Genomic DNA, 1,153,433 nt, shown 5'->3' with positions numbered 1-1,153,433 from the left:
TGGGCCCTGGAATTAAAGCTCCCAACTCCCAGTTCAGAGATGGTCACTGTGTCCACAGTTCAGCAAAAGAGAAGCAGTATACCTAAATAAATATGTAAATATAGATATCTTAACATTGCTTCTGCTTTCTTCTGCATAACCCACCTCTGTTAACTAGCTCTGGAAAGGCCCATGGCTGTCCCCTGCGCTTCTGCCTTTCTTTTGAGGCAAATCAAATGAACCTCTTGCAGTAATTCGTGCTTATAGAGTTTTAGTGTCCTCCCAGCTAAGCGGCTCTTCCTTAGTACCTGAATTCAGCAGGAAACTTCCAGTCACTCCAAAGAAAGATGTTGTGATTCAACCAAACACCTACTGGACACCTTGTATATGCCAGGCATTGAGCTTTGTACCTGTCAATACATTATTTCAATTGACTGCAACTCAACCCTATAATGCATGTACGAAGCCCATTCTACAGGTTAAAAATCTGAGGCATTGAGTGGTTTATATAAATTGCTCAAGGCTCATGCTTACTGACTGACCTCGTGTCAGACCCAGATGTCTCATCTACCTTCACATCTCCGTTCCATCACACCTTGGCATCAGTCCTGTGTTCCTCAGTGAAGGGGCAGTTATAGGAAGGGCCTTTCAAAGCGCTTCTGGTGGGTGAGTTCTCAGGAGATATGCGTCGAAGACTCACTGAGACACAACTTCTAAAACCTCTGGCCACATTTCCAGGTGAAAATGGAAAACTTGTGTGTATACACATGTGACTCACTTGCCACAGAACAAAAACACGTCCAAGGTGAACTGAAAGCTCCCAAGATAGTCACTATAGAGGAAAATCGATGACAAAAGTTCATGGCCGTTTATAAGAACATGATCTCTCTGTCTCTCTCTGTCTCTCTCTCTCTCTCTCACACACACACACACACACACACACACGGTATAAACACACCGACATGGTTACCTGTGAAAGCATGCAGGGGAATCAGAGTGGGGAATAAAGGCATAAATCAAACAAGAGAAGTGTGATTAACTGAATGATCTATTCCTGAGGTTAAATTTTTAAAATATTTATGGCAGTTTAAGAATAAAGTCTATGAAAAAGATTCCCAATAAAAATGATAAAATTCCCAAACTTCATGAGATGTGACTGAAGGTACGAGAATTGGTGAGAGGAGGGAGAGAAGAAGAATTCTCCACTTGCGAAAGGGGGAGTCCTCCCTAGAAATTTCATAATTATGTGCTCTTGCTGTTCTTTAATTACAAGGAAACCAGCCTGGCTCCAGCCCCCTTGCCTGCTGGGAGGGCAGGACAGAATTACAGACTCACGTGAAGGATGGGCACTGGCAGACGGCACCCATCAGAGCGCCGGATAAGGGGTCTGAGGCTCCAGGTCACAGATGGCCACCCCCGATTCAGGCTGCATGCAATTAAAAGGCCTGCACGGAGTCAAAACTGACCCTTGCCATCGTAGGCATGTCAGAGGCCGCTCATTTGAAGCAAAATTCTTAATTGTTTTTCCTTTGCTCTTTTAGTCTTAAAACCATCTGTAGAAATCATGTAGCTTGGCAAAATATAAAATAAATATCCTATCAGCTGGCTCCTGTTTAAAGTGCAAAGGTTTTCCACAACTGGGTAGGAAGCATACACACACACACACACAAGCATAGCAAATACTCTGATGAATAAAAATGTGAATTTGAGGGCAAATGAGGCATGAAACATATTGGCCAATAAACAACACAAAAGAAGGTCATACTAAATTTTTTTATCTAACCAGACTGGGAAGCATTTGAGCCAGGAGACCCAGCATGAGAAGACTTTTGAAGAAGTTGTATTTCCTAACAAGTACAGAGGACTGGTGTTCATTTATTTCTCATAACTCAGGCATAAAGAAGCCTAGGATCTTACTGGACTGTGTCTTTGAAGGTGAGACTCTGAAGGTTTTGTCATCTCTAAAAGCACATCGCTGAGCTATCATGAGAAAATAAAAGCTGCTTAAAGTACTCCTGTAATCACAGCTCTTTCTTGAAAATGTCTCCTCCAGAAGCCCCTATGTTCCTAAAGTACTTTTCAGTCCACAAAGCTCCTTCGAAACCAGTTCATAAAGTGGAAAGGGCAGGTGTTATTTGCTCCATTCCCAGACGACGAAATCTGCTCAGAAAGTTGAGGTGATTTTCTCAAGTTCCTGTGGTCAGGAATAGTACAGTCCAACGAGGATCTGACACATCTGACTTCTGATCCAGTACACCCCTGCCAATCTGCCAGTCCTGAGGTTTCAAAGGGCCACTGTGAAATGTGCACTGTTTGGCCCCTGTTGCTTCTGTCTTTTAAGGCAAAGTTGATTTCAGAAGGCTGATTGGTACCAACACGCCGTATGGATCATCGCTTTCCCAAGGGAGGCAGGATGGTGTGAGGGCTTAGTGCAAATCCTGACTCTGAGAAACCTGCTGTGAAGCCTTGGAGTGTTTCCAGCCTCTGAACCTCTGCTTCCTCTTCTGTATTATTGTGATGACAATTCCTGCCTCCCAAAGCCCTGGGCATAACAAAGGCCTTGGCCCCCAGTAAGCATTATTACGATTTCTCCTCCACGTGATGCAAAGGTAAAGGTGGAAAAGCATATACTTTAAGGGCAAGATCAGAAGAGGTCATGCACAGGTCAGCCTGGGCGTCCCAGTAGAGTCTTAAACAGAAGGGCCTAGGAATGCGGACTTTTCGGTGCATGGAATATGTCAGAACCAAAAGAACAATGAGGACGAACGGCTCAGAGAATCTTCCACCCCTCCCCCGCCCCGCCCCCCTCACGCACACCCAGAAGCATCGTGGGTCGAAAGAAAACGGATTCTTTCAAGATTCCCAGACCAGTCTGAGCAAAGTGAAAAGGTTTCCAGCCCCTGTCGGTTCTGAGAAATACCTGAGCCTTGCTTGGCTGAGGTCACCTGGAGCTCCTCGGGGGGTGCTCCGGCTGCACTAATTAGAGAGAGCAATATTGTTTGAAAGCATTCCCTTCATCTGTCTTCCAGCCTTGCTATGCTCAGGATTTGGGTGTTCGCAGCCCGGGCCCAGTTCACACAGCCTGCCAGCCCTTCAAAGGTGGAGAATCAACACAAGCTCACCAAACAGGTGGCGATGAGAGACGTGCCCAGACTATCCTGGCCATTCCGCGTTGCACCTTCACTTTCATTATCTCCATGATTTGTCAAGCAAAGGCAGGCTGGTGAGCCGGGACTTCCACACCTTCAAAAGGAAATATTGCCGAGACAGCGAGGCTGCTGCGGCCACGACCTCCTCTTTACCTGCTGGATACCCACGGGGGCTTGCATCATCAAAAGAGAAGTCATTGTTAGACTTTTCTCACTGTCATCCAGTGGCCCAAGGGAGAGCAAGAGAGATAAAGGGCCAGTCACAGGAAGGGTTATGAACCATGCTGAGAAACTAGCAAAGGCAAAAATAACTTCCCAATGTAAGAACATACAGACAGGACGAGGTCACTTGGAACCTGAGAAAAATACGCTCTCTGTGATGATGCAGTCCAAAATTCCCCCAGAATTTGGCCAGTGACTCCAATGATTAATAACCTAACCTCTTTGGGGAGCTCAGGTTTTCCCCCTATAGACTGACAAAATTCCTCTTCTTAGAATTTAGGAGAAGGATCCCTACGTTGAGACGGAACAAAATGAATTTCTCACTGTATTGGCAAGGCAGTGGGTACAAAAGCGAGACCAAAGACACACTGTTTGCCTGAGAAAAGGGATGCAGCTCTGCCTGAGGCTCAACTAATGGGTGTGGCGAAATAGAAAGAAGTTCTTAGCGGAGCAGGAGAGAAGGAGGAAAGCAGGGTGGGGTGGGGAGCAGAAGTTTTGTTCTGGTCTTTTCCTTCTTCTTGGCGGAGAGGGCTGACCAGAAATTGGAAGGTAGGTTTTCTGGCGCCACGGGCAACAGAAATTCTGCAGCCCTGGGCGTTCCTGAAGAATGTCCATGGACTTGAGCTCGAGTCTTGACGTGGACCCACAGGGCAAAAGACCAAGATCTGAGTTAAAGCTTGGGCCTCTTATCTTCCTGGTCTGCTCCACCTCTCTTCCAGAAGCTTCCTGGAGAATCTCTCCCAGCCACCCTGTTAACCATAGTAGTTCTAACCCCAAGTCACCTCAACATATGTCCTTCCTTAAGAGACAGAACTCCATCTGGTTCCAAACCTGTTTCTGTGCCCACGTAAGACCTGACAAAAGGCAGCAGAGTGCGACCTTCCTCCAAGGATGGATCTTGCAGCATGGTGATTCTCGCCGGTCAGTTGCATGAAGGGTTTTTTTTTCTTTTCCCCAAGAGTAAAAATGTCATTTATCTTTAAAGGTGACCTTGACAGGCCTACTCAAATAAATTAGTGTTTCCCTCTTAATAAACGCACTTCCCAACAACCTGTTTATGTAGAAATACAATACAGCTGACCTGCATGACCATCTCCTCTGAAAAATATATAGGGCAAGATGAGTCTGATGCTGACCAGCACTGAAAAACTCTTGGGGGTTTTCTGGAGCGCTGTGGAAGGCATCTTCTTTTTGCTCAGGGACTGGCCTCCAGCCTGAAGGAGGGGCACAGGACAGCACAGAAGGGTAAAGGCATGCTGTGCCTGGAAAGACTGGGCTTTTCTATTGAGCTGGAGCCAGAGAAGGGCTTAGGGGAGCAGCAGAAGATGAGGTCAGAAAGGTCAGCTGAGTTCACATCAGGAGGGTCTCCCTATATGTCCTCCCATTAAATGGCAATGGGAACCATTTAAGGTATTTAAGCAGGTTACACGTGGGATTGGGATTTCAGTGCCGGTGACAGCGTGTGGAGGTCTTGGAAAAAAAGAGAAACTAGAGCTAGAGGGACAAGACAATCCTTTGTTCATGAATGCAATGTGCCTGGCGCTCTGCCATGCACTGAGGGCATGGCAATGAAGAAAGTCGACACAATGTCTATCCTGGCACTTGCAGTCCAGTGGGACGCGTGGGGACGGCTGGATTTACGATATTCGCAGGGAATGTTTTCAACACGGCGTATGTGAGATGTCTGTGAAACAGCCACGTGGAAAGGTACAAGGGGGCCTAGAGTCAATATGCATTTCCACAAGTTCAAACACAGAAGTAGAATTTCTAAAACTCATTTGATCTGAAGAAAGCCTGCTTGCCTAAGCACTATCTGTATGCTTCTACTCAGAAGAGAACATTTCCCTTTCCTTATCGAAATGAGAGGTGAGTCACTTGCCCAAGTATCAGTACAATTAAGTGGCAGAGCCCCAGGGTTAAACTGGGACTGTGAGGCCAGGGTCTGGCCCCGAAACGGCTGGGTACAGAGTGAAGGGTGTGGGGCACAAGCCCCTAGCCTGAATTCCAGTTCTGAGACTCACTCGCTGTAAGCCCCTCTCTCCTCGCCATTTCTACACAGAAGTTGATTATTATTGCCCAAGAATGCACCAAAGTCAGGGGAAATCTGACTTGGAACAGACCTGGAAGGAACCCTCACTGGGTCTCCCTCTTCTATTAAGGAAACCTTGACCATCAAACCACTAGCCAGCTCTGTTAGTCCCGTCCAGAGGCCAAAATCCAGCTCCGATTCATCACCATTACTTTCAGTGACATTTTCATATTTTATCCCACCCTCTCTAATTCATCCCATTCTGCTCTCAAAGAGTCTGCTAGTCCTTAGCAAAAATAATAGATTTACTGCTTCGGTTCCCATAATGCCCACGTGTTTATTAGGTTCTGCCTTAAAGCAAATTCTAACATTTTCTATGATCATTTCTTGCAAGTGTCAAAGATCTGGCAATCCAACTTCAGGGTGACTCTTGACTCTTAACGTACGGTCTGCCACCGGGAGGCAGGTACTCATAAACTGTAATATTTCGGTGCCTTCCAGGTACTCTATGTGACCTGCTAATTATCTGTCAAAACGTAGGGATCAGACACAAATCAAATAGGTGAAAAGAACTTGATCTAATCTCTGCCTTTTCCAGTTTCTAGGTTTCTGAATACCACATACATCAAGCCTCTGCCTTGCTCTGCGACAGCACATACCTTAATGCATTCCCCAAATCACACAATTCTCTGCAAAGAACTGCTTCCTTTGCTGCTAAGATGAACAAGTCAATTCTCTTTCCTCACCCGAGAACGTCTGAACAGTGCAGAGCTATCCCAGCCCCTTCCTTTCCGGGGGGCATTTACAGTGAGCGCCATAATATGAATGTCTCTTGAAGTTGAGTGTAGCACTCTCTGCCCACAAGAAGAAAACTCGGGCTTGGAGAGGACTCCTGACAAGTCTATCTGATTAGATTTGTCCTCTTCAACATGGACAAATGTCCGAGCAAAGAGCTACCATGGCATTTAGCTTTTATTTCCCTTCCTGAATTCCAGGAAGGAGTCCTAACTATTGATAAGCAAACCAACTTCAATTATGTTTGACACACCGGCTCATAAATTATTCATTCAACCAATATTTATTGAGTGTTTACTGTGTACCCAAACTGTGCTGATGCAGTATCAACAAAAAACATAGTATTGCATGTAACTAACATTAATTCCTGAGGATTTCATGTAACATCAGTGGCCTTTATTTGATGGGAGTTGGGTGTCTACAACCAATATCCTCAGTTTCAGAGGGCAGTTCACCAATTTTTTAAAAGTGTGCCCTCTTACACTCCCATGGAGCTCTATAAGGGCAGAGATTTTTGTCTATCCTATTCAGGCTGGATCTCTAGCCTCTTGAATAGCAACTGTTACATAGTAGATGCTCAATAAATGTTCGTTGAACAAATGAACGATGCCCTTAATCCACAGAGAGGAAGGCAATTACTGTCCACATCCCTTAACCAAGTAAGTACTTGAGAAATACTAGCATTTTCTTCTAACCAACAAATTTAGGAGCATGTCCACTTTGTAGTCGTTGGAAAAGATGTTGCCAATGAATTTTTAACGATGTGAGCAAGTATCTGTGATATCTAGCTGCATCAAATAGCAGGTTACAAAGCAATTATGTCCAGCGTAAGCCCATTTTTAAGCCAAAATGTAAATAGGGGCTCTTTCTGCTTGGTGGGCTGTGGGATGGTTCTTATTTTCCTCTCGTGTACTGTGTTATCTAAAGTCACTACAGTGAGCACATATTACTTTCCTAATCACATTAAAAAAAAACTACTACTCTAAAAGAAAGATTACAATCCAGATTTTGACCTGATTTTATTTTCAGTTTGCAGTTTGCTTCTATTCAAGGCCTGTCACCCAGCTAGAAATAGCAAAAACTCTACTGTAGGAGAGAAGAGAGGATGAGAAGGTTCCTAACAGAGGCTGATATTTCATACCCAGGTCTGGAGAGAAGGCAGTCGGCCATGAGTATCATCAGATAATGAGCTATCAGTGACTAGTGTCAAAGAGCTAACCACTTATGACCCTGGGAAGGTCACCCAGACAGATAGGAAAGGGGTGAGCACAGGAAAGAATGAGCCAACAATGAAAGGGAATCTTCTTGTGATCCAGGAGAATAATGCCACAAAGTCCATTTAATGGTAATTAGCTCTAGTTCATTGGGTTGCCAAAACAAGACTTTTCCCAAACAAGGTCAGGAATGAGAAGCCAGCTTTTTAAGATTGCTATTCTCTCATTTTCCCCTCTCTTTCTCACCTAGGAGAAAGGTTAACTAGGATTTCAAAGCCTAGCCTAGCTGCAGCTTCTCTGGAGTTTGGCAGCTGTTGGGTTTTGGTGCCTGTGTGCCAGTTACTTGCTCTGCCAGCAATGTGTGAGGATAATCGCCCACTGAAGGACTTCAACACATTATGTTTCCCCAGAAGCCTTTGTCTAACAAGGTAATTTATGACCTGTTCAGGAATCTGGTCTTTACAAAACAATAAATTCACACTTGCGCTGGACTTCAAAGCTGCCATTATGAGGCTCAGTAGCAGAAGGCAGTCCTGCAGCTGAGAGCCAGATCAACAGATAAGTGAGTTTTTAATGATCTCTTTCAGGCAGGCCATGAAGAGGACAAAGCTGACAGCCACTGCGGCAGCATTTGGCTACTCTTGCAAAATCTGACCCCAAAAGTGGGTCCCCTTGACAATGTTAAAAACTATTTCACCCGGGGCTTCCCTGGTGGCGCAGTGGTGGTGGCGCAGTGGTTGAGAGTCCGCCTGCTGATGCAGGGGACACGGGTTCGTGCCCCGGTCCGGGAGGATCCCACATGCCGCGGAGCGGCTAGGCCCGTGAGCCATGGCCGCTGAGCCTGCGCGTCCGGAGCCTGTGCTCCGCAACGGGAGAGGCCGCAACAGTGAGAGGACCTTGTACCGCAAAAACAAAACAAAACAAAAAACACACACAGAAATTCCTTCTCTCACACTTCTGGAGGCCAGAAGTCTGAAATCAGTATCACTGGGTGGAAGTCAAAGCGATGGCAGGGTCACACTCTCTTGAGAGGCTCAGGAGGAGAATCCACTCCTTGCCCCTTCCAGCTTCCGGCTGCCGGCATTCAGGGCTTCCTTGTGATCACATTGCCTTCTCTTTTTCTGTGGGCAAATCTCCCTCTGCACCTCCTTCTTATAAAAATACATGGGATCGCATTTAGGGCCCATTTGGCTAATTCAAAATGATCTCCTGATTGCAAGAGCCTTAATTTAATCAGACCTGCAACAGCCTTTTTTTAACCACATAAGGCTTTATTTACAGTTTGCAGGGATTAGGACCTGATATCTTCAAGGGACTCTTATTCAATCACAGTCAATTCTCAAAGATTCACATTCATCCCTCGCGCAAATTAAATTCACCCCTTTCTTAATATCCTCTAAAGTCTCAACCCCTTAGAGCATCGACTCATACCCAAAATCACACCTGGGTGTGAGTCTCAGCTCTGTCATTTACTAGCTGGTGAGCTTGAGCATCATATTTAACTGAGGCTCAGTTTGCTCCTATGTAGAATGAAAATAATATAGCACCGATTTCATTGGGTTTTATAAAGTTTAAATTAGATAACATATGTTAAATGTTTATTTAGAACTGGACCCATAGTAAGCAGACCAAAAATACTGACAACTGTCTTGGGCTGTTTGGGCTTCTGTAACAAAGTACCAAAGACTTGGTGGCTTTTAAAGAACAGGAATTTATTACTCACAGTTCTGGAGGCTGGAAATCCAGAATCAGGGTGCCAGCACAGTGAGAGCCTGCTGACCCCTTACTGTATCCTCACACGGCAAAGACAGTGAAAGACCTCTCTGGAGTTCCTTTTATAGGGGCACTAATCCCATTCACAAAGCTTCCACCCTTGTGACCTAATCATCTTTCAAAGGCCCCATCTCCTCATACCATCACCGTTGGGGGTGGGGTAGGATTCCAACATATGAATTTTGGGGAGCCACAAACATTCAGTCCATTGCAACAAAAATAATCAATAATGGCAAACCTAACGAATGTTATCCTAAGAACTGAGGCCCCTATCAGGTTATTTGGCGGGCTGCTAGGTTTGAAACTAATAATACTGCTATCAGCTAAGGAGTATGTAGCTCTTACTTTATGTCAGGCACTATTCTAAGTGCTTTACAGATATTCACTTTGTTCTTCAAAAATTACCCTCTGGGGAATTCCCTGGTGGTCCAGTGGTTAAGACTGTGCCTCCACTGCAGGGGGCACGGGTTTGATCCTTGGTTGAGGAACTAAGTTCCCACATGCCACGTGGCACGGCCAAAAACCAAACAAACAAAAATAACCCTCTGAGGTAGGTACTATTATTGTCCCCATTTTACAGGTGGAAAAACTGAGGCACAGAGAGAAGTTAAGTACAAGGTCACACAGCTAATAAGTGGGGGAGCCAGGAATTGAATCCAGGCAGACTAGCTCCACTGTCCTTGCTTGCAGGCACCACACCACCTCAGTTTCCGCTGTAAAAGGGGTAATTTGTGACACAGCAATAGACCGCTATTGCAACCTGTCGGTCTTAAAGGTAGTTGCTGTGATTCTGGCTAGCTGATTTCTGAAATCCATCCCCGCTTGAGCACTTTAAGTAGAAGGCAAGGAGAAAATTCTGAATTCCCAATTTATCCCTGGATGGGAGAAATGCAGACTTCAGTGTTTGGGCAAAGGAACACACTTGCAAGTCCACACAGTTAACACTGGCACTCACCGCCGGGTTGTCACATTAGTGAGAGCTTGTCAACAGAAATCAGGGAGTCTGGGTTCCCACCCAGCCCGTCTCTTTGAACAGGCTGCAGCTGCCTCTGAGGTTGTTCTTTGGCCAGGACGTGGTTGCAAAGTTCACACTTAAAAGTCCATTTAAGAGGATTTAAAAGAAACAACAACAGAAGCAGGTGGAGTAGAAGTGACCTAGTCACCTTTTGCCCGGAGCGCTGCTTCAACAGCTGGGAAGAACAGGGCCAGCCAGCAATGCTGGACCATAAGCCTCTGTGACTCCCAGCCCAAGGCAGCTTTGAACAGACTGCCTACCAGGGACTTGCGCACTCTGTTGCAAAGTGACTGGGAATCAGGGGGAGAACTGCAGCTGGGACTCAGAGCAAACACAGACAGCGACGTGAGTCTTAATCTGAGGAACTGGAAGTCACCAGCAAAGGTGACGTGACGACTTTGTTGCTAAAGGAGGAGGTCTCTTTAGTGCCCAGTTTAAGCTTGATGCTTTCAAGGGTCTCGGGTTTGATAAGGTGTCGCGAGTTTTGCAGAGAATTCAGGACTAACTGCCTAAGATGCTGGTTTTCTCATTCCAGGAACAAAGCAGTTCAAGAATCTGTCCATCTCAGTTGCTTTGTTAAGTTACACCCTGGGCTATGCTTCATGAGAAAACAAGATCATAAAAACAATGGGGATGGGAGGGAGAGTTGTAGGGGCATCACTATAGGGATCCCCCCACCCCCATTCAAATTCAGAAATATTTAGATTAGAAAAGAAAATATGTCATCTATTTTGGTATCACCTGCCAAATTCAAATGACAAACACTTTAGTAACTCTGCCCCCTCAACACCAACAAATATTGCACATCATCCTATCCTTGGCAGAAAAGAAATTCTGGATGATATTCTAAAATGCTGCTTAAGAGGTGTTGACTACTTTATATCTACGGTTATAAATAGAGTAACTAATCATCCTTACTTGCCTGGGACTGAGGGAAACTTTCAGTGCTAAACCCAGGAAATGCCCAGGCCAACCAGGCAGTAGGTCACCCTAGTTATAAAGAAAGTAAATGATAATGATATATAAGAAGTGAGGTGATGTTAGGGCAACAACATATGTTGACTTTCTGTTTTGCTACCAAAGTTACTCAGCTCCTTACCATCACAAATAAAGTCAAATTATATCAGCCATTTCTGATACCTCTCCTAAAATTGCTGTAATAAAACTACCAGCTGTCATCTTAGACATCTCTTCTCCTCAGTCAGGACCTTGTCAGTTCATGAAACGGCAACTGCAATATTATGTTACTACAAGAGTGAGAAAATTAGGCCGTTTATCCCATTTCAAACCAAGAATGTCCTTTCATAGGAATCACAGTCTTAGGTTTTTTTTAACTTAATCTTTTGAAAAACACTATTCATTTTCCTCAAAGTTACTGCATTTAATCTCTTCATAAAAAGGACTGTTTTGATACCTTGGCCTGATATGCCGTCTCACACACACCCACATGCGTGCACACACACACACAGGTGCAGACTTGTGAAACCTTTTTTAAAGAGAACATACTTAAACTGATTTAACATGTGATATATTAGAAAGAGCACAGACTCTGGAATCAGACTAATTTGACAGAGGGAATGCCTAATTCTGCCTGAAATTCCTCCTCTAAAGGAAGAGGACATTAATTCTCACCACAGCCTGAATTATTGGCGATAAGCTCCAAAATGTTGGCTTCTATGAGATTCCAGTGAAAATGCTAGAGTTCTTGGTATCCAATAGCCTTTATCTTCGTTTCTTTAAAAAATAAATAATGGCTTCACTGAACAGCATCTATTGTTTAAGTCGACTTTTATGAGAGGTATTTAAGCGTTGAAAAAGTTTGTAGATAAACAGCCAACCCCTTTGTTACTGTGGATTAAAACAGGAACTGGTGACTGAAGAGTGATAACTGGTAACAGTTCATAACTTTATGAATTAAAAGATCTGAGGGCTTCCCTGGTGGCACAGTGGTTGAGAGTCCGCCTGCCAATGCAGGGGACATGGGTTCGTGCCCCGGTCTGGGAAGATCTCACATGCCGTGGAGTGGCTGGGCCCGTGAGCCATGGCCGCTGAGCCTGCGCGTCCGGAGCCTGTGCTCCGCAACGAGAGAGTCCACAGCAGTGAGAGGCCTGCGTACCGCAAAACAAAACAAAACAAAACAAAAAAAAGATCTGAGGCTTAAAAAAGACATTCTTGCAAACTAGTATGTATAGGATGGATAAACAACAAGGTCCTACTGTATAGCACAGGGAACTATATTTAATATCCTGTGATAAACCATAAGGGAAATGAATATGAAAAAAGAATGTATATATGTATAACTGAATCACTTTGCTGTACAGCAGAAACTACCACAATATTGTAAATCAACTATACTTCAATTAAAAGAAATAAAAAGACATCCTTCTCTTCCTGTGGGAAAAGTGTGCCTTCTGCAAAGTGATGCACCCTTGTGATGACGATGACTTTAGGGATGATGTCACCACACAAAACTAGCAGCAAAGCAAACTAATACAGAGAGCCCTGTCATCTCAACTGTGCAAAGTGCTTGGGGGTCGTTGAGGCACTGTGACAAGCTGTTTTCTGGGTAATCGACAGATAACTGAATTACACCTTGCATTTTAACTCTTCATATTGAACTTGAATTCTAACCTAAATTTTTATTTTAGTATTCTAATTTTCCGCCAGTGTTAGTGAGTTGGCCTTGAATTCCATCTCTTACATTGTCATTGTTAACCCAACAGTATAAACAATCTTTGGTGAGTAGTGTAGTTGTAGGAAGTAGAAATTTGGCTGAAAGAATGTGTGCACTGACTGCAGGTCAGCCAGTGGGAGTTTAAGTTGTTCTTAACATTTAAAATAATGTATGGTGTGACTTAGAACTGTAAAGGGAGGAAAGAAACCAACATTTATCGAGTGACTGTATGATCCGAGCATGCTGCTGGGTATCCTATCTCGAGGTATTTCATGCTTGCACATCCTGAGTGATAACAAGCCTCAGTTCCATCCATTCTTCAGTGAGGGATCGGAGTCAAGAGTTAGACGTTCGCCCTCTATCAGGTCTGATCCCAAAGTCTCTGCTCGTTCTAATATTCCACAGGGCAGACCTGTGTCAACTAGTTCTGTTCAAAACAGGTTCCAAAAGTCTATCAAGGGAGAAAAAAAAAATGCATGACTTCTCTAAGAAGACTCTTTTAAACCAAGAGCTAGAGAAGCATATAACGTTGTAGGACCTAGTTTCAGTTTTAAGACCTCTTATTGTGTATTCAAAACTAACTATCACAAAGATGTCTAAAAACTTAAAGTTTGTGAAACTGTATTCTCTGTCTTCCCCTCACTGAATCTACTTCTATTCTTTTAGCCAGAGCCTGGTTATAGGGGGGCGGGAATAAATGGACTAACTTAAGTGTTGTCTCAGTTGGGTGCCAGCCATTTCATAGCACACCAACCCCAAAAGGTAGATATTAAAGTTTTTGTTTTACAGATGGGGAAACTAAGGCTACTGTCGCCTGATGTCACATCCTAGCTGTCTGAAAGCTCATCTTTTGATTACAATCAACCTCCCCTCTCGCACCATTCACGATACAACATAGAAACCTGGAAGTCAGCACAGGCTCTTCTTCCTTCCTTTTCACACCTACTTGTTCACTTCTTGTCATCAACTCTGTCTCTCAGACATCTTGCTCCAACCCCACTGCTATTATCCTGGTTTAGGTCTTCATTACTCCTTACCTGGTCTTTAGCAAGACTTTCCTAAATGAACTCTTGGATTCCTGTTTCCCCCTGACCCACGTACCCATACACCCCATAACACAATACACTAGTAACTTTCTAAACTCTGATCTAATCATATCGCTTGCTTAAAATTTTCAATGGCTTTCATACTCTGCTACCTAAGGCCCAAATTCCTTATAGCAAAAGAATCAAAGGCTCTTCATTATCTTCTCTACAATCTTTCCCCCTTATCTCCAATCATTCCTTCATACAACCCCACAAAACCCCTTACAGTTCTCAATTCCGTTTTTAAAAAATGTTTCTTGAGCTCCTACTATGTGCCAGGCACTGCCTTAGTTGCAGAGATATAGCAACAAACAAGACAGACAGCTCTTGCCTCACGGAGCTAAATGGGTGAAACAGACCTTAAACCAGTAATTACCCGCTAGATGACAAGTACAAAACAGTAAGCACAGGAGCACAAGGCAGCAAATTGCATTAGGAAAAGTATGACATTTAACCTGAGACGTGGAGAGTGGCATGAGTTAGTCTAGCAAAGACGAGAGGGAAACCCCAAGCAGATAAGCAGTACTACTGTACTTCTGTGCATGCATAATGCCTCAGACATATGTCCATGCAAGTTCCCATGCTGCACTGGACTGGTTATCTCTGCTGCGTGTACTACACTGAGGGCTTCTTGAGCACAGGATCAGTGAGCTAGTCGCAGTTTGTAATGTGGTCAGCTCCTATGTCTGGCACGCCTGAGTGTTCAAATGTCTGTTGGTGATAGTGGTGATGACATTAGGCACCTCGTATGTGATATTACTTCGACATGTTGATAAATTACTGATAAACTTTACAATACTCCACAATCAGTAATACACATATTTTTACAGATACAGTTTATGGAAACTGAGGACCAGAGAGAAGCAAAACGAGTCTCCCAAATTAAATAACTAGCCAAGGAGATGAAGCCAGATTTAAGCCCAGGTCTATTTAATTTCACTTGCCTTCCATTCCGCGACAGCACATCACAGCTAACACTTGCAAGGCACATTGTGGCAAATAACCCAGCTTTGCTGGATGTTGAATACCAGGAAAGAAAGATGTTCTCCTTACCACGATGTTAATGATTTGGTCCTCCATACCACTTGAGAGTGAGTGTCAACCTATCTGCATCTCTGGGTACGCAGAAAAAGTCCAGTTTCTTGTATAACACTGAGGACCAGATCAGCATAAGTAAACCAAGTCTTTGCCAACTAGCAAGCAGCCTTTCCCTACTAAATCCCTGCTTCAGTTGTCAAGAGTTCCTTCTGTCGAACTTCACCTGGTGTTAAATGCTACAGATAAGAGTTGAGGGCAAGTCTTAAGAAAAGGACATTGCATTGGGTCCCTGACGAAGTGGAAAGGAAGTCAGGAGAGCAGGGAGGATATGAGCCAGACTGCAAGGGGCTACGGAGAGAGAAGATGGTGGGTGGGCAAATTGAAGCAGCAGGTAACGTGTGTGGCAGCAATGGCGACATTAGCAGGAACTAACAGAGAAGGTATCTGCTAGAACTGCAGACACCTAAACGTGTTGTAGGCCTGAGGAAAATAGATAGCAGAGAAGTAGAGATTCTAGATGCAGTTATGCTAAGAGAGAGTCTCAGAAGATGTAAGAGGTCTGCTCCCAGCAGAGTGGGTGAGGGTGGGCTCAAGGGCAAAGTGGAGGGCTTAGCTTTGGCAGGGTGAAGGACACCTGTCACTAATGAATGAGACAAAAGGGGGACAGGAGAGAATGACCATGGAAAGGCTTTGGGATCAGAGGGAACTGGAATCTCCGGTATTAACGTAAGATCCAGTTTTCCTCAACTTCTTTATTGAAGACTGCATGAGAGACTTTAGTAAGTGCAACATTTCAAACCCCTAAAAGTGGGTTTTGGGGAACGTTTGGGAGTAACTTTGGACAAAAAGATAAAGTAGTAAATTCTAAGCCGCTGCCGGTGGCCATGGCTAGAAGGCTAGAGCATATACCATGCAATATGGAAAAAAGAACAGGATCAGGTAGCCCATGGATTGTGGGCATTTGAAAGGAAAAAGAAGGAGTAAATTAGAGGGAAGATGAGTAAAAAACACAGTTTTGCTCTCATATTTATTGGGCTTAGGCTGCATAAATACAGAGTTTTTTTCTTCCTTCATTCCTGTGAGAAGACCACAATAAAAGCAGGTTGGAAACTATAAAGAACCTTGGGTTGTTGTATGGCTGGGTAGGTAGATGGGTACATGATGGATGGATAAAAAGGCTAGAGAGATGGATGGAAAAGCAAATTGGGTACCTAGAAAGAGAAGAAAGATAGAAAGATATTACACAAATATTTGAAATATTTCAAACACGTCTCCTGACTGCAATGCTATCAGTGCTGCATCATTAGGCAGATGAGGGGAAAGGAGAGTATTCTGACCTTTCCTCTGACTTTCTAATTTGGCCACAGTATCAGGAAAGAGAGTTAGAGAGTGGCAAGGAGATGCTTCATCTGAATGTGTTTTTTCAGTGAGAGGTAAGAGTAAGAATTCTGTGTGAGAAACATTTTTTACAGTGTAAATAGTGGGGAGAAGAACCAAAGACTTTTTTGGCTCCACAGCTGAATCAGGTAGCCTCAGCCACTAGGTGCCATCGAAAGGAAAACCGGTGCAAAAACCACGAGCAACACAGATGAAAGAAGATGAAGGCTCTTCTTGAAGCAAAATGGAAAACCAACATTTAGGTGAGCAGGAACTGACATTAAGTTGAAATTAGAGAGATGCCACCAAAGGAGCCCAAGGATTTAGAGTTCTAAATTCTTGCTCCATATGTGATGGACTTAAGTTTGTAATGGATTTACAGACTATTAGGATTTACAGACTATTAGGATTTACATATTTGTCTTGCTATGTTTTACTTTTTAAACTTATATTTCTTTTTTGATGGAGAATGCATATATGTTTTACAGGGAATTCATACTTCCGTGTGAACATTTGAACTCTTTCTTAACTATTAGCCACACTAGGAGACTTTCACTTCCAGGAGAACAAAATTGCTCTTGTTTGGAATAATTAGAAAAAGAGAGAAGGTAGGAATCTGGAGGAAAAAGTTGTGAGATGGAGTCAGGGACGGAGAAAGAAGATATTTTTATAACAAAGCTGTAGAAAATATCTACACGCTTAGAATTCCCGAATTTGACGTCCTACCTTGCATCTCAATTTGGATTCAAATATCCAGTTTCCTCACTTGGTTGCCTTACACACTTATTTAGCATATCCAAGACTGAGGTTCTGATCCACTCTTCCAAACCTACTCTTTCTGCAGCTGCTCCCGTCTCTATTACTAACAACTTTATTCTTCTAACTGCTCAAGCCCCCAAATTGTGGCGTACTCTCTGACCCCGTATTTTGTTTCACACTCCTCATCTGATCCATCAACAAGTCCTGTCCCGTCTGTCTTCAGAACATATATCTAGAATCTGACGATCCCAACAGCCCCCTCGCTGGTCTCCCTGCTTCCATCCTGGCCCTCCTATGGCCTGCTCTTAGCACAATAGCCAGAGTAATACTTTGAGAACGTGTCATATCATCTCACTTGTCTGCTTATATAACCTTCCCGTAGCTTCACATTTTCCTCAGACTAAAAGCCTTATCATGGTCTACCAGGACCATCACCTGGCATTTGCACTTTTGCCCTCCATCTGGAACGTTCTCTGCTCGCACTCTCCACATCCACATGCTCTTCCCTCATCCTCCATAAGTCTTTGCTTGTACATCACCTTCCCGGTGATGTCTTCCCAGCTACACCATCTAACCTGCCAACTTCCCTCAGCCCTATTTTCCACTCCCTGGTACCCCCATCCCCGCCCCCTTTACCTGATTTGTGTTTCTCCATGACACTCACCAGTATCTGGTGTTTACACGGCATTTATTTATCTGGGTGTTGTCTGCCTACTCCCACTACATTTGCAAGCTATAAAAGAGCTGGAATTTTTCTCTGTTTTGTACATCGTTAGAGCCTCAGTCCCTTGAACAGTGCCTAGACAGTACACAGTAGGCATTCAATAGGTCTGTGGGAGGTAGGAAGGAACGAATGAAAGCACTAACTAAGGGCTTGTAAATGCGCTCCAGTAACTGTGGCATGGTAAATTTAAGAACAATTGTTGGAGGTGAACTCAGTTCACCTGAACAATAAATTCATAAAGGCATCAGATATTAAGAGAAGTATAAGACCCAAGCAAAAAGTCTGCTTAAGCACTATTTACAACAGCCAGGGTATGGAAACAACCTCAGTGTCAATCGACAGATGAACGGGTAAAGAAGATGTGGCACATATATACAATGGAATATTACTCAGCCATAAAAATCAACGAAATTGAGTTATTTGTAGTGAGGTGGATGGACCTAGAGTCTGTCATGCAGAGTGAAGCAAGTCAGAAAGAGAAAAACAAATACTGTATGCTAATGCATACATATGGAATCTAAAAAAAGAAAAAGAGTTCTGAAGAACCTAGGGGCAGGACAGGAATAAAGACGCAGACACAGAGAATGGGCTTGAGGACATGGGGAGGGGGAAGTGTAAGCTGGGACAAAGTGAGAGAGTGGCATGGACATATATACACTACCAAATGTAAAATAGCTAGCTAGTGGGAAGCAGCTGCATAGCACAGGGTGATCAGCCGGGTGCTTTGTGACCACCTAGGGGGGTGGGATAGGGAGGATGGGAGGGAGGGAGACGCAAGAGGGAGGAGATATGGGGATATATGTATATGTATATGTATAGCTGATTCACTTTGTTATAAAGCAGAAACTAACACACCATTGTAAAGCAATTATACTCCAATAAAGGTGTTAAAAAAAAAGTTAATGCAATTCCCCATCAAAAAAAAAGTCTGCTTAGTATACATATCTATAAATACACGCACACAGACATGCACGCATATACAAAACGAATTTACATGTCTTCTGCTGAAACTGCCCAAAAGAAGTTTTTATAGAACAAGAGACAGTCACTGAAAACCAATGATGCAATTTCATTATTACTAGTTGAAGTATATAAAACGTCATTGAGATTACCTTTATTGAAGGAGCTGTCTCTGCTGTCTTAGCTTTGTAAATACATCACCATTTGGTGGGCTTTTATAGATTTGCTTCCTCACTTGGCTCTCCAATAATATTTTTCCCCTTAAGTCCCACATTACTTAATTTCAAATTTTCTTCCAATAGCAATTGTCAGGATTCAAACCCCTAAGCTGTAGAGAGACTTCTGTATTCCATTCTAAGCCTCATAATAAATGACATCTGAATATATTCTCATTTATTCTTAAAATAAATGATATCTGAATGAGCATCTCCAATGCTGGAGCTCATGATTCTTCCATTTGTACAACTTGTAATGAGAGTTCATGCTAGGCAAGACTCCATCTCTCCTCAACCCCATGAGATAGTAGATGATGTCACTATTATTTCCTTTTACCAAGTAAGATTAAATTAAATAACATCCATAAAAACAAATGTAAGGGAATAGCAATAAAAAAAAATCAAAGAAAGCAACAGGAAGGAGTGAATAAAGATAAGGGGCAATTTATGAAATAGAAAAGAAATATACAATAGAGAAGATCAACAACGAGAGTTGGTCATTTGAAAAGGCTAATAAAATTGACAAGTCACAAATGAGATCGATCAAGAAAAGGTACAAATTAGTAATATGAGGGATGAAAAAGGGGACATCACTATATATTCTTCAGATAATTAACAGAGAATGAGGATAGTATGAGCTATTTTCTGCTTATATATTTGATGACATATTAAATGGACACATGCCCAGCTTATATGAAACTAATATAACTTTGATTCTAATATTTCACAAGGACCAGAGATAAGAAAGGTAAATCGTGGCCAATCTCACTCATAAAAACACTGATTCTTAAGAAATTATTTATTTTAAAAAAAATTATTAAGAAATTATTTATTTAAAAAAAAATCCAACAGTGTTTGAAGAGGATAATGATGCATTATGATCAAGTCGGCCTTATACCAGTCTGCAAACTCAATATTTGATAATCAAAGTAATGCTTAGCAAACCAGAATTAGGAGGGAAAGTCCTTAATCTGATAAGTGATGTCTATAAAAATCCTAAAGCAAATGTCATATTTAATGGTGAAATATTAAAAGCTTTCCCTTTGAGATTGAGAAATAGTTGAGGGTGCTTGCTATGACCACTTCTATTAAACCTTGTACTGGAGGCCCTAGATAATACAGCAAGAAAAAAAAGTTAAAAGGACTGGAAAGGAAGAAATGAAGCTCATTGTTTGCGAATGATACAATTGTTTAAATAGAAAAAAAAATTTTAATCTACAGAAATAAATTATTCTAATAAATTATTAGAATTAACATAAATATGGGAAGTTTCTAGGTACAAAATCACTATACAAAAATAAATTTAGAGACATTAATGAAAATCTAAATATGTAAAGGGATATGCCATATTCATGGGTTGGTCCTCTATAATATTGTCAATTCTCTCTAAATTTACTTACAGGCTTAATGATAAATCCCAGTTCAAATCTCAACAGGTTATTTTGGAATAAGTTAAGAAAATCGTAAAATTCATATGAGGGCTTCAAAAATCCAAGACACTTTTGAAAAAGAATTCTTGGGATGTCTTGCTATATCAGGCACTAAGACGCTATAAAGCTATAATAATCAAGATACTGTGGAATTGGTGCAGGCATAAACAAATAGACCACTGGAACAAATTAGAAAGCACCAAAATGGACCCATACATGCATAGACATGAGATATTATGATAGAGGTAGCAAAGCAGAGCAGTAGAAAAAGGACACGTTTTTCAATTAATGATACTGGAACAACTGGATATCCACACAGGAAAAATTTTAACTGGACTCCTATCTCATCCAATATGCAGATAATAATTATGAATGGATTAAAAAACTAAATGTAAAAGACAAAGCTATAAAGATTTTATGAGATAATACAGGAGAATGTATTTAGGACCTCAAGGTAGAGAAGGATTTCTTAATCAAGACACTTAAAAAATACTAACCATAAAGGAAAATGTCATAAATTCTACTACATTAAAATGATATTTACTAAAGACAGCATTAAAAAGCCCTGAAAAGACAGGTTTTGCCATAGAATGGGTGAAGATAATTGGCAACTTATAAAATCAATGAAGACCCAGAAAATATAAAGAAATCCTACACGTCACAGGAAAAAGACACTCTCAGAGAAAATTTGGCAAAATATTGGACAGAAACCTCATATAAGAGGAAATCCAAGTGGCCAAGAAACACATGAAAATATGGGCCATCTCAGTTATTAAGGAAATGCAAATTTTATACCATGGTAAGAAACTACTATACTCCGTTCAGTTTGGCAGAAGGTAAAAATTCTGATCATACCAAGGATGTGGAGCACAGGAACTCTGATACACTGCTGTTGAGAATGTACATTTTGGAAGTAGTTTGGCATTACCTCATAAAGTTGGAGATATGCATAGTCTTTGACCCAGTGGCTCTACTCCCAAGTGTATACCCTGTTGAAATGCAGACTACGTACAGCAAGATATGCATTCAAGACTGCTCACAGGGCTTCCCTGGTGGCGCAGTGGTTGGGAGTCCGCCTGCCGACGCAGGGGACACGGGTTCGTGCCCTGGTCTGGGAAGATCCCGCATGCCGCGGAGCGGTTGGGCCCGTGAGCCATGGCCGCTGAGCCTGCGCGTCCGGAGCCTGTGCTCCGCAACGGGAGAGGCCACAACAGTGAGAGGCCCGCGTACCGCAAAAAAAAAAGACTGCTCACAGCAGCATTGTGCATAATTGCCAAAGACAGAAATAATTCTATATTAGTTAAGGTGGTTGCTGTTCATAATAGCCAGTGAAATCTCAGGGGCTTGGTACACTGAAAGTTTCTCTCCTCCTCACATAATAGCCCAACGTGGGTGATCCTAGTCAGGGGCTTTCTCGGGCAGCTTTCATCCTAATGGTGATCTAGGAACCCAGGGTTTCTCCACCTTGTGACTCTACCATCTTCCGCACATGGCTTCCAAGGTCACCCACAGGTCATCTCTGGTCTAGACAGATAGGAAGGATCATGCAGGATCATACGTGGGCGCTTCCTATGAGCCAGGCCAGAACCCATGTCCATACCCGACTGGAAGGGAGGCTGGGAACTGTAGTCCGGATATTCTCAGGGAAGAAGAGGTACCCAAGAGAAAACAAGGGTGGTGATTCACTAGTAACCTCTGCCACAAACCATTCATACAATGGGACGTGATCTGGCAATGGAAATGCACTAACTACACCTACACACAGCAACGTGAATGAATCCAACAAAAACAATGTTGAACAAAAGAATCCAGACCTAAAAGATACTTAGAATGTGGTTTCATTTCTATCTATATAAATATATACAGTTCAAAATAGACAAAACTGAACTGCATAGTTTAGGGACTATACATAGGTAATAAAAGTATAAAGAAAGGCAGGAGAATTGTTCCAATGAAAGTTGGGACAATACCTCTGGGGGAAGGAGGAATTTGCAGTTGGGAAGGATACAACTGTAGTGGTTATACAGGGGTTTAATGCACTTTTCATCACATGCATTACGTTTTACATCCACACACAAAAGTTCCAAAAGCCCCATGCGTTTTCTACCTTAACATAAGAGAAACATGCTACATGGTACAGAGAAAAGCAGTTTCCCTGAGGCTGGAACACCACTGCCCTCTAGCAAACCAAGCTTCACTGTCTCCCCTTCTAGAAACTGAACACCCTCCAGACCTAATTTTCTCTGATTTACCATTCTGAAGGGGAAGAAAAATCTGTGCTACCATTTGACATAATTGCCAAACACCCAATATTGTCCCTGTAGGTCACTCCGTAAATGTTATTATCTGCTGTTGTCTTCCATAATTACTACCCCTTTCCTGAGTTGATGAACAGTTTGTGCCATCATCTAGTTTTGCAGTTAACAAATGCCATTTTGCTACCAGCGTTTCTCCTCCTCTCATGATCTCTTTATCTTTGTTTCCTATAGTAACGTGTAAATTCCAGTGACTCATATCTCTCTTGTTCCAGACACTTAACTTTCAAATCTGTATTTTCCACCCTCCAGTGCACAATTGGTTTTATATTCTGTTGTGTCTCCCTTTCGTCATCCTTGAATTCTACAGCTGGGAAAAGCCTTCGTCCTGTTACCCAGCCTTGAACACCTTTGTTTTTCCATTTCACAGACCCAGGAATCCATTCTCGGGTACCAATTCAAACACTTGGCTTTTGAAGGTAGATAATTTGAAGTATTCCCATGTCTCTCTCCTTGCATAAAAGGCATTTGTACTGGTGTCCTTCAGCAGAAACTTCTCTCTGCCTCCTACTGAGATATCCAAAGGGTTTGGTTGGCTTCCAGCCCTGGGTTCCAGAGATGGTGGCATTTTAATGGCAAAATTCCCACTACTTCTTGATCGTGAAATGGATTGGAATGAAATGTTCAATGTAAATGGGAGTAAGACAAGGATAGTGGAGTTGCCTCCCCTTGGCTTCAACTGACTCTTTCAGCTTGTCAGATCCAAGGTTCAACCAAGATCTAGAAAAGTGGGGCTTGGAAGGTCTTTTTTCTCTCTTTCTTATTTATAGTAGCAACTGCTTTTTCTCTTTTACTCACCCTCAGGAGGAATATCTATTTGAGCCAGTAGCCTAAGAGGGAAACATTTTGGGGGGTATTTCTTTTCTGTTTTCCCTCCCTGAGTCAAATTAAGGAGGCCTGAAAGCTGGTTTTCAGGTTGTGCAGAGTTTAACTCCAGCTGTGTTGGTACAATTATAGGCACACTCTCTGACTGAACTACCTCTTTAGGGAAAAAGAGCCAGTTATAGAACTAATGCTCCTAAAACTAATGAGTAAATAAATGAGCAGGCCCAAAAGTTGTTCTGAAACAATATAGAAACCATCAAATCAGATATAATTTATTACTTGTTATTTTCTAATAGTTTATCATATGACCTGGCTACTGTTGATTTAGGGGGTTTCATCTTCAGATTCAAGTTTCCTGTCAGGCAGATGTTGTTCAGGGCGTTTTGGGAGGAGGATCACACTGCAACAAAGTGTGATTTTATGCAGGGCTTCCCCACAGCTGCCGGGTCCCCCACCTCTTTCTATTGTAAATTACCTGAGACAAGCCTGTGGTAAAGAATCTGGAGTTATTATTACTTTAAAAGTCCTTTTTTTTTTTAATGGCACTATTTTCAAAAACAAATTGGCAAAAATCCATTCGATCAAAAATGCTTCAGGCGATTACTTTGGGCATTTAAAAAGATAATTTAAAATGTCAGAACTGTTAAAAAAAAAAAAAAAGCCAGAGATTCAAAACTGTGCCAACTAAAAAGAGAAAGCAATACTTCGTCGTACCTACAGATCTCAAGCATTAAAATGCCATGAGTTGTAATCCTTACCGTGTCAGCATCCTTAGTTATGCATGACCTAATTGAAAAAGATTTTATGTTTACATCTGATAAAATAGAAATATTTTCCATAGAAAAACATAAAAATTTCCAACTAACAGAATGCAGCGTTCATATAAAGGCTCACCAAGCCTAGCAGATACCTGGCATTTTAACAGTGCCCTGAATCCTCAGAGATTGTCTGGAGACAAAGTAACTTTAAAAGAACTGCGTGAGTAATATTCAAAATATCCATGTAGAGGCTTTTTTTTTTTTTTATAACTTTCCCCTACCTGAACTACATAACTCCTTAAAGAAGTTTTTTTCTTTATAGAGGAGGATACGCAGGATTATTTAAATGATGTTTTATAGTCAGCTGCAGTCCGGAAATGATAAATTAAGGCCACTACCCACCAGACTCTCAAATTAGGCACGCACACACACGCATCTAACCGATATATTGGCAATCTTCACCTCTAAGTGTCTGGATTTTCTTGGTTAATCTTACACTTTGAATAATAATATAAAGTGTTTCGGGGTACAATCGCTTACTTTATATTAATGGTTGATTCCTTGCACAAATAATGCTTTTTAGGAAATCTTACTATTTAGGGAAAAAAGGTTGAAGGAGGAACATTCACATTTTCCCTATGTCTGCTCTACCCTCCTCCTCTCCTAAAAGTGTGCTCTCTGATTTAAAAAAAAAAAAAGTTTAAGATGCCCTAAAGTACAATAAATCATAAACTAAAATTTAAATATCAGTATGGTATTTAACGGTTAGGGAAGGGACTGTGTGCATAGGAGTGGCGTGGGGGAGGGGGAAGGGTTTAGCAGCTGGTCTTCCTTCAAAGCCATAAGGCAGGTTGGTGTATTTTTCATGCTTCCCCAGAGCCGCGGCTTCTGCTCACCAGCAACCCCAAAACACACAGACTCTCCCCTCTGACCCTCACACTGTCCAGTGCGCTCGTTCCTCGCATCCTGTGTGTCCGTGCAACCAGCTCAGGGTTGTGCCCTAAATACTGGAAAGTCACAAATCACTGGTTCAAATAGACTCGATTCTTCAAAGGACAGAGTGGGGAGTGGTGAGGGAAGAGGGAGGAGAGATGCTTAAAGTGATTTACGACCCCCCTAGGAGAGGGGTTTTGGCACCTGGGCCATTATGCTGGGACAAGGATCTGGCTAATAACAAGAGACACTGAAATGTACGAGGGGCCCATTAGGATGGTCCCATCTTCCCTGGATTAGTCAGGCATTTGATATAAATAAGTAAACATCAAAATCACCTCCACCACAGTCCAAAACATCTCTTTCCCCTTTCACTCTCTCTCTTTTTTTTTTTTTTTCCTCAAACAGTGAAAGGGACTAGAGATTAGGAAAAAAAGAGGTCTTGTGTATTCAAAGTGCTAATTCAGAACTTCTTTCTCTAATGCACTCATGAAACATTTTAATTGTCTGACTTTGCATTCAAAAGCCTTGTTTGCAACTCCTAATTGCAGGCTGCTTTGAACAAATAATTGAAATGCATGACTTGTGGGGCCTGCTTAAACAATTATAATGTGCTTTGCCGCTAGGTGCCGTTCCCCCTCCCACCCCCGGCCCTTTTTGCATAATGACGAGCAGCCAGCTTGATATTTGCAGGCAAGTTAAAACCATGCTAATTTGCAGCGCTGCGATCTGGGGCCATGGCAGTGGCTGTACCTGCGTTAGTGCTTTTGCCACAGCAAAGATAGCTCTAAGAGTTCAACTGAATGTTAAGAAGACCTTTCTGTTTTCTGCTGAGGGAATCCCACTGGGGTTTTGTTTTCAAAATACAAACCTTTCACGTGCCTGTTAGTTTTGTATCTACACACAATTTATGGAGCTATTTCGCTGAAAATGTCCCCCGACCTGATTTTAGCACAGTCTTCAACAAAAGAGGTTCCTTCTTTTCAGGGAGCTCAGGTTTAAAAATGAAACAAAAGTGTCCAGATCCCAGGAACAGCCCAAGACTGGCCACAGCCGGCGGCTGAGGACCACACACGGGGACACTGCTTCTGAAAAGGGGCTGCAACTCTCTCGCTTTTAGGATCTAGAACACGGGGCCAGATGTGCCTCCCTGTAGCCTCCTTGTCAGGATTCGGAGGCTTAAGGAAACGAAGATTGTGCTCCCTCGTGTTCTGAACATGAATCTTCTGTTTTTATTTATTGACATTGTAGTAGAATACATATAACAGAAAATGTACGCTTTTAACTGTTCTTAAGTGTCCAGTTAGGGGCCTTAAGTACACTCACATCGATGTGTGACCATCACCAATATCCATCCACAGAACTCTTTTCATCTTGCAAAACTGAAACTCTGTACCCATTAAACTCTAACTCCCCATCCAGCCCCAGCAACCCCTGACAGCCACCTTTCTATTTTCTGGCTCTCTGAATGTGACTACTCTAGATGGAGCATTTAAAAAAACAAACAAACAAACCCCAATTTACACGTTTTAAGATTAAAAAGATAAACATTTTACCCTTTAAGAATGAACTATGTCTTTACTGGAATCATCTGGTTCAGTAATTGGCAATTCTCACATTATCTTATTTCAGTTTAAGATGTTGGGCGGGGGTAAACGCTTAGCAGATTGCAAAAAAGCAGATCAAAAAATTAACTATTACATTTTAAGATGTCCATTCTGCCTGCCAAAAATAGCATGAAAAATGACTTCTTTGTTCCCAGGTGCTTCTCAGATGCCCCAGTGGTCTTGGCAGATGGTGACAGTCGAAGGAGGGAGCCTCTGTGATCCAGGCACTATGTTTCATATCTGATTAGTTCTACGGGCTCACAGTGACCAGTGAGATGAGTATTGTCTCTCTTTCACAGATGGGAAGATGAAGCTCAGAAAAGCTGGGTAAGTTGCCCAAAGTCACACAGCGACTCTGTAGGGAGACTGGGATTCCAGCCCGGTCACTGGGACTCAATAGTTCTTTTCAAGTCACTGAGCAGCACAGCAGGAAGGATCTACAGGAAGTGGTGCTTCAAAGACACTGGCTGTTTGGCAGGAGGAGCGGGGATTAACACCAGCTTGTGCCGGGACACAGGTGTAACACGTGTGCGGGGCTGAGGGAGGGGAATTCCTCATCATTGTTATGAATACCCCGCATCCTGCCTGCACTAGGTTGCACCCAGCAGGTGGTATTAGAACCCTCCTTGAGAATCTCTGGCCTAATGTTTCTTGGTCTTAATCTCCAGAGAAGAGCCCAAAGATTCTCTTCATAACCCACTTTTGAGCTAAGAAAGCCATTCATCCCAGTAACAATAGCTGGCCTTTATTGAGTGATTACCATGCACCAAGCTTTGTGTGTGTCGTTTGCAAAAGCAGGCAGCCTTGTTCTCAAGTTCACACACTTAACACTACCCTAGACAAGCTCTCCTAATACAAGTAAAGCCGCAGAGCCCCATTCAACCCCGAACCTTCTGTGCAGAGCCTGTGCATGTGAACACTGGGATATATTGCCCCAAATGAGATGCTCTTATCTATAATGGGTAGACCGAGCCGTTTGAAGTACATATTTGGGTCTTTCAAATAACTGTATAGCAAATGACAGAAAGCATCCACTTTGCTTTTCTAGGCAGGAAGTCAAGTCCCTCTAGGTACCCACTGGAGAAGGGAGCTATAGGACAAAATAAAGATATGAACAGCCTCTATCTTGGATGGAAATTTTGTTTTAGGCATCTTGTTGGCTGAAGTACAAACTCCGACATCCTTTGCTCCCTAAAAGCCTAAATAAAAAATTCAAATGTGTGCTATGGAAATCAAATGATGTAGACATTTCTTACAGATTTCTCCAGAAAGGATTCATTCACAGCACAGTAGTTAGAAGTACTGATGTTGAAGCCTGAAAACTCAGGTTCAAATCCTGTGTCTGTCATTTATTAGCTGTGTGATCTTGGGCAAGTTACTTAACTTTTCTGTGTCTCAGTTTCCTCACCTGTAAAATTGGAATAACAACAGCATCTATATCAAAGAGGTTAGATGAAAGGGTTACATGAGTTAAGTGCTGAATAAATGATACCTACTATTATCATGTTGAGAGGTAATTAGGCCTCCAAAATATTCTTGTCAAAAACATTTCACCAGAATTTAACCAAGCTTTTGCTTCTACCTGCAGGCTTTAGAACATACAAGGGGTAGAAGGACAAGATAAACGATACTACAAGGGGAAAACATCAGACAGTTCCAGAATTGTGATATATTCTACAGGACAAGTGGCCAGTATGTTCCTCTTGATTGTTATCCAGCAATGAGTCTTCCAATTAGTCTAATGCTTCTACATCTGCTATGTAGCCACTGGTCATCACCATAAGCCCGGGCAGAGTAGGTCTCAGGCCCATGTTGTGGACAGGGAACTGGTGTCCTGCCCGGCGAAGAAAGCTAGCTGCCTACCCTCAACCGCACAGCCAGGAAGGACGGAGGGAAGAGCACAGCATCCTTTCCCCAACACCTGTTTTTCTCAACTCCCCTTCACCTCCACCCCACCCCACCCTACCCCAACTCCTATGCCTCAGACCCTGAGATCATTTTGATTTGGCTTTGGTAACTGCAGTTAGGAGAACAGCTGAAACAAAACAAACACAGAAAAACTGAAACCCACCGCACATCTCGGGTCTGATTTACCTTTTTGTAGATTTGAGTCATTGGCTACCATCTGCTGAACTTGCTACCTGACTGCATCCTCGGGTGAGAGGGGCCAGGGCTGACTCACTTTGCTCCAGGTGCCTGGTGAAGGAGGGCACATTCAAAGGCAAACCTGCTCACTCCACAGTTTGCTCTTGATTATTCACTAAGACTTTCAGGACTTATCTAGTAAGTGTTACTGGAAGAATCCGAGTCTGTGAATGTCTTTGCCCAGCATCTAGTCCAATATGAGACACAGCCAAGTTTTTAGTTGTGTTTTCTGCTGAGGATGTCTTTCCATCATTTTTCATCTTCAAATATTGACCCAACTTGAAGGGACACCCACAGAGCTGGGAAATTTAAGCATCAAAATGAATAGCGGACTGTAATGGATTGAAACACAGTGAATATCTAAAAATCCAAGAGTCTATAATAACACTCAAAAAAGAGAAAGCAAGAAAACAAATCCTCATTTGTTATCATTGGAGTAGGCTATTACACCAGCTCCTTACTAAGAAAATTGTAAATAACTCTATTTAGGGTAACCATTAAACCCCTGTTGATGAGGTAAGGTCGTCTTTATGGGTGAATACTGGTTAGTAAATGTAGAAGAAATGATAAAATTAGAAAAATCAACATTTTGCAATCCCTGAAGAAATAACAGATTCCACCAAGGATCATCTATGGACAATAGGGGAAAGGTTGATAGGGAATTAGATTCACGTAGTGTCAAAGTACTACCCCCCCCCCCCACACACACACACCAGATTCCTCACCAGTCACAAGGGGAAAACGAATGGGGCACCCGGGTGTTCGACATAAACCCATGATAGTTAGCACTACAAAAGTACGACAGCCAGACATTATGGACCTCTTGGAATATAAAGTACACAGCACCACCTATAAAATATCCTCATCAGAAATATTTCACCCGAATCTGGTCACTGCCTTTATTTATTTGTAATTAATTAATTAATTTGGTTGCACGGGTCTTAGTTGCAGCAGGTGGGCTCCTTAGTTGCAGCATGCATGTGGCATCTATTTCCCTGATCAGGGATCGAACCCGGGCCCGCTGCATTGGGAGCGCAGAATCCTACCCACTGTGCCACCAGGGAAGTCCCTGGTCACTGCCTTTAAATATAGGAAATACAGGAAGTAGAATAACAAGATAAATGTCACCACAAGAGGAAAAAAATTCAGACAATTCAAGAATTAGGATACATTCCTCAGGACAACTGGTCTTGTATCCTCAATAAATCAATGTCATGAAAATGGAGAGGAGACAAAGAGATGAATCCTAGCACGGATAATCCACAAGAATCAGAATTATGGAATTCTATCATTTTCCGGAAGCCAACTTACTTTCTAGAACAGTGCCCATTGCAAGAAACAGGCCATATTGGGCACTCAATACATATCTGTTAAATGAAAGAATGAATAAGTAAGTCAATGGATTCTATAGATGAGATCAAAGAGGCTCCAAGGGCTAAGTGCTGTGCTCAAGGACAGGCAGCTGGTGAGTGGCAGAGCTTGTTCTAAACCTTGATCTATCCATTCCTAACCTTCTTCTATAATCCTCTATTTTTGCTTTTTCATGTATAATTTAGCCCTACATTTTGAAAACCTTAAGGGACACAGCAACCAAATGTAATGTGTGGTTCCCAGTTGGATCCTAGTTTGAATAAACTAACTACAAAACACATTTTGAAGACAACTGAGAAATTGAACAGGGACTGGCTAATAGATGACATAGAGGCATCTCTGACAATTGCATCAGGTGAGGTAACACTATCGTGGTTACACAGGAAGTGGTCTGTCCCTATCTTCTACAGATGCACAGCAAAATTTTTAGGGGTAAAAGTCATGACACTGGTAATTTTCTTTAAAATACTCTGGCACAAAGAACTTGGTGGAGCATTAGTGCTGACATGTTAATAACTATAACTATTAAATCTAGGAAACGGGCACATGGTTTTTGTTTTTTCGTTTTGTTTTGGTTTTTTTTGGCCGTGTCACTTGTGGGATCTTAGTTCCCTGACCAGGGATCAAACCCAGGCCCTCAGCAGTGAGAGTGCAGAGTCCTAACCACTGGACCGCCTGTACATGGGTATTTATTAGTCTATTCTTTCATTTATTTGAAAATGTTCATAATAAGACAGATAGAAAGATGATTGGTTGATAGATAGACAGACAGATGGATTAGACAGAGAGATAGGTAGAGAGCCAACCACCAAAAGTCTGGAATTCTTTCATTTCTCAGTGTTCCTCAATTTTACCTAATTAGGATATGAATGATATAAAAGAAAAAGTTCTCAAACAGCTACTTTTTAAGAACCTTAAAGTTAATACTGACTTAATTCCTGGTAGTAGAAATAACCGTATTCTTGAACACCATCAAATCACATGCATTTGCACAGCATGATGTCTTGAATAAATAGTTGAGAAGCCACTGAAGTGTCCAAAAATATTTAAGATGCGTTTCTCAAACACTGTGCTGGAAATATTTTTCCTCGTGATGTTCCATCAACAAAAACCAAAGGGGGAGGATGCCAAGGACAACTGAGTTTAGTAAACCCCAGGCTATAGCAGACTTCAGCTTTCTGCTGATGCTAATGTCAGGAGAAGCATGCGGCCCTCAGTTACAGTACTCTGCATCACATGTGAAGAGTAATTCTAAGAGGGTGCCGCAGAGAGGGCCAGCAACTGGCTTCTGCTTACCATTTTGCTGACCTCCAAGAATTCAGCTGTTCAGCAATTTGGGAAGAGGGGATGGAGAAGAGAGCTCTGCTTTCCTTCCTACTTATTTTAATCTGAGCACATACGTCTCCAGGTTTACCCACAGAAGGGGAAGCATCTCTCTGTGTGGCTGTAGCGATCACACCCCACCTGCTGAGAGCCAGGACATCCTAATTTGTGAGAAAAGGCTACAAATGTGAACATGAGAAAATATCTAGGAAACCTCGGACTCATCACTGCATTAGTTTAAGGAGCTAAACTGAACATGAGAGAAAACAGAAAGAAGATTATGGAAGGGGCACGGTGTTTGGAATGGGCAGACCTGGGTTTTAGTCCTGGTTTTGCCTTCACCTGGCTACCTGTCGTCAACACAGGACTCAGCCTTTTCTCATGTATTAAATATCTATCAATCTATCGATTCCCTCAGGCCACAAGTGTTTTTTGAGTGCCCAGCATTTGCCAGGCACTACACTAGAAAAACATGTCTGCTTCCAGAAAATGACAGACTTCAAAAGCCGTGGAGAATACTCCTGAATTATCTTTGCCAGGCTCCACTTCCCCCTTCCCCTCCTTTTGCACAAGTAAGTGAGAATAACTGTAGCTCCACCATAAGGAAACTTTTGGGTGAACAGAAAGGATCAGCATGAAAACAATACAATAATTCTCTCAAGATTTAAAAACGGATGTTCTGTCAACACTAGGATGTGCAACCCCCAGAGCAGAGAAAGCAAACGTGGCCAGTCCAGCTCACTGGTCGTGCTCTGTGTAGGTGGCACAGGGCACCCTGCCCAGGTGTTTTTCTAATCGGGAAATATTTCTCCACGCCACTGTCTTTATCAAAAGCGGGAAAATCAGAGAGAGGATGAAGGGCAGGAGATGTTTTCAGGAAAATGGTACTGAGCCTACCTCGGGCCCTACATTCTGTTTCGATTTTGGGGCTTTTTAAGCATATACCCTATCCGACATCTACAGCTATTGAGTTTGTGATGCTTCTCTCTAAAGAACAAGTTGGTCTGTGCCCTGACTTTCCAAAGGGCTGTTGTTCCCTAATACGCAGAGTTGGAGGAGAAGGGGGAAAAGGAAGGCAAGTAGAGGCTGCTCTCTTTCTATAACTTCCCTGCCGCAGCAGAGACAGACCCATCTCACACTCGGAGCTGAGACACACTGGGGATTATCTGGCTCAACCGTGTTACTTAAGATAGGAAGAAATGAAGCCTCAGGGATGTTCAGAGCTTGAAACAAGCCAGACCGCCGGGCCGGAACAGGCCGAGCCCGAGTGTTTTTTCCTCTCCTTTAAGATGCCTCACCCTCAAGTGAAAGCGAAACTGCAGCTTTTACTAAATCATGTTTTGTATCATCTCTGAGCACCATGACTTTAGATGTGTTGTTTCCACTCCAAGCTGCTGGTCTAAGTGAAATCTCTCCTTCTGTCCTGGCATTAGGAGCCCAGAAGAAATAAGGCGCCCAGAGTAGGTCCATTAGCAGTATGCTCTGCAAAGCTTCTCTAGTTGGCTAAGGAGCAACTCAGAGCACCAAGTTCATCTCTCTCATGTTGCAAGAGAGCACACGCTCTTGCAGGAATGTCACAAGTGCAAAACAAAGGAACTTGGGGTGAGCGGTAGAGTCCTGGGTTAAGAACACGCACTTCGGAGTCAAACCAGACCCGGGGGAACCTTTTCCTTGACTCATTTTCCTCTTCTGAAATACCGAGCAAACGACAGTACCTATTTCACACCTATTTCATTTCAAATGAAATGAGATGATAAACAAGATAATGCCCAGACATAGTTAAGTACCAAAAAGACATTAGTTAGCATAATTATAGCTAAGCAAACAAATGCATTATGTGCTCGAACTGCTTTTAGTTGGTTTTGTCTTGGAGAGACCAGATAATCGTAATTCCCTTTCACAAGTCGTTTAGGTATCCAAATTCCAACAGAAATTTTGGACAAAGGTTATAATGAAAGCAGGAAGTTTCCTAGCATAAATTTTTTTTTTTTTTTTTTTAATCTTAATGGGACCTCAAACCAAGTTCAGCTCTAGTTAGGCACCTTGGCAGGGCTGTTAGTCTGTTCTCCCCGTAGTGTGTCACACTGGATGTACTTGCCAACGCGGCATTCCTTTTCTGCTTTAATCACAGTAGGCACTTCCAGAATAAGGAAGCAATCATTTCCTTCCCCAATAGGTATACTAATTACATCATTTCCATAACAAACTCGGCCTTCACTAGCATGAGTCCTTCCAATCTGCCCACAGTCCCTTCTACAGCCAGCTCTCCCCCCCTGATGTGTCCATGCCTGGAAGTTCGAGGGCATACTGGTTCCAGAAATTTGAGGGATGCAGGGACTAGGGGGGATGTTGATGAGTTTGGAAGCATTTGGTGGTGGAAGAGGAAAGCAGAGTCATCTAATTTGAGCACACTGACAGTGTGGTAGCATTGTGACCCACCTTGGAAACTTGCAACAGGAGAAACAAGCCAACTGCAGCTCACAGAGGTGAGCCCCATGCTTTAACCCTGGCATACTAAGAGTTTGAATTCATCTTTATTAAACTACAAATTCATACCGAATGAATTTTTTCTTGCCATCCTCCAAAATACTGAGCTCCTAACAACTACAGGGGAAGTCGCTTTTCTGCTTGAGGGTATGCTACTTGTGTGATTTTGAAATGTAAAAAAAGAGACAAAGGAGAAAAGCCCAAGTGACACCTTCCTGTGCAAATGTCCAAAACTGCTTCCCAGCTCCAGCAGTCCCCAAGCTACCACATAAGTAGCTATTTGTGTGGCGTTGTGATGAGGGCCCTACTGTTAATCCCAAAGGTTAACAAATTCTCCTGAGAGCGAGTGCGAATTGTGGATTATTAGGATGAGTAATCTTCTCAGATGATTGTTTTAGGAGACGTGGTTTCATAGAAGGCGTAAGGTTTATTCTAAAAGCAACTCATTGAAAGTTTAAAAAAGGGAAACAGTTGTGAAAGACATAACTAACAGGGTGATATCAGTATGACCTCAAATTGAATACGTGTGTGTATATATATATATATATATATATATATATAATTGGTATATATACATATAACATAGCACAAAATGTTTACAGCTGTTAATATTTCCTGGATAGTGGGATAGCGGCTAATTTTTATTTCACTTTTACCAATCTGTATTTGCTATTTCTGTCTACAATAAATGGATTCCTTGTTAAAAAAAAAAAAGAGAGAGAAAGAGAAAAAAAATCAACTCAAGAAAAATAAACAAATCGAAGCATTCTGGGGATTGTAAGCAGCAGGGAGGCTGCCTACAATAGCAGAACAACTCTTGTTTTCATTGACCCATTTTCAATGGGCCCATCTCTTAGCTGGCCTGTCAAGGAACACCTCCTTAGGACTCAGGGGCTTGATGTGTTCTTGGTAATGATATTTATATGTTACGATAAACATGTCTGCCATAGTACAGATTTCACACTCTGACCTTTCCCATTTCCAAACTCTGAATCTACCATATTTGCTCTTTTGTGCCTACCAAATTTGTTCTTTTCTTTGGCAACGGGAATTGCCACAAGAAGTAGAAACAGTGAATTTTTAACAGTTAATTCCTTAAAATTGGGAATGGAGACACAGTCTCATTCGTACTTTGCAGTGTGAAATTCTCTGGGTTCTATGGTCTTTTCTCAAGTGACACTTCCAGATTCTTTGGTAAGACAGTGGCACCCAATGTGCTCCACCAACTGTCAAGGGAATGAGAAGATACACCCACCAGAATGTCGGCTCTCGTTGGTTGGTGACAAGCAGATTAAGCAATAAGGAGGGGGAACCTCGTCTCATGGAAATTTGTAAAGTGGATTTTCAGCACTCCTATATATATTTGCTTCACTTCTACTGATGTTTTAGGCTTACATGTCACTTCTACAAGAATGCCCTCTCTTATTCCTCAGATTATTTGCTCCCTTGCTATATACTATTATTGTACTTTGTATTTCTCACTGTGGCATCTATCACTGCTATAATCAAACAATTACATATGTAACTGTTGGTATAACTGTCTCTCCCACTAAACTAGGAGAGGAAGGACTGTCTTTTTTTATTTTTTAAGATTTATTTTAATTAATTTATTTATTTTGCCTGCGCTGGGTCTTAGTTGCAGCACTCGGGATCTTCGTTGAGGCACGTGTGATCTTTTAGTCGCAGCACATGGACTCTTAGTTGCGGCATGCATGCGGGATCTAGTTCCCCAAACAGGGATCAAACCCAGGCCCCCTGCATGGGGAGTGGGGAGTCTTACCCACTGGACCACCAGGGAAGTCCCAAAGGAAGGACTATGTCTTTTTGCTGTAATATTCTCAGCCCCTAGTTCTGGGGCTAGAACACAGTTAAGTATTTATTGAACAACTGAATGAAATGAGTGAATGAATGAATGAAATTCATTCCAGCCAGTTTCCTTACCTTATTTTGTTTGGTGACATTCAACTTCAGATTAATGGCTACCAACCTCATGATAATACAAATTTTAAAATATTTATTGTGTATCTGCTATACAGTGATTACTGGATATAAATGGTTCTTCACACTTTTTCAGAGCTTTCCAAGCCCTAAGGTGGTATGGCTGTGGTCGTTGCTTTCACAGTAGATTTGAAGGACAAGAGGCTCAGCAAACGATTGACCCAAAGTCACAAGGAGCTAGAAGCACCAGTGCAGATGCCTCCCACACACCCACTGACCCTCTGGGATGCTCAGGTTACCCGCTCCCTTGAGCACCAGCCCCCACCCGTTTTTCCTCTGAAAAACATCTCTGTTCCTGGGCCCCCTATACTTTAGAGGTTCAGAGCTAGTGGATGTGATCAATAATGTCGTAAACTGATTCCAGATTTGTATTTTATAGAGGCCCTTCAGATGATTTTAAGTGATATAAGCATTTTTATTTTAATAGTTACAAATGTAATGTGAGTTACAAAAAGATTGTAAATAGACACCAAATCCATAATTTCATGGATATTATTGCTTTGGATGATGCTAAGTATAAAGAAAAGTCAATTCAAAGGAAAATGTCAAATAAATAGAAGAAAAATAGTTCATAGATCTGGCAAATACTGGGAAGGCAGTACATAAATAGCTGAGTTTGGAAAACATAATTTTAAGTCTAAGGATTGAAGAACTAGGAACACTGTAGGTACTCAGTAAACGTCCATTCATCCTTTTATCCAGCAAAAATTAGTTGAGCTCCTACTCTATGTCCTAAGTGTTAGAGAAACAATAGTGAGCAAGATAGCTAGGACCCCTACCCTCACCAAGCTACAGCCATTCTCATGAAGGAACAGAGGAGGGAGGGAGGGAGGGAAGGAGGGATATTCAAATACAGGAATTTTGATGAATATATTAGGGCTAGAAGAGAAAGATTTTGAGCTGGGTCCTCAAATTAAACCACCTGACTACAGTTCCCATAGAGAGAAGCATATAGACTATTGGGTTTTACTGACTTACCTTTGGAGGTTCAACAGAGATAGAACTTTCTCTATCAGTATGGATTTTCTCCTGGCAATATCTAGGTCCATTTGGTAGACAGTTTGACTGCTACATCATCTGGATGTGTGAGCCACACAAATGTCCCAAAAGCCAAAGATGTCATGAATGACTACAAATGTGCCTGACAGACTAGATTCTAAGCTCTAGAAAGTTTGAGCGATGTGGTGAGAGGGAGACCAAGGAAGTATAGATGTTTTCCTGTCACACTGAAGGGAGGAAAACCACATAAGCAAAAATATACTCGAGAAACCTTAGCAAAATTTCTAACATAGACACTTGACTGGCTATTTTAAAAAAAGGGCAAGGGCTTCCCTGGTGGTAAAGTGGTTGAGAATCTGCCTGCTAATGCAGGGGACATGGGTTCGAGCCCTGCTGGGAAGATCCCACATGCCGCGGAGCAACTAAGCCCGTGAGCCACAGCTACTGAGCCTGCGCGTCTGGAGCCTGTGCTCCGCAACAAGAGAGGCCGCGACAGTGAGAGGCCCGCGCACCGCGATGAAGAGTGGCCCCCGCTGGCCACAACTAGAGAAAGCCCTCACACAGAAACGAAGACCCAACGCAGCCAAAAAATAAATTAATTAATTACAAAACAGAAAAAAAAGAAAGTAAGTGCATGTTTAAAAAAAAGAAAAAAGGGCAAGTACCAAGACATGCATATTTGAGAAGAAAGCACAACAAAGCCCACACATCTGATCTGGGAAGTCAGTTCAAGTTTCTGAGTCTCTACCGCTCCTGGGAAAATCCATCCTTCGTTTGCAGGAAGCATTTGCCCCAGTTTGCCACTCCTTTTTGAGGAAAATGGAAGGATCTGCACCTGGCATTCTAATTAGGTTAGGGAATAATGACTAGGGAGATCTTGGGGAAGAGAGGATAATTTTCACTCACATTACTTCTGCTCTATCTAAGTATTCAGAAGTAAACTAATGCTCCTAGAATTCACGTATCACACTCAGAAGGCAAAACACAAGCAGGAAACAAGAAGGGCCTCCACACTTTGGCCCTGTTACAATGGGGTCACGGTAAGAGCCCTTAATTACTTCCAACCACCTCCATCACCTTTCTGCCTGGAGAATAATGCTATCTGCAGGAAAGGGATGGTTGTAGTAGCTACCATCTATCACAAGTTGACATGCACGAGGCATACTTAATTCTCCAAATAAACCTGATGAGGGAGATGGAATTATTCCTGTTATACAGAAGGAGCAAACAGAAAATCCAGAAAAGAACTGGCCCAAAGTCACATAGTTGATACACGATGAAACGAGTGTTTGAGCTCACGTCTGATGCTAAACCCCTGCCCTTCATTGCTCTGCTGCCCTCCCAAATGACCACTTCCTAATTAGGTCACGTGATACCCAACAGCTACAGCTGGAGCATCACAGGGCCCAAGAGCAATATGCTAGAGTTCCTTGACATGCAAGAACAGTGACAAGCAGCACTAATAACTCGCCTGTCACTTGATTCATTTCACAGCCAAAGCCTCAATTAACTAACAGAGAGGCTGCCGTGCTGTAAAGGCCTGGGAGGGGGTGGACATAAGAGGTTAGCACCTCCTCCTTTGCCCACGTTTGTTCATCTCCTCAGCACAGGCCCTCAAGTCCTCAGGTTGCGCTGCCCCTGGCGGTGAAGCAGATGCCCTCTGCCATTCTGAGAGTTAACCTGGCCAGGAGAATTGTTTCCTTCCATTTCAGCAACCTGTAGGCTGTTTGGTGTTGGGGGCAGAGGAAGAAGGGGCTTTGGTGGGACAGAAAGAGAACCTGTGGACATAGGGGCTGGACCATTCCTTAGAAGGGAAACTTCAGGCAGGTCACTTAGTTTCGTCATCTGTAAGAGAGGCGGATGGATGCAGATTTCACCTCCCTCGTGGGTAAGACTCAATGTGAATACGTGTGAGATGCATAATCCAGGACTAACTGGCACAGAGAACAATAAAAAGCAAATTAACATTTACGTGTCCCCTTTGACATGCTAACCTTTCCTACACCATGTGTATACAAATAGGCACGACACGCTGCAGACCCGGCTTCATTTCTTTCTCACAATAGCTTGCCAAGTAGGTACTGTCACCCCCTTTTCAGATGAGGAAACAGGATATGGCAAGGTTAACTGACCTAACCAAGGTCCACAGCTAGTTTGTAACAGATCTGGATTTAAATCGAGGTGAGTTTGACTTGATTTCCACAGTCCCACACTGCCTCGCAAGACAAAAGTTGGAGACACTTGTTTTATCAAGTCATGAGCTTTCTCTCACTAGAAATAATCAAATAAAGATAGTGGATGTAAAGTTGGGACAGATCACCTAGCAGGCACCCTCAAACTCTAGCATTTGTAATTCTATACGTCTAACTTTCATTCGTTCATCGAGTCATTCATCCATTTATTTACCATATATTTACTGAGTACCTGCAACGTGTCAAAGCTTCTCTGGGTGACAAAATGATAGAGAAAACAGCTAATAAAAAAGAAAATAAAGATCATTTCAGAAAGCAAAACTGTGAAGTTAAGTGAACAGGGCCACAGGATGATGTTTTGTTTTGTTTTAAATTTTCCTTATTTTTTTTTACAGCAGGTTCTTATTAGTCATCAATTTCATTTTATACACATCAGTGTATACATGTCAATCCCAATCGCCCAATAAGATGATGAGTTTTTGTGGGGCTGTGGAGGTCATGGGTAGAGGCTCCTTTAGACGGGGCGGGGGGTGGTGGTCAGGGAAGGCTCTGTGTGGAGGGGGTGCCTGAACAAAGGCCTGAAGATGAGGAAGAATCAGCCGTGTGGAGACAGAGGGAAGAGTTCCCCAAGCAGAGAGAATAAATGCAAAGGCTGTGAGGCAGGAACAAACTTGAAAGTCAGAGGGACGGAAAGGAGGATGCAGAGCGCGGAGGGGAGAAGGGACCACATGAGGGCTGGGAGAGGCAGGCAGTAGCTGGGCCACCTGGGGCCTGAAAGGCCATAGTCCGAAGTCTGAATTTTATTCTAGTCGTCCTGGGAATCTCTTAAAAGAATCTGAAATAGAAGCTCTTGCCTCATCCCCACCTCGGATGAGTCATACAAAACCCCCGCATGGCAGTATTTGCATTTTTCCATAGAAATGAGTAACAGCAGTACTATGAATTACCCAGGTCTTCAGGAATCACCACTGTGTCTGACAAAGATCGATCCATTTGCATCTGGGCAAGAATGTGAATTCTGTCTGGCAGGTACTAACCAGCATTACTGAGAAACCTCCAGGCAGTGGATGAGAAGTTTCCCTGCTTATCACAGGCTCAGAAAGTACTTGTCTATAGTAAGGCCACCAATCCTGGGCGCTGTCCCCTCTCCCCAGCAGAGGTTAGCACCCACAAGCACCCAACCCCATGATGACACCCTGGGGAGCATTTATTTGCAAACAAGCATATCAGCACCTCCCCCAAACCTTTCTCCCTCAGCAACTGGGTAGAATAAGCTTCAGAATCTCACAGTTGTGGTATAAACTGGATTTGGACTCAGACAGACGGATGATTTAGGATTCTATACTTTGCACGAGCAGAATTAACTGCTTCGAGCTTCACTGCCTTGTCTATAGAATGATGGTAGAAAAACAAACCCCACAGGATTGTCGTAGAAAAAAACATGATGACATATGTGAAAGCACCCTGCACAGTGCCTACCATGTATTCTGTGCTCAAAAACATGTATTTTTAAAAACTGGAACAGCTAAACCTTGTCACATGAACCTAGGATCAGATAAGAAACACTACCTGGGAATCTCTGTAAGCCACCTGCATCCTCTGTCTGTGGGGCAAGAGAAGAAGAGGACAAGAACAAACCCAATTCAAAACATTACTTCAACATACAAATATCTTCAGTATCCAAAAAAAAGTAAAATTTAGAATCAGTTAAACTTGGGAGAGAGGAAAATGAATAATAAATTGCAGGTAAAAATTCAGAGTTCTGTTTTATGCATACAAGGGGAATAATTAACTAATCTCAAAACATGTAAATGAGGGCTTAGAAGCATTTTCAAAACACCACATCCCATTCCAGTTACATATGTGGAATTCGCTACATTATAATAATTAGGGTTTTTTTCACAAAAGATTTATTTATTTTGAATAGAAGTATTAAATATTATACTAATTACTGGTTATTTTACTTTGTACCCAGGGAAAAGAAATGAATATTCATTAGCTCCTTAAGCTACTGATCCTCCACCAACTAGACAGATTTCAACGTCACCACGAAGCCGTGGGTGGGTGCAAAATGCCCCCTGTAAAATCATGCTGGAGCTGCAAATCACAGCCCAATCTATTCTGCTAATGTGCACATGCGAGAATCCCCAGGTGAATTCCACTAACACTGTACCCACCCCCCCGCCGAGTCCCCAGCTAAGTAGCCAATAAGCGAGGACAACTGTTAAACTGATCTAAGACAACAGAATTTTTCTCTCTACACAATCCAGTGATCTTGAACAAGACAGTTCTTAAAATACTAAACATGATTTCACACAATAAAACTAGTATCTTTATCTGTCCAAAACATGCCTAGTTTACTCCAAAAGAATATTCCAACATACATATTTCCATCATTTTCTCACTTGGCTTTTGATCCAACCCTAAGGAAAACGACCCCAAAAGGCTTGACTGTGCCTGTGATGCTGGCCTGCAGCCCCAGTGGGGCATCTCTACAGGGCAGAGACTGCTCATTATGTTACACTGGGCTGGGAAAGGGTGACTCGATCAGGTGTGCACAGCAATGCTGGCTATACGGGAAAATAGCCCTGGGTCCTGTCTCCACGTGGGTAGAATATTGGGATGTGGGTTTAAGTATGTAAAACATAATAGCCTGATAGAATTCGCTTTCTAGAAAGTAAAAATGCCCCACAGTCTTACACAGAGAAGAAAGAGGAAGGGTGTGTCCTCTGTAGGAGGACTCACACTGCCAGGGGTTAAGACAGAAGACGACTCATTCAACAAATACTTATGAAGTGCCAAGCCTGTGCTCTACACTCTTGCTACTTTAAGTGTGTTTCCTGGACCAGCCACATTGACATAACCTGGGAGCTTCTGAGAAATACAAGCTCAAGGGTTTAACTAGACCTACTGAATCAACATTCTGAGGTGATTCCCACATTAAAGTTTGAGAAGCACTGCTGGACACTGTGTTAGGTGTTTACCATTGGTCTCCATTTACCGTGTTATAAAAATAGAAGTCTAGGTCACACGTGCTTTCGTCACAACTAACTCACTGCAAGGGACATGGCACAGGCACTTACGATGATATGAGGTACTCAGGGGCCTTTCATAAAGACCTCACATACCAAGCCAAGGAAGGGCTCACCTCAAAGCAAACAAGTATGCCTCGACCCACCTGATACACATAAACCAACAGGGCTTCCATTTCTAAATTCAGGTTGGAAGAGTTTCCCAATCAGAAACTCCAGACATTAGGAAGACCTAGGAAATAAAGGCTGGTCTCATCTGGTTTCCAGCTGGCAATGAGAGAGGGCTAGAAGGAGAATTATCCAATTCATTTAGCCAGCCCATTTATTTGGGTGTTTCACTAGTCCATGGCCCTTGCATAGAAGAAATCACAAGAGGTAAACATCGGGGAGAGGATGTCTCCACTGACTTCATTGGTCAGTTGTGTGACATTTTATCTTCATTTTCTGCTCTAATAGATGCCGGTAATACTTCTTGACAGGGTGTGTAGGGCCAAAGATTTTCCAAAGCCAAATGGAAGTGACTTTAGAGATATTGTGGAAATTAATGACCCGTGAGGGTTTTCTATGGACTTACATGCACTCTCCCTAGGGCTTCCTCCATGTCAATCTTTATCAACTTGTCTACTTCCCAACATCTTATTTTCACATTTTTCTTTAAATTTCTAATTACAAAAGCATTATATAAATTCATGTTTTAGAAAATATTTGAATACAAAAATATATACAGTAAAAACCCGAAAAATCTCCTTTCTTCCTCTACTCAAAGCTAATTACTGTTACCATTAGGCTGCGTTTTTCTAGACTTTATTCTATGCATTTATATTGTATGTGCATATAGCCACATGTAGTAGTTTTACACATCTGAACCATATTATATTATTACGTTGAAACTTTTTTTGGTTAATTGCTTTTTTCATTTTATCTTGGAGATGGTTCTTTTCCTCACTATATATTATATATATAATTTCAAAAGAGCTGCATAATATTCCATAGACTAGATCTATCCTGATTACTTTAATCATTCTTCTGTTGATGAAGATTTAGACTATCTCCAATCAATTTTTAAATAATTATAAATTTTCTCAGACAGCCAAATATGAGAGCAACATATAAAAATCAAGAGCTTTCCACATACCACCAATAACTATTCACAAAATGTAACCTTTTAAAAGCCCATTCACAGTAATAGAAGAAATGTGTAAGAACAATATTAAAAAATCTGTAAAATATATTGACAGATATACAGGAAGACTAGAATGGTAGAGACATATACCTTGTTCCCAGATATAATATTGTAAACATATCAATTATCTCAGTTATCTTTATAAAAATCAATGCAATCCCAAACAAATAGCAGTGGGATACTTTATACAACTTGACAAATTGTGTGTAAAGTTATTTTAGAACATTAAGTGTGAGGAATAGCCAAGTAAATTTGGGGAGGAAAAAGAAGACACAGCTAAGATACCCTTAATTTTGGTGAGTAAATGTGCCTTATCTCTAATATCACCATGACCTCAGAGCCCAGAGCCAGCAGAATAAGCGCGTTTATGGACTGGAGGCCTCAGCAAGCAAGCTATCAAGCGAGAGAGAGAGAGAGAGAGAGAGAGAGAGAGAGAGAGAAACAATCAAAATCCAATTTAAGATAAATTTGTTAATCTAAATTCCAGAGAATGACCACTAAAAAATCAGCCAATAAAGTTTACATATTCTTTGTGACCAACTGTCAATTACAGAAAAAGTTTACAAGTTATCTGAATGGAACATAGGTTCTCTATTTGTTGGCTAAAAAATAACACGTACGTATTCATACTCAGTAGTTAATGTCACCCAAACAAGTACAGATTTTTTGGGTCAACTTGGTATGTTGTTTCCTGAGGGATGTGAACACTTGGGTCTTTCTTCAGCTTACGAAAATTTTATTTTATTGTAGCTATGATTAATTCCTTTTTTTTTCTCACTCTCTCTGTCTTCATCATCTCTCTTGTTAACGGCCCCCCTCCTCTCCCTCCTCCCCTGCCTCTTCCCCTCCATTTCTCCCTCCTCCTTCGTTTACCTCTCTCTCTCTCTCATTTTTTGGGTGAATTATTTTGAAGCAAATCTCAGACACCATGTTATTTCAGTTCTATATACTTGCATATATGCATCTCTAGAAAATATAGCGTTCTCTTACATAACCATATTACCTTTTTTTCTTTTTTTGCGGTACATGGGCCTCTCACTGTTGTGGCCTCTCCCGTTGCGAAGCACAGGCTCCGGATGCGCAGGCTCAGCGGCCATGGCGCAAGGGCCCAGCCGCTCCGCGGCATGTGGGATCTTCCCAGACCAGGGCACGAACCCGCATCCCCTGCAGCGGCAGGTGGACTCTCAACCACTGCGCCACCAGGGAAGCCCCACCATATTACCATTTTTACACACATAGATAAATGTAAAAATTCCCTTGAGATCATCCAAGACTTATGCATATTCAGATTTCTCTGTTAAAAATGTTTTTACATTTGGTTTTATGGGATCCAAACAAGATCCACACATTATATTTAATTATCTAAAGTCTCTCAATCTAAAATTGTCTCTCCTACCTCCCCTTTATTTTTTCCTTTTTTTCAGGTAATTGACTTGTGAAGGAACGAATGTATTGTTCTATAGAAGATCTAACATTTGGGGTTTGTCTGTTTACTTCCTTGTAGTGTCAATTGATTGTTCATTCATCCCTTGTATTTCCTCCAAATGGAAGTTGGCGTTAAAGGTTGGATCAGATTCAGGTCCAACTCTTTGGCAAGAATATTTTACAGGTCACAGGGCTTCCCCAGTGGCGCACTGGTTAAGAATCTGCCAGCCAATGCAGGGGACATGGGTCCAGGAAGATCCCACATGCCATGGAGCAACAGCAACTAAGCCCGTGTGCCACAACTACTGAGCCTCCGCTCTAGAGCCCGTGAGCCACAAGAGCTGAGCCCATGTGCCACAACTACTGAAGCCCACTCACCTAGAGCCCGTGCTCCACAGGAGAAGCCACCTTAATGACAGGCCTGCGCACCGCAATGAAGAATAGTCCCCTCTCACGGCAACTAAAAAGAAAGCCCGCGCGCAGCAACGAAGACCCAATGCAGCCGAAAATAAATAAATAAATATATAAATAAATGTATGTAAAAAAATAATATTTTATAGGTCACAATCTGTAAATCATAACTGCATCATATCAGGAGGCATGCACTGTCTGATGCAAAGATGGATCAGTGGGTTTGGGAGACGATAGTCTGTTCCCTCCATTGTAGAATTTCCAACAAAATTTCATCTAATGGTTTTATTGATGATTATTGCCCCAATCCATTGTTCATTAGAGGTTAAAAATGCTGACTTTCTATTACTTCTACTTTTTTTAATGTGAAATTTTTCTGTAAAGAAAAGCTTTCACTCATCACCTAGCGCTATTTGATTACCCCAATGTAATGTTCGTACACGAAAGACAAGATAAATACTTAATCTTTCTTTATAATTGACACCTTTTAGAGTAGGAAACTATTGTCCTAATTACTTTCAACAATGTGTACCTACTGAGGTGTTTTTGTTTGTTGGAGTTCTCCTTTTCTTCTTTTGCTGTTGAAGACCATTATGGAATCTATATAGCCAATGTTTTTCATTCAATACAACGCACTGGTGTTTCTGGTGCTAAAATTTTCCCATCCTTACACAGAGAAGCTCCTTCATGTTGACTCCCATATCCCTCTGACATGAACCATTAGTCTTTGATAGCACCCTTGCTTTCAGGCACAAGATGTTCCAGAGACATCTTGTAAATTTCTTATCCCAGACGTGCATTCAATCATGCCCCCAAAGAGCTCTGATTCCTTTTGGTATTAAGAAACCACGTTGACAGTGAGATGTTTGTTGTCATTGGGCTTCTTAGCTTTTTCATACATTTTCTGTAAAAAAAAAAGCTAGGAAAATGTGTACCTAAAAAAAATAATCATCTTATACTGGTATTGCCTATTCAAATGTAATATTACAAGATTTTTATGTATGGGTATCATCAAAAAGGCAAGAGATAACAAGTCTTAGCAAGGATGTGGAGAAAAGGGAACCCTTGGGCATTGCTGGTGGAAATGTAAATTGGTGCTGCCACTATGGAAAACAGTATGAAGGTTCCTCAAAAAATTAAAAAGAGAACTGCCATATGATCCAGCAATTCCACTTCTGGGTATTATATATAAAGGAAATGAAATCACTATCTTGAAGAGATACCTGTACCCTCATGTTCATTGCAGCATTATTCACAGTCCAAGACATGAAAATAACCTAACTGCCCATTGACAGATGAATGGATAAAGAAAATATGGTATGTAAACAATGGAATATTAATCAGCCATAAATAAGAAAGATATCCTGCCATTTTCCAACACGGATGGACCTTGAGGACCTTATGCCAAATGAAGTAAGTCAGGCAAAGACAAATACTATTTTGATGTGAAATCTAAAAAAACCAAACTCATAGAAATGAACAGATTGGTGGTTGCCAGAGGTAGAGGGTAAGGGATGGAGAAAATAGGTCAATAGGTACAAACTTCCAGTTATAAGATAAATAAGTTTGGGGGATGTAATGAACAGCATATGACTATAGTAAATAATACTGTATTGTAAATCTGAAAGTTGCTAACAGAGAGCTTTTTTTTTTTTTTTTTAACAGAGAGCTTTTGAAAGTTCTCATCACAAGAAAAAACTTTGTAACTACACGATGTGACAGATGCTAACTAAACTTACTGTGGTACACATTTCACTATATAAACAAATAAATATATACATATAAAATGATATTGTACACCTTAAACTAATACAATGTTATATATCAATCATAGCTCAGTAAAACTGGAAAAAGAATTTTATGTAAGTTTTTTGATGTTTTATAATTCTTTCTTTCCTCTTGTACTAAAAATCTGGATTCCCAACAACATTAACATACTTAAGTACATCACCCTATTGTTTCCTTGACAACATATGATGTGGAGCATCTTTTCATATGTTTATTTGCCATCTGTGTATCTTCTTTGGTGAGGTGTCTATTAAGGTCCTTGGCTCATTTTTTAATCCGGTTGTATGTTTTCTTATTGTAATTTTGAATAACAGTCCTTTATAAGATGTATCTTTTGAAAATATTTTCTCCCAGTCTGAGGCCTGTCTTTTAATTCTCTTGACATTGTCTTTCACAGAGTAGAAAATTTTAATTTTAATGACATCTAGCTCATCAATTTTTCTTTAATGGATGGTGTTTTTGGTGTTGTATCTAAAAGTCATTGTCATACTCAAGATCAACTAGGCTTTCTCTTACGTTATCTTCTGAGACTTTTAAAGTTTCATGTCTCACATTTAGGCCTACAATCCCCTTTGAGTTAATTTTTGCAAAGGGTGTAAGGTCTGTGTCTAGATTCTTTTTTTTTTTTTTTTTTTCATGTGATATCTAGTTGTTTCAGCACCATTTGTTGAAGAAACTAACTTTGCTCCATGTAGGGCCTTTGTTCCTCTGTCAAATATCAGTTGACTATATTTATGGGGTCTATTTCTGGGCTCTCTGTTCTGTTCCATTGATTTACTTGTGTGTCCTTTCATCAGAACCACACTGTCTTGATTACTGTAGCTTTATAGTAAGTCTTGAAGTTGGGTGTGTCAGTCCTCTAACTTTGCTGTTCTCCTCCAACACTGTGTTTACTGTTCTGGGTCTTTTGCTGCTCTATATAAACTTTAGAATCAGTCTGTCAATATCCACAAAATAAGTTGCTAATATTTTGACTGGGATTTCAATGAATCTACTGATCAAGTTGGGAAAAACTGACAGCTTGACCATATTCAACCTTCCTATCCATGAACATGGAATATCTCTCCATTTATTGAGTTTGCCTTTGATTTCATTCATCAGAGTTTTGTAGTTTTCCTTATAAAGACGTTGTACATATTTTGTTAGATTTGCACCTAAGTATTTCTTTTGGGTAGGGGATGGTGATGTAAGTGGTACTGGGTTTCTAATTTCAAATTCCACACGTTCATTGCTGGTATACAGCAAAGTGATTGACGTTTGTATGTTAATCTTGTATCTTGCAAACTTCCTATAATCATTTATTAATTCTGGGCCTGGTGCCTTCTGTTTTGGAAGGTTATCAATTATTGATTCAATTTCTTTCATAGATATGGGCTTTTTTAGATTGTCTATTTCTTCTTGTGTGAGTTTTGGCAAATTGTATCTTTCAAGGAATTGGTTTATTTCATCTAGGTTATCAAATCTGTGGGCATAGAGTTTTCATAGTATTCCTTGACTATCCATTTACTGTCCATAGGATCTGTAGTGATGCCCAATCTTTCACTTCTGATATTAGTCATTTGTGCCATTTTTCTTTTTTTCTTAGTTAGCCTGGCCAGAGGTTTATTGATTTTATCCATCTTTTCAAAGAACCATCTTTTGAGTTCATTAATTCTATCGACTTCCTGTTTTCAGTTTCATTGGTTTATGCTGTAATTCTTATTATTTCTTTTCTTCTGATTACTTTGGATTTAATTTGCTCTTCTTTTTCTAATTGTTGAAGGTGAAAGCTTAGATGATCGATTTCAGATCTTTCTTATTTTCTAATATATGCATTCAATGCTATAACTTTTCCTCTAATTTATTGCTTTTGCTGCATCCCACAAATTTTGTTTTTTTATTTTCATTTAGCTCAAAAAATTTAAAATTTCTCTTGACATTTCTTGATTCATATGTTTATTCATTCAACAAACATTTTACTGAGCTTCTTATCCTGTGCTAGATACTAAGGATACAAAGTAGAATAAAACACTTTTTCTGTCTTCAACAAGTTTTATCTAGTAAAATAGAAGGATATGAGAACCACTAACTCTAATGAAATATGATAATACACAATGGAGATAAGTATATATTATTCTTGGGAGAGAGATGAAGGAAGATTAAATCTGCCCTAGGGAGACAGGAAATGCTTTCTTAAGCTACTTTTATTCACATATAACCTCTATTTCTTCCTTTCCTCAATAGTTTCAAGTAGGATTAATTTACAGTGTTTCAATGTTTCCATAACACTCTTTATATTCATCAACCATATCAGTTATCACGTTTTACTACAGTTTGTTTATAACTCTATCACTAACATGAAATTGTAAGTTTCTTGAAAGGGCGGTACAGATCTTACTCATCTTTGTATTTCTAGTACCCAAGAGTGTCAACAATAAGAGTTCAGTAAATTTTTTTGTATGTAAGTCTATACACATATAAATGGATGAATGAGGTAATATACGGCTTATCACAACTATTGTATTAACAAAGCTATATTAATTAACACAACAATTTGTGCAGATATTGTAGCTATGACATAGCTTGAAAATAGAGAGACTTAAATGAATACATAGATGACTATCAATAAGATATTAAAATTCGTATTATTTTAAACAACAAATTGTAGATACCCATTCCTCTGTATGCCCTGTAGAAAAATTTCCCGTATTCTATCAAATATTTCTCTGCTATTTGGAAGTGCTCTTTTATGCTAAAATTAATATATAACTACTCTTGTTTCCTGCCTAGAGTTGGAGAATCACTTGGTTACCTTTGACGCTAACACAACCATTCAAGGTGGCCATTATAATTCCAAAAAGATGAATCTAGATACATTTAGAATGACTGCCTTCAGGAAAAATCCCAGAGTCATGCTTAACCATAAGCTGGAGGGAAAATTAGCAAAGACTCAAAGGGTAAAACACCAAACTCTGACATTTTAATACTCTACGGTACAAAATCCATCTCTAAGAGTCATAACACACACCATTTCTATGCTTCTCTTTAGAAATGGAATTCACATTCTTACAGTAACTGGAAATGGTAACTTCTCAAATTGTTAATAGTTTCCCCAGGCTTCTGCTCCTTTCCTGTGCAGTCATTTTGGCTCCAAATTATGAAAATATTGCAATGTGTGCTCCTCAGCCTGCAAGCTTAAGGCTCTTTCTCCTACTGAAAACAACCTGGGCACTGGGGAATAAATGACAGGGGTCCACTTCCGGGCAGGAAGTATTTTAACAAGACAATCCATTGCACATTTTGTATCTGATTTCTTGGATATGGACAGGTAACACATCTGGATTTCAGGATTAGCCAATTTAGTCTGCTAAACACCATGTCATGCTTAGCATATAGTAAACCTTGCTAATTGTCTTGAGTTCAATGCTTGAGGTGGGTAGGGTGGCAAAAGATGCCTGCTTGTAACTAGTATGTAACTGGAGGAGTCGTTGAATGGGAGAGGGAGAGGTGGGGCTCAAAATAATTTTTAAAAAGGATCTTGTTACAAGAATGTAAATGTAACAAGCTTTAAGAAATTAATGAAGAAATGTAGGCAGAGAGAAAATAAGGTAAGGAACTATTCAGATGAAGTTAAGTAGGCAAAAGGAAAGTGGATGAGAAATTAGAATTCAGATTCCCAATCATCACCGCACAGAAGGGAACACCATTTTTATGTTCTGTGGTGTCCATGAGAAAAACCGATGCTCAGCCTAATACGTGATAAAAGTTTCTCACATATGTCTTCGTGAAGAGTCTACTGCATGCAAACAGAGATGCGCTGTGTCATTTACGAAAACTTTTGAAAACCTTTAAAACAATATTACAGGGCTTCCCTGGTGGCGCAGTGGTTGAGAGTCCGCCTGCGGATGCAGGGGACACGGGTTTGTGCCCCGGTCCGGGAAGATCCCACATGCTGCGGAGTGGCTAGGCCCGTGATCCATGGGCGCTGAGCCTGCGAGTCTGGAGCCTATGCTCCGCAAAGGGAGAGGCCACAACGGTGAGAGGGCCGCGTACCACAAAAAAAAAATCAACAAAAAAAACAATATTACATGTTGTTTGCAGACACTTGGATACGCACTAACAAGCACACAAAATGTGGACAGGAAAGATACATACCAACTCTGGGACAATGGTTACCTCTAAGGAGTGAGAAAGGGGAATGGATGGGGTGGAGGGGGGAATGTTAAACCGTATTTATAACATTCTATTTCTTCTTCAAAAATGAGACAGATAAAGGAAAAAGTAAACTTTTCACGGCACTTTGAGGTCTATTACTTTCCGTATGTTTGAGATATTGCATAAATATAAAGAAAAGGATTTGAACTTTACATGGGGAATGTAACGAGCAATGTATTTCAACAACCTTAAAGTAAACACAGTAAGTGCAAGGTCTTTCAGCCCTTTCTTTTCAACACTGTTTGATGAAAGTCAATGTAAATGACAGAAAGACATGCAATTCAGTGTAAATAACTCCATGAGGTGGAGGGGTTGTCAAAATGATGCCAACTGGATACCTCTGGTAGTCCAAAGGTGGTCTGGCCTTTGGTGGTCTGGCCACCCCAGTGATGGAGAGTACCATGTTGGATGAGCAACAGACAGCCCTGGGTTCAAAGTTTTATTCACTGCCAAGTACTTGTTTCTTCTGTTAAGTTCAGCCAAGCTGGCATAGAACATTTGTTCTCCTCAGAGGGTTGTGGAACCTGACAAAGACAAACGCCTGAATAAAAGCAGTGCTGAGGGTCCTTGTGGGCAGAGACTGCCTGGACTCCAGGTAGGTAGGGGGCAAGGCACCAAATTTCCATGCAGATCACTACCATTTTAGACTTAATTTCTCTTTCAAGTGGACAATTTAACCAATGATAACTGTTATTGTCTTTTTGTATGAGGTTTACTAAATGCATAAAACAAGGGAGAAGTTTGGGCAACTACATTAAATACTAAACAGCAGAGCCTAAGAGCACAATGTCTTTACTGTATTTTTTATTGCTATATTATTTTCATTAAAACACATCAGCAAATGAATAAACATATTCACTACCCTTTGGGCATTTTTAAGCAGATGTAACCAAACTGCCACCTTGGTCATTAAAATAATAATATTGCTAAAAAATTCCAGAAAAGCAGCCATAGTTCTAGGGATCTGAATGCATACATCCTCCTATAACTCTCCCTGACAAAGGGATGATGTTCCTATTTTCCCTTCCATCTGCTCCATTCTTGTCCATTTCCAGACTTCCTGTGATAATCACTTTAATTGACTGCACATATAATAGTAACCGGAAGGGGATCCATGTGATTTTCCTTTCTTCCCACCCCGACCCGCTATCCCTGAGAATGGCCATAACTATACAAACTAACTTTTTTAGGGGAATCCTTTATGAGCATCCAAACAAGTCGCTTCACCTTGGCACGCTGTGGATGCTAGAGAAACCAGGAGGTGTGAGCCTATGGGGGAGCCCCAGGTGCAGTCCCCTCCCCCAGTGAACAACACTCTTTCATAGGCCAAAGAATGCTGAGGTGTATAGGACGTCCAGACCTTCAGGGTTTTGTGTCTCTGGACCAAGGGTTCTAAGTGTGGTCTCCAGGCCACCAGCATCAGCAGCATCTGGGAACTTGCTAAAAATGAAAATTCTCGAGCTTCACTCCAGACCTAATGATCCAGCCGTGAGGATCAGGATTCTGTGTTTTAACCAATCCTCCAGGAGATTCTGATGCTTGCTAAAGTTTGAGAACCATAGATTATTCTCAGTTTTGGTTCACTGGAGGTGGAATAGCGTGAAGAGTGTGGATTTTGGAGCCAGACTTTCCAACTTCAAATTCCAGTTCTCCCGCTCACCATATGCTATGGCACAAACTGCTTCCCCTTTCTGTGCCTCAGTTTCCTTATCTGTAAAATGGGGTTAATAGTAGTATACCTTTCCAAAGGTTGGTTGTAGGGATTAAATGAACTGTCTGAATAACTGTTAGCTACTATTATAGAGTTAAACTACTTATTGAGGAATATTCTCCTAAGGAAGGAAGATCTGGCTCAAGTTCTGTCTTGGGCAAACCCCTTTACTTCCCTGAGACACAGTGATTTCATCTGTAAATGGGACTATTACATCTGAACCACTTGCATCACTGGGCTGGTGTAAGTTCTTTGTAAACCGGAAGAGATATATAAGGCAGAGGAGTAAACATGTGCCACATTCACCAACGTGATGGTGATTTCCCCGCCATCACTGCAGTATAAATCCAATGAACGGTCAATTCACACTGAGCACTGAATTCACAATGAGAGCAGCTGCCACAGTCTACAAGCTATTTTTCCAGTGTCTTCTGCAGTACTTCTTTAGATACTAGACATTCTCTCTCCTCTTCGGTGACATCATTCTCACTAAATAAATATTTGTTACTCCCCCAGTGGTTTCCGCGTGAGTTGAAAATATGCCACAGTTGGCAGCATGACTCACTTGTTGATATCCTGTCGAACTTGTATAGAGTAATTATACTGAAGACACATAATAACCATTTATTGAGCAACTATTAGGAACAAGGTACTGTGTGCTAAGGCTCCACATACCTCATTTCATTCATTCCTCAAAACATCCACGTGGAGCAAGTACTACAACTATCCCTGTTTTATAAATGAGGGTAATTCACTTGGGTTATATAAGGGTTTATATAAGGGTAATTAACTTGACCAAAGCTTTCCAGCTAGGCAGATCTCTTTGATTCCTAGAGTTCTTTCAATGGCCCACCCTGTATAATAAAACCATCTTCTCCTGGAACTCTTTGGGCACTTTGAAAACTAAACATGCTAAGACAAGGACAAAGACAAATGAATCAGCTCATATCACATGCCTCTCAATAAGAAAACCTGTGTTTGGGTAGACTTCTAGTGACATTTTAGGAATTCAAGAAGCATTTTATCCTTCTCTACTTTTTCACCTCAACCAAAGATCAAGGTTGAGTTTCAGGTGGGCACCTGACTTTACCTAAATAAACCAAAATTAAATTACCACTCTTATCATGTTACACAATTACTGGGGTTTTTTTTTGATTTTTTTTTTGGTTTCTTTTTTTTGCGGTACGCAGGCCTCTCACTGCTGTGGCCTCTCCCGTTGCGGAGCACAGGCTCCAGACGCGCAGGCTCAGCGGCCATGGCTCAGGGGCCCAGCCGTTCCGCGGCATGTGGGATCTTCCCGGACCGGGGCACGAACCCGTGTCCCCTGCATCGGCAGGCGGACTCTCAACCACTGCGCCACCAGGGAAGCCCCTACTGGGGGGTTTTGTTTGTTTGTTTAAACTTAATCACATTGATTTATCTGTTCCCCACCCCCATCCCTAGGGCATATGCTTTTGACCAACAATTGAAATAACACCACTTGTCCATTCAAAAACATCTTTTACTGACTCTTTTTTTTTTTTTTTTTTTTTTTTACTGACTCTTTTATTTATTTTTCACATGGCTTTCATCATTGAAAGAGGCCAGTGTACAGAGAGTCACTTGGAAAAAACCTAAGTATCAACAAAATCTTAAAGTGTATTTAGAAATGTGAGCTACCTGAGAAAATTCTATTTACTCATAACATCATCTTAGGATGCGAGCAAAAAATGCCCAACGATCACCAAATGAGTGTTTATAAAAACCTACAATTGCAAATATTTAAATAAAGCCAAAAGGTGTCTCAACCAGCCTCTTTACTTGACAGATGCCGTCTCTGAGGGTTTCCAGAGATTAACCCATGATCCCTCAACTGGTGGAAGCAAATACTTAAAACTCAGTTTTATTTAAATGGTTTTTTTTGCTTTGCTTTGTTACAGTGCCTTGAAAAACAAATCTATGTAGTTTCCCAAGTATACAGACCTGAGAATTGCCCTCCAGAAATATCTGAATAAATTAATTTGCTAACTCAAATGCAAATGAAGTGCAATTCAGCGGATCTTTTCATCCTAAGCCTGAATTCTGTCGAGGTTCAGAGTGCATTTGCTTCAACTTTTGAAGTAGATTTTGTAAAGATCCTTAGCTGTTACCCATGGATGGTATGAATTCTTGGAGTGCTAGTCTGGATAAAAACAGCATTATAACATAAAACGCATCATTAATACTTTAAAACCCAGTATGATTTATATTTATACAAATAACATAAAAGGAGCCAATTAAACCAAAGTCACTGGAGTGTAAATAACATAAAAACTTATTGTTCTGTAAGCTACTGAAAATAAACTAATAATGAAAGTATTTATCATACATCTAAAACCAAGCAGGAATGAGGGGGTTAAGCAGACTGCAGGGGGAAACATTGTTTCTCTGACATCTTTTAATGCAGGCCCAACATTTTCATCTAGTTCAGATCCATTTAAAATGTGACATTATATCTGAAAGTTGCCTTTTGTCCATTTGAGTAATTAATAATTTAAGTATATAACAAGGCCATCTTGATTCAAACACTTTGTAATCTGACTAGGAGGATACTTAAAATTCATTACAGTACATTAAACTTACACTGAACAGTTAGCTTCATCGCAAAATAAATAAATAGCCAATTTGCTTTGATCAGCAGAAATTCTGATAAAATCAGCAAAACACCAATTAAAATGTGAAAAATGTCCCCTACCGTAGTTATTCTAATGGAACATGGACTTAGAGGAAGGAACTGATTCGATGTTTATTTTCACACCAGCTGTGGCTTCCAAATGTAAATCATTTCATTTTTGCTAGTGTGGCGAGCTCCTGCAAGGTCCCTGCGTTGATCCTGTGGTGGAACAATTTGTATTACATCATGTGGCCGCTCTATGGGGGCTGCAGTTGAATTCCCTTCGTTTCCTGGCAAATCACTGTTCTCTTTAAATGTTTTACGAGTTTTCCCATCTCAGGCAGTACTACTGTCAACTGATCGAGGGCACAAGCTGTGACCAAATGACCCCCAGTCCTTCCTGGCACGAGTGAACGCTGGTCCTAGGTGGGGGCAGCTTCTCTTGGAAGAATCACAACCCTCTGATCTTGCTTCCCGTCATATCAGTCATTTTAGTCCATCAGCACAATGCTGCGACCTGTCCACAATAATTCAGACTTCTGTCACGGTGCGGCAAGTTCAAGTTCAGTATGTGTTTGTTCATTCCTGGTACTTAACCTAGTGCTGAGCGCCAAGGGCCTTGTGGGTGCTCAATAAATCAGTGCTGGAGGGACCAAGAAGTCCCACCTGAATGTCAGTCCCTTTCTAACTCAATGGCAGGTGCCTGAACCTCCTGATCTCAGAATCCAGAAAGCAAGTCTTAGGACCTCAGTGCCTCCAAAATAAAGAGAATAATTACGGTGAAAGAGGAAAAAAATAAAAACACTTAAAATTTCATTGCATGCCCTGTTTATGGAATTTTAAAAAAGAACGAAAAATAGAATTGCTTCAGATTACAAGATGAGTGTTCTTCCCTCATCTGCCTTTTCTTCCATGTAGGCAGTTTCTTCTTGACAGAAACCATGAGTTCATTTCTAACGAGCACCGTGGAATCTCTGTCAGTTCTGGACACTTCAGAAATTAGTAACAGGAAAGGAATGTGCAAAAATGAAAATAATTGTGCTGTGTTGTGGGCGCTGTTTTCTTCTTTTGAATTTTTTCACCATGCTGTTTCATCATCTTTTCAATAATCACGCACAGTAGATATTTAAGAAGAAATGGCAGGATGAGACCCTCAGCGTGGAACTGGGCCCATTTGCAAATGAACTTGCTCATTATCCAATTAGAAGATGGAGCCTATGTTTAAGCAAACCCACAATTCAAAAACCCCCAAATTAAATGTAAACACCTCCCGGCCACTCATAATGAGATTAAAATTAAATGAAAGAACTGCCACTTTACTGAGTTCAAAACAACTAATTGTTTGGGAGCCGCTTTCACTCCTTTGTCCAATTACGGCCATTCCATTTCACACTCTGAATCTATATTTTTGCCATAGTTAAGAAATTCCTTTTAATAATAAGGGAATGGGCCAGTCCATTTGCCCATCAGATGAGTTCTGCATGTATGCCTTAACATATACACTGCAAAACTCAACCTTGAGTCTGTCCATATGAATTTAAGACTGTATTTGCATCCTTAAAGAAAAGTTATTGAGACACAAGATCTCATCTGCAGCCGGTCATTTGTTTTCATTTAATTAGAATGCATAGTGTAGCGAAAACAGAAAGGTCTTTGTAAAGAATCTCAGCCACCACCCACCACCACCGCCTGTTTGCTGAGATCTTAGGCGAGTACCTTAACCTCTCCAAGCCTCATTTTCCTGTATTTATAAAATGGAATAACACTACACCTAAATGGCAGGATTACTGTGAAGCCTGGATGATCATAAATGTAAAGCATGTAGGAGAACGCTGAGCACATAGTAATCATTCAATACATTCTAGCCACTGGGACTTCCCTGGCGGTCCAGTGGTTAAGATGCCATGCTTCCAATGCAGGGGGCATGGGTTCAAACCCTGGTCAGGGAACTAAGATCCCACATGCTGTGAGGCCAATAAATAAATAAATTAAATAAACATAAAATAAAATAAAACAGGGCTTCTCTGGTGGCACAGTGGTTGAGAGTCCGCCTGCCGATGCAGGGGACACGAGTTCATGCCCTGGTCCGGGAAGGTCCCACATGCCGCGGAGCGGCTGGGCCCGTGAGCCATGGTCGCTGAGCCTGCATGTTCGGAGTCTGCGCTCCACAACGGGAGAGGCCACAACAGTGAGAGGCCGGCGTACCGCAAAAAATAAATAAATAAAATAAAACAGCAAAATATTAAAAAATAATAATAATAAAAAAAATTCCAGCCACTATAATTAGTCACAACCATGCCATGCTTAAAAAACATTCCATGTTAATAAGATACAGCGTCTTGGTCCTCAAAAGGGTTGCCAGATGTAGCAAATTAAAATACAGGACACAATAGTTGGGGCACACTTGTACTAAAAATTTATTCAGTGTTTACCTGAAATTCAAATTCAATGGGGGCATTCTGTATTGTATCTGGCTTAAGTTCTGGTATTTAAAGACCTTACAATTGCATATTATCCTTTAAATAAATACTTGGGAATCAAGCAAAGTGCAGGTTAGAAGTGAAATGCTTAGATTATTACCTTAATACTTTACTTTAGGCATAGAGGCAGAAAGTTTCCACTGTCACTCTGGATGTCCTTGGGACACCATGACATGCAATCAACATCACCTGTGCTGGCTGATAATTCAGAGGATATGATGCCCTTGTTTATAGCACCTTCAATCCCACAGACATTTTTACTTGACTAATTCACTGTTTCATACCAGGCAGAGGGTGGGGAGGAAATCATTCAAACCACATTCTACTCTGAAGTTCAGTTACTTGGCTGGAAAACAGCAGATAAATTGATAATTGCAAATGGTCTGAAATTTGAATGATTCTTTTTCCACTTCAGCTAAATCTACTGAGCACACCCAAATAATTAAAAAGTGCTGAAAATAAGCAGTATTGGGGATTAATGAAAGCACTATATTCACTCTGTTGAATTTATTATTTTTAAATTATAGTACTCCCACTTCAAGGAATGCAGTGAGGTTGAAATGAAGCAATTTTGTTGTTAAATATTGTCATTGAGAATAAAGTGCATGTGACTCTGGAACTGAGATAGCACAAGTTGTTGCTGTTTTCTGTTTATCCTTAGTTATTTCCCAGTGAACCAAAAAACAAAACAAAAAAAGAATAATAACAAGGAAGTCCCATGTCTCAATGATCCCACAGGGAACTGGCCAGACTTGGCACAATAGTTGCTCAGGGTGTGAGGACCAAGAAGGCAGAGATGGGCATTCAGATCCCAGGCAGCTCCTTCTGGGGTCCAGCTAGGAATGGCTCCTCTCTGCTCGTGCATTGGCTCTAAGCTAGTACGTCCGAGAACAGAGGGGGGTCATAGAGAGGAAACAGTGGGCAAAGAGAGAGACCTGGTAACATGTGCTTTGGGACAAAGACCCTACCCTCACTGAGCTTACTTTCTAGCGGAGGAGACAAACAGAATATTTTATGTTAGATGATGATAAGTGTTACAGAAGGAAAACTGGCATTTTGGCTGTGTGCCTTTAGGCAAATTACTTATCCTCTCTGAGCTTCAATTTCCTTATCTGAAGAATGGAAGACACTACCTACCATGCAGGGTTCTCGTGAGGACTAGAAATGATATACGCAAAGGGCAGCACATAGCTCCTGGGGAACAGAAGTGGTAACTGTAATGGTTTGCATTACTATTATTTTCATTATTATTATTTTTTGTTCTGTCTCATTAGAAATGGAAACCAGCAAATTTAAAAAAATTACCATATGATATCACTTATATGTGGAATCTAAAATATGACACAAATGATCGTACCTACAAAACAGTAACAGACTCACAGACATAGAGAACAGACTTGTGGCTGCCAAGGTGGGGGGGGCAGGGAAGGAGTGGGAGTTAGGGATTAGCGGCCGCAAACTAGTATACATAGAATGGATAAACAACAAGGTTCTACTGTAGAGCACAGGGAACAATCAATATATTCAATATCCTGTGATGAACCATAATGAAAAAGAATATGAGAAGGAATATATATATATAACTGACTCATTCTACTGTACAGCAGACATGAACACAACATTGTAAAGCAACCATGCTTCAATAAAAGAAAAAAAAGAAAAAAAAAGAAATGGAAACCAGAAAAGGTAAAGTCGCCAGATAAAGTATAGGATGCCCGGTTAAATTTGAATTTCAGATAAATAACGTATAATTTTTTTAGCATAAGCATGCCCCACACAATATGTGGAACATGCTCAATACTGAAAAAAAAAAATCATTCATTGCCTATCTGAAATTCAAATTTAACTAGGCATCTCCATTTTTCCCAAAATGGCAACCCTAAGCAAAAGGTCCCTTCCAAGAAGCCTGCTGAAAGTGAAATCCTTCTGAGTCAAGTTCTCCTTTCCTATTAACTTTTTTTTGTAATGTGGATGCTTTCTTAATTTCATTTTATTTTTAACTTTGCGTGTGACAGCAAATTTCTTATCAGGAAGAAGGTGTAGAGTGCTAGTATCCTCAGGTCAGCTTTGTACTCCTTACAGCAGGGCCTGTGCATGTTGGATCACTAGGAGGGCGTTCTTGTCTGTAAAATGGGGTATAAAATAGCGGTCACCTAGCTTATGGGGCACTGCAGTGTGTGGGGAACTCAGTGTGGACACTGGCACAGGGAGAGTGCACAGAAAAGGGATGCTATTATTGTTTTTATTTACTCACTCATTCAACAAACATTCACTGAGTTCCTGCGCTATGGCAGGCACTGGTGAGGCACTGGGAATAGAGCAGTGAGTAATTCTCAACTTGCTGGGAGCTTCCATATGGCACAGACCCCATCCTCACAGAGCTTAATTTCTAACAGGGGAGACAAACAAACAAACAAACAAAAATGTTATGCCCAGTGATGATAAATGCTATGGAAGGAAAAAAAAACAGTGGGGTTAGGGACTTCCCTGGTGGTCCAATGGTTAAGACTCTGCGCTTCCAGCGCAGGGGGCGCGGGTTTGATCCCTGGTCGGGGAACTAAGATCTCACATGCTGTGCAGCCAAAAAAAGAGTGGGGTTAGAGAGTGATAGCAAGCTGTTCTCAATAGGGTGGCTGGGGGAGGAAGGCAGTGCTGACGAGTGGTATTTGAGCAGAATCCTTCATGAAGTTAGGGAGCAAACCACACAGATCTCTGGGAGAAGAACATTCTAGGAAGAGAGAACAGCAAGGGCAAATACCCTGATGCAGGCGAGCGTTGACAGGTCGAAGGGAACCCGTTATTGATGAGACTGATCAGGAAAACCTATTTTGGTTTCCACAAGCAGGTTTACCTGGAAATGCTGGTCTCACATAGACCTCAGGTTCTCAATTTCAGCCCAGTTGGAACCACTGCCTACAAAGCTTACTTTAATGACCCCAAAGCTTACTTTGACGACGACCCTGTGTATGTGTCTCAAGGTCTGAGAAGCTGCCACTTTGGGGGCTTGTTCGTAAGGCGAGCAAACATTCCCCCAGCTGCTGCCATGGCCTTTATCCAGCCCCATCGACACTAAAAGGTGATGCTCCCATAGCCACCCAAATGTTGTGCTAAACATAGGATCTTACAACAGGAAGACAACTTCCAGCTGCCCTTGTCCAGCTCCACCTGTGCTTTCTATTTCAGCCATTTTCTTTCTCAACTTCTCATTTCTATCCTTTAGCGATCATTACAAAATTTTGTCCCTGCAAGTGTCTTGTATTCAACCCTGACCTCCGGCATTTGTCCATGATCTCCATTTCTTTGTCATCATGCAGTGTGGGTGACTTAGTAAGATGACCTTCAGGAGAAGCCTAGGTTATTTAAAATCTTTTAAAAATGCAGCTTGACTAGTTTTTTAGTACCTTCACATTTTTCTTCCCCTGGAGCTCTTGAAAGTGCTTTCAAGAAAAGAGCAGAATTATTTAAAATAATCAAATTCATTTTTAATATGTCAGCACTATATTAAAGTGGTTCTTGGATTCAGTAGCTGTATCTCACTCTTAAGCAGTGTAAACATTTCTTTCATTTACATTATTTTCTTCTATTTTTCTTCTATATAAAGTATAAAGATCAAATCCAGTAAATTAACCTGTTAGGATCTAAACATTCAATGCTGTGAAGGGCTTCTTATTTTTAAAGTTCCTTTTATCCCTTTCAGTAAACATTTTATCACTGTGGTGGTGAGTAGAATAGATACTAGGACATTTTTCCTGCTGTTGCTCCTATCAGAATTAACCCTGGTACCTCCCCCACTCTGGGGTATAAAAGTGTCCCTCTGATAGAACTTCTGAAAGTTTAGTAGAAGCAGATAAAGATCTGAGAACAATGGTTCCTTGAACTTCCTGCATAAGGACTTATTTATGCATTAGTGGCTGCTTTTATCAAGACCTCTGAGCAATTTGCAGTGTTAGTGACAACACAGGAGCCCATAAGAGGAAAGAGTCGTTTAGACCAGAAGTTCCTACACTGAATCCTTTAACCTATTGAGTATTCCAAGGTGAAAAGTGTCTTGTTAAGTTACGGGAGCTAGCTAAGACATCCTTCAGGGAGGTGAAACCTCCTCTACCTTTTGCTAGGATCCTTTCTCCGACCCCAGTGCTTACCAAGGGTTTCCATTTCTATGAGAAATGGCCACCATCTCACATTTCCTTGGATTGAGATCCTTGGCTACAGCTTCTATCGTCCTCAGATCTGGTTTTAATTCTCAAAATGGAAGTCACAGAAAACAAACAAACAAAACCAAAAATCAAACAAACAAATACACAGACTCTCAGCCTAATCTACCAGGCTCATTATATCTAGGAGACCTGACTTACAAAGAGTGTGCCATACTGCATTTGTACCCTATAGAAGCACCAACCTATAGAAGCACAACTTCCATGGTAATGATCTACCGTAAAAAAATGCTACCTGAGGGACTTCCCTGGCAGTCCAGTGGTTAAGACTCTGTGCTTCCACTGCAGGGGCCACAGGTTCGATCCCTGGTCAGGGAACTAAGATCCCGCATGCCGTGAGGCCAAAAATAAATTAATTAATTAAAATATCCATCTAAGAAAAATGCTACCTGAAATTACAAGTGTTCCTGAACAGTCTTTTTATTTTTATTTTTTTGCGGTACGCGGGCCCCTCACTGTTGTGGCCTCTCCCGTTGCGGAACACAGGCTCCAGACGCACAGGCTCAGCGGCCATGGCTCACGGGCCCAGCCGCTCCGCGGCATGTGGGATCTTCCCGGACTGGGGCACGAACCCATGTCCCCTGCATCGGCAGGCGGACTCTCAACCACTGCGCCTCCAGGGAAGCCCCTGAACAGTTTATTTTTGAAGATGAATCCCAGCCTCCCAGAAGTTCTTTGCATCTCACAACAAAAATAAGATGCAGAGCATCGAAACAACAACAGCATCCCCTCCCACCTCCAGAATAACCTGGAGAGTGGAATGGTAGCTCGCTATAAGCAAACACCATGAAAACATAAGGTACTGATTAGTAAAGAAAAATAAAGTTTCCTCTCCATGCTGTTCAGTTATCCTGCTCATTTCTTAATAGTCCTACATTCGTAAAAGGCCAAAGGACTCTGACCTTGACAAGCTAACTGAGCAGGAAAAGGCAATCATGTGTACAAGGCTGTCACCCACCCCACAAATTATGATAAAATATACCTCGGCATCGGAGAAAAGAGTTGCATATCTCCAGTGACATCCACAGTAGTACGTTTAAGGATTTGAACAGAACAGCAATTCATTTTGCACTAACGTGTTTTATGGTTATCATCAAGCATTATGCCTTCAGAGACTGAAAAGTGACGTTTTTATAGACTCTGGCTCCTTGTTGCATTATCTTCACAGCTCAGAAATTATCTCTCTCTCTTTTTTAATTCTCCTCTTCTCACTCCCTACCTTCGCCCCTCATTTAAACAAAGCAGCCGTTTTTGTAAAGGAAAAGAAAAAGAAAAAAATGAAATGAATCCACATTACACAAAGGGCACAAAATGAACAGATTTCCAACCCTGAATAGTTTCAAAATGAATGATTATCTGGCTAATTAGTGGAATAAATAATAATAATTGCCTGTCCCTCCTCATTAGAGCCCTTAATAGTAAATGAAACTCCAGTGCAGAGTTCCAGAGAGCTGGTTTCACAGCACAAGACTTAGTTCTGAGAGGGGGAAAAAAGCGAGACGACCCTATCTTGCAGATGCCCACATGCCAGCCCCTAAAACCAGAAGAGCAAGAAAAACGGGGGCTTCGGGATCTGCAGGGGAGATGTTTGGGGGCTGAGAGGGAGTATTTCTTGTTTCCTCTCATGCTTGAGGACTATGCTAGTTTCCAGGCATCCAAGACATGAGCACCAAGAGCTATGGATCCAGACCACTGGAGCCAGAACATAGAAGGAAGGATTCTCCCTTGTTCAAAGATAACCTAGTCAGCAGTGTCCATGTTCTTAAAGTCTGATCTAATTCATCTGCAACGTCATTTACCCGAGCTGCTTGTTAAACCTGTGAGTTTTAGGCTCCCTCCTAGACTCGCTGACTCACAAGCTCTGGGGGTGTCCCAGGGTCTGCGTGTTCGACAAGATTCTTGGGTGCTCAGTCTGCACCTGAAGCGGAGCACCCCTGCAAGAGTCAGTGGATGGTGAGACTGGGCAATGCTGAGAAATAAAGCATGTGCCTGCCTTGTGAGGAATATGCTGTAGCAGGCAACCTCATCGAATTGGACCATCTCCCCGTAGAGATTTTTATCCTGTGGCTCAGCCACCACATCCGTGTGCCAGGGCTCCACTCTGTACCAGCCTCGCCACCACATCTGAGATTAGCAGAGAACCTCGGTGCTGTTCTGTTTCTGGAGTCAGCTCAGCCAAACCTATTACTCAACACTGAAAGCATCTGACTGGCTTCTAATGAGGCAGCAGATCAGCTTTTAGGGGTCTCTTCTCCAAGTGATGTATGAATGGAGCTCCCATTAATGTTAATCAACGGGGAGTTTCCTCTGCTCAGACAACTGTATTAGCTCTGGCTACTTGATGATCAAATCCTTTCTGTCTTCGGTGTTCTTCTATGTTCTTTCTATCTTCTTTCTTTCAGTGTTCAGGCACTAGCCCAAAATGAGAATAAAAAGATTGTCCTTAACCTTCTACTGTTTTCTTTCTTTTCTTTCTTTCCTTGGCTGTACAGGGTCTTAGCTGTGGCAAGTGGGACCTTCGTTGCAGCACATGGGATCTTTAGTTGCGGCTTGTGGAATCTTTTAGTTGCAACGTTCAGGCTCTTAGTTGCGACACATGGGATCTAGTTCCCTGACCAGGGATCGAAGCCGGGCCCCCTGCCTTGGGAGCACAGAGTCTTAACCACTGGACCACCAGGGAAGTTCCCCAGTTTCTAAATAAACCTCCTTTGAAGACTCTCTGAGGCCCAAATCCATGCTGTTCCCTCCACAATGACACATTTTATCCAACCACATTAAGTAATGAACTGGTGTGACTACAGCGTGCTTAGTCCTGGGGAGACAGAGGTGTTCCTTGAGCTTGAAGAACTTATAGTCTAGCCTGGGCGACAGATGGGTAAACGCGCAATTATAAAACTGCAGTACACATAGGATGGACCGAGAAGGAAGCTTGGGTGGAATCTCAAATGATGAAGAGGAGCTGCTCAAGAGGAGAAGAAATGATGCTCAAGAGAAGATGCTCGAAAGAAGAGCATTCCAGCAAGGGAAGGAAGAGCTTGCACCGGGGGCAGCTCAGCCTATAGCTCCAGCTTGTCTGAACCTTCCACAGTAAGTACAGTGCCCAGGACCCAACCTGCTTTTAGGGGACTGCAGAAATGGTTTTGTTCTCATTTACTTTAACACATTATTGGCTGGGGGATTTTTTGCAGAAATTAACGCCTGTGGCCTTAATATGACTCCGGTCAAAAATATGTTAAAAGCAAAAGCAAAAAATGAATACAATGATAATGAATATATAATAATGAATCTAGCCTGGATTCTACTCAGCTTTTTATCAACAAGGTCATAAAATATAATGCTTAATTATTTTTAATGGAACAAGAAGCCCATAAAGGCAAAAATACCTAGGGCCTTCAAAAGTCACAATGCGTAAGTCATCAGCCCTGGCTTACACAACGACACAGGTGAGCAATAAGGTCTGGAAGGGCAAGTGACAATACCTAGAACACTCTGACCCCTTACCCTGCACAAGGCACTTTTCTAAGAGCCTTGAAACTACTAACCTCTTTATTCCTCGCAATCCAATGATGTAGGTACAATCACTACCACCTCCATTATACAGATAAAGAAATCAAGGCAGAAGAGGACAAGCTACCCAAAGTCATGCAGATACTACGCTCACACAGTCATCCAGACAACCAGGTCACCTATCCAGGACCTATAACTCCAGAGTCCACACATTTACGCGTTCTGTGGACACACCCCAAATTATTGAATTATCTGGGATGAAGAGTCCATTTTTTCCCCCTTCCAATCAGTCATGGGTCAATACTTTTGTAAAAAAGCAATACAAATGGTTAGAAAAATGAAATACAAAACAAAACACAGAAAAGGCAAGCCCAATTTTTAACAAATTAAATTCAAGAGCTCTGATAGCTCTGGTGTCAAAGAGGAAACTGAGGAGACCCCCAAGGCCCCCAGAAGCAGCAAACAAACAGGCGTAGTAGGCACCTGTGAGCTGCCTGAGCTCGCTCCTTTCTCGCTGTCTCTGGAGGTGTGGGTAAGTCCCTTTTAGAACCTAGTTCCGAAGCTTTCGCATTATGTGCTTTCAGATTTTATTTAAGCATCTCTTTTTCCAGACTGGGTCCAGAAATCTGCTGGGCTCAGACTGAGTCTGACTTAAACAAGACAGGATCTGGGGTCAGACCGGGCTGACTTAGAAGCCAGATGGGGTCCAGGGTCAGACTGGGTCTGACCATAAGCTGGACTAGGTCCAGTGTGAGGCCTCGGGTGAATAAAATTTTGTTTTAAGGCTGAACAGGTAGGTTAACCTTACCAAAGATAATCTTGAATTACAGTGGCCACAGTAGAGAACTTTTAACCTAGATAAGCTTATCCATTTAGGAGGTGCCCTAGAGGGTCTCAGCTAAGCACTCACCATAAAGAGTACAAGAAAAATTATCTTTCCTCACCTACAGTATCTGGTGACCAGGATGAAACCCGCTGGGACACCCACTCTCTCCAGACCTGTCGATGGGATCCTGGGAAAACCGGCAGAAGCCGGCAAAGGGTGAGAATTCGAACCAAAGTCAGTCAGTTCTCCCAGATCTCTAACTGTAGTGCCTGATGGAGAGAGGATGGTAAAGTTTTACGTTGTCCCTTTCTTTCCAAATTCAGATTGGCAGGCAAAAAATGTAAGAATTAGATCTTTGAATTATGACTCATGACTGTGCTTTTGGATACCCACTGGTTGTTGACCTGTTCTCTCCTAGGGACAGCTTTTGCCCTTGTTTGTCTCATTTTGTGTCCTGAGAACTTAGGTTGGCAACCATCACCCTGGGGGCCCTAAAAATATGGCCAGACACAAAGGTGAGTTGCATTCTATTTTTTTTGTTTGTTTGGGTTTTTGTTTGGTTTTTTTTGCGGTACACGGGCCTCTCACTGTTGTGGCCTCCCCCGTTGCAGAGCACAGGCTCCGGATGTGCAGGCTCAGCGGCCATGGCTCACGGACCCAGCCGCTCCGCGGCACGTGGGATCTTCCCAGACCAGGGCACGAACCCGTGTTGCATCAGCAGGCGGACTCTCAACCACTGCGCCACCAGGGAAGCCCTGCATTCTATTTTCAGCTAGGGTCCTACCAACTGTTGCCAGCTCTCAGAAGAATTATCTAAATCTCCCTTCCTCCCTTCCTCCCTCCCTCCCTTCCTCCCTTCCTTCCTTCCTTCCTTCTGTTATCTTTGGGAATGGCTCTCGATCTTGAGAAGGTAGTATTTTTTGCACCCTATGTGAGGATACCTCTCATGTTCATGAAGCTGTTCAGTACTGCCAGGGGTACTTACTATTTGTCCTGGCTCAAACCTAACAAAGATATTCAAAAGGATTTTTTTAAGTAGCTCTATGGTCAGAAGTTGGCCAAATTGGAAGCTGATATTCAGAGCCTGAAGGGAACTTCTTTTTAGACTTTCTCCCCTAATCTAAAATGAAACTATGTACCCAGAGGGAAATAAAAACATTCTGAAGGTTTTTGTGGGAGGATTTACTAAAAACATTCCAAAGAAACACAGCTCTAAATCTAGAACACAGGAACCTTTTGATTTCCCTCTTGAAGATGTTCTCTCTGATAAAAAGAAGTAAACTAAAGGTGATATAGTTGGATGAGTGGGTCAGCACCTTGATATCATTCAGGTTGCAAACCAATTTTTTTGAGGAATTAAACACAACTATACTGTCTTACAAATCAAGTCTTTACAAGAACAGAAATGCAGCTCTAGAAACAATTCAAAGCCCACCTATCCTTTTTACCAATCCCAGATCCTCCCCTATCATCTCAAAAGGCTTGCGGGTATTGTAAAAGACCTGGGCTTAGGGAACAAAAGTCCTTCTTGGTGGAACTTGCGTTCTTCCTCTGTGCATTTTAAGATATAAGTGTTCTCCCTGGTCTTCTCCATGAACCAAGGTAATTCTTATCAGAAGGAGAAAAAAAAAGGCTATCCTGAAAACCTGGCCTATGAAAAACCTTAAAATCTCTTCTACAAATAATTAGTAAAAAGTTTAAGCCATCCAAGCAGATGACCTTAACTTATATCATCTGCCAGAAACACAATTTGAATGCAACTGTTCTTTTATAACCTAGTGAGTTTGCATTATCATACCTGTTTTGTGGCTAAAATTTTAAAACAAAAGCTGTAAGATCTCTGTTTACACCTGCTCGTATGTTTATGTATTTCTATGTATGTATGTTATAAACGTGTGATTTTTTTCACCTCCAATGGCATTACCAAAATTAATTTGTAAAGAGCTCTGTTTAATTGGCTTAAAGATAAGTGTTTATATAAATCAAATACACTTTCAGAAATATAGACACTAACCCAAATGTTTTTCAAGTTCACATGATCTAGGACAATCATTAGTAAATAAAAGCTAGTTTACGTTTGTTGGTTTAATTAAAATAGGCATGGCATACAGTTACCAGCATTAAATCCAATACTTTTTTTTGGCGGTACGCGGGCCTCTCACTGTTGTGGCCTCTCCCCTTGCGGAGCACAGGCTCCAGACGCGCAGGCTCAGCGGCCATGGCTCACGGGCCCAGCCGCTCCGCGGCATGTGGGATCTTCCCGGACCAGGGCACGAACCCGTGTCCCCTGCATCGGCAGGCGGACTCCCAACCACTGCGCCACCAGGGAAGCCCTAAATCCAATATTTTTAATCTACCTAGGCTTACTAAAGGTCAAAACAGCTGATGTTATCTCTGTTACAGAATCTGTCAATAAGAAAAATAACTTAAGATGATGGTTAGCTGTTTAAAATCTTGTGAAATTTTCATGACTAATCTAAATTTAATTATTAACAACAAGTGAATTAAATAGATGTAAGACAAAAATTTATAAATGGACTTCTCAACAATAATTATGTTGCACAGTATGTCTTTTTAAAAATAGTTTCCAAAACCTTTTTGAGAACTTGAAACTTTAAAGTTATACTGAGATAAGTTAAAATGATGGATATTCACTCAATACCTAGATCATTTTCAAATAAGATAAAATACTGAAACATCAATTACTGAACACAGGTTTAACCACTTTTCGTTTCCTTTTACAGAGGAACCAATGATATTTGGGTCTATCAGTAAACATGCTTTGGTCCACAATGGAAAATTTACTACTAGGAAGAATATGCTCCTAGAAATTATGAAATGTATTTATAAATTTGCCAATCCACAGAATGCTAGCTTAACAGACAGTCCACAATTGCTTCCTCCTTTTCACTAGGAATAAAGAATTCTAAGGGTTAAGAATTCTAATCAATATATGTAATTAAAACTTATTAGAAGGGCTTCCCTGGTGGTGCAGTGGTTGAGAGTCCGCCTGCTGATGCAGGGGACACGGGATTGTGCCCCGGTCCGGGAAGATCCCACATGACGCAGAGCGGCTGGGCCCGCGAGCCATGGCCGCTAAGCATGTGTGTCCGGAGCCTGTGCTCCGCAACGGGAGAGGCCACAACAGTGAGAGGCCCGCATACCGCAAAAAAAAAAAAAAAAAAAAACTTATTAGAAATAATAGGTGCAAGGAAACAACTGTATATGAAAAGTAGGTAAGGAAAGTAATAGGATTGCTTGTTCCACAATGAGAAAGAAGAAAAAAATAAGGTGAAATCTGAATGGATACAAAAGAGTTGTGAAAGGTTTGTGGAAAAGGAATTTTGGGAAAGGAATTTTATGTGTGGTCAAGCTAAGATTGGAATGGATGTATTTGTTTTTAAATAATGAATTTTAATATCAAATGTACACTGGTTTTTTTTGGGGGGGGGCTGTGTTGGGTCTCCGTTGCACTGTGCAGGCTTTCTCTAGTTGCAGCGAGCATGCTTCTCATTGAGGTTGCTTCTCTTGTTGCAGAGCACAGGCTCTAGAGTACAGGCTCAGTAGTTGTGGCACCCGGGCTTGGTTGCTCTGTGGCATGTGGGATCTTCCCAGACCAGGGATCGAACCCGTGTCCCCTGCACTGGCAGGCAGATTCTTAACCACTGAGCCACCAGGGAAGTCCCTGGTACAAAATTATAATTTTGTTTTCTCTCTGTTAACACAACAAAGTTTTATTGGACTATTGGTCTGCTCTTGATAAGAGATTATAGAAGTTGGTTTTTGTTGGTTCGTTTGTTTGTTTACCTTTTGGACAATCTACCTAGAAAGCAAAGATTTTGTGTCTTACCAAAATAATTTATTATGCTTCACATTCTCTTTATCTGGTCTTTAATTACTCAAGAAAACCCAGTCATCTTAGCTTTAAAAGAGCTAAGTTTTGTTCAGAACTGTGTAACTTTCAGTATCTGCCTTTAAAATTTTCTATTGTCACTTTGGTTAAATAGATAATTAGGTATTATTTCATAATAATCCATGATCCTATCTAGTCAAATGTTCAAACCTTTTGACAAATTCCCAAAACCAAATTCTAAAAGGAGTCTTTTTGACCTCAAAGTAACTTTGAGATTTCCTAAAGAATGCCTGGAAATCTCAAAGGATTTGTCTCTCACCTTGCAAAAGAGGGCTGTTAAACCAATTAGGTGTATTTAGTATATTCAATTACATGGGAAGCACTGTCAAATAAGTGATGATAAGCCTTCTTAAGTTATATTTGTACGGATGCATGTTATTAATAAGTGTTCTAGAAATTGTAGGAAATTCCTCAAAATCTAGTACGTCCTGGTATGTTATCAGTCATAATTCCAGTTATTATTTTTAAATGCTGTATGTCACAGAAATAACCAAATTTCCTTATCAGTTCCACTATAATGAACTCTCATCAGATCTTTAACCATGGGCATTTTTAAGTCTTTTGTAGTTTACAGACAGTTACTGTTTTACTCTGATGCTTTTGCAAAAGTGAGATTCACAGAAAGGACCCTATCAAGTACTCTTAACCACTGACATCATTGCCGAATTTCAAGCTGTTGAAACTTGGGTGTGTATTTCAAAACTGAAGAAGGCTCCACATGACATCTGGTCCTATGTGAACACTGGAGAACTCAAAATTGAAGAAGAGAAGCAGCCAACATCAAGGTAAACTGCTTCCTCCCAGGACAGTAGTAGATTAAGAACATTGTTTTCCATTCCTCCCTCCTTTTCTGGCCGTACTCTTCCTAATTCTTACGGCATGAAGGTCTTTATGATTCTTCTTTTGTCTTGCTCTGGCTTGGAAAGATGATGGCATTGTTTACATATCTCAGGCCATTGCAAGGGGGAGTAATCCAACCTCCAAATGACTGCTGAATTTGCCACAATGCTAGTGATACTGTACTTCAGCCCATCACAAATTTCTCCCTGATTTCCAATGCCTCAGTTTCTCTGGAACAAACTCAGCTGCTTCTCTATTGTGTCAGACTCCTTAACCAGGGGAGTCCATTTCCCTGCCTCTGATTAACAACAGGAAACCCAAGGAAACTTGCATCCAGGCTCTGTACAAAAAAGGTGCACAGGCAAGGGTGACTAGAATAAAACCACCTGTGCATTGTACAGAACCTTCAATTTTACTGACCTCCATGGCTGTCACCTTTCCAGTCCTGGGCCACAGACTCAAATGGAAATTACCAGGAGGTATTCATGATTCAAAATTAGTTTCCTGTGGCCGATCCCTACTGCCCTGGCTAAGAGTAAGTGCAAATGAAGCTATGATCAGGAATCTCTCCTTAACTCTGGAAGATATTGTAGAACCTGCTGCTAAAGCTATACCCACCCAAAAATGATCCATATATTCTCTGGCCAAAGTTGTTCCTGATAATAGAATAGCCTCAGATTATCTTTAAGCTGAGCAAGGAGGTGTTTGTGCTGTGGCCCACACCACTCGTTGTACTTGGATTGAGACTTCTAGGGAAGTTGAGACTCAGCTACATAAGATCACTGAACAAGCCAGTTGGTTTAAAGTGACTCCTTTAATGGAGGTCTTTCTTTGACTTATTTGATTCTGATTTGATTTGGGTCATGGGGACCATGGCTCCAAAGTACACTCCAGACATTGGGAATTATCCTGCTTATAATAATCATAGTAGTCTCCCTGGTGTGCTGTATTCTCTCAAAAGCTTTAAATGCTTATTCTCAACTTCTAACCACCAAGCAAGTGACTAGACTCCCTAAGATTAGCATGTAAGAAAAGGAATGAAGAGAATGATTTAAAGAACGAGAAACCAACATGGTGACCTGTGAATACCACACAGAGGATCAGAAGAAATGGTGAAAACCTCAGAGCAGTGTCTGGGAGTAGTGCTAATGCCTTAAATTTCGTTCACATCTCTCAGATACACTGAGAATCTGATCAAAAGGGGGGAATTATTCAAAACCAGATAACAGGCCTAAAATGGAGTCATTTACGCCAAGCCCTACGTCACCATGGAATCTTAAACCAGTCAATCAGGAATCACCTGATCAGCACTAGTTACGTTATCTGACTGATAGATCCCTGCCATTCCCTAAAGGAAAGTGACTTTTCAATAACCAATGCACTTTTCTGTCTAGTATAACTTCCTTGTTCCGATTCCCTCTGGCTCTAAGAGTCTTTGATTTCGTACAGCTCCTTGGAGCTCCTTTCTATCTGCTAGATTGAATACTGCCTGATTCAAATTGATTTTTGTGCAAATAAACTCAATCCCAACATGCCCCAGTTTTTTGTTTCTGTTTTTTTTAACAGTGGTTTTCTCTTTGGAAATGGAGCCTTTCACACCAAGGTTTATATAAAACAAGATGCACCTTTATTTCTTGGTGTCGAATTATGGTAACTGTCTTAGATCACTTGCTGCCTCCCATGTCACCTTCAGTCAGGATGTTGTGTGGCGGTCAACATCTTTATATTGAAAGGAATTATTTCAAGTGCCTAAAGAAAGGATTTTTACATGTGTTACTTTATTCAGTCCCCTGCCTGAATCATCTTAACAGCTGATCTTAATTCCACCATGTTTTCATGCATCTACTTCCCTTGCATCAGAAATTTCACCCAGATAGGGTGGTTTCACTTGGTGAGGTGCGGAAGCAAATCTTGCTCTTTTCCCACAGATGGAGACATGGCTGCCTGGGATTTGGGGATTTAGAATTTCTTACTAATGGCAAAATCTGGAATGTTGCTGTAACTCAGGCAGCAGATGGTCACTGTCCTGAAGGAAAAAGGGCAGTCTGGGGTAGAGGCACTGCTCATAGGGATCAATGCCACACAAACATCTACCCAGAAATGGCCCAACACAACCATTCCAAAAGTGCCAATATGGTACACCTGAGGGGGAGATGGAACTGCCCCTGGGGAGCAGGACAGCAGCACCTCCTAAGAAGTGATGAGTCACATGTGTTCTCATCCCATCATCATGGAAGGTATAGAGCTGCCCAGGAGGTTTGGGGACCTGTTATACCAACTTCAGAGCACTCATCTAAGTGCATTACAGTGCTTTGCCTTACCTAATTCTCATGACAACCTTGTGAAGTAAGTACTGTTGCTTTACAGATAGAGAAATGGCGACAAAGAAATGGCGAGTAACTTTCTGGGGATGGCACAGCTAGTCATTAGCAATGCTGGGATTTGAATATGGATGCACACATGTTTAACGTAATTTATTATATTGATATGACCCCTATTCTTCCATGCAAATGCTTTACACAGCTCATGGGAGGGCCCTCTTTTTTTCAAGACTATCACCAGAACTTCAGATACAAGAGACAGGCAAGCTAGTACTAGCAGCACTAGAAACAATAGTTGTAAAGAGCATGCACACAGTTAAAACTTGTTTTTTTTGTTGTTTTTTTTTTTGCGGTACGTGGGCCTCTCACTGTTGTGGTCTCTCCCGTTGCAGAGCACAGGCTCCAGACGCGCAGGCTCAGCGGCCATGGCTCACGGGCCCAGCCGCTCCGCGGCATGTGGGATCTTCCCGGACCGGGGCACGAACCCGTGTCCCCTGCATCGGCAGGCGGACTCTCAACCACTGCGCCACCAGGGAAGCCCAAAACTTGTTATTATTGTATTTATTTCTGTAAATTGCCTGAAACTAGTATTTTATCAGACCCATTTTACAGATGAGCAAACGGTGGCTTTAAGAGGTTAGGTAGTTGCCGCAGTCACACAACATATTTGGCCTAGATGAGAGATTCGAATCTGCTCTTTCTAATTCTTTTCTATTTTCCAACCACCACTCTGGGTTGTCAGGACAAGCCATTCCTACCTGGGGCCCACACCCTCTCCTCCAACCCATCCTGAACAAATGCAGTTTCCCCAGATTCCCTTTACCTACTTCCCTTTGTCTCTGTCACCCCTGAGGCCCAAGATGAAAACTATTCGGACAGTTGAAAACTTAGTTGCAAATTTTCAGGTAGGGAAATACTGTCCTACCCCAGGCAGCCTCCTTCACTGTGAATCAGGTAGTCAGAGGAGCCTCTCAAAAGGCACAGACGCTTTTTACAAGCTGAGCTGAAACCAAGCAACGCAACTCCTAGCACTAATAATTACTGAAATTTGTTGAGAATCACGATAGCTCAGTAAAGCCCAGTGTTTCCCTAAAGGGCAACTATAATAGGCCTATAACTTCAAACGTGTAAGAATAATTTGTTATTCATGTTAATCCCCTCGCCATTGCCAGCAACATCAATCTTTTTCAAAGGGGGACACTGGAAAAAACCACTGAAGTCTGAAGGGAAGAGACAGGCACGAAGGTGAGAAGCAGCGACCAGCACAGCAACTCTGCGTTTCTGCTTGTCGCTGCCTGAGACTTGGAATGTTTCATTCGGGTTCACCCTCCACCCCAGGCCCATTTGGCTACAATTCCCCAGTAAGGCAAGGAGGTGGGCCAAACCACCAGCAAGCCATTCCCGGCTACTTTTTTTACAAGGATAATGTAAGTTTAAGAACTTTTACCACGGAGGGCCAGGCAAGATTACTCGCCCTAGTTAAAGTTAATGAATTCTTTGCAGATTCTGTTTCAACTCAGAAACAGCACCCACTTTAAAAACCGTACACACACCCAGAGAGCCACACTGGTTTCCAGGACTTAGTTTTCAAAGTTGCAGAAGTGTCTCAAGTAAAAATGATGCTTAGGAACAGGCCAGAAGCCGACAACAGAAGAATGAAAACGTAACACGGATGAAGGTGACTCTGGAAAACCAAGAATTCAAATAAATTGAAGGGACAGCCTGTGGGCTAACATCTCAGAAAAGAAAGAAGCGGTGTTGGTCATTTTCACGGCCTCCCCTCCCCGCTTTTACTCAAATTACGAATGAAGGCTTATAGGAGATGCTTTCCACTCACAGTCACAGATGGGCCACCCCATACCTTCTTTTTCTTGTTCCATGTACATTAGAGAGAAAGCAAGGAAAGATTTTTCTTTTCTGCTTTACTTTGCCTTGACGCGGTACCCGAAAACAGGAGCAACGGTGATGCCTAGCTTTCCCAGATCCTGGCATTCGGGGGAAAACAAAGCTCATTTCTAAGTGGATACGGATCGAAGGACCTAGGGCGTGGGAAGCTAATTGAATGTCCACTTTCATAAAACAGGGCGTCGGATCCTTCCCTCTGCCACCAGTGTGCAACAAGCCATACACCCTTCCAGGCTCAGAGAAGGGGAACCCCGGCCAGCGGCCCCTCCTGGGGAGCTCTTGAGCCAGTAACCTCGACGGCCTGTAACTAGGCTATCTCCTTCAAACTGCCCAGGAAATCACTCGAGAAGGGGTCTTGGTTCCGCTGTCTGGATGGGAGACCGTCTGGGGCCCCATATTGGCAGGGGCAGGCCCGAGAGACAGAGGGTTGTGTGCTGGGCACAGTGAAGGAGAGCAGGTGCCAGCCGTTGTCTAAATAAATTATTCAAGATTCACCAGGCCTGCAGCTGAGAAGCTGCAAATGGTTTTCACCTCTGGCATTCATTTTTTCTCTTTAGTAATATTTATAGCTCCTTAAATTAAAAAAAAAAATTACATGCTCATTATCTAATATTTTAGCAACAGGAAGAGTAGGACGTAAAAGTAAGAACGTTTAAGTCTCCTTCTCCTAGCACCCCATTCCCCAACACTATGAACACTTAGGGGTGTATCCTTCCAAAACTTTTTTCTTAGCACACATACCAGCATATCTTTCTGTAGGTCTGTGCTCCCAGATTCTGAAACCTGCGCTGCTCTGAACTTGCCCATTCTCTTTTATGTCCTGGGCTCCAACATGGGATACGGCCCTCACGTCAGGTCTGCCATGGGACCTTTGGGTTACGTTTTCCCACAATACCCCTAACTTGGCCCTGACAGCTTGCCTCAGTTCTCAGTTCAGCCATTGATCATATTTAAGCTGTGTTTCCTGCAACTTGAATGCCTTTTATTTGTTTTTAGAGAGTTGCCTGGCCTTCCTCTCATCAGCAGTAGAAGAGAGTTGGTCATGGTGATTTCACAAGCCAAAATGCAAACAAGTTGTGAATAAGACCTTCCAGCCTAGAGAGAGTGAAGAGTATTTCCTAAATTCTAAGCAAATGTTGCTTATAAGATTTAGTCACAGATATCTGGGGAGAAAAGAACAAAATACTATATTAAGCGTATTTATGAACTATAAGATGATTTTATGAACTATAAGACAAAATCTTTTCTTCATGTGCATTTTTGAATGCAGAAAATATGATGCTTTCACTCCCTCACCTTTCACAACCTGAACTGCGATCTCATACCCCAACCCCCTTTTTTTGGCAGGGTCTACCCCAATACGTTACCTTAGATATCTGGGACCCTAAAAGATGAAGAGCCTCAAATACTGGATGTTTAACGTGAACGTGAGTTGGGACCTGAATTAATCTCAATCATCTTGATGTTTCACACTGGCAAACCCATTTCTGCTATGAAAAGGCTGTCTGTCTGGAATGACTTCTCCATTAGGAATCCTGCCCGCGGCCCTTTAAAACTAAATCGTATCTGTGGGTAATCCTTCTCTTCATGGTTGTGGTGGCAGAAACCACGGGTCTTAGTGGCAAGTCTAGAAGTTGAGAACATAGATAGAATCTAGAAATGCAAAGGTTACGGAAGAATATGAAGCCGAGAGGGATCTTTCCTGTTTCAGGACGACGTTCTCAAACGAGATTATGAGATGAGGTAGTAACTGGTCATCTGGCAACAGGTACCACACAGCCCTGCTCCATCTCCCCTCACCAGTCAACCAACAATTCCTCTCACAAACAGTCCAGTGCCCATGTACACGGGATGATGAAGGAATAAAGCTGGCCTGATGAATGGGTGTGATTTCAGACATACTAAATATCGTGACCCCACACAACCTATTACGACATCTAAAAGTCTACCACTAGAAATTCATTTATTTGCATCTATGAGTCCCTGAGAAGAACAATATCTTAAGCTATTTAACTAACTGACGATTAGAAAGCTACCAGGACCTAATGATGAGAAGCAAGATATTGATACAAAGGAAATGCCGGGAAGGTGAAGATGGATATTTAAAAGGAAGTTAAGGTGTCAAAAACAAACTGCACTCTCTTTTTCATCTTACTTATGGCTTGCCCTTTTTCGGAAAAATTTCTTTTTAGCAGTGCAAAACCCCTAGGAAAAAAAATGGTTCACTCTAAGGAAGCTGGAGGAGGATTAATTCTAAGCAGATACTCATATGCTTGGGAACCAAAAGGGGAAGCCTTTATGGATTCTAACCATCCTGACCCTCTTTTCAGCATAGCCTTGAATATCGATGATAACGGTAATGCACATAAAGAGATACCAGGTAGGGGAACAAGAGCCTGGATTGAATCCAACCAAAAGACAACCCCACTTGCTTTCAGCGCCCTCCCTGCTATGGGGCTAATTCCTAACAGAAAACAACAAATCCATTAAAAAATTTAATAAAGTAACCAATTAAATATGTCAGAGTACCTCATTACAACATTTCACTATTTGCACCGATTATCACGTGGCTGCTTATACAGATGCCCATGAATCTGACTGCATTAGGTTCTCAGGCTTTTATTTGAGATCATTTCTTCTCCCTATGTGGACTTGCCCAGGAAATGAGATTTAATGAGTCACCATCCTCTGTGATAATCACAGGAGAGCTCATTAGCTTTTTGTCAGATTTGTACCTACTACCTGCCCCCAATATGCCTATGACTTCTTTTGAGTTAAATATATTACCAAAAGGGAGAGCTCAAAAAGAGCATGTCTGTGCTGAATGCTGCAGATTTGAAACACTATATAAATATTTTTACATATGTTAAAAGGCATCTGAGAGCAGAAGAGAAAAAAATAACAGAAACACATCCCCTATTGATGGCATTGCTACTTAGATGACACACATCATTAAAAAGAAAAAAAGTTAGACATTTACACCTTTAGAAGCCCTGTCAAGTGTTTAAATGCCTGGGCTGAATCAAAGCAAGAAAGGGTTCAAAGGATAGGGGAAAGGAGTGTCATGGTTCTTACAATTTAGCAAGTTTGGCACATCCCCCATTATGAATCTTAGGATACTTCACCAAGGTCTCCCAATCTCATGACCTTTGGTTTTCACTGGAAATGACCAGACGGCTCTCATAGCACTTCACGAGAAGGGATGAAGTCCTACATTACTCTCAAGGAAAGATTAAGTGAATCCTCAGTCCTTCCACAGACCATGTTAGTAATAAGTTTGACTCACCTTGCACTGCAATTGCCCATAACAGAAGCCATGACATTGATCGCCTTCAGCAGAAATCATCTGAGTGATCTTCTGGGTTCCCGTCTGGGTCCTTCCTAGGTACAGAGTTACCCGGGTGAGAATGTGTCTCTGGCAAGGCTGAATGACTGCCATAGACCAGTGCCCTGCTCCCAACCTATGTTTACTGAGCTAAACAAGAGCCATAAAGCCTTTGGGGAATGCAAAGACTATTTTACCTCTAAGGTCCTTAGATTCAAACAGAAGTACTTCTGAACCCTCTTTGGGTTTCATATGTTTTTAAGAATCTGATGAAAAAATATGAACTGGCTCCAAAGAAAAATGTCCCACCCCCTTACAAACGCATGCACAAACACAAAGACACACACACAGAATATTTGGGGGTACAATTCTGGAGACTTCCCCAGCACTTTGATCTTATTTCTAGAACTGCTTGGGGTCCCTGGACCTAAGACTAGGTCTTGTATAGATTATGATATCAAGGGATGAAATAAAAAAGTAACACTCATTGAGAAGTTACTCTATTAAGCACAGGTACTATAACATCTCATTTAACCCCTACAACAACCCTAAGAGGTACATCTGTTATTATCCCCATTTTAGAGACGAGGAAACTGAGGCACAGATAATTTAAGCAACATTCCCAAACAGCCAGTTGGTGGCAGAGTTAGGGCTTCAAACTCAGTGTGGCTCTGGAGTCCATGCGCTGAACCACTAGGTCACTGTGTCTCTCTTATGCAACCCATTTTCATTTTAAGGCATGTTCCCTTCTGTTTTCTCATTTAATTTTTGCAACCCCTTCTAGTAGTTAGATTAGATAGCTATCCCCACTTGAGTGAGTGTTGAAAGCATTTCCAGAGCGGAGCAGGAGATTTGCTTTTCACTCTCTTTTTCACACAACGAAGTCACAGTTGATGAAATTAAAAATTAAAAGCAAAAATTCTGACTTGAGTCTCCTTCCTCCATTAACTACAGGTTGAAACGCCCTGGAAACACATCTAATTCCTTTCTTCCCAACCGTCCTCTGCCTTGAGGACTAAATCAGCGTGGTGAGGTTTTGAAGCCATGTGGGGTTTCCTGAAGAAACCTGGCTTCCTGCTGTTCACAGAGCAGTTTTTTGTTTCTACAAAGGAAAAGGCAAAGGGAAGAGCAGGAAGAAGAGGAACGGTGTCAATCTGTAGAAAATAACAACACTGTGCGAGTATGATCATGCTGGACGTTAGATGGACATCTCTGTCGTCTCATGTAGCTCTGAATCTGACGTGTAAAATAATTTTTTAAAGTATTTAAACCCTCCCTTATCTAAACTCTACCTAGCATTTTTCAGTGCTCGGCTGTTCCCACTCTTGAGTCAATCTCTCCTTCCTTAAAACCCCTATCAGCATGTACTACTAGTTCTTCCTTGTCATTCAGTGTCAGACATAGGTCCCACCTTCCTGTTCCAGTGAAACAGCAGAGCGCACTAGCACAGTCCCCGGTCTCCCTCCTCTAAACATGCATAGAAATGCTGGGGGAAATGTAGCATTTTTCTGAAAGAGAACCAAACATGAAAGAAAGAATGAGAAAGAGAGAGAAGAAATCCCCAGGTAATAGATAGGAAGAACGCATAGCCAGAGTCGCCATCTTGGCATTTGTAAACTGATGCTCCGGGGGCCCAGCCGGATATTGGGTCTACATATTGGCCCAAAAAATGGCAAGAGGCTGGGGTTCAGTTGCCCACTTAGTAACAGGAAAGGTAGAATAAAGCTTGTGCAAGATGGGGAACTAGGAATGACAAGCCCATATGAAGTCAGGATCCTATAAGGCATATTTGGGCATGCAGGGTACAGAGTCTGAACTCATGTTATCCACCCAGCAGGAAACTTCAGTGTAGCAATTAAAATAACAACGGGCTGCAGACCAATAAAACCACTGAGATGCCTATCATAAGAAAATGCAAAACTACTCTGCAGAAGTATTTTCACAACCCAAGGAGCACAGGGCCTCCCCCAAATGGGGAAAACCCTTTGCTAAAAGTAAGCGTGCCAACTCAAAGAAAAAATTACAAATCACAAGAGGAAATAATCCTTCAAAAGAGAGAGTAAGCAGACAGGCAGAGCAAAAGGGGAGATTAATACTCTAAGAATTTAAGATAATAGAACAATCTGAAGCAGGCAGTAAAAATAAACATATTCAAAACAGACATAAAAGAGAAATTGGAAGCCATGATGGAAGAACAAGACGCCATACAACAAAAAGAAATAGCTTTGACTAAGTCATGTTATACTTCTGGAAAAAATGAAAAACAGAATTATTGAAATTTAAAACTATATAAATGGTATATCAGTTTTCTAGGGCTTCCATAACAAAGTACCACAAACTGGGTGGCCTGGAACAATAGAAACGTATAGTCTCACAGTTCTAGGGGCTACAAGTCTGAAATCAAGCTGTTGGCAGGCCACGTTCCCGCTGAAACCTGTAAAGGAAAGATGGATCCTCCCTTGCCTCTTCCAGCTTTTGGTACTCGCAAATGTCCCTTAGCTTGTGACAGCATAACTCCAATCTCACACAGTGCTTTCCTCATGTCTCTTCACACAGTCCTCCCTCTGGGCATGTCTCTGTGTCCAAATCCACCCCTCTTTTTATGGACACCAGTCAGACTGGATGAGGGTCAACTCTAATGACTTCATTTGAACTTGATTACCTCCATAAAGACCCTATTTCCAAATAAGGTCATATTCTAAAGTATTGGTGGTTAGGACTTCAATGTATCTTTTTTGGAGGACACAATTCAACTCATAACAAATGGGTTTAACATTAGTCAGATACAATAGAAGAGAATCAATGAAAAAAATTTCATCAGTGAATGAAAGAATAAATCAGAAAATTAACCAGAATGCAATACCAAAAAATTAAGAGACAGAAAATATAAAAGAGAAGTTCAAAATTATATAGGACAAAATAAGATTCAACCTATATCTCTTAGGAGTTTCAGAAAGATGAAGAAAAAAAGCATGAAAGAGAAGCAATATTCACTGAGATAATAGATGGGATTTTTTCCAGAATTTATGAAAAATAAGTGTTTAGATTTAGGAAACATGCCAAGAGAAAAGTAGGTCAAAGAGAAATAAATACACAGCCATACACACACACACACACACACACACACATGTGTATATACATCTTATAACGAAACTATAGATCAAAAATAAAATCTTAAAAGAAATGAGGAAAAAAGATTAACTATAAATAAATAAAGATTAGATTGACGGCAGACTTCTCATCAGCAAAAATAGAAACCAAACCAAAACTAATCTATGCTGGTAGAAGTCTGGATAAGGTTTAACTGTTCGTGGGTGACGGTGGGTAGTGGCTGGCAGGGAGCATGAGGGGTGGGCTCCTGGGGTGTCGGCCAGGTTCTGTTTCTTGATTTTGATTTCTAGGTTTTGATTACATGGGCTAATTGGGCTGTATAATAATGCTATATGTGCTTTCCTATATGTATATTGTATTTCAACAAAATATTTTAAAAAGAGAGACCAGAAGACAAAGGAATAGTATCTTCAAAGCACTGAGGAGAAAAAGTCAGCAAAATGATCATTCAAGTAGCATGACAAAATAAAGACATTTTTCAATCCAATGAAGACTGTGAGACTTTACTATTCACCACCCATGTTGAAAGAACCACTAAAGGATGTATTGCAGTAGGAAGAAAACTGAACCCATAATGAAGGAATAACATTGCAAGGAGCAATAGTGAGGGGAGAAATTGATAAACATGTAAGGCAAATCTAAGTAACACGCACTGAAAAACCAAGGGTAAAGAAGACTAGTTTTTAACCAAGGAAGAAATAAAATCCTGAGGGGAAAAAAATATCATGGATGATGAGAGGGATCTTTGGGTACAAAGGTCCCTGTATAATTTGGGATAAATTTTGGCTTGAAGAATACAAGTTAAAAATCTAAAGATGTTAAAAAAAATAAAATTAAATTAAAAAAGACCAAAAAAAAAAAAAGGAGTTATACAGCAGAAACTAACACAACATTGTAAAGCAATTATACTCCAATAAAGATATAAAAAAAATTTTAATGATAACTAAAAGATAAGAAATAGAATATATAAATTTCAAACCAGTGGAAAGGGGAAAAGGGATAAAGAAAATTCAGACTAACCAAGAGACGCCAGTAAAGGAAAAAAACTAAGCCAAGAAAAGGCAGGTATACTGAAATAATAAACAAGATTATGGGGAAAAGCCCAAAGAAATCATGATTTAAATAATGAAATTTAAACGGATTAAGTTGGCCAATTAAAGAGAGATATTCTTAAAATTTTAATAATTCAGTTATATGCTGTTTGAAAGAGACATGCATGAAACACAATGATACAAAGTTGAAAGTTAGTATACAAATACTAACCCAAAGAAAGTTTAAAAATACTAAGATCAGAGAGCATTCAAGAGGGGAAAAAACTTACTCGGAGCTAAAATTGTCATTAGTTTATGAGAAATAAAAGGACCAATTAATTCTTCAAGAAAATATAACAATCATGAGATTGACTAAACCAAACATGGTCTCAAACTACATAAAGAAAGAAATTAACCAAGTCACAAGAAATTGATCAATTCTCCATCATGCTGGGAGATTTCTTAAACACTCCTGTTTTAAGTCTGATAAGTCTAGTTGATGTGCGTACATTTCACGTTACAACTAAACCCTAAAATCTTTGAAGTAGGGTGCGTATCTTCTGCCATGTTCCACAGCATATGAAAGGCACTTCCCTGCCCCTCAAAGTAACCGTACATAACCCTTCTCATATAATGGATGGAAGGCTAAGTGCTATAAGCAAGTGCAAAGCACAAAAAGTGCATACTAATAAGTTATTAATGATAGTAGACACTTTTTTAACCAGCAAAACGAATTAATAATAGAATAATTAGTGAAGATTTAAAACAATGGATTGAAAAGAGAAAAAAAATGGATTATCTCACTGTACTTCTTTTTCAGTATTTATGAGACACCAGGTTCAGATCAAATTATAAAATTACTGTATTAACCAGAGGATCACTTATATTCCTTCTAAATGGGGAAAAAATTAAACCTGGAAAGATTAAAGAACTGTAAACAGAATTCGCATTTAAAGGGCACAAGACAATAGCAATTATGCTACCCCCTAGTGGCAGAGCGTGGCAACCCAAAGCGTTTTCTATCTTACGGGTCATTTTCCTAACAAAAAAACTAAGCTACAGACCATAGAGTCGACAGTGATAAGTGTTCGATTAACGTCTGTTGTTATTGTCAACATTATCATCATCATTTTCATCACGCTCAGCCTATAGCTAAGTGCCTTTGTGACAGCCAGCAGTTTCCAGGCCATCAGCTGTACCCGGGGCTGCAGGGTCACACCACGGAGAGAGGGCAATTCATATTCAGGGAAGAGTTTCTGGCCACTTTTCTCAGAAGGTGGCAGTATAACTATCAGACTCTTGGAGACTGCCTGGCCTTTGTAGTATATCGTGCAAAAGCAGCTCTTCGAAGATCAGTAATGTGAAGTTCTATCCTAAAGAACACTAAGGGTGTTCATCATGGAAGAGAATGCCATTTTCATACAGCCCTAAACTAAAATGGAGGCTGACATTTCGGTTAGAACTCAATAGGCCCCATCCCATATGTATGCATGCCCCACATGAAGTGTGTAAATTCATGTTAAAAAGGAGTTAGGGCTTCCCTGGGGGCGCAGTGGTTGGGAGTCCGCCTGCCGATGCAGGGGACACGGGTTCGTGCCCCGGTCCGGGAAGATCCCACATGCCGCGGAGCGGCTGGTCCCGTGAGCCATGGCCGCTGAGCCTGCGCGTCCGGAGCCTGTGCTCTGCAACGGCAGAGGCCACAACAGTGCGAGGCCCGCGTACCGCAAAAAAAAAAAAAAAAAAAAAAGGAGTTAAAGGCCCTGTTTACCAAGAGGTTCTCTTACAGTAAATGCCATAACCTCTAGGTAGCGGGCAGCAATTTTATCATTTCTTACTTTAGTAAGGATCCACACTCGAATTTGTTGAGAACGTCTAGCATGTGGTCTCCAATAAGCTTCCATCTAAGCCCAATGCCTCAGTGCAGGCTTTGCAAAAATCGATCGTGCTTTAACAGAAAAGCAGCGTTAGAATCCCTGCATATCTTGCCCTACACATGAAACAGTACTCTTCGTGACTTGAGTAATTTCCCCTAGGCTCTAGGTCATTTTAGTTGTGTGTTTTAGACTAGTCAGGTGGAATGCTTAACTAAAAATATTAAATATTTTCATGAATTAATACTAATCAGTGGGCAGAGCAGCTAGAGCTGGAAACAAACATGGAAGGAGCGTGATCAAAGGCAATTTGAAGATGACCTGGCAGTCTAAAAGGCAATGGTCAAGTATCCTGCTTTAAACGTTTAATGTGTGCACTTCACACAAAAACGAATGTGGCAAATTGTGATTCCAAGCTGAACACAAATCCACCCAGTTATCAACCCGCCTATTTGGTCATTTTTAAGTTTAAAAACACTGTTGATTGTGAAAACCACAATTGGCTGCCACTTCAAACCCACCAGAACGGCTAAAATGAAATGTACAACGCTGAATGTTGCCAAGGGCATGGAGCATCTGGAACTCCATTCCACACTGTTTGGGGGGACTATAAAACGGAACAATGGGGAGAACCATTTGGTATCTTCTTACACAATAAAACCTACATCTACCCTGTGACTTAGTATGCTCACTCCTAGGTATTTACTTAAGATAAGTGAAAATGTAGGTCCTCAAAAAGATCTGTACACAAAGAGCAGAAGTTTTAAATTTTGACAAAGTCCAATTTATTGGTTGTTTATTTTATAATTCATGCTTTTGTTATCTTATCTAGGAAATTTTTGCCTATCCCTAGGGTTGTGAAGATTTTATTTATGTTTTTCTAGAAGCTTTATAGTTTTAGCTTTCACATCTAAGTCATGATCCATTTTCAGTTAACAAACAAGATGTGTACATAAATGTTCATAGCAGTTTTATTTATAATGGCCCAAAACTGGGAACTACCAAGTGTCTCTCAACAAGAGAATGGAAAAACACAATGTGGTATATATATCCATACAGCAATAAAGAGGAATGAGCAACTGATATACATAACAACCTAAGTTAATCTCAAAAACATATGTTGAGTAAAAAAAGGGGATACACAAAAAAGTATACTTTATGTTTCTATTTATATGAAGTTCAACAACAAGCAAATCTAATCCAAGGGACAGAAGCCAGAACAATGGTTGCCTGGGTTTAAGAATCAGAGGATGCTGAGTGAAACAGAGCACAGGAGAACTTTCTAGGGGACATGAAAATGTCCCATAACTTGTTCTGAGTGGTAATTACACAGAAATTCGATTGTCAAAAGTCTTCAAATTGTACACACTTCAGAATTGTGCATTTTATTGTATACACATTATGGCTCATTAAAAAAAAAAACAACCACCATTGCTGATTTCAATGCTGATGTTTGATCTGATGAATTTAATCCACCAGAGAACACCTTCCAAGGCACAAGGCTACTTTCCTGGAAGTGAAGTTAAAGTTATTTTTTGCATTTTGGGGCCTTGCACAGTGTTGTCAGAGAGAGAAGCTCTAAGGCAGAAAAGTAAAACCAGGGCAGCGCGGAGCTACATTTCAACTTGCTCAGCTTCTAATATTCAAAAAATTCACTAATGACAGGTTCTTGAATCTCTGCCACTTTCTTCCCTAGGAACAGCTGAGTTCAGTTCAACAAACAGGATCCATTTTTTTTATACTAACTTAATACTAAATAGTTTTATTTTCAAAACAGGAACATGCAGCAGAATCCCAGATTTCATTTGAATTCAGTGTACCCGTTTCATCCATTATTCATCCACACTGCACTTTCCTGGTTTATGATTTTACAAAATTTCTTCATTTGAATTATGGCCTTGTGGTCAACAGCGGGCGATATATTATTCTTATATAATTTTTAAATACAAAGGCAAATGGCACGGAACAATTAGAATGGATGGCCTGGGAGTCTGGCTCTCGGATGTCATAGGCAAATACCATGCTCTTGACTTTAACCTATGGGTTCTACTTCACGTGGGTTGTATTTTTCATACATCAGGGGTTTCTTATAAATTTACTATTCAATCCAGCAGCCTTACTTTGTTCGCAAAATATAAGCAAAACAAATATGTCAGGGTAATGATGCCAGGACTCTCCCTTATTGAAAAAAGCAGTTTATTAATACCTTATTGCTACAAGCTAGATCTTATTATCATCTTGGGTCATTTAGAATCTTATTAGGTATTCTGCTGGTGGATGAATAATCCTGTGATAAATTCTTTGCCATGTCCTTCACAGTTGTCATAGCAGGATCATAAACAGCATTTATAACAATCTAGCCTAGAGGAAGCAGCTGACAATGGTCTGCTTAGCATGCAGGAAGTATTCAGATCGGCTGTGTCTGGTTAGACACAAGCCCACAAGAGAGAGCCCAAAGTTAAATGCAGCATGGGTTTCTCTGAAGATTCCCCTTCGAAAAATGCATGAGGTCAGGGACGTGAGGACCAAAAACACTTTGGAAGCCACAGATACTTTCTTCCCATCAGATCTGCCGGGCAGCAGGGGAAGGCCCAGACACAAGCCATGTTATTCCTGACAGACTGTTCAGATCTTCATTTGAAAACTCAAGATCAAGTTACAAATGATTTCATATTGAACAGTTTTTGTCCTCATTTTGTCTTCACGTACAAAACTAAGATTCACCTGTGTTACTACTGCTCTGTGTCCAATTAGTACAATTTGGTGAGTCTGAAGGAAAACAAGATTATGGGTGTCATGCCCAGCATAAGCCAAGTACTTCTGCTCTATTTCAAAAATGTAGATTTCAGCACTTATAAACTTATATGTTAAATATATATGTGTGTGTGTATGTATATATACGTACAATTTGGTGTGTGTATATATATGTATATAAATGTGTATATTTATGTATTTTTTCCTGTCCACATAGGGAGAACTATAGGTCGACTAGCGAAAATCTGCTACCGCTATTCTTAGAAAAATCCACGCCAAGAGGCAAATGAGCCCGTCCAATATTTTTCCAGCCTCATCTTCTGCTACTCCCTGCCACTTACCTCACAATTAATCCATAATTAATTTCTCATTATTCTCTAGATATGTCAGGCCCTTTTCCAAGTCTGGGCTTTCATAAAAGCTGCTGTCTTTGTCCACAATACCCTTGCTCTTTTTTTTTTCTCTGCCAAATATTCTAAGTTGGATTCTCCCAGGATCAGAACCTAAAACAAGCATTTGAGTGAAACAACTTTATTTGGGAGGTGACCCCAGGCAGCAAGTAGAGGAGTGAGGATGTGAGACAGAGAAGAGAAGGAATTCAACAGCGCGTGCAAATGGTGAGTAACCAAGGCTCAACCTTCCTGGGGATCTCTGACAGTGTAGAATGCATCAGGGTTGCCCACCTACCCAAAGGGCAAGGAAGCAAGTAGTCACTGACTGTGGGCTGCTCCTGGCAGGACTTAACTCCCCAGCACTTCCAGCCTGCTGCCTGCATTGGCTGAGCCTGCTCTCCAAGTCAGGAGTAGTGGGGTCATGGAACACCCTGCTGGTGAATGTTAAGGGGGTGTGGGTAGAACACTGACATCCTCTATTCCCCAGGTCAAGTCCTCCTTATTCTTTAAGGCTTAGTCTAAGTATTATTTTCTCTGGGAAAGCTTCTTTGATTCCCCCAGTCTGAGTTAGATGGTCCTTCATTTGATTCTTATAGCATGATGCTTAATCGTGGCACTAATCAGATCATGTGATAAATGTGACTATCTTCCCTTCTAAGTTGTAAGCTCCTTTAGAAAAGGGTTTGTGTCTGACTCATGTTTGGATCACCAGTATAGTCCCTGACAACAGTAAAGAAACTCAGTAGATCTATATATTCCTCAAATATTTACTGAGGACCCACCATAAGCCAGACCCTATTCTGGGAGCTGGGGGATAGAGCAGTGAACAATATATTCTACTTAGGGATCTTCTAACGGAAGTAGAAGTAAAAGAAGTAGGTAAAAGCCATTAGCCAATGTGATACGATAATTTCAGGTGTTAGTAAATGCTATAAAGAAAACAAAAGAGAGTAAGGAGGGGAAAAAGACTAGGGTGAAGAGAGGTTGCTATTTTGGCGAGGCTGCTGAGGAAAGGCTTCCCTGAAAAAGTAATCTATGAACAGAGATTTAAAATAATAATGAGCAGGGACTTCCCTGGTGGTCCAGTGGCTAAGACTTCACCTTCCAATGCAGGGAGTGCAGGTTCAATCCCTGGCCGGGGAGCTAAGATCCCACATGCCTCGTGGCCAAAAAACCAACATAGAAAACAGAAGCAATATTGTAACAAGTTCAATGAAGACTTTAAAAATGGTCCACATCAAAAAATCCCACAAAATCTTAAAAAATAAATAAATAAAAAATAAAATAATAATGAGCAGGAGTTACTGGAAAGGGAAGGATGAACAGGCGGAGAGATTTTTAGGTAAGTAAACTACTTTGTATATTATAATGCTGGGTACATGTCATCATACATTTGTCGAAACCCACAGAATGTACACCACCTAGAGGAACCCTAATGTAAGCTATGAACTTTGGGCGATAATGATGTATCAGTGTAAGTTCATCAGTTGTAGCAAACGTACCGCTCTGGTGGGGATGTTGCTAATGGAGCTGCTGTGCTTGTAGAGCAGGAGGTATATGGAAATCTCTGTACCTTCCGCTCAGTTTTGCTGTGAACCTTAAAAACGCTCCCAAAAATAAAATATATTTAAAATAATAACGATGATGAGAAGGACTCAGACTTGTGAAGACATGGAAGAAAGACAGCTCGAGGTAGAGGAAATAGCAAGTTCAAAGGCTTGGAGATGGGAACAATTGTGGCATATTGGAGGGTCAGAAAAGCCAGGAAAGCTGCACTGTGGTAAACAAGGAGGAAAGTATCAGGGAAAGAGCTCGGAGGGGTGGGCAGGGCCCAGGTCATGTAGGGACTTTCTGGTGTTATAAACCAAATCGATCTAACATCCCAAAATGAACTAGAAGAAAATTCAAGACTATGTTAAAAAAAAAACTTTCCTCCATGGTCTGGATATTTAGGCTAATGTGAACTTGTGGATTTATTTATGAACATGATACCTGCCTCAGTCTGTGTGGTGCAACCACAGGGCTGCAGTGTTTTCCCAACTACCTATTACTCACACATTCAAAAAAAATAAAAATTAAAAACACCCCACCCAAAGTATCATCTTCAAAATAGCCAAAGCAATGAAAAATAAGTCCCTTATGGTAACTGGCTTCTTGCGTCTGTTACAAACGACCTTTGGAAGTCCTGTACCATCACATCCTCAGTTTCCTCTTCAGCAAAGTAAAAGGGCAGGGACTAAATGGCCCTTGGGGTATCTGGCAGCCCTACAAGTCTATGCATCAAAACAAAGTGAGAATAGAAGTTATACGGCCGATTCTTTTATGTAACTTTGTAACAGGAAATTTTTAAAACATGCATAGAAGTGGAGAGAATGCACAGTGAAGTTGCATGAAGCCATCATCAATCTTCAAAATTTACGAGCATTGTGTCACAGCTGGCTTTTTCACGTCCATCCACATGAATTTATATAACCAAATATCCACCGTTCCTTCAAGGTGGATGCCCTGTGAGTCCATCCGCATATCACGTGATGCAGCAAACTCTTACATATATTCTCTACAGGGGAGGGCTGACTTGGGGACATGGCTTAGAACCAAGGCCAAAGAATAAGGCAGGATAAGGTAGATGACCACATTAAATAGTATATATTGAGTTTCCATATTGAAAACAAATAATTTTTAAAAAGGAAACAGCTTAGTTTCTGTGACTCGGTAAAACTGGCTTTGAAAATATTGAATAAATACATATTTTGAGCAGTGGTTTATCCACTATTAGAGTGTTTTCATGTGTTCGTTCAATAATTATTCAGTGAGTTCTGCACATAAGGCCCAGAAAAAGGTACCATGACTGTGCATGAGTCACAGTCCTTTCCTCAAGGAACTCACAACCCAAAAGATGAGAAATGGAGGGGTCTGGTCTGCTTGACCACACGGCAGTCCAGTCTGCTTGATCACACGGCAGTCCCACACGGTATCTAGGAACTCCAATTTACCTTTGCTTCCCTCTCCAAGGCAGCTTTTGCTACAGTTGACAGTCACCTCTGTCTCCATCTTGCTGAGCAAACATTTAATTGTAACACATTTCCCTCTCTAGCACGGGAGCAAGGACAATCTGCTTTTCCTCAAACTCTGCACACGGAGAAGGGTGAGATGCACGCAGCACATGACCAGGCGCTGACAGACGCTCGCCACCAGGGATCTATGCAACGTGTACTTCCGCTCTGAGTAAGCAGTGGCTCCTGAAGTGTCTGGCAACAACTAGATCAATTGCTCCCACAATTCCCAGTGAGTCAATGTGCAGAGCTCTCACTGACTGATTGACTTAATACCAGCCAATGAGAGCTTAAACTGTCTAATTAAGCCGGAGAGGGAGCCATCAACTCGCTGAATTCTGAGGCCTGTTAACTTCACCTAAACAACAGAATGATTTCAGGTGTGTATCGGCAACAAGAATAACTAGCAAAACCAGAAGAAAGCATTTTGCAAATGTAAAACACTCCAGAAAGATGACCAAGGATAAGCAAAAGATATGTGTGGACTAAAAAAGTCAAAACCTGTATGCACCAAATTCATACACAACTCTTTCTAACAGGCTCTTTCAACATATGCACTTCTTTTTTTTTTTAAACATCGTTATTGGAGTATAATTGCTTTACAGTGGTGTGTTAGTTTCTGCTGTATAACAAAGTGAATCAGCTATACATATACATATATCCCCGTATCTCTTCCCTCTTGCGTCTCCCTCCCTCCCACCCTCCCTATCCCACCCCTCTAGGTGGTCACAAAGCACCGAGCTGATCTCCCTGTGCTATGCGGCTGCTTCCCACTAGCTATCTATTTTACATTTGGTAGCGTATATAAGTCCATGCCACTCTCTCACTTCGTCCCAGCTTACCTGGGGAGGGGGAAGAGTAAACATATGTACTTCTGAATTCATTTTTTGTTTAAATACCAGAAAGCTAAATAAACATCATTACATAGGGCTCTACCATAAATGGTTTCCATATTTATTTCTGTTTTGCAATTCTCATTGACCAGTGTTGTTAACCATATGACAACCATCAATAGTGCTCCACTACACTCATTTAGCCACAATTCACCATTAGTATGTGCCTCTTTCTCAACTCCTACATCAACATCATAACAACTCCCCATTTTCCCTCCTCTGTGAACAATAAAACTGCTCACTTCAGAAGCATAATGACTGCCATCCTCTTCAAGAGTAAATGATAGAAAATATGGATTTGCTTTAAAATCAGTTGACCTATGAAAAATTTTAAACTGTCTATTCAAAACACTCTTTTTGCACTGTAAAACTAGCACCTGCAAAGAAAAGAAATATACCTGGAGAGATGTTGGAACCTGATTTCTTTAGCCAAGCATGAACGTCTTATAAATACCACCGCATACAGAGACACCACCATCCTAGTTTGTCCCTAAAGCTATAGCTGCATCGGCCCCTGAGATAATATTTAGCAAACAGGCTTTTTAAGAAAGTCAGCAAGAGAGAGGGAAAAAAAATCTTCTCAGGTATGTGTATGTTATTAATCATAATTAAGGCATATTTGACAGCTTCTTGGCAACAGAGACGATGAGTTCCTTTCTCTGACATCAAAATCCTAAAGGAATACTTGCTGTTTCATTATCAACTTCACTGGTCTTTACACCTATAATATCCACTTTGAGAATATGAGGTCTTAGAGAAACCTGAGCTCTGGTAATTACTGTTTGCCCACCGCTGACACGGTGTAAGGCATAACATAAGCCGGGATCTTACTAAGGTAAAGTACAGGAACCTTGCTGGGGTTAAAATGTGAGTTCCAGGAAAACACATGGCCTGCCCCATAATGCATTTCCACTGAAAGGTCATCCTTCAGAGTTGCTGGGTTTTGTCTGTGCAGGTAGCTCTGCACTTCTGATTTCCCATTAAATTGGAAAGGGAGCACTTGGTTCCCACTACAATGGCATCCTCTGATAAGAGGGTGAGAAGTGGGAAATGGATCCATTTCAAGAGATAGACTCATTTTAATAAAACCAAACAAGAGACTCACTTCCTTTTAATCATGCCCAAGTCCATTTAATGTGCTTTCTAAAAGGATGCCGCTTTGGAAAGGTTCTTATGATGGCTGCGTCCTAAAGGAAGCAGCTCCAGGATTTCTGTCTGGTGCCTTTACAGGTGATTTCAAGGAATTTATTCTGTTCATTTATTGATCACAAATTTCAGCCAGGTTTCGCTCCAGCCCAGCAGGGAGATTTGGCCTGTTGCAGGCAAATGCCCCAGCTCACCTTCCGCTGTTATCTTTCACAGCAAACATGGGCTTAAAAGACCTTTGCCTGTTCCGGCACTTATGTGATAGCATAGGTTGAGATTTGGACGGTTCTCAAACATACAATGTTTCTACTTGGAAAATGGTCATTGCCATTCTCAAATTTCTCTCTCTTGCTCATCGCCCCTCTTAAGCTGTCTCTTACTTTCTCACAACTTCTCTCTCTCTCTCTCTCTCTGCCTTCTGTTTGACATTCTCTCTCTCTCTTTCTCTCTGTCTTCTTCTCTCATAATGTCTTTTTTCATCAGGCCAGGCTGAGAAGCCTGGGGGTCGAGAGAAGACAAATGGTTTTGCCTCCATCATGTAGGTGAATTGAAAGGAAGTAAATTTTTCAATCTTAATTACTCAGTCTTCAGCTTAATTTTCCCAAGGACATCTAGAAGTGGAATCTGGGATGTCCAGGGGTTGGAAGGGACCTCAAGAGGGGGAAAAAAACCCACACAAGTTCACTTTCTCCATCAGGCAGGCTACATGCCCCCTGCCAGATCAGTTATTCAGTAATGAATGGTTTCTGCCTCTACCAGCTCAGCATCATGACTGTAACGCACCTTTAAATGTGATCTTCAATATGTTAAAATCACCACCTCCGCCGACTTGGCATTTTATTGTCTATTCTTGCCTGTATTTCATCTTAGTGAGATCCCGTGGGATTTGGCAATTAGCATGAATACAGCAGTCTGATACTCAAAAGTAATTAACGGCATCAAAATACAGTCTTGCCTGCTTCTGAGGACTTGTTACACACATCTAGATCTTTCTTTTTAAATGAGTACTTTATTCCTGTTAGAAAATTATCTACCACAAAATTGTATTTAGATAGAAAACCAGTTAGCTTAGTATATTGACACGTTTGAAGCAACACAGGGAAAGGGACTCAATATGTCAAGGGTTAGCAACAAGTTCTTAACCCACGAATAATTAATAATTCTAACAACAAAAGAAACACCAAAGTTACTTTTCGCAACTATATACAATATACAATACAGGCTTTATGGTTTCTTTAAAAAAACAAAAGTAAAATTGTCAAATAGGGATTCTGTCAAACTGTCAAATGAAAATTTAAGAAAAACTATGGTTATTTATTTTTTCTCAGAACTCTCATTTAAATATTGCTGAGGAAAGGAAAATGGGAGGGAGATACTTTATTATAAGTGTTCAATTTACCAAGAATCAAAGTTTTTAAAATTCTAGGGACTTCCCTGGCGGTCCTGTGGTTAGGACCCGGCGCTTTCACTGCCGGGGACCCGGGTTCGACCCCTGGTCAGGGAACTAAGGTCCCGCAAGCCATGTGGTACAGCCAAAAAAAAAATTCTATAGTTTCTCATAGTAAAAGAGAAGTGTAGGGAAGGAAAAAGTTTTCCTTAATCCTTAGGGTGCCTGGCTGGGTCTGAAAATTAAACTGACAGAGACAGATTAACAGAAGAAAAGCATATGCATTTATTTAAGTTTTATGTGACGCTGGAGACTTCATAAGAAAATGAAGATCCAAAGAAACAGTTAGACCTAGTATTTTTTGCTGGGTTTGATGAAAAGTGGGCAGTCATGGAGAGATACAATGGGACACAGAGTATGAGGGAACTTCAGTAAACTGGGGGAAACTCAGCAAGGCCTGTTTGTTCAGATTCTTCTCAGCGTCTCTTTGTCTCCAGAGATAAGGATGCTCCTTTCCTCTGAGTACAGAGAGGGCACCTGTCACATGAGGGTTTACGACCTGTTTCAGAGGAAAAGGGCAAAGAAAAGGTCAGAATGAGCATTCCACTTCTGCTGTTTTCTCAAACTCCTTCAGCTTAAAATATTCAATATGTAAAGCTGCCATATTTTGGAGTACCATGTCCTGAATCCCAACAGAAGTAAATGTGGGTTTCAGTTTAAACAAATAAACGCAACTCTTATCTGAGAACCTTGGATTCCCTTTAACAAGTCACTGCTCATCATGTCACTGGTGAGGTTGACCTGTCTTCATAGCAGTGGGGTATCCGCGGTGAAGGTCAGGAAAGGGGAGCATGCTTCCAGATAGTCAAGCCTTCCTGCCCCCAAGGGAACTTTCTTTTTGAACTGATTTTCATTTAAAATATCCCTAGTTTCAGAAAGACTGGAGCTTAGTACATGAGCCCTTACAGTTCTCATCTGTGACTCATTTCCATTTTTTAAAAAATTGATGTTTGCTTTAATGCCAAAATCTCCCCTGACCACAAGAGCTGTGAGCTTCAGGCAGTTCCATGTCATTATTTATAAAGCTCAGACTTGGACTTTTACAGTAGGACCAAAAATGAGAGACTGAGTTAACTGGCTGCTGTCGGAGAAGCTCTTTCGAAGCTCTTCTGGAAGCTTCTGTGTTCGGCACTTCTATTTCTTGTGCCACTAATATTAAGATAAACATCAAGTTTGGGCAATTTGAGTAAACCTCGCATGTCATCTGCTAATCTTCAAGACCACATGGCGTAAACGTAAAGTTGTCCTATCAAGTATTTAAAGTCTCTTTGGTATGAGGATTATGAAAATATGCTAATCTGAAACAATACTTAGTTGTTTTTTTTTTTTGCGGTATGCGGGCCTCTCACCGTTGTGGCCTCTCCCATTGCGGAGCACACGCTCCGGACGCGCAGGCTCAGCGGCCATGGCCCACGGGTCCAGCCGCTCCGCGGCACGTGGGATCCTCCTGGACCGGGGCACGAACCCATGTCCCCTGCATCGGCAGGCGGATTCTCAACCACTGCACCACCAGGGAAGCCCCAATACTTAGTTTTTTAAGGGTACTTTAATCATACTTGTTTAAGAGGTAGATGATAATAATTACTGAAGCTAAAAGCAACTAAAGGAGATTAACAGTGAAAGACAAAGGGACTCAGACTCCCTTTCTCCAATCTAGGGAAAGGGAAACATGGAAGTAAGTTGCTGATTTTTTTACAGGCAACTGGGTCAACTGCACCTTCTAGCTCACCTATATTACCACCTCCCAACAATAATATATTATACTTCACCCAGGTTGAAGGTAACACACATAAGAAATAAAAAGAGACTCAAAAAATTAATATTAAAACCAAAATTTTAAAAGTGGGGGCCTTCCATGGCCCCTGTACCTCCTTATAGCTGCCTTCGTATAAAATGAGCATTCCTTATTACGTTTCCTTCTAAGAATTATCAAAGGTTATTTTTAGTATGAAATATTTAATGGAAATGAGGATAGAAAATCATTGAAGAATCACAAATGTAACTTACCATTTACTTTGGCACATTATCATTTTGCCATGTTTGCTTCAGATCTTTTTTTCTTAAGGAAATACAACATGACAGATACAGTTGAGGTCCCTCAAGTATTTCAATCTAATTCATTGCACTGCCCCCCTCCCCCCACAAAAGCCACTGATCATCCACTGTGGACAGGGCAGCTGTGTTGAGTAACTCACACTGGCCCCTGGAGTTGTTCCTGGCAGCATTCTCGATGCTGGGATTGTACTTTATTTAAAGTTTTCTTCATTTTCTTTCTATCACTAGATCATCTCCGTTAGAGGAGGGAGATACACAGTATTTTAAACACCTAGACTTCCCTAAGATGAACTTACATTCTAACACAGAAGGCCAATGCTTGATAAAACCAGAATTCAGCTTTTAAAAGCAGGGAGACACTAGGTAAAACTGCCCATGAAGTGGTCCTCTCCTTTTCTTTTTCCCTCTCCTTCCCTGGCTCTATTCCCTTTCTCCTAAAAAAAGGATTTTATTTTTTTAATTAGAAAATATTTTCATACTTACTTCCATACCTCCAACTTACATAAAATAATATAATGGTTCCCCATATACCACAATGCACGTTTAACAAATGTTATTATTTTGCCATATTTGCTTCAGATTCTTTTTTTTTTTTTTAAGAACTCATTACTGATTGAGCTAATAGAGCTAAAGCCGCAAGAGAGCTTTTTCAAGTGGTTGTACCCATATGCTCTGCCATCAGCATCTTGAAAGAAGACCTATTTCTTCCTACTACAGCACATGATAACAGTTTGTCACCCCCATCCCATAACACATTAGGGGGTCTTTAATATCTCAAACCAAGGGAAGTAAGTTTTAGACATCAGTGACAGGCAGATATGGAAGGTTTAGGCAAGGGGCCTTTCAGTAGGTACACAGTTATTATTTTTAAAATGTTCCCATCATCTCTCATCCTCCTTTACCCATTCCTCACACTTTAGCCAGAGCGATCTTTAAAACCAAATCCGATCGTGCCACTCCTAACTTTAAACTCTTGGGTACCTTCTCATCATATTAAGAAGAAACTCCAAGCCCCTTACCTGACACGGCCAACAAGGACCTCTCACCTCTCCCCGTGTCCGCTGCACTAGCCACACTGACCTTCCTTCAATTTCCTAAAGGCACCACACTCACCGCACGTTTCTCTCACCTGACATGTTCCTTCTCCCCTGTAGTTATCCAGCTCTGAGTCATCTTTTAGGTCTCTGCTTAAGAGTTCCTTAATAGAAAAACTTTCCCTGGCCTCTCCTCACATCTAAATCAGGTCTCCTTATACAATCTTATTGAACCTCTTGGGTTTTTAAAGCATAATTTGCAAGTGTATATTTATTTGCATTAGTATTTGTTGAATGCCTGTTTCTCTTATTAGGCTGCAAGCTTCATGAAGACAGGGACCTTGGTCGGTTTCTTTTCCACTTTTAAATTTACCAGCATAGTGCCTATCTCTTATATAACCAATAATTATTTACTGAACAAATGGGTGGAGCTTCCTGTTTCAGACCTCAGGATTTAAAGTTTCCTTTCCCAGAATTGTGGAACTGCCCTAATCCAGCCCTCTTTTTCTCTAGTAACTTACATCTATCTCCTCCGCACTCTCCCCCTCCATTTCCTTCACCCACACATTTGCTTCTTTCCCCCCATTTAGAGAAATGAACCAAGGGTTGGTAATAAAAAAAAGTACTATATCTTATGTTGATGACATATATTCTAGCCTATCTCTACTAAGTATTGCAAAGTAGATTGTCATTATCACATAGTATATATGCAATGAAAGGTTCACTTCACATTTTAGAAGGGTCTCTTTTAGAGATACCGTAAGAATATCGCCATGGGTTCAAGATGATTTTAATAAGCAAAAAATGGTCAAACGAATAAGCCAAACAGCTCTTTTGCAAAAATGGAATGAGCCAAGAATTCTCAACTATAAGCCTGAAGACAATATCAGTCCATGAAGCAACCATTAGGCAAAAAAAAAAAAAAAAAAGATTCTGAACAGAATTGAAAGGGTCATTAACTACAACAGAACAGTCACATTCCCATAGGAAGTTCATACAAGCACAATACACCATCTTATCCAATATTCAGAGAAACATATGGAGGTTTGAAATTGGATTTTGACCCTGGATATAAAAGTTCTCTAGTCATAGTTTAAAATAGAAAGCAGCAGCAGTGGCAAAAGGTGGAGCATCACCAAATTAAAATCCCGTGCTTAAAATGAAGTCAGTTGGTACCCTGAAGAACTTAGTTTTTTTCAAAAACAGATGTTTTCATATACATTTTCAGCCTTCACTGTTCACCCTCACACAATTCCACCCACCTACTGCACGTTTCCTTTTCCTGCAAGAACCCTGAATATGACTTCAATGCGATTCTGGAGCTCATGCCCCTCTCCTTCAAAACTGAGACGTTCTCAAGATTGAGAAATGGAACTGCACTGAGGAGGAGATAGAGCAGACACACGTTGTTCCTATCTCCAAAGCCAGAGCTACAAAGAGAAAACAGAATGATGAACCCACAATCCAAAATTTTGACTGGAGGATGTTGCTAGCTGTGTGCTTCTAGGACTTTTCTTCTGTTGCCCAGAAACCCACAATCCCTACTGATCAGAGAGACGCTCCAGACCAAGGAAGGACCAGACTTCCAATTTCCTTCTTGATCTTGCTACCAAACTAGTGATTAAAGGTAGACGGCTGGGAGAGGTGAAGGAAGGATCCTCCAGTGAAACCTTTAAGGCACTCATTCGTTCATTTACTCATTCAACAAGTGCTCATTGATCTGTAAATGCTTGAGCGCTGTGGTCACAAGCACACGTTGGTGAACAAGATTCCCCACCTTCATGAAACCTTTCTCGGGATGGAAGACCAACATAAGTGAAACAATTACACAAATGAATATAACTATCCAAACTATGGTTAGTGCTTGGAAGGAAAAGTATAAGTGCCTATAGGAAATTACAAAAGAAGGAGCAGGCTTTGTCTGGATTTTAAAGCTGAATTATAAATAAAAGGAAGATGAATAGGTAGGAGATTGGGATTGACATATATACACTAATATGTATAAAATAGATAACTAATAAGAACCTGCTGTATAAAAAAATAAAATAAAATTCAAAAAAAAAAGAAGATGAACAGGTGTAAAGGGATGGGTGGGGCTTCTCGCTGCCACAGGGAATGGCAAGTGTGAAGGGTCTGAAGCAGGAAGGTATGCAAGGTGGCACATCTGCTGCTGTGTCAAGGAGGTTCAAGGGGGCAGAGGTAGAAAGGAAGCTGAAAGGTGGGCCAGGGCCTGATCACCAAGGGCCTCATTGGATGTGTAACTATTCTGGTCTTTGTCTGAAGAGGAATTTGAAGCCATCGAAAGGTTATTAATAGGGACATTCATGGTCTAATGAAGTTTTCAGATCACTCTGGCTGTCGTGTTGAAATGTATCAAAGGGGGTCAAAGAAGAGAAGTAGGAAGACCAGTGACAACATGATTTGATATGTAATTTTCAAGATCACTGGCTACCAAGTGGAGAATGAGTTGGAGGGTAGCCAGAGTACACTTGGGAGATGAGTACATTGGCAGGGGCAGCCACCCAGGTGAGAGATGCTGATGGTCTGGGCCAAGACGGAGGCAGCATGCCTGGAGAAGGACCATGGTGACACATGAGTTGGCTCACTCCCAGTCTTCCCTTGCACGGCACTGTGTGGGTCCTGAGAGGGCTGACCTCCAAGATGTCTACACGCACGGAGATAAACTCCTCTTCAGGAAGACCCCTCTAAGAGACAGCAGTCTTCAGCTTCAGGGCCAAAAACCCTCTTGCCCCTCCTGAGCTACTGACTTATTTTAGCCCCAGGCACATGAGACAACTACCAGTTATGGTGCCTTTGTTGTGCTGGTGCAGAAAAACTCAACAAACATCAGGCCTACATTCACCAAGCACACCACTCTTCGCTGCCTGCCTCTTTGTGGCTAAACTCAGTCTTTCTTTCAGTTTGCTTTTCCTATTCTTATTTTCTTCTTCAAAATTTTTTTTGTTTTATCTAGCAGTTATATGTAATTTTTAACACACTGCTATTTACCATTTAGCAAGATTCCATAGGAAATCATTTTTTAACTGGCTATTAGTTAACACTTACTTTGTTATTTAAAATATATAAAGGGGAAAACTGTTTCTCTACTTACAGCACTTCTGTCACCAAATGAGTGGGTTTTCCACACCAAGGAATTCTCCAATTCCCTGCAGACACCAACTGAGTGTTCTACAACTTAATTCACTGCTGACACTAACTACTCCGAGTTAGTGCAGACCCCACGGGTTAAGGGCTCAGGCCCAGAAGACTGCCCCACTTCAGACTCCAGTCACAAGTATTAGGTACCCAGGATATCCACACTTCTGTCTTTCATGGCTACAAATGAGAGTTTCCCACAATCCCCTCCCAGGGTACAACAATTTGCTATAATGGCTCACAGAACTTGGTGAAACACTTTACTTACATTTACTGGTTTCTTATAAAAGATACTATAAAGGATACAAATGAACAGCCAAATGAAGAGGTACAGAGGATGAACTCCAGTAGGGTCCCAAGCACAGGAGCTTCTGTCCCAGTGGAGTTGGGTCATGCCACGCTCCCAGCACATGGATGTGTTCACCAACCCAGAAGCTCTCGGAACTCTGTAGTTTAGAGATTTTTATGGCTGCCTCATCATGCAGGCATGATTATCAACTCAATCTCCAGTCCCTCTCCCCACCCCAGAGGATGAAGGGTGAGTCTAGAGGATGGTAGGGAGGGGGTCTCAAAGTTCCAAGCTTCTCATGCTTGGTCTTTCTGGTCACCAGTCTCCATCCTGAAACTACCCATGAGTCCCAACCATCAGTCATCTCACTAGCACACATGAAATACACTCTTAATACTCGAGGGATTCCAAGCGTCTTAGATACTTTTGCGTCAGGAACCGTGGACTAAAACCAAATATTATAACAAAAGATGGCCCTATCACCTCTACCAGACAGGAAATTATAAGGGTTTTAGGAGCTCTGTGCCAGGAGAGAATGTAGAAAAGCTCAAGAAGAAAATAAAAATAATCTATTATCCCACCAGGTAGAAATAGTATTAGTTAACATTTTGGGGTATAGTCTTCCAATCTTATTTCTATGCCTATCTATATACCTATCATCTTCCAATCTTTCCCACAGAAAAGAGTGTGTGTGTGTGCACACACATGTGCACACGTTTGGGGTTGTATGTGTTTGTATAAGGCTCTTAACAATTAGAGAAATGGAACAATTAGAGAAATACATAAAAAGAAAGAAAGGAAGGGAGGGAGGGAGGGAGGGAGGGAGGGAGGGAGGGAGGGAGGGAGGGAGGGAGGAAGGAAGGAAGGAGGAAGGAAGGAAGGAAGGAAGGAAGGAAGGAAGGAAGGAAGGAAGGAAGAAACAGACATTTCCCCCTGAATTTTGAGTAATAGATGATTTAAATCCTAGGCTGCTTCTTTGACAAAGTCAAAATTGTTTCATTCCAACTACTTCTATCAATAACAATACTCCTGCTTGTTCAATCAGAAGCAATTGTTTGGGCAAGTGATGAATGATGACTTAGAGGTTATGTGATTCCTGTCTTTCCATCTTGAGTCCTAAGAGTATTCAGGTTGATGGAGGATTGACCACAGGTAAAAAGTAAACACTCCCAGTGGTCATGTCACATGCTCCCAGACGATACGGCACATTATATTTTAACTTGTTTATACAGCAGAACTAGATTGCCAGTGTAATGACAAATCTCTTAGCTTTCTCGTTCCTGGCAGCAATCTAGGGAAAAGCAGAAAATTGCTCTCAAGTTATACCGAGACTTGTTTTGTTTTGTTTTTAACTGCAAACCAACCTGAATTTCATTCCCAGAGGAAAGCATAACCAAGAACTACAAGTATCTGTACTACCTACCTGCCTTAGGCAGGCTGTGGCAACACCACCACCTAGAACAGGTGTCACCTGGAACTCATGCAGCAAAAGCCCATGACCAAAAGGCTCTTGAACAGATACTTAATCCTGCCCGACTCCTCCTCTGATACCACTTGAATCTGTTTAAAAATACAAATATCTAATAGCATACTTAGTCCATATGGTTGCAATATGGACACATCAATGTGGCCATTCTGAATAGAAATCCATAGAAATTTGTGGCCACTATGCCATTCCCCAACCCAAAACCAGAAGAGCATACTGAAGAGTTTCCAACATGTCTTAACTATATTAACTAGAAGGACAAAGGGCTCACTTCCAGGGCTTTCCCATCTCAATTCTTCCTCCTCTCTTCTTCCCTTTCTCCCTTCCTATATTTATTTATAAAAGTTCAACACTTTGAGGGTTTACTGTTGAGATGAATACAGTTTTTTAAATTATTCAGTAAAAAAATTGGTAACATGGAGAAATTTTTACATCCTATAATTACCACCAAATCATCTTCTAATTCCCTACCCCTAATTAGTCATGATATGTTTAGGAGAGGTGATTTTATTGGAATATAACTTGGCCAACTTGAAAACTTTTACTGACCATGTAACTTATTCCAGACACTATTCTAGGTACTAGGGACTCCAAAATAAGGAGGCATAACCCATCCTCATGAATCTCCCAGTTTAGTAGATACCCCCAAAACCCTAATTGAGTGCAATATCCTAATTTTTTAAAAATATACTTTGATTATTAAAAAATTTTAATGTGTCCTTGAATTTTAATATATAAATACATGGGTCTATTTTTCAATTTTATCTTCTTTCTGATTAGCCTAATATCTGTTCTTCCTGACAATGAATGATAAAAGTTGATGGTATCTATGTAATACATACTTTCAAGAGTGTCTGCCTGGCTCACCCTCTCCTTGTGTGTGTGTGTGTGTGTGTGTGTGTGTGAGAGAGAGAGAGAGAGAGAGAGACAGAGAGAGAGACAGAGAGAGAGAGAGAGAGACAGAGAGAGAGAAAACATAACACAGCCCCAAAAGTTAAGCTTAGGCTACAAAACCTGACCCATCTGATCACAAATAAATGAACCAGGAATAAGCACTGGACCCAAGTTGGTTCCAACCAGATTTGGTTCTTCCTCTTATGGATATAGTAGATAAGCTTGGTTCAGAACAACCCTCCCATTGAAAACATCTAGAAAAGATGAATAATAAAGAAAAAAATCTGTTTGAGGGCAGAAGAACACTAAAAGGCATCAAGACTTGGGGAAATAGGATCCCAGAGAGAAAGAAGGCTCACAGAGTTGAACCACACACTTATGCCTTTTAGGCATCTGCTGATCCTAAAGCAATGGCTGAGGAGCTTAGAAAACAAGCAGAATGTTCAGGAGCTTCACAGGATTGTAGGAAGCAGAACTGGAATTTAGGACCCACCAGAGAACAGTAGCTAGGCTAAGTATCTCAGGGTTTCAGTTGGGAATCTTCAAGAGTGTATACCCTACTTTAAGAGTGAACTGGGATCAGCTCCTAGGAACGGCCGCTGCCAGTGTCTATGTCTCCAGGGTGAGCTGCAGCAGTGCCCCCCTCCCCAGGAGACTCTCCAAGACCAGCAGCCGTGTGGCTGACAGGGTCTTGGTACTCCGGCCTGGTGTCGGGCCTGTGCCTCTGAGGTGGGAGAGCCAAGTTCAGGACATTGGTCCACCAGAGACCTCCCGGCCCCACATAATATCTATCGGCGAGAGCTCTCCCAGAGATCTCCGTCTCAACGCTAAGACCCAGCTCCACCAAATGGCTACCAAGCTACAGTGCTGGACACCCTATGCCAAACAACTAGCAAGACAAGAATACAACCCCACCCATTTGCAGAGAGGCTGCCTAAAATCATACTAAGTTCACAGACACCCCAAAACAGACAACCAGATACAGCCCCTGCCCACCAGAAAGACAAGATCCAGCCCCACCCACCAGAACACAAGCACCGCTCCCCTTCACCAAGAAGCCTACACAAGCCACTGAACCAGCCTCACCCACTAGGGGCAGACACCAAAAACAACGTGAACTACGAACCTGCAGCCTGTGAAAAGGAGACCCCAAACACAGTAACTTAAGCAAAATGAGAAGACAGAGAAACACACAGGAGATGAAAGAGCAAGGTAAAAACCCACCAGACCAAACAAATGAAGAGGAAATAGGCAGTCTACCTGAAAAAGAATTCAGAGTAATGATTGTAAAGACGATCCAAAATCTTGGAAATAGAATGGAGAAAATACAAGAAACATGTAACAAGGACCTAGAAGAACTAAACAGCAAACAAACAATGATGAACAACACAATAAATGAAATTAAAAATTCTCTAGAAGGAATCAATAGCAGAATAACTGAGGCAGAAGAAAGGATAAGTGACCTGGAAGACAAAATAGTGGAAATAACTACTGCAGAGAAGAATAAAGAATAAAGAATGAAAAAACTGAGAGTCTCAGAGACCTCTGGGACAACAGTAAACACATGAACATTTGAAATATAGGGGTCCCAGAAGAAGGAGAGAAAAAGAAAGGGTCTGAGAAAATATTTGAAGAGACTACAGTTGAAAACTTCCCTAATATGGGAAAGGAAATAGTCAATCAAGTCCAGGAAGCAGAGAGTCCCATACAGGATAAGTCCAAAGAGAAACATGCCAAGACATATATTAATCAAACTATTAAAAATTAAACACAAAGAAAAAATATTAAAAGCAGCAAGGGAAAAGCAACAAATAACATACAAGGGAATCCCCATAAGTTTAACAGCCGATCTTTCAGCAGAAACTCTGCAAGCCAGAAGGGCGTGGCAGGACATACTTAAAGTGATGAAACGGAAAAGCCTACAACCAAGATTACTCTACCAGCAAGGATCTCATCCAGATATGATGGAGAAATTAAAACCTTTACAGACAAGAAAAAGCTAAGAGAATTCAGCACCACCAAACCAGCTTTACAACAAATGCTAAAGGAACTTCTCTAGGTAGGAAACACAAGAGAAGGAAAAGACCTACAACAACAAACCCAAAACAATTAAGAAAATAGTAATAGGAACATACATATCGATAATTACCTTAAATGTAAATGGACTAAATGCTCCAACCAAAAGACACAGGCTCGCTGAATGGATACAAAAACAAGACCCAGGGCTTCCCTGGTGGCGCACTGGTTGAGAGTCCGCCTGCCGATGCAGGGGACACGGGTTCGTGCCCCGGGCCGGGAAGATCCCACATGCCGCAGAGCTGGGCCCGTGAGCCATGGCCGCTGAGCCTGCAAGTCCGGAGCCTGTGCTCCGCAATGGGAGAGGCAACAACAGTGAGAGGCCCGCGTACCACAAAACAAAAACAAAAACAAAACAAGACCCGTATATATGCTGCCTACAAGAGACCCACTTCAGACCTAGGGACACACATAGAGTGAAAGTGAGGGGATGGAAAAAGATATTCCATGCAAATGGAAATCAAAAGAAAGCTGGAGTAGCAATTCTCATATCAGACAAAACAGACCTTAAAATAAAGACTATTACAAGAGACAAAGAAGGACACTACATAAGGATCAAGGGATCAATCCAAGAAGAAGATATAACACTTGTAAATATTTATGCACCCAACATAGGAGCACTTCAATACATAAGGCAAATGCTACCACCCATAAAATGGGAAATCGACAGTAACACATTCATAGTAGGGGACTTTAACACCCCACTTTCACCAATGGACAGATCATCCAAAATGAAAATAAATAAGGAAACACAAGCTTTAAATGATACATTAAACAAGATGGACTTAATTGATATTAATAGGACATTCCATCCAAAAACAACAGAATACACATTTTTCTCAAGTGCTCATGGAACATTTTCCAAGATAGATCATATCTTGGGTCACAAATCAAGCCTTGGTAAACTTAAGAAAATTGAAATTGTATCAAGTACCTTTTCTGACCACAACGCTATGAGACTAGATATCAATGACAGGAAAAAAAACTATAAAAAGCACAAACATACGGATGCCAAACAATATGCTACTAAATAACCAAGAGATCACTGAAGAAATCAAAGAGGAACTCAAAAAATACCTAGAAACAAATGACAATGAAAACACGATGACCCAAAACCTATGGGATGTAGCAAAAGCAGTTCTGAGAGGTAAGTTTAGAGCTATATGATCCTACCTCAAGAAACAAGAAACATCTCAAATATACAACCTAACCTTATACCTAAAGCAATTAGAAAAGAAGAACAAAAAAACCTAAAGTTAGCAGAAGGAAACAAATCATAAAGATCAGATCAGAAATAAATGAAAAAGAAATGAAGGAAACGATAGCAAAGATCAATAAAACTAAAAGCTGGTTCTTTGAGAAGATAAACAAAATTTATAAACCACTAGCCAGACTCATCAAGAAAAAAAGGGAGAAGACTTACATCAACAGAATTAGAAACGAAAAAGGAGAAGTAACAACTGACACTGCAGAAATACAAAGGATCATGAGTGATTACTACAAGCAACTATATGCCAATAAAATGGACAACCTGGAAGAAATGGACAAATTCTTAGAAAAGCACAACCTTCTGAGACTAAACCAGGAAGAAATAGAAAATATAAACAGAGCAATCACAAGCATTGAAATTGAAACTGTGATTAAAAATCTTCCAACAAATAAAAGCCCAGGACCAGATGGCTTCACAGGAGATTTCTATCAAACATTTAGAGAAGAGCTAACACCTAACCTTCTCAAATTCTTCCAAAATATACCAGAGGGAGGAACACTCCCAAACTCATTCTACGAGGCCACCATCACCCTGATACCAAAACCACACAAAGATGTCCCCAGAAAAGAAAACTACATACCAATATCACAGATAAACATAGATGCAAAAATCCTCAACAAAATACTAGCAAACAGAATCCAACAGCACATTAAAAGGATCATACGGGCTTCCCTGGTGGCGCAGTGGTTGAGAGTCTGCCTGCCAATGCAGGGGACACGGGTTCGTGCCCCGGTCCGGGAAGATCCCACATGCTGTGGAGCGGCTGGGCCCGTGAGCCACAACTACTGAGCCTGCGCGTCTGGAGCTTGTGCTCCGCAACAAGAGAGGCCGCGACAATGAGAGGCCCGTGCACCGCGATGAAGAGTGGCCCCCGCTCGCCACAACTAGAGAAAGCCCACGCACAGAAAAGAAGACCCAGCACAGCCAAAAATAAATAAATAAATGAAATTTAAAAAAAAAAAAAGGATCATACACCATGATCAAGTGGGGTTTATCCCAGGAATGCAGGGATTCTTCAATATATGCAGACCAATCAATGTGACACACCATACTAACAAACTGAAGGATAAAAACCATATAATAATCTCAATAGATGCAGAAAAAGCTTTTGACAAAATTCAACACCAATTTATGATAAAAACCCTCCAGAAAGTAGGCATAGAGGGAACTTACCTCAACATAATAAAGGCCATATATGAAAAAACCACACCCAACATCATTCTCAATGGTGAAAACCTGAAAGCATTTCCTCTAAAATCAGGAACCAAGACAAGGATGCCCCCTCTCACCACTTTTATTCAACATAGTTTGCAAAGTTTTAGCCACAGAAATCAGAGAAGAAAACGAAATAAAAGGGATCCAAATAGGAAAAGAAGAAGTAAAGCTGTCACTGTTTGCAGATGACATGATACTGTACACAGAGAATCCTAAAGATGCTACCAGAAAACTACTAGAGCTAATCAACTAACACGGTAAAGCAGCAGAATACAACATTAATGCACAGAAATCTCTCGCATTCCTATACACTAATGATGAAAAATCTGAAAGAGAAATTAAGGAAACACTCACATTTACCACTGCAACAAAAAGAATAAAATACCTAGGAATACACCCACCTAAGGAGACAAAAGACCTGTGTGCAGAAAACTATAAGACACTGATGAAGGAAATTAAAGACAATACAAACAGATAGAGAGATATACCATGTTCTTGGATTGGAAGAATCAACACTGTAAAAATGACTATAGTACCCAAAGCAATCTATAGATTCAATGCAATCCCTGTCAAACTACCAGTGGCATTTTTCAGAGAACTAGAACAAAAAATTTCACAATTTGTATGGAAATACAAAAGACCCTGAATAGCCAAAGCAATATTGAGAAAAAAAAAACGGAGCTGGAGGAATCAGGCTCCCTGACTTCAGACTATACTACAAAGCTACAGTAATCAAGACAGTATGGTACTGGCACAAAAACAGAAATATAGATCAATGGGACAGGATAGAAAGCCCAGAGATAAACCCACACACATATGGTCACCTTACCTTTGATAAAGGAGGCAAGAATAAACAATGGAGAAAAGACAGCCTCTCAATAAGTGGTGCTGGGAAAACTGGAAGGCTACATGTAAAAGAATGAAATTAGAACACTCCCTAACACCATACACAAAAATAAACTCAAAATGGATTAAAGACCTAAATGTAAGGCCAGGCACTATCAAACTCTTAGAGGAAAACATAGGCAGAACACTCTATGACATAAATCACAGCAAGATCCTTTTTGACCCACCTCCTGGAGAAATGGAAATAAAAGCAAAAATAAACAAATGGGGCCTAATGAAACTTCAAAGCTTTTGCACAGCAAAGGAAACCATAAACAAGATGAAAAGACAACCCTCAGAATGGGAGAAAGTATTTGCAAATGAATCAATGGACAAAGGATTAATCTCCAAACTTTACAAGCAGCTCATGCAGCTCAATATCAAAACAACAAACAACCCATTCCAAAAATGGGCAGAAGATCTAAATAGACATTTCTCCAAAGAAGATGTACAGATTGCCAACAAACACATGAAAGAATGCTCAACATCATTCATCAATAGAGAAATGCAAATCAAAACTACAATGAGATATCATCTCACACCAGTCAGAATGGCCATCATCAAAAAATCTACAAACAATAAATGCTGGAGAGGGTGTGGAAAAAAGGGAACCCTCTTGCACTGTTGGTGGGAATGTAAATTGATACAACCACTATGGAGAACAGTATGGAGGTTCCTTAGAAAACTAAAAATAGAACTACCATACGACCCAGCCATCCCATTACTGGGCATATAGTCTGAGAAAACCATAATTCAAAAAGAGTCATGGGGGCTTCCCTGGTGGCGCAGTGGCTGAGAGTCCGCCTGCCGATGCAGGGGACATGGGTTCGTGCCCTGGTCCGGGAAGATTCCCACATGCCGCGGAGCGGCTGGGCCCGTGAGCCATGGCCGCTGAGCCTGCACGTCCGGAGCCTGTGCTCCGCAACGGGAGAGGCCACAGCAGTGGGAGGCCCGTGTACCTCAAAAAAAAAAAGAGTCATGTACCACAATGTTCACTGAAGCTCTATTTACAATAGCCAGGACATGGAAGCAACCTAAGTGTCCATCGACAGATGAATGGATAAAGAACATGTGGCACATATATACAATGGAATATTACTCAGCCATAAAAAGAAACGAAATTGAGTTATTTGTAGTTAGGTGGATGAACCTAGAGTCTGTCATACAGAGTGAAGTAAGTCAAAAAGAGAAAAACAAATACCATATGCTAACAACACATATATATGTAATCTAAAAAAAAAAAAAAATGGTTCTGAAGGACCTAGGAGCAGGCCAGGAATAAAGACGCAGACGTAAAGAATGGACTTGAGGGCTTCCCTGGTGGCGCAGTGGCTGAGAGTCCGCCTGCCGATGCAGGGGACACGGGTTCCTGCCCCGGTCCGGTAGGATCCCACATGCCGCGGAGTGGCTGGGTCTGTGTGCCATGGCCGCTGAGCCTGCTCGTCCGGAGCCTGTGCTCCGCAACGGGAGGGGCCACAACAGTGAGAGGCCCGCGTACCACAAAAAAAAAAAATAATAATAATGGACTTGAGGACACGGGGAGAGGGAAGGGTAAGCTGGGACGAAGTGAGAGAGTGGCATGGACTTATATATACTACCAAATGTAAAACAGATAGCTAGTGGGAAGCAGCCGCATAGCACAGGGAGATCAGCTCCATGTTTTGTGACCACCTAAAGGGGTGGGATAGGGAGGGCGGGAGGGAGACGCAAGAGGAGGGGATATGGGGATATACGTATACATAAAGCTGATCTACTTTGTTATACAGCAGAAACTAACACAACATTGTAAAGCAATTATACTTAAATGAAGATCTTTAAAAAAAAAAATAAAAAGAGTGAACTGGAGCTAGATAAGCCCTCACAATGACTGAAGTTCACTTCTCAATCAACGTAACCCCTGACTGGGTCAAGGTGATCTGTCCCTGTGGTAGACAGTCTCTGAGACGGCCCCCAGGGATACCTACCTCCTGGACTTGATTACCTGGCTGGACTTGGTGAGTGCACTCTAACAAACAGAACTGGCAAAATGTGATGGGTTATCACTTCTGAGATTAGGTTACAGAGAGACTCTCCTTTTGTCTTCCCCTGCCTCTCTGCTTCTCTCACTTGCTCAGGATAGCCAGATATCATGTTGTGAGCTGACCTACAGAGGAGGTCTGCATGGCAAGGAATTAATATCTCCAGCATATAGTCAGTGAAACCTGAGGTCAGCCAACAGTCATAGGAGTTAGCTTATTAGAAGCAGGTCCTCCCCAAGGGGACCCTTCAGATGAGACCATAGCCCCTGCTACTACCTGAATTTCAAATGTGTGAGAGACTTATAGACAGAGGCACCCAACTAAGCCACACCTCGATTCCTGATACACAGAAACACTAAAAGAATAAATGTTTCTGTCTAAAGCCACTGAGTGCCGGGGTAATTTGTTACTTTGCAATAGACAATTAACATAGCCTATATCTTAATGCCTTACAGAGTAAAAAGCAATCATCTCTCAAAGACTATAAAGTTATCCAGTTTCAAATGAGCTCTAAATTTTTTATAAGTATTTTCTGACATTTAATAAATAAAAACATAAGCAAATATGCATAAAGATAAAAATAACCTCACGAATTAACAGGAAAAAAATTAGTTTCAGACTCACTAGACATTCAGATACTGGTATTATCAGAGAAGGGCTTTAAAAAGACTGACATGTTTAAAAATGTAGATGGTATGACAGAGAATTTCAGCAGAGAACTGAAAAGTATTGTTTAAAAGAATCAAATAGAAATGACAAAACCAAAAATAACTAAAATTAAAAATACAATGAATTGGTTTAACAGCAGATTAGACATAGTGAAAGGGGAGAACTGGGAACTGGAAAATTGTTCCCCAAAAGGAAAAAAAAGAGAGAGAGAACGAAAAAAGCCAGACTAAAGAACACAGTAAAAATTAAAGGTGGATGACAGACAAATGGATAAAGAAGATGTGGTATATATATACAATAGAATACTACTCAGCCATAAAAAAAAGGATGAAATGCCATTTGTAGCAACATGGACCTAAAGGATGGACCTAAAGATTATCATACTAAGTGAAGTAAGTCAGAAAGAGAAAGAGACATATGATATCACTTATATGTGGAATCTAAAATATGATACAAATGAAAACAGACTCACAGACGGGTAAGAGAGGGATAAATTAGGAGTTTAAGATTAGCGGATACAAACTACCATATATAAAGTAGATAAACAAGATCCTACTACTGTATAGCACAGGGAACTATATTCACTATTCTATAACAAACCGTAATGGAAAAGAATATGAAAAATATATACATATATATATATATAACTGAATCCTCTGCTGTACACCAGATACTAACACAACACTGTAAGTCAACTCTGCTTCAATAAAAAAATAATAAAATTTAAATGTTTTTAAAAATTAAAGATGGAAAATACAAAAAAATCACGTGCAAGAATTTTATAGGTAAAATTATAATCCTATTAAAAGACGAAAAAGAAGATACATAAAAAAGAAGCTCTAGTGGTAAAAAACTGGAAACACCTAAATGCCATCAAGACAAAAGTGAAAAAAAGTGGCATCTTCAGTAAATGGAATACGGCATAGAAGTTAAACTAAATAAACTAGACATATGTATAAATAAGGATACATCTGAAAACCTTAATGTTGAGTGATGAAAAAGTTACCAAAAGATAGTACAGTATCATAACATTGATCTAGAACTTGTCATTATACCTAACTATCCGATCAGAAGCAGAATTACTCCAATGCTAATGAAACTTAAGTTTTAGGGTCTTTTACTTTTCTGGGCCTCTTTTAAAGCTCTGGGAGGGGCTCTGGCAATGTGTTCACATGGTCATATGTTTTGTAAAAACTGTAAATATTTTAACCATGCTTGGTTAAGACAACTGTCTGTTCCTACGCCAACTTTACCATGTCTCCCTTCCCTTCATATCAGGTAGCACTGAAGTAATCGTGGGCATTTGGGGGATCTGATTTAGGAGAAATTAGGTTGGGGGACACATTTAGGTTAGGTTTTGTGAGGCGTGTTCATCAGCTTCACTACATCCAATGTAGGAAGTGCTCCCAGAGATGCTCCTGTTGCTCATGTGGACCCTCACGTGTGGCATCCTGACCCAAAGGTACATGGCCCAAGGTCAGATCAAGATGTAAACACGCTCTACAGCACCAGGTCCTGGAAGTATGCTGAGAGTTGGGGGGGAAGAGAAAAAAACAAGTTTAGACTGTATGGAAGCAGAAACTGGTCACTGGAAAATTCTTCCAGTCAGATATGTAAAATTCTAAATGGGACATTTGCTTTTCATTGATGCCTAATCAAAACAAAGTTCTCTGCTGTCAGGAATAAACTTACAATGCAGGCTATACAATTATAAACACACTGTTTTGTTTTCTTCGGGAGAAAAATCTTACAAAAGAGAATTTATACTGATTCTAATGTTTCTAAGGAAAAACCACATAGCTGTAGCACCAAAAATGACTATTTTTGTCTGTAAGTTTCAGGCTGTATAAATTTCAACTATCAATAATTTAAAAAAAAATTGATTAACCATGCTAAAGGAAAAATTGTCTTTGTATTTCGATTACCATTTAGGTAACAGAATTTCTCTAAAAGTTCAGGAAAAAATATCTACTTAGAAAAAGCTAATTTACAAAATTAGATAATATATTAAATCATTTCATATGAAATTAAAAGTATGCAGCCAACAAAATTACAGAAAAAATATAACAGAGGTGTGTCAAATAGTTAATCAACAAAAATATTATTTTTCTAGATTTTGTGATATTCATGAGTTTTTGAAACTTGTAATTTGTTATCATTTCTTTTCTCATTACAATTTTTTTTTTGGCTGCACCGCGAGGCTTGCAGGATCTTAGTTCCCCGACCAGGGACTGAACGAGGGCCCCTGGCAGTGACAGCGCCAAGTTCTAACCACTGGACCAGGGAATTCCTAAATATTTATTTTTTAAAGCTACTAAAATTTTATAAATTTCTGGTGTGGAAAATTGAGGTCTGCCCTGACCACTGTATATTATTGATTTGCGATTTATATATAATAAAAGCTGAAAACACATGTGGGAAGAATATGAAGCAACTTCAGGATCTTGTTTACCATAAGAATAGGAAGAGGGGGCTGGGTGATGGGCATGGCGCTTCCTCTGTGCTCACAGCATTTTAAATACTCACTAACTGGAAGTGCTAAACTCTAATGTAAGCAGCAAGCTAAATGTGAAAAATGGTTCCACTGATGAAATTATCTTTTAAGAAATCAGGTGGGATAAGATTTGCCTCATTCTGTAATATGGGATGTCTTATCTCTATTCTTATTAAATAGGTGCCGTGAAATTAAGTGAGATCATAGGTAAGAGGGCTCTGCACATTATAAAATACTGTCAAATGTTATACAGGTTGCATAGTGACAATCTATACACAAGTATTAATAACGTCAATAATATTATCCCACATTTATTGAGTACTCACCTTATCTCAGGTACTCTTCTATGTGTCTGACATGCATTCATCTCATTTAATACTCCCAATAAGTCTATGAGGGAAGTACTATTATTATTCCCATTGTACTTATCAGATCAAATATATAACTTTTTGATGGAACTATGAAATATTAACTATATTTATTTAATACCTATAAAATATTTAAATAAATGAGTTAGTTGTCTCACTCATTTCACTCAAAGCCCATCAGTCCAAGTATATGACGTTATGTTAAGGGTGGAAGGCAAGAATGCTGCAAACAATTACTGAGTGAATTTTCATTTTCTCAGTAATTATTGTATCATCTGTACTCAATACATGTCACGATACATCTCGGTTTAAATCCTAGGTAATAATATGAAGTAATGTATATAGGTCTTTTGGCTTCTCACTTAAAATTTTAATCCAAATTCCACACTATTTCTTCTAAAATCAAAACTCAGCAAATTCAGAATGTTCTATCAAATTCAGAAGCTCCATTTTGGTGTTTATCTGTGGACTCTCTTGCTTACCTAAAGCATTATGAAATGCCACAACTTATATCAGAATATTGCAGCATTATGGACCCCACAGTTCCATTAAGTATCATGCATCCAACAACTATATTTGTATGAAGTAGGAATTATGTGCCACAAACTGGGGTGGCACATAAAAGAGAAAAATATTCCCTGTCCTCACAGAGCTCACACAACCAGCCAATAAAATAATAAGTAGTCAAGAGAAACCTAGAGAACTCTAAAATAAAATGGGGTGGAGGGACACAGATATTTAAGTGGGGGCCTGAGAAGACAAAAACTGGAAAGAAAAAGAAAATCACCAGGCCAGATTCTTGGTAGACCTCACCCTGCCTCACTCCTAAACTGATCCAACCATCCAACAGCTTTCTTTTGACATCTCCTATCATGGTCAACAATGGAAGGGTGAAGGGGATCTTTGGTGAAGCCAGTGGGGAGAAAAGAGCTGGACGGAGAATTTCCTGCTGGAACGTGTTGGGAGCGTGTGGTGTTTCAGCCACAGGCTCCTGATGATGGAACTTTCGTTGCTAAACATGAAGATCATTTCAGCACCCTACAATTATGTGCCTAATTAAAATTAAGAAATTAGAACACAGTTAAAAGGAATAATATTTTGCTCACAGCTAATTTCATTAAAGTATTAATGAATAGGACTCTTTTTATGGCCAGAGGGCAACCACTTTCTAGAGTACTTCCATGCTAGCTAATTTATTCATGCATGAAAAACAATCCAATGAGAAATGAGGGAGCTCAGAACTGCTGGTCCTAATTAAAATATTTAAAACACCATGTCTCTCTTCTTACATCTAGCCAAATACCTAAGCTTGAGCCAGCATGGTGCCAATTAACATGGAAAAAGCAAACACAAACACCCATGGTTTCTGATTAAAGAGCACATTATGGTACCATGCAATATACTGTTCAGCACATATATGTAAATGTTTAATTAACCCATGTCTGAATCTCAGCGACATTCAAAAATCGACACTTTAATCCCTAAACAAGTGGCAATCTGCGTAGAGGAGGCACTGACTTATTTATCACAGTGTTTTATTCAAACCTAATTTGAGGCCCTCATGTGCTCAACATGCTCAAGTGTTTCTTAAGGGAAAGAGCAGGGAGGAGATTCTCTGCTTGGCAGACTACTCTTCCGATGGCAGCAAGATAGTTAGTCGCCAAAGACTTGTGAAAGGAACTAGGTTAGCCTCAGGTGACAGGAAATTTTTCATTAATAATGTAGGGGGAAGTCTGGACCTAAACCCATTTGTCAGCCTGGACAGCAATGACAATAACCACACACACACACACACACACACACACACACACACACACACACACACGCCCCTCTTCTCTTTGTTAACTAAAGACCAGTCTGTCAGAACAAACTCCAGAGACATCCCTGCCATGGGAGCATGCTGGAGAGAAATGTCTGAAACTGTGAAATTCAGGATTTGAAAACCTTACCAATAGTAATTGGAACTTTATCAATATGTTAAAACCAATTATAAAAGGAAAATTAACATTTTCACAGCGGCAATGGTCTGTAAGCATTTTCACTCTAGTTATCTCCATCTTAACAGTCCCTTGAGGCTGGCTGAGATAAGGAAACCAAAGGTGAGAGCACTAAAGTGACTTGGGGAAGGTCATGTCCACACATGCTGGAGCCAGAACTTGAACCCATGTCCTTTAACTCTAAAATCACCCTACTACAGGCCACACTGATTTTACGGAGCTATTAAGTTTCTGTTTACATAAGAGATCATCTTAAGAAACCTAATTAACCACCCATTTAGCTATTAAAAATCATTTGTAGTTTGCTTTCAAGCACTTCTTCAAAGGTACTGAATGGGTGTGAGGATATATTACACAACCATTCCTCCTTCTAGGATTTCTCATTGTTTTTCCAACAACTAGAATCACAGAGTTGTAGACTAAGATCTGAGAGGTCATTCTGTCCACAGGGTTTTAAACGGTAAAGCAAGCAGAATCCTTTTTTCCAACGTAATCTTTCAGGAGACACCACTATATTGACAGAAGTAAAAGCAGAGCCCTCTAACAGAGAAGGTGAGTCTCTCCCCAAGATGGCAGCTGAGGCATCACCCCAGAACCCGCCTTCTGAAAACCACTGTGCTCCTCAAAACCCTTGTGAAGCAGCTGGAGGAACTAGGGTCCAGAGAGGTGAGGACGCAAGGTAAGTACGTATGCAACCTAACAGACCTAGAATACGCCTATAGTAACCTTGACTCCTTGCCAGTGCTCTTTTCCAGGACCACGGTCCCTAACGGAATCAACAGAGACTACAGTGCACGGAAAGTCACGAGAGACAGAAAGAGGCAAGAGGGTTCATGCAAAATTACCAACAACAATACAGGAATGTGTGCCCATGAGGCAGGTTGGCCTGGTGCAAAATGCAAGAGGTGAAATCGGAGGCAAGAGGCTTAAAAGAGAAACGTGTCTCTAACCCATGACTGCAGGCTTTTCATTTCACTTCCCTGGGCCCCGGATTCCTCATCTGTAAATGGGGTTAATGTCTCACAGCACTGTTTTAAGAACCAAACAAGAATTGATGAACATGCCATTACAAAAGTACTTCATCACACTGCATTGCAATTGCTCTCATATTTCTGCCACTAGACTGCGTTTATTCCAAGATAATGTCTGTGTTTTACTATCTCTTTATCCTCAGTGCCTATCCAGGAAAGGTGTTCAATTACCATTGATGTTGTTGAATCCTTAATGGTAGTAATCATGGCTAACATATTTAAACATTTACTATAGCTAAGCATCGACACCAAGTATCTGATGTTATTTATTTATTTATTCCACATAACAATCCCATAAGACTAATATTATTATTGTCCTCATAGCATAACTGAAATCCTGAGACACAGGCAAGTGACTTGCTTGCCCAGGGTTCCAGAACCACTAAGCTATGGAGAAAAGATGTACATTGCGACGGTCAAACCTCAGAGTCCAAACTTTTATTCGCTGTCTTCTTCAAGTGCAGCCAAAATGGGGTAAAAGAGTTATCAGCTAGAGAATAAGGCCAATGCCATAGATGGGAAAGCATGTGAAACACACCACATATCCACTGAGAAACAGGAGATGCAAACTCAAAAGGAGTTTTGTTTCCTATGCCTGTTCTAACAAGCAGAGGTTAGGGATGTTTAGAGGACATCTCTAATCTCTAAGGATGATGTTGTAGAGTCCAAGTTTCCATCAACGAACTCTCAGAAGGACCACTGATCTAACACATCGAAAAGAGAAAGACTCAAACATGCAATGGCCAAGGGAAGAGAGGAATGAGGAGTGGGGAGGAAGGAGGGAACGCAAGAGCAGGGTTCACGATGCACCAAGAAGTACCGCTGGGATCATCAGCGTCACCATCCTCATGCCTACGTACACGGAAAGCCGGGCTGAACAGTGAAGTTGATGTGTCTGGTTAGAATGCAAACTAATGACAGTCCAGAGAAACATGGCACTGACCCTCTCTCATATTGAATCACTCTTTTAAAATATAAGCAGACTCAGCAAGGCTTTACAGAAACTCTTTAGTGACGCAGCCATACTTGATCATGAAGGAAAGTTGTGCACACCTGGGTTACATCCCAGATACTTTAAGGGGCTTCTTATTGGGCAATCATGATTCATATTATGGTTAGAAACTGAATAAGGGGCTGGATGGACCACTGGTCTAACCCTATGTAATATTCTTCATTAGATTTGGTATTTAATTGGTAATTAGCAACTACACTGATGTATACAAAGTCTCTCTTTGAAGGTCAAATGGATTATATGTTCCTGGGTTCCTAATTCGCAGCTGGCATTGACTAAGCCCTGGGTGATTACACTGTTCCAATTATTAAGATGATTTCAAGGAAAGGGCTAATATCTCATCACTTTATTCCCTACAACTTAGCTACATCCCAGGAAATTTCTCAGTTACTTGGAATCTGAAGTATTTTAATTAAATGCTTTTTCTTAGTCTACCAACATGTAAGTATTTCAAACATTTGACACGTCCTCCAAAACAGCCAGTATGAGACAACTGGATTTTTTCAGAAGGTCTGTTTGTTTTGAATTTTCTCTCCATAAGCAAGTTTGGTTTTTCAAATTTTCATGTTCAAAGAAAAAAAAAAAAAAAGCAACAAAGCAGATCTCCAAGATAGAGCTTGCATTTTTATGCATCTTTAGCCAGGTAAACATTAGTCCTCCCCAGAACTGGAACAGCTATTCTGAAGAATGTAAACTTGCTGTTTTCTCAATATGCAGATAGGCTGTTGTCACAGATCCCCATAGTAATGAACAACTTCTGAATATTTAATAAGCCTGGCATTTCTGTCCCCAGGCAGAGAGCGGAGACGGTTGGTAGCCAGCTACTAACTGACCATTAAAATACAGAATCTCTCTTTAAAATGTGCTTCACAAATAGGTTCCAACACCTGCAGTGGGCAGTGAGTACCGTCCTCTGCGAGGTGGTGGCCTGTTCTCTCGCCTGAAGAACGCTGGCAAGGAGCAAGCAAAGCTAGCCTGCTTGATACTCAAACAGTGGCTACAACACAGCCCTGCTTTGCAACAGAGTTTTTAAAAGGAAGGGGAAGCCCATCAACAGCCCTTCTCTTTGCAGTGTTGTTACTACCGAGAACCGCCAAGCAAGTAGAAATTAGGATATCAGCCTTGGGGTTTATTTTAATGTAAAAAAATGAAACTGTTCTGGAACTCTGTTGTTTTCATTTTTTTCATGTTTGCTTGTCCACGGGAGTGTTTTCATGCCGTCTCTGGTGTGCTGTATGAGTATGAATGTATCGCAACAATAATGCTCACTAATTGGACAGAGGAGCCGTTCAGAACAATATTTGAGCATTTTAGCAGTGGCTTTTCCCCCCTTTAATCCAAGGAGTAAAAACTAATGGGAATATGATTATATGGAAATTCAAAAAAATCATTAATACAATTAGATCATTTTCTGAATAATGGAAAAGCTAACATAATGAGTTCTCCTTGCTCTTACTGAGCATTAGCAGAAGTTGTTGGCCTGTAACTGTAATTCCACGTAAACACAAATATTCCCGGGATCACACAAAGCACACAGAGTCTGGAAACTCTGGAGTGGCCCTACCACAAAAACTCTTGTGACCGTCACTTCGCAAGACGTGATTGTCTCTTCTTCTCTTTCATCAACAGAAGTAGGAATTATTGTGTTTTTCAGGACCACTCTTTATGAGGAAACAAGGTAATTTTTTTCTTAATCGTTTCAGGAGAATTGTTGCACATATAACGAAGAGGGGAAGTGATGAAGACGTTGATGATGGGTGGCTGACTTCCCAGCAGAGATCGGCTCTCATCACCATTCTCCAATAGTGTGAGACCCCATCTCGTGTCTCTAAAATGACAACTCTATGACCCTGTGGGCCACTTTCCAGGAGTATTAATTCTGAAACTATTTAGGGTCATGTGCTGCCAACCTGCTCTGTGTTGTGTCAGGAGACAAACCAAGGACAAGGGGGTAAAAATATAACGAAGCAGGTTCAGGGCCCTCATGAGAACTTCCAAGCAGAACTGTGCAGGCATGCAATGAATAGGGTAGCTTACAAAGTAGGGACCCTCAAAGAGAGGCTGAATGACGGTCTACCGTGGAGGCTACTAACAGTGTTTTCAGAAAAACGTTAGTGTATTTTTTTCAAAATCTCATGTGAAATCCCAAAATATAATACAAGTGAAATAGCACTGCTGTGGTTGAAGTAGACGACGTAGAACTCCATTCAGTTTTAACCCTCAAGGCTCTTCAGGCAACCCCACAGAGCTCCAAGGGTCACAGTTTAAAAACCACTGCTGTAAAAAAGAATTCCTAAATTATGTGAGAGATCATACTGAGCCAGCAATTTTCAAATGTCCTATACTGGGAAATACTGGGGAATGATAATTAACATATAAAACTTGAACTCGTGTGCATACCCAGATTCAAATATTCCCCCCATAATGTTGTTGGCAAGTAAAGCACCACAAAATTCCCAGGCAAGTGTTGAAGTGTTTAAGCAGGTCTCAGGGAGCTAATGTTAACTTGGCCCACCTCACCCATTCAAGAAACCGCACAGAAGAGTGTTAGAAATATTACTGAATCTACTCTAATTTGTCGAAATAATACATTTAAAAAATATTCACACCTTTGAGTACCTTATCAATAATGATCAATTCTTTGGGTCACACCTCACCAATGACCACAACACATCCAGGTGTGGTGACCCTGGGCTGAAGAGACACCCACAGCCAGACCAAAGACCCAGAGCTGATTCTACATGCTGGCTAACACTGAAAAAAGGTGAACATTTTTATGAAATGATGCGACCATTTTGAAGTCTCCAAATGCTCAGGATTATACGTATAAAAGCAAACAGTGCTCAATTTCTCTATTCAGCCAGAGGTTTGGGCATCATATAAAAATCAGCCTGATGAAATTTTACTGCTCTTTCAAAATTTTTGCAAAGTACTCAAAGCTTAGATCTATCTATGCGGTATAATTTAAAACAATGGTGTATCTTTTAAATAAAGAACTTTTTGAGTATGCATGAGGTACCAGGCACAGTTCTGAGTTTTCCACATGCATTAATTCATGTAGGTTTCACAAGAACCCCACGAGATAACTAGTGTTATTACCCCCCCCTTTTTTTTTTTTGCGGTACGCGGGCCTCTCACTGTTGTGGCCTCTCCCGTTGCGGAGCACAGGCTCCGGACGCGCAGGCTCAGCAGCCATGGCTCACGGGCCCAGCCGCTCCGCGGCATGTGGGATCTTCCCGGACCGGGGCACAAACCCGTGTCCCCTGCATCAGCAGGCGGACTCTCAACCACTGTGCCACCAGAGAAGCCCTATTACCCCCTTTTTATAGATGGGGAAACTGAGGCTCAGAGGAAGGAGCTAAAGTAGCTTAGCGAGCCCTACACAATAGTTAAGTTGCTGAGCTGGGATTTGAACCCAAGCAAATCTGACCCCAGAGCTCACAAGCTTAACTTTCACACTGTACTGTACAAGAAGCCTGAAAAATCCTTCTGTCCACAAGGAGACTGAAGCAGTAGTGCATGCACCAAAGAGGTAGTTCTCAAATTGTTACATGAGCTTCTCATCTCTGTCCGTGAGCAGCAAAAAAGAAGAAGAAATAAAGAATGGAGGTGAGGAACTGGAGAAGGGTGTGACTAAGCTACTTTTCCTGGAAAAGGCAAAAAATGCCAAGAATTCAGACTAATTCACCCAAAGTTCAACAGAGGGTTTGTTTTTTTTTTCTTGTGAAATGATAAAGATGAAATGTGCTGACTCTCCCGGAGGCTAAAGGACAATTAGAAACAGCCCTTGGCAGCTACCTGAGGAACCCGGGGGCATTGGCTCCCTGCTGGACTCAGTCCAGGCCTGGGGAGTCTCTTGGAGGACCAACCCTGAGCAGGACACAGGAGACCTGTGGCTCACCGCAGGGGCTGCTGTCAGCCTTGTGACAACCACAGCAGTAACACAGCTGACAAATATCTAGAGAATTCACTAGAATTACAAAGCCTCCTAGCCATCACAGAGCTGGAGCCTCACAACCAACCTGTGAATACAGATTATCACCTGGTTTACAGATGAAGAAATTGAGAAGCTAAGTGCTGTACTCGAGCCTTGCAGAGGTGAGACTCACATCTTCTGATGCCTCCCTCTTATCACATCCCTTGGTGCAGGCGTTACTCATTCACTAGACGGGCAGCAGAATCTCGGTGTAGGTGGGCAGCCTCTGACCTGGCCTCACACCCTAGCTCCACCATTTCCTGGTTGCTACATAACCCTTGGCAAGTTACTCAACCTCTCCAAGCCTGTTTTCTAAACTGTAAAATGGGAATCATAAGAGTGCAAGCCTCATAGGGTTTTTGTGGTAATTAACCGAAATGAATGAGGAACTGTATATCAAGAGTCAAGCAAAATGGCTAGTAAAAGTAAGCATTCATCAAATGTTAGTTTTCATTATTAATTATTCACTCATTTAACAAACTTTGATCAGACAGTTATTCTGCTCCAGGCCTGTGTGCTTGGGCCTGATGATACGTAATAAACCAGGCGTGATGTGTGATAAACTCTGCCCGAAGGTTACTCACAGGCCTTGGGAGACCAACACAAGGAGAGGATTATAAAGCAAGGGGGGAGTAAAATGATACCAGCAAGTTATGATATCATATAGGCATATGACATGGGATTTTGTCAACAGCAGCCAACCAAGATGCTCTAAGAGAGCTTGTGAAGCAAAATCTTTAACTTCCCAGAACGATGCTACAAACTGAAACATAGCTTCAAGTTAAATACTGACATCACAATATTTTATAAAAACAAACAATAAGGTCCTAGGATTTAGAGGTGAAGACCCTTAGTTCAAATCCCAACTCCATAGCCTACCAACCTTGTGATTGGAAACAAATAACTTAACTTCTCTGGACCACAATTTACTCACCTCTAAAACTGAGATAAAATGCTGATACACCTCACATGCTTGTTAGGCAGATGGAACGATGTACGTGAAAGTGCTCTGTAAATTTTCAAATGTCATTATAATTATTACTAATTACAGGGGAAATGGGAGGATAAAGAAGTAGGGGAAAAGGAGGAGAGAAGGAGAGGGAGAAACACTCGAGCGTTTGCTGAGGTACCTGGGCAGCCACAACGAGCAGGATCCTGTGCATGTGTCAGGCGTGCACAAGGATGATGCTTCTCATTGAAAAGGCCAGACAGGGATTTACCCAAAATTTTAAGTATACACAACTAGCTCCCTCCCATGGAGTCAGCTTTCTTCTTATCCTCAGGCCCTATGGACTCTTCTGAGATTCGGGCATCTTTACTTGGGGAAATCACACTGCCCGCCTGTGAGTGTCTGCGACTGAAGGCCACCACCTGCCTCCACTCTGGAGGCTTTTTGTCCCCTGAAGCTCGCTCCCTAGTGGCAGAGAATACCACTACCAGACACAGGGACATGGGTGGGCAGCCCATCCCAAGCCATCTGCAGAAATGTTTCTGTTCACCACACCCTTCTGGAGGCCCCACCAAGCAAGACTGATTTGGGTCCCAAGAGGGGGACTCTGAGGTTGCTAAGTGGATAAAGCCTGGGGAAAGACTCAGTATCACAAAAGAGCCTGGGGACTGAGAGAGTGGTGGGCAGAGCAAGGGAGTACAGAGCAGATGGAGGGGTGGAGAGTGAAAGCCACACGTGCCAGGCTAGGGAGTTTAGACTTCATCATGCAGAGGGTATAAAGGTATTTCCATCAACTCAGCAAAAATCAGTGGTAAAAGTTGTTCCGAAAATTTTGAGGCTATGAGTTGACAATTTTTTTTGCTCAAAGAAGCAAAACATTCTCTTAAGCAATATACAGAAGTAGGAAACTGAGGCTAACAGCGGTAAAGAGTGCAGGCTTTATAATCGAACAAAATTCCAGCTCTTTCATTTACACACCATGTGGACTTGGGAAAGTTTTTCACTGCTCACAGCCTCAGTGTGCTCACCTGCAAAATGGCTACTATTTACTCCAGAGGGTTTGATCAATCTAAAATGAACGTATGTACGTAAAGCACTTAGCAAAGTTCCTGGCACATAGTGAGTGCTATGAGTTGGAGTTACTATGTGGACGATTTAAAGCAACATGAAAACATGATGAAGTTTACCAACACATTGACTAGCATCAACTGACATGAACTTGCCTCCCCAATGCAGCTTCCTGATTATGATATTTTCTGTCTTCCCAGAATAGAATAAACTAAAGACTTCTAGAATTAAATTCCATCTGGTCTATCCATATATTTGATAATATATATAATAAACATCCAAGTGAGGAGCAGAAATTCAGACCGAGTTGGTTCAAACATCTTGGTGTTGTGTAAACACCACTAAATATTTTTAAATCATTTTATGCGGGACTCATCATTTTCTGTATAACACAGCAAATTAAAGTTCTCATTTCACACTGGAAAATGCACTCAGTCACAGGAGTTAAGACACTAATGAAATCATTATCTTTCAAGCCCGTAATACATACTTAGCCTGGTTCTAGACATAACATGGATAGACAAAAAGTATAAAATAGGGCTCCAATGTATAATTTATGATCTCACATTGGAGATGTGACTAGGCAAAGGGATTCCACTCGAGAGCCATAATCAACAGAGTATAATCAAGGGCCAGTAGCGAGGGTTCACCCCACAACCAGAGTGGTGAGTCGGCGTGGAGCTAATATTTGGAAAGAACTGGATTTGCCAGTCATTATCAGAAATACCCACTTAGGGAGGGAATCCTTCTGAGAAGAGAAGAATCCATTTTCTGACACCCTCGGGCAGGGGGCCATGGCTGAAGAGAACGTTACCCACGTCCTCCGGGCTATTTATCTTTATTGGCACCATTTTGACAGGCAAATGAAAGGAAATATTTGTTCCCATATAGAATCCCACTACTAAAACTTTCAGAAATCCCCTCCCTGCCACTATCACAATCACTAGACACACGCACACACGCAGCTGCGGGATTCTCCTACATTAATGGGACCCTTTACTGCTCTCCTGCACACTATGTGAAGCTCTTGGTACAACTTGGACCAACTTCTGGAGAACCTACTCCTACACGCCTAAGCTGGAAGCATTTCCCCCTACCCCCTCCATTCAGCTATCGGAAAATCCATGAGATAACCTTCTCCCTCAGAACAAAAGGGCTTCCAGGATGTTTCACGGACTCTTCTCTGTGGGTTTGAAATTATACACAGCAGTGCCAAAGGTAAGGCATTTCTAGAGGTTTTTTTCCTTTTCTTTTTCTATTACCGTTCTGGCTGTTATTATTATTATTATTATTTTTTTGTTCCCATTCCCTCTCCCTCTGTGGTATCTATTTGTGGCCTACAGCAATCACTTTAGACTTTTTAGACACGTCCGGATAGAGATAGATGACACGAGTGATCTACTTATCTTCCTTTCCCATCACCAATAAAAGTGACAGCCCACCTAATTAGGCCTAATAAAGCAGCCGCAGAAAGAGTGGCGCCATTGCGATCTGAAGAGATATGGCACTGACCCGGAGATACAGGTGCTGCCTTAAGGCACTGCCGCTATTACTTTATCTCCAGTACATTACAGCTCGGCTCATGCCATATTCAAATGCAAGTAGCATGTTTTTCTCCTCGATTCTTAGATCAAGAACAAAAAAAAAAAGAACCCCATCTAATCAAAAAAGGCGCTGACAATTTTTCAGCCCCACATTAAAAGCAAAGAGTCATTCAGAACAGTGCACTCCATATTCTATTTTATAATATCACTTTAAGCTATTGCTTTGAATCTCAGACATTTCTTTGTTAAGAAGGAAAATCAAAAATTCATCAGAAGAAGTTCTTTCTTCCCCCTTCTCTCTTTTTTTTTTTCTTCTAGGGCTAGCATGGGGGTTTGGAGCTGCAACCAACATTTGTAGAAGTTAGGAGTCCTTAAGCAATTATTGGCGGTGAGAGTCTGACACACGGGAGAGCTGTCAACAACTGACTTTAAACAAAGTGGAAGGAAGGAGAAATAAACGGTGCTCTCAGCAAAATTAATATACAGGCCTGCAAATTAATGATGTCGTGTATTTTTTTAAACAAGGGGAAAAAATCTGAACTTTGCATGAAACAGCATTTTAAGTACATCTTTGCAAAAATTATCAGATCGTCAAAGGGCATCAAAGCGAAGTGAGTCTGCAACTATTCATAATATTTCCACATATGCTAAATGCAAAATTTATCTTACTTTATTCGCCTGTTCTGTAGCAATTATTTAGAGCTATTAGAAAGAGGAAAATGTCCTTGATCTGAAGTGCCAGTGCTTGTTCTACAGCGTTTATTATAAGAAACATAACCCCCTCTTACCCACATAAGCAAGCAGGCACGTGTGTGCATATGCACACGCATGCCCACACACCCACACACAAATACACATTCTCCACTACTTACTACTGGCCAGATGCTGCTTGCCCTGAGCATCCTATCTTACTTTAACTTATTCCTGCAAATAACCCATCCATGGTTTTGATTGCTACACGTATGCAAATAAATTCCCCCAATCTCTACTGCCAACTGTTAGTTCTAACCTTCTTCTTCTGTATCCAGAATGACACCCATGATCTTCCCATCCCTGCCCAATGTGAACCCTCTTCAAACATTCCTCCTCTCCAACGCTCCTCCGACACCAGTGGTGGTTACAGCTCCCCTGCTGATAAGCTGTGATCCATCTCAACTCTTTTCTCTCTGCTGTGCTCGTGAAGTGAGGGTGCTGTGTGCGATAGTCACGGCCATCATCTATGGAGGGTCTGTCAGGTGTTATGCATGATGACGTATGTTACATGCGGTAATTAATTTCCCTGACAATTCTGTGGGACAGGCATATTTTGTCCACATGTCCTAACCAGTGAGAGAACTCTCAGAAGTAATGTAATTTGTGCAAGGCTGCGCAGCCAATACGTTTCAGAAGTGGAATTGGTGCCTGCTGACTATTATGACAGATCAGTTAAAATGGGAGGAAGCAGAGCGGCTTTGGAATTAGTGGCCAAGTTGTCTCATTTCATCGTGTGCATCCTCACAATTATGCACCCCAATCACATCTCCTGAACCGTGGGATGGGTCTTTAGCTGAGTTTCTTACGTCCATCCAAATATGTCCTAAGAGAAATCCCCATTTCTTCACACACAAAATTCCTGGCTCTGCCCCCTATCAGCTGGGTAATGCTAGGAGACTTACTCACCTTCCCTGAGTCCGTTTCCTGTTCTGCAAAAAGGGGATGTATGACGTCCGCCTTGTAGGATCAGAGAGGCTGCGTGGGAAGGGCCTGGCACAACTGCCATCATCCAGCAAGCTCAATTGAGAGCAATTGCTATTGTTACTGTCATTCCTTTCTGTCATTCATGCCTCACAACTCCTTACAAGATGTGTAAGCCAGCTTACGAGGCTTTCTAGGACATAAAGGAGGATAAGATTGCGCTTAGAATTTCACAGACCTAACTGGATTGCTGAGTATGCCATTTATTACCTTCTGATGTTAGACAAATCACTTACCTCTCTAACCCTCAGCTTTAACAACAGTGAAAAATGGGGGGACTTCCCTGGTGGCACAGTGGTTAAGAATCCGCCTGCCAGTGCAGGGGACACAGGTTCGATCCCTGGTCCGGGAAGATCCCACATGCCGCGGAGCAACTAAGCCTGTGAGCCACAACTACTGAGCCCGTGAGCCACAACTACTGAAGCCCGCATGCCTAGAGCCCATGCTCCACAACAAGAGAAGTCACTGCAATGAGAAGCCCACACACCACAACAAAGAGTAGCCCGTGCTCACCGCAACTAGAGAAAGCCCGCGCACAGCAACGAAGACCTAACGCAGCCAAATATAAATTTTAAAAAAAAACAGTGAAAAATGGGTATGATAACAGTGATTGAGCATGCAAGAGTTGGCGAAAGTTCTAAATGTGATAACAAAGAGTTCCTAGTGCTATGAGGTCACTCCCAGAATCTCTGTTTTTTTAGATGAGAAAATTGAGGCTTAGGGAGATCCTGTAACTTCCCCAAATTACAGAGCCAGATAGTAGCCAGGCTGGGATTTTAACCTAAGCAGCCTCCCTGTGGAAACAGCACTCCAAGTGGTCTTGAATGATTATAGATCCCTTTCCCTCCCTCTATGAAAATGTCATTGACTAGCAGCCTCACTCCCACTCCGCTCCCCTGCCCCACAGACTCAGGACACACACACACACACACACACACACACACACACACACACACACACACACACACACATTGCTCAACTCAGTCACATCAGGAATCCCTTCAAGTACATACCTACTATTGGCATTATACACGTGCCCATGTTTCTGTTACCTGCATTTCTGTGCATCCCTCTCTTTTGTCATCCACCCTCCCCATATTTCCTCAAGGGCCATGATCGTGTCTTTTATTTCCCTTCCCTCTCTCTGGAGCTCAAATCCAATCAGAAAGCATTTAGTAAAGGCTGTCAATGGAGCAAATGCGGGCACAGGATTAGTGCCAAGAGGGACGATTTCTGTATGCCAAGGGCTCTTCCTCATTTTAAAGACAGAACAGCCGGCTGCTACGTCCCATCATTTCCACATGAACTCCAGATCACCTTCGTGGGGCTGACAACGGCCCTTACTGGGGGTACAACCTTACAGGAAAAACAACCATCAGGAAAACTCTGTTGGTTTTGGCATGCTTGCGTAAAAAGGGAGAAAAAAGCTTTCAGATCCTTTTTAACATGCGATTTTGGTTGTATGCTGAATCTGGGGCCTATGCAAGGGCTTCCTCAGAACTGTGTGCAGTTGTGCTCTCTATGTTTCAAGTGGCAGCGCCTCAGCTTTGGAGTCAGAGACAGATGGATTCAGATCTTGGTTGGGGTACCTACTGGTTGCAGCCTTGGGCAAGTTCCTCAATATCCTGAGACAGTTTCCCATCCGTAAAATGGGCACTACAATACATACCTCACAAAGACTGTTTTAAGAATGGACGTTAAAGGGAAGATTTTTAAAACATCTTGTTTAATGAAAGAAGCCGGCCACAAAAGAGAGTATTCTCTAAAGAGAGTATTCTCTCTGGTTCCACCACACGTAGTTCAGTAATAGGCAAAACCAGACCATACCTCAAGGAATCAGAACTGTGGCTGCTTCTGGGCTGAATTCAGGCATTAACTGGGAAGTACATAAGAGAACTTTTGGGGGGTGATAGAAGTTTTTCTATATCTTAATTAGAGTATTGGTTACACAGGTGTCAAAATTCATCCATTTGTGCACTTAAGATGTGTGCATTTTAATGTACATAAATGACACTTCAACTAAGAAAGAGATAAAATGAGACACACACATATATATATAAAACTAGCAAGTGCCAAGCAAACAATGGATGCTGTGTCTTAGATCAGTAACTATTTAATAAGCGCCTACTAAATGCCGGACGCTGTGCTTGGTGATGGAAATAACATGGTGGTAAATCTTTATTATCATTTACGTGGTACCCGTACCTCTTCTTGTGTAACAGCATGGCTGGGTACAGAGGGTACACTACAGAAAGTGGACATTCAAAGAGCTGAGGCCAGAAGCTGGCTATGCCCAAGCTAGGCAGGTACTAGGGAGTACAAAACATGCCATGGGAATGGGTGCCATCAAAAAGGCAGAAACTAGAAGGGAAGGATAGTCATAGGAAATGGAGGGGAGTCCAGGTAAGCATTAGCAACAGAAAGGAGAAAAAGAGGGTGCCCAGACGGGCAGGCAGAGCACAACCATGTGTGCCAGTGACGCTTACGAAAAGTCCCTGAGCAGGTACCAGGGCCCCATCATAGAGCAGGTACCCATTTACCAAACCATTGGACAAGGTGAGGTCTGACAGTGAGATTGGTCCAGGCACCAGGTCGGGACAGACTAACCCAGTGCCAGCTGATGCAAGTCCACGCTCACCTCCTCTCTGAGGCTGGACCCGGAGAAGACAAAGGACTCCACCCACATACGGGGTGAGAAAAGATATGGCGTCAGGGCACCAAGCAGATCCTGACTCTTCCCAGGCTTTGAGGGTAAATATCTAATCTGAGAGAAGAGCCATTGGTCCATAATGTGTATACTCAGACTGACCATGAAATTCCGTGGGACTATCAGTACATCTAGGGATTTGCATTAGGGCTCCTGGCATATGTGTGCTGTGTTCAAACCAAAAACGGTCACTTTGGACTCAGATGGACCTGGGTTTAAAATCAGCTGTCTGACTTGACCTTGTGTCAAGGTTCTCCTCAGTAACATGGAGATGATAATGGTATCTGCCTCTTAAGGCTATTAAGAAGATTCAGTGAGATAATGTATGTAAAATTCCTAATATAGTGCCTGACACACAGGAAGTGTCCAACCATGTAAAGCACTGTTATTAAAAGCCTGAGTGATAATTCAAGGCAGAGGGGCCAGCACACAATGACGTGTGCTTTGGCTTCATGTAAAACACAAATGGCAACAATGTTGCGGGTGTCTTATTTATTTATTTATTTATTTTGCTGCGCTGCACGGCTTGTGGGATCTTACTTCCCCAACCAGGGATCGAAGCCGGGCCCTCGGCAGTGAAAGCGCAGAGTCCAAACAACTGGACCGCCAGAAAATTCCTGGGGTTGTCCCTCTCAGTGTTTTTTTCATGCCATCTATGCACATGGCCAATAGGAGAATTTTCATTCATAACAGTAAAAGCTAGTTTATCTCACATTCTAACAGTAGGAATCTCTAGCCGACACCATTTCCAGATTTACTAGAATCAAAGTCAACAATGATAGCCTTATGACCTAGAAAATTCGAATGTACCTGATCATGAACAGAATTTGCTAGTGTCTCTTGTTGCAATCTCATTGTTTGCTAGTTGGCAACACATTTTGGTGTCAAAATAAGAAGAACCTCATTCCCTGATCATTCGATATAACTGAGTTCACCATCATCTGAGAAGACACGATCACAGTTCAGATTTTCAGCGTCAGTTGACGACTCTTTTAACATGACTCACTTGTTCATCAGCTCTGATTCTGGTCAGCTAGAAACCTTTGAGGAAGGTGGGAAACCAAACTCAGACACACAGAATATATTAGTTTTGTTTAGTTTGAGGTGAGGATGCTATTTTGGGTGGTCCATTCCCAAAATACATCCCCGAGCCTCAGATTCGAAGTTGTCAGCCTATCCACTCCATCTTAAGAGCAGTCCACAGAAGTGGGTTTTACCGAAAGATTTCACAGGTTTCATGCTTCCACGTAAACCTTTTGATGTATTTTTCTAACATTGCACAACTGGATTAAAATGTAACAAGGGTTCTATTGCCCCTCCCAAGTCTGCCCCAATTATGAAACAATATGAAAAAAAGAGAAACATTGGGCCAGACGATAAAGGGGTCACATTACACGCTGCACACATGCCGTGCACACACTCTTCTCTCACATTCACAGTAGCTAGTGTTCTGCACACAAGAAGCTCTCCAGAGAAGCAGTCAAATGATGAAACTTGTGGACTGTATAGCAAAAGCAGCCAACGAAAATTATAATTCCATATTGAGTAAAACAGAGGCTGAGCTTCCTTTGTGGCTGCTGGAAGTCCTGTATGGATGAACGCCAGGTCAGAATATTACCATGAAATGTTTCTTACCATCTTTTTTTTGAACTCCCTGCTGTTCGTTCAGCATCTTTTCAATACCTCAGGGACTCAAAGGTCAAATGATTCCTTCCTGGATATATTTCCAGCCTCCACCCTCAAGTTTTTTGTTTTGTTTTGTTTTGTTTTTTGGTCTCACCATGTGGCATGTGGGACCTTAGTTCCCTGACCAGGGATCGAACCCGCACCCACTGCATTGGAAGCACAGAGTCTTCACCACTGGACCGCCAGGGAAGTCCCCCCATCAAGTTTTTAAACACACATGTTGTACAAGGAGTCTAATAAATTCCTTGCTTTGTGTAGTCTGATGATCTTAGCCAGAAGCAATTAGGGAGCTGTATTAGTATTTGGTTTATTTCAAAATGTGTGGGCATGCTTTGAGTTTTGAAAATCCGTATGTGGCAACTCTTGAGAAGAATCCTTGGGGCCCCTTTGGAGTGTGCTCCTGTACCCAGGTTGCCAGAGCAATGCCTACTGACAAGCATGTCACACGCATGGCCAGTCTGTGGAAGGACTAAGTATGGGTAATAGTACTGCTGCTCTTTTCTCCATCGCTGGTTAGAATCTACCCTAAGTGGCAACTGGCTTTTGCACTCCCCACCCTTGGCTCTCTGCTCCCTCTTTTGAATACATCTCTTTCAGTAACTCACCAACTCATCAGCACACCAAATGCAAAAAAAATACTCTTCTTTAAAACACAAGTGGACACTGAGGGCCCAGCATTGCTCTCTCGGGATTAACTAGTAACAAACAGATCTTAGCTCCCCAACCAGAGATTAAACCTGGGTTGAACCTGGGTCCCGGCAGTGAAAGCGCCAAGTCCTAACCACTGGACCACCAGGGAGTTCCCAAGCCTTCAACCTTAATGAAATGAAGCCACGTGCTCTCCAGTATATGCCCTTCCAAGGAAGGTGCACAGAGCCTCGCACGTAGAAGTAACATTTATCATCATCCTTTTAAAGAGATAATGGAAGCTATGACAAGAAAACAAAAAACAATTTCACCTGTAAAGAGTTCTGTAAATAACCCTTGGCAAGGCTGGGTCTTTCCCCTTTTGAAGGTCATGTACTCAGACATGCCAAGTTCCAGAACAGCTTGGTGACCTCCAGAGCAAAATGGGAAATGACAGAGTCCTGGCGTTTAATTCTTTTAGTGACTGTACATCGAGGACATCTTCCATATCACAAAGAGAAGGTTTCACCTGGCCTATGAGGCCTTCCGCCTTCCAACGCTGACAGCACTTCTTGCCAGAGGGGAAAAAAATTGCTTTTTAAATACTGACTCTCTCAGTCACTGCCAAGGCCAACCAGTCAGCTGTGAACCCCATTTGTTGCTGCCACATCTGAAACAGATCTCGAACTCTGCTGCTTGCCAAGCAGCATCTCTATGGCAAAAGCAAAGCTGCACTAACGATCCTGAGCTGAGATTCTAGGTATCCAAGCCAGAAGTACAAGGAATCACTGCCTTGCGTCACTTGAGGCGTCACCACTGAACCTCCTAGTGCCATGTCTCAATGGCACCTCACACCTGTGTATCCTGAGTTCGCTGCAAGGCTCCTGAGCCCACCTTGCCCTGCGGAGCTCCTCCTCTCCCCCACCCCCATCGTCATCATCATCACTAGCAATTGTATTAAGAGTTACTTCTAGAATAATCTAGAAGGCTCCTTTCTAGATTATTTTACATCTGTTACTGTCATCACTACTACTAAGAGTAATCGCTAATACCTGCACAGCACATACTGTCAGGCACCATTTCATGAATTCCACACATGCAATCCTCACACCACCCCTAGGAGGCAGGTACCCTTATCATCCCGGCTTCCTACGTGAGGAAACCGTACAGAGTGGGTAACACGCTAGTACGTGGAAGGGCTGAACTTCAAACACAGGCTGCCTGGCTCCCGAGCCTGCTGTCTACGTGTGCCCTCTGATCCCAGGGGAGAGGCAGACCTAGAACAAGCAATCGTATCTCCAGGTTCCTTTAGAGAGGGACTCAGAAGGGGTTTCTGAGACCCAGTCCACCGTCTGGGAGAAGGTGACTACACGGTTGAGTCTTGAAGGACTAGGAGGATAAGTCAGGGAGAAAAGAAAAGGCAAAGTGTTCCCGACGGGTGGAATGGTGCACACACAGACCTGGGGGGAAGGCTTCCTCAGGGGGCTCCAGGCAGTTTCTGTCAAGTTAGAGCAAAGGATGAAGAGGAGAAGGATGACGAGATACAAGTAAAGGGTACTGAACGCAGGCCCTGATGGCTCACCTAAAGTTAGACTGTACCCTGAGAGCAACAGCACGCCCCAAAGGATATGAAGCTGAGGGGCTATCACACGTGGGTTTCCTTTTCAGAACAATCCCTTGGTAGCCCTGTGGCAATCACACTAGACAAGAAAGGGAAACTAGTTAAGAAGCTGTGAGCACAATTCAGGTAAGAAATGATAAGAGTCTGAATTAATACCATGTCAATTATTATAAACATAAGAAAATTCTCAGTCTGGAACATTTTGATATTGCTTTAATTAAAAATACCTGTATAGACGGAACTTCCCTGGTGGCGCAGTGGCTAAGACTCCACACTCCCAATGCAGGGGGCCCAGGTTAGATCCCTGGTCGGGGAACTAGATCCCACACTCATGCCACAGCTAAGAGTTCGCATGCCACAACTAAGGAGCCCGACTGCTGCAACTAAGGAGCGCCCCGTGAGCTGCAACTAAGACCCAGCGCGACCAAAAAAACAAAAAACCTGTACAGACATGGGATCCCCGAAATTCTTGTCCTTTAGAGGACTTGACTGTAGCCGGCTCTTCCTCCATGGAACTCATAGGTGTAGCATCATATCATGAAATCAAAATGAGCTCACCATTTCAAGTTTTATTATACTAGAACTCAATGGCTTAGCTATCGTCATTGCATAACAAAGATTTAATTAATCAAAATATTAATTAAATATTAATATTTAATTAATAAAATTATTAATATTATTTAATTAATCAAAATATAAGAGCTCATGTCTGTCTAATCATCCTCTTTTACATGAAGCAACTTTTACCACAGACATTTAACGTACATCCCTATCTCTCTATATCATGTCTCACTTTGGGCCCTGGCTCTTAATGTCCATAACTACCAGGAAGTCACAGGCTGGCTGACTTCTTACAACATCTGTGCAGATAAGTGACACCACACCTGGCTCACACTAGATGCTCAAAAGGTTTATTAAAAGAAAATAATGAAGTCAATGCGTGAAACCTATCACTGGGCATCAACAATTTTCATTTAATATTTCACAAATCTACATATTATCCCATCACGTTCTCACAAAAGTCTATGCCATTTCACCTCTTTCCTTTGGAAAGGTCTCTTATGGGATGCCTTACTGTAGAAGCAGTGGTTTAAGTGACTCTGTAAACGGTGATCCACCAACCGAAAGAGTTTGAGAATCACTGCTAAGGGGCTTAAGAGACTTCACAGAAATGATTCCTGATTAGCTTCATAACGACAAAGAGCAAGACTGGGGGGTCACTTGAAATAGTACGTAGCTCAGAAATATTCCATAGATCACTGGGATTTTAGAGCTGGAAGACACTGGCCCAGAAAGGTGAAGGGGTTTACCTAAGGTCACGCAGCCGATCAGTAGCAGACTGATTCTTAATTCCTAGACCTGTATTCTTTTCATGATTCCATGCTGCCTGCTCATTTTGTGTGAAAATATTAAGAAAAGATAACTAGAAACGTGATGGTATACAAGCCAAGGATGTTCAAATGATGGTAAAGAAGCCTCAGAAATCCTAACGTTTAGTCCTATTTTGCTGCTTAGCTGGGTGGCCACTTAATTTTTTTTTTGAATCTCAACTCTCCTGTTTGCTCATGGCAGTAAATTCGCTAGCCCTGCTTTTCACTGTCCACGAGGCTGGACCCTTCCACCTCCACAGTTGCTTCCCCTCTGCTCAGAAATCTGTGCCTCCGTGTCTCCAAGTCCTGTCTCTACCTCAACTTACAGCCGGGTTTTCCCTCTTTCCTTTCATAACAAAATTCCTTGAAAGAATCTACACTCACAGCCACCACATGCTCTGGGTCATAAGCGGCCCCGCCAATTCTTAGCTGTGCGACCTGGGACAAGTCACTTAACCTCTCCATGCCTTGCTTTCCTTCAGCGTAAAATGGAGGTATTAATAGTTCCCATCTCCAGGTTACTGCCAAGTTGAAATGAGATAATCGAGGTAAAGCACATAAGCATTCACTCAACAAGTATTTATCCAGCGCCCGTGCCAGGAGGCATTCCCGGCACTGGGGATACAGCAGTGAACCAAAATAAATGAGTTCTCATTTCCACAAGGCTTCAGAATTCCACTTTTGAGAGTTTTCCTGCACCTCCTCAACACTCCCATTTGGATGCTATAATAAGGACCTTTACTTTTCAGGTAAACAGAGTGTGCCTCTTTGCCTTAAAACTTGATGAAACTACAACTGAGTCTTGAACGTGAGTTTGAACTGTGTGGGTCCACTTATATGTGGACATTTTTCAATAGTGAATACTACAGCACTACACGATCCATGGTTGGTTGACTCCATGGATGCTGAACGGGCAGGTACGGAGGAACCTCGTATACGGAGGACCAGAGCACGGACTGTAACTTACATATGGATTTTTGACTACCCAGAGGATCAGTACCCCTAACCCCCGCCTTGTTCAAGGGTCAACTGTACTGTGAAAACTGTAAAATTCAACACAAATACAAGGGATTTCATGAGTACTCCTCAAGCTTAAGCAAAGACCTGGCAAACCAATCCCAATATTGTCTCTCTTTCCTTGGGATGCTGGAATCTATAATAAATTGGAATCTTCCTCAGGTAGCTGGATAACAAACCAAGTAAATTATCATTCGAACTTTCTATTCGAATCTCCAGGGCACAAATTTGCAAATCTGTTCAGAGTGAAGCCTCCCTCAGCAGAATTTCCTTAACACTGTTCCGAATCTGTCTCCTCATGCTGTCTTCTCCCCTGCTCTGCTGTATCGCTCCCATAAGGCCGGAAGCTCCTGGAAGGCAACACGGCTGTCTGGTTCACAATCTCCCTCTCCCAGACACTCGCCTTGACACAGAGTAGGCCCACAAAAATATTTATTGGTGAACAGGCACCAGGAGCAATGGAGGGGTTGGGCCCTGCAGAGGGCAGTGTGTGTTGGTGGCCAGCTCACTGCCACACTCACTACGTTTTCCTTTTAAGCCCATCCGTGTGCTTTATAAGTAAATAGAAAATGCTAACCTTAGCATATTCAAAAGAACGTTTTAGCCTGCAGCAATTAGGTTCTCTCTCGGTTATTTATTTCTTCGGCTTGTTATTAGCTCTGCGCAGAATATTATTCTAATTATGTCAGCCCAATCAGCAGTATTGCATGTCCAGGCTCATTTCCATTAGTTTGAGCTTTGTCTTTCACACTGTGATACTAATTCAATGAGACATCAAACATTTAAATCGACCCGGGATGCCGAGGTCAGGCAGTTTTGCCCTTCCACTCTATTAGCACTCGGGTGTAATTGTGTTTGTCACTCCCCACATGACGGATAGTATCAGGGTGACCACTGGAGCACAAATGAGCAATGTGCTAATATATTATTTTGTTCTATAATATCAATATGTGTTTATTCAGTGCTTGTGCTAGCCAACTTGAAACGGTCACTTTAATACAGCCGCATCAAGTGCTTCTACCCCCAGTGAAGTATTTATTTGGAACGTTTGCTAGATTTTCCATGGAATTAGACCAAAGGAAGGAAAATAAAAATGGTTGCCAGGGAAAGGAACCATGAAGGTCTCAAACGCCTCTAGTGGCACCAGTGAGGACTTGGCAACCACAAAAATGGAAGGTACAATGCAATTTTCTTTCCACCTCAATGCACTTTGCAAAACTCTTCTATTCTCTGGTAAATAGTTTAAAACTCAAGGTGCAACCTATGGTATTTGAACAAATATAAACTTGACCTGGAGTTAGTGGGCACTGTTGATTTTCATGACTGTTTTTTGACAGTGAGGAAAATAGAGAAAATTGGCAAGCAGTGAAAAGAAAAGTTTGGGGAAATCTGTCAGCTTGTTTTGCTTCCATGACAGGTAGATATTCGACAATGAATTTTTATCCCTGAGACCCCAACGAACCCAATCTGTGCTCTCGCCATGTTATTTACCCTTATCATTATGAGACTTAAATTTGAATATTAGTATAACATAGTGTTACCCAGAGTCTTAGTTTGTTATTTCACATTTCAACATCTAAAAAATAACTAGGGAAGCTGGTTTGCCAAGAAGTCCAAGTCAATATGGTGCACTGCCTGATCAAGAGGCACTGTGGATTCCAACAGAAATTCTATTACTGGGTCTCAATGCCTTTTCACAATCACCACAGGACAGACTTTGTTACTCTCATGGTGTAAATGAAAAACTTAAGCCTGGAGAAGCTCGTATCTAAGCTGAAGATCCCACAGTTTGTCAGTGACAAAGCCAGAACCGGCTCTGGGTTTTTAGATCCCTCATGGTCATGACCTGCTCTAAAACCCCCAGCTGTCTACCCACATCTCTTAACTGCTGGCCAGGAGTTCGGGTCACCCCTGCTCTGCTGCCATCCCTTATCCAGGCTCTGGCTCCCCGCACATTCCATGTAGCCCGTGCTTGGCACTCGGCCCAGGCGGACTTATCTATCTTCTCCAAATCATAAACTTCTTACACTAATGCTTGCATGTGCAAAGATATGCATTGAAAGAAAGGAAGAGGATAAATCATCCCTAACCTCTACCGACAGGTTCAATGAATTACACCAATGTATGTTAATTGAAAAATCGCTCTTTATAAATATAGATAAACCTAAAAAGACACGACTAAGTACTTTTTAATAGCTTTTTTAAAACTCACCATTGCTTTCCATGACCTTTCGATGTCTTTTTGTTCTATTGATTTTACCGTTTTAAATACAGATGTATCTTTTAACTTACTCTGAGGAATTAGCTGAGAATCTCCCATTTTCTGTTTGGGTCTCAGTTTTGCATGCCAGAACCGCCTCTAATGTAGATACCACCCAACTTAGTGCTTCCATAGTTTAAGATACGAAGTTCTAATAACTGGTTCTACTGTGGGAGAAAATGGAACTTTTACTTTTGATACTGTAATTGGACCAGGAAACTGAAAACAGACCCATAAATAAGAATGTGATGCTCTTACTAGTCAATGATTTTTGCGTTCAAAGAATGGGAGGAGCTTCATATCTTTAACAATTTTTTCCACAACATTTCTGCATACTGATACCTGCATACTGAAAGCAGCACATTAGACTTTTTCTCAAAGATCACAAGTTGAGCAGAAATGCAAGCAGAAATAAGAGACCAACTCCAAGATGAAGGCCAGCCCCCTGAGATGCGCACAAAAACCTCTGAGTTCACAGCACTTTAGAAAGGTGACAGGAGCAGTAAATAAACCATTGGATTAGATTAGAGGTCAGCAACCTTTTAAAAGGGGTTTGCTGAAGAGTTGACCCCTTTCCTTCAGGCATGCTCCTCCTGTGCTGACCATATCTTTGCAAAGTAGAAAAGGTTGAACTGTCACCTGCCAATGGTCGGGTGGATAGGGCTGCTGACCCTTGTGGCTACTGGTGGCCCAGCCATCCATGGGAATGTTGAAGAGCTTGGCTTAAGTGCCACCTCGGGCAGTGGCCGGCCAGGCTCACTCGCACCAACACGGAGACACGTGATGGAGAGAGTAGAATCCATCACATCAGCTTCCAACATATTTCTTTCTTTTGTTTTTTAATTTAATTTTTTTTTTGGGGGGGGGCTACGTTGGGTCTTCATTGCTGCGCGCGGGCTTTCTCTAGTTGCAGCGAGTGCGGGCTACTCTTCATTGTGGTGCATGGGCTTCTCACTGCGGTGGCTTCTCTTGTCGCGGAGCATGGGCTCTAGGCGCCTGGGCTTCGGTAGTTGTGGCACACGGGCTCAGTACTTGCGGCACACGGGCTCTAGGGCACACAGGCTTCAGTAGTTGTGGCTTGCGGGCTCTAGAGTGCAGGCTCAGTAGCTGTGGTGCACAGGCGTAGTTGCTCTGCGGCATGCGGGATCTTCCCAGATCAGGGATCAAACCCGTGTCCCTCCACTGGGAGGCGAATTCTTAACCACTGCACCACCAGGGAAGTCTCCCAACATATTTCTGATGACAAGGAAAGTACTAGTAGCATAAAATAATAGACCAAAAGAAAGGGAGAAAAGACTAATAGACCAGACACCAGAAAAGTTAGTGATCATATCCTACCCTTCCTATCAAAAAGAAATCAGACAGTGGAAATATGGGGCAAGTTCCCTCATGGGGGGAGGGCGGCACATGGAAATCATAGACTAGGAAATAAAAAGAGAAACCATAGTCAACATAATATGCAGAATTAGCCGTTTATTTATGCACTCCTTCCATTTATAAAAGATGTGTTTCAGCCTCTGGCTGCATGTACACAATAATTAGTGCTAATGAACACAAATGATACTCACAACTCAACCTGTTTACAGAGTCCCCTCTCCCCCGTGTTATTCAGGGAAGAACTGAGTTTGGAAATGAGACATATGCTGTGTTCTTGGGCTTGACAATGACCCAGAGGTTACAGAAACTGGGGACGAGGAAATCAGTTAGCAATTAACATGGCAAGAAAAAGCCAAACCCAAGGAACCTGGCACTTCGAGTCACAGGCACTGTCTCAAAGGAGGACACTCTTCCTTTCTCTGCAGACATTTGTCCACAGAGTAACACGATTATTCCTGCATAACCCAGCACCTGAGAGATGCCGAGGGCAGAAATTCAAGGAGCAACCGTAACATCATGAGAGGTCTGAGAAAAAGAACACAGAACATAAAAAAGATGAAAAGAATGACACTCACATTCTACTCCTATTTATTCTTCCACCCAAGCAAGGGAGGTGGTCTGGTTTCCTAGCTCAGTGGATATTTGAAGCCAGAAACTCATATGTATGAGAAGCTAATAGTAATATCACAAGGACAATGGCGAGAGGTAATATATAATACGATAGAGACTAAAAATACCCCAGAAAATCAGATATAAGATCTCTTGAAAATAACAACCATTTAGTGCAAAGGAAAGAATCTTTATACAACTCCATAAATACATCTGAAAATTTTACAGTACAAAAAATGGTCTGGACTAGAAATGAAAAGATCAGTGATGTTTGATATGCTCTGTTTAATAAGAAATAAAAAGCACCACACGTCTCAGGAAACACTTCTGTTCTCAGTTAGGTATACAAAACAAAGTTTGAGGGTTTAAAAAGGCCAGCCTCGGGTATTTGGAAAACTCATTTACAGGACACCTCATTTTCCACTGGGCCCAGGAGCCAATGCTTGGCGTTCTGACATTCCTGAGAAAACTCTATTTCCTCACCACTGGATGCAGCTGCTGCATCTGAGGATCTCACAGTCTAGGATATTTCACAAGGGGAAGGGCCTTGGGAGAGCAGTGCTCTCAACTGCAGAGGAAACAAGTGCGCTTAGGGCAGGGTGGGCGCCTCCCAAGGCCCCACAATAACATGGGGGCAGAGGTGGAACCAAGAATCCAAGCCTCTAGCAGTTTCTATGAAGTACAATGCATAAAGATAGCAACAGGGGATTCCCTGGTGGTCCAGTGGTTAGGACTCAGTGATCTCACTGCCGAGAGGACCCGGGTTCAATCCCTGGTTGGGGAGCTAAGATCCCACAAGCTGCACAGCACAGGCAAAAAAAAAAGAAAGAAAGAAAGAAAGAAAAGAAACAAAAAAAGAAGATAAAAGAAAAGACAGCAACGAATTTTCCCCCTTCAAGCTCACTGCCTTCCTAGCCTAACCTTCTGAAGGAGTGAGAGAAGCCAAGTCAGGAGGCAGGAAGCACCTGGGGCATCTGAGCATGTGAATAACAAGAGGAAGCTGAACTCATGTCACTGGCCCAAACCTCCTCACTTGCCCCTATCTTTCTCTTTCTCTAAAACGGTGCTTCACACTTGCTTCATCCAGGAAGCCTACCAGGCTCGCCTCTCCTATTCCCAACTGTTCCTAGCATCCCAACCCTTACACTGACTAGCCATGTGATATCTGCCAGAAGACTCAAGCCTCCGTTTCCTCCTCGAAAAGATGGGGATACTAAGACCTGCTTCCTAGGATGTTCATGAGATTCGGGGGAGATAATTTGTATAAAGGACCTAGCACAACATCTGACAAATAACAACAAAAGAAAAATAAGTGCTCAGCTAAAGGAAGGTGTTAGTACATTATTACAGCAGCAAATAAATCTCCACAGCCAAGTCGCTGGGTGACTCTCTGTGGGTGACTGCAGCACATCATACTTAGTTTTGTCACTGTGGCGCTTCTTTGGTCTCACCCACCATGTGCATGTGGGTTGAACTGAAGTCCTCCCCCTCCTGCCTCTCTTCTCTCACTTGATTGGAATCTTCTCCACAACAGGGATTCTGTATGGCTTCTCATGAATATGGATGGCACAGGCTGGCTCCCTGGCACTGACGATGCCAAGCTGATAAACAGTAACTAACTTTAAGGGTTGTGAGAATCATGTACAAGGCAATTTCACGTACAGAAATTCACTTGATCCGTGCAGTTACCCTAGAAGTCAAGCAGGACTTTTATTATTATCCCCATCTTAGATAAAAGAGGAGAAAACAGAGGCTCAGGTAGGTTGAATGACTTGCCTCTCACCTTGAGTGGGGCTGATACACTTTTGGAATCAGGGGCAACCTTGCCTGGCTTGGCAGTTTTCAAAAGGGGGTATTAATCCTTCCCCTAGATGACCTTTAACACATGTGACTGCTGCTGTGCAGTGTCCACTCAATGAGGAGTCCCCAAACACACTTCCCTACGATTTCAGCATCTCCCCACAGCAACTTGTTTTGACCTTACCAACCATCTATCGAACAAAGGTCAGCAAACTACAGCCAAATCTGATCCACAGCTAGTTTTCGGATGGTCTACAAGCTAAGGATTTTAAAGGGCTGTGAAAAACTAAACAAAACAAACAAACAAACAAGAAAATGCAACAGAGATGTACGTGGCCCACAAAGCCTAAAATACCTACTATCTGACCCATTAAAGAAAAAGTTTGCTGGCCCAATCAAACTGTGGTTCTCTCCTGCTTTGGAAGCCTGGACACTTAGAGCCCAATCTGCAGCCCTTCTCTAGCAACAGAATAAGAATTCATGCAATGTCTTTTGGGAATCTCACTCTGATTCCCGTTTTGCTCTCAAAGGAAGTATTTGATGTGACTCTTTCGATGCTGAAGAAATTAGTACCACCACTGGTAACCCTAAAACACAAGCCATTAAACTCATCATACTCCTTTATCACCAAGTAATATGTGCAACAGACACCCTTGCCTTGTCCCTTAACCAATGCATCCTTGGGCCTTAATCACGTCCCATGATTCATTCTTAAGGGAGCTTCAAAATGTCCTGCCTAACGTTCCCCTCACTAATTTTTTTTTTTTAACATCTTTATTGGACTAAAATTTCTTTACAATGTTATGTTAGTTTCTGCTTTATAACAAAGTGAATCAGCTATACGTATGCATATATCCCCATATCCCCTCCCTCTTGCTTCTCCCTCCCACCCTCCCTATCCCACCCCTCTAGGTCGTCACAAGGCACCGAGCTGATCTCCCTGTGCTATGTAGCTGCTTCCCACTAGCTATCTATTTTACATTTGGTCCTTTCACTAATTTTTAAACTTATTTTTTAGTGTTTTACCTTGCAGCATAATAATCACTTTTGAAAATTATTGAATCCTTTCAGAAACCAGGATTTAAGGACTATACATTGAATAACCTCCTTAGAATAGCCCACATAGTACAGAGCAGGCTTGAACCCAGTTCACTTCATTCCACATCCAGGGCTTTTCCTCAGTATCCCTAAAAGTCAAGAAGGTTCTAAATGGAAATAATTAGGGACCGAACCCTGTTAGTTAGCGACCCACCCCAGCTGTAGCCCACTATCCTGGAGGGCCCATCCTGAAATAGCCTTCCGGGCTTTCTCTGAGAGAGTCAGCCCTCGTAACCACAGTTCCTCATTTTCTGATTGAACCAACTGTGGATTGGATCTGCAGATGCAAAGCCCATGGTTCAAGAGGTCCACCGTACTATGCCATTTTACACAAGGGACTTAAGTACCTGCAGATTCTGGTATCCAGGCAGGGTTCCTGGACCAATCCACCATGGAACCTGAAGAATGACTACACTGCCACAGAGGCACACACACCACGCCAGCATTCCCCTCACTGCCAGGGCTCCAGCTACTCACCATTCCAAAGGAAGAGAAGTAGGACAAAAACCTGCTCCCAACCCTCAGGAATTGTTGGTGGGAATGTGAATTGATACAGCCACTATGGAGAACAGTATGGAGGTTCCTTACAAAACTAAAAGTAGAATTACCATACAACCCAGCAATCCCACTACTGGGCATATACCCGGAGAAAACCATAATTCAAAAAGAGTCATGTACCACAATGTTCATTGCAGCTCTATTTACAATAGCCAGGACATGGAAGCAACCTAAGTGCCCACCGACAGATGAATGGATAAAGAAGATGTGGCACATATATACAATGGAATATTACTCAGCCATAAAAAGGAACAAAACTGAGTCATTTGTAGTGAGGTGGACGGACCTAGAGTCTGTCATACAGAGTGAAGTAAGTCAGAAAGAGAAAGACAAATACCATATGCTAACACATATATATGGAATCTAAAAAGAAAAAATAGTTCTGAAGAACCTGGGGGCAGGACAGGAATAAAGACGCAGACGTAGAGAATGGACTTGAGGACATGGGGAGGGGGAAGGGTAAGCTGGGACGAAGTGAGAGAGTGGCATGGACATACATACATTACCAAATGTAAAACAGATAGCTAGCGGGAAGCAGCTGCATTGCACAGGGAGATCAGCTCCGTGCTTTGTGACCACCTAGAGGGGTGGGAGGGATATGCAAGAGGGAGTTGATATGGGGATATATGTATACATACAGCTGATTTACTTTGTTATACAGCAGAAACTAACACACCATTGTAAAGCAATTATACTCCGATAAAGATGTTAAAAAACAAAACAACAACAACAACAAACCTGCTCCCAGTTACGTGGAGGGAATCACTGGATGTGGGACCAAGAGGTTGGGTTTCAGTTCTGCTCTCACCACCCACCAGCTATATGACCTTGGATCAGCCACTTACCCTCTCTGACTCTGTATCCTTGTCTAGGGGAACAGAGGGGTCCTCCTAGCGCTGTCATGAACTGCATGGGTGTGAGTGGATGACAAAGCATTTAGTAACATTTGGAAGCCCTGTACAACTGTAAGAGCTTGTTATTACAGCAACAGCCATTCTGCAATCAGCCTGAGATGCTTGGAGCTGGAGTAATCAGCCCTCTCGCCACCCCTTCCATCAGTCTAGCAGGTCTAAGATTTGGACAAGTGGGTTTTTCACAGGAAAGAGATAGAGTTATGCTCTCTACTTCACCTCTAAAGTACTTGGGTCTCCAGGGGCTAAATGGACCTTCTATTTAAGGAGAAGACAGAATACAATGCACACACCCCAAAAGGCTCTAAATGACACCCCACGCCTCCATGGAGAATCTCTGATTTTAAAAGAAGCATGTCAAAAGAACCCTTATCCATGCTGCCAATTAGATAAGAAAAAGTGGTATCAACCCCACGCTGGCTCCAGGGACTGGCCAGGATAACCTTACACATTATCCACTTCAAATTTCTGTGATTATGTCCTACATATATTATATACTCTCACACAGAATGAACATATTATTTGTGTGATTTATACCTCCCCCCAACCCAGCTCAGTAATTACACCCCTGTGTATTGCATCTATTCACTTGAGAACATGCCTTTCATTTGACAGATCAAAGGACTAAGCATATATTTTTCCTCTTCTCTCAAACCAGCCATTGCCTCTATGGAGGAGCACCGACTTCCTTCCTTGAAAATGCTGTTCTTTTGAGTAGTTTTCACCTTGGGACTAAACATCTTTTGCCCTCAGACTTGGTCATAACATAGGCTGGTCCGCAGAGATGGGGGAGACCGGGGGGCCACCGCTGTTTGCAAGGAGAGGAGGCTGTGTGGCACAGGACTGCTAGGAAAGCTAAAGGGAAACTGCTAGCTACCAACAAGGGCTGCTTGAAGGCCTCTAAGGACCCCATGCACTCTTGCTTTTTTTGCAAGCCATACCTCTCTCACATTATACCAAATACCCTGCACCCCACATTTAAGGAAATGTGCGTAAAACTATATGAGTTTTAAGGAGTTGTAGTTGATGGGTAAACGTGTTTCATTTTGTAAAAACTTAAACATTAATTAATGTCAGTTTCACAGTTTCGTATTTTTCATTCAGTAATTCCCTTCCAGAATTCCAACATTTTATTAAGCTCTTGCAAATTCCAAAGCCCCCAGCTCTGTGTTTATGGATCCAATGGTTAAATGGTCCTATTGTCAACTCTCATTGCTTGGGCTCTAAGAGAAGGTTTTGAAAGAGGTGTGGAGGGTAGGAGGGTATAAGAGAAGGCCAGAGTTCCTGGAGCAGAAGGGCAAAGGACTAAAAGGCTCAGTTTTAACAGTGAATGCTGCTCACTTCCTGTTCTCCCAGGACCAAATCTGCCACCAAATACTGGGGAAAAGATTGTGTTTAAAGTTGCTCCATTTTTCAGTACTGATCTAGAGTAACCCATAAATCTTCCCAAATTTAGCAACATGACACACTAATGCTGGAAAGAGCACTGTGCTAAGAGCTACGGCTCCCAGCTGAAGTTCCAGGCCTAGATGCACCTGCTAGCTACGTGACCTCTGGCATTACAGATATCCTGTGCCACATTCATCCATGAAACAGGGGCAATGCCACCCAATCAGCCTTAGCGTTGTTGTAAGCATGAAATGTTATGAGTTGAGCGAAAGTTCTTTGTAAACTGTAACATGCTATAAAATGCAAAAGAATATTGCTAAGAAGCTAAGACTTGCTAAGAATTCATAGGATACACAATTTAAAAGGAGGTATGTGTATAGCCAAGATGCCTCATGGTTCTTTGTGGAGACAATTTCCTACTTCTTTCTGAAACTAATGGGGAATTCCCTGGCTGTCCAGTAGTGAGGACTCCACGCTTTCACCGCCAAGAGCCTGGGTCCGATCCCTGGTCAGGGAATAGCCATGTCGCACGGCCAAAAAAAAAAAAAAAAGAGAGAAAAAAATGAAACTAATGGCATAAGAAATCTTTGAAAATGAGATGTATAAAACTGACCTAGACTAAAAGTTGGAAGTATCCTAATATCCAATCAAGCACCTACATTCTACATGCACAAACACATATTCTATTTAGTTTCTTTTGGTTCAACGAACTCAGACAACCTATTCATGCTTACCTCTGGAAAAGAAGGGTTAACAGTTGGAACTCTTGACTGTGAAACTGTCAGGAAATAAATGACTTGAATTTTATCTAATCTGTATATAAAGACTTGTGCTGAGCTGCAACCATGTATCATAGTGCACTTCTGCTTTGGTATGTTTTGTTTTGTTTTGTTTTACCAAATAGCTCTTGTCAAAGAGCCATTAGCTCCTGAAAAATGACAGAACATTCTCACAGAAGTTTGAAATTGGTACCAGATTATGTGACTTTATTGAGAGGGCTTTAAACTAAATTTAAGTGTGAAAAGGGAGTGCCAAAAAAATACCCAAAGAAAATCAACTTAAAGAGCTCCCAAAAAAAAAAAAAAAGAGCTCCCAGTGGTCAAAGCGGGAACAATCTGAGGAACAAAACAAATAAATTAGCAGTGGGTTATCACACCGAAGTATAAAGTAAAATATCCTTGAGTCCATACTGATATAAATAAATGACTGAATAAATAAGTATATTTGGGAAAACAAACAAATCTCCTGTGCAGCAGAATTCCAGATAATTTATGTAGATAGATACCACGGCCTCAGGAAGTGGAGTATAACTCTCCATTCTTTAAGTGTGAGCTATGCACGGTAACTTCCTTCCCAAGGGGATAGCATGGAAAGGGGCTGAGTGTCAACTTTACAGTGGAGAAACATGACAAACGCTACCTCAGCTAAGTGAACAAGGCCAATCCTAACAGTGGTAAGTCATGTTGCTAGCAGTAGCCTTCATCTGATGTAATGAGAATGGCACTTTACCTCTGTGGTCTTCCTCCCAAAAACCCACAACCCCAGCCTAATCAAGAAAAATCATCAAACAAACATCAATAGTGAGACATTTACAAAATTTCTGACCAGTACTCTTCAAAACTGTCAAAGTAATAAAAAACAAGGAGAGCCATAAAAACTGTCATAGCCAGAAAGAGCTTAAGTATACTAAATGTAGTATGATATCCTGGATGGGATCTTGACACAGAAAAAGACATTAGGAGAAAACTAAGGAAATCTGAATAAAGTACGGACATGGTTAACAAATATCCATAGTGTTCACTCATACTATCAATAGTGGTTCATTAATCGGAACAAATGTGCCATCCTAACGTAAGATGTTAGTAACAGAGGAAACTAGGTATAGGTATATGGAAATTCTCTGTACTATCTCAGTAATTTTTCTGTAAGTTTCAAACGATGCGAAAAAAAAAGGTGAATTTTTTAAAAAGACTGAAAAACTATCCCTCCATTCAATCAACAAATATTTAAGTGTTTACTATAGGCCAGGAACTGTCAGATAAAGTCACTGCCCTCATGGAGCTTACGTTCTAGTGAGGGGAGGTGTCTCAAGTAATAAAATTAATTTATAATATCAGAATCTGAAGATGACTTTTAAGCCATGAGACAAAATGAGATCATCTCGAAGAGGTATATAGTACATTATAATTTGGAAAATGCTTAAAGTACAGGTTTAAAAATCAGTGTTAATATAAAGACAGGTTTATCATAACACAGCAAAATGCTTTCTCCTTGGCCCTATCTAGACTATTAAACAGATGACTTGTAAACACTTATTTTAAAAGTTATGTGATTATTAAGAATGAGCAAGGGTTCTCACAGAACAAAGAATGTCAAAATCACATATTTCTATCAACAATTTGAAGAAACAGAAAGTATACATTTCATATTTCACATAATAAAATCCAAAGGGATCTTGATAGGGTAGAACTATGTACTAAAATCAAAGGTGAAATTTAATAAAAAATTTTGCTGCAAAACTTCCACTCATGTCCAAAAATTTCAATGGCACAACTAAAAGAAAAGATGAAGAATCAAGATGAGTGGTATTTTCTATGAACAAAAACTCAGACCTCTGGCTGACCATGGGCTTCATTGGTGCCAATAGTATGGTGTGGCTAATGCCACTTCAGGCCAAAGTGATAGGAATTAGTGTACAGGTCAAAGAAGCTAGTAACCCTATTCATCTCTGCTGTTGTCAGGCCACACCTAGAGGTTCTTCATCATTTATAACCACCACATTTTCAAAGGAATACTGGCAAATTAGTGTATACAGAGAAACATGAAAGAACAGTGAAGAATCTGGTAACAAAGAGTTTACATGAGGAATAATTTTAAGAGTAAGAAATATTTACCATAAGAAAAAAACTAAACAAAGATATATTTGGAGGTAGATATTATCTCGTTATAAAGTAGTGAAGAAGTTCACAAACCCTTTCCTCAGAAAACAATGATAAAACTGGACAAAACTTTCAAAAGAGTAACCATGCCAGGGCTCTACAAATTGACCAAATCGAAGCAACAAATTGAAAAGAGTTTATTCATGAAAAGGTGCTGAAACAATGGGAGTGTGTGGTGTTCTTACCTGGGGTGATCCTTAACCCCTCCACCCCACAGTTCAATCAGTACTGTAGTCTTACCAGGACATAACTGCTCAAGAAAACCAGCAGATTGCTGTTGGCAGGTGAGGTTCAAGGGGTGAATGGATTTGAAAAGGAAAATGGAAAATCCACTCAAAGGAGTGAATGGGGAATGCCTGCATTTCTCCTAGTCTGAGGTTATGGTCCTAGGAGGGGAATGCAGAATCACAGGCAGAGCCAGAAATTTAGTGGGAAGATACTTGATTAGTTTCCCACACAACCCTGGCTGACTGGTTGGCTATGTTCATGCACAGGAAAGACCAAACAAGGCCTGAGAAAATGTAAAAACGGAGGCCAATTTGAAAACAGCATTAACAGTGAATGTGCTCCCCAAATGACACAGAAATCAACTGGCAGAGAGTGGAAGCCTAGTGTTTGTGCCACGTTCCTGACCAATTATGGGTTAACCAATAACATACAAAGACCCATGGGCAACCTCTAGGAGGCCAGGTTGAAAAATAAAAAGAACTGAAAAATGAGCACAGATCTGAGAGCACAGATATCATCAGTGGCAGAACATCACAGCAGACAGAGATCCCACAGATTTTAAGTCCAGGAAAGTTACTTAAAAAAAAAAAAAAGGATTTTTAGTTTCCACTTCAACATGTAAAGAGCTCAGAAGTCATCACTCGCATCCTGAACACACAGAAAATCAATGGCTATTCTTAGACCCATCAGATAATTGAACAAACAGAGCAAACCACCATCCTAAAGACTGGAGAGACAGATCAATACAGCAAACCATACTTAAGCAGGAGCAAAAACAATGGAGATGGTAACCTATCAGTTAGTACCAGAACATTTAATGGTAATTAAATATTAACTTAATTAATGGTGATTAATAGCTGGAAACTGAGCATGGACTAGCTTGAGGGTTAAAAGTTTCGGGGACTCAGTCATTAAGGGTCTCCCCCATTTTCATGAGTTTTACCTCCAGTAGCCTTACCATGTTCTCACAATGAAGATGGGAGAAAAATCTCCTCTTGTTTCCAGCAGGGAGAGGCAGGAAGTAACCACCATGAAATATGAAATATGATCACTGCATTCTGTTCTCCATAACAAAGCACTGCCCTCAAGACCCTTATCTGCCCAGACCCCTTACCAGACCCTTATCTGACCTATAAGAATGACAATTAGACAACTTGAGCCCCTGGAGCCTTTCTGTCTCATATCAGGGAAGGAAAAGAAAAAGCTAAAAGACAATTCTGAAGGGACTCAGGCCCACCAAAAAAAAAAAAAAAAAAACACCCTAAAATTTAATCATAAAATTATAGATTGCTTACACTTTCCAATACTTAACACCACATCAACAAGGCTACAGTATAATGACAGTGGATGACAACTGAGAGAAATGCAGGATACCAACTCTACTTAAGGAGGAGTTTCTAGGGAAACCCAAAGAAACAGGGGAAACAGCAACAAGGACACAAGGGGAAACTGAATCCTCTAACACATACATCTAGAGTAACATTAAACACAGCTTGACTCCTAACTAGATAAACATAAAACCTCACCCTTAAAGTTGTTTTACCTCAGTTCCTATATACCAATGCATCATGTCCAGCTTTCAACAAAAAATTACAAGTCATGTTAAAAGGCTAGAAAGAACACAGTCTGAAGAGACAAAGCAAAATCAGAACCATTCTAAGCTTTGACACTGATACTGGAAATAAGCTAAGGGATTGAATGGAAAAAATGGACAACATGCAAGAACAGATGAGAGACATAAGCAAAGAGGTGGGAACTCCAAGAAAGAATCAAAAGGAAGTGCTAGAGATCAAAAACACTGTAACAGACATTAAGAATGCTTCTGATAGCTTCATCAATAGACTGAGCATGGCTAAGGAAAACGTGATCTTGAAGGTACATCTATAGAAACATCCCAAACTGAAAAGAAAAAAGAACAGAATATCCAGTAACTGTGGGACAACTGCAAAAGGTGTAACATATGTATAATAAAAATGCAGGGGGGAAAGAGAGAAAAGGGCAGAAAAAATATTTGAAATAATAATGGCTGAGAATATTCCAAAATTAATGACAAACACCAATCCACATATCCAGAAAGCTCAGAGAACACCAAGCAGATTAAATACCAAAAAACTACATCTGGGAATATCATATGCAAATTGCAGAAAACCATAATCAAACATGAAATCTTGAAAGAGGCCAAAGAGAGAAATCACTACAGAGGTGTACCTGTAGAGGAACAAGGATAAGAATTACACTGGACTTCTCTTCAGAAGCCAGGCAAGTGAGAAAAGATTAGAGTGAAATATATAAACTGTTGAAGGAAAAAAATCTACCAATCTAGAGTTCTGTACCGAGCTAAATTATCCTTCATGGTAAAGGAGATACAATGATTTTCTCAGGAAAAAAAGAGGGGGGGAGGATTTGTTGCCTGTAGACCTGCAAGAAATGTTTGCAAGAAATGTTAAAAGAGGTTCTTCAGAGAGAAGGAAGTAATATAGATCTGAAACTCGATACTACATAAAGGAAAAACAGTGTTAGTAAAGGAATAAATGAAGGTAAAATAAAATCTTTTGTTTTTCTTAACTGATCTGACAGATAACTGTTTGCTCAAATAATTATCTGCAACAACGTGTTGGATACATATAGCTTATGGATAAGTAAGATGAATGATGGCAACAGAATAAGGGATGGGAGAGAAGAATTAGAAACATTCTGGTATAAGTTACCTGCACTACTCATGAAGCGGTACAGTGTTATTTAAAGTAAACTTAGATTATTGTAAATGCATATTGCAAACTCTGGGACCACAACTTAAAAAAAAAAAGGTTAAGAAGAAGGATAACTGATAAGCTAACAGAGTAGAGAAAATGGAAACATATAAAGTGCTCAATTAAAACTAGAGAAGGCAGAAAGAGAGATGAAAATAAAAGAGACAAAGAATGAGTGTGACAAATATAAAACAATTTTTTAAATGGCAGACATTAATTCAAGTATATCAATAATGACTGTAAATGTGAATGGTCTAACTAAACCAATTAAAAGACAGAGACTATCAGTATGGATTAAAAGAAAGACCCAACTATATGTTAACTATAAGAAATCCACTTGAAATATAAATGACAGATAAACTAAAAGTAAAGGAATGGAGAAAGTTACACCATACTAACACTAATCAAAAGAAAGCTGTAGTATCTATGCTAATTTCAGACAAAGCAGACTTCAGAGCAAAAAAATAGCAGGAATGAAGAGGGGTATTACCTAATGATAAAAGACTCAACTGTCCAAGAAGAATAACAACCCTTACCATGTATACATCTAACAACAAAGTGCCAAAACAGGTGAGGTAAAAACTGATAAAACTGTAGGAGAAATAGGCAAATCCATTATTTTAACTGGAGACTTCATCACCCCTGTCTCATTAATTGACAGATGATCCTGCAGGTAGAAAAGTAGTAAGGATATAGCCGAACTGAACAGCACCCATCAATATAAATTGACATTCATAGAATACTTCGCCCCAAACTGGCAGAATATGTATTCTCAATCTAACCTGGAACACACACACAAAATAGATCCCATTTTGGTTAATAAAATACAATGAATGAATTTAAAAGAACAGAAATCATAAAATATGCTCTTAGACCACAATGGAATTAAACTGAAAAATCAGTAACAGAGAGATAACTGGAAAAGGCAAAGTATTTGGATATTATACAACCCACTTCTAAATAACACATGGGTCAAAGAAGAAGTCTCAAAATTTTTTTTTAGTATTTTGAACTAAATGAAAAGGAAGATACAACTTACTGAAATTTGTGAGATACAGAGTAAGCAGAGTTTAGAGGGAAACTGATAGTGACAAATGCATATACTAGAAAAGAAGAAAGCTCTACAATCAACAATCCAGGCTTCCATCTTAGGGAACTAGAAAGAGAAAAGCACCATCAGCCTAAAGCAAGCCAAAGAAAAGGAACAGTTAAAACTAGAGTAGAAAACAATGAAACTGAAAATAGGAAATCAATACAGAAAATTAACAAAACCAAAAGCAGTTTCTTTGAAAAGATCAACAAAATCAATAAACCTCCAGCAAGGCTAACCATGAAAATGAGAGAGAAGACAAAATTATACTTACCACAAATGAAAGATGGGCCATCACTACTGATCCCATGAACATCAAAAGCACAGTAAAGGAACATTATTAACAATTCTATGCCTACAAATTCGATAACCTAGATGAAATGGGCCCATTCCTTGAAAGACATAATCTGCCAAAACTCACATAAGAAGAAATAGATAACCTGAATAAGTCTATTTCAAAATTTGAATCAATAATTAATAATCTTCCAAAGCAGAAAGCATCAGGCCCAGGTAGGTTCACTCATGAATACTACAAAACATTTAAGGGAGAAATTACACCAATTCTCTACAGTCTCTTCCAGAGGACAGAAGCAGAGGGAATACTTTCTATCTCATTCTATGAGGCCAGTATTACCCTAATACCAAAACCAAAGACATTACAAGAAAAAAAAAAAAAATGACCGGTATCTGTCATGAACATAGATGCAAAAATCCTCAACAAAATATTAGCAAATCAAGCCCAATAATACATAAAAAGAATTGTACACCATGATCAAGTGGGATTTATTCCAGGTATGCAAGACTGGTTCAACATTCAAAAATCAATTAATGTAATCCATCACATCAATAGACTAAAAAAGAAAAATCACGATTATATCAATAGATGCAGAAAAAGCACTGACAAAATCTAACATCCATTCAGAATAAAAACTCTCAGTAAACTAGGAATAGAGGGTAACTTTCTCAACTTGATAAAGAATATCTACAAAAAACCTGCAGCTAATATTGTACTTCATAGTGAGAAACTCAAAGCTTTGCCACTAAGATCAGGTACAAGCCAAGAATGTCCCCTCTAAAAAGAGAACTACCATAGGATTTCGCAATTCCATTTCTGGGTATTTACCCAAAGAAAATAAAAATATTAACATGAAAAGATATATGCACCCCATTTGACTGCATCATTACTCCCAACAGCCAAGAAACTGAAACAACCCAAGTGTTCACAAATGTGATATATAATGGAATATCATTCAGCCATAAAAAAGAAGGAAATCTTGGCATTTGCAACAACATGAATGGACCTTGAGGGCATCATGCTAAGTGAAATAAGTCAGACAGAGAAAGACAAATGCTGTATAATCTCACTTATATGTAGAATCTAAACAACAAATAAGTTAAAAAACAAAACAAAACAAAACAAAACAAAACCATGGGTTCATGGATACAGAGAACAAATGAGCAGTTACCAGGGGCAGGGGTGAGGAGTTGGTGAAATGGAAGGAGAAGGTTAAGAAGTACAAACTCCCAGCTATAAAATAAATAAGCCCTGGGAATGTAATGTATAGCACGGTGACTATAGTTAATAATACTATAGTATTATTGAAAGTTGCTAATAAAGTAAATCTTGAAAGTTTCCATCACAAGAAAAAAATGTGTAAACTGGATGGATGGATATAAATTACATTTATTTTGATAAAAATTTCAGGTAGAATTTGAAATTAAAAACACAATACCTGGGGCCTCCCTTGTGGCACAGTGATTAGGAATCCACCTGCCAATGCAGGGGACACGGGTTCGATCCCTGGCCCGGGAGAATCCCACATGCCACAGAGCAACTAAACCCATAAGCCACAACTACCGAAGCTTGCGTGCCTGGAGCCCATGCTCTGCAACAAGAGAAGCCACCGCAATGAGAAGCCCGTGCACTGCAACAAAGAGTAGCCTCCACGCACCGCAACTAGAGAAAGCGCGCATGCAGCAACAAAGACCCAACACAGCCAAAAATAAAACAAATAAATAAATTTATAAAAAAACAAACAATGCCATTTACATTAGCATGTAAATAATGAATTACTTACAAATCTAACAAAACAAGATCTGAGGAAAAGTATAAATCTCTGATGAATGAAATCAAAGAACTTAATAAATGGAGAGAGATTTTATGTTCATGAATAGGAAAACTCTACATTGTCGAGATGTCAGTTTTTCCCAAATTGATCCACAGATTCAAAGCAAACAAAATCAAAATCCCAGCAAGTTATTCCATGGATTTCAACAAACTCATTCTACAGTTTACATGGAGAGTCAAAAGACCCAAAACAGCCAACACGATACTGAAGGAGAAGAACAAAGTTGGAGGAGTGACACGACAACTTCAAGACTTACTATAAAGCTACAGTAGTCAAGACACTGTGGTGGTGGCAAAAGAACAGACATATAGGTCAACAGAACAGAATAGACAGCCCAGAAATAAATCCCTATCATATAGTCAGTCAATTGATCTTTGACAAAGGAGCAAAAGCAAAACAATGGAACAAAGATGGTCTCTTCAACAAATGGTGCTGGAACAACTGAATATCCGTGTGCAAAAAAAATGAATATGGGTAGAGACACAGAATATGTACCTTTCACAAAAATTAACTCAAAGTGGATCACAGACCTAAATGTGAAATGCAAAACTATTAAAATTCCTAGAAGATCATATGAGAAAACCTAGATGACCCTGGGTATGGTGATGACTTTTTACATACAACACCAAAAGCACCATCCATGAAAGGAATAATTGATAAGCTGGACTTCATTAAAATAAAATTTAAAAACCTTCAGTTCTATGAAAGACAATGCCAAGAGAAAACAAGCCACAAATGGGGAGAAATATTTCCAAAAGACGTATCTGATAAAGGACTGCTATCCAAAGCATACAAAGAACTCTTAAAACTCACTCGTAAGGAAACAAAACAACCCAGTTTTTAAAATAGGCCAAAAATCTTCACACCTCACCAAAGAAGATAATACAGATGGCAAATAAGCATATGAAAAGATACTCCACATCATATGTCATCAGGGAAATGCAAATTAGAACAATGAGATACCACTACATACCTATTAGAATGGCCAAAATCCAGAACAATAACACCATCAAATGCAGGTGAAGACATGAGGCAACAAGAATTCTCATTCATTGCTGGTGGGGATGCAAAATGGTGCAGCCACTTCAGAAGACAGTCTGGTGGTTTCTTACAAAACTAAACATAGGGCTTCCCTGGTGGCACAGTGTTTGAGAGTCCGCCTGCCAATGCGGGTTCATGCCCCGGTCCGGGAGGATCCCACATACCGCGGAGCGGCTGGGCCCGTGAGCCATGGCCGCTGAGCCTGCGTGTCCGGAGCCTGTGCTCCGCAACGGGAGAGGCCACAGCAGTGAGACGCCCACGTACCACAAAAAAAAAAAAACAAAACCAAAAACTAAACATACTCTAACCATATGATCCAGCAATTGCACTCGTCAGTATTTACCCCCAAAAATTGAAAACTTTTGTCCACACAAAAAAATCTACACATTGATGTTCATAGCAGCTTTATTCATAATTGCCAAAACTTGGAAGCAATTAATATGCCTTTCAGAAGGTGAATGGATAACCTGTGCTATATCCATAAAATGAACATTATTCAGAGATAAAAAGAAATAAGCTATTAAGCCATGTAAAGACATAGAGGAAACTTAAATGTAAATTACTAAATGAAAGAAGCCAATCTAAATACTGTATGATTCCAATTATATGACATTCTGGGAAAGGCAAAACTACAGAGGCAGTAAAAAGATAAGTGGTCGCAAGGGGTTGGGGAGAAGAGTGGATGAATAGGAGCACAGAGGACTTTTAGGGCAGTGAAAATGCACTATATGATACTATAATAATGGATACATGTCAGTACATATTTGTCCAAACCCTTAGAATGTACAACACTAAGAGTGAACCTTAATATAAACTATGGACTTTGGGTGACTATATGTGTCAATGTAGGTTCATCAATAGTAACAAATGTACCACACTGGTGGGGGATGCTCATAATGGGGGAGACTATGCATGTGAGGGGATAGTGGGGATGTGGGGAATCTCTGTAACTTCCTCTTAATTTTGCTGTGAACCTAAAACTGTTCTAAAAGATTAAAATCTTAGTAAGATGAGATAAGATGAAATGAAATAAAAATCAGTGGTTGCCAGGGGTTTGGCAGAAGGGGAGGAAGGATGAATAAGTAAAGCCCAGGGCATTTTTAGGGCAGTGAAACTTCATGGGAAACTGTAGTGGTGGATACATCTATGTGTCAAAACTCATACAATGTACTACATGAAGAGTGAACCTTAAGGTAAAGCATGGACTATAGTTAATAACAATGTATAAATATTGTTTCATTAATTGTCACAAATATACCCCACTAATGCAAGATGTTAATAGTACAGAAAACTGGGCAGGTTGGAGGGGTATATATGGAATGCTATGTACTATCTATTTTGTAAACCTAAAATTGTAATTTAAAAGTCTATTTTTTAAAAACATTGAAATATCCTTACACATACACACACACATACACACAGGAAGGGCTACTATCCAAAAAAAAAACCAAAACAGACATTACCAGGTGTTGGTGAGGATGTAGAGAAATTAGAACCTTAATACTACTGGGAACAGTAACATTAATGGTATAGCCACTTGGAAAACATTTTGGAAGTTTAAAGGTAAACCTAGGCTTACCATACAACCCAACAATTCCACTCCTAGAAATCTACCTAAAAGAAATTAAAGCATAAGTCTACACAATGACTTATCCATGAATATTCATAGCAGCATTATTCATAAGAGCCAAAAAAATGTGGTATATCCATACAATGGAATGGATCAATGGATCCATAAAAAGGAATGAACCAGTGATATATGCTATGGTATGCACGAACATCAAAAACATTATCCTAAGTGGAACGTGTCAGACACAAAGGACTACATAATATATGATTCCATTTATTTTTAAATTCCAGAAAAAGAAGAATCAGAGCAGGAAAGCAGATACGCGGTTGCCTAGGGCTGGAGGTGGGAGAGGTGGAAGTGGGGACTGACTGCAAAGGGGCACAAGGAACTCTATGGGGGTAAATGAAATACTCTAAACTGGAATTGTAGTAATGATCATACAACTCTTTAAATCAAAGCCATTAAATTGTACACTTATAAGAGGTGAGTTTTATAGATATAAATTATACCTCAATACAGCTATTAAGAAATATTTACAGAGTTTTATAGTGGAAAGGAAAATAAAATCATTCCATATTCTTCAAATAGTCAAAACGAAATTTCATAGACAGTAATTCTAGGGAGTTAGAATTTTAGCCAATACGTAGAAACATTCCGTACATATGCTAAGAATCAGAGTTCTTTAACAGGAATAACTGTGATTCTAAAGCAAACGCACTGATACTGTGGGGTGACCAACCCATGAAAACCCCTTTTTTGTCAACAGAACCTAAACGTTGACTAGCTAGATATTCTATTACTTGCACCTGAGTGAATCTTAAGGGATAAACCTACTTCTCAGTAGAAGAAGTCTGAAAGAGTTGAATAACTTTCTGCCAGGGAAGGTGTGAAATATTCCTACTGGAGTGAGAGGATGATAGTAATGGCTGGGTTAAAAAAAAAAAAAGCATACTTTCTGAAAAACACCTGCATTATATAGGTGTTCTTTGAAGGAAAAAAAACAATTGTCACAGTGGAAATGTATTTATAGATATAGATACATAAATATAGATAGGTAGATATAGATATTTATAGTCTCTTTTGTTCCCTGGGGAACCTTGAAGATCAAACTAGGAGACTACTTTTACTAGGAGATGCGAGGCACACAAAAGTTTAAGATTTGTCTTCTGCCCCTAAGATGCTGGAAAAACAATCTTTGTAGAAGCAGGTGAACACACCTGAAGCAATTAGCACATATCAGACACTGTAAAATGAAGCTGAAGATTGTAGGGTATAATTAAATTCTATAGAAGCCAAATCACAGACAGCTTTAAGATCCAGCAGGATTAAAATATGCTACATGATGGTGAAACCGTGCAACTGATTGAACTGTCCACACCTAAAACAGTTATTTTGAACCAGATGTTAAGTAGTCCTCTGAAGGCTTCTGACACCAACATGCTGTTAGGTAATATACCTCAAGTGGTTTCACAGGAACAAGAGAAATTAGTGCTTTCAAAAGAAGTCATTTAAAACAGGCTCCCCAGGGCTTCCCTGGTGGCGCAGTGGTTGAGAGTCCGCCTGCTGATGCAGGGGACACGGTTTCGTGCCCCGGTCCAGGAAGATCCCACATGCCGCGGAGTGGCTGGGCCCGTGAGCCATGGCCGCTGAGCCTGCGCGTCCGGAGCCTGTGCTGCGAAACGGAAGAGGCCACAACAGTGAGAGGCCCGCGTACCGCAAAAAAACAAACAAACAAAAAAACAGGCTCCCCAAAATCATTTCTGGATGTGCAAATTCCACGGTGGATTATTGCTTGAATTTCACTTACCTCTAATATTTACACATGAGATCTAACAGTGAAAGTTTTGATAGATCAATGTAATTTTTAAAAATAAATTTATTTATTTATATTTTTGGCTGTGTTGGGTCTTCGTTGCTCTGCATGGGCTTTCTCTAGTTGCGGTGAGCAGGGGCTACTCTTCCTTGCGGTTCACGGGCTTCTCATTGTCATGGCTTCTCTTGTTGCAGAGCACGGGCTCTAGGTGCATGAGCTTCAGAAGTTGCTGCACGTAGTCTCAACAGTTGTGGCTCACGGGCTCTAGAGCACAGGCTCAGTAGTTGTGGCTCAGAGGCTCAGAAGTTGTGGCGCACAGGCTTAGTTGTTCCGCGTCGTGTGGGATCTTCCCGGACCAGGGCTCGAACCTATGTCCCCTGCATTGGCAGGCAGATTCTTAACCACTGCGCTACCAGGGAAGCCCTGCAGTGGTGTGTGTGTGTGTGTGTGTGTGTGTGTGTGTGTGTGTGTGTGTGTGTGTGTGTATTTTTTTTTTTGCGGTACACGGGCCTCTCACTGTTGTGGCCTCTCCCGTTGCGGAGCACAGGCTCTGGACATGCAGGCTCAGCGGCCATGGCTCACGGGCCCAGCTGCTCCACGGCATGTGGGACTCTCCCGGACCGGGGCACGAACCCGTGTCCCCTGCATCGGCAGGCGGACTCTCAACCACTGCGCCACCAGGGAAGCCCTGCAGTGGTATATTTTAAATCTGATATTTTTCCTGATTTCCTTCTGATAGTTGTTCCATTTTTTAAATTTTCTCAACTTAATTTTCAACTAAATAAAATAAGCACCTGATAGAATTTGTTCTGCCTTCATTTTATATGGTATTTCTTATGTCTAAACTGGTTTTATAATTATGCCACATATCCCTACCACAATGACCTTCCTTGTCTTTAAAATGTATATATCAGAATTCAAACTCTAGTCACCATGGCTTTTGTGGATTTACTTGCCTCTACTAGCATTGAATATCAGCTCAAATAATACTTTCAATTTATTTCTCTTACAGAGAAATAGCCTAACAGAGTTAGCAAATAGAACTAATATCCAAGGACCAAAATGACCCAAGAATGAAAGGAGTCCATTTTTTTGCTTTATATTAGAACCACAAATTTAACTTATAATGATTTATAAGTGGAGGGAAATGTAACTTCTTTATTTTATCTATAGTTGATGTTTTCCTTCACAAGTTCTTATCTACTATTTAGTGAGAAAGAAAGAGCTAAATATTTGAATTCAAAGCTAAGTCTGATCTGATTATTTCTTCAGCCCTTTTAGAAAATGTTCAGCCTGTCAGATAGCATCATTTCCTTCTTAGTATTTCTCTCTCAAGAGAACATTCTGGATTTCTGGAGAGGATGACGTCTACACGTGCTGGTGAACTAGAGAGAAAGGGACCCTTGGGCATGTGCTGGCTGGTACTTGTGGGTCTCCAGGACAATGTTCAGCTGTTGGGTATCCAACCAGCCTCAAAGCTGGAATGTGCAGCTAGTGTAGCTGTGGTCCATTCTCTTGGCTTGGCCAGTGCTCTCTGTCATGGTCCCAAGACTGGCTGTCTGCTCTGCAGACCCAGAGACAAAGGTACCTTGCGCTTTTAGGGTAAGCCTCTCAGGCCAAGTTGCTAGCCACTTCTTGTCATGCCATATGCCCGAGTTTATTTCATGGGGTTGCACCCCAGGTTAGTGAAGGAAGGCCTGTGAGGTGACCTCATCCCAGAGTCTTCAAGATGGGAGAGAGGAAGTTGGAAGAATCCCTTCGGCTTCAATGTTAGATTCAGTCACATAACATATGTGCAAATGCTCTGGCTTCAGCAATCACTCTTCTGGTTTCATATTCTGACTATAGTTATTTCCACTTTTGATGTTCAAGCTTGCCCTTACTTGGCCTCAGCACACATTCTAAGGTACAATTTCTAGTATTTGCCCTTGAACCCCTCCTTCCTCACTAAAAAATCTTAGGTATGAGGATTCGGAAATGCGCAAGGACAGACTAATATAAAATAGAATCTCACTGATTTGTGGTTAACTTCACTAAAGAGTATTGAAAAAGAAATCCCACTTTTATCATTTTTCTCACAATATATATAATAACTTACAGGAAGTAATTATATCATCCAATAAGCCTTAGAAGACAATGTAAGAAATAGAAAAGAATTATTTATCTAATGTGCTTGGGAATACTTAAAAACTGTTTCACTCACTCATATAGTATATATTGAGCTTAACATTCACTTGCAATCTTTTTTTTTTTTTTTTTTTTTTGCGGTACGCGGGCCTCTCACTGTTGTGGCCTCTTCCGTTGCGGAGCACAGGCTCCGGGCGCGCAGGCTCAGCGGCCATGGCTCACAGGCCCAGCCGCTCCGCGGCATGTGGGATCTTCCCGGACCAGGGCACAAACCCGTGTCCCCTGCATCGGCAGGCGGACTCTCAACCACTGCGCCACCAGGGAAGTCCCTCACTTGCAATCTTTATATTTATTATCATAGAAGTAAAGTTTATTCACTTCAAAGGAAACTACAGATAGGCCGTAACTTGTCTAGTTTCAATCACATGACAAATGACTAAAGCAAAATTAATGAAATCCTTCACATTGCAAATCGAATGTAAACTGATGTCCAAGTGGAAATGTATACAACATATTGTTTAATAAAGAATGCTGAAAAATAATGAAAGGAGTGATTTTCTAAAACCATGTAATTTTGTAGAACTTCAGACAAAGCTCCTGACTCAGAATGCTTGGGCCAGGCTGGAAATTCTAACCCTGCCAAACTCCCGCCTAGCTTTCCAAAAGTGATGGCCTTATCCCACACTTAAAAAGAAAAGATACATTCCCTAGAAAACCACAACCTCAGTTTTTAAAATGTGCTGCTATAGTATCTTAAAACATCTTATGAACAGTCTAATCTAAACAAGATCAGCCAGCAAAACCATTGTTTCCAGAGGCTCTGAGAGACACGGTCCATTCAAGATGACCAGTCTCATCCCTCCAGTGGAAAATTAGGCAAGCACATTTAAAGTCTGGCCTTTGGGACTACAAGACAAGACCAAGCATCACATCCTTCTCAGGCAACCAGTGTGAAAAATTCTACAAAGCATTTTTAAAATAAGCAAACTAAATTCACCGTAAGCAAAATTTCAATTAAACAAAGTGCTTTGTAAATAAGTTGTCCTTAGATGTCTAGGACTACAGGATTAGTTAAATCAATTAGAGTATATCCACACAATAAGACAAAGGAGTCACTAAAAATTATGTTCCAGAATTTTAACTGACATTGGAAGTGTATGCAAAATCTTCATATATGAAAAGGTCATAAAGTAGGATCAATTTCTTTGTGTGTTTTCTTAAAAACATATAGAGACTAGAAAAAGTCATCAAAAGGCTAGCAAAGTTTATTTTATATGATAGGGTTTTTTTCTCCTTTTTCTTTATCTCAATTTTCTAAATTTTATGCAATAAATGTTCATTATTTTAATGTTAGAAAATATGATAGGAAAGTGATTAATCTGTTTAATTATATTTTCTAGTTAACTAAAAAGTAAGCAAAAGAACTTTGGGATGGTTTAAGTATTTTAGTCCATATCCTGCCTACTAGTCAACAAAAACCCTATGATCTAATTATATTCAGTGAAATCCATCAGCCAATGAACTTTGATATATGTGATGTCCAAAGCAGTTAAGACTTAAGTTTTCACTTTCATTCAGTTATCACAATGTGAAGCTGATAAAGAACTTGATATAAATTTGAGACAAGTGAACACAAAGACATCTTTCCTTCTTATTTAAGCATCTCATAGGAACTAGAGCTTATGAAGAAAAACATCACTAATCATAACCAGAGAACCATGAATGTTGGTGTAAGGGTTTAATATCCACTGGTTCAGCCATCACAGTTTGGAATGACGTTTAGTGACTAAATTCCTGGTTTACATTTCTTGTTTACATGGTGATTGTCTCAAAAGTTAAATGCAACACAAATTCCAAAGAGCGTAGCTCTTTGGGATTCCTGTTGCAATTCTGTTTTAGTGTAATGACTTTTTTTTTTTTTTTTGCCATTTCAAATGTTGAAGTTCTATTTAAGTACTTATACCTCTAGATATAAGTACTTATTCTATTTAAGTACTTATACCTCTACTTCTAGATATTTTAAAATATATATTCATTTACTGATTTGAATAGGTAAAATCTTCAGGTGGCTTAAACATCAAAAAGTACAGAATAACATACTCTGAAGCTTCCCTCCCATCCATGTATCTATCTACACAGTTCCCACCCTCCTCCAACAGACAACCATCATTATTAGTTCCTGGTTTATCCTTCCAGAGACTTTTTAAACGCATATGCAAGCACAGTATACAACTGTATGCATCTAATTTTATCCAAAATATTATGCTGCTATTCACCTTCTTTTTATTACTTAACAATGCACCTTAGAGATCTTTCCAAATCAGGATATAAAGAACATCCACATTCTTTTTCACACTTGCAAAGTATTTTTTGTATGAATGTGCCATAATTTATTAAACAGTCCCCTATTGACAGACCTCTAGGTTGCTTCCAATTTTTTGATAATGCTGCAATAAATTGTCTTATGTGCCTGAATTATTACTGTAAACTCCTGGATGTTCAATTGCCAGGTCAAAGGGTAAATACATTTTTAACTGTCACACCATTGCCAAATTGCCCTCCAAAGGACTTGTACCAATTTACACTCCCACCAGCAATGTATGAAAGTACTTGTTTCCCCACATCCTTGCCAACATAATACATTATCTAACTTTTAGCTTTTGCCAAACTGGTTAAAAATATCTCACTGTATTTTTGATAGGCCTTTCTCTCTTATCATGTGTGAGGTTGAGCATCTTTTCATGTATTTAGGGATTGTTTATTTCCCTTTTGGTGAACTCTCCAATAATTGTTTTCTTACTGAAATTGTAGGAACTCTTCAAACATTAAGGAAATTAGACATTTGCAATATAAGCTTAAAATAATTTTCCTGATTTGTCATCTTTATTTATTTATTTATTGGCTGCATTGGGTCTTCGTTGCTGCGCACGGGCTTTCTCCAGTTGCGGCGCGTGGGCTTCTCATTGCGGTGGCTTCTCTTGTTGTGGAGCACAGGCTCTAGGTGCACAGGCTTCAGTAGTTGCAGCACGCGGGCTCAGCAGTTGCGGCACATGGGACCTAGAGTGTGTGGGCTTCAGTAGTTGCAGCGCATGGGCTCAGTAGCTGTGGATCACAGGCTTAGTTGCTCCACAGCATGTGGGATCTTCCCAGACCAGGGATCGAACCCGTGTCCCCTGCATTGGCAGGAGGATTCTTAACCACTGTGTCACCAGGGAGGTCCCTGTCATCTTTCTTTTGATTTTGCTTATCATGAGTTTTGCCATGTATAAAAAACATACAGACATGCATATTAATACACATACAAATGTACTGATCTTTTCTTTTAAGGCTTCTAGATTTTGTTACAGTTTATAAAACCTTCCTTATTCTGAGATATGATGTTTTTGTGCTTTCTTCTTTAATGGGTTCATTTATTGATATTAAAATTTCTATGTATTTGGATTTTTCTTGGTATATATTGTGAACTGTGGATCCAACTTTATTTTTTCTAAAGGTTACACACTGTCTCATCAACAGTTTTTGAATAGTTCATTTTTCCCACTGATTTGCATCACCACCTTTCACATATTAAAACTGTATATATTTTAAATTGGTAAAGTTCAAATATCCACTTTTATTCACCTTTCTTATTTCATGTTTGACTGAAAAAATGCTTTTAGCGATTTTTGTTGAATTTTAAAAAATTTCTTCCCCCAAATTTTCTGCAACTTTCAGATCACTTCTTTATTGAATAAACAAACATTAGTGCTACTATTGCAGTTCTGTGCTACACACCAATAAATATTGTTTAAAATTCTTTTAAAAAACTGTATATATTTTGAGACCTATCCCTGGATTTTCTATTCTATTCCATTGGCCTACTACATGCACTAACAACACACTAATTTAAAACTAAGGCTTTGTAACATACATTGATATCTGGAATATCTAGTTCCACTAATTTTTGCTACTTTACAAAGGTTTTCTAGCTGTTTTTAGGGGGAAAAAAATCTTACATGTAGCAATAACTTTGCCTGATTCTGAAGAAAAAGAAAATCTCTTTTGTATCTTTGAGGCACTGTGTTAATTGTATAAATTAACTGACATGTCTATAACATTGAGTCTGTCTAGCCAAGAAGAGGATACGTGGGGACTTCCCTGGTAGTCCAGTGGTTAAGAATCCTCCTTCCAATGCAGGGGATGTGGATATGATCCCTGGTCGGGGAACTAAGATCCCACATGCCACGGGGCAGCAGCTCACGTACTCCAACTACTGAGCCCGTGCACCACAATGAAGATCCCATGTACTGCAACTAAGACCCAACGCAGCCAATAAATAAATAAAAGAACAGGATACGCCTTTTCCCACTTTTTTCAATTATTTTAAGTCTTTCAGGAATGATTTAAAGTTTTTTTCACATAAGACTTTTACCTTTATTGCTAAATTTATTCCTAAGTATGTTCTTTGGGGTTTCCTAAGTATGTTCTTTGGGGTTGGTATTGCAGATGGGTGTTTTCTTTCTTTTATCTTCTGATTGTTCTTCGTGTATATGAAAACTCTAAATTTCTGTTTGTTCGTTTTACACCCTATTTTACTAAATGCTCTACTTGCTTTTAGATTTTTAGTTTTTTCTCATAGGATTTTTAAGTATACAACATCATCTGCCAATAGAAATAAAGCTCCTCTGTAATTTTAATTTATTTCTTATTTTAAGACGTTGAGGAGTATCTCCAGCCTCCCACACAATGGTAACTGAACTACATCTTTGTGTTATTCCTAACTTTAATAGGTAATAAATCAGGAATAAGTCTACGGTTTCCCCATTAAAGATAATGCTTAAGAACCTTGGGGCAGGACAGGAATAAAGACACAGACATAGAAAATGGACTTGAGGATGTGGGGAGGGGGAAGGGTAAGCCAGGACGAAGTGAGAGAGTGGCATGGACATATATACACCACCAAATGTAAAATAGCTAGTGGGAAGCAGCCACATAGCACAGGAAGATCAGCTCAGTGCTCTGTGACCACCTAGAGGGGTGGGTTAGGGAGGGTGGGAGGAAGACACAAGAGGGAGGAGATATGGGGATATATGTATATGTATAGTTGATTCACTTTGTTATAAAGCAGAAACTAGCACACCATTGTAAAGCAATTATATTCCAATAAAGATGTTAAAAAAAATAAAATAAAAATAATGCTTCTTTTGGGGCTGAGACAAAAATATTTTACGTCAAAGAAATGCTCTATTTTACTATGGGTTTTCTATCAAGGATAAATGTTGAATTTTTTCAAAAGCATTTTTAGCATTTGTGGATATAATTCATATGATATCTTCCTTGGATTTACCAACATTATGAATTATGATCAAAGATTTTCTAATATTTGAATGTGTATTTCTGAAATAAAACCCCACATGATTTGTACTTTCAATATGTTTCTGGATTATGTTTGTGAATATTTTATTTAGAATTGTAAGGTCTATATTCATAAGTGACATTAGCCTGTAATTTTCTTTTTTGTCTTATTTCTTTTAGGTTTTGGTATCAGCTTTACACTCACTTCTTAAAGAGATGTTGGAGACTTTCTTCCTTTATCGACGGGCTGGAAAAACTGAATTATCATTAAAATGACCTGACCTTTAACAGCATCCTGGAATTTCTCTGTGAAACCATCTGGTCTTAGTATTTGGGGGCTGGTTCTTAGACAATTTCCTCTGTTTCTATGACATAGCTGTTTAGATTCCCAATATACTTTGGAGTCTAGTTGATAAACTATTAATTTGCATTAAATTTAGCAGAGTAGTTTCTTATAATTATTCTAGGGTTTACCTTTTCTATAATTTCCCATTACTGTTGCCTATTTTTGTATCTGTACCCTATCTCCTTGTTTACTGAATAAATAAGCAAATCGTTTATCTCGCCAAAGCTTCTGGATTTATTAGTTCTACTAAACTCATTATTTTCTGTTTATATTCCTTCCTTCATTCTTTCAATTTATTTTTCCTTGCTAACTTTTAGACTGGATGCTTATATCATGTATTTCTATTTTTATAGTGTGTGTATACACGTACACCTACAAACACACACACACATACATGTATGTTTTCCAAGAATTGCTTTAGTTATATCCCATAGTTTCTGATAGGTACTATTTAGAAATCATTTTCTAGCTATCTCGGAATTTGAGTTTATATTTTCTCTTTCACTCAATTATTGCTTATTAGAGAATTATAAGAGGATACATAATAATCTTTTTCTGTCATTCTAATCCCCACATTAGTCTTAATTATACTGGTAAATATATTCAGCACTTACCTCCAATCCTTTCACTACTATTAACCTAGCCATAGCTTGGTTAGCTAAAATTTGTGTTCTAGCAATTTCCTCAGGAAGGGCTCCTGATAGTGCCAAGCCATACTGGAGCCTGGGCCAAAAGAAAAAATCAGTAATAATGATCCTGTTTTCCCATTAAAATTTCAATACTTTATTTATCATGGATTTTTTTCCATTCATTTTTATTTAGTTTAATATTGCATTAAATATTATTCTTGATTACTGAACTTTCTGACATCCTCTTAAACTTGGTGCCCAAAGCACTAAATATTCCTTGGGCTCTGTAGGTTCATGCTTTTTATTTGAAGAACAGCTTGACTGGCTCACTTTTTCTTTCCTTGAGGAATTTCCAGGTAGTTAGTGTTCTATAATCTTCTGGAGTTAAAAGATGCTGAGGAAAAGTCTGATCCCAGCCGATTTTTTTTTTCATCTAAGTGGTCTTTATTTTTTTTTTAGTTTTCGCAATGATTCTTTATCTTTAAAGTCTAACAACTTTTCTAGGACCTGTCTTAGTGATCATTCTGGGTCACTTTTCCCTGGCACACAGTAAGACTTTTAAATACGGAGATTCAAGTGTTTTTCTTTCTTGAACTGTATTTTAAAGTATTTGTTATGAACCATTTTTTTGTTTTCTTCTTTGGATATTCTATTTAAGTGCTTACTGGCTCTCCCTTGTACATCTTCTATCCTCATATTTTTTTTAATTCTTTGATTTCTACTTTACTGTGTTCCCTCTTCTTACTTTTATTTTTTACGTCCCTAGCAGTATTTTCCATATTGTTTGTTACCTCTTGCAAGTTTGCCTTTATTTTTGTGTTGGTTTATTTCTTCCCTCTACTTCTTTCCTGAGTCCCACAAGTTTATATTTCTTCTCCTCCTACCTCTTCTTTCAAATATTGCACTTCTACCTGCTGGGACTTGTTAGTAGAAGCGATTGCTTCATTGAGTTGTTGTCACTGTTTTTCTTTTGGTGTCAAAGTGTTCGTTCACAATTTTTATCTGCTTCATGACGATATCTCTCTGATGAGTGTTGATCATCTGCTAATACATTTTGTTGCACCTTTTCTTCTTTTATTTCTTATAGTTCTTCTTTACAGACATTGTTTCAGTTCCTTTCTCATTACTTATTATTGGTAATAATAGAGGATTGAAATTTTTTTCTCTGATGAGGTTAAAGCAAAGGGTATTTGGACTTAAATCTACTAGGTTCAATTGCTGGTGGATACATCATTTATGAAACAGGGGGAACACATGGAACAGACAATCCTCCCAGCCTTACCTGGCTTAGCTTAGAGGACCCTGGCAGCCAGGCAATCAGCCCGAAGCAGAGCCTGGAAAATTCTATGCAGTTTTGTCAGCCCAAGAGCAAAGACATGTACATACGGACATCAGGGGTTCCTCACTAAAAGCTCAATCTAATCATCCGAAAACAAAGTTCATGGTCTCCAAATCCACCCATGTTTGTCCACCCACGGTTTGGACAACATTCCAAACCAATCTTTAGTCCCTGTCTTAGTCTGCTCAGGCTGCCATAACAAAATACCATAGACTGAGCAGCTTAAACAACCGACTTTTTAAAGCCTATTGTCTCACACTTCTGGAAGATAGCACTCCATGATCAAGGTGCTAGAAAATTTGGTTTCTGGTGCAGGCTCTTCCTGGCTTTTAGACAGCCACCACCTTGCTCTGTGCTCATATGGCCTTTCCTTAGCACAATGTGCATGCAGTCAGAGCAAGAGTGAGCTCTCTGGTATCACAGTTTTCAGGACACTAAACCTGCTGGGTCAGGGCCCCACCCTTATGACCTCATTTAATCTTCATTAATTTTTTTTTTTTTTGGCCCCATCTCCAAATACAGTGACCTTGAGAGTTAGGGATTCAACATATGAATGGGGGTGGGAGGGGAGACACATAAACATTTAGTTCAGAATAGTTCCCCAAACACTGTCAAACCAAACTAACTTTACCGATGGGGTTTCAGTATATTACCAACCATCGCCTCTTCCCTTATTATTTGACTGTTTTTCCTCTGGGTGTGCTCAGTAAGTCTCCACTACTTTCTGTTTTAGAAACAGTATATTCAGTTCCATTGGGTCTAGAGTAGACATATCTGATGTTACCTTCTGTGGACACTACGATGCCTCTTTGCTGAGTTTTAAGTCTGTTGAAGTCTTGTAAAACTGGTAGAGATGGAGAGCTGAAGAACGCTGATTAACTTTCTCTTTTCAGTGAATATAAGTGTGCTAATTATAAGGCATTGTTCAAAAATATCTATTAATTGGTATATGGAAATATGCATCTATCTATACCCTGTGTACAACCTGCGTCTGTTCTGTTGATGTACAAACTCTTCACCCCCTAATAATCCTTCAGCCCAGGTAGATCCTCCATCATCAACAGGCTGATGCCAGCCTCACATGAGAATGGGTGAGCATTGCAAAACAGCCCAGGTTGGGACATCCATATGCCTCTCCATCAACAAAGTCATCCCTTCAAGGTACCCTCACCTCTACTTTTGTGGGTTCTTTGCCTCCCTCCCATCTACCTGTAGGGCCTGGAAGGAAACTCTGATCCTACAGCAAACCCAGCTCTGAACAGTGAGTTTATGTGAGATATGTTGTCCCTTTGTTTGCTGCTGACAAGCATAAAGAACCACTTTCACTGCTGATAATAATGGTTAATTTATCACATCCAGCCGAGGCTGACCTCTGGGTGTCCCAGCCCCTCCATCACCTTCACACCTGCTCAAGCTAATTGTTAGAGCCAAGTGTAAATGAAAATCAACTGGGCTAATAATGAATGGAACCCATTACTCGCAACAGCACACTGCTTTACGAAGGTTTATCAAGACACATTATAACCAGTCCCCCGGTCACAGTTGCCTGTTTCATAGATGAGAAAAAGCAAGCAAACAAGAAGGGACCAGCACATAAAACCAGGCACAGCGACTGGAAACAGAATGTCTGGCTTTAGTTTCCAGAGCTCTGGAATAAACATCCCGGCGTTTTACCAAAATTCACTCATAAACAAACAGAAAAGGGATTAAGATATTTCTCCAAATATTGTTGTCATCTGTTTGTATAAGCAAATGAGATCATTACTGGATATGAAGACCCTAATTAATATGCTAATCTCATTCCTCCACCACAACCATTTTTAAGGCAGTTATCCCCTTGGCTTCTCCAGTCACTGCCACCTGCCCTAGAAGGGCCTTGCCATTCCTTTCTCAAAGCACAGACCCAGCTCCCAAATGCTGGAAATGAAGGAATCAGAACTCTCATTAAAGGAAACTGTGTCAAAAGAAATTCAGCGAGCCTTACTTGATTAGACTATTTCACTGAACAAGAAACAAACTGTTAGTTCTTGGCACTCAGTACTAAGAGCTCAGATGATAAAGTATGAATAAGTACACTGTTTTCTATTATAATTTGTTATCAGACACTTACATTCCTTTTCATTACATAAGCTTACTTGTTTGTAGCTGATTAGCTAGAAAGCTGCAAGGTCCCACTGGCATGAAGAATGCTTAATTTTTGTTAAGGCCAGGGACAGCATTTCAGGGAAATCAGGGCAGTTTTATATTTTGGTTACGCGACTATGAGTGTTTGGACTAGGGGTATATTCAAACTGTGGCCTCCATTTTAATTTCTTTTTGACAACTGAGTATCTTCAAGAGGCAGATACTATATTAGACTGTCAGGAATTGTCAACCATAGTTTGAAGAAATAGCCTGATGAAGTGCAAGAAATCACTTCCCATCCCCAATGTGGGGTTTGATGTATCTGAGGAATGTTTTAGAAGTTTTTTCATGTTGTACTGTATTTGTTCATTTTTAATGCTTCTTATAAGCAGTAAAGATCCCTCCTTCAAGCCATAAGTTAGAAAGAACATTCATCCCACAGCAAATTCAGTCACAGCAGATAACACCTTTAACTCCATACGTCTGAACAGCACATTATATGGACTTCTACCAAGTGATCCTCTGGACTTACAAATATGTCAGACCTCCAAATCAGCAGTTTGAGATCAATGTGGGCCAAATATCAAGTCATTCTGTATCAAGTCATTTTTAATGCTTCTTATAAGCAGTAAAGATCCCTCCTTCAAGCCATAAGTTAGAAAGAACATTCATCCCACAGCAAATTCAGTCACAGCAGATAACACCTTTAACTCCATACGTCTGAACAGCACATTATATGGACTTCTACCAAGTGATCCTCTGGACTTACAAATATGTCAGACCTCCAAATCAGCAGTTTGAGATCAATGTGGGCCAAATATCAAGTCATTCTGTATTAGATTGCAATCGATCATTCATAGGATGCAAATAACCACCTTACAACTCGAGCAAGTAAGACTGATTCCCCCTTGGTATTTGACAAGAGTTTATTCCCTACCCCCATACCAAGCTTATGAGAAATGATTATTAAAGTAAGTTACCTATTTTCTCTCTAAGGATTTAGTACATAAAAGCCATGGGAATGTATAAAATTACTTCCAGAAAGAGTATAGGGAAAGAAAGAGCCAAATGGCCCGAGGTTGTCCCTCTCCGCGTGGCATTTCCTGTTTATCATAACTTGGAGCATTTGTATTGGATCTGCCTGTGTTTATGTCATTTTTGGCTTTCAAATGTTTGTAGAACACAAAATATTCTTTCTTTTTTTATTTTTATTGAAGTATAGTCGATTTACAATACTGTGTTAGTTTCAGGTACACAGCAAAGTGATTTGGTTACGCATAAATATGTATATATTATATTCTGCTTTTCAGATTCTGTTCCATTAAAGGTTATTACAAGATACTGAATATCTTGCTATGATGTACAGCAAATCCTTGTTGTTTATTTTGTATATGGTAGGAACGTAATGTATTCCTAACCTAGGATATTATAATGGTATCATAGTATTATAAATTGTTATCATATGGACTTTTCTATCAATCAGCATTTTAATAAATGCCAAATTTCTATCAACAGAAAGTGGTAATCTCATTCTAGTTACTCTTCAGAGTCAAAGAGATATATAGGTATTGAGGTTTTGCCACAGCAAAGCAATTTTTGGTTAAATATTAGGGTTTTCTAAACTATAAGAAATATTTGAAAAGGAGCAGTGGGGAGGGTCCTGGGTGCTGATGCCTACCGAGCAAATTGCTTATTAGCAGGGTAGGTAACATAATGTTAGAAGTGAAAGAGTGTGAAGGATAGATTTCCTTCCTAACACTATTTCAGTCTTCTGCCTCTATACTGCCAACAGCAAGTAGAGGACCTAGAGCACGGGAGTCATTCACCAAATGTTTTGGGATGGCTGACTTTTAGGAAAAGGAAAACTACCCTAAGCTTCAATTATTTCTTCTACTGAGACCATGTCTGTGTGACTGAATGAAAAGTGAAAATTCCCGTCATCATCCGGTTGTTAAATATTTAGGGAAATTTCCATGGTCAAATGAGATTGCACAATACTGGGTTAAATTACATTTAGTAGGAGTCCTTTTAGCAAGACAATTTCTTAGCTCTAATAAACGTTATCAGTCTTTTAATTTCCATGAATATAGAATCCTTGTTTCACAAAACACCAGTAAACATCGTAAATAATACTGGTATTCAACAGGACATGAGTTTGGAAACACTGCTCTAAAAGGTCCTGCCCTATAAAGACCCAATATACTACTGTAGTAGGGAAGAACAATTAACAAATTTATCTACTTACACTTAAAAGCGAGGGGCAAAAACTGTGCTAGTTTCATTTACAATCTAATATGAATGAGTTTTTGGATTCTGGATTATTCGGATATTGTTGCAATAAGCCTGCAGAGCAAACCATCTCCAAATCTCAGACACATATAACAACCATCATTCACTTCTCGTTGATGCGTCTCTGGATGGTCTGGGACCATTTGACTTCAAGCAGTAGGTCAAATGCAGGTGTGTCCCAGGTGTTTCTAATTCAGGAACCCAGGCTAAAAAGCGGTGGCTACCGTGGGTGTGCTTTTCTCGTGGGATAGAACAGGAGCACAAAATTGCTATCAGACATTTGCCAAACCTCCTAAGCCTTAGTTCAGAACTGGTACACTATCGCTTTTACTGTGTCCCATTAGCCAAAGCAAGTCTAATGGCTGAGCTCAACATCAACAGGTCAGGGAAATATACTCCACCCACAGCGAAGCCAGACAAGGACAGACAGGGAGGAACCATGGTGGGCAAACAGTATTTACCACACTGACCGTAAATTCAAATCCTAAGTCTAACCGTGTGTGGGAATTCAACCATACTTCTATTTTCTTAAAACACAAATGTCCTATTTAATAATAATTCAAATAGACAAATGATTAGACTTGACAATAGGAATATAGACTCCATTTCTATTCTTTATTCTTCTTGCTGCCCAGCACAAGTCAGTATTCAGTATTTCTGTGTGCTAATCCACAGGAGTTAGCATGTTAGGACATTTTCTAGTTGTTTCTTCAGTATGTATCTTGAACACCAACACCACAGTCAACATTTTACATAAGAACAATGAGTAGTGTATACATTTTGTATGTAGCATAACAAACTACCACCAACAGCTTAAAACTCATGTTTATCATCTCATAGACAATGTTCAGACACAGATTAGCAGGGCCTCTGCGAGGCTATGATCAAGGCCTGGGTTCTCCTCTGGAAGCTTGGCTGGGAAAGGATCTGCTTCCAGGCTCACTCAGGTTGTTGGCAGAATTCATGTGCCTGTGGTCACAGGACTCATGGCATCTTGCTTCTTCAAAGCCATCGAGGAAAGCAAGACCCAACAGCAACTGTGCTAGCAAGACAGAGCCTTATATAACATAATGTAATCCCAGGCGTGCTAGCCCATCACCTTTGCCATATTCTATTGCCTATACACAAGGAGTGGGGATTATATAAAGGCATAAACACCAGGACATAGAGATTATGGGGACCACCTTCAAGTCTGTCCCTTGCAATGAGGAATCTAAAAAATATATTATTCGTGTCCTACTTTATCCCAACTTTGCCCACCTTCTCTCAGTGGTGAGTCCTTCTCCATCATGTTCTAGAATTGCACTTATTGAGATGAACCCACATTCACTGGACACTTCTATTTTACTTTGTATTTTAAGATCTTTTCGGGGTAGGAAACTGGCCTATGCTATTCAATGATTGAGGGCAGTCAGTGTCATTAAAACCAGAATGGCCAAGAAATCATTCCAGCCAGAAAAGACCCAAGCACCAATTATTAGACTGTCATGCTTTATGTTTGTGCCTGATGTGACCAACATAAGTCAACTGGTTATACATGGAAACGCAGCCACTGACTGACAAGAGCTGCAGCATATGACTCATGCTGTGCCTAGCTAGAGCCAAAGCAGTCAGTCAATTCCAAAAGTATAAACATCAATCAAATAAATGGTTCCGCAGCCTAAATATTTAACAACCCAGTGATGACTGGAATTTTCACTTTTCATTCAGTCACACAGACATGGTCTCAGTAAAAGAAATAACTGAAGTTTAGTTTTCCTTTTCCTTAAATTCAGCCATCCCAAAACATTTGGTGAATGCCTCCCACGCTCTAGGTACTCTGCTTACTGTTGGCAATATAGAGAGACAGAAGACTGAAATAGTGTTAGGAAGGAAATCTATTCTTCACACTCTTTCTCTTCTAACATTATGTTACTACCCTGCTAATAAGCAATTTGCTCGGTAGCCATCAGCACCCAGGGACCCTCCCCGCTGCGCCTTTTCAAATATTTCTTACAGTTTAGAAAACCCTAATATTTAACCAAAAATTGCTTTGCTGTGGCAAAACCTCAATACCTATATATCTCTTTGACTCTGAAGAGTAACTAGAATAAGATTACTGCTTTCTATTGATAGAAATTTGATATTTATTGAAACATTGATAGAAAAATCCATATGATAAAAATTTATTACTATGACACCCATTATAATATCCCAGGTTAAGAATACTTTGTGTTCTGCAAACACTTGAAAGCCAAAGATCACTTAAAACAAACACAAGCAGGTCCAATACAAATGCTCCAAGTTACGATGAACAGGAAATACCACACAGAGAGAGACAACTTCAGACCACTTGGCCCTTGCTTTCCCTACGTTCTTTCCGGAAGTAATTTTATACATTACCATGGCTTTTACGTACTAAATCCTTAGAGACCAAATAGATGACTAACTTACTTTAATAATAATTTATGATAAGCTTGGTTTGGGGATGGGGAATAAACTCTTGACACATCCCAAGGACGCATCTATTCTTAAAGCCCCTTTATTCTCAAGGACTCCTTTATTCTAATGTGATGGCTCCTGAACAAACCTCCCTTTTCAAGGATACTTTTTGCAAACACAATCAATAATCTACAATCAACTTTGTAATCTCTTTGGAAACCAGGACCTTTCCAGCTTTGGAGTTTTGAAGATAAAATGCACGGCTGGATTCCTACAGGACAAAGATTTAAATTTTTCAATTTGTTGGTTATTAATCAGGTTACTAATAGTACTCTGGTGTTTGATAGATAATAAGAAGCCAAAATATAGCTTTTAAAATTATTAGTTTTAGTAACAGAATGTTACTCAGTAATACAAAGGAGTGAACTATGGACACATGCAATGACATGGATGGATCTCAAGATAATTATGCTGGTGAAAGAAACAAGATTAAAAAAAATACATATTGTATTACTCTACATAAAATTTAAAAAAATAAAATGCATTGTTATAGACAAAAAAATAAAAGTATTGGTTTTAGAATTCCAGAGTTGAAATGAGTTTTAAAGCACATATGGTCCCGCGCCACCCAGAGCTTGGATCTCTTTAGCAACATCTGTAACAAGGCGTTGTCCAAACCCTGCCCCAAAAGCCCCAGCAATGGGGAGCTCCCTACCTTGGGGCAGAGAGCATTCTGTCTTCTTATATCACCTTAAAAATGTTTTCCTTATTCTGAGTCAACTCTTCTGTCCTGTAGCTTTAATCCTCGATCCTAGTTATAGCCCTTTAAGTCTCATTGGACAAACCTACTCCCTTCGTTTGACAGTCCTCCAAATATGTGAAATCCCCTACCATGTCTTCAACACTCTCTTCCAAAGATCCTTGCTTCCTTGAATCATTCTTCATAGAACATGATTTTGGTTCTATCACCACCCTGGTTTCTAATCTCTGTATCACTGGATTAACCAGGATTTTGTAACACAATCATTCTTGTGATCACTAAGAAAAGAAAGGGTAAATTGCTGGTACTTCCATGGTGGTCCAGTGGTTAAGACTTCACACTCCCAATGCAGGGGGCCCAGGTTCGATCCCTCATCAGGGAACTAGATCCCACATGCCACAACTAAGAGTCTGCATGCCGCAACTAAAAGATCCTGCACGCCACACACACAGCTAAAGATCCCACATGCCACAACTAAGACCCGGTGCAGCTATATAGATAGACAGATACCAGATGTTAAATTATAGAAGAGAAAAGGAAAGAAAAGGGGAGAGGAAGGGAGGGGAGGGCAGGGGGGAGAGGGGAGGGGGGAGAGGGGGAGGGGGGAGGGGAGGAGGGGGGAGGGGGGGAGGGGGAGGGAGGGGGGAGGGGGGAGGGGAGGGAGGGGGAGGGGGGAGGGGAGGGAGGGGGGAGGGGGGAGGGGGGAGGGGGGAGGGGGGAGGGGGGGAGGGGGAGGGGGGAGGGGGGAGGGGGGAGGGGGAGGGGGAGGGGGAGGGGGAGGGGGAGGGGGGAGGGGGGAGGGGGAGGGGGAGGGGGAGGGGGGAGGGGGGAGGGGGAGGGGGAGGGGGAGGGGAGGGGGAGGGGGAGGGGAGGGGGAGGGGGGAGGGGGGAGGGGGGAGGGGGGGACGGGGGAGGGGGGGGAGAAAAGAAAAGGTAAATTGCTATAGCAACTACACTCAGGATTAAGGATAACTTACTTTATAAGTTATTTTGTGCCACAGACTTGGAAGAAACTAAAAATACCCAGGTGAGTATTTTCCTCCCATGAATCTGATAAACCACATGATCCATGGTGGATTAAAGGATCAGAACCATAGCTTTAAATACACTCCAGTTTATCTACAGTCTTTGAAAAGTGTAGCAGCCAGAACTGAATGAAAAACCAAGAGGTGGGTTAGCTAGGACAATACAGACTTGTTCATTAAATGAAAATTTTCTCCTCTTCCTACTGCTACTTGCCCTTCAGGACTCGGCTAAAGTCTTACCTCTTATATGAAACCCTTCAACTGGCAGAGATAAATTTTGAATTCCCTATTACTCAGCCATAAAAAGAAACGAAACTGAGTTATTTGTAGTAAGGTGGGTGGACCTAGAGTCTGTCATACAGAGTGAAGTAAGTCAGAAAGAGAAAAATAAATACCGTATGCTGATACATATATATATATATGGAATCTAAAAAGAAAAATGGTTATGAAGAACCTAGGGGCAGGATAGGAATACAGACGCAGACGTAAAGAATGGACTTGAGGACACAGGGAGGAGGAAGGGTAAGCTGGGACGAAGTGAGAGAGTGGCATGGACATATATACATTACCAAATGTAAAATAGATAGCTAGTGGGAAACAGCCGCATAGCACAGGGAGATCAGCTTGATGCTTTGTGACCACCTAGAGGGGTGGGATAGGGAGGGTGGGAGGGAGATTCAAGAGGGAGGAGATATGGGCATATATGTATATGTATAGCTGATTCACTTTGTTATAAAGCAGAACCTAACACACCATTGTAAAGCAACTGTACTCCAATAAAGATGTTTAAAAAATAAAATAAATTTAAAGTAAAAAAAAAATTTTTTTTTTTAATTCCCAAAGTGCTTCCTTTGGGTGCAGGACTAACCTAGACTCCAAGGTCCTCTACTTCCAGCCATCATGTGTCCTTGGACAGAGTTCTTGACCCCCTCCTGAGCTCAACTTCCTAAGGCTTAACATGGGGGTTCTTCTACCTCACCAGGCAGCTCTCAATTTCTTAACACATAGTAGATAATGTTAATTCACTGTCTTTCCTCTAGTCCGCTCTAAACCTTGCTGAGAACATGGAACTGCCAAGCTCCAAATACAGGGTACATCCAGAATTATGGGCCCAGAAAAGACGAGATTGCTCTAAGAAATTGAAATTTTCAGTTTCTTGAAATAAGAGCCAACATAACATTATTGCAATGGCCATCTGTGGGAATCATCCTTGCATATTACCCACAGTTAAAGATGACTTGTGACAAAAGATGAAGGTGCCATCCCAAAACGTTCTCTGCAATACATCAGTCCAAATAGTAAGTATCATCAGATGACCCAAACTTACCACAAGCACTGTCTTGAAGAAATATAATAACAAAAGCCTCTGGTTTACAGTAACATTATTGTCCATGAGACTGCTACTCTAATTGTAGATCATGTTGACTTCTATGACAGACGTCCTTGGATTGGAGATGGGCAATTCATCAAGTTATCACTCAAGAATATTCAGTTGCTCTCCTCAAACCTGGGACTCAATGAGTAACCTTCTCACCTGTAATGTAACAGCCCAAGCATATACACAGAAAGGCGAGTGTGCCTGGTGTGCGGAGCTGATGCCAGCCACACTCTCCCACTGTCAATTAATACATCATCACTCCAGTTTGCACATCGGTCTCCTGGGGGCTTTGTGCATGTGAATTGATTCCTCAGCCTAATCCCCTCTGGGAAAATGAACTGAGTTCTGTTCTTGAAAAGCTGAGCGATACAATCTGTGCTATCAAGACTCCCACGCTGGCAGTGACTCTAAATGCCCTGGATCCTATAACGACAATACCTACATGTTGGTGCCTCATCGATCATGCAGGAGGTGCGTACCCTGCAACCCGTTTTCCCCCCACCAGACCCTCCTCTGCCTTATTTACCAGCCCTGCTCCCTCCAAGGGAGGAGGAGTTACTGCTTTGGTCAGATTCAGACATTTGTCAGGCCACTGACAGGACAAGACAGGGTGGCTGTCCCCTTAGCAGCCCAACTGACATTGTTTTTTTCTTAACATCTTTATTGGAGTATAATTGCTTTACAATGGTGTGTTAGTTTCTGCTGTATAACAAAGTGAATCAGCTATACATATACATATATCCCCATACCTCCTCCCTCTTGCGTCTCCCTCCCACCCTCCCTAAACCACCCCTCTAGGTGGTCACAAAACACGGAGCTCATCGCCCCATGCTATGCGGCTGCTTCCCACTAGCTATCTGTTTTACATTTGGTAGTGTATATATGTCCATGCCACTCTCTCACTTTGTCCCAGCTTACCCTTCCCCCCTCCCCGTGTCCTCAAGGACAGGAATAAAGACATTCTCTTTACTCCCTTCCCCCACTGACCTGGCTCTCAGGTATGGCCCTCGTCTCTTTACCTCCTCTGAGAAAGGAGTATAGCTAGGACTACAGACCCAATCACCTTCCACTCTACTCCCACAGGTTCAATGGAACATACTGGTTTCAATGCTCAATTTAGTGATAAGGTAGATAGGGGGTTTTGAATGGAATAGGATGTATCATTTGACCTTAAGCGCAAGCCACATTTTTCTTTCTTTTATCAGAGAACCCTAGTGAAATCCCATCCACTTAAACCCTAAAAACTTACCAATTGTTTTATGTTAGTCTAATTTTGTCAAAGAGAATATCATCTCCCTGAAAGTGCAGTTGACTTCTAGATTCTCCCTGTATCTTTTGTTTTCTTTCATAGTACCTAGCACTAAATATTTGTTCACTGAGGTTATTTACCCTTCACTTAGTATAGATATATTATTTTTATCTTAAGCCTCTGATCTTTTCTCACTAGCCCTATATCAATCATCATAGTTGGGTTCTTGGGGCCAATACAATTATAATACAAATGTGACATGGGAATGGGAATTGTGGGGCAAGGACTAATTATAAGGTGATCATCCCAGCGACACAAAGTATAGTTCTACTAAGAGTTTCTAACAAAGATAAACAAAACAGTTTAAATTCTTATAGAAAAGGCACAGCTCCCCTAAAAATCATGTGAAAACTTAATAGTTTGAAAAACACTTGACAATTACACAGGATAAATCAGAGGCCATGAATTGACGCAAATATTGGATAAAGAGGTGTCAGATATTCACACCCTCAAAATACACACAAGTACTTGACCTCCAAGGACCAAAGGGAATTAATATTCATGAAGTAGAAAGAGACAGCCAGCTTAGGGAGAGGACAAACCAGGGCAACAAAGGAGGCCCGAGACAGACCTCTTGCCATCGTTTCCTGGAGCTTCCTGATTCTTGCCTAAGAATCAGCCTGATGCAGCTGGGCGTGTGGTCGGGGAACATGCTCTGCAGTGACGCTGCCTGGGTTCCAATCCCAGCTCTGCACCACCAGCTGTGGCCTTGGGAACCTTACTGGACTTCTTAAGCCTCCCTTTCCCCATCTGTAATATTGGGATTACACCAGGTTATTTACATATGTGAATGGCACAGTGCCTGACACACAGCACGCAGCAAATTATCCTGGGGTCTTGACTCCTACTAGCCATTCTAATCCTGAGCCGTTCTTCAGACCTCCCTGTCAACAGGGAAGAAGATTCCTCCTCTTGCTTAGGCTAACCCTTCCATCCCGCCCGTCTTGGCCTGGGACTTCACCACCCCTCCCCCGCCTTGGAGAGGTGCTCAGCTGGTTGCCCCCTCTCTGTCTGTTAGACACATCCAATGAGCATCCCAATGCCCCCTTCCACCTTAAAATCTCCTCCATCAACACTGTGTCCCTCTACAAATACTTCCCTACATCTCTCTTGTTCTTCAGAGAAACTGATAGAAAAATCAAAGGCCACCTCATAAAAGGTAATCTCTACTCCAATCCTCTGTTCACTTCTCTGCTCCTGCAGCCTAGAGACTGACCCACACCCCACTGAAGTTGCTCTCAACAAGGCTGACAGTGCTTCCCGGATGCCAAATCCAATGGCCATGTGTCGTTGACAATTATGTGCTTGACAGCAACATTAGACTGTATTGTGCTCTCTCTCCTAATGTTCTGTTCCCTAGGGTTTCACAACACTCCCCTTATTTTCCTCCCACCTCCTTAATCTCCTTTGAGGGCATCTTCTCTCTACTTGTCCTCTCAACATTGATACTTTTCAGGACTCAATATCCGGCTTTCTTCTCATCTGTCTGCTTGCATGCCGATTTCACTGCCTTCCTGGATCAGTTTATGATTCCAAATTTACATCTCCAGCCCTGGTTTCTCTCTTAAATTCCAGATCGCCACTCCTCAGCCAAATGCCTGGGTATCTTCACTTGAAGGTCCTACAAACAACTCAAATTCAACATACCCAAAACCAAATACCCATATTTCCTTCCAAACTTCCTTCCAAAGCCTGCAACTACTCCTGTCTTCCCTATGCCCATATCTGGCAAATCAAAAATGCATTTTTACATTTGGGAATGTGACTTTTTGAAACGCAAGCACACACGTGTATATACACACATCAAAATTTTGGCAGGATTACTCCAAAGTATTTGAAGCGTTTTTAAAAGGGCCTAGAAAAGGAAGGAATCTCTTTCCCCTTCCTCTGCCTGAAAGCAGACTCTCAGCTCCTTTTCAATGAGACTTACCTTTTTATCTTTTTTTTTTTTTTTTTTTTGGCGGTACGCGGGCCTCTCACTGTTGTGGCCTCTCCCTTTGCAGAGCACAGGCTCCGGACGTGTAGGCTCAGCGGCCATGGCTCACGGGCCCAGCCGCTCCGCGGCATGTGGGATCTTCCCGGACTGGGACACGAACCCGTGTCCCCTGCATCGGCAGGCGGACTCTCAACCACTGTGCCACCAGGGAAGCCCTACCTTTTTATCTTAACACTCATCCCCACACAACACTTCCTCCAAGAAGGCTTCCCTGAGCCCCTGAGAGCACAGTACACAGCTCTCCTCTTGACCCCCAAAGTTCCCCATTTCAACCACTGCACTGTCGAGTATCTTACTATGTTAGTGACTCAGTACCATCACCACCAGTTAACAGGGCTTCCTTCCTCACCAGGATCTGAGCTACTGTTTTAGTTATGTTTGTAATCCCAGTGCTTGACATAAACAAATGCTCAATGATGTTGGCAGAATGAATGCATGGCCAATATTGCTAATAAACCTGGACAAGGCTGGAGAGTCGACAACTTAAATTATAGGCCCAGCATCTTATCTCAGATTCTGTGACTCACTGTGTGACCTCGGCAAGTCCTCTCACTCCCTAAGCCTGGGTTTCTGTATCTTTCAAGGAAACTGGAACAGCAATATCACCTTCCTCACAGGGCTATTGACACAATTAAATGAGATGAAGTCCATAACATTTCTTAGCAGGTAATAGCAGGTTCTATAATACTTTGGGGCATCTACTGGGAGGTGGCGGGGGGATAGAAGGCAATGGAGCAGGGGAAGGGGGTAGACAGGAAATTTGCAGTTTTACTCACATGATGTAAATTCAAGTTTGCTATCTCCTCCATTTTGAAAATGGAAACAGTGTCAAGATAACAAGAATAATCTAAAGGATCGTTTGCTAATAATGTGACCAGGGATTAGTGGGGTACACGTGGGAGGAGGCATTTGGTAGAGATATGAATGGCATACTGGTGTCTTTTCAGACATTTGTGGTGCCTGAGCTTTCTCAGGAGGTGGGGAGAAGGGCCAAAGACCTTGAGCACCGTAACCTGTTTTCTCCCTGAAAAAGATCATCATGCTATACCTAATCCAAATGGAACTTAAAATGATTAAAGTCACAAAGCAGCTCAGCGTTCATTAGGGATTCAGGCAAAGGCAACGCTCAAGCACTAATATTAACTGTGGTTCTTAGCCTTTGGAGTTGGCAAGATGAACCCAGCTTCCTGCAGACCAAACACTTATGCTAATTGACAAGAAACTTTCTGGGAAAAGAAAAAAAGGCAGCCAAATCTAAGAGACCTGTCATCGCCAGGGTCATCAGTGAAGTGATAACCAGAAAAGAGCTGAAATCAAAGGCTGTGTCTGCCTTCCCCGTGCACACTTGTTCAGTGGGAGCCCATGGTGGTCACAGCTCCTTTAACAATATTTATAATGAAGGAACGACGCTGCAGATGTCAACCTCGATTATTCATAAAGCGTCCTCGTGCTCAGATCCACCCGGAGGCTAACAGTAAAAGCACCTGATTCCCAATTCTCAAACACAAAAGCATACAGAGCTTGAAAGAGGAGCTGACTAATAAAGTTTGCATATCCCTAAGAAAAAGAGCACACAAGGAAGAAGAAAAGGAATGGCAAGATTAAACAAAAACAGTAAGCTTGGATGGGAAATGATAAAAATTTTAAAAGGCAGGAGCTTAAATCTATTTTCCTCTTTTTCTGCCTTTTTTTTTTTTTTTTTTTTAATAACGTCCTTGTTCATTTACATTTCAGTATAAGCCATTTGGAGGAAACAGCTGTTTTATCTCCTGACTAGAATGCTGAGGTGCTTTGAACACTTACTGTGAGAGCATAAGGTTGCTAAACTCTGTTCCGGAGAACACTAGTGGCTTTAAACTCTAAGGACAGGCAGAGACAGGCCTTCACCTCTGGTTCTCTTAGACAAGGAGGCCTGAGACCAGAGGCTTGGAGGACCCACGCAGGTGGTCTGTGTAGGGGGAAGAGTCCCAGGCTGGCTCTGGAGTCTACACCCAGGCTCTCCAGCCCCCTAGCTCTATGACCTAATTATTCATCCTTCCTCAGTTTCCTCATTTGTAAGATGGGAATAATAATACCACTTCCCCCTAAAGCTACTGAGAATATTTAATTAAATAAGGAAAATAAAGCCCAGAGCTGGGATTATAGTGGGCCCTTAAGAAATGCCACTTATTTGCTGTTATTATCAATCCTGACAAGATTGTCAAGTAGAAATTAAACTGTTTGCTTTTGGATTTAGTGATTTTAATAGAAGTATGGTTTAAGTTTAGGGTAATGTCATGTTGACTGTCAAATATCCTAACTGGTCTCTCCTTCTGGGCACACCCTAGACTAAGATTCTACTTCCTGGTCCCTTGTGGTTGGGTGGCGTCATGTAACTAGTTCTGACCAACAGCTGTGAGAGGAAGTACCATGTATCACTTTTAGACCCAGAGCTTTAATTGTCAGTGCAAAACCTTCCAGAGCTCTCTTCCAATTGTCATGATACCTGCAAACGTTCAAAATGATGCACTAGTCCATCAACTCTGGGGTTCATAAGCCTCTTGAATTTTAGCTGATTTAATACCTTTTCTCATTTTTGGAAACCCTTAGTAGCTCTTCAAATATTGGTTCTGCCCCATTATTTCTGCTGCATGTGACCACAAAAGACATACACTGGGTGTTCTTGCAGCAAATGTTGACAATAGTTAAAAATTAGACAAAACCTCAAAATTCGTCAATAAGAGGATCACTTAAGTGAATTATATTCATTTAGTGAAATATTACATAGTAAAGATATGAACCAACCATATATAAATCAACATACACAAATCACAAAAACCTAATCAGAAAAAAGTATGCTTTTTTTAACATATAAAAATGCTACATATGTTTAAAGGTACATAAAATGTAGTTGAAAGTATAGTAGTATGCATGAGAATTATAAATATACAATGAGAATAGAGGTGGCTTCTGAAGGAAAAAAGAGCATTGGGATCAGAGGTGAGTATTAACTCTAAATATAACTTCTTATTACTTTAAAAAACAGAAAAGAAAAATATGAAGCACATATCACTAAAAGATTATTACAATTGTGTACATTTGAAATTTTTCAAAATTTTTAAACCAATGTGACTAAATGAACATATAAAGGTACATGTCAAGGCATGTTCTGCTAAATAACTGAGAGTCATTCATGAACACAATTTGTTTAAAAGGTACTTAATATTTTGGCCCAGTCTCTACAGGATCTCTACAGAGATCCAAAACTACAATGGATTAGACAAGACAGAAGTTTCTCTTCTGCAATCACAGTCTAGGAGCTAGTCATCCAGGACTAGTGGCACAGTTCAGCCATCTTCAACCCAGGGTTTCCATAACAAGATAGATGGATGCTCTGACAGCCTCCACCACATCCACAGAAGAGCCAATGGGAGAGCGAGAAAACGTCAAGGAGACTATACTTCATTCTTTTTAACGGCATAACGTGAACTTACCACACATTTCTCCTTCTCTTATCTTACTGGTGAGAACTTTACTGCATGACCACATCTTGTAAGGGAATGTGACAAATGTGCTCTGTGTCTGGGAAACCACACACCTAGCTAAACTCTACAGTTCTATTATTAAAGGAAGAAGAAAAGATGGATACAGCTGCACCAACAGCAGCCTCTGCCACAGGATGGATTAGGCGGAGCCAGGACTGAGGTGTCGCAGGAACATTTACAAAGGGGAAAACTGTCCTTCTGTCTTTATCTCGGGATCCAACCCCACAAAGAGTCCCTGCTCAGCTTTCATTTCCAGAGGTGCATAGCTCTAGTCTTAGCTGTGCTTCGTTCCATAATCACCTTCCAAGAGTTACACATTCTATGAGGTGCTGGAGGTTCAAAGACAGAGTGACATGGACCCTGCCTTCAAGAGAAAAACACAATTACAACACCCATGATCAGCATGAAAATGGTAGTATCGATGGTTTTATCTGAGCACTGGGGTGGGCCCATGAACCAGCCAGACAGTCTCGGAAGACTTCTCTATAAAGTCTCTCCAGGCTTCACAGAGAATGTGATCCTGGAATTGAGGCTTGCAGTTTGCAAGAAGGAGGCTCTCAGGGAGATGGGGCTCTGACCAGAGGGAATAACATATGCAAAGGTAAGAGAATGGGAAACATAACATGTACAGGAAAACAAAGACATTCTGTGTGATGTCAATTAATAAAGCAGTGAGCCAAAGACGAAGCTGGTAGCTTGGGTGAGGTCAGATCATGGACAGTCATTCACAGGAAGGCATTCAGATTTTATCCTGCATATACAGAGAAAGCCAGGAACAAATTTTGAACCAAGGAAGGGACAATGTTAGGTTTTTTAGAAAGATCACTCTGAACGCAATGTGGAAGATGGATCAGGTGGGAGAGAAAACTATCAATAGGAAACAAAGGCAGAGGTTGACAGTTCTGGGGGATGGGGAAGGATGAGTTCAATTTGTGACCTGTTTGCTTTGAGGTCCCTATAGGACACCTGTTAGAGATGGCCGGTAAATACGGTATTGGACACGTGTGAAGCTCGGGAAAGTTCTGGCTTCCACAGTCTGTTACTCCTTCAGTTTGCAGTTTCTGGGGTGGAGAAAATGCTTTTCAGCTCCAACACGCATTTCTGCTCCTCATTTCAGGGGGCTGGTCTGCCACTCCACGACAGTTGAGAACCCTGGTATCCCCAGCCGGTGCTCCCAGACTCCTGCCAGTGAACTGTCCCCCACATCATACAGCGCTGCTGGCGGCACAGTGCTGGGAATTCAAATCTGGTTGAACACCTTACTAACGGAGCGATGTGAGCCCGAAGGGAGACCTCTGGCGCGAGCACCCAGCTTCGCATCTAGCCCTGTCACGTTTAGCAGTTTTATCAGACAAGATGAAGGAAGACAAGGCGTCTTCAACCCATTTCCAGATGACATCAAGACAGAAGAGGCAAGTTTGTGGATGTCAGGATGAGAATTCAGAGAAAACTAAATACGCTAAAATCAACAAGATAAAATATAATGGGGAAATATGGAAAGCCTGTCAAATAAACTTGTTCAAATAAATGGATTGCAAAAGTAAACTCATGGGGAAATTCTGCTAAAGATGTTTGCTATCCAGAATACTTATCAAGCACCCTGGAAAATGTTATCCAGAGCACAAGGACCACCATTTCCCAGGGATCAATCAGCAAAACAAACCTGAATCCATTTTCCAGGGAGATGGCTCCCACTTTAAATAAAATAGGTGGCCAATTATTTTCTCTCTTAGTTACCTGTTCTATTCTGCAAGTACTCCCGTTCACTCACTCTGGATTCTCTGGACACACGGTTACATTTTTCTACAAAGATCTTCCTAGAAATGCTATTTCATAATTACCTGTTCATCGATGTATTTTTATAAGTACTAACCAAGACTTAAGGCAGCTTCCAGACTGTAATCTGACCATCCTTATCCGCAAGTCACCCCTTGACTAATGTTCACACAGCCCACTGTACCTCTCCCTCAAACTTCCATCACCATTGTAGTTCGTTATGTCATTTTCAATGTTTGTAAGCTCCACATCTGACTGATTCATTAGTCCATCTCCAGTGCCTCATGCAGAGATGGCCCATAGTAGGTACAGAGTAAATATATACAGAAGGAGTGAATAAATGAATGAAAATAATAAATGACAGACACCCAGCAAGATTCATAACCTGATCCTCCTACACTGTTGGTGGGAATGTAAATTGGCGCAGCCACTATGGAGAACAGTATGGAGGTTCCTCAAAAAACTAAAAATAGAGCTGCCAAATGATCCAGCAATCCCACTCCTGGGCATATATCCGGAGAAAACTTATTTGAAAAGATACATGCACCCCAATGTTCATAGTAGCACTATTTATAATAGCCAAGACATGGAAGCAACCTAACTGTCCATCGACAGATGAATGGATAAAGAAGATGTGGCACATATATACAATGGAATATTACTCAGCCATAAAAAAGAATGAAATAATGCCATTTGCAGCAACATGGATGCAACTAGAGATTATCATATTAAGCGAAGTCAGAGAAAGACAATCATATCACTTAGATGCAGAATCTAAAAAAAAAACATACAAATGAACTTGTTTACAAAACAGAAACAAACTCACAGACACAGACAACAAACTTATGGTTACCAAAGGGAAAAGGTGGGCAGAGGGATAAGTTGGGAGTTTGGGATTGACATATACTATATTTAAAATAGATAACCAACAAGGACCTACTTCTTAGCACAGGGAACTCTACTCAGTATTATGTACTAACCTAAATGGGAAAAGAATTTGAAAAAGAATCTATCTATCTATCTATATAACTGAATCACTTTGCTGTACACCTGAAACTAATATAACATTGTAAATCAACTATAGTCCAATATAAAATAAAAATTTTTTTAAAACTTATAATTACCAAACGGGAAACGGGGTAGGGAAGGGATAAATTAGGAGTTTGGGATTAACATATACACACTACTATATACAAAATAGATAACTAACAAGGACCTACTGTATAGCACAGGGAACTCTACTCAATATCTTGTAATAACCTATAATGGAAAAGAATCTGAAAAAGAATAGATATGTATATATATATAGATATATATATAGATATATGAATCACTTTGCTGTATACCAGGAACTAATACAAGATTGATAACCTGTTTTAATAACACAAGATAATGTCAAAGTTCTTTTTTGTGCAACTGTTTCACGATGGGGAGATAAATTCTTTTAACCACTTTTTTACTAATTGTTCATCATTATCACTCGTGTCCGTACTGTCAGCTATTTCTAGTCAAATTATCTAGAAACCGCTAGTCACCGGCAGCAGAGGACTTGCCTGGGAGAGAAAAGCAGCAAAGAATATATAATACTGTCCCCTGCTCTCCTACACTCTAAGTTCTCCTTGTATAAAGTAGATATTCCAGGGAAGAAAGACATTCAGTCCCTGATCTCCTCCTCTTTTTCTCATATCCATATTCACTTTTTAGCTAGAAAAAAAAAAATTGTTAAAAATTCCAAGCAAAAAAAAAAAACAAAACCAAGCAAAAGCCCTCCTGCATAAGGCATGAGTAAAGGACTATTTGTATACAAGGGCTGATTTGGCTATGAAAAGGAGAAAGGTGGAAAGAGAGAGGGTCAGGAGGTAATTGAGAGAATGCCGACAGAATGTAGGTGAAGCTAATCGCATCAATTCTCTTTGAACAGCTCTTGCCCTTTGCATTACAGATTCCACATGCAGCCGGTGATGTGGCTCTGCCCTACACTCAACTAGAGCCATCAAAAATTCTCTCTGCGGAACTTGCATGGAGGATTCCGCCTGGTGTAAGTGCTGCCATTTCATTTTTATAGTGGCCTAATTAAGGTGTTCCAGTCCCTATTTGTTCTGTAAAACATACCATAACAAGCTACCATTTAAAAATTTGGCAAGCAAGCCATCGATTCCACTGCCCTAAGAGGAGCAAAATGCCATTTACAAATGACTGTCATGGAGGATTATTGAACAAGCTGTCAGCAACCCATCTCACAAATCATCTGGTAGGGACCAACCTAGGTGCTTGCCTGGCTAGATACTGGAAGGGACAACTTCACCACCAGTTAGCTCAAATTTTTAATTTTAAAAGGCCTCAATTCTAGCTATTCCCACCCCTATTCAGAAGACACAAGAAGTATTTCAGAAAATAGCCAGTTTCTCCCATACCAAGAGCCACAGACAGTGAGGGAGGAATTGTTCGCCCTCGGAAGGATTAGGCCACTAATTGAGCATCCAAAGCTCCAGGTAACGTCCAGCCTCAAGTGAGTAATCCCAGCTGCTGCCACTCCTGGTGACATAAAGCGAGGGCTATTCTACTGCCACTGTACAGTGAAATGTTTTACAGTTAAACATTTTGTTCCTTTATGCATCTGGAAGTTACGATCACCGTGTAGCACAGTTTTTAAAAAAAAAATCACTTCACATTTGCGTTATGTTCATTCTTAATTTGTAGAAAAACAAAACTTTCAATATAGCTGTAATAAAAAATAGATTTGGGGTTTCAAAAACTCTCCCTCCTTTTTCTTCTGTTAAACTTCTTTGTCCCATAAAAGGGTTTTCTGTTTTTAACTTTTCTGGGAATTCCCTGGCAGTCCAGCGGTTAGGACTCCGTGCTTCCACTGCAGGGGGCAAGGGTTTGATCCCTGGTCAGGGAACTAAGATCCCGCATGCCGCGCGGTGCGGCCCAAAGAAAAACTTTTCTTATGTTGTCAAGTAGAAACAGTGTTCCCAAGCAGACAGGCAGCAGGTAAGGCAGGTCAATCTTCCTCCCCTGTGTGAGTGCTACAGCACAGAGATATGTGCTTCACCATCAGAGCAGATTTGAACATCCATACCCATTCAGGACAGAAAAAGAATTTGGATTTAATTTTTACATAACAAGAGGTCAAGGAGTAATCCAAAGTTAGGCAATTGTGGCCATTCTAATGACCACTCAAAAATAAAGCACCACCCACAACCCAGAATGGGAGACTTTTTCTTTCCTAAAGAAACCCATTATGTGAATATTTTAAATACCCTAACAAATATTCCAGTTAGGCTTGCCAGAACTTTGACTTGCCCAGTAAAAGGTTTGGACTGTCATATATAAGTTTCATGCCCATTCTATGGAAACAACCATTCAGAAGGGAAAAAAAAAAAAAACTGAAGGTTACACTGGCCAAATTCTTTGGTTGCCAGCTTTAAAGTTGGTTTTTCCTTCTTGTGAAAGGCATGCATACATGTAAGGGATTCTGTCCACCATATCCTACCTCTTCCCATTCCCTCAACAGAAACAACACAAGAAATAAAATGTGTAAGGCACCACATATTAGCATCCTCCAAAATCATTTCTTCAAGCATCCATTGATCACGCAGTGCTTGTTACTACTGAAGATTTCATATACTTCTTAACTATGGCTTCCAATCCATAACTGTATCTAAATCAAAGATAAGGTATATTGGAATTGAAAGGAAAGTAAAAATTTAGATTCCTTTTTACATCTGTGATGGCCAAGACACTTGAAGGGTGTCCTTTTACATTTTTAATCCCAGTTCCCTAGAAGCAAAATGTGTGAGTATTCATAGCAGAAAACAAAGGGAATCAAAAGAATAATTTCATGCCACAACTATTATCATAAGCAATAAAATGGTTAGTTAGAAGGCTAGTCACACTTTAACCACTTTTGGAAACAGATGGTTCTAAATGTGACTAATTTTCCTGAACATTTAACAGCAACATCAGAAATTAAACATGCTACAGAAACCATTAAGGTTCGGTCCCACCCCTGTTCCTATCAGTGTTGTCTATTAGGGAAATCATATCACATTAACGTATTTACATTAATTGAAGGAGGAAGCTTGAAGAAAGAAAAGAATTAGCTATCACTACATAGTCCAAAGCAAAGCCTGGCTCTTCCTTTCCCATTTTAAACCAAATACCCGCTTGCTGGTCTCCCTTTTGGCCAAGAAAGTTGGCAGATCAAGTTCAGGTTTTAAAATAAGTTTCCTTAGCTAGAATCTTGATCCATTCCCGGAAGCTACAGTACATTTCCACCTCAGATGAATAAGAATATCCTACTTGTAAATGTCGTGGTCTAGCAAATAATAAAGAAGGCTTGAAGCAGGAATCCCAACTCCAATCCTGGTTTTGTCTGAACCTACAGCAAACAGTCGAGGAAGAATGCAGATTTACACATGCCGAGATCTCCTCCAGCCACCGTTCAAACCACAAGCCTCGACAAGCACTGGCTATATCGACCTTTCTCAACTAAACAGCCTCGGCGAAAATCATTTCCCCAAGCCCTCTCTGCTGCTATATGACTTAGACACTACAAAACTGTGAAGTGTTTATAAAGGCTTCTTCTGAAATCCTTCGCTCCAAAGATGTGATGATCATTAATATCTCCTGTCCTTCCTTTTCAAGGGACACATTTCAGATGCTTCATGAATAAACAAAGATATGGATGTTGTGTTTGCACCTCAAAACTTCGACCTCAAAATGAGCAGGGGGATACAGTGTCACCTACCACTCCCAGCAAAAGCGGAGAGAAAGGGAGCGTCCTGAGACGGGTGAGTGGGGCGAGGAAGAAGACAGGGAGCCTGGTGAGCTCAAGGCCTTAAGGCCCTTCAGTCTGAGAAGACGGAGAATGAAAGCGAGAATGACCAAAGGCTTTATGGTCATTAGGAACCGAGAAACCGTAAACAAGAGCTTGTTCACAAAATGCTAGAATAGAACTGGGGAAGGGGTGGGGACCTGAAAAGAGGGGCAATTTTGACATTGCAAACAGAGGCATTTAGGATAAAACACTGCTTTCCACAGTAAATCGATGCAATTAATTAATTTCCTCAAATCTCCCCCCCTTTCTGTAATATTAAATGGACTAATATCTGTGAAGCTCTAGAAGAGTATATATATTAAGTGATCACTTATTATCAACATCATTAATTCCTTCTACCAAATAATAAGATCCTTAGCAACGGGGATGTAATCTCACTCACATTTTCACATTTTCATTCCCCCACAGTGCCTAGCACAATGTCCTGCACATGGAATATGTGTCTGCTGGCCATCTCTCCAGGGACGGAGAAAACTGATATGGAGCGATGGCCAGTTTCCATGATGTAAATACCCCCATCAGGGCGAACTTCAAGCAACCAAGATGATGTCACTGAAAGCTGTGTTGGGAAGAGATGCAGCACGTCATCAGTTCTTGGGGGCTGTAAAAGCTGCCCCAGCCCAGGACTGGATGCACTCAGTAAATAACTACAGAACTGAAAATGGCTCAAACCTTAAATGATTTTATACCATGGCCAGCAAAGAGCCAGATGCATGGCTGTTACAAGTAGGACCATGCATTCGTCATCACCTGCTCTCTCAGTAGAATAATCAGGTTTTTCTCCCAGCCAAGAGTTTGACCTCTTCATTGCTCAGATGTCACTATTACCAAGGAATTCTACATGTAACTTTAGCAGGAAACCTTGTCACTACAGGACACATGTGAACTGTATGCACCACTAAAAAAAAAAATGTGTCATGGTATTTACTGTTACCAATAAAATGTATACTATGGGTTAATAAACCAGTTACACTAGGTAACTAATAAATGAAATGAATACGAGGCACTCAAGAGAAGAAACCACAAAGCTTTAGAACACTTAGTGAATGCTCAGTCAACGTAACCAGTTCTTGGGAAGAAGGCTTCCTTCTATACAGGCTCATGGCTCCGTTGGCCTTGACTGCTCCACATCAACTCTCTCTCAAGCTTTGTCTAGCCCACTCTAGGTCCCTGCCAGGGCAAGCTGCCTCAGCCACCTGGGCCACCAATAGGGGCAGGTCGCCCTGGTGGTTCTGTCCCCCTGGCCTCTTCCTAACCATTTCTGATGATATTCAGAAGCAGAACTACACTTTCTTTTTCTTTTTGGCCATGCCGTGTGGCCTGCGGCAACTTAGTTCCCCGGCCAGGAATTGAGCCCCTGTCCCCTGCATTGGAAGCGTGGAGTCTTAACTACTGGACTGCCAGGGAAGTCCCCAGGAACTACACTTTTTTTTTTTTTTTTTTTTTTTTTTTTTGCGGTACGCTGGCCTCTCACTGCTGTGGCCTCTCCCATTGCGGAGCACAGGCTCCGGACGCGCAGGCTCAGCGGCCATGGCTCACGGGCCCAGCCGCTCCGCGGCATGTAGGATCTTCCCGGACCGGGGCACGAACCCGCGTCCCCTGCATCGGCAGGCGGACTCTCAACCACTGCGCCACCAGGGAAGCCTGGGAACTACACTTTTAACTGCTTTTCAGCTTAGCAAAATTAGCCTCTGAAATCTTTGACTGAAATCTTTGTTTTCTTTTCCTTTGCTTTCAAAATGAGCCTCAGCTTTGGTTGCTTTCATCTGAGAGGAAGCACTCTTTGTTCTTATCTCCATTCAAACTGTTCAGCCTTTCTTGGTGCCTATCTCCCTCAGCCTCCACTCACTCGACCTCTCTCAGCCTGTGAGGTGTGAGTGTGTGTGTGTGTCTCCTTAATCAGAATGCCCCTTTTAGCATGAGCTGTAACTTACAATGAAAAGCTTCTCTCCGTCAATGCCCCATTAACTGAACTCTTTCCTCCCTTTAAGAAAAAGTCTGCATACTTTGGGAAGAAACTGTCATACTCTGCCTGTAGGTCATGTACCTCATAGTTCTACCCATGACCTCTGGACACCTCTTTCTGAACGTTTTTCCCTCCTGGTCTCAGTTAGAAGGGCCCATACCTCTCTTTTCCTTAAAGAAGACACATAGTTTTTCTAGGTCCAATAAAACAGACAACCAAGACTGCAAAAAATAAACTCACCAACCTAACCAAATACTATAAAATGTTCATGGAACTGGGGTTCAGATCAGAGGCATCCAGAAAGACTATGTATCTTATTGCAGTGAGTTTATTGTTCTAACACCAGGTGACATTCATCAGTGGATCAGTCTACAAATTATTGAATCTCATCAAGGAAGCTTCTACACTCTTGCTTTCCTCGGCAGAAATAAATCCACTGTTTAATATATGTGTGGAGACAAATTAATCCTTCTCCCTCTAGATAATTCCTGTTAGAGAGAGCTCTATCATAACATATATCATGCAGATGCTTTAAAAACAGTGTCTTATTTTTAGCAGTCATTAAAAGCATTTTTTAAATTGATGAATTCTGAAGTCTGCGCCCAAGTAAGAGGAATAATGGAACCGACTTATGAAGAGGGCTTGACAAAGGAGAATCAAGGCTTTACGGAAGCATGTAATTTGGGAGGTCCTGTTTAAGATAACACGACAATAATGAATACAAAATTAGGTACAAAAGAAAATATTTAAAATGGCTAGGGCTTCCCTGGTGGCGCAGTGGTTGAGAGTCTGCCTGCCGATGCACGGGACATAGGTTCGTGCCCCGGTCCGGGAAGATCCCACATGCCGCAGAGCGGCTGGGCCCGTGAGCCATGGCCGCTGAGCCTGCGCGTCCGGAGCCTGTGCTCCGCAATGGGAGAGGCCACAGCAGTGAGAGGCCCGCGTACCGCAGGAAAAACAAAACAAAAAAATGGCTATGTGCAAGTGAGGAGTCCTGAAAATTAAATTTCATAAGCTTCATGGTAAACCACCTCTCAACTAGGTATTCCTAAGAGCGAGCCCCTACCAGTGCTTTCTACAGGTTAAACCGATTATAGAGAGAAGTCCTCTTAATTGTCATCCCAGCCTTCTGAGAAACACATTATTTCTAGCTTCGCTGCAAAATTGAGGAGACCAAGGCCAAGAAAGGTTGAGCAACTTGCCCAAGGTCACACTGCCATAGAGGGCAGAGTTAGGACTTAACTCCAGTGCGCTATGGTTGGCCAGAACACAATGTGGCCTCCTAAAACCAAAAGAATATTTAGAAGTCTTACTTCTACAGTTCTCAATGTTAGTTTATTTCTCTTCCACCCTAACTTTCCCAAGAAAAAAGGCACGACAGTAAGAGTGTTTAAAGTGAACATAGATCTGGACCTTGAAGTTGCACAGAAGATACTCCATCATTAGGTCTTATGTTTTCATTCCCAATTGCTCCAATTCAATCCTCCCAAACACGATGAGCCCCTTCATCAGTCATGGCCAAATGGGTTTCAAGTGGATGAAAGTTATAGCTGCTGATTGTGGGGTTCTCCAAATCACTAAATTCAGATCATTTCGAATGTCAAACTGGCACTTAACGGGCAACAGCTGAGAATCTGACTTGATTGTATTTTGGAGTAAAATCCTTTCCAAGCTAAGGTATTATACTATAATTCCTCACATTACCCAGAAGTGTCATCAAATAGAAAATAAAGATATTTTTCACCTCCGTAAGTAATTCAAAAACATTTGATGATGATCCTTCTAATGTGCAAAGCTCAGGAATAAAGTTGCTCACTTTCAACGGGAGCATTAACTTCCTCAGGACCCAGAGGCTATCAGGTGTAGTGAGATGGGTCATTTAACAAATGGACCCTAAGAGGCAGAAGGAGCGAAGTACCTTATGTATCCACCACCGAATGTCATTTAAAACTGTAATTAAAGCCACAAAGACCTAGGCAAGCATGAGTTAAGCTAATCAAGAGCATTTAACAAACATACTGTACTTCACACACAACACACACACGCACACAGAGCCTGGCTACAGCAATAGTACTGCCGTGTTCCAACCAACAACAGAGAGCTCTAGCTTGGTTTGTCGATGTCATCCCTATTTTCAAAGCAATTCAAGAGCAGTTTACTTGTTTAACAATTAAGAACCATTTGCTGTCAGTAACTGAGGGGAAAGAAAAGGGAGAAAGTGAGGGAGAAAAGCACTGTCTTCCTAAGTTCTGGCTGACACTTACACCTAGAAAACTCATCCAGATGAACTGAATGCCCTACTGCCTCAGCCAGCTCTTTTCTGTAACACACTCTGCCAGCTCTGCTCTAAAGATGTGCTCCAGGTAACAGTGTGGGGCACCAAGGACAAGTCTGAAGGAACTAAAGAGGAAGTAACCCGAAGTCGGGCTCATGTAATAAGCTTGTGAGAACTGAAGGGGCCCCCAATGCAACTTAATCTCAGAGTCACATCACTCGCCGGGGAGCCGAATTTGATGGAGCAGATGTATTTTGAGCCTCATATGAAGTTATTATTTTTTCAAGAATCTGAAAGACCTCCTTGGAGATCACTTCAAAACTCTGAGCATCATTTTTTTTTTTCCCTACCATGTGCCAGGCACTGGGGTAGGAGCACTATGTAGATGGTCACTCATCTATGACTATCTTGTTTATACTTTTGACCCCAGGACCTAGCACGGTACCTGGCACACAGTAGGTAGCTCAAAAATAGTACCATCAACATCATCATCACTCTTGTTAATGGTAGAGAAGTTCACAGGTGACACAGAGGTCAACATTTTTCAGAGGTGTGCTCCTATCAGGCTCATGGAATCCCTAGGTCCAGATTCTAAGAGCTATCAAGCACCTAGGGTATGGTTTAGGTGGGAGTAGGACAGAGTGAATGACTTCATCAGGGCTTTTGTCACAATTCTCCACACAAGTGACAAAAGCATGCTACCATGAGGCTAAAATGAGTTGTTACTGGTTAGAAAAATTGTGTTCCTCATTCAGGAATCTACAGTGTGACTTTTTAAGGGAGGCCTGCATATTTCACACTGATGGCTTCCAAGTCAAATTACAAAAGGAGATTTAAATAAGAACATGACGGTTTTACCATGACATCTGAGTGACCCTCCATGCCACCCTCTGCTTTACGCAATTTATATTCATCCACTCACTTACATCTCATCACTTCCTCCTGTGGTAGTACTGGCTTCATGCCCCACTTTACAGGTGGAGAAACTAAACAGATTACAGGGAGGCCAGGGAAAATGAGCAAGGGGATTTGGGAGACAAGCCCAAGAAGAAGGCCTTCTACAAGTGAGGCTGAGAGCTAGGAAAGTCCTGAGAGGGGCACCTGGGGTGAGGAGACAGAGAATTTGGTAAGCTAAAAATCTAAGGGCTCTGGGACTTCCCTGGTGGCGCAGTGGTTAAGAATCTGCTTGCCCATGCAGGGAACATGGGTTCGAGCCCTGGTCCAGGAAGATCCCACATGCTGCGGAGCATCTAAGCCTGTGCACCACAACTACTGAGCCTGAGCTCTAGAGCCTGCAAGCCACAACTACTGAAGCCCAAACACCTAGAGCCCGTGCTCCGCAACAAGAAGCCACCGCAATGAGATGCCTGCGTGCTGCAAGGAAGAGTAGCCCCAGCTCGCCGCAACTAGAGAAAGCCCACGTGCAGCAATGAAGACCCAACATAACCAAAAATAAATAAATAAATTTACTTTAAAAAAAAAATCTAAGGGCCCTTTAGCCTGGGAAGATGGAGAATGAAAGGGGGAATGATCAAAGGCTATAAAATCATGAAGAGTAAGGAGACCATAAACATGGGTTTGTTCACAAAATGAAAGGCTGGAGATAGAAAATGTAAGAAGTAAAGAGAGATAATGGATTGGATGCAATCACCTAAGAGAAAAATCATTAAACAGAAAAAGATGAAAGGCAAAGTCAAGATTTAGAAGTACCCAGGGAGGATGAATGTCTACTAGACACATTTTTATTGATTCTCTACTAGGTTTCTAGCCTCATGCTAACCTCTTTCATAATGATCTCATTTGATCCTAATAACAGCCCCTCCAGGGAGAGTGTCGAGCTTTTTCATAGCTGCTCAAACGCTTGGTCAATTGAATTCAGTGCTAGTGACTGCATTCCATCAGAACAGCTAGGTTATTTTCAATTTTTCATAATGTCTCCAAATCCGTGCCTCTGGTCACTCATTCTATTGTGTTTACCTATTTCTCTGTTCCTGTTCACTCTAACTGAATTCAGAGTAACTCTGCTATTTTGAACTACTGTGCTCACCCACACTCTTTGTTCTCCTTTCCAATGAACCCCCCATCTGTCTCCTCATCTATTATGGACTGAATGTATGAGTCCTCCCAAAATTCCTAAGTTGTAACTCCACCTTCCCATGTGATGGTATTAGGAGATGGGGCCTCTGGGAGGTAATTAGAATTAGATGAGGTCATGAGGGTGAAGCCCTCAAGAATGGGATTAGTGCCCTTTTAAGCGTTAGAAGAGCTTGCTTCCCTTCTCTGCTCTCTGCCATGTAAGGACCCAATGACAAATCAGCAGCCTGCAACCCGGAAGAGGGCCTCACCCGAAACCAATCATGCTGGCACCCTGTTCCTCCAGCCTCCAGAACTGTGAGGAATACATTTCTGTAGTTTATAAGCCACCTCATCTATGGTATTTTTTTGTTAGAGCAGCAGCCCAAACTAAGACATCATTTTGCAGAAACCCAGAATTTCCTCAAAAAAACAAACAAATCAATAAACAGAGAAACCAAGAAAACAAAGAAAGCTATTTATGTGGGTCCAACAGCAAAATGTAATGTAGATGGAGCCAAAAGAGGTCTTTGAGAGCTAGAATAATAAGCTGCAGGTACTTAACAAGACAGTAGTCATCTATGATAAATGTAAGAGTCTTTGGTTGAAAAAAACTGTAGGCGAATAGGTTTATCCTATTAAAAAAGAAAAACTTAAAGAGACTTGGTCAACAATAAATCCAGTATGAATCACCAACTTCATATAACTTCCAGAGAAGATAATGTGACTTGGGCCTCGTTAACAGCTACTATGCCTAAATCAGAACCCACCCCGCACCCACCCCTGACATGAATATTACTTTCACTTCTAGAAGCTACGCCTAGAACAAGCTATAATTTGTTCAAGGCAAGCGACCACAATAGTGAAGAAATCCAAGCCCTGTCATGTGAGGAACGGTCCAAGTTAATGGGAATATTTAGCTTAAAATATTGAAAGGAAGACTAGGGATTAAGGAGAGACATTAGTTGTTTTCAATAATGCAAAGGGCTCCCACGTGTAGAACTAGTTTGTGTTGGTTCACGTTATACAACTCCAAGGAGCAGAACAAGAACCAGTAATAGCAAAGATAAAAGCAGTTCTCTTTTGGCGACTTCCCTGGTGGCACAGTGGTTAAGAATCCACCTGCCAATGCAGGGGACATGGGTTCGAGCAGATCCCACACGCCGCGAAGTAACTAAGCCCGTGTGCCGCAACTATTGAGCCTGCGCTCTAGAGACTGTGAGCCACAACTACTGAACCCGCGTGCCTGAAGCCCATGCTCCACAACAAGAGAAGCCACTGCAATGAGAAGCCCACGCACTGCAACGAAGAGTAACCCATGCTCGCCGCAACTAGAGAAAGTCTGTGCACAGCAATGAAGACCCAACGCAGCCAAAAAAAAAATAATAATAATAAAAGCAGTTACCTTTTATTGTGTTCTTTCTCTGTGTCAGATACTACACTAGGTACATTATATTCATTAGCTCATTTAATTGTCGCAACAATCTTGATATTAATGAGTGGCAGTTACCAAGAAACAGATTTAAAACCAACACACAGAATAATATCCTAATAATTAGAGTCGGCAGAGGTGAAACAGGCTGCACTGAAAGACATCAGGTGTCCATCCTGTCACTGCATATGATCCATTATGTGCTGGAAAAACTCTAGGTGAGTGGGTGCTGTTGAGAGAATTCAAGTAGCAGATGGGAAGCTGAGTTAGGTCCTACAAGTCCCTTTTAGGACTTGCTAAAATAAAGATATAAACAAGGAAGGCCTAATAGATGCTTTTGAATGAATGAAACAGAGGAACAGGAAACAGACCAGAAGGAGAAATCAAAATTTATTTCAAGGAAAATGAGGTGGCATTAATGTAAATCAAGACGTCTTCAGTAACAGAACAAAGTCTCATCTCTACGGGATGATCTGTTTCTGGTCTCCTGCAGTGGCAAAAGCGATGGGGTGAATGAGTCCTTGGGGCCACGTGCACCCTCCCAGTTTTGTGGAGAAACTTCAGGTGACATGCTGCGTCTCTGGATCCTTTCAGGGCTTGGCAGCTGCCAGATTCTAGAATCCAGCAGAAAAGAAGCCTCCAAACACCCCTGTGGTTTCTAACCACTTCAAGCTGCTATTCTTCTCATGGTTTTATTGACTAAAATTGTGTGCCTGCCAAAATGACTTCTGTTAATTTGCTAGGAAACAGCCTTGTGTACTCTGGAAGGACTTGGACGGTCCAAAAACCTGCCAGCAGCAAAGAAAACTATGGGAAAGTGAATAAATTGGAACTCTTCAAAATAGCAGCAGGAGTATTTTAGACATTTAGGACATGTGATGGCATTCAATTTTAGAAAACCACCTCCAGTGCCCATCTTCGTGCTTTTTCCTGCTTGCATGTGCTCTTTGCCTAAATTAGGAGCAATTGGATCTATTCTCTATGTGCTTCCTACAAGGAAGGGAGAGAGAAGGGAAGGAAGGGAAAATGAGAAAGCGGAGAGCAGTATGGAGGGAAAGGAGGAAGAAAAGACAAGAGGAAAGAAAGATATATTCACAGACAGATGCAAAGAGTGGGGCTGCGCCCCCTTAAAAATAGTAAGGGGCTCACGGAATGACTACACCCGAACGAGAGGAATGGGGGAGCCAGCTCTACACGAAGCAGCTCAGGAGACAAGTGGAGGACACAGATGTCCACGGCCATCAAACACTGCTTCCTACCTCTCACCTCAGAAACAGAGAGAGGAAGAGGAGTTGATAACAAAAGTTAACATGAGGGCTTCCCTGGTGGCTCAGTGGTTGAGAGTCCTCCTGCCGGTGCACGGGGTGCGGGTTCATGCCCCAGTCCTGGAGGATCCCACATGCCGCAGAGCGGCTGGGCCCGTGAGCCATGGCCGCTGAGCCTGCGCGTCCGGAGCCTGTGCTCCGCAGCGGGAGAGGCCCGTGTACCGCAAAAACATAAAATAAAAAAAAAAAAGTTAACATGAAAAAGCTGCTGAGACCCAATTTTTCCCCAAATACTGCTTCAGTATACTAGCTACCACCTCTTCACTGGGAAAGGCACTGTCCTGGCCTGTAGTTTTGTCCTAGGACGGCAATACTCCCATTTGCTAAATGATGTTTCTAGAAGAAACCCTTGCTCTCGAGCAGCAACAAGAGGTACGTGGAAATTCAACACAAGCAAGGCCTCTCTCAAAGCAGTTTTTCCTAACTCCCCTGCACAAAGCAGCCTTTTCCCTCCACTTAAACAACAATTTGTTTTACTTTGATAGGTCCTCCTAAATAATGGTTTCATCATTAAACATCTGGATTCCTCCTAGCAGATTAGGCCTCCAATGAGGAAAGTGTGTTTATAATTCTCATTTGAAACACAGCACATTCATTTGCTGATTCTCATAATGTTTGCCTTAACCTGTTTGGAGAAATTATGACTACAAATATCTTGTACACAACACCTCTAACTACCAGCTTGTACAAACAACATAAGAGCCGGAGCGCCTCATCCAGACGATTGGAACCACTTCAGAGGCGATCATGATTAGGGCTTTGGCTGGAAGCCATGTTTTACACATAAACTCAGCATCTGTCTCTGAGATGCCGTCCTAAGCTAACAGACCCACCTCCACTGTTACTAATAAGCACATTCAAGAGAGCCAGATGGTCTGACAGGAAGAGCCTGCCTTTTCCTGAGCTAGGCACACTGGAGGGAGGTCACCCAAGCAGGCTTCAAGTCCTATTTCCTCGGGCTCCAGGTCCCTGCAATGCTGTGTGCAAACAGGCGCCACTAAAAAAGAATGTAAATGAGGGTGCTATTCATTATTTACGGCTGGCACCTTGCCATCCCCTCCTCCTCTGGGCGATGGCTGCCTGTAGGAACAGGGAAAGCATCTGACGAGAGCAGGGCAACCCTGGAGGCATCGAGCCATTGCAAAGCAGTTTCTTTTCTTCTGCTGAGGATCCTGCAGGCTCAGCATTTCTGGCCCACAGAACAGCTGAGCTTTTCAGTTCCTTCCTAACAAAGCACTGGGGTTCTTCGGCCTCCAAGATTGTACCGGGGGTGTTTATTTACAACCCAACCCAGAAAAGCAGCCTTGCTGCTCTATTCTCTTTCGTTAGCCAAGGTCCTTTGCCCCAGGCCTGGGTTCAAGGAAAGAGAGAGAAAAAACATCCATCTACAAAGGGGAGACACTTACAAGCAAGTTCTAGGCTCAACTGGCCATAAGGTGCATCAACAGAATGGCTCCTCAGCAATCAGAAAAAAGAAATAAAAGGAATCTAAATTGGAAAAGAAGAAAGTAAATCTGTCATTGTTTGCAGATGACATGATACTATACATAGAGAATCCTAAAGATGCTACCAGAAAACTACTAGAGCTAATCAATGAATTTGGTAGAGTAGCAGGATACAAAATTAATGCACAGAAATCTCTTGCATTCCTATACACTAATGATGAAAATATGAAAGAGAAATTAAGGAAACACTCCCATTTACCACTGCAACAAAAAGAATAAAATACCTAGGAATAAACCTACCTAAGGAGACAAAAGCCTTGTATGCAGAAAACTATACGACACTGTTGAAAGAAATTAAAGATGATACAAACAGATGGAGAGATATACCATGTTCTTGGATTGGAAGAATCAACACTGTGAAAATGACTATACTACCCAAAGCAATCTACAGATTCAATGCAATTCCTATCAAACTACCACTGACATTTTTCACAGAACTAGAACAAAAAATTTCACAATTTCTATGGAAACACAAAAGATGCTGAATAGCCAAAGCAATATTGAGAAAGAAAAACAGAGCTGGAGGAATGAGGCTCCTGGACTTCAGACTACACTACAAAGCTACAGTAATCAAGACAGTATGGTACTGGCACAAAAACAGAAATATAGATCAATGGGACAGGATAGAAAGCCCAGAGACAAACCCATGCACATATGGTCACCTTATCTTTGATAAAGGAGGCAAGAACATACAAGGGAGAAAAGACAGTCTCTTCAATAAGTGGTGCTGGGAAAACTGGAACGCTACATGTAAAGAATGAAATTAGAGCACTCCCTAACACCATACACAAAAATAAACTCAAAATGGATTAAAGACCTAAATGTAACGCCAGACACTATCAAACTCCTAGAGGAAAACATAGGCAGAACACTCTATGACATAAATCACAGCAAGTTCCTTTTTGACCCACCTCCTATAGAAATGGAAATAAAAACAAAAATAAATAAATGGGACCTAATGAAACTTCAAAGCTTTTGCACAGCAAAGGAAACCAATAAACAAGACGAAAAGGCAACCCTCAGAATGGGAGAAAATATTTGCAAATGAAGCAACTGACAAAGGATTAATCTCCAAAATTTACAAGCAGCTCATGCAGCTCAATATTAAAAAAAAACAAACAACCCAATCCAAAAATGGGCAGAAGATCTAAATAGACATTTCTCCAAAGAAGATAAACAGATAGCCAACAAACACATGAAAGAATGCTCAACATCATTAATCATTACAGAAATGCAAATCAAAACTACAGTGAGGTATCACCTCACACCAGTCAGAATGGCCATCATCAAAAAATCTACAAACAATAAATGCTGGAGAGGATGTGGAGAAAAGGGAACCCTCTTGCACTGTTGGTGGGAATGTAAATTGATACAGCCACTATGGAGAACAGTATGGAGGTTCCTTAAAAAACTACAAATAGAACTACCATACGACCCAGCAATCCCACTACTGGGCATATACCCTGAGAAAACCATAATTCAAAAAAAGTCATGTACCAAAATGTTCACTGCAGCTCTATTTACAATAGCCAGGACATGGAAACAACCTAAGTGTCGATCGACAGATGAATGAATAAAGAAGATGTGGCACATATATACAATGGAATATTACTCAGCCATAAAAAGAAACAAAATTGAGTTATTTGTAGTGAGGTGGATGGACCTAGAGTCTCTCATACAGAGTGAAGTAAGTCAGAAAGAGAAAAACAAATGCCGTATGCTAACACGTATATATGGAATCTAAAAAAAATATATATATGGAATCTAAAAAATATATGGGATCTAAAAAAAATCTAAATCTAAAAAATCTAAATCTAAAAAAAATCTAAATCTAATCTAAAAAATCTAAAAAATATATGGAATCTAAAAAAAAAAAACAAAACAAAAAGGTTCTGAAGAACCTAGGGGCAGGACAGGAATAAAGACACAGACTTAGAGAATGGACCTGAGGACACAGGGAGGGGGAAAGGTAAGCTGGGATGAAGTGAGAGAGTAGCATGGACTTACATATACTACCAAATGTAAAACAGATAGCTAGTGGGAAGCAGCCGCATAGAACAGGGAGATCAGCTCGATGCTTTGTGACCACCTAGAAGGGTGGGATAGGGAGGGTGGGAGGGAGACGCAAGAGGGAGGAGGTATGGGGATATATGTATATGTATAGCTGATTCACTTTGTTATACAGCAGAAACTAACACACCATTATAAAGCAATTATACTCCAATTAAGATGTTAAAAAAATAATAAAAAATAAAAATATAGAAAGATGCAAGCTTCCATTTAAACATGGTAATAGTCTTGGGCTATTTGAATAGGGAGATACAAGTCTGCCAAACTTGGTAATCCCCGAGAACATCTCTGTTTAAGAGCTTAGCATAGCAGTCAGACTGTTTTTGATGATGATTCTGCATTATCAAATAAATGTTTAATTATGTTCAGTTAAAACAAAAAAAAAAGAGAATGGTTCCTTCCTTTGGGTGAGTGCCTATAGACCTTATGCTATAACATTGTAGTAAATATTTCACACGTCTACATCATCTTTTGCAAACTGATTTTAAGTGACGTGAGGGCATGGACCATGCTTTATAGTTATTCTGATTTATCCAAAGTACCAAACCTAACAGTGTCCAGAAGATCACTGTTAGACCCCTAAACACAGTTTTTAACTCCTTAGTAAGTGTCTTGACTGAATATAAAATGTTTCACTAGGGGCTTCCCTGGTGGCGCAGTGGTTAAGAATCTGCCTGCCAATGCAGGGGACACAGGCTCGAGCCCTGGTCTGGGAAGATCCCACACGCCAGGGAGCAACTAAGCCCGTGTGCCACAACTACTGAGCCTGCACTCTAGAGCTCGTGAGCCACAACTACTGAGCCCGCGAGGCACAACTACTGAAGCCCGCGCACCTAGAGCCTGTGCTCCGCAACAAGAAGCCACCGCAATGAGACGCCCGCACACCGCAACGAAGAGTAGTCCCCGCTCACCGCAACTAGAGAAAGCCCGCGCGCAGCAACGAAGACCCAACGCAGCCAAAAATAAATTAATTAAATAAAGAAATTTTCTAAAAAAATGCTTAACTTTTCATTTGGAATTGAATCGAATCTATCTCTGTAGAAATTGCAAAAGTGAAAGACTCTTGTTGCTGCGGTTGGCACAGGCCAGCCCTGTGTGTTGATTCCTTTTCCATCCCATCTGAGAGGCTTTTCCCTTCAGTGATATAATCCCAATTAAAAAAATAAAAATAAACAGTAATGGACATGTCTGTATACTCTCTTCTTTAATGTGGAAAACTTATTGCCTAAGGATATAAAACACACTAGCTGCTAGTCTAGTCCAGATCCTCTGGATACAAGTGACAAAATTCCAACTCTATTCTTAACAAGGGGGTGCAGATTTGTTGGCTTTTGAGTTCAAACTATAAAAAGGGCACGGATGGAGCTAGACTCAGGGTCAGCTGGATACAGGGACACAGAGTCTCCCTTCCCTCCTTTCCTCTTCCCTCTGCCCCCCATCTCTGTGTCTGCCTGCACACTTGCTTCAATTTCTCTGCACAACTGACCCTACACATTGGAGACAGTATGGCCACAGGCAACCCAGGCTTATATCCCTCTAGCCACATGGACAAGACTGAAGAAAAAAGTGTTGTTCTTCCCCATCAGTTCCAGTTAGAAAAGGGAAGGATCCTGGCTGGCCTAAAGTGAGTCACAATGCCATGCCTAGGCCAGTCACGTGACCAGAGGGAGAGTAAATGAGCTCAGCTCTAACTCTCTCACATGCCCACCCCTGTGGCCCAGGAGAGAGGACCAGCAGGCACCCACCAGTACTGGCTGCAGTGGAAATACAGCCACTTCCCAAAGATAAGGAGTGCTGTTACCAGGAGAAGGTAGGAAAAGGGCTGGGCCAACTCAACATATCTATGTTACTCTAGGGAGAAAAAAAAAGTTATGCAACACCATGTTGCTATTATTTTATGTCAGATGTTTGTTGCTGCAAATAAGTTTACTTCTACAACCCTGGAAAGTAAAGACAAGAATCTGACTCCTGATAGCATTTTTAATCTTTCCCCCAACAACTTTTGAGGAGTTGACAGTTTGCCATCCCACCTAATGACACCTCATTTCTAATGTTTGGTTGTTGTTGTTTGTTTTTATCTTAATTGAAATTTTATGTGCAAAGAGTTTTAAAAGGCACATAGTTCTACAAGGGGTAGTTATCACGGAAAATAATTGTTCTCCTTCAACCTTCCCTCCACCCCAGCACAGCACCTTTACTGTTTATTTGGGCATTTACCTCCATATTTCTGATAGCAAGTGTAAGCTCTTTCCTTTAGCGTTTTTAGTTTTAAGCATTACCTATCGATTTCCCCTATTGAAAATAGGTATTTCAAGGAATTCCCTGGCAGTCCAGTGGTTAGGACTCTGTGCTTTCCCTGCCGAGGGCGTGGGTTCAACCCCTAGTAAGGGAACTAAGATCCCACAAGCTGCGTGGCATGGCCAGAAAAAAAAGGTATTTCACTTTCTCTCTGCCCCAACTCCCCAACACACACACACAAACACCCACCCCGACATGGGTGTACTTCCCAATTCTCTATGCCCTCAACCTATTTTTATCATATTTTTAGTCTGCTCATTATTCACTTTTACATTATGATGATTATGTGAATGCTATTCTACGACTGAACCATGAAGTCTATTAGAATTTTCCTTCTTCCTTGTACAACTTTTTATTTGCCCTAGAATTAATACTTATCTTAGGTTGTTTGTTTTGCTTAGCTTTCTGGTTTGCTTAGTTTATATATATATATATATATATATGTGTGTGTGTATATATATATATATATATACATACATACATATATATATTTTTTTTAATTTTATTTTTGGCTGCATTGGGTCTACATTGCTGCGTGCGGGCCTTCTCTAGTTACAGCAAGCAGGGGCTACTCTTCGTTGCGGTGCACAGGCTTCTCATTGCGGTGGCTTCTCTTGTTGCAGAGCACAAGCTCTAGGCATGTGGGCTTCAGCAGTTGTGGTGTGTGGGCTCAGTAGTTGTGGCTCACAGGCTCTAGAGCACAGGCTCAGTAGTTGTGACACGGGCTTAGTTGCTCCGTGGCATGTGGGATCTTCCTGGACCAGGGCTCAAACCCATGTCTCCTGTGTTGGCAGGTGGATTCTTTTTTTTTTTTTTTTTTACTTTACATCTTTATTGGAGTATAATTGCTTTACAATGGTGTGTTAGTTTCTGCTTTATAACAAAGTGAATCAGTTATACATATGTTCCCATATCTCTTTCCTCTTGCATCTCCCTCCCTCCCACCCTCCCTATCCCACCCCTCTAGATGGTCACAAAGCAGCGAGCTGATCTCCCTGTGCTATGCGGCTGCTTCCCACTAGCTATCTACCTTACGTTTGGTAGTGTATATATGTCCATGCCACTCTCCCGCTTTGTCACAGCTCACCCTTCCCCCTCCCCATATCCTCAAGTCCATTCTCTAGTAGGTCTGTGTCTTTATTCCTGTCTTACCCCTAGGTTCTTCATGACATTTTTTTTTCTTAAATTCCATATATATGTGTTAGCATACGGTATTTGTCTTTCTCTTTCTGACTTACGTCACTCTGTATGACAGACTCTAGGTCTATCCACCTCATTACAAACAGCTCAATTTCGTTTCTTTTTATGGCTGAGTAACATTCCATTGTATATATGTGGCAGGCGGATCCTTAACCACTACATCCAGGGAAGCCCTGGTTTGCTTAGTTTTTTAGGAATTCTCACTACTTTATCTTCAGACTCTCCTCTGATTACCCAACTTTCCTTTCAATACATTCAAACACTACCAATTCTATTTTTGGCATTCTCTCTTCCTGGACCTTCTGACCTGCTCCAATCTTCTGGTTGCTCTCTTACTGTGTTGCACAGGTTCATCCAGGAATCTCCCTCCACCACCATCCTGAAAATTTTCGTCACTTCTCACTTGGGTTAAATTCCTTCTTCTCACAATCTATATCTTCATCATTTGTTTACTTCTTTGTTTTGACAAACCACTTCTTCCAGTTGCTTTATGAGAAAAAGCTGCAGGGAAGGTAAAATATTTGTGGCTTCGCATGTCTAAAAAATATATTTATTCAACTGGTACACTTCATTGATATTTTAGCTGGGTACAGAATTCTAGGCTGAAGAGCACATGCAAAGTCTAAAGTGATTTGGATTTCCGATTCTTTGTCTATGATCTTCCCCCTGCTCTTTGGAAGCTTTTAGGACCATTTTGACCCCAGTGTTCAGAAATATTGTCAGGATGTACCTTAGTAGGAATCTATTTTCATCCATTTTGCTGGACACTTGATGGTTCTTTTCATGCTGCAATCTCCAGTTCTGGAATTATTTATCTGATAATTTCCTCATTTTCATTCACTCAAATTCAGGAATTTCTGTTATTCAGATGTTAAAGTTCCTCATCTGATCTAATTTTCTTACCTCTTTTTCTACTATTTTACATTTCCTTGCCTTCTTATTCTGGTTCCTAGAAGATTTCCACAATCTTATTTTCCAAATCTTATACTCAGCTTCTGATTTGTATCATATTTTTTTCCAAGACCTTTTTAGCTTTTATTCTTCTGATTTTTCATTTATTATAGCATTCTATTCTTGCCTTATTAATGCAAAATCATCTCTTAACTGATTCTTCCTTCTACTTCTTCCTGAAATCTCCTCAAATTTGTTTTTTGGCTTAAGTGCCTTTCATTTTAGAGAGAAGTCATCCTTAGAGAGATGCCTGGTGATCCCTTACTGTCTGCTCACATTTAAGATTACAGCACTAAAACATGATTTTTAGATCTTTTCTTGTAGACTACTCAGATTGTTCAGATACTAAATTCCTAATCTCATGCCTGGAAGCAGAAGCTGGCTGCCAGCTTATCAGGAGTCAAATAGGAGAAGAAAACCAAGTCCTCAAACTCAGGTCACCCTCCTCTTTTCAATATGGTATCCCCACCCTCTTAAATGCTTTATGTCCCTTAGTTCAAAGAATAAACTTCAAAACTTTCTGTGCATTGGAAGAGGGGCAATCATCCAGCTGCTCCAGGTTGGGGAGGGAACAGATGATTTAACTCTAGGCTGTCCAATACAGCAGCTACTAGCCACAGAAGCTATGTAAATTTAAACTAATGTAAATCAAATAAAATTTAAAGTTCAGTTCCTCACTTGCATTAGCCACATTTCAAGTGCTCAATAACTACATGTGACTAGGGGCTGTTGTACTGGACAGTGATGGAGAATATGTCCATCACTGCAGAGAGTTCTACTGGGCAGCATTGCTCTTATTGCTTCTCAAATAGACTTTTGATCAATTCTCATGTTTCAGCCCTACGTTAACTGCCACTCCCAGAGATATCTGGTATCCCCAACTCCTGAGCCCACTGGAAGTTCTGAGGTACAAATCTGGTTGACTTTTTGGCTTTTCCTGTCAGGATGGTAACTCCACAGGAACAGTGACCTTGGTCCAAAGGACCAAGAAGAGGACCTAGCCTACAGTGGATGCTCCATAAATGTTTGTGGAATGTTGAGTAAATGTTTTCCCTAGTGTTGACTTAGGCTTCAGAGTTGTCAGATCTGCTAAGTCAATTAACTACTCATCCTCCTGCTTTCTAGTTTCCAAAATGTTATTGTTAACCTCTCCACTCCCACTCTTTCTGTTATTCTGAGTCTATGTCTTATTGCCATTTCAGAGGGGTGTCAGGAGGGAGCAAGGGTAAATGTTTATATTCAACCACCATTTTTAACCCAAAGTGCATCTCTAAATGAAAAGGAAGGAAAAATAAATTTAGGATACCAACTTTTTAAAGGAAAAGATATAGTTTTTGTAAAAAGAAAAAACTGAAACAAATACCAGAGAAGCCACAAAGATATTCACACTATACTCAAAAGAAGAAAAGACTGACAGTAGTCCTATGAATAAAGTCAACTCATGGTTTAGGAAAATAAGTTTTTAATGGTTTTCTTACATTACTATGATGTAATACATGTTTATCATAGAGCATTTAAAGCAGTGTTTCTTTTTAAAAAAATGACTTATTGGAGAATCAGATGAAATTTACAGATGAGGGTCTGTAGTGAATATGTGTCATTAATTTTGCCTGCCAGTATCTGAACCTCCTTACTCTGCTTGGGGAGTTTCATACCTGGTTAGTCAAAGCTCACTCCACCACAGAAGGAGACAGTCACTTTCCCAGCTTCCCACACAGCTATGGTGCACGAATAGTAAAAGCTTTGCTAATAAGATACTCACAACCAAGACCCAGGATCGGAAGCTAATGACCCAAAGAACAAGGGATGGCCCAGGATCCATCTGGCTGGAGTTTCACCAGCACTGTGCTTTCAATGGATCCGTTCTGCAGCCTCAGTAGAAGGACAGTGTCTGGCTGTATAGCCAGCTCCAAATCTATTCTCAGTTCCTATCCAATATCCTTTTAATAGATCCTTTTGGTTTAAAAGAAGCAGAGTGAGTTTCTGTCACTAGCAAATAAGAACCCAGACTGTAAAGAATTCAGACCCCCCATGTTAGGAACCTCTAGTTTAGACAGAGAATAGTATAAGAAATAGATAACCCAACATATTTTAAAAAGAAGAATAATTTTCTAAAACTCACATAAAATGATTTTCCAGGAAATGTAGGCAAGAATCCTAAGAGATTATTTTAGTGGAACTTTTCCTCGGCCTTAATGCTTAATTGGTATAGTCTCACAAACTAATAATATAGAGCTCCTCTTTGTGCCAGAAAACCCTTGGAAAAGTTGGCACTGTAGGTCAGGGGTATTCTTAGTCATTTTCTTCACTGAGAAAAAATACATAGGCTTGATAAAACATCGCCAATGGCACCACAAGGCCTGGAGAATCTTATCCCAAGTGATAATTTATACAAGTTGCAACAAGAGACAAATACAGAAAAATGGAACGTTCACCTCTTGTGCTCTGTCTAGACAAATTATGCATGCTTACTACTTAATAGTATTTCCATTAACAAAGCCCAACTCTTAATGTCCCAAAATAGAAAAATAAAGTTGTGAATGGATGTCACCAATGCCAATTAAATAAGAGAAGGAAACAGTCATGAGGGGTTATCCACAGAGCTTGGTTATGGATGAGCCTTACTTTGGCTCATCCTCCTATGACATGGGTTGCAACTGCTCAACCTTTAGGCCAAGAGAACCCTTTACAGCCGAGGCCTGAAAAAAAACAGTTGGTTAATAATGAACAGTATGACTTATTATCTTGAGTAAAAAATTACAGAACTTTTATTGTCAAAATTTCCTTTTGACTGATCTCTGTTCTTGGGGTTCTGATGTTCCATTTCTGCCCAATATAAAAGAACCAGTTTGAAAATAAAGGGTATTTGCATAGCCTCAAGGTATCTTTTGAAATAGTCATTACTGTCTGGTGTTAATACACATTCACACACTCTCTGATATTCCTCACCCTTCTCCTCAGTGTGGGCCGGACTTGGTGACTCGTGTCTAATGACTAGAGTACAGAAAGGGAAAAACTGTAACTCCGCAGTGGAGGAGCCTGGTGGACACAACCTGATACACTGATCAAGGTTAACATGGCCGGTGACAGGTCCTGTTGACAGGACTGTCCACCCTCACATGATGCGATAAGCACACTTCCACTTTTGTGACATTCTTCCCAAAAATCCATAATCCAGTCTCATCATGAGAAAACATCAAACCCAAATTGAGGGAAATTCTACAAAATGCCTACACAGTACTCTTCAAAAGGGCCAAGGTCATAAAAAACAAGGAAGGACTGACAAAATGTCAGATTGGAGAAGATGTGACAACTGTACAGACGCAGTGTCCCAGATGGGATCCTGGACAGAAAGAGGACATTGGTGGAAAAAGTGGTGACATCAGAATAAAGTCTAGATGCAGCCACTATGGAGAACAGTATGGAGGTTCCTTAAAAAAACTAAAAATAGAGCTACCATGTGACCCAGCAATCCCACTACTGGACATATACCCAGAGAAAACTATAATTCAAAAAGACACATGCACCCCAATGTTCACCGCAGTGCTATTTACAATAGCCAGGACATGGAAGCAACCTAAATGTCCATCAACAGAGGAGTGGATAAAGAAGATGTGGTACATATATACAATGGTATATGACTCAGCCATAAAAGGGAACAAAACTGGGTCATTTGTAGAGATGTCGATGGACCTAGAGACTGTCGTACAAAGTGAAGTAACTCAGAAAGAGAAAAACAAATATTGTATATTAACGCATATCTGTGGAATCTAGAAAAATGGTATAGATGATTTTATTTGCAAAGAAGAAAAGAGAGACATAGAGAACAAACGTATGGATACCAAGTGGGGGGGAAAGCAGGGAGGGGGGAATTGGGAGATTGGGATTGACATATATATATATACTATTGACACTATGTATAAAATAGGTAACTAATGAGAACCTACTGTATAGCACAGGGAACTCTACTCAATTCTCTGTGGTGACCTAAATGAGAAGGAAATCCGAAAAAGAGGGGATTAATGTATATGTACAGCTGATTCATTTTGCCGTACAGTAGAAACTAACACAACATTGTAAAGCAACTATACTCCAATAAAAATTAATTTTAAAAAAAGAATAAAGTCTGTAATTTAGCCAGTAGTACCGTGTTGCACCAATGTTAATTTCTTAGTTTTGGTAAGCGTACCATGGTTATATAAGATGATAACATCAGCAGAAGCTGAGTAAAGGTGTACAGGTATGCCCTGCACTGTCTTTGTGACTCTTCTGTAAGTACAAAATTATTTTTAAATTAAAAGTTTTTCTAAAAAAAATAACCAATTTTTAAAGAAGGCTTGAATAAGAGAAAGGGTCCCTAAAATATTGTTTTATAGAGAGGTATTTATTTCAAGGAACACAATTAAATTCATGCTTTATCCAAATTTATGACCTGCATTTTCACAGGGCTAAGCAGTGTTTTGTTACACAGAAAGCCCATCTGTGTCTTTCTCTGTGTAGCACTGTAAATTTGTGGTCTTTCACACCCATTCTAGAAGCATTAGTCTCTCCTCTGTCAAGGATCTTTATACTCTAAGCTGCAGAAGAAGCACTGAAGAAAAACCCACATTTTAAGGCAGGTTAGCTCCCAAGATCCAGCCCCTCAGCAATATGGAATAAAATTATTTTAAAAGGGTAGTTGAGACCAATTTTGCTCCGAAGGTTCAGCACAGCCATAATTTCAAATGGGCCTTTAAAGAATCCTCTTTAAAGTTGTGTAAGACATTACAATTATATCACTCCTATCTCTATTATTATTAAAATACACCATTCTATACCAAGCCAACAGGCCCACACTGTAGGCTGAGGGCGGGGTGGAAAAGGTGCTTGCTTTGACTTTATTTCTCAGAGCTATTCATAGACAAGGGCTGTGACAGAACAACTACTCTGCTGCTCTACTTTCAATCAATGGTATATTGAGCAACTGTATTTGGCCATTCACTGTCTTAGGTACCAGGGATACCAAGATTAAAAAGATACAGTCTCTAGTACACTTACTTTGGCAAATGTTTGGAAATACCTATAAAGGTTCAACTGCATGTATATTCCACCCAGATGTCCTGCTGCCAGCTGCATATATCCTATTGCCAAAGCTGCATGTGTGCCAGAAGATAGGGGCAAGAAAGTTCATAGGAGCCTTCCTTCTGGGTTTTGAAATTATGAACAAGTCATCAGTAATAGATTCAGTAAATAAAATATAATGTATTCATAAAATGGAACTTATGCAACCGTGACAAAATGAATGAACCATGACAACACTTATCAAAAGAATAGATCTCATAAGCATAATAATCAAAGAAGCAAGTCACAAATGGATACAAACTGAACAATTCCATTTATATAAAGTTCCAAAAGAGAGCCAATTAAACAATATATTGCCTAGGAATACATGCTTAGGTGGCGTTTTTTGTTTTTTTAACTACAAAGAAAAGCAAGTTATTAATTAACATCAAATTCAGGATACGAGGGGCTTCCCTGGTGGCGCAGTGGTTAAGAATGCACCTGCCAGTGCAGGGGACACGGGTTCAATCCCTGGCCCAGGAAGATCCCACATGCCGCAGAGTGGCTGAGCCCGTGTGCCACAACTACTGAGCCTGTGCTCTAGAGCCCGTGCTCTGCAACAAGAGAGGCCACGACAGTGAGAAGCCTGTGCACCGCATGAAGAGTAGCCACTGCTTGCCTCAACTAGAGAAAGCCCATGCACAGCAATGAAGACCCAACACAGCCAAAAAAAAAAAAAAGAATTAAAAAAAAAAATTCAGGGTACTAGTTACTTACTGGGGGTGGCAGAGGCAGATTGAGACCAGAGAGGGATGCACAGGGGGTTTCTGGAGACCGTCCAAGTCCTATGTGTAAGGCCTGGGTGATAGCCACGTGGGTGTCTGATTATGTGGTAGATGTTCTTTACACTGCAGATATACATTTACAATACTCCTTGAATGCTACAGTTCATGAAAACATGTTTAAAATATGCTATGATGAAAGTTTAAAAATACTGTAATAATCCTAACGGCATGATGAGCTCCTTGTCTCATAGCACCTGTTAAAAATTAGGTATAATGTAGTGCCACCAGTGCTTTGATGTTTCTATGTGAAGTCAAAAGGAGGGAGGAGTCAAGTCTGCCTGAGCAGTCAGGGAGGACTTCCGTCAGGGAGGAAGAGGTGACCCTTGAGCTGAGAATAGTTATCCAGACAGAGTATATTAAAACAGCCTAGGGGGTTTCCCTGGTGGCGCAGGGGTTGAGAGTCCGCCTGCCGATGCAGGGGACGCGGGTTCGTGCCCCGGTCCGGGAAGATCCCACATGCCGCGGAGCGGCTGGGCCCGTGAGCCATGGCCGCTGAGCCCGTGTGTCCGCAGCCTGTGCTCCGCAATGGGAGAGGCCACAGCAGTGAGAGGCCCGCGTACCGCAAAAATAAAAATAATAAAATAAAATTCAAACTACCCTTTGGAATATTATTGAAAGAGATAACAGGTTTTATATGAAGGGAGCCTCGGGGGGATTCAACTGGTGGGATTTCAGGACTAATATCTGGTCCTGGTTCTCTTGCCTAACTCCTTTTCTAGGTCCTAGAGCAGCCTTCCCACTTCTACTGATCTTCGGGCCATGTATTTTTAACCTCCTTGTTAAGTCTGTCTCTTCCAGAATACAGCAAATAAACCTCCAAATGGTAATGCAACAAGAGTAGCGGGCAGTCAACACCTGCATAACACTTAAACAAGCCGTCATCACGGTCCATGGAGCACCCCGCCCCACCAGGTATACCCTGACAGAGAGCAGGCAACGGGAACCCAGGGCCCTACGATGCCCCCGCCCAGCAGCGAGCAGCCAGAGAAAGATCGTCGCCCCTTCTCCTTACGGAAAGGGCTCCCGAACGCCTGAGAGGGAGCTAGGCAGACAGACAGACATGAGCAGGGTATCCAATAAGGCCAAAGGATTATCATTGGGATAGGAACAGGCTCAGCCGGACTTTTAAACTCTGTTTTCACTGCCCAACAGCTCTCTCTTGAACTCACACAACAGATTGTCAACCTAGCAGCTCCAATTAACACTCTACAAGAACAAATTCTTTAGCAGGAGTGGTTTTACGGACTAGGAGAGCTTTAGACTTACTAACAGCTAACCAAGGTGGGACCTGTGCAGTGTTAAAGGAGGACTGCTGTGTTCTTTGCTTATTTAAAGAGAGGGAGAAATGTGGTGCTCCAAGGAAAAAGAACAACATAAACACAAAGGGCCAACATCGCCAGAACAGAGCGTCCCCGGGCTCATCAGTCTGTCACGCAGACACCATTACATCTTTGAACCCTCCCAAGCAGCCTGCCCTGCTCCCTTCCCGTCCCATCCAAGGAAGGGTATTCATCCTGTTCTTCCCCAACTCTGCACACTGGAAGTATGCACACCCTACCCAACCAGCAGATGACTCGCAAGTTCCTTCGTTCCCTGGCTGTAAAAACAGACCAGTAACCCATGCTCGGGGTCAACTCTCCCTCTCAGAAAGTCAGCCACCCTTCCCTTTAACAAATTCTATCTTCCTTACAAAACAAACAAACAAACCACAGCATTATCCACTCCACACCGCCCGCCCACAAAAAAGCCTGCTTTAAAATATCCACTGCTGGAAGCAACCTAAATGTCCATCAACAGAATGGATAAAGAAGATGTGGTACATCTATACAAGGGAGCATTAGCCATAAAAAGGAACGAAATTGTGCAATCTGCAGAGACATGGATAGACCTAGAGACTGTCATACAGAGTGAAGTAAGTCAGAAAGAGAAAAACAAATATCGTATATTGACGCATATATGTGGAATCCAGATAAACGGTACAGACGAACCGCTCTGCAGGGCAGAAACAGAGACACAGATGTAGAGAACAAACGTATGGACACCAAGGGGGGAAAGCGGCAGGGGGTGGGTGGTGGCGTGATGAATTGGGAGATTGGGATTGACGTATATACACTGATGTGTATAAAGTGGATGACTAATAAGAACCTGCTGTTTAAAAAAATAAAACAAACAAAAAAAAACATTGGGTAGCATCGCTGGAGAACACTGACATGGGAGTGGGGGATTAACTCAGAGGAGGTCTTCCAAGCCAGCAGCAGTAAAACTTAAGGGGCAGGACTCTCCTGAAAGCCATCTATTCTCAAAACTAAACAGCACACAGGGACAGAAACAGACCAGGAGTCGAGATTTCTCAGCCCACTACGAAAGTTTCAGAGCTCAAAAGTATTGATCAATAGAATCAAGGGACTTCCCAAAACTTGCTTTCTTCAGTCGTGGGGAGTAAAAGGAACGTCCAACTAGGATTTAAAAGATTGGGTTCAAATTATTGTTCAACCCTCACTAGCTGTGTGTCTTCAAGCAAATAGCTAAACGTCTCTGAGAGGCAAATATGGTAATGGAAAATAAAATTTTTTTAAAAAGCACTAGACTTCAGAAAACTGGTCCAAATCACTATGGCCAAGTCACAGCTGAGCCTTATGCAAATGAGCTTATAATGCCTATGTCACAGAGCTGCTGGCAGGGGTGGGTAACGGGGCAAAGGCTACTCCTCCACCACCCCTCCCCCCCCAGAAAAAAGAGGAGTCAAACCAGGAGGTCCTTCAAAGTCCCTTCTTGATCAACGTTTAGTCCATGATCCTTTGGAGAAAAAGAGCTAATAAACCACCTGCTCGTGTCCAGTGCCTACCAGGTGATAAACAGCCCCAGTTTCATGGGGGAAGGGTGGGGGTGGAGGGACCCAAGCAGCCACACAGGGCCCTGCACTTAGAAGGGTTCACATGGGGGCTAAGGTTCTGATGTCACCGTCTTCAATGTCTTCATTTTAAAAAAAAATATTTATTTTTTATTTGGCTGTGCCGGGTCTTCATTGCGGCATGCAGGATCTTTTAGCTGTGGCATGTGGGATCTAGTTCCCTGACCTGGCATCAAACCCGGGCCCCCTGCATTGGGAACACAGAGTGTTAATCACTGGACCACCAGGGAAGTCCCAATTTCTTCATTTTTGAACAAGGAGCCCTGCATTTTCATTTTGCACTAAGTCCCGCAAATCATGTGGCAGGCCTGGTACCCGACACTGTGCTTAGCGTCCAGGACACGGCAATAAAACAGACCAGCACCCTCGGGGGGCTCCAAGCAAGTATATTACTTGGGAGGCAAATCCTACATAAAAAACAGGACACTCAGGAAAGATATTCATGCCTGTTTTATTCCTTAGCCCAACGACAGATTGAAAGCTCTAAAGATTAAAGTGGTTACTTATCCTCAGGACAGGTCCCGGCTTGTACGTGAAACACACACACCCCTGTAGACTCACCCAGCCAAACCCTTCTGAGGCGAGTTGTCTTCCTGGACACTTACAGCTCCCTGAGGCACGTCCATCTGGCCACGCCATGGACAGCTAAGTGCTTGAAGCAGTGGTTCTTAAAGCGTGGTTCCCAGCCCAGCAGTATCAGCATCACCTGGGAGCTTATTAGAGATGCAAATTCTCAGGCCTCACCCCAGACCTACTGAATCAAGCTCTGGGTGTGGGCCCAGCAATCTGGGTTTTAACAAGTCCTGCAGGTGATTCTGATGTATGGGCTAGTTTCAGAACCACTGGCCTAGATGATCAAATTTAATCACTTTATCACTTGGAAATATGTTTGTTATCTTTCCAATCTTTTTTTTTTTTGGCTGGGGAAGGTGTGTTGGGGGAATTGGTGGGGGGTCAGGCCTTCCCAGCATCTTCCTCCCACACACCACAAACACTCACCAGCAATTCCTGAAGATCCAGATCTCTCTGTGTGTTTCCCACAAATTTCAATTTAACTCACACACTTTGTTTTTGTCTGTTCATTCAAGACACAATGCAGCCCGGAGTCCCTAGTGAACAAACATCCCATCTGCACATGTCAAGTACCTGATTCATTTAGACTTATCCCAAGTGCTTAATGTCTGCAACAGAAGCCTCCGTGATACTCTTGATCTAAACAGCTGAGTTAATGCCCTGGGACAAAGGGGCCTGGTGTTTGGGTGAGCTCCTATGGGCCTGACAGCCACAAAGAGAAGCTTGCTGAATGCACACATGAAAAGAGAAGAGATAGGAGGCAGAGACTCTGATCTTCATGACCCTCTGATTATTCTATCAGTTAGTTAAAGCATAAATCCATCCTCCAACCTAACAAAATACTATTTTACTTCCTTTTACTCCATATTTTATCTTTTACAGCCAACAAAACATAAAAACCTTACAAAGGTTATGTTCTCATCAATTTTTGCCCTAAAGACAATAAATTAAGTGGAGGCTACTGCAGCAGCAACAAAGACATCAGCCCGAAACTTTCTGGAAAGACAATCTTCTCCTCCCACCATCGGAGTTCAGAGCTGCCAGTCAAAGACATAGCCATTAAAATTAAATGTCAATGGTACTGCCATCCTATTTCTTTAATTAGTGTCTAGCCTTTACTCTTGTTTCTTAAAAATCTGCTCTGGAGGCCAACAAATAAAAAAGAATGTGAAAACATAAAAACTTAAATATTTGTCAGATATAAGAAAGAAAATCTACACTTTTCTGAATCAATTTTTCTTTTTTTTGGCTGTGTTGGGTCTTCACTGCTGCATGCAGGCTTTCTCAAGTTGCGGCGAGCGGGGGCTATTCTTCGTTGCGGTGCACGGGCTTCTCATCGCGGTGGCTTCTCTTGTTGCGGAGCACGGGCTCTAGGCGCACAGACTTCAGTAGTTGTGGCTCGCAGGCTCTAGAGCGCAGGGTCAGTAGTTGTGGTGCACGGGCTTAGTTGTTCCGTGCGGCATGAGGGATCTTCCTGCACCAGGGCTCAAACCCGTGTCCTCTGCATTGGCAGGAGGGTTCTCCACCACTGCGCCACCAGGGAAGTCCCTCTGAATCACTCTGAGTCCAATACCTTCCAGTTCTCACTGTAATAAAGTCTCCAAAACCTCCCCAACACTAAACTCACAATTTACTTTTCATTTATATAAAAATCACTTAACCACTGTTTGTCCGAAGTTCCATTACATGAGGTAGTACCAAGCACTTAGAACAAGACCTGGCACATAGCAAGGGCTCAACAAGTATTAGTTCTCCTTCTTATTCATTGTTGCTGCTGCTGTAACTGTTACATGATGTGCTACTATGTGCTAAGTATATACAATGAAAAGCAAAACAGATGTGGCTCTCATGAAGCTCACAGGCTAGCAGCAGAGACAGACACCAAAAAAATAATCACACAAGTAAATGTAAGTCAAAAACTGTACAATTAAGATATAACCCATGGGGGATGGGAACTAAGAAAAGCCCAGAGTAGTTTTATCATTTTATGATTTTGAAACCTCTTGGATATATAATTTAGACCAAATCACAACCCTTCCCCAGATGTTTTCAAATCCTTTTGTATTACTATGCAAATTCCAAATGTAAACCAGCCAAAAAGATTTGTAAACAAATATTCATATTTCATGACTATACCATTCAACGTCAGTAACATTGCCCCAATTGTGTAGGTCAGAACTTTTTTTTTTTTTTTTAATACTGTTAACATTTCCAAATACAGAAACTGGGATATCCCAAGAAACAAGCCTATGTTCAGATACAGTCAGTGAATCTTCCATGAATTTTCTCAGAACTTTATCAATTAAAATTAATTCATAGTTAAAGTTAAGGTTCACCTTTAAGTATGCAAACCACTTTCTTGAACCTTATGACTATTTCTAAATAATATAAATTACTTGATTTAAAATAATTTTTATTCCAATAACTTCTTTTCTTTAACTATAAAATGCATTTTCTGGTGACTTCACTTAGAGGCAAGAGCAATAAAAAAATACGTGACCACAGAACATAGAGGCCCATTCTTAAATAGGATCTGTTTCACAAGGAGAACTGGGGAAATTCAGGAAGGCCCAGGGACTTCTCCACTGGACCAGACCCAGGGAAACGTGATAGAGCTCGGGGGGGAACCCTGAGAGCATCCCCCTAACTTTTTTATAGCTTGGCAGGAGGGCCTGGGCTCTGGGTCCAGGCCCTTCTGTCTGGATTCCAGCTCCACCTCTTCATGTTTTAATTTGGAGCAAGTAACTTAACCTTTCTCAGTTTCAGTCTCCTGCTCTATAAAATGGGTACCCACATCATAAGGAAGCAGTGGGATCAGGCGGGGGAATATGCAAACCCTTCTTAGCATAATGCTGAAACCAACTGAGTTCTCGTTAGCTACCGTTCAAGCCTCTCCAAACTCTGTCTCTTAATGAGACAAGATCCAAAGTCACAACTAAAATAAAATACAAACTGGGACCCGCAGGTGCACTTTCTACTGCCCATGAACTCACACTTGAACCTACCAGTCCTCACCTAGGATCCCCCTAGGGCCACCAGGGGAGCTGTCACCCCATGGGAGATGGCGGGTAGGTCCCAGGAAGCACACTTCCTCTGAGTCTTTAGAGACCTCTACGGCCTGACCTCCTGACACGTTCAGCCCTGGTCCACATCTCACAGGGCAGTTTACTACCAAAGCAGAGATCGCAGCTAAACCAATAGGTCAAACAGAACTTAGCCCTCCACAGTTACCTCATCTCGCACATTATCTATATACACAGCAATCAATTCCTGCGTGCTAAGTACTTTAGACTTTAGTAAGGCACCCAAGAAGGAAAAGTCTTTAGACTGTCATTCAAGACCCTTTCATCCATCCATTTAAAACACTTAATACCACATGCCATGCACCACACTCCGTGCTAGGCCCTAGACATACAAATGCCAAAGACTTAGTCCTTGTCACCAAGGCCTTCACAGTCTTGGAGGAGGAAGATGTTTGATAGATAATTTTAATATAATGTCAGTATAGTGGAAAAAGTCACACAAAGATGTCAAAATGTTTTTCCTGTTAGGAATTTGGCCTGGGAAGCAAAATATTTAAGATGTGAATTTTTAAAAATGCTCTTCCAAAATGGCTACATTACCACCTTTGGTTAGCTAATTAATACACATCAACTGTAAAAGAACCATGAAATAGGGCTTCCCTGGTGGCGCAGCGGTTGAGAGTCCGCCTGCCGATGCAGGGGACACGGGTTCGTGCCCCGGACCGGGAAGATCCTACATGCCGCGGAGCGGCTGGGCCCGTGAGCCATGGCCGCTGAGCCTGCGCGTCCGGAGCCTGTGCTCCGCAACGGGAGAGGCCACAGCAGGGAGAGGCCCGCGTACCGCAAAAAAAAAGAACCATGAAATAAAGATAAGCAAAAAGAAGAATATAAACTATAATCTTACTGTCTGGAATAACTACTGTTAACATTTAGATGGATGGCCTTCTGGGTTTTAAAATATGTATCTGAACAAGATATGAAATCATTTTATACAGAGTATGGTAACCTGGGTTTTTCACTTTTCAACAAACATCTATTAACGTATTTCTGGAGTAGAAATGCTCCTCTAACTTATCGTTTTAAGTGATTATATAGAATTCCATGATAGGTTCCATAATTTTTTTTACTATGCTCTACTGCCTGATAGTAGAGGATAGACCACTTCCAATTTTTTTTTTTTTTGGCTATAATAAACATTACAACATTCTTGTTCACACATCCTTTCAAACTAGCCCAATTATTTCTCCAGAATAACTTCCTAGGGATTTGAGTTGTTGAATCAAAGGGGAAGCATATTTTTAAATATGACACAAATGAACCTATCTACGAAGCAAAAACAGACTCGCAGACATAGAGAACAGACTTGTGGTTGCCAAGGGTGAAGGGGACTGGGGGAGGGATGGAGTGGGAGTTTGGGCTTAGCAGATGCAAACTATTATATATAGAATGGATGGACAATAAGGTCCTACTGTATAGCACAGGGAACTATATTCAATATTGTGATAAAACCATAATGGAAAAGAATACGAAAAAGAATGTATATATGTATAACTGAGCACTTTGCTGTACAGCAGAAATTAACACAACATTGTAAATCAACTCTACTTCAATAAAAAATAAAAATTGTAAAAAGCTAAGCAGGGCTTCCCTGGTGGCGCAGTGGTTGAGAGTCTGCCTGCCGATGCAGGGGACACGGGTTCATGCCCCGGTCCGGGAAGATCTCACATGCCGCGGAGCAGCTAGGCCCGTGAGCCATGGCCGCTGAGCCTGCGCGTCCAGAGCCTGTGCTCTGCAATGGGAGAGGCCACAGCAGTGAGAGGCCCACGTACCGCAAAAAAAAAAAAAAAAAGCTAAGCATATTTTTAAGACGTTGACACCTATTACCAAATTGCCCTCCAGAAAAGCTGTACCATTAAAAGCCACCATTTCCCCATGTCTTCACCCTCATTTGATAGCATCACTCTTCCTACTGTCTGCATTTCATAGTTTTAAGTTTTAATGTACCCACCTTAGCTAAAAATGTTGCTTACAAGAGCATCTTTTTCAGAGGTATCAATAGTTATGACATTTGCTGAAATTAGGCGGCCACAAGCTGCCGGCCATCCAAGTTTGGGTTTGGGGCCTCAGTGCTTCTGGAACTCCACTATGCACAGAAGTCACCTGGGGATCTTGTTGCAGGGCAGATTCCAAGTCAGTAGGTCTGGGGTAGAGACTGAGGTCTAACAAGCTCCAGGTGATGCCATGCTGCTGGTCCATGAACTACCCTTTGAGGAGCGAAGAGCACACTCTCTTATCTCAAGGCCCCTCCAGGTCCCTAAAAGACAACCCCATCTCCCAGCAGCTTCCTCCTCAAAAGTGCCCTGAAATTATTCTACCACTGAAATTATTCTACCACTCACTCCTTGCATTGTCTTAAATGCAAGGCCTGAAATTATTCTACCACTCAGGTAGGTAGGCCTGAAATTATTCTACCACTCACTCCTTGCATTGTCTTAAATGCAAGGCCTGAAATTATTCTACCACTCAGGTAGGTAGGCCTGAAATTATTCTACCACTCACTCCTTGCATTGCCTTAAACAATTCACTAAGCTTCAAAGGGCTTCAGTTTACCCATCTGTGAAATGAAAAGCGTGGAGTATCTGGCCGCTAAGTTCCTTCCCATCTCCAACAGTGAAGGGAGGTCTCCCTGCGCAAATATCACTAGGTGCGTCCTAGGACTATTTTGAATGTCTTCTGCCCTTCACCCCGCAGGACCGCACTCGGAATGAGGGCAATAGAGGGGGTGGCATTGCAGCAGCTGGTGACAGCCGCAGCCCAAGGAAAAAGCATCCCTGAAAGGGGACACTCTCCTCCAACGACCTCTCTCCTGGGAGTTCCCAGTCATAAGGATATACATCATTTTCTCTTCCCAAAAGGAACAGATTTAACAAGAACCTATGGCTAATTCGCCCATTTAAGGAACAAAGAGCGGAATGAGGGAGGAGCCTGAGAGAGAGATTGCATCTGTAAATATCTTGCCAAAGAGCCTCAGAAGTCAGCTCTGGGCAAAGGGAGTCCAGCGTCTCCATAATATTTCACTTGTAATGGCTACTCCCTTCTGTTCTGTTTTCCCTCTCGCTTTTCTGCAACACTAAAAGGTGGGCAGAGGTAGAATGTGATCCTCAGCGCCCGTGCTGGCGGGAGCAGTTGTCTAAAATGATGTCGGTTCTATAGACATATTTTCTTCTTTGCCAATAATATGAAAATGCTGTCGTTCTTGTTCTGTAGGGACATGAAACATGTATTCTCCACCCTCGGAGGAGAGAGACAGTCATGCTCCCCAGTTCAATCAAGTTATCGAATATGACCATGAACCGTTGTCTCCTTCAATTCTCTGTTTTTGGAAAGAGTGAAGCAGAAAGATTTCTTTTTAGTCCTAGTACACTTTCCCCCTGCCTCTTCGCATTTACTGGCAGGGAGTTTAACATGTTCACGAAATTCTTTTTCTCACTTTCATTTCCTTTAAACAACTCCTAAGTATTTGACTCCTAAGTGAACCTTTCTATCTTTTTTTTTTTTTTTTTTTTTTGGTACGCGGGCCTCACTGTTGTGGCCTCTCCCGTTGCGGAGCACAGGCTCCGGACGCACAGGCTCAGCGGCCATGGCTCACGGGCCCAGCCGCTCCGCGGCATGTGGGATCTTCCCGGACCGGGGCACGAACCCGTGTCCCCTGCATCAGCAGGCGGACTCTCAACCACTGCGCCACCAAGGAAGCCCAGGAACTTTTCTTAAAAAGTACCCACGTCCTTTGCTTTTCTCTTATGGGGATGGTATCCTGTCCTTCCCAGTGTCTCCCACAAAGTCGGGAGACTTTTGTTGCTTAAGTTAGGCCTGAATTAGGTATGATGGTCAACTCTAAAGGGCATCAGCCAACCTACCAGAACCGAATAGACAATAAACACAAATACATCAGCTAGCATCTTCCACTTTTAACGTTTATGCTGCCGGCATAACCCACTTCCCCTCTGCAAGCCCTAAGCCCCTCCTTCGGAGCTGTCTGCCATCTTTTGCTTGCCCATGTTCAGGTGGAGCTCCAGCCAGGACACATTTCTCTGAAGAGCTGCAGCCCTAATTCCTCCCCAACATTTCGCAGCTTGTCAGCGGGACCCAAGCAATAAAAAGATAAATAAGAAAACAAATCCCACCTGATTAGGTCCTGTTTGATCTTAAACCCACAGCATCCAAGATTTCAGCTACATAATGCTGGCTCCAGACAAGAGGAGCAGAGTTTTCTTATGAAAATAAACTAGACAAGTACACAGAAGAAAGAAAACGGATGTGCAATTAACTGCTAAAATGTTTGAGAGCCTTCACTATGGTCGTGAGCTAAAAGCAAAGGGCAATGGTTTCTTTTCCCATCTTCTTTAGTCTTTTATTCTCTACTCTCCATTCTCCCTGCAACAAGACAAATGTTTTGCTCTCAACAAATATTTTTCAAGAATCCAGAAAAGAATAAATGTATGTATACGTCTAACTAAATCACTTTGCTGTACACCTGAAACTAACATAACACTGTAAATCAAATATACTCCAATATCAAAAAGAAATCTTAGTAAAGTACTTGGGATGGAGTAAATGCTCAGTGTGTGTGTGTATATATATATATATATATATATATATATATGTATTTCAGGTACTATTTTTCGATTAGGGATGTTTTTCTTTCTCTTGTACGCTGGGGTTTTGTTTTCCACACTAAAATTATAACATACCCTAAAGACAGCAAACGCAAGTCCTAGGAGTCGCCTTGCTACAAGCCATCGGCTGCAATCATATCAAGATGAATATATTGTCAGGAACCTGTAAGTAGCAGTTCATTTATCCCACTCCCTCCCCTAAGAGAGGCTCCACCAGGGATTAGATTATTATGCAAGCTTCCTGGACCCACTCCAAATGCAGATTGCAACTACAATTCAAAGAGAAACTTAATAAAAGGTGATAGGAAATAAACCTTCTACAGAACACTTTTTAAAAAAAAAATTAACCTTTTCAAAGTTTAATTCCATCCTATATACCCATAAATAGACGAGCTTTCAGGAACTAAAAGCTAATCCTATAGTAATAACACAAAGCTTGATATCTCATTCCGTGCGATCCTTAATACTGCTTTAAACATCATGAGAAATCTCTTCGACTTCTTAAGCTTTGTAATTCATTTCTATACACCAATTCACGAAACCTCATTAATTTAGGTGGCCTTTTTGCGGCACATCTGAGGCACGCAAATATTTGGGATTTTTACCTTAGGTCAGAGATTAAGAAAAAATTAACTTCTCATTTTCGGAAAGGATTTATGAATGTGAAAAAAATGCTTTTGACAGTAACATGTTTATCTTACCTAGTTCGCAAGTAAAATAGGCCGCACAGAATACAGGAAGTAAAAACTGAAAAAGGCAAAAGGTTTTATATAAATGGTAGGGGTATTTTTTAAGAAAGAAAAAAGATCTTGTTACTTCTTCACCATTTTTTCCTATAACCCAGTTTCAAGATTCCAGTCAAGTGTAAGATGGAAGAGCTTTGATTTGGGAGAGGAAAAAAATCCTTTGAACACTGATCGACACTCGATTTGTGCAGTTATTTTACCTAGATTTAACTCTGTATGCTTGACTCTCCAATCATCTGATTGACTGAGATGCTATTTCCACCGAGCTGGGTTTACAATTATCCTTAAACCAGTGAAACTTCAAAGGCCGTTCAATAGATATTTTCCGTTCTTCATTAGAGCTCGTAAATACATAACCTGCACATAAACAAGTCATTCTGCCTAATTAAATGGAATCTCTTCGTCTCTATTAAACATTTAGAAGTGCTGCCTGAGTATAAACATGTCATCTGAGAAGCGGGGGAGGGAGATTCTTGTAATATCCATGCATAACCAACTGAATCTCCTTTAAGCAAAGCCACATTAATAATAGCAAAGATGCACATAAATTTTTCTAATTATTTTACTATCAGTAAAGATTGTTTAAAGGATATTCATTTTTGGCAATTACCCCCTCAAGTATTATCTGAATAATAATCCTTCTAGGGAAACACAGTCCGGGTGCTTTAATTTACTTCAGAGATTATCACATAGCCTTTCCCCCACTTTCTTTTTCAAGTATCTGTATCCTGGAAGAGATAACACAGCATTTTTCTCTAACAGTTGTATTTAGCTTAGAGAACGAGTTGTTTGTTTTGTTTTGTTTTTTAATCATATATCTAGAGTTAGAATTCTTAGGAAGATAATCCATAAAAGCTCTACTTTGAAAATGCAAATGTTCCTAAAGTGTTTTGATTTGTATTGTTTGGTCTGTTAAAGAAAGCAAAGGTTTTTAAACTCCGCCTTTTTTCGGAAATTGATGGAGGAATTATAAAGCACCTCCAACTAAACAAGCAGTTGAACTTCTGCTTAGGATTCACTTCCCAGGTTCCCAACAGTCTTTAAAAAAAAATCTTTTTATGAAGTTTGAAACAATATTTGTGACACTGAGCTTTATGTCATAAGACGAGGCAGAAATTGTAGCAGGTAAACGTTGGAGGAAGCAGATGTCGATTTTTGAGCTGCGGTGTTTTGTTAGACCGCCCTCTTGTGGTCAAACGTCATAAACACAGTTTCTGTTCCGCATTTTTTTAAAGAACAAGTTCAACAATCCACAGTAGCATAATTCTGACAAAAATAAGCTGCAAGTTGGGAGTGAACTTTCTAATATTCTGTTGGGTTTTGGATCTTCTCCTCTTCCCCAAAAACAACTTACAATGCATTCACTCGAGTGAACAGGAAAGTATGAGAATTCTTAAATGTACAAGATCTCTTAACATACACATGCACCAATTAAACACAATGTTCCTAGTGATTTGGGAACAGACAAACTCTTCTACATGAAATGGCACCCATCCCCAAATGTCCTTCAGCTGACCATAGACCCTAGCATCAGCACCCCTGGCAGATACTGACAGCATGAGGTGGACAAAGCAGCTGCAGGCTGGGTGGATAATGTCACCCAACACGGCCTGAGACGTCTTAAAATGCTGTGATGTTGACTGCACCCATCTACAAGGAAAATATATATCCCCAGTGGACCAGGGGCCCAGCTGCCTCATTCTTTGAGTGGAAGTAAGTGTAGCTTTTTTGTGATACCCACTCCAGTAGAGCTGCAGGAATTCAAAATGAGGGAAAAAATAGCGAAGGGAGTAATTACATTCAAGTATTTCCATAATTCGTTAACTATGTAAAATATAAACCATTTCTATGGCTTCAGAATGTTCTACCTAGAAGTTTCACTGAAAATAAGGATCTTTATAATAAATCCTGCCTTTGACCAGGAAACCTGTGTTAAGAAGGATTGAGAAAGGAGACCCTCTCTTTCATACATCACATTTTAGGTCTTGAGGGGAGCCTGGAGATCATAAATTGCAAATTTGTCACTTTACAGATTAAAAAAAACAAAGCCCAATGAGGTGTAGGGACTTGCCCGAAGTCTCCTGGTAAAAAGCAGCAAACCCAGGATTAGAAGGGAGTCTCCCAGCTATACTAACTAGCATGACCCATCCTCCTTGGCCCCGTCTTGCCGAAGAGCATCCTGGCATCCAATTCCCTGTGGAGGCCTGTGATTCACAATCTTCTAGCTCAGTGATCCCTGAACTGCTACTAAAACTTCTTTCCTGCTACTGAGTGGTCTGTCCTCATTCTCTCCTCCCAATGAGAAATAAATGACAACGAAATTCTTTAAAACAAGACTAGCAGCCATTGAAAACCACGACCAAATTCAATACAACACAGAATAAAAACATCCTCCCCAGAAGTTTCCTGAATTCCCATTCCATGTGGGCTCATGTACTGTGGGGCTTATCCGTCAAACTTCTTATACAAAATGGAATTAGAGTATGTAAGGGAACTGATAATGTGCCATTTTTTGTCATAAATGCCAACGTTAGTACTCCTCCATGATTCACTTTATAGGTTATTAGTCACTTATGAAAATAAAAGCCCATAGAATGATTCATTGTAAGTAAAAGAACTGAAGAGAGGTCCTTGATCAGTTGCCCCCGGCTGATGATACATTACATATAGATGTGTACATAGCAGAACGGTTCTCTCTGGGGTTGATGGACTTCCACCAAGATCTGATGCGGTTGGTTGTGGTAGTAACAGAGATGCCCACAAGATGGCACTCTTCTTTATTTTTAATTCATGGTAAGCAAAAAAAAAAAAAAAAAAAAAATTGATTCTCCACACAGTCTAAGAATAAATGGGATATGTAGCTAACCCCATACAATGTCACGTTTAATGTTGTAACAGGCATCACAGTTGTGAAAATCTGCCCCCCACCCCTTCCCTGAGGAATGCGATGATGGAGGACAGAAAGGCCTGAAAACAGGTGTTGATGCTCTGAGGGAATGCCAGGCCTTGGGACAGAGAGAGAGAGAGAGAGAGACAGAGAGACAAAGAGAGAGACAGAGAGACAGAGAGAGAGAGAGAGAGAGAGACAGAGACAGAGACAGAGACAGAGACAGAGAGAGAGAGAGAGAGAGTGTGTGCGTGTGTGTGTGTGTGTTTACGTACCACATATTTTTTCTTAAAGGTGAGTTCTGTTTCAAAAGTATGTTAAAGACTCTCTCCCATCTTAACACTTTTCTATCTTCAAGGCCAAAATAAAGGCTCTCCAACTACAGTGCCTTGCTCCACAAATTCCCTTCTGAAGGGACTTTACTATCTTTGACACATACACACGCAGCACTCCGTCTCCTGTGCTGCTGAAATAACAAAGTCTTTGTAGTTCTCTTTAGTAGGCGGCAGATAACATCTGATTTGGCAGGAATGATGGGCAAAAGGAAAATGATACATGGAGGTTATAAGACCTCAGTGCCTGGGCCGGAACTCTCAAAGCTCACTTCCACAGCACTCTAGTTCCACGAACCAGACAGAAACGTTCTGCCAATAAAAAGCTTTGCAAGCTTTAATGTGCATACAAATCATCTTGGGGATCCTGCTCAACTGCAGATTCTGATTCAATAGGTTTGGGGCAGGACCTGATTCTGCATTCCTAACAAGCTCCCAGATGATTCTGGTGCTCCTGTCTGAAGACCACACTTTGCGTGGCCAGGACTTAGTGAACCATTAACATCTCTATGACGAAACCATTTTAGAATATTTTAAAGGCAACATTATTATTTGTGATTATCAAGGAACAATTTTCTTCTTCCCTTTTACTCCCAGAGCTACATTTGGAATTCTGACTAAGTATGCACCCATTGTTTAGCCATCACTTTTACGTTATAAGTAATTGATCCAGTGGTGATCAAAGCCAATGTGCTTTTACTTAACTAACACACAGCTGAGATTTGCACACAGTGAAACATTTCACTATACAATTTACCCTTCTAATAGGACTCAATGGCCTTGGTATGTGAAAGACCACGCTGTACTGACCCTTAATCAAAGAACTTTAAAAAGATACCAAGCAAACCAATGCATAATTGCAATTAAGAATGTTAAATCAACATTTAATAGATACCAAACAAAGTAAACCCATTTAGAATGATCTTTTCTGTCTGAAAAGGAAGTACTTATTATGAGATTAAAGTTTATCTGCTGAATTAAAAGATGTCAGTAATACAAAAGTTACTTCACTCAGCTTTTGCACAGCAAAGGAAACCATCAACGAAATGAAAAGACAACCTACTGAATGGGAGAAGATATTAGGAAATCATATGACCCATAGTGGGTGAATATCCAAAATACTGAGTTGGCCAAAAAGTTCGTTTGGGTTTTTCAGTAAGATCTTATGGAAAATCCCGAACCAACTTTTTGGCCAACCCAATACGGAAAAACCCGAATGAACCTTTTGACCAACCCAGTATAAACAGCACATACAACTCATTAACCAAAAAACTCCGATTTTAAAATGGGCAGAAGACCTGAATAGACTTTTTTCAAAGAAGACATACAGATGGCTAACAGGCACATGAGAAGATGCTCAACATCACTAATTATTAGAGAAATGCAAACGAAAACCACAATGAGGTATCACCTCACACCTGTCAGAATGGCTAACATCAAAATGTCTACAAATAATAAATGTTGGAGAGGATGTGGAGAAAAGGGAACTCTTGAACACTGCTGGTGGGAATGTAACTTGGTGCAGCCACTACAGAAAACAGTATAGAGGTTACTAAAAAAACTAAAAATAGAACTACCATATTCTCCAGCAAATCCACTCCTGGGTATACATTTGAAAAAAGTGAAAACACTAACTCAAAAAGATACATGTACCCCATGCTCATAGCAGCATTCAATAACCAAGATATGGAAGCAACCCAAGTGTCCACCAACAGATGAATGGATAAAGAAGATGTGGCATATATATACAATGGAATATTATTCGGCCATAAAAACAATGAAATTCTGCCACTTGCAACAGTGTGGATAGACCTAGAGGGTCTTATGCTTAGTGAAATAAGTCAGACAGAGAAAGACATACTCTATGTTATCACTTATATGTGGAATCTAAAAAATAAAACGAATATATATAACAAAACAGAAAAAGACAGATTTAGAGAACTAGTAGTTACCAGTGGGGAGGGAGAAGGGGAAGGGGCAGGATAGGGGTAGGGGATAAAGAGATACAAACTGTTACATATTTATAAACTTTTTTTTTTTTTTTTTTTTGCAGTACACGGGCCTCTCACTGCTGTGGCCTCTCCCGCTGTGGAGCACAGGCTCCGGACGCACAGGCTCAGCGGCCATGGCTCACGGGCCCAGCCGCTCCGCAACATGTGGGATCCTCCCAGACCGGGGCACGAACCCGTGTCCCCTGCATCGGCAATAAACTATTTTTAAAATAAATAAGAAACAAGGATATATCGTACAGCACAAGGATATATCGTACAATGAAATATATCCATTATTTTGTAATAACTTTAAACAGAGCATAATCTGTAAAAATATTGAATCACTATGCTGTGTATCTGAAACTAATATTGTAAATCAACTACAGTTCAATAAAGATATACAAACAAAAAAAAATTAATGCTGGCTTTTTAACAAATGGTGCTGAATGTCTAAATTTAAAAAGATGAACCCAGACACAGACCTTACACCTCACACAAAAATGAACTCAGAATGGATTGTAGGCCTCAATATAAAATGAAAAGCTATAAAAACTTTTTAAAGAAAACATGGGAGGGGATTTCCCTGGTGGTGCAGGGGGCCTGGGTTCAATCCCTGCTCAGGGAATTAGATCCTGCATGAATGCAGCAATTAAGGATCCCGTGTGGGACTTCCCTGGCGGTCCAGTGGTTAAGACTTTGCCTTCTAATGCAGGGGGTGTGGGTTTGATCCCTGGTTGGGGAGTAAGATCCCACATCCCTCCTGGCCAAAAATACAAAATATAAAGCAGAAGCAACACTGTAACAAATTCAATAAAGACTTGAAATAAATAAATAAAGATGCCCTGTGCTGCAAGTAAGACCCAGCGCAGCCAAATAAATAAATATTTTAAAAAGAAAACACAGGAGAAAATCTACGTGACCTTGGGTTTGGCGATGAGTTTTTATATACAATACTAACAGCTCAATCTATGAAAGAAAAAAATAGGTTGGACTTCATTAACATTAAAACTTCTGCTCTGTGAAAGATACTGTTAAGAAAATGAAAAGCTAAGCCACGGATTGGAAGAAAATATTTGCAGAACACATACCTGGTAAAGGGCTTATATCCAAAATATGAAAGAACTCCTAAAGTCAACAATTTTTTAAAAAGAACTAAAAGAGGTCAAAAGATCTGAGCAGACACCTCACAGAAGAAGATACAGATGGCAAAGAAGCAGATGAAAAGGTGCTCAACACCACGTGTCATTAGGGATTTGCAAGTGAAAAGATACCACTACAAGACTATCAGAATGGAAGCAGCCGCATTGCACAGGGAGATCAGCTGGGTGCTTTGTGACCACCTAGAGGGGTGGGATAGGGAGGGTGGGAGGGAGGGAGACGCGAGGGAAGAGATACGGGGATATATGTATATGTAGAGCTGATTCGCTTTGTTATCAAGCAGAAACTAACACACCATTGTAAAGCAGTTATACTCCAATAAAGATGTTTAAAAAAATAAAAATTGAAAAAAAGACTATCAGAATGACAACATCCAAAAAAACCGACAATACCAAACGTTGACTGCAGAGCACAGGAAGACTCACTCGGTACTGATGGGAACACAAAATGGTACAGCCGCTCTGAAAGACAGTGTGGCAGTTTCTTACAAAACGAAACATAGTCTTACCACCTGACTCAGTAATTGTATTCCTAAGTATTTATCCAAATGAGCTGAAACTTATGTCCCCACAGAAGTCTGCACAGCTATATTCCTAACTGCCAAAACCTGGAAGCAACCAACATATCCTGTAATAGGTGGATGGATAAACAAACTGTGCTACCTCCAGACAATGAAGCATTGCCCATTTGATAAAAAGAAACAAGCTATCAAGTCACTAAAAACTATGGATGAATCTTAAATGCATATTGCTAAACGAAAGAAGTCAGTCTGGGAAAGCTGCCTACTGTATGGTTCCAATTATATGACATTCTGGAAAGGCAAAATTATAAAGGTGGTAAACAGATCACTGGTTGCCAGTACTTGCAGGGGGTGAAGTTGAGTAGGTGAAGTGCAGAGGATTTTTGGGGGGTGGTGATTCTGTGTGATACTGTAAAGTACACGCAAACTAGAAAAAAACGATTTCGGAGATCCCAGAATGGAATAAAAAATATGACAAACAACCCAACTGTATTACAAATGTGTGAAACAACCTTATTAAAGGGGATGGGGGGGAGAATAGTGCTAGCCTAAGTAACTCTGGAAATGAGGAGAATCTGAAACACCAAAGAAGAAAGTAACTGCACACAGCGCTGTACTCTAGCTGATAAAGTTGTTTTCCTTGGGGATGTGGGTTAACAGTTCTGATATGGCTGTACATATATACCGGAACTGAACAATTAAGTAAATGGATGGCAGATGGCAGGAAGCAGGTTCCTCACTGTTGGAGTGGGAATTTACGGATAAAGAAGGGGAGAAGGCTAGAACGAGCCATGCAGTCGTAGATTGGAGTTGGAGATATCAGTATGAACGCATGTTTAGCTTAACATAGATATAGATGGTTACATATAGAAAAATTTATAGATATGTGTATACACACAGATTAGTATATACACAAATGTTTCCTTGCTCTTTCAGCTGACAGGACCTAGAAGCAAGGCCATCCCCATAGGAATGAGCACACCTAACGCCCAGATCTTGGTTTCTAACACCATTCTCCAATGAAAGGAACCAGGACTGCTTAGAGAAATGGCAGATTCGAGGACTGGAGCAGGAAATATGCAAGATGAGTTTGGAGCATCTTGTAGCTCCAGAAAATAAGGGAGTGCTCAAAAAATAAATAAATAAATAAAAGTTGATGTGTCATAGGGACACAGGAGCCAACTGAAAGAGCTCCCAGTGGCCAAAGCTGGAACAATTAGAGCACGAAAATTAAGTAGCATTGGATTACAACCCAAAGCATGAAATAAATATCCATGAGGCTATACTGATATAAAGTAATGATTAAATAAAGAAATAGGGAAAAGAGACCAATCCACTGTGCAGAATTCCAAATAACATACAGATACTCCAGCCTCAAGGAGCTGGTAACTTCCCACTTCTTAAGTCACTTCCTCCCACAGAGGAAAGCATGGAAATGGGGGAAGGAGTAACTTGACAGGGCAAGAACCTGACAAACACTACCTGAGCCAGGTGATCAACATTAGCATTTAAGTAATGTCACGTTGATAGGATGACCTTTGATATAAGATGATGAAAATGGCATTTTACTTCTGTCGTCTTCCTCCAAAGATATACTACCCCAATCTAACGATGAGAACATTAGACAAATTCCAACTGAGGAACTCAAAACTGTCAAAGTCACCAAAAGCAAGCAAAGTCTGAGGAGCTACCACAGCTGAGAGCCTGAGGAGACATGACTACTACATATAACATGATATCCTAGACAGGATCATGGAACAGAAAAACGACATAAGGGGAAAACTGAGGAAATCTGAATAAACCCTGGACTTTAGTTAATAATAATATATCAAAGTTGGTTTATTCATCGTAACAAACATATACTATCATAAGATGTTTTCAAAAGGGAACGCTGGGTGTGGGGATACAGGTACACTTACTTTCTTCACAGTAACTCTGCAAATCTCAAAATGTTCTAAAATTAAAAGTTTACTTTAAAAATGTTGATAGTCTTTTCCCAATTCACACACACGCACACACACAAAAAATCAAAGAATATATTTTTCTTCCATTTTTATTAAAATTCTCCTGCAGAAGCAGTGGATGAGCTAGTTTACTAACCACGCTGGAGAAAGAGAGTAAGAGATTTGGGTTCCGCTTCTTACTGGCCACGTGATTTTGGGAAAGGCAACATCGCCGAGCCTCAGCTCTCTCATCAGTCAAATGGCCTCATAATACCCACTTCCAGGCACGCTGGAGGAATTAAACATCATAATCTATGTCAAACACATAACACAGGGCTTGACACAGAGTAAGCTCAAGAGACTGCTGCTTTAATGAGCTAGCCAGTGTAGACTGACTGCCAAATGTCCTGGTAGTAAATAGATTTCAACAGAAAAACTCAGAATGTATAAAATCTCTACACTGAGTCGTTTATTGTGGAGGAGAGAATGACAAAGTCTTACTCTTAACCCATCAAGCATCAATATCAGTTCACAAAACACATTCAAACAGGTATCTACTCCAGGTTCAAGTGATACAGTCTAACTCACAGAAAGCCTTTCTGGTGGGAGAGATTTGGAAATTTCTTCTCTAATCTGCTCAGTCTGACTCCAGGGCTCAGCCCATACAAATGGGTCTTTAGTCCCTGGCCCTGTGGCTGCAGCCTGAAAAATGTGCTCCCTCTCCCTTCTCTCCACCCTACCCCTGTGCCTTCTTTTGCTCTGCCTTTCCTTTTGCTCCTTCATGCTAAAACCCCTCCATGCCTGTCCTTTGAGATTCAGCTCTGCTCCATGGTCAAGTCGTGAGAATGGAGAAGACAGTTAAAAGACAATCAAACTCTAGGGACTTGCCTGGTGGCGCAGTGGTTAAGAATCCGCCTGCTAATGCAGGGGACATGGGTTCGAGTCCTGGTCCGGGAAGATCCCACGTGCCGCGGAGCAACTAAGCCCGTGCGCAACAAACACTGAGCCTGCGCTCCAGAGCCCACGAGCCACAACTACTGAAGCCCGCGCACCTAGAGCCCGAGTTCCGCAACAAAAGCCACTGCAATGAGAAGCCCGCGCACCACAACGAAGAGTAGCCCCCGCTCGCCGCAACTAGAGAAAGCCCTCACACAGCACCCAAGACCCAACGCAGCCAAAAAAAAAAAAAAGATACGCCCAGCAAAGGGTTCACACCCACTAGCAAACCTCCTTATATGTTATGAAGCTCAGAGGGGAGTTTCATTGTAAAAGGCCTCCTTCTCTTCCCTGGCCTCAGCAAGGGCAGCCTGCAGGACAGGAGGAGAGAATAGGGCAAGAAGGGCCACCGCTGTACATGTCATTTCCTAGAAATATTTTACATACATCTTTGTGAGGCATGAAAATGCTACATATGTGATTATAAAATTTTCCTTCCATAAAGCTACTCCTGGTTTATATATGGAAAATGGGTCATTATTTTGTGATGTCCGCAGAAGTGACTCACAGGGACTTGGCCACAGGAGCAAATGTGAGAAGCACTGCCTAGACCTAAGACACACCACACTGGTTTAACACATCCATAGAAAATAGCCACCCCAGACTGCGGGCTTCCTGGCCTTTTCCATGTTTTCTGATCTTGTGGGAGCAAAACTCCCCTGAATCTAGGCAGCCTGATATTCCGTATAGTTTTTACTATTATCACTTAATTGCAGTCATCTGACTTACAGCAGCAGACCCGGATCTAGACACTCCAAACCTGTATTCTTTATTGAGGGTGGGGATAGAAAATGACTGATTGATGATTTAACTCACCTCTGAGAGGGAGCCCTCAACAACTTCTGATATCTAAGCCAGAGTTCCATCCTAAAATACAGTTGACCCTTGAGTAACATGGGTTTGAACTGCAGTCTGAACTGTGCAGGTCCACTTACACGGAGTTTTTTTCCAAAAAATACAGCACCTGTATTTTCATTATACAGACCTTTACGTTAAGTAAGAGTGGGGAAAAGCCTGCGTTCAATTAGAGATCACATTATGCGGAATCAAAAGAACTAGAGCTTGAATCCTCATTCTAACCAAACTGTTTGAGCTTCCAGCCCTTGGGTGAGTCGTTTACCAATTCCTGTTTTTGAGGCAGAGACTGAGCATGAGAGGATTTTCGACTCCACGGGAGGTCAGTGCCCCTAACCCCCGCGTGGTTCAAAGGTCAAATGACCCATCTTACCTGGCTCTTCCAGTTAAACGTCTTATATTTAGTTTCCTGTAACGCTGCACATTGAGTTATCCTCAGACCCCGTTCAAAACTCCTCGGCCCGACTCCAGGGGGCGGCGAGTGGCCAGCGGAACGCCGAGCGTCCGAGACGGGAAACGCGAGCGGAGCTGCCGGCCCGCGCAGCCACGCCCGTCTAGCCCGGAGCCTCGCCTGCGTGCACGGGGCCTGGGCACCTGCGTGCGCCGTGGGCGGGGTCGGGACCACGCGCACGCCCACCCCCACCCCACGCCTTGGCCCCCTCGAGCGTGCGCGGCTCGCTTCACGCCGACCTCCCCTCGGCGGCGCGCTCGTGCTGCCCGACAGAGGGCGCGCGCGCGGCGGGGGTGCCGAGGAGACGGCGGTGCGCGTCCCGCCAGCCTCGCTGCTCCCCTCCCTGCCTGCTCGCCGGCAGGTGTGTTTCTTACAGGCGAGGGTAGGAGGCTTTCCACTCGGAATATTCCCGAGTGCTGCGTGGCTGTAAAACCCATTTCACCAGAGGAGGCTGAAACGAGAGCGCGCTCATCAGCCAGTGTGGGAAACCAGTGCTCAACATCAGCTACCGGCCGCCTTAGGACCACGGCGGCCCAGGTGCAATCCCTCTGTTCCTCCACCTTGAAAGTACCCACCAAGCATCCAAGTGCCGGTTCCTCACCACGCTGCACGTGATCACGGCCCTGCAGAGTGTCTGGCGGCGGACCTCGCAGGCCTGCACGGCCCACCTGCACTACAAATAGATCCCTGTGCTAGACAGCCACGCGGCTGACATTCGCTCCTGCTTCCAAGGAGCAATAGGCTTCACTGACTGGGTCCGGGAAAAGGAAGGCAAGGTCCTGGTCCACTGTGAAGCTGGGATCTCCCGTTCGCCTGCCATCGGCATAGCTCATGTCAGTTCCGCCTGAAGGAGGCCACTGATCACATCCAGAGGAGGAGGAGAGTGACCTTGCCCAGCTTTGGCTTCCTGAGATCCTGCCTCGCACTCCCTGCCCCGGGATCCCTTCTGCCCGGAGGGTGCATCCCGCTCGTCATGTAAAGCCCATTTGCAGACACTGAGCCCTGACGTGCAGGGTTCCTACTGCACGTTCCCTACCACCCGCTGGACGGCCTCAGAGCTCACCAAGAGTTTCATGGCCACATACACATCCTGCTAAAACTGGGATGGGGGAACCAGCCCAGCCCCAAGAACAACTGTGGTTTTGTTTTTTAAACTCGTGGACATTTTATGGCTGTGCAGTACTGAATTGCTCCCTCTGTCAGGCTGCCCCAGTGGGGTAGTGGCCACCAGGCTTGCAAACTTCAGACTGACCTTGAAGATAGGTTCTCAGAGGGAAGGAAAGCCAAGCCGCTTCAAGAGCACAGCCTGTGCTAACTACTGTTCTTCCAGATCCCCTGCCCTCTCAGGACTAACCAGTCCTTGGATGTCAAAATTTGCCTTTTCATTTCAAGCATAAGGCAATAAATACCAGCATCCACGTGGGAGAAGGCAGTTGCTAGACCAGGAGAAAAGGCAATTACAAAGCCAACTGATTTTGAAGGAAGCACGATTTCCACCTTATCTTTTTAACTTTGGCTGTCTCAGTATCTGTCTTTGTTGCTTTAGGGCATAAGCTGATCACCATCTAGTCAGGAGAGTAACCTGCAGGGTTTGCAGAGACATGAATATATAAGCTGGTTGGAACCCCTTGAGCCCAGTGGAGGCAGATTCTCTCCAAGGGGAGGGCTCTGGGGTGAAAGGAAGAAGCAAGTAGCCTGTTCCTGGGACAGCTGGGCTTCCCGGGACTGAGCAGGGTCATGCCAAGCAGGAGACAAAGCTGGTTAAATACTCCATGCTCTGGCCAGCAAAGGCCTGAAACCAGGCACAGGACAGGCCCGAATTTCTATGTGGAGATTTGGAGGCTTCAACCAAGGGGAGAAACAAAGGATACAGAGGCTAGGAATAAGGCTGACATGCATTCCCTTACTCTGGATCTGTTCGTATTAGAAGCTACATGTGAACGATGCTGAAACCTCATATTAAAAACAGAACTGGCAGTTATCCCACTGAAGAGCTGAAAAGTTTTGATTCCACCTCTTCCTTTGTTTCATCTATGCTCTGAAATCATTTTCTATGGTTTCTTTGTTTTCCTAGCAACTTGGAATATGCTATCTGGAGTGCATCCTTCATCTTCCTTCTCTTGCTTTAAGACTCTAATAGGAACCTGTTTTCCCTACTAACTTAGGGTCTTCAAAGCACAAAGTTAGGTCTAAATTATGGAGCTCTGAACTGTCTGGAATACTTAGGATTTATCTGGAATAGATACTGTAAATCATAAAATGTGACAAGGAGAAAAGTCAGAAGGTAAACGTACAGAGGTTCCCTTCTAGCAGTTGGTCGTGGGATGTGTGCTGTCCCGGTGACTGGGGAGGAAATGGTATAGAGTCAGAGCAAGACTGGAAATAGATTTTAACACTGGGCAGAGCCTCATTCCCCATTCACCATACCATCACTAAGACCTTCCCTGCGGGAGCCAGCACTGCGGCAGACAAGGTTTTAATTCCCTGCAAACACCCAGGCTTCCCAGAGGTCAGGACACTCCAGGCACTGCATGGAGGCTGGGTACTGTCCCCATCCCCTGGGCACTGCCATGCTAAGTCTCTGAACCCAGCTGAGCCAGGGTTAGGCTACTCGCTTCTTCCTTTCCTCCAGAACCCTTCCCTTTAGACAATCCAGGCCTACATATTCTTGAACTGGACTTGGAAAACTCAAAATCCACTTAACTCTTCCATGAGGCAAAGGAAGCCTGACTTCTACTGCCTGGAACTCAGCCCTCCCTCTTCAGGATGGGAAGGAAAACCTGCCTCTCATTCCTTCCTCTTGAGCTTACTGCCAAGGAAACAAGAGCTCAGTCTCAAGTCGTCCTGCCAAAATGTTAACAGTGATTTGTTCTAGTTGGAGTTCCAGGTGATTCAGATTTTCTCCTTTATACCTTTCTGTATTTTTTAACTTTCTACAGTGATTCTGTATTCCTCCTGTACGTCAGGAAAAAAATACCAAAAAAAAAAAATTCCTGCTTTAAGGATTGCCTCTCCCCAAACCTTTCCAGATGCTTTATCCTAGGTGAGAATCGTTTACTCTGGACCGCCCCCACCAAGAGTCTCACCTGTGCCTCCATCACAGCCCTTATTATTCTGCATGGTCAGTGTTGCCGTGTTCTTCTTCCAATCCTCGGTGATTAGTTCAGTCACCAGCATATACTAGGCTTGTCTACTGAATACATTAATAAGTCAATAAATGAATAAGTGAATGACTGAGAGATCCTGTATTACCTGACCAACTCTGGACTTTAAAATTTTTCCTAGTCATAGATGAGTTCATATCTATTAGGACAAAGGTGATCCTTTAAGACCAAGATGGTTTTCCAAAGCTCAAGAATCCAAGAAATCTGGCAACCTCACTGATATAGAAACCTAAAACTTGTTTGAAATATTTCTGTATTCCTGATCCAAACTCCTTGCTAATCCTTGTATTAATCTTTAGAAATGTACTTGAAGTATGATAGCCTTGGGCTCTAATGGATTACAGCTGGGAAAGTTGTAATTTTTCCTCACCTACTGTTTAACAAGCCACCTCCACACCAGGTTCCACTGACATATTATGTCCTTTCTGGTTTGTTTCTTATTAATATAAAGCTGATGGTTCAACTACAGAACAGCAAGGGTTGCAGGGAAGGGCTAGTGATCATCCTAAATACTTAGCTCACTTCTTTACTGTGATTTCAGGGGTCCAAGAAAGCCCTCTTGAATCCCAACCATTCTCCCATTTCTTCACTAACTCCTTTCATTCCCGTAATATGGGAACAAAGCCTTCATTCCAAGATAAAGCTGACCCTGTACACTTACTTCCAGGAAAGAGACATGGGCTAACAGCCCTACCAAGATTTAAACAGCATCCCACAGACCCTGAAAGGAGAGGCCCTGCAGAGACCAGGAAGGCAAGTTCGGAGAGCTTAAGTCCATCCTTGACCCGTCCCAGTTTTGCCCAGAGCTTGCCTAGCTTTCAGACTAGATGCAGGCTATTTAATGTTGGAATCGTTGGGTTGGGAGTTCTCTAAGGCCTAAACAACGTGGCTCCTGGTTCGCTCTCCCCTTACCCTCTACTGTGGAGAAGGAGACTGAGAAGGCTGATAAGGGACGCATAGCTGGGAACAGCACAAATGCAAAAGAGGACTTGCAAAGGGGAAAGTGTGTTTTCTGTTTTAAGAAACCTGCTGACATAGGGAATGCTCCTGTTTTTCTGTAGAAATGCTTCCTTCAGTGGACAAAATTCAGCCACAATCAAGCTAATTGAATGCACAAATGTAATATTTTTCCAGGGCACCTCCAATTTAATGCTTGATGAAATCGTGTCTTTCGCATATATTTACAAAAGCTCTTCTTCATCCAGAAATGTCTGTTAAAATTGCTTATAGATGCTGAGATAGCAAATCACTCTTCTAATGTAATGAGATAAGTCATCTCTATAAACTTTGCTTGCTCAAATGTACTCGCATAAAAGAAATCAGGCTACAGGCTTTTTTCAATAAATAGAATGAACAACTAGAACTTGATGGCTATAGCATGTTCTGCCTCATTGCTAAGGGATGTTTAAAATTGCTCCCTCTCTCTTGCAGCGGAGTTTTCATTTTGGTAGTTGATGGAAAAAGGAGGTCAGATAAACTAATGTGGATGAGAAGGCAAAGCCGTTTGTCAAAATGTGGGGAAAGGCCTGGAGACTGGAGTCATTTAAAGACTAAAAATTGATTTAAAAGATTTCTGTCCTCAAATCATTTTTCTTGCTAAATGCAGCCACTTTGTGAGCCTGGTTTCCCCTGCTCTAGCTATCTTTACTAATAATTTACGCCACAGGAACTTCACATACTGGGAAGATTCATATGCGTGGTCATTGATGCATAGCCCAGTAAGATGGGTCCAAAGATCAGGAGTCTGTGGAAAAGACAAGGTTTAGCCACCTGTTTCTAAGTAAGATTTGTCTTCCAGCTCTAATCTGGAAGCCAACAATGTGACAAAAAGGCTTAGTAGGTCATCTCACACACACCTAGGGTCACCATATAGGGCTGTCATGTATGGCCGCTCAGGTTGTGCACTGCGTAAGTCCAGGGGACATACCATTCATATAGGCTACAATGTGAAGGGTGCCGTCTGGAGCTGTGCAATGTGACAGTCCTGTCCTGCTCCACCACACAGGTCAGGGAGAAAAAAAATCGTATCTTCTTGTTCACAATCATAGTTTAATAAGTTTCCATGACTAAACTGCATGCATTTACCTTTAACTCCTCAAAGAATACAAAGTTCTTATTATCAGCTGCCATTGTTAAAGCCTGCCGCATTCCCTTTTCCTTCTCTTTACAAAGTAAAATTGGGAGAATAGTCAAATCTCCAGATGGTTCTTTACTTCCAGAAACGGTTTGGGGACTTCCCTGGTAATGCAGTGGTTAGGACTCCACTGCGTCTCCAATGCAGGGGGCCCGGGTTCGATCCCTGGTCAGGGAACTAGATCCCACAAGCGTGCTGCAACTAAGGAGCCCGCCTGCTGCAACTAAGACCCGGTGCAACCAAATAAATAATTAAAAAAAAAAAAGAAATGGTTTGGACAGCTTAACTGTGGAGGACAAGCTGGAATCCAGAAGATGAGGCCAAATTCTAAGTGCCCTTTCTGTCAGTTTTGGAAAACACTAGACAGCCATTGTTCCATTCAGGGGAGACAGCAGGCAGCATTTGGAACGGTTCTCCGGGGGCCTTCCTTTCGCCAAGCTGCCTTTTGGGTGTTCCCTCACGCCTGCTGGAGGGTCTGGAGCTGCCAGACCAGTGGCCAGGCCACCCTGGGCAGGGCGAGAGCAGGAGCCTGCCCACACCCTGGCTGCCCAGCCCTGCCTTCTCTTTCCACCACCTTTCCCTCTGCTTCGTGAAGCACATTGTGTGGTGGGAAGAAACAGCCTGAATGCTTCGTGATCTGAAACACGGCTCCCGACAGCCTCTGCTCAGCCCAATCAGTTTTGTTTTGTTTAAATGGCCGCGCCACGTGGTGTGCAGGATCTTAGCTCCCCAACCAGGGGTCGAACCTGTGCCCCCTGCATTGGGAGCACGGAGTCTCAACCACTGGACTGCCAGGAAAGTCGCAGAGCCCGACCACTTCTGAGGGCAACACCAGAATGTGCGGGGAGACAGAAATTCCCCGCTTCTTATGTAGTTCCTTGAACTCTGCCCCAAGCACGCGGAAAAGTATATTCTGGGATCGGAGGCATCACATCTAATATGCATAGGAAGAGACATTTGAGAAGACACACTATTTTTTACCTAACTTGCATTTTAAAGAGTATATCTCAGTGGCCTTACGGGCACTTTATGGGCCTAGTGACTGAAGAGCTCTGTTCCATCTGAGTTTCTACAGCAAGTTTGCCAAAGGTCAAAGTAGCAAATCAATCAGTCCACAGATGTATATCTTTTGGTTATCGTGGTGCTGTTTTCATTGGATCTGAAGGCTGAAAGTGGGGCAGGTGTTCTCCATTCTCCAGGCTCCCCACTTCTGTCCAACCAGCCCATTTCACACCTGCATTTCCACTACCTGCCTAGTCCCTGCAGACCACTAAGCGCGTCCAACATCAGCCAGGTGTCAAGAATTAGTGACTGACACAGCACCCTTTACGAGGAGGAAATGTAGTGTAAGAATTTGGGGATAGTCATCAACACTGCCCCAGCCCTACCCCCAGCTTAGGGGAGGTACCTGTATGAGCAAGCCATCTGCAGGGTCCTGGGCCAGAAGCCAATGAACAGCACCTTCACCTTGTGAGCAGAGACAGGTACGTCAACACACACACCTGCGTAGTACACAGTCTATCCATGGAAGGAAGGACCAGAAACCACGTGACTCTGGGAAGGCCCCGTGGCTGGCTGGGAAGAGAGTGGGAGGGAGATGTAATTTTCACAGCACAGACTCTGTGTGGCGTTTGAAATGTGAACCAGGTGTATGAATTACCTTTAATCAGAACCATAAGAATGCTCGTGGAGAGCTTCCTCCCAGCTGGAACACTTCCCCTTAGATACCAGGGCATGGCTCAGACGTTTTCTTCTCTGGGTCATCTTTCTCAGTCCTCCCAGGCAAAGCCAATCGCTTTCTTCTCTGTGTGCCCGTCTACTTTTGTTACACCGCTTGTACGAGGATGCTGTAGCCTGACTCTGACAGGTGAGCCCTCGAGGCTGGGGCAGGATGTTACTGATTTCTGTAATTCTTATGGGAATACTTGCAATATTTGCTACATGGAGTCTACCACACCATCCTACCCTTTTCCCAGTTTGAAGCCCCTGCAGCTTGTTTTCACCTAACTTACCTGTGTAAAGATGAGCAGCTGAAGGGGTCATTCTGGGATCTTTCCCCCCATAGGTACTATCATCCCCTATGCAATAGAACCTTCTATTATAATGAAAATGTACGATGCCTGTGCTGTCCAATACACTAGGGGCTATAACCACACGTAGATACTGACTACCGGAAATGTGGACAGACCGACTAAGGAATTGACCTGTTAATTATTTCGTTTAAATAAATTTAAATGTAAACAGCCGCGTCTGGATAGCAGCTACTACATCGGACAGCTCCTTTCTAGAGCTTTCTTCCTCAAGGGGACAGCCTTACCGGCCCAACAATACAACCCTTAAGCACGTTTGATTTTGAAACAATTAAATTGAGAGCAAGGTCAACAAAGTACTTGTTCCTAAAGTAAAAATTCAGTTTATTCATCTGTTTACGACACAGTACTCAAAAGGCAAAGTGTTTCACATCATAGATTTCACTTCCAATTCCTTGGAATGTTCATTTCCTTTACTGTAAAGAGAGACTAGACCGGAAAGGCAGGCAATGCTTAGGCAACTAAACTAAGGATGGAGCAGGTGAGGCGGGCAGCACTAACGTCATCCTCCCAGGGATGGGCACAAGGGGGTTGTTAGCCACAAGCTGATTGTGTAGAACTGTTAGCTGGGAGCGCAGAGCGGCCGTCCTGGACCCTCGGGCCATTGAGGGCTTCAGTCATCCCCACCGCACAGGTACAGCAGCGCTTTCTGGTAGTCACCCTTGGTGTCTTGCTATATGTGGCCAAGGAGAAAAAAGAAATTCAGGGTCAGGAGAAAGACCCACACTCTGCAGAAACACACAAGCAGGCCCACGGCACATGGAGCCTCTGTGGGACCTGCCCAGACACACCCAAACCATCAGAGGACCCTCAGGGATCGCGGCCCAGGGGAGATTATTGCCACAAGGGTAGAGAGAACACAGGGTCCTGGGGATTAACATGGTAAGTGACCAGAGGACAGAACCCAGTCTGCTCCTCTTGCACTGAGGTCCTGCAAACAGCACCTGTTTTCTCCCTGGCCCGCATCCTTCCAGAGAAGACACGCAAGGCACCTTCCTGCCTGACTCTGTTGTTTCGTGGGCTTTTAAGGTCACGTGGGAATAAGCTGATGAGTTAAGGAAATAATTACTGAGTCTAAATCCTCCCTGAATTTTAAACATATGCCCTAGTAAACCTAGTTATAGCAAACTCAGCTCTAAATTCATCCCTGGTAACCACTGGCACGACGCTGAAATTTTCAGGATCTTTCAGAAAGAGGGGTTTGCAACATCTGTCTGAATTAAACACAGTGGGAGGGACCACGGTGAAGTCAACTGCTTCTTATATACGAACACTCTATCCCTCCAAAACAGGGACAGGCTAAATGGGGAGGGGAGAGATGGGAGTTCTGAGTGAGGAAATGTTGCCAGGCTTATCACAGAGGACTTTAAAGAAATGGAAATATAATAAAACGTAGATTAAATTGATCTAAGTCTTTTCAGGATGTCAGCAAGTCTTGCAGGATCACTGTCACGAGCACCAACTGTCACTGCAGAATAGGTGCGGGAAATATGAAATATTTGCCTGATTCTGTAAGATTCCAGGACAAATCCTAATAGCACTTTCAAAATAAATCTCTGATATTTGATGACTAGCATCTCTTCCCCGGGGAGTTAGAAAACAGAAAACCGCCATTCTGCCATTGTTCTTTTTTTTTTTTTTTTTTTTTTGCGGTACGCGGGCCTCTCACTGCTGTGGCCTCTCCCGTTGCGGAGCACAGGCTCCGGACGCGCAGGCCCAGTGGCCATAGCTCACGGGCCCAGCCGCTCCGTGGCATGTGGGATCTTCCCGGACCGGGGCACGAACCCGTGTCCCCTGCATCAGCAGGCGGACTCTCAACCACTGCACCACCAGGGAAGCCCTCTGCCATTGTTCTGACAGGCACCTGACCAGGACTCCCAGCCCTCTGATGGTCAGGTGGGGCCTTACCTGAATGTAGTAGTACAGGGACTTGCCGTACTTTTTCTTGAATTCACATCTGATTTTCAACATGTCCACTTCACTGCGGGAGATCATGATTCTAATCAGGACCTTATCACGAGTGCCCTTGCCCTGAAAGTCAAATTTACGCTCCAAGTTATAATTCGCTGACAATGTTAACCATTAAAAAAGAGTCTAGTGAGTTCTCCTGCGCATGGAACTCATTTGGGTTCCTGATGCCGCCCTCTAAGAGACTGCAAAGATAACCGCAAAACTGCTCCCTTAAGAACAATGAGCGCCTTGGAATTCCAAACACACCAGCATAAATTGGCACAAAGCCCCCATGCTGTACATTCAGTAAACGTGAACTGAGCACTAACCACTGCAAGGCTCAGGTAAGGAAGTGCACGAGTTTACGTACGTAACACAAAGCTCCTGGCTCTCGGGGGCTTAGAGAGCACGTGCTACCACGCTCCCCGTGGCTCTATGCCATTTTGAATGGTACAAGCAATAAGGACCACTAAAGTTTACATCCAGAACCTCAGAGCAGAGAACGGGCCATACTTGACATGGAACCTGAGGGGAGACGGGAGAGAGGCAGTGTGGACAAGGGGGTGACCCAGAAAGAGGCGGCAAGGGCCTGGAAGCCATGAGGCACAAGGCACATCTAAGGCGTGGAAAAGGGGATGCGACTGTGGGAAGAGACAGTCCATTTAAGGGAAAAGTGCAGGGCTGGCTTTGGAGTCAGATAGACCCAAGTTCAAGTTTGCCTATGTAACCTCAAGCAAGCTGAAGCTTTCCAAGCTCCATTCTCCTCATCTAGAAAGAAAATAGTCACACAAGCCTCACAGGTTTTTTGGTAATGATCTAAGATAAAGTAAGTTGCACAATGCCTACTGCCTAGTGGTTGCTTAATAACCTCTTTTCCTTGTCTGTCCTTACTCTGGGGTACCGGGAGGGAATCACTGAGAAATCTGAACAGGAATCTGACATGATCACCATCTAGCATTTTCTCTCTCCCGTGGCACTTTGCTTTCTACCTGTACACAAACACGTGTTCAAGTAGTTGGGAGAAACAGAAGACAGAGTTGTGGTTTTCTCACCTGTCACATAAAAGCAGAGCTGACTAGTGTGTTCCTGCACCTAGACAGCAGGGTCCCTTCCTCCATCCACTAGTCAGGAGCTTTAGTCTGGGGCACAAAGGAAGAAAAAGCCTAGTGTGGAAACATGGACCTCTCGGCCAGTTGCCCTTACCTTCATGGAGTCGTACAGTCTGTCAGCAAAATACAGGGGCTTGTTCTGAATGCACTGCACTGTGGAGAGAAGAAAAGGGTCAGTAACTCCTCTCTCTTCCACCAGTAGGGGGTGAAGCCCTGACCTGGGACACCACCAGATGACCAGACGTAACAGGAATGGGCTCTGCAAAATGGGAAATGCTCAGGGAAAACCAGGAATCCTCTGAATCAGCCAGCTGTGCTTTTTTTTTTTTTTTAATAAATTTATATATTATTTATCTTTGGCTGCGCTGGGTCTTTATTGCTGCAGGCGGGCTTCCTCTCGTTGCGGCAAGCGGGGGCCACTCTTCATTGTGGTGCGCGGGCTTCTCATTGCGGTGGCTTCTCTTGTTGGGGAGCACGGGATTTAGGCCCACGGGCTTCAGTAGTGGTGGCGCACGGGCTTAGTTGCTCCGCGGCATGTGGGATCTTCCCGTACCAGGGCTCGAACCCATGTCCCCTGCATTGGCAGACGGATTCTTAACCACTGTGCCATCAGGGAAGTCCCCCAACTGTGCTCTTAAACCAGGGGACTCTGAGCAATGCAGAAACCCAAATGGATGTGTGAGTTCCCCCAATGGAGAGAGCCCTTTCTCTGGTTATCTTTTTGTTTTTTTTTTTTTTGTGGTACACGGGCCTCTCACAGTTGTGGCCTCTCCCGTTGTGGAGCACAGGCTCCGGACGCGCAGGCTCAGCGGCCATGGCTCACGGGCCCAGCCGCTCCGCGGCATGTGGGATCTTCCCGGACTGGGGCACGAACCCGTGTCCCCTGCATCGGCAGGCGGACTCTCAACCACTGCGCCACCAGGGAAGCCCTCTTTGGTTATCTTATTCCTCCTGGGCAATGCTCCATTCTACCAACGTAAGCCCTTCTTCAGTTCCGTATCTTAAATTCATACGGTGAAGATTATGAAACTACCCAAATCATGTAAAGAAGCCATGTCTCATGTCTCCCAAAGCCACTTGAATTAACAGGATGGCCATTTGTTACTTCTGCTTCAGCACAGCTAGCTGACTGAAAGCTGATGTCCACTAGGGATGAGGGGGCCACACCTGCTTACCTAGGTTCAGGAAAGCATTTTCCAGGTCTCCTTTAACCTCCTTCTTGATGCTCTCCAGCATGTCATAAGGGCTGTAGCTCTTGTACCTTTCAAATACTAAAGAAAAGCAACAGATAATTATTATAACAGAGCCACTAGTCAAAGCTATCAATGGTTACCCACACGGTTATGCATCACACACACACACACACACACACACACACACACACACACACACACAAAGATGATGATAATCATAGCGTCCTAGAGGGTTAGGGACTGCCATGCAGACCAGAGCTGACACTGTACCAGTTGCCCTGGGACAGCCGTACCGTGCACCTGTGCTAAATGGCACTGCCCCAGCCACATGTTTTGACCATCTTCATCTCTCCGGCATGGAACCCACTTTCTCTGGGCCACAAGAAACAGTACATACATAGCACCCAACTAAGTCCATTACTTCAACAGATATAGCAAGATAAAAGGATCCAGACGAGAAGAGGCAGCACAACAAAGCACCAAACATGAAAAGGATTTAGGGGAAAAAAACGATCCAAAATGGGAAAGAAGGGTGAATGGACTTGGTGAGGAAAAATGGGTGAGATTAGAGGGTACAAAGCAGGGAGTGTACTCTGTTCTGGCAGACCCGAGCCCCAACACAGACACCCAGCTGGCCCACTTGAGAGGGCCCTCCGGTTTGGCCCTGGGGCTCTAAGACCTCCCCAGCACAGCACTCACCTTTCTGGAGGTGGCACACACTCCGCTCGGTCATGATGCTGATCCACTTGGGAACATCAGTTCCTCTCCTCTTCACGCCAGCATCGTAGAGATCCTACGAGCACAACCGACCACGAAAGTTAATTCCACAGTCCAGAGCAAGGTCATCAAAAACCCGTCACGCACAAAACCCCAAAACCTGTACATTCAGAACGCCAAAATGAGAAAGGACGATTGCACTGCAGACACAGGAAAAATGTGCTGTTTAGGTCAAAAGTCTTAAGAGCAGTCTTCCTGAAGCACAGACATACAGCATGACAGGAGGTTGTTCGTGAGGGTGATGCTGTAGAAATCTCCTTCCCTGAACACCGAAGGGATGACCAAGAACCTCTACTCATATACAGAAGGACAAGCCAATGCTCATTAGCACATCCAGCTCTCCTCCATTCGGCACGTTCAACAGCACATAAACTAATGGTCGTCTACTAAAGACAGCTACAAGTCACGTACCCACCCCCAGAATTCTTAGAGACTCCGGAAATGATGGAACTGAAAAAAAAAAAAAAAGCTGGTCCAATCACATTTTCAGTTTCTGGAAAATTTAGGGGCTATAAGTGACGCTAAGAATGGCAGGGAAGGAAGGAGAAAGGCTTATGCAAGAGCCGATACTTATTCAGTGACCATCCACTATCTGGGAGCTGCAAAACCCTTTTCTAGGGACTTCCCTGATGGCGCAGCGGTTAAGAATCCACCTGCCAATGCAGGGGACACGGGTTCGAGCCCTGGTCCGGGAAGATCCCACATGCTGTGGAGCAACTAAGCCCGTGCGCCACAACTACTGAGCCTGTGCTCTAGAGCCCGGGAGCCACAAGTACTGAAGCCCGCGCGCCTAGAGACCATGTTCCGCAACAACAGAAGGCCCTGCTCACCGCAACTACAGAAAGCCTGCGCAGTAAAGAAGACCCAACGCAGCCAAAAATAAATAAACAAATAAATTTAATAAAAAATAAATTTAAAAAACCCTTTTCTACCTCCTGCTAAGTGGGCTATGTGAAATATACTGAATTTAAAAACTAAAACGGATTAAAATTAATTCTGTTCTTCAGCTCTTATGAAATACTTCGAGACAGCTGTCGACCCTCTGGGAAAGGCATGTAGTTCACAGTGATCTGAATCAGCTTCACAGATAGTTCTGGGTGATTATGGAATGAGAACCAGCAGTTCTATTCAGCCAGAAAAGAAGGAAGGGCCTCTGCCTCTCTCACCTCTTCCCCCACCACCAAGGGCAGTACGCCTTCCTGCCCCTGCCTGTGCCTCTGCCATCTCCTCCCACTGTTCTGTGTTGTGAATTCTACTAGTGTGTGTTTGTAGCAAATGCCCACCAGTGTGAACACCAGCATCACACCCTGCAGAAACAAGCAAAGCCTAAATGAGGAAATGTGAGTCAGAAATTGATCCTGTCACTGACACCAGCATTATAAGGGTATATCCCGTTATAACCACAGCTTCCAGAAAGTGAAAACGAAGCCCACAAATTCTTTGACCTTCCTCCCTTCCAAACGTGGAGCCTACTTCCCCTCCCACTGACTGGAAGCTAGACCTAGTGACTCGCCTCTAATGAACAGAGTGTGACAGAAGTGACAGTGTGTGTGACTCTTGAGATTACACCATAAAAGGCACCTGGCTTCCTCCTGGCTGTGTCTCTTGGATCACTCACTCTGGGGAGAGCCAGCTGCCATCTATCTGTGAGGACACTCAAGCAACCCCTTCGAGAGGCCCACGTGGAAAAAGAGTAAGGGCTCCTGCCAACAGTCACATGGGTGGGGGACTACATGGGTGGGTGATCTGGGAAGTAGATCCTCCTGAAGCTGCCAGGCCCTGGTGACGCAGCCCTGGTCCACACTTTGTCTCCAACCTCAGGAGAAGTCCTGAGCCACTTCCCAGTCCCTGACCCACAGAAACTGAGAGATAATACATGCTTGTTGTTCTAAGCCACTGAGTTTGCGGTAATTTGTTATGCAGGATGGATAACTATACCCACTATCCAGAGACTAGGAAACAAAACCCCGAACACCAAGAAGCTTGGCACTGACCCGGGCATCTTGGTCAATCAGTTCATAATCAATGACGGAGCCATCCTCTGCTCTTCGACCCTACAGGGAAAAAAAAAAAAAAATTAAGAACATCAAATGTATCTCTGTACATTTTAAAACTGAAACTGTTATTTTCTCCCCAACTCATGTAAGCCACTATTTACTGAATAAACACCCTCCTGAAATTTTTCTTCACTTAAAAGTCTAGGTTAAAAACAAAAAGTCTAGGTAAGACCAAGGATTGTTACAATAATTGAGGCAGTGAAGTGGGGGCTATATATACACCCTCTTGTTACCCAGTTCTGGGCTAAGCACCTTACAGAATCTCCCTAAAAAAGGTAATGATATTTAGCTCCTTCCTTCAGAGAGCTCACAGCCCAGATGGAGAAATACGCATGGAATAAATGGTAAAACAACACAGTATCTGCGGCTCTAAGTAGACGTGAAATGCAAAAGAAGGCAGAAATCTGTCAGGCAGAATCGTCAGCAAAGTCTGTGGACAATGGGGTGCAGCTGAGGCAAAGCGCAAAGGCTTCGGCAGATGAGGCTGGCAGTGGGAAGCAGGAGAAGCCATTCCGCACAGGGGAGTGATGTGCGCCCAGCCGAGGAGAAGGTGAGCGGGAGGGAAGCCCAGCGAGGAGGACTAAGTTAGGGAGGGCCAGTGGACAGAAGACACTTAAAGGCAGTTGAGAGTTTGGATTTGATGCAGCAGAAATGTCTGTTGATCAGGAGTTTGGTGCAAGTGGATTTCAAAAAGATGGGTGGGGGCTTCCCTGGTGGCGCAGTGGCTGAGAGTCCGCCTGCCGATGCAGGGGACACAGGTTCGTGCCCCGGTCCGGGAGGATCCCACGTGCCGCGGAGCGGCTGGGCCCGTGAGCCATGGCCGCTGAGCCTGCGCGTCCGGAGCCTGTTGCTCCGCAACGGGAGAGGCCACAACAGTGAGAGGCCCGCGTACCGCAAAAAAAAAAAAAAGATGGGTGGGTGGCGGTATGCAGGGCACGTGGTAGAGAAGAGAGCTGGGGAGGGGAGTACGGAGCTGTTATAGTGATGGAGAGGTGCGTGGGCAGGATACAGCATGCCCATCGACCACTTGTCATCAGGGTTCCCAGGGGAAAATTCCTCTTCCCTCGCCCAGCTAATACACATTAAACTGCACTCGGGTCAGAACTCAGACTAAGGAAGGAAATGCCTTTCATCCACATTAATGTGTTAACATTAGCAAACAAGCAAAGACCTCTCCAGGGAAACCACTACCTGGGCAAACCGTCTCTTAAGAAATGAAAGCAAGTGAAACAAGAGGGTCACTTGCCACTGGGTCCTATGTGACCACAGATAGGGGCAAAATGACCTTCCCCGAGTCACAGTGAGGGCTGGCACGTAAATCCAGGCCAGGAGCTGAGAGCCGCTTCTTCCTCCTCTGGCCCCAAAGTCCACCTGACCATACGGTTTTGCAGGATAAGAAATCCTATTATACAAAAATGACAACTCTGCAGTGACAGTGCAAACCCACTGTCGAAAATGCAGCTGGAATTTCTGATGCAGGCACAGAGGATTGAGTTAATTCGTTCCCAAGTATAAAATGAGGCGCACAACTTGCCTTGGGAGGAAGCAAGGACAAAGAAATAAACTGGAAACCAACCTTCGAGAGGGCGACCATCAGCTTGCGGAAGTCACCAGATGTGTCAGAAACGATATCCTTCTCCAGATCGGTCTTGTACACTTGGAAAACAAAACAACACATCTGGTTTGATGCTTCCTGCCTGTGCAGCCAGCCAGCCACCCGTCCCACTTACCCCCTGCCCATTAAGCCTCTAAAAAGCAGAAACAGCTGTGGCAGCATGGATGTACCCACCCAAAGGAGGTGGACTCTCTAGAATGATTTTTACCCTCATAAAATCAGAACCAGTGCTATTATCAGTGACAAGGGACACGCAGAGCAGGATCAGGCCAGGGATCTTCAAGCTCACCTTTGATCAGTGACTTCCTGGGTAGCTAAAATACTGGTTCCCAAACTTCTTGACTATACTTATTTGGATCATTAAAAAATTTGGAGGACTACACACACACACATACACAACTGCGGTTTATTATCTACTGATCAAGAAAATGCACAATGGCAAAAACCAGTAAGAATTAAAGAGTACTTTTCAATGAATTTGTACTTTATTATTCAAAATAGCATCTCTGTTTAAATGTAGTGGTACCACATACACATGTAAGCTGCATCATTTACTCCACCCGGGTCTCCTACACTGCTTGGTGCACAAAGGTCCATACGCCTCTTGCAACAGTGATCCACAGTCAAGAGCTGGGAACCTCCTCAGCAGAAACCGGGCAGCACCCATTCCAAGAAATCCATGTAAAATACTTTCTACTTCTCCCCACCAGATCTCTTTCTTCTTTTTTGTTTGTTTTCTCTGCTTTCGCTCCTGTAGATCCTTTTGTATTAGTTCTAGGGGAATATAATCATCAAAACCCAGGCCATCAGGAGATGGAGGAGAGGGACCTGGAACAGAGCAGACCCCTGGACGGTCCAGGTGGCAAGCATTTCTCCACAAGTAATCCAGGCACCCTATCCTGAACACCAGCCCCGCAGGCCAGGATGGGGGTCACAGAAACAGGGCTGAGAGGGTGCACCACAGAACTGGGGCTACTCACTTTCCTTGTAGACTCTGTTGATTTCCTGCAGCTCCTGGTTGGTCCTCGAGCAGATGATCTCAATGAGGGAGTCCTCATCGGTCCCCAGCCCCTGCGAACCAGGCATTGCAGACATCAGCAGGGAAAGCCCTCCAGGCCATTAGCCCACTTCCCTGATCTCAATCAGGTAAACTACACACACAGACCGGGTGTGTAGCACGCCCCTTCCTGCATTCCTCCTGAGGGGTCTGTACTGCATTCCTCAGCACAAGGTAAAGTTATATTCTATTCCTTTAAAATACTGCTTCATCAGTGGGCTTCCCTGGTGGCGCAGTGGTTGAGAGTCCGCCTGCCGATGCAGGGGACACGGGTTCGTGCCCCGGTCCGGGAGGATCCCGCATGCCGTGGAGTGGCTGGGCCCGTGAGCCATGGCCGCTGAGCCTGTGCGTCCGGAGCCTGTGCTCCGCAACGGGAGAGGCCACAACAGTGAGAGGCCCGCGTACCGCAAAAAAAAAAAAAAAAAAGCTTCATCAAAATGAAAGATGGTTTAACTGACATGTTGTTTTTAGCTCAATTATATTTAAAAAATTTTTTTCCACTATATATAAATATATAGTGAAATGGGAAGAGACAGCAATGGAATACACCAAAATGTTAAAAGTGGTTGCCTTTTGGCGATGGGTTTGTAAACTGAATAACTTTATCGTCTCCCTATGTTTCTTTATTTTTCAACTTCTCTAATAATCGGCCATTACTTTAATAGATGAGAAATAATTTTCTTTATTGTACAATTCTGCTCAGAAATTTAAAACAAAGGAACACAGAGATTTTATGCTGTCATGTGCAGCCAGCATCATTAGATTGGAGTAAGTCTTTTACAAGGGAAAGGTATAGATAAGATAAAATTTTTAGCTTTACCTCCTTGAAATGTAAAATTGGGTTAATGTTAAAAATTTCATTCTTGTACTTCCATTTTTGCTTGATTGCGATGCACTCTTCGGGCATTTTAGAGAAGCAAAAGGAAATAAGGAAGTGCCAGATAAACCTAGACACCAACACTTGATGAAGGAGTAAGAATTTGATGGGTGATCTATTCAAATTTAATATATACACTTTTGAGCTGCCATGCCAGAGAGCTTGAAAGGACCCAATGAAACTTGTATTTCAAAGCTGGCTTCATGATCAAAGTCAAGATTTAATAATCAGGATTCTCTAATACTTGTCTTTCCGAGTATGGAAATATCACTTTGAACTAAGTAGAATTACAACTGTTTAAAATGTAAATCAATTATAAGGTGTTAATACAATAAGAAACTTACTTATCCACATGAAAAGTGTGTCAGCTATTAATTAAACTTATTAGAGTTTATATGCCCCTAAAACAGTGGTTTATAGAAGCTAAGCCTCAGGTTAATAGTTAATTTTGAATTTGATTCCTCATCTAATATGAGCCAAGGCCTCTTCTCCCAGAGTTTTTAATCATGATTTGTAGAGGTGCTGGCAAAGCCAAAATTTCTTCCCTTCTTAGCAAAAGGTCTACACAACATTCTATACAGATATTATAAAGAGATTACCAAGCATCTTCAAATATTTTAGGGGGCAGTTTTTCAATCTCAAGGATATATAATATAGTCTAAAAATAACTCATGCATTGGAAGAAATGCTATATCCTGACACTGTTGAAACGTAGAACAGGTATAGCAATAGAAGATTTGTTTTTTTTCATCACTGATATACCCATGTTAATATCAGAGAATTCTAATAGCATTTTTTCCTCTATATTTAAAAGTGACCTTGGCAATTTCAAACTTGGCCCAAGCTCTCCACAGACTGTCCACAGTTCCCATCACAAGGGCAACGTCTACTGTAACATATGGTAGATATTGCCACTGGTATTGCCAGAAGTCAAAACAGATTTTTTTTAAAGCATAGTTCAGTTCATGTCACTCCAAGCTTTATGGATTTCAGAAGGGTACTCAGCTGTGATAGCTAATGGAAAAGCTGGCACAAGGTCAAAGATCTAGCAGTCAAAGCACCTTTCATTGGGCCCAATTACATAGATTACAATGGTGATTGACAGCTCAAGCAGGTCTATTTCAAGTCACTAATACCTAGTAATAGATACTTATAAAATTGCACAAATCACAACTAAATAAATTCTTGGCAAAAATAAGATAAACTGATCTGAAGTGATGATGGTCAGAAGAAACCTAGGAGAGGCCAGCTCATCCATGGTTCCAAAGGTCCCAAGACTGAGTGTTTTCAGTGTTCTTTTTTTTAAACAGGATCATTAAGTGTTGTTGACATTTTATCATTCTGTTCAATATAGTCTACTTAGAAAACTCAGAGCAAGTCTGCTCAAATAAACTGAGCACAGCTTGGGCCAAGCTGGAAAACTGATTTCAGAGCAAATCTTTCAGCAGCCCTGAGCTATCAACTTCTGGGCCTTGGAAATACCCGGTGGGAAGCTGCCTCCCTCTCGAGGTGCTCTGTGGGGGAAGGGATGACAACTGAACTGTGACATTAGCTCATTAGCTGGTGGCTGACTTACAGCTCCGTCTCTCCATAATTCAGAAATGGTGGCATCACAGAAAATGCACTCGGACTTAGAATAAAAAATCAGAACTACAGCTTTCCCTCCACTCTGAGGCTTTACCCAGTTTTACCAGCAGAGGGCAGTGTCAGATTATTCAAAGTATTGCAGGCACACTTACGAAAAGGGTTCTGCGCTTTGCCATTAAACATGCATTTATGTTTATATATCTATTCCATTTATATAATACTCGATGTTTTAGGTACACACAAAATTCAGGGGAACTTACAACCTGGAATTTTTACTATCTAATTTAACCTAAAAAATCCATGTTCAAAATAACTTTGCAAAATACAAACAAAAGACAGTAGCATGTGCCTTGATACTTTGAACAAAACACAGGAACCATTCACGAGCTGAAATCACCCTTTATGTGCACTGTGATGCTCTGATTTTGCCCAAAATTTGAATCAAACAATGGGACCAGCAAGGAGGTCAGAAGAAACAACCAAAACAGCATACGCAGATTTTTGTTAAGCTTCACTTAACAAAAGCTATGAGTTTTATTACTTTTGCCTTAATATCATAACAAATCTTTTTTAAAGAGGAAGTGTAATCAAGGAAGTAGTTTTTCCAAATGCTATTCCAATTGCCCAGGTGCCAAGCAGTAGCAGCTGGTAACTGACTTCTCTGCATCATGAAATTTCTTTACAGTCTTAAAAAAAGTAATTGAAATATTTTTGGTACAAATCCTGAGCCTTATAGCTTCAGTTCATTCCCAAAAAATGATTCCAAATGAGAATTCAACATAACTGAAAATCACGTAATTACACTCAGGAAGCTGTAATTCACAAATATTAATGGCAGATTTGACAGAGATTGCATCTCACACGTGTTTACCTTCATGGAGGCTTTCAGCTCGGAAGCGTCATACTGAGCAGGTGTTTTCAACAAGCCCAAAATCACTGTCTCCAGGTGGCCGGACAAGGCTGACTTCAGTGCTGATGCAAGTTCCTTCAGAACAACAGGCAACAACATGGAAAACTTGGTTGGTAACCAATATTCCCTTTAAAACTAGTAAGACAAAAATAGAGGCATGTGGGGGCTTCCCTGGTGGCGCAGTGGTTGAGAGTCCGTCTGCCGGTGCAGGGCACAAGGGTTCGTGCCCCGGTCCGGGAAGATCCCACATGCCGCGGAGCGGCTGGGCCCGTGAGACTTGGCCGCTGAGCCTGCGCGTCCGGAGCCTGTGCTCCACAACGGGAGAGGCCACAACAGTGAGAGGCCCGCGTACCAAAAAAAACAAAAAATAGAGGCGTGTGTGTATAAAGCAGGTTGTGATTCTTTGACAACTCTGGGGTGTTCGGTCAAAGTATCCTTCAACCGCATTCCCTTTGGCAGACCCAAAGGTCAGAAATGGAAAGATCAGACTTTCCGCCGGTAAAATCCCCTAAAATCCAAGCTGATTTTGCCCTCTCGTCCAGTCAGTAAAAGGAAACCAGAGCAGCATGCAATGCCTCAGAAAGCTATGCAGTTTACAGTACGCTTACACTCGCACGTGGTAACAGCCTATTTAAGACAGGGCACTTTCTAGGGTCAAGGCCCCTGCTAAGAAGGAGGTGATCAAAGTGGGGAGCCTCCAAGGAAGCAGAACCCTTGTGGCCTGCTGGTATCCTCCTGTGAAAGGTTTTGTGCAGCTGTGCAGAGGTGGCTCCAGAAAGTCTCCAGGTGGAACCAGAGGCCCCCACTTGGCCAGAAGTGATCTCATGAAGCTTTCCTATGCAAGACACTTCACCTAAGACTGAGAGAACCTCTATTTTCCATACCAAACTGGAACGGTATTATCAAGATGGCGGGGACTAACGCCCTCCCCATTCACCACTGGTCTTCCCTGCTATATATTGTTTCTTAAAGGTTCCCACTGTTACCATTAAAATCCACTGACAGATTTCAAGTCAGAGGCCTGAGTCACACCCAGATAGGCAGACAGATATCCCAATTCGATGTGGCTTTGACAGATGCTTCCTCGGGGATTAGATTTCCTACAAATCATGGGCACTGAGTGATGGCTGAACTCTCCTGTTATAATTATTTTTTTTCTTTCTTTTCACTTTTTCCCCCCTCTTCTCTCTTCCTCTCCTGCTTTCCAGCAGCACCCATGGCATCTACGATGTTTAGCCCCTAGAGGCATGTGCAGGCTCTAACAGGTGATGTGCAGCCTGCTTCACAGAGAATCTTCTCAAATCATTCACAGATGTCGAGGACTGAGATGGGTCTTAGAAATAATCTGGCCCAACCCTTTCATCACCTACTTTCTCCTGCTTCCTGAAGTCCTAGTAACACATAGCACTTAGGAGAGAACTTTAGAAAGCTACACCTTCCAATTATAGCACCAATTTTCCGGCGTGGAACTCTGAGGTTAGGTAATTCCAAACTTAGCCTACCCTGACACTCCCCTCTACCCATTCTCTGTTCAGACTTCAAATAGCATTTGGGCACCTACTGACTTCTTCCACTTCTATAATAAACTCCTTATGGGCAGCCAACTTCCTGCTTCTCATAATGTCAAGCAAAGGGCTTTCTTTGCACTTAGCAAAGAATATTTGTCCAGATATGTTTGACAAATAAAATATGACCATTCCTTCTACGGAGAAACCTGGCATCTGCTTGAACATGAAAGAAATATAACATTGATGCTCTGTCCCAGTTCCTGTCCACTTCTACTAGCTGTACCCATGCTGTTCAAGCCCCTCACCTAGGCAGCTTCGGTCCCTATTGTTAAAGTACAATACAGGGCCTTCTCCTTTATTATGCAAACAATAAGGTTCTGCTTTCAGGATTTCCTTCAGAAAGTATCTCCATTATTTTATGTATCTTTCTTAAAATGTGATAATTCTCCTTAGCTCAGGGTTAAGAGGTATCAAGAATCATACGATAGTGAGTTGTCCCCAGCCCACCATGAAGCCTGTGAGGTCACCAAACCCATCATGATTCTGTAACATCATCCCTCCAACAGGGTATGTGAGAGCTTTGTCCTCCATATATCTCATCTGAAATCGAAATCCGGGCTTCTATATTTCTATGTACACTTATGTGTCCACACCCAAGTGTGCTCCAAGACCACACTCTGTAAGTGACAGCTGAAGGAGCAATTACAGGCATATTGTCCAAAGAGGTGGGCCTTCTGCTCCAACTGGAACTCAGCTCTACCAGCTCACAGATCCTTTTGGGAAAGTGGAGAAATAAACACTCTCTTCCATGCCTCACTGTAGTAGATTAATGTCAGTCTAGCTGAAGAAAAATTTTAATGCATATGAGAGGAAACAAGCTGCATGCTTTCCTATTTATGTCCTTTCCAACTGTTTTGAGAGGTGGGAGAGGGAGATATAGCAGGGTGTGACCTGCAACTTCCTGGACCCTGGTGGTCATGTCAACTCCAAGTGCAGAAATGTCTTTTCTAGAATCCTTCCAGCTCACCTCCACTGTGACTACGAGTGAAAGCCATAAGTCAAGCAGGAGCTGCAGGAAGCCATGCTTACTGCACCGTCCAAGAATAAATCGAAAGCTTTTAATAGCAAGAAGTTAAAAATAAAGCAGCCTGTCTGTAAAAATAAATTTCCTAACACTGCGACAAAATAAAGGATGAACAAGTGCTGGGCTGTTCCTTAACCACTCGTGGACGAGCAAGGGAAAAAGGCACACAAGACCCTTTAAATAGTGAGAGCATGGCAAGGTGAAGACAGCCTAGAGACCAAATGAGCTACTAAACTAAACCTGGCGGTTGCAAAGATCTTAGGAATTCAACTGTATTTTTTTAAGAATGAGAGGAGTGTGTCAGGATCAATACTCAAATGGAGGCTAGTGTCCCAAGATTAAATTTAAAACATTTTATCAAGAACCAGCAGAAGTCATAAAGATGAAATGAGTGGCCACATGTAGAGAACGGCATACCTGGCACAAAGGTTAGCACTCAATAAATGATACCTGTTGTTGTTTTCCCCGATCCTTTCTATTTCCAGAACTGCTCCCTTTACACCCTCTGGGTTGGAAGAGGGTGTGGTCTTTATGCATAAGCTCCAAGCACCCCAGGGGACACGTATATGTGAGTTGTGACTCTTACAGGATGTAAGGGGAAAACCTTGGATCTCCTAGGGTTCCAGGAGGCGCTTGCTGGGAAGAGCCAGAATTCACAAAAAGAAAAAGCAATGGCTGAGGAACTGAAATTCAACATGGAATGCCCTCCATCCCTGAACCTGCTGTACCTTTTTGGTCCTTCTCTGGTAGGCGAAGGCAATATCCTGTCTCTGTGCATTGCTGCGGTTGGTCAAAATGTTGACGATGGTGACCTCATCCACACCTATGAAGACACAAGTAGGGAGTAGTTACTCAACCATATGCTCTAGTTCTCTGGGCTTACATAGAAGGTTTTAAGCATTTTTTCAACCTGAAATGTATATGTTAGTCCCTAAAGTGAAATGCCAAGACATTAAGATGTTTTCTTTCTTTTTGTCAGCACCCTCCACCCAACATGTATACCCTCTTTTCTGTTTTTCCTAACAGCCTCAAACCTCAAGTCTAAATGTACCTTTTTAAGTATCTGTATTTAAAAAAAAACAAACAACTATTTCATTCATAAATTGGGTTTCTGGACTCAACAGTAGGAGGTGCATTTGTGGGGCTTTGGCAGTCACATGGAACAACAAAGATTTAGAAAGATTTTAAATGAAGGTCCCTGAATTACCATTTAACTGAGGTTTTAACAGACAGTAACCGCGACCTGAATTAATAGAGACAATTATTTGTATTTATTGCAGGATTATGGCTATATAAGCAGCTAGGTACAATTTCTATAATTATATAAAATGTCATGACAAATGAGTCAGATTTAATATGGCAGTTGTATTTTAATAGCATAATTGATTAATACAATCCTACTTACTGAAGACAATTGTTTTGTAAGGAAAATAAATGTTCCACTGCTTTTAATATTCAATAGGCAATTTTAAGAATCAATTTTGTAACTTTATTAAGAAGAATAATGTTTTAATCTAAATCTAAACTGGGAGTTTTGAAGTGCCACCAAAATATTTTAGTACTTATTTTAATTGGAACATGTGTATTTACAAAGATAAGCAATGCCTTCTGGTATCTGAAAGTTTGCAATTTTATATCAGAAATACTCTTAACATGCCATTTAACTTAAGGAAGCACTATTTTAAGAATTCAGAAAGTGAAAGGTCTCTCTCCTGACTGATTATGAACTTTGTTTAATAAAAAGAAGTCTTTGCCATAACTGGATAGGTAATTCCTGAGTGAGAAAGAGCAGAGTGGTTAAGCCTTCAGGGTCACACGTGAACTGCGAACAGCCCAGCCTATAGGAAATCAGGAGTTCCAAAGCAACAGAAAGGTCAGAACGATAATGCTCTGAGACAGAGGCAATGAGCAGACTTACAAAGAAGGTATTCTAAACTCTCAAGTGTGTTAGAAAGATCAAAAAGCAGAAAGTTAGAATTTCTGGGTATAAAAATAAGTAACGTTTTTGTATTTACATACTCATTTTTAAGTGAATTCATACCAATACGTTAGTTACCTTAACTGCAGCATTTATACCTTCAGCTCTGATTTTCAGAGTAGCCGGTGTCAACGTAGAAACCCAACTGCTGAATGTGAGATAGTTTCAAAGATGCTTATTTTGGCAAAAAATAAAGGGGGGAAATGTCTAATAGTAGATTGATTAAATAAATGTTTTTGTCCTTATAATGGGATAATATACAGACATTTAAAATGATGGTATAGGGCTTCCCTGGTGGCGCAGTGGTTGAGAGTCCGCCTGCCGATGCAGGGGACACGGGTTCGTGCCCCAGTCTGGGAAGATCCCACATGCCGCAGAGCAGCTGGGCCCGTGAGCCATGGCCGCTGGGCCTGCGCGTCTGGAGCCTGTGCTCCGCAGTGGGAGAGGCCACAGCAGTGAGAGGCCCACGTATGGCCAAAAAAAAAAAATATGTATAAAATAGATAAGCAACAAGGATATACCGTACAGCACAGGGAATTATAGCCATTATCTTGTAATAACCTATAATGGAGTATAATTTGCAAAAATACCCAATCACTATGCTATATACCTGAAACTAATATAATATTGTAAATCAACTGTACTTCAATTTAAAAAATTAAAGAAAATTAAAAAAAAACACAGCTCCCTGGGCCTCCCTGCCCTCTGAGATATGATTAAAGACTCTTGTGGACTTTGGACCTGGGAAGCAGCATTTCAACCAGCTCCCTGGTGATTCTTTATTTGAGAATCGCCAACAGAGATGGAAAAGCATGGGTGGGAAGTGGAAAGGTCGTTGGAAATCTGCCTGTGTATAAGACTATTCAATCGCTTCTACCTACTGCTTCTGTGAGGTGCAGGGTCAACTACAATTTTAGGGAAAGAAATGCTTACCTTTGTTCAAACAACCCTGGTAAGAAATAACACCTGAAAAGAGCTCACTCCACAAACTTCAGTGCAGTCCCATGCTCTTAGTCATTGAAACAAACCTCTCTTAGCAACCAAACAATGAACCTTTCTGTTCATAGCAGCTTAGCATTCAGCCAACAGAGTCAGAATACAATCCAGTTACTGGAAATCCCCCGTAAAGAGCCTGGGCGGTTAACCTGAATCTCACCTAGGACTCAGCAACAACTAGAGCCTGAAGGCTTCTAAGTGTATTTTACCTAAATTACTTACCAAACAAACAGACCGCTGCGATGCAGCATCGAGCATGCTGGGACCCCTTACCAATGAAAGATCTGATACATTGCACAAATGCTAATGCCAGCAACTACAAAGAAAGTAAATGGAGGCTATTTCTACCAGTGGAAGCGCCCTCCTCCTTCCGAGGGCCTCACCTGCATCAGCTGTTCCTCCCATACCACTGTGCGCAAGTTTCAAATTGAACTAGAAAGAGGAAAATAAATCATAGCACCCAGGATCAATGGCCTACTCAAAGCCACGTAAGGCACGTCCTGTGCTGGAACCCCAGAATGCACACATTTGCCGGTGGGATTTCACCATCTTATCTTCAGAACAGCGCTGCTTCCTCTCGACCTGGCATCATAACTGGTGAGACGGTTTATTCCTGTGGAAAATAGTCCTGCCCAGGATGCAGCTGAAGGATGACGGCTGAGCGTTCAGCTACCTATGTCAGCACAATCACCGTCAACAAATGCACAGCAAGTGCCAGTACACCAGGAAAGCTTTACATTTAAACAAGGTTAACGCAGGTGCAGACGACGGCAGATGAGGCTCTGCCTCTCTGGATTTGCACTTTCCGATCTCTCCCGTGCCAGTGCGAAGGGAAGTGTCTGCTGAGGGAAGGAGCCCAGGGTCGAAAAGAAACTGCGTGGATGAAGCAAACGCATAAAGAAAACAATAAATGTGAATAATGCCTATTTTCCCATCCCATTCCTCTTGTGCTTGATACGGAAGGTCACAAAGTAATCCAAGCAAAGCCTCACATTGGGAAACAATGACATGGGTGCAGGATCCCACAGAATGTGGGTGAGAACACAGTAAATTCTGTGACTCAGGCAGATTTTTTTTTAATGCCTTTTTTAAATTTAATTTTTATTTTACACTGGAGTATAGTTAATTTACAATGTTGTGTTTCAGGTGTACAGCTAAGTGATTCAGTTATACATATTTATATACATATATCCATTCTTTTTCAGATTCTTTTCCCATATAGGTTATTATAGAATACGTAATAGAGTTCTCTGTGCCATACAGTAGGTCCTTGCTGATTATCTATTTTATATATAGTAGTGTGTATATGTTAATCCCAACCTCCTTATTTATCCTTCCCCCCAACTTTTCCCCTTTGGTAACTGTAAGTTTACTTTCGAAGGCTTGTGAGTCTGTTTCTGTTTTGTAAATAAGTTCACTTGTATCATCATTTTAGATTCCACATATAAGTGTTACCATATGGTATTTGTCTTTCTCTGTCTGACTTACTTCACTTAGTATGATAATCTCTAGGTCCAACCATGTTGCTGCAAATGGCATTATCTCATTCTTTTTTATGGCTGAGTAATATTCCATTGTATGTATGTACCATATCTTCTTTATCCAATCCTCTGTTGATGGACATTAAATGTCTTTTCAACACTAACAGAAGTTAAGATTTTCAAGACTGGTGAGGAACTAAGACACAAATTTATCTGGCTCCTGATGGAAAGCAGCACGAAAGTTTTTAAGCATTTTTTCCTTGAATGAAAATGGCCAACTAATCTTATCAGCTAACTACAAAAATGCTTCCCACACTCCGGGGCATCTGAAAAAAATCAGTCCCTGTTCTAAGTGCTAGTCACCTGAAGCCACAGCTCCAGCAAGTGATGCCATGGGAAGGCACCGCTGACAGCAGGGCTCACATAGAAAACTCTGGGGTCGTGGGTTCCTTAAAACATCAGCCATAGTTTTAAAACAAAGAACACTTGCAGTCTAAAATAACGGCTGAATCCAAACCCACAAAATGGGCCTCCTGGAGTCTCCTCCTCTCTGCGGGTGGAAACCCCAAGTCAGCTCCACATCTGGCACTGCATGGAAAATGTGCATCTTTACTGTTCATGGCCAGGAACCAAGAGGCCATTCTGAACAGGATGCTGACTCACATCTGCCAAGGCACACTGACTGCACAGAGAAGACAGATTTCATTTTGTTTGATAAAGGACTCAGGAGGCCCTCCAGGCAGGGCTGACTGACTAGTTAGAAGATAAAGGAAAACTGCCCAGATCCGCTCCTTATCTAGATTATAGGTAAAACCGGGACTTGGCTTAGGTTACTGGGCATATCAGTATCAAACCTCAGAAATCATCTTTACAACAAGGTCACAGGCAGGCCACAGAGAGAGCAGAAGGCACAGACCCATGGGTTTTATTTTATTATAATACTGATAGTATCAACCATTCACTGAGTACCTACATGCCAGGCATTTTACAAGGTGCTTTGTACAAAGCTCTCTTGCAATTGTCATCGTGTCCATGTGCGATGGGTGTTAGTGTCATCCCCGTTGTACCAATGAGGAAAAGACGAGGACTCACCCAAGGTCACACAAGCAAGTCACTTGCAGAGTTGGGATTCAAACCAGGATTAAATATCTACGTTGGGCTATTCTGCCTCCTATTACAGAAAATAATCCAAAACTTGAAAATAAGGCAAAAGGAAGGGAACATGTCTTCCCAGTGTGGCTAAAAGGCCCATCCAAGACTGTTTCTCCAGGGCACGCTCTCACTTACCTTGCTACTCACTACTGATTATGGGATAGGCTCTATGGGGTTATGTGTTAACTTGTAGATTTTGGTCCAGTAGAAAGGATAGCCCCCAAGATTATGGCTTCAGTGCCCTGAAGGACATTAACGGTCTTGTATCCAGCCTAGCAATCTTCTTCCAACATTCTTTCCTCAGTGTCTATAAACACCTAGTCTCTCAAATTTCCCTTTTAACCAGCCCTATCTCAATGAATTAAATAAATGTTTGCCACGTGTTTATCCTATATCTCTATGAGTCATGTTTGTACCTTTTTGAATTATAATTTGGTACTTCTTTATACCACACTCCTCCATCTTGTTGCTAAAAAGGACTGGAGACGGTAACGTGTCTATTTGTCTACAGAACTGGACTTACTGTTTAGACCATACAAATGTACACCCATTGAATAATCTGTAGATAATGATTTGCCACCCAGTAACAATGCGTGGCCACTGAGCTAACCCAAATGAGGTTTTTTTCAAGAGAAAGAGCTAGAAGACTCTCTTCTGGAAATAGCCATTCATAACTCAGTGGGAGCCTAAAATGCCAGTAAGAGTGATTTTAGAGACAGAGAAACACATGCACGCACACAGACACTCACACACTCACTGTTGCCCAAAGTACCCTTCCCACCATCTGCCATGGTGCTGCCTGGCCCGACTCAAGGAAAGCGTGGTTTAGCTTAGTGCCTAAGAAGAGGATTGGGCCCAGAAATCAAATTTCTTCTATTTCCATTCTGCTCTGGCCTCACCTCAGCTGAGTCCCTTAGAAAGGATTTAAGTACAGTCTCCTTGGTAATCCCACTGGGGTATTTTAATAATCTGGAACCCTGTCTGCCTTCTGTGCATAATTACATTTCTGAGATACTCTACAGGACCAGCAGGAAAACACAAAGGCCACTACTCAAGATCGAAATCAAATAAAATTGCAAATGAAGGGTTATGCATAAAATGAAAGCACCAATTTGTGCCCTGTTGCTCTACCAGCTTCCTGAGTCAGAAAGTAAAAATATCTGAACAGATGTAAAAGAAACTGATACCCGCCCTGAACTCAGCTGACAGAGAAGTTACTAGTTATTGTCTCAGCACTGCCAACACCTGAACGTGGTGACTTCCATCGTCCCTGGGTGTCACCAGTATTTGGATTTCCTCATGGAAAAGAGGTAACCATTTTTTACAGAAAAAAAAAAGCTGACAGGCAGGCAACACAGCCGATGCCTACAATGAGAAAGGCACCAGGGACTCCTTCACCCATGTTTCACAGGCTCCTTGGCATGAGTCTGGCATCTACCTACCCGAGTAGACAATGATCATCTTGAAAAAAATCAGAAAATCTGTGCCCAGAGTAAAGGTGGCTGTGACTCAGCACTGGTCCCTCTTTGTTCCCAGCAGTGCTGTAAGATGAGAATTCAGTCTAAAGTGAGCTTGAACACAAAAGGAAAGTCCTCATCAACGGGAAGGTTTTGTTCCCTCCTGTTCACTTCCAGGATGGGTAGAGTGAGAAGGCCCTGGGCTACGTGGGGCAGAAAGGCCTTTCCCACAAACGTGCTCACACTCAGGCGTGGGGGTTCTTAGTTTGGGCCCACACCTCCGATGCCGCTCCCGTGGGACAGAAGCTACTTTTCAGAGCCAATCTGCCTCCTGGCATCTTCAAGAGAATACATTCCTGGTCTTCCCTGGTGGCTCAGTGGTTGAGAGTCCGCCTGCCGATGCAGGGGACACGGGTTGGTGCCCCGGTCCGGGAAGATCCCACCTGCCGCGGAGCGGTTGGGCCCGTGAGCCATGGCCGCTGGGCCTGCGTGTCCAGAGCCTGTGCTCCGCAACGGGAGAGGCCGCAACGGTGAGAGGCCCGCGTGCCGCAAAAAAAAAAAAAAAAAAAAAAGAGAATATACCTCCAGGTGTGCAGGTGAAACCAAAAATACACATCCTGGCTTGCCTCCCACTGCCATGGGATGTTAAGTCTTTCGGCCATGCTGGAAATCTTAAGCAGCTCCATTTCCAAAGTATAAGAAAAAAATAAGCGCAGAAACTTGCTGCCGTTATGCTTCTATACTTGTGCTTATGAGGGAGGGAAAAATCACCCGCTTCTGCACCCCTTCCGGAGAACACAAATACTGCTAAAATCAAAACTGGCAATAATAACAGGGCAATTCATTACCCTCCCCTTCCAGAGAGGGACCGAAGCTGTACCAGTTTATTGGCACTTACACTAACTCCGGGGTTGTGCTGCTTCTAATTACAATCTATTTTATGTAGTCTAGATTCATCCTTTTCTAATTTAGCTGACTTTCCTTTCTAGTTATTTGGACCCATATGGTAAACCATTCACAGCTGTGTTGTACACTCTGCAGTATATATTTAACCCAAGGCCAATCTAGACCAAGAGACTCCTACAGATTTAAGTCTCAGAAACCTCTTGTTAATTAAGCAATATTACTACTTTTGCATGGCTTTATTCAGTTTCTAACTAGACATTAATTAAGGTAAGTAATTGCAGAGTCTACCTCAAGCCAGAGCATACACAAAGCAATCATCCATTTGGTTTAGGTGACATGCTCAGGGAACACTGAGATCCCTTCAAACCAAAAACAAAGCAAACTTACAAGTGTGAGCTAAATTCATTTTGGAAAAAAGGATCAAAGCTTACTAGGGGACTGTTAATCCTTCGGGGATATGGTCAGGATTCTGGAACTGCCTTCTGCTGCCTTCTCTTGCCAGCCACAGAACCTGACTCTGCACTCACCTGTATGCTGGTATCTGTGTACATTTTCACTACTATTCAAGTTAAATATGTACTTTTTCACATGATCCCAGGGGCCTGGGCATTAGAAAAGTTTAATGAAATAAAGTCGTTGCCCTCAAGGAGCTCACTTTCTGGTGGGAGAGACAAACCCATAGATAAATAACTAAAACACAATGTGGCAAGAGCTATAAATGAGATGAAAGTATCATGAGACACAAATCAAGGAATAAGTGATTCTGCCTCCCACTTAGAGAAAGCTCGGAGAAGAGGTGGTGCATCAGCTCGGGCCAAGATGAGTGGGAACGCCTGTATGTCAGAAGTGCGCCAACACTCCCACTAGAAGCGGGCTGCACACTCCCGAGAGAGCAAAGGCTCTGTCTGTGGCACCGAATAGCCTGGAGATGAAGCCAGACAGAGAATCTGCAACGGATGAGGCAAGGAGGCCCGTAAAAATAAGGACAGGGACTTCCCTGGTGGCGCAGTGGGTAAGACTCCGCACTCCCAATGCAGGGGGCCCGGGTCAGGGAACTAGATCTCACATGCATGCCACAACTAAGAGTTCACGTGCCACAACTAAGGAGCCCACCTGCAGCAACTAAGACCCGGCACAACCAAATAAATAAATATTTTATAAATAAATAAGGACAAATGCCCTAGCAGCCCAGGTGAGAGATAAGGGCAGAGGAGAAGGGAGGGATAAGAGCTGTTTTGGGGCCTTCTGACCAGTCTAGGCAGCACCAGCCTATAGATCTCACCCAGGTCTGCCCCTCCTAACTCTCCCCACTGCAGGCCTGCCTCGGTTTACAATCCTTGGGTTTAAGAGCAGTGAGTAACCCTAGGCCACAGCTGACTTGCTCACAGCCCTTCTGCCTGCGAGTACTCGGACAGGGAAGCAGACATTCATCAGGCAGTACAGGTAATGCCCAGCATGCTCTACACTCGGCACATGCACACACACCTGTGCACACACACCTGGGCTACCCTGAGAGGGGAGGCCCAGAGGGTCATCTTTTCACGGTCCCTTGGCTTTGTATCAGCATTTGAGGTTTACCCTGTTTCCTTGGATGTCAGGGAAACACCAATTAATTTGCATTGTATTCTCCTGGAAAAGAGTTTGAGAAGGAGCCAGTTAAGGTGGGGCATGAGCTTCCTAATTACACTTAAAGTGAAAGGCATTCTAAAAGGGAAGGTAAGATCTTAATTAGCTCATTTTTTTTAAACTAGTGTTAGTATCTAAAAAGATCACGGGGAAGGAGAAAAAACCAAAAGGGATGTGAGTTTCCCAACTACAGCTGACCCTCGAACAACTGGAGGGTTTGGGGTGCCGACACCCCCAACAGCTGAAAACCACATATAATTTATAGTCGGCCCTCCTTATCCTCAGTTCCATATCTGTGGATTCAACCAACCTCTGACCGCGTAGCACCGTAGTACTTAGCGTTGAAAAACCTCCACGTGTAAGTGGACCCACACAGTTCAAACCCATGTTGTTCAACTACGATGACTTCATTTTTGTTTTTAATTTAGTTTACTGCTTTCCGTTATGAAGGTAATACATGTCACCACAGAAAAATTGGAAAAAACAGAATATACCGAAAACACAGGAAAAGAATCAATTACCCATAATTCTATATATCAGTTAATAATGCCTTTTATCTTTTTCTTTCTGACATAAAAAGAAAATTGTGGTGATATCATCATACTGTATATACTATTTTATGTCCATTTCCTACGCAACTGACACATTTAAGGTGAAATATGAGTGTTCCAAAACTGACTGTAGTGATGGTTGCACAATTCAGTGAATATACTAAAAAAGACTGAATTGTACATTTTATATAGGTGAATTGTATCTCAGTAACAATGTAAAAAAATTGTTTACAAACTTTACTTTTCATGTCTTGGTGACATTCTACAGACATTCTATGCAATATAAAGGCAGTTACCATAATGTACTAAGTCACTCTCCAACTAGAAGATGGATCTAGGTTTGTCACCATCATAACCAATGCTGATACAGCACAGGGAGATCAGCTCAGTGCTTTGTGACCACCTAGAGGGGTGGGATAGGGAGGGTGGGAGACGCAAGAGGGAAGAGATATGGGGACATATGTATATGTATAACTGATTCACTTTGTTATACAGCAGAAACTGACACACCATTGTAAAGCAATTATACCCCAATAAAGATGTTAAAAAAAAGTAATAACCAATGCTGATAATAAAATCTTTGTTACAACTCTAAGCTTTGTATAGCTATCATATTCTTTCCTCTCGAGTTTCCTAGAAGGATTTAAGGTTCTAAATATACCAACAATCTAGAAACTATTTTAAAGGACCAACAGACTTAACTCAAAAAAAATCAGTTACTCTTTAAAATCACTAGGCACCAAAAACAAATAATAAAAAGCAGTCTTAAGTGGGACCCACTGGGCATTAAGTTTGGGAGAGAAGAAGACAGGAGACCAAAAGCTGGACCCACAAATATAACATGTATCTGATACCCATAGAATCACAGCTAGAAAATGTTCTCATGCCTGAAAACAACTCATGGCAAAGTAAAAAGTCCAACCCTGGCAGGTGGGTAGCATAACACTGGGGTGCTTGAGAGCACAGCCCTGGGGCTGGAAAGAGGCGTGTTAAAACCCCTATCTGAACCACAGCCAAGAGACCTGGAGCCTGTTAATCCTAGATTATGTCCACCATAAACTGGGGATGACAGCACCCTACACGAGAGGATTAATCTGAAGTTCACCCAGGAAGAATGTTCCTGCAGTGCCTGGTGCCCCGCCAGCCCAGGAGCAGCTGCAACCCTAATAATGGTGATGCCACCTGCACTTGACCAAACTGGAAGGCAGGAATCCAGACCTTAGCCCTCCAGATGCTTCTGCTTAGAAACTACAGTAGTTTTCTAACTCAGAAAGCGCCTGAAGGTATTTTGATTACCCTGGGAGTTTCAGCTGTTACCAGAGTTCATTTGCGCAATCTTTACATTCCAGCGTGCTAAAAGCTTTCTCATGCAGGGATAAAAGCAGCCTTTGTCTCAAGCTTGTAAAAGGCACCATCTTTGTCAGATGAGTTAACTGTTAAACTTCGGTTATATCTCTACAATGGCTAGTTGGGAAACCCCAGGAATGCAGGCACATTCAATAGTGAGAAGGTGAGTTTTTAGGAGAGCAGATTGCGTGCGTGCGTGTGTGTGTGTGTGTGTGTGTGTGTGTGTGTGTGTGTTAAGGTGACATATTTTGAGTATTATCTATATGCCAGGCACCATGCTAAGCGCTTCCTACTTCACAACAACCCTGTGAGGTGGGAACTTTCATTAGCCCTCCTTCTACAGTAAGGAAGCTGAGGCTTAAGAAAGTTAAATGTTTTCCCAGAGTCAGACAGCTAGTAAATTAGTGGTAGAGCTAAGATTTGAACCCACGAACACATATGCTCTCGTCCACTAGGCTCCACCAAGTAGAACTGACTGCAGGGAGGTAAGCCCTGCAGATTTTAGTTTCATTTTCTGATTAGTGACTTCCTGACTTCCCAGCCTGGCCTTTGACAAGTATCGTCATTTAAAAGCACCAAAAAAGATGGCTTTTTGAAGGTAGTTAGTTGTCCAGGCCGCCCGTAGTGGGAGGTGCCCACAATGTCCCCATGGAAACGAAGGCTGCTTTGAGGCCAGTGATGCAAGCCTATGTCCTATTAGAACCACAGGACGTAAAGGATCTTTCTGCACTCCTTCCTATCCCTGGAAACACAGTCACCAGTTTTTCCAAGGGTTCTAGGAAAAGTGACTATGCAATTTATCCTGCAAAATAAGACAATTCGGAGGGCGAAAGGGGGCACAATCAGTAAATATGCCGGCATAACGGGGACACATGTCCACGCCAATTTTAGAGCCCCAGGTCACCCTGACTGAGGTCCCCAGTCTCTCAGTGACCCGTATGTGAATTGTATGCATGTGTCAATAAGTAAAAACACTCCATCGTCCTAATGTCCCACAACTCGTCAGCAGGGGATGAACAAGCACCCACTCTGGCTGCTGGATCACATACGTGTCTCAATCTAGCCTCATATGAAAAGAAGCACTTTGTCCAAAAGGGGAAAAGAGTGTGGTGAATCACAAGCATCACCACAATAATCACAGTGTTTCCAAGGATCCGGGGATGGGGCAACCCCAAAGGTACATGCTTCGTTAACGTAAGCCAAAGAAGTCTGAACACTGGCTTTTGTGGATACAGAAAACAGCACGATGACCTGAACAGGCCCTTGCTCAACAGGCCCTTGCTCAACTCTTACCCAATTAAATGCTTTATCTGCTTTATTTCAGAACAGAGGCTTTTATGCCTCCTTGTCCTCTCTTACTCATCCTGGAACTCTAGGAAATACAATCATCCCGACAGCTCTTCAAACCCAAGCTCCAGGCCTAAGGAGGGGCGTAATAACTTGTGGAGCTAATAAAAAAAAAAAAAAAAAAAAGAAGTCTGAATTTTTCGCTCATTAGATCAATCTGAGATCAAAGCAGTAAGATGTTCCCAGCATTTTCCCAAGAAATGTAATAAAATTCAAGGGGATTTAGGACCAAAAAGAGACCCTTAGGGATCACCATGACCAAATTCTTCCTTATAGAAGGGGCAGTGAGGCCTCAAAGTGAAGAGCTCAGCCCAAAGCACACACCCAGGGGATCAGACCTCCTGGCCCTCAGCTAAAGCCTATTTCCATGTCACTATGCTATTCAGTTATTTAGTTTCTCATGTTTTAAATCTTCTTCTCTCCAAAGAGAGGAGGGAGGGAGGGAGAAAGAGGGGGAACGAAGGAGAGAAGGATGGGGTGGGGTAGGTTTCGATCGCTCCATTAAAGCTTGATGACGATTTCAAATGACCAATATATGAAGATTCAAGAAAAGAGACTAAAAACCCTTTGGTCAGTGTTTGACAAGGAGGACAAATGTATGGCCTACCTTTAGTCTTGATGGCTGTTTCAATGTTCAGAGCATCCCGCTCAGCATCAAAGTTGGCGTACGCTTTGACTGACCCATACGCACTTGGAGGTGTGGAGTGCTGAGGTTAAAAGACAAACACACTTCAATCACACATATTTAAAATCCTCTTGTTGCAATGTCAATTCCTAAAATTTTTTTTCCTATAGTTTCTTTTAATAATTCGCATCACTCTTAGGCTAGGTAACTCAGTAAGTATATTAACATGCCATCACACATAGGATACGAAACTTCCTTATTTCTAATGAGAATTCTTCTTCAAAGGCTCAACTAGTTTAGAATATGATAAAGCTATTTCTACATTTCATCTTACTTTTCATGCAAGCTCAAAGGCGGAAAACGCAGAGCTGGGCACCTGAAACCACCCGTTTCTTTGCGGAAGGCTTTGAAGTGCATGAAACTGGGCTGGCCAAAATTTGAAACAAGCTGGAAATGTGGAAATGCCTGAATGACAAGTGTGTTTAGCCAAGTTTTTGCTACAGGCACATGAATTTCCACTGAGCCTGTATCGTTGAGCTCACAATTCTTTAAAAAGCAAATGTAGAATGCCTGCCTGCCTGTCTCGGACTATGAGGTAAGTGAGGGAAGCATCTTCTTCCTGCATCCCCCCCCCCCGGCCACCGCCGTGGAACCAAGGTGGTCAGGCCACATGGCCCACATCCTCTTCATATCGGCCAGGTTCCGCCTGCTTTCTCTACTCTCTCTACCCTCCACTCTGCTGTCTTTAACACGATCCCCTCTGCCTACTACTCTTCCTAGTATTTTTTTTTCTCACTGCCCTTTAAACCACGGGTTCTTCCTTGCTGGTGCTTTTCAAAGCCCATCACCCTTCCAGATCTGATGGACCCTCCCCAGCTCTCCCCACCCCAGACTGAGGTAAGGACAACAGCATGATTCTACATCAGTTCTCCTCTCCAGAGTGTTAACTTCTCTCCTTTGAAATGCACTTACAGCTCTCCTCCTCCCTGCTATCCAGTCCCAAAGCAAAGGACAGACAAAACAGGACTGACAATGTTCTTTAGGTTGGCTGATGGCCAGTGGACCCATCCACCACTGCACCGCCTTCAACGTCAAGGCTCCCCATCACCGCCTCCCCACACTGCACACCTCCCATCACATCATGACTCCGTCTAGGCTCAGTTTCTGGGAATAGTCGGAGACAGAGTTGCCCTGACTTACCTTTCCACCCACACACATCACGTTACAAGGCACCCCAGCATTTATTAGCAGTGAGGCTGTGCAGGTAAACAACTAAGATGCCATCCTCCCAAATGTCTCCTAGCACAAAGCCACAAATCTAAGTTCAGGGCTGGACAAAATGTTTCGAAATGTACTTGTGACCATCTTGGCCAAATAGTAAATCCAGTTAATACATGTAACTGAAACACAGTGGATTATCAAGGTGTTTCCATATAATTTCACTACTTAAACTTTCCAGTAAGATTAACTCAATGGGAATAGAGTACACATTCAGGAAAAGGTAATGACAAAGTGTTATTCTGAAATACTTACTATATATGCTACAGTGGCTACAAAATGAGGACAGAAATCTAAGGGAACACATTTTCCTATTTATTAACAATGCCATCAGTTATTTACAAAGGCAGGCAGTCTGGCCATCGAGCCATATCAAATATGGCTTCATATATCAGGTGCTATGTCAACTCATCCCAAAAACAACAGTGAGTAGGGAAAAGTTTTACATAATTTTATAGTATCTCTGGAAATAAAATTAAATGGATAATTGAACTTATTACCTGTAAAATTCATTTATCTGAAAATCAAGTTATGGAGGCCAAAGTGATGTTTCTCTTCCCTCAAAGTATTGGGGAATACATGACATTTTCTATTGCAGTCCCATCTCTCCACAGAGAAGCACATCATACTAGAGTAACGTCAAAGGCCACATGAAAAGCCCTCTGATGAAACCCGATACTAAAAATGATCTAATGATCTGATCCATTAAGAAAAAATTTATTTAGCTCTTGGACTTGTCTGGACCTCAACATGCTGCTTGTATAGTTGCCAACAACAGTGTGCACAAGGTCCAAGAAGAAAGATGAAAACGAGGTAGGCTTTACATTCCATACAACCTGTGCTCGCACCAACATCATCCATCTGAATGTTTTATTGGCAAGCACCAGAGACAGAGGGTTCTGTACCACAAGACCCAAGCTGCTGTCAACCCACTTGAGTGCTTCTTTGTATTTTAATTTCAGTGAGAGCGTATTTTGAAATATCTGGAAGATATGCCTACAAACCAGTGTCACTGCTGAGTTTCTGTAAAAGCCAGTTCTGCCAAGATAACCTGAAAGATGTATGGTATTATTAGATAGTTTACATATTCATAATTTATACTCTACTTTATTCTAAAAGCATTTGCAATGACTTATAATTTTGCATACAGCTTTTAAAAATTTTGACTGTAAAACAAAAAAGCAAATGTATCAGAATTTCCAAGTTCCTGTGAAAGACAATTAAGTATAAGTCTGAGCTACCTGATAGCCAAAGCAAAAAAGGCAACAAGATGAATTATAATACCTCTATTATTTAGTTAAAAAAAAAATTCTATATATTTTGAAGAAAAGCTTTCCCAGGTACTAAATTTTAAAAAGTCCTTGTCTAGAATAACTCTCTGGACACTATAAGAAGTCCAAAACATGCAGGATCATTTTCAATATGGCTGTAGCTTATGCCAACCATTAATAAAATCTGAGGGCATGACATTAAAAATTCTGTATCAATGAGTACCTACTGTAGAGCACAGGGAACTCTACTCAGTGCTCTGTTGTGACCTAAATGGAAAGGAAATCCAAAAAAGAGGGGATATATGTATCCATATGGCTGATTCACTTTGCTGTATCTCAGAAACTGACTGACACAGCAGTGTAAAGCAACTATACTCCAATAAAAGAAAAAAAAAAAAAAGTCCTCGGGCTTCCCTGGTGGCGCAGTGGTTGAGAGTCCGCCTGCCGATGCAGGGAACGTGGTGTTCGTGCCCCGGTCCGGGAAGATCCCACATGCCGCGGAGCGGCTGGGCCCGTGAGCCATGGCCGCTGAGCCTGCGCGTCCGGAGCCTGTGCTCCGCAACGGGAGAGGCCACAACAGTGAGAGGCCCGCTAACGCAAAAAAAAAAAAAAAAAAGTCCTGTATCATCACAATGATTACTACCACTGGCATGTTAAGTATATAGCAGGATAAAATTCCAAGCATCTCAGTGTCACTAGTGTCTGTCCAATTTTAATGTGATGCCAAAACAGTTTCTGGAGCCATACCATTTCTTTCAAATTGAACTACTAGGAACAGCTAAAGTACTGGGGAAGACAGGGAAGCAAGGGGATTCCGGGAATGACTGTCCGAATTTTGTCCTCATTTTCCTTAGAGGTACAAGGAAAGGAAGAGGCACAGCTACCCAGAGAGATGACCAATTTGCAAAAATTACACAAAGTGAAAATGATATACTTACATCACCCTCCAAGCTGAGCTTGCAGAGAATTTCATGAACGGTAGACATTTTGAAAGAAGCTGGAAAAAAAAAAAAAGTACAATTCTTTATTATGAAGAGGCTTTCCTTTCCCCCGAAGCGCAGTGATTCATTATACTCATCTCTACTTCTTGGGCCATTTCATCTGACGATATTAGAGTAATTTTTGCAAATAGATGCAATTCCTATCTTGTGATTGGGAAAATTAAAGCTGAGAGATGGTTTGCCTTAGGTTTGGGATGGACGACAGAACTAGCTAGTCTTGTTCTTGCCCAGTTTGAAGAGAACCTGGGGAGACTGACTTGTAAATACAAAACCAAAACGTTTCTTCCCAAGACCAGTGCAACTTGTGCAAACAGGATAAGACTGAATCTTCCAGTTCTCCTAAAAAGTGATAATCTTGTCAAACCAGCAAGTACTGCTGTATTTTTCACCAATAATTTAATATATCATATATAATATATATCCATAGTCTGAAAACTATGGATATGAACTGAAATCAGTAGCATTTTCATGATGGCTGATTCCTAAACGGAGCCCTTTATTACTATCCATAATTATTCTCTTAGCTCACCAATGCTTAGAAGATATTAAACTGCATGGACATATATACACTACCAAATGTAAGGTAGATAGCTAGTGGGAAGCAGCCGCATAGCACAGGGAGATCAGCTCGGTGCTTTGTGACCACCTAGAGGGGTGGGATAGAGAGGGTGGGAAGGAGATGCAAGAGGGAAGAGATACGGGAACATATGTATACGTATGACTAATTCACTTTGTTATAAAGCGGAAACTAGCACACCATTGTAAAGCAATTATACCCCAATAAAGGTGTTAAAAAAAAAGATATTAAACTGTTGATGAGAAACACAATGGACAGATTTTGACATTAACTCATCCCATAGAAGACTGATCCTTGTATTTAAGATTCAAAATGGCTGAAGTGAAGTCATCTTTCAGTTAATACACTTAATTGGACAGTGATACGACAACGTAATGAACTGGCTTTCCAGCTTTGCAATCACACAGTTCTCGGAATTGATATATCAACCCCTGCCAATAAAAAGTGCTCAACTGGCAGGAAATTTACCTCCACTGAGACAAGACAGCTCATTCAGCCAACAGCCTCCCGAAAATAAAGAAAACAGAGCAGAGCTGCATCCTCAAACAGTGGGAACTACGTCTGAATTGCAGCAACTCCTGTTTTGGTCTCTTTTTGCTTAATATTCTTTGATCAAGGAAATGGTGCCCATGCAATTCAGCTTTCTTTTCTCTTCCAACAGTTTGCTTAGTCTACGTGTTTTCAGACAGCTGGCTTTGAAGGAATATTTGGACATAGACATTTGTTAATTTATCAGAAGGCGTTGGACTAGGCAGATTCCAGGCTCTGTGTGGGGTGAGTTAGAGGAATTAAGAGAAAAAGATTCACCTTTATTTGTGGTTATGGAAGTATTTCTACAAGATTTTCACCATGAGCTCTCTCCTAACACGAGGTCCTTTCTCTTCTTGATGCTTACAGAAGCTTTTTTTTTGCAGTACGTGGGCCTCTCACTGTTGTGGCCTCTCCCGTTGTGGAGCACAGGCTCCGGATGCACAGGCTCAGTGGCCATGGCTCACGGGCCCAGCCGCTCCGCGGCACGTGGGATCTTCCCGGACCGGGGCACGAACCCGTGTCCCCTGCATCGGCAGGCAGACTCTCAACCACTGCGCCACCAGGGAAGCCCAGATGCTTATAGAAGCTTTTTAAGCACACGGCAAAAAAGAAAATCACAGCTATTCCAACTCCCCCATTCCCACAACACTCAGACACTATCACACACACACACAACCCCTGCAATGCATCACAGCACTGGGATACGATCCTAGTTTGCAAAGTCATCCTCTATAAATAAACTGTGGTACATCCAGACAATGTAATATTATTCAGCACTAAAAAGAAATGAGCTATCAAGCCATGAACAGACACGAAGCAAACTTAAATGTATGTTACTAAGTGAAAAAAGCAGTTTGAAAAGGCTGCATACTGTATGATTCCAATTATATGCCATTCTGGAAAAGGCACAACCATGGAGACAGTAAAAGGATCAGTGGCTGCTACGGCTTAGAGGGGAAGGAGGGAGGGACGAACTGGCAGAGCGCAGAAGATTTTTAGGGCTGTGATACAGTAATGGTGGATACATGTTATGACACGTTTGCCCAAATCCACAGAATTTACACCACCAAGAATGAACCCTAATGTAAACTATGTGTTTTGAGTGATAAAGATGTGTCAATGTAGGTCCAGCAATTATAACAAATGTACTTCTCTGGTGGGGGATTTTGATAGTTGGAGAGGTTGTGTGTGTATATAGGGGGGGTGCTGGGAATATATGGGAACTCCGACTTCGTAGTCAATTATTCTGTGAACCGAAAACTGCCCTGAAAAATAAAGTCTATTTTCTTTAAGAGTCTTGCTCTGTAGCTGGACTGTCCAATACACTAGCCACCAGCCACATGGGGCTATCAAGCACTGAAAAGTGTCCAGACCATACTGAGATGTGCTGTAAGTGTCAAGTACACACCAGATGTGGAAGAATTAGTATAAGAATGTAAAATCGAAGAATAATCTCCAACCTCAACTTGGGCCAAGAAACATTCTATAGCGTCTCATCAGGATGCTGCTGAGAATCACCAAAGAGGACATGAGCTCCCCAGGACATGAACCACCTAAGCCCTGGCCTGGACTCCCACCCCTGGGGCTCAGTCAGAACTGGGCTAGGTTTGCAGCGAGGGGTAAACGGTTGTCATCTGCCTTGCAGAATTCTAGTCCCCACTGTAAACAGCTAAGAAAGAAAAATGTCCAAACAAAAAGAAAACCAACAAGTCAGAGTTGTTTCCGGGTGGATTAAATTCCACTTATTTATTAGATCAGTTACTTCACATGGGTTCTGAGGTTTAGGAAATCGCAACTTGCAGAGGTGGGTAAGTTTCTGCCACGGAGTCCTTTCAAGTTGCCTTTCCAGCTCCGAGCACCGGCTTGGGAGACAGCTGCCTAACCATGTCCCACACGGACCCCCCCTCAGTATGGTACAAACCAAAGACCATCGGATTCATGTAATCCTTCTCCCACAGGCACAATACAGAGACAGAAAATGGGGACTTTAAAAAGCCTCACAAGTCTTCCTTGCTGTTTAACGGTCGACAGTTGTACTGCTCCTCTTTCACCTCACATCAGTCCTACGTGCCACTACTAACTAAATTCCTCTATTTTATCTTGTCACAATAAATAGTTCAAAATCCATCCTTCCGTGATGTTCTCTTACTCCAGCTCCATCCAGCCCTCTATGTACTCCCCAGCAAAAGTGGACCTCAACCAAACTGTTCCTTGCTTCTCCCCAAACACACCGTAACTGCTTTAATCCACAGCACCTTGATTCGTGTCTCCTGCCTCATCTCCTTACCCTTGTCTCTTCTTCTGATTACAGATGCTGCCCATTCCTCAAGTCACCACACCTCTGGCACCTGCTCCAACGCGGTGGCTGCGGCCCACATTCCCCGGCACTGCCTCTCCCACCTTTCAATGCCAGAAACACTTTCTGATGCCACTAGACTTACTCACCACTGAGCAAAAGTGTCCTGAGTTCCTGCCACGCGTGCGCCACATATTCAGATGGCAAATACATAGTACAATTCAACCAAATGGGGGTCTCATATGCCCCATAGAGTCCCAGTTCCCCCACAGATTTAAGAGGGCCTCTGCACACTCTAGGTGCTAAATAAACGGTCAGAAATGAGTTGCTATTTTGCATAATGAACATTTATATTTATATTGTTGATAGTCATTCTGTAGGAAAAGAATGTCACAATAACCAAAAAAAACAATATCCATGAAGCTTGGGATTACTCCATGCAAGTGTCTTCTGTATCCATATAAATATTTCCTACTCCATGCAAGCTTAAGGGCAAACACATTTTCACCTTAGAAATAAAACACGGCCCCCTCAGGACTTCCCTGGTGGTCCAGTGGTTAAGACTCTGCGCTCTCAATGCAGGGGGCCCAGGTTCGATCCCTGGTCAGGGAACTAGATCCTGCATACGTGCCATAGCTAAAAGATCCTGCGTGCTGCAACTAAGACCCGGCGCAGCCAAAATAAATAAATATTTTAAAAATAAATAAATATTAAATATAAATATAAAAAATAAATATTAAAAATATTATTTAATAAATAATATAGTTTTTAAAAAAACCATGGCCCTCATTTCTTCACTACATCCAATCCACTGGTTTCTTCACTACATCCTGGGCTCTTCACTACATCCAGTCCCCTGGGAATGCAAAGTCATCTTGCAGACGACTAATTAATCTCCAGAAGAAAGAGTCGGCTGTACCACTTATGTTTGTTAAAACATTAGCTTAATATAGCACATATGATTAATGAGAAGATGTCAGAGTGCTGCTATCCTTGGAAGCAGAAAGAGAAAGTCTTGGCAGGGGCTACTGTAGCTTACAATCACTGGTGACACCCAGGTAATCAATCAACAAGCCCCTAACACACACACACACCGGGCCTGCCCCGCATTAAGGGCTGGGAGAGACACACACAAATCTATGAAACACAGACTCCACTCCTGCAGGACCTTGCAGCTCTCTTCCCTTCTCGCCCCAGGAAGACTAGCCCAGGTCACCCAGCTAATGAGTAAGGGAGTCAGGGCCAGGCTCCAGGTCCCCTGACTCTTTGGGCCCTTGCCCTTTCAACTTCACCACAGTGGCTTTTCATTCCAAGAGATTAAGACATGGAGAGAGAGAAAGATAAAAGCAGCATGAGTGAGATTGGCTAAGGGTCTGAGAGGTGAGGTACTGACTAGTTTGAGAAGGACACTCACTCACCCTGGAAGGTTCCAGCCAGAGAAACAAGGGAAAGCCTGAGGAGATGGGATGTGGGAGAGTGTGGCGGGGAGGCGGGGTGGGGGGTGGGGGGGTGGGGGGGGTGAGAGGACAAGAGGCCAGGTTTAAAACCAGCCATGTCTAATGTGGTGGCACGTGGGGGGCCTGAGATGTAAGTTTCTGAACTGTGCAGATTTAAGCTTGGCTATGGAAAGGGATTTGATGCCAATACTAAGTATCCATTCACCGTATTTGCTCTGGGGGCTGAATTTTCTTACTGAAACAATAGCTCTGCCTTTTTAGTGTACCTGTTGTTTTCAAGTCTCCATACCATAGGAGACAATTCCACCCCCAGTGACCACTTAGCACACTGAAAAATTCATAAGCGCATTAAAATCAGAACAACCGCTCCGTGTCTGGCAGACCTCTCCACAGACACGAAAATGGCATCACTCTTTCCAACACTACAGCCTCACAAAGATCGCCAACTGGTTTCAACTTGCAAAAAAGAAAAAGAAAAAAATCAGCAAATTCAATCTTTTGATGAGTACCTCCACATACCAGTACCTCTTATTCGCAGGAAAGGGTTGGGTGACTTAGACAAGATTGTTCAAATCGCCTTCTTCAGGGAAAGTGTTTTGTTTAAGAAAATAACTAGAGAAGTACAAGGAGACTCACTGAGAGCCATACCCACTTCAGACTGGCTTGAAATAACGCACCACTGGGAAGGGAACACAGACACTCCACCTTAACAAAGGGAACAGAACAGTTTCCTCTGGCCTTGAAAATATTAATAAATGAGACTGTTAACTGCCTGACTGGAAAAGCTCTTATAGCGCAAAGCTAGACATTAAAGAAATCCGTGCAGCTGCTGGAAATGAAGCAACTTAACATCTAACATAAGCACTATCTTAAAGATAAGAGTTTGTCCTTTTTTTTTTTTTAAACCCAATAGATTACACTGCATTTCACTGTTTCACTTCCAACACACAGTTGCAACAAAAATAGTACAAGTAAAACAGCTTTAACGTCTCCCCGCCCCCCCAAAAAAGTAAAAGAAAGTTGGCAAAAAGGTTGAAACAAACAAAAAAAGTAAACCTAAAAGTTAGTGCTTCAAATAATAAAAACAAGTTCTACTGAAATGAATGAAGAACCAGCTCCAGAAAGCCCAAATATTAATTCTCACAAACAAACAAAAACACATTGCGGCAGGGCTCCTCTGCCCAGCAGAATCTGAGTATAACCCAGCAGTTTCGTGGTCACACCCGCTTTTAAAATGTGGAGTGTTGATGTGTTACTGCAAAACACATCCCTAGCAACCATGATGAATCAATCAGGGACTGGATGATACAAAGGAGGATTTTTTTAAAACCAAAAAAATGGGGGCGGGTGTGGGGATGGAGGGTTGGGATTCCCCGCCAAGCCCTTACTGTGCAGTCCTGGGCCTACAGGACCAGACTGAAATTTTAAACCAAGAGGGGGTAAAAAAAAATGCATGAGTGGGGGGTAGGGGTAGAGTTCCCACTTTATTCACTCTCCACCCCTCCCTCCCAGAGCATTTTTATTTAACAGAACCTTCCTGAGAGCACACAGTTTTCTCCTTGGTTTTTATGGTCTTGATTAATGCCTGAGTCACAGGCGCAAGTCATTCCCCAGAAATCCTGGAATTCTGCCCAGGGGCCTTGATCAAACTGAGCAGGATGGACACGGTGCTGCACTTGCTCTGGCCTGTCCCTTTTGCTGCCTGATCTGAATCAATATTTGTTTACTAACTCCAGACACACTGTGGCCTCAAGCTCTCAGAGCCTCTCGTTCAATCTCCCGAAGTGGGGTTGGAGTGGGCAGAAAGAGACGTGCAGAAGAATGATGTCACTTGGCACAAAGTACTCTCACGGTTGAGAGATCAAGGTCTGCACATCTACAACTCAATTTCAGTGTTTTATGGCTCAAATATTATATTTCCAATGGGGCCCTGCTGCTTACAGAAAAAAAGTCTACACAGCATTCAAGATCTTCCACACTCTAGACTCTACCTACTTTTCCATAAATAAAGCACATGCACACACACACACACACACACACACACACACACACACACACACACACACACACACACCCAGCACTGAAGTCAGACTGGATTGGTAATTCTCCAAACACATTCAGCACTGTCCAACTACCTCTAGGCCTGGGTTTTCCAAGTTCCCTCTACTGGGAATGCTCTATCTGGATCAGGTGACATCCTCGGGAGACTTCAGGACACAAAAAATACTGTTACCTTTCTCCTGTACCTCTCCCTGCTCTGTGCTCCTGTCTCTCTTGGTGTATCTGTGAAATATCAGAGCTGAGGGTACAAAGGCGGTCTTCCATTCTATCTGCCCCCAGGGTTTCTGTCTTATGCATCCCCATTTCCCCATAGGTCTGAGCACAGTGCCTAACACACTGGAGGCGTTCACTCACATTTTTGGATGGTTTACACACACTGGGTCTTTCCACATTATATCTTATTTTCCTTCTTTTCCACTACATTCTCCTTCCTCAATTTCCTTTCTCTTCCTCGGACTGCGTATCTCAAATGCAGCTCCAGTTCCATACATTCAGAGCTGGAGGCTTCAATTCCCAGCCTCTGTTCACACCCTTGCAAAGCCTGGTAGAGCAATTCAGGAGACTGCCTCTTTCTCATACGATATGCAGCTCTTCACCTTCTCCCACAGCTCAACCTCCACCTTTAATACCATCAGGGCCCCCTGGCTCCTAGCTCTGTCCACGGGACAACGTGGAAACGTAACCTACATCTCCTTGTGGCAAGAAAGGCAGGGAAGGAGGCAACAAGGAGGAAAGATTTGCAAGTGGCCTTGGGACTCTGACTTCCTCTGAGCTGGGAGTGTGGGGACTGGGTGTGGCAGAGAGACAAAGGGCAAGGATTCCATGTGACAGCCACTCCCTTGAGTCAGAACTTCCCACACCAAGCCTGGGAGTGTAACTCAGACCACTTACTTAGATGCTACTGACTTCTCTCTGACAAAGACTGAGCTCAGACGGTTTCACAGCTTCAGGTGTACCCTAGGGGAGACTTGGAGGTAATCTCACTGGAGCCACTGTGAAGAACAAGGCTGGGCATCTCCTGACCCCTACAGCTGACCTGCTCCCCAACAAAAGAGACGGGGACCGCCTCTGGCAACTGGAGGAGGAAAAACAGACCTGACAGTGAAAGAGCAGAAAATTTTTTTTTAAAAGACTGGAATTTCCTCCTGATGTAGCCTACAACTAGAATAGGGTGTGGCACCAGGGAAAAAGAGGGAGGTGGGTTCCCATATGCAGGCAAAAAAAGAACATTCCATTTCTATTCTTTTTTTTTTAAATTTACTTTTGGCTGCGTTGGGTCTTCGTTGCTACCCGTGCGCGGGCTTTCTCTAGTTGCGGCGAGCGGGGGCTACTCTTCATCGCGGTACGCAAGCTTCTCATTGCGGTGGCTTCTCTCGTTGCGGAGCACGGGCTCTAGGCGCACAGGCTTCAGTAGTTGTGGCCTGCGGGCTCTACAGCACAGGCTTAGTATCTGTGGCGCACAGGCTTAGCTGCTCCGTGGCATGTGGGATCTTCCCGGACCAGGGCTAGAACCTGTGTCCCCTGCATTGGCAGGCAAATCCTTAACCACTGCACCACCAGGGAAGCCCTCCGTTTCTATTCTCACAGTCAAATCCAGAAGGCAGGTTAAGTCAATGATAACTTTAAACAACACTTTCCCTAAAGCAAGTAAACTATGACGCTCAGGTCTGTGGAACAGCTGGATTAAAGGGGAAATGAGCCCCAACCAAGTTTGGAAACAAATATTAATTTGGGAGAACATAAAGCTCAAAATCCAATTACTGTCTATACAAATTCACTCGATTTTGTCTATTTTATTTTTTTCCCCACTAGATTTAAAGCCTAAAGAGCAGAGTTTTGTTTTTGTTTTGGTCTGTTTTGTTCAGTGCTATATCCTCAGTGCATATACTGTAAGTAGAACATAGTAGGTGCTTAATAAATATTGTGGAATGAACAGATGTTAAGGCAGCCCAAGAGAGCCTGGGAACGGGTTCGTGCCCTGGTCCGGGAGGATCCCACATGCTGCGGAGCAGCTGGGCCCGTGAGCCATGGCTGCTGAGCCTGCACATCCGGAGCCTGTGCTCCGAAACGGGAGAGGCCACAGCAGTGAGAGGCCCGCGTACCACAAAAGAAAAAAGAGAGCGCCTGGGACTTCTAGTTGTGACACACCCACGCTCAGTTTGTAAGAAATGTCTCAGCAGGCGCACAGCCCCACACAAGGGAAGACCAAGAACAAAGGCCAAATTCTAGGACCGATGGTGCAAGAAGAGCCTACAACCCTCAGAATCAATAACAATTATAGAAGGATATCTACCTTGCCAGGAGAACTACTTAAATTAGAAATTAGTCAGGAAACCAATGGTCACGACTGCCGGCATGTCAATCGATACAGCATTTTTAATAGCTCAGAGACAGAGGATGTTATTGTGACCCCAGTCCAAGACCAAGCTCTTGCTCAAAGCCAGTGAGTCAGCAATATTTCCTGGGCATTTGCAACAGGCAAGCCATTTAGCACTGCAAGAAATCACAAAATCTAGGCGGTCCCCTAATCATAAACCTCCAACTAAAAAATTTACATTGATGGTCACACCCTTGCACTGCAGATGCAATCCATACCTCTGGAGAAAGCCTTGACTGAAGATTTGAGACAATAGGTGGAGTCAGAAGTGTTGTATGGGATGGTCTTAACACCACTGACCACTAAGCACACTGAACCTGGCCTCATATGAGATCCTCCTTCACAATGCTTGAATAATATATTATGTGGCTCCTTCCATAGCCTCAAATTCTATAAATTACATGTTTAGGCTTAAAAATGCTCTTATCTTTTAAATAACACATCTCCCCTGGGTTGCTGAGGATTTCAGGACCACCAACCATTCCTAACGTTGAATATTAATGAATATTGACTCAATCTGCTTGTCTCTAGCTGGGTATGAGGACACTGAAGTGGGAGGGAGGGGGGAGTGCAGCAGAACTGGAGAAGAATGGACAGGCTTTTGTAATATGTGGGGGCGGGGGGTCTCCAAGGAGGCAGGAGGAAGAGAGAAAAGTAGAGAGGGTGATAAGGACATAATTTTCCAATTAAAATAATTTAATCAGGGCCAACCTTAAAACTTAGAAAACTTCCAGTAAAATACTTCAATGATTTACTCTTACATATTATACCTCACCCTCCTCCCACCCTCCCTCCCCACCCACCATCACTCCCATCCCGCAAATTAGGCATGTACTATCAGTACTTTGATATAGTGCAGGTTAAGGTAGGGGTTTTCTGGGCTAGCCTGAGAACCTAAGCACCTTCTGTAACATTGTTTCAGTGCTGCAGCGCATTCTGCATTGGAAATGACCAAGTTCCGGACAGGCACAGTAGGGCACACTTTTGGACAGAACCCATCAGTACCGTCAGTATGAGCTCAGGGGTCCCGACCCCTGGACTCCAGGACCTTAGGGTTCCTGGTAAAGACCCAGCGTGCCCCATGAAGTTACTGTTCTTTTACCTTTAATAGCTTTAAAATGGCAAATCTTAACACAAAAAGAATGACACTCGGTTTTGGTATGGCACTTAATGTTTCCAGTGTGCTTTACAAATTTATTTTTGAATGAATATGGTTTTTGGAATCTTCGATAATAACCCTATATGGGGAAAGTAAGAATGTGCATTCTTAAACCACTTTCATAGATAAGGAAATTGATGTCCACACCTTTTTTTAAACTGAGAGTTGATGGAATCCAGGCCTACAACACCAGGCGCTGGGACCCATCTCACAGAGCTACAAGAAGCAGCCCGGGGGGCTACGCCCTTTTCTGTACCCTCTGTCCCTGACTCAATGTCGCATCAGCGCCAGTAAGTCAGTGACGATTCTCCCCACAGAACCACGGGAGAACACTTCCTTTCCTGACGCAAAAGTAGTCAACCAAATAAGAAACTCTCCAGATACACGGAAATCAAAAGTTGCTCTCCTACAAGCTAAGCTAAACAAAGGAGAATGACGGGAGGTTCTTCCGTTGTTTTGTTTTACTGGGGCAGGAGGTTGCTGCTAAAAACTCCCACCCCTCATCCTCCCCCGACTGCTTCCCTCCTGCTCGTCGGCACAAGTTCCACAAATGCTCGTTTGTTTCAAGTAAAGTTAACTTGCAACAGATGGGGATTACTTTCTAGATAGCCGTAGCGCTAGTGTTAAACGTGGAGAGTGCCGCACGTCTGCTCTCCACCCGACCAGGGGCTCGCAGGGAGGCCACACCCAGCCCCCCAGCGGCGCCCGGCGCGTCTGGAATGCGAAGCCTCCCTCCGCCCCCCTCCCCGGCGCCACCTCGTCGGGCTTCCTGCGAGCACTTCGCGGGGGATGCCCAACTCCCTCCTTCTGCCCTGCATGCCCCAGGCCGGGGCACACGCGGCCCCCCTCACTCCTGTCCAGACCCCCGTCGCCACTGGGCGCCCTCCTCGCAAAGCTCCTAGTGCGGACCGTCCCTTCAGCCCCCTCTCCGGACGGCCTCCCGAGTCCCCGTCTCCAGAGCTGCTCTTTGCAAGGCCGTCTCCTTCCCCCGCTCTCCACACCCCGCCAGCGCGGCGGCCCCGGGGCCATAGCGGGCGGGCGGGCGGGACGCCCCGCTTACCTGGGCCAAGCGCAGTGCGCTGCTAGCGTCGCCAGATGTAAAGCGGAGCCAGCTGGCCTGGGTGGGGCTTTTATAGCCGCCACATCCTCGCGGTGCACGGGAGGCCCGCCCCGCCGCCCCCCGCCCCGCCTTCTCCTGCTCCGGCCGCTAGCACCCGAGTCGGGGTGACTCACACTCCACGGTCCGCCCGCTCGCCCGCGGGAGACGCCTCGCCCTGGAACGTTCCCCGGGCCGCGCCAGTGGGAGCGGCCCCACGCCCACGGCTCTGCCGTCCGATGAAGCGCCGCCGAGGCTTCCTCGAGGCCTAGTACCGGCCTAGTTTTCTCCTCTCTTCCTCTTTTACTTCTCGAGCGCCACGTCGAGTGCGCAGCCCTGCCTCAGGTTAATAGGTTTTCAAGACTTTCGTAGACTCTGACCTTAAGTCGCTTTTTTGTTTGTTTAAGGCGTCAAAGCAATGGAAGGAAGAATTGTTCCAAGAAACATAAATCGTGATTCCCCTGAGCTGGGCCGTTGGCATCCAGCTCCCCGTTACCGTCTGCAAACATATCAGCTTAACCTCTGACCGGCTATTGCCGGGAGGATCGCGGGGAGGGAGATCCGCCGGGTCCTGGCGGGCAAAGGACTGGCCCCGCCCCGGCCTCGGAGCGCGCTGGGAGACGCGGAGCCATGGTGGGAGTTGGGTCGGGAGGTGGGGGGGTAGGAGGCCGAAGCCAGGAGCCAAGATCCCACCCCGCCCGCCCGGGGAGGCGCCCTTTTCCCGACCGCTCTCTGCTTGGCTTCCCTCCACGCCTCCCGCGACCCTCCGGGACTCCCGCGCGTCCTCGTGGCAGGCCGTCCCGGGCTGGGTGGGGCCGGTGGCTTTGACACTCGAGTTCCAACAAAGAAGTTTCCTCCCTTCCTTCTGTACTAACTGCCGTTGTTTTCTGAGTTTTTTTGTTTTTTCTCAGATTCTTAGCTCCATGGCTTGGTTTTGCTGTTTCTCGCTTTTCTTCCACTCTGCTTCCACGAACCGCAGTGGCAACATGCAGGCAAACATGGTTTTGTGGTTGATTGCGCAAATACTGTACTCACCTCAAACTAGCAGGAGAGTTTTGCTAAGAATCCCAAAGATCTCTCTGCACCTTTGAATTCCTCCCTTTCACAGACCTCACTTAGCTTTCTCCTGATGCTTCTGTTTTAATCCCCCGTCTATCTTAACGTCCGTTTTTACTTTCCAGTTAAGCGTCACTTCACTCCTGGGAATCAGGAAACAGCAAGGCCAAGACATCGTTGCCAAGCTCACAGTCAAGTCCATACCACAAATGGGGTCCCTGGACACTCAGCCCAGAGCACTGTTACCCATTTCTTTCACTCAGAATGAGACATGATAGGCACCGTCAGAAGGACAAATAGAAAATAAAGCAATTCTGTTGATACAATTTCTGATTTACATTTATAGCCCTTCAATTTAGGCTGAAAGTTTACAGCCTAAACATTTTGGAACAGAAGGAGAACATAGGCTGACCGTAATGGTGAACGGGATTCTGCTTCCCTTCTCTTCTCTGGGCCTCTTGACGCCCAGCTGTGCTGTGATAGGCCCTCTACAGAAGATAAGATTTAATTCAAATCATGTGGAATACCTAAAAGCCAAGTAGCCGGAAGAATGCTTTTGCTTGTCTAGGGCATCCAGCAAAGCCAAACATACAGATCTGTCCAATAACCAGGGTCTGCTTCTTGCTACAGAACTTCACACTGATATTTTCATAAAAAGGAAGCTATCAGAAGTCATGGTTTGCTCTTTCTGAGGAATGAGGGGGGCAATTCTGCCAGTTTAAATGAGCTTTTGAATCTCTGAGTGCAAAGATCCTTTTTTCTTTCTTTCTTTCTCCTCCATGGCTGGAAGAATGTTTACAACAACAGATCTCAGATTGTGTCTGCTGCTGTGCATTCTGTTCTCTAAAGCCTTGACTTTATTTTGTTCACACTTTCTCTGCTGCGCCTCAACACTGCTAATTGTGCCTAGCTAGCAGTGATAGGCACTCACTAAAACGTACAGAATAGAATTATTCACCCAATAACGGAATGTTAGAGCAGAGAGGGTCCTTAAGAGACTAACATTTCCAATTCTTGATTTTTATAGATGAAGGAAACTGGAGCCCAAATAAAGTCTCCTGCCCAGTCCAGAGATTTAAAAATGCACTCAAGTTACTTATTGCAGTTTAACAAATTACCGCCCATACTTAGTGGTTCAAACATAAATAAAACCATTTATTTGCTCATGATTTTGCAATATGGACAGGACTCAGGGGCAACAGCTTGTCTCTTCTCCATGGTGTTGGATGGGGCAGCTCAACTAGGGTTGTAGGATGGAAAGGAACTTCACTCTTTTGGTGCCTCAGCTAGGGTTGCTCGAATGGCTGAGAGCAGGCTGGGTCTCTCCGTCCCTTGGATTCTCATCTGCCAGGTCCTCCTCTCCACACCAGGATAATAACGGAAGCTGGCTCTCAAGAAGCAAAAGCTGAAGCTGCCAGGCCTCTTAGCTTGTGGGCTATCCAAAAATAGGCTGGGTTGACTTTATGGGCTGTAGTTTGCCAATCTTTGCTTTAATCCATCATCTGATCGGTTTTTGGCTTTGCCTTCTGGCCTCTTGATTCCACTCTCTGAGATGTCTTTCCTTTCCCTTAAGAATGGTCCATATTTGTAGATGAGTAGCTCTCTCAACCTGCTTCATGCTAGTAGAAACTTGAAGGCCCAGAAACTTTTCAACTGTTTCTGTGTCCAACCTAGCAGTCCTTTCATTAATACAATTATCTTTAAAATTCTGTGGATTTTCTATAAATCTTACTGAGGTTCATTCCATGCTCCAAAATTCATATCCAATGCAATTTTCTCAAAAACATTGTGGAATTTCTGTAAATCTTAATGAGGCTTAACTCCATGCTCCAAAATTCACATTATTCTTTCTAATAATAGATCTCTCTCTTTACTTTGAGCTTGTCAGGCAGGAGCAATGCACTTAAGATTCTTAGAAGCCCTGAGATGGTCTTCAAAGTACCACATTAAATCTTTCTGGAATTTTAAAAATAAAAAAAAGTTTTGCAGCCACATGTGATTTGATCTTTATTCTGAGGCCGTTTCTTACTTTGCAAACCTTTCATTGGCTAGAATTCTGCTTGAAAACCAAACAGATCTTTATTTAGTGCATTTTTTTTCTTGTTGTACTTTATCATAAGTGGCTAAAAAAGACCACTGGCATCTTCCGCATTCTGCCTGGAAATCTCCTTGACTAGATCCACAAGTTCATTAGGCACATTTTCTTATCACTCATGTTACCACAGGCAACAGTAATGTTAAACATTCTGCCAATACATAACCTGGGTTGCCTTTATTCCAGCCTTCTGTAGCAATTTCCTTACCGCTTTTCCAACCTCCACTAACAGGCTTCTCTCCGGTTACTGTCTGGAAGTAAAGTCAATGTCATATATTTTAGGTTTTTGTTATAGCAACACTCCACATCCACATACTAACTTCTGTTTCAGTGACCTATTACTAGGAAATAAACCACCTCCAAATCTTAGAAACTTAAAACAACCACTGACGTATTTGTTCATGATTCCACATAGGGCAGAGTTCATGGAGTCAGCTCATCTCTGGTCTATCTATTTAGCGTTGTCTAGGGAGACTCAAATGAGGCTGGAAGATCCACAAGGGCCTCCCTCCAGCAGGGTAGTTACTGATCTTCAAGAGTGAAAGTGGAAGCTGACGGGCCCAGAAGTGGAACAGTGCCACTTCTGCTGCATCCCATTGATTAAGGGAAGTCATATAACCCAGATTCAAGGGAAGGGGAAATAGATTCCACCTCCTCATAAAGGGAGAGACATATGTTTACATGAGTGGAAGGAGTTGTTGGCAACCACCTCTGTAGACAATCTATCACAATCCTTAAACTAGTAAGTGGCAGAACTGAGGGTAGAATACATTTGTCTGCCTTTCAATCCACTGCTTTTTCCATTACACCATATCTCTCACATACCACCATTGCTTCAGGGAGACACAGGCCTGTCTCCAAGTCCCCTACATTATATGGCTTAGAGTCTCATCAACCATAAAGCTGTTATTACCTTGAGCCTTGTTATATGCAATCAGTATATAATAATGTATTATATTTGAAGACGTGGCCAAAAGAGGAAAAAGATTTATCTGGAAAACCCAACATCCAAATAATAGGAGTTCTAGAAAGAAAAATAGGCAAAATGGAGGGGAGAAAATCACGAAGAAATAACTGAAGACCATTTTCTAGAACTGAAGGCTGAGTCTTTAGATTGAAAAAGCTACAAGAAATGGAAAAACAAACCCAAGGCACATTATCATGAAATTTCAGAACACTGGGTGGGGCCAGGGAAAAATTCCTGAAAGATTCCAGAGAGATTAAAAAAATAAGTCATATATGAAAGGTAAGAAAGGAGAATGTCATGATAAGACTCAGATCTTAGTTTCCAAATACTATTCCCCAGTAAATGGTCCAGTTATTAGAGAAATGGCTGGTTCCAGAGGTGGGACAGAGAGAAAATACATGATGGGCTTTGAGCTAAATGACTTATGGGAACATATCAAAAAGACACAAAAGCCAAATTGAAGGGGTTCTCACTGGTTAAAATTAGGGGCAATTTGAGCATCATATTGAATAATGATAGGAACTGATGATACACACTGAATAGTCTAACTGATAGTCAAACAGAAAATACACAAAGAGGGGACAGAGAAAGCTCTTAATTAGAGAAGAATGCTAACTTATAAATGTATCAGGAAAGATAAATATAAAAAATCATTATTTTGCAACTAGAATTCCATACCCAGCCAAACAATAAATCAAGAATGCATGCATAATTAAGTTTTCAAAAATGTTGTTTATGCCTATGTGCCCTGTGTTAGTTTCCCAAGGCTGCCATAACAAGTTACCACAAACCTGGTGGCTTAAAAAACACAAATGTTTTCTCTTGCAGTTCTGGAAGCCAGGAGGTATTGAGGTATCAGCAGGGCTATACTCCCTCTGGAGGCTCTAAAGCAGAATCCTTCCTTGTCTCTTCCAGCTTCTGGCAGCCCCAGTCATTCTCTGCGACTGTATCACTCCAATCTCTTCCTCCATCTTCACAAGGCCCTCTTCTCTGTTTCTGCATCTCCTCCTCTTCTGTCTTTCAGAACACTTCTCATTGGATTTAGGAACAACCTAGATAATCGAGGATAATCTCATCTTGAGATCTGTAACTTAATTACATCTGCAAAGACCCTTTTTCCAAATTAGGAAATAGTCACAGATTCTGAGGCTTAGGATGGAGACATAAGCTTTGGGGGGCCACCATTCATCCCACTATACACCCCATCTCAGGAGACTTCTGAATGATGTACTTCACCAAAACAAGAGAACAGAGCAAAAACTGGAGCACTGGATCCAGAAAACCAGGGATCCAATGCACAAATAAGTGAACAGAATTCCCAGAATGATGGGGAAGAGAGAACTTGGAACAATAGCTGTGCAGCAGGCATACAGAGCAACCAGTCTAAGGAATTCCCTGGCGGTCCAGTGGTTAGGACTCCGTGCTTTCACTGCCGAGGGCCCGGGTTTGATCTCTAGTTGGGGAACTAAGATCCCACAAGCCGTGCAGCACGGCCAAAAAAAGAAAAAAAAAAAAAAAAAAAAAGAGCAACCAGTCTAGCTTGGAGAAGAGGACCAAAGGCTCTAGCACAAATGCCTCAGAAAGAGTAGGAGGAAGAAATTACCCCAGGTGTTTGAACATACTGAGAAGACATTAACAGCTTCACTGGGTGGCTTAGGAACGAATTTGTGAGCGTGATAAGAAAAACTATTGATATCAAATGAAAAGCTCCAGGAAAACAAAAAATTATTGCAGCATGCTATAAACTGAATGTTTATATCCTCCCCACATTCGTATCTTAAAACCTAACCCTCCATGTGAGGGTATTTAGAGATGGGGCTTTGGGTAAGTGATTAGGCCATGAGAGCAGAACACTCACATGGGATTAGTACTTTTATAAAAGAGGCCAGGAGTAGAGAATGGACTTCAGGACACGGGGAGGGGGAAGGGTAAGCTGGGACAAAGTGAGAGAGTGGCATGGACATATATGCACTACCAAATGTAAAACAGACAGCTAGTGGGAAGCAGCTGTATAGCACAGGGAGATCAGCTTGGTGCTTTGCGACCACCTAGAGGGGTGGGATAGGGAGGGTGGGAGGGAGATGCAAGAGGGAGGGGATATGGGGATATATGTATACATATAGCTGATTCATTTTGTTATACAGCAGAAACTAACACAACACTGTAAAGCAATTATACTTCAATAAAGATGTTAAAAAAAAGAGGCCCAGGGAATTCCCTGGGAGTCAAGGGCCCAGGTTCAACCCCTGGTTGGGGAACTAAGATCCCACAAGCCTCGTGGGTCCTCACCAGATCTTGATCTTGGACTTACCTACCTCCAGAACCGTGTGAAATAAATTTCTGTTGCACATAAGCCACGCAATCTATGGCAGTTTGTTACAGCAGCCCAAATGGACTGAGACGCAACATTATATTCTCCAAAGATGACCACAGTAGTATTTCCCATCCCAGATGCTCTTCTAGAATTTTGCAACTTGCCCATCAAGAGGAGGAGGATATGCCCAGTCCCCTTGAATCTCATGACCTGCTGTGACTTATTTGACCAACAGAATACAGCATAAGTCATGCTGTGTGACTTCTGAGGCTAGATCCTGATTGCATTTCTACCTTGTTTACTTGAGACATTTGCCTTGGAATCCAGCCACCATGCCATGAGGAAGCCCAAGCAGCCTATGGAGAGGTTCCAAAGTCTATACCTGACAGCCATTGCCAACCTGACATCTGTGTGAGCTCTCTTGAAGGTGGACCATGCCAGCTAAATATGAGTGGAGACAAGCCTTTCCCACCAAGCTCTGTCCAAACTGCAAACTAGTGAGCAAAACAAATTATTGTTTTCAGAAACTAAATTTGGAGCTGGTTACTTATGCAGCAATATATAGCTGAAACAGTTGCCATGAGAAGGAAAGGTCTGTTTTAGTTTGTTGGTTTGGTTTGGGTTGGGTTGGGTTTTTTTGCTCTGAACACCCTTTTTTCTCCTACTTCCTTTGCCTAATACTTGATGTGATGTCTGGAGCTCCCTCGGTTACTGTGGACCTTGAGGAAAACTGGAAGATGGAAACTAGGCACAAAGGATGGAGATCAAAAAACTTGAGGATGAAGACAAAAGCACAGGGCAAAAAGTCAGGAGGAGGCTGTTTTCCTGATGAATGTGAAACCATCAATTCAATCCTGGACTGCTTTCCTCCAGATTTCTTGTACATGAAAGAAAAAATAAATTTCTTCCTTATTTAAAGTACTTACATCCAGTCTCTATTACTAACAAATAAGCTTAACTCTGATTTATATAGAATTGATATACAATTCTTGTGTAAATATGTGACTTTTAGAACTATTCACCTATATAACTTAGCTGAAGATAAATATTAAAAGAGGAGGGAAGATGGAAGGGAGGGAGGTAGAGAGGAAGAAAGGAAGGAAGGGAAGGAGGGAGGGAAGGAAGGAAGAGAGGGAGGGAAGAGGGTAGAGGAGAATCAGAGAGACTGAGTCCGTGAACGAGAGTGGGGCTTGGAGTGAACCCGTTCTGGCATCTTGTTCTGTTTCTGTTTTTTTGTTTTTTTTTAAATAAATTTATTTATTTATTTTTGGCTGCGTTGGGTCTTCGTTGATGCGTGCGGGCTTTCTCTAGTTGCGGTGAGTGGGGGCTACTCTTCGTTGCGGTGTGCGGGCTTCTCATTGTGGTGGCTTCTCTTGTTGCGGAACACAGGCTCTAGGCGTGCGGGCTTCAGTAGTTGTGACATGAGGGCTTCAGTAGTTGTGGTGCATGGGCTCTAGAGTGCAGGCTCAGTAGTTGTGGCTCACGGGCTTAGCTGCTCTGCGGCATGTGGGATCTTCCCGGACCAGGGCTCGAACTTGTGTCCCCTGCACTGGCAGGTGGATTCTTAACCACTGCGCCACCAGGGAAGTCCCTCTGCTTCTTTAACAACCGCAGTTTTCTCATTTGTGATACTGCAGGACAAATGTAAAGATTAGACAAAGTAAAAAAGTGCCTGGTGTATTGTAGGTGTTGAAAAAACAGTGGCTATTTCATTGGCTTTTTGAGTTCTTTCAGCATCTAGCCCTGCTGAACTCATGGTACGGTTTCAATACACACTTGTTGAATAAAGGTATCATGACCCAAACCACACAGAGTACTCTGTGTGGTCAAACCACAATTTCTGTTTTGTTTTCAGATATTTTCAGGGAAATGTCTGCAGTGACTTCAACCTCTCTTTCCCAGCTGTAAAATATACTTTTGGTCTCAATTCATTCTCTACAAGGCATCCAGAATATCTTTCTATGAAATAGTTCTGATTACATGACCCCTCTCTGGAAACCCTTCTTGGTAGGTAGGGTCTGACTGACCTGACAGCCAATTGCCCACATCTTTCCCTTCACTCCCACCTTGCACCACTGCCAATCATACTCACGCCTCCATATGCCTTTCTCCACGCTGCTTCCCTGCCTGGAATGCCCTTTCCCACTTTCCTTAATAGTGAGTTTCTCCTCATCCTTCAATCATCAGAGCAAATATTATTTTCTCATGAAGGAAAACCTTCCCCAAGCCCTGCAGGCAGATTTGGTGCTAATCTGTTTCTCTTGACGTTTTTAATGTCCTTCTCCTCTCTCAGTTATCACCTTGCATCGTTATTCTTTTATTTGTTGGTCTCTGCAACTAGGCAGGAGCCCCGGGAGGACAGGCATTTGGTTGTTACTGGTTGTGCCGACACTCTTACCCAGTACCTCTTACTACTGGATTTCTCTCCATAAAACATTACCTTGTCCTTATTCATACTTAAATTACCTGGCAAAAGCTAAAAGGCTGATAGTATCCAGTGTGGTTGGAAATGGCTGAAACGGAAATGCTTATATGTTATCAGTGAGAAGGCAATTTAGCGGTATCTATCAATATTTAAAATGTTCATACCGTTTGATTCAGTGATTTTGCTTCAAGAAAGCTATCCTGAAAAGGGTGTCATACATGACCACAACATATGTGTATAGGATTTTTATTGTAGCATTATAAGGTTGATATGCCCTAAGTGCCCATCAGTGAGGCTAAAGTAAAATTAATTATGAAATATCTGTATTATCGACTGAAGCTAGATCAATATGGACAGTTTTCAAAAATATAGAGTAAAACAGAAGAGAAAGCAGAATGTGAGTGTAAACCTGTGTCTGTTGGCATGCTAAGTTATTACAATACTGATATAGAAAACATTATGAAAACAGATCTGGCTACACATATCCACCCCATCATGATCACTCTTATATTAAATTGCTGAGATATTGGGATGCTTCCTGAGCCATCAGAGTAGCATCTTAGGTCTTACCTCAGTACATTTTGTTGCATTTTTATGGTTTGGCAAGTCAGAGGATAAATATTTCAAACTCTCTCAGCCTCTATCATTCCTTCAAGCAGCATCTTCCACAACATATATACAAATATTACTTAGGTGCTAAGTGTCTGGAAAAATCCTAATTCTGTAATAAAAAATATATCTCTTAGCCATAAGAGTTTGCTTAAAATAGGACAGTATTTTTCATAAAATAAAATGTTTAGTGAGTATGAAAACACACATAAAGATAACTACACTTCAAATGTTTTCATCTTTATTAAATGTCTACTAGATACATTTTGAGTGTTTGAATATTTTTATACTTTAAAGACCTTACAACTCCTGAGTTAAAAAAAGTCAATTAGACTAATAATACTAATTTGACTCTAGTTTTAAGTTAATCGCTATGTATGTACATTTACATATTTACATATGTGTGTAGGTGTATAAATGTGTATATACACACACATGCAAATATATGGAAGGATATACACCAAGCTGATATTGATTAGCTCTTGGGAAAGAAGAAGATTGGTGTGTATGTGTAAAGGAGAATGCTCACCTTTTATACACTTCTTTATATTATTTGATTTTTGTTAACAATGAATACATATTACTTCTATAATTTTAAACACAGATGAAAAAAGAAATAGTGAAAAGAGGGCTTCCATCTTACACACTAAGATTATAACAGCCTGTGGCAGGCTTTGGGGAAAACTTCAATCTTCTTGATGGTATTTTTTCAAATATGTTCAAGAAAATACAATTAAAAAACTATAGAGTAAAAGTTGGATATCACAGCACCCTCTGCAGAAAACACTCAATACAGTAAAATTTCATTTGATTTTTTTTAAACCAACATCTCTTTTTTTCTTTTCTGGCCACGCCGCATGGCACATCAGATCTTAGTTCCCTGACCAGGATCAAACCTGTGCCCCCCACAGTGGAAGTGCAGAGTCTTAACCACTGGACCTCCAGGGAAGTCCCTCATTTGATTTTGATTCCTCTAATCATAATTTATGATAATATAACTTAGGTAGGGCCAAAGCTTACACAGTTCATATACTATGTAGAAAAAATAAAAAGGTTTGCTAAGCAAGATGATATAATAAATAAGATACCTCGTGGCATGAGGTTTATGGGAAGGGTAGAATAGACTTCTTTATTCACGTAACCTTCGTCTTATTTGCAGTACTTCTTTATCCCATGGCACTATGGCTGTTTACGTACCAGGCTGTACCATTAGACAGGGAGCTCCCTGTTCGTCTTTGCAACTCCAGCACCTCGCCCAGTGTGGGTCCATGACAGGCTCTGCATCTTTAAAGACCTGACTTTGCTGGACTGTACTCTATCGCTGAGTCCTGTGCTAGTCATCATCAACCCCAGGAAGCAGAGGTTTTGGTCCTAGCTACTATCCTAATTGAGTTTACTTGGACAAATTACCCAGGATCTATGATTCTGTTTCTTATCTGGAAAATGAGGGGCTTTGACTAGAAAATCTTCAAATTCTCTTTTAGCTCTAAAACTCAATCCTTAATATTCAAATGTAACTGATTTAGGCACATTAATGTCTATAGGCACATGGATGTTACTAAACGTAAACAGGTCTTATCTACTCATTAAAACAGACCCAACAGGGCTTCCCTGGTGGCGCAGTGGTTAGAAGTCCGCCTGCCGATGCAGGGGACACGGGTTCGTGCCCCTGTCCGGGAAGATCCCACATGCCGCGGAGCAGCTGGGCCTGTGAGCCATGGCCACTGAACCCTCGAGTACTGCAAAAAACAAACAAACAAACAAACAGACCCAACAGGACTTCTAAATGGAAATACGTTGAATAACAAAATTATATCTCTTTGCAAGGAGATCAATAGATTATTTTTATCAAATACAACTGGCCAACTTCTTTCTCTGCATTCCATTTTTGTAGTTGGGAAGAATACCCCTTGCATAACTGAATATATCCATATAAAGTTGTTGTTTTCATTCATAGTCTTTGGGTCATGAGACCCTAACATGTTCTTAGTCCCTAAGTTATTTAAATGTATAGCTGTGACTGAAAAAATCACTTTCAAGTAAAATAAGTCTGTTAGAATATTATCAAAATAAAATAACAGGCAACTGTTGAATATCTCTAATGTTGCAAAGGAATTTAGATTTCTAATAGTGTGAACCTGTGATAACATACTCAGATAACTAGATATGGGGATTTACATTGGGGATATACAGATGCTATCAGCATTGATAAGGTTCAAAGAGTCCTCCCCATTTTGTAAGGGGACATTGGCAAAGAGCAAGCAGTATGAAGCCGGTTCTGCAACCCAGGAGGCCAAAGTTGGAGCAGGGATGCTATGGGTCATCAAAAGTTGGGGGAGAGCTAAGCTAGGTATCAAGGGGGAAGGTGAGGACACTATGATTTGTTAAAAATTTCAAAGGACAAGGGCAAAGTCTGAACAGGAGATAAGGCCAAGGTTCTGCAGCTGGAACGACACAGAAGAAGTAGGAGGAGAGCAAGAAGCATGGTAGACAGGCTGCAGGTGAGGCTGAAGTGGCATCCACTTGCCGCTGTGGCCCAAGCTCATGTGATACCTGGGGGTCAGCCTTGGTTAACATGAAGAGCAGACACGGATGCTGAACCGTCTCTGCCATTGCTTCAGCCAACAATGCAAAAAAGGAGAACAAGAAGGAGGAGAAGAGGAGGACGATGACAGTGGAGGAGAGCATTGTGAGGGAGGATACTGTGCGACTGTGACACAGAGAGAAAGGGATTGACAGTCTGTACTCCTGACCTAGGCATACCTATCATCTCTTATCATCTCCACCTTAGTCTCTGCATCTGGGAACTAGGCATTTTAGCCCAGATCTTCTGTGAGGCTTTTGCTAGCTCTTAAATTTATAAGACCTTGCTAAAAACAGAGTTTCAAATTCTGTAAGACTCCATTAAAACAATCACTGAAAGATTCATAATCCGACTTTATTATTCAGGCAGTAGAATTTTGGTTCAACTCCTCAACACTTTGGCATCTGGTTTTCCTGGGGCCCTTGATAAGAATTCCTGATTGCTTTCTAACAGGGTGGATCTCAGGACTGTGTTAGAAGCAAAAGGCAAACAGATGGGTGAGCTGCTCTAATCAGCTCTAGTTGCAGTTTTTTCCTTTTGTCTTTTCAAATGAGAGGTTAGTCTTCTCCAAATCCCAACGCTCCACTCCCTAATTTGGAGATAAACCAGATGATTTCACTGGTCTTTCCCTTCTCTGGTTTCTATGACTCATCAACTACAGCAACCAGGGTGGGGTTAAAAAAAACAACCCTAATATTCAGGTTATGCCACAGCTCAAAAGGAAGGAATCTAAGAAAAGCTGTTAAGATTGTAAAACAATGAAAAAAAAATATGAGTCACAATACTCCTAACTTGTTAATCTTTCCCAGGAGGTTTCCCTATATCCGGTGCCCCCATCTTTTCTCTTTAATTATCAATTACATGAATGTTTTGTTTATTGTTTTACACATATTTTTCTATGAAATTAGTAAAATGCTTAATCTAGTATAGATAGAAGCCTACTTGATTTTGATCACTCATGTTCCTGAGAAAGCTACCAGTATCTATCTGACTATAGAAATCAGGGTAAATTCATTTAATTTAACCAACATTGAGTATTCACTATACACCAGGTACTAGGGTAAGACTGCATAGCAGATGTGTAATAGGAGAAAACACATTAACTCTAACTTCAAGATCTGGTGGAGGTAAATGAGTAATTGTAATTTAACAAATGTATCAGAAATGAAATCAAAATGCTAGGGGAGCCCAGCAGCAGTTAACCCTTAGAGAAAGGAAGTAAGATAGTCCCTCTTGGTCAACGCATTCACAGTTACTCATAGCTATTTGAAGTCATTGTGCAATCGTAAAACAGGAAATGTACCATATACCAAAGTATTCCATATCCATGGGAGGCGTCAATGTAGAGAGATGTGGCTGTTAATTTTTAAAAATTTCATTCCAGGGACTTCCCTGGTGGCGCAGTGGTTAAGAATCCGCCTGCCAATGCAGGCGACACGGGTTCGAACCCTGGTCCAGGAAGATCCCACATGCTGTGGAGCAACTAAGCCCGAGCGCCACAACTACTGAGCCTGCGCTCTAGAGCCCGCAAGCCACAACTACTGAGCCCACGTGCCACAACTACTGAAGCCTGCGAACCTAGAGCCCATGCTCTGCAACAAGAGAAGCCACCGCAATGAGAAGCCCGCACACTGCAACGAAGAGTAGCCCCCGGGGCTTCCCTGGTGGCGCAGTGGTTGGGAGTCCGCCTGCTGATGCAGGGGACACGGGTTCGTGCCCCGGTCCGGGAAGATCCCACATGCCACGGAGCGGCTGGGCCCGTGGGCCATGGCCGCTGAGCCTGCGCGACCCGAGCCTGTGCTCCGCAACGGGAGAGGCCACAAGAGTGAGAGGCCCGCGTACTGAAAAAAAAAAAAAAAAAAAGACAACACACACACACAAAAAAGAGTAGCCCCCGCTCACCGCAACTAGACAAAGCCCGTGCACAGCAACGAAGACCCAATGCAGCCAAAAATAAATAAATAAAATTAATTAATTTAAAAAAAAAGAAAAAAAATTTCATTCAATTATAAAAACTGGTAAAGAGGATTAGTCACTGGAGAAGGTGTATATTTATTTAATGGCACCATTGTCTAAACTGTGGAAATATTTTTGGAAATTCTCCACTTAAGTATTTTCCTCAGAGCCTAAGGCAAATCCTGGTCACTTGGGAGGAGTTTTGAGGAACAGCTAAATGTCACTCTGAGACAAGGTCCATGACTAAGAGAGCAAAAAATAGCAGGAGGAGAGAATACCTCCAACTAGGATTAAAAACACATGAAGGCGTGATCGGGCCCTCGTTTGATTACATTGTTCAATGGACTGAGTAGTACTTTTTTTCTACTTTTAAGGAAATTTGATTGTTCTGATATGAGGTCTGAAGTGGATATCTATCAGCCCAATAAAGTTTTCAGAGTTCCTGAGATGCTAAATATTCAAAATTATGTAATACTATTTAAAAGTAATGTTTTTGGTGAAAAATGTCCAAAAATATACTGGATTGAGGTGGAATCTTCAATAATGACATATCTATGGATGAGGTACTTATATAACAAAAAAAATTCTCAAAAACCCAATACTCCCATGGGCAAGGGAATAGCCAAGTTTGCTGCAGTTTCCAGTGAATGACATCAGCCTCCAGTAAGTCTCCAGCAAAATGAATTCAGTTAATACCGTCAGTCCCTTTCCCCTTCCAGAGCCAGTGGTATGCATGTGGGCATTCTGGAGAGCTGGAACAAACCTAGACAGAACCCCAGAGGAAAAGGAAAAGGCACAGAGTTGGTGGATACAGAGCTGCCCCAGAGACCTCTACCAGCCAGTTCTCACAAAGGTTGACTACTCTCCTGGAGCTGCAGTTATTCTTCCTTCATAAACAGAAATCATTTCTCACAATTGTTAATATTGCTTTTGTTAGTCTTTTAACAAGTTGGTCTATTTATAAGTTAGGAACATTAAAAAAAAGAATCATCCACCTTGTATTGTTAAAAAAAAAAATACATGAGGCATGAACACACTTGATACAAACTGAAAAGGAATGGGGGGCGGGGGCATGTCCTGAGACCCACATGGGTTAGCAATGTTGGTCTCCATATTATTATTAAGTTTTAACGGGTTAAGGTCAATTTTCTCTCTCAAGGCTGTAGTATCCATTTTAAACGTTTAAACATTAACATAAATATCACGTAAACATTGAAACGTTCTGGGGAGGAGGTCATGCTTGATTTACACAGATTCTCAAGTCCCTGAGGGAGGGCAACTTGGGCTTCAATTTGGGCACTGCTGCTTGCCTCACTTTCTTTTTCTTTCCTAGACTCCAGACTCCAAGCTTTAAAAGGTTAGGAGAGTCCAACTAGGTAAAAGTAACATTTAAAGAGTTAACCATCCTTTATTAAGCAACCTTCTTGGGAGGATACTACCTTTTTTTTTTTTTGCAGATTTAGAATCCACTTCCAAGTGATACAACTGGAATTTGATTCCCCAAAGAACAACTTTTGTAAAGGAACCCTTATCCCATTTAGCTTTGAGCCCTAGAGGAAGGAGAGGCATCTGACTTACCTTGTGTGAGGATCTGTAGTACTTATTATCCATTTCTGACGTGTCCAACTCCAGTAGATTTAAGATCTGCACCTTCTATCTCATTGGCTCGGCCACATTCTCACAAATCTGGCAGGCATATTTGGTACTGCAGAAACAAAAGTGAACAGATTGCCGATTAACGTTATCACCACAACCTCAGATTTAGACTGAAAAATAGCCTCCCTTGATTCCCCCACCCTCAGGCTTCCCTACTGTCCATTCTGCCTCCCAATCTATCTGACATATTACTGCCATACTTTCCATTATAGAAGTTTAATCATGTTGCCCACCTCGACTGCCACCCTCATTAAAAAGCTTTCAATTACTCCCCAAGACAATACCCTCTGTTTCTGAGAAGGCACTCAGGGCTTTTTATTAAGTTCTCCCAAGTACACTTTCTTAGGTTCCTTTTGGTCTCTTCACCATAGTTACCCTGGGCGGGCCTTAGGCACCCTGGATATCCTGCCATTACAACATGCTGTGCATGTTTCTATCTCTGCAGCATAGATCATACTTTGTCCCTGAGCTTGAAATTTCCCTTCCAGTCTGACAAACTCCTTTCAAGTTTTAACTCAAGTGACATCTCCAATTGATGTGATCTGACAATTCTTCACATTTATACAGTGACTTGCAGTTTAAAAAGAACTTTTATATCCATTATTTATTGGAAGGCCACTAGAGCCTGTAGAATATGCTGGGAAGGCATCAAATTCTGGATTTTACAGTTGAAAAGACCCAGGCTCAAAGAGGGGAGAGATACAGCCTTAGCAAATGGTGGAGTTGAGACTAACTCAGTGCTCTCTGCTACCCCCTCATCGCTTCCCTCTTCCAACAAACTCTGGACTGGCTACTTCTAAGACTCAGCCTCTCTTACCTCTCCAAGTTGCAGCTGACAGTCTTTAACATTCTGAAGACTTCCCCAACTGCTGGACGTGAATTAACTCTAGCAGGGGCTCCTGGGAGGCAGAAGGCTTGGCTGACAGCAAACTCAGCACTCCCTCATATGCAAAATGACACTTTGGCCTTAGGCACTTAGTAAGTTACACAGTCCTTGCTCCTTAAGAGTAAAAGTTTTCAGGCACTAGAGTGTAGCATTAAAAAAAGCCAAACTGAATTAGGGACTGACCTACCACTTTATTAGCTTCCCAACATACACACATATACAAAGACATTCAAGCCTGATGCACTGTGATTTCAGTCTCCCTCACCCTCTTCCCGAACTCAAAAGAACTCATTGTATAATTGGACAGAGACTATTTCCAGCTGCCCACTGCGGCACTTGGGAAACTATAACTTGCCTCACTTTTAGTGGGGCAGAGGGCAGATAATATACTTGTAAAATGTATTCAATTATTTATTTTTCACATTAGTAAAACTGCTGTTTGCATATTGTTGGGACCCAAGACTAGCTGAACATAAAACACAAACTCCATAAAATACATTCTATTTCTTAGTTTTATAGAAATGTTAACTTTCTCATTCAATTAAACAAAGAGATTGTAATCACTTTATTACCTATTTCGGACTCATTTCTCACTTTCAGTTGAAAACTTTCAGGAGTAAATTTAAATATTGTCTCATGGAGGATGATGCAGTCAGTAAGACTGTCTTCCTGGACACAACATCCTATTTATTTGCAGTCCTATCTAACAGGCTAAAATCAAAATACCTTCCTTACAGTTTAGTTTCTGCAGTCTAAGTTGGGCAGAATTTTCTTGAAAGAGCAGTTTGCAAACTGGGGAGGAGCTGAGTTTACTTGGCATTCACACAACCCCAGAGCTGTGGAGCAGGCTTCTTTTCAGCATGCCGGTGACTGCACATGGGTCTCACTCTTTGACAAGGGAAGTTTGTTGTTTTTTGTTTTTCTGCCGCAGAAAGAATCACAGATTACATATTCATGTCCAAACAAGTTTTGGGTGCTAGACAGAATGTTTTTAAGAGGTTTTAAATACAGTGTCTTCCAAATTGTTAAAGCTAACCTGAATTTATACTTACCTTGTTGCTCTTAAATGACATATAGTAACATTGTGAGTTAGACAGTATTGTAAAAATGTATCCAAAACATGGAACTTCAGTCTTTCTGGATAGGAGACTGGCATGGCCTTTAATAAGCACAAGTTTTTATTTTTATTATTTATTTATTGCTTGCTTGCTTGCTTGTGGGATCTTAGTTCCCCGACCAGGGATCGAACCTGGGCCCTCAGCAGTGAAAGTGTGGAGTCCTAACCACTGGACTACCAAGGGTTTCCCTAAATACAAGTTTTTAAATTTCTTTTCTTGTGCAGGGCTCATAGCTGCCCATAGACTTGCCCTTATGAGTAAGGGATCTAAGACTGAGTTAGAGACAACTTAGCCGCATGCTGGTATATGGCGAGGTATCAGCACAATTTAGGTGTTGATGCAGCATCTGGAGGCTGCCTCGCCCTGTGCTTGGTCTTGGGTTAGACACACAGTTGTATAAAAACGTAATTGTTGCCTGTGAGGAGCTTATGGTCTGTTTAGGGACTTTTGCAAAATACTTGAAAGAGAATAATATAGGTAACAGCTGAGATTCAAAATTTGTGGTATTATAATAAGTACAGTAGGAATTTAAAGCAGAAAAGTTTTGTTTTTAGGGTTTTGAACTGTAAGGAAAATTTCATGCCCGGGACCCTAAAAACAGGAGTCCCTGATTCCCCCACCCCCTGCCACTTCATTTAGATTCTTCTGTCTTTCTGCCTGATTGATTATTCAATCTAACAGACTTTTCTCTTCAGTCTTCATCCTCCTTGACCTTCCTATAATACCTGACACTGAACAATACATTTTTCACAAACTTTTCTGTTTTTAATTAATTAATTTTCTATTTATTTCTGGCTGTGTTGGGTCTTTGTTGCAGTGCACAGGCTTCTCATTGCGGTGGCTTCTCTTGTTGCAGAGCACGGGCTGCAGGTGCATGGACTTCAGTAGTTATGGCACACGGGCTCAGTAGTTGTGGCGTGCAGGCTTCAGTAGTTGTGGCCCACGAGCTCTAGAGCACAGGCTCAGTAGTTGTGGTGCCCAGGCTTAGTTGCTCCGCGGCATGTGGGATCTTCCCGGACCAGGGCTTGAACCCGTGTCCCCTGCATTGGCAGGCGGATTCTTAACCACTGCGCTACCAGGGTAGTCCCTTCACAAACTTTCTATTCTGAAATAATCTCAAATTAATAAAGAAGTTGTAGAAATAGTACATATAGCTCCTATATACCTTTCACCAAGCCATCCTGTTAACGTTTCTCTGCCCAAGTCCTCCAATTTGAGACTAAGTTGTAGACGTGATGTTCCATTACCAATTTTTACTTCAGTGTTTATTTCCTAAGTACAAGGCATGCTCTAACATAACCACAGCAAAGGAAATTAACATAGATACATTACTACCATGTAATCTACAAACTCCAAGTTTTGCTGGCTGTTCCCATAATGTCCTTTACTGGACTATACATACAAACCAGGATTATGAGTCCCATTAACTTAGTCTTTAAGTAAAACAGTCCTCCAGTGTTTCTCTGTCTTTCATGATCCTGTCAGTTTTGAAGATTGCTGACCAATTACTGTACAGACTATGCCTTTGCGTTTCTCTGGTATTTCCTTATAACTTACGCATATTTGGCAGGAACATACCACAAAAGGGATGCTGTGTTCTTCTTCATGCATACCTAGAAACACACATTGTTAAGTTGTCTCATTACTGGTGATATCAACTTTAGTTACTTGGTTAAAATAGTTTCTGCCAGGTTTCTTCAGCATTAAGTAAACTAATAAGCATGTTATACTTATTAATAATAATAACTATCTGGCAGTGAGGTTCTTTAAGACTATGAAGTATTCCTATTTGCCATCAAATTTTCACCCATTGCATTTATCCTTTGATGATTTTTAGCTTTATTATTATTATAATGGTTGCAAATTGTGACTTCTCTAATTCCATCATTCTCTCTAGATTAATTGATTGGCATTCTACCATATAATATTCTCTTTTGCCCCATTTTTAAATTCACTCATATCTGTATGAGCTTGTGGACTACTATTTTACTCAAAGGATTTCAATCTGTTACTCTCATTATTTCATGCTCAAACTACAACCGACCTGGGAACTCCTTTAAGCTAGCTCCTGTGTTCTTTTGACATGCACTCATCATTCTTTGAGCATTTTCACACTTCCAGGTTCATCTTACAGCTTCCCTTCCCCATTCTTGGAATTAGTAATTTCTCCAAGGAGCCCCAGTTTCTTTAAGTGAAGAATGGGACTTGGAAACCAAGATCTGGGTGCTGGTGCTAGGTGTGCTCATTACTACTAGAGTGCCATTGCTTCTAGACCCTTTCAGCAGAGTTAGGAAATATGTATGCATATGTACACACACACATCTATGTCTCCATCTCTCTATATATTAAGTACCATGATTTCATTTCCAATTTCAAACCAATACTACAGGGTTTATTCTTGCCTTCCTCTTTCCCATTATTCTCAATGTATTTATTTGTTCAGTTAATCTGGTATGTAACCAAACTCCTAGCCCCTTGACCCAAATAAAGGGGAAGTGGAAGAAAAAGAGTTAAAAAAAAAAAAAAAAGCCATCTTTGTTGCAGAAATGCCCCAATTTTTTGGTATGTCAGCCCAAAGGTGGGTCCCCACCTTCTTGTTTCTTTCTAAGTTGCAGACCCACATTTTCAGTCTATAGGTTCTGTAGGATATCACCTTAATTGTACTGCCAACATTTGGTTGAAAATATAACTAGTTGTCTGTTCACCCCATCCATGTTCTCCGATATTTTCATACTGTAAAATAGTATGAAGACTTTTTCCTTTCTAAATAAACCTTTATATTGTAATTCCTAAAACTGATCATGTCATCTTGCTCAAAAAGCCTTCAATAAATCTTCATTGCTTTTATTGATTGATTGATTGATTTAATAAATTTATTTACTTTTGGTTGGTTGGGTCTTTTTTGCCACGCGCGGGACTTCTCTAGTTGCGGTGAGCCGGGTCTACTCTTCGTTGTGGTGCATGGGCTTCTCGTTGCCGTGGCTTCTCTTGTAGAGCACGGGCTCTAGGCGCGAGGGCTTCAGTAGTTGTGGCACACAGGCTCAGTAGTTGTGGCTCGCAGGCTCTAGAGTGCAAGCTCAGTAGTTGTGGCACACAGGCTTAGTTGCTCCACAGCATGTAGGATCTTCCCGGACCAGGGCTCGAACTCGTGTCCCCTGCATTGGCAGGCGGATTCTTAACCACTGCACCACCAGGGGACCCCTCTTCATTGTTTTTAGAATCAAATCAAACTATCTGGAAATAACAGTCAATACCTTCCGATATCAAGCTTTAACTTACCTCTTCAACTTCATCTTCCATTTATCATCCTTTACCTCCATGCTTATTAAATAAGCACATTCGTTATTTCCTAAAACTAGCTCTTTTCATAAGAATTTCCCTCATGCCCTAATGCTTTGCTTCCTTTTAATCCACATTGATATTTTACTTGTCTTTCAAACACAGCTTAAAAGTCATTTCTACCATGAGTTTCTGTTTACTTCCAAGTATCCCTTTTTCTTACTCCCTTCACTATTACGTCACTTGAATATTCTGCTCTGTATTATAGCTAATTGTGCATACCTATCTCCCCAACTAGATTAGGTAATACCCTTAAGGCAGAAAGCAATCTTATTTATCTTTAAATCTCAAGAGACTGGTATAATGTATTACAATAGATGCTCAAATACACATTATCAATTCAACAGAGGACAGGCAAAGTTTTGAGAGGCATGAATAAATGCAAGCAGATGTAGCTTTACGTGTAAAAGCATGCAGGTAGGGACAAGAATGGCTACTTTTTGTGTTGGTAAAGCCTGACTGGAGCAGATGTTGCATTAATGCAGGGCTTGGGAGAGACCTGAGACCCATGGCAATTGTGTGGCACTGCCTTACTGGAGTGTGCCTTTTAAGAGTAACATGCAAAAGGGAAGGAGTAATTCAAGACACTAACCACAGGTTCTTTAGGTTTCTTCACTTTCAAAACAGCAATTGATTTACATTCAGGCTTCCCCCCAACCCCAGTTCCTTAGAGAATTAACCGGGTTATACCATGCATGTACAACAATTAAAAACTAACCCTTGGTAGGTACTTGCTTGATCACTTTCTAACAGTAGCTCATATACTGAAAGCAAACATATACGCCAAAGTAACTGAATCTTCCTATTTGTTGAAGCAACCTGGAGACCAATCCTAGAAATATATGTCTGGGCCTCGACTCTTTCAGTAAGCTTTGCTCAGCAGATCGGACCCAATCCCCAGATAGATGCTTGTGTGTCTGCCCTTATGTACTTTGATAAGAAGTCTGGACACTAGCCGCGGGAAGACAGCAAGAGTGGAAGGATCAATGAAATGCATACCCTTTATTTCCACATCTCAGTGAGAAACTCGATAAATCCTGACATCAAATACTCTTAAGGTTTGATTAAAAAGTACCTACCATACTCAGCCATAAAAAGAAACGAAATTGAGTTATTTGCAGTGAGGTGGATGGACCTAGAGTCTGTCATACAGAGTAAAGTTAAGTCAGAAAGAGAGAAACAAATACCAAATACCGTATGCTAACACATATATATGGAATCTTAAAAAAAAACAAACAAACAATGGTTCTGAAGAACCTAGGGGCAGGACAGGAATAAAGATGCAGATGTAGATAATGGACTTGAGGACACAGGGAGGGGGAAGGGTAAGCTGGGACAAAGTGAGAGAGTGGCATGGACTTTATTTTATACTACCAAATGTAAAACAGATAGCTAGTGGGAAGCAGCCGCATAGCACAGGGAGATCAGCTCAGTGCTTTGTGACCACCTAGAGGGGTGGGATAGGGAGGGTGGGAGGGAGACCACGAGGGAGGAGATATGGGGATGTATGTATATGTATAGCTGATTCACTTCGTTATAAAGCAGAAACTAACACACCATTGTAAAGCAATTATACTCCAATAAAGATGTTAAAAAAAAAAGTACCTACCATATGCCTATAAAACATGAAAAACATCTTAATATCTCTACCAGCATGTCCATCAAGAACTTCATATTTAGCATGTTGGTAATAAAATATTAAAAAGTGTTCTCTCCCCTCTCTACCTTAAACCTGTGCCTCCTTCTATTATCTCTAAAATGTTCATGGTGTCCAAACACAAAATCCAAGTAGAAATGGAAAGGAATAGGTTAACTTCCTTTGCAGTTGCAAAAGAAGATCCAAACAGAGCTATTTCCAAGTTTTGCAATAAAGATTTTCATTGTTTCCACCTCACTTTCTCATTCCTTAACATTCATAAATCTGACTTCCATTGTAGCCACTTTAACGAAACTTCTCCTTTCACTGAAGTTCTATGGTTCTTCCTGGGGCTCTATTCATGGTCCTTTCTTCATTTCACTCATTACTGCGATGTCATCCTTTTCTCTGATTTCAATCACCACAGATACACCAACAATTCCCAAATCTGTACTAAAGAGATCAGGCTTCTCTCTCTTGAGTTCAAAACTCAAATGAGCAACTATCTTTGACACCAACTATCTCTATGTCAGATTTAACATGCTGGTAATAAGGAATTTTTTAAAAGTGTCCTCTCTTTTTCTCTCCACCTTAAACCTATTTCTTCTGTATGCCTAAAATGTTCACGGCATTTGTGAAGGTTTAAAAACATGTTCACTAAGTCTTTTTATACTCCTCCCTTCACGAGGTGAAGCCTGAGTGTGGACTTAGTGACTTATTTCTAACAAGGAGACTATGGCATGAATGACAGTATTTGACTTCCAGGCCTCGGCCTTAAAAGACACTGTGTCTTCCTCCTTGCCCTGTCTTGGATTGCTCTCTCTGGGGTAAGCAGCTGCTAGGTCAAGAGGACACTCAAGCAGACCTATAGAGAGGTACATGTGGTGAGCATGAGGCTTCCTGCTAACAGCCAACAAGAGACTGAGAACTTCCACTGCTACCACGAGACAGCTTCCTTGGAAGCAGATGCTCCAGGCCCACGCAAGCCTTCGGACGACTGCAGCCCTAGCCAACAGCTTGACTGCAACTTTATGAGGCCTTGAGCCAGAGGCACGCAGCTAAGCTGCACCTGGACTCCTGACCCACAGAAACTCTGAGATAATAATTATCTGTAGTTTTAACTAGTAAGTTTTGGGGTAACTTGTTATGAGGCAATAATGGCACACCCAGGCCCAGAATCCAAGGAATACGAGTGGTGAATGGAAACGACCATTTTAAGTGAGCTCCCTCTCCACTCTAATCACACTCCTCCTCGTACTTTCTCAGTAAGTAACAGTTATTTACCCAGTATCCCATATGAGGAACCTGGAAGTCATATTTGACTCTCCCTACCAACTATATCACCAAGTTATCATTTTTTTTCTTCCATCACTTGAGCCCATCCCTACTTTTTTTTTTGTTTTTGCCACACCACACGGCATGTGGGATCTTAGTTCCCTGACCAGGGACTGAACCTGTGCCCCCTGCAGTGGAAGCACCGAGTCTTAACCACTGGACTGCCAGGGAAGTTCCCCATCCCTACTCTTATTGCTTTAGTTCAGGGCCTTTACCATTTTTCAATTTTGATAACATACCTTTGCAACTTTTCTCCTTCCCTATAGTCTTTCCCAGCTCCATTCCATTCTCTAGATTAATGCCAATAAGAACTTTTTGAAGAATATATCTGATCATGTTATTTATTTTTATTAAAAAATCACTACTGGTTCCCACATTGCACAGGACAAAATTCAAATGTCACAGCATGGCATGTCTGTCGTGTCCTATAGCTTTTTCTCTCATCTCCACGTTCACAGCCTACAATGTGGCCATCTTTCACCTTTGCATATGCTGCTTTCTTTCATTGTGGAAGATCTTTCATTCTTTCCTTATAACTCTTACTCTTTTTTAAAAGACTCAGCTCAAGGTTTATCTCAGAACCTTCCTTAATTATCAGGTCCAGATTAGATGACTTTCTTATAGTACTTTATCAGGGCACTTATCACATAGATCAGCATGTGTCTTCCACTAGAATGTTAGCTCCTGAGGAAAAGAAAAATCTATCCTCGATACCTAGACATTCATTTATTCCTACATTCAACTTATATCTACTGAGCAACTACAACAGACACTGTATTAGGTGTTTGTTACATACTAGTGAACAAAACAAATATGCCCTACCCTGGCATAGCTTGTATTCTATTCAAGAAGAAAGACAGTAAGTTAAATAAACAAATATTGTGATATATGAAAAAAGAATTTTATCAGAGGGTAAACATAAGGACCTACTTTAGGTTGTGTGGCATACAGTACAGATGCACTCATACATTTACTGAACGAAATGTTTATACCTTCACCTCAGAGATATAAGTGGGTCAGGCTCATCACATTCTTGCCAACATTGAGTCTGTTTTTTTTTTTAAATCTTTGCTCATACTGTCAATGTCACTTTCTTGTTTATACATTCTCAGTACTAAAAATCAAGAAAAAGAACACAAGATCAAATATACATTAGAAAAAAGAGGCTTGATAAAGCACAAGTGGAAAACAAAGTCTAGGGTTACTCAGATAGATGGCTAAGATAATTTCAAAATAACCACCTGTAAGATCACACATTTTACTAAGTAAAAAGTATACTAAAAAAATGAAAGCCAACTCTTTCTGGTATTCAGAAGTCTGAAGCAATCATTGTTTAGTTTTTTTAAAAGAGCAAATTCCAAGGGAATCCCTGCCTCTCCCTTGGTTCACTGCCAAATAACTCACAGCTGGAATATTTCTGGGAAATATGGGTATGTGACAAAGTTAAAAAAAGATCAAGACCACTGAAAACCAAGCTCAATATTTTAAAATGGGAATGGCAGGATGAGGAAACTATATATTAAAATGCATAAAACAATTTTACTAGTAATTGCTCATTAATTTGAAAAAAATTTTATAACCAACCAAAAAAATCAAAACTTGGTAGTAAATAAAATACTTAACTGCTATTTATAACAGTTGAGAAGGTTTCTAGGACTAGTTTCTTATATTAATATAAAATGCATAAAAAATTCCAAAAACACAGCAAATATTGCCCTATCTTACAAAGCTTGTATTTTACAAAAGATGCACATATTTAGTGCACATTAAAGAGGAGGAATACAAAAGTTAAATAAGTCCATCCCTTCTTAAGTCCATCCCTTCTTATTATTGACTATAATAACATCAATTGATCATGCCTTTTTCCAAATTCATCTCCACGGTCCTGAAAAATTTAAATGAATCAGTGTAGATGAAGAAAAATACCTTCCGTTTTACCACACATTAGCCTTGTTGGTTGAAATATGAGATTTTTCTGGAAACTATACTCATCTCTTTGCTTTTAGTAGCCTATTTCAAAACTTAGCCAGGATTTGTGCCAAGAGATAGAGGCATTCGTCACCGAACCTGTTACACCACAAGAGTTTTTTCTTTTTAAACTGATGACTGCCCAATAAAAAACTGTTAACTTACTTGTGAATTTTCAGAGGCAGAGGGTTTTTTATTTTCCTTTTTGGCTTCTGCAATGGAATTTCACCAAGTTTTTCAAGATATTAACTTCTTTAACCTGCATCAATCATCATTTTAAAGTAGTATATAAAAACTGTCAAATGGGTCAGAAATAAGGTTTATGTAGTTCAAAATTATCTCTGACAGTGGCAAGATTTAACCTTTTGAGCCAACCTCAACAGACCGGCAATACAACTCAAATTATTAACATAATACATAATGATAAATATTGCTCTCGAAAAAAAGCAAATTATTTTCCTACTTAAAATTTTTTGCAAAAGGTCTACTATAAAAATATTTTCTTCTCTCTTTATTTCCCTGCCACGATAATGTTAAACCATATCTGGAGTCTCCTCAAACATCAGGTGTTAAGAGCACAACATTCCATTTTAGTTGGATCACTGCTTCACATAGTCAATGTGTATTTGCAAGGCACTATAAAAACTCTCAAGAACAGTGAAAGAAAAACATTCCTCTTGCCTACAGATCTTTCAGGTATATTTCCCCTCAAACTTTTCTAAATTGATTGTTGTGATAACTGGTTTTTCTTCATTTTCCATGGTACAGTCCTTAAGTTATTTTTCTTTTACTTGGAGCCACTCCTTCATTTTCAACTTGCTGAGCAGGCAGACTTTTGGTTTCCATGGAAACTGAATTCCTGCGGCTGCGGGTAGGCATTCTTGTTCCACCAACCTAAGAGATGAAGCAAAGAACAGGATGGCTTAACAATGTTTACAACATTCTTAAACACAGTCAACTCTATTATTTACACATGGACTAATTTCCTTGCAAATGGTCCTTTATATATTTTTAATCCCTAGCCACTTAACTGCTTCTAAGCAAGCTTTAATCTGATAGAGTTTTAAAGTACGAAACTTTCAAATAACAATCAGGGAAGGAGATACATCAGGGTAAACGGAGAGAAGTGAAGAGGAAAACCACACTTTGTGCTAAATTTAGGAAAGTTTGAAACGCTAAACGAGAAAATGAAGGAATGACAGGCCTTTAGAGAAATGTGCTTACAATAATGAAACTGAAGGGCAGGAGAAATGAAAAATAGGAAGGGAGGGAAAGGAAATACAAGAAGGTCAGAGGTGGTAAAGAGAGAGAAGAAATTATGAAATGGAGAAAGAGAGACAGAGTAAGAAAAACAGAAGAGTCCAAAAAAGGAGGATAAAAAGAATAAAAGGGAAACGAAGGGAAAAGAAAAAAGACCCCAATTTGAGTTGAGAGGCTGGAAGAGCAAGAAAGAAAGAAAGAAAAGAGGAAAGGAAAAATTGGAAGGCAATTACAGAGGATGGGAAAAGAGGAAGAAGGGAAGCAGGGGGAAGAAGCTTTGTTGGGGTGCTGATTCTACCTTAATATTTACTCTTCCTCAGCACAAGTTGCTACTCAATCCCACTTTCTAGCTCACACAGTCTAGGGAAGAGAGAGTGTATTCTTAGGATGCAATCCCTTGCTAATTGCAGTCCCACTGAAGATGAGGTCTGGAAATACTGTCATCCCCCCCTTGGCCACTGGAAGAGTATAAAATTTTAAAATGGGGTAATGGAGAAAGCCAGGCATTACAGAGAAGGACAAAAGCTGTACAGTCTGAAACCATTTTCCCAGAACTTGTCCATATCTACCTCTATTTTCTTTAGTGACCTTGCACCCCCTTCTATTTCTTCACATCTTCTCCAGTGTGTTTCAGACCTGGAAATGATTGTAATTCCAATCACACTCTCTCATATTCCTTATACAACAGAAATATTACTACCATTGCCCCAAGAGGCTACTGGCTCACTAAGAATGAATCAAACTCCAGCTACCCTCACCTAATATCTTGTCTCTTTAGGGGCATTTTTTGGTTTACAATTAGATGGTTAGAAAAGACAAATTTGAGTTAGGGTTTGAGTCTGCCAGTCTGTCTGTCTGAATCTGAAGAACTTTTTTAACATACAGATTAAAAAATTGCTGTGATTTTTAGATTATGTATACCACTCCCCACTCAACTGGTATTTACTATAAAAGTATACTGACCACACTAATTATATCTACCACACTGCAAGCATTTTGACCCTATATGTGTATGTGTGTATGAGCATGAGCGTGTGTGTGTGTGTGTGTGAGATCCATATTTATAGCAGAAGTTGTGGAAGGAGAAAAGGGATAGGCACAGAGCCATTATAAAAAGACTAGAATCAGAAGTCTGGAGTAGCACAGGAAGCAAATGGGATCCTCCTATTAAGCTCTGCTTGATGCAAAAAGAGGCAGACACAGGCTCTACTGGGGTATCTCTCAGGATCAGTGCTTAAGGTACTACTACACAAAGGTGACATCTGAGTTCAAGTGGACTAGGGACTAAGGAATCGTATTAGAGGCAGAGATATCTGTCATATGAGTTTTTACGTCATGAAATAACTAGATCATTTCTGTTCCATATAAGATCTTACGTCCCAGGGTTTCCTGAAGCTCTTGTCTTTTCCTTTGCTGCTAAAGCTGGAATCCCTGTCTGTGCTTATTAGCTTGGTAGGATTAGAAAGTCTCATTCCCATGGCCTCGCTAGGAGGAAGTAAGGGAGAAAGATGGTGGCAATTCCTACATATGTAGGGCCAGATTGTAGGGAGATGTGTAACAGATCACCAAAAACTTTCCATGGGCTTACAAAAACATCAAACCAAGCACTAGTTAGCTAATTGTCTACTGTACCTAATGTTTGGCTGTACAACAACCTGGTCCTAGACAATCTCACTAAGGATTTGTCCTTGGACTGAATGCATGAAATATCTTCAAAAAAACACAAATCAACAAATGCTCAGCATATACATAATTAAGCTGTTTATATTTATGTGGTCAAATCCTGAAAACATGGAATTGTGTCAAGACATTAAACTGTTCACTTTCACTAAAGAGGAATAAGCCACTCACACAGTTAAATGTTACAGGTGAAACTATCATCAGATTTTTCTAAGTTAAAACAAAATCATTCTCTTAGAAATAACATAAACTCTTCAAAAAAAGTTTTCAATTATTATTTTTAAGTCAAGAAAATGTTGCCTCAGGAGGTTATAAAAATCACTACTTATATTAAATTTAAACTGGAAATAGCCAACAAAAACTGTAGCTAAAATGGCTTAAAATACTAATAACTCACTTTCTCCATTCTTTCACTTGTCCCAACTAGTTAACCACATTTATATATTTTCTTGGCCAAAGTCAACTAAGAATGTATAAGAAGTTGTCATTTCTAAAAGGATCCTCTCAGTAATAACATTAGAATGGAGAAGTGAAAAACATACACGTGATAGATGTTCTGTGGTAAACATATTGAGAAGAGTAGAGAACTCAGACAATAATTTTGGTTCAAAGATTTTTGGCAGCAGGGAAGGAAAATGTACTGTGTTACTGCTGACTGAACAGTCAGATTCACTTGTAGAGAATAAAACTTTTCCTTCAACTAAACTCAAACTGGAACTTCTTACATGATATAAAGAATGAGTGACATGGTAAAGAGTATCTCTAAACCATGGTTTTACAAAAGTTTCAGATAGAGAAATATCATTCAACTGGTATTTCTGGGGAAGGATTCTATAAAGAGCATAACATTAATTATAACTAAAATATTGAGTGATAAAATACTTAGCATTAAAACACAATTTACATCTTAACATTTTATTGTACTTTAAAAATTATTTATTTATTTATTTATTTAATTTTGGCCACATTGGGTCTTTGTTGCGGCGACCGGGGATGATTCTTCGTTGCGGTGTGCGGGCTTCTCACTGTGGTGGCTTCTCTTGTTGTGGAGCACGGGCTCTAGGTGCACGGGCTTCAGTAGTTGTGGCGTGCAGGCTCTAGAGTGCAGGCTCAGTAGTTGTGGCGCACGGGCTTAGCTGCTCTGCAGCATGTGGGATCTTCCCGGACCAGGGCTCGAACCCCTGTCCCCTGCATTGGCAGGTGGATTCTTAACAACTGTGCTACCAGGGAAGTCCCTATTGTACTTTTAATAAGGCACTGCAGTCACTAATTACTAACACTTGCTTTTATATTTTCCCATATCCTACTTATTAATTTTTAATTGTATCATCATAATTTTATTGCATGTATTCTGCAAATTGCCTCAAATATTTAATGAAATGAAACAGTATACATAAATAAAACTTGCAAAAAAATTATAACTTTGCTTTTCATAGGCACATAGGGATTTAACTATGTGGTTGCCTTACCCATGCCCTCACTGGGGAGTCTAATAGAATTTTCTTTAGTTGACTCATAAACCTTACAGAAATAAAAAGTTCCATTGACATGATGACTGGGTTCAGTAGAGCGTACAACTTTATCTATGCTTCCTATAGATATTATTTTTAGAATGGTGTTGTGATTAACATGGCAAATGTGGACATCAGGTTGAAATATTTTATAGCCAGTGAAACAGATTAATAATAAACAACCTAATCAAACATTTAATTTCAAAAAGATCTTACCTTTTGTTGTTGTGTTGTGGGACCTTGTGATTTAGGTGGAAAAGTACAAGGTATTCTTCCATGATGGATATGATATGGTAATAAGAGACTGGGGTCTAACGGGACCCAGGGAACTGAGAGACTGGAAGGCACACCAGGAAGGCTGTAATGTGTTTTATGCAAATTGTACGCTGTCCTAGTAACTTTTCCATCAGAGGTCTTGTAGATCAGGAGTGAAGAATCTTCTGCTGCGTGAGACAACAAGTAGGAGCCCTCCTGCAAGCTAAATCCACACAAGGAAACTCAACTCATTGGTTCACTGTGTCAAATTCAATAGCACTTTCTTACTCATAATATATTAATAAAACTGAAAACAATTAGGGGAATGGGATACCAACTCTAAAAACACTTTTATGACCAAATAAGATTTAAGAATCTTTTAAACTATTTTCATGCCTTTTCAGCAACTCATTTTAGTTCTTATTCCAAGTTCAGGATATATAATTATTTTCTTTTCACTGTTACATCAGTTAAATTGTAAAATTTCAAAAATTTAATGGGAAACAGACAGTCTGCCTAATTCTCTAATTCATGGACAACACATATGGAAAAGTACATATACATATGAGTACATAAGTACATATACGTACCATTCCTATACACAACAATTTAAATTAATTAAACAAACACTGTACCTACTTTCTGTCTACTAATAGGTGAACAGAGATAGAAAAGTGAATGTGACAAATTCACTACACTGAGAAGTTTAAAATAAAGTGGCAGAAACAGTCAGTGCAACAATCACAATACGAGGGGCCATGAGAATAATAGCAACCAAAGCAGTTAATAGGTACTGAATGTTTATCATGAGCTAACGACGACTATACTGTTTATATCCATTTCATCATTAAATTCTCCAAAACAAAACTTTAAGGAATAATATTAATTATTAACCTCATATTTGAGATAAACAAAAATCAGACATGCTAAGTAATTTGCCCAAAGTTCTGAGTGCAGGACCTGGATATAAACCCAGGCAGTCGAACACCAAAAGCCATACCCTTAATTATGATCCTCTATTGTCACAATAATAAGTTCTGTCAAATCTACATTTTCCCTTTCTCTTTAGAAAGCTTTAAGGAATTCAGTGTAACAACATAAAGAGCTAAAGTGATACGATTAATATACTGTGTTTTTTTTGGGATTTTACATTCTAGCTCAAAGGTACAATGGAAGATATCAGTTCTTTCCCACAATCTATCATTAAAAATAAGGACTAGTCATACTTACAAGGATCTTCCTACAAACCTGATAAGTTTTTCATTAATTCATTACTGTTTTTAAACAGAAAAGTAATAGGTATCGACAAAAGTGGTTCAGAGAACTATTATTCTCAGAGCATTTTTTCCCCAATCATTTTCTATTCCCATATAAAGAAATGGATAATAATTGATTTGACAGTGGGAATAAGTAACATTTCAAACACCGCGCTTTTATCAGTGAAACTTTATATCTTAACCTCCTTCACTAAAAAAGAAGAATGCTTTGGTTTACAGAGAGAATTCATGGAGAATGAGACAGTTCAAGAAAGAATATCTTAAAAGTGCTGCATGGGGGCAGCAATGTACATGGATGGCTACAAATATCAGTAGGCACAGTAACGGCCTCCCCCCAAAACATACATCCCAAACCCTAGAGCCTGTGAATATGCTACATTACATGGTAAAGGGGAATTAAGATGGAATTAAAGTGAAATCAAGGTTCCTAATCAGCTGATTTTAAAATGTAAGGTTTTCCTAGATTATTTTACTGGGCTCACTAACGATGAGTCCTTAAATGTAGAAGAGGGAGGCAGAAGAGACTCAGAGGGAGATAACGGCTTTGAAAGAGGTGAGAGTGAAGTGATGTGAGGAAGACTCAACTCGCCTTTCAAAGTCTGAAAAGGGAGGAAAGGAAGAGCGCCACAAGCCAAAGAATGCAGGTAGCCTCTAGAATATACAAAAGTCAAAGAAACAGACCATACCCAGAGCCTACAGAAAAGAAGGCAGAAAAATGACACCTTGATTTCAGCCTGAGAAGACCTGTTAGCCTCCTGACTCACAGAACTGCAAGATAATACATTCCTGTTGTCAACACTAATTTTGTGGCAATTTGTCACAGCTGCAGTTGAAAACTAATACATAAGCTAAGATATTGATATTCAAGTTTAAAAAAACACTTGGCAAATTTCGTGTTTAAGCATTGTACTTAACATGAAGAATGGAATATATAAAGCAAAAATCTTGCCACAGAATCTCAGAACTGAGGAGTACTTTGAAAATCACCGAACTCAACACCATCATTTTATAAATAAGGAAACTGACATCTATCTAGTTGCATAAAAAGTAGGAGAGTTAGAACGTCGAGGTTTTTGACCTTTTGTTCAAATTCTTGAATTGTTTTTTAGTTTATCTTTTGGTAAGGGCGTAAGACAAGGAGTGCAAAGGTTTGTATAATGAAATGGTTTGATAAATGATCACGTAGAGAATCTATATTCTAAGATTTGCTATGGACCGAGTTACTAGCCTCTATGTTGCTTCCTCACCTTGAAAATGTACACAATATAGCTATGGAAGGCTGACTAATATTCCCCCAGAATGTTTACATCCTCTCTCCAGAACTTGTGAATGTTACCCATCAATGGCTTTGCAAATGAAATTAAGGATGCAACGTGACAATAAAAGCAAAAATTTGAGTGATGTACTTTGAAGATGGAGTAAGGGGCTACAAGTTAAGATATATAGGTATTTCTCCAAAGAAGACATACAGATGCCCAACATCACTAAATCATCAGGGAAATTCAAATCAAAACCACAATGAGATACCACCTCACGCCTGTCAGAATGGCTATCGTCAAAAAGACAAGTGTTGGCAAGGATGTGGAGAAAAAGGAACCGTTGTACACTGTTGGAGGAATTATAAATTGGTGCAGCCACTTGGGAAACAGTATGGAGGTTCCCCAAAAAATTAAACATAGAACTACCATATGATCCAGCAATTCCACTCTTGGGTATCTACCACAAGAATACAAAAAAATTAATTCAAAAAGATATATGCACACCAATGTTCACTGCAGTATTATTTACAATAGCCAAGATATGGAAGCAAATTAAGTGTTCATCGATAAACGGATAAGGAAGATGTGATATATATACAATGGAATATTACTCAGTCATAAAAAATGAAATCTTGCATTTGCAACAACATGGATGGATCTAGAGGGTATTATGCCACATGAAATAAGTCAGAGAAAGACAAATACCACATGACTTACTTATATGTGGAATCTGAAAAACAAAAGAAACAAACAAAACAAAATGAAGACAGACTTACAGATACAGAAACAAAAGGGTGGTAGCCGGTTGCGGGTGGTGTGTGTAGGGAGAGATAGGCGAACAGGATTTAAGAGGTACAAACCTCCAGTTATAAAACTAATAAGCCACAGGGATTTAACACATAGCATAAAGAATATGATCAATATTATTGTAATAACTTTGTATGGGGACAGATGGTTATTAGACTTATTGTGATCATTTTACAATGTTTGCAAATATCATATCACTTGCAAGTTTATGTAGTAAACTTGAAACTAACATAATGCTGTACACCAACTATATTTCAATTAAAAAAGAAAAGAAATACAGGTAGCCGCTAGAAGCTGAAAATCAAGGCGAGGAAACAACTGTCTCCTCAGAGCCACCACAAGGAGCCAGCCCTGTTGATACAAGTTTAGTCCACTGAAAATGATTTCAGATTTTTGACCTCCAGAACTATAATAGAATAAATTTGTGTTATTTAAAGCCACTAAGTTTGTTATAGTGGCAATAGGAAACCATTACAATAGCCTTACAGAAAAATGTAATTGCAAGCTCATTGAAGCCAGAGACTATTATATTACCTACTTATTTATATTTTCACAATTTCAACTTTGACACAGTAGAATAAATTCTGTATTTCTAGGTTATTTTCTATCTATTCCTAACAACATATATTCAAAGTTTCTATGAATTTTCACCCAAGAAAATTAGACATATCAATGCAAAATGCCTCCAAAGTACTTACCTACTTAATTTTCTTAGAATGTGTTGAAGGATGTTAAATAAACTTGATATCCTATTAAACAGAAGAAATCTATATAAAATTAAGCGACAAGAAAACTTACTCTTAACAGTTTTAGCTCCTCAGGAAGAGAAATATCCTCAATAGCAGAAAAAAACAACAGATGAAATAATGTAAAACACCAAAATTTATTTCTAATTTGATTCACTTATAATATTTTTTGCCATTTTCTGATTTCTCTTCAAAATCATAAAGTATTTGGCTTGTGTGAGTCAGAGCAGCTGTAAAGAGATCAATATTTTACACTGAAACTATAAACTTTTTAAGAAGTTTATAAGTTTAAAATTTTTTTAAAGATTAAAAGTTTAAAAAGCCTTTAGTAGAACTAATCTGCAGAAGAGTTTGCCTTTTAGAGATGGTGGTGGTAACCAGAGAAATTGAGAGGTACTTTAAATGAATAAAGGGAAATGAAATATATTGATTTAGTATCTCTTCTAGACCTAAATTCTTTCCCTTTATTATTTATTTAAAAATGGTTTTCATTGGAAGAGGTAGAGCAGGCAGTGAGTAATGTACAGAAAAGCTTTTCTATTCACATATGTAAATAAAAAGTTACTCCTCAAAAGAAGCAATCCTTATAATAGAAGTAGATGTTTTTAAGTATAAGCAGAGAATTCAAGTTTGAATCTGGAGGCTTCAAAAACTATGACAAGCCCCAAAACTGGAACTATGGAAGTAATAAAAGTCAGGACAATTTCCCATCCTTCAAGGTGAATCAAACATATTAACTACCAAGGTTGTCACCCTAGTTCAGCTGTATGCTCTGGGGAAAGTCATTCCAAGTTCCAGTTTCCTCATATATAAAATGGAGATAAAACTACCACCAGTCCTTCCCGGAAAGTTGTGAGATGCAAATTAAATTCCTTTCAATCTGATGTACAGTAATAGTTGGTAAAAGAACAAACTTCTAGAAGTTAGGGTGTCCAAATGAGTGTATACATCCCTGAGAGCTAAGAGTCTTATGCTTCCATACACTACCAAGACGGAAGACTCCTCTGTTGTTCTAGCCTCCTTTGTCTTAAGTAGAAATACTAGTGTCACTAGTACATTTAATTTGGAAATGGAAATGATTAATGTGAAATGGATCACAAACTGGGTCAGGGGGGAACCTCAATGTAAAAAAGGACTAAAAGTCTTGAAAATAAATAATTTAAACTTAACCAATATTTACAGATAAAGGAAAATTAGTGATCATATTAAGTTTTTAAATTCCCAACACAAAGTAAAGCTTCTTACTTGAGTGCTGAAAGTCTTTCTTTTAATTCTTCTGAGGTGATTTCTTCTAGCAGGAAAAGCTTTGAAGTAAATGTATCAATATGTCCTAAAATAAAAGATCAAACTTAAAGAGAACAATTGCAGTATTTAAAAAACAAAAAAGCCAAGTTATCCAGTCTCTTTAAAGATGTTTTTACAAAATTGTAATAATTGTAAAGTAACTTTATATTCTAAAAAGAGGAGAAATAGACATTTTATTAAGTTTATTAACTAAAGATGTATTTTAAAATGACATTACGGACGTTCCTGGTGGCACAGCAGTTAAGAATCCGCCTGCCAACGCAGGGGGACGTGGGTTCGATCCCTGGTCCAGGAAGATCTCACATGCGGCAGAGCAACTAAGCCCGTGTGCCACAACTACTGAGCCTGTGCTCTAGAGCCTGAGCTACAACTACTGAGCCCGCGAACCACAACTACTGAAGCCCGCGTGCCTAGAGGCTGTGCTCCACAACAAAGAGAGGCCACCACAATGAGAAGCCCGTGCACCACAACGGAAGAGTACCCCCCACTCACTGCAACTAGAGAAAGCCTGCGCACAGCAACAAAGACCCAAAGCAGCCAAAAATAAAAAATAAATTTATAGAAAAAATAAAATAAAATGAATTATAAGTCAGATTGTAAAAGAAATATGTATTAATTCTAAAATATTTGCTTAACATAGAAAAGTTTACATGTGTCCATAGCAAAAAAAATCATAAGAATAACAACTGTTAAAATAGTGGTGTTTCTAATTTTTATTAAAGTTGCATTTTTATGGAAATTAAATTTTTAGAGAAATATGTACCTATTATGAAAGCAAGCAGATAAAGTTAAATGTATAGTTTGGGCATGCTCTACAAATTTCTAAGACAGTCTGGGTTAAGGTAAAATTTAGATTACAAAAATGTGGCTTACTCATTCACAACAGCCAAGACATGTATAACCTAAGTGTCCATCAATGGATGAATGGATAAAGATGTGATACACACACACACACACACGATGAAATATTATTCATCCATAAGAAGAAAGGAAATTCTGCTATTTGCAACAACATAATGGACCTTGAGGACACTATGCTAAGTAAAATAAGTCAGAAAGAGAGAGAGAAATACTGCATGTATCACTTACACGAGGAATCTGGAAAAAAAAAAAAGTCAAACTCACAGGAACAAGTAGGAAAGTGGTTCACAGGGGTTGGGGGCTAAAAGGGTACAAACTTTCAGCTATAAGATGAATAAAGTCTTGAGGATCTAATGTATAACACGGTGACCACAGTTGATAGTACCGTACTATATAACTGAAATTTAGTAAGAGAGTAGAACTTAAATGTTTTCATCAAAAAACAAAAAAGAAAAAATATAAATATGTGAGGTGATGGATGTGTTAATTTAACTAGATGGGAGGAATCCTTTTACAATGTATACATATATCAAATCATCATGATGTATACTTTAAATATCTTAAAAATCTGGCTTATTTTTAAATTAAAGCACACCATAACATTTCCAATGGTTTTAAAAAAAAAAATCAAAAGTCTGCTCAAAGACTTACTTTCTTACAAACGTGACCTAATTCTAGAATTCCAAAAAACAAAATAGAAAACTCTCAAGATTACACTTCCATTTTAAAAAGTAATGCGTATGTTCTACAACAAAACAGGTTGAGAGACAACACCGAAGTCCTGAAATGTTCCAAGGAAGTGATATAAAAGACAGCTCTTAGTTAAATGTTATATAACCATGTCAATACAAAAATCATGTTATTACAGCAGTTAAATACATCAATAGCGTAAGAGTATAATACTCAACAATGCTGAAAATAATAACATTCTGGTTTTAATTTTTTTCAGCTTCCAATATTTGGTTATCAAAATACATGACCTGGAATCAATCACTGTGCAACAAAAAAATGCACATAATTTAATATCGCATTTTCTTATCTAGTCCCCTTTCATTTGCTTTGTGCTCATAAAAAGAATTAGAAACATTTTTACCAGATACCTTTCTTCTACAACAAATCTGTTTTTCCCACGTCTACTTATCATTTCCTGTGCCAAGTTTCAGTTTCACCTCTGCATTCCTAACACTCATTATACAGTGACGTTTCTAATAAAAAGGACACATTTCAATGGTTTAATAACTGTAGAAAGGGAATATCATGTACAATAAAACATTTTTAGACATTTACTAAATGTGCCTTTGAGGAAAATCACTAACAGTTCTTACCTTTTTAAAGCAATCTCAATGAAAAGTATGTATTATATAGTATATGTCAAATACAGTTAGGTCAAAAAATATACAGAGAATACCATACTAAGTGCTATGAGGGCCCACCTCCTCAAGGAGTCTACAATTCTCTCAACATTGGAGCGTTTTAACCTGTGGGCCTTAAATGAGTATACATGTGTCTTTGAGATATTTATCTCCTCAGTCCTTGGGGCAGCTGAGCAAGGTGTGGGATGGCAAGAGCTTCCTGGACATTACCCCTCAGCCACAGCAATCTCTTTTGTATATCACAGTGTGCTATCCAAATATTTTTTATGTGTGTCAAGTTTGGGAAGTTATATAATACAAATCAAGGCTTTATATACATGCACGCATTCATACATATTTACGTGCACACACACATATACATAGGCAGTTCCTACTCTGCATGCAGTATGGGATGAGAAAAATAACCACACATAAGCCAGAACTATGGAAGCAATTTTAAAAATCAATGGGAAAAATTAAAACTGTTCCATTACCTTTAAGATTTTTTTGGTCAAAACATTATTAATTCCCCATCAGTTATAAACGTATAGAGAAATGAAAAAACAGTAAAAAGTAATCTTTATTTAGTATACTGTAAATTAAAAACATTGAGATTTAAAGTGTTATTTCATTATAAAAAACTCATTAAGAGCAGTCTGAATAGTGCTTGTCGCCTTCTCCTAGTACAACTTACGATAGGGAGCAAGCACCTTTTCTATGCTGTGGTGAATGGTCACACTCCTTGGATCAGCTTCCAACATGACAGCCTTTGCGCTTTTAATATCATGATATATCTCAAAGAGTTCTTTTAATGTAAAATATTATGCCAGTGTCACTTCTTCATCCTTTATGCCACAAGCACTTTCCTCATTTATGAGTTCACCTTCGTTAAGTTCCTCTTTTGGCATATCTGGTCTCCTGAACTGCACCAGTGTCAACATTTCTACTGTCAGCTATTTCTTCTGTAACTCCATTTATGCTCAATTCAAATTCCACTTCCAGCAGTATCACCTTTTGTTTCTTTGCTGTGCTTTAATCTTTGTTGGCCAATTCCCTCTTCTGATTATCCACTTTTGTAAAACATCACATGAGTTTATCACTGGGAGACAAGGAGGGAACACAACTACACATTTTGCTTCCTGTGCATCAACTCAGTAACAGGTGCGTAGTGAATAATCACTGACAGACTTTGAAAGAAGTGACATGATTGGTCACTGGTCATGATGTGCATTTGTTACTTATGTAGTGATTTGTGGACTGAAGAGTCAGCAGTAACGTCTGTACTTTACGCAATTACTCACAGTTAAATACCTTCGTAACTGAAATTTGTGTGTATCAGAATTGTGCAAAGGAAGGCCTGTATGTCAACTATACAAAATTGATATATATTAGAGAACTGGAAAGTAGATACAGAACTTGTGATAAGATGACTTTGGGAATTTTCCTTAAAGAATACATCTTAATGTTTTTTTGTTTTTTTTTTCATCTTAATGTTTTTATGGGGCAAGAGGATAAAAAGAATACTGCAATCTAAAGGAACAGGAGAACACGTTCATAGCAAAGCAGACAAACAAAAAACAAGTATGTTTATTCTACCTGAAAAAGAGACTATAGGACTCTAGTTCAAAATTGCTGAACTAGAGTCCTATAAACCAATATGCTCTTCAGTTAAATAAATGAGATTCTATGTCACTTGTGTCTCGTAAGATATGCTGTATCTCAATCTCTGAACCATGCACGTAAACTCTACCCTTACTGTCCTCTCCAAAAGATCTAATGCACTGGTCTCCAACTTTGATTTCTGAGAAGAGATTGTCTTAAGTTTCTTTGAAATTCTGAGATAATAGGGCTGGGCAGGGAAAACTGACAATGAAATGCTTAAGTTAAATGGAGGAGTGGCTAGCAACGGTTGAGTGAGGGAAACACAGGCCACAACTGAGAAAGGACTATGGTGCATGACTGCATGGGAAAGAGAATATGAGAACGTGGAGATCTTCTGGTTAGGATTTTAAGGTCCCAGTTTCTGAGACACAATGAATCATCTGCCTTAAGTCACACTGATTAACATTGTTACACACACAGTGCTTCATTTTTGTTATATCTGACCTCCCCGCCCCCCCCACCAATTTTTCCCTAGCCCTTTTTAGGTTTACAGCAAAGTTATAAACACTTAAAAGACTGTGACTAAATTCTGATCCTGCCGCTGATGGAGTCTGTATCTATATGTAAGTTAATCATTCTGAGCTTTATTTTTCTCTTTTATTTAGAGCAGCAGTCAACACACATTAAAAACTATTAATAGAAATTGAAACAGATGAAAATTTTTGAAAAGAATAAAATAATATGCAATATAATATATAATTAACTATGCTTTGTTGTTTTGAAAAATCTTGGCTTAATTCTGTGCGATAACAACTATTTGAAGGATGGCTGTAAAGTTCAATTCATTTTGCTATATAGGTTTTAACAGCTGCCATTGCTAAAAAAAGATACCCACAATGATACATAGATCCAAATGGAACAAGTGCCTCACTGCTTGGCTTACTAAAGCATGACACTGATTGTTTTTAAGGAGAGGACCACCTGTCAATCCACATACTTAATATGAGTAATGTTAAATTTTTAATTTTTCAAACAAAAAATAAGAGTTATATTCTTCCTGCATCCCAATGGTTTGTCTTACATACATCTAGGGACAGTAAAAAGAATAAAGTATATAAATTCTATGGCTTGTTTTCTACCATTTCCCTTCTCCTTGACTTTTACTGTTCCTTCAATCAATTATCCAAGCCAACTTCACTTATTCTAAAAATACTTATTGAGCACCTCTGTGTGCCAGATACTGTTCTAGGTGCTTGGGATATATCAATAAACAAAAGAGACAAAGAGGAGGTTCCTTAAAAAACTACAAATAGAACTACCATACGACCCAGCAATCCCACTACTGGGCATATACCCTGAGAAAACCATAATTCAAAAAGAGTCATGTGCCAAGATGTTCATTGCAGCTCTATTTACAATAGCCAGGACATGGAAGCAACCTAAGTGTCCATCACTGGATGAATGGATAAAGAAGATGTGGCACATATATACAGTGGAATATTACTCAGCCATAAAAAGAAACGAAATTGAGCTACTTGTAATGAGGTGGATAGACCTAGAGTCTGTCATACAGAGTGAAGTAAGTCAGAAAGAGAAAGACAAATACCATATGCTAACACATATACCTGGAATTTAAGAAAAAAAAATGTCATGAAGAACCTAGGGGTAAGACACAAACCTACTAGAGAACGGACTTGAAGATATGGGGAGGGGGAAGGGTGAGCTGTGACAAAGCGAGAGAGAGGCATGGACATATATACACTACCAAACGTAAGGTAGATACCTAGTGGGAAGCAGCTGCATAGCACAGGGAGATCAGCTCGGTGCTTTGTGACCGCCTGGAGGGGTGGGATAGAGAGGGTGGGAGGGAGGGAGATGCAAGAGGGAAGAGATATGGGAACATATGTATATGTATAACTGATTCGCTTTGTCATAAAGCAGAAACTAACACACCATTGTAAAGCAATTATACCCCAATAAAGATGTTAAAAAAAAAAAAGAGACAAAGACAGGCAATAAATATCATGGCTAATTAAATTACATAATTTGTTAGTGGCTACCAGAAAAAGGGATTGAGGATATATTTGGAGCCAACAAACCAGAGGAAGAAAGAAACCCAGAGATGTGAGCCTGGCACTTAGGGGTGCTTCTCTCTTAGGAGTACCTGTTAATGTGGAAAAAGCAACTGAGAAGCTAAGAAATGAACCAGAGCTTTCAATAGTCTCTCAGGATTAGAGGAACAAAAACTGGAGTTCAGGGTCTGTGAATTAGATAAACACAAGCTCTGAGTTGGGATCCTGGCTTGGTGATTCTCTAAAAGGACTCATAGCCTCAGCATACAGTTGCAGTCATGTATAAGATTTGTTATAGCAAAAGGATACAAGCAAAAGGAGAAACACCAAAAGGAAAAGAAGTGTGGGTGAAGTTCAGAGGAAATGAGATGCAATTTTCAAAAGTCCTCTCTTGAGTTTCTATTTGGGATGATGATAAAGCTCTGGAAATGGACAGTGATGATGGCTGAACAACATTGTGAATGTATTTAATACCACTAAATCATACGCTAAAAAATGTAAATTGTACCATAAAATGGTTGAAATGGTACACTTTATATTACATATATTTTACCACATTTTAAAAAAAAAGAGGCCTTTCCCATTGGAGTCACACAAGATTCACTTAATTCCTCCAGCAACATTTTCTTTTTATACCAGAGAAGTTTATTAGAGACTCGGCGCTCAAGGTTTTTATTGGGAGCTCATCATGTAGGCACCCTCTGACTAACACATACCAAAATTCCAGACTCTCAGAAGGAAAGCAGATGTTCAGAATAAGCCATATTGTTTATACAAACAGTGTAGGCACAATGAACTCTCCTTATCAGCTAAAGGAAGTTTTACATCAGTGTAGAAAACTGTTTACTACCTAAGTTCCCAGATACCAGCCAGGGGCCAGACTTGCAAGTAAGCTTTTCCAAAGACTGGCAATGTCAGACCATGAATGGCAACATCTTAGCAATAAGGGGGAAACAGATTGGCCTATCTAGGGTCCAAAGTCAAGCTTCAAATCACCTAAATCCCTGTAACTGGATTACAGTGAATCTGGATTGCTAGTGTGGTCAAAAGTAATCCTATCTAGAGGAAGATAACATTTTAGCTCTTATATTTGCTCTAGAATTTTTCATATACAATATCTGGCCCTTGATAAAGAATATTCTGGCATACAGTGAAAAAACATGGAATAAAAAAGAAGACAGGAAAACAACATGCCATGGAATGAACTGTCCCGGTAAAAAGATATGTTGAAGCTCTAACCCCCACTACCTCAGAACGTGACTTCCTTTGTAAGTAGAATGGTTGTAGATGTAATTAGTTATGATGGGTGGACCCTTAATTCAATATGAATGGTGTACTTATAGGAAGAGGATAGAGACACACAGGAAGAAGATCTCATATGATGACAGAGGCAGAGATGAAAGTGATGCATCTACAAGCCAAGGATGCCAAGGATTGCTGGCAAACACCAGAAGGAAAAAGAGGCAACAAAGGATTCTCTCTCACAGGTTTCAGGAGCATGGCCTTGTGACACCTTCATTTTAAACTTCCAGCCTCCAGAACTGTGAAACAAGAAGTTTCTATTATTTTAAGCCACCCAGTTTGTGGTACTTTGTTATGGCAGCGCTAGGAAACTAACACCAAAAAAATAATAGAAAAGACTCACAAAGAATCTAGATAACAGAGGTATTAGAGAAAGACTTTAAAGTAATTTTGCCTAATATGCTTAAGACATGATTGAGAATTTCTATAGAAAACTATAATGTATAAAAAAGAATCAAATGAAAAATCTAGAACCAAAAAATACAATAAATGAAACTGAGAACTCAGGTGATGGGTGAAATAGTATATTAGGGATAGCTGAAGAGAAAATTAGTAAAGTAGAATAAAATATTGAGAATCATGCAATAAAGAGTCAAAAGGAAGGTAAATACAGAAGAGCATGTAAGGGACGTTAAGGATACAGTAAGATGTAACATAATACAACTGAAATCCCAGAAGAGAGAGAGGGCGAATGGGGAAGAAGTGATGTTTGGTGAGGTAATGACAAGAATTTTCCCAAACTGATAAAGGTCATCAAATCACATATTAAGGAGCAATGTTATAAAATGAACATGTAAAAAGGAATATTTACAAAGAAAACCTAACACAGGCACAATGTACGAAAATTGTTGAAAGGGAGAGAGATAAAATTTAAAGTCTACCAAAGAAAAGAGACATATTACTTGCAAAAGAGCATAAATCAGATGAACAGCTCACTTTTCAACAGAAACAAAAGAAGCCAGGAAACATGGGGTGGGGGAGAGATGGATTAGGAGTTTGGGGTTCATAGATGCAAACTATTATACACAGAATGGACAGACAACAAGGTCCTACTGTATAACACAGGGAACTATATTTAATACCCTATGATTAAACCATAATGGAAAAGAATATAAAAAAGAATGTATATATGTATAACTGAATCATTTTGCTGTACAGCAGAAATTAACACACACTGTAAATCAACTATACTTCTATTAAAAAAAAAGAGCAAACATTGAATTGATAATTAGAAACTTTCAAAAAGAAAACTCTAGGCTTCACAGGTCAATTTTACCAAACATTTAAGTAAGAAATAATACCAATTTTATAGAAATTCTACCAGATAACAGAAAAAGAGGAAATAAATCTCAACTCATTTTATGGCATAAACTTAATCTTAATACTAATACCTCACAAGGAAAATTACAGGCCAATCTCACTCATAAACACAAACGGCAAAGTAAATATTAACAAGCTAAATCTACCAATAAATAAAAAGAGTAATATATCATGAGCAAGATGGAATTACGGCAGGAATACAAGACTGGATTAACATTTTAAAATTAATTAACATGATTCATCGCCTTAGTAGGATAAAAGACAAAAGTTATACCATCATATAATCTCAATAAATGCAGAGAAAATATCTGATAATTTTTTTTTACCCATTCATGATTAAAATTCTTAAACTAGGCATAGAAAGGAACCGCTTTCTTCTAATAAATGCTATCTACAAAAACCCATACAAAATACTAAACAAAATGTCTAATCTTCCCCTTTAAGATTAGACACAGGCAAGGATGCCCATTATTCACCTTCTATTTGAATTCTAGGCAAAGAAAGCAAGGAAAAAGAAAAGTATAATGATTGTAAAGAAGAAATAAAATGGTCATTATTTGCAGAGAACATAATTATTTAATTAGAAAATATAAATTACTAGAAAGAATGAGCTTAGCAAAGTTACTAAGATACAATATCAATATACAAAATCAATATGCAAATAAATCCTATATTATTAGTAACCCGTAAGAAAATAAAATTTCAGAAATACCATTAATAACATAAAAGAATCAATTATCAACAAATACATTTAATAAAAGATGTGCAAGATCTCTACAAAGAAAATCATAAAGATATTAATAGAAATTAAAGATATAAATAAATAGAAGAATATCTAAAGTTCACAGGTTGAAGGATTTGTTATTGTAAAGCTGTCAATTTGTTCCACATTGAGTCAATGCACTTCCTAACAAAAATCCCAATCTTCCTGTTGCTGTTGGGAGAACTTAACAAGTTGACTCCAAAATTTGTAAATGCAAAAGGGCCAAGAATAGCCAAAAAATTCTTTTAGAAAAACAAGTTGACATGGAACTCTACTCAATACTCTGCATGGAAAAATAATCTAAAAAAGAGCAGATATATGTATATGTATAACTGATTCGCTTTGCTGTACAGCAGAAACTAACAACATTGTAAATCAACTATACTCCAGTAAAAATTAATTTAAAAAAAAGTTGACAAGATTTACTTTACCAAACAGTAAAAGATTTTATAAAGCTAGAGTAATTAAGACAGGTCTAGCTAGAGTAATTACTCTAACTAGAGTAATTAAGACATGTACTGCCTCAAGGATAGAGAAATAGGGAGTCCGGATTAGATTCACATATATGATTTACAACACAAGTAACACTGGAGAGCAGCAGAGAAAGGGTGGTTTTTTCAATAAACAGTGCTGAAAACTGAAAAAAAGAAATCTTGATATTCCACGCAAAAATAAACACCACATAAACTGTGTATCTAGAAATTTAAAAATACTTTTAAAAAGCCTTCTAGAAGATATTATATTCATGATGCTGCTGTAAGGAAGATTTGTTAAACTGGGCAAAGAAAGCACTAACCATAAAGGAAATGGCTAAATATTGGTCTATATTAAGTTCAAAAGACACTTTTAAGAGACTGAAAAGGCAAGTCACAGAGTACGAGAAAAATATTTGTAACATTTAAAACCAACAAAGAACTACCGAACAAACAAAAACTTGACAACAGAAAAAGAGGTTTGAATAGGCAATTCACAAAACTGATCATCCAAATGATTATTAACATGAAAGTGTCCAACTTCATAAATAACCAAGGAAAGGCAAATTAAAACAATAATGAGATATTAATAATACCTACCCACCAGCATGGCTAAAATTAAACTTATAAGGCCAAGTGTGGGCAAGGATGAGGAGAAAATGTAACCCTCACAGCGCTAATATAAGTGTAAATTGGTACAATCACTTTGGAAAACTTTTTGGAATTATCTACTGAAGATAAATGTAAGCTTAAACTATGACCCAATAATTCTATGACCAAACAGTTCCATTCCTAGGTATGGGCCCAACAGCAATATGTACCCATTGCACTAACAGACACTTACAATATGTTCATAGTTGCATTAACATAGAAACAACCTAAACAGGCTCCCAAAGTTAAATGGATAAATAAATGGTGGTATATTCTTACAAAGGAATATGTCAAAAACAATAAAACTACTGTTATACGCACATAAATTTCAAAAACTGTGTTAAGTAAAAGAAGGTATAAACAAAAGAACTTTATAATTCCATTTGTGTAGAGCTGGCAAAAACCAAATGATTACATTAGAAGGCAGGACAGTGGTTACCCCTGGAGAAGAGAAGACAGCTATGTTGGGAAGTGGCACAAGGTGGGGTCTTCCCGGGCACTGGCAGTTTTCAAGTTCTTGGTCTGGGTGCAAATTATAGAGATGCTGGCTTTGTTATAATTCCTTGAGCTGTACATTTACTTTTTTCACTTTTCTGAATGTATATTATACTTAAAAAGTTGCATATGGAAAAGAAAACATTATCAAATCAAAGATGTATTTTACAACTGACAATATTTTATGACAGGAGTACTATGTAGACATTTTTAAAATTATGTGTAAATATAGAGAAGTTACCAGTTGTTTTGTTTTAGTCCACTTTTAATCTTTGGTTAAGAAATCCTTTTTTACTCTTGTATCATAAAGATGATTGTCCATATTTTCATCTAAATTTTAGATTAATAGCTAGTTCTTTCTCAGTACAGAAATACACGAAGTATCACTTCATTATCTTGTGGTATCTATTTTCATCAAGGAGAAGTGTACTTTTAGGGCATTATATTATGTAATCATTGGAAGAAAAAGGATTTGTGCATATAGTCCCTGAGGTAGATCGAACAAAACGTTATTATCATTTTTTTTTTTTGGCTGTGCCGCGTGGCTTGTGGGATCTTAGTTCCCTGACCAGGGATTGAACCCAGGGCCACAGCAGTGAAAGTGCTCAGTCCTAACCACTGGACCACCACGGAATTCCCTGAACAAGTTATTATTATGTCCATTACATACAGGCAAAAAAGCTGAGGCCCCGCAAGCCACAGCTACTGAGCACAGGTGCTACAACTACTGAAGCCCGCATGCCTAGAGCCTGTGCTCCGCAACAAGAGAAGCCACCGCAATGAGAAGCCCGCGCGCCGCAATGAAGGGCAGCCCCCGCTCGCCGCAACCAGAGAAAGCCCATGCGCAGCAACGAAGACCCAACACAGCCAAAAATGCATAAATAAATTTATAAAATAAATAAAAACCCTCAAAACTCATAGATGCTTTTAAAATAGCACTTCAAAACATTCACCCCCACATAAAAAACAAAAAACCCAAACAAAGCAAACACAACCATATAACAATGCAACATGTTTCTCACCAAACAGTGAGACACAGACATCACTGTTTCTGTTGTCAAAGATACCAGATACACCACCCCATTACATTAAAATGAATGCTTCTCAGTGGATAGGATTTACCGACGATAAATAGCACATAAGGCAATGACTACTTATGACTTTAAAGAATACAGCAGTCCCCCCTTATCCACAGGTGATACGTTCCAAGACCCCCCCCAAGTAGAAACTTGACATATACTGCCTGAAACTATAGTACCGAACTTGACATATACTGTTTTTTCCTGCACATACATACCTACAATAAAGTTTAATGTATAAATTAGGCACAGTAAGAAATAAACAACAATAACTAATAATAAAATAGAACAATTTTAACCATACTACAACAAAAGTTTTCTGAATGTGGTGTCTCTCTCCCTCACTCTCTCTCAAAATATCTTAACACAGTTAACACCTTTTCCATTTTAACAAAGTACTTATCTGCACCGTGGCCATAACTTTTGCAGTTTGAGGTTTGTTTTGCAGTTTGACAGCAAAACAAGCACGAATTTCTTTTTCCTTCACAATTTCATGGATAGAAGATTCGTTCTGACCACAGATCTTAGCAACCTCAGCATACAACTTTTTTTCTTTCCTTATTAAGTTGAGAACTTTTACCTTTTCACTTAAAGGAAGCAGTTTGCAGTTTCTCTTCAGCATATCTAAATTGCAGCACTTTGGGACTGTTATTAAGTAAAAAGGGTTACTTGAACATAAGCACTGATAACTGAGATGCCACTAAGTGACTAATGGGTGGGATAAGCTGGACAAAGGGATGATTCACGTCCCAGGTACTACACAGAATGGTGTGAGATTTAAAACATATAAATTGCTTATTTCTGGAATCTTCCATTTAATATTTCAGACCATGGTTGACTGGCTGAAGGTAACTGAAACCAGAGAGTGAAACTGCAATTAAGGTGAGACTACTATAGTTTCGATGAAGTAAGCCATGTAGATATAGATGATGGTAGTTTTATCTGTTAAACTGTACATTTAAAAAAAAACCTTAAATGTTTTAGTCAGGAATGTCTTTTCTGTCAGTACTTTAAAGAGGATTTCAATGATAAGTTTTTGTTTGGGGCTTTCCTAAAATGGATGTGGTTGGCGATTGCTTTCAAGTAGTTTACACGAGGACTGTTGGTATGTGTCATGGCAACAGGTCTTTTGGAGGAACATTGAAATTGTGGTTATTGGCTGAAAACTACTACAATAAACTTCTGGCAGTGTGTATGAAGGGGGACGAAGAGGCTAGGGCCACCAAGTAGTACATTAGCCACTTCCTTTTTGGGTTATGTAAAGAGAGTGAATCAATGATCTTATTAACACTCTCACAAAATAAGAAGACAAAATACTGATTAACCAAAATATGGAAAAGGTTTTCAAGTGAGTAAACTTTTTTTGATTAAGCAAGAAAAGCACACTTATAACACTTATGGCACACCAGGAATTATGCTAAGCACTATAAGAACGTAAACTTTCATCAGACTCTGACCTTACACTACTTATTGTCTACGGGGAAGATAGGATAGGCTTAAAAAACAACAATTAGGGCTTCCCTGGTGGCGCGGTGGTTGAGAGTCTGCCTGCCGATGCAGGGGACGGGGGTTCGTGCCCCGGTCTGGGGGGATCCCGCGTGCCGCAGATCGGCTGGGCCCGTGAGCTGTGACCGCTGGGCCTGCACGTCCAGAGCCTGTGCTCCGCGGTGGGGGAGGCTGCAGCGGTGGGAGGCCCGTGTACCGCAAAAAAAGAAAAAAAAAACCCAACAATTAAGTAGAAAGCAACAAATCATAAAAGTGGTAAAAAAAAAAAAAAAAAAGAGCGCATTGAGAGCTCAAAGGAAGGAAATTACGTCATGGAGGGGCAGCTTGAGATAGCTGGCATGAGAGGTACGGGATGAATAGAGAAGCATAGGATTAGGCATTCAAATGAAACAGAACAGTATCAACAATGATTAGCAAGTAATCCTTCATGTGAAGTATGTTAACTGTACATGAACACAGCCAACACAAATTAAGAACCTGCCTAACTACCCCCCCAAAAAAAAACAAAAACAGAAACAAAGTAAAAAACTATTTCATCAAGGTAATATTTGAGGTTTAAAAAACAATGTCATTATAATTTTAAGAAAATTTCAAAATATATATTTTAGGGCTTCCCTGGCAGCGCAGTGGTTGGGAGTCTGCCTGCCGATGCAGGGGACGCGGGTTCATGCCCCAGCCGGGGAAGATCCCACATGCCGCGGAGCAGCTGGGCCCGTGAGCCATGGCCGCTGGGCCTGCGCGTCCGGAGCCTGTGCTCCGCAACGGGAGAGGCCACAACAGTGAGAGGCCCGCGTACCGCAAAAAAAAAAAAAAAAAAAAAAAAAAAATATATATATATATATTTATTTATTTTAAAGCCAATTAAATAGTACTTTTAAAAAACGCTTGTTACAAAACATGTCTACATTTTTAGTTACACTCCTAAATAAGTATTTTAAAAATACAATGATTACATTGGCATTCATGTACAATAAGGGAATAAGAGAGAAATTAAAACATTTGATAATCACTACTCCCACCCTGCCATTTAACTCTTGAGTAGGAATGGTGTTTTAATAGAAATATTAATATATCAGAAAACTGAAAATTAAAAGTACAGAATGGAAGTATCTATGAATGAATTGAACTGTATATATTTACAAGGGAATTAAAAAGGAGAGCAAAGCCTCTTGCATAACTTACCAACATAAAATGAGCAGTTGGAATGCAATAAACTTTCAGTCCATAAGCGACAAAGTTCACTTTCAGTCAGAGCTTCAACTCCATAACAAGCTTGATACTCCACTTTTGGTAGTACGTAAACTGGAAATTGCTGCAATCCAAGGTTATACTCTTATAAAGCTCCATTAATTTACTATTAACAGTAAATACATTTGCCTATATAATTTTGCCACTTTCAAAACACTTTCAGGTAATCTTATTTCATCCTTTCAAATACAGTAGGATTCAGACAGAAAGATGGATAGAACCCTTAGTAGATGTGGGCAAATGGTGGATAAATAAGAGATCGTGAACCAGAGGCTGCCCCCACCCCACAACCAAAATCAACATACCTCTCCACACATGCACATATTTTATTTCTGTCACAGAACGTGACTGACAGAATCCTTGGAACAAAGCCTCGGATACATAATGGCCCAAGGTTCAAAGCTAGAAGCTGGAAAGCCATGACTGTAATACATACTAATAATTCTCAAGAGGGTAAAAAAAAAGTAGGAATTTTTTGCCCCTTTAAAGCATTAGTCACATTGTCTCAGGCTTAAATACTGTGCTTTCATTCTATGAATGTATGAGCACTAACACCTACATTAATATCTGTGAATGTTGCTATCTTCATTAATACAAAAGGCTTTATTCCAGACACTAAGTACCTGGCAAATTAGCCATTTAGCGTTTATTGGTCAGGACACTAAATAGATTAAGCAAAATGACTATACCCTCTACTAGCCTTAAGGAGGATATGTAAGGAAATACATGCTTGTAAAACAACATAGTGCTAGTCATGTTCACTGTGCTCATATTATCTCATTTCAGTCAAAGAAAATTCTAATCTTAATAGCAGTCTCTTCACTTCCAGCTGCAGAAGGAGAAACACATGATTTAAGAAACTTTAAGTGATATAACTGGTTAGTACTTTTGAAATTATACTAAGCTGTGTTTCACTTTTATACCTGAAAATATTTCATAAATGTTTCAGAATTACTGATTTTCATAAAGTAGCAAATTTAGTGGGCTTATTAGCACAATGGTGGTAAGAACAATTAAAATCCAGTAAAATTTCTGTTAACAATTAACTTTGGTTCATTATTACCTTTGAATGTAGTAAAACTCTACAGCAGTGCTTCTTAAATTTCAGTGTGTGTGAATAACCATTTTAAAATAAATGCAGAATCTGAGGTGAAAAACAAGGCTTTACATGTTTAATAAGTTGTTGTTCCAGGGGCCAAACTTTGAGTAGTAAGGTCCCTACAGTGTCTTCTTAATTTAAAAAAAAAAAAAATTATGAATAGGGTAATTTCATTGCTAAAAGCACTTAATTGTATAATAATTTTTCAGCAACTGGTAATCTGCATTTATGGCTGCTTATAGTTGCCAGAAGAAGCCAGAGATAAAGAAATAAAGGCCCAGAGGGCTAAGATATTTGCTCAAGGAGAGATAACCAGTTTACAGCAGAGTCAGAAAAAGAATAATTGATAAAGAAGATCCCCTTTTGGATCATGAACAGGTAATAGAATTAATTCAAGATTTCTTTTCAAATTAAAAAATATTACTCTTTCTGAAGAAAGTACTCTGGGGGATTTTCTTTGATAATACTGTCATATCTGTAAAACTAAATCCTGAACCTGGTATTAATTTCCATATGTATTCTACTGCCATCTCCAGGAAACCAAGGGAAAGAAAAGTCTGAATATTTGATCTCAGTATTCCAAATTTAAAGTGAAACTTTAAGTACAAAGTTTTCAAATTATAAAAATTAAATTTACTATTTCCTTTATCCCTTATTGGTCACTCCTATTCTAAATGAAAGCTTCTTTTGGTTCTCTGTCTTCCAATTTCCTACATAAACCTTCCAAACGTTTACATACATTCCTAAATAAATATTTCAAAGCTAGTATCCTGTCAGTAATCCCAATAGGTACATTCTGTTCTTTCCTAATATTCAAGCACCTTCAGGATCCTTTTTTTCTGGCCCAAGAATGCCAATATAAACTTTAATATAACTGGATCTAAATTTTTGAGTCACTTTAGAATATAACTCTTAGGAAATTTGGTTAACAGAGACAGGCGATAACATAATATTAAATCATTCAAAGGTATGTGGTCTGGATGTCATAATTATATGTAGAACTCAGTAAGTTCTAGCTTCATCTTGTGTTCCAAATTAGCCCTCTTTATTTCATGCCATCATTTGAGACTGGCTGCTGCTTTAAGTTCTCCTCTGTCATGTAGCTCTTATTAAGCAGAATTTTGATGAGAAGGGATAAATGATATTGGAAAGTAAAATCTCAGCTACAACAACACAGAATTGAAGAACCAAAGGAAAAAAAGAAGAGATGAGGTTCTTGCAGAGCAGAGGTTGAAGAGACTTCCGAGTATTTTAAAGCTTTACCTAAACAAGTTGGTTTTTAAGAAGGAAATGTTAATGAAGGTGCATTCTTACCTAACTAGAGTTTAAACATTACCTTCAAAATTTCTCAGCTAGTGCCTCAACTTCCCTTCCTTAACAACACCCTCCTCTCTCCTCACGCCTCAGTTTTTCTCATTTATTCAATACCTATTTATTGAGTATCTACGGAATAAAACATTTGAAAGAAACAGAGATGAAGAGGAGATGATTCCAAAGGGAATAAATTCTACAAAGGAATTTAAACCACGTGTACTAAACGATTACATATAATGATAGGTATAATATGATAAGCATTCACTGAAAATTTTAAAATTTTACTCCAGGTTTGACATGTCAGAAATAGAAGGCTCCTATTTAGCTAATCTTTGGGGCTTGACTTTTTTGATATATTTTGATGAAGAGTGAATTCTCTCCTGTAAGGTTTTATCTTAATATTTACAAATTTCACTTTAGTCAAGTGAATGACAATGTCCTTAACAGGTTGTCTCTTTCAACAATTAAACCAGTGTCCAAAAATATCCCTAGGCTATTCTTACTTAAGGCATCCTGGCCATCAATAATTTCTAAGTGCTGTAAGCTGGCAGATCAATACAGAGTGGTATGGGCTCACAGAGTAGAAAATGAAAGAAATGAGGTTAGTCCCCAAATAAAGCAGATAGCAAATATGAATTAATGAAATAAAACCTTGAAAATACAGTCCATAGCACTGACACTATATGTAGTCAAGATACGCATGCTATGGCCATTAAATACAGATGAGACAGGAAAAAATCAGCAAATAAAGTAAAATCTTTTAATACAGGGACTATTTGTATTTATCTAGGAGGAGACTAAAATCAGACCTATAACATTTCATAATTCCTGACATTCTCTTATAAAAAACACTCCCCCATATATTTAATTCAAAACCAGTTGGTTTCTATAATTTCAAGTCTGAACCAGTGATGAAATACCAAATTACGAGAATTAGAAATTTAAAATTTTATTCACAGTCTTCCTTCTAAGAACAAAAGTATCATCAAGCAAAAGATCCACTAGGTCCATTGGATTTTGGTGGACAGCGTATACATCCTTGATCCTGATGGGTTAGCCTTAGAGGTTTTTCATGATAGACCCTCACACTATTGCTATTAGCAGCTCAGAAAGGTTGGCACTTCTTCTTCTTCTTTTAAAAATTTTTTTCCATTTATACCTTAATATGGTAAAGTAGTAGTCAGGGACTTGATCCATAAGGGTCAATGCTGGAACATCACTGTTCCTCAGTCACCTGTTCCCTAATCCAAAATACTGACATTCTAAAGTGGTCACTGAGGATTCTTGTTGGGTGGTAGGTTAAATAGCAAGAAACAGAGACATCAAAAAAGGAAGGAACGGGGCTTCCCTGGTGGCGCAGTGGTTGAGAGTCCGCCTGCCGATGCAGGAGACACGGGTTCGTGCCCCGGTCCGGGAAGATCCCACATGCCGCGGAGCAGCTGGGCCCGTGAGCCATGGCCGCTGAGCCTGCGCGTCCGGAGCCTGTGCTCTGCAACGGGAGAGGCCACAACAGTGACAGGCCCGCGTACCGGGAAAAAAAATTTAAAAAAAGGAAGGAACGTACTTCCCTGGTGGTCCAGTGGTTAAGACTCCACACTTCCAATACAGGGGTCGTGGGTTCGATCCCTGGTCAGGGAGCTAAGAACCCACATGCCACACGGTGTGGCCAATAAATAAATAAATTCAATTATTTTAAATTAAAAAAAAAAAGGAAGAAAAGGAGGGAGGGAGGAAGAAAGGAGGGAAGGAAGAAAGGAAAGAGGGAGGAAGGAAGGAAAAGTGAACTATGATGTAATGGATACAACTGAAAAAATCTCTTAAGAAAAAATTAGAGACTTCACTATTTCTTACGTAATCAATTATACCATAAAAGCTCCTCTTTACCTGAATTCAGTGGTTACACACACAAAAATCAAATTAATCTGAAAGAGACCTTAAAATATCAAATATAGCAATCTGCCGAAAGAACAAATTACTCAAATTGTAGCAAAAACTTTTTTAACTGAGGGAAATATTTATATCAAATCCCAAAAGAAACAATAGGGGAAAAAGAAAGGAAGACATTTGGTTTTCTAACAGTCCTGGGAAGACATTTCAAATGTGTATGAAAGCCTACTTCTCAAAATGTGAACTTCTAAAATGACTCAAAAAGATTCCCAAAGTAAGAAATAAAGAGGCTAATATGTCATAAAGGAAATCCAAATTCACAGAGAAAGCTGGAACGTACGTGCCAGTCTAGGTCATATCTATAATGGTGCCGATCTCTACAATGGTGCCGTTTTTCACAAAGTTTATATATTCCATGCAAGAATGTTATTGGCACTCATGACTATTACATTGAACTAAACACTTTATTAAAAGTGTTTTCAGTATTTTACTAAAAAAACTCAACCTGAAAAAACTACTCTAAGAGTGATCAACAATTTAAAATTAAACTTCATAAGAATGGCATGTTAAATATTTGCTTATCGTCTACTTATGCTACCACACCCTAACTCCCCAGGTAACAACTTACTCTTCTGATTTTCTTCCGTTTTTTAGAACGTGGTCTGGTCTCTATCCTCTGGACACTGCATCGCACAAGTAACAACAGGTCTTGTAGGCTAAATAGCTTGTAAACAAAATTTCCTTCCTGAGGAGCTACATATTCTGATGTATCTTCAACATAGTCCTGAAGTTCATATGGCAATCCTTTAAAAATAATTATATTTGTCATTTTTATTTTAAAATACATTAGCTCTTTATCCATCATAATCCAAGATAAAACAATTCAACTATCAATCTTCTGTTTCCTCTGAGTTGACCATTACACTATTACCATTTCTGTCTACTTTTACTGGAACTCCAGCAAGAGCTGAAATCAAAGCTTTAGGGTTCTCTTCCTTTTACCTACTACCTTCACTAACCCTAGGCAAAGTATAAATCTGTAAGACAACATATGAAGAAAAAAAAAAAGTTTAAAAAAGTAGTGTTATTCATAATCGAGGCAGAGTTGAGGTGCAGCCTTACATCTATTTCACAAAATGAAAAAGTACAAAACTACAGTCTAAACACTAAGAATAAGTAAATTTAGACTAATAAGTATTTATCATTATTTTTGCTGGATTTTCCCTTCATCAGTTCAGCAAACCACATTATCTATAGCTTAGCAGCCATCGTAAATGTTGGATAAACACAGGTTACAAAAATCCATACAACTGTGGGTACATCGCTAGAGTGAAGGTTTTGAAAGCTGAAATACTGATCAGTAGACTGGAAAATGAACTCTCAATGACTATATAAAGATCATACACATATTATAACAAAGAGAAAGTAGGGGGAAGGGGGGGAAAACCTAAGGATAAGGAACAAGCAAAACAGTTAATATAAAATTCTTTGTAAATATTTACGTACGTCCTTTTGGCTTCTGAAACACAGAAGGCCATATAGATTTTGGCCAACTAGAGGCATCTGAAGTAGCAGAGGGTTGCTCAGAACTAGGAGGTTGTTTAGAATTTTCTGAATTCATCAGCGGCATTTCAGGTATTTTTCTGGAAATTGGTTTTAAGAGTTCATCCTGCATTTTTAAAATTTCTCCAACTGGATCAAATTTTTTATACACTCGTTTGATAGGTTTTTTTAAAACACATGACTCTTCAGGACTACAAGTAGTATTAGTCTGGTTTCCTACAGAAGCCTTTCCTGAGGAAGAATTTAGGCTAGCTGGTTTAGAACTTAAATTAGAACCCATATCAGCAGTCTTTACATTACTATTATTTTGACACTCTGTATCAATGATTAAACAGTCTTCATCTGTATCACTATGGCAAAGAATTACATCTTCAGTTTTAGCTGCTTCTGATGTAACAGGCTTTTCCTTTGAATTATTGTCTGTGTTCTCTGGAACATTCACTCTTTCATCAACACACTCCATATCAGAAGCCATATCATTTTTATTAGAGGTTTCAATTTCTGAAGAACTTTCTAAGTGTAAGGCATCAGATGTTTTCAAGTCACTATCTTGTACCAAAGACTTCTCAGAATTTGATACATTTTCACCACAGGGGATCAATCCCTGATCATCTTTGTTTTTGCACTCTTCAGGGCCATTGTCCATACCAGTCACCAGCTGTTTCTCCTTCTGCAGCTGTTCCATCAGAATCTGAGATATACTTCTAGAATGAGCAGTAATGTCTGGTGCAATTGGTGCCTCAGATGTGATTGCTATGCTGGGGGCTGGGGGCATATCTGTCACGTTGGGTACTATGGAAGTACTTGCTGGACTCGGTGACTTTGATGGTTTGGTGGTGGTTACTCCAAAAGTTTCAAGTTCTGTGACGTCATCATCAAAATCCAGATCCAAGTTTTCATGGGTCTCAATTTTTCGGCACTCATTAACTTCATAAGACATCTTAAGAAAATATATTGGCAAACTATTAGCAAAAATTCCAGGCCGCCCCTCACCCATCAATGTCCCATCACAAACATAGTTCATACTCTTTAAAAGTAGAAAGAAAAGTCTAATGGCTTTGAAAGGTTCTTGCTTTGACAAACTACTAGCACCTAATTTATTTAACCTTACCTTCCCATTGAAATGTTGATGAAACACAGAAAAATTTGCCAAGTTGCAATACCACAGGAAATGGGGAATACTTGTGAACTACCACATCTCAAGAGGTATTTCCACTAATCAAAAACAGACAGGGGCTTCCCTGGTGGCGCAGTGGGTGAGAGTCCGCCTGTCGATGCAGGGGACACGGGTTCGTGCCCCAGTCCGGGAAGATTCCACATGCCGCGGAGCGGCTGGGCCCATGAGCCATGGCCGCTAGGCCTGCGCGTCCGGAGCCTGTGCTCCGCAACGGGAGAGGCCACAATAGTGAGAGGCCCGCGTACCGCAAAAAAAAAAACCAGACAGGACCACAAAGAAGAAATGCTAGGCCAAACAGGAAGGCAAAAGATCTTCATTCATACCCACTTTATACACTCTTGCAGAGACTTAGCTGACCAGGAGGAAAGCGTCTTCGCCATGGTAAGGAAGCTGCTCTCTAATGCAACTGGGGAAGTGTCAACAGCCTCTCACATCAATCAGTGACTTTCTTTATACATCTACTCAGGGAAAACAACTCTCAGTAATAAGAGGAGAAATGGATAGGAAGTGGTTTTATTGTATTCTGGGACATGAAGCCACTGAGGTTATAGTTTTTCATGTACTGTTTGGGTAACAGAAGAACTACAGACAGTTCTAATTTATTCAGGAATAAATTATCTTCTCCCTAGGTAGCAACATCTCTCCTCAGTCTGGCAGAGCACTTTAGATAAATACCATGGAATTGGATTACAGTTTAGGATTTGAGAGAAAAATATTCTGACAGCCTCAGGTAGTGAGTAAGAAAGGTCTACCTGGGTAAATTACTTTACCTCTCTGAAACTCAATTTCCTCATCTCTGAAACAGGGATAATAGGGTTATCCTCTTGGGTTTATTCTAAGGATTAAATGAGAAATTATATATAGAAAGTTTCTTCGCATAGTCCTTGTACATAGTAAGCAGTTTCTCAGCAAATGGTAGCACTTGCTAAAATAAAAAGACTACCATATTTAGTCAAAAAATAAAATTAAACTATACTCTGTTTACATGAGGCATTCTTACACAAAAAGGTTCAAAACAAAACAATGGGACATGACACCAAGAAATAAAGAAAGAAGGACTAGCAATATTAAGTGTTAGAGAGAAGTCAATGCAAAAAGCATTAGATAGAAAAAGGAATCCTATGTTGAAAAAGATGCAATCCATGATGAATAGATAATGAACTGTGACATGTCAAATAACAACATCAAAATTGTCAAAACTGAAAAATAAAAGGAAAATTTGACAGAAACACAACTGTACTTGGTCACTGATACACTGTCTCTTAGTAATAAGGATGTAGAAAGTATGAATAATATTTAATGACTGAAACAAAGATACATGAATGACTGAAAACATACATATAGACTGCAAAGATATACCTTTTCCCTCCCAAGGATCGAAGGGGCATTTCCAAAGGTGGACTATAAATTAATACACAAAGAAAACATCAATATAGTATAAAGCAGAATCTGTTAAGGTCTGACTCTCTGTTTAGAAGAAAATAAAATTAGAAATCATTAAGAAAAAAGTAAACAGACAATAATAAACCCAAGAACTTGGAAATTTTAAAACTCTCCAAATTATTGGATAAAAGAAGAAATTAAAATGATAATTACAGAACACTTAAAAAGCAATAAAAATGAGAACACTGGACATTAAAAATCTGAAGCATCATTCATAGCCTTTTCAAAAAACAGGAAAAGAATAATATAATCACAATAATAAAATGAAGGAATTTCATAAATATAAAACCAAAATTAATGAATTGAAAAACAATGTTCTCAACCCCTGACAAATTTGGATAAAAACAGCAGTTTATCTGTAAATATTTTAGTATGTGGTTATAAAAAGATTCTTCGGTAAAACACATTAATTGTATCAATAAACTAACACTTCCTTAATGGCTGGAAATATCTAATCACTGTTAAAATTTCCTAGTCTGATCAATTTCTTTTTACAATTGTTTATTGGAATCAGGATCCAACCAAGATCCCTACACTGCATTTGGGTGATGTCTCTCAAATTTATTTCTCAAATGCCTCTCCCCCATACTCTGCCAACTCCCATATACACCAGGTATTTGTAGAAGAAACTAGATGAGTTATCCTATAAAATTTTCCATATTCTGGATTTTGCATCCCCATGATATCATTTAACACACTCTTCCCCTACATTTCCTATTAAAATGATCTAGTAGCTTGATCAGATTCAGGCACATTTAAAAAAATCTGAACATGTTATATGTGGTACTGTGTACTTCCCACTTCAATCAGGAGGCTAGTGTCGTCTGCTTATCTTTCTTCTTGTGATATTACAACAGTTCTGTTGATTCATCAAGGGTCAACAAACTAATCCATCCATTAAAATTCCTTGTTAATCTTCTAATGCTTTTAGCAGTCATTGATGATGATCACTGCCTAGATTCACTATTTCATTAGGAACTGCAAAATGGTAACAGTCGTATTTCATCATTACCTGAAATACAGTTTGTACTGGAAAAGTAAGACAAATACTTGAATTTTCAAAAATCAGTTTTCAGAATAATGACTTGATACACTAGCACCCTCCAAAGGTGACTAATACTTTTTTTAAAAGATATTATTATGAATTCATGGATTTTTAACTATTTCATATGTTTCCATCCATTGCAGTTATTCTTTGTCATGGTCAAACTGACACACTCTGGCCAATGGGAAACCCTTCAAATTGGCACTGGCATCTTTTTTATATAATTCCAATATTATTATAAGGTTTTTACTTAAGTCCTTTGATTGGCATTTGTATTTCTTATGCTAAAATTCTTGGTTTCTAATATAAATATAAGTACTTATTTGCTTTGTCATACTATCTAATGTGTCCAAAATAACAACAGCAATATCATTACTAATAATATGATTACTAAATGTAGTTTAAGATATTTGGCAATTCTTTTTGAACTTAGGATATAAATCTTTAAGGATGTATAGACACTTAATTCTCTGAGTGACCATTTTCACTTAAACAGTATATCTTGGATATCACACTACAGTTGCATACCTAGAGCTTTCTTATTCTTTTTATAGGCATACCTTGGAGACATTGTGTGTTTGGTTCCAAACCACGACAATAAAGCAAATAGTACAAAAAAGTGAGTCACACAAATTTTTTTGGTTTCCCAGTACATATAAAGATATGTTTACACTATAGTCTATTAAGTGTGCAATAGCATTATGTCTTTAAAAATGTACATGTCTTAAGAAAAATACTTTACTGCTAAAAAGCACTAACCATCATCTGAGCCTTCAGCAAGTTGTAATAGTAACATCAAAAAATCAATGATTGGGCTTCCCTGGTGGCGCAGTGGTTGAGAGTCCGCCTGCCAATGCAGGGGACATGGGTTCGTGCCCTGGTCTGGGAGGATCCCGCATGCCGCAGAGCGGCTGGGCCCGTGAGCCACGGCCACTGAGCCTGCGCGTCCGGAGCCTGTGCTCCGCAAAGGGAGAGGTCACAACAGTGAGAGGCCCGCGTACCGCAAAAAAAAAAAATCAATGATCACAGATCACCATTAACAAATATGACTAAGTCTGAAATACTGCAAGAATTACCAAAATGTGACACAGTGACATGAAGTGAGCAAATGCTGTTGGAAAAAGGACGATGATGGACTTGCTTGATGCAGGGTTACCATAAGCCTTCCATTTGTAAAAAACGCAGCATCTTTGAAGTGCAATAAAGCAATGTACGATAAAACAACGTATGCCTGTAATAGTTGCATAGTATGCTATTGAAGATGTACAGTTTATTTAATAAACACCCTATTAAGGGACATGACGACTGTTTCTAATGAATACCTATAGTTGCGGTGAATACCCTGCACAAATATTTTATTCTTTTCCTAGTGTACTTCTGAGCTACATTTCTAGAAGTGAGATTTCTAGGGCGAAGGATGAACACATTAGTTTTCATCTGTTCTGTGGGCACATCTCTCTTCATTTGACTGTAAAAATGTTATAGCAATTATCTTTTCTTCCTCTAATAACTTTGTAAGAATTTCCATCAACAAGCCTCTTCTGTTTCTCGTGTTTAATTGAGATGGGCACACCTGCTTCTGCAGGAGGACAATCCTGTGTGAGAGTGTGCCAGGGTAGCTTTCTTAGCTTCATGGTTCTAAGCTCATGCTTCACTGTTACCATGATGTATGTAGGTTTGCATGTGTTTGTGTGTTCATATAAAATCTTTAGTACATTCTGATATCTGCTTTCTCTATTTCCCTCTCCCACAATTATCTGAAAACTTATTTTTCCTTTACCTTTAATGTCCTTGTTCTGCTCAGTATGAACTTTACCACTGGTGAATTTTCCTGAGCCAAGGCTTTTGTCTTGGAAGGAACTTTGGCTGGTTAGTTTCTAGAGTTCTTAGGACCCAGGTCATCTCAGAACTATTTAAGTTCCCAAGTGCCCCTGCACTCACCTACAAATTAGAGCCCATCCACATTATTTTCACTTTTGTTATTCTTTATTCATTCTTGCATCTTGCACCATCCTTTTGCCATCTGGGATTATTCTCCTTGTGCCTGAAGAACATCCATTAGAGGATGTCTGCTAGTAGCAAACTCAGCTTTTATCTGAAAATATCTTTTCTTAATTTTTTATTACTTAAGGATATTTCACTGGTTAGAGAATTTTAGTAAGAGGGTTATTTTCCCTCAGGAGAATATATTGTCCCAATGTCTTCTGGCTTCCATCGTTGTTGTTGAGAAGTCACCTGCCAGTCTAACTCTCAGTCCTTTATAGCTAATGTGCCTTTTGTTTCTCTGGTGGCTTTTAAGAGTTTTTTCTTTGTCTCCAAGTATGGTTTGGTCCCATTACCTCTTGTACACCTCTCTTTTGGGTGCAAGTACACAAATGTTAGACATTCTCACTACATTCTCTATACCTCTTGCCCTACTCTCCATATTTTCTTTTTGTTGCCTGTTTCATTATAGTCATTTCAGACCCATCTTCCAGTTTATTAATTCTCTTATCAGTTTTATCTAATGTGCTAATAACCCCCTTTACAGAATTCTTAACTGTACTTTTTTTTAAAAAATAAATAAATATTTATTTATTTATTTGGCTGCATTGGGTCTTCGTTGTAGCACACGGGCTTCTCTCTAGTTGCGGCGTGTGGGCTTCTCTCTAGTTGTAGCATGCGGGTTTTCTCCCTCTAGCTGTAGCGTGCAGGATCCAGGGCGTGTGGGCTCTGTAGTTGTGATGCACGGGCTCCAAGCATGTGAGCTCTAGTTTGCAGCATGCGGGCTCTCTGGTTGAGGCACACGAGCTCAGTAGTTGTGGCTCACGGCCTTAATTGTCCCACGGCATGTGGGATCTTAGTTCCCCTACCACGGATCTAACCCGCGTCCCCTGCATTGCAAGGCATATTCCTTCCAATTAAAACATGGCTTTAATTTTCTTGCATGCTGTATAATTAAGCAGAGTTGGCTCACAGTTTGTGACTGATAATTCTAGGATCCATTTCTGTGAGTCTATTTCTTTGGTCATTGTTTGTGATGGTTGTTGCTCAGAGTATCCAGTACATGAAAAGAAACTTAATTTTTATTTACTCCTCCAGTGTCTAGTTATCTTTAAATGTTTTCCAGATGCTATATTTAAAAACTTGTTTGTAGAAATAATTTGAGGCTCAAAATGACATTCTGTTCCTCTAAGAAGTATTGTCACTTGCTTTTGCTAGGTATCTAGAGACACTAGCAATCCAAAAGCATCTGAATCCAAGTTCAAGGCCTGAAAACCCAGAATACAATCTACAAGAAAGCTGATTTATTTCTTGTTCACTCTTACTCCTGGGGTATAGCCCTGCAGGGTCCAAGCTCATGGTGGAAAACTGAACTCTGACTTTTGTCCTCCTAGTCCTGTGATGCTGCCAAAAGCACATTCTCTGTTGCCTCTTCAGAACTGGCAAATACCATTCAGGGCAAAAACTACCCTAAGTGACAGGCTTACCAACCTGGATTCTGCTCTTCTTTAGTATCTCAGTCCTCAGATAGTACCCCCTATCTTGTTAGGTCTTTGATGATTCTAAGAAATAAACTTATATAATATGTACAGCTTTTTTTAGTTGTCATCAGTAATGGAAGGCCCAAATTACTTGGTCTGCCATTACTGAAAGAAGTTACTCCGTCACTTTTCATCCCTCTTAACCTACTTCATGTTTCTTCATAGCACTTGTTACTTACTGACATTCACCTCACACCAATATAAATTTTAGATAGATTTAAAAATGTAAAACAAAACAAAAAACAAAAATACCTCCAAAAAACTTAAGTTGGAAGTGCTTTATGACATACACATCATAAAAATACTGAAAGGCAAATGGCAAACCAAAAAAAAATAAACAAATATGAAAGACAAAAGGCCAATATTCTTAAAATAGTATGAGCTCTTATATGTAAATAAGAAAAAATTTTTCTATTTTATTTTCTAATTTTGTTTGCTCTCTCACTTTATTCAAGTCCCTGTTCAAATTTCCTGTCCTTGGAAAAGCCTTCCTGATCATGAATCCCATTCCCATCTCTTTCCCCTTAACCTATTCCATTTTTCTGCATAGCATTTATCAATGTGTGCTTTTTTGATACTGTTTTAATTATCTGTGCCCTCTGAAACTAATGTAAGTTCTGAAAGAAAAGAGACTTCATTTTTATTTACTGCTGTATCCTCAGTGCATGGAACAGTATCTGCTCAATAAATATTTGTGGAATGGATGAATAAAGTTTTGTATAAACAGAATGCCTTGCTCTAATAATCATGGGAAAATATTTCAAAATACACAAAATAATAAAAGCTAGTATTTATGGAGTACCAAGCATTGTTCTAAATGCTTTAGGTGTATTAACTCATTTAATCCCCAAGAATTCTATGAGTTAGGTTATCATGATACCCATCTTACAGACAGAGCAAACTAGACACAAAGAGATTATGTAGTTTGCCTACGGTCACGCAGATAATAAGCATACACTAAAAAGGATTAACAATCCGGCAAATTCTTGTTGCCCCAGTCAAACTCATCTGTTCCTTTTCATACTTAAAAACTCTTGAATACAAATGAGACTAATTAAATAAAACCATCACCACTATGATCACCATTACTGACTGAATTTTTAGTACATACGCACTAAAGACTGTGCTCAGCATCTTACGTATAAATATCAAACTTAATCCTGACAGCAATTTTATGAAGTAGGTATTATCATCTTTCTTTTATAAAAGAAGAAAACTGAGGCTGAAGGAGGTTAAGTTAGTTGTCTAAAGTCAAGATCCACGTGGGGTTCAATTTTAAGTTTCAATCTAAAGTCTGTATTTTTAACTACCAGATTTAGAGACTTGCAATAAAATGTTATTCTTCAAAAGGATAAACAAGTACATTCTCTTAAGGAAAAGAAAAGAAAGCATTACATACTTCCATTTCAGATATATAATCTTCTGGTTTGTCCATAAATACTGCAGAGACTGGAACAGTTGTGTTTTTGGACATCATGCATTTTAAGGGAACTTCATGGAAGATTTGATTTCTCTCTCTCATTGTCATTTTCTTTTGGGGAAGTGGTGAATTAATATAAATTACTTTAACTGGTTTTGAACCTTAACACAGAAAAAGAATGGGAGTGATTAGTTACTAGTAGTCATATTAAAAAAAAAAACAAACCAGGATGTATAACAGAAGAATTACTAAACAAAGAGACACAGGATAGAAACTGGAAGCACATGTCCCATACGTGTGCCTTGAATGAAAAGATTTTTAAAGTCCCTTAGAGGTCTAAGGGCAAGAGACTCTTTTTTTTTTTTTTTTTTTTTTGCGGTACGCGGGCCTCTCACTGTTGTGGCCTCTCCCGTTGCGGAGCACAGGCTCCGGACGTGCAGGCTCAGCGGCCATGGCTCACGGGCCTAGCCGCTCTGCGGCATGTGGGATCTTCCCGGACCGGAGCACGAACCTGTGTCCCCTGCATCGGCAGGCGGACTCTCAACCACTGCGCCACCAGGGAAGCCCCGAGACTCTTACTGGCAAGAAAAATATGTTCTTTTTCTAACAATTTAAAAAAAGATTTTCTGTTTTTTATTGTTATACTTTTACTGTCATTATTACTCGGTTCCTCTTGGGTTATACTTTCAAAAAGTGATAAAATGTTTACCACGGAGAATGTATTACATTTAACTCTAATTTGTAGTTTTGTTTTTAGACATAGTCCTTCATTTACTCCAATTATGTTATTACATACAAGAATATTAATTCTAAAAGATATGAGAAAATTATTAAATATGAACAAAAATAGAAGGGGAATAATATTTGGTACAGAATTTATGTGTAAACATTTTACTGTTAAGAGAGAGACTATCTTATAAGTATAGACTTATTTAAATCTGAATTCCAATAATAGGTAAGTAAATAAACCCTGGAAACTAACCCATTTGAGGCTGTCTAATAAAGTATCGCATTCCTTTTATTTCAGTGAAAGACAGAAGAACCTCACCATTTCATGTATCTTTGGCCACCCTAAACTATAATTTTTTCTCTACTTCTCACACACCCAGCATGCATACAGGTCCTGTAAATCTAATAACTCATTTATGAGTGTCAATTGTATACTTAGCACTATATATTAAAAAGTTCTTCTACTGCATGTAATTGTCAAATTTACATCCTCCTTAAATCAAAACTTAGCTTTCTGTATTTGACAAATGACCACTATAATCAGACAGCTGAAATAGAACTGTTTCAACTCCTCTTTTGAGAGTGTTACTTGACATGGCAAATCACAAACCTGTGGCAGGTATTACTTGAATACACACTGGAATTTCCCACTGTTCCTTGTAGCTTGGTCCATGATTATTTAATAAGGTAAATAATGCTTGACTAGTTAGAGCTATCTGAGGGTGATATCTTGCAACAAGCTTCTCTGCATTTGGGTCTTTACTAATGTCCTGAAAAACAACATGAAACTTGTTACTTGATTACACTTATTAGAAACGTCTTTGATTAAATAATGAAAAGAAGGGAGAAATTCAGGAAGGATACTTTAGACCAACCAGGTTACATGTACTTTATGAGGTACAGAAGATTGCTTAGGAAGATCCAAAACCGCTTTACTACTTACATAATGCATAGCTGCAGCTGTTTGTTCTGGTGTTTCAGTGGCAGGTATATCTTTTGACAGCTGCAACTTTGCAGGCATTGAGGGAAATACTGTTTTCACATATTTTACACTGCCCTAAATAAGAAAAAAAATGAATGTTTTATTGCAGAAATCTTGATGTATTTTTTCCCTGAAGTATCTTTTCATCATATGAAACTTATAACTTAAAATTCTTCATTGTACTAAATGCAAATATCAAGTTTAGAGTCGTCTTAAGACAAGACCTTAATGTTTTTACTTGACAACCACCATATAGTTGTTTTTTAAAGATTTTATTTATTTATTTATTTTTGGTTGCATTGGGTCTTAGCTAGGTCACGTGGGATCTTTCGTTGTGGTGCACAGGCTCTCTAGTTGTGGCGCGCGGGCTAAAGAGCGCGTGGGCTCTATAGTTGGGGTGCATGGGCCCTGTAGTTGCAGCACGTGGGCTTAGATGCCCTGCGGCATGTGGGATCTTAGTTCCCCGACCAGGGATCAAATCTGAGTCCCCTGCATTGGAAGGCGGATTCTTAACCATTGTACCACCAGGGAAGTCCCCCATATAGGTGTTTTCTAAAAAAAGGGTCCAAGATAAGGGTGCCATGAAATCTTCCCTGTCATTTTAAAATCCAACGTCTCATTTTATGAAGTACAAGTCAGAGCAGGGTATAAGAGAAACTCTAAAATATCTTCTTTACACACACCTACTTCCAACATGATATTGAGTAAAATCCCCTTAAAAGAAAAGGAGCTTTCTGCTTGTATTCAGAAACATAAAAGAGATGGAAACTAAGAAAAGAAAATCAAGAAATAAAGTTGGTAGTGATATTTTTTTTTTAACTTTTTATTTTTTCTTTAAATATTTATTTATTTATTTCGCTGCACCGGGTCTTAGCTGGTGGCACGTGGGATCTTCGTTGCGGCATGTGGGGTTTGGTTCCCTGACCAGGGATTGAACCCAGGTCCCCTGCACTGGGAGTGCAGAGTCTTAACCACTGGACCACCAGGGAAGTTCCAGTAGTGATATTTTTAATAACATCAAGTAATGGTAGTCATACATTAAAAGGGGACACATTTGTATTGCGTATTTTAAAAAGTATATCTCGTTACTGCTCAAAATTTAAACATAAATACTGAAATATGTCTAAATTATGCTTCTGTGTGAAATACAGATGATGTTTCAGACAAAAATAAGTTTACTTTTATTTTCTTATGGTAAACCTTACCAATGCAAGAAGAGTTTTTTCTAACTTTAATCCCATCTCTATTCTGAATGGGAAGAATCCCATTAAGCTGGTGACTTCATGGAGAGTATAGAATTCTGGATACTTTTTCACTTGTTCAATACAAGCTTTTAAAATTTGCTAAAAAATAAAAATTAAGAGAAATTCATTTTTTTGTACTTCTCTAATAATGCAACAAAAATAACTTAGTCACATGTGACTACATAATTATTCATTTCAAATATGAGCCTCATTTCATTAACCGAACTTCTAACAATCCAGGCACACTGTATATTCCTTACTTGATTTAAACTCTTATTTTTCGTAACAATTCTTTTTAACCTAATTTCTTAAAACATTGATGTTTAATAATACTAAAATTAGCAATTGTATTAAAATTTAAAGTTAGAGAAGACACATCATATTTTCTCTGCTATTTAAGAAACTGTCAAAGAAATAAAGCCACGTGAAAATTTTAACACACTTTATGGGAATAAAAGCGGTTACACGAATGATTAGAAATAAGTAAGTTTAGTACCCTAAAAAGATCCCCAAGCACAATGAATTAATGAAGTAGTTATCTTACAGGTCATTCTAACCTTCAATCTAAAAAATAAATGAGAAATTTTATAACTACTTCAAATGATGGAGTATTTAGTATTTTCTTCTCTCCAAAATGTTCTCAAAATATTAATGACTTATCAGGAAATGTAATGAGGAAGAAAAATTCACAGTTTCACCCAAGCATGTGATAACATGTAAATAACTCAAAGAAGCACAGCAGTTTTGGAGGGGGTAGGGGAGTTATAAAACCATACATACTACATTATCTTCTAAGATACAGTTGTCCCTCGCATCTCTGGAATCCCCCATGGATACCAAAATCCAAGGGTGCTCAAATCCCTTATTTGAAATGGTATAGTACCGTCAGCCCACCATATCCACTGATGTAGAACCCACGGATATGGAGGGCCCAATGTATGTGTTTTCTCTTCTTCTCTCAATGAACCTTAATCTGAACCTTTTAGAATATAGTTTATATCACAAAAGCTTTTAGCAATAAGCATATATATATACACACACACATATATATATATATATATATATATATATTTATTTTTTTTTTTTTTTTTGTACGTGGGCCTCTCGCTGTTGTGGCCTCTCCCGTTGCGGAGCACAGGCTCTGGACGCGCAGGCTCAGTGGCCATGGCTCACGGGCCCAGCCGCTCCGCGGCATGTGGGATCTTCCTGGACCAGGGCACAAACCCATGACCCCTGCATTGGCAGGCGGACTCTCAACCACTGCGCCACCAGGGAAGCCCCAATAAGTATATTTTTATATCTTACACCCTCTTTCCCTTCAGATATTTATAAAGTGTGTCAAGCTACAAATCAATAACATTACTCCAGTACATCTTTTTATCTATAGTTTCATATCCTCTTCTTTCTTTAATCTTCACTCTCTATTATCTTTCACATTTCCCCCCTCAATTCTACGCTTTTCAATAATGACCTTGATATTTAATCAGGATATTACTTGCAATTAAGGCAGATATAGGTTAATATGAAGAAGTTCTGTTTGCTCTTAAAAACCCTAGTAAACCGCAAACTCGGATCTGCATAATATCTTTGCTCCTCATTTATAATATTAGTCAACTTTCACCCCTAATATTCCTATCCTATAGAAGTCATTACAAAAATCTAAACATGCAAAGGAAAGCAATATATAAGAACTATGTGACATATAGACTACTCTGATTAGGTATTTATCAGCACATCTTTCTTGGTAAAACTATGCTAGATGTTACAGTGCTTTTTAAGTGAGTTTCACTTAACTCAGTAATTATGGCAAGAGAAAAATTCAAGGGAAAATCTAAGACAGCTTTATACCTATACTCAGATACACTACATAGTATTAAAGGTATTTCACAACTGGTAGATATTAAGTAACTAAAGGATCATTATTTAATATATTTAATTAAAAATTTTAATTAGTAATTTACTTATGTTTGAAAAACTGCTAAGAGTGAACAAAGGAGGTTAAAAGATTCAGGCTGTTCCCCATCATCACCCACTCCTGAATGTTATTTAACATTCAAAGTATCTTGAAAGTTAAAAACACCAAAAACACATTTATCATTTACAAAGAAAGATGAAAATAACTATGCTCCAGAAAGAGAAAATATAATATGTTTTCATACATGTTTGAAGCTTAAAATTTAACAAATACTGCTTCTGGCAATATGGTAAAGTAGGTACTTTGAAGAACACTCCTATCCAAACCACACTAGATGCTGGATAAATTACAACTAACAATTTTCATGCATTGCTGGGCTTGGTAAAAGCGAGGAGAATCTCCAAGGACCATAAATAAATAAATAAACGCCAAACATCTAGAATGAGGAGAAACAGGAGCTGTGAGCAGTAAGAAAACCCATGAAAGGTGAAGTGGTTTGAGGGCAAATGCCTCAACCAGTTCTAAGATCAGGTAGGGAGCTGAACAGGAAAGCCCTACATTTAAGGCTTGAAAAGCAGAGATTTGAACAGATATCTGTACAACCATGTTCACAGTAGCATTATTCACAACAGCCAAAAGGTGGAAGCAAACCAAATGTCCATCAATGGAAGAATGGATAAACAAAATGTCCATATACATACAATGGAATATTCAGCCTTAAAAAGTAAGGAAATTATGCCACATGCTAGAACATGTATGAATCTTGAAGACATTATGCTAAGTAAAATAAGCGAGTCACAAAAAGACAAATACTATATGATTCCACTTATATGGGGGTACCTACAATAGACAAATTCAGACACAGAAAGTAGCATGGTGAGTGGCACAACAACAAATAAATATTTCCTGTTTGTCCCTGGTTCCTGACACACAGCTCCTAAAATTCTTGGAATCCCCTAAGTGATAAGAATGTCTTTTTTATGCTAATTAGATGACAAAAGGCCCATAGATAGCTAATCACCAGCAGCCAATGATTTAATCAAGCATGCCCACTAAATGAAATCTCCATAAAACTCCCCTTAAGGGCTTCCCTGGTGGCGCAGTGGTTGAGAGTCCGCCTGCCGATGCAGGGGACACAGGGGACACGGGTTCGCGCCCCAGTCCGGGAAGATCTCACATGCCGCAGAGCGGCTGGGCCCGTGAGCCATGGCCGCTGAGCCTGCGCGTCCGGAGCCTGTGTTCCGCAACGGGAGAGGCCACAGCAGTGAGAGGTCCGCGTACCGAAAAAAAAAAAAAAAAAAAAAAAAAAAAAAGGTTAAGGGGCTTCCCTTGTGGTGCAGTGGTTAAGAATCCACCTGCCAATGCAGGGGACACAGGTTTGATCCCTGGTCCAGTAAGTTCCTCATGCCACGGAACAACTAAGCCTGTACACCACAACTACTGAGCCTGTGTTCTAAAGCCTGTGAGCCACAACTACTGAAGCCCACGTGCCTAGAGCCCGTGGTCTGCAAAAAGAGAAGCCATCACAATGAGAAGCCCGCACACCACAACAAAGAGTAGCCCCCGCTAGCCGCAACTAGAGAAAGCCCATGCGCAGCAATAAAGACCCAATGCAGCCATAAATAAATAAATAATAAATAAGTAAATAAAATCTATTAAGAAAATAATAAAGATGGTTAAGACAGTAAATTTTATGTTATGTGTATATTACCATAATTAAAAATTGTTTTTAAAAAAGGGAAGAATATTGACACATGCTATAACATGGGTGAATCTTGAAGACATTATGCTAAGTAAAATAAGCCAATCACAAAAGGACAAATATTGAAATGACTCCACTTATATAAAGTACCTAGTGAAGTTAAATTCATAGAAATAAAAAATAGAATGGTGGTTGTCAGGGACTGGGGGGAAGAGGGAATGATGAGTTATTATTTAATGAATACAGAGTTTCAGTTTGGGACAATGGAAAAGTTTGGGAATGGATGATGAAAATCCACTTACAACAGTGCGCAAGTATTTAATGCCATTGAACTATACTTAAAAATGGTTAAAATGGTAAATTTTATGTTATATATATTTTACCACACCAAAAAAAGAGAGGGGCCTCCCTGGTGGCGCAGTGGTTGAGAGTCTGCCTGCCGATGCAGGGGACACAGGTTCGTGCCCCCATCTGGGAAGATCCCATATGCTGCAGAGTGACTAGGCCCGTGAGCCATGGCCACTGAGCCTGCGCGTCTGGAGCCTGTGCTCCGCAACAGGAGAGGCCGCAACAGTGAGAGGCCCGCATGCCGCAAAAAAACAAAAAAAAAAAAAAAAAGAGAAATGGAAGACAGACTGAAACCTAGGACGTTTGGGAATTCCAGAGAGAGAGTTGTGAAAACAAAAAAGAAGCAATAATTGAAAATGGCTGAGAATTTTCAAGAACTGATGATGGATTTGAATCTACAGATACAAGACACACAATGAAACAAGTAGAATTTTATTCTAATAAAGTACATTGTAATGAAACTGTAATACACCAAAAATTAAGAGCGGTCAGAAAGAAAAGGCAGATTCCCTAAAAGAAATGACAATTAAACAAACAATACACTTTTCAATAATAATACGTGAGCCAGAAAAAGTAGAATTATATTATCAAACGCTGAGAAATAAAACAAACTGTCGACTTAGAACTATGTATGGAGCAAAACTATCTTATTAGAATGAGAACAAAATAAAAATATTTCCAGGTAACAAAGAAGAAGATTGTTCATTACCAAGAGACCTTCACCAAAGGAACATCTAGAACATATAACATTTCAGGAAAAATGAAGAGGATTTCAGAATGTAGATTTGAAAAGAGGAGATGGAAAGGCAAAAAAGATCCAAATTTGTAGATAAATGAAGACAAACATTGTTCATATAAAATAATAATGTACCTAGGTTTTTTTACCTTTAAAAACCTAGGTTTTTAAACCTACCTAGGTTTAAAAAAGAGACAGCATCAAAACAATAATATCAGTGAGGAGGGATGTGATGAAAGTCAAAATGCTCCATGGTCTCTGTAGATGTATAGGTTAATAGAACTAAATAGAGTTGAGAAATTTACCCATAGGTCAATGGTGACAAGGTAATTCAATAAGGAAAAAATTCATTGTGAAAATTCAAGAGTAACCACTGAGAACAACAACAACATCAAAAATGTATAAATTCCAATCAGTAGAGAGGGAAAAAAGAAGGGGGAAAAAGTCAATCTCCTCAAAAGAAGTCAAAGAAAGAAGTTTAGAAAAAGACAAATAGAAATCATAAACAGGTTTATATACATAAATTATCACAATGAATGTAAATGACTCAACTTTTTAATTAATAGGCAAGAGATGGTCAGATCTTATTTAAAAAGGCACTCTAGCTAAACATCATTTTAAGAGGTATTTGTTTCCATAATTAAAAATTATTTCTATAGTTCTATAGAATCTACAGAACTTTAATATAAGTTCTATAGATTCAAAGCAATCCCAATTAAAGTCCCACTTAGTTTTCTTTTAGAAATTTTGATTCCAAAGTAGTTTTTTTCTAGAAATTGACAAGCTGATTCCAAAGTTTTCATGGAAATGCAAAGAACCAATAAAAGCCAAAACAATTTTAAAAAAGCACAAAGTTGTAGGATTTCTACCAGATGGTTTCTTGTAGTCTTCCACTACAAGACATGGTGGTATTGGCATAAAGACAGAGATATAGATTAATGAAACAGATTAGAGTCATGAAATTGACCCACACATCATTGGTGAAAAGGCAATTTAATGAGGGGAAAAAATAGCTTTTTCAACCAATAGCGCAAAACGATTTCTCAACATTGGCACTACTGACGTTTTAGACCAGATAATTCTTTGTGTTGGGGGGGCAACCTTTACATTGCAGGATATTTAACAACATTCTTGGCTCTACCCACTAGATGCCAGAAGCACTCCTTCCTTGGTTATGAGAACCCAAAATATTTCTAGACATTACCATATGTCTGGTAGGAGGCAAAATCACTCTCAGTAGAGAATCACTATGCTTGAACAACGAGATATCCAGATGAAAGGAAAATTAACTTTGACTCAAACCTCACATCTTACACAAAAATATAACTTGAAATTAACATACACATATTCACATAAAAGTTAAAACTATAAAACCTCTAGATCAGGGTTTCTCAACACAAGCACTACTGACATTTGAAGCTCCATAATTCTTTGCTGTGGGGGATGTTATATACATTGTAGGATGTTTAACAGCAACCCTGGCCTTTAGTCACTAGATACGAGTAATTCTCTGCCAGTTGTGACAACCAAAAGTATCTCCAGACACTGCTGAAGTCCCCTGCGTGGGGAGTGGGCACAAGGGTAAAGGAGTAAAAGTGACCTCGGATAAGAACCACTTGGGGTTGGCAAATATTTCTATGCTAGAACGCATACAAGCACCAACCATAAAACACTTGCAAAAATTAGACTTCATTAAAATTAAAATTCTGTTTTTGAGAGACTATTAAAAAAATTAAAAAGCATGTCACAAACTGGGAGAAAACTATATACACACACACACACACACACATATATATAAAACAGGCTTGTATTCAGAATATATAAAGAACTTTCAAAAATCAATAAAAATAAAAACCAATAAAATTAGCAAAAGATGTTAACAGACATTTCACAAAAGCCAATAAAAACACAAAAAAGATGTTCAAACATCACTGCTTTTTGGGGATATGCAAACTAAAGCCATAATGAGACACTACTACACACCATAGGTTGGCTAAAATTTAAAAAGATCAACAATGTTAAGTTTTAGCTAAAGTGTAGAACAACTGGAACTCTTATACATTCACTGTTGGCGGGAGTATAAAATAGTACATCCACCATGGAAAACAGCTTGGCAGTTTCTAATAAAATTTAACTTTGTACACTTGCCAGATGATCTATAAATACTATACCTAGTTATATACCCAAGAAAATGCAAATATATGCCCCCCCCAAAATCTTGTACAAGAATGTTCTTAATAGCTTTATTCAAAATTGCCCCAAACTGGAAATAACACAACTGCCCATCAACAGTTGAACTGGTAAACCAATTTTGGTATAACCATACAATAAAACAAAAAGGAATAAAAAGGAATACATTATGGATACTTGCATCAATGTGGGTGAATCTCAAAAATGCTGACTGAAAGAAGTCAGACACAAAAGAATACACTGTGTGTGATTCAATTTTTATAAAACTCCAGAAAAGGCAAATCTAATCTATGGTGACAGAAAGCAAATTGGTGGTTTCCTAGGGCCATGGATGGAAACAGGCACAGAGATCTTTTTAGTGTGATAGAAATACTCCATATCAGGACTTCCCTGGTGGCACAGTGGTTAAGAATCCACCTGCCAATGCAGGGGTGTATGGGTTTGATCCCCGGTCTGGGAAGACCCCATGTGATGTGGAGGAACTAAGCCCATGCGCCACAACTACTGAGCCTGTGCTTTAGAGCCCGCGAGCCACAACTACTGAGTCCGTGCACCACAACTACTGAAGCCCAAGCACCCTACAGCCCACGTGCCATAACTACTGAAGCCCACGTGCTCTAGGGCCCGCGTGCTGCAACTACTGAAGCCCACGTGCCAAGAGCCCGTGCTCCGCAACGAGAGAAGCCCCCGCTTGCTGCAACAAAGACCCAACACAGCCAAAAATAAATAAAATTTAAAAAAATAGTAATAAAATACATTAAAAAAATAAAAAATTATAAAAAAAGATAAGAGAAAGAAATACTCCATATCATGGCTGGCGTCATGGTTACACAGGAAGGCTCACTGACATACACTTAAAATCGATTCTTATTGTATGTAAATTTTACCTCAGTAAAATTGATTTAAAGTTAAATATAGATTAAAAAGGGAGAGTTTATTCCTAGAAGAGAACATAGGCAAAACATTCTCTGACATAAATTGTACCAATGTTTTCTTAGGTCAGTCTCCCAAGGCAACAGCAATAAAAACAATATAAACAAATGGGACCTAATCAAACCTACAAACTTTTGCACAGCAAAGGAAACCATGAACATAATGAAAAGACAACATACGGAATGGGAGAAAATATTTGCAAACAATGTGACCAACAAGGGCCTAATTTCCAAAATATACAAACAGCTCATACAACTCAACAACAAAAAAACAAACAAGCCAATCCAAAAATGGGCAGAAGACCTAAATAAACATTTCTCCAAAGAAGAAATATAGATGGCCAATAGGCACATGAAAAGATGGACAACACTGCTAATTATAAGAGAAATGCAAATCAAAACTACAATGAGGTACCACCCACATTGGTCAGAAAGGCCATCTTTAAAAAATCTGCAAACAACAAATGCTGGAGAGGGTGTGGAAAAAAGGGAACCCTCCTACACTGCTGGTGGGAATGTAAGTTGGTGCAGCCACTGTGGAAAACAGTAGGGAGGGACTTCCCTGGTGATCCAATGGGTAAGACTCTGAGCCCCCAATGTGTGGGGGGGCCCAGGTTCGATCCCTGGTCAGGGAACTAGATCCTGCATGCATGCTGCAGCTAAGAGTTCGCATGCTGCAACTAAGAGTCCACATGCTGCAACTAAAAGATTCTACATGCCACAATGAAGATCCCACGTACCACAACTAAGACTCAGAGCAGCCAAAATAAATAAATAAAGAAATAAATATTTAAAAAAAGAAAGAAAGAAAACAGTAGAGAGGTTTCTCAGAAAACTAAAAATAGAATTACCATATCAGCCAGCAATCCCACTTCTGGGCACATATCCAGACAAAACTATAATTCAAAAAGATACATGCATCCCTATATTCATAGCAGCACTATTCACAGTAGCCAAGACACGGAAACAACCTAAATGTCCACCAACAGATGAATGGATAAAGAAGATGTGGTACAGATATACAATGGAATACTACTCAGCCATAAAAAAGAACAAAATAATGCCATTTGCAGCAACATGGATGCAACTAGAGATTATCATACTAAGTGAAGTAAGTCAGAAAGAGAAAGACAAATACCATATGATACCACTTATATATGGAATCTAAAATATGACACAAATGAAGCAATCTATGAAACAGAAACAGAATCACAGACATAGAGAACAGAGTGGTGGTTGCCAAGGGGGAGGAGGTTGGGGGAGGGATGGAGTGGGAGGTTGAGGTTAGCAGCTGTAAGCTTTTATATACAGAATGGATAAACAACAAGGTCCTACTGTATAGCATAGAGAACTATATTCAATATCCTATGATAAACCATAATGGAAAAGAATATATTAAAAAAAGAATGTAAAAAATGTATAACTGAATCACTTTGCTGTACAGCAGTTAATTAACAGAACATTGTAAATCAACTATACTTAAAAAAAAAGACAGAGTTTATTTAGTACGTAATGGCTACATGTTCTAACAATATAAATGCAGTACTAAAAAGAGTACGGGAGAATGGTGAGAACATATGAAAAAATTTTTTCGTGGTGAGAACATATGAAAAAAATTTTTCAAACTATTTTCAGAAATTCTATTGATTGGTGGCAATTGTATTATTCTGAGGCTGTTGTGAGTATAATGTGGGATAAAGCAAATGAGACACGTGGTAATTTTTTCTTTAAATGTACTTTTTCTAGCTCCATCTACTGAAAAAGTCTCATAAACACTGATCAGCTCAGGTGCAGTGAGCATCCCCAGTGCCCAGACTGTAGTCTTGAAATGCCATTTCGCACTAAAAGAAACAAAGACTCTAGAAAATGTTTCCAGGGCTGGGATAGGAAATGTACAAAATAAGCCTCAAAGACTCCTAGAGTGACTCAAAAGGACTCAAAAGCCAGTATGAAGACCCCATCACTGGTCAAAGTTGGTATTATCTGAGTTTCAAAAAGGATAATTGTAGTGGACTAAAACCCATCAAATGTGTTTAACTTCATGATTCAATAATAATATTTTTTTAAAAAGTGATCACCATTGTAAAATAAGAAGGAACCAATTAATTTTTTCAAAACTGGTATATAAAGAATCTAGCACTTTTTCTGCTACATGAAATGGGAAGCCAAAGAGTAGATGAGGAAAAACATATCTTAATAAAATTATTCCAACTAATGAATAAAAATAAATGACGCAATTAGAATCTTACAATTTTTCAAACCCCAGTGAATGAACAAATCTGGCATTAAGCATCAATAGCTACTAACATCACAAAAAACAATCAGACATTATGTGCCACCTGATTAAAGAAAACACCACCATCTATATGTTCAAACCCTTTGGCAAGACTATAATTCTGCTCAAGCTTCTGGATCCAGTTCACAATTTGTAAGAAATATAGAGGAAAAAAGAACATGTCGAACATCATCATGAATATATAGTTATCAAAATCTAGACTGTGGGAAACTCGAAAGGTCAAATGACCCAGGTTTTTGAAAAGATAAAGTTTAAGGAAAAAAAATATGGAGGGGGATCTTGTAGATTAAAAAAACTGTTTTATCAAATAAAAGAAAAAACTCCCAATGTATACAGTAGTCTCCCTTATCCATGGGGGATATATTCCAAGACCCTCAGTGGATGTCTGAAATCGTGGATAAGACTGAATATCATTTCCTATTCATACATTCATTTCCTATTCTCCCTTATCCATGGGGGATATATTCCAAGACCCTCAGTGGATGTCTGAAATCGTGGATAAGACTGAATATCATTTCCTATTCATACATACCTATGATAAAGTTTAATTTAAAAATTAGGCACAGAAAGAGATTAGCAACAATAACTAATAATAAAATAAAAACAGAACAATTATAGCAATACTGTAATAAGTTATATGAATGTGGTAACTTTCTCTCTCTCAAAATATCTTACAAATTTAATGTCTTTTCAATCTTAACTAAGCACCTATCATGCGCTGCAGCTGTAACTTTTGCAGTTTGAGGTGTGACAGCAGAACACGAATTTCTTTTTCCTTTGTTATAATTTCATGGATAGAAGATTCGTTCTTACTGCAGATCTTAGTAACTGCAGCATATGATTTTTGTTCTTTCCTTACTAAGTTGAGAACTTTCGCCTTTTCACTGAAAGGAAACACTTTGCGGCTTCTTTTTGGCATACCCAAACTGCCAGCATCGCTACTCTTGCACTTTGGAGCCATTATCAAGTAAAATAAGGGTGACTTGAACACAAGCACTGTGATACCTTGAAAGTCCATCTGATAACCAAGGTGGCTACTAAGAGATTAATGGGTGGGACATACTAAACAGAAGGATAATTCACATTGTGGGTGGGGTGGAGCAGGACTGTGAGAGACTTCATCACACTACTCAGAATGGTGTGTGATGAAGTATTTCTGGAATTTCCATTTGTGGGTAACTGACACGGAGTAAAGCAAAACCAAGATTAAGGGGGGACTACTGTACAACCCATAAAACTTTTGTATTTAGGATATACAAAACCTCCCACATATCAGTAACAAAAAGATGGAAAATCAAGTAGAATAAAGGGCAAAACCTGAACACTCAATTCACAGGAAATGACCTAGAAACATAGGAAAAGGTATAGTCTTATAAATATAGCACCCTATCCTCTAGATTGGTTAAAACTAAAATGACTGTAAGTATCAATTGTTGAGGATATGGAGTAAAAACCTCTCAAACACTGCTGGGTACAATGTAAACTGGCATGACCACTTTGGAAAACAGTCTAACATTATCTATTGAAGTTGAAGATATGCATACTCTATAACCCAACAATTTCATTCCTACTCATATACCCAGTAGATATGTGTGTACATGTGCAGCAAGAGACATGTATGAGAATTTTCATAGGGGCACTGCTTAGAATAGCTCAAAACTGGAAACAGCCCAGATTTTGATCAACAGAATAAACCAGTTTACTTATAGATGTACAGAAATAAAAATGAATGAAATACAACTACACACATACATACATATGAATCTCACAAACATACTATTGAGTAAAGGAAGAATTCTGTTCACATAAAAGAGCAAAAGAATTCACATAAAATTCAAACACAGGCAAAAGAAAACTTGAATTATCAAAAAAAAAATTTTTCTTAAAGGCATGGAAATGATCAAACCAAACTTGGCACAGTGATTATTTCTTCAACAAGGGAAAATGTTATTATCTAGGAGGGGTACACAGGGGCCTTCTAGGTCACCGGTAATGTTTTATTTCTTGACTTGGAAGAGAGTTACATAGGTGTTCACTATATAATTATTTGTTAAGCTGTACATATTTGTTCTAAATACTTTTGCATAGGTACATTACATTTCATAATATAAAATTAAAATTTTAAAACAATAAAAAGGTTAGAAAAAGATCAGTGAGTCTTTGGGGTAAGATGTAAAGTGTAATAAGACAATGTGCTGCCAAGTCAACCTGGCTAAAAAGCAAGACCTAATGCTGACTGCTAGCTATCAAATAATGTACTCTGTTCATAAACAGTTTTATATTCACTTAACAAGTAATTATACTGGGCACTTACTGTGTGCCAGGCATTATTCCAGTGACTGGGAACACCCCAGTGCGCAAACAGTACTTACATACAAGTGTTAGGGAGAAAGACAATAAACAAAACATGGTAAAGGAAATGCTGAGGGTGATGCTACTTTTTATGCAGTAATTAGGAGTATCCTCAGTGATAGCTGGCAACTGAACAGAGAGAGACTTAAAGGAATCAAGGAACTAATCCATGCAGGTATCTGGGGAACAGCTTGCCAGAAAGATGGGAACAGCCAAAGGCCTTAAGGCAGGACCGTGCTTGATGTATTCAAGAGACACAAAGAGGCCAGGAGGCTGGAACGGAATAACTGAGAGGAACACGCAGGAGATGAAGCAGGCTTGGGGGGGTGGTGGTGAGGAGGCAGGGTCATGTAGGGCACTGCAGAACTTTCTAAAGACTGTCTCTTCCTGAGTGAGATGAGAAGCCATTTGAAACCAGCAAAATGAGGGGATGTGATTTATGTTTTAAAACCATCATTGTGGGCTTCCCTGGTGGCACAGTGGTTCAGAGTCCGCCTGCCGATGCAGGGGACATGGGTTCGTGCCCCAGTCTGGGAAGATCCGACATGCCGCAGAGCGGCTGGGCCCGTGAGCCATGGCCGCTGAGCCTGCGCGTCCGGAGCCTGTGCTCTGCAACGGGAGAGGCCACAACAGTGAGAGGCCCGCGTACCGGAAAAAAAAAAAAAACAGTGCTTGTTTTAAAGTAGAACTTATACCCTCTGCTGTCCTCCAATTTATAATGAGCACTTTTTTAAAAAGCTGTGCTAAAATACCCTTAAAACCTACTATCTTAACCTTTTTTGTTTTTTTTTTTTGTGGCACGCGGGCCTCTCACTGTTGCCGCCTCTCCCGTTGCACAGGCTCCGGACGTGTGGGCTCAGTGGCCATGGCTCACGGGCCCAGCCACTCCACGGCATGTGGGATCTTCCCGGACCGGGGCACGAACCCGTGGTCCCCTGCATCGGCAGGCGGACTCTCAACCACTGTGCCACCAGGGAAGCCCTATCTTAACCATTTTTAAGTGTAGCATTCAATACTATTAAGTATATCACATTGTCTTGTACAGTGAGTAGTTTTATTTATTTATTTCAAATTTATCAATTTTATCATGTATGGTTTATTTTTTTAATTCTTAAAATTTATTTATTTATTTTTGGCTGTGTTGGGTCTTCGTTGCTGTGCACGGGCTTTCTCTAGTTGCTGTGAGCGGGGGCTACTCTTTGTTGCGGTGTGCAGGCTTCTCATTGTGCTGTTTTCTCTTGTTGTGGAGCATGGGCTCTAGGCACGCAGGCTTCAGTAGTCATGGCTCGCAGGCTCTATAGCGCAGGCTCAGTAGTTGTGGTGCATGGGCTTAGCTGCTCCACGGCATGTGGGATCTTCCCGGGCCAGGGCTCAAACCTGTGTCCCTTGCATTGGAAGGCAGATTCTCAACCACTGTGCCACCAGGGAAGCCCTGACTAGTTTTAAAGGCTTAAAAAAAAATTCAGACTGGTGTTGGTGTTTCTAGATGAATTCTACTACAACTCTACTATTAAGTAGTGTACTCTAAATTTTTCCTACGCCCACTACATGATGGGAGGATTTACATGCTTTGCTAATAAATGTGCATGAAACAGATAGCTAGTGGGAAGCAGCAGCATAGCACAGGGAGATCAGCTCCGTGCTTTCAGACAGCCTAGAGGGGTGGGATAGGGAGGGTGGGAGGGAGGCTCAAGAGGGAGGGGATATGGGGATGTACGTATGCATATGGCTGATTCACTGTGTTGTACAACAGAAACACACACAGTATTGTGAAGCAATTATACTCCAATAAAGGTGCATTAAAAAAATAAATGATAATTGCCCTCAAAAAATATTTAAAAATAAACCTGCATGAATAATTTGAGTATCAAAAAATTATTTGATGAAATTTATCATCCGGTGGCTGGTTACCATGAAAATAGTGAATATAAATTTATATGACTAGGTTCTAAAGGACCATACAGATTTTTAAGGACCAATATAACTCCTTAAACCCCATTCTCTCGCAAGGGAAATCAGTGCATCAGATCAAACCATCCATATGAGTAAAATATAACTCAAATACAGTAGATCATTAAAAGAAAAAAACATGAATATACTATAGTACCTGATTTTGAGGTGTCAGTATTTCTATTATTTAAATACATGATGAATAAAAGACCTACAGAAATTTGGTCTTTAATTTGACAATATTAACATGTGCTTTTGGAAAATCATCACACATTTTAAAATGCTGCTATTGCATATTACTTGGCAGTTTAAGTAAATGTGATTTTTTTTTTTTTTTTTTTTTTTTTTTTTACCTCTGTGAAGAGACGAGCGTCATCAGAAAGCATATTATAATCCTGTGCACATTTCTTTGCAGAATTCTGCAAAAATTTTAGGAATTCTGTAACTTCTTCATTCACATGTTTTTTCATATCCTGATTTTGAAAAAAAGTAGACATATCTTAGAATAAGAAGCTTGGTTAAAAACAATCACTTCTCAGTTGCTGCACTAATAATATGGACTTAAAGTATCATGTCCAAAGCAGAAATCACAAAAAAGTTCATTCCACAAAAAGAGAAAAGCTAATGACTAATGCTACAATATATGATTAGGAATTAATAAGCTCATTTTATAAAATGCTTTTAACATAAAAAGGACAAACACCCAAATGGAAAAATAAGCAAACATATAAATATGCAAGTTACAAAAGAAGAATTAGAAATGTCTTATAAACACATGGAAAATGCTTATTTTCATTAGTAACCACTGTAAGTTAATATAAAACAAGAGATTGCCATTTTTTCCATATCAAATTAGTGGCAAAAAAAATTATGTTCATTATTAGTGAAGATATTTTGAAAAAAACCTTCTTACAGTACTGGTACATACAAATTGGTTTAAACTTTTTTTCAGAACAATTTACTCGTGTGTAACTGCAGATCAAAGCCTTAAAAACATGTATAGCTTTTGATCTGGTAATTATATTTTTAAGAATTTATCTTAAGGAAACAATCATAGATATGAACAAAGAGTTTGCAACAATGACATTCAGCACAGCATCACTTACCTAATCGAGAATTTGGAAACTACTTAATTAAAGTAATAATTAACAAAAATTTTAAAGCAGTTACAGGTGCAAGGTAAAGTTCTACTGCTAGTACTTAATATGAACTAGGGTGAAATATACTCAGAACTAGAGCAAAATGCCTCAACTATAATAGAAACAGTAGAATTAAAGCACCAATGTTCTGTCAATTAAACTCCTTATAGTTTCCATTTTTATTAATATGATTGCACCTAAAAACATAAAAGCAAATTTCAAATATTTCCTAACTTTTAAATATTTTTTAACTGACGCTGAAGAAAACAATACATACCAAGTACTGCAAGTATTCATTTTTATTTATTCCAACAGCTTTGGAACTCACAGGGATTTTTGCATATTTAACCAACAAATCCACATAATTCCTCTGCTCTCTCTGTGAGAAACGAGAGAAACGAGGATAAGGAACTCTTGGTTTTGGAAGAAGAACCATTCCAACTGTGGTTTTCACTTTTTCCTTTGCTTGAGTTGCTGAACTAACTGCCGGCTCAGTCTCTACAGAACTTGCTGAGGCATTCAAATTTTCTCCTATACGTCTGGGGAAAAAAAATACAATTTACAAATATGTGCTTTTCACATGAAGATTACTATCATGAAACTTCATGATTCTCAATCACCAGGGAGAATACAGAGTGATTAACAGAGTAAATTCTGGATTATTATCTAACTCTGCCACCTGCATTTGGATGTTTAGCCATTTAGTATAAATTAAGTATTCTGCAGGATAGGATCACATTACAAGTTTACCTTCAATTACCTGATGGAGAGGAAGAGGCAAAATCCTTAGACAAGTTATTCAATTTGGAAGCTTCCTCCCTTTATTGAAGAGGGGTAAATCACTCTTGCTAGTTATATACGCAGGTATTTTGTGTTTACATTTTATTATAATTCAAGTTGTTTTTTAGTACATAAAGTCTTCAATAAGATATATCAGTTAATGCAGTGAACAAAAGCCACTAAGAGCAGGGTATGTTGGGGTCACAAACTTGAAGTTCACAAATTCACTGAGATTCTAAATTTTCTGGTTTCCTCTGCTTTAATTATCTCAAGAATTAAAAAGAAAATCCCAACACTCTGTGATATATTTTATGGAAATAACAGTGGTTTTAGAAAAGTTGTATAATCCTCTATCACTCATGCACATGGCTGAGTTTATGGAAATGTCTTTATGTTTTGTATAGATACAAAAGAGAAATCTTGGCACATCTATAATGAAATACACTACAGGAAAAACTGGTGAGTAGCTAGAGAACCTGTTACCCTGTCCGTTTATGAAAGGCTACCCCAAATTTTAAAAAAAATCACCTTACTACCCCAATTAAGGTATATGAATACAAATTTCTTATCTTGTAAATAATCTGTCTCTATTGCTGCTATTCAGTGTTATAATCTACATTTTTCATAAGAAAGTCTTAAAGTACACAAACACACACACACACACACACACACACGAAACTACATTTCCTTAGCCTCTACAACTTCAATTTCCACCACAGTAATGATTTGGTTCCAAACTAAAAAGGGTGAGTTAAGCCCCATCCAAAGCTACCATTAATTTGTTTTAGATCAACGTTAAAATATTAGAATAAATACGATAAAAATTCCAAAATTCTTTAAAAAAAGACTTAGAGCCCTCAAATAAGGCAAAATATTCAAGATTACTCTTTTAGAGCTAAACTCTGTATGTAAGACTAACCAAGAGAGCAGGTTAGTAAATGGAAAAAGAATTTTGGAAATTAAAATAAGGATGCTTAGATTGGCTCTGAAAATAATACAGGTGAAAGAAGACATACTTAACTACTAAAGTTTCTCCAATAACTGCATAAAAATAAGCATATTTTAGGTTAACAAAATGAATATTAACTGCTGATCTTGGGAGAAATGTATTACAGCAAATTGATTTCTCACTAGAAAATGTCTTGAGAGCTATTCAAACCTAACAGTATTGTGTCCGCAATTCTTAACAATACTGCTTCACAGCTGTCTCTCTGAATATGAGAACACGTCTGTCCTTGTGACACAAACTGGCAAATTTAATTAAGCTGCTGCAGCAACAAGATGCTGACTCAGATACGCCAGAGTAGGAATGTCAAGAAATTCTAGCAGTTTAAATTGGCTACATTCAGCAAAGAATGAAACGGCAGCACATCAAGATCATTTCTGTGTGCAGCGCTGTCAAAATCTTCATCAGGGTGCAAGCCAAAAGCATCTGACGGGGTTTTTCTATCCACATTTACAGCATTATATTTTATTTAAGTTGATGGTTTGAAGTTTTCTCCCTTCATTTTGTCAACTCTCCTTTTTTACTTTAAGTCTCTATGAAAAAAAGGCAGAATTCAAAAGTTTTCATTTCCTATGCTTTAAGTCTCCTGGTTTGGGTAGCTTCTTTAAGTAGCATTTGGAAATGGTACTTCTAGCCTCCATCTAAAGTCTACCTGTACCTCCTGAATTTGATTTACTTATATACATTAAACATGTTAAAATTTCTTCTTTTTCTTCTTTTTTGTGTATTTGAAGCTTCTTTCCCCTTTGTTGGCTTAAAACTCAGTTATAAATATGAATAACCAGAAACTGATTTTTTTTTTTAAATTTTGGCTGCATTGGGTCTTCGTTGCTGCGCACAGGCTTTCTCTAGTTGCAGCGAGCAAGGGCTGTGCAGGCTTCTCATTGCGGTGTCTTCTCTTCGTTGCAGACCATGGGCTCTAGGCACATGGGCTTCAGTAGTTGTGGCACGCGGGCTCAGCAGTTGTGGCTCGTGGGCTCTAGAGCACAAGCTCAGTAGTTGTGACGCACAGGCTTAGTTGCTCTGCGGCATGTGGGATCTTCCCGGACCAGGGTTCGAACCCGTTCCTTGCAATGGCAGGCGGATTCCCAACCACCGCGCCACCAGCGAAGTCCCCAGAAACTAAGTTTTAAAAGGCAAATATTTACCTTTTAGTGGAGGGAAAAGGGTTGAATAAAAACCTCATACTGTTGAAAGTAGCATAATTAGAGGTATCAATATTTTCCCAAATATGTTTTTATAGAACACAAAATACAAAATTAGGGCTAATAAATTTACATTCTTCCGAGTCCTTTTTTGTTTTTTTCTTCCTGGTTTTTTCATCAAGAAAACTGTGGTAATTTAATATAGTCTGAAAATCCATTCTTACTATAATAAAACTAAAGGTTAGCAAAAAAGACTAGAAACATACGAAATCAATGACTTGTGTCTTTATTTCTTCTATGCTAAAAGGTGTATTATACTAACAAATTATTTTGTGCTATATAGAAATCTAAAGAAAAACAAGTGATATTCTAAGAAAAAAAGATTTTAGGTGTTAAGTGTACTCAACTTCCAGTAGGACGTCCTCTCCCTTACAAATTTCAGACTATAACCCACGCTTGGGATATGCTGAATAGAACCGGATTTGAAAAGGACCGTAAAATAATTAAGAAGCAGTAGCAAGGGACTTCCCTGGTGGGGCAGTAGTTGAGAATCTGCCTGCCAATGTAGGGGACATGGGTTCGATCCCTGGTCCGGGAAGATTCCACATGCCGCGGAGCAACTAAGCCTGTGCGCCACAACTACTGAGCCTGCGCTCTAGAGCCACAACTACTGAAGCCCGCGTACCTAGAGCCCGTGCTCCACAACAAGAGAAGCCACCGCAATGAGAAGCCCACGCACCACAACAAAGAGTAGCCCCCATCCGCCACAACTAGAGAAAGCTCATGCGCAGCAACGAAGACCCAATGCAGCCAAAAAAAAAAAGATGCTCATTGTTTGTAACAGTAAAGGAATGGAAACAACCTAAATGAGTATCAGTGGTAGCAATTAATTGATTCCACTAAGAAATACCACTGTCACCAGAAAACTAGGAGGAAAATTAGAGTGCGATATCTCTATGGTCAAGAGCTCAATGATTTTAAGAGGAGCAGTTTTAGTAGCCTAGTGAGGGCAAAAGGCAGATTACAGTGGAATGTTCAGTGAAAGCAAGTGCAATGGGATATGCAATAAAGGGAAGGGTTTTTTTTTTTCATCCTGTTTTTTTTTTTTTTTGGCGGTACACGGGCCTCTCACTGTTGTGGCCTCTCCCGTTGCGGAGCACAGGCTCCAGATGCACAGGCTCAGCGGCCATGGCTCACAGGCCTAGCCGCTCCGTGGCACGTGGGATCTTCCCAGACCGGGGCACGAACCGTGTCCCCTGCATCGGCAGGCGGACTCTCAACCACTGCGCCACCGGGGAAGCCCTCCATCCTGTTTTTTAAATTGATTCTCCAAATCTGTCTTTTGGCTGGAGAGTTTAATCCATTTAAAGTAATTATTGGGAGGGAGGGACTCAGCGATGTTATTTTGTTAATTGTTTTTGGTATGTCTTATAGATTTTTTGTCCCTCATTTCCTCCCAGCAAGCATATACAAGTATTTAAAGAAGTCTAAGTACAAATGGGAGAAGAGCTAAGAAAGCAACTAGGAGGGAATGTGGAACCCAGGAACTGAGATGGGACAAACTTGAGCATGTTTAAATATTGGTCAAGAGAGAACAAAGAGGGACTTCCCTGGCAGTCCAGTGGTTAGGACTCTGCGCTTCCACTGCAGGGGGCATGGGTTCGATCCCTGGTATGGGAACTAAGATCCCACAAGCTGAGCGGCATGGCTTAAAAAAAAAGAGAGACAGGAGTTAAGAGGGGATGCTAATTGACAGAAAAGGTACTGAAAAGCACGGAGTCCTAACAACAGGTCTGCTAGGGAAGTCCCCCCATTTTTGTTTTAATATGTATCTGTTCATGAGTGGAGAGAAAGGTCTGAAAAGATATATATGCACACCAAAGAGTGGTCGCTTTCTGGTACTGAGTTCTTCTATTTTTTAATTTCTACATTTCTATAATTTGAATTTATCATGGTGGATATAGATATATACAAAACTTCAACTATCAGGAAAATAACAATCAAATATGGAAATAAATAACCAAATAAATAAACATATTACCTGCTAGATAAAATACATAGTTCTTTTAAACTTGGAGCCATGGAATGATCTTTATAATTTTCTCGAGAGAAAAATGTCTTAAGGCCATTTTTGGGGGAAACATCCCTGTAAAACAAAGTGATTTACTTGAATTTTACAATTCAAAATTTCATGCTAGATTAACAAGCATAATGGTACAATTGTAATTTAAAACTACACGTCCCCTACATCCCCTTTCCCAGAAAATCACCTCTTAATAATTTTAATTTCATGTGTGAGTTTAGATGTTTTACTTCTTGGATAGTTTTTAACCTAGGCCCATTCTGAAATTCTCCAATTCCAACAATCAGCCTTGCTTTTTCCTTTAGTACCCAACTAAATGCCAGAGATACTTGAGAGTTAAAGATAGAGCAGACTGAAGTATCATAAAGGGTCTGTCAGAGGCAAGGCTCACCTCAGGCTCTGTGGCATAACATTAAGATGTTTGACTGCTGAAAGAAAGTGCTTCTTAACCTATTTTTGTCTCATTCACTATTGTGCTCAGCCAAAAAACACTACAAAGACTGATTATCCAACGTTTTTTGTTAACTTGGCAAATGTGATAAATGGTGTGCCTCTACTAAAACTACTTGCAAGGTCATATGTGATTTTCTATACTGTAATTAATTTACAGACTAACATACTATAGTCAATGCTTTCTGTATAGTAAGCATCCAATAAACGCTGGTTGAACGAAAGAATTTAAAAATTAAACACACTGAGAACAATTAATCTAGGGAGAACAAAAATTAGAAGGATTCTGTAGAAAAGGACCATTCCAAGGACTGTGCAAAGGCTCTAAACCACGTCTGGTTTCACAATGTCAATGATATAGAAGAGCATCTGTCCTGCGTTTGAACACATTTTTTATGGCAAGGAGCATAAATGTGCGTACCTCTTAAAACTTACAACAGAAAAATCTAGTCAAATGGCACCTTGTGGCTGGCCCATTACTAAAATGGGAAATTCTCGCATATTTGCTCCATACTCATTTCTTACTGTTTTAAAGGTGTTTATCTAAAAACAATAATTAAGGTATTAACGATAAATCTAAAAAGTCTTATTTGTTATGCACCGGGGTAGTTTCTTAGTACTTGCTATTGTGCTGTATCTGTGACATCTCATTAAATTCTAAAGTTTTTGCATAACATACAAAAACAAAGTCATGGGCCTCAGGAATTGTGAGCTCCTTGGAGGAAACACTGTTTTCAATAAACAAATACTTATTGAACACATACTGATTGTATTTATTTGATAAACTTGACATGTTACACTTTGTAAATTTAAGGTGTACAGCATGTCACTTTGATAACATTTCTATATTGTAATATGATTGCCACTGAATCAACATTTATCACATTACATAATTATAGACAATATCATTGTCTATATGCATTATACTAGAGGATGTAGTGATTGAATCTTCTGAGTCAGGTACTATTTCAGTCATCTTTGTAATCTCTTGTAACTTTTGTATTCTCCTCCCCTAGCAAACTCCTTTGCTAGTAGAGTAGATGCTCACTAAATGTGTGTTAAATTGATCTAAAGCAGCACACACATTAGATTTCTACATAGCCACCATATTACTTAATAAAGTTCTCTATTTGTAAAGTTCTCATACACTTCTAAAATAGTCTATGCATTTACATTATCACTTGATATAAATTCCAATATAACAAAAAGAAGCTTGCCTATTCTTAAAAAAAGGTTGTTGAACGCAGGAAAGTTCCAGCATCTTTCCTTTACTAAGATCAACAATAAATACATGATGGAGTTATACCTAGAAGCAATCTAAGTGCTGAATTGTTATCACTTTAGGAGAGGAAGTGCAGTCAAAGATAACTCAAAAGTGCCAAGCAGGTGTAGATAAGAACGGGGTAGGGCTTCCCAGGTGGCGCAGTGGTTGGGAGTCCGCCTGCCGATGCAGGGGACACGGGTTCGTGCCCCGGTTTGGGAGGATCCCGCGTGCCACGGAGCGGCTGGGCCCGTGAGCCATGGCCGCTGGGCGTCCGGAGCCTGTGCTCCGCAGCGGGAGAGGCCACAGCGGTGAAGGGCCCGCGTACCGAAAAAATAATAGTAATTTAAAAAAAAAAAAAAAAGAACGGGGTAGATGAGAATGGGGTAAACTCTAAGCCACTGTACTTATCTTCTTTCTGTTTCCTCCAAATCTCTCCAGGCCAGACACCCTCCTTTCCTAATGCAGACACCAGACCCACTTCAATCCTCTTTAGGAGATTGCAAACAGATGTAACTCACCAGTTCAGCCTTGGTTCACCCATGGCCATCATGGAGCTCATATTCCTAGATTTCTGCTTCACTCTAGTTCACAATTCTGCTGCCTGGCAGTGTAGGCTCCTAAGGAGGCAGGATGTCTCTAGAATTTTCACTCAACTGAGGAAAAAACCAAAGGTCAAGAACAAAAGCAGGTGATTGGCTGGACCAGATACTGTTAACTCAGATGAGTCAAGAACCTGTTCCTAAACAACCACCCTCAATCGACACAGACACGTAAAATAGAAAAGGGCAGACAGACGAATATTCCCAAGGCCTTTGAGGCAGAACAGCGAAGCTAACATAGGATCAGTCCTTCTCCATTTAACTTATTCCAGGAACGTCACGAAAGAAGACCGAAACAGAATGGTGTTCTCATTGCTCACATACAAGATCCCAGAATGGGCTGTATGTCTTGACTCAGTCCCCTGCCCCGACTCCCTTATTGTCAAAATAAATCTTGCTTCCATTTTCCCAACCATACATTATTATGGGGCAGGTTCTGGCAAGCAACGAAGGACGAAAGCTATCTGGATGTCAAGAATCTTTCAAAGAGAACCTCACTTTTGGAGGAGACTGAGGGCCAGATAACTTAAGTGACATTTCACGGGATCACTTAGAGGACTCACCAGCAATAGAAATCTGGCTTGCATCTGGCCTGAACGTCAACACTGCATGTTCAGTGCTTCTCCTGCCACCCCGTGCGGATAAAGAGTTTGTGAGCAACGGACAGTCAAACGTAGGAGTCGATCTCTCAGTAGCGGGCGGGCCTCACCTGCTCCCACTTAATCCACCTCCCACGCTTCTGCCCGGTGAGGGGCTGGGGCGGGAGAGCCGATGAAGGCACAAGGAAGGCTGAGGGAAAGGGAACCAAAGGAAAAACAAGGTTCTAGAAATGCTGTAAATCGGTGAGCAAAGACAGGGGAGGGGACCGCGCCAGCACCAGCTGGGAAGGGTCCTGGCCTGGCCTAGGGGCCGCCATGTTCCCTCCTCCCGCCCCTCACAAGCGCGCCCTCCCCGCCGAGTCTCTGCAACAAAGCAGCCTTGCCGCCCACCTCGTGGTCAGCGGCGCCTCCGCCCCGAACCGCGACCTGGACCCTAGCGAAACAATCACACGCCAGTACAACCCACGCCTCTCTGTCGCGCGCCTCGGGAAGGCCTTATTTAAAGGACATGGCCGCGCCGCCTCGGCCTTGCGTGGTGACGTCATCAGCGACGCAGCGGGCGGGGCCCGTGCGACTCGAGAGGGCCGTCCCCCGCCTCCCCCTCCTCCCCCCCCCCCCTTCCCGCCTCCCCCCCGCCCCCTTCCCGCCTCCTCCCCGCCCCCGGACTCCTGGTAGATTCCGCTGGAAACTGTGAGACAGGGGTTGCTGGAGCTCACCTTGAGGGCTGGGGGGCTATGTATTGTCCTAGAGAGTCCTCGACCTTGAGGAGATCATAAACTGGCAGAAGGACAGTACAGTACAGTACTGGAAAGACCCAGACTTGGAACAAGTACAGTACTGGAAAGACCCAGACTTGGTTGTGACCTTAAGTGTCTTAACTGACTCATCAATAAAATGGAGATATAAGCACCTACTTAGCAGGGTTTTTTGAAAGGATTAAATGAAATAAGGGATGAAGCTGTGCTCAGCACAGTTACCTGGCACGCAGTAGCATCTCCACTCCATTCTCCTCCCATTTTAGATGTCATTTTCTACCAGCGGTCACTCTGGCTCTTACACTCACTAAGTGTAAGATTTTCACTCACTCAGGAAAGATTTATTGAGCACTTATAACTTGTGCTTGGTGCTGCGTACACATAGGACTCGGAGCCAATACTGGTTTTTCCAAGAGCTTTTGATCATTGGGAAGCTAAGATATACACATTAAATAATTACAAAATAAAATACAAAGTGATGAGCTACATAAGAAAGGTATTATAGAAAAGATTGTGTGAGTTCAGGGAGGGAGAGAAATCACTAGTGAGAGAAACAGAAAGCAGCTTTGACTAGCTAAAGACATCTACTGAGCACTTATATGTCAGTTACCACTTTGGGCACTTGACATGTCAGCCCATTTGAAGAATTTGAGGTATGTGGATGATGGAAAAGGATGGTTCTAGATAGAGACCAGCACAGGGAGCTGCATACACCTACTGCATGAACAGAGTCCAGTTTGTGTGCTAGCAGGAAAGCATGTTCTGAAGTTTAGAATGATTTGTGATATTGTTTAAAATTATGTCTACATAGAAATCACACGTATGTGAAAAATCTCCCTTGAATACAGGGACCCTTAGGTAATTTACTTTGCCTGCATTACAAGGTCTCTGAAGAGCAGTATAGGAAAGGGTTTGGAAAATTAGGTTGGGAATAGAACACAGAAGACCTTATAAGCCAGAGTAAGGATTTTGATTTTATTGTATAAGAAATGGGATGCTGAGGGGAGAGGGGAGCTTATAAGGAGAGGAATGACACAATCAGAGCTTCTGTGTTTTAGGAATGTTTATCTGGCAATGTATTGAATGATTTGTAGGGAAGAGGCCAGTTAGGAGACAGTGCTTGTGGATGCTTGCAAATCAACTGGTGCAGTGCCCAGCACTGTGGGGCAGCATTTCTTATTAGGTGAGCGATGCTGACTCACGCGCTAGGACAGAGACGGACATCGAGGCAGTGTAGAAGTTTAAGAATTGGGTACTATCTCGCAAAGCATGCAGTCGGAGTTGGGAGTCATGTCCTAGTCTTCAGCAACTGCTCAAGTGAAAGAGCAATACCATATGGTATCTCTTACATGTGGAATCTAAAATATGACTCAAATGAACCTATCTACAAAACAGAAGACTCACAGACATAGAGAACAGACTTGTGGTTGCCAAGGGGCAGGGGGCAGGGGGCATGGAGGAAGGATGGAGTGGGAGGTTGGGATTACCAGATGTAAACTATTATATAGAGAATGGATAAACAACAAGGTCCTATGGTATAGCACAGGGAACTATATTCAATGTCCTGTGATAAACCATGATGGAAAAGAATATTAAAAAAATGTGTATATATATATATCTGAATCACTTTGCTGTACAGAAGAAATTTACACAACATTGTAAATCAGCTATGCATCAATAAAATAAAAATTAAATATTTCCTTTAAAAAAAAAAAACTGCTCAAGAATTGTTGAAGCACTCATGCTGCTGGGGTGCACCAGCCCATAGTAGTGTGGCATGGTAACGTCACCAGACGTGGCCTGTGTTGAGATTAGAGATTATCATCAGTTTGCTCTGGTCCAGTGTATCTGAGTGCCAGTGGTTACAAGAAGGAACTTTGGAGATTATGTAGTCCAACTCTCTTGTCTTCCTGATAAGGAGACTGAGGCCCACATTGTCAAGTGACTTTTGCAACATTTACGTGATCAGTGGTAAAGCTGATACTACAAATCAGGTCTCATAACTTTTGCCATTAAAATGTTAAGTCTATGCATCCTTCCCTCTTTACACGCTACTCTGTAAACCAGAAGCAGTTTAATGAAAAGAACATGGATTTTTGGAGTCCAGCAGATATAGGTTTGTATCTCAGTTTTCCTGCTTACTGGCAGTGTGATCCCAGACATGTTGTGTTGCCTCTTTGGGCCTCAGTTTCCTCATCTGGGTAATGGGTGAGGTAATTATCTCACCTACAGGATTGTTGTGAGGATTAGAAGTAACATGTAAAAATTTCACTACAAAGAGTAAATGCTCAACAAGTAGTAGCTATTAGTATACACTTTCATGCCAAAGACAAACAAGCAAATACATTGGACCACTCACGGTGGTGGTGGCATTGTTTAACAAATGATTATAATACAGTATAAACAGGAAATGATATACGCTGCCAACTAAAGAATGTCACTCTCCATCTGGCTCTACAAGGATTAGGTAATTAGCCACTGTAGCCGTTGACCTTTAACACACCCTGAAAGGAGTTCAGGGCAGAGATCAGGAATGAGACACTCTGTGCTCTGGGAAAACTGGCAGAACAAGCCTTTAGAGAGTTAGATATTTTCAGGAGAATTTTTTTATGAACCTGGATTCTTGCATCTTCCCATACTTAGAAAATCCCTAAAACCATTACCTAAGCTGTCTGTTCCTTGTGACTGGCAGCAACCTTCTACCGAGACATGTGCCTGATTGCACATACCCCACTTCAACAGAATCACATATATACTGACCTCTCCCCTTACCTCTTTGGAGCAGTTTCTCAGAGCTATCTGAGAGGCTGTGTCCTGGGCTATACTCCTCAGTAAGTCCCTAAATAAAATTGAAACTCACAGCTCTCATGTTGTTTCTATTTCAGTCGACCACACACACACACACACACACACACACACACAAATTATAGATTCTATGGGAACACAATGAGGAAGGAACTCATTCTGACAATTTATAGACTACTTCAGAGAAAAAATTTAATTTACATTGGGTCTTGAAGGATGAGTAGGAGTTCACTGGGTTGAGAAGGGGCTGTGGTTTTGGGGGTGTGAAGAGCCCAGAAGTGTGAAACAGTGCTGCGTGTTGCAGGGAGGGGAACAGCTACTTACTGTATTGCCTTGTGGGGGAAGTGGAGGCCATTGGACCGGACAGGGGAGGAGGGGCCTGAGAGGGTCTTCATGCCATGCTAGAGAATTTGGAACTTTGGACTTCATTCTCTGGGTGATAGGGAAACCACTGTGTGTGTGTGTGCGTGAGTGTGTATGTGTGTGTCTGTAAAACAGCTTTACTGAGGTGTAATCTATGTGCCATAAAATTCACTCACTCAGTTATCATTCACTAATTTTTAGTACATGTACAGTTGTGCAACCATCAACACTACCAAGTTTTAGAACATTTCCATTGCCTTGAAAAATCCTGTGTGCTCCTTCGTAGTTAATCTCTCTTCCCATCCCCAGCCCCAGGACAAACACTAAACTGCTTGTGATTCTACAGACTTGCCTTTTCTGGACATTTCATGTGAATGAAATCATACAATATATAGTCTTTTGCATCCAGATTCTTTCTCCTAGTAGATTATCCATTTTTGAGGATCATCCACGTAGTAGCAAGCATTAGCAGTTGTTTTGTTGCTGAATAGTAGAATGACATTTATGTATATGCCCCAATTATTTTATCCCTTCAACACTTGATGGATGTTAGATGGTTTCCACTTTATATATATATAGCTATTATGAGTAATATTGGTATGAACATTTGTATACAAGTCTTTGTGTGAACTTTGTGTTTTCATTTCCCTTGCTCAGATACCTAGGAATAGAATTGTTGGGTTGTATGGTAAATTTGTGTTCAACACTTTAAGACACTGCCAAACTGTTTTCCAAAGTGATTGTTCCATTTTATTCTGTGGATGTTCAAGCAGAAAAAAGATTTGGTTTCCATTTCTTCTAAACTGAGAAATAAACAAACTCGGGAGTTGAATGAGAAGCCAATCTCTTTTTGAAAGAATTGATAACAGTAGTTACTTATTTTGAGTTTATGTTTCAGTGGACCACAATTTCAAAAATAACTCTTAAAACTGCAAGCACCTGGCTAAGTGAAGTTATCAGAGTTGTTCTAGATGTGTATTTCTTTAGACCAAATCAAGACAGAGAAATGTGCAAGATCATCTATTTTTTATCAGTACCAAGTTATTTTCCTACCTCTCAGCTGACGAGCTTCCTTTGCTTGATCTGGGGTGAACTTGGCCTTGGAGAGTTTATGGCTGGTAACTACTTCACTCAGGGAATTACTTCACGAATTTACAATCATCCATAAGGCCCTTTCAAAGTGAGAATCCAGAAATAGCCCTCTAGCAAAGAGGTTTCAATCTAGTAATTGATTCAGAAACTAGTGGGGGAAATACTGTTGCCAATAGTAGTTTGTTCAAATCAGGCTTTTCAGCAATAAATGGTATTTCAAGTGGGAAGGAATTATTATTACTCCTGAAAACCAGAAAAATACTGGCTATGCTGTGTTTGGGATATACTGTGTCAGAAGAGAATGGCTAAAGTATTCAAATTTTTCTACTCAGAAGATGATAATTTCTATAGTATATTTTGTTGTATTCTGTGTAAGATTGTCCCTGGGCTAAAAAAAGACCCAGAAACAACTGTTCATCTGAATGCTGGTCTTCTTTTAAAAATTTTTTAAATAGAAGTAAAGTTGATTTATAATGCTGTGTTAGTTTCTGGTGTAAAGCAAAGTGATTCAGTTATAAATAAATAAATATATATATTCTTTTTCATATTCTTTTCCATTGTGGTTTATTATAGATATTGAATATAGTTTCCTGTGCTATTCAGTAGAATCTTATTGTTTATGTATTTTATATACGGTAGTTTGTAATTGCTAATCCCAAACTCCTAATTTATCCCTCCCCCACCCTCTTTCATCTTTGGTAACCATAAATTTGTTTTCTATGTCTGTGAGTCTGTTTCTGTTTTGTAAGTAAGTTCATTTGTAATCATATTTTAGATTCCACATATAAGTGACATCATATGGTATTTGTCTTTCTCTGACTTATTTCACTTAATATGATAATCTCTAGGTTCATCCATGTTGCTGCAAACGGCATTATTTAATTCTTTTTTATGGCTGAATAGTATTCCATTAGATATATACCATATCTTCTTTATCCATTCATCTGTCAGTGGACATTTAGGTTGCTTCCATGTCTTCGCTATTGTAAATAGTGCTGCTATGAATGTTGGGATGCATGTATCTTTTTGAATTAGAGTTTCCTCCAGATATATGCCCAGGAGTGGGACTGCTGAATCACATGGCAACTCTATTTTTAGTTTTTTAAGAAACCTCCATACTGTTTTCCACAGTGGCTGCACCAATTTACATGCTCACCAGTGTAGGAGGGTTTCCTTTTCTCCACACCCTCTTTATGAATGCTGGTCTTTTACAGGTAGCACCTAACTATCCCACAGAGAGAAGGTAATGATAGCAGAAATAATTCCAAGTAGGATAACTAAATAATTATTTATATTTGTCTTTACAATAAAGTGTGCATTTTATGGGAGGGGTAAACAGAGAATGGTAGAGGATGGATGTGAGACTTGTTAGGAGGTGACTATCATAATTAATTGTGAGGCTAAAATTAATTTTTGTTCTCTAAGCACAGAACAGTTCATAGTTGAAGCAACTTCCCCCCACAAAGAAATCATTCTGGAATTAAAAATACTGTTTGAGAATTCTATCAAGCAGATAAACAACAAATGGATTACTGAGACATGACTATACCTTACTAGAGTCAATATTTCCCCTTCAAAGGAGAGAAAAAAATCCAGAATCAAAGTAAACACACAAACACTAGTTTGTTAGCTCCTTACATCATAGATAAATGACATTAGCAAAAAACGGGATTTTTCTCCAGCTCACAACTGGTGGTACAGGGCAAGGATAGAGTGCCTGTTAATCTAGCAAGAGGCTTCTGCCACTCTTGGGAATCTAGGCTTGCCTTCAGAAAAGCTGGGGACCCATCAATGTGATTCATGATATTTGTTATACGCAATGACTTTTGGGATCATTTCAAATATTTATTTTATAAAGTGCAAGAGACGCTTAGGTATTATAGAATGTGGGTGGAGGAAAAGCCCAACTCAGTTGCCTTTGTTCTGACTTCTGAATATTTTATAATTTGAATGTCCTTGAGATTACTTTGGAAATAATTTATGATGAGGTTTTGCATCATTAAAATAGTGTGATATTTAGCTGATGTTAACCCTGTTGGTTTACTCTTATCTGATCTACTCAAGAGAAGGGGGTGGGGCTGGGATGGTACAATGACAGCCCAGTAAAGCCAGATTTTTAAAAAGTCTTTGGCATCATTAAAGTCTTTGGCATTATTCTGACATTCTATTTTAACGATTTCTAAAGCAAAAATGACAAAGTGTGGTGTGCATTCAGGATGTCTCCCCTCCTGCACTCAGGACAGGTATCACTGATCAGTCATGGCCCTCCTTTAAGAATCCTCAATTCTGCATTTCTGGCAGCTACTATCAATCAACAGACGTTAACTCACAAGTTGAAGCTTCTTTCTTTCCCTTTTCTGATCAAAGGGTAGTTTGATCCTTGTATATGTGTTTTGTCCCCTGCAAAATAGAAATGAATTATATTTTTTAAAGTACTACACTATAGAGCAGTGCTTCCCAAACCTTAATAAGTAAACCAATCACCTGGGGATCTTGTGAAAATGCACATCCTGATTTAGCAGGTCTGGGGTGGTGCCTAGGATTTTGCATTTCTAACAAGGTCAAGGTCGCGGGTGATGCCAGTGCTACTGGTCTGTGGACCGCACTTTGAGTAGCGAGGTTCTACTACTCCATTCTCTGGAGACAAGATGTAAGCTAGAAAACTGTACAATGCAACTCAAGAACCAAGAAAAAAGAAGAAAAACAAGGCAAGTGTTCCATTAGAAGCTGAAATTTTATTATAGGATAACAGTACATAAAGCACATCTAAAATTGATGTGTTCAATGCACTTTTAATAAAGGTAATGTAATATTAAAGGTACAGTTTCTAAGTACAATATAACAACATTCATATTAGAATGAAAATCGGAGTATTTAAAAGACAACATTAAATCTCTCTTTTTTTACAGCTTGTATGTACAAAATGAATCAAAATATTTTTTTTTAAATTCAGGACTCAATAAAATAACAAACAGCTGGAAATAAGCAGACTACTGTAAGAGTGAATTGAAAAGAAAACCCGATGTAAGTGAAAAGTTGGATGATCCTCTAATAAAGATCATTAGCAAAGTTTTAGTACAATACTATTTTTAGGATTCCCATAAATGGCTTGCATTTTTAGTGTGGCAGAAAAAGAGTTTTTACATACTGTACACAAAACAGACAGCATATATTTATAGGTACAGTATTACTGTTTCCAAACTTGCATGTATATTTACAGAAGGCTGAGTTTGTTACTCACAGAGTTTTGTGAAATTTGTGTGCTTAATCCTCAAGACCTACACACAATTAGAATCAGCATTTCATGTGGTCTTTTAAAATGTGGCTTTAATACTTAGTTGTAGAAGAAAGCTTTAACCATAAGGCTTGGCATATTTTATAAATTTTCCAAAACAACCCAGGAAAAAAGTCTGAATTGGGGCATACTTTTTGTCATTTAACAATGATCAAATGCTGACATGTTCTGGCCATTGTGCAGACATAAAGAGATACAATCTCTATCCTCAGGAAGCTTAGGATACTAAATGGTGCTTAAAAAAAAAAAAAAAGGTTTCAATTCCTTTCTAAGCGAAGCAATAAGGAATGACGTGATTTGTATTAAAAGAGATTTCTCCCTAAACTGTAGCCAATTCACTTTAAAAGGTTAACTATTAGCATTAGCTCTCATTAACCACACGATTGCATTTATAATTAAGGTAACAGCAACTCTTCCATAAAAATGGAAAATGTCTAGAATTGTGGGTAAATATTCAGTGCATGGAAGCCAATAACCATGGCTTGAGGATTTATCACCTTCAATTACAAAAAGTGCAATAAACAGAAACATTTGCTCTATATTTATAAATTGCTCAAAAATCTTTGCTAAAGATCTTACAAATTCAGTAATATTACAGAACAATTCTAATCAATATTTAATAAGGTTAACTACATCCTTAGTTAGATATTTGATATACTTTGATTTTTTAACAATGCCGATAGGTCTTGGAAGAACAGGTGAAAGAGTTTAACTAAGCTCATTATTAAATGACTTTTAAAATGAAGGTCCTTCACTCAGTTCATGGAACTGGTTGAGGTCATGTTAACACAGAACACCCCTTGTCAAAGTTGCTTTATGGCCAATGTTCTGCCATGATAGTGGACGTCTATATACTTCTCATGGCTCAGGTAGGAGGGGAAAGGTTTATTCTGCCATCAAGCCACCAAGAATACTTTATATAAGTGCCTATTATCTATAATAGGAGCTAATACATAACTCTGCCAGGTGCCAATAATAAGGTGCCTTAGTAAGAAAAAAAAAAAACATTACTCCATTAAACTAGAGTGTTTCTTTAGGACCTTGAAGGCCTGGCAAATTATTTTTCAGCTTAGGAGATATGGTATAAAGCCAAGTAGCAAACATAAAGTAAATGCTAATACGTTTTTATATATCCATATTTACGAACAAATTCACCCTATAGATGTCAAATATCCATACTAAGGAAGTAATTTTATCCTAATTAAATACACTCTAGAATAATTTATATAATGATATTATGTATTTAAAGAGAAAAGCATGTCCCAAATCCAGCACTCTGATACAGCTGCCAGTTGGGCACAGGTATATATATATATATATATATATATATATATATATATATATATATATATGTATATATATATACAAATATATAGTTATACTCAGTGAAATTAACAAGACCCAAAGGTGGTATTGTCTAGGAATAAAAGGGGTTTTTTTTTTGTTTGTTCACAAAAGTAACTTATCTAGCACCACACATCAGAAAAACACAAAAATAGCACACTCTAGTTCTAAACAGCTATGTCTAAAATAGATTATATAGTAAAACCAGTATCATACAGCATATTGTGGATTTGATAAACAGATAAATATTTGCACTGAGTAGGCTGTTTATAATATAACATTTTCTTATCTATACAGAATGAAAGCCAAAAAGTTAACTGTATAGAGATGTGCAGAACAACATTAAATATTATGACTCAAAAGCAGGGACGAAGGTAAATTTGAAAGAAGAGTAAGAGAGAAAATGTTTACAGGCCATTACAAGTTCTTAAGTTAATAGTAAATAAGGAATCAATTGCTCAAGTTGAAGAAAGCAGTAAACAAGAGATTGCATTTACATGCAGATGTCTAAAATTTGTATTTTTTTTAAGTCTATGCACAGAAGTCATTTGTTTTATTGCTTGACATTCAGTTATGGCTAGATTATTTAACCTATTTTTTTTTTTTGTACTTTGGAAACAAGAATATTGTTAAAGGTGCCATAAAAATGGACAACATTGAAAACGGTTTGCAAATAAACCACCTAACACTGCAGTTCTTTATACATATTAAAAGCCTTGTCTGGGGTTTGTCGTATGTTAAATATATTTAAACTGGGAAAATATGTTGTAGCTTGAAGCCTCCCATTGGCCCAAACATCCAATACAAAAACACATCTCCACAAAAGGAGCAGGCAGACAATACAGGTACATTTAAAGAAGCAGCCAGCTAATGTCCTAATGTTTAAAAATTTACCACTGTTTTATATGAGATTTCAAACCATTGTGGATAAGGAGAGAGTTTTGGATTCAGGAAGATGTGTACAGTACATACGGATTTTGTGTGTGTGTGTGAAATCAGATTCACTATATTGCTCAAGAATTATCTGCATTTACATATGCAATCTGTTCAATGATAACCAAGTTCCTAGAGATAGTATTCATCCACATTAAAGTAATAACGAGGGAGAACGGAATCACACACGAATACTGCAAAGAATTTAGTTGCTCTTAGAGAACAACATAATGGCACGTGCAGCATGTCAAAGCTAACAGCAAGAGATCTTTCATCAGTTCTTAGAAGGGAAAAAGAAGTGTGATATTACTAATGTGGCAAACACACTAAATGTCAACAGCAAACGTGGATTTTCTAGGCATCTACTTAATATTCTCATATTCACCTTCTTAACGTAAGACTCCATGTTATGTTGCATTGCTGAAAAAACATTGTTTCTATTTGGACTGAATATTCTGTCATTCATTTATAAATAAATAAATGACTGAATGTATTTATTGCTCTAAGTTCTGAAGGTCTGGTTAAACATGGAGATTCCCCCCCCCCCATCTACGATGTCTCCTTGGTATGAAGCCAGGCTTCTGGATTATTTTAAAAGCTGTACTGAGAGCCTGACAAAAATGATCACAATTACACAAACAAGCAAACAGACCCAAAAGTGAAACCAACTGCTTTGTAAAGAAATTGCTTGCCAGCCTGCTCTTTTCTTAAGAATAAACAATAATAGGAAGGTCTCTTTTGTCCAATCTGGTGGAACCTCTTTAACAATACTACTGTTTTGGGAATACAATTAAGACCCATATCACAGACTTTTAGTAACAGATGAAGATTTACTGTTGCAATTGCATTTATAGGCATATAATTTGATCCACAGTATAAAGTTGTTTTTATGGGGTTCTGCTGTGTCATATCTTTGTAAGTAAGAAGTGGCAACCAAATGTTATAATATGTACGTCAATAACGTCTGTGTGTGTATATACAGATAGATAGATAGAGAAAGAGAAAGAGAAAGAGAGAGAGAGAGAGAGAGACAGAGAGAGAGAGAGAGAGATCTGCCATTTCCCATAGTCTTTATCATCAAAACAAAGTGATGGTTTCTTTTTAATCTAAACACATGGAAAGTTATCACAAATTTTGCTTTTCCGTGGTGGTAAGAAAACATGTAAAGCTTCTTCTGAAAGTATATTCTAGGTTTGCAAGAACCAAAGCCAACAATTACAGTGATGTTCATTGACCTTATGGAAAGTAATATATCAAAATATTACTTTCAAAATGTTTCAAAAATGTAAAATGTAACACTAAAAGCTGGCTCACATTGCTGTTACACTGGTGGGTTTTGTTTGTCTTTAAACATTAGCTCTCTCGTACAGATTACAAATGCGGTAAGTAGAAGAATCGTGTTACATAAAGAGATTTTCCTGGTTTATTTCTAGAGGAGAACATGATGAAAATGGGAGTTATTTGCTGGTATTTGGGGAAAAAACCCCACAATGTTTCATCTTTTACCTCTCTCACTGCACTGATAGGTAGGGCTCTCATTACTGCTTTACAAAATTTTTATCCATGCTATACAGGATTTGGAATAATAGTTTTTAACATATAATGCTATAAATATATTTATCAAGAATATTTTAATTATTAGAGAAATGGTAAGTGGAGTAGGCAGGACTGTACTCTGAATGATGCTCTTTGTTGATATATGACCTATTAATTTATCTTTTGAACATACTGGCATCACTTTGTACTGCTCTGGAAGTTATTCAATGTTTTTAAGCATACAAGACTGAAGAACGCATACATTCTGAACAAAACAAAATGAACAACAGTGAAGTTTATACACACGCGCAGTTCTACACAGTTCACTTGTGCCTTGGAGGGATAGTATTATCATTATTATTAACAATACAAAACACAATTTTGTCCCAGTAGTACTGGCCACCCTGTTTTAAGAGTTTTAGAAGATCCCTGAGCACATTGTTTCTGACTCTTAACCCCAACTCCAAAGTGATAGGGCTTCTATTGTTGATATCAAGATGGATTGTCATTCACAGTAAGTCAATTGTAAGGTGCTTATTTACCCTTTTCTTTCACCAATCAGCACAAAGAACTGTCAGAAAATAACTTTTTATTATTATTATCTTCAAATAATAGCACTGGAAGGACACATGATTTAAACAATCAATGTTTGAAACAGTGGCTTTAGGATTATTATCTGGCTGCCCCTCAACAATAACAAGTGATTCAGTCGACATTCCTTAGCCAAAACCAAAAGGCAAAAAACCACAAAAAACAAAACAAGAAACAAAACCAAAAAAAAACTGTACAAATATGTATTTTTCCCTGAGGGATCAAGGTACACCCGCAAGTGCTCTATGTACATATTGCACTAGAGAGGAATGAAGAACATGTGCAAAAAAGCAACAATGAGAGAAGCTTACATCCTACTTAAACCTTTTCATTAAAGATTCTACTAGGTTGTTTTGCATTTTGGAATGTCGGAACACAAACAGCTATTCCTTAAGTCTAAAACTAAAAACACGTATTTCTACTATGGCACATTCAATGAAATAAAAAGTTTTCCAAAGACAGATAGACAAATTCCATCAAGAAAATAATACAAAGTTTGTTTGTTTGTATTTTTTTTTTTAGAAAATTACATTACTTTCTTTCTTTGTTTCACATTACAAAATCTTTTTTTTTTTCTTTACACAAATCACATTTTATTGCAGGAATATTTCAAGTGCCATCAAATATTTATAGAAGGGTTAAAAAAATAGAAGTCTCTCTAAAGTGGTCCAGACAAGGCTTTGTATAGAATAAATCTTTTTTTTCCATCTTCTAGTTTTGATTTAAGTATTTTGAATACATTTTCTTTTCCATTGACACTTAGTAGCCTAGAAGCGGTTCGACACACACACACATCATACACACGAAAACCATACACACAGACATAAACACACATACACACACACACACACACACACACACACACACACACACACACACGCTCCCTCCTCATCTGACCCTCAGCCCACCCCCATACACTCACAGAGATCTGAATATCCACACTATAAAGAACAACCAAACTTAGAAGCAGTGTCTTAAGTCATGTTTTCTTTAAGTTAGAAAGGGTGAATTAGGATGCTGAAGACTTAAAAAAAAACCCACACCTTTAAAGCAAATTGGGATGCTGAACACTTAAAAAAAAAAAAAAAATCCGTAGCTTTAACTGCAATTTGCAAACTGCCCCCAAAAGCACTTTCACCTGCACTTTTGATTTCATTGTGACCACGGCCAGTTTCTTCACAATATAATGCAATCATTTGGACACCACTGTAACCGAAGGTATTCAGGCTCTGTGCAAAAGCCTTATTTACCCTATGTTAAAATATTGTATAAAAGGCATTACAGCAGCCGGGATAACAATGATGTGATTCCAATCTTCAAAAGACTATTGGACATTTAAGATTAGGAAATTTTAATTATAAGAACGATTAATAATAATTGTTCTATATCACCAAGTATTTTGTGTCATCACACAGGTGTTTCTATAATAAAGAAGAAAATAAAAATACAAAGTTTTTCACATCCTTCTCTGTACCTCATATTTTTTTCAAGAGATTATTGTTTAACTTCAGATCCCAACTTCGATCCGAATAATAGTTGTTCCCTCATTTCACCTAGCACGCCTCTATTACTCTCTACTCTGTTCCTACACTGTCGATGTACTTAGTCTTAAAGTCTCACACCCTGTATTTCTTTCACAAAGACCTAGTAGCAGCATCATGTCAATGTATCTTGGTTTACTCTAAAAGCAATGTCACCATGGTGTGACTATTACTGAGATTAGAGCATCTTTTTTTTTTTTTTTTTTTTTTTTTTTTTTGCATTAGGTACATGCAAAATCCTTTCTGGGAAAAGGAATTTAAGTTCAACATTGTGTTCTCTCTCACCCTCAGAGAAGTTCAATTAGCTCTCATCATTTCACAAATGGACACTGGAATTAGGTTTAGTTGCTCTTTAATGCGCTAGCACCTGAGGCTGGTCATATTCAGAAAGCTTTGGTTAAAAAGAAGTTAATAGACTTTAATAAAACCATCCCCAAATTTAGTGAATCAGAATGACAAAAAAAAAGCAAAAACAAACCAAAACCAAAATAAAAACACACCATTTCCCCCCAAAGGAGAAACAACAGGAAAAAAAAAATGGATAAATAAATAACCGAACTAAGCTTGGTACTCTTTTCAGAGTATAAATACTATTGATCTTTCAAGGAACTATGCTTATTTAAATAAAAAATTTGATTTAACCCTTCTTGCCCAAATATAAATACTATATGCTGATAGTTACCTCTCTATATAAAGTCCCATAAAGTTTTATATGCTTGTAAGAAATTTAAGTAAATATTACTCTCGTCTTCTGTTTATGGTGAAACCCTTACTATATTTTTGAAAAAACAATTTTTTAGATGTCATTTAGGCTTCATACACACTTCGGTGTGAATAATTCCTTCCCCGTTTCCAAGTCCCTCAGGAAACAATTCAGAAAGCAGAGTGGAGTTAAAAACAGAGTGGAGGACTCTGGGAAACTCCTGCTTGATGACCCAGCACGACAGCAGGAGCCAAATTCCTGCAGAAGATTTGGGAGGGACCCTGGTGGTAGGGGAGATGCTTTCTTCGCTGTAACCCGGCTGCTTGGAAACTCCCACCTTTACACTACGGGAAATGTTCTCTTTTCTATACAAACATGGTCTTCGATGGCAGACCAGAAGTCTGAATCCCATTCCGAGTGTGACTAAAATCATCATCTAAATGCCTACATCCCCAAAGGTCACCTATTTTAAAATATGCACACTTGTCTAACAGACTGTTCCTTCTCCCTTCCCCCACTGGGAATTATTAATAAAAAATTATTAAAAAAAAAAACAACTCAATATTTCTCACCTGAACACAAAAGCCAAACAATCTTCTAAAGATTTAATAAAATAAATTACAGTCCACAGTTTTCTAGTGAAGATAAATACAAAAGTAAATGTTTGCAGCTTGCATCGACTTCACTTTAAAGGCTTAAAATATTTAATACTTAAATAAGAGAAACTGGTTCAACATTGCACGCCTCCTTTGCCCTCCTATCCATTGACTATGAAATATGGAGAACAGTGTTCTAGAATGACACCATCTAGAGGCAGTTAGTCTAGAAACCATTCACTCTGAGATAAACTCTCAGGGTTCCTAGATTATACCAAGAACATAAACATTCACAAAGTAAATGCTTCATGTTTTCACATGGGGAGTGTGCATTTGCTCCAGATATAATCTTTGGGTCTTTCTTCTAATAAAAGCTAGATTCTGATAAATATTCTGGTTACTGATCTGTTCTTAAAGCCTAAGAACTCCAAGTTGAGGCCGAGTCTATATAACTACGCAGCTGTGCAAAATGAGCCTCCCTTCCCCTGCCTCAATGAGGTGGCATTTTCAAAAGCTTTTAAAAAATACTGTGTGCGAGGGTGTAAGTCCACAGCACCAATCAATCAATCACTCAACTTTGTATGAAGCATAAACACATCTATCCTTAAACTGACCCAAAAGCAAAGTACAATTTAGGGAGAGTTCTGTTTCTAATTCCAAATTCATGTGTAAAAAAAAAAAATTAATCCAACAGCGTGATTTCTAGATATGACCAGCCAGTCTTTTAAAAGTAATTGTGTAAACAGCAGCATAAATACCTCCCGACGTACCTTCCAAGCCTTCTCAGTTAAACTTGTGTTTCTGGTGCACATGCGACACGACAGTGAACACGCTAGCATTTAATTTAAAGAAAAAAGGTGCAAAATGAAAGTGCCTTATCAATTCAACAGGAAAAGCTACACCAGTAACTACATTTTATATTAATTAAAACAATATATAAACAATATCTCTTTTAGCTATATATAGTCTTCATGCCCATTTACCCTGTAATATATTATAATGCTATTGTTGCTAGTGCTATGGACCCTTTTCGTGCCATCCTGCTGACTGGCAATAATCGGTGAAAAAATAAAAACTTCCTTCATGAGACAAAGAGCAAGTTGTGCAAAGTAATGCCGCAACCTCCGCTATGCACACCAGTCACCGATTAGTGCTGGACTCTCTGTTGTTACCGACAGATGTAGAAAGTCTGTGGGCAGTGAGCTACAAAAAAAGGACATCCTCTGACTTTAGTACCCGCCTTCTGTTGTAAACAGAGGTCAATGATCAAGAAGTCGAGACAGAAAAAGGGTCCATATCTGTAGGCATAATGGAAATCATATGCATGAGAAAAACAAGTTCAACTTTTATTTGTTTTCATTGTTTCCCCTCCTTTGCCTGACCCCGATCACCAAAGGATGTGCAGTGTGTTGGCGCTCCAGGTCTGTGCAGGGCCATATAAAGTGTCTTGGTTAATTTGTTTGTTTGTTTGTTTTTCATTGTTTGAACTTCAGACATTCTAGAAGTGCTTGGGTGATACATTTACCCATCAATCTGCATTGCTGGCTCAAATTCTGAAGTGAACAATTCCTTGTATAATGGAGGAAAATGAAGTCGCACAATGTCTGGGTATATTGCTTTAAACGCCATTAGCTTTTCTGTATGTCGTCCACATAAGGCTCTTAATGTAGACACCTTGCATATTAACTGTAAGTGGAAGAAAGGACATAGGGTCAGGAGAGAAGAGACGTGAGAATCAAAAATCAGGGCATCTGGATCATCTTCAACATTGTTTACAACGGTGAAACACACCTGAAGCAACTTAAACGTCTAGTAATAGAGGAAGGGTAAAAATAAATGGTGATATAGTCATATCACAGAATACCAGGTATACACTAAATATGATTTTGAAGACAAATAATTTATAACCCCAAAACATGTTCATAAGCAGAAGAACCCAAGTGTCTCACCTCCTCCTCCTATTCAAACATGCTTTTTGCTCTACCATCCTGAACCCCGCCCTCTACCACTGGGGAAAAGGAAGACATGTGGTAATAGAGAAGTGGGCAAGGGGGCAGCCACCGGTAGGTGAGGTCACTGCAACTAGAGATGATGGCATCACCTACATATTTTATGCAAAATGAGTACTAGTCGACTCCAGTGACAACAAGTTTCTTCTGGAGAAAGAGCTCTGCCTAGAACAAAGCAATTCTGGGTCTGAGCGAAAGGCCCTGACTGGAACACAAAAAAAAAAATAGTCAGCAGGCCTGGTGGAAGTCTCAGCATTGACTATTTACCTGTTGAGTATAATAACATGACTTGCAAAAATGCTTTTTAAACTCTAAAGCACTGTACAGCACAAAATATTTATTATCTCCACCCAGAATAATCCTAAGAAACATTTTCACCAGAGCATCGATCTTGGCCATGTGTTAGGTGCTCTCTATAATCAAAGACCCTAATGGTACCCTTGCACTGGGGCAAGAAGATGGAGAAAAGTTCTTTTTCCTTCTCTTTCCCAATCCTGCCTCAGTGTCTCATTTAACAGGGGCAAAATCAAAAACAAAACCGCATTTAACTCCCCAACTTCCCCTTTCTGACCTAACCTAGCTATCAGGAGAAAAGAAAGAAAACAGACAGGAAGAAAAATCCAAACCTTTCAAATCATCTTCTGGAACAATAGAACACATAAAATAATCCAAGAAAGAATAGGGCTGATTTTTCTAAGACCAAATACATACTACTAGCACTATCACTGAAGGATATTATCATATTTTAAATTGACATCCTAATTATATTTTTATTAAGACAGTAATTAGCAAAAATGAAACCCTATGCTTTGAATACAGGGTAGTAATGAGAAATTGATGAAGAAAATACAAAAGTCATTTACTGTTGATTACTAATGACTTTAATGGAACTAGAACTAATATTAGAATAGATTAATTCTATTGTTTTAGTCCTTCATAACCTCGTCTTTCTAAAGTCAAAGATTTAAATTCTAAATTCTCTAGTTTATCTCACGGCAGGACATTAACTCTGCCTTCTGCCCATCTTTGATGGGATAGGTGGAGGATTTTTCAGAATGAATTAATGCTTCAAAAAAAACTCAATCATTGCTCTATTATTCCAGGACACTTTATAACCAATGATAATAAATAGAATTTAACCTGAATTTTGGCCCAAGATAATTTTTTGAAATGAGGATACTTCTCTCTTCTCAGTAGGCCATTGCTTATTGATACTTTTGGGGGCTGGCGGCATGACTTATAAACGTGGCTGGCGTGATCTGGGCAAGGGATAATTCAGCCTTGTCAGTTGGAAACCTTTGGTTCTCACCTTTGTTAGTATTCCATCTTCTCGGTGATTCTTCTGTAGGACGTGTTGAAGAGCTAGCTGAATTTTCTGTTGCAGCTTTTCAATTTTGACCTTTTCCTGCAGCCATGAGCGATCTAAACATGAAAAGCCATACTCCTGAGTATTCTTCCAACATGGTGTCAGAACACCCCAACTCCTCCTGACTCCTAGATACAGATTATTACACCACACTGCAGAGTCAGGGACTAACGGGCCACTTTCACCCCTCTTTCAAAATTTGCTCCTAAAGGAGTGAAAAACTGATCTAGGACAGTTACAAAACAGAGTGTTAAGCCTTTCCATCTTTACTGACACTTGAAAGGAGGAAGGATCCTCCCTTTCCAAAAAGACAGCCATTTAAATCTAAGGCCATGCTCGGACGAGCGCAAATGAAACCACCATGGCCCTTAAGCCTTTCTAATAGCTATGTTTCTGAATGACATACTCATATCAATCCTGCTAAGTCTTTCTGGCAAATATGAAAATTGCCTTAGAGTCTAAGGCAACTGAAATTGTCAAGAGAGTGCCAAATGAATTAGGGTTGTTAATTTAGGATAAAGTCTTTATGTTTAAGAATTCCAAAACGAAGTTAGCAAATTTGCAAAAGTGATTATCACCAAGAGGCAGTACTGGTTGAAAACATACATTAAATTCAGATAGGCTTGTGGATGACATCCAAATGGATTTTCTTTAAAAAGTAGAATGTTTTAAAAACCATGTTATCTTGGAGATTGGTGTGGAAAAGGGCACACCTACTCTACCACAGCATTTCTCTTGGTAGCAGGAGGTTAACTGTAGATGGGATTTTATTCAATTCTCATTTCTTAAGATTTTATCAGAATGGCATGAGGTCTTCTTAGAAGCGTACATGTATATGTATGTGTGTAGCAGGGGACTGTTGTCTGAAAAACTTAAAATTAGACTTAATAAGGGTGGCAGTCCCTCTGAATAGTCTATAGCCATTGTAAGTTATGTACTTGTAGAAATTCTTTACCTGGACAATTTAAAAACCATTGTATTTGGTTATCTTACCTGCTGACATCAGGACAAATGCAGAAAACAATGCAATTTCATCTTCAGTCAGGTGCATAGAACATAAACTCTTTCCAAATTCAAATACAAAGCTAATAAAGTCTTCACAACCTGCCAAAATTAAAGACAGGTTAGGAGTTTGGTCATTATCCTAGGAGAAAAATATGGAAGAAGGTGAAGAGGGATCTAGCAGTTGAAGATCAGAGGGAATAGTAATAACATTTCTATAGTTTAATACTTTCAAATGTTAAAAGAAAAATCAGTTTAGCCACCATCACCATTACCACCAACATCGCCACCACCATCATCGTCTGCAATAATGAGAGTGAACTTCTGTTGTGTGATTACTGTGATAGGTGCTGCTCTGAGAGGATTCTTTGGGGATTCTACTATTTCACAACAGCCCTATGGGGGAGGTATTATTGTTACTATCCCCATTTTAAAGGCAAGGAAATGGACTTGGAAAGAAAAGGAATGTGCTGAAGATTCCACAAGTAGGAAGTGACAGCCTGAGATTCAAAGCCAGCTACCTGACTTCAGAGCCCACACTCTTAACCAACAGAGTCTAACAGCTATAATCTAACTGAAATGTTAACGTCACTCATTTTTTTGTTTTCTACTCTATTCTATGTACAACACGCTTAAAAGTGAAAACAAGTGACACATTATGGTGGTAAAACCATTATAATTTTTTTTGTTTTTGGCCGTGTCACATGGCACGTGGGATCTTACTTCCCTGACCAGGGATTGAACCCATGCCCCGTGCACTGGAAGCACAGAGTCTTCACAAATGGACCGCCAGGGAAGTCCCTATTGTAACTATTACAGAACTGAAAACACAGAATGTGAAAGTCCCATAAAATAAAAACCCACCCCCACAAAGCTGGTTAAGTTGGGGTCTGTTCTTTCAGATTTCCATATTATGTACATATAGTTAAATGTCAACAGGCTAGGGGCTTCCCTGGTGGCGCAGTGGTTAAGTGGTCCCCCCCCAATGCAGGGGACATGGGTTTGAGCCCTCGTCTGGGAAGATCCCACATGCCACGGAGCAACTAAGCCCATGCATCACAACTACTGAGCCTGCGCCCTCGAGCCTGTGTGCCGCGACTACTAAGCCCGCGTGCCGCAACTATTGAGCTGCGTGCCACAACTACTGAAGCCTGTGCGCCTAGAGCCTGTGTTCTGCCACAAGAGAATCCACTGGAATGAGAAGCCCGCGCATCGTAAGGAAGAGTAGCCCCTGCTCCTTGCAACTAGAGAAAGCCTGAGCGCAGCAACGAAGACCCAACGCAGCCAAAAATAAATAAATAAAAAAAAGTGTCAACGGGCTCTCCTCAAGTATACATACCTTCCGTCATTTAATTGTTTTTAAAATCACTTAACATATCTTGGATACCGTCCCATTCTTCTTAATGACTTTGTCTTACTTTAAATTACAGAAATCTAAAATAATTTATTTTTAAAGTATATGTCACAGTTTCACTTAGCTATACTTTCTTTCTTTGATATCTCATTAACGGTTGCTATTTAACGGGTATGGAAGGGCAGACTTTTAGCTCCTTGCTTGATTTTATGTAGCAAATCACATCCTCTAGTTTATTGAATAATATATCCCCTGCAAACCTGGTTCTTAAAATCTGGAAGGGAACTGGAAGGATATAGAACATAAATTTCTTCGATTACCAATTAGATAAAATGAAACTCTAGACCCTTACGTGTAACATAGACAAAAAGCATTTGAGCTGTGTATATTTTCTATGGTGATTAACTATAAAGTAACATAGGTATAAAATCCTTTAACTCTTGTGTCCAAAAAACCAATCTCCATTTTGTTCAAGAAGAGCTTTCACCCAACTCCCATCTTTTCCCCTAGTCCTGATTTGAAGACAAAGCACCCAGAGATTTCCTTACCTAAGGATTTGAAGACGTCGGGGCCAGCATATTTCCCATCAAAGTACACGGTATTGTTCTGAGAGTCAAAGGCACGGCACATTCTGATAAATACCACCTCCAGAGAACCTGAGCAAAGGCAGAAACGGGGTGGGTTATTGCCTTGGTGAGTTGATTTTGACCACAGAGACCCCTTTCTGAGTCAATGGGGCTGGGCTTAACTAGCAGGCTCTCAGTCACCTTAGCTCTCTATTTAAAAGAGCAGAGTTCATTAGAGTAATTAAAGACTTGTGCCAAAGCTAAGGCCTGTATTACTGAAGAGAGACTGATTTATGAATTACTTCTTGGGCACTTCTCTGTCCTGCAATAATACAGAATCTCAGAGTTGCGAGAAAAACATGGACTCCTGTTATTAAAACAAACAAAAACCCAGGGATGTCTCTCTGAGTTCCACAAACAGCCTTCTTCCTAACAAACAGCTTACCAAAACCTCCTGAGGACCTGGGGCACAGAAACAAAACACAGGTGATGGTTAAAACTGTGGAATGCAGGTGTCTTTCAAATTGATCTTTTCACCCAGAGGAGAAGCAAAATGGAGGGAATGTTTCCTACAAATAGCTCAAAAACCTTAAAAAAAAAAAAAAAACCTCTCAGTTTCTGCTAAGAGAAACTGAGCTATTACCATTTGGAGAAAAACTGTTCTCGACACCTTCCTTACCAAGCATTTCTTTAATAAGCCGGTGAAAGCAGGTTAGTCAGAGATCTCAAAATTCACTTGCAAAGCACATACCTGCTTTGAGAAGCACAATTTGATCGTTTTGACACAGTTCCATAAATCCATCAATGCGTTTGGCAAACTCCACCACATACTGTATAGCTTCTGTAATTTTGATGGCACACAACTGCCACATTACCTCCCGCTGCTGTTGAAGAGGGAAACACATTAACATCCCCATTACCCATACCCTCGACACAGTTGTTTTAACTGTTCCTGTTGTGTAAAATCCTTCTTTGGAAATGGATCCAAAAAAGCTAGAGGATTTAAAAATAATCAGTTGGCCAGTTACTTCCGTTATAATGACTGCTTCCAAGTTCTTCCTGGTCTCCTCCAATTCCTCTCTTACCATTTTGGTGGCAAAGGGACAGGGGGAAGATGTTACGAGCACACATGCAGCAGAAGATGAAAACGGGAGTCAAGAAAGCAACTCACGCCACTGATTTAACCCTGGGCCATGGAGAGTAGCAAAGTAGAATCTCCTTATAAACAATTATTTTGCCTTGGGGAATTTCACACCACTTTACTGGGGGAAGGGAAGAAAAGGGGAGTCAGTTATATTTATTGTGCACCTGCTATGAGCTGGGTGCTTTATGACATCCTTGTCTCATTTCATTTTCACAAGAATGTTTTTCCATTTCCCATAAATGGACACAAATGCTCACAGAGGTTTCACGGCTAAGAGGTACTGGAGGTGGGATTCAAATCCCAGCATTTCTGACTCTGAATCCCATTTCACACACCTTGCTGCTGTTTATTGCTTTCTTGCTTCCCTTTGTAATTTTGGCGGCTAGTGCTACCTGCTATCTCAAAGGTAAACAAGGTGATGCGCTGCTATTCCCCCAACCTGTCCTGTTTAACTCCTTTTATATACCCACTCTCCAATTTCGTTACAGGCTAGCCTGGATCCATCTTGTTGCTCACTTATTTCCCCAATCTTAGCTTAAGGCTGTTTCTACCAATACAACAGGATGGAAGAAACACTGAATTAGGAACCAGGACTCTTGGTCTAGTCCTGATGTTTTCACTCTCAGCCATGGGCCAGGGGATGCTCGTTTCCTCACATGTAAAATGAAGGGGGGATTAACCTTGATAATCTCTGCGGTACTTCCTAAGCCTGAATTTCTACGATGACTGGGAAAAATCACAGCATTTTCTTTTACTAAAGGCAGAATGGAAAATTAAAAGCCCTCCTTCTCCAGCCCTGCCCTCCCATTTAGGTAATTTGTTGATCAGGCTGTTTTATAGAAAAAGGTAACTGGCAGTACTACTTGTCAGCCTCATGTTGCTAGATTCAGACTGGAATTAGAATCATAGCTTCCAAACTTTTTTTTACACATATTCTCTAAACTCCTCCTTTTAAACTTCGGAACCATGAGGCTGAGATTATTTTACATCAACTTCTGGACCGTGAAATCTTCCATTGCGATATCGGGACAAATCCCAATTCTTTGAGCCTTTTGGAAGCTCCTTAATCTAGCTCCCTGTTGACAAATGATAGGACATATGTGTTTAGTTATAGGAACAATAGAATCTGTGTGCTATTTCTGAAATTTCGCACACTGACATCTCAATAAGGTGATAAAGCCCCAAGAACGTGATCAGCTCTGGAAAAAAGATTTTTAAATAGAAATCTGCTATCTGATGAAAAACATTCATTCTTTGGTCTGTTTGTATTCAAACCTCCTGCACAAACACCCTTCCCAACATTGCCTCGATCTTAGGTAAAATTCTTCAGTCTACCTTGTTTTGGTAATTCTCAATCTCCTCCTGCAGAAAGGTCTGCCACGTTATCTGCTGGAGCTCTTCTCTCAAGTATTGGCAAGTTTCCAGATGTGATTTAGATATATTCTGTGCAAGGTGTTCTAAGGAGAAAACAGGAGATCACAACATGAAAAGCCAAGTTCTTCAGGGTTTTCCCTACTTAATATCTGATTTAAAAAGTAACAAGTATAAAGCAACATGGCTGAACCAGTTTTAAAGAGCTCGACATATTTAAGTAAGCAATTTGGAACTATTCTATATTTGGGGACATGAGGATAAAGGACAGGCAAAGCCAACATTTAGCAATAAGGCTTGGCATCTTCAAAGACCCTCCTGACCTGACCTTCTCTGTGCCTTTACACCAGCATCTGGGAGTGAATGTTGGAGTTGAAAATATTGACCTAGAGAAGTGTGAAAAATGACTGACACGACCTGTACTTGGTATTTTTATGAAGACAGATCTGCCATATACATTGACTGGTGGAGGATTACTCTTGAAAAATTAGAAAATGGTATTTGTTGGGGGACAACAACTAGGTATTTCTTTTGTTTTTCCTACAAAAATGGCAGAACAAGCATTACTGAAGCCTACTATGTCACTATATATACGTACATATATATATATATATATATATATATATATATATATATATATATATATATATATATATATATATATATATATATATATAGTGTGGTGGTTAAGAGATGAGATGGACTCTGGACCCAGACTGCTTGGGTTTGAATCTCAGCTCTGCTACTTAGTAGCTGTGTGATCTTGGGTAAGTTACTTAACCTCTCTGCGCTTAGGTCTCTTTATTTGTAAAATGAGGAAAATAGTACCTAATTTCCTATTTATCATAGGGCATCTGTGAAAATTAAGTGAGTTGAGCACTTAGAATAGAGAGGATAACATAGCATCTGCTACATAAACATTTGTTCTTATTATCCTGAAGTGTACCGAATTTGAAGACATTAAAAGAAACAGATGCCAAATAAGTTTCTCTAGGGACTTATAATTTGGTGAACATGTACATACATGCTGAAAGGACAATTCAAGACACTAGACAATAAAGCATGAAGTTGAATTCTACTAGAAGAGAAAGAAAAATAAAAACATAATAGGTGCTATCAGAGAGATGAGGGGAGTTAGGGGATGCTTCTTGACAGAAGAGGAACATTTGGATTGGCCCCTGAAGGAAGGGGAGGATTTGGTAGGCAGAGGCCAGTGTGTGAGGCAGTGGACCAGTTCCACGTTCAAGGGATGGTAGATGAAAGAATGGATATGGCATCTACAGGAGACAGGAAGATGTGATAAAGTGATGGTGTCAAAACAGAAATATGGGTAGAGAAGAGTCCACATCCTGAAGGATCTTGAATGTTGAGACTGAGAGTATGGACTTGATTAACAAAAGGAGTCAGGAGGAGTCTCAAGAGGGAGCTGACATGCTGAACACTGTATTTGGGGAAACAGAACAAGCAGTTTTGTCATTGGTGGACTGGAGGCAGGAGGATCAATTAGAAGGCTGCTGAAATCTAGATGTAAGGGACTAAGAGCTTGAAACAGGTTGCTAATAATTGTTATGGAAGGGAAGGACAACTCAAGAAGTATTTTAAAAGAAGAACTGACAAGACTCCAAGAATACAAAACCATACCCCAAAGTGATGCCCCTCCCAGGGTCTTGAATATATAATAGGAAAGTTATTTAAAACAGTGGTGCTGAGGGCAAACTTAGCAACACTAGTAAGAGTGTCTGTTTGGAAATTTGTTACTGCTTACGTCAAACAGAATCAGATTTGTTTGTGTGAAAACAGAGCAGGTTCACCTAAACAAAGCTCGAGACTAGAACCTCCTCAGAGATTCTGAAACACTGAAGCACAATAAACCTTAACAGCTCTACTTGGCAACACACAGACATGAAAACAACCTAAGTAAATATCATAAAACATAAACGAAAGAAAAAAAATTAAAGGAGACAGAAACTGAGAGAGAGAAAGAAATTATGTCTATGTCTTAGAGTCAGTGACGTGTGTGAAGAGAAGAGGGGAATAAAGACAAAATAATGGGGGATCAGAAACAAGAAAATAAGTGTGTACATAGTAAATTCAATTTTTGTAAATATGAAAGAAATGATGAAGGCAAAGTGTTCACAGGGAAGCTGGGAGAATCCTAGGAAGGGAAGAATGGGAAGAAGCTCACAGTATTCTCTTCCAGATCATGCTCTGTTTCCAGTTAATATGGTCAGCATCTTCTTGTTTCACTTCATCCTAAAAATTGTCCCCACCCATCCCTGCCTATTTGAGTCCAGCTTTTAGAAGCGACAACAAATGATGCAATGTCCAATGACCAGTAGAGGGCAGTGGCTGCATTCTCACCAGCTGCCTTTGATCAAAATTCATACTTGATTTGGCAAGTGTAAGATTTTAGACACTGTGCTGTTTTTAAGTCTCCATTTCAGCAAAGGAGAATATGGTCAGACTGAGTAAAAGCTAAGAAGTTAGTGTGGTCTCTCAGACAAACAGTCTGGAATAGTGAAATACCTTGGAACTAGGAGTTAGGAGACCTGGTTTCTGGTCTGAGCTCAGTTGGGTAACTCACTTTGTGACAGGCAAATCAGTTCACCTCCTCAACTATGATGGCTTCATCAGGACAGCCAAGGTCTAGATACTTCAGATGGAAAATCCTGTCTTCTGAGAAAGTCACAGATTTTCACAGTGGTATGGAACTTTAGGTATCATCTAGTCCAAACTCTCATCACTTTGTAGATAATAACATTAACAACGAAGATAAAAGTTAACACTTAGGTAGAGTTTACCATGTAAACTCTATATAACGTAGACTCATATAACAGACTAATATACCTACTACATCTATATATATATATATACATTATATATATATATATATATATATACACTGTGTATATATACAAATATCTTTTCTTAATCTTCACGACAACTCTAGGGGGAAGATACTAGTATTATCTCCATTTTACAGATGAAAAAACCAAGCCACAGTGAGGTAAAGTGACTTTTCAAGGTGTCATAGCTGGCAAGTGGGCGGTGATCCAAACATACACAATTTGGCTCCAGAGTCTATGCTCTGAATCTTTATAGTCCATGGGTAGGGAGACTGCAGCTTGCAGAGGTAACATGACTTATACTAGGTTGTACAACCTACAGCAAAGCTAGGACCACAACCCACAGAAGCTGACTTCTTGTCTCATGCTTTGCCCAACATATCTGTTATCTCTTATGTACAAGGCTTTAGTTATTAATTATAGTCATAAGTGCAGTCAGCTTTTTTATTTTTTATTTCTTTTGGCTGTGCAGCTCGGCTTGCGGGATCTTAGTTCCCCGACCAGGGATGGAAACTGGGCCCATGGCAGTGAAAGCACTGAGTCCTAACGCTGGACCGCCAGGGAATTCCCCAGTTAGCTTTTTTTAAAAAAGGAACCTAGGTAGTTTATCTGGAATGTATAATTCAGGTACTAAGTGTACATCAAGGGCAAAATTTCATAGCCAGGAATGCAGATGTATTTCCACTAACGGTAATGGATTAGTAGGTACTATTGTTGAAAGATAGAACTGAGCTTAGGATATGTTAATTTACAATTTATTTTCCAATTGCACAAATGGTTTCATTTGTTTCAAATCTGATGATAAAATTTAGCCTAAAATGAAGTCAAGTTAGTTAAAGAAAGAGTCGGACTTAAGCCCCCAAGGAAATGTCAGGGAACTTCAGAGAGCTTTGAAGAAGTAGCAGCAAGGTCTCTGGCTGCTTTTACGCTACTCTTAGCTCCTCAAACTATTTTGCACCTCTAAATGGGACAGAAAATCAGAGCTCCATTATATCCCTTTCAACGAAATTCTTGTTTAGTTTTGGGTTTGGGGCAAATCCTAGCGATAAGTTAGTTTTATTCATCGTGGAAAAAAAATGCCACAATTACGTGTGAAAAATCCGTAGCTTAGGAGAACATGGAGAATGGATGAGGGCACAGGGCTCTCAGACTCACTGGGAGGTGACAGCTGTAGAAGAGGAAAGGGATTTGTGGGTGAAGGAGGGGCTGGGGAAATCGGCTGCGCCACTTCTGGCTCCACTCAGGTATTAGTGCACATTTAGCCCAAGTGCCATGTTCAAGGGACACACTTAGGCCAAGCGGTGTGAGTTTATTTCTGGGTTGAACATTCGACAAGCAAATGGCATAGATTCACTAGTATTTATGATAAAGTAGAAGCAAACCTAAAGCGAGCCAGGTCATTTTTCACTGTATCATGTCAGTTTTCAATCAAATCCTTATTCATTTCTGAAAATTTTACTTTCATTACAGCTCTGCTTAAGGCTCAGTCAACCAAGATCTCACGACAAAAACGGAAGGTTTTTGTTCTAGTTCAAGAAAAAAAAAAAAAAAATCAAGCCTAGCTCTGGCTCAGCTTGGCTTCTAGTTCAGAGGTTTCTCTGTTAATCAAAAGAGCTGTGATACACCTTTAATGCTGTTCAGTGGTTAAAGACCAGGCTTAAAATGTCCCTGCTCCTGAGGATTTAAATTTAGACCCATAAAGAGGTGCTTGTGTAAAAACCGTAAAGAACATTCAATTTGTTCTATTTGGAGAAAGATTTTACTGGAAATATAAATTTCACTTTAAAAATGTTTTATGGGGTACAGAGGTGGAGAAACCGTCTAAAGAACACAACCGTTATTTCTGTGAACTAAGGACGTCTGTGCTCAAGTCAGAACCTGCTGGTTCTTTTCCATGTGAAGTCTTCCTTCTCTCTTCGTCTTAACTTAGTCATCTTCATAGCAACTAATTGAAATATCCCAAAGGATTATAACCTTGTGTGAGGAACCATGGGGAGGAGTAGATCAAATTCTCAAACAGTAAAGGTCCTTATCAAAGTTTCTCTAATAATAGTGCTGTACTTAAAAATCGATTAAATATAACAGAGGATGTTATAACACAACTTCCTTGAAATGAAAAGTTTTCCATTGTCTGTGTTAACATTTCTAGGTCACATCTCCCAAGAAGCACCAATGTCACAGGAATAAGGAAATGACAGGTTTTTGTGGGTTTTTTTTTTGGCATGGTGAGTCTTCTATGACATACATCAGTTTTGCATTAATATCCATCACCAAAACATTTTGGCAAATAAAGAAGCCAATTTCCCTTTAACGATTATAGAATGTGTCAGAGTTGCAAAACTTAGATGCATACGGGGACTGGGCAGGGATATAAATGCCGAGAGTGGGATGGGCCCATTTCAAGGCGTTAGGCCCTAAGTGGTACCAGTTGGTTGTTGCCATTCCCAAATGCTGGTCCAGTGTAACCAGATCATGTTTTTTTTTCCTTCCACAAGAAACTGAAAATCTGAACTTTCAGGTGGAATTGTCCAGGTTTAAAATTTTAGCAACCAATTCAAAAATTGTAAAGCTCTGCACTGGTCAAAAACCCATGTCTATGTGCCAGGTTAAGTCTGTGGGTTGCTATTTTTATAACTTTTGGTATAAAGCAATACTTAGAACATAACTAAATCAGTGGAGTTAATGGGGCCATTCCCTGAACTTACAGTTTTCTGTGGAATTTAAAGATTGCTTTAAGTTCATATTGTCTCAGCTCTGATGCTGAGAGGTCACTGAGTTTCTTGGATATATGATGGGAAACAGTGGACAGTCAAAACCAAGGGGGCAGGTTGGAATTATGAAGTGGTCCAAATGGTAAAGGTGACTCTCCCTTCTAGATGCATCATTTTAATAACATAACTCATTAAAGGAAAGTCAGACAAATCCCATTTCCTTCAAATGGCACAAGTAGTCCATCCCAATGGAAACACGGAAGCCATTACCTAGTTCTGCCATGGACACAGTTGGGGACGTCTCTCCATTGGTGAAAGAGCAGTAGGGAAAGAAGCCTGATGCTGGTGTGTAGTCACATATTGGTTCTGGTTTGATTCCGTTGATATCAAGACCTGACTGGTCCGGGGAAGGCTGTATGTCCAGGTAGAAGCTGCTGACGGCAGAGTCTGCCTTGCTGCCCTCGGGGGTGTGCCCGTCAATGTAGCTGCTGAGGTCGTCGTGAAGCTCCGTAAGCCCGTTGGCCGAGATGCTGTAGGTGGGAGTCAGCGGCTCGGCCTCTCCAGGCTGCTGTTGGTGGTCTCGCTGCTGCTGCTGCATCCGGTGTTTCTGTACTTCTGCGTACAAGCTGTCTCGTTGCTTTTTCGACATGCGGCCAAATTTTACAGCTGGAAGAAAAAAGCCAAGACACACCATATACAACACGCTTTTCTCCATGATCCTCTCCAACATGCTTTAGGAGTTCGTTTGACGTTGCAGACAATTCCATCAAAAACCACACAACCACAAAATAAGGACGTGATCCTGAGGTGAAAATAAATGGTCCCACCTCACACAGGCTTGTTCCACATCCCGAACAGCAAAGACACATCACAGAGGAGCTGCGTTTCAGAAACAGACCCAGGGCTGGTATAAGAGACCCAGAGCAATGACCACCTATGTTTTTGTGCTGTCACACAACCCCAGGCTCAGTAGGAGCTACTGAAATGCGACTTAATGGGCTTGTTCCCTCTCTACCCAGGTAGATGGTCTAGATGTTTCTTTTCCCAGTGTTCAGACCAAAGCACAGGGACGCACAGACTCACGGAGGTGTTACTGGGGCACAAGCAGTCAAACCTCAACTTGCACTCATTTCACTAATCCGTATGCTCACATGAGTTTCTTCCTGATCAAATGGCCAAATCTGGGGCTTCCTTGAGAAAGCTCAACAGACTGGACGAAGCATTTGCAATTCCATGAATTACATATCTTGAGTCTATGCCCTCTCTTGCTCCTGGGTCTTGAGGTCCCTGTGAGACCCTTGGACCTGCCTTTTTAAAATTATTATTATTCTTTTAACATCTTTATTGGAGTATAATTGCTTTACAATGGTGTGTTAGTTTCTGCTGTATCACAAAGTAAATCAGCTATATATGTATACATATATCCCCATGTCTCCTCCCTCTTGCATCTCCCTCCCACCATCCCTATCCCACCCCTCTAGGTGGTCACAAAGCATGGAGCTGATCTCCCTGTGCTATGCAGCTGCTTCCCACTAGCTAGCTATTTTACATTTGGTGGTGTATATATTTGTCCATGCCACTCTCTCACTTCGTCCCAGTTTACCCTTCTCCCTTCCCGTGTCCTCAAGTCCATTCTCTATGTCTGTGTCTTTATTCCTGTCCTGCCCCTAGGTTCTTCAGAACCTTTTTTTTTTTTTTTTGATTCCATATATATGTGTTAGCATACGGTATTTGTTTTTCTCTTTCTGACTTACTTCACTCTGTATGAGAGACTCTAGGTCCATCCACCTCACTACAAATAACAATTTTGTTTCTTTTAATGGCTGAGTAATATTCCATTGCATATATGTGCCACATCTTCTACATCCATTCATCTGTCGATGGACACTTAGGTTGCTTCCATGCCTTGGATCCATCTTTAAAGGACACTTTCTGCTGTACTCATTTAGCCTCAAGTAAAAAGAATATCAGAATTTTGGAAAGGGCAGACTCTGTGGAAGATCCCCATCGGGAGAATTTGTGTGTGCAGCCCTTCTCCGTGAGATGTGTCCCCATATTTAAAGTGGAACAGTGACTGGAGTAATTTTCCAGTTCATTTAGTATCCCAAATGATTTCTCCTAAAACACCCAGATAATTGAGAAAAAAAATCCTATGATTTCCTGGTCTGAACCCCCCACTAACCCATTTATTTCTCAGCCTGACTCTGTATGTGTAGATAAAGCCGCTGCTGGAGGGATTAAAACCTCCTAATTGATTATGGTTAAATTGATACCTGACCAGGTGGATGAATTCACCCATCTGACCATCAACATAATTCTATGACTCTTGGGGCAGGAGGCAGGATAGATGGAAGTGAAGTTGGGAATCAGGGCCCACTGTCCAGGCCAGCTGGTGGATCTTTTTCCTGCCAAGGAGGATGTGCTTTCATTCTGCACAGAGGAAACAAGTGAGCTGGATTCTGGTCAATTTCCAGTTTCCACAACTCAGGTGACAAACTTGGGTGGGGCTGGTTAGATAGCAGTCAGGCTGATGTAGGCTCTGAATTTCAGGCCTATAATTGTATAAGTCCCCAGATTCACTCCAAGTCCACAACAAAGTGTGCTGTCACTTATACGAGAAATCTCCACAAGGCATACTGAAGGTACTTAATTTTTTTTGAAAAGAATACTCTGGAACCCCCAAGGGGATTAATACCCATAGGGGAAACTTGTTCTGCTATGACTCTGAATTGTGTTTTAACTGTTTTCTTAATATTAACAACAGTAATCATGCTATCCCATAAGTGAAATGAATGGATCAGGCTTTTTTTGTTTTTGGCTGTGCTGTGCGTCTTGTGGGATCTTTGTTCCCTGACCAGGGATCGAACCCACGCCCCCTGCAGTGGAAGCCCAGAGCCCTAACCACAGGACTGCCAGGGAAGTCCCTGGATTGGGTCTTGAGAAAATACACACACAACTTGTGATTTTTAACTTACAGATTCGTAAGAGATATACCTAATTTTGTGAGTTTAGTGCCACTGGAAGATGAAATCTGCAGAGCTGCATATCACAGGATTTCTGAGAATACAGTGTGAGTTCTGTGACTTGCATCTTCCAATCCCCAAAACTTCACTTTGGTCCTACAAATTCTAAGAGGTCACCCTGTGTACAACTTGTGCCTGGGTGGGTCCACAGGCCCCAGGAACATCTGATTATGGGGAAAGGAGACCTTCAGAATGCCTGCCCAGCAGTCTGAAGTTATTTTTCCACAGGCTGAAACTCCATTGGAAGAGATGTTTCCTTCAAAGAGATCTCTCAAGAGAACCAGCCAGCCAGTATATTTGGAAAAGTCCTTAAAATGTATCCACTACACTAACTGCCCAATTTCCTTATATAAGAATAGTCTTGAAATCTGGTGTTGATTATTCCATGCACTTAAGACAGTTTTCCAGGAAGATCCTGAACTGTTTTGCAAATAAATGGTAGATGGTCTCTAGTTCTTAAAATAGCTTCTCTTAATGAAAAGAACATTTGTCACTTGGGCATGCTTTGCATTATTTTCACACATACTGTATGTACAAACGTTTGACTTTGGATCCAGTTAGCATAAAAGCTAATTCATCCCAACTGGCAATAACCTTGCTAGTGTAAGACATGTAACAATTAGCTCTGGCTTGTGTCTTCTGTGGGGAAAAATGCTTCTAGAAGGTATCCTTTTTAAGACCCTCAGGTTAACACTTACCTTCCATCAATTCATCCACATGTAATGTTTTAAACCAGTAGTCCCTAACCTTTCTGGCACCAGGCACTGGTTTCATAGAAGAACATTTTTCCACGGACGGGGGAGGGGGGAGATCAGGCGGGAATGCGAGCGATGAGGGAGCGGCAGATGAAGCTTCACTAGCTTGCTGGCCTGCCGCTCACCTCCTGCTGTGCGGCCCAGTTCCTAACTGGTAATGGTCCATGGCCTGGGGGCTGGGGACCCCTGTTTTTTTTTTTGCGGTACACGGGCCTCTCACTGTTGCGGCCTCTCCCGTTGCGGAGCACAGGCTCCTGACGCGCAGGCTCAGCGGCCATGGCTCACGGGCCCAGCCGCTCGGCGGCATGTGGGATCCTTCCGGACCGGGGCACGAACCCGTGTCCCCTGCATCGGCAGGCGGACTCTCAACCACTGCGCCACCAGGGAAGCCCAAGGGACCCCTGTTTTAAACGTCAAAAATCTGAAGGTGTTCTGACCACACAGACAATTCTCCTCCATGCCACCCCCGCCCCCAGCCCCCCATCAGCCAGTGAGCTGACTGGAATGGTTTATGGAGGAGAAGTAACTGCTGTGACACCCACAAAGCCGCCAGAGGAGGGAGGGGTGGAGGGGGTCGAGGGACAGAGGGGACATATTCTGGCAGATCCGGGTGCTCACCATCTCGAGACATCCCCACGGCAAGGCATTTCTGTAATCGACAGTGTTGGCAGCGGTTCCTACTGGTTCGATCAATCAAACAGTTCTTCTGACGAGGACAAGAGTAGGTGGCATTGCTTTGCTGACTTCTCCTGAAAAAGCCCTGTGATTCAGTTATGAAATAGAAAACAGGTTAGTGTCAGCTGGAGCTGAATGATACTAAAGGCAAGAAACGGAGCGCCACGCAGCATGCACATTTAATGGAGAATTAAACTGGTAGCACAATCATCCTGGAGACCATTAATGAAATTAAAGTCACTTCTTTTTCCTCGAGTAAAACTGATCCCCAGAGCCCAATCCTGTGTCCCTTACACATGCAAAGCTTTCTTTAACTGCAGCAGACAGCTGCCTATGTAGAAGGCACAGGATTGGGCCCTCTTCTTGGTCTCTGATGATCAAAGGCTGTGTGCTTAATGAAACGGTACCAAGGCACTTATCTTTAACCTTTATCTCCAAAACATTTTTAGTAGAATACACACAAAACACTCTTCTGGGGTGTCCAGAGATAAGAAGGTGCAGCCTCACCATAACACAGGTGGCTGCAATCCTGGTACACTGCTCATCTCAACCAGACCACGTAAATCCACCATCTTTTAGGCGTCTTCCATTCCTCAAGTCAGAATCTACTGCCCCAAGAAGTTAAGTGACACTTGGAAGGATTATCTTGGCAGATCAGTCAGACTGGGAATACTCTACCCTTGACAGTTTGGAAATATCCTGTGTTTAGAATCATGGCCTTGAAGATTGAACAAATCCAATCTGATGTTCATCAAGTTCCACTTAGTAAGCACTGTTTTGGAAATAAGGAGCTGTACTAAGATGCGTAAGGAGCACTGACCTCAAGGATTTCACTAATTCATTCACTCATTGATCCATTCATTTTTGCTGATTTCTTGAGCTGGATTCTTAGTAGCTCATTAATTTTCACTGCTGTTTCTTTTCTTAAAGCTGCAAGGGTTCCTTTTAGTTACGTTTTGGTAGCAACCCACAAGTTCTGCTATGTAGTATTTTCATGATTATTCAACCTGAAATCTGCTCTAGTTTTCAACAGCTTTCTTCTTTAATCCATACGTTCTTGAGAAGCACATTTTTAAAAGTTGAAGTATAGTTGATTTACAATGTTGTACTAGTTTCTGGTGTACAGCAAAGTGATTCAGTTACATATATATGTATGTGTGTGTGTGTGTATATATATACATATATATATATATAGTTCCCTCTTCTATACAGTAGGATATTGTTGTTTATCTATACAAGCACAGTTCTTAATTTCCAAACATATGGGGGGTTTGTTTCTGGTTATCTTTTGATTGTTTACTTATCTCTCAGTGGTTTTCCAAACTAGGGATGTACTCTGAAAAAAAAAAAAGAAGGTAACCAGAGTCATTTCTATGAAGCAGAGCCATGGAAGGTACACAAGAGTAGAGTCACCTTCAAATCTTTAATGGCAAAGACAGATGATCCCAACCAAGGGGACACTAGTGGAGAAGGTAAGGTAAAATCCTGAAGAACTAACAGAGTGACAGAGTGCTGGGCAAACTGATAAGAGCACTCTCTCACCAGAAGATTTTTCTAGAGGCCAACTTGGCAGTTCTATCAAACTCCTTAAAAACATGCCTATCCATTGAACCAGTACTTACCCTTTAAGGAATATGTTTTAAAGGAATGTTAAGAATGGTACAGAGATTTACCTACATGGATGTTCATCACAGCACTATCGGTAAGGGAAAAAAAAAAATTAGAAAGACGCTAAATGTCCAACAGTAGTGAATTGTAAGAGTCATACTGGATATCTATACATTCAGCAACCTTTAAAAACGGTGTTTTAGAAATACAATTATTGACATAAAAAGGTTATTAAAAATATACTTCTGAATAAAAAAAACAGCTAAAGAACTAAACACAACATAATCCAATTTTGTAGGGAAAATCCATATATTTAACATGGAAGAAACTTTGGAAAATTATGCCCTCGAGTGAAAAGAACAGCTGGCACTGGTTGGTGGGGGCATGAGTGATCTTAATTTTCTTTCTGTTCATCTGTGCTTTCTGATTTTTCTACAGTATGTGGGTAGAAAGGTATGTGAGCTACTCAGGAAGAACTATTCAGTACATCTGCTTTCTTCTGTGATGGCTGGGGACTTGGTGGATTAAGTCACGGTTATGATGGATATGACCTCAGTTCCCAGTTCTTTCCTTTTCGAAACCAACTTAGGATGGGAGGGACAGGCACTGACCTCTTACCACCTCTCTGCCAGGCTGCTCACTGACCAACATGGGCAAGGCTGGGGGCCCAGGGTCTCAGAATGTCTATTGTACTTCAAACCTCCCTGATATCAAGTCTGGCCTCTTCTGTGAGGCAATCTCTCTCTTCTCAAAATATCTAAAAAGCTGTGGGTTTTTTTTTTTTTTCCTCTGTTGACAAGAAAGTGAGAAGTAAAGCTTTCTTTGGGGCTTAGTGGAGAGAATTCAAGAAAATATAAATGGTAACAGAGGCAGATAATCCTTAGAAAGAGATACCAAGAGGTCCCCTGTCTAGGTATTCAGTTGAGTCGGAGACACATAATCTCTGTCAAGGCTGAAAGGTGTTTATTACCTTCTTGAGACTCCACCACCTTCAGACCCTCCATGTTTGCTGTCACTGCAGGTGCCTAGGATCAGGAATTATTTGCTTTTCCTTTAGCTGACGCTGAATTTTTCTTCTCCTTTAACTGAGGCTGAATGAGCCTGCTCCATTTCGTTCTATAATCGTTGAATATGAAGAATGTCTACACAATCTCTCTTTTTTCTTTAAATGGAACCAGTACTTGCAGGCTGCCAAGTTATCTCCCAGTACCTTGTCTGTAGACCGAATCACAGCATCTGTCACCTTTCTTTCTAGGTTCTTTTGTACCTTTAGTATTTCTTCTTAGGATCCTTTCCAGTTTCTCCACTTTCTTAAAAAATCTGAAATCCAGGACTAGACACAGCTCTTTTTTTTTTTTTTTTTTTTTTGCGATACGCGGGCCTCTCACTGTTGTGGCCTCTCCCGTTGCAGAGCACAGGCTCCGGACGCGCAGGCTCAGCGGCCATGGCTCACGGGCCCAGCTGCTCCGCGGCATGTGGGATCTTCCCGGACCGGGGCACGAACCCGTGTCCCCTGCATCGGCAGGCGGACTCTCAACCACTGCGCCACCAGGGAAGCCCCTAGACACAGCTCTTGAATAATGCTTGGATCATTATCAAAGGAAAAAAAAAGGCTACTCTTTAGTTTTCACATACTAAACTCAAGTTAACATCAAACCACCACTAATGAAATTCCAGGATGTTAGCACAGACGCTATATACAACCACTAGTTTGCTCTGCTACAAGAGAAGTCTGGGAGGGCATAACGATAATGATAATGATGATGATGATAAGAGAGATCTTAATGAGTGTCTATATTAATCATATCTTTTTATTCTGTATTTTTAATGCTTTGACATCTTGAGGTCTTGATAACCCAGGAGCAAATGACCCAGGAGAGATTATGCTCCCCAGGACTACCTAATTCCTAGAAATAGCAAACAACTTGCCTGGGAGCACACCTTTTACATGCAGACCAACCGATCCAGAGCCCTAACATCCAGCCACCTCCTCCGATGTTTCCCCCTCATTCCACCTGCCTCCTGACTGACCCTGGTGCTTTCCACTGTGGTCCTCTGTGTGGCATGCTGTGCCTCCTGTTTCAAGGGACCTATGTTATAACCAACTTCTCTTTTTAAAAATTTTTATTTTATAGTGGAGTATAGTTGATTAACAATGTTGTATTAGTTTCAGGTGTACAGCAAAGTGATTCAGTTATACATATGCATGTATCTATTCTTTTTCCAATTCTTTTCCCATTTAAGTTGTTACATAATATTGAGCAGAGTTTCCTGTGCTATACAGTAGTAGGTCCTTGTTGGTTATCCATTTTAAATATAGCAGTGTGTACATGTCAATCCCAAACTCCCAATCTATCCCCCCCACAACCCTTCCCCCTTGGTAACCACAAATTCACTCTCTAGGTCTGTGAATCTGACAAACTTCCCTCTTCACAGCAGTCATTTTTTGCCTATATGTCTCACCTACTTGATTAAAACCAATCCCAGGAATCGTTAAAACAGAGCTTATTATTTGCTAGGCACCTTGTGCTTTACATGGATTTCATCACGTAATCTTGACAAGAGCAACACGAGGCAGTTGCTATCGTTTTCCTGGTTTTTAGGTCAAAGAACCTGAGGCTTAGAGAGAGAGGCACTAGCTCAGAACCCCACCCACACCCCCGCCCCCCCTACCCCCCTGCATGGGGGTAAAGCCAGGATCTGAATTTAGGTGGTTTAATTCCAGAACTCACACGTTTATCCCTTTTGTTATTTTTCTGCTTCCTCTGGGTGTCAGAAGGATTCCCACTTGGGGGTTCTCATAGAAGGCAATCCTGAAAGGAGGCAGTGTCAAGACACAAGGTATGCATGACAAAAGAGCGAGACTGATCTGCTCTGAAATTAGCGTTTTCCTTCAGGTTAGCCCCTTTGGCTGGCCACGGCGCCAATGCCCAGGCATTTTACAGATTCCTCTTCTACTGCCACCTCCTGATGTGGGTTATTCACATGAGGAAACCAGTCTCACGATTTCGTGATTTTTCCCTCATTTCCGACTGGGAGGATTATGTCCCCATTTATTCAAGTTACTTTTACTCTGGCTTGTTTAGAAAACAAACATAACAACAACAAACTGACTTCAAGGACACACAATCACTATCATTAAAGATGTCTGAGAAATGCCATCAGTTGCAAGGCAAATCCACGAGGTTTTCCACATGCTCTTGGAGCGACAGCACTGAGGCTGGAACCAATGTTTGGAAAAGGACTACACTTCTTCGGATGCCTCAGCTTTGTTTTTTGTTTGTTTTTTATTGATGTACAGTTGATTCACGATGTTGTGTTAATTTCTGCTGTACAGCAAAGTGATTCAGTTTTACATATATATATATATTCTTTATTTAAATATTCTTTTCCATTATGGTTTATCACAGGATATTGAATATAGTTTCTTGTTCATGGATGCTTCACCTTACTCTTTACAACACCATTTATTTCTCACTGAGTCATTTGAGCAAATGACTGTGGAAAGTTCAGAGAATGGCAGTGCTAAGAACCAGAGAAGAGACCTTTCTTTTGGATTAAGTCGACAGAGTCATGCCCACAAGGCTAGCTATCAAATACCAAGTGGGAGGGGTCAGGTGGGGTTATAAGGTGAGAGCTGTGAAGGGAGAAAGAGGGTAAGCCTGGGTGACTCTGATACACTAAACTTTGCATTTCAGACAGAATGAGGTTGGTCTTCCTTTCCTGCTCCCTTTTTTCCCTTAAAAACAAACAAACAAAAAAACTTTTCATTTCAGTATTCCTTGGGGTTTCTCAGAGGATTTGGGCAGTTAAACTGATAAAGTATTTAAAGCTGATGAACACCTAAGAGGAGAAGGATTAGAAGAGCAAGAAAGAAGAGGAAGAAAGGGAGAAAGTGTGGTAGGTTCCTTCCTTTCTCAAGGGAGAAGTATGCTCATAAATGTAGAAGCAGGATCTTGACTGACTGGGGAGCAATCCTGGAGAGGGTCACACTGAGAAATGAGTAAGCTGAGACACCAGTTCTAGGGGCTGGGAAGCTTGAGGCCACACAGAGAGCAGTGACAGCACAAGGCAGCACTCGGAGTTTTGGGGTGGAACTGAGGAGGTATACATAAAGAAGAAAGTGCTGAAGCTGTGAGTCAGCTGGGAAAGATATTAAGTACACAATTTTGGAGTTTTATTTCTAAAAGCTGAGCTAATGAATGACTTCTTTGGCTTTCTTAAAAGTTCACTTTTTATGGATGTCAAGATACACGGAGATGTGCCATTATAAACATGGTGGGCTTGAGCAGAGAGGGCCACCATGATGAATTGCAGGGTAAGATACAGCACTTGGTGTGACTGCGGCACACTACCACCACCTAGTGGCAGCATACTCACATGCAGTTGTTGCAATACATTAGAACAATACAAACAGGCCTTTAGAGATGAAATGAAGTAGAGAGATTATCAGATTCAGTAGTTCTCAAACTGACGGTGTATGAGAATCACCCATGGAGCTTTTAGAAAATACACATGAGATCTATTGAACTACAACCTTTGGGAGTATAGTCGCAGGCATACAAACTAGTTTGAACAATGTGAAAGCACCATTTTTATAGGTCAAAAAAGAAGAAATGTCATTTTGTATGGCAAACATTTTAACAAAGCTTTCCGAAGACTCGGCTGCCTTCCCTTGTTAAGGTCTAGTTTTCTGATTTTGCAGATAACAAAAATGAAGCTCAGAATGGTAACTGACTTGTCCAAGGCTCTCCCATGGCTACATGTTAGTGCTGGGACTCAAACTCCAGTGCCCTAATTTTAAGTGCAGTGTCCTCCCACGTAAGCATCTCTCCTGCAGTGCTGGGCTAACAAAACCGATGTCACACAGTCTTGATTTCCTCACACATGTCAGCCTTCTGCCCCCATTCCTGCTGCCTCAAAGAGAACTCTCAAGTTTATCTCCCCTTATTTCACCAAGTCTTTCAAAGTGCCTTTCCTTGAGTTTTATTCCTGATTTCTGCCTCTATTCTCTGGAAAAAAAATTTTTTTAAATAAATAAATAAATTTATTTATTTTTGGCTGCATTGGGCCTTTGTTGCTGCGCGTGGGCTTTCTCTAGTTGCAGCGAGTGGGGGCTACTCTTCCTTGCGGTGCGCGGGCTTCTCATTACGGTGGCTTCTCTCGTTGCAGAGCATAGGCTCTAGGCGCGCAGGCTTCGGTGGTTGTGGCACGCAGGCTTCAGCAGTTGTGGCTTGCGGGCTTTAGAGTGTAGGCTCAGTAGTTGTGGTGCATGGGCTTAGCTGCTCCGCAGCATATGGGATCTTCCCGGACCAGGGCTCGAACCTGAGTCCCCTGCATTGGCAGGCGGGTTCCTTAACCACTGTGCCACCAGGGAAGCCCTGGAAAATTTTATTTCCTAATTAAAAAAAAACACAACAATTTGGATGTATGCTATGAAATTTTTCATCGATTCCACTAGATTGGAGCTCCCCAGCACAGGGACTGAGGCCATGGGTGTGGGAGAAGGCTGATACCAGGTTGCAAGAGCTGAATGTTAACATTTCAGGAATTTTGTAAACCAACTGTTAAACATCACCATTATTAAACGTTAACTTATTATTTTATTACTATTTTGCTACTGTCCCTGTTTTTGAGGTTATTTACATCAATTACATCTGAATGGTAGCTCCCTGCATAACGGTGTGCTACTGTGCACCTTTTCCTTATCCTGCGTGCAGTGAGGTGTCATGTGGGGGGGTCTGAAATTGACCACGTGCTGAGAGTATTCACGCCACAGAAATTGACAAGTGCTGCGGATCAGGGCTTGATTTATGGCTCTGCTTACCGTCTAGATTTAAAAAGTGATGAAGGTAAATTAGGAGTTTGGGATTCACATATACACACTACTATATAAAAATAGATAACCAACAAGGACCTGCTGTATAGCACAGGGAACTCTACTCGATACACTGTAATAACCTATATGAGAAAAGAATCTGAAAAAGAATAGATATATGTACATATATATATATAACTGAATCACTTTGTTGTACACCTGAAACTAACACAACATTGTAAATCAACTATAATTCGATAAAAATTTTTAAAAAGTGATGAAGAAAATGATAATGATGTGGGTTCAATTTAAAAATATGTCATGTCTGTAGCCATCACATTGTGAAGAGCACAAGAAAGAATGTAAAGAAATATTCTTCCAGTTTTTAAACACGATTATCTGATTCAGCAAAGAAGTTGTTCAAGTCATCACTGACGAATGAGTGAAGCTCCAAAACATGTTTTTCCTTGTTTCACTTTCCTCTTATTCATTAATGTAAACGAAAAATCACGTTGGTGCTACAGTCTTTCGTCAGTTGCAACCACAGGTATGGATGTGAGAGTTCAGCAAAAATCAATGTGCACATTCCGTGAGAATTGGCCGTCTATATATATACTATATAGTGTGTATGTATATATATATATATATATACACACACTATATACTATATTCTCTGTTTATAATATTGTCGATTTTACTATTTATAAAATGTATGAAATTACATCAGTGACATATACACTAAAGTTATGGACATACATATAGACACTGCTGGCTGCTAAAAACTGACCAGCACGTGACTGGACTGAGTCCAGTCCTTGCTGGACCCCTCGCTTCTCACCAGGCTGTCTGAGTGGCTCCCCTGTATTCTGGACAGGCACAAACCCAAAGTTGTGGCCTGGCCTTCTATAGCCTTGTCACCCCCATCACCAACACACACATACACACACACTCTCCAGAAACTTCAGCTGAATGGCTTTATTATTCTTTTTAATTGAAGTAGAGTTGATTTACAATGTTGTGTTAATTTCTGCTGTACAGCAAAGTGATTCAGCTATATATATATATATATATATATATATATATGCCTTCTTTTTAAATATTCTTTTCCATTATGGTTCAGCATAGAATACTGTAGAGTTCTTCTCTGTGCTATACAGTAAGACCTTGTTGTTTACCCATTCAATACATACTGAATGGCTTGATCTTCATTCCGAACAGAACATTTCCCGACCCACTGACCATTTTCCCAGCCTCTTCTCCTCCAGTGTTTTCTTGTTCAGTCAAGGGTACCACCATCACCCAGATACTCAAGGCACAAAGGTGGGCTTTCCGGCCTCCTCGCCACCCACATCCATACACTCACTAAGTTAGGCTGTTTCTGGTCATCTTCATGTTTCCCCAATCCATCTACCTTTCTCCATCTTTACTGCAATTTTCTCAGGTTCCCACATCTACCATCTCCTGAATGGGTTATTACACAGCCTCCCCACTGCTCCCTGCTTCCATCCTCCCTCCCTCCTTCCATCCTCCCTCCCTCCAATCCATCCTCACACAATCACCGAAGATGTTCTGTTTCTAAAAGCAGAACCCTGATCAAGTCCCTTCCCTGCTTAGGAGCCCTCAATGGCTCCTCACTGATGACCTGGCTATGACCACCTGTCCAGGCAGCTCTCTCCTCTTCTCGAAGTCACACTCTGGCCAAGCCTAAACCACTGTGTCCACAGTTCCTCAAAGGATTCCACACACACCCCCACCCCGGCCCCGCAACCTTCCTGGAAGTTCTCTTCTCTTGAGGATTCACCTTCTCTGACCTTGCCCTTCCCAAGGCTGGTTGAGGTGTCCCTCCCATGTACACCCCTAGAGCCCTGCAGCTATCCCCCTCATAGCCCTTAACTTGCTGTATTACTAATTTGTCTCCCTCACTGACAGCTTTGTTTCTTTGTTTCCAGTAGCTAACTTAGTACTTGGAGCAGTCAACAAACACCTGTGAAATGAATGACCAGAGGAAAAATGATGCCAGTGATAAAAACAGTGGTGACAATCACATGCTTAGCTCCTATTCTATACCGGGCACCGTGGAGGACACTTCGCAAACACGATTTATTTGCAGTTCACAACAACACTGCAAAGTAGGTATTTTTATATCTGTTTACAAATAAGAAAACGACACTTCAGAGAGGTTAAACCATGTACCCAAAGTCACACAGCAGGTAAGGAGAGGAGCCAGGATTTGAATCCCTGAACCCTGGGTGCATCTTAACCCAAAGGCCAGAGACTTCTTAATACACTAGCCAAAAGTCATCCAGACAAACATGTGGGGCAGACCAAACAGAAACAGATAAACAACAAAACAGACAAGTAAAAATGCCCCACTTTTCAGCTGTACAAAGTTCCATGTAATGGTTCAAACACAAGGTGAGGGAGATGGCATTTTATAGGGTATCGAATACCAGGCTTACACAAGTAGGAAAACGCTCTCCTTTGCTAGGTCTCCTTGATAAAAAGCTTTGAAACAGACATGGTATTCCCTATTGGGGTTATCAATCGTTTTGCCCCCAAGAGGGCGTTGGCTGCACAGAGACCTGTGGGTTTGGCTGGAAAGGTGCTGGGGTGGAGTGGGGTGTAGCTCTGAGGGGCTCCCCTCCAGCTCGGGGCTCCTTCCCAGTGAGGCACAGGCTGAAATGCTGATCTGATGTTTGGTCTTTTGACAATTTTCACTTAATGAATTGATTCCTACAGTTCATTAACATACCCACTTCCACTTCTGTATACACATATGTCTTAATTAGCTGCTCATTGGCTGTTTAATTACAAGAAAACAGCTGACAGCTGCCTTGCTGAATTCTAATGGCAGACGCGTTGGAACGGCTACACATTTGCTTTTGACAACCAAGATTTATTCATAACTCTATGATTTATGGTGAATGCTCATATGCCTGAGCGGATTATTGTATTTTCCAATCCAACGGAAATGTTGGTATTTGGGGGACTATGGACGTGGGAATCCCTCTCATTCCATTTCTGTGGCTGAGATGAGCTGAGAATCCTAGTTGGAGAGGCATGAACTCTGTTTCAATTTTTTTTATTTTGGGAAGTTTCTGTTGGAATGTTCGGAAGTATGGGGGTGAGGAACAAGAAATATCTTTGGATAAACGTGGGCAGAAAGTTAAGGATTTAAAGTTAAGAGAGAAGATAACTGGCAACTTAATTTTATTGAGGGGGAAAGAGAGGGCATGCACGGATTAAAATCAGAGAGAGGAAGAGGCAGAAGAAATGATAAAATTGAAATGGGGGGAGGAGACAGGAATAACAGTCCCCAAGGAAGCAAATAAGAAGGAAATTTGTTCTTTAGGAAAAAAAAAAACAAAACAGGAAACCTCATTCTCCAAAGTGAGCTGGTGTGGTCCCACACTCAGGCATCGGGCAGCAGTAAGTCATGGAAGCGTGGACCTCCTCAACTACTTTCCTGTTCAGTAGTGACTGGCCTCCCCGTAGAGCTGTATATGCAAATGATCTCTGATTAAAGCTGAACTCGTGTGTTCTATCTGGTAAGTGGAGATGTCTGCTTTGCCATACGGTGATGTGCCATCCTCAGATCCAATCCAGTGGGCACATTCAGCAACAGTGATTCCCAAGCAAGCATGAGAGGCCCTACTCTGAGCCAGACACCGTGTTAGACCCTATCTATGACAAGGTCAGAAGCCCAGCATCTTCTGTGAGCTGAGGCATGATTAAGACCAAACCAAAGAAACCAGGAAAATACAAAAAAAAAAAAAAACCCTCAAATCATCTTGATGCAAATTGGGGTTTAACACATCCTACCACTTGTGCATTTATTTCATCACAGGCCTGGAAGATTTTGCTAAATAAAAAATTTGTTCTTATCACCTGTATATAACAGAAGTGAAACTCTGATGTCACAGGATGTAATAAAAGCCAAGTCTAATTTTCATTTTAAATGGCTAGCTCTAATACTGGGGCCAAGTGTTATAAAATATTAAAGTAAAAATGTGGAGCATGAATGTACCAATGCTGAAAAGTGGACAAGCTGATCCAGGGCTAGTGATATTTTACAACTGAAATAAAAATATTAGAATCCTTCAAAAAACAATTTGGGCCTAAAAGGAACATTATGGATATGGTTTTTAACCTAATACATAAAAAGCTCCAGAAAATGCTTTAACTCTTTCAGGAAAAAAAAAGTACCAATTATACATTCTGGATATCTTTGAAAAGACTTTTTATTGTTAATTTCAGAGAGCATATTTGTTAATGTGACGAAACTATTCCAAGTTCTCCCTTTCCTGAGTGGAAGAGGAAGCTTTGCGTAAGACATCATCTTAAGTGTATTAATTGATGAATAAATATTTGACACATGAATGGACTCTATTCTTAGACTGATCACGAGGCAAAGGGTCTTAGATGTAATCAGAAATCAATTCACTAACTTCGATACTCAACTGTACATTATTATTTAAGAAGCTATAGTTGAATGATAATCATAGCTAACACTGCTTTATGATATAAAGGAAAGCTACTACAAGAGTAGATCTTAATTTGACTCCCGCCAAACTTAACTACTAATAGTCTACAGTTGACCGGAAATCTTACTGATAACATAAACAGTTGATTAACAAAAATTTTGTATGTTGTATGTGCTATATACCAAAATACTACAATAAAGTAAGCTAGAGAAAAGAAAATGTTATTAAAAAAATCATAAGGAAGAGAAAATACACTGACAGTACTGTACTGTATTTATCAATACCGTAAGTTTATGTCCTTTGTTTTCAAGGTGAATTGTCTGTCAGTATCTACATCCATATTGTCATATACGATAAAGGAGATGTTATATGTATTACCAACATTAGACATCAAAAATGAAAAGATAATGTTAAAAAGAAATTCATATTTATTTATGATTTTTTCCAATAAAAAAATCCATGTGAGTATAAGTAAGTGGACCTATGCAGTTCAAACCCATGTTGTTCAAGGGTCAACTGTGCATGAGAAGATGGATGCTAGCTGAAACTATTGTGGTAATCATTTCACAAGATATGTAAATCAAACCGTCATGCTGAATGCCTTAAACATATACAGTAACGTATGTCAATTATTTCTCAACAAAATTGGGGAAAAAAGTTATGGTAGAGGCCCAAAGTCTAAATAGGTATGGATTAAAAATTCTGTGTGTGCGTGTTTTCTTAATCTTGAGATAGATTTTTCATCCTCCTCCTCTAAGCAGCCACTGTATCTAATACTGAAGCTAGGAAATGAAGTTGAATGATAAACAGAACCATTTCTCGAAAGAAAGCCTCCACCAGTCGTCGTTTTTCTATAGGCACTTCAGCATTTGTATTCACTTTGAAGATCGAACCTTAACCCTAACATCTGCCGCCTTTCATTTTATTTCTGGCCTTTTCTGCTGTCCCCGTGCTCCATGACCGGGCCCCTCCTCCCTGGCAGGCCTACCCAGCTTACCTTACACCCCCTGCTAATGCTCACCCAGGGCTGGGACTAAATTCTGTTCCAAGAGCTCAGGAACGTCTTTACTGGCAGCACTAAGCCCTTGCAGGCCTGGATTCAACGGTCTTCTGAAATGCAATATTCAGGGCTGGCCCAGTGCTCCTACACTGTTCCTTCATGATCTCCAAAGAACAAGGAAAATAATTTTACAATGAAAACCTTGGCATAACAGAGCTCTTAAGAATTTGGGAGTGGCACACCTGTCTACCCTTAGCTTCCACTAACTGCAGAAAGTGACTCTCTGCTCCAGTCAAACCGGGTTGTACAACCAAGACTTCCCCACTTTTAGGCTCTGGCTGCCTAGTGGATGTGTGCTTCTTGGGTCACATCACGGACCGCGGCCTTACTCTAGTATTTAGTTCTTCGTTTGCTATGAAGGCCTCATCTCTACAACTACACTGTAAGCTGCTCGAGGGAAGGATTCGGTCTTCTGTGTCTTTGGACTCCTAATAGTGCTTAGAGAGCACCCAAGGGGGTGCTCATATTTTCGTTGCTTTTATTGGCAGAGTCTACATTACAAATCACGAATGGTCACAAAATCAAGACTGGACCCACAGATATCCTGGAAATAGTGTCTGACTCTACACAGCACATTTACTCAGACATGAGGAGTTTGCCCAGGAATGATAATAACAAGAGCCAACACTCAATGTGTGCTTGTTACATGCCTGGCACTCGTGTGAGTGCTTTACCTATATGCACGTGATAACCATATGAAGTAACTACAATTACTATCCTCATTTTACAGATGAGGAAACAGAGGCACAGAGAGGTTGGGTATTTGCTCAAATTGGTAAATAGCAGAACTGGAGTTTGAACCCAGGCAGTCTGGCTCCACAGTCAGGGCATAAGCCTGACACTATACCGTCTCTCTACACGTGGCCAAAGGGACTTGGAGGGGGTGAGCTGGGAATACTCAGGAACCAGAAAAAGAGCTACTAAAATGTCCACCACTTTTGCTGTTCATGTGCAATGCTTATTTGAGCAAGTATGTGGTGAAAGAGAAGCATTTCAGCAATTAAATAGGTTCTCCGGTTTCTTGTGGTTTCAGGTTGTTGATTTTAAAATGCAATTTAAAATAGATTCACAAAGCGATTAGCTCAGAAAATGACCGAGTCACTTTTTCTCTCTCATTAGATTTCTATTTATATATCTAATCAGAAATTTTCCTTAAGTCTAATGATACTATTACACAGACAAATTATTTATAATTTGTCATGATACAACCACCTTCACCTGGTTAGAACATGATAAATCATTAACATCAGTGGCAAAAGTCTTGACTTCACTGCAACTAGAGATAAAAATGTTAGTTGTAATGAACACACTACTATATATAAAATAGATAGCCAACAAGGACCTACTGTATAGCACAGGGAACTCTACCCATTATTTTGTAATAACCTGTAAGGGAAAAGAATCTGAAAAAGATTCTGAATCACTGTGCTGTACACCTGAAACTACCATGACGTTGTAAATCAACTATACTTCAATAAAAAAAAAGTTAGTTGTAGCAGAAACTATGACGCAGGGCAAATACTATATGCATCGAATATAAACACATGCTACCGTATAGGTCCCAGGCTGGGTACAGGCCCAATCTGTTAATAAAATGAAGTTTTAATTGATTGTTTTTGTGAGTTCCATTGTATAAAGTCAATAGGAAAGAGAAGCAGAACTGCAGATGACCGAAAAACACACTGGCACCGAGGCTGTACAAGATCTGGAAGGGAATCTAGAAAACTGACAACAGTGAAATAATAGCTGCCCTTTGTTTTCTTATTGCTTTTATTTCTGTCATAAATAAACATTGTGTTAAAAAGAAAACACACATTGTTTATGCCTCAGTAAACACAGTGGTACTCAGAGAATTCAGATTTTATTGAATAGCGTGTTGTTAATTAATCTTCTGAATTGTTGAGGTGTTTCCTATGAAGTAGCCCCCATCTTCTCCCTGGTCCTGCCCTGCGCGCCATTCCTAGGTATCGTATTCAATTTGCCACATAATACTACATGTGGCATTACTGAGAGACACAGAGAGAGCGATCAGTTTCATGAACAGCATGATGGTACACACGTGGTTAATCCCTGGGACCCAGACCACTTAAGAAAATACCTAGGTGATAGGCAATGCACAAAAATCAAGTCTGCTTGGAACTCCTGGTAGGGGAGCACTGCTGTCTATACACCCTTCAGCAAGAAGGACCATGCCATCCTCTACCAGTGATAAGAAGGTGCGTACACAGAGTGGGTGAGGGTGAAGTGTGACAGGGGCCCAGCCACATCAGCCGAATTAACCCCCCCAAATCAATGGAGGGACAGTTGTCACAGGCAGGTACCTCTCTTGCTTACATCTTGGGATAACATAGGCCAGGCCGTTGATTTTATTTTGTTTAATTTTAATTCATTAATTAATTTGGAGGGAGGGCAAATTGAGGAAATAATTTCTTTCCTTGGTAATACAGAACCTTGAGGTCTTGAGGGTACCATAGAGATGAATAATTCAAAATCCCCTTTGAGTAGAAAGCTCTCTATTGCTAAAGGTGGGTGAACTTTTCTTTAATTTTGTTAAACTGCTTAATTTGAAATAATTTTAAATTTAGTAATAAGTTGCAAAGATTGCACAGACATTTCCATTTTACCCTTCATCCAGCATCCCTTGATGTTAACACCTTATGTAATTATGCTACATTTATTAAAACTAAGAAATTAACATCAGTGCAGTGCTACTAACTAAACCACCGACTTTATTTGGATTTCATCAGTTTTTCTGATAATGTCCTTTTTCTGTTCCGAGATGGATTTCTGAATAATGAAGTATGGTAGGTGGTGTGCAAAAATCTCAAGCTTCCCCAACATAGGATCAATATGAAGCATTTGTATATGTACAAAGTGGCAAGTGTTATGATGATTAACAGTAGAACAAAGACATAAGGAAATTACAAGGCAAATTTCCCTGAAGTCTCCCAGTAGTTATTTGTGTCTGAAGGTGGTTTTGTATTTTTTGACATCGTATTTTTCTAATTTCACTAAAGGAAAGCTAACCAAATTTGTGGATTTTATTTTTTGCTTCAGCCTCCAAATGCTTTAGGGCTAATTCAGGCCTGGTTCAGTGGCAAACAACTGTCTCAGAGGCCTCACGCATGTCTAAATAGCTTCTCTCCTGTTTATTTTGCACTGTTTTATCCTATAAGCTGTCTCAAGGCCCTTCCAAGATAAGCAGGAGGATTTAAATCTTAATAAATTGAAATTTGAATAACGGAGGCAATCTAGGTTCGGGAGTCTTGAATGATTAGGATAAACATTCTATTTTCCACTCCCACATTATGCATGTGCTGTCCATGTTGCCCTGAGATCAGCATCAGTAATAATTAAAATAGTAACAACAGCAATAAGACTATTAGATGTAAATAGCACTTTTCAGTTTATAAGGACGTTTATTCACAGTTATTATTTCTATTCTTGGAATAGTTCTAAAAGGTAGGAAGAATGCCACTTTACAGATGAAGAAACAGAGTCACTAAAAGATGAAGACATGCTCAAAACAATAGGGACAAAGGGCGGCCCCAGGACCAGAACTCTGTGCTTTCTAAAAACCTTGCCATGATTTGGCCAGATGTGTCAACATCTGTGAGCCAGCAAGAAGACTTTCAATCACATTCCCATTAAACTTCTTGGAAACGCCTTCTTATAAAGCTTATAACAGGGACCTTACAGAAGTCTAGAGTCATCTCTCTTTTGAAAAAAGATAACCCAAGAGATTTTTTCATCAGTTCAATCAATTCTGGGACTGGAAGTGACAAACAAGCCATGCTCGAATACTATTCTCCAGCCTCTCATTATTGTGATGGGAGGCATAAAAATATATATAACTTCCTTGATTGTAATGAACACCCAAATATTTATTCTGTCCTGTCGTTTCTCGTCACTCAAAATGCCAAGGAGTTGAATTTTTAGGCATAGTAGAAGTAAAGAATAGAAGTCACAAAGATACATCCTAACGTTAATAGAAACAACAACAACAATTAAAAAGGCTTACCTTGCAGCCTTCACATGTAATGACACCATAATGGATTCCTGATGATTTGTCTCCACAGATCTTGCATGGAATAATTTCAATTTGAGCTGCAACAGAAGCACGCAACCAGTTAATTACATTTTATTTTAAACACCTTATAAAAGCGTTCCCTGATCAGCATTTGTATAGTGAAAACTAATAACCTGCTAAACATTATACTCCATTAACTATTCATTGCTGAACTGTGAGGGTCCCCCTAGAGCCCTGGACTAAATTATGGCTGCTCGTTATATAATAGCTTTCGGGTTATTAAAATGGGTCATTTGAGGAGGTGTTTAAGAACCCACAAGAAGACTGGAATCAGCATTTCAAAGCCTTCAAGAACTGGAGAGTTCACAGTTTAGGCCTCAGAGCAAAGCAGATACTAAAATGTTTCCTCCGATCTCATTTTCCATCATTATTTTTAAAAGGTCATAAACCTGTCTTGGCTGAGCATTGTAGCTTGGCTGGTGGAGAAAAATAGACTCCAAAAAGCCAAAACTACTTAGGAAAATGATTCAACTCTAAATATTAATAAGTTACATATGATGGTAAGAATTCCTTACTCATCTTTTTTTAATTAATGTACCTGCCATGTGTTAAAAATTAGTCGACTTGTGAACAATCAAAACCTTTCAACCATAAAGTTCATACCCTATTTGAATTTAAAAATGATGAATCCGGACAAATAGAATATGTAGCTTCAGAGTTCTTTACATTGGAAATTGATTTTCTGGTACAGCGTGCGTGTGTTTCTATCTAACTGATTATTTACAGTTGCCTCATACTGGAAGAATAACCAAATAATTCATACATATTACATCAAAGTTCTCAAATATGTTAAAGCACGTTTCTAAGAAAACACATTATATCTTGAGCAGAGTTGGAAAGAGTATAATTAAGGATTAAAAAACCCCCTAAGGAATAGAATAATTAGGCAAAACAAAGTACTTGGACCACCTATTAAATACAATTTATATGCGAAATAAAGAACCAACACTGAGCTGCATATACAGGATGACAAGTTTCACCCGTTTACCTGGAATGCTCCATTACACTAAATTTATTTTCCATGGTTATCACTACTGGATATCATGTCAGATTACCTACTAAGTCACACACACAAAGGCAGTTGCAAGTGCCCAAGTATACTTCATTTTCATAAAGCCCCTACCTAGTGCCATGCCTCACACAAAGCAATGACTAGTCTAACAAACGTATCGCACGATGTAAGTAACACACATACACAGAGCCCACCCTTTCTTCCAATGTGATCTCATATCCTGGGGTAATTTCCACAGCCACCTACTCTGGATTTGATACAATATTGTATTCAATACTTCAAAAGAGGACACATTAAATTACTGGACTTAACCTCATTATAAACCATGTGTCCCTGCTAACTTCCTTTCAAGGGGACCACAAGTACTGCAGTGCCTTTAGTGAGTCCTTTGCCTACCAGTCACTTTTAGTGTTGACATCCTGAGTTTCACTATCCAGAGTTAGAGACTGTTCAAAATCTCACCTCCAATAAATGTGCCATAATCCTCAAGCCTTCTAATACCCCAATAGTGGCATCTTTGTACACTATCTAAATGTCTATTCTGAGTTATGCAACTTAATATGTTACAAGATCACGCTTAACAAAAACCGTCATCTTCAAGTCGGCCTCCTCATCTTAGAGACTAGCTTGATTTCTTCAAGGAAAATTCTTTATGAAATCTAAACTCTAATAATGTTTCCACACTTAGGCTCCTCCAATATATATACATTTTTTGCGGTATGCGGGCCTCTCACTGTTGTGGCCTCTCCCATTGCGGAGCACAGGCTCCGGACGCGCAGGCTCAGCGGCCGTGGCTCACGGGCCCAGGCGCTCCGCGGCATGTGGGATCGTCCCCGACCAGGGCACGAACCCATGTTCCCTGCCTCCGCAGGCAAACTCTCAACCACTGCGCCACCAGGGAAGCCCTCCTCCAATATTTTAAATACATAGTTAAGGCAAAGTTTTGTGCCACAGATTGTCTGCAGCTCTCCAGAGAGATGGTTGTTCCCCACATTTTTCAGAGACTCATAAAAGCCAAGTGGTAGTAAAGAAATTCTGAAAGGTGATATCAGCTGAAACCTCTAACCCTAACCCTAACCCCAACCCCAACCCCTAAGGAAGAGAAGAATTAGACAACACAAAGTACTTGGACCACCTATTAAATAAAACTCATACAAGAAATAAAGAAGACAGACACTGAGCTTCTTCTGCTTATGTCTCACCTCAAGTTGTAGTCACAGAAATTAGACAAACCTCATTAGGCCCTATAGTTTAAGTCAGCATCAAAACTAAAAGCAACACTAACACTAAACTCGGGCCTCTCAAGAGTTATTTTCATTCCATCTTAGCAGTGGAGAGATTAAGCAAATCTATTTAGTCCTTTATAAGATAGGAAAGCTCTGGGCAGGCCAGACAGGGAACACTGAGTAAAACTGTATGTATCTGGATCAAATGGAAAATGGTGTATTGCTGTTCACTCTGCCTGGACTCCTAGTGGATGACGCGTGAGAAGTGACATCATGATCTTTAAGGCAGTGACCAAAACGCCTACTAAAGGCTCCTGTAACACTGCAAGTGATCTGGAGGTCTGGCAGGGAGGGGTCTGATCATGATGGGGGTGCCCCTGGGATTGACATCCTGGCCCAGCACTTCCACCCTTGGAATGGCTCTCAGCTGGCTGGGGAGAGGGTGGGAGTGAGGGTTGGGAAAGTCACTGTAGTATAAATCCAGAGTTTGGTGCCACTACTTCATAGGACCACTGGCCTGAGTCAGGCTCCTAAACTCTTGGTCTTCAGCCTTCCTTCAGCTCTCAGGGTCTTTCAGATCTGCAGGGCACTCAAGCTGAGGCATATTTTACGAGACTTCGTGGAGGCCAAGATGCTTAGTATGAATGGACTCACTGTAGACTGACCTGCATTTTCAAGCGAGGGGCCATTTGCCTAGAACTTTGCCCCCTGCCGCACTGTGTGTGTGCTTGGCTCCAGTGGGCAATGCTGGCCAAAGACTCCAAATTAGTTAGAACAAGCTTCCCTAGGGATCTCATGGTGAGGTGATGGGAGGGTTCTCCAAAGCCAGGTTCCGATATTCTGATTGGCTGGATTAAACTATTCTACTAGCCTACCCCCTTGGGTGGCTCTCTTATCTCAGAAAACAATTTCAGGTGCAAGTGCTCTTTAGGAAATGACTAAAATCCACTTGCTCTAAAAAGCAAATTCTCTGAAAGTGATCTATCACATGTGTTGATCTTTCCAGAAAGTAAACATTTGCTGATCGGAGCAGGGCACTTACTCAATCTTCCATTTCATCCAACAACGCACAAAATCCACCTCCCTTCACCTTTTAGTCAATTTACAGAATTCAAATGTATCAAGGAGAAGAAAAATAGTCAATGCCTTACAAATTTTTAAAAAGGAAAGCAGTTTAGTTTCACAAATTTGAGTTTTCAGACCAGTAAGAGGGAACAGGACAAAAATCCGCTTGCCCTTTGCTTTCTATCCCTCAGGCTTTTCCATTTTCTGACAGGCAGTATTGTGTCTTTTCAAAATAATCTTCTTGTAACAAAAATTATGAGTCTTGGCCCATATATATACTGCACACATTGACTCAGCCAGTATTTCAAAGGATGAAATCTGTCAGACACCACAACTGTCACAAGTATATTGATTAAATTAGTCCACATCCATATTCATTGCAGCAAAGAGGTTTATTTTGTAGCGGAATATCTGAAGCAAGATGCACGCACACATATAATCATGAATTGGCTTAACAATGAACAATCTCGCTATGAAAAATTCTAATTTGCCTATATTTTCAGCTCTATTGCCTAAATAATTTGCTCTTTCATGCACCCTAAGTAATTCAAACAGGCTCTCCACACCTGCACAGGCAAATTTCTGCAGTTTCAAGGAGCTGACAACAAGTGGCGGCGGGGCATCAGGAAATCCTGGAAAGCAGGTGTGCTAATTAGCCAAGTGGTCCTTAGGCTGCGTGGGCATTTACCGTTGTACCTCTGTAAAAAAGTTTGCTTTTTACTTTTCATTATAAAAGGTAACGAGACACTGGCGTTCTTAACACCTCACTTGCTCCTCAGGACCTATTTCTGGATTTATCGTGGTCCAGAGAAAAATGCCCATTCTGCCCAAGTATTAAAAAATATAATTGCACAAGAGTTGAACCCATCACTTCATTCTGTGGGTGAACAGTGATGTCTCGATGATAGTCTAAATAGACTGATAATAACACTGAACACGTATTTGGGCTCATAAAGTCTCAGGCATTATCTAATTTGCTGCTCCAACAGCTCTGTGAGGTATAGGTGGTATTATTATCATTATCATCATTATCTGCATTTGTTTCAGATGAGAAAACTGAAGCTCAGAAAGGCTAACTACTTGCCCAAAGTCAGAGAGCTTGGAAGAAGGAAGGCTGGAACTTGGACACATTTTGGTCTTTTTCTCTTAACTCAAAAGCTTATCCCCTCTCCACCCTACCCCCCTTCTCATCATACTGAATAGCCGAGCTAAATCACTCCAATACAAATATTGGGAAGATACTGGTCTTGGTAGGAAACCATTACCGAAGGATCAAAAGACATCTCACAAGTAATCTGGTTAAACTTAATAGTACTCAGAACTGATGTCAAGATGTCTTTCTGGGAGTTACTTGACTAGTTTATAACTGGAAATAATCATCAACCTTCTAAGACCATTCTTCTCAATTTTATAAAATTCCGAGTTTTTGACCTTAGGCTGACCAATACCAATGTTTAACAATTCTTAAGGCTGGGAAAATTACTTCACCTACCTCTCTGAGTCTCAGTTTTCTATTTGAAGATTCAATGATATGATGTATAAATGACACAGCACATATGATTATTTTATACATGTATTCTATATATATGCACATCACACACAATCCTTAGAAAGAGTTGGCACTCAAAACACAGTTATTATTATTGTTATTGTTGATAAGAAATCCTGCCTTATAGCGAAATGAAATTCTTTTCTGCAGACTTTAAGCTCTTTCCAAAGCGGGGATAGAGAAAAGCGGCTTAGCCTCTAGCTAATATGACAGGCAGTTCATACTAGCTACCACAGCGATCCTTTACAACGTTGGCACTTAACTGCTACAACATAGCAGCATGTTGTAATCAGTGTGGGATGTGTCACAAGGCATTTGCTGCTAATAATAGTAAAAAAAAAAAATAAAGTTTTTTACTGGTTCATATAAAAAAATAAACTAACATGGACCTAAGATCATCCCCATAAGATCTTTCACTCTAGCTCACTTGCACAACCATATGCTTTCTCAAATTGGACGGAACAGGGTGGGGTTACTGCTGGCTTGCCAGGAAATGGCCAAACCTTGGGTACACCCATGACGCTATGTCACACATATGAATGCCAAGCAATTTTGTGTGTCTTGCAAAAACTGTCAAGAACTGCTGCTATAAACAAACAAACAAAAAACAAAAAAAGCCCTATCTTTATACCAATCTGCTGACCGTGTTTTTCCTGGAAGGCTGAGAATATGGAGGACTTTTCACCTGCTATGTTAACATTTTTCTAACGTTTGAATTTTTTACAACCAGCATGTATTACTTTTGTAAGCGGAAAAACCAATAAAGATTAAAAAGAAAAACCCTAAGGCTTGATTTTATTTTCGGCAAAATGGCTTGAGTCCTTTATGGATTAGTCACTTTATTTTATCCCCTGTTTAAAACTGCTGGGGTATTAAAGGCTTCTGCAGCTGACTGGATGGCAGTCTGGCCTGTATGTCAAGGCCAGCTGGGGCCGGGGGTGGGGGTCGGGGTGGGGGGGGTGGGGGGTGGTGGGGGTCGGGGTGGGGGGTGGGGAGTAGGGAGTCTTCACCTGGTTTCCTGGAGGGACTTCGGCAACTCCTGACTTCTAGAGTTTTGTAGCCCCTCTGGGTCTGGCCACCTCTAGTTCCAGGGTCTCCAAGGACTCTGCCCCATGGGGCTCAGCCAAGGGGGCAAAAATAGGGGCTGAAATTCGCCTGCCTGTGAGCCCTGCTGCTGAGTGGCTGGAACAGCTTGGAGGGAGGGAGCCTTTTTCTCTCTCTACTCTCTCAGCGCTGCTGCTGGAGGCCCCAGGCCACCAGCAGGGTTTGCAGAGAGCTCGCAATACATCTTCATGGTGGAAGAACAGACTGTGGGCTTCAAACAGTTTGGCACACTCTGTCCCTGGACCTAAGGCCTGGAGTATAACATGGATTTTGTTTCACAGTGCAGGCATGTTCAATAGGCATCCTGGGTGGGGAGGGCTGAGTTCCAGCTACACACTGCAAACTAAAAATCAACTTGTTCGGCCATTTTTTTCTACTAAATATATACTAAATATAATACTGGTATGTGTCCCCGGTACAGTCTTTCCTTCTACTGATTTTTGGATTTTTTTCATGATAGTACTTGATCCTAGTTGAACATCACCAAAGCAGTTAGCCCCCTAATTAGAAAAGTCCTACCCCTTTGGTAGAGCAGTCTTGTGGTCATTTCTGGCAACAACAATAATGCTTGATATTTGCAGAGCTCTGTAACGGTTTTCAAAGTTTTTGTCCTCACTACCTTGTTTTGATTTTGGTGCTCATAACAACTCTGAAGTAGGCAGATGGGTCTTATTAGCCCCATTCTATAGACGTGGAAAGTGAATCTCAGGAGGGTTAAATGGCTTCTTCTCTAGGTCTAGGTTTCCCAGGGTTTAACTGTAGAGGCAGCCACCAAAGAAAAAAAAAAAAAAGACAGACCTGGTGTCTCTTTTTGCTCAGGATTATTTGATGACTTTAGATTTATGTTATCATCAATCTGGGGCTCTCAAGGGGAAATGCCATGAGGGAGAAAGAGCTGGAGGTTGATCCAGCTAAAAAGTGGAGTTGGCACTCCTGCGTTTCCCTCTGACCCTCAACTCCTTGAGTGGCCTCAAGCAAGTCACTTACACCTCCACTCCCTCCGTCTATAAAATGGGAATAACTCCTATCTCCCAGGCAGGTGGTGGTAAACGAATGCTCAGAAAGCTCTTTGAAGATGAAAAGACCTATATAGATGGGAAGCTTTAGGAAGCTTGGCATATCATTCTTGGCAAGGACCAGGACGCTGTGCCCTTACTACCCCACTACAGGCTCTGCCACCAAGAGAATAAAGAAAAATCTGCAGAACTGTAATCTTCATCTGCTAACTAGACTCAAGCTTTTTTTTTTAATTGTTGGTTTCCAAAATGCCTTCCTGAGGGACTCATGGGTCCAGAGGTTACTATCTTTGTCTCAGCTTCAGAGAAAAAGCACATAGATGGAGAAGTCACCTCTCTGTAACAGCTGTCACAAGCAAAGTCACCGAACTTAAGCTCTTCACCAGGGCTTCAGTTGTCTTGCAGAGGTATCCTGGAAATGGTATGATTCCCACTTGTTATACACAATAAACACACAGGTTGCCCTCCGACATTCTGACCCTCGGTATTAAGTTCATGCCTGACTCAAAGGACCCTGTCAAATTATAGCCATCCAAAAACAGGTCCTGTACCTTACTCTGCCTCCCCCCGAGCAAAGTCCTACACCTTACATACTGTTTAAAGCTACTTCTTAAAAGCTTTAACTGGATTGTGGTTTCTGCTGAAAATGTAACAGCTTTTTAAAAATCATTTTTTAAAATAAAAAGTGTTACATATACTTGCCGAATACATACACATAAACACACCTCAAACTCTTCAAGAGATCAAGCATTTGCACACTAAAGCTAAAATATGACAAAACTAGATTTTTGAAACTTTATTTCCTTCAGGCTTTACACATGTAAGACTTAGGAGCCTAGGAGTTAAAGCCCATATGAATTCAGAGAAAGCTAAGCTGTGTACGCAGGAAATATCTGAAGAATGAGGAAGACAAGTATGTGTTGTCATGTGGCTTTCTGTGAATATGCAGGTAGTTCTGACAATGGGAACTGAATATTAATCCTTTGTAATATGTTTCAATCTCTACTGGATTAAGCTTTCCAGAGAAACTGACTCGCATTCCCTGATGCACATGTATCTCTGCTAAAAGCAAAATCCCAATGAGTACTTTTGTCCCTAGATGGGGAAATTCGGTCAAATCAGAGAAGAAACAGATTTTTCATATAGAGGAACAGTGGATGGCTTTGATTTTTAGATCCAGTTCTCTCTAGAATTCTCCTACGACATAGTCATGCACAGAAGACCTCAATTTAAGGCAACATACTCTTTATCTCTTTTGATAATTACCTGGCGACCAATTAGACCTTGAAAAAAATTATTGAACAGCAAGAGAAGCTGCTTCCTCATACTCCACTTTACTTATCCAGTAGGTCAAATACTGAAGAAATTCTCACCCAACAAAAGATGATGCCATTAAGAACAGCAATACAAATACTTTTCTCTCTCTCTTTTTTTTTTTTGGTCTTTCCTAATCTAATCTCTATCACTTTTGTGAACAACGGAGCATCCCTGTTGTTGAGGATTTCTGGGGTTATGTGAAATCAGGGACTAAGACAAAGGTAACTGGCCATTCAGCCAATTATTCTCAAGGTCCTTCTAAGATTCTAGAATTAACCACATTTTTTCAATATGAAGTTCTTGCAGATATTCTTGGACCTTGAAATCACAAATGTCTGATCAAAATCCTTCTCTTGAATCTCTCAGGGTGGGTTAAGCCATTTCATATCAGCAGGAAAAAGAATCCATCTGATCTTACTAAGTTGTTAGATTATGATCAAGAGAGTTTCTTAAAAACTTCTTTTCCAACAATAGGTATGTGTCCCTTATATAATTCTGGATAATACTAGACCCAAAAAAATGTCATCTGACTCACAGAACTGCAGCTAATCTTTTCTAGCGATCAACCTCACTCTAGATACCAATTCCTTTTTTTCCCTTAACAAGAGCAATTGTGCCACATTTAGGTTACGTCTTCCTTTGCTCACAGTTGAGAGCAATGGGGTCAGCTCTTTGCTTTCATCATTCAAAGTCTGTTTTTCACAACAACAGAGAAGAACATCTTTAAAACCAAACCAAATCTGGAGATCTTATCTAGTTTCTGCTTTACCAAAAACATCAAAATTACTCTTACTGCGTTTTATGAAATAACCTTACTTTACACCATTACCCCCAAATTCTCACACCTAAGCCCAAGAGATAAGCACTCCATTTTACAGCCCTCTTAGCTTTGCACCTGCCTATGCACACCTCAACTTACAGGTATTGTATGATCTTGGTACTTCAATTTACAAGATTGTATTTTTTCAATGGATATACAGAATGTTACAAAAAGAAACAAACCTGGTGATTCAATTACAAAGTCCAAAGACAGAAAAATCCATTGACACAGAAATGGGTCTTAAAACAAGTAGGATATCTGTTTAAATCTATTTGTTCTATGGCTTCCTATGAGTCTGGTCCATTGTATGCTTAGCACATAGCATCATACTTCACTGAATAAATCAATCCAAATATTCTGTTTGTCTCAGAATTCTCTTTAAAGGGCCAAAGTCTCCTGCCTAAAAAGTCAGCTACTGATTGCTAATTCTAACTGCACAATTTCTATACTCCTTAACGGTGCCATCACCTGCTGAAGATGTGCAGAAGTGGGTCAAAATAACAAGAATCCAGGTTAAGTCATCATAGCTCACCAGGCAAAGGAACCTATTCTTTCCTTCCATTAGCTTAGGTAGTTTTTGTGAAGATCAATTACTGTTCATTGAATATTAGACCATGTCATTTAAGAAATATTCCCTAACCAAACTGTTTGGATTCATGGCAAAAAAAACTGGAAATAACTTGTAACTTTAAACCTTGAAAATACATTTGCTTTCCTCTATGTTAAGCCATTGAGAACTAAGATGACAACACATCCATAGCCACAGGAACACAGACTGGTGATACCAAAAATTTCTTGGTCCACAGGTCATTTGAGTGGGTGAGGACTATCTCACAGCCCAGATCCCCATTCTACCTTTGTGCTGTTTCCCACTTCACAAAGTCTCCCTAGAATTAATAGGGAGAATGGAACTCTGGGCAAGAGACCAGGGAAAGGTCTGGTTTTTATTAAAAATCACAAGCAAATTATTTAGACTTGCCAGAAGCAGAAGTGTAGATGTTGTCACACTAATTGTTTTAAGATTCTAAGATCTTGAGGGATGAGTGACCAATTCCTAGAAGACAGATTCTACTAGATTCTCCACCTCCAATTTCCAGGACATAGCCAATGATGTCTAAACAACAGATATGGCAAGTTCTCAGCCTTTGAAAACATCAATCACGTATTTCTAGACTGCAGGTCAATGGTAATTTTAAAAAAAAAATTCTCTTTTACAATGCTTTTCTAAGACAACCAGTTTAGCTGGACACAGGAATGACCAGACAAGTGCCCGAAGGAGTTTTTTCTGACTACCTAAACACGTGTTCTTTAAACTTGCTTATTAAAGAAATGTTTCCATTCTTAGTTATAATACATAACATCAACTAGACAATGGATAACAATATGGGCTGATAGCTGAAGTAGAGTTGTTTTCTATGTCTATTCCCAAAGGGGGAAAGCAGGAGCTTCTAGTTATTTCTTCACTGGAAAGGCAAATACAGAAAAAGGCAGCAGAGCCTTGAGGATATTAAGTAGTTGTGAGACAGGAGGAGAGGGGATGCTCTGGACCAAGCTTAGAGACTGTCAGATTTATTTTAAGAAGGTCTGACATCTAAGCATCAATTCCCAGACCGTAACACCTAATGAATGTCATTCTTCCCTACAACAGAAAATGTGTATCTTGGGGGTTTACCTTGAAACTATCTATCTTTATGTAAGTCATGCACTAGGGGTGGGGTAAGAATGCCACAGCCATGGAAAGATAGCAAAATAAGGTTCACAACCCTGTCCTTCCTCTTCCATTTTCAGTTTCTGCTCCTCCAATCCGAGGAGCTCCTTTTGCCTGCAGACAAACATTTCAGATGACATTTTATGACTGTCCTGCACATGCGCCTATCAGCTAGCCAGCACTTGGCAATGTGCGTCTTTGTCACTTAAAGAGAGCTTGAGTGAGTGTGACACTATCACTGGCATAAGTGACTCTTTCTAATTTGCAGTAAAAGTGCACCATTCACACGCTTTGGTACTTCAGGACGGCGAGGTTTTGAAATCCACTTCACAAGTGATGGCAGCACATTTCACATCAGATGGAGACACTCTGATTGCTAACAGCTGCTACAGGCGCATCTTACTGTCACAGCCAGAGCTCAGAATAGCAGGCCCTTTTTAATGCCAATGGCTGCTACCATCTTAAATCACCACACGCACACACACACACGTTCCATACCCTTACACACAGGTCTCTCCAGCTGTAAGTCCTACCACCACTTGCTGGTAACCTGCACGACTAGGCACCACGGATGACAAGAGGGTACACAGAACCCACTGGCCCACGTCATCTTGTTACATTAGCTTCACTGTATATGTGAATTAAGGATGATAGTGGACCCTTTTTTTTTAAAGAAGAAAGAAGAGTACAACCTTGAAGTAAAGTGGAGAGGCTTACTTTGCAAGAGCTAGAGGCTGGGGTTGAATCCCTGCCCTGTCACTTACTAGCTATGTGAACTTGGACAGCTTTCTTAATCTCTGTGCCTTATTTTCCTAGCCTTTAAAGTAACCCCTACGTCCTTATTATAGGGTAACCAAGTGCTTATAGAACCAGTGCATAGCACGTAGTAAGGGGTCAATAAATATTAGCTATCATCATCATCACCAACACCACCCATCTTTCAAGGACAGTAGTATTTGGCAAGAGCTGCTACTGGAGTTGTGGGAATGAGCAAGAGGATTGAAGAGGGATAGGTCATTATATTCCTTTCAGATAAAGACATGGAGTTCAGTGGCTTTCTTTGTTAAAATTTTTAAAAGTAATTTATTTTATTTTTGGCTGTGTTGGGGCTTCATTGCTGTGTGCGGGTTTTCTCTAGTAGCGGGGGCTACTTTTAGTTGCGGTGCGCAGGCTTCTCACTGCGGTGGCTTCTCTTGTTGTGGAGCACGGGCTCAAGGCACACAGGCTCAGTAGTCGTGGCTCGCGGGCTCTAGAGCGCAGGCTCAGTAGTTTTGGCGCACGGGCTTAGTTGCTCCGCGGCATGGGGGATCTTCCCGGACCAGGGCTTGAACCTGTGTCCCCTGCATTGGCAGGTGGATTCTTAACCAGTGCACCACTCAGGGAAGTCCCAGCGGCTTTGTTTCTAATGCAGAGGCCTAATATGAGAAGTAACACTAAGCAGGTACAAAGCATGACGGAAAGAAACCACTGGGTATTAAGCAGCTCCCCCACTTTCTAAGTAAAGCCCACAGCAAGGCTGGCATCTTGAAGAGGTGGTAAGCAGAGGAAGTGGGAGCCAGGCTTCTAAAAGCTGTGTGGTGAAGTAGCGAAGGGACTCAGCTGCAGGGTTCCGAAGCTTCTAAAACTACCTGCTAGCAAGTGAAATTTGCCAGACATGTGTGAAACGTTGTGACCTTCTTTCTCCAGGGCTCAGCTTTCCTCTTAGGGAATACTGTAGCTACTCCCTGCCCCTAGGTGTAGTGTTGCACCAGATAAACTGCCAGATCCGGTCCTGCTATGTTACACGGTGATATGATGATTGCGAGCGAGTTGAACAGTCATTTCCCCAACAGTTGGGATCTCTTCAATGGTGAAACCCACCAGGGGTCACTAGTCAGGAAAAGTAGTCATAGACTGTGATAGAGAAGCCCATCTGGCAACCACTCTGTCCATTTTAATTGCATTTTGGTTTAGACAAGGGAACACACTGAAATGTTCTCGTCAAGGTCCAGAATAAAAGCTCCGGCATAATACCCATTGGAGCTAGAACACTCTGTTTCTACACACCTGTCCCCTCCTTTTTTTGGCCGTACTAAAAAAAAAAAAAAAAAAAATAGTGTTTATTACTGTCAAAGAGAATTCCTTTCAATACCACACCCTGCCATATATTGACAGAAGAGACAGGGCAGCACAATGCTAACATGGTGTGAATGGAAAATAAAGTATTTGGTTTTCCTCTCAAGGTAAACAATTTCAATTGACGGTTCTGGGACCGAATTAGGTGCGTTTTTTTTTACATATTTATTTATTTATTTGGTTGTGCAGGGGCTTGGTGCTTTTTATTTGTCGAAGCCCACAATAGGTACGTTTTGCTTTAAATCCACAGAGGCAAAGCCCTTGGCAGGTAGCATCAGTAATGCAAATCTATTTCCCATTGATATGTGTTTTTCAAAACAAAACCATCGCCACCAATGAAGCATTTTGGGCCCTCAAGCTACATGGTTCCCAGCTATAACTGTCTAAGGCATTAAATGTCAAGGACCAAGTCCAAGGCCATGTCAGGGACCATTAGGACATAGAGAAGTAAATTCTGAAGCAAGGTCTGGTGGTAACACCAAAATGTACTCATCAGGCAAGAGCCTCGCCTGTGAGATGTTGAGGAACCAATGCCCAGAGGGCTGACTGGAGTCATTCCAGTGCTCCAGGAAAATCAACCTAACTACTCACCATGACCTGCCCTGATCTTGCCTTTCCTGTTATTTAAAGGGAAACCAAACCAGTCACTGAAAGCAATTCCAAAAAATGGAGCTCAAAAAAAAATTAAGGCTTAGAAAAAAATAAGTTGAATAAGTGTACAGACTTTCAAATTGAAATTCTGAATGGAACAGGATTTTTTTAGGTGCATAACCTTGGTAGGTTTGTTTAAAAAATCAGTCACACCTCAAACACACCCACCAATAATCAGAAGGATGACTTATGAGGAATTATTATTCATTTAAAACATCCTTTAAAATAAGGCAGGAGAGTAAGCTTGACCGGGTCCTTACCCATCCCCACCCTCTAAAAGAAACAAATAGTATTTCTGTTGAAGCCAATCTCCTGTTCTTGGAATCAGCTTTTTGAGTTGTCAGTTAGACAAGATGAACTGATTACTTTACCATAAAATTTACCAAAGCAGGTAACTCTACCAGACAAATATCAGTCCATTTCAAACTCTTTCTTGAGAGTGAATTACTTCATCTATGAAAGAGCAATCCCTTCCCCTCTTCTGGTCTGTCGAGCTAAATGGTGCTCAAGAGATACACTTCATTGCCCAATTAGACAGTACAGTTCATTTTAAAGTGAATTTATTATTTCCCTTTCTTTACTTCCTTCCTTTCTTTCTTGACTTTTGGACATTACTAATTCATTTCAAAGAATGTTTTCTTCGGGCATAATTTTACAAATATTCTTTGAGAACCTATACCAAAGTTCAGCGCACTTTGCAAAAACATAATTGCATCAGTAAGGTAGGGAGTTCTCAGGCATAGAGAGTGCAATGATTTTAAAAGGTCTGTGTCTATACTACAAAGCTACAGTAATCAAGACAGTACGGTACTGGCACAAAAACAGAACTATAGATCAATGGAACAGGACAGAAAGCCCAGAGATAAACCCATGCACATATGGTCACCTTATGTTTGATAAAGGAGGCAAGAATATACAGTGGAGAAAAGACAGGCTCCTCAATAAGTGGTGCTGGGAAAACTGGACAGCTACATGTAAAAGAATGAAATTAGAACACTCCCTAATGCCATACACAAAAATAAACTCAAAATGGATTAAAGACCTAAATGTAAGGCCAGACACTATCAAACTCGTAGAGGAAAACATAGGCAAAACACTCTATGACATAAACCACAGCAAGATCCTTTTAGACCTACCTAGAGAAATGGAAATAAAAACAAAAACAAACGGGACCTAATGAAATTTAAAAGCTTTTGCACAGCAAAGGAAACCATAACAAGATGAAAAGACAACCCTCAGAATGGGAGAAAATATTTGCAAATGAAGCAACTGACAAAGGATTAATCTCCAAAATTTACAAGCAGCTCATGCAGCTCAATATCAAAAAAAAAAAACAACCCAGTCCAAAAATAGGCAGAAGACCTAAATAGACATTTCTCCAAAGAAGATATACAGATTGCCAACAAACACATGAAAGAATGCTCAACATCGTTAATCTTTAGAGAAATGCAAATCAAAACTACAATGAGATATCCTCTCACACTTGCCAGAAGGGCCATCATCAAAAAATCTACAAACAGTAAATGCTGGAGAGGGTGTGGTGAAAAGGGAACCCTCTCCCACTGTTGGTGGGAAAGTAAATTGATACAGCCACTATGGAGAACAGTATGGAGGTTCCTTAAAAAACTAAAAATAGAACTACCATACAACCCAGCAATCCCACTACTGGGCATATACCCTGAGAAAACCATAATTCAAAAAGAGTCATGTACCAAAATGTTCATTGCAGCTCTATTTACAATAGCCAGGACATGGAAGCAACCTAAGTGTCCATCAACAGATGAATGGACAAAGAAGATGTGGCACATATATACAGTGGAATATTACTCAGCCATTAAAAAGAAACAAAATTGAGTTATTTGTAGTGAGGTGGATGGACCTAGAGTCTGTCATACAGAGTGAAATAAGTCAGAAAGAGAAAAACAAATACCATATGCTAACACATATATATGGAACCTGAAAAAAAAAAAAAAGGTCATGAAGAACCTAAGGGCAAGATGGGAATAAAGACACAGACTTACTAGAGAATGGACTTGAGGATACGGGGAGGGGGAAGGGTAAGCTGGGACAAAGTGAGAGTGTGGCATGGACTCTATATATACATACTCTTTGGTATATACACTACCAAACGTAAAATAGATAGCTAGTGGGAAGCAGCCACATAGCACAGGGAGATCAGCTCGGTGCTTTGTGACCACCTAGAGGGGTGGGATACGGAGGGTGGGAGATGCAAGAGGGAAGAGATATGGGAACATATGTATATGTATAACTGATTCACTTTGTTATAAAGCAGAAACTAACACATCATTGTAAAGCAATTATACTCCAATAAAGATGTTTAAAAAAAAAAAAGGTCTGTGTGACTTTTATATTGCGTCATTCCAGGGGCTTTCCTTAAAGGGGCTTTCAGGAAGAGATTAAAATGGAGAAAACCAAAATTTGAAAGTGGTGATCAGGCTGCCTTTAGTCTAACGTACATCAAGGGGTCAAAGGGCTGGGGAGTCTTCACCCCACTGGATACCACGTTTCTTCACTCCTCGTCTAACCTGATAAACAGCTGTGTGGTTTCTCCATCCCTGCTGACTTTATCAGGCCCACGTTCTATTCAACTACAATCGCGAGACGGGGAGGAAGAAAGGATGATATAGGAGAAAGCTAAAAACCCCGATGGTTTTAGTTCCTAAACGAATGATGTATTTTAGTAATCTAGGAATTTAAATTCGTATTAATTGTTATTTGAATTAATGTTTGGTCAGCCTATGGAGAGAGTAATTGCTAAACTGGGGGAGATTAGTCACAAAGACTTCAGCAGTGGGCTTAGTGAGCCAAGGGGTTTGAGATCATGAGGGGCAGATGTAAGAATGCTTCCTCCAGGACTCTGCTGCCGCTCCCTTCACTCTCATGTGGTTGTTTTTCTCCATCTGCAACAAGTCAAAACAACCCCTGCGAGAAAGGCATAGGGACAAGAAGATAGGTAGCAGTTCTGCATATCATCCAGTAGCATTTCACAGACATTAAAAGAAAGGAAACTTTAAGAAAGCCCATTTTTATACACCCAAACACATCAAACTGCAAAACAGGATAAAACATGGGTAGTTCCAAAGGACTTCTCATGGAGAAAACTTCAATGCCACAACTCACGTTTCCATCGAATTCCCCAGGGTGCCCTTGTCTTGAACCCTGCCGAGTAGGTGAGGTTCACCCAGCCCGGAACCACGGAACTCTGTGCTGACTGCAGTAAAAGCACCGAGCTGCCCCACAACCAAACCCTGCTTCATCTTAGTGATTTCTCAACTGTTGGCTGCAGTCAGAATTCTCCTGTGACCACCATCAGACTATGACAATGAAAGTCACCATTCCATGGTCCTCCTGGGCAGGAGTTTCCCTTTTGTTTTTCCTCCATTTGACTCCCCACCCTTGACACTTGCTGTACAATTTTGTTAGTCAGGGGAATAGTAATTCTGACACAACCGAAAACATGTACGATCAGGGTAAGGTCATCTGGATCCTGGACACATACTGGATGTGTGGAGGTGCTCCTGTGCTGTGGCAGAGGATGGCCTTTGACCATCCTTTGTTTCTGTTGTGGCCATTATCTACCATATTAATATTCTGGAGGAAGAAAATTAGTGGCCAGTATTTTCTTCCAGCAAAATCACTGGCACCAGCCTCTACACCCCAGAATAAGCACTGATCTTCAAAGTAGTGATGTTGTCATTGCTACAGGACTACTTTGAGTCCCTTCTTTGGCAACTGCTCTCAGTGCCAATGAGATGAGAGGAGAAAGACACCTTTGTCACTTTAGAGTCACTTTTTTTTTTAAAGGAAAACAGCCTGGCTTGGTTTCTTCTCTTTATTCATCGCAGTAACTGTTGGTTGTTTTCAAAAATCAAATTCACTTTTTCAGAGGAACAGTGGTCACTATGGAGAACATTAAAACTTTGCTAAAGGAGTTGAAAGAGGTTCCAGAAGAGAAATCACATATTAGTTTTTGGGCCGTGACAGTGTTTTAGGTACAGAGGTTTAGCCTCTCCGGTTGACTGCTTTGACAGGGCAATGTTCCCGTGGAAGCATACCTTCTAGTACATTTGTTAAACTAAAATCAGCCTCCTTACCTAATAATGTAAATGACTTTGGGAGGAACCTCTGAGTCTCCCGTTTCCTCCTCCTTATGTTACTGTTCAATTCGAGCAGATTCTGTGGAAATTCTGACTTCATGACCCATCACTGCTGCATTAAAATGTGCTTTCTGATGTCATGCTCTGAAATAAACTAAGTTGTCTGCTACAACTACCTACACACAAATTAGAAAATTATACGACACGCAGTTCAATACAGCCTGCAGCTGGGACCCAGGTTATTACTGGAAGTCGCTGTCGGCATGGTTTCTGGTTTCGCAGTAAAAGAAGATGACTTGAAAGGACTCGGTGGTTTTGATGCTCTTCTGAAATGAAAACATTCGGTGAGCGCACAGCCCTCGGTTGTCATTAATGTCAGCCACGCGCAAACACTGTTTTCATGAGTGCAGCAGTCACTCCCCGTCCAGACCACGACTTTCCCACTCTCTGGTATTTCGGGCACTGTGCTGGCACTTTTCCAAAAGAGAACCTCTGGGCAATCCATTCTAGGTACTCCAATAAATACAACACTCTTCAATGAACAGGTGGCCTGAATTTGCTAATGTTAGCCAATAATTTCCACAAGAGAACGTGTTCCTTTCTGAGGAATACCGCAAGTGAATGATGAAATCCTCAAACTTTGGAAGGCAAGAAGTATGAATATTACATTTAAAGGTACAGAGAGTTGGTTCAAAAATAATGTAGTGGGGCTTCCCTGGTGGCGCAGTGGTTGAGAGTCCGCCTGCCGATGCAGGGGACACGGGTTTGTGCCCCAGTCCAGGGGGATCCCACATGCCGCGGAGCGGCTGGGCCCATGGGCCGTGGCCGCTGAGCCTGCGTGTCCGGAGCCTGTGCTCTGCAACGGGAGAGGCCATAGCAGTGAGAGGCCCGCGTGCCGCAAAAAAAAAAAAAAAATGTAGTGGATAAAAATATTACAACAGCAGAGTAGCTTTACACTGCTCCCCTTGAACTTCTTGATATGTACAGTGGAACAGTCTTATTGATGAAAGCAAAACTCTCCGGCATTCCTGATATGTTTGATGATATGTAGCACCTTTTATGTACGGTGTCTGTTGCCTGACTATACTGTAAACAAGCAACAAAACACTATACTTCATCCCAAAGGTATGAAGAGTGAGGAATTAAGCATATTGGGTTGGGAGGGAATTAACAGTACATTAGAAAACAGTTGCCATCTATTTTTTTGCTCTATGCAATCAAGCTGGGCACCAGAGAGAAGAAAATAAAGCTATTGTCTTAGGTTGGTAGTGTTAGGAAGTGGTACTTGCTATCATATCATCAGTGTATTTTGCTTTCTTTATTTTCCTCCCGCCATGCATTGCCCATGAATTAATTTAGGAAACAAGCAAAGCATCAGGGAATAGGTGAAATGTAAAACAGTATTTGCTATATTCCTTGGTTGCAAAACTCTAAGAGCAAGGTACCAAACTTTGGATAAGAAGATGTTTTGCAATTTCCCGGGATATCACATATGTGTTGTACTGGCTAAAGTGGTAGTATACTATTTTTAATATCACTTTTTAATTGCAATGAGTTTTAAACAGCCAAGGTGAATTCTCACAGATCGCCTGGGTGTTGGAGGCAGGGTGGGTGGCAAAATGGTGATACTTTTATGGTAATCTTTTTATATCACTTATTTTCTATGCTTTCTTTCAAATTATAAATTCAAACTACAGTGTCACTCTCCATCCTCTCCCATGTCCTTTCTAATCTACAAAACAAACAAAAATTTATATTTTATCACTTGTATTATGAAACAGCCACAAATAGGACTCCAGGGTTTTGCAAGTTTTGCTTTATACAAAGTGTCTGATTTTCTTCCAGCCATGAATGAACTCACAAGGACAACGTACATCACTTTATAAAACAAAATATAGCTGATATTTGAAACCTAAATGACCCAAGGACATAACTGTTTATATTTGAGCTGCTTTTGACCTAGTAAAAAGTATAGGCAGGGAATATCTAAGGCTTGAAATCTGGATGGGCATTCTAAAGTTTCAAAATTCACAACACATTCATTTCAAAAAATAATGTTTAAAGGCTAAGAACTTATAATTATGTATCAATGGTTTCTTCCTTTAGTGCTCACCAAAAAGGCAGTAAATTTTTTTTTTTTTTTTGCTATAGAATCATTTCTGGAAGACATCAATGGAAGCGTTATCAGTTATCAATCCTCTTCATCTGGACATTAAGGAGATTAAAGTTACTGTCAGTGTGTAACAAGCTTTCATTGGAAAAAAATTAATCTTTTTCTTGACATTGTTTTTCTCAAGGACAGTCAGAAAAAGATGTAAATGGGGGTATATATGATCAGGTAAATGGTGACTCTCAAAAGAGATGAAGAAGGAATCTAAATAATGCTGCTTTAATTCTAAAACAATAACAGTTCAAGCAATGAATGACTGAATTAACACCTCAATATTACACCAAACACAGGCTTACAGAAATAAGTTTTCAGTTGTGTGAAATCATTACCACACTTACAGAAAACAAGAGGAGCACAAGAGGAGCACTCTGCAGAACCACACTGGTTTTGCTGCTCTTCCTGCTAATTTAGTTTGAGCAGAAGATGCGCTGTGTGGACCACCTGTTCTTTAACACACTAAACCAACACTTTTAGAAGAAGACAAGACAGCTATGAATTACATTGCATCTTTTCATCTTTCAGATTTCTCCAAGGAGATGTCTCAGGATTCCATAAGTGCTATCAATTGAGTGATAATTATAGCTATACAAGGCATACGCAACACATTGATATACCCATGTAGACTAGATCCACGATGCATTTATCTTCAGCATTTGGAAATTACTGGTGAGAGTGATTCAGTGCCCTTGCCTGTTGTCTTGATAATCTCATATCTTTTAAGCAAAAGGAAACGTATACTGCATAAGGGCTTTACCACTCTGATCTCAATGTGGAGTACAATGACAGACACCAAGGAAGGAGAAGCTGGTCCCTTACACAAGTAAGTGATTTTGATGCTTTGGCTCATTCTGGCCTCTGCTCAGTTCCCACATCTTGGTCAGCAGATGTGGCAGACTTAATTAAAACCTGCTATTTCCAAGGTTTAATACATTAAACATAGTTTGGGTATATGAAGAGTCATCTCGGTTCTCATTTCATTAACAATCTCAGTAAGATTCCATCACACTGACTGTTCTCAGGAAGGGAAGTTAGAAAACCTCAAATAATTTCTCCTACTGCCCTTGCAATGATACCTTGCTGGCCCCCTTCCTTGTCTGAAACTCCTTCTCTGGGTTAGACAATAAAGGTATGATTTGCCTCTTGTGAATCATAGCTTTTGTTTTGTTTAGTGTGTTCTAAAGAGCTAAACCTAACGTTTCAAATTACAGAATTCCAGGCGGTAAAGACCTCTGAGATCACCCAATCACACGCCTGACTCTTTAGCCAAGACAACTGGGGCTCGGAGAGGTAAAATGACCATCCCGAGATTACCAAGTTGGTGGGAAACCCAGGAGAGATTTCCACCCACATGTGCTCACTCTCCTGCCATCTTTCCAACTAGGTTTACCCCAACCTCCCCATCTCACAGATGAAAGAACAGAACCAGTGTCAACAGAAATCACTCACTTGGGAGGAGTGAGCAGAGGTTAATTTATCAGGGTGCCCAGTCAAGGGCTTGGCAGCCGCAGGGGGCCTGACCTTGATGACACAAAACACAGGACAGTTCATGGTTCACCGTGGTGGTGGTAGGGAGACACAAAGAGCTTTGGCATCACAGACACAAGGCCAGGCAGCTGAGGGTGGAGAGAGCTATCAGGGAGATAAGGTCCCGGCAGATTGAAAAAATGATGGTGGTACCAAAGAGGAAGATTATATCGAAATAAAACTGTGTCCACTGGACATTTTCCCCCAGTCTCAGTCCTGGCCACTGTGCACTGCAGACACATCTAGAGATACAGAAGCTTAACTTGCCTTTTAAAGTCTCCCTTAATATTTGTGCTAGGGTCCACAGGAAATAAAAAAACAGAGGCATTCCTAGCCTTCTACCCCCAAGTCATCTACCATTATAATACTTGGATTCATTCTTCATAGCATTTATCACTCCCTGGAATGCTACATAATTATTGGCTGTCTCCACACGTTGAGAATGGAAGGGGTACAGAGCAGGGATGAGTCTTTTTTCCTTATCCAATATCCCCAGTGCCTAGTTCAGTGCCTGACACACAGCAGGGGCTCCAAAAAAATGAATAAATTAGAGATTCTATCACCTGCTTCTAGCATGTACTCTCTGGTACCCTAGAGGGGATGAAAGGGTTGTTAAAGCTATCCTAGACAGTCCTAGGCATTTCCTTCTAGCAATGGAAACCATGGCGAGAACCAAAATAAATGAAAGGATTCCTAATTTATCATAAAAGATGAAACAAACATAAATCACTTGGGGCAAGCATTCTTTTCGGAACTACATTTACTAGAACCTCACAGGATTGAAAGAAAAAAGGCTGGGGCTGGGGGTGGAGGCAAGGGGGAGTCTCAGGACGAGAAATGTAGGAATATTCTTCTGACATCGAGGGCTGGTCCACAAGTGGTCAGCACATGGATACCCTGTGTGGGCTGTCAGATGGCAAGGAGTAGCTTTAGAGATAGAGAGACCTGGGTCCGAAAGCTGAGCTGGCCACTTCTTAGCTCAGTGATCACGGGCAAGTTATTTAACTTCATGGTAATTTGTACCATGGAGGTAATAGTAACGATTTCACAGGGTTGTTAGGAGGCTCAATGCAAGAAGACATCTAAACAACCAGCTCAGTGCCTGGCACACAATGGTAGCCCTATTAACTATTATTGTATGAGCTATTGGTATTTTTATCTGATCTCAGATAATACTCAATAATCAAAGTTAATCTCCATCTGCTTTTCTGAACCAGGCATTACTGCTTTATCCTGGGATTACTATAAGGTCAAGGTGGCAAGTGGGTTTCAGCTCATTTTCCAAGTCAGACGGATTTCTAGTGGATCCCTGAGATGTTGGTTGTGATGCACTGTGCTGTGGCTGACTGTGCTGTTTGCCAAGGGTATGGGGCCACGCTCACTGGTGCTAATATTAGAATTGGTAAGCCTCTCCTAGTGTCACAGAGACCAACAGCTATGTTAATATTATATAACAAAGCACAAAGAAACGGCAAGAAGGGGCTAAGGGTCAGGTGGTCTGGGTCCTAACTCTAGCTCTGTAACTAACTGGCTAAAGTGATTTTGTTCCAGCCACTTCTTCTCCATAAAATCACTTTCTATTCAAATCCTGTGATTTACCAATCTTGATTTTAAAAACATAAGTGAAAAATACATAAGGCAGGGCCTGGCCTACAGGAAGTCCTTGATGGTTATCTGCTGAGATCATCTGAAAGAAAAATAAAAGCCCGAGGCTGTCATGCAGAAGTGTAACAGCTCAATATTTTCTGTCCTCCTTCAAAAAGTTTGACTCTTCCTACCCATGAAGAATATGTTTGAAAGGAGAAAAAAAAAATTACCATATTTTTGGCACTAAAAAAAGGGAAAGATCAGCTAATGCTTAGGGATGCTTCAAGAAAGACAAGGCTGTTGAGAATATGGCAGCTCTTTTAATAACCAAGGCACCATTTAAAAATAGCTGGAATTAATTACAGGGCTAATGACCCATTGAAAGCCTTATTTAAATACCAAAGCCAGCACTGAACAATCATGGAAAATATGGTTTAAAAGGGTTTTAGAGAGCAGAAACCAGGAACAGCAATTGAAACAAAAACCACATTATCTGAGGACACTAGCTAGCTTGGTGAGAAACATTCAGGATGTGAACATCTCAGGGGAGTTCTCAGCCTGGGTAAGAGAAGCCACTAGGATCAAGAGAAAGACAAGAAGATGCCACGTACAGTCACCTACTTGGAAAAAGAAAGGCCTCTATTCAGCATTCACCCCAAGAGCAGAGCCCTTTAAAAACAGAGTAAAGTAAGTCAGAAAGAGAAAGACAAATACCGTATGCTAACACATATATATGGAATTTAAGAAAAAAAAATGTCATGAAGAACCTAGGGGTAAGACAGGAATAAAGACACAGACCTACTGGAGAATGGACTTGAGGATATGGAGAGGGGGAAGGGTAAGCTGTGACAAAGCGAGAAAGTGGCATGGACATATATACACTACCAAACGTAAGGTAGATAGCTAGTGGGAAGCAGCCGCATAGCACAGGGAGATCAGCTCGGTGCTTTGTGACCACCTAGAGGGGTGGGATAGGGAGGGTGGGAGGGAGGGAGACGCAAGAGGGAAGAGATATGGGGACACATGTATATGTATAACTGACTCACTTTGTTATAAAGCAGAAAATAACACACCATTGTAGAGCAATTATACTCCAATAAAGATGTAAAAAAAAAAAAAAAAAAGCCCAGCTCCCTCCATCACCCTGGCTTTCTCCCACCCCCATCCCAGCCCCACCCCCTACTTTCCTGACATCCCTACCCATCTTTCCTGTGGCATAGGATAAAATGAGAATTTCCACAGAGAGGAAAACAGATATTTTAATAAGTCTCTGTGGCTATTTTAGAGCTGCATTATCTCCATGAGTTTCCGCAGTGGACATGCCTCAGTCCTCTGTGCCTTGCAGTCACACCATCATCAGCCAAAGAGGAGGCGATAATCTTCTTCGGTGTGCCCTACTTGCCTGGCAAAAGTGATACCACTGCACTTCTTAGCTTCTCTCTGTACCAAAATGGTCTTTCTGCATGCCAGTACCCTGGGAGCATGCCGGGTGGCCAGAGCTGGAAGAGTTTCATTACTTCATTCATGCCCATTTATTAAATGCATCACTCTTACCCTTGTTCACTACAGCCCAGATGTGCCCTGTAGTTGCCTTGCTGAGTTAAAAGTGCAATGGAATCAAAAGCTTCCAAAGCCCTTGAGATCTCAAGGTGGAGACGTGGGGGTGGGAGCAAGGCACTCTTGACGTATACTGGTTTCAAGGAGCAAATATAAATTTTAGTAAAAATTGCTGCTCACAATACCGCTTTTAAACCCGCAATTATTTATACTGTACTACTCAAGGAACCCTATAATTATTCCAAAAGCGCTTGCCAACGTCTGCCCTGTTTCATAATTGCCAACACAGCCTTGTTCAAAAGGATTAGTGGCTGTGTTTAAATTGTTTGGTATTAGGTTACTGTTTCAAACAAGATGTGATTGCACGACTTTGCGATATCCAAGCAGAACGGGGCCAATAAAGGACAAAGGAATTGTTTTGTGTTCACAGGTGGGAAGAGAGGGAAGGTTGGGAGAACACTCACATTGCTTGACATTTTCTTCTGCTTCTTTTCTGAGAAATACTGTCGTCTGATGAGCAAAATGACTTGAAGGAAACTTTAAAAAAATGTTTCAAGTAGTAGTTACTTGAAAGAAGAATGATAACCTACTTCTCCATATTCCCCTCTCCCACCTGCCCAGAGAATATTTTTCCACTTCTGGCCTTTACTTTAAGTGAATCTGGGTAGTGACTCTGGAACCACAGCTTACACATCTCAAAGCACCCATCTGTGTGGGTCACTTGACTCTGTTGACCTATTTTCTGCTATTTCTTTCTGTTACACAAATCTCCCCCACTTGAAAGAGGGGTCCATCTATGTGCCCAAGAAGCACAGACAACAGAGGGGTTTCGCATTATCTGTAATGAACGCTTTTAGAGCATCTGGCATCTCAGGTGAGTGTTTGGGGAAAAAAAATGGGATACCTCTTGGGTGTCTCTCATCTTTATTTCACGCTCGCTCTCCTTTAGATGCATCCAATTGTGCGTGGGAGGCTCTCTGTTCCCTCGCCATCTCCAAATGAAATCTATCCTCAAAACTGAAGGTGCTATGGATAGTTTCATGAATAGGAGGAACAGGGAGGAAAAAAATCTGGCCTAAGTAACAACTTCTGAATTTATACCATTGATCCTCACCTCTTCCCGTGCCCCTCTTATTTCACGAGCACATCATGTAAAAATAGAGAACTAGGGGCTTCCCTGGTGGCGCAGTGGTTAAGAAGCCACCCGCCAATGCAGGAGACACAGGTTTGAGCCCTGGTCTGGGAAGGTCCCACATGCCGCGGAGCAAGTAAGCCCGTGCGCCACAACTACTGAGCCTGCGCTCTAGAGCCCGCGAGCCACAACTACTGAGCCCGTGTCCCACAACTACTGAAGCCTGCGTGCCTAGAGCCCATGCTCCGCAGTAAGAGAAGCCACCGCAATGAGAAGCCCGCGCACCGCAACGAAGAGTAGCCCCCAGTCGCCACAACTAGAGAAAGCCTGTGCACAGCAACAAAGATCCAACGCAGCCAAAAATAAATTAAAAAAAAAAAATAGAGAACTAAGGCAGTTATCTGAAAACAAGTTCTGTATTACTCCTCTAAATATTTTAGGGAAATGTTTTTTCCTACTCTGAGGATCCAGGCTATCTTCTTGGTTCCATTTACTCTGTAGGTGAAGACAGTGCCATTGACTACTCCCCACACTCTGAGTAGGTGGGGTAGGAGAAAGTGCTGTGGGCCAAGTCCACAAATCCACTGGCCACTAATGAGGTCCTCTACGCCTAGAAGTTCATGGGTTCCCCTCTCTACCCATCATTTCGGGTTCTACCATAGGCTATGTTTGATTCAAACCTTACTTCCTCCTGAAAGTCTTGTAAAATGAAGAAACCTTGCAAATTACAACAGATGTTTCCCACCACCATTCATGAAGCCAGTGTGAACTTCCTTATCCTACTTTTGTGAACATGTTGCCTTCCCACCTTCCCCCCAGGAACATTTGTATGTCCACCCTAATTCAACGATAAATGACAAGGAACAGATTTATTGGAGCATATATTTCTGTATCATCTCCAAATGAACATCCCCAAATGCTTGAACAGCAATAAGTACCCCATAAATACCCTTTAAATAGCCAATTCCGACGACTCTCTGATTTACTCCCACTGTCACTGGATGTCTTTTTCTCCTTTTTTCTAAAGAAATTCCTCCTCCTCCTTCTCCTTGCTGGCAGGAATAATTTTTTTGCTACCAAAAAAAGTATTCTTTCTGGCCAGTACTCTTTGATTCTGGGAAGGCTGAAGTTCAAGTTGCCATGGAAGAATTTGCATTGTTCCTCTACAGTCATATCTAAAATTAACCCACTTTCTTAATTAAGTAAGATCTAAACTGCACACAACCGTTATGGTTACCTGGGAACTAGAGAGTGGGGCTTTTTGGCCCTAGAAGAGAATGTGTAAGATGTGGTTTGGCCTTCACTTGGAAGCAGCGAAAATCACAGAGGTCGTGGTTACATGACAGGAAGGGCCAGGGTAGTGAACCCTGTGTTTTGGCTAAGTAACTAACTTTGTACTATTATGTAATGAAGTACAAGCTCAGCCTTGCTTGAGTTTAAATAACCAGAGTCAACTGTTAAAACTCTGGGATGGGAGGATAAACACACGAAATTTTGTCCTCCATCCTCCAGTCTGTCAAGCCCACCATTCATCGGGAGCATATGTCCTTGGGCTACAAGAGAAATATCTTGCAAATTGGAAATAAGTAGTCATTTTCTACATAGTTCTCTCAAAGAATTCAACGAAGTAAATTCTCCTACCTGCAGAAAACTTTTGTGAACATTATGTGTTTTAGAGCATCACCAGAGCAAACGGCAATGCATCTCAGCTGATTAGAGCTTTACTAAGTAAAGCTAAATTTTCTCATAGCTGGAGTTTTATCCAAGCAAGCACATCAAAACAAAGGGGGTAGTTATTGTAAATCTTTTTTATGGAATATTTCTAAAATCATGATATATTTTTCTTCTTCTTAGAGTATTTGGAACATAATTTACTCTTTCTTGATGATGAAGTAGTATTTCAAAACTTATTTTTAAAACTTATTAGAAACTTATCAAAACAGTACAAAATAGAAACTTATCAAAACAGCACAAAATTATTTTATATGCTGTAATACTCTGAGGGCCTTCTAAGGTTTATATGACATTTTGCCCCAAAGCTAAATGCCCTAGTCTCTTGTCCCTTTTACAGTTTTTTCCCCTTTATCAGTTGTTTTCCTTCCATCTGTAGCCATATGCTACATGTCATGAGGCCCTCTTACTTATAACTAATATTTCATCTTAGAATCCGCTATGTGCTTGGAACCCAGCCAGACACCCAAACTTTATATAGAGGACCTGTATAAAGACCAATTATAAATAGGATGTATCGTGTCTACAGGGATTTCCTCTGAGTCAAGTACATGAGCTGTTGTGCCTGAAATTTGGGACTCTGTTTTGGCAACCCAAAGGCCTGTTTGCTTACCGCTTAAGTCCTCAGATGGTTCCTGATAAAAGAGGTCGCAAGAGGACAGATTTATCATAGGTGAAGTATTGCTACCGTAGGAAGGCAAACAGAGTGACTGTAAGACCATGTTCTTCAAGATACCCAGAGAAAGTGTGTGCAGAGAGTATGACACTCACCTTTCTGTTATTGGCATCAGGGCTTGATAATTATCGAAAGCACATTAAGTTTGAGAAAGTTTCTCAGATCCTTCTCAATGCCTTCAAGTAGATATGTTTTAAGGAACAGCAAATTGATTCGCTATTACTTTAGCAAGACAAATTTTATGATTCCCCCCCAAATATTCCAAGCCAAATATATAGACTTGATAAATTCTGGCTACTGCCTTTTTTATTTTGTTACAGATAGCCAAAAGTTACTATAGTTGATTTTTCTTAAGGGGTTAAGTTATAACAAGATGTCTGTGAATGACCTGAATGTGTGGTCTGAGTTCATTTCGGACCCCACCAACCAATCATGTGTCATTCATATCTGGCAAAGCAATAAGTTTATCAGAGCAAGTCTTTATTATGTTTCCTATGAGACTGTATTAATTTTAAATCTCTCTAGAGAATTTGACTCACTTCTTAAGGAGATTTAGGTGGAAAATGATTATACAGCCACGAAATGCACTCTGGCTATATGTTACGATGTATGTCACTTAAAAAACACCAAGTAACAAGAGTGCTTAATTTTTTTTTTTTCTTTTCTCTTCTTTTGCTTTTCTTTTTGTTTCCAAGAGTGCTTTCTGAAACAATAAAAAAATCATGTGACCCAACCAGGGTCAACTTGCCCCAGCCACACCCTTAATATTTTGTTAACACAGGAACTGAGCTGCCATTCCATTTTTTTAATATTTGTGCTTAATAACTAGATTCAAGTAGTTATCCTCCCTCTGCTGTGGCTGCCTGGACAATGTGCTGATTTGCCCTTAGCAGCAGCTGCTAATATTTAACTGTAATTTTAGGCTAAATATTCTTTCTGTTTAAAAGTTACACAGGCTTATTGGACAGAATTTAGAAAATAAACAAAAGTATAAAAAATATGTTTTCACAGTCTTCACTCCTAGAGATAATCAAAGTTTTAAATATGTACATGCCTTTATACATACATCTTCACACATGTTTTAAAACATTTAATGTTTTAAAATACAAGTGCTTCCATACACAGGATTTTAATTTGTACTTTTTTAATATTAGAAAATGCAATATTTATAAATAATTGAGACATAATTGCAATTGTGATAAAAAAAGTAATACAGAAAAATTTAAACTCTTTAACTTTGAAATGAACACAAGAATTTCACCCAGTGCTGTAGATGCAGGAAAACTTAAGGAAGGTGCTTTAACCACAAGACGGCTCCCAAGGTTTTGGACCCCCTTCCATAGATTCCAAATCGTAAAATACCAATGCATTTTTAAAAAGGGTCAAGAAAAACAGAAGGAAAGTAAATGTCAATCCAAAACTATGTCCATAGAAGTTGAAATTCTCCCAAAGTGAGCACAGAGTCAGCCTACCGAAGCAAATCCGAAATGAGGTGAGTATTCAAATATTCAGACAAAAATCCCTGTTCCTGAAACAAACCACAAATACTTGCTGAATACCTACTACGTGCAAGATCCTCATTATGCAAATACCAGGTGTGCCAGACAATTGCCCAGCCTTTTGTGCTCCTCTGCCTAACTGGATATGCCTGCGGTTTTCCATGTGGGATTCCACTTCTTGTATTGTGGCTGAAGTGTACATTTATTCTAATGGATAGAAGATATTAAACAGGCTTTCATTTAGAAGGTGTCTCACTTCACTTCAAAATGAAGTCTACCTTGTGAGTTTGATTAGGGAAGCTTCATGAGATTTTAGCTCCTGTGTATATTTTCATCTACTGTAGTGCTAAAGAACACTTAGGATTTCTCTTCTGCCACTTACATAAATAGATCTTAGGAAAATTTCCTTCAGCTTCGGTTTCTTCACTTGTAGTATGGGGATCTTTTTTTTTTTTTTAAACACCTTAATTCATGTTTTTCAAAGAATGATGCAGATGCAAATTATACCAATATTCAAGATTTTTCTTTACAAAAATTCTTTGTAAATATAAATAGCACATCATAAGAAGAGTTTTTTAAGTTGATATTTTCATATACACTTTTCTTCTTTACCATATCCCATAGCCTAGGAAAAATCATACAAACAGTGGAAAAGCAAAAAGAAAATTTAACAAATTAAGAGGCTTCATTTTTTTCTAATTTTTAAAAATTTTATTTACGGGGGATCTTACCACTCACCTCATCTCATGGTGTCCTAAAAACGAAATGAGATAGTACAGTGCTTGGGGGATACAGGACTCTCAGTAAATGTAGGAAACTGGCTTCCCAGAGGTTCAAATCGTGGCTTTTCCTGTGTGGCGACATCACAGACATTGTTTATCAGAGGACATAGGTTTTAATTCACTGTGGTTCACTCTTGAGTTGTCATCGGGAAATTCTTCCAATACGGCGAGTACACACATTGATAACAATGGCCTATATATTTATCGAACTGTGATCACGGCCCTCAGGATTGGGTAAAATGCTCTCACAGTACTCCGTGGGCTTGAAGTATATCCAGCCTTCACTTTGTCCTCTCAGGTACAGCCTTCCGCAGGCCTTCTAACTTAAGCCTGCTTGTCACCACACACTTCATTCCTTTAGCCTGTGAACTATATGTCCAGACAATGACTCTGACATCTGAGAAATGTGCACGCTTACAATCGGTACACAGCATGGCTGTGGAGACACGGTTGAGAGGCCCTGGGGTTAGACACCTAAACGCAAATCCCAGCTGACAGCACCATGTGGCTTCGTGCAAGTCACTTTGACCTCCCTCATCCTCAGCTTCCCTCATCTGCAAAAGGAGAGTAACCATGGTTCCTACTTAGGGAGCTGTTACAAGTGAAGTGTGACCATGCATGTTGACTGCTGAGCCCAGGGCCTGGCAGATAGAAAAGATTCAATAAATGACAGATTGTGTTGTTACTGTTGCTGACTTTATCCTAACATGGTAACACATCTGGCCCTCCAACTAGGAGCTGGTTTTTAACATGCAGGGATGATAACTTGCAGAGAATTACCCACACTCTCTCATCTGGTTACTTTTACTTCCACTTAGGAGGGAGCTGGCTAGGGTTAAGAGTACAATGGAGGGCTGCAAAAAATTGTTTTCCTGTGTTTGAAGTCTCCTAGGCTGTGGTAAATCTGATCTTTCGGTCTCATTAGGACAATCCTCTTAACCATGAAAGATGGGGGCCCACGAGAGCAAGTCATCTTCGACTTGTTGAACTTTCAACAGATGTATTGTTCAAACATATTTGGGGGAATGGGAATCAGAGAGAATTCTAGAGTAAACACTATTTTCTCAAAGTAAAATAATGCTGGGACTTCCCTGGTGGCGCAGTGGTTAAGAATCAGCCTGCCAATGCATGGGACACAGGTTTGAACCCTGGTCCAGGAAGATCCCGCATGCCCCGGAGTAACTAAGCCCATGAGCTACAACTACTGAGCCTGCACTCTAGAGCCCGCGAGCCACAACCACTGAAGCCCACGCGCCTAGAGCCCGTGCTCTGCAGCAAGAGAAGCCACCGCAATAAGAAGCCTGTGCACTGCAACGAAGAGTAGCCCCTGCTTGCTGCAACTAGAGAAAGCCCATGCGCAGCAATGAAGACCCAACACAGCCAGATAAATAAGTAAGTAAATAAACTAATTAAAAAACTAAAATAATGCTTATTCTCAGAAAATTATAGGAGAGCAAATAGTGATATTTAAATCACTCAGTACCCGAATAACACCTGAGTTAGAACCCTGTAACCAGGGCAATAATAGCATCATTACACATTTTTGCTTCACTCTTTGGGGCTTTTAAATTCAATGCCACAACCAACTGCTTACAAACTGCTATGGGCAAGCAGTGTCCTCGCCGTGAGCTCAGTGAATATTATCTATTGTGTTCTAACAATATCTCAGCAAAGAGACTGAGTGTTCCAGAAACCTCAGTCTCTGCATTCGTCCACCAGAGCTTTGAAGAACACTGTCTTCTTTTCATGTGGGCCGATTTCAAGGGACAACAGAGGTTTAACAGAGGACAACACAATCGGACTTAGATAAAACTGATGGATTCCCAAGAATTCTTCCATAAAGGTAAATTCCACAGATAAGACACTGAGTTTTCTTTTTTCTCTTTAAAGGAGCTGCTTCTTGTAATCTTGAGAAGCTCAAGAACTGTTGCTATTCAAACAGGATTGGTTTCAGACAGTGATAGAGGTGGCAAAAATAATTCTGCAAATGAGACTCACAGTGTGCATGTTATACGCAATCTGTTTTTATGCATTCATTAGGCATTTGGAATACCTCGCTGCTGAATAATGAGATAAATCGCATTTGTCCAATATCTTCCCATTTGTACCACATTTATGTTTAGCCTTGAGCCTGAACCTATGTTACTGAACAAACAACTCTGTCTCCTTCATAATGCATTTTCTCCAAATGGATCTGTTTCATGTTAAAATTAATAAGTACGGTAGTTTTTTAAATGGCACAGGCAGCAGGTGACAGCAACTTCTGAAAGCATAACTGAATGGGGTAACTTAATTATTAGCTATATCCTCTACACAGAACCAGGATCATAATAAAACTCAATTTGGCTCAGACACATTTATCTATCATACCTGTTTTTTCCAACAAAAATTAGCTAATTATGATGTGACCTGAATTGCAAAAGTCAATACATCCCCTTGAACACCCACTCAAACACTTAAAGAAAATAAATTGTCCTTGAACTCAGGCCAAGTACTTGATGGATTTATAGATGTCACTTGCCTCCTGGCTTGAAACAGAAGTTAAGTCAGATACAAGCTTCTTGTCCACCTACCCCTCGATGTTGGTAAATTATTAAGTAAGCACTTGGGTAATATAATGCAAAGTTAAAAACAGAGGCCTATAATTAACACACACTCCTATGCGTACTCTGAAAAGTGGGTACCCAAGGAAAGTCTCCTTATTAGGCAATTTGATCAAGAATTAATTGGTTAATGTCTATATAGCTCAACAAATAAACTGTATGATTATTATAATTGTGGCAAGTACAGTTCAAAATCCACTTCAAGTTCAAAAAATAGTAATTTATATATCTAAGTACAGGCGCAAATATTTAACTAGGTACAAGTAGTTATTTTAATGCTATTCCAAGTGTCTAATAAGTATTACTCATCTCTGAAGTTTTACTTTTTTTCTCTTGATAAAAGGTCCTAGATGATGCAAAAAAATTCACAATTCCCTTACTGCCGTTAATAGCTTTATTTCAATGTTACTGTAATTTGGGGGGAGAATTTGGCCATAGAAATGGAAGAGGGAGAGTTTCGTGTTACATACAGAAACTGCCATATTAATAACAGTGCATACTGGTGGATGGTTAAGGAGAAGGTGATTGAAATATACTGAAACCTTAGTTTACATGTGGGAGAGAACAGTAAATAAAGTGGGTTCCCAGCCTCCAAGTCTTATATTTTCCTTGAGATGGGGAGATGACTAGATGAATGCAGGGTAAGTTGTAAAGATCATGATAACATAAAACATCAAACCAGATTTTTTTGAGGGAATTCAGGAAGATCCTTTGTCATTTGATCTGGGCCATGAAGAATGAATATCACAGTTCAACAGGCAGAGAAAGCTGCGATGGCAGTGAGGGAAAAAGCCAGGCTGAGGTCTCCGCATATGCATGCGTGGTGTGTTCAAAGGAGGGTGGAGAGGAGCTAACGGATGGGAAGTAGGTAGCCAGCTTGGTGAGACCGAATCTTAAAGGGTCTCGAATACTTTGCAAAGGAATTTGGACTTATTTTCTAAGTCACTGAGAGATTTCGAACGGAGGGGGTGGGCAGCCTATTCAGATCCATGTATTAGAAGAGACTCTGGCCCACGTTCAACGACACAAAGCTTATGAGTTTTAAAATTTGTTTCTAACAGTTAATAACCAGGGAATTTCAATAAAAGCTCAGATCTCCAGATTTTCTTGAGAAAAATCAATAGGCCTGGCAATGGTGGACCCGTTATTCTAAATGGGGACAGTTGGTCAGAGCCAAGGGAGGTGGCTTGCCCCAGATGGTACATGTGCTGTCCAGTGGCCCAGGTGCCTCTTCTTTCTGCCACACTCATACCACCTGCCCAGGGGCACTAAATATTTGGGTTTGTGCCTTCTCTTTTAAAGAGATGTCCTCTTTCAACAGCACGTGTCTTTCTACCACTGCAAGCAGCATAAATTAACTTCAATGAGTTAATTCATACTGATGATCTCTGGCTTCTTTGGCCAGTACATCCCTTTACCTCTTTTTTGGACCCCTCCTGCCAATGAGGTTTTCCACTGATACCTTTATTTAAAAGTGAAGATAAGTACTTTTAAATAGAATGTATGTGGGTTGAAAAGGCAGATGTCATGTGTGAGGGGCCCACAGTGAACATGGGGTAAAGAACATGCTCCACAGCAGGATTTCTCAACCTCAGCACTATTGACATTTAAGGCTGGATAATTCTTTATCTTGGGAAGCTTCCCTGGACATTGTAGAATGTTTAGCAGCATCCCTGGCCTCCACCCACTGGATGCTTGTAGCTCTCTCCAGTTGTGATAATCAATCGGGTCTCCAGACACTGACAAATGTCCCCTAGGAGTTAGAATCACTCCCTGTTGAGAACTGCTGCTCTATGGGGAGGAGGGTTTCCAGGACAATAAGGTCATTACAGAGTACTGAGCAGAGTTCCCTGTGCTGTACAGTAGGTCCTTATTAGTTGTCTATTTTATATATAGTAGTGTGTATATGTCAATCCCAATCTCCCAATTTATCCCTCCCCCCCTTTTCCCCCTGGTAACCATAAGATTGTTTTCTACATCTGTGACTCTATTTCTGTAAATAAGTTCATTTGTACCAAGAGCCCCTCTTTCTATGCTCTTAATTACTGATGTAGTTGAGGGAAAGAAGACAGGAACTTACACGATTTACTCAAGACCCAAACCTCCCCATTCACATACCCTGGCCAAGTGCGGTGTCAGAATGTCTCTGAGGACAGATAAAGCCTCTGCACCCCAACAAGGCAGTGGCGGGGTCCGCTCTGGGTGTCACTGGGGAGAGCAGGGCTTGCTGCGCTAACATTCGGGAGAGGCCAGGTACGGACCTCAGAACACATCAGACCACGTCCAGGGCCTCCCGGTCCTCCAACTCTAAGGCCTCCAACACAGAGCCCACGCGTCTGAGAGCTTCCTTCGTTTTTCCGGGAATACAAGTTTCTCTCGAATCTACGCATTATTGCTCTATCAGCAACCTGTCAGTGTGATTTTGTATGCTTTCCTAGTATGAGTAAAAAAAGATGAGCTTCTTCTGCAGGTGAAGAGTGGGCAACTGTTAAGTGACAAAGGCAAGAAGTAGGTGAAAGCTGATGGAAGAGTTTTGATATTTTTCATATGGATTTCAGGTTGGACTGCTTTTGAACTAAGAAGGAAATATCAAGGTGACAGCACTTCCTGGAGTGTAAAATAGAGAGGCTGATGATACGACTTACAAAATCCTATTTTTTGTGCTTAGTGCTTTTCACAATTCCTTCTTTCGGCATATAGAATCTAATCATTTCCCTCTGGGGAGAGGTATTATTTAGAGAAAATTGGTTGAATTAAATTAATCAGTGAAAGCGGCTTGTTCGTTATGCACCCCTTCTCAAAAGAAACCAAAGGCTCCATTTTTTTTAAACCAAATTCAAGTCTTCAGATGTTTAGCAAATAGGGAGGAGATGCTCAATATGGCTTAGCTCATGACAATAAGGACTGTGGTCCTCACGATAATCTGGGGGAGGGGTGATGGGTAAAAGTAAAAACAGGACAACAGCAAAGAAAAATGACAACTGGTCTTCTCGTTCAGTAAATAATGAGTAAATGAAATAGCAGGCACCTCCGCAAACAAGAGATAGTGTTGATAGTAACGACAGTCCAAAAGGATGAGCCGGCTTGAACAGGGGGAGGATGAACAATACAGGGGTAACAGAGGGACAAGGACAAGGAGGGTTTTGAGTAAGTTAACCCTACTGGTAACAAAGAAGGGACAGAGAGCAAGGCTGGGCAGCTGAAGCATCCTTTTGTTCACAAATCAATGGAAGCTATTCAATCCAATATGGTTTGATTTAGCAGATATTAACTGCAGCTAAAGTGATGCAAATACGTCAGCGAATGGAGAGTAAGAGAAACAGGAGAAACCCACACTGGCTAGAAAAGGACACGAGAACAGAGACTGACATTTAAAGACTAGATTAAAAGGATAGGAAAAAGTAGAGAACGATGTGAGCGTGACATCCTTAGACAGAAGGGAGGTGAAGCGGACAGATCCAGTGATCCCCCTGCGTATCAGCCTCCAAGAAAAGAGAGAGGATAACTGAGCATGGACCACGGGTCACACAAATACAGCACAGGCACTCAGTAAATATTTGCTGCATAACTAAATATACATGAGGAGTCCCTTCTTTTCTGTATCTGATGACAGCTTACGATTTTATACAATATTGAATTAACAAGTTTTTGCCCTTTGGGGATGGCTTTAAAACATCTATCTATTTAGAGAGGTTTCTATGAGCCTCATCTTGTACCCCTGATGCCGCTCCTGTCATAGATTCAGTTAGGGGGTCATGCTACAGCAGATGGAACACTGGACTTGACAGGCAGGAGACCACGGTTCCAAAACTGGCTTTGCTGTGAAGCGTGTGACACTGGGCCAGCCACTTAACCTTTTTGAGTTTCTGTTTCCTCTGGAGTAACAGGAGTGGCCCAGACCAGATAACTCTCACGGCCCTCTGTGATCCTACACAGGCAATGATGTATATTACCATGTTAATCACGTCTTTTGCTCTGTCTCTTTCCTGCCTCATAAGCCCAGCGCTGAATGGCAGATAAAAGTCCTCTTTTCCACTGCCTTCTCATTTTGCCTGCTCGTGGCTTGTCAACAGTACTTTATATAATCAATGCTGGAAATGTTTACCCATCTGTATTATCTGAGGGTTGTTATTTACTGTTCCTGCTATTTTTTTTTTCCTTGGAGAGGAATTTCGACGTGTCCCTCGCAGGGAGACCACAGCAAACAACGAGGATAGATTTTCACAACACTCAGCAGGAAGGGACACCGTTCTGCTGGCTTCTCTGACACAGTCTGAACCCATTGTGACGGTATATTTGAAGTGGTTTCCTGTGTTTTTCCATGTTTTAAAGACTACACTAAAGCCCAGGTCTTCTCTGCACTGTTACGCTTAGCTGGAATTAATTTTTGTCCATTTTCTATGAAAATACAAATAATGATGCAATCAGACGTTTTGATAAAAATGAATGGCTTTGTTACTAAAGAGTTAAACAGACCTAACACATCACTTACAGCCCTCTCTGATATAAGAATATTCCACTGTAAACTCTTTGCAGCTCTCAGATGAAACATGATCAGTGAAAACAATTCCAGAAGAGGAGTAAGGAGACTCTGATTCTAGTCCTTACCCTGCCACTAGCGTAGCCCGGGTAGGGCATTTCATCTCCCAGGTACTTGCTGTGTAAAGCACACACATTGGATTAGATGACTTCTGAAGTTGCTATAGGTCAAATATCCTATAAAATGCCTGACTAGCTAAGGGACTGTTGTTTTTAGCTATGTCATCTTCCACAGTCAAAATCCTGCTCCCTGGGCTTCCCTGGTGGCGCAGTGGTTGAGAGTCCGCCTGCCGATGCAGGGGACACGGGTTTGTGCCCCGGTCCGGGAAGATCCCACATGCCGCGGAGCGGCTGGGCCCGTGAGCCATGGCCGCTGAGCCTGCGCGTCCGGAGCCTGTGCTCCGCAACGGGAGAGGCCACAACAGTGAGAGGCCCACGTACCGCAAAAAAAAAAAAAAAAAAAAATCCAGCTGGGGAGTTATCAAAATTCACTCATGAGAACACTGTGCCAACTCCTAAACTGACCTCACTACTTTTCTCATTAAAATGTAATAATCGGGACTTCCCTGGCGGCACAGTGGTTGGGAGTCCGCCTGCCAGTGCAGGGGACACGGGTTTGAGCCCTGGTCCGGGAAGATCCCACATGCCGCGGAGCAACTAAGCCCGTGCGCCACAACTACTGAACCTGAGCTCTAGAGCCCGCGAGCCACAACTACTGAGCCTGCGTGCCACAACTACTGAAGCCCGAGTGCCTGGAGCCCGGGCTCCACAGTGGGAGGGGCCACTGAGGTGGGAGGCCCGCTCACTGCAAGGAGGAGTGGGCCCCGCTCGCTGCAACCAGGGAAAGCCGGCGCACGGCAATGAAGACCCAACACAGACAAAAAATAAATTAAATAAATTAATTTAAAAAAATGTAATAATCCACACAAAAGTGCAGAGTGTGAGTTATATAAATAGAATAATGCCCTAACTTACAGATACCAGAGCATGCTGCAGAGGTCATAAATCCCAGCACTCTCAGATGGGGAGACGGAGGCCTGACCTCTAAGTTCCATGCATGAGATTCCATAGATTCTGCAGAAAAGATACTAGGCACACCCTCCTCTGTTCCTCAGTATCTGTAATCTGAATTCTGGGATCTTAAAATGACATAGCAAGGTTGAATACCTTAAATGTAGAAAGCAGCTCAGTATAAAGTGGGTATAAAGGGGATTCACTGGTTGGAGAACATGCTACCCTGCATTTCACATGGTCCATACAGGGCAAGGAGGGAGAATGACTTCGAAATATCTATGGCAAGGGGAAGAACCCATGAGAAACCAATCACAAAATGAGCATAATACCTCATGCTCTCAAAATGAGCATGATACCATGGCTTTCCCAAACACTTGGATAATTTGAGCAGATTATCTAACCACCAGAAATGCAGGGACTCTAACTCAACGGGCCTAATAAGGCCATGGCTATTACAAATAGCTGCATTGTTCTGCCTTTATCTTTGGTAGCCAGACAAAAAGAGGGGCATTTAAGTCATACTCCTGCCCACTGTTTAAAAAAAAATCTATAAATAATACAATAAAACTACATTATGGATACACAACAAGGTCCTACTGTACAGCACAGGGAACTATATTCAATATCCTGAGATTAAACCATAATGGAAAAGAATATAAAAAAAAAGAATGTGTGTGTGTGTGTGTATGTGTGTGTACACATGACTGAATCAATTTGCTGTACAACAGAAATTAACACAACATTGTAAATCAACTATATGTCAGTACATAGAGTCACAACCTTAAAAAACAAAGAAACTACACCATGAAGCACTCAGTGATGGGTGCCAAGCACCTTAAATGTATTATCTCATTTAGTCCTCAAAACAATCCACTGAGGTGATGCCATGATTATCCCCATTGGTGGATGAGAGCTGAGAGAGGTAAGTAACCCATCCTAAGGTAAGGGAGTCAGTCAAACCACCTCTCTTCTGGATGAATCTGCCCAGTGCCAAGTGTTGATCTTGAATACATGAAGGAGAAACAACCTGAGAAGCAGTTGGCAATGATACTTACTTCTTCGCAGTTTGGGCCTACGTCCTGACTAACACGTATTCAATTACCAAGTGTAGCTTTAAATAAACATGTGCTCCAGCCTCTCAAATTTAAACAGTAGTCTTCCATGTCATAATTACGCTGGCTGTGACACGAGCCTAGCCGAGAGTGGATTTTTATTTTAACAAGCTTGAGTAGGTGCATGAGTGTGGGCTGAGCTTTTTGCTTGCTAGTCAGTACTTGAAAGCGGGCTCCAACCTTTAATTTAAGCATTCACTTGTAGCACCAACAGGGCTACAGGGCTTCCAGTATCAAAGACACACTCCTCCATCCTTTCATGGCCCTACTTCTGTAAGCAGCGTGATTGAACTGCGGCACCACAGAACCTTGTTTTCCCTCCTCCTGGCAGCGCAAGCCAAAACACTACTGCCCCATTCATCTTCGCGACATCAAAATGAAGTCCCGGAATCAATTTCTAACAAGCAAAGTGCAAAAATCCATTGAAGGAGTCTCGTGGCTGATGCCTTTCATATATCTCTCAACAGCATACGAGAGGCAAAGTGTCTGCACAGAAACCCAAATCATACCATAGAAAGGTCTTTTGCAACATCCAAAAAGCGTTTTTTGTTTTTTGTTTTCCTTCCCTGAAATGATTAAGGGAAAGGACGATACTGAGAACATCTGATTGTTCCTAATGAATTCCATGTGCCTTGAAAATGTTTGGCGACCTCCCCCAGGGGCTTACCGTCACCTTTCTAAAGAACAACTCCCTTAGAGCGACAGCTGGGGCCTTTCATGCTCTGAACTCCACTGGCCTCCTCTAGCTGCCTCATCTCCTGCAGTCCGTACAGGCCACACTCAAGTACTTGCCAGCCCCAAACTCGCCTCCTTCCCTGTCTAGCCTTTGAGAATTTTCCCAAGCTCTACTCCTTGTTGGGAAGACCTTCCTTCGCTTCAAAGCTCAGCTAAGCTTTTGCCTCCCTCAGAAAGCTGTTCCTAAGCCCTCAGTCTGATTCGGGCTCCTCCGTGCTCCCAACAAACTCCCCATTTCTCCAATCTGGCACTGACACCGTGTCATGGTTTTATTTCTGCCTCGAGTCCTCACTGGCCTGTGAGCTCCTTGAAGGCAGGGACTACATCTTCCCTTCTCTCTGCTCCTAGCACTTTGTACAGTTCCTGCCACACAGCAGGTGCTCAATAAATATCTGTGCATATTTTGCCTACCTCTCACTCCACGAAAGTGCTCCGAAGGAGCCTGCCATCCCAGTTTGCACCCAAGCTCGGAGTCTGGAACAATGTATCTTTGTGAGACTCCCACTGTGGTGCTGCGCTGTTGGGTCAGAGCAGCAAGGAGGTTCGAAACATGGGCTTGGGGGTCAGACAGGCTTGGCCTCCAAGGGCAGCTCCGTGCTAGCTCTGTGGCCATTGGGCAGGTCCCTGCCTCCGAGGGGTGGCGGTAAAAGGCTCACAGGAGTATGAAATGTGGGAATCCACTTCACAGTGCTTGGCACACAGGGGAAGCACTTTAGAAATGACAGGCTTAGGACTTGTATTACTGTTCACAGTGGTAGGGCTTGGATCGTGCAGATTCAAGAATTAGAAGCTTCTTAGGTTGTATGATGAGAAATATCATCCAGGTGCCCGTTCCACCAGCCCCTTTGCGACCAAATCACATAACTCACGTCTTTGGGCACCGACAAAGGCCCCGGTTAAAATGCCAGTGTGCATCAGCTGAGGTGAGATTGGATGAAGTCATTACCCCAACTTCAAATCTGTGTACATGGCGTGTGTCCCATTCCCCACGTGAACATGATGAGGACCGTATTCATCATAATGCTTGTTCACTGCCTACTATGGGCTAAGCACCTCTTACTGGTGAGACACTGTAGAAAGCACCTTGGATGTGTTACTTCCTACTTTCCAAAACCCATATGAGGTCCATGTTATTATTATCTTTTAATTTTACAGCTGATAAAACTGAGGTGTAGAGAGGTTACACGATTTGCCTAAGATCCTTCAGCTGGCATATGCAGTATTTATGGGATTTAAACCTACTGGGAAAAATTTTCAGATCCATTCATGCTCTTATACTTGTGCCGAATTTCTTACATTCCTTCCTTATTCATTTCCCTCATGTCACCTGGAAGAGCTGGGAGAGAATGGGACACAAGATGGAAACACTGAGTTTGGGGAGAGGGAAGAGGGGGCGGTCTGGAAAAGAGGCACCACTGATCTCTATGTAGCCGGGCGGGGGACGGGGGGTGGTGCAACTCAGCCCTGGGCTGCTAAGCCAGGAGACCACTGGGAGAGCTGAGATAGGAGATGATGGACTTTGAAAACACAGCCAGTGTGCTGAGCCATCCTTACCTAGAACTAGAACCCTTAGCAAAGAGCTCAAAGGTACACAGAAAGCATTAAGTCTTAGAAGAACTTCCTGTACCCATAACAATATCACCGTGTCTCCTGATTCACTTTCTCCTCCTACCTTCCTCCTGGATCATTCAAAAGCCAACATTAAAAAAAAAAAAAAGAAAAGAAAAATGTAAAGGTGGCTATTGTGATATAGTTTATGGCTTTGTACACATATTTGAAGTATACAAATGCCTTCAGTTTCCCTTTTGTCGGGTCACAGATTCAGTCTTCTGTTTGTGAACCGGTGGTACGAAGAAATTGAGGATAAACGCAATGTGTGTTAAATGGCAGTGAAAAATTCCAAAGCCTGGAGTCCAGAGAATATTTTCAGTACTGTGAGTGTCTTATTTACACAAAGGGAACTAGAATGCCCCCACCCTTTAGTAAGCTTTTTTTTTTTTTTGCGGTACGCGGGCCTCTCCCGCTGCGGAGCACAGGCTCCGGACGCGCAGGCCCAGCGGCCATGGCTCACGGGCCCAGCCGCTCCGCGGCACGTGGGATCTTCCCGGACCGGGGCACGGACCCGCGTCCCCTGCATCGGCAGGCGGACTCTCAACCACTGCGCCACCAGGGAAGCCCTTTAGTAAGCTTTTTGTCGAAGTGCAACATACACAGAAATAGGCCCAACTCACAAATGTAAGCTTCACGAATTTTCACAGTAAACACTTTGAGATCAAGAAAAAAAATGCCTTTTGGTTTTTAGTCTTTCTATGCCTGGGTCAAAACCACTGACTAATGCAAAACTGAAGGTATAAAACTTATTATTTTAAGTTCAGTTAGCAGGAAAATATTAGAAATTTAATAAAATACAATGCCTAAAAAGAGCCATCTTCCTTCAAAGATAATTAATTATCTCGGAAATTTGGAGGAAGTTTTGTTTTCTTTGTAACCGTAAGTAGGCATGCAGTTCGCTCTCTAACCCTTTTGACAAAGGTGAGGGCTTCGCCTTCCCCACAGCCTTTCTAAGGAGAGAGGACGCTATCTTTGTTCCCTTCCTCTCCGCTCCCGTCCTTCCCTCACGTCATCATTGTGTGTTGTTCTGACGTGAGACCATCTCACTCTCTCACTCTCCTTTAGCCCTCCCGCTTTTGGGCAGATCCAAGAGGAAATGAGGCACTCTTTCTCCTGGCCAGCCTCACTCTGGGCCATTGCACAACCACTGTTTACACAGTGAGTGTGTTTCAGCCTAACCTTTAATTGGCTAATAAAAACCATGTCGGGAGCGAGATAACCCAGTACTCTGACGCTGATCTGGCTCTAGGGGCACCAACTCTTCTCTTGGCAAGAGGAGTCAGGAGCAAGACCCTAGCAATGCACAATGTGCCAAAATACATTTGCTCCTAGTCAACTGATGGTCTGCTGGTAGGTAACTACATGGAACCAAGACCTGCGTGCCTCTTAGTTGGTAAAGATAAATCATAAAGCCTCCATAAACCACAATTTTATGCCAAACCTCTGTTTTATTAAAAAAGGAAACAACAAAAAGGTAACCACCAGCAATGTTCTTACACGGCCAATAAAGAGGAAATAACGTTATAAAGAAAACAGGGATTAGAAAATTTGTTCTCAAATTCATGTTTGAAAGTGCTTTGTTTAATATATAATTGGGGGTTTATCTGCTAAATCTGTATAAATTTAAAGCCCCTTCTATTGTTACCTTGTGCTTTATCACAAAATCTTCTATGTCGGGCTTCCCTAGTGGCGCAGCGGTTGAGAGTCCACCTGCCGATGCAGGGGACACGGGTTCGTGCCCCGGTCCGGGAGGATCCCACGTGCCGCGGAGCGGCTGGGCCCGTGAGCCACGGCCGCTGGGCCTGAGCGTCCGGAGCCTGTGCTCCGCGATGGCAGAGGCGGCAGCGGTGAGAGGCCCGCGTACCGCAAAAAAAAAAAAAAAAAAATCTTCTGTGTCTCCTAGAGTAAATTGTAGAGAGCAGTTCTCAAACTTTTGGTGTCTGGATCATTTCATGCTCTTAAGAGAGCTTCTGTTTATGTGGGCTAGATATCAGTAATTACTGCACAAGGAATTAAAACAGAACATTTAACAATATTTATCTATAATTAATTTGAAAATAACAGGAATAAATTCATTACATACTGACATAAAGTATTTAAATATATATTTACAAAACAAAAAAGTTAGTAAAAAAATGCCATTATTTTTGCGTCTTTAACCTCTGGCTTAAGAGAAGACAGGTAGATTCTCATATCTGCTTCTGCATTCAATCTGTTGTGTTCTTATGGTTGAAGTATGTGAAGAAATTCTGGCCTCACACAGATATGCAGCTAGAAAAGGGAGGAGCATTTTACTGGGTTTTTCAAATAATTCTGGATTTTCTTCTTTGACACTACACCAAAACTCAACAAGTAGTAGTTTCTTAAAGGTTAGTTGGAATATGGAACCTGAAACCATACCAGTAATTTTCTGTATTCTGTTATATTCAAATACACTGGTATATTTTGCACTTTGAATGAATCTTTTACACCCATCCATATTTTTATAATGGCATGCATTTGGTCACTTGGAAGCTATTAGTTCAATGAGTTATGTAGCTCTTCCAGATGTTGACATGTTGAATTACCAAATGGGATTCTATCAAGTAATCACATTTATTGATATCACCACCTACATCATCAGAAAATTTTTTATGTATTAGGATGCTGTCAGGTTCACGGTGTTGGGTACAAGTGTTACAAAATTCTAATATTTGCCTGAAAGCTTGAATCTATTAGTAATAAATATTGTCAACTATTTTTCTTGAAATGATGAGCTTACTTGGTTCATTTTTGAGAAAATGTAGGACATACATGTAAGTCTGAACAACTGCCGTCAGTGGTTCTAGTAAGAAAATGGCATTCCATTCAAAAAGCAGTGAGTTCAGCTCTTAACTCGAACAATGGCACAAGTACTTTTCCCTGGAGATCAACATCCTTCTTCGGTACGGAGCAGAAGCGCTCTGTACTTTATGTGTACTTCCCATTTTGTCAAAAACACTTGTACTCAAGGGTCAAAATTTAATAAGCTTAATAATTTTTACTGCTTCATCAGGACAGTCTCAAATGAACTTGGTAATGTTTTGTTACCAGCAAGTCCACAGTAATAGCAAAAATGACTATTGCCTTGATTCCTGCAAAGGCATTAGGAGTTTTACCCGCCAGTGCTTTGGCACTATCAATGCAAATGACCAGTACAGTCAAAAGGGCAAATAATGTCTTAGTGTTATTATGCAAAGAGTTTTAATCTCTTGGAACCCCTGAAAGGGCCTTGGAGACCCCCAGGGGTGCCTGGATCACACGTTGAGGACCACTGCTGTGGTAGATAGTACCAGTATAAATCCACTCTCTAATCTGCTCAATGCTTATGTCCTTGTGGGGTTCACAGAAAGAAGATTTAAAAGGTTTATTTCTGTCTCCACATTCCTGCCCTCCCTGCTCAAAAAAAATTCCATTGTGGCGATCCAACATAAATAGTGTGTATAGAACAAAGAAATTGCAGTACTCTTGAGTTCATCAGCATTTTTCTCCCTAACAAAGAAAGCTACTCTAACAAGCTATTGGGAAAACTACTGTGAGTTATAGGAAATATGACATGCTCAGTCCCCCTTCTATCCCGTCTAACTCCCAACCCTCCCAAACCTTTCACTTCGGGGGTATTCTGGATGAGCTCCTCATTGTGTCCTCAGAAATAATTGGGTGTCCTAATTCAGCCACATGCAAATTAATGCTCCCCTAAAGAGGCCTTATTATAATTTCCAACCCTTGATGTCTACATAATCCCCTATAGTTCTTTAACTTCTTGCTTTCTAACTTCTGTTTACCGATGCACTACTTTTGTCAGCTCAGTATAGCATCAATTAGTAACAGTTGTTTATTAGGTCTCCCTAGAGCCTTGAGAAAGCTGCTTTGTATTTATTAATGACTACGCAGAGCACTACTATTTTTCGATAGCATTTAAAAATGAGTAAATTACTGAAGATGAACTATAAAAGAACTTCAAATGTCAAAGGCAAGCAAAAAAAAAAAAAGCACATTATTTCAAACCACCCAAAATGCTTGCATGGTTAATTTTATTTTCAATTTAATAACAAGAAGTGGTGGTGGGGGGGAGTCAAATCCAGACTCTTCTTCCCGTTCTACCGTTAGCATTCTGGAGTGCACACCACTTGCTTGACAGAACTGAGGCACCGATCTGGCGACTAATTAACAGCCGGTGTAACAGGTCTAAATTTCATTATCACACACACCTGTTAGGTAACGCACACCTGATTCAGCAAAAAATCCACCCACAAGGCAAATGTTAAAAAATTTAAAAGCAAGGGTGTGTGTGGGGGTGCTGGTGGGGACAACTCCAGAAACTTAGGTCCAGTTTTATGTCAAGCATAATTCAAAACAACCAACTTGAAATGTATCCAATTTGTACTCTTATTTTGTGAATATTTCCTTGGACCCTATTAGGTGAAGTTAGAGCTGCCCATGCCGGTACACAATTTGCTTCTTAAGGAAACCAGAGACCAATCTCTCCTGCGATGAGTCTCTCCTAACCAAACTTAGAGCGACGGGGAGCAATTATAGAGCTCATTTGCCCTCCTTTTATATTCCTGGTCATTTATGAAATGAAGACGCTGATCTGCAAAAAAATCACTTTGCATTCAAGAAAGGAGCTCTGGGAGCTACCCCAGAGCATCTGGCTACGAGGCAGAAAAACACACCTCGGTGCACTTCCTTTGTATTGCGCTCTCTCTTTGATGTGTAAGTCACTGGTGGAGTAAGCTGTGATCGCTTTGATGTTGAACTTCTAGACTTTATTGTTACTAGCATGCCTACAAGGAGGGCTGTCAGTCATGTCGTACGTCTGAACAACCGTTTTTCTTTACGGCACATCTCTTACAAGCATCAATCCTTAAGTACATGTTTTCGCATTTCTGCTGACTACCACACACTTCATTGGAGGAGGGCTGTGCTCAAATATAACTATAGCACCCACATCTTCTGTAAACACCCTGAGGTGTCATCAGACGGCTGGTAACCAACCTTCTGCAACAAGAGAAGCCTGAGCGCAAAACATATTTCTAGCAAATGAAAACATTCTGAAAACACTCAAGCCATCTTAACAGTCAAAATGAGGAGTTTAGCCAATATTTCCCCTAAGCAGCCATTGAAATCATACAGAAACTTCCAAGCCACTTTAAAAGGGATTCTGAATGCAACAGCAACAGGGGGCTTAGAAAGTCTGCCAAAACTTTGAGAAGTCTTGACTCACATTAAATGACTTTGTTTCTCTGCAGTGGGGGAAACAAAACACTTCTGTTCTACATGATTATGCTTGTGATAGAAACATTGCTTTTGAAATAGATTTCTGCCAATTATTTTGTCAAACGGTATCATTTTCAGAAGGTGCTTGCTATTATGGATGTAGCTTAAGTTACAGGAAGATGGCTTTCTATAATTTTCTGTCTAAGGAGAACATATGGATGTATATCAACATGTGTCAATTTCTTAAATATATACATGCCAAACAGGCAATGTGCTCATCCTATAAAAAATCTCTGTTGAAAAATACACGGCTCTGATTTCATTTACCGGCTCCCATCAGATTTACTTTTCAAACTCCTTTCTCATTTGTGCAACTGCCAAATATTATCAAACCCCGCTGGGAGATTCCACACAAAAAGGAAATAAAGTTAAGGTGCTTACATCACACCATGCTGGTTTATAATGAACTGGTATCTTTCTGAATAAATGTTTCAACGAAACCCAAGTTCTTAGAGATACAGGGTCACAGATGAGGAAGTAGAATGATATTTTTCATGATAGAACTTAGTTTTGTAGTTTTCTTTTATTAAGCTGGCAACACAGGAGAGATACACTGTTTCTGCTTGTTAAAAAACTGCAAACAGTATATTGGGAGAGACTCAATGTCTTTGGGTTTCTGGCCTGGAATATTTGGTAAGGAATACAATTACTGTGGTGTGTGATGGTTAAGACTATTCCAGGGCTTCCATTTTTAAGCAACCTCCCTACCCGACCTCCTTGGTTTTAACTCAACCATCAAAAAACGCTTTGGGCTAGAATTTGATACATAAGGTATGACTAATTTACGAGAGCTAAATCAGGGCATAAATATAATGAAAGCTTGCTTATTCTTAAATTTATTTAAATAATTGGCAGAAAGTAATTACCTCTTTCTACCTTAAATTTTCACTCCCCAAAGGAACCGATCAGCTGATGAAGGGACCTCTAGCAATTAGGGGTTGAGACAAGGAATAAGGAAACCAGAGTGTATTTGTTTTCTTCCTCCCAGTCTTGGACGAGAAACCAGACCTTTCCTTCTGTTTTAAGACAAACATTTTCACAGAATGAGAGAGCTGGAAAAGCTCTTGATGGCTATCAATTTCCCCTAATTTTACAAATGGGGAAAGTGAGCAATTGAGGTAGCCTGACCTGGCAGGAGAACCCATGTCTTCTCCCACCCTACATGGGGGTGGGGGGTGGGGTTCCACCATCCAGCACTACTGCCCTGCACTGGGGACGGACGACTCACATGTCAAATAAGGGTGTTGGACCTCAGAGGTTTCTCGACCAGAATCATCTGGACAGCTTTAACAAATTATCAATACTTGAGACCCACCTCAGACCAATAAAATCAGAGCTTCCAGGAGTGGAGCCTGGGCTGGTGTTTTTCAAAAAGCTCTCTAGACAGTCTAGTGGGCAGACAAGGCTGAGAACTAAGAGACCAGATGACCTCTAAACTCCCTCTTGGGTCTACGGCAGGACATTCATCACTGGTTAGAAAAAATTCTTGGATTTCATTCCCTGCTGTTCATCCATGAGGCCATAAGCAATTCTAAGCCATTACAATTTCGATGTTGGCCGAGCTGTTGTCACTATCTGTATGTATCTAGTTCATTTATATGTTTACTTAGGTATTATCTACCTCTTCCCACGAGGACATACACTCGAAGAGACCAGAGGTGAAGCCTGCTGTGTTTGCTGTTGCCCCCATGGCAACATCACATCTGCCACATGATGGGCTACGGCACCGCCATTTTCCAAAGAAGGAGGGGCTGGAGTTGGTGCAGAAGGGGGTCGGCCTTCCTCCACAACAGCCAGAGTAGTTCCACTTTTCTGTTTCACCAGACTAGAATCTAAGTTGCACAAAGGCAGTGTGGTGTCTGTGTCATTCAAACTTCGCCATTCCAGTGCCTGGAGGGGGGCAGATACACACCAGGTGCTCAGGGCCTGAGAAACACCACCTTATAAATAGGAAGCATTCACAACTTGCAAGGCTCTAAAACCTGGACTTTGTTGCTGAAAAAAAAGCAACATAGAAGAGGCATCACTGTTGCCACTGGAGTTGGCCTTGACTTTTGAGGCACAATCCCCAGCCTGCCCCACTGAGTGGTCACAATGGTGGCAAGACCCAGCCCCGGGGCTCACTGAGGGCTAGAAGGCCAGAGCTCCTGGGCAAGGTTTATGCAGAAAAGGAATACAGGGTTGGGAAAGCATCACAGGGGCCTCTTCTGTTTGGATCATTTGGGGTAACAGACTGGGAGCCTGCCCACGTTTTTCCTACACACTGGTTGATAGAAAGGCCAGACATAATCAGAAGGCTATCTCAGATGTGTTAATAACATCCACACAATGGCAGAAACTGCTCATGGTGTGCACCTCACCCCCTCCGAAAGGAGATTTCAGTGGCCTCAAAGGAAAGTTTAGGCTTACCTTAATATCACTGACGTGAGCATCCTTTCCTCACTAGTAAGAGGAGAGGGTTAGACCCGAGCAGTAGTTCCCAAACCTGTCAGATCCTCAGTCACCAAGGAGAGCTTTTACAAATTCAGATTCCTTGGCCTCTCCCCAGACCATCGGAATCATGATCCATATAGGTGGTGATAGAGACCGGGCACTTATTTTTTTTAAATGCTTCTCAGCTAACCGTGAAGATCAATGATATTTGGGAACCACTGAAGGGTTGGAGGATTCTGCTGCCCATCTGAGCTCTGACAGGCAAGGGCGAGGTTTCACAGAGGGAGTGAGGAGGACCATCTGAACTGGCAACACCTGAGACACCTTTTAAATACCTTCCTGGGCTGGGAAGACCAGGCTGACAGAATCAGGGTCTCCGTGGGTGGCACCCGGAAATCTGCCTTTGTAACTCTTCGGGTTATGGGTTGCTCTCCAAAGTTTCAGAGCCACTGCTTAGGCAGAATTTTAGAGCTACCCTATGGCTTATTTGGAAGGGAATCATGTTCACACATAAATAGAAGGATTAACTTTATCTAATTACATTAATGTTTCATTGCGTGTTGCAAACTCTTTGTTTTAAATGGCACGGACTTCATAGAAACTACAAACCTATAAGCTCAAAAGTCTTAAAGCAGCTTTCTCTAGTTAAGCGTGGCAGGCAATTTCTCAGTGCATGTCTTTAAACGCTGATTCATGGCTTAAGATACACGATAGGGAGGAAGGTGTCCTTGTTCCATTATAAAAGCACACAGGTGGCACCTAAACAACGTAGCACACAATAGGCACTTAATAAGTATTTGCTGAAACAACTTTATTTCGTTATTTATACCCAGGGTTCTACCGAAGATTTGACATGAGATAAAGAAAAGAAGAAAAAAAAAACCCAACGACTGCAAAATGAAAATAACATTCTGTGAAAAAGAGAATATTTCTCATGTGGTGAAAGAATCACACTTCTGGGTGGCGCAGTTTGAAAAACGGTTTGCTTCAGTAACTGATCTGAAACTTAACCACAAGTCTTCACCTCTGAACCACTACCTTATTTCTATGATGAAAAGGTTTAAACAGCAGGTTTTCCTGACTTTTTAAAAATTCCCTTCCTTCTTTTTCATGTAAAGATGCAATTTAATCTTTCCGGTAGGAACAAGTAAGCACTGTCGTCCTTTAAAATCCTGGTGATTATCTGTCATTAAGATCACCCTGGTTATTCTAGCTCAGCTCAGAAGCCTGGACTACTTGAGCAATGCAAAATTCACGTAAACTTGAATTCTCATCTCTCCCCGTAGCATCAGTAACAAAAGATATTTAAGGAAATAGGAAGGTCAATAATTATTTCTTTGATTCCAATACAGAAACCAGATTGTTTCATAATAGTTTCACACTCAATATACCACTGAAATCTAAGCACACATTTCACCTGTATTATCTATTATCCTAAAAATTACACAAACAAATGCTTATCTCTACTTTGCGCACTGTTTTAAAGCATAAATGATATAATGTTCTAAAAACCTGTGTAACATATACTCAATTTCTTTGGCAAATTGTATATACTTAAGTGAATAAAATGCTCTAACCCTAAGACTTCAGAAACCAGCGGGTTAATAGTTTTGCATCCATTGAAAAATTGCTTTATTGCCAAAAAGATCAACAATACTCTACTTCTTTCTAAATGTTTCCCTTTTTTGAAAGAAAAAAAAGCTTTAGATTTAAAAAGGGAAGATGCCAGATTTCTCTGATCAAAATGACTGACAATCTCTTTTTAAAAAATATTCGAGGGTAGGGGAATAGAATTGAGGCTGAAATTCTAAAAACAAACAACCAAACAACAAAAAAACCCAAGGATTACCACAAAAGTCATAATTGTTTACTCACAAACCAAATCTCACTTAAATATTTAACTTTAATATGGAGCCAAACAGAATTTTATAAATCAACTTTATCTCAAGTTTAAAAAAAATTCCCTTCCAAGCAAACTTTTAACATTCATTATCTCTCCCACAGACGCATTTCTAACAACCATGCAAAACAATAAATTACACTTTTGAATCTGATGTAGAAAGTCCCACAGCAATCGAGAAAATAACTTCAACCTTTGACCTTCTCCACTAGCCTGATGGGAAATGCATTGGCACTGTTACCGCTTTTAGCATTCCATGAGAAAGTAACCACTAGAGGGCAGCCTTATTTCAGCTCTGACACACTACTTTGGCGAAAAACACCTCAGAAATGCTTCTCATGTTCCTTTAATTATTTTTTCAATATCTTTGATTTTCTTGGATATTTAATATCAACTTCAGTTCATCCAAAAGTATTTCTAAGTAGGTCAAAGGTCCACTTTCACAAATCACAACGGTAGCACAAAGGCTAGTCATGACGTTCAAAGGATACAGCCTAGCTTATGAATCTTAAAAAATTTAAAACAAAATTTAAATTCTTTTCTCTTTACTACATGGTGGGTTAAGTGCTGAGTCAATCATATCACAACTAGGACTCGGGTTGTGGTACAAAAATTCAAGAGGTTCTAGTCAAACTGAAATGTGTTTGAGGAAAAAAATGACCAAGGCTGCTAGAAGGCTGACTGTGAACAGAATGGAGTGGAGACACACAGCAAAGATTGAGGGAGGGTGTGTGTGTGTTTCATACTTAGTCTTCAAATAACTGACAATCTTTCAGTCTTTCATATGAAAGGTGAATTAAATTGTATTGTACACAGCCCCAAAAGAAAGGATCAGAATCGAGGGATTAAAAGTACAAAAGAGAGACTTATGCTTGAAATAAAAAGAATTTTCTTATTCAAGATGGAATAAGCTTCCTCTAACGATAGTGAGCTCCCCATCATAGGAGGTGTTCAAGCATAACCAGACAATTTGCCAGGAATGCCGTGGAGAGGAACCAAATACCAAGAGGGTGTGTATCTGAATGACATTTTAGGTTTCTGCTCTCCTTGAGACTCTATGAAGTGATGCTTTTTTGCTTTCAGGCAAAGACCACTCAATCCAGTTGCCAGAGAAATAAACCCCCATCAAGTGAGAAATGAGCTTTTGCAGATCTATCTACTTGGAAACTTTGACTCTGATTTTCTAAAAGACAACAGATTTCTCAAGAATACGCCCATGATCATGCCCGTTAGCTGTCATGGAAACAACCAGGACAGCACTCACAAGCCCAAAGATTCATTAGTTTTCTACTCCATAAAGGGATATGAAATTTAGAAGATGCGTTTGTGAATGCTCCCTTTGCCTAAAGCTAAGTGGACCATATAGATAAATCTCCAGCTCGATTTTCTCATAATGGAGTTAGGTTACACAGGTTAGCTGCATTTCATAGTATTCCATATTCTTTAGGAAAAGTAATGCTTACATTTCACTCATATCCTCTTACAAGAAGCAGACTTAATGAAAATCGTGGATGAAGAGAGCTAATGGTAAGCAAATAAGAATAACCCTATTTGTACCAAATTGATTTTATTAAATAGTAATTTAAAGATATTAGGCTCAGCAAAGCATTACATAATTGAATCTATTTTTTTCCCTTATAAATGCCAGAGTTATAATTTCCACTAACTAGAGACAAAGTTATATCCAGGACATTTTCACAGCTTCCTCCAGGGGAGGCAGCGTGAAGACAGTAGAAATTAGGGCTCTAGCCCTCGCTTCACTTGTCAAGCTTGGCTAACCAACACATAACCTCTGTGAGTCTCAGTTTCTTCGACTAAAAACCACGACAGTGTCAGTGACTTCCCAGGGAGGATTAAATGAGACAAGAATGGCTGCAAACCATAAAGCAGAAAACAAATATAGATTAACATCAAACTGCTATTTGTTTATGAAATGCTTAGTAAATTTCAGAGGCAATGAAATCAAAGGCAAAAAATGAAATCGCTGGCAAACCTAGGGAACAGGTTTGACATTAATTTTTATACAAAGATTTTAAAGTCATCATATTTCTTCCTTATATTATGATGAGGGCTAACAAATGCAACTTAGAAAATCCAGAAACAAAAGATTTCAACTGCTTTCTTGCGTTTTGCCTGTTGGCTAATATATGCTAGTATCTGTCTATTTAGACCTCTTATTTCCGGTATAGCACTCTGACAATGAACAGAAAAACCATGATCAATCATGTCACAGACAATACTGACAGATACAAAAATCTCTGACTGCAAATCTCTAAGGCCATGACTCAAGGGCTGGTGTGGAAGGGAGGCATCGTCGGTGAAGGAGCTAGAGGAGGGAGAGAGAACAAGTAAATCATTCCTCAAAGGGTCAATATGTGGTCTTTGAGATAATACCAAATGTGAATTCACACCTGTGTTGCCACTGGTGGACCCCTCCAAACTATTATTATTTTTAAAGCACAGAAACATAAAGGCTAACTCTGAGCATCTAATTATGGTTTTTTAAATTAATAAATATGAAATATATAGGTTAAGGCGGGCTTGATTTCTTATTAATAAACACTGTGAATACTTAGAATCCATGCAGAAAATTTCTATGACAAAGTATTCATAGATTTGTTCAACACAAGGGGTTTATTGATTACTAAAATAAGCTGAGAAGATTTTAAGAAAACTCAACTCTACCTCTGCAGATCTAGCTATCTATCTATGTATCTAACCATCCAGTAACTTTTTCTCCCAGTAAATGGTCATTTGTGAATATTATTTTCTTAGGTGCCCCAGAGCAAATTACAAAGTAGCTAGGTGCTACTGCTGATGCTTTGCAATTATCTACTTGCTGACCTCATCCATTTTATTGTGATTCACTTGGCTGGGAGGGAAAGGTTGGGAAAAAAAGGAGTCTAGTAAGAACTATTAATATATTTACTAATATATCTACTAGATAGTAAAAGAAAAAAAAGCCCTAATATTTAAATCATATATATATTTAAAGGACTAAGTCTGTTTAGAAATTGTATTATTTTTTAACTGGGCAGCATTAAAGAAATTATATGGTACTCAATTCAAATCGAGGGCAAAGTGGTTTACTTATGATAAATTGAAAGTGATGTGACTGAAATATGTAAAATCAAGAGACTGCTCATGAAAATGGTGCTTCTAAAATATTCTCTACTTCATAGAAGGTCCGAGCTCCCTCCTCACCCAGTGGACAAATGGACTCAGAGATCCTCTTTGTCTTTAAAAGAACTGACCTCTCCTTGTCTGCTAAGCACTCTGGGGTCTGAAATAGCCATTTGAGTTTTCTCTTTCCAAGATCCAGCCATCACCCTCTTCCAATCCTACCCATCAAAGGTCATGAAAATGGAAAAAAAATCCCAGCTAAGGGATACCACTGACACAGTACTTAAAATAAGACGAGGGATAAAATTCAAATTTCATTTGGGAAAGAGAAAGGCCAAATTCTTTAAAACTATAAAATCACATTTACTAGAGTTGGAAATACCCCTTATCACCCACATATACAGTAGTTTCAAAGCGGTAACATGCCTTGTGTTTGTACATGGATTGTGCTGAGGGAAGAATCTATGATGGGACAGACATTCCCCTTAAGCCTCCCTTCGCTCCCTTAACTCCATTTACATGAACACAGGCTGAGTGCTCCGCTGCTAGGAAGCAAAGGGGGTATAATCTACTAAAACTGATGAAGCGCTCGCATTTCCCTTCCACTGGCTGCTGCCTGACATTTGGCCAAAGCACTTTTATGATGCGTAGAACAAGTGCTCCCCTGATTATAAATGTTATCTCTGGCTCTCTCCATTTGCTCAAGAAGCAATCCAAATGGTACTGGAATTCTGTTGTTAATTAAACAAAAACAAAACTGAAGGATGAGACTAGAGTTGCTCAAATGAAGATTTATTACTTCTAAGCACAAGCCCACTTTAAGCCTAAATTTATTTGACAACTAACGCAGAGAAAAGATTTTCTTCTTTGGTGAGTTCAAAAGGCCTGCTTTAATGATGTTTTAAAAACATCAGTAAATCAGCCAACAAAGAGAATGTTTCTCTTTTATGGTGGCTTGTTCTCTCCTCCCCCAGCCACATGCATACACATACCAAAAAACTATATTGTAAAGAGTGTTTCTGTTTTGTATAAAAAACCTAATTACACAAACTCTCTTACATATGGGACCAATTTAACTATTAAAACTGAGAGGCAGTAGGGAAGTATTTAATATGACTCTGGGCCACTTTTTTTTCCCCTTAAATCTGATACGGAAACATTTACAGCATTCCTTATTTTCCACAAACTATTTTTCTTCAGTTTAAATAAGCTCCAAAGCAAGATAATCCCATTAAGACACAGGATATTATGATATTGGGAATGAAATATTCTAATTGTCTAAATGCATTTTATTTCTACACCTCCCCTCTCCGCCCCCCCCCCTCCGCAGCTGAGCTTATAGAAAAACTGAATTGCCAGTACATCTGAGCTACTTTTCGCAAAGCACGATGCTATGCATCTATTATCTTGTGGCAGCCAGAGGTCACTCCAAGACAAATGTGTGGGCTAGAGCTTTTGGGGGATATAGTGGCGGTGTGATTCCCATGGTTATATCACTAAGGGATAGTATGGAACTTCATTTTGTGCTAGCACTACAAAACCAAAAGCCTATGTACTCAGAAACATCAAGTTAAAACATTCAGACGCACTTTCCTTATTGTTTGGTGGTTAGTGTTCATTAGGGGAAATAGTATCAGCTGCTCACCCTTCCTCAGTCGACGAATCATACTAAATAAAATAGATAAGGGCTAACATTGACACCTCCCCAAATCTATTTCACGCCTTAAAGAAAAAACGGAAGAAAATGTCTTAACTACAAAGGCTATCTGAATCGTTTTACTCTTACAGGATTAATGAACCGCTGGAAATAGCATAAAAGTTTTTTACAGGGGGAGGGGAGAAGCATACGTTTCGTCTACATAAGAAGTCGGTAAGAAAATCTTAAAATCATTTTGGGAAGAAAAAAAAAGTTAAGTGCTTAAGAACGTGGAGGTCTCCTACCCTTTCCTTTATCTGTTGCATATTCTAAAAATGATTAAATTTCATTTCCCGCAAGCCACCGGGGAAAAGACAAAAATTTGCTCTGGGCACGTCGTATAGAAAGATTTCATCTCAAGCAGCTCATCTTAGCGTCCAGTACGTTTCGGCCTGTTAATAATTAATAAAAGAGATGCCACCCAATCTCTAGTGAAGAAAGGCAAAGCTCGGTGATCCGAAAGTAAACCCAGTGCAGATACCGAACTGGTGTCCTTCATCTAGGATTGCAACAAAACCTCAACCTTAGCAAACGTTTAACGAGCGCTCCGCGCCCGCACGGATGGGCAGAACCCGCAGGACAGTCTGGGTCTGCAAAACTGCTGCGTATGAGGGGAGCCCTGTCCGCCGCAAACAGATGGGGCTCTAAATCCCCACTCCCAGCGGCCGGGTCTGCGGGCAGATTATCGGCCCCGAAGAACCTGCTGGCGCACGAGCCGGCGGAGGGCTGCGGGCTGAGTTTTCTCGCGGGCTGTTTGCGTGTCTCGGCTTGTCCGGACGGCGCAGGCGAGTTCCTGCGCACCTCCAAACTTTGGCTTTCCCATTAGAAATTTCCCTGACTTGCCATGGTTTCTTTCCTCCTCACCTGAGAAGACCTGAAGCCAGTCCTCTCTGCAACCAGTCCCCGCTGCCATCCCGCCACCAGCCCGGCAAAGGACTTCGGATCAGGGCGGAAGGCCGGACGAGGAGGTCTGGCCGCGACTAACCAGCGCCCGCCGGCCTTCGCCGCCGTCTAACCTCCACCACTGCCTGCGAATCCTGTGCGGGGGGAGAAGTTGCCTCCCCACATCCATCCACAACCCAAAGTATCAAGTGAGGGTGCGCTGCGGCTGCCACCCAGGGAGTCTTGGCACGCTCCAGAAGCCCGTCTCGCTCGGGCCTGCGCGCTTTCGGAAGCGGCCGCGGCGGGCACGCAGCACGGACCGGCCGCACTACCCCTGCAGGCGGCCGCCCTGGCGCTCGGGGCCGCCGGGCGGCGGAGGGGGGCGGGGGGGGAGCAGGGTGCGAGGCCCGGGACGCTGACCAGTCCCCAGGAATGACACCGCGCCCGGGCGCACGCTCGGCCCGGCCCGGGCGCGGCGCCTTCCCTACGTAGGCCGGAGCTGTCCGGGGTGCGGGCCCTGGGGACCCGTCGCGGGCGCCCCTTGGCTTCCTCCGAGCTCCTCAGACCCTCCCCTCCCTGCCAGAAGCGCGGCGACTGCCAGCAAACTTTCTTCCGGGCGCCCCGCCGGGTGCCAGGCGGACCTGGGCGACTGACAGAAGCCGAAGAGGACAGAAGAGAGGGGTCCAGCCCCTGCGCCTTTGCCCCCGACAGGAGACAGGCAGATCCCGCGGCCGGGCTCAGGGGGCGCCCTGCAGGGGCCCCAAAAGCCCTGGCGGGGCTCCAGCGCCCAGCCCCGGGCAGTACGTGCGCTCGGGCAGGCGCGCCCACCCCTCCCCCTGCGCGCCCGCCTCCCCGCCCCCCGGAGCAGCCAGCCCACCCGGCCCCGGCGGGGCGCCCGGGCTCACCTTTCATCGCTGCGATCACAAAATACATCATTTAAGCCGCGGTGCGGAGAGCGCAGGGAGAGCGGATGGTCCGACCCCGGAGCCCCCTCTGCCGCCGCCGCCGCGCCGCCGCCGCCTGAGCCACAGCAGCAGCTGCCGCAGCTGCCCGTCCGCCGAGAGCCATCCCGAGCCATAAGAGGCTCCATGTGACCGGCTGACATCACGGCCGCCGCTCTGTTTACACCGCGCCCCTCCGCTTCCTCCCCGGGCGGGAGGCGGGCGGCGGGAGGCGGGGGCGCCCTAGCGCCGCGCCCCGCCCCCCCGGGCAGGTGAGCGGCGGCGGCTCCCGGGCGCACCCGCGCTGGCGCTGCCCTCCCGCGCCCCCGGCCCGCACCCGGGCCCCCGGCCTTCTCCTCGCCTCCCTGGGCACCTGTGGCCGCCCGGGCGCTTTCTGCGTGCAGCGCCCGGAAGATCGCGCGTCTACTTTCTCCCGCACCCCTTGGGCTAGAGGGGCGCAACCCGACGCTACTTTCTTGCTCTCTTTCCGGATCTCCCAGGGGTGATAACTGTGCCAACTCGTTGGCGGAAAAGAGGGGTTTGTTCGGTCTGGCGCGGGAGCGGGGGTGTTGTAGTCACCCTCACTTCCAATTTCCCAGATCACCCCAGCTTTATTCGGAAGGTAGAGCCCCCTCCGGGGGCCGTGGAGAACGCAGTCATCCGGACTGCTCGGGGAGTGGAGTAAGCGCCTCCTCAGTAAGATCCTGGGAGGCTCGGCCTGTGAAGGGGGAACTCCGCCCACCCAGACGATGATATTTCTCATCACACCTACACCTAAGGTCCTGGTTTACACCTCTCCCTTCCCCCAGGACCACTGATACCTGGAAGGAGAGCAGAAAACTCTGTGTGAATCACCTAAATGAACTCGTCGCCAGCCGATTTGAGCCACTAATTTCCCAGGCTCTTCCATATATCCACCATTCTCTCCAAAGAACCGATCTACAAGTGGAAAAGGTTCTAGTTTTCATACCCTAAAAATGAGATGTTGTGGTACATTGGACAGGAAAAACAAAAAAGAAAAAACCAACAGCAACAAAAAAGCAAACAACCTCTAAAGGTCAACTTTGTGAATTTTAACTTGCAGCTAAGACCTAATTCCTTCCAAACAATCCTTTTTACTGGTCTTGTGGAAACTTAAATCATGATATTATTATCAGATGAATCTCTTTACTATGAATTTCAGATGCTACATACCCATAGTCTGTGTTATTTAAAATTTCTGCAGGCTTGTCAACAGCATTGAGTGTAGCAGAAAAAATTATCAAAAGCCAAGTTTGTTACCTACTCCAGTTCCTTCACACAATTTCAACTCTGCTTTCTTTTCTGATGGCCTGTGTCTCCATTTACAACGCAAATATTAGATGGTTATTAGTTGTTGCATTCATGGCAGTTAAACAAGGAGAGTCCTAACATTTTTTCCCATATAACCGAGTTGTCCTTGACTCTGAGTTGGCCCATAATTTAAAACACATGCAGACAATCAGCACTGGAAAAACTAGGATTCATACACTCCCACCCCCACATCCCCCTTCAAGGCAAAATTTACAGAGCGCTCTGATTTAGAAGGTCAAAAAAAAAAATTCATCGTACATTAAATCAAGCTGCAGCTTTATAAAAGTTTGATTTCAACTAAAGTCATCCCAACAGTTTTTTTTCTTTAGAGTTTTCCCCAAATAAAACCACAAAAATAAGAAATCCTAAAAGCATGGAGTCAAGATCTACCCATGTTAACTCAGCTGCGCAGCCATAGCAAAGTGGACAAGGGTTTCAAATGAATCAACCATACCCACTGTGATGTTTATAATGATGAAATTAAGTCACACCACGTTCCCATGATGCAACTGCATCTCCCAGTGAGGCAACACCCCTCAGTTACACTGACACTATCCCTCATATTTGGTTCTTGATTTCCCTCATCCTAACGACTTTAACAAGGATGGGTAATGCCAAGCTGTCCTGTTGGTAGGTCCTGGATACGATTTTCTTTCCTTTGTATTGTTAAAGGATGGAAAAACATCAGAGAGTGCGTGCTCATAGGGGTGTTTGTCCATACTCGCTGCAAACGAATCCAGATATACCACTCTGAAAATTCAATGTTACTTTAAAACAGCATGCTGCTTTAGAAAATAATGCTTTGAAAATGACCAAATCCATTTGGTCTGCCTGTCAGACATCTGACTCCAAGGTAAATAGTCTTACATTACTAGTAATTGGTATTTATTTCCAGGCCATTTCAAATGAAATCGGTAATCGGGAATGATATGTAACATGACATGTGCTCCCTCAATTACAAGAAGAATCATTCATCCTATAGATATATCCCCACTAGAAATATATTCTCACAATACTTATTTGAAATATTTACACATTTATTTAACAAAGACATTTCCAGGATAATGTAATATTGACCTTGCCCTTTAGAAATGTATTTCATTCTCACCCTGCAACTAATGAGCAACAGAATTTCAGATATTGTCGTAACCTTCCTGTGTGGCTAGATGCTATTTTTAATACATGCCTCTAATAAATGTATTCTTTTATTTTCAACACAGCTTTCAACCCAGGGTATATTAGTGTTCTGTATATTAACACAAAGCTCTCGTGAAACTTCAAAAGTAAAAACAAGAGGTTTTTTTAAAGCCTCTTGGAATACAACTTTTCTACAGAGTTATACGTCCTCAACCAAGTAAATCAGTCAGGAATGAAAGGATCTGTATTTCCCTTCAATACTACTAAACTGGAGCCAAAAACGATGCACATTTCAGTGCAAAATTTTACCAGCTAAATATTGAAATGCAGGAATAATTATTTGGATTCCATTAAATACACACTCCTGGAGTGCCTGCTATGGGGGAAAAACAGTGTTAAGCAGTATACTCTTTCCATTTGAAAAATTTTTACCAAGTGTTCTGGAAAAAAAAAAACCATAAATAGAATATTGCTTACATGAAGATAATTAAACAGGATGGGAACTCTTTACCGTGAATGGGATTATATCATACATGCATTCTCAAGTCAAATATTTCTGTTGGCTAAACTCTGAAAAAGAAGGCACACACTGCATACTTAAAACACATGTAATTCAACTCAGAGTTCTCTAGAGAAAGCCCCACATGGTGTCCCTACGTACTGGGTTTCACATTGGATCTGTTACTTAGCAAGGAATTGGAGGGACATGACCGATGTCAGGTTGTTCCAAAATGCCTATGAGAAAAGCCTGCTGGATTTCTGCAGGGGTCTAGACTGGAGTATAATCAGTAAATTGGTGTCTATCTTCCCACTTTCAGAGGTTAAATAAAGAAATGATCCTTGACTTTAGGAAAGTACATTTGGTTTTCTACCAAACGGAATCTGATCTCACGGTATACCACACCGACTCACACACTGAGTGCTATTGGGGAGAACGGCAAAACAATGGGTTGACAAACTTTTCCAGAATCGGCAAGTGGCTCGCAGTACAAAGATGTTTTCAAAGTTGGCTGATGCACCTGAGAGGGAGCATTTTGGCTCTGAGGTTCTGTCTCGCCTGGGCCCTGATTCTCTTTTTCCAGTGTGTGGCAGCTTGCTAATTCAACTAACTTCTTCCTAGCTGAACAAGAAAGGGATCAGTGAAAGATTAATGTGGTCCGGGGCAGCTTGATTCAGCTGAATCATTAGCCTCCATGGCATTGTGATCTGTAGGAGTTGGGCCATTCAGGCCAACATAAAGCCAGGGGACCGGGTCTCCTGCAGACCAAACAGGGTCAGACTTAGTTCTGATCAAGACTACTTGGGAAGCTCCAGAGTAGACACAAACTTGCCTACAGCAGATCACAGCCTTGCTTAGTTTTGAGTCTGGAAGGAGCCAATGTCTCATAAAGGAACATTTATAAATGGAATAATACTCATAAGACCAAGGTGACAGAGGGGTCCCCCTATTTATGTGTGTTGGGGGAGGGGATGAACAGATTAATATAACTTGTTTTATTCATGATTTTAAAGCAAATATAGATGCCAGATTTAAATGTACATGTATGTATGCACATACATAGTCCATGAAATATAGTGAATGATATTTTGATAGCAAGAGACATCTTCAATTTTACACACACACTCACACACACATACATATTTCACATTACCAAGCACATATACTGAATACTTATTATGCTCCTGGCCCTATACTGGAGAATCAAACAAGAACAAGACAATAGCTCTGATCTTGAGAAGCTCCCTAATCAGCTGACCTTGGCTCTGAAAACTATACAGAAGTCAGTTCCCTGAGTCTGAACTTTCCTAAAGAAAGGCAGTGTCTGGTCAGTCACCCACTGAAAAGATGTTTGTACAGCACTTCACCCCTCACAGTTGATAGATGGCTGCAAATTATTAGTGTGGCTGTTAGTGTAATGGGATGTCAGAGGTGAAAGATTTGGCTGCATTGAGACAATGGTGAAGGGATTCTGAGTTTCTGGAACCACACATCTCATACATCTATTAGGAAATTCAAGAACTGGCAGATGTTTTGTAACCATCACAAGGAGGGAAAGGGTAAGGTTCACAGGCATTCAGACCCAAGCAACCCCCATAGAATAGGTATGTGGGAGGTCCCTCACTACACACACACCTGCTAAGGCGGCAAGGAAGGAGACTCACCTCTGAGGCCAGAGGAGCTGCCATCCCTGGTGTTCCCATGAGATGTCCTCACCCCACTCCTACAGCTGGCAGTGGAACAGGCATTCAGGAAATTATTTTTATTTATTTTATTGAAGTATAGTTGATTTACAATGTGTTAATTTCTGCCGTACAGCAAAGTGATTATCTCATATATATGTATATATAGATACACAATATATATTCTTTTTCATATTCTTTTCCACTGTGGTTTATTACAGGATATTGAATATAGTTCCCTGTGCTATAAAGTAGGGCCTTGTTGTTTATCTATTCTATGTATAATAATTTGCATCTGCTAATTCCAAACTCCCAATCCATCCCTCCTCCACCCCTTTGCCCCTGGCAACTGAAAACCTGTTCTCTATCTGTGTCTGCTTCTATTTTGTAGATAAGTTCGTTTGTTTCATATTTTAGATTCCACATGTAAGTGATATCGTATATTTGTCTTTCTCTGTCTGACTTACTTCACTTAGTATGATAATTTCTAGGTCCATCCATGTTGCTCCAAATGACATTATTTCACTCTTTTTTATGGCTGAGTAATAGTCCATCGTATATATGTACACCACATCTTTTTTATCCATTCATCTGTTGATGGACATTTAGGTTGTTTCTGTGTCTTGGTGGTTGTAAAGAGCGTAGGAAATGATGTTTCTTTTCTTTTCTTTTTTAAGTTAAAGGAATATGGGTAGCAGAAGTGAACTCAGAACCTGGAGCCCCGGGTTCAAATTTCACACTTGTCACTAGCGTTCTACGTCACTTTGGGCAAGTTATTTCCCCTCTCAGTCCGTCAGGCCCCTGACCTGTAGAATGAAGAAATGGGAACAGACCTCAAAGGGGTCCTGCAACTCAAATATCCCGTGACTACTTTCAAGACCATGTCCCAGCCCCTTCTCAGAAACACCTTCATCCCTTCCTCTTTGGGGTGCCATGTCCACTTCCTTCTCCAAGGAGCCTTCCTTGTTTCACTGAACCCCAGGGTAGGCTACCATGAGCTCTGCCATTAGACAAAACTGGGCTCCAAACCAACCTTCATCCTACTCACTAGCTGAATGATCTTGAGCAAATCTTTGTTTCCTCATATGTGAAAGAAGGATAGTAGAACCTCGTAGGCACACTGGGAGGATTAAATGAAACAAAGAAAGGACACAGCGATTATCTCTTAGTAGACTTACAAGTGGAAATACCATCACCATTCCCACATTGTTATACACACAGATCCTGTGCCTGGCAAAAATTATTGACCTTAATAAAGATGTGTTGACATGATTATCAGCACACACTTTTGATAAGCTTTCTACAATTTTGAAACGTGTGTGTGTGCATGTGTCTGTGCGTGTGTGTGTATGCGTGCGCGCATGTGTGTGTAGCAAGCATTTATTAAGTACCTGCTAGGTACTGGGACTACAAAGATGGATAAATATTAAATTACCCCTTGGCATAAGGGGCCTCTTTTTAAAATGTATTATTTTCTGTAAGAGTGCAGGCTTTTTATGTCTTGTTTCCTGTAAGAATGCAAGTTCCCATCCAATGAACAATGATAAACATCTGTGCATTACACTGTGCTGGGACATGGAGAGGAAAGGAAAAAGAGTAAGATGTCAGACCTTCCCTCAAGGAGCTTGCAATCTAGTAGGAAAATGAATTCAATGCTTATAATGTAAGGCAGAATGTGTGACACATACTCTAAGTTAAGGTGCTATGTGAGCCAAGGGTAAGAGAGGTTACTCTGTGCAGGGTTAATCTTATACTTTATGAGCAGAAGGACTTCACGGAGGAGGTACCACTTGAACTAGACCTTGAAAGACAAATCAAATTTTAGTGGATAGAAAAAGGAATAAAGGGCAAAAGGACATCTTAGAAGGAGGGCAGAACACAGGTAAAAGGACAGAGATAGAAAATGCATTTTTAACTTAAGAAACAACTAGTAGTGATGGTTTAGAGTATCATGAAGTACATATAGATAAGGAGGGGAGAAAGCTCAGAATATAGGTTGTAGCTATTTCTTTCACTTTCCTTCGAAGTGCCTAGTACAGAGCTTTGCAAAGTATACACAGTCAGAGAATGATTTTTGAAAAAAGAACTGAGGGCAGAAGAAGGGAACTGTGCTTTAGAAAATAAATCTCTTTGCAGCTTGCCTATTTCATAGTCTTATTCTAAGGATTAGTAGTTGGTCTGATAGTCATAAAGTTAAATTACACTTAATAAAACACATAGAGCAAAAGAGTTCCACATCACAGCACACCCAGGAAGAATAAAACTGGAAATGGGTGTTATTTCATCAGAGTGAAAAGCTAAGCAGAGCATTTTAACAGGAACTAGGTAAATTGAGTGTTATTTGATTTCGTATCTCATCCATTTCAGTTCTGAAAATGATCTGAGACAGTTCTATTAATACAGATGTTTCATATAGAGGTGATATGTTATTTTTTAAGAACTCTTACAATATATATTTTCAAATAATGGGGAGAAGATAAGCAGTTACAGATGGTTTTCCCTATTTTTGTCACGCATGATCAAGGACCACAGCGTAACGTGGGTTTCACTGGGAAATCTGAGTCTCGCAGCTAGGAGCATCCCAGGAGAAAATGTTGGCATTATTTTGCTTTCGCAGAGAAAATATGCTTCTGTTCAGTCAAGCAAAGTAATCAATTATTATGCATTATGAAATACTCATTTTATAACTAGTGACATTTCAGACAGTTGTACCACATGTCAATAATGGTTTTGAGGCTCACATTTAAGCTCCAGCTCATAGGATGGAATTCACTGGGCCGACAATGTTGGGTCAGAAGTCCATTCTCTGCCCTTAGAAGTACACTTATTATTTATGTCCAGTCCTGCACTGAGGAAGTATGCTGTGAGGACTGAAACAAGAACAGACTTGGGTGTGTCTTTCTGTTTTCATAAAAAATGTTAATTTCTTCTAAATATATTAGATTCACATTTAAAAATCAATACTTTTCTCTTGAATTAAAAAAACGATTCCTGTATTTTGTAAGATGGAGGTTCATTAAATTAGGCATTCCATTCAGAGGCTCCAAAATTCACATGAGATTTTGAGTACTCCAGTTAAACCTTGTGTTCCACAAAGATGATTTTCTGAAATCAAAATGGCTTTCCAATACTTATATCACACTGCTGCTGTTCCTGCTTTTACCTCACCTATTGCTTCACAATTCCTTGGAACTTACTCTGTGGCAGGTACTTTTTAACACTGAATTCACTCAAAACTCTCTTTTGTAGGCGAGGAAACTGACGCACAGATAAATTAACTTGTCCAAGAACACAAGGAACCATAAGGAAAACCCAGGTGAACTGAATCTAGGGTATGCACCCTTAACAACTACGTTATGACTCTCAAACACTTTCTGAAATTTCCTTGAATTGTGCACTACTCAGTATTTTGAAAAAGGCAAGCTGACTTCTTCAGGAATCAAAGTTGACTACTCTAATAAAATTTAGGCATGCGTGCAAGAAATTCTTTTATCACTAGCTCTCATAATTCAGCGGGGTTAGCATGTGTCATTATGAATTATTGCACAATTTAGTAAATTATTTAATTACTTACTAATGAAGAAACATACTGTACACCGTTGTAATTATCCTGTTTGAAAACAATGTTGTCATTTGTCCATTTAATAAACATTTGCTACACATTAACTCTTGAGGGGAATTCTTTGCACTTTTGGAATACACAACTCTAAATACTGGCAACAGAATGTGACATAGGAATAGAAGGAAACTAACAACTTACAAAAGCCAAAGCTGGTGCTTCTAAAAGACTCCAAACAAAGTAACAAGTCTGTTAGAAACACAAAAAATAATAATTTTATACTTCATCCTCTTCTACAGGAAAAGCACAAGATAGAGATAGTTACTGTTTTTACTTTTTCAAATTGTATCACGGCTGCTCTTTTCATAAATAGTTTTTGCAACATGTCACATAATATAGCATTTCTTTCACCTATTTTAATCACCCAATAAATGGCTTCCAAAGTATAATAAGCAGAGCTACTTAATTTTCAATACACTTTGAATAAATCATTGTCTACATTTTTTAAGTGACTATAGTCATGCATGGCCTCGTTATTTATACAAAGACATAGTACATACACAGCCTCAAGATGTTTTGACAACACATCTTAAGTAAAATATAAAGTAATTTTTTTTACTTTACCACATACTTGCTCCTTGAAATATAACAGAAATAATGTGGCAGAGCCATGGTAAACAAGGAAAAATTTTTAAAAGGACATATCAGAATTGCAAGACACTCAGAGAGGTCATGTGGTAGGTCTTCCTGCTTCCAAGGATGTGACCGTCCATGTCTGACAGTTGCCTATCATCAAGTAATCATATATAAGCAAGGTAAGTGATATATTTTTTCTCTTTTCATATTTCCTCTATTATCCCAGGGACGATATGCCATTTCACTGGGTAATTCAAGTCAAAGGAAAGTTTTGTTCTCTTATGAGTAATGCATATACTGAATATTAGAGTTATAGTATAGTTTGCAGATTTCACCACTTGTCAAAAACCAGTAAGAGAATACTTCCTGTAAACCAGTAAGAACCACAATAAATTTAAGCGCTACAAAACAGCAGAAAAGAAAACATATTTTTTATGTTCATTGTATCCACTGCTCAATTATGGTGTAACATAAATTACTACATAGTGTTTATTTTACATTAACAGTGTTTTATCGAGAACTGCAGTAAAATACGTTTTAATAGTATTTTCTGATGTTACTGTGGCAAACTAGAGGAATTGTATTTTGATTCATCCTTCAGACCTCAGTTGTTTTTCATTTCTTATCAAACTATAACTTACATACAGCAAAACTCACTCTTCTTAGTGAACAGGTCTGCAAATTTTGACAAAGGTTTTTAATTTCATAATGACCAACACAATCAAGATATGAGAGTTCCATCTCCCTCTCCTCCCAAATTCTTTTGTGTCCTTCTGTAGCCAACTTATTCGCCTTCTCCAAACCCTGGTAACCACAGATTTGTCTCTTCTATCCCTATAGTTTAGCCTTTAAATGGAAAAATATATTAATGTAGCCCTTTGACTCTGGTTTCTTTACTTAGCACAATGCATTTCAGATACACTCCAAGAGCAAACCAATAATTTGTTACTTTCTGTAGTTCAGTAGTATTCCAGTCTGCAGTTTACTCATTCCCTGATTGAAGGACACTTAGGTTGTTTCCATTCCTCAGCAATCACAAATCAAGCAGCTATGAACATTCATGTACAGGTTTTTTGTGTGAACATCAGTTTTGTTTTTTTGTTTTGTTTTGTTTTGTTTTTGCGGTACGCGGGCCTCTCACTGTTGTGGCCTCTCCCGTTGCGGAGCACAGGCTCCGGACGCGCAGGCTCAGCGGCCATGGCTCACGGGCCCAGCCGCTCCGCGGCATGTGGGATCTTCCCGGACCGGGGCATGAACCCGTGTACCCTACATTGGCAGGCGGACTCTCAACCACTGCGCCACCAGGGAAGCCCAGAACATAAGTTTTTATTTTACTTGGGTAAATATCTAGTAATGGGAACGAAGACCCAACGCAGCCAAAACAAACAAACAAACAGACCAAACACTGAACCGACAGCCAACAGCAATGAACAAAGCTTATCTAACACGTATTTTCTCTGTAAGGCACATCATACTTAGGAACACTAGCCAGCACTTTAGCACTATGTTCGGGGGCTACTTTAAACAGCAATATTACCAACAAAAAGCACACAAATTAGAAAAATGTGGCACTAAATAGACTGTGAAAAGGACACTTGTTTACAGTATGAAAGCTGAAACAAGAAGGCAGAACGCTGCCTCAACCAACCTCAGCTGGGAACATGTGTGTCAGGATGCTTTGCGCTTGTCTAAGTATGAGAAAGGCAGCCAGTAATTTTTTTTATAGCTGAAGTACAATCGATTTACATTATAGTTGATTTACAATATTGTGTTAGTTTCAGGTATATAGCAAAGTGATTCAGTTATATATTATTTCGGATTATTTTTCCATTATAGATTATTACAAGGTCTTGAATATAGTTCCCTGTGCTATACAGTAAATACTTGTTGCTTACTTATTTTATGTATAGTAGTTTCTGTTAATCCCATACTCCCATTCCCCTCCCATTCCCCTTTGGGAAAGTTTGTTTACTATGTCTGTGAGTCTGTTTATGTTTTGTATATAGTTTCATTTGTTTTACTTAGATTCCACATATAAGTGATATCATAGAGTATTTGTCTTTGTCTGACTTACTTCACTAAGTATAATATTCTCTAGGTCCATTCATGTTGCTGCAAATGGCATTATTTCATTCTTTTCATGGCTGAGTAATGTTAATGGCAGCAAGTATTGATTTGGGGGTTATAAATAAATTTTGCTGAGTAGGCAAATATGCAAATACACAATGCCAATAATGTGAATCAACTCTACCATCTATCTATCTATCTATCTATCTATCTATCTATCTATCTATCTATCTTGCCATCCTACAGTTTCAGTTTAAATGTCACAGGCTTGAGGATGTCCTGTCCAAACTGCTAGCCTCCATCAGATGAGCTTTGGGCTCCCACTGGCATCCTGTTCTTCCCTTTCTGTAAGCCTGATTCTTCACACTGTTTTGGTTTTGTTTTTTGTAATCATTTGTTCTCTTTTCCGTCTTCTTCACTGGACTTTACGCTCCAAGAGGCAGGGATTCGCTTTTGTGCCTCTTGTAACATGAAGGCTGAGCACGTTGCCTGGTATACGCTACACGCTGGATAAATATTTGTTGAATAAACAAATGCTTCTTTGAAAGCAGCATGTATGCTGGAAAGAGCACTAGAATTGGAGTTGTAAAATTTGTCTTACCATCCCAGTTCTAATACCTAGTGGTTGTGTAACTGGTGACAAGTTACTTATATTCCTTGAGCCTCAGTTTTCTCACCTGTAAAATTGGAAAAAGAATGCCCATATTTCAAAAAAAAAAAAATTAAGCCTTCAAAGTCAGACAATAAACCTGAAAACATTAGTATCTGTTGATATCCAAGTCACTGGATTGGAATGGTTTCTGAACCACGACTAGACTTTTATAACTATGTGAGCAGTATAAAATATACTGATGAACACTATGAACAGCAAGTTTATTTAGCCACCCACATACTACCAACTCTTCATGTATTTGGTTTTATGAACTCAGGGGACTCCAATAGTTAAGACAATTTTTCACTTTAGAAGTTTTTGCACTCCATCAAGCCACACTCTTTAAGATCAAAGGTTATGTACACTATACACTATGAACATATCTTCATAGCAATTGATGATTTACGTACTCCATTTCAAAAATATTTTCTGAACGTTTGAAAGTCACTCTGCAATAACATAGAGTTTGTATTCTTTGGAAACAAGATTTTTTTCTCTTTCAAACACTACCGAAAAAACAAAGAATTAAATTTAATTAATAACCATACCATGATTCTGCCTGAAATGTTTTCTTGCAAAGATCTGTTACCTCCCTTAAGATTTCAAGGCAATAAAAATCAGTAATTTCTATAAAATCATCACAATCCTTTTGCGTGTAACTAAGGCTAACAAAGTAAATGCTCAGGTCCTGTGGAAAAGAAATTGCATAAACAATACAATGGTTACATCACTCAAAATTTATACAGAGGATTGCCTTATAAAATTATGATGATCAGATATGACTAAGTGACACTATTTAAGACTGTTGGTCTTTAGTAGATGCAAAGCATGATGATTCACTGGCAAAGCAAGCTAATGGTAGGGAGGGAGAGATGTTAACTTTGTGTATTTGATTACAAAGCAGAACAGATAGTAAAACCTCAGGATCAATAATCATTATTTTATATGAAACTTTCATTGTTTCCTAAATTAGATTCATATTAACTTTTCTTGAGATGACATTTTTTCAACACATAAATTCTTATAAGGAACCTAACCACAGGCCTAAATTAAACCTAGAGTTTAAAACATTATTTGCTGACAGGCATCCTCCAAGTGTTTTCCACAGAGGGACATCACTTCTGATTATTTCCATGCTATTTTAAATGATCTTGGACAGGGCTACTGAATGACTTGTCAGGGAACATGAAAACATTATGACACCACTTCTCCAGATTTCTTCCCAGAACACGAAATACTTGGGATCGTTCTAATGTAATCAAGGCTAGTTTCATGTTAAGCGTCAGTTTTAACTGGGGGGAGACGCTTCTAACATATGGCCGCTGGGCTCTGACTCACAGCAACCTTCAAATTCTGGCCGAAAAGTCTGTTTCCTGAGATTGTGTCTGATAGGTCTGCACGTCCCTGGTGGGCCCGGAAGGCATTCGATAAATGCTGTTGTTGGAACAAATGAATGAATTAATGAGTTTCTAATTATGAGCTACAAATTCTTCCATCAACAAAATAATCCCATAGGAAAGTGGCAATGTACTTGGAACTCATATCTATGAAGAGCTCTAGTTTCAGCCCCTTTACAATTTTTTTTAATCATTTCTCAATGATATGCTCAACTTGGTCTTTCTTGATTTTTTTTTTTTTTTTTAACTAAGGTGTCAAAAGCACTGGAGCGTTTTCCAGGACATGACATGAAAGACAAGTACAGTTCTTTGAAAGTTTCATTTGTATGTAGCTTGTGCATGATAATTATTTTTAAATCTCAGATAATCACCAGATATTTTCTGAGAACAGACTGTGGGCGAGGTACTGTGTGAGATATTTTAAAAATAAAGTTAAAAACATCCTACCCATGCTGACGCACCAAGAATTGTCATTAAGAATAGTAGAAGGTGTGCAGGTTCCAGAATATTCACAGGTGAGGCAAATGTTTATCTAAGTGACACTAAGTTAGAACTGTTATCAAAATAGTATAAATAATTGCTATCACACTTTTTGTAATTAGAGCACTGCGAGTCAAAAACCTTACGAAATGGAACATGGAAGAAAACAGAAAGAAAGATCCACAAAGATACCACTAAAATTCCAATAACTAAAGTTCGTGTCTGAGCTTAAACAAATCCCTCAGGCTTTCGCTCAGAGACTATTTACTCTTATGTAAGACAGTTCTGACAACCTTGATATCTGATTTTCCAGTATACAGAGTATATTACAAAAAAAAAAAAAAAAAAAAGCCCAGCAGAAAGGAATAGAGAGTTCTGCTCACAGGAGCAAGGAAAAACAATAAATACTGAAGGAAGAGATAAAAAAATGATAATAAGTTAGACATAAGAACTCAAAAAGTATAGCAGCTTGGGACTACTTAGCATAAGGGCAAACAACAAGCCACAACTGCTAAGTCTCCGAGGATATCCTGTATTACAGCATACTGTACACACCATCATAATTAGTGTTTATAATGACTTTGAAACATTAAGAATGGATTAGCCCATGAACTCTAAGAAGCCAGGGACTTACGTAATATATTTTGAAAGGCTTCCCCCACCGCCAAACAGAGTGAAGTAGTTTAGGCACTTAGATACATTCCAGAAAATTAATTTACACGGAATATCTCATTTTCTAATAATGTTTGTGAATCTGGCATTCATATACATGCTTCAAATAATAACCCTAATTACTTCAGACCTTACAGTGTCTAGGTTATTCCAGTTTTGGTAAGCAATACTCTGAAGCCGGCTGGAAAAATAAAGGGCTTCCATAGTAGGAATAACTGTTTTGTACCCCAGTATTTCATTCCATTTCATTATTAGCCAGATATCAATAAAATAAAAACTGTTCAAATACCCCCTCTATTTTTAAAGCGACAATGTTTTTGTAAATGTTTACTTGAATTATGAGTGTTCAGGGCTGAGGTTTAAATATATATCATTATATTAAGATACTTGCTATTTATATAATAGTAAAGGCTATTTATATAATAATGTTTAACCTGCCGGAATTCTGGAGAAGGAAAAGTTAGTACAATAAGTTCAATGGGAAAAAAAAAAAAAAAGGAAAACATCGGCACAACTTGGCATTGTTTTCATTCAGGGCAGGTGAAGTGATAGGTTTTTAAAAGTATGCTTTTTACACGCACACTCATGACACCAACACCCTTCTTCATGGCTGCTATAATCCTTTTTCAAAACTGCTAGCCTGTTTCCAGGGCAGCTGCAAAACATCCGTGAACACTAGTTAATTTATTGGAGTCATGGAAACTGCTGCCTCTATACCTGCCAGTGAAATCCACATTGTACAAGATTCTACAATGCAGGAGCCGAAGGTCCCGAGATGAATTCTCTCCGCTCCAAGCTAGATGGAGGAAAGGGAAGCCACCTCTCGGAACTGCCTGGACCGTACTTTTGGATTTTTGCCTCTTTCACTCCACCTATTGTCCAGGCTCCAGAATAATGCTTTTTTTGCATTAAAATCACCATGGCTACCTCTAAATTGCTATTAAATGTATTATTATCTTCATCACTATTGTTGTTGTTCTCGTTAGTGAGAACACAGTTTAAAGGCTACCGTTCGGCACTCATCAATGCCCAGGAAGACAGCAGGCAGAGTCAATATCCCCACTTGCAGATGGGGTAAATGAAGCTTGGAGAGGTTTTCCAGCTTAGCCTGGGACATCGAGAAAGGGAGAGCTGGGACTTGAGTGCGGGCTTCTGACTTTCAGTCCAGTGCTCAATAAATGTTGCCACGTGCTAGATACTGAAAACTGATTTCCTATTCTTTAAGAACTTATATTCTGAGAAATTCAGATTGGCAAGTATAAGGAAAATTTTCCACTGTAGGATTTCTGAAAATGAAACCCGAGTCTGTCATATTTTTTCAGAAGACTTTTGTCACTAATTATATCTTCCTTTCAGTTCATACATGTTTGTGTAATCTATTCATTCCTGCCACAAGAGATAATTTACATGGCTTTTCAACGATATGCCACCAATAAATCACCAATTAAATGTTAATTACTGGATCTCACAACAATCCAAAGAAAACTAGCTCATATGATGTAGGTTGTAAACCAAGCCTAGTCGTATGATGGTTGTTTCACAGTTTCTGTCCTTTCAGAGTGAAAGAGATACACGGAGTGCTTGCAAGAGACCCCGGTGATCATCACTACAATGGCCTCAGAAGTTAAGAATAGTATGCTTTCAAGTTAGGTCTCTCTCTTTTTTTTTTTTTTTTAAATCGTCTCTTCTTTTTTATGGATCTCTTTTTCATTAATTAATTTAAACTTTTCTGGTACCATTTAATATTTTATCTATTCAGGTTGGGGAGGGGGGTCCAGGCAAGCTGTATCACACGTGTCTTCCAATAGCAAAGGGGAGTGATTCCTATGATTAATTCCCAAACTTCTTCCACATTTAAGCGGTGCTCAGTTGGCATCCTGCCCCCCATAACTTTGTTCTTACCAGCCTTTGCTTGGTATAAAATACTGAATTAATTTATTAAAGAACCATAATAGGTTATATTACCTTTGAAAGTTATATTACTTGATAGTAGGGCCTTTGAAGTAAAATGTGAAAATTTTAATTGGGCAAAATAATATGCAATATTTATGGCAAGGATTTTAGACAGAACAAAAATGTGGTAGCTCTAGGGGTAAAAGTCTCAGGTAGAGATACTGACAGACCCAGGAATAAAATCCTCAAGGTCTCATTCCTATTCAGTGTTCTGATCATTCAGTCACACTCTAGGAAGAGACAATAAATATACATCTGTGGACAGTCCAGCGATGGAAATGAGGTGGCCTAACTTTCATCATTTGCAATGATCGGAGCTGAAGCCATTTATAAAATACATGCCATAACAGAAACCGCTGCATCTCGACTAAAACTGGGAAGACACAGAAGAGGTTGATAAAAATGAAATCATGATACATTCATCCTTATCCTATCACCAAAGTGGTTGCCCAAAGAGGGGGCCTCCACAGTTGTGTGATGAAAGGCACAAATCATGGACTACCCACTGGGGCAGCCAGGCCAGAGAGGGGAGAAAATAGCCTTTTCTTCAGAGGGCTGAATGGCTGGACTTGCTCGGATGAATAGATAACACCATCACGAACAGACAGTAGAGATGAAAGTGGAAACCAATGAAAACAAGAACGGAGGAAAACCATCAAAGGTGTGGAAAATAACAAAAGTTCAGGGGCTGGAGTGATCAGCACCCACATGCTAAAACTGCAGCACATAGAGCTGTTTGAAGCTGCTAAAGGGATTTAATACAATCTGGAATGAACAGAATTTGCCATCAAATAGAACAGAAGGGCCACCAAGAGACCTCAAGGAAGGATAACCTAATGTAACATGAGACCTGCAAAGAGCTCACACGGCAATGTCCTTTTGAACATCTCAATCATTCTAAAGTGCTGTTTAAAACACACACATGCACACACACACACACGCATGCACGGTCCAGAGTCTGTGGGGAATTTTGATGGGAGTTGCTCATCAAAACTCTTAAATAATGCAAGGCGATGGCAATCCATCCGATCTTCCACTCTGAGGACCTGGAGCAGAGAACAGACGTGGGTTTTATCAAAGCAGCCTCTAATCTTTCCAGCACATCTGCAATGTCCATCTCACCAGGGGTGACCTTCTGAGTGAACTTGGGGAGAGATGTGCTCTTTGGTTTTGTGTGGGTTGCAGTTTAATTCAGCAGGAAGCGGGCCATGGCTGGGAACCACAGCACAAAGAAAATCACGGTAAGGAGGTGAAAAATGTGGGACTGATCAACCATAAGTGAGATAAAATAAGTGACTGGTAGGTTTTTTATGAGACCAGCAGAATAAAAAAAGTACAATGGGTTATCACTTTTATGGCTCATTTCCCATTGCTGTTACTAAGTAGGCAATGATAGAAACAGCACAACTGAGCAAGCACACCCAGATCAGAGAGAAAGGGAGAGAGTGAAAGAGAAAATTAAATGATCAGAGAGACTCTTTAAGGCTGTGTCCAATCCAGGGCAATCATCCGAATAAAAACTAACAATTTCACTCAAATACAATGCAGATAAATTGCACTGTGAAGATATGATATATAGACTTAAAAATTATTCTGTTTTTCATGCAGATAATTGTCTATAACACCTCTGGGTTGAGAGTGCATTGGTTCATGTAAGGTACAAAATCTTCAGATGATCAAAAGTGACGTATGTATTTGTAGTAAAGCTAAGAAGTCGCATCATCAAAAGTTTATGGGCCAGTGGTTTTTCCTGTGCTAACTATTAACCTAATTGTGGACAACAGGGAGGGAAGAGGTATTCCTCCGTAGGGATAAGTCAAAGGGAGTGTGCATACAAAGGGAAATAAACCATCTCTTCCCACTTGGTTATCTTCACTCTGTCGGGCTGAGTATTAGTACACAGGCAGCAGGGAACCGAGAATTCTTTACTCTTGAATGGGTTCAATCTCTCAGATCTCAAAAATCCCCAAGCGAGTCTCTAGAACAGGAGTGGCTGGAGCCTGGTTCTGATTTCCTCTGTCTATTACCTTTGGCTCTTCATCCCATACCCCACCAGGCGTCCAGCACTGAATCAGCATGAGAATAGGACACAGATGGAGGGAAAAACGGGTTCAGTTTACCATAGCTTTAACCCTCTTCAAAGATTTTGGTGTTTGTACACTACCAGATTCCTATCAATACAAGAACATGCTTTTTTCCGTTATTCCATTCTACATTTTACTATCTTTGTCCCAGTAGGAAACAAAATCACGACTTGTCTCCATCTCAAACAATCTTAAACTTGGCAACAACAAAGAAGGATGAAGTCATCTTTGCACGATGGGTCTAGACTAGTCTGAGCACCTAGTAGGTGCTCAATAAATACCAGCCTATAGGCAGGGCTCATTTCCTCCGACAGCTGCCCAGAGACACAAACTGCTTTGGGAAACCTGATGAAGAGGCCCGCCTTTCTGGCAGAGCCATCCTCACTCTTTCATCACTGTACTCAAAGATATTACTGATGTTGGTCCTCTGGTTTTGCTGCTTTTTTCCTCTGACTGGACTAACTGAGTCTACTCTGCTCACTAGCTGTCACTTCAGAATCCTGTCACGCAGCGGAAGGCCAAAGGACATTTTCCCCTAAGTCCTTTTAACTTCCTGGCATTCCGTTTTTCAACCCCACATTAAAGGTGCTGATGTTTCATCCTAGTCCTACCAGCCAATGGGTGGCCTCAAGTTAGACTAGGCAGGGCTTCTCTCTGCTCTTTCCCTGTTGGGCACAGGGAGAAGGAACCCAGAAAAATGTTTCCTCAAGCTCATTTTGTAATTTTCCCTTGGATGCTATCACTGAAGTTCTGAGATCATTTACTAAGGAACAGACGCATTCGAAACTAACATACAACAGATGTAAACCTAGGGCCACTGTTGGCCAGCAAGACCTCTTTCTTGCAAGTTCTCAAAAAAAATTTTTTTTTTGGCTTGTCTTTATCCCCCCTCTGCTCTCGGCCAATGCTCAATCATCTTATAATCCATTAAAGCTAGTATACCAATTCGGTTTCTTTTCCAAGACAAGACCTGCCAACTTGAAAAACAAAAATGAACCTCCCCTAGTGTTGGCATGTTTCTCCAAGCCTCAGCTAACCCAGGGCAGAGACTGGTGGACGTGAGCCCAGTTGAAGCCTGAGGTGAGAGCCATCATTTTTTACTTGCTTTCGTGAACAATCTCCTGGTATGTTCTTGAATTCTCATCCTTGGTATAGTGCCAGCCCAGGCATTAGGAAACCCGGCAGAGTGGCATTCTCTGCAGTGTGGCAGAGCAAGTCATCTGTCCTAAGAAGCCAAGATCTGAGACACCTCTGCTCCTGTAAGAATCTCTCTGTGTCTCTCTGATTTACCCTGTTCCCGGTGGTAAAGTATTTTCTGCAAACATGAAATTAGCTTATAATTTAAGGACTTTGGAATGACTAATTTTGACTAAGTTAAACAGGGCAGAGTAGTGACTCCAAGTGACTTGATCTGTGATTCTTGGGAAGAGTTTAATGGACGTATTTTATTTTCTTTCAGGGTGACCTCACTGATCTTTGTGCAAAATGCCATTTCTTTATTTTTTCACTTTAAAACAAAGTCACTGCCATTTTCTAGGCATTTCTTAGCGAAGAAAACTCTAATTGCATTTTACTTCTTTAAGGCCACTGTTCAGGAATTATTATTTTTTTTAAAGACCTCTATTTTAAAATGAAAAGTGTAGGTGAAGGTGATTATATCTTTCCAAAGTCAGTAAAACAAATGTGTTGCATAAGACATTTCAATTCAATTAAGAGAAACAGGTCAGATGCTAAAATATTAGTAAAATCAATTATGAGTAATAGGTCTCCTGTTAACATGTATCACTACAGCTGCCTCTCTCATAATTTTTGAATAAATTTACATTTGTTTCATATTCTTTGTGTGCCTGTAATGTATGTGTGTGTCACTGACTGTAAAACCTTGTCCATTTCCTTTTCTTTGTTACGTTTGCTCTGGTATGTCTTGGAAATGTCACATGGACTAACATTTATTTAGTGAAGGTTTTTCTAAGAGGAAAGTCAGGTGGCAAGTTGAAAAGGGCTTTGAATCTTGTCCTGTCATTTGTCACCGGGGCAGGGAGCTTCATCCTTCTGAACCTTGGTTTCCTTATCTGTAAAGGAGAGTAATAGTACCTTCCCCCCAGGACCGTTGTACGACTGAAATGTGACAACTCACTGTAACGTGCCCACCAGGGTGCCAGGCACGTGGTGTTCAATGAATGTCTCTTTCTGATCTTTGAAAATCCTAAAAATCATTAGTATGTAAGAGAGGATTATTACTTATAACATTTCAAATCTGATGTCTGGATTTTGTGGTAGGATCAGGGTCACCAAACTCACCTAAAAAGGGGGTGTCAAAGAGAAGGGCTTTCTCCCTTTATCTTTACTGTTTAGTAAAGGGGCGCCCTCAAATTCCCACGTTAATAGCTCAAAATCTGCTGCCGCCACCTCAGTCAGCCTTTCCTTCAAACAGGTGATGCCTGATATGGAGAAATTATATAGGAAAAAAATAATAGCACTTTGAATCTATACTATAATCACAAAAACATAAAATTGCGCATGTGTATGATAAAACATGAAAAACGAAAACTGGCAACTTTTTTCGTAGGTTATTGAGAAAATGGGTACATTTTTTCTCCTCTATAATAGGCTTTATCATTTGTATAATGAGGTTGGACATTTAGGTGAAAAATAGAGTATCCTATGATTGGCGATTCACCCGTTTAGGTTGGTGGGCTATCTGGTCAAAAGGTAAATATCTCAGAAATGGAACTTAAATCAAGTTTGGCTTCATGGAATACTTTCCTCCTAAGAGCATGGAGTGAATGCGAGTGTTGATGGAGTTGAGGGAGAGGAAGGAAGGACAATTTTGGAGAATGGCCACCTGCTGAGGGGAGCAGACTTAGAGAAAGTGGGCTCTAAATAGGAGCCCGAGTGGATGGAAAGTAGAAATGAGAAAGTTATAGAGATAAGGCAAGTAATACGGGGAGGAACATTAAGGGGTTGATTATTTTGGGGTGTGTGTGTGTGTATATTTTTGAAGAAAAGAGGCATCCATAAAGTGCACTGATGAGCTCAATACCTCTGGAGAAAGCTCCAAGTATTTAAGAGTTTAGAATATAGCTCACACTGGGACTTCCCTGGCAGTCCAGTGGTTAAGACTCTGTGCTTCCAATGCAGGGGGCGTGGGTTCGATCCCTGGTCAGGAAACTAAGATCCCACATATTGTGCAGTGTGGGCAAAAAAAAAAAAAAAAAAAAAGAATATATTTCACTGACACTCTGGCTTTAGTCCTACAACCCTTGGGAAGTGTAGGGCAGCATGGCACAGTAGGAAGGATAAGGGCTTCGGTGCTTGACAGAAGTAGCTATCACTTCTGCCACTCACTAGCTATGTGGATTTGGGCTGGGCAAGTTGCTTAACATCTGAAACTCGCTTCCTCAATTAATATTCATAGTTATACTTAACAGTCATAGTTATCATAAGGTTTACATGAGATTACACACACACACACACACACACACACTTACATACATATAAAATGCCTGGAACATAGTAAGCTCCCAAATTACTTACCTGTTCTTGCTACAGGGATGAGGAAAAAAATAAGAACTCCCATCCTGAGACAATAAGAAAATTAATAAGGTTAAGGTTGTGCCTCTATCCAGGCTTCTATGCACAAGGTGGGACCAGGACAGCTTTCTCAGGAAGCCATGGTTTAAGAGCTGCCAGTGAAAAGAGGCAGCACCACTCCGCAGGCACCCACTCTGCTTCCGAGAACATGGTGGTGGATTAGCTGCCATTATCCACAGTCAAAAGTCCTAATGCTCTTTTGTGCTTCTTCGTCTTAGGGCTGGAGCACTTGGCTGAGCTGATTGCTCTGATTCCTGTATTTTGAATCCTGTAATCCCCCACGCTTGGGGTCAGGGGATACAGATAAAGGGGCAGAGGGTGACTTCTGTTCTCTACTGAGCCCCGACACAGACTGTTTCTAAGTTCTGAAGGTTTGCCTATCTGGGAGGCCGGCAATAGAAAAGAATAACACCCCAGCCGGTATCTCTAACCTGCACCTTGCAACACGTAGAAAATGAGAAAGGGAGGGAAGATTCTCCCTAAAGTCTCATGGGATGAGGGCTCTGAGGACTTACTGGGAGCTGGCAGGTGACTCTGTACCTGAGCTTCCGTCAGCAGCTGGGGAAGAGAAGGCTAATGATGGCACATGAGTTTACCCAGTAAAACCCATGACAGGCAGTGTCTGGTGGGCATAGGAAGAATGTGAGTGCACGAGAACCAGGGTCTGGGGAAGTTGCTCCCTCCCAGTCCAGCTCATATGGAAACCGTTTATGTTTTCTGTTTGCCAAAAACCTTTGGTGCGTTGCTGAACCTGTTTGTCCTGAACTCCTAATAATAAACACATGGCAACCAGTTCTCCAGATGACAAGTCCTTTTGTTAATGAGTAAAGAAGGACTGATGAGCTTCTCCACAGCCCCGTCTTCATACCTGGTGATGGGAAGATCGGCCCCATGGAGGGCACAAAGCCTGGCTTCCTCAGGTCCTTGACAACAGTTGCTAAGCCTAACTTGGGACGGAGCTGTTTCAGAGGTAGGGCCCTATTGTGTAAGGGACTGTGGTGGCCCTGTGTGCATGGGGGAAAGAGGGAGGCAGTTGGGAATGAGAGATCCCTGGAAAGGGTGTTGTGCTCTTAAGAGTGATGATGGTATGTCAAACTCTGCTTCTTAAAACTACTAAGTCATAGAGAAGTGACTGGGGTTTGTATCTGAGGGCAGTTTTTAATGATCCGATCGAGACATGACAGTTACAGGCCACAGATAAGTTGTTAAACATCCTTCTAATTATTATCACATGTTTTTCTTTTCTTGGCCATTAACACTTAGCTTGGCTGGATTTTCCCTCTTGTGTTCCTGGAGGTGAGGCAGAGGTAAATGAGAACTCCAAGAATGTGATGGCAACGCCATGCTCAGGAATAGCGATGGAGCAATGCCTGGGTAGCAGGACTCAAGCCTCTCCCAACTCTGACCAAGGCCAAGAGATGACCTCTGCTACCTTCCTCCCTTTGCTGCCCCCCACCTACCCACACAGCCCCCCACAAACACTCAGAGTACAGGCTGACACAGAGCCCTTAGACACGCACACATACAAATACACATCCCAAAGCATGTCGTGTTTTGTGCACTTCAGGCACCTGGCACACAGCAGTGCCCAATTTAAGTACAGGTGTTCCTCAGCATCTGTGGGGGATTGGTTCAAGGACCGCCAAGATACCAAAATCCAAGGATGCTCAAGTCCCTTATACGATATGGCATAGTATTTGCATATAATGTATGCACATCGTCCCATATACCTTAAATCATCTCTAAGTTACTTATAATACTTAATACGATATAAATGCTATGCAAATAGTTGCTGGGTGCAAGGCAAATTCAAGTTTTCTTTTTTGGAACTTTCTGGAATTTTTTTTTCCCCCAAATATTTTCTTTTTTTTTTTTTTTTTTCTGGTAAGCGGGCCTCTCACTGTTGTGGCCTCTCCCGTTGAGGAGCACAGGCTCCGGATGCACAGGCTCAGAGGCCATGGCTCACGGGCCCAGCCGCTCCGCGGCATGTGGGATCCTCCCGGACTGGGGCACGAACCCGTGTCCCCTGCATCGGCAGGCGGACTCTCAACCACTGCGCCACCAGAGAAGCCCTCCCCAAATATTTTCAATCCATGGTTGGTTGAATCCGCACAGGTGGAAACTGCAGATACGGAGGGCCAACTATATGTCAAATGTTGAATGACTGGATTAAAATATTAGGAGGCAGGGTACCCACTCATGCTATATTTGACCCTACCAAGCTTTAATTCACTATAAAATTATGTGGACAAAACTTTTTTCACGTATTTATTGTCCATAAAGGAGCTTTATGAAAGTCAGGATACATAGGTAATATGTTCTTTGTACTCTGGTGACAAAAATAAAAATAATTTACTTTCTCATTTCAAGAGAACAGAAAGTCATCTTTCTTGTGAATTTTATTTTTTAAACACAATCCCTTCCTCACTGCCCCTGTAATAACTCTCTAAATATCACTTCCCAAAATTTACATGTATGAGATTGGAATGGACAATATCTTTGGATTATTCTTCTGTCTTGCCATTTCCCCAAGTCTTGCTAATCTGCTGGGTTTGAAGTTCATGCAATTTTTTTTTTTTCTTTCCCAACACCTCCTGCTGACACACCCAAAGGCGCTCAGCTTAAGAAGGGAGTGGTCTTTGAAAACATAAACTAGGTGTTCCCTGTTCAAATAAAAACTTGACAGATATTCTCACAGGGAAAACTTTCCCTCAACAGCTGTATGAAGGCTAAAACTTGTTCCTGGCAAAGGAGTTTACACGGATGTATCCTACATGGATCGTCCCTTCTTGTGGTTCACTAAACTCTAATTGCAATCATGTCAGACATATGCTGCTTACCATAACGTTTCATGATGAAAAGTGCACTCTCCAGAATTTAATACACAGTAATGGCTTCTTTGATTTAAAGCATGATTATGGTAATAAAACCACTACAAAAATGGACACATCTTCTTCAGTAGATTATCTTTCTTTGGAGACAAAGGTAAGTTCTGAGTCCTCTGATTATAGAGGATCGAATTTAGTATTTTGCATTGTCAGCCGTCATTTCAGCTTCTTTTGACCAATTCTGGCGTAAGATATCTTGGGGCTACCAATATGGCCACCCCATATCACAAATGATGTATCATTATGATTCCTTCTGGGTGCATTTGTAGTTAGCGGGTTTGAAAAATATTTGTTTTTGCTTTAATTGCTAAAAAATTTAAATTTTACTGTATAAGAATACCATAACGTATAAAGAAACTGAGAAAGTCACAATCCTGGAAACTTAAACACATTAACTGCTTTCCTACTTCATGGGTCTCATAGCATTGAAATCTGTCTACATTCAAGCTGGAGGTCTGCTCTCACCCACACTTCTCTGTATCATCACCTCATCATATGAATCGCGATGGATTGTAGCACAAGGATCAGCTATCTTCAACACTTCACTAGGGCTCAGGAGCTGGCAGAACCAGCAAACTACCCAAGATTTTAGGGCTTTATGATTTTCAGGTGTAGAACCACAGACATTACTTGAGACACTTCCTGCAGACGGTACATAGCATCTTTGCCTGTATTTTCAGGTCTCAAAGCCCAGGAAGCCATTGTCCACACAAGGCTGATCCTCTCGGTTCCATTTATCCAAAGCTGATCTGATTTCAAAGAGTTCCATCCACCTTCTCAAAGGCTCTTCCCAACCATTCCTGCCTATAGATGAGGACTCTCCCCTTCCTTTCATCTCCTTGAAGCTCCCATGGTCAGCATCTCTCACCCTCTCCTTTTGTTGCTAAACTGTAGATGTTTCACCTCCCTAACCAAACTCTATTGCATTTAAAGTGAGGAATATCCTTCAGACTTCTCTGGAGTGCATGAGAAGTATTAACGCATATTTATAGATTGATTCAAACAACAAGGTTGATGAGATCATTGTCAAATGGAAAAGGAGGTAAGTGAAAACAGTGTAGAAAATGTGAAAGAGAAAAAGACATCACAGTATTAGTTTAAACAAGGGCAGAAACCCAGTCCTATCCTCTTATGTTACTTAGCCTCTCTGTGTGCCCCCAAATTGAAACAATAATAGTACCAACTTCATAGACCATCATGAGGATTAAATGAGTTCATATTTGTAAAACAAGTGCCAGGCATGCAGCAAACGCCACAGAGGCATTTGTTAACATGAAAATGAAATACCATCACAATGCCAAAACCTACCACAGTGCCTGCTCAGTAAAGGCTGAACTCAACCAAGGTCTTTGTTTTGAGACACTTGAACCAGCATGGGCCTGGGATGGAGTGGCTGCCAGGACCAATGGGCACCTTCCAGAAGGAGCAGCTCTTGCGAACACAGCAAGCTCCACGCTCCAGTTCAAGGGCCCTGGAAGTTCCCAGGTTTTGCCACAGACTCAGCTGGAGCGCTCCCTGGATGGGGACATGTGGTTTTTCGGGATAGCCCGAGGAGGAGGGGTTGCTGGGCACCCTGGCGCCCGCTGACGGTGGCTCCCGCGGCGAGGGGGACAGCCCGGAGCCCCGCCCCCTGCCTCCCCGGCCCAGAGCCGGCACGGAAAGTTACTGCGTGCTAACGTGGCAGGAACGATGGAAAGCCCAGGGCTGCCAAGTGCTGAAATCCTGGGCTGCGTTTCTTATGCTCACAGGCACGGCTCTTCGGAGAGTCTAGTCTATACACGTCCCCGGCACATAACTGTATTCTTTTTAGCAGATACTATATTTTGGAGCAGAGGGAGGAGAAAAAAGTTTGAGGGAGTGGCAGTAAGGCATGAGCCAAGATCCCACGTATGCTTTTTTTTCTGCTTGCCCTAAGATGTTCCTAAGATCAATGAATAATCTCACCCCCTGTATCGTGTACAGCTGAATCTTCAGCTCATAGGTTTAAAGAAATAATCTAACTCTTTTATCAAGTTCAACTCACTGGACGCTTCCCTTTTGTCTATTTGCTCATTCATTTTTTATTTTATTTTTAATATTTATTTATTTATTTTTATTGGCGTATAATTGCTTTACAATGTTGTGTTAGTTTCTGCTGTACAACAAAGTGAATCAGCTGTATGTATACATATATCCCCTAAACAAACATTTCCTAAGCATCGATTATCTGTCAGTTACACAAGGGGGCCCTGGGAACCCTGAGAAGCTCATAGTCTGGTGTGGAGACAGTATAAATGGTAGCTATATGTTATGAAGGGCTATCACTGTGGCTGCACAGAGGGCTCCCCAGCAGAGAAGTTTTTTCTGCCAGGTGGGAGAGAAGCCACAAAGGCTTGCTGGGGAGTCTTGTTACAGCTGGGCTTTGAAGAATGACTCCAGCGAGGAGGTCACCAGCTGAGCAAGTGGCCTAATTAGGCTGTGATGTACATTTACCATCTTTGTCCCATACCTGCTTTTTCAACTGAGGTTTTTTTTTGCAGTACACGGGCCTCTCACTGTTGTGGCCTGTCCCGTTGCCGAGCAACAGGCTCCGGATGCGCAGGCTCAGCGGCCACGGCCCACGGGCACAGCCGCTCCGCGGCACGTGGGATCCTCCGGGACCGGGGCACGAACCCGCGTCCCCTGCATTGGCAGGCGGACTCCCAACCACTGCGCCACCAGGGAAGCCCTCAAGTGAGGTTTTAAAAATACAAAAACAGACTGTGGGTTGGAGAACAGTATTGTATGAACATTACACTCCCTGATTATGATCACTGTACTGTGGTCACGGAAGAGAATGACCATGTTCCTAGGAAATCCACTCTGAGAAAGCATAAAGAGGAATACTCCCTCTCTCTCTTTCTCTCTCTCTCTCTAGATATACACACACACACACATATATGCATATATGTATATTTGTATATATATATATACACACACACACTTGTATATGGGGGGGCAGAGAGAGAGAGAGAGAATGAGAATGATAAAGCAAAGAAGACAAAATGTTAACAACTGGTGAATCCTGATAAAGGGCATATGGTGAATCTGTATAAAGGGCACTTGTGCTATTCTTGCAAGTTTCTGTAACCTTGAAATTACACCAACACAAAATGTTTTTAAAAAATTTAAAGTACAGGGCTTCCCTGGTGGTGCAGTGGTTGAGAATCTGCCTGCTAATGCAGGGGACACAGGTTCGAGCCCTGGTCTGGGAGGATCCCACATGCCGCGGAGCAACTAGGCCCGTGAGCCACAACTACTGAGCCTGCGCGTCTGGAGCCTGTGCTCCGCAACAAGAGAGGCCGCGACAGTGAGAGGCCCGCACACCGCGATGAAGAGTGGCCCCCGCTTGCCACAACCAGAGAAAGCCCTCGCACAGAAACAAAGACCCAACACAGCAAAAATAAATTAATAAACTCCTGCCCCCAATTAAAAAAAAAAAATTTAAAGTACAAAAAATACTAAGTTAGTTTTAAAACTACCAGAATGACAAAGCCTTTTATTACCATCATTCCGAAAAGCAATATTCAGAACCCAGTTTGGTCAGATTGATGCAGCGACCCACCTAGGCCTTGGGAACCCTGAGGAGTGCAATGTCTTTTTTTTCTTTTAATTTAATTAATTAATTTTTTATACAGCAGGTTCTTATCAGTTATCTATTTTATACATATTAGTGTATATATGTCAATCCCAATCTCCCAATTCCTCCCTCCCCCCCATTTTCCTCCCTTGGTGTCCCTATGTTTGTTCTCTACATCTGTGTCTCTATTTCTGCCTTGCAAACTGGTTCATCTGTACCACTTTTCTAGATTCCATATGTATGTGTCAGTATACGATATTTGTTTTTCTCTTTCTGACTTACTTCACTCTGTATGACAGTCTCTAGGTCCATCCACATCTCTACAAATGACCCAATTTTGTTCCTTTTTATGGATGAGTAACATTCCATTGTATATATGTACCACATCTTCTTTATCCATTCGTCTGTCGGTGGGCATTTAGGCTGCTTCCATGACCTGGCTATTGTAAATAGTGCTTCAATGAACATTGGGGTGCATGTGTCTTTTTGAATTATGGTTTTCTCTGGGTATATGACCAGTAGTGGGATTGCTGGGTCATATGGTAATTCTATTTTTAGTTTTTAAAGGAAAATCTACAAACAACAAATGCTGGAGAGGGTGTGGAGAAAAGGGAACCATCTTGCACTGTTGGTGGGAATGTAAATTGATACAGCCACTATGGAGAACAGTATGGAGGAGTGCAGTGTCTTCTGTGGTTCCTTCTTCACTAAATTGATGTATAGTTGATATACAATATCCGTACCCTATTCTTTTTTCTTAAAAACGAGCCTTGTAGGGTGAGAGGGTCAGGATAGCAGTGAAGCTCAGAGCAGGTGTGGTCTGCAGAGGGTCTGAAAGGAAAGGGGCTAAAAGGTGCTGCCTGTCCCTCTGCAGTGGAAGGGCCCACCCCCAGGAACCTAGAGGAAGCAGTACCACCAGGAGTGGGCAGTCAGCTTAGTAAGGGTTTGTGATCTATCAAACAATTTTGTTTAACTTGTTTTTAATACATTTTAAAAAGCAAAAAGCAAAATTTAATAATAACAGAAGCAGCAGCGGCAGGTAAGATTTACCAGGTGCAGACGATATTCTAGGCACTTTGCTATCTACTCAACATAAGCATCTCATAGATTCCCCATAACAGGTCCATGAGATGGGTACTATTAAAATTCCCATTTTAGGGCTTCCCTGGTGGCGCAGTGGTTGAGAGTCCGCCTGCCGATACAGGGGACACGGGTTCGTGCCCCGGTCCAGGAAGATCCCGCATGCCGTGGAGCGGCTGGGGCTGTGAGCCATGGCCGCTCAGCCTGCGCGTCCGGAGCCTGTGCTCCGCAACGGGAGAGGCCACAACAGTGAGGGGCCCGCGTACCGCAAAACAAAACAAAACAAATTCCCATTTTACAGACAGGGGAACTAAGGCCCAGTGACTCAACAGTGGAGTTGGATATAAGCACAAGTAGCGTGGCTCCAGTGCCTGGGCTCTTGCCCACAATTTTATACTCTTTAGGTTCCGGTTACTACTTTATGTGCATGTGGACTAAGAATTTCAAAGGACATGGAGGGGGGATGAAAGCAGTATGATTGGTTGGAGGTGGTGAGATTGCAGTGATGTTTACTTTGATTTCAATGTTCAGTGTTATTTGTGTACTAACTTCTAAAAAGTCAACCCTATCGATGGATAATTCCTGACTCAGTAGATGCAGTTTGGGACTTGTGTGCCTAACAGAATCTTTGTCACTAAATAAATTACAGCTTCTCTGTGCCTTGGTTTCTATATCTGAAATATGAAATGATATTTGCTTACATTTTCCCACTAAAATACTTGCTCTATGACTGATATTCTGTGTGTGATGTGTGTAGGATATGGAGATTGTGGAGACTAGGGGGTGGGAAAAGGTGGGGAGGGGTACGGTGGGGTGACGGCAAATCTCTATCTGAGGACGATTACTCACTGGTGGGATCCGATGTAATGCATGAGGCCGGGCTGGGCTTTCTGGTCATAAGGGACAGTCCAACCTTCAATGAAAACATCGTATCTGAATTAGGCCCTCACCTCACCTTCCCTGACTCCTCTTTTCCCCCCTCCGTCTCTCTCTTCTTTCTTTCTTTTTCTGGGCCAGTGGAAGTTGTGTTCTGTCATATTTACACATTTTCTCAGATAGAAAAGACAAGCAGAGGCTCGGTCCAGAGGGAATGCAAGTGGCTTGAAGGCCTGAGCACACCTCGCTTTGCATCCAGGGACTCACCCCGCAGATATCATTTAACCCCTTTACCACATGCATGGAAGAGAGACTTTTTTATTTGCTGCTTATACACAGGCGATTCACTGGAAAAGCATCCACAAAAGGTCAGAAAATTAGAGTAACCAAAATCACATGCTGCTATGGTAGAAACTATACTGGTTCGTTTGTATTCTCTTCCTGGTCACCTTTCAGACAATCTGACTAGAAAGCAGAGTTTTCATTTCTGTGCATCATCCATTTAGGTTCAAAGATGCTTTTGAGGGAGCCAAGGGAATGATGATTTAATGCTGTCAAGTGCTTTGAGATCTCAGACAAAGAAGCTCTGTAAATACTGAGAATTACTGGGCATTATCGGCCCCAGTATCTGTCTCCTCAGTATTATCAGGGCTTTGGAAAAATTAATGAAGAAATGGTTCCTGGCATAGTAACAGCAGCAGTCGCTTCTGGAAAAATGAAGAGACCCCTCTGCATTGGGGAATGCAGGACTCAGTGAAAACACTCACCCAAGAATTACTTTTCTCTTTTTCTTTTTGCAAATGGAAACCACCAAAGATGAAAACCCACTGCAATATGAAAAAGAAAGAAGTAAAGCTTTTAAAATCAAACTGTAGCAGGGTGAGGGCAAGGTATTGTGTGAGTGCACATACCTGCACAGGAGATGAGAACAGAGAGACAGACATTCAGAGAGATAGACTGGGCTTCAGAAAAAAAGTGGGCAAAAGGCTTTTGCCCATATGTTTGTATTTGATGCAAAACCAAATCTTTTTTTTTTTTCTAAATAAAAAACTTATGCATTCTGGGTTGGTGAGGATGCAGGGCAACAAGCACTCACATACATTCTTGGTGGGCACGTACACTGGTAAAATCTCTGTGGAGGACCACTTTGCAGTATCCATTAACATTACAAATGCATCTTTCCCATTATCTTAACAATTCCATATCCAGGAATTTATCCTGTACATCTATTTGCATATGTACAAAATGGTATATGCTCGAGGCTACTCACTGCAACACTGTTTGTATCAGTCAAGTCTGAAAACAACTTAAAAGCTGATTCGTGGGGGATTACATAACTGCTAGTGTATCCATAAAATGGAGTATCACAGAGTTGTTGAAAAAGAATAAGGCAGCTCTGTATGCACTGTACAAAACTAGCTCTAAAGATATAGTGTTAACTGAAAAGGACCAATACACAGAACAGTGTGTGTGTGTATATATGTATAAATGTATTTGAATATGTGCGTTTGGATTCATCATGCTCATATATTCATAGAATGGATGATTTCTTTTTTTAAAAAAATTAAATAATTAATTATTTTTATTTTTGGCTGTGTTGGGTCTTCATTGCTGTGTGCAGGCTTTCTCTAGTTGCGGCAAGCAGGGGCTACTCTTCCTTGCGGTGTGTGGGCTTCTCATTGCGGTGGCTTCTCTTGTTGCAGAGCACGGGCTCTAGGCTTCCTGGCTTCAGTAGTTGTGGCTCACGGGCTTAGTTGCTCCGCGGCATGTGGGATCTTCCCAGCCCAGGGCTCAAACCCGTGTCCCCTGTATTGGCAGGCGGATTCTTAACCACTGCACCACCAGGGAAGTCCCATAGAATGGATGATTTCTAGAAGGCTGCATAAGAAACTGGTAACTGGCCAAAGGATAGGGTTTACCTCTACTTTATATCCTTTTGAATGCTGTATCATGTACCCATGGGACCCTTCCAAAAAAACCTAAACAAATAATGTTAATGTGTGTGAAACCACTGATCAAATGCCAAAGTAAAATAATGAACCTTTTACCATTTTTGTGTGGTGGGGCTGGATGAGGTGTGTCTTCAGAGCTCTCCCATGTTCCTCTCAACACCTGGCTTCCCAGTCTCTGACCTTCCTGGTTGCCCACAGCTCAATTCAGGGTGGGTCAGCCTGGCACCTGTTTCAGCTAACAGTCCCCAAACCAGGAAGTACCTGTCTGCACCAGATCCATCAAACATAGACCTGAGGATGCAGGGACCCTCCCTGTAGGACTGACAGGGGAAATGATCCCTAGGGATTAGGACTCCCACTGGGCTATGCCAAACATTTGCTGCAAGTCTGACCAGTGATAATTTTGGAATTAGGTTTTGTGTCTTTTTGGGGTTGCAAGGAACAATGACTCACCAAGCTAGGGGATGCTCATCACAAGGCTATATGTGGAGTGATAAGAATATTTCTCATGAGAATCTAATAAGAATAATAAAACAACAATCTCTAAAATAACAACATGGAGCACTTAGGTGCTAAGCATTGTGCTAAGTGCTCTGTTCGGATAATGTCACTTCAATCCCACCACCAACCCATGATGCTGTCACTGTTATTATCCCCATTTTACAGAACATTGCAGAGGTCCCGGGTGCCACAGAGCGACGGGGCCCTTGGAAATGGAAAACATGCCTCTCCCTCAGTCTCACTCCCCTGGGCAACACGGTATCCCTCAGGGCTGCAGCTTCTCCCTGTGTGCTTGCTTCTCTGATACCAGTTGGCTTATTCACCGCCCACTGTGCCCACTCATTGATTCTGCTTGCTCAAGTCCTTCAAGGATGGTCCTTGGAGACCCTCCTCCATCTCAAGTTCTCCTCTGGGCTTCAGCGGCCTCCTCCTCTTCAGACCTCCCGTCTATTCCCATGAGAGAGAATGTGAGAGGTCATCCGTACTGGTGGCCAGCCACTTCCAGACCCGAGGGTGGCCTGTCCCAGGTCAGGTTCCCGTTCTGTTTCATTTCCCTGTGGCTGAGGGCTACCAGGCCTCTTGGGGTTAAGTCTTCTCCTTCACTCGTAGAACCTTGTTTTTGAGAACTGACCTCAAACCAGGCTCTGGGACACTGGGGGTGCAGCACCAACAGAGCGCAAAGCCCTTGCTCTCCATGGATTCACCTTCTACCCCCTTGACCTGCAGTGATGGGGGTGGCAGACATTCTGGCCTGTCCACTTTGGAGACAATGACCATGACTGACCACTGAGCTCTTGTCTCAGTCCCTACATCACCGCACCTGTGGCTCCCTGCACTCATGCCTTTTCCTGGTTTTCTAGCCCCCTCCAGAAACTTGGCCCAGTGTACTACAGAGTCCAAGGTGACCAAGCAGGTGGCCTTCACAGTAGGGCAGAGACTGATGGGAGAGAATTCTGGTGGACAGTGCTCAAGCCCCAGCCACAAATAATGAGGTTACCAACCATTTTACCAAGACTGGTCAGCAAATACCCAAGTGGTGCTCTTCTCTTTTCTTCCTTATTTCTCTTCTGTCAATGCCAAACTGCTTGAAAGGATTCCATGCCTCGTCAAGTAGTTGACCTGAACAAACCTTTCCAGGCTTGTCTTCCACATTCTTCAAACCCCTAATAATCCTTCAAAACCCAGCTCCAGGCATTTCCCTCCTCAGTGAAACCTTCCTTAAATTCTTAGTGACAATCATGGCCTCATTTGGGCTACTTCTGTACTTGGTACATAATTTTACTATTGCTCTTATCATGCTGTATTGCAAATGTTTATTTAGATGTGTGCTTTCTTGACGGGAGTGTAAACTCACAGAAGGCAGGTTCTATGTCTTAATTATCTATTTATTTTGAATTTAAATAAGATATTTTAGAATAGTTTTAGATTTGTAAGAAAGATACAAAGATAATACAGAGAGTTGTTCTATACCCCTTGCCTGGTTGTAACATCTGGCTTTACAATGGTATATTTTGTTACAACTAAGGAATCAACACTAGGTTGTTACTCTTAACTAACTTTCACAGTTTATTCAGAGTTCACTAGTTTTTCCCTAATGTCCTTCCCTATTGTAGATGTCATCCAAGTACCACATTATGTTTAGTCATTATGTCTCCTTAGCCTCCTCTGGTCTGTGACAGTTCCTTTAACTTTCCTTGTTTTTGATGACCTTGACAGTTTTGAGGCATACTGGTAAGGTATGTGGTAGAATGTTGTTCAATATGGGGTTTCTACATGTTAGACTGGGGTTTCTTCATTTTTAAACACCAGCACTGAGCAAAATACCTAGCATGTACCACCTAGCATAGACCAGGCTTTTGATTTAATGGTTAATGAACTGACTAGAATTCAAGTGTTTCTTTAGCACCTTCGATATAAGTAGAACCCTGATCGATGCTCTTGGAGAAATGAAGTATGGAACCCAAGCCTTGTAAAGATCTTCCACACTGTTAAATAACAAAAGACAGCATGTGTCAAATAAGGGGAGCCAGGAGAACGACCTGTGGCAGCTTAGGAGATGGATTAATTAGCGTGAGTGGGTGAAGTCAGCAACGTCTATGTGAAAGAAAGGACTGGAAAAGCAGGGAGGATTTAGAGAGGCCCTTTTCAGTTCTCAAACTCACCCAGCTGCTTCCTGCCTTACGGTCTGCTTACCTGCTGAGCCCAAGGTCTGGAAGGCATTTACCAGCCCCTCTCTTCTCACGGCTGGCTTCTCCCTGCAGACCACATTATCAAAAATAGGCTCCACCTGTCACTCTCAGCAACCTTGTTTTCTTCATAGCCTTTGTCAATGTTTAGGCTGATTATTTCTTTATTGTCTGCCTTTCTCACTAGAGTTTCAGCTCCTTGAGGACAAGGACTGTAGTTTTTAATTCACCCTGGCAGAGCACATGACCCACACATAATGGTACTCAAGTTATCTTGCTGAATAAATAAAAGGGTTGATGTTGGATGAGTCTGACAAGACATGAGACAGCGAGAAAATCCATGAGCCCTGGAAGAGGCACTGGGATGGAGCAATGGCCTGGGTAGGCAGTGGAATGCTGCCAGGTCATGAGACTGATCACAATGGTGTCAGCTGATCCCAAACAGGGTGGCATAATTTGGGCAAACGCCAGCAATGTACTAGGTGTGGGCTACACAGAGGTAGAGGCGATCCAGTAGTTTTCCATCTTGGGAAGGCCAACGCAGGTTCATAGTCAAAAAGTGGGGGATAAGGAGTAACTGGGGTCAAGGGAGGGCTGGGGGCCATAGGAATGTCTTTTTAAGTTGAGAATGTACCCCATGAATGAGAATAACACAAAAGCTCCTGGAAGTAAAGGGGGTTCCCGGTTTAACTTCTCTGGTGTTGGCATAAACCCAAGGAGAAAAAAGGGCACTCAAGTCAATGCTCCTCAGTGAGGAATATAAAATGGACGATGAAGACATGTGATTTTTGCTCTAGGATTTAGTACTAGGAAAGGACAGCGATCTTTGGAAGCAGGAAGAAAAATGAGCTTCTGGGCTCAGAATGGAAAGGACCCCACTGAAATCTTGGATAATTTCCACCATGTTTTCTACATGGTTACAAAGGACAGAATTGTAGTATATGCTGATTACCTCCAAAAGTATATATATATTCCCATCTGAGTCCAGTTTAAAAATGCTGACCAAAGGGCAGTGTTTCATAGATTCCGACTGGAACAAGCCCAGTGGGAAGAGGCCTAGAAAGCATATGGCAAAGAAACTCTGAGTCCAGAGTATGATTTAGAAACTGAAGTGGTATGTGTCATCTGTATATATCTATATAAATAACTACAATGGTTGAACTCTGCCTATTTCTCCTCCAACCCAAGAAACAGCCCTGAAAAAGAAAGATAACAATGACCTGTGTGTCTGGGAGTCCAGAGGGACTGTCGGTGACAGAGCTCACAGGGTTCCCCAGGAGGACCAAGAACACGGTCCAACCAATCATCCTCTGACAAGGTAAGGGTGGGCAGAGGAAGGCATGAAGAGTGGCTGCACTTCTACATGTGAAGGTCAGAACATGAGATCAAGCCATGTGTCTTTGCTATTTTAAATCTACAGCCTTTGAACCCCCAGAAGGTAAGCAGGTGAGTCCTGTTCACCGACTTGTAACGCAGGAATTCCTTCTCTCTTCTGTACCTCCTTAGATCAGGCCTAAAAGGGATAGCAGGTATTAACCTCTGTGATCCCTTCATTTGAGAAGGGAGGAAACTAATGTCCAGAGGACAACGTGATAAGCCCAGGGTAGATTGGCTTTGGAGCCAGGATGGGACCTTCTAACCAACCCAGCTTTCCTTTCCCAATCCTCAGCAACTCACCTGGATACTGACCACAAAATTGGCTCTGACTCTACATTCATTTGAATATATTCAAATACACCAAGCACTGTTCACCATATATTTTCTTTCCCTCACATTACTTCCACAATAACCTTGAGGTGGCCGGGGAAAAAACAAAAGAAAATACTACCCACATTCACACTCGTTTAAATGAAATGTATATACCAGGTATCTGACCTGGACTCTTACTTCAGTGCCAAGCTCCAGCTCATATCAATTCATTTCCCTAACAGAAAATAGGAGTCAACTTTGCAGATGGAAAGCAATTTCCCTGCAAATATTAGCAGACAGGTTACTAGCACTACTGGACAGTTTTATTATTACTTTTGTTTCAGGCTAAGGTGTGGAACTCTACATTTGCCAGGTAGTCTGGTGAAAAAAGGTAGAGTTTAATTTTTTTAATTTTATTTTTTTATTGAAGTAGAGTGGATTTACAACGTTGTGTTAGGTTCAGGCATACAGCAAAGAAATATATATATTTCTTTTTCAGATTCTTTTCCCTTATGGGTTATTACAGAATATAGAGTAGAGTTCCCTGTGCTATACAGTAGGTCTTTGCTGGTTATCTATTTTATATATTGTATTGTGTATATGTTAATCCCAAATTCCTAATTTATCCCTCCCCTCCCATTCCCCTTTGCTAACCATAAGTTTGTTTTCTATATCTGTGGGTCTATTTCTGTTTTGTATATAAGTTCATTTGTATCCGTTTTTGTTTTTTAGATTCCACATATAGGTGATATCATATGGTATTCGTCTTTCTTTGTCTGATTTACTGCACTTAGTATGATAATCTCTAGGTCTGTCCATGTTGCTGCAAATGGCATTATTTCAAAAGGCAGAGTTTTTTAACTCTGTATTAGTTTTAACATCAGAGGGCAAAACAAAGAACAAGTGTGTTGGCTGCAGGCTGAGTACTTGGAAGAGCACCTCACAGGATCCTGGCTTTCCATCTCACTTCCCACACACAAACTTTCAGATACTGAAACATCGCATGGGTTGAAGGGAATTACTCAGCAGCACCTGCCTGTAAACACTGGTTATCAGCTCATTTGCAAGTTAAGCCACTTGATGGCAAGTTAACGTGTTTTACTCTTCTCTGGATTTAACAGAAGGTTGTTATGTTTTTTTGTTTTTTTTAATTTTTGGCTGTGGTTGGGTCTTTGTTGCTGCGCGCAGGCTTTCTCTAGTTGCGGCAAGCGGGGGCTACTCTTCACTGCGGTGCACAGGCTTCTCACTGTGGTGGCTTCTCTTGTTGCAGAGCACGGGCTCTAGGCACGCGGGCTTCAGTAGTTGTGGCACATGGGCTCAGTAGTTGTGGCTCGCGGGCTCTGGAGCACAGGCTCAGTAGTTGTGGCGCACAGGCTTAGTTGCTCCGCTGCATGTGGGATCTTCCCGGATCAGGGCTTGAACCCGTGTCCCCTGCATTGGCAGGCGGATTCTTAACCACTGTGCCACCAGGGAAGCCTTGAAGGTTGTTATGTTTTATGAGAACCCAATCATCTAAATATTTCACATATAGATGAGAAAACTAGACAACATAAAGATAACCAAAAGAGTATGTCATTAATAGCCACGCAGGTGTATTTCCTTAATAGCCATTTATATGTACGGGCTACTCGAAGTCATGTTTTACTATCTATGTATTTTCTAAAGGGTTAGAAAGTGTTGGGTGTAGGGCTGCCAGATAATATACAGAATATTCAGTTAGATCTGAATTAAAAATAAACAGTGAATAAACTTTTAGTGTAAGTATGTTCCAAACATTGCATAGGACATATTTTTATTCATTTTAAATCAATACTGGGTCCGTTACTCAGCCGGTTTATTTATTATTCAGATAATTTTTGCCTCTGCTTCCTTCTTTTTTGACCTTTTGGTGGCTTAATTTTAGGAACCCTATTACAGGGTGCAGGGAGAAATACAATTCAAGCACATTGCGTGTCCTACTTACCATCAGCTGAGGCTCATGTTTTAGTAGGGGAAGAATTTGATACTTTGGATTGAAAATGGTGATTATCTGCATTCTCCCTATTACCATATAGACAGAATTAGCCACAGACTGATGTTTTCCAGAGTTTGGATTTTGCAGAGCAGTAAAATGTAAAAAGAAAAGGAAATTGTGAAATTGTGAGAAGATCAATATATGGTTGCCAAGTTTAAATTCGATCAAATAAGAATGTTAAAAATACCACAACTGCCATCTTCAATGATCATTAATTCATAAAAGAAAATAACATTTGAATATCCCCAAAGTAGGAAGGACACAGTCTTAGAAAAAAGAATAATACTTCTTAAATAAAGTTGGCAGCCTTCCAATGTACCACTCTCAGTTTTGTGGAAACTGTCGAAGTGTGGTGCTGGCCCTGGGATCTGAGCACACCCAGCCAGGGTATGCCATAGCAGCATAAGCCCTGCAGCAACGCTGCACATCATACAGGTTTGTGCTGGTAAGAGATAATCACAGAGCAACTTCTAGTAAAGGGAAGAGAAGGTGAACACCACCAGTTTGAATTTCAATGACCTTAAATTAATAGCTAATTTAAGGATTTAATTTCCGAGAAGCATCTTATTTGTGTGGGAGTCTATTGTGACATTTCTCAAACCAGGAAGCATTTCTTCAACTTAAAACTTATAGAAAACCTTTTCCTAAATTTCCTTTGGAGCACAGCACAATCTCTGTACTCTTCCTCTCTCTCTCTCTCTCTAAAATGAATGCTTCAGGAACTGGATAATATGACATTGAATTTCCACAGCCCCCTTCCCAAGAGAGTTCAGAGGTCTTTGAAACCACGGGTAATGAAGCCTCCTGGCTCCTGTGAGCTGGCAGAACGTGTGACCCCAGCTGAGAAGAACTGGCCAAAAGGCAGGTGTAGCTTGTAGCAGTGCTGGGAGACCGAGTCCCCAAGTTCAGAGTTTCTATCACCCTTCCCATTACACAAGGGAAAATGATGGTGTGAAAGTGGAGAATTGCCTGAAATTGCTGAGTAATTAATAGAAACCACGATTAAAATCAATTGCCTAACCCAAGTCTTGTGGGTAGTTTCTTCTGTCCTTCTCCTGCCTGAGAAACACACGCAAAAACTTTTTACCACAGGAACTTTTCTTTAAATAGGACTAAAATTCAATTTCATAAGCCGCAGAGAGATTCAAAGTATTATTTACCAATGATCTTCAGATATTCTTTCCTTCTCCCCATAGCTAGGAAGCTGGAAACTTTTAGGGGCTCTTAGAGGAAAAGAAGTAGCCACTGAACACACAACACACAACACACACACACACACACACACTGAAATATATGTTAGCATATGCTTAAAAACATGAAAAATACCCCTAACTTTAAAAAATTTTTGATATAATTTTATTTTTTTCTAGTCATAGGGTTATTTGGTGTCTTTTGATTCTATTCTATTCTATTCTATTTATACATTTATAAAATATATAAAAGTATATATTTTATTTTTTAAATAACTGTAATTGTTTATTACTTTCATAATAAGTAAAAAACAAAGATACAAAACACAAACTCTCCCATTAAAACTCACTTCAACCTGAATTTTAAGGAGACCATTTAGCATCACCTCATAATCACACCCTATTGACCACAGTCCTCGCGCCCTGACCCACGTGAGAAACTCAATACCCCTTCTGTATTTGAGACATTTGTCTTTCTGAAAGAAGGAGTGCAACCAATTTTTTTTTTTAACCTCTCAGAATCTCAGCTCTTCTGTAATTACTGTAGCTCAGGTATTTTCCCCGCAGTCCTTTTCAATATCAGCTGTCTTCATTCCCTTCTCTTTGTTTTGCCTTACTAATTCTGACACGATGTTTTCTTTCAGGCTCAGAAGAGAGAGATTTTGGCTTGGATTCCACAATGATGTTTCACAGAAAGTCAGCTCTGGTTCCAGGTACTTGATAAACATCTCACTAACTAATTTCTCGCTGTTTCTAAGCGATGAACATTTTGGTTAGCAAGTCCAGGGCCCTTCAGACATCATTTGCATCCTACACAACAAGTGAGCTAATGAAACCCATGGAGCACGGCCTGGCCCTCTGCTTCTCTGTAATGGTGTAATGGTTTCTGTCATCCCAGCCAAGCTGCCGTGTCCAGGACTCTGCACGTGGGATGCTGCCTCAGGGCAGGTGGAGGGATGCAAATGAGTGTGGCCCTCAAATTGCAATTTAAGGGTAGCTGTTAGGTTATACTCTTCCCATATTTTTCTCTTCCTAACCACCAAGCGTGAGGATAATGTGCTATTTTTACTTATTTTCAGGGGAGAGAACATTAAACCTTAGGGTGATGGTGGCATATTGCTGAATTATGTCTTTTAGTCCAACTTGAATAAATCAGATTTTTGTTGCTGTTGTTGGAGGGAGGGGAGAAAAGAGAGGTTTGAATCCAAAGAAATTAGATGAAAAAGCTAGGTTTCCCTAACTCCTGGGTTCCAGACATAAAGAAAACATGATGAATAATATAATCAAACTGTAGGAAGTTGTGATCATTGACAAGGTGTTTCTGGCCAGACACCCCAAACCTGTGTACTCAGATTTTAATTACATTTGCCCCTACTGATTTAAAATATGCTTTCTGCAATCAGAACGCAACGACAAGATTTAGAGGGAAAAGAACAGGTTCAGAGGCTTTCCAAAAGCGTTCAAGGCTTCTTGGACAGCGATGCTTTCATTCAAGGATGTGGCGTGGCATCACAGAAATGAATCAGAGACTCGGCCCTCCATTTCCTTAGAAACAGAAACAATCTGCATTTTCCTTTTAATTTCATCTAAAGAAAACACCCTGGGCTTCCCTGGTGGCGCAGTTGTTAAGGATCCGCCTGCCAATGCAGGGGACACGGGTTCGAGCCCTGGTCCAGGAACAACCAAACCCGTGAGCCACAACTACTGAGCCTGTGCTGTAGAGCCTGCAAGCCACAACTGCTGAGCCTGCGTGCCACAACTACTGAAGCCTGCGCGCCTAGAGCCCGTGCTCCGCAACAAGAGAAGCCACCGCAATGAGAAGCCCGCGCACTGCAACAAAGAGTAGACCCTGCTCGCCACAACTCTCTCTCTAGAGAGCCTGCGCAGCAACGAAGACCCAATGCAGCCAAAGATAAATAATCAATCGATAAATTTATTTTAAAAAATAAACCCAATTCACTTTGGACTTGTCTGGAGAAAAATCCTGAGCCTCTTCATCTCCCTTCCTCTACCCAAGTCAACTCTGGTAAGACTGACTGCATTTTCAGTTTCTTTATTTTCAGATCTGGCTCTCACTGTGGTTGTAATGCTGTTAAGAGTGGTAGTGATCATCGGGTTTATCACTTTAAGAGTCACCATTTTAAAACACCCAAATATATATTTTTTAGGTTAAACATTCCCTGTGCCTGTTTCTCAAATAAACTCCCCGAGGAAGCATGTTGCTGCATATTTAGAAGTGGTCTACAAGAAGGAGGGCAGAGAAGCTTGCGCAGGTCCTAACGGAGACCACTCCTTTTCATTTTTCTCTTCTCAGGCTGGGAAGGACAGATGGAAACAACCCTATCTCGCCACTCTTGGAAAGGGGGAGGGGTGTGGTGCTCATATTCCCTGGCTTTTACTTAGATCAAGTGTGGGTAAGAGAGAAGGGGAAACTAAACCTGGACGAAGCAGAAGGGAAAGTAGCCGCCCCCCCCCGCCTCCGCAACAAATCATCTAGCAATCTGCCTTTCGCAGTAAACTGACTCACAGTAGGTAGGAGTACCTTTATGGGCTTGAAAGTATCCAGTTATCTCTACTCTCAAGCAGAACGCAATCTAAGATTGCTGAAGAAGGATGCCGACCATCGGTTCTTTTTATTATTGTGGTAATTTGTAGGGGAAGAAAAAATTTCTTTTTCCTCTACCCATCTTGGGTTCGTTACTGGGGTCCTGCAAATTAGACTGATAAAAGGCAGATTAATGAGCGAAAAACAAGTTTATGAACTCAACACATACAACACTCAGTGATGAGTAACTCAAAGGAATGCTTACAACTTGGGCTTCTATGGCATCTTAGCAAAGAACAATAAATTTATGGAGAAGTGACAATGCAAAGGAGAAGGGTTTTAGGCTTCCAAGGGTGGTAAATATATGGGGAAAACCAATGGAAAATAAGGATTGTTTGAGCAAAGTTTATTATGTAGAGTCCTCTGGTGCAGTTTCTGGGCTGGTTAAGAGTCTAGAGCTGTCTCCGGTGGTTAAGAATTGGCCTGCCCTTCCTGGTAGTGAGGAGGAGGCCATAGAGTTTGCCTTGTGTCTGCTTTTTCTCAATTGTGTTTTCAGCTCAAAATAAGCCTTATGCCAGAGTGGCATATTTTGGGGTGGCATACTCTGAATCCCATTCAAGTTTAATTTTTCCTTCCTAAAAATAAGACATATACTTGGTAGAAAATTTGGAATTTATATAGAAGTTACAAGAAGCACGCAAAAACATGACCAAATCTTATCTTATTAGTCACATGCAACCACATCTAGGAATGGTTCCAGTATTTTTTCCTATGCTCTTTTTTTCTTCACATAATTAAGATCATTCTTTACACAAAATTTCACATACCATGTTTTTGTTCAATCAACCAAAAATATTTTCTCATGCTATTATTAATTCTTTAAATATTATTTTAATGGTAGTATCATTTTCCATATGACTATACCATAATTTATTAATAATTTTCCTAATATTAGACATCTAGGGTATACTTAAATACTTTGTGTATGTGAATAAATCTTAGCATTTCAAATTATCTCCTTAGGATAATCTACTAGAAGCAGAAAAATATGGGATCAAAGGATATCATCATTTTTCAGGTCTTTAGTACATATTACCAGGAAGGTTGTATCAATTTACATTAACACAGTACATGAATGTCTTCCTGAAGCTCTGACTACATTGATGGATGTCATTTAAAAATCTTTGCTATTCTGTCAGGTCCCTGTTAGTTAACTTTGTATTCACTGGTGAGGCTGAAAAATTGTTTCGTATATAAGAAGCTATTTGTATTTTCTCATCTATGAATGATCAGTTCATGACCTTTGTCCATTTCCTCATTGATTTATAGTAGCACTTTATAAACTACAGTCATTAGCTTTCTTTGTGCCCCAGTTTTTGAAAAAAACACATCTTCTTGCCCGTTTGCTTTTGTCCTCTGATTTTGTTACGATTATTTTTGAGGTATAAAAATTTTATATTTCTCTATATTTCAAGTTATTGGCATTTTACCCTGATATTTCTTCCATTGCTTTAATGTATAGAAAAGCTTTACCCATCTAGACTAGATAAATATGCAGAAATATATTCTTCTAGTTATTTAATCGATTTTTCAAAAATAATATTTCTTGAATCTACCCAGAACTTAATTTGTTACATGGTATGAGAAAAAATAGTTTTTTTCCTAATAAACTATCAATTATCCTGGCACCACTTGTCAACTGTTTTCTGCACAGTATTTATACCTATTCTGTATATACATATTCAAGACTATTCTTAAAAATGCAAGATTATGTTTCCGGGTTTTCTACTGATTTCTTTGCCTATTCTATAACCAGTAGTTTCTCCACCCCTAATTTTTGTTTTTAGACGTTCTTTTATCTCTTATATTGCATTCTTTCCACTTAAAACGTTGCCAAGATTATGTACAAAGAAGATCGTTTAAAATTATTGGAGAAAGAGAATCTCTGCCTTTATAGTTTTGGGTCTTAGGTGAACAAGATACAGTTCACCTAAGGCTTCAGCTAAGGTGAGTTTTTCTTGTGTCTATGAAGGGTGGGGTTCCCGCTATGACACAGAAAATCAGAAAAGGACTTTCTTAGTTTCTTGATAGTCATAGTAACAGTAATATAAAGAAGAAAAGTTACGTATCTTTTTATTCACCTCAAGAAAAGAAAATTTCCAGTGAGGAGATTAAGATGTTTAATGTTGAAAGATCATCTCACCTTCTAGGGCACCAGTAAAGATTTCAACCCATGTATCTGTAGAAAATTTGCAGAAACTGTCACAAAATGAAAAATGAGAGGAAGCCTCATGGTCCTACTAGGGTTCTATAAGGTAAGTGCCGAATAATCTTCTGTTTTTAAGGCTTGTTAACAGTGAGTATCTTAGGATGACGGGGTTATAGTTGACTTTTTTCTTTTTTTAATTTCATTACATTTGCATTTTCCCCCAAAATTGCATAAAAGTTGTTTTCTTCATAATGTTCTGTTAGTTAACTTCTGAAAATACAGTACTGGAAGCCTTAGTCCCAAGAAGTGCAACGGTACCAAAAGTGGATTTTCTATTTCTTCACCTCTTTTCTTAATAGACACAGCAACACTAAATTTCATCTCATTAGAAGAGATTTTGAGAAAATGAGAAAGGACATTTCTAAACCAAGTGCTTTTCCTCTGAATAAGATTTAACCCAAAATGAGGTTGGGGACTGGAAGAAGGTATGAAAAACTACCTCTTAAAATTTCTGCTTCTAAAGCTAATAGGAATTCTTTTGCAATAGCTTTTTTTTTTCCTTGACAACCAAGTATTGATACATCTTGCATGTTAAAAAGTAGAGGACTGTGAGTAAGTATTCACTGGCTACAATTTTTTTTCCTTGTAAATTCCCTTTTTGTGATACAATTGGTGCTCTTTTACTGTCTTAAATTTTTCCATTTTTCTTTAATGGTCTCTCCTCTTTTCTTAGTTCTTAATTGTTCTGATTTTCATCAGTAGATAATGCTCTCTGGTTGACGAACAGTGATGGGGGTCAGAGTCACGGACAATATACGATATCTGGTTCTGTCTGGCTGGAGAAAAGTTAAACGGTGCTTCAGCCTCAAATTAGTCACTTTAAGTACAAGCAACAGTCAGCCTCCATGGCTGCAATCATTTCGTTGTTGTAAGCACTTGAGAATACCTGGTATAATTTTTTCACATCCCCCTGCCCCAAAGCAAGTTTACCTTTGTTCTTAAACCCTAAGCCACACTCTGTATTTCCTTTCCGTGCCACATTGAAAAGAAATAAAAACCAAGTGCCGTACATATCACTTCAACACATAAACAATTAGGTAAGAGTCCATTTCTCCCTTAAACCTTTCATGGAAAGGAAAAGGAAAACCTTGTTTTCCTATCTTAGAATAAGACTTAAAAGCCATCAAAGCACCCACAGAACAAGTAGCTCTTCATTTCAGGGGCAGGGGTAGTGTCAGGCATGTGTAGTCTTTGCTCTACCATGGATGTCCACGTAATTTCTTGGAATAAGGCTTGCAGTGGATAACCCAGTGAGATGCAGGAAGATTCTTTCCACTCAGATCCTGTCAGGGCCAATGTGCCTTTCAGGAGACTGTCTGTGAGATTCTGAAGATTGGAAGTGTAAAAAAAATTGAGTTGGACAGATCCTTGCCACCACTTTTTCTGCTAAATATAGATAAGTTGTCATCAGGTTGCACAAGCAATTTCCAGCTACAGCTCCTCAGGAAGAGAAGCAGGCACTGGGGCTCATGTCTCTGGTAGGTAAAATGCGTAGAGAGGATCTGACCCAGACCTGGGGGTTGTGGGGAGCTAGGGAAGAGGGTAGAGTGAAACGGGAGAAAGGAGTCTACGTTTTGGTTAAATATATAATGACACACTGGGGGGTATATAGCAAATGATGGTATCGGCTTAAAATCTCATTAAGCATGGATAACTTGTTAGAAAAGAGATATAGAAGGGGCACTCTCCCCCCCTCAGGAGTCTGTGTTCAAGTTCCTTCCCTACTACTGCTTTGGAAGCAATGTAGTAACAGTGGGAAGAGACTATGAGACATGGTGTCAGATGGTCCTGAGTTTGAATCCTGGCTTCATCTGACCCTACGTTTGATGTGGAGTTAATTACTTAAGTTCTCTGAGGCTCAGAGTCCTAATATATAAAATATAGGTAGAATAATATCTCTCACAGTGTTATTAGGATTAACGTACATGGCACTACTAAGCGCTCAACTTCTGTTGGGGCCCATCTACTTCTCCCCTTTGAGGCAAACCGTTTAAGCTTCCCTGGACTCTACTTGTTTTTCTCTTATCAAGTCCTTTGGGTTCTACCTCCAAAGTATATCCAGAATTTGTCCCCTTCTCTCCAACTCCATTGCTACCACGCCAGTACAAGCCACTGTATGTCTTGCCTAGGCCACTGCAACAGCTTTCTCACTACTTTCTCTCTTTCTGTTTCTAAACCCTGTACAATCCATCTCTACACAGCAGGCAGAGAGAACTTTAAAAAAAATGCATATTAAATCATGCCATTCTTCCACCTGAAACCCTCCAGTGGCTTCTTACTGAGACTAATATCCAAACCTCATCACAACCTTCGAGGCTCCTTGCGATCCGGCCCCTGCCTACCTCTTTACTCCTTGACTTCATCTGTATCACTTCCTTCTTCTATTAATATTTTCCAGCTGTACTGGCCTAATTTAACTCCCCAGAACACGTCAAGTTTATTTCTACCTCGGGGGCTTTGCATGTGCCTGGAAGAAGTTCCTTCTATATTTTGTTGTGGTTGAAACCTTCTCAACAGTTAGGTCCAATGTTCTCTCGTACAATTTGTCTTCCCTGACTTAGTCTCTATACAGCCCTATACCATTTTTTTTCCATAGCACTTATTACTGCATGAAATTATTTTAAATTTTGCTTCTCTGATTCCCCCGCTGGGGATGTAAACTTCATCAAAGAAGGGGACTATACTTTTTACCCCTGAATAAACCCAGAACACTCGGGCAGCATGTGGTGAACGAATTCTGATTAAGTATGTAAAATGGGGTAATGATAACTTCCTGAAAGTTTGTGACTGGATTTGGCAGTCTTTTTATGTCTTTCCATTTCTAAAGATTCTATGACACCTTGAACAGCAAGACTGAATCCCAGAATAATTTAAAAGAAATATAGTTAGGAAACTTTCAAATACTCATCATATACTAATTCATATTAGGTTTACCCAGTTGAAACACTGTCTATCTGTTTTAATGAAAAAAAATAAGAAGGACTTATAATTTGTATGTCAAGGGATCCTTTTAAACTACTATTTAAAAATTGTGTTACTTTCAGTAGCATTAAGGTTTTCCCAACAATCTTATTTACAGTTGGCTTAGCACATCCTTAGTTCACAGATCTTGAAAAGGAATGTGATTCCACAGCATAACACATCTGCTAAAAGAAATGGCTCAGGTGAGCACAGACTGTGTGAATGGCATGTTATTCAGCTCAGGGAGTCATTCATTCCACTTCTGGGGCTCCGCTGTGAGAGGGACACCGTACAAAATGGATCAATCTTAGGGAGGGAACTGGAAACCCTGTTAGGAGAAAAAAAACGGGAAGGCCTAATTGAAGGCAGGCCTAGCTGAACTGAAGCCTGATAACTGTCAAATATCTGGAGGTTTTCATGAAAAGATGCTGTCCCGCACATGCCCTGGGACAAATCTAGAGTTGATGAGCAGAAGCTACCGGGAGGCAGATTTTGGTGCCATAAATGAAGGGAATTTCTAGCAGTCAGTCTGCCCTCATATATAAGCAAAGGTCTGCTTGGAAATACACTAAGCACGTGCCGTCACTGGATGTTTCAACTCCAGACAGGCAGACCACTCATCAGCAATGTCCTACAAGAATTCTTCCCATTACAGGTGGGCAAGTTCTCATGGAGCTCTTTTCACAAATTCCAGGCTGACTAGTGGGGTCTAATGTTGTGTGGTTTGCATCACACAGCGTTATTTCTAGTATGTAATGTGCAGAATATGATGGGTCTCTTATTGCTAATGATTCAGGCCCAGGAGATTTTGAATTTCAAAAGTTAAGCTAGAATCTCATAGATCCACGGTTTTACTTTCTGACCTGGAAGGAAGTTGCTGGCTATTTCCTACCCAAGAGATTTCTTATCTGGAAGGCTGAAGCAGGCTACTTCTTCTCTTGGTGAATAATAGTTTGTGTTCCAAAAATAACCCTGGGTTTAGGGATAGAAGATAAGGCTGGAGAGTTTAAGAGGTGAATTAGCTCGCCTTTTAATGTGCGGTCTAAGAACTCTCTGTTACCCTTTACCTCTCCCTTCTGGCAGGGTGGCCGGTAACTCCGGGCAGAAGCTGAACCCCTGCTCAGCGCCATCCCCCAGCCTGAGCCCTCTTTTCACCTTCTTTCTTTCCTTCCTTCGCCTTTCATTAGAATCCCTGTGAGCCTTTGCAAGCTTAGCATGAAAATGAGCCCATTTTATTTTTGGAACCCACAGAGGCAGCCCTGAGGGGAGTTATTGTGTTGCTTTTAGCAACTAAACAAAAAGGTGTGAAATCATTTGCTGGCTGTTCTAGAATGGGAAAAAAATAAATAAATAAACTGAGCAGGAAGGTTCAGGACAGTGTGTGGTCACTTGGACAGAACCTCATGACGCGGCTTCTCTGAGACTTATTAGTAATAAAAGTGGCTGTGGGAATGTCTGTACATTTCTCTCACCTTCCCGGGAAGTTACCAGAATAACATGGGAAGCCACTGGGATTTTTTTTTCTTAAATGATTCACTTCGAAAAACTAGTTCCACGTTGCTTTGAAAATGACTTGGGGACGGGACTAGTTTGAGAAAATTCCTTAGAGCCCTTTGCAATGTTCCCTCTACAGGGAGGGTGAGGGAGGGAAGAGAGGACCATTTCACCAAGGATTTTTTAAGAGCTGGGAACACCCACCAAACGCCTCTGTGGACGAGTACGGGAGTCTTTACCACGGGCCTGTAATGATTTAATCACATTACAGTGGTAAGAGACAAAGACCGCCAGCAACAAAGACTTCTCGTGAAACTTGAGGTTTTTGCTTCATGCTGATAACATTCACTAAGAGCCATCTCCTGTTTTGGGGGGCTTTGGGCCTCTCTTTTCGGAAGAGCATCATATTTTGAAATGTCTCTTCATTAGCAAAGGCAACTTCATTTTCAACTGGCGTCTTGCATATGGGATTTTTTTCCCTTTTACAATGATGTAATCTTTTCTAAACTACAAAATATCTAAAACATGCAAAAATGCGGAGACTTGGTAAATGCATGTCCTATTCCCAAGATGTCACAATTGCTACCTGAGCTATTCTTATAAGAAATAAAATGCTATGGTTGTGCTTTCCTATTCCCATGCTTCTTTCTTCCTCTTTCCCAAGAGGCAAACCCTGTTCAACTGGTGTGTGTCCTTCCACCCTTGGCCCTTCTGCAGGCCTGACCAAATAGCCATTTGGTTTAAAGAACTTGGCCTTTGGAGTATTCAGGCAGCCAGGCTTCCGTGATGGATGGGCATCACCATGCAGTGGGCAGTCACTGGGCCTGTCTTGCTAAATGGCAAGTCTTCTTTTCATCCAGCATTCAGGGCAGAATTACAGTAGAGTCAAACACTAGGATAAGACAAACCTTTAAAAAAGTACTATTTAATTGATTAATCAATTCATAGAACAAATTATATTGACTGCCCACTTATTGCCAGAGACCATGCTATGTAAGTCACAGACAAATGGAAATTATAAGCACTGTAATATCAAAGCTTCTCTTAGGAAAGGAACTGTCTTTGATTAGGAAAATTCCATGATAAGCCATGACCATGATGAGGTGGGCAATAAGAACCAAGAGACAACTTCACTGAGCTGAGTGGGACTGTGGAGTGAAGGAGGAGAAAGAAGGAGAGGGAGGAAAGAAATAACTAGGAATCTCAGGGCGAGAGAGAAGGGGAGAGATGAGAGATGTGAGGGGGAAAAAGGACAAAGGGGGAAGACAAAAGGACCTGTGGCAAAGTGGCTAAAGTGAAAATAAAAATTATGGTGTTTCAGGTGCTGGAGGGCTTCAACAACAAGGTCTCTTAAGATCAATTTGAGGTTGTGTGTGTTTCTGTGAAAGAAATCCATTGTTTGGTACCCATCCTCTTCTCTACACCCCAGTAAAATGTTAAGTGAAATAGATTTTTTTAATCAATTAAGGGATGAATTTTATATACATGTACACATATGTATACGTATATATATGTGCACGTGATATGTATATGTGTGTGTATAGGTACACGTACATGTACCTAAAAGACCCTGGATAAACTGAAATGGATCAGTGAAAAGCAGAAATTCAGCACCAGAGGTGACCATGAAAACCGAGCCCTGGTGCCTCCCCCTTACGCTCTCAAACCTTAGAATTCTCAGAAATCCGGCAAAGTCTTGGCTTTCCATGCAGCCTGGGGAAAGTGCATTGAGAGATGTCTCAAAGAGCAGAGAGAGCTTATTTGACATCAGAGTTGGGAGCAGAGCTTACTGTTTCAGTTTTACACTGTAGGTAACAGGGGACATGATTTGAAGACGGGGGTGCCTTCTGAAGTCATGATTTATCGAACCTCTACCACGGTTGCCCAAATGCTCTTTTCCCTTGTTTCCAACTAGCAAACACCTACTCATCTTTCTGGATTGTATTTAAATGTCACTCTATCTGTGGAGTTTTCCCTGACTCCCAGGGAGGGTAATTTTCTTCTTCTGAACTTCTGTATCTCTCCATATATATCTTTCTCTAAGACACCACGTATGACATGATACCACATGCGACTGAACCTGCACACAACAAAGTAGACCTCGGGGTACCACTTTCGAGTCCCCACTGCCCAGCAAGACACACGGGTCCTTTACAGAATAAAACCTGGGGATGTGAGTAATAAAGGGAAACTTACAAGTGGACACACAGCTTCAGAAAGAGCAGAACTCCAAGCCCCTAAATTATTGGGTACCACTCTCCCCCAATAATTCTGCTACTGGATGCCATTTGTCTTGCCCCTTGTTCCTATTTAGAAATAAGAACCCCTTGCTCCCCAGAAGTAAAAGCAATGTAATAGTCATTTGTTTGTTTATTCCCTGAGCCAAGACCCAGGGTGATGAGGCTGGATTGCACACGGGGCGTGGGCATCAGAAACTGGGAAGTCTCACCTTGCCCGGCCTGTCTGGCTCGTATGCTTGGGCAAGTCACATAGCTCCCGTGGGACTCCTCACCCAGTGGTAATGACCGGCTTCACAGGGTGGCTGCAAAGCTTAATTAAGGATTGAGAAGGAGGCAGAAAATACAAAGTGCCTCATACACGCAAAGGATTTTCTTCCCATATTTATCTTTGGGCTCAGTAGCCTGTGGTAGGAAATGTTTATAAGCTGGAAGAAGAGTCTAGCAAAACTATAATTACTATTCTCATCCTAAAATGGCTCACTTGTATGGATTGGGGCAAGGACCACATATTTATTTCTTTTATTCCAGTATATTCTGTGGCCCTTGCTGCTAACTTCATGGGGACAGCTTGCTACCTCTTGGCCTCAGTTTCCCTGACTCCAAGGACTTTCTCTATGATTCCTTTATGCTCAGATGTATTGTGATGCCTGAAACGTTTATCTCAGTCCCCAGACCCTCAGATCACGCTCAGAAACAAGGTTCAGGGACTTCCCTGGTGGTCCAGTGGTTAGGAATCCGCCTTCTAATGCAGGGGACTCAGGTTTGACCCCTGGTCGGGGAACTAAGATCCCACACTGCCCGAGATAATTAAGCCCGCGCACCACAACTAGAGAGAAACGTGAGCGCCGCAACGAAGATCCCACATGCCTCAACTAAGACCCAACTCAGTCAAAAATAAATTTAAAAAAAAAAGAAAAGAAACAAGGTTCACAGATGGTACACAAAAGTTTGTGAGTGAACCCATAGGGGTTGGTCCCCAAGCCAGAAGGCACAGGGACTTGTGAAGCCTTGTACAAGTGACCCCCCCGGCTCTGCCTGGCTTCGTAGACACGCATCTCTCTTCTGAGCACTTGGGAGACCTCAGCAGATTCACTGTTTCCATCACTGCCAGAGCCTGCAGCCTCATTGCCAATTTTTTTGCTGAACGATTGAGCAAAAGAACAACTGATCCCGAGGTAACAGTGAGAAGGCAGGAGAGAGACAGAAAAACAAACCAAAACAGTGGGTTGAGCTGCTACCTTGAAAAACCTTCTTATTCCTTACTGCATTTTGTTTGCTTGTTTGTTTTGTAATCACAGAGGCCATTGCTGTACTAGGGATATTCAAAGACCAAAACTGTTCAGAAGGAGAAAAGGATTCTAAAGCTTTATACCCCAAACGAACTTCGCATGCAGTGTTTGTTGTCAAGAGAGAAATACAGGCCAGAAGATGGCCATTATTTCCATAGCGCCTCCTCTGTACCCTCATCCTGCCTCGCTGTCTTCAGAATCCCTGGCATCATACCCCAGGAGGCAGTTGGGTCAGCCACAGGGGTCAGATGAGGAGGTGGAAGAGTGGAACAGCTATTGCAGGTGCCCAGCCAGGTGTGGCGGTAGCTGTGGAAATGCGTGGGACCACCAAGGCTTATGTAAGAAGGAGGCCAAAGGGGAAGACGTAAGGTTGATTCTGATTGGCTAACTCAACATGAGGCCGACTGAGGGAGGAGGGGGAGAGCGGGAGAGAAGACACTTTTGAAAGCATGACAGTGTCTCATTTGTATGCAAGTAAATATGAAGGTGTCTTCCAAATACAGTCCTGAAGAAGGTGGGGATAAATGGGAATTTTGATATGCAGTAAACCACATGCTACCTTAAATATATACACACAAATTAAAGAAGGTTGCTATCAGTCCAATATGCTATATATCCTAATTACATTAACATTGGATGCATTGTTAATACAATTTCTCAAATGTATTTAAAAATGACTTGAAGAAAATGAAAAAATAAAGAATGAAATAATGCCATTTGCAGCAACATGGATGGACCTAGAGATTATCATACTAAGTGAAGTAAGTCAGAGAAAGACAAGTATCATATGCTATCGCTTATATGTAGAATCTAAAAAAAATGGTACAAATGAAATATTCACAGAACAGAAATAGAGTCAAAGATGTATAAAACAAACTTAGGGTCACCAGGGGGGAAAGGCGGGAGGGAGGGATAAACTGGGAGATTGGGATTGACATATATACTATACTAATATAAAACAGATAACTAATAAGGACCTACTGCATAGCACAGGGAACTCTACTCAATACTCTGTAATGGCCTATATGGCAAAAGGAGCTAAAAAAGAGTACATATATGTATCACTATTCATTTTGCTGTACACCTGAAACCAACATAACATTGTAAATCGACTACATTGAAATAAAAATTTAAAAAAAGGAAATGCAAAAAAAATTTTTGGAACTTTAACCTTGAGTGCCCATAGATCATTTTCTTAGGAAAATGTGACTACTGGAAATGTTAGATCTTTTTCAAGCCAAAGCATTATAACTGGTCTCCCATACGCCTAGAGTAAAATTTTCTACTGAAGCACTGTTATAGAAAAATACCACATGCTATAGATTAAACACAGAAACCAGCTAATCACAACACATGAAAGGAAATGTAGCGTGTTCTGAGAAGTGCACATATGTTGAAACATGTCTACCGTGAAATACTGTCTTAACAATCCTCTGAAAAATAGCCCTTCTGCAAGAAGCACTTATTCTTATACTTCACTGAGGGATCTCAGTTTCAAATAAGGTTCATTTTAGATACTTGGGTGATGGAAACAAAAGATACTCTGGAAACATCCTTTTAGTTCTGAGCACCTCCTCTCTTTTTTCTTTTTTTGCGGTACGCGGGCCTCTCACTGTTGTGGCCTCTCCCGTTGCGGAGCACAGCCTTCGGACGCGCAGGCTCAGCGGCCATGGCTCACGGGCCCAGCCGCTCCGCGGCATGTGGGATCTTCCCGGACCAGGGCACGAACCTGTGTCCCCCGCATCGGCAGGCGGACTCTCAACCACTGCACCACCAGGGAAGCCCACCTCCTCTCTTTTTTGGGAGGAGGGGAGCTTTCAGTGATTCCATGTATATCTTACATTCAATAAATTGAGGATGGAAAGCAGTGCCAGGTAATTCCAACACTTAAACTGCTACCTAAGCATCTAGCTGTTAAAGGAGTTCAAATGAATTGTTAGCTACAAAAGGGAGGTTTCTCAACCTACATCCCACTCCAAGGTCAACTCTCGTCACAGGTGCACTTGGCCAGGAGGCACTCGTAATCTCAGAAGCAGATATGGCTGCCAAGTTCAAGCTGTCATGACTCTGAACATAGTATAACATTCCGCTCCAAGCCAGAGTCCATAACTCTTGCGGCTGTTCAGATGAGGGCCCTTCTTGGTACTGCTTAGGCTCACACCCACTGGCTACAGTAATGCAGCAGGTGAAGGACTTAAGTGTCACTCAGTTGGTTTCCAGTTGCTTCCAGGAAAAAAAAAAACATGGCGTATAAGATTCTTGCATCTGATACCTGGCAAATTTCCCCTGTGTTCACAGGCCACAGACAGGATATCTGACCATTGCTGTCACGGCCTGAAGTGCTGTCTCCCACACTTTGAGGGGCCCTGCGACATCCAGAAAGCTGGGGATGTTAGCATTTTGGAGACAAGGTATAGAAAAAGACTCTACATGTATCTGAAAACTCTGCCAAGCACCTTATCCCTGACATGCCACCTGTGAGCTCTTCCAGCTTCAGAACATTCTGTCTCAGGAGTTGTCAGCTCGACCTCATATTCTGGTTTTATGGTGTTGATTCACATCTACCAGAAAGGAGGCCAAAAGGAAGGACTCACCTCCATCGCTATCTTCTGCAAATGAGCCCCCTGCTTTGCCCCTGGGCTGTTTCTCCATGTACTGTTCTTGGGCTGTCTGTCTAATTTGGGCTGGGCATCTGTGGCCCTGAGGTTCCACGAATATTCAAATAATAAACAACAGTGCTATAATTACCAGTGGGTTCCTCAAAAAGCAAGAGACTAGCAAACTCACCTCAACTTGGCCTTTGTTTCTCTGGCAAATGAAAGGTCAAAATGCTTTTTTGTCATTTTTGCATAGTCATTTACGTTGATATTTTCCCCTTGTGGGATCCAATCTTCAATGTGAAAATAAATCTAGAAACTTTCTGTTCACACGTTTTTAGGTGTGTGCCCCGAATGACACACTCGGGAGGTAAGCACGAGTCATGGTAACTGGCCACATCCTTTATCTGTTGGGACTTGAGAGTTAGCAGAACTTTATCTTTATGATGAAGTGGCCTTTAGAAGTGGGTATCGCCGAGTTCAGAATGCAAGCATCGTTACTGAGAAAAAGCACTTTCCTTTTAAACAGAGAAACCAACAGCCATGCACTACAAGGCCTGAAAAAAAAAGTTGAGCTACCACAAAACAAACAAATATTCAGCTCGGTTTCAGGAAGTTTAGAGAGGATCAAACAAGACTTTCTCTATTGAAGTTGTTTGAGAACATTCGTGCTCACTTCAGCCTCAGTTCCTATTTATGCTGCTGGCTTTTATACATCGACCTCAGGAGGGCATTCCAACTTCAGGTTACTCACAAAGTATCTTCAGAAAAGAAGGTCTGAGCATCCCAACCCCAGTGTGAGGGAGGGGAAGCACATAGATTTGAATTTGTTTCCAAACTACTGCTCTGTCCTTGAGGCGAAGACATCTCAAAAACTGGAGAAAGAAATTCCACAGAGAGAGAGAGGGTGAGAAAGCTTTCCCATGGTGTGAACATGCCTGTGAGGAGGATGACTCTTCTTGTGAGACGAAACCAAGAGATGAGAGAGGCTATATGTGGAACCCTTGTGAAGGTTTCCACGCGGAAGGAGCCTGCAATTTTCTGATGGTCCCTGGGGAGGAGGATTTGGTAGACAGTTGAATTTTCAAGCAAATTGTCTTCCAGAATAAAAGAGGAATGATGCCAACCCCTTGCAAACAATATTCTTGTTTGATCAACCTATTACTTTTTAGCTCTTAGGGTCATTAATGCTCAGAACAATGTTTTGGGTGGTGTTTTTAATCCCCATTTGATGAATTAGAAAATTGAGGCTCAGAGATTAAGTCCAAAGTTACACAACAAATACGTAGAAAAGCTAAGATTCACACCTGGGTCTTTCTGCCTCTAATGCCTGAGGTCTTTCTAACATGCCACATCAGCACCTTACTATATCCTTCCTAACAAAGCATGTTATTACCAGTGGGAAGAGAGAGAAACTTCTGGAGAAGAATAGGAAAGAGTTTTGACTGGGGAGTGGGCATGACGTGGAGGGAAATGTCGGCACTTCGGTCATTGTTACTGTGTCTGCATCTTTTCGTGGAAATATACAGAGATTTCTTCTTAAAATCTGCATGTTGGAACTTGGTGGTAAAACTTAAGTCCCATCCTGCATATGGTGCAAATTCACATCAGAGAAGCAAGAGATGAGAAACCTGCTGTCCCCAGAAGGGTCAAGTCTGAAGGACACACACACCTAAAATCACATAAATACCCACATTGCTTGCCTCTGGAGAAGGTCTCAGTAAGGTTTACCCATACGTCAGCAAGCATGACTCCTCCATAGACATACAGATGGCCAACAGGCACGTGAAAAGATGCTGAAGATCGCTAATTATTAGAGAAATGCAAATCAAAATTACAATGAAGTATTACCTCACACCGGTCAGACCATTATTAAAAAATCTACAAATAACAAATGCTGGAGAGGGTGTGGAGAAGAGGGAACCCTCCTACCTTGTTGGTGGGAATGTAAATTGGTGCAGCCACTATGGAAAACAGTATGGATGTTCTTCAAAAAACTAAAAATAGAGTTGTCCTATGATCTAGCAATCCCACTCCTGGGCATATATGCAGACAAAACTATAATTTGAGGAGATACATGCACCCCTATGTTTACAGAAGTGCTATTCACAATAGCCAGGACATGGAAACAACCTAAATGCTCATGGACAGATGAATACATAAAGAAGATACAGTACATATACACAATGGAATACTACTCAGCCATAAAAAAGAATGAAATAATGCCATTTGCAGCAACATGGATGGACCTAGAGATTATTATACTAAGTGAAGTCAGACAAAGACAAATACCATATGATGTCACTTACATGTGGAATCTAAAATATGACATAAATGAGCTTATTTATGAAACAGAAACAGACTCACAGACATAGAGAACAGACTTGTGGTTGCCAAGGGGGAGGTGGGGTGGGGTAGGGTGTATTGGGAGTTTGGGATTAGCAGATGCAAACTATTATATAGACAATGGATAAAGAAAAAGGTCCTACTGTATAGCACAGGGAACTATATTCAATATCCCGTGATAAACCATAATGGGAAAGAATATGAAAAAGAACGTATATATGTACAACTGAATCACTTTGCTGTAGAGCAGAAATTAACATAACATTGTAAATCAACTATACTTCAATAAAATAAAGTAAAAAATAAAGAATGAGCCTTCCACAAGCAGAGTGTTTTTCTTTAGGTATCTCCCACCATATATACACACCTTGCTATACAATTAGTTGGCTTACTCTGGAGCTTAGAAAAAGCTTCCTACCTATGCTGAACAACTTCCCTTTTTTTCATTATGAAAGAATATATTTTGGTAATACAAACTATGCATCTCTTCTACAGTACAAAATCGATGTGTATTCCCTACGTGGCCTCCGTTCTCCCAAGACATCAATACCCTCAAGTACACAAGAAGGCTTCCACTCCAGGAGGTACCCTCCTCCCACCCTAATCTTTTTTAAAGTTGGTACAACATGTCTATAAAGTCCAGAATTTCCAACAGCCATTTTAGTCACCTAAATCTGAGAGATAAATTTACAATCCACTTTAGGTTTATGTGGGGAACCATAAGTACCAGGCTTGAGCCCTGAGGGCTAGAATTTCATGGGCCATTAAGTGTGTCACCAGGTGGAGAGCTGTCAATAGCTGGAAGTGAGTTACATGGAGATAAGCACAGTCAGCCGGCTTAAGAAAGTGTAGCCCCAATCAGAGACGGGTACCCTTTCCCCGCTGGCTCCATGGTTCCACTCACTGGTTCATCCCTCCCTCCTCGGAACTCAGTTCTCGTTCGGTGTTTAGGATTTGTCCCTGTGCCAGACAGCAGGCTGCCTTTCTCTTACCTAGATTGAAAAGTCTAGGTGACATATGGAAAGAACAGGAGATTGGCGGTTAGGCAGAGCTGGATTTAAGTCCTTGTTCTGTCATTGGCAGCCATGAAATAATGCACAAGTTACTTAACCTGTCTTAGCTCTAGTTTTTCCAACCGTAAAATCATTAAAGATAATTAATAGTATAAGAAAGGTATAGCTAGGACCAACAGGGAGAGGTTGTAGGGAGACAGATTTCCTGCTCAGCAAACAAAAGAACCTTCTAGAAATGAGGTTGGCTCAAAAATAGAATGGGCTGCTGTGAAAAGACATGAAGAAGTAAATACCAGCTACTGCAGGCTTTGTGTCTAACCTGGATGCTGGGTGGAGGATTCTGGGCACAGGTGGGAGTTGAGAGTGGCTACTGCAATTCTCCCTGCTGCTCTTGAAATTCGACGATTCTATGATTTACATATGTGTCCTTCCAGAAAAGCCAAGATAAATCCTCTCAAAATCCACAGTGGAGAATAAAAGTAAAATGACATTATTTTTTTCTCCTTTTCATTTTCCTTCTAGAAAACTAATCCCTCCCATGTTTTTTTCCTCTCCACTCAGTTGGTAGAGAAACGCATTTCTACGGAGTGCACAGAACACATTTAACCATTTTGAAACACAACATTTAACACAAAGCACGTGGCCATATGTTTTAATTACTTCCCACTACACAAATAGTTCCATTTTTAGAAAAGTCAAAATTCTGTACGCTGCCTCTTGCTTTCCTTCTCTCCACCGTGTCTCTGCTGGACTAGCCCAGCAGTGTTCTCCCATTCTGCCCTCGTGCCGTCGGAGCCCATGGCACCTGCCAATAAAAGTGATGACAGAGTTGGACGCTCATGCAGGTTTCCAACAACAGAGTTCACTCCGTAATCACCTGGGTTCAGCCAGTGAACCCGATCTGAGTGACACTGGATTTTTTATGAGATGTTACATCATGGGCTTTCATTTCTACAGGTGATGAACCACTTTGAAAGTGAATTTTTTAGCTTGCTAGCAGAAATGACCTGTGAGTCTGCAGACAAATCCCACCCGATTGTGCAAAGCCCAACCCTTGGTCTAGTGCTTGAGTTTGCTTGGAAAATTGGCTGTCATGTATGAGTCATAGATACAGGGTCATCCTCTGGGAGAGTGTGAACCTGTGCTTGTGTGTATATTTGAACATGCCCAGGACAGGAAGTGAATCATAAGTGTACCTTACAAATAGTGGCCAAAGGGAATGTCAAGAGCAGTCTTAAACTGAAAGAGGGCCACAGAAGATGAAGGATATCGTGCAAGAGGGAATGAGAGGAGGGCTAATAAGACTAGGGCTGCCAGCCTAACCCTCATCACAAAATGATGGTTACACACTGATTACACATTGATCAGCCAGGCACTGGGGAAGCAGGTGCTTGTACCCACATGACCTTATTTATTCAGCTAATTACCGTCATCCCCATTTTACAGATGAAGCTCAGAAAGGTTACGCAGTCTGCCCACAGTCACGTTACTCCAGGTGGTGGTAGAGATGGAAGTTTGCCCTACGATGGTGCCTTTGGGGCCTCATGACACTGTCCGGCTTTTAGTGCAGAGTCTGAATGTATCTGCTTCTTGGGCCCTGCCTTAGCCACCTTGTCTCATGTTTGTCTCTGATATTATATTTCCTGCTATTTGTGGTCAGATTCCTCCCTCTCCAAGCCGTTTCTCTTATTTGCCTAATGTTATAATTTATGCTTCAGATACCCAACGGCATCTTTTCACGTTCAAACTTTCAAAGCTACAAAGCACTTTAGGGACAATTAAAATCCCATCAAGAGTATCGATTCTGCCAGGAGACCCCGACCTGTGCAGCTGACACTGAAGATGCAGAAGAGGCTTCTCAGACTTCCCTGGTGTCACAGTGGTTAAGAATCCATCTGCCAATGCAGGGGACATGGGTTCGAGCCCTGGTCTGGGAAGATCCCGCATGCCGCGGAGCAACTAAGCCCACGTGCCACAAATACCGAGCCAGCGCTCTAGAGCCCGCGAGCCACAAAAACTGAGCCCGTGTGCCACAATTACTGAAGCCCACACGCCTAGAGCCCGTACTCTGCAATGAGAGAAGCCACCGCAATGAGAAGTCCGCGCACCACAAGGAAGAGTAGCCCCCGCTCGCCACAACCAGAGAAAGCCCACGCAGCAACGAAGACCCAACACAGCCAAAAATAAATAAATTTTAAAAAGAAAAAAAAAGAAAAAGAAGTGGCTTCTCTTCCTTTGCCATGAACGCTGCCTCTCTGGATAGCTGGAATTTAGAATATCTATCATCTTAATCAAAGAAGCTATGGAATAAAGACTCATTGACCGAAGTTTCTCATAGGCTAAGGATGGAGGAATCTTATTTCTTCCGTTTGTAAATCAACATTCAAATCTTTTCATTCGGAAATATGGATAATGTGACAGTTAAGATTTATACTCTAAAGTTCTTGATGGTACCATTAACGTTTGGTTTTCAAGGTAGAGTTTTGTAAGAGGAAGATTTATTTTTAAACTTGACACAATTTAACAGACATATTTTCTCCACATTTTATTTTCCACATTTACTCCACTGAAACTATATGGCTGGAATAAAGCATCAAAAACAAACAAGCAGACAAGTAAGCAAACAAACAAAAAACCTACTCCATTTCCCCCTTGCTAGGCAACCAGAACCTAAGCTTTTTTTTTTGCGGTACGCGGGCCTCTCACTGTTGTGGCCTCTCCCGTTGCGGAGCACAGGCTCCGGACGCGCAGGCTCAGTGGCCATGGCTCACGGGCCCAGCCACTCCGCGGCACGTGAGATCTTCCCAGACCGGGGCACGAACCCGTGTCCCCTGCATCAGCAGGCGGACTCTCAACCACTGCGCCACCAGGGAAGCCCCGAACCTAACTCTTTGAGGTTAGAAGTGTTGTATACTTTGTTGCACTAGGCTGAAAATGGCCCTCCCTCCCCAAAAGATGTCCATATCCTAATCCCCGGAACCTGTGACTGTGTTATTTCAGATGACAAATGGGACTTTGCAGATGTGATTAAGTTAAGGATCTTGAGACGGGGAGATTACTCTGGATTATCCTGGTGGGCTCAGTGTAATCACAAGGGTCCTTCTAACAGGTAGGCAAGAGGGTCAGAGACACAGAAGGTGAAGTGACCATGGAAGCAGAGCGACAGAGAGAAAGACACCAGAAGATGCTATGTTGCTGGTCTTGAAGATGGAGAAAGGGGGCATTTGGCCAGGAATAAAGGTGGCTCTAAAGCTGGAAAAGTCAGGAAGGAGACTTCCCCTAGAGTCTCAAGAAGGAACTAGCCCTATCGACACCCTGACTTTCAGCCCAGTGAAATGGATTTCAGACTTCTGAACTCCAGAACTTTAAGAGAATGAATGTATGTTGTTTTGCGCCCCATGCTTGTGGTAATTTGCTATAGAAGCAATAGGAAACTAATAAACTCGTTTATCATTTATTGCCTCCTATACCTAGCATAGTGCTTGGCACATATATGGACTCATAAATTAATATTTACTGAATAAACTGAAAATGTATATGAAGGAAATCATGAGAATGGAATGTACCCAACTCAGGCAACATTTTTTGGTTTAAAAAATTCCCTATTTCTAAGGATGAGAAGAACAGTTCTTTAAAGCTCAGTTGGGTGGACGGTTACTCAGTTATCCATGACAAGACCCCAGAGTTTATGCAGCTTTGCATTAGCTCTTCAGGGCTAGCAAGCTCTTTCCTGGGAGCAGGTGCAGGAGGCCATGGAGCATGATAAACAGCTTAAGAATAACTATTTTGTGGGCTTCCCTGGTGGCGCAGTGGTTGAGAGTCCGCCTGCCGATGCAGGGGACACGGGTTCGTGCCCTGGTCCGGGAAGATCCCACATGCCATGGAGCGGCCGGGCCCGTGAGCCATGGCCGCTGAACCTGCGTGTCCGGAGCCTGTGCTCCACCAACGGGAGAGGCCACAACAGTGAGAGGCCCGCATACCGCAAAAAAAAAAAACAAACAAAAAACTGTTTTGTGTTTCCAAGGACTCAAAGCCCCAGGAAGACAGGGAGGAAGAAGGGGCAGTGTCCATACTGTACAATGCCAAATACCAGCACCTTGAAGAAAGTCTAGTATATAGTAGGTACTCAAGAAGAAAATGGTAGAGGGTACTTCCCTGGCGATCCAGTGGTTGAGACTTTGCCTTCCAATGCAGGGGGTGTGGGTTCGATCCCTGGTCTGGGAGTTAAGATCCCACATGTCTTGTGGCCAAAAAACCAAAACATAAAACAGAAGCAATATTGTAACAAATTCAATAAAGACTTTAAAAATGGTCCACATCAAAAAAAAAAGAAATCTTAAAAAAAGAGAAGAAAATGGTAGAATGAATGACATTAGAGGCAGTGTATAATCGTGACCTTGCACCCCTGCCCCAATCCCCTTCCCAAAGCCTTCTACAGGAGATGTCAATCTCCCCCCACCTCTGCCTGCTCTGCCTCCCTAGATGTCACTTCCATCAGATTTTACTCATATAAACTAAAGAAGAGCAAAGGAGAGCACCCTCTAACCTCAGACACACACACACACACACACACACACACACCCCCAACAAGCCACAGGTATTTTGGCCACAGGGGCTGCAGACCACAGTAATATACCCCACCTTTTCTGAGACCCTCTCGCTTGTTCAATTTCTGCCAAGTCTTGTAATTTAAAGAAAAATAAACTAAGCCGTTCTGGCTGATTGAAGAATAGCCCTCCTAAGGAACTTAACACCTAACGATCATATTAGTGATTTACAGTAACTTCTCATTCAGGATTCTTTTAGATTTATCACAGAGGTAAAATCAATACCTTCTACCAAACTGGAGAGATTTAGATGATTCATTTTTGAAATATAGGAATGGAAAAAAATTAATGATAATGACTAAAAATAACTCTAGTTCTCCCAATTTAAGATGTGGCTGTCTCTTAAGGTCATAATTTAGAAAGGAAGAGGCCTTGGGGATCAACTAGTCCTGCTTCTTTACTTCACAGACAAGGAAAACTGAGGCTCCGGGGGCATTTCCCAGATCACACTGGCTGGGAAATAACAACATTTCTCTGGCAATGGGGCCCAGGCCTTCTGAGTCTTGAATCCAATATTCATATCCACCTGCCTTGCGTCATCAGATGATGGTACAAGTTTGAAGCACATAAAAACAGACACCCATCTTGCTTTCAAGGCGTTTATAGTCTAGCAGGGGCGATAACACGTATACATATAAATATAAATTATTACATATACATATAAATTATGACACAAAGTGAAGACAGATAGGCTCTACTAAAGTGGTATAGATTAAAAAGGAATCTTTAAGTCACTGACCCCTGAACATTTTTTTCAGTTTTTTTTATTATGGTAATCAAACTTGTGAAATAGTCAAATTCTTCCTTTTTCCAAGATTCCTTGAAACCAAGTATTTAGACTATAACTTAGTTAAGGATTTTACAACACACCGTATTTGGGTATCTGGTTTGAAAAAACAAACAACCAAGCCAGACCACACAATGCACATTGGATGAGATCTTCTGGGCAGGTATCTCCTGTCTATCCAGGAAAGCCAAACCAAAGAAGGCACTGGGTCAAAAAGGAAGGACGAGTAAAGGATAAATCCACTGACCACCACCTGAGGAGGCCAAGACACTCTCTCCTCCCTATTAGTCGTGGCTGGCTCTAAAATAAAAATAACACACTCAAGCTGTGATAGAGGAAAGCTCTTGGTTTGGAACCCAACTACAAAGTATTAGCAAAGAGAGATTATTACCCACTAGAGACTCTCTTTTGGGTATAATTAGAAGAAAAGAAAGACCATTGAATAGTGGGATTTGTGAGAAATATGGGTCATGTGTCTGCAGCACTAGTTGCTTGCAGAACTGGCTATGTGGGTTGGCACACAGCACCATGAATATTAGAAACCACAAATCTCCAGAGTTTCCTGAACAAAGTTAAAAGGCCTTGTCTACAGATTGCCTGGTCGGAGGTCAGCTCATGAAAAAAGTCCCTGGATGAGCTCAAATGCTACCTGTGTGTTTCCTACTTCTCCTTCTCTCCCCCCTCACTCCCCCTCCTCTTCATCTTCCCCTCCTTCTCCTTTCATTTTGGATATGGGCATCTCGGTGGGTCTAACTGTAGCTAATGATGCTTCTGCCAACCCCACAGAAGAAACAGGCCCTCTCCATGACAAAAACCAGCTAGGAATCCACAAGCAGCTTTGGACAATGGTACAAACCATATTTCCATGAATAAAACCAAGGGAAGCTGATTCTTTTGCCCTTCAAGGACTAGAGGAGTTATTCCCCTGTCCGATTATGCGGCATTCAAAGGCCTGAAAAAGGAAGAAACCTCCCTGTATTGACAACAAAACCAATTCTTGAAAAGCTGAGCGAGAGCGGGGACCCTTCAAAAACTTCTTGGGAGCCTGTTATTGAAACCAAGCACTTCCCTGTTTTCATTTGTCCAGAGATAGACTCCTCTACAGGATCGTTATCTTGAGTTCTAGAAAGTTAAGTAGATGTCTTTTAGTAGGTATAATTTGAAAACAAAAAGGAAAAGTTGAAATGAATTTTTCAATTCCTCGGGATTAGGTATACCTTGGACAAGACAAAGAGCCACGTTTGTGCACCGTACTCCCATCTACCCCTGCCTGGAATGTTCTCTCAGCTCTTCCTTCACCTTCCTTCACGCTCTGAAATATTACTTAGCTACATCTTCACCCCAGGTGACTTCCAGGAGCCCCCAGTTTGCAGGGGGGTGTCCTAGGTCATCTGTTTCCTTATTACTTGCCTCCAAAGCACTTAGATTCTGCATTTGTGTACTTTTCTGTCTCTGTACCCCTGCCTCCTCCAAAAAAAGGGGGTGGTGGTAGTGATAGAGATTCTCTGTCCCCAGTGCTTTCTACACATTAGGAAGTCAGTAAGCACAGGGCAATTCCTGAATGAACACACAAACCCAGTGGCTGGTTTCCTCACAGACCACACCAACAGGGCAGTCCTTCTGTCTCTATTTCTATTTTCCTATCTACTTGTATAACCATGTTTTTAGGAATCAGAGGTTGCTCTTTGTAAAACTCTTGAAAAGACTGGGTAAAAATTATTTTATAAATGCCAGTCTGATCCTCTACTTTATCCCAATGAGCTGCTATCACGTACTAGGCAAAGAAGAGAAAATTTAGCAGGGAAGTTTGCGCTTAAAAGATTTTGGCCAGAAATGTTAAACAGGATCAATGTTTCCATTTAGAGAAAAACATCCCTATTTCAATTGTGATGTTTGGAATTTCAGCTTACATTACAAAAGGCCTCGGGAAAGGCTTTAATAGCAGAGGCTGACGGTTCTTGTGGAATCACTAGGCCAAGTGTATCTTCCTGTCAGCCTGGACTGTCATTTGAGTATATTGACCCGTCCCTGACGGAAAGTCTATGAAAAGCCAGAGGGCGAAGCACAGGCTGCAAACCTGCTGCAGAGCATTAACAAGAACAGAATTAAACATTAGCACTTCTGGGACTTATCACACAACTTGGAAATGGTATTCAATAAAAGAAAAGATAATTTGGGGCCACACTACCCGGCATGAACATCTGACTCACAGTCACTGGTCTGGATTTAGAAAACTGCTTTGATCCCCAGAGAGTAGATTGTTAATGAGTATTTTAAAGGACAAGATTTAGGTAGCATGAGAAGAGTAGAAAAGGGTACTGGTTTCCAAGGGTTCCAGTCTTGCTTCCACTTCTGTAAAAGCAACTGGAACTGACTTTGAACAAGACAACTGACTTTGAACATGACACTTTCTACCTCCCTGAGAAACTGCCCTCATCTCAAATATTGGAGGTGGGGACCACCAAATGAACTCTGATCCATTCAACTCTCAAATCTGGGCCTCTATGACCATAACATTGCAAAGATTTAAAAACAGAGCAAATAACACTCATACCTTTTTCCTACCTGACGTGAAGGTGAGGGAACCTTCATATAAAAGGTAATTTTTCTTACATGCCTGTTAACAGTTCATGCATAATTTTTATAGCAAAGCATGGATTTTAAGAGATTATTATCAGCTTCCTGAATTTGACAAGCTCATCAGTGTCACCTCGTTCTCCTGAAAGACTAATTATCCAAGGTGGTCAAACCTCCAATGTAAAAGTAATCATCTTATAAATCACAGACAAGAAGGTGAAAAAAAGTTAATCTATTAAAAAAATTTCAAGCTTATTAAAAAAATTGAATAGTATAATACATCTCTATGTACTCCTCCACTCCTCCCTGGTAAAACATTTGCTCACTCTCGTTTCACCTATCCCCAATTTACTTTTTTTCTGGAGCATTTTGAAGTAAATCTCAGACATCTTGTCATTTTACCCCCTAATGATTTCAGTACTCATCTCTAACTGATAGAGATTAAAACAAAAACAAACAAACAAACAAAAACAACTGCCAGGCCATTATTACGCCTGACACTATTGTAAAAAATCCCTTAACATCATCTAAAATACCAGTTCATATTCAAACTTCATCAACCACCTAAAAAAATTCTTTTTCAGTTTTAGCTCGAATCAGCCACAAAACAAGGGCAGAGGTGAAACTGATTTCACCCAGGTCACAATTCTTTGTCTTTTAAATATTTCTTTTAGACGCTACCATTACTTAGACACAGTGTATCTGGGCACAGATAACGTGAAGGCCACTTTCATTGCTACTAAATATTTCATTATTTGAAATGTCCTATTCTATGAAGCAGATACAAATGTAGTTAAAGACTCACAACTGGAAAGATATCAAGTAATTCTCATAGTTTTCTCAAACGTGTAAACAATTTGGGCAACTTTAACTGCATGCTTTAAAGATATTTTGTTAAACTTTATAACATTCCCAGGAAGAATCCCATCTGACAAACCCTAGCGACCTTTATTTTACCCATATAAAAGCTGAATGTCCTAAACTGTAAAGCAGCCAAATAGCAAATGTAGCATTTTCATCTGTAGCTTCATCTCTACTTCGAAAAAGACACATCTGAAGGAACACAGCAACAAAGACAGCCAGCTTTGTAAATAGGGCTAGGAGCCCTAAACTGTCATAGACTCTGACTTTTGGGAAGGAGGAAGGTGAACAATTTCTCTATTCAGGCCTCTCTGGTAATACACAGGAGCTGCTGTGATTCATAAGTAGAAACACTGTTTTATAACACAAGTCTGTGTTTTATAACACACAGTGAAACAAACAAACAAACAAGACTATTTAGAAACCAAAAAAACCAAGCCCTGCAGCGGGGCATTGATATCAATATCTCAAGATGTCAGAGTGGCTATTTAATCCAGGTGAAGTAGGCAAGGCCTTATCCCTTTCCTTGGCAAGAAAGTGGAAGCTTCCTGCCTGCTGCACATGCCCACACGAGGAGCAACCATGAATTTAATTTACTTAAAACAGAAGCATTTTCAGACTTGTGTTTTCCTGGACAGCTGCCTGGTGGCTGTACTATGTAATAAGGGCGTGTAATTGACAGTAATGTGAATCACTCACAAATTCTGGCAAAAAAAAAAATCACGGAGCTATTTTTTTTTTCCAGGAAAAAGTTAAGGAGCAGATTCATCCTGTCCATTGAAAACAGCAATTACTTTATGTGTCAGCTCATTAGCTACCTTTATATTAAAACAATCACGGTGATTTGCACTAACCATCAGCATGTACTGTAAAGAAGCAGTGTGGATTCACAGCTCATGCAATGGAATGGTTTGGGTCAGACATAATCTGTGAAATGGCAAATTTAGATGGGTTACTTTATATATATATGGGATTCCTCTCCCAAGAGCCAGTTGTAGGAGACTATCCTCCCAATGATTTTGCCACTTGAAAAGCTGCCATCTGTGAGGACCTTGTAATTATTATGGTAATACCCGGGGCAGACTGATCAGGCTGCCATTGGCATTCACGGGCAGCTTCAGAATTCCTTTCACAAGGCCTCAGACACAGGGATCTCCAAAATAATGGCTGGGGATTTTCCCAGGTAGGAGCTTTTGGAACCATGGAAGCTTTTAGACAAGGTAAAGTGTTGCTCCAATCTATTAATTCTCTTTGAATAAGGGAAAGAATAATCTGAATTAACTTCACTATCAACCTGAAAGGGGCCCTCTTTTCCAAGGCAGAGGCACAGAAACTAAACCGTGGAAATCCATGAAGATTGAATTCCACTGAGATAAACCCTGACTCCATCTGAACTCGACAGGTTCAGAAATTTATACCTTCAGCATCTGTGAAACTGGAAAGCTCCTGTTCAGATCTGCAAGGTGTCTTGAGCTTCTGGTTCTGGAGGGAATAGGGGTATTCTGAACTGTGGAAACCTCAGAAACACATGAAGAAAAAGCTGGGGCTTTAGAATGTTGGGGTTCGTGTTGGGGGGATTATTTTGAAGCAAGGTGAAAAGAGTGGAAACACTTAGGTCTTTCCTTCCATTTATAATACTCCGTGAAGACAGTCTGGATTTTCTCAGAATGGGATCTCTCATTCTTAGAAGTAAAATTGAAGTCAAAATTTGCTAAATCAGAGGTTATGTTGAGATTTTAAGGAATGAAACTAAAATTCATTCTGTACTCCATCACTCATTACTATTGAGAAGCTTTTCTTCCATGACAGCAGTTGGGGGCTGGGATTATTGGCTCAGGATGGTCATCCCTGACAGCCACCACTAATCTCCAACTTAATTCTGAGTTTATTTGGCAAGTAGCTGCTAACAGGCAAAATGAGGGTGGAGTCCCATAAAACACTAAAAAGAGAGACATTATGTACATAAATCAGCCCTGCAAAATATTTCAGATACTGTATCTCAATTATAAAACAGCAGCAGACTGTTAAAATCTGAAAAGTAACACATAATATGTATAACTAGTTCTTTTCAGGCATGTTCTTTGTTCCTATATGAATACATTTCACATGAGCCCAAAGAGATGGAAACGTCTTATTTATTTTTATAATTGAGAAAAATGTGTTAACTCTCTGGAATGTCCATGTGTGGAAAAATAATACATTATATGGAACTGCACACACATGATTTATAATGCACATATCCAGGACCAGAAATTCTAACGAAGAACCTTATTCAACAGAAAAAAAACCTTTTTTTTTCTTCAGCATTTGCAATTCTGGTATACCATAATGCTGAGGCCAAGCATATATTTTATTAGTTTAAATTCTAGCTAAGCAATAAAATGTGTGTCGTTTTAAATAAAGAAAACATGTTTTTCACAAAAGTTAAATTTAATGTCCATTTTGGTTCCCCTGCAGTGATGCTATGGTGTGCCACCCAGATCCCTCCCTTCAGGATTGAAGCCCTTATTTCCCCTCTGGCCCAAAGTGTTGACTGCCAGTGGCTCACAGTTGAGTCATTTTCTGAGCCGCATCTTTAGCTAAAGGGAGCTGCCTTGCCCAAGATGATGCCCTTCCCTGGGGTCAGCTGGCATCCAGTGGCTGGTTTGATGCAGGGTAAAATACCCAGTCCCTTTGCCTCAATCTGGGACATCTCTCAAAGGCTGTATCCCTGCTTCTGCTCTCTCTGTGGCATCTGCCAAACTGTGGTCACAACTGTATGACAGTTCAATTTCTCCTGTCCAATCCAGCTTCCTTCACTCCTTATAGGTGTTGTTCCTAAGTGCACTCCCCAATCAGCTTTCTATACATAAATCTCAGCATCTCCGAGTCTATTTTCTGGGGAACCCAATCTAAGATATCCACTCATTTAAGAATACTTTAATGGAGTGACAAGTTTGGAATAATGATGAATTTTTAGATGAGAATATGGTAGAACTTCACTTTCTGCAGTGTGAGGTAGTCCCAGCCTAGCCTTGATGCCAAGAGGGTTGGTTCCATAAGTTTCCTAAGTTTGGCATTGCGAGGTGAGCTCACTTAATGGTGATCATACCATATAGGAAATTTCATGATGAGGTTTTACTATTGTATTAATACAGGCAAATCATGGACAGTATGTGGATGTTTTGGCCACATGCAGAATGTTAGAAGTTGGCTCTTCTCTCGGGTTAGAAGTTAACCCAACCCATTAGAATTCTTCCCTATAAGTGAGACTCTGGGATAGATTGACCATTAAAGAGTAGCTTAAGCACTAGGAGAATCTGTGAGAATGGGACCCATATTGGTCATTTTATTCATCAGAAACCTAACTTAAGAGAAACACATCAATAGAATCTCAGGTAAAGCAATTTAGGGCAATAAAAACATAGTCTTGAAATGATACTGTCCCCCAGTGGCTCCCATAATGAAAATGAGAACATTTTCCCATCTCTCAAATCACCCCAATTATACACAGGATTAGGTAACTTCCACAAATCAGGCCATGGAAAGTTCTTTGATTTAGAGATATCAGTCAGAACTCTTTTTTTTTGGGGGGGGGGGAAGGGGAGGGATGGTGGTGTATATGTATGTGTGATGGCATAACAGCTTTTCCTTTTCCAACCTGGAAAACCATAGGTTCAGCTGCCTTTTAGGACCGTTTCTACCTTGATTGCACTTTGCTGTGTGAAACTGCATCACGAAATGAAGATAGCTCCTCTCCCTGCGTTATTAAAAACTCCCATCTGAGAAAGGAAAGGGATGAAAGAGACTACCAGAGATGGTGTTTCTATGAAAAAGCAACTTCCGAGTCCCTAAAGATCTCATAAGTTCATCCTGTTGTCATTGAGCTTGTTAATAGATGCATAATGACAGAAGAATTATTGTGAAGCTGAGATAACCAGGATTTAGATTTCATATGAAGAGATGGACTTTACATTAGAGGCAAAGGACTTTTATTCTCTGATTATAATCATTCGAAAGTGCTTTTTGACCTTGGAAGAAAAAAAATCAGTGTTAAGTTGGAATTGGTTAGGTTATCGCCTAAGGAGGCATGAAAGGCCATCAGGAAATAAATTAAAATTAAAATAGATTCTTTTATTGGGTCACATCTCATCCTCTCATTTGTAAGCAAGCTTTCCACTCAAGGAATTGATTCTGCAGGGGATAATTTCGCTCCTCATGTTTTGACTCAAGTAAAAGTTACAAACAAGAGTGGGGAGGAAGCTGCACATAAAGCTTAAAAGACAGAGAGTTCTAAGGAACGGCAGACAGAAACCATGGTTGTGTGCAGCTACTTATGAAGTGGACAACGGTTTTGAAATCAATGGTCCCTGCTAAGTTAAGGAAACATACTTACATTCCAGACCAGACAAACACAGCAATGTCACATGTTCTGACCTTGAATAAATAAATGTCATTTCTTTTCAGAATTTACTTTAAGATTCAGTAAGTAATCTAGGATTATCTGAACATCTACTTCCCAGATTCTTTAACATATCAGGATCACCTTTTCCTCTAGAGAACAGACAAATACAAGATATTTCCCTTGACAGAATATACCCTCCATTCTTGGAGAGATGAGCCAATTCTCTTCTCTAGTAGGTGGTTTTCTCCTTTGCATTTACATATACACCAATGGTAACTGAAAATGTCTCCTTCCGTTTTACTTTATAGATTTGATGATCTGGTTTATAAAATCTTGTATTGATAATGCAAACAAATGGTATCTAAGAGGTCACACATTCTTCATCTTTAGATGACATAAAAATATTTTTAAATTTTCTGGATGAGATTCTGATTTAAATCTTATAAACTGCTAACAGAAACTTTAAAGCAAGCAGTTCTGTAAATCGACTCTACTTCAATTAAAACAATTTAAAAACATGAAACAGAGCAATTTGATCAACTTACAAAAAAAAAAAAGCAAGCAGTCCTAAAACTGAGACTCAAAATACGTACGGTAAATTGTCAGACATCAAGAAGCCCTTTGAGTTGTAGCATTGGTTTCCAAAGTAATAGAGTACAAATCTCACAATATAGTCTCACATAATAAATATCTGTTCTTCCTTACAGCTCTTAACAAGGAAAAGATGATTATTTTCCTCCATATTCAAATGTGCAAGAAGAGTGGTCATAAAATTGTGTATGTAAACACACACATGCACACACACACACACACATCAAGTCTACAGAAATTAATTGAGCACATAGTAGATACCAATCACTCTGCTAAGTCCAAGATATACCAAGATAATTAAAGCATATCTAGTGGGACAAAGCTACAGAACAACAACTATTCTATAATATATTTTCTGTACTGTCACCTTAACAATGTCCTGTGGGAGCAAAGGAACTGCAGCAATTAATTTAACAAGGTAGGGTTGAAGAAGGCTTTGCATGGAAGTTGCTATTTGTGTTGGCCTTTGGTGGAGCAGTAAGACTTCCACGGGTGCAGAAGTTGGCAAAAGACATTCCTGGACAAACAAGGTAAATACAGTAGAACCAAAGGCGCTGAGACATACCCACACACAGAGTCTTCTAGGAACTAGTCATTCAGGGTGGCAAAAACTGCTGGCATAGAAGTCAGGGAAAGAGCAATGGAAAGATTAAGACCAGGTTGTGAAGGGCCCTGTTTGCCATATTAAGTAGTTTAGACTCCTCAGGCAATGGAGAGCCCTAGAAGGTCATTAAGAAGGTAGAATAAGAAGATCCTGCTGACAGTGGAATCCCAAAGCAGGCCATAGTTTTTCTTTTTCTTTGCTTTTTATCTGGGGGAGGAGGGAGTAGGAACTGCTGAATGTAAAGGTAGTAGTTTCGAATATACCTGGTCTCAGAGAACAGAATTTAGCCAAGGCATGTTCTTAGCACACAACCCTAGCACCATGAGACAAGACTGGTCTCTCCACTAAGAGATTCACAACAGTCCTTCTTATTATTGGTGTTCTACTATATTCACACAGCAAAGCAAGCGGAGTGCCGAGCTGCATCTTGAGTACTCTGCTGCAGATTTACTGCCTGACAAGCCTTAAAGTTAGAAAAATATTCCAAGCTGAATCTGTCACTAACAGCTTTATGCAGTTTGCTGTTTCCTGAGTCATGTGGCCACTGGGAGACCAAGTCTGAAGAACACGTTTCCAATGGTGAGCCTTACTGACAACTGCTTTATCATTCTTCGTGTTAAATAGACCAGCACATCGAAGCTCTTTCAAGCCAGGAAGCCAAGCTGATGATGTGAACAACCAAAAAGTGATTCTTCTCCTAACTGCCCACACTTATCAGAAGTCTGAATTTATACAGTACGTGGGTAGCAAAGAGTGAAACACTAATTTTTTATTACTATTTGATTCCCCTTCACGACAGTCCCTTGTGGCAGGAAAGTGGTTAGTTTGCAGATAGGAGACACCTAGGACCAAAGAAATAAAATAAATGGAAATCATTGTTTTGATGGAGTTGGGGCAGAGTTAGCAATCGCGTTCCTGGGCTGCTGCTTTCCCGGGGAAGCCCGACAGCCTTGCTCCCACCGCAGACTTAGATGTCCTGAATCCATGTAGATCAATTCAATTCCTGAGCCCGAATGACAAGCTAAACTAGCAATAATGCCTTGCACAGGATTTTAAGCGACATAATCAACCGGAGAGGGACTTGTGTCAGTTAGACTTTGTCTCCTTAAAAATCAAGAGTAACAGTGGTAAGAGAGAAGTTTTTAACAAGGAGGAAAACCCTAGACAGTTGTCTCTAAGATTTTTCACCACAGCTTCAAGGACAACCAGGAAAAGAGCTGCTATTTGAGGCAACTTCATTATAAAATCATTTTTAATAAGCAATCTTAACAAAGAAAGGGAATACTCTGGTGGAGAAAGCCTCCAGGGACCCAGAGGCTGCCCAGTTAAGTTATTAGGAAGTTTCACACAAGGGACCAAACAGCTATTTCATTGGCCTCGGGGGACAGAGTTTAGTTTTCACCTGTTCTCTAGAGGCACTGGTGTTATCCTGTCTAAGAACAGCAGAGACTGGTAACAATCAATTATCCTGACACCCCAACTTGGTGAGGGAAAGTGAATATTCAGTTTTGTCAACACAAAAAGACATGGTGGAGAGAGACAGATAAATTAACGTGATTCGGTTCATTATACACGGAAGACTTTTCTGAATATGCAGCCAACAGAAAGCCTCATCTGAACCTTGGTGTTCTTTAAGTGAAACAATAGAAACTCGTTCTTGGAAAATGAAGAAAGACCAACAAAGAGCAAAGGGAGTATCATTATCTTCTAACTGTACTGTCCAGCTATGTAAGGGAAATAGCTCTTTGTGCTTATGAAAAAATAATAATGCAGTTTACTTTACTTTACGTGAGCAAGATGGGGCATGCGGGGTTCAAATGTTTGGAAAGCTAGGTGTGGCTGAGTCCCAGTATATTACAGTCGTTTCCAGCCAATTAGCAGCACGAAGGAAAGAAAGCAGAAAGAACCATTAGCCACGCAATTCAAAGTGCATGTGTAGTTTTCAAGTTTCACTGCTTGCTTCATTCCTCTGATTTTAATGAAATGGCAAGCACTGGTCTTACAATTAGACCTTCAAACTGGGAAGATGGAGGAAAAAAATGAAACACTTTTGCTTTAATAATTGGAACAGGCTTCTCTTTCTGGACTAGATCTTTCCTGCTCAAGAAGCACTTTCTACACAGGTGATCAGAGGGAAGACCAGAAAAGAACCTCGATCTGAGGATAAGAATTTTGTCTGAGTTCAGAGAAGGGAATGAAGTATGGAACATGTGATTCCTATGATGCTCACTAAACGACAGCAATAAAAACACTGTTTACAGGTCACTGTATTTTTCACACCCATTCTGTGGCTCCCCGCTGGTTATGAGATAAAGCCAAAACCTCATCTCTGTTGTCCACGTCCTCTTTTTCTCTTATTAATACTCTACTGTAGTCAGAGAGGTGTATACAACGCCCCTCCCCCCACCCAAGTCCTCCATCAATCTACCTGATCACACCTAAGCCTCGCTACCCTTCCAGATCCAGCTCAGCTCCCCACCCGTGTTCTCCACTCAGACAGACAATCCAACTGAATCACAGGCCTGCAGTCTCCTGCAGTTCTTTCATTACTAAAAGTTCCTCAAGTGGGTCTATCCTTTCTCCTCAGATGTAAACTACTGGAGTGTGAGGACTGAGTTAAACTTTCTATTTTACACTGTGCCTAACACACGGCCGGACACAGAGAAGGGGTTAGAAATATTAAGCTAATAAAATGTTTCTGACTCCCAGCGCCTACCCTTTGTACAGGGATTGGCTGTGGTCTGCTTTCCAGCCTTCCTTCCTTAGGTTCCAGTATAGCAGGTATCTGGACCATCCACCATATAGTCTGCTCCTTCTCTCCTCTAAAACAAAAAAATTCTAATAAAAGATGTATGGATTAAGTCTCTTTCACTGAATCCAAACCTGAATCTTGCACATTCTTGCATTTTTTGCTCTTCTCTTCAATATGCCCTCTGATCATTATGCTCGGCTGTTAACTATTTAAGACATTAGGAGCTAAAGTCCATGCCTACGAGTTCAACAAAGTCGAACAAGGTAAAGAGCTATCACTCCTACATAAGAAAAATGTTTACCCAGAGGTGGAGGTGAAGTGGGTGGAGAACATTTCACTGTGAGGAATCTCGGGCAGTCACAGGAGAAAGGGTAATCGAATGCGTGGAGATGAAAAAGTCACCGTTTGTGCAGATATGGACATCAATTATAATCAAAAGGACCATGTGACTTCAAATACACTAACTTCCTGGAAGTGTAGTTGATAGACCTAGTGTAAAATTTTTTGTATAATTCATAAAGCAAGTTAATGTAGACCAATAACTTTCTTCATATTTCAAACACGTTGACATCTCTGCTTCTCCTCAGTTTTCAGTCCTTTGGACACAGATCTCAATAAAGAGAGAAATTGGTGTAACTGTAAATCCAATCCTAAATTCAGGTACTCTCAAGCATACTTGAAACCTAGATGCTTAATTCTCTTATGCATCCTTTTGATATACATTTCAGTTCCCTAAGGAACTTTTAGCTTTCATGGTTGTGTTTGTTTGTTTTTGGTTAGGTTTCAGGGAAACCACAGTATCCTGAATCATACTACCTCTTAGTGGCAGTGAAAGTTATACATGGATTATCAAGTTGATCTGACAAAAGAATGCTAGTGTACAACTTTCTTATAAATGTCATTAACGTCTGTTAAAGGCTTTGTTGCAGTGGAAAACAAGTTCATGCTGTAAGAAATACATGTTACTACTAGTGTGGGGGGCACAACTATCTTAGAAGCAAAAATAACCATTTTGAACTCTTGTTTTATTATGGAATCAGTTGAGGTGAATGAATAGTGATGGTAAATGGATGTCAGTTCTTTGATGAATGAGGTTAGGTTGTCAAAAAGATAAGTAATGGTCATTTTCCGCCAACTGATTTAAATGAACTTTTTCATATAGTGGGAATAGCATACCTCCTTCTCATAATCAGCTGGTTCACCAAGCTTAGAAGCCTTTATAGGTAAAATAGTTCTAAGGTAAAAGATAACCTGAGTGGATTGTAGGAATGACTGCTCGCTTGGCTTTCTTCTTATATTTGCAAGTGGAAGGACCACTCTAAAGAATGAAGTTCTTTATCGTAGGCTCTGTGGGTTGGCTTTAAACCCTGGCTCAACCACATACCAGCTAGCTGTACAACCCTGGGCCTCAGTTTTCACCTGTAGAATGGGGATGGTAGCAACACCTCCCTCACAAGATTGTAGTAAACATGAAATAAATTAACACGTACAAAGTGCTTAGAGAAGCATCTAGCACTTAGTAAGTGCTCCACAACGATTACCTAATGCTGATATTGGAGATAACAGTGTGGCACTCGTGTGCATGCAAGGAGTCAATCTACTCTGAGTCCTGGCTCTGCCCATTTCCAGCTGGATGAGTTTGCAAGTTTTCTCACTTCTCTAAGTTACTGACCCCCTCAGACAAGTTTTCTCATCTAAACTGGGAGTACAAGTAGGACAAAGCTCATGGGGCTGATGAGAAGATTAAATGAGATAATGCATGTAAAGCGCTCAACATAATGCCTGGAATATTAGAACTGCGCATTAGGTGGTAGCCCCTGCTTTTGCTGCTACTACAGCAACTACTGGTACCTGGACCTTTCCTATCGCCACTTTGATTATTATTACACTATTATTTATTATTATTATTATTGAACTCGAAGTAACACAAAATCCTGAAAAGACATCGGCCCTTCTTTAAAGATCAACTCAATCATGTACAAGAGTTTCATTAAATATACAGTAAATCCATCAAGTAGACACCAGCACTTGGTAGGCTAGGCATTTTTATCTTCTAGCGGTGATGGTGGATTTTAAAGAGCCATTCCCCATCTCAACACACCCTTTTGAACCTATGTTCTGAAATGAGAACAGAAATACTTTTTGTCCAAATTCAATTCACAAATCTGAGGTCTATGAACAGCAAACTTGAACCAACTGGATGCTCTCTGATGGAAACACTTAGCTAAATATTCAGTTTTTAATCAATTAATTTTTTATAATTTTTATTGGAGTATAGTTGATTTACAATGTTGTGTTAATTTCAGGCATACAGCAAAGTGAATCAGTTATACATATACATATATCCACTCTTTTTTGGGTTATTTTCCCATATAGACTATTACAGAGTATTGGGTAGAGGTCACTGTGCTATACAGTAGGTTCTTATTAGTGATCTATTTTATATATAGTAGTGTGTACATGTCAATCCCAATCTTCCAATTTATCCCTCCCCCACCCCCAACTTTTCTACTACTATTGACAAGGAAGGGCCTTTCAAACAATTAGGAAAATTACAGGTGGCTCTCTGTGGACGTGAATATGAATCCGCTCAACAATCTGCTGGGATCCAGATGACTATTCTGACCCTACTGTAGCCTCAGTCGCCTCTAAAACACCAATATATATGTATATATGTATATACTTATAAAGTATATACCTATGCTGTTACATCAGTAGAGTATGCACATCATAAATCCTTTTCAAAAACCTCATGAATCAGAGCAAACTCACTCCAAGCCTGTAAATATTCAGATTTGTAAATGGAATTCACAGATCCCCACCATAAACTGTGGATTTTAAGACTATGCAAATCTTCTACCTTGGAAGAACTGACTGGCAGGGCCAAGTGCTATCCATTTATATCCTAATATGATGAGACAGAGAAATCCTGTTAAGTTCAGAAGCTTGGCTCTAGACATACAGGCCAAGTCTAAACAAGGCAAATGTCTCCAGACAGCACGGGGCATTTTTACTTCCTTGGACTGACTGATCTTGAAGGAATGACATAGGTGTTCCTCTGGGTGAGAATAGGCGAAGAGGAGGAGCAAAGGTAGTTTTCAGCACCTAGAGTTAAATATCTACCTTCCCCTTCATTGCTCTTGTATACTTGGATCACAGTGTCAGAACCCTGGAGGTCCCTCTAATTCTTCTCTCTCCCACATTTCCGGCTTAGTCTGCTTTCCAGTTTATGAGCCAAATCTTCTGAAAAGGGTACACTTAGCATTTGTATTTTCAGATTATTTTCTGTGACTATGTGTCCCCACTTTCCCGCAGTCCCAACCTTGAACCTAGTCTGTAAGCTCCTTGAGGGCAAAGAACCTGTCAGTACATAGTAGGTCCTCAATAAACAACTGTCCACTGATTAGCTCTAGAAGAGGCCAGCACTTGTATTTTGGTCATGTCCCATCGGCAGCAAGCTCAGTGTCTGCAAGCTAAGAGATGAATCTGCTGGCAACTTTGTGAGCACTAGTTTGTGACTGTTTGTCAATGGGTGGACAGGTGCTGGATGAAAGCCTCCTGAAAGAACTTGAGTGTGGCAATTTCTCAGGTCTGCCCTAGTGAAACATCCAGCTAGCAACTGAAATTATAATTGCCGTGAGTCACACCATGAGTCACATGGGTTGCCACAGCAACCTATTAACTATATAACCAAAGCACCTTCCATTAGCTTTGCCAAGAATGGTTCTTGAGTTTTCCTGGACTGTGAAAATAATGTGGGTGAGCCCCAAGTTTGGGGCTGCTAAGAGTCTGCAACCAAAAGGAATAGCCTCAAGGAAAGGAAAAGAAAACGAGAAAATGAGGCGACTGTACTTCTTGGGCTTCCTGAGTAAACGGCAACAACTGTGACAAATTGTTGGGTTGGTTTTGTGATATCAGCAAATACCCAGGGAGAGGTTGGTCGAGGCCTCAAAACTCATTTTCACTAAGTCAAACTTAAAGCCAAGCCTCTAGGGGTAAGAAGTGAATACATTAACCTAGTCCACTTTAAATGGCTGCAATAAATACTTTTTTTTTCTTTAAAAATACAAAGGATTATTTCTCAAAGAAATATTCTGATTTGTACTAAAATATTTTTACTCTAGAGAACTAAAATCTCTTTATAAATAATACAGTGCTTTAATTTTACATCTCAGGTATGAGCCTGCTGCAACCAAACATTTGCAAATGTACTAAATTCACTTTTAATGGTTATTTGGGTTAAAATTAAAAGTTCCAGAAGCTTCCGAAGCATATTTGATTTTGTCATTTACTAGGGAAAACTGATGTGCAGTTGGATTAAACTGACATATTTTCCTGATTGCTTACGGAGTAACTTGTAATTTTTACGTGTTTGGAAGTTCCCGAGTGTGGAAGAAAGCAAGCAGAAGAGCCTTAAACAAGAAGAATAAGGAATATAATTTAGGATTACAAATTAGGTGGTTGGGATTAACATATACACACTACGCTATATAAAATAGATAACCAACAAGAACCTACTTTAGAGCACAGGAACCTATACTCGATATTTTATAATAACCTATAAGGGGTAAGAATCTGAAAAAGATATATACAGATAGATATAGATATCTATATCTATCTATCTATATCTATATCTGAATCACTGTGCTGTACACCTGAAACTAACATGACATTGTAAATCAATCATATTCAATAAAAAACAAACTCTAAAAAGAAGAATAAGAAATACAAACAAGAATGAGAACAGGAGGAAGTGACAATGGTCTGTTGACTCTGGAAGCAATCCAGGGGCCGACCAGGTATCCTTCGGGTCTGCGCTCTGGTGGCCGGCTGATAGATTCCCTAAGGTGATGAGCTATGATGCCACACTTCCCAGTAGCTTGAAATAGCTGATTATTATCTGTTGTATTTTTCACTTTTTCATCTCCATATATGTCATCTTCTAACATTTTAGTGAATGCAGAACTACCCATGCAGAATTAGATGAAGAAGTCAGGAACAAATGAACAGATCTGGCAAATAATAAAATGTGGCAACTAATAAAAACCAAGACAGCAGTTGATTCCAAGAGAAAGATACTTATCCACACAGTACTATTACAGCAGGAATGAGACCAGAACAAACTTGTGAATCACAAAGCAAAAGCAGTCTTGAAAGTGTCCAATCAAATACAGGTCCTATATAATCAATGAGAAAAATTAAAATTCTACACCACAGTGTAAAATTTCGTGAGTATATCCCTATCCCACAAGTAAAAACTCTCTTTTATGTTCACACAGCAAAACCCAGCAGCAATATGTCCTGTCAACAACTGAAGAACATTGCAAATGTAAGAACTCCTTGACCAACTGGTCATGATGACTTCGTACAAGATGCCCCAAGCTTTGCCTTCCCCCACCTGCCAAGTGAAGTTAATGACAAACACTGACGGTCCTATCCCAGGAACTCAGGAGAATCTGTGTTCTCCAAAGACCACGCTTGTGGATTTCTCTGAAGCTAACAATCAGATTTCCTTTCCTGGGAATTTCTTGCTTAACTCACCCAAAGCATTTTTTTAAAGAAGCAATACCTGTACTTTCCAGATAACAAGGTGGCCTAAAATATTATCAAGTGTCACAACTATTCAGGTTCATCTTGTAGTTCTTGCGCCTCTGACTGGTGTACCTGTGAGCTGACACTCGGGTCTGATAATATATTCTGCAACTGTACATGTTCATTTGTAAGTGGAACAATCTCTCTGGGCAGGCAGTTAGGAAACCCAGATTGAAACTGCTAATGTGAGCTGACTTCAGCTGTTGATGAATATGTAGTCAAGCCTTGACCAAGGTTTCCTGAACCCTGGCTAAAATCAGAAGTCTTGAGACGGCCCAAAAATGAATTCGCACACTTCCCTGATAGTGAAACTTTTTAAAGAGCAGATGTCAAGATGATTTAAGAGGAGCTGAAATTTAACGTCTCAAGAAAACTTATCAGCAAATTAGGACAGTTCAGTTTTCAAGAAAAATCCGACAGATGCTAAAGAAGAAGTCATTTGGGTGATAGTTATTAGAGAAAGAACTGATTGGTTTTCTTCCTTCTCACCAGTTGTGGGGCCTATAGAGATGCTAAGACCAGAAATATGATGGGCTGTCTGCTGAGGTGGGTGACAAAAACAATCTCCATGTTTACGTGGCATAGAAGACTTTCACTAACATGCAACTTGGACAATTCAATTTCTCCTTGGCGTGGGCAAAGTTCTGTGTCAACTGTCTTTTCAGGAGCTTTCTCCCCAACTTGTCATTGGGCCGTTTTATTTTGGGCCCTCTCCCCCAAATCATGAAAGTAAACGTGGGCCAAAAAAACCAAGATGACTTCTGATCTAAATCTTTCTATCAATTTAATATTTGAACTACATAAAGGAAGCTTTAAATCTTTCTACATTTACCTTATGCTTAATCCCTAAGAATTTTCCTGCTGATTTTCACAGTTAGAAAGGCACTCAAAACCTACCCACTCTGGCTATATCTTGATTTTGTTTTAAAGCAGGTACAGCTGATAGAGTTCATTAAGCCTCTGCTGAAAGACCAACCTGTTCTATTGCCTGTTACTGGAGTGCCACTTTTTTTCACTAGCTACCACTCTCATGCTGTCACTCACAACCTTCCATGAATTTAAATCCAACCACGGGTTATTATTTCTGCCATAGGCCAATGAAATTATCCTTAGGGATGACAATTCCTTAAAGGTCCTTAGGGATGGATGGTCTATATATTAAGTAACATCTATGGTCTCTGTCCTATTCGTTGAGGGGTATTCTTTGTATCCAGTGGAGTTGAACTAGTGGTTTTTGTCCACTTATCCAGGAGCCAAGTCATAATGCAAACAGTCAGCAGCTTTCTGTATGTTGCCAGGTGGCCAGGAGTCCATACCCCAAACCGCCATAAACAGTAGGCACAACCATCCGCCCCTGTTCAGGAGAGGCCCAGGACTGAGCTAGCAGAAAGACTGAATTACTTACCACCTCTAGAGTGGGTCCCACCAGGCCAGGGACGAGCTCATGGGCAAGGCTGTGCAAGGAAGCGCTCTGTACCATGCCTGCCCTGCGGATATACAGAGGACTTCAGTCTCCTGCACTGTCAATCTCTCAGTCATCATGAGCTCAATTATGCACCGACAACAGCAAGAACAACAACAACGACGACAACAAAACAACCCCCAAAACGCTAAGGGCCACAGACTACCCTGGTGGAGGGACAGCCAACTGGAACCATGTGTTGAGAGACGAGGTGCTGTCCTGAGCATGTGTCCATTACGGGCCTGAGCTTTGCCTCTTTCCTCAAACATTCCACTGAAGCCCACGGGAGAGCCACGTGGAGAGACAGCAGGACTGGGCCCTACAAGTCAGGCAACCATCAAATTGGATGGGGTTGCTTTTGGTTTTTTTGTTTGTTTGGTTGGTTTTTTTGCTTTTTATGTTTGTTTTCTACAAATACAGATAGACAGACAGACAAACCCAAGAGCAGATTTCAAGAATCAAGTGAGGCACAAGATAAACTACTTTGATGGTACACAGATTTTCTTTTTCCTCCAAATTGTTCACATGAAATCAAAAATTTTCAAAGCATAAATAGGAAAAATTGGGGGACACGTCTTTGTCGGCCCTGAATTGTGCCATAAATATCTCCATTGCTTGCCTTAGAAGGATGCCCAAACACATCTCGTAGGTAGCACATATCTGTGGTCTGAAATAGTTATCAAATTCTAATGACACTCTTAATCGAAAGTCTAAATAATATGCTGGTCAAGTACAGTGAAAGTTGACTGCCTGCCATCAATGACGTATTGGTTTCATCCTGAGAATCAAGGCACAGCCAAACATCATTGCTCAGAATGCAGATCACAACACTTTACACTGACGTGAGTTTGTAAACTTATGGTGGAGTTCATATGAAGGCAGTTGATGAAAGCAGTTGAACCTGAGAGGTGGGAATGAATACAGAGGATAAATCCAGCGCACATTTCCACATCAAACTACCCATGCCATTTACCAGGGCCCCCAAAGGCCACACGAGCGGCAGCGCCTAGATTCCCCGTCAGTATCTCTGCTCCACAGACACAAGTACAAAACGGCCTAAATCGTGAACTAGTGGTGAGGAAAAGGAGACCAAAGTTTAAAAGAAATCAAGGTGATGTTTCCTAGAAACATACCAACTCGTCTAAGAAGGATCCAGAGTAAGGGTGATCAGTAAGTAATTAATTGATCCTCCTGGCTAGATTTTATGGTTTTTCTAAAGATGAGTGGCTTGAATCGCTAGAATTTATCACACTATGTCTAGACTCTCTTTAACACACACTCAGTACAAACAGGTGGAGATGTACCACTTCCGACCACTACAGGTAGAGAAGTATGACCTCTGTTGACCATGGATCACAGCTGAAACATTAGTTTATACTTGAAAGGCCACAGCAGCCAGACATATGCGAATTCCAACTCTTCAGAAAACTTTGGACAAAAAAAAAATGCATTACTTACATGTATGCGTCTTCTTTGTTACTGAGATACCTAGAAGAGAAGAAACAATGACAAAGGTAAGAAAGGAGCCTGTGTGCACTTCTTAGAATGTACATCATCCCCAGTGTACTCAGAAACGCATTTTGTTCAGATGGGGATGCAGAGGCAAGATGCATCTTCATCTCATATACAGCATCACTGGATCTACCCCAGTGTAACAAAACTATTAACGATGGGGCCAGCAAGCATGGCCTACTGGCTTAAGAGGTTCTGTGGTAAAAAAGTAGCAGCACGGACAGTAATAAAACAGAGTGAGAGAAGACTTATTTTTTAAATTAAAAAAATTTTTTTTGCATTACACGGGCCTCTCACTGCCGCGGCCTCTCCCGTTGCGGAGCACAGGCTCCGGACGCGCAGGCTCAGCGGCCATGGCTCACGGGCCCAGCCGCTCCGCGGCATGTGGGATCTTCCCGGACCGGGGCACGAACCTGCATCCCCTGCATCGGCAGGCCGACTCCCAACCACTGCGCCACCAGGGAAGCCGGAGAAGACTTATTTTTGATTTTAAATAGGGGAGATGATCATGTTTATAGGCAGAGTGGGGAAGATTTAAGGCACGAGTGTGAAGCCAACTTAGACAAGAGTGAACTGAGCCACAGAGCAATGAATTTGCTCTGGCCATTGATTTTGTGTTTACTTTTTAATGAAAATGGCTCTTTGTGCTTACATGAAGCATCACTTTTAATGGTGAGGGAAAATACATCCACAAAATGTACCTCTCTGTCTATACTCGTTAAAGTCAGAAGGGGAATGACGGCTACTTCTTGGCAATGGCAGCACAATGAACAAAAACTATATGAAAACATAAGGGGCTCATGAGTCAGCACCCTTGATACTCCTAAGATGCTTTATAGAGAGCGGGTGAAGAGTGGAACTGGGCAAGATTCTGCACATAAGACCGCAGAAAGATAACGTGAACGCACACTTCAGTGCAAACAGTGCTATCACCACTTCAGAAGTGCTCCATTTTGAATTCTGTATGCTTCATTCTTCTTGGGGGATATTCTTGAGACCAAATAGGCTCAAAATCATAAAGCTCTTGAAAACATTTAGCCTGTGACTAAGAAGTGTGGTAAACCTTGTGTGTCTTTTTTTCTTTCAAGTTATTAAAATAACTATTTAACCCTCCTCTGGAAAGTAACACTGTTGAAAAATTTGGCACTCATATCAGACCTATTACTTAGCTAGGGAATGTATCGGACAGGGAAGAAATCCGTTATGAAAATCCATGGTATAGCACAGGGAGAACAGCTCGGTGCTTTGTGACCACCTAGAGGGGTGGGATAGGGAGGGTGGGAGGGAGGGAGATGCAAGAGGGAAGAGATATGGGGACATATGTATATCTGATTCACTGTTATAAAGCAGAAACTAACACACGATCGTAAAGCAATTATACTCCAATAAAGATGTTTAAAAAAAAATCCATGGTGGACATAAAAAAAAAAAGCTAGTGCCAAAATTGTGCACCAAGACCAAAATCACACACTTGTTCCCCCACAAATTTCCACAGGACTTATTTAGGGAAGCTGAAATTACATAGCCCAACTCAAATTCTTTTTCCCCCCCTTTCTACGGAGAAAAACACAACTATTGTTTTTCATCGTGTTTGACTTGGCTTCGCATGGTGAAGTTAGAAGCTTCTGCAAGAGTCTTGAAGGCTCTCTCACATGGGAACTAACCAAAGGGTTTGAGGAGTTTTTGAAATAAGCTTTTTCATGGGAAGGGAACTGCCCCCAACAGGAGCAGTGAATCAAGCTGAAAATCTGAATACCACTTGCAAACTCCAGCTCATGACACCAGCACCAATAAACGGATACTTTAGTGCTCTTTCAGCATTATGAGAGCTATATGTGTACTTTCCTTAGGAAATGATGCTTTTGGTAAAATCACTTTGAAGAGAAAGTGCTTATGCTGTCACTCCTGATTATTCAGAACCTTCACACAATTGGATTTAACACAGCCCCAAACAGACCTATCTATATTCGCTGAGTGTGGAACTATTTTCTCCTGACACCCAAAGGCCTGATGAAAATACCACTGCTTTGACTTTTCTACTTAAATTTATTATACAGTGTGATGCAGTATTCTCATCAAATATTTTCATGACGATTATAATGATAATAGATTTTGAAAATCTTTCCAGGAAAGCTGCCTGATCCTTGAGATCACAGCAGCACGGAGCTAAACTTCTCATTTCTGTCTCCAAGAGACAGCATGACTTCTGTAAAAGCACAAACTCGACCCCTCAGTTTCGTTTAACTGCCAATTAGCGATCAGTACAAGTAATTGGGAGATATACCTACACAAGAGTTGCCAGATTTAGCAGAAACAATACAGGATCCCCAGTTACACTTAAATTTCAGACACTAGCAATTTGTTGTTTATCTGAAATTCAAATGTAACTGAGCATCCTGTATTTTATCTGGCAACCCTAACCTATACAAATAAAATGTAAATTATATCTATCACATGCAAGGAAAAACATAACAATAAATTAATAGATACACTTTTATGGAGAAAGGCTTAAAAAACACATCCCTCTCACAAAAGCAATATTTTTTAAAGTGCATTACAACTCCTAATTATGGAGACATAACTGTGCATAATATTTTCTTTTTTTCAATGTTTTTACTTAATAGCCATTATGAAGACAAAATTCTATTTCTCTAGGAAAAGCAAACGAACTGAAAGTGAACACACAAAAGACAAATTTAATGAAACAATCAGAAAATTTATTGGAATTCCCTTCCTTCTCCTCTCCTGAAAAATAACTGTGCTCACACTAATGTCTTGTGTCTCTCCTTTCTCTATAGAAGCTCCAGTTCTTCATATTAACTGACTCCACAGAAGTGAAAAAAAAAAAAAAAAAGAAAATGTCCTTCTCATTTCACAGATGGGTCAACTAAGGACAATTTAATCATCACAATAAAAAGTTTTCTGTAGAAAGTTAATATCTGATGGGAAGTGAGTCCATGGTATGTATTTAAAGCTATCTAAGGAGGTAAAAGAACTGTACTCAAAAACTATAAGACGCTGATGAAAGAAATTAAAGATGACACAAAAAGAGAAAGATACATGGTGTTCTTGGATTGGAAGAATTAATATTGTTAAAATGATCATACTACCCAAGGCAATCTACAGATTCAATGTATTCCCTATCAATATACCAATGGCATTTTTCACAGAACTAGAACAAATAATTTTAAAATTTATATGGAAACACAAAAGACCCCAAATAGCCAAAACAATCTTGGGAAAGAACAATGGAACTGGAGGAACCACGCACCCTGACTTCAGAATATACTACAAAGCTACAGTAATCAAAACATTATGGTACTGGCACATAAACTGATACATAGATCAATGGAACAGAAGAGAGAGCCCAGAAATACACCCATGCATTTATGGTCAATTCTTCTACGACAAAGGAGGCAAGAATATACAGTGGAGAAAAGATAGCCTCTTCAGTAAGTAATGCTGGCAAAACTGGATAGCTACATGTAAAAGAATGAAATTAGAACATTCTCTAACACCATATACTAAAGTAAACTCAAAATGGATTAAAGGCCTAAATGTAAGACTGGAAACCATAAAACTTCTAGAGGAAAACATAAGCAGGACACTCTTTGACATAAATTGTAGCAATATTTGCTTTGGCTCTCTCTCCTAAAGCAAAGGAAATAAAAGCAAAAATAAACAAATGGGACCTAATTAAACGTAAAAGCTTTTGCACAGCAAAGGAAACCTTCGACAAAATGAAAAGACAACCTACTGAATGGTAAAAAACATTTGCAAATGATATGACTGATAAGGGGTTAATATCCAATATAAATAAATAGCTCATACAACTCAACATCAAAAAAGCAAACAACTCAATTAAAAAACGGGCAGAAGACCTGTATAGGCATTTCTCCAAAGAGGACATGCAAATGGCCAACAGGCACATGAAAAGATGCTCAACATCACTAATCATCAGGGAAATGCACATCAAAACCACAATGAGATATCACCTCACACTGGTCAGAATGGCTATCATCAAAAAGAACACAAATAACAATTGTTGGTGAGGATACAGAGAAAAGGGAGCCCTTGAACACTGTTGGTGGGAATGTAGATTGGTGTAGCCCCTGGGGAAAACAGTATGGAGGTTTCTCAAAAAACTAAAAACAGAACTACCAAATGACCCAGAAATTCCACTCCTGGGAATATATCTGAATAAAAAACAAAAACACTAATTCAAAAAGATACGTGCACCCCAATGTTCATAGCAGCATTATTTACAATTGCCAAGATAAGGAAGAAACCTATGTTTCCATCAACAGATGAGTGGATAAAGATGTGGTACACACACACACACATACATATATAATGGAATATTACTCAGCCATAAAAAGAATGAAATTTTGCAGTTTGCAGCAACCTGGATGGACTTGGAAGGTATTATGCTCAGTGGAATAAGTCAGACAAAGAAAGACAAATACTGTATGATATCACTTACATGTGGATCTAAAAAATACAACAAAACTAGTGAATATAACAAAAAAGGAACAGAATCACAGATATAGAGAACAAACTGGTGGCTACCAGTGGAGGGGAGGGGCGAGAGGGGGAGGGGATTAAGAGGTACAAACTATTACGTGTAAATAAGCTACAAGGATACACTATACAACACGGGGAACATAGTCAATACTTTATAATAATTACAAATGGAGTATAACCTTTAAAAATTGTCAATCACTATATTATACACCTGTAACTTACATAATATTATACACCAACTATACTTCAATAAAAACCAGAAAAACCCTGGTATAGATAGTGCATCTAATAAGAGTAAATATTAAAAAAAAAAAAAAAAAGATTTACTCCCCAAAGCATATTAGTCAGCAGTCAGCTCTATAACTAATTTAAACTTACAGGGTCCTGTCCCCCAGCCTTAGCTAAGCCAGGAATCCCCACCAGGGCTTGGGTGAAAGAGATACTTGAGAGGTCTGTGTGCCCTGGTTTGCAACCAGCAGCCATTTCTTCATACCCCTCCTCCTTAAATGGGATGGCTGGGTCTTCCGTTTCTCTTTCTTCTCATTTCCCCAGAGGCTGCACGATTCCTGTCTTTCTCGCCATAGAGCTCATCCTTTCTGAAATCACAGCAGTCTACGCTGTCCATCTTTGTCCTCAAGTGGAAGGGGTAAGACTTATCCAAACCTAATGCTACTAGCAGTGACCCTGAATCGACCATTCCGGGAGAGCTGGGTTTTCTAAAGATAAATTATGATGAGTGTTTAGGAGGCAAATAGCTCTAATTCTACCCAGAAGTGGAAAAGAATAAACTTTTTAAAGGCAGTTTTTTTTTTCACATCTTTATTGGAGTGTAATTGCTTTATAATGGTGTGTTAGTTTCTGCTTTATAACAAAATGAATCAGTTATACATATACATATGTCCCCATATCTCTTCCCTCTTGCGTCTCCCTCCCTCCCACCCTCCCTATCCCACCCCTCCAGGTGGTCACAAAGCACCGAGCTGATCTCCCTGTGCTATGCGGCTGCTTCCCACTAGCTATCTACCTTACGTTTGGTAGTGTATATATGTCCATGTAAAGACAGTTTTTAAGATAACTGGATTTGGAGTCAAGTTGACCTGAACTTACATTCTTAGTCCATCCACTTTCCTACCCAAGGCTAAGAGACCTTGGGCAACTTACTTCACTTCTCTGGGCCTGAATTTCCAGGTCTCTATAATTGTATATAATCATAATAATACTTAAAAGACTGTTGTGAAAATCCATACAAAATAAGGATGTGTAAAGACCTTTACAAAGTGGGAAGTGTGATATAAATGTTAATTATTAACTTTCACAAAAGGTGGGCAATGCACACAGTCTTACTTTAACAAAGGTGAATTAGAATGTTCTACTGAAAGCTATGTCATAGCTGCTCATGATTTCTTGGGTTTCACACTGACTCATAGCCCGGGATTCTGATTTTCAGACCAAGGGCTCTGACTTCAAAATTCATATCTGCTGGAGGAGAGCATAAGACAGAGAACCGAGTTTCTAAAAGCAAGTGTACTCTGTTCTAGACCCCAAACTCCCCTGGACTCTACTCTCTAAAATCAAGGGAAGATACTTGCTCATGGGCAGGTAAGCTAAGTGGGCAAAGGACTTGGATCACCACCACCAAAGGGTGTCAAACCAAGTCCAGATGTTGTGAAGGTTTTGATATACTTCCCAATGCCTGGGAAGTGACACCAAGATCCTTCCCCAGAGATTCACAAACAGACCACTAAGCAAGAGGCATGCACACCACAGAGACTGGGACTTCGTGGAGTTGTGGAAGAGTGATGAGTGGAACCAACTCTCTAAATGCAAAGCACTCACAAACCGTGAACCAAAAGTGACCTTGCTGGATGTTTTGGGAAAGTCACTTAACTTCTCTGGGCCTTAGTTTTCTCATCTGTAGAATGAGATAGCTGAACTACACGCTTTCTTGATTTCCCTTCTAGAGCCTTGATCAATGACTCCTTGCCGTGCTTTCAAGCTAACAAACCAAACTTCTTCTAAGCAACAGGCTGCCAGATCTACTTCTCAGTGTGAAAAAAATCTAATGTATCTCACAATCAAGGGCAACTCCCTGAAACTTTTTTCTTTTTGCTTTTAAAAACCAAAGAAGAAAGAAGGCAGTATCCACAAAACGTTGTATAAGTAAAAGATACACTTCTTTTGGGTGATATTTTTAAATTATCTGGGCTAGAGAAAAATGGTGCCTTTTGATAAAGTTGTGAGACTCATAATCTTACCCAGCCCATTTTATATATATATATATATATATATATATATATATATATATATGGAGAGAGAGAGAAACATTCCCAGGTAATGCTTCAGAGTAACTTCTAACTTAACACTATGATAACAATTTTAAATTGACCAGTAATATCCTTAAAATGAAGAGGAAAAAATCTCCACAACGACTCTCCCCAAACTAGGACCTCTAATACAGCAAAATTCCCTGACTCTATTTAGCCGACTATGCTTCAAAGTAAAGCAAAGAAAATGTCATGAAAATACTACAAATTTATCACTGTCAGGGTATCAGCAGTTTCAGAGTTACAGTTATGGCAAGAGCAGAGCACTTGAGGGATAGAATCTGATTTTTCCAATCAGTGCCAAATCTTGGACCAATTAACTTGTTTGATGGACTTCTTACCGTCTCTTGGTTTCTAGGCAATTGTGTGGGTACCAAGTTTATTTTAACTTTTTTTTTTGGTAAGAAATGGCATCTTTCCTTCTCCCCAGACATACCAATTACCACAATGGCATTTCCAGAGGCCCTGCATTTTGGACAAGTGCCTAGCTACAAAGATGTCCTTTTGCCACCTTGCTAATATTCAGCCTGTGTGCCTTCTCTTGTCCTCTCTCACAATGAGTTAACAAGTGTTGAGACAGAGATATATGCAACATGTATAAGTTCTGTGTTAGAATAAAAAACAGAAAGAAAAACAAACACAACAAAAAATATGTGAAATAACAGATATACACTACCATATATAAAAGAGATAAACAACAAAAACCTACTGTACAGCACAGGGAACTATATTCAATATCTTGTAATAACCTATAGGGGGAAAAGAATCTGAAAAAGAACATATATATATGTTTATATATATATGTTATATATATATGTTTTATATATATATATATATCTGAATCACTTTGCTATACAACTGAAACTAACACAACATTGTAAATCAACTATACTTCAATAAAAAAAAACCTAAAATAAGATTCTGTGCAGTTTTTCTTTTCTTCTTTTTGTTTTTAAATAGATCAGTGTTTCTCTATTTCAAGTGAGTGTGTGTGGCAGGGAGAAGGAGAGGTGCTGAATGATAATTAACAAAACCTGTTCTGTAATGGACCAGCTTGTTACATGCATGTACACAAGCCCCACAACACTAACTCTTCATTTCATTTCTAGAAAAGGAGGGCTCCAAATACGAAGGCCTTTGCAAGATTTATTCTCCCTCCTCACAAGACGCCTGCATTAAATAAGATGCGCATTATTCAAGTCGTGGTCTTGGGAGAATGGCTTAACCATTCTTGAACCTCTGTTTCTTTATCCATAAAATGGGGATAAAATTCTCAGTGCTAGGTTTATAGTAAGACTTAAATAAGGCCATTCACGTGGGACACATAGCAGAGTGTCTCTTTCCTTTTAAAGATGTTTCTAATTGCAGATACTTTGCACTGGATAAACAGAGAGCTACCCCTTGGGTGAAGACAGGCAATACCCGTTAATTAGAGCCCTGCTGTTACAGAGGCGGATAATCTGGTAAATAAACGTTTGAGAGCAAGGGCAGAACTTTCAGACTAAAATCTGGAAGATTAGATCCCCCCTCCTGCCATAAAACCAACAAACACAGTGATAAGGTTGAGATCGTCTGGGTCCACCTGTTCCCTCCTGTCCTTCTCTTTCACTTCCTCATTGTAAGGAGCTGGTAGTTAAAACAGCAATTTATATGCAGCGTAAGAACATAAGATAAGAGTCAAGGCCCAGCATGAAGGCTTTTTTTTTTTTTTTTGAATGGCTAACAATTGTTTCATAAAGAAAACCTATCACTTTGTGCTGGCCTGTGTCCCCGCTCGCCCCAGTCCTGACTTGTCCCATGAGCTTGCTCTATTCCACACTGTCAAGGAGAGAATCAGTGCAGGATTCAGATCAGGAACACAGCCCGAATAGGGCCTCGCCAAACAAAATGATGTTACAAAACAATGTCCTTGTCTAGGACAAAAGAGCTATTAATGATAATCAGTACATATTATTGAAAGTGCTCCAAGTAATCTGTGGACTTTGTTTTAAAAATTCTTAATGGACACTAATGCTTAGGGTTCACTCAAAAGAGAAATAAATTATGTGCCAGGGTTGCAGGGACCAAGGACAACACTAGGAAGGCATCAAAACATTAGCAACATTACGACAATCAAACATTTTTAATTGCATTAAAAAGCCTTTAAAAGGATTGTACTCGGCGGTTCCCCAGATCTGTCTCTTGCTTCAACAGTGTTTGAACGGAACAGACCTAGGGTCGCCCTTTCCTCCAGCCTCCGACCACCCTCCAACCTTCGGAGTCAGCCACTCAGCTATCCTCGGTCACCGGGACCAGCCAACACCATTTTTTGAGCCGAACTCCTTATTACCGATCAACCATGAGCTCCCAGATTCGTCAGAATTATTCCACCGAGGTGGAGGCCACCGTCAACCGCCTGGTCAACATGCATCTCTGGGCCTCCTACACCTACCTCTCTCTGGGCTTCTATTTCGACCGCGACGACGTGGCTCTGGAGGGCGTGGGCCACTTTTTCCGCGAATTGGCCGAAGAGAAGCACGAGAGCGCCGAGCATCTCTTGAAAATGCAAAACCAACGCGGCGGCCGCGCCCACTTCCAGGACTTGCAGAAGCCATCTCAAGACGAGTGGGGTAAAACTCAGGACGCTATGGAAGCCGCCATTAACATGGACAAGAACCTGAACCAGGCCCTTCTGGATCTGCACGCCCTGGCTTGTGCCCGTGCAGACCCTCACCTCTGCGACTTCCTGGAGAGCCACTTCCTAGATGAGGAGGTGAAACTCATCAAGAAGATGGGTGGGGCTTCTCTGGTGGCGCAGTGGTTGAGAGTCCGCCTGCTGATGCAGGGGAACGCGAGCTCGTGCCCTGGTCTGGGAAGATCCCGCATGCCGCGGAGCGGCTGGGCCCGTGAGCCATGGCCGCTGCGCCTGCGCGTGCGGAGCCTGTGCTCCGCAACTGGAGAAGCCGCAACAGTGAGGGGCCCTCGTACCGCAAAAAAAAAAAAAAGAAGATGGGTGACCACCTGACCAACCTCCACAGGCTGCTGGTCCCCAGGCTGGGCTGGGCGAGTATCTCTTCGAAAGGCTCACCCTCAAGCATGACTAGGAGCCTCCGGAGCCCAGTGGCCTTTGAGGAGCCCCTCTGGTGTCAGGCCTTCTGCCTGAAGCCCCGCTCTGTGGCCAGTATGCAGCTTGTTAACCACACTGGAGCCCTCTCCCAAGCCATGGACCAAATGGAAACAATAAAGCTTTTTGCAGAAAAAAAAAAAAAGCCTTTAAAAGTCATTTAGAAATACTAATTATGAAGATAAATTATACTTTAACGTGAGGTTTCTTTTATGTTAGATTTGAGCCTAGGTTGAGCTGTTTCGACGATAATACTTCAGCTCCTTTACCAATCGAGGTACTTTTTACAACACACACAAAAAAATTAATTTTAGTTTGAAAAGTGGTTATGGGAATGAATAAGAGAAATTTTTTCTGGTGTTTGAATTAAAAAAAAATGTTTATGATTGCACTCCATCTCTAGGTCATATTTCCTGACACATGTGCCCAGAAATATCTTTTAGTTTTGGGCAGGCAGGACAGAGCTATACACTCTTTCAAGTCCTCCCTTTATCTTTGACAAAACAGTTCCAAGCACAAAACATCATTCCTGGTCCCCCAGCAAAGGCAACATCAAGAGACCATCAGTCTATCCTAGAAAGAAATTTTGAGACTAAACTTATTTGGGAAACATCCACTTTCTCTTTTAGAGATGACTATTCACTGCATTACGAAAAGTCCATACCTAGGGAGGGTAATTTCTCCTCTTATGGCTTGCTGGTGCCAAATGTATGATTAGCACTAATGGACAGTAAGAATAATAAGAATCTTTGTTCTTTCACATTGATTTCCTTTTATCAAGTCTCTATCCTGAAAATGGAGTTACCCATTAGATATTACTTGGTTAACTTAAATTTGATCTTGGAGAGCTCTGGGCAGAGATGTGAACTGACAACTATTAACACTTCCAGCTTAGCCTTCTGGAATTGAGTAGTTTTATCTTGTAAGTGAATGATCCAACTCAGGTAAAGATCAACATATTTTACCATGCTTTTCCAGGAAACGCTTTACTTATATGCCTCTGAAATCTGTTGAAATTGTCCATCTTTGCTACTAATAGGGCAGGGACGGACTTGAATGATTTGTAGGTGACATGCTTGGATGTTGTCAAACACGTGGCTCTAGCTTCAATGCCCCAAATCAAAGCTACCAGAACTGGTTGGACAAGGATGACCCAAAGATTATGGAGTTGGGGCCCCAAAGCAAGTCAGGCTTCTCATATATTACGTCCTTGTATATGGATACTCCTCATATGTTATGTCCTTGTATACTCAACATAATCATACCTCATGGACCATGGATCCTGGTCAGCATACCAGGTCAAGGCAAGTAATGACTGAAGAAATCTCACCTGGTCTGCAGCCATCCCAAACCAAAGTCTGCTACTGATGTCAGAAGCATGGATAAAGCAAGGGTATACTAGTTATGGCAAAGGAGGAAACAATTCCATGGGTTCACTCGTGTGCTGAATCACCTAGAAAGGAGAGGGAATCTGTTGAAGTGGAAACAAGGGGAATTTGGCTCTAAATTTGGAGGAAATGAGCTCTACTCTCAGAACTAGGGTGAACTAAAAGCCCCAGAATCCAATGGGGTATCAAATAAGTATTTAGAAGTGGAGAGATGGCTTCAGTTATTCCGGAATGTACAGGATACCAAGGGTCTGTAAAGGTTTCTAAAAATGTCAACATTATCATCTTGAAGAAGAAAGACGAAAAGTCCAATGAAATCAACTATCTATAGCCTTTCCACTCTCCTCTGATGACAGTTTTTGGCAATTTGTCTGGATTGACCACTGCTGGGTGACAATTCAAGAAAAGAAGGTAGTTGCCAGGGCATTTACTTTGCATTCACAGAATTTATCGAGTGTGATAATTAGATGCAGAAACTCTTCTCCCATATGAGATTTAGAGTCAGGAAAACTGGATCTCAGGTCTAGCTCTGTCACTTGCCAGCTGTGTGAGTTTGGCCAGAATACTTCATCTCTCTGAGCCTCAGTTTCCTCAACTCTGAAACAAGGGAAATTTTTTTTCTCCTTTCATCTGGCAATGCAAACACTGGAAATGTAGGCTTAGGAAGTAGTTATGGACGAACACCAGGTTTTCAACACAACATTGTTTCTATAAGCAACACATGAGGGGGGAAACCACTCACATGTCAACAGTAGAGGAAGAGTTAAGTAAACAATGTATGTTGACATAATGGAATACCCTACCATTATTAAAATAATGAAAACTTAATTGCGGGCTTCCCTGGTGGTGCAGTGGCTAAGAATATGACTGCCAATGAAGGGGACACAGGTTCAAGCCCTGGTCCGGGAAGATCCCACATGCTGCGGAGCAACTAAGCCCATGTGCCACAACTACTGAGCCTGCACTCTAGAACCTGCAAGCCACAGCTACTGAGCCCACCTGCCACAACTACTGAAGCCCGCGTGCCTAGAGCCTGTGCTCTGCAACAAGAGAAGCCACTGCAATGAGAAGCCCATGCGCCGCAACGAAGAGTAGCCTCCACTCACCACAACTAGAGAAAGCCCGCATGCAGCAACAAAGACCCAACACAGCCAAAAATAAAATAATTTTAAAAAATTAAAAAATCTTAATCGCAAAGAAAGATGTCTTAAGAAAAACAAAAGACTAAAAAATATACACAAGATTAATGACATTGGTTATCTCTGAGTGGAGGAATTATGAATGATTAGTATTTTATCTTCTTTGTCTATGTTTTTTTAAATTTCTATAATAAAGCTGTACAAATAAGATTTTAACAATAAGAAAGAAAAGTCAATATTAAAATGAAATAATGAATGGAAATGTGACTTAATATCGGTTATTATCACAATCATCACCTCTCTGGGACCATTAGGAGACCCAGTTTCCTATGGCAACTACTAATTGCATTACACACTCCAGGGAACTCTATCTGAAGTCTTTAGTATATGTGTGATGGCATAGCTGGCAACTATAGGAGGGCCCCATGGTGATGGGCAATCTCATAATACAGTTGACTCTTGAACAACTCAGGGTTAAACCACATATAACTTATAGTTGGCCTTCTATAACCATGGTTCCTCCACATCCATGGGTTCAACCAACATTGGACTGTGTAGTATTGTAGTTTTTACTATTGAAAAATATCCGCCTGTAAGTGAACCTGTGCAGTTCAAACCCATGTTGTTCAAGGGTCAATTGGACTTGGTAAAGTAGTAATCGAACCACCAATCAATATGCTGATGAAGGTCTGAAAAATAAGCCTTTTTGAGTTGAATGTATAATGTTCTAGAATGCAGTGAGAAACCTGGACTCTGATGTTGGACAAGCCTTGACTCCTGGGCAAACAAGTGTCCTTTAGCTACCTAACAGAGGTTTTGTTTATCCTGATGACTAAGGGTATCTGATTGTGCTGTCAGCACTTTCTAGCATTCAGGTCCCGCATGGGTTTGTGGAGACCTCTGCAGAGCATGTGTGGTCTCAGACACTGATCACAAATCCCTCAAGACAAGAGTGAGCCCTTTTGTCAGTACCCCCTGAGAACTCACTGGGACTCAGAGCCATGTCACGTGAAGAGCAGGATCTTTGGAGAGAGGAGACCCAGGCTGCAAGCCTGGCTTCACCACCAACAGTGAAGTCATTTCACTTTAGGCAAGTTACTTAGCCTGAGCTGCAGTTTCAATTTCTGTGGGATGGAGGTAAGAATACCTTCTTTTTGGGGCTGTTATGGTCATCAAATGGAACACACACCACAAAGCTGAAAGCTGTCAATGGTTCTTGAATTCCATTACCTAAGCAAGGTATCTTACAGCAATGCGATGGAATGTCCCCACGGAGAAGGGAATGAAAAAAGGCCTATATGTCCTTGGACTGTGGCATTAAGGTGGCACTGAGCTTTGGAACAAACTATGGGTTCTTTTTGAGACTGATATATCTTGTCATAATTTGTTTGATTTCAGTTAGCACAGCCCGCCCTCCCTCCCTCTCTCTCTCTCTTCCTGCTTCTTTTAGTCTTAAGAAGATTCTTAATGGCTTGAGTCACATCCCCCAAAAAGATATGTTCAAGTCCTAAGCTGTGGTACCTGTGAATGTGACCTTATTTGGAAATTGGGTCTTCACAGATGCAGTCAAGATGAGGTCATATGGGATTAAGGTGGGCCTTCAATCCAGTGATCGCTGTCTTTACAAGAGAAAGGAGAGGGATATTTGGATACAGAGACACAGAAGACACACAGAGAAGGTCACATGAAGATGGAGGCAGAGACTGGAGGGATGCAGCTACAAGCCAAAGAATGGTAAGGACTGCCAACAACCATCAAAAGCTAGGAGAGAAACTTCTAGAAATTCTCCCCTAGAGACTTCAGAGGGAGCATGGCCCTGCTGATTTTGGACTTTTAGCATCCAGAACTGTGACAGAATACATTTCTGCTCTTTTAAGCCACCCGGTTTGTGGCAATTTGTTACAGCAACCCCAGGAAATTAATACAAAGGTCCAGGAAACTTTAAGAGTTTATCTTGACAGTACTCTGGAATTTTTCAAAAACAGGATGTGGCAGTTTTCCTGGACCCCTTCAAATCCATTCTCCCATCTTCCATGGCAGGCACATTTTATTTTATTTCATTTCATTTCATTTTTTTAAAAATTTGGCTGTGCCATGCGGCATGTGGGATCTTAGTTCCCCGACCAGGGATCGAACCCACGCCCCCTGCATTGGAAGCGCAGAGTCTTAGCCACTGGACCGCCAGGGAAGCCCCAGCAGGCACATTTTACATGGGCAGACAGAGGGCCAGTTAGAGTTTGCATTTCTCAGAGTCCCTTGGGGCTGGGTACGGCCACAACACTAGGTGGTCCCCAAGAATTGTGATCTGAAGGAGGGTGTGTAACTTCCATGTCACTTAAAAGGAAATGAAGGAAACTGCTTGCCCAGATCTCCCCTCTCTCTCTTCCCGTGGACTGGAACTTGCATGAGACCGCCACCCAGTTCCAACCATGGGGGAAGGGCCATCTTTGGAGGCAGGACCGTGGAGCTCATGAGCCAGGCTTCCCTGGCAGCCTCCACTGGCTCAAACCTCACAGGGGAGAGAAGCAAATACCTACCCCATAGAGGCCACTGTGTTGTTGAGTCTCTCTGCTACAGCAGCTTTTAGCCTTTACCCTAACAAATACAAATGATTAGGAAGTAACTCTCGTTTACAGTTTAGAACCACCAAATGTTAGATCTGGAAGAGTCTTAAGAAATTGTACCTCTCCCTGGTAAGGACTCAGAAACTTTAGGGCCTGAGAGCAATTAGGTGATTGGTTCCAAGTCAACCAGCCAATGAGAAGCAGGGTAGAGAATGGCGCTCAGCTCTGCAGGCTCTGAGGCCGGGCTGTGTTCAAGTCTCCCCACGATCATAGAAGACACCTCAACAGACCACCCACATCATTTGGAAGCATCACTTAAGCTAGACCAAAATCAGATCCCGTCAGCCTCTTGCTCAAACTCCTTCCATGGCTCATCAGGTCCTCCACGACCCAGCCCACCTGGGTCTCCAGCTAGTGTCCTCCTCTCTCTACCTGGCCTAGCTCACTCTTCTACACTTGGATTTTCTCTGAAGCTCTGAGCTTGCTCTGGCCCTGAGTCCTTTCTGCTTATGACTCCCTCTGCCTGGTTCAATTTTCCTGTAGATTTTCCGAGTCCTCCCTCACATCCACTCCTATCTCCGCTCACAGGCCACTTCCTCTCAGGATGCTGCCCGACCAGCTCATCCAGAATTGTGTTCCCTGCCCCATTCTCCACCTTGCTTTACTTTTCACAGTTATTTCTCTTCTGACACTCTATTAAATAGTTGACGTGTGTCTTTCCAACAATGTCAGCTCTTGCCGGCTGGCACTTCGTGTTCCTGATTTATCACTGAACTTTTTAGTGCTTTGAATGTACCTGGCACAAAGGAGAAGCTCGAGAAAATCTGTCCAGTGAACGAGGATGGCTCCCCAAAGCTATGCGTCTAGTTTACCGATTGTGACCCCAAAGCTTAGTCCTCCAGAAATGTACAGAGAGCCCAAGGGGAATATAGGTGGTGGGCCAAGTGCTAAATGAGACGGTTTAGGGGCACAGAAGGAAAGGTTTGCCCAGGTGAAGAGAAAGTGGAAGGCTCCACACAAAAAGTGAGAGGAGAGAGAACACATACCGACCCCAGTACCCACAGCAGAGGTCAGGCAATCAATAGCAAAGTTAAAATGGCCCTTTTAAACACTTCTGATAAAATCAATTTGGTCATTACCGGAGCTGAACACAGGGCACATCGGCCTCATCTGTTAGCAAGATCTTTATGATCTTGTTAACGGATCCCCGACATAGAAGCTGTAAAGGTTATAACCCAACTTGTAAAGCTAATCTCATATTGGCTCTGGGATAATAAAGAACCTACAGAAAAATTCCCACTTAGCCATATGTTATATAGCAAGAAGCAAGGGCTTGTGTGGCTTCTCACACATGGCAATTCAGAATAGTTTAACTCTCCCACTGCTGAGATGGAGAAAGCTATTTTGGAAGCACTGACTTCAGTACTCAAGGTTCTTAGAAACAACAGCTTAGAGGTTGGGTTTAACAATCTCCCTTCTATTCAAAGTGACTTAAAAATAAAAGTCAGGATACCACCGCCACTGAATTATGCTGGGACCGAGAGGAAATAGCAGTTTGGCAAAAGTCTCTTTGCCAAACTTAGTTTTTAATTTTTAAAGATAGCTCTGTTTTATATTTGTATACCCCAGAGTTCAAATCCTTGTATTATTATTATTATTATTATTTGATATGTGAGTTTGGGGTCATTCTTCTTAAATTGAATAATGCAGCATCATTTCTTCATTCATACCCTTCTGGACCGCACGGTCCAGGGCATGTCTATGGGAGTAGTACTGAAAGGGAAAACCAGTTTATGCTACACAGCAGGTTTAGAAAACACAACAAACAATCACAAAACCTTTCTGAGTGGCCTTGAAAAGGAAACAAGGGAAAATGTGAGTGCACCAGGCATTTAGTTGCTGTACTGAACGTGAAATATGTAGGAGTGATATGATACAATGTCTGAGATTTGCTTTAAAATGCTTCAGCAAAGAAAAAAGGGAATAGATAAAGCAAGTGTGACAAAATCTTGTGTTGAATCTGAGTGTTGGGTATACCTGAGTTCATTACACTGTTGCCTCCGTTTACATATGTTTGAAGTTTCCATAATAAAAAAGTCCTTATTGGCTGGAAAACATTAAAAAGCGGCTCAGTCTCCCTCACACAGAGTTTGGGAGTGACTCTGCCCATGCGTGTGAATACGCAGCAGTCGTATTTCCTCAGCAGCTAAAAAAAGTGTTAGTCACTAGAGCAGGTTTGCATACTTTGTAGAGCAGATACCCGTAGAATATTTACTTATTTAGTCATTCATTTTATTTTTTATATGAAAAGGAATATGTCATCGCTTTTATTCCTCCCTTAATTCTCATTTCCAGTGAGGTCTTAGTCTTTCCAATCATGACTTTCTCAACCATGATACACTGCAGGAACATTGGTTGATAAGGGAATACTGGAATGTGTTAAAGCCATGTGAAGGAAGCACAGAAGAACATAAATCAGGAGAACTGACTTTGAATCCCACCGGCCCCTCACCAGCCCTCCACCATCTTTTTACTAGAGTTTTGATGGCTCTGCCCTCTTGGACAATCTTTTGCGTGATTCCCTTTGTTCTGAGCAGCCCACATTTTGTTGGCTGGATGGAGGCCCGTAAGTGGCATATAATAGCAGCCACCCTTAAAAGTTGGCCAGCTTAACCACACAGAAACCTAAACAGAATCAGAAGTCTCTTGGTTGATGATTCCAAACAAAAACGTGAGAAATCCCGGCTACCCTCTTAAATGGTTATTTTAAGGCAAATGGCTGTCTCCAACTTGCAGTTCAGTCCCTCTGCAGGTAATTTCTTTTTCTAAATTTATTTTGTTGAAGTACGGTTGATTTATACCGTTGTGTTAATTTCTGCTGTACAGCAAAGTGTTTCATATATTTATATATATATATTCTTTTCCATACTCTTTTTTGTTATGGTTTATTACAGGATATTGACTGTAGTTCCCTGTGCTATACAGTAGGACCTTGTTGTTTATCCATTCTATATATAATAGTTTGCATCTGCTATCCCCAACTCCCAATCCATCCCTCCCCCACCTCCCCCTCCTCTTTGGCAACAAGAAGTCTGTTCTCTCTGTCCCTCTGCAGGTAATTTCAATTCATCATCCAGAATAGCAATCTGATCCTCATTTAAACAAGATGGAGCAATCTCCATGAGGGTTTTTTTTCCGAGTCCTACACTTTAAAAAGCTCATTTGAAGGTTATTCAAGGGCAAATTGCAGTTATTCAAGGGCAAATTGCAAGTTCACCATTGTAACAACCTATTCACTCTTGTACAGTGGACAGCATATTTTCACCCCATCTTCTGATTCCCTCATCTCCCTCTGTGAAGTAAGCAGTGAGGATACTGTTAAACCATTTTACAGTGAGGAAACGGTGTCGGAAAAGTGGAGGGGCATGCTCAAGGTCAACTGGCCCCTGTATGACAGAGTTGGGGCCGGAGCTCAGCCATACGATGTTTTCAGTGGTCCTTGCAGTTACTTCCTCCCCTGGCTGAACCCTTTAAGGGCTCCTCCCATGCCCACACCACAAACCAAAGGCACCCAGCAAACAGTACCAGAGATACACGTCTGAATCCTGGCTCCAAGAGTTGCCTGTGTTCTCCCATCACCTCCCACCAGCACTAACATTTTCACCAAAAGGCTCTCCTAGCTTTTTTTTTTTTTTTTGCGGTACGCGGGCCTCTCACTGTTGTGGCCTCTCCCGTTGCAGAGCACAGGCTCCGACGCGCAGGCCCAGCGGCCATGGCTCACGGGCCCAGCCGCTCTGCGGCATGTGGGATCTTCCCGGACCAGGGCACGAACCCGTGTCCCCTGCATCGGCAGGCAGACTCTCAACCACTGCGCCACCAGGGAAGCCCTGGCTGTCCCTTCTCATTCTGTGCAGTTGGGATTTGATAAACCAGAGTTTAGATGGTTGCTGCACAAATGAGTGCCCCTTGTTCTACTCCTATCTGTGAACAACACAGGAGGAGACCTGCCCAAGCCTCTGGGACACTCCTTGCTGCCAGAGGGACAGACTGGACTCCTGTGATATTATATTATGCAAACGCATGGTGATCCACTCTGCCACTCACAGCCATGTGTCCCGCCCTCTGCCCTTTCACCCACACAACATTAAAACAGCGCTCTCAAGGCCTTTATGAATTTGGAAATCACCCCCTATCCAGGGAGGTAGCTTTAGTTACTTCTGTTTTCAAAACCGTCACTCACGTGGTCCCAGAACCAAAGGAAAGTGTGAAACTATTTGACCATCTCATAAATGGACAACAAAGGGACAATCTGATCTTTCAGCTCAAAGTAGAATTTGCTCAAGTATGAAACCTGAGACTTGCCATCTATATAACCTGGCTGACTGGATGATCGTTTTCTCCCTGCCCATGTTGTTAGGCACTGTGTTAGGTGATGGGATACAGCAAGATATCAATTGTCCCTGTACTCATGGTACTTCGGGGGAAAAGCCTACAATACGAGAGTATCGGCCCAAGCCTCAATGGGTGACCCAAATTCCATTCTGGCTATCCATTTCACATCGGCCCCATCCACGCTCCTAGATGTCATTTCTTCTCCCTAGGGAAGCCCAATTATAGCTCTTCACATCCATGAGCTTCAAGAGCAAAAAGTGTTTGGGCGGGGGGCACTGAAATGTTAATTTAGCCCAACTCTTAGCACATTCCCTTTGCATTGTTGGTCACTTGAGGGCCTGTTGACTTTTTTCGGGTACCAATGTCCATCAAGGAATGTATGTGACAGGGATTTCTCCCTGCTTATATATTTTCCCATACAAACATCTTGATTTTTAAATTTGCATTCTAAGAGATTCTTATATATGATCTGAATATTCCAAATAATTCCTACAACTGCTGTATGATGAAGATAACTGATCTTGTTACTCTTTATTTATACAAATAAAGCCTATGCCTCATTTTCCAAGGTAAAAGAACAAATAAAACAAGCCATCTCCCTGTTGCCAATATGGGAATGTCAATATGATATCACATGGCTTTGAACTTAGACACCAGGAACCTTTCAGCCAACTCAACATCCTCCTGATTATTAATAGTTTTCCCCCAACAGTCATATTTGGTGTCACTTACTGAAGGGTACTTTAAATATGGCTATAAAAAGTACACAGAGGAAGCAAATTCAGGATTTTAGTTTCAGCAAATGAAGGCTAAGTGACTAATCAGAGTGAATGTGACTCAGGAGCACTCATGGCAGAATGAATCAGCCGCATACAGCAAGTCTGGCACCAAGTACTGCTTCTACGACTACCACGTCTCCGATAAAGCACGAAGCTGCGCAGAAATCCGACATCACTTCCAAGCTGACACAAGTATTATTATTATTATATATTATGCTGAAACTCTGAGCCTCACTGTAAGCCATCATTTGATATAGTTTTAACAATGACAGTAAAATACCGCCACAAGTGGCACTGTCAACTTTTCTATGAGGGCTACCTTTTCCTCACGGTGACATTCAAAGTACAGAGTCTCCTTCATCTAAAGGAGCTGTCCTATCCACTCGCTAATGGGAACAATTCATTTAACCTGCACTGGAAGTACAGCCAAGGAATGGAGTAATATGTACAAGATCCAGGGGGAATCAGCTCTCCCAGCCGGCCCCTCCCGCCATTTGATTCATTGACAAGAGTTCCACTTTCTTTCCACTTAGGCTGACTTACAGAAAAAAAGGACATTCCAGAAAATTAAGTTAACTATTAGCCAAATCCCCTCATGCTGCTGGCTTGGATTATATAACAATTCCTTAATTCCAGAAGCTGGGGAACAGGAGGCCCAAATTTCTCTGGTTTCGCATCATTTTAATGCCCCCTTCACTCTCCCCTCCCCTCCTCTCAGCCCACCATAAGGCCACATGTGTCTCTGACAGGCTACAGAGCACGGATGCCTCATGTGTTTTAATTACGTGGGACGCTTGTGCTTTCATTGCAGTGCATCCTGGCTTCATAAAATCCTCACTTCCCAGGACCCTCACTCACTGCCTCTGACCCACTCACCAGATCACATTTGCAGAGCCAAAATTCTAGAAACAGCACCTGCAATCATTAACGTATTAAACCGCTGTTCCAAAATGACTAAACGCATTATTTCTGCTGTAGGAGAAAATGCTGAGGGGAAGCAAGAGCAAAGGTAAAACACCTGATTTTCCTAAAATGGAGATGGCCTCGGAGGCATTTATATTCTCGAAGGACACAGTTGCGATTCTTCTGATCATTTTTAAATCAACTTAATGAGTGTGAGATGGTCCTCTCGCTAAACTGATATAATAGATAAACAATACCTGCACTTACGGTCGGCAACTGAAACTGGGAAACTGTTTTCTGAGATTCTAAAGGGTTTTTCAGGGGAGCAAAACTGAGGGTCCGACGTCTGAAAGAGGCCTTATGTTCTGCCCTCGCTCTTGACTGGCTGACACAATAAAGAGGGGAAGAGATTTTTGTGCCACAATAAACGAAACACAACTCCAGCTGGTATGGATTGCTTTTTGTAGGATTTTGAGTAATGTCCATATTACAAATTTTACCTCTACTTAGGACTTCCTTAAAAGGTAACTAAATGCCAAGCCAGTTGCAATAATAAACATCTACAGAGCTACATAAACCCCAACAGACTTTTTCAAAAACCAAAAGCCTAAGTTAGATGCTCTTTGTTCCACACAGCTGCCCAAATGAGGCCTCCCCTCACCCCAATCTCGCAAGTTCAGTCAAAACCCCAAATCGGACCTTTATGACGATCTTTTACAAAGTGAATATTAAACGCAAACAAAGTATCATCTAACCAGCTGTCCTCATCCTCTCAATCTACAGAGCTGTCCACATTTGCTCTTTCCTTCCTCATATCTAACTTTTCTGTTCCCAAACACTAGAAACTTCAGAGCCGCTCACACACTGCAGAATTTCTGCCAGGTCTGGATCACACCAGGCCTGCTCTTGTGTTAATGAAATCAGGCCTGCTACTCAGTACAATCTGGGGTCTACTGCGACCCTGAAGAGACAGAAACTTCTCATTTTTACACGTTCCTCCAATTTCATAAGGTATTTTTGTTATTGCAAAATCCAGTGCTTTATAATAAATTTATAGGGTGCCTAGGGGGATAGCCATTCATATTATATGGCATCTCATTCACGGTTCCTCCGGGATGGAAACGCAGAGCTATACCTCTCAGTCAGCTGACAACTCTCACCTGTGAAGTTCCTGTCTGATAGGACAAATGAGACTCCTTTGGGATTCCACACACATGCAGAATATGAAAGCCGACCAAGTGAAAACGGTGCCACTCCGCTCTTGAGGTAGGATCACCCAGGTAAGCTGGAAAAAAGCTCCCGTGTTTGCAGTCATGAAATGATTACGTATTTTATGGTAGAAACTGGTAGAAAGTACCAATCTTGAGTGATTTTTACATACTTGATGCTGAAATTGATGTGTCACCCCTTCCTCTTTCTTTTCAGAAGCATCAGCAGCCACGGTTATGTACCGAGGAGGGGAGAATGCCATGGGAGCAATGGCCCAGAATGCAGGCAATAATTTAAAAACAATAAAAATCCCAACTAAGAGCTGGTTTGCTTTTGATTATTACCATGGGCCGACAATTCTAAACAATGTCAGTGATAAAATATTCTTCCCCAGGGCCAGCCACTTCCATCACCTGCCCCTGTCTGATATGGCACTGTGAAAGCCTTCCAATATCTTTCTTAAGATCCATCATCACTTAAGAAAAAAAAGTAATACATATTTACTGCAGAATATTTGGACAAATTTTTTAAAGATTTAAGGAGAGAATTAAAATCCCATTAACTCTACCACTTATTAATAATCATACCCCTTTCTGCCATTTCCTTTTGTTATTAAAAAGAATTCTACTATAAATATCCTTGTTACACAGATGTTTCTTAACACGTGATTTTTTTAAAAAGTACATTCTTGATAGTTTAACTTTGAAAAAGAACTGAATATATATTAAGGCACCCTGTAGAAAGTGTTTATTGATTTATAATTCCTAGAGTACTGTATACAGACATCATGAAAAATAAATCTTGATAGTTGGCTAACAAGGTATCTTCTTTTAATTTACATTTCTTTGTTTACTTATGAGATTGCTTTGTTTAACTTTGTTGACTTTTGTATTTCCTCTTTTGCTAATTGCCTGTTCATAATCTCTGCTCATTTTTGTATTACGGTAGTATTTGTCTTTTACTTACCAATTTAAAATAACTCTGCCAAGTTAATCATATGTTGCTTATTTTCTGTCTAAATCTTGTTGGGTTATTCTTTTTACATGTGCAAATTTAAGAAATTTTATTTTATTTAAGGGGATAGAATCAAATCTAGTAGGCTTTTATTTATAGTTTCTGCCTTTCTTTATATGCCTACAAAGACTTTGTCTATTCCAAAAATATATTGGCATATATTTAAAAAAATTACTTTTATGATTATATTCTTCATATTTAATTTTAAAATTCAAATGGAATTTATCTAGATATACTTTTCTTTTTTTCTTTCTTTAGCTTAGCTTGTAGATAAATTATTCCACTCCACTTCTTGAGATTTAAGTCTAAACAATACACCAGCTATCTTATGTCTTTCTTTGTTCTCCTCCCAAGTGAGGTATGTCACTGTGCCTGTCACATCAGGAAAAGAATCAGAAATATCAAAAGGCTTAGAGCCAAATTCTAGCCCAAAAGCTTTATATATAGAATTTGAGTCAGTTCACCCCTCCTGTAGAAAATGAGGCCAACATTAAGATTTGAAGCATTCATTTCTTAAATTTGTTTTTACCAAGTAAACTTGGGCATGTTTCCTGATTTCTGTGTAAAATGCAGATTACAGGGAGAAGCAGAGAACTGTAGCACCAATTTCTAACATTTTCTATAGCAGATCCCTGGCACCATACAAAGTTTCCCTTTTATCTTTAGTATATTTCGTACTGGCCCACAATGAAAATTACTGGCGACGTTTTAATAGTTACCAATAGTTTTCCAAATAGAGCTGATTCTATAACTTAGGCCCCATGTGCTCTTGACCCAAGTTTGTTTAGATCAGAATTTTATATTCCAGAAGCTAAGGGGGCTCCATTCACTGATTTCCCACAAAGCACGTGATGTGAGACTCCCGATGCAATTCCACTAGCTGATCTGCTTTTTGTCCAGGAGGAAAGCCAGGGAGGTCAAAGAGACAGGAAAGACCTTGCAGAGAGGCCTGTCCTGTCCAGATGTGGGAACTGTGGTCATTAGGAGAAATGAGGGGGGGTGGGTAGGTGGGGAAAGCATACATTTTATGAAAAAACTAGAGCATGGGAAAAATAATGTGCACCCTGGTCATCGAATGGGATATGAATAACAATTTCCCATTCTATTCAAAGTGTCTAAAATATAACAACTCTTCCTTATTACTCCCTTTCGCCAGGTCAATTGCCAGCAAAGAGGTCATGTAGAACACGATCTTCAGCAGCACGCTTTCCTTAAGGGAAAGTAAAGCCTGCAGTAAGAGAAGGGGAGCAGGGGTTTGACCTTGGTCCTGTCTCACCGTAGCCCTAACACCTGACATCTTTAGTTTTGCAGAAATTGGAGGAAGCAGAGACAATGTGATGATGCTTAAGGGAAATTTTTCATTCCACTCACAGGGAACAGAAATCCAAGGGATACTTTCAACCCACTCCTTAAGGATGTGGGAATCCGGTGTAAACTAGTCATCCTCTACTTTGTGTGTGTGTGTGTGTGTGTGTGTGTGTGAGAGAGAGAGAAAGGGCAGCCCAGTAGATAAAGCAAGAAAAAAAAGGCAGGAATCTTTTTGCTGATATATTTCACCAGCAATAAACGTTTTCCTAATATAATGCTGTATCCAAGGCATCAAGGAATTTACTTAATGAAGAAAGGCTCCTGGTTTCTCAGGCTTTATAGCTCCCCAAGTATTCCACGTTCTTAAAGAGCTCTGAGATTTCTGGTCTTCTGTTTCTCCTGCCAGGAATGCGATACCTTTTTTCTCTCCTGGGCTAATTCCCACAAAACCTCCAAGACTCAGTGCAAACTCCATTTTGCCATCAGCGTACCTTTCATCGGGCCTCTGCTCTGTTGTGCAGCTTGGTCACAGCTCACGGGCACTGGTTAAAGGATGGGTGGAACATATTCCCTTCATGAATCTATGAGCCCAGGTGCAGGTCTGCATCTGCATCCACCTCTAGGAAAGGGTGCCTTTTCTAAATTCCCCCAAAGTTGCCTTTTTTCTCTGTGCTTACTATTTTCGTAGCTGTCATGCCCCATGATCTTTATTTTCTTATCTGTCTAAACACGCCCCTATCCTCTATCACACACCATCCTCCCTCTCAAAGTCAGAAAATACTACTCCTTCCTGTTAAGTACAGGGACACTATCCTTTGTTTCTGAGTCCTAAGCTCCTGCCATTGTGCCTGGCACATGGTAGCTCCTTAGAAAATACCTCTGGGATATTTGCTGAATGAATCAAAGGTGAATGCCTTCTGTCAATTACACCGCAATTTAAAAAAAGGGAAAAAAGTGAATGCCTTGGGACTTCCCTGGTGGCGCAGTGGTTAAGAGTCCGTCCACCTGCCAATGAAAGGGACACGGGTTTGAGCCCTGGTCCAGGAAGATCCCACATGCCGCAGAGCCACTAAGCCCGTGAGCCACAACTACTGAGCTTGAGCACCTAGAGCCCGTGCTCCGCAACAAGAGAAGCCACCGCAATGAGAAGCCCGTGCACCGCAACGAAGAGTAGCCCCTGCTCGCCGCAACTAGAGAAAGCCCGTGTGTAACAAAGACCCAACACAGCCAAAAATAAATAAGTAAAAAGTTTAAAAAAAAGGGAATGCCTTCAAGAAATGCATGGTTCTATATGAGTACCTTATCTTCCTGTAAGCACTGTAACACACAAAATAATGCTTCATATGTTAAGTTTCTGAAGAGGGGCTGGGACAAGAAGCATCGAGGATCAGAGGCGTCAGTAGAAGTTAAAAAAATAAAATAGATTAAATGGATTGATATTTGTAAAGCCTTTAGGACCGTGTCTGGCTGCGTAAGTGTTCGTTAAGTCAGTGAACTTAACAGGACTTCCCTCGTGGTGCAGTGGTTAGGAATCCTCCTGCCAATGCAGGGGACATGGGTTTGAGTCCTGGTCCAGGAAGATCCCACATGCCGCGGAGCAACTAAGCCTGTGCGCCACAACTACTGAGCCTGCGCTCTACAGCCCACGAGCCACAACTACTGAGTCCACGTGCCACAACGACTGAAGCCCACGCGCCTAGAGCCCGTGTTCCCCCGCTTGCCGCAACTAGAGAAAGCCCGTGGGCAGCGACGAAGACCCAATGCAGCCAAAAATAAATAAATAAATTAAAAAAAAAATTTGCACAGAGGAAGTGAGCTGGTATCACTGCCTCACAGGGTCTCACAGAGAAACTTCTCATTGGAGATTCAGTTTCTCTAAAGTTAGGGTAAAGTGCACAAAGTATTTTGAACTCACCAATGTACTGCTTCTTCTCTGCCCTTATAACTGTGAGAATTCATTCATTTGCACACTCAACAACGTTCATCTGTTATTTACTACGTGGGAACCCCCAGCAGCGCCCAGACCCTGCTCTGCAGCACGTGCTACAGGAAGTGCCTGACCCTGACTGCCGAGGCTCTGATTTTTCCCAGTCTTGTCCTATGTACCCATTTTTGTACAAGAGAAAGATGGTGGCCTCCTCCACTGGTGTCACTAGCGTGCTCATCACTGACTTCCAAGGTCTGGTGGCAAGACTGATGAGGTAGCATTTGGAAAGGGCTGTGGGTACCGCAGGGACTGAGTAGTCAGCCTCAGATCCTCACAGACCCCAGGATACATAAGACAGAAGCATCTTCTCATAAAGGGCACACTTCTGTAATTTCCTCTGAGCTCCTTCCAAGGAACACTTATTTGACCAAGTGACATGAAGGGCCCTCCCTGAAAGACTGTCTTCCCAGGCTGGTGGAAGATAAGGACAAAGACTTTGGGAGGGAAGTAATTTAGGGTCACAGCTGACAACACAGCCAGACAACGGAGTCTGAGGCTGAGATTAGCACTTAACAGCTATAATACACTGGGCAAGTCACTTCTCAAAGCCTCACTTTTCTCATCTGTAAAACTGGCATAATGGATTCAACGATCTTATGTATGCCAACTATTCAGCAATGACCACATGAAATGAATTCCTTTAGGGGCCATCTGTATAATCTTAAGAAATTATGTCATTTATGAGATAGTGTTCATAATACCTAGCTGGGAAGACTTTTATAAGGATTAACTAAAACATTTCATGAGCGCGTGGTTGCCACAAGGTGAACCCTAGAAAAATGTGAAGTGTTAAGATGACTGCAATGAGATTTTTCTATCGTCCTAAGTTTAAAATTCTGAACTCAGTTTGGGAAGAAGCCTCACTTTCCATGGCAAACTCATTTGGAATGGGCCTTTTCTCTCTTGCTGTTTTCATTCAAAATATCTGTGGCAGCGCTGCGGAATATTCCAATACATCCTCTTGACCTCTATCCATAAACAGCCTTTCTCACAATGAGATGTTCTGAGTTTAGGAGCCTTGCTATTTTCAACAAAGAATTAATTGCAAAGTAATTAAGTTTAGAGCAGGGGAATAGATGAACCCTGTCTATCATAAAGGAACAGTGTGTATGGTGACATAATGAAGCACGGAGATGATGCTTTAGATTAACACACACACACACACACGCACAATCTCTTTTCCAAAGCACACGAAGAAGTCTCCCATCACTTATACTGACAGGATAAATCTGAGCTGCTTAAAGAAGCACTTAATTTTGTTCTCATTAAGTCCTAGGGTTAAGGGCTTTACCCTCAACATCCATGGAAGCAATGTTAGGTTTTCACCTTGGAAAGTTCTCTGAGGCCCTAAGTCCACTGACAAATATAGCACTAAGATGTGTTACAGAAACATGCATCGGAAAGCCAGTTGCGTTGCTGGCCACATTCCCACTTGGCTCCACTTTCCTCAAAGAGCAGAGGACATGCAGAGAACACCGGAGGGGCACAAGTGTTCACCCCTGTCTTGAAGCATGGGTATTTGCAATTAATCGACAGTGGATATGGAGGGGGTAGATGAGGACAGTCACCAGCAGGTTTTACCACTAGAACTAGGAGACTTAATCTGCTTGAGGGCAATTAGGTTGATGTCACTAACGTTTTTTTCCAGTTGCTTTAGGGACCGAGAGGATGCCAGCTCACATCACACACCCTTTTGGGCCAATGTGAGTGGGGAAGGTGCTGGAGGAGAGGTGGTATGGGGTAATGTAAGGTGCATCCTTACTCACCCCTGTGTTTTGATTAAAGCAATATATGTCCAAATACCATATATTTGAGCCTGGAAACATACTACCTGGGGTTTAAGAAAAATCTGAGCACTTACAGAAGGAAGGAAGATAGACATTCTACAAGGCGTGAGGTGACATCTCATTGTGGTTTTGATTTGCATTTTCCTAAAGTTAGCGATGTCGAGCATCTTTTCATGTGCCTGTGGCCATCTGTATGTCTTTTTTTGGAAAAATGTGTATTCATCTCCTCTGCCTATTTTTTAAACTGGGTTGTTTGTTTTTTTCTTGTTGAGTTGTGTGAGTTCTTTATATATTTTGGATATTAACCCGTTATTGGGTATGTGATTTGCAAATATCTTCTTCCATTTGGTAAGTTGTCTTTTCATTGTACTGATGGTTTCCTTTGCTGTGCAGAAAGAAAGAAAAAAGGAAAGAAGGAAGAAAAGTAGGAAGAAAGAAGGTCTAGAAGGAAATATATCAAAATTTTAACTGTGACATGTCTAGTGTTTTTCTGCTTTTATACCTTTTCCAATTTTTAAATAATGAGTATTGTTTTACTTTTATAGTGGGGACAATAAAATTAATTTGATTTCGATAATTTATTAAAATTTCTTAAAAAATCAATTCTGACAAAATATGCTTTAAACACCCTCAGTGCCCTCAAGGCGCTACCTCTAACTGTAAGCAACAGTTGTGACAAAGTCACAATGGGTGACTCCAAACTTGAATGGGCTAAGTGGAAAGTTGAGGATTTTTCCAAAGTGTCTACATTTTGGCTTTCTTTTCTGGAGCTTTTTCATGGTTTCAGGTTGGAGAGGAGTTGTGGGAGGAGCTATATCAGGCTGTGGTTACAAAGAAAGAAGGGTGTGGCCATGCTCCTTTCACCATACCCATCCTAAGAGCAAACACAACCCACAAACCCTGTTGTCAGACTGCCTGGGTGGCTCCCTGGAGATGCTGAAGGCACACTCCTAGAGGGTGGGGCTGAGCAGGCTGAGATGCAAAAATAAAAACAATCATAAAAAGAATCACCCAAGCTCTCTCGGGCAAAGTTTTCTGTTGTCTCCTTTCTCCCTGCCCTTACTGTCCACAGAAGTTGACTGAGTTTTGCTTAAGTCCCTCAGAGAAGCATTAACCTTCTCATAAAATAAAATAAAGTGGAAAAGATAAACGCTTGAAAAAGGTGGCCATGAACGCACTGGAAAGAAAGAGAAGATAGTACTGAAATTGTGGGTGCTTCAAATGCTTAATCTAGGTCGGATGCGTGCCAGTTCACAGCATGCTGTATTAGAGACACTTCACACCAGGCCTTGTTGGCTACTCATTCAGTTTGTTCCACGGTTACCATTTGGACTGCAATATACTGGCTTCAGATCTTCCACACTGAACGCCCCTGACTCATGTCATTCGGGATGGTGAATGAGCTTGCACATGACACCACGTTGCTCTCCACAGTGACCTACATTACATTTTCCTGTGAATGAGTTTAATGGATTAAGATCTGATTCGCATGCGCTTCGACCTGTGATGGCTAGGGCTGGCAATGCTCTTTGTGGGCACACAGAGGTACTACATACATTTGCTTTGGGTTTTCTTCTCTAAAATTCACTCAACAACTTACTTTAAGGTCTCTCTTTTTTTTTTTTACTTTGTGCTTTGTTTTGCTTTCCCCCAGATAGATTCTCATTCTCACCATGGAATTTTTCTGTCAGACAAAAAGAAGAAGCAGAAGAAAAAGTGAGCAGTTCCCTACCTATGTAGTGAAGAAACATAGGCAGTTTGCACCTCATTGTAGTAAGTTATCCAAAACACAGGGCACGTCGAACTGGTTTCATGTGAAGGCTGGGCTTGTATTAAATGCCGAATAAGGCATTTTGACACGATCTGGAAAATGACGTGAATATAAAATGAAGACTGGTTTGAGTTTTCCCTGAAATTTCTGTGGACTGGAGTTTGGATTTAAAAATTTCCACTCATAACTCACATTATCAATTTGTAAAATATCACAAGTATGAGTGAAATGATGACCTGTGATTTCTGAACAGCTACTCAACTACAATGCCATTTAATCAAAGGATTCAACAATTGGAATAGTCAAAAGGCCATAAAATGAACAAACAGGGAAATGTAGAGCTATCTTTACTATGTAATTATTATAAAGGAGACAAGGGCATTTTATAAAATCAGAGGGAATGTGATGGCAGTGTCTATTTTCTTTGTTAACTATGTCCTTAAAAACAAGCTTGTCGAGTTATGGTTAGGAATCCAACCCATTCTCTTTCACCAACCAACCTGCCCTTTTTTTTTTCTTTTTTTGAGTGTATATTCCATTCTAGAGACTGTAAGAATTAGGAAAATTGGGAGATAATTTCTCTAAAGGGAAGCATAATCTATTTGCATAATGATCCTATAAGGAGCTAATAAGTATCATCCCTCTTAGAAATAATAATACTTTGCTTTTTAAAAAATTTTATTTACTTTAAAAAATTTATTAATCTTATTTATTTTTGGCTGTGTTGGGTCTTCGTTGCTGCACGCGGGCTTTCTCCAGTTGCGGTGAGCGGGGGCTACTCTTTGTTGCGGGGCGCAGGTTTCTCGCTGTGGTGGCTTCTCTTGTTACGGAGCATGAGCTCTAAGTGCATGGGCTTCAGTAGTTGTGGCACGCAGGCTCAATAGTTGTGGCTCGCGGGCTCTAGAGCGCAGGCTCAGTAGTTGTGGAGCATGGACTTAGTTGCTCTGCGGCATGTGGGATCTTCCCGGACCAGGGCTCAAGCCCGTATCCCCTGCATTGGCAGGAGGATTCTTAACCATTGCGCCACCAGGGAAGTCCCTACTTTGCTTTTATGTAGAATCTTTCTCCAAGGAGTATAAGCATATTATAGATACTCTCTAATTAATCCTCCTAGGGTCCCCAGGTGGAAGGGACGTGGCCATTCTTATGAAGGTTCATCAAGATCATCAACACGTCTCAGGTGAGGAAATGGAGCTGTATAAAGAGTGGTAAAAAGGGTACACGCCTACGTCTGCATGACCTCAAAGCACCTCATCAACTCATTGAAAAAAAAAAGAATCAATCAAGTTTGATACTGTTGACGAATGAACAGCAGGACAGGACAGTTTGACCGCATGCTTTGCCCTTCCTCCAAGTGTGCTCATGAGGCATGAGCTTTAATGGGGCCACCAATGAAAGAACCCATATTTCCTGATTTTAGCCTGGTGGTCCCTTCAGAAGGCAAACTTGGATATAGCACCGATGCTGTGGATAACTCGAATTTTCTATGTGCTGCTTGACACAGTACCCTCAAATAGCACACCAGCCGTGTGGCTCTGGTTTTGCTTCTCATTGTCCTTTGGTTTGGTGTGGTTGACCACACTGGTGTCCATGGCCCTCTGCAATGTGGGTTTGTGTATGGTATTTTGGGGTGTGGTGCCTTGGTAAGAAGGGCTCAGGGGGCTTGAATGATTGGTTTGCTATTCTCTATCTATTGATATGAAATTGATAGGAAACATGCCAGAAGTCCTTATCTCTTGAATGAAGATAGATCTAATCATGGGAGTCCTGAGAGAGAATGTGTTGGCCCTGCTGCCCCAAGGAGTGCTCCATTTCATCCGTAAACATTCCACTGGCAGAATTCAGCTTCCCATCGGTACACACCCTCTCTGGAGACTGAAGCCTATACCAGCGTCATGATCAATAACTGATGAACTGAAGAGCGTGCTTCAGCAAGGACTGAGCCAGCCTGAAAGCAACAGCCCGGGTAGCACTTCCTCAACTTCAAACTCTTTTAGTGCCAAGCTCTCTGGGGAATTGGGCTCAGCTAAAATCACTTTTTGAAAAGGAAAAACCCCCAAGAGAAAATTCAAATTAATAAACTAGTCACCTCTGATGTGAACTAGAGTTCTTGACACGCTGAGATAATAAACAGTTTCTGATTCTTACTTACCTAGCTCAGGAGAAACTGTTACTTGTTTTGTGGTGGTGTTGTTTGTTTGTTTTTAAGACACTAATAATGTCATTTGTTTAGCAAATGGAGGAGGTATATGGTGTGTTCTGAGGAAAGATACCACTTTGCTCAACCTTGGAACTTAACAGGTCAATTGATGGCCCTCAACCGGTCCTTGGAGTCTGTGGGTCTTGGTTAGCTGGTACAGAGGCGGGCATCTACTGAAGCAACTCAGAATGGCAAGCTAGCTCACTGCTGGCTATTGCAAAGGGAAGACCTCTCCCCCAATCCCTGAATTAACTCTCTGACTCTAGTCTGCCCCTCAGAAAGCAAGAATATTTCCCTTTAAGCATCCATGATCCTCTATTTCTTGAAGTCACTCTTGTGGTCCCTAGGACCACCTCCTTTTCTCACTCCCACATAAATCCTCTTTTATTATTCTCCTTGGCTCCTTCCTCTCCAGCAATTCTTCTCTTATTTTATTGAGTTCCCTCCTTGTGTCATGTTGTTAGCTTGTACACTGGCCATTCTCCAGTCTAGAATACCACTCCATCCCTTCAAATTTCACCTTCCTCCTTATCGACACTGGGATCCCACTCTAATTTCTCCCAGATCTGCTCTCATCCTGATCATCTCAGGAGCCCTGTAAGATTTACATAAAACTAATTGCACACATACTTGAGTTGATGTTTATCACCCATTTGCATACATGATTATTGATGTTTGTTCAACCTGCTTCCTGCAGAGAAACTCTGGACTCCTTGGACTGAGGCTTAAAGTTTAGGCTTCTGGTGGGGAGAGAGAGTATGTATCGGGTCCTGTGAACTTCCCCACAGCACTCTGACCACAGAGGGTCCTTCTGTGTTATCTGTATTTACTGCCCAACTGGGACTTCCCTAGGCACCTACCTTCCTTTAAAAATCAAAATGTCACCAACTTCTCATCCAAGTGGCATTTCATTGTGGCTTAGCATTAGAAGTTGAGCTTCTTTGTCATTTTATGCCTGTGTATGTCCCAAGGTGGGTGGGAGAAACACTTAGAAATAGCTTCTATTATATAAAGGACCAGGAAGGAATTTTCCATACTATTTGGACAAAAATGCTTTCACTCAGCTCCCCAGACTCTCCATAGAAATTCTGACATCTTCCCCTCCTTCCCAAGCCCTTTACGTTCCCTACACTTTCACCCTCCCTGTTCCCAGGGTATAGCAGCAACAGTGCGGCTAAGTCTGTTTGGTATTAGAGTTAGAATTATTTACATCTTATAGCTTAGGCTTGTTTATGCAGTAGAATTCTGAGAAGGAAGTGAATCAGGAGATCTGTCGCCTAACAGGGCATCCAGGGGTCAGGCTGAAAACAAGTACTGATGATAAGGTAAAACCCCATGCTGTACAGTTGGCTTCACTGCAGACCTTGAACAACACAAGGGCATGCAGGGAAAAGGCCTTGATGTGGTGTCAGTGCAGCCAGCAAAGGGTGTGTGAGCAGGTAGACATGAGTATCTCGGAGCAGTTCCTGAAAGTCCACGAGGATGGGGGGAATCCCAGAGCCTGTCAGGAAACCACTGAGCTGTAGGCCCTTCCTCCAGGCCTTCCCACCCCCAAACTTATTTCAAAAAGATCAGTGGTAGGATTCTACAACATAATATAACTTAATCTTTCCTCCCCTCGCTTGATGAACTGCATGTAAACTCCTCTTTGAACTAACTGTAAGTTTCTTAAGCAGCAGTAATTAATAGCTACTACAATTCACTGGGTTTCTACTATGCACCAGGTATTTTACATACAGATCTCATTTAATTCTACAACACTGAGAAATCATTATTACTACTCTCGTTTTACTGATTGAGAAACTCAGAGGCAAAGTAACTTCCTAAAATCTCATAGCTATGAGGTAACAGACTGGAGACACAAACTCAGGCCTGTTGATTCCAAAACCCATCGCTTTCCCTTAGACCACCCTCCCTTCCGCATGATGCAAAGGAGGCCATGGTCACAGCTAGAGGGTGGCGCCTGAGGGTTTTGATACGGAGGGAAGAAGTAATTAAATATCAAGTGTTGGGTTAATTGGAGTTTTTAACCTTGATTTTACTGTCTCAGGAAGACTTTGGGGTTGGAGACTTGGTAAGATGGAGATTAGATTCTAAGCCAGGCTCTGCCACTTTGGACAAAGCCCCTGTCTTGCCTTGCACTTGGACTTGGAGAGAAGGATTCCTCCTTGACCTAGGAATGATCTATACCAAACAATAGAGCAGATAACCTTCCACTGTAAATGCTCAGGCAGATCGTAGATAGATATCCATCTAGGATGTGGCATAAGAGACATTTAAATCTGTACCAAGGCAAGAACTGTGAGACACAAGGCGTTGGCTGTTAATGGCCAGATGGCCTTCACTTGGCATATTTACTCATATTCTCATTGTTGTGGCCCAAGTTCCCCCTGAAGAGCACGATGGGCCTTCTGGATGGCTCTGTGGTACCTGGGAAAGCAAGGCTCTTCTCATTGCACTGGTCTCAGGCCAGAGAAGAGGGAGGGCAGCCCCAGCAGGAGGAACCCCAGCCAACCTCCACACTCCGGGGCACATATGCAGTCAGGACCTATAGCCCCTACAGCAGAAAGGGGCCTCAGGGATGGTTCCTCCAGTTCCATCACTTAGAGGTGGGAAACCGAGGCAATGGGAAAGGAAGCTCCTTGCATACCTAGTCCCACGGCTAGGGAGTGGTGTGCTGAGCCTAGAATCCCAGAGCTCCTTGTACCCCATGGTGCCAGCCTCTCTTCCACCCCTGGAGCCCAATTTAGGCAAACTGATCCCAGAGAGGCATTGCCTCTATAATGCCTCATAACGATGGGTCACTGCTGCCCTTCCTATGTGCAGCTCCCAACACATGTCCTCAAGGCCATGTGTATCTCTTCATTCACCTGGAATTAGTCATGAATGTACATTTCTCACTCCTACTTCTAAATGCATACTCCTGCAGGCCTGGGACTATGTTTCTTTCTCTCTTCACTGCCAACTTCTTTTTGCCCAAATAGCTACCAGCGTAGGGCAGGCAGTCAATACATATTTATTAAATAAATGAATGTATAATGAATAAATGTCAAAAAGTTGCCTATGGTACTCAAGAAGATGGACAGCTTGAGGCAGTGGTTAATTAGAAGCCAACAGCAAGAAGCGGTAATATACGGTGACTCTTCTTCCCCATTACTGTGCCCTGCCTTCCATGAACACACGCTCACTCTCAAGATGCTATAAATGATAGGAACAGTGGTTTCAACTCTCTTTTTTCCTGCAACAGTAAAATAAAACTATTTTGTGGGCTTCCCTGGTGGCGCAGTGGTTGAGAGTCCGCCTGCCGATGCAGGGGACACGGGTTCGTGCCCCGGTCAGGGAAGATCCCACATGCTGCGGAGCGGCTGGGCCCGTGAGCCATGGCTGCTGAGCCTGCGCGTCTGGAGCCTGTGCTCCGCAACGGGAGAGGCCACAACAGGGAGAGGCCTGCGTACCCCCCAAAAAAACCAAAAAAAAAACCTATTTTGTGATAGGTAATCTAATAATACATGGATTTTTTTCTCTTTTAGACATGAAATCTATGTCAAGAACAGTATATTTTCCTTCTATGAATATTAGAAGTGATGTCTGTTATCTCAGAAAAATGGGCTGATATTTTCAAATGGAATCCAGACTCTAAATAGGACATATTGAAAATATCCTTCTGTTGGTTTAGGGAGGAAGGTTTACTCCAGGGGTGATGCACCAGTGGTTCCCTACATGTTCTACTTGAATTACAAATGGCTGTTTAGCACTTGTGAAAAACTGAATTATATTCCAATATTTAAACATTCAGATGTTTCCCTTAAGATGAATATACATAGTATGTCATTCAGATCAATTGTATAATGTGACTGTATAATGATAGAATACAGGCTTTCTGTTGCCATATTTCTTTTTTTTTAAAGGTCATTTATTTATTTATGGCTGCATTGGGTCTTTGTTGCCACACGCTTCTCACTGCGGTGGCTTCTCCTGTTGTGGAGCATGGGATCTAGGCGTGCAGGCTTCAGTAGTTGTGGCACGCGGGCTCAGTAGTTGTGGCACACTGGCTTAGTTGCTCCGCAGCATGTGGGATCTTCCCGGACGAGGGCTTGAACCCGGGTCCCCTACATTGGCAGGCGGTTTCTTAACCAATGCGCCACCAGGGAAGTCCCGCATATCTCTCTATTCAAGAAAAGGTGGAGTTTATCTCTCTCTCTTTCTCTCTCTCTCTCTCTCTCTCTCTCTCTCTCTCTCTATATATATATATATATATATATATATATATATATATCTTGAAGATGGAAATCCTGTCTCTCAGACTAGCAAGCCCCAAGTCTCTCTGCTCCAAAATATTGGGCCTCTACCCTATTCAACAGTCAGGGTGGATATTTTGAACCCCAGTTAAGATAGAAAAAAACAACAATTAAGGTTACATTAATCAGCAAGGCAAACAGATTTTTCATTTCTTTTATTTTTCTCAGACTGTGGCCAGGGTTTCACTGGCACTAAATTGTAATTGTAAACAATCACACTAAATTGTTCTAAATTAGGTAGGAAGATGATAGTCATTAATACACTCATCTTCCATAAGAAAATGAATGTGCTAAAAAGCCAGCAATCCACGCCAGAGGAGCCCAGGAACTCCGCCTTTTATTAGGCTGCCCGGCCACCCAGGAGCAGGAAAGTCATTCCTCCGGCCACAGCGATGAGGCTCAAGAGGTCATCTGGTTCAAGGAAGTGGCTTCTCGCTTCTTCCTACCCCTCTTTACCCACTAAGAAAACCAATGGCGCCTTTTATCAGTTTGGCAAAAAGACAAAGGGAATGTTTAATTCTGTACTTAAAATTCTTGGTTCCCACTGTCGGCATTCCCAGTGATCAGAGAACACTGAACAGATATTTGAAGAGTTTTGTGAAACTGACACTGAACAGCGGCAACCAGGAGGAAAAGATCCAAACTTAAAAAAAACATTTTAAAATACACTTCCCCATATATTCCACTCTCCTCAAGTTTCTCTTCTCCCCAGCCAAGTGATAGATGGCCCTTAGGGATATTCCCATAAGAGGGAGGCGGATGTCACGTTCCCCTCCCGTCTGCGTTCAAATCCTAATCACCACACTCAGGTACCGGTGGACTTAGGTAAGTACACAAACATCTCCGTGCCACAGTCTCCCCGTCAGTAAAGTGAGGTTAACGGCAGTCCCTGATTCTATTACCTGTCACATAGGAAGGGCTCAATATATTGGAGCTGCTGTTATCCTTTTAGTTTTCTAAAGAAAGCACCTGATTTCTCAGACATGCACCTTACAACAGGATTTACAATATATGGTAACAGCTGCCAGCTGGTAGACCACTGACCCGGAGCCTCTCAGGCTAAGATTTCATAGGATAATAAAGTTCTACAACCATCTCGAATGAGTGAGGTGCCCTTGTTTAGCAAAACTGGACCCTGCAGAAACCCAAGAGCAACTGAATTAGCACCTTCTTAATTCTCTTTCTTGTTTAAAGAAGGATTATTCTTCCCACACAGAAAATTTGTATTTATGGGGAATCCTGGGATGTCAAAATGGGCTTCTGCTTTCCCAGTTTGATAGTACACTGATGGGACCTGTGACCAGATAGAAAAGGAGATCATCTAATGAGCCTATTGCTGCACTTAAAACGTGGTCTCCTTATTTTGTAGACTGAATAATGGAATCCTTAAATTCCAAGGCCAGAAGAGGTTGTACCAGCTCTCTTTTTGCAGAAGCGCCAGCCAACACTTGAGGGTTGAAGACATAGGACCAAAATCTCTTAACAACTTAGAGGCAAGGGTGGGGCTAGCATGCACGTCATGTGGCTTTCCCGTCAAATGAGTTTTTCATTTCACAGGCCACCTCTGGCAGCTGGCTTGATTGGCTATGCTGTTGGAAAGTGTTAGCCTTGCAAGACTCTAATTCTAGCTCTTTCTTGCAAGAGAGGATCAGCTTCAACAGCTATGCAACACACCCCTCCCTTCTCTAGTAGGCTCTGTGATGCAATGCCTCAGCTATGCCTCCAGTGTATAATCATTTCTACAAGGAGACCTACAAGAAGCAGGAATCCAACGTACAAGGACACAGTGAGGAGGAAAGGCACAAATCTGGGACAAAAAGAATTTCAGTTGTGATGAAAGCCTGAAAACGCCGAATATTGAGAACCTCCTATCAACAAGGTGATGTGGCACGTTCAACTGCAAAACATCTTTTTCCTTTGCTAACTTCCTTGAAAAGCTTCCTGGCAACAGGTGGGTGGTAAACTCTGTTTTTCCAAAGACCTTCACGTGGTGTCTCATGACCGACTGAAGGGGGCTAACTTGGAGATTGTCTAAGGAGAGTGGAGGCAGCCCGAGCGAACAAAGCTAGAAAACCCACAATTTTACTTATTCCTTAAGGTTTGCATTCACACAAATTGGGCAGATTATTCTGCATGTTGAAAAACAACAAAACCAAAATCATATTTTTAGAAAGGGAATATAATGAAAACACAATTGAGTTTCCAAAATCATATTTTTAGAAAGGGAATATAATGAAAACACAATTGAGTTTCCATTAATGTTCCAAACACTGCCCAACAACAGTTTCTAATAAATTCATAGGCTAGTTTTTTCTAGTTGTGTGTGTGCGTGGGCGCACACATCCTCCAGGTTTAGTAGTCCAAAAGCAATCTAAATGCTGGAGAAGGGAAAGACCCATTTCCTAGTTCAAGCCACCAATCTGGAGATTCACAGTTGGAAGAAATTCTGTTATACTTTTTTTTTTAATAAAAAAATTATGATTCTCCCTCTCAGCCTAATGCAGGAGAACTGCCTTTACTCAGAAATGATCTTACGCTACGCTACACTAGAACTATTCAGTCAGCATATTTAATTATCATTTCCCACAAGCCTCTAGGCCGGTGCTTCTCTAAGTTTAATGTGCACGCGAATTGCCTGGAGATCTTGTTAAAAATGCTGATTCTGATTCAGTAGGTCTGGACTGGGCCCTGAGATTCTATACCTCTTACAAGTTTGTAGGTGATACCACAACTTCTAGTCCATGGATGAAACTTTGGGAAGCACAATTCTAGATGAAGCCCACTTAACGTTGTGCTCACCAGGGAAGGAAGTGGGCCACAGACAGTTACAGAGGAGCAGGCTTCTATGAACCACTATGTTCCTTGTGAATCTTCCCTCATTGCAATACTGCCTCAGTACCATCTTCCTCCCACTCTTCTGAAGGTACTCGCAGCCCCTAACCTAAAGGATGCAGTCTATCGTACTAGCACAAGGAAAAAAGCATGCAAACTTGGGTTTGAATTTCAGCAACACCATTTACTAGCCAGGCAATTCTCATCTCTGAGCCACGTCTGTAATATGGGGCTAAGACCCCCACCCATGCGCTTGTCACTGTGAATAAATGAGGGAATGTGCAGACCCCAGCAGAGTGCCTTGCACGAAACAGGAGTTCAGCAAATATCAGGCCCCTTTCCTCCTTCCTTTAAAGTGTCATGCCCAGAATCAGTGCTTCATATGTGGCCTGATCAGCACAGGCTTGAAGAGGGGATGGCGTTTGTAACACCTAAAGCATGTTACTAAGATCCTCCCATGACACTGGAAGTTGGAAGGCAAGGTGGGTGGAAATACAGGTACAATCTTCCTCTCTTGGCAGGTAAGTTATAAAACGCTTGTCCTGCATTATGTTCTGTCATCACTCCTAAATTGGTGTCTATGGATCTCATCAATTACTTAATTAACATATCTTAATTAAAGCTCCTATTATGTGCAAGACACTGAATCAAATATCTAGATCAGCGGTCCCCAACCTTTTTGGCACCAGGGACCGGTTTCGTGGAAGACATTTTTTCCAGGGACCAGGGAGTCGGGGTGATGGGTCAGGCGGTAACGCGAGTGGTGGGGAGCCGCAGATGAAGCTCCGCTCGTGCTTGCCCGCCACTCACCTCCTGCCGTGCGGCCCGGTTCCCGGGGGTTGGGGACCCCTGATCTAGATGAAGCCTCCAAATGTGACCAGCTTCCCAATTAGTTGGGTTTCACGTAGGAAAACTTTGGATAATTGATCAGAATGTTGCATTTTCATTCTAGTATTTGATGTTCTCCAGCTGGGACCTTCCTATCAGTGAAGGTAGGTCAACAGGGGAGAGTTGGCATAATAAAAATTAGTTCGACATACAGGCAGAAAGAAATGGTGGTCTGAACATCACTGGGAAGATATTTATCCTTCTGGTAATCCATCAGTCACCAATGGAAGAATCTTTCTAGAATGCTCAAGTTTCTCACCTCGTCCCTGATGCTACGTTCAGATGCAGCCACTCTACCTGCCAACTTTCTAAACGTCTTTCTCTTGCTGTGGAATTGAAGGTGCATGTGACAGCAGAGAAGACGTTAACCTAGAAAAAAGGGGACCCCCACTTATAAAATCTAGTCCAGTCAATGAAAAAAAGTTAGATTTACAAATTGAATAGGAAAAACCACTTTAGAAGAGGGTTTTCTGGCTGGATATGAATGAAAGTCTCAGGTTTAAGCACATTCAGATGAATAGTGGTGGTTGGCTAAGTTTGACTTTCCTGTCAAAATTGTCACCATGTTGCAAATAAATTTTAAAAAGATAACTAGAGCCCGAGTGGAATAGTGAGAACTTAATACACAAAGCTCGGGTTGCAGGAAATTCATCTAAACGTCCACGACCTGACCTCCTTCTAACCCAAACCACAGAACTTGGCAGAAAGCAGATGAAGTCATTAATATGTGGAAAAGGGATCTCTCAAAGGCACACCAAGACTGTGTGCCTTTCACTGATGAGCATCAAAAGGAACTGTACAAATATTTACCACGATAAAATAATAAGTTCTGTCACAAAGCTGAGGAATTTCCACAATAGGTACAGGACACTGTGTCATTACCAAGGCAAAGTTTCTGTTTAGTACAGGCTCTGGATCCCTTCTGAAAGTGAAGTGTGGAGGTCAGAGCTGAAGGACTAACCCTTCTTGAGCTTTTAAAAAAAAAAGATCATCTGTGTGTGAGTGTATGTTTCTATGTGTATATGTGTGTGTTTGTATGCACATGTGTGTATGTGTGTGTGGCACTTTTACACGAGGGTTAACAAAATTAAAGCTGCTAAAAGACATCACGCAAACCACTCAGTTATGATTCACTGCTTTTCTTCCTTGTTTGGCTCTTTGTAAACTTGAAAATGGACTCAAAATTATACAACATAAAGGAATTATTAATTTTCTTTCATTTTGATAATGGCTTTATGGACATATACAACTTAAAAGGAATGTCTACCTTGAAATATTTATTAGTGAAATGACATGATGTCTGGGATTTTCATTAAGGTACGCCAGCAAAATGAAATAGTATATGTGTGCTTCTGGGGTGGGAGAGTAGATAAAACAACTCTGATACCATGTTGATGGTTATTGAAGTTGCATGATGGGTCCTTTGGAGAGCTGCATTGTTTTTCAACTCTTGAGTATGTTCAGAAATTTTTACAATAAAGGTTAAAAAAAAATCCAACCCCAAATAAAGAGGGTTTCTTTAAAAAGCACTAAAAATAGTTTACACAACAATACCGCCTTTTGCAGTAAAACACAGGGAAAAAGTGCAAAAACCCGAGAGCAATAATTAATGGCCAATTCTACGTGCATTCCACTGAGCCCAAGCAGCTGTCATAAACATCTTAATTTAAAGAGTTGGGGTTTGGGAAATCATGGCACTGCAAAGAGCTACGTCCTGCTGCTGCACCACAGAACTGGTACATATCAGACCCTTAAATTTTTAAACACGGTTTTCATGTTTTCGAGAGCTGAAAAACCTTTGAAAAGTCAGCTTGTTAGGAAATTCACCTTGCAGACTCCTGCTTCAAGGATTGGAGGAGGTGCTTGGGTACTGGCAGAATTGATTTGGGGGTGGGGTGGATGTTCACAGGTCAAATAGATGTGTCATATGCTTAGGAAGGAGCAGAGAGATGGCTCGGAATATATGGGGCATAGCTTTGTTATCTAATGCAGGATAGACTACCTTGCTGGAGAGGCGTTTGGTCTACAAACCTCCCACCCACCTTTATTTTTCTTCTCCCAGTTTCTGTTCAAAAAATTGGACAGAGGCAGCATTTTGAAGGGAGGGCTATGGGCTAACCAAGAAGCAGGAAGCTAGAATTCATCCCCCTACTGCTGTGTGCTACTGTGAATCTTAGACAATGACCTTGGCTCAGTGCCTCTCTGGGACACGGGAACAGCATCTCACACCCATGTCCTTCCCACCATAATGGCGGCCCAAATCCCCCTCCCCTAGAGCTAGATGGCAAACAAGAGGCCTATTTGGGTTGCAAAGTTTAAAGTGAACAGAGAGGTGCAGAAAATAACCAACAGGATCTAAGTCAGCAATTGAAAAATCTAGACTCCCCAGTCAAAAATATCTGAACGGGTCCTATCACCTTTCTCAGTAGCAGATTTAACAGTCCCCCTTAGTGCCTGCACTTCTGCCTAGATAAGCGAGTGCTTTGGGATTCTATGTATTAATGGTTCCCCATGAACTTAAGAACACCTGGGTGCCGGCTGAACTTGACAAGAAAGGAAGCTTGCTGGCAGCCCAGAGCAGGTCTCCTATTAATTTCTTGAATCGATCCTGGAAATACTATTATCCGGGCCAGGAAAGAACATCTCTTTACTCACAGCATCAGATTTGAATTTTTGTTTTAAACAACACTCTCTATTGCCCGTAAGAATGACTAATAACTGTCGGCTGTAATTTCCCAGAGTTTGTGGGTATGACTTCTGACAGTGTTCCTCACGTCTGAATTTGCCATATTTCGTCTGGGGGATGCTAAGGCTTTCAAACACAATTTAACCAAAACCCCCTGCTGGCTCTCAGTTCAGCCAGGAGAACTTTGTGGTTCTCGAGAACTCACTACCTCCCGCCCCCACCCCAAGAGTCTCCCCCGACGCTGCTTTCCTTCCCTGCATCCCACATCATCAATCAAACAACCAGAGAAACGCAGAAGTCTCCGTTCTCAAAGCCTCCGTTCTCAGCTGCAATCAATACAACCAACTTTCCTGGGGTAGCACTGCATTTGTTTTGAAGGTCACGGAATGAGTCAGGGGCAGAAGAGAGAAAAAGAGGCCACGGGTTCTTTGACTCCGTGTCTCAGAGAGATCAGCCTGTACAGAAAAATAACCCCATTAAGATGGATTGATTGGACATAGAGAATGGACTTGAGGACACAGGGAGGGGGAAGGGTAAGCTGGACGAAGTGAGATAGTGGCATGTACATATATACACCACCAAATGTAAAATAGACAGCTAGTGGGAAGCAGCCGTATAGCACAGGGAGATTAGCTGAGTGCTTTGTGACCACCTAGAGGGGTGGGAGGGAGGGAGACGCAAGAGGGAGGAGATATGGGGATGTATGTATATGTATAGCTGATTCACTTTGTTATACAGCAGAAACTAACACAACATTGTAAAGAAATTTTACTCCAATGAAGATGTTAAAAAAAAAAAAAAAGATGGACTGATCGCCGGGGAGTGGACAGTCCAAATGAACAAAAGTTTTGAATGATCAGAATACTGTTTTGCTATTTTATAAACAGTCTCAAGAGCGAGACAAATAAACTTGCCTGGTGTAAGTTAAGTTCTGATTTACAAACAGATAACAGGAAACTGAAACCACAATAGCCAAGTACCTCTCAGAGGAGAGCGAGGCGCTGCTTCCGTTGCGATAATACTCTTATTTACATATTCTGACGTACATTATTTAAGTAATATTTATTTACTCATACAAACCAGATTTGTTGAGTACCACTGTGTGCAATTCATAGTAAGATGTGCCATGGGGAAGGCAGATCAGGGTATCTTCGAAGAACTTGGTAAATAGCTATTTCTTAAGTGCTCTTCCAGTAGGAAAAAATAATTGCTGGAAATCTTATTTACACTATCTATATACAAGGGTATTTAAACAAATCCGACACAGGAAAAATTTATATGTGAAACACATCTATTACAGATGAATCAGGATAGGTCTTCTTGATTAAAACAAAAGACAAAATCCTTTGCAGTTTGAGCAAAGATGATTTCGGCAAAGGGACATCTCTGTGAGAAGCGCCTGACACTCCAACAGAGCTTCACTCTTTGGGGGTCATTCCTTAGAGGCTGGTGATTTATTTTACAGAAGAATTCACCATAGAACGTGTACAACCAGCTCTTTAGAAACACAACAGTTGTTTAAACAAACTATATACCTATATTCGTTTGTTTAGCAAATCATTTTGTTATGGATTTAGCCCAGCCAAAGTCTACATGATTACAACTGGCTACATTACACCAACACCTTTTCTACTGAAAGCCTATCAAAGAAATAACAACAGCCCATGTTATCACTGTCTACCGTTGACTCCATTCTCTTCCGTTTCAGTTTGCCAAATACTGGTTAATTTCTTGAGTCCTGAATTCCAAGAAAATTTCTACGTGTTATCAACATAATGTATATCATTAACATAAGTGCATGACATTATCTATATGTCATTAAAGAACTGAGCTTATGCTGCAGTTAGCAAACTAAGTGGAAATGAAATCACAGAGATAACTACCAAACTGAGGTGCAGCTAAAGTGGTAGCTTCCTCCTGTCACCCACTACGTTATTTCTTAGAACTCTTATCTTTACATATACACAAATAAAATGAGTGTTTCTGCCCTGCCTTATTGCTATAGAGGACTCACCTGCAGTTCTCTGAACTTCTGACTCTGATTAACCGTGAAGGGACCTGGGTACCCACATGCAAGAGGCTGACGACACCAGAAGAAAGCTTCCTTCTGAAGAATCAGAGTTTGTGGCTCACTTTTACTGCTCTTGTCACCTGTCTGACCTCCTGGACTCTGGGCCCTGCCCACCTAGGGTATCACCTAGACTTGCTCCTCTGTGGTTCGGCTGACTTCCCATGACTCATTTCCCTGTTGGCCTGGACTGTCTACAGGCCAGATCCCTCAAGCAAGGCTGGACTCTGGTCATTCCTGGGCAGCCGTGTCCTGCAGTCATCCCAGGAGAATACGGGAAAGGAGGACCACACCCTTGGAGGATGCAGACCTTCTTGTTCTGCATCAGTGATGTCCAACATCAGACCCGAGAGTCCTCCTTTCCATTCCTCACCCTTCTCTCTCCATGTCTCACCAACAACGAGAACATTTCCCAGAGAGCTGATCAGGGTCCAGGGAGACAGGAAGCCACAGGAATTCTGCCTGTGAACATATTTACAGACTATTGAGTTTGTCTCACCTACTCTTTGCAAAGATGGAACAAGACAAGTTGGAGAGAAACGCTGGATTCGCTGGGGTATCTGTCCTCAGGCTGCTGAGAACCTTAAGGGTGTGGAGATAACGGACTTTCACTTTTTTCAGTAATCATAAAATGAGAAATCATAAAAGTTTTCTTAGGATACACATCTCCTTACCTAAGGAAGGAAGGAAGCCAAGTAAGATAGTGCCAAGGCTAGATTTTATTAAAATCCTAACAGTTATGCAGCTATAAATGGCCTAATATGAGGACTTTTATTTCAGCAATAGCAGCTACCCTTGGTTTAGATGAGTAAAGAGGTTGAAAGACTGGCTGAAAGGAGAGAAAAAGACCATTTGTTACCTCAAAACTGATATAGACAAATATGCCCCTCTCGAACCATTTATACACACACACACAAATGGGCATTTTCTTGGAAAAGTCAGGAGGAGAGAAAAGCAAAGGAGAAGAAGGCAGGTTTGGATTGGTTAAGCACTTTCTCAATGAAACAATCTGGAAAATGACTTGAAATGATCTGAATCTCCCTAAATAAAACAGATGGCAGATTCTAAACAAATAATTCTTCCTGGAGATTTTCACGCTCGAAACAAACATGGTATAAACTCCTGAGAGGTTATCAGACTCAGCGTGATGGCTCAAGGCAGGACTATCTTCAACACCATCCATGCATCCATGCATTCACCCATGCATGCATGCAGGCATGCATGCATCCATTCCAATAACAAATCAAGAAGTATTTACCGAGGGCTTACTATGTGCAAGATCCTGTGCTTGAGGACTGGGGGCTACAAGAAGGGCCAAGGCAAGCTCTCAGTCCTCAAGGAGGGTGAGAGGAAGGCAACAGTTTGCAGTATGTGCAGATGTGTAGGGCTCTCCTCAGCCACACTAGAGACCAGGTGGTTCTATCTGTGTAGTCCAACTAACTCTGGAGCCCTTGACCTTGTGTTAGAGAGACTAGGTACTTAGGTAAAGGTGTTAATTCTCTCAAAGCTTAGCAAGATCTGAAAACATGCAATTTGTATACTTTACCTCTGGCTTCATTTTATTATTTTACCCGTGTCTTCTTTCCACCCTGATTTATTCACTGAATTTGTATCTTGTGTACTGTCTCTATTATTATAAGCCACCTCAAAGCGTCTTGGGAAATAAACAGGTCTGAATTCTTAAAAAATCAATACAATTACCCTACTAGATCACGTAATAACAATAACAAAGATGGTAATTTTTATTATTACAGGTAATGTTCATTGAGGAGTCCAGTGGGTCAGGTGTCACTCCAAGCACTTTACAAGCATTTTCTCATTTTTTCTTCATGATAATCATGTGAGACTGTCACGATTATTATCCCTATTTCATAGATGAGGAAAACGAAGCACAGAGAGTTGATGTAATGTGTTAGGAGGTGGTAGAGAAGCCCTTTGCTTACTGGGCTCACTCTATTGTTTGACCCTAGGACTCTTATGTTGGGCCCTACCCAGTCTTGGGGGCCTCTGGAATACTGGCCTCCTCTTCTTTGTGACCCCTCCCTGACTTTGTGGCTGGGTTAGTAGGAGGCTCCCACATCTGAGCACTTCTGTCTCTGGAGGGTGAGTTCCTCAAGACCATGGGATGTGTCCTCCTCACTTTCAAGGCATCAGTGCCTGGTAGCATATACGAGCTACAGCAGGTGTTTAATCAAGGCTGGTGTGGGTTGACTGAATGCATGAGGGCTCCATCACTTTCCCATGAACACTGTACAGCCCCCCCAGAGAGAAGCATCCAGGTCCTGTCTCCCTCCTCCCCACACTGGTCCCTTCATGATGGCAGCTGTCGGGAGCTTCACCTACTTGTACTTGGATGGTTCTCCCTGTGTAGGTGCTGCTTCTGAAGTTAAACAACTATTAGTCTGTGAGTTGTAAAGCATATGCATCCAGGTTTTATCAAACACAGAGAAGCACATTTTGCAGGGAGAAAAGGTCTTCTTGATTAGTGATTATAAAATGGACTTGATTTCAGTCTAACTTAGTATATTCAAAAGTGCTATATTAAAAATTGGAATGGGCATTTTTAATTATCTTATGAGTTCAGGCATTTCAACATTTTCTCCCCCCCCCCCGCCCCCGTATCCCTCCCGCAACGATTCATCTTAAAGCAACACCACCAGCACCAAAGGCTTCCTTCTCCTGCTCTGACATGGTCCTTCCCCTCTTTCATCATCTGTGCTCTTATTTCCCGGGCTATTTACTTGACAATTAGTCATGTTTTACTTCGAGATATAGACTATTGTGCCCAGTTCTTTTTTTTTTCTTATAAGTTTATCTATTTTTAAATTTAGTTTTGGCTGAGTTGGGTCTTCATTGCTGCGCGCGGGCTTTCTCTAGTTGCAGCAAGCGGGGCCTACTCTTCCTTGCGGTGCACGGGCTTCTCACTGCGGTGGCTTCTCTTGTTGTGAAGCACGGGCTCTAGGCGCGTGGTCTTCAGTAGTTGTGGCATGCAGGCTCAGTAGTTGTGGCTCGCGGGCTCTAGAGCACATGCTCAGCCGTTGTGGCACACGGGCTTAGTTGTTCCGCGGCATGGGGACCAGGGCTCGAACCCGTGTCCCCTGCATTGGCAGGTGGATTCTTCTTTTTTTTTTTTTAATTAATTAATTTATTTATTTTTGGCTGTGTTGGGTTTTCGTTTCTGTGCGAGGGCTATCTCTAGTTGCAGCGAGCAGGGGCCACTCTTCATCGCGGTGCATGGGCCTCTCACTATCGCGGCCTCTCTTGCTGTGGAGCACAGGCTCCAGACGCGCAGGCTCAGTAGTTGTGGCTCACGGGCCCAGCTGCTCCACGGCATGTGAGATCTTCCCAGACCAGGGCTCGAGCCCGTGTCCCCTGCATTGGCAGGCAGACTCTCAACCACTGTGCCACCAGGGAAGCCCTGGCAGGTGGATTCTTAACCACTGTGCCACCAGGGAAGCTCCAATTGTGCCCGATTCTTATTTAACTCTTGCATTGTTAACTCATGGTCCCCACATTCCTGACTGTCTCCTGTGGAAATTTCTTGACAAGAGACCATCGTGACTTGTGCCTCTTCACAGAGTTTAGTCACTCAAGTATTGGTTCCATGGTGGTTTGGGAAAGTCCATGGAATGTCATAAAAGGATATGTCCCTCAAATAAACTGAATAGAAACGTCCTCCACTACTGGGTATTTATAAGTGTAGTGGAGGGAGGCTCTATAGAGCAGTCTTCAGGCAGAACTGTAGAAGTTCTGGTCAAATATGAATGGTAAGAAAGGCAGAAGGTGAGGGTGGTGATTGGGAGTTGTTCAATATTTATTGAATGGCCACATAAGCTAGGCACTGGGCTAAATGTTTTGTGCACTTGATTAGTAATCACAACAACCTCGGATGTGGACATAATGCCCCTTTCCTTCTATCTATGATTAAAATGAGTTTCAGAGAATTTAAATAACTCAGACAGGGTCACACAGCGGTGGGGTTCGTGTAGGACTCCAGGTTTATCTGATTCCAAAATTATACTTTTTTTCTTTATACTGCTTCTCAGAGTCACCTTCATCTGAAATGCATGTACCAGCTAGAATCCTCCTTCAGGCTCAGAATGAGGGAAAGAAAGGTTAATAAGAGGCCTAGCTGGCAAGGCCAATAAATGAATGAGTTCAGGACCAAAAGGAAAGAGAAGCTGAAAGGTCTAAGTCCCTGGTTGTGGTACCATTGCAAAAACAAAGAAGGCAAATGGTTCTCAACACTGGTCATCCGTGGTCAGTTCAGAGCACCTACTGTGTGCAAGGCAATCTGCCACAGTGCAGAATGGAACAGACTCTGGACACAGTCATATTACCCAGCTGCAGACTTGCATTAAGGCCAGATGAGCCAGAAGGGCTCCCTTTGCCTTCCATTCCCGCCTGAAAGTCAGCATCCAATGGGGTCTTGAAAGACCCAGCGAAGCTGGTCCCCAGCCTCACCTCCCTCCTGCGGGGCTGCAGACGCGCCAGGTGTCTGGGGATGGCGGGTACCCGGCAGGCGCCACCAGACTGCAGGCAAGCAGGGGGTTAATAGCTCATAAAATAAAACCCTCTAACACAAAAATGTTATTTTAATTGTATTACACTGAGGAGCCCTGAGGGTCGTGGGGTAGATAATCAAAAAGGACAAGGAGGAAATTAAAAAAGGGAAGAAGGCAATCAAAAAGGCCATTTAGGAGAGCCCCTTAATCCTCCATAGAAAGAACACTAATTATACTCCAGAATCTCCTTATAATTAACCCTGATATAAAGTGTTTTTTGAGCAGTATTAACTTTCACATTCACAATCATTTGGATCGCAAACTCCAGTGAATGCCTCACAAACAGCAGCTTGCGCAGGTTGGCCGCTTTTCCTCCCCAGCAAGCCTCACGATTACATGTCCACAACCAGAAAGAAATATTTCTGCCCTCAGCTAACTCCCCTGCTCAGTTGAACTCAGCCCATTGCTTTTTTTTTTTGGCAGGAATAGCCCCAAGCGCAACAATACTTGCGCCTCCGTTCTGTCCCTTCCTTGTAATTGCTTCCCTGTGCTCCTTGAGCCTTTACTATGGCTTGGAATCCCGACGGTTGCAAACCCACTGAATTCCCAGCATACCTTCCTTAGCTAACAGACCCCTGCTTGGATGTACCTCCACTCCTAGGCTACTGGGCACACAGTGCTATAGTTGTTCTTAACGTTTCCAGACAAAAGCAAAGATTCAGACAGACTCTGCCCAAAACCCGTCCAAACTAAGAGCCTCACGTTCCTTGCCCTTCCTTGACAGCTGATCCCTTATGAACTGAAGCTCCAAGCTGTCAACTAGAATAGTTCAGGAGCAAAACAGAGCAGGGAAAGACTGCAGACAGCTCTATGCTTCAGGTGTGCAGGGATCCTTGGGAAGAAAGATGGAAAGGAAAAGGCAGCTTGGACCCACGCTGCGAAGGAAAAAGGCCTGGAATAGGTTGCTTGGGGCTTTTCTTTTCTTTTTTTTTTTTTTTTAAGGCATGCAAACGAAAAGAATCTGTCCCTGTCCTCAGATGAACCGGCCAGTGTTCTCATCCCACCCAGTAAGAGAAGGAGCAGGGTCTCAGATCCCATGAGATCCCCAGGGAGTGGTTTCAATGGGGCGCCTGGCTGCCAAGTGAAACCCTAGGAGAGGCTCACAGGGCTACTGACAGTCACAGCACCCGGAAGGTATCTGTCCCCTCTTTGAATGTTCTCTTGGGCCTGGCTTCCCCTCCTCCCTCCAAATACACAGTAAACCGGTTTGAAAGGTCTGCTTGCTCACAACAGGCTGCCTCCTGCCTTTAACCAGAGATTAGGAAACCAAGGTCTGTGGAACACTGAGCCCAGTGTTTTTCCTCTGTATCAAGAGAATGCACGCCAAAGGAATTTTTCCATTTTTTCTTGCATGCTATTGGAACTAAAATCTTACTTCTACTTCCCATCTGGGTGATTATTATTTATGTAGTATTTAACATGATATGAAGATGCTTCCTTTGTTTCTGTTTTCTATTTTTTTTTAACCCGAATCCATAACTGAGAGACAGATATTCTCTTACCATTCATTAGTACTGATTAATGATCTCCAATATGCTCACTGCCCTGGGATCTAGGCAATATGGAATAGGGATTATATTGTCCCTGCTTGTGTGGGGACTATGTTGCTCCTATGTGATTATGTATTTGGTTGAGCAGCAAGTTATAGTTTGTTAATACAGACTAACATATGTTCGTCTGTATGATTTTAAAATATCACTACTCAAAAAATCATCATTCTTCTCATACAAAACTCCTATAAAGATACACAATTCACTTATAAAGTTGAACAAGCAGATTAAAAATGAAGAATAGATGAGTCTCCCACTTTTTAGTATTTTATAAGTACAGTGCACATGCACGTACAACTATCATACACTAAAGAGAGTTAAAAAGATCTGTGTTGACTTCCTTGCTCCGCTCATTAATTCAACAAGTACATGCTGAGTGCTAGTCATTTCTCAATACCTAAAGATGAGGCAGGCACAGATTCTGCCCTCAAAAAGCTTAGCGAGTGATTGAGGGGGAGCAAGCCATACTTACATATAATTAAATTGCAAGTCAAGAGTGTGAAAAGTACCATAAGAAAGGCGCAGATTAAAAAAAATTATAAAATGATGAAGTTGCTATATAAACATAAAATATTATTCATCTCATCTGGCAGGGGTCTCCTCTTAAATTATCCCGTTTGAATACAAAGTGATACTCTAGTTTCCATAGATGGGATATTTACAACTTTCTTTGGTGGGGTATCTATTCCATGTTTAATTAGTAGTAGCAACAGGAGCTGGAAGCCCCATAGGAAGAGCTGAAGCTGGTGCTGATCTTTACCTCCTATTTTTTTGGTGTCCCTCTCTTTAGGTTGCAGTTTCCCACTTTGGCCTCCCTCCCAGATCCTCCACTCCATCCCATACGCTGGATGTGTGCCACTTCATCAAAACTTCATCACTAAGGAACCCCACAAATGCCAACGAAGAGCATTCCAGTTAATGCCAACACATTAACTGGAAAGGCTCAATCTCTCGGTCGCTTTCCTTATTCCAACCTCCAACAAAATATATTTTTACAAGGTCTTCCGGGGATGAGTCCTGAACCAAAAGAAAACTCCGTATGAGAAAAGATGGAGAGAGTAGAGCCAGGAGTCTTGGGTGCAAGGCCTACATTACTCACTCACTATAGTAAACTTGGACAAACCCATTTACTTATCTGAGCCTCTGTTTTCTTCACTGTTAAAATTCAACAGTAGCAGACTCACCATGTTATACGTAATATGTAATACAAAGCTCTCATGAGGTATATGAACACGTTTTAAGACAACCATGAATGGGAACTTTAGTCACGTGCAGGGAATCTTTTTGATAGGAGCCCTGTCTACAGTACCTTGAGTAGGTTTGTCCTACTGTGACAACAAATGGCATTGAATCCATCCCAGCTGCACTGTAATAACGACGCAGTCACTTGTTTGCTTGTTCCTCTCATTATGCATTTAATCCAAACTGCACTTTATATAGTCAGGAGTAGGGCTAATAATGTAATATTTTCCATCTGACATTTCATCTCTCTGCTTTAAGGCTAGCTGCTGACAAAAGATGTAGCTTCAACATTAAAAAATTGCTAGATTCCCTCTTTCCTGGTTCCATCTCTTGGGGTAGTAAATCAAAGTGTCCTGAATCAAAGTGGCCCTTGTGGTGACCTGTCACTCTTTACGCTTATCTCTTGTCGTACTAAAATAAAGCCACAAACAAGAGTAAAAAGCTAGCGTGTGGGAAGCAACTTTTAAAGAGCAGACCTTGATATTTAAAAATAGTCAGCAGTTCCATACGAGGCCCCTAGCATCTTATCTTCCTTCAGCTGACCACAGGAGAGGGCCTGAAGTAGGAGACACTAGAAGGCCCTCTTCACTATAAAGGAAGATGGCTTTCCTCTCTCATTTCATGTCTGTGTACAGGACCCCAGGAGATGATCATTACCAGCTGGAAACTTTAGGATTATCAAGGACATAGGAAATGCCATTCTCCTCACTCTGAATAACTGCATTTGGTCCAATGGCCTTAACCTTTTATGGCCTGAGTTCCTTTGCTGCTCTCTTCCAATTAATTTCAATCATTCTTTCGTTAAAACATAGAGGTAATACATGCTGGCTGTAAATGCTAAAAAATACAGTCAGGTGTAGAATAAAAAAAAATCAAAAGACCCCATTCACTTCCTCCCACATTCCCTAATTCCTCTCGTCTCTTCTAAGGTAAAAGTTTTTAATATAAAACTTTCTAGGCTACTTTCTAGGCTTTAAATATAGGCTTAAATAAATAAATATATATATGTATACATATATGTATGTGTGTGTTCACTTATATTTTTCTTTGCACATTGTTTTGTGATTATTTTGTTTTACTTAATAATATATCATGGATTGGTTTCCAAGTTGATATATCTATACTTGTATCATTCGTTCCAACTGCTGTATAGTATTATTTAGAATAAATTGAAAGGCGTATTATAGTCTGAATTGTTGTGTCTCAGAAGTTAGCTACTTTATGTAGGAAAGGAATGCTTTTTCTACAGAAAGAGCAGCATTTATGTTGCTTCTTGACAATAATCTGGCATATATTAGGGCTAAAGAGTAGCAAGTGGTAAAGCAAAGGGCGAAGCAGTCCATCATTTTTACCTCAAGAGACTTGAGAACCCTGATGGGCCGTATGGGGCAAACAGCTATCAGCGATGGTGAATATGGTCATTTGAATTGTGACAGGAAACGGGCCATACCTCAAACCTCCAGATAGTACACCTGAATTTCACCAATAGAAATTCATTCCTTTGGTCTAAACATGGCTAACTCTAAACACTTCTTTTTAAAAAAATTTTTTAAAACATTCTCTTTAAACATGCATGTTTTCGGAACGAGCAACCACTTAGTTGTTTGGGTGCTTTCCTTCCCGGAAAGTATGATTCAATCTGAAAACACTGAGTGTTTCTGGTGGAAGAGGATTCTAAAACTGGGGAGGGAGAGATGCAAGAGAGAGGGGATGTGCCTAAAGAAGAAAACAAAAACAGTAAGATTGCTAAATTAGCTGAATATTAGTCACCTGTCTAGAGATGGCCCCAACTGCTTACAAGCAAAAGATAATTTCACCAAGCAAATAAAAAGAGACTTTTATAAAGGAGGTAGCTTTCTTTTGTTGACTAGAACAGAGGAGAGGTGGAGAAATACAGCAAGCATCCCAACACCCCCACTCCTGTTTATGGCAGACATCACTAATCTACTGTGGCATTCTTTCCCACTGAACCAGGACGCGGCCTCACATTTCTTCTGTACTCAGCACTCCAGGCAGCCACTACGCATTGACTCTAGTTGGTGCCCCAAATGAAATCCAGTTTGTCGTTCATTTATGGGAGTCACTGTCTCCATTGTGACCAACCATGGGTTTGAATTTCACAAGCAGATAGCAATTGCATAACCTTAAAGCTGCTGTTAGGATTCTTTTTCAGTCAAGTATCTACAGAGGACACAGGAAAACAGGAGGTCTCTGAGCTAATGAACTGGGATCCTCCCCCACCAGGCTGGAAGCTCTGCAAGAGGAATGGCTTTATTCCCCTAGAGCCCAAGAGAACATCCGATGGATGGCAGGTACCAAGTTGAGTGATCGCCCAAATGAACTGTACAACGGAATAGAGCACATCTCCAGCAGACACTCGGTCTAAGAGCTCTCAAGGATTAACAGAAAGTTTGCCTTAAAAAGTCTTGTTTGGATGGTGCAGCCGCTGCATATGCACCTCCCCCCCTGCAACTCAGATACATGGAAAAGGACCTCTTATCTAAAACTATGATACAGTGTTTTCAAATACGGCAATAATCAAGGAAAACAGAAATGGAATCTGACAGGGAGGGGATGTGAGTGTCCACTTTTTGGGTAATGTAAGATGGAAAGGTAGGTGAGAATGAGCCAGCACCTTCCAGATCCTGGAGAGGGGGCAAAGCTGGGCTGCCTGCTCAGAATTCAGGCCAAAGCTTTTCTCCCTGTGGTGAATCTTCAACAAGCAGCTGGCTTCCTGCACCCAGGGCACACCGAAGAATCTACCATCACGTTTTAGGAAGCCTTCCCGGAGTTTCAGGGCAGAAACTGTCCCAGTCAAAAAAAAAAAAAAAGAAATTCAGCAAATAAAAGAAGCCCTTAACCTGATTTGACCAGCTTTGTTCATCATATCCGAGGGAGGTCAAGCAAGCCCATCCAGCCTGTCTAAGATGGGATAATTAATCTCATTGTCTCTCTCTCACTCACCCACTCATACACACAGCCACCCACACACATGTACACACGAAAACTCACACATGTGCTCACACTCACCTATTCTCACACACTCACATACACACCCACGCACATCTACTCACACACCTACTCACTCACACATTACACACACTGTCCTATCTTCAGCCCCCAGAGAAGCAGACTCAGATATTGCCCCACCCCCATCATATTATTTTCCTTCTCAACAGCAACAACTCTCCTTTGATAGAAATCTCCTTCTTCTAAAGGGACACTCTCATCAACACCAAGCCCTGGGGACCGTGTGGAAAATAAGCACACACCTGCTCTGCCGTCGGCCCCTTTATTGCCGAGATGGTATTAGCCTGTTCCTCTGGAGGAATACTGGCTCAGAACTTTTATAAGTAGGAGACTCAATTATGCTTCTTATGAGTTCCCTAAATTTGGAAATAGAGCTAAATAAGGAAATACATTAGTCAATGTCCTTCTCAACCTCCTCCCCTACTCACTTCTCAATCTTTTTTTTTTTTTTTTCTGCTTTCATGGGGTGCTTTCTTTGACTTAGTAAAACTGCCAACTGTAGCACCATAAACAGGGCCCCATACTGAGATGTGAAAGGGGACAAGTGAGGAAACAAATGCCAAACTAGGTACTCTGAGTATGATCAGCATATGGTTAAGGCCTCACGGGCAAGTGAGGGCCAAGCCAAGTTCACCGAACAATGATCAGTGTCACAGTGAGATTCCCAAGAAAAAAAACGTTTCAATACAGGAGATCTTTATACTTGAACTAAAGTGCAAATAGTAATGTTGCCAATATTTGGGGATTACAGAGGTGTCCCCCAAGAATAAGTCCTAGGGAGGAAAAAAAGACCATGGCCTGAAACTTAAACGATATTATCCCACATAAAAAGTCACAGTAGAGATATGCCGTTACCTTACAGAGGTCTTTCTGGAAGACAAAATTTGAAACCTGCTTGATTTAGAAATACATCAAAAGAAGATATGACCATGAAGTCTGACCATGGAAGCAGAGAGAAAGGAAGGTTATGGAAACCAACTTGGGCAATGCCCTTCTAGGGATTTTTCAGGCTGAAGGCCCCCAACAGTTGTTCCCAGTGGCAAGGAAGGAAGTTGAGTTGCCTGATTTATGTGTATTCAACTACCTGCACACCGATGAGGTACTGGAGTTAGGAGATAGAGGGAGAAGGAGGGAAGGAGGGATGGAGGGAGGGACAGAAAGAAGGAGGGAGGAAGAGGAAGAGAGGGAGAAACTGAGAGGAGAAAGAGGAAGAGAAGGAGAGAGGAAAGTGGAGGAGGAGAGAGAAAGGGAGCGTGAGGTGAATACAGGGGATGTGACCCTGTTGGTTCTTCAATCAGCCCCAGTACTTGAGCCTATTAGCATCTCTCTGTGCTTCATGATTTTCAGTGCTTAAATATAGCTATTGCTCATTCAGTATGACCCCTAACCAGTGTTTCCAAGTGAGATCCTTGGACCAGCAGCATCAGCATCCCCTGGGAATTTATTAGACATGAAAACTTGGGTCCCACCCAGTCCTACTAAATCAGAAAGTCTGTAGGTAGGGCCCAGCAGTTTGTGTTTTAACAGGCTCTCTCAGTGATTCCAACGCACGATAAAGTTTGAGAACCACTGCCCTAGACACAAATCAACTACTGCATCTGGAGCTCCACTGAAGAAAGAGCTGGAGAAATCTCTTATTTACATAAACACAAGAACATTCTGGTTTTATACATCAGTTTGGGAGCCTGCGGGATTTGAGTCTGTCCTCACATCTCTGAATATTGCAAAGACAAGTCTTTGAGCTTGGGGGAGCTGAAAGCTGGTCCTTGCCAAGAGGAGAGAGTCACCAAGGTAGTGACCCACTACTAGGCTTCTGGACATTTGACTTCTCCATATGCTGGGGGGAGGTTCTCCTCCATTTTCAGACACAGAAAAATAGGTTTCTGTGATTTGAGAGAGACCCACACCCTGGTACCATGCTTTAGAAAGGTCTAGTGCACTCTTCCAAAATGGCCATTCAGCTCTATGTATAATGTCATGGTAATCATGTGGCCACTTTCAGGTGACAAATTTCTGTGAAACTTTTGGCAATGGCTAACTAAACTGTTTTCTTGCAATCCAATATATCACTCTCGCGTGTGTTTCTATACTGCTTTTACTGTTTCATGTTCTTTGTTATGTGCACTCAGACTTGACTTGTAGACAACTGTGGGCAGCACAGTTGGGTATAAAAGAGACTTATTTAATGGTGTTATTTAAGGTGTGCACCTTAGCCATGCAGTTTACAAAAGCAAATCCCTGTGAGGTATAAAGCATCAGAGAGCAAAACAACAGTCACTGACATCTCTGTAGAGGAGAGAAAGAAGCTGAGTCACTGAGCTTGCAATTCAAGAGAAGGCAAATATATCACAGAACAAAGGATGAACCTCCACCCTGGGTCACAGGACATCAGCTTCAGAGATGTTCACCAACACAGAAAGATTTGTTGCTTACGATAAAAGACATCTGTGAAATGTCTTTCACTGAACAAAGCATCATCTGACCCCTAACTAAACATAGCTTGCTTTATAAAAGGTTGTTTTTTTTATATAATATTGCCAAACACTATTTCTGTAGTTCTTTGAAGAAGAGAAAGACCAGTTAGTGTTATTGAATCTGTGGCAGACATCATTCTAATCTGTGTCTGAGAAAGTATATCACACCTATACCTACCTGCTTAATTTGCTATATATTTAGGGATACAGACTAACATTATTTAATAAAAAACAAAACAAAACACTTACATTACTGAGTGCCCACCATCTGTAGAACTGTGCTAAGCACCCTCAGGAAAAAAAGAAAGGCAGGGACCACTTTGGCTTCCAGAAGAGACAAGGTACACAGAAGTTCAGTACTGAAATGTTTGTGTTTAGAGAAGTTCCATGTGAATTAGAATGTGGCAGGAGAAACTTCCATGGAAGAGATGAGCTTTGCTCAGTAGGTAAAATTTCACAAGGAAGTTTGGCAGGAAATATAAGCAAAGCAGAACAACAGAGACAAGATTTGGTGTTTTTTAAGATAAAATGCAATTCCTCACTTCCATTTGGGATGAAATATCTGGAAGCAGCAAAGCCACCAACAGGAAGCTTGATTATTCACCATCAGAGAAAGATGTATTGACTTGACTGTCCAAGCCCAACTGAATCCTCCATTCCCAATTCTAAACACAAAGTAGATGAGATGTCTCCATGCCCTTCACACCAGGGCATCATCTAGCACATTTCAGCTGTCACCGCTCCTAATTATTTTGCTCCCTGTCACCTCTAAGAAGTCACCTAGGGATCAAAGAGATGCTATCAGAAGCAGGGACTGAGTCTGGTGGAGGAGCTGTGCAGGTTGTGGGAGTCAGAGTGAACAGGGATGTCAGCTCGCTGCTGGCTAAGTGTAGGGCCCAGATTCAATTTTCTGCTTTTCCCCCTGGTCCCAAAGTATCCTGGAATAGTACTTCCTGGTTGGGCTAAGAGCTTTCATCTTGGCAATGTCAGCTGGTTACAGGGACCTAAGGCAGATGACAGGTGCTAGCAGCACGACAGGAGGTCAGATTTATCAAGGAAAAAATCTCAAAGCACAACCCCTTCTGTCTCCCTCTTCCGAAGGACAATGAGAAGAAGGGCCCGTCGGCACTTAGTAATATTAGAGAAAGGACTTCTGCTCCCAGAGGAAGACCTTTGCATATGCCAGCATTCAGTTGAAGACTTTTGGCTTCAGTTTCTCAGTTCATGAACTCTAATTTGATATTCTCTGATTTAGACACACTCTGATCTGATATTCTTTTTTTGCCTCCTGAAACGTAATTATGTTTGTGGTATGATGATTTCCGGAGCAACTTTGAGGAGCTGTGAGTCTGCTTTTGTGGCACTGTCTACCACGTGTGATTTGTGGGCCTGACTCAGTCTCCCCCACTAGAACATCAGCTCCCCTGGATGAATCACCTGGGCAGTCTCCAGCTGCCCAGCGCAGAAACGTGCCCAGCAAAAGTGCTCAATGAATACACAGAGGAGAGAACTCAGGTTCTTTCCACTTCTCCACCGTGCAGAACACAGGGTCTTGCTAAATCTTTTTTGTTTTGTGTTTTTTTTTTTTTGCAGTACGTGGGCCTCTCACTGTTGTGGCCTCTCCTGTTGCGGAGCACAGGCTCCAGACGCGCAGGCTCAGCGGCCATGGCTCACGGGCCCAGCCGCTCCGTGGCATGCGGGATCTTCCCGGACCGGGGCACGAACCCGCGTCCCCTGCATCAGCAGGCGGACTCTCAACCACTGTGCCACCAGGAAAGCCCCATTGGTGCTTTTAACACACCCTCCAGGTGACTGTGATACTCACTACAGTTTGAGAGCCACTGGTGTAGACTGGGGCCCAGGAAGATCAGATGTACACATCACTTGTCAATGTAGAATCACAAACTTAGGTTTGTTTGACCTAAGTGACCTCTTGTCAGGAAGAGATACTTTAATTCCATAGTTTGTGTGAACTGTCAACTTGGAGAGGATGGGATACAATCTTCACAGGCCACTGGGCTCCTGGAAGCTCAGGCTACTTGACTCTGAAGAACGACATACCACATCCTAATGAATGAATTTGTCAAGAGCTACTCCCCTTTGTGAAGATTTTAGCAGAGACGTTGGTGACAGCCATCCACTTTTATGGATTTTCACTGAGTAATTAATAGGATAACAGTTACAAGTGCAAGTTAAGTGCATATTATTTCCACTGGATTGGATCATAAATAAGTCATATAGCTTTGAAAGTGAATGGGAAGAGACGGTTGAAAAGAAAGACCTATTGGGAGCTGAATGAGGGAGGCCAGACTTAATTTTAAGCTCTACCTTCTCATTTTCCTGAAGCAAGCTGTCCACAGGGGACCAGCCGAGACCGTGGTGGATTGTGTTTCACTTTGTGCTTCCGCACAAGGTATCGGAACATAGACAATCTACCAAACGTAGACATTCCCGAGTCTCTCCTCCTTCCACAGAAATCAAAAGTGAAAACAGCTCAATACGCCAGAGGTAAGGAGGAGGGACAGAGCAGCAAAGCTTCAGGAATATTTTGCAACACACGTACACAAGCTATTGGACATTTTGTCTCTTTTTTTAGTACCTGGGCTAACGTCCTCCCCAACCACAAATTCAGGGTTTCTCTTCAGCAACGGAGAGGTCTCTCGATTCAACTCCTTTTCCAAATCAATGCTGGGTCTCAGGGCCACATCACACCTTTTGTGGGCCCTGGGAGCTTTTGTCTTCAAAAGCCCTTTCCTCGACCAAAAAAATTTTTTTAATTATATTTTACGACTGCATAGGTATAAAGACAAATATAATCCAGGCTGGGCTTCATGATTATATATTTATTGTTATTATAGTCACTAAAAACGTAAACACGTTAGTATTTACGTTTTGCAGGTCTGTTAGTAGCTTCCTAGGGCTGCTGTAACAAAGTTCTGTAAACTAGGTGACTTAAACGTCAGAAATGTACTGTCTTAGAGATCTGGAAGCTAGAAGTCCAAGATCAAGTCGTCAGCAGGGCCGTGCTCCCTTTGAAGGTGTTAGGGAAGGAACTGTTCCAGGCCTTTCTCTCAGCTTCTCGTGCTTCCTTGCCTTGTGAGAGCAGAACCCTAATCCTCACTTGCTGTTCTCCCTGTGTGCATGTCTGTCTCCAAATTTCCCCTTTATAAAAGGATACCAATCCTGTCCGATTAGGGACACACCCTACTCCAGTATGACCTCATCTTTACTAATTACTCTGAATGCTACCCTATTTCCAAATAGGGTCACATTCTCAGGTGCTGGGGATTAAGGATTTCAAGGGGATACAATTCAACGCAACACGGGGCCTGTGCTCTGTGTCTAATGGAGAAATTGTCCGTGCAAAGCCTCCTCTAGGATGCCGAAGGGGAGATGCAGGTCTGGGGTTTCCAAAGCATCAGAAATGAGATAAGGGCCCAGGGGTGAAAGAGGGAGACATTTTACATTTAGTTTTACTCTCTTTTTAGAAAAATATTTCAACAGCTTTATTGTGTAACTGACATACAACAAACTGCATAAATTTAAAGGGTTTTACACATACATATGCCAAAACTTATCAAACAGTTTGATCCTGTTTTTAAAGGAAATATTTCAGGATTCAAAGACACTTCAAGGGAGATTTTCTGTGGATCAACTCACCCTGGAGGAGGTTAACTTCTCTCAATGCCCCACTTCCAATAAGCCCAGGTGAGCCCTAACCTGCCTCGACTCCAGATCAGGAGCCAACCTTCCTCCACTTGGACATCTCCATCCTGCACGTTTGTACTTGTCTCTTGGAGCTGAGCCCTCCTAGGAACTGAGAAAGGACACAATTTCTTTTTTTTTTTTTTTTTAAATCTGATTTTCACGGAGGCAATGTACATCTCATGCTTTTTTCCCCCATGTTAACCTTTTTTCTTCTCCTGCAAGAAAACTTCAACTTGCCCCTCGGTCCTAACGGAGGATCCAGCTAAAGAGAGGGATGTGTCCATCGCCCCCAGACGCTACCTCTTTTTCCCCTCTCCTCTATTAAAAAAGAGAGAAAAAGACTGAGGGAGATTGGGAAGGATACCTGAAATGAGTACTCCCTTTGTGGCTTCCATTTTTAAAGTTACTATCAGCCCATTGCAACAAAAGCCTCCAAATTCTTTCTCAGTCTGTGGTTCAATGGTTTCATTCCCAAAGGATTCTAGAGACCCAAACAAAGTGCTGGCTGTCCTCCTTGAACCTTCCCCTCCCACACAAAAACCACCTCACACAAAAACAGCCAAATAAAGCAGCACAGCCTGAGGCGGGGGGCGGGGGCCCACAGAGTGAGAACTGAACAGTCCATGAACTTGGCCTGTCCATTTAAATTGCAAAAGCTCCAGCTCATTCGCAGACACACAATTGGGTCTGGCAACACCATTCACAGCCCAGGATGTGAACTGGAGCCTAAGTCGTCGTTACAGGCACCCGGGACAATGCCAGTTAGGCTGTGTCAAAAGCCAGGCTGTCCCCGAGAGAAGGTTCTCTTAGAGCAGTAAATAACAGTAATGGCTTTGAGGGTGTGTGTGCCCAACATGAAGCATTTCATGTTTCCGAGGAGGAGTACCTGAAACCACCCTAGGAAGGCTTTTTCTTTCTGCACAAATTTTAATAAAATAATGGTAGTGGTGACTCCAAGCCATAAATCTTTAGGTCTTGGTTAACTTAAAAAAAAAAAAAAGTGATATTGTTATGTACATACAAATGACCCAGTGACTTGTGGAAGAAGCTAGTTCTCCTTTCTCCTCAAAAAAGATCCTCAAGTTGGTTGACCTACCAGACTCACCCCAAAGGTTGAACAAAACCCCGGTGAGAAAGAAGCTGTGGTCTTTTTTAAGGCTGTCCACGTAGAGCATCTCTATTTCCTGCACGGTATTCAGCAACTACAAAATATAAGCCCTAGGCATCCTGCTTGGGCAGTGGAAAAGGTGTGGTTAAGAAGGAATGGGCGGTCTCAGCTCTGGGTCAGTATATGATGAACCGCTGGAGGTGTCCCAAGGTCCTCTCCAAATGCCTCAGCTGACTAATCCTATACAACAATGACTGCGAGCAAATCAGGTGGGACAGGAAGAGAAAGTTCAGTGGACAATCGACTCAAATTCCATTCCCAGCCAGAAACTTCATGCCACCCAGTACGGACTTCAGAGGACAGTATGCTGAGGAACGGTGGATTCTGCATCATACGACATTGAGATTTTCTTGACCTTGGAGGAGCTGCCTGCACTCCCATGCTTCTCCCTCTCAGAAAAGGAATAAGACAGTTTATTCTCTGTCCACACGATCTCTGATAATATGGCTTTCAAGAGGCCACCAGCTTCATGCTTTCTTTCTGTGGGCTATAATAACCAGGATCAGGGCAAAGTGAGATGGGAAAATGCCTCCTCGGGGTGAGAGTTTCCAAAGAATGGAATAAGGCAGAGGGTAGGGTCAGACAGACTGTGAAAATTCTCATCAACGCTGCTCACAGGGCCATGTTCCAGGTCAGAGATGGCGGCTGCTCCTTTCCTGTCTGGTTGTGGAAACGTGGAGGTTTACACCCAGGGCATTGAGCCAATGCCCCATAATTCACTAGGGCAGGTGCTGGAACTTCAGCTCTGTGCACAGACCTGGCGGCCAAGCTTCACTGACCTAATGGGCTCCACGGACTTAGCTATGGGGGTCTAGCCCTCTCCCTCCAATCTCATCTTTAGAGCCTCAGGGCCCGTCTTACTCCCGTCACCTCTTCCTTATTCACGTGGGAGGCCTCGGCAACCTTGCTTTTCCTTGTCTTCTTTCCCCACTTCCTGCCCAGCCACAGCTGACCACCCCCCACATGCCTCAGACCAGCTGCACAGATCTCCTTGGGAACCAACATGCCACCCCTTGCCAAGCTTCCTCAGAACTCTACCTTCCCTCTCAGCTGAACAAAAGTTTCCCTCACAACATTTATGTAACTCCTGAAATCCGACCTCCTCCAGGAAGCCACTCGAGATTGATCAGGGAGAAATGCAAATGATTCCCACGGCCCTAACTAAATATATACATATTTATTTCTAGGAGTTGTTGTCTCTAACAACCGCCAAGTCCCTAGGTATTCCTTCTCTGCCACCCCCAGTGAATGCTGTTATTCTTTTAAAAAGTGAAAGTAACTTTAATGTTTTACTCAGTATAAAAATGTCAGATGCTCATACTAAAGTTAGATTCGTAGATGTAGAAACTTACCTGAAGAATGTAAAAAAAAAAAAAAAATCACATAAAGCCCACTATACAGAGGTAAATTTTTACAGGATACACTTCTTTCCATAAATGCATTTACTCTTGACAGATATTGCCTCTAGGACACAGACAAAAATGGGGCTAATTAACATAGCAAAGAGTAAGTAGCTACTCATTAATTGGTTCTGTTTACATGCCTACCATGAAAAGATCATTTCTAAGCTTAAGCGGAGACTTTCAGCTTGACTAGGACTGTCATTAAGAAAACAGTGAACGCCAAAAACAACATTTCTATGATTTCATTTATATGAAATGTCCATAATAAGCAAATCTATAGAGATTTGTGTGGCATGTGAATTACACCACAATAAAGCTTTTTTTTAAAACACGAAAAAAAGAGAAAAGAAAACAGTGAACACAAGTAATATCTTCTGTGAAGTGGAAGAGGAGTGAAGTTCAATCCCGTTATCACTTTGCTATAGACACTGATGAGTCTGGCAAAAGTGGGAAACACTGGTTTGGGTAAAGGGTGACTGAGGTTGACAAAAGAAGTGTAAGCAGGCCTGGTGAGCAAATCTGCCAATCTTTCTGCCCAGTATCACAGAGCATGAGTCTGATTCTAAACCCAAATTTAGTGTGAGGCTCGGCCAGGCACAGGTGATACACCGCTTGCCTTGGCTTGAAGGTCTGAGGCCACCGTCTCTATGTCATATGCATGTGTGACCAGGAAAATAGAAGAACTCACAGCTTCTGTCTCCCTCCTGCCACCCAGGGAGAAGACAGCCATGGTCCAATTTGATCCTGGGCCTTGTTGGTTCAATCAGAGTAATGGATTAGGGATGTAGGAGACTAAAAGGAACTGAGATTTTTTTTTGGACTGGTTCACAGTGGAGAAACCAGACTCATGGAAGAGGAAATAATAGATTTGGAAGGTAAGAGGTAGGTGAGGGAAAGTTAAGAATCAGAAGGCACTGGGTCTGAGAAAAAGTCTGAAGACCTTCTTTTTGTTTGTTTTGTTTTGAGGAGAGGGAGTGATTCAGGCAGCTGTCATATTGTGATGGGTGGCGTTTTGGGGAGATAAAGAGAATTTTCAGAAAATCTGCTGCAAGCTATAGGTGGAATCATTCTTTTAGCATTTTCTGAAAAACTGTAATAAAGATATAGATTGCTTCAAAATTCTTTTTGGAAGTCAGTGTGTGTTTCTTTGGCAGTGACACGGTGCTGATACTGGAGATACAAGGCAGCTTAGTCTTATGCGGGTTACATATAAAAACCTGTGTGGTTTGCTTTGAGCTCTCAGTTTCTAGAGGGCAGGGATCCATATCCATGCAGATGATCTGGATATATCCCAGGAGGCATCTTGTCATCGTTCTAAAAGCTCTGAAGGAGGAAGGAGAATTTGAGTCCTGGCTCACCTTCTTACTAGCTGTGCGGCTCAGGATACGTCACTCCCTGAGTTCACTGTCCTCACAAGTATACTGTGGGCAAGTATGGTGACATCTGCCTGAACCTTGGGGTTCTGTGAGGATCAGATAAGTATATATGAGCGTGTTCTGTGAACTGTAAAGAGCTACCCAAATCATCACATGGTATGACATCCTGGACAACATGACATTCAGCCACTTACTATAACTCACCATAACAATGGTGGCTGGAATGGTTCCAGGACTGATTCTGCCCAGGGCTATTAGCGAGTCCTCTCTATCCCTTCCTGGTATCTCCTCTGTCTTGGGAGCCAGGGAGGAATAAACTCAGTCCTAGGAAATCTACTGGGAACTTCACAACTTCCCTACCTCATTTCACCCAGGGCCTCCACCACTGATTAAATGGAAATGCTGGAGGGTGTAATGGGCCCAGGCCAGGATTCTGCTGAATCCAGCCTATGACTGGCCACCGCGCCCTGGGCTGATGGTGACTTCACCCACTGGCTCCCATCTCAATGGACGGCTCTCTCTGAAAGGCCATTTTGTGACTTGTCCTGGGAGCACTTCATTCATGCTGGCTGAAGTTCTTGCCCTTTCTGCTCAAAATTAACCCTACTCAGCCCAAAGCAGCCACAAAGAATCTGAATGAGACAGTGGCGAGGGAGGACCTTGCACAATCCAAGTATGTTTCCAGGGGAGCTTTCTTTGCTTTCCAGGATTCCAAGAGAATCCCGTCCAACCACGGAGGCAATGGCTTGGCGGGAGTCAAGGGCCCGCCTCCCATGGAGGTCTCTCCCCATATGTTCCCATCCCTCCCAGGAGCTGAACCTCCCTACGGAAAGGAAGCCAGACACATGTCTACCTGCTGCCTCAGAATCTGATCCTGCCTTTTTTGTTTTCAGTAGCTGAGACCGAAGGCCTGGCCCATTCCCTCCTTGGTCTGAGGCAAGAGTCCTTGCAATGGATTTTCCTGAGAGGTAGCCCAGAGGCTGGTGTGACAAGGAGCTAGCCTGCTTTCCTTGGCCTCAGCCTGGCCAGTTCTGCCCTTGCCCTGAGCCAGGCCAGCAGGACTCAGGGCTCAAAGCAGCACCAAGACCTTGAATTAAGACACAGGCAACTCATTCCACTTTCCTGGCCGCCTCAATGGATCTGTCTTGTCGGCCTGCGTCTAAAGCCCTTGAACGATTCCAGCTGCTGAGTTGGGCCTGCGGACACAGGGACATTTGGTTTCTGTTAGAGCACAACAGATCAGTGTCTTCACCTGCTTCATTTTTTCCCTCCTGCACCAGGAGGGGGACAAGGCAGCCAAAGCCTGATGCTGCTGATTTGGAGATTTCCCATTTTGTTTCGGTGACTTCATGCCTTGGCCTGGACGCTGCTGGTATCTTCCAAAACCACTTCATTTCCTGTGTAATTCCAGCACTCGGCCAAAAAGAATGTACAGTATGAAAAAAATGTCTGCTGCCCTCAATTGCAGAGACCCTCTGGAAAAAAATATCTGGAGGGCTTTTAAATAAAAGAAAATAATTACAACCTGCTGAGTGCCTTACAGAATCTATGAAACTCGACCTTTTCCAAAATATCATAGTATTTCCTGTGGCTTCTGTAGGCTAAGCCTTCATGGATTTATAAGAATGTGTCCAACACAGTCTCTGGGCTCCATTTCTTTTTAAATCCAAAAGTCAGATGTGAAAAGGCCAAAGACATCCTCTTGGAGGACAACATCCCAAAAGGTGTTAAGCTAAAACCCAGCTGGAAAAATAGAGGCTGCCAGCTGTCGGGGGGTGGCAGGCCATGTGCATTTATTTTATTTTATAATTTTTTTAATGAATGGGGGTTTGATTTTCCAGCTCGCCGCCCAGTTGTAGCTTTGCAGATGCTGTACATGGCAGGTATGCCTCGCAGATGTGTAGAGGCACAGCTTACAACTATACGGTGGGTGGAGAGTGGTTTATGAGCCTTGAGATTCATAAATTCTAGTCTTTAGAACTCTCTGTATAAACATGGTTAAAAGTTAGAAAGGGAGAGAGAGAAAACATTCTGACCTTAAACTACCTGTGATCAACGATCCAGACTCCTGCTGGCCTTTCCCAAGAGAAAACTGAAACCTTTTGAAACAGAAACTCAAGGAGACAGAAGCTTCTACTGACTTTCCGGAAGCGGTAAAGATTCCAGGCTTGGGTTCACTGTGCGTGACTATTGCCCACTAAGTCTATACGAGGACAGACGAGATGAAACGGAGGGAGGTACAATCAGCTGGACACTTAAACCTGCACAGACCATCTCAAATACGTGTTCATAAAAATCTCTCTCCCTTGGTGGCGTTGCAAAAATAATTCAGATTATTGTCTTAACTTCGTACTGTAGGCCGCCCGCTTTAGTTAAACCTGTGGAATTAAGGCCTTCATTTCCAGTGAGGAGGGGTCGAATTCCATACCAAATGACTCTGAATAAACTAGTGAGCACGAACTCACTAATCGACTCTAGTTAGTGTCAGCCTCAGGCTGAACTGTGAACTGGTGACTATGTGTTTTCACAGCCCTCGCCCTCCCCTTGTGCTTCCCTTGTCTCCCAACTCGGGACCCTCCCTTCAAGCTTGGTGGCATCCCAGGTTGGGAGAAGTCCCTTGCTCAACTTAAAGCTTACTTAGGAGTTTTCTTCTCTAGCAAAGTAATTTCCGTTGAGGTGAGAACAGCTGAGTAGGGTTCACCTCCCAGAGAACAGCCATGTTTTAACCACCAAGGGAGAGTCCAAAAAAAGTCAGACTCCTGGGAACAAAGGAGAGCTGATGAGAGAGAGACTGCAAATTGGGAGATGGAAACATTCAACCAGTCTTCATTCCCAAGAGATAGAAGCGTAAGGAGGAGCCTGCTTTCCTCTGGGGTACAGAGTTTAAGTGATGGGAAGTGGAGGAAACATAAAGGAACAGGCTGGAAGTAACCAACATCTCTTTATTCAACCTTGGCCTGTTAAACAGCGAAATACTAACAACTATTTTATACAGAGAGAAACATGCTAACATGCCCCAGTCACTTTGCAGGCACACTTTATAAACTTCCTGTAGTTCAGGCTGCCTCTACCATCTCAGGACTTCAAAGTAAGTGAAGCTTGTTACCATATGATCCAGCAATCCCACTCCCGGGCATATATCCAGAGAAAACTCTAACTCTAAAACACACATGCACCCCAGTGTTCACCGCAGCACTCTTTACAATAGCCAGGACATGGAAGCAACCTAAGTGTCCATCGACAGAGGAATGGGTAAAGAAGATGTGGCACATGTATACAATGGAATATTACTCCGCCATAAAAACAGAATAAAATAATGCCATTTGCAGCAAGATGGATGGACCGAGAGATTATCATACTAAGTGAAATAAGTCAGACAGAGTAAGACAAATACCATATGATAGCACTTATATGTGGACTCTAAGAAAAAGATACAAATGAACTAATTTACAAAACAGAAATAGACTCACAGACAAGAAAACAAACTTATGGTTACCAAAGGGGACAGCAGGGTCGGGGAGAGATAAATTAGGAGTTTGGGATTAACATATACACACTGTTATATATAAAATAGATAAAAAACAAGGACCTACTATATAGCACAGGGAACTGTAATCAATATCTTGTAATAACCTATAATGGAAAAGAATCTGAAAAAGAATATATATGTATGTATAACTGAATCACTTTGCTGTACACCTGAGACTAACACATTATAAATTAACTATACTTCAATTAAAAAATGTTTAAAAAAAAGAATAGGTGAGGCTTTCTCACGTGGACCACGAGAAGGAGTGCTGTGCATAAAGAGAGGAGTTCTCAGATACACAGTGTGTGATGGCTGGAGGGTACAAGCAAGGCACAGAATAGAATACATAAACAGAACACGGGAAATTCTTGGATGAGTTGTCCTGGGTTCCCAGGTAAGCCACAAATCAAGTATTAGTAAGTAGGCAGAACCTTTCTTGCTTCTGTGCCTTTCCTTTAGGGATCTAATTCTTAGTAAAGCAACTCAAGAAGAAAAAAACTAATGCTTCTTTGTTTCTAGGACTTGGCCCTTTGTTTTATAATTAATATAGATTCCCACCCAATGCATAAATGTTTAAAGCATCATTTATATTGCATTGCCCACTTGTTAAAGTTTAAAATGCTGCAAATAGCCAAGAGTCTGTGCTTTAGTTACAAGCAAACTTGCTCACCCCATGGTCTTAATCTCTGGCAAACAGTGGCATAAAATTGACTGCTAGGTGAATTTTGTATTTGTTGTACATTCTTTGCCATTATAAAAAAGACACGGGGCTTCCCTGGTGGCTCAGTGGTTAAGAACCTGCCTGCCAACGCAGGGGGACACGGGTTTGAGCCCTGGTCCGAGAAGATCCCACATGCCGCAGAGCAACTAAGTCTGTGCGCCACAACTACTGAGCCTGCGCTCTAGAGCCCGTGAGCCACAGCTACTGAGCCCACGTGCCACAACTACTGAAGCCCGCGTGCCGAGAGCCCATGCTCCACAACAAGAGAAGCCACCGCAATGAGAAGCCCGCGCACCGCAAGGAAGAGTAGCCCCCGCTCGCTGCAACTAGAGAAAGCCCACGCACAGCAACAAAGACCCAATGCAGCCAAAAGTAAGTAAATAAAATAAATTTATATAAAAAAAAAAGATATAAAGATCCAGTTTTGAGTCAAAGCCTAGCTTAAATTATTTTAAGTTATGTACATAGTTGGATTGAAATGCGTGTGTGTGTTTACACATGTGCACATCTAAATTATATACTGTATACTATTTTTTTCACCCATTTCACCCAGAAATGGGTGAAAAAAACAGTCCTAACCCAATATTGGTGCAATTAGTTAATAATGATCTAAGGAGGTATAAACCCACACCTTCAGACATTAGGGATTGTTTTTTCAATTGAAGTATAGTTGATTTATAATATTGTGTTAGTTTCAGCATAGTGATTCAGTTATATTTTCTTTTTATATTTCATTATAGGTTGTTACAAGATACTGCATACAGTATCCTTGTTGCTTATCTGTTTTATGTATAGTAGTTTGTATCTGTTAATCTCATACTCATAACTTGTCCCTTCCCCTCACCTCCCCTTTGATAACCATAAATTTGCTTTTTACAGACATAGGAATTATTTTATTAACAAAGGAATGGGTCTAAATATTGAACAAGCCATTTGCTTTAAAAAATAGTCATATGGAAATAGAGTAAGAATATTCCTCCTCATGTCATTCTTAGATATTCTAAGGGTTCACACCACTTTGGTTTGTATGTCAACTCAAGGGTGGATTGTGCAGTGGCTGGAAAGCAAGGCAGGCTCTTTGCCAACCTTCATTCCCATAACTGGGCTTCTGACCTAACCCTTATGAGCAAGCCTCTCCGAGTCTTTGTCAGATTCTACCCTGGTTTTCTTTCCAGGCCTCCCAGGGTCCCAGCCTGGTTGCTCTCCTTGCCTCAATCCCAATCTTACCATCATAATTTTTAGATTTTCTGACTGTCAGAGGGTTATAACGCAGGAAGCTTGCCACTGATTGTGGGAAGTTGGGTCTGTTTCAGTAACACCTCCCCGTTATGGGGGAAGATGAGTCTGCACTAGCAGAACAGTCTGAATTCTGAAATATTTCAAAGAGAAGAGGTCCTGGTATTTTCCAGTAAGGAAAGGAGGAGCTCTATTCAACTACTAAGAAGAGTTTCCTGGGATACTTCAGTTAAGATACATGTGATTTGTCAATATTCTGAGTAACAGCTGTTCTTAAACTTTAGCAAACCTACGAGTCACTCAAGGAGTTTGTTAAAAAGCACATCCCTAGGTCCCCCATCCCTCCCGGCCCAGGATCCTAATTCAGAAGTTTTGGGGTATAATTCAGTACTTTTGGACTTTTTCTCCCCATGATTCTCTCTCTTGGATGGAATTTTGAGAAACATTGCTCTATGTATTCAGTAAACAACATCCATGTATGAATCACAAGTTTTATTTTCATACAGACCATTATTGTTAGAAAAATATTTGCTGTCTTTAAAAAGTTTAGTATGTCCCCTATAATTTCATTTGTACCATTAATTCTTCAAGTAAATTACTTCTATAAAACATAGATTTAAAAGTTAACATAGCCTGATCCAGACCGAATTACTGCAAATCGCTCTAAGAATGGATCAAATGCAAATTAATGAGATTTCCGTAAATGCTTGTTACATGTTGCTAACTAATATTCTATGGTGGTGTATGATATATACATTCAAATGCCGAGCTGTTTCAGCTATGTTAGGAAATTAATTTCAAGGCTATTTTTACACTAGCTAAGAGGGAGAATACAGCTGACGGTCATCTAAGTAACACTTATGGGCCAAATGGATATGATCTAGACCTGCCCAGATAAATGTTTCAGGGTGACTGTTAGAAAATTTCGACACTATCTCCTTTACCAGGAGTATGACAGAGAGAAAATCTGCCCCATGATTTTAGGCATGTGAAGAGCTAAATCTAAATAGCAACAATAACATTAACAGCTAATATTAATCAAACCCTTTCTATGTGTCAAGTACTTTACATTCATTATTTCATACTGTCTTCACAACATCCCTAATGATATTTACAGATGAAGAAAATGAGGTTCAGAGAGGTTAAGTAACTGGTCCAATGTCACACTGCTAGAATCTGACTCCAAAGCCCAAGACATCACAGCTGTGTCTATACCTGAGAAAAAACTTACTCTCCCCACTGCATGTGACCAGTCTCCTCAAACAGTGTTTCCTCTATTTTAAGCGTAAATCATGCAACTAAAACTTGCAGTTTGAAAAGTTCACGTAGAATGAAGTGATGCCCAGAAAATAATTATCCAGATATTTTTCTTTAGGAAAAAGAAAGAAACCTCATCTTCATTTCAGTTTCAATATAGTTTTGCAAACCTATTTTGGTCTGAGTGCCCCAGAGCTCAGCTTTGTCTAGATCCGGTGCTCGAACCTCGGTTCTCATCCTACCCAGGTCTAACAGATGCTTGGGGCAGCCTTATCATTAGATCGCCTGTGTAGAAAATCTTTAGAGGAGAGACCTGAGATTAGATTAGAGGAAAAAGAGTGAAAGATGACCATGAATAGTAATCTCTTCCCTTCTGTGATGGGCTTGTAGAGAATGGTTTTAGAAGTGAATTTTTATTTTTTACTTAAAAAAATTCAAGCAAGGTAAGGAAAAATAACATTCAATGTCCTAGTAGTTGCTTCAGAAACAGGGAATCAGCTGGCACTCTGGGTTACATGGGCTATGCCCCTGCCGTTCATGTTCACAGTCAAAGCCACCAAGGCCCACAGACAAAGTTACCCAAAGGGTGAAGGGCAGGGAAAGATTTGAGTCTCCCAGTCCCCAGGTTGGTGCCCCTCCATTACACCAGGATAAAGGAAGTACTTCATTCTGATGTGAGGACTTTGTTGGTGGAGGGCATTTCAAAGCAGGTGGCGATCGAAGCAGAGAAGAAAGGCAGCCGGGGAACTAAACATGGAACAAGGCAGAGGACTGTGGAGACCAGGAGAGCAGGGAGAGGCCACCATCAGAGGCTCCAAGGAGAATGTCTCCTAAGCTCGTCCAGCTGAATGCCTTTTCCCTCCCCATGGTGGGCACCCCTCCCCACAACCTGTCCACGGGTTCAACTGTTCATCCCCTTCAGCCCGGCTGTCGTGTCTCGATGACTTATGGCAAATAACATCGGGAGTGATTTGCAGTTGTATGAAGATAAGTGGTGGGAATAAGAAGTGGGGAGAGCAGGAAATGGATCATCATTATGATTACTGTTTTTATTTAATTAGGTTTTGCTATTAGAACAATAAATAACAATAATAAGAATGATAATAATGCTGATCAACCAACACTGAGAAAGCCAGGCACTATGCCAAGCATTTAAAATATGCAATCCTGTTCAACCCTCTGCTATTCTGATCAGTGTTATCATTATCCGACTTCACAGATGGGGACACTGGGCCACGAAGAGCTCAGCACCTTGACCAAAGTCAATGAATGGGTGAGAGGCAGTGCTGGGACCCAAATCCCAAAGTCTGGCTATAGAGATTTCGACTCCAGAGCCAGCATTCTTGACTGCTATGTGCCGGGCTTTCATAAGTGTCACCTCCCTGAATTCACACAGGCAGAGCTGGGTGTTGCTATCCCCTCTTACAGATGAGGAAACTGAGGCTCAGAAGTGATCATCTGTCCCGGGAGAAGGGCAGAGATGAGGTTCAAAAACAAGACTCCAAGCTGCTCTTCTGCTGTTACCCAGACCATTCTGAGAAACCCGTTCTGAAATAAGGATGGGACTCTCTCTCTTGCATCTAGGACTCTATGCCCAGGTAGGAGCTGGGCGAGAGTTTGAGAAGAGGAAAGAATGGACAAAGTGTGTCAGAAGATAGGCAAGCTGTAAATATGTAGCGCATCTCCTGTGACCCCTCGGATGAGTGAGTGGGTATCAACAAGGAGATGGAGAGAGGGTCACTGGAGTTAGGTAGAGGTTCTCTGACTTGCTAAAAAAAACTGGGGAGACAGAAGGCAGTGGGACAGGTTGGGGGAAAATAAGAAAGAGAGTGAGGCAGACATAAAGAAAGAACATCAGGCGAAGAGAGAAGCCTCTTAGAACAGCGTAAACACAACCAAAATTTCAGGCATCAACAAAACCCCACTGACGCTCAGACACTTCCGACTCCGCGCCTTTCCTTCCCCCGTGGCACAACTGGAAGCTCTGATTTCATATCTCCTTTTACTTCTGGATGATGCACACTGATAAATACAGTATGTGAAATGTAGGGATGTGTGAAAAGGAAGTGTGGCAAGAGTTGTTTTCCATCTCCAATAATAGCGTTTCAATTTGGTACCTAAATAAACAGTCTATTTTAGTGGCTCCCCTTTGATAGCTCGAATGCTCCCTTCTGTTATTTCTGGCAGTTCCCAATCCCGTGATGTGATGAGAGAGGATGATTACACTTACATAACAGCATCAAATTAATTTGCCGCCGAGAACAACAGTGGCCGGAAATCATTGGAGTTCTCAAATCGCTCCCCCAACCTGCAACCGCCTCGAGTTTATTTAAGTGACATCAAGGGATTAGAGCGAAGTCGGTCAGTAGAGCACTGTTGGGAAAACAACCAAAACATCGACGCTGACCTTGTAAACGAAAAGAGGAACAGAGCTAATAATGAAAAGTGCTGGTCCCAGGCCTGGCACCAGGGCCATCGGACGAATCAGCCTCCCAAACACACGTTTCCGTCTGCGGGGGAAAGAAACAAACTGTACGTTTCACTGAAGATTATTTTCTTGGGCTGCGTCCTGCCAACCAAGGACTGTCAAAACCAAAGATATCTGAGATTGTGCTCATGTTTTTTCTTTTCTTTTTCTTTTGGCCCCTTTTCAAGAAAAAAAAAATTAAGTTGACTTGAAATTTTTACCCCATGAGCTTAGATCAAAACAACGAAAGAGAGAGCGAGAGGAAAAAAAGCAGAGGCAAATAGTATTGCCTCCGCTTTTCTAAAAGATAGGCAATAACTGCTCAGAGCGCTGTAGCCTGTGATCTCATCCAAGGCTAGAGGTTTACAGCAGAGGGTAGCATGTGGATGCCTTGAAAAGGGTCTCACGACGCATGCGGGGCTTGCAGTTTTCAGTTCTGACACTGACCCTTGGGCAGTCATTTAAAGTCTCTGAGCCTTGGTTGTCTTACCCAGGAAAGTATCTGTATTACAAAGTTGGTGTTCACCCATCTGTTCATGCCGTTCATCCATCCATTCAACAAATACTGATTGAACACCAATTCCAACTCAGGAACTGTGCTGGCCACTGGGAATACCAGCTGACATTGTCTCAGCTCTAGGAGCTCGCGTCCCAGTGAAGTGTGACAATAAAGACAGCCACTGTGCACGGAGGGCCAGTGTGGGCAGGCACCCACCTCACCACCCTTCATTCATGATAGTGTTTAAATCTCACAACCACCCTATCAGGGTAGGTATCACTAACCCTATTTTACAAATGAGGAAATGGAGCCTACATACTTTAAGTAACTCCATGCCAAGTCATATTTGCAAGTGACTAGATTGGAATTCAAACCTAGGTTTTCTGAATTTAAAGCTCTGCTAGGGCCCTTTATACTTTTTTGGAACCTGATAAACTCTAAAGCATTCTGCAGGTACAAAGAATTATTTTAATTGTGTTTACGCAAGATGTTCACACACTAGACAGACACCACAAATGCACAAATTTTGGTTGCCTCATTCCAGCAAATCCAGCTCTTCATTTGTTTTAAAGCACATCATTCCTATTGTCTCATTTTATCCTTGTAACAGTGTGATTGTTCCCATTTCACAGTTGAGGAGACCAAGGTTAAGCAATATGCCAAAACTGGACTTAGAACTGTCCTAGGACAGGAACACTGGTCAGGGGCTATTCCCCCGCCACTCCCCACCCCCACCCCCCCATCACCAACCTCCTTTCAACGGGAATGTACAAGTGGAGGCTGATGTTTTCAGTTTTGGCTTCAGTAGATTTCTGGATGCTGCCTATATATGTCAGTCTTTTGGGTTTCCATGGCATCCTGTGTTTAGGTAGAATTCCGCATTTGAAATACCACCTGGGGTATTTTTATACTTCCCCACTTTGAATATCAATTGCTGCTTTTCCACCTTGTAAAAATTTGTAGCATTTCCCATCACCTTTTATTAATATCATCATCATTCATGAACACGGAGGTTCCATCGTACATTCTTTCACTTAGCTCTTGTGTAAGGCTGCTCTTTACATGAATATATGGGGGTTCCAAAGTTGGTACTACTCCAATTAGATCATTCTAACCTTTTGTTTCTTGTATGTAAGCAACAAAACATTACAACAAAGAGACTTATGCTAATTCCAACTTTACCATGGAATCTATCATATCATTTGACCCTGCTTTTTCATACCTCTCTTCTCCTAATTCATAAAATGGTTGTTGGAAAAATTTTTGTACCATTTTACCCTCATGGCTGAGTTCATTGCTAGTCCTCCTGCCTGAAATCCTTGCCGCCTAACTTCTACAACACTCCCCCTTTCTTCAAGGCCAACTCACTCCCATGTCCTTGAAGACACAGTTCCACAATACCTCTGCCAACACTGACATCCACCTACTCTGAATTTGCAAAGCCCAGAGATTGTCAGAGTTTATTGGGCAGGCACCTTAGTGGAGACCCAGTCCTAATTCCTTCTTATATGGATGAGGAGACTGGAGTCAGAGAGGTCAAATGACTCTCTGGTTGATGCTGAAGCTGTAACAAGTACCCCACTCCCTGATTCTTGAGGTTCGCACTGCTTGTGTCAGACCCCTCTGCTTCTCCCCTGATGTCTGTGGAACTATATAGTGTGTACACAGTCTAGAATGGATATCTGTCTCATCACCCCCATAAACTTGGTGAGCTTCTGGAAGGCAAAGGCTGAGTCTTTTTCATCACTGAATCCTACAGCATCTTTCACAAGCCCAAACATACAGTAGTTGTTCAAGGCATAGTTTGGGATAAATGACTGTCTATGGATGCTACATTCATTATAGAAACCGTCTGCTACCCTACCCTTGCTGGTTTCCTCTCTTGTTCAAGCCTCCCTGTTCCTCAAGCCCCCCTCCACCTCATTCCTCACTTCCTCACAGAGGGCTTGACCTTCTTCACCACACATTCATTACTCTGCTCATTCACTTAGTAGCAAATATCTGTTAAGCGCCTATTCTATGCCAGGCACCGTCCCAGGTGTTGGAGATGCAGCAGCAAACAAAACGAAGTCTTCGCCCTCGTTGAGCTCATCAGCCCTCAATGTCTCCACCTTCTCCTCCTAAGGGACAGTCCCCATTGTGCGGGAAGCCCAGAGTTGCACAAAGATGTTCCAGGAGTGTTCACTCATTGCAGGTGATAATGGTAGGTATTTTAATTTCTACTTAAATAACTGAATAACCACATTGTTTACTTAAATATATTTTCCACTCAGAAGAGTTTGGGATCACGTACGTGTGCTCATGACTTGGTTTCCACTACTGGGTGCTGAGCTGAATACCACCAGCCACTGTGGCAATCTGACTGCCATGCAATTTCAAATGTTTTTTTTTTCCTTTGTTAGTTGTTTACTTGATTAACTTGTCTAATTTTTACCCATAATCGGCCTTTAGGTAAAGGCAAACAGCAGACGAATTCTGAAGAAAAAGTTTGAAAAGTTTATGAAGAGCTTACAGAGGATAGTAACTCTGCAAATATACTTTAGGCTGTTCTTCACCAGATTTCAGAATTACATCGATTGACCTCTCACATAACCCACTGAAGTCTCTCTATCATTTAAAAAAATATGTTAATAATACAAAATTTGCTATTTCTTATATCCAATTCAGTTTTCAATTACCTGTATGTAAGTGCTTGTAAATAATGTCCAAAAATCTCTATTTCACTATTTAGAAATAAAAGAAACAAAGAATAAAATTACACCAGAAGGTGTTTTTTTTTACCCAAAATGAAAAGTTTCTGAACATTACTGAGGAAAGCAGATTTTGTTTGTTTCTGTCAATATTTGATGCTATGCTATGATAGTGAGTTAAATTTCAAGCCACAGTTTAATATTTATTTGGTTTCCAAACTAAGCACACTATTAGGTGTCATGTTAATGTATGTTTTACAAATGGTCATTTCTTACATAATAAAAGTAAATTAAACTGTGTGCACCACTTGTTAGATGGCACTCGTTCAGAACTTATTATAATCCATGAATATTAGTAACTATTGTATTCAATTAATTCTGTAATAAAATCTTTAATATATACTGATCTAAAATGACACACATACTTTAAAACATTAAATCACTTAATTTTGCATTGCATGCGAAATGATCAGATGATTAAAAATTTCTCCAAATAACATATATTTTCTTAAGAAATGATTTCACAAGTTTAAAAATGGTTGGGGAATACTGTTCTAAACTCTTTATATCTGACTTGCTTTTATTATCTATGCTCCTTCTCAAGATGAATGTCCTTCTCAGCACCATCTATCATCCTTTCTGTTTCCTGTATAGTCAATTTTTCCCTTTCTACTTTTCCTCAATCTACAAACATTATCAAGTCTCCCTATTCTACATAGCCAACAGCCAACCAGCTGTAAGCAGCATCAGGAAACTTCCTCCTTAGGCCCGTCTTCCCATCAGGTTGCTAACTTACACAGACAAACTTCAGGGAAGAATTTTTTCTGCCATCTCCTCTGTCTCAGGCCCTTTACACTAGCTGTTTCTGCCACCTGGAATGCTCTTCACCTGGTCCTTCATGTACCTGGCTGAGTCCTGTAGTTCAGCTCTCAGCTCCTCCAAAAGCTGACCAACCTTGCTAAAGTGCCCATCCAATCCCAACTCCACCACATCACCCTTTTCTGGTTCTGAGTATTTATTACTGTCTGACATTTATTTATTTTGGAACAACTCCAAAGTGAGAGCATTGCCTGCTCCCTGGATGTGACTCCAGTGTGAAAAATAGTGCCTAGTACACAGAAAGTGCTCAATAGTTATTTGCTGAATAAATGAACAGCTAAGCAAATGATGATCTGTTTCAGCCTCCTTTGCTTTCTTCTTTATTCCTTCACTCACTCCTTAAATGCTTGCTCTGTGTAGGAGTCTGCCTTCCAACCTCTTCTCTTCTCCCTTTTCACACTTTCCACTTCCCTTGGGTTACCATGGCCACCCTCAGAATTCCAACATCCATCTATATGGAGATGGCAAATATGGAGCATGGTGCTGCCCAGGGCAGACATTACTAGCAGATTTCAGCTCTCTTTTCAAAACAGTCTAGTCCTAGTGTGCACGGTCCTCCAGGCAGGCTCTGCCAACTGAGAGGTGTTGGTTCTCCAGATGAAAGCTACTTCTCTGATCTATATGCCAATGACTCCCCAAATTTATATCTACAGCACTGGAGTATTCTGACCCCCTTTCATACTGCCTCCTAGACACCTTCATTTGTTCACCTCCATCATCCAGCACCATACCTGGGGCATGGTGAATGCTCAATAAATGCTTTGGGCCATGATAAGCAGGTATTCAGTGACACTATCTACTCAGACAGTCCCTACCAGCTTGCCAGGTATGAAAGTGAGACTCACGTATTTGTCCTTCTCTGCTTTCAGAGTTTCAGTGGCAATTTGCCAGGTCTGGAGCACAGTACCCATTTGTAACAAGCTACACATTTTGGCCAACAGTTCCACAATTTCACCCTTGAGTTCCTTCAAAACTCTTGGGTGGATGCCACTAGTTCCAGTGATTTATTCACACCTAGAGTGTCATTCCAGGACATCCTGTCCACTCACCATGGCTTGTTCGAATGCTTTAGATTCTTCTGTTTTCACACACAGTTGGGGAGTGGGAATTCTCTTTTGCATTTCTTTAGTTAACAGCTAATGCAAAAACTTTACCATGACTCTCTCAACTATTTTTTGCTTAGCTTTAAAGTGGTGGTGATCAAGTGGGTCCAAATGATCCAACTGACTCTCATTTCCTTACTGCCGCTGGTACATATTAAAAGATTGTTTTCCGATGGGCACAGAAATTCCCTGCAAAGCTATCCTCAAATTCTCTCCTGTAGCACTATGCCAATTAACTCTGTAAAGTTCAGGCTGATCACTCAAATGGATTAAAGAGCTTTCACATCCACCAGCTCATTTAATCTTCATAAAAACCCTGAAAGATTGATAAAATAGGCTAGATTATCATTTTACAGACCAAAAAAAAAAAAACCCACAAAACCAAAAATGAGATTCAGAGAGGTCAAGAGATTTGATCGTCACATAGTAAGTAAGTCAGTTGCTGAGCTGAGGTTGGAATAATTCTCTAGATTTACAATGTAGTGGGTTTTGTTTTCTTGTTTTTTTTCTCCTTCCTACACCTTGATTTAGTTGAACTGTATCAACCTATTTAATCCAATCAAATGCTCAATGAACAGTCATTAGGACAACTGGAAAGAACTAACTGACGTTAAAATGGTTGATTCAGTGGCCACATGTAGCTATGGCCTCATGTAACAAATATGTGCTCTGCTAAGAAATATTCCTTAAGGAGGGCCCGAGGGAACACACTGAGAGCCCTGACCCACAGAAGCCAGTCCAGACTGTGTTTGAGGGTGAACATCACATCACACATAAATATATACACAGCCTTGTGCGTTTCCAGGCTTAAAAGTTCTTTCTGCTAGATTTTATCTTGAGACTAATTGAATTCTCATGATAGGACCCTCCACTGGAGTCCAGGCTAAGATGAACCTTGGGGCCACCTCTAGCAATTAATACATCACCAAGCAGAGGGGCGGGGGGGACAGCTTTGAGTCAGTAGCAACCACAATTCCCACAAGGGGATAATGAGGAAGCTGAGTAGCTGGAAGGATTAAATACTGGCATTTCATTTTGAGGATCACATTCTGTGTGCAACCGCAGCTCCAGACCTGAAACACTGGCCATCTCAGATTTGCCCATAAACACAGAGAAATCTGCCTCTAATGTAATCTGACATCGTCCCTACTCTCTGATTAGCCACTTCTGGGTAGGCCTCGAAGAAGTGCCTGCCAAATACTGCCCTGTGGACCCCAGGGGGGCTTCATTCTTTCTTCTACCTAGACTTGCCCCCAATATTATCTTGCCAGTTAAGCCTGTCTGGCTGAAAGTAAGGAATAGTTTACCATCTCTGATACCAATGGTAAGGTATTACCATTTGAGATCTTATTTCCCTCCCATCAAGGAGATACCAAATGATTTGTCATTTTTGTTTTAATTTCTTTGGTACAAAGATCAGTCTGACAGTATTTGAGACTTACTAGTCAATCACTCAATAGCTCAGTATTTAAAAATTTTTAAGGTACAAACTTGGACTATTTTTTTCATAGTTTTAAATTCGAAGCATCCAAAATTGTGTTTTTGTAAAAAAATTGTTTCAGTTTGCTTCATTACGAGTTCTGAGTTTTGTTTTTTTTGTTTCTTTTTTAAATATGTTCCAAACTGCCCTTTGGAAGAATAAAATGTTCTTCTAACAAATGTCAATTGATGATCGATGCTAAAATAAAATTCAAACTTTGCTGGGGCGTGGGAATGGTGGAGGGGCTGAATGTGGGCTAAACATTCTCTGGGCCCCCAGCTGATAACGTCTCCTACATTCGGAGTATTTGCTAATGAAGGAGCATTGGTATGGGATTGAAAAAGGATTCCCTAGGTCTGTTAATTTACTTGGAATAATTCATTAGCTGCCACTTTCAGCTGTGAATTTAGCTGGTAACTCCCAGGTCACCCCAACATTATGTGCAAAGAGGGTAGAGCCATTTTTGTGCAAGGACTTCACGAGGATGGATTAAAGCCCTCTCTCCCACAGTTACCCTGACTTAAGGGAGCTTGTTAATAAAGAGCTCTTCAGAGCCTTTCCTTTGTACAGCCACTATATGAATATTTATAGAGTATTCCATTGGTAAACAGCATTAAAATATAAACAGAGCATACCAAGAAATAGGAAGGCCATTTTCACCTAATACATAGCAGTGCCGAGATACGCTGGGGTTCCATTCCTGGAATGGCTACAGAACAGCACAGAAGGAAAAATCATTTGCTTAACAAAGCAGGGGGCAGCAAATTGTGTTGTCTGGTCGAACTTTGGTGCTCTTGTTAATTGCGTCTTCTGAGTAACTGAATGATATATGCGTGTCTACACACACAGACACAACTACAAACAGGCACCTGATATTTATAATCACTGAAACTGGCCATTTGAAGTCACCGCTTTTGTAGACAGAAAGTGGTCAAATATCAGCATTTTCACACTGTTCAACCTAATTCACGCTGCCCCAAGTTTCTGGCCCTTCTCCTTTTGGGCACAGGGAGGGGTGGGAATATGGAATTCTGTTTGCATGTGGGCTCCAGCTAGCAAGCTATGCAGGAAAAGGAGGAGGGATGGGGAGATGAATGGAAACCTTCACAGAGACCAATCTGCAGCTCCCCTGGGCAGTATCACCTCCTCTGAGGCAGTGGGATGGAGGATGTGGCGGGAAGCACTCAGCCTGTGTACCGAAGACACCTCCCACTCGCCAGCTATGGCTGCGTGCTCTTGATTGCACACCTCTGGTATCTGTCATAAATGTGTTACCAATTTTCAAAGGGATTAGTATACAATAAAATACACTCAACAAAAAGACCACCCAGAACGCAATGAATCATTCTTTGATGATTCAAAAGGCACTTTGGGATCCTGTAGTGCCTAAGGGTGAGCATTACAAACATCAATTATTTTCTGGTAAATGTGTGGAAGAGCCAGTTCACTAGGGGTACTAGTTAAGAAAGTGCTGGGCAATATTCTCTTACAATATTAAAAGAAATAATGCTCTATCCCAGGCCTTCTCTGCTTTCCAGCTCTTGCCAGGACTACTACTACTAATCTCTGCAAAAATGGTTCACTTATCAGCTTGGAGAAATATCCATTCCACAGTATGCCTGAGTAGGTCAAACTGAAATTCCCTCATTTTCCTATGAGCCACTTTTGGGGCAGGCTTCTACCCTTTTCCCATAACCATCTACTGGTGCCTCTAATTACAGTCAAATCACTATATGAGAAATTTGGTTTGACAAAGCTGACAAAATTATTTTTTTTAATATTCAGAGTCAGGTGACACACTTGTGCTTTGCTTAGTTTCAAATGTTCCTAAAACCCAGGAGGACGTGACTCTACTGCACTCAAGTCAATCACAAGTTGAGTTTCTCCCTCCTTGAAAACCACAGTGGTTGCTAATGAAGAGAAAACATCTAGTCCCTGGAAATCAAGTTCATGGGCACTTTTGAAAACAAATTAAGCCAAAACATATCTTCAAGGATTTTATCTTTAAAAACCCAAGTGTCTAAAACTTAAGAAGACAAAAATACATACATGAGGCTTTGGAAAGCAAGTTTTTGAAAAACAGGTTTCTAGCAGAAACAAAACTTCAAAAATAAAATGTAGTTGGCTTTATGCATCTTTATTTTCCACGGATTTCTCCTGTTGGCCTTCAACAAGGAATGGAATTCCTAGGTGAGCCTCGTCAGATTTTCCAAAGGGCTAAACGAAATGAGGGGCATGCACGTGCCTCACACACACACACACACACACACACACACACACCATGAAGAAGTGTTTCCAGCTTGCTAGCATACAGTTACTCCCATTACTATGAATAGGTGAGCGTGCATACGATCTAAATGAATGTCTTTTTGCTTGAAGTGACTGTGGCTCTGTAGCTATGTTTTTCGTAACATCTACAAATTCAATACCAGCTAACTGCTACCCTAAAATTGTGTCTCCAAGAGAGACACTACTGGTATTTTGTAAAGTGCTGCTGCTTCTCCTCTCTCTGTTGTACATGGTCTAAAGGGTTTAGAAAATGACATTCAAAATGCTGCTTTGCCAATTAGAACTTCCGCTACCTGATTCTTGAAGGACATAAGCATGCCTAATTGTGTGCTCAGCCATTTTATTAAGTTGTTTTGAGCGCTGAAAGTCTCTTAACCTTCAGAGAGACCCATATTCATAAAAAACAAATGTTTTGAGGGAAAAAAACAACTGGAGAAAAAAAGGACATTTAATTCCAAATGCAAGTTCTATTCATTTCCGAAATGCACAGAATTTTACCAACCTACCAAAGCAAAAGCAGGCTACGGATGTTGAAAACTGAGTTAGGAGACTTCGCACAGATATTTTCCGCAAACTGTCTCGACAGTGTGGTGAACGCTGTTCTGGGCAGCTAAGGGGGAAAGACAGCATCGTCTTGCCAGGGGCAGGACTTACTCCCAAACCATTTTTTGATGGTGAGAACTGAACAAATCAGACTTAGATGCTTCCCCTGCCCTGGGTTAACTGGTCCTCGGGTAAATTTAAGTCCAGGGTCTCCTACCAGGGAAATTATTTCGTGTAAGGAAGAGACTCCCTCAGCAACAAAGTCCTTAGCTTTTTTTTTAAAGAAAGTTTCTTTTTCAAAGTTTAGGAGGTTCCACAGTATGTTAAACTCTTGACAATTTCCAAGACAGAGGAGAGACAAGACGCGCTGCTACCAACCTTCCAAGACAGCCCATCGTTAACCAGCCCCAAACGGCACCAAGCCTACGGGTCCCCATGTGGGACATACTTAGCGTGATCACAACCTTTCCTCGGGAAGCATGTGCGGGGGGGCCACAGGCCAGATGGTAGCTCCCCGGTTCTCCTGCTCCGTTTCGGAGATGTTTCCCATAAACTACACAGATGGGCCCATTCAGGACCACCACCAGCTCCCACTGGACCTGCCCCTCCAATTCTAGATCATCCACATGTGTTTCCCACCTCGGAAGGCTTTTCTTTTCTGCTCCCTACCTTCTCGCTCCAGTGCCAATCACCACTCTCCCCCAGCCACCCCCCTCCCCAAAGGCTTTCCGAGGCTGCTCCCTTTGTGATTGGCATCTCATTAATGAAGAAGGGCTGGTGTCTCTCTCATTACAGTTACAGTGAGTGAGAGGACCTCAGAACTAATTTACTTGCTCTCACTAGGGAAGACACTTCCCTCCATCAAGAAGTTCACTTTCCTGCCGCCTGTGGCAATAAAAGAACCCGTTTTGTTTTAACATTAATAAGGTGAGAGAATAGAGAATTTCCAAAAGAAATTAAGAAAGGCAAGAGGGTAGGTGCTGGCCCATGGAAGTTTCCCAAAACAGGCCTGATGCTGGAGTTCAGTGAGGGACCTTTGATTCAGCAGCGATACGGATTACTCCAGAAAGGCTGGCAGGCAGATGAGAAAGCAGCTGCTCAGGGAGTCTGGGGTGAGAAGCAGGAGAGCTGGGTTCTAGTCCTGGGTCCGATGTCCCTGAGTGACCTTGGCCCAGTCTTTGATTTTCTCTGGTTCTCAGTTTTATTATCAGTAAAATAAGGGGAGTGAATAAAGCCATCTCTTAGGGTTCTCCCAGCTCTCAGATTTTAATATTCAATAAATGGGACTCTGGATTATTTAAAACATTTTCCTGTTTGGAGTCAGTTTTTTTATCTCTGGCAACAAATTAGAAATTCCTCCAGAATTAAAGAGCATGGAATGGAAATGATTTGGCTTCTCCAGCTGAAAAGGTCAAGTAGATTCAGAAACGTACTCCAAGCCTGCACCGTCTGCATGGAAACCTAATTAGAGATCATACTTCATTGGCTAAAAGGGATCAAACTTATCCAAGCTTTCATCTGGATATGTATTTTTAAAAATTACCCTGAGTTACTAATTCATTTATCTTTTAACATACAGGAAATTCCACTCATTGATAAAGCTCCTCTTTGACACTCCTGCTCACATAAAATACCTTCCTTCCCAAGCACGTTACTTTATGATTGTGCCCCTTGATCATGTTGTGCTTAGAAATCCCTTGTCATTTAAGAAACCATAAAAAGGACATCTTAAAAAATGTGTTCATCATGTAGCTGAGAGGGCTTCTGTGCCTGGAACCAGAAGCGTGCCCTCTCGGTGGCTCGCCTCAGTGAAAGGAGGGCAGCCTAGAGACTGTTACCGCAAAAGACAGCATCCCGTGTTGCCTTGATTCCATCTGAATGGGAATGTTGCTGTTATATTTCAACATGGGTGACAAAATAGTGGAAATCAGAAATGCTTACATTAGGGACAGAGATGGGAAGACCTTAGAATCTAAAGCACATTTCTAATTCCTCGCTCTCTTGCTGATACTGGCTATTTGCGAAATGGGAGAACCAAGTTAACAGTTTGGTCTCCTACCTTTAGTATCTATGGGCTGAACTAAGTACTCCCTGCTCCCGAGATCCCTCACCGAACCCAGTGAAAATTAATTTCATGTGTACCTACCGAGTTTGGCCTGGGAGCGCGTAAGATCCACTTAGAATCAGGGTCTTCCTGTCATTCTCCAAACTCTCATACCTACTTCTACTGGTTCCTAAGTATTGTCCTAGGGCATTGACAACCTTTTCTCCTACTTACAGTTTTTGAATGAAATTAAAACTAATCCTCTCTGGCTTGGTTAGGTCTTGTGTAAGATTCCCACACCCCACAATCAAGGCCTTGCAATGTGGCAGAAGAGAGAGGCAAGCCACCACACCTCCATCACGATGCGGACGAAGATCCTACTTTTTGTCTCCTGTGTGGCAGCTTTGAATACCCGAGTCACAAAACCTCCCTAATGCAAATCTTCACATTCTCCGTCTCAGTCAGGACATCAGCCCCTCCTTTTAAACACAAGAAGAGAAGGATGAACAAGAAATGTGTGCACCTGAGAATAAAAATTAAAATCTTCAGATTTCCCCCCAGCATCTCACCAGGCCAGTGTGTCCCAGCTTCACTTTCACCTATACCATGGGATTGTAAACCTTCTAATGCTGGTGTTTTTCTTCACTAGTAAGAAAATAAGGGAAAAAAACAATCAAAGGCAAGAAAACAAGAGACAGGGGACCAATTTTCAGGTCATCCTTTCCTTCTTAAAAGAAGGGATTTGCCTGCAGTGTCTGTAATTTAGAAGGATTTAATGAATGGCTTCTAAATTATTTATTACTCATGGAAAGTCATAAACATCCCTGCCTAAACCATAATGAAATTATCTGGGCAGGAGTCAAGTGGTTCAAACATTTGGCACGTTTTACTGGGCTGTTGTTGAAAATAGTTCTCATCTGTGAATAAAACTTCTTTCCTTCCTCGTTACCTGGGATTGTGTGTGAGCATGGGAGTCGGTATCTGATGACTGATGTGAGGTCGTCAAAGGCATCTTAGCTTTGTAATTTGTTCTTTTGCAGACTTCTGACTTCATAAGCAAGTCCAAAATTAGTAAAAAATAAAATAAAATAAAATGAAATAAAAAAAAATTTTAAAAGCCATCAGCAGAATATACAAACTGGATATTCAAGCAGAAGTGTTTGAAATGCCTCAGCCTCATTTCAAAGAGCTTTTCCTGCTGTCAAGCCCAAACACCCAGACAGGTAGACTGCTGTGAGATATGTAGGCGATGGCTGCTGCCTGATTTTCAGATGGCGAGCAGGCATTTGAAAGCATCAAAGTTCCCTGTATAGATGTGTGTACATTAATCCCAGCTTCTGTGATCTCCACACTTGCCTATTGTAACTTGCTGTTTAATAGATGGTCAAACTTTGCCCTTCACAGACTGCGCATTTTTTTTTTTTCCCCCAAGAATCGGCTCCTGTCCCAGGAGCTTCTTGCTGGGGCCGAGTTTTAAAAGTTTTTCATTCCTGGCCTTGTGCTATGGCACTGGGTCACCCTTTGAATTCTGCACTTTTGAACACCTCACTTGTTGGCTGGCTTTTCCTCGCCCCGGTGCCGATGTCTGTACGTGGCTCCAGTCTGAGCTCTCCGACCATGGAGCAGCCGCCATGAGCCAACCCTGATACAAATCATTAACAACCACAGCCCTTGCCCTGCAGGAGCCTGTAATGTGGTGGGAGAGAGGAGACAGACATCAAAGACCATAAACTGGCGGCCCACAGGCCATGTATGGCCCACAGAACTGTTTTGCTTGCACTGTGTTTTAAATTTGGATTAGCAGCTAACATAGAAAAGTTGGGAAATTTTAGTCAGATATCTGTACTTCCATATTCTCCTGGAAAATTGGAAGATGTGATTGCACAGGGCTTTCTCCCTGCATGTGGCCTGTTTCAGATGTTCTCTCTCAACTCAGGTGAGCGACAGATGACATTAAGCACCTTAGATGTGGATCTCTTGTTATCTTTACCTTACCTGCTGGGCCACTGGCCTTTTGAGTTTGTGACCCATGATAAGGACACATACAAAGGCAGATAATGACAACTGGCATATTTGGGGGACACGAGCAGGCGCTTAAGAGATGTCATCTCATTTGACTGTCCCAACACATCTACAAGGCTAGGATTCTAACACCCATTATTTTACACGAGGAAACACTGAGGCTCTCTGCTCTTAAGTAACTTGCAGTATTTCACACAGCTGCTGAGTGAAGAGTTGGGTGTTGGAACTAGAGCTATTAGCTTTGAAGCATCCTCCTTTCCAATTAGCAATGCAAGAAACTTCCTGGGAAGGGTGTACCAAGAGCTCCTGGACCCACCCTCTCCTCTCCCACTCTCACTCAGCGATGCTCTGGTTCAGACACGCTGAACTTCTCACTGTACCCCAGATAGTCTAGATCATTTTGTCACTTCTTGCCTTTGCATAGGCTTTTCCCTGTGCCTTGAATGCTGTCTCCTTACCTTTCCTTCTGGACCTGGAAATGCCTCCCCATCCTGCAAAACCCAGTTTAACTGTCAGTTCCTTTGTGAAGGTTTTCATGAACACCTGAATCAGTCATTCTGACCTTGGAGCTCTTGTAGCCTCCATTCTTACTTAAGTGTCCCATGGTAGAAGGTCAAAGTCTCCTCACAGATGACCGTCAGGTCCTTAAGGGCAGGACCGTATCTCACTCATCACTGCATCCCACATGCTGAGCACAGGTGCCTGACAGACAGTACGTATTCAACTCAGGGTGGTCTATGGAATGAAGGATCTGAACCATACACCTGTCAAGGTCTCCTTGGGGAAGTGAAATTAACTAAGAAGGGTCAACAGTACACTCCATGTACGTTTTAGTTTGTTTTCTCCTGCCCCATTACTGCACCCGTACTTATCCTCCATATTCAACGCTTAACAAGACTGCCACTCACTCCCCTGGTGCCAGATGGCTGAACACACTCACTGCTTTGAATACCCAGATAAGTTCATCGAACGGCTTCAAAACGGAAACACATTAGAAACTTGCTTGGGTACCACGCGGGTAATGAGGAACTGGCATATGTGCCCTGCAGGATCATGACACGGCTATAAACTCAATCAGGAAATGACCAGTGCTACCAAGAGCCTGTGAAAATACCTGAAAGGATGGCAGGTGTGCCCAGATGTGAACCGAGGGCTGGCTGAACATCTCTTACTCACGTGGGGTATGGGAAACTCTGGATATACACTGATTTCCCTCCCAATCATTGGCCTCAACTGACCTTCCCAATTTTATTCTCTACTCCCATACTATTTTTGAACATGTAAAATAATTGTCTCGACAGGTAACCACTAAAGGCCTCATTAAATAATATGGAGTAGCATAAGTGTGGAATAAACCAAACCAGAGGCCAAAGCTTAAACTCCATCTCCCGCCCGACTCATAAATAAGTGGTAAAATTAAGAGCAGGTGCACAAAGAAGGAAGGCTGGCCTGATAAAATGGAGTTTTATTCTTCCTAATGAACTCATCACATGCAGACAATGAGAAAGGAATGACCACGCAGGATGGAAGTGTTGACTCTGGCAATGAATTATTAAAGGTGAGAAACACGTCTTCTCACAAAATGATTACTTCAAGATAGGATACGGAGGAGAGGCGGTAGTACCTTGAGGGGAGTTTTAATCGGCATGTTTTTGTTCCCCATCCTGAGCAAAGCTTCACTGAATGTGCACTGCAGGTGTGGTTATTTCTAAAATGTGAACAGTGAACGTAGCCTGAGAAACTATGGTCGTCATCATCACCAGGCCACTGATACCCTCTGTGTCAGTGGATGTATGATGGACTGGTGCAGGGCAGAGATCATATTTTTTAAAATTATTTTTCCTGGTGTTAAGGGAGGGTAAAGAAAGTCCACCACTTTCCCTTAGTAACAGATTCTTAACTGTTAGTGCCAGGAAGTAAAGTACAAAGGGAAATTAACTTCCATGATCAATATTTGTTAAGAAAAATACTCTTTAATTGAGTTAGAATGAAAGTAAATGTGCAAACTGCTATTTAAGATAACTGTCTTGATAAGCTCTTTGCAAGTACAATATGAAGCAGAAAACCTGTTAACTAGTTTGTTTCTTCTCTATTCACCAGGGTCAGGCGCTCTTGGCGAGGGTGGGAGGGGGGAGGGGGGAATCTGGACCAGTAATATCTTGGTGAAGTTGCAAAAAGAAAAGAAAAAAAATGCATTCCGTTGAACATGGTGAACTGATATCTGAATCTATAAACCAAGATAATTACAGAGTGGCTCTACAAATTTGGTTAGGGTTTAGGGGATAATCTTAGATGAATAGAATTAATAGCTCTATTCGTGTAAGAGCTGTTCTCGAATGTTCTAGTCACCAGGTCAGAAAAAGTGGATTCTTTCTTTCTGGTCTTGTCAGGACTCGTATACTGATGGTATAAACCCTAACGCTACTGGTTTGACTCTGAAGTCTGAGGTCCTTTAGAATCACCTCGAAAACTCACTAAGAGCAGTTTATATAAAACTCAACCAGTCTGGCCTCTATCCTCCCGGGCCTTCTCTGATGAGGCTGGGCCTTTCTTCTTCTCCTCCTCTAATGATAAGGCACCCAGTGTCCTCTTCAAATTTCTTCCAACTGTTTCCTACCCCCTGCATTTTCCTTGCTTCTTTCATTTTTCCTGTGTATGCTGACTCCCTAGTTCCCCTCTACTAAATTATGCTCTATTATTTCCACAGCCTGGAGAACTCACAGCTGAAGCATTATTTCTAACCTTATTTTGTATTCCTAGCATGTGCTATAACCTGTTTTGAGTTTTATTTGCAGCCAAGATGCTGACACAGCTCCAATTTTGTTTTCATATTTTGATTGGGTAGGAGTGTTCATTACTGTGGGTACCAGGGTAGGAAAGAAAAGTCATTTTAAAAGGCACAATTTACACCTCCGTTAAGGGGCTTTTTGTTTCTGAATGCTGCCCATTAATATCCTAAAAACTACAAACGTTCCAAAAATACATTACTTACGTTCTTGGAGAAAAAAGATTTCAATGAAAATTGTTGTGGTCCAATATTATTTTCCTATCATGCTTTTTATGTCGTGCCTATTATATCTGATCTCCTTTTTTCTCAACTGTCCAGCACACACAGCCCGGTGGAGAAAGCCTAGAAGTCAGGGGTTTCTAAGAAATGATGGTTTCAAAGCCCAATCCAGCTCGACACTAATCAGCCTTCCTAGGGACAAACGCTTCACTGGTGACATTGTTGAATTCATGGTAAGTGTTAAGCTCATGTCTAATAACCAGGTAATTCATGCATTTCACCTACAGGGAGCCCCTTAGATAGGGCATGAGATTTCCACTGAGCTTTCCCATAAACGAACACATATGGTGAGTAAGGTTTCATAATACCTCAGGTCTTTATATTTGATTTTCAGCCTTCTTTTTGGAAGAGGTTTCTCTTCCTGGGGCTCTTCTATTCCACAACAGTTAGGGTGATCCGATAAGATACAGGACACCAGTTATATCTGAATTTTAGACAAATAATGGATAATTTTTCTATAAGTAGTTCCATGCTGCAATATTTGAGACATAAAAATTATTCTTTGTTCACCTAAGGTTCAAAGCTAACTAGATGCTCTGTTTTGCTTTGTGTGTTTTTCTAAACCTGGCAACCCCATCTGCAGTGTGTTAAAAGGACAGGCCTCAACTCTTAAACCAGGACGTCTGGGTCCTTCCTCCATATGCTGACTCTGACCCTCTTCTCTCTGCCTTCTTTCCTCCTATATCTGACCTCTCCTCCCTCCTCCAATCCTGTGCGCCATTTACCGGCCTCTGAGTTTGGGTTATTTTCCGCTCCAGAAAGCTTCCTTTCCTTCCCTCTCCCTGGATTACTCAAATGCTCCTCCTCCGAGAAGCCTTCCTGGAACACCCAGCCAAAAGTAACCTCTTGCCCCATTTAGATCATCCAGCTCTTTCTCTCTGGACCTCTCACACACTGCCAAGGAGCGTGGGTGGTCATCTCCCCTGTATATTATACTCTTTCCACGAAGGCACAAGCTCCTGCGTGGAAATGGCCCTACCTTTACAACCTTTTTCTGCGCCTCGTAGGGTGCAGCCCTAGGCCTTTCACGTGGTCAGTGCTCACCAGATACCTACTGGTTTCAAAGGTGACTGCTGGTTGTCACCGAGCCCCTCTCCTGCAGCTTCCACTTTCCCTTACTTGGCTTCTTGCATGGAGGGAAGGCACAGTGGCCCCTCCATAATGTGAGCCAGTGGGCACACGGGAAGCCTTCAAACATGCATTCAGCCACAGACCTGATTAAAAGTTTCATGGCCAGATCCATTTCTCCTGGTCACATGAGTAAATAATGCAAAACCCCTTCTTCTGTGGACAAGGCACTTGAGCTCTTTCAATGTCAGGTACCTTACCTGGGAGAAGAGCCTAGTACCCAACCTCCCTCCTAGGGTCCTGAGGATACATGTGATCTTGGAAAAAGATAGGTAGCATGGTGTCTGGAGTGCATTTACTGATGGGGATAAGAACACAGGAAAAACTTCTCCAAAGTGTATATTGTTTAAACTGGATGTTTGGGTTTCTCATGAGGATTTCCGGCCTAATGTCAGCATCAAATCTTCAAATCACGATTGACAAGACGGGACTTAAGATGACACAAGGGGAGAGAAAACCAGCTGGAGAGCATGTGTCAAAATTCTCTGGCTAAGCTAGGGGCCTATGCCATGGTCCCTGGGAATTTACACTTAGAAACTATATCGCATGATGATCTGGATTTAGAAATACGCAGAAAAGGAAATTCTAGGAAGGACAATAACACCGGCTTTAACTTTCTCTGAAAACTGTTTTACATTGTTTTCATTTTTCGATTTTGCTTTTCCTTGTATTCATATAGGTCTCCACACCTCGTGGGAGCTGTTGATCATCTCAAGAACCAGGGCTGTCAGAACAGGGTAGCCAGGCAAGAAGTGATCCATACATCTTGTTAGTAACTTACTTTCCCTTTTTGCTCTGGTTGCATTGCCGTAAAGACAGCGGGGCTTTCGTTTACCTGGGAGCCGTAACAGCAGCGTGAGCCATCCATGCGGCAGCCAAGCCATGACTGTCCAGTGCTCTTGCAAAACCTCCTGAAGCTGTTGGATGGGCAGGCTGTCCGTCGCTGCATCCCTCCTCCTCACATCCACATTCCAGGCTCAGTGAGTGGAAACCCAGTCTTACAGCCACATCACAGCAGCACATTAAAATGTCTTCGATTAAGCCCTGGATTAGCATGTGCCCTGACTTTATCTTAATTGCCGATTAAGATTAGTCCCTCTAGGGAGTTTTCCAAGGCTGCTTTTTTACCATGGGGCGAACCATTACATATTTGGGGTTGGCAGTGCCATTTAATTTCCCTGGACTAAAATGGGAGATCCAGACTCTCCCGGCTTCTAAGGAAGAGGCTCTTCATTGCTCCCTGACAGCATATTTGCATCTGAAGTTTCAGGGGGAATGAAGCCTTGATCCATTGTGACAAGTCCATGAAAGCTGCAGCACAGAAAGCCACGAGCTTTCAGGTGGGCTCTTGGCATTAAATATCTATGGTGAATTTTGACCTGAAGAATGATATTCTTGATACACTGAGTTTTATTTGGCTTTATTATTCACAGTGATTTACTTAAAACATTTTTTTCTCTCTCCCTCTATTTCTTTCTAAATTTCTCTCTCTAAATACATAATTTGTTCTATGAACTGTCTGAGGATAAGGTATATACAACATGGTCCTTGAGCCCTAAATACTTCAGTGTGTTTCCTAAGAAGAGGAATATTCTCTTATATGATGACATAACCACAGTCATCAACTTCATAAATTACATGGCTACAGGACTTCCCTGGTGGCACAGTGGTTAAGAATCTGCCTGCCAATGCAGGGGACACGGGTTCGAGCCCTGGTCCGGGAAGATCCCACATGCCTCAGAGCAGCTAAGCCCATGTGCCACAACTACTGAGCCTGCACTCTACAGCCCGTGAGCCACAACTACTGAAGCCTGTGCACCTAGAGCCCGTGCTCCACAACAAGAGGAGCCAGCGCAATGAGAAGCCCGCGCGCACCATAACGAAGAGTAGCCCCCACTCGCTGTAACTAGAGAAAGCCCACATGCAACAATGAAGGCCCAATGCAGCCAAAAAAAAAAAAAAAATTACATGGCTACAATTAACTATCTACTCTATCAATGTATTTTGAAATCTGCTTCAGTAAATAATACCCTGGATATCTATTGAGATCTGGTTCCAAAAGAGAGGTGGAAATGTAGGGGAAGAAATAATATTTTCAGGAAAGAGTAAGAGAACTCTTTATTTTGAAGAAAGAGAAATGAGAAAGAACTCATTTCACAGCGGCAGCAGAGTCAAGACAAGCTCAGGAGCTCAGGCAGTCTGCTTTTCTGTCCTGCTAGAGCTTCTCAGACAGTGCACTGCAGGGCCCCAGGGTCACGGGCACACCTCAGGGGTGGGTGGTGGAGGGCAGGGGAGGGCACAGAGGCTGCAGTTTTCTCCCACCCATTGCCTCTGTCTTTTGAAGAAAAAACACCATTGCTAACAAGCGTTTCAAAGCTGGTCATGAAGGAGCAAATGTAGTTAAATAAAAGGCCAACGAGGCCAACTTCTGGCCATTGAATTGATAAGAGCATAAAGAGTCAAGGAAGGCCAAGTCAGTCTCTACTCTGCAAACATTCAGAGCAACTGCCCCACCAGACTTGACGCTACCCTGTCTAGATAGGGAGGCTTCCCCAGTGCAGAGGCCAAGAGGTCTTTTTTTTTTTTTTAAGGGGTGTGCTCAGGCCTTTATGTGGTGTGTAATAAAGACTTGATGATAGCTGCACCTATTTCACATCTTTTCTCTTGGGTTTAAGATACTAATTGCTTATGAAATATTGTGTGGCTGTCTGGGGAGGCATAAATCAGGAGCATTCAGCAGCAATGGCACGGCCACACAGCTGAAAGGCCCTTTCATGATGGTGTGTACCTCTGGCCTGACTCAGACTGAGGGGCTGGCTGATGCCCACAGCCATGGCTTCTGGAGATTCCTAATAGGGCGGTTCCCTGCTTTACACCCCAGGGAACTTAATCCTGTTACTGCTCTGGATGAATTAGCTTTTATCAGAGTACATGGGTCAGGTGAGTCTGTACAGTGCTTATCAATGTCAAGGTCAGCCTTAACATTCACCCTCAGATGTGCTGTCCTATTTCGTGATGCCTTCATCTAAGAATGTCTTCATCTAGGAGCCATTACTGGAAACTGCTTAATTCTGAAAGGCCATCATCAAAGATCTCATAAGGATCACAGGAGGCCAATCTCCTTCTTGGATCCTCCACCAGCTCCAGACACGCCTTTCTTTTGTTTTAAAGAATGGACCATTTTGTTTTATTTTTTGGCCATGCTGCACAGCACGTGGGATCTTAGTTCCCTGAGCAGGGATTGAACCCGTGTCTCCTGCATTGGAAGTGTGGAGTCTTAACCACTAGAAGGCTAGGGAAATCCCCAGACATGCCTTTCTAAAGACCCCTGCTTCTACTAGTAGAAGTGGTTGGTATTCCTGCTTCTACTAGTAGTTTACTCCTAGAAGAGAGAAAGCCCCTCTCTGGTTTCCCTACTTAGCTTGCTGCTCTGAGTAATTACCAGTCTTAGCTGCACTTGAGAATTCCAATGGATATACCCATATCTAGGTCACTCAAATATCTCACGGCCTTCGTCTTTCTTTACACTGAAGTCCTGAGACACACCGCAACTGTCGCTAGTATTTCTGAGTTGTCAGAAGTCATTTACAGTCTCTAAGTGTTCTAGTCTGCCCCCTCCCATGGTAATCTTTTTTTCATCCTGAAGCAGAGCATAAGAATTGAGGACTGAAGCTCTCTCTTTGTTAAACCCACATGATAACCATGTTCCTTAGATTTTATTACAAAACAACCATTGGCTTTAACTGGAAACTGGAAAATTTAGGGTAATTGTAGTATCAATTCATGATTACTCAACACATTTCCTCAACTTCCTTTGTGACTGATATTTTGAGTCTATTACTGTAACATTCTCTGAATAAAGTGTGTTGTCCTGAAACAGGGGGGTCTGAGACACCCCCACACCTCTAAGGTTTCTCACCTATGAATCACATGGCTGCCAAAATATCTTTACCCTCTTCTTTCTTGTTTCAATCCTTCTCTCTTAAGCTTCCTTCAGTTGTCCTCGCTGGATCTGCCTTCGGCATCTGTAGTAACATGACTCTAAACGAATGGGATTTCCACGTTATTCTGGTCCAAGCTGCAAATGATTAGATTCCCTACTGAGCCCCGATGGCAGTATTACTAGGCTTTAACTTGATGGCACTGACTTTGTTAATAGAATTCTCTCTTCAGTTGTTTGACTATGTTAATGTTGCTAGAAGGAAAAAAACTGATTTTCCTATACGTAAGCTGTTTTCAGATTTGCATGGGGGGTTCTCCTGAACAGATCTGCAGTTTTCTTCCTGTGGAGACACTACAATTACATGTTTGTTTTTCTCCCTATAAAAACTAATATCTTGCGAGGCACTCCACCAGGAGTACTTAGATTTAGTTCTGATTAAAAACTCCTCTTGGATATTTCTGTTCTAAGCTCGAAGACCTCTTTTCCTACTTTCCTTCTCTGTTCTTCATCCCTCCCTTATTGCCCCTATTCAAGGCACGCGTGTACACAAACACACACACATAGACACACACTTCATTTGTGCCTACGCTGGAACAGATCTGAGCCAACATATTCCCTGGGGGGAAACAATGGTCTCTTTTCCTATTAAAGAACAGTATGTTGTTGCAGATTCATGGAGGGCTTAATTGAATAAACATGGAAAGATGAATATGCTTATGGGACATCAAACCTCTTTAGGTTTAAAATTACTGACATAGAAGAATGATCTCGCGCAGCACCCGCCTCCTTTGCCGGCTGGGGCATTACAGAGTACAACGTGGCAGGGAAAATGTCCCCTGCTTTGGGCTTCTACTCCTTCAACCCTTTCACTCCATGTCTTCCATCCCTAAGTGCCGGGGGAGGCGTCAGACCTGTAGATGTCAGCAGTGCCTGTGTGTGAACTAGTTCAGCCTCAAATTCTGTGGCTTAGCCCTTACCGGTAATTCGATGGGAACCTGAAACTTTGTTGAAGGGGAAGGTATTTTGCTGGCTCAGGGAGATGTGAGTTCAGACAGCGCCCAGGATATTGTGATCATCCACCGGCTTGAGGTGAAGGGACTCACAGCCAGCTTTCAGGAGCAAGCCTCTCCACACCCCCCATACCCCCGCCCTCCTCTCCATCCCCTGACACTTTCCTTGGATGCGCTTCAGACTGTGTCCTCTGCATTTCCAACCTCACACTTCCCGCTCTCATGGGGAAAAAAAAAAGTCCACAAGAAGAGAACAGAATCAAATTCAGCTGATAAATTAGACAACTGACGTTGCAATATGATTTACTAGGGACCGGCCCCTAAGCACCTCCCTCATTGGCCATGCCCTAGGCCTGACTCTCCGGTACTCCTCTGAGTTAAGGAATCCTCACCATTGACACCATGAATTCCCCCATCCTGAACCCATGCCAGACATTGCTAATCAATCACAGAACTCTCCCATTTCCCATACTTCAAGCAGTCACCACGAATCCACTAGAGTTGACATGGGAGCTGAATTCTATTGATATTTACCTTCCTAGGTTAAGGCAATGAATAAGCCTAAACTTCAGGGGTTTAAATCTCAGCTCCACTACATAAAAGCAGTGTGACTTTGGGCAAGTTATGCTGTGCCTCAGTTTCATTAAGTGTAAAATGAGGATAATTAGAGTCTCTTTCTTATATGGTTTGAGTAGTAAACGATTTAGTATTCTATAATGCTGAGAATACTACCTGGCCTACATCAAAGGGGATGTATGTGTCTGCTATTGTTATTATTGTTCAAATGCAAATATAACTCAGGAGGGATATGTTACAGTGTATATTACCCACGTCCCTTTCATCTCAAAGGAGTCTGCCCGATGGCTAGGTAATGTCCTAATAAGGTCTTCTGGAGGAGGGAAATAGAGCAGGGCAAACCTGTCCTGGCCTTCGTAGATGCCAAAGATTGCCAGGTGGAGAGTGACGGGCTGAGAAGCTAGGAGCACCAGCCAGGAGATGAGTGCAGGGAAGAAAGAAAAGAGGGAGCATCAAACACTTCACAACCCTGCTTCTTGAAATACATCCGCTTTCTCTGCTCCTCTTAAATTAAGCAAACCAAACTGAGATAGCAGAGCCTAGATCCCCAGCCTAAAGGTTTGCAATCAAGCCATGGATGCAAAAGGCAGAGAGACAAGGTCTGGGGTTCTCAAAGCTTGGGGTCTGGATCTGGTTGGGGGAAGTAGAGGTATTGTAAAAAGCCTCTGAATCATTATCTACACCAACCACTGTCCAGAGACTGTATCAAGAGCAGTGCAATCCCTGTCTCTGGATTGATGCCAACCTATTCTGACCACCCTACTTAAACCGGCAACCTGTCTCCCCCGTACCTGTTCTACTGTTTCCTCCTTCCCTTAGCTCTTAGCACTTTCTAACACACTGTATGATTTACTTATTTCTTATATTTATTGCTAATTGTCTTCTTCCTGCAGGAACAGAAGCAACTCAAAGGCATGGATATTTGTTTATGTTTGTTGATATAGTCCTAGTACCTAGAATTGTGCCTGGCTCACAGTATGTGGTGAGTAAATATTTACTATGTAAATGAATGAATGAATATTGTCAGTTCTTAAACACAGTTCTCACACTCTGAAACACTGGAGGCCCTTTAAGGCAGTAGCAAAAACAAAACCAAACAACACAAAAACAAAGTATAAGCATTGGCACAGTTTAGTCCTCTCTAAAAAAGTAAACTCCAATTACATAAGTGAAAAGCTGAAACAGCAAACAAACAAACAAATACACAAACCCAGAACATTAGTTCAGGAGGAAACACCTATGTCTGAGCTAAACACAGAAATACCTCCTCTTTCACCAGGAGAAGCCTCATGATATCATAGAAAATTCACTAGCCTAGATATAGGGAGACCTTGGCTTAAGACCCAGCTTGGCACAGACCAGCTGTGTGACCTTAGACAAGTCACCCTTCCTCTCTGGGCCTCAGTTTCTCCATCCAAGTTTAGCTTGATTCAATGCGGATTTTTAATGAGTGCCCACTTCATCACTTCTAGCCCTAAGACGTCATAGACCTAAGATGGCATAACCCTACCTAGTCCCACTCAATATTAAGAAGTTAAAATAGCCTACTATCTAAATGTGATCATTCGTGGGCGAGAAATTAAAGCTGCATCCCCTCCCCTCATTGCTGTGGGCTGCAGCCCCCAGGTGGATTGCACCTTCATGTAGATATCCTTACTCAGCAGAGCAGGCATTTTTACTCAGAGAGGCCAGGTGCTGAGAGCCCCTGGTGCAGCCGAGTCTAGGCGTACACCTCTAATAGCCACTTCAAAGAACCAAGAATCCAACAGCAATCTCACCAGCACAGGGAATGAGTACAATACAGAGAGACTAGGTGCTTACGGAACTGCTGAGCAAGGGGTGTACAGATGCTCTTTCAAATGGCTTACAAAGCATCACAACAATGTGAGTGGGGTTACCACCGCCTCACAAAAGCACATCTGGAGGATCTCCATGCTCACTCGCACCCTTGAATATTGAACCCAGAAAAATAAATCGACTTGCTGTTTAATCCAATAGCCAATACGAGCTTCTGTTGTATAGACTCAATTGACTTAAGACTCAAGCCATAGCCTTCAGCAAGAAAAGTATAATGCAACTGCGCAGGCCTGGTATTGATACATATCACTGGTAGCTGTAAGAAACAGTTATCCCAAACTGCATTTGGTGGGAATGGTCAGTGCTCAGGGATCGACGTGGCTAATAATTTTTTGATCTCGCTTACTGAAGAGCTGAGCACCGGCTTGTTATCTTTACTGTTTATGAAGGTTCTCTAGAGGGATTCGGTTATCATGATTTTTTTTCCCACGCACAAGGATCCGTCTTTCTCTCCCTGTTCCATCAGAAGGGTTAAACACCCCCAGCTCCAAACAGCTACTGCCCATGAATGTGCTCTGTATCACGCATTACTTCGGCGTCAAGTCTAACCCCATAGCACAGCCAATTACCTGGTTGTAGACCAGCATCTATATTTCGCTGTTGGGCTGCTGAGTGACAACAAGATAAATTAGAAGAACTAGAAATTAAATTATACTGAGTATGCTTTTATGCCTTACATGTAAACCCTCTGCCTGGCAGACTCTCTGTTTGGCTTCCTCGGGGACTTGATGGCAGAGGGGTCAAAAACAGAATTTTGTGAGAACCAGCTGCCTTTACCAAAGAATAAAATCCTCCCCCCAGTTTCCAATTTCTCAGTTCGAAGAACTGCTGCCTGCTTCTTCGCATGGAAGGTGGCTACTCTTTTCCTTTTACTTCAGGATCCCTAATTTAGAGCCTTAAAAAGAACACAATGTTCAGGGAATTTGCATTAATTTCATTACATTCTATCTCTCCCTGGGGGTGCAGCAAACTGTGCAGTTTGCTTTGAGTTTCAGTTTAGACACACCCCAGAACTCAAAGTAAAAATGGTATAGGCTTAATAACAACTTTGAGGGAATCCTTTTCAAGTTCAAAGCAGAGGGTGAACATTAATTAATCAACTCCCCCTGCCAACACTGTGTGAGGTATGAATTAGCCCCATCTTATAGATGAGAATGTTTAGGTGGAGAGGATGAATGACTTGTTCCAAGCCCAGATGGACTTTAGTCCGTGAAGGGATGAGCAACTTGGATTCCGGTGTGTAGTGAGGGCTCATGTGACTTTTCTCATTCACAGAAATTGATGAAAACCCTGTCCCAGGCTCAGGAATCCAAGCCTAGCTCAGCTGATTCTCTGCATTGGTCAGCCCAGCATCTCTCAGCTCAGCACGGCTACTACCCATTTCCGCCCTCAGTTTTCTGGCCAGAAGGGATTGCTTTTCTCCAACACAACTCAAAGAAACTCAGATCAAAGGCTCACCAATGGGTCATTTAATGCCAAAGCCTGTCCAACATCTTCCTCTAGTAAGACTCCCTGAGTTTTACTAGCCTCGCTCGGCTATGGAAGTCGTGTTCAACCCAGCCTGCACACAGCACCTTGGACCTGCAGCCTCTGGAGATATAAGACCGTAGCTGGATTGTATACGGGGAATGCCATTTGGCACAAGCAGATAGACAGGTAGATAGATAGATAGGTAGGAAGAATACAGATAAATAGACCAACACATTTTGTGTTGTGAACGTTTTGGCTAATCTTGGTAATCCACACATCTTTTACAAAGACCAAGCTGATGGTCACTTTGTGGGAAACTGGACAAGGTTTTTCTCAAGACAGTCCCAGATATCTGAGCTTCTGATGACCCTGACATGGTTCTACATTTTCCCCATGAACTGCCTTAAACTGATGTGCACCGATAGCCTTTCTCTTTTCATTGTGAAATGGTTAACTGAGACATGGGAGGAATTATCTTTCTAGTTCATATGCACCAAGTAGTTTTGACTCTCAGAGGGTGGTGACACTAAGATTTCAGCTTTCCCTCGTCAAAAACATGTGGATACACATTTTCCAAAGCACTTGGGGGTTTCCAGCAAATCTTTATACATCTCTCGAAAGTACCTTCAGAAGCAACAACAGTCATCCTTCACAGAACACACATGAAATGGGTCTGTTCCGTGGGGAGATGGTAGGAGGAAGAGCTTTAGGTGAGCCATAATGAATATGGGAATTTAAGGAAAAATAGAGGGAGAGAAATTTCTTTGCTGCAATGCTGGGAGTGGAAAAGTTTAGCCTGGTGGATCGCAACCCTGGCTGCTTATCACAACCATCTGGAGAACTTTTGTAAACTCTCATGTCTACTTCAGTCCTACTGAATATGCTTCTCCAGGAGTAGGACTAGACAGAGGTATTTTTTAAAAGCTGCATTTGTAATTCTGCTGTGCAGACAAGTCCAGGAACCACTGGGCTGGTCTAGGGAGCACAGTGTAGACAGTGGACGCCTACATGTGAGTTACATCACCTGTCAGGGAACACACAAGAGAGATATTCCTTTAAAAAGAATCAGACAGCCACTTCTGTGTGGGATCTAAAAAGTAATATAAATGAATCTATATACAAAACAGAAACAGACTCACAGACATGCAAAACAAACTCATGGTTACCAAAGGGGAAAGAGGAGGGGGAGGGACAAAGTAGGAGTTTAGGATTAACAAATACAAACCACTACACATAAAACAGATAAATGACAAGGATTTACTGTACAGCACAGGGAATTACATTCAGTATCTTATAATAACCTATAACGAATATAATCAGGAAAAACTAAGTGAATCACTATGATGTACACCTGAAACTAACACAATATTGTAAATCAACTACACTTCAATAAAAAAGAAAAAATAACAGTAACACCAACAAAAAAGAATTGGGCAGGGGCTCCTCGGGTAGTTGCCTCTAACTTGCATCATTATGCAATCAGTAATTTAGTTTTATTTGATGCTTCACATGAGAAACTATTTTAAAACAAGAAATCCTTCATTCTCACTTTCATTTAAATGGACTCAAAAAGAAACAATGCGCTTTAGAGATGAGCAGAATTAGGAATTACATTACTGACCCCAAAATAACTTAAAATGAAAAAGTATTTAAGAAAACAAAATGAAACAAAACCCACACTGCTGCATCTGTGATCCATGGGGCAGCTTTCCTCAGACAGCTTGCATCCACACAGCCATGCATGCACCAAGCTTACAGAGGGTCCACTGTGTGCTGGGGAATGTGCTTGATCCTAGCAGTACCGGGATGAAGCAGATATAGTCCCTACATGATAGGGTCACCCAGCCTAGTAAGGGAGGGGATAAGATAAGTGCTGTGATAAAAGCTGATTTTTACTTGCCTCCTCCATGGGTCACGTAATCTTTCAAGTTCCACATCTCATTTCATCCTCACGACAACCTCATTAGGTGGGTTCTACTATTGTACCCATTCTACAGATGAGGAACCTGAGACTTAGAGGGCTTAATTAACTTCCTGAAGGTCACAAAATCTGTAAGAAGGAGATCTGGGTCTTTCTGACTCAGCAAGCCAAGTTTATATCCCCATCTTATTCTGCTTCAGAAGTAGATAGAACGTATGGGGGGCTCCGGTACGTGGGGTGCTCAGCTGGGCTGGTTGTGTCGGGGTGGGGTGGGGAGAGCTGAGCACATCCTTTTCTCTTGTTACATTAGTGCTGCTTCACATCAGAGCAAACTCAGCATCTTGGGTGCCTGCAGCTTTCAAGATTGGTGTTAAGGAATCTCCCTCCCCTTCAACTTGCCCATCCAAGCAAACCCAGCAGTTTTACGGTCAGCTATGCCTTTGCGGCTACTCTCTCTTGGTGGGGAAAAACCAGAACGAGCCCGGAGTCCTCATGCTGGGCTCAGTGTGGTACCTGAGAGCCATTTATTTCAGTTCCCCAGGGCAGGACTCTGCCTGGCTTGCTTTCCCATGTTTCAGCAGCTCAGAGTGCCTGGCCAGGCCACAGAGTTAGGTGCAGCTGATCTGTAACTCAAAGTCATCTATTTATCCTCTAACTGCACTGCTCCCTGGCAAGTGCAGGGGAGACCAACGCACGCCTTGCTATGGTTCAGTGAGCCGAGCTCCCGGGCTCCTGTACCTTGGCCGTGGTGTCAAGTCACAGTTATATAACCACTGGGCTGAGTGCCTCCCTGGAGGGGGAGACTGGGAGGGTGAGCAGGAAAGGCATTTGTTAGCGTAATGTTCAGAAAACAGACTTCGAAACCTTTCTCGAGAATTGAGAGTTTGGAACCGTGGTTTCCCACACAGTTTGTTTACCATTTAATTCTATCATCTTTGAATCCTACGCATTTGAGCCTGGACAGCTGCGGGCAGGGAGGCTGGCAGAGTGAAAGGGCTCAGACGCTTTCAGGCAGTGAGTTTATTTCGCCTTAAAACGTGCCCTGTTGTACAACTGTTTTCAGTAGACCGAACCCCATGATGAAGAACATGTGAAAATTAATGCACGATTGCAGTTAAGGGAAGCGTACTCTGTCGTGAGTTTTACATCTGTTCTTTTGCTTCTGAAGTCTTAAAGTGGACAACTGGAAAGACGGAAAGATCAGAGGATGAAGGGCCTTCCAGAAGGTCCTTGAAACCTTTCAATAAGGACAACAGAAGAAACAAACAAGTCCCATTTTGGCTACTTATTTTTGGGTTACACAAAAGTTAAAACCACCTTTTTTTTTTTTTTAAATGGGAAAGGCGGTCATATGACATGCAGTCACTCTATATCACAGAACTCAAGTTTTATTAATATAGACTCATCCACAGCTGTCATCTGCCCTGCAGCTATGAGAAGTAAAGTTTCCCACCCATACCCCACCCCCCGCACCCACATGTGGCCCTAAAACATTTTTAATGAATGGTACTTGATAAGTGAGTGTGTGGGGAAATGTTCATCCCTGCTAGTAATAAAAAATGCAAATTAAAGCAACTTTGAAAAGGTAGCATTTTAGTCTTACTAAATAATACCCTAACTCTGGTCAGGCTGCAATGAAGCTGATAGACTCAAATGCTATAGGCACTGAGTTAAATCAGCATAATTCTTCTCGAAAGAACTAAGGCAATGTATAACAAGAATCATCAAGATATGCTTCCTCTGACCCAGTAATCCTTCTCCTCGGAATGTATACTAAAGAAATAATCGGACAGAAGCAAAAAGCTACACAAACTGTAGTGCTGTCTCTAATGATCAAATCTAATCACACACATACACACAAAATTCCAGAAGGAGCCTAATGTTCGGTAACTGGGGATGGTTTAACAAATTATGGGATACTGATGATGGAATATTATGCAACATTAAACTCCAAAAGGCACAAGGGGAAAATTTAAGATTTAATATCACAAGGGTGATAGGATTTACCTGAATGTTTTTCTTCATCATTTTTTAATATATAAAAGAAATGAAGACCATTATAGAGAATGTAGTAGGAGGCCCCTCGGACAATTATCTTCTGGTACAAAGGGGCTTTTATTAAGGATCTCCTGAATGAAAATAATGAAATATAGAGGGTCACCACCATCAGGCTGGATGCTGGGGGAAGGCTTAACACATTGTATCCTTTACTCTCTAGTCTAAGTCAGGTCTTTGGCCTTGGAGTCTCACCTTTGCAGAGAACCTCTTCCACTTATTCCAAATAAGATGACTTTGAAACGTGCTAAAATGGGGCCCACTCTCCTCACACCAGCCATATTAGCTCACATCCATTCAAGTCCTGGAAGCACCCTTGGAGGGAGCCTGAGAAAACTCTCAATGCCAGGGTTTCAGAACCTCCAGATGGACAAAGCTGTTTCTTATCCATCCTGAAATTAAGGAAGCTCAAGTCTATGCGACTGATCACAGACAGGCAAAGAAGCAAATCTCTGTATATGATAATAAACCAGTCCCACAGTTGGCTTAACTCAATGATTTCTGGTCAAAGCAAGTGCAGCCATGCCTTTGCTATACATTAGCAGCTTCTCATGCCTAGCAGCTTCTCATGCCTGCAAGTAAACAGTGTGGGCAGGTCTGTGCTTTAGTTTTCAATGGCCTGTGTCCAATTGGGGAAAATAAGTTTTCATGGAGCTAAATACAAAGTAAAAAATTATTTCTTACTCTTAAGATAAATGCCCTTTCCAGTTTTTTTGGTGTTAAAACTCCATCCTTTTGAGAACAGATGGTGACTATTGATGGGTAGTTTTTTTGTGTGTTTGTCCTGCTATTTCTTTGCAGTAAAATACAGGAATTTTATATTGGCTCCCCAAATGTGAGTGAAATCAAACTATTCCATTACATACATTGACCTTGGATCCCCATTCAATAGGGATATGGAGATTCTGGACATTCTCATGGGGCCACACCAAACATTTTGGTGAAAAGTTCTGGTCCTACTGTTGACTCTTCAAAATGTGCTGTATGACTGTTACAGAGCTTTGCTTACATCACTGCATGTGTCTGTCTGTCCTTCCAGGTTGTGAAGAAACCTCTGCCTTGTGTTTCTGGTGACTAACACAGCTTCAGGTATACTGCTGTTAAACTATACTCTGTAGCTGGACAGACAACGTGGGTGAAATCTGAAGACCAGCTGCGGAATTGAGAAGAAAACTTTCAACGTGGGTTCAGCAGACCTGATTAGAACCCTGGTTCTGCCACTTAACGGCTGTGGGATTGAGTAGCTACTGGTCCTCTCCAGCTCCAATAGTGTAGAAACACTTCCACACCTTCCACCGGCATCCCAGCCGTCACTGTGTACAGGTCATGAAAAAGTCCTGCCCGGGGGTTAATTTCATTTCACTCTCGCCATCTTATGCCCTGACTGGATGCTTCTCACATTTCCATGTCATCCCTACCTCAGCCCTGGCCAAAGGGGACCCCAAAGCAAAAGGCGGGTCCTCCTACCCACCAGGGGAGGTGGGGGGTCAGAGGCAACCGTCAGCGAGCTCCAGTGAAAGACAAAATCAAATACAAGTAGCATCCGCTCACACTGACTCATGATTATTGTGTCTGACAAGATAACCTGCACTCGCTTGCACATTCATTACAGAGCTTCTGAAATGATTCTTCTTTGTTCCCTTGAACATAGGAATTTTTAATGAACAGTTTCAGTGTCTGGTTTCACGCACTTGAAACTTAAACATCGGTGAGCACCTTTCTAACAGGCTTGATCCATACCCTCAGAGGGTCTACTGGAGACTCCAGCTGGGGGGGCTTGTGTGGGCTTGAAACTCGTGTGCTTTCTTCCTGAAGTCACTCATGCAAACAAGGAAGAAGAACTTTTAGCCTCCCCTTTCCAGTGATAAATATTTTAAATAAATGGAGAAGGGATCTGAATTTTAACTGTGGATAAGTTAGGCATGAAGGGGCAAAGAGAGTGTTGTAACTGCCATGTATTATCTTGAACAAATTCACTGGCAAATTATGTCACATGTAGCCCAAAGAAAAGGTAGATGTTGGGCCCGCTGTGCCACGGAAGCTTCACTAAGACCCCTCAACCACCTCACCAGCTGCATCTCACGCTGCTCTCCCCCGCATTCCTGGGCTCTAGCCTCAGTAGACTTCACCCTGCTCCTCAAACACACGTGCTTCACCTCGCCACAGGGCCTTTGCACATGACACTTCCTTTGCCTGGTTCAGTCCTATTCGTGTTTCCGATCATCCTTTCCTCAGGGAAGCATTCCTCCCCTTCACAATGGGGAGGTGAGGAATCAAAACCCCTGTTATACACTCTTCCAGGGTGTATCCTCTGTAGTACTCCTTGCTGTTGTTACTTTACATTTATTTGGTTACAATTTGATGAACTCCTTTCCCCCCAGGAGACTGACTGTAAGCTCTGCAGAACAGAGACTGCCAGTCTTTGCTCTCGTCTTATCTGCATGGCAGGGGCCAGTAACTATTTAAGTACTAAATGAATGGAATAAATGCATCCCTGACAACCTCACCAAAATCCCCTTTTAATGACCTGCCTTCGCACAGCACCCTGTGGAACAACGTAACAGTCCTGGTTCCAGGCCTATGGGGGTTTCAGCAGCTGGAGAGATTTTCACACATAAAACAAGATCACTGTGGTTGAGGGTTGGGCAGAATGTGGCATCAGTGAATCCAGGTGTCTTCCACATGGTACCTTTCTGCTTGGACCTTTTTGCCCTTCTATTCCCCAAGTGTCAAATGATGACAAGATCAGTATGCACCCTTTGTTGAATGGCCAGAGGATAAACAGAAACAGACAGACAAAATGGCCAGACAACAGAAACACAAATGCTTTGAAAAGGTAAATGTTGATTTTACTTTTTACTTACAAGTCACCACCTCCTTGGCTGCCACTCTAAAGAGTCTTGAGCCTTACCAGAAAAATATGATGGAAGCAACCCTCTTGGGTGAGATGTAGCTTATGCAGCAGGAGGGTGTTGGGCCCAGTTTGGGGGCACAGTTCAGTGGCAGATGAACAGACAGAGGGGAGGACCCTGTAGGGAGCTGGGCGAGCTTGCCCTCCTGCCACCAGGGCCACCCGGGGAGGATGGTGGTTGGATGACCACCCTGCAGCAGGAATACTGAGCAGCCTCAGGGTGGCAGAGGACCAGACGACATGAGCAAGGTGGCACATTCTTCTCAACAGCAAATTACCCATCTGCCCTGCGCTCCTTTGCTTCTCTAATGGTTCTTGGGCCCTATTTCACCTGGGTTTGGCAAACAAACAGGAAGCCTCTCCCCTACCTGATGCTCACCAGACTGGATCCAGCCCTCACTCGGGGGCAGCTCCCTCTTGGAGGCTCAGGTGTGATAACTATTTAGCAATCTTAGGGGCAGAGGTATGCAAAGTCCCGCGTGACCATAGAGCGAGAACCATGGCCTTTCTCAGCATAAAGTGACTCGGGAACCACTGGGTGGGGTGTGAGTGGAACTTCATCAGTGTTTTCTGAACGTATCAAGACTTCCAGGCAACAGCTCTTCAAAGGCAAATGTCATCCCATTTTACAAAGGAGGAGCAGAGAGGTAAATCGGCGGGTCTACTGTGAGTCGCTGAATGCTGTGAAGGTATAGGTGTAGGTTCATCCCATGAGACCTAATAGGACATGTGAGAGAAGTGCTGGGTCACCACACGGGACTGTCAGAACGGAAGGCGCTGTTCCTGCAACATTTGGGAGTGCAGGGACCCTGGCCCAGCTGAGAGACAGATGTGGCCGTCACAGGATTAAACATTGATCTAGTCCCTTTCTCATTTGGAAAGGTTACACCCTCTTCACATGATAACGTGGAATCAGGACGGATCCACTAAATGTGGCATTTCTGCACAACAATGCACCCCAACTGTGGCCAAGGCTGAGGAGGGATGGACGGATGGCCACAGCCAGTTGTCCTTTCTGGGTGTCCCCTTGCAAGGCATGGAGTGGGGAGAGCTATATCAGTGGCTAAAAATCTGTTCATCTAACAGAAGTATTGCTTATCTAACCAAGGGATATGTACAATTGTTTTGATTAATCCTGCCGCCCGTATGGAGCACTTACAAAGGCCAGCCCGGTGCTAAGCACTCAGAATGCAAAGCTGAATATGGCACCATGACTGCTCTCAAGGAGCTATATCCTAATTGGTTAGAAGGGCACAGAAACCACAATCTACAGCTGCCCCCTTGCACGCCTATTGCTGTTATATGCAAGGTGCTGTGGGAACTCAGAGGAAGGAGAAACTCTGCCAGGAGAGTCTAGGAAACCTCCCCGAAACAACATATTGACGAAAAGACTAGAAATTTACCAGGCATCGGAAAGACCAAACATTTAGTCATTCATTCGTTAACATTCAACGTGCTGGGCACCCCGCCAGGTGCTGAGGATACAGTGGTGACAAAATAGCCCTGTCCCTACCCTCATGGAGCTCATGGTCTAGTGGGGGTGGGGAAACACACAAACGGTTAACCATAAATTTGGAAAGTCCTCTGAAGGGAAAGTACAAGGTATCTCAAGAGAGTCTACCTGGGTAGCTGATCTTGTCTGGGAGACAGGAGAAATTCTGGAGAGGACGTGACACTGAGCTGAGGTGGGACGGATGCTCAGGGGTGTAGGAGGCCGAGGGGCTGGAAGTGCAGGCAGTAAGACAGATGCAGCAGAGGGAGCCTCCTGTGCATTCATTCATTGCATTCATTCATTCCCTTAACGTTTATGAAGTATTTATGTGTATCGGCGCAGTGCTCAGTACCGTGGTCACCACAATGAGCAAGACACCTCTGACTTCAATGAGGCTAGTGGGGGAGGAGATAATCATAACAGGATGTGCTACGGGCATGGCTGGGCGGGGGAAACACTTTCCCACCCGAGGGCACAGCATGTGCAAAGGCCAGGAGAGCAGAGCTCAAGACACCTTAGACTGAGGTTGGGGGTTCCTCGCTCCCCTGGCCGACTGCTGTGTGGGGCGCTGCCTGGCCCTTCATCTTGCTCTTGCTTGCTTAAGGACGAAACTCCTTTCTCCACCAATGGCAGTGCTGTTGCACGGAGAAGAGGCCACCTCAGTAAGTGCTGATGCATGAATTTTGCAGTGAGTTGGAAGTGGCCGGCCTGGCTTGGCCTGTGCCTCCCTCCCTTCCTCCCCAGGCGGGATCCACACAGAGTCATCCGCACCGTGGGGCTGACTGCTCAAAGAGGGGCACCCTCTCTGTCTCGCTGCACCCAGCCTGCCCCAGCCCAGGCACCCCGGCCATAGCCGCAGCCCATCCAAACCTCCTGTCTGAGGGTCGAGGCCTTTTTCCAGGAGAAATTCCCCATCCCGCTTAATAACATTTTCCCTCTGCCTGTCTAATTAACTCCGTCACTGTATCTGCAGTCAGATAAAATGCTCATTTCACACCACATTAATTTTTATCAGCTGAACATTAAGCAACACAAAGCTATCTATGCTTGGTTTAATTTACATACTGACAGACCTACAAAGCATTACCCACAGTGGCTGTGAAGCAAATAAGCAGAACTGGCATCAAACAAGGCTCTTCAAAATGAAATATTGATTTGCAAGGCTGACAGTAAAGAAGGGTTGGAGGGAAGTGGGAAAAGAAGTGAGGGGTAAAAGGGCTATTTTTCCTTGAAGAACAGTTATTGATGGAGTCAACCAAGAGGTCTCCTAAAGGTTAAGGAGAGGGGTCAGCTGGGCTCCAGGATCTGGAGGATCGGGTGTGCTCTGGGGATACAGCCCCACAGCCCATACAGCTCCCTGGAAATGGGGAATCTGTTCACCATCGTATTATCGGAGGCTCCCCCAACCTAAAGGCAATGCCTTTAAATAGCAAAATGCTTTAATATCTCCCTCTCTCTCCCTCCCTCCCTCCCTCTCTCTCTCTCTCTCTCTCTCTCACACACACACACACACACACACACACCCCATGATATACCTTACTTCTGTAACTCTGCTCAAGCTATTTCTCTAAAAGAATGTTCCTTCCCCTACTTAATGTTCAAGCTCTGGCAACACCTCCTCCAGGAAATCTTCCCTGATCATCCTCCTTCCTCACAAGTATATTCCCAGAATGCCTAGAAGACAGTCCACATTGCATTTACCACAGTGTATTTTAATAATCCACATGTATGTCTCTTTCTCCCACTGGTTGTAAGCTCTTTGCAGGAACAGATCTAGGTTTGGGGTGGCGGCTGAAGCTTATTCAAGCTGGGGGACTTTCTTTAAGAAAAAACAATAAAAACTATCTAACTTTTGCAAATACTACTGAAAAAGTATAACCTTGAGAACACATGATGAAGATCCCTCCCACGGCCTTGGAAGAGACCTGTGCGAATGAGGGGTTCGGAAGATTAAGCTTTATTAGCTTTGAGGTAAGTCTCCTTCTTGAGCAATGTTCCTTGCTCATAACAAGGATCTGATAAATGTAGGTAGCATGAACTGAATGACTAAAGGAAAAGGAACTACTTTTGATCGAATGGTCTAAGATAGGCTCAGTGAAAGGACTGGGGCAAGGACAGCCTCCTCTAACATCACAGCAGCCCAGAGGATACAGCTGATAGGGGTTGGAGCCAGAATTGATTTCCAAGAATCCAATTTCTCCATCTGAGAACCTATGACCAAAGAAAAACGAAGAGATTTCCCCAAGTGAAGACATGTGGTTCATACAGCTCAGTCTTCAGACTTGCGATTGCTCTGAGCATTCAACCTTTCACCCAGATCAGCGGTCCTTCCACTTTTGTGAGCACCTAAATCACCTGGATCACTGGCTACATGGCATATTCCCTGGTGTGAATCTGAGAGTCAGAGATTCTAATTTCTTCTAACTTGAGTGGGGCCTGAGAACCTGCATTTCAAACATGCATGCCCACCCATGATCTTTCTCCGTCCACCCCCCAGTTTAAATGAGATATAACTGACACATAACATTGTGGAAGTTTAAGCTATACAACACGATAATCTGATACACATACCTATTGCTACATTTTTTTTTTTTTTTTTTTTTTTTGCGGTACGCAGGCCTCTCAGTGCTGTGGCCTCTCCCGTTGCAGAGCACAAGCTGCGGACGCGCAGGCTCAGCGGCCATGGTTCACGGGCCCAGCCGCTCCACGGCATGTGGGATCTTCCCGGACCGGGGCACGAACCCGTGTCCCGTGCATCGGCAGGCGGACTCTCAACCACTGTGCCACCAGGGAAGCCCCTATTGCTACATTTTTTAAAAATAAATTTATTTATTTATTTGTTTTATTTTTGCCTGTGTTGGGTCTTCGTTGCTGCACTCAGGCTTTCTCTAGTTGCGGCGAGCAGGAGCTGCTCTTTGTTGCGGTGCGCGGGCTTCTCATTGCAGTGGCTTCTCTTGTTGCGGAGCACAGGTTCTAGGCATGCGGGCTTCAGTAGTTGTGGCTCACGGGCTCTGGAGCGCAGGCTCAGTAGTTATGGCACACGGGCTTAGCTGCTCTGTGGCGTGTGGGATCTTCCCGGACGAGGGCTCGAACCCGTGTCCCCTGCATTGGCAGGTGGATTCTTAACCACTGAGCCACCAGGGAAGCCCCTAGCTATGTTTTCACTAAAATAAAGTTAGTTATTGTATCCTTCACCTAATTACCATTTTGTTGTCGTCACAGTGAGAACATTAAAGCCCTACTCTCACAGCAACTTTCAAGTATGCAATACAGTATTGTTAACTACAGTCACATACCATACCAAAATCCCATGATCTTGCTCCAGATTTTCTAAGACTATGCTTTGAGAACCTTGACTAAATACAGATGTTGATGTTGGAAGGGAGTGGGTTGGGGGAACCGGGTGGAAGATGGTTGGGAGGGCTGGCGGAGAACAAGACTTCCCTCAGGAAGCTGGAATTGGACTTGAACACGATGTGGCATCATGGCCTGAGGAAGATCCAGGACTGACAGAGGGTGTGGAAAACATGCATCTAGAACCTGGAGAGTAGAGAAGGCTGTAGATTTACCAGGAAATACCTACATAAATCCCAGTTCTAGACCAATCCTTGTCTTCCTGTGAGTTTCAACCTGCAGACACTTTGCACCAAGTCTCCATGAGGGAGAGGAGCAGAATACCTTCCCCAACCACCGGGGCCAACACAGCTTGAGTTTTCAGCTTTGCAACACTAAGAATTTCAATAGATAGTCCTGGGCGTGCAACACACAACACTCCTGCCATGGTTGTACGTGGCTCCCCCCAAAGAAACTTCTGGGCTGGCTTCAGTTTCACGATCATGCATGCCAGGGCTTGTAGGTATTAGTTGGTTCTAGGATTGCACAGGTATTTTGCTTCCAACACCAGCATGACACAGTCTCTCTTCTCAGAGATATCTAACCCACAGAGGCCCCAGATCCTTCCTTTGGACCAAAAGGTTTCAAAAAGTCAGGATTGGCATTTGTTCAGTGGGATGAGAATTCAATAGGAGCTTTTAAAGAAAAGTCGGCCTCATTTAGACTCAAATGTGCCTAACACGGACTGTGGACTGGGTCTCAGTCCTGGCTCAGCCATTATTCAGCTGTATGAACTTGGACAAGGCACTTAACCTCCTTGAGTCTGTTTCCTTATTTGTAGTATGGACTTAGTTAGTTCTGCATCACAGAGCTGTGATATTGAGCCAACGTGCTTTGAAAAATCTAAATGTAAGTATAAGGAATATTGGCTTTTGGTTAACAGTCTACTAACCCTCCCACAGACAACAAAACATCGACACAAAATAATTTTTTAAAATGACTGACAATGGAGTATAACCAAAAGCAAACAGAAACTGGAAGAGAGCCTTCACCCTGAAAGATACGGCCTCCACTTGGTAAAATTTGTGAATTTGAGGATTTTTGCCTGAAAACACACCCTAGTTAGTTTTTGGATCTGTAGAGCTTGAGCTGTCAGAGATAAGATCAGGGTTTGAGAGGAACTACAAAGGTAGGGGACCAATTCTGGAAGGGTGGGAACTGCAGAAGGACAAGTCACAACACCAGTGTGTAAAATCTGCCCAAATTCTTCGCTGACTTCTAAACTATACATGCATGAAGGAGAACGCGGGGAGCTCAATACAAAAGCAGCAGCTGGAAGATTAAAGAATAGAAAAGGCACTTTAGCTGTTGCTGACCACAGGGAAGACAAAGCTGAAGTTGGCCAAGTTAACTGGCTGCTTTAAAAACAAACAAAACTCTCTTCAGAGGAACATAACAGAATCTAGAGTCTCTGCAACATTTGTATTACATATTATCTAATCAAGGCCACTAGACATGCAAACAAAGAGTAAACTTTAACCCATATTCAAGAAAAGGAGTCAACAGAAACCAACCCCAAGAATACTCAGATAATGCATTTAGCAGGTAAGGACCTTAGAGCAGGTATGTTCAAGGAATTGAAAAAATATATGTACATAATGCATGAACACATGTGGAACCTCAAAGACAAACAGAAACTACAAAAGTGAATCAGACAGAAATCCTACAGTGGAAAAGAAAAATGACTACAATGAAAAAAAAATTACTGTGTGAGCTTAACAGAAGACTGGAGATGGCAGGAGAGAGTCAGTGGACTTGAACATGGATCAATAGAAAGTATGCAATCTGAAGAACAGAGAGGAAAAAATTGGAGAAAAGTGAACAGAGTTTCAGAGACCAGCAAACAGTTTAACATACATGAAACTGAAGCCCTGGAAGGACAGGAGAGAGATAATGGGTAGAAAATATATTGGAAAGAATGGCTGAAAACTTCCCAAATGTGGTGAAAGATATCAACTTAAAGATTCAAAAAGCTCAACACATCCCAAGCAGGATAAACACAAAGAACCCCATACCTTGTCACACCATAGTTAATTTTTTGAAATCCAAAGATAAAGTGAAAAATCTTGAAAGCAGCCAGAAAAAAAGAGACATTATATTCAAAAGAAACAATATAAATGACAGCCAGCTTCTCTCAATAAACAACAAGGTCCAAATGATGATGGAATGACATCTTTAAAATACAGAAAGAAAAATTCAGAATTCTATATTCAGGAATAAAGGCAAAATAAAGTCATTTCAAGATAACCTGAAACTCAGAGATTCACTACCAGAAGACCAACACTAAAAGAAAGGTTAAAGAAGTTCCTCTGTTTGACAGGAAATGACACCAGTTGATAACTAGATCTACAAGAAGGAATGAGGATCACTGAAAAAAAAAATTAATGTACCCAGTTATTAATTTTTTCAGGGTTAAGCAAATTTATCCCATATAATCATAGCTTACCCTATGCTAAATGACACATGGCCTCTAAACAGAACCCATAAATCCTATAAATTCTGTTTTTTCCTGTCCCCCAACAAACCCCTTCCCCCCTAAAAAAGAGTAAAGAAAACTTGGTTTCATTATCTAGCTCTGTGATCTTAGGCAAAAAGTGAATGTATCTGTGCATTTGTTTCTCTGTTTATAAAATGAAAAGATGGACTAAATAATCTCAAAAGTTCCTTTTGGCTTGAACATACATAGATTCTATACTAAATTGGGGCAGTATATTAATAATATTCTCCATTTAAGTTTTACTATTATTATTTATATTTCCATTATTACAGTTAAGGTAACTGTGTCTTATTCTATTTTTTTAAAGTCTTTATTGAATTTTGTTACAATATTGCTTCTGTTTCATGTTTTTGGTGTTTTGGCCACAAGGCATGTGGGATCCTAGCTCCCTGACCAGGGATCGAACCCATACCCCCTGCACTGGAAGGCGAAGTCTTAACCACTGGATCACTAGGGAAGTCCCAACTGAGTCTTATTCTTTTTTTTTTTTTTTTGCGGTACGCGGGCCTCTCACTGTTGTGGCCTCTCCCGTTGTGGAGCACAGGCTCTGGACGCGCAGGCTCAGCGGCCGTGGCTCACGGGCCCAGCCGCTCCGCGGCACGTGGGATCTTCCCGGACCGGGGCACGAACCCGTGTCCCCTGCATCAGCAGGCGGACTCTCAACCACTGCGCCACCAGGGAAGCCCTGAGTCTTATTCTTAATAATCAGATGAACTCATAAAATTTACCCAAGAACTAATGAACCTCAGAAGCTCCTTAGACACAACAAACCCTTCTGTGCCTCGCAGTTCAAAAATAACCCAAAACACGCTCCCGCTGCTCAAGTAATCAAACAAGGTAAGTCACAGTACGTATGCTTTGCAAACTGTAAAGCCTGGAACAGATAAAGGTAATAAGATAGTTTGATGATCCCAGTTGTCAGATTCCCTTTCTCATTTGTGATATATCGATGCTGGATGCCAGTTTCTTAGTCATCTTGAACACTGAGGAACTACATTAAACCACCTCGGCATGTGCTTAGCCAAGCGCGAAAGTTCACTGCCCAAGTCCAGCCTGTGTGTGAAGCAGAGAGTAGTAAGGCCCCAAGGACTAGGGACAGTTAATTAAATATTCAGTGTGTCCATGTTTCACTGGGGGGAGAATCTGTGGAAATTCAGAGAGCTTCCTGGTGATTTGCCACAGAGATGGTCTGAAGCCAGGCTAGACTCCAAGGCTTACTGGCCACCACATTCTGGGAGGTTGCCTCTGCGGTGACCTTCCATAGTTACAATGCTCTGTGACATTTGAGCGAGGGGGCCATTCCCTCCTGCCTCAGTGCCTCTGACACTCTGCTGGATTCAGCAAGCCCTGGAAGGTTCTCGACTGAGTGTACTCTAGAACGGGCTCTTTGAGGACCCGGGTCCCAGCTGCCCCTCTGAGGTAGCAGAGGAAAGGTAGAATAATTCCATCCCTTTATCCGCAGTAGCTTTGTAATTCTGCTGAGCACAGTGTGTTCAGTGGTTTCTTTTCTCCCCCAGAAAACAGTCACTGTGAATAACACACTGTTTGGAAACAGGTCTACTTAAAATGTCAGTTAATATAATTATTTATAAATACTGGCATAAATGAAATAAAGGTCTGGCTAAGACAGAAAAATTTGAAGCCTAACACCATTGCTTTAATGAACAGAGCAGAGAAATGCTGAATAATTTTCTGCTTATTTTGCAGCATTCTTGATAAGCCCTTTTTCCCTCCTACACACGCATCCCAGGTTAAATTTTCCTTTTTAAATTTGTTCCAACTTCCCAACTTGCAGCCCATGATGAGGTATACACATCATTTGTGTTTTTGAATGGCTCTTCGACAGATTTGAACGCTGCCCCCACAAGACCATTATACCTGCTTTTATGCTGTCCTTTGGGGGAAAGACAATGAGAAAGCCTTAGGGGAAAATTCTGGGTACATAACCAGTGAGCCAAAGCCTGCTTTCCGATATCCAAATCTCCAGTGACGTCAGAGGCAACTGAGTCACTGTCGTTGTTGTGAGCTGCCTGTGGGCTTCTAACAGTAAAATCCAATATATTTTCAAAATGACAACCAGAACCTTCTAAGCCATGGGCCACTGGTTGTCGAATAACAGTGTTTCACTTCTGACAGTGCAGAGTTGTCAATGCATTAGACCTTGAGCAAAAAACAACGGACTTCCTTTCCTGTTTTCTGTTTAGACGGGTGTTTTGGCCCATCTGCCCGTATCCTTGAATTCACTGCTCAATGCAGATTAGGCCTGGAGTTCTGCCTTTCCACTTCCAGACCTTCAACCAAGCACAGGTGGGAAATGCGAGGTGGTGGGACTGATCTCGGATGCATTTGTCTAAAACCAAATCCTGGACCTTAGTTTCTAAAATGTGATACCACCTTCTATCACTTGCCAACCATATAAAACCCTCAAGAAAACAGTGCTAGAGCATCAGAATTTATAAGCTATGACCATTTTGGCATGGGTATTCTTGGGTGATAGCAGCTATCCACAATCCCCACCCCCTTGGTGTCTTCCAGCTCAGCAATCAGGACAAAGATTCCTTATCTCTAGAGAACTAACCTGGATGATGAGGCTAGTAGTGGGGACAGGTATAGAGAGAATTCAACATGGTGCCTCCAAGCCAGCGCTCAATGTGGGCTATCCACCGTGTGCAGGCTGCTAGCAATTGTCACTTTACTGCTATACGCACCACAAAACAACAGTAGTGGCAGCAATAAAACCTCAGCCCCTAGATGCGCTGCTTGTGATACGTAATTTGCTTCCACATTGTTCTTCCTATGACATGTCTCAGAAAAGGTGGCCAGACCTCAGGAGACTATTTTCTGGGGGTTAAAAGCTTGATAATGGTTTAGACTGGAAGCTCCTGGAGGGAAGAAGGCTCAGTACTTGACCTCATTTCTGCGGGGCACAGCATGACACCATGGGGGTGCATGGGCATCTAATCCTATGGTATAATGATGAGTAGCAGCCACTGAGCTCTTAAGTTTACAACTTTAAACAGTTTCCTCCTTTCCCTCCCTCCACGATGAGCCAACCAGAAACAACAGGTTTACTTGCCAACCTCACACTCTCAGAGGAGACCTTCTTTATGACATCCCCTAAGTATGCCAATTCCTCTCACCTAGACCCCCATCCTTCCTTTTCCTCCAGCCCCACTCAAGGTGAAGGTACCCTGTAGACTGGACCACCGTGGAACATTATTTACAGCAACTTATTACAGTGGAAATAGCTCTGGGCAATTACCTAAATGGCCCTGTGCCTTGGTTTCTTCAGCTTTAAAATGGGGATAGTACTACCTGATGTCTGGCCTACATCCCAGGATTACTGTGAGTATCAAAATGTTTAAAACCTACGTAAGTACTGTCAGCATCACTGCAATATTTTTCTAACCTCTGCATCCTCCAAACAGGAAGTGTGAAATGAATCTGTGGTTCACGACAGAGTGGAAAGAAGCCTGGAGGAGGAGTGAGCCAGGGTCTGGCTGTGGTTCTGTTGCCATCTCATTCTGTGTGCTGGAACATGGCTGCCCTGCTCTCTGTATCACGGAGAGCGTGATAGCCTAGCTCTGGTGGGATGCACAGACTACTTAAGCTGGAAGGGACTCCACGAGATGGCACAAGGACGTGAGGCTAGGCAGCTCTTGGCAGTTCTGATGCACACTGCAATCCTAGAGGTGACCCTACAGACTTCCCTAAATGCAGGAGCTGGATTCTAAACTTAGAGACATGATATGGACTCTGTGGGCTGGGCTATGGCAGTGATTTGGCCTGTACAAGCTTTCCACCACTGAAAAAAATTAAACTGTTCTGAGAAATAAATCCCTCCAAAAGAAAGCCAGATACCATTTCATACCCACTAGGATGGCAATTAAACAGAAAAAAGAGAAAATAAAGAGTGTTGGCAAAAATGGAAACCCTCACGCATTGCTGGTGGGAATGTAAAATGGTGCAGCCACTTTGGAAAACAGTTCGGCAGTTCTTCAAAAGGTTAAAAATAGAATTATCATATAACCCAGCGGGTCTAATCCTAGGTATATGTCCCGAAGAACTGAAAGCAGGTGTTCAAACAAACAGTTGTCTATAAATCTTCGTAGCAGCCCAATTCGCACTTGGCAAAAGGTGGAAACCACCTTAACTGTCTATCAACTAATGAATGAATAAACTAAGTTTGGTATATCCACACAATAGAATATTATTCAGCCACAAAAAAGGAATGAAGGACCAATACAAGCTACCACATGGATGGACCTTGAAAATATTATGCTAAGTGAAAGAGGCTAGACACAAAAGGCCACATAACAGATGATTCTATTTCCATGAAGACCCCAAACAGGTAAATATATAGACATTGAAAGCAGACTAGTAGCTGCCAAGGGCTGGGAACTGGGAATGACTTTTTAATGGGAAGGGGGTTCCTTCTGGGGTGATGAAAACATTATGGAAGAGATAGCGGTGATGGCTGCACAATTTGTGACTGTGCTACGTGCCACTGAATTGTGCAGTTTAAAATGGCTAACATGGCCTGGATGGAAGGGGAGTCTGGGGGAGAATGGCTACATGTATATTCATGGCTGAGTCCCTTTGCTGTGCACCTGACACTATCACAACATTGCTAATCAGCTATACTCCAATGTAAAATAAAAAGTTAAAAAAGAATTAATTAGTAATATATGTTATAATAAAAGTGTATATCCCTAATACATAAATAACTCTTAAGATATGAGGAAAAATTATAAAAACCAATGAAATGTTAATTGAAATCCTAGCAGGAATTTTTAAAAAATGGAATGGCTGACATGGTAAATCTTGTATGTAATGTACCACAATAAATTAAGAAGAAAGAAAGAAAGAAAGCAAGCTAGACAAAGGTGGGGATGAGGTAAGAGGAAGGGAAGGTTCTAGAGCCCCAGTAGAGGGGGAACCTTCAAAAACCAGCTCTGTTGCACCATGTGTGCTCTTCCAAGGGCCTGTATTGTTGACTTAATTGAGAAATTCTTTCTAATAAGTCCCAAGGAGCTACAGGTCTTTTCCTTACAAACAGGAAACGATCATATCTCCTGGCAGCTCATTACACATTCTTTCAGTACCATGAGTTGTTTTAAAACCGTGAAATTAGTTCTGGCAGAGTTTACAGAAAAACACCCATGAGATGAGACTCAATGAGTTACGTAAGACTCCTTGCACTCTGCATACGAGATGTTAACTCCTTACTGGCAGAGGCAAGGACATGGGTGTCACTTATAAAATAGCAGCACGCTTTGGCTTCCGCCAAGACCAGTACGTGGTTGAGGGGCAGAGGCAGTCATCTGGCTGTAGATGTGGATGGGCCCATCAAGCCATCGCCAGGTCTAGCCACGTCCGCCTTCTCTACATGAGGCTGTAGAGGCACCCAGACGGGTGAAGGGACTCACCCACGGAAATCAGTTCTACTAAAAGTTCCAGTCTTTTTCCAGGAGCTAGGTTGACACTTGGGTGCTGTATACTGAAGCCTTTGAAGTCAGCCAGGTATCAAAAATATTAATACAGTCATCACTGTTCTAGAACTGTGTCACAGACCAGTCCTGGCTCAACGAGGAGGATGACTACTTTGATCAATGGGGCTTGAATTCTGGCATGAAGGAGACACAGATTACAGAAGTTTTTAACTGGCAACAGTCACTAAACCAATGATTGCATCTGGAAAAAAAACAACCTTTATTTGATGCATGAGCCCCAAACAAGTTGCTAAGCTCCCGTGTTCTGTTTCTTCCTTCTCTTCGTCCTGTACAGACAGACAGACAGACAGACACACACACACACACACACACACACTCTTCACCTATAGCATACCTCCAAAAGATACATCTAAATATATATGGAATATTTTACCAATAAGATGTAATACTTCATAATTTAATTTATTTAGAAAATAACTAGGAAACAGAAAACAAGTTAAAAAAAAAAAGCCTACTCAAGGTATGTCTCAAAGATCAAGTACTTAAATCTGGAGAAGCCCTTAGGACACTACTCAGAAGGCACAGACTCTTATTTTATAGAGAGAAACAACGAGCTTGGTTATCTAGTTCCGAAAACCAAACTCTGGCTCCTGAGCAGGGGGAGAAGAAGTCCCACAGGCCAGACGCCCTGACCGCAGCAGTATGTGATTCCTGACCACCAAAAGAGGAAGCTCTAGAAGGACTTAGAGCAAGCAGAAGTAATCAGAAATCGAACAGCCCAGAGCCAGCAAATCTTACGCACCCTAGCAGGCCGCACGGCAGAGCGCAGGCTTACGAATCACACAGGCGCAAGTTTGAAGGCCAGACTTTGCCACTTATTTACTGCAGAATCTTGGGTAAGTTACTTGCCCTCTCTGACGGCCAGTTTCCTTCTCTTAACGAACAATATATCCCCATTTTAGAGTGGGGACAGGCATATCGACCTATCATGGTTATTGTGAAAATGAGATAATTTATGTAATGAGTTAACAAAGTCATCTGGTTATTGCTCAATAAAGACTTTTTTTTTTTTTTTTTTTTTTAAAGACCAGAGGACATCAGGGTATCGTGGTGTGGTCTGGTTATTCATGTTCGAGGTGAGAATCCTGAGTCATCAGGGAGGAGGCTAACATGTAGTCTGCATGTTGTCAGGGAGAGGGCAGGGACCTTCCCTCCAACAAGGCTCTTTACCCCCTTCCTCCCCCAGGACCCTGGTACCTCAGGCCTTCACCCCTTTATATCTATCTCTGGAGTCCTGCTCAGACTCTCTCCCTCTCTCTTTAAAACCTACTTTCAGCTAATTATTTTTCTAGAAATTATCTGCTTAAACTAGTTTATCCTAAGGTGTCAGTGGTTGATGCTAGCAAAGCAAAGGTTTCGTGCGTATCAGTAAGTAAGGGGCACTGCCATCAACCAAAGGAATACATCTCCACTGGTGACATTTCAGCAAAGGTGAGTCTTCTCAATCACACCTGTAACCAGTTTCTCCTGGATGGCTGACACATTATCATAAGGAGGCTGGGGCAGTGATAAGGCCCAAGCCCTGGATGCCGAAGGTACCTGTGTGCCTTGTCAGAGTGACAACAAGATGGGTATCTGTTCAAAACATTACAGCTCCCCTTCTGACTGGTTCACAGTTACTTTATTTCTAATCCACATTGCTCCAAAAATATTGTGGAGAGGGGTGCTGAGTCACTAGGGGAAACAAGGTCTTACGCTAAGAAGATCCCACCACCAAAATACTAAGTTTATCATGATGCTTTCAGGTTAAAATGCACCGAGAAGTAACACACTTTTCTTTGTCCTTTTCTCATTTTCCTCTGCCATCTGGTGTCCTGTTAAACACCCATGTGCTGGACACGCCATCGCAGAGAGGCAGAGAAGGATGGAGGGGCACAGGAAGAGACAGATGGCTTAAGCACTTTAGAATTTATCAAGACGTGTATAAGGAATATCTCAGTCTTCTTTTGTCTCTATCTCTGGCTTTCTCTTTAAAACAATAACAGAAATATTGCTAGGATCAAGTGGAAAATACTGTCCATATCTCATCTCCCCAGTGATGGGGTTGTGATTTCTTGCGGGGATAGGGATCATGTCTGTTTTGTGCACTAGTCCATCTCGAACGCCTAGCCCAGGGCCTGTGCCAGTTCTGCCTAAGTCCTGTCAACCTTGCATGCAGGGATATTTACACTGGCTGCCTGAAACTCATTATAATGGGAGTGCTTACACCATAGAAATTGACAGACAGTGAAAATCAGTACTTTTTTTTTTCTTTCTGGAGAGCCAATTATTAAACATTTATCAGCAACCTATTGACAGTAGGTCTTCCATAAATATCTGTTAAATAAAAAAAGGAAGAATGACATGTCGCATTTAATTCAGCCATTTCTAGCACCTCTCTTGGCCCTACTCACAGCATACCCTCTGTAAGTTCTCAACAACAGGATGACAAACCTTAGGATTTAGTTATGAAGCAGAGAAAGAAATGCCAGGAAGACTAACCTAAAACAAAATTTCTCTTTGGTAACAGTATCTCTGACTCAGCTCTGGCGGAAAGTTATCAACCTTATAAACCCACAAGGAAGAGGTGAAGATTTCACATCGTTTCTCATTTCTTTTGATGTTAAAAAGAGAATCGTTTTAAGTGCTGGGACAGGGCTGTGAGACGAAGGATGCCCGGCTCAGAGAGAGCCGTCATGTACAGCAACCTCCTCTTTGTGACCTCAGGGAGCAAGTGACTTTCTCTGAGTGCAGGTTTCCTTGCTATCAACTAGTAAACAATACTTCCTCTGCCTAACTTACAGGGTTATCCCCTGATGAGCTCCTATTCACCCTCCAGAACCCAGTTCTCATGCCTCTGCTCCTTCTGCTGCTTCAGAAGAAGAGGGCTTGCTCTTTGGTGTATGGCTGCTTCACAACACTCCTGTCTCGATTCCAGCATTAACTATGCTGGGCTGCATATAGTTGCTTATAGATTTGGTCCCCGCAACTTCTGTCACTCTGTGACCTCCTCAAGGGCAGGGGGCCACACTGTCAGTACTTTCCACGGTGCCTGGCACACAGCAGTTGATCACTGCATGCTTACTGAAGTAAACCACTGAAAAACTAGACGTGAAGGGGCTTTAAAACTGTGCACATGGGCTTCCCTGGTGGCGCAGTGGCTGAGAGTCCGCCTGCCGATGCAGGGGATGCGGGTTCATGCCCCGGTCCGGGAGGATCCCACACGCCGCGGAGCAGCTGGGCCTGTGAGCCATGGCCGCTGAGCCTGCACGTCCAGAGCCTGTGCTCCGCAACGGGAGAGGCCACAACAGTGAGAGGCCCGCATACCGCAAACAAAACAAAACAAAACAAAAAAACAAACAAAAAAAACTGTGCACATAATATATAAAATATAAAGCGTTACTATCAAGGATAGAGCACACAAAAGCGTGGCACATTACTGCCAACCCTAGGAACAGCCCTTGTCTGCCCAGACCCTGTGAAAACATTTAATCCCATAGCAGCCAGATAAAATTCATGAACACCTGGAGGACTTGGGTGGCAAGCAGCAATTAGGAACTACAGAAGCATTCTTCTCAATAGTGGCCTCTTCCTCCTCCCAATGTGTTCCAACAGCTTTAATCCAGGATTCCAAACCCTCCCTGCCCACAGGGCTCAGAGGTAAGAATATTATATAAGGAATGAATGCTGCCTTCATTTGTTTTAATAAAAGAAACAGCCCATTTAAAGGAACACAGACTTTAGTGGCTCAGATATTTCAGAATGTGGATATGACCCAGAGGCTCAGGAATACAGAACGGCTGTCTTGAGAATGACCGTTTTTTCCTATTTAAAACATTCTGGAAAATTGCTCTGTGTCCCCATGCCAAAATGAAAAAATGAAAAACATAAGGGCTATTTGGAATGTCTCTTCATTTTACAGATGACTTTAATGCATAATGTTATAAAGACGTGAAGCTCTCTGGCCTCAAATGCCCCGATGCAGCTGCCCAAAGCCCGGGAGAGGCACTCGCCACAGTGTGGAATCTGTGAGCAGACCCTTGCAAACCAGACTCACTATCTCAGATGAGTTGCATCGTTTTTCGTGGGCTTTTTAGTTTCTAGGCGTTTCCTCATAAAATACAAGACTGCTGGTGTGGGTTAATTCCTTAACTGTCTTAACAGAAGAAAATGATCATGATGGTGGTGGTGTATCACAGTGTGAAAAGCTGTTTTCACGTACATTTCTCCCCTTTTATTAGACACAGCAACTATGTTCGCTAGGTAGGGGATGAATCACTGATGTTACGGATGAGGAAAAGGAAGGCTGAGAGAGGTGCCTTGGCTGGCTCCAGGTGTAATTCTTGGGCAACGGATGATCTTATGACAGACCCCAGAGCTCTCTTATGACGGCTGGTAGTAATGGGGTGGGGTCGAGGAGATGGATAAGAAAAGGCACTGCTGTAAGTAGAGAGGATTTGACAGAATGCAAGGGCTGGAGTCAGGCTGACCTGAATCTACACCAGCGCCTCCCAAGGACAGGCCTCCTGATCATCGGCCAACTCGTATCCCTCTGGCCACAGTTTCCCCACCTAAAAATATGAATAAGAGTTCCCAACTCAAAGGTTGTTGTGAGGACCATGTAGGGGGGGCAGAGGTGGGAAGAAAAAATAGATGGTAGGGATTAAAAAAATCGATCATTATTTCTAGCTTTACCGAGGGCTCTTGGCCCTGGAAAGGGGCTAATTTCATTTGTTCTTTGTGACGCTGCCCGGTGGGAATCCTAAATGTTTCATAAGGCTCATCTCTCTTTTGCCCCTTTAGGGGCTGAGCTAGAGACAAATAGCTCAAGTGTCTGGCTTCCATGTTCAGAAGGAAAAACCATGCCTGTCTAGGCATACTCTGTGTGTGTGTATGTGTGCGTGTGTGCATGCGTGTGTGTGGGTGTGGGTGTGTGCTGGGCGGGGAGCGGTAAGCCTGGCAGCCTCCCTCTTCCACTCCTCTTAACTTTCGAAATGATAGTCACTTGTAGTTGACAAACCATCTTTGTCTTTTTCAGATATGTCTGTGTCTACAGAGGTGAAAATCTTTGCCCAGATTCAATAAGGCAGGAAATCAATTAAGGTTTTCATTTTCTGCTCAGCCTCAGAAGACAAGGCGATGAGAGAAGGCCTAAGTAAAGAAAATGTGCACTGATTCCTGGAGGTTTCATTCTGGGTTCTATGTTCTAGAAAAAAATAAAATAAAACAAGAACAAAGAGCCTTACATGCTCTATTTAAAACATAAATGCTTTTTTTTTTTTTTTGCTGTTTAAAAAAATGTACAAAGCCACTGCACTCGATTTTGATTAATACGGACAACTCTGACAGAAGAAAGACACCTCAATTTTTAAACGACAGCCCTCAACCTCACAGTTTGGTTTTTAAATGGGCTACATTTAAATACTTCCCTCTCTGTTTATTTCCAAACCTGGGCCATAAATCACCCTTATGAACACAATGGCCTGTGCCTGTAGCAATTTATCATTTGGATAATGTCACCTGTTCAGGTGTGCATTAATTTATGCCTCAAATTAGAACTCCGGTTGGCTGAAATCTCCCCTCTCATCTGCACCTGAGCAGCAGCCCCTCAGGACCAACTGTGCTCTGCTCAGGGGAGAGAGGAAGCTCGGTACCTCTTTATTCTCAGATGGGGAGTAAGAAGCCAGCTGAAAGAAAGCTGGGGCCTAACGGTCCTCTCTAGTTGACTTGTTTGGCCTCCTCACGTTCTTCGTCCAAGGAAGGTACCTATTCTGAAACGTTCAAGAATTCCACCCTGAAGAGCAGACGACATGTGTGTCAGCTTTTAAATTTTTGCTCTAAGAAAAGACAAGGAACTGGAAAGGAGTGAGATGGAGGGATGTGGAGCCCATAAGGCGGCATCTCAGATTGGAAAGGATGCCAGAGTAGATGTTGGGATTTGAGGGTCCTAGTTTTGCTGCTACTTGTATGTCATGTTGATCAGCTCACGTCATCTTTCGGGGCTTCAGCAACCCTATAGCAGGAAAATAAAAGACGTCCAAGGTCTTCCTTCACTGACATTCCATGGCTCTAATTCAAGAGGAAGTAGCTGTTTATTACTACAACCAATTATCTATTACTACCTATAACCCCTACAATACAACTATTTTCTCCAGCTACCCCAAAATAGATGGGGTGGGGATGACTATACATTTCTGACCCGTGATATGGAGAATTGGTTTTAATACATCTGGGTGGGGAAATCTGTATTTGGTCTTCTCTTTTTCTATCTACACTTTTTTTCTCTCTCTTTTTTTCCCCTGCTCTCCATGTTTCACTATCTCTTTTTTCCACATATCTCAGGAATAGACAAAACACTAGCAAGAGCTGGCATTAATACTAACAAACATTCAAGATGGGTTTGCTCCATGTTAGGTGCATTACATCATAATTTTTGAATAAAACAATCTCATTTAATGCTCCAAATAGCCTAGCGAGGCCCAAGTTAATCCTTTCCATTTGACAGAAGAGGAAACTGAGACACAGAGAGGTGACTTGCCCAAGATCACACAGGGAATGGCAGAATCTGAATCTGATCCCAGGGCCATCTGACTTCCAAACAAGTGCTATTTCCATAGTGTTGAAGGTAGCGAGTTCATGTATCAGGGTCCTTTAAAATGTGGTTTAGTAAGTTTGATCGCTTAAGCTGCACTGGTGATTACGATCACCTGTAGTTAAGGGGGATTACAAATATTTTTGAATTTCCACAAGTGAAAGAGGTGTGATGATAAAATTACATATGCATGAGATTAAACGACTGACTGCAAGAGCCACACACAAAAACTAGTCTCCTCCTATTTTGGCCAGGGTTTATGTATTTGAATTGTAAATTCAGGGATCCTGGCTCAGTTTATTCCTCTTAATAAGCCTGTGATCACAGCTTTTACATTAAAATCGTCTCTCCCTTTAGACAGAAGAAACCTAAAATCCAAATTTATTCATTGTTCTTTTTTAATGCCCTCCTTATATGTGTAGTTTAAAAAATGATTTCCTCATGGCCCAAGGAAATCAAGGGAAAATGACTTCCCAGCCATAGTTTTTAAATGTGCCAGTTTTGTTGCGGGCGTGAAAATTGTGAGAATCCCATGGATCCAGTCCTGAGCAGATCCAGGGTGATGAATCACTGCTTCCACCAGTCACTTCCCCAGTAGGCAGCCCAAGTCATCCCAGGCTCCTCTCTGCTCCCCCCTACCCCCGTTATGTGGCCATCCCTTCTCACCATGACGCCACTCTCCACTGACAGGCAAGGAACACCTGCCAGAGGGTGACTTCATCAGACCAATCACTCTGACAACTGCCCAAATAAAACCGTGTCATTTAAACCATGAACAACAATGCAACAGGGCTGGGGAACTCAGACAGAGTTACAGAAAAAGCGGGGGAAGGGAGAGAGGGAGAGGGAGAGGGAGAGAGAGAGAGAGAGGGAGAGAGGGAGAGAGGGAGAGAGGGAGAGAGGGAGAGAGGGAGAGAGGGAGAGAGGGAGAGAGGGAGAGAGGGAGAGAGGGAGAGAGGGAGAGAGGGAGAGAGGGAGAGAGGGAGAGAGGGAGAGAGGGAGAGAGGGAGAGAGGGAGAGAGGGAGAGAGGGAGAGAGGGAGGGAGGGAGGGGGGAGGGGGGAAGAGAGAGAGAGAGAGAGAGAGAGAGCTATTGCCACAAACAATTAGAAAACACAGACAACGCAGCTGGAGAGAAGCGTTAAGGGTCAGAAAGCATTGGGTTTGAGCCCAGCAGTACTGCTGACTGGGGATGCAACCTTGGGAAACTTATTTATCCTGTCTCATCCCGTTTTCCTATTTGTAGGTCGGAATAACAATAGGAGCCAACTCATGGTGTCTGTAAGATACTGAGTATTTATACAGAACACAAAGCACGCAGCCCTCAATTTGAGTTAGCTGATTTATATTGTATTATTAAATTAAGATTTTATGGCAAGTCTGCCTTCCCTGTCCATTAGTGAACATTCCAGAGCCCAGTGTGCCCCTCTCTGGCGAACTGCTGGCTGCACCATTAAGGAGGACGTGAAAGAAGCCTGGATTTCAGTCCTGGTTTTGCCTCTGGCCAGATGAGGGACTTGAGACAGTCACATTACTTTGGTGTCAGTTTCCGTTTCTGCCAAATACAAGTGTGATTGTCTAATACAGCATCGTTTTCTCTACCTACTGTTCAATACCAGATTGTCAACACGAGTGGCAAAGGTGCACATTTTAGGCGTCCGGGAACCCTTTCCTTTGGAGCCCCGAGTCCTTTCCCTCCGTACTTGCCCCTCCCCCAGGAATGTCAAGGTGGACGGGGCAGGATTCGGTGCTTGGGAATTGTCTTCGATACCTTCTAGAATGCTCCAGTCAAGGCCACAGCGGCATCTCTAATGCTGCTTTGAAATCTTTCCCTTCAGTAGGAAAGTCAGAACTGTCAGAGGAGTTTAACTCCTCTGCTTCTGATTTCTTGGTAGGAACCCAAGAGGGAAAAAAAGGCAAGGGGTTTAAAACACAAAAACAAAACCTTCAGGGGAAGAGGAAAGTCCATATTCTAGTGGATGGCTGGACCAAAAAGCATTCAATGCACACACACTCTGATTACAAGCTTACCTCTGCGGGAAGGTGTATCCACCCACCACGCAGAGCCGTAGCACCAAACTAATTCTGGGCCAGAGCAGAACGGAATGGTTCAAACGTCCCTTGCCACGCCTTTTGGAATGCCATCCTTCTAGTTCTATACAACACGCTCATCAATACCCCTAACGGGAACTTTCAGATGGCCTGCACTGCCGCCTCTCCCAGGGAGGTGCAGTGGCAATGAAAATAACAGCACCCCCAGTACGTGAAAAGGCTTTATAATTTCATAAAGTGCTTTTATTACCTCTATGCTCTCCTTTGATCCCCACAACGCTACCAAGTGGGCAACGCAGGCATTATTATCCCCATTTCACAGATGAAAACACAACAACACGTTGAGTGAGGTTAAAGATGTGCAGGTCAGGAGCAGAGCTGGGACTGGAGTCAGAGGTGACCTCCTCCACTATCACCACGGGTCCCTGCCACCAAGCGAGCACCCTCTCACACACAAAAAGGAGAAAAGTGGAGTCTTGAGAGTGTCAAGGAAAGAATACTGGGCCAAGTGTGAGGGGCTCTGGTTTCCAGTTTTGATTCTGCTCTGAGCTGGGGGACCTGGGGCAAGTTATTTGCCTTCTTTGGAGAAAGGTTCGCGTTTATAAAACAGTGTCCTTCAGCTCTAAATTCTAGGACTAATTCCCTGTCTTCTTGGAATGACCATGCTGACATCAGGCTTGGGTTGGTAAATTGTATGGTAACAGCAGCCTGAACTGCAACCATCAGTGGAAATGTTCACAGTGAATTCCAATTCTGTCTTTGAAAAAATTGATGGTGAAAAGTTATACCTGCATATTATTGAAAAAGACAATCCTAGAAAGCTTCATAGAAAAACCAACAGTCCCCTCACTCCATTTCTCATACCCCAAGGGCAACCACTTTCAACTCCCTTAGCTGACTCTTTTGATATTTCCCTCCATATCGCTAAATAACATGTTTATGTAACTTTTTTTTTAATTTTTAAAACATGTTTATTGGAGTATAATTGCTTTACAATGGTTAGTTTCTGCTTTATAACAAAGTGAATCAGCTATACGTATACATATATCCCCATATCTCCTCCCTCTTGCGTCTCCCTCCCACCCTCCCTATCCCACCCCTCTAGGTGGTCACAAAGCACTGAGTTGATCTCCCCGTGCAACGCAGCCGCTTCCCACTATCTATTTTACATTTGGTAATGTATATATAAGTCCATGCCACTCTCTTACTTCGTCCCAGCTTACCCTTCCCCCTCCCTGTGTCCTCAAGTTCATTCTCTACATCTGCGTCTTTATTCCTGTCCTTCCCCTAGGTTCTTCAGAACCATCTTTTTTTTTTTTTTTAGATTCCATACATATGTGTTAGCATACGGTATTTGTTTTTCTCTTTCTGACTTACTTCACTCTGTATGACAGACTCTAGGTCCATCCACCTCACTACAAATAACTCAGTTTCGTTTCCTTTTATGGCTAATATCCCATTGTATATATGTGCCACATCTTCTTTATCCATTCATCTGTCGATGGACACTTAGGTTGCTTCCATGTCCTGGCTATTGTAAATAGAGCTGCAATGAACATTGTGGTATATGACTCTTTTTGAATTATGGTTTTCTTAGGGTATATGCCCAGTAGTGGGATTGCTGGGTCGTATGGTAGTTTTATTTGTAGTTTTTTAAGGAACCTCCATACTGTTCTCCATAGTGGCTGTACCAATTTTATGTAACTTCTTCTTGACTTTTCAGTTTTAGGCTTTATCTAATGAACTTCCACAACAGAAGATGAGGTTTGTGCTTTCTTTTAAGAACTCCCACCCCTACCACACACATGCACATTTCCTGCCCCCCATGCTGCCAATGCTGTAGTTCTGTCACAATTTGGTTGGATCAATATTCTGTGCTTCTGGTTTCATGACAGTGAAAATGCTATGCACTGCTAGGTCCTGTTGCATCTAATGAGTAATCTTCCTTTCCTGTACAATATTATGTTTCTCTGGAGTTAATCATGAACTGGTTTGCTTAATTTTCTATCTACTGATTACTTTATTCAACCCCAAACTCTCCCCGGGTTGCATAAGTCTCAATACATTCAAACACATCAGGCATTTTACCCATTTCACCTTCTCGAAGTGGTTTCCCCAGGAGCCTCTGACCAACTCTAATCTGGATTAGTTCTTCTCTGGGCTGTTGCACAGCTGTTGTCTTGTGATTTCTCTTTCCTCTGATCCTGGAACTCTCTTCACTCTCTATTCTGTTGACTGCCTTGTTCTTAGAGTCCGTGTCTCTCTTGGTTTATGTTCTCATTTTGATGGAGCTTCCTTCCGTAGTCTCCTGAGAGAGGATGTATGTGACGTAAAACTTTGGAGGTCTCATATATCTGAAAATGTTTTAATCTAACCTCATGTGTAATTGATAGTTTGGTGGGATACAGAATTCTACACTGGAAATCATTTTCCCTTAGAATTTTAAAAACCTTTCTACATCATCTTTTAGTTTCCAAAATTGTCGTTCAGAAGCCTAATACCAGTCTAATTCTCGATCTTTTATGGGAAACCTGTTGTTTTCTCTTTGGAAACCAAGCATCTTCTCCTTGTCTTTGGTGTTCTGAAATTTCATAATGATCCTGCCTTAGTATCGATTTAATTTCATCCATTATAATAGGTATTCAATAGGTTCAATGGAAAACTCATGTCCATCATTTTCAAAATTTTCTGAATCATCTCTTGAATTATTTTATCCTTTCCATTCCCCCATTCCTTTTCTCTGTATTGGTTTTCATTTCTACTCTTAGATTTTTTTTTTTTAAACATCTTTATTGGAGTATAATTGCTTTACAATGGGTGTGTTAGTTTCTGCTTTATAACCAAGTGAATCAGCTATAGATATACATATGTACCCATATCTCTTCCCTCTTGCGTATCCCTCCCTCCCACCCTCCCTATGCCACCCCTCTAGGTGGTCACTAAGCACCCAGCTGATCTCCCTGTGCTATGCAGCTGCTTCCCACTAGCTATCGGTTTTACATTTGGTGGTGAAGATTTTTAATTTGTTACAGCTCTCTTTTATTTTTGAGCGTTCCTTTTTTCTTTTAGAACATTCTATTATTCTTTTATGATGTCATATCTCCATTTATCTTTCTGTGTTTGTTAAAAACTCTGTCTTTCATATTAGATGCTTTCCTCAAATGCCTGGTTCTTGGTTATTTGCTTACATTTAAGAGTGGGGCATTAAAAAGCTGAGTATGACTTTGTGGTTCATGACAGGGGTTCATTCACTGCTATAATAAATGATTGGGCCATTTCCTTGGGGAACTCCAAAGCCCGTTTGTTCAGTGTTTTATTCCTCTTAGGCCAGTAAGATACCCCAGCAAAGACTCCAGCTCCTGCTAAGAGGTATACATCTGGCTGCCCTTGTGTGGGAGCTGGGTTGGAGGGAGAAAGCAGGGAGTCTTCAGTGAAACACATAAATGTACCCTTAACTCCACTGCTTGTGCCTGGTGTCCCAAGTCGAGGGACCACCAGTTCATATATCCAAAGAATAACCCTACTCAGAGAAGGGCTGGGGCAGTTTCTCAGAGGGAATTTAGGATCAAATTGCTACTTAAACAGATTTTTAAACAATATTCTATTGTTAGCCCACATCCTACCCCACTTTCAGAGATAATTCTTGCCATCAATTCTTGGCAGTGAGTTCTGTGATGTTCTAGATTTTCCCCATTACTGGACTGGGATTCAGCTTTCTTTTCTTTTTAAATTTTTGACTGTGTCGGGTCTTCATTGCTGCACGTGGGCTTTCTCTAGTTGCGGCGAGTGGGGGCTACTCTTCGTTGCGGTGCGTGGTCTTCTCATTGTGGTGGCTTCTCTTGTCGTGGAGCATGGGCTCTAGGCGCACAGGCTTCAGTAGTTGTGGCTCATGGCATCTAGAGCACAGGCTCAGTAGTTGTGGCTCGTGGGCTTAGCTGCTTCGCGGCATGTGGGATCTTCCCGGACCAGCGATTGAACCCGTGTCCCCTGCGTCGGCAGGCGGATTCTCAACCACTGCACCACCAGGGAAGTCCCAGGATTCAGCTTTCTTATCTGGTAAGGCACAGACCTGTATTCCACTGGCTTTCTAGCTTCCAAAATAGTTGCTGATGTATTCTCATGTGTGGCCTTATGGGTTATCCTTTAAAAAGACTCTTTACAAAGGATTCTAGTGGATTTTGAGAACAGAATTAAATATGTGTGTTTAATCTGCTATCTGTTACTAACCATTTTGTCTAAGCTCCTTCATTCTGTCTTTAACATAGTAAAATAGTCAAATATACTTTGGACCAACAATATAGTAACATTGTCTGAAAAGAAATCTTAACCCACTGGAAAACTGACAATTTCTTTATGTCATTTATTATTGCCCATATCTCAATTCTCATTTCTGCCTAGTACATATCTGTAGGCCCGGTCCTGTCCAGTGGATTTGTAATCGGAGTCTTTTAAATATCTATTTGACCATTAATCTGTGGTCAGCAATGTGCAAAGCCAGCCAAGACCAAATGATGTCAATTTCATTTACTGTCTCTTGGGCAAGGAACAATTTTCCACCTCAGGTTATTTAGGAAAGTTGAGTCATTTGCATGTTCATTATTTTAATTATGAAATGGCTATTCCCTACCTGCTTAAAAACCCCAAACCCCAAAGTTGAATCAAGTGGTAGAATTCTTTAATTTTGAAGAATTGTGCAAATTGTGGAAAAGCACAGTGTGTTGACAAGCATGGCTTCTGGTATCATACTGCCTACATTTGAATCTCTGTTTCCCTCTATGCGACCTTGAAAAAACTGGTTAACCTCTCTGTGCTTTGGTTTCCCCATCTGTAAAAGAGCAACAATAGCACCTACCCTGTAAGTTTATCGGGAAAATGAAATGGAAATAGAGATAAAGCACTTTTCCTAGTGACGACACATAGAAAAAACTCAATAGATGTTAGCTAATTCTAATCATTATTATCCCATATTTTTAAGGCCTTAGGAATAAAATTAATAGATATGCATTAACTGTAACTTGGCTTGATAATGAGACATTCCTTCACTCCTCAGTGATATAAGAGAAATAATAGTGTCATGCGACGGTTAAATTAAAAATTCAGCACCTGGTGGATTCGAGAAGAAATACACAGTCTGGTAGAAAGAGGTCTCAGGTCAGAGAGCCCTAGTGGGATATGACTGATGGAATGTACACATTGGATGGATGAACATCATCCAGAAGCATGTCCTGCTATTATATTTAAAAAGGATACTGCCAGAGTCTGAACTATGGTGACAATAGCCAAGGCATTTCCACTGCACGAACCAGAAAAGGCTAGGCTCTGTGGTAACAAAGCAATCCTTATCTCAGCAGCTTAACAGAAGAAGCTTTATTTCTTGATTCCACCAAGTCTGATGCGGATCAATAGTCCTTCTGCATCTTGTTTCTCTACCATTTGGAACACACGGTCTCCAAGGTCTCCAAGAGAAGGGAGAAGGGAGAGAAAAGGCACACCAATTCTCCAGTGCCTTGCACTAGAACTCGTACCGCATCTGCTAACGTTCTATTTTCCAGAACTCAGTCTTTTGGCCCCAACCTCACTGTGAGGCGACAGGGGAATGTCATATCCTGTGTGCCCAGGAAGAGCAGACAGGGTGGTGAGTACAGAGCCTCATGCAGGACACTCCCTTTGTGGAGATCTGTCTGGACAGCCAGCTGCTTTCGCCAGGGAACACTTTTCTATCTATTTCTGTCTGAGTACCCATGGTTGTGCATGGTGGGCTGCCAGTCTCTTTGCTCAAGTCCCACAGAACCCATAGGTGGCCAAGACCTGAAACCTATGTGCTTAGCCATCCTAGTACGCAAGGCAGTGAGAATCTAGGCAGACAATATGGTTGGAGCTCCACCTCTAGTGGTGAGTGGGGTCTGGAATCTGTTGACTAAAACCTGGTCTTCAAAACGAGCCCTATTCAAATGTATCCCTTGCCCATCATTCCACGAGTTCTGCCTTGCGGCTGAACTTAGAGATTCTAATGGGTGACAGCCGAAGGAATAGAAAGAAAAGAAATTACTCTAGAATATTATATCTTTATTATAATTATTTATTAGGTCAGACCTAATAACAACAATATTTTGTATATCATAGTTTATACAAAGTAGTTTTATCTCTGATGCCTTATTTTATCATCAAAATCATTTGAGAAGTAGCAGAATTATCATAATTTTACATACGAGAAAATGAAGGCTCAGAGAATGGAAGCATCACATTCAGAATCACTCAGTGGGGACTTCCCTGGTGGCACAGTGGTTAAGAACCCGCCTGCCAATGCAGGGGACACGGGTTCGATCCCTGGTCCGGGAAGATCCCACATGCCATGGAGCAACTAAGCCTGTGTGTCACAACTATTGATCCCATGTGCCGCAACTACGGAGCCTGCATGCTGCAACTACTGAAGCCCGCGCACCTAGAGCCCATGCTACACAACAAGAGAAGCCACCGCAACGAGAAGCCTGCGCACCGCAATGAAGAGTAGCCCCCGCTCGCCGCAACTAGAGAAAGCCCACGCACAGCAACGAAGACCCAATGCAGTCAAAAACAAAACAAACAAACAAAATCACTCAGTGAGCCGTTGCTGGAAGTGACCCTGGAGACCGGGTCTTCTCACTCGTGTCTAACTTGGACTTTTCCTTTGTGTGTCTTAGGTAGCTGCTGGACACGCATTATTGATCTGTTCTGTACTATGGGGCAAACAAAGTCTTTGAACTTAAGTAATTTAGAATCCATCCTGATAAAGAGGGCTACCACATTTCATAAAACAATCTACAAAAATTAGGAGAGAATATATAATTAGGGATTAATTTAGTTCTTCCGGTCCAAAAGGACAGTTTTGCGCAACAAAGATGGAGTATTTAAATGGCTCCCAAACCTCGTACAGCCTCAGGTCTCCATGTCCTTGCCCAGGCTGTTCCTTGGACTTTCTCTTAGATCTTAGCCCAGTAATCTCATCTGTCTACTGCTGGTTCAAATGCTACTCCCTTCCCCCAAGGTCTTCTCCAAGCTCTCCAGTCTGCCCTCTCCAAGGCACCCTGCACCTGCCTCTTCTGTACTGAGCACAAATCACATGTGTGTTCAGGCTGTTGATTTTGGGTGGAGATGGACAGGATGGAGGGGATGTATGGTATCTTTTTCTCCTTCAGGTAAGTCTTTGATTTCCTGAAGGTGGGAATCAAGCCTTTTCCTGCTCTGCATCTCCAGGGCCCAGTGTGGTTCCTGACATGAGTTAAAGGTTCATGGAATGAAAAAAACAAATGATCTGGAAGAGAGCACAGAGCTTCCAAAGATGCCCAGTATAGTCCCATTAGGTGTCTTTCCTAAGCTTGAATTCTAGAATTTTGGAGGCAGGAGACCAGAGCTAAAGAAAATGGGTGGAAGACAAGAAAAGGACTGCGCCAGCAGATGCATACAAATGTCTGGGGTCTGTACTCCTGTTACCTGAACACGAAGCCCCCCAACAGCGACCTCTCTATTCTTTCAACCCCCTCCCTGTGCTGTTGGGCTTTGTTCACCATTTCTGACTTGACTGGTGCTGTGATTCTCCTCCAAAGGGCCGCCTTTGGCATGGCGGTGAATCAGCTTCTCTGTGTGCAGAGAACCCTCGAGTGTGGAAGAGCAGGGGGTGCAGTTAGCAGGACAGGTTCTGGGTGCTTCTCCCCAAAGGTCTCTCCTAACCCTTAAGGAGTATTCTTTGCTTAGGCACTGGGAAAATCTGAATCTGTGTTCATAACTGGGACACATGAAGCAAAAGGGGTTGATAAAACATAAAAATCCCCAGTTTCTCTTCCCACAGTTTGACCTCAAGGAAGTCAACTAAGCCAACAGCGTTTGGGTTGACTCCTCTATAAAGGAATCTAATGATACTTCGCCCAACTCGTGGAGGAGTGGCTAGGCTTCATTACCCGATGCTCATTTCTTTCAGCACTTTGGATGCTCGGCATGGGCACAAAATTATGTTATTACTTGGAATAATAATAATAGTTCTCCCTAATAATTGTGTGTTATTATTGCATTTAAGGAACTGTACTAGAGGCCTTCTGAATCTAGTTTAATACCTATAAATGTCTCTCCCTAGCAAAACAAGGGAGCATTGCCCAGTGATTACGGTTTGTCTTACGTTTCAAAACTGGTCAGTTCAAACCCTCAGCAGAGTCCTTAAAAGAGCACCTGGCCAAGGGGGACCTCTTTTGATCGCAGTTCGCTGGACCACTGAAAGCACTAGACTTTTGCAAGGCGGCTGGCTTTCAAAGCGAGGACTTGACAACTCTGAGGGCCCAACGTAGCCCTGAAAAGATAGGCGCAGAGCCAAGATAAGCAGGCCCAGCCTCCCTGCTGCAGCCAGAGCAAGGCGCCCGTGTCACAAATCTGATTGCTGCTGCCCCCCTACTTTTGCCACCGATTTCCTCTGGTTCTCAGAGTCAAGTCTAAATGCCTCCCCAAGTCATGCAAACCTTTCCAGTGGTACCCTGACTGCCCCTCCACTTCATCTCTAGACTTGTGTGCTCCCTCCCTTGTGTGCTCTTTGTCTCCATCCTGATCTTTTATTTCTCCAAACACACCAGGGTCTCTCTCTCCTCGGTCCTTAACAAGCTATTCTGCAGCCTCTCCAAACCCCGTCTTTCCTGTTCTTACCTCTAGCTCTCAGGTAGATGGTTCCTCCTTCCCCAGCCCTCCCCGGTGTCCCACCACATCCTCTGTATCCTGGGTCAAAGACGTGGCAGAGAGAATCGCACTTTCCTGTTGAATTCCGGGTTTGCGCATGAAACCGTGTGGGAGCACAAAGTGTGCCGCTCTTGTGCCGTAAGTCTGCGCACAGTAGGTGCTTCATCAATATTTGTTGAATGCATGAAAGAATAGCGTTTCACTCTTTTTTCTCTTCTATTCCATTCACTTATATTCAATGCCCTGACTCTCATCCTTATCCTTTTCTACTCCTCCCCTATACCAATCATGGGCAAGGAAAATGGGTAAAAAAAAGGAGAAAAGAAAAGAAGGAGTAGATTCCTGAAAGGAGAGAAATACTGCAGGTGGGAGGGATGAGGAACAAGGCGAAGTGAGAAAGAAAGAGGAATATCTGGGAGGGGAAGATCTAAAATGAAAGTAGGGGACAGGTATGTGGATTCTAATATGTTAAGATTAGATGAAAACCATCCTTAAATTTTCTTTTTCAGGAATTCTTCGCATAAGAGAACGGGGAGGGCAGGGGGAAACTGTTAGGATTCTTTACATACATTATCTCCTTTATTATTCCACTCACCGTATTAGTAATTTTTGCAACAGGTAACAGAGGAAAGCAGAAAAGCTCAGAGAGTTAGAGTGTCCTGCTCCAGGTCACACAGCTTAATAAGTGGCAAAACCCAACATAAAACCTGAATGTGTCCGAATCCCATCCATTTAGGAGAGCAGGATGCCGGCTCCACTGATGGAGCATCCTTCCTCTGGGATTCTGAGGCCCTCAAGTGTCCCTTCTCTTTGAGATGCAGAAGAGAAAGGGGGTAGCATAACTAAAAAGAAAAAAAAAAACCCTTAGCATACAGCTATGGTGTTAAATGCTGCACTTCGAAGAGTGGTTTCTTACATTTGCATGAAAAATAAAATTCCTATTTTTTTCATCAGAAGGAAAATGAACTGAACTGATTTTCCTTGGCTCTTGGTTTGTCTTTCCTATTATTAGGTACATGTCTCTGAGTCCCTTTGCATAAGTAGGCCCAACAAGCAAGCTGTTAATTCCTTGTCACAGCAACATTTTCTGCCATGGTTTGGGCCTGGCAGACACAACTGTGCTTATGCACTTTTGCAAAACCAGCAAAACGAAGCCCAGCAGCAGACGCCCTCCACCACCGTTTGCCTTTCGAAAGGCTCTGTGACACCAATTAACAGATGCCAGAGGTCCAGATGCTTACTGACATCTAAATAACTTGGTCGTACTCTCTGCTTTCCAAGGTCTAAATTTCCCCTCCCTTTGGAAAACAAGATTAAAAACAAAAGTCCCACACAGAGCAAGCAACTGTCTTGTCTTTGATTTATGCTATTACAGGAACTGTGGTCCTTGAAAGAAATTCCATCACTACCATCATGAGGACGAAGATGCAGTTAATAAACAAATCCTTCAGGAGCGTGCTCTGATGCTGTTGAACTTTTCATGAAACGATGTATAAGAAAGGAAGATTTTTAAGTAACGTGATACAGGCACACATCTACTGTGGAATGAGTCAAGGCCTAGAAATACCATGTGTAAGAGAACCAAGTTTATCATCAATAATAACACATTCCTCCTGAAAAATACTAGGTTACTTCGTCTTTCTTCATTCCTGGGCCTGGCTCTGTAAAGGGAAGAGAGAGAACCAAAACCTATCTGTGATTCAATCAGAAAATGCAAATGAGGTCAAGTTTCTGACAGGCTTGTGAGATTTCCCTAGAGAAATTTCCACAGCGTCTAGGCTGCTGCCGGTGCCCTTCGGAGGCTGGGGCTTGTCTGTGGAGTGAAAGGCAGGCAGTGCGAGCCCCCTCCTTCTTCCCTGGGACCATTGGCTGGCTGGACACTTGAATTCCAGTAAGGGACTTCTGAGAGCTGTGGGAATACTATCACCGGGGGACTGAGGTCACACCAGACACAGCAAAAGGTCATCTTTTCGTGGGTGGAACTCACGGCCTGCCTCTCTATCCTGTCTCAGAGTGAGGACCCGGCACCCCAAATGAGGCAGGAGGGAGGTTCCTTGGGGAGAAGGGATGCTAGAAGCATCCTGCCTGCTTCTGGTATGGTGACTCCACCCCTGTGAATGCTCCAGGGCAACCTGGGAGGAAACCTCTCTCACACAATCCCTCCCCTCCCTGACAACCTAAAGGAAAAGTGTGTGTGTGTGTGTGTGTGTGTGTGTGTGTGTGCGCGCGCGCGCGCGCGCACGCGTGTGCATTTCACACAGCTCTGTCCTCCCCTGGGCCACCGAAGTCTGAAGCCACCCTGCTATCTTGCGATTGGGAAACTCGTTGTTTGGGACAAGGTGACAAGTGATGCTACAAGTCAGGATGCTGCCCTCTGCCTTCCAGGGACCTGAGGGTAGCTCGGGGAATTTACAGGGTTTCTCTTTGCTCACGCAGGTTCCAGCGTGTGTTCTGAAAGTAAGCTTTTTTTTTTTCCTTCCCAGAGATAGATAAACATTGCCCATCAAAACTATATGCCAGTTCCCTTAAGTTATAAGAGACTAGACAGTATCAGGAGCTGGCCTGCAAGGGGTTGACAAAAGTGGGGAAAAGACAGAGCCTCCCCGCCAGCCCTGAGTGTGCCGGAGGTCTCACAGAAACTGAACCCTTTATTAAACATTTCACGCTTGGGAAAGAGCTGGTGAGAATGAGGCCTGCGTTGCTTGAAAGGGGTTTCAGATTTGAGGTCAAAAAGGTGAATTATCTTACCTGTAAAAATTTTTTTAAATGATTTTTAAGCCAAATGTGATTCTGCTGGCCTGTAGCTTTCACAGTGAGAATGAGCACAGGGGCTGGGGTGGAGGGGGCAGGTGTATAGGTCTTAAAGGAAACGTAGAGGAAAACAACACAGGTTTCCCCTAAGCTGTGAAAACTGCATGTCTGGAGGTCCCTACTTCACTATCAGCCAGCCTCGTCTCGGTTTTTCATTTCTGAGCTTCCCTCGACCACGTGTGTTTCAAAGCGAAGTTGCAGTTTACAGACATGAGAACGACGAGGGAAGCTTGTGAAAATGCATGTTCCCAGGCCTCGCCCCAAAGGATGCTGGGTATGGTCCAGGGATCTGTAAAGGGGGCAGCAGATTTCTAATCCCCACCCCCGCCATCCCAACCCACCCCATTTCTGTTGCCCTAAGAGTCTAGACTTTCTGGAAACAAGCACCACTAGAACTGCAGCTACCCTACTGCCAGAGTACACCTCACCTCTGCCAGGTGTCACCGACTACCTAGTCTCCCCTGCAGGCCCTCCAGCCTTGGCCAAGATTGGCTCCTGCCACCAGTCCCAAAGAAGAGCCCAGAAGCAGGGCGAGTTGGCTGTGTAAGGGATCTATCCTCCACTGAAGACGCCTTCACTGCCTCCAGGCTTTCTGATCACTGGAGGTGGTGTGTGCTCCACTCCTAGGCAACTCCCTACCGTGCTGCAGCTTCCTCCTCCCTCCCTGCCCCTGGCACTCTGCCCACCTCCTTCAGGTTGGCCCTTGACTTGCTCCTCTGATCAGCAATGTGGTCTGTGCCTCCTTGGCTGTTTGCATCAGGGGCTCCTAGCCTCTGTGCTTCACTCCTTGAGCTGCCCAGATCCTAGTGCTAGGGGTCCCCAAAGCCTTGGACCCTCCAGAAGGTGAGGCTCCCATGAAAAGGACAGCCTTCTAGTCTTTCTCTCATCACCAAAGTGTCCTGAAGGCTTCCATGTGACTGGCAACTCACCATGTTTACCCCTGTACCTGAAATAATCACTCCTTCCACTGCATTCCCCAAAGGCTCAGGACACACATCTATCATTTCACATCATGCTCTAATTATTTGTATCCATCTGTCCTCCCTGCCTAGGCTGTGAGATCTATGATGCCCAAGACTGTGACTCACTCATCTTTGCATCCCTGGCAACTAAGGTGGGGCCTCATGATACTGATAGAAACATTTATTGAGCACTTACTACTGGGCAGGCCCTGTGCTAGGTGCTTTCAGGCACTGTGCCACCTTACCCTCACGACAACCCTCCAAGAGCGACACTTTCATTAATCCCATATGAATAAATGAGCCAGTGAGGCCAAAGAGTTTAGGTAACTTGACCTAAGTCACACAGTCAGTAAGCAGTCAGGTTAGGATTGGAATCCCAGCAGTCTGACTCTTGACTTCCACAGTAAGAGCTCATTCAAAGTTTGCTAAATAAATAAAGGAAATAGGAACAAAGGAGCAAGAGGAAGCAGCTGCAGAAGCACTGCATTTTGGAGCTAAGAGGAACTTTGAGACCATTTAGTCTAAACCCTGTTTTTATTGCTGGAGAAACTGAGGGTCAGAGCAGTGAAACAAGGTGTCCAAGGTAAAACACTGTGGTGATGAGGGGCCCCCAGCTGTGGACGAGATGGCCTGGGTCAGAATACAACTCTGTCATCTACTCTCTGTGTGACTGGCAAGTTACTTAGCCTCCTTGTTCCTCAGTTTCTTCATCTATGAAATGGGGATGATAATACCAGAATTTATCTCATTGTGGTGTTGTGAGGATTAAATGAGATAACGCAAATTTCTCAGAACAGTGTCTGGTATATAGCAACACTCTTTCAATGTTAGCTGTTGTCATTATTAGTAGAATCACGGCACTCGGGGCTGACAACAGCCTTGGAAGTCATTAAGTCCAACTCTGATTTTATCGACGAGGAAATGGGGCTTAAGTTCTATGTTTACTTTCACAACTAGAAACGCTAGGATTTGATTATTTTTTAAAAAGCCTGGGGACCTCCTCGTTCCCTGCCCTCATTTTGCGAATGAAGAAGCCCAAGGAGTCACACAACTTGCCAAGTCTCCACCTCGTCAAAGCAGAGTTGGAAGTAAACCTGGGTCTCCTGACTTCAGCTGCACGCCCACAGAACCACCCACTGGTCCCAGGCTTCTCAAGCTCAGGAACAGCGAGTCCAACTGTCCACGACTCAGGTTTAGTAGAAACACTCCATGCTGGAGCTCAAATTCACAGAAGCAAGTCCATCAAGATCCAGTTCTTTCATATGACAGGTGGGTAGAATTACAGAATCACATTGCAGCTGGGGATTTGTGAGATCTGCACTGGAAAAAGGCAGAACTCCCCACCAGCAGGCTGACCGGTGAGAGAGTGAGTCAGCATTTATGTTGCAAACTACCCAAGGATATATACTCTAGCCAGCGCTCTGCCAGCAAGCACCACTCACCCTCCCTGGGGCCATCTAGCATCAGTGGTTCTTTATCCGCCATGTGCATTAGGTACCTTTGGAAACGTAGATACCCAGACCCCAGCCCACACCAACGATAACAGAATCTCTTGGGATGGGGCCAGGCATCATTATTTTTTAAAGGCCTCCAGGTGATTCTAGTAAGTCCTGAGATAATCCGTAAGGCAAGTGAAATGTCCTCCACCCATAGTATACTAGGGTAGTTCTCAGAGGGTGGTCCCCAAATCAGCAGCGTCATTCGGCTTTGTATTAGAAGTCTAGATTCTACATTAGGTGCCGTCTATCATTTCCTCTCATCAAACTCTATCGTTAGTTTTCACGCCATTCAGCAGGATGTGAAATTATACCTTTATTTACTGTCCTTGCCTACCCCCCTCTACTTGAGACAGTAGCTTTCATGAATGGAGGTTCTAACCATGCCTAGTGTGTTACTCAGAGTGCCTGGCACACAGCGGGGAGACACAACAAATACAAATTTAATGAGTGAATGAATGTTAGGTATGTATAGGCAAGACAGATGTGTTATTGCATTTTTCAGAATTCACTGCTGTGGCCTTATTGGGTAGAACACAAGCATACGTAATAACATGTTTACCTCCCTCAGAAATAAGCAAGGAAGTTTAACTCAAGGTAACAAGCAACTAGGAACTTTTAGACAACTACCAAGAAAAGGAAAAGACCGAAAAAAAAAAAAGTAAAGAATTGATACTGATGAGAAAAAAATGTAAAAACTCTGGCTACAAGACTGGCTTGCCTAAGACACTACTGCTGTTTTAGGTCAGGTCCCTAACTATTTATTAAATGTAGCTTTGGGGCAGCCAGAACATTAATAAGCCCTTTGTGAAAAATAGTGACGTTTAAAGACATGGTTCATGGCCTTTAAACTGTTGTGAAAACAGACCTTATTGATGTGGAATTATAAAGAGGTTAACATAAGTTAGTGAGTAGTGAAGTGTGATTTCCAATTTGCAGATCTGTTGAACGCTTATAACTATGAGTGCTGGTCAGATCAGCTGTCCTGATTCAGGTTCAGGGGAGACCCAAGGAAGAGATCCACAGAGAGAGGGCACAGGACATGTTGGCATTAATCAGGGGGGCCTTTGTGGAGGAGGAAGAGGTCTGGGATGTGGAAACATCTTGACCCCGCCGGGTTTTGGAAGTTAACCTAGTCAACAATTCTCCCTAGCATTGCGTGGAGAACAGGCCTCATCTATGAAGTCAAGATAAACTTTGTTCTTGGATGGGATTTGGGGGTTCAAATGAGGAGAAACAATTGTCTCTGTGAACTTCAAATACCGTTTTGCTGACAGAGGCCAACTGGCTCTTTTCAGAGACATCTTCCCTTGTAAAAGGGATCCTAAAGTGCCAGCAACTGGGGTGTTACATTCAATAATAAAATCAATGTTTCAAATCTTAGTGAGCTAGTGGCCGTATGCTGTAGTGATTAAAGCAGACTGGCCGGATTCAGATTTCAGCTCTGCCATTTAATAGCTGTATGACCTTGGAAAAATTACATAACCTCCCTTTATCTCAGTGTCCTCATCTGTAAAATGGAGCTAATAACAGTACCTTGCTTGTACGATTGTTACTGTGAAGATGCACTGAGGTAATTTATATAAAATTTCAGAACGGTGCCTGACACATCAGAAATACTACAGAAGTGTTAGAAATCACTATTTAGAAACCAAACTCAATCTCAAACCCATGCAATCTGTTGTTTAGATCTATCTGCTTATCCAAAAGACCACCCACAATGAACTGCAACTCAGCTAAGGGACAGGATAGCAGCTGATCAAGGACAAAATAACCTGAATATAAAACATCACAAATAAGGAGGCTCCAAACAGGTTAAAGTAGGACAGGGCAGCCCAGAACTTCTGGAGTTGTTTCACGCTGATGCCTGAGTATTAGCTCAGGTGATTAGAGCATGGTTGTAAGGAACAAAGGGTTACAGAGTTAATCCTAATTGGAATCAGTTGACTTCCGCCTGTGCTGTGGTAACAGGGTTATCTGGGTAGCTTTCTAAATTTCTGTGCCACTGTCACCAAGTAGAACTGGAAGAAAGCATAGTGGGGATGGCTCACCACAATCGAGCGCTGCTTCTAGCACACATGTAGGTACTTCTAAATCTGCACCCTCCGTACACACGGAAGGTGTTAATGCAATTATCGTATAGGAAAGTCAGGTTGGATAAGAGTGGTAAAAATGAAGCTTCTCCATGGAAGTCACTGTGACATTAATAACTATGTTCACTATTCATTAGAGACCAGAATTTGAACTATGGCAAAACTATCTCAGAGCCTCATTCAGGAGGTTTGTTTGAATCACTGGAGCTCCATAAGGGGTTTGATTCAAGGTGGCCTCATTTAAACGTCCCAAGGCCAGTGAACTCCTAGCAGAATCCACAGTCAGCTCAGAGTAGGCCTGCTTCCCCACCTTACATCTCCATCCTCCAAGCAGGGTGCTGCCCTTCCCCTTGGCAGAAAGCACAGCAGGGAAGAGACAACAGCAGACTGCGTACTGGGATCCTGACCCTTCCAGAATTTGCTTATCTGTAAAAATATGCAGTTGGATTAGGTAATTTCTAAGACCCTTCCACTTCCGAAATGTGAATCTAAGGGGATCTTTGATATGCATAATTTAGATCTAATTTATATGATTCTTGGGCACAACAGCTGCCACAAACGATAACATGAAGAGTCTCTCCACTGAAAACACATCTCCCCCTCTCCCTATCACAGTTCCTGACATTTTATCATGATGAATATATTACTTGGTCTTCAAAGGCTTTGTACATTCTTAAGAGTCTTCTCTTAAAAGGCAAGTAACTCTGGGCTTTCCTGGTGGCGCAGTGGTTGAGGGTCCGCCTGCCGATGCAGGGGACACGGGTTCGTGCCCCAGTCCGGGAAGATCCCACATGCCGCGCAGCGGCTGGGCCCGTGAGCCATGGCCGCTGAGCCTGCGCGTCCGGAGCCTGTGCTCCGCAACGCGAGAGGCCACAACAGTGAGAGGCCCGCGTACCGCAAAAAAAAAAAAAAAAAAAAGGCAAGTAACTCTGAAAGCAATTTAAGCCTTCACTAGTTCTCACCTATAGGCAGGGCCAATTGGTCAGATGCCTCTCCAAACATGATGAAGAGAAAAGCCCTATGGGAATGGAACGCTGGATGGGGATGGGGTGGGTCCCATTCTACCTGAGAGTGTGGACTTGGTTGCATTCATAACCCTAAGTCCTGTTAGGGCACATGCTTGATATTTTAAAATGTTTTTGTTTTTTTAGAAGGAAGAAAAGAAGGAAGAATGGAAGGAAAGAAGGAAAGAGGAAGGGAAAAAGGAAGGAAGAAGGAGGGAGGGAGGGAAGGAAGGGAGGAGGGAAGGAAGGGAGGAGGGAAGGAAGGGAGGAAGGAAGGAAGGGAGGAAGGAAGGAGGGAAGGAGGGAAGGAAGGGAGGAAGGGAGGAAGGAAGGGGGGAAGGAAGGGAGTAGGGAAGGAAGGAAGGAGGGAAGGAAGGGAGGAAGGAAGGAGGGAAGGAAGCAAGGAGTGAAGGAAGGAGGGAAGGAAGGAGAGAAGGAGGGATGGAAGGAGGGAAGGAAGGAGGGGAGGAGGGAAGGAAGGAAGGAGGGAAGGAAGGAAGGAAGGAAGGAGGGAAGGAAGCAAGGAGTGAAGGAAGGAGGAAAGGAAGGAGAGAAGGAGGGAAAGAAGGAAGGAAGGAAGGAGGGAGGGAGGGAAGGAGGGAAGGAGGGAAGGAAGGACTAATGAATGTCCAAACAAGAAAGTATTCTTGAGAGTACCTCCTGCATCTGACCTGGTCAGTATGTAACCAAGGGCACCTTTTCAACTTAGGACCCAGGTGCTAAAAACAGCCCCACTCTGGAAAGGCAATTTCCAGGCTCTCTGCTGCCTCCCCTTAGATCTGAGAGGGTGCTGGCCTGTCACTGCGGACTATTCAGGGACTCTGGCAGACCAGACGCTTCTATGCTGAGCCCTGCACCAGTTCTAGGCGCTACACTTTTTTTTAAGCAGCTTGATTTAAATGAAGAAAGAAATTGGCTTGTATTTTTAGCAGCTCCTGCTACTAAAACTCATTTGACAAAAGTGCCAAAGGGACAGTTAAGTCTGAGTATGATTTTTTTTTTTTCCCATGGAGGAGGAGGAGGGTATAATTTATCTGAAAATGACTGGTACTTTCCTGGCCTGGGGACATTATTCTACCTGCTCTCTTTTTTTTAAAGACATACTCTTTTTTTTTTTTTCTTCCCATCAAATTTCAAACTTAAGATTATTTATTGTGTTTAGCTTTAGTTCCCAAGCCCTAACCGACCACAGAAAGGAAAAGGTGTGCAACCTCAGTTCAGAAACTTCACAACCTTCAAATACATTTCCGAATTAGAGGCATCTACCTGGGTAGACCAACCCTTCCCCTCCCATACCTGTGATACAGATATAATGTCAAGTATCTCGTAAAGTGTAACAGCAAGCCTAACTGGAAAACAGTGTTAATGTTGTGCTTACATATACTAGGCACCAGACTCAAAGTATATGATTTCAGAGTGCCCTAAATCCCCTCTTCCCAAATGTGTCTATTACTGACTTGCCTTACTGTCTTATCTGAGATCCCCTCTGTTACAGCTATGGAGAGAATTACTAGAGTGAAGAAATCTTTTCTTTTCTAGAGTTAAGGCATTAGTCCATCAGAAGCCTCTGCTAAAATGCTTCTTAAGAAAGGAACATTTTAACCCAATAATACCTTGACATAAATGACTTCGAAAGATGAGTTAGGTTGTAGAAGTGGAGCCTTGAGAGAATGAGAGTTTTGAAGGATCTAGGGCTAGTACGAAAATGTCTGGTGTATATAAAATCCCAAATGAACTCATTTGTTCATTTGTTATTTGAAAGCTTTTTCCCAGAAATGCAAAATTGTGAAGGGTGGTTATGTTCCCAAAGGGCAGTCTAAAAAAGTATGTTTCAACCACAGTGTACTTGAAGTACAATCCTGAAGGTATCCCCAAACCACCCTTCATGGCGAGGCTTCCACAGCGAAGTGTGTTCAGGGACCAGCATGGGGGCCAGTACTTCATCTTCGTGGTGCAGTTACGTGGGGGACGCAGAGCTGCCTCCTGGGAGAGAGGGGCTCTTGAAGGAATCCAGGAGGGGGAAGGAGATGCCTGTGTTGGTCCCTGAGAACAGGCCAGGTTCATCTGTGGGTGTCTGCTCCCCAGGACCCCAGGGGTTACTGACTGTCCCTTATTACCTCTGCTTCCGGTCAGGATTCTTAAAGCCTCCTTCAGAGCAGTCAGTACTATTATAGCAGTCGGAAAACTGTATTGTAGCCACTGTGTTCTAAGCCGCCAGACGCAACCTCTCGTTCAGGTTTGGTACCCCTGGTACAGCGGATGGCAGGTGTTAGGTGCTCAGCAAGAACCGGATGATGTAAGAAAGGTTTGTGCACATTTCAGAGACGAACCGGCACCAACTATGTGGGGCATTTCATTGTAGGGGGTCATGAGGGTGAAGCACGGGTGACGGATGTCAGAAGTGGTGGGGGAAGGAACTGGCTGAAGAAGCTTCCTGAAGAAGGTATGAAGGAGGACATGGGGAGGGAGCTGAGAACAGAGCAGACAGCCAGGGGGAGTGGTGGTCTGGGTGAGGAGTAGGGAGCACAGCTGGGGAGACATTCACTTCCCTACCCTTTCAGCCTTGACTCCACACCTCTGCCTGGAGCGAAGGGGAAGAGGCAGGTAGGACAGGAAGTCAGTCCTGCCAATGCGGTGGTCTGTTCCTGGTAAGGAAGGCTTGGGTTGGGGCCCCAGAGGGCATCACGAGGCTCCCAGAAGGAAAGAGAGTCTAAGAGGAGGACAATGAAAGGGGAGGTGGAGAGACTCTTTAGTGACGGTCAAATCTGGACTCAGCCACAGTGGGCGGGGCGGGGGTGTGTTTATGTGTGTCTCTATTCACTTCCTGCACCTCCAGGCACCTGCATCTTCCTTCTCAGCAAATGGATGCACCCTCTACCCTGGTCCAGACCCACAGGAGACGTGGGACCTTTGAAGAGAAAGCTCTTGGGAGGCACTTGGCAGAAATCACCCAGGATATTTTTTATAGCCTTAGGAATAAAGTAATAAAAGCCAAGCCTTGGTTAATAGCTTCTCCAAGGACTACTACTTTACACTCTCCTTCCCTGTCTTCTTCCTGATTCCCATTGATTTTGATTCTCTCTCATCTTCAGACAACGTCTTGCCACTGGAAGCTCCTCTAGTCTCTCTCAAACCTGTGCAAAGGTGCAGAATTCATTTGCATGCATTACGGTCCCTGGGCAACTCATTTACTTTCATCTTGCAATATCCAAAGAGTTACTCATTTACTTAGATCATTTAAGGATTTCCAGGAGTCCTTCAAAGAAGGTATTAGGAATCTCCCTGCCCCACAAGACTTTCCAAAGAATTGAAAGCCCCTCTGGGGGGAGGTGCGGTGTCCCAGAGAGCGAGAGAGCCAGTCAGGCAGAGCATTTGGTGAGAATCTACCAGGTAGGGGATGTCTTTCCTCTGGCTCAACCTGGTTCAGGCCTCACCTTTGCTTACTTGGATTATTGCCAGTCTGGAGACAGGATTTGCCCCAGGGAGTTTCAAAGCAGGAAGTGTTAGTCTCCCTTGGCATTTATTTATACCTTAGGGCTGATGGAATTCAGTGGGTCGCTGCTCCCTGGGGCACTGACCTGTTAAACTCTATCCCTCAACTGGAGTGGAAGATGCTGTCCTCAGTTATTGCATCAGTGATCAGGAGACAGTGGGGGTGACAGAAGGGCTTCTTCAGGAGCTCTGCGATCACACCGTAGAGATACTGACTTCTATCTCCTGCTGGGCCCAATTCTGCCAAAAAGTAGTGGTCCGTTCATGTCTCCGGCTTGAGTTCTCGTTCCACGAACCCTGCAATAACTGGGGAGAAACTCTGCACATCTGGAGGCCTCCAACTCTGACTCCTTCCAAAATCATCCATTCTTTAATCAGTACAAGCTCTCCAGGACAGCACATGGGAGGAGCTGGTCAGTTCTTCCATGAGACTTTGTCATTTCATGAAGCAATTAACTGAAAGGGTAGGGCCCAGATACTTGAGATTCTACAAGGAGATGGGAGAAATCTCACAGAGCACCAGAAATCTCCTGAAGAGGAGGACAACACGGGGGACAAACTCTTGTTCTGTTCATTAACTGATCCACTGATTCATTCCTTCAGTAAACACGTACCTCATTCACAACACTATAAGCCAACGAACATGATAATCTTAGCAGTAGTTAACACATCCCGACCGGATAGCTGGCTTCTCAAGGGTGGGCCCAAAGCCTGGCCAGTTTAGCACTGTGTCTGGCATACAGTGGGAGCATAATAAATAGTTTATGAATGAATTAATGAATAAATGAATAAACAAATTTAAAGATATCCCACTGACCACATGACTTGTGTGTTAGAACTCATTCAAAGGCGAGGAGTCAAAACATCTGCCTTGGATTTTTGCAGAAACTTATCTACTTTCACCAATCTCTTCACATATTCATAAAACGACACTTCTTCTTTATTCTTTTAAAGTAAATAGCTTTCTATAGTTGTAAGTGTGGCATGTGTTTGCACTAAAATAGAAGGGATATTTGTTTATTTAACGTGGAAAATATCGATCGTTTTAAGGACAAACCAGTTGTCCATCATCTCACCAATACGGTTAACATCGTGAAGAATTTCCTTCTAGTTTTTTTCTATATGTACAAATGGATGAAGTTGGAATCATGCCGTATATGCAGTTTTAGATCTTGATTTTTCCACTGAACATTCTATCATGAGCATTTTACCACCCATTAAATATTCTTTGAAAATGTTACACTTAATGGCTGCATAATATTACATTACAGCTCTTCAATTTTTAACTAATGCAGATTTATTGTCCTTAATAACTCCCTGAATCACTGCACAATCAAAATTGTTCCCAGGCTTCTGTAACCATCTTAGCGGCTGATGCGGACTGAAAACCTTTACAAAATGACAAATACATACTTCAAGGCAAGTAAAGCTGTTGCAAGTATGGCTGGATCTCATCTTTGGCTTTTCCCTCCTCAAAGTTACTAATTCATACCAGCAGGCTAATGCCTTTGGAATGTTTATTCTCTTCAAGTTGGAGGCTCCAGGGTACACAAGAAAACAGGCACAGAGCATGATGAGAAACACATGGCAAGAGTCTAGCTGGTTCACAAAACACTTGAGACTTACTTGGGCAGGAGGGACCACACCTCGTTTCAGGAACAGAAATATTTTGGTTCTCTACCACAAAGTGATTTTGCTAAAAAACATTATCTTAAGCCATCAGGAAGACAAAAAATAATTTCAAGTCGACCCATGGTCAGTCACAGGCTTGTGTCATCGGTGTGAGACAGGGAACACGGGTAAGGCTATGAGGACAGAGGAGGTAATGAAGGGCCTTGACCAGACTGCGAAGCCCCGAGTAAGTTGAGTCCTGGGTTCTCTTCCATTGAATGACTGGCTTCCCAATGTTGCCACAGGCTCTTTCACTCCTTGGGTCCCATGCTGCCCCGATCCAGTCTTCTTTGCCTTGTAGCAGGAGTGCTTGGTAAGGTGAATCTGAAACTGATTAGGAGGGTTTTGCATGGAAAACTCACACGCTCATCCCGGTATAGCCAGTGGAACAAGGCTGGATGGCATGTCTGGCAGGGCGGAAGTGACTGCCCTCCCCACTTAGTGGTCACACCTGTGTACAATAGTACCCACCCCAACTCCGACACATCAGCTTCAGGGTTGATATCACCTAATAGCGTAGGGCACACAGCCGACCTTTTTCTGAAAGCTGCTCTGGGGGGCTAACTAGCTAGTTAAATGGACAGTCCTCTCCAGAGGGCAGGGTTGAGGCAAGTCCTCAATTTCTTACAGTGGAGTCTTCTAGAAGCACACAGTTACATAACTCTGATAACACTTAAATACAAAACTCTAGATCCATGCATTTGTCCCCACCTCATTTAGCTATTTGGGGATTAAGTAGAGACACACACGGCTCCTCCAGACGACTCTTTCTCCAGTACTTTCGCATCACGTCATTTCATGACCACTGAACTCAAAACCAGACTGAGGACCTGTCAGAGTGCATCTGAGGTTCCATATCTGGCCACGTTGGCGTGTTGCAATCAATTGTGAGGGTGTTACAAGAAACATTTGTGACCTATTAATACTTTTTCTTTTTATAAGCTAGTAGAGTCCAATGTTATCCCTATGAAACATCACTCTCAGATATGTCTCCTGGATTGGGAAAAGGGGGAAGTTGCAGCTAATATGGTAGGATGTACACAAAGCTCACAGCCTGACTCTGGGGACAGTATTTACAGATCTACCATTACTGATACAGCACCGGCGCTCACACAAATGCTTGTTAACCTTTGTTAACACTATTCTCTTCAGCCAACAAAAATATTTCTGTGTTACTGCACATACAGCTAGTTATGGCTCAAATATCATCTACCCCTACCCATTTCTTCCGTAGGTATGAAGACTTTAGCTGGGCACAGTGTCACCCAGAATTAAGATTTTATCTCCCAGCCTCACATGCCGCTAGGTGTGACCATGTGACTAAGTTCTAGCCAGTGGGATGTGACCAAGGGTGAAGCATGCGACTTTCTGGTAGAGCCCTAGAACTAGCTTGACAACTCCCCTCGTTTTCCAGGGGCTTTCCTGGTTTTGGCATTGAAAATCCTGGAAAATATTCCAGTTCCGGGCATAAGTGGAATATTTGGCCATTATCTCCCCACTACCCCTTTCTTCAGCCTATTTCCTGGAATCTGGACAAGGTGGTGAGCCATCTTGGACATGGAGAAGAAGGGAAATGCTGAGAATGGCAGAAGGAGCTGGGTCTGTACCAACTGCATGCAGCACAGCTGCCACACCAGCTCAGGCTTTTATGTGAAAGACAAATCAGCTTCTCTCTCGTTAAAGGTCTCTATTACTTTCTCTCCAGCTAATCTAACCCACTAAGCCCCGTCTCTTTTACCATTTTTGGCTACCATGATGATTTTGTCCTTTTTTTGGGTTCTGGAAACACCTGTCTTTACCGCACCTTTGATAATTAATCACAGACTTCTTTGTATAGTCATTTATCTTATTTACATGTTTAAGCTCTGTCTCCTGGAAAGATTCTAATATCCAGGGACGCAATGTGGTTGAGAGAACATGGCTTAGGGTTTAAAAGATCTGGGTTCAAGTTTGAGTTCCAGCACTTGCTACATGGGGGATCCTGAGTGACAGTTTCCTCATCTGTAAGGTGGCAGTGATTATAATACCGCCTCTGCCTATTATACTATGTTGTTTTGAGATTAAATACTATGAGAATAGTTCATCAACCATCAAGCACCATAACCATGTTAACTGTTCTTGAGAACTGGTTCTCTAATAGTCACCAGATATCCCTAACAGGCTTATCATAGTGCCAGGGGCAGAGTACATGACAACTCCACGAATCTGAATAGAATCAATAAAGGAGGGGGAAAAAGGTAAATATAATCATTCCTTAAATATTACAAAATTAGGTTTTTCCTGGATATCTACTCCTTCAAATGCAGAGAAGGCACAAAATATTGGGCATATATCAAACTGAGACCTCAGACACAAATCTGCAACTGTGAGAGGTTCTAAAACACCACATTACTAGTTAATTCACAGCAATACAGTCTAAATGCACAATTTAGTGATACGAGATTAGTTTCCATGAACAGTGGCACCTCCCTCCTCAGCCTCAATTCTGTGTGTCCTTTACTTCAACACGACATGAGGAAAAATCAAAAGGGGTCCAGATATATTTTATGTCAGGAAAGAAATGGCTTCTACTCAGCAAGCTGCTAAAAAGAGCTGCTATTTTCAGATGCTCTATAGTTTAGCAGATTACCAAGGTGATGACATTAAGTTTAAGACTATCTATTAATGGAAAGATAAATGTGAGTAATTCAGGGTGGCCTCTTCAACAAATAGCAGTTGAAGGATAAAAATCACCACGAAGCCCGAGGGGGAAGAAGAGAGAAGCTGTTTCACGCAACAGCTCAGATGATGGGCCTGATCCCATCACAGACGCGTGCAGAGCTTCTGCTCATTTGTTGAGAGAAAGCCACTTGTTGGCCCCAAAGAATGACAAGAGCATCCCAGATATAGCTCCCGCTCGATGCGGCTACGAGCTGGCCCAGTGCTGCCAGGTCCCTTCTTGATCCCCTTTTCCCCTTGTACCTTATGATGGTATATTTTCCCTCAGGACCCTATCTTTTCAGGATCCCCCCCTCCTCTGAGCTCTCTTGGCACTCAAAGCAGGTGTCAACAAACTCAGCATCACTGTTACAAATGACTGATAGTTCTTTTTCCTAGAAGTATTTAGAATTTCAAAGGGATAGGAGGTCTTAAAGTCAGGGAGCAGACCTGTCACTGTGGCACTCAAGTGTGTCTATGTGGTGAGGGTGGGAGTGGTGCTGTAAGGGAAGGTGATTTTGGATGCAGAGAAGACCCCAGCATCTCCAGAATAACATCACACGGCTGATGTCTGCACTGCCTTTCCACAAAGTGGGGCCAGAACACTGCACACAAATTGCTCTGATCAAATCAAGGGGCCCTAAAGGAGATCAGGCTTGGCTTAAAAGCTCTTGGGCTATGAGTTAATAAGAATTTTAATAAAAATGGAAAGTATAGCCCTGGGCTGTGATGCAGTATCTCTCCGGGTTCCTGGTGTTCTTTCAGCCAATCATATAATCATCCTGACGTTTGTAAAGTAGAGAGGGTAAGCAAAAACCCTGTGGACCAAAGAAGGTTTCAAAAACGTAACCTGCAGAAAGACCATCAGCTCTCTGACTGGCCCTCTTAGGGGCCTGAAACATACCTGGAAGTGGTCTTTCTCCCAAGATCAGTTACCAATAAAAGCAACCTGCGTCCAACGCACTTCACATAGCAAAGCATTTTCATACACAGTTAACTATCATGACAAACTGTGATTTTATTTTATTATCATCCCTATTTTACAGATGAGGAGCTTGAGGGTCAAGAGAGGTGGTAGTGGGGGAACCTGATCCCAGGTCTTCTGACTCCCTCCTCCTTCCACTAATTCCTCAGTGGCTTATTTGTATTTTAAACTTGAACTGTCTGTTTAATCACTACAATGCTCTGTTTCAGTTTAGTATCCTCAGATGCAACCTAGAAGATGACTGCTCTGCGTCATTTGATTCAACTTCAAAGGTAGGAAAGATTATTAAACCTATTTTACCTCCAAAAATTAGCATTGAGATAAAAACTTGCTACCAATCTAAAAGCAAACAGCCTCCCTGATGCTTATCTGTCTTTGTCTAAAGGACTGTCAAGTTCTGTGGTATTCAATACCCAGAGTGTTGTCCAAACACTTATTAACTCCACTACACTGGTCCCTTTTAATGTGTCCATCAATGGGTATATTTCTTTTTCTTCCTTTTGTACTTTATTTCTTTTTTTTTAGCCATTTTAAAAAATTGAAGTATATAGTTAATTTATAATGTTGTGTTAGTTTCAGGTGTACCGCAAAGTAATTCAGTTATACATATATATTCTTTTTCAGATTATTTTCCATTATAGGTTCTTGTTGTTTATCTATTATATATATAGTAGTGTGTATATGTTAATCCTAAACTCCTGTTTTATCCCCCCCTGGCCCCCACCACCGCTATCTGCTTTGGTAACCATAAGTTTGTTTTCTATGTCTGTGAGTCTGTTTCTGCTTTGTAAATAAGTTCATCTGCATTTTTCTTTTTAGATTCCACATGTAAGTGATATCATATGATACTTGTCCTTCTCTGACTTAACTGCAGTCAGTATGACAATCTCTAGGTCCATCTATTGCTGCAAAGGGCATTATTCCATTATTTTTTTATGGCTGAATAATATTCCATTGTATATATATACCACATCTTCTTTATCCATTCATCTGTCAATGGACATGTGGTTGCTTCCATTTCTTGGCTATTGTAAATAGCGCTGCTATGAACATTGGGGTGCATGTATCTTTGAGATGGTTTTCTCCGGATATATGCCCAGGAGTGGGATTGTAGGATCATATGGTAACTCTATTTTTAGTTTTATAAGGAACCTCCATACTGTTCTCCATGGTGGCTGCACCAATTTACATTCCCACCAACAGGGTAGGGGGGGGGGGTTCCCTTTTCTCCACACCCGCTCCAGCATTTATTATTTGTAGACTTTGTAATAATTGCCATTCTGACTGGTGTGAGGTGATACCTCATTGTAGTTTTGATATGCATTTCTCTAATAATTAGCGATATTGAGCATCTTTTCATGTGCCTGTTGGCCATCTGTGTCATCTTTGGAGAAATGTCTGTTTAGGTCTTCTGCCCATTTTTGGATTGGGTTGTTTTTTTGATATTAAGCTGTATGAGCTGTTTGTATATTTTGGAAATTAATCCCTTGTCAGTAGCATATTTGCAAATATTTTCTCCCAGTACAAAGGCTGTCTTTTCATTTTGTTTATGGTTTCCTTTGCTGTGCAAAAGCTTTTAAGTTTAATTAGGTCCCATTTGTTTATTTTTGCTTTTATTTCCATTATTCTAGGAGACAGATCCAAAAAAATATTGCTGCAATTTATGTCAAAGAGTGTTCTGCCTATATTTTCCTCTAGGAATTTTCTAGTATCCAGTCTTACATTTAGGTCTTTAACCCATTTTGAGTTTACTTTAGTATATGGTGTTAGAGAATGTTCTACTTTCATTCTTTTACATGTAGCTGTCCAGTTTTCCCAGCACCACTTATTGAAGAGAGTGTCTTTTCTCCACTGTGTTCTTGCCTCCTTTGTCATAGATTAATTGACCATAAGTGCTTGGGTTTATTTCTGGTCTTTCTATCCTGTTCCATTGATCTGTATGTCTATTTTGTGCTGGTGCTATACCGTTTTGATGACTCTAGCTTTGTAGTATAGTCTGAAGCCAGGGAGCCTGATTCTTCCAGTTCTGTTTTTCTTTCTGAAGATTGTTTTGGCTATTCAGGGTCTTTTGTGCTTCCATACAAATTTTGTATGGAGAAACTTCATTCTTGCTCTTGATTTTTCACATACTGATAATGACAGGATGAGAAGAGACTTGAAAGGTTACACTAGTTGTCCTTGAACCTCTCTGACCATTCTTTCTTCATCTCCACACAGGTCTGCCCTCGTCCACCTGTGCCTGATTGCAGTCCCACAGGTTTCCTTCATCAACAGGCTGGCATTCCATGCTCCACACTCTCCCTGGACAATCAGTGAATCCTCAGTGTCAATCTCTGAACCTGAGCCTCCTCCCCAATCTTAGACTCACTCTCCTTTGGTTCCCTGAACATTTCCACCCCCAGGTCCAGTGGGGACTCCAAACGTACCATTTTCAGAATCAAATTCATGGCCTTCTTGCCTAACCTACTGCCTCCTGTGTTCTCCATCTTGGCTGGAAACATTCCATTCAACCCCAGAAGGAAAGTTGAGACTCTTTCCAACATCATAGCTCATAGTCATCAGTCACTAAGTCCCCGAGGGTTTTTTATCTCCTAGATTCCCCTGTCAGTCCTCTCCTCGGTCTCCCCATCCACCTTGTTCTAGGTCAGGCCCATCATGTCTCCCATATAGTCTACAATCCAAACCCCTGTGAATACTACAGCCAGGGAGGCTTCTAGAAGGTAAATACGAGCAGGACCCTCTCTACTGAAAAATCCTTCAACAACTCCCTATACTCATGATCAAGTATGAAATCCTTATCTTGACTTTAAGGTGCTTTACAACCTTGTCTTTCCCCCCACTCCCCAGGCTCCTTGAATGGGGACCAAGGCAATGAAGGGACATGGCAGGTTAGAGGTAGATCTTGGGCTAGAGCCCAGAAAACTTATCTTCCCATCTTAAGTTCTTATCACATAACCCATTTCTTTCTTGTTTGTTCTCTATCCCATATTTTCTATTTTTTGGTCAATGCATTGTAATAGGAAAAGAAAGTGAGCAGGATTAAAAAATGAAGGCTATTTGATTGAGGAGATTCTAGATATGGGAGGGAGCTTGGCTAATACAAGCTCATCCAAAGGTGGGGCTCTGATAATTATGCAGCGAGGAGGATGCATGTATATCAATCAATGGGCACTACACACTGCAACCCCTCCCCGCTCATGTCATCACAGGCTTGGTAGCAGGTACTACAAGCTGAACATGTAAAAAACAAAAAGGAAACAGCCACCTCCTTCCATGGGGAGCCATCTGGAGTGCAGAGATGTACCTACTCCAAGTCATGTCTCATGTTGGTGTGGAGTCTTGCCTTTGGTTTCCACGTGGACCACAAAGTTGGAGATAGTGCACCATCTACTCCTCTAAAAAGCTAAGTGGGGGCAAAGTCTTCATTGTCCCCATTTGCTTTGAAGTCACAAAGAGCTCCACCAAACAATTTAGCATCTGATTGTTTCTTCTCATGGTGCCCAAAGCCTGGACATCTGCAAGCTTCTGGAGGCAGCTACCTGTTCAATTTGCATGCGGACACTTGGCATTGTGAAGGTGCATCTTGAAGGATGGGGCTATCTGACTCATCTTTGTGTCCCTGTTCCCTGGAGTAAAGGCTGGCAGAGGAAATGCCCATGAATGCTTAGGAAGGGACCTTATAAACAAATAAAGTAAGCCATATGCTGTGAGGTGGAGCATTGCTGGCCCTCCAGATCTTTCAAGGTTTGGCATCCCAGCTCCTCTCTGAATAGAGGTTCTGTTCTTGCCTGTGTTGATCTTTGAGATCCTCGAGCCTTCAAAGGCTACAGGATGACTTCGGTCTCCTATCCCACAGACTCCCCTGAAACCATCCCTCTCCCCAGCACACAGCTCCTCTGGAACCACACCCACAGTCTGCTTCATCTAGCAACAACCCTAGGAACCAGGTGCACTGTCCTCCCCCCGCAGCTCAGACCTGATTCCTACCTGCTGATTTAAGCCTGGCCTGGCCTGTAAGAGTCCTGGATTCTCATCCTGATTTCACCCCCAAACACAGGTTGGCCAAGGCAGTACCTGGGTGTAGGATTTTACCCTGTCTGTGACTGCACAGCACCAAGTATCTGGAACATAATGAAAAAAAAGAAAGCTAACCAGCTGTTCCTAGACATCCAGATGTCTGGCATGGGGAATAGGGAACATCCTGGCAACTATCCCACCAATCAGGATGTACTGTTCAAGCAGAAGGGCAGAGGTCCCAGGGCTTGGCTGACTGGTACCCCATGTTGGCTGTGGAGTCAGACCGCTGAGGTTCAGGGCTGCCACCTCATCTCTGTGCAGGACGAAATCCGCCCTGAAGACTACAGACCTAAAGCCTCTCATTCTGGAAGTTTCCTTTAGAAAAGAAGCATGGAGTGGGGTGGGATGGGGTCGGGGGAATGCCAGCAGTCTTCACAACTAATCTCACCCAACCAGATAAAATTGGCTCATACTTGCAGGTACCCCAAGCATGGTCAGGTCAAGATTTTCCTCTCTGCTTTCAGTTCCCAGGGAACACAGTTTAACCAAAACCACATTAAAAAGCTTAGTATCTTCTGCTTCTAACTCAGCTCCTCTGAACAATTTTCTTTTTCATGCAAGAGAGCATGTGGATTTCCACCTGATCATCCTTGAAAAACATCCATTCTGCACATATTTATTAAGTGCTTATGCGTTGGGCATTGTCAGCATAGTATATCCTACCTTTAAAGGACATAATGACAATAAGACTAAGCAGTAATTACATTAATGATGTTGATAATAATAATAGTTGCTAATAGGTATTGACCCTTTATGTGCCTCCCTGAATAATAATCTCTTTATTTGTATTTTTCCTTGAATTTATCAAACCACCCTAAAATACATATACAATTATTATCTCCTTGGAAGCTCAGATTAAGTAACTGACCCAAAGCCACACAGCTTATAGACAGTGGAAAATCTAGATCTGCTTGAGTCTGGAGACCATACACTCAGCCACTGCATTACCATCACACAGCTGCACAGCACACGTGGCAGTGAGGACCCTGGGTCGGTATGATGATTTCACAACTCTGGGGAGCACCATGCATGGTATTCCATGAGACTGGCACCTGCAGGAGTCAAGTGCTCTTACAGGATACAAGGAAAATGACGTCCCCCCTTCACCCCAAGCTGTGAGACAAAGTGGATCTATCCTGGCTCACTTAGAGGCTTTAGCAGTGCTGGAGAAAAAATCCTGTATAGGGATGGCTATGTAAGTCTTTGTATCACCAATCGTCTCTAGTATGGAGGCTGGCAATCAGGAGGTGCTCAAACATGTTTGCTGCTTGCTTAATTAAATGAATACATTTAAAAAGGTAAAATGGAGAAGGAGGATGCCCACACTGGAAGAAGAGCTAAGAGTCATATTCTTCTGTGGTTAGCAGGCTGGGGCAGGGGCAGGCAAGAGAGGCCTCCTCATGGAAGGGCCATCTAAGAGATGGGAGCCGTGAAGATAGGTAGGGGGCTCAGCTTCAGAGCCGCCCTGAGACGGCTCCCAGTGGGCAGAGGGAGGTCTGGGTCTGCAGCAGCAATGAGAACTACTTCTGGGGTGAACCCTACTTGCTGGGCATTGATGCTGCCAACTGTTACCTTAACATGGGGTCCGCCTTGGTTTCTTTAGGCTGCCCTCTTCTCGGTGGTCCATTTGAGCCTAGTAGGGCTTGCTCATGGGGGGAGGGGAAGAGGGAGTCCCCTTTCTAATGATTCACTGGCACCAGATGCCTTGTCCTCCATTCCAGGTGTCCTGGGCATCTCTTGGTCTCTTGGTGGGGGTGGGGAGGACTGGGTGCTCAGCATGGCACTGGGTGAAGACAAAATCTCCCAGGTCCTTAGGCTAGATTTGGTCCAAGTCCGTCTGGCTGCAAAGCCAGGCTCTTTGCTCTTAACCAAGAAGTCTTTGAACACTGGATTCAGAGTCATGGCCCCTGAAATCCTGTTCCAGCTCTGGGCATCAACGGCTTGACCTTGGGAAAGCGAGTTCACTACTCTGGGCCTCAGGGATCCCATTAGGAAGAGGATCACAAGAGCTAGGTGTTTGCTAAGCTGCGACCCTCTCCAGAAAGGGACCATGCTCAAGTCTAGCCATCACCAGACTGGCAGAGCAGAGACAGGAAGGAGGTCTGGGTTGACCAGCACAACTTCTCACCCAGCCCTTCTCTCTCCATGTCCCAGGAATGGGTGGGTCTGGATTCTAGTCTGTGACAGGAGAGGATGCATTCATTATCTCCCAAAGCCTGCATCGGTGGTCCGCAGCCTGCCTGACAACGCCACCCGCCTTTTCACACTGTGGCAACTGCCCTGGAAACCTGACCGGCTAGAGCCTAGTGGATGGTTTTTCAAAAGCTGTTACCCAAAAAAAGCAACACTGAGTTGAGTGTGGAGATAACCATCTCTGCACTGTCACACCATGCGGGTGGGAGGGGGTGATCACACCACCTCCTTCCTCGATAACAGTAGCTCCCGGAAGCCAGAGAAATTTGGGCACCGAAAGTAAAAACATTCACTGCACGTACCAAATGTTGAGTGACTCTCTGTTGGCAACTGCAGCAGAGACCTGCAGAACACAACTTGTTTTTGTTTTCTCCCGGGCCTCCAGCAGCTGACCCCGTCTGCAGAAAGGCCACTTGCCCACAGACTCTAAGCATTTTGTGGCCGCTGTGAACCCTCTCGGGGCCTCAGGCACTGCAAGGTGCCCTCCCAGACCTCTTAGGTCGTGAAACCCTGAGGAATCAAGGGTTGAGTGATTCTGTGCTACTAGAGAGACAGAGAAAGAAGCAAAGCCACAAGCTGGGTAACTGTGGCAGCCACCTCCACTTCCAGCCAACCAGCGGTTCACCTGGCAGTGCCTCCTGGCGATGGGTCCCTCCCTCTTTCTCCCTTTTTGCTGTTCTTTCTGGCTTCTTCTCTCCCTCCCTCTCATCCCTTCCTGGGAGCTGTACTGGTTCTGGAGAAGAAGCAACTGCTGTTGCTTTCTGCATTGCAAAGAAAAGCAAGATTAAAAATACCATTGAGAAGTATCCCACTGTTATTCTGGAAGTTAGAAAAGCGGTCAAAGGACCTGGTTTTTCTGTCCCTTTGGGAGGGATTCTTCCTTCAGAAAGGAAGATTAGAAATGGTACAATCTTAATTTTAAGGCCAAGAGTTGACATGTGGGGACTCAACACCACTCCCTCCCTTGTCAGTCATTTTTAACCTCATTCTCCACCCCTCATCATTTTACTCTATTTTCTCTCTCCTCTTTCCTTTAGTGATTACCGTTGCAGTTCATTTTCACTTATGAGGAAAGTGTAAACCACCTACTCCCTCAGGTATAAAACCATCTCAAACGCTTTTAGGGTTTGAGACAAAGCAGGGCACCAACGTACAGACCAATCAATGTGCCAAAGATGCCCTCGGGGTTTCAGGACCAGGGTCCAGTCCCCCCAGATGGCAGCAGCACCCCAGAACAGAGAACAGCGCCATCCTTCTGCTCAGACCTCCGTTTGGGTGGATGCCACAAGGGTACATCCTCAGAACAAACTTGGATTCCTCCTTCATCCTCCTCTGCTGTCTGCAAGCTAAGCGCCCATCCCTGACTGCTCAGCCACCTTCCCTTTTAAAGTGCTTGTTTCTGCTTGTGCCATTCCAGCCTCTCTGCCACCTCCCCGAGCCCCCATTCACTGTGCTTGGACATTGACAGAGACTCCTCGCCAACATTACTTCTTTCTTCCCATGCACCCCAAACTGATGACAAGCGGAGCCTTCCCCAAACACCAGCTTCTTTTAAAGCCATTCTCTGCTGGAGGACCTTCACTGGCTGCCCATGGGCTACAGGACAAGTGTCCAAATGCCTTGCCGTGGCAGACAGGAGCCTCTACATTCTGGCCCTAACTTACTTTCCTAGACCTTAAAAATAAGAGAGTTTTTTAAAGCTACCGTTTATGGGATACTTCTACAAGCCAGGAACAGCGTTAAGCGCTTTATCTGAGTTTGCTCTCGGGAGAGTCCTACGATGAGATGAGAGGAAGTAGGAGAGTCCTACTTCACAGATGAGAAAATGAGGCCGGCAGCGGTGAAGGAACCATGCACGGAAAGCTGTTCCTCAAGTCAGTGGTGGGCCCAGCATTTGAACCCGGATCTTATGATATCAAAACCCACACTCATGACCACCTCTGGCCACTGCCCCTTCTGCCTGAACCAGGGCCCCATGGGAGGCGGGGGCTGCCTAGGGCTGCCACCTCCTTCTCACTCCATCCTCTTTTGTCACCTCCTGTTTCCCTGAAGAAGCTCCATCCCCAGGGCAAGCTCTCCAAACTTCCAAACCCAAGGACTACTCAGGCAGGAAGTGGGGTGCTGACTTTCCATCCCCTGCTGTTTTGCCCCCCAGGGAGATGGAGGGAGGAGCATCCTCACTGGGCCACTGGATGATTCCAACTCCCCCCCACCCCGGCAACCCGCTCAGGGCACAAAACCCCCAGAACCGCCTTGTTAAGATGAAACACTTCCCACTCGGACTTCCTAAAAATTAAAGAGGTAAGAAAGACTCAGATGAGTCAGGAGAGGCCCCTTAGAAAGTGTAGAGTCCAGCCCCTCATTTTACAGATGAGCTCACTGGAGCCTGGAGAGAAATTATGTGTCCAAGGTCATTAAGCGTGAGAGTGGCAGAGGCCAGACAGGACTGTGGGTGCCGGTCTCTCCCAGGCATCGAGCTCTTTCCCTCGTCCTGCAACCTTGCAGCTGTGGTCACACAAGCCAACAGCTGCTCCTACTGGGGGGGGCGGTGGTCAGAGCTGAGTGTCCACTGGCTTCCCAAGGGCCAGATGAGACATAAAAACATTTCTTCCCATGTGTGTCTTAAGCGGTCAGTAGGAGTCGAGGATGCTTTGAAGATTCACGTTCTGACCATGGCAGGCCAGGTCCTAGGAGGGTTAAGTCACCTGTGAAAGGAGAACCCTGGGCTGGGTCAGAACAAGGGACAGACCTGCAGGCATGGCCCTGTCTGGCTGGGAAAGCAAACCTCTTCAGCTTGGCGAGGTTTCTGAGGTTTACTCTTGATTTTCCTGGGGTCTCTGGTACACTCACTGGCTTCGAATCTTAAAGCATCCATCAGGATGGCACACGATGTCCTTCCCTGGCTGGACGAGCCCACCTTTCTCCAGCCTCACCCTCATTCACCTGCTCTGCTCAAGCCACACTAAACACGGCTCACACCTTCACATCTTCATTATTTCTTTTGCTGTTTCCTCTGCCAGGAATATTTTTTCCCTCTTTAACTGCAAGACTTGTACTTGACTTTGAATATGGGGTTTAACCTCCTGCTCCGTTTCATGGCATCCCTTGGTCCTTCCCTCCTAGACCCCTCAACTGTTTTCCCTCACAGCTCTGTTCATGGCACCTCCCTGGCCCCTGCTGGGTCTAATTCTAGCTGTTTGCTAACACATTCTCTTTCCATGGCTACACAGGCAATCTCTCAAGGACCTCAGTCATATTTATGTTTGTACCCTGAGTAGCGAGTCAATTCCTGGCACATAGAAGGAACAGCAGAACTACCAGCTTAAATTAAATAAAAATGTGTCTGCTTAAGGAAAATTTTGCTCCAAATTCTTAAGTGGAAAAGCCAATGAAGGTGTTTTTCTTTTTTTCCTAAGAGTACAGGAAAGGCCTCATTATAAATGAATGGTGAAGTATCATTTTACAAGTTGCTGCCATGAGCATACGTCCATGCACACCTGAATGCACATGGGTGTACACACACACACACACAGAAGATGGGAGAAGCTGGTGCTCGATGGCAAAGTGCAGCAAAGAAGATAAGATCTCCACGCTGCAAAGGAAGGTAAGCCACGTGATGATGTGGGTAACCCCAGGCACACACGATACCTTCAGCAAGGCCCAGCTCATATCTAACCACATCATCTTTTCATGAAGCAGACATGAAAACATACGACTCTGGGGCTACACTTGGGGAAACAATTCTCTGAGATAAGGAGATGAACTATCTGCTCAAGAGAATGTGCAGGAAGCCAAGGGGACCGGGTAACACATAACCAAACAGCTTGTAGCCAAAGCGCCATCTAAACCCAAGTGTCCTTCGGCAGCACTGGTTGTGTAAGCAGAGGCAACCGAACCCACCCTTGTCTCAAAGTGAAGACTCTGTGGGTGCCAATCCGTGTGCGTGGGTGTCCTCACTAAACATGATGGCTGAAGTGAAATTAACAGCCCCTCATCTGTGGCTGAGATGGGTGTAAAATGAAAAGGTTGAAAAGGTGAGACTTGTCATTCAGCAGCCTTGAAGTCCCTTTTTGGTGTGTGACTCGCTTGCTGAATGACCAGTGCCCTGTGCATGCAAACTGAGAAGCCAGCAATGACTGATCAGGGTGCTGAACTTCAGCATCCTGGCGTTCTGATGTAGGCAGGTCTGAGTTCTCCAAGCCACAGATGACGGTCTTGCTCCTCTTTGAAGCTCTGCTCACACCTGGTCCATGTTTTACAGCAACATGGTTTCCTTTATCAGTCTTCACTCTTTTCAGTCCTCCAAGTAACCCTCCCATGATTGGGAAGGTTCCCACAGCTAAAGAATGTGACAGCTGGGATGGGCTTCAGGGCATTCAGACCCCAAACTTGGCAGGCTCAAAGACTTGCTACTGAATCCCAGCTCTGCGTTAGTCAAAGCCCTTTGATTTTGGGTAAGTTATTAGCCTACATCTCAGCTTTCTCATCTATAAAATGGCTATAACAGAACCCATCTCCTAGTTAAGTCTCCTTTAGAAAATAAGAGTTAATTCCTGTAAAGTACGTAGCACAGGGACTTCCCTGGTAGTCTGGTGGTTAAGACTCCATGCTCCCAATGCAGGGGGTCGGGGTTTGCTCCTTGGTCAGGGAACTAGATCCCACATGCCACAACTAAAGATGCCACATGGTGCAACTAAGACCCAGTGCAGCCAAATAAATAAATAAATATTTAAAATATATAAAAAAATAAAGTACGCAGCACAATCATGAGTACAAAGTTAGACCTTCCTAAATGGAGCTATTATTATTATCACCATCATTATAATCCATTCAAACCCTTCTGATGTCTAGAAGAGGATCCTGAGGAAGGTAAGGTGATTTATCCCCAGGAAATTAATCTTGAGTGATCCAGTAGTTACTGGCCCTGCTAGACAATGACTAGATTGAAAGCAGTAATATAGCAAGTGGCTGAGTTAGGGGCAGAACTCAGATCTACTGATTCGCATGCCAGAGCCTGAACACATGCACCACATTGGCACCACATACTGTTAAATTTCTCATTGCATAGTCATTTTTTCCCAACCGCGTCTTAAGCCCATGAAAAGTAGGGACCTTGTGCTTCTGAAGTTCCTGCAGAGTGTAGCACTTCATAGGTACTAGATAAATGTCTGTTAAACGGCTGATAGTTTGCAAAGATCACAGCTGATTTTCAAGGCAACAGGTTTCTATGTCATAGCTGCTTCTTCCCCATGCTGCCACGTCCTTATAATTTTGGAAAACTCATCCAAGGGGGACTCGTGCTAATGTGCTGTCAGAGGGAAACATTCCACCCTGTTTTGGAAGGAAGCTATAGATTGCTCCAGATTGCAGACACAATAATTAGAGACACTGGTAATTTGACTGATGCTCTAAAGCCCCAAAGCACTCACTGAAGACACCTTTGTCCCTGCAGAGTAGGTATTTTGTCACTACATGTCAAAATGGCCAAGCTGCCTTTTGATGGGGCTGCTGGTTCCCATAGACCAGATGTGAGGGTCCAGATGACAGTCCACCAAATCCATCATCAGAAGGGAACGTGGCACCATCCCTTCTGAAAGCCGAGTGTGTTGGGCAGATCACTGGCTCTATATATTTTAATAAATGCTGCTGTGATTTTTATTGTCTTGTGCAGTGTTGAATATGTTTCTCATAAGTTAGCCTTTAGGTAAACCACCATGACCTACATGTTTAATTCAGATCTTTATTTTCTGTTTCATAAACCGTTTTAATCTAACATCACTGTAAAAATCCAAATGAACGTACCTGATGTTCTGCTCGTACTAAACTTTCTAGGCTAGACTTTTACAGTTAATATTGGGGTCACCACAAGAGCACAAGAGAGTATGGGAAGTGCCTGGGTTATAGTTCTTACCCTAGCAACTGATGCCCTCTCGTTGCTTCATTGAATTTTTCCTGTTCTTGACCTCTGCCCTTGTTTTCAGTAATATTGGTCTAAGGAGATGAATAAATGGCCCGGTCTATAAAGAAAGGGGAAAATTCTGGCTTTGGCCAAAACTCCTTCAGGGGATTAAAGATATGCGGGGTAGACAGTGAGGGGAACCTTAAGACCAATCACAGGGATAGAGACAGGTGTTCCTTGGGGGCTCCAGGACACAGGAGTCCACTCTGGGTCTGGGACTGAGCCCTGCCTGCCCCACCATCCCCACCAGGGGACATACTCCTTTCTAGAATCTGCAAATCCACCCCTCACTTCCCATGGCCTACTCAGGGCCTCTGAAGTTGGGGATCATTAATGGGCGTGACACATGGCCCACATTTTCTGTGACACGTCACTGTTCACCACTTTTTCAAACACTGCCTGTGTAAACTTTGCACAGGACCCTGAGGACCCTGTCTGGATATGCATTGCCCAAAACAGTCACGACAGAGGGCTACAGAGCAGTTAAAATGTGGCTAGTCCAAACTGAGAAGTGCTGTAAGTAAAAAACAAACATCAGATGTTGACAACACAGTACCAAAACAAAAAAGAATGTAAACTATGTCAATATTTTTTATATTGATTACATGTGGAAATGACAATATTTTAGATGCACTGGGTTAAATGTTTTATTAAGATTAATTTCCTCTGTTTCTTTTCACTTTTCAAAATATGGCTATGAGAACACTGAAAATTACAAATGTGGCTCGCATTATATTTCTGTTGGAGGGCACCACTCTAGACAATTATCAGAGAAGTTGTCTCCGTTCAAGTACATATCAATCACAACTCTCAGCTCCTCATCACACTGAGAATGAAATCCATGCTCCTACCTGTGAGGCAGAGAGGGAGGCGATGCTGAGCTACCTGGGCTCTGCTTACCTCTCCAGCCTCCCTCCGGTTGCTCACTTCAGTCACGCTGGCATCTTTCTCAGGATCTCCAGCTTTGCACCAGGCTCAAGGGCTTTGCAGGCTGTTCTCGCTATCTGAGATACTTTTCCCCCATATGTTTTCATCATCTGAGTCTCATCTCAAATGCCACCTCCTCAGAGACGCCTTCCCTTCCCTACAAAGAGGTCCACGCCCTACTCCCTGGAATCTGTTGTTATCTTACAAGGCAAAAGAGAATTTCCAGATATGATGAAGTTAAGGATTTTGAGATGAGAATATTATCCTGGATTATCTGAGCAGACCCAAAGTCATCAGAGGGGTTCTTATGAGGAAAAAAAGGAGCCAAGAGAGTCAGAGTCAGAGTCAGAGAAGGCGATGTGATGACACAAGCAGAGGTCAGAGAGATGCAGGGCCCAGTGCCAAGGAATGCAGGCAACCTCCAGAAGATGGAAAAGGTCAGAAATGGATTCCTCCCTAGAACCTCCAAAAGGAACACAGACCTGCCAACCCATTTTAGACTTCTGACCTCCAAAATTATAAGACAATAAATTTCTATTGTCTTAAGCCAAAATAATTGTGGTAATTTGTTACAGTAGCAATAGGAAACTAATACACATCCTCATCTGAGACGATGTACCACCCAGCCCCCAGCTCCTCTATTCCATTCTTCTAGGTTATTTTTTCCATATCATTTACTGCTATCAGACTCTGCCCTTTGAACTAGTGCCTGACACATAGTCGATGCTCCTTGGCATGAATAAATGGTTGATGAACGAATGAATAAAAGAATGACAGACAACTGGCTATGGGAATGATTTACTTTTGGGACTTCCCTGGTGGTCCAGTGGTTAAGAATCCGTCTTGCAATGCAGGGGACGCCGGTTTGATTCCTGGTCGGGGAACTAAGATCCCACATGCCGAGGGGCAACTAAGCCCACGTGCTGCAACTAGAGAGCCCTCGCACCACAACTAGAGAGCCCGCGCATTCTGGAGCCTGTGTGCCACAACTAGAGAGCTGGGGTGCCGCAGCTTATGACCCCACGTGCTCTGGAGCCTGTGCACCACAACTAGAGAGAAGCCCGCGTGCCGCAACGAAGAGCCCACGTGCCGCAATGAAAGATCCTGTGTGCTGCAACTAAGACCCGACGCTACCAATAAATAAATAAACAAATTTTAAAAAAGATTTACTTTCAACCAAATGAATAACATCTGAACATTTTTAGAGAAAAATTACACCCAAGTAGATGAAATGAAGAACACTGATAGATAACTGGAGCGTGCTTACTACTGACAGGGTACCATGATGGTACTGCAGAGATACAAAGAATCCACTAATCCTATTCCTCCTACAGTCTCTGTAGAGAGACATGCACATGATAAAACAATGACTGGCGGGTGTGCTGAATGGATGGGATCAAATGACTGGTGGGGCATTAGGTATGGAAAGTGGTGTGCTGGCAAACCAGCTCTCAAAACAATAATGACAACAACAGAGGCCTGATCTGTAGCGCTTGCCAATTTCTGTGGTGTAAATACCCCTACAATGACTGATTTCAAGCCACCATTATAATGTCTCTGAACGTGGCACTGGGAAGAGCTGTACACAAGCAGGGTCTTGTTGAGAGGTGGGATTTCAACTGGATGTAAAAGTGTTGGTGGGCTGGGGCTGGCCTCAGGAGGGGTCAGGAGGCCTGCTGCACACAAAGGCGAGAATCTCTTCAGGGCTGGCAAAGTGGGGTCAATGGTCCTTGTGGTTCCAGTGGGTTTCCTGTCCTTGAGACAAGCAGAAAAAAGCAACTAACAGAACTCTCCCAGAAGAGGGCTGCCTGGAGAGATGCCGGAGCAGAGAATCTTATTGCCAGGAGGACTGGGATGATACTCCAGCCCAGCACTAATTTAAGGAGATGGGGTAGAGCTAAGATCTCAGGCAACCAACGGTGAGGGACGAGCAGTGAACTGTCTGTGTTCGCTGACCTGGGTATAGGACACCCAGACCCGAACAGGGCTGATGCCCTCACTCATTCTGCCTCTTGTACATTTGTTCGATTGATATCAATACAACATGCATGCAGCTTCCCGCAGTCCTAGCCTAAACATGAGCTGTCAAGTGAACTTGGGACAATCCACCCAAGGTTCTCAAAGTAACCCTTCCTAAAATCTCCATCCTCATCCAGGCATCATCCCCTGCAATCTGTAAGGCTGGGAGATTTGGTTCTGAGGATCCCAGGGGGGTATTTAAGAGGTTGGTGTATAGGGTCAGATGGTACCTGGATTCAAATCCTGACTCTGCCACTTCCCAAATAAGTGACAGTAGGGAGGTGTCTTGATCTCTCTAGGCTTTAGGGTCCTCATATGGAAAATGGGAATAATAATATCTTTCTCAGATAGTTACGTGAGGATTACAAGATGCATAAAAATACACGCAGCACCATGCCTGGGGCATAGTAAGTGGCCGGTCAGTATGCACAATGATGGTGATAATGGTAAAAATCATGTATTTCTGTTTCTCCAGGTCCTGCCATCCAGAGCCACCCGTCCACTGCCTTTGCTCTGAGAAGGAAGCCCTCTCCTCACACCCCTCGACACACCAAGTCTGACAGCCTTCACAGGCCCACGCCTTCCTTGTTGATCACTTTAAGAGCACGCATTTGCTGTGTACTGGGGAGATGTTTTCCTTGCTTTGGGTGTGTTTCAATGAAGGACAAGGATGAGGCCATTATGTGAACACAGGGGCAACAAAGAAAACAAGACTGCTTTCTGAAAAGCACTAAAAAGCTTTCTTTTGCCTGAATGGCCATTATTTTCACTCTTTCTCCCTCACACAAAGCACGGGAGCACACTTCATTCAGGCTGTTGCCCAGTGAGTGGTGTGAAGACGTGGTACAAACAAAAGAAGTAACATATTGCTGTTGTCAGGTCTCTTGTTCCGTGCTCTGCGAGGTGGACCAAGCCTGCCCGCCAGTCCCACTGCTTGAATCATCAGCAAGAACAGTGCACACATTTTTATATAAATATAAAAACCCTACATAATCCCTGACATGGTTACATGATGATTTACGAGCGGGAGCTGGATTTCAAAAGTCAGCAGGACATAAAAGCGCAGTGTTCTTCTAAGACGTTGGCACCTTGTCATCCCCTTTGACAATTTTAAGCGTCAATCCTGCCACCTGGGAAACAGCGTTCCTCTTGCCCCCGAGGAAGAAGGCAGGATTGCTCGATTCCTGATGCACCCGGGGCCCTGGGCATGCGTGTGAGTGGCTGGGAGGGTTGGCAGCCTCGTGCCTGGAGCCGGGCTCGGGGTGGTGGTGGTGGTGGTGGTTTTGAGGTACTTGGGTATTTACTGGGGTGTTCTAGGTCTCGGCTGTCCAAATCACACATACTCAGAGTTTTCTGAAGATAAAAAGCGATGTCAAATAGGGGGAGGAAGTAAATCTTGGTATTCTGCAAGTTTTCCTTTATTGAGGACAATTCAGTGGCTTTGGTTGAAGGCTCTGTGTGTGCGATTTTTCTTCCTCACAACAGTTTTCCTCTCTCCAACCTTTGTCAAAAAGATCACTGTGCCAACCAGATAGAGGTTCGAGAACTTTTCTTCTGCATCACTGGACGGTTCTGAAGAAGGGGGAAGTGGTTCCTGATAATGTCTCCTCTCCCTGAGGGCCAGGGCTCTACCACATTTCCCATGAGGTCTCCCCAGGGTCCAGCATGTGCCAACACCGTATTTGCTGAGTGAACTGTTGAAAGATCCACATCATTGTGGCATTCTTGTGATTTCAGTCTCTATGGACCCCTGCCCCAGCTACTTGAACCTCAGTGGGGAGCCTGTCCCTACGTGATTCAGCCATAACAGTGTCACCTTTAAGAACCCCATCCTAGATGTTCTTACAGAACACCCGCCATGGGCCCAGCACCGGGGAGTGCGTGATACACGGGCAACGTAACCCATGTTTGGGGGCCTCCAGGAGCCTATCACTGTAAAGCTTTGAGCCTCCCCGGCCCATCCCCACCTGGGGTCCAGGGCTTGATGCATGGAGCAGCCTGGCAGCATGGCTCCCCTGCTTACTAGCTGTCTGCGACCCCTGACAGGTTTATAACGTGTATACTGTGCATAAGTTCCAGTCGCTCATTTATAAAATGCAGACAGCAACACCCAACTCCCAGGTGTGTTGTGAGGATTTGAAGAAACCATGTATAAAGCACCTGACACAGCGCCAGCCCACAGTAGGTGCTTAGGAAATTCTGATGGCCAACTTTTCTTTGACAAGTAGTAAAAAAAATCTATCTCAGAAAACAAGATGAACATGCAGAAAGTCATTTGTGAACAGGATAGAGTCAGTAAATAATAAAGAATGAAATAGATGACAAGCTCTTTGGTGTGGGCTAAGCTGTCTGTAGCCCGGAGGGGGAACGAAGGTGCTGGATGAACCTGTAGCAAACAGCTTCTCGGAGGACACAAACCTGAGAAAAGGGAACCCTCTTGCACTGTTGGTGGGAATGTAAATTGATACAACCACTAGAAAGAACCGTACGGAGGCTCCTTAAAAAACTAAAAATAGAATTACCATATGACCCAGCAACCCCACTGCTGGGCATATACCCTGAGAAAACCATAATTCAAAAAGACACATGCACCCCAATGTTCAGTGCAGCACTATTTACAATAGCCAGGTCATGGAAGCAACCTAAATGCCCATCAACAGACGAATGGATAAATAAGATGTGGCACATATATACAATGGAATATTACTCAGCTATAAAAAGGAACGAAATTGGGTCATTTGTAGAGACGTGGATGGATCTAGAGACTGTCATACGGAGTGAAGTAAGTCAGAAAGAGAAAAACAAATATCGTATATTAATGCATATATGTGGAACCTAGAAAAATGGTACAGATGAACTGGTTTCCAGGGCAGAAATTAAAACACAGATGTAGAGAACAAACGTATGGACACCAAGGGGGGAAAGCGGCAGGGGGTGGGGTGGTGGTGTGATGAATTGGGAGATTGGGATTGACACGTATATACTGATGTGTATGAAATGGGTGACTAATAAGAACCTGCTGTTTAATAAAATAAATAAAATTAAAAAAAAAAAACACGAAATTGAGTTATTTGTAGTGAGGTGGATGGACCGAGAGTCTGTCATACAGAGTGAAGTATGTCAGAAAGAGAAAAACAAATACCGTATGCTAACACATATATATGGAATCTAAAAAAAAAAAAAAAAAAAAAAAGATGGTTCTGAAGAGCCTAGGGGCAGGACAGGAATAAAGATGTAGATGTAGAGAATGGACCTGAGGACATAGGGAGGGGGAAGGGTAAGCTGGGACAAAGTGAGAGAGAGGCATGGACATATATACACTACCAAATGTAAAATAGATAGCTAGTGGGAAGCAGCTGCATAGCACAGGGAGATCAGCTCCGTGCTCTGTGACCACCTAGAGGGGTGGGATAGGGAGGGTGGGAGGGAGAGAGACGCAAGAGGGAAGAGATATGGGAACATATGTATATGTATAACTGATTCACTTTGTTATAAAGCAGAAACTAACACACCATTGTAAAGCAATTACACTCTAGTAAAGATGTTAAAAACAAACAAACAAACAAAACACCTGAGATGGAACGTGAGGAAGAGGCTTAAGTGACTGTGGTTCCCCTTGAATAATAAGAGTTCTGGGGCAACGAAATACGCCGATTGGAAAAAAAACTCCAAGTGCCAGATTTATCTCATGGGATCATGAGGGTAAAATGAATATGAGAAAGAAACATGGGCTGGGCCAGGTGGCACAAAGGTCCTGTTCTGCCAACAGCATTTCCCCCTGAAAGGTCACCCATAATATCTTTTGTGTCTCTAACGGTGGCAATTAGTAATGCCCCCAGCTTAGTATCAAGAGCATTCCTTTATGAAGGGAATCAGATACACTGAATCTCTCAAAGTTCAGGGTGTGTGTGGAGGGAACCAGGAAGTTTCATACTGTACATGCTTCCAATTAAAAACACAGGCAGAGGAAAAAGCAACACGAATGTCACAGAAAAGAAAGTGCTGCCACCCACACGTGGCCTAAAGGTCACTGCGCCTCTGCCTTGGCCATTATCTCCAGCCGCAAATGTCAGGGGGGCTGTCTGCATTTCTGGGGAGTATGTTGGCTTTCATGAGGACTCAGAATGACTATGGCTCTGACACCGAAATTAGTGATAAGCTCTGAGGAGAAGACGATAATAGAGAAATGGAGTGACTGTAACCTTTTCCACCATCTCTCTTGTCGGCTCCATGAAGCAGCGTCACAAGGCATAAAACGAGAAGCTTCCACATTCTACAAAAGACTACAAGGCTTCTGACTTAAGTGGGTAGCGCAGCAAATGGCTATACTATTGTCAACAAGAAGACACCGAAGAAGAAGGAGAAAGCAGCGATTAAAACATCTCGTGACACCACCTTGTTGTGGAAACGGGCTCACTGTATAGCTGGACAGGTCTTAATACAATAATGCAGGGCGTTTACCACGTGGTTCTAGGAAGAGTGCAACCACTGTGGCCCAGCACGGGCAACAGTACCCCTATGTCACTGCAAAAATTTCAGGAATTTAAACGTAGATGAACTGGAAGGACACTGGACCTGGAGTCAGATAGACCAACAATCAAACCTCAGTTACAGTCCACATGTGATGGGCAATTTATATCATCTTTTATCATTCCTGTACTGTGAATACAGTGTTTATCTGGAAAGTTGTAATGGGCTGAATATCTACAGCTTAAGGTCCTAGTGAAGATTAAGTGATGGAAGCGTACTTTATAAATGATCAGGTACGATACAAATACAAATCATAATTATTATTATTAGCTAGTAATCATGTCCACTCTGAGGTAATCCCTGTACACACTGAGGTAAGGCTGCTTTTCTATATTAGACACTCCTAGGAGAGAGGATTTTCTGCTGTTGATGACTAAATGCTATCTAGGAAATGCTACACACACAACTATTTAGATGGGATGATACATAAAACACAAGAAGAAAAGTAAACCAAGGCACATGGCACATATATGATGTATGGCTGAATGTGGCCTTTGGTGGGTGGGTATCAGAAACAAAATTAGCAACCTGTAGCCCTTCGGCTAAGCTTCCTAGCAACAGAAACACACAAATAACAAACACAGTAAAACTGGTCCCTCCAAGTGTGGTCTATCTAAAGGTATTTGGCATTTTGCAACTCATCCAGTAATGAAGAATCTGATGTTTAAACCTGCAAAGTATAGAGAATAAAGCAGGAACGACAGTTTGGTAGTTTAAAATATTTGTCCCCTTTCTTACCTGAAGGAAATCAATTGTAGTATCAGTGACACTCCCAAACATAGAGAATCACCCAACAGAGCAACCAGGATTTTCTTTCTAAAGTTCTGAACTTGACCCCGGTAAATACATCTGCAAAAGACGCTTGTAGAAGTTTTGAGCATAGCATAGTAATCCAAAAGTAGCTGACTCGGGCTCGGGATCTGGGGCAGAGCTTAAGATCACATTCGTCTGTGTGACTGACCACACTGACGATGCTTCTGGCACTGGCTGCTTTATTAGCCTGCATGTAACTCATTGGTAAGACATGGGAGAAATCTGTTCTTTCAAGTTTCCTGGAGCACTGGCTATCAAAGGAATGAGATGTCTCCCAGCCTTTCATGGTGCAAACGAGAGTGAGAGAAACACAGCCTAGCAGGGCTGCGAAAATTTAGAATCGACTTTTATGGTAACGTGGAAACCACGTGACAGACTGTCTATGCGCCTGCATAACTTCTGATTCATTCCTCGGCGCTTCTTCTGTCTATAGCTACAGGGAACCGTACTGAGGAGAGAAGCAATGCTTGTCAGGGGCAAGATTTTTTCACTTGACATATATGGATTCCTTATCTTTCCCATCCCCCTTGCCAAAGGAATCCATACTTAGGGCATAAGATGTTTGTGCCTTCACCAGATTTTCCAACAGGTCTTTGCCACTCTGCTCTAACCTGTCCCCTAAAAGTTAAGAATCAGCGCGGTAGAATTCCACCTGGCGGAACTGGTCAGATTCAGTGATATAATTATGAAGGAGGGCACCAGCAGAAATTGATGCAGAGTTATGTTTGGGTTTTTTTTTTTTTTTTGAATTTCAGAGTTACATTTGAGTTTACGCTGCCATGGTTCTCCCGTCATGCAAGTAGACTGTAATTCCAGTTTGGGAGGACAAACGTGTGGTGTCTTACATTTTATCGCTCATTCTTCTGCAAGGTTTGGTTATTAAAAAAACTTCTTCCTGTATTAAATTTGAACTGCAAATAACTAAAATGCAGCTTTCTGGGCTGATTCCATGCATATTGAATCAGGAATCCTGATGAAGGGCCTGAGAATCTTAAACTTTTAGCAATATCAAGAGGTCCTTAAACCCACTGAAGGTAAATATGGCTACATGATTCCTCCTCACCAACCACAGCCCTTAAAAGGTCTGAAGGTCATCACCACCAACCCAGGAAACCCGTCAGGTGGAGAAGTAAATTATGGGAGGTGATGAGAAAAGCTCGGGTAAGACTCCCTTCCTGGCACCCTTGAGGCCACAATTAAGTGACATGATAGGTTTTGTATATTAAGGAGGAAGACCCCCCCCCCCAGAGGCCTCTCACTACTCAATATCTTATTTCCCTCCCAACTCTCTCCCTGGCAATAACACCCTATGTATTCACACTGACCAAGTCTCCCTTCGACCAACAAGTCACCTATTAAGGTAGAAGGTCTGGTAGCAGATCCCCTGAATGGAGAGCCATCCCTGATCTGCAGAGTTACTGACTTCAAAATTTTTGTTTTAGAACCAGAAAGGTCCCTAGATAATACCTAAATATTAATTGAAAAAGACAGATTTTGGAAAAGTCAGTGATGCAAATGAATCGGTAATTTTACAACTTGGAAAATACATATGTATAGAATTTTACATTGTGTCTGGATCGAGGGGAAAGAACAGAGTATCCTATAAAGTGTGAAGACAGACTAGTCCTGGAAATTGCATGTTTATTTCAAATAGGGTAACAGAGAAAGTGCTGTCCCTTTTCTAGCCAGAGAACACAGCAAATTGGCAAAGTTTGAGGTATCATTTCAGAGGTGGAGGACAGAGAGCCTGGCCCATCAGAGGAGTGTACGGGGTAAGAAAACAAGAGGGAAAAGGGATGCTATTCTGTCTGTAGAGGAGCTTGGAAGAAGGCTCAGAGCAGAGATCAAATGATTGGATAAACTTTGAGCAAATCTGCCAGAAGAGGAAGGAGGAGGAATAATGGAAGAACATCAGAAAGACAAAGGAAACTCTTATTCCTAATCTGAACACTGAGAAAGTGATGGCTTCATTCATTCATTCACTCTTCATTCAACAAACATTTAGTGGGAATACATCCAGGGGTAAACGACATATGGCTGCTGCCCTCAGCCAGAAAAAAAATGAAAGACATTTTCATTACAGTGGGGCAAGGGCTATGATTCATGGAAATTCAGGGACATACAGGCGAAGTGTGAGCACAGACGGAACGTGTTGGGGGAGAGCTTTCTAGATAAGGTGGCGCCCCCTGAAGCTTGAAGGGAAACAATGGGCAGAGATTTCAATCACAGGGGGAGCAACCCAGGAGTTGGACTTACCATGGAGAAGCCCGAGACTGAAATCCTCTTTGCTTGTGCCCTCAACATGGAAGTAATGTGTCATATATGAGTCTTTGCTCTCTTCACCTTGAGCACCCCATCGACACAACCTGCCAGACTTCGGAATACAACCAGTGGTTTTCACTCGGCCAAAAGTTACCGATGTTGCTTTCCGGGTATTTGTGGCTGAAGGTATGCCCGTTTCTGTCCAGTGTAAACAGAGGAACTAAGCTGGCATCAAGACAGAACATGGTAGCATGTAGCCAAGGAGAAGGTCTGCCTGGCTGCTGAATACACCCTGCGAAATGGCACACAGGTGCTACCATGCAGCTATCGACTTCATCAGCGCGACAAACTGAAGTGTGTTGACAGCTGCGGTGAAACACACTCCGAGTTAAACATAATTAAGCAAAATGATTAGCACTGAATAGAAGCTGGCAGCGAAAACCTCTGGTTTCCAAGCCAAAATGACATGATCACAGCCTTTTACAGCTGGGAAGAGGTCTCACAGATCACAGACAGCATCTCCATTTCACAGAGAGAAGTGAAGTGAAGGCAGAATGGACTGCAATGGACTGCAGAATGATATAAGAAGCTCTATGGCCTCAGGGTAAGAGTGGGGACTCTGAGATCAGAAAGTGTGGGGTTTGCATCCTAAGTTTGGAATTCACTGACCTCAGGAAGTTCTTTAGCCTCTCTCAGCCTCTTTGAAACCTGGATTGTTGTGAGGGTGGACTAAAGATTACTGCAGGGCCGGATCGTGTATGACAGAAGGTCAGAACACTGTATTCATATCCTTGGACCACCACTTAGGAGCTGTGGCTTCCTGGGCCTCAGTTTTTCCACCTGTTAAATGCGGATAAGAATGCTGGTTCCTGCCCTAATTACTTGCCAGTGCAAGGCTTCAAAATGAGAGCTGTGTAAGTTTCTAAGCAAATTGTTGCTGCTACAGTATGGCAAGGTATGTTCTGGGCCACCCTACTGGTTAGTGGGCAGGCAAGGCCAGATACACGCAGTAAAAGAGAAAGACCAGGTGAGATTTTTTTGAGTACCTGTTGGATTGCAATGCTTGGACTCCCCCTGTCAGATCAGAGAGTTTGATGGGACGGTGTGGAGCTCAAATGTGAGAAGAAACCTGCAAGTATGTGCAATGTAAACTGTTCTCATTTCTGGGTGGAATTCCAGGGGATGGTGGGATTGGAGTGAAGCAGAGGTGGGCAGCAGGAAGGAGAGGAAAAACCCTGGGGAAATGGTGCACTCTGACTGAGTTTCACTCTGAGTTTTCAGATAAGGAAGGGAGGAGGGAGGGAGAAAGGGAGGAAGCGGGCGGGGTGGGGGGAGGGGAGGAAGCGGGGGTGGGAGGAGGGAGGAAAGGAGGAAGAAAATACACCAAAAGAAAAAAAAAGCATAAAGCAAAACATCCGTTTGGTCAATCCACAAGAAATAACAGCAAGGTTGCAAACAGTGCTGAGAATGGGATTGCTGGACTTTTTCACAGCTTCGGCTGGCTCACAATCCCCTCCGCTTGGTGCTTCTCTCGATTGCATGCCTCAAATGCTCTAATTATATTGCGCAGCAGAAGGACAGCCTGGTGCCCTTGGATGTGAGCGATTGCCTACTTGCCACAGGAAGGTTCTGTGCTTTCATAGGCTTCATCCCCCCTCCCACCCCCCGCCCAGGCCTGGGAATGAGCTGGGCACTATTTTAGAGGTCTCCTCTGCAGAAAGACGACAAGCTTGTATTTGATTTCTCTTCTTGCCCAGGTTCTTATTTCTGCCTAAGATATTCTTTTCTGGCTTCCCTACCTGGTCTCCTCCTATTCACCTCTAAGGCCCAGTTCAGAGCCCACCTGGGCTCCATTCAGCTCAGTCTCTGCCCTGAGTACTTGTGGAACGAACACCGTTTACCTGGCTGTCTCCCGGCCACCAGGTGGTTGCCTAAAGGTAACAGCTTTCTCTTCCGCTTCTATTCACATTTGCATTCCCTACACTTGGCACAGTGCTTTGAAAATGGGGCTTTGCTTCTCAAAAATATTCACAGTTTATGGTCCAGCAGAATCAACATTACCTGTAGCTTGTGAGACGTGTCATCTCAGGCTCCGCCCAGACCTACTAAATCTGAATCTTCCATTTCACAAGATACCCAGGTAACAACACTGTACGGGATGGGGTGGGGAACATTTGATCAGTGTTTCTGTAATTCACCTGAAGCAACCAATCATTCCTGATGAAGTTCCCTCTCTTCCAAGAGGACACAACAAAGGTTAAGGGAATGCAAATCCTTTAGCCCTCTCTCCTAGGCCTGCAGTGGTTCCGAAACATTAACTCTGCAATTTGGTGGCCAGTTTCCATGTACCAGGTACCTACCACCTACACCTACTACTTTCAAAGAAACCACAACCTGGACCTGGAACAGAACCAGATGTGCCAAAAGGCCTGAGGACGTTTCGCTGAACTTCCTGATGGGAAGCTGGCATGAACAGAAATGTCAAGAGTCTTCCCTCTCGAGGTTTTGAGCTTTGTGTTGCAAATTCAATGGTCCGGATCGAGATCCGACGAGTCCAATTCAGATTATCATCCAAACCTTTAGCTGGGGACTGAAACCAAATCTGTGTTCTCAAACCATTCTAAATGTGTTCATCACCGGTTAGAGTTTGCCATATAACCCAATCCAAGAGAGTATAGTCATTTCTCTAACAGCAGACGCATCATTTGCTCATCAATGGAAAATCTAATTGTAGCATCAAAGGTCAAAAGTCGCAAGAGAAACTTGACACCTTTGAGAATGTGCCAAACCTCAAGGTTTCAATAATAAAGGCTTTCAGTCAAACCATCCAGAGGTAAATAGAGGCCATTCGACCCGAAGTCCAGCACAAATAGGCATGAACTATACTGTGCCTTAAAAATAGTGGAAGTGTTTGCCAGAATGTTAAGGAAGCAACAACCTAAGCAGTGCCTTCTGCCCCAGAAGACGACAGCCCATCTACGGTTCAAGACACAGCAACCCACAGCTATGGCCCTACGAGATGTGGAGATATTGTTGAAATCCAAAAAGTAAAGCCAGAGTCTTCAGCTTTATCTCCTCAATTCCCCAAACTGTGACGTGCTACTAAGTATTAACGAAGTACAAAATTCTAAAATATCTGGTGCAGATATCAAAGCTATTAATTCAATGTATATTTACTGGGCACATGATGAACACATGGTCCTCAGCGATATCCTTAACAATTATGCTCCAGCTTGAGTCCCTGAAAAAAGACCTGTTGGTTGCAACTGAGGATGCCAACAATAAAACCAGATCCCAAAGACACCATTCCATTGCTATGTCCTTACTGGAACTGAAAATTCGTGAGGAAATCACATGCATATCAGAGCTGATAAAGAGGTCAACCATCTATAACAGAGGTAGTTTAATAATGCCAATCACACAGCTCAGAAAAATGTGCTTCCCTCTTAATTTCTGTAAATCACTTCCCAGTAGAGGAGCTGGGTACGTTTGTAGACTCGATCACTTACACTGGTAAGCCACCTTTCTAGTTAAGAGCACTTTCCTAAGTGTTTACTCGTCGGGCCCTCAGAGTCACCCTGGGTAGTTGGTGGCTTGCTATAATGTGACATGGCTAGTATGTGCAGGGTTGACATGTGAACTGTCTTATTCCATGCTGGGAGTTGGGAGGCAAGCAAAAGGCAGCTATTCCTCACTTTAAAGTGTTAGAAATCCTTTTTTTGAAATTCCAAGGAATGAAGCATCTCTCTAAACTGCCTTCCTCTTTACGTAATTTGACAGTAAGTATCCTGGTGTATTAGACTTTCCTTGATCTAAGTGGCCCTGCAGAAGGCCACACTGCTCAGACTGAAGAGGACAGAAGGGTCTAAAGGAATTCTAGGTCTCTGGGCTCTCCTCAACAGGTATACTAAGCTGACCTCAAAACCATCCCTTAGTTTTAGGAAGGAAGGAAAACAATTCATGGAGGTGGTCAACTAAATTATTGTCACTCTAGATTTCATCTTGGGTCCAGCTGATGACTACTCCAACTTCCATTAACATGGAAGGTGACCAGCCCAGAGAGACAGGAAATGAGCATTTTGTGAATATCTTCTATGTACAAATCTTAAACCTCTTTGAGGATTTTCTAAGCCTGTAGACTCTCCCTTATTCAAAGGCATCCCTTGATTTTTACTCCTCCCAAGGTTCCCTCCTATGGGTCCTGGCATCCCTCTTCCCTGTAAAGGTCAGGACAAGAGGGAAGAGGGAAAAGTAGAGAGAAACTCAAAACTGTTTACCTGTTAAAATTCTTAGCTGAGATGTGTATATTGGCAAGGACAACCCCGCAAGGGAAAGCAAAACCAATAGATAGGCAAGAAACCAATTATCCAATAGGGAGAGAGCTTTGCTTCAGAGAGCAAGACAGGACTCTCTCAGACCCACAGTCTTGCAGACCAAGGCACTGCTGGAAGAGGGCACTGTAGAAAAATGCTGAACGCGATAATGGCAGGCACCACTGGAGTTGGCAAACTGCATCCTCTTCCACCAAAGAAACAAAAGGCACTGAAAGGAATGAAGTAGACAGTGAGAGGTGTGTTTTGCAGTAGGAAAAGAAACAAAAAGAGCGACTTGTATGAGTTTTCATGTTACTTTAGTGAAGTCACAATAGGACAGTTTCTCTTCCCAAAGCTTGCCCATAACAGCTTTTTAAAGGGGGAGCAGGAACTGTACGAGTTTTTACTAGATTCTGAGGTTGAAGCCTTAATTAGAGTCATGATTGGATTGTACATCTATTTGGGTAACTGTTCAACTAGGAGTGTAATAGCTGGGACAGAGATCTTAATGAGCTTTTAGTGTCGTGATGCCTCAAGACTGCCTTTTTTTTTTGGTTATTGTTATTATTAAGCTTTCATACAGGCTTTTTCCTCTCTGCAGTCCAATTATACTCTTCTCCCTTCAGACAGGTCGAAATGCAACGCTGAGTTTTGAAGGTTGATGACTGTGCATTAAAGATGGGTAGTTTTCTCCTCATCATCTTCATGATGAGTTTGTAAACTGCTGCTTGGATCTACCCTGTGGTCATTATAAACCTCTGGGAATGTTGGGATCGTAGGGTTAATCTTTCACAATTGAGAAAACTGAGATTCAGTTTTCTGAAAGATGAAGTGACCTACCTGATATGGCACAGACAGTGACAGAACCAGGGCTGGCACCCAGGAGTCCTGACTCTCCAGGAGCAAAACAATCAAAACACTTGTATATGTCACAGTAAGGTCATCTTAATACTAAAACATAGGCAAGTAACCCAATGGTATAATTCATTTTTAAAAAAAGAGAGAGAATTCCCTTCCAAAGACATTGTTGTGTTGGTCTTAACTCAATAGGTACTTTACTTAATTTTTCTCTGCTCTTCACTATTTAGACTTGGAAACAGTTAAAGATGATAATTAGATTTTGAGTTAAATAAAAGAAATAGCACTCAAACATATTCTGATTTAAGCAAATCTGGTCTAGGAAACCTGTATCATGAGACCTCATAGATGGGGATGATGTTTATTTTTTTGCTTTAGGAAAGGATCCTCTGCCTTAGTTTCCTAATACGTAAAAGTGACATAAGAATGGCACCTACAAGGGCTTCCCTGGTGGCACAATGGTTAAGAATCTGCCTGCCAATGCAGGAGACACGGGTTTGAGCCCTGGTCTGGGAAGATCCCACATGCCGCGGAGCAACTAAGCCCGTGCGCCACAACTACTGAGCTTGCACTCTAGAGCCCGCGAGCCACAGCTACTGAAGCCCGTGCACCTAGAGCCCGTGCTCCGCAACGAGAGAAGCCACCACAACGAGAAGCCCGTGCACCGCAAGGAAGAGTAGCCCCCGCTCGCCGCAACTAGAGAAAGCCGCGCACAGCAACAAAGACCCAACACAGCCAAAAATAAAATAAATAAATAAATTTATTTTAAAAAAAGAATGGCACCTACGTCACAGGATTGTTGGGAAGATTAAATATTATAGTTAAACTTGTTTACAAGGCTATCTGGCAGACAGTCATTCTCAATCAACGTGACCTGCTTTTGTTCTTATTATCGCAAAAGGATGGCTAGAAGATTCTGCATGCCAACCAATCGGAATCATTTTTATATTTGTAGGAGGAGGTGAAGACGATTGGGTGGCATGCTGGGGGCAGTGCATATGCTAATATTTTGAGATGTTTTAAAAGGAAGAGAAAATTTACACCAGAGTTTGTAAAGATGACTATTGAGAGAAAACAAATGATGCTACTATAAATTAATAATGCAACTCATTTTTGATATGTTGTTGAGTGCTTGAAGAATGAATTTGCCTCAAATAGTCTCTTCAAAATCCATTTATTGCCCCAGATAAATTGAAGGGTAGTGTCACATTTTGAAAAATGTTATTTTACTGGCCATAATTTTTCATGGTTCCGATGGGGGCCTGGTGACAGCCCAACACAGCGAATGTCCTTCATGTTGCCATCCTTTCTTTTTCTGTAAAGCTGAATTGTCCTGGGACCACTCAAAATGTGATTTATTTGTCCCTGGGCCAGTAGAAGGTTCCGTGTAGGTGAAAATGGATGTTTGGATAGTTGAAGAGAAATGGAAATGAGAGTCACGGGCTGACTTAGTGGAAAGAGGTAAGTAACTTAGGAACATCAGATCACTCTACATTCTGACTATGGAGTTCTGGATGATTCATGTGCCTCAGAGATACACATGGACCTACATGTGATCTGTCAGGAAGGAAGGAAGCAGGAGCACAGTAAGAGCATCTCAGTGCTAGGCCCTGTACTTGTGCTTTGTATATATTTACTCACTCAGTAATCGGAACAGTCCAGTGAAGCTTAGGGTGACCAAGGCTAGAATGTGTGTTCAAAGTCACAGACCACTAAGTACCGCCAGCACTGGGTTTGCCCCAAGTTTGGGCTGATTCAAAAGGACCACGGTACTAAGTGAAGTAAGTTAGAAAGAGAACAACAAATACCATATGATATCACTTATAAGCAGAATCTAAAATATAACACAAATGAACTTATTTATGAAACAGAAACAGACTCACAGACATAGAGAACTGACCTGTGGTTGTCTAGGGCGGGTGGGGGTTGGGGAGGAGTGGGGGGAGGGAAGGAGTGGTAGTTTGGGATTAGCAATGCAAACCATTGTATATAAAATGGATAAACAACAAGGCCCTACTGTACAGCATGGGAAACTATATTCAGTATCCTATGATAAACCATAACAGAAAAGAATATGAAAAAGAAAAAAAATATATATATGTATAACTGAATCCCTTTGCTCTACAGCAGAAATTAACACAACATTGTAAATCAACTATACTTCAATAAAATAAATGTAAAAAAAAAGGGCCATGATGCTATGCTACAAGTACCGTGGACACTTGGCCTTATTGCATCTCTTCCTTTGGGAACGGTATCAGGCATCCACTTTCAAAATGAGCTTGCTGTTGTGGGGAGAAATTAAGAGGCTAAGAGAAACTCAAGATACAATGAATGAAGGTATGTTTCAATCGTAGTTTTCCCACTGCCTGGTCCAGTGCTCTTTCCACCACACTCTAGTTCTCAGAGATGAGGTAGGAAGATGTCAGACAGACATGATGAACCATGTACAGGGCTAGTGGTCAGAGAAACTGGGTTCCAGCCAGTCTGTAAATCTGAAACCTGGCCCTCCACTTCCTTGCACCACTGTTTCCTCATTGGTCAAGTGAGGAGGTTGAACTAGATGATTTCCAAGGTCTATTTCCGCTTGAACATTCCATTATTCTATTATCTTTGTGCTCTGATAAGTAGAAGCATGTAGCCCTGGGCTTATTAATATTAACTGGGGCAAATAAGTGAAATTACTTTATGAAAACAGAGCTGTGGTTGCTGCTTGGAGCCAAATCTGCCTTAGGAGGCTCACTCTAAGCATTGGTAATGGGATTGCTGACGGTTCCTCGGCCACAGCCCACGAACGCCCTGCAGTTTCACTTCCCAGTTGGAGCCAAGGGTGAGTATCCTCCACAGAAACATGAAAGTGAGGCACAACACAGTTTAAGTAAAAGGAATAAATCAAATCAGCCACATTCAGCCTGACTCATCTTTCATCCATCTCCTTCCCAATGCTTGTTCAGTCCAGCTCAGTCCAAATGCCAACCCATGCTAGAAATGGGCCCTTTAAGGCTCAGCCCGCAGTGATGGGTTGTCTCTCTGAACCTCAGGAGAGTTCCTGCTCTCTATTACTCAACATTTATAGTCTGGGACTCAGACATGTCTATATGTTTCAATATCTGAGATCTATAATGAAGATCCTTTGTGCCAGAGGCAATGTTTTATGCTTTGTGGGGGGGGGGTGGGAATATGGACTGAAGGCCACAGGCTATATATGTGACCTGTATTGCCCTGATTGCCACATTTATTTTAATGCTCTGCTCTTGGGTTGTAACAAAAGATGCTGCAAAAACTACCACACTAAGTAGATTAATCTATATCTTTTAGGAATTCTGCTGAGACTATAGCTAAGTCAGCCTCTCAATGTTCCCTATGAGATTTCTTTCACTATTTAATTTCAGGAATACAGCTATCCCATTTTGATGATGATTTTGATATGAAGAACTGTGAATTGACAGAGTGTCTCCTCTTTTGTTTTGGCTGCCAGGAAGGCCAGGTCAAACACGAAATGAATCGATATCATCTTTTTTGTTCCATATACTCTGTATAGTATATTCTTTAATTTGGTCATGATAGTTTTCAATTTTACTCATACTTTCTCTGGTCCCTCTTGTATTTTGCCATTGTTGTATATCAGAAGTTTCCTTTTAATTTGCCCCCAATACTCCTTCAAATGAGGTAAATATAAATACATAAATAAAACCTGTTATTTCTTTGAATCTGAAATGGGGGCATCATGCCTGAAATTCAGCAAATACTCAGTAAATATATAACTGCTTGATTTACAGGGAGACACATCTCACCTTATAATAAAGCACTTTCTGAGAGTCGGAGCTGCTTAGAGAAGAGATGCGTGGTTCCTGTCACTGTCACTGAAGGTGTCTGTGAAAAACCTGGATAAGCACTTCAGCCACCTTACTGAGCTTCAGTATCTTTATCTATAAAGTGGGAGTAATAGTATCTCCCTTTGAGGTTGTTGTGAATACTGTTATGAGTTAGTGCATGTCAAGCACTTTAGCTCTTAGCACAGTGTCTGACACACAGAGCGAGCACTTGAAAAACAAGCAGCAGTTATCACTAAAGAGGACTCATGCACTGAAAGCTGTTTTGTTAGCTTAAGTTCACTTCCAAACCTGACTGTTCTATTGGGTGAGCAAGCCCACAGTCAGCAGAAGAATCTCAAAGGTGGAGCCATGGACCCACCCTGCTTGTGTGGCCACTGTGAGGGGGATTTCCACAGCAGATGAGGGGCTGGATGAGGTAACTTTTAGGCGTCTTTCCAACCCCAAATTCACGATACTCACGTTTCAAATCTGTTCATTCAGAGGTATCACAAGGGTGTTGGGGGGAAAAAAAGATTCTAGTGTCATTTTATGAGAAGTTCTTTGTTCTTTCATGTGTAAATTTCATTTGGGACCTTATCAATTGGATATTAAAGCATTTTCCAGAGAAAAATACCCAGGAAGAGAGGAGTGGAGGAAATGTCGGAGAGCACTTCATGCCTTGCTATCTAACTGTAAGGAAAGAGCTGCTTTCCCCATGGCCTGCCACGCACAGGCTGGCAACCTGATTATTTCCAGGAAGGCACAGACAGCACACTTCCAACAATGAAACTGTCCAGAACGCATGCCGAACGTGATGGGCGTTCCAGTTTCATTACTGTCAACCTCACACTGAATTGCTCCATTATGCATCCCTGCTATTGTACAGTCAAGGTTTCCCCCACTATCCGAAAGTAGAGCATTCCTATGAAATCTTTCGAAAACCGAGACGGCGTAAAGTGAAGAAGCAGTTGCCTTAGGACACATCTTGCTAACGGGTAGGCAAAAGAAGCCGCGGGAAAGCACAGATGCTCACAGACAGTTCGAAGCTATGGCGGCTTGACGCTAAGATGCTGAGTGTGGTTCCTGGGGAAGGAGCTTGGCAGGCTACCCTCCGTGCTCAGGGGTACACGCTGCCTCTATAATGTCTCACCGCAAAACAAACACTGAGCGCTATTTTCACTTTTCACCCTTCTCCCTAAAAGAGAAAATCCTCTTCAGATTTCTTTTGGTTAGTGAAAACAGGTACTAATATAGGTCTCTTGTAAAAGTTAACTGGCATAAGCTGAACTTTTGAAAAGCAGAGGATACCTGGATTTTGATGGTGGCGTCCTTCAGAAAATGTGCCACATCTAGGAAAAGGAACCCATCAACTCTCAGCATTTTGGCCGGAATGACCATAAAATGCAGGTTCCCAATAAAACCATGGAAACAATTTTCCAGTGACCTTTGTCTAAGGAGTTGTCGGGTACCTGAATGGGGCAGAATGAATTGGTGGGAAATTCTCCAGAGATACAGAGGCCAGGCACTGATTTCATGATTTTAAAGATAGATTTTTCTTTTCCATGGAAATCCCAGGAGGGGCATCTATTATAGAGGTTGGGACTACAGGTGTCACCCCAGGTAGTCCACAATGTAGATGGTCCCGGCGTAACCTGTGTCTAAGTGGAGAAGAAATGGCAGCCTCGGTCATGAAGGACAGATTTCAACTTAATACTCCTGGGTCAGTCAATTCTTTGGTTGGAAACAGGACTGGCAATTTCTTGTTGGTAGAGCCTCTTGAAATGTGAGTGGGCAGGACTGGTGACAAGCAGTGTCCAGCCACATGATAGGTGCTATAAATATTTGTTAGAAGTCTCAAACTGCCCCACCTAATCCAGGTTAGGGCTTTCTGAAAGCCCTTATATAAGAGATTCTCCAGTCTTCAGATGGGGGTAAGGGGGGTGGGAAGAAACCTTAAAGGGCAAGCAGGAGACTACAGCTCCCTCTCTCCTTGGAAAACCATAAAATAGATAAGAAATCGAGTAAGTGATGCTGGCCCACGGAGAACGCTGGCCCGACACCCGTGTCATCCTCCTCTGGTCCCCTCTGGCTTTTGAGTGTGTTGCCTTCACTCCCCCTCCTTCCATGCTCCCCTCCCCACATCCCAGAGAGTGGAGGCAGCTCGGCTATGACACAGTGTTGGACTCTGAATTCCCAGCCATGGCAATAAAAAGTGACTTTGGGATACTCTGTCTTCTTCTGTTGCCTGCTTATCTTTTCTCACCTGCTGCTAGAAGCTCATAATGGTTGATTTTAGGCTAAAGAAAAGATCTCCATGAAGTGATCTGAGCAACAACGGCATTAGAATTCAATCAGACATCTGGCCAGTAATTCTTATTATTCATGATTTAGCTCGGAAGGTGATGAGCAAGGCTAGGGTTACTCTGTTATCAGCGGAACTGGCTACAGAAACCAGGTTCTATTTAGTGAGATACTTATTGAATGGCTGGTATGTGCCCAGCAGCATGCTAAGCACGGTGGGGGAATGAATACAAAGGTGAGCTAAACATAAATCCTGTGCCCAAATTAACTGTACTAAATGAGGAGGAATGAGATACCTACTTCCATAACTGGAGAGTAAGAAGTGCGTCTAAGAGCCATGGGCAGAGATTTGGAAGACATTAGAGGAGGCAATGATAACTTGTTCCTACAGACATCCCCCAGCTTCCATGGAAGAGGGAGCTCAGATGCTGGCCCTTAATGCATCAAAAGAACATGGACATGGGAAGGTGGTGGTGGTGGAGGTGCAGGGTCAGCCATGATGGGGCAGAGGGATTTTCGGCCAGGAAACGTCTGGGTCGTGAAGGCAGAAAGACACTTTACGGCTGGCTGCATGAGGCAGTCAGTTGATGATTGTGTGTGCAGGTAACGTTCAAACGCATTTGCTTAGAAACCCGCCTATTGTCACAAAAGCATAAGACCTGGGGCAGTGGCCTGAGTGTTCTCCTCACTGAGCATGCTGGTTCTCCGTGGTCACCTGCATTTTGCGCGAGCTCAGTCCTCACCCCCACCAGTCAGAGATGCATCATTGAGAGTGCAGATTATCTGTCCCTGTGACAGTAGAACATGCCTGACTCTGACCCTCATGGGAGACACCTCCTCATCATATCATTCTTTTCCAAGGCAATCAATGTGATCTTTCTGTCAAGAAGTATTCTTTAAACAACTTCTGAACCCTTTCAGTTACTCCGCTAGTCCTGTCAGAAGACACACCTGGCTGCTTTGTCAGAAAATTAAAGCTGGAGGGGCTCTGCTGGGCTGTGGAAACACAGCCAGGTCCTCTTTTCTCCAAAGTGAGAACTTTGGGAAATGGCACATCTAAAGCAGCATGGCAAGTGGTAATTCAAATGGGCTCCAGTGCACAACAGCTCAGGTCTAGGGAAAAAGACAGGCTGGAGAGATTCAGGCAACAGATATCGTGTATACTTTCCCAAATTACATTCCTGCTGCAGATCAAAGTTGTTTTTTTTTTTTCCCAACCACACCAAAGCACACGTTTGGAGGCCAAACTCTTCAAGGCACTTAAGAGGTATTTGGTAACTTTCCTGTTAAATTTGCAGTTCAGCTTACAAGCCCAAGGTGTACTAAGTGACCTAGCAAACAAAGCACTGCTTATGGGACCAGAGGACTTACATCTACCTGAGGTTTGAAGTATTTTTATGAGCACCATTTGTTTCAAGAGGTCATGACCAGCCAGACCCATAACACCCCCATATCACCATGTCAGATTTTGACTCATCCAATTCTTGTCTGCCTTGTTAAAACCATTCAGCCTAGGAGAGTCTATGAAGGGAATGTTACATCTACATCCCAAAGGGTGGCTGGTTTTTCCACTTATACAGGAAAACCTTTTCCTTCTACAGAAATGTCTCTCTCCAGTCTTGCCAGGTTTAAAGCCTCTTATGCAGAATAGCCAGTTTCCATAAACCACAACCGCATATCATTAAAAATCTTAAGGATGCAATGAAGTAAATAAATGTATAAATGCCATGAGATGCCTTGGACTGAATCCTGGAATAGAAAAAGGACATTGATATAAAAACTAAAGAAATCCAAATCAAGTCTGGACTTTGGTTAATAGTAATGTGCCAGTGTTAATTTCTGAATTTTAACAAATGAATCATAGTTATGACATGAACAATAGGGGAAACTGGGTGAAGGGTACATACGAACTCTCTGCATTATCTTTGCAGCTCTGTGTAAATCTAAAATAAACAGTTTATTACAAACTTTATGGATGAACTTATACTTTGGAGGATAAGTCACTGGTTCTGAGGGAATCTCTATACCAGAAAGGAAGTGTGACAGAGCAGAGAAGCACCAGTGTAGGAGGTAGGAGCTCTGTGTCAAAGACCCAGGTGTACCTCTAATTAAAGCCATGACCTTGGGTCAGCCATGTAAGCTCCTGTAGCATGCATCTGTGAGAGGGTCTGCATCTCTCACAGGGGCGTTATGAGGACCAAATGCAAAGATGCTTTAGAGAATTCACTGAAAACTTAAAAACACAACAAGCTGGAAAGGTGGTCTTAACACCTTCTTTTCCATTTTCATAATCCTTTATTCATGGTCTCCCAGGCTTTTCCATTTTTCTTTCTTGGTTTTCAGGTTTCACATCAAGTGTTAAGTCCTAAAAGTTTAAAAAGCCACTGAGTATCTTGATAACTTTTAGAGACACGATCTATGGGCAAACGTATAGGCAGGAATTGTTTGATCTCAACTCTGGAAGCTGCACAAGAGAAAGTTTTCAAATGGTGCCTGAGAGAAGACACCAGGGCGGCTTTGAGGCACACAGAGGGGATTCAGCGACCAAGCGCAAAACTGGGCAGTGACAGAAGCAAAGGTTTTCTTTACCATCTCCTGGAAGCTCTGGAACTCCGGAGTGAAATCACCCCAACATCTAGTGATTGAAGAGGTGGTTCCTTCACAGGCAGAGGGACTCTTGCTGCCCCAAATGCTAGCAGCACTGCTTGTTGAACGGTCATTCCAACAAGTTAGTCCTCTCCCTCTGGCAAAACATCTGGTCTTTCTTCCAGAGCTCCCCAGCACCCAGACTGTCAAATTCAACTGCTTAGCATGGCCCAAAGGTCCTTCACCTTTACTCATCTCCTGTTCCCTCCTCCTTACATCCAGCTGTTATCTCCCATTTGCTGTTTCTCAAGTACACATATGGTTTAAGGCTATGTGCCCTTCACCTGCTTGTCCTCTTCCCTAGAATGCCCTTCCCTACTTTCTCACCAGAATAATCCCGACTCCTCTTTTCTTTGTTTTCCATTTTTCATAATCCTTTCTTCATGGTCTCCCAGGCTTTCCCATTTTTCTTTCCTGGTTTTCAGGTTTCACATCAAGTGTCAAGTCCTATAAGTTTCTTCCCTGATCCTTCCCTCCCCCAACTTCAGCTGGTGCCTCCCCCTAATCCCTGATTAAACTGTTCATCCAATATTCTTGCTGTGTTACAAGCACCCTTCACAACAGATTGCAATCTTCTATGGGTAAAGGATGTGTGTGTGTGTTTCTAGTACCCTAATCATTTAGCCAAGTATTCAGCACAAAGTAGGTTACGGGAATAAATAAATCAGTGAATAAAATGGTCAAGCCACTCAGATCTATTTTACAAGTATGTATGTACTTCTAAGGCCAGAAAAACTTGGTATTAAATGTTACATGTTATTTCTACTGGGTTAATTTCCAAATGCACCCAAGCGACAGCAGTGAGCTCATACAGTTCTAACATTATGTACAGAGCATTCTGCAGAATGACATAATGAGAATGACAACATTTTATGACTAAGTACCAGATAATTAATTAATTCACTGCTAAGATAAATGACTGTAAGAACTTGGGGGGAAAAAAGCCACCATAGCTATTATGTTTCTAAGTTTGTTCTGGAATATAAAGTACCTTCCAATGAGCAACTCCCACCTCCAATTAGCAGTATTAGCTCTATTCAACCTACAGCTAGAGATACCCAGCTGCTGTTTGAAACATCCCCAGATAATACATTCTGGAGCAAAAAACAAAATTTGCAGGTAATTGACAGGTGTAAAATACCAGGGAATTTATCTTTTGCAGAGTAATTCATAAAAGAAGGGGTAAATACAGAATGCAAAGCAGTCTGTCTATCCTAGACATATTTGCTGATTAGCTTTACAGGGACTCCACCTAAAACAAACTAGCTTTCAATGTCAATATTAATTTGAGCAAGCCAAGGCATCAGGTCCTGAAGCAGGGGCGGGGGGTAGAAAAACCTAACCTAACTGCTTATTTTACATCTAGCGTTTCCCAGCCTTTGGTAAGTACTCAAGAAAATTGATAAAAGTCTCATTTTATGAGTTCACTGCTCATAAAATTTATATATTTGACCATTAAATTTTATAGGTTTTAAGCTTTGGGGGGATAGCTTGTACTAAAATTCTGCTTATTTGCAGACTGAAGCTGTGTCTGCTAGGGCAAGGTTGAAGAAGTTACAAACAAAAGATTTTATCTCATTCATTTTTCCCCGAAACTATTTATCAAGTGCCTACTATGTACCAAGCATTGTTCTAGGTGCTGGGAATATAGCTGTAAACAGAATAAAGTCCCCAGGTTTACAGACTTACATTCTAGCATAGGGGTCAGCCAATTTCTTCTGTAAAGGTTCAGGAGAGTAAATATTTTGGCTTCACAGCCAGACTGTCTTTTGCAATACTCAAATACTTGCCATTGTAGTACACAAGCAGCTATAGGCAATATGTAAAAGAATGAGTGTGGATGTGTTCCAATAAAACTTTATTAATACAAACAGGCAGGGGGCCTGATTTGGCCTGTGGGCTGTTGTGACCACCCAACAAGCCCTTCAAAATATTACTTTTCATGGTAATTATTTTTAACCTTTCACTTGTTTCAGTTAGGGATCAGGTTCTCCAAAAACTCCTTTGAAGACCACAATTGTTCAGTGTATTGAATGAAAGTTATGCTCAGCGAAAGAAAAAAAAAACTAGAGCTGTGAGAGCCGAGGGTTTTGTACCACTACACCCTTCTGAAGGCCCACATATTTCTACTATTTCAAACAGCTCAGCCACAACAACATAAATATTCTCTCAAGGAACTTTAAGCTAATTAATCGTGAACGTGACAGACAGCAGAGAATTAACTTCCTGAGGCTGGTGCAGAAAAAAAAAAAAAGTTTTTTCTTGAGGTTGCTGCTTTCTGGGATCTATCATTTGTGGGTTCTGACAGGAAGTAGAAGGACTAGAAGACCACGGCACTTTTAGAGTTGGCAGAATTATCCTTTTGACAAATGATTTTGCTGACTTGAGACATCTGGGTCATATTGGGTTTGAATTTGATTTTAAAGTCTTTCTTGCCAAGCCAAAGACAATATTCTCTTTGGAATTTCTATACATCACCACACTGGTGCCCCTACGCATCAACTCCTTACCCAGATTTAAAACCTTCGTTATCAAATCAAGACAATGTGAGAGAGTCACATGACTTCAGTCCACTCGTAACACAACATATTACACTTGTTGAGATTTTTGTTACTTTCTTTTCTGAGATCACTTGGAAGATCTGCAAATTCTTACTTCCAGGAAGTTTTCAAAGAGTACCTCTGTCTAGCATTCATGATTCAACTATTCATTTGTTTAATATATATGTATGAGACATCTTCTTGAGAATTATCAGGTAAACGATGTCATAAAAACATGGTTCTTTCCTCAAAGATGAATGAGACTGAGAGACACCTAGGTGCAAATTCAATGTGCTAACTGCTATTAGAGAGGTATGTGCAACTCTGGGGATATTGGTGAAAACCTTTTAGAAGAAATGACATCCGAATCTGAGGGTGAGAAATAGTTCACCAAGGCAAGTAAACAGGCAAGCACCTGCCAGGCTGAGCATGTACAAACACTAATACAGATTCTAGAACTTCTTGGGACCTAAGGTGGTCTTATTATAAATTTAAAGCTTCTGTTTTCTTCACCTGCTTCAATGTGGTACACTCTTATCCTTTTTATATATCCCAGTCTCCCCAGGGTCTAGCGTGGTACCTGTTGTTTTGTAAGAATACAGTAATGATATAGAATGAATGAGTGAATGTTTTGACTTTTTTTGCAAGCATTTCTCCCTTGGAGATAAGTTCTCTGAAGATAGGGAATGGGACTATTTTGATGTGATCCTAAGATATCTAGTTGATGAGTAAAAAACAATCAAGGTTTAGACAAGGATTCCAAGCCAATTCAACAGACAAAGAATTGTCTTTTCAACAACAGTTCTAAAACATCTCGGTATCTACATACAAAAGAATTAAGCTAGACCCCTACCTCACACTGTACATAAAAATTAACTCAAAATGAATCATAGACCTAACTATAAGAGCTAAAGCTATAAAACTCTTAGAAGAAAACATGGGAGTAAATCTTTGTGACTTTGGATTAGGCTATGGTCCCTCAGACTGGATAAGATAAGCACAAGTGACAAAGGAAAACAACAGAAAAATTGGACTCTGTCAAAACTAAAAATATATGTGCTTCAAAGGACACAGTCAAGAGAGTGAAAAGGGACTTCCCTGGTGGTCCAGTGGTTAAGACTTTGCCTTCCAATGCAGGGGGTGTGGGTTTGATCCCTGGTCCCTGGGAGCTAAGATCCCACATGCCTTGCAGCCAAAAAACCAAAACATAAAACACAAGCAATATTGTAACAAATTCAATAAAGATTTTTAAAATGGTCCACATCAAAAAAACTTAAAAAAAAAAAAAGTGAAAAGACAGCTCACAGAATGGGAGAAAATTTTGGCAAGTCACATATCAGAAAGGGATTTATATCTGCAATATATGAAGAATTCTGGTAACTCTATAGAAAAAAGACAAACAAATCAATTTAAAAATGACCAAAAAAAAAAAAATGCTGAAACGTACTTCCCTGGTGGCGCAGTGGTTAAGAATCCGCCTGCCAATGCAGAGGACGCAGGTTCGAGCCCTGGTCTGGGAAGATCCCACATGCCGCAGAGCAACTAAGCCCATGCGCCACAACTACTGAAGCCCGCGTGCCCATAGCTCCACAACAAAAGAAGCCACGGCAATGAGAAGCCCGCGCACCACAACGAAGAGTAGCCCCCACTTGCTGCAACTAGAGAATGCCTGCATGCAGTAACGAAGACCCAGCACAGCCAAAAAATAAACAAAATTAACTTTAAAAAATTTTTTTAAATTTTAAAAAAGGAGCAAAGGATTTAAACATATACATTTCTCCAAAGAAGATAAGCAAAAGGCCAATAAGCACATAAAATACACTCAGTGTCATTAATGATTATGCAAATCAAAACTACAATGAGATACCATTTCACATCCACCAGAATAGACTAAAATCCAAATGACAGACAGTAATAACTGTCGGAGGGGATATGGAAAAACTGGAACTCTCATACATTTCTGGGGAGATTATAAAATAGCGTGGTCACTTTGGAAAACAGTCTGGCAGCTGCTCAAAATGTTGAACAAAGAGTTACCATGTGACCCAGCAATTCTACTCCTAGGTGTTAAACCAAGAGAATTGAAAACACATGTCTGTACAAAAAGTTGTATGTGGATATTCATAGCAACGTTATTTATAATAGTCAAAAAATGGAAATAAAACCCAAATGTCCATCAACTGATGAATGGATAAACAAAATGTGGCATATACGTCCAATGGAATATTATTAGGCAATAAAAATGAAGTACTGACACATGTAACAACACGGATGAACCTCATAAATAGGCTAATGAAAGAACAGAGTCATAAAAGGCCACATATCCTATCATTCCATTCGTATACAATGTCTAGAATAGGCAAATCCATTGAGACACAAAGTAGATGAGTGGTTGCTAGGAGCTAAAGGGAGGGAGCATAGGAAACGACTGCTAGTGGATACTAGAGCTTCTTTTTGGGGTGATGGAAATATTTTGAAATCACAATAGGATGGTTGCACTCTGACTATCCCACTGAATTGTAAAACTTATTAGGGTGAATTTTATGGTATATGAATTATATCTCAATAGAGCTCCCATTTTTAAAAAAAACCATGGGAGATGTTATCTCCTTCATAATTACCATTACTGTATCAAATGTCGCTGAGCAGTGACTTCATGCTAGTGGAAGTCTTTACAAAACAACTACAGACTGGATTTCTCTTTTGAAACTTGAGCCCACGGGGACTTTGTTTTAGAGCAGCCTATATCTTCTATCTCTGTGGTTATCTTTCCCCAGTGCCTTGCCCAGGCCTGGGCCCAGAGTGGAATTCAGTAAATATTTTTTGACTATTATCAAAAGGCCAGTGTCTCTTCTGAATTCAAGAAATAACCAAGAAATTTTAAAATAAAAACACCAAAATTCACCCTTAAAATCATTCAGCCATTCCAAGGTCTAAAAATTCATTAAGAATTTGAGGTCCTACTCCCTGGTTCCTGATGCTTACACTTCAGAAGGGCAAGTAAGATAAATAAATAAAATGCTGCAATCGAGGTAGTAAAAGGGAGATTTCAGTTCTATGCTACAGAATTACACCTGAGTGTACCCACGATTTCTTCTCTTTGCAGATAACGGTAAAACTGCCTAAATCACACAGTAGTCGTGCTCTGAGACCTGATTTGGATTCATTTCTATTCAAGGCAAACTAAACGTGTAAAATGCCCTACTTCTAACAGCTCACCATAGTACACAAACTTTCAAAACAGAATCCGTTGAAATGAGTTTGGGCTGGTGAAGAATCTAGTGTGGAGCCTAAATTAAGCTAAGAGAATTTTCCCACATTCAGGAGGACAGAGTGACATTCCCCCCACCAGCGCTCACCCTCTCAGGACGCAGCTACAGCTGCGGATTCGGCACGGCCCTGCTGGTGGCTTGTGAGAAGGGAGCAAATTCAGAGCTCAGAAACTCAAGATGTGCTGAAACTGCCTTGTTCCTTCGTGGGTCTGCCTGCTTGGCCGACAGCAGCTGAGTCCTGGCCACCCTCTGAGGCCAGGCCTGGCTCCTGAAAGCCCTGCTTGGAGGGAAGCTCTGTTCCTCCATGAGCACTTTGTCTGTTTAGCTTTGTGGCTAACTTCCGAGTTCCTCCGCCTGAAAGCCTGGCCTCACAGAAGCAGCAGCTATCTGAAGCAACGTCACTGTAGTGACCTACTCAGCTTGTTTTTCCGGATGAAGTTAACTTGTGCCAGAAGTAAGGTTCTTTTCCCCAAGTTACTGCAGTGGGTTGGTTGAAGGAAAATTCCCATTATGTAGCCGCTCCTCTAGGTATCCAGAACTGTGCCTTGTCCTACCATCTTTAGTCTTCCTTTTCTCCATTTGAGCTCCTGGGATTCCAGACCTCCAGACCTTGACTATGGACCTACCTGCTCTTCAAGCCCCATCTCAGCCACCCATCTGCTGGAGCTGGTTTCAGAACAGGACCCAAATACCTCCAATGACCCTGCTGGCTCTTGGGGTCATGCTCTTTGGGATCCAGTTGCCCTTGGTCCTCTCGGCTTCTCAGTACATCTACTGCCCAAGTTCCTGTGCGACAAGGTCAAGCTGTTTCTGCGTGTGAGAAACACATGCTTCACCTCTACTAAAGCAGCAGCAAAGAACAGCCATCTACGCCTTGGAGCGCACCATAATGAGGAACAAGGGCTGTGTGGCCCAGTGCTGAGTGTGAATCCTGCCTTTGCTAGTTGCTCGGTAGCCTTGGGAAGGTCTTCGTCTGCTTTTTATTTCTAAGCCTTTCTGAACTTCAGTTTGTTTATCAATAACACGGGAATAATTATAGCACCTACTTCATGGGAATGTTGGGTAGAGTACATGAAATGATGTATGTAAAGCCCTTATAACAGAGCCTGGCACACAGTAAATGCTCAGAAATATTAGACATTAGTGTTAACTGGAGAAGAAAAAGCAAACAACTACCCAGAGTCAATAAAATGACACACCAAGCATCTACTTAGATACAATCTGATCATCATAGAAATGCACTATTAATATGACTTGAAACATCTTTCCCAAAAACAACATTTAGTTTCCACGATCAATTATCTGGATTACAGAAACAAATTATAAGGACTCACTTTCAGACAACATGAAGCGACATCAGTGGATACCAGATATAAGAGGACATCAATAAAGTCTGTCTCTAACAGACTGACACAATTGGGGTTTAGGGTCAGGGTTCTGGAAATCCCTCATGCACTAAGAGGAAATGCTTTTAGATGTTATTGAACAGAAGCAAAAAATTTCCTTTTTCACCATTTGTCAAAGAAGACACAAACATAAACCTTCCACCTCTATGTGCCATTCTAGAATCCTATTTCCTTTAAAAAAACAAATATGCAAGCCAGCATCATGAATGTGGTATTGTCATCTGAGTCATTAGAAGAAGGAGATTTATGAAATGTGCAGCTTAATTTCCCGTTAGCATGCTTTGAAGAAATAATCTATCACCCATGAGTCCCGTAAGAGGGCCTACACACAGAATTTCTTTTAGATAAAAGTGTAAGGAGCAGGTTTGCCTCCCTCAGAGACTGAAATACTTTCACCTAACCAACCACATCTCATTTTACTCCTTGGTTTCCAGGAACATTTAAGGCTCAATGGCTAGCAACCCTGCAGGTCCATAAGTCTGTGCATTTCTATCTCCCACCCCATCCTGTCCTTGGCATCGGTTCGGCATCCTTCTCTTCACGTTTCCTTGGCCCTCATCTCTAAACGATTATTTCTATTAGGTTAAAGCTATCACCACTTTTGTAGGTCAAAAGTCATTGAATTTTAACAACTTCATTTGACTGAGCATACTTTTGCCACTTTTACTTCATAGTAATGTTGTAGGCCAATCAAAGCCTCTGTAAAAGGGGATAAGGTATAAATGAATGGTTTGATTTTTAAAGACGTTAAAATTATGGAACAGGGGCTTCCGGGAAGATGGCGGAAGAGTAAGACGCGGAGATCACCTTCCTCCCCACAGATACACCAGAAATACATCTACACGTGGAACAACTCCTACAGAACACCTACTGAACGCTGGCAGAAGACCTCAGACATCCCAAAAGGCAAGAAACCCCCCACGTACCTGGTGCGCGAGAAGAGAGGATTAAGAACGCTGCTTAAAGGAGCTCCAGAGACGGGCGCGAGCCGCGGCTAAAAGCGCAGACCGCAGAGACAGCCATGAGACGCTAAGGCTGCTGCTGCCGCCACCAAGAAGCCTGTGTGCGAGCACACGTCACTATCCACCCGCCGCTTCCGGGGAGTCTGTGCAGCCCGCCACTGCCAGGGCTCCGGGATCAAGGGACAACTCCCGCGAGAGAACGCACGGCACGCCTCACGCTGGTGCAACGTCATGCCGGCCTCTGCCGCCGCAGGCCCGCCCCGCACTCTGTGCCCCTCCCTCCCCTCGGCCTGAGTGAGCCAGGGCGCCCGAATCAGCGGCTCCTTTAACCCCGTCCTGTCTGAGCGAAGAACAGACGCCCTCCGGCGACCTACACGCAGAGGCGGGGCCAAATCCAAAGCTGAGCCCCTGGGAGCTGTGAGAACAAAGAAGAAAAAGGGAAATCTCTCCCAGCAGCCTCAGAAGCAGCGGATTAAAGCTCCACCATCAATTTGATGTACCCTGCATCTGTGGAATACATGAAGAGACAACGAATCATCCCAAATTAAGGAGGTGGACTTTGAGAGCAAGATTTATGATTTTTTCCCCTTTTCCTTTTTTTGTGAGTGTGTATGCTTCTGTGTGAGATTTTGTCCGTATAGCTTTGCTTCCACCATTTGTCCGAGGGTTCTACCCGTCCGTTTTTTTTTTTTTAATTTTTTTTCTTAATAATTACTTTTGAATAACTTTTTTTTTTTACTTTATCTAAGTTCTTTCTTTGCTTCCTTCCATCCTTTAGACAACAAATCATCACAAATTGAGGAGGTGGACTTCGAGAGCAAGATTTATGATTTTTTTCCCCTTTTCCTCTTTTTGTGAGTGTGTATGTGTATGCTTCTATGTGAGATTTTGTCTGTATAGCTTTGCTTCCACCATTTGTCCTAGGGTTCTATCCGTCCGTTTTTTTGTGTGTGTTTTTGTTTTTTTTAATAATTATATTTTTTATTTTAATAAATTTATTATATTTTATCTTACTTTACTTTATTTTACTTTATCTTTTCTTTCTTTTTTTCTTCCTTCCCTCCTTCCTCCCTCCCTCCCTCCCTTCCTCCTTCCTTCTTTCCTTCCTTCCTCCCTCCCTCCCTCCCTCCCTCCCTCTCTCTCTCTCTCTCTCTCTCTCTCTCTTTCTTTCTACTTTTTCTCCCTTTTATTCTGAGCCGAGTAGATGAAAGGCTCTTGGTGCTGCAGCCAGGAGTCACTGCTGTGCCTCTGAGGTGGGAGAGCCAACTTCAGGATACTGGTCCACAAGAGACTTCCCAGCTCCAAATAATATAAAATGGCGAAAATCTCCCAGAGATCTCCATCTCAACACTAGCACCCAGCTTCACTCAACGACCAGCAAGCTACAGTGCTGAAAATCCTATGGCAAACAACTAGCAAGACAGGAACACAACCCCACCCATTAGCAGAGAGGCTGCCTAAAATCATAATAAGTCCACAGACACCCCAAAACACACCACCAGATGTGGAGCTGCCCACCAGAAAGACAAGATCCAGCCTCATCCACCAGAACACAGGCATGAGTCCCCTCCACCAGGAAGCCTACACAACCCACTGAACCAACCTTAGCCACTGGGGACAGACACCAAAAACAACAGGGACTACGAACCTGCAGCCTGCAAAAAGGAGACCCCAAACACAGTAAGATAAGCAAAATGAGAAGACAGAAAAACACACAGCAGATGAAGGAGCAAGATAAAAACCCACCAGACCTAACAAATGAAGAGGAAATAGGCAGTCTACCTGAAAAAGAATTCAGAATAATGATAGCAAAAATGTTCCAAAATCTTGGAACTAGAATAGACAAAATGCAAGAAACATTTAACAAGGACCTAGAAGAACTAAAGATGAAACAAACAACAATGAACAACACAATAAGTGAAATGAAAAATACTCTAGAAGGGATCAATAGCAGAATAACTGAGGCAGAAGAACGGATAAGTAACCTGGAAGATAAAATAGTGGAAATAACTACTGCAGAGCAGAATAAAGAAAAAAGAATGAAAAGAACTGAGGACAATATCAGAGACCTCTGGGACAACATTAAACGCACCAACGTTCGAACTATAGGGTTTCCAGAAGAAGAAGAGAAAAAGAAAGGGACTGAGAAAATATTTGAAGAGATTATAGTTGAAAACTTCCCTAAAATGGGAAAGGAAATAGTTAATCAAGTCCAGGAAGCACAGAGAGTCCCATACAGGATAAATCCAAGGAGAAACACACCAAGACACATATTAATCAAACTGTCAAAAATTAAATACAAAGAAAACATATTAAAAGCAGCAAGGGAAAAACAACAAATAACACACAAGGGAATCCCCATAAGGTTAACTGATCTTTCAGCAGAAACTCTGCAAGCCAGAAGGGACTGGCAGGACATATTTAAAGTGATGAAGGAGAAAAACCTGCAACCAAGATTACTCTACCCAGCAAGGATCTCATTCAGATTTGATGGAGAAATTAAAACCTTTACAGACAAGCAAAAGCTGAGAGAGTTCAGCACCACCAAACCAGCTCTACAACAACTGCTAAAGGAACTTCTCTAGGCAAGAAACACAAGAGGAGGAAAAGACCTACAATAATGAACCCAAAACAATTAAGAAAATGGGAATAGGAACATACATATCAATAATTACCTTAAATGTAAATGGACTAAATGCTCCCACCAAAAGACACAGATTGGCTGAATGGATACAAAAACAAGACCCATATATTTGCTGTCTACAAGAGACCCACTTCAGACCTAGAGACACATACAAACTGAAAGTAAGGGGATGGAAAAAGATATTTCATGCAAATGGAAACCAAAAGAAAGCTGGAGTAGCAATTTTCATATCAGACAAAATAGACTTTAAAATAAAGACTATTAGTAGGGACAAAGAAGGACACTACATAATGATCAAGGGATCGATCCAAGAAGAAGATATAACAATTGTAAATATTTATGCATCCAACATAGGAGCACCTCAATACATAAGGCAAATACTAACAGCCATAAAAGGGGAAATCAACAGTAACACATTCACAGTAGGGGACTTTAACACCCCACTTTCACCAATGGACAGATCATCCAAAATGAAAATAAATAAGGAAACACAAGCTTTAAATGATACATTAAACAAGATGGACTTAATTGATATTTATAGGACATTCCATCCAAAAACAACAGAATACACATTTTTCTCTAGTGCTCATGGAACATTCTCCAGGATAGATCATATCTTGGGTCACAAATCAAGCCTTGGTAAATTTAAGAAAATCCAAATTGTATCAAGTATCTCTTCCGACCACAATGCTATGAGACTAGATATCAATTACAGGAAAAAATCTGTAAAAAATACAAACACATGAAGGCTAAACAATACACTACTTAATAACGAAGTGATCACTGAAGAAATCAAAGAGGAAATCAAAAAATACCTAGGAACAAACGACAGTGGAGACACGATGACCCAAAATCTATGGGATGCAGCAAAAGCAGTTCTAAGAGGGAAGTTTATAGCAATACAATCCTGCCTTAAGAAACAGGAAACATCTCGAATAAACAACCTAACCTTGCACCTAAAGCAATTAGAGAAAGAAGAACAAAAAAACCCAAAGTTAGCAGAAGGAAAGAAATCATAAAAATCAGATCAGAAATAAATGAAAAAGAAATGAAGGAAATGATAGCAAAGATCAATAAAACTAAAAGCTGGTTCTTTGAGAAGATAAACAAAATTGATAAACCATTAGCCAGACTCATCAAGAAAAAAAGGGAGAAGACTCAAATCAATAGAATTAGAAATGAAAAAGGAGAAGTAACAACTGACACTGCAGAAATACAAAAGATCATGAGAGATTACCACAGGCAACTCTATGCCAATAAAACGGACAACCTGGAAGAAATGGACAAATTCTTAGAAATGCACAACCTGCCAAGACTGAATGAGGAAGAAATAGAAAATATGAACAGACCAATCACAAGCACTGAAATTGAAACTGTGATTAAAAATCTTCTAACAAACAAAAGCCCAGGACCAGATGGCTTCACAGGCGAATTCTATCAAATATTTACAGAAGAGCTAACACCTATCCTTCTCAAACTCTTCCAAAATATAGCAGAGGGAGGAACACTCCCAAACTCATTCTATGAGGCCACCATCACCCTGATACCAAAACCAGACAAGGATGTCACAAAGAAAGAAAACTACAGGCCAATATCACTGATGAACATAGATGCAAAAGTCCTCAACAAAATACTAGCAAACAGAATCCAACAGCACATTAAACGGATCATACACCATGATCAACGGGGGTTTATTCCAGGAATGCAAGGATTCTTCAATATACGCAAATCAATCAACGTGATACACCATATTAACAAATTGAAGGAGAAAAACCATATGATCATCTCAATAGATGCAGAGAAAGCTTTCGACAAAATTCAACACCCATTTATGATAAAAACCCTGCAGAAAGTAGGCATAGAGGACAACTTTCCTCAACATAATAAAGGCCATATATGACAAACCCAAAGCCAACATCGTCCTCAATGGTGAAAAACTGAAAGCATTTCCACTAAGATCAGGAACAAGACAAGGTTGCCCACTCTCACCACTCTTATTCAATATAGTTTTGGAAGTTTTAGCCACAGCAATCAGAGAAGAAAAGGAAATAAAAGGAATCCAAATTGGAAAAAGAAGAAGTAGAGCTGTCACTGTTTGCAGATGACATGATACTATACATAGAGAATCCTAAAGATGCTACCAGAAAACTACTAGAGCTAATCAATGAATTTGGTAAAGTAACAGGAGACAAAATTAATGCACAGAAATCTCTGGCATTCCTATACACTAATGATGAAAAATCTGAAAGTGAAATCAAGAAAACACTCCCATTTACCACTGCAACAAAAAGAATAAAATATCTAGGAATAAACCTACCTAAGGAGACAAAAGACCTGTATGCAGAAAATTATAAGACACTGATGAAAGAAATTAAAGATGATACAAATAGATGGAGAGATATACCATGTTCTTGGATTGGAAGAATCAACACTGTGAAAATGACTCTACTACCCAAAGCAATCTACAGATTCAATGCAATCCCTATCAAACTACCACTGGCATTTTTCACAGAACTAGAACAAAAAATTTCACAATTTGTATGGAAACACAAAAGACCCCGAATAGCCAAAGCAATCTTGAGAACGAAAAACGGAGCTCGAGGAATCAGGCTCCCTGACTTCAGACTATACTACAAAGCTACAGCAATCAAGACAGTATGGTACTGGCACAAAAACAGAAAGATAGATCAATGGAACAGGATAGAAAGCCCAGAGATAAACCCACGCACATATGGTCACCTTATCTTTGATAAAGGAGGCAGGAATGTACAGTGGAGAAAGGACATCCTCTTCAATAAGTGGTTCTGGGAAAACTGGACAGGTACATGTAAAAGTATGAGATTAGATCACTCTCTAACACCACACACAAAAATAAGCTCAAAATGGATTAAAGACCTAAATGTAAGGCCAGAAACTATCAAACTCTTAGAGGAAAACATAGGCAGGACACTCTATGACATAAATCACAGCAAGACCCTTTTTGACCTACCTCCTAGAGAAATGGAAATAAAAACAAAAATAAACAAATGGGACCTAATGAAACTTCAGAGCTTTTGCACAGCAAAGGAAACCATAAACAAGACCAAAAGACAACCCTCAGAATGGGAGAAAATATTTGCAAATGAAGCAACTGACAAAGGATTAATCTCCAAAATTTATAAGCAGTCCATGCAGCTTAATAACAAAAAAACAAACAACCCAATCCAAAAATGGGCAGAAGACCTAAAGAGACATTTCTCCAAAGAAGATATACAGACTGCCAACAAACACATGAAAGAATGCTCAACATCACTAATCATTAGAGAAATGCAAATCAAAACTACAATGAGATATCATCTCACACCAGTCAGAATGGCCATCATCAATAAATCTAGAAACAATAAGTGCTGGAGAGGGTGTGGAGAAAAGGGAACCCTCTTGCACTGTTGGTGGGAATGTAAATTGATACAGCCACTGTGGAGAACAGTATGGAGGTTCCTTAAAAAACTACAAATAGAACTACCATATGACCCAGTGATCCCACTACTGGGCATATACCCTGAGAAAACCATAATTCAAAAAGAGTCATGTACCAAAATGTTCATTGCAGCTCTATTTACAATAGCCCGGAGATGGAAACAACCTAAATGTCCATCATCGGATGAATGGATAAAGATGTGGCACATATATACAATGGAATATTACTCAGCCGTAAAAAGAAACGAAATTGAGCTATTTGTAATGAGGTGTATAGACCTAGAGTCTGTCATATAGAGTGAAGTAAGTCAGAAAGAGAGAGACAAATACCGTATGCTAACACATATATATGGAATTTAAGAAAAAAAATGTCATGAAGAACCTAGGGGTAAGACGGGAATAAAGACACAGATCTACTAGAGAATGGACTTGAGGATATCAGGAGGGGGAAGGGTAAGCTGGGAGAAAGTGAGAGAGTGGCATGGACATATATACACTACCAAACGTAAAATAGATAGCTAGTGCGAAGCAGCTGCATAGCACAGGGAGATCAGCTCCGTGCTTTGTGACCACCTAGAGGGGTGGGACAGGGAGGGTGGGAGGGAGGGAGACGCAAGAGGGAAGAGATGTGGGAACATATGTATATATATAACTGATTCATTTTGTTGTAAAGCAGAAACTAACACACCATTGTAAAGCAATTATACTCCAATAAAGATGTTAAAAAAATTATGGAACAATTTGGTTAAACTTAATACGTGTCTACTCTTAGAAAACCAGAAATACAAAAATCTGCCAATGGGTTTAACTTTTTTCCCCCTTAATTACAGGATTTCTCTCTTTAAATGAAAATTGAGGCAAGTACTAACATACAAAACATATTGCCATTCCCCTGCCCATTCAACACCTGAGCCACCATCTCCCAACCCCATTTTAACCTTGAGGCCTGTTCCGTTGACCCCCCTGAGGTCTCCTCAAAGCACCATCTGAACAGCAGTGATCTAAACAAATAATTGTAACAGATAACATTAATTACAAGAGAGTCGGGAACAATGCCCTCCCTGCACTCTGCCTTTCCCTCAATGAGTCTTACAGACTCCTAACTTCATCATGACCTTTAGACTCTTGGTGCTTCTTTATCACTGTCAGCATGGCCTCTGCTTCTTTGGCTGCACTTGCCTCTCTTCCCCGTGAGATCCTAAACCCTCTGTGGCCTCTTGCACTGCACGCCTCCTGGGCACTCCCACCATGGCTGTCTCTGCTGGAGAGAGGTCCCTCACCTGGCCAGGAGGTCCAAACAGACACAGCCTAACTAGTCCCAGCAGGACCCAGTGCTGCCCCATCACTGCTCCAGAAACGTGTGCTCAATACATCCCACTCTCCTCAAGTCCCCATTCCACCCACTGGATGAAACACCATTTTAATATTCAGTAAAGCTCAATGCCATGACTTCGAAAATCAGGATGCTGCTTCATTGCTAGGCTGGCCGTTACAGCTGAGGCTCAAAGCGTATTTCAAAGCACACAAAATGGCCACTGCCATCCCATCTTTTAATGAACCCCTGGGCTTCCTTTTACCACCAAAGTGAAACAGAGAGCCAGTGAAAGAGAAAGTGTTAGAAAACAGGGTGACTCTTTTTCTGAACAATAGTGGCATTAAAAGTTGTCCCTGAGGCAGAGAGACCCCTTGGGAAGGAAATAACACCTCAAACCAGGGAGCTATTCACAAAGGGAGGTAACGTTCGAAGCTCTTTGTAAAATGCTTCCCCATTTCTGCCTCCCCTTGTTCACCACAGGACGGATGAAAAAGAAAGATGATAAATATGTTTACAGAAAAAGGACCCATTCAATAATTCATCACCTTGCTGGCGTACAATATAAGTACTCCAAAAGAAATTTGTTTTCCTACCCGCTGACCATGAATGGGCACCTGAAACTTTAAATGTGGCTCAGAAATTGTCCTCATGTGTACGTGCTCCAGAACTGTCCCCAACCCACTGTCCAGGCCAGCACCGAGGTGGTGCTTCCTTCTGCATCAGCCCTGCTGTTCTTGTATCTACCATCTCTTCCTTCTCCCAACACAAAGCATGCTGGCTATCACCCGAAGTTTTGCTTTGGAGTAACCATTAAAATTCACTAGACGTGGAATTATAGTATTTTTTAGCTTCTCAGTCGGGGGCAATTTTGCCCCCCAGGTACACTTGGCGTTGTCTAGAGACATATTTGATTGATATGACTGGGGGTGGTAGTAGCTACTGACATCTAGTGAGGAGAGGCCAGGGATGCTGCTAAACATCCCACAATGCACAGGGTGGCCCCCAGAACAAAGAATAATCCTGCCCGAAATGTCAACATCACTGAGGTTGAGAATCTCTGGCCTAAAAGAAACACAGTAATCAAAACCTGTTAGGCCAACCTCTCATTTCACAGATGAAGATACTAAAGCCCGGGGAGGGGGAGGCAGGCTAGGATCTGCCAGGAACTCAGCCAGGTAGTAGCACAGCTGAGCATGGCGCCCAGGTTAGCTGGTTCTGTGCTTTCCCTATAGTATGTTTATTCTAAAAGGACTTACTCTTAAAATGGCCCTTCACCTCACAAAAAAGAAAGTCTGGAAGGATACACACCGAAAGGTAATCTGGGATTACGTCTGAATAGGATTGCACAGGTTACTCTTTTTTTCTGGTATGCCCATCTTGGATTTATTTGGTTTGTTCTTTTTGTTTTGCTTTTACAATAAGCACTGACTGCTTTTATAAGCCGAAAAAATGAGAAACTGTTTTCATTTTGAAAAACTATATGAAATGCAGTAAGATTTCACTTCATTGCTTAATATTTATTGCTGGCAAGAGTATGGCAAGACCAGCATTACAAGGTGGTAGGGTGGGGACTGGTAGTGGACTCTTCTAGAAAACAAATTGATAACACGTGTTCAGAGTCTTAAAACATGTCAGTCTTTCACCTAGTAAGCATCCCTTAAGAAATTTATGCCAAGGAAAGAGTTTCAAATATTTATGTATAAGAATGTGAAGTGAAGTTTTATTTATAATCACAAAACACTGGGAATAATCCAAATATCTAATAGAGGTGATTAATAAATTCTAGTTTGGCTTAACAAAATATATAAATTACTAAAAAAAAAAAAAGTGTTAACCCAACCCCAAATATACGAAAATTATGGAATGTCATGCAGCTGCTAAAAATCACGTTCTTTATTATTTCAGTGTTGGTCTCTCCGTTAAACTAAAGTCTACGAGTGCAGGGATCCTGCCTTTTCAATTCCTTCTGCATTCTTGGTATCCAAAGGCAGTTCACACAGTAGGCAAGTGATCGTTATTGTTGAATGAATGCAACGCATCAATGAATATGGTTACCAGTCAGTGATGATATTGAAGATAATCAGCATCTTTTAATTTTTTTTCTATTTTTCAAAGATTCTCCAATGAGCATGTGTTACTTTTAAAAACAGAAAAAAAAATATAGATTGTTTTGTTGATGCAAAAAGTAAAAGAACATAGTAGAACTTAAGGACGAAAGGGGGAAAAAGAAAGAAGGCAGTAGGAAGGGTCATTGGAAACAGCGTTTGGCACTTGCACAGCCCACTCCATGACGTACCTGAGGGATGCCATGATACAGCTACCATGGATTCAAAATATGGGGATTGTATACACCCCCCTGGACGGGCAGCAGCCCTTGGTCATAACTGGTTTACTCTTCCAGCATTCTTCCCTCATTTGAGCATTTCTCCCACTGGTAACACCAAGAACTAAAACAACAGAGCAGCCACAGATCAACAGACTCGTGTGGTCAGAGGCTCCAGTGGCCACAAGATCAGAGGCATTGTGGCGATGGAGGCTGGGGATGCTTTTCAACTGGATGTGCGTCTGCGGCTGACAAATGGAATAAAAGAGCTGTGCTGCGGAGCTCAAAATAGAACAGAAAAAAGTATCCCAAAGAGAGAGAGAGAGAAGAAGAAGAAAATGACACAGACATGAGAGGCTAGCTTCTGGAACAACCTAAAAAGACCAATGTTAAGCCAGACCCATGAATATAATTCTCACATCTTTTGTAGAACTTTTTTTTCCCTTTTCACAAATGCCTCATTGGGACTGCAACCCTGAAAAATGTCATCTGCCCCCTTCCTGGAATGGCTGGATCCTTATGTCACATAGGTAGAAAAAAAAAAAAAAAAACATGGTGATTTTATCTATTTGACTACTTGTGGTTATGCTGGTGGGGTGACTGAAGAAAATAAACAAATCTAAAAAATATATATATAAAATTTTTATACATATAAAAATTATATATATAAATATATTTTAAAAATATATAAAAATACATAAATAAATCCACATGTATGTATGGTGACAGAATAAAAGAGTGAGAGTGAAGGAAAAAAACAGAGGGATACAGAGAAGAAGAGAGAGACAGGGATAGGAAAGCTTATAAAACTGAGTGGACCCAGCCATCACTGTCTTGGGGTAGAATTAGCAGTTACTGGAGTGGTCTGCAGGTTACTGGATCTGTCAAGGACCCTCTGCCCAAACTTTTTCTGTCTTGCCTTCTTTCTCTCCCCAAGACTTTGAGAAGCAACACATTTCTTCAAAAAGAGAAAAATCCTTTCGTTCTCTAATTAGAGATACAGCTCAAGATGAAAATGGCCCCCAAAAGGGCATGTGGGTCATGGGTATCTCATCTTTCTTAAGTGCAGGTTTTAGGGACATAGGGAAAGGGTGAGAGAAAGCTGTGAGTCACAGAAAGGATAAATGGCCACAAAAATGAGTGCTGTTTTCTTCATAGTTTGGCCCACAGCAAACACTGTCTTAAAAAGGAGGCTTTTCACTTGACTCTACGGAAAGGAGCCATGTTTGCCTCCCTAGATTAAAGATGGCAGTACATCTTTGGCACTCCCTCCAGTCACAAGTGGGCTCAATTTCATCTCACCTTGAATGTGGGCTGGCCTATGAGGATCTGACCAACAGAGTACAGCAGAAGTGACGCTATCTATGCCTGTTTGGGGCTCAGCCTATAAGAGGACGGTAGCTTCCACCATGCTGTCTTGGAGCCCTGAACTGCCATGTAAGAAGCTCCTAGTACTCTGTGGTAGGACCATGTGGAGATGACTTAAGAACACATGAAAAGGGTTGGGGGGTAGGTACAGCTAGGCCCCAGGCTTCCAGCTGTCCCTTCCAAGTTACTGGACACATGAGTATAGCTACCTTAGACCCTTCAGACCAGCCTGGCTGCAGATGAAAACCAACAAGTGACTCCAATTGATGTCACGTGGAACAGAAGAAAAACACAGCCTAGTCTTGCCTGAATTCCTAACCCACAAAAAATTGCGAGACGGAATAAAATGGTTGTGTTTTTTTAAAAAATGTTATCAAAGTATAGTTGATTTACAATGCTGTGTTAATTTCTGCTGTATAGCAAAGTGGCTCAGTTATATACACACACACACATATATATAATATATATATATTCTTTTCCATTATGATTTATCACAGGATATTGAATATACTTCCCTGTGCTATACAGTAGGACCTCACTGTTTATACATATATAATAATTTGCATCTGCTAATCCCAAACTCTCAATCCATCCCTCCCACTTGGCAACCACAAACCTATTCTTTTTTTTTTACATCTTTATTGGAGTATAATTGCTTTACAATGGTGTGTTAGTTTCTGCTTTATAACAAAGTGAATCAGTTATACATACACATATGTTCCCATATCTCTTCCCTCTTGCGTCTCCCTCCCACCCTCCCTATCCCACCCCTCCAGGTGGTCACAGAGCACCGAGCTGATCTCCCCATGCTATGCGACTGCTTCCCACTAGCTATCTATTTTACGTTTGGTAGTGTATATATGTCCATGCCACTCTCTCACTTTGTCACAGCTTACCCTTCCCCCTCCCCATCACAAATCTATTCTTTATGTCTGTTAGTCTGTTTCTTTTCATAGATAAGTTCATTTCTGTCATATTTTAGATTCCACATATAAGTGATATCATGTGATATTTGTCTTTCTTTGTCTAACTTCCTTCGCTTAATATGATAATCTCTAGGTCCAGCCATGTTGCTGCAAATGGCATTATTTCATTCTTTTTAATGGCTGAGTAATATTCCGTTATATATATACATATGTATATACACACACATATAGATGCATATGTTGAGATATATATATATATATCTTCTTTATAAAATGGTTGTGTTTATAAGATCCAAAGTTTTGGGGTAGCATGTTATACAATGATAGTGTGGTCCAGAGAAGACGGTGACCATGTTTGTCCATTTTCAATATTGGCTTTGCCTCAAACATAAATCAATGTATCTATCTATTTTCTTTCTTCCTATCTATCTATCTATCTACCTATCTATCTATCTGAAATATGAGATAAAATATAGTCTGTGCTCTTTACTGAATGCAATGCAATGTAATGCAATGCAAAGAGTGTCTGTCTTGGCTTAAGTTTCAGCAGTCTCACTTGCCTGGTAGTGTGACTCAGGCAAATCATTAACCACTTTAATCCTCAACTTCCTCATCTGTAAAACAGGAATAACAACACCTACTTGTTGTGCTGTTATATGTAAGCAAATGTAAGGCACGCAGCACAGCAGCTGGCTCACAGGCAGAGGCTTCCACAGTCCATGATCCCTGTACCATCTTGCCTATCCTTGCCTCTGTTTTCAAATCTCAGCTAGTTTTTCCTGCCACCTTATTTCCTGGACACTCTGACTTTTCCTGGTGAATGACTGCCTCACTCTTTGTCGTGTTTATATCTCAACCTGACTCACCGTTAGAATGTTAGCAAATAGAGGGTGTCTTATAAAGAACCCCATCTGGTACGTGGAAGGTCCTTAAAGTGAAAGAGGCAAGACCTGGTTATATAGGGAGGTAGCATTTCTCCAACAAAATCAGACAACATGGTCTGATAGAAGGCAGAGCATCTGAAAACCAAAATAGATGTAAAGGCATCAGAAAACCACAAAAAGATGCAGAGGAGCCCTGAGAATGAGATGGTAAGAAAGAGAACTAGAAGGTCCTAATAGGGGATTTTAGTTAAGAGACTAGAGAAAGATGAGCAACTCAGGACCCCTCTGTATCTGTTACTTTATCTCATTCCACAGCGCACGAAGGTTAAGGCATAACTAGGTCTCAAAGGCTTTACACTGCAATGTCTTTTGCCTACGACCAAGTGCAGAAATATCCCACATGAAAGGCCCCACCTCCATGCTTGGGTGGTTCCTGTGAAACATTCCTTACACTTGCTTATGTTAAACTCCTTATAGAGTCTGCCTGCCAAGGGCCACCCAGTTACAACCATGGATTTCAATTCCTCCTGCAAAAAATGTCAACCCATTGGCTTAATCAATCTACACAGCTTTGATCTCCATCTGAGGTGGGTCGACGGTAATAAAAAAAGCAACTCTGCCTGCATAAACAATTATAAGTATGATGAAAGGATGAAAAGTATTAAAAGACAACTTAAGATGTTACTGAAATTACTATGTCCTCATCCAGGTTGAGCAATGAATATATTTTACAGCTACAACTTCTTCCTAGACAACCAGGTCTATTTCTGAAATGGTTTGGCATACCTGCTGTTTGTGGCACAGACTTGGAAGACAACTAAAAACATTAAAATCCCTGCCATTGTAAAGACCAGACAAGATTCGTGGTCACCACATTTAAACCTAAAAGCCCACTAAAATAGCATCATCTGTGACTCTCTCTTTTGCTCCTGGACCACAAGACTGCCTTCCTCGATAGTTTTTATTGCTTCTGGAAGTGATTTTCTTTTCATCAGGTTATCACAAATGAAAACCAAGACAGGTCAGAAGAGGGTTGGCTTCTTTGTCAGCAAGATACTTTCCTTTGCCAGAGCTGAGAGAGAGAGAGAGAGAGAGAGAGAGAGAGAGAGAGAGAGAGAGAGAGAGAGACCTACCGATTGCTGGAATTAGAAAAAAGGTTTCAAGTACCTCTCTGACGTCTGTGATCTTTTAAGAGAGATGAAAAGCATATCAGATTTGCAACCCTTCCTGGCCTGAAGGGATCTAGTTATTTGGTCAGTTGTGAAGACATTCTCTTGTTCCTACTCTGTCATGCTGTCACTAGGGTGCATGCCTGGTTCATGATAAAAGGAAGCCAAACTGGGTTTTTACAGGAATTTCAGGAGTCTCAGTATTACTGGAGACCCTTACCAGGATTAGACCTGAGTTCGGCAAACCAAAGTGTTCTACATATTAGAGACAAGAGCAGAGGAGCAGGAAGAAAGAGAATGAAAAGGCCAAGAAGCAGAAGTACAAAATCGGTAGGAAAAGAAGTCTCTTTTTATGCACCGTCGATGTAACTCTGGGGACATCTATTTCTTTCTTCGTGGTTATACGTCCGTGGTTATTTGGCATTTGGGTAGCAAAGGGGTTTTAAAAAATAGCCCACTCTCTCTGGCACAGGACACAGTACTAGCATGAAAGGTCAGTTGTTCCAAACTACTAGTACAGAATGTTGGGTTGTCCTGATGTAAGTACCATACCATCACCTGTGCCTGGTTGCAGTGATGAGTAAGAGATGCCCTCTGGGTCCCAGCGATGATGTTTTGTTTCACTCAAAACCAACCAGATTCCTGACATCTTCCTTCACATAGTCTAGTACTTTATGTAGTCTAATCACGGGCATCTAAAAAAAGAAGGTGAGTGAGAACCAAAACAAAGATAAACTAAAAATCAGCCCTATTCAGCCAACAAAGGTATCCCGAGATAGCCCAGCCTGCGGATGGGAGGAAACCCAGGGTCGCCTCTCTGCAGCCCTGCTGTTCCCTTTCCCAGCCTCACACACACCCTGCCGCACGGTTGCTTCACTGCCTTGATTTCGCAGCCCTTCATCTGAGCACGTGTGTCTGGTTTTGCTGTTGCTGTTTCACGTGCCCCCTTGCTCCATCCGCTCGAGGTGGGCATTTCAGCCCCAGTCGGACGGTGGCTGGCATGCCTGTCAGGGATGCCCTCCAGGGGCACTGGACTGAGCTGATGCCAGGGCAGCAGGGCAGTGCCTCTGGTCCCGGGTGGCACTGATCTCTGGAGTAGGTTTACTAACAATTCCTTCAGTGTGGAGAAGAGAACATGTGAGTGACATTAAGAGTTACACGGCGGGCTTCCCTGGTGGCGCAGTGGTTGAGAGTCCACCTGCCGATGCAGGGGACACGGCTTCGTGTCCCAGTCCGGGAAGATCCCACATGCTGCGGAGCGGCTGGGCCCGTGAGCCATGGCCGCTGAGCCTGTGCGTCCGGAACCTGTGCTCCGCAACGGGAGAGGCCACAACAGTGAGAGGCCCGCGTACCACAAAAAATAAAAAAGTTACCCGGCATGGGAGCCAGGGCAGGCAGGCAGAGACAGGCGTGCAGACACGCGTACAGTGCGCATGCATGCACACACATGCACACACACGGATGATCTTCCAGGGCTCAGCAGCTCATGGCCATTTTTTCCTCTGCTGAATAACACTCGACCGACCCGCCAGGTAACAGCAGCTGTGGGCCCCACCTAGGCATGGTATTTCTGGGCACAGTGTAGCCGGTGGCATACTTTGCCCAGCAGCTCCTTCCAGTGCTGCTGTTTCTGGCTCTCCCCAGACCCTCTTTCCCTTTAAGATTCCAGGCTGGTGCCTATCAGTTCCAGTGAGCAGAGAGACAAAAGCTGTCCTCGCCCTCCGTGATGTGAGTGCGCCACTCTGCAAGTCCTTCCTGACTTGGCAGCGAGTTTCTTGCCCTGAGGGGATGGGCAGAGAGACCAGACTGGACCCTCACGTTCCTTCTGCTCTGAGAGGCAGGAGGGTGGGGGCAGAGATCAGGCCTTCACTATAGAAAGAAAGGCAATATGTCTTCAACGCATGGAGAAGCCGCCCTGGAGCCTAGAAGATGATGGCACCGTGAAGGACGTCTAAGATCGAGGAGGCCGCCTCGGAGGCACCCTTCTGAGTCTTCGTTACCATGCCCCTGGCCCTTGACTTGGAGTTAGGTCTGCTCCCAGGGCCCCTCAAGCATGCAGTGTTTCCCCCGCCATCATCCTGGCCCGTAGCTGGCTACTTCCCACCAGACTAGCAACTCCTGACGGCAGGAGCTAGGTCCTCCGGGGCTGTGCTTCCAGCACCCTGCGCGGTTCCAACAGACAGACGAGCTCCCAAAGCGTTTGTTGAAAGACTGATGGTTAAAAAAAAAAAAAAAAGACTGATTGTTTTGTAAAGCATCCTTCCGCAGAGGAGGAACCTGGTGTTTCGAGAGAGAGAAAGGGACGGAAGCAGGGAGGGAAAGAATCCAACCTTTCTGGAAAACCCACAGGACAGAGAACATCTTAGGCATCTGACATTCAATAGTTCAGCTCCTCTCAGAACCCCAGTGAATTAGGTCTTCCTGCTCTGCAGACTTGCTTGTGGGTGCTTGGACACACATTTACTTGGGAGAGAACAAAATGCAAGGTTGCATGAAAATGAAAGGCTGAATAGTTGGGGCCAGTGACCACGGGAGAGACCAGTGTCACAAGCCTCACGGCGAACTGGAATGAGAGCAGGGCTGTGTAGGGGATAAACTTTGAGAGGAACCAAGTCCTCCCTGGAATTTAAATTTGGACTGCCTCGTGGGCAAAGATGCAGAATCCCTGAAGTTAAAATGTTAAAGGGCAACAGACCCAAACCGAGAAATGCAGGTTTCTATCTTGCCCCCTTCACCTTTGCCCGTTGGCAGAGTTAAATTTTTATACTAGGTGGAACTCATACATAGAAACCAAAATGCACCGCTGCTGGAAACAGGAAACACGACAACCCTTGTGGATAGCAACAGATATAATATCTTCAAAATATAAGATTACTTCTGAAAACTGGGGACAACTTAGAAAGAGTAAGAGATCCTAAAAGAGCATTAAGTAATTTCCCAATTCTGAAAATTGGGAACATATGTGCATGTATGCCAGAAGGCTCACTGCTCAAAGCAGGCCCTATTATAATTCTCAGGCTTCATTTAAAATTTTTTTTTAAATTTTAATTAATTATTAATTTCTTTTTGGCTGCGTTGGGTCTTTGTGGCTGCGCACGGGCTTTCTCTAGTTCCGGTAAGCGGGGGCTACTCTTCATTGCGGTGCACAGGCTTCTCATTGCGGTGGCTTCTCTTGTTGTGAAGCACAGGCTTCAGCAGTTGTGGCTTGTGGGCTCTAGAGCACAGCCTCAGTAGTTGTGGCGCACGGGCTTAGTTGCTCCATGGTATGTGGGATCTTCCCGGACCAGGGCTTGAATCCGTGTCCCCTGCATTGGCAGGCGGATTCTTAACCACTGCGCCACCAGGGAAGCCCTCCATCTTTCTATAATAAGAAACTCAGAGGTCATTGTCTTATTTTCCAATTGTCTGCGCCATACATGTAAGCCTCCCTGCATGGTATCAGTACTTGTTTTAAGTCATCCGATGTTAGAGCTGAAGGCCCTTTTGTGATGATTTATTTTAAACCCTTTAGTTTATATTTGGGAAAACTGGGAGCTCGATGAGTTTTCTCAAAGTTTTACTAGAGGTGGGCCTAGAACACTGCATGTTTCTAAAATGTCTAATCTAATGCCACTCTTTAACTACTGACGATCCTAGCTCCTCTCACAAGGATACAGGGTACAGATCTTAAATAAGAAAGAAATTACACATTAGCCATTAAGAGGAATACCGCTTGTCCACACCATCTCAGCTTTTCTCTTTGCCCCAGAGGTCCCAGCAGTAGAATCATCAGCATGTGAGCCGTGGAAGGTGATGCTTCAAAGAACATGTGTTCCTGAGGCCACCCTCGCATGCTACAGGGCCCCGTCACAGGGACTGCAGACAGCAGCTGTCATAAGGTGGGGCTAAGGGCTGCTCTCTTTGTGCCAGTTTAGTGGAGCTGTGATGTTATGCAAGGAAATCTTTGGTATTGCAATAATCCTGGATTATAAATAATTTAGCATATTTCTTTGTAAACTGCAGTCCAGAATCCTTGCAAATAAGAAAAGGATTAACTTTTTTAGAAGGACTTGCTCTTGAGTCTTTAAGTTCAAGGCAGAACAATGCTTGCCGTGGTAATTCCGTCTATTTTAAGATCACAAAACCATACCAAGTTGAAACCAGAGCAGACGATATTAATGCAGTGCTCTCTCTGAAGTGCCCAATAGGGGAACGAGAAAGCTTTCAAAGGGAATTAAGTAGACAGAGAAAGCTCCCCGTTCGTGTCCAAATCACAAGGAGGCGGCTGAATAGGATTCACAGTTCTCTGTGGGAAGGACCCACACCACCGCTGATGTTCAAAACGGGGGGGCGATGTCTTGGGAAGATCAAGGACCCAGAATTCTGCTGTCAGAATCAGCCGCCTGCCCATTAGAGCCTCAAAAGACCCTCTTCCATGAGCGAGCTGATATGATCCTGCAAATGAGCCCATTTTTCTTTCTCTAACCAGCCTAAACTGTATCTGAAGGAAGCTGTCATTATGTAATATTTCCCAAGCACCCTTGATGGAAGCTTCAGATCTGGGGTGTGTGTGTGTGTGTGTGCATGCGCGTGCATGTGTGTGCACAGTGGAGAGTGTGAGGGGGCAGCAAAGAATAAGATGTACGTACAAAGTAGAGAAGCTGGATGGGGAACTGCTCCCAAAGTGGAAGAACAGACAAGCATCCGGGGTGCGCCTTGTGTCAAGAGGTTAGCACCTAGTTGGGACACATGGATGGAGGTTGTAAGAGGAAAAAAGTTAGCTGCAGAGAGTCAGAGCCAGGGACAAATGAAGGCAACAAGAGACAGAAGCAGAGAGGTACAGACTCAGAAACTAACAGTCACCAAGTGGGGAGTAAGGCAGGAACGTGAAGGACTAGAGGAACAGGTCAATGAAAGCACACCTCCAAAGCCTGGCCTCCAAGATCCTCCATGATGTGTTCTCTGCCTGTCTTTCCAGCCTCATCTCCTGCTATCCCCCATGTGACATCTTATACGCCACCACATTAAACACGCAGCAGACTCTGTGCTGGTCTCCATTCTTGCCTGTGTTCTTTCTGTTCTCTGTACCTAGACAACCTTTTCTCCTTTCTCCTAATAATGTCTCTCATCTTCCAAGATTTAGCTTTAGAGTCACCTCCTCCTGGCAGCCTTCCTTGCTCCCCCAAACTTTAGGCTGGGTGAAGTACCACACCTACATGCTCTGATGACATCATACCAATTTCCAAGCTTCCACCTAAGGAAGATGGCAAAGATGTTTCATATAAAGGGTCAGCTGTGAACTCTGCAAGGGTCATGGCTACCTAGAGTACTGTGTTGAGAAGGATTCTGAGGCCTCATCTGGAGCCATTTGGAAAGAATACTGCAGTTACTTAAGGATACCTGCCACTTAGCGGCACGGGCCGCAATTTGCCATTCTTGCTCTAGAGCAGCATCTCAGATGCCAGATGAGGCATCTGAGGCTGAAAGACGGGAAATACCTGCTTAGCTTTCAAAGGCTAGTTAACAGCCAAATCAGGAAAGGAATTCCAGGTCTTGTGATTCCTTACCAAGTGCTCCTTTTAAGTGATAAGATTACCCCTAATGCTAAACCTGGAATATTGAAACTGTTAAAGGATTCTTAGCGCTTCCCAGAGGGGGAAGATAATTATGTAGTGATGGTGCCGTGAGGAAAAGCTTAGAGGTTTGGTGATTTTGCTTGGACACCCCTCACCTGAACCCCCGCCGTGTCTTATGACGTTTTCTCCAGCCTAATCCTCCGCAAGTCCCTGCATTCATGCTCTTCTCTAGTCAGCGCTGTTGGCACTGCCAGTGCCTGTTACCCAAGTTAAAATGAAGACTTCTGAGCTGACTCTTCTGATATCACAAACACACCATCAAGAAGATGCACAGTCCCTGGGGTCAGGCAAGAAAGTGGAGGAAGTTGAAGCCACCTTTTCAGCTTCATCTTTCACTCCTCTCTCTGGAACCTGAAACTTTCCTGAGAAAGAAATATACTTGGAACGGTTTCATTCAATGAACTCTTTCCCTGTCTTACCGTGAAAGGAATTTTCCAGAGGGTTCCAGTTTCAGGAGGTTACAAGGTATAAGGGAAGGAAAGCCGGCACATTCTCAGTCTGACAAGGGGTTGTCACATTACCACTGTACTTAAATTTAGCTGGAACAGCTTGTCAGATCCCATAATGCACTTTCCTGAGACGGTAAATGGTGAGAAACACGAATCGCTTGCCTGCCCATCCCCTCTCCCACAGCCCGTGCTTCCGTGAGAGTCTGCGATTAGAGATGAAGTCCCCCAGCGTGGCTCGACTTGGCAAAGGATCATCTAACCTTTCAACTTCAGTTCCGTGAACAGGGCTGAAAAGAATCACCAGGATGTCCCCCTGCGAAGCGCTCTGACATCAAATGACCTGCTTCGCCAGGTTACCTAAGGACACGGCTCTCACCAAAGATGGGAGAATTCCCAGAACTGGAAGCAAATGAGAGATGATGATAGGACATCCCCCTCAACCCCCTATCCTGGGATGCTCTCCAGCAATTAGCAACTGTGTCCTTTGTCTCAAGTCTGCTGTGTTTTTAGTAGTTTGGTTTCTTCAGAGGACAGGGCAAGAGGGAATGGGATTAAGCTGGGAGCCCTGATTTTCAGAGGGAAGAGCGTATTACACATTCTCATTTCGAATTTCTCTGAAGGGTTTCTGGACAACCAAACCCCTACCCTGACCCAGGCACTATCATCTTTGGGTGCCCACCTCACTTCTGCACAAGAGATCAAAGCGGCCAATTTGTAGTGAAATTTCCAAGTGGCTGAAGAGAGAAGATGCTGTTGTATCTGTCTTTATGTTTTTTCAAGCCCTGAAAGAAAGAGTCTCCGAAGGGTAGGGGGACTTAGAAGAAGAAGAATGGATGACAGAGCCTCTGAGGGATCAATATATTCGACCGTTCCCGCCTTGGTGGAAGGACGGCGCCGGGAGGCAGATGGGAGACAGGATCCCAGAATCACAAATTTTAAGGATGAACAGACCTCAGAGGTCACCCGGTATAACCTCCTCTGTTTTATAAATGAGGAAACTAAAAGTCAGACATGCTGAGGGATCTGTCCAAGGTTACAAAACTTGTGAAGAGAGAACCAGGACCCAGATCCAGGACCTTCCCCATAGTCCCCTCGCAAACGGCCATGGGAACTCCAAGGTCCTATAGGAGGACCCCACGTCCAACCCCAAGAGGCCACCCACAATGCTCCTCTCCTCAAAAAACAATGTCATGGCTGCCCATTTTCTCTAAAAATTATCTCCATCAGCCACGTGGGCCCAGAGACAGCATTCCCTGCGAAGAGCTCTCACAGCTGATTTTTTTCTGTGAAGCTGGCAAAGCCGCTTCGGTGATCATTTTTTTTTTTTTTTTTTTTTTAGCACAGCAGCTCCCTGACAAGAGGATTAAAGCAGGCGGCTTTCAAAAAGTCTCAAGAAAAATTTAAAACGCAGTATTTTAATGCTTGTCTAGAGTTTTGTACACTTTCGTGAAAACTCATAAATCTCTCCTGCCATACCCTATCAGCGATCCCATCACTGGCATGGTTTATTGAAATTAGGGGAAAAAAAAAAAAGAGTGAACCCAGCCATAAATTAGGACCAGACACCTAATTGTGCTGAGGAAGCTTTGCGAGACACAAGCCAAAATGGAGTGTGGGATCACAAATCTGGGGATTTCTGAGGCAGAAGGTGGCAGTTCTTTTGGAGCATGGTTCCTTAGCGGTTTTTCCCTGCAAATAAGATGGGAATTGGACGAGGAAATAGTACCTCTCAAAGTCAGTCTGCATCAGAATCACCAAGAGAGTGTGTTAAAACTCAGATTGCCAGCCGCCCCCCATCCCAACCCACCCCCCCCCCGCCCCCGCCGCCATCCTTGACTTTCTGATTCAGCAGGTCTGGGGGGGGGACCTGAGAATCTGCATTTATAACAAGTTCCTAGGATGTGCTGATGCTGCTGGTCTGAGGACCACACGCTGAGAACCTCTGGGCTGGAAAGACCCCCTCAGGCCTCCAGTGGGGTGGGACTGAATTACAAGGTGGAAGATAGGATGCTAGGTGGATTTTAAAAATCCCTTCACAGATGCAGCAGGTAAGGGTGGGAAAGGCCCCGTTGTCATAGCATCAGCATCGAGCGGTCCCTTTTACAGGATGTGAGCGGTGTACTCCAGCTCCTTGAGTCACCTCTAAAAAGATAATGCCTATCTGAGCAAAAGCAAACACCGGAAGGCTTAAAAACCCGGGGTCCCCGTGCTCGTTCTTCAAGCAGGAGAAAATATCTTTATGTAGAGAAAGTGCAGTGTAAATAGAAAGTAGGGCTCGATTTCCACCAGCCCGAGTCAAAGAATCTGCTGAGAAGGCCACATGACACACGAAATGAAATCCAGGTCCTTGATACCCGGAGGCAAGAAAGGGAACAGAAGATCCAAGAAAATCCAAACGTTCCTGAATTTCTACAGTAAACAGTTCTGATTGGATTCTCTTGCTATTTTGGAACATATATGAAGTTCATTAACTGGCATACATTAAACAGGAAAAAGTTAAAAAAAAAAAAAAAAGATGGTTCTGGAGGACAAATCAGTAATTGCTCCTTTAGAGCAAACGAAAGTTACTGAGAAAATCTCCTACAAAGGCTCTGTCAAAACAAGTCACTTAAGGATTAGTGAGAGCTAAATCCTCCGTCAGAGAGATTTTTCTCAACAGTCGTAAATGGGTTTTAGTGCCGGAAAATCTTAGAAAATATACTTCCCCTGCCCCCCACCCTCCTCTCAGAACGGCTCTTTCAATAGCTTGGCATCTTGTGGAAGCACAGTATTTCCTTAGGCTGAGGCTTCTTCTTTAAAAATAAACTAAAATAAACTCTGTCATTCACAGCAGAGTCAGTGGCTGGAAAGAAATCGTTATAGGCACCGTATTTCAGAGGCTTGCCCGTACAATACACATGTTCAAGTACGGTCCTTTCTTTTCTTGGCAGTTCCCCTGAGAAAAATTAACATAGGGCTGTTAGAAGCTAATACTCTTACTTCAGCTTTTTACCTTTTTTCATTTTGGACTCTTTCCTTAAGGTTTAACTGCTCACTTTGTTCTTCTGGGAAGGGCAAGAGCTTAAATTTAAATTTCATCCTTGAACGTGGGTAGCTGATTACTTTTTTTAATTAGAAAAAGGCAAACCCTGATAATACTCAACTTTTTCCACTGGCAGCCTTTGAAGAGTACACATTTTAATTCTATCAGTAAAGGGTCATCTGATTTACTCTCTCAAAACCATCCTCAGGACTTGTGTTCTACTTCTGAACAGTCTTCTCTGGAGCTCCTATCACTAGATTATGGAGGTCTGTCTCTGTGTGGAGGTCTTAAGCTTGTGTGTAGAAAAGACCCACTCACACCATAAGCACTTAGAGGCACTGGCATTTATCCCCAAGAGAGGGGGACCAGGCAAGGCCATTTTCCTATTTGCCTCTTAGACGGTTACACTCCACTTTTTCTGCCCAAATCTTTGTTCTCATATCAGCTCTCAGAGCTAACGCATCCTGGGTGTGACTGGTGCCAATCGATGGAAAGCTAACACACTTGCAAAACGCTCCCCATGTGAATTAGGATTGATTCTACCCCCTTGGATACAGACTACGTTTCAAATTTTCCATTTCCATCATTAGACCCCTTCAAAGCATCCATCTGCCAGATGGATAAAAACATTTCTCCTGACACCCATACAGCAAGTCTTAGTTACAAACCTGGTTTTAGGCATTAATATACTCGGCCATCCCTTAGCATAGTATATATGAGGGGGTGACCAAAAAGTCCAGCCCCAAAATTGTTCCCTTCCCAACCTACCTTATGCCTAAAATTTTGCCACTGAAAAATCTTTTAAGATATTTTATGTTCAGGAATATCCTTTTTGTATTAAATTATTCCAAGAGGCAACCTATTTAATCTATCTAATCAGTAAGACTATAAAGAATTTAGCAAGTCCTTTATTTTGGTTGCAGAGCCAAGGGAATTTAGGCTTGGGATTATACAGACCTGAGCTGGAATCCAAGAGCCATGGTTTTCTAGCCCTGAGAACTTGGCCAAGTCACTTCACCTCTAAGAGGCTCAGCTTTATCATTTATAGAAGGGCAACAATAAGACCTACCTGCAAGGAGTAAATAAAGAACCAGGAAGAGCACCCTACATGGGGTCTGCCCCCTGGACAGTGCTCACTAATGTGAATTCCGTTTCTCAGGGGCCGGCTAGGCAGGGAGAGCGAGATCAGGGTAGATTATCCTCCTAAGGTTAACAAGAGATAACAGAAACAGGGTATATCCTGGAAAGGCAGCTCCAGGAGGGGGCCACCAGGGGTGTGTGTGGGTGTGTGTGTGTGTGTGTGTGTGTGCATGCATGTGTGTGCACGTACACGCGTGCTGTTTAACCGACAGCAGTGGAAACAAGAAGAATATTAGTCACTTGGGAGAGCAGACTGCAGAGCTGAGGAAAGAGCCACAAAAAGGAGAGAGGACAGCCTTTTGCCTACCCCATTCATCAGCTGATTGCCAGCACTACCCACAGTTTTATGAGTTTCACTCCAGTTCTGCCCTAACTTGATTATATATAAGGGCCTCGTACGCATTATCTCAAAAATGACATCTTGAGATCTTTGCCTGTGGGATTAATGAGTCATCAGGATGTACACATCAATCTCCACTTCACTAAAGATCAAATTAAAGAGTTGCCTCAAATCTTTTTCTTGTTTGGAGGGGGTATGAACACTAGATGGATATGTACAGGAAAGCGTGAACCAATTATCTTGATGACTTGTCCAGAGACCACGAATGCCTGTTTTGGGGGGTGAGGATGAGAGTTTCCAACAGTCTGATTTACCATTGTTCAGGGAAGAATCTGTTTTTGTGATCCACACCCACTGGGTAGATCCACTATAGCTAAAGACATATTTTTGAGCCCAGAATTAAGGCACTTGTTTTCCAAATGATTTGTGAATTTTATTTATGTGGATGTTTCTTATAAAATAGCACTTTTATTGAAAAGATGATGCTTAAATGAAAGAGATGAACCCGGAAATATTACAGTGTCTGTCTATAGATAATGTGTACACAGATAATGCTTACTCGTGGCAACTGTTCGTCTCACATCTTAATTCATTCACGTCAATCTTCTTGAGACTCCTCTTAAGCACAAAGTCATGCAGTTGGGAAAGCAAAACTGCCCATGAGAAAGAGAGGAAGACCTTGCGAAAAGGATAGACAAGGTCCACAGTGATTCAGAGAAAGGATTTGATGTCCCCCCCCCCGCCACATCCTTCTTATTCTGGATGAACAATGTTGAAGATGGATCTTAAGTAGGAGTCAAGAAACTGGAAGATTAGAAAAGGAAGCTCTACTTCTTGTTCATATTAGTAAGTGACAGAACTCATTCAAACTGAGTTCTGGTGACTCCAAAGCACATGTGGGGTGGGGTCAGGATGGTCTTTCGGTTTTGGAGGTCTTCTGTTTACTGGAGGCATGGGCTCAAGGACTAGAAGTAGACAGAACTGGTGAATCTCTGTATGTCTCAGGTCCTCTGGGGTTAAAATGGAGGCAGGCAGGGCAGAACTCTTCAGAAAACAAGGCAATACTTTTTTGAGAAATATCACATGGGGTTGGATGGGGAAGTGCTCCAAGAACAACTATTCAAACCTAATGTGAAGACATTCTCTCTAGCATACGGTTTTCAGGGATCTGATAGGAGGGTATAGGGGATGGGGTGGAGGCCAAGCCATGATCTTCGGCTTATTGATGGATGAGACCATGGTAGATACTCCCTAGGAACATTTAGCAAAGCGTCGCATGGGCAGCAACTGACCCTCAAGCCATTGTTAACCAGCATGGGGGTTGGGGTTGTCCACATCCTACTTAGAACAGTAAGCAGGGTTTCATCTCCAGACTACCAAGGGTTGTCCACAGTGCAAGAGAAACCCTGCCTGAGCTTGACAGGGCAGCCAGTGTGCAAACACGTTTTACAAATGCCATTTTCCCACCTCATTTTCATCTATCGAGCTTTAGGATCTCCTAGGCAGGATCTCCGCGACGTGAATATGAACATCTCATATTCAAAAGTCCTCAACATAGAGAACATACAACTCTGCATTCGGCCACCTGGACAGGTGGAAAGCAGATCGTCATGCAGTAAGTCAAAGCGTGAATATGCACGTGGTACCTTCACAGCTCTTATCTGATTGAAATGCACAAAAGTGGATTAGAAATGACATGATGACTAATTTTCTGAGGGGGAAAAAGGGGAAATCCAGTAGAATGGCTGGGTAAAAAAGTTAGTAATAAAAGGTAAGTAACCCAGACAGGGAGTTTCCTGAGCAAGCATAACCCAGCAGCTTTTAGCCACACTTCTTTCATGGCGCTCTTTTCAATTTAGGTTGATAGATATCTGCACTCACCCAGTGCTTGACCATCTACTGAAACCACCTCTTGCCATTTCACCAGGTAGGGACATCAGCAAAAAAGCCTTTTCAGTGCAAGTAGCAACACACTTTCCAAAACAACTCTCCACACGTCAAACTAAACAAACGACTAAGTAAACCCAGATTAAATACAGCTTTATCAGGATGGAGTTTGAGTAATCTCTGAATCAACAAAGTCTGGGGAATATGTGTACAGAATATCCATTATACAAATGTCAGACCACAAAGTCAAACTCCTTTTTTGAGATGCTATTAAGGACTCCCTAATCTATCCAACATAGGAGAGCAGGGGAGGCCCAGGGTCTGCTAGCTTCCACCCTCCAGCCTGATTTTCCTTATGCAAAGAGCAGGAAAGCAAATTTTCTGCAGTTATTTTAGTTACTTCCTGGAAAGAGCAAGTTGCCTTTTCCCATTAGTCTGAATGGAATTCTCCTTCTCTGAGCTGCTTTAATTGATGTGGGTTAAGCTTGAACATCACACAACTTCACAGCCACAGTACAGCTGGGATCATCTGGTGCTTTTTAACTTTTAACTGGGTACAACCTACAAAGTCCAAGATTACAAGGGTCATTTATTGTCTGCCAAATGGAATGTTTCAAAGTGAAATGGTTCAGTCACACCATTAGGGGAAGAAGAAAGAATTAAAATGTATGCTCATAGAATGATCAACACAGGAAAATAGAAACAGCAGTAGCCCAAGAGTAAACAGTTACATGGATTGTCACGGAAGTCTTAAAATGGACATGTATATCTGAATCACTTTGCTGTACACCTAAAGCTAACACAACATTGTTAATCAGCTATGCTTGATTTTATATTATAAAAATATTAAATATTTTTTTTAGGTGGCATCTTCTTGATCTATGTGGAAACACGCGGACTGCTATTTCAATATTGCCATCATATAGTCCAGGACACTTGTACAACAAGGCTGGATATGCTTCAGAATCAAATAGAGCTGAGTCAGATACCAGCCTACACACTCATTACCAATGTGTGATTTGGGGCAAGAATCTTACTTCTGAAACTATCTCAGCAGCTATAAAATGCCGACCATATGACCTTCCTCATAGGTTTTTATACAGATACAATAAGATTACATGTATAGTATCTGGCCCTGGCACACACTACAACCTTAGGATTATTCCTGCCCCCCCCCAAACATTCTGGGCAGAGAGGTCTCGTGTGTGTATGCATTTAGCTTTGAAGTCATGCCTACACGTAATAGGCACACAATAAATACTTCTTGTCATTTATTCAATAACAAACATTGATTATTTACCTTTTGTACTGCCTGACCCAGAAGCTCCCAGACATTCTTGTTTCATGATTAACGTATTGGTAATTGTTTTACATCACCCCTAGGTTAAAAAGAAATACCTAACAGTTCAGCTTATTAATTAATTAGACCCAAATAACTTAAGAAGTGTTTATGTCCTAACAATTTAGTAGTTTATTGAAAAAATATCCAATAAATGTAAAGAAAATAATATTTTCATTTCATTGTGAAATAATCACAAGTATTTACTAAAGAGATACCTGTGTCTGGTGGGCACTTCACAATCTCTCAAACCTTGGCATTAGATTGGAAACCTCCACCCCCTATTTCCTGCTCCACACTGTACCACGTGGTACTGCTTTGCATGATAGCAACTGCCAAAACCCTAGCTTTGCAAAGGTATGACATCACTGAAAAAAATGTTGTGCATTCCAGTAGTGAAACTATGAACTACCTTGAGCTAGTAGTTCACACGCTGTCTGACAGATGTCAAGAATTGATGTATTTTCCTCAAATATTTAAAGCATTTCCCAGCACTCTTCTGAGTTTGCTGCAACGCCCAGGGTGCCTTGGATCATTGTCTGGGAACCAAAAGGCTAATCAATCACATCAAATCAGATTCTTCTTCTCTGCTACTGTATCACAGAAATATGAATTGGGACAACATTATAAATAAACCTAAATAATAACAAGACTTGTTATAATGGAGCTCTGTATTTCTATTACGCCTTTCAGCCTTTAATATTTCACCCATTCAAAGATGTCTGACTAGTGTCCTCTGGTCACCAGATCGATTCTGCAGTGAAGGTTCCGGGGCTTCGAACAGACAAATGTCTACTTATCTTGATCTCAAATGTTTACTTACTTCAAAAACCATACAGTAGGGGCTTCCTTGGTGGCACAGTGGTTGAGAATCTGCCTGCCAATGCAGGGGACACGGGTTTGAGCCCTGGTCTGGGAGGATCTCACATGCCGCGGAGCAACTAGGCCCGTGAGCCACAACTACTGAGCCTGCGCGTCTGGAGCCTGTGCTCCGCGACAAGAGAGGCCGCGACAGTGAGAGGCCCGCGCACCGCGATGAAGAGTGGCCCCCGCTTGCCACAACTAGAGAAAGCCCTTGCACAGAAACAAAGACCCAACACAGAAAAAATAAATTAATTAATAAACTCCTACCCCCAACATCAAAAAAAAAAAAAAAACAAAAAAACAAACCCATACAGTAATGCAAAGTTTACCAGAGGATCCTTCTCATTAGTAGTCACTTGTGAGCTGTCGTGCATCAGCTCCATGTAGGGTCATTCGAGATGAAGGAAGGGACTCTCCTTTCACATGTGAAAACAGCTCAATACCTAAGAACTCCGCTGGCACGTATGCTGTTCAGCATCTAGAATCCAGGCCTAGGGAAGCACCAGGGCTGGCCCTGCTCCTATTCAGTCTCTACTCCATGTTGCGTTATAGGCGTGTCTACAGAGCTGAAAGATGGCTTAAACCTTGCTCAGGAAGGGAGTGGTAACGAGAGGTGAGGTGGCACAGAACGTATATGCCACACGTGCCCGACAAAGGCTAAGGGGAAAAGCCCTGCTTTGCAGCGTTGTGATTTCTCTGTTACAGAAGCCCCCAGCCAGGAGGAGGAAGCTCCCTGAGCTCAGGGCGGGGAGAAGCAGCACACCAGCAGCCCACCACCAGGCAGAAGCGTTTCCCTCCTTTCTGTGGCTGCCTGCAGAATGCTCTGAATTGAGGGACGTGCTCTTGGCTGAAAGGAAGATATGCAAATGTTCAAGTTTATTAGCTCCTAATTGAGGGCTTCTCCCAGACACAATAAATCAAATCGAAGGAAAAAAAAAAGTGCGCTGTGGAGAGCAAGTAGGCTAATCCGAAGCATTTTACAGAGGGGATGAATCCTGGCCCTCCCCTCTGTGTGTGAGGAACTATCCTGACCTTGCCGGCTGAGCCCTGCAGCCCAGGGAAATCAAGTGGACCGGTGTTTATGAGGCACCAATCAGAGGCCCAGTATTGCTATTAGTTGTTTTGGAGGGTCCCAGGAGAAGACAGTGTAGACTCTGTCCTGAGGAGTGGAAAAGGTCACTGGGAGCGGAGGCTTATTATATGAGAAGTGAGAGAAACCCAGCTCCAGACTCTTCTCACAGCAACTTTAAAGTAAATCAAGCAACACTGTCTTCGATTGGCAGAGACCAGGAGGACCCACTGTCCCTACGGATGGACACATTTAAGGGCCCCTATTGGCCTATTTGGCAAGAAGCTTTATATAAAATGACTTCCAGAATCATTCTGTCCAGTGTGAGTCACGGGCTTCAGGGTCCTAGCTCTGTCCACTTTGCACCAGGCCTTCTCAGTTGCTATCCTTCTCAGGCATAGGATCTGGTACCCATTGTCAGAGCTCTGCTTTATTTTGAAATTTAACTGGCAAAACTATTATATTCCACCAACTCCTTCCCCAAGTGCTGTGCAACTTAAGGTGGCAAATTCAGAGACGTGCCATTCAGAATGCACCATGCTATCCCAATGCGAATTCACAGATGAGGGTACACAGAAAGAACTAAACAGAAACACAATTGTTATTACAGGGGTGGTTACCTTCCCAGAGACCCTGAATTTGGAATTATGCAAAACAGAAGGCCAAAGTTCACCTAACAGTGATTTAAATAAGGTAGCAACGAGTACACTACCTTCTAACACGTTAAAATTTCCATGGCAAAGTCCTGTTATAAAAGGCTTTGCTGTTCCATTGATTTGATAAGCCTGCAGGGGTGCATTTTGCTTTCATACACAGTGTTATATCAACTATCTTGTTTGCTTTGAAAAACAAGAGGCCAATAATAACAATCCTTGGGTTGCCATGATTTCCCTGCCATTCTCATATTGAGCGCCCACTAATTCTGGACTTTAAGCTCGGTGTTGGGAACAACATTTGTTTTGCTCTTGAGGAGTTTGCAGACCAGTTACTTGGTGTCAATGTCCTTTGTAACAGTGCAAATGTAACTGTAGTAATGTATTAGAAACAAGCCAATTATTACGCCATTTGCACATTTATGCCCCCAAGATTTACTCTGGGTTTTCTTAAAGGCCTCCTCTCTCATGAGGTTTACTTTTGTGATTTGGAGGTCCTCTTTGGGACAGGGTGGAGCTTCAGATACAGGGTGTATGGAGTCAGACAAGCCTTTCCCCTAAGCATTGATTTGCATGGTGGCTAAGGAACTTCCTCGTGAGGGGAGGCAGACTTGAACTCTAGTGACACTGGGGATCCAGATATGTATAGACAAATATGATGGCCTGAGGAATGGTGCGGGGACAAAAGTCAGGAGATGAGGATGAAAAGCAAGGGTCACCATGGGAGAATCTGGCCACAAGTCTGAGAGCCAGATGGGAAGATGTTCAGATGGGTTGGATGTTCCCTTCCATGATGGTGTTTAAACCCATCCAGTCCTATTTTCCAGGGGCTGTGTATACTCTGGGGAGAAAAGAACTCTCTCATCAAATTCCAGAGCACTCGGGGCTCAAATTACTTTCCTAAGGCGATGTGCTCCTATATGAGCCCGAAGACAGAAACCTTCTTCCTCACTTCAACATAGACTGCTATTCAATTGTCACAGTAACGAAAGATCTGAACGGGTTGGTAGCAGGGGCCAGCAATCAGCCATGAGAAGGAGTAGAAGCCCATAAGTAACAGTCAAGAAAAATAAGAGTGGTGTGGCTTGGGGTGGGCAAAGCCCATGCTGATGGCACTGGTGGAACCTGGAATAGCAGGTAGAGTCTAGTGATGAGTGGAAGCCCAGACTAATTCCTCAAGGCACATAAGACACCACTTTGGGAACTCAGAGAAATGTTGAGGTTGGGATGAGCTTTGTAAGGGATTGTATTACCTGAAGTAACAGGTGAGGGCTTGAGGCTCTGATCTTAATGTTAATGAGAGGCATTCAAACCCCGGGGGCTGGCAAGGCTTGGAAACATTGTGGTTACATAAGTTTACATCAGCCCCTCCTCTTTTTTAACTGACATGCAGTCTTAGCCCTGCTATCATCTCTGATCTTGGACCACTTCCCTGAGCCACTGTGCAACCAAGTTCTTCTTTTCTGCAAGGTGGGGAGAAAAGTAGATTCATAGGTTTCCTCCAGAGTGGCCTGCGATTCTCTCATTTGCATTGCTCTGTGAGTGCAAAGCCCGACAATAAAAAATTATAATTCTTCAGGCACGTCAAAGACAACTCATTAGATCAACTTTTTTTTTTTCCTGTGTATGTGTTGTTTTTGTTTAAAACAGGGACCACTGTGCTTTCTTTCAAGTGAAAAGACTTGTGACAGCTGCTCTATAAAGTATTCAGTGGTTAATTAAGACACTGGTGTCATCGCTGAGCTCTTTTGTATTTTGTAGAAACCAATTGCTAAACAGATGAAAGTAGGTCCGAGGCAAGGGGTAGCATAACTATTATTTCAATTAATAAATAGCTCTAAAAGTGAAGGAAGTGATAAAGCCCTCAAGAGCGTCCGTATCTGCCCCGGTTCTGTCAGGAAAATTAAACAGAGTACTTGTGATTGCCATTGCCTCTGTTTAAGAGATGCAAGCGAGTGGGTCACCTGTGCTGAGCAGGTTAGTCTGGTTCCTGAGGCACCCCCTAGCGACACATTTGTATACACTGGCGCATCCACTCCATCACAACAGAAAGGAATTGGGCCGAATTCACTTCTTTTTCTTCTACCCACATCCTCTCCTCCACTCTCCCCCTCCCCTTGCCCTCCACCAAAGAAGCCCTAAAATGTATTTTCAGACAAATAGCAGGGAAGCATTTATAAATATTTCAGAGGCGTTTCATAAATAAATAAGGAAATCTACAAAAAGACTTCCCTCTTTTAATGAGATCTGGGCTGTGGTATATGCCTTTTATTTGAGTATCATTAAAACCAGTTGGGGAGATTTTTATACTGGACTCTCTTTTGGGGGGAGGGGTCATAATATATGAAAAAGGCTGCAATGCAAGTCTGAGATGTGTAGCCTCCTCCCTGACCGATTAGGCAGCTCTGGAGCTGAGGGAATAGCTTTTACTCTTTTAAAAGTAAATACTAATCAATAGCAACCGAGCCGACAGAAAAGTTCTGGCCGCCTAATTGCACCACAGCTACTCATAGACCCCAACAGAATTTTCCCCTGGATGTAACAAAATTAACTACCAGGGGCTGAGCTAGTGAGTTATCACCATCTCGCTAGTCAAATGTAATTAACACGAGCCCCCAACTGCCACATGTACCATTAGAGTACCATTTGTTCGTGGTAATTTCCAAACAAGGTCTGAAGGTCCTGCCCAAGTCAATCTTTTCAACATACTCATCTACACAGGAAATCCAACTGGCAGGGAGGTGGTCCCGACCATTACACGAAATCTCTTCCTCTCTGAAATCTTGTTTGTAGCTTCTCTTCTGCAGCTTAATGCCCTCTGTGGTCTCTTCGGCCATGTCAGAAATAGCCAGGCTGTGTCAGAGGCAAACGAGTGATTTAAGCTGTCCTAACAAGCAAATCTAGTACCCAGCTTTGGGCTGATCTAGCTGCTAGATATGCAGGAATCTTACTTGACAGCAGCTTGGAATGGATGCCGAGGTCATTTTGGTTAATAATAACTAATATTTTTACTACACGTTAGGACTTTTTAAGGACTTTTACCTACATCTTTCTAATTTATTATTATCATTGGTGATTATAATAATAGCAGTGGCCATTTACTGAGCACTTGGATTAAGAGCTTTACAGACACATTTTATCATTGAATTCTCACAACAACTTTGAGTTAGGAATTATTACCCCTGTTTTTAAAATCAAGGAAGTTGAGGCTCAGAGAGCCTGACTCCAAACGCTCCAAGCAGCTAGAATAAGGAAGCACCAGAATGTGAACACAATTTTCTGACTCTAAAGCTCATTCTGGACCCGTTAACCACTTTGGGAGGGAGGGATCATCTTCACCACCACCATCAGCAAATCAGCATTTTACACACGTGGTAAACGAAGCACAGAGAGGTAAAGCAACTTACTCAGGGACACTCAGCATGGAAGAGTTTCGAAGGAGAGGCAAGAGCCAGTCATGGGGGTTAGTGGAATCTCTGACTCTCTAAACGTACAGCACACTAGCCTTCCTGTCTGTCTTGTTCAACAACCAATGGACGTGTTGCCAGAGCTGCTCCAGGTCTTTGCTCAAAATCCATAAACCACCCCACCCACCCCACCGGCCGCCTGCTTTAGCAGGAGTGTCCTTGCTCAGAACCTGCCAACTCCCCGCCCCTCACTTTTAACAGGAGTAAACATAAATCTTTAAGTTAAAGGGTCCAGAGGTAAGAAAGGAAGCTACGAACAACAACAAAAAACCCAGATGGAACCAGCTGGGACCAAGATGGTAAGGAATCTGACCTCCCACAAACCCTCAGGCTCATTATATGGTGTTTTTACTACATTAGCATGTTAAATACGACACACCTACCAGCGGCCATGATGAGACATTAAGGACCAAAGAAGGATAAAAGGGGGTGGCACCCCACTCCCTCAGAAAAAGCCCTGCCCCTTCCCAGTAGTCTAAGGCATATGCCTCCCCATCATTAGCTGCACCCCTCCCCCCTTTGTCTTCACTCTTTAAAATTAAATCGCTCTTACCAGGTGGGCGAGAAGTCGATCTGTGAACTTAGTTCCCGCTACTGCATTCTTTGGCCACTGACAAAAGCTTGCGCTGTGTTGATCTCAGCTTTAGTTTCGTTATTCGCCTACTCCAACCCTAACAGAAAAAGAACCCTCCCACACCAAGGCAGAGAGCCTTGCTGGGCTAGGGCCTGAGCAGGGTCCCTATGACTTATGACTTAATTTGGTAACAGAAGGAGTAACAGAAGAGTCCGGAGACATAGCCTATCAAACTGTACAAGATTTTCAGCCACAGATGCCCCCTCTCTAGGCTCGGGGACCTCAACTCCAAAACAGGGAGTTAGATAAAAGCTCTCTTGGTCCCTTCCATATCTACCATTTTAGGTTAATTGTGAATTCTTTGAGCTAGGAGAGGCCATACATAGAAATCTAACATAGCATTATTTTCTCAAAACTTGACCTGTAATCTCTCTCTTAGAACCCAGATAACTATGTTGTCACAAAGCCATTGCTTTATAAAAGGAGGAGTGATGGGCTGAGGATGCCCACGGTTAGCTTACTTTCAGGAATAGTCAGCCACTCCGGGAGCCAATAGGGAGAGACAGCATATGCTTCACTCCCTTTAGTTCCCATGTGTCAATGGGCAAAGCTGCCCAGTTTGTGAAGAGGTCTTTGCAAAGTCACTGAGGTCTGCAACTTCAATTGGAAGTCTTGTAATCCTTCAGCTGCAGGCTCTATTGTCAGAATCCTGCTCCCAGGTGCAAAACAAACACAGAGGGTCCTGCTATAATAGCAGTTTCTTGACTTCTTCCACTCATAGATGTCTAGTGCTGGCCTCTGAGCCTGTGCCTGGAGTCTGCCTGACAGCACAGAAGTCCCCACATCCACCCAGAAACACACAGGTCACATGCTCATGTGGTTTCTTTCCAGCCCAAAGCTCACCCTGGGTACGGGGTGCCTCCTGCAGTTGGGTTATAGTCGTTCCAACCTGGTGAAGCCCCTGTGTCAGGGCCACCATCAGCCCAGCTCCGAAGGGACACTCGTGCCTGAGTTAACTGTGTTGTTTGTGTGTCAGGGGCAAAGGGAAACTTTGGTGTCCAGAGATCCTTGGCATCAATTTATTTCCATTTAAATATGTTTTCCCCTCGATTCAGAATGAACTGAGAGGAGCAAAAATACTAATCAAAATGGAATGCAAATATCCAAGGCTCCTTTTTCTCAGAAATGCCCTATTTTCCCCCCCTCCATGGTACTACTGTTTTAGAAATAGAAGGCACCTCCAGAGAGACAGGATAATACCAAATTTTAAAATCTGTAGAAAATGAGTACAGGGGTAGGCGGCACTATTAGTGCTACTAAAAATAAGCTTGGGGAAGCTACAATAAATGGAAAAACCAGAAGTCATTCCATTTTTAAACTATACTGAAAATCCTGTATGTTCGGAAGCCATTTCCTCCAGAGAGTCCAACAATAATACTCTGGATTCAATATTCATTTCCATAGTGGTCTCTCTCCCATTTTGTCCCCCTCCCAACCCTCCCGTCACCATTGCCCCAGTAATGCAGGCTGGATAGCGAGCTTATTACCCATACAAGGCAGTGTGTTTCTGCCAAATGAATCTTGTGCCAGATGCCATGTCACTGGGGCCACTATGCCCCGCCTGCTGCTTGCTGCTTGCTGTACTGGGGATGAGAATTGTTTTCCTTTATTTTAATTTTATGTCTTAACGGAGAGTTCTAAGGTTACACAGACAAGCCAGTGCTGGAGAGAAAGCATGTCCCCCTCGGACTCAGATGCCCTTTCCAGTCTGTTTTGCTCTCCCCTGCCATCGTGAGCTCGGGGAGGGGGTGGAGGAGGGGTCTGCTCACACCACTGATCTCAGGGCAGGTCGAAACATGTCCTGAAGGGTCATGCCAGCCATCGACAGCTCTACTGGGCTAGGAGACGGATTGCAAATATTCACACTGCAAGGACACTGGCTCCCAACATTCCACCCGCTTTGGGTTCTGTTCCTGATGCCGCGCTGGACACGTCTGCCAGCCTCAGCCACGGACTCCCAGCTGAGCTGTTCTGAGACATCTGGGCATTTCTGGGAGTTGAACAGAAAAACAGAAAGAGAGGAAGCATACCTCGCCAAGCCCCAAGTCTCAGGTGTCAATGCTTTGGACACCTGGGCTCCTTAGGGGCCCAGCACCTAAGGTGGGCTAGCAGACAAAGGCCAAGCGAGCAGTAATCCCAGGGCCAATATTTATTCCCGCTTGTGCATCTTCTCGCAAACTTTATCACAATATTTAATCACGCACATAAATAAGTGGAGGAAGATGTGTACTCTGAGAAAATCTGCAGAGAACAGAGTCACAGAGGGGCATTTATAAAGCAGCCGGTCCACTTCCTTCATTTCATAGACAAACTGAGAACAGAGCCTGAAGGTTCTGAACAGGCCCGCACGGCACGTGTTGGAGCTGGGGATGGCGCTCTGGCCGGGGCTTCTGGCTCCTAATTCAGAGTTCTTACCACCATCCGGGGCCCTTGTTGTGGTTTCTGGTTTGATTCATGAAGACTCCAGAAAGAAAGGGGCCTCAGGTGGGACAGGAGTGAAAGCCAAGATTTAGAACACCTCCCTCTTTTTTTTTTTTTTTTTACAAGGTGAGCTGGAACATATTACTATTTTTCCCTTCTTTGTTTCAGACCGGGCATTTCTGCCTCTCAAAAGCAGCTAACCCTCCACCAGGTGATGCAGAAATCTACCAATAAAGTAAGCCTGAAAGCCCTTTGCTTCCTGCAGAAAAATCTATATACGCCCTTCAGCCTTATAATTGAGTTGCAAAGGGGAAAAATAAAATTGTTTCCTAGCTGTGTGGAGCCATTCCACCCAACATGCCAATAAAAAGCAAGTGATGTTTTTGTCCATGGGATGTCCAGGTTCAAAGTCAGATCTATGAAGCTAAACAAGGGCTAGGTTATTACCAACAAACGATTACACTCCTGGTTGTACTGAACAGAGAGCTATTTGAACTCTTGAGACTAATTGGAAGGGTTCTGAAATGTCAGTGTTGACGTCCCCAGTCTAGCTTCCCTGAATCACAGTGGAAACTAACCCTGAATCTTGAAATTATGTTGCCATCCAGAAAGCCTCATGTTTCTATCAGGAGTTGTGAATATTAATCCTGGGCAGGGAAGTCACTTAGCTATGGGTGCCCTGCTTTGCCATCAAATAGATAGGTAATAACCATCTGCATTATCTTTTTCTGAAATTGACTGGGAAGCTCGAGGAAATAATAATACTTTCTATTTGTAGGGCATTCTAACTTGTAAAAACCCCTTTACTCAACCTCAATTATTCCCTGTAATATCTGTAAACAGGTGGACATCACCTGCCTCAAAACAACCCTGTGTAGTTGCAGGTAACAGTCCCATTTTAGAGATGAGAGTGCTGAGGCTCAGAGGGGTTCGGTGGCTCATCTAAGTCACACAGCTAGAGAACAACGAAGAAGGGACAAACCTAGACTGGCTGGTTCCACAACCAATTCTCTCTGCATGGAATCACAATGCTTCTATCTTGGTACACACACAATGCTTTTAAAGGTTAAAAAGAGTGACACTGTAATAACTAATTAAAGTCAGCCCCATCCTGTCAGTCACAAGCACTATTTAGCAGTCCACGCTCCTCTCCAGAGACATAAATCATCCTTGTATGACTACAGCTAGCTCTGGCAGCACCTGGCTGTGTCTGGTTCATTGATGGATGGATGAAACAGCTGGACCAGTCCTGCAGCATACCCTCTGCTCCCGAGGCCATTTACATGGCCAGGTCCAAGAACATCGGACCAGCGCAATCTTTCATCATACTCGGTCTGTTGATTTTACTTGCAGACGAACTACAAGGCTGCCTTCCTGTTGTGGTTTCCAGGTTCTTAGGAGAAAGCAGCTCTTTAATTCTCTTCTATCCCTTCCCCTAAGGTTTTAACCCTTGAATGGGGATTTAAAAATCATAATTCTACAATGAGACACAGGTTTAAAGTGCAAATATATTAAAGAATCAATCCAGGGCAATGGGCTCATTCACTAATGAATAAGTAAAATACTAAGCAATTCTCTTGGGGAGAAAGAGGGGCCGAGACTAAAGAGGAGGGTCTCAGGCAGCTAACGTGGGGAGAGGCCGCAGAGGTGGGAACAGCGCAGAACAAGTGTACTAGGAACCCTCAAGACAGCACACTGACTGCATTATTTGGCTTAAGGCAATGCCTATTGAATATTCTAGGCACTAGAGAAGTGGTTTGAGGATCTGTTAACAGGTTGGATTTTAAAAAATATTTTTAAGCAGCTTTATTGAGATAAAACTACACACCATAAAATCCATACGCCGCAAGTGTATGATTCAATGATATTTAGTAAATTTATCAAGTAGTATAACTACCACCAGAATCTAGTTTTAGAAACAAGTTCAATTTGAAGAAATAATATTTTGAAAAGGTAGTACTCCTTTCCCATCACCAGGAGTATTTCCTTTTGTCCTTTGGACTCCAGGGTTTATTCTTAGGGTCATCTGCCTCAGTGAGGCCCCACTGTAACACTGGATCAAGGCAGCCATGCTTTGAACAGATCTGCCTTCTTTTCCTGGCTTCCGCATGCTGGGATTTGGGGTGAACTCAGAGCCCAACCACCCAGTACTCAGACTCAAGGAGGGGCCCCTGGTCCACCATCACTTCCACAGCCTCCACATTCACTACTTGGAAAGTTACACAGAGCTCTTGGTCATACCTCCAGTTTCCAGAAGCAGGAGAACAAGCATGTGATCAGCCCCTCCACCCCAGCCTCCTACACCCACCCCCTCCTGGGAAAGCCTGAAGGAAATTGGCCAACATCATGGCATTCCTGTCTGGTTGCCAAGTCCCCTTATTGTGTTTGCACTTCTTAGAGACTGTCAGCACAACTCCCCCACCTCCACCCCCTGCCCACCATGTGACAGGCTATGCTGTCCTTTATCTCAGGGGACCAAATCAATGACTTACCTCATTCCAGGTTTTTCTGTTTCACTGCAGTCAAGTGCAAGACAGAAAGGCAGCCCTAGTTTAAGGCAAAATGCTAGAACAAAGGACACTGCTGTGGCTGCCATCTGTTAGCAGTAGACATGGGTAAAGAATGAGTATGAGCAAATATTTGCTTAAGTACAGAACCCACTTAAACACTGTAGATTGACTGTTTAGGTTCAAAGTAACAGTTGTGGAGTGGGATTCTGTTAAAGAGAGTCTGAACAAAAGGTATGTGTGCCTTTACACATGCTATTCTCTCTCTGGAGAATCCTCTTTCCTTCACCTGTCTGTCCTTCCAGCTCACCGTTCTCCAAACACAAACAAATGACCATGCCTTTTCCCCATGTCACCCCTTCCTGTGGAACTTAGGCTGATGGATCAAGTGTTTCTGTTTGGTGTCTGTCACACTTCTACCCTGTAAGTCTTACAGGAAGGGGACCATGTCTTATTCAACCCTGGTGTCTAACACTGTATCTGGTCTATAAAAGACACTCAAAAGATGATCTGCACTCAATTGACTAAGAAAGGACCATGAAAACAAATAGGGGCTCACATGCCAAGCAAGTATTTCCTTCTGCAGGCAGCTGTGCTAATTTGCCAGACTTTACATGACCAGGGAACAATGTATGATACTTTTGTGAATCAAGAAATTGTTTTGGACTCAGGAAACACCAAATGTAAATGGCAATGCTGGATTACAAGAGAAAGGGCTGCAGGCTTTGGGGAAGGAGCTTTCCCAAAGTACCTGTCCACTGGGAAGGCCAAGGGAGTGCAGCCTTCTAGCAGAAGAGAAGACATTTATAACGCCCCAGCTGTGCTTTGGAAGAATAAGGCAACCAATCCTCCTCACAAATGTCTATAGTCAGAGCTATATCCACAACAAGCAATATGAAGGTGTGCTTTCCATTTGTGGCTTATGAAACTGCCTTCATGATTTTAATTTTGTCTCTCATGTCCACTGTTGCATCCCCAGTACCCAGAACACAGAAAGCACTTAGGAGATACTCGAGATGTGAATGAATATTTCATATTCTGGCTGGCTTCTTTCCCCACAAAATGTTTCTATTTGGTTCCTTTGTGCTCTAAAAACACAAGTCTCCTGGAATGAATTTTCCATTGACCATCTCTCTCGTCTAGGAATCAATCCACGAACACATTAACAAATGGGAAATAAGCAAATCCACGCGTACCAAGGCCTGGGAGTTCCACCATTTAGAAAAGAAATGCAGAGAAGACTCAAAATCTCAGCCACCCTAAAGTGAGTATCCACCTTTTGAAAGAAGAAATGTCAGAGGACTCTGGGGGCTGGTGGGACATCCAGGAAGCAGCAGGAATGAAGGGGAGGGAAGGGAACTAAGGGTTCTTTGGCACCTACTCTGAGTCAGGTATCTGGCCACATACTCCCATTTCTCATTTCAGTTCTGATAACAGAACCTACCAGATGGTTATGGCCATCGTGACTGTATCATTGACAGAAGGATCAAAGAGACTACATATCCTACCCAAGGTCGCCCAGCTAGAAGGTGGCCACATCAGACGTGGAACACAGATCTACCTAACTCTAACGCTGACACTCGCTCCAGTCTACCATGTATCTGTTCCCTAGCATTCCTCTGGATTTGGAGTCCCACAGGGCACGCACACGTCTTACTCATCTCTGGAGCCTGCTCTCCTTGGTTTGGACCAGGAGAAGCCCTAACACGTGTTTCCTGAGCTGCATCCCAGATCACAAGCACTGACACCTCTTGACTGAGAAGTAGTCTGACTATAGCCCAGCCACCCCGAGGGAGGACACAGCGTTGGCCCTGGAGGGAGTACTCAGGCAGCACTGATTTCACTGATGGAGCACGGGTTTCTCTGCAGAGAATGCAGAGCCCCCCAGGTTTGTGCTGACTTCCTTTATTCAATGTTCGAGAATGGTTTTGAGGGGCAGGTTTGGTCTAGTGTGAAGGTCGCAAGGGGTCAGCCTCAGGAAGCCCAGGTTCCAGCCTCTGCTTTACCACCGGTGTGAGGAGGGGTATAGCAAGGGAGGGCTGGTTCTGAAGCAAATCACTTTTCCTCCCTGGCCCTTAGTTCCTCGGCTGTCCATTGAAAAGACTTGACAGATATTTCCTAAGCATTGTAGAACTTTCTATGATGACGCAAATATTCTACTTTCTGTACTTCCCAATATGGTAGTCACTAGCTATCTGTATCTATTAATCTATCTATGTATACACACACACACACTAAGTACTTGAAATGTGGTTGGTGTGATTCAGGGACTGACATTTTAATATTATATAATTTAACTAATTTAGATTTAAATAGCCACACGTGGCTAGTGGCTCCCTATTGGACAGAGAAGCAAGCTCTGAGAAGCTTCTGAGAAGCTTCAGCTCTGAGAAGCAGAGAAGGACGCAGCTTAAGGTAGGATTAAGTGTTCCAGCTCACACGTGATGTGGGTTCAAATCCCATCCTGCCACTTGCTAGCTATGGGGCCAAACCCAAGATATTTAACCTCTTTAAGCCTCGGTTTCTTTCTTCTCTTATAAAATGGAGACACTAATGGCTTCCATACAAATGTGTTGTGAAAATTGAATGAGATAAAGCTCTGAGTGTACTGTCTGTCACAGGATGAGGGCTCTACACGAGAAGGGGCGGGGGAGTTTCTTTCTCTGATTAATCCATTGTTTCATTCACCAAGACGTCACCTGGAAAATTGAGTGGAAGGAGAGAAAGGTTTAAAATCCGCTGGGTGGGCCCCTGAAGGAGGGGAGGGGAGGGATGAGCCAGGGAAGGAAAAGCAGTTTTGCCTACTTCACATTTTTCCCAGGGCTGTCCCTGTATGTGTTGTTTGACGGACTGGGTCAAACGACACAAGATCTAGGTAGATATTCAGATTCCCTCAGATGTGTCTGTGTTGTGTAATCTTCCCGGTCTTGTAAACGAACAGACCTGACTAGCCAGGGATCAGACAGGAGGCATCTTCACTGAGATTTTTAGTTCATGAGAAACAAGGGAAGGGTCCTTGACATTCTATGACAAACGCACAAACAGTCTGAAACATCAGGATGACACTTTCTGTGCTATTTAGCTGGTATTTTCTCACTAGAATAATTAACCAGAGACCTACCCACTAGTCTAAAGCAAAAGCACGTAATAAGAAAGTCAGTCTCCTATTCCCTTTGCTCCCAAAGTTGCCAACTGAGTAATTCGCATTACCTCCATCTTAATAAATAGCCTCCTATCCATCTGACCCTTGCAAACCTCCTTTAAATCATTTGGAGGTTTTTTAAAAATCCCAACGCCCAGGCTCTACCACGTACGATTAAATCAGAAATGGTGAGGGTGGGACCCAGGCATCAGTACTTTTGAAAGTGTCCCAGATGATTCTAACGTGCAGCTACATTTGAGCACCAAGCGTTCAGAGGGAGTGATCTGGGCAGAAACTCAGGAGTTAAGTCCACGGGGAGCTCTGATCTATATCATACGCTCCAGGTCGCATCAGATAACGCTGATGTTTTATTTAGCTCAAGTTGCTTACTGCAACGGGGATATTTCTCAACCAACATGCTCTTTGATAAAGTCAAATTTGGGCCATTTCCACATTGTTAGCGTTGACAGGGAAATTCCCCACTGAATGGGTGATGTGAGGGGTTGGTGCTTTAAAATCAAGCCTTGCAGAAGTATTAAGTCCGCTTCCGGAGCCCAAAAACCATCAAGAGAAGAGTTACTTCAACCACTTTTGCCTGCTGCCACCTGGTGGGGCTGCTCCCAACTTGGTCACTGCTCTTCATTCTTGGGCTCCTGCCCCCTCCCCCAAAGAGATATAATTTCGGAAAATGTCATGCATTTTCAATCCAATTTACTGGTGCCTTGCACATTGATCAGACTTCCTTCTCCTTTTTCCTCCCATCTGGTTAATATAATTATTGCTTTCACATGGTGAAGCCATTTTATGTAATAGCTTTGTTTGTTACTATGGTTACAAGTTAGGCAGTACTTCGGAATATAAATCTATCATCTCCCGAAAGCAGCCTCCTATTTGTCAAGGTGCAGCCCTTAGACGCGCATGGAAAAGCAAGCAGAGCAGTGGCATTCATTTTCTGTCTTAAGGAAAGTGGCCTTTCTTTGGCTAAATTGTATTTGAAAGTCCTCTGAGCCCAGTGTAGACACACTCCTTGGAAATTGCTGGGCGCTGTCCCACTTTCTCCCTCAGGGGATTTTCCTGCCTGAGTGAGGCACCCATAAGAAGAACTAGCTGGCAGAAGGTCAGAAAAGTTGGCGATGGGGCAGCTCTGGCTGCCAGGCCACAGCCCTCCTGTTGCACAGCTGGAGGTGTTACTAGACTGTTTACTCTTGGCTGATTTATTTCTCAGCTAAGGGCTGAGAACATAATCTCTCGGGAGTTAAATTTCTCTGGGTGTAATCCCTTCCTCTCACGCATCGGAGGCATCGCCCCTTTTTTCCTGATGGAAATGGAGTTATACTCTCCCTTTAGAAAATGGCAGAAGTTCAGAGCTGGGTTCAACCTGCCACCCTCAAGTGACAAAGCGTGACCGTGTCTCTGCTTTGACAGTGCTTCACACTCGGCTGAATCAGACCCAGCCCTCTGAGGACAGAAGTCACATGGCCTGTGAAGTGGGGCTTTCCCCCCAGCTTTGGTCAATGGTAACAGCTAACCCTGGCGAGGGTTGAGGGGTTACCTCACCCTCCACGTGCGTAACCCATCTCATCCTCACAACAACCCCAGGAGGTGTGTGTCCCCAGCACCTAGCCTCACTCACATTTTACAGAGGAGGAAATTGAGGCTCAGAGGGATTAAGCACTGTCCCCAAATCACACAAGTCAATGGCTGAGCCTGGACTCATCACCTTCGGACTCCAAGTCCTGCTTTCATTCTAGGGAGCGCTCACTGCCAACTCAACAGAGGCTCACTTTCCTGGTTCAAAGACCAGGGACCAGGAGAAAAGAAAGGACAGGGACTGTCAAGGCCTGCACTAAGGCCTTCATTAAAGCAAATGGAACAAACTCCAACCATCTTCTTCCCCCTTTAGGAGAAATGTATTGCTTCAGTAGCCCATCAGTGAATTTCCAATGGCTACTAATTAACTAGCCATGTCATTCAAATTTATTATCACAGAGCAGGAGCATACATATTTATACCACTCATATGGCGGGATAATCTGCAGTTATATAACTTCGTGGTAATTATGATTGGAATTGCCAGGGAGAAACTAGGCACTTTGGAGGTGTGTGTTTACTACCAACTGCCTACCTTGGAATTACCCATTAATGACATGGGTAGTTGAGGCCTTGGAAGACAGGTCGTTAATTGTTAGGGACTCTACGTTTGCATTCCCAATCGACAGAAAAAGCAGGAACCTCGGAGATACCAGGAATATCTTTTTCTTCTTCTTCTGGCAGGCCAGGATGCTGTCTTGCAGGTTTAGCCTGTTTGTGGGCATGTCTGGGGTGCTCTGGTGACAGGGAGGGGGCACAAAGAGATGTCTGAGCTTTAGTGCAGGGTGCAAGCGCTGAGCTGTACCAGGCTCGTCTCCACATCTGCTGAGCCAGGGCATGGGAGGGAAATATTGACCGGTAAAGGAGCAAGTGAAGAAGCTCAGAGAACCTACGCTTGGGCTAAGGGGCACAGGAGTCCTGGGGCTGAATGACTGCCTGGTCGTCTGCTGTGTGGGACCAGGAGACTATACGTCGGAGAAAGGATTCCAGAAGGAGAGGAGATGGTGGATTCCACATACGAGGGATGCTATGAAAAGGCATGCAGCTCATACAACATAGACTGGGCATGTGACACCCCTCTCCTCTCCCGCAGAAAACAAAAACGATCCCAGGGCTGGTTTTCTTGGCAACAGTGTCCTCCTTGTTCCTTCCTCTGTTCCCCTGAAATGGCAGTTCTGAGGCTGCTCTTATTGTTTGTAAGATGGGGGCACGGGGAAGAGAAACCCACATAACGTGACGGTTCTCAGACCTCTGGATGGCTCTCTGCTCAGCACATGTAAACTAAGACAAGCATGGGCTCTTAGAACTACAAGGGGGAGTTCATTTAACAGAGGAGAAATCTAGAGCCCAGAAGGCGTAAACGTGTGGGCCCAAGTCACACAGCAGATAAATGGCAGAGCCAGGCCTGGAATGTACATCTGTCACCTCCAAGTGATTTTCCATAATGCAACTCCACGGTGAGGGAGGAGTTGTTGATGTTGTCATATTGAGACTAGACTCACACAAATAATAGCCGGATGGGGAGTGCCTCTATATCCATCTTAAAACCTGTCTGGGATCATTTTTTTTTTTCTTGCCTTTTAAAATAACCTTACACAAAGACTCCCGTATCAAATCCTTTCAGTGGCCATGAGCAGACAGACATTTGTTTCTCCTCACCCGGAATGCCTCCCACCACGAGATAATGGGAACTCTGGAGCCCACAATGACTCCCCTTTTTCTCCTGGCTGCTAGGGGGTTGAGGGCAACCTTTTGGGCTCATTTGCTCAAATTTTCCTCAGGGAGTTTTGATTATCACTTTCTTTTCCTCTCTTTTGCTTGATACTTGCTTCTACGTTAGGTAAACTGCTTTGATCTTCTTGTACCTGTGCTTTCATTATAAAGTTTCCAGATGGAGGTGGGGCTATTAACCAATCATAAATATAAATAAACCAATAATACTCTTAAACCTTGGAGTTCAAGGTTTAAGGAACTAAATCTCACAGAATTTACAGCCAGGCTGGGAAGGATCCTGCCCACTCCAGCACTATCCACACACAACATGCAAGAGGAGGAAAGGGAAAGCTCAGTTTTTGTGAAAAGAAACAGTAGACAGAAGAGGCTGGCTCCCTTTATCAACCGGAAACACCATGTTGCCCCACTAACCATTCTATCTAGAACAGTCAGAAGCAGAACAAAAGGCTCCTGGACCTCTTGGACTAGTGCAATTTGAGGAGAGAACTACCTCGATCACCTTTCTAGTTAACCACTTTCTAATTTTTCTCTAGAACTGGCATCATCAACATCCTTACTCTTACAGATAAGGAAGCAGAGGTGCGGAATTCATATTTTTCAAGGTCAAATAATAAGGAGACATGGGGTTTGAACCCATCCCCATTTGTACCTGATGCTCACATTTTCTTCTACAGTATCCCTCACATCCTCAGACAATCACTGTCACCTGAAGTTGTCAAAGCAGGCCACCCATTTTAGGTCTCTCTCAGGCCTAAGGTCACCAAGCTTTCCCAGCACCCAAACTGGACTCCCAGGAAGAAAAGCTTGGGGGCTACAGGTGTGAAGGATGAGGATGACCCAGCTAAACAAGGGGAGAAGCCCATTCCCTGGGGTTCACAGTTAACCATGGGCTATTACAATAGCTATTTTTCATCCTTCAACATGAAATAGTAATGACATCACTGTTAGAACATTGGCAAATCTTCAAGTATGCCGAATATCAAGATGGATTTTATTAAAATTTTTATCTTACGAAAAATTTTTTCTTTTGCTGATGGCTTAGACAAGAGTAGTCATACTTCTTTCTGTTACCTGATTTTTGGCGTCCTAGAATGACAGGCTATTATGTTAAATCACAGATGCAGGACACTTCAGAGCAGTGCTTCTCTTGCATTAAACTTATTTCAAGGAAGATTCACGAAACACTGAAGGCCTGAACTGGGACTTGGGGTTCATCAGTGCTGGACCAGAACATTTCAGGCTGAAATCTCAATCCCGTTTGCACCTCAGAGCCTTTCAGGACTCTATGTTAATCCCCATTCTTATGGAACTAACCACATTAGGTAGTTAATTTTTTCATCTCTTTAGAGAGAAATGGGTGATAAGAGAGAAAACTGGAGCTTCTGGTTCATGTATGCTACCCTGTGCGCCTGTCATTCCACCTTAGGAATAAGTACAACAGAAATCCATCTTCCTGTCCACTCAGGACATGTACCACAACGTTCACAATCCATTACTCATAATAACCCCAAAGCAGAAATACTTCCATCAGTAATGGAACAGATAAATTCTGACGTATTTCTACCATGAAATATACAGCAATGAAAGGGAAAGATCTGTTTGAGGCATCACCATGGATGAATTTTACACACATAATGTTAAGAAAAAGAAGCCACACATAAAAGAATATGATTCCACTTACATAAAGTTCAAAATATATGCGAAACTCATCCAGGGTGCTATGAGTCAAGACAGTGGTTACCTCTGAGGAGGGACTGTGACTTCCAAGGTCATGAAGTGGCTTCAGGGACACTGCTACTATTCCATTCTTTTCATGTTGGTCTAGGTTATTGGATGTGGTCACAGAAAAAGTCACTGAGATGTACAAATATGATTTGTGCACATTTCTCTATATGTGTTATACTTCAAATAAAAGTTAAAGGAAAAGGTCAGGGTTCAGTCCCCAGCTCTGCCATGTGCTGTGTGACATGTGGAATTCACTTTCCCTTTATGTTACAGCTTTTTATCTGAGAAATCAGTGTAACGCAACCCACTTACAGAGATGTTGTGAGAATATAATAAGAGGCTGCATAAAAAACAGCCAGCCCTGAACCTGACAAATGGTAGCTGCTCAATAATATTCACTATCTAAATGTTTTGAATAGAAAATTATCGAATACACACAAAACTAAAGAGAATAGTATAACAAACCCTCATGGTCCCATCATCCAGCTTGAATACTTATCAACTTACGGCTAATCTTGTTCTACCTAAATCTGACTCCCCAACCACTAAAAAATAAAAGTATATTTTAAAGATATATATTCTTATCTATATACACATCATTTTGCATCTCTGAAAAATAACTTTTAAAACACATAATCATGATATCACTATCATTAAGTGCTGCTATAACTGCAGCAGCTAACCAAGTTACCCTGATTGCTTCAAAAATGTCTTTTTATAACTGGTTCGCTCAAATCAACCCATACAAGGTATAGTGATGTATATGTATATTCTTTCATTCTTCATTTCATTTAATCTCTTAACAAATCACAAGGGCAATGGGCAGAGAGTCTGTCTCTGACATTTGCCCACCAATCACAGAAGCCTTTGTGGAGGAAAAAAAAAAGCATGCTGTCATGAAGCCTCCTAAAAACACCCCTCCTTTCTGTCTACATCACTCTTCTGAATTCTTTAGAACAATGGATGGCTGCTGTCACTGTCAGAACCAGATCTAACACAATATAGGAAAGACCCTCTAGCACAAGACTGTGAGTACGAATGGGAGAGCAGCTCCTACTGTCACACAGTATACAGAAGAAACCCTGTACAGGACATTCCCCGGAAGACAGAGAAGTGTGGCATCTGGTCTCAACTATTCAGATAAAATAAATGTCTCGAGCTCCTCAAATAAACATACTGCCCAAATTATGGCGAAAGCTGCACGCTGTATCTCTTCCCTCTGCTCTTTCGTTTTCATCCTTGTTGGGTTCTCTCTCACCCTGGATGCTATCCTCTGAGGTCCAAGCAAAGGCAGGGTCAAAGATCCAACCAGGGTTATCCTCTGTTGATTCCTCAGAAAAATAGATTATCTCCTGGACTGCATGCATCTGAAGGTCCTTCCTTTCAAGGAGGCATCTAACTGTATTTTATGAAATAACCAGCTCATGTTTCTGTCTCCTCCAGCTACATCATGAGTGCCCTGAGGAAAGGGCCCTCATTTTATTCATCTGTGGATTCCCTACCCCGGCACAGTGTCTGGCACATTGTAGGCCCCCAAACAAATGCGTGTGAGATAAATTAGTGAACAAGAGTGAGCAGAGCCCGTGGGAAAAGCACCACACTGGGAGTTGGAGAAACCCGCCCGCCTAAGTCACCCCATGGCACGCCATGCGCTGGACGTGCTTCAATTAAGTTGCTCTGGAGCGGGGTAAGCGGGGACTAAGAAGCCTCCTCTTTCCCCCTTAGTCTATGTCTGGTTCTGCTGTCAACAGAGCTGTGAGGATTGGCCATTAGTAAGAGAGGGCACAGGGCACTGCATTTCAGGTGGTGAGCACAGGTGGAGGTGAGCACAGGAAGGGTCAGCTGACTGAAATATTACCAAGTGGATGAAACCCACCTAGGTACTAACTTTTCTTCCCTGTCATCTATCCCAGACCCTCTATTTACTCTCCCATTCCACAAGATAACTCTGGCTCTTAGCTGGTTGACAGATCATTTCTTGAAAGTGTTAGCTGATGACTTCTCTGAGGCTTATGGTGTGACCTGTGTGGGTGCTGGGAGAATGAAAGGGAGGTATCAGTTATCTTTATTCCACCCTTTTTCATTTGTTGAATATTAAACAGAAAACTGGAAGGAGTAGTGTCTTAATTCTTAAAAACTATCTATTATGCCGCTACTACTAATGTAAGCTCATGCTATAAAAATATAAAAATGCAGATTGGCATAAAGAAGAACACTGCAGCTGTCATTTATGATCCACATACTAGAGGCCTTTGAAATTACAGAGCCTCTATTTTTTTTAATGTATTTTTAAGTGAGTATATTTCTTTACATGTCCATAATCACATTTTACCCACAGTGTTCTACTGAATTTTATTTTATTTCTAACGGAACATAAATTCTATTCTATTCTGTTCTGTTCCATTCTCACTTCAATAGAATAGAATGCATGCAGTTCTATTATATGGTTGCATTTTTAATTTACTGAAGTGGAGAGTTACATTTTGAAAGGGAATTCTTAATAATAGAAAGCATCTAAGATACAAAGGAATGATTCTTTCATGGTAAGGACAGTTTGTGAAGGCAAAGCGTCTTTCCTAGCCCACCTTCAGATCTCCAGGCAGAGAGGCCTCTTTCCCTGCTGACCCTCTCAGCTAGCCATTCACCTGACTGGTCAGTGTACAAACCCAGAAACCAACAAGGGCAGGTCTGGGTAAAGAAAGGAACTGGAAGAAAGAAAACCTGGTTTCAAATCCAACTCTGTCTCTTGCTAGCTCTTGGAAAACTCACTCATTGATTCATTCAGAGTCCTAAAAGCACGAACACATAATAAAATTAATTAGTGAATTGCTAATACACAGGGTGGTGTAAAGAAGGAACCAGCTAATGGGGGGAAGATACTTTGTAAACTCTAATGATCACAGAGATATGAAGAGTGATTATTGATAAGATGTGTTACTATTTTCAAGGATTCAAAGGTAATCTAACCATTGAGAAAATGCCTCTGTATCACATCTTGGCAGGGAGATCCTAGCTGCAGCCACAATTATAGAATGCTCTCTCAATAGTATTTTTTTTTTTTTGAAATTTGTCATTTTCTCAATGATGGAACATCTCCCAGCTCAAATTTGGTTACCTTCAGACTATCTAGCCTCTCTAAATAGGATCAAGTTCCAAAGGAGCTCCCACACTCAAGCCTACAGAAGATGGCTGGTCCAGCAAGGCCAGCCGAAAGATGCCGAGTTACTCACATTGTCGGGGGGCCACAAAGCTCGGCTCTGTTTCCCCTGCACCTCCCAGATCCCACAGTACAACCCCACCATGTCTGTAGGGCTCAGTCATAAAGACTCTGGCCCTGCAGGACTGGTTATCCTCACAGGTGAGTTAGGCCATCCCCTCCCCAGAGGGGCCCACGTGGAGTTTTGCACAGCACTCCACACCGACTAGGGCAGTGACCAGCAGATGGACCGTCGGAGGTGAAGCACTTTACTTCTCTGGGCCTCAGTTTCCTCAACAGGAATATGAGGGGGTTGGGCCCGATACGATTCCTTCTCGCTCCAAATGCCATGAACCTGTAAATTCTTGTTCATTTTTGCGTTCTGCTCAGTGCCCAGCACAGTGCCTGCAATAATGTAAGTTCTTACTAATATCTGTTGAATGAACGAGCAATGAATAAACAGATGGAAACTTCATGCTTGTCACCAATGGAAACACAATGATTGTGGAATTCTGCTCTAACCCATCACATGGTGTCAAGTGATGACCAGACATGCTGAAGCCATATACAGTCTGCATGTGACCTACATGGGGGCACCCTGAAGGCAACAGGATGGAATATATTGAACTGGAACTGCTCTTGAGCACCCAGGACAGGAGGCTGCCCAATCAGGGACCAGGAGACATTGCACAGGGGTCCAGAAAAGGTAGTGTTTCAGACAGGTACAGATTTTGCTGTTGGAGGCCTCTCTACATCTGCATTTCTTACAGCTTGCGTGTGTAGTGACACATCGCTATTCAAAGGCCACAGATCCCAAGATCCAGGGTTAGCCACCTTGGAGAAGAACCTGGAAAGCACTCTACCTGACATGGCATCAGCTGCCACCCTGACTCTCTGGAACCTTCCATGAGCCCTTGGCAAAGTCTCAGACCCCCATCGGGCCTATGGATTGGGCAGTGCTCAGAAAATAGAGTCACTGGGCAAACCACAGACTTCTCCCTGACTTCATACTGCCCAAACCCAACCCTTGGCACACTGCTTCTCCAGTCACACAAAATATTAAATTACATTTAAAGTGCATTTGGAAATCTTTCCAGAGAGCATGTTTGGCAACATGCAGCAAAAGTTAAAAACATGCATACACTTTGCCTTGTAGTTTCACTTGTAGGACATAATTTTACAAGTGCACAAATGTACACGGATGCTCCTTAGTCTTGTTTATAAAAGAAAAAATTGAAAACCACCTAAGTGTACATTAATACTGATATATCAGTTGAGTATGTTATGGTTTACTGATAAAACACTATGCATCCTAAAATGATGATGCACAAATACATCACAAAAACGGTGCACAAGATATGATGACTGAATGAAACAGTTGATGTGATACAGCCCATACATGTAAAGATATCCAGATTATTATACATAGAGAGATGACTAAAAGTATTCTCTCAGAAACGTTAACTTATAACCTGGATCGTGAGATTTGGAATAAATTTTACTCTGTACTTCTTTTTCCTTCCTCCCTTCCCTTCCCGCCCCCCCCCGTCTGTCCGTCCCTCCTTCCTTCCTTCCCTCCTTCCTTCCTCCCTCCCTTCACTTCCCCTTCCTTCCTTCCTTCCTTCCTTCCTTCCTTCCTTCCTTCCTTCCTTCCTCCCCTTCCAGCTAGAACTCTTCACTGTAAGCATGTTCTTTTTTAACACCAGAAAAATAATCATTTTCATTTTGGAGTAAAAAAGAATTTCACTGGCAACCTTGGAAAGGAAAAAGAAAGAGTGGAGATCTCTCTCCAAACAGTTGACATGAATTTCTAAGGCTGTAGGCACGAGTCATGATCATTCTCCTCACCTGACTAGATAGAAAGTACACAGCGTGTGTGGACCACTTCTGCCAAGGCCTTTCCCTTCTAGCTGCCAGGTAATCCATTCCTGAAGCAGAATGAGGGTGCTACAAACCCCCATTTTTGTACGACTCCCAAGGAAGCCCTCTCTTGTGAGTTTTGGCATGGAGGCCAAGAACCTGCCCTACTCTCTGCGGAATGTGCATTTACTGCGGTCCATCCAGATCCTCAGCAGGACACAGCTGATGAACATTCCAACCATTATTATTAAAAACACTTCTATCAATTGAAAATACTGACCCTGCACCTTCCTTCCTCTCCCCACTTCTAACAGAAAACCCAGTCCTTACCGAATGTCAGAGTCAGATTAAAAACCATCCAGTCCAATGTCCTCATTTTACAGAGCAGGACGTACATTCTGGAGAAAATAAACAATTCGAGGTAGATGTTGACGGACAGAGGCTGGATTAGAACTCAGGTCTTCCAGCTCCTGTGCTCTCTCTACCTCCTGCACACTCAGGCTCTTGTTTCAAGCCTGTATTTCCTCTTGCTTGGACTATTGCAACTAGTGGGAAGCAGCTGCATAGCACAGGGTGATCTGCTCGGTGCTTTGTGACCACCTAGAGGGGTGGGACAGGGAGGGTGGGAGGGAGATGCAAGAGGGAAGAGATATGGGGATATATGTATACGTATAGCTGATTCACTTTGTTATACAGCAGAAACTAACACACCACTGTCAAGCAGTTATACTCCAATAAAGATGTTAAAAAAAAGAAAAAATAGTCATCTAGCAGGCTTTTCCGCCCCTAATCTCCCGTACCCTGGCACCAGAGGATCTCCCTAAAATACTAAGTTGACCATGTTTCTCCTCTGAATAAATCTCTTCAAACAGTCCTCATGGCCTTCAGGACAAAGGGCAGGCTCCTCAGCATTTCACAGGAACCTCTTCAAGATCTGGACCTGTGCCAGCTTCACCTTCTATCTCCTAAATTCATACTACACTCCAACCAGACTACACTATTTATAATTTCTCAAGCAGCTAAGGTACATATTTGTGCTTTTACAAACACTCTTTGCCCAACCTAGAATAGTCTTCTACAACTTGTTTGCCCAGAAAACTCCTAGTCTTCCTTCAAAACCCTACTTAAATATCCCGAAGCCCCCAGACACAGTCAAGCTCCCTCCCACATGCTCCCACAGATTCCTGAGAATGACTCTATGATAGCACTCAATAATTGTGGAGTGCATTTACCTTCCCACCAGAGTGTAATTTCCTTGAATTCTTGAGTTTTATCTCATTCATTCATCTTGTGAACACAGATCTTGACACAAAGATGAGAGTGACTATTCAATAAAATTTTGTGGGATAAAAGAATGACTAAATGGACGAATGGGTATAGAAATGAATGAAACAATGCTGTCATTCCTTTCATTGACAAGTTCTTTCCACAGGATGGAGTCTTCTAGAAGGCAACGGCAATAGGGAAAACACCTGGCACTTTAAAAGAGAACCTTTTACAACTTACTCATGAACCACAGTGGCCCCCTGGAGAAGCAGCTGGAGAGACTGCAGGCTCCCTTACTGTCACGTAAAGGAGAGTTTATGACAAGGCACTATCTTGTAAGTACTTTACTTAAGGATTAAACTAATTTTTATGTGCTAACCAGCTCTTGAAAACACAAATAAAACTGTATACTGAAAATGGAAGGAAGCCGACAACAAAACCACGCGTACCCAGTATGCCTGTATCCCCCTCAGAACTGAATACGGGGTAGAACCCCAGTAGATACTATTTGCCAAATGAGTAAACTAATTAACAACCAGAAACGGAGGGGGTGACCCAATGCAATGGTCAGTGAAGAGCAAACTATTCTGTTTTCTTAGACCCTTGAGAACTGAAGAAAGACTCAGAGATCATCCCGTCTGACACCCTCACTTCACAAGAGAGGAATCTGAAGCTCAGAGAGATTGAGTGACCTCCCCAAAGTAGCACAGCAAATTCATGAACAAGTGAGGCCTGTGTCTGGCTCCTGTGATGGCCTCCGCTGTGCTGTGCTGTCTTCCTAGGCAAGCCTCGAGCAAGGCAGGCCATTACACACAGAGCTCTCAGCGCAGGCTTCCCCTTCTCTAGAAGGTGCCATACAGCAGCACAGGCTGGGTATGAGGTACCCAGCTAACTATTCCAGAGAGGTCCACCTGAGCTCCCAAAGTTTTTTGTTTTTTGTTTTTTTAAACAAATCTTGAATTCTTTGGTGAAGAGCGTCTCCAGCCAAGGAGCAGAAACATGAGTGCGTCCCTCCCACTCGTTTCTCCTTTGTTCTCCTCTTGGAGCTGGGTCCACTGGAGGAGTATTGTAAGGTGCCCATGCTGGGTCCGCAAGGCCCCTTTTCGGTTCAATTAATGAGCCATAAATAACCCAATGAAGGTGTCAACAATGAGGGTAATTTATCATACCTTGTCAGGAGGGCAAGCCTGGCGAGGCAAACGCTCATTCACCGTCTGGGGCAACATGTTAAGATTTATTCCTGGCCAGGTCCCTCCTCCTCCAGGCCCCCCTCCCCCAAACCAAAATTTATCTTCCACAGGAATCCTCACAGGTGTGCGGCTTTGACAAATAAGCTATGAAGTCTGGTATTCATCACCGGCTGGTCTTTGTTGGGATGAAGGCGGTAGGAAATAAATTTATTTGAGAGAGGAGGTACTACTTGTGATTCAAACATGCTCAAGGGGAACAGCGAGGTTATTTCCAGCCTCCTGGTTGTGTAAGAGGAGAGAGGGAGATAATGCTAGGACAGCCTCTTTCTTCATTATTTACTGCTTGGTGGAGGCAGAGCCAGGATTTTACTGAGATGGCACCCTTAGCTGCCAACCAGGAAGCTCCAGTCACATACTCTGGGAAATGTCGGGCTGGGAAATCTTACGCTGGAGTGCAAAGTGCCGTGAGACATCTCAGGTGCTCAGAACCGCTGTATCAGGAGGTTGCCCAGCCTCGCCATTCAACTTCTGGCTTCCCTTGGAGCGTGGAAATCTGAGTTTGCGTAACAGCCATCTGGGGGTGCTTATTAAAATACAGATCCCCAGTTCCCCCACCCCCTAGAGATTCTGATTCAGGAAGACTAGGGAAGAACCCAGGAATCTGTATTTCGATAAGCTCTTCTTCCCTTTTGCCTTCAAAGAACTCGGATGCATATGATGTGAGATGTACACCTTGGATCAAGAAACGTAGCTTGGCGTCTGCAGCGCCGTCCATTTGAAAGTTCTGCAAAGACAGAAATGTCCCAAGTCTGTGTCTGCCTGATACTGTAGCCAAGAGTCAACTTGTGGCTCCCGAGCACTTGAAATGTGGCGAGTGTGAGAGAAGAATTTCTTCATTTGATTTCATTTTAATAACTTGAAATTTAAGAGGTCACATGTGGTCAGTGGCTACCATACAGGACGGAATGGCTCCAGCCCATCATTCTGCATATTTGAATTCTGAAGAGCACGTACAAACTGAAAAACTCAACGGGCACGCGAGACCCACTATACCAGTGTCCTCCTGCTTCTCCTTATTTGCCAGCTAATAAAATACTGCAAGGCCCTGGGGGTGCCCTATCCAGTCACTTCAGAACAGCAGGAGGAAGGAGCACACCCTCCGTCCTCCACTCCCAGGGTCTATACACATGGGGAGTCAGAGCGATCTCATCTCTTAAGCACCTGCTATGTGGGGTTGTGGGGAAGCCCTTCAGATGAGACACGGTCTTGGTCCTTTAGCACCAGGTCCGTCCCTTCCCATCACAGGAGAGAAGATCAATACACAAGTGAGCCGGCACAGTTGTCATCAACGCTCTGAGCAAGCCCTGGGGTTGTAACAGAAGACACTTACAGAAGCAAGGGGCCGGCGTCGAGCCCCCAGCTCGTGCTGTAAGCCCTTCTGGACAGGAGCCTCACCTTCCCCACTGTGGCATGAACGAGATACCTGGTAGTCAGTGGTGCCCAATTCACGGAGAGAACTCAGATTAAATTCCTTCCTTGAAGCGTCCAAGGTAGATTGCTTCCCGTCTCTGCCATGTTGAGATGGACCCTACACTTAGCCTGGGTGACTGTCCTCACCTGTTCCCCCGCGAGCCTGCAGAGACTGGGTGACCTGTGAGGAGAGAGGGGGACGCACTCCCCTCTGGGTCCCAGGGCCTAGCCCAGCGGCTGACACTGGTGCAGCACAACCAGATGTAAACACTAAAATGAAATGGCCTCACACTGACCGAAGCGAGTCTCCCAGCGTCTTCCTTAAGGCTGCCAGTCACATGGGCAATTGGCCCCTGAAAAGCAGAAAGTGGTCTGTTTCTTGACGGTGAAAGAACACAGGTGTTCTCCCTTTATAGTAATGTGAGAGGCACGCACCCCATACACATACATTTTAAAGGACGGGGGAATAAAATCCACGTGCCAGGGAGACAGGTCGAGGGTCTGAGAAGGAACTCCCCGCCATGAGAAAACTCCACCTGGAGAGTGCAGGGTGTATCTGACCGCAGCTGCAGAAAGGGTTCAGGCCTGCGAGGGGGGCCAGCCAGGCCCAACCAGGGAGGAGGCCTTGGGAGGTGGGTTGCCCACTATCCAGAGGCAGAGAGTCCTCCTTCCAGAAGGGAGGGGACAACCCCAAGTCACCCCCTCTCTGCTCAAGCGCTTTTCCTAACTCACGCCTCTGCTCCCTGGGCGGGCAGAATCCCGGCTCACAGCTGCAGGGGCAAGTGCTGGGGAGAGGAGATGTCTGGATCCAGCTGGCTGAGGTCTCGCTCTGCCAACCTCCCAGGCTCCTGGAGACTTTGAAGTCTCCGACGTTCAATTCTCCTTTCTTTGCATCAAGTGGCCTTACTTTGCCTCCAGAAAACAGGCACTGGTAGCAAGAGTTGCGCTCCTGATGCCAAGATTTCAGGCTCCCGAGGATCTTGCACCGGGCCAAAACTGCCTGCCTCTCCCTGCAGGGGCAGAGAGAGAGAGCGAGTCCTACAGGAGAACTCCCTAGGGGTCCCAGGACACCAAATGGAAGGGCCGGAAAAGAAGGGAAAACTCTCAGCCGTCTCCCCAAGCCCTTCTGCCTTATGATGGTAACAGCTTAGACCTCGGACAGCTGGCTGAGATCTCCAGCTAAATATTCATCTGATCAACGTCAGCGCCATGTTAAGCCACCGTATTGGCTTGGCACTCCAGCTTAATACCTGCTGGCAATTAGGGTCTGGAATCTACCCATGGGACCCATTCTAATCCTGAATCCTAAAAGCAATCTGTGGAATAATACTGAATCAAGAGATGTCTTCCAAAAAACAAAGATCCAACGGTGGAGGGGCAACTTGTATTTGGAATAAGACAGCAGTACCAGTATCTTTGAATCCACCCTGAAAAACAAACCATGGTGGCCCTCTGAGTGGAAAGATTCCATGGTATTTGAAATTTCCAAGGTTACTAACTAAGGGGTAACCGGAGAAACCTGAGAAGGCAGAGTTGCTTGAGAGGCAGTAAATAAAGATGTAAGAAACGGAGGTGCCATGGGCAGACTTGGGCCCAATTCCATTCCCACCAGGAGCCTTAGGCAAGTGGCATGCAGGGGAAGGCAGATCTTTGTAAAATGTGGGACACTCTGGACCTTCCTAAAGAGAAAGCATTAGGAGCCATCAGTTCTTTCCGAAGTCACAACTGTTCAAAAGGGGTTGTTCATGCATAGTTGGGGAAACTGAGACCACCTTGAGAACAAATAACGAACAGGCGATTAAGTAAGTAAAAAAGTTGCATCTGTTTATCTGTCATTGCCAAGTGCCAAGTTTCTCTATGCAGAGCAAGGAAACAATTTCCATGCAACAGCTCAAGAAATGCAACTCGTGCTTGCCTGAAGCCATGGCATGGCAAACGTGCGGCTTCAGATCTCGCAGGCTTTCAGCCATCTGGCGGGGTGGGTACCTGATTGGGAAGGCTCCCAGGAAAGCACAGCTCCTGCAAGTGACTCAGTAGGTGGTTCCGACTCTTCTGAGTCAGGACCAAGCCCATGGCCCCTGTGCCAAGGCTCCCTGCCATTGTTGAGATGCTCTGGGCTTGGCTGACATGAGATACTGAGGACCTCTGGTGTTCCTCTATAGAGGGATGAACTCTCTCTCTGACAAGTGACCAGAAGCGCAGCTGACATCACTCAGCGGCCCCTCTCTCGTGCCTCCCAAGCCCTGGAGAGTTTTGATGGCTTTCAACATCAGGCAACCTTTACTTTAAAAGCTCACTCTTCCTTCAAGAGCTTCCAGGTTGTCTCCCAGGGTCATGAACTTGTGGACACAGAATACCTAGTTCTAGCTTCCTTGGGTTAGGACCCTGAGCAAGCCACTCACCAGAGGCCTCGAGTCCTGCCCATCCAAATTTCATCAACAGCTCAATCGTCCTCCAGCGCCGTGATGATCACATCAATCTCCTAACCTAAACTCTCCACAGGCTCCCCTGCATATGGAGTCAGGTCCAAACTCCTGGGCCTGCTATTTAACTTCCAATCTATCCTTCAAGCCTCCTCTTCCTCCACTAGTCTACCTGTAGTCTATGTTCTGGGCAAACTGAGTGAGGAACACTCACTCTTCTCTCGAGCTAGTGCCCTTTCTAGTCCTGTGCTTTGCAGGTCCCTTTACTTGAGATGCCTTCTCTTTGCCTCGTGAAATTCTGCCCACCCTTCAAGGCCCAGATCAAATGCCACCTCCTCCCCCCACACCTTCCCCAGGTCATCTTTTGTGCAGCCCCTTTGAGCTCACACCACACAGTGTTGGCACCTTCCTATTGGCATACAGCACCCTGTTCTGAACTGCCGGCCTTTGTATGAATGACTTACATCTCCTCCTGGATGGCATATGCTCCTTGGAAAATGATGGGAGTGAGGCGGGAGCATATCCTATTCCTATTTCCCATTATGCCTGTGTATACAAATTTGTACTAATGAATAAATGAATGAATTCAGAAGCTCTGGATAAGTGTTCTAAAATTAACTACACTGTAGTACTTGGTCCCACAGGTAGCTGCACACCAGTAATAAAAAGCAGCCTGGCCACAAGCTTTTCATATGGGAAGAAGCAGAAGCCTCGGCGTGATCCACTCTGTTGGCCATGCGATGTCTTTGGGTGCGTGTACACAGATTTCCAGGAGCCAGAGGCGCATCTGCTTTGAAAGGGCCCAGAGCACCTGGGCTCCCTCATTTCTCAACATGATGAGAAGCACACTGGAATCTTGGAGCTGACAGTCTTCCTGGTAAAGAAATACCCACTTAGCAGAGTCCCACTGCAGCTCCACACACCATGCATCAACAGGGGTGGGTCACAGGGCCCTCCTGGCAGCGAGCCAGCTGGAGATTGGAGGCTTGGTTTTGCTGTGCTCCTGGGTGGCCTTGATCTGTGTTAACAAGGCTCCCGGTTCTGTGTGACCAGCTAAGAAGGAGACTGGCCTGCCTGGCATGCGGAGAGCCTCCCGAAAGCTTGTGCACCTGCTTCGTGCTGGCCCAGTGGCATCGAAATGTGTATGTGTGGGGAGGGGCAAGTGAGGGAAGGAAGACTTTCTAAAGCTCTCTTTTCCATTTGCCCTCGAAAGACCAGTGTTTTCAAACTTTAGCAAGGGTCAGAGTCACCTGAAGGGGTTGCTGAAACATAGACCGCTGGGCCAAAACTCTAGAGCCTCTCATTCAGTAGCTGTGGAACAGGGCCCGGGACTCTGCATGTCTAACCAGTTCCTAGGTGACGCTGACGCTCAAGGTGCAGGGACCAAACTTTGAGAACCACTGCTCTAGGCCACCCCCAGAAAGGCAAGTGAAAGCTATCAGAGATTGCACAAGAGTTATGTGACTGTCTCTCTGCCTCCAGGCTCTACCCCATGAAGATGGTCCCCCACCTTTGCCACAGAAACCACCTTCTGGAAGTCCACACCTGCCTAGACCACTGGCTTCACTGCCTCTTCCTTGCCTATAAAATAAAACTCCAACTTCCCAGCCAAGCTCCTATTGACTAAGTTCTAACTGTGTGCCAGGCACTGTTCTAAACCCTTTTCCCATATTAACTCATTTTATCCACATAATTCTATGCAGTAGGTACTATTATTATCCTCATTTTAGAAATAATGAGTCCCACAGTGAGCCCTCAGGAAATATTTTCTGAATGAAGGGATAGAGGGATGCGCATAAGCATTGACACCATGGACTACAGAAGGCTGTTTCCATGCCAAGGAAAGCCAGCAAAAAGTGAAGAACTGGCTTGTCAACCAGTTATTTGTTCCTGCACTCCACCAAATAACCCGTTTGCCTGCCATTGGCTGGATATTCTGGCTTTGTGTAGACATCTCCTCGCTGGGAGGAAAGCCAGAGATACTCCCTCACAAAGGGTTGTTTAATAATAACCAGAAACTGGAGAGGAGCAGAAAGGAACACAACGATCCCACACAATCCGAGGAAAATGGACTATTCAGGCTCCTGGTGCCCAGCCTGCCAACAAGGGCCTCTGGTGTGGCCTGAGGTTTCTTAATTTTTATTGTAAAAATAGAACATGCATATGTCTCTCCTGATCATCACCACCAAATGCACCGGCAAAAACATCTACAGACGCATATTACTCTAATGCAACGCTAATGCCTGCGTTGGAACAGAAAACCAGGTCATCTTTGAAAATCTATAAATGGACAGCCCTCTCTGTCTGTTACTTATTTATGTTTCCCGCGTTTTGCTCAACCAGCCTTCGGGCCCAAACAGAGAAAACACAGCATACGTAAAGCTACCAGTACAGATAAATAAAACGCCAGACTCAGGCTGGTAGCTTAATCCCTCACTGCCCTGGAGGAGGTGACCTTCACCAGCTGGATGCTATACAAATGACCAGCAAGATGCCAGCCTATGAGGCCAGGCGGCTCATTCCTAAGGTATGTCTTCTTCCCCAAGGATATTCCACTTTGACCTTCTGGAGAACATACCTGTTTGCTGTGAATAGAACATGATGGTTGCAAAGTGAGTCTGAACCCAAGTCTCTTTGGGTAAACTGAGCTTGATGTTGAGCTCATCACCAGCTGAAGTTTCTGGATCATCTCCAGGGCTTTCCCCACTGGCCTGCCCTGCAGTGACCTGGCCTCAGGGTGCACCAGGATTAACACAACCAGCAGGAAGTCCATACATGAGAGAAGTCATCAGAGTCTCCATGCAAAGTTCCAGCAGAAAGACAACTATGCCAGATTCAAGCCTAACAGATGTCCCTGTGGGATCTACGGCCCTGGAGGAAGCCCATCTCGGGGACCAACACCACTTGCCTTGTTCCTTACAGTTTTCCTTCTGGCTGCTCTCAACTGCCCTCTCTTGGCTGGAAAAAACTAGGTTACTCTCACCCCGTTCTCAGTGTCACCTGGTGCTAGGCAACCTGTGGAATGGCTTGTCTGGAGAGATCTGCTGTGATGAGCAGCACAGAGGTATGTTTCCAGAAACAGCCTGGATGGAGAGGCAGAAGGCATCCTTACACACCTTTCAGGCCTTCAGCCTCTGCAGCTTCAGAAGTGAGAACGTTTGCCTCAGCATCCTCCCCATCACTCTCACCACCATCTAGCAACGCAAATGCAGATCACAGTTGCTCTATCCAGCCCTGAAAGCAGCTGTGTGGAGGAACCAATACAGACCGCTCTGCCCTCGACCAGGTGGTAGCAGCGGTCAAGCAACCAGCCCTTGTCTTCATTACATCCTCTTTTTCTAGTGCAGGGAATTAAATATCTCCTTAGCTAGGTATAAAAATGAGCAGTTGATACTGGTGAAATGTAGAAGACAGGGATTTTTTTTTAAATAGATCTTTATTGGAGTATAATTGCTTCACAATACCATGTTAGTTTCTGTTGCATGACAAAGCGAATCAGCCATATGCATACACATGGAAGACAGGGATTTTGACGGGACAGGAGAAGATGGTAGAAATCTCCAGATGCCAAGGACTCTGTTTCTGAAACCACTCAAGTAGCACCACTTCAACAAATAGAGGGACTTCCCTGGTGGTCCAGTGGTTAAGAATCCGCCTTCCAACGCAGGGGACGCAGGTTCGATCCCTGGTCGGGGAACTAAGATCCCACGTGCCGTGGGGCAACTAAGCCTGCATGCTGCAACTACTGAGCCCACGCACCACAACTAGAGAAGCCCGTGTATCACAGCGAAAGATCCTGCATGCTGCAACTAAGACCCGATGCAGCCAAATAAATAAATAAATTTAAAAAAAAACACAAAAAACAAATAGAAAGCACTGGGTTGAGATAGGGCATGATTATGAGATAAAAGGAAGGTAGAGCTCACATTCTGTGATGGGAGGGGTGTATGTCGTTCATTTTTAATCTGATTATAATTGTAAGCATTTACCTACTACAGTGTGCCAGGCACTGTATGGAGTGCTTTATGTTGGATTACGGATATGGAAACTGAGGCACACCACTGGCTAGTGGCCGAGCTGGGAGGAGAACCCAAGATCTGACACCAGAACTGACTGTCCCCTTCTGCTACAAAGCCTTTCGCTGAGCTCAGAAGAGCACCAGGCCCAGCGCAGGCATTCTCCGAATACTTCTAGATGGTCAGCACCAAGCTTGAACACAGGAGATGCTCAAGACTATTTCCTCTCTGAGCGATTCTTACTGTGCATTTCATAAAGCTTTTATCTTGGGGAGAAAGGACTCACACTCATCCAGTTGGAGTGCCAAGTTCTTCCAAGCTTGAGGAAATCCTGCCTCATTAAACCCACGAGTTACCAAGCAGCACAGGAAAAGCTTATCACAGTTTTCCTGAAACTGGCTGTGACCGATTGGTTCAAAGCCTTGATAATTCCACTTTTTACACAATAGGGGCAGAAAAATATACGATTGGTCATTAGAGCCTATTCTTGTGGGTGATTCCTCCAAGTCCCCGAATTCCAACTTGGGTCTTCATAACACAATCGATTCTGGTAGCACCACAGGCAGCAGAGAGATTCCTGAACCAGAGAGCTTTGAACTATGACATCTAGGCTCAAGTCTCAGCCCCGACCAACAGTGCTCTCTGCATGACCTTGAGCTAATCACCAAACTGCTCTGACAGTCTGTGTTATTTATTATCAGTAAAGTAGAGATGATATCTGTACTTAAGTGACATAAACCCACATTCCTCAGAAGTTTACAATCAGGGTCAATGAAGATACTATATGTGAAAACGTATATGAGCATAAATAACAATAACAGTGACGATAACTAACAGTTCTTGACTGCTTATGTGCCAAGAACCCCAATTAAGTGGACACTAATATCTCCACTGCTGGTGAGGAAGAAGATGAGGCTTAGAGAAACAGAACTGGTAGAAGTGGAATGTGAACCCAGGTTGTTCTAACTCATGCGTTTTCAGAAGAGTTGAAAATTGGTTCTTGGGGGCAAAGATAATCTAACTTTTCAATGTATTCAACACAGATATACATACAACACATAAAGAAAGATGCTGTGTATCCGTGGTATTAAAATTCCATGAGGAAGGCAATTAGGAAAAACAACCTCTAAAAAGACTCCTTGGGAGGCAATAATGAAGAAAAATTTGAGAAATACTTGTCAAACTTCCCTACATCATGTCATTTCCTATAATTAATAAAGATTATTATTACCATGCCATTAGCCTCCTACAATGGAAGATCAGATGCTGGGTTCAAACATGGTCCTAGAGAAGGTGGTTGCCACTTTATTTGCCATTGTGGATGGCCTAGCTTAGAGGTCATGTGCAAAGAATTAAAATACCTTCATATTTAAATTCCAAAGGGTAAATCTTCTGCCATTCAAAACAGAAAGTTAATGCATCCCTAATGCTACCCACCCTCCTTCCTCAATGGTACCTATTTAGATCAATTTACACAAACCAGAAGAGAGAATAATTCATTTTAACATTTTAAATAAAATATTGGGAAAAATAATCTAGAACGTTACTACAACTCTTAACTAGACCTCCCAGTGGGGGCATGCATCGCTCCCTTTCCTTTACTGTTGGAAAAATTGGAGATTTATGTGTAAATTCCAAACAGTATCTGTAGATTAAAAGAAAAGGAACTGGGCTTCCCTGGTGGCGCAGTGGTTGGGAGTCTGCCTGTCGATGCAGGGGACACGGGTTCGTGCCCCGGTCCGGGAAGGTCCCACATGCCTCGCAGCGGCTGGGCCCGTGAGCCATGGCCGCTGAGCCTGCGCATCTGGAGCCTGTGCTCCGCAACGGGAGAGGCCACAACAGTGAGAGGCCCGTGTACCACAAAAAAAAAAAAAAAAAAAAAAAAAAGAAAAAGAAAAGGAAGTGGCCCATTCCCTGATTATTAAACAAACCAAGCTTATTCATGCAACATGCTCCCAGCAACATGTAAAAGTCCAGTCACTGGCAAAGGCGAAATCAAATGTGTCTGTTCCCACTTGCTATATCCTACTTTCCTTCTTTCCTTCTCCTGGACTTCCTGCCTAGGCATCCCAGCCACTGATACCCATCCTTGGCCTCCCCATCCTCCTCCCTTCCCACCTTGCCCTTGACTTGGCATTCTTTTCTTGGATTCATTCATTTCATTTATTTGATTGTATCCAACAAACACCGACTCTACCCTCACAATGAACCAGCCGCTCTTTGGACAGGGCAGCCCTGCCTCTCTAGTCTGAGGGGCCCAACCATCTGCGCCAGCTTGACCCCAATTCCCCGCTGGACACGGGGGCTGGAAAGGAGGGATTTGCAGTCACCAGAGATTTCAGTTTGTACAAACTGCCTTTGAGGCGCTCTTCTGACTGAAGCCCGGCAGGGACACACGTGCTCACTTGTAACGCCAGGGCCAGGCTGGTCCTGAGGTAGCTGCGATAATCAATCCAGTTGCCATAGCGGACGTAAGTGGTCATTTACCACTCTGCGACCTAGAGCAATAATATATTATGCTTTTCGCCAGTGGGAACCGCGCCAGCTGCAGCGCGGGGCGGCCGCATCGGCCATCAGTCACCACTCTCCTTCACAACCTTTTGTTCCCTGCTCATTAGCGTGAATTATAACAGGGGGACAGCATCTTTTTCAGAAGAGTCTCTCCTGTTAGGTCTAAGTGCTAACTCATTCCAGGTTGTTCCAAGTCGGCTGCACTAGCCTGGGATGGTATCGCCCACTGGTCTTCTCTCTTCTCCCTCCCTGGGTGCTTAGGATGGGTGAAAAACAGAGTGGGTGCACTTTTCTACCAGGCAAGATAAAAAACCACTCAACTCTATCTACTATAAATATTGGATACTGCATTTTGTTGCACTCGGTCATGTCCCCGAAGGCCTGTCATGATGGTAAATTACATTATAGCACACTAAATAGGCCATCATGTCAACTTTGGGCCTTGGCACTGCTACTTCCAGATGAGTAGAATATCACTTCCAAAGTCACAGATGGGAGGATCAGGGGCCGCCACCGCCACCCTATCAACATTTTTTGAAAATGTTTCACTGTGATAGTAATGGCAAATTGTCTAAGATCAGAAAAATGAAAAGTGGGTCAAGGTATTAGGTGACTAGGAGAAATCAAGAATAAAACTGTCAGCAAAGATTATTCCTCATAGCCCCCAACTGGAAGCAACCCAAATAGCCATCAATTTGTGAACAGATAAACAAACTGTATATCCTATATCCTATACAATACAGAATGCCATTCCAGCAATCAAAAGTAATGAAATATTAATACACACCATGACATGGATGAATCTCAGAAACATTATGCTAAGAGAAAGAAGTTGAACACAAAGACTATATATATATATATATATATATGACTTCATTTATATGAAATTCTAGAAAAAAGCAAAACCACAGTGACAGAAAGCAGATCTGTGGTTGCCAGAGGCCAGGGGTGGGGAGAGGGACTTGAGAGCAAATGGGCCCAAGGGAGCTTTTTTAGGGTACGCGAACTGTGCTACATATTGATTCTGGTGGAGGTTATATAAGTACACACAATTACAGAAATTCATCAAACCGTACACTTCAAGTTGGTGAATTTTATTGTATATAAATAGTACCTTAATAAATGGAAACACAGCAAAACAAAACAAAACCCACAAGCAAAGATTACTGAATGAGAGAAATTGCACCAACTTCTCCTCCTATGTGACAGAAGGCCTACAAGAGAGAAATGGTATTTGATAAGGGATTAATATCCAAAATAAACAGCTCATACAACTCAATATCAAAAAAAAAAAAAAAAAAACCAACCCAATTAAGAAATGGGCAGAAGACCTGAAGAGATATTTAGATACATGAAAAGATGATCAGCATCACTAATCATCAGGGAAATGCAAATTAAAACCACTGTGAGACATCACCCCACGCCTGTCAGAATGGCCACCGTCAGAAAGACCACAAATAACAAATGATGAGAGTGTGGAAAAAAGGGAACCCTAGTACGCTGTTGGTGGGAATGTAAATTGGTGCAACCACTGAGGAAAACAGTATGGAGGCTCCTCAAAAAACTAAAAATAGAGTTGCCATATGACCCAGCAATTCCACTCCTGGGTACACATCTGAAGAAAACAAAATCACTAATGCCAAAAATGCACCCCAGTGTTCACAGCAGCGTTACTTACAATAGCCAAGACATGGACACAACCTAAGCGTCCATCAGCAGGTGGATGAACGAAGAAGATGTGGTGTATGTATACAGTGGAATACTACTCAGCCAGAAAAAAGACTGAAATTTGCAGTTTGCAACAACATGAATGGACCTAGAGGGTATTATGCTAAGTTAAATGTCAGGCAGAGAAAGACAAATACTGTACGTTATCACTTATATGTGGAATCTAAAAAGTAAAGCGAATGAATTTAACAAAACAGAAACAGACTCATAGATATAGAGAACAAACCAATGGTTACTAGTGGGGAGAGGGAAGCAAGGAGGGGCCAGGTAGGGGAGGGGATTAAGAAGTACTAACTAGTATGTATAAAATAATCAACAAGGACAGAAAGGGAATATAGCCAATATTTTATAATAACTTTAAACGGCGTATAATCTATAAAAATACTGAATCACTATGTTGTACACCTGAAACTAATATTGTAAATCAACTCTACTTCAAAAAGAAAGCAAGCAAGCATTGGTATTGTATAGGAAAGTGAGTTATACTCATCAGGTAAAAATGAATAAGCCAATCTTGTGGGCCTGAACTTGTAGAGAACAAGCACTTCGTAATCTCTATGGTAGGATGGTAAGCTACATAGACCACCACTGTGACAGAAAAGTCCTGTCAGTTTCAGTTCAACTTCTGGTTAATTCAAGCTGGGTCTAAAAGGCACTAAAATGATGGAGTGATTGATAACCAGCGGTGTGGTCTCAGGAAAGTGGTTTCATCTTCCTGGACCTCCTTGTCTCTAAAAATGAAGGATCTGGACATAATGGCTGTTAAAACTTAAAAATGGTACAGTTGTGCCATTTAGCTCTTGTAATCCCCCCTCCCTCCCCCTCAACTAAATCTGGCTGGTCTCAGTGTGGGCATTTTGTAGAATGGGGTAGAGGGCCTACAGCACTTGGAGGGGAGATGACCAGTGCCTTAGTCTACAGTGGACCCTAATGATGAGAGGCTGACACTCCGAGGCTGACTTCCCTACATGGACACAGTGGCCAGATTCTATTATGTTCTTACCAAGAGGGGTTCTTGGAAGATCTCCAGTGACTTATCTGCTTTATTTTTAGTTCCTTGGTGAGTGCTTACTTTGTAGTCCAAGAAAACTTTTAGGTGTCAAGACAAGGAATTTTTTTATCTCACTTTTTTATGCAATTATTATACATTAGCATCTGTAACCCAAGACCGCCCTCTTATCACTCTTTCATCTCTTCCAAGATCCTGCAGGTAAGGAAGGGCTTTAATATTTGCCCTTGAATAGAAAAGACATGAGAACCTGATACTGGTGACTAGCATTGCAGTTATTGTCAAGAAAATGGTTTTCAAAAGCAGAGCTTTTACAGAGTTCATTGTTGATCTTTGCATTGTCTACCAGTTCAGGGAGCAGGCAAATCTCCTCTGTCATAAAACCTGCTAAGTCTTCAAGCAAGCCCTCCTTTCTATAAAGCTGACTGAAAACTTAACCCATAATGAAGATTCTTCTTAATTTTCTGAAAGCGTTGATTTTTTTTTTACTTAATAGATCTGGCTGAAAACCAACACATCAGCAAAAGCCATAGCTAATCGTAAAACTAATTACGGAGCCCCTAATAATGGTCAGGTACTCTGAATACAGTAGATCTTTCAAACCATACAACTGAATGTGGACACTGAGTCCTAGTGAGTTCACGTCCCAGGTCCAAGGCAAGCCAGCTTGTAAGCAGCCCAGCTGGGATATACACCCATATCGGACCAAATCCAAATTCAGTGCTCTTCCCTCTGCTCATTTTCAAATTTGAGAACGGGCTTCTGTTTACATTTCTATTCACAAGGTTCATTGTGTGTGTTACGCAAAATATTCTGCAATTATTTGTCCATGGATAAGAAGGTGTGTGTAGGTTTTTCGCGTCTTGCACTTTACTTCACATTAGCAATGTAGCCTCAGGCATACGTTCCTGTGAGCAGCCATTCATGAGTGACCTGTAATCAGTTCATAAGATGACTGCTTAAAAGAAATTTCCTATTACCGATGATGTTTGGAGCTCGGTTCCTAGAACACTGTGTGCCTATTATGTGCATATACCTACCGACATTTGGTTTCCTCTTTAACCCAGATCTCCCTAGCTTCCCTCGAAACACTATCTTTCATCGTTAAGTTTATGTGCAAAAGTGATGAGAGACAGATACTGGGATGGGGGTGGGGTGGGGAGGACACAGGCCGCTGGGCACCACGAGAGAGAAAAAGATGCAAAAACCCACAACTTCAAGGCCGGCCCTTTCTGCTCTTACATATTATGGAACAAACAAGGCTATGATATTATCGAGCCCACAAAGCCTTGTTAGAGTTAAAACAGCAGCTCACTGAAGGTCAAATTTATTAGATTCTCTTTTCTACCCTTGTAGAAAGGTTGACTAACAGCCTCCTATTTTTAGTGTGCGCTCTCTTCTGCGATTCCTTCACCTAAACCAAGAAAACTGAGACAGGGTACCTGTACCCATCTTTGCTGGCATCGAGTTTGAATCTATGTCCAAGTAGCTATGCACAGCAGTGTCTTATTTTGAGACTTGCTAGTGGTTCAGAAGAGCGACTTTGCTATGATGCTGTGGGGAAACCCAGACTGCCAAGCTCTGCAGGACACTTTAAAAGCGGGCTGCCAGGCTGACAGTTTCATTTTTCACAGTTCTTCTATTTTTCACATGTTCAATTAGCTTAAGAACATCATTTGTGATTCCATTCCATCTTGTTCTGGCTTTGGCAGTCACTCTTCCGAGATGCTCTTGTTTCTTTGCTGTAATCAAGGTCACACTTAAAAAGGGATGTTATTTCTTGATCGGAGTTCCGGGATGATAATGTTTTCAGTATGAAGGTTCAGCCACTGTTTTAGAGGACTGGATTCAAGAGGGTAAGACAGAGTCTCAGCCCATCGAGGACCTGCATGACTCCTGTTCTCCAAGTAGGACATATTTCACCACAGCTGGAAATCTAGGGAGCCGGGCAAGAGGGTCTGTAAACATGAGGTTAAATATATCGCTTCTAGCTAAACAAAATAAAACCGAGGCCTTTGCCACGGTCGGTCAGCTGACCATCACTGTTAAGGGAAAACCACATACACACTCACACAAGGTCAGCCAGCTGTCAGAGAAACCCTATAAACGGAAGAACTGCAACATGGGCTGAACATGAGAAGCACCTGGGGAGCTTTAAAAATTCCTGAAGCCCAGCCTACCTCACTCCCAGTCCCCGGGAGTCTGATTTAACTGGTCTGCTTGGGGCTTAGGCATCAGTATTATTTCAAAGCCCCCAGGAGATTCTCATGTGCATCTAGACCTAGAGCCCCTGCTCCAAACCCGGCCAGCTTGCGTGAACCCGGCACTAGGGACATGGCACAGACTGCTTAATGGACACAGTTGCAGGGAGAAAAATCCCCAATGTGTGCATGGTATGCAGCATGGCCCCAAATTCCTGAATGATACTTCCTGTAGTCCCAGAGGGCAGGAAACCCTTTCCCGTGACTGTCCCTGCAGAAAACTAGAATTATGTCAGCAACAAGAGGAACACTTAAAACTGCATGCCAGACCCACGGGCGAGGAGGACGTCACACGCCCGGCGGGGTCTAAGTTCCCACAGTGACCTGGGCTTAGCAACAGGCAGAGGGTACAGTCACGTCAGAGTGTCCACACGGTCCAAAGCGAGAAGATGTAACAGGTGCTGGAGATGAGCAAAATCAAGAGGATGTAACGACAACAACAAAAGCAAACAGCTCACTTTGGTTTTAGAACGGAACAAGTTGGGAGCTGCTTGGCTTAAGAGCAGAGGGCGGAGGAAGGCTATGGCTGAATATTCCCAGCAATTTGGGGCTGGAATGGAGAGACAACCTATAAAATACCATTTACCTCCCCAGTCTCTCTGAAAATCCAAACTCGTGATCCTATCAACCACTGATATCATGGCAGGGAAACAGGAACTCTCAGGTCTCCTCTGTAAGGGAAATATCTGTATTCCGAGGTTCCTGGTGGAAGGAGCTAGGCATTGCCAGGCTGACATCTCCGGGGACAGAGCAGAACGCCGGCTTCTTGCAAGCAGGTGGGCAGTGCCAACTGGCCAGCACAGGAGGCTGGCTTGCATCCAGGAGACAGTGCTTGCCTGAGCTCCTGTCGGGGGGAAACACTGCTGTTATACTGTGGCTGCTGCAGACAAGGAGTGAGGGGAAGGATGAGGCTCTCCAGGCTACAACTCTACAACTGCCAAGAACAGAGCTTGTTAGAAGAAATACGGCTTCTTGCTGGTAGGGGAGAAAAAGGGTTCTTTCTTCAAACTCCTTCCATTTACCACCCCCCCCCCCACCAACATGCAAAAAAAGACGTTCCATCACAAAGTGGTATTAGAAATAAAGGAAAAGAGTCACAACTATATTTTGGGGAAGGGGAAATAACTGGCTCAGGCAAGGGGCATCTCCTTGGCAAACCCAAGACAGCTCACATTGGTGTATATGCCAATATACACCAGAACAAATGGTGACACCTGAAATCATGAGGCCATCCATGCTTCTGGGAAAGCCAGGACCACTTAAAGTCACGCAACTGGCCTGAAAAGCCAGAAGCAAACCAGGCTATCGACCCAACCTTCAATCCATGAGACGAACTGGGTGTGCTTCCTGCCCTTTTGGCCCAGGCGACGGTGGTCATGAGTTGTCCGGGCAGCTGGACACTTTGAAGGTCAGGGCTGTGGCAGGGTCCCCACCTCCAGCCACTAGGCTCACGCTAAGCTTTAGGCAAGCCCGAAGGAGACGTGATATTCGCTGTGGGATGTGGGCCAGTGGGACCAAGGAGCCTCCAGGAAGAAGGTGCATTCTAAGGAGAGAGTGAATCAAAGCGCATCTTTCTGAATCAAAGAGAATGGGCCAGGATCAGAGGGAGGGGTGGCTCTGAGTGGAACACAGCATGCCTCGCCCCAACTGTCCTGTGCCTTGTGGGAGAACAGCCGCAACTGCGTGGGTGAGTAAAAACAAAATGAAACACAGAAGAGCTATTTCCCAAAAAAGATGGGTGGCACCTTGTGGGCACAAGGGCATCCTGGCTGCCTGGCTGCCTGCACCTCAGCAGAGGGAGCTGGCACCTAAGTGAGGGTACTGGCGGGAGCTGCACCACTGACGGCATCTTGAACGGGCAGGACACAGGGTCTCAGGGCCTTTGAGGCAGCTCTCTGTGGGCATGAGAAGTAGCATCAATGCTATCAAGAGGAAGCAGCAACCCCATCCCCTTGGTCACCCATGGGCACCTCTGGCAGTGGATGATGCTTTCCTTGGATATCAACTAAGCTGCTGTTTTTAGCGTCAGCAGATTCAGAAGGTGTCACCACTTAGAGCCACAAGGAACATGAAGGCAGCCAAGATGACTGGGTCAGAGATATGCCCCGAGACTCCCAAATTACTTAAAAGATATTTGGGAAGAGGAGGCATTAAAGTTCTTTCCAGAACGGATGGGCACAAAAACTATTTGGTGAACCTATTTTATATTCCCAGGCAAATATGACCCAAGAAATACAAGTTACAGGAGTTAAAGAAGAAAAAGAAAACTGAATGGAAAATTTTCTCTGCTTCTTCTTGGGATGCAAATGCAAGGCACCATCCACTTCAAAGAAACGAAATCCATTTTTTTTTTCTCTCTACTCCAAAATGCCAGCATTTATAAATGAGTTATAGGGCTCCCTCCTGGAAGGCAAAACACTCTCCATGGTTCATTTCCTCAGTCACTCAACAAAGAGTAGGTAAAAAGAGATGAAGTTTCCAGCTAGTGCTAACCTCTTTCGGGGATAAATAACAACAACAACAAAAACAACACTTAATTCATGCCAGACATTTTAACATATGCAACCTCATTTAATCCTCAAGACCCCACTGTGACAAGCACTGCTTATTCCTATTTTAAAGCTGGGAAAACTGAGACTTAGAGAAGTTAAGTGGCTTGGCCAAGATCATACAAACGTCAAGGGACAGAACCAGGTCACATACTTGGATCTTCCAATTCTAGCTCCAGGCTTTTGCCATTTGCCCTCCCCCCATCAAGTATCCCCCATGTAGAGTCCAAAAAAAAAAATATGGCCCTACTCCCTGCTTTCAAGGAGCCATGAGACCCAAACCCAGGAAACAATGAAAAACTGGAACCTGGTTACATTCTGTCCTGGTTCCAAAGGATGGATGCCGAAGAGAGCGATAGAACTCAGACAGGAAGATATCACTGAAAGTTGTCAGAGAGTTGTTCCAGAGACTTAGGAGATATAAAGATTTGAAAAGGCAAATAGAAAACAGGCAGGGGTGAACCGAAGTATATTCTAAGCAGTGAATGAGGAGAAAAAATAGGAATAGTCTTTCTAAGATGAACCAGAGCGACTGAATACAACATAACGATGATGGCCAGCCACTCATTCTCTCCTTCACAAACATCTCTAAAAGCACCTAGCATGTGCTATGTCCAGGAGCATCCATCCACCTAAGCCATGGTCTCTCCCTCAAAAAGCCCACAGCTTAATGTGGGGAGGTGGCTGAACCCCACGTGATTCGCAGGCCAGCCAAATTTTCTCCTCCTACGTGCTATGAAAACGTGGCCAGTTCCCGGTCCAGAACCTGCTTGGCTTCTCAAGTCAGGCTACTTACCAGCACTGCTCACAGAGATCAAACCTCTCAGTATAGAGGTAAGGGTGAAAAGTTCAGCCTGTAAAAATAAACTGCCCGAACAGAGTTCGCTCGCCACTTCATTCGGCACCTGGTGTCACTATACTCAGGAGCATGCCATGCAGCTCCGGACCCGACCACCGGAGCAGCTGCTCTGAGAGGGAACACAAAACATCAATGCAAGCACCTCTCCACTTCTGTTCTCGTCATCGCGGCCTCCTCTGAGCTCTGGAGTTGGACGCTCCACTGCAGGATGCAGGGAATGGATGAAGGGGATGCTTCGTAACTCCCTCCTTGGCACCGGGGGTCTTACCACAGACCCCCTCCTGCAAGTCACCGGCATTACATTTTCCACTCTATTGCTCCCTACACCCTTCTCTGCACTTGGTTTATAAGGGAAATCAACTGGTCAAACTTCAGTTTCATACCATCTGTTATGTGTCACAAACACTGATTTTGCAAAAGGGATGAAAAGAATTGTTTAAGGCTATGGAAGCTTTCAGAATAGTTTCAAGCTCTGCAGGCTAGAGGCTAAGTCTTAATTTAAAGAGTCTCTGGATATACTCAAAGGGGAAAACTTGCCATAAACGTAAAGGCAGGACCCCCATCCTCCTTATATGTGAATGGTGAATGTTTTTGTTCTGCTGAAGTATGTTTTGGGAGGAAGGTTCTGATTTGGTCCTCAATGGATCTGGTATCCAACGCCTACGGGCTTATACGGGGTTTCTGCTGGATTTAACAAAAGTGAAAACAGCCTGCAGCCACAAACTTCAAGGAGAAATCCTATTCAACCTCCAAGTGGCAGGAGAAACACCACCTTCTTGTGAATACTTTCTATGATCCCCGGGCAGAACTAATTATTTCTCCGGAGCCCCTCAAACACTTTATGGGTGTTAATGAGCTCTCATCACACTCTGAGCTGAATGGTGAGCTCCTTGAGAACGGGGATTTCATTTCTCTTGCCAGCCATCCAATAACTGGCAGATTTTAATTCAAGGTAATTATGGAGGAGAACTGGGTATTTTTCTCTAGTTATCTCTTGTGTTGACTTATCATTTATGTGGGTTTTCCATTTTTCTAAAGACGATTTAATTTACCTGTATTATTTCCGATTGCTGAAATTTCAGATTAAGAACTACGAACGTTATATTAACGGTACAGGTAAAACCTTCAGCATACGTCAGTTACACAATAGGTGCTTAATACGTGTTAGTTGTTAGCTGTTGTACTGTTACCATATATAAATTTAACTGGACATTGACTTTGTGCCTTTAAAATGTCTGGTCCCAACTGTCATGCAAATATTTTCAAAAAGAGGCTAAACATTCTCAGAAATTCAACATGAAACGAGAACTCAGATTTACACAGTGCAAAAACTTTTATGAACTGTTTTTATAAACTTTCAGCTGCTGCGTTTTGCTGGTGAGGAAATGGAAGCTCAGCCAGTGTTAAGTGTGTCACTCAAGGCCACAGAGCCAGGATGGAACCAAAGGAGGAATCAGACCTAGCCAAGCTGTCTGACTTCCAATCCTGACATCCCAGTGCCTCTCTGGTTCTTCTCTGCAACATTCTAACATGTTTTTAGTTTATCCCATTTGTTTATTCCACTGAGTAAAGGACAGTTTACATATGTACGCTCTCCAAAGGGGCCACATGATGTCTGAAGTTGCAAAAATGGTAGGCAAAGCTTTTAAGCGGGATAGTGTATTACTGAAAACAGACAATCATAAACAACATTGTAATCACTGGCACAATTTTAAACAAGATTTCTTTACCTAGTTTTGTTTTCTTTCTTGTTAGATAATTTCACCAGCAGGTTTGTAATAAAAGGAAGCAGGGAAAGTATAGAGTCTCTCCCTAGAAATTTAATAGCATTATGTTCAGGGATGAGTAGAAGTATTTCTCTTATTCTGATCATGCTTTGCCCACAGTATGAACTCGATAAATCCTTGTTCAATCGAATTATTATTACAATAGCTTGTTGCTTTTTTCCACTGGGCAATAATGACTTTCATTTGTATAATGCTTTCCAGCTTACAAAGCACATTCTTCATATATTACCATTTTATTCTCACCACAATTCCAAAAGGTAGATATTAATTTCTTCATTTTACAAATCAGGCAGCAGAGGCCCAGATAAGTTAGATCATTTGCCCAAGGTCAAAACTGCTCACAAGGCGTTGACTTGTTACAGGACACAATGACAATTTAGAAGAAAACTGGTCTTGCAGAGGAGGCAGTATGGCAGAGTGGTTAAGAGTTTGGGCTTTAAACTCTAACTGCCTTGGTTTAAATCGTGCCCCTGCTATGAACTAGCTCTGTGCCCACACTCAAGAAACATAACACATTCTGTGCCTCAGTTTCCTCTTGTGAGAAATGAAAATACCAACAGTAGCTACCTTGGGGTAGCTGAGTGCACATCTTAAGGACTCCATAAATAGTAGTTGTAATTGTTACTATGATTACTCTTTCTGTCCTGGGAAAAGTATTTTAGCAGGTCCCATCATCCCTTCAATTATGAAATATTACACATCTAGTCTGCTTTAAACAGTGAAGGGAGCTATGAGTTAGAGACATGAGTCTATGGCTCAAGCATCTGAAGGCCTGGGTGCAAGTCCTGGTTCTGCCCTTTATCAGTTACAAGATCATGAGACATTCTCCCATCTTTGGGACGGCCGATGTCTGCTATGAAACGGGACAGTAACTCTAGTCCTGTCAGCCTCACAGTGTTGCTGTACGAAGTCAAGTGAGATTTGAAGGGAACACACTACACAGTGTACCAGGTGTGATGCAAATTATTCATTCATTCATCCATTCATTCATTCATTCACGGCCTGTTGGCAGCATGCCTGCTGAGTGCCAAGTACCGTGCTGAACAGTGGTGATTTAAAAATGCTCAGGATGGCAGAGGAGACAGACATGTAAAATGATAAATGACTACACTAGGATATGAACTCACGTAAGGTATTATTACAATGTGCCAATGACTGAAATAGATACCCTAGGGGCCCCAAGGGTGCTTTAAAAATGTGAATGCCGCCTACAATCCTGTTGGAGAGAAAAGGCTAACATCCTCTCAACGCCCACATTTAGGAACTTTGCCAAGAAAGGCAGGTGAGGACTTCATTGTGCCTGCCACCCTTCTTCTAGGAGGAAGCACTAGGATGCAGGGGGCCTCTGTAGCTTCAGTTCCATCAGGCCTATGACATCCCGTGACTCCTCGGCTCTTTCTCCCAGCAGGGCAGTGGTGAGACCCAGTGTCCCAGGATGTGTTGTAGTTCAAGTAGACACTTACTGAAGACCTACTACGTGCCAGCCTTTGTGTCTGCTAAACAGAGATAGAAAGGACAGTTTGCTCAGAGCCCGAGGGGACTGCAGTTCAGTGGGGCAGGCACACTCACATATTAATTATTCCAGAATTAGGGGCTCATGGATGAGATACAGGTAAGCAAAGGGCTCAGTATCAAAATGGTGCAAGGCCCCTTGGCCCAACTGGAGGTCAGAGAAGGCTTCCTAGAAGAGGTGACATCTGATCTTGGTCTTAAAGGGTAAAAGTTAGTTAGATGGAAAGAAAATGGTGGGGAGGGTGGTAGGACAGAAAAGGGAAGAACACAAACTAAAGGTAGAAACTATTCTGCAAGAGAAAACCACTTATCCCAGTGAACTGCTACCTTTCCTCTCAAATCTAAATACCTGGTCTCAAAATACAATCACATTATGTCACCTACTTTTCATGGTTTGTCTTATAAGGAGCTTTGCAAACACAAGTAATATTCAAAATTATCTGTGAGGTGTGTTTGATTTCAGAATCATCTTCTTTTATTTTCCTCAACCAAGAGGGAAGAATTAGTGATCCGCTTTGATTCAACGTCTCCTTTGCAACAGTTCATCTACTTTATTTCTCCAATTGGACAAATAAATTATTCAGAAACCTGACTATGAGAGCATGCGAATCTAAAATCTGAGCTAGAATATTGGTGGTCAGAGGTTCCTTCCTCTCTCATTACGGAAGATGTTTGATATAAATATTAATTTTCCTGAAGTGGTGATGGCAGAGATTTCATACGAAGGATGTTCATACTGGATTAAACATCAGACTCAAATTACCTGAGTCTTCACGTGTACGGAGAATCAAATTCCATTTCATCCTGATAAGAAGCTGCCCTGGAGAGTCATTCTGGATTTAGCAGGCTAATGTGGTCCACGGCCTCTTTACCAAAACATATGACTGTCGAAAATATTACTCTGGCCTAATTGCCTTGGCTAGAGATGGGGCAAGAGGGAAGTGGAATTTTATAATAACCTATATAGTATAACTTCTGCCCCAATACACAACTATTTATTAATTGCCTAGTATATGCCAGGTGTGAGGTTGATGCTCATTCAATGATACCTTATAGTACTTAAACTTCCTAAACCCTCCCCTCCTCCCCCCAGAGAAAACTGAACCACAGAGGGAATAAACATGTTATTCAAGGTCAGGTAACTAGGATTTAGTGATGATTGCTGTGAGAATAAATGAGATAAAACATACGTTAAATGCTTAGCATGGTGATGAACAGCTAAGCAATAGTGGTGGCCACTGTCGTCATTAAGAAAATCTAACGGATCTCACGTCCACAAAATGTATCACTTGGAAAATGTACCATGTGGGAAGAAGATTCCTGATTGTTGGCCAGGATATGACACAATGTTTGATGTCCGCTCAGCGGGTGTGCATAGCACCTTGGCTCTGGCACACTCTTGGGAGGCTGGCAAGACCTAAGACAGGCAGCGGCCCTCACCCCTCTGGGTCACGTGGGCCAGATTCTCCCCCAGCAAACCAAAGTATCACAACTCTTCAGACACTGCCAAAGTCTACATATTGGCACACCCACTACACCTGTACCTGCTAACAGATCCTATGGGTGTGTTCCAAGGTTAATTATGTGCAGGATTTTGGAAACTTCAAAAACCAGGATTACTAGCCTGTGCAGTACAGCCATTCCTATTGGGCATTTTTGTGCAGAAGGAATAGAAATTAAGTGTCCCTTTCTTTCCCTTTATGTCTATTGGACAGAGGGCTCTATTAGATATTCTGTGGCTGTTTGTCTCTGTGTGACAGATAGAGTGACGAATAGAAATACGGACCCAAAGAGGTCAAAGAATATGTTTTTTAAAAACACTGTTTCCCCGAAACAGTCAGATAATGGCAGTTAAAGTGGGCAGCTTAGCCTGCCTAATTTGAATTCTGGAACTCTGAAGGAGAGGCTCAAAAGCCCTGGGCTTGAATCCTACTTCAACCATGAACTTGATAATGACTTTGTTTCAATTTCCTCATCTATAAACAAAGGTATGAGACAAAATCAGAGTGTCCTGAAGCTCCACAGAACACAAGTGCTGGGGGAGGTTTCTGGGAGCCTTAACATAAAAGGGTTCTTCACAAAAATAAAAAACAAAAACACAACAACAAAACCCCATAAATAGGGCTAATGTTTACATCCCTTTCTTGGAGTGTCACAGTGCTACTGGTAGCTTATTAAAGATTCTGAGATTCCTGATGCAAATAGACCTGTTATTGTTCTTCAAGCCACCATTTCCAAATTTAGTGGACCATGACATGTGACACCTTTAAACATCCTGGGAAACTGGTACAACACACTTTCAGGAATATTGGATTCAATGCTCGTGGAGGTTCCTTCTGCTGCTGGATCCCATGATCCTCTAGAGAAGGTTTCCTTCTTGCCATGTAGGTTTATGGTAGAGACACGTGATCTGTGAACGCCTCTCTCGATTCCTCTCCCATCCGGCACCTAATACCTCAGCACCACCCATTGCTTGGTTTGGAAATGGGAGGTAGGGAGCTCGCCATAGGAGAGGCTGCCCTCTATGCTTTCCTGCAGCCAATAGGGATTGTAAAATTTTCCTCAGAAGTCCCCAGACTACATGGAAACAGGACTTTCTGTGGAATGAGGAAAACATTCCGTGAAACTAAGACCCAGGTTTTAGATATTTCTTCCCAATTGGTGGAGCCACCTGGCTTCATATCCCTCTCATTGCTCCAGAGACTAGATTAGTTTTGAGACCCCCTTCCCACTCCAAAAGTACATGACTCTATAGAGATGAGCTGATAGAAAAAATTTTGACTTTATCATAAAATCATCAACTTATGGCTGATGTACTTAATAAGTATGTTGCTCTTACAAAGTCCCCGTGGCCAAGATGGCTGCCAGAAGCAAATACACTTGTCGTTTTCCCTGTCCTCCTGAAGCCAGCCTCAACGCTGGGTGACTCTCTTAGGAAGCAGGGGCTGGAGATGACGTGACACTTTATGCACTGATTTAGGCCACACATTTGTGCACCTGATTAAAAATAAAACACCACTCCGAAAATTGTCTGGTTGATGCTTTGGGCCATTGGGACGTCTGATTAGATGCCTGCCCAGATGATCTAATGATGGGGCAGGGATTGGAGAGTTAAATGACCAGGAAAGATAAACTGCTGACACACTAGTTTTCCCTTAAAATCCATTTCCACCATGTCACACCCTGGCGTGTGCACACGTACACAAAAAATCTAAAAACACTTTCCCCTTTCCTATTGCACAAAGTCTTAACTCCTCTGGGTGACTTTTATGCCCCCCCCCCAAAGGCTGGCTTCACTTGATTCCTTCCGCTTACAATGTATTCCCCTCACTCTGGACAGTTCTGCCCTTTGCTCTCCCACAAGTTTGTCTCATCACCATTATCGCCACTGTTTAGCTCTGTGCTTTCCAGGTGTTATTTCAGGTAATCCTCAAAGCCACCCTTTGAGACAGATACTATTATTATTATTATCATTTTACAGTTGGGGAAACTGAGAAACAAAGAGGGTAAGTAGCTTGCCCAAGGTCACACAGCTAGGAAGAGGTACACCGGGAATTTAAGCCCAAGCCATCCGTATCTAGAGTCATCACTCTTAACTACCAGTTTACAGAGGCTACGTTCGTCTTGTCATTTTCTCCAACTCTGATGACTCCACTGAGGTCAAGCACAAATCCCATCCCTTTCATGAAGCCCTCTCTCAGAGTTCTTAGCCCCCCTGTTCTGCCTTCCCCCGATTTGCTACACCTCTCACTCACCATCACTGTCTCCTGTTGTGTCATGCCGATTTGTGTGTGAATGGCTTCTGATCTGACCGCGAGCCTTCTCAAGTCAGGAAATCAGTCAAAGTATTACATCTACACCTGCTACAAAGCTCTGCACAGTATTTGGTGCATGGCACATCATACTCAAAAAGGAACCGGTTCACAGATGTGTTCTCTGACGGCCTTAGGCAGGCACTGGACCATACCCAACCTCCCCATTCCCACAACACGGACACACCTGGTCCCGGAAGCCAAGATCCACAAGGAAAGAAATGCAACCTAACAAGAAGAAAATGTTTATCACCCACGATGTACGTGACAGACACTTCAAAGTCAACTGCCGATCCTATGAAGCAACCACTTTTTTGTCATCGTGAAGCACCTGAGGTGCTACTTTAGATCTGGTCTACGATATGAATGGGCAGGAACCTCTTCCCTTTCAGACGCATCTCGGGCTATGAATGGGCCACGGGCAAGGAGGAGGCAGGAGGGGGGAAGAAGCCATTATGATTTTAATGGTTTAATCCACAGGTAGATGTTGTCAGCCTGGCCCACGTCCAGGAGCACTGAGAACCGCCAGCTCAAGCCAACACAAGCACATGCTAAGTTGATGGGCACCGCAACAAGACGCAGATTGTATAACCGAAGGAAAGCGCCAAGCCCTCAGCAGGTTTCTGCTCCCTGGGGTCCCAGCCTGAAAGCAGTAAGTGATACAGGCACCACGTGGATGGGTTTATACACACAAATGTGGAAAGTCTGCACATAAGGACGTGGAAAGGTGACGGAGCTGGATTTTATTTGGCACAGGGCACCAGCCACAGATGCGTGGATTCTTTTGGGACCTGGAAAGGGGTCCCGATAATGACCTAGTGCAGCTTTCTTCTGACTGTGGCCACGAGGCTGGAGGGTGTGAGTGGCTTGCTTTGAATTCTGAGAGCCTTTGCTTTTCTGGAAGTTTTTCAGTTGGGCTTTCTTCTTTAATGCCTTCAATTATCACAGTTCAAATGATTATATTCTCAGCACCTCCACCCAAGAGCTGCAAAAGTTTGGCATTTCCTTTACCTACTAAAAAACGGCCTGGCAGCAAACTGAGCATAAGTCTGGCTTTTCAGCGTTTTTTTCTGGTGCAGCCTTTAATTTATTTTTTCCCCCTCTCTTTCTTTCTAACTGCTAGAGAAACAAGAGATTAGTGCAGATGGATGGAAATATTTTTTCCGCTTCAGCATTTGCTGTCAGAACCAAGTACTGGGAAGGTTCTCAGATGGTGTCTCCGGCCTCATGGAAATTCCCAGACCCATCTTAAATTATAATCACCTGGTCCCAAAAGAAACACACAGATCAAAGAAGCCGGCTTTTTCTGAGAGCAGTTCCTCGGCATGGCCCTTGCAGTTCTATCTGAGGCTTCCCGGCTCTTGTACTCTATCTTAGCCATTTCTGAGTTGTCTTCAACACTCTAGTACCCTGCCTTGGACACCATCAAGTGAACACTCGGCAGCCTTAACATGTCCACCTGCCCAAACACGGATGTTGATATTCACTGATATTCACAGCCCCCAGGAGCCCTGTACTCTAACACTTGCTAGAAAGGTGATTTGGTGGCATGGTCTCTGTCTGAAGGCGCTTACAGTCAAATGGGGAAAACATGAGACTTGCTCAGAAGAATTGGTAGCAAGAGATAAAGGCCAAAGAAATGGGTGAAAGTAGGTGGAACATGAATTCAAAAGAAATGAAGTGGTTACAGAAGATGGGAAAGATGGTATGGAGGTGATGCCATCTGTGGTCATGAAGAAGAGATAGGGTTTTAAAAGGTGAGGAGAGAGTATTCCTGGTATGAATAAACGCATCTAACAACTGCCATGGTTTCCATCACCACAGCAGCTACAAACAGCCATCGTACTATATGCCATGCACTCAGATGACCTACATACACCATCTCATTTCACTCCCAAACTTGTAAGGTGGATATGACTATCCCTATTTCAAAGAAATGGAAGTTTTCAGAGGGTAAATGACCAGCCCCCAAATGGAAGAGCCAAAAAAGTCTGATTCTAAAGTCTGAGCTCTTCATGCCCTAAGGCACGGAAGCTAGAAGTTCCACTCTGCCTGTCTGATGTGGGTGGTGGAGGGGCAGGAGAACTTCAGAGAGCGGGTGGGGGGCGTGGCCCAGGAGGCAGCAGCGATGAGCCACAGTGGAGGTGGACGCTGGGAGCAAATGGTTGAAAAGGGCCAAGTTGGGAGGGAAACTCAAGAGGTTTCCATCAATTTCCCTTAGACGTAGAGCAATTAACCATTTCTGGCTGGTGGCATCCTCTGCTTTTTGGCCCCCTGGCCTCCGGGCAGTGGTCAGCTGGTGGGGAAGAGATTGCGTTTGCTTGTGAGCTTCCCCTCCCATCCCTCCGCTCGCTGCACAGCTCACTGTGCTTACGGTGCTTCCCTCAGCTTCATCCAAAGCCCTTGCTGACTATCTTAACGTGAAAGAGTTCTTCCAGACGCTACAGAACTCAGCAAGAATGGCCCAGTTAGCTCCGCCAGCACATTCTGGGAGGCTGTGACTGGCAGGTACAGACCTCAGCCCTGGTTACCACTATGAAGCTCAGACACTCATGCGTCTCAGCCATCAGGAGGGGGATCCACCCTTTCACGGGCCTCTTCCACTAGGATCTTCAAGGGGAGGTTCATCGGTGGGTGGTTTATATCAAGTTAGTCCTCACTCCTGACTTAAGGGAATGGGAAGAAGACAAGAAAATCAAGGTGAATTTAGCACCTACTATTTGCCAGCAACACCCTAGCCTTGTTTCATGTTTTCACTCATAGAAAGCTCTTACAGCCCCGTGGGGGTAGGAATGAGCCCATTTAACCATCTGGGAAACCGTAGCCCATAAAGTCCTACTAACTCGTCCTGGTCACACAGCGTGTAAGTGGTCCCCTCTAGTTTCAAAGAGAACTCTGAGTCCCACCTGGCATGGGCTTCCTATCCTGCTGAAGGCTTTCTGGAGTGCATATGGATTGTTTTCAGCAACCGTGGCATTAATATGCCCTCCTGGGTGAGAAGAGGTGTGGCCTCTGGCTGAGGAGGACAGGCCTGCTTTCTTCTGGAAGCAGGGATCCCACCTTGAGTCTAACTGGCACAGATCCCAGGACTCAGGTTTGGCAGGTAGAAGGTAGGGTGGGAACCTGTGTCTGATTGCAGGAGGCTCTGGGAGCTTCCTGAGGGAATGAGCCTTGACAGCCACGGTGTTAAGGTCCAGGGCCAGGGTCCAAGGGGAGGGAGTCCTTCAGAGCTTTCATCTAGCTCCATTCCCTGTGGCGTCATACCTGAGCCCTGAAACTAGAAGAAAAGAGCCAGGAAAAACTGCTGGGGCCTGAGGAGTGGAAGGAAGGCAGTGCTGCCTTGTAGCAAATAGGCCAAGTATCGCCAGCAGGAGTTGGGGTGTGGGGTCCTGCTGGAGCAGAATGCAGCGGCCTGAGCAGTTCGCCAGGTGCCCTTCTCAGGAAGCAGGAGAAACTAGGGGAGAACACCGGTCTCTGTCTCCAGGCACTGCAGCCCTACCAGCACAGGGCGGTGCAGATGCCGGTGTGGGAGAACAGGAAAATGGCGGCCTGGGAATGGCAGCCGGGAGGACTGGCTGCAGAAACACACCTGAGTCACCTCTGGGTGAAGCAGTTACAAGAGGGTGGGGCATAGGGCGAGGGCTTGTGGGAGCCTCCCAGGAACCATAAGTTACATTGAATTAAACCATATTAATTACACCACAAGGGTGTTCCTCAGACCAAAAGAAAGTAAGCTTCTCTCTGTCCTCCTCTCCTGGAGCAAACATGTGAGCACCAAGTAGGAACCGGGCACAGGCTGGATTCTAGAGACACTCAGAGGACTATAGGACGGTCCCTGTCAGTGAGTGTTTGCTGTCTGGGGGGAGACAGTGAAGTAATTAGCAATTGTAACACAGGAGAGCGAGTGGTGATGGGATGACCATGCTGGCATCCACCCCTCTCAGAACAGAACAACTCCTCTCACCTTTGAGTGGGTCTTTCTGATGACCAGCGGGGGAAGGAGGTTCAAGACATGAAGGGAGATGAGCTATGTTATTATTCAGTGAGGGACAGTGGATTCCTCAGCTAGTGCTAAAAGCAATCAGACCCTTTCACACGGATGTCTGAAAGACCCCCATGAAATCAGCTTTCCGGGCCAGCAGGACTGACGTAGGGACCTCTTGTACTGCGGCAATTTCTGTGCCCTTTGAGCACCAGCGCAGTACCACGTCAATCACAAGTATTTGCAGTGTCTGACTTCACATCTTTGAGCCCATGCACCACCCTTCCTTCCCAGCTTAAATTTCCAACACCCTGTCATACAGCATCCCAATAATAGGAAAGGAATAGCAAAATACCACCCTCTTCTCAGTTCTATCACTTCTCTCACCACCGAGTATATATCCTCATGTTGTCCTGAGTGGTTGGAAACAAATCCAAATGCAGAATCAGCGATGGTCTCTGCCCACTGGGCTTAAACTCTAAGTCCCAGCATTAAGGAAACGACTAAGTGTATAATCACGAGAGACAAAGCAAGTCTTACGTGGCAAGAAGTTGACATATCTGAGCGAAAGAAGGAGGTAGTCCAACATGAAGCCATTTGCCTTTGTTGTAAAACAAGACAAATCAATAAACATGATATCAAGGAGAAGGTGCCCTCTGGAGAGGGCAGAAGCCTCTTTCACATTGATGATGTTATTAGGATGCAAGGAGAGTTGTGTCTTGATTTCTCTGTTTGCAAGAACAATTTTTTGTTTTGCAAGCACTGGTTTCTCTTTTTTTCCTCCCTGAGACACTAATTATGCCATCCTTCCTCCCTACTCAAAACCTGAGGAACAGTTCACCCTATTTGTTCTGCCCAAAGAGGCCAGTCTATTCCCTGTCTACATTTTACTGGTTAATATAGTTGTATTCGTTTACTAGGGCTAATGTAACAAAGTACTGCAGACTGGGTAGTTAAACAACAGATATCTATTGTCTTACAGTTCCGGAGGCTAGAAGAACTATCCACTATCAAGGTGTCGGCAGGCAGGGTTGGTTCTGCCTGAGAGTTGTGAATTACGGAGCTGTTCCAGGCCTCTCTCCTTGGCTTGCAGATGGCCATTTTCTCCTTGTGTTTCCCCATGATCTCCCTCTATGTTATCTGTGTCCAAATTTCTTCTTATAAGGACACCAGTCGTGCTGGATTAGGGCCCATCATCTCTTTTTAACTTAATTACCTCTTTAAAGACCCTATCTCCAAATAATGTCTTATTCTGCAGTACTGGGAATTAGTACTTCAACATATGGATTTTGGGGGGTACACAGTTCAGGCCATAATAATATTCTATAGAGATGGCTTTCTGATACGTTTCTGAAAGACGATTCTTACCTCCTCAACTAGTTTGCAAGTTCCACCAACATCATTCATTTCCATTTTCACAAAACTTAACAGTGAATTAACACAAAAGTTGTAAGCTCCACGAAAACCATAATTCGAAAAGATACATGCACCCCAACGTTCACTGCAGCACTATTTACAATAGCCAAGACATGGAAGCACCTAAGCGTCCACTGACAGAAGAATGGATAAAGAAGATGTGGTACATATATACAATGGAATATTACTCAGCCATAGAAAAGAATGAAATAATGCCATTTGCAACATGGATGGACCTAGAGATTATTATACTAAGTATCAAATATCATATGATATCACGTATATGTGGAATCTAAAAATATGATACAAATGAACTATTTACAAAACAGAAACAGACTCACAGACCTAGAAAACAAACTTACGGTTCATAAAGGGGAAAGGTCGGGGGGAGGGATAAATTAGGAGGCTGGGATGAACATAATACACACTGCTATATAGAAAATAGCCAACAAGGACCTACTGTATGGCACAGGGAACTCTACTCAGTACTTGGTAATAAACTACATGGGAAAAGAATCTGAAAAAGAATAGAGATATGTATTGTATAAATGAACCACTTTCCCATACACCTGAAGCAAAACACTGTAAGTCAACTATACTCCAATACAAAATAAAAGTTAAGAGAAAGAAAAAAATTTTGTAGGCGCTGTGAGAGAAGAGATTGTGCCTGTCTTATTAAGCACTGTTTACTCCTAGAACAGTATCTGGCACCATGTAGGAATATATTAAATACTAGATGAATGAATAAAGGACCATGAAGTTCCACACTGGGAATTACATCCCCCTGACCTTCCCAAGACTTACCTTGCCTTTAGGGAACAATCTTAATGTTGGCTTTCAGTGTAAAAGGAAATACTTCTGTATTTTTGGTAAACCTGGTAACTTCTAAATATGTTGCATCAGCCATGGAAATAAACACATGCTAGCAATCCATCAGGCAGTCAGAAATACTCTTTGAGTGTGAATGAATAACATTCTGATTATGTAGTTCACCAAGGAAGTCAGTCCAGCTCAGCAGTTTTCACCAGGTCAAGGCCAATCTGGGCACTTAGGACTGAGGTCTGTTCTCTCAACTACCGTGATGTTTCTGCAGGCCCACGCATTCCAGGTCATACCTTTAGAATATTCCACTCATTCTTCTGTCATCTGAGCAGAGTTATCTTGGAAATGCTCTGACGCAATGAATTACACAGAATGACCTTCCATGGGTCCAATCTGAGCCACCTACACATCTTCTATAGCGCATGCCTATGGATTCCAATCAGTAGCAGGAACTCAAGTGAAGAATCTCTCGGGCTTCCCTGGTGGCGCAGTGGTTGAGAGTCCGCCTGCCGACGCAGGGGACACGGGTTCGTGCCCCGGTCCGGGAGGATCCCACATGCCGTGGAGCGGCTGGGCCCATGAGCCATGGCCGCTGAGCCTGCGCGTCCGGAGCCTGTGCTCCGCGACGGGAGAGGCCACAACAGTGAGGCCCGCGTACCGCAAAAAAAAAAAAAAAGAATCTCTCAACCCCATCATTACTTAAGGTCCTTACTACTTGAGTAACTACATCTTCAGTAGATTTTTTTTAAAAAGAGTATAATGTATAATTATTGATATAAATATGCATATGTATTTCTGCATGGACAGATGTAGCTATATTTATACGCACGTGTTTGTAAATACATGTTTTAATGTTTTATGTGTTCTTTGCAGCATCTACCTTCATCACCCCCGCCCCAATATTTCCCATCAAGAGAGGCAAAGGAACTGAGAATCCACATCCACAAAATGTGTCACCAACAAATGGAGCTAGAAGAGGCAGCAGCAGGTACAGCAAAGAACCCGTTCCCGGTTACGTCAATCACTATGACATGCTCCCAGCTCCATCCAATATGATGTGGGCCTGTAATTTGTTGCTGCTGTTATTCTGGCACACATTTGCAGAAACAAACTCATTCACGGTTCCCCTGCTGAAAGTTCAACCATCCGAGTGCCACAGGAAACAGACTTTGGCATTTTAGCTGCTCACAGACTGGATCATCCATGAAAGTTTAATTTTCTAAAAATATTCAGTGAGGTGCTTTTCCTGAATGAAAATATTCAGTGAGGTGCTTTTCCTGAATGAGATGGTTTCTGGCTCATCAACATACTTCTGCGGGTAAATAGGAAGAGGAATCCGTAAGTCAGGAATCTGACCAGCTATCATCCAGTCCATCTGGTTTAATTAGAGAGCGCAGCAGCTCTCCCTTAAAGGCAGAGGTGATTCTGAATGTGGTTTCAAACGCTTGCTGTGTTCCCTGCCTCCACAGAGCCCCTTATCAAATTCCCATCACAGAACAACTTGAGACACGTGTCACTGCATGCCTCTAAAGGGCAGGCAAACGGAAGTAAATGTGGCCTAGGGGAACACCACGAAACACCACGGCTCCTCCATTCATTTGATAAGCATCGATTAATTAAGCATGCATTGGTGCCTACTCTGCGCCAGGGACTGTGTGAATGAGACTTGGACCAGCTCTGGTGGGGGTGACAAATGTGTCATAAGATGATTTCTAAACCCTGAAGTGCACCCTGAGACAGTGAGGTAGCCCCAGGGGTGGGACCCGATGAGGGTCTGACCTGACTCTGTGTGGATAATTGGGAGCAAGTATGTACAGAAGAGTGAGGAAGGTTCTTGACCAATGGTTCTTAAACTTAACCATGAACCAAAAGCACTTGGAGGGCTTGTTCAAGTACGGATTGCTGGGCCCTACCCTCGGATTTTCTGATTCAGGAGGTCTGGAGTAGGGCCAAAGAATCTGTGTTTCTAACAAGCTTCCCACTGATTCCAATTCTGCCAGTTCAAAGACCGTATTTTGAGAAAAGGCCAGCAGTTCTCAGCCCGGGCTCACACTGGAGTCACTGGGAATTTCAACAGCTCCTGAATGCTGGGTCTCCTCCCTAGAGATTGTCTTAATTGGTTTGGTGTGCAAAGTGGATATCAGGGCTTTTGAGCATTTGTATTTTAAGAATTTCAAAACTTACAGAAAAGTTACAATTACTGTACAAATAGCTTTTTTTTTTTTTTTTTTACTTAACCATTTGGAAGGAATTGTTGACACTGTCCCACTGCTCCCTTCTTTGTAGTGTGCATTTTCTTCCAAACAAGAATATTCTCCTAGCTAAAATGCAATATTCAAAATCAAAAAATCCACACTGATGCATTATGATCATTCAAGTTTTGCCAAATGTTCAAAAAAAATTTTGTTTGTTTTTTTAATCGCAAAAGGACCTAGTTCAGATTACATGTTGCCTTTAGTTGTCATGTCCCTGTTTAGTTGCCTTCATTCTGGAAAAGTTCCTCAGTCTTTCGTGAACTTTTATACCTTTGACAATTTTGAAGATTATGAGCCAGTTATTTTGTAGAAATGTCGCTCAATTTTGGGTTGTCTGATGTTTTCTCATGATGGGACCCAGGTTATGCATCGTCGCGGGGTGATTACAGTTGTGACATGGTGCCTTCTTTTTTTTAAATTTATTTAATTAATTTATCTTTGGCTGTGTTGGGTCTTCATTGCTGCGCGCGGGCTTTCTCTAGTTGTGGCGAGCAGGGGCTACTCTTCGTTGAGGTGCACAAGCTTCTCACTGTGGTGGCTTCTCTTGTTGCAGAGCACAGGCTCTAGGCGCACAGGCTTCAGTAGTTGTGGCACGTGGGTTCAGCAGTTATGGCTCACACGCTCTAGAGCACAGGCTCACTAGTTGTGGTGCATGGGCTTAGCTGCTCCATGGCATGTGAGATCTTCCCAGATCAGGGCTCGAACCCATATCCCCTGCATTGGCAGGCAGATTCTTAGCCACTGCGCCACCAGGGAAGCCTGACATGGTGCCTTCTTATTGTAACCTACAAGGTGGCACCTGGTTTCTCTTTGTCCCAATACTGATAATGTTCACTTTGGTCTCGTGCTTAAGGGGGTGACTGCCAGGCTTCTCCACTGTAAGTTTACTCATTTTCCTTTTGTAATTAATCAGTCCTTCGTGGCGAGGTGCTCTGAAATTATGTAAATATCCTGCTTATCATCAAACTTTCGATTTACTCGTTAAGGTAATTTACACCAGAATGAACTCATGGTTTCTTATTTTGTTCAGTAGGTTATACTCTGTTACTATCATTATTTGTTTGCAGCCAGTGGGAGCCCTTCACCCTGGCTCTGATTCCTGGTTTTTCTAAAGCTTGCCAGGCAACTCTAACGTGAGGCCAAGGTTGAGAACCACTTCTGTAGGTAGAGCAAAGCATCCTATTCAGAGGACAGAAAACAATGAGTGCTGCTTCAGGAAAACGCAAGGTTTCAGTATGGCTGGCGGGCAGGATGGAGATGGGGGTGGCAAGAGATTCAGTGTTTAGGGTTCATTCGGGCCCAGACTACCCTTCATCATCTCCAACAATGAGGTCCTACCCCTCCGAGTACTCGAGGCTGTAACCCCACACATCATGGAAGTGCTACCTCGCAGTTTAGAGCATGGACTTCAGAGCAAGGGGCTTTGAGTTCCTGCTCTGACACTTCCTAGCTGTGCAACCTTAAGCTCATTGCTTACTATGGACTGAAATCCATACGTTGAAGCCCTCACCTCCAGGGTAGCAGTATTTAGACGTGGGGCCCCTAAGGAAGTAAAGTCAAATGTAGCCCCGAGGGTGGGGCCCTGATCCTAGGGGACAGTGTCATTATAAGAAGAGACACCAGAGCTCTCTGTCCCCCACCTGACACCCCCAACCATGCTCCCACACAGAAAGGAGGACATGTGAGCACTCAGCAAGATGACTGCCATCTGTGAACCAAAAAAGAAGCCTCAGGATGAAATCTACCCTGATGGCACCTTGATCTTGGACGCTGAGCCTCCAGAACAGTGAGAAAGAAAATTCCTGTTAAGTCACCCAGTCTATGGTGTTTTGTTATGGTAGCTGTAACAAACTTATCTGACCCTAAGTCTGTTTCCCACCTGAAAAACAGATACTAATGGTCCTACCTCCTGGAGGTCTGATGAGGTTTAGCTGGGAAGAAAACATCAAGTACTTAGCATGGCACTGGCTCTGAGTACTTCTATTACTTGACTCATCCTCAACCACACCCGGCACATTCCCACTTCCCTGCCTCTGTTCATGATCAGGTCAGTCCGACAAACTGTCTGAGCAGGTCCCTGCTGTGTGCCAGCACTATACTAGGCCTGGGGATACAGAATACAACAAGGCACTGCCTCAGGTCTGAAGCCAAGAGGGAAAGGCTGCCCACTGTTGCCCTAGGTTAGGAGTTGTTTCAAATTCCATCTGTAGTAAAGGGACTGATTCACCAGAGGAAATACGAACTTGGTTTGGAACCTGTCTTAAGGCCTTGGGCTGCTGAGAAAATGAGTGAGTCATACGATGAGACAATCCTCCATAGTCTCCCTTGGTTTCCTTATATTCATATGGTAACAAAGTTTTCCCCCAGCTTACCAGTAACTGGCTCAATGCCTTCAAACTAACAGAGGTCTTTTTTTTTCCCCCTTGCCTGTCAAAGAGATTTCTTTCCCCTCCGTGTTGGTCTGAGGTACTAGATAAGGACACTCTGAAGAGAAAGCAACTTTAAACCAACTAAGCAAAAGTGGAAAGGCCTTGCTGTGCTCCACTGAAATTCAGATGGGAGGACAGAAAAATTCCTGAGCCACAAGCAAACATGACTTAAAGCAAGGGTCCAAGTGACTCATGTTGGAAAAACCATGATTATAACTTTATACCTCCTCTGGGGGTATAAACAGAGGAGTAACTAATTTTTTAATTTTTTTTTTTTTGAGGAGAACTAAATTAGGATGAAGGACTCAAAATAAGTTTGATGGGATAAAATCTTTAGAGTCCAAAATTCACCCAAAGTTCACATTTAAGCATTGAAAGGAAGTCATGCATTAGAGGAGCTCAGCTTTGGCTCAGGTATTTTCACAGAAGGCCCCTCCTCTGATCTCCTCTCACACTCCATGTGTATCTCCTTTACTGCTTTTTCCTGATTTCCTCCCGGAATTGAGAGTTTTTGAGTGTAAGCCCTACTGGACAGTGATGTCCTTAAGAAAGGGATCCTTGCTGGTCTGCACTTCCCCCTCCCGACTTTGTGCTCCTCTAACTGCAGTGGGAGGGTGGACACATCAGCTGGGGTAGCAGATGTCCACCATTCAGCCTGGGATTGGGACAACCTGGGCTTCCTGCTTTCTGCTGGAAATCCCCACTCTCCAGCTTTTTCTTAACATCTTCGTGGTTCTTTTCCTCGTTCCATTTCAGTCCCTAAATTTTTCTCTCCTCTTTTATCATCCTTGACCTCAGAACTAGCCTTTCTATTTATAGCCACCGAGCTCCCTCTTCTTCCTTCCTTAAAGCAGTTCTGCAAACCCCTTAAAGCTCTTCTACAAATATGGATGGTGGATTAAAGACCCTGAGGAGGCTTTCACCAAGGAGTTACATTCTCCTTTCTTGTAGCCAGTAAGAACTTTCAGGAGAGACAAGTATGGTCCTTCAGTTCATAGACAGGACTTGCTCACATTGGGCCGGCAAGAGGACATGGAGCTCCTGGCACTGCCCCTCCCACCACTGGGCAGCCTGCGCCAGGGCAGTGGTTTTCAAACTGGGTTCCCTGGAACCTGAAGCTTCCTTGGTGGTAGCCTCTAGGCCAAGGAGGAGAACAGGAAGGGCAGGAGAGAAGAGTGGACAGTGGTCATGCCTCCCATTCATGCTTCAAACACAGACGCTCTGCTTTTATCTGCCTCACAAATTGGGCTTCTTTAAAAGATTCCAGTGGAAATAAAAATGGTTCTGCTGCTAAAATATTTTGCGAGCCACTGTTAGAGTGGGTAAGCATACAGCCAGACAGATTGGTTGAATGGTGACGCATCTTTCCTTTAAGGGTAGATGGAATCTGCATATTGGAAACAGCCAAAGGCCACCTGGAGCCAAGGCTGGTGAAAAGATATGTGAGCACAAGGAATAAAAAAGCAGACTGTGGCCATAATATAAAAACACTGTACATGTGTGTGGCTCATGAAGTGTTCCCGGGAGAACCTGAGAGCCCCAAGCAAGCATTTATGACACTGTTGGAACAAGTACGTAAATCGACCCTATAAGTGTGTGTGTGTGTGTATGTTTAGTCTCACTGCTTTAAAATCAAAGTCTAGAATTTTTCTAGTTAGTCTTTGGGGAAACAATGCCTCAGAGTGTTTAGCCTGGGTTCAAATGCTGCTCCAAAAGTTACAGGTTGTGTGGCTTCAGAAAAATCCTTTAACTTCTCTAAATTCAGTTTCCTCATCCGTAAAGTGGAAAAAATAAAATTACTTACTTTATAGGGTTTTGTGTTTTTCTTGGTGGAGATTTAAATGTGGTAAAACATGTTAATCCCTCAGCCTAGGGCCAGGCACAGGGTAAGTTCTCTTAATATTTGTTGCTCTTGCCATTATTATTATTATTGTTATTATTATTGTCATCATTCTCCTCTGACCTGAGGCTTCTCCATCATACCTGACCAGCTTTCTCAAGAATCCTCATCTCTCTTCAGATAATAGATGGTGTCCTGCTTTCACTGATTAAAAAGCATCAAAAACTGAGGCAGCTTTGCTAAATCATCCCATGACTCATAGGAAATCATAAGAGATCTGGGATTAGAACTCAAAAGTAGAGGCAGTTTGCGCAGCTGGGCACGGGGAGGGCACAAATTAAAGCCCTACCCGCCTTGTCTCAGTGAGTGGAGACATGAGAGAGCCATCAGGAAGGTTCTGGAAAGGAATGTGGAAGATGCCAAAACATGAGAGAATTCTAGAATCACAGGTTCACTGAATGTCAGAGCAAGAACTGTGAGAACACTTCTTCCAGCCCACACACAGTGTGACCCAGAGAGGTTAGATTACTCGCCTAAGGCAACACAGCTCACTGGTAGAACAGCAAGATAAAAGCTTCTGCCTCCTGTTTCAGGGGCCACTGACATTTCCCTGCCACCTGCCCAGTTTTACTCAGAGCAGGGTCTGTGTGAACTGCCAGGGCCTGTGAGGGATGAGCAGGGAAAGCTGGGCAGCCTTGGCCTGCTGCTCTGAAAACGCTCTGATTTTTCAAGTGTGCGGCCTCAAAGCGCAGCCTGCAGTTCTCCTGTCTCACCTTCTACTAAAAACGTTCACTCTGAAACTTGTAACAGCAGTGACCTCTGACAGACTGGCACGTCCCAGCTGCTAACATTCTTCTGCTTACAACACAAGTTGCCCTTAAGACCCTGGTAGCCAGGCCCGGGGAGGGGGTGACCCTGTCAGGGCCGGGCCTCAGGAAGAACAAAGAGCAAAGTCACCTTGGCTCTGAAGGTCTGGAAACCACCGGCCGCTCAGTCCAGCTTCCTGTATCCTCTCCATCTTGTAACTGTGTGTTGCAGATGTGAGACGCTGCCTCTGGCCTGTCCAGAGAGAGACCCTTCTGCGTGGAATCACTATCAGAAATCAGCAACAGGGGCCATTTTAAAGGGGACTTATTCTAGCCGTGCCTACCCGCAGGACACTGCATTTCACACGACTTTTCACTGATTTCCTTTAGCTAACGTGCTGCTCCTTGAGCCCCAGGGCTGAGTGACCCAGATGAAGACCCCTATGGAGAAAGTCTGTGGACAACCTGGCAGGATGATGCCCACAGCCTGACTCCCACGGAGCCCCCCACAGAAGGGAGCATCAGTTCCCCATGACGCACCCGAAGCCTCTAATGAGCTTGGGTTATTTCACGTCCTTCCAGGCTTCAAGGTGGGTGTGGTAGGAAGCATGGCAATGGTACCATAACTGAACCCCAGAGCAGCTCTCTCGACCAGCTCCCCTCTGCCAGCTCATGTGGATCAAGTTGCTCTACTCCTCGAGTTCCTTATCTATAAACTGGGAAAAATGTCTGCCTCGCCCACCTCTCCCCTTTACACAGCCACCAGGGGATTGTGGACAGAGGGCTATGTCCTGCTAAGGAAAGTGTTCCTACCCGCTTGGGTAGCAGGGAAGTTATTCACTCTGTGCTTTATCTTTGTGGCTCCTGAGTTATCAGGACCCTTGAGAGTCAAAATATGTGAGAAATATAGCCCTCTAAAGGCCTCATTCATTCCATGTGAACTGAGCCTGTTCTCTGTCCCAGGTTCTGTGCAAGGACACGGGTAGAGAGAAATCGCAAACCAGGCCCCCAAGGAGCCTACGGATCAGCAGCAGCATTGTGTGACTTAAATGCCATGTCTCATCATAGGACAACCTCCCCTCCTAGCCCGGGGCCGAGGGGACCAAGGGACCAGGCACATTCTTCTGGAGGAGGGGAACGTCGAAGGTAATTTGAGATCTGCCTGGATTCAGCCAGTGAAGAGTGGGAGGTGGTTGTCCTAGGCATTAGGAAGAGGATGGGACAGGCAGGCCTGTCTGGACAAGGTGCAGCTGGTGTTTCATGGCTGGGCTGGGTGAATGACTGTGGGCCTGGAGACTACAGGCCAGAGAGATGGGCCAGGGCCAGCCTGCAGGCAGCCCTGAATTGGGGGTTGGTGGAGGGCGGGAGTGAGGGGAGGGGCAGGGGCAGTGGGATTTCAACAAGGGGAGTATCACTCTGCAGGGAGAGGGGACGGAGGAAGGGGGCAGGGCAGGGTGAGCACGGATGCTGCCTGCAGGTGCCCCTTGGAAGCTACTGCCCTGATCTGGGCAAGGAGCAAGGAGGCCTCAACAATGCAACCTATCATGGCATATAGCGTGAAGGCAGGCAGACGTCAAGTCAGGTCTGAAAAGAGAAAGTGGACAAACCAAGTGGTGGATTCCTGTTCCTACATCACCTGGCCTGTCAAGTCCCTTCCAGGCTAAGTCCTACCACTGTCATGGCATCTTCCTGGGTTTGTCAAACAGATTCTTACAGATCTTCCAGAAGGAGGCCATTTCCAGTTTGCACCACTCAAATGACGATAAGGAAAGCCGACCCCACAGCTCATGATGAAAACCGCTGAAATAAACCTGTGGGACCACATTCTGGACATGAGGACTGTATGGAATCTGGGCCGCCTGTAATGAAACCCCTCCACAGCCAGGCTAAGCTGTATTCGGGGGCAAACTCACTCTCATCTAGGAAGTAGGGAGAAGAATGCCTGTGTCTAAGAACTCGGAGGATTAAAAGAGTGAACGGATGAAAAGTCACTAAGACAGTGCCAGGTGGGTGCCGAAAATGTGGTCTCTATCATAGTTCCCTGATGCTTACGTGGCTGGCATGTGTCCCCTCTTAATTCAAAGCTGCCACCACCACCGATCAACACACACACCCCTAACTCACTTTCCACTTTCAGCCAACAGTTAGGACCGGCAGTCTGTGAGGTTTTCTGGGGCGGGGCCTTTTCAGAGAGCTTTGACTCCCATAGTGCAGCTGGCCTGGGTGATGGGATCAGTTGGAAGGACTCAGGTAATCCCCTCCTTCTTTAAGGTACTTTCTGATCACTGGGCAGTTAATCCACAACCCAGCCCAGGGAGGTAGAGAGCGGGACCGCCCTTCCCCTAACGAGGTTGCTGAGCTGTGGCTCTCGGCATGGCATGGGCCAGGTGGGAGCTTGGCTGTGGCATGGGGCCAGGCGGCAAGGGCGGAATTAGCATCCTCCGTTACCTGAGCCCCCTGGACAGCAAAAACCCTTTCAGGACTCAGTACCTTGGACCCTCTGGATTTTCACCCAACACTTCTGCAAATTTCTTTCCTTTTATGAATCCAACTCCCCACCCCCAGTAAAATGCAAGCTGAGTAGATAGGGGATCAATTCCTACTCCAGTAGAAGGGCTATTAAATGGAAACAACTTGACCATTTCTGAGTCTCAGGTTCCTCATTTATAAAATGAGGGAGGCAGATGAAATAATCCCAAAGCGTCTCCAGACAAATGCAGATCAGAACAGAGCTAAATGAAGATGGATTCTTTCACATCCACCCATTCTGCTCGTGTCTGAACAGCCCAGGCCCGCCAACATCTGCAGGCACAGTTCAAATTGGCCAATTTGATCTGACCACGTGGATGCTCTCACATACACCAGCTGATGATGGAGAGAGAAGTGTTAGCTAAGCAGCCCAGGCTAAGCCCAAAGCCCTGATTTAGATCCAGAACAGGAGAAGGGCTGACAATCTCAGGAGGAGACCCTCGACAGGCACATTTCAGCCATTAGAAGACCCTCACCCTTCCTGCCTCCACAGAAATCCTGGCCCCAGTGAGCTGGGATTACAGGGGGCTGCACTGAAGCCATTGCTTCCTGCTGAGGAGGGAGGAAGCCAGCACCACCACCTGCTGCAAGCGCAGCAGCACAGCTATTACCTCGGAAGCAATCCTCCCTCCCACTCCAAGTATTTTCCGAGTATCCAGCCTGCGCCTGGAAATAAATGTCACCTCTGCTTATGTGGCCATACATCCTGGGTTGCCCATGACAGTCGGGTTTATGCCGATTGTACGAGCATCCCATATGGTTAGTGCCCACTTTCATGCCCAAAGGGTCCCATAGGGACAATAAATAAGGTGGTTACAGGTTCTACCAAGTGGTTTTCAAAATTTGTTAGAGGGAAGGAAATGAGGCTATAGAACCATCAATGATTAAATTCTAAGAATACTTTTCCCAGACCAGGAAGACTGGAAGTTTTTGCCCATAGAAGTTATTATATATTTAGTTCAAGGAAGAGATGGGGAGGAGATATTAAACATAATTTAGTGTTATAAGATTATAAGCAAGAATGGTATTGTGTAGCCTTTTAAAAAAACAAATGTCAGTTGTCAGCTTAACAAAGCACCCTGTATTTAACAATATTGTGTTAAAACCAGATGTGTATCCATACTCATTTAAAATATTTTTCTATGAAAAGGAAGTTTTCTTGTTTTTTAATGAGAGGATTCATATAACGTAAAATTCACCATTTAAACCATTTTAAAGTAAACAATTCTGCAGTTTTTAGTATCTTAAAGTTTTATACAACTACCAAACTAACTCTAGACCATATCCATTACCCCAAAAAGACCTATAGCTGTTAGCAGACAGTCTCAATTTCCCTCTCCCTCCATCCCCTGGCAACCACTAATTGACTTTCTGTCTCTATGGTTTTGCCTACTCTGGACATTTCATATAAACAGAACCATATAATATGTGCCATGTCAAGTCTGTTTTTCTTTTTCCTCTGAGCATAATGTGTTCCAGGTTCATCCAAGTTGTACCATGTAGCTGTACTTCCTTTTTATAGCTGCATAATATTCCATTGTAAGGATACACCACTTTTTGTTTATCCATTCATCAACTGATGGACACTGGGTTTGTTTTTCTTCCTTTGCTATTATGAGTAATGCTGCTATGAAGATTCATGTACCAATTTTTGTCTTAACATGTTTCCATTTCTCTTGGGTATATACCAGCAGTACAATTATTGGGTCAAACGGTAATTCTATGTTTAATTTTTTGACGTATTGCCAAGCTGTTTTCTACAGAGGTTGGGCCATTCATTTTACATTCACACCAGCAATGCATGAGGGTTCCAATTACTCCATATCCTCTGTGGCCATTTGTAGTATCTCCTTTGGAGAAATGGTAGTCATATCCTTTGCTCATTTTATTTTTTTGATTTGGTTGTTTATCGTTTATTGTTGAGTTACATTAGTTCTGACATATTTTGGATAGCAGATCCTTTTGAGATATATGATTTGCAAATAATTTCTCCTATTCTGTGAGTTGTTTTTCACTTTCTTGATAGTATCTTTCGATGCACAAAAGGTTTTTTAATTTTGATGAAGTCTTATTAGTTATTTTTTCTTTTGTTGTACTTTTGGAGTCATAGTTAAGAAAACACTGCCTCATCCAAAGTCATGAGATTTATATGTATGTTTCCTTTCTGAGAGTTTTATAGTTTTCTCTCGTACATGTAAGTCTTTTTTTTTTTTTGATGTGGACCATTTTAAAAGTCTTTATTGAATTTGTTACAATATTGTTTCTGTTTTATGCTTTGGTTTTTTGGCCCAGAGACATGTGGGATCTTAAAGGCTCCCCGACCAGGGATCAAACCCACACCCCCTGCATTGGAAGGGGAAGTCTCATCCACTGGACCACCAGGGAAGTCCCATCTTACATATAAGTCTTGATGCATTTTTTTGGGGACATAGTGTGAGGTAAGGGTCCAGTTTCATTCTTTTGCATGTGGCTATCCAGTTATCCCAGCAACACTTGTTCAGACTATTAACAATTTAACCAGTTGTTAAAATCAACAGGTCATATGTACACGTATGAATTTATTTTTGGACCCTCAATTCTATTCCATTGGTCTATATGTCTATCCTTACGCCAGTATCAACCTGTTTTTATTACTGTAGCTTTGCAATAAGTTTTGAAATTGGGAAGTGCGACTCTTCCAACTTTGTCTTTCTTTGTCAAGAATGTTTTGGCGGTGCAGTGTCCTTTGTATTACCATATGAATTTTAGGATCAGCTTGTCTATTTCTGAAAAAAAGAACCAAAAAGTTGGAATTTGATAGGGATTGCAATGAATCTGTAAATGACTTTGGGGAGTACTGCTACCTTAACAGTACTGAGCCTTCTACTCCATGAACACAGGATATCTTTATTTTAAAACTCTTTTGTAGTTCTCAGTATACAAGACTTTCAACTTCCTTGGTTAAATTTATTTCTAAGTATTTCTTACCTTTGATGCTATTTTAAGTGTAATGGTTTTTACATTTCATGTTTGGATTATTCAGTGCAAGTGTATAGAAAAACAACTGATTTCTGTACACTGATTTTGTATCCTGCAACATTACCAAGCTCAACTATTAGCTCTGTGTGTGTGTGTGTGTGTGTGTGTGTGTGTGTGTTTGTGTTCTTCATGGTTTTATATGTAAGGTTATGCCATCTGTTAATATAGATAGTTTTAATTTCCTCCTTCTAATCTAGATGCTTTTTATTAAAAAAAATTTTTTGGCCTATTTTTCCTGGCTAAAATTTCCAGTACAATATTGAATAAAAGTGGTGAGAGCAGACATCCATCCATGTCTTGTTTCTGATCTTACAAGGAAAGCTTTCAGTCAGTATGATATTAAGTGTGGGCATTTCACAGATATCTTCTATCATGTTGAGGAAGTTTTCTTCTATTTCTATATAGTTTGTTGAATATTTTTAGCTTGAAAAAATGTTGGATTTGGTCAAATGTCTCTTCTGCATCTACTCAAATTATTGTGTAGATTCTTTTCCTTTATTCTATAATATTGTGTATTATATTGTTTAACTTGGTATATTCAACCAACCTTGCATTCTTGGGATAAATTAGACTTAGTCATGGTGCTCAACACTTCTAACGTGCTGCTGGATTCACCTTGCTAGTATTCTGTTGAGAATTTTTACATACATATTCATAAAAGGCATTGGGCTACCGTTTTCTTGTGGTGTCTTTGGCTTTGGTATCAGGGTAATACTGGCCTCATAGAATGAGTTATGAAGTGCTCTTTCCTCTTCAATTTTTTGAAAGATTTTGAGAAGGAAAGATGTTAATTCTTATTTGAATTAAATGTTTGGTAGATTTAATCGATGAATTTATCTGGTCCTGGGCTTTTGCTTCATTGAAAGCTTTTTGATTACTAACTCTATCCATTTATTTTAAGTCTGTTCATATTTTCTATTTTTCTTGAGTCAGTTTTTGTAGCTTGTGTTTCTAGACATTTGTCCATTTCATCTATTCCAGTCTGTTGACAAACAATTGCTCACTGTATTCTCTTACAATCCTTTTTATTTCTATAAAATTGGTATCAATGTCTCCTCATTCATTCCTGATTTTAGTCAACTCTGTTTTTTCTTGGTCAACCTTTGTTAAAGGTTTCTCAATTTTGTTGATCTTCTCAAATAACAAACTTTTGGTTTTGTTTTTTCTATTGTTTTCTATTCTCTGTTTCATTTCTCTGCAGTTTAATCTTTGTTTTTCCTTCCTTCTGCTTGCTGTGGGATTAGTTTGCTCCTCTTTTTCTAGCTACTTAAGCTGGGGGTTAGGTTATTGATTTCTTTTTTCCTTTTTTCAATGTAGGTCACGTGTCCTACTGACAAACTGTCTCAATTTTTATCTGGGAATGTTTTAATTTCTCCTTCATTTTTGAAAAATAGTTTTGTCAGGTACAAGATTCTTGGTTGACAGTATTTTTCATTTACCACTTTGAATATGATCCCAACGCTTTGGCCTTCACGGGTTGTGACAAGAAATCAGCTGTTAATCTTATTGAGAATACCTTATATAGAAGAGAACACCGCTTCTCTCTTGCTGCTTTCAAGATTCTCCATTTGTCTTCGGTTTTCGATGGTTTGATTATGATGTGTCTCAGTTGTGGATCTCTTTGAGTTTATCTCACTTGGAGTTCACTGAGCTTCTTTTATGTGTCGACAGATTTTTTTTTAATCAAAATCGGGGAGTTTCAACATTATTTCTTCAAAATATCTTCCTGCTCTTTTCTCTCCTCTTCTTCTAGTACTCCCCTTATGGGTATATTGATATGCTTGATGGCCTTTGGCCTCCTAGGCTCTGTTCATTTTCTTCATTCTTTTTTCTCCTTGTTCCTCTGGCTAGAAGATCTCAATTGACTTATTTCAAGTTCACTGATCTTTCTTTGGTCTGATCAAATCTATTGTTGAGCCTCTCTAATACATTTTTCTTTCACAGTTACTGAATTTTCAACTCCAGAATTTCTATTTGGTTGTCTCTAAATGTTTTAGACCATGCCCCTTGGAGAGTGGCTTAGCTCTAGGCAAGCTCCTAGTCAGGAGAGATAAAGATATTCCTTTTGAATGGGCCTTCCAGAGAGCCACCAGACAGACCAAATAAAAATTCTTTGTGAATGAGGTCCATTCTGCCCACTCAGGCACCTGCACTGAGAGTGTGGACTGCTATTTTCAAGGCTGCTGCTGAATTAGAGAGTGGGGAACCCATCCTTAACTTAAAGTAAGTTAAATTAAGACACCACCAAGTTTGCTCTTTTTATTAAGAACCAGCTGTTTGTTTTTTAAAAAATAAACACTCCCCAGATTACTGCAAGCCTTTGGTTAGATTCCAGAGTTTTGAAAAGGCTGATTTTGATAGTTTTTGCCACATTTTTTTTTCTTGCTTTTATGGACAGGTGGACATATAAAATTCCTTGCTTTACCATTTTCTCTGATGTTCCCTGCTTTGTTTTTTTCCCCTCTTATTAATGTGAGAGTGTCTACTTCTTCCGGGTCTCACAGAAAGCCAGCTAGCTACCTTTATAGTCCTTGGAGAAGACTGAAGAGTGGGGCTTGGGGGTTTCTGCAAAGCAGTATTTTTGTCTGTTTGTTTTGTATATTACATGGCAAAATTGTAACTGCTGTATTTTTTTCCCAAGTACTCCTGGATCTTGAACACACTGAGGATAACAATAAAAACTTTTTGAGCATATGTTAGCAGTACAAGTACCAAGATGTGGAAAACATGCTCACGTATGGAGTTTCTCACATGCAATTATTTCCTGATCTACTTTTTAAGAATATACAGCATTCTGATTGAGTAATAATAATTAACAAGATGGTTATATTACTTTAGATTTTTTAAACATTACACTTTCCCTAAAATCTAGGTTTAAACAATTGAATATTTGGAATATAATATTAAAAAAGAGAGGTTGAAAACAGCGAGTTCTAAAAATATTTGTTTTTAAAAAGAACAAGGAATGATAATAATAGCAATTCATTGATATTACTGATACTGTTAATTATTTTAATTATTTTTAAGAGAGCGTTATCATCATCGCCATCATTATTATAATTACTAATAACAATTATCTATTTATGAGTCTTACTAGAAAGAGTAGGGGGATGTGGATACAGAAATATGTACTATGTAATGTCCGTCCACAAGTAATTTACACAACATAGAAGGTAACACATGCAAAAATAATGAGGCACTGCATGTAATAACCAGTGCTACTTACTCAAAGCACAGTTCATGGTTCAGAACTGATCTATAAGCTTGTTGTTACCGGTTTGAGACAAGATAAATACAGAAATTGAGAGTGGTGTTTAGAAACTTACAACACTTTGAGAATGTGGTATATCCCTTCCAAAATGAAAAGTGTTGACTATGGAATTTAGTAATAAAAATCTAGGCTGGTATTTTACATGTTTTTTTTCTTTCATTTTTCTGGTAATTCATTTTTATTGGGTTTTTTTTGGGGGGGTGTTTTCTTTTTAAACAAAATTATTAGTCTGCAATAAATTAGAGGAAGGGAGAAACAACTCCTTCACTACATAAAGTTTGAGAAATGCTAGTTTAGACAATCTGTACCACTTGGTTTGGGAAATGAAAGGTTTGGGCAACATTTACTATTTGAATTTGGAGGAACAGAGTGATCACTATAGACTACAGTGGTTTGAGCAGGGTTTATGGAACAAGAGGCACTTTAAATTGTAACAAATTATAGGTGAAGAATGGGAGAAAATCCTAGGATTGAGTTGCCTAAAATTGGGAAACAAAAGGCATTGTAAATTCTCCTAAGGTTTTGCATCTCTCTTATCTGAATATAGGCACCCTTTCCATTATGAGGGGTAAGATCAGGAAGTGGATTAAAATCTTTTCATTTCCTCCTTGGCTTTGAAGTTCCTTAAAGAAGGGATTTAGAATTTAAATAGTGTGACTGGTAGACTATTTGAGTGAAGGAGAAAACATAAATTAAATGTCTTCTCATTTCAAAATTAAATAGAAGAGCTTGCTCCTGCCTAAGAGAAAGAAAAACTAAATTAAAATGTTTGGCACTGAAAGTAATCAGAATATTTGATCAAATTAAGAAAACCTAAACCCTTATTAAACTTCAGTACCTCTATTTTCAAAAGCCATGCTTCTATTTGGAAATGAGTGAAGACAATGTTTGGGCTCATGTATGAAAAATTAATCTTGTGCTGACGCTAGGCAAGGAGTTCAGTCCGATACATTTTCTTAAATCAAGGAGTTCTTCAAAATCAAGAATTTACATAAAGCTTTAAATTAAAACCTCTATAGCATGTGAAGCCTGTGGGAACTGGAGAGCACCACGGCTAAGCCAAATCAAGTCACTTAAACTTAGAGATGAAGAGTCCCAGTCATGAGAAACTAAGACTTCCCGGGGGCCTTGTGTAAGACATGGGTAGGTAGAACAAGGACACAGGACCCTGGATTGGGAGTAAAGGCAATGAGATCCCCTAATTTCCTTTTTTTTGCGGTACGCGGGCCTCTCACTGTTGTGGCCTCTCCCGTAGCGGAGCACAGGCTCTGGACGCGCAGGCTCAGCGGCCATGGCTCACGGGCCCAGCCGCTCCGCGGCACGAGGGATCTTCCCGGACCGGGGCACGAACCCGTGTCCCCTGCATTGGCAGGCGGACTCTCAACCACTGCGCCACCAGGGAAGCCCGAGATCCCCTAATTTCTAACCCATGATACTGACTTGTGTGGTTTTCTCTTCCTAGAATTAGACATTGCAAAACATCAGTCTCTAACGTCTTGGGTGATCACAGCAAGTCAGGGCAGAGAAGAAGGCTGGCTGGACAAGAAGCTGGCAATTGTCACTGGCCATTGGAACTTCAGACATGGGCTCACCAGGTAGCAATAGAAGGCTCTTAGAGGCAGGGTGAAGGCCTCTGTTCAAGCTCACTTTGCCCAGCAAGACACAAACCTTGCGTCTTCGAAAGGCACTAAAAGTGCTTAGATCGTAAATCACATCACACGCTGCAGTTGTTATTGATGTATATTTGTCTCCAAATGCAGGGCAACTTTTTCCAAGTTGGTTGCACAGGGGTCTGGTTGAGCCAGAAGGGTTACAATAGGCCACACCAATTTCCAGTCTTTCCTGAAATATCGCCTCTGTCTCGGTTTAGGGGGACACAGAAGTACCTAAAGTCATTGAGACTTTCACTTAGCACAATCCTCAGACAGGGTGATTGAAGCACTTTGGATTAGGCTACTTCTGATCTTCAGAAATGCCAAATGTTCCTTTAGTGGAGGCTCAACTAGGCTCTCTATGGAAAGACTATAATCACATAAAACAGAAAGGATGATGCTGGCCACATGCTGTGGTCAGCTGGGGAAATTAATGCTCAGAACAGATTTTAAGACTGAAGACTTGGGGTTGTGAGGTCTCATTCTTTCCTCCCACTCCACAAGGATTGTGTCTTTATTGTTGGGTGAGGTCATTCTCCTCTCCAGGCCTTTGTCCCAGGTGTTCCTCTTTTCCTGAGGATGGTCTTTCCCATCATGGTTACCTAAGATACACTCAAGGTCTATCCAATTCTGTTCATTCTTCCAGGTTCAACTCATACTCTACCTCTTCTACAAAGGCTTCTTTCCAAAACACTACTGGGTGGCAAGAAAACCATGGTCTTTGAGGTTGGCCAGACCCGAAGGGGACAAATTATTTAATCTGAGAGATAAACTCATCACTATAAAATTCTGGATCATTGTGAGGATTAGAGGTGCAAGATATGGTGGGTATTATAACTTTTATTATTCCAACCATCTATTTGGCTAATGCTCTTTTCTCATTAATACCAAAAACACAACAATCAGAAACACATCCTGTAGCACTTGTACGATGGTGCAATAGTTCAGGAGTTTTGGCCTTAGCTCCCCCCAAATTCTTAAGGGCTGTGAGGGCATCCCATATCTCTGAAGCAGAGACTCTATTTTGCTGAGTGTTCACTTAGGGAATGCTTGCTTTGTGATGGTACTGGGCTGCTTGCATTTAATTCTCAAAATAGCCTTGAAAAGGAGAGATTTTTACTCCCTGTTTACAGATTAGGTAACTGAGGCCCAGAGTCACTGATACCTCTTGGAGGCCACACAGCTAGTAATGAGCCTGTCTGGCCTTGAACTCAAGTCCTCTTTAATCATAGCAAGCGTTCTCCATACAGAAGATGCTCAAGTGCAAATATTGACTGATTGATTAGCTGTACTGCACTCATACCCCTAGTCCAACTGCATCCTTCTCTTCATGGCATCTTTACCTGCTGTCCTCCTTGCTGTTGAGAAGTGCTTACCCACTCCAGCTCTGTTTCCACGCCTGCCACTGTACGGAGCATCGGCACAATTCTGTACAATTCCAAGGACCCCAGGCAGTTAGCAAACCACATTTCATGGGGTAACTAAGTGGGAAGAATAAGATCAAGGGTGCAGGCAGAACCCCCCAGCAGGTCTGGTAGGGTCGAAAGGGCGGTTAGGAGAGAGCAGATACTGGTGGTTAAGTGATAGCTTAACCTATTTCTAGAATCAGGTAGAAATATTAATTCCCCTTGGGGTGGAAAAACCAGGAGCAAACATCCCCATGATCAGTCACAGTATACTAATGGCAGGGGAGTCACATTTGATGCTTCTGAAAATGAACCGATAACCTCCTGGGTCAAAAGGCAATTACCTTCATTCGGCTCAGGAAATGCCTATTTTTCGACAAGTGAGTGCATTGTTTGGGGATTTTTGTTGTTCTGCTGTTCTGCCTCTGTTGAAAAGACTATATAAAAGTCTTAGCCAAGGGCAGAACACTCGCCTCGCTGACAAACAGCCTATCAACCATGGCAAATCCTGTTGCTAAACTATTAGAACTATGACTCACTGCTTCTTTGGCAAATGCCTGCTCTCGATGAAGTGCTCGACGCTGTAGCTGTCTGCATCCTTTCCCATCCCTCTACGGTGTGGTGTTTAAAGGCCACCTGAAACACTCTAGACGAGGTATACAATGTGCTTTAACAGACACAACATCTTAAAGGGCTGACCTCGATTGATCTACTCCAGGTGCAGAGACATTGGTATTTGCCCCCCTCCCTCTTCATTTCTACTCACTTTCAGTTGAAAATACTATTATCTCACTCTTTTCTTTTCCACCCAAGAAGGAATCACCCAGAAAGTGCAGAGGGATGGGCAGTGATAAAGGCAGAATAAAGAAAAGGGTATTTTTTTGAGTGCTTACTGTGTGCATGTCACCTTAATTAAATCCTAATAAACTTCAGAGTGAGAGGTATCCATATTGCATTATTTTCATTGAGGTGCAATCCACATGACATACAATTAAACATTTTACAGTGTACAATTCAGTGGCATTTAGTACATTCACAATGTTGAGCAACCATCCCTCTCTCTAGTTTCAAAACATTTTTACCACCCCTGAAAAATACCCCAAACCTCTTAGGTAATCATTGCCATTCTTCTCTCTCCTCATCACTAATCTGCTTAGATAGAATCTCTATGGATTGGCCTATCCTGGAAATTCATATGAAAGAAATCATATCAAATGTGAACTTATGTGTATGGCTTCTTCTTTCATTTAGCAGAGTGTTTTTGAGGTTCATCCAAGTTGTAGCATGTACGAGTACTTCATTCTTTTATGTGAATAATATTACACTGCGTGTGTATATATATGTGTGTATGTATATATACATATACACATTTGTTATACATTCACCAGATAATAGATTGACACTTAGATTGTTTCTATTTTTTGGCTATTATGAATGATGCTGTCATAAACATTCACATACAAACTTCCTGGAGGACATTTGTTTTTGTTTCTCTTGGGCATAGACCTAGCAGTAGAACTGCTGCTGTAAACTGCTATAAGATGGAGAAACTGAGGCTGAGAGAAAGTAGGTACCCTGCCCAGGGTCATTCAGCTTTTTATTGGTGGACCTAGGATTGGGACCCAGGTCTACCTGGTTGCCAACTCTATAGTCCGTCCACTAAACCTAGGGCTTCTTGGGCTAAAAATTCACTGAATAATTATTTTGTAGAATATTGCTAACTTTTAACCTCAACTCAAACACCCTGAGGTCATATGATTAATAACACTAATTTGAACTTGTGGAACCAGTAGTTTCATTTGGCTCCTGCTGAGATCTGAGCTTTCTGTTTCCCAGACAAATCAGTAGCAACAGACTTTATCCTGTTAGATCAAATATAACTTTTATTTTAAAAAGCTCCAATTACACCCTAATGCAGACTTTATGGACTCAGACGGCTTAATGAGATAATAAATGAAATTTTAATTGACAATTAATACTATAAAAGTGTTAGGATAGCTTGGAATTAGGAAGGCTTCCGTGTGATTTTTTTTTTTATTAGCCATTGTTTTAAGGTGTAATTATACTTGTCTCACATTATGACTGGGCAGTAACTCAGTCATTAAGAGGTAGAAAATCAGTAAATTTCTACTCCTGTGTTGTTTGCAGTAAATTGTGGAAACAATAAAAAGTAAAATATAATGGCGAGTCCTATACACTGTTAAGAAATGGTGTAATTCCTTCAAAGCCTATTATTCCTGGATAAGAAATGGCTGATCAAACAGTAAACACATTTATCCTGACCATTCATGAGAAAAGTTAACTTGTGAGACAGTGAACTCTGGAAGACTTGGGGTTCTCTGGATGAGGTAACAAACAGTTTAAAATATGGTAATATATATATGTATGCAATTACAAAGTTATAACCTCCAGTGTGTGAACACAGAGCCACCTACACCTGAACACCCACCAACTGCACGAGCAAGTTTCCCAGGCTTCCAACAAAGCAAAAATACTTGCACCATTATTTTAACACGCACCAATTCAACACCTGACGGTACCAAGCACTAGATGTTACAAAGGAGTTAAAGTAAATGGAATCTCAAAATACCACGCATGCAGAAGTCAAATTATAAACCTTAGATCTACTTAGCTAAAGTGAGTTACTAAGTAAAAGTGCTGTGTCACCAAATCCCAGGTCATCCTTATCTGTATATTTACAACTGTTTTTCAAATTAGCGAGAATGAGTCTTATTCAATAACTATGGGATGCGTACTGCAAATATAAAAATTTTAAAAACCAACGGAAACCCTGTCGAGAAGACATTGATTATACCTAGGAGAAAATAACCATCTCATTCTTCTTCCCAGAAGCAAGTGGGAAGAGAGCAGAACCTCCAGTATCAAGTTGACTTCTAGCCAAAAACCAAAGAGCAAAACTATAATACCATTAAAGCAAGTGGGACTGCTTGTTGAATGAATAAATAAATGAAAGAAAGAAAGAAACACTAGAGACGGAATCAAGAAGTAGGTAGAACTTATTTGGAAACTACACGCTGGGTGAGGGGAGTCTCATTGTGGGCGGTCAGAGAGATGATAGGCGTGGATTAGTGAGGATAACAGAGGACATTTTGGGTCATTTTAGACATGCAAGAATTAAATTGACAGGCAATATGTATCAAAAGTCCTAAAAATTTTAAGAGTTTCTGTGTCCAATAATACTATACCTAAGAGTTTTTCCTAATAAAAATGATTCAAAAGATGAAAAAGAAGTTAAAAGTAGTCATGTTTTAAAAATATAAATCCCACTGTCATTTAAAATGGTAGAAAGTTAGAAACAACCAAACAATAAGAAACATCAACATAAATTACTGATAAATCTTAAACATTTAATATTAATAAATAGTAACAAATTATTATCTAACAATATGAAATAAGAGAATTATGATAAGTGAATAAATAAAATAAAGTCTTGGGAGAAGCAGATATGAACCAGTGTTAAGTGAAAAAAATCAGTATAAAAAAACTAAGTACTATAATATATGCTTTTAAATATTTTATTAATAAGCACAAGAGTTTCAAACAGGGAAGAAAAATGGATCCCTGCTGGAGGAAATGGCACTGAAAAGGCCCATGGGTTTGGAATGATGGTGAGGACAGTTTGAAAATGAGACTTGCCTGAGACACAGAGTTCCAAGTAATGGTAGGATTTAGGTCACACTCATTTTTAAGAACTGAGCTAGGGATGAAGTTAACCTAAACCTCCACAGAGGTGCTAACTGCAATCATTAGGCCTTTTGTTGTGGGGAGAGCGCTGTCCATCTCAGTTTCTAGGGAGACGACACCACAGTCCTTGTGGTCTGGGGACTTATCATTTCATACACATCCCCATGCAAGGCAATACAGGAACGACTGAAGGGGGTGGGGTGGGAGGGGATGGGGAATAAACTAAACTCACAGCCTGATCCAAATGCCTACAAGCAGAGGCACTACCAGAAGGTTTTTATCTGAAACCATGAAGTCCAGAAAAAATTGGTCAACCGTTTGCAAGCTGGCGCTGTGAAAATCTCTTTGGCTGAAAAATCTACTGTCTCATCCACAGCCTCATGGGCTTATACAGACCAAACTTCGCAGATAAAACTCTAAACTGGGGCAATTTAACAGAATTTTCCAGAACAACCAAGATACCTGAGTAGCCATCCTTTTGCAATGTCCTCTTACACAGCCATGCCCCTGCTCTACTCTCCTGCTTCCCAGCCATCCATCTCAGTCAACTCGGGGTGAATAAGCCATAACAGTAAATACGGATTCCCATGAGTGTCCAGGCAAAACACATTACACCCTCATGGAGAAGATTACATTTGCTCCGGCAGATTTAAAACTACTGCAACATTTCTGGCCCCTATAGCGTTGGATGATCTGTGTCCCATGTGTTTGTAATTCATCTAAATGTTCTCACACAGTTCAGCATTTAAGTAAAATATTTGTTTCCATAAGAAAACAAAGGAAGGTTGTACTCACAAAGCTCTTAATGTATACCCAATCCAACTTAAAAAAAAATTTTCAGTTTGAAATAACTTTAGATCTACAGAAGAACTGCAAAAATAGCATCGTTGTCCCTTAGTATCCATGGGGGATTTGTTCCAGAACACCCTGCAGATATCAAAATTCCTGACTGCTCAAGTCCCTTATATAAAATAGTGTAGTACAGGTGGTCCTCTGTATCCACGGGTTCCGCATCCACAGATATGGAGCTGAATCCGTGGATTCCGAACCCTTGGATAAGGAGGGCCCACGGTACAGAGAGTTTCCATATAGGCTTTACCCAGCTTGCCCTAACGTTAACGTCACATATAACCACAGTACATTTCTTAAAACAAAGAAATTAACATTAGCACATTACTAGTAACTGAACCTTAGGCTTCATTCAACTTTTGCCAGTTTTCCCATTAACGTCTTTTTTTCTTTCCAGGATGCAGTCCAGAATCCCACATTGCATTTAGTCATCCATGTCTGCTTTTTTCTTTCAATCACTGACAGTTTCTCAATCTTTGTTTTTCATGACCTTGACACTTTTGAAGAGTCTCTCAGTTGGGGTCTGTCTGATGTTTTCTAATGATTAAATTAAGGTTATGGACTTTGAAGAAAAACAGCTCAAGAGGTGAAGTGCCTTTCTGATCACGTTTTATCAGGGAACACATAATATTAACATGGTTTATCACTGGTGATGTTAACCTTGATCACTTGTTTAAGATGGTGTCTGCCAAGTTTCTACACAACCCAACTTTACTTCCAGACAGAGTTGTCAGATTTAGCAAATAAAAACACAGGACATCAAATGGGACACACTTACACTAAAAAATTACTTTTTTATTTAAAATTCAAATTTAACTGGACTTCCTGGATTTTATCTGGCATCTCCACATTCAGAAATAAATTCCCAATAAAAGCCATAAAAGTTTACTGAGCCCCTCATTTTGTCCACAGAACTCTCTTCAGCTCACTTTCCACAGGCATCCTTTGCCCCAAAGACTGCAGTATAGACAAGAATCCTATACTTAGACACCAGTAACCCTCAAACTCTAGTGTCCACTAGACATCCTTAGCAGGCTGGGTCCTATCACCAGTTTCTGATTTAGGGGGGTCTGGGGTGAAGCTCTAGAATTTGCATTTCTAACAAGTTCCCAGGAGATGCTGATGTTCCAGAGATATTTTAAGAAGCATTGGCATTCACGGAGGGGGAATCTTGGTATTTGTATTTCCTACATTTGCCGGAGGATTACAGACCTACATAACCTGTGCATTACAAATCTGTCGTTACAACTCACAGAAGGTAGGTCCTACCTGACACAACATACTTTCAATTTATAGATAACTCATATATAAGAATAGGAACAAAGATAGTCAGGAACCCTTTGTCCCCCAGTTAGAGTTGAGGATCCGGTCTCAATCTAGCTGGGGAACTACAGTGGGACGACTTCCCTCTCTGGCAGCCTCAAATTGTTGCGAAGGTTCAAGTTTATCTCCATGAGCATCTACCCATCTGTTGGCAGCCCTTATCCCACAGTCAGAGCCTGTGACACCACAGAACTTGTCAGAGAACCACTCACATAAGTTGTGGAGATGTAGGCGCATGATTTCTACCTAGACATCAGAACGCACTGTTTCACAGAAAAAAAAACTATAGATGCTAAGCAAGTCAGTCTGTGCTTTAAAAAAACAGTTTACTTTGGGTACCTAGCTGATACTTTAAACACTGTTTCACTGTGCTTATAGGAAAAGGCTTTCTTGGATTCAAAACCTCCAAGTGCTTCAGCAGAAAACAAGTGATCCATAGACTGGAGGTGTCTCACCCACCTACACCCTCCCCTCTAGTCACCAGACTATTTTGAAATGGAAAGCATGGTCACACTCTTCTACACTTACCTGTCCTTGGCATGGGATATCTAACAACATAGATAGCAGTTGGTTACCTACAGTTTCTCATTGTTAAACTCAGCTCTTACTTGGATAGGGGTAACTTTTCTAAGTTGAAAAAGCACACTGCAGGCCTTTGAAAAATGGCTAGTCTGTGCATTATTCTAGCATCCTACCAGGCACTTCATACACAAGATCTCATTAATCTTCACCAAATTATTGTGACGAAGGTATTAACGATCCTCTTTCAAAGACTGGCTAAGTAACTTACAAAGCAAGTTACAAACCTGGGATCTAGCTTCAATGTTTTAGACATGCCTTTACAATCAATACCCCATTTAATTTTCATTCACCCAATCCAAACTTGTCCCAAGGGACCTAACTTCAATCTCTTAAACCATGAGGAAGAGCATTTGGTATTCTTTAACTACACACCTATAAATAGTTCTACTAGGAGGCTGGTTATAAAGACAACTTGGGGGTGGATCTGTTTACCCCTGCCCCACCAAAAAAAACCCCCCACTTTTTCCTTATAATACTCCACAGACACATAATGTTCAAAGGGGAATGAAATACAATCTATACCCCAAACCCCTAAAATCCATAAAAGTGGGAAAAAACCCTGAGGTTATTTTTTTGTTTTTTGTTTTGCAGTACGCAGGCCTCTCGCTGTTGTGGCCTCTCCCGTTGCGGAGCACGGGCTGCAGACGCGCAGGCTCAGCGGCCATGGGTCACGGGCCCAGCCGCTCCGCGGCATGTGGGATCTTCCCGGACCGGGGCATGAACCCGCGTCCCCCGCATCGGCAGGCGGACTCTCAACCACTGCGCCACCAGGGAAGCCCAAAACCTTAGTTTTATCTCTCATCTGATTTAAGCCCACTAAGTGTTACTTGGTAACACTTTGGGTTAATAAGGAAATCAATCTGAGGACGAACAAAAATCCGATATCATGTCCAAGTTTGGACTGGGCAAGCTTTTCGTTTCTAAAAGCCACCTTCAAGTAAGAGAGATCACCAAGAGCGGCTATCTCGCCTGTCTGGCATTTATTTGTTTTTGAACCACAGATTTCAAAACAAAGGGAGCAGAATGGGACATCACCAATCCTGATGCAGAAAAACTAAAACCTCTCATAATTTCCTTCTTTATATTCTGAAGACTTCAGAGACTGTGAGATTTCCAGGCTTTCACTCTAAGTCCCCTCAAATGTAGTAGCTGTCACTACATATACCCTGGTACCAATTTTCTTTAAGAGGATTGAATAGAATGCAACCAAGTATTTGGGTAAATAATCAGATCTGTATCTCCCTTCTTGAGCTTAATCAAAGTGTGTCCCTTCTCCTCTGACCATCACTGCATGAGCCCCAGGAGAATGGGGTCTAGCTGCATTCACCTCCATCTCTGGCTCCCCCTGCCTCTTTGGGGTTTAGCTCTGTCTGTCTTTTCAGAAGTATTTGACAACGAGAAATCCCATCCTCCTGACCAGAAACCTGTATGATTATAACCCAGGAACGATGAAATATAGAAATTGTGATCCATAAATGAATAGGCCCAAGAATAGGGACTGGGATGCTAGGCGAGCTCTGTAGGTGGGGTGGCGACAAGGATGAAGACATCTCAACACGTCTTACTTTGGGTCCTTCCATGCCCTCGTCCATTGTAACCACAGGCCTGAATGAACCCACAGGCCTCCTTGAGGAAGCCAACTTTATCACCCTTTTGAAGACCCTTCGTTTTAACAAGTGTGGTTATTCCACTGGGGCATTGGGGTGTCAAGGGCCAGAAGCTTTAAAAAGGACAGAAAGAGAAGAAAATCAGGGAGTGGTGTAACAAAGGCCTAATTATAAGGGAGGAGTATCTCTCTACAGACAGGTCACTGGAAGGATGCCAAGGGCTCTCACCACATAAAGGAAAAGATTGTTATAAAGCGATTTTTAAAAAAAGAAGAGGAGGAGGCATGGCAGTGGAGACTGCAAGGGGGTGGGGCAGAGAATAGGGAAATGAATAAGAATAATGACTTAAAAGCTTTTTTTTTTTTTCTCCTAGTTCTCTGCTTCCCTTTCTGCAGATGCTCAGCTGAACCAGTGCAGCTGGCTCCCTGACAAATGTGGAAAAATCAGCCAATTTGAGCTGGTTGTTAGCAGTCCGGGCACAGAGGCTCAGATAAATGAGGGGCTGCCTCAGGTGTGGCAGATCTTCCGGAGCTGTTGCTGAGAGATTCTTGGCCAGCGTGTGGCCTCCAGGCTTCAGGAACTCACCAGCACTCCCCTCCACCTCTGGGCTCCAGGTTCTGATAAAGGTGACATTGGGAGAAGAATCTTCCTCTATCCCCCACTCCCCAACATCCTCCCCTAATTGACAAGCTCTCCTTTCAGCCTGGTGGGGTTTCATCTAGCTCACTCAGTGAAAAGCCTGCAACACAAGGACTCTTGTCCCCAAGTATCTGAGTGCACATGTAATGGCCCAACTCAAGGCCACCAGAAAATGCCGGATGCATAGTCCTTTTCAGATCACCGCATCAACCTGGAGTCTGGGGACACCCTGGCAGAATACCCTGATGTTTCCCCACAAGACAGTGAAGGCTGCTCTGTGAATGGTCCCTAAGACAAAACAGTATGCCACCCATATTTATTTACACATTCTGTCCACACACAGAATACGAACATGACAAAAGGAGCGTGCATCTGGACATTCAGTTCAAGGAAAGCAACTAATACTTTGAATCAAGCTCAAAGCAAAGAGAGTGTTCCTATAAGGAGCAATCCAAGTTTCCTATTGAACTGTCCACTTTTTCTGTGATTCTTGTTCATGGATTATTTGATAACTGAATAAAAAGGACAAAAATTAGGAACTAAGATACTAAAACAAGTGCTGACATAAGGGAAGTTTCTATAGGGATGGAAATGTTCTAGATCTTATTTTGAGTGGTGACTACATGAGCACATACAACTGTTAAAACTCACTGAACTGAATCATAAGATCTGTGCATTTTGTTTTAATTATATCTGCATAAAAATTTACAATGTAAGGGCTCACATTCCAGTACTGTGTCTACATCTATACCAGCCTACTGAAGCGGCTGCCACTGTAAAAATGCACAGAAAAAACATACATTACATCACTTCATCAGTTATCCTTTACATAATGGAATACTTTCAAAAGAACTGAAAATATTTCCTATACGATCCTCAGATACATTTTAGAAGCTTGTAATAATCCAGAGTAGCTCAGAAAGATTTTTTTTTTTTGGAGGGAGAGATGATAATGTTGTATGTTACACATGAGCTGACCAGTTACTACTATTCTTATAATCTGAAAGTAAAGTATATTAGGTGCTTGACTTAGTCAGTCTCAAAAGCCTTGATGTGGGGGGTACTTGCTGGTAGTGTGGCTGGTTTGTTTGAAGTGTTACCGATTTGCAGATGGAATAAGAACACTTGCTCAATTCAGGAAGAGAATGAAAGAAGTTAAGAGGTGAAAAGGCATTGGATTATCTGGTCTAATTCCCTTATTAAATCAACATAAAAATTGAGGCTCAAGATGTATAGAATGGACTTGAGGACACGGGGAGGGTGAAGGGTAAGCTGGGGCGACACAGTGGCATGGACTAATATATACTACCAAATGTAAAATAGCTAGCTAGTGGGAAGCAGCCACATAGCACAGGGAGATCAGCTCGGTGCTCTGTGACCACCTAGAGGGGTGGGATAGGGAGGGTGGGAGGGAGACGCAAGAGGGAGGAGATATGGGGATATATGTATGTGTAGAGCTGATTCACTTTGTTATAAAGCAGAAACTAACACACCACTGTAAAGCAATGATACTCCAATAAAGATGTTTAAAAAAAAAAAAAATTGAACCTCAGAGAAGGAAAGCAATTTTCCAAAGGATACGTAGCCATTTCTGCCAAACATGGATCATCTGGCTCTCAAGTCTGTTTCTCCTTTCAGTTTTTCATTATTCGTGTTTTAAATGCTGTCCTCTACTAATATATATATATATTCTTTGCAGTACGCGGGCCTCTCACTGTTGTGGCCTCTCCCGTTGCGGAGCACAGGCTCAGGACACGCAGGCTCCGCGGCATGTGGGATCTTCCCGGACCGGGGCACGAACCCGCGTCCCCTGCATCGGCAGGCGGACTCTCAACCACTGCGCCACCAGGGAAGCCCTCTACTAATATTTTAAAACAAATATGTTATTTGTATCTATAATCAACTTTCTACAAAGTAATATTTAGTGTTTTAAAATATCTTCAGAAAAATATTTTTTTCCCTGAGGAAGTTTCCTTCTCAAATAAAGTGTGTTTTAAAAAATTAAGATAGTCTAGTGTTATGCTTAACTACACACATTTATCTCCTTAGAAGGTACTCATGTATATCTTCTCTATACTAGTTAGGCTTTTAAAAACTCTAATTCATGTTTGCTGATACCCCATTCCTAGAATAAATATTCTCAAAGGCAATTTTATCACCACAAACCCACATTTTCTCCGATCTGGATGTCAGTGCTTCTTTTAACTGTGCTTCACTGATTGGCAAGTCATCCATCTCTCTGTAGCTCTAAGAACTGCCAATGATAAGGTAAAAGAACCATAATCCCATGGAAACCAATTCTTACGTTTAATAAAACAAAACAAAACCAATGCTCTTGCTCATGTCTCCAACATAGTGTTCGAGAGAGTCACAATGAACAGATGCTAACAGGACGTTCAGATTTCCACTAGCCACACTGAACATGGGTGACTTATTGCCCATACACAGAACTGAACCCACTTGAGAGGCAGTGGTTGTTTTGGGGACCCAGAACCCAATGCCCAACTATCCTGGATTCTACTACAGTGACAGCACCCCAGAGCTAGAAGGGAGCTGAATAATCATAAGGCGTCGTGGTTTCCGAGCAGGTTTTTGGTCTGTTTTTTTTGAAGCAGAATTTCTTTTGAAATTAAGTCTTGTTTGGACCTCTGGCATAGAAAACAAAATTGAGTAACGGTTGTTTGTGGAGTAATTAAAAATCCTCACTGTGTGATGGAAAGATTCATCCCCTTGTTTGTGGGGCTTTAAAACACTGCTGTGGGAGGTTTCCTGGAGCACTTTGAACGTGGAGGTTCTTCTTAGTGACGGGGAGCTTCTACTGCTAAGGTCCACCCCACTACTGGCAGCTCAGACTCTTAGAGGATTTCTTCCCAACACAGAGCTGAAATCTTTGTCCTGGTAGCTCATAATTCATGGATATTAGTTTATCTTTGAAGCCAAATAAAAAAATATCCCCATATCACATGGAGAAATCTTCATATATTTGAAAGGAGCAGGTATGTTGTATTTTAGACATGCTGTTCACTATATGGCAGGCTGTGTACACACCTGTCCTCACACAAGTGTTCAAGCTTAAACTACCTCTGCTCCCCACCTCTCCCTGTCTCCAGTCCTATCATGGTTTCATGTACATGTGTAGCTTGGGGCTCAGCCTTCAAAAGGATCCATGGAGCCTTTGACTGTGCACGTGGACAAGAAGGGAAGGAAGGGATTTTGCTGCTGGGTTCTTGTTTTTTTCTGCCAACTTCAAAGCAGGCTCCACCCTTTCCCAATAGAGGACCATGAAAACCAGCTTGTGGCCATTTAGAATTACATCAGATTCTGGGGGCAAATTCTAAACAGACTTTATATGTTAAAAGAAAATGAAAACAGCTGAACTGCAGACAAAAAAATTAGTCTGCTCCTCACGCCTCCTCAAAAAGCATCCTAACAGTGAGAACTACTTTGAGGCTACAAGGAAGACTTCCTGTTCAGTAACGTTCAATGTTTAGAGCAGATCAACAGCTGGAAAGGCAAACTGTTTTTTAGCAAGAACGTTTCACAGTTCGGATCACTTAACAGATTAAAATTATAGGATATACTTAGCAGTTAGGGTTTTTTTTTTATTATTAGCTAAAGAAGATCTTTTTGGAAAATACATTTGATGTTTAGTCCTTCTTGATGACGATGGCAAGAATTTTTTAAATGTTCGTTACACTAAATAAAAATGTTCATTATACTAAATCACACTTTAATCAGCTTAACATGTGGTTTATACAGGTTTACCTAAGATTAACTGGACATTTTTAGGCAGTAAATACACAAATTTTAAGGCTGGGAACAGACTGTCCTACTGACCAGCCAACTAATACAAGAGATGAGAGGCATCGAGGCACGCTGTCAGATGCAAAGTGAACATTCCATAGCTGAAACTGACAGTAAGGCTGGTGAGAGAAGTCCAAAGTCAAGGGATCACAGGCTCAGAGGAGAATGCTCAGGGGAGCAGCAGGGCGAGGTGATGTCTGGCCACTGCCCTCTAAGGAGTGTAACTAGCAAGACCCTATGAGGACTTCCCAGAATAGACCTCCACCCATGTCCTCCACCTGCCTCTTGTCTGTAGAAAAACTTTAGTAAAAGAATAAATTTAATCAGGGAAGTGAGAAACTGCAGAAAGATTGGAAAACAGTCAAGCAAGCCAAAATAATAATAGTTTAGCCATTAAACAAAGTCAAGGACCTTTAGTTCCTCCTCAAGGGCTAGAGATAATATCCCGAGCCACGTCCTTTGAGCTGTATTGCAGAGACCGAAACCCCCCACCAGGTGGAAGAAGTTAACTGTCTGCTGCCCACAAGCACGTAGACCCCAGACCAGCTGGAACCAGAAGGTTGATGATGCTGACTCCCAATTATCTCACCACCAACCAATCAGAAGAAGGTCCACGAGCTGACCACGCCCTACTCCTTGAACACCGTAAGACTCCTCACTATGGCCTCCAGGGTGGGACACACAGTGTTGAGGGCATTAGCCCGCTGTGGCCCCCTCTGCCCGGCAAAGCAACAAAGCTATTCTTTTCTACTTCACTCAAAACTCTGTCTCCGCATTTCTATTCAGCACTAGTGCACAGAGGCCAAATTTCGGCAACGGGAGGGGCAGAGGGAGAAGACAGGATTTACTCTGGAGGAACAAAGCCGCTAACTAGATGGAAAACAGATCACTAACTAGATGGAAAACAGATCGAGTGAGGACAGATTAGTGTGGTTGTGACTTCAGAAGAAAAGAAAAAGGGCACCCTGATGACTATCATCATGTACATGAGTGACTTTTTATAAGAGGCTTTTGGAAAATCAAGTGAAAGCAGGAGAAATTTAGGTGGGCATTTGAGAAGGGAAGCCAGCCAAGAGGGAAGGGATAAGCCAGAAAATAAGGAGGCCTGGGTAGACCCTCTGGTCACAAGCAAGTGAGGACTCGGTGGATAAATATCTAACCCTCTGCAGGCCTCAGTTTCCTCATCTGTAAGGTGTGAAGTCTGCAGCAAATGATTTCTAAGATTCTTCCCAGCTCAAGAGAATCTTTAAAAAAATTTTTTTAAAACTTGTAATAGTTATTTTTTAAAAAATATTTTCCTACAGTCCGCCTGCTGATGCAGGGGACGCAGGTTCGTGCCCCCGTCCGGGAAGATCCCACATGCCACGGAGCGGCTGGGCCCGTGAGCCATGGCCGCTGAGCCTGCGCGTCCGGAGCCTGTGCTCCGCAACGGGAGAGGCCACAGCAGTGAGAGGCCCGCGTACCGCAAAAAAAAAAAAAAAAAAGTTTTCCTACAGCTTTGAGGGTTAATTGGTACAATAGCATATATTCACAGTGTACAGTTTGATGAGTTTTTTTAAATTGAAGTATACTTTACAATGTTGTGTTAGTTTCAAGTGTACAGCAAGTGATTCAGTTATACATATATATTTTTATATTCTTTTTCAGATTCAGATTCAAGATAATCGTTTAATTAAAAATAACCTAAAAAATAAAAATAAAAAAACCTTCTCTCAAATGAGTAGGTTAATAAAGAGTATCAAGTAGGTTGCGGAGGACTCTTCATTTTAAATTTCCTTATTAAAGAACAAATGTTTGATCCAATAGTTTCTTGAAGGTCCTCCCAACATTCTGGTTCTGGCCTGCCTTTTTACCCACTTGCCAGCTCATCACTATATCAGTCACTGCTGGGATAGAGATGATACTTTCTAATCCATGGTCTGCTGGAGGAAATGATGCTTTTGAAAAGTGAATTACAAATCCTTGTGGGAAGGGAAGAGTGTGCTATAGAAAAGTCATTAATAACTCAACTTAGAGCTCAGCTTCCCATTTGGGAACAGCAAACAGTTAATAATATACTTGCTGGCTGAGTATGATATGGGCTCCAAGAGGCAGAGAAAGCACATTTTTTATCTCCTTGTCCTAAGTGAGGGATCTAAAGTTCAGAGACGTCAAGAAGCCTGCTCCAGGTCACGTAGGCAGACTGAGAAGTCGCCCTTTCCTCAAGTATCTACTGAGTGCCTCCTGCATTCTAGACACTGTGGGATACAGTGGGCGATGCCACCATGGCCCGTGCCTTGATAAGAGTTTTCACTCTACTGGGGAGAGGGGTGAGCAGCTGTGAACACACCAGCCAATGATGAAGATATATTCTGTAGCAAGTAATATGACATAAATAAAACGAGAGAATATGACGGAGTGTGACTGAGGGGCTTCTTCTATGTAGCAAAGGGAAAAACAGCTCTTTGAAGAAGTGATATTTAACCAAGAACAGAATGACAAAAAGGACCCAGCCATGCAAAGGTCTGGGCAAGAGTCAGATCAAGTGAACAAGAGAAAAGGGTACCAGTTATATGATGGAGACAGTGAGTATCAAACAGAACGTAGCTGGGCGAGGCAGCCAATGGACAGGAGGGGCAGCTGGGAAGCTGGCTGCTGACTAATAAGGTCCTCTCTCTGCTGGGCTGTTGAGGTAGGTCAGCTGGTTTCACCCTTGTAATAGAAGCAAGGGGAGGGACACAGAAGCCACAACCATGCTGCACGGGCAGCTGCACCTACGAAGGAGGAGTTCGTCGTAGGAAGGCTGGGTACCACATTTTACCATCCTCAAAGCTTGAAGTTGCATGCTGCTTCGTGTGCCAACTTTAACTCTTGGCTTTCATCTCCCAGGGAAAGGTGCGTCAGCATGTTGGAGTTGTAGCCTCTGAGCCCATAAGCCACCTCTAAGTAACATAGAAGCGAGGTGGGAAGGGAAAAACAACATCCCACTGCGATCTCAGCCGTATTTCTTCCACATGGCAAGTTTCATTTTGTTTAATTTAACAATAAACTCATTATATGAACTCAATTCAATAGAAGCAGCAGGGGGGATTTCTCCTAATTTAATCTTGGGCTTTGAGGAGCCTTGCTTGGCGCTAAAACAATGCCATGCAGAGAAATTAAAGGTCTTGTATCATATTGAAAAAATACCTTAGAGTTTCGGAGCGCAGCCTACCTGTAATTTAGGAACTAGTCAGCCCACTTCTTACTTTATCCAAAACATCATCTAGTCAGAGAGATAATCTCTGCAAGCAAATCGTTCTCATGAATGATGCCTCTTTAGGATTTTAAACTCTGAGAAGTGATCCTTTTATCCTTGGAGCTGATGTTCTAATTTGAAATGGAGTTACTGGAGGCACCCAGCAAGGGAATATAAATATCTTGTGCTTACCAATGTCACAAAACGGGTTTTCTGTAAGTCACTTGAAAATACAAGGACACAACTACCTAACGTTTATCATTGTGTGTCCATTATGGAAAAGTATAGAGCATGCGGCCTTAAAAGGAAGTTGTTTCTGATGATTAGCCATTATAAGAAACAATGTCTACCCTTTAAAAAAAAATCTTGAGGGATGGAAAAGACTATATAATCTGCTGATCTAGTGATTTGAAATCTGGAGATTCCAAATTCACACACACACACACACACACACACACACACAATGGCTAGAGACCTAACAATAGTTTTTGTCCCCAGCTGGCAAGAAGAATTAACAAACTCATTTAATTAGGATCCCATTGGTGCTGGTATTGAATATATATGAAGGCAGGCCCACTCGAGGGTTCCAGCTGGGAGATGCAAACTTTTCAAATTCAAAGACAAACTAGATTTATCTTTGATACCTTCATATGCTGAGTGTGGTCCTACTGACCATGTGGGCTTGTATGTATCTGTGAGGCCCGTGAATATTTATTGAATCAGGCACATTTTAAAGTTTATTTCATGTCCTTTCAACTGCAAAATGCAAAACAAGGTCACCATGGGAGTGGAGGAGAATAGAGCCAGCTTTGAGGAAGACTTTATCCTTATCCCAGATTGCTTTTAGAAGAAGAGAGAAATTGGATGAAATGTGAGAAAAGGTACGGATAATAGTTCCAATTCACTCCAGCAGAGGCTAACAAGGCCTGGCCTATGTCCCTGGTGGGAAGGAAATGAAACAGGGGAGCTGATGGGAGAAAGGCGCAGGCGTTGCCCTGGCTGCCGCTTCCCCATCTCTCTCTGTCTCTGCCTCTCTCTCACACAGACTCACTCTAAGGCTCTTTCAATCTCTCCAAAGATGAGAAATCTTTTCTCGAGGTCAAAAACAAAAAAATCTTTTGGGTGGCGGTGGGGACCAAAATCCCAACATGGAGGATCTGAAGCAACAGGGAATTCTCTCACAGGTTTCAGAGCCCAGAGTAAAGAGAACTCAGATGAGCTTAGGTTTCAACTCTGTAAAGCGAGAAAAATCCTTCTCACCCTGTCAGTTTACAAACAAGAAGGTCTTCCTAGGTTTAGGGCATTTTTTTTCTATTATTTAAATTCCTTGTTATGCATTTACTTTCTTTATTGACAGCACTTCTTGTTATGGGAACGTGTAATTTGCCAGAGAGAAAGGCAGAGAGAGACAGAGAGAGGGAGGGAAGGGCAGGTAGGTTGGGGAGGGAGACAGACAGAGACTAATACCAGAGTCCAAACCACACAGCAAGGGGGCACGTCCTATTAAAGGATTCTTTATGCTTAAAATGGAGTCTTATTTTTCCCATCTAAAAATAAGCCTGTGACCTTTTGCATTCTCCAGACCATATGTATTTCTGCAGCAACCAGAGTCCCCAGGCACCTTGGGCAGAGTGAGAGCTGAGGGCTGTCTGGTCCAGGTCCCCGGAGCTAAGAAGTACACCTGTCAGAGAAGCAGCAGCCAGAATCAAGAGAAAGAATCCACAGAGACCTGGGCGGGGGGCACTCTGAACCCCACTTCCTCTGTCAGTTACTGATTAAACCTCTTATGCATACACACCTACTCCAGGAAGGCTGAACTTTAATTTTATGCCTCCTACAGAAAAGAGATGATACAAACTTGGGAGTAAATAACAGTAAGCATCATAAGAAGAAAAGATACCCGCACGCGTTCTCAGTGTCAGATTTTTTTTTTTTAAGTTCAAAGAAATAAAACAGAATGTCAAACCTCACTTATAATCAAAGAAATGCAAACCAAAATGTGTTACATTTTTTTAAACTTATCCAATTAGCAAAGATGAAAAAGAAAGATAATACCAATGTCGGTGAGGGTTTGTGCAAACAGACACTCTCATGTCTATTTAGAGTGGGAATATAAATTAGTAGAATTTTCTGAAGTTAAATTAGGTAACATGTTGAAAATGCCTTAAATGTGTAGATTCCAGTGCAGCAATCACACTTTTAGAAGTTAACTGTATCAGTCATATTCGGTAGGATGTTCATCCCAGCATTGTTTAGAATAGAAAACGGTTGGAAACAATCTGAGAGCCCAACAGTGTGACAACCGGTCACGTCAACTGTGTTGCATACAACGGACGTGATTAAGAGTCATACCTAGGGCAGTAGTGATGAATGAAATGGGAAAAAAGTGTTCAGGAAATGTTGCTAACCAAAGGGGGGAAAAGTCTAAAAGAAAGCTAGCTAGCTAGCTGTCCGTCTGTCTTTCTCCCTATCTATCTATCTAATCTACCTACCTACCTACCTACTTACCTACTTACCTATCCATCCATCCATCCTGCTTACTGTATGCTAGTGAAACACTCCCAACAACCCCATGAAGTATGTACTGTTATTGCCTTTTCACAGATAAAGAAACTGGTAAACGGGGAGTGGAAATTTAAACTCAGGTGGGGGCTGGTCTCAACCACACAAACTTTCTCTCTGATGTGAAAATGACTGTGTGTAAGTCTGGGTACATGTGTCCTTCCTTGGGAATACATCCACTCTAAAATGTCTATAGTCATCTCTGAGGGGTAGGCTCCAGATGATTTTTGGTTACTGTTTTGTGCTTCTCTGTGGCTTTCATGATCTCCACAATGAGCGTGTATTTCCTTTGCAACTAAGAAAAAAATTAAATGAGCTCTTCTTTCAAGATAATACTCTGTGATCATCTGACTCCTTGGTATTCAGGAGGATTCAAGAAGAGGCAGGAAGTAGCTGACAGACTACTTCCCAAATGAACTCTGGAGTCAGGCAGCCACTTACTGACCATGTGCCCTGGGAAGGGTCACTTAGCCCCCTAATGCAAAGCAAGAAGTAAATGTGCAAAGGCACCCCACGTATAACACTTGCTCAATAAATGCTGTTTCCCCTTTCCCTAGCCAGTCTTCCGGAACACACCAATCCCGGAAGTGGCATTCTCCAAGCTATGCCCAATACGTAGTTTTCACTGTCTTAGGGAAGACCACGGACTCAAAATCAAAGGGAAATATTATATATTCTGCCTGAAGAATGCCTGATTATCAACGCCCATTAGATTTGACTGGCCTGTCCTTCCCCTCCCAAATTCCAGCCTTCTTTGAATTACAGTCCTCAGTCTTTTAAAGGTTATTACTTTCTCTATTACAGTGGTCTTCAAACTAGGAAAGGTATACAACTGAAGTGTCACAAAAAGCCTTCCAAGAAGGACATGGACACATAGTTTTAAGGGAATTAACTTCCAGAATCTTCCTTTCTCTAAGATTCTGTCCTCAATTTGTCTGCATGCACCTGTGTTGAGGAGTTCATTCCAGCACACTCACCTGCCCCCTTACTCCTTCTACACCTCCTTCTCCTACTTTGCAGCAGAAAGACGTCACTCTCACCCATCACAAATCTACTGGGCCACCCTGCCCAGAGCCATGAACAGAACCGGAGGGCTCCAGAAAGGACCAACTTGATATATGGGTTAAAAGTAAGCCTCCTGTCATCAAGGTGACTAATAAGGCCAAGGTGGGTAGGGCTTTGGGTCTTTTGTAAAGAGGCAGACAGCCCATTAGAGCCAAGAAAGTCAGTGAGGACTACTGATGGCTGTACAGCCTTCTCACAGCCAGGCCACAAGCTCAGGGTTCCCCAGCTCCAATCCTCAGTCTCAGTCTCTCTCAAATCTCTCTCACTCTCAATCACTCTCTTTCTCTGACAAATATTTATTGAACAATTACTCCCTTAAAAAGAAAAAGTCAAAGTAAGGACCTACTATATAGCCCAGGGAACTCTACTCAATACTCTGTAATAACCTTCATGGGGAAAAGAATCCGAAAAAGAGTGGGTGTATGTATATGCATAACTGAATCGCTTTGCTGTAGAGCAGAAAGTAACACACATTGTAAATCAACTATACTCCAATAAAAATTAGTTTTTAAAAAATCAAAAAAACCCTGTCCTCACAGAGCTACATTTTATTCAAATTCAATCTGAATTCAGAAGTGATATGGTTGTCACAGGGATGCATATTAACATATCGAAAAACATGTTCATTGAAAAATGAAGTCGTACTTTTTCTGACACAAAATAAATCTGCCTTGGCTGGCTGATTGAATAATGAGGACAGATAATTAGGGCATATTATCTATGCACTGAATGAACTAAATCTGCAGATCCAAGGTTTGAGGAATATGTATTTATAGAATGTGATAAAAGCATTTTTTACCATAACTATATAAAAATATTGTTTGGCAGGCCAAGGTTTATTAAAATTAGCAACATTTCTAAATTACCAACACTTTCTAAGTAGATCAAGTTAAGCAGCATGTCACTAAGTGAAAGAGTAATTATTTAAGGAATATAATTTTTACCCATCTCATGTCTTGGTAATATAGCCTTTCTGATACACATTTTTTGGTATACACTGAGAAAGTTGAATGGTTAACAAATGCTTTTGGAAGTCAGATGCCCACTAATTCTTTGCTTTTCGCAAAATCAAACAAGACCTAACCAACTGAGAGATGACTAAATATCGCTGCTGGTGGTGGTTTGTTTTGGGCTAATTCAGGACTTAAAGACAGAAATGATATTGTTCTAACAGAACTCCATCTGTCCCATCACATAATATGTAGACAATGTTTCTCACCACTTACATCATAAAAACTAAAACTAGGAATAGAACTGATGTTGAATCTTTACGCAATAAGTAAGATTCATCCATGGGTTAAATTAATTGGAAGTAAGGCCTCACCCATCTCATTAAGAAATGCATTTCCAATAAATCTTTACTCCTTGTGTTTAATAGCTATCAAAATGTTTAATACACTTATGTTGCTTTAATCAACTTGGTACTAAAAATTATTGTAATAATCAATTTAGAAGACTATTACTTAGAGTTTTTGATCACGAACTTCTAAAATTTATTTTTACACATTTTTATTGCAAAGGACTATGATAGCAGTATCAATAAAAGACTTTTAAACATAAAAATATGTAACAGGATAAAATTTCAAAGGGGAAATATAATAGAAATACAAGTTTTAAAAAAGATGTAACATTTTTGACTGTTAAAGAACAGCTTATTCATGTATTTTAAAAAATGAATGATGGTGAATATTCACTCAAAACATTTGGATTGGGCTTCCCTGGTGGTGCAGTGGTTGAGAGTCTGCCTGCCGATGCAGGGGACACGGGTTCGTGCCCCGGTCCGGGAAGATCCCACATGCCACAGAGCGGCTGGGCCCGTGAGCCATGGCCGCTGGGCCTGCGTGTCCGGAGCCTGTGCTCCGCAGCGCGAGAGGCCACAACAGTGAGAGGCCCGCATCCGCAAAAAAAAAAAAAAAAATTTGGATTTCACTGAATGAATTTTCAAAGGCGATCAAACAGTTTTATTGAAAAACACCAATATTTATAATTTGCCAGCAATTATATCCTCTTCAACTATTTACACTTATGATGAAAAAATTTTAATGGTCAATTTTAGAAAGGCACATAAAAATCTCAAAATTCTTTTTTAGGGGATAAACAACTGAAAAACAAGTGAAATTCAGTCTACATTTCATGGCTATCCTTTTTCCTCTATGAGACCCAAGAGAATGACGTTTATTTTATTGGGTTTAAGGGGGCTAAAGAAAATACTTGATTTAGTCCTCTCAGGAGATCTGGCCTCACCCCACCTGCTGCCGCAGGCCAGGTGTTGATTGGCTCTCCCGTGAAGCAGGTGCTCAGAGCACATACACAGGAAGAAGCATAGGGCAGCTCTGAGACCAAGGGTGATGTCTGACATTGGGTAGCTCCTTGATGGTGGAATAGATCTGACTCATAGAAGGAAAGAAAAACTAAGTTTCCCATCTGTGACTTAAAGCAATAGTCAAGTAATTTATATTTATCATTTGTGGGAATAGAAGAAATCCTATGGAAAAAAATTAGCATGCAGATGGAATTCTCTTTTGCTCATATCTGACTATTTACCACCTTTTAATGCTTTATCCTTGACTTCGTTAGGCCAAAATTCCACAGCTAAGTACACTATGTTACTTAGAAAGTTGCATGCATTCATGTACAATCAAACAATAAAAAAGATGTGGCAATAAATGACATAGAAGAATTAGCGGGATGCACACACTGCCTTTCCTCCTCTCTGCCAACTCAGACCAGGGGCAACTTCAGAAATAGGAAGTTACCCACTCAACGCAGCTAGAGAGAGAGACAGGGGGTGTGAGAACCAGGTCCTATCACTCACCGTCTTAGCCATTCAGAGCCTTGGTTTCCCTATCTATAAACTGGAGTTCAAAAGCACACCTTGTCTACTACTTGGCGTAACTTCTCTGAGTAGCAAATTTAAAGACGAATCCAAATGAACAGTATACACCATGACTGATTCATCATTTTGAGTCTTAAATGCCTTTCTATGCCAACATCTTTGGGAGAAGAACCTTAACTCAGTGTTTTCCATTCCATTCTCTGTCCTGCTGTCACCTCATTCTCAATGAAGCAGTCCATTTGGATGGAAGGTGGATACAGAGAGTTGTCACTGACGTCATAAACATAGACAAAAAATGTACTATAGGGAAAATTCACACTGCAATGAAAAGCTAAGGCTTGCAGCCCTCCTTTCACTACAATGAAAGAAATAGCCATGGCTATGGGCACAGTCCTCTTCTTAAACAAGCATGGTTTGTGTAGATGGGTACACCAAGATAAAAGATGTCTCTACCTTTGAAGTTTCATTAGGTCCCATTTGTGACCGCCTGGAGGGGTGGAATAGGGAGGATGGGAGGGAGGGAGACGCAAGAGGGAAGCGATATGGGAACATATGTATATGGATAACTGATTCACTTTGTTATAAAGCAGAAACTAACACACCATTGTAAAGCAATTATACCCCAATAAAGATGTTTAAAAAAAAAAAAAGATGTCTCTACCTTGATTCATCTTTATGACACAGAAAAGAAAAACTGGCAAATTAATTTCCACTTACAAGGTCAAGACTAATCACTGATTTCAAGTCAGATGGATTGTCTTAATAAAGCTGTTAACAACAATGAGAAACGGAAACATCTGATTTGTCCTGTTTCGATCTCACCAATCTTCAACTGCAATCCAGGAGCCAAGATCACTTAACACTTTCTTTAACTGATTTCCATACATAATGCCAACGCTCTCTCTTGAGGTAAAACATTATAAGTCCTGACATTATTAACTTGGACAATTGGCACATAAAATGATCCTAATTCATTAATTTGGTAATTGACATTCATTGCTTTGGACATGGACTTCAACACTGACAGTCTAGTGTTTACTGGTAGGAAATAAAAACCAAAATAGAGCACGTAACTGTGCAGATCTGGCTGCAGCTTGGAAAAAAAAAAATCAGGGTTTAAAATTCTCTGAACATGAAAATGAAAAACACAGCTAATAAATAGTTGTGTCGCCTCTTAGTCTTTGCCCCCAACTGCACTGCTTCATTTTTAACATATGTTTAACTGCTTTTTTTTTTTTTTTTATTAAACTCATATTTAGGCAGAGAGGAACAAGCTTACCACATATGCTTTGGGTTATATCCTAACTATTCCCTGTCAGATGGTGAGTTAAAATGAAAAGACGCTGGGAGAGAAGAATTAAATTTAAATCTAGCTTATGAAAATCCCTAGCTTTGGGGAGGAAAAGCCTATGCTTGAAAGCATTTGGGACAATTTCTGTTGAGAATTTTTCAAGGCACAATAGAACCTGAATCTAATAGTATCATGGAGAGGTTCTGTTTCAAGTAAAGTCATCTTGAGCCCCACTGAAAAGGTCCTTGAAGTACTGAAATTATCCCTTTAAGTGCCCATCTGTAAGAATGGTACACACCCTAGACCATATTCCTGGCTTATAAGGTTCTGGTGAAAATTAGTGACCTGGTAGTATCAGGACCTAGTTGCAAGTGGGTGCTGTAAACAAAAAGAACGGTCCATGACTTTTCAGAGCTGGGAAATGAGGACTGTTGGCTGGGAGCACCCAAATGAATTGATTCCTTGAGATGCTTCCTTCCCATTGTGCTTACATCATGAGCCTGGTCCCTCACTTCTGTTTTGCTGTTATTCCAAGGCCCTGACTTAGATTCCACTCATCTTCTTGATTAAGTCAAGCACCTCCACCCCATCATGTCACTTCAACACTCTTTAAGGCTTGTATGATGATTCCCACGAGTCTGATGAAGGTCAAGTGACAAGTCAAAGGTCATGCAGGCAAGGAAGGGGCAGAGCTGGGGACTGAATGCAGATCTTCTGATTTCCAAATCCAGCATTTCTTCCTGCTTCCTCATTCCACTGCACACACATCTGGCTTCTTATCCATTCCTTCCTATCTCCATTTCCTATTTCTTTCCTTCTCTTCCCACTATCTAGATCTTTCACATTCTTATTCTTTTTTTTTTAAAGAGTTTTTTTACGTGGACTATTTTTTAAGTGTTTATTGAATTTGTTACAATATTGCTTGTGTTTTATATTTTTGTTTTTTGGCTGCAAGGCATGTGGGATCTTAGCTCCCTGACCAGGGATTGAACCTTTACCCCCTGCACTGGAAGGTGAAGTCTTAACCACTGGACCTCCAGGGAAGTCCTGACACATTCTTATTCTTTTTAAGCACCCATTATCTCATTACTCAATCTGTTTCTCTCCCTTTGTACAGGTATTAAAGTTCCAGAATTCTAAGAGAAAGATGGAAATTTGAAAAGAAATTCTAATAATAACGATATCCCAAAACTAATGGTGTCAAGACGAATAAAATAATAAAACATTTTGCATTTGTTATTTGTTTTTAAATGTATAAATCTTTTCGACTTTAAGTATGTTAGACTAGTGGTTTCAAATAGAAACTATAAACTAAAGAAGAAACAGAAGTGACATTCCGTTCTATTTTCTCAAGGGAGATATTGGGAAAATACTCTTATTGAAAGTGCATCTGCAAAATCTTTCCCATACACACCCAAAAAAAAAGGTTTTAAAAATGTATTAGCTATTTGACACATAAAGTAGATTGAATTACTCCAGCCATTGCTGGGTACCTGACATTTACTAGGGTCACTTGAGCTATTCTGATTTATGAGAGTTTAACCCAGAGCAGGGTAGGTTTAACCAAGCTTGCTGCAAGTGCCCACTTAAGGATTCTTTCAGCAAACAAGAGGAAACATTCTTCAGCTAGAGTTCATGCCTTACCAGGAATGATGCATTAACTTCCAGAGAATGTGCCCTCTGTTTTCTCCACAGCTTACCTCAATTTACATCTCTATCAAAGCCAACAGAAAAGCTAGATCACCTGGTCCAGCCAACTGTATGGAAGGCACGGGTATGCAGTCCAAGCTTCTCAGTGGTGTAGAGCTTCTGATCCCCAGTAGACAATTACAGAAAACATGACTGTGATGTGCCACCTCCACCATACTTATTGTGAGTCTCTGTGCCTCAATTTCCCTACCTCTGAAATGGACATAATAACAGCATTTATCTCACAGGATCGTTTGGAGGATTTAATGAATTCATTCAAGCGCAGCACTTAGAACATGTGCTAGATTATGGTATTAATTACCCCATGCATTTAGCACATGCTTTCTCCATTTATTCCTACAGGACACCCACACTGGTATAAGGATTTCTGCTGACAACTTTCCTCCTCACTCTGAATCCCAATACTAAAATACTAACTTGTCCGGCTGCCGTATTCCCTTTCAATCCTACCCTTAACTAGCTAAGATTCAGCGCCAATGTGGTAACCAGACAAAGGAATTTGTAAGCCACCTAACTGTATTTGCTCTACCAGGTAAAGGAATGCTGTAATTCAAATGAAATTTACATGTCTCAGGAAGATCCTTAAGTAACTGCTTTAATGGAAATTTCAGGTAAGCCAGAAAATGTTTTTTGACGAGATACCACTTCTCAAGTACCTGGCAAAAACTATTTCACTACACCAGGTAGTCGCCTAACATCCTGATTAGTTGGCTCCAAATTTTAATCACCATCACGGGCCAGTAGTAGCTTGGGATGACAAACTTCTCTGAAATCTTTCTGGGGACATGTCTTCAGTTTAGAGCACTGGGCACCAAACTATGAACCAAGGAAACTACATTCTCTTTCCAGGGCCACTGTTTACTCACCGAGTTGTGTTGGACAAGTCACTTTACTTCTGCAAGCCTCAATTTTCTCATCTGTATCATGGGAACAATAATATGTACTCACAGTACTACATAGCCCTGAGAGCCAAATCCGCCCTGCCACCTCTTTTTATAAATAAAGTTTTATTGGCTCACAGTCATGCCCATTTGTTTAGGAACTGCCTAGGGCTGCTTTCCTGTGCTATTACAGCAGACCTGAGTAGTTGTGACAGAGATCACACAGTCTGCAAAGCCAAACATGTTTAACCACCTGACTCTTTCACAGAAAAAGTGTGCCAACTCCTTCTCTGGAAGACTGCTGTGAGAAACCAATAAAATGACTGATGTGGAAGTGCTTTGTAAACTGTGATATTTATGTAAAATGTATATCTATATTACTGCCTTTTCAAAATTTATAGGTAATTACTGTGCCACTCACCCCGTGGCTGCATTCTTCCAAGCTAAGCAATCCCAACCACCTCGAGTCTTTTTCCTATTGGGTCAGGTTTAAATTTCTTTCACTGCCTTTGTTGCTGGGTGGGGTATTTTTGGACTTGCTCCAGTTTCTCCTGTTCATTTTTCTTTTAAATTTTAATTAATGTATAGCATACTGGAAAGGTTATTATCTGGTTCTCAAGTGAAATCCAAGTTAATACAGCCAAGAACTGGGTTGGCTTTTTAAATAACAGCTCTGTAATGAAGCACTCTTGGTCAAGTAGAAAGAGCACAGTTTAAAACCAGGTAAGTCATTTACAAACTGTGAACACTTGAGCAGATGATTTAACCTCTCTCAACCTTATCTTCCACATCTAGAAAGTGAGAGGAGAAATTATATGGAGCTTAGAGAGTTACTGTAGAGATTATAACAACGTATTTGTAAATGAACTGACTTATACAGAATGCCTGGCACATAGTAGGTTCTAGGACAGGCTATGAATGCCCTTCTCACATCCCTGACCTCTCTGCCACAAAAGTGCTCAGACAATTTTAAACTTGTGAGTCCATTTATTGGACATCAGAATCCTGCCTTACATTTGTCCCTACTGAACTTCAACTTGCTTTTGATTTATTGAGGTCACTTTGACTTCTTTTCCTGTCTTCTGAGGAGTTAGAATTTATGCCTTTCTGCATTTGTATTCTGTGGACCATATTTCCAAAGGATGAAAGAACAAGAGAAAACACAGGTTAACTAGGGTTATAAGGCTAGCTGTCTAAGGCAAAATTAAGTGTAGATTTGGTCCAATTATTCAAAACCCAAAACAACAAAATAGTTTGGCTGTAACTATCTAAGGCTTAAGAAGCGAAATATGTTTTCCTCTCAATTTTTCACTTCACACTAACACAGACCAGACCAAAGGGGCAGAAAGACAAATGGGTGGTCAAAATGAACAGCATGATTGGGGGCAGTGGAGGGGGCGGGAATGAATGTGAAACATGTGACTTTTCTCCCCAGAAAGGTCTCACCAGTTTTTAAATGCTGCTGCCTTTCCAAGGTTTGTTTTGGGATTGTTTTAAGCTGAGACATTTTATCTACTAAAAGCTTAATTTTTATGCTCCATTATCTACATCTTCCTCTAGCATCTTCGATTCTCGGCACTTACAGCAATCACCAGATCTCCCCCACTAGCCTGGAGCTTGTTAAACTACCGCCAAATAAGATATAAGCACCTCATTAATTACCATCATCAAGAGAATTAGTGTACCTATCGATAAATATTAAAGCTGCAAATTCCGTCTCTAAAGAATGTATTTGCCATGCCCAGGTACTAGATGCCTTCCTGCCTGAGACAGATCTCAATCACAGAGGACAAGGAAAGCCCTGGCGGCAGACTCTATTTTAATCCGAGGATTTGAGGAGGGGACTTGCCTGCCAACTAAGGATTAGGCTTTTTCCTTGGAGTGTTGCGAGTTTGAAAACCAGCTAAAAACGCCTATGAAAATGTAAAATGCCTAAATCAGCATTGTGGGAATCATTTTAAATGTGTTGACAGAGCCGCTCTTATAAATTGACATTAATGCAAAATTTTTTAAGTAAAGAAAAATTAAGTATGTTGAAATGCACAGAAAAATGTTTGGAAGAAAGGCTTTTTGCTCAACGGCAATTCCACATTTTCTAATACCAACAATAATGATTACACTAGTTAGTGGTTATTGAATAGCTATTAGGTATAAGACACGATAGCGAGGACTTCACCTGCTCCCCTGCTTCCCCCCCCAAACTCTAGGAGGCCCGTGCTATTATTATCCCCATTTTACTGACCAGAAAACTGAGGCTTAAAGAGGTTAAAAAACTTGCCACAGATCACAAATCTCAGCTTTTTAAAATCAGCCACATACATGGGAAGATACTGAACAATTCTGAGAATATGCTCCAAATGACACAAAATAATTATACTCTTGTAACAGAGCCATTGCAGTCTTAGGCTGCATTATTTGAATTAAAGGGTCCAGGACAAAGGAGATGATGTTTTGCCTGACTCCTAAGACCTCAGCATCCAACTGGGTGTCTGTGTTCAATAGCATGAACACAGTTACACGGGATATGGATAAACCCGGGGGAGAGGGGCAGAGATGGTGAGGAGACTTGAGTCGTGACACTTGAGAAATAACTACAGGAACCAGCAGTGGTCGCCTGGACGAAGAAGAGGACCAGGCTTAGCGAGAGGTCATAGGCAGTGTAATAAGTAAGAGCACTGACCTGGTTTCAAGTCTCACCTTTCTCTCTTACTAGCAGCACAATGTGGAATGAGTTGTTCAAGCTCTCTCGATCTTAGCCTTCTCGTCTCTAAGATGGCACGAATACGGCACTTAAACTCAGAAGGTTCTTGAGAGAATCAGATGAGATTATATGAGTAATATATAAGTAATCAGCAAAATCACTGCAGGAAACTGGGTTCCCAGGGTGAATAGGTGGCATGCCAGCAAAGGCTTCCATAGTCCCAAAGATGTGGGAAATGTCAACTTAAAGAATATTAAGAAGCAAGGTTTTTACTCTAGGCATTGTGGCTCTCCAAGAAGAGGTAAAAGGATGTAACAATTCTCAGACCTGTTTGGTTAGAACCATTTTTAAAGAACATTCCCTAGAAGGAGTGTGTTCTGCAGAGCAAGCTCGGGGTCCCATGACTATAGAAGAGCCTACACATCAGAAGGTATGCCTATCATCATCTCATGTCAAGAAACCACACTCCCGGGAGTCTGCCCAGAGGTTTGGGGACCCATACGAGGGAAAGAAGAGCCCAGTGTGACAAATTTAGGGGCAAGATGAAACACGGGGAATGTGCCTGGTGGCCCAGGACGTACGTTAAGAAGTAGCTCATTCCAAGGAAACTGGCGAAGCAGTCCCCAGGTAAAAGATCTTTTTTAAAGTAAAATGGCCCAGATAAACCTGAGATTCATTAAATGAGACCTGAAAATAAGGTTGCCCCATATAGACTCATCGAAATACATATGAATGAATACAGAAATGAATGAACACTTTTATTTCAAGATTATCCCCTCTTTTAAAGCATATAAAAAAAATCACACCATTACTATTACCATTGATTATTACTACTGATAAAATTATAAACAGCATCAAAAAGTGTATCAGTGGAGCCTTTCTTTCCCTAGTTGAGTAGATCACATACATGGGATCCTTTTGACTCCTGTGGCTTTATTTGTTGGCCTAACCTCAAGGGCTCTGTTGGAATGTGTTACACACAAACAAGTTCCAAAGGAGAGAGATGTGACAGAATCCAGGACAGGCTTTGTGTAGACATGGATTTTCACATGCTTATTCAAAATATTTTCTGTCAATGGTACTTGGTTAAAGTGATTGTTACATACAGCATGGCTAACTATTTTATGTAAATGAAATGCAAATGTATGCAATGTTATCTTTAATGCAGATGTAGCAGAAAATATTAAGATATGCTGAGAGCCTAATTAGGTCCTACATCAAAAACTATACATAAACTTGACTCCAATGTCTCAAGAACACAAACTGAGTCCAGAAATCCCAGTTTGCAAGCTTAAAAAAAAGATGTACATATATATTTTAAACCACAGCTCTTTTTCTTCTCCCTTTTCTAAGACTGAGCACTTAAAAGTATGATCTTAGAGAGATTTCAGCTTGGGAGAGGGGGTGTGGAGTGGGTGGGAAATGAGTAAGTTTCTTTCTAGCAAAAACCAGGAAGCAGAAAATCAACGGCAACCCCCCCCCCCCAAAAAAAGGCAAAACAAAGCTGTCTTGTGCTTTCCGTCTCCGTATTAAAAATGACTTGCCAGAAAAGCATATTTTTGCATTTATTTCCATTTCTAACCTTCCCAGAGACAAACACATGTGCATTCCTTCCTAATTGCTGGTATAGTAAAACCTTATGAATTTCAGCTCCACTCATTCTCCATGTTGAGCATTCCCACAGGGGTGGGGCAGGAGCTGACCTTTTACCTATGGGGTGAGAGGGTTGTTAAAGCAAAGAGACATTCTGACAAGTACTGAAGCTCACACACTCAACTACGTCAGGGAATAAGCCCTTCTTAAGCCTTTTAGAAACATTGTTGTTACAGAAAATTGACTATTCAACTTCCTTTTCTATTTATTATAATAGATTCCCCCCCCAAAAAAACCTCTCCTATATAATAACTTTGTTAGCCGATTATAATTCACTATGCATAGTAGAAAAGTGATAAAATTCAATGCCTTTATAACTGTTTCTAATCCAGGCTGGTCACTAACTTGGAGGGGCCCCATCTTCTGATTCCTCAGCCAAGTGCAGTGGGCTTAAAGTCACAGGTTCCTGGGGCCTCTGTTTCATTCTGACTGTAACTTGTTCTAAATAGTCCGATGGCTCAGAGGCCACAAGCATCGGGGGGCTTATTCTCTCTTTTATTTTAAAGGGCTTTTCTCTTCCCATTAACATTCCAGGATTGCTTTAGGAATCAAAGGAGGGGAAAAGAGATGCTAAAAGAGTTTGAAAAAAGTACTGAAAGTACTTCATAAATGTGAGATGTCACAGGTCTTCAAATCGTGAGCATGTGTGTGTGTGTAGTGAAGAAAACATATACATCACTTGTATACACATATATGCATTCGCATTCGTGTTTACTCATGTTCATGCATATGTATACCGGGCTCATATTGTATATGTATAGGTACACACGTGCATACCTATACGTACCTATGGGTAAGTACAGATGTATATATGAATATACCGACCTCAAAGTAAAGACACATTGATAACGCATATGAGCATATATGTATATGATGACATACTGATAGAGATTTACTCATTATATATGTGTATGCTCACTAGTACATATATATGCCTATATGTGCCAATTCACACATTACATGTGCATGTAACTGAGCTCTTTAACCTGTGCCCTTGGCAATAGAGGGAACTGAAATGGCCCAGGACTAAATCTAGACCTCTGTGCCCAGGCAGAAGGGCTTAAAGCAAGCAGAGCTTATCCAGCTCTATTCCCCTCTGAGTTTTCTTCCATCTTATCTAATACACCCTCTGAAAGGAGAGATCTTTTTTACTTCTGCTAAGATCCCCAAATGCTCTTAACATCTCCAAAGCTCTCTAATACAAAAGGACCCAGTTGCTTCGAGGCATAAGAATTGCACGGGCTTCACTGCTCCACAGAACATGCCCAGCGGAATACATAACACATAACACACGGCTCCGGCAGGGCTCTTCTGAAATGGATACTGCCAGCATCACTCGCCCCAAATTTCTAACACTGTCACGATAACCCCATTTGTTCTCAGGCTGTTCTTCTCACATTTTAAAGGAACAGAATTTTCCCCATGTCCGTCCTTCATCGTGCTCTTTCTTTAACGAGGAAAGATGTCTTCCCCTGGGTTCCTCCTCCATTTTGTGGAGCAATTCCTGGTTGCCGTCTGTCAGTCAATTATCAAGTATGTAGTAAACACTACTGTCCTAACAATCTGTGAGAGTTTAAGAGACAAGATAAGAGGCCAGTGGAAGATTCAGTCTTAGTGTGGAATAGTTTGGGTCAAATGATAACCGCTATCTATGTGCAGAAGGCACAGAGGCTGTTCTGGGATGAGTGGTGGCAAGAGCTGGAAACCGAGCAATCGCAACCATCCGGCCCCACTCACATCTTTTCCAGAGCTAGTCTCAAAAGAACAAACCATTCTTGCTACTTCAATCCCTCACAATCCCCTCCTTAACTCCGTGCATCTTGCTTCACCGCTTCTCCACTCCATTGATGATGGTCTACCCTCTCCATGAGGTTCCCAATGGCATCCTCTCCAGTAGCCTGTCAATCACCCCATGGCTTCAGCCCCTCCTCACACCTCCATAGCACAGCACCCTCCAGGTTCCCCTCTCACTTCTCAAACATCTCCTGCTGATTCCTGCTCGGCTCCCAGTACACCCCCATAGCCAACTTCCTGATCTCTGACCTCCCCTCCTTCCCCTAGGTCCTTCACCCCCTCTCTGATGGCTTTAACCATCAGAGGAATGGCTAACTTCTCTCAGGCGCTCCAGATCCACATTTCCAAGCATCAGCTGGACACCACCACAGAATGTCCCTCTGTAAAGTATCCGTGAAACCAGCTCTGGACGCTGCCCCTTCCTTCCAAATCCCTTTGGGGCTACCACTCCCCGAGATGTGCAAGTGTGAAACGCCTCATAAAGTCTTTCTGGTTCTCTCCTCTTTCGGCTCCCATATCAGGTCAGCTTGCAAGTATCTCCTCCATGGATCTCCTCTCATGGGTCACTTACATTCCATCCTGTCTCCCACCATTCACATTCAAACCTTCTCACCTGAGGCCACGGTGAAAAAGCCCTTTGTCTCAGAAGTGAGCATTGTACCAGTGGGAAGCACACATGCCCTGCACAAAGATGAGCCAGGGTCCTCATTCCAATTCACTGCCACTCCGTGAACTGGCTTCGAACACTGTCTCAATTCTTTCAGGCTCAATTTTCCCATCTCTAAAATATGAACGAGCCTCCTTTCTTTTGGTTTACTGAAAATAACGACGCCTGGCTGCTGTTACCACCACCAAGGTCTCCCTCCTTCAAACTGGATATTCCCTAAACCTTCACCCTTAGAGCTTCTGATTCACAATGTCAACAACAGTCCCCTCAAATCTTCATTTTGAAAAGTTTCTCAGGGCGTCTTCGTGCACAATTAGATTTTGGAGACTCTGTTCTAATCCATCATAGACTGTGGAGCCAGAATTACCTTTCTAAAGCATAACTCAAGTCATATTATTCTCAAGCTAAGAAACCTTCAAGGGTTCTCTATAATTTTCTGAGGACATTTTTGCACTGCCCCCCCATCTTTCCTACCTCACCAATGGTAACTGATCCTTGTGCCAAATTAGGTTATTTCTTGTTCCATATCTGTCATGATTAACTTAGTTCTAAGTATAGAAACCCAATTGACGGCGGCCTAAACAAATAAGGATTTATTTTTCTTCACATGATGAAGTCTAGAGGCAGAAGGCTTTGTACTTTGTGTCAGAGGGTACACAAGGTCAGGGCTCCAGGCCATAGGTGGTAATCCCCTCAAGGAAAAGAGATGACAGCTGCAGCTTCAAGCATCAAGTCCACACTCATGGTCCAAAGCAGGAAGCAGGAAAGGCCTGCACAGGCAAAACTCCTCAAGGACCCCCTCTCTTGCCTCATTGGCCATAACTGAGTCACACGGAACCTTGGAACATGGGCAGGATTTGTTTAGACAAAGGACCATAGGCTGGCAGCTGCGAGGAGTGGGTGAGATACAAGCTCTATAATCAGATCGCCTGTATTCAAATACCATGCCAATCACTTGCGGGATCTAAAACTTGGGACAACTTACTTCACCAGTCTGTTGCCTCAGTTTCCCTTTCTGTAAAATCATGCTAACAAAGGCACTTACCCTATAGGGTGGTTGGAACAGCTGCGTGAACTAACGCATGTAGAATGCCTGACACGAAAACACAAAATTTTGGCAACCATTAATTAACACACACACTAATTCATCTGTGTGAACAAATGTATTTCAGTAGAAATGTGAGTGGCAATTGCGTCATGTGCTAAGATACTGCAAGAAGAAGATAACTTTGGATGGGATCTGTGGCCACTGGGCTTGACCTGAAGGGCAATACCATTTTCCTAATGCTTTGAAGAGCTCAAATTTCAGAGCGCCATCTTTGTTTTCATGCCAGTATGGTGCCCACACAGACATATCGTGTTGATGTGACATCTGCTATAGACTCAGCAAAACATAAACACACAATACACTCAAGGTGCTCTGTTTCACAAGGCCTTAAAAATGAACTGAATGAAAGCCACAATGAAATTGATGGGTGCAGCACTAAAACCTGGTATATGGAGTCATGTTCAGAGCCCTGCCTTGATAAGTAAAACAGCTTTCTGTAATTTTGTGTTTTCTTATTTCAGAGCTGGGTCATAACTATGAACCCTAAGACACACCATGGCAAAGATCATTCAGGCTGAAGCAAAATGGTTAACTGAAAATTAACTGGTTAATTCCATCCTAAGTAATATTTGTGGTTCGGCTGTCTAGGCAAGGGTAGGAGAAAACGGTGGGCTGAACATAAGCCCAAGTTCGCAGTTTGTCTTTGGTTCCTCAGGGAAGAGATGCAGGAGGGCAGAAGCACTCCTGGTGGTAACCCATGCAGAAGCACTCCTGGTGGTAACCAATGACCGAACCTGGTGCTCAACTTCTGCAGGGCTAGGAAGAAATGGGGCGACCTCGTGATCGCTGTGAACCTTTGAGATGGCAAACCTGCTGTTGGTGGTTCTACACTGTTTCAGTTAAGGGTTTTTTTTCTTTTTTTTTTTTAATCTAAAAAATCTTGCTTGGAATGAGCAAACAGTAAAACAAACAATCTGTAAAAGACGCGACTTTATCATGATCACACACCCAACTCCTTCCCATTCAAGACTGTACATGGGAGGGGAGATCTCACCACACTTGTCATCTTCATCAGCACATAACACCCAGTGGCTCAAGAAGAAAACAAAAGTAGCCAATGTGAATACACTGATGTATAACGTCACGGTGCTCTCCTACCCACGTTCAGTTCAAGGCCCAGTTACACTGCACTGGGGGCCCATTAAGTTAGTCTCTGAAGAGTTTATAGGGAAAAACAGATGAGGAATGAGAAAGAAAATTGACTGTGTGCGTGCGTGGCACTGCACAAGGTTCATAACATCCTCCTTATCATTTAATATGTACAACCCATACAGAGGGAAGCAGTAATCCCACGTGTTGGGATTCCCAAATGAGGACACCAGCCTAGCAGGGGCACAAGCAAAATTTGGGGGGAAATAACTTTATATTCTGAAAAAATTATTCAAGTGGCAATCATCTTGGGAAAAGGCAGAAATTTGCTCAATCTCCTGATACTTTCCAGTTTAACTTTTTGGTTTTGTTTTCTGGTATTTGGTTTTTTTTGCATTCCGTGTTTTCAAATTAGTGCCTTTTTGGTGTTTAAGATCTTCCAAGTCCCGGTCCAGGCCCAGGTCACACGTCTCATGATTTGAGAAGCCAGAACTCAGACTCGAGTCTCTGTGATGCCACAGCCCCATCGTGTACAAGATGACGAGCCCACGTCAGGCTGTGGGTACTCCAGAACTTTCTAACCATTTCCTCAGCATGGCACCGCACACAGGCACACGATCTGGTTTCTCCTCAGACTTCTCAAATCATAAGACACTTCTCTGTCCATATGTCAGACTGGGTATCACTGAGCCCTGCGGAAACCCTTCAGCTCCCAGAGAGCCACTCATCCCCTTGAAGGGCAACCAGGCCAAATTCCCAGGCCCCGGCAGCTCTGTGATGACATAATGCAGGCACATCGCCTTTGAGGCAGCGGGGCAAGCCCGGCTCATTTCTGAGAGCTACGGTCCTTGAGTCATACTCTTAGCACTCTTCCCAACTTCTGGAGATGAAAAGGCAGCTCAGACCATCTTTGTGATTAAGGGTGGGACAGCATATAACAGAGACCACAAGACACCCTGCAGCTATGGAGCGGAAGACACATGTTTATGAGAAGTCCCTGGGCTGAACGTTTAAATTCAAAAGAGCCACCAGCGATGGTTCTGAGTTTAAAAGCAGGGAAATCTGGTCCAGTATGTATCAAGATTATTAAGGTAAAGAGTTAGTGCAGAAAAATTAAACGAATAGATGGAGAAAAAAGTTGGGGAAAAAACTCTCCCTGCTACCTTTTACCAAATGAGTGTCGGCAACACTGGATGGGGCTGCCTTTGTACACGGAATTTGCCATGTCCACATTCTTTTAGGTCCCACGGTAATGCTCCTCACTGTGTATTTGAATTAACCAGACCCAGAGGATAAAACTTTCAAATTAAACACATTCCTAAAGGATTTCAGGCTCATTGTGTATGCACCAAGGAAACATAACATCCTAAAAATAATACATACACAGAGAAAAGCACATTTTCCATGAACATGAAAGTGGAATATGAATTATGACCCAGCTCATGGGAATAGACATCTGATTACATGCAAAATGGAGCTTTTGTAAATAACATCAGTCTTTGTGAGCTACCACAATTATTATCAACCATTTAATTTCACTCCCTAGCAACTCATCCATCATTGTTCAAAGTGTCCACTTTTGTTTTTTCCCTTCTGATTCATGAGGCTCCAAATTTTATCAAGTTCACCATGAAAGCTATGTCGATTACCAACCCAGCAGCGAAGGAGTTCATGAGATTAGGAGATTCACCAAAGCATATGCTGCATTGTATATGTGCTATTTCGGGATGTATTCTGCTGGCGAATTGCTAGAAGCAGCACAATTACAATGGTAGCCATTCTGTTCGCTTTTTATACAAAGGAATCACGAAAATGTGTTTACACTTTGGGTATGTGGGTACTTAAGGGCAAAGTGACTTCTAAGAAAAACAAGTATACTTCCTCTCCCTGTCTTTCTCGCCCTCAAAATTTGACACCATTCCATGAAATACCATCCAGGACTCCAGTTGGTCTCTGTCATATTTAATGTGCTTGCCTCATGAATAGTGAAATAAGCCACTTGCCAGTCTCACAATTTCTATTTCACAACAAAGCAGTGAGAAAGGTTTATCAACAGAATTAAACTTTTCCAGTTGGCCTCCAAATGTGTCCTTAATCTATTTCGGTTTTCAACTCTTAAAAAGCAGACACAGGTAGTACCTATACCTTGTGTTGCTCCTGTAGGAATTACTAGGGGGCACATCTGAGCAACGCCGTCCTTGAGTATCTAATAGAGACTTGGCCTCACAAGATACATTGAATTTCCTGTCCCTTGAAAATACATTTAAAAGAGGTGAGGATTTTCACTGGCTCCCAGAAGCCTTTAGGTTTTAACTGCATCAGAAGAAGGCTTAGAAAGCCTTTTGGCCTGCAAAAACTGTTGTCAAATGTCCCCAGGCAGCTTCAACGGCATTTGTCATAGTAAGTGAGCTGTATTTGGTTAAACTGTAAGAGCTTTTTTTGTGCGTGTGTCCTCTGCTGGAATAGGAGCCCAGCGTGGGCAGAGGACTGTTACTATCACATGCACTTCTATGCTCGAATAGCATTAGTTGAATTGATATTCACTGAAATGAATGAGAAGAATATGTAAGATGAGAATGCGAGTTTCTATTTCTAATTAACATATTAACTGTTCAGCAGCTAATATCTTTGTAGTCTTGGCCTGAAAAAATATTAACTGGAAGAGCTAGCCAAAACTTCATGCTGAAGCCATTCGTTTGCATGTTAATATAGAAGTAGTAGAAGAAATAAAAGGTGTCTTTTTTTTTTTTTTTTTCTTTTTAAGCACCTACTTTGTGTCAGGCATTGGCTTGGGGTTTTGTTTGTTTTGTTTAATCTCTAACTATCCTATTCAGATTGATATAATTATTCTCACTTTTAAAATCAGGAAACTGGGGTTCAGGGAAAATAAATATCATGCTCAACTAATAAAGGGTAGGAGTGGAAGTTGAATCCAGGTCCATGTAGCTCCAGAGCCTAAGCTATTTCCTACAGTCTGTTACAACAAAGATTTTTAAAATTCAGGCATAATCATTAATAACTTTTAATATTCAAATATAATTCTCTACTTTAAAACTTCTAGTTAAAAGGAGACCCCAGATCTGCCATAATGGACAGGGAGTATCTAAAACTGTGGGAGTTAACATGAGATTTGGAATTAGAAGTACTATGGGATAAAGGCCAAGTTACTTTTTCTCTCAAAGCCTCAGTTTGCTCATCTGTGAAATGGTAACAGTAATGCCTGTCTCACAAGGTGGCTGGGACAATGAAATGAATGTCCACACCTGAAGCTCACAGCACAGCACCTAATCTAGGAATTGAGGAAGCAATTCAGGAAAGGTAGCTACCGTCATTCCAGCTAACCCCTTGTTCAAGCAAAAATGTTGACCGTAAACCATTACCCACACCCTAGTGACAAATTGTAAGCTCACTAAAAAATAATTCCCCCCAGATACACACAGAAGCCTGCCCCCAAAATCTCTTTTCTCTTCCCCACTGTTAGTTACCCAGGCTGCTCCAGCTCTGCGAGTGCCTAGCAATGCATTAACTTCAGCACGCTTCTCTGCTTCTGCCTGTCACGGTTACTTCTATATTTTTGCAACTTAATTCAAATAAATACATACAATACATGCTGAATTCTATTAAGAGACACAACTGAGTAAACGCCTGCTGGAGGAAAGGAGAACTGAATGGTTTATGGAGGGCCCTAATCTAAGGCACGATAGAGGCCATGCCAAGGAAATTCATACAAACGGTTCAAATATCCACACTGCCAGATACAATCTTGTTTCAATGGGCAGAATTAGGATTTATTCATTTAACAAATACCTAATGAGCTCCTACTGTGTGCAGTGTTAGGAGTTGGGAAACCACGTGTTAGGAGTTGGGAAACCATGGTGAGTCCAAACAGATATGGTCCCTGCCTCTTCTAGTTTACAGTGTGGTGGAAAAGACCAGCATAACATTAGGCCAAGAAGCGTGCAAACAAATGTAAAACTGGAGCTATGAGAAATGCTAGCAAGGAGAGAGAAACAGTGCAGTGAAACCACAGTGTAGCATGATCAGCCTGCCTACGCAGGTCAGGGAAATCCTCTGATAAAGGGACGCTTGATTCAAGATTTGAAGGCTTGGCCCCAGCATCCATCAACTGGTGATTAAACTATGCTATATCTACAGAGTGGAATATTATTCAGCCATATGAAGGAATAAAGAAGTGTTTCATGCTACAACATGGATGAACTTTGAAAACACTATGCTAAGTGAAAGAAGCCAGTCATAAAACATCATATACTGTATGATTCCATTTATTTCAAATGTCCAGAATGGAAAAATCTAAAGAGACAAAAAGTAGATCAGTTGGCAGGTGGAGGTGGGCAGGGTGGAGTGGCTGTGAGTGGGTGTGAAGGAGGAGTGCCTACCAACAGGTATGAGATTTATTTTGGGGGGCGGTGATGAAAATATTCTGAAATTAGATAGTGGTGATGGTTGCAGAACTCTGTGAATATACTTAAAAAAACATTGTTACACTTTCAGTGGGTGCACTGTATGGTCTGTGAATTTTATCTCAATAAAGCTATTTCAAAATACTGGAAGGCTGGGAAGATGATGAGCTGAAGAGCAAAGGGGCTGTGGTTGGTGGAAGCATGGAAAGTACACTCGGAAAGACAGAAGGAAGGCCAGTGTGGCCAGAGCAGGGAGGGTCAGGCATGAGATCAGTCTGAGGTGGGAGCAAGGGGCTAGTCCACACAGGGCCCATCAGCCAAGTTCACGTTTGTCTATCCTAAGTACACTGGGATACCACTGGAAGGTTTTAAACAGGCAAGGGGGTATGACACAATCAAATTTACATTCTGAAAAGATCATTCTGGCTCAAGTAAGGAGACTAGACTGCAGGGGGCCGGACAGCATACATATAAACCAGTTAAGAGGCTGTTAGAGTCCAGAGCAAGGGTAGAGCTGGCACTGAAGGACAGGGGTGAACACATTAGCAAGATGTTTAAGAAGGTCAATCAACAGGACAAGGGGGTAGAATGATATTTATTGGTAGCAACCAAGAGAAGAAACTAGGGAGACAGTGGTTCTAAGATTCCACAGCTCCCTGGAGAACCCTGAGCTTGAGATGTGAATTTGTGAGCAACCTAAGAGAGAGAGAAGTGGAACAATGGGTGTGCATGACCTTGGCTCAGGGAGAAGACAAGAAGGCCTGAAGCTGAGCTCTGAGGAATTCCAACATTTAACAGCCTGATACCACCTGCATAACTGGAATCTAACTGTAAGACAAACCCAAGCTGAGGGTCACTCTGTGAAATAACTGGCCTATAATCTTCAACTGTGTCAAGGTCACAAAAGTCAAGACAGATTGAGAAACAGTTCCGCTTGAAAGGAAACCAGAGACACATGGCAACTAAATGTAATACATGATTCTGTAGTGAAACCTTTTGCTATAAAGAGACAATTTATTATACTCTTTATATTTTATTTACATACACATATATATTTAAAGAACAGGGACAACTGGTGAAACTTGAATGGGGTCGATGGATTTGAAGGTTGTAATGTATCAATGGTAATTTCCTGGTTTTGATGGTTAATATCACCGACACGCAGTAAGGTACCCTTGCATACAGGGATTATATACTAAAGAATTCCAGGGTAATAGGGCAGGAGGTTGGCAACTTATCCTCAAATGATTCAGAGGAAAATAAAGTTCTTTGTACTAGTCTTGCTACTGTTTTGTGAGCCAGTGGGCATGATGCATTTGAGGGAAAAGAAGATGACAGAAGAGAATAATCCATGGTGCATCAGTCCTGAGAAGGAAGTTTGAAAAGACTTGATAAACAGGAGAATGAGTTGATCAGAGAAGTAGAATGAGACTGCCAGGCAGGTTTGGGGCTCATATCAAAATGGTGATTATGGACAAAGCAACATGCCTTTGAACGACATTCAAGGACTTTAAAAATAAATCATTTTAAACTGATTCCTTAAGTGATATGTATATGCAACTTGGTAAACATATTTATTTCTAATAATAGATAAACTATATTTTAAGTTATCTCTTCCTCAATGTTGAGGGAAACTCAAACTAACAATTGTGAAAGACATTAGAAAAATATATAGACAGTTTAAAACTCACAAAGCAGTAAAATTCAGTATGTGTATGTATCTATGTATGTACGTTTACATGTACACACACACGTATTTCATTTTAACAAATAATTCCCCAGGCTGTTTACAATATCATCCAAACACTTACTTCAAAACCAACCTGGTTTAGTTTCTAAACCAAACCAAATTCATTTACCAATTATTAACCTCTTGACTGTACGTGGGCAATGGGAGAGAATGGGCACGAGAAATAGCTGCATAAAAATATGAAATCCCAAGTTGTTACTGGCTGGCTGAAACTCAATTATGATACAAAAAAATTCTCTCTGAATATCAAACCCGCTGAAATGAGATAGTTACAAAAGTGTAATTTATATTCTTCCTTATCCAGACCCTCACCAGTCTCCAGGTGAAGAGTACATTTACTTTGACACATCTTCATCTAGGATCTATAATGTTCATAAAACACAATGCCTCCCGCTTATTTATTTCAGTTATTTCTTTCGTGGTCTACACCAAATGGAAATACTCTTTTGGTTTTAGCTTCGATGCATTTTTGAACTAACGCGTGACCTCGGCTTAGCAAGCAACCAACTTCCTGGACTACTGTCAGTAACGATAGGGGATATAATGTCGTTGTGTGTTTTAAACTTCCACGTAGAAGGCTGTTAAAAGATCTTAGCAAATTACAGTGGGAAGGATAGAATTAGAACTGTATCTAGTGAGCTTTAGGTGTGTACGTGGCGCAATATGAAATGGAAAAAATAAGAATATGTGTGGTACGATTTTATTTCCATACCAAAAAACCCCCAGAGACACCCCCATAAGTATATATCCATGCATATGTACATGTGTATCAGCAAGGAGAAAGAGGTGTAGACAACAATCTGTTATTACTGTTCTATCGTGATCTGCGGGGGCGAGGGCATGAGTTAGAGAACCTTTCATGTAAAGTATCATGTACAGATGTTTCTGTATAATAGATCAAGATGTTCATAATTTTGTTCTCCATATTAGTGACCTCCCTTCTGAAGAGTTGGAGGATATTTGTCCCTACCACTCGTCCTGCCAAGAATGGTCATTTTATCACCAGTTACCAAAAAAGGCCTGCCTTTGAAAACAGTGTCTTTTTGTGTCACAGGAGAAGTACACTGTGAAAGGGATTGTATTTTATGTAAGCTGTGTACGTCAAATTCAGCACATGCTCTACCAACGAAAAACACTTCAGTTAATTGACTGGTTCGCAAAATTACATGCAGGGTCCTTGAAACTAGTAGAATTACAAAGAAAAGCCTTCCAAGTGGCTCACATCACATTTAACCAATTGCAGTGGCCACTTTTATGGATCATAAAAGAAGCTATGAAAGGTAGCCGAAACATCATCTAAAGCAAAGAGTTCTGAATGGAATAACAAAGACCCTCATCTCCCTCCCCCACCAAATGAAAAAGAATTCCTGCAAACAGTGCCTTTCCGGCCAAGAGAAGGAGTCCATGTGAGATTTTGCTAAAGTTGTAACCTTTAGAGAACACAAATAATAAAACGTTGGTTTCCAAGAAAACCACAAGCCCCTAAAAATTAAAAACCCAGAATTTCATCTATATTTGGTAAACAGAGTAGACCCAAGCATGCCTGCCCCACCTTTTCCGATGACGGCCACAAGGAGTTTAATCACACAGTAATTCACCAAGGTTGGACCAAGCACAGATGTTAGAGACATTTTACACTCGCAGTTTAAGTCATTCTGAAAAAATGGAGAGGCAGAAGTTTAGTTTAACACTTAGACGTTTTCTAACATAGCCCAGACATCTACAGATTCCTGCCCTAGCTTCACCAAAAAGGATCTTCAGACAGATCATAAACTAGAGTACATACTTTTCATTCATGGACCGTAGAGCAATACAAGGAATCTTCCTGCACAGAATCACAGCAGCAGTTTGGAACAGTACTTCAATATGGTACTACTGATTATCATTGATGTCCACACAAATATTGCATAGTTATGTAATACAGTGTGATGAGAGCCATCATTTATCGACTGCCTACTATGTGTCGGGAACTTGGCCAGGTGCTTTATATACTTTATTGCATCTACTCCTCAAACAGCTCTGCAAGGTAGGCATTATCTTTGCAATTTTACAGAGCTGGAAACAGATTCAGATCTGCAATTTGCTTCAAGTCACCCAGCTGTTCAAACAGAGGACTATCTGATTCTCCAAGTCCATGCTCTCTTGGCTCCACCGCCAGGACTCCGTGTGTTTTATCACTAAGCTGGGAATAAATTTAGGCTCCAGTCTATGGGTACAAGACAAGACAGAAGAGGCAGCCTGAGACTTTGATGTGGCAGGAGTTGCCTCAGGGAAGCAGGAGAGAGGAGTGCCAATCTTTCCTGTAATTCCCATGTTCCTTCTGTTCTGACATTGTTCAGAGAGAACTAATTCTTCCCAACACAATCCTTCTAGTTCAGTCCTAGCTTGCTCCTCATAAGAACACGAAGCCCAACAAGAGAGAATTCTCATACAAGTAGAACTCAAGAGCCCCAAATTCATAGCTTTATGTTAAAAAAAAAAAAATGTTATGCTATCAGTTCGACCCTCCAAATTTGTAGGACCTCCTGCCATATCCTTTCTCCAAATCCATCACCAGCCAAGTGAGAAACAGGGGTTGATTCTTCTGTTATCTCCAAACTGACCCAGAGAAGTAGCTCCATTTAAACAAGATACTCAAGCTACCAGAGTCTGTGAATTTGATACTGGGTCCTCTCCAGGCATCATTTACAGTTGTGCTGTCCGGTTTGGTCACCACTAACCCATAAAGCTAGTAAGCATGTGACATGAGGCTAGTCCAAACTGAGATGTGCTCCAAGTGTGAAATACACACTGGACTTCAAAGACTTAGTATGAAAAAAAGAATGTAAAATATCTTGTTAAACAAAATACATTATCAAAATTAATTTCCTCTGTTTCCTTTTACTTTCTAAAAATATGGCTACTAGTAAATGTAAAGTTATATACGCCACTTGCATTATAGTTCTGTTGGACAGTGCTGGCCCAGAATGAAGGCTTGCTGATGCTGTTTAAAGACTGCTACAGTTCTGAAACACAAACAAGTCCATTTTGTTTTGTTCAGTCTTAAAAGTCTTAAAATTGCAACTATATTAAATCCTGGGTGGACTGCAACTAAGGGAGAAAAAGAGAACGTAGGTGGGTTTGAAAGGAGTGAAAGAAAGGGAAAGAAAAAGGGGAGAAACAACCATTTTCTTTCAAAAACATGATTGGTGATCTGTTTGTTGACATCAAGTGATTTTCAAAAGAATATCAACATCAAGTTAGAATTAAGTTTCTTCCTACTTCCCAAGGTTGAGTCAAGTACAGTATATACAGAGGCTATTCCAGGACCTTAGATGAAAGCTATTGCCTTTCCAATTGTTTAGCTGATCACTCCTGAACGATAATTATAGCTCACTGTTGCTCCCTCTTAAAAAGCACTGACATCCATCCAAAAAATTACAGCTTACAGTTCAGGGAATATTTATGTGATATTTATAGCCTGTGAAGAAAACCCTGGGGAACTGCCAGTAGGGAGGATTATTTATCAACTTCTCATTCTTCAAGTTTGAGTTTTCTTGAGATGCATATCCAAAGGACATTTTGTAATCCTATGTAATGCTAATGTGCGAATATAATTTGGCATATGGGTCAAGTTCAAAGAAAAATCCTTTTTCTTTGTAAAATGGTGGTGGTGGAGGGGGGAACCTAGTTGATCCCACTAAAAACACAGAAGACCCAAAAGATGCACTCAAGGAAGTAGGGTCACATACTTGAAGAATTTCATGAAGTTAGCCAAGGAAAATAAAATCAAGGAGGGAAAGCTAGGGTTTCAATTTCTGGAGGTTGTACTTCCTGGTGATATAAAAACAAAAGTTAAATGCAGAGAGATTCAACTCTGAAGTTAGCATCGCATAAAAAACAATAGAAAATATTTAACTATGTGCATATGTTTGTACACAAACAGAAATAGATGTAAATGGACCTTAATTAGCATTGTAGACTTTAATTATCTTTGTACAGTAATTGGGAATGGTTTTGTTCTGATTTATTCCGTAACGCTTACTGTGTTGTGTTAACAACTCATTTTTTTTCCCCTTACAGCTCATAATAGAAGGCTTTTACTACGCACTTTATTGCATCTGCTTTTCATTTAATGACCATTGTTCTGGTCTGTCAGAGCAAGCAGCTCCACAACTTCCCAAATCTGCAAGATTAAGCAAATATTTTGACAATGCCTAGACTTTTTTCTCTCCTTTCTTCTTCTTTTTTTAAAACAGAATAAAATTAAAAGAATTTACTTACCCACACAATGGTAGGCGAGTTCTTAAGCCAAAGAGTATTAAGAACTAAGTGGCAGTCAAATGCACCTCATGTGGCAAAATACATCAAGCCATTTTCTGACCATTTCACTTACGAGTCCTAAGAATCTGGCCTGAACCACACAGCTGAGGTCACAAGAAGCCTTCCTGGACTGCAGGGAGGTCGCTGGACCCCTGTGGCAAACCACCTGGAGACTCTTCAACTATGCTTAGCCTCCAGAACAAAACAGAGGTCTCCTGCTCATCTTGAAAGGCAACGGCAGGTAAGCTGAATGACAGGTGCCCGAATCACTAACAAATATCATTAAAAAATGTTTACACTACATACAGAATTCCAATACTGATAGCATCAAGACAGGATCATGACTCTACCCACAGAAGATGGCTACACGTACAAGAACAGAAGCATTTCTAAGAGACTGGGGAGAGAGAGGAAAAGTTGGGGGAAGGAGAGATGGAGAAAATCCATTAACCCATAAGCATTCATTTGCTTTCTAAATATTCTTATAGTAGAAGGCAGAAAATAACGGCCCTTCCCACTGCCCCCTGCAAAAACAAAACAAAACAAAAACCAAGAAACAGAAGTAAATGCTTTAAGTATGTGAGGTAATGGATGTCAACTAAACTTACTGTGGTGATCATTCTGCAACATATACATCTGTCAAGTCATTATGTTGTACACCTTAAACTTACACAATGTTATATGCCAATTATATCTCAATAAAACCAGAGACAGGGAGGGAAGAAAGAACTACTAAGAGGTAATGGCAGCCTTGGCATGTGCAGATGGCAGTGTTTTTCCCCAGAGTGAGGGAAAGGGTAAGAATAGGAACAGTCTGCCCTTCAGAGTAGTTTAGAAAACCAAGCACAGAAAGGTAACTAGCAACAGAAAGCGAGGACTGAATTAACCCCAGAGGCATAAGCTTCTTAAAACTTTCAGGTGGGGAGATTCTGCTTAGAGTCAGCACTTGGCAGGGAGAATTCCTGCAAGGAGGCTTTCGGATCAGAGCAGGTAAAACTCCGCTAGAAAGACAGGAAAGATGACTTGATTTGGATGGGACATAGGAGAACATCAGCAAAGATGAAGCAAAAAGCAACAATGGTTGCCTTTGGATTATGTCAGATCGCCACTGGTTTGCATTGACTACGGTGCGGAAAATACTGTATGAAGCAGGACATGTACTTCAGGAAGATTATGGGGAAGGCCATCAAGTTCACTGGCAAGCCACGGGCACACTGCCTACGGTGGTGGGATCCCTGTGAAATGTGCCCCTAGAACAGTCCCTTCAGCGCTAACACCATTGGCTGGGCCCTTAACTGGAACAGGTCTGTGGCTTTTAATGAACGTCTTGGATGAGTTCTCTGGACTGTTCCATTAAACACTCATTCTATCAGAAAGGCCTGGTAATTCTCTTTAAAAAATGTTTTCATGTTACCATTGCCGCTTATTTCTAAAGTTAAGCAGTACAAAGAAACATAAACCCCAGAGCCTTGACTTTCATTTACAAGTCTCAAGGGGTGTGTCTACCTTAGAGCAGAGATTTATGAAGTTGTAGTATCGAAATCACTTGTCCCTCCTCCTCACACAACAAGGACACAAACCAGCATCAAAGCTCCTGAAGCTCAGAACAGAACAGAACAGAACACCTTGGTGCAGATTCACTGGCCTCAGTCCAAAGAACCCGAATCTGCAGATCTGGTGGTATCTGTGTTTTTAACAAATCTTCCAGGTGATTTTGATTTTTGATAGAATCACTCAATGTGATTCTGCATAATTTTGATGCAGGTGGTCAGGAACTAAACATTAAAACCCTTTTGCCAAGACACAACATGGTAAGTAGTTCAAGAGTGGAGTTTGGAGCCAGACTCTAGGCTTTACTACTTCCCAGCTGTGTGACCTTAGAAAAAGTACTTAACCGTTCTGTGTTTCAGTTCCCTTATCTTCAAAATGGGATAATGGTAGCAACGTGAAAGAACTGGAAAAGATGTTAAGGCCTTAGTGTAACACCAGGCATGTGGTAGATATTCCAAAATGTTAGTTGCTCTTAATAGTGGATTCATCCAAAAGTGCTTTCAACTAACGAGCCAAATTTGGAGGGGGAGAGGGTAAGCCAAAGCAGAGTCCAAAAGAACCAATAAATGAATGTGGCTACGCATAAAATTTCATCCTTTTTAGGTATCCTCCCACCATCATCTCAGTGTGGTCAGTGCTGTTCAAGAAGCTGTAGTTAGTCATTAAACTATTCATATATACGGAAGAATTTCTATATAACATGAACCTCTTGTAACACAAGATTTCCTAACAACCCTCCCTGGCACAGACACAGCCAGGGGACAGGAAACAAAGTAACCAAACCGCCAGGTGGAATCCCATTAAACACTGGTCTCAAAAGAGATGAGCTGGCAATGCAAACCCAGTTAATTCAATTCAACAAGCATGTATTGAACCCCTGTGATGTATCAGACACTCCACTAGATGCTGAGGATGATATAAAGAGAAAAAAGAAAACGAACCTGTCCTCAAGTAGGTCACAATCTGGAGTGTGAAAGAGATGTAAGTCATTTTAAGGCCTGAGATGAACGCTGTAACACAAGATGGAAGAATGCCATGTGAGCACAGAGGAAGCAGTAATTAACTCTGATGGGGGCAGTGAGGAAAGGCTTCCCTAAAGAGCAGACATAGCATGCCATTCTAAGAGATCAATAAGGCAAGCCTATGAAATAGTTTAATGACATTTTCATTCACAGAAACAACCCAGGAAACGCCTGAGGGACCAGTCCTGTCTGCATTCGCACGAGTGTGCTTAAGATTGGATTAAATGTTTGTTGTTACTACAACATATCACATTTTAAAAAAACGAGTATGAACATTTATCTACTATTCTGTCTTCTTCAAAGAGAAAAAAAAATCCTAGAATACTTTTCTTTTTCAAAAGCAAATCCTCTAAGTTGATAACAATACAAGAGGGGCTAATTAGTGAAGGTATCACCTACTAGTCAGCCAAAGCAGAACCCTGAAGAAAGCCTGCATTTTTTGTAGCAATAAAATCCAAGAGTTTTTTTCCTTATAGATGGCTGCTTCTTTCTACCAGACTACGATCACTAATAATTTCTTCAGACCAGAACAGGAAACAGGTATTGATCACAATAAGCCACCGCATCCACAAACACCTGCCACAGCAGGTTATGGTCTCCATGGAAACCCTCCAATAGAACCAATCTGAATTCAATTTCAGAAGTAATGAGAGCAGATAATTTTACACTCAATCAATCACTGTCAGCCACCGTTATCAGCCAGTCAGTCATCATGTGAGTCAGTCACACTTTCAACAAACTTCTTCTGTGGCATGGTCAGGCGAGAATGTTTTGACATCCAGAAGCAACACGATCAAACTGGCTCATCTTTCCCGGCAAGAAGCCAAAGACAGAGCCATGCATCGTGTTTGCAAAGGCAATAAATAGATAGGGCCACCAAAATACACTGTGGTCGTGGAAGCTTGTAGGCAGCAGTTTTGATAACTGTTATAATACTTAAGACAGAAAAGTACTTTATACCCAAAGGTCATATAGTTTAATCCTCTCATTTAAACATGAAAAAAAGAGAGGATCAGAGAGGTTAAAATATCTGCCCAAAGTCACACAGCTAATTGGTAGAAAACCTGAGACTAAAACATGAACTTTCCCCCAGTCCAGTGCTCTTTCAGGATGTCTGTCTGCTGTTATTAAATGCCTTCTCTCGTGAGGCAAGAGAGATATTTGAAGGTTAGTTTCCAGCTCTAAGCAGAGCGCCCAGAGCCTGCAGGAGGCTCACAGGATACTTGTGGGGCTTGTGTTTTGGAGTCATCTCAAACCTCTCTCTTTGGGGTTAGTTAGTCCTTGGCCAAAGGCAACTTCCGGTTTCTAAGGGGGAACAAAAGACGCTGAAATACTACAGGGCTACTAAATCATTGTTACAAAATGACATTTTGATGAATTTCGGGCAGGACTGTCATGAACACATGGATTGCATTTCCCTAAAAATGCATGGGAGGGGAGGTTAAATTTGAGGGGGTAGTCTGCTCCTGGCAAACATACTTGGACTCCTGTCAACCTCAAACATTAGGAAAGTCATCTTGGACTTCTCAAAAACCGGCAAGGCATTTGGTTCAATGATGCTTTGTAAATATAGATTTCGTCGTGAAAAATCTCAAATATTCCAAGAGTCCTCTGTATTTTTTCGAAGAGATGCTTTATTACTTTTCTTTTTTATTTCCTACTGCATTACTGCTATGCCCATTTCTCAAAGAGACAGTTTCTGAGGTTGATGCTTACATTCTTTCTTGGTAAAATGGATTAACTTGATGGTTCTCATGCTTCAGTGTGCATGAGAACCTACCAAAGTTGTTAAAATTGCAGATCCCCAGACCCTTCCTCTAGAAATCTTCATTTAGCATGTGGGGTTGGGCCCAGGAACCTGCCCTTTTATCAAGCGGCCTGGGTGATTCTGACGCACTTCGTCTGTCAACCATCCTGGAAAATATCGGTAACTAATGATATTTGGCAAAGGATTTGGGTGACTTTTTGACGGTGGTTTTTCACACCCATTTCTTCCCAGACACTTTCAACTTCATGACTTGTGTGTATCACTTGTATCACGAGAACACAGTTTTAATGGGTCTGAGCACAAGCTTTTATACATATATAACCATTTTCTATCAGTTGTAAGTAGGCATTATCTTAAACAGGTAGATGGTGTACGAGACACTAATTCATCCCATCAAAATTTGTCTAAGGGAGATGAGGTGGAAAAGGAAAGCAGATATGGATTCAGCCTTGATATGAGACCACTAACTAGAGCAAGAGCCATGTGGCAGCTTTAACATGGAACGGCTGCTCCATTTCTCTAGTCTAGTCTGTCTGCCTGACCTGGGCTCAGAATACCTGCTTTATCTTCCTGCAAAACACTGCCATAAGGCTTCTGTTTGTTTATTTCTAGATCAGTAATACTGATCCTTTCCCTGCATTTCCTTTTTAGCTCAGTTTTTGTCTTTCACTTGTGTGTTTCAAGACATTTCATGTTTCAGGAGTGTGTGTAAATGACAAACATATTGTATATACGCGTAGATGGTACACTCTATGAGGACAGACACAGTTTTTCTTCACAGTTGCAACCCCCGAACAACAGACTACCTGGCACAGAGTAAGCACTCAGTAAGTCTTTGTTGAATAAATAAATCAATGAAAGGATGGTTGGACGACAGACAATAAGTAAAAACTCCCTTGTCTGGATACTGAGTGAATAAAGCTAGTTTGAAAGATTGAGCTTATAATGTTAACCAATGAATACTCATTTTCTCAAAGGCTGTCTTATTGATTAAACTCTTAGTTAGGTGCTGTTTACCCCACAGAAGTCAAAAGGAAGAAGTCAAAAGGTACTTTAAACATGCCCTCCTTTGTAATACCAGCTATCATATAGATTTTCCTTTGCAGTCTTCAGCTCATTTCATTTTTGTTATGACTTAAATAGAAACATTATTGGAGGGACTTCCCTGGTGGCACAGTGGTTAAGAATCCACCTGCCAATGCAGGGGACACAGGTTCGAGCCCTGGTCCAGGAAGATCCCACATGCCGTGGAGCAACTAAGCCCATGTGCCACAACTACTGAGCCTGCGCTCTAGAGCCCGCGAGCCACAACTACTGAGCCTGCGTGCCACGACTACTGAGGCCTGTGCACCTAGAGCTGGTGCTCCGCAACAACAGAAGCCACCGCAATGAGAAGCCCGCGCACCGCAACGAAGAGTAGCCCCCGCTCGCCACAACTAGAGAGAGCCTATGCACAGCAACGAAGACCCAACACAGCCAAAAATAACTAAATTAATTATTAATAAAAAAAGAAACCTTATTGGAAGCTGAAATAACTTGTAGATACTTGAGGAGTGGTGGGGGGAGTGGAGGAGGAATTGGGAAGGGGGATGGAAAGGTTAAAAAAAAAACTCACCAGGGTATTTAGCAGCTGGTGATCTAGAAGCCTATAAAAGTTCAGGCATCTTTAAAAACTCTCTTTGCTGTCTTCACTACAATCATTCCCATGATCACTCTCTCTGTGCATCATTCAGATGACGGAGGCAACCCTTGGGAAGTTTACTTATCTCACTGGTGGGCTTCACAGCCTGACATCACTGGAAACAACTTTAAATTTTTCAAGAAACAAGCAAACTAGAGGAAAGATGAGCTCCGTGAGCCATCAGAGATTCTTCCCATCCCATTAGGGAAAAGGGGGGAGGGAGGGAGGAGAAATTAACATTTGAGAATCCATTGACAACTGGGTGCTACGCTAAACTATCCACATACATGGTCGCATTTGATGCTACTATGTTTTCAGGAGGTAGAAATTAGTATGTTCACTTTACAGGGAATTGTGGCTCAGAGAGCTCCATCCCCAAGGCCAAACTGCTGAAGAACAGTAAAGGTGAGACTAAAGTAATAGCAAATATTTACTGATGGTTTAATCAACATTAGCCATTGTTTCATGTGCATTAACTATTAACTCCTCTCATCCTCATCTCAACCTTACAAGGTAGGTACCTCTATACCCTTTTTAGAGGTCAGAGGACAGACACAGAGAGGTTAAGTAACTTGCCCAAAGAGTTACAGCTAGTGACTTGCAGAGCTGGGACTGGAACCCAGATGGTCAGCTTTGGATCCTAGTCTCTTAACTAACATACCCAATCACTCTCTATAATAGGGTCTGGGTTGGCTTTTTCCAAAGGCCAGGTTCTTTCCAGGATACAACTTTGATTTACATTTCTAGAGAAAACAAAAAAGGCACACCTCAACAAGAGCCCTATTAGACTCTTCCAGCACTGTAAATCATGTTTTTATTATATGTACAGACATCCTACATGGTTGTAATTAAAGGAACCATATACTTCATTGTCCAAACCAAGACTCATCTGAGAGTGAAAGGTTGTGGTATTCATAATTACCCAAGGATTACAGTTGTAACCTGGAACCGTACCAGGTGCACAAGGGTGCCTGTTTACCCTAGTAATGAATATGTGTCATGCAATGATATAGTCACTTTCAGACCTTCTGATAAGCTTACCTAGATAATTAACAGCTGTGAAATCAAATGCCTTCTGACACTCTGCAGACCCATCCCTGATCTCACCCCAAGAGCTGCTAGCCCTTGCTTTACCTAACGCATTTCTTTTAACTTGTTTGCTCACAAAAGGCTGTGCGTAATTGGTCAGCCACGAGAGATTAATTTGTACTTAGCTGGCTGAGCAGACGCCGTGATAACTCAATAGCGGACGGTGCCAATGCACGGACCAGAGGCTGCTCTATACAAGCTTTCCTACCTACTCTTAACACCATCCCTCCCAAGCCTGCTTCTGTGGGAATTATCAGCCAAGCCCTTTATTTACCTCATTTTTGCCTGCCTGAATGAATTCTGACTTGTAGTTTTCAATTTTCTCCTGGGCCATTTTTTTTTTTTTTGAAATGAAAATACTAGCAAAGACACCCAAAATTCTCCCCTTCTAAAACAGTGCAAAAAAGAACCAGGCTATTGGAGTGCAGGAAAACATAGGACTGAGCAAGAACAAGGTTACCTGTACCCTTCATCTCCTTCACATTGTTTACAACTACAGTCACACACAGAGACCACGCTGAGGGTGACAGAGATGATGCTGATAGAAATACCACCAAGAATTTAGAAGGTGCTTTACAGGATTATTTCATTTAATGCTCTCTCAATTCTATATGGCAGGTGCAATTATCATTCCCATTTTAGAGATGGAAAAACTGAGACTTACAGAAAGTAAAAATTCTGCCCCAGATCTCACCTAGGCAATTTGGCCCCAGAGCCCACCCTCTCATCCACAGGGCCTGGACATTCAAATGCACAAACTAACCCCAGATAACACAATGTCAGAGACAAGCAGGACTGGAGAGACCCACGCCTCCCACCTTCTCACCCTGCAGATGAGAACTCCAGCTCAGTCCTTTCTCCTCCTCCAGAAAATACTTACCTGTCAAGAACTTTGTAAAAATGAGAGAAGGTCAAAAAGCTGCATAAACCAAGAAGTGCTATATAAATGCTAATTTCTATCACTGCACCGGCCCTTAAACCTGATTTCAGAATTTATTTTAATCTAATAGAGCCATTTAATACTGGGACACCAGGCACAGGGCCTGGGCAAAATCGACCTAACCATGGACATGCATCGTGTCCTAGGTTCACACCTGTCACACAGGTGTCTCCCAGGGCAGCCACACTGGCCACATCCCAGGGCACTGTCAACAAGGATAAAGTCACTTAAAAACACTATAATAGCAGAGTACAGGGGAGGGGGCACATAGAAGAGGGCAGGAGGTGAGAAAGGCAAATATTTTATTTAAATGTCCCCCAGTCCTCTAACCTGGTCCCTTTGCTCTGACTGGCTGGTCTGGCAGGTGGAGTGGTGACTCACAAGCACCGTGCACCTTGCTCCCATCTCTCGTTTTTACGCACAGGCTAGAGTGCCAGGAGAACCCGCACTGATGCACAAGTTGGCATTTGGTTCCCAAAGTAAAGCTGGATTCAAAAAACTGGACATCAGACACAAACATGGACAGAAAAGAAGGGGGCCCCGGCGCCTCCCACTCTCCTAACCCAGCAGCAGAGTTGGAGGAGAGTCCGTTTTAATGAAGCAGGATGGGCATACCAGGTGGCATGGAAGGAAATCCCACCCACCCAAGAACAGTGAGCATCCTCTGGTAGGAGGAAACTGGGCTTGAGCGCTGAGACTTCTATTTCATTTATTCATATGGGGGTGGGAAGAGAGCTGGTCTAGGATTCACATCACTGAGGCTGCTCCTCAGGTAAGGAGACCACATAGCCCTCTAACTGGGGTCCCAGGCCCCGCGGTGGTATCTTCTGCTTTTCTCAGAGTCACTGTGCTGAGCTCCCCAGCGATGAGGGCAGCACCTGGGCCTGGCCTGTCTCACACAAGAGCCAACTGCCACATGTGGACTCGAATACTTGGAATGTGGCTACTCCCACCTGAAATGTGCTCTAAGTGCAAAACCCACACCTGCTCTTGAAGACTTAATGTGCATCTCTCAACAATGTTTACGTTGATTACATGCTGAAATGACAGTATTTTGAACATGTTGGGTTAAACAACACATTCCTTCAAAATTAATTTCACCTGTTTCTTAACTTTTTTTTTTTTACATGGCCATGAAAACATTTAAAACTGCCTATGTGGCTAATCATTTGTAGCTCAGGCCATATTTCCTTTGAACAGCACTGGTCTAGACCCTTGCCAGCTGTGATGTGCTCCACGGACCAGCAACATAACCATCAACCTGGAGCTTGTTAGAAACGAAGACTCTTGGGTCTCACCTCTGACCTGCTGAATCAGAATCTGCATTTTAATAAGATCCCCAGGTAATGTGCATGCACATTAAAGTTTGAGAAGCACTGCTCTAGGGCCTAGAACATTGTTTGGAACTCAGGAGGCACCTGAGAAACATTTGTTAAATGAAGAAATGAGTTATGTTTAGGAAGCAGCTGCACACAGAACACTTGAGAAAAAGAGTAAGGCCCTTTCCTGGCTTTCTCTTTAGTTCATTAGTATTGATGTCCTCATCAGATTAACCACCTTTCATTTTAGCTGGCCCAAAGAATTGGGCCTTGAGAAAATGCAGGCCTTGAGAAAAAGTGTTGTCTGTACAGCCCTGAGTCCCAGGAGCTGGTCAGAAATTCAGGATCCTGGATCTCTCAGCAGGCTCTCTGATTTGGAATCAGGATTATGAATAGCCCCCCAGGTGAATGGTAAGCACATTACTGAGAAGCTGGGGTGTAAGGGAGAGCTCTCTATCACTTCACAGAAGCAAGAAGGCTGAGACCAGAGCGGGAGGACTTAAAGGAATCCAAGCAGGGCAAGATTGCTTCTGCTGGCATCTCAAGGGACCCAGAGCACCCAAGGGGGAGCACCAAATACAGAGGAGGAGAATGCCTTAGACAGAGAGGATGGAGCAGAGAAAGAGGACAGGGCAAGGCTGCATCCCACAGTACATGGCACATGACAGTATCTGGCAAGGCAGAGATCCGACAAAGGATTACTCTGCATCCCAACTCTGCATTTCATTCCTTTCTAGACCTAAAATCCTTGACACAACTAGAATGTCTGATCACGTTAGCTATAAAAACAGACACTCATAAAGCTGATTTTTTTTTTAATCAGAAGCAAATGCTCAGGGAAAGGAACGTTGTGGCATGCAGAAAACAAAAGTCACAACTATTGTCTCTGTCTCCTGGTGCTTGCTCCCCGCACAGCCACCCTCAGACCAAGAAAACAGAGGGCTACAGAGCCAGTGAGGGAGGGGGGTAGAGAGAAAAGACAGCAGAGGCTAAGAAACTGGGGAACAAGGCGAGAAGATGAGGAAAAAGGGAGAAATTGAGAGGAAGGAATGAGGTCCTGGAAATGCCATCAGAAACTGCAAGCGCATGGTGGGGAGAGAGACAAAGAGAGGGACGAAGGGGAGGGGGATATGAAGGTGTGTCTTTTAAAAAAAATCTCCCTTTTAATGAGCGAGAGGAAGAAGAGGAGTCCCTGTGTGGCCAGAGGGCGTCACAAAACACGGATGGCTCTCCTACAAGTTCACCTCCCCTCCATCCCTTTCTGGCAAAACATCATGGGCTGTTTCTTAGCTCTGACAATCATCCTAGGGGACAGGCTCCCCCAGGAGCGGTTGTGGGATACAGCCTGCAGGTTTCTATTAGTGAGAAGCCTCTCGTGACGGGGAAGGTGGACTTGGGCACACAGAACGTACAACACAGCCAACCTGCCTGCCGCTACACAGGGCAGGGTGGAGTTCCGCCTGCCAGAGCCAGGGGTAAGCCTGAGATGTCACCGCGAACGTATTCACCGTGAGAGGACCGTGCTCCCCGCTCCCCTACACCAACCAGCAGGACTCCCTTGCCAGTTAACCAACCAACTCCAGCTGGACTGCGTGCAGTCTTGTGCAGCAGGCCCCAGTATCGCAGCGGAGGAAAGGAGCCAGAATTGCTTCCAGCATGAACTCCAAGAGGGTCCATGGACTCTCCTTGACCAGAGAGAGAAGGAACAGCCTTGCCAGGTGTGAACACTTCCTGGTTCTTCTGACTTCGAGGCTGCTCTGATAAAACATAAAGACCTCCTGAGGTACTCGGAGCCAGCCTCCTGCCAGACAGCACCGTCTTGTCAAGATGGAGTTGGTATTTTCAAGCTCGAGGCCCTTCCTTCTTTGAGAGCATCTTTTGCTTCAGATGGCATCTGGGTTTGATGAGAGTGCTGGGGCAGCTCATTTCAGGCAGCTCCACCCAGAACATGCACAGTCCTTAATTTCTTACGTTGAATGGGGCAGCCAGCCATACTGTAGCCACTTGTGGTATAAACCTGTCAGGTTTTTCTCTTTTGATTCTAGAAGGGGTGGGGGGTCTCTAGCCTGCTGCAAAGTGGCACCACATGCCTTTGTCCTAGCAGCACAGAGGGTCTTCTTTGATGCCAGGAGTGAATGGGTTCTGTCTGTCCTCATGCCCAGGATCTGAACCCCTCTCTTCCCGCCAGCTGGCATGTGGCTATGGCCTGGGTGCCCCCTGCACAATCCCTCCCCCCACAGGACTAGGAAATAAGGCAGGGTGACCAGGGGAGAGACCTCTGTCCCCTGACTTCTGAAGGATTTTGAAAGGAAGACCACTTTTCTCACTCTATACCCATATTCTTTCTGAAGAGGAAAACAGCAGGGCTTGGGTTTCTCCAAGTAGGAAGGAATAAAACGCATTAAGATCCCAGAAGTGCCTCTGGAGAGCCCAGTACTAGCAGCCTCCAATGCATTCTCTACCTTCCCCAAAGGGCAACTGGAACTTCTCCTTGGAGTGTCTCTCACCTTGTCCTCGAGAAAGAAATCAGAATGAGGGCGCTCAAAGTGGTCAAGGAAAAATTCAGTGAAAAATCAAAGGTGTCACTCTCCTTTTGCTGCACTGTTTCTTGTAAAAAATGAGTTTTACATTCTTTCTTTTTTGCATGTCTAATGGTACACAAAATACATCCCACTCCTTTGTGGCCCCGTAATTATTCAGATCCTGAATAGACTCGGAAAGAAAAGCAGAGGAAGTGTTGTCCTCTGGCCACAACTTTTTTGCCATAGTTTCCCCAGCTATAAAAAGAGAATAAAGTCATTAATTCAGCCTTTCTTGCAAACCCATTTTCCAGGTTAGACCATCTTAACCAAGATGCTTATTCCCATGGTGACAAACTGAGTGACTTTAAAATTCCCCAAGAGACAGAAGTGATTCATGTGTTTATATAGCCACAGATTTAGGCGTGGAAAAGACAGCACTGGCATAAAAGGGGCTACCAGCCTCCAAATAAACTGTGTGATCCATGTGTTCAAAACTAAGCTGAGGTTCATCTGACGCACGGGCATTTTAAATCAGCATCCCTCATGACGTCTTCCCTGTAAACTGTATTTAAAATTAAATAGCATTAAGAGCACTTTGAAGTCAGATTATACCAGTGTCACTGGTTAAATTATGTGCAGGTCTGCTCTGCGGGTTCTCATCCCTATGCCTTTGAGAACTTGCTCCTAAGTTACCCAGTTTCACATACCCGAGCGCCCACTTTCCCCCAGGAAATGAGAGCTGAAGACTGAATCCTGGTCTCCTCTTTCCCATCAGCCAGGCCTCCCGAGAGGTCAGTAGCTCAGGCAGACCCAGGAAGTGAGGAAGGCACAGACGTCTCCTGACACAGGGTCTAGGCCCTCTGTGAAGGGGGAACTATTCCCCTGTTGCCCCACACTCCAGACCTCCCAGTGGCCTTCACCCCCAAAGCCCAGCGAGCGTCAGGGCCGAGCAGCGTGTTTCTCATTATTCTGCTCGACAGAGACGATCTGCTGGCATGCGCGGTTTTAGAAATTTCATCAGCTCAGGACACAAGGAGACTCTGATGTCAACTCCAGCAGAATCCATACAGTGTCCTCGAACAATTGCCATCTGTGTGGGAAGCCTAACAGAGGTTTTAAATAGCGGCTGGTGTGGAGAGTGAGTTTTGGCCTTACTATTTACAGTCTCTTCTACTTAAGACTCAGAGCACACACCGTATCCTGGAGCTTGATGGGAGACAAGACCCACTTCTGGCATCAGATGAGCCACGGGTCATCCGCTGCAAACACAGAATCACCTTTGAACCTCTTCCTCCACGTCAACTTCCCCTTCCGGTTTCCCTCACGTCTTTGTATTGTAGACCAACCTCCAACTATGAATCCTTACTTTGAAAAAAATGCCCATCAAGGCTGCCACTCCAAGGCAGCCCCCTTGCATCCTCCTTTGGGTCTGAAAACCCTCCCATCCCAACACCACATCTGCTGACGTTGACTGGACCTGAAACGTTGGCAGCTCAGTGTTTTCGGAAACTGTGGAGAGTTCTTGTGCCACAATTCTCTTGTTGTCGTCAAAAGCAATTACATGTTTCAGATGATGAAGGACACTGTCATGAAAAGCTGGCACAGCAGCCAAGGAGGCAGATGTATTAAACTACACAGCTTCTAAGAACTCCCACTTAACACTGGAGCTCAACACAGAGAGTGTGCAGCAATACCCCCTTCTCCAGCATCCTCCCATTTGGATTTAGTGCATCTGGCCCACTTCTGATGAGATGCTAACTTCTTTCAGTGGACAAACACAGAATTGCAGAAATCGGTCATCATGCAAGTCCATGGCCTCCAATGAAAGTAATCCTTTCATAAAGGCAAAAACTCTATCAATAAAAGATACAGTACGTTTGACTGTAGTGAATGAACATCAAAAAGTCCAGCAATTCTAACTGGTCATGTGAGGAATACTGGTGTCTAAGATGTAAATTAGCTGATATGCTATGAATAGCACATTCCATGCTTACAGAAGCAAGGAAGCTGTAGGTTAAAGTGAAAACTGTGTAACTGCAGGACTTCTCAGAGCTTTCAATATGGTATCAGGTGTTGTGAAGTTCAAAGATTCGAATCAGCATATACGTATATACTGTATGTATGTAACTTATTATTTCTAACGTGTTTTTTCCCCAAACCTTCCTAATTCCTTCAAAGTTGACGATGTGGAAGTATCACTTTCTATCCACCCTAAATGCATTGTTCTTCCCTCCATCCTTTCACCCTTCAATACCCAGCTCAGATGCAGCCCATCTGTGTTAACTGCCAAGTAACCTTCCTACCACATGAGGTGCCGTGATGCCTGCTGTGTGGGTGCTCAGTCAGTGAACTAAGCAGAGTGTCAGAGCAATGAGAATATTACTGTCTGCACTATGTCTGTGAGCAAGGTGTGTTCGGACATCCGGTCACCTCTGGGAATATCCCTCAGGAGGAGTCACTATAACAGGGTGGTCACCTGTCACACATTCCTGTTGGTTCTTGTTCATCACTTCCTAGGTAAAGGCTTTGTTTTCATAAATTAGTTAACCTAAAACTTTGTTTCCTCGACGAACTGGGATAGTAATAGTACCTACTTCACTGTAGGTACTAATCATAAGGATTAAAAGAAATTCTTCATGTCAAACAATTGGGAGAGTGCCTGGCACATAGTAAGTGCTCAATGAAAAGTAGGTTTTGTTGTGATCACAGGATAACGTGTTACAGCCAAGACTAAACCCCAACCGTTTGGCTTAAGTTCTGTGATCACTTCACTTTCCCACATTCTTGCATTCTTTCCACTATGCCATGTTGCCTCCTCTTATTATTCAGAACACGCACTGGCACCCACTGACCATGTGCTCTTTCTCACATATATGCCCTCCAAACTAGCGTGTGAGCTCCTTGGAGACAGAGACCATACACAACGGCCCAGTGCCTTGCCATGTTATTGCCTAAGTACTTTAATTGTCAATGAGAAATTTATTTACCGTAGTTATTAAACAAACTCTATTGACCACGGGAAGTGTCTCCACATTGACTTAAGAAATGTGTTAGAAATGCTGATCCTGGGAATGAAGTGGGTTTCCCAAACGGTTATCTAGAGGGCAGGAGTTGGCCATATTTTTCTGTCAAGGACCAGAGAGTGAATAATTTAGGCTTTATGAGTCATGCAGTGACTCAGTATTCAGCTCTCCATTGACAATGAACAAACAAATGAGGCTGGCTCTGTTCCAGTACAACTTAACAGACAGTGGCCAGATTTGACCCATGGGTGGTGGTTTTCTGACCCCAACTATAAAGACGGTAAAAAGTGTGGTTTAGGGAAATGGTTTAGTGGTCAAGTCAAATGGGTTTGTTATATACTGATCTGAGTCTTTTAATGTCACAATGCTTATCACCATATGGAGACATACATGTATGTATACACATGTATGTATGTATATATGTAGTTTTCCCTAAGACCTTCCTGATCACTTCCAAGTGGAGGATATATGTATGTACATATGTATGTATCTGTGTGTGTGTGCATGTGTGTGTGTATATATACATATATATATACACATACACATTAAAAAGTTTGGGTTTTTCTGTAAGATGTTACGGAAAAATCCGAACGAACTTTTTGGCCAATCCTATATATGTGTATATCTATATCTATATATATTTGGGGGAGCAGGTATGGGCTGGTGAGGATGAAGCAGAGACAGAGAAGCCTTGTGGGGTATATTGAGCCATGAACTTGAAAGCCTGAGCTCTCTCAGCAGCTTTGTCTCAGCAGCAGCCTGAACAGGACGAATGGCAGTGCGCACATGTTTACTCTGAGGGATCCCAATCTGTAGCTTCTCTTTGTCTTGGAGTCTATCCAGTGATCCACTGCTAATGGAATCTTCAGCTTGACCAGAATGAATTGTACTGGTGCCTCTGGACAAGAATCCTACCAGGTATATCATCAAAGCTTCCCACCGCAGTTACCAGCTTGGCTCCACAAGAATAATACACCAGGGCAGCTACGCCACCTAGTGATGCTTGCATGTACTGTTCTTCCCAAAGAGAACTGGAGAGGCTTCAGGGAGACCTGGCATTTGCTATTTCTGGCCAACACTTCCACACGCAAGAGTCCGAAGCCTCATCTTGGCTTTGAAACATTCCTTGCGGTTGCATTAGCCATTCCCCGCAAGGCTCAGAAGATATGAGTGACTTCTTGCTAAGAGGGAACGGCCCAACTCTGTGGCGCAAATTACCAAGGAATAAACGGCAGACACACACACACACACACTCACATCCTGCCTTTCAACGGAGATGGAAGATGCATCTTCTCCTGTATCTCAATTTGGCTGCAATAACATGTTTTCTTGATTGTACAGCCTTAAAGTCTTATGCATACAGCATCTGCCTTCTAAACTACACAAAAATGCTACCGTCTGCAGTCAGAAACAGAAAAGACGCAGGATGGGTGGTGAGGCTCCGTCCACCATTTCAGAATGGCAGGAGTCAGAGGTGCTAGCTATTAGTTCTATGCGGGTGTAGCTCACGCACACAGAGAAATATCAGTGTTTTCCTAAAATGGAACCGCTCTTCTGCCAGACACAGTGGCAGAGGGGAAGATATTCTGAGCCTTATTAAGGTTTAGGAGAAATTCTACGGCCAAATCACACTTTTCCCCCTACATTTCAGATTCCTTGCAAGGAGTCTACTGCACCGCTAGAATTCTCGAAGTCTGGATGGCCAAGCCTCATGCGTAATGCTTTTCATCTTGCAAATACAGCAAACTGCAGCAGTAGCACCAACACTGCTTCCAAACAGTGGTTCTAGTATCATACGATGCTGAGATAATAAGCTATGACTGTGTGTTTTCCGTAAGGAAGGAAAGCATCAGTCCGGGAGAGAAATGGAGAATGAGTGACATTTATCAGATTGTAGATTCTGAAAATGGATTTGCTTCACTAGATCAAAGACAGCCCATTTCTACACATCATCATCAATTCTGTGGGAACCTTTCCAGACATTCAGAGTGCATGTTTTGAGACTGGGTAGTTGATTCTCTTGCTGATTGTTTCTACTCTGGGACACTCTTGATTGTCTCTATACAGTCCATCAAGACGAAAGCACAAAAGGTGTACAAAAAGCTCAACGGAGAAGAGAGATGAAGACTCCAGGCAGTGTGTCACGTACGGTTGGTTATGCTGTGCCCTGCGCAAAAATATCCAGTCTGTATCCTACTTACCTAGCTGTGTACCTGGTATAGGTATTACAGAAGGGACATACATGTTCTTCTAATTCACTGAAAGTGCTTTTGGGGGGATAAACAGTCTCGTGGTATAAAAAAGCATCTTAAAGAAAAATAAATCTCATATTCATGCTCATTAATTTACTTTATGTGACTGAAGATTTAACCAGGTATATCACCCCTGCTTTTGTCCTTGGAATGATCAATACCTGTGTTGTCAGGAAGAGACACGTGATTGGAGCTACTCAACTACTTGGTCCTGGATCACTTGGTTTTCACCCAAAGCCAATAATCTCAACTCCTCTTATTTAAAAATGCTCATCGCAATGGACTGTTACTCTTTGCATACAGCTGTCAGCTGTGAAAACATTCTTTTTTGGACACAAAAATCTGGCTTTTGCCCCCTTTCCCCCGAGACTCGACGGTGGCCTACCGACTCATGCTGACAAAAGGGGACAGATTCCTTTTGCACAGGTGACCCCTCTGCTTCAGAGAAAGCTCAGTGAGAGAGGTCACCGTTGGGAACACAGCTTCACGACGGCCACCATGCAGGCTCTGAGCAGTTACAAATGGACAGACTTCAGGATGGCTCTCCTGATGCCCCCGTCACTGCCGGCTCTGAAGCTAGTGTCTGGGGAAGAGTGGAGACCCAGAGAGAGAGGCAGAGCCCCACCAGCAAAGCTGGATGCAAAGCCTTTGAGAATGCCTCTCAGAAACAAAATTCTTGCTTCTCCCTTTTTGAAGGGCTACAGGGAGACAACACAGCTGATGGTTATTTTTGTAGCCACAAAACAAGTAGAATAAGAGTCGGGCCAGTGTTCAGGCAAATGTGCTCCTTGAAGGCACTCCTCAGTCTGCACAATAGTGAAGCATGCTCACATTCCATTTGTTCCTTGAACATTCCCAAGCCATAATATACCTATTGCATTCTTGGGGGAAGATTTCCTTCTGAAAAAAAGTTCAAAACTTATAGAACAGGGAGAGTTGGGCAGAGCTTACTTGAGTTATTTTGTTTCCTGCAAAGCTGTTTCTTTAAAAGGAATCCTTTCAAAGTAAAATAGACTACATGACATTTTTATCCCAAAGCTGCTGGGTGGTAGGTGTGACTTGGAAATCTGCAGTTTGTTTCAAGCAAACCCACTAGAGTTGAGCACGAAGGAAGAAAAGCAAAAGGAATGGTGATGAAGAAATGGCAAGGTTTAAGGATGGACTTAGCATCTTCATGCTTCCTGTTGTTGCTTTCACATGTATGTAGTTTCTCCTGAAGACAAGAAGACATGTATTGTCATGTGAGGAACAGAAAGAGTAAGGCAGGAAGCAAAAATAACCATCAGCTACGCTGTCTCCTTGTGGCCCCTCAAAACACTTGAAAAGAATTTTTGTTTTTCAAACAAATCTTCTCCCGTAGATGCAAAAGAGTTCACCTTCATTACCTGGCACAGCCATTCTCTATTTCTGCAATGTCTCAAATGATAGCTAGTGTCTTCTCACAGACAGGGAAATCAGGGGTAATGTAGACAAGGCTGGGGGCACGGCATTGGGATGAGAATCCCCAGACCTTGTCTGTCTCAACCCACCGAGGCTTAAGAAACAGCTGCCCTTGTGAATGAGGCTCCAATCAATACTCAGTGTCCCAATTAAGTCCCTTCACTGAGAATTTGCATATTTCTTATCATTAACTATTTTATTTTAAATCCTCTATTTTGGAGAAGCTTGAGGCACATGAATAGTGTGGGGAAATGACACCATCAAACAATGTACTATTTATGAAAAAGGCCAAAGTCTCTGGGCTGTACTGCTGAAGTAATGGTTGACTCTCCCTTTAACTTTCTTGCATATAAGACATGATCCTTGGCAAGGGAACTGTATTCAATATCTTGTAGTAACCTATAATGGAAAAGAATCTGAAAAAGAATAGATATATTTTCAGATTCTTATGCATATATCTGTATAACTGAATCACTCTACCATACACCTGAAACAATGTAAATCAACTACACTTCAATTAAAAAAAAAAATCCAAAAAAGAAAAAAAAAGACATGGCCTTGCAATTCCCTGAGCTGTCCCACAGGGCAGTCAACTATGCCACCGTCATCATCCCAAGCTTCCTCTGCTCCTTCTCAGTTCTCTCCTTAAAGCACTGGAATCCTGAATTTACCCTTTCTGTAGCAAAGTTTAATAGTGTGTGTTTTAATATATTTTATGGGTTGGTTTTCGTTCAGATTTTTCCTCACCTTTCATCAGAGCAGTTCCTGAAGCAAGCATGGCTTCCCTGAGTGACCAGGGCCACAGTGAGGAGTAATATTTATTTTGTAGCTTCGCTATTCAACAGAAAGTCACTTTGTTTCCTGAAGAAAACGCTTTTGCCTATCCCCTACCCTGTGCAGGTGTTTCAGCTTCTTCAGGTGTTTCAGATGTTCAGGTCATCTGGTAGGCCATTATCAGACCCACCATACAAAATAAATTGTGAAAGAAAAAGTCTGCTTCAAAGATTCCAGCTGGTGTTTAAAAGCAGTATTTAAAGAAAGTACACAGGGCTTCCCTGGTGGCACAGTGGTTCAGAATCCGCCTGCCAATGCAGGAGACATGTTCGAGCCCTGGTCCGGAAAGATCCCACATGCAGCGGAGCAACTAAGCCCGTGCGCCACAACTACTGAGCCCACGTGCCACAAGTACTGAAGCCCACGCGTCTAGAGCCCATGCTCCGCAACAAGAGAAGCCACCGCAATGAGAAGCCCGTGCACCACAATGAAGAGCAGTCCCCGCTCGCCACAACTTGAGAAAGCCCGTGGGCAGCAACAAAGACCCAACACAGCCAAAAATAAATAAATAAAATTAAAAATATAAAAAAATAAAGTACACAGGCAGAAAAGTTTGATCATCCTGAAATATTATCACACATCAAAATGTCCTTTCTATATTTTTAGAAGCACCTCAATGGAAGCGTGGAATAGCATTGCTAATTGTCTACAGGCAACAAACAGAATCATTAGGGTTTGGGAAATGTTTTCAGAAAATGCTTTAAATAGTTAACATCAGGGCACTCTTCCTCCCTTCTGTACCTAGTAGAGCAAAGGCCTCTTGGCAGGTAGTATTCCTTTATGTGAGGCCCTAACTTCAGACTGTTCAAGGTAACTGCACTGTTATTCACAAGCACACTTTAAAGACAAGGTCTCAGAAAACCACGTTGTTTATAAGTAACAAACAAGTCTTAAATACTCAATGCTACCAACTCAAATGCATAAAAATATTCATATACTACCACTATTTTTGAAAAAAAGCGAAGGAAAAGAAAAATATTAAGAAGTATAAAAATGGGGCTTCCCTGGTGGTGCAGTGGTTGGGAGTCCGCCTGCCGATGCAGGGGACACAGGTTCGTGCCCCGGTCCAGGAAGATCCCACATGCCGCAGAGCGGCTAGGCCTGTGAGCCATGGCCGCTGGGCCTGCATGTCCGGAGCCTGTGCTCCGCAACGGGAGAGGCCACGACAGTGAGAGGCCTGCGTACCGCAAAAAAAAAAAAAAAAAAGAAGTATAAAAATGAAAGAAGTAATCAAGAAAATAAACTAGGGGACTTCCCTGGTAGCGCAGTGGTTGACAGTCCGCCTGCCAATGCGGGCGATGCAGGTTTGGGCCCTGGTCCGGGAAGATCCCACATGCCACGCGGAGCAACTAAGCCCCGTGTGCCACGACTACTGAGCCTGCGCTCTAGAGCCTGCGAGCCACAACTACTGAGCCCACATGCCACAACTACTGAAGCCTGCGTGCTTAGAGCCCGTGCTCCACAACAAGAGAAGCCACTGCAACGGGAAGCCCATGCACCGCAATGAAGAGTAGCCCCACTCTCCTCAACTAGAGAAAGCCCGCGTGCAGCAACAAAGACCCAACACAGCCAAAGATAAATAAATAAATAAAATTTAAACAAAAGAAAATAAACTAGGAAACAATATCCATACTGCATACCAGTTTTGGATTGTGTATTATTAACTTGCTGGCTCCTACATTACATACTCGTATATGGGTTTTCTGATTTAGCCTAAATCCTATGGTAGGTATTAACGGTCTTATAGCAGATGAAAAAACTGAGGTTCAGAGAGGTTAATTGTCTAACCCAAGGGCAAAAGCTCTCAAGTGGAAAAACCAGAACTCCTGTCTGGGTCTCTCTGAATGCCATGTTCCTTCCACCATTCACAATGCCTTTCAAATTGAAGAAAAGAAGAAGGGGAGAAATTAAAGCCTGACCCATCCAAGATGACAAAATCTAGGATTACTCAGAGACATCGAATTAACCGTATTTTGAGTAAATATGTGTTTTCCAGCCATTGGATCAACTATGGTGTGATTCAAACTGGCTTTTCCGAAAGCCAAAGATACCAGATGGACCGTCTTTCAATCTGGTGTTTTTGTCATTTAAACACGGTCCTAGAAATCAAAACAAATAGAAACATAAAAACCATTTTTTAAAAATATGGGCAATCTCTACCCTAGAATAAAGGCAAAGAATGACAGATAGTTACTAAAACCAGCCCTAAAGGAGACTAAGCCTATGTTACCATGAAGAAAGGCAAACACCTATCCAGTTTCCTCCTGCAAACAGTCACCAATCATACTTCTGCTGTGTGGAGATAAGAATCCCCTGATGTGGGCATCCGAAGGGCTTCTGACAGCACTCGGCCTGTTCCACCTTTGCATCTGCCTTCCCTCATGCCCACTGCCTTTTCTAGGTGTGCCATGAAAAGGCAAAAATGCCTTTAATGATCTACACTTGACAAGACTTGAAATTAAGCTTTTAGTGAATCTTTCACATTCAATGTGAAACAACAGAAATGGTGGTGATGTGACATTTTTGGTAGATGAGCACATCAAAGGCGCCTGCCTCCAATGATCTCCCTGAACATCCAAGGGTATCTCTGGCTGCCAGGTCTCCTTAGACTTGACAGACGAGAAGGAGAGAGGAAGGAGGCATGAGGAAGCTCACTGGATCCTCCACACAAAAGGAAGGTATTTTGACTCACTTCTACTTCAGTCTTATGCACTTCATTATGCCTGGCTTTTTAAATTTGTAGATAGAAAGGGGAAAGACAGGATAAAAGACAAAGAATATTATTTCTGACTGCCAAGCCCCCAAATGGAGAAATACATGAACATGTGACTTCAAGCCCCTACACACTCCACCTTGATCTTTCTGCCGGCAGTTTTCAGAATGATGGTGTTTAGTATTTTCTGTTGGGAAGGCAAGTGCCTTCAGCATTTCTTCAGATGTCAAGAAGCATTTTAAAACTGAAAGCACATGAAATCTGGAATCGGCTTGTAACACTGTCATATAATAACGAAAGTAACAACAAATAATTATGCTCATCCCTACGGCACCCATGTTCTTGCGTCCCCATACTTAGTGTCTAAGGGCCACAGCGAGTCACAGACATTTGTAGAAACCTCAAGTTTCTTTGCCGCTTCCACTTTCCTTAAAACAAGGAACTTGGGAGGTGAAACCACACAAAAGATGTTGGTCTTTGTACAAGGTCACCTTCAGGATCCATCACTAACACCTGAGTCCACCCTGATTTACTCAAGAGCAGTGATTAAGCTAATAATAGACATCTGGGACTCCACGGTTCTGAAATTTTCTCTCTGCATTCGTGGATCGAACCAAAACACTAGTTAAAACAGACCACTACGGATAGGGAATCTTGAAGGGTGCTTGTTTAGTTCTGAACAAAGTTTAAGAAAAGATTCAATCACAGATTCAGGTACTAGGGGTTTCGTGAGTGCTTCTTACATGAATGTGGTTTGTTCCTGACTGGACAGTGTGTTTTCTGTTTTTCAGTTCTGCCCCCTTATGGCTAGAGCAGTCAGGGAGGCCTCACAAAGGAGGAAGGACTTCAATTAGACCATGGGGGGGGGGCACGGGAGGGGCATCTGGTGCCCTGGTAGAGAACAGAGCAAGAGCAAAGGAGGAGATAAGAATGTACAAGGTATGATGTGAGATGGGGAGGAAACAGTGTTGCCTGGAGGGTCACATTTAGAGAGGGGAGATATACGTCAGAAAGGCAGGGTGCGGGCGGACAGGAGTTCAGGCTAAGGTTTGGAGTTCATCCCCAAAGCCAGGGGGAGCTTCCAGGGATTCTAGGCACCTCTTAACTGTTTGCTGAATGGGTAAACATGCAGGAGATGAAAACTCGGGAGGAACGAACATGTCTGAAGGAACATTACTCTTGCTACAAGGTCTGGGATGGATTTGAAGGGAGGCAGTTCATAGGCAAAGAAATGAGCTCAGGAAGCAAGGAAAATGGTACAGGTAAGAGGTAGAAAGGCCCTGGGTTCAGGTGGGTGGCAGAAGAAAGCAAGGTGGGTAATTTGAGGAATGTCAGGAAGGTTACAGATTAATGGAGTATCAGAGGGTAAGATGGGGAAGAGAGGATAAAATTACGGATAACCAGGTCTTTACGCTGGAGAGAACAGAAGAATGGGGACAGCATTGACAGAGAGGGAATTAGGGGCACTGGGCCCAGGCTTCCAGGATCTAACACTTTGTATTTTAACCAGATGAAACACATTGTATTATCTCATTAGTCAGTGTTGCCCATTAGACTATAAACTGGACAAGGACAAAGGCTGAGTCTCACTTGCCTTCATATGTTCCAAGCTTTGGAAGCACAACACCTGACACAAAAGAGGTGTCCAAAAAAGACTAACAAGTACAGGGAAGCTCCACTTTGGAGGATGATGAGGTTGTCAAAAATCAGGTGAATTTATGGTAATGAAGTATTTCCACAGATGTGACTGATGTTGAAATTTGGAAGAGAGGTCATCTCTCATTTCTTTCATAACTACCAGCCCTCCCCCCCCCCACCAATAACATCCAGTTACTCCTGCATCTTCCCTCCTAATGTCTATCGGTTGCATCCTTTCTTTACAATGGGCAGATGAATGTTTCGGCTATCAGGACGCATCCCTCTCCTGGAGAGAGAGCAGAGAGAAGATGAGAAAGCCAGTAACTGAACCTCAAGGGTGCCTCCATCTTGGTAGCAGGGAGAGAAAGATTTTCTAGTGGTTTTAATGGAATCAGAAGAACCAAGATCCAGGCCTGTGGAAGGAAACGCATAAAATGCAGGCCACCTGAGCCATCGGAAGATGACCTCGGAAGATGTTCACTGCATACCTCAGAGTGATGTTTACTCTGCTGTAAATATTATTTCTCACTTTCTGAAGTACAGGTTCACTTTATGGTTCCCTGCCTACCAAAGAGTTATTCAGATGTGCCTGTTTACCTCAAGACCACTGTATGAGCAATTACACATGTGTCTGGAGGAACAGAGGTTTGCAGGAATCTTCCTTACTCCATTCAAAATCTGCCTTGAGATATGCTATTCTGATTTCTATCAACAGAAACCTTTCCTTCACAGGGAAATTAGAGCTCAGGATTTCCTGCTATTTATGGGGTATAATAAAAGATTCTTCATCTCAATTTTCTTTACCTGTCCCTAAACAGGGATCAGTCTAAAAGCTGGGACAAGGACAGATGGTATCAAAGAGAAAAAGTAGACTCAAAGCTCCAGTTTTAGCAGCCAATAGCACTAATCAAAACAAAAAGGGATTTACTTATGTTCAATAAAATAATCCACAAAATATAAATGATGGATCAAAACCTAGGTCTGCATTTGAAAAAAAAACAATGCCTTCCTGATAAGTGCCACCCAATGATTAGTTCCATGGAGGCAGGAGGAGGCAGATGTCTCTGTGATCTGATTAATCCTAACCACCTAGTGCAGAGTGTAGGTCCAGAGAGGTACTCCATTAATACTTGGTGAGTGAAGTGATTGTAAACTAGTTCCTTACAGGGAGAGACAGATTTCACATTCCCCAGGCTCCCCCCCACGATACCTGGCATTACGCTGTGCAAATGTGAGCACGTGATAATCATGTTCCCTGGTCCTCTGGCATCCTGACCCCTGTTTCGTTGTCCTCCTGACTCACCTTCCCCTCCCCATCATGCTCTGGCTAAGTCAATGCACCGTAGGAGCCCCTGCTCCCTGGCTGGGTCCAGGGTAGTTGCCATGACAACCCACCCTAACAGCAGGCCCTTGACAAGGGCTTTCCCCTACACCTCAGGGCAGGAGGGAGTGCAGAGACCCTGAGACCCACAACAGGGGAGGAAGTGAGGAGATCCCATCCACAGTTACTAACACCTCCCTTGGCCAGAGACCACTCAACTGCTCAGTGAAAGCGGGGACTCTGTCACTGGAGTTTCCGCCTTCTCATCCCAACAACGTGTGGGAAAAGTAGTTTGGGATGCATCAGTGGTCACATCACCTAATTCTTTTTATTAAGACAAGCAAAATGGCAAGAATCCAGCATCTTAGACAATTTAAATATCCAGCCCAGGCTTCCCTGGTGGCACAGTGGTTAAGAATCCGCCTGCCAATGCAGGGGACACGCGTTTGTCCCCTGGTCCAGGAAGATCCCACATGCCGTGGAGCAACTAAGCCCGTGCGCCACAACTACTGAGCCTGCACTCTAGAGCCCACGAGCCACAACTACTGAGCCCATGCGCCACAACTACTGAGCCTGCATTCTAGAGCCCGTGAACCACAACTACTGAGCCCGTACGCCACAACTACTGAGCCTGCGCTCTAGAGCCCGCGAGCCACAACTACTGAGCCCACGCACCACAACTACTGAAGCCCGCGCACCTGAGCCCGTGCTCCACAACAAAGAGTAGCCTCACGCTCACTGCAACTAGAGGAAACCCACATGCAGCAGCGAAGACCCAATGCAGCCAAAAATAAATAATAAAATTTAAAATAAAAATAAATATCTAGCCTGAATCTAAAGGCAGGTATCCCCAAAGTCTTTATGAGGGGAGGAGGTGCTATTCTCCACCCCTCACCCTGCCCCCATGGAATCTGACATTGAAGGGCATGGCAGGAAGTTCTGATATCGAAGTAACGCTGGTGCAGGTAGCTGGCACATCTGCCGTGTGCTGATATAGGGCATGGATGATGTTAGTGGGTGTGGGAGGCACCTGGTACACAACCTTCTCGCCTCATCTCTCACTCTAAGGTGTAATTCCCAGGCTAAATCTTCTTCATATGCACAAGCCCTTTATGATTTATTCACCCCAAGTATACTGAAAATAATTCAGATTTACATAGCGTCTCTCTAATGTCAAGAGTTAAAAGGAAATTTAAACTACTGCTTTAGCTGCTAGGCAGAAATGGCCTGCAAAGAGTAGGGTATTACGCATCATCGTATCAGCACCTTGCATATCGTAGGTGCTCAATAAATGTTAATGAGTTGAATAGAAATATTAGAGGTGAAGCCAGCACCCCACCCCAAGGGGCACTGCCCCCTCTTCACTAGGTCTTCTCAGCTCCTAAATCCGGACAGGGCACCAGCGTAATGCCACGCCTTCAACAGGGGCAAAGGCATGTGCCCACACAGGGCTTTTGCCCGTTGTGTTTGGCCAAACCACAGAACTGAGGAGATGGCCTTGGGCCACGCTCCCCACTTCTTGTGTCTTTCTTAGCCCTTTCCTCAAGATCCAGCTCTGGTCCTTCTCCCCAAGGCCTCCTGTTCTCAGCGACCTCCCGCTTCTCAACACAGTTGGAAGCAGCCCCTTCTACCTTCTGAGAAAAGGTTGTAAGGTTTGGGTTATAAGCCCCAGGAGGGCCATGCAGTGGCCAGTAACGTTGATGATTCCAGTCCCTGCACCGAGGCGAGTGGCCCAGATGCCAAGGGAAGGGAAAGTCATCACTTCTGCTCCCTTGGTTGGGAAGGGGCATTTCTCTGGACTGGTGTTTCCCCGAAGAGGCCTCTGGGAGACCTGAAAACCAGATCTGGCCAAGAAGATAAACAACTGTAAACCAGCACGCAGTGGAAGCTGACCAAGGTCAGCACAGAGCAGTGAGGGGGGCAGTGCTGGCCAGAACAGAGGCAGGGAAGAGGTCTCAGAGGAGAGGACCTGGGGCAGAGTGTTGAAAAGAGAAGCAGTAAAGCCCAGTAGAGAAGATCAGAGACGGCGCTTCAGGCAGACGGAACAGCCCGGATAAAGGCTTGGCATGTTTGTGACCACTGTTTCTTCGATGAGCAGCCTCCAGGCACTCCTAGGCAGTAGGTGCATTTCACGCACGTAGTAGTTTATGCATTCAGTGTCCCCATTCGTATCTGGAGTGATGACAGTGGCACACCCTTTCCTCTCCCTCATACACAGGGTGGCGGTAGGAGCTCTGTGTCTACAGGGAAACGCAGTCTCCATCCTTGAGTGGTAGTATTTTCATGCTGACTACCGAGGTCTGGGGACATGCTCCCTTCGAAAAGCCTGGGATAACGTATGTAGTAGAACAAGGCATTCCACCTCAAGTGAGCTCTTTTTCCATACTGGATTTTTCTAATTTATTCCAATCCTCTGAATACAACAGAATTTACACAGTTTGAGTATATTACCAGAGATGAAGATCCACAACACAAATGGATCGTAATGTAAAAAGGTCGAGTGGGCACTAAGATCAGACACGTTCACCAGTGTGCTTGCTGACCCTCAGGACACAGCTGTGTGCCCCAGGCTGGCCATGCCAAGCCCACCAATCACGACACATCATTCAATGGCACTGCCAACAACAAGGCTCCCCTTAGAGACTAAATAGTATCCGATGCCTTCACACTGTGGAGTTGCTGTTGTCCTTAAATAGAAATTAAGGCTCCACAAGAAAAAAAGATTCCTTGCATCTTGGGTTATCTTACTGCATAAAAAGGGAGCTTGTAAGAAAGATGGGGGTGGAAGGAGGCAGACAGAAGACAGCCACAGCCCCGTGAGACTACGCTGGAGTATTTACACTCTATCAATGTAACCTGATAAAGCAAAAGTTGTGTTATCCAGAACCTGGTGTAAATGCTGAACACACTTTATCTTGCATTATCTAAATGTAACGAGTAATTCAGACAAGGTTGCCTGACTTTGTATCTGTACAAAAAGAATTTTTATACATCAACATGATCAACTAATAGTTTAGTAAAATATAAAATAATACCCTGGGATCAGATTGGCCTGATTGAAACTTTGGTCTCCTATTTACTAGTTATATGTCCTTGGAAAGGTCTTGAAAATGTCAAAAGCCTCATTCTCCTCATGTTTAAAATGGGAATATTCATCCCCATAGGCCTCCTGAGAGGATTAGATGGTTAATGTGTTATCGAGTGTTTAACGCACTGTCAGACACATGGCATGTGATCAATAAATATTAACCATTGTGAGTATAAAATAGTAGGAACGCTAAATGACAGCTTTTCAACTTAAGAATCCTAGATGATTCCAAACCGAGTCTCCTATGAGAACAGTGAAAAATGAGCCAGTGTTGCAAAACAAAGTAAGAGCATGTTTGGCCTAGGTGTTAACTATGGAAAACACTGGGAAAGCCAAGTTCTAGTCCTGGGCCTGAACTACCTTTCTGTGAAGTCTTGGGCACTGTGCTTCACCTTGCTGGGCCTCCCACTAGCTTCAGAATAAGCTTTGGTAGAGTTACTGCTGGATAATATCTCAAGCCCCTTCCAGCCATAACATTCTGGAGTCAACCTCTAGGGCAGCTGTGATGGCAAAGGTCAACCCAGTACATTTCATAAACTGTAATTAGAGGAGAGTGTGATGGGGCCTTTTGGCTGTGTTATGTAATTAGCCCTCTGCCTCGAGGGAGGGAGTGCCTGTGTACAATTATGCAATCACATTCTGAAAGGAAAGGCACTAAGGCACATTGAATCACGGAGAAAAACAACTCTCATTCTCTTGAGCCACAGTGTCCACCTAAGAATGCTGTCCAGGTAATTTCAGTCTGCACCTTCTTAGCACCAAATATTTGAATAGCTCTTTATTTTTGTAATACCTTGCAATACAAAGGGCACATTTACATGGCCCATTCTTATTGGCTTTATATTAAACTGGGGAGCTACATCCCATTATACCTGTGCTGTAACCTGGTACCTCCCCCTTAGCCTAAAATCCTAGTGCCCAGCTTCAGGATTTTCAAACTTTTGAGTACGTTAAGAGTCACCTAGGGAGCTTGTTAAAAATGCAGGCCCTCTCCCCTCCACACTGTTTCTTCAGGTCTATTGCGGAGCCCAGCTATGTGCCATTTTCACAGTCTCCCCAAATTCCTCTGATGTCAGTGGTCCACACTGTGAAAAGCACTCTGAGACTCATCATGATTAGCTCTGGGGAGACCATGTGAATGGCTGAGCAACCGCTATCTGAACTGAAGATTCTGCGCTTCCCCTCGTCATCGGGTAGCAAGAAAAACTAATGCACAGTCTGTCCATCCTCTTTCCTAGCACAGAAGTGCAACTGCAGAATTTCTAAGATTTAAGCCAACTTGGGAGTCATAAGCCTTCCTCAAGTTTGCCATCCTAGCCCTTGGCCCTTATACCTAATGCTGCCTCATGGCTTGCCCTGAGCTGCTCACTCTTTCCCGTCTCCTCCAGGGTTCCCCTTCCCAGACTAAAAAAGAATCACCCAGGGCTTCCCTGGTGGTGCAGTGGTTGGGAGTCCACCTGCCGATGCGGGGGACGCGGGTTCGTGCCCCGGTCCGGGAGGGTCCCGCATGCCGCGGGGCGGCTGGGCCCGTGAGCCATGGCCGCTGAGCCTGCGCGTCCGGAGCCTATGCTCCACAACGGGCGAGGCCACAACAGTAAGAGGCCCGCGTAACGCAAAAAAAAAAAAAAAAAAAAAAAAAAGAATCACCCAGTGTTCCCAGTTTGTCAAGCATGGAGAATCAGAGTCAAAAGCAATTTTATAAACAATGTATTTAAGGCTCCAGGACATTTCACAAATTAACAGTAGTAGTATCATTCAAAGCTCAGCTCAAATGTCACTTCCTCCAGGAAGTCCTCCTTGAAGACAGCCCCTCCTCCCATAATCTGTTCTGGACTTCCCTCCTAGGTGATAACAAAACTTTTGCCACAGGTAGCAGGTATCATAATGCACCGTAACTGTTTTAGATTGAGCTCCTTGCAGGTAGGTGACATATCTCTTTCAACTCTACATCAGCTCCCCTCTGCCTAGCCTGGTTCACTTCCTAATGACCTGGGCTCAACTGCCACTTCCCCAAGAAGCCGTCCCTGACCCAAGTCAAACCTCTTCACACCATAGATGCTCTCGGCACACCATCTTCCTCTCCTCTTCAACACTTAATGCAGCTGCCATATTCCGTGTTTTAGTAACTGGTTGATCAGTGTCTCAGTCCTCTACCAGCTCCATGAGGGCAACAAAGGCAATTAACAAAGAACGTACCCCCAAGATATCACTTGAACAAATGAATGGATTCAAAGGTCAATTATGTCAGTCTTGGAGAGGTTGGTCAGAGAATACGCCGTAGGGATAGTTCTACGCCCGACAGGCTGTTTGATCTTCCCTGCTTCCTGCTCTTACACTCAAGGAATTCAGTTTCCCCATGCTAGTATTAGTGTGACTGCAAAACTGGGAGAGAAAGGGCCTCTCTGAGCACAAGAATGACACATGAAGACTTTGTTTTTATTGCATAATCCATTTCCTTTAAGCAAGACTCTGGTCTTAATTCTTTAGTCTGACTTTATTTCATATTCTCCTATGACTTCTCTGCTCTACACAAAAAGCAGGGAATTTCTCTTTCTACCATGGCTGGTATTCCATTCAAGGTTGGTTGCAGCTTGGATGAAGTACCCTAGTAGAAAGCCAATGACTGAATCAATGACCTACTTTTGAATAGGGTTTGGGCCTTTCACTTGTGCTCACCTGTCTGAGAAATTTACTAAGTCTAGTGTTTTTTCGGTTGTAAGGACTCATTTTGCAGGAGTTCACTGGCTCTCACCTACACTCCAACCCAACATGAACCGCACATTTTTACCCGTCATCTGTCAGCTTTTAACAGAGGTTAAGGATTCTACGGTGACAGACAGGCATGGTGGAACCAGAAATGGACAGGAGTGTACAGCATGCTCACCAGCCCTAACAGCATCTCAGAACAAAAGCTTGAGAATAATAAGCATTTACTACAATTAAAGTTTCTCCAGGATAAACTGGTTTTGGGGGTTTTATTCGTTTGTTTGTTCTTGGCAGACAATAAAGAACTGGGCAGCCTAGGACCTGTACAGTATTGAGAAGAGAAGGCATATTCAGGATTGCAGAACATCCTTTCAAGAAGTTCCAAGTCTCTCAAAACCAAGTATGTAAAAATGTGGTTTCTCAAGTCCCAAATGCCCAAATCTTCCTTTTTCTAGATCTACATGCTGTGAAAGTAAAGAGTTAATAAGATAAAGAAAAAAGATTGGTGGATAAGTCTTAGTCTACTGTCATTCTGGCAGTGGCATTAAGGTACAGTTGTGAAAGGTAACGAGTACATATCCTGATTTCAATGTCAAAAGGCCAAAGATTTAGCCCACATGCTTCTAGCTCTCCCTAGTTAACCATTATTGACACGTATACATCAGTTTAGACTTGTAAACTCTAGTTTTTAACCTGTACAATTTGACTTCTGTGCCTCTGTTAAACTTTATAATTAATTATGATAAAAATAAAATACTGATGATCTTGTTGATGACAAAGAGGGTAATGGTAGCCGTTTCTTTAACATATTTCACTAAATTTAAAAAATTATGGCAAGCGCTCTACATACACATCTCATCTAATAAAATGATAAAACTACTGTAAGATTATTGCCTCCATTTTCAATTAAGAAAATCAAGAATCAGAATGATTAGGTAAAATGCCTGTGGTCAGACAAATAAATGGTAGAACACAGATTTGAACACTGGTGTCATTACCCAGCACACTGTGGGTGCCAGCCTCAAAATACATACCTCTGCCATGTCTGGGGACTATGTCTGGGTTCACACTGCCCCAGCCTCTGTCATCTTAGACATCTTCATCCCACCCAATCTCAACTTCCTAGATGAAGGGTACTAGATACATCCGTTTGCTCTTGTGGTATATCTTAAATCCCTTAGCTACTTTATCCCTTCCAGAACCTTTCTTAGCTTTGTCAGGTTGTTCTTAAGGTGTAGTGGTCCAGCTGTAGAGTATATTATGAATGGCCAGAGACCGGCTTTTGATTTTGATTCCAGCACCCTCTATGATTACATCCAGTCTGCCCTTTTGACCATAACCACAATTTGGTTGGTCTTCAGAGAACTGTCTACAATAACATGTAAACCCATTTACTGGGTTATCACCTGTAATTCTGGCTGCTCATCCCTGAGTGCAATTTGAGTTATTTTTGCCTCATGCTTTTTTTATACAGATGCTCTTTTGCCTCTTTTCAGCACACCTGGCCCACGGCAGCTCAATATTTCACTGTTAGAAAGACCCAGAAGTTTCACCACATGCAAGATTATATAAAGGTGTTAAAATGGACCAGCCTTAACCAATGTCTAGAGGCCTGGACTGTTTATAGTATCCATGCAAAGAAATGACATTATCTACCCATTGTTTCCTGTCTCTAAGATAATCTCCACCCTTGAGACTGTTTCCTCTGATATCATGTTCATTAGCAATTGTAGGAGGAGGACATATCTGGAAAAATTTTCTATGTCAATTGCATTTATTCACCAAATTCTCATGACAATTGCTCAACTGTTCCACGTTCTTTGACATCTTAGACTCGATTCCGACTTAGGAATATTTAATTGTGCTGTGCATCTAAGTCTACGCAAGCAAGGCAGAGTAGGTGCTGCCCAACTGTCCTGTAAACCTGAACCATCCATTCAGTCAATACAGACCTTTCTGGGAAGAATGAGATTACTTCACCCACATCGAGTCTTAGCTATTGGGAATGACCACACTCAAGCATGTATGTATCCGTGCAGTCCTATGCTTCGGTTTAGCTAATTTAGCTCTGGTTCTGCAGCCCATGACCCAATAAAACAGCAAAATTTTATTGGGCACATAAGCAGTTAAAGCCTTTCCCCTATTGGGTAAGATGCAGAAATAAGTACTCTTGAAAAAACAAAGAGAAATTAGTCTGATAATGAAAAACCACTGAAAGCAATTTACAAACCATTCCCCTGACAGTATATAAACTATTAATATATTGTACATAATTCAGGGTCGGTCTTTTTGGATTCCTCCCTGCTAAGCGTACATCTTCCTAGCAGCAATACTGACACCTGAATATTTTTCTCATAGTTTCAGAAGGATATACAGTAGCAAACACAGCTATGCACTGAATAAAGCTAATGGTTTGTATTGTTTATTCAGTGGAATGCCTCTGGTAATTAAAACAAACAAAAAAAAAGGTTAATCAAGCAGTTGTGAAACCAAATATTCACAGAAATCAAGCACTTGTGTAAAGCCTAAATTTGTGCTGTGCACCCTTAAATAAACAAACTATGTGATCACCACAAATAAAAGCGAAGTTAAGTGGTAAAATTATTATTTCCTTAAATAACTATGCAAGCCAAGAAAAAAGTTTTGCAAAATAAAATTGGGTGGAGGATATAATAAAGGCAGAGCCCTGATATCCCAAAGGAGAGAAAAGCAAAAAGAAATTTCAGAAAGGATAACAAATTAGTTTAGCAAAGTCACGGTGAGAGAGGGCAGACAAAAATAAAGGCAAAGGATGTAGCGTCCAAGGAAAGAGGAAGGGGCGAGTGGAAACAGCTGGAATTGTTCAGCTGTGTCAACATTCGGCTGTTTCACAGATTGACTAGCAAAGTGTCATCTGAAACCAATTACATTCCCAAAACCCCACGGACCCAGTTCATAACATTGATTAATCCACATTGTGAAAAAGTCCCCAAGCAAAACTAGAACAGCTGTCAGCCCTTGGAGCTCAAAAAACAGCAACTGCTTAAGAAAAAACAAAAAAAGGAAAAGAAAAAAAAAAAGCTCCTCTTGAAATTTTAGGGATTTTTCAGAAGGTATGCCTACTGAAATGGAAGACATTTAAAACTGTTCCTACCCATGCCTGTTTGAGAACAAATGACTATAATTAGAAAAGCAGGGGTTTCGTTAAAATAAACTGAAAGTCCATTCCCAAAATCAGAACATGCAGCCTCCAAATCTAGAATACCTTGTGTCTTTTTGCTCCTTTTTGGGAATAACACTATGCATTTCATTTTTTTAAGTGTTTTTTTTTTCCCTTCTCACTATTTTAAATGTACTAACCTATCTCCTTTGGGCCCATCAAAATGTAGTTATATTTAATATATTTTCTAGTCAGGACATTTTTAAGACTTTTTGTTACATTTCACAGACGGAAAAGTATATACAAAGTCCTTGATTGCAAACATGTAACTTGTGCAGGAGTCAAACATACAAATGGCCACCACACCCCTGCCATGTGTCCACTACTTGCATGGGAGCCTGTAAAGGTTTTCACGAAGCCTTGGCCTTGCCTCTGAAGCTACTGCAGATAGACATCCAGCCACCAGGCACTGCAGAGGTGACCTCAACAGTATATAAATGGCCAAGAAAGGCTCCTTAAGAAGTCTCCATTTCTGTACCTGGCCTGAAATCTCCACAGCGATACCGCAGAAGTTGTAAAAGTCTCTCAACCTTTGGATGGATTTTCCCCCACAGGAATAAAACATATGCTTATTCATTTGTTCATTCATTCAGCAAACATTTATTGAATGTCTATATCAAATACTGGGTTTCAGCATGTGCATTTTATATATGAGCAAAAGTACAGAAAGGTTTAGTGACCTGCCTAGGGCCATACAAAGAGTTAGTGCTACAGTTTGGACTCAAACCCAAGGCCGTCTGATATCTAATTTGGTTCTCTTTCCAAAAAACATGTTACTACATTATGCTTGACATAGATTTTCATAAGCTAGCTAGGGAGCCCAAAACCATGGAAAATATAGTGCCTACAGGGGAATACATTCCAAGTTACAAAAAACTGGGTACAAATTGGACTTTAAGGGCCGACATAAGCAATTTATCTATTCAGATTCCATGCTAATTTTTCTCCTTTCCTTTCTAAGCATCCCATGAGTAATCTAATGGTCTCCTCTGTCAAAATGCCACTCTGTAAATTTTATGAAACTGAAGTACATCTTTGATACAGTGGTCCTTTTCATCCAAATACTTATGCTCGTGTCTCATAGACTAACGCCCTATCACTAGAACCAGCTGTGACTCTGTAACTCAAACCTTTCAGAGAGATACACACCTTCATTCCACTGGTATATCCTTGGATTTGAAAAAGCAAAGAAAGGGAAAGCAAACCAACCAACCAACCACAACCCACAATTCACTGTGTCAGGCAAAGGAACCTAGGCATATTCTTCAGATTTCAGAACTGGAAGGTCAGCATTAACAACAGCAACAACTTACTTCAGTTGTAAAGAGGTTGTGTTCCTAAATACTATTCTCCAAACGGTAACATTTTCAGAGCTTTGCAGTAGGTCACACCTCCACTGACTTTTGTAGTATTTAAGGGAGTCCAAACACAAAGAGACTGGGGTGGAGTCAGGGCACTCAGAGACAGAGCAATAAGAAACAATTAGTCTCTAGACAGACTCTCCAATTCTTTCTACTATTTTTTTTCACTCTAGAGGGTATTTATAATTATTGTTTTTTAAATGCTCATGATGTCACAGATAACGAACACAAATGCTCCCAACAGAACTCTTACTACAGTACATGTTTACAAGAGCAAATTACTGTTTATACACGGATAGGATTATAAATGAGGGGAAGAACCTTACAAATTACATGTTACTGAAAGAAAGGCAAAACATTTCCATTTCTTTCTTTTCATGAAAAAAATATTATCTGGATCATGCTCCCTTCTCTCAGTCCCTCAACTGACACTGAGCAATGGGCATTGATAAGTCTACAAAAAATACAGTAGTAAGTTTATAGCTTTATGATAGGGTTTTAGAACATAGGATAATACCCACAGTGATGGGAGCAAAATCACTCACGTTTCAATATTTCAAGCTACTCTAAGAATCATTAGAATAGAAAGACTGTAACTTTAAGTACTTGATGGAGAGATCATCTGTCCCAAGAACTACATACATCTATGACCTACAAATAAATCTATCCTAAAAGGTTGACCATTTAACAAAAGGAACTGAATCTTAAAAGAACCCAAATGAAGTTTTATATAAGGTGGGGTCTTTTCTCTGTAATTTAGATTAACAAAAAGTTACTGTAAGTTACATTCTTTTTATTTTCTTAGCAACAATATCTATTTTATAAAGCGATCCCTACTTCTAGAACCAGTATTTTTGTGAACTAACATAAGATCAAGATAGGTATCTACCTCAGGCTACCATATGACCCTAAAGAGGACTGAAGGATCACAGAAACAGTATCTTTCTTATTGGTTCTAATACGATTTTGAGGATTAAATGAGTTAATACACATAAAGCACTCAGAACAGGGTATGGACCACAGTAAAAGTGTTGGAATAATGGTCCATGTTCAGTGTTTCCATTCCATTGGAGTTCCAGGAAAAGTGAGTTCCAGGAATCTATGTCTGGGCAGACCCAAAGTGGTTCTGCAGCAAATGAAGGAAAGACTATTATAAAGGTATGGCTTCCTATCCACTTCTCTCCACCATCAAAAGCATCTTTTCTTAACTCATTGCAGAAAAGAAGTTGAACTAGAGTAGGCAGTTCATATGTGCTCAGAACTACAACTGGCAGAGGCCTGGAAATGGTCTCTTCTCTATTGCTTCTGAGCTGTAAATGGCCCGTCTGAGCGGCTTGTAGAGATTCATATGCTAAAAGGCTCGTTTGATTGTGAGGCAAGGTAGAGGGCAGTGAGCAGGTGTACCAGTTGTCACGGCAAGCTTCCTCACTGCTTCTGTTTTATTTAAAACCAAGACACTCGATGACCCCATGGGATTATGAACAGGTCACATCTCAAAAGCATGGATTCTCTCAGGGTTGGAATGGATACTAAATGTTGTCTAGGTCTACTGCCTTGCAGCACTGTCAGGTACTGCTCAGGGCTTCAGATTTCTCAAAAGGCACAGACTGCCTAGCAATGGCACCACTGCTTATATGGTAGGGCTGTGACTTGCCTCAACCCAAGGGAGTTTCAATGATACTGGCCTAGGGGATAAAGGGAAATGGACTTGTGGAGAACCCGGAGAAAAGTTCTCATATCAGTTTGTCGGGTATCTGACTTAAAGCAAATACTAAGTAGGAACTGGACATGTTGATTTCTCAAGCTACTTCCTATGTCCATACAACTAGACTTCACCCTTCTTTGGATCAGTGACAGGCCATACACGTCAGACCTACTTTAAAAGAAAAAAACGGTTGGGATTCTTCTGGAGTTACTCAATTTCTGTATGTTTTCCCACCACGAATGCCAGCCACTGCCGAGTTCATTGCTAAATATCAGTGGTACTGGACTTTCATTTCCCAGACTATCAAGCAGTCCATTTTGATGAACATAAGATACAGCTTTTTAGTTTCTTATCACCAAAGCTTTGCCTTACCACTCATAACTAAGCTTTACTATTAAACATGGATGGCAGTAAGGCTCCAATACCTTCCTGCTCTAGAACATAGACACCCACAGAATGGAGCCTAGGGACAAATTGCAAAGCGTGTGCTTGCTATTATCTTGAGAAGCAAAGAAAGCTCCACCAGGCCCTCCACATTCACGCCAAGACACTTTGATCTCGCTCCTTGAGAACTCTTGAAAGGATGAGCCTGCATCTTTAAACGCAGCCTTAGCTGCGGTGCTTAATATATCCATGCTACCCTTGGCCTGCAGGCCTAAAAAGTAAGACCAAAGAATGATAGCAGTGATGTCCATTGGGGAAACCACTTGGGGAATTAAAACTAACCACAAGCTATTCATAAAGGAGTTATGTAATTCAAAAACATACACTGAGCACCTACTGTGTACCAGACCCTGCCCTGAAGTAGCCAAAGGTCCACTGAGTGATACAGACATGGGAAGAGACGTGGGATACAGACAATCATTCTGTTACTCCAGGAAGAAACCACTGCTTCTAAACTAAACTCAGGCAGCACATCTACAAGTGGGTCCAAAGAGATTCTTGGCCTGGAAATGGTTCTGGTATTGAAATGCCTTTAAAGAAACAGATCATGTCTACCAATTCCTCACAATTTATCAAAATCACCTTCTTTCCACCAAACTACCTTCCTTCCCATAAGAATAAGTAGAAATTCTCATTATCTTACTGGACTGTTCCAGGGGAAAATGTCATGAAGGTGGTAGACTCCTGGGAATGTTTCTCAGTGTTTAAGCTCCATCTTCTTTGCCTCAGATGAAGTAAAGGCTGTGGTTCCCAAGCTGTGGGCTGCAACAAACTCACAGGAAAGTCGTGGGATATTTTAAATTTTCCAGAGTAGCACAGTGACATGTCAGGAGCAGAAACTGCTACTATTAAGTTCATTGAAACTAACTATTAATAAATTCAACTGTTGGTATTTCTCTTGGTCTACAGAGTGAAAAAGTTACTAGACGGAAAGGCACCATGAGCTGAGAAAGTGTGGGAACCTACGGAATGTGGAGTCGGGAGGAGACTGTCTCCATCAGATCTCAATGTCCTCAGGCAGCAGGCTTAAGAGTGTCTCTACCCTTCAAGGTCATCTTGAAAGGAGCTTCCAAGGGAGACTTAACACAGTTCATCACTGTAACATGTCAGTTCCAATTTAGGAAGAAGAGATTGGTGCTAATAAATTTCAGTTAGAGGTAGTCTTGAGATGTCCTTCAAACATGTTTGTGCCTGGCATGTACTATGTGCCCAATAAATGTTAGTTGTGGTAGGGGATGGAGGGTGGTCCTCATTATCAGCATCTCCATCCAGACTTAGTTGTTGACTTTAAAAATGCTATCTGTTTGAACCTATTTTTTTTTCTCCTTTTTACCCCAAGAGCAAATCTTTGCAAGGAGCCATGTAGCTATGCAAAGTTGTCTGTCTACCTAAGCTACCACATGCAAAGAAGTATGACAAACTCAGGTTTTATCCAAGGCACTCAGGGCTGCCGTATGTGCTTACACATTACAGACTCAGGTCACCACGTGGAAGGCATCCTCTCAAGTTGTATACTATACGACGTGCACAATCTTAGGCAGCCTCCTTCCTCTGTAATCCCAGAGTCTCACCTGACAGATAAAACATTGTGATGGGTGCCTCCAGCCAAGGGTCATGTTTATCATTAAATGAGTGTCAGCACTGGGCCTCCAGGCAAGTAGAAATGGAAATTCAGGCAGTAATGAGAGAAGAGGACCAGAGTTTGGCTACCAAAGGAAAGGTCTCTCGGGATCTCACTCAGGTCGGCTGTGGTGGAGGACAGACTTCAGCCCCGGCAGGGGGCAGAGCATCATAGCTTAAGCAGAAAGGCAGTCGTGTTGATCAGGCACATTAGTGCCTTGGGTGGCTACCTTTTGTAGGCTGGGGATGGCAGGAGGGCAGGGCAGCATCAAGGCACACATCAAGTCCCACCTAGTGGTGGGAGGAGGGCTTCTCATGTGCTAGCAGGTTAGGCCAAAATGTGCTAGATTCTTAGCGTTTTAACCCTAGCAAATCCACCCATTCAACAGGCCCCAGCTATCTCATGAAATAAGTCCCAAACACCAGCCACTCTTAGAGGCATCCATCCATAAGCCCCCTCCCACCTTGTTTCTCTGTGTGCCTCTTCCTATCTGATGACTCTTATTTGTGTTTCCTCCTGACCTCAGCCTTCCCACACTATCTTCTGTTCTGCCCACTCCCTTGGAACAGCCTCAGCACCACCGGCCCAACCAGTTGAGCTAATTTGCTACCCATCCCTGCCGAGTAGGCAGGGAAGAGCCAAGCCTGCCAACGAGGGTCCTAGTCATGGCATTTGGAGAATGAAAAAAGGAAATACTAAAGACAAGATCACACCGTTTTATAAATGGTATTGATATAATCGTTACCATTTTCAGAGGGATTGCTTACCTAATAAGGAAGGAACTTCCATCCTCTCATAGTATTTGTACTTTAGAGAAGGAGAGTTCCTACCCTGAAGAGTAGAGAGTTTGAGCATTCTCACATTTGAGAAGACTTCCGTAGGGATTGTTCAGACCTGCATCTCTATCCTCTGCTCCTTGCTAGCTCCTCCCGTGAGAGGGGTGAGACCAAACAGTACCCTGCAGGCCTTCCCAGGGACAGACCCCCTGCCCCAGGTATCCCTGCCTCCTCTTTGCAGAAAAGCTTTAGCCTCCTAGGCCTTCCCCGAGTTCCAAAGAGCAAATCTGATGAGAGAAGTAGGAAAGTACAGAAACAAAGGAAAATAGTCAAGTAAGACAAAATAACAATAGATCAGCCATAAAACAAAGCCAAGGACCTTTATTTCCTCCTCAAGGGCTATAGATAATATCCTGAGCCACGTCCTTGAGTTGTTTTGCAGAGACTGAAACCCCCACCAGCTGGAAATATGTAACTGCTTACAATCACCACCTAGACCCCAGACTGGCTGGAATCAAAAGTTTGATGATTAAGATTCCCAAAACATCCTCCTCACTATCGCCAGTCAGAAAATTGCACATGAGCTGATCACACACCCTCTGACCCTCTCCTTCAAAATGTCTTTAAAAACTCTTCCCTGAGAGCCATGGGCGAGTCTGGGTCCTTTGAGCATGAGCTGCCCGTTCTCCTTGCTCAGTCCCCTGCAATTAACACTGTACTTTCCTTCAGCACAATGTGGTGTCAGTAGATTGGCTTTGCTGCACATTGGGCAAGCAGGCCCAAGTTTGGTTCTGTAACTGGGGCGTGCCTGATGCGCTGGGTTGGAGCATGGCCATCACTGGGCACGATCACGACAGCAGAATTGCTGTCCTCTCACACAGCCTTCTAGGCTCACCTCCTTCTCTTATCCTGGCATCTGCTAGGCAGGCTCAACTCAGGTTCCTGCCTTTGTGTAGTCTTCACACCCTGATGCTGGTCACAGGCTTGGGGTTCCAGCTTCTCATGCCTGGGCTAGGTGGGGAGGTACCAGGACAGGGATTCCGCCCACAAAATGGAGATGGGAGGACCCATTTAGATTAACATGATTCAGCCTTGTGCTTTATCACCCCTTACCAGAGAAGGCCTACAATGTGTGTGTGTGTATGTAAATGTGTCCATTTAATAAATTAACGAAGTGCTCTGTCCCCAGTGAGCTATGATTCTTGTTGGTAGGGCACCTTTACCCGGGAATCAGTTTGAGTGAAGAGAGTAAGTTCGGGCAAAATCCCATCCAACCTGTATCTCAACCTAGCAGAATGTCCTATGAAACAGATAGGGCAGATATAATTAGCTCTGGTTTTGAGATGGGTAAACTCAGGTCCACCTGATTTTAGTGAGGTCAATGGATTTTCCCAGAGTCCCCAAAGCTCCTGGAGCAGGGCTGTGTCTTGACCCGAGTCTTCCACGTCTAAACCTCCATCCCTCTTCACACCACTGCTGCTTCGACTGTGAGCAAGAATCAGTGCCTTTCTCTGCCTCAAAACGCATACTCACTGGAGAAGCAAGAAGACATTCTCTTCAAGGCAAGAAAGATCCAGTCTCACCCATATGGTTGTATGGAACCACTGGGCTCCTTGAGCCGCCATGCGGCCCTAAAACATCCAAAGGCAGAAGTCATCATGCTGTTACCCTGTGGAGGTAGCTGAGAGGCTGTGTCAAAGCTTGTCCTCGGGCTTCCCTGGTGGCGCAGTGGTTGAGAGTCTGCCTGCCGATGCAGGGGACACGGGTTCAAGCACTGGTCTGGGAAGATCCCACACGCCGCGGAGCAACTAGGCCCGTGAGCCATGGCCGCTGAGCCTGCGCATCTGGAGCCTGTGCTCCGCAATAAGAGAGGCCACGACAGTGAGAAGCCCGCGCACTGCGATGAAGAGTGGCCCCTGCTTGCCACAACCAGAGAAAGCCCTCGCACAGAAATGAAGACCTAACACAGCCAAAAATAAAAATAAATTAATTAAAAGAAGGCTCAACATTTAAAAAAAAAAAAAAAAAAGCTTGTCCTCATCTCCAGGAAGCTCAGTCCTCACCCTTCTAGTCTTGCTAGTACCCCAAGTCTCCTTTCCACAGCAGAAAGTCTGCAGAGGTGTAAGAGGGCCAGAGGGGCGTACACCCGTGCTTCTCATACATAAACATGCATCAGAATTAATGCATGTTAATGCACAGATTGCTGAGCCTCGCCTCTCAGAGTTTCTGAGAGTAGGGCCGAAGAATGTGCATCTAACGTGTTCCCAAGTGAGGCTGAGGCTGCTGGTTGAGGGACCGCTCTGAGAATCACTGACATGTAGTGACTTGTTTCTTCTCAGGGCCTGGCTTACTGGTCCACACATAGCAGATACTTATTGAGAAACATCAAGGAGGGCGTTCACTGATCATCTTACCAAAATCATTTAAGCAGCTTCTGTCTTCAGCTTTGTTTTAGACCCAGTGTGGTGCAAGTCAGATAAAGGTCTCTGCCCTTTAGAAACATATAAGCTAAAGACAGACACAATCCATGTGGACAGGCATAGAAAGATACTACTACTATATTCTGATTATAATAAATCCCCCAGAATAAAACAGAAGGCTTACAGTGGAGACTGCAAGTTTCCTGGGGAGGTCTCCAAAGATTGTGCTTTCTAATTTTCAGAGATACCATCATGATTCTGAGGATCACTAAGCAGCTGTTACAACTGTGTTTAATCACAATCCTAACGTCAGATTGAGAGGCTCTAACCTATTGACATTTGAGTCCTTGACCTCCACGGAGGAGCTCTGACAGGCAGAAGTGGCCGCAGAAGGCAGTGACAGAAATGGGTTTAAATGCCAAGAGTCATGACATCAAAGATCTGTGAACTGTTGAGCTACACAGAGGAATCGTCAGAATAATGATCATTTTTCTCTACCCTCTCCCTCGCTTGTTCGAAGAAAACAGCCTTAATTGCTTCTTGAACTACACACGAGTGGGCTGTTGACTGTGACTGTAATTCAGCACAGAGAAGCAAGGAAAACCCTAAAGTGGGTTCTGTTGAGGCAACGTCTTAAATGGAGAAAATGCTGCAGTGGGATTGGCAGGCACAGGGCACTGCTAAGTACAATGAGAACAGCTTAGTACGTGGTCAGCAGGTGAAGTCATCTTTAATTGTAAATCATACCAGTGTGATCAAGGGGGACATATTTTTTAACTGGGGAGGGGGTAAGAGGGAGAAAGATAGGGGGGAAAAGGGAATAGAAGTCCTGTTAGAAGAATATCCCATTATGGATGACCTAGCAGCTTCAGATTCCTAAAGAAGATGACACCGTTTCAGGAAATTGGGGAATGCTGAATTCAGTCCTTTGCTCTTAACCATCTTTCTACATCCACGCCCAGGGACACTATTACATCTTGAGGAGTCTGAATCATTTCCTCCCATCTGGAATGCACCTACCTAGAAAGGGTTATGGACTTGGAGAGGCAGCAACTGTCTGCCCATACTGCCCAGTTCTCCAGCCATTCCACTCAAAGTCATGGCCACCTCTGTATGCACAGCACTGGCTACAGGGACTAGGAAAGGGATGTCGGCAACTGAGAAGCCTACTGCCAACTACGTGCCTCCATGTTCATCTAGGAAGGGTGCAGACCTTCCAAGGAAATCTCCTTTTCAAAAATGTGCTTTCTGACTTCTCTGTGCTGTTAGGTCCCTGAAATAAAAATGAATGCCCAGCACTTCTCTGAAGCCTCCCATCCCACTCCATCCAGAGGCAGCTCTTCTTTCCTTAAGGGCCATTTGAACTACCCTGTTGGGTAGCTCTTCCATTTCTCTACCCTCCCATGTGGACCCGCCCTCTCACCTGAACTACATCCCCTGCACCGGGGGAGGACAGAGGGAGGGCCCCCACTCCTGTCCTCCACAGAGTGGCTATGTCACATCCTCAGTAACACTGAACTGCAACCTTGTTTGCAAAGTAAGTGGAGAGAGCAAGCAAGCGATACTCACTTCCTAGTAAAACGATCCCTGGATAATAGATAATAATTGGTATCTACTGAGTACTTACTATGCATGGAGTCCATATCAAGGGCTTTACACAGATTCTCTCATTCAGTCCCAGCAATAACTCTCTTAGTAGATATGACCATGATCTCCACTTTACAGAGAAGAAAACTGATGCGCAGAATACATCAATTACGGAAGTCATAGTCATAGCAGTAAGCTCGTGATGTGAATCCACATCTGCTTGAGTTCAGTGTCCAAGCTTTTATACTGTATGACCAGAAGCCACACCAGAAACGGGGCATGTCCTACACTGGGACAATTTGAAGGAGGGTATGTGTTCTCATCTGCCTCATAGAGTCAAATGCTTAAATGTTTACTACGCGTTGGGCAACGAGCTGGATGCTCTTCATACAATACTTGGACACTTTACAGCAACTCTAAAAGGTGAGCTGTTTTATCCTCATTTAACAAACGATAAAACGCTGAGTCCATGTGACCGAGTAACTCGCCTAACGTTTCCCCGGGGCGGTGGGTACAGGACATGAAATTAGAAAGCCCACGTGCCTCCCACTCTGAATTCTTGGTTCCAGTTGTCCAAGATTCCCTTATTAACAAACTGCAGATTTATTACCATCATTCTCCTGACTAGCACAAAAAAATACTAACTCTAATCCAGGACTAGTCTAAGATAATAACCTTGAAGATCTTATGAATTCTAAGCATCAGAAATGATGCCACCAATTCATTTAGACAGTGTCTTCAAATTCTCATATAAGGGACTTCCCTGGTGGCACAGTGGTTAAGAATCCGCCTGCCAATGCAGGGGACATGGGTTCGAGCCCTGGTCCGGGAAGATCCCACGTGCCACGGAGCAACTAAGCCTGTGCGCCACAACTACTGAGCCTGCGCTCTACAGCCCGTGAGCCACAACTACTGAGCCCAGATGCCACAACTACTGAAGCCTGTGCACCTAGAGCCCGTGCTCCGCAACAAGAGAAGCCAGTGCAATGAGAAGCCCGTGCACCGCAACCAAGAGTAGCCCCCGCTCACCACTAGAGAAAGCCCACACGCAGCAACGAAGACCCAACACGGCCAAAAATAAAAATAAATAATTAAAAAAAAGAATGCTCAAGTCAAAATGTCATGGTTGAATTCCTTCCAAACTCTTACAATAAGGATAGAAAAGGTAGTTAGACGTAGAGAAGCATCTCAGTTAGCAAGTGTTGATTGAGAAGGTATAATGTGCCTGCTCCATTCTAGGCACGGGAGGCCTACCTGAAGAATCACCCTGTTCCTCATCTTCAAAGAGCTGGTGGGAAGCTGGGGCAGAGAGACGCTCAGGAAACACCATATGGATTATTGGGTTCCACGAGCTTCCCTCTTTCTGGCTGGGGCACTTCTGGATGGAGGTGCTGAAGAGCTCATGTTCTGAATCAGACTCGGTCTGAAACCTAGCTCTGGTGCTTTCTTTACTGTGCTTCTGTGAGCAAGTTACTCGACCTCTTGCAGACTCAGTTTCCGTATTTGTAAATGGAGACAACAGTATTTATAACAGGAAGCCAGTCTTGTAGCAAGGGGCCAGCACGTGACCAGCATGTAGCCAGGGCGATTAAAGTCAAGGGCAGCACGCGGTTCACTAGAAGGGAGCTGGCTGACTCCGCCCCATCGCAGGCAGCTCAGGAAGCCACTAGTTCCTGAGAGCTTCCCTCTTACTTCTCCAGGGCTTGGAACTCTCCTTGGCTTGCTTCCAATTCCCACTTCCCTACCTCTGAACCCCGTGCAAACTTCACATGGTTAACCTCTATTCATGCTTCGCCTCAGCCTTAACCTCCTTTCCCATTTTTCCCTGAAACTCCCACTCCATCACAAGAGGTGTGAGGCTCTTAAACATCCCAGATGCTCTCAAAGCACCTAAACTTACCCGTAACTCAGGAGCTGTCACTCACCTTTGAGAGTCCTTACGTGCTTGCCTACACCCCCTACCAGAGTGTATGAGACTGGAAGGCAGGACCACACGCGGGGCTCTCTCAACTCCAACTTTAATAATGGACAGTAGCAGGTGCTGAATAACCATTTGTTTAGAAGATACATGAATGAATGCAAATAGATACCATGTCTAAACCTGCACAAATATGCCCTTAATAAAAAGTACATGGCTCAAATGTGGCATCGAATTCTGCTGTCCTGTCTTGTGCCTGGTGTCATTACACCTCTGGATAAGTAGAGACGATTGTGGTGTCACTCCGAGGCCTTTCTAACATGACGACAGCTGCTTGTCCTGCACCCGGTGGGTACGGCATACGTTATGAGGTTTGGCTGACTTTCTCTTAGCTCGCCGTTGGTCGATACGGGTGTTCACGTGGATGCAATTCAGATGTTTATGCCAACTTCGGGCATAAATAAACGTGGAAGGAATTCGGGCCAGTCCAACCATTAGTAACAGTATCTTCTTGCTCTTCTGGGAGCTGCTTCAGATTTTGGTTTCATCCCCACCTCTACATAAAGAGACTGGGATGGGACTGCAGCTTCTAGAATTACAACCATTTTGTCAACTTGTCATTTGCCTCACTGTCTGTGTCTCTCCCTCTGGGTCCAGAGACATTTTGCACAGGAAGAAAGCAATAAAGTGAACACAAGGCCGATGAATTCTCCAATCTTCAAAGTACCTTGTTCTGTCCCACAGAACATACATATTTCTGGCAAGCACCATGGAGAGCCTCACATCTGTTACCTCCTGCACTGCTGGGAATCAAAGCATGTACCCCCATGAGATGTTTTCTAAAGGCCCAAGGGCACTGGGCCATCTTATCCTCACTCCCTTGGTGAGCTTCCCTGACTACATGAAAATACCTGAAAAGGCTAACTTTTTCTGTTCCGTATTGCCTTAAAAATAAGAATACTCTTAACCTTTAGGAATTTATATTTGGAAAAAGGAAATGAACTAGATACAGCTTATAAAAAAAGGGCAGGAGGGTGAGTCATTTTTCAAATGATTTACAAGTTCAGGATGGAAACATACATACATATTTTCAGCTACTGAATATGAACTGATCTGTTTCATCATTTCTCAGTGTATAAACCTTTCTTGGTTATATTTTACTTTTCAAAGAAAACTGAGTGGAGCCCATAGCAGGTGCTAAAAACTTACTTGATTAATTGAGTAACCAGAATTTACAATCCATAATTAGTTAGAATTAGCCCTGGGAATAATAACTAGAATTTGAGAAAATGGGGAGCCAGAAGACCCATATCTAGATTTCAGCTTTACCACTTACTAATCATTTCCAAAACACAAAGATAACACACAGTCCATTCACAGATCTGTTGTGATGATCATACGTAAAAGAATTTTGTAAAGTGCTGTATGTCTCAGTAGTAACTGAGATCTTTCTAGTTCCTCATGATGGAAGGGCAAATGCCAATGGCGTTGCTCTTTCAGAGAGAGTTACACCAACATATTTTTTAAAAAAATGTTAAGGTGTGTTTATAATAAATCCCCATCAATGATTTCTTTAGGTTTCTTTTGGCTAGGACATTCTAGAATCCTAAGAGAAAAGGTATAATACAAATCATTTACTTGATCAGTTGAATATTGAGTCAAAGAGTCAGAAAGTGTTGTCATTAGAAGAAGCTTAGAAAGCAACTAGTTCTAATCCAACCTTTTCATCACTTGACCAATGCAGAAAGGGAGGCAGAGAGAGGCTGAATAAATTCCCCAAGACGACACAGAGAATCACGGAACTGGGTTTAGATGGGAGGGCCCCTGACTCCTGCAGTGTTCCCCATCTGCAGTGCTCCACGCTAAACAAAACCTTCCTTTTCAGCTTTCCACATGAAGCCAGTATCTGAGACCACAAAAGCATCCCTCTCCAAAAGCTGTGGAATCTCTGTGAAAGCCGAGTCTGGCAGTGGCGGGTGGCACCTGAGAGCTCACGGCGGGATGCTTTCTCTGTACGTCCACAATAGGCAGAAGGGACTCACACCCCCTCTTGAGGCCGGACCTGGCTTCCCTCCCCACCACTCTAGCACCTCAATGGGTCATATCAGCTGCAACGATAGCGAGCATATTATTAAAATCCCAGGCAGAATCCAAAGGAAAAGATCTAGATATCAGAGAAGGTATCAGAGCAAAGAGGAGTTCTGTTCCTTATCTTACCTGGGCCTGAAGCTGTTCCCCAAAACACAGCTGTGCACACTCACGAACCTTTTGGAATGGGGTAGTTCATTTCTTAGCCTCTCTAAATCTGAGGCTGGAAACCTCTGTCCAAAAACCCTATGCATTTCACAAAATCCTCTGGTGCAAGAAAAGCCCAATTTGAACAGACCCAAATAACCCCAGAATACACTGGTGCTGGCACATCTGTCGCAGTGTTTGTTCATCTGGAAAAGGAATCTGCAGTGCTCTAACACTAAAGGGGAAAATTAGCAGAGAAAAGGAAAAACACCTTGGCCTGCAAGTCCCTCCACCTCTCCCAAGCATTTTCTCCTGGGGGTGGCTCACCCCCAGGAAATAAAACACAACAGCCTCATTACATAGGACATGTAGAAGATGGGAGAACATAGACCTCTCTTGATGATCAAATCCAATCAGAGTGATATTAAGAGCATAAACACCCCAAGCCACCCCTGCACGGAAAGCCTGGGGCTGTTTCCATCCCTTCCTGGTTTAACTATTGTTCAAGGACAGGACTCAGCTGGATGGAAGCAGGCAAGAGGCTTTCCACCACGGAGATGATTCCCTGCGGCCACCTGAAGTGAGAGACACCCAAGGGTTCAAGGGAGCTCTCTCACCCTGATGGGGCCCAGGAGGGACTGTCTAGGCCACTCCCCTCACTCGCATTTTCTGCTAAGCCTCTAGGTGAAGGCAAACAAATTACTTCCTTTCTCTACTTTAGAATGCTCTGGTCTATTTAGCTCTTTTCAGGGTTAATTGGAAAAGCACAACATTCTTCTAGACTCTATTAACCATGCTTGTGAGAAGCCCATCAGGCTGCTTTCACCCCACATGGCAAGAAAAGACTTTCTAGGCACTGACTGTACGGACCCACAGACAAAAAGTGAGAGCCAACTGCAAAGCCTCTCTGGGAAAAGCACAACGCTGACTCGCTGAGGTCTCTTCAAGGTCAAGGATGACCACAGGAGATGGATAATGCATTTGACCTTTCTTAGAGGTGCCTAGATATTGGGAAATATCCCACATTTTTCTTTGGGACTTGCTGTATCATTTTAGAAGTGTGTGTGTGTGTGTCTCATTTTCTAAATTTCAAGTAGTCTATTGCCAGTCTGAGTTCTCTTGGCAGAACCTTCAAGTGTTCTCAGTAACAGATGCCTGGAGGAGAAGGATGCTAGGAGTTCTGAAACAGAGCAATGCACAGAGTTGGGGAAGCAGCTGCTCTGCTCTAGTCACTGTGTATACAACTTCACCAAAAGTGTTTAGGAAACAGATCATTCTGGAGCCTATACCACCTATTCAAAATTCAGGCCCTTTTAGTTCCGCTCATTTTTTTCCCTATGCTGTTTGTTTTCTGCCATGAGTTTTAGCAATCTGTTTATGTTTTGTGTATGTGCATGTACGTGCCTGCGTGTATGTGTGAGCTCCTGTGTGTGTTTCCCTCTCCAGCCCGACTGAATTATCCCCAAGTGACTCTTAATCCTCAACAGTAATTCCCAGTGATTGCACTGACATGATGGTAATGGGGGAGCCCATTCTCCTCCCACCCCTCCCCACTCCCTCCCCCTTTGTCGCTGAGCTCCGCGAGGATGCTCTAGGGAGCTGTTTATTTACAAGACGAAGTTCGACAGCAGGGTCAACCAGGCTTTAAAATGGACTGAGGCTGCCTAGGGTAGGAAGAGAGCTCGCAGTCACAAAGCCTTCCATCTCTCCTCGCACCCAGCATCCCTCCACCATGGCATAAATGGCGGTCCCAAGACATCACTCTTTCCAGGGCTCTTGGCCTCCGCACAGTCCATCTGGATTGGCACTGTCCCTGAACAGCCCACTGGAGTAAGAATCAGACCACCAGATCCCCACCTCCATCTAGCTGTTTTACGTTAGGCAAGTTTCCTGCCTTCAATTTCCGTAAGCATAAAAATGGACTATACAGAGCTGGCTGGTGAATCAAGCAGAACTTCTCACGCTTTACCACGCCTAATAATCACCTGGAGGCCTTTATTAAGACAGATTCCTCAGCCCACCTACAAAGGTTCTAATTTAGCAGTTTGGCCATAGGGGCTGAGCATCTGCATTTCTAACATGCTTCCTAGTGATGCTAATACCGCAGGTCTGAGGACCACATTTTGAGAACAACTGGCCCAAGCTATCTTCCAAATATTCCACTGTTCTATCCCCATACTCACCGGCACTTGAGAAGTCAGGATATTTGGTTGCCTGACAGAAGTCACAGGCCTCTCCCGCACTTACACTTTTTCTCTTGCTCCCAACGTTTGCTCACTTATTTGCAAAGACAAGCAGCAAAGATACGGGTGAGGAGTGCTACTGGCTTAACTTTCAGCTGTCAGCAGTTGCTACGCCCGTGAGGGCATCTTGAACACCATTTGAAATTACAAGATGGAAAAAACTTGAAATAGCACAGGACGAGGAATACGAATATGTTACATAGGCTCCACCTGCCAAGTTGTTACCCTGGGTCATGTTTTTTGCCAACTGCATAAGTCCCCTGAAACACTGCAATGTAAATGTGGTGGTCTAACTCACTATTTGGAGAAGCATTAAAAAAACCTCCAGAGCAATATAAATAGAAGTATTACCTGGTACACTCTCAGATATTTACCTTGTTCCTAGCTCTATAATCCTTTTCGTACTGTGAAACCTTTCTGCCATACGGCAACCCGACAATCACCCATGAGATATCTGTAACGTCCTGCATGCGTAGGTCCATATTTACAATTACGTGGGCCTGGTGTGAAATGGAGAAAGCGCCGCGTGGTGATGCTGGGATTATGTCTCAGAGGAATTCCGATTCTAAGCTCCTGCATTCAGATGCCTAAACATTTCTGCTCATCTGAAACTCTACTTATTCAAATGCAAGAGCTCATGCTACGACAGAGTTTTAAAAGAGAACTTAGAGAAAAAAAGTCAGGGTAATGCCACCAGATCAGTGTTTCTCCTTTCCTCTCTGCAATTTTTCGCTGTAGTGAGCTGCTGTTATTAGGAATGCATCATATGCATTTGATGAACTAAAATCAAATAAATATTAGGAATCGTGGCCAAAAAAAAAAAAAAAAGAATCATGGTACTGGCATAAAGAATAAAATTTTGATTTACCATTTTATAATGTAGCTTACAATTTGATTTGGCCACTTTAGAAATTGCCAACTAGAATGGGAGCCAGATAAGAGGTCCATTCCCAACAGGTCTGAAAAGGGTTTATCCACAATTACCCAAAATTTTTTGGAAAAATCTGTATTTGTTTGAATCAGGAAGTTAACTACAGCCTGCTGCCTATTTTTGTAAATACAGTTTTACTGGAACACAACGCCTCTTATCTGTTTATGTATTGCCTACTGTCACTCTATAAGTGCAGAGTTGAATCTACGGAGAGTATATGACCTACAGAGCCTAAAATATTAACTATCTAGCCCTTTAAACAAAAATTCTGCCATACCCTGGTTTAAGTAATAGAAAGAAAATAATGACAGCAGTTTCAACCTTAAGATGTGATATATAACATATACTCCAACCAATTACCTTGTAAATTAATTACAAACCTGTTTGATCAAAAACTCTATCAGCCATTATGAGAATCTACTCCTTTTTCCTGACTCTCAGTAATGTCTTCAAATGTAAAGTAACAATGCTTCGAAATTCACTCAACTGTTTAACAAACTTTTGAGAGGCTATTCTATCCAGAGTGCTAAAATCAAGCTAAGGACTGAAAATTTATTCATATGCCAGGTCCACCAAAAAACAAAAGCAGAGCCACACTCAACATGAATTTCTGAGTGTGATTTGAGTCATATAAAAACAACATACGAGAAAGAGGGCAAACTGGGTTTTTAGAAGCCCTAAGTCGGCACTTGGCAGATAAAATGCCATCTCAGATAATCACATTTGATTGTCACTAATGTTAATACATGTCGATTAAGAGTCGAGAGCTGCACACCAGAGGTTAGGTTTACTGCTCAGATGCAGATGTTTGCTATACTGAATCTCTGCCATAACCCTGTGGGAATGGCATTTTTTTATGCGTTCTGCAGTGAATTTATGTCCGGGGAGCCATAAATGTTATAGTTCTTCAAACCTTTTGCTTGTGGAAATTGTCAGTGACTGAAAAGTAGAGAGACACAGATGTCTTCTGTTAGCGGGCCATTTTCCGACCCGCTCAAGGATGCAGCCTACGCCAGCTCCTGAAGTTCAGGCCATCTGAATTATCAATGCCACACTGGTTTGCAATCTCCCACTATCGACTTGCTTCAGTTCAGATATGCAGAAAGTCATCAAGGCCTGTATGTGCCAGGTTCTGGGCTAGGCCCCGAGACGAGGCTCCTGACCTCAAGGCACTCACACACTGGCCAGGGTACATACAGGTCATACACACAGTATGGTATGGAAAGTGCTATAACTATCACAGAGCTAGGCAGAGTGTCATGGGGGCTCTGCACAGACAAGAGCAGCAGGGGCCAAGGTGAGAGCTGTGGAAGTTTGCTTACAGGTCATGTTTGAACCAAGACTTGAAAGGTCAGCACCAGCACCATAAGGAAAGAAAGCTCAGTGTGCGCGCACACATGCAAGTGTTATTCATGAAGGAAAAAGGCGGAACAAAGCCACAGGTGCAACAACCACGATGATGTGCTCCAGAGCGTCCATGGAGTTCAGGGCTGGTGTAGCATGAAGTGGCAGGGACTGGTAGGACACAGCTGTGTCATGTGGAAAGAATATGGGCTTGGGAGTAAAAGAGATCTCAGTTCAAGCTCCAGCTTTATCACCCACTAAGAGTGTGACCTTGGGTAACTTCTAGAATTTCCATAATCTTCAGAGCCCGGTTAGTAATATACACCTCCAAGGGTCGGTATGAGGGTCAAGGGAGGTGATGGCTGGGTCCTGAGAACAAAATGGCTAGTAAACTGGTAAACGGACAACAAAGCCACCAGGGAGGACACACGCCTACTCTGTAAAGCAAGAAAGGGGCTTTTTTTTTAAGAATTCTATCCATAGCTTCTTCCATCAACACTGAATAATGATGGAAGGAATCATTTAAGAGAGGAAACCCAGGGACTTCCCTAGCGGCCCAGCGGTTGAGACTCTGTGCTTCTACTGTGTGGGGCATGGGTTCAATCCCTGGTTGGGGAACTAGGATCCCACATGATGCACGGGATGGCCAAAAAAAATAAATAAAATTTCATTTAAAAAAAGAAAGAAAGGAAGGAAGCCCAAAGGCACGGCAACAAAGCTCGAATCTCCAATTTTCCTGTGCCATCGTCATGCAGGTGAAAGAAAGGCCGTCAGGGAGACGATGAATCACGAACACAAGTGACACTGTCCAAAACGGCAGCCCCACAGGCACCTCCCCACAGCCTAAGCCAACACAAGCTCCATGTGCGTCCATCATGTGCCCAGTACCGTCGGGGTATGATACAGACCTCCCCTCGACATAACACAAAACCCACTTCTGACACACCAGGAGCTACGTGACAGCTGCAAAGGTTCTTTCAAGGCAAACGAATCGGCACCTCAAAACATTAAAAAAAGAGAAAGGAATTAATTTAGACCTTTCTGTTAATATGAGCTTTGCCAGTTTCTCTTAAGGAGAATAAAAAGCCCTTAATGATTATGAGTAAATGCCTGTGCTCTGGGGAAAAGTTAAAGATGAGTGGCTACTCTTCACCAAGGTCTTCCTTAATTCTGTGTGAGAGGGGATTCTGCAGAAGAATATAGCCCTTGCTAACTTGGGAATTCATCCTGTTTCCTGCAGCTATGGCTTTGTTCATGCTCTTTCTTGCATGGACAACACGCATGCACAGACACATACACACACACAGAGAAAAGGAAATGAATCATCCTGTCTGCAGGGTTGAGACCCCTATCTCTTACAAACATCGTGCAAGGTGGAAGGGATGTCTAAATACACAGGCTGTCCTTGGGGACTTCTTCTAAAACGTCTCCAGGCAGAAGCCCCTGGGGACCAGGAAGAAAGTCTTGGAATAGCCACAAATGGGGAAGATGCCCCTAATCAAGAAATTCTCCTTCAAAGGTTTCAGAGCAACCCTTTTTTTGTAAAGGAGAGAAGGCCCATCCAGCTGCAGCAAAAACTATCACTGCAGGCTCTGGGTCCCTAGAATCAGGACTGATTTGCTGGGTTCCTCTGCAGCCCACCAGCAATGACAAGCAGTGGGCTCCTAGTATACCTCTGGGGGAGCCACGCCTCGTCACACTGTTGGTAAACACAGCTTTCCAAAGATGAGTGGTTAAGAAAAATTCCCAATTACCAGGCTTATGACCATTCTGAGGGCGGATCTAAATAAACAAATGAGTCACGCAAGGGCAACCTCTACTTATATGGCCTGGGGGCCAGAATTCAAGCTAGCCCTAGTCCCTGCTTCCCAGTTCAAAGAACCAGATAGGGCAAGACCCGGCATCTTCTCCCAAGGGACTTTTTCCCCTAGAGAAGACTCCCCATTCTTGACCTCCAGTAGGCAAGAAAAGGATGAAGGAGTTTTGCCCTAGAATGGGGTGCAGTGGGGGAGAGCTCCAGACCTGAGCCTGGATTCTGGGGACTAACGCTTTCATCAACTGCTGGGCAATGCTAAGTGTAATAAATCACCTTCAGAACCTCGTATATTTTTCGTCTGTTCAACTGAGGCGTTTGGACCAACTAGATGATCCTAAAGCTTCCTGCCAGCCCTAAGTTCCTTCCATGATACTAAGTGAAAGTAACCCAAATCAAGTTGTCCCTCTGTGGATATGAATGAGGCAGTTGCCAACCCAGTGTCACTTAAAGGCTCCGAAAAAAAACCCCAAGCCTCCACTGGGGATCCCTGAAAATCTTGCCACCTAGTGACTCTTGGATGAAAGATTGAAAGCTGCTGAAATGTGCTCATTACGTCATCTCAGAATATGACCATTATCAGCCATTTAGTCACTTACAGGGAGTAAGCTATCCAGTAAGTCAGCCAAAGGTTAGGTAATTTTTTGGGGGGCGGGGGTGGGATGGGAGCGCAGAATAGGTCTTAAATCTGTAGCCCGGGAAGATGACGGCAACCGCAGTCCACGTATGTATACTAAAATGACTGTGGTACACTAGACAAGATGGGGCCCGAGACAAGGTATTTAACTAACGTGAATCCCCAACCTCTGCGTGGGAAGCAGGCAGCAGTGGCCTCCAGCTGTCATCTGCCACTACACATAACGTGCCTCTGTTTGATACCTTCTGTCACCCCCAAAACGACCCCCCAAAATTCACTGCCTTGACGCACACCGGCATTTATGAGTTTCAGCACAGCCAGAAACAGCGTCTGAAAGCCTTCCAATATCGTTCTGTCCCTCCTAATACCTAAAATGGCCCACTGTTCCATTTCCACAGGCTTTTCTTCAGCAGATTGACAAGGTAACATCTGCTTCAGAAACAGATGTTTATGCCAGAATTCTCTTCTGCTCATTAATGCTTTTCCGGTTAACATCTAACTATCTCACTCATTAGTTCTTAATAATACTTTTTGTATCCGAGCCATGCCAAATATGCGCTCTTTAGAGCTCTGTATTATTGTTGCTTCTGTTGCTGTTGAATTACGCTGCTGAATAAAGGAAAAGTAAAAATAAGCCCCTCTAAGAAGGCTGCTGTGTGTCAGAGCTCTATCTTTGTGAACTGAACAAGCTGAAATCAATTAAAAGTGTGTGTTTAGAGAATGCATCTCAGCTGTCTAATTGCACCACCTCTGCTTTAGGGCCAAAGTTTGACTCCCTGCCAAATTGCCATCAAAATGGGCGTCCGTCAGCGCTACTACAACTGCCACTGCCTGAGCGTGATTCAAGGGCTTGTTTAACGAAGGAAGCCCAGGGCGCTCTGGGGCTTGGCACAGACTCCTACTTCCCAGGGGCAGGCCTCAGCGATGGTGCCCAGACAAAGGACACAGCAAAGCCCTCTGGGATGAGAGTTCTGGGACCGAGTCATTGACCTCACCCAGCCCCCGTGGTTTGATGGTCCTAATAGATCAACTCTAGGGAGTGTTCACATGATGTTCTCTACTGACCCCCAAGCAACTTCTCACAAAGAGGACGACTTCAAGGAAAGCAGAGTCAACACACCTTTGCTGAGTGTCTAGCTAAGTACTGTTGATCCATCCACTATTAGAAACACAAGTACTGTTTCTATGGAACCATATCCAATAGAAGAAAAAGGATCACATAAGCTTCAGTTTTTCGCGACTTGTAATACAATGGGACATGCTAAAATGATCTTTGAAACACTTTTTAGAAACACTTTAAACACTTACTGGTGATCCCAAGATGGGCTTTTATGTTTCAAGAAGCCAACACCATAGTCAAACAACTGAACAAACCAAGACAGAAGTAAGGCTACCGTTGGTCTGTATGATAAGGGGAAAGCCAACCCTCCAGGGAACTTGTGCCAACACAATGTATCGTTTGGGGTCAGGAGAAAGAATGTTTAATAAATCACTGACAATTGTTTCCATGGTTACAACAGATGTATAGTCACCTATATTGTTTAGCTTGGTGTGACCAGTCCTACAGGGAAGAAATGATTAAGGGTCCTGGTGATAAGCAAATATGGAACTCAGTTTACTTAAAGGCTGGCACACTGTCCAAAAAATGTGAAATAAAATAGAAATTTAAGTATAATCAAACAAACTTTCAGACTTCTTGGTAGCCAAGGTCTCTTGGTCCCAATGAACTTGACTGCAGCTCCATAACATGCTGTTCTTTTTATAGTAAGCTCTTCCCTTTCTGCCCAAGTGGCTGCTTTTCAGCAAATTTACTTGGCAAATACTGCTTTATCAAGTATAAATCAGATATACTACTCTGGAATCTAAACCCACAAAGAATATGCACCAGAACACTACATAATGAAAACTAGAAATGCTGCATCATTGCTGCCAAAAGAAATGGAAGAGTATGAATGAGAATGATCGCTGGGTGTGTCTTCCATGAGATTCCACTTAAATAACATTCTCCACTGACTTAAATCTCTACAATCTGATGGGTTTACACATTGCAAAATGAAACAAAAATCACATTTTAGGAGGAAATGAAAATGTTCTGAACTGCCCTGGGTGGTGCTGGCATTGTGCAAAGAATGGGGAGTACTAACCACAGTCAAATGGTGAGGAGTGCCTCTTTCCCCTCCAGTGAACAGACAGCATCTGAGGTTTCCAAGCAATGTGCTAAGGGAATTCAAACTGGAGATTTAGGGGCTTCTCCCCAGCTCCTCTCTCCACATGAAGGCCAGAGGGAGCTAGGCGACTGTGTAGGGGAACGATGACTTAGGTGCAGACCTACTATAACACTGACCCCCAGCCCTCTTGCCGTTTAGACACTCCCCACCTCCAGACCCGCCCTCCGAGCACCTCCTTTACTCATTGTGAATACTGCTGCTGAATTCTCCTGGACTTGCCTTCTGAAGTAATACTATTTTTGTCTTCTTAAACTCTCTGGTTAGACTGAGAGCTGACAGCTCTCTCATGTGACTGAGGTTACAATATTTACTCAGTTATCCCACAAAGAGGTAAGTGAACCAAAAAAGACAATAGTCTTCCATCTCTAATCGTTTCCGAAATCTTAACTAGAAAGAGAATCTTCCTTTCCTATGACTTGGTTCTTTTTAATATGAATGCATTAGGTGCCATTAGAGACCATCCTGGAGTCAGTTTCCCTGAGACACAGCACAAGGTCTAGTACTAGGTGGCCATGAGGTATGGGTCTGTCAAGGGCATGAGTCAAACAAATGACATGGGCCCAAAGGCCCATGGCAGGTTACCTGGAGATGCAGACAAACAATACAATTCTCTCTCCACCACCAATGGCTGAGCTGTTGGTTTTTCCATCCTCGTACTCAGAGGTCCCCTTGGACAGTGAGGAGATGCAGAAAACCATTTGAGAGTGACCCATTCATGATACATTCCTTGCTAGGGTGGTGACTGCAGGTGGGGAAACAGCAAGCAGGAATGGTCACCTGGATGTGGGGGGTTGCAGCTCTTCTTGAGGAAAAGCATGTTTCACATCAAACCCTGGGAGGTGGTGGCTGTCACAAAGCTGTCCTCAGCATGACCAGTAACTTGACAGCCATGTCTGAAGCTAACAAACTAAGAAGGGGAGGAAGGAGTAAGGCATAGACACTCTCTTGCTCCACGAGTTCTAGAAGTAGTCTGTGTGCCATCATCCATCACTCACAGTCAACAGAGGTCCAGAGCTCCATGAAACGGGATCTGAGCAGGGAAAGTGCTGAATGAAAGTGAAACAATGTCCACCACACCTATGGACCCACAGAGAACAGAGATTACTTCGAGGGAGAACTACAAATGTCCCTGTTTCCATTGCCAAGTCCTATGAGGCACATGATGCCCTGAGATCTTCACCAAGGCTCAACATGGCCCAGGGCTATGCCTCACCTGTAGGACTTGGGCCCAGGAGAGACCCTCAAGCTGATGGACTTGGCAGGTCAAGGTGCAATACTCACTGGAAAGACCCAGCTTTTTCTCCTAAGGACAGAGGATGAAGAGGCATCCGTTCCTCTTGAGAAGGGGTGACTCCTCCTTTAGGTGAGTGAACAAAAATGCTGAGATTTCCATGGCTTCCAAGGAGATCTCAGAGTACTGAGAATTCTTGCCCCTAGAAAAACCTATAGATTTAGGCGGCAGAGACTCACGTTCCAGTCACAGGAAGGAAGATCTAGACCATCAAATTGACCTCAGACTGATATTTTCGTCTCACTCACTCTAATTAATCAAACGTCTACAAGGTATAAACAAGCAGAACCCATGTAGCAGATGCTTCGTTGTCTGGCCTATTTAAATAGATGGCGGTACAGAGCCCAGACTCTCCTCGGCCCCATCTAAGTGACGATCCACTGGCTAGAGGGCAAACCAGGAACGCAGCTCACATTCTCAAACAGGGAACACCTCAGCGATGGCACCAGGTCTCTCCAACAAGATGTGATACAGTCCACAAATGCACCAAGCACATCTTATTCTTGTGGCTCTATTAGGAAGACAATGATGCATCAGACAAGAGACCAGCCCTCTGGGAGCTTACATTTTAGCAGGAAATAGAAAACAGCTATATAAATAACCTTAAAAAGCGGAACAAGATACATGTCATAAAGGGGAGCGATAAGTTATTTCCAGCTTAGATAGGAAAGATCGGGAAGAAATGGGGATATCCTTTGAACAACTAGTAGGTATCCAGGGCTGGACTGGATATGCTGGGGATACCCTGAAAAATATAACTCACTTGCTGCCCTTTCAGGGGTGTAATGCACCCAACAGACAACTCACTACAATAGCCCTGATGTAGAAGACCAAGAATGGATATGTGTGCAAAGTGTCTAAGGGACGAGAAAGAGGAGATCCTTTGCAAAAGTGAAGATGAATTCACTAGAGGTGTTATCTGAGTTGGCTATTGAAAGGTGAGCCCACATTTCATCAAGCAGAAAAGAGAATTCCAGGGAGCAGGCACTATATCTCCTTAAGGGCTCATTTTTTTTTTTTTTTTTTTTTTTTTTTTGTCAGCAACCTTGATTCTTGAGGGTCCAGCAGTGCCTCAAACATCATGGGCACTCACTCAATCAAGGCTACCGAACGAGTCAGAGAACTCAGGACATGGATGGACAGAATACCCTTTGGGTGTAAAACTATAATCAGAGGAGTCACTGTCAGATCCTTGTTTCTGAAAAATGTTTCCAGTGGTCTGGAGAGTGGGAGTGAGCTGGCCCCACCAGGCAGAAGCTAGAATGGCCATGTAGGAGAATGCTGTACATGGCCTGAAGGGCAGGGAAGCCTGGGATGTGCAGAGATCATCATAGGAAGCAGTTTCCAGAACTTTTTAGACACTAATAATAGGGATTTGTTTACCAAAAAGACACTTTTAAAAGCAGTTTTTTTTTTTAAAGGCAATGCCTCTTAAAAGGCTTATTTTCTAGAAATAAAGAGCTTTTAATAACATGTACTAATGATTTTAAAATAAGCCACATATAAAACCAAAAGACTTTGATACAGCTCAACAAGGTCAGTGGCTACCCATTTGAGGAATCCTGGCAACTTTGTAAATATCAACTCAGTCTGGGGGCTGGGCCCCGGTGACAAATGCATTTTCCAATTTCAGGGAGAATGAGATAAGACAGCTCCAAGGTTGTGCAAGGATACGAAATCACAGAGTACCTACGCTAGAGGTTTTAAACACTTTTTTTTTTTAAAGCAGCAGAAGCCTTTCTTAAAATCATAGGTAATAACGAGCATCAGATATAAAATAAGAATGCTTGTTCGAGGTGGCCTAGTAGGGGCTGGGGGACCCCAGGGTGCATTATTTTCTGTCCCCTCCTCACCCCTGGAGGCAGCCCACAAAGGCCCTGAATGAACCCACCCCAGAGTCTCCTGGGACACGAAGTACTCTCCCCAGGTCAGGGAGACTTCCCAACTGGCCCAGCTTTCCCACCTGAGACCCACGTCCTCAGAATGACAAGATGTACCCCAAAGGCATCCGGATTGGACTTCCTGCTGCTTACTGTAGAACCACCAGTGGGTTTGGAAATTATGAATCATGGGCCACAAAGAAAAACGCCCCAAATTCATCCACACGTGGGAAAAGTGAGAGTAGCACAAGGCTGGTTCCTCTTGATGAGTCCCGGAGCTGGGATTTTTGCAGATGAGAAACTGAAGGCCCTGCGGGCAGCACCTCGCCCAGGCACACACCCACGTCGGGGAAGACAGCGGCAGAGCCAGATCTGAAGGCTCCCGAGGTTTCTATGTGACTCTGGGGCACAATGGCGGTGTACGCCCGTGTCCCTTATGGAGCTGCAGCTTTCAAGGGAAAAAGTGGAATTGGGTACATCTCGTATCTAGCCACTCCGGTAAATGCACGCAATGCAATGCAGCGTGGGGAAAATCCAAGGACATTTTGTTCTTCAGCAGAGACTGACAAGCTCGTTTAGTAGCAGCAATTCACAGTCCACCAGAAAATGCTGAATCTCACTTACAGACATAGTGAAATTCAGGCAAAGACAGCCAAATAGCACTGAAAGCTATTTTAGACATGCATATTTTAATAACGTAAGTCTTTATTTTTCTTAACAAAAGAGCCCCACCACGTTACCTGTTACAACGAAGGCCCTATGAGAGAGTTTATAATCCCCATTTCAGAGATGGAGAAACTGACAAGGGCAGGCTTCCAGAGCCGCATCTTCCTTTGTGTGTGTAGCTCACACAAAGAGCTTCCAGAGTCAGCAAAATGCAGCCTCTGGGTGCCCAGGGAAGGCGGTTCAGAGTCATTAAAAATCAGTCCTGTCCCATCCCAAAAGGACATCTGGATAAATATGCACTGGGGAGACATGACTAGCAGGCTTACCTGAGGAATTTAATCCAAGGTTGCTTTAAATTCACAGTACTTCTGCCCTGGTCTGCGGTTTCCCTACTGATGGAGTGGCAATTCTATAAGCACTTCACAGGAGAATTTACCTCTCATGTCTTTCTCGCAAACCCTTCCAGGAAATAAAAATTAAAGCCGCTAACTGTATAAACCACCCCATCTAAACAGTCTTTCCCCATTCTTTCTGATTTTCTTCTCCCAATCCTTTTCTAAATGGATTTCACACTCTAAAGACTGCCAGGCTGACATCCTTGGGGACCAGTCCCATCCATTTATGTGCAGGATCCAGAGAAGATGCTCGTCCCCTCCGCACACAGACTCCACGCAAATGGAGAGGAGGGCGGGAGTGGGGAGATAGCAAGGAAGGTGGCAGGGTTACCAGAACCCAGGGGCTCTCCTGCTGAAAAGCACTGCCCACTGTAAGAGCAACTCTACTCCTGAACTGGCTTATTGGCAAGGCTTCTTTGAAATAGCAGGGAACTATTTTCTAAAAGATATGGATTTGAATATGCAGCAACCTCTTGCATACTTGCATTGAATGCAGTGGAGTGAGAAAGCAGCTCATGAAAAACTCCAAACTTTTTCTGGCTCAGAGGTTTCTTCCAAACCCCTTAACGTAAGAGTATTGGCCGCTGCAATTTGGTCCTGGCCCACCCCTTCAACCCCACCTTCTCCTCTTCCCCCTTCCCCCAACATCCTCCATCCCAGCTGCACCCTTCCTGGTGCTTTCCTTTGTCCTAAAATGCCCTTCTCCAGACCACCACCGCCTCACCTGATTTGAAAGCCCACCCCCTCTTTGGCAAAGCCTTTCCTGACACAAACTAGCAGGTCTGACTGTTTTCCCTCTAGGGAACCACACACCTCACGTGTCCCTCTAGTTGAGCTCCCATTCACCATGGACAATTACTTATGGAGAGCCAGCTCTCTCCACCAGGCAGTGAGTTTCTTGACAGCACAGGCAACGTATAATTTATCTTTGCATGGTCTGGAAACTATGGAAGTAAACTGCCAGACACACAGCACGTAGTCGAAAAACGTACGTTGAAAAAAAAAAAATGGAGAATGCACTCATAGTTTGACTCAGCAAAATAAACCATTTGAATGGCACAGTCGGATGTGTGAAGAGTTCACTGTAATAGCAAGAAACTGGCAACAATCTAAACAGCCCTCAATAGGATAAAGTGTAAATAATATGCCCACATTAGGGAAGACTCTGCAATCACTGATAAAGAGTCTACTGATAGAGGCAGGTCTGTATGTACCGACATGGCCGAAGGGAAATGGAATAGCAGGTGAAAAATAATGAAAAAAATAAACAAGGAATTCTTAGCTGTAATTACCAAGGGGTGATAGTGGGGAAATCAGAGGTTGATTTTCATTTTTTCACCTTACGCATTTTCTTAAATGTTTGAATTTTTATAAATATGCATTATGTTTGGAATTTTTTAAATGGATCATTTTTGAAAAATTTTAAAAAGAATTTCAAAATTTAAGTTGATTTTTTAAATTGAAATATAGTTGATTTTCAATTTGTGTTAGTTTCTAGTGTACAACAAAGTGGTTCATATTCTTTTTCATTATCTTTTTCATATTCTTTTCCATTATGCTTCATTACAGGGTACTGAGTAGAGTTCCCTGTGCTATACAGTAAGACCTTGCTGTTTATCCATTCTGTAAGTGGAATTTAATAGAAGTATCCAGGTTAACAATCCTTGCAATTAAATCCATCGCATAAATGAAACACTTTATTACGGACCCATCAAGTTCCTTAAAATGTAAAGACAAATAAAATAATGAAACCATGTTGTGGGCGCTCAGGACATTTTCCACAGTGCTCTCAGATCAGCTTCTCTCTGGCACAAACAATGCTTTGGAAAACTAGCCCCTGCTAGCCTGATATGCAGATTTATTTCAACTCAACAGATATTTGCTGGGCACTTCCCACGTAGAAGGCACATGTGCACGGCAAGGGATGCAAAAGAAAAAGTGAGCGATACAGGGCCCAGCATCTCAAGGCTCCTCCTCTACCAGGAGAGACCAACACCAGGCCTTTCAAACAAGGCAGAATATGAGAACTACACCAAGGAAAAAGCAAACAGGAGGGGGAATGGTTCTAACAGGAAGACGCTGGAAGATCCTGGGAAAGAGCGAGATAGGAACAGGGTCCAGAAAGACAGGTCAGACTGACCAGCAAGAGACGGGTAAATTAGAGAGGTGTCTGCCTTGTCCTGCTGCCTTGCGGTCCTGGAACTTTGGACTTCCAGCTAAATATCCCTACTTTAAAGGACTTTCTGCATGCCAATTAAATGCAAGGAGTTGCCACATACCTGAAATATAATCCACACCCTCTCCCCCAAATTACCAGGCCCACGTGTCCCCAGCTTGCTTCCTTCTCTGACCTCAGTTCCAGCTTCCCCCTCTTCCCCGCCCTGAGTGCGGCCACCCTGCTCCCCAAGCTCATCCAGCCTCCAGGACTTTCCACTGCTGCTTTCCCTCTGCCTGGAGGATAAACACCATCAGAGCAGGGCCTCTGTCTTGTTGACAATTTTATCCTCAGTGCCTAGCACACAGTAAGAGCTCAAGAAGCATCTTTGGAATGAATGGATAAAAATGAAGTTCTAAACTAGAGTAGAAAAGGACTGACAAACGTAGAAGCTTTCCTTATATAGCTCACCTGGATGTATATATTCTTTCATTTTAAATAGCTCTATCTGGGCTATAAATCACTTCACCTGCCCTAAACCACAAGGAACTGTAACAAATATTAAGCCTGATACACTATTAGCTTTCATTCCCAGGGTACTGTTGTAGCTCTTGAATACAGGATCATCTCAGTTCGCCCCTGCTTTTTAATTCTTACTTCACAATTTAGAAAACTGATACTCAAGGCAAACAACCTTCTGAGCTACCAGAGTCAGTCACTGTAGGAATTAAGCTTCAAACCCGAGTCCTGTGCCTGGTTTAAATCCTATTTGCTTCTACTAAACCCCAGCTGATATGTTGGGCTTGGAAGAGAATTACTACTCCTATGCTTGACACCAAGCCCGTGAGGGCCTCTAGTCTCTGATTATCTAGAAAGACCATCAGCGAAATGTATCAACAAGCGAATGTGGTAAAATTGGAGAAAAACCTCCCTCCCAGTACAGTCAGGAAATACTAAGCAAGTTTTGACAATTACTCCTCATTTGCGTTGCTTTAAAGTAAACATAACTCCTCTTGATTACTGTTACTGGAATGTCTAAACTTTTTAAAATAATAAAAGTATCACTTAGGAGCAACTGTTATTTTAACTGTGAATTAAGATCATAATTCTTTTGTTTAAAATGCAATCACGTGTTCTACCGAACGAACCCTTCCAAAGGTGCAGGGCTATAATTCTCTTGCAGGCTATGTATGCTTCAGTGAAATCTGTCATTTGCAAATTAGGTTAGTTTATAGCAGAAAATGAAAAGTCATCATCAGACGGATCAAGAAATGGGGCCATTCTTTACCTAGAGGGGGCAATTAGATGAAACATCTGTGGGTAAAATTTATCTTTCATACGTTGTCGATTTTAAAAAGGTATGAAAGAATCATTCTAAAAATCTCAAGAACACACCTAATTATGGTGCACCCCACTGACAATTCCTACCTGCCTATTTACTCATATAAGTACCTCACACTAACTGACTGCACCACTGGAGCTCCTCTGCCTATTTACTCAGATTGGAGTAGGCAGACATTCCTTGAATGAGAGGCCACACCTTAAGGATATGGAATTCCACGATGTGCTTCTGGTTCCCAACTTTCCTGCACAGACAGATTTGGGCAAATTCATTTTGCATCAATCTATCTAAATATACAGGAAATATGCCTTCTTCTTGGCTTGCACATACTCACCGCTCATTAAATGTTTGTAGAATGAACAAATTTAATAGGTAATAACTGCTTGAATTTACCTACAGGGAAGAGCAACCTGCTATAGTGTATTCATTCAATTATCTCCAAAAGGACAGTCTATCTTGTCCTCCTCCCCCGCAGGAGAGGGGATGGCTTTCTTGGAACATTACCTCCCTTGTTTAATTTTCTAGATAAATTAGGGAAGATTCAAGGAGAATGAGGGACGTGGGCTCATACTTCACAGGCATTGTTAATAATTCTCGGATATGAGGCTGTTGTTAATCAGACACATGTTGGTTGTTATTTATTAAAATGTTACTACTTCAAAACTAAAACACACACACACCCTGCCAAAAGAAAAAAAAATCCAAAAAACTTATTTTCATCAAGTTTGTATACCATGCTCAGATCTTTTTTTATTTCCAGCAAGTTCAATTCATTCCATTTTTAGTGGCAACTCCTTTAGGAAACACTCTTAAAACCTGTGTTTTGAGAAATGAAGTTAATGGGCCAGAACTGGTTTATCATGAAATACTCATCAAGTCAGGAAAAGAAATTCAAACCCTTCTACCCTTAGGTGAAGGGAACCCATTTGTGGGATACTCTCGGAGTAACTACCTAAAGGTCATTTTCTAGAGTTAGTGAAGAGAGTTCTAGAAATGGTCGACTTGGAGTCAGTATTATTATTTCTTGTCATACATAATTTATAAAGGAGGAAATATGTTTAATATACTCAATCCAATAATATGATGTGCTCAATCACCCTAAATCACAGGCATAATTCAAAAGAGCCAGAAGTCACCCCTTTCCTCTCCCCACCACACCTAGTTATGAGTGGTCAGTTTTTAAATGTCTCGCAATAGGAAATAGCATTTTGAAAAGCTGGTTGAACTGGGGTTCCACGTGAAAGCAGCAGAATGGCTTGCTCTTCTCCGTGGCAAGGCCACCAGTACCGAGACTGGATGTTTGTTTGGGATGAGAGTCTCCGCTCTATGGCACACGACCGCTCTCTCCCGCTCTGGTTCTCAATTATTCCTTATCAGCCACCACATTATCTCTCACCAACACGTGCCCTCATGTTACAATTAGATAGATCACAGCTTATCTTACACTCCTTGCAGTTTAGGTTAATATCTGTCTGTTGAGATTTGGGAATGGTTAATCACTTTCCTGGTACATCGATTCTTACCAGCTTTAATTTCAGAAATTATACTTAATAACCTACCTGGAAGACCAGCACAAGAGACTGCACTCAGGCCACCTTGTCTGTAACTTTACTAGAACACTTCTACTGTGTGGAATATTAGCTTATTATAAGACTGTCACTTCCATCAGAATCCCCTTGAAAAAGGAAATATGCCTTCTTCTTGGCTTGTACATACTCACCACTCATTAAATGTTTGTAGAACGAACAAATAGGTAATAGCTGCTTAAATTTATCTACATTGAAGCACTAAGAGGGACAGAGCAACCTGCTATAGTGTATTCAATCATTCATTCTTTCATGTAATCAATATTGAAAGTGCACAGGAGACACTGAGATGAATGAAACAGGTATGGCCCCTGCTCTTAGGATGCTGACAGTTAATGGAGAAGAAAGACACTGAACAAACGATCACACAAATGATACCCAATTGCAAACTGTGACAAAACACACGAAGGAAAAGTAAGGGCATGTAGGGGTAGGAAGAAACCATGAGACACTGAGGAAAGGACAGTATTTATTCTGAGACTGGAAGATGAGTAGGTTTGCAGCAGGGGGAGAGAGGAAGGAGAATGGAGAAAGATTAAGCTTTCTAAGCACTGGGAACAACACGTGCAAAGGCCCTGAGGTGGAAAAAGCTTGACGCATTCAAGAAACTGATAGGTCAATGTAACTAGAATTTAGCAAGAGGAAGGTGAAGCAGGAGTGATTGTGAAAATCTATTCCCCCCCTCCTTTTTCCCGAGTAAATATCCTTCCTTTGCAATTACAAAACAAAATCCATGCAAGGCTTTTGTAAACCTGTTGAAGGGTTTTAAATTTTGTCCTCAGGTTAAAAGAAAGCCTTCCAAGCAGGAGAGGAACAGAACCAGACCTGCATTTCAAAGAGAACACTCTCCCTGCTCTGTCTTGGTGGAGGGAAAGGTGGGGAGTCTCCAACAAGTGGGAGACTGGCCTGAGGGCCCTGGAAGAGCAGAGCGGGGATGGTAGGTGAGTTTGGTATGAATGTTGGAAGTAACTTTCAAGGTCCTGGGGGATGGATTCGATATGGGGGTGAAGTAGACAGGGTGTGTCTGTGGGTTTATTCATTCTCAAAGCTAACCTAGACCTCCAGGGCCAACAGCAGTAGGCCCAAGCTCCAAACCATCCTCCAAGCACACGCCGGGGATACGTTTGTTGGAATGCACGGTAGCAAAGCCCCAGGTTGTCCCCCTGGATCCTAGTTCTGCACAAGCTCCACATACACTTCTCCCAGCCCTCATCACAAGGTCCCATACCCTGGTCCAGGTCCTGGTCCCACAGAAGAAAGTGGTTGGGCTCATCCTTGCCAACAGTTGCTTGGGGTTTCCACGAAAGGAGCCCCTTCCTCAGCCCTACCAACTTGACATGCTCAGGGCTGCCCATGACTAACTACACAATGTCACAGGGACAGTGAAACCTAATCTCTCCTCTTCCTTGAGTGGCCTGTAAACATCCTTCCTTTAAAATAAAATAAAAGCCCTGCTTCCCACTGTGAGCTCTGGCCTTGGCTGCCCACACGGTCAGGGCCACAGCGGAGGACCTCTGGCCTCCCAAGCTTTTAGTGGCTGCTCTGTATTCCTTCTGCTCCATTCCCCTGACATCCAAGCCTCTTCTTAAAACATCCTTTGATATCCAGTTTCCCTTTTACATGGCCCCTACCGTCAAGAGCACGGTTTTGTTTTCTTGCTGGGGGACGGGTCCAAATTCTTCTGCTGTGCACCCACCACTTCCTGGTTGTGCCCCTGCATCCCCATGCCCCACTGCTTCATCCTTACAATCCCCCAAGCTGCTCTTCTCCAGCGCCACCTCCTACTCTGAAAGATGCCCCCACCTTTTCTTCTGTGAATATCAAACAGTCCTTTCTCAACATTTCCTTGCTTGACTGCTCTTTTCCCTCTGTGACGGTATTTTACAAAGTCAGATTCCTCCAGTTAAAAAACTGGGTGCTTTCCTAAGAGGGACCACCAGATGCTTCTCAAAGCCCCAGCGAGACGACCCCCGCCCCCAATTTCTCTATCTCAGAATCAACGAGATCTCTGACTTGTAATGTCTCTTAATTTTGAACGTCCAGTGGGGTTCAAGCTAGACAAAAATTATTGAGTGCCTACTATATGCTTGGCAGAAAGATATCTATATAAGAGATGTTTCTATTCAAACACCCTCACATCCTCCTCACCCCTAACTTCTTGCGTTGATTTTAGGTGGATAACTGGAGACAGGATGTTCTAGAGTGGGAGGGCGAGGAGGATTAAGAAGTGTGCTGGCTATAACCACGGGAAGGCACAGCGGAACATGCGCTTCAGTCCCGTTGGGGGCAGGGCCGAGTCACTGGGCAGGGAGGACTGGCACTGAGCATCAGGGGGCATTGAGTGGGGAGCCAGAATCATGACTGCATGGGTCATCAGCTGCCTGATCATTGAGAGTTAACTGGATGTGAACTTGGCCGCGGGGGAGGGGAGGGGCCCTTTGTGCCCACCCCACCCCCACCCTAGTAAATTGAAGGCTGAGAGAGTAATGACTTCCCCTCACATTATGTCAACCACAGGTTGAGGGCTTTCTCCAAGCCCTCACAGGGCGGCTGGGACACTCAGAAACAGAGTCCTCGCCCATATCCAGCTGACTCTGCAACACAAACACCACCACAGATACCAGGACTACAAAAAGGACCACCAAGGCACTAACCCATACCTTCCTGGGTGTCCGGCTCTGTCCCCGCTAAAGAGACTGTGTGCCACTGCAGGGAGAGCTCACAGACCCCAAGGCTGTGGGCACAGACGGCTCAGGGATCGATTCTAATTCCCACGGCATTCACACTGTCCTGGCAACTCACTCACCGCCCCCCCCCCCCGCCCCAGAACAGATCCCAGACACTGTGGCCAGCAAAGAACTGGACAAAGGCAACACCAAGATCATTTGCATGCTGGGGAGAGGCCATCCCCCATCCCAGCCATTTACACAGGCAGAATGTGCCCTCAGACTTGGACCTAAAAAAAAAAGCCCTCTGCAAGCACCACAAGTTTTATGGAACCAAAGGGGAACAATAACAACTTCATTGAATCAGAGGAAAGAAAAGACAATTTCTTCCCCTCCCATGTTGTTCACACTACGCCAGTTACAACATAATTCACCAAGTTGTTTAATTTCCTTAAAACTCTGAACACCCAGAGTTCATAAAAGTGAATTCTGTGCTGGAAGGAAGATGCATCTCAGATGAACAAGGCTGCATTTGGGAAGGTGGGAAAAGCCACACCTGTTCTCATCCCCCCCACCCCCGCACTCTCTTTCTCACCAGTTACCTGTCACCTTCCTGAACTTCTCCACTGCAAAACCGGCATTCCTCTCACAGTTGGCTATGCACAAAATATCCTTCTGTTCTAGTCACATCAAAGCACCTTCACGCTAGGCAGACAGGTCATCGAGGGAATGCAGAAAATTAACAAACCCACCTCGGTTATTTCTATCAATATTAGCCCCTCAGCCTGTAGGCTCTGTCAGTTTCCAGAGAACACAAACTCTGACAAGTCTGTTGAAAACTCTTAACCTTTCCAGGTTGTGTCAACAGCTTGCAAACACAACAGGAGGATGGCGCCTCAGCGTTCAGCGTTCAGCCTTCTCTTTGGAAACAGAGGAAGTATCGGGGCCCAGTCACTAGCAGTTTTCACCTTTATCTTCATCCTCCATCTCCTTGCTCATCACCCACTGCCACCTTCAGAGCATATAACCACCTTACTGCATAGAGACTGACGCCTTCCAATTGTCTGTAGGGTTCTGACAAGACTTAGGTCTTGTTTACCACTCCATCCATATCTTATCCCACTCTCCTCTTCATCATATTGGGCCCCCACAGAAGGCTGCCTCCTCAATTCTTCAAATAGGTCAAGTTCCATCTGCCCCAGGGCCTTTGCATAGCCTAGTCCTCTGCACGGGGCCCTCTTCTCACTTACTTAACCCATTCTCATCCCTTTGGGTCTTAACTCAAAAGTCACTTCCTCAGACTAGGGAAGGCCTCACATTTACCCTCTCATAGCTCTTATACATTTATTTTAAAGCATGTTCCACAGCTGGAAACTATACATGGTATTTATAAGATTATTTAAATAAACTCTATCTTCCCCAACAGAATAAAAGTTCCACAAGAGCAGGAACAATGTACAATTTGCTCTAACACAGAACTTGGCGCATAGTATGTGTTCAATAAGTTTTCTTTTTTTATTGGAGTATAATTGCTTTACGGTGTTGTGTTAGTTTCTGCTGTACAACGAAGTGAATCCGCTGTATGTATCCCTATATCCCCTCCCTCTTGGACCTCCCTCCCCACGCCATCCCACCCATCCAGGTCATCACAGAGCACCGAGCTGAGCTCGCTGTGCGATACTGCAGGTTCCCACTAGCTTTCTATTTTACACATGGTAGTGTATTTATGTCAAACCTCATCTCCCAATTCATCCCACCCTCCCCTCTCAACAAGTGTTTAATTCATTATTTTGTCATGTCATTCCTCTAGTTAAAAATTTTCCAGTAGCTCCCATGACATTTCATGAAGTCTGAAGTTTTTCGGAACCCTTTGTAATCTCACCAACTTGTAGGAATTCAAGATGATTTCTTATCAATCCCTTGAATGTACTTTCTTCTCCTACCAAGTTCATTACACCTCATCTGAATCAGTCTCTTCCCCCCACCCCCACCCGCGCCTATTCAAACCCAGTCAACCCATAAAAATGTATTACATAAAAACAGTTACATAGGAGGCAGTTTAACACAGTGGGAAGAGCGTCCCTCTGTACCAGAATCCTCGATTGAAATTCAGCCTTCGCTACTTACTTTTTGTGTGACCTTGGCCATGCCACTTCAATGCCCTGAACTTCTCTCTTATAAAACAGGACATGCCATATCCACAGGCCACTGTGAGAGATAAATGACATTTTTCAAGCACTCAGCACATTTCCTGGCACATAGTAAATACTAGGTAACTATCAGCCCCCTCATACCATGTGAAGAAAACCCTTTCATTCTTTAGGTTAGACCATCATAAACCAAGGTCCATATGCCTAAAAGTAGACATATTGTAGAAGCAGCATGGGTCAAGTTCATACACAAAATCTGTTTCCAAGACAATCAAGGATTACTTTCCCTAGCTGGCACGGAGACCCTCATCATAGGTATATGGGCTCATTTCCACGGGGGTCATGCAGATCCTAGAGGTAGATGTGCTGTCCGTGGTAGCAAAGCAATTCATGTTACAAAGATTTCTTTCCCAAAGTGCCCAGCAAAATCCTAGCTTCTATCAAGGCTCAGCACACTTTGGTTTTGGCCATCTTGTTCATTGAGGAGTGTTCAGGCAGCATCTGCTCCATGCTCAACTCTAGCAGAGGCAGAAATACTCAACATGGGCCTTTCCCACAAGGCACCAACAGTGTAGCCAGACAGACAATTGCCTTGATCATGTGAGACAGTATGGAAATCAGGTCTAAGTGGGGTGGTATAGGCTACGCCCAAAGGAGAAAAGAAATCAAAAGGATAATTTATTCATTTCATAAGCGTCTGTTAAGTCCTATTAAACACCAGTCAATCGTTTTTTTTATAATATATTATCCCACCGCTTCTACTTATGTATGTACGTATGTATGTATGTACGTATGTTTGGCTGCTTTGGGTCTTCATTGCTGCTCGCGGGCTTTCTCTAGTTGCGGCGAGCGGGGGCTACTCTTCATTGTGGTGTGCGGGCTTCTCACTGTGGTGGCTTCTCTTGTTGCGGAGCATGGGCTCTAGGCTCATGGGCTTCAACAGTTGTGGCATGCAGGCTCAGTAGTTGTGGCGCACGGGCGTAGTTGCTCCATGGCATGTGGGATCTTCCCAGACCAGGGCTCAAACCCGTGTCCCCTGCATTGGCAGGCAGATTCTTAACCACTGTGCCACCAGGGAAGTCCCCAGTCAATAGTTTAGAAAGAACAATACATGTCTGCTTTTCCACAGCTCAACTCTTACCACCTGTGACCCACTTCCTCCCCATTCATCCAAATCCTGCTCACCCAGCAAGGCTTTGGTCAAATCACACTTCCCCCATGAAGCCTTCCTTAACCATTCTGGACCAGTTCCACCTTCCCCTATGCCCACTTTTAAAAATGTTTTGTACTTTGAATATCAATTTTACTCCTCACTTAATATCATCAGGGCCTGTGCTATCAAACACAGTCATCTTTTATTCCATAACTCTCATTTCACTATTTTTCAGTATATATTTTTCCCATCTGGTGGTGAACTCTAGGAGGCCATGGGACCTTGATTCTTCTGCAGTGGATTTAAAACAAATGTGTTCTTTGTTTGAATCAAAGTTAAGTCTTCCTAAGAGCAACTAAAAGCAGAAAGATGGGGTAAGGATGGAAAATCACCTTTACAGAAAAGGAGCTATGTGCCGGGTCCCTTTCTCAGACTCATTTAAGTCTTAATAATCCCAGAAGAAGGTACTGAGTCTTCCTGGAAGCCTTGCTCCCCTCCTACACACATCTTCTAAGCATGGTCACTGAACAGCCAGCATCTGCCCACCTTGGCCCTGGCTACATTTATTTCTCAAGTGGGCGTGTATTTCACTGCTTCCAAAATCGCTGAAGTAATTACTTGCCGTATCCAATGGGTTGGAATCACCTCTGCTCTGCTTGTTCCTAATACACCCATCAACCAAATCTAAACACAAAGGAGACCCGGTGATAGAGCACGAGCTATTTCTGCATGACTCCCTATTTGAAAAAATTCACAAAGGCCTCCAAATGCAAGTAAGACCATAAGAATATAGAGGTTTAAAAATGCTAAGTGGCAGTTGTGCCAATATGTTCAGAACTACAATTTTTTGTTTTTTTCTTTTTAAAGAAGTCCACTATTCTCCATTTCCCAAAAAGTTCTTTGTTCTTTTGCTCTAACAAAATAAATTATTCCTCACCTTGGGCAAGTTGGTAGGAACGTGAGAAAATTATATTAAATCAGACATCCTTGAGACCAAAATAGATTGGAACAGGGGTTCTCTTTGTTTAAAATAGTTCTTCACACAGAAAGCAAAAGAGCTATAGGGAAGAAAAAAGTTGTCAAACACCCTCCAGCAATTTGGAAGCACCTAAGATCCACAAACTATTGATATGTTAATTAAGTTTGCTTTTATCTAACATAGGTGTTTGCTGGTCATGGTCCCATTACCCTGTGGCACTTTCGGCCTCTTGAATAAAATTTCATTTCATGAAAGTCATTAGAAAATGCTTCCTTTACTCTATTTCAGAGTGGCTTCCCCTCCCTTACTATACTTTAGTGAGACTTCATCTTAGTTTGCTAATGTTATAAAGTTCATTACCCAAGCCCAGGGAGAACATACAATCCATTAAGTTCATCCACCATCAGCCTTCTGGTCAAATCAGGAACTAACCATCTCAGGTAAGATAAGGAGAAAGTCATATTTTTCATCACTGAGTAATTAATAATTGTGTTGACTAGCTGCCAGAGTGGGCCCTATCTAGAATTTTAAATGTCTAGAGAAGGAAAAGCCTTTTCAGCCATAACCCACCTCAGTAATCTATTTCAATGTATTGCAAAGTCCTCCCTGATGAAAATTCTTCCTTATACGCAACATAAATCCCCTGGGACAGTTTAACTCTGGCTCTATTCCAGGAAAGATGTCCTTTCCGGGTTCTTGAAACATCTTCCTTATACTGGTCTTGGTCTTAAACCAATCAAGAAAGAAGGTCAGGCAAAGTAAGAAATAAACCATCAAGAGTCGAATCCAAACTTAAAAGTATCTAAGGAGTATCTTGTGAATTTGACGTAAGTCAATGTTATTTTGTATGTCAGTTCACATTTTCTTTTCTTTTAAAAAACTAATGCCATCCACGATGCTATCACTAACAATTTTTACTTCCTTCTGGAACAGAGGTTGTCAAACTATGATGTATGGGCTGAATAACTTCTTTTATAAATAAGCTTTCTTGGAACACTGCTATGCTCATTCGTTCACATATGATGACTGTTTTCTTGCTACAGCGATGGACAGAGTTGTAACAAAGACCCCATTGCCCACAAATCATAAAATGTTCACTATCTGGCCATTTACAGAAAAAGCAGGTAGACCTCTGTTACTACCAAAATGTTACTACTAAAATGCATAGTATCAGAATGCTAGTCTAAGGCCCCACGGGAACACTTCGGCTATCTTAAAAACTGAGACCAACTGTTGTATGATGAATTCAACAGTGATCATGATGAAGACCTCCAAAGAACCACCACCATCATCTTGTATGATCCAATTTACCATCAGCACCTATAAACCCAGTTTTGCCCTCTCATTTGACGTGTCTTATCAAAAAACTAGGAATGGACCACTACTGCCTGTAAAAAGCACTAAACAGAAGCACCAAATAATAAAACAGATCACCAGTAACAGATAACCAGTCAGAGGCACCGCCCACATGACACGTCATTAGGTGATCAGTATGAATGGTCCACAAGGGCAGGGTTGGTTTACTGTTGAATTCTCAGTACTTTAGAACAGTGGGTAGCATACTGCAGTTACCCAACGAATATCTGAGGAATGAAAGAAAGTTCTCACAAAAATGCCACAAAGTTTGTTCTAGTATTAGGTGAAGTGGCCAAGTGGTGATGTGAAACCAGGAGGTTTCAATCTCTCGATACCTCACTGCCTGTGCTAATACGTGCTTCAGTCAGCAAGCGCTTCTCCAGCCTGTCTTGTTTTCAATTAAATAAAGACCCCTTGGCAATGGGATAACTAAATCTAACCTGATTAAATGGTCAGCGTTTGTTGGGGGTTGATTTACTTAGCACTGCATTAGAAACTACAAACATAAAAAGAAACATGAGATGTTTTTTGCCTACAGCACACACAGAACGGTGCAGCTGTTAAAACCATGAACTCTGAAAAAGACTGCCCAGCTTTCACATCCTGACTCCATCACTCATTTGCTATGGGACCTTGGGCATGTTATCGAACTGCCCAGGCCTCAGTTTCTCCATCTATAAATGGGAACGATTATAGTACCTAACTAAGAGGTTGTTGCACAGTTACAGTGCCTGTCACATAGTATTAATATACACTTATATTAATGTGAGTGGCTTATTATATTTACTTCATTCTTTGATATTTATTTCCTATGGGAAAATAAGAAACGTGCAACTGAGGTGATTAGTGAGTAGTACCTTATCTTTTCTCATTCCGTAATACTTACCTTGGTTAATTTCCACCCACCCTACATGTCTGAGGTTCAATGTCATTTCTCTGGGGCACCCTTCCCTGACCAGCCCATCCTCCAAGTGGGCCAGTGTCCACCCTATGATCTCCATCCTCTTTGCACCCTGTACCTCCTGTCTACAGAGGCATCATTCCTGAAATTACTTGCTGCACAGACTGTCAACCACATGTGTGTAGTTATTTGCTTCTGTGTGTCTTGCCTTCACACACAGGAAACCTCCATAAATGTTACTGGACTGAACGACTGTGCAGCGTGGACCCTGAAGGAAGGAGAGAGCACTGTGGGCTTGAAGAGTCTGTGGCGAGGTGAGACTAGAGGTGGCTAGAAATGAAGAAATGAAGAAAGCTGAATGATTTGCTGGTCTTGATTTTTTTTTTTTTTTAAGGTAAGAAACAGTAGCAGTATGTAATTTCTTGAGAAGAATGTATATAAGCTCATCCTCAACCTCAGAACTTCCTTTAAGTAGTTAATAGAAGAGATTGAGTTGGGTCTCTCTTCTTTTGAGACGGAAGCAGAGATTTCTGGAGAGCAGCCCTGCTAGCTGATACACTGGCTCCTTTGCACATCTCTGAAAATTACCAGAGTGCATTCCTCAAGGAGGAAGAAAACCTCAGGAGGGAGATTTTCTTTCTATTCAACATTGACTTGGTGATTAAAGGCAATACCACAAAATAAACTTTTACCCTGTTAATTCAATTATGGTTCTTGAGTTGTGACTATTCATGTCAAGTCTGTTATACACACACGCACACACACACACATATATATATATAAAATCTCTTCCTTCTGCTCTCTAATTAGCACTCATTAAACTCAGAAATTCTGTCACTAGGGCACAAGTAAGTGTTCTACTAAGATTCTCATCTATGTCTTGTTTCTCAGGATATTATCAAGTATGTCCATATCCTGGTGAAAGCATAAACCTTATCTTCATTTAGCTATCAGAGATGGAAAATTTTAAAAACTGAGGAAAAAGAATGAGTCTTAATATGCAATGCAAATGAGTGAATTTTATAAAAGGCAAAGATAAAAAAATATATAATCCCTTTGGCATGCCATTAAGCAAACTCTTCCTGAGGATTATGAGTTTTAAATATGCTCTGCACAATCAATTCATTCATTCAACTAATATTTGTTGTGCCTTCATTTACTCATTCATTCAACTCAACTAATTTATCAAGCGCCCTCTATGTACGGCTTCTGCCAGGTGTGGGAGGTTGAGGCCACTGGATTCAACATTTAGCTGAGTAACGGTACCAGTAGAGACACAGATGACGTCACCATGCACTTTTCAGAGCGTGTGCGCACGAGGGAGCACACGTGTCCTCAAAAAGGTCATTCCCTGTCTGGGGCAGGAAAAGTACAGAAATGGAGAGTAAGCCTTTATAACCCCTCACATAGATTTGAGGGTGAAATTTAGAGGAGCATAAAAATCCTACGGGCGGCTCTTTGCTTCCACAAAGCCCATTCTTTGGGCACAACAAAACAATACTGTGAAAATGACCAAGTTACTCCTGTGGCCCTAGGTCACAGTTACTCATGGGGCCCTAGGTCACAGTCCTCTCGGGGCGGGGGTGGGGGGTGGGGTGGAAAAACTGGGCTGAACCAACACAGTCAGCTCTTCCTAAACCAGGTACCTATGATGCCCGTAGACATTCCCAAGTCCACATTTTGCAGACAGGGCCTTAAAATGTCTACCTAGGGAATTCTTGAGCCTGCTTTAAAATATTTTATATAATATTAAAATACTAAACATAATATTTATAATACATAATTTATAATATTAAAATATACACACATATATATACATATATACACACACATATAACACCTCCACCTTTTCTTGAGACCCTGCACAGAAGAAGGTGTATTCGGTCTGGTCTGCTTACCAATTTGTGAGGCACTTCGGCAACTTTTAAAATGTCAAGCGCCATAAAATCAAAGTCCCTGTTATTGTGGTACATTGGCCATCGTTGCCAAGGCAAAACTAGAGACAGAGCTAACCATCGTAGCCACGAATAGCTGTTCTTGAAGGGCCAAAATCATGATTTTCAATGTTTTTCCATCTGAAATAGGGAAACATTACTCACCAGGGCCTGAAACCGTTTCCTGCCCCACGAAGCTAAATTCCTACGCCAGCAATACGGTCTCCACAGAAGCCCTTAAAACAGCAATGTCACTCCACAAAGTTCTTATTGCGGCCAACACAGCTCTAGGTTTAAACTTAACTGTGGAGACTGAAAATCGGGCTCACCGCAGAGGCGACGAGAGACCTTTATTTTTTGAAACGCCTGGAGACTGATGTCACTGTGCTGTCTCTTCAATGTCACCACTTCCCTCTCCCCAAAACCCAAGTGAACTCTGGAGAAAGTGACAAAGGACTGAAATTTCAGCTTTATTGCATGGCTGGCATGTATTTCCAAATTCATTTAGTGCTCAGGTAAGTTTCAGCTTTAAGAAACACGGTGGGGAAAAGGACTAGATAATTTACTCCCATCAGCATCTGTTCCATAAGGAGGGGGGCAATTCTATTAATATGATCTTCAGCAAAAAAAAAAAAGTCCTGCTGTTAGGGTTGGTTCTCCAATTTCTTCACTACATCCATATTTACTAAAATGGTTCTTGCCGTGAGTAAAAAAATTGGGCCTGAACACGTACCTCTGTTGCCTGAAAGAACTTACCAGTGATTCCTCCAGGGAACATTCTGTAGAAGGCTACACCTGAAAAAGGGCTGAACAAGCTGCTGGTCTGTGAGCCCTCCGGGGATGAAGTTGGTTATGTAAATAAATGGCTTTTCTGTGAGGACAGCTAGCCCTACACCTTGCTCTTCCCACAGCAGGCAGCCCAAGCAGGCTTACTTACCCCTTCTGACTTACCAGTCTTGGCCAATGTTTGTCCATAGGGACATGGCCATAGACAACCCCCAGGGTCTCTGTACATTGGCTCTTTTCCCAGAGGGGGCGAGGACTCCTTTATGATATCAAAATATTATGTAAACTCCCACATCATTATCATTTTAGCCCCTTAACTGAAAACTCTCATAAATTATTTAGCAGCGCTTTAAGTATTTATAAATCCCAAGACCATCTACATTTATTTCCAAAAGAATAGCACAGAAGATGTGCACGCAATGAGTAAGTAGGTACTGTCTGGTGGTGAGAGGTGTACGGATTCCTACATCCCTAGTGAACACTCTGAGGTCCCTAGGGATCCAGCGCCCACAGGTTTGGAATCTTGGGTCTGGCTCAGTGAAGACACTGCTCCCTTTCATATCTCCGAGTGCAGGAAGGAGTTGCCTTTCAAGTCTTTTATTTTGCCCCTCTTACTGGGAGGTGCTCCACTATGAAGGCTTTGTAATGGATATTCCAACGAAATGCACATTACAAGCCACATTCAAGGGCGCCATTTAAACTAAAAACCCACACAAGATCTCTCAGCAAACCACTGGCTTTTAAAGGGAGCCTGGCTGACTCAAAAGACAGGACACTTGATCCTGGACATGCCACACCACACGGCCTCCTGCCACGGCTCGGCTCTGCTGGCTCTGACCATGGAATTTCCAAAACAGACACCCTCCAACAAAGCCAAGAGCACATTTTTGTGGCTACAGAGTGAAGTGAGGTTTCTCTTTATTAGAGAGAGATGGCATTGCTACATGGGCTTGTTTTCCCTCACAGGGTACCAGTCTCAGCCTCCCGAAAGAAGTGTGACAGGAAGAGAAAAGCTACTTGGTTCAGGTGCCACGTGGTTTGGGAGACAAGCTGGCCCCCAAGAACCTTGGGAAGGAAGAAGCAATATCAGCACCACAAGAGGAATGTGGACTCCAGAACTGAATGATGAAGTGATTATTCCGCAAGGACCACCCACGGGCCAAAAAGCCAAGAAGTTATCAATGAAGGGGCTTCCTTGACGGGGGAGTCATGAGCTCAGTTCTGTGCTGGCAGAGAGGAAAGCTACTTGGGTAGGGTGGAGAAGAGTGAGCCACGTGTAGGGAACACAAGGTAAATTGGTTGGGGGGCTCAGTGTCAAAGACAGACCTATCACTGGTAATACACCTCTGTAGGCAACCCACAGGAACCCTCTGCTGGTCCTTCAACACTTTCTCAAAAGCACTGTCTTGATGGAGAAGGAACCATTTTAGCAATAATGGGCAAGACGAACTGGAAAGGCAAGACGACTAGGGATGAGTCTGCGGTCATCACTCAAATGTGATGTAAGATGGCTTTGGAATGAAGATGGTGGATATGGAAACGTCAATTAATAGGGCACCCCTGAGAGATGACCTCCCCGCTGAGCAAGTCATCAGACTTACTGCCAAACTGTGGTTCCGATTTTAGCATTTTAGGTGTAGACACTACAGGATAGGGGTTGGCCATGTGCACCACTGGCCTAAAGAAAAGAAAATTCTAGGATAACAGCAGAAAGGAGAGTGGCCGTGAAAGGATCCCCACTTTGCCTCTTCTCCTGAAGCCCTCGTAGCACCAGCACCCATCCCGATACACCCCATTCCTAGACTTCCCACACCAAGTGGCCATTCCTTTGAGGCAAACTGCAATGACGAGGTAGTAAAATAGAGAAATGACCCAGATGATTACAAATATCCCTGCAGTGTGGACTTTCCGGTTGGAGTGGATGTGAAGCTCAAACAAAGGGCTCATCCTGTGAGGGACGCGGAGGATGCAGTTTCCCTGAGCCCTGAGAGCTGGACTCGTGGTGCTGGGTGAGCCTTGTTCCTGGCTCTGCCACTGTCACACTGGATAACGCTGAAAGAATTATTTTTCTAGCTTCAAGATTCTGTATTTGTAAACAGAAAAGATATAACTAAATGGCTCCTAGGTCCCTGCGAGCACTAACTTCTTGTGTGATCAGTCCTTCTAAAATTGCGATGTGTCCAGGTGGGGAAGTTCATTTACCCCCTATCTGGTTTACGCTCACTTAAGGGAGTGATTTCTTCCCTCTGAGGCTCTCATCTTGCCCATTATTCAGAGTGAGCTGCCTCCTGGTGAGCTGTCAAAATACATCAGCTTCAAAGACAAACACACACCTTTCAATCCAAGGCCAAGATAGTTTACTGTATAATTTGTGATAATGTTAAGTCTGTTTCTCATAAATGTTAATGGTGCCACTTTTTTTCCTTCATAGATGGCTAATTCTCAGAAAAGCAGCTGGATGTTAAAAGTTACATTTTTTTTTTTTTTAAACCAGGTAACTGCCTCAGCCAACAAATCGGATTAAAACAAAATCAAACCCCACTAGGTTGCAGGCACAAATATTCTGTTAATGGCAGTAACTAAATCCAAAATAAAACCATTCAAGGATGCTGCTCTCCTGTTTATCTAGCATGATTGAGTTCACATTCACACACCTTTCTCCACTTTAATGTGTAAATGTTAATAAAGAGTTCTTTATCATAATCCAGGTTCCTTCTATTCCTGTCAACTGCCTAATATGTTGTACATTAGTAAAATAAAATATGCCTAAGCGCCTCCCAAAGTAAATTTTTTCCTGCTAAAAATATTTTGCCACATCCATTATTCAACCTTTTCTCATTTACAGAATTAGCAAACTTTAATTTGAAATAGAAATGCTATCACTTCATCTTTTATACCCTATAGAATTGTTTGAGGAATGTTCTCTCAGACACTGAGAAGCTGGATTTTGAAATCACTTGAATCTTTCCAAGTCATTTCCTGACAAAAGAGTCAACTGCAGTTTACCCACTGTACTGAGGCTTCTGAAATTCCGAATTTTGTGTTTTGAAGCATCACATAAACCATCAAAATAAGAATGTAGGTCTTCTAAATGACTGATTCTACAAAATACAACAATAAAAAAATTGTAACAAAAAACAAAAAAAGGTTTCAAAATTCCACAATGAAACAGCCACAAAAATCATATGGAAGAAATAGATGAAATGTCCTCAAATTGCTTGGTCTCAGGATATCAAGTGGAACTATGCAACCTTATTCATTCATTCTTTCAATCATTCAACTAACAAGACACACTGAACTTGACAGCAAGACACTGGCATTGGTTATAACGACATGACAGAAGATGGTCTCTGCTTTCAAAGAGCCCACAGTCCAGGGCAGAGCGAGACATACAAACAGATGATCCTACAATGTGGTGGGTATGTTGATAAAGATAGGCAGAGAGTGTGAGGAAAAAAAGTGGGTGGTGATGAGGGGGGAATGTCAGGGTTTCAAGGTTTCTTAAAGAAAGGAATACCTCCACTGAGCCTTAATACCTGCCCTGTCTCAGCTTCACAGGCCAGCTGGGAGGCTCTTGTAAGATAAAGCCTGGAAAAGGGCCTGTGAACTAAAGCACAAAAAAGGGGGACTGGGATTATTTTCCATGGTGAGAAATAGCAAGTGGCAGCATAATGAATGAGTTCTCTGGCATCTCTGGCTATTAAGGAAAACATCCAAACATGATTTGCAAGAGGGTTTTTAAAAGTCCAGTTTCAGTCGATTTTCTCAATCTTATCTGTTTTTAGAGAGGACTTAAAATGAAAGGACTATACGTCTCCATTTCACAGACGAGGAAATTTCGACACAGGGCCCAGAGAGTTGGGGAAGAATGCAAAGGAAGAAAGGTCCGAGAGCAGCTCAGGCCCAGGTGATGGTGATGGTGGGAGGTGGCATTTTTCTTTCATCTTTCATCTTGTCATCAAGGATGACACTCCTCCTGCCAAAAATGGGAGGAGTCATTTTCTCTTTTTTTTTTGGTGGTTGTTTTTCATAAAAACACATCAGAAAGCAAATAAAATCCACATTTTAAACTCCCCACATATCTTTGAAACACTTTTCTCCACTTATTTCCAAGGCAGACAGAACAGAGCTGGTATTAAGACTCAGTTCATCTTTCACTTGAGATGAAGGTGGCCCTGACAAGCTTGTCATAAGCGACTATGATATGGACCTGAAATACAAGAGGAAATAGGAAAGAAAAAAGGAAATCTAGGGGGCTTGGGGTGTTTGGAAGACGCTGTAAACACAGGATATCGGCACAAACTGGGGGTGAAGTCTGGGAAGAGTCAGTGAACAGAGGAGGGAGAGCAGCCACTGAATGAACCAGAGCGCAGGGACCAGCAATGGCCTTGTCCAAAGACAGGACAACTCCCAGAGACGTCCTCAGAAGCTGCCTGTGACCAGGGCTTGCCCCACTGCCACTACCAGGTCGGCCACGAGGGCCACAATAAAAAATGAGACTTAACTGCACCTGTTCCCTGAAGCCCCTCCCCTCACAGTTAATTCTTGTGGTGAGAAGCAAATGGCCAGGATGATAGGATTGTACCAGGGTCGACTCATTTATTCCACGCATGCTCGGTGCGCTCGCCTTGGGGATATGAAGAGCCAGAGAAATCCAGTCTTTGTGCTGGAGAAGCTCCTAGCTCCAAGCTCTACCCCCACGCTTTGTAGCACTAAGTGCAGGGGGCAACAAAGGAGGAGGGTATAGACGCTGGGGGCACACAGATGGGGAGAGGGACTAGAGCTTTGTGAAACATGATCATAGGGAAGAGCGTGGGCACCGGCGTGGGAAAACACACAGCACATTTTGAGGAGGGAAGAAAAGTTAGTGTCAGACCCAGTGTGGGTGGCCATCTGTTTGGGCTGTGGTTCTCAGCCCTAACTGTCCATTAGAATCATCTGGAGAAAACAAATACAGATGTCCAATGTCCAACATGTTGTTATGGGTGGTAGCACGTGGCTGTGTTCCTATGTAAAAATTCGAACCATACACTAAAGATTTGTGTACTATACTTTTTAAAATTATTAGCTAATTTATTTATTTTTGGCTGCATTGGGTCTTCGTGGCTGCATGCGGGCTTTCTCTAGCTGCAGTGAGTGCGGGGCTACTCTTCGTTGCAGAGCATGGGCTCTAAGTGCGCGGGCTTCAGTAGTTGTGGTGCGTGGGCTTCAGTAGCTGTGGCGCATGGGCTCAGTAGTTGTGGCACACGGGCTTAGTTGCTCCGCAGCATGTGGGATCTTCCTGGACTAGGGCTTGAACCCATGTGCCCTGCATTGGCAGGCAGATTCTTAACCACAGAGACACCAGGAAAGTCCCTACTATACTGTCTTAAATCACACCTCAAAACAATTAAAAGCCCCAGGCCCCATTCCAGACCAATTAAGTCACAATGGAATAAGCAAAAGTACGGCTGAAGACCCTTGTCCTAGGGGAAAAAAAATGCTTTTAAATCCCCTTGTTTAAAGAGCACAGATCTTTTTAAGAGGAATCAAAGCCTTACATTCCACTATCTCCTAGGAAGAAATAAAATGCATTGAGAGTCCTTTTAGTGATTTTTTTAAACAAGCATTAGCTTCAATCCTTTCACACCATCTTGTAAAATAAATAGGTTAGAGTCTCATTTTACAGATGAGGAAACAGGCTCAGAGAAGTTACTCTCTTCTCAAAGGGCACACAACCTTTAAGAAGCAGAACTAGGAGGCTGTGTGTGGTGCAGGGATGTGTATTTTTTTCTGAGGGATCCATGCATCCTTTCCGAAGAGAATTTACTAAATACCATCAGGTGACTTTGGGAGCCCACCACTCTGACTCAAGCTCTAACAACTTCTTAAAGTAGGAGCTTTTTGCTGCTACAGGAATTATTATTTCTGCAAACTAGTAAACCTGAAGTCAGCAATGATTAAATTGTTCCTTGAAGCCCATAGCCACTTGCATGTCTCTTTGTCTTTGGGGTCTCATCTCTGCAAGTCATTTCAGCTTCAGTCTGCACCAGAATCTCCAATCTGTCACACCAAGGGCAAGAAGAAATGCCCTCCTAACAAGCTCTGGGCATCACTGGGGCTGCCTGCAATCTAGATCTCCAAAGAGTCATATCCTGCATGAGCAGCTAACGAAGCTCACAGGAACAGGAGAAACTGCACAAAAGCAGAAAATGATAATTCAGAATGTACACCCATTGAGTAATGGCATTAAGGAAATCCTCAAAGCCCCTAGCAATGTAGGTGCCAAAAGAAAAAAAAATGACTTCTTATTAAAAAATAAATAAAAAGGCCCAAGTAGAAGTTACAATAAGGATCCATAGACATACTGCAGGTTATGAACATTATTGCAGCATTAAAAGTGGTAATAGCATAATGTCATCCACTGTGTATGAAATCCCGGACAATGTAAGATGGGTTGCTTAAGCATAAAGGCTAACACAGCCTAGAAACACCAGGGAAATAAGCAGCACATGTAAGAGGAAAAATATTCACTTGGTATCTCTGGATCACTTTTCTCAGTGCTTGCAGAAGAGTAAACAGTGTTTCCAAAAGGCATCTCAGCAGTTCCCTGCACTCACACAACTTCCTTCTTTCTCAAGCCCAACTCTGCTGCTTGAGCTGAAAAGTTCTGGCTGCCTTTATTCCATGTTATTCCTTCACTGCCCATTCTATTTCTACAATTTCACAATGGATAACAGAGAGGGGAAGAGAGGCATTGAGAACGAAGATGCACTTGAAAAAGGACACTTTTGGAAACCTGCACACCCACCATCTCCTTAGAATACAGACACAAGAACTATATATAGAGCTAGAACGTATTAAAAGGTGTCCATTCCAAACTCCTGACTTTAAAACTAAGGAAGCCAGGCTCAGCACAGTGAGATGATTTGCCTGAGGTTACAAAGCTGGCTTCCTGGCCAGAACTGGATCTAATAAAGCCATAACTTACATTTTATTTGTGGCTCTAATGCTTAAAGCCCTTCCCCAGATATCTCATAAATACCCTACTGAGGGTATCCCTTTCTTTCAGGTGGAAAAACTGAGACTAAGATAGTGTGACATTTTTCCTAAGCCTACCCAGCTAGTCAGGGGCAGACCTTAAAGCCATGTGTCTGGAATCGTCCTCTGGTATCCAGAAAAGGGCTTGTGTTAGGTGTGTGGTGGCCAGGCAGACATCACATCCCTCTCTGTCCACGCCCCAGCTAAGAGCCCGCATTACTGGGTAAAATGTGTTCGGGTAGCTTCAGGCACATGCTGTACTGAGAAAATTGAGACACAAGGCTAAGGATGTTTGGCCACAGGTAAGAAGCTGTATTACAAAGGTACATCACTTTCACATTCATTTACACATTTTTCCTCATAAGAAAATTAGGCTTTAATGTAACCTCAATTTCAACCTTGTTGCTTTACTGCCTAAAGCCCATTAGAGAGCTATTTCCCTGGGCCAGGAACTTATGATTGCAGGTCAGGAGGCTGGGGCTTTAATCGACTCATGATGAGACTTGCTTCCTGAGGCTCCACTCCCTCTGTTGTGGCTCTGCTCTATAATGGGCGGTTGGGAGGCAAGGTGCACCTTATATAGGTAGTGAGAATCTTTCTTAATACATCAAAGCCTCAGTTAACTGCGTGTGTGTGTGTGTGTGTGTGTGCGCGCGCGCGTGCATGCACACACGGGGCAGGGGGAACAGAGCTTTCACTGACTCACAGACCAGTGTACATCAAAACAGAGTGGCTAGGGCACCACCCCCAAATAATGAAGGTAGATGCCGTCTTGTCTGTGTCGCCTTCTTCCTCTTCCTTCCCCTGGGCTAAACCAGTGTGTCTAATCCACTTTAGGGTGCAGAGCCTCTGAAGAGTTTCCTGTGGCCCAAGACAACCCATTCCCCCTCAAAAACTCCTCAGATAAAACTATCTACAGATTGCGAATGTTCTAGTCCCCCAGCTCTTAAAACTTAGATCCGTATTGAAAGTACCTAGGTAGTCTAAAAAATGCTGGCGCTTCATTCAGCTCCCCTAGTTCCTCCAGAGATCCTTACTGGTCTGGTGTGCAGCTTAGGCATTGGGATTTTTAACCGCCCCTTCCCCCTCCTCCCAGGGTGATTGTAATACGCAGGCAAGTTTGAGAAGCACTGCTCTGGCCTAGGTGAGACTTTGCAGCATGCCTTTGACCTCAAATGTCTTCCCGCCCCCCATGTCCACCTCTGCCTGGGGAAGAGGGAAGGCTGTCCACGCCCTCCACCCTGGGGCCAACCTTTCCAGGCACTTGCCATCTCCAGGTAGGATGCTGGTGAGAAGACAGGATCAACTCACTTCTGACTGCTTCCAAGTCCTTGAAGTTTCTTATTCTACTAAATAAAATGCTTATCAGGCCTCAGACTTCCTTAAGTACAAGTGAACAGCCCTTGGAGGCCAGTGCAAGGTTCCTTATCCCTAAGCATCCAGGACCAGGCGGGCTCTGCCGATTCCCTTCAAAGCACATTTCCTTCCCTGCTCCCCAAGGCCAGCCTCCCACCTCTTGGCCAATTATGCAGCTTGGCAACCTCTACCATTAAGGTATCAGCTCCTTTTCCTTAAAGCCATTCCCTTATCAGGGCTCAGAGATAATGCCAACACTGGGAAAATACTGTTTTTATATTCTAGTGGGGGCAGCTTATAATAATTCATGCCGGTAGGTTTTGTTTCCCATATATGTGGATCCTGACTGCAGTCTACCTCCAGGCAGGAACAAAATGCACACACGGGGAGGCTCCTGCCTGCCTTGGATGCCGATTCAGCACCCTCTCTGCCCACTTAACAGGGCAGGGTGGAGAGGCCACACACGTCTGGCTTCTCATAGAACAAGCTCAGCAAGACCAACAGCAGAAGAAGGCTGAACTTGAACATGGCTTTCTGGACAGAGAATCACAAAAGAAGAAAAACCCTGGAGTTCCCAACACTGGTCACTACAAGCAACCCCTTGTCTGCATTTATTCAACCATTTTTTTTTTAACTTTTTCTTTTTGTTCCCCCCCCTCAGCATCACTTTTCCCTAATTACTTTTCAAATCTGGCCTGGGAGCAATAAAAACTCAGTCCTAACCCAGGTGCTGCAGTTACTGAGCCTCAGAACTCTGAAGAACAAGGAATGCCTTTCAGGGCCTCAGTTTCCCCATCTGATAAGGAGATCACACTGCACTAGGTGACTGCTGATTTTCCATGCCGAACTCAGGACTCTAAGACTGTAATACCTTTTTATTCCTTTTATTTATCATCTTTGTCTTTTTTCCAGCATCTAATCCACAGCAGGAATTAACACTGTTACCTTTCCTTGTACAACCCATCCCAGGTTTCCTTGTACAACCCATCCCCTAAAAAGGTGTGTTTGGATTGGTGGGAGAGAATCAAAATAATTCAAATTTTAAAAAAATCCATCAACTCTTCCTATTATTGCAGCATTGGAGGTATGAAAATTAATTGGCTATAGAATATAAAACTGCTTTTTCCTCACTAAATGTCCTATCTTACATCTATTAATGTTAGTATTCGTAGCAAAAGCCAATTATCACATTTTTTCAAAAAGCACATCTTTTGAGAGCAAAAAGGATGAGGAAACACCAAAACGAGTTACTAAATACCCTATAAATATGTAAACTAATGGAGTTTTGGTAATATTCTTGATATTACAAGTAGAGAGGTATTATCAACTTTCAAAATTCAGGACTGTTGGTATTGTTTATCTGCAGAGCAGTTTAGATTACAAGATATTTATATTCTACTATTCTGAATGGCGTTCAAACAAGTGCGCACAGAAACTCTGTTAGTTTTGCTAGAATTCATGCTTATTTCGGTTATATAGCAAATCATTCCATTTATTAGATTACAATGGATATGGTGTGTTTTTATTTTATCCCAAATATTCCCTTTTGTAAAAATTAGATTAGAATAAAATAGCTTTATTATACTATTTCAATTATTTTTTCTATGAACAGTTTTTTTTTTTTCCTGCAGTATGCGGGCCTCTCACTGTTGTGGCCTCTCCCATTGCGGAGTACAGGCTCCGGACGCGCAGGCTCAGCGGCCATGGCTCACGGGCCCAGCTGCTCCGCGGCATGTGGGATCTTCCCGGACCGGGACACGAACCCATGTCCCCTGCATCGGCAGGCGGACTCTCAACCACTGCGCCACCAGGGAAGCCCTATGAACAGTTTTTTATTTGACAATGCTTCTGATTTCTTTAGCAAATACTGTTAAAATTTTGCTTCTTTTTCTGTCCTTCCCCATTTCTCCTCCTAGTTGAATCACAACTGCCAACATGGATGAACCTAAAATTTCTGTTTTCCATCAAGCCCAGCTATCAAATGCTTTTTTTTTTTTTTTTAATTTTATTTTTGGCTGCGTCAGGTCTTGGTTGCTGCGCGCGGGCTTTCTCTACTTGTGGCGAGCAGGGGTTACTCTTCCTTGCAGTGCGCGGGCTTCTCATTGCGGTGGCTTCTCTTGTTGCCAAGCACGGGCTCTAGGCGCACAGGCTTCAGTAGTTGTGGCACCAGGGCTCAGTAGTTGTGGCTCGTGGACTCTAGAGTGCAGGCTCAGCAGTTGTGGCGCACGGGCTTAGTTGCTCTGCGGCATGTGGGATCTTCCTGGACCAGGGCTCAAACCCATGTCCCCTGCATTGGCAGGCGGATTCTTAATCACTGTGCCACCAGGGAAGTCCCATATCAAATGCTTTTGATTTGAATAAAAACAGTGCCATTAGCACATTTTAGAAAATCAATTAGCTAAAAGGTAGTGAAAAATTGGCACATTTACTGTGAGCAATACTATAATAGCCACAGAACTGTAGCACAAAAACCAAAAAAGCAAAATTTCACATTGGGAAGCCATACTGTAATACCAGTTGACAACAGTATTAATGTAATATGAGACCTCAAGAAATGACATTAAGTTATAGTTTTCCAGCTGAGTAATGAGAGCTGGGAAGATTTCTGGTCACTTTTCTTTAGACAGTCCCTCTTCTGACGCTATGAGGTATTAATCTTGGTTATCGTTCACCACTCCTCCAGTCAACAGCCAGACGTTGATTTTCACTATCTTCAAATCAACAAAGGCTCTCAAAATTTTTTTCAATAATTACTACATGGGGATAGTGAAGAATACTAAATGCAAAAACTACCATTATCCAGAAAGTCACTTTCTATTCCAGATGCCAGATACATACTTTTCATGACTTATTCCATTTAATCATCATAACCGCCCCTCACCCACATACACACACCTGATATAAACTGCGTATCCTCAATTTCCAGGTAAAAAGACTAAAACTTTAAGAGGCTAAGTAACTTGCCCAGGCACTCAAGGCTGGGAAGAAGCAGAGTCACTCTTGGAACTCCATAGCCCGCAATGCAGCCCACGCTCTCTCCACCAGGCTGTACTGCTGGGGTGAACCACAGAAGAAGATAAAACACCCAAGAATAAAGTGACTTAGGTTGTTAGGTCTATAAACTAAGGCAAACAACACAGCGTGCATTTTATTCTCCCAGTATATTTTTGGTGGAGAACAAACTGCCCTGGGAGAGGTACTCTATAATTTCATTTGAAGCATTGTCCTTCTGCAGCAGCAAATGGAAACACACAAAAATCAGATTGCAATTAAAACCCAATTATATTATATTACAATATTAGACACCTACCCAGGAATGATCCAGCAGGGACCTTCTCTGAAAGGCAGTATGTCACAGTCTTCAAACTGCTTCCAAGTGTACTTCTGACTCTGCCCTCTGACCTTGAATGTGTGGTAAACAATGCCTGGCAGCCCTTCTCCAACAGCAAAAGGACTTGGTTTATTTCTCATGATGGAGTAAACTCTGATAACACCATTACCAATTTACTTTGGAGGATGACACGTGAGGAATATTAAGTCTTCCTCACGCATATTATTAAACAATTTAAATACAGCATTTCAACTGCTGGGAATAAAGAGAGAGAATTTGTGCACGGTCAGGAAAATCAGGGTCACAAAAAAAGGTCCCCGTGTGACTTTACACCCTTTAGTCCCTTTGTTTCAACAACTTGTCATTTCACTGACTTGAAATGTTTAGTAAATACGTATACCAAGAAATAGGCAGGGGCTTCCCTGGTGGCACAGTGGTTGAGAATCTGCCTGCTAATGCAGGGGAAACGGGTTCGAGCCCTGGTCTGGGAAGATCCCACATGCCGCGGAGCAACTAGGCCCGTGAGCCCCAACTACTGAGCCTGCGCTCCGCAACAAGAGAGGCCGCGACAGTGAGAGGCCCACGCACTGCGATGAAGAGTGGACCCCGCTTGCCACAACTAGAGAAAGCCCTCGCACAGAAACGAAGACCCAACACAGCCAAAAATAAAATAAAATAAATAGATAAAAAAGCCAAGCATTTGAAGCCCTTTAAAAAAAAGAAAGAAAGAAAGAAAGAAATAGGCAGTCATTTCCCCACCACCCAAGATTTTCTTCTCTCACCACATGATTTACAGACCCAATTAATGGCAACAACAAACACGCAACCTATCTGGAGTTGCAGGAATTTCCTTCTGGTGGCCTTCTAGAAGATTTGCACTGCTGGCGTTTAAGCTGATTTTCTTTAATTTGACAGAACATTTCAACTACAGAACTCGGGCTTCCAGTATTTTTCAACAGTTGTCTTCAAGTTCATTTGTCATCGTTACCATGGGCCATCCAGACAAATCACCCAGCACAACTCCATTCAAGCATCCAGCTCTCTAGCGAGGACACAGCACTAAGGCTGGCTCTCAATATTTCTAATTTATGAAAATGTCTAAGGGCCAGAAGTTGAACTCCACACTGTTCCTTTTTAAGTGGTCTGGCATAGACTCCGAGTCCACGCTGTATGCACCAACTTCTTAGAGCTACAGGACAGGTGCTAATTAGTCTACCTAATTATGTAGTCAGTGGAAGAGGCTTACCCATAGCGTTCTAAATCTGAAGGAAGAAAGAAGCAAGCGGAAAGGGAGGGAAAATGCTTTTGGTTTCACACTGAAATGATCTCAGGAGTCAGCTTCCTTGTCATTTCTACTTAAGTTGGATTGATTCTTGTATTTCCCCTATATCATGATTGCTGTGTGGCTTTTTTTTTTCTCCTCCAGGGGTACACTGAAAAAGTACCAAGAAAAAAAAAATGATAAACTGACCTGAGAATGATTGGCTTGTCTTTATTTTTTCAACTGCAAATAAAGAAAACCAAAGAGTACCCAAACTCCAGATCAGCTCAATGAAATGTGCAAGACCCCAAAGGACGCTGTAATTCCAGTAGGCTCCTGTTTGGAGTTAACCACTCAGAGGGCTCGTCACTCGAATTCCCTGGGCACCCATACAAATAAATTTAATTACAGATACCATGAGCACAGGCCTCTGAGGCTGTGGATTACGTTAGGTAACTCAGGGATGCCGGCAGAGAGAAAACCTGGGATGTGCAATGAATTTTGTCACGTATACTCCCTTGGTCTTTCCAGCTTTACGGAAGGGTTGCAGTGTTCTCTCTCTGGTTCTCAACTGCCAGGAACGCATGTGAATGCTATGATAACTGTCAGAAAAGGGGAGAGGAGAATGCCTTCTGAATTTCCTCCAAGGGAGTGAAAGCAGATCACAAGGGATATATTCTCTCAGGGCACAAGCCAACATTGGGAAAGCATCCCGACAGATAGGATGTCAAGTGATAAGTGAAGTCCAAGGTCATGAGCAGACCATGGCCCGGGAAAGAGACTCACCCATCTAGTCCTACACATTAACTTACATGCCATGCACAAAGAAACACGGGCTACCACAGGCATGTGCCTATATCCCATTCCCTTCTTTGAATGCCCCCGACCCTTTGGACAATAGCAATTTAGTGTCATGAATTAAAATAGATGAAAATAATTTTAAAAAAATAATTTAAGAATTCACATGTCTTGTTAACACTCAATGACTTTCCAGCTGGGCAGAAAATCAAAATCTGCATTTAGCAGTTCTACAAGTCATTATGGAAATGTCTACTCTTTATTTGGTCTCCTATTTCTAGATATCATCTTCACTTCTAGATATTCTCCCCTTCTGGGTATTACGGAAAGTATATGAAGAGGCTTAGAAAATCAGGTACCCTGTGTGATCTGAGGGCAAATTAAGAAAAAAGTAAAACTACCTGGCGATTAGAGATGTCATTATTTTCTTAAAACATGTTAAGTGAGAGAAGCCAGACACACAAGGCCATATTATATAATTCCATTCATATGAAATGCCCAGAATAAGCAAATACATAGAGAAAGTAGATTAGTGGTTGCCAGAGGCTGGGGGAGGGGATTATGGGAGTGTGGGGAGTGTGTGCTCGCGAGGACAGGGTTTCTGTTCGGGTGGATGAAAAGGTTCTGGAACTAGACAGTGCTGATGGTTGCACAACACTGTGAATGTACTTAAGGCCACTGCATTGCATAGTTTTAAGCGGCTAAAATGGTCAGTTTTATGTTATGTATGTTTTATCACAATAAAAAAAATGTGACAAAGTTTTAAACGGCAAAGTTCAAAGTCTGGGTTCTAATGAATGGCAGATGAATCAAAGGATCAGAAACTCTGGGCACTTGCGCATTCTGCCAGGGCTTCGTGAAGGATGAGAGAAGGAAACACCTCCAACTACCTGCTTGCCTGCTTCCACCTTCTCATCCTGACATCTGTCTGCAGCTCAAAGAGGTTCAAGATTGAGAAGAGAGTAAGAAGGACACAGACCACCACCTCTCCCTCCCTTCTTCGTCAAGAAGTCCTCAGAGAGTCCAACTAAGCAGGGGACCAACCCACAGTCAGCTAACAAAGTTTCAGATGTTTTCAATTTCTTAAGAACGTTTGCAAACAATAGGACATTGAAGATGACTGCTCATCAACTCCAAAATGCTCTGGACTCTTACACCCTGATCACGTCTCCCTATCAAGAAGGGAGGACAAAACCAGGAAGGGAGGGAAGGAAGCAGAGAGAGGATAAAGAGTAGGGGGAGATGACAGTACCCGTAGAAACCTTCTCTTGAACCCTGAGAGCATAATTAATATCTTTCCATTGCTCTGAAGAAGAGGCATAATAGTATTAGTTACAGTAATGTTGGCATATTTTACTTGTTTCTTCATCCATACAATGGAGGTAACTCAGATGTGTTTGGGAAGGGATGACGTACATGTACCTATCTGATGACTGGTAATGGTAACTGGCTCTACATGATCTTAGAGCTGGAAGAGGTCAAAATCCTCTATGACCTCCTCATCTCACAGATGGGAAAAGAGGCCCAGGAAGGTCAAATAAGACACCTGAAGACCTGAAAAAGACAATGTTTTATGGTAGGCTTTGAAGATTTTGATTCTATGAATATCAAAGAACAAAGTGAAAGCTTTCTCACTTGCAACATGAGATGTTTTGGCAGTAAGGTGGCAGTTAAACACAGAATTTAGAGTTAATAGACTTGGGTTCCAATTGTGTTTTGCCACTTAATAGCTAAAAGTACTCTGAGTTAGTAATTTCATCTCTTTCAGCCCGATTTCCTCATCTATAAAACAGAGCTAAGTTTATCTATCTCTAATGTCACCAAGAGGATTAAATGAGGAAAATATAGGTCAAGGGTTAGCACAGGACTTGGAATGTAAGTCCTCGGTACATTGTAATTGGTGGCATGACAACTGCTGAAATCCACTCTAGGATCGATTTTCCCTATACATTTCTTTTAACTTTTATGTATGTTTCAACATAATAAAATGTCAGAAAATGAATTAAAAAAAAAGCAGCAGCAAAGAAGAGAAGGTTGACACCTATGTTCACAATGTAGTTTTGGTATCAATAAGATCCAGCTCAGGAGTAGTGGATGAATTGCAGGTCTCTTGACCCCAATATAAAAGTTTTCCCAATACTCCACACATTTATAAATAATCTTAGCACACGTATGTAGTTCCCAGGATACACCCACTACCCAAACCCGCTATAGTATCCCGTGACGCAAAACACAAAGCACCCCAGAGCTAGTTCACCAGTGTGTTTTATGGGAAGGACAAGCCTGCTCTGCTCGGCCAGCAAAGTCAGACCACTTTTGAACATTAGGTGTGAACCTGACAGTCTCAAACACTCCTGCCTTTGTTTTTACCAGGGACTATTTCCATAACTCTCCAGAGGACTAGATCTGGCTCATGTCTCAGCAAAACGTTTCCGTTATTTATGTATTTCTGTTAAAAATAGTTGTTTTGAAAGTTTTTGATTCACGTGTGGAAAAAAATCAATCTAGATTCTTTGTCAAAGAGACTTCTAGCAGATTGAAGCAGCGCTTGCTGGGCAGGGTGCTCCAGCCTCTCTGGAGGGAACACAGCTGCAGTCTCTTTGGAAGCCATTCTTGTGTTGGGGGTTGGGCCGGCTGGCGGCTTGCTGGGCAAGGGCAGGAGGCTCTAGGGGGCGGCTTTGATCATTCATCGGAAAGTTCGGGAAACTGGGGTCAAGTTACTAATGCTACAAAGATAATAATATTATTACTAGCCAACGTTGCTATACTGTTTACTATCTGTTAGATGGTGCCCTAAGCACTTTTCATATATTAATATATTAGATATGAAATGAAAGTCAACATTCCGAAATCCAAGCCCTGCTTTGGTGCAGTGGACAAACACACTGAGCAGAAGTTCCAAGGCCGGCAGGGGAATCAAAGGGAAGGAGCACTGGATTGAGAGAAAGCAGACCTGACTCCTGAATCCTGCCTTAGAATCAAAGGTTCTAAGCGTAAAATTTCATCATTGGAAAAGGGAGAAATTTGCATATGGAAAAACAGCACTGAACTGGAACTGGGGGGGTGGATGCTGAGAACCTGATTACCAGAGGATCTGGAACATATGGGCAGACTTCACGTCCCTCTGGGCATTCCCAATCGCTTCCCTCTTACTCTCCCCTTCCTGCCCTCCCTCTTCTCTTTATAAAAGAGAAATCAGATTTGCATTCAAGTCTTTAAAAAAGAGGGACTTTGCTCACTAATCTGCCTATTCTCCGAATAAAATGGAAGTATAAATTCAGTGAAATGCGTAATTCAGAGTGGTTTATAGAAACCATGGCATTCCGGAAAAATAAATTCAATTCATCTTAATTTCCCCCAAGTATAACCACATTAAATGCTAGCACATATACATGTCAACAAGAAAATTATTAATTTTTTATATCTTAATGGATGTTTGAATGATCAATAAACCATGACCTTCATTATGGCAAAACAAAGACGATTCAGCCAAGTGTCTCCTATGTTAGATTGTTATTGCTGTTTAAAAAAATTTTTTCCCATAATAAAGTATAATCATCCTTGTTCCTGTTTTATAGGCATTGAACATTCCAGTTCAGATTTTTCCTTCCTTCCAATACTGTATTTAATAATCTCATGATACTGTAATACGTCGAAAGACGAATAATAAAAAAGTAAATTTCAATGTGCTATAACTACGATTCTTAAAAATGAAGTGCAATAATTAAGGGCTTGTTCTTTAGTGATTAACAACATAAACTGAATTTCCTCTGGCTTTTGGATACATTCTGCTGTAACAGTACTGCACTCAGAAATGCAAACAGCTGGAAAAACAAACATCGACTTCACTTACTGTCCTATAAATAAGGTCAAATTGCACTGCTAGCGGGGGAAACACAGCCCATACGTTTGGTACCCTTTGCCGGGTACAGTTATATGACTGACCTGTATAAATGTGTGCTGTTTTCACTGGTGACACTTTCATAAATATCAAGAACTCGCTGAATCAATCCTGCTATATACCTCTTGGATCAAAATGGAACACTCCACTGTTGTGAAATCTGGCAGTTAACTAAAATAGCCTACTTTTCACTAGATTTTTCCAACCAGGGGAACACAATAGTTTAATAGTAACTAAGCATGCTTCAAAAAGCAAACTCTTTACAACTGTAAATACTAGAAAATGTATAAAAGAAACAGCTTTGTTTCTTACCCCCAAACCCAAGTTGCCTTTTTTTTTTTTTAAGTACTTTCCTAATTATTTGTTTTTTTCTTTGCAGTACGCGGGCCTCTCACTGTTGCGGCCTCTCGCTGTGGAGCACAGGCTCCGGACGCGCAGGCTCAGCGGCCATGGCTCACGGGCCCAGCCGCCCCGCGGCATGTGGGATCTTCCCGGACCGGGGCACGAACCCGTGTCCCCTGCATCGGCAGGCGGACTCCCAACCACTGCACCACCAGGGAAGCCCCCTAATTATTAGTATGTATATAAAATAATGTCAATCAGGTTGGGCACGGTAACTGCTAACGCCCTCTGGGAGTGTAAACACAAAGCAATTCTGAACACCTTCCTGAACCTTTTAACTATGGGATAGCAACACAAATTGGCATTGCCTAATTCTCACAAGACTTTGGTAACTTTGATTGTATTAACAGTAAAACAAGTTAAATTTATCCTTTCAGCAGGTTTACATAACCATCTTACTGTGAAAACAAAACAAACTAAAACAAAAATAACCCAAAGCAAGAACAATCTGGAGAAACATATATAAGGAGCAAGAAAACCCGGAAGTGGCCACTGACTGCTGGGAGAGGTAGAAGTTCAGCGGGCACTGTGACATCACGCAAGCCAGGGATGGGGCTGAGTTGGAAGTCAGAGTGGCCAGAGGAAGCCCAGACAGACGCAAGGTCCATCGGTTCCAAGGGAGAGACTCTCAGGCCATGACTACATCTACTCCATGAGCCTACCTTCTCTGCTCTCCTCTAGCTTGAAATCAGTCATTTGTTGAAATGGACTGGTCTCTCCGGCATCCTGTTTTAGGTTCCTTGCAAGTTCCAAGAATCTAGGAACATTTGCCTTGACGCCACCAGCTCCTGTCCCTACCTTTTCTAACACCTACCCTTCTTCCTACCGCATCATCAGCTTCGATGAAAATGATTCTAACAGCAGCACAGTACACTGAGATTCCCCACTACGAACATCTTAGCAAAACCCAACTGAAAGGGGAAGCCCGGTTTGTTGAAAGCGCTGGCTGGTTTCTTTTATGATAGGCCTGACGCCTTGCGGGCTCCGGCAGGGAGATCACGTATTTCTGGAACCACAGTTGACTAAGTGAGGTGCCCTGGGCTTTCGGAACTCTCAGTGGGCACCCACTTTTAGCACCCTCATTCAGCCATTTACGGCTCATTGAAACCTTACATCTTTCCCTAAGAAATCCTCCAAAGTCTGAGAACTGGCTTGGCCAGGCCAGTCTCAAAGTGCTGAATGGTCTGCTAGACTTTCAGAGCTTACTGACGATTAATAGTGTTATATAAAAGTTTCTTGATCAGTGTGGCCTACAAAAGATTTCCTCTCCCACCTAAGAACAGCTAGTCTAGGGTTCGCAAAGAGCACGGACTCTGCAGCTACCACTAGTGCTTGAATACCAGGTCCCTGGTAACTCTGAGCTCCAGTTCTTCACTGACAGGCCACAAGACAGTAACCGTACCTCACCCATCCCGTAAGGCAGCGTCAAAAGAACACATGTAAATCACTTAGAAGAGTACCAGGAACAGAGTAGGCACTCAATAATTATTAGCCTTGATAGTGAACCCATAAGGAATTGAGCAAGAATTCCTGTTCTTAATCCCTTGGGTAGGAATAATACACAACTATGCAATGACTCAAACTTGATTTATAAAAAAAGGGAAACGTGCAAACTCATTTTTAGATTACCAAATACACAATTTTCAAACCTAACTCAGACCTTTTCTGGTTGTCCTAGGCCCAAGAAACATAACATAACCAAGGGTCTGACAGGTGTGATCACACCTGGAGACTTTCCGTCTTTACGTTTTGATGGGCCTTCAGGAGAGCAGGCATTTTCCTTCATCAGTATATCACTCCAACAGCTCCCATCCTTTACTGATTATCACCTCCAGAAACATGGCCCTTTCCAACATCCCACATCCTGAGAGATTTCAAGAGAACTCACCATGTAAGATTATTTTTCCCTAGGGTGACAGAGTTGAAAATTTAAATATTTGGTCTATCAAGAAAAGCACGTAAGAAGAATTCTTCTTTTGGCCTTAACTACCCGTTTAATCAAGGGGAACATGTTTTTATTCTTTGGTATCTGGATAATTATTCCATTCTTTCCTTGGTTTTGGAAGTTATGAATGAAAGTCAACAATCTTGGTCAATAATTAGCTTCCTTTTAAAGATGGAAACCATTTATAGGAACAGAAATCAAACCAAAGGACATCAGAGCTGGTACTCAGACAAAATACCATAAATGGATGAGGAGATAGGAGGTTTATTTACATTAATTCCCAAATAGAGGCAGAATGCATCTGGTTTGTGAAACCAGTTTAAAGTCTTTTTGTTCAAACTTAATACCCATCAGTTAAAAATAATAATTTAAAAAATTACTATCTTCCTTTCTTTTTTTTTTTTTTTTTTGCGCGGTACGCGGGCCTCTCACTGTTGTGGCCTCTCCCGTTGCGGAGTACAGGCTCCGGACGCGCAGGCCCAGCGGCCATGGCTCACGGGCCCAGCCGCTCCGCGGCATGTGGGATCTTCCCGGACCAGGGCACGAACCCGTGTCCCCTGCATCAGCAGGCAGACTTTCAACCACTGCGCCACCAGGGAAGCCCTCAGTATCTTCCTTCCTTTTTAATTTGGAATGAAGTAGGTCAGGGGCACCATGATTTTAGTTCAGTCAGCATCTGATATGGGCTTCCATCACTTAAGTAGTAGAAGAACTCAGTTTGGCTGTACGTTTCTTGAGGGTAGAACCATTCTTGTAGATAAGATCAAGAATCCTTGAAAAATCACAGAAAGTAGCCTCCCTTCCTTTTGTTTTCTAACAGTAACCAGTTCCCCTTCTTCTTTATATTGTTTTGTTTCCAGGATGTATACTAGTTAAATGTTTGCTTTAACAAAACTTTTTTGTTATCTGTTTATATCATAATTTTGGAGGAATAATATGATATATTCCACTTATAGCAGTGCAGACACAATGTACCAATAAAGCCTTATTTTGTTCCCCAAAGTGTGAGAATAATATCGAAGCGTGAGAGCTTTTCTCGCACTTCGATGTTATTCTCACATTTGTAATGTCAGACTTTTATTTCTACATTTCAAAAAATAAAATAAAATAAAACCTAGCACCAAATCCTAAAACCATGTAGCTACAAAACACCAATACATCCTTATGCACAAGCGCTTTGCCTGGCACCAGGTAAGTGGAGAGCAGGGCTATTAGAACCATGGGTGGTGAACTCAGAGACAGCTGAAAGTGACAAGCCAGCTGATTAGAAAATCTGAGGGACAACAAGCAACACTGGGAACAAGACCTTCTTAGACTGAACAAGAAGGACAATCAAGTATGCACCACTGACAGGCTGACCTAGCCGGCCATCTCTCTGCCACCTCTGAAACATCAGTAAAACTGACCCATGGTTATGTGTACAGGTTGGGTAAAGAAGTAAAAAATTTGAAGCTGGGGGTGGAGTACAAAAAGCATCTGGATCTTCAAAATTCAAGAAAAGGGACTACTAAAAGGTCTATGTGGTACATGTTGTAAGCATCTTTTATCACCTATCTTCCTTTGTAGGGACTGACCCTGATTTTAAATCTAGCATGCCACTTCCAGAATTTATTCTCTGCTATTCTTGAAAGGAAAGATTTCCTCACCATACAAGCTCAGAATCCATGGCTCTTGTTATTGTCCCCCCACCGACATAAAATCTGACCCTCCCCCACCCCCGGAAATATTTATCCACTAAAACATTCTCAGAGGGACCTCCCTGGTGGCGTAGTGGTTAAGAATCCACCTACCAATGAAGGGGACACGGGTTCCATCCCTGCTCCGGGGAGATCCCACACGCCGCAGAGCAACTAAGCCCATGTGCTGCAAGTACTAAGCCCACGCACCAGAACTACTGAAGCCTGCACCCCTAGAGCCCGTGCTCCGCAACAAAAGTGGCCACTACAGTGAGAAGCCCGCGCACCTCAACAAAGAGTAGCTGTTGCTCGCAGCAACTAGAGAAAGCCCGTGCGCAGCAACAAAGACCCAATGCAGCCCCCCCCAAAAAAAACCCATTCTCAGAAATTATACTTTCCCTGTCATCCTCCTGTATACCTCCTGTATAAATGGTCACGTGGTACCAGATGGGCATTGTTAACCAGCTGTTACCCTTGACCCTAGAGATGGTTCCATTTTAGTGGTCATGAAGCTCAAAGTGGAGCAAATTTGTAGCCATTATCGAATGTTTGAGGTTCAATCTACTGTTGTTAACAAACCAAGCAAAATCATTTAAGTATTTTTTAAAAGTCTGGTTACTAGTTCTGTTAATTAAAGGATAGAAAAGGCATGAATAGACTACAATGAGACAAAAGAGAATGGGTACCTTGTTACCACAAAACAGAGTTGGGGAAGAAAAGAGGTTCCTATTTCTTGTAAACAAACAATAAATGAACCTACAGTCATTTATCGGCAGTTCTCCTAGCAATGAATTATCTGAAAAAGAAAAAAACACTCCCATTTATAGTAGCGTCAAAAACAATAAAATATTTAGGAGTAAATTTAATCGAGGGGGTAAAAGATCTCTACACTGAAAACTAAGATACCGATGAAAAAAAATTGAAGACAAATAAATGGAAAGGTATTCCATGTTTACAGGTTGGAAGAATTGATATTATTAAAATAGCCTTACTACCCAAAGCCATCTATAGACTCAATCAATCCCGTCAAGGATCTGAGGGCATCTTCTACGGAAGTAGAAAAAAAAAAAATCCTAAAGTTTATATGAAGTCACAAAGACTCCAAATACCCAAAGCAATCCTGAGAAAGAACAAATCAGGAGGAGGCTTCATAACTTTCTGATATCAAGCTATATTACAAATCTATAATAATCAAAATAGTATAGTACTTACATAAAAACAGACACATAGACCAATGGAACAGAATCAAGAGCCTAGAAATAAAGCCATCCTTTATTGGTCAACTAGTATTTGATGAGGGAGCCAAGAATACTCAATGTAGAAAAGACAGTCTCTTCAATAAATGGTGCTGGAAAAATTGAATATTCACGTATAAAAGAAGGAAGTTGGCTCCCTTTCTTATACCACTCACAAAAATTAAGGCTAAATGGATTAAACCCTCAAACATAAGACCTGAAATGATAAAAATCCTAGAAGAAAGCTCCTCATCATGGATCTTTGCAATGATTTTTTGGATATGGCACCTAAAGCAGGAAAATCAAAAGCAAGCAAGGGGGACTACATGAAGCTAAGCAGCTTCTGCACAGCAGAAGAATCAACATAATGGAAAACAACCTACAGAATGAGAAAAAATATTTGTAAATCGTATCTGCTAAGGGATTAACACCCAAAATATATAAAGAACTCAATTCAGTAGCAAAAAACCCACAACAATCCAACTTAAAAATGGGCAAAGGTCCTGAACAGACATTTCTCCAAAGAAGCTATACAAGTGGCCAGTAAGTACCTGAAAAGGTAATCGACATCACTAATCATAAGGAAAATGCAAATCAAAACCACAATGAGATCTTACCTTCCACCCGTTAGAATGGCTATCACCAAAAAGACAAACGCTAAGTGCTGGTGAGGATGTAGACAAAAGGAAACCCTTGTGCATCCTTGGTCAAACTGTAAATCAGTACAGCTGCTACGGAAAACATCATGGAAGTTCCCCCCAAAATTTAAAATAGAACTATCATATGATTCATCAATTCCAGTTCTGGGAATATATCTGAAGAAAATTAAAACACTATGTCGAAAAGATGTCCCACGTTCACAGTAGCACTATTTACAAAAGCCAAGGCATGGAAACCACCTAACTGTCCTTCAGCAGAGGAATGGATAAAGAAGTTGTGGTACATACATGTGGTACATATATGTATACATAATGAAATATTATCCAGCCAAAAAGAAGGAGGAAATCCTGCTATTTTCAACAACATGGACCTCGAGGGCATTATGTTAAGTGAAACGTCAGACAGACAAATACTGTTTTATCTGATTCATCTGTGGACTCAAAAAATGAACAACAAACTTAACTCATAGAAAAAGAGATTTACGGTTACCAGAGGTGGGGAGGGTGGTGTGGAGAGGGGGAATACGATGAAGGCAGTCAGAAGGTATAAACTTCCTGTTATAAGATAAATAAGTCCTAGGGATACAATGTACAACATGATGATTAAATATACCATATGGCAGTGTTGATAGTTTCTAAGCATGTAAATCTTGAGTTCACATTACAAGGAAAAATATTTTTAAACCTATGAGATGATGGATGTTAACTTATCGTCGTAATCATTTCACAATATATGAAAGTCAAGTCATTATGCTGTACATCTTAAACGTGCTGTATGTCAGTCATATCTCAGTAAAACTAGAAAAACAAGATGATTCATTCATTTTGGTGGTGTTGGCGGGGGAAACGGGGCAGTTCTTCACATTAAAGGGCTCAATTAAACCAGTTCAGAGACACCAGTACGGATCAGCCAATACGAGACTGGCATTGAGGATGGAGATCTTCACAATAATGGCTATTAAACACAATGCCCTTGGGAAGCCCTTGAAACTTCATTCGCAGTGCTTTCCCGTACAGGATATCATCTCTTCCTCAAGTTTATGCTCTTAAAATAAGATTCATAAATATCACATTTATTTTAGGTCCGAAGTCAAGATGGTCTCAGTTTCACTTATAGATATTTCTTAGGATTTGTCATCTAGGCATCTACCCATGCCAAATAGGCATGGTCCAATATCCGATGACCGGAGACCAAGGCTAGTAAGAGTCAGAAAAGGAGGAGCAGATATCTCTTCAGACCCAAATAAACGTGGCCAACATTTCTCAGTATGAATGAAAAATAAGATTTGAACAAAATCTGGATCTATTTACATTAAAACTGTCTTCTGAATACTACCAACTCTGACCAGTTGTATTTCACTGCAGGCTCTTGATCACTCATTTGGTCCACAGCACATACAATGCAGAAGCAATAGCAGCTGCTGGTCTAACTTTCAAAGATGTTTTCTCTCAAGAAAGGAAGGCAGCCCAAACCTGGAGAATGAGGTTCAACTGCCTTTTGTGTTTGTGAATACTGTATTAACTTGCTTAAAGGAACAGGCCTTAAGATTTTTCCTGCGGAATTCATATCACACACATACTTGTTCTCTTTTTTTAAATGCCCCCTTTCCTGGCAGTATGTGTCTGTAGCCAGACTGAGCTGCACGGTGATGAAAGGCATCACCCTGCAGCACTGAACAACTGTGCTTGTGTCAGTGTTCTAGGCCTTTCCAAATGCAGATTTTCTCCAGCACCACAAAACGCACTTCCTCTCCATGCTCAGAACAGAGCTCAAATACATTTACCATTTTTTTTAAAATTTAAAGTGTGTCTGCAATGAGTGCCACTCCTGCTGATCAATTTGCATTATGTTAAATTAACACAGTAATAGAGAGCTATAAAATTACACTTTTCATGCACTGAATTTAATGATGAAATAATAAGTAGTAACAGGTTACAATTCTGACATAAATATCACACAATGAGTAAATCCACTCAACAATCATGAGTAACTTTCAACATCCCATTTCCTGGGCAACGATATTGAAAGAGCAACAAATAAATTGCAAAGTTATTGTCCATTAGGACAACATAATTACCCTGGAAGGAGAAGTAGAAGGAGCTGTTAACCTGAGCATATGGTTATAAAGGACTTTTCCATGTTTGGTTTATACTGAGTCACTTGGGAGAATTTAACACGGTATCATCTCTATTTTGACATGCTGTTTCTGTAGCATTCATTTTTATGGTTAAAAAATGCTAACTCACCTGCTTGGATTAGGACCAGAACACAGGTGATAATTCTTGGTAATCCAAGAAAGTGAGAAACATATGTATTTGGTGCTTAACTTTCATTTGGGTTTTTAAATTAAACAACATGATTTATTTTTACTCTTTCCTCTTTTTTTTCCTATCTCTGTGCATAAGACACTTTTTAAAAAAGAAGTACTTAAAAAAAAGTGACTCACACGGAGATGTGGGATGGAGCTAGATGGTTCCGTGTATGCTGAATAATGTCTGAATAAAAATATTCAGAGAGCAAGCAAGCCTTACACAGTATGAAAACTGACTGCTTCGGGTTGGCTGTCACTCCTTCCCCAGGGCAAAGAAGACCACTGAAAATGTTCAAATTTTAGCGGCTGCCTGTTTTAAGCACAGATCTTTGGAAATCTTTTGCAAAATGTTTGAGCTCTTCTATTGCAAGGAATCCAAGTCCCTTCACGCCTTAAAATCAAACTACTATACCAGCAAAACACTTGGTGATCCACATAGAGAAGCCCTCACAAGATGTGGGGAAGATCTTACTTCCCACAGTTCAGACTAGTCTGTGAACACCTTGTGTCCCCCAGATGTTAAGAGGTACTATGAGGAAAAAAAAATTCTGCAAATGCTGCACTCAACAAATTTTACAAATTGTTTCTTTTACCTGCAAACCTCTCAGTCTTTAATACGCTAATGTGCAATGAGAAGCAACCAAGGCAAGACAAGGCAGGTAGCGATCCCCCAAACTAAACTGACCCCGGAAATATTTTCCACAGAAAAACTCTAACACCCTCACCAATCACCAGTGTTCCATGGAACCCAGTTTGGGTAACACTTGTTTAACTTAACAGATGAGAAGAATTAGTCAATTTGCCTGAAAAAAACCCAAAGTCTTATTTACTTTTTTAGAAAATAAAAACATACCAACAAAGAAATAAAGGAACACAAAGTACTCCAATTCATGGAGTCAGACTGGGAAAAAAGGAAGAGGATCTTAACAGGTCAACTTATGGATAAATTAATAGAAAGGTTTTTGATTTGCAGGTGAGAAAATGTGATGGAGGCAACGCAGGGACCACCTGAGGTAGCAGCCTGATGGTAACCCTGTAGCTTTAAGGTAGCTTTAAGGGACTATAATCTTGCCCAGGGAAGCAGATCCCTTAAGCCTATGAGCTCGATTCTGCAGGGAGATCTTCAGGTAAACCCCTGGCTCACCTATGGCTTGATGAAACCCAGCAACCTGACCACAGGCCAGCACTGACGTGCTGCTCTGCCTTGGTGGCTGGTACCAGGGACTGGTGAGACAGGGGGAGCTTAAGACCTGATGGGAGGAGAGAACCTTAAAAAATAAAACACACACACACACAAGAAAAAAAGATGCTCTCCAAAAGCTTTTCTTTTTGTTTTCCCAAAATTCTAGCCTTCTTCCAGGTTCTTCTTAAAAATACAGCTTTAAAAATTGGTATGAAAGGAAATGTTACCTGACTGGAAGTTCCTCTCATCCCAGGAGAGTTCTGCTTGACGTTGGAGGCCACCATTCGGCACCTCCCAGACTTCATTTGCACATTCTCAGTTGTACTGCTATAAATGTAACCACCAGTACGCATATACATTCACAGTACACTGAACGCACAATGTCGAACTTATTTTTCAAGAGAGAAAATTGCTCCTCAACATGTTAGTTGCCTCATTTTACCAGGATCTGCTCACTTCCAAAAATGCAAAGAAAGAGGAAGAAAGAAATGCAAAGAAAACTTGGTTCTGAGTTCACTCGCTTCGGCAGAAGGCCTAGCACAGTTGCTAAAATTTTTTCAGCTTTTCTGTGATTCCTTCAAGGCCTCTGCATTCTAGGTGCTTTTCAACTAAGTTAGGAATTATGCTGCCTGGTAGGGGTACTTAACAGACCAGCACGAATAGGTGTGCTTCACTGATAACCCGCTGTCAAAATCCTACTCATGATAAAGATCCAGGTTAAATGTCATGTCCTTCAACAAACATTCTACCATGGTCCCACCCAGGCGTGAGCTCTGCCTCACTCTTTAATGGTCCTCTGCCAGAACTTCCAGACGATGCCTTGATAGTGTTTTTTTGTTTTGAATAAATTGTATTTATCTATTCATTTATTTATTTAATTTTTGGCTGTGTTGGGTCTTCATTGCTGCACATGGGCTTTCTCTAGTTGTGGCGAGCGGGGGCTACTCTGTTGCAGTGCGCAGGCTTGTCACTGCGGTGGCTTCTCTTGTTGCGGAGCACGGGCTCTAGGCGCGTGGGCTTCAGTGGTTGTGGCCCACGGGCTCTAGAGAGCAGGCTCAGTAGTTGTGGCACATGGGCTTAGTTGCTCCGTGGCACTTGGGATCTTCCCAGATCAGGGATTGAACACATGTCCCCTGCACCGGCAGGCAGATTCTTAACCACTGTGCCACCAGAGAAGTCCTGATAGTGTTGTTTTTAAAAATTTTTTATTGAAATAGAGTTGATTTACAATGTAGTGTTAGTTTCTGATGTACAGCAAAGTGATTCAGTTATACATGTGTATTTATATATTTTTTTCTTTTTTAGATTCTTTTCCATTATAGATTACAAGATATTGAGTATAGTTCCCCATGCTATACAGTAGATCCTTGTTGGTTATCTATTTTTATACATAGTAGTGTATGTATTTTAATCCCAAACTCCTAGTTTATCCCTCTCCACCTCTTTCCCCTTTGGTAACCGTAAGTTTGTTTTCTATGTCTGTGAGTCTATTTCTGTCTTGTAAATAAGTTCATTTCTATCACTTTTTCAGATTCCACATATAAGCGATATCATATGATACTTGTCTTTGTCTGACTTACACAGTGTTAAATTAAACAAGGAAGCCTTCAGACTGAGGTGGCTCTAATTTCCTGGTAGTCTACATAAGCAAACCAAAACCTGGGCCTGTAAATGTCTCAAGGTTACAAAATCAAAATGCTAAGGACAGCCAATCACAGCCAGCCCACTAGGCTTGACGCTCTGGCCAGTCACGTCATTTCCCTTTTGGGCTTCTGCACCCCCCTTCCCCTGGCTCCTGCAGGCAGGCCGTCCTCTTAACCACTTCCGGTTTGGCACTACCAGATTCAAATCAATGTTTGCTCAAATGGACTCCAATTTAATAGGCCTCAGTTTATCTTTTAACAGAAAGCAATCAAACCAGGAAAGCTAAGTTGCAATGGTAGACGAAGAGATGAGGAATTGTTCAAACCATGGGGGAGGAGCTGGTCAGATAGAGAACCCCAAAATCTTTGTAAAAAATAACAATGTAGGGCCAGGGGTGGGGGGCCCAGGAAATCAAGAGCAGAAGCACAGGGGCTCATCTCAGGGGCATTTCAACAGGCTGGGTCAGGGGTTTTAACACTGGGGGAAGAGAAAAAGGAAGAAGAAGAAACCACTGTATATTCATATTTGGGGAATATTTTTAGTCTCGTGTTTTTGACGTGTGAGCTGCCAGCACAATATACACCAAACACCTTCTTAACTCCCTCAAACCAAATAAATAAATGAAAAGAGAGGCTGCTGCAAACGATGACAAGCAGCTTGTCAAGAAAAGCTGTTTTTCACACAAGAAACCTTTCAGAACCCTAAATCCTAAACTCCCATTCTATTTGCAGTACCCTTATCTGTATTACAACAGAAAACTGTGAATTGGACCCTAAAAAGAAAACCTCCTCATTTTTAAAGCCAAAAACTGATCAAGGAGTTCTGTCCACATTTCAAGAGGCTGCATTTCAGATATATGGATACAGATATATCTTTTAGAAAGGAGTACATGTTGACTTCTGGTGTTAAGCTACATTCATAGATTTTTCTTATATACGATGTTCTTCAATTTATGCTATTAGAAATAAATTTTTATGATCAGTTAAGTTTGGAATTAACGTAGAATGTGGAATGAATTTATCAGAACCACGTGCGACCGGAAGAGGTCACACAAGCCAATACACGTTACTAAGTAATCTCCTGCCCTGTTATAAAGTCTAACGCAATTTCTGAGAACTAGCAAAGAGAGACCCAGAGAGCAAAAGAAAAACCTAAAAGAGCAGCAAAATGATCCAGTTTAATCCCACTGTCCTGCATGAGAAAGAGGGGAAAACAGAAACAGGAAAAAATGCTGTTTTTTAATTTTAGATATCTATTGGAGGAGAGCAAAGACTGCTGAGGCTGAATCAGATGGTACCATGAACTGACTTCCTAAGTACAAGACTGACCCATAACAGCCACTTAAGATGTGGGGAACACAGCTCCATCATACACACAAAAAGGCCCAGCAAGCCCAACTGGTAGGACACTGCCTGCTCCTTGGGTTTAAATATTATGAGCACCCTGCAAAATACACACAGGTCACCTTTGGGAGACACAGAACCAAACCATGACCAATTTGCACTTGAGTTTGGATTGGCCCAACAGCTCCTTACACACAAAGGGTAAGCTTCAGTGGGAAGGAGAAAGGACAGTCCTGGTGTCCGGCCAGTGAGTACTGCCAGGTGGGTCCTGGGCTACATGGGGAAGAAGAGGCAGGAGGCTAAGGTATGGGGAGGGTCTACCAAGTAGAGTATAAAGAAGGGAGGACAAAGGAACTCTGACACCACTTACCCTTCTCACATTTTGCTACAGGATAACTGTGTGAATAAAGAGCTATGATTGCAGACTGCACACAATACAGTGTGCACACCAATCCAAAAAGACCAATTTACAAAGGCTGTTTTTGGTTGTTGTTACCTTAAATATCTCCAAGATTTTTCTATGGATTTCCAGAGTGTTCCAGTTGATTTCCACAGCTCCCCACCTTCTCATAGAACTTACATACGCATTTCTCAGCTCCTCTGGCATCTCTCCTTAACTGAGGAATATATGTCTGCCCACCATCTTTCTTCTTCAGCTTGAATAGGACAGGTTCAGCCTTCAAAATTATTAACTATAACTCGTCAAATACTTTCCTCTAAAAAACATATTTAGGGATGTACTGAAAAAGACACTAACAATAAGCTGTTTCATGCTGACTTACATTTAAAATACTCAAATGTGTATTCAGGAAAGAAAACCTCCAATTTATCTTTTCAAAACAGCTTTTTCAAAACACTGATTTCAAACCCGACAAAATACCCCAAAAAAGAAAATTCAGATCTAACTTATAATTATGTAAAAATATTAACTCAAATATTAGCAAATAGAATCCACCAGCACAATGAAAGAACAAACATACCATGACCAATAGGACTAATTATAAGGATTCCGAGATCTTTCAAGAACAGGAATTATACTTCTATAATTCATAGTATTAATAAGTTAAAGGAGAAAAACCATGTGATCATCTCCATACATGCTAAAAAAGCATGTGATAAAATCACAATCACTAATGTGTTAATAAACTAGGAATCTACAAATACTTTTTAATTTTTAAAATTTCTTTAAATTGAAGTATAGTTGATTTACAATGTTGTGCTACCTTCAGATGTACAGCAAAGTGATTCAGTTATACATGTTCATATATCTATTCTTTTTCAGATTCTTTTCCATTATAGGTTATTACAAGATATTGAATACACTTTCCTGTGTTATACACTATGTCCTTGTTGTTTATCTATTTTATATATAGGAGTGTGTATCTATTAATCCCAAACTCCTAATTTTTCCCTCCCACCCCTATAAATACTTCTTAATATGAAAAAGAAATAAATATAAAGATATTTTAAAAGCCAGAACCAGGCTTAATGGTGACACGTAAACAGCATCCTCATTAAGACAAGAATGGCCACTATCAATACTCTGTAATCTTATACTTCCCAATTAGCGCCAGCCAATGCAAGTAGGTGAAAGTCACTGCTGTGGACAGAAGGATTGTGCCCCCCCGCCTCGCAAAATCATATGAAGCCCTAACCCCCCAGGGTGGCTGTATTTGGAGTAAGGTAAAACGAGGTCCTGTTGGTGGGGCTCTGATCCTATAGGGTTAGTCCTTACACAAAGAGGTACTCGGGAGCTCATGCTTTTGCTCCTCTTTGCTTCTCACCTTGGACTTCCCAGTCTCAAATACTGTGAGAAACAGATTTGTTTTTTAAGTCCCCTAGTCCATGGTATTTTGTATGGCAGCCCAAGCAGTAATACAGTCATGAACACTTAAAGCTGGAAAGGTAGAGGCAAAATTATTACTTTTGCAGATGATACATTCCTGAATCTAGAAAACCAACGAGAATCAACTGAAAATGAATAAAAACATTACAAGACAATTAAGCTAGATGATTATTAAACTAGATTACAATTAACAGCTTTTCTTATAAAAACAAGTCAATTAAATATAAAGATACTAGGTACAAGAGCGAAAGAACACAGAATTAAGAAATTTCAAAGTGTACAGAATTCATAAGAAAAAAAACATCAAAATCCTACAGCAAGACGTAAGATGACAAATTAATAGAAAGACAAAGTGTTCACAGATGTAAAACTGATTGTGAAGACATTATTTCCCCCTAAATTACTTTATAAATTTAATGTGATCCCAGTAAAAATGCCAGTAAGACTGTTTTTGAAATTTGCCAAGTTAATTCTAAAATGCACATGGAAAATTAACCTGTGAGAACTGTCAGGAAATATACAGTTATTAACCCCAATGGATATTAAAACACACTATGAAGCTACGGTAATTAAAACTATTACTAGCAAAAAAAGTCAGAAAAATGGGACAAAAATAGTTCAGAAATACACAATACACATAGAAATTATATAATAAAGTTGGCATTTCAGATGTGGGAAATGATGGATTACCCAATAAATATGTTGGGTACAAGTGGCCAGTTACTAGGGGGAAAAATTTTGCTGGTTCCATTCTCACGTCTTACATCAAAATAAATCCCAGATGGCTCAAAAATTTAAATGTAAAAAATAAAGTTGTTAGAACAAAAAAAGAGAACATTAAAAAAAATTATTCTTAGCCTAAGAAGGCTCTACTAGGCCAGGGACAAAAAACCAAATGCCATAAGTTTAAAAATAAAAGGAAAGAAAATTGATAAGCTTGCATCAGCATTTGAAACGTTCAAAAGGCAAAGAGCACCAACAAGAAACTGGAAAGCAAATGACAAAGAAGAAAAATATTTATAACTCTTAAGTGAGACAAATGGCTCATTTCTCCTAAACAGAGTGTTTTCAAATCATTTAGATAAGGACCAAGTCTCCAGCATAAAAATGGTAAGGTTAGTGTTGAATGTTGGGCTCTCTGGGAAGCAGATTTAGAGATGGAGAACAGGGCGCAGGAGGGTCTCTGGGGAGTGTTCTGAGGACCAATACCCACTGGGGAAGGGAAGGAACTGCGACTACGCAAAAGAAGTTGGGCAGTGATGAAATCCCAACAAAGAACTCCACTGGTTCCAGGGGCAGCTCAGGGGCTGGAAATGCCAAATTGGCAGCAAAAGGGGTTGGGCCTTTACAGTCCCATACCGACTAAGAGCTGGATATGGGTATTCTAGAGCAGAGGAGAGAGATCTGGGGTTAGCAGGATCTCTTCAGCTGCAGCAGTCCCCAAAGCGGGGCTGGCAGTTCCTTTTGCTAAAGCCCTGGGAGAACAGCAGCTGAGGGAACAGAAGCTTTGTCCTGAGCAGCACAGCACTGTGCCTATTAACCAGCCAGCATATAGAAAAAGCAAAGGACATGGCTAATAAACATACTAGAAGATACGCAACTTCATTCACAGCTAACAAAACACAGGTAAAAACAACGAGTACCATTTGTCCTATTAGAGAGGCAAAGAGAAGATGGCAGCCAACGCAGAGTGGTCAGGACTGATACTCTTACAACACTGGTGAGAGGAATGTGAACCCCTAAGACCTCTCTGGAGGACAATCTGGCCTTTCTTTCTAAATGCAAAATGCACACATTCTTTGACCCAGCATCTCCACTTCTAGGAATTGCTCCTACAGAGAGATTCATATGTATATCCCAAACATGCAAAAAAAACCTATTAACCCTAGTTACTTATGGGGAGTCAATCCAGAAATAAAAAGATAGGAGATATGTTTAATTGTACACCTTTTGATACTATGCTGATTTTTTTCCCACCCTGTATGTGTATTAACTTTTAAAGTAATGGTCAAAAAGAAAATCTGAACATGAAAATGAAATATCTACCTATAGAGATATCTTTGTGGTCTATGTATTAAGATATTTTCTCCATTTAAAAGAACACTTTTTTGGGGCTTCCCTGGTGGTGTGGTGGTTGGGAGTCCGCCTGCTGATGCAGGGGACACGAGTTCGTGCCCTGGTCCGGGGGGATCCCACATGCCGCGGAGCGGCTGGGCCCGTGAGCCATGGCCGCTGAGCGTGCGCATCCGGAGGCTGTGCTCCGCAACGGGAGAGGCCACAGCAGTGAGAGGCCCGCGTACCGCAAAAAAAAATAATAATATAAGAACCCTCTTTTTGTTTCCATACTACTACAGCAATACTATCTCCTGGATTCACTTACTATCATAAACTTACTCTTATATGCAGGGAATTTATATAAAGTCTGTAGGTTTATTTACTTTCTCATAGGAAACTATACCGTAAATTTAACTCAAATCCTAGTAATTCTTAACACTTTTGGAAAGCAAACGTGAGCTGCTGAAATATTATGCGCAACTTATGCTAATAGACACTAATATTATATTCTAATTAATCCTTATAACCCTATGAGTTAAGTCTTATCATGCCCACTTTACCAATTTACAGAGCACACAAAGTTTAAATGATAACTCTAAGAGGCCAAGTCCAGTTCACATCTAGCCATTTACCTCTTTCTACAACATCCTCCTGCATCCCACAGAATTTTACTTTTGCCTCCCAAAACATTTTGTAAGCAACCATTGGTATTCTAAATGGTTGATATGATTTCCATTTTGAAGAAAATCGGGAAACAGTAACAGGCAAGTATCTCTCTCTAGCTGAGAGTGCTAAAATTTCACATCCTAGAATGCAAGTCTTCATCTTCCTACTGCCTCCTCTAAGTACGCTTCCACCTGCCCATAAACCTTTCCCTAGAAGAGAATTCACAGTAGGTGGATCTCTGCCCGTCTTCCTGTTCGGACTGCCATCAGACCAAGGGTTAGGGAAGTATGTTCTGCCAAGAGAAAGGGCAGGAGTCCAACACCATTGTTTTCCTGTTAGTCACTGAACTCAAGGCTGAACAAGGGAAACCTATGTCTGTTTGGGTGAACTATTTCAATCTGTGGGGAGAAAGGAGGCCTACAAAATTCTGAGACAAAAAACCAAGAAGGGGACAAAGTGAAGGATGCTTCTCTTACATGTAAGATCAGTTAATGAGTTAGGGGATGCTGGGTACTCTGAGTTCCTGAATATTTGAGACAACTGCTTCCCAAATGAAAATAGCCAATGCTACCAAAAGCTAGACTTGAACCAATGGCAGGAACCTTTTAAAGATTTTAATCATAAGCAATCAGAGTGAATGATGGGTTGGTTTAAATAGACATATTGAGGATTTTGAACCTAGGTAGTATTGTTATCCCGAGGAGGGATACTATTGCTTCTGCTTCACTGACACTGTTTACCATTTCGCCCAGACCCTTCAATAGAGATTGCTGTGTTTCTCACTGCCAACCATCTGTTGTCATCTACACGAAAGATCTACAGAAACCCCTACTAGTTTCTGTACCTCAGAAATGCCCCCTCCCAAAGAAAACCGTAAATTAATTGTCGCTGTTTTCAAACTGAGAAAGCGGCGGCGGGGTGTGTGTGTGTGTGTGTGTGTGTGTGAATTTAAATACTCCCCCTCTTCCCAACACACGCACACGTACACCCAGCAACTTTCATCTATAATTTAGAAAATGGATGTAGTTCAGCAACAGTTAAAGACTAATTTCTTATGCTTTTCGTGCATTTACATAATTGATTCGCTAGATAACGCACTCTGCTTCCTTATTTAATAAACATGTTAATGATTTCAGACAATTACGCAAAACTGCCTACAAGTGACTGCCTAAGAAAAGCAACAAAAAATAATTAAAATGAAAATACACACCAAAAGGCACATCCTTCATATCACACTACACAAGATATTAAGTCAATATGTCACCCTGTCACCACTCACTTGCTACCTGCTGTTACACGTTTATTCCAATTCTAATGTATTAGCTGAGGCTGACACATTGGTTAGACATCCAAGTGGGCAAATACACGGCGCAGGAGAATAAACCTGGTGCTTTGTCAGGGTAGAGGCAGTAAAACAGCACCAGAGAAGGGGGAGACAATAAAACACAGGCTAGCAACAGAAGGCTGAAGCAGACGTTTTCCCAAGAAAACCCTCTCTGGGCTATTCGTGGTGGGGGGCAGTCACGGGGGGACTATACGGATTCCACCTCCTCTGCCACCCCTGAGTGCCTGGAGAGCAATGAGTAGGCCAAGCATCACAACAGGTCCAACTTTGGCAGATTCCTCATGCATTCTGGCCCTTTTCAGGCTATCTTATTTTTTTCCCCCGGAACTTTCATATGAGTCACTCACAGAGCCACGGCCTGAGCCACAGACATTTCCACCATCTGAGGGGACCGTGAGGATGGGGAGAGGCACTGAAGGAAGCTGCAGGCCGGGGAGCCGTGACTTTGGCCTTCTCTGGTGCTTGGCTCTTCCATCCCCTGATGAAGTCAAGTTACTAGGGCACAGAAAGTCCCAGCCACCCTCCTGAGCCCTCAGGGAAGCGAGAGGTGGGTCATCTGACAGGTGCCACGGGACACTGAAGAAGAAGCTTGGAAGCTTCCAGCCCTTGCTAGATGCTAGCTGATTCTGGCTCAGGAAGTCCTGACTCCAGCCCTCCCAGAAGACAGAATAGTTGGAGACCAAAGAAAAAATGATGAAATTGAGGAGAAAAAGGAGGCTTCCACCAGTAACTTCTTATTCTTCTAGAAAGGAGGGTAAGAAGAGTAAGCAGGGGGGTTCTCTTAACCAGGTGACACTCCTTTCATGTTTCTAAGGCCAGGTAACCGGAGTGGAGGCACCCTGATCTCAGTTCTAACACAGGAGCCGTCAGTCAGTAGGCAAGAGTGTGTGTATGTATGTGTCCCCAGATTTTAGGGTTTTGACCTCCCTGCTTCACTGTATAAACCCAAGTTGCGTACAGCCTGGGTATCACGTGGAGGAAATGGTGAGAAATAGAACAGAACCAGAAACAAGGACAGTTCATTCAGAAACACCTTAAGAAATATGCACATTATCGGGAAGGTTATGGAGAGCCACCAGGGGGATTTCAAACCAAGAGTGACAGGGTCTGATTTGTTTCCTGGAGCCATCCCTCTGGCAACAAGGTGGCAAGTGGTGTGAAGGCGATACAGCGATCGGCCAGGAGGCTGCCTCATCAATCCAGGGAGAAGGGGACTACAGGTGTAGAGCAAGGGCGCGGCCATGGGAGAGAGTGAAGTGGGCAGCAGTGCAGGCTTAGAGAGGAGGCATCATGGCTCTGAGCATCAGGCCAGGGTAGGGAGGTAGAAGGTAACGCTGGTCTCTAAGGGTTGGAGGGAAAGAGGAAGAGGGGTGGAAGGTGTAGGGGGAAGTGGAGGAGGGGAATGGCAAGCTCTGCTTTGCGCTTGTTCAGTTTCAGATGCCTAAGGTACATCCAGATGGAGGTTTCAGAAGCCAGCGCTGGACTTCCGGCCTGCAGTTTCATTTCCGCAGATATTACACATTCCGCTGCACTGCAAAGGCAGGGAGAAGATGACCTGCTACCAGGGTCACCACGTCACCTAGCTCACTATCAAAAAGCTCTCCCCCACCTCCGGAAACATAGCCAAGGCATGAAACACAACTGATCTACTGCTATGAAGTATTATTAAAAGATCAAACTCATTCAAACCACCCCCCTCCACCCCCCAAAAGAAAGGAGAACAAAAGCAGAGTGGGAGGAATTGCCTAATATGTTTATAGCATTCTTGCAATTTCATAGCCAATTCATTCAGGTCAGAAAGTAGAGCAGATAACACCCTGATCAAAGGCTCCATATTGTTACATGGTCCTTAGAAACCTCCTCAGCAGTTACTTTAAAATCAGATCATAATGGAATCATGAGGTCTGACCAGTCCAAGAGGAAAGGAGGCCTGGGTGATCTTTTGTATGGGCCCAAAAATCTCCCAGGTGACCCTTTTTGAAAGCTGATTAAATAAAGGAAGTTCACAAACCCTGCATACAAAGCACTGTACTCTAGACGCACCCGTTTCAGATCCCTTCCCTCTTGCTTGTCAGATGGGAGTCCCTTGCTGGCTCTGTTGGGGCTTCGCATCAGGCAACTTGCCCTGTTCCCCTTGATGATGCTTCTAACAAATGGACAGAAGCTACATCTGGGGATTCCAAATGCTGAGGTCTGTAGAAGCAAATGTAACTCCGGTTTAAGGACTTCATCTAGTCAGGTGACTGTGTGCCATCACCGACAGCAAAGATAGCCCCTTCACCAGCTTCCATGAGAAATTCAACCATTCCTGGCCTATCATGATTCTTCATGTTACTCAAGATCTGTGGGGCCATAAGGAAGAGTCCCCACTGGACAGTCCCTTCCACATCTCCCTGTGCTTACCCATCTATGATCCCTCTCGTCCCTCTTCATCTACAGAGGCACCTTATCTTTCGTTTTAAACCTGGGTACCCCAAAGGCTTCCTTCTCTCCTACAGAGAGCATATCAGACAAGTTTCTCATTGAAAGAACCCCATCACCAACACCGAAAAGTTATTCAAGCTGCTAAGAAGATACTATTCTCTCTAAATTATTTCTTTTTTATTTTTTCATTTCCTCCCAGAGAGGATTTGAAGCAACTTACAGCAAAGGGCAGATACGCCATAAAGAACATCAGTTCCACAGGAGGAAGAACTCAATATACTAACCTTATAAGGATCAGTAATTGTTGAGATTCAACACGAACGTTAACCAGGGGTGTCCAAGAAGCCACAACAAAAGTGAAGGCAGCTGTTCCCTAACAGTGCTTATTATTTCTTAACATCAGAAATGATCAAACACACTAATACCCCAGAGGAGAAAGCTTCAGAGCAGCTTTCAAAGCAGTGACTGGGGAAGGTCAAGTCATTGGCTAAGTACTCCCATTTCTTCTGCTATAACATCCACATGACTTCATCCTGTTTTATACTGTCTTTATTTTCTTAAGTATTTAAGAACAGACACTGGACTAGGAGTCACAAGTCCCTCGTGTGATGCCTATAGCTCTGCCATAACCAGCCAGGGGTCCTTAGGCAAACAGCCTCACATTTCCAGTAAAACAAGAGATGAGAACCAAGTATGGCACTTCCGATTCCAACGTTACAGGCTTTTTAAGATGAGTAGCATTGGTTTTGAAGAGTTTAGAAGTATCACACATGGTAAAACAGGACTAAATCCTCCTCCTAAATTAACTCTAAAGTTTAGTTTTTGGAGAAATCCTATCACACTTTATGGTTCTGTGTAGCAATAAGCCACACCCGATGGGGGACATTCTACCATATTTCTTAGAAGTAAAAGAAATACACTGTTAGAAAATGACTTGTGAAACACTTACCACCCTCGTTTGATTGATCCTGCTTGGGCTTCTGAAGCTTACCTACATCAACTGCCATTCTTTTAAATGGGATGTACAGTGTAAAAATAATTCTTTCGGAGCCTTTGCCGAGATGAACATACACAGATTGTACACACATACAAGCAGATCATCTCAAATTTGGTCCATATTTAATGACCTTGTTCAGCCCTCCCTATGCTAATGCTATTATGTATAACAACCTTAATTTAAACCCACAGTCAAAAGAATACATCCCTAATGAAACACAACTTCAAATTAGAGTTAAATCTGTCTCCTAGACCAAAATATACAAAAGGTTCTTGCTTATATTTTTAAACTTCATGTGACTTATTTAAAGATTCAAGGTTTTCACTGAAATGACGCATAGATGACTAAATTTTCATTTAGGATAAATAGTAACTCAGGAAGAATTCTACTGGTGCATTTGGATTATAGTTTCGATACTCTTCATCAAAACACATGGAAACGGGATTGGCCAGGGTAAACTATGCCTTTCTTTTGTTCTGTTTAAGGCCAATGGTCTGAAGAAAAAAAAAATGTGCTTGTAAAAAAAAAAAAACAACAACTGCTGTTTCTCTACTTTTAAATAGGGATTTGTAATCATTACATTGCTTCAGTTGCCCTTTGGTGCTTTCATTTTCAATTAAACTAAACAACTATGCATATCTGCAGAGGTTTTTAGTTCCTGGAAGGCAATGACTCAACCTTATGGAGCAATAGTGCAGAGGCATTAGAACTTCACAGATGACCTGAGCCAGGATAGCCATTAAGTTGCACACACGATGTAACTTCCTATCCACTGTCCATAGCAGATATCACCAGCCAATCATGGAGAGCATTCATTTACTCTACACCCAAATGTGGCCTCAGATTTTTCAACCCAGCACTATAGGCAGTTAATACCAATTGACAACACATGAGATGAAAGCTTTCTGCATTCCTTGATGTCGACAAGTCTGATGTTGACGTGAAGACCCCAAACTCCAAGTTAAGATGCATAATAGTTAAGCCTGAGTCAGGACTACATCCTGAACTCTACACTACTTATCCAGTGCTCTTTCACTAGACACCAAGGGCACTGTTGTAGACTTAATAAGTCATCACTAAATGGGATGAGTGTATACACCAACATTTCCCTTGTGTTCTTTAATGCCTTCCCCTTTTCTTTGCGGAAGACGTGTATGGAACAGTGCTCCTAATCATTAACAAGTCATAATATTTGGGCACCAAATGAAGCTTAGTAGGCAAATGAAAAGTACTGCAACCCACTCCTGGATTCAAAAACACTGAGCACCCCATTACTATACATCTCATGACTGCCAATCCAAATATCCCACAAGTTAAATTCCACAGGATAAGTACTGCATACCAGTCCTGATTTTGCCACTATAGATCTGTGACACCTTGAACTGAATATCCCCTTCCCTGGGTAACATCTTGTTCATTTTTAAATGGAAAATTTCAAAGACCTGACCTCTAACACCCTTTTTGATGATGAAACTCGTCAGAATTTCCTTTAAAGGCAGCACCTGTTTATTCATACCCTACTGTAGGCAAAGTGCTATGATTGGTGCAAGGCAAAAACCAACAAACAAAACAGGATGCTGCTCTCCAGTTTGTGTGTCCGCTACTACCTAGTGGTTTGTCTTGCACTCGCCGTATTCCTGTCATAAAGAAGGCCCAGTTTGCTTTAGAGTTGGTTAAAATAGCTGTTCATCTTTCTCCATCAAGCTGTCAGTCATAGTAGCTTGGGAAAAATTCCAGGGCTATTTCAAACACTTTCTGCAACTCAACAGCTTCTCTCCTCTATACATAAACTAAAAACAACTCTACCTCCCTGCTGCCCCACCACCACCAAATCTCCTGGTAGAGAATGATAAACCAGGAAAGGCCATGGTAAAAAAGTCAGTGCTATGAACACATTTTAAATGGACCTTTTTCTGAAGTCAGCACCTCCAACTCACCTTCCCTTAAGGATTACCCAATTCTTACTATGAAGAAAGAGGTAAGTTCCTGTCCAACTATCAATGACAAGAAGCTACTAGAAGCAAGTGGCAATATGCAGTCCTTGAGGAAGACAACAACGTGAGCCCACTGTGAAGAAAAGAATCATCATAGGTCTAATAATTATTTTCTTGTAAATCAATCATACTTGTGAACAGAAGTTGATTATCTTTTCAGTTAAAGTCCTGAACAAATATTCTATTGGGTTTCATTCATTCAACAATTTTTTTTTTTTTTTCCTGCTTTACGTGGGCCTCTCACTGCTGTGGCCTCTCCCATTGTGGAGCACAGGCTCCGGACGTGCAAGCTCAGCGGCCATGGCTCACGGGCCCAGCCGCTCCGTGGCATGTGGGATCTTCCCGGATCGGGGCACGAACCCGTGTCCCCTGCATTGGCAGGCGGACTCTCAACAACTGCGCCACCAGGGAAGCCCCAACAAATATTTTTTGAAATCTAAGTACTATTCTAGAAGCTGGGCCATTCAGCAGTGAACAAACCAGATGGACCTCTCTGTCCTTACAGAGTTTACATTTATACAAACTATAAAACCAGGAAAGCAGCTTTGGGGATATACGTCTATGCATCTGTCCTTCTGTACACTCATAAGTACTTCTTAGGAAACTATACATCTTGCCAGGCTCTAGGTTAAACTGGGAGAACAAAAAGATCCTAATATCCAAGCACTTACAGGCCAACAATCAATTCATTGCAGGATACTGTAACGGGCTGCCACTGGGCAGGTATGGACTAAGCACTATGGACAGAAGAGTGATCAGTGCCCCTTACCTTTCAGGGGAAGACAAGTCATAGTTGAACTGGCCTTTGAACCGAAGTAAAGCAAGTAGACTATGGGAGGAATCCCAACTGAGATATAGTCGTGAGAGGGCAGAGAGGGCTGGAAGATCCACAAGAATCCCTGGAGCATGGGTGTGGTTTGGGAAAGGGTTCTGGAAAGGCAGGCTGGAGCCCCAAGGGGCTGGGTTTCAATGCCAAGTCCAGGAGTTTGTCCAAGTCCAGGGAGAACCACACGATAAACCTATTTTCTGGTTAATATCCTGTTCTGATCAGCTTACACTGTATACTCCTTAAGTGGGATGGGATGGTTTGTCCCTCAAGATTTTGATCCTCCTCCAGTCTCCAGACAAATAAGGGAAATTCTGCTAATTTTTACCAGGAAAGGAAACGTGGGTGTGAGTGGCCCAGGCTGGATGGGGTACAACACACCCAGAGAGTATCAACCACTCCATCCAGTGAGCAGCTGCTAACCGACTAGCTGTGCCAAAGAGACTCCACGGGTCTGACAGCTGTTAATGGGCTTTATTACCTTGTTGAGTACCTCAAACTCCAGTTACTAATTACAGGGCATTGATGTGACTGTTTGGCTATATAATTTTTGTTAATTGATTGGCATGAGGGGATTGGGGCATGACACGCTCTAAATTTTCTTCCAGCTCTAAAATTCCATGACTCTTCTCTATGGCTACATGCATCAGGAATGACCTTGTGCATTCTGGGTCGTGGGTTTCATGCATGGGCTCCCTCTTCAATTGCTCAGAACCCACAGGAGCACAGTGTTATGCAAGGACACACAATGACATGGAGGCAGGCTGGAGAGCGGTTCTCAGCCATTAACACTCATGCTCACTAGCATCTATCGGGCTCCTAAGAGTGAGCAGAATTTGTAGGGCCAAGCCACTTCCGGCCACTTGGACATATTGCCTGCAGTGAGCTCACACAACTTATTGATATGAAGCAGATGTTTCTGCTTGATCAGGGGATCGCAAATGCTTATACCCCACAGTTCCTAACCACACTCTTTTCATCTCTCCTTCATGTCCCAATACCAAGGTTTCAACTTACCCCTTTTTTTCTCATGCATAATTTACCCTTCCACCTCTCCAAAGCCCATAGCTCATTTTGAAAGTATTGCTCCCCACCAACAAAACCGCTTTACTCTTTTGGGGTCTCTGAATGACACTCTTCCTCTTAGCATATCCTATTTAGGGGAGGGAAGAGCAACCTAGGAAGGATCCACAGATAAGCTGAATTGATGCTTATATACCAGATTTCCCTGAGGCCATCTGCCAACTGTTAATATACCAGGCAGGTTGCTATGACTCTTAGGCCGATAAGCCTTCTCAGGCCCTGGTTTTCAAAGTGAAAAATACCATTACTAAGAAACTGAGCCACAGCGCTCCATTACCAACCAAACTTCTGGGCAAGAGGTCAGTAGAAAATCTCTGGAATGGAAAGAAGTGGTTCTCAGTGACTCTAGATGACTTGTCATTCCAGATGTGTCATCCACTATTTGTAGCTAAGGATAGGACACCTTCTCAAGTTTTCAAACAATTAAGCTTTCCTACATAAATTAAAGGGACTGAATGTTATCACATAATAAAGCTCCTCTTGCAGCCCTACATTCCAGTATGTTTCCTCAAATGAGAAAGAAAACAGTGGTGTTAGAGCTAAGATTCCCACTGTATCTGTGCCTCCATGTGGGTGGGTGTCCTGCATGGAAATGTCATTGGTTATGTCATTGATTATGTCTGCCATGTATTATGGCAGAAAATACTCACTGGCTCAACATTAAAGAGTGAACTGAAACGTGAGAAATGATGGTTCTGCTTTCTCCATTATGGAGGGGGTGCCAACCTGGGCAAGATCTTTGGGCTAATCAATGATGCAGATACAAGATCACTTCCCTGGTTCAAGATGTTGGAACCGCCACTTCTTTAGGCATGTAAACCTTAAACACAGCCAAATTCAACTTAAGAAAAGGCACCAAAAGTGTTTCCATTACTAACAACAAAAAAAGAGAAGTTAAAGAGCAAAGCTAAAAGAGTTGCTTGGTTTTTCCTCTTTAAATGGATCCTGGCTGTTTAGGGAGTGGTGGCTTCAGGCATGGGAAGAACTTTGGAGGAGTCCGTCGGGCTATTGGGCAACAGACGTCATTCAAATGGGAAAGATTAAGCAAAATACACTTGTGTGTGATGCTTGACGAATTCTGTCTTCAGCTGTGAGGGGAAAAAATTCATTGTTTCCTCCGATAACATTAATTATCCAACCACAGCAGAAACCTGACAACGGCTGGTAATGTGTTTAGATACAGAGTATAGTGAATCACTGGACACAGGTCCGGAGATTGTGACACCCCACAAGAGTGACTTTCTCCTCCCCACACTCAAGGTGAAGGGTGACTCCAACATTTTCAACAAGTCAACGCAGGAATGGGCAAGTGTTCCTTCCAGGCTTTGTATTTTGGAAAATGGGATCAATTATAGAGAGAAAGATGCCACTGATGCCTCGGAACCCAACAGCCAGGGTGTTAATCCAGCTGCAACCATCTCACACATGACTTTTCTGGAAGAAATTCCCTAAAACTTTCACAGACAAAAAGTCTCATGAGCTGCTCAAAGCCAAAGAGCTGTTCCTACTCTTTACTGGGTGACAAGCCAGTTGCTTGTCCCTTTTTTTTTTTTTTTTTTTTTGAGTATAAAGCAAAGAGGATTTAAAAAAAAAAAAGAGTGGGTCACAAGGGAGGTATTAAAATATTTAAATAAGATATTTAAATAGCTGTTCCCGTTACCATGTTTAGGATAATTGGTCCAATACCTTGCGTGGAAGAGGAGTCTGCCTGAGATAGGAGGTTCCTTGAGTTGCTTCTTTTAAGCGAAAGGAAAAAACAAAGGGAAGTTTCCCTTCTCCCCACACAGGCCAGCACCCCCTACAGCACATGAATCACAAATTAGCTCATGGAAGAGGCTCCCCCAAGGAGTCTTCTCAGCTCCTCTCTATTATCTTCCCCAAATACAGGAAGAGATGGCGCCAGAGAACAGCCCAGCAGGAATCTGTGGGAGTGAAAAGCAAACAGGAAGCCTCAGACCCTAGGAGGTAGAGGGAGTTTGGGAAGGAGAAAAATGTTGGTAACTATGGCATTCTAAAAGCCATCCTCTAGGTTAGGGCCATGAAATACAGCCAAGGCTTGGAACTACACAGACGCTTGGAACTGGAGACTCCTCCAGACCCCTCCATTTTACAGACCATGTGAAAGCTGAGAAGAGGTCAAAAAACTTGTTCAAGATCACACTTCTGGGGCTTCCCTGGTGGCGCAGTGGTTTAGAGTCCGCCTGCCGATGCAGGGGACCCGGGTTCGTGCCCCGGTCCCAGAAGATCGCACATGCCGCGGAGCGGCTGGGCCCGTGAGCCATGGCTGCTGAGCCTGCGCGTCCGGAGCCTGTGCTCTGCAATGGGAGAGGCCACAGCAGTGAGAGGCCCGCGTACCGCAAAAAAGAAAAAAAAACCAAACAGACACAGTTCATGCTGGGCACAGAAACCAACACTGTCCGATGTTGGGGAGCTAAATTAGCTCCTCTGTGTTTCATCTACCAAGGAAAGAAAAACACCTTTTAATTTTCAAGAGTTATTTATGTAAAGCAAGGGATATAGTGAATATGAAACCAAATTGTAAAGTTAAATACTGGACAAAATCAGGTATTTGTGCTACACAAAAAACATTTATTTGGTTCTCAGAGCACCTTGCATTCAGCTTCATTATAACACCTGTCCTACTGTTCTCGAATAGCCAAGATTTAAGGGACACATGCACCACCGTGAGCCAGGCGCTATGTAAAGTACTTGGCCTGCGCAGATGAAATAAAAATCCTCGTGATTGATTTTACGTAGATCTGTCCCACTAGTGTTTATAGTGACTAGCCCTAGACTAGGGACCGCCACACACTAGGCCATTATTACATGACTGCTGAATAAATGGATGGATAAACACGCATGTGGAAGAATGAATGGATGAAAATGAAAGCAGCACCGGGCAATCGCCGCATGCCTCAGACCCACATCAGTAAAATTCCATAATCCACGGAGCTGCAAAGAGCAACAACATCAGGCCTCGGAGGCATGTGTATGTTCCTTGGTTGCAGCCAAATCCCACACCCTGGAGGGCATGAGAGCCACAGTTCAAACCATGGGAAAACATACCAAAGCCCAACCCCAGCTGCACACTGATGCATAGGAAAACTCACCAAATTTCCTTCCAAGAGAGTTTGCAGGACCACTGTCCCAAACAGAGCGCTGATCACATGTCAGACTTGGAGACCAAGCCCTTATCCACAGAGTGTGGGATGAGCAATTGTATCCTGACAGATGTGATCTCCAGAGTGCCTGCAGTGACAGCGTGGAGTTTTCCATTCCTCCAGACAACAGGGAAATACGTGCTGATGTGCCTTGGCTTAAAGGAAGGTCTGACAGTCTCCTCCCTGGAGGGGTCACCTCTACTTGAAATCAGCCAGGATGTTTTTCTAAGTCCTGCATTCTCAACTTTCTAGAACTGGTGGGGGATGGGCAATCTGGAACATGAATTGGACATTAACCTTCCATTCCTCCCCTAGGATAGCTAATATTGCTCACAGGCACATTATTTTGACCTACTCTACGTCTAAATAGGGTAGGAAGCTCGTTACTTTCCGGGTAGCAGTCAGTCTTTACCTTTATTGAATCAACACTCTTTGAGTCCTTGCTATGTACTAACCACCTTTCTAGTGCTTTACAAATATCCACTTATTCACTTCTCATCCAGTCCTTTGAGGTAGGTACCATTATTCCCCCCCTCCCCCCGGTCTGCAGATGTAGTAACTGAGGCCCCAAGAAGCTAAGAAACAGCTCATCATCTGGGTGGTTGCAAGAGCTGTCATGTCGGGTAAAACAATATTTGATGAAAGACTTGAGAATAAAAGAGCGCCATTCCTTTTTAGGGGTGAGTCATTCTGAAGCAAAGTCTCTTGCATTTAAAGGATGGAGGCAGGGATGGAGTGGGGAGGACCACAAGAAAAAAGTACATCGTTTATATTGCACTCACATTTTTATCAGCACCTGTAGCCAAGGACAGAGGCTACAAAGGGAAACACATGACCCAAATGTCTGTAGGCTTTTCCCTTGGAGTCAGCCTCAGTCATTTGAGGACTAGACTTCAGTAAAAGGCAAGCATAGAGTAACTCGCATATAAATATACAGACAGGAGATATATATATATATATATATATAAATAAATCAGGGCCTCTGAGTAAATATATTAAGAACAACCTCCTACCCTGTGCTAATTAGAAAATAACCAGCTCTGGCAAGTTCTCCTACATGGAATGCGAGGGGGTTAAGAGCCCACATAAGAGAGTTTCAGTTAATAGCCTTTTTGAAGGAAAAGCCACACCCTTTGAGACACTTCTCATTAAGAAATGGCTTTGCCTTTCCTATGTATCCATCTACTCTGGCAAAGCATCATCAAAACACTACGCCATCATCTAACCTAGGCGACAAAAGTTAACTCTGAAGATCTACTCCCCATTTTTCTCTTAGCATGTTATCACCTACAGCTATCCCTTTCTTCCATCAGAAGTCCTTGTCAAAAACTGATGGTTTTGTTGTTGTTTTTGTTTTTTAACATCTTTATTGTAGTATAATTGCTTTACAATGATGTGTTAGTTTCTGCTGTATAACAAAGTGAATCAGCTATACATAAACATATATCCCCATATCTCTTCCCTCTTGTATCTCTCTCCCACCCTCCCTATCCCACCCCTCTAGGTGGACACAAAGCACTGAGCTGATCTCCCTGTGCTATGTGGCTGCTTCCCACTAGCTATCTATTTTACATTTGGTAAAAAAAAAAAAAAACTGATGGTTTTTGCATGCTAATTTCACCACAAATACCTGATCTGAATTCTAAGTAATTGGCAAATCGGGTAACCTGCGAGATGCTGATCTCTTTTTTTGTAACCACAAAAAAGCTTTTCACTGAGGATATTTTAGTTCAAGAACATTTCCAATCAGGAAACCTCACATCGTGTTCCAAATTACCCCCTCCACGTTGCATTCATACATTCAGGCAACATACTGACTGAGGGTAATAACGCACCTTCACATCAATCACACTGCATTTTGAATGGGCAACGGTAACGAGGTGTATATTATGTATGTTTCACTAGTTTGGGCAGCTGTCCATAAGAAGTACCAGCTATTGCCAAATTCATTTCTTGAAGTTCAGTTTTCTACTGTGAATGAAAAATTTGTACATTTAAGGAGGAGCATTTGTTTACTGACATTTTCATTTGTGAGGCTCTGGGGATGAGTACACCCAAAAGATAAAGAACACCATTCCTACCCAATTCTGAAAAATATGATGTAGTGGAATCTGGGAAAATGATTCGTTCCATTCCCTTCTCTGTGATCACCAGCTAGGTGACCTCAGTTTCCTTGTCTATAAAGTGGAAACACTAATATGTACATACATCACAGGCTGTTGTGAAGAATTTTTTAAATGGGAGAGTGTTATACAAACTTAAAGCACGATACCACATAAGCTCTCACGTTACTGACAGGGATCACCAATCCAAGAATTGACAAGACCAAGTTCAAACAAACAACAGCACAGTAGCATGAACCTGCCTCCAATTACTGATGCTAGTAAAAAAACCATTCCCTGTTCATAGGCATTAATTTGCTAGGTCTTTAGCCTAAGGTAACATATGTAAAGTAACTGAGGTGAGAAAGATAATTTTTTTTTCGTAATTTACAAGTTCATGTTACATTAAATTTATTTTCACAGCATTGTTATTTTAATGTTGAAACACATTTCACGCTATAGCATCTTATTATTGAGCTTTAATAGTCACTATATTAAATAAGTACTAATAAGTAAGTAAGTTTATGTTTATTAGTACTTCCAATAAAGGTAGAAAAACCTTGAAAAACTGCGTTCTACAAATGGTAAGAAAGGGACAGTGGTGAGGAGGCAGTAAGGCTCCCGGCCTGGTCCTCAGCTGCTCTTTAGTATCTACTTGATGAATAAATGGATGAGTGAATACACTGCAGAGCTGATAAGAAACAGTGGCCAGTGAAGAATTTCAGAACTGCATGCTATTTTAGAGCTATCATAATTGATCATAGCAAACACAGACAATTCTCTGAGTGGGAACTCTTAGGGGGTTATGCAGAGAACTGTCTTTAAAAATGAAGACATAAAAGTCACAAATGCAGATTTAGTACAAAGAAAAAAATTTTTTCACTGAGTCTCAACCAGTAATCTCTTCAATGAAGGAAGAGTTCCATTAGAAATCTGGGGAGGACGTTTCAGGGGGATGTACCACTCTAACATGCCCGCTTTGCACTGAGGGGAGCAAAGACCTGCTTCAAGCCAAGTTCCCATGAAAAGCCAATCGCATTCCTGTCCAACACTCCGGCAGGAATTTTGCTACTCTGGGGAGGGGCAGGCTGCAAAATTCGAGGGAAACATCTCACTCAGAAGCCCAGTCTGTAATACTAGGAGAAGCTAGGTTGCTCTGGTTGAAGTGAAAGGAGGGTAGATGCTGGAAACTGAGCATCTACTTGGATCCCATGTGAACCCCACCCTCCCAGGCCCGAGTAGTTGCCAAGAATCCTCAAGAGCAGTGGCTGTCTTTCTGAGTTTCTCCAACAGATTTATAGTGATGTGGGGCAGGGAAGCAGGTAGCAACTACCTTAAGCCAGGCTTTAATTGTATTTAGGCAGATTGGTATAATATAGGAGGATTTGGGATTTTGGATTGGACAGACCTGGGTTCAAACGCTGGTTCTGCCATTTTCCAGCGGGATAAGCCTGGTCCAGTGCAAAACCTCTCTGAGCTCAGTTTTGTCTTCTTTGAAATAAGGTACCATTTATCTCACTGCCTGGTCGTGAGAACATAATGAGATAAATATATGTGCATCCACATAGCCTGTGTTCCATAAAGGTCACTCTTCATCCCCTCCTATCTTTTCTTCATGTTTTATTGTTTTGACTGTTTTTATCTCTACTGTAGGGTTTAGTCACACCTAAGTATAAAAATAGAATCTCCAAAAGAAGTCCTTATGTATTATTTGAATTTTTAAACATTAAGCATCTTACATTGTGGCTAGAAATTTTAAGATGTTAATTACATGTTGTTTCTTCTCCCAATCAACATAAACTTCAAATCTGTTAGTCTGAAGACCTATTTGTCTTCCTCCCCACAAAGGCCACTTCAAAACTAACAAAAACCTCACCAGGTCTAAATAAAAAAATACTGATACATTGTGGCAAAGATTAAATGAATTATGGTACAGCCATTATGGACTATATGCAGCCACTGAAAATTATGTTTCTGAACTATTTTTAATCACATAGGAAATGGGAAATAAGCTCTAATATTTGACACAAGAGGCTGAACACATACAAAATAGAAATGTATCTATATATACACACATATGCTAAAAAGTGGTCATTTCTGGGATATTTTATTGTTTTCTATTCCAAAATAAGCAAATATTTTGCCTATAATCAGAAAGAAATTAAGGATGGCTTTCAAAAATATTCCACAGTTTAATAATAGGCTTCTATAACTTGAATGAACTTGCTCTGAAACATACATGTAGCTTTCCCGTGTCATATGTACACATGTCAACGGGCCCTGAGTCATCAGCAGCCCCAGAGAAAGATGTGTTTAGTGACTACCTGGTGGAGTCTTTGATTCTAGGTCACATTGCAATGGTGATAACTTCTAACAGCTAATTTTGCTCTTCATATCACATAAAGTGAAAAAACGGTAAAGCAAAAAGAAACATGTTTGTAAGTGTGTATTTTTATAGAAACCAGTCTTGGCAAAAGGCCTGTCAGGCCACACCCAGGAGACCAGCCACATGCTGTGGACTGTTCCTGAAGCAGATGCTGCCCAAGGAGGCATTTCTGCTTCCACACCAGGCTCACAAGCAATGGTCTTGGTGAGGGAATCTACCAACTCTGAGCAATGTTAAGGGACAAGGTGAGAGCAATCCTGGGCTCTTTTAGCCCTGACATTTCAAATTAATTTTTATAAATTAATAGAATTCAAGAGCTGGCTCACCTAGATCAGCTGCCTCATCGTAGAGCTAAAGAAGCCAAAGTCCAAGACGAAGGTTAAGTGTTTTATCCACAGTCGCAGTTAGTCAAGAGCCGAGACCACAAACAAGGTCTCCAGACATACAATCCAGTCCTCCTTGAGCTGTATACAAGCTACTTTGTGAAGCAGGTTTCTGGGCTTTCGGTGACAGGTTCCAGCTACTCAACCCTCAACACAATTCTTCAACGTAAAACCAGACAAAAGCCCAGGATCACTGGGAAATTTGGCAGAATGTAGAATTGTCTTATGCTCAATTTAATAGGGTTGGAACAGGTCTCCCAATCTGTGTGTCCCTCACTGCACCCAGCAGAATAGCTCATAAGGTGCACAGACCTGATACAGCCCGGGTAAGTCAATGCATCAACGAATCAGTGTCAATGGCTGCAGGTAGCCCAGGAATCACATCCAACGTAGTTACACATAATGACTTCTTTCCATCTATTCCAGGGGGGGTTTACCAAATTCTATTTACTGTTCTCCAGTTAGCTATTTCTCCATTTATTTGTGTGTCTATGTTTGTACACATCAGTTACTTCAGTGGCAGTTTACCAAAGCACAGAAGGTTACATGGGAATTAAGCAGACAAGGGTCCTAGGTCCTGAAGGAGAAAGCAAGGGCATCCGTGTTCCAGTTCACACCCAGGTAAGTCAAAGTCCACAGACCAGTACCATAATGGGACAGGGCATCTATGACTATATGTTCATGGGCAAGTTATCATTCCAAAAACCAGAAAGACCTCAGAAGGCAAGGCACATAGAAGGTTCTAGAAACTGACAGATTAGACAAGGCAAGAAAGCACCAGCAACCAACATTCAGACATGAGCCTAACCTTCAAGTAAGAACAATTCATGCTCAGTACTTCCTCCTGGAGGAGGGGGGATGTGGAGGGAAGTGAGAAAATTGAGACCAGATGTGTGGAGATCTGGGTACACAGGTGAGCCATAAAGTCAGTGGTAGTTGGTTAGGGAGAAAAGAAATCACAACTGTGGGTTTTCTCTGGAGCAAAGATGACTTACACAGAGTTCTCCCAGGAAATCTGGTGTCATCTTCTCATCTCAAATCAATGCACAGCCTGTCTACCATCATACCTATCATTCTCCAGAGAACCTTTTACAGGCAAAGGATGGCACTGAGCTCTTTACACATTGTTTCTTTCCAAAAAGAGGCTATTATCTCCATAATTCACATGCAGAAGCTAAGGCTTGGCTGAAATCACGTGACTTGCCCAAGGTAACACAGACTAATTTGATCTAAATTAGTCAGATTACTGAGGCTGGGCTCAATAGACTTCTAGATAATTTAATCACCTGTATGCCAAAAATAAACAACAATGGAAAACCCAGACAAGCTCTTACAATTGGAGACTTCATCTCTTGCGGGAGTGTGCCTATCACTGGAACAGCATGTGTTAGCCAGGTGGCTCAGTGACCTCTCAGATCAAAAACATGTGGGGGGCTTCCCTGGTGGCACAGTGGTTGGGGGTCCACCTGCCGATGCAGGGGACACGGGTTCGTGCCCCGGTCCGGGAGGCTCCCACGTGCCGCGGAGCGGCTGGGCCCATGAGCCATGGCCACTGGGTCTGCGCGTCCGGAGCCTGTGCTCCACAACGGGAGAGGTCACAGCAGTGAGAGGCCCGCGTACCGCAAAAAATAAAAATAAAATAAAATAAAATAAACATGTGGGGAGTGCATTCTTAATTATGTATTAATGTGTGCTTTTTTCTGACTCTGAGGATAAGGTTTCACCAGCACTTTAAACGTATTTTCCATATTTGTTGTATTTCTGCAGTCCCCAAACCCAAAAAAGGCCAGCACTTGCTGGCAGGCTGATAATTTTCCTACGTGGTAAAGCCCGCTCTCTTTCAGACTAATTAGGGAGAAGGGGGGATGGAGGATCATGAGAATTAAAGGAAAAAAGTTTGCTTTTTCCTGAACAATCAGGTGTCATTCTTTTTCTCAAGAAGAGCAACAGAAGCCTAGGTAACGCAACCTTACTTTGAGAGGTCTACTTTAATGAAAAGGCAAGGAGGATTTGTAATTAAGACATCACGTGGCACTCTCTTAAATACCTACCAGCACCTTGTTCCCATGAACTTGCTCTGGACAGCCCTTTCCTCCTGAGCAGAGCTAGGCCCACTTTTGCTCTACCTCTGACACAGCGATCACAAATTCTGAATCCATCAAGCCTAAATGAACACTTATTTTTCTGTACTAGATCTGCAGATTATAAAGAGGGTTCCTGTTGTAAGGGCTCAAGAGATCTGGAAGCTGCAAATTTGATTTTTTCAATTATTAAAAGGTATGGAGGCCTAACAGAAAAATAAGACTGTTGCAAGTAATTAGAGTGCTTTTCAAGGAAGCCCCACTCAATGCGGAGTGCCCGTGTATACTGAAGAATAGAGTGGTATTTTACAACAGCAATCTTTCCCAAGCCAGACTAGGAGCCCTGCCCCCAGTCACCCTGCACCCAGTATTACCTACTCCACTGGAAGCTCCTACTTAGAGGTACGCATCCTGTTTCTCTTCCCAGGCCCTCCTCTCAAACCCAAAGAATCAACTGCTATCATTGTGAACACAGCATCTGTGTCTTGTAGGAAGAACGCAGTTTCATTCTTTTTTTAAAATTTTTATTTATTTGGTTGAGCCGGGTCTTAATTACGGCAGGCATGTGAGATCTACTTCCCTGGCCAGGGATCAAACTAGGGCCCTCTGCATTGGGAGTTTGGAGTCTTAACCACTGCGCCACCAGGGAAGTCCCCAAAGTTTCATTCTTTTCACCTTCCTGCTGCTCCAACCTGGGGAGGAGCATCCCCAGGTCAGTACCACACCAAGCACCCAGTGACAGAAGTCAGTTCTTCGCCAGCTTTAGGAAAAGGCCATCAATTGAAAAACTGATTGCACGTGCAACTCCAGCTGTCATCCTTTGGGGTTATTTCTTACTGGAACGATAGCCCCATCTTCAACAGTTCAAAAGCAGCTCTATCTAGGTCTACTCTTTATTCCCAGAACATTTCTGTCATTTTATAGCTGTTCCACCTCTTCGGAGTCTTCTCCTTTATCTAACTCTTTCTTTTGATCCAATGTCTTTATCCTAGACCAAGGCCAACGTAGGCATTTTCAAACTCTTTTTTCCAAAGAACATTTACCCCAAAGAAATCCCATTCCAGTACGTAAGAAAGACGGAAGGCAGGCTGCCTGATTAGAGCCGAGTGGGGCCTGGGGTCCCACCAACCTTTTTAAAGAACTGTTTCCTTAAGAAGTTACTGAGGAACCTAATGGAAAGAGACAAGATTGATATTGGCAGTATTCAGGACTTGTTAAACTGGCCAGTTTTGACTGGATACCCACCACGTGGCCAAGCACTGGTGGGTAACAGACGAAGAAGCCAACCTGGAATGCCAGAATTTTCCCCTGTCCACCTTCTGAATCTGACTAGAGAAAATGGCCAGAGATAGGAATAAGAATAGACACAGATGGGAGCAGGAACAGTACAAAGGGGGAGGAATGGGGAGGGAATTAGAGGTAAACTTTACACAGCATTTGGGCTTTTCATAGAAACTGCACATCCACTGATTAACTATTATACCACCTCATATTTACTCAGAGTTGTTTGACTGAATCTCACAGCACCACTATATTGTAGGAAGGGCAGATAAAAAACCAAGCTTTACAGCTAAGGAACATGTGTCCTCAGGTCATCTTACCCAAAGTCATAGAGCACATTAGGGGTGGAGCCAGGTCTAGCACCCAGACCTCCGGACTCTTTGCAAAGTGCTCATCCCAACACACACAGGGCTCCATGGGAAGCAGACAGATCCTGTATGTATTTATCCATAGCTACTCTGCCTGCTAAAAGCTAACACAGTTTTTAAAAAAAAAAAAAGGACATTTCCTCACTACATCTCCTTGATCATAGTTATTCCTCCCCAATCACCTTCCAACATCCTTACCAAGGAACCATTATCTGAGCCCAGCTGTGCTCACTTCTTCAGCCCAGCCCTCCTTACAATTACAACAGAGAATGAAAAAGAAAAAGTCCTGGTTGCCAGAAGATGGCTCAAATCAGTTGCAGCGATAAAAAAAAAAAAAAAAAAAAAAAAAAAAATCACAGAATCGGCTACATCCTCAACTCTTCTTCCGTTCAAAATCCAGTCCTTGTTGTAATGACATCTAATCAGGCAGTGGAATCAGCTGAAATGAGGGCTTCCATAAAAATCACTGCTCGTTTGGTACTCAGTTAAGTCTCTTAAATGCCAACCTGGTAGGAATTAAAAGTTTTTCCTTCTTCATTACAAGTCTCAAAACTATTGAGTGCTCACAACTTCTAGCTGAACCCAGATACTCATATATTCCAGAGGATATAAATGTTCTTTTTCTATCTGCTGGGTTTGAACAATTTTGAGTTACTTGAAGAAGTGTCCACACCAAAGATGCCCAGGTTAACACTAAAATATTCCGTTCCTTATACAGATATTTATAAACCTTTGGAAGTCTTTGGAGATGTAAATACCTTGACCAGGATTTTTGTCTTTGATGCAGTTTTTCTACAACCCAGGACTGTAAGACCACTAGCCCTACAATTTGGTTGTGTAGCACTAGTTGGTGATCGTGTGCCACAACCCAAACCAGCAGTGCTGGGATCAGGGGACTTTCCCCAGGTTTTCTCTATCAAAAAAGCAAGCTCAGAAACAAAGCCCCCACTTAATTCCCCGCCACATTTTAAATGCTACTTTTAGCAAAGCATTTCAACCAATTCCCTGCCACATTTTAAGTGCTACTTTTAGCAAAGCATTTCAACCACCACCTCTGGATTAGGTCCCTCATAAAATGTTGAACTCTGCACCACATCTTAACCTGGCATTCAAGGCCCTCCAAGGTGGCAACAACTCCACAACCCATACTCACCCCCTCTACTGTCCTACACGATCCTCGTATTGAATCCTTGTTTCCTGCACATTCACAGTGACGCAAAAAGTCATAACATTTCCTGCTCCTATACATTTGCTCTTGCTCTTCTGATATGTTCAGAAATCCCCCAACGGCACCCACTCTTTCAGGCACCTCTAAAATACTCGGAAATCTCTGCTCAGACCAAGCTTTTCCCAATAGGTTTAGAAGCCCAGAGTTGTTAGTATTTATCAATATATTAAGTGTTGTTCCCTGTAGACAATCTGTAAAATATAGACTAGCAAGAAGAATTTTAACCAATCACCCCCAACTTCAACACTCTGAGTTAACCACCTGATTTCATTAGGGCATTAGGGTGTATTATATATGCATCTTGATCTTTTAGGATAAATGTGTGTTAATAAGAGCTGGATCACATAACCTGCTTTATCCACTTAGCTGTATTTCTTGAACATCTTTCCCGTTATTAAATAACTCATGAGGCATTTTATGATTCCCCCCAGAAGTCAAGACAGTGTGGTGGAAAATACACTGGGCTTGAAACCAAAACCAAGATTCACTCCTGGTTCTGGCCTGGACTCGCTGTGTTTGGGCAAGTTATTTAACCTCTCTGAGCCTCATTCTACAAAACAGTGTAACGTTCACCTCAGCATCTCTGACTGCCTAAATGAGAGGATTTATGTGAATATGTCTAGCACGGAACCTGCCTCAGAGCGACCGTCCGTAACTAGTCCTTTCTCTCCTTTCTACCTCAGGCACTGATTTCCTTCTCCTCCCAACACCCACTATTCTCTGTGCTTCCCTGTGGCTCTATCCTCTTGTTCCTTACCTTAGAGCAATTTGTGCAAATGCTGTCTTCTTCCTACCAGGGCTTAAGAAGACCCTTGGAGATAGAGCTGGCCTGACTTCTCCAACCAGCCCCTGTAGCTGCCAGCACAGCGCTGGCCCCCAGGTGTTCACTGCATTAGGCCTCTTTTTGCCTTAACCAGGGACATTCTGGCCCTTTCCCTCTTGCATCCCTGCACACAGCTTCAAACCAAGTCTGAGCTTCTTTCAGACCCTGGCTTGACTTTGATATTAAAAACATTCAGTCTGGAGCTTGGCTCTTGGGGGGTCCTGATGATGTCGCTGTGCTTGGCATCCTCCCCCCTGGAGTTCTCTCCAGGTGGGCAGTTTTGCTGCCTCTTCTCCAGGATCCTAGACTCCTTGATCCGAGAGGATAAACTTCCTAAATGAGTGGAAATGCAGCCTCTCGCCTCCAAGCCTCCTCCACACGGGAAATGAATAACACACTTCAGCTGGCAGCTGGGCCACGCAGACTTTCTCCAGCCTTACAAGCCTTACACCTTTCACCTCGGTGTTTCTTAGTTGCTGAATTGTTCTCCCCCGTTTTCATGAAAAAGCACTTTGGGGGGCTCTGTTTTGAATCAGCTGACGGAGCTGCACTGGATGTTAAAGCCACTTCCTGTTTTCCTCTCATCACCACCCCCCAGAAACTGCCTTCCTTACAAAATGCCTTAGAAAAGAGAGACGGCTCACATTAATGGTACAAAACCCTTGGGAAGAAAAACTCATCTCATTTCACCCCAGCGCTGAGTCTGCCGTGGACCTTCCTGCCGACTCTGCTAGGCAAGTAAAATAGAAAAGAGGGCCTAAAACTCAGTCATACTTGCCAGACGCCTTCTCCTGCAGAGGCAGTGTGTGTCATGAGAGTTCCAAGTGTGGCTCTGGAGCTGGATTTGGGCATGATTCCCTGTTGTACCACTTTCCGGCTGAGTGACCCAGGGGGAGCTGCCTTGTCTTTCTGATCCCCAGTTTCCTCATCTGTCAAATGGGGACAGTTGTAAGACTTCCTATATTATTTTCTTATGGCTGCTGGAACAAACTACCACAAACTCAGTGGCTTAAATAACAGAAATGTATTACTTACAGTTCTGGAGGTCAGAAGTCCTCAAAGCAAGGTGTTGACAGGCTGTGTTCCTTCTGGAAGCACTGAGGAGAATTCGTTTATCTTCCCCTTTCCAGCTTCTAAGAGGCCACCTGCAGCGTGTGGCTCATGACCCCCCTTCCATCTTCCAAGCCAACAGCATAGCGTCTTCCAACTTCTCTCCCTCCCTCCTTCTCCCGTGTGCCAGCTCTCTCTCTCTCTCTCTCTCTCTCCCTCCTTCTCCCGTGTGCCAGCTCCCTCTCTCTCTCTCTCTCTCTCTCTCTCTCTCTCTCTCTCTCCCCCCCCCCCCACCCCACCCCTCTGCTTCCAACATCAACCTCCTGCTCTACCTCTGACTTCCTGCCTCCCTCTTATAAGATCCCCGTGATCACACTGGGCCCACCCACATCATCTAGGAGAATTCCCCCATCAAAGTCCTTAACTGACCACATATGTGAAGTAATGTACTCACAGGTTCCAGGAAATGGGATGTGAACATCCTTAGGGGGTCATCATTGTGCCTCCCACCCTTCCCTACAGGATCATTATTTAAATGTGAGAAAAGAATACATGTCTAGTCCCCTGCACACTGCCTGGCCCCCTGAAAGGACTCCCAGGATGTCAGCCACGGTTACAGCAATAAAGCAATACAAGCATTACAGGAGTGAGGGAAGTGGTTGTTGGTGCTTCCTTAGGTAAAGTGGGGCCACGTGGTCAAATTTTAACGCGAGCCGCAGGAAGTACTATTGTGGCCCAGAGACATCCCTTTAGTTTGATAGCCTCACCCTTCATTTAAAAAAAAAAAAAAAAGTTTATTGGCCACCCCCTAGATACCACTACATCCCACTCATAGTAAGACTTAGGCTACACAGTTTGTTTAGGTTATTCAGCTAGTGACTGGCAAGGACAGGATTTGAACCCTCTTTTGTTCGACTCAAGAGCCCATTCTCTTTCCAGGCACCAGGACTGGCTCACAGGCACTCTGGTCATCAGAACGATGCCAGGCTGGCCCCGCCGGCAGCCAGCACACTCCTTCAGGGCAGAAGGCAGGTCTGTGCTTCTCTCGTGTCCTCTCAGCCCTCCACCCATCGATGGACACACGGGGATGTGGGCCATGACTCCCTGGTTATGTTTTGAGGAGCAGCAGATTCCGATGAGATGGATAAATGACTCTCAACTGGGAGCAGGCAACACATTCACCTGCAGGGCCTGAGAAAACAGATCATAGGCCCCACCCCCAGACTTCCATAGGCCTGAATTTGCATTTCAAACAAACACCCAGGTGATGCTGCTGGTGGTGCAGGCTGACGCTTTGAGAAACACTGTTCTGGAGTGATCTGGGGATAAATTCATTAGAGGAGAATCAATGGCTCAGGTCTGTGGGACCCATGCTCCCTAGTCCCCACCCACTCTTTCCACTTTTTGATTTCCACAGAGCTGCTAGGGCCACCTGACTAATATATCCAGGAGACTGGATGGGACCTACAGCACACTACTCACTCCACCCACCCCGCCTCCCCACCCCGACTCCTCCAGGTGGCCCTTATGGGAAGCCTTAGCTTTGTATCATCTTCAGAAGGAGGCCTGGGTCACAGGTCCTCCCAGTCTCTGCAGCTGGGCCGAACAATGAAATACAACGTAAGACACCAAACATCCCCTTTGGGAATGAGGCAGCAGGGCAGCGGCGTGATGCCTTTAAAAGGGCAAAGGTTCTTGGGGCCACGGATCCTCAACACCTCATCCACAGCTCAAGGTCATGAGCTTGTCAGGGTTCAAGGAATTCGGGAGCCAAGTTTTCCAGTGTGCTCCGTGGTGGTATTTATTTATTTTATTTTTTAAATTTTTTATTAATGTTTATTGGAATATAGTTGCTTTACAATGTTGTGTTACTTTCTGCTGTACAGCAAAGTGAATCAGCCATACATCTACATATATCCCCTCTTTTTTGGATTTCCTTCCCATTTAGGTCACCACAGAGCACTGAGTAGAGTTTCCTGTGCTATACAGTAGCTCTCATTAGTTATCTATTTTATACATAGTGGTGTATATATGTGCAATCCCAATCTCCCAATTCATCCCACTCCCTCCACCCTCTTCAGTATTCATATGTCCCGTTCTCTACGTCTGTCTATTTCTGCTTTGAAAATATGTGGTGGTATTTAGATGTGACCCTCCAGCCTGAAGGTCATGCACATCAGCCTATTTTGGAATAACTGTTGATGAAGATTTTTTTTTACACTTTGCTCAGGGGACCAGTTGCAAGGAGGAGCTTTTTATGAGAGCAATATATATTATAGACATCTGAATATATTTCCATGAGAAAATAAGGATGAAGGAAACAAAAAGATGGTGTAATGTTCTTACATGACAGATGAATATTTAATACGCTGGGGCTTATCTTTAAGAGAAAAAAAAAGACCCTTTGCAATTTGACATGCTTCCTACAACAGCAATCCATATACAAAATGACAAACACTACAGGCACCCATATAAATACCATGTATTTCATTATTCCCTTATTACAGTGGCATAAAGACCAGCTGCTACATGAAGTATCATGAAAACATAAATTACTGGTTATAAATAGAGTATTTAAAGCATGAGGCCATCCAAAACGGGTTGGTTTAACATAGGCTGCTGAGAACAAGTCTGAGGAATTGATAGGACAGGCAGGGAAACTCGGACAGGGTATGCAGATGGCAGGAGATCAGCCAACAGAAGCTGCAAGAGGGGTTCTTGAAACAGACTTAGAGGGGGATAGAGTGGAGCTCTCAGGGGCCCAGAGGAACAATTCTGCTTTCAGTTGACCCTTGCCACCCCAAGAGGGACCAATTCACAGACTGCTTATCACCACTATTTTTAACTTCCTGGCAGGCTAACCCAGTGCAATGGGAAAATCGCCCAAAGTAAATACACACTCTCCCTTGATTCTTCTCCTGGCAAGTAATTTTCTATTATTTTCCGTTAGAACCATTTCCAGGATAGATCACATTCCAGAGGCAGAGCTTAAGTGTGAGGGTCCTCTAAGGAGCATCCATCCTAGACCGGGGAGCTAAGAAAAGCCATGTCTTTGCTCTCCGCTCTAGAGACTGTGTCCAAACAAGCCCTTTAAGAAGCTTTCTAGGCTCTTCACCTTCAAGGCTCCTTTGTTATTTTTATTTCCTTGGAGTCTTGCTACCAGACAAATTACACATAGTCATGTATGAGTATTTTTCCATGAGACAGGTTAATATGAATAACGGGTTTTGAGCGTTTCTTTATGTCAGGCCCTGCACATGTATTCTCTCACGGAATCCTCTCCACAACTCTCTGAGCCGGGTACTACTGTTATCCCCGTTTTACATACAGGAGTTACAGTCACACAGGTGAAGTAACTTGCTTGAGATCCTGCAGCTGGAAGGCAGTGGAACTTGTCTGAAACTCAGATCTGTCTCCAAAATCCACGCTTTTAACCACTATACAGTGCTGCCTTACCTTACACGTTGCCACACCACGTTAATACATTTCCAGACCAAAGAAAGGACGAGTTAAACTAGTTACAAACTTCGGAAGGGTGAACACATAGCTCGCATTAGATTTTTCGAAACAATTAACATAGCTTGAAGATCCCCAGTGAGGTCTCTGTGGAGCCCGAGCTCTCCCAGATCTCCCATGAGGAACCCCTAACCTAGAACTACCAGAGTATCATTTGCAATGAGCATCTTCTAGGTCTGCACAAAAAGAGCTAGTTAAAAATACTGTCTGATGCCCTGGGATCTAACTAAGGTCAAATCAAGTCCAAACTCTGAATGACATTCAAGGCTCTTCTTCACTTGGCCCTCACAGATATCTCTTCAAATCCATCTTTCAGAACTGTGTTATGCACAGAGTCTGGAACAAGAGGTGAGAGGACTGAGAATCTGTAGCAGCCTCCCCAGGAGACCTTTGTAGGTAGGTAAGGTTGGGCAACATTTCCATCCTGACCATAACTCTTCACAGACATGGTAACTCTAATCTCCCAGGGCAACTCACCACGTAATAGGCACACTGCCTACTCTCTCAGCTTTGTTGCTTTGCTCTGGACCATTCCCCAGCCTGTCCCACCCTTTCCTCCCAGGCTCAGCTCCCAGGCCTCCTCTGGGAACCTTGCCTGCTGTCTCCTGTTAGCAGTTGTCAGGTCCCACCCGCCCCCATAGCACCCTGCTTACATTCTGCCTTCTACCATGGAGAGCTGTCCCTAGTCTGACCCAGTAGGCAGTTAGCTCTTTAAGCATAGGACTGGTTCTCACTAACCTTCTTTGCTCCCCCTGCTCTTAGCACAGGCACCGGCCAAAGAAGGTTCTTAATAAGGATTAGCACGTCTAATTTGTCACCGGAAACCAGGAGTAGCTACTGTACAAGAAACAGGAGGGAGAGGGAAAGGGAAGGGAAGGGAGAGGGGCTCATACAGCAATTAAACAAAGAGAAAAAAAATGATGGTTCATTTTTTTCCCTTAAGAATGTGAACCAGGATTAATAATGCACAAATGGTTCTCAGGACCTAGTATTTCACTGTGATCAAAACTTCCTGTAATAAACTCTGACATAAAGTTTTTTTTTTTTTGAGTTTTGAAATGAAGTGTTTTTATTGATTTTAAAAGGTATGCAAACTAATTACAATTTAAAACAAACCTAAACTTTTGAAAATGATAGATTATTTTAAAATAATAATAACAGGTAAAAAAAATAGTTCATTATACTCTATAAGAAATCATAGCTCTAGCTCAGTAGGAGGGTGTAACTCTATTTTATCATAGATGACAGATTTTGTAAGAAGCCAAATAAGTATACAATTTCAAAGACAGAGTGGTATATTGCTTAGTTACCTATTCTTTTGTATAAGTTTTTAATGAATAGCTCAAACAGAAAAAAAAAATCCTTAGGGGATTACACTATGCCATATCTTAAAACATTCTGTGCCACAATTCTAGCTTCAAATTATTTCTAAATACAAAAGACCATCTCAAGCTAAGTAAAATCTTCATTTTAGTAGACATACTCAGTAGGTTACCTAACTGGTGGATTTTACTGACATAAAGTTTTAATGTTTGCATTTGTCATCATTATCAACCACCTCATTCACACCCAAAATAGAGCAAATGTCTCCTGAGCCTGACTGCACCTTCCCAGGCCCCAGGAAGCCTCAGCCATCCAACTCCACATCTTCACTCGGCATCTGTTCCCTGGGGGAACAGAATTTACTGATTACCAGCCAATGTTTATTGGGCACCTACTGTGTTCCAGGAACTGAAGCCTCTATTTATATGCATGATATCTAATCCTCACCAGAGCCCTCTGGGATACTAGGATCACCATTTTCTAGATGAGAAAACTGAACTCAGGAGGTTGAATAACTTGCCCACAGCTGCACAGTTAGCAATGCTGGAAGTTGAACTCCAATCTGCCTGACTGAAAAGCCCATGTTCTTAACTACTCTGCTAATTTTTAAATAAGAACATCCTTGTGATTTTCCAGAGTATAAGCAGTGACATCAAAATATCAATGGAAGAAGAAAAGGCTCTAGATCGAGGCTGGAAAACACTCTTTCAAAGGACACAGCTTCATCACGGGAGCTCACCGGCCAGGGGCACAGAGCTCATCAGGCAAAGGTTCGAGCCTGCCCAGGGGCACCTCTAACTAAAGATGCCACAGGGGCTGTGCCCTTCAGTCCTGAGAACCCTGGGCTCAAGGGGACCTGGCGCTTCGCCAGCACTGCGTCTCACAAAGTTTCACAAATGGAAGGGCCAGGGAGACTCCAGACATCCCCAGTCTCATCTTCTCATTTTGAAGATGGGAAATTGAAGCCCAGGGAAGCTAGGTGTTTGGCAAGGTCATAGAGCTAATAAGCCCCTAAGCTGAGGCCCTAACCCATGTTTCTTGCTGTGAGTCAGACTTGTCTTTTTTTCCTTAATAATTTTTTTTTTTAATCACAAAGAAAATAGGATCACTGTAGCAGTAGAACAGGAAGAGCTGACATGAAGAAAAAAGTGTCCCCTGTCTCACTCTAACCCCAGGCTCCTACCTTCCAGAGATCAATGGCTTGATATGTACAAGTCATACACTGTCATACTATTTCCTAGACTCACACACTAACAAAAATGTAACACACACACATTTATTCATTTCTGAACCTTTAGCACTTAACATATGTTGACTATATTCCCAGGTCAACTAGATCTAGTTCCTTCTTACTCAGTGCTGCACATCACTCCACAGCGAGGAGGGTGTACAGTGCATTCAAACAGCCTCTTACTTGTGGACAGTCCAATCACGGGGTGCACCTTCTGCAGGTCATCCTACTGCTGCTTAAGTAATGAATCCTGCCAGTATGGGGTTGGGGGGTGGGGGGTGGTTCTAACTCATTTAGTTGCATGTGGATCAAAATGAAAACCTGGTCTCCTAAATGGAGTCTATGGACAATCTTGCCTAAATGGAGTGACTAGGGGAATACTTAGTTTTCAGAGAGGTTCCGTTTCCTGGCACATCTGATGACCAGCCCTTCCAGTAAACCAGTCTATAAAAATAAAATATTTTTACTGACTGCTTTAAAACTTACTTCCTAAGTGGCATGAACTTAGATGAACCGATGTTTCTCCATCTGCAAAATGGGAAAATAATAGTACTTACCTTAAAGAAGTTGTGCAATTCAAAATCAAACGAGATAATACATATAACGTGTCCAACACGATGCCTGGCATACAATAAGCAGTTAACAAAAATGGTTACCGCTCTTATGGTTTTTATTGAACTTCAGGCAGGCATTCACACATGATCAAAAGAGGGACAAAGGTTATGATGTGAATGTTCATGCTTTCTATGTCTTGACCTCTTATTAACATGTTATCGCGTGTTTGTGGAATGCCTGTTCCCATAGGTGGGGGGGAAGCGGATGGTGAAAAAGAAGGGAGGGGGGTGGGTTGGCCTCAGATGGATATTGGTGGTTGAAGATTTCAAAGACACTGAAGAGATAATCCAATAATCCCCACACAGCCATTCAGTGTGTATAACAGGCCTGCCATGAAATGACAGATGGAACTCTCATGTTTAAGTCTAGAACATTTCAGCACCCACAAATAACGCTACCTCTAGCAGAAAAGGAAGAGGATTCGCTGCTTTGGGTTAAGGTTAGAGAATCCAACTGAGCATGGGGATTGAGGGGATGACTGGGGACTTGCGTTTCCAGAAATCTGTTTTTAAAAATACTAATAGGTTTGGGTTTTTCACTCTGGACATTTTACATCTTTGAATATGTTTGTAATTTGTGGGGTCTGCACACTCCAGATTTCGTTTTGAAAGGGGAAATTTATAAATCACTGCATTATTACTACAAATAATTGAACCAAAGACTAATTTGTGGTTCCACACATGTTCACAGCCACGTGAAAAATACTGCTGTCAGCACCAGGGCCCAGTTTCCATCACATCACTGTTTTTTACAATTTAATGGGCCTCTGAATGTTGCAAATTTGAGAGAGAAAGAATAAAGAAATGTTTTTAAAGCAAAAATGAGGAAGACAGAAGAAAGTGAAGAAAAAAATGAAGAAGGGGCTTCCCCGGTGGCGCAGTGGTTGAGAGTCCCCCTGCCGATGCAGGGGACACGGGTTCGTGCCCCGGTCCGGGAAGATGCCACATGCCGCAGAGTGGCTGGGCCCGTGAGCCATGGCCGCTGAGCCTGCACGTCCGGAGCCTGTGCTCCGCAATGGGAGAGGCCACAACAGTGAGAGGCCCGCGTACCGCACAAAAAAACAACAACAAAAAAAAAAAAAAAAAATGAAGAGGAAGGAAAGAGCAAGGGAGGGAAAAAAGTCTTCCTTCCATTTCTTTATTCTTAGCCTTAAGGAAAACTTCCAAGAGCTCTACCGGAAAGTGTGTTGGAATACTCCGATTCTCTGTTAATGGTATTAAAAAAAAAAATAGCAATGGACCTAATGTGTGTTTTTCAAAATCCTTTGATTCTAAATCCATTCAACTATAAATCTGGGTTATTACTTCAAAAGCTAGATACATCCTGACTTTCCTAAAGTGACACAAAATGTTCAATCCCAGGCCAAGAAAAATCCCAAAGCAACCAACAGAAGTCAAGGAAAATTGAATACAGAAGCTTTCAACTTGAATTATTCAGATCCAAGGAAATTAAAAAGTCTTTCATCTTTTCTCCCTAGTTAACTTTTAAAACATTTTAAATACCCTGCCCTAAATATTTCAAAATATAATCCAAAAGTGATCAAATTCCATATGTGAGTTGAAGAGTACAGATAAATATATCAATTTTACCTAGAATATGCATACCCATTTCTTTCAAGGGTACTAAAAAATAAGTACTGTGTCTATTAAAAATGCTTTTACAGTCGCACTGGAAAGCTTTTTGATATTTTGATTAATTGAACTCTAAAATAAACCATCACCCCGAAATGTTCCTTAAAGATGCCACCAGAAAATGACTAGAGCTAATCAATGAATTTGGTAAAGTTGCAGGATACAGAATTAATGCACAGAAATCTCTTGCATTCCTATACACTAATGGTGAAAAATCTGAAACAGAAATTAAGGAAACACTCCCATTTACCACTGCAACAAAAAGAATCAAATACCTAGGAATAAACCTACCTAGGGAGACAAAAGACCTTATGCAGAAAACTATAAGACACTGATGAAAGAAATTAAAGATGATACAAACAGATGGAGAGATATACCATGTTCTTGGATTGGAAGAATCAATATTGTGAAAATGACTATACTACCCAAGGCAATCTACAGATTCAATGCAATCCCTATCAAATTACCAATGGCATTTTTTACTGAACTAGAAGAAAAAAATCTTAAAATTTGTATGGAGACACAAAAGACCCCGAATAGCCAAAGCAGTCTTGAGGGATAAAAACACAGCTGAAGGAATCAGACTCCCTGACTTCAGACTATACTACAAAGCTACAGTAATCAAGACAATATGGTACTGGCACAAAAGCAGAAATATAGATCAATGGAACAGGATAGAAAGCCCAGAGATAAACCCACACACCTGTGGTCAACTAATCTATGACAAAGGAGGAAAGGATACACAATAGAGAAAAGACAGTCTCTTCAATAAGTGGTGCTGGGAAAACTGGACAGCTACATATAAAACAATGAAATTAGAACACTCCCTAACACCATTCACAAAAATAAACTCAAAATGGATTAGAGACCTAAATGTAAGACCAGACACTATAAAACTCTTAGAGGAAAACATAGGAAGAACACTCTTTGACACAAATAACAGCAAGATCTTTTTTGATCCACCTCCTAGAGTAATGGAAATAAAAACAAACAAATGGGACCTAATGAAACTTAAAAGCTTTTGCACAGCAAAGGAAACCATAAACAAGAAGAAAAGACAACCCTCAGAATGGGAGAAAATATTTGCAAATGAATCAACGGACAACGATTAATCTCCAAAATATATAAACAGCTCATGCAGCTCAATATTAAAAAAACAAACAACCCAATCAAGAAATAGGCAGAAGACCTAAGTAGACATTTCTCCAAAGAAGACATACAGATGGCCAAGAAGCACATGAAAAGCTGCTCAACATCACTAATTATTAGAGAAATGCTAATCAAAACTACAATGAGGTATATCACCTCACACCAGTTAGAATGGGCATCATCAGAAAATCTACAAACAACAAATGCTGGAGAGGTGGTAGAGAAAAGGGAACCCTCTTGCACTGTTGGTGGGAATGTAAATTTGATATAGCCACTATGGAGAACAGTATGGAGGTTCCTTAAAAAACTAAAAATAGAATTACCATATGACCCAGCAATCCCACTACTGGGCATATACCCAGAGAAAACCATAATTCAAAAAGACACATGTGCCCCAATGTTCACTGCAGCACTATTTACAATAGCCAGGACGGGGAAGCAACCTAACTGCCCATGGACAGACGAATGGATAAAGAAGATGTGGTACATATATACAATGGAATATTACTCAGCCATAAAAAGGAATGAAATTGGGTCATCTGTAGAGATGTGGACAGATCTAGAGTCTGTCATACAGAGTGAAGTAAGTCAGAAAGAGAAAAACAATATTGTATATTAATGCATACATGTGGAACCTAGAAAAATGGTACAGATGAACTGGTTTGCAGGGCAGAAATAGAGACACAGATGTAGAGAACAAACGTATGGACACCAAGGGAGGAAAGTGGCGGCAGCGGGGGTGGTGGTGGTGTGATGAATTGGGAGATTGGGATTGACATGTATACACTAATATGTATAAAATGTATAACTAATAAGAACCTGTTGTATAAAAAAATAACTAAAATAAAATTTAAAAAAAATTTTAAATGCTTTTACAGTAGCATTGGAAAGCTTTTTGATATTTTGATTAATTTAACTCTAAAATAAACCATCACCCCAAAATGTTCCTTAAAGATATAAGATACTCTCTAAGAAGAAACTACCAATGATGACACCCCTTTTACCAATACGCACACACCACCAGACAGGAGAAAATGGTTTATGAATTAGTTTAAACGGAAAACAACCCCACATATAACTGACAAACAGAAAACTGCCAAGAGACATCTGATAAACAGAAACATCACACCAATGGTACAGTCTTGAATAGCTAACTGCATAGAATACATGCAACTTCTGAAATATCTTTTGATGGGATGGAAACATTTTCGTATATCTGGCCCATTATTTAATGTTTTTCCATGACCCTCCCTCATCCGTATACTTTGGCACAAAGAAAACCTAAATACAGGAGGTCTCTTTTCTTTTGTGGACTTAAACCCAGAGAAACACAGTCTCATGAAATATCCGTGGACTCCTCTTTTGACGTGTAGTGTAGGCTGAAGGCCACCAGTCTGCAGTCGGCCTCCTCTGGTTCCTTTCAAGCCACCTCCAGTGTTTCAGCATCTCCACTCTAGGGAGAGTAAGGGCATCATTTAGCACGACAGTTCCCACAGATGTGGTCCTTGGACCCCTGTAGGTCCCCAAGACTGTTTCAAGGAAACCGATGAGGTCAAAACTGTTTTCACAATAATACTTATCACAAGAGGTAGAGTTTTCCAGAGGCTACATGATGTGTATGGCAACAGATTGAATGCAGAAGCAGAGGTGAGAATCCAGCTATCTTCTGCTAAGCCAGACATAAAAGAGATTATTTACAAGAATACAAAAGAATGCCATTCTTCTGTTTTCGTTTTGGAAAATAATTATTTTTATTATGTTATTTATGGTAGGATGCAATGGCTTTGTTACTATTTTTAAATAAATATATTTTTTAAACTTTCTCTATTTTCAGTTCTAATATGGCAAATATCATTCACATAAACAAAAGCTCTTGAAGGTCGTCAATAATTTTTAAGAGAGTAAATGGATACTGAAACCAAACAGTTTGACAACCAGTTATTAGCACAGTTCTTGACTTACAGTAAATGCTCAATATATAAATGTGTGGCAAATTGACTGATTAAAGGGCATTAATTATTTTTAAATGTACAAGAGACTCCAGAGTTCAATATATGGATATGGCCAGTAAAGACCCTGGGATGACCGTGTTCAGGCCTCTGTACCTGCTCACATGATTTTTTTAAAAGATGGTAAGAACACAGAAGTGCAGAGCCAAAACAAAGACAGAAGATGCCTGGTAAGTACAGGCTAAAGACAGGTAAAGGCAGATAAAGGGGTGTAGGTACTGGTGGCAGTGGGTTCTGATTATCAGTGGATTTCCTTTATCCATCCTATCACCACTTATTTCTCATTTCAGAGAAACAGTATGTTCTCTGAATTCAGAGAGCACGTCCTTCCAAAGCGGTTTATGAGGACTTTATACACAGGCTAATTAAACTATGTAACATCCTGAACGATTCAACTGCTTAAGAAGACCACGAAGTCATGGGGTCATCTGTGTGGACCAATTAGTTAACTTTCTTGGGTTCCATGGTGTTCACGTGCTTCTTCCAATCTTTCTTCCTGGAAATGTCTTCTTTATCTTGTAAAATCCATTTTGGACAATACCTCCTCCAAAAAGCTTTCCTTGCCTTCTTTCCCAGAAAAAATTAAAAATTCCTTCTTCTGACCTACCTCTGTACCTTGTACATATGTCTGTGGCAGCATTGTAGCACATGCTATTGAAATTCTTCATTTCCACTATCTCCTTAGTAGACCCTGAGCCACTTGCAGGCAGGGCCCACGCACTGCCTACCTTTGTGTTCCAGTACCTATCAGCGCCAAAACACTGTAGACATTTTAAAAACCCACACAAACTCTAGTCAGTCACCTTACAGACGCGTAAGACAACTACCAGAATTAAGTACAATGCAAAAGAATAATAAGGAAGTTACTACTTGAAATTCTACTTGTTTCCAGCCAGCTAGAAATCTAGCATGTGTGTCTTAGTGATGATGAGTTAGTCTTGCCATGTTTGAGAATGAAGAGCAGCCCCCTTAAAGAGAGCCGTCTCCTAAAAACACATCTCCTTGGAAGAAGCTTTAGCTTTGCATCCTTCTGAAAGGATACAAATTGCAAATGGTAGAGGCAAGTATTACAAATGATAAATCCAACCAAGGTAAAAACTTCACAAGGCAAAAAAATGTAGTGAAGTGACAAACAGTCAATTAGCAGAAAAGGACTGGAGAAGAGGGGAAATCTAACTATCTGAATGCTTATATGACATCAAAGAAGGCTGGAAAGTCATGCTCTAAGATCAATCAGGCTTTGTTGCCACCTTTCAAGTGACATGCCCATCAGCAAAGAACACACATTTTCATTAGTACAGCAAAGGAGGAATTTGTATGCCTAGGGTTAGTGCTGGCAAAGAAAGGGTAAAGTAGGTCGTTTCCATGTTTACCTTTAAGAATGTGGCCATATGGTAAGAATGAAGATGCTGCCCAGAATCTAATATGGAAGAGATGTCCACATGCCTCCAAAAGATGAGAGCAATACCAGTAGCACTCAAGTGGAAATTTGAGATAGGGTAACTAAAGGCCACCTAATCTTATGAAAAGCTATAGAGAGTAAAGGTCTTGAAGCATAAAAGAGCTTGTCCATCCTCACAACGACCCTGTATAATTGGATGTGTATCCTTTTGTTAGACTTTGAAAATAGAAATTTATTTCTCATTCATTAGTCTGATTTCAAACCACCCTTACTGGATGTCTCAATTATCAGAGACTCCAAGGTCAACTAACACCCAGACACGCTCCGTATCTCTTTTCTTTACTCCATTATAACTCAGTTTTCCTCGTTAGAGCTAGAGTCTTAGCCCAGGGGAAAATCTCATTGCAGAACCACAGAGTGTTAGAGGTGAAAGTCACCCCAGGAAGTGACTAATCTAACCCTATTCACTTTAGGAAAACTGAGGCCCAGAGAACTCAAATCCCTTACCTGGGGTCACACAGCTAAGGACTGTCAGAAACAGACAGGGCCTCAAATTTCCTTTCCTGCAGTACAGTGCTGTTTCCATCATACCAAAGCAAAGAAGTACAGATACTCGTTTGGAAATGTGTGTTTGGACAAATTGCTAGCCCTGAGCACCACTTCCTCCCTACATAAATATAAGCAATGCTTTCCACCTGCCACCGCTACCCCGGGAACACACACAGCATGTGTGTTTATTACCTCGAGCTGACTGAGGGATGATGGAAGACAGACTATCACCGTGAAGCAGCAGAGTTGATCCTACAAGGAGGCAGCGAGAGGGAGCTCAGGCCCAGGCTTGAAGAGCGGCCCACACTTCTGTATGTTTAAGAAGATGGGCTGTTTGCCTAGCCTCAAAGTGTCTCCCTGAAGTGTTCGTTGATTTCAAAGGGAAAAAGAGTGACTTTACAGTGGAGAAGCCTATTACATACCACCTTCACTAACGGATGGAGGTCTACATCCCCCCAAATGGGAAAGAGTGGGGTCCTGTTCCCCTGACATGATGTGCTGGGAAGGGCACTGCACCACTGTGGGCTTCCCCTGCAGCCCTGGCCTCCACTTAGCCATGAGGAAACACCAGATCACCCAACCTGGGGGACATTCTAGAAGGTACCTGACTAAAGCTCTTCACAAGGCTCAAGATTGTGAAAAACAAGGAAAAACCAAGGAACTGTCCTTGTTGCGGGAGACTAAGGAGACAAGACAACTCTGCGATGTGGGATCCTGGATTCGATTTTGGAACAGAAAAAGGACACTGGTGGAAAGCCAGTGTGAAATCCAAATAAGGTCTGTAGTTTAGACGGTGGCATCTTGCTAAGGCTCATTTCTTAGTTTTGGTAACTGCAGCATGGGGATGCTGTGGAGGACGCTAACTTTGGGTAGGCTGGTTGAGAAGCGGGCAGGAGTTCTTTGTACTGTCTTGGCAACAGTTCTGCATATCTAACATTATTTCAAATTTTAAAAGTTAAAAAAAGTCTCTCCTCCATCCTGAGGCAGAGGTCAAATCCCAGCCTCTGTCACCTCTTGCTCAGTCTGGTACAAGGGCCTCACTGGTTTCCCTACAGACCACCGTGACCTTAGGCACAACAAAGATCTCAGCTCCTCCCATGGCTCTGGTGGCCTCACCAGAAGATGGTCTGCAGTCACGTTCTCCCTCTGGTCTCTTACCACACAAGCTCCGTGAAACACCCAGAGACTGAGACCTGCTCTGCTACCACTCGCCTTTCCTGGGATGCTCCACTCTCTTTCTCTAAGTAAAAAGCTCCTATACATCCTTCGCTGCCCAGCTCTAAAGTGCTCTGGTTAACTTTCGCCCCAGGGAAGACACAAGCACATTGAATTACTCAGTACTCCGTACTAAAGCTCTCTCTGTGGCTCGACCCACCACACTGTGCAGAATGGCACAGCTATGAATTGTCTACGGAATACAATTTGTCTGTTGCATGTAATCCCTTAACTCTTTGTCACTGACGTTTTCATGTGCATATGTGTTGTGTCTCTGACTAGACGGTGAGCTCCTCCCTCCCTCATATGTCCCAGCACAGCACTCAGCCTACGTGGGTCATTTAAAAAGATGTGTTGGGGTGGTGAGTGACTGAAAAACCATCCTGTACCAGGAGATGAAAGAATCTGGGGTTATACCTGTGGTCCTCAGCCCCTGTGTGCATCAGAAGCAGCCGGGAAGCTTGTCAAAAATGCAAATGCTTTAGCACAGCCTCTGCAGATTCTGACTCAGAGGACTGGGGAGGGTTCTAGAAATCGGTATTTTCCACTAGGTCCTCTTCCCCTGCTAGTTGACTGTGCTGCTCCCCAAACATGAGAACCACTCACTCTTTCACAGTGTGGGTTTGATGAGCTCAGCTCACCCGCTTGCCCTTCAAACTCCCTCCCTCTGGGGTCCGAGGTCAGAGGTGAAGTCAGAAGGAGTCACTAAAGGAGAGAAAGTTCGGGGCCCTCCGTGCCAGCTTCCCTCAGGAACTGGCTCCCCATCTCGGAGGCAGCCAAGAGGTGACTGTATCTAGAGAGCACACAAACTACTTCTCTGCTCTTTCCGAAATGCCAGCGAGTTTGAAAGGCACTTTGTCCAATTAGAAGTGTGGAGAAATATTCATCCTGTCCATGACAGAGATGAAGTGCTTCTTTCAAAAGCAGCGGTGGCAGCCTGCCAGGTTTAAGAAGTCCAACTCTTCCACACTGAGCCAGCAGTTATTAATTAGTTTTATTAGTGGCAGGTCTTTAATGCAAAATGACAGAGGGAGAGCACGAAGATCCCCGTTGCTACTAAAATACAAATTGTCCGGATTTAGGTTGTGTTGTTCCCCAACATGTATAGGCGGCCAGCCAGGCCCAAGTGGGGAATGGAGGATGCAGCCAAATGCCTTTCTGCAGAGTTCCGGACTATTAATGGCATGACAAAGAGGCTCAGATGCTTACCTCAGGTAGCTCTCTCGGGGAAAATCCACCACTTTGAACGATCAAGGAGGAAGAGCCTCCTAGGAGAGGACAGGGGCATCTGAGGGGAAAACCAGGAACACGAGGATGGGGTGGGGACGGGCTGGGGGCCTGCGTCATCCACACTGCTCAATGTGCCCCTATAAGAAATAAGCACTTCCAGAGGACAGTGCGGGGAGACTTTGCGGAGAACTAGCCTTACACTGTCAACCTGTTTTTTATGACCATTAATCACATTTGTATTTATAAGCACTAAGACAGGATAATCAAACCTCATGCTTCAAAGCGTATGTTTATCACCACAGGCATAGAAAGGAAGGAGAAAGAGTTTACAAGCCTGCACTGTTGGCAAGAGCTGCTGTTTATCTGGTCGCTTCCCCAGAAGCCCCCTGGGGGGCTCTGGAGAACATTCTGTGAGGGAGAAGACGGAACTGCCCAGTGTCTCGCTTTGTCAGTGTTTCTACTTCCCTCTGCGCTGGTCCTAAGGCAGGAATTTAAAGGCAGTCCCCTAACATCCTCTTCCGTGATTGATGCTCGCTTAATACAGCCCTGAGGCTCTTTGCCTCGGGCCTTCCAGACCTTCCTCCTTTACCCCATGAGAGGGAGGGTCCTGACAGGTTCTAGGTGGTGCCCTTCTCCGCCACACCTTTTCTTTTAACATCCTGTACATTCCCTGTGGTCCCCCCAACTACCCTCTAACCCAGCCTCGAGCTGCCTATGCTTTGAAGAGGTTTCACATACCACCTACCTCAGTAGCCTTCCTCTAGACCAGGCCAGAGATGTGAGAACTTTTACTGTCAAGGGCCAGATAGTAAATATTTTAGTCTTTTTTTTTTTAATTTAAGAAAGATATACTTTTTAAAATTTTATTGGAGTATAGTTGATTTACAATGTTGTGTTAGTTTCAGGTGTACAGCAAAGTGATTAAGTTATACATATACATATATTCGTTCTTTTTCAGATTCTTTTCCCATATAGATTATTGCAGAATACTGAGTAGAGTTCCCTGTGTAATACAGTAGGTCCTTGTTGGTTATCTATCTTATATATAGTACTGTGGGCATGTTAATCCCAAGCTCCTAATTTATCCCTCCCCCCCCAATATTTCAGTCTTCGCAGGCCCTACAGTGTCTGTGGCAACTACTCAACTTTGCCCTTGTAGTCTGAAAGCACATGTAGATGATACATATATAAATGGGTATGGCTGTGTGCCAATAAAACTTTATTGCACAATTGAGTAGTACCTGGGCCGGGTTTGATCTGTGGATTGTAAGTTGTCTGGCTCTTACTCTAGAGCAGCAGTGCCCGATCCAGGGATCCAGGTGCTAATGAGTTATGCAAAACTGGATGGAATAGTTCCAAAATTCTGACAGAAAAGGTGTATTTGCGTTTGCAATACTAGCACAGACTAACCCAGATCTCCCGGCTGGAACTGTATTAGCTACTTACTTTGACAATACATGCCTCCCATTGTCTGACTAACGAAAATTGGGAAATAACCATTAGATAGTTAGGTGATCAAAATCTTTCAAAGCATGAGGTCCATGATTGGAAGAGGGCAGGTAATAAAAGTGGTCCTACTGCTTATATACAAACGGGGCATCTCAAAAGCATCTAAGGCCACATGTTTCTCTAGGAGATTCCCTCAAGTAGCTCAAAACACTTTTAATGAAGGAGGACATAGTCTCCTAACACATGAATAACACAAGTCAGTGTGAAAGAGCCTTACCACCGTTATCAATATTAAGAAGGAATATCTGGAGGACTCGCTGAGAAAGGAAACATTTTACAAGCCTGTCAGAACCAAAGGCACTACAAATCCAGGCCCAGATTTTCTAGAACTGAATGGAAAATGAAAAAATACACAGCTCTGGGGAAAGAAAACAAGAGTAAAGAGACCTTGCTTCTCTTGATGACTTGGCTGGGTGATAAGTAGCAACTCACTGAGGATAAAAACCACGTCTTCATCTTTGACTCTTCAGTGTTAACACAGTACGTAAATGTTTCTTGAATGAATGAATTTTTACATCCATGCTTGATGTTATAAAAGATTCAGAATTGAATATGAGATGACCTTTGGCCTCCCAGGGTTAACGGTCTAATAAAAGGATGAAGACATAAATAATACACAGCATCTATGTAGGCACTGTGTTTGCAGGTTCCTACTCAGCATCCTTGGCCTCTTGTCTTAGTAAAGATCCACTAGCCTTCTTACCTAGCTTCCCAGCTCCTAGTAGATCCAGAGTAGATGATTTAAAGGATGGTAGAAGAAGGAGCCATATGAGGCCAGCACAATATCAATGTCCCAGCACGAAGGAGAGCTACAGCCTAAAAGGGGCCCCAGATGCTAAAGACAGAACTAATATCTGTACTTATTCCAGCATTGTGAGAAACGAAAAAAAACCAAAAAACCAAAACAAAAAAACCCCACTGCAAACAATAGACATATTCATCAACAGGGGTGAATAAATTAACACGTCTACACTATGGGAAATGTTGCAATTCTTAATAAAAGGAAAAAACTAGATTTATATACATTGACTTGAAGTCCATGATACATTTTGAAGTTTATCTGTTCCTCACTCCAAAAGCCTGTTGAAGCAAATTCTCACGTATATAAATAAGTTATTTTCTCCATCAGTTAGTACGTTGGCCAGAAAAAAAAATCAGTGTGTCCTGCATTAAGAACGTCAGTGTGCTCAGACCTAAAATGAGGAAACACACACAAAAATGCTGTAACTCCTCAGTTTACAAAGGGTGGCCACTAACAAAAGGGACTCTAATAGGTTCCCTAAAATTGAGTATTTTACAGGGTGCATGGAAAGCATGATGTCTCGTGAAAATTAAACTGACTAAACTTTACAAAGACATCTTCTACATAAGGTAAAGCCTACCTTTAAATATCAGAAGATGCTTTTGCTAAAAAATAAAGCCATGAAAAATAGGTTATATAAATAATGCAAGGAAGAACCTATATATCACCCAATGGATACATTAAAGAACGCTTGCATATATGTATATGTGTGTATATATATACGTATAATTTCATGTATTTTTCACATAAAGCATGAATACTTTTGTTTATTTTTAAGAATTCTATTTTCCTACTGGCTTCCTTTAAAAATACAAACACCCAATTGATCTTCAACAGCTCATAACAGCATAGTTTTGAGATTCCTAGCCTATCAGCTGAGAAATTAATGGTCTATAAACAAAGACTAAGTGCATCAGGGAGATATTTTGTATATTTGGATTTTCACTGGGGAAGCAGTGTTGTGTAGTAGAAGGAACATAATCTTTAGAGTCGAAGAGACCTTGGATGGAAGGCTGGCCCCACTGCTGTGGCTTTGGGCAAAGCTCTGAACCTCTGTTTCCTCATCTAAAAACAGGAACAGCAGCCCTTCCCCTGCGCAATCATCACACAGGGTGGAAACATTACAAACGAAGCCCCCGGTGCCACTCCCGAGAGTGGTGAGACTACGCACTCTGTCGCTGTTACCTACGTTATTATTCAACAAACTGCTATTCGTGATATCATCATCAGAAAGGAAAAGAGAAATCCACTCTGATCAGGGCACACCTAACAGGTGAGAGTGAAAAGTGAAATGGGAAGTTGATACCACCACCCAGCCCCGTTCAAGTTCATGCTGATGTGCACCAGGACACTAAAATGCTGGCTACTGGCTTTCTCAGGCTGTGTCCAAACCACTTTGGTCAAAACCAGAGCTTCGCAAATGAACACACTGTCAAGCTTTAAAATATTCATCTTCCCCTTCCACCCTTCCTTCCAGTGGAATGGAGAGAGTGACTGCGGATCTAGGCTCTCTCTCTCTAAAGAATAAACACAATAAAGTGGCACTCAGGCAACCACAACCCACGCACTAACCCAAGGACACACCCTCATAACCCCAAGTACAGTTCTGTCCATCAAGGCACCTTCAGCAAGACCCAAGCTGCCAATGGGCTCATTCGTGAATTCTGCTTCCCCGCATTCTGTAGTCTGGCTTCTGTTCTGAAAACCTGGTGGCAACAGGAATATTTTAAAATCAGGTCTGCAGAGTGCTATAAGGTCTGAATGCCAACGACTATTGCCATTCAAGCTTCACTTCTCACAGAAAAGGCTCCCCGGAATGAAGATGACAACTGCAGGCCAGGCTCAATCTCAACCTTGTTTAATGGTGCACAAGGTACTTAGGTGGACAGCCAAGGGAGATGCGCAGCTTTTGGGGGTAAGCTCTCCATAAAGCATGTTGTGTGCAAACAGAGGTCATGTTGACACCAGTCGTCCCTAACCAACACATGGCTATTTAAGTTAAGTGCTAACCTGTGGTTTCGGCCATTGTGATTTATTGAGGAGGATGGTGTGAATAATGCAGAGGACTTGACCGTTGGCCCTTAATTTCCCTCATTTAGGCAGGCTGCGCTTCACCATAAAATAGTCATCCTGTAAATTAATGTGTTTTATTTCAAAAGTGACATGTTGTACTGGCTTGTGCTTCACAGCAAATTACTCTGGATTGCCGGTTTCCCAACCAGGGTACAAGGGTTCCAGCCCACTCGACCCACGGTCCAAGAGAAAATCTAAATGGGAGGGAAAGGACGACAGATCTACCATTCCTACCAGGGGCCTACAGATACTCCATTCACCAGCAAAGGCAGACGTGCTACAAAGTATGGGGAACCGTGCTCAGTAACCGGGCGTCATCTGCAGCTCTGTGCTGGGCCCAGTCTCAGCTACCTGGTAGCATCCCAAATACAGGTGCCTGCAGGACCCAAGGTGGCTCTTCACTTCGCTAAGACTCAAAGCCAGTTGGGCAGTGAGTCAGTCTATTGCTTTTCCTTGCTTAGCACACTCAACAGTGAGTCAGGGAATGAATGAATGATTGGCACATGCGGCTCCCAGTTTACATCCAAACGCACTGTGTCCCTCACCCGGCATATGTGATTTGGTGAGCAGAGCACCTCCCAGCTCCGAGCCTCTGGCTCTCAGAGAGCTCTAGCAAGTCCCTTAATATCTCAGAGTACTTACTTTCTCATCTGTAAAAGAGACACAGCCTCCCAGGGCTGCTGTGAGGTCCAACAGACAAGGTATCTACGGCAGTGACTGGTAAATGCAGAAGAAGTGTCTGCAAATATTAGTTGTTGCTACTACTATTATAACTCCTTAGTGTTGAAACCTTCAGCAACTCTCTTTCACCAAGAGAATAACAAAAACCCCAGCAGTCAAGACCCACTGCAGCCCATATTCCCTCTCCCACCTTACATCTCCCTCCCTTCCAGGATAAACATCCATTCCAAACATAACGTCTTTTGATTAATCCTGCAACAGATGATGTCAGCTCCCATCCCTTTTACTTTTGCTGGTATCATCCTGAAATACTCCTGTCTTTCTCTCAGCTCAGCCTAGCTAAATTCTATCCTCTCATCAAACAATAATATATTTTTAGAATCCACTGTGCTCTCCACAAGGCCAGGTGCAAGATTCAGGATGGCCGTGGAGGGTCACACAGCCCCCACTAGAGGTGGTTAAGGGTGCAGGGTGGGGTCACATGACCCAGCCTGAGCCAATGAGTATGTTTTTAAGGATTCACATAGCCCCAGGGGGAGAAGACAATTGTACTTCTTCCCTTGGATCTCTTACTGGAGAAGAAATGCCTGAGAACAGAGAAAGGCCAACTCAGAAGCTCTTTGGCTGTCCTGACCTTCCCCTTAAACTTTCTAGCTACGTGAGCCCATTAATTTCCTCTTTTGGCTAGTCTGAGTTTGATTTTTCGCATTTGAACTCAGAAAAATTGTGACCAATACCAGTATCAATAGTAGCTCCATTTGAATGTGAAAAACATTACGTGAATTGCTTTACATGTATGATATCTTTTAAATTCTCCACTTTTACAGCGGTAGATCTGCTGAGAACCAGAGAGGTTTGATAATTTTCCCAAGATCACACAGTAGTGCCAGAATCAAAGGCCAAGACTCCCAGCTTAATGCTCCATTACCACCATAAGCCACCGGAGGCACTAACCTAAGTGGATGGCTCTGAGGCATAGGAAGGGTTACTGGTCTTCTAAGGCCCCATTTTCAAGAACTGCCTTAGTTGAAAGGGGCTCCATAGCAATTCTCTACAGCCCCGAGGAGGGCACTGTTACAAAGCTCACCTCCTGCTGCCCTTTACTCACCCCTGCAGCCAGGCCAGACTCATAATGAATGGCCAGTGAGAAGTACACTGAAGTCCAACATGAATCAATAAGAGCACTAATGAAATTGCTTCAAGTTCTAGAGCAGAAGGTAAGTTGAATGCCTTTCAGAGATGTACGACCCTGTGCCCTTCCAAGTTCCCAGAGAAGAAAAGAAAATGCACATGGTGGGGGCAGGGGGAATAGGCACAAAGCAACACATAGTTCTTACCTTGACTTAAAATGTGTGATACTCTCTCAGACCATATTGTTGGAGAAAGCAACAGAACCGATTTCATAGATAACAGAAACTCAGTTTAGTTTTTCACTGTTCGTATTTTTGAATGAAACACTGGACATTTCAGTGTGCTACTAAAAGAGTTTCCTGAATATTTTTTTTAAATGACTAAAGGTTTGGAGGTTATTAGGAAGTAGAGAGTCTTTGTTAAAAGCATAGGTAGAGCCACACTGCCTGGGTTTGTATCCTTGTTATACAATTTTCCAACTGTTGTGACCTTGGGCAAGTTAATTAACCTCTCTAAGCTCCATTTTCCACATCTGTAACACAGGACCATTCTCATTTAAGTGCCGTGAGAATTAAGTAAGTAAAATGCTTAGCACTGTGCCAGTAAAAAAAAAAATTAGCCCTTTTTTTGTCATTATAAGTAACATTGTTAAGGTTGTTACTTTATGTCATCAATTATTATTTTTTTGTAAAGCAGTGGTTTCTTTAGGATCAACAGTGGTATACAGGTGGGTTTGTGCCATCCCTAAATGACCCCAGGCTGTTTTATAATTTTTTTCTCTGCTTTCTGTAGTTCTTTTGACACTGTGAGATTTCAGACTGTGGGCCATTACTGCTGTCAGCCTGGATATTATTTACACTCTGCTTCCAATTTACAATATAGCCAAGCTTGTGAAAATTACACGTGAAGCAAGATTCGTATCTTTAGACTTTGCAATAACTCTCTCAGCCACTAGAGGTCTACTAGCCATCCCCTGGTTCACTGCCCTGTTGGGCTTCCCAGAGGTCTGCTGGTCTATGCTGAGTTCCATGGTTAAACAAGCCAAACCACATTAGAAAATGCAATGATTTCCTTGGTATTCAGAGCTCTCCACAGCGGGGTTCAGGTCTACATTTCTTATCTCCTACTCCACTATTTACCATATACAAACCATCACTCCCAGACAAAGCACATTCTACTGTTTCCCATATCGATCTTGGGTCTCTTCATCTCTGTGCATTTTCACACACTATTTGCCCCCGCTGATAAGCAACTGAAACCCCCTAAACACACACACACACACACACACACACACAATCCCCAGTGAGCTTTCCATCTACCTAAATTCTTTTCGTCCCTCAAAGACTCATCAAGGTACACCTGCACTTCAACTTCCTAGTGATCTAGCCCCTCCTTTAGGTGAACTTTAGGTCTATACCAATCCCTAGCCAATGAGTCCCAGACTATTTGTGACAGATCTCAAACGATTACTTTGTACCTTGATTTAATTCAGTACACATTGATGCTTTGCCTCTCCAACGAGACCATAATCTCCTGAGGCCACAGATGTCTTTCTATTCCACATGAGTGTCCAAGAGCAATGAAAGGAAGGTCTGACCATTTAGTGAGCATCTCATATGCGCCAAGCACATTGCCGGCCATTTTATAATCTTGATTGGTATGCTATTAGGTGGATATTTCTATTGCCTTTGTAGAAACTGAGCCTTAAGGACATAAAATTATTTGTCCAAGGCCACACTGTAGGTAAGCCAAAAGCCAGAATTCAAAGCCAGATCTGACCCCGAAAGCCATGTATTTTTGCCCCATTAGATCATGTCTATTTAGCATCGCGAGCAGTATCTCCTCAATAAATATTTAGGGCTTGCTTGAATAGCTAAGGAGCAGCTTGTGCTGAATACCTGGCAAGATTAGACCATCAGCCAACCAGTAACATGTGTCACCAGTCCTCAGACCCCCTGAGTCTCTGTGTGACAACTCAAGCAGCTCAGCAGTCCCCCAACAAGCCAAGGCTGCTTCAAGATGGAAAAGCCTCCTTTTCTGGCTGCAGCAGCTCTTAAGACACTATGCCTGGCCCACCAGCCCACTACAGGTTGCAAGGGATCTAGTGATCTTCTCAGAGGAAAACTGGGGAGGTGAGAGCCACAGAGAAGTAACACAACAGCACACAAGGCTATGATCAAAGAGTACACGGGGGCTCGCATGCACGTTTTCCCTGCGAGGAGCTTTACAATTCCAGCAGCACTCCTATTCAGTTAGCCATAATATTATGAAAGACGCTGCAAACAACTGGATTTCATTTCAAACAGCATAAATTAACAAATTGCACATGTGCACACAGCATCTGCTAACCTAATAATTAAGATATTTTAAAAAGTCACCTAATGGCACCCAAGTCAGGATAATGGGATAATTGTTACAGTGTTTAAAAAAATTCAAAGACGTACAAGCCATTCACCCATGGAGCGCAGCAAACGGAAGGTTGCGTTTTCATGGTCTCTTTGAGCCCCATGTTTGGATTAGCACGATGTGAAAGGCAGCAACTGCTGTTATGTAACTAAACCCTGCATATACAGTTGTCAGTCGGGGTAAATTTAACTCTGCAGGTTTAAGGCAGAGCTGGCTTGCCAGAGCAGAACTTAGGAAACAACGAAAATTTAAAGCCACACTGTCCCGTGGACCACAGGCGCTGGTTCAGGAGCTGCTGGAGAAGGCCAGCCCGGCCAGTCTGTGCCATGCTAGGGCACTAGCCCCCTGTAATAGCTGCTTGGACGACACCGAGGGCTGACAAGAGCATGGTTGTTCAACTACCAAGCTGTCTGCATTTTCTCTCTCCCCACATGGCAATAAAGGCACTTAGGGGGCCTAACACAGTCCGGAAGGAAAGGCACTGAAACCTAGAATCAGGGCGAGGCTTTAATAACCAGTTGCTTTCCAGAGAGAACAAAGTGGGTCCCCATCCCCAGGCGAGGGCTCCGCAATGGCCACAGCATGGCAAAGGCTAGCCGGGGAGGAACTGTGGCCTGGGTTCTAGGCCCGGACCTGCACTGCCAGCCGCGGGGCTAAGGAGGAGCCCCATCACCTCCCTGTGCCTCAGGTTTGTCAACTGCAAAATAAGGACGAGGGTTAACTCTCCAGGAGGCCCTTCCAAGTCTATCATTTCTCCCTCTGGTTTTATTGGCAGATCTTTGTTCATTTCAGACAAGGAATAACTCTACAGGGAACCTCTCATTCTAAACTGGGTTATGTCAGGTGAGGCCAAGAGAAGGACATTCACTGTCAAGATGTCAAAAGAGATAAATCCACTGGACCATGTTGCCCATCCTCTTCACTGCCTAGCAGAACTCATTACGAAGTGGGTTTGTCCTGGACCCCATCCAAAGAGCCTTGGTGAACTCAATCTCGACAAAGAGGGGTCCACTGATAAGATGTTCCTCCCCTGCATATCTCAAAACCTGATGGGGAGGGGGGGGGTGGCCAGGAAAGAAGCCATCACCACTAGAGACCCCCAGGGAGCTCATGGAGGCTGGAGGGCTGTGTTGGTTTATTTGTTGTTTGTTTCGTGTGGTGTGAGGGGCATATTTTACAAGGACAGAGCAGACTGGAAGAGATGCTGAAAAAAATTCACAGCATGGAGAAGATTTTCCACTCTGTTTTGTAAACTCAACAGGGCCCGACTAAGCAAGCAAGCGAGATACCTCAGGCACAAAATTTAAAGGGGGCCAAAAAACTCAGTGATCAAGATAAATAATATTTTAATACAACACTTTAAAAGTTAACATTCATGAAAAAAAATCATGATGAGCAAAATAACAGAATCTTGAACAGAAAGCAGAGCAGTCCAGTAATGACCAGACAGCCAGATTCTTCTAAAAGAGTAAGTCTAGTTTGTGTGAAATAAACGATCATAACGTCTTCCCATCCCGCTTTAAATTTAGATCTAAGAAAATAACCAGGGGAAATTACCGCTGATGACTGATCCACATTTTCATCCTTGTCACATCCACATCTGCATTTGCTAAACATTCTGATCATGGATATTTGGGAATGAGTACTATTCTGCAGAATCACGCTGGTGGGATATGCCAATGAGTGGGATCCGGCTTCTGTTTGCTAAGACCAGACTGTGCAGAAATTCTCAAGGATGACTCCCAGGAAAGTTTGTGTCCTGGAAGGAAATATTCTCCAAAAACGGTTTATTCTAGAATGACAGTTTTTTAAAATAATTACTATTCAAGCATCAATAAAGCTTTGGCCTGCATTATATTTTTCTCTAAAAGGAAAAGACAACTCTGTATGCAGCTGTTATGTTTACTTTGCTGGAAGCATAATTCTGATGATGCCACCCCTAGCTCAAAAACCTTCCATGGCTCCCAAGTGCCCACAGACTTAAATTCAAACTCCAAAGCCCAAAGTAATCGAGAACCTTACTCGCTACGCTAATTCCTATGCCTCTCCTTTATTCCCCCTTCCTCCACCCACATACCAGGAGGCCTGTCCCTTTCCCCACCCTGGCTTTCCAGTTTTCCTGCCTTTGCTGAGGGTGTGGCCCCCTAGAAGCAGAAACACCCTTCTCTCACCTGCCTAACCACCAGTCCTTCTCTAAATCTTATTCATTCTTCCCATCTCAATTCTACAACTACCTTCTCCATGAAGCCTTAGAGCTCTTCTGGGTGCTAAATTGTTGGACAAATTAACGTTAGTATTCCAAGTAGCTTCTGTATTTCAGTTTAACCCAAAATTAACCAAAACACTTAACTGACCAAAAATGCCCCACTGTTAAAGCATACTGATTCCTCCTTCTTTGCTCTCAGAAGCAGCACCACTGTGGAGGAGGGGAGAAAAGAAAAAGAGAAAAATGGAAAAAATAAAGCTCCTTTTCCTCATTGTTCCTCCTGGAACAAAAAATAAAACCAAACACATCCAACTTCTAAGAAAGATGAAGTATGGAAAAGAGGTCTGTCCAGTGGTCCCAGATACAGATACAACATGAATATTCTCTGGATGCTGAAGAACACACACACAGAAACACACACCACTGTTGGCCCGAGCAGGGGAGGAAAGAATAATTCCATTTCGAGTCCTGAAGCTTAACCGAAGCCCCCAGCTATCCCAGGCCTGTGCCGCCTGCCCCAGGTGATTTGCTTCCGCACCTAAGGGCCTGGTGCTCGAAGCCTGATTTTCCCTGAGCAGAGCAATTCAAAACCATCTTAGTCACACAGATAGAAGGTGAAAGTACATTCCAAGCAAACTACTGGACTGAGGTTGAGTTTATCAAACCAATTACACCGAGATGTTATGGGAAGCGGGGGGGGGGGGAATGTAATCACATATGACAGGGATGATCAAAACTGCTTACACAGTAAATCAGGAAACTGATAATGGGCTGACAACGGCATATACCTGACTGAGGAATTTCAGGCTCAGGTTCCCCAGGCTTGTAAAACGGAAATAACGACACTGAACCAGCTATGCAGCACTGCTGGGCACCTGGGCACCTCTGGGGTGAAGGATGGAGGGTGAGGAAGGCCTGGCACTGGGGGTGGGGATGGGCAAAGGAGCCCCTCTGATAGGCCCACCTCCAAGACCGTGGTTTGCAGGAAGCAATTTCTCTCGTTGCCCTGCTCAAAAAACATCTTAATGGGTCCTGACCTTGGACACCACAGAAACACAGCACTAAGTCAAGGGACTCTTTGGGGAGCGGAAAGAGACAGAAAGAAGTCAAAGTTGTCCATCACGGTGAGGACTGGAGACTGCCGAGCGCCACCCGGCAGAAGTCAGGGAGAAGAATCACTCTGCACGGTTTCTGGCCGAAGCTGACTTGCTGAGGAATGGCCTAGAAAGCTATGTGGGCCTTCTCGACGACTTAAGGAAGCACCCCACCTGCTGGGAAGGTCTCTCTCCTTTTGAGACCCTGCCTCTCAGGTGTTTAGAGAGCCATCCAGGGTAGGCAAGGCATGGAGAGTGGGGTCATTGTGCATCCCCAATAAAATAGTAATAAATTAATTTTGGGGAACACAGAGTCACTGCAGGAGCTGCGGGGCCCAGAGCAAAAGCCAACTGCAGGAGATACCTAATGAATCACTGACAGACAGGACACCAAAACAGAGGCCCTAAATAAAGCAACTGACCTGAAAAAGGAAATAAATACCTGCATTTTAAAGGAGGGGCCTCATATTCCTCTGTGTATCACTGGGCTTTGTTTTCCATTCACAACGTGGTGCCTTGAAACACCCTAACAAGTTCGGCTGACTCAGGGCATGGGCTTAAACTTTATCAATGCCTGCAACAGTCGTGATCTGCATCAAGCTCAATGCTGTCCTTTTGGCAGTTGTTGCACATAATTGAGTGAAAAAAGCTGTCAGTCTAAAGCCCCAATCCCAAGGTAAATTCACTCTGAACTAACCATCTGCCAGGGCTTCTCCCACGGTAGCCAACACGTATGATCCAGAGGACTGGATTCACTTCCTCATAATTAGATCATTCCTGAATTAAATTGACGGTCCCAGGGGAAACAAAAAAAAATGCAAAGCGTGTTTTGAGACCAGAAAGCAGAAGCCGGCTGGTTTTAACAAATGCAAGAAGCTACATATTTTTTCACAGCGATAGAGCAGCACAATAAACAATTTTTCTAAATCAGTCTTCATAACAATTATTATCTTCCATGCCACCCTCGTAATTTACATTTGGGTTTTTGTTTTGGAAGTTGAGGCATTTCTTGGAGGTACCACGCACAAACCCAAAGGATGGGTAGCTATTGTTTTCAGACCCAGGTGCCAAGCAAGGTCAGACCAGGTTGACCAACCTTATTAAATGTTGTGGATGTCAAAGTCTCTGTGAATTTGTTGCCACACCCATGAACCTGCTGCTTCTTCAAAATAAAGGGAAAGAATTACAGGCTGTTTCTTATATCGCACAGTAGCCATGGTGGCTGGTAAGAGAGGCGGGTAGAATAACCCACTAAGAAATAAATCTGGAATCAGGCCCCCAAAACAATGCAATCATGCTGTGAGCCTAAAAAAATGGTGAAGAGATGAAACAGGGGCAGGTGGGATTCTGAAGGTTTCCCTGTAAACATGATTTCATTCCCTGCCAGTAATTGGGTGATTTGCCTCTAGTCAGATTCAGTCCTGTGGGTACTTAACTGCACAAGTATCTTCAAACCCTGCATATTAACTCAAATTTTTCCAGGAAATATTTCTGAATTAACTAAAGTATTTAGTAATTCTATTGTTCTTCAGAAGTTTGCACACCACTGGGTTATCATGACATTTCTGATGAGACAGAGACAGAAAATAGTGAACCACTGTCTCACAGGGCCTCCTCCAGCCATGGGCCAGGGAAGATTAATGTAACTCAAAATAGAATGAGACCAACTCATTTTTGCCTGAATATCCAGATTAGACATTTCAATGCCCACTTTTGTAGGGTTGTGATGTGAGAGGTAAAATAAAGGAGGATGTACAGAAACAGAGAAAGAAACATGAGGTCCTCGTAACATCACAGACTAAACAGAACCTAAGAGATTACCATATGTAACATGTCTCACACTTGCCTGATTTTAACAGCCACCTGGGGCATTTCCTAAACACACAGGGTTTTTACGTCCTCCTTCTAAAGATCTGGATTCAGGAGATCTGGGTGGGCCTCCATAATGTATTCTGTTATACAAGCTTACCAGAAGCAAAACTTAGGATGAAACACAGAGGCCAGAAACAAAGCAAAAATGTTAGAGCCAGAAAAGTAATGACGTCATGATGCAGTGATGGCCTGGGTTGGGGGCAGGGGGTACACATCCCTATATGTACACACCCTGGGGAGGGCACATAGGGGCCGGCGTCCTAACACCCTCACAGTGATGGGAGACGTGACCTTGTACCCTTGCTAGGCCGAAAGCTAGAACTGAGATCTCTACTAAAACAGAGATCCATAAAAAATTTCCCCCTTCATGAAAGAAACACCACAAAAACTCTACCTCTGACCAAAGGAAGCGAAAAAGAAACTCGCCACCTACTGAGAATTCCAGGTAGGTAATAAAAAAAAAAATCTCCTATAAGAAGTTGAAATCCTAAACCAATGTAATATGCAACTGTATCCAGGTTCTGAATTTATACTACCCTTGTGCTGTAAGATAGGAACACTTCTACAGCTCCATATATACAGGACTCCCTGATGAAAAATTCTGATCGAAGATGAATCTGCAATCAAAAACTCCACAAGGAAAAGATCCGTTATACATCAGATACAAATTTAAAAATTAGCACCATAAGAACTTGACATAATAGAATATTATGGTAGGTTCTATAGAATAAGCTACTCGGAAATGATTAAAGAGGTTAAAAAAAAAAGAAAGAGGATAAACAATGAAGTGACAGAACACTAAGGCAGAAAATAGACAAATTTGAAAAAAATTTCTAGAAAGGACAAATGTTAGTCATTTAAAATTAAAAACTCAAAGAACGTGACACAAAAGAATATGTTTGGTATGTTTCCACTCATACGAAACTCAATACAAGCAAAACTAATCTATGACAATGGAAGTCGAAAGAACATTTAGCTTTGGGAACAGGCAATGTCCTCTATCTTGATCTGGGTGACGATTACAGAAGAGTATTCACAGGTAATGCCACGATTATTTCCTTGTATGCATATTAAATAACCATGTAAAAAATTCAATGGGCAGTTTAGACGCAAATTAGACATAGAAGGTTAGTGAACTCAAAGAAAAAAGCAAGGAGATTGCCCAGAATGTTGAACAGAGAGAAACAGAGATAAAAGATATGAAAGAGAAGAGAAACAGAAGATGAAATGAGATCTCACATACATCTAAAAGGAGTTTCAGAAAGAGAGAGAAAAGAGACAAGGTCTGAGAATTTTCCAGAAGGAAAGCATTATCAGAATGAATAAGCACACCGAATCCTGAGCAGAATGAACACATAAATCCACAAATAAACATTATCATAGCGACCCTGCAGAACAGCAAAGACAGAGAAAAAGTTAAGAGCAACCAGGAAGACAAATTACCTATAAAGAAGCAACAATTTGACTGACAGCCAAAACATCATCTACACAATTGGTTCCTCCTATAGGTCAAAGGCCACTGCCAACTTGTTGACAACGTGGAGTATGCATTTTGCTTGAAATGACTGCAGGGAGAACATTTTTCTCACTAAGAGCCTTCCATGTTAAATGCATCCTTCATTCACTTCTTCAACAGGTTTTTACTGAGCACCTACTATGTGCCACCCTGGTCAAGGAACTTCCTCGCTCTCAAAGAGCTCAAAAGTCTGGATTCAGATACCTTGACAGTAGAAATACAGGTGATCTAAAAGGCCAAGGAAATATATCTAACCCAGAGGAGAGAGGTCAGGGAAAGCTTCCAGGAACAAGCAAATCCACGCTGAGGTCCATCAGATGAACAGGATTAGCAAGGGAAGACTTCAATCTATGAGAGCAAGGGAAGACTGTCTGCACTGCTGCATCCCTAGGATTCAGAACAGTACCTGGCACCGGGGAGGTGCTCTGTAATTGCTTACTGAATGAATGAGTGACGGGCAAATCAGTGGAGTGGCTAGAACACAGGTATAAGGGAAAGCAGGTGAAGGCGAAAAAGTATTGCATGTTTGAGCACCAAAGTTCAGTACAGCTAGAGAACAGAGTACGTATGTGAGTGCAGGGAAGATGGGGTGATGAGGAGACAGGTGCAGGATGAGGCTTGAAAGCTAGACAGGGACCAATTTAGGCTATGTTAAAGGGTATGGATTTTATTTTAAGGGCAATAGGAATTCAATGAAGGGTTTTAAGCAAGGGAGAGGTATATTAGATTTGCATTTGCAAAAATCACTTGGGTCCTAGTGTCAATGTCAGGGAAGTTAGCGCTGTTCTATAAGGAGAAAGAATACTTCCTCACCAGTAACATGAGGAGCAGCTTTCAGATTTCACCCAAAAGAGCTTGAGAGAGAAGATGGGAGGGAGGGAGAGAAAGAGAAGAGGGAAGCAGGGGGAGAGGGGCAGCGGGGTGGGGGAGGGAGGGAAGGAGAGAGACCAAGAGACCGTGCATGAGCAGGTCTAAGAAATAAACATAAAATCCTGGCTATCCACATCCTGCGGCGGGTGTGTTTTCCAATCAGCCCCGAGGCTTATGGCAGAGATAAAATAGGAAAGGAATATGTCCCCAGCTCCAGCTGAACATTCTGTTCAGGCTTTTCAATCTAAAAACTTCAGTGTGCTGGTCGGCACCGTTGCTGTTCTCATGTTGTTTGCCCTGCACCGGGCCAAACCCTGCCTCGAAATACCAACGTGTCACATGTGGGCCCAGGCAAGTCTCACTAACTTTATGAAGTCTGGTTTTCCCCACTTCTTGCAAAAGCAGTGAACCAGAGAAGGGTCCATGGTAATAATTATGACTTTCCTTGTATGGACGGCTTCCATACCAGGGGCGGCAAGCCCACAAGAGTCTGGCTGAATAAAACCATGCCCCAGCCAACGCCAAGTTCAGCAGCTTCTCTGTTGGCAGCTCCTGTTAGGGCTGCAAAGCGCTGAAGGAGCTGGGGGAGGTTCTGAGGATATGTTCATAGGCCCTGGCACGTGGTAAACTCGGCATCTTTAATAGTCACAGTCTATGGCACATGCAGCTGCCAAGCCGCAATCACAGGTTGCTCTGAACAGTCGGTTAAAGTTACTTGTCAGGACTGCATGCAGGAATTCCTCCAGCAAGATCGGGGTTTTGCTTTGTCTAGTCAGCCGGAAGTCGGCCAGGGCAGTGAGGAAGAGTTAAATCTCAAGGAGTTCTCTGGCAGGACCACCTCCAGCCCGGGAAGGGCAACAGGATACCTAAGGAATGAAAGGAAAACCTGCAACCGGAATGATGAAGAAGCTGCCACAGGAACAGCCAGAGGGCAAGAGAGAGTAAAGAACCATCTCTAGGGGAGGCTGTGGTCAGCTGACTTGGCTGAACCCTGCACAACTCCAAGGAGCTCCATCCGCTGAGACTGCAACCTCCCACCTCTGCAGATGGAAAGGAGCATAAACAGAGACAAAAAGGCCCCCGGGGCCCCAGGGCTGCTGTCTAGACACCGTTATCACAGTCAGGGGAAGAGGACGTGAGCTGTGGTAGGAGAGGTCCGTGTCCTGGGCTCTGACTAAGCCACTCGCAAGAGGCCTCAGTCTTCTCATCTGCAAGATGGGGATCATAATACTTGCCTCATAGGGAGGTAGAGAGAATTTTAAGAGCTGAGCTCAGTGTGCTCAGGGCCTGGAGCAGAGTAAGTGACCAATAAGTAGGAGCTCGTAACTATTAGGAACTCTTATCAAATCACGTATCAAGGTAACTGTTCTTGCAAACTCACTAAAGATACAGATAATATTTTATTTCATATCTGTAACCTAAATGCCTAGTACAGGGTAACATTTTATTTCATATCTATAACCTAATGCCTAGTACAGGGCCTGGTAAGCATAAGAACTGAATACATGGTTGTGGAAGGAAGGAGAGAGGAGGAGGGAGGGAGGTGGAGAGGGAGAGAGCCGGGGACTGGGTCCTTTATTTCTCTATCTTTGGCTCCCAGCAACAGTAGCAGGCCCTACAGTGAATGCTAACATTGTCACAGATACCGTTTGTTGTATGGAAAGTATCTACTCATCATCTACTTATTCACAAAACGATAGTTGAGTGCCTGCTGTATGCAAAGCCCTGTGTTGGGATCACTGGAAAACACAGAGGTAACTCTACTGCATCCCTATCCTCAAGGATCTCACGATTTAGGCAGAGACTCATATATAAATACTTCTAGTAGTGATCAGCTGTGATAATACTGTAACATGGGTCCAAATAAAACAGGCCACCGGCCTTCCCTCCCTCACCCCACCCACAAAGTGACATGACACTTTTCTCCTAACTGGTTCCTTCCTGCGTGAGAGGAGGAAATTGTTTCCCTCTTTAAAGCCGTGGGAGAGAAGGGCAAGAATGTGATCATGCCTGGATGCAGCCTGCTCATCCTTAGGAAGGCCTGGAAGCACCCAGCCCTGGGCAGGCTTCTCTGCCCACAGCTACCATAGCTCAGGCCCGGCACAAAGGGGGGTCGGAGGTTTACTAAAGAATGTCCTGGTTTATCTTTCTCTGCAGTAACCTACCATATGGATTCAACCAAGGCAAAGCTTTCCCAGGATCCAAGAGGCAGGGTGTGATGCTCTAAACATCACTTCCACCACTGGGAATAGTAAACAGTATTACTGTTTACTAATTTAGTAAATATCTAAATTCCAAAAGATATTACTGATGCTGTGTATAATTAGGATGCTAAATAAAACAGAGTCAAGCTGCTGGCTTACAGAGGCCTAGACGTATTATGCAGTTAGAAGAATATACATGTGTGTGAATCTATGTGTGTACATATACGTATATACATACATACACACACACACGCATGTGCACGCACACACATACACACACACTACTTATGGGCCCAATTTCTGAGATTTAGACTACAGCATGGCTACAAAACGTAATGAACCCATGGAGGTGAGAAAGACAAAGGGAGTAGCCTTTCTCCTTCATCCTCCATGACACACTAGCCAAGAAAATTGAATGGACCTGGGAATAGATGAAGATAGAAACATATTGCAGATTAGCCACATTTCAAAAGGTAAACTCCAGGGCTTCCCTGGTGGCGCACTGGTTGAGAGTCTGCCTGCTGATGCAGGGGACGCGGGTTCGTGCCCCGGTTCGGGAAGATCCCACATGACGTGGAGTGGCTGGGCCCGTGAGACGTGGCCGCTGAGCCTGCGCGTCCAGAGCCTGTGCTCCGCAACGGGAGAGGCCGCAACAGTGAGAGGCCCGCGTACCGCAAAAAAAAAAAAAAAAAAAAAAAAAGGTAAACTCCAAACTGGAGAACCATTTGAGAAGCATCCAGAGTACTGAATTGCTACCCTCCGTTAGCTAAGAGCCTACCAAATGGCCTACACATCTCATTTTCACTCACAACACAAAAAGAACACCAAATAAAATCCCTAGAGTCTAGCCTATGGCATCTCTTTCAAGACATCAACAGCCCGAATACTTAACCCAAGCTTCTCTCATTTTATCCACCTTTTCTTCACAATTATATTCAGTGGTCTCTGTGATTCATAGCTGAAAAGTGAAGCATGAATTTCTCTACAAGTATTTCCCTCTCTGGATTTGTTGTTGCTCATAATAATTCTGATGACTTTCAGAGGAAAATGCTGAAAAGTAACATTATTACGTCAGAGTAATGGCCAGTATCCTTAACACTTGCTTCCAAGTATTTCATCACCCAATGTGTAAAACAACAAGCAGGCTGTCACTGGGAAAGCTTTCGACTCAAGTTCATTTATGGGGAAACCTCACATTAACATTAATTGTATATCATGGAGAAGGGTCCACTTTCTAGTGTTTTCCCATTTACTGATAGTTACTACATGGTTGTTTGATCGCATTTTCAATGACCCAGACAGCTCAGTCCACTAACTTGGAAGATTTTAAGTGGTTTAAAACACAAAATTCTGGCCTCTTCTACTAAAGAAGATATGAGATAAAGAATTAGCATTTCTCTAAGAGAGATCTGTTCTTTCCCCATATGGAGTAGGCTACAGTGAGAGTAAGTGCCCCACAGGACAAAAAAGGAAGAAAAAGGAAACTATCAACTAATGAATGGATAAAGCAAATGTGGTATGTCCATACAATGCAATAGGATTCAGCAATAAAAAGGACCCAGATAACAATACCTGCTACAACATAGATGAACTCCAAAACCATGATACTAAGTAAAATAGGTCAGACACAAAAGACCACATATTATATGATTACATTTAAGTAAACATCCAGAAAAGGCAAATCTCCAGGGACAGAAAGTAGATGAATGACTCTCAGGCTGGGCCATAGGAGGGTGTAGTGACAACAAATGGGCATGAGGGATCTTTTGGGGGTGACAGAAGGTGTTCCACAACTGGATTGTGGTGGTGGTTATACAACTGTATAAATTTACTAAAAATCATTGACCTGTATACTTCAGAAGGGTGAATTTTATGATATGTAAATTATGCCTCTTTTTTTTAAAGAAGGGAGAAAAAATAAGGAATGTATATTCATTGTTGCACTTAAAATTTGGGTCTAAGTCACGAGGTCATAGAACGTCAGAGCTGGCAGAACTTGTAGCTCAGTGCCTCCGTAAGCTACACCTGGGACTCACCTGAAGAAGGTGGAGCTGGGGGGCTGGGGGAGGGTGGGAGGAGGTGGTGGTGGTGAAAGCCAGTTGCTCAAAGCCACTTCCATGATTAATGGTCAAGCTGGGATGAGAACCCAGGTCTCTTGATTACTGGTCTAGTGCACTACTCACAACTTATCTTTATTATTTTGCTTCACGCAAACTCCCAAGGCATTAATCATACAGATAACCATTCACAAACAGATGTGCTTGAGTCAAAGGTCAATGTTTTGGGGAATATAGAACATACTGGATAACCTATGAATTAGTTATTCTCTGCTTGCATTACTGCTTGTATATTTCATTTTCTTGTCCTCTCAGTATTTGTTTTTATGTGAAACCTATGCCTGTTTATGACCTTTAGATTGAAAACCCTTTCCTTACCCAGAAGAGTCACAGATGCGTTTTTTTTAGAAGCTGAATCGCCTCTAAAAGGCTCACTGCTTCAGTACCACCAACAGCAAACATCCAAATTCAGACCTAGCCACAGGGGCTTGTCTTTCTAATAGAAATGTAAAATAGATCTTTATTTGCCACAAAATTAACATGTGATCCAATTATGCAGAACAGGAAGGAATTTGTCGTTGAATTACATTAAAAAAAATCACCCACACTAATTTAAAACAATGATACCACAGCCTTAATTACCTTGGGCTTTACTACTGTAGCTTTCAAACAGTACAGGAATATGATGAGACACAGCCATGCCTACGATAAAACATACACAGAAAAATCGGATTCTGTTTAAACAAACAAATGAGCAAGTTAAGAATTTTAAACAACTTTTTGGAGACAAATCGACCACTCTGAAAATTATTAGAAAGCGTTAAGTGTCAACCAACATTACAGACTATATGTATGTGTCCCTGCCCCCTCCCAAATTCATATGTTGAAGCCATAACCGCTGCCCCTTGTAATGATATTAGGAGGTGAGATCTTTGGGAGGTAAACAGGTTTAGATGAGGTCATGAGGGTGGGGTCCCCATTGGGATTAGTGCCCTTATAAGAAGAGGAAGAGACACCAGAGCTTCTCTCCAACATGAGGATACAGTAAAAAGACGCCCATCGGTAAGCCAGGAAGAGGGCCCTCGTTAAGAACCAAATCTGCCAGCACCTGGGTCTGAACTTCCCAGGCTCCAGAACCATGAGAAAATAAATGCGGTTTAAGCCACCCAGTCTATGGTATTTTGTCACTGCAGCCTAAGCTAAGACAACCAAATACTTCCATTGCAGTTTTGCAGACCGCTGTACAATTCAATACAGTGATCAAGGTTAAGTGGTTATACAACATCCCTTTCTCAGGAACTCAATCAGAGGTTAGTTATACATGTGCATTAAAGTATGTGAGAAAATATTTAGCCTTCCTAAATCTGCATTTTGCAAGGGGCTATTCTTGCAGTGACTTACTTATACATTTATAGCCTATCTACCAATGCTTTCGCCTTGGCATAAAGTGAAAATTAAAATAGAACTGCATATTTAGCTCAACTTCCCTGTCACAGAACCAGTCCCTAACTTTCTGAAATATATGACTTTAGCTTTAAAACAATGCCCATCTCCAAACCGCTTCACTTTTCAGTTGTCTGTATACACAGGGGCCAGCTGGATGGACACTCCCAGGATGCTGGGGTTCCCCAGACAGGCAGGTGTCTCCTTCTCTGGAAACACAGAGGAAAATATACAGTTAATGAGGAGGGACAGAGCTTCACTGACCAGTATGAGTGGAAGCTCAGAATTTAAATATACCAATGACCTCATGCTCAAGAAGGTTCCAAACTGCCCCGAGGGATCAAACTTGTCTAGCCAGTCTTTCTCTAACAAAGCCCAAAACTCTTCCCCTATTCCACCTGATTGACCCATGCGATACCTAAAGTGGAAAGAAAAATTCCAAAACTGAAGGCAGTACTTGTGCAATGAGGTCTGTGAGCCCTAAACCAGAGGATCTTTGGGGCAGGAATAAAGATTCTGTTTCAAATCACAGAGCCTAACCTCATACCTGTTATAACAGAAGCAAATAAAATAACCTCAAACTGCACAACCTCTAAACTATGAAACCCTATATATGCCCTAATTTTCTCCAATGACTCAGTTTACCTAGTCTGTGAAAGAAAAAGGCAGAACTGCAAATAACAGAAATATGTGAGGCGGGCTAAAGCTATGGATACTTTTTTCTTTGAAAAAAAAAGTAAGTAAATGGAATAAAATGAACTCACTGAAAGCTTGAGCAATAAAGGGAAAAAAACTGCACCACTCTAAGACAACTAAGCTAACGATCATAAATATCTACTCTGAGCTATTTCCTCTCAGGATCCTTATAGAGCCTCAACTGTCTGCAAGCCGACACTGGACCCTTTAAAACATAACCCAACCTATGCTTCTTCACTAGGAGCCGGAACTCTCTTCCTGCATCTCTGCACAGAAAGGCCATGACCCTCAGCTTTCCCTGGCTCTTGGGATGGTGGCCAAAGCAAGAAGTCAGGCTGGAGAACTCCCCAAGGTGGTTCTCAGGTAACCAGCTGGTTAGGTTTCATCTTGTGTGGGTTAGCTTAGCCTCGCTAAGCAAAGGAGACACTTGGCCCGGGCTGAGAATGATTTCTGTTTAGATTTCTTCAGGCCTTGATTCTAAACAGCCCAAAGAAAGGCTCCGCTGTCCCAAAGGGCACCTTTCAAGAGCAACAAAAATAGGACGCTCACTGAACAAAAGGGGACTGTTTGGCCACCAACGTCCTGAACAGGGTCTGACCCTAGAACTGGAAGGGCTTTCTGCAAAGTTAAAAAGACCGAGAAGAAAACAGCAGCAAGAAAAGAATCATCACAGAATCACCCACTCCAAACCTTCCTTCCCCTCCTCAGAAGTGCCAACGGATAAAATTTAAACCTCTTTGAAGAAAACTCCAGCCGGAGCTCAGCTTTCGAGTCTTAGAAGACACTGGCGTCCCAAGGCCTCCCCACTGTCAGATCAAACACACACAAAACAGTTCCCTGATATGTGCCTGGTTTCCCCCATACCACACAAAACAGGCTTTCGTGTTAATCTGCGTATCGCACTGTGGGGAGAGACCTCTAATTTCACAGCACGGAGATAACACAAATAATTCATGTGACATATTAGCAGCGTACCTGGGGGGAAACTGTTTAGTCAGGGCTCACTGAAAACAACAGGAGCTCGGCCACCACGTCAGAAGGCAAAGAGAGGGCCCTTCCAACAGGCTAAGCCCCTCCTGTCACACTCACTGGAGTTGTTTCAAGTCAACAGGTCTCCCTAATTACACGACACTTCTTTATTCTTTAGTCACTCTGTGGCCTGCAACAGTATCAACTTCTTTCCAGGGCCTCCAGAGGCTACTGAATACTGGAAAGCTCCTTGCAAACAGTAAGGGCTGCAAACATGCAGAATAGCGACCCCACCAGAATCATTATCAACATTACCACCACCAGCCCACCAACAAACACTTGTGCATTTCTTTGTCTCTTCCTGGTCAATTAAAAAAAAAGTTTTTTCCCTTTAGTTTCCCATGGCTAGACCCATCCTTTGAAGATCTCACACCCTTTCTCAAGACCCTCTTTCAACCTTCTCTCCCACAAAGCCTTTCTCCCAGGGCAATGTGGCTCTCCACAGCTACTATGCATTCCACTTCTCCCAACCCTGAGGTTCTGTCAAGTGTGAGGCAGATTCCCTTTAGAGACAGGATAAATCAATGCTGGACTGTGTAGAAAGTTTAAAAAAAAAAGGGCAACAACTCTACAATCATCAGTTAGACTTGTTGGGAACAAGACCACCATCCAAGCAGATAAAACTCAAATGCAACCCGAAGCAGCAAAGTGTATTAAAACCTCACTCTGAATTTAAAGACATTCTTGGTTTGTTCTGTGTGTGTGTGCCTCTAGTAAATATAAGATATCCAGGTCCAAAGCCAGTTTTCCGAGATGCTTTTCTCTGTCACTGCACCAATCCATCCTCTTAACTTTCTTAGCCAGACCCACCTGGACCTTAGGCTTATTTTCTCCTGATTTCACTTTAAAATCCAGGAACATGTCCTGTGTAAAAATTTCACCTGCCAGTCCCCTGTCATAACTGCTGCTTTGTAATATCTCCAGCCCGGCGGTCCCGCCTGAGCTCCAGGTCCTGGCTAAAAGACTGGTTTTCCTAATCCCAAAGGTGCCATACTGTCACATGCTCCCTGCCAGACCTACATTTCCAGATACCTCCCCGGCACCTCCAACTCAGCCCATCCAAAATGGAACCCCTGCCGTCTCCCCTCTTCACGTCACACCCCAAACTGTCCCAGTCAATAATTCCACCCAACTCTGGGGCTGACTCCTGTCGGAACGTCTACCATGCACCTCCAATTGCACCCCCCGGGAAATGCTCCCTCAGAGCCCACCTCCTCACCGCATTCCAGTCCCAGCCTGCAGTACGTCTCTCCAGAAGCACCACAGAGATCTCCTAACTTGGCTCCTTATCACCGTCAATCCTCCACCCCAACCTCAACATACTTACGCTTAAGTACTTTACCAAAAAGAAATCAGGTTATTTTTCACTTGCTCAAAATTTTGTCCTAGGAAAAGGTCCAAAATGCTTTGCCTGGCCCCTGTCTTCTTTCTCCAGCTTCATCTCCTAGTCCTGCCCACATAGTCTATGCTTAGGACAGGCTCCACCTCATTAACCCTACCTGAATGTGCCATGAACTTGCACTTCATGAACCCTGGCCCAGAATGCCCTCTCACTTTTTGCCCTCTAAGCAAATCACTCCCCATTTTTCCAAAAATTAGGCAGAGATGCCCATTCAGTGAGCTTTCCCTGACTCCTCATGAAATGTTTCCTCCCTCTTCTGTGCACTATACATTTTGTAAATATCTCTATTATAGCACGCTCCATATTTTTTTGAAATTACTTGTTAATGTGTCTTTCCTGCCTATCGATTCTTCCCTTAATTTAACTCTGTACCTCCACTGACCAACAGGGGATGTGTCACATAGTAAATGCTCAATTAATACGTGATGTATCAATGAAAGGAGGCAATATATTGCATCACCTTTAAACACCGAAGCTTTCGAAGAATATTAGATTTTCTTGCCTCATCCCAGTTTTCCCTCAGCTGGCTCATCTTTCACATATTGATTCTAACCTGTACCGTCACTGGCATCCTGAGGGCATTCACTGAACGACAAAGAGGCAGAGATGTGGGACAGAAAACTCAAGACAATCTACAACGCTGTCCTCCAGGAACTGAGACCAATAAGAAGATAAACAGAGCTGAAGCAGCAAAACCTGACTTCAATAAAGACTGTAACAAATGAGCGATAAAACCAGAGTGTGTTTGCTACTAAGAAATAACAATGGACAAGACCAATTAATACCAGGATGTTGTCAAACACCATGGTAATTTTCATTATAATGTTTTATCGGGCACAATGTGATACTGATATTTTTTCATCGAGGTTTGCAATAAAATTTCTCCACTAAATATATTCTTAATCCAGATGCCAGGCATGGATGCTGTGTACTCTTTCCTCAAATGCTCACGGAGTTTAAAAAATCAACATTGTTGACCTGAGATACAGAAAGCACACAGTTGTTTATGAAGAAAATTTGCTTTTGATATTCTGGTCATCAGAGCCAGCATTATATATATATGAAAGTTAGATATAGTCTAAAGTACATAAAATCTCAACTCTTTGGATGAGGTCTTTCTGGGGTTTCAGATTACCAGGTGGTGGTACTGACTGACAATGCTGCAGAAGCAAGATCCTGGAGTGAGGGCAGGTGAGAGATGGAGATGACCAACAAAATCCCTTCCAGATGGCCTCTGCACGAAAACATGGAGAGGAGGTCTTGGAGGCGGCAATCCAGCCTGGAGATTAACCAGGTAAGTCTTCAGGACCTCCCTGGAAATGGCTGGAAACCCATGCACATTTACTGCCAAACTACCCCACTGATGCCAATTCTCCTGAAGGTTCAGGGATAAAGTCACTGGAACCAAAGCAAAGTGTAATTCATCCTGGGACTTTTTAATTCACATGCCCCACTGGGAGCAGCCACATCTGATGCCGCCTTCTCAGATCCTGTTTCTGCTCTAGGGTTAGCTTATGACTTAAGGCGTAAAAATATGCCTCTCTCCTTCTGCTGTGGTAGAAGTTGTTTGGCCAATGTCCTTCCTTGGGAGACAAATGACAAAATAAAATGACCAGAGTTCCTGGGCCATTAATGCTTCTTTCCCAACTTGAAACATGTCAATTAATAGAGGCTCCCAGACATAATAAGGATGAAAAGGTTGAAACAAATACACGAAGCCTTGTTTTCAAACCCTACCCTTGATACTATTATTGACTTGGCCTGCCGTAACTGATACCTGTCCCCAGGCAGGCCAACCAATTTGTTAAAAAGGCAACACAGGCAAGCACTTTAATGCCAGTCATATATCTTCTTCTTGATCTGCCTGACTGGTACAATATTTGTGCCTGTGTGTGTTTATGTGTTTGTGCTTGTATATATGTGTGTATCCATATATACATTTATATTTAAATACATAAAAATTCACTTTTTCACTGAACAATGGTTTATTTTCATTCACTGACTGTTCAATATTATATAGGATTGGGGCTTCTCAGCTAGAGTCTGTTTCTTAAAGACCAGCTACTCTAAGTCTGCATGTGTGTGTATCACTCACACCATCACAATACAAGTTAGACAAAATAGATGCTTAATGGTGTAATTCACTTTACAATGGCACTATTATTACAGCATTACTCTATTTGCATTACTACTGCATATTAGGATTGGCTTCCAACATGTTTGAGTGAAGAAATAAAACAACCTAATCACAGTGCCAGTTAATTCTGTAAAAGTCATACAGTAATATCAAAACGAAAACATTTTCACAGCATCCCAGGAAGATGGGATTCCACGCCTAGCTCACTTCCTCTAGCTTCCTATGCTTCTATCCCTACAATACTTTGACCTAGCCTAGTCCAATTACAAGCCAAAAATCAAAGACCCTTAGCAAGCTTAAATGATTCTCTAAGGAAGGATATTATAATCCATCGGCACACCCTCACCTTGGGCTAACATTATTTTCCCAGATTTACCCAATACCATTGTAGTACCAATAACTACTCTTTCTCGTGCTGCTCTCTCATCAGCTCAAATACTGTAACAGCAGAGTGATTTCAAGCAGGTTGTGAGTCTCTGAGAGTATTGCTTGCAAAGTGCATGTAAATTATTAGATTACATTACAAGTGAAAGACTCAGCGGTGGGTCACCATAGTGGAGCATTAATGTAGAGCAAGTTGAATGGAACCCTCGAAGACAAGCTTCTCCACTGTGATGTTTTTTGGCAGGGAGGAGAAAGTGACTAAGGGGGGAGGGAGGGCAAGCAAAGATGGGTTGCTGAGAAATGAGGCATGAGAGAGCACCCAGCAGGGTGGGAAGGAGGGCACTCCCTCAGCCTAGATGGCTGGAGGGGGCAGCCAGCGGTACTACAGGAATAGTGAGGGCGGGGGAAGGGAGCAGGCAGACATGAGGCCCTCTTCTGGCTCAGCTGAAGGTGTGGGGTGTAACCTCAGGGAAGCCCAACAAGGGGCTGATGGGGTTGAACTTAAGTGATTCGCCTGCACTTGGCAGGATCTAGCCTGTGGCAGCGGAGCTGAGGGACTGGGATAGGATCCAGTTCAGGAAAGAGAACTGGTAGTTAAACGGAAAGACTCAGATGCCCTAGGACTCTTGCTTATTTCACAGAGCAACCAATCAGAACCAAGGAGGAATGCTGGAAGCAAAGGGAGCTGCAGACCTGAAGAGGAGAGAGGGGAGATATGGCCAGAGGGCCCCCTGCTCCTGGGTGTGCTCCGCCATCACCACCAACACTGGAGCGACACTGAATGTGTGCTGGGCATCCCGCCAGCTGCTGCACAGGCATCCTCACAGGTGGGCTTCTCAAGTACCGTGAGAAGCCGGCATCATAAACATCCCCGGTTTTCAGGTGACATAAGAAACAGACTGAGTGGTGAATGAACTTACGTAAGGTCACACAGCTAGCACACAGCATACCTGGGCCTCACTCCCAGCAGGCTTGTACCAGCCACATATGCTGTTTCCCAACACGTCTAGCCTTGGTCTGAGTTGCTCAAGACTGGAGCAGGCCTGAACCTGCTACGGAGGGGAGAATTGGTGGATCCACGAGAGACAGAAGTGGGACAAACAAGGGTGGCTGGGTCCAAACCCAAGGCCCAGTTGGAAGTAGAAGCAAGTGGAAGCTGCACTTGCAGAGTTAGGAGGTGCAGAGCTGAATCTTTTGAGGCAGCAAACAGCTCTGCAGGGCAACGTGGGAGAGACGATCTGCACAGTTAATGAGCACCAACTTTTTGCAAGGCGCTGTGCAGGGGTGAAAGAATAAACCATGGAGCTCGTCTTCTTGCGGGGACTAGACTCCTGCCCAGGAAATAACACTAGAAGATAGTGTAAGGGAATCTGGCGAAGGAAGAGGCCACATGCTGATTGAATGAGTAAGGCCCATGTGCCTGACCACTGTAAAAGACACGGGGCTTGAGAACTGCAGGAAGGATGGGGTGAGTCTTATCTGAAGCTGAAACGATTGTAGGATCTCAAGAAGCAAAGAGATTGGACATAAGATGGGAGATGGGATGGGGAAGAAGAGAAGGGGGAGGGGTAGGGCCCATACAAGGAATAGAGGTAAAAAGAGGCTAAGTTCAAGAAACATGTGGAGGAGAACCCTCAGGAGTGTCTGGTCAAAGGCGACCCAGACAACGGGCTACACTGAGATGCCACCACGAGAATGTAGGATCCAGGAAGGCAGGGATCTGACTTCTCCTGTCCGCTGCTTTATCCCCAGAGCCTAGCACAGTGCCCAGCACAGAGAAGGTGCTCAGTTAATATTTGTTGACTGAAACAATGCCACCCTCGTGCCTGTACACAGTGATGACAGCTCCAAGCAAAGGGGATCCCAGAATTTACATGCTAAGCCAAACTAGGCAGATGCATGTCTGTCTAAACGGAACACGATATTAATGAGCATGTGCTAAAAGTGGCACAAAGATACCGAATGATTACAAATAATAAGCATTTACCTTATTTTCCCTCCCCCAACTCTTCCTTGAAACTATAATGAGTAACACCTGGAGTGCGACATCAGTTACTGTGGAAACCTTCCCTCCCTCCCTCCCTCCCTCCTCTCCTCCCACCTCCAGGCCACAGCCCACAGAAAGGCTGCTTCTACCTCATGCCCAGGACAGTGGTTTTCAACTTCGAGGAGCAGCCCATAAATAGATCATGAAACCAATTTGGTGGCTCATGACTTGTATTTTGTCTTTAAATAATAGAGCAAAAATAACAGTGCATTGCAGGTAATGGATATTCTATGTGAAAAGTTTACTGTGTGTGTGTACACTGGCTTACAATATATTATGTTTTTCTCATCATAAACCCATAATACAGACACTGCACTAGAGGGAAAAATTCCAATATTAGGACACTTGTTTTCATATCCAAGCTGAATGACCCTTGTTTTCCTGGCTAAATATGACTGTCAAAGGTACTGCTCTTTGGGCCAGTAAACTTGGCCCATCCTGAAACATCAAGAAATTCTGTGTAACATGCTAAGTTCAGATCAGTTCCTTCCAAGTGGCCTCTCAGTTTCACAACACACAATCTCTTTTGAAAAAAAAATAAGATTTACTTTTTCCAGTTATAAAAATAACACATGCATAATGCAGGAAACTCAGAAAATACAGAAAGGCACAGAGAAAGAGAAACTCAAAGATAATCCCACCACCCAGAGTTGACCACTTTATCACTTCATCATTTAGGTACACGTGGGCCCATGTTAATATATACATACATATACACACACACACACACGTGTGCACACACACACTATAGTTTTTATTAAAATGATCCCATTCCCTGCATACTACTATGAAAGCCATGACTTTTCACTAAGTGGTAGATCCCAAGCATCTTCCACTACAACGTGATTTTTACTGGCTACATACTATTCCATTCACAGACTTGCTGAGGAGCATCCCTATAAAAGACATAGCCTTAAACCCTCTGCCTCGATGAAAGAGGACAGCTGCTGAGAGGTAACCCTCCCCCACGGCACAGCTAGAGCTGGCTGCCTCTAGCTCCAGCAAACATAAGGGCTCCAAGTACTGGATGCCCCACTCTATGTCCTGTATTTTACTTTCTACCAAGTCAGAGCGGGAGACACAGGCACAATTTTCACTATTCTTTCGAATGGCTTTACTGGCAGAGCCGCAAGCTCACCGGCTAATTTTTAATGAATAATAAAAATGCCCAGTGGGATTAAAATATAATAATACTGATAATGTTCTACTGTTGATGCACAGCCAAAACAAAGTTACTTTCATACATATCTACCACCTAAGGCTGGGTTGGCCTGCGTACATAACGTAATAGCCTCGGGGCGGGGCATGGGGGTGTCTCCTGGTAGACAAGAACTTGCTGGAACCTCTGAGCATCCTGACATAGCACTCAAGTGGAAAGAACATGGTTAGGGAGGGAGAAGACCTGTGTTCTGGTCACAGCCTTGCTACCTACTAGGAATGGGACCTCAGGCACATTCTGATCTCTGCGGGTACCAGTTTAAATGGGGGGTGGGGTGTAGGCTAGATGGTTCTTAAGGCCTCTTCTGGCTCTAACAGGCTTTAGTCTAATAAAACATGACCCATGGCAACCTCATGAGTGAGCCCTCCATATCTAATGTACAACCCCAAGCTCAAGATTAGAAAGCGAGCTTTTGAATTTTATAGAGCCCTTTCAGGGGTACATTCAGTTCTCCTACTGATTCTTTTGGGGAGCCTCGAGAAAGTTTAGCAGCTCACCACTCTTCAAGCACTTTCTGTAGAAACATGCTCATCCAAAGTGGGTCACGGTGCCAGAAGCGGTAAAATACAACTCCAGCGATTTCATCCTTCTCATCAGTCAACTAATACCCTCACTAGAAGAAGCGTCGTCTTTGATTATCAAAGGATTTCATTTGCCTTTGCTTTCCCCCTGCTTCATTACCTGCACAATTGAGAGTTATGGGCAGTTCACCCTCCCAGGTGCTCTGTACTTCCAGATATAATATCCCTATCACACAAACGTTCCTGGGAGTACATGCTGTATTGTTACCGTGGCCTTTTTACCATCCACTGGCTTTATAAGTGTACAGTGAAAATGAAAAGCAATGCAGTTTATTGAAGAGAATTGCAACATGTACCCGTTTCTTCCGCCATTTGTCTGTTGAAAATCCATTAACTTCTAAGCAGTCACTCCTCCCCATGACTGGCGTTGATCATATGGGATGATGTAGGCCTCTTTGCTTCTGGAAGGGCAGAATCATATCGGGTTGTCTTTTCTCCATCTTTGTCCATTTCTTCGGGTTTCTTTAAAACTAACTGGATGAGTCAATAAACACGCCAGCCATTTCCCTTAACACCTGTTCTTCCTCTGTTTCTCCAAATATTCCCTTACCTGCCTTTGTCAGTTGGCATTCTCAACAAGTTCATCATAACTTCTCAAAGTGCCAACTTTTCCTCTGTTCGTCGTCCTCGTTAAAGATAATTTAAACTTAGAAAGGCACATTCCCAGCCATTTCAGAGTCACTGCTAATTTCATCCTCTTTTGCATGGGAATCTCCTTCCCTCTAGAGATTCCCTTCCTTCACTCACAGCCCCTGCTCCCCAGCCCCCCACAGGCAGCATCCTTAATCTCTGTATGCACGACCCCCTTCCCCTATTTCACCACTCTTATCTTTCCCCCCCAATACTTCACCCAGTGAAACACACTTTAGCATGTGGCTCTCCTTCCTTCACTCCAGTTCTGAGAGAAATGTCTGTGTCTGGAGATTGTAAAGTCACCTTCAGGAAACAGGCATACAGTCGGCTGTCAATTAATCAGGATAAGACAGAAAAAATTACGTGTGCAGCGCTGCTTCTCAGTCCATGCCTTTATGCTTTGGGGACCAAGAGGATTTCTCCCACACAACCTAAAATTCATAGTGATGCCTTTTGTTTGGCTATAACGAATTCTCTACCTAGCAGCACAGCTGTTAATAGTCTGGATTATTTAAAACAGTGATTACCATACCTCATTATAAATTCAAGTGTTGGTCTCTCCTGTTTTCCCCCCATTCTGTTTCACCTCTCTTCTTTGCAACCTGCCTGTTTATCCTTGGTAGCATTCTTCGCTTATAAAATAAGTCAAATGACTCTATACGCTGTAATTTTTAGTCCCACATTCAGAGTCTGACATATAGATTTTAAGCCACTTGATTCTCCCCCATTAGGCACAGACCCGAACATCACCATTCTTGTCACATATACAAGTCCATCAAGTTTCAGTGTCATTTATACACCATTTTATTGCTTTTTACTTCTTTCACACACGCCTACCACTTACGTACAGCAACTTCACAACATTCATATTTCATAAACTTCATCAGTATTCAGCCAAATCCTCCCCCGAAGTAAGCTAGGTATTTTTAACAGTGCACTGCCTCCTTCACAGGCGTGAGAATCCTGTACCAAGTGGTACCCTTCCTGGTACCCAGGAAGAGTTTCATCTATTATGGTCTGTTCACAGATGTAGGAACTTCCTAATTGTTTCAAAAAACTTTATGGTAGTTCATGATCAAAACTCAAATGCCCAACCACGCTGTTAGAGATCATTGGAGGTTGGATGACTATAAATCCTCTACACCTTGATTATTCCTATCCGTTTCCAGCCTCTGATTGAGCTCCACGGAAAGCAGCAAGGGTGTAGAAACTACCTGGGACAGCCTGGAGGCCTCCAGCACCTTCCAGGGTGTGGGAAAACCTGTCCTCTCCACTGTGGTGGGTCCTGCAGACAGGGCCACGAAGGGCACCTTCTGTGGACAAGATAATCACTGGAAAACCACAGGGCCGTGCCATTGTCAACGTGCCACAGCACGTAATGTGATAAGGCAGTTTGTAATAATGATGTGTCAGTGGAGGCCATAAACATCTGTTAGGAAAAAAAAGATTGTTCTTCCACCAACACAAGGGAATTGTTACCTGTAATTCCTTTTCACATTAGCATGTAAAAGCCAGAGACGAAATGGAGCCTGCCTAACCCACGGGCTATGGTACCTTTATTCGTCATCATGCCCTACTCCACTGTTCTAAGGATTTCTTTAGACAATCTCCTTTATGTCTTTACTCCGAAAGTAAAATAATGATAATAATAATAATAAGGCTGTCACAAAAGAACATCAAGACTCCCAAGCTGAATTTCCAACACTAGGATATCAAAGATATCATAAGATAACTCAGTTGAGTTATTTGTAGTGAGGTACATGGACCTAGAGTCTGTCATACAGAGTGAAGTAAGTCAGAAAGAGAAAAACACATCACCGTATGCTAACACATATATATGGAGTCTAAAAAAAATGGTTCTGAAGAACCTAGGGGCAGGACAGAAATAAAGATGCAGAAGTAGAGAATAGACTTGAGGACATGGGGAGGGGGAAGGGTAAGCTGGGACGAAGGGAGAGAGTGGCATGGACATAAACACACTACCAAATGTAAAACAGATAGCTAGTGGGAAGCAGCCACATAGCACAGGGAGATCAGCTTGGTGCTTTGTGACCACCTAGAGGGGTGGCATAGGGAGGGTGGGAGGGAGACGCAAGAGGGAGGAGATATGGGGATATATGTATATGTATAGCTGATTCACTTTGTTATAAAGCAGAAACTAACACACCATTGTAAAGCAATAATGCTCGAATAAAGATGTTAAAAAAAAAAAGATATAAGATAACCACAGACTACCATTAAATCAGGTGGGATGGTCTTGAGAAAGTCAGTCTCTGACTGTAGTACCTGGGATGCTTTCCACACTGGTCCAGTGAACAAGGGCCTAAGCTTGGAGAGAGAGAGTCTCCTCTGGAGAAATCTAACTGTTCTTTATTGACATTCTTGAAAGTCTTCCTTCTAACCCTAGAATTTCCTAACTTTCAGGATTGATGAAACCCCTTCAACTCATCTAAAGGAGAGGCAAAAATAGCTGACATTTCTATCTACCACTACACAGGGGAGAAGTTACATAATGCTACGGTAATACAGCACGTAACTTATCTGTAAATACAAAAGCCTTCCTAAATTCTTAAGGATGATTTTACATCCTCTACACCGCTAGAGAAAGAATTAAGGTCTAGACTCAGGTTGAAATTTTCCTCTAAAGTAAAAATATCAACTAATCAGAATCAACTAACTGATGTGAATTTCTATTCTGCAACTTGCAACTCAGAGAACAAAGGAGGCAAGTAACAAAACATACCAATATTGAAGATTTAACCAAAAAAAGAAAACAATTTCCAAGCAGGGATCAGGACAGATTAGCCCAATTTCTGATACTGTCTCCATTTACAGTTGTATAATGTACAATCATAATTCATCCTCAGGACAGTGACACTGTGGTACCCTAAGATCCTCGAACCTCCAAGAAAGATTCAGTTGCATCCTCAATGTTCTTTCCAGGGCAGGAAAGGGGACCAGCACACTTTAAAAACACATTCAGTAAGGAAAAGACAAAAAATATTTCTGCTCAATCTCCTGTTAGCCAGAAAAACTAATTCATCAGTGACACCTTGGTACTCTTATAGAAAAATCATGGTTCATTGTATATTAATCAATGCTCCAACACTGTCTACCTGTAGAGTTTTGGGGAGGTGTTAGTTCACAATATTCAACTGTATTTTTCTTAATGTACAGCTTAATAAGATGGATGAACATTTTAACAGCTCATTTCAAACCAACACTTTCCATTCCGAATGAGATACCAAAAAAAAAACCACCCTTGTATAAAAGCATTTTGTTTTAATTGATGGAAGAGAGAACACCTCAGAGAGGCAGAGAGAGAAATAAAGAGGAGGCTGTTCTTAAATTTTCAGCAAGGAAGACAGTCTTCATTTTCAGAAAGGTATTGCACATTCTAGGTTGGTGTTCACTCTGGCACCTCAAGGCCTTTCAAAGCAGACTCTTATTGCTCTGGAAGAACCTATTACTAGTCTGGGATGAATGGGTCAGGAATCTCCTTGAGGAGGGGAAGGATGATGTCTACCTCAGAGTCCCAGCACTCTGGCTCGTGAAAGACAAAGAGAGCAAGCAGCAGGATATGTCATTTGAGGAGAGTGGCATTCTCTGTAAAAAATTTTGTGCGTGGGGCAATCACATTACAACTCTTTCCCCAGACACCTGAAATGTAGTTAAGTATTTTGCTTCCACAGACACAGAAATACATAGATAAGCATAGAAGCACCATTCATCAAGGAGACCAGGAAGATGGGCGGGGGGGGGGGGGAACACCCTCAGAAAAAGTGGCACGTGCTGTTAGGGACCACACCACACCAACGGAATTCGAAGTGACACCCAACTCAGTCTGTCCTTCCAACATCACATCACAACTTCCTAAAGGCAAGAATGGGAGAATCGGGAGAAAAACGTGAATCTTAACTCAGAACTGACAAGAGTATGGCCCATGGAGAAGAACCCCTGGGCTTGTCTCACTCACATTCCAAAGGTTAGCTTTGGACAGGGATCAGTTTGCTTTCAAAAGTGATTCAGCTGTCACCAAAGACCCCAGAACATTTGCATCTGGAGGCAACAGCTATTGCGATTAACATTCCTACACCTCCCTACATCCCACTTAGGAGTCTGATGTGGAACCAGCAGTTCGCGCTTGTACCCCCCGCCCCAACCTCTGCTACCTGGAAAACACAAGCTTAAGGTCTCCTGGTGAGGGGTATGGTCCATGCAGGCTCCATATTTCAGTTTCGGAAACAGAGACGTTTTCTAAAGCCGAGGGCTCCTCTTAACACTGGTAGGTTTTGGAAAATTCCAGCAGGTGACTAACATAAAAAAAGAGTCTGTTGTAAATGTTGTTAGCCACTCAGGATTTGACTTCTGGATTAATATAATTCAATTCTTTTTAAGAAAGAAGGAGGAAGCAACAGAAAAGGTTCTCATAACCATCATCAAATGCATTTTCTAAAATTATTCTATTACATTTTTAAAGGGTACAATTATAACTGTTTTTATGAGCAATTTACTGGAAAATGAAAGCCCCTTAGTTTAAAAAATAATTATTCCATCCCTCTGGCAAAGAATTTTATCCCAGCCAGTAGCTCCTTCAAACTATGGGGCATCATTTGTTCCCTGGGGAGAGCCAGGTCCACATAAGAAAAGCTGATTCAAGAATCAATCTCTAGAAAGTGCTCGAAATTGCCAGGCAAGAAAGCAGACCAGAAAGTGAATCAGTCAAGACTGAGGAGGGGAATGGTGGCAAAGCACTTTGAAAGGCAAAGACTTCTGTGGGTCTAGAAGTCCTCAGGGCTCCATATAAACTACAGGCCTTCTTAACTGATTTTAAGTCAATCTAAGCGAGCTTCCAGGGGGTTCGATCTCAACCCAACTGAGCTTTTCAGTGTTAATCCCATCTTTTGGCTTCGATTTTTCCCTTAGGTCAGCCTGCCCTAAAAGCCTTCCACCTTCAGCACTGGCGTTGCAGACCGACTGCGTGGCACACAGCTCCGTGAGGTAAACTTTAGGGAGGTAGAATACGTAAGCTCTGGCGTGCGCATAATAACGAGATTCTGAAAGAGGGTTTTTTTTTGGAGGGGGGGGTTGAATTTTTAAATTTTATTTTATTTATTTATTTTCTATACAGCAGGTTCTTATTAGTTATCTATTTTATACATATTAGTGTATACATGTCAATCCCAATCTCCCAGTTCCTCCCACCACCCCCTCCTTTTCCCCCTTGGTGTCCATACGTTTGTTCTCTACACCTGTGTCTCTATTTCCGCCTTGCAAACTGGTTCGTCTGTACCATTTTTCTAGAGTCCACATATACGCATTAATATACGATATTTGTTTTTCTCTTTCTGACTCACTTGAAAGAGGGTTTTTAACAACAGTTATGTCACAATGCTCATGGCTCCCTGACGTCCCTGAAAGCCTTGTTAAATTAAAGATTCGCTGTAGTTTTTCCGCTTCATTCTTACTTCCCATGTTGCCTCTTGCCTTTCTTTCTCCCCTTTCATTGGGCTGAAAAGATGGAACTGAACGACACCAGCCATCATTAATAGCACCCAGAAAACGGAACAGTTCCACTAAAACTGCTAACATTCCCTGCCCAGTTTTCAGAAGAAGGGGAGGCCGTCTTTCAGATTATAAAGTCACACATCTGATTTTGGAAGCTCAGGCACTCATGGTGCATGGCCCATTCACCGGTAGATTCCCAGGTGTTCAGAATCCAGCAACAGCTTCAAGTCTACCTAGGTAATGTCTCATGAGGTCACCTCAATGTCACGAGAATCCTGACCACAATCTCTGTGGACTGCAAACACTGGCTGCCTGGAAGCTAACCCAGCTACCTCTCTGGAAAGCATCTTCTGAATCAGAAAGCATCGCACTTCACCCAATGCCAAGGACCCCACTCAACCCTCCTTGAGGTTGAAAATGCTAATTTTAAGGTGATGATGTTTGCTTTTCCTTTTGAGTTGTGTGCCTTTATGTTTTAAGTATTAAAAAGCCATAATCACCTAGTGTGTAGGTTAATTTCTTTCCGATATTGTAATTTATGCAACATTAATACTGGATGCCAGCTCCAATTTTCTTGCTGCTTACACTCTGGGAGCCGACTCGCATATTCTGCCAACTCCATTACATCATCTGAAAACCCAAACATTTCCCATTTTCAAATCACTCTCATCTACCAAGCATACTTACACATTCTCTCTTTTTCTCCCTAGCTCTCACTCTCAAAGATTGGTACCCCTGAGGAGCAGACAGTACATCTGAGGTTAAAGTCTGCAAATGCACATAATTTCTGGAAGCTATTACTACTGCTGTGTTAGCTAAAGGATGCCTCCATCTCTGACCTTCCTTTTTCCATTCAGACTGTTATATAACCTAGTGCCTGCGTGCAGGATGTGAGTTGAGTGTTTGGGCCTTACCTCCTCTCCCTCCCCCCATTAAATCTCTGGAGGGATGGACAAGAGGTTGGTTCAAAGAAGAGAGAGTGGGGGGTGGCCCTCTAGGGGGCAAGGGGATGTGGGTCAGCAGGTCAGCTGTGCAAGATGCATCCTACCCCTACGCTGTCCCTCTCCCCTTGTTGCTGAGCCTAGAGGGCTGGTGGTACTGAAAGCCCCATCGTTATATAATTTGCAAGAACAGCCAGTTACGGATTTGCTAGTCGGTTCTGCAGCCTGCCACCCTGATCTCTTGCAAGAACACCTTCTGGCAAGAATGACACCTGAAGATGCTAATAACACACGGGAGGGGGATGCCTAAGACGGAGGGGGGTGGCAGCACAAACCAGAAATTACTGTGGCTTCCTACATACTATGTCCCCCACCCTTCCAAAAAAAAAAGCCTCAGAAACACATGAAGGGGATTTTCTCCAGTGTTTCTGATTAACCCTGTTACATAACCCGCTCGCATTCCAAATCCACCGTCTCAGGTCTAAATATACTCTGTGCAGCCAAAAGCTCGCCACACACAAACTCCCCGAGCTAGCTGCAGGTCCCGGCCCCCAGCCCCGATCCCCCTTCCTGTACTCCCGACCCTCGCTGCCCCCTCCCTCCCGCTCAAACCGCAGTTCAATGTGTTCACTCTTTCGAAATCGCCTTTAATTAAATGTTTTTCGCGTGTGTCATCCTGATGGCTTTTACTGTACTCGAATTCCGTGAATGGGAAAGCGCCTGGACAGGGGGTGTGGCTAAGGTGTGTGTGTAGGGGGGGAATACTGTAAAACAGCTAGCACATGATCAGCCATATTCCTACCTCCAACTCTAACATCGAGAAGAAGGGAGCGGCTCCCGGGGGCCCACACTCGCCTCTCCCGCCCTCCCCAATCGCCGCCAGAAGCCGAGTGGCAAGAGGAGGGGGCCCGCTGGGCCAGTGCCCAAGCCAGGGCTGGAGATCCTCTCTGCCCCCCAGCCCCGGGCGGCTCGCGCGAGCCTGCTTCCTCTAGAGTGACAGGGATGATTTATACATTATTAACAACAGTAATTAAAGCCGTAGCTTCCTCCTGTTGTTTGCAAACTCCAGGCGCATTCAAATAAATAATCCCCCATCCCCAAGAAAAACCCCACATCAGGTGCCGATACCTTTAAGAAAAAAGGAAGAGGGTGAGCCTTCCCCAACACTCCACTTTAACTAGAAAAAAAAGCAAGGAGGAGGCAATGGAGCCCCCCGCAAACAAACACATACACACGCACACACATTCTACAAAATGAAGTGTGTAAATATCGCCCGGGGAGGGGGGAACATCGATCGCACTATCCAACCAGCATTCAACTCGCACTGACCATTCCCAGGTTCTTGCAGAAACGCTTGGAGAGGGAAGGATTTCCCAGGTCAGAAATAAGTTTGGGTGCCTTGGCGATCTTTCTTTTTCTGCTTGTTTGCTTTTGCAGACGCTCACTCCGAATGCGCGTGGAGCGCCCCACAGGACCGCCGCCCCGGGCGAGTTGACGCGCACACGCCCCCCGCCAGGCTGGGCGTCCGGCTGCGAGCCCCGGGTCTGCAAACTTGCGCATCTCCCCTCGCCGCGCCCGCCAGACAACTTGGCGAGCACCTCGCGCGCCCGCACCCTGCTTCCTCCAGCCCAATCTCCAAATCCCAAACCCACCGCCGTGCTCCAGAGAAGGTGCCCACGTCGCCCCCCAAGCCCAGGAGCGCCCCCTCTCCACCCCCGGGGCTGCCCTGGTCACTCAATCCTAATGCCCCCCTCAGCTCTGCGGGGAGCCGAAAACCCACCCCGTCTCGGGCTGCCGGGGCCGAGACTGTCAAGAGGAGAAAAGGTAAAGGGTGAAGAGGGTGGTCATAAACAGAATTTTTTTTCCCCTTCCTTTCCTTTTTAAAGGACACTGCCGCTTTAAAAGTTTCTTTCCCGGGCCCCCACTCTCCGGTTCTCCGTATTTTGGGGAGCGTATTTAATTTCGGCAACGCTGCTTCCCTCCTCTCTTTGCAGAAAAATCAAAGCCAGGGGGTGAACCCGCCGGCTGTCAACCCTCCTGCCGCGTCCCCCGCCCCCCTCTCCTCCCGCAACCCGAGAACGGGCTGCAAAAGTTTGCAACATTTCTGGGGGGCGGAGGGGGGAGGGGAAGGGGGTGCTCCGAGCTCTGGGCGCCGGCGCAGGCTCGCGCGCGGCCCCCGACCCCGCGCCCCGGGCGCCCGCTCCCGGCCGCCCCCAGCTCCGCGCCGGGGCTCCCGCCGCCCCCTCCTCAGCCCCTCTCGCAGCCTCCTACCTCTGCTGGTGCTGGAATAGCTCTGTCTGCGCACCGGGGCGGGCGGCTCGGTCTTGCGGGCGGATTCCTGGTTCAGCGGGGTCTCCCTGGAGCCGGCGGCCGCGTCCGCGCCGCTGCTGCCCGGCTCGCTGGCGGCGGGGTCGGGGGCTGCCGGAGCTGACTCCATGTTTTTTCCCAATGTAGAGATCGCTGGAGATGGCGAGCTCCGAGACTCCCTCTATCTTCTGTTTTCGGAGCAACTCTATGGTACCAAAAAAAAAAAAAAAAAAAAAAAAAAAAAAAACGGAGAAGGAGACCGGGGAAGGAGAGAGCAGGCGGCGGCGGGCGGGCGAGCGAGAGCGCAAGGGAGCGCGCGAAGTGTGTCTGGGTGGACGTGTGTGTGCGCCGGAGAGGGGATGGGAGGCGGGTCTGGCCACAGGCAGCGCTAGCGAGAGCTTCTCCAGCCGGTCCCCACACCCACATTCCCCACCCTCCAGACCCCAGACCGAGAGCCACGGACTGGCTGCCAATTTTGGGAGGTGGGGAAAAGAGTGGAGGAGGAGGGGAGAGCCTCACGTGCCCCCCTAGCCCAGGGACAGAAATTAAGATTGGCGACAATGATTCGGTACCTACTTCTGAGACTCTCTCGGGAGCAGAACTCGTCCCCATCCGCAGCCAGCCTGGGAAGAAACAAATCCGGTTATCCACGTTGGGGAATCGCAGGTAGCTCCCTGCCAGCCCAGACCAGGACTGAGGAGAAACTAAAAAGGAATTAGACCTGGGCTGACACCCCAAGGAAGGCAGTGGATGGGAAGACGGAGGACGTGGCACTTCTTACTTTGCTATGGGACGTCCAGTGGGTTTCCAGTATTGGTTTGATATATGTGTCTAAAACACAATTTGTGAGTCTAGAATTGCCATGGATAGCCAATTTTTGGTATGGTTGAAAGCGGTCGCTTTCAGCTCCTTTGCTGTTTCCTCCGAGAAGGATCCAGAAACCACTTGGCAGGGCAATTTCTACTAAAGAAAACTTTGGCTTGATTGGTCGAGGACTACCTAAACTGGATGAAATATGCCACACTGCATCTAGTTAATGCATGGCTGCTAATTGTCAATTCCCACTGGTACTATTGCTATAAGATGTACAGTCTCATCCATAAAAGATATACTGGAGAGGCGTTAATAACATCTGGATGATAAAATTCAGGTAATTAACAGCTTTTAATAAGTTACATCATTGTAGGCATCATTCCGCAGTCCCCCCTTCCACTGAAACACGCCCATCAGGTGCTTAATGAAACCCAAGGGTAGTGAAGAACTGCATCAGTGTTACTTTGATCTGGAACTCCACTATGAAGGAAAAATACAAATTGGATGAGTGGAAAATATTCAGGTGGTAGTAGCCTGATTTCCCTGCCTCAATACTCAATCCACCATTTCCTCTTGCCTGCCGAGACACTGATGAAATCAGTACATTTTTAACACACACCCACCTTCCTTTCAGAAGCCTTGCAAATTTTGACAACAAAAAATATTGTTATATACCAGAAGGTGGCATAAATATGAGTATTTAGGGGGTGGGGAGGGAATTGGGGAAGAGTTTGCTTTTGCTAACTTCCTGGTTTGGAAAAATGCTTTTGAAAAATAAGAGGAAAAAGCCTAGTTAGATAATAGCTTAAGAGGAACCTCCATATGCCAAACTTCACACATGGTTTGTGTTACTGTTACTGATCTTGGTCTGATTTCAAATACACAATGCTATTTGCCATGGTCTGTGTGTTAATCAGCAAAACCTGTGGTCCACTCTTCGGAGTGATGCAAATGAGATGTGAACAGTTCTGATACCTTAATCCAGTCTCTGCAAGGATCCCTGGCTTTTGCCTGTCTGTTGGCGCCTACAAATAATGCCATGATTGTCTCCTCCCTCCCAAATCAGATGTGTCGGTTTCCCCATACATCAAAGCACAGATTTCCAGAGCAGCCTTCACGCCATTTACAATGGGTCAGCCTGTTAATAACGTTCTTGATGCAATTGACCTAGCTTGTCACACTTGACTTTTCTAAGTAAACAAATATATCAAAGTGCACGGTTTAATAAACAAGTTCCTCTGGGACAGCAAGTATGTCAAAATACATCCACTGCTCCATATTTATTTTAGAATATTTGGGAGAAAAGAAACTTTTCATATTAAATTTCACCAATGATTCTATTTGGGATGCAAGCAGCTTAAAAAATATCTCTGGCTCATTTTAGGTACCAATAGCAACTTATTAATATTTTGGGTGAAATCTATTCCCCTGAGCCTTTATGGGTTCTTTTGCTGTTTTCCTCCGACTAAACTGGTATTTGTTTACCCAGGAAAGACCATCCTGAATATGGCCCCAGTGAGCTTAGTTAAGATAGACTCCCATATTCCCTGTCAGGGTACCAAAAAGCCATTTCTCTTGCCTTCCTAAAACAATTATTGCTTCTGCAATTTAAAACAATTGGGAACTCAATTGATTTCCCTAAGGGAAAAATAAAAGTGAGTTAGATACATTCCTTGACTGTCAATCATTATTACTAAAGTGTAAATTACCTCGATTGGGGAAGTGTTTGAAACCTGAGAAGCACAGTGATTAAGGTTATATTTCTTTCCTTCCCTTATGTCCCTTCCCTGATTACTAATTATAAGGCTTTCCAATTTTCCAAATATTTGGAAAGATGGGAGCCTTCCTTAGACTCTGTTCATTGTGAAAGGCAATAGTGTTTGCTTAAAAATGGTTATTTTACTTCGCAGTACTGAGTTCTGAGACAGACAATGGCTTAGAAAAACCTATGCTTTGTAGAAGACAGAAGGCTAAAAACCATTTTCTGTAGACTCCTCTTGCCCTCCCCAAACTCACCAGAACTCCCCTACCTCCTCTTCAATCACAGGCTCCCCTCTTGATGGTGACTCCAGTTTTTTCTTATTCCAAGGTCATTACTGGGAAGCTCAGAGTTGGCTTTGACTCCCCTCTCTCACTCCTGCACCTCGCTCTCCACAGCCAGCCAGACTCGCCAGTTGCTTTCAATTCTACCTCTGTGACATCTGCCCCTCCTTTCTGCAGCTAACACTCCAATTCCAGACATTATTGCTCGTCTAAACCATAACCTTCCAAATAACTGGCCTTTGGTCTTATAACCATGCTAATCCATCCCAGAAAGCATTGCCAAGTTTATTATCCTGAACTATAGTTCTCATTTCCCACCATGTCACTCCCCTGCTTACAAGACTTTAATGGCTCCCTATCGCCTATCCAATTAACTACTAACTAGTCAACAAGGTATTCAAAACTCTACACCTCACTTATCCCTGCACTCCTGCACCAGGGATGGCAAATTGATCTCATCTCATGAAGGAACTCCTGAGGCTGTCTGGAAAGGTGTGGGCTGTGATTGATGAATGCTGTCTCCCATGGGTGGAGGGTTGGGAGCGGGACACTGGCGCCAGGAGTTTGCTAAACGGCCTGGCATCCTTACATAATTCCTGCAATCCATGTGTAATCCTCAGACCAGGCCACGTGCTGCTCTCTACTCTTCCTGCTTGTAGTGCAGGATACAGGCACAGTTGCCTCTGCCTCTTCTGAAATGCCTTTTCTTTTCTGCCTTCTCTGTTAATTGAATCCCTACCTTTCTTTAGAGGTCCAATCTAAAAGGCAACTCCTCTGTACAACCACCCCGGTTTACCCCAAACCAAATATTTGAACTGTCTTAGTACTGTGCACCCCTCTTAAGGCGTCTGGTCTGCCTTGTGCTGTGGTTGGTTGAACATTTGCCTTACCTTTCCTGGTGGAAGATCCATTCCTAGAAAACAGGGGCTTTGCCCTTGCACACAGTAGGAACTTATTAGAGTTAGTGGATTTGAGGAATGGAATTGATGATCTAATCATAAGGTAGCATGTCCACACAGTGATTCCATTACACAACAAGAATGAAAACCAAAGTGTTTCAACTTTCAATCACTTGAAATAAGATTTTCCTTCCTGGATAAAAGATTAGTTGACATGTACGGGCTGTTAAAATTTATATATGCAAAAAAATGTTGACAGTTATTTTCTTTGCATTTCTGGGAGAGGGGGAGAAGGAAAATTATGGAAATATATAGTAGAATTTCCTTGGGAGAGGGGAGCTTTCTACAACATACCTAAGAACAAAGAAGACAGAAAATTAAAACCAAGTGCCCAGGCAAGAAGTTTCTTTTCTTTCAAAAAAGCATCAAGAAACTGCAGCTGGGCTTCCCTGGTGGCGCAGCGGTTGAGAGTCTGCCTGCCGATGCAGGGGATGGGGGTTCGTGCCCCGGTCCAGGAAGATCCCACATGCCGCGGAACGGCTGGGCCCGTGAGCCATGGCCGCTGAGCCTGCGCGTCCGGAGCCTGTGCTCCGCAACGGGAGAGGCCACAACAGTGAGAGGCCCACGTACCGCAAAAAAAAAAGAAAAGAAACTGCAGCTGGACAATATGATGAAAATAGAAGAAACTGAAACGAACATGCAGCACCACTCTTGGGCATGGGAGGGGCTCTCCATTCTGCTGCAAAGTTTATAGGTTTATGGTCAGAGCAGCCCCAACCAGAAAAGTCCAGGTTAACAACAGCACTTTGTTCAAATCAGAGGAGGACCGGTGTAAATCCGAAGTCCTCATGGGTGGAACAGGAGATCCAGGCTTGCCAGATGCTTCAAAATAAAAAGGAAGATGAAGGCATGCAATGTCCACTCTGGATGATCCACTCCACCCCTCTTCCTATTTTGTAGAAGAGGAAACTACAGTGACTTGCTCAAGACACCCAATTAATCCATGGCCGGGTGTGGAATCTTCCTATTACCGGAATTCAAGATCCAACTCTGCCACGTACTAGCAGTGTGGTCAAGGACGAGTCACTAACCATTTCTACGCCTGTGTTTCCTCATGTATAGATGAGGGTAATTAGGAGGGTTAGATAAGATGAGCCTTCCAAAATGCTTGCCACTCAAAATTTTGCTATTATTGTTATGCATCTTTAATAAAATCCTGTATGAAACTGTACTGTCCAAGGCAGTAACCACTAGCTGCATGTGGCTATTGACTACTTGAAATGTGGCTGATCCAAACTGAAATACGTGATGTTAAAAATCCACATTAGATTTTGAAGACAGTACAAAAAAATGTAGAGCGTCTCATTAATAATTTTATATTGAGTGCATGTTGAAATGACAATAGGTTGGATATATTGGGTTAAATAAAATATATTATTTAAATAATTTCATCTATTTTAACTTTTAAAAATCTGGCTACTGAAAATATAATATTACTGTGTACTTTACATTATACATCTATCGGTCAGGGCTGGTATGGAATGTGTCTGGTACATAGTAGGTATTCTAATGATTTAACTAGAGTAATTGCTAGGGTTCAGCTGGGGGGCACCACTGGGTCAAGAGTTAACATCCATCTTGTCATTTTACAAAATCTTAATCGCGTGCCTACTTTTTGCAGGGCATTAAGCTGGGTGCTAAGGAAAAGAGAAGCAAAACTATTGTGTTTTACAGAGAAAGTAAGATGTGTTCACCAAAACTAAGTGGCATTCAGTGATGAGGCTTCAGCTGCCCTAGAGACCACCACAAAAATAAAGGAAGCTGTGAATACATCAACAAATAAAGGAATGCAATTTATTGAATACCTATTAGATTCTAGATACTCTCTCATGTCTCATAGTTATTCTATAGATTAGGCTCCTCCACTTTGCCATGAAGCAATTCACTTAACTTCTCTAAAGATCCCTGTTTCCATTTATAAAATGGGTTTGATCACCTTTTTTTTCAACCACTTACAGCAGAGTTGGTGAGGGTCTCATAGATGAAAGTGACTTGGGAATTCTTAGAGGAGTCTCTCCAATAGAACCATATTTGTGTTATCCAGTATGATTGCCACTAGCCATATGTGGCTATTAAGCACTTGAGATAAGGTTGATGTGACTGAATTTTTTTCCTTTTAAATAGACTCTATTTTTTTAGAGCAGTTTTAGGTTCACCAAAATTAAGCAAGAAGTGCACAGATTTCCATATGCCTCCTGCCTCCACACGCTCACTGCCTCCCCCATAATAATATCCCCCACCAGAGTGGTACATTTGTTACAGTCAATGAACCTACACTGAACCGTAATTATCACCCAAAGTCCATAGTTTACATTAGGGTTCACTCTTGGTGTTGTACATTCTATGGGTTTTGACAAATGTAAAATGACATGTATCCACCATTATAGTATCATACAGAGTAGTTCCACTGCCCTAAAAATCCTCGGTGCTCCACCTATTCATCCCTCTCTCCTCCCAACCCCTAGCCATCACTGATCTTTTTACTGTCTCCATAGTTTTGCCTTTTCAAGAATGTCACGCAGTATGTAGCCTTTTCAGATGGGCTGCTTTCACTTAGTAATATGCATATAAGTTTCCTCCATGTCATTTCATGGTTTAATAGCTGATTTGTTTTTAGCACTGAATACTATTCCATGTCTGGGTATACCACAGTTTATTTATCGATTCACCAACTGAAGGACATCTTGGTTGCTTCCAAGTTATGGAAATTATAAAGCTGCTATAAACATCCATGTGCAGGTTTTCGTTTGGACATAAGTTTTCAATTCCTTTGTGTAAATACCGAGGAGCCCAGTTGCTGGGTCATATGGTTAAGAGTATGTTCAATTTTGTAAGAAACTACCAGACTGTGTCCCGAAGTTCTGTTATCATTTTGCATTCCCACCAGCAATGAATGGGAGTTCCTGTTTCTCTACATCCTCTGCAGCATTTGGTGTTCTTGTTGTTCTGAAATTTGGCCATTCTAAGAGGCTTGTAGTGGTATCTCGTTGTTTTAATTTACATTTCCCTAATGACATATGATGTGGGGCATCTTTTCATATGCTTATTTGCCATCTGTGTACCTTCTTTGGTGAGGTATCTTTTCAGATCTTTTACCCATTTTTAAGTGGGCTGTTTGTTGTCTTATTATTGATTTTTAAGCTATTTGTTTAGTTTAGGTACCATTCTTTTATCAGATATGTCTTTTGGAAATATTTTCTCCTGGTCTATGGCTTGTCTTCTCACTCTCCTGACACTGTCTTTCACAGAGCAGAAATGATTAATTTTAATGAAATCCAGCTTATCAATTCTTTCTTTCATGGATCATGCCTGTGACGTTGTATCTAAAAAGTCATCACTGTGTCCAAGGTCATCTAGATTTTCTCCTATGTTACCTTCTAAGAGTTATATAGTTCTGTGTTATGCATTTAGGAATATGATTCATTTTCAGTTAATATTTATGAAAAGTTGTAAGGTCTGTGTCTAGGTTCATTTTTTGCATATAAATGTCCAATTGTTTCAGCACCATTTATTAAAAAGACTACATTTTCTCCATTGTATTGTCTTTGCTCCTTTGTTAGAGATCAGCTGACTGTATTTATGTGGGTCTATTTCTGGGCTCTCCATTATGTACCATTTGTCTGTTTGTCTGTTCTTTCACCAATACCACACTGTCCTGATTACTATAGCTTGGAAGTGGATTTTTAATTTTATTTAACGTCAATTAACTTAAATAGCCACATGTAGCTAGTGGTCATTGTAATGGATGGTGCAGGCTTTTTATTTCAAGTTTTAATCTTTTGAACTTCTGCGCTACCTTCACATAGATATTCACTAATAGGTTTTAGATTCCATACATTTTTATTTTGCACCCGCTATGGAAACATGCTATAAGGGATTCTGATATGAATCAGGTAGATTTACATCTTCTGTAAGGGGCTAAGTCAAGTCCGTCAGCACCTGTACTCTAAGCTATGTAGTATTAAATGCCATGGGACAGGTTCAGATAAAGTACTAGGATTGTAAAGAAAAAGCCAGTGTTCGCTGTTGGAGAAATCAAGGAAGGCGTCCTTGAAAAGAGAGCTTTTCATGAGTTGTTTTTCCTGGAGTCAGGACTAAAGATATACATTTAGGAAGTGGTCATGGGAATAGGTGAGCTTTTTGCAAAGAGATTTGAGGCTGCTGACTCCATTTCTGTTCTCCAGGTGGACCAACTCTTAATGTTATATACAGGCATTTTTCCACTGAGGAAATATGTAAGAATCTTCCTTGTGCAAGGCAATGTCCCAAAGAGAATACATCTCAAATATACATACTTTGTACTCCAGTCAGTGGTTCTCAAAGGGTGGTCCAAAGACCAGCAACATCAGAGTCACCTGGGAACTTGTTAGAAATACAAATGTCCTAAACTTAAAAGCTTTTGCACAGCAAAGGAAACCATAAACAAAACGAAAAGACAACCCACAAAATGGGAGAAAATACTTGCAAACGATCTGACCGACAAGGGATTAATCTCCAAAATATACAAACAGCTCATGCAGCTCAATATCAAAAAAACAAACAACCCAATCAAAAAATGGGCAGAAGATCTAAATAGACATTTCTCCAACATTGAGATGGCCAAAAAGCACATGAAAAGATGTTCAACATCACTAATTATTAGAGAAATGCAAATCAAAACTACAATGAAGTATCACCTCACACCGTCAGAATGGCCATCATCAAAAAGTCTACAAACAATAAATGCTGGAGAGGGCGTGGAGAAAAAAGAACCCTCCTACACTGTTGGTGGGAATGTAAATTGGTACAGCCACTATGGAGAACAGTATGGAGGTCCCTTAAAAAACTAAAAATAGAGCTACCTTATGATCCAGCAATCCCATTCCTGGGCATGTATCTGGAGAAAACCGTAATTTGAAAAGATACATGCACCTCAATGTTCAGTGCCGCACCATTTACAATAGTCAAGACGTGGAAGCAACCTAAATGTCCATCAACAGATGAATGGATAAAGAAGATGTGGTACATATATACAATGGAATATTACTCAGCCATAAAAAAGAATGAAATAATGCCATTTGCAGCAGTATGGATGGACCTAGAGATTATCATACTAAGTGATAAGTCAGACAGAGAAAGACAAATATCATATGATATCACTTATATGTGGAATCTAAAAAAATGATACAAATGAACTTATTAACAAAACAGAAACAGACTCACAGACTTAGAAAACAAACTTACGGTTACCAAAGGGGAAAGGTTGGGGGGAGGGATAAATTAGGAGTTTGGGATTAACATATACACACTACTATGTATAAAAAATAGATAATCGACAAGGACCTATTGTATAGCACAGGGGACTCTACTCAATATTCTGTAATAACCTAAATGGGAAAAGAATCTGAAAAACAATAGATACATGTATATGTATAACTGAATCACTTTGCTGTACACCTGAAACTAACACAGCATTGTAAATCAACTACACTCCAATATAAAATTTTTAAAAAATACAGATTTTTCTGGTCTCACATCAGACTTACTGAGTCAGAAACTCTGGGGGTGGGGTCCAGCAATCTGTGTTGTAAAAAGCCATCCTTGTGATTCCAATGCACACTCAGGTTTGAAGACCACTGTCCTAAATCCAAGACTACCTAAATTATAAATGCACATATATGAACAACTATGAATCCTAAGGAGGGCTCTTATATGAGAGAAAAGATCCATGCCTCTGTGGACTTAACTTGGCCTACATCTGCAGCACAACAACTGACCCCCCACCCGGTCCCTGTAAGGAACCTTTTACCATAACTAAGTCTATACTGGGCTCATATTTTGGTGGTAGTTTTTTTTTTTCCCCCATTTTTCCACAAAAACTTGGATAGAGCTTAAATTTTAAAATTAAAAAAAAAAAAAAAAGAAGGCAAAAGAAAAAAAACCTGTTAAACTAGCCTGGGGCACTGATGATTCAGAATGCCAGTTCTGCCCTGGTGAAGATAAATGTTTAGATGGAGGGCCGGTGTGAAACTGAGTAAGAAATCAGCAGGAAATATTTTCTGCTTAACAGATCAGAAGGGTGACAAAGACAGTAGCACTGTTCCAAAAAGCTACATCATAGTAGATATTATGGGTCAAACTTTCCTTCAGAAATAGTTCTAAGTTGCTCCTCTCTTTCATGCCCAAAGAAATGTAGTTGGCCCCAAAATGTAGTTGGCCATCTCACTAAATAATTTTTTTAAATTTTACATATGTCAGTTACTTTACACACCAATGCTGCCTAACAAAGCATCCCCAAACTCAGTGGCTTACAAAAATAAGCACTTCTTTCTCATTCTTATGTCTGTAGGCAAGCTAGGGTTCAGCTGGGCTTGGCTCCTAGTGGCTGACCGGATCTAGGTCTGCTCTGTGCATCTCTCATTGTTCTTGGGACAGTGGTTGACTGAGGCCTGCTTTGTTCATGGCCAAAGGCAAGTGCACAAGACAGCAAGCCCATCAACCAAGCACAGGTCAAGCCTTCGCATGCATCACATGAACTAACAGCCCATTGGCCAAAACAAGTCACACGGCCAAATCCCAAGTCAAGGGGTGGGGAAACACCCTCAGCCCACCAAGAGGCCAGGGCAAGGGTCTGAATGTGTAGCCCTACATACCACAGGAGAGTGAAAAATTACGGCCAATAATCCAATCATCAGAGATGGCTTATCTGTAGACCAGAGGTTCTCAAGCTTGGTTGCACGTTGTAGTCACCTGAAAGTTTTAAAACCTACTGATGCCTGGGTCCCACCCTCAGAGATTCTGGTTTAATTGGTTTGGGGTGCAGCCCAGGCTGGAAGCAGTAAAAGCTCCATGGGTGACTCTAATGAACAGCCGAGTCTGCTCAGCCGAATCTGAGAACCACTGATGTTAAACCAAATGCCATCAATAAAATAAACCAAAAAATTTTGACCACTGCTTTGAGGAGGTCCCTTCCCTATTCATTTTGGGACCTCCCTATCTTTTAGGACCTTTTACAGTTAGAGCACATTATTGTGTCAGATGCGATTTCTGTTCCCTCTAGTGAGCAGCCTCAGGTCAAATTCATAAAAAGGTATCATCAGAGATTTTCTTAGGGTTGAATTTTAATGAATTGCTGGTGAGTCTGTTACTTATCTATCGTTAAAGTGAAAACACTGGTGTGAGTGCTAATTGCTAAATGTCTATATTTCTGGAGAACCTGTGTATAAGAGTATAGAATCCTGCTCTTATTAGAAGTTAGGATCTATAGTCTCAAGGCATAGGATGCTTGTGTAGATAATGTATGTATTTATTTTGTTTTTCATATCTTTTCATATTTTCAGTATGTATGTACAGTAAGATTTTTTTTTCTTTTCTCGCTTTCTTCCTTTTTGTGCCTTCTGGCATTCAAAATTCTGTAAATACGTGGAAGTTATAAAAGACCTTATAACTGATCTTATAAAGACCTGTTCTAAGGGAGTTGTTTTCTGCCATACATTTTGGAAAAGGGATACCTGGGGCTGATTAAAATCAGCAGCTTTAGTCTTCTGTAAACCACGCTTCTTCCCAGCAGAGTTTTCGCCACTTAAGGGTCTCAGTGCATATTTAGTCTTAAGGCTCTCATGTCATTTATTTCATCACTAATTTTATTTCACAGTTTTCAGTTTGGGATCTTTCTGAACCTCTTTATGACACAGTGAAAATAAAAATATTACATTGTACTCCGCTTTCTGATTTTTTTTTTTTTTTTACAGTAAGAAAGCTAGTATTTCAAGGACCAACCTGAGTTTTAGAAAACCCTTCATATTTTTCAGGGATCATCTAGATATAGTGATCAAGCAAATCATCCTCCTATAACTTCCCAAAATGTTGTCTGGCTCATAGACTGGCTCATAGACAGGCTCATTTGTTGGAAAAAGAAGAAGATAAATCATCAGTTTACATATTATTTTCCCCCTCAATTGATTGCTGGCTGTCAAGATGCTTGAGATTTTGAATAACCAATCAAATTATTAATTTTTGGATGAAATTCCATAGTGCTGTGGCTAATTGTGGATGCATATGCAGATTTGAGGAGGGGGAGCCCTGTGTAGAACTACAAAAACGTCAGTGTCAAAGGAGAAGAAAAAAAAGATACATCCGCCCTGCAGATGAGTCACTGGGAACATATTGGATACATTTATCAGAGTAGGAAGCACTAAAGAGTCAATAACATTTCAGTTTGACACTTGCTTCACATACAAAAGTTAGATCCGCAAATATTTTCTTCCTGGGGACATGTTGTCAAAACAAAGAAAATAAAGCCTTGGGTCTACACAGCTATTACCCTTGGTACTTATTCCATGATGATATGACCAAAAAGGATACATCATCATGCACCAACCACTGTGTCACTGCAGGAGGCTGAAGGCAGGAGTCACAGAACAGCTGCCAAAAGGCTGTGTGGCTTTGGAGAAGTTGCTCAACATCTCTGAGTTTCAGTTTTCTCATCTGATGGAACCAGATGATTTCCAAGGCCCCTCTGCAATTCCATTTAATTGCCAAAAGAATTCTTGGCACTACAAAAGACACAGTGTTGGAGGGAGCTGTGTTACAAGAGATGGAATAAAGCAGATGTTCAATATGGAAGATGTTACGGATGGAATGTTCTGGTGCTGAGGAAGTTCATCAAATGGAGAAATAACACTGTGGACCCAGAGAACAGGAAGGGTTCTTAAGTGACAGCAAGGAAACTAGAGAGGTCAGTGCGGACTTGGCCAAAGTCACTCACAGAGCTGGTGGCCGAGTGAAAGGAGGACCCAGGACCCCCATCTCCCCATTTACCACCCCTCCCCCCTCTGTCCCAGGCTGCTTCATGGGCCCAAGTTCAGCAAACCAAACTTTACTGGCAGCTGTCCTCATTTGGCTGACAGAAAGGTCACTTGAGAGCACCATTTGTTTTACTGGAGCAGTGGGATCTTTGAGGACAGACAGAGCCTTTATGATAGGAGACAACATGATCCCCATGAACATGACCCCAAATGGGGTCAATAGTTTACGTTCATTGTCAGCCACACCTTAACCATATGACTCTACAAGGTCACCAGTTGGCCTCAGCCTTAACCAAACGATCAGGCTGGATTCGAGTTAATTTGGGCAAATAGTCCCACTCTTAATTTTAGGGGTGCCCCAGAGAAGATATAGTTATGACTTGGAATCCTTACCTGCATGCTTACTGGGTTGTGGCTTCAGGGAAAAGTCAACATGTTTTGAACCACACAAGGAGTGTTACTTACGTTATCACAGTGCTAGGAACTGCGTGATGGAATCCCTGCTTTACAAAGAAACTTAGCCCAGATTCTTAGGGAGTATGACCAGAGCTCCATAGTTAATATTCAGTGAATATAGGCTCTCAATCTAGGTCTGTTTAATTGCAGTGCCCCTGTTCTTTCTATGACAACATTTTCTTTCTAATGCAAACAATAATAAAATGAAAAACAAAACTAAAGCTTAAATCTCAAACTAGGGAAATGAAGAAGAAAAGGGGGCAGATGGATGGATCAGTGGAAAGAAACAAGAATTAAGAAACCTGGGACCAGGGCTTCCCGGGTGGTGCAGTGGTTGGGAGTCCGCCTGACGATGCAGGGGACACGGGTTCGTGCCCCGGTCCGGGAGGATTCCCACGTGCCGCGGAGCGGCTGGGCCCGTGAGCCATGGCCGCTGAGCCTGCGCGTCCGGAGCCTGTGCTCCTCAATGGGAGAGGCCGCAACAGGGAGAGGCCCGCGTACCGCGGAAAAAAAGAAACCTGGGTCCAAATTCCAAGTCTTGATCATTGTCTCATCCTCCTCATCAGCACATATTAGATATTATTATACAACTAACAGCTACTGAGCACTCAGCCTTCAAGTTCTTCAAACAGATTTCCTGCACTTTACACATATTTCCCAGACAATGGCACAATAAACAGCTAAAGCGATCGTTCCCCTGTTATATTTCAGGAAGCTGAAGCACAGAGAGAAGTAACACGATCAAGATCATACAACTCATGGATGGCAGATCTGAGGGTGACAACCCTGCCCCCCTTCTCAACTTCAGACGGCACCAGACCTGCCCATCACTGCCCAATGCAGGCTTTAGAACTGTTCAGATTTCCTGGACAAATCACTTTCCTCTCCTCTCCCCAGACATCTGCTTCCTCATCAATCAAACAAGGAGGCTAGACTAGATGAGTTGTAGGGTCCTTTCCAAATCTAACATCTGCTGATTCTATGTAAGACAGGAAGACTTAAAAAAAACCACATGATTACAGAGAAACAACAGTAAGAAGGGAAAGGAGGGGGAAGAGAAGAAGGAGAAGGAGGGAGAGCAGGAAGGGGAAGAGGATAGACCAGGAGAGTGGTGGCAGCCTCCCTCCCACTGGTCCTTCCCCCAGAGGAGTCCTCCACACTTTGGTCAGCAGAATCCTCTCAAAGCAAAGGGCCCTGGTTTTTGAAGGTGCTGCGAGGCATTTGAGAGCCAGAAGTTCAAGCCCTGTGTTCTGGAGACAGAGAAAACAGGCTTCAGTTTGGGTTTGGCTCCAACCAGCTCTGTTTCCTCAGGTGAGTCACTGCTTCTCCTGGACCTCAGTTTCCTTATTTCTAAAATGATAGTCTCCGTAACCACAAATTCCCCTTTTGCTCTTATGGGCAGTGATTCTATCAAAAGAATAAGCCTCCCTCCTCTCTGGTATTTCCTCCACTGAACTCTGACATTTTTTACAGTGAGAGCTTGTCTGGGGTTAAACATGTAAGACTACCATTAAACTGACTTTTATAGAGCGGAAGTACCTTAAATGTACATATATATATATATGCCATCCACTCCTCAACAGTCACTCATGTGTTTCTTTGGTCATTCCCTCCATCGACAAACATTTTTTAGGGCATTGTGAAAGTAATATTAGTTACCATTTATTGTGGGCCTGGCATCTTGCTAGGTACTGGAGATAAAGATATGATAGTCTAGAATTTCAGCTCAAGAAACTAGCTGATGGGGTGGGTGGTGGGAGTGGTGTGGAATGCAGTATGAGGTATGTGTGTGAAGTACTGTATTAATTTTGCCTCATCTATCAGAACCATCATCCATCAAGGATCCATCCTTCAGCAAGTTATGTTATGGAGAGAGCAGAGGTTTAAGACCTCTGAACATGAGTTCAGATGGCTAGCTCTGTTACCCTTGGCCAGTCTTTCTCCATGTGGGACTTTATTGGGTTGTGGAAAACTCACTCAAAATGTCTTAAGAATAAAAATGTGTCAGAATACAAGAGGTCCTATGATAGGATGGATCCTGGGGTTGGCTAATTCTGCCTTCAGTGATATCGACAAGGGCTTTTCCATCTCCCAACTTTGCATTCTCTGAATGTCGGCTTGGGCCTCATGCTACCTCCCTCTTGAAAGGACAATATGACTGCTGCTGCACTAGGTATCATGTCCAGCAGGAGAAGAGGGCCATCTCATCCTTGTACTTTTTTTAAAGAGAGAAAACAAGCCCCAGGAGCTCCTCAATATATCTTCATTCATGCCTGTTGGCTAGACTGAGTCACAAATCCACTCCTAAGCCAACCACTGAAAAAGGGATTGGGAGTACCAGAATTGGCTTAGGCTAACTGAGATTCATTCTAAATTGTTGAAAGGTCACCTTCCCTGAGGGATGGATACCTAAGCACAAATGCAGTCCTGTTAGTGAGCCAGCCATTTCTGCTACAGAACCTTCCATTCCTCAGTTGGAAATAGGAAACATAACCATTGCTCCTTTGCAGAACTGTTACCAGTATTAAAAGCATGTAGCAACATTTTCTATAGTTTAAGCACTCTGCAGATATAAGATACTAGTATTCCTCTAATATAAAGCAGGGGCTCTCAAACTGAGTGAGGGTCAGAGTCCCCTGGAGGGCTTGTTAAAAAGACTGCTGGATCTGTATATGTGTGTGTAATTGAGTCACTTTGCTGTACAGCAGAAATTAACACAACTTTCTAAACCAACTATACGTCAATAAAATAAATTTTAAAAATTAACAAAGAAAGAAAGAAAAAAAAAGACTGTTGGGCTCTAGAGTTTCTGATTCAGTAAGTCTGGGTGGGGTCTGAGAATTCATCTGTTCAACAAGTTTCCAGGCGATAGTGCTGATGTTGGTCCTGGACCACACTTCAAGAATCATAGCTCTACACTATGAGCGTCTTGAGTGTAAGAAACAGGTTCTTGTTATATTTATATCTCTAGTACTTCAGTGCCTGGCACATACAGTAGATGGTAAGTAAGTATAATAAGTAATATTTATTCTGTGCTCAGCACTATTAAACCTTTCAGAAACACTGATTCATTTAATCCTTACACCATGAAGGAGGCACTTTTATTACCCTAATTTACAGATGGGTAAAGTGAGGCATAGAGGCAGGAGGCCAGTACGTAGTGGAGTCTAAATTTAAACCCATATCCACCTAAATCAGAAACTGTGGGATTAACTAAGACTTTATCCTGAATATACTAAGCAGCTGGTAATTGTTTGTTGAATGAATGTATATATGAATTCAATATCCTCAAAGAAGGAAAAATAACAGGGTTATATGTTTATGAGGCAAGAGAGAGAAGGTAGGACAAAAGCATGGACATCTTCCTGGGACTGTGGTCCAGGAAAAACCCTTGACATTTCGGATGCTGGGCAACACAGCAGGCCCCTCAGGGAGGGATGATTCCCCAGGGAGGAGGTGTCTCTAACCAAAGGGAAATGGCACATACTCAGGAGCTGAGTCCCCTCCTTCACTGATTCACCTTGGCTTATCTTCCACTGACACAGCAGCCCAGCGTGAGAGTGATGGGAAAAGAAGAACAGCTAGGGGGCCTTGCTCTTCCCATTTTCCACCCTAGGCTGTCCATGCATCGCAGGGAGAATTCTGAGAGTGCATCTCTGGATGCGAAGGAAGCCCTGTTATAGATGTGCACTCACTCACCAAGTCACCAGGGTACCGTGTGGTAAATTGCTGCTGCAAAGCACTGAATGGTATCCTAGTGGCCTCACAGACTGACTATATCCCTAAAAGTGTTTAATTTATCTCTGGGGGGAATTTACACCCTGGGAAAAATCTGGTTAACCATATAAATGAATCTTCTAACCAGCCAAGATAGAAGATATGAAATCATAAAGCCAGAAGGCACTCCTCAAGAACAGCGGTTTCACCCACCCTCCCGGCACACTCTCACCACCCAGTCTCAGGCAAGGTTGACATCTTTGTTGATTTCAAAAGAGAATCAGGAAGGAGATTACAGAACATTATTCCACCCATTGACCTTCAGAGTATTTCTGTTCATCTGACTTGAACCCCTTCAGCTGGGGCTCATTTCAACCTTCCCAGCCTCCTGTGGAGATGGAGGACACTGCATCGGCAGCACACCCTGAATCAGAACTTTCTGCAGCTTGATGACTGTCATTAAACTTCCAGTAGGTCTAAAGCTTTGGGGGTTAAGCCTCAGCTTAATGACTCTCCTTCTAATTCCTCAATGCAAAATAAAAATGACAAGAATCACTCCACTGGAGACTTTCAAGAGTGCCACAGTCAGGACAGAGTGTTATATGGTGGATGCAATCAACTGCCTAGTCTTAATAGCTTATAATGACCAACGATTGTGTCTTGCTCACCCTAATGTTCAATGCAGGTCAGAGGTGGGGATCTGCTCTTTGTAGTCCTATTTCAAATACTGCTGGTCAATGGACCAGTGGGAAATCACATAAGGGCTCTTCAAGCTTTCGCCTGGAGGTAACATTTGGCACCCTGTCCAGACTACATGGTCCAAAGCAAGTCACACAGGCTCGCCTTACTCAAGGCGGCAGGGAAGGGAAATCCCAACATGTTCCCAGAAGGGAGCCTGGGAAATATCTGGTGAATCAGCTAATGATGACCAGACCATAGGGGACATTCCTGTGTGGGAACTTCCTTGAAAGATATTTTTCTTCACGTATCTGGAAGTACCTGGAGAAAAGTTCAGCCAAGTTGTAAGTATGTGTATGCCACAGGAAGATGAAACCACAGTTCTCTATTTTTGATGGGACGTGCACTTTTGGGGGAACTATGTCCATTCCCACAAATTAACATTCCTACTTCCTACAGTGGTAATCCATTCAAGGACTGACAGAGAGGGAGATTTAAATCAGATGAGCTAGTGCTTGTTCTGTGTCATCCTGTACTACCTACTGAGAGTACAGAGTGAATACAAAATGTCCCTGGTCTTAAGAAACGTAGAGTCCATGAGGGACATCTTCAAATGAATAAATTAATTCATTGTAGTACAGTACACCATAATGGCTAAGTGCACAGGCTCCAGAATCAAAAAGACCTGAATTTGCACCCCTGGTTCTATTTATTCAAGTTTCATCTTCAGCGATTGTCCACAATCATAGTAACCTCCCCAAGAAGGCTTGTGAGAACTGAAGTAGGTAATCCATGCAAAACATTTATGACACATAGTAAATGCAGTGCTCAAAATAAACATTTTATTGGAATAAAGATGCAGATCGTTGCAGGAGCACAGAGAGAGCCTCAGTCCTGGCATTAGGGATCACATCCTGAGAAAGCAACACCTGTGCTGTGTTTTGAAAGGTGAAAAGGAGTTCGTTAAGAAAAGAAGGAAGGTAAAAACTTTCTTAACAGTAAAGGTAACATAACCATGGTCTGGGGCCTAAATCAGAACCAGGGCAGAGCTGGACACAAACCCTTGCTTTGCCACTTGTTAGCTGTGTGGCCCTGGGTGAGTAGCTTCACCCCTCTAAGCCCCACTTTCCTGACATCTTTCTCCCTGGGCTGTTCTGGGTGTTACATCCCAAGCCGGTACTTGATAAATTGTAGATTAAATAAAGGAAGATCTGAGCACGTGCAAGAAAATGGAGTGTGAGATGCCAGTATTTTTGTCTACCCTCCGTTTTTACCGATGCCTCAAATCTACAGCAGAAAGCTGGAGATGCTCGTTCTCATTATTCCATGAACAGCAGGTGAAAAACAGCAGTTTCATTGGCTGAGGTGGAGGACAAGAGCAAGAATAGAGCTCTGTGTTTGTTTTTAGTTCTAAGTGGTAGCCACTTAGGTAGCAAAGGAAGGTAATTGACTTACAGGTCCCACTAAACTTGAGAGCTTTAGTTTGTGCCAGACGAAAATTAAATAATTAGCAAGGAATGTTCACTTCCAACATCCTTGGACAACTGCCTATTTCTCCATAAAGATGGGCCCCCAGGGAATGCAGAAGGATATAACTGCAATTAAATAGGCGCATAAACCTTGCAGAGAGCTGTCACCACGGTGCCAGAGCTTAGTTGGGCTCTATTCTAGATAACTCACTATCCCCCATTCATAGTACGCTCCAAGGGAAAATGTATCAAAATGGTGGCTAGCACTCCTGGATTTGCCCATTCTTAAGAAATAGAAGTTAGGTCTTCTCTGGTGACGCAGTGGTTAGGAATCTGCCTGCCAATGCAGGGGACACGGGTTTGAGCCCTGCTCGGGGAGGATCCCACGTGCCGCGGAGCGACTAAGCCCGCGAGCCACAACTACTGAAGCCCGCGCGCCTAGAGCCCTTGCTCTGCAACAAGAGAAGCCACCCAACAAGAAGCCTGCACACCGCAACGAAGAGTAGCCCCCCGCTCGCCGCAACTAAACAAAAGCCCGCACGCAGCAACAAAGACCCAAGGCAGCCAAAAATAAATAAATAAATTTATAAAAAAATAAAAGTCAAACAAAAGAGGATCTCCTAAAGAGTTGCCTGTGAAAGATGACAATTATGAAAATATGGCTGAGAGGATATAATATTCTCCTTAAAGTTTCAAAGTCATAGGCCCAAATATGAAAGATGAGATGCGAAATGTATATATATCAACCTTCCTGAAATTCTCAGAATCACTACTATCTTGCCTATAAATGGAAATATGTGCCTCCTACAAATATTTGTTGAGCATTTACTATGTTCTAGGTCCAGTGTCAAGTCCTGTGACCATAATGCTGAATAACACATAAGCCCTGTGTTTCTATATCATTCAGGATTAAGTTCAGCTACATATAACAGAAATCTAATCCAAAACAACAATGTTTTACCCTAGTTAGGAGTTAATTTTGTTTCTTGGGTACAAAAAGAGAAGGAGCAGGCAGTCCAGGATTAAAATGCCAGCTCAACAAATTCAGGGACCCAGGCTACTTCTGTCTCACTGCTCTGGGCTCTTTAACATGATTCCACAGAGTCCAACATTTTTGCTTTAGCTCTGGCCATCATGCCACATCCTAGCCAGCAATAAAGAAGCAGAGGTAAGAAAGGTCATGCCCCCTACCTTTAAAGACATTTCATAAAAATCAGATACTTCCCAGCTTTCAGGAAGTTAGTAATTATATAGTCATGTTGGCTGGTCATGTACTTAGCTAAGAACTGGGAGTTCTGTTACTAAGGAGGAAGGCAAGAACTGATTTTGAGGGATAAATAACAGCTTTTGCCACAGGATTAAAGAGCTTGCTTTCTCTCTTTTCTCCACTGCCTTATTTATAACCAAAGCATCGAAGTAGCACCATTCTCCTCCAAGAGGAAGGAAAAGCCCTGGGCACAAGTATGTTACAGAAAAAATATGTCTTGATTTTTTCCTATCTTTCAGATTATTAAGTCTTATATAAAAAACTGAACAGGAAAATTAAAAATATCAGAGAACTTTTAAGGGTGTCCCTCCAGGAAATAATAGTTTAAGCTCTTGAGGAAAAACAAACTTTGATGCTTACCTCATGCTGTAGATATAAAAAGGAATTTCATAAAGATTAAAAATTCAAATATGAAAGATGGAAGTATTCTACCATTAAATTTAGGATGTTACATACTTAATTTAGTAGTGGGGAGGGCCATAAACAGAACACACATACATACAAACACACACATGCCATACCATGCACAGAGATGGCATATTAGGAAACATATTTAAACTATACACATAATAAAACATAACATCCTTAACATAAGAAAAAGATGAATGCTCCAAATTAAAACATGACAAAGGCAATGCACAAAACAATTATAATACAGTCAGAAACAAATAAAAGATATAAAGGGAGAGAAAAATCACAATGAAAACTATTGGGGTTATTTGGCTCACATTCCACTCAATGAACCTGATTGCACTTGAGACAAGAGATGTTGGCCCTATCTCTCTATACTTCATGGACAACGTAAGGGATCTTCAAGAGTCATTTGGACTGTATCTGATTTTCTGTATTAAGTGCTATCTTAAGAATACTAGCATCATATGAAATGCAACTTCTCTTTACCCAGAGTTGGTGAAGAGTTGGGGAGACAGACTTTCTCACACACAGCTGGTGGGAAATATAAGTTGATAGATGCTTTCTGGGTGAGAATTTGGCAATGTATGAAGCTCAGAGGCCTGGGAGGTGTTTAAGAACTATAGCTTGTTCAACAAGCAAGGGGAACAGACTGTTAGCAAAGTTGGGTAACAACTTAGTGAAGCAGTTCAAGAAGACAGGCTTGGTAGTTGGCCACGTTTAAACATTCTGGTTATGTGTCTCAATAGAGAAGTAAGTCTATAAACCAGTATTTTTCAGGTGGATCTTGGGCATCTTGGTGGTCTCTGGTAATCTAGCAAATGTTCTCCAGGTCTTTTGTGGTTTCACAGGAAAACGTTTTTAAAAATTCTGTTTATATACATTTGAAATATGGGCTTAATTAAGATTTTCTAGAAATTGAGTTATACTCTGAATCACTATATTCTTAAATGTTGGTTATGCACTACTAGAATTATATTAGTTATTCTGTGTTGGCTAATTTCAGGTAATTGGTATAGTTAATATGGGCTAAAACTTTTTTTTTTTTTTTTTTTTTTGCGGTACGCGGGCCTCTCACTGTTGTGGCCTCTTCCGTTGCGGAGCACAGGCTCCCAATGCGCAGGCTCAGCGGCCATGGCTCACGGGCCCAGCCACTCCACAGCATGTGGGATCTTCCCGGACCGGGGCACGAACCCGTGTCCCCTGCATCAGCAGGCGTACTCTCAACCACTGCACCACCAGGGAAGCCCAGGCTAAAACATTTTTTTTATGTCTCTTCTATGTTATCATTTTTGTGAAATATGCATTTATTACTGTTACTCTACTATTATAGTTCCAATAACTTGAAATGATCACTAATTCAAAAGTCACTGACTGAAGCACACGAGTGGTGATAAAATAACAAACACAATTCAAAAAAATGTCTGAAACGTGAAGAGTGGACAGCCCCAGTGCAAACAGAAGCTGTGCATCTGTGTGCTGGGACAACATGCAGTTACAAGTGTGATGATTTTTCACACACATTCAAAAAAGGAGAAAGATAATAGAAAGAATTATGATGAATCTGAAAATTAGATTTTATTGAGCCAGCCAGCCACTCACTTTCAATTCTGAATGTTTTTTCTGATATGAAATTGTCAAATAGTGGTATGAAACTGCCACATAAAAAAATCTCTCTAAACACACTGACTTCTCTAGTAAATACATTTAGATTTTCCATAGTAAACACAAAATAATCTTTCCAAAATAAACACAGAGCTGATGTACATTGTTGCTAAAGGCAAAGAAGAATCCAAAATTACAGAAGCATCCTTCAAAGTCACATTCTCTATAGCATAACAAGGAGCAAGTGTCACTCCTGAAAGAAAAGCTTATAAAGTAATCCCCAATATAACAAATATTATACTTAGAAAGAACAAGCTATTGGTAAAATTCCTTTATCAAAGGATAAAGATGGACATGGCAAAACAACAGTGGCATACAATGTAAAAGAACAATTATTCTCTCACAATTGGAAAAGAAACAGCAATATGTAGCATACAAATCAGGTCCTGACATATTATGGTATACGTATGAGGAAGAAGTGCTTGATAAGCTTTTGTTTGTGAATCATTAAAAAATTCATGTACAGGCGTTTAGGTAATGGCATTTTCTGAACTAAGATTAAACTGGAAAAGGTACATTGTAAAAAATACTGATGGAACACCAGGCATGTATGCAACAGGATGTATTTCCACAGACACACAAAGATGTTTTACATGAACACCAGTCCATAGACTGATTTATTCAAAACAGGCAATTGGGAGTGAACAATGCTCCTTTTGATCTTGATTAAATACTGAAGGAAATATTGACCTCTGTGAATATAAGCAAATCAGAGCCACCAAGCACATTTTTTTTTCAATTTGCTGTGCAAAGAAATGGGCAGTAGATACAAGAATGTTCTCCTACGCTGATGTATGCTTGCTGTGAAAGGGAAAGGCACGCACCTGAGTTTTTAAAAGCTTAACCTATCCAATGCCATCTTGAAAAAGAAGAGTAAAGTTAGAAAACTTACTCTGACTTGGAAGCTTACAATAAAGCTACAATAATCAAGATAGGGTGGTGCTGGTATAAGGAACAAATAGATCAATGGAACAGATTAGAAAGCCCAGAAATAGACCCACACTTATGTCATCAACTGATTTTTTTTCCAAAACATGTTTTTGTATTGAGATAAAATTTATGACATAAAATTCATTATTTTAAAGTATACAATTTTAAATTGTGTGGGTTTTTAAAGTAGAATTGCAATGTTGTGCAACAATCACCATTACCTAATTCCAGAGCATTTCCATCGTTCCAAAACAAAACCTGTACCTGTTAGCAGTCACTCCTTGTTCCCTTCTCCCTTATTCCCTGAAAACCACTAATCTAGTTTCTGTCTCTATGGAGTTCCCTATTCTGCATATTTCATATAAATGTAATCCTATGATACGTGGACTTTATAGTGTCTGGCTTCTTTCAATTAGTGTAATATCCTCCAGGTTCATCCACATTGTACAATTAGTATAATATTCTCCAGGTTCATATTAGTACCTCATTCCTTTTTTATGGCTGATAATATTCCACTATACAGATATACCACATTTCATTAATCCTTTCATCCAGTGATAGACATTTGGGTTTTTTCCTATTGTTTGGCCATTATGAATAATAGTGCTATAAACATTTGTTTTAATATGAACAGTTATTTTCAATTCTCTTGCATATATAACTAAGGAGAGGAACTCTTGCCTCATATGGAAACTTGAAGTTTAACTCTCTGAGAAACTACCAAATAGTTTTCCCAGTGGCTATACTATTTTCTATTTCCAACAGCAGTGTATTAAAGTTCCAGTTTCAACAAGTTCTTGCTGATACTTCTTATTTTTCCATGAAAAACATTACTATGATTACAGCCATTCTAGTGGGCATAAAGTGGTATCTCATTATAGCTTTGATATGCATTTCCATAATGGCTAATGATGTTGAGAATATTTTCATGTACCTATTGGCCATTTGTATACCTCCTTTGAAGAAATGTCTATTCAAATTCTTAGACCATTTTTTAACTGTGTTGTTTGTCTTTTTATTGTTGAGTTGTAAGTATTCTTTTTATATTCTGGATATTAGACCCTTAACAGATACATGATTTGCAAATATTTTCTCCTATCCTGTAGGTTGTCTTTTTTTTCTTGATAGTGACCTTTGATGCACAAAGTTTTACATTTTGATGAAGTCCAACTTATCCATTTTTATTTTTGTTGTTTGTGCTGTTAGTATCACACCTAAGAAATCATTGCCTAATTTAATATTATGAAGAGATACATCCATGTTTTATTTTGAGCATTTTGTAGTTTTGGTTGTTGATATTTTGAGATAATTTTTACATATTGTGTGAGGTTGGGATCCAAATTCATCCTTTGCACGTGGATATTCAGTTGCCTGAACACCATTTGTTGAAAAGTATATATTTTCTTCCACTGTATGATCTTGGCAACCTTGTCAAAAATCAATTGGCCATAGATGTCTGGGTTTGTTTTTGGACTCTCACTTCTATTCCTTTGGTCTATAAATCTATCCTTCTAATAGTACACTGTCTTTTTTTTTTTTTTTTTGGCTGCATTGGGTCTTTTTCTGTTGCTGCGCACAGGCTTTCTCTGGTTGCAGTCAGTGGGGGCTACTCTTTGTTGTGGTGCGTGGGCTTCTCATTCTGGTGGCTTCTCTTGTTAGGGAGCACAGGCTCTAGGTGCGCGGGCTTCATTAGTTGTGGCATATGGGTTCAGTAGTTGCGGCACACAGGCCCTAGAGTGGGCAGGCTTCAGTAGTTGCAGTGTGTAGGCTCAGTAGTTATGGCTTGTGGGCTCTAGAGCGCAGGCTCGGTAGTTGTGGCACACAGGCTTAGTTGCTCCGCGGCACATGGGATCTTCCTGCATCAGGGATTGAACCTATGTCCCCTGAGTTGGCAGATGGATTCTTAACCACTGCGCCACCAGGGAAGTCCCAGTACACTGTCTTTATTACTGTATCTTTAAAGTAAATTTTTAAATCAGGAAGTGTGAATCCTCCAATGAGTCTGCTAATCTTTTTCAAGATAATTTTGTCTATTTGGGGTTCCTTACATTCCATATGAATTTTAAAATCGGCCCGTCCATTTATGCAAAAAATGCAGTTGGAATTTTGATAGGGTTTGCATTGAATTTGTAGGTCAATTTGAGGAGTATTTCCATCTTAAAAATATTATGCCTTCCACTCATGAATACAGGATATTGTTCCTTTTATTTAGGCCTTCTATAACTTCTTTCAGTAATATTTTATAGTCTTCAGTGTAGGGGTTAAACTTATTCCTAAGTAGGTTATTCTTTTTGATGGCATTATAAATTGAATTGTTTCCTCGACTTCATTTTTTAATTGTTTACTGCTAGTATATAGAAACACAACTGATTTTCTACATCGATCTTGTATCCTGTAACTTTGCTTAACTTATTAGTGTTAATATATTTTTTCTGGATTTGTTGTCATTTTCTATATATAAGACCATGCCATCTGCAAATAGGGATTGTTTTTACTTCTTCCCTTCTAACAGGTATGCCTTTTCTATACTTTTCTTGCCTAATTTCCTTGGTTAGAACTTCCGGTATAATTTTGAATGGAAGTGTTAAGAGCTGACATTCTTGACTAGTTTATGGTATTAGAGGGAAATCTTTAAGTCTTTCATTATTAAATATGATGTTAGCTGTGGGTTTTTCATAGATACCTTTCATTAGGTTGAGGAAGTTCCCTTCTATTCCAAGTTTGTTAGTGTTTTTATCTTGAAAGGGAGTTGCATTTTCCCAAATACTTTTTCTGAATCTATTGAGATGATCAGTTTTTTCTTTAATTTCTTAATACGTATTACATTGATTCAATTTTGTATGTTGAACCAACCTTGCATTCCTGAGATAAATCCCACAGGGTCATGGTGTATAATCCTTTTAATATGCTGCTGAATTCAGTTTGCTGGTATTTTGTTGAGAATTTTTCCATCTATATTCACAGGGGATAATGGTCTTTAGTTTTCCTTTTATATGTTTTGTTTGTCTGCCTTTGGTATTAGGATAGTACTGGCGTCACAGAATAAGTTAGGAAGTATTCTCTTCTATTCTATTTTTTAGAAGAGTTTGACAAGGATTGCTATTAGTTCTTCTTTAAATGTTTGGTTGAATTCACCAGTGAAATCATCTGGTCATAACTTTTCTATGTTGGAAATTTTTTGATTACTAAGTCAATCCTTTTACTTGTTATTGACCTTTTCAGGTTTTCTATTTCTGCTTGAATGAGTTTTGGCAGTTTGTGTATTTCTAGGAATTTGTCCATTTCATTTATCTACTTTGTTGCCATATAATTTGTTGCCATACAATTATTCATAGTAATTTTTTGAATCCTTTTATTTCTGTAAATTCAGTAGTAAGAGCCCCTCTTTCATTTCTGATTTTAGTAATTTCTTTCTTTCTTGTTCAGCCTATCTAAAGGTTTGCCAATTTTGTTGATCTTTTCAAAGAACCAACTTTTGGCTTACTGATTTCCTGAATTGTTTTTCTATTCTCTATTTTGTTTATCTCCACTCTAATATCTATTATTTCATTTCTTTTTCTTGCTTTGGGTTTAGTTTGCTGTTCTTTTCTAGTTCCTTAATGTGGAAAGTCAGGTTATTGAGTTGAGATTTCTCTTATTTTAATGTAGGCATTACATTATAAATTTCTGACTGAGCACTGCTTTGAAATGCTCTGTTTCTGTTTTGATTTATCTCAAAGAATTTTCTAATTTTTCTTGTAGTTTCTTCTCTCTAACCCATTGGTTATTTAGAACTCTGTTGTTTAATTTCCACATATTTTTGAAGACTCCAAATTTCCATTTTAAGTTTTTTTTTTTTTTTTAATTTTGTTTTTTTGCGGTACACCGGCCTCTCACTGTTGTGGCCTCTCCCGTTGCGGAGCACAGGCTCCGGACGCGCAGGCTCAGTGGCCATGGCTCAAAGGCACAGCCGCTCTGTGGCATGTGGATCCTCCCGGACTGGGGCATGAACCCGTGTCCCCTACATCGGCAGGCGGACTCCCAACCACTGCGCCACCAAGGAAGCCCCAAATTTCCATTTTAAATTGATTTATAATTTCATTCCATTGTGATCTGAGGATATAGCTTTGCATGATTTCAACATTTTAAAATTTGTTGAGGCTAGTTTTGTGGCCTAACATATGGTCTACTCTGGAAAATATTCCATGTGCACTGGAGAAAGATGTGTACTTTGCTGTTGTTGAGTAGAGTGTTCTATAGAGGTTCAACTGATTCTTTACAAAAGTAAAGAAGTAATCCAGTAGAGAAAGCAAAGTCTTTTCAATAAATGGTGAAGGAAAAACTGGATGTCCATTCAGAAAAAAAAAAAATTAAGAAAAAAATTAATCTCTACCCTTCCCTTACATAATACACCTAAATTAATTCAAGATAGATAATAAGCTTAATGTAAAAGCTAAAACTTTAAAACTTATAGAAAATATAAAATAATATTTTTCTGTGACTTGGGGGTAGGCAAAATTTTCTTAGACAAGTCACAGAACACAATAACCATAAAAGAAAAAATGATATATTAGACTTCATTGCAATAAAAACTTCTGTTCATCAATTGACACAATTAAGAAAATAAATAGACAAGACATAGACTAGGATAAAACATTCACAAAAATATATGTGTCTGGCAGAAAACTGGTATTCAGGATGTATAAAGAACTTCCACAAGCCAATAATAAACAAATTCACAAAAATATTTGAACAAATATTCTACATAGGAAGATATACAAATGGCTATGAGCACATGGAAATGTGCTAACATCATCAGGAAAACGCAAATTAAAGCCATAATGAGATACTACCACTATAAACTAGTTAACATGGCTAAAACTAAGAAGACTGACACCACCAAATGCTGGCAAGGCTGTGAAGCAACAGAGACCCTCACGTACTGTTGGTGGCCTGTAAAAAGTGCTTTAATCATTTTGGGAAAATGGTCTGGTAGTTTCTTATCAAAGTAAATATACACTGACCTTAGATCCCAGAAATTCTACTCCTAGGTATTTACCTAAGAAAAACTAAAACATATATCTACAAAAAGATTTATACAAGAATGTTCATAGGTGCTTTATTCATAATATTCTCAAACTGGAAATGGCTCAGATGTCTGTCAACAGGAGAATGGTTAAATAAACTGTGATGTATTTGTAAAATGTAATAGAGCACAGTAATAGAAAATAATGGACTACGGGTATACCCAATGGCTTGGATGAATCTTTAAAGCATTACGCTCAGTGAAAAAGTTCTTAGAAAAATCAGTTCATAGTGTAGACTCTATGATTACACTTACATGAAGCTCTAGAACAGGAAAAATTAATCTATAGTGAAAAAAATCAGAATGTGATTGTCTCTGGATGATAGAGGTGGAAACTGTCTAGGAAGAGGCACGAGGAACTTCCTGGAGTGACGGTACTTTTCTACATATCAATAGAGGTTTGGATAAAATAGGTGATTAGATTTGTCAAAACTCACAGAACAGTATACTGAAGATTTATACATTCATTGTATACAATGAATTTTATCTTTACAAGGAAATATAAAAGAAACTGAACTCCAGTTAATAATGTTTATGCTGCAATTTACTTTGAAATGTATCAGAAATGAGATGAATTAAGGTATGAATAGAAGTATGGATAGAGAGACACATATATGATAAAGCAAATAAGGTAAAATGTTAACTGTAGAATCTAGGTAATATATGAGTGGTCACAGTACAATTCTTTCAACTTTTCTGTAAGTTTGAAAAACTTTCATAATAACATATTAAGATGTGTCTAATTAAAGTAAATAAAATAATGATTCTCATAATTCTCATAAAGACCATTTGTATGAATTCAGGTGTTTTATCAGGTAGTATTTCTTAGCAATAATTTAAGCCTTCTGAATAAGATAAACCTATTATTTCAGGTTTTAAAAGATGCTTTTTAACGTCAAGGATAAAAGTTAGGATGTCTTACAAAGACCAGAGTGTGGTGCAAATAACATTACCACCAAGAATTTGACGTTTTCCATCACTTGATTTTCTACACTCATCAGATAATGTGAACCATAAGGACGTGCAGACATACTTTCCAAAATCAAATGCAACGAGAGCAAAATTGGGAATCCATTTGCTGCCATCTCTCAAGTTGAAATAGTCAACCTTCTGGCTTTTGAATGTGATATGCTCATTGATTTAGCATCTGACTGAATGATGAAAGTAGTTTTCAGTGGGAAATCTCTTCATAATTTCTATGTCCATATTCAATCCAGAGCCATTTGTCAGAATTACCAAAAACTTGCTGCCATTCCTGACAACCTGTGACTGTAAATTTGGATTTTCTAATATAGTGAATAGAAAGAACAAAAGAGAAATTGACTGGATACAGAACATGGCCTATGGCTCAAGTTATCTGTCAGATATTAATACAGTCTTGGCCCAGGTTCTCTAGAAAGCAGAGCCTAAGGCAAAAGATAATCTGTTAACATTTCATTGGGAAATACAATTCCAGGGAATTAAGAGTGAGGGAAATGGGAATTAATTAAGGGAAGGGGAGAGATCAAATACAGGGGAGCGCATTACTGAGGTGGCCAAATTCCATAATACAGCTCAGTTGTTCATTCTTAGAGAGGTATCATCATTGAGGCCATATGAAACATACATGTTTCAGAACAACCCTGGGCAGGGGAAGGTAAAGAGGGATGGAAGTGGGAGAAAGGTTGACAAATTTATCTCCTGGTTCCCTTTTGATTTCTTCCTCCCGTGTTTGAGATCCATTTAAAAGGTGGCAACTCTCCTTTGGCCAAAGTCTCCATGGGTCCACTCCAACAAGTACACAGGTGTGGCGTCCTCTCCTTATCAGTTGACAACATACACAGGGGCTCCTTAAGCATGCATTTGGTGGCAGCGGCTAGGCTT

The 1,153,433-nt window shown here is 42.1% G+C and overlaps 4 protein-coding genes, 1 non-coding gene and 1 pseudogene across 30 annotated transcripts; 3 read left to right on the top strand and 3 right to left on the bottom strand.

Annotated features, from left to right (window-relative positions):
* Positions 1-117,271: 117,271 nt before the first annotated feature.
* LOC111177897 (uncharacterized) lies at positions 117,272-240,931 on the top strand (annotated as a pseudogene).
* A 6,622-nt stretch (positions 240,932-247,553) lies between these two features.
* Positions 247,554-291,620, bottom strand: ANXA2 (annexin A2). Its single transcript, XM_022579670.3, has 13 exons — positions 291,515-291,620; positions 279,934-279,992; positions 276,429-276,528; positions 263,709-263,803; positions 260,350-260,463; positions 256,938-257,028; positions 255,919-255,998; positions 254,280-254,339; positions 252,208-252,301; positions 251,491-251,586; positions 250,410-250,468; positions 249,165-249,287; positions 247,554-247,929 (listed from the first exon to the last, which is right to left on the bottom strand). The coding sequence occupies exons 2-13, from the start codon at positions 279,979-279,981 to the stop codon at positions 247,870-247,872; spliced, it is 1,020 nt and encodes a 339-aa protein (XP_022435378.1). The 5' UTR covers positions 279,982-279,992; positions 291,515-291,620; the 3' UTR covers positions 247,554-247,869.
* On the top strand, positions 283,940-284,012 carry TRNAE-CUC (transfer RNA glutamic acid (anticodon CUC)). Its single transcript has one exon. It is a non-coding gene; the product is annotated as a tRNA-Glu (tRNA).
* Positions 291,621-297,747: 6,127 nt separating the features above from the next.
* On the bottom strand, positions 297,748-383,788 carry ICE2 (interactor of little elongation complex ELL subunit 2). Of its 19 annotated transcripts, none has more exons than XR_016392083.1 (19): positions 383,196-383,788; positions 382,552-382,686; positions 380,278-380,382; positions 375,583-375,844; positions 374,520-374,639; positions 359,707-359,844; positions 358,463-358,576; positions 358,130-358,289; positions 356,770-356,951; positions 348,125-349,121; positions 347,247-347,422; positions 342,253-342,382; positions 327,535-327,619; positions 326,242-326,310; positions 322,162-322,423; positions 316,525-318,388; positions 308,030-312,371; positions 300,978-307,261; positions 297,748-299,613 (listed from the first exon to the last, which is right to left on the bottom strand). XR_016392083.1 is itself a non-coding variant. In XM_089907154.1 (17 exons), the coding sequence occupies exons 2-17, from the start codon at positions 382,590-382,592 to the stop codon at positions 318,266-318,268; spliced, it is 2,988 nt and encodes a 995-aa protein (XP_089763280.1). In that variant the 5' UTR covers positions 382,593-382,686; positions 383,196-383,788; the 3' UTR covers positions 316,412-318,265. The 19 variants fall into 19 exon arrangements, 12 of the variants coding, with proteins under 12 accessions (XP_089763280.1, XP_022435372.2, XP_089763270.1 ...); XR_016392084.1 differs by having other exon boundaries at positions 308,030-309,020; XR_016392082.1 differs by lacking the exons at positions 297,748-299,613; positions 300,978-307,261; positions 308,030-312,371 and having other exon boundaries at positions 316,412-316,640; positions 317,660-318,388.
* A 16,329-nt stretch (positions 383,789-400,117) lies between these two features.
* RORA (RAR related orphan receptor A) lies at positions 400,118-1,123,496 on the bottom strand. 4 transcript variants are annotated; one of them, XM_022579671.3, is made up of 11 exons: positions 1,123,276-1,123,496; positions 577,061-577,090; positions 434,599-434,684; positions 417,551-417,692; positions 413,425-413,820; positions 407,562-407,683; positions 405,834-405,966; positions 405,065-405,172; positions 403,154-403,264; positions 402,104-402,216; positions 400,118-400,471 (listed from the first exon to the last, which is right to left on the bottom strand). In XM_022579671.3, the coding sequence occupies exons 1-11, from the start codon at positions 1,123,439-1,123,441 to the stop codon at positions 400,307-400,309; spliced, it is 1,572 nt and encodes a 523-aa protein (XP_022435379.1). In that variant the 5' UTR covers positions 1,123,442-1,123,496; the 3' UTR covers positions 400,118-400,306. The 4 variants fall into 4 exon arrangements, with proteins under 4 accessions (XP_022435379.1, XP_022435380.1, XP_089760614.1 ...); XM_022579672.3 differs by lacking the exons at positions 577,061-577,090; positions 1,123,276-1,123,496 and adding an exon at positions 492,878-493,061; XM_089904488.1 differs by lacking the exons at positions 577,061-577,090; positions 1,123,276-1,123,496 and adding an exon at positions 491,955-492,780.
* Positions 507,455-552,197, top strand: LOC149750180 (uncharacterized). 5 transcript variants are annotated; one of them, XR_016391374.1, is made up of 4 exons: positions 507,455-515,627; positions 515,921-529,056; positions 533,276-533,344; positions 534,224-552,197. XR_016391374.1 is itself a non-coding variant. In XM_089904528.1 (4 exons), exons 1-4 carry the CDS (start codon positions 515,549-515,551, stop codon positions 547,765-547,767), a joined length of 318 nt encoding a protein of 105 aa, XP_089760654.1. In that variant the 5' UTR covers positions 507,842-515,548; the 3' UTR covers positions 547,768-552,197. The 5 variants fall into 5 exon arrangements, 2 of the variants coding, with proteins under 2 accessions (XP_089760654.1, XP_089760647.1); XR_016391370.1 differs by having other exon boundaries at positions 534,035-552,197; XM_089904528.1 differs by having other exon boundaries at positions 507,842-515,627; positions 528,927-529,056; positions 547,728-552,197.
* Positions 1,123,497-1,153,433: the final 29,937 nt, after the last annotated feature.

Source organism: Delphinapterus leucas, chromosome 2 (genome assembly GCF_059928025.1).
Source record: "Delphinapterus leucas isolate spDelLeu-1000000601 "Yukka" chromosome 2, BTC_Dleu_Yukka2, whole genome shotgun sequence".
In the NCBI taxonomy this organism is placed as follows: Eukaryota; Metazoa; Chordata; class Mammalia; order Artiodactyla; family Monodontidae; genus Delphinapterus; species Delphinapterus leucas.
This window is presented reverse-complemented; position numbering and strand designations above follow the sequence as displayed.

Excerpts from the sequence above, each read along its gene's own strand:
- ANXA2 (XM_022579670.3), bottom strand. The coding sequence starts at position 279,981 with ATGTCTACCGTTCATGAAATTCTCTGCAAGCTCAGCTTGGAGGGTGAT. Across the intron at positions 255,999-256,937 it reads CAACAGAGTCTACAAGGAAA|TGTACAAGACCGATCTGGAG; the intron begins GTGAGTAGCCCC and ends TTGTTTTCCAAG. Across the intron at positions 250,469-251,490 it reads AAATGCTTTCCTGAACCTAG|TGCAGTGCATTCAGAACAAG; the intron begins GTAAGCAGGTGT and ends TTCTCTCCACAG.
- ICE2 (XM_089907154.1), bottom strand. The coding sequence starts at position 382,592 with ATGAGCTCCATGATGGCCATGGGTGAACCAAGGCTGAACTG. Across the intron at positions 358,577-359,706 it reads AAAAAACTCTTCTTGCATTG|GGCAGTGTAAAATATGTGAA; the intron begins GTAAGGTTTACC and ends TTTCTTATTTAG. Across the intron at positions 326,293-327,534 it reads GAAAGACTTTCAGCACTCAA|GATATCAAGTTTATTTAACA; the intron begins GTAAGAAGCTTT and ends TCTGTTTAATAG.
- LOC149750180 (XM_089904521.1), top strand. The coding sequence starts at position 515,549 with ATGGAGGGCACAAAGCCTGGCTTCCTCAGGTCCTTGACAACAGTTGCT. Across the intron at positions 515,628-528,926 it reads GGGACGGAGCTGTTTCAGAG|AAACAGCCCTGAAAAAGAAA; the intron begins GTAGGGCCCTAT and ends CTCCAACCCAAG. Across the intron at positions 533,345-534,034 it reads AAAGTCAGCTCTGGTTCCAG|AACGCAACGACAAGATTTAG; the intron begins GTACTTGATAAA and ends TTCTGCAATCAG.
- RORA (XM_022579671.3), bottom strand. The coding sequence starts at position 1,123,441 with ATGGAGTCAGCTCCGGCAGCCCCCGACCCCGCCGCCAGCGAGCCGGGC. Across the intron at positions 577,091-1,123,275 it reads CTATTCCAGCACCAGCAGAG|GTATCTCAGTAACAAAGAAG; the intron begins GTAGGAGGCTGC and ends CTTCTCTTCTAG. Across the intron at positions 407,684-413,424 it reads TGTGTCCATGGCAGAACTAG|AACACCTTGCACAGAATATA; the intron begins GTAATGGCTTCC and ends TTTTCTCCTTAG.